At 46.0% G+C, this 1047535-nt stretch overlaps 10 protein-coding genes and 1 long non-coding RNA gene across 19 annotated transcripts; 8 read left to right on the forward strand and 3 right to left on the reverse strand.

Annotated features, from left to right (window-relative positions):
* The first annotated feature begins 28842 nt into the window (after window positions 1-28842).
* On the forward strand, window positions 28843-42110 carry rpl38 (ribosomal protein L38). The gene is made up of 5 exons (XM_038777119.1): window positions 28843-28967; window positions 29173-29216; window positions 33342-33402; window positions 40943-41065; window positions 42025-42110. Exons 2-5 carry the CDS (start codon window positions 29214-29216, stop codon window positions 42048-42050), a joined length of 213 nt encoding a protein of 70 aa, XP_038633047.1. The 5' UTR covers window positions 28843-28967; window positions 29173-29213; the 3' UTR covers window positions 42051-42110.
* Window positions 42111-52284: 10174 nt separating this feature from the next.
* On the forward strand, window positions 52285-214898 carry ttyh2 (tweety family member 2). Of its 3 annotated transcripts, XM_038776652.1 has the most exons (14): window positions 52285-52864; window positions 94730-94902; window positions 125138-125249; window positions 134207-134427; window positions 154108-154203; window positions 165260-165332; window positions 188656-188725; window positions 190544-190599; window positions 191159-191251; window positions 192201-192293; window positions 195540-195682; window positions 202300-202509; window positions 203165-203243; window positions 211095-214898. In XM_038776652.1, exons 1-14 carry the CDS (start codon window positions 52739-52741, stop codon window positions 211173-211175), a joined length of 1626 nt encoding a protein of 541 aa, XP_038632580.1. In that variant the 5' UTR covers window positions 52285-52738; the 3' UTR covers window positions 211176-214898. The 3 variants fall into 3 exon arrangements, with proteins under 3 accessions (XP_038632580.1, XP_038632581.1, XP_038632582.1); XM_038776653.1 differs by lacking the exon at window positions 94730-94902 and having other exon boundaries at window positions 52748-52864; XM_038776654.1 differs by lacking the exons at window positions 52285-52864; window positions 94730-94902; window positions 125138-125249; ... (1 more) ...; window positions 154108-154203; window positions 165260-165332 and adding an exon at window positions 183808-183931.
* A 9764-nt stretch (window positions 214899-224662) lies between these two features.
* On the forward strand, window positions 224663-319206 carry dnai2b (dynein, axonemal, intermediate chain 2b). The gene is made up of 14 exons (XM_038778068.1): window positions 224663-224779; window positions 244739-244926; window positions 247083-247244; window positions 268562-268686; window positions 273204-273346; window positions 274980-275093; window positions 280008-280147; window positions 288987-289109; window positions 293230-293453; window positions 308509-308644; window positions 312549-312695; window positions 314073-314300; window positions 318470-318499; window positions 318991-319206. The coding sequence occupies exons 2-14, from the start codon at window positions 244741-244743 to the stop codon at window positions 319003-319005; spliced, it is 1773 nt and encodes a 590-aa protein (XP_038633996.1). The 5' UTR covers window positions 224663-224779; window positions 244739-244740; the 3' UTR covers window positions 319006-319206.
* A 15796-nt stretch (window positions 319207-335002) lies between these two features.
* Window positions 335003-576011, forward strand: kif19 (kinesin family member 19). Its single transcript, XM_038777686.1, has 21 exons — window positions 335003-335534; window positions 341583-341663; window positions 454604-454714; window positions 471143-471230; window positions 477935-478071; window positions 497921-498046; window positions 529049-529243; window positions 538013-538159; window positions 538806-538928; window positions 540269-540425; window positions 542448-542622; window positions 547177-547375; window positions 548855-549125; window positions 549408-549529; window positions 555149-555312; window positions 560581-560686; window positions 561295-561421; window positions 562612-563033; window positions 564007-564160; window positions 565468-565572; window positions 574246-576011. Exons 1-21 carry the CDS (start codon window positions 335496-335498, stop codon window positions 574395-574397), a joined length of 3201 nt encoding a protein of 1066 aa, XP_038633614.1. The 5' UTR covers window positions 335003-335495; the 3' UTR covers window positions 574398-576011.
* Window positions 576012-583390: 7379 nt separating this feature from the next.
* Window positions 583391-717412, forward strand: abca5 (ATP-binding cassette, sub-family A (ABC1), member 5). 2 transcript variants are annotated; one of them, XM_038776331.1, is made up of 38 exons: window positions 583974-584078; window positions 597385-597580; window positions 600758-600931; window positions 616179-616294; window positions 621119-621345; window positions 623704-623845; window positions 626663-626851; window positions 628351-628498; window positions 630635-630812; window positions 633254-633312; window positions 635860-635970; window positions 644711-644886; window positions 650422-650541; window positions 651222-651360; window positions 652013-652103; window positions 655959-656098; window positions 656287-656406; window positions 658678-658888; window positions 661286-661455; window positions 662483-662610; window positions 667891-668031; window positions 669941-670054; window positions 675519-675689; window positions 682202-682315; window positions 682542-682679; window positions 685420-685506; window positions 687497-687588; window positions 688077-688197; window positions 694657-694786; window positions 695450-695541; window positions 698735-698910; window positions 699140-699215; window positions 702967-703061; window positions 704562-704681; window positions 706597-706749; window positions 708032-708111; window positions 711612-711667; window positions 715603-717412. In XM_038776331.1, the coding sequence occupies exons 1-38, from the start codon at window positions 583974-583976 to the stop codon at window positions 715702-715704; spliced, it is 4998 nt and encodes a 1665-aa protein (XP_038632259.1). In that variant the 3' UTR covers window positions 715705-717412. The 2 variants fall into 2 exon arrangements, with proteins under 2 accessions (XP_038632260.1, XP_038632259.1); XM_038776332.1 differs by lacking the exons at window positions 687497-687588; window positions 688077-688197 and having other exon boundaries at window positions 583391-584078; window positions 715603-715776.
* Window positions 717413-723645: 6233 nt separating this feature from the next.
* On the reverse strand, window positions 723646-729461 carry LOC119953436. 3 transcript variants are annotated; one of them, XM_038777725.1, is made up of 4 exons: window positions 728868-729461; window positions 727817-728000; window positions 727518-727655; window positions 723646-723988 (listed from the first exon to the last, which is right to left on the reverse strand). In XM_038777725.1, exons 1-4 carry the CDS (start codon window positions 729102-729104, stop codon window positions 723876-723878), a joined length of 672 nt encoding a protein of 223 aa, XP_038633653.1. In that variant the 5' UTR covers window positions 729105-729461; the 3' UTR covers window positions 723646-723875. The 3 variants fall into 3 exon arrangements, with proteins under 3 accessions (XP_038633653.1, XP_038633651.1, XP_038633652.1); XM_038777723.1 differs by lacking the exon at window positions 723646-723988 and having other exon boundaries at window positions 726227-727655; XM_038777724.1 differs by lacking the exon at window positions 723646-723988 and having other exon boundaries at window positions 726228-727655; window positions 727817-727982.
* Window positions 729462-729640: 179 nt separating this feature from the next.
* lrrc45 (leucine rich repeat containing 45) lies at window positions 729641-830756 on the forward strand. 3 transcript variants are annotated; one of them, XM_038777157.1, is made up of 18 exons: window positions 729642-729926; window positions 733430-733716; window positions 736644-736705; window positions 737701-737771; window positions 740163-740341; window positions 740754-740882; window positions 751963-752075; window positions 766915-766973; window positions 769830-769907; window positions 772509-772644; window positions 773948-774025; window positions 776419-776530; window positions 794571-794641; window positions 807225-807317; window positions 814564-814656; window positions 819791-819964; window positions 829047-829194; window positions 830223-830756. In XM_038777157.1, the coding sequence occupies exons 2-18, from the start codon at window positions 733482-733484 to the stop codon at window positions 830417-830419; spliced, it is 2028 nt and encodes a 675-aa protein (XP_038633085.1). In that variant the 5' UTR covers window positions 729642-729926; window positions 733430-733481; the 3' UTR covers window positions 830420-830756. The 3 variants fall into 3 exon arrangements, with proteins under 3 accessions (XP_038633087.1, XP_038633085.1, XP_038633086.1); XM_038777158.1 differs by lacking the exon at window positions 729642-729926 and adding an exon at window positions 730166-730307; XM_038777159.1 differs by lacking the exon at window positions 807225-807317 and having other exon boundaries at window positions 729641-729926.
* Window positions 830757-871640: 40884 nt separating this feature from the next.
* LOC119953022 (ras-related C3 botulinum toxin substrate 3) lies at window positions 871641-910175 on the forward strand. The gene is made up of 6 exons (XM_038776796.1): window positions 871641-871793; window positions 893010-893081; window positions 893167-893284; window positions 895778-895840; window positions 896545-896704; window positions 908596-910175. Exons 1-6 carry the CDS (start codon window positions 871759-871761, stop codon window positions 908724-908726), a joined length of 579 nt encoding a protein of 192 aa, XP_038632724.1. The 5' UTR covers window positions 871641-871758; the 3' UTR covers window positions 908727-910175.
* Window positions 910176-925635: 15460 nt separating this feature from the next.
* Window positions 925636-948038, reverse strand: dcxr (dicarbonyl/L-xylulose reductase). Its single transcript, XM_038777801.1, has 8 exons — window positions 947851-948038; window positions 946042-946139; window positions 945576-945730; window positions 942437-942479; window positions 940768-940867; window positions 936410-936474; window positions 926581-926698; window positions 925636-925821 (listed from the first exon to the last, which is right to left on the reverse strand). The coding sequence occupies exons 1-8, from the start codon at window positions 947900-947902 to the stop codon at window positions 925718-925720; spliced, it is 735 nt and encodes a 244-aa protein (XP_038633729.1). The 5' UTR covers window positions 947903-948038; the 3' UTR covers window positions 925636-925717.
* Window positions 948039-959706: 11668 nt separating this feature from the next.
* Window positions 959707-1011451, reverse strand: rfng (RFNG O-fucosylpeptide 3-beta-N-acetylglucosaminyltransferase). 2 transcript variants are annotated; one of them, XM_038776951.1, is made up of 9 exons: window positions 1010765-1011451; window positions 984166-984214; window positions 982409-982432; window positions 981931-982033; window positions 978208-978361; window positions 977604-977689; window positions 970052-970217; window positions 967625-967710; window positions 959707-963930 (listed from the first exon to the last, which is right to left on the reverse strand). In XM_038776951.1, the coding sequence occupies exons 1-9, from the start codon at window positions 1011272-1011274 to the stop codon at window positions 963867-963869; spliced, it is 1242 nt and encodes a 413-aa protein (XP_038632879.1). In that variant the 5' UTR covers window positions 1011275-1011451; the 3' UTR covers window positions 959707-963866. The 2 variants fall into 2 exon arrangements, with proteins under 2 accessions (XP_038632879.1, XP_038632880.1); XM_038776952.1 differs by lacking the exon at window positions 982409-982432.
* Window positions 1011452-1011593: 142 nt separating this feature from the next.
* LOC119953064 lies at window positions 1011594-1028444 on the forward strand. The gene is made up of 3 exons (XR_005457950.1): window positions 1011594-1011687; window positions 1024212-1024266; window positions 1028258-1028444. It is a non-coding gene; the product is annotated as an uncharacterized LOC119953064 (long non-coding RNA).
* The last annotated feature ends 19091 nt before the right edge of the window (window positions 1028445-1047535 follow it).

Consider the following 1047535-nt stretch of genomic DNA (forward strand, 5'->3'; position numbering starts at 1 on the left):
TATAAAGATGACTTCTTGAGGTATGGTTTTGTCAATTGTGCCAATGCAAATAGGGATGCAAAATCCATGTGTTGTACGCAGAGATGTGTTGGTAAATGTGAAATTCTTCAGATTTTGAAAGCGAAGTGGTGGGCGAAAAATTCCTTTGGAGGTCAATACCCCCAGAGTCAGTTACTAATTTACAACTGAATCCAAATGAAAAGGCTACGTGGCTGTATCTGACCTGTGAAAGAATGTTAAAAACCTGTCAAAAGTCCATGAGGCTGTCAACATTCTGGAGCAGCATCCGCCAGGGGTATCCAGTGCTGAGTAAAATGAGTATTTTGTTGCTATCGCCCTTTACGACAACCTACATGTGAGGCTGGATTTTCTATTCTCACAAAGATGGGAACGGCACAAAGGAATTGGCTGATGTCTGCACCTGATATGCCCCCTCATGTAAACCTGATTGGAGTGAGATTGTCAGGATCAAGCAGACTCCCATTTCGCATTAAAGGTAAGCGAGAGTGCCGTGTGTCACAAAGGTCAGCAGGCGTGGGTCCTGAGAATTTGCTGGTTGCCAAAAGTGGGTCTGGGGGGCGGGGGGGGGGGGGGAAGATAATTAAACCAAGAAGTGCAATCTAGCAATAAGATGAAAGATTGGAACGGCCAAAGATACAGTTCAAAAAATGGAAAGATGATCAATGCAAACTTGGCTATCGAATTCTGGAATACTACATTGTGCCGGTTTTTACATACAAAAGCAATGCAGGAAAGAATTGAAATTACAGAATTGTAGTTTTTGAAGCAAATGATGGGAATACCGTGGACAATTAATTGAAGTGCTAGCACGCTCTGCTGACCAAGGTCAGGAAGAGACAGTTGGAATTTCTTCGGCACGTAATAAGGACTTATGATTTAGACGGTCTGATGCTGATGGAAAGATAAATGAAAGAGATCAAGATAGACAAAACAATTTTTTTCGAGGCTTGGTCTTGCTCTGGTTAAGGTACTTTATATCCTCTGATAAGAAATTATGACACTGAACCCACCCGCTCCCTGTCTGCGTTTATTTTAAAAGTGCATGGTACTATTTGAAGAGCAGGGCCAAAATGTAACAAACTGGAAATTTGTCTCAATATGCACAAATTTGCAGTGTTTGCCTACATTGCTGACCACTTTTAAGGATAAATTAACTAAAACTTGGAAATAGCATGCCATGCACTATAGCTTTCCTTCCCACGCGTTAATTTCTGTTTAATAGAATTAAATGTGAGTGTGATGATCTTGCAGTTGAATAGTAATGCTACTTGCCGAGACTTGCATGTGAACTGTGTGTGCTTGGCAGACGTATAGAGAGGCCTCTACCACCTTTGGAACCATACCGTAAGGGTCAGGAGGGTAAGAAAAATATTGAAGTAGATGCGAGGGCAAGAAACACATGTTTTAGGTAATCTGCATTAATAGCATTTTTTTTTAATGCAGGACCACAAGAATTGAAGCTGCTCTTCTTAATGCTGTCCTGTTGATCATGTTGTTGACTTATTTTTTTTTTCTGTAGGGGAGTGTGAAAAGTGAGCATGATGGCCTGTGCCATTGATTATCCTTGTCCTGTTCTAACAAAATAATTTTGAGTCCCTTTATGGGAAGTGTGCTTTGTGTAGTTTTTCTCTTTTTTTTTGGTTATTTTTTTCCTATAATCCTTGTGGTTGGGGAAGTGGAGTGTATTTTGTCACCCTGGTCCCGTTTATGAAGAGGGAGAGTGAAGCTGGTGTAGGGTGAAGGATGGATGGATATGGTTGGTTCAGACCTCCGAGATTGAGGACAGCCCCCAACCCCAGTGAGAGCTGATCCAGTTCTGTTTTTCCTTTTGGATTATGTTCTTGAATTAAGAATCCGTCCCTTTATCCTTCTTTGGCCTTGGAAGAGTTTGTGTCCTGCGGAGGACTGGGTTCCTTCTGTCTCCTTCTTGAGGTTGAATTGAGTTTCCCTTTCCTCCATTTGGGGGTCTCTTTGTATTTCTCCCCTGAGCTATTGTGATTGTGTTGAGGGGGATTGCACTGGATATCTCCTCTGCAATGCTGATCATTTTGAGCTAGGCAGAGTGTACCCTCTTTGGGGATTCTTTTCTCCTTCTCTTCATCTGGGTGAGCATTGTGTTCTTGTCCTGATCTGGTCTGGCGAGTTGGTTATGTTGGGGAGGTGTAAATCGGCCTTCCCTCTCAGGGCACCTAATTGTTGGTGTCTTGCTGAGTGCTCATTGTTGGTGTCTTGATCGTGCTGCTTCTTGGGTGGGACCATCCTCTTATGGTGCGTTGCCCTAGATGGGGTTGAAAAGGTACAGGCTCGACGGGGGTGCAGGTTTCTGGGGTGTGCTGGAGTCCCTGAGGATACAGTTGGCCAGTTGGTGCTGGGCCTGGCCAGGCACAGTACTGTGACTGTTATCCTGTTGCCTCTCGGAGCTCCGGGTGTCCCTCTCCAAGGGTGTTGAGGGGCTTTCTGAAACGCTGGAGTTTGTTGTTGTCTGGTAGGGTAGATCTGGGAGGTCTTGTGCTCTCTTCCTTATTTTATGCTCCGTGTGTCCCTGAAGGCTTGATCATAGTCTGAACATGTTATTGTTGCCAGTTCTCCTTTCTCTTTCCCCCCCCCCCCCCCCCCCCCCAATAATTGTATGGAACGATTTTGGTTCTGCCCTCTGCCTTTGGGTTTAGTTGTGTTGCATAGTATGTATGTAACTTTCCTTTGATTTGGGATTTCAGTGGTCTTTTTGTTTTGGTATTTGCAAAGGTGGGAATGGCCAATCCGCTCTTGCCTCCTACATGGGTGCAGGTGGTCTGGAATCCAGAAACAGATGGCTATGATGGATCGTTGGTGCCATTGGCACTTCTAAAGTTAAGGGGTATGTGCGTTGGTGCCCATCCAATCATGGCACGGGATTAACCTGGTATCCTGTGATGATTGCAGGATTCTGTGGTGTGGGAGGGTGTGCAACATTTTGTCATGTCAGTTTCATGATCCTAGGTTAGGTGGGGTTACTTGGTTCGGGGATAGGGTGGAGGTGTGGGCTTGGGTAGGATGCTCTTTGCAAGGGCCGGTGCAGACTTAATGTGCCAAATGGCCTCCTGCACTGTGAATTCTAGATTCTATCCTGTTTTTCTCTCCTCTCTGTGGTGTTTCTGGTGACGCTGCACGAGTACCTAGTTCTGTCTAGTGATTGTATTAAATCAGTTGTGATCTTCTGTTACATTCTGTGCTCATGTAGGTTAAGCTGTTTCTGGATTTTTCCCCTTCTTTACATCTGGTGACGTATTATTATGTAACTTTGTGATATTTTATAAAATGTAAAATCTCAACAAACTTTTTAAAGTTTAAAGAATTGTCTAAAATGGAAATACACGCACAATATGGATTGGCTTTAATTGGGTGTTTGAAATGTTAAAACTGAAGCCACTGTCTAAATTGAAAGCCATAATATGTTTATTACAGTGTTAAAGAGGTTTGTGAAAACACTATTTTGATGATGTCTATTGTAGACTTGCTAGAAAATGCTTATTCATGCCGGTCTTCTAAAACAAATCAAATACAAAACATGTTTATTTGCCAGCATTTCCACACGGCACTATTGGATTACACAAGCCATTTGTAGGCATACAAAGCTATTGCAGCTGTTGAGAAGAGGAGCAAAACAATTGTTTGTTCCTCAGGCTTAACAACATGTAATAATGAAATGAGCTTTATACTTTAGTTGCTTTATTAAACTAATTATGCAGTTAAATTTGCTGGAATAGGCGTCTCTCCATGATGGTGCAATAACAGCAACTTGGAAGGATTTCAGTGTGAAGATTTATTTAGTCGATGGTCATAGTTTTTAAATTTATCATTCTGCCTTGGTCACTTCTGAATTATACATGTACAAAATCTATTGTTTTCCAATTAAGAATAAAGAAATTCATTTGCATGATTCTAAAACTGCAATTTCAGGGCCAAAACAGTTAAACTTTCAATTTGATTGAACTAACTTGAAGCAAAAATGTAAATGGATTGTTTTAGTTCAACATAAAGATTTTAAAGAATTACTTCCAGAATCTTATCAGATGGGGTTTTACTGTAATTTTCTTGGTGGACAGTCTTTATTGTCACAATTAGGCTTACATTAACACTGCAATAAAGTTACTGTGAAAATCCCCTAGTCGCCACACTACGGTGTCTGTTCAGGTACACTGAGGGAGAATTCGGACTATCCAATTCACCTACCAGCACGACTTTTATTAGTCATTTTTCAAAATTCTTTGGACTCTGGAATTGTTCCTACAAATTGGAGAGTAGCTAATATAATCCTGTTAGTCAAAAAGGGACATTGGGAGAAAATGGGCAACTAGACCAGTGAGCCTAATATCGATAGTAGGGATGTTTCTAGAGACCCTTTTTAAAAAAAATATATTTTATTCCAAATCTACCAATGAAACAATACATAGTTTGTTCATTTTCTCCCTTTTTTAATCCCCAAACAAATCCTCAAGCATGGACAGAAACAGCCTCCGCCATATGAAGAAAACATCCTCCGACCCCCTAAGGACAAACCTAACCTCCAACCTGAACCTCGCGTAGGTTCCCCTAACCACGCTGAAACCCCTGGTGGCACAGCAGACCTCCAATTTAATAGAATCCGTCATAGCATAATCAAAGAGGCGAAGGCCATGCCACCGGCCCCTTCCTGTCCTGCACGCCTGGCACCTCCGAAACCCCATAAATTGCCACATAGAATCTGGTGTCATCTTAACACCACCTCCCAGAAGCTATCCAATTTTGCACACCCCAAAAATGTGTGGGCATCATTCGCCGGCCCCTTCCCACACCTCTCGCACACATCTGCAAGCCCCCCGGGAAGGACCCACTCATCCCGGCTGGAGTTACATGAACCCAATGCAGCACTTTAAACTGTATAATGCTCATCCTTGTGCAGGAGGAGGTGTGAGTTGACCCGGTGCATCACTTCACTCCAAACTCCCCACCCCATCTCCATTCTGCTTGATCCCTTCCGTTCCCTTCTCTCCCAACCACCCATATATATGCCCAAGCTTTCCGTTCCCCCCCCCCCCCCCCCCCCCCCCCACACATCCAGGAACATTTCCAATATCTTGGGTGGGAGGTTTGCTAGAGCTCTCTGGGAGGGTTTAAACTAGTTTGGCAGGGGGATGGGAACCAGAGCTATGGATCAGAGGATAGGGTAGCTATTGAACAGGTAGAAATAGTGTGCAGCAAGTCTGTGAGGAAGGATAGACAGTTAATAGGGCAAAGTTGCACTCAGTGGAATGGGTTAAAGTGCGTCTGTTTCAATGCAAGACATGGCAGGAATAAGGGAGATGAACTTAGAGCATGGATCAGTACTTGGAACTATAATGTTGTGGCCATTATGGAGACATGGATTTAATGTGGGCAGGAATGGTTGCTAGATGTTCTGGGGTTTAGATGTTTTCAGAAGAATAGGGAGGGAGGTAAAAGAGGAGGTGGAGTGGCACTGTTGGGGAGTGCACCACAGCTGCAGAAAAGGAGATGGTTGAGGAGTGTTTATCTACTGAGTCAGTATGGGTGGAAGTCAGAAACAAGAAAGATGCAGTCACTTTATTGGGAGTTTTCTATAGACCCCCAAATGGCAGCAGAGAGATAGAGGAACAGATTGGGCGGCAGATCTTGGAAAAGTGCAGAAGTAACAGTTGTTGTCATGGGTGACTTCAGCTTCCCTAATATTGACTGGAACCACCTTAGTGCAAATGGTTTGGATGGAGCAGATTTTGTCAGGTATGTACAGGAAGGATTCCTGACTCCATAGGCTGACTAGGGCGGAGGCCATATTGGACTTGGTGCTCGGCAACAAACCAGGCCAGGTGTCAGATGTCTTGTTGGAGAGCATTTCAATGACAGTGACCACAACTCCTTGACATTTAATTGGGGAAGGGGAAATTATGCTGCCATTAGACAGCAACTGAAGAGCATAAAGTGGGAACAATTGTTCTTGGGGAAATGCACAACAATAATGTGGGAGTTGTTTAAGGAGCACTTGCTGTGAGTGCTGGATAGTTTTTTCCCACTGAGATGAGGAAGGAATGATAAGATGAAGGAGCCTTGGATGACAAGAGAAGTGGAGCTTCTAGTCAAGAGGAAGAAGGAAGCTTGCGTAAGTTTGAGAAAGCAAGGATCTGGCACGGCTCTAGAGGGTTACAAGGTAGCCAAGAAGGAACTCCAAAATGGACTGAGGAGAGCTAGAAGGGGGCATGAAAAAGCCCCGGCGGGAAGGATTAGCGACAACCCCAAGGCGTTCGACACGTGTGAGAAATAAGAGGATGATCATAGTGAGAGTAGGGCCGATCAGGGATAGTGGAGGAAACTTATGCCTAGAGTCTGAAGAAGTAGGGGAGGCCCAAAATGAATATTTTGCTTCCGTATTCACCAGACAGAGGGGCCTTGTTGCTCATGAGAACAGTGTGAACCAGGTTAATAGACTTGAACAGGTTGATATTAAGGAGGATGTGCTGTAAATTTTGAAAAGCATCAGAACAGATAGTTTCCCTGGGTCTGACGGAATATACCCAAGGTTACTACGGGAAGCGAGGAAGGAGATTGCTGCACCATTGGTGATGATCTTTGCGTTCTCACTCTCCACTGGAGTAGTACCGGATGATTGGCGGGAGGCAAATGTTGTTCTCCTGTTCAAGAAAGGAAATGAGGAAATCCCTGGGAATTACAGACCCATCAGTCTTACATCTGTGGTGAACAAAATATTGGAAAGGATTCTGAGAGATTGGACTTATGATTATTTAGAAAAACATAATTTGATTAAAGATAGCATGGCTTTGTGAGGGCAGGTCATGCCTCACAAGCCTTATTGAATTCTTTGAGGATGTGACGAGACACATTGATGAAGGTCGGGCAGTGGATGTGGTGTATATGGATTTCAGTAAGGCATTTGATAAGGTTCCCCATGGTAGGCTCATTCAGAAAGTTAGGGGGCATGGGACAAAGGGAAATTTGTCTGTCTGGATACAGAATTGACTGACCGAAAGAAGACGGTGAGTGTTAGTGGATGGAAAGTATTCCGCCCGAAGGTCAGTGGCCAGTGGTGTCCCACAAGGAACTGTTCTTGGACCTCTGCTCTTTGTGGTTTTTATATATGACTTGGATGAAGAAGTGGAAGGGTGGATTAGTAAGTTTGTCGATGACACAAAGGTTAGGGCAGTTGTAGATAGTGTTGAGCGTTGTTGCAATAGGACATTGACAGGATGCAGAGCAGGGCGGAGAAGTGGCAGATGGAGTTCAATCTCAATAAATGTGAAGTGATTCTTTTTGGAAGGTTGAATTTGAATGCTGAATACAGGGTTAAAGGTAGGATTCTTGGAAGTGTGGAGGGACAGAGGGATCTTGGTCCACGTACACAGATCCCTCAAAAGTGGCACCCAGTTGATAGGGTTGTTAAGAAGGCTTATGGTGTGTTGGCTTTCATTAACAGTGAATGGAGATTAAGAGCCGCAAAGTTTTGCTGCAGCTTTATACTTTTCTAAAAAATGTTTTTTATTGGATTTTTGTAGAGTATATTTCGCCGTTATGTGCACAGGATATATATCTGCAGGCATCCGTTTGTGCTGGCGATGCACTTCCGGAGGGCAATCCTCAAGTGAGCCTGATGTCGGTGTTGCCCCTAGTTTCTCCCGGTTGGATTTCGCCACCGTTGTCTTCTCGTGCACACTGCCGCATCAGCCGGCCCTCCTGTCCTCCACCTGTGTTCTCCTTTTTCTCTGTTCCTGTGGAAGTCAGGTTGGTTAACATTTCCCTGCCTCCCCCACCACTCCCCCTACCCCCCACCTCCCTGGCTCTCCTCTATTGTTCCCTGTCTCTTCCCTCCTCCTCTCCCCCCCCCCCCAGTGGTTCGTATTTCCTTCATCTTAGAATTGTCACCCCCCTCTTGTTCTATCTCACCCTCTCATGCTTTGACTGCTTTCCCTTGTTTACTGACTACCTGGCTATTCTTCTGCTTGTTTGTTGGCCACAAACAAGTCCCGCAACAATCTGATGAATGGCTCCCACGTTCTATGGAAGCCGTCGCCTGACCCTCGGATGGCGAATTAAATTTTCTCCATTTGGAGAGATTCCGAGAGGTCGGACAGCCAGTCTGCAGCTTGAGGTGTTGCTGCTGACCGCCAGCCGAACAGGATTCTACGGTGGGTGATCAGGAAGGCAAAGGCAAGGGTGTCCGCCCTCTTCCTCCAGGAATAGATCTGGCTGGTCTGAAACCCCAAAGACCGCCACTTTCGGGCATGGCTCCATCCTCACCCCCACCACTTTGGACATGGCCTTGAGGAAGGCAGTCCAGTACTCCACAAGTCTGGGGCAAGACCAGAACAGGTGGGTGTGGTTGGCCGGGCCTCCTTGGCACCGTTCACATCTATCCTCCACCTCCGGGAAGAACCTACTCATAAGGTTTCTTGTTAAGTGGGCTCTATGGACCACTTTTAGTTGCGTCAGGCTGAGCCTTGCACAAGTGGAGGTGGAGTTGACCCTATGCAGTGCTTCGCTCCAGAGTCCCCACCCTATTTCGATCCCCAGGTCCTCCTACCATTTCCTCCTTTTTGCTCCAGTACGGTGTTGGCCCCTTCTACCAGTCGGTTGGACATGTCGCTGCAGTTTCCTCTCTCTAATATGCTTGCATCCAGTAACTCTTCCAGTAATGTCTGTCGTGGCGGTTGTGGGTAAGTCCTTGTCTCCATTCGTAGGAAGTTTCTGAGCTGCAGGTACCTTAGCTCGTTCCCCTTGGTCAGCTGGAATTTCTCCGTCAGTTCGTCCAGTGTCGCAACCCTGCCATTGGTGTATAGGTCCCTGACTGTCAGTGTCCCCTTGTCCTGTCTCCACCTTTTGAAGGTGGTGTTGGTCAGTGCTGGTGTGAACCCCTGGTTGTTACAGATGGGAGCTTTATGTGACATTTTGGTCAGGTCAAATTGCTGCCATAGCTGGTTCCAGGACTGGAGGGTGGCTATCACCCGGCTGCTGGAGTGTTTTTTGGGTGGGGGTGGGGATGGGAGTGCCGCCGTGGCGAGGGCCCGGAGGGAGGTCCCCTTACAGGAGGCCTCCTCCGTGCGCACCCACTCGGCCTCTGGCTCCTTGATCGCTTGGCCGTCGCCGCCCAGTGGTAGAATTGTAGGTTTGGGAGGGCTAGCCCTCCCCTTGATTTTGTTTTTTGTAAGACCTTCTTTGTGATCCTAGCATTTCCCCCCCCCCCCCCCAAAAAAATACGAACACCATGATTAGTTTGTCTACTGCTTGGAAAAAGGCCTTGGGGGTGTAGATCGGGATGGCTCTGAGTAGGAAGAGGTACCTGGGCCGCAAGTTCATTTTGATCGTCTGTACTCTCCCCGCAAGGGAGAGTGGGAGTGTGTTCCATCTTTGCAGGTCCTTTTTTATTTCCTCTGTCAGACTGGTGAGGTTCAATTTGTGGATCCCTTTCCAGTCATGGGCTATTTGGATCCCCAGGTAGCGGAATTTGAGTCGGGCTTGTTTAAACGGCAGTCCCGTTAGTGCTGCCCCACCTACTTGTGGGTGTACCGGGATGATCTCGCTTTTGCTCATGTTGGGTTTGTAGCCCGAGAAGGCACCAAACTCTTTCAGGACCGCGATGATTCCGTCCATGCTGCTTTGTGGGTCAGAAATATTGAGGAGAAGGTCATCTGCACAGAGTGAGACTCTGTGCTCTCTGCCGCCCCTTCGGATCCTCCTCCAGCTTTTTGCCACTCTAAGCGCAATTGCTAGTGGCTCGATCGCTAGAGCGAACAGCAGCGGGGACAGTGGGCATCCTTGTCTGATGCCCCTGTGTGCTGGAAGTATCGGGAGTTGGTGTTTGTCCGTACGCTCTCCATGGGACTGTTGTTTAGGAGTTTTACGCAGGAGGTGAATCCTGCTCCAAGCCCGAACCGCTCCAGTACCTCTGAGGTATTTCCATTTGACTCTGTCGAAGGTCTTTTCTGCATCTAGGGAGACGATCACCTCTGGTGTTCCCTCCCCGGAGGGCGTCGTTATCACGTTCAACAGGCGCCTGATGTTGGAGGTAAGCTGTCAACTTTTTGACAAAGCCCGTCTGGTCTTTTGGCTAGAATCTTGGCCAGTATTTTGGCATCTGTGTTCAACAGTGAGATGGGTCTGTGTGACTGACATTCCATTGGGTCTTTATCTTTCTTAGGTATCAGTGAGATTGAGGCCTGTGCTAGCGTGGGTGGCAGTGTGCCCTTGGCCAGCGAGTCTGTGAACATCTCCTGCAGGTGCGTGGCCAGTGCTGTCGCAAATATTTTGTAGAAGTCCGCCAGGAATCCGTCTGGTCCCGGCGCCTTCCCTGCCTACATGGAGCTTATGCTGTCCATTTTCTCTCCCAGTGCTAGTGGTGCTTCCAAGCCCTGTTTGCTGCCCTCCCCCACGACTGGTATGTCCAGTCCATCAAGGAACTGTTTCATCCCGGCCTCCCCGGTTGGGAGCTCGCCCTTGGTAAAAGGCCCTGAATGCCTTGTTGATCTTTTCTGGCTCTGTTTGTAATGCGCCTCTAGTATCCCTGATATGCGCAATTTCTCTGGTGGCCGCCTGCTTTCTCAGCTGGTGTGCCAGCAGGCGGCTGGCTTTGTCTCCGTGTTCGTCTAGGGTCTCACGTGCCTGGCGGAGTTGAGGCACTGCTTTTCTGGTGGAGAGCAGATCAAAGTTCCTTTGTAATGCTTTCCTCTCCGACAGGAGCTCTACGGTCGGGGCCTCGGAGTATTTACGGTCTACCTCTAGTATGGAGTCGACCAGCTGCTGCCTAGCCGCCTTTTCCTCCCTATCTCTTCGTGCTTTGAAAGCGATGATTTCCCCTCTTAGTACAGCCTTTAGTGCTTCCCAGAACGTGGAAGGCGAGACCTCCCCATTCTGATTGTTCTCCGTGATTCTGCTATGGCCGGCGATATCCTTTCGTTGAAGGCCTTGTCAGCTCGTAGGGCAACGTCCAGCCTCCATGTGGGGCGTTGGGCCCTGCCCATCTCCAGCCTCACATCCATGTAGTGTGGAGCATGGTCTGATATCACAATTGCGGAGTATTCCACTTTGTCTATCCCCGGAAGCACCGTTTTTCCCACCACAAAGAAGTCCATTCTGGTGTATACGTTGTGTACTGGGGAGAAGAAGGAGAATTCCTTCTCCCCAGGGTGGGTGAACCACCAGGGGTCCACCGCTCCCATCTGTTCATAAAGTGACTGAGTTCCCTTGCCATGTTTGTGGTTTTCCCCATCTTGCGGTTCGATTTGTCAGTCGTTGGATCCTGTACACAGTTGAAGTCCCCCCCCCCCATGAATAGCCGATGCGTTGCTATGACTGGGATTTCTGCCATGCTCTTCTTGATGAAGCCCAGGTCGTCCCAGTTGGGCGCGAACACATTAACTAGTACAACCGGTGTCCCATCCAGGGTCCCGCTGACCATGACTTACCCCCGGGTCCGTAACCGTCTTTGTCACCCTAAACATCGTCCATTTGCTGACAAGTATTGCCCCCCCCCCCCCCCCCCCGGCCCTCGTCCCGTAACAGGAATGGTAGGTCTGTCCCACCCAGCCCTTTCTTATCCGCAGTCAGACCTGCTCTCTCAGGTGCGTCTCTTGAAGGAAGATTATGTCGGCCTTCATGTTTCTTAGGTGGTTGAGGACTCTGGATCTTTTCACTGGGCCCTTGAGTCACCTTACGTTCCAGGTGACTATCCTGGTTGGCGCTCCTGTGGGATTAACCATATTCACCTGGTGGACGTGCCCCTGCCCTCCGGGGTTCCCCCTTGTTAGGGGGCCGTCCGGGATGGTCGCTGTCACTGCTCTCTCCATGCGGTCGGGTCCCTGCGCTCCGGGGCCTCCCTCCGCCCAGGGGCCCCCCGCCATAGTCGCCCGCTGACCGGCTGCCACACGGGTAGCCCCCTTCACTTTGGGGTTTCCCTTCACCCAGAGGCCGTACTGGGTGGATGCTTGCAGCAATTCCCTGTTCCCAGCCCTTGGTTACGGCATTCTGTAGCCCTATTGCTGTTCCTTTTCTAACCTTGTTTGTCCCTCCATCCCTGTGTTCTGCCCCCCAGTCTCCCTTTCCTCCCCCTTTCTCCCACTCTCCCGTATATCCCTCTTTCCCCTGCCCCTGTCCCCATTTGCCCGCTTGCCTCTGCTAAGTGGTCCCACCCGCCCTCTGCCTGTTGCCGTCCCCTTTGTTGGGGACGCGCAGCAGCCCTGCTTTTTTATATGTCCCCGATGCTAACTTTCTTACTAGAGGGGGGTCCCCCCTCTAGGGAGTTACTGTCTCGATTCTTCCCTGCCCAGCCTATGTGTTTTTTTGCCCACTCTTCCCCCACCCTACCCTGCGCTCCCCCTGTTTGCTCACCCTTCTCCACTATTCACATACCCTTGTGCTGGGGCCTGGTACCCACCTATGTCGGTTCGTTGGGTAACAGTTTGCTTTTTGTTCAGGGTGCGCTTGCCATGTTGGGGGTGGGGTGGGGGGGGGGGGCCTGGCATTGCTTCACTCCCCGCCCCCCCCCGGCGCGTTGTTGCTCCTTACCAGGGGCCCTGTGTTTCTACCCTCGCTGTTGGTTTTCCAGCCCATGTTCTTCGATAAATTTGTTTGCGTCAGCAGGGGATGTGAAGAAATATTCTTTTTTTTGGTATGTGACCCAGGGTTTCGTTGGGTACAGCATACCAAAGTGCACATTGCTCCAGCGAAGGGCTGCTTTTGCCCTGTTGAATTCGGCCCGTCTCCTGGCGAGGTCTGCCCCAATGTCCTCGTACACTCTAATGAGGTGTCCTTCCCATCTGCAGGTTCTGTTCTGCCTGGCCCAGGGCAGGATTGTTTCCCTGTCTTTGTACTGGTTCAGTTTTAGCTATAACTGTCCTCTGGGGGTCCCCTGCCTTGGGCTTTGGGCACAGCGACCGGTGTGCTCTGTCCATTTCCGGTAGGTTGGGGAAAGTTTCCCTCCCCTCTATGTTGCCCAGCATCTTGGCCATGTAGGCCGTGAGGTTTCTACCCTCGATCCCCTCCAGTAGGCCCACTATCCTGACATTTTGTCGTCTTGAGCGGTTTTCCTGGTCGTCCACCCTGCCCTTCAGGCTCCCCTGCATTGTGCCCAGTCTCGCCACCTCCCTCTCCAGGACCGTGATCCGGCCGCTCATGTCAGTCGCAGCTTTCTCCAGCTCCTTAATGGTCGCATTTTGGGCTTCCAGTTTCTCCTCCTGGGCTTCCAGTTTCTTTTCTTCTCTGCTCTGCCCAGGGCGAGCTGCACCTCCGCCAGGGCCTTGGCTATTGCTGTGTGTACTGCAGCCTCTATGTCTGCCTTGGTCCCTGCCTTGTTTTCCTGCTGGTGTTCCCTCAGCGCCTCAGCAAAGGCTGCCTTCCAGTTCCAGTTCCCCTCTGACCCAGGGGGATAAAGCTCCTGTCTGCCCAGTTCTTTTAGTTGCGGTGAGGCTTTCATTCCGCCGCTTCGTGTGCCAATTAGCTCGTCTGAGTGGGCTCGTGTATTGCCCCGTTTGCTTTTGGTGCCCTTTTCTCCCTCTGCTTTGGCTCCCTTCTGGCAATTTCCCCCCCCCCCTTCCCCTCTTTTTCTCTCCTCCCTCCCTTCTGAGGAGACTTTTTTCAGGTAAATTTGGTTTTCTTTTTTGAGAAGCGTGGAAGGAGAGAGAGTGTTCTGTCCCTTTTAACAGTTTTCTTTTTCTAAGTCTTTCTTTTTTTTTTTTTTTTTCCCCCTCCCCTCAAAAAGAGGGAGAGAGGGAGTTTTCGTTTTCTTTTTTCTCTCCCGCCGTGCGGGGACCCAGTCGGCCCCGCTCGCGCACCCGGGTGCACGTTCTTCGTGGGAGGGGGGGACAGGACATGACTATGTTCCCCCCCCCCTGCCCGGAGCACCTCTATGTGCGACTGCTCCCCTCCGCCGCTGGAACGAGCTTCGCTGCAGCTTTATAAAACCCTAGTTAGAACGCATTTGGAATATTGTAACCAGTTCTGGTCGCCTCATTATAGGAAGGATGTGGATGCTTTGGAGAGGGTACAGAGGAGATTTACCAGGTGCAGCCTGGACTGGAGGGCATGTCTTGTGAAGCAAGGTTGAGGGAGCTAGGGCTTTTCTCACCGGAGCGAAGAAGGCAGAGAGGTGACTTGATAGAGGTGTACAAGGTGATGAGAGGCATAGAGTGGATAGCGAGAAACCTTTTCCCCAGGGTGGAAATGGCTGTCACGCGGGGACATAATTTTAAGGTGATTGGAGGAAGGTATAGGGGAGATGTCTGAGGTAGGTTCTTTACACAGAGAGTGGTGGGTGTGTGGAATGCACTGCCAGCAGAGGTGGTGGAGACAGTCATTCAGGACATTTAAGCAACTCTTAGACAGGCACATGGACAGCAGTAAATTGAAGGGATGTAGGTTAGGTTGATCTTGGGTTAGGTTGATCTTAGATTAGGATAAATGGTCGGCACAACACCGTGGGCTGAAGGGCCTGTACTGTGCTGTACTGTTCTATGTTCTAACAGCGTGCACTTCGGTACCTGGGGAAATGAGTTCCTTGCGTGCAAAATCAAGCACCTCCCAATATCTAAACTCACTCCCCCGTGGTAACTCAGAATTCGCCTGCAACTCCTCCAGCCCCGCAAACTAACCCTTCACAATCCAGTCTCTAAGCCATGCTATCCTGCTTACTGCCATTGTCTGTACATCCCATCCATCCCCCACAGCACAAATATATGGTTCCCACAGACCGGGGCCAGCACCAATATGTGCCCGAGTTTAAAATGCCTTCTCAGCTAATTCCAGGTTTTGATTGATTCCACCACCGGCTCTCTCTCCCTTCCCCCACCCAAACATTGTCACATTTGATGCGTAACAATAATGCAGTAAATTTGGGAGTGCCAGCCCTCTTCTGCAACAGAGTCTTAGTAACGCTTGATGTCCTGCCCACCCAAACAAAACCCAGATCAGCTCGTCCTCTGGGGAAAAAGGCCTTCGGCAGAAAAATTGGGAAGGACCGGAAAACAAACCCAAACCTCCCAAGGATCTGGAACAAATATTGCCACCCTACATGGTCAAAGGTCTTTTCCGTGTCCAGTCACATGATCATGCCGGCATTCGCCCCTCAAGAGGTCATCATCACATTCAATCCTTCACGAACCCCATCTGATCCTCTGAAACCATCTCAGGCACACACCCCTCCAACTGTCTCGCCAACAGCTTGGCAAAGACCTTTACGTCCGTATTCAGCAACCAGGTGGGCCTCTCCAACCCACACTCCATCGGGTTCTTCCCTTCTTTAGGATCTGCGAGATGGATGACTGCACCAGCGTGGCTGGTAACCCCCCCCCCCCGCCTCTCCACTGCTTCATTGAATGTACTCAGAAGATAGGGAGCCAACTGTGCAGCAACTCCGCCTGGAAGCCTTCCTGCCCCGGTGCCTTTCCTGACTGCATTGTGCCAACGGCACTTTCATTTTCTCCTGCAACCCCAGTGGTTCCTCCAGTGCTTGTTGTTCCCACTCCTCCAACTCTGGGAGCACCAACCTGTTCAGGAACTGATTCATACCTGCCCCCTTCCCTCGCTAGAAAGCCTCAAAAATTACATGAATTCTCTCTGGCTCCAACTCCCCTCCCTCCCTCCCTCCCTCCCTCCCTCCTCTCTCTCTCTCTCTCTCTCTCTCTCTCTCTCCTCCCCTCCCTTGCCTGCGCAATTTCCCTTGACACTGTCTATCATCGCAACTGGTGCGCAAGCAGATGATTTGTCTTCTCCCATACTCTGATTGCACCTCTCGTGCCCGCCGTAGCTGCCCCACTGCCTTCCTTGTTATCAACCAATCAAATTGCCCCTGCAGCTTTTTCTTTCCGCCAGTAACTCCCTAGGTGGATCCCCAGAATACCTCTTATCTCATCCAGCAACCTTCGCCTCTCCTCCCTCTCAGTCATATCTCTGTGGGCCTTAAAACAAAGTTATTTTCCCCCAAACCACTACCATCAAAGTCTCCCAAAATGTGGCCGCCGAGACGTCCCCATTTAAATTGAGCTCCCCATAATTCATAATCAACCCTGCCACCTTACCATGGAACTTCTCCTGCACCAACAGAGCCAAATCTGACCTCTGCCCCCGTCTCTGCACTTGCATGACTTAAGCTTAACAGCCAAAACATGCAGCGAGTGGTCAGAGATCAAGATCCCCAGATATTTTGCCCATACCACCCTGACAACACTGCTTTGCCCACCGCAATAAAGTCAATATGGGAAGATGCGCAATGAACATGTGAGAAGCAGTACTCCCTCTTGCCCCAGGTGCCTAAACCATCACGAGTCCATTCCCCCCCCCCCCCCCCCCCCCCCCGCCCCATCTCATCCATGAACACTTTCAGCTCATTCACCATTCCTGACTTCCCCCTTGATTTGGAACTCAATCTGTCCATTCTGGGCCCAATTCCACAATTTGTTAATCCCCACCCATAATCAATTGATGGGAGTCCAGGTCCAGAATCGCTCCAAACAACTTCTTCACAAATTCAACATCGTCCCAGTTAGGCACATACACATTCCCACCAGTACACTGGCATTCCTGCTATCACAAACCTACCTCCTGGCTCCAACACCTCCCTCCCCACCACAAACACCGTTTTCTTGCTAAACAAGATTGTGACCCCTCTCGACTTCAAGTGGAACGTTTTTCCCCCACCACCCCTTCCTCAGCCGTATCTGATCCTTCACCTGCAAATGTGTCCCCTGCAGGAAAAGCACCTCTGCCCTTTAACGTTTTAAGTGGGCGAACACTCGGCATCGTTTGACTAGCCCATTCAACCCAAGGACGTTCCACGTCGCAAATCGTACCAGAGGCTTCTGGCTCCCTGCTCCCCTAAAATCCACCATCATTACCCAACTCAGACGCTACATAGCATTTTAGTGCATATTCAAAAAGTTAGCAGATGATTCGTTGATTCCTTATCTAGTAATGTCTGCCATCAGTCCTACTGAATAAAGCAGTGTATTAAATTGTTCAGGTTCAGTCTTTTTATCCAGTCCTGAAGCAATCCTGGACCAAAGGAATCTTTCTCTCAAGTCCCCAATTATGTGATTGGTCTGGGCCTTGGAGAAGTCAAAATTTATCTGGTGGAGTGGATTTCTGGTACATGGTTAAAAATGTTCAAGTGCAGATTCAGCTCAAGAAGTTGCTGAAATTGATGATGGTGCTGTAGTTTGTTGGTTTTGGCTGGCTCCCCCTACAATGGTGCTTGTGCTCTGCCTCAAATTTTTTAAATTCCTCCCCGCTCCAGTGCTATGCATTCGGGTAGCAAAAGCTATAAATCTACAAGATGCACTGCAGGAACTCGCCAAGGCATCTTCAAAACTCATAAGCACTGCCATCTAGAAGGATGAGCAGCATATACTTGGGAACACAATCACCTGCAAGTTCCCCTCCAAGTCACTTACCATCCGAACATATATATTGCTGTTCCTTCACTCCGTCTCTGGGTCAAAAATCCTGGATGCCCTCCCTAATAGCGCGGTGGGTGTACCTACACCTCACGAAACAGCGGTTCAAGAAGGCAGCTCACCACCACCTTCTCGAGAACAGTAAGTGATGGGGTAATAAATGCTGGTCTACTCAGTGATGCCCACATCCCGTAAAAATGATTTTAAAAAAAAAATCCCAGCCTTTAGCCGTCTTCAAAGTTGATTCTTTAGTAGCAATTTCTGTGAAATATTTTATTTTCTGAGCAAGCTCCGATGCGTAAATATTTTTTCTGACATTTGTAAATGCCAATTTCTTTTTTAAAAATAAATTTAGAGTACCCAATTCATTTTTTTTTCCCAATTGAGGGGCAATTTAGTGTTGCCAATCCACCTACCCTGCACGTCTGTGGGTTGTGGGGGTGAAACCCACGCAAACACAGGGAGCGACCCAGAGCAGGGATCGAACCTGGGACCTCAGCGCCGGAAGGCAGCAATGCTAACCACTGTGCCACCGTGCTGCCCCGTATGCCAATTTCTGACCTAGCTATTTAAAAGTTTCTCGGGACTTGCTGTTTTCCTGGAATTTTAAAGGTTTACAGGTTCCTGAGTCTGCACTCTGGGCATTGAAGCTGTACTTCCAAAATATTTTCTGGAGTCTCCTGCAGTGAGGAATTTTAAATTTCTACCTTCTGCTTCCAAACCCTTTTGGATTTTTTTCCCCTGGTGATGTTTCCTCTGCGCATGTGTTTCTCAAGCTTCTTCCATTTTTTCTTTAGTCTTAAAGGATTTTAGTTTTCTCTGCATTCTCTCTCTCTCTCTCTCTCTCTCTCTCTCCCCCCCTCCCCCCTCCCCCCTTGCTGCCATCATGTTGTATTGTGGTGTGAACTGGTAAACACCCTTGACACATGTACTGTCTAGCACTAGACTGGCCCCGAGGGATGGGTCATGTGTTCTCTTCTATCATTGGGAGCGGTACTGTACTCCATCCCAGATTAAAGCTATATGTACCAGACCCTTGTACTATTATCTGACAAGGAAGACGGTGCAGTGCTAAGGGGGAAATTGGGTCAATTGCTCCTTCAGATAACCAGTACAATGTAACAGGCTGAATCGCCAGCTTCTGTCGTCTGACCATTCTGTTATATGCTTCCCTATAATGGAATTAATTACAGGAAGCGTTCACCGGAAACTTCAGATGATTTAACCATCATGAAAAATGAACACTTCAGCTGATGAATTGGGTTGGCTGGAAACTTTGAAGGCTTTATTAATGATTTTGTTTAAGGGAGAAAAAAAATGACTTTTTAAAAAAATAATTTTTATTGAAATTTTTTGAAAAATGTATAACAACAGAACAATAATAAACACCCCCAACCCGTAACAACGCATATCACGAACCCCCCCACCACCCCCCCAAACCCAATGAACAACAAAATAAATTTAAAATAAATTAAATTAACATAACCAATGCCCCCCTGAAACCACCCCCCCCCCCCCCCCCCCCGGTTGCTGCTGCTGCTGACCTAGTTCCCTATCGTTGAGCCAGAAAGTCGAGGAAAGGCTGCCACTGCCTGAAGAACCCTTGTACCGATCCCCTCAGGGCGAATTTGACCTTCTCCAGCTTAATGAATTCCGCCATGTCATTGATCCAGGTCTCCACGCTTGGGGGTCTCTCATCTTTCCATTGCAACAAGATCTTCCGCCAGGCTACTAGGGACGCAAAGGCCAAAACACCGGCCTCTTTCGCCTCCTGCACTCCCGGCTCCACCCCAACCCCAAATATCGCGAGTGCCCAGCCTGGCTTGACCCTGGACCCTACCACCCTCGACACCGTACTCGCCACCCCCTGCCAGAACTCCACCAGTGCCGGGCATGCCCAAAACATATGGGCATGGTTCGCTGGGCTCCCCGAACACCTAATGCACCTGTCCTCACCCCCAAAAAACCTGCTCATCCTCGTCCCGGACATCTGAGCCCTGTGCAGTACCTTGAACTGGATGAGGCTCAGCCTCGCACGTGAAGAGGAGGAGTTCACCCTCTCCAGGGCGTTCGCCCATGTTCCCCTTCACAATCTGCTCCCCCAGCTCCGCTTCCCACTTAGCCTTCAGCTCCTCGACCGACGCCTCCTCCATCTCCTGCATCACCTGGTAGATGTCAGACACCTACCCATCCCTGTCCCACACCCCCGAAAGAACCCTATCCCTTACCCCCCGCGGGGGCAGCAAAGGGAACCCCTCCACCTGCCGTCTAGCAAACGCCTTGACCTGAAGGTACCTGAACATATTCCCTGGGGGGAGCTCAAACTGCTCCTCCAGCTCACCGAGGCTCGCAAACCTCCCGTCAATGAACTGGTCTCCCAACTTCCTTATGCCCGCCCTGTGCCACCCCAGGAACCCGCCATCAATGTTCCCTGGGACAAACCGGTGGTTCCCCCGCAGCGGGGCCTCCACCGAGCCCCCCACTTCCCCTCTGTGTCGCCTCCACTGCCCCCAAATCTTGAGGGTAGCCGCCACCACCCGGCTCGTAGTGTACCTCGTTGGAGGGAGCGGCAACGGCGCCGTTACCAGTGCCTTCAGGCTCGTGCCTCCACAGGACGCCATCTCCATCCATTTCCATGCTGCCCCTCCCCATCCATTAGCCACTTGCGTACCATCGAGACATTAGCCGCCCAATAGTACCCAGAGAGGTTGGGCAGCGCCAGCCCCCCTCTATCCGTGCCCCACTCCAAAAATACCCTCCTCACCCTCGGAGTCCCGTGTGCCCAAACAAATCCCATGATGCTGCTGTTCACCCTCCTAAAAAAGGCCCTCGGAATAAAAATGGGGAGGCACTGAAACAAAAACCTCGGGAGCACCGTCATTTTAACGGACTGTACTTTACCCGCCAACGACAGCGGCAGCATGTCCCACATTTTAAACTCCTCCTCCATCTGCTCCACCAGCCTAGTAAAATTAAGCTTATGCAAAGTCCCCCAACTCCTAGCCACCTGAACCCCAAGGTACCTAAAACTCCTCACTGCCCTTTTTAGCGGGAGCCCACCAATCCCCTCCTCCTGATCTCTCGGGTGTACAACAAACAGCTCGTTCTTGCCCAGGTTCAACTTGTAGCCTGAGAAACTTCCAAACTCAGCAAGAATCTCCATCACCTCCGGCATTCCCCCCACCGGGTCTGCTACATACAGCAGCAAGTCATCTGCATAAAGTGACACTTGGTGCTCCTCCCCACCCCGCACCAGACCCCTCCACCTCCCCGACTCACTGAGCGCCATGGCCAGAGGCTCAATTGCCAACGCAAAAAGCGAGGGGGACAGGAGGCACCCCTGCCTCGTCCCACGGTAGAGCCTGAAGTACTCGGACCTCCTCCCAATTGTCGCTACACTCGCCATCGGGGCCTCGTACAGCAACCTCACCCATTTAATAAACCCCTCCCCAAACCTGAACCCCTCTAACACCTCCCACAAGTACCCCCACTCAACCCTATCAAAGGCCTTCTCCGCATCCAATGCCACCACAATCTCCGCCTCTCCTTCTGCCGCCGGCATCATTATCCCATTTAGCAGCCTTCGCACGTTAGTGTTCAGCTGCCTCACCTTCACAAAACCCGTCTGATCTTCATGTATCACCCCCGGCACACAGTCCTCTATTCTAGTGGCCAAGATCTTCGCCAGCAACTTAGCGTCCACATTCAACAGTGAAATTGGCCTATATGATCCACACTGCAAGGGGTCTTTATCTCGCTTCAGGATCAGGGAAATCAGCGCCCGTGACATTGTCGGGGGCAAAACTCCCCCCTCCCATGCCTCGTTAAAGGTTCGAACCAGCAGGGGGCCCAACAGGTCCGCATATTTTTTATAAAATTCAACCGGGAACCCATCCGGTCCCGGCGCCTTCCCTGACTGCATGTGGCCAATCCCTCTAACCAGCTCCTCCAACTCGATCGGTGCCCCCAGTCCCTCCACCTGCTCCTTCTGCACCCTTGGAAATCGCAGCCTGTTCAAGAAGCTCTATCTCATTCCCCCCCCCCACCACCACCGGCGGCTCCGACCGGTACAGTTCCCTGTAGAAGTCCCTGAAGACCCCATTGACCTCTACCCCCTTCTGCACCACATTCCCACCCCTATCCTTCACTCCACCAATCTCCCTAGCCGCGTCCCGCTTGCGGAGCCGATGCCAGCATCCTGCTCGCCTTCTCTCCATATTCGTAGACCGCTCCATGCCCCTTTCTCCACTGTGTCTCCGCCTTTCTGGTGGTCAATAAATCAAACTTGGCCCGCAGGCTACGCAGCTCCCCCAACAATCCCTCCTCCGGGGCCTCCGCATACCTCCTATCCACACTCAACAGCTCCTCCACCAGTCTCTCCCTCTCCCTCCTCTTCCCCCCCTCTCCCTATGGGCTCGGATGGAAATCAGCTCCCCCCTAATCACTGCCTTCAGAGCCTCCCACACCATCCCCACCCGGACCTCCCCAGTATCATTGGCCTCGAGGTACCTCTCAATACACCCCCGGACCCTCTTGCACACCTCCTCATCAGCCAACAACCTCACGTCCAGACGCCAAAGAGGGCGCTGGTCCCGCACCTCCCCCATCTCCAGATCCACCCAATGCGGAGCATGGTCCGAAATCGCTACAGTAGTCCCCCTTTATAACGCGGGTGTTGGGGTCCAAGACAGCCACCCGCGTTGCATCCGAGCCGCGGATATCCACGATGGGGGTTTTAAATTTATTTAAAAATCTATGCTAGCGCATCCCATTGTGAGTCTACGGGGGGTGGGGGGAGAGGTCAGACCCCCGTAGACTCACAATGGGAAGCGCATGCATAGATTTTTAAATAAATTTAAAACCCCCATCGTGGATCTAATTAAAACAAGCACTGCTGCATTTTTAACAACTTAAAAGTTGGATTGGAGGGAGAGAGCAGCCGGCAGTGTCAATTTCAGCGGCCGGCGGATTGTTTCAGTGAGAGAGGAGCTTCCCTCTCCGGATCAAAGTGAGCCGGCCGCTGAAATTGACACTGCCGGCTGATTGGAGGGAGAGAGCAGCCGGCAGTGTCAATTTTAGCGGCCGGCTCACTTTGATCCGGAGAGGGAAGCTGACAGTTGGGGTCCATAAGCCCCCCCGCCGTATATCGCGAACTGCGGTATTGCAGAGCGCGGTATAACGGGGGACTACTGTATAGCCGAATATTCGGCATCCTCCACCCTCGGGGCCAGCCCCCTACTCAGGACAAAAAAATCAATACAGGAATAAATCATGTGCAGGTGGGAGAAAAAAAGAGTACTCCCGACCCCTCAGCATCCCAAACCTCCAGGGATCCACCCCTCCCATCTGGTCCATAAACCCCCTCAACACCTTGGCTGCCGGCGGCCTCCTGCCTGTCCTAGAACTAGAACGATCCAGTGGGGGATCCAGCACCGTATTGAAGTCTTCTCCCCCCCCCCCCCAATGATCAGGCCCCCCTGCCTCCAGGTCAGGAATGCGGCCCAACATACGCCTCATGAAACCAGCATCATCCCAATTTGGGGTATATACATTTACCAACACCACCCTCTCCCCCTGCAGCTTACCGCTCACCATCACATATCTGCCACCACCTCAGACGCCTCAAACGCCACCCTCTTTCCCCACCAGGATCGCCACCCCCCGGTTCTTCGCGTCGAGCCCTGAATGGAAAACTTGCCCCACCCACCCCTTCCTCAGACGAACCTGGTCCGCCACCTTCAGGTGAGTCTCCTGAAGCATAGCCACGTCCGCCTTCAGATGCGAAAACACCCGGGCCCGCTTAAACGTTCAACCCCCTCACGTTCTACGTGATCAGCTGGATCAAGGGGCACCCCGCCCCCCTACCCCGCCGACTAGCCATAACCCATCGACTGCTCGCCCCTGGCAGGCACCCCCCACTCGGCCCGTTTCCCATGGCGATAGAACCTCACCCCGACCCCCCTGACCCGCACCAGCTCCTCCCTGGCCAATCCAGCAGCAACCTGGTATTCCCCCCCCCCGGGCCGCGACACTCCCTCCATAGTACTCCCGTGAGCCTGCTGACCCCGGCAGCTCCCGCCCTAACTCTGACCCCTCCCGATATGGGGTCACCCCTCCCCCCCCCCCCCCCCCCCCGCAGCAGCTCCTTGGCACCGCTCCAGCGCGGGAAAACGGAACTGATATCCACGCCCCTTGCCTCCAGCTCCACCCCCCTCGTCCCGCGGCACGGGAAACCAGAGGAAAGCCCGCGCTTTCCCACTACCCCACCCCACCCCCTCAACGCAGCTCCCAAATAGCAGTCCCAACCCATCCACCAACCCCGTACAAAAAAAAGAGCAACCACAGACCCCAACACCCCCCCCTTAAAACACAAAACCATAACCAACACCATCCGAAAGCAGATAAAAAAAACAGAATAGCCAGCAACAGCATAAACAGTGATGCAAAAAACCCCCACAGTCCCTAGTTCGAGTCTACTCGTGGCTACTCTGCAGGGATGGCGAATGGAAGTTGGACAGCTCTTCACAAAGAATCGGCAGTTGCACTGTTTTTATTAGTTATTGGCAGGCAATTGTCAAATACCACCAGCTACCTGGTATTACTGCAGGCTGCCTGGACCACCTCCCTGTCCATATTGCTGTTGGTGATGAGTGTCCGGGGGGGGGGGGGGGGGGGAATAGGGATTCTTAGTGCACTTTCAAATGGGGTCAAGCAGTTTACGGTGGTTGTATTTTGAACTGGATTATTTTTAAACCTCCAAACAACATCAGGAAGAGAGCACTGTTTATATGATGCTATCAAAGAGTCATCCATTTCAACTAAAAGATGCTGAAATTTATAATCTTGCTGAAAAGGGTTTTGGAGCAAAGTCTGACCCTTTGTGAAGGGTTGCCAACCCTTCATGATTGACCTGGAGTCTCCAGGATTTGGATGGAAGTCAATCTCCAGGACACAGGTCTGAGTAACCCTGGAGAAAAATCATCAGGGCATTAATAAATATATAATTGTCATTGTCTTTGAATATTTCTCTTAACCAGATATAAAAATATTGAGAAGTCATTGGGGGGGAGGGGAGGAGCTTGCTGTTTGGCTGACGATAACATCCAATTGGGTATTGTGGTAGTCAGTATTAGGGGTATTACTGAACCCATGTTGATGCTGTAAGACTATTGGTGTGGGAGGTACCTGAGACAGCAATATCCTTGGTGGGCATCGCCATCTTGGCTGGAGTCTCAGGACCCCAATTTGGATGACCACACATTGCCCGAAGAAAACCTCCAGCTTTTGCCACGACTTGCCTCGGTGACCCTGGACCAGTCTCGACCCCGAACGCTCTCGACCTCGATGACGATCGTGCTCATCAATGGGCATAAATCTTCCTGCCTGATCGACTCCGGGAGCACAGAGAGCTTCATACACCCCAACACGGTAAGGTGCTGTTCTCTTCCCATCCACCCAGTTAATCAACGAATCTCCCTGGCCTCCGGGTCTGACTCTGTAGAGATCAAAGGGTTCTGCGTAGCGAACCTCACAATCCAAGGAAGGGAATTAAAAAATTTCCACCTCTACGTCCTCCCTCACCTCTGCGCTGCCACGCTCCTAGGGTTAGATTTCCAATGTAACCTCCAAAGTTTAACTTTTAAATTCGGCGGCCCTATACCCTCCCTCACTGTCTGCAGCCTCGCAACCCTCAAGGTCGAGCCGCCTTTCCTTTTTGAGAACCTCACCCCGGATTGCAAACCCGTCGCCATAGGAGCAGACGGTACAGTGCCCAGGACCGGACCTTCATTAGGTCGGCAGTCCAGCGGTTACTGAAGGAAGGTATTATCGAGGCTAGCAACAGCCCCTGGAGAGCTCAAGTAGTAGTTGTAAAGACCGGGGAGAAGCATGATGGTCATTGATTATAGTCAAACCATCAACAGGTATATGCAGCTCGACGCGTATCCTCTCCCCCGCATATCTGATTTGGTCAATCAGATTGCACAATACAAGGTCTTTTCCACGGTGGATCTAAAATCCGCTACCATCAGCTCCCCATCCGCCTGGACGACCGCAAGTACACTGCATTTGAAGCAGATGGGCGGCTCTACCACTTCCTAAGGGTTCCCTTCGGTGTCACAAATGGAGTCTCGGTCTTCCAACGGGAGATGGACAGAATGGTTGACCGGTACGGTTTGCGGGCCACGTTTCCGTACCTCGATAACGTCACCCATCTGCGGCCATGACCAGCAGGACCACGACACCAACCTGCGTAAATTTCTCCATACCGCAAAAATCCTTAACTTAACCTATACAACAAGGACAAATGTGTGTTCAGCACCCACCGTGTAGCTATCCTCGGCAATGTAGTGCATGATGGTGTTATAAGCCCAGATCCCGAACGAATTCGCCTCCTCATTGAATTTCCCCTCCCACACTGCTCCAAGGCCCTGAAACTCTGCCTGGGATTTTTTTCATATTATGCCCAGTGGGTCCCCAACTATGCAGACAAGGCCCGACCACTAATTCAGTCCACAGTTTTTCCCCTGTCGGCAGAGGCCCGCCAGGCCTACAGCTGCATCAAAGCGGACATTGCAAAGGCCACGATGCACGCAATCGATTAATCCCTTCCCTCCCAAGTCGAGAGTGACGCGTCTGACGTAGCACTGGCGGCCACCTTCAACCAAGCGGGCAGACTAGTGGCAGCCTTCTCACGCACCCTCCACGCTTCAGAAATCTGCCACTCCTCAGTTGAAAAGGAGGTCCAGGCCATAGTAGAAGCTGTGCGGCACTGGAGGTATTACCTGGCCGGCAGGAGATTCACTCTCCTCACTGACCAACGGTCGGTTGCTTTCATATTCGATAACGCACAGCGGGGCAAGATAAAGAACGATAAGATCTTACGGTGGAGGATCGAGCTCTCCACCTACAACTATGAGATCTTGTATCGTCTTGTATCGAATCTAAACGAGCCTCCTGATGCCCTATCCCGGGGCACATGTGCCAATGCACAAGTGGACCAACTCCGAGCCCTCCACGAGGACCTCTGCCACCCGGGGGTCACTCGATTCTTCCATTTCATCAAGACCCACAACCTACCCTACTCCATCGAGGAGGTCAGGACTGCCATCGGGAACTGCCAAATCTGCACGGAGTGCGATCCGCACTTCTACTGGTGCACCTGATAAAGGCTTCCCGTCCCTTTGAATGCCTCAGTATAGACTTCATAGGGCCCCTCCCCTCCACCGACTGCAACACGTACTTCCTGAACGTGATTGACGAGTGCTCCCAGTTCCTATTCGCCATCACCTGTCCCGACATGACCGTAGCCACCATCATAAAAGCCCTCCACAATATCTTTACACTGTTCGGTTTCCCCGCCTACATACACAGCGATAGGGGGTCCTCCTTTATGAACGACAAACTGCGCCAATTCCTGCTCAGCAAGGGCATTGCCTCGAGCAGGATGACCAGTTACAACCCCCGGGGAAACGGACAGGTAGAGAGGAAGAACGGAACTGTCTGGAAGACCGCCCTACTGGCCCTACGGTCCAGGTATCTCCCAGTCTCCCGCTGGCAGGAGGTCCTTCCTGATGCTCTCCACTCCATCCGATCACTGCTGTGTACCACGACCAACCAAACACCTCATGAACGTCTCCTTGTCTTCCCTCGGAGGTCCTCCGGGACCTCACTCCCAACCTGGCTGGCAGCTCCTGGACCCATCCTGCTCCGCAAACACGTGCGGGTGCACAAGTTGGACCCATTGGTCGAGAGGGTCCACCTCCTTCACGCTAACCCTCAGTATGCCTATGTGGTGTACCCCGATGGCAGACAGGATAAGGTCTCCCTTAGGGAACTGGCGGCCACTGGATCCCCACCCACACCCCACCCTCCCACCCACCTGTGCACCCCACAGCCGCCCCCTTCCCAGGTGGATCGGTCCTCCCACCGGTCCCATCTCGAGGGTGATTAAGCTGCCAAAGAAGCCAAAGTCACGCTCCCGGAGCCACGGATGCCCGAGCCGGCGCCTGCATCACCGCAGAAACTGCGACGTTCACAGAGGATGACCAGGGCCCCCGATCGACTAATTGCTTCATTTTGAATGTAAATAAATACTGTAAATAGTTGCAACATGTAATGAGGCAAAACACTGTACTAATGTATACCGGGTACCACCATAACCTCAACCTCAACCTCTACCACTGTATAACGCAAGACCACCACCCCCCGCCGGACTCTCTTTTTTTTTAACAGGGGGTGAATGTGGTAGTCGGTATTACGGTACCCAGGTTGATGCTGTAAGACCACTGGTGTGGGAGATACCTGAGAGAGCAATATCATTGGTGAAGCCTGCCTGCTGGTTCCACCCAGTAAGGTGGAGTATAAGAGCCTGTGTCTCCCTAGCAGCTGCATTCTGTACCTGCGCTGCTGAGGGAAACATCTAGTCCAATAAAGCCTTCAATTGTCATCCAATCTCGCTTCTGGAGTCATTGATCGAGCATCAGGTATTCAGCATTTTTCTTTCTTTTTACCATTTTATCCTAGGAAGGCAATATGTTACAAGGGTGGATGTGTTGGACAAAGAATGGTAGAAGCGTGAGGGGGAAGTCACGTGAAGCCTCCAGGAATACATTTAATCACAGTCGGCAACTCTAGAAATGGCTTATGGTATTTCAATGTGGCTGTGGCCTGAGCAGTCCAGTTGAAAATCTAAATTTCACTCTCGTGGTTTAATTTTAAGACCAAAACAGATTTAAAATATAGAAATTCCCAATGCACCATTTTAAAAGTAAAAGGTCTAAAATGTTCAGCGAAGGGCATTCCCTTGGACGTTCCAGAAATGCATTAAGTTGTGTTTTAGATATGAGGATTTCCTCTCCACACCTTTCACCTCTCCACACGTTTCACGTGCTTAATTTCCCCCTCAAAAACAAGTGAGTGATTTGTGCCAAGAACTGAAGTTGAAATTACAAAGTCGGGTGGCACACTGGTTAGCATTGCTACCTCACAGCTCCAGGCACCCGGGTTCAATTCCAGCCCGGACGGTGACTGTGTGGAGTTTGCACTTTCTCCTCATGTCTGCGTGGGTTTCCTCCGGGTTCTCCGCTTTCCTCTCACAGTCCAAAGATGTGCAGGTTAGGTGGATTGGCCACGCTAAATTGTCCCTTAGTGTCCAAAAGGTTGGGTGGGGTTCGGGGATGGGGTGGAGGTGTGGGTTTGAGTGGGGTGCTCTTTCCAAGGGCTGGTGCAGACTCGATGGGCCAAATACCCTCCTTCTGCATAGTATATTCTATGAACTACTTGCTTTCTCATGAAGTCAGGGCTGGCCTTGTGTTGGAATCCGTGGGTTGGCTTGTGTTTTCTCTCTCTATCAATTATAAGGGATGCGCAACTTCATGTTTGTTCCCAAGTTGCTTTCCGTTTCGACTTTTTTCAGTTGGGGGGTGGTTGGGTGTGTTTTGTCCCTGCGCAGCTTCCGTAGGCAGTTTAATCCCCGGATGTTGCCGGGTCTGATCTCTTTCTGGTTGAGCAGCTGAGCCTCAGGTAATGGAGTCGGCGCGGCAGACTTCCCCATCTCCCTCCATCCTTACTCAAATCGCGCGGAATCGGGTTGTAACTGAGCTCAGACCGGGCGCGAAGGGTTGAGCAGCCCATCTTTGACCGAATGGAGCCGATCCCCAGTGCGGAAAGTTTTATATTGAAAGCGGTTGCTGTGCTGACCCGTTGATTTTGATTTTGTGTTTTGCAGAGTGCGGTTTGTATCCCCCAGCCGCTAGACTCCTCGCAGCCATGGTAAGTCTGGGTGGGGGCGGGGAAGGACGTTGTTCTAAATGTAACCTGTTTAAAATCCTGCTGAAAACCTCGATGGGAGTCTGGGCTTGGGAGCAGGTCCACTCCAGGCCATTCGGCCCACAGAGTCTGCGCCGGCCCTTCGAAAGAACACATACTTCGCCCACTTCCCCCCCCCCCCCCCCAATCCCTCCAGCCCCCCCCCCGATCCCTCCAAGGCCCCCCCCCATCCCTCCAAGCCCCCCCCCCAATCCCTCCAAGCCCCCCCCCAATCCCTCCAAGCCCCCCCCAATCCCTCCAAGCCCCCCCCATCCCTCCAAGCCCCCCCCCCAATCCCTCCAAGCCCCCCCCAATCCCTCCAAGCCCCCCCCCCCCAATCCCTCCAAGCCCCCCCCATCCCTCCAAGCCCCCCCCCCAATCCCTCCAAGCCCCCCCCCCAATCCCTCCAAGCCCCCCCCCCAATCCCTCCAAGCCCCCCCCCCAATCCCTCCAAGCCCCCCCCCAATCCCTCCAAGCCCCCCCCCAATCCCTCCAAGCCCCCCCCCCAATCCCTCCAAGCCCCCCCCAATCCCTCCAAGCCCCCCCAATCCCTCCAAGCCCCCCCCCCCCCAATCCCTCCAAGCCCCCCCCCCAATCCCTCCAAGCCCCCCCCCATCCCTCCAAGCCCCCCCCCCATCCCTCCAAGCCCCCCCCCCCATCCCTCCAAGCCCCCCCCCATCCCTCCAAGCCCCCCCCCCCCCCGTCGCAGCTGCAGAAGTCCCACTTTCCTGTTGAGAACCGAAGGAGTATTGAATGAAACTGGCTTGTGTGAAGGTGGCCCCATCTAACGTGTTAATTTGTTATTTTTGTTTGTATTTGGTGTACGTGTCTATTTTAGAAAGTTTACATTTGCCCTTGTCTTACTTCGATGTTCTGCAATGGCTAACCCTTGAAAAAGCTTGTTGAGTATCTACTTCCAGTTGCTCCAAATTTGATGCTTCACGTGAAATGGTTTGAATGCTCCTGGAACCTGAAGTTTCCTCTGGAATCCCCCAACAATCTGTGCTTGGCCTTCACGTTTCACATCTATGTTCTCCTAGACGACATCTTTCAAAGACCTGTCATGTCGGCTTGCATGTTCGCTGGCAACCTCCAGCTCTCCCCAACAGCTCTTCATCTTTTTGCTGTATTGTCATGCTTCTTGTCTAATATCAATTTTCTGAGGATTGTCAATAGCTTGTGTTTAGCTACAGTCACTGGTGAGATCCCCATTTTATTACCTTTATGAAGGAGGAAAGAATGCAACTGAAGGTGGATGGGCTTACAACCATCTTCCTTTTGTATTGGGTATGATTCCAGCCAGTCCTGGGTGACTGCCCTCGTGGAGTTTGCACATTCTCCCGTGTCTGTGTGGGTTTCATCCCCACAACCCAAAGATGTGCAGGTTAGGTGGATTGGCCACGCTAAATTGCCCCTTCAATTGGGGGGAAAAATAATAATTGGGTACTCTAAATTTTAATTTAAAAAAATGATTCCAGTCAATGCCAATTCCCAAGCCCAGTTCTCTTTGGCTTCAATTTGAGTAGGGCTGCTTGATGCCATAGTATGTCAAATGTTCCCTTAAGGCCACTCGCACTCACCTATGAAATTCAGCTCTTGTCCATGTGGGGCAACAGAATACCACAGTGGTTAGCACCATTGCTTCACAGCTCCAGGGTCCCAGGTTCGATTCCTGGCTTGGGTCACTGTCTGTCAGTTTCCTCCGGGCACTCTGGTTTCCTCTCTCAAGTTCCGAAAGACGTTCTGTTCGGTAATTTCGACTATCTGAATTCTCCCTTTGTGTACCTACCAGGCGCCGGAATGTGGCGACATGGGTTTTTTTTTTACAGTAACTTCATTGCAGTGTTAATGTAAGCCTACTTGTGATGATAAAGAATACTTTATGTTTGAACTGGAGCTAGGTGATCATTCCCTTGACTGGCTGCAAGCTAATCTGCATTGCGATTTGTGATCAGACTGCTCCACAGTCAGTAATGTTTCGGCTGGTCATGTTAGCTGTTTAATTGCACATCACCATTCCTGACTAGATGTGTTAGCATTGCAGAATTGCTACCATTTAATTAGGTCCTTTGTTGCTTGCTGCCTTTTCAAATTCTCCACAATTTTGGGTGGTTGTGGGCCAGGGATTGCTGTGAATAGTGAGGATGTTGGATTTGTGCAGGGATATTTTGAGAACATCCCTAAAACATTTCCTCTGCTCTCCTGGCAGTCTCTTGCCATCAAGAAGTTCTTGATTAGAACAATTGTTTCAGAAACCTGGTGTCAGGCATTTTAATAACAGCCCCTTACCCAGCCATGCTGGTTTTGGATCCTCGCACCATTCTTCCAGTTGCCTTGACCTGAGGAAGGAGCAGTGCTCCGAAAGCTAGTATTTGAAACAAACCTGTTGGACTTTAACCTGGTGTTGTAAGACTTCTTACTGTGCTCAAATTTGTCACCATCCTTCGCCTACCAGTCCTCTTCATCTTTCACCGTAGTCCTGCACCTCACTTACGGAATGTAGAATGCTGACTTAATAGGCTGACCATCTTCCACCCTCCATAAATGTGAAGAATGCGCAAACTTGCTGTTCACCTCATGTTTGCTGATCTATACTAGCCTCTCTTTGGTCCACCAAAGCTACCTTTTTTGTTTAAATCCTATCTTCGTGTTTAAATCCAACCATTGGGCTTTTGTCGGTGTCACCTCTAACCCTCCAGAACTCTGCACTCCTTCAACTCCAGTGTGAGATACACTCCCAGCACCTTTTTGGCCAACTTTTCCCAGCCATGCCTTCAGCTGTCTCGTCTGAGGCTCTGAAATTCCCTCTAAATATGAGGCTCCATCTCCCTATTCCCCACTTTCTATTTAACATGCACTTTAATTAAACTTTGTCACCAGAATTAATAGTGCTTTCTTTGGCTTGTTGGCATTTGTCTAATTATGCTTCTGTGATGTGCCGTGCGGTGCTTTGTTATAAGTACTACATGAATACAAATTATTGCTTGGAAGTGGTTCAGTTGCCTATAATGATGTAGACCAGTGACGGTCAACCTAGGCTAGTGATTGGGCCGCATGAGTGGCCTCCTTCATCTCAGTGGGCCATGAGATTGAAATCTGGCATGGTCACTAACAATGATCCTTTTTTTAATATAAATTTAGATTACCCAATTATTTTTTCCAATTAAGGGGCAGTTTAGCGTGGCCAATCCACCTACTCTGCACATTTTTTTTGGGTTGTGGGGGCGAAACCCATACAGACACGGGGAGAATGTGCAAACTCCACACGGACAGTGACCCAGAGCCGGGATCGAACCTGGGACCTCAGCGCCGTGAGGCGGTTGTGCTAACCACTAGGCCACCGTGCTGCCCTTAACAATGACCCTTGATTAGGATTGAATACGTTTAATACACGCTGAATATTTCATAGGTTAATAGAAAATGTTTAATCGTTAATTTAATTGGTAAAAACAAAAATATTACACTTGGATGCTGAGGCTCTCGCAGTCCATGTTGTGTGCATTCAGCATACACCTCACTTCCCCTTGCTTTACATGTGAATTGCTTCAGTCATATCGGTAGGAAAAAAGCTATGCGGATGGTAATCAGCAGAATGTGGCAGCTCTGCGTATGGACAACGGTCAACAAAATATCTCATGGGCCGCAGTCAGAACCCTGATGGGCCACATGTAGCCTCTGCTGTAGATTACCCACGACTGATGTCCACCAATCTTGACATTTTTTAGTGTAAAAACTAGGAAAATGTTTGCCACACGCAGGCTGTCTAATGGCCCTTTTGTAGGAATCTATCCTGTTTTAGTTTTCGGTAGTCCTTTTAACCGTTGTGTGATTATCCATTTACTCACATAATTGTCTGACTCCAAACAAAAACTCTAGATTGTGCATCAATATTAAGTCGGCTGGTCAGGTAATACAATGATTCCATTGGAATACAATTCCGTTCTCCCAGGAGAGAATGTGCCTCTTGGAGAATTAACATCTGCGCTGTGTAAGGTGTCTACAATTTATTTTTGGCAACTAACTAGTAGTTTTAAATCCATTCACAAAAAGCACCACCTAATATTCATTTTCCAACTTGTATTCAAACAGCCTCGGATGATTGCAGAAATCAAAGACTTCTTGTTAACAGCTAGAAGAAAGGATGCAAAATGTAAGTGAATTTTGTACATTTGTAATTTATAATTGGAATAAGTTGTAACTTAAGTGGTGAATGTCACAAAAAGGCAAACATGCCAAATATATTGAGTGGCATTCTCAATTCGCGTCGGAAAATATTGTGCTGGACCGCGTACCTGACCCCATAGGCCACCCCGCCCTGGCAGAAGCCCCCAGCCAGCGGCATGGACCCCGGCAGATTGTAGCGGCGCTACTGTCCGCAGCTGGTATGCCAGGTTCTCGACCACTAGAACCACATGTGGCCCGCGCTGTCGGGAACCCGGAGCATTGTGGGTGGGCTGGCTGGCTGACACACCAACGGCATTGTGACTGCATGCAGTGCATTGTTGTCCGTTTTCAATCCCAATAGCGTCGCCAATACTGTTGCTAATATTAATGATAATGTTGCTGCACCACAAGCCTTCCCTTGTATCGATCAAATGACCACACAACTAGTTAGTTAGTTCAAAATATGGTTTATTTACATACACAAGAGTTATTTCGACATGCAAATACAATATCTACTACGAGTTAAACTACACTTATCAGCTGCAATAACCTATATTTAACTTCAGGGCGACCAGCACTGTGCAAATGGGTAAGGCCTTTATCTGGATTTCATTTGGCTGGTTCGAAGAAAGCGGCTCTGTCTGCTGGACTCATCCGTCAGGTAGCGATCGTTGGTCTTGAACTTGGCTGGCTGTTCCTGCTGCAATTGGGATGGCATAGACTGGATCCAAAAGAGAGACAACACATGGCTGTGCTCTCTTATCCCCTTGACAGTTGGGCTTTGAGTAAAGGGAGTGGCGCCTATCAGTCTGGTTGTACCGGTTGCTTGATTGGAATTCTATTGTCCTGGGAAAATGGGCCATGAAAATGCAAACGAGCGGGGGGTTTGAATCAGGCCTGGTTACCTGTGTTTCAGATACACATAGGCTCTGTATCTGTCTGAGTCCTGGGTTGGCCATAATTCCCATGGTCCTTTGCGGGTGGCCATCTTAGATCGTCGATCCCGATTTCGGCATCTGGCTGTGGCGAATTCGGCCCATTGTACTTGGATGAAGGGGCGAAGTGTATCGTCTCGTCTCCGAAGACAATCAGCCGAGTGAACCTTTTCTGAACTGCCTCCAATGCGATCATATCCTTTCTTAATCAAGGAGACCCTGTACAGCACCTACAGAGGTATGAGCTCACTAGGTCTGACAAGACTTACCTACTTTTATATGCCATTCTCCTTGCAATAAATGCCAGCATTCCAGTTGCCGTCCTAATTACTTGCTGTACGTACGCAGCATGGTAACATTTTGTGAATCATGTACAAGGACAACCCGGGTACCTGCGTACTGCAAAATATTCCTGACAATACAAAGATTGGAAAACCAGTTGTGGAGAGGACCCCCAAGAGCCGGCGAAGGAATATAGGTTAATTGAATGTTCAAAATTTGGTAGATGGAGTAAAATGTGAGATTGTCTGCTTAATGGGAAGAATTAGAAAGGCAGAATATTATTTTAAATGAGGGGCTACAAAATGCTGCAGTCCAGAGGCACCAAATGGCAGCCAGCTCCAGTTTCATAGCACAGAACGGGCCCTTCGGCCCTCGATGTTGTGCCGAGCATTGTCCAAAACCAAGATCAAGCTAGCCCACTCCCTGTCATTCTGATGTGCTCCATGTGCCTATCTAATAATCGCTTGGAAGTTCCTAAAGTGTCCGACTCGACTCCACACCCTAACCACTCTCTGAGTAAAGAACCTACCTCGGATATCCCTCCTATATGTCCTACCCCCGAATCTTGTAGTTATGCCCCCTTTTAACAGCTACATCCACCTGAGGAAAACGTCGCTGAACGTCCACTCTATCTATCCCCCTTATCATCTTATAAACCTCTATTAAGTCGCCTCCTCCACTCCAAAGAGAAAAGCCCTAGCTCCCTCAACCTTTCCTCATAAGACCTATCCTGCAAACCAGGCAGCATCCTGGTAAATCTCCTTTGCACCCTTTCCAATGCTTCCACATCCATACTATAATGAGATGACCAGAACTGCACGCAATACTCCAAATGTGGTCTCACTGTATAGTTGCAGCATAACCCCGCAGTTCTTAAATTCAAGCCCCCTGTTAATAAACACTAACACACTATAAGTCGCCTTCACGGCTCTATCCACTTGAGTGGCAACCTTCAGAGATCTGTGGTCATGAACCCCAAGATCTCACTGTTGCTCCACATTCTTCAGAACCCTGCCGTTGACCCTGTAATCCGCATTCAAATTTTTTCTACCAAAATGAATCACCTCTCACTTATCAGGGTTAAACTCCATCTGCCATTTTTTGGCCCAGCTCTGCATCCTATCAATGTCTCTTTGCAGCCTACAACAGCCCGCCACCTCATCCACTACTCCACCAATATTGGTGTCATCAGCAAATTTACTGACCCACCCTTCAGCCCCCTCCTCCAAGTCATTGATAAAAATCACAAATAGCAGAGGACCCAGCACTGATCCCTGTGGTACACCGCTGGGAACTGGTCTCCAGTCTGAAAAATTTCCATCCACCACCACCCTCTGTCTTCTATGTGATAGCCAGTTACTTATCCAATTGGCCAAATTTCCCTCTATCCCACACCTCCTTACTTTCTTGATGAGCCGACCATGGGGAACCTTATCAAACGCCTTACTAAAATCCATGTATACGACATCAACTGCTCTACTTTCATCTACACACTTTGGTTACCTCCTCAAAGAATTCAATCAAATTTGTGAGGCAAGACTTGCCCTTCACGAATCTGTGTTGACTATCCCGGATTAAGCTGCATCTTTCCAAATGGTCATAAATCCTATCCTTCAGGACCTTTTCCATTAACTTACCGACCACCAAAGTAAGACTAACTGGCCTATAATTACCAGGGTCATTCCTATTCTCTTTCTTGAACAGAGGAACAACATTCGCCACTCTCCAGTCCTCTGGCACTATCCCCGTGGATAGTGAGGATCCAAAGATCAAAGGCTCGGCAATCTCATCCCTTGCCTCCCAAAGAATCCTTGGATATATCCCATCTGGCCCAGGGGACTTGTCGACCCTCCGGTTTTTCAAAATTGCTAATACGTCCTTCTTCAGAACACCTACCTCCTCCAGCCTACCCGCCTGTATCTCACACTCATCCTCAAAAACATGGCCCCCCTCCTTGGTGAACACCTGAAGAAAAGTATTCATTCAATGCCTCTCCAATTTCTTCTGACTCCATGCACAAGTTCCCACTACTGTCCTTGACCAGCCCTACCCTCACCCTGGTCATTCTTTTATTTCTCACATAAGAGTAAAAAGCCTTGGGGGTTTTCCTTGATCCGACCCGCCAAGGACTTCTCATGCCCCCTCCTGGCTCTCCTAAGCCCTTTTTTTAAGCTCATTCCTTGCTTCCTTGTAACCCTCAAGCGACCCAACTGAACCTTGTTTTCTCATCCTTACATACTCTTCCTTTTTCCTCTTGACAAGACATTCAACCTCTTTTTTGTGAAGCATGGTTCCCTCACACAGCCATTTTCTCCCTGCCTGACAGGGACATGCCTATCAAGAAAGTGCAGTATTTGTTCCTTGAACAAGCTCCACTTTTCATTTGTGCCTTTCCCTGACAGTTTCTGTTCCCATCTTATGCTCCCTAATTCTTGCCTAATTGCATCGTAATTACCCCTCCCCCAATTGTAAACCTTGCCCTGCCGTATGGCCCCATCCCCCTCCATTGCAATAGTGAAAGACAGCGAATTATCTCCAAAGTGCGCTCCCACAAACATATCTAACACTTGGCCTGGTTCATTACCCAGTACCAAATCCAATATGGCCTCACCTCTTGTCGGACTATCCCAATATTGTGTCAGGAAACCCTCCTGCATACACTACAAAAACTGCCCCATCCGAACTGTTGGACTGTTAGAGGTTCCAATCAATATTTGGAAAGTTAAAGTCACCCATGAAAACTACCCTGAGACCTCCACACCTATCCATAATCTGTTTTGCAATTTCTTCCTCCACATCTCTATTACTATTTGGGGGCCTATAGAAAACTCCTGACAATGTGACTGCTCCTTTCCTATTTCTAACTTCGGCCCATATTACCTCAGGAGGCAGTTCCCCTTCGAACTGCCTTTCTGCAGCCGTTAAACTATCCTTGATTGACAATGCTACTCCTCCACCTCTTTTACCACCTTCCCTACTGTTGCTCGTTCTGGCTGAGTGTGCTTTACACTCAATTTGGCTCTGTTTTATTGCTTAGCTCTAGAGTCGCCAGGTATCGTTAAGATACCGCCACAAGATTCAGGTTCAAGTTCAGACCAATAACTCAATACACCAGTTAGTAAGTTCAAACAGGACACGTTTATTATAATACAGTTGTCTGCTAATTATGCATATAAAACTAAAAGACTAGGTTATTCCTACCACTAATAGGCCAATACTTATCTGGAATAAGGGAACTGCCAGATCAGGGAACAATGGCCTCTTGCTTTGTCCTGGATCCGCAGGCTTCCAGTCGGTGTGGACTAAAGGGGTCAGGAGTGTACTCTCGTAGCGTGCGTTGTATGACACTTACTTGATGGTGGCTGTTGACCAGGCCCCTCCTTCTCAAGGTTCTTCTACTGCAAAGGTGTTCTGCTGGGAGGGCTGGCTGGTCAAGAAGAACGAATCAGTCCTGGGACCTGACTTTTATAGGTCCCAGGGGCTTCGCTTCCTTCTGGGCGGACCCTCTCTCAACCCATTGAGGCTGGGGGCAGTGGGGTTGGGCAGAACATAGGAAAACCAAATGGTTTTGTAGCTGAGGAGCTTCAGGTACATAGATTTGGGGGGGGGGTCTTCTTGGTGCAGTGACAGTTGAGAAGAGATTTGATGTCTCTAAAATAATGAAGATTGCAGACCGAATAGATGAAGATGCACTGTTCCCATTGGCAGTGGGGTCAAGAATCAGAGGACATCCATTTAACATTATTGGCAAAAAAAGCAATGGCAACTTCAGGAGAAACCTTTTCGTGTATCAAATAGAGGATCTGGAATGTACTGCCTTGAAAGTGTGAATATAGATTCAAATGGGGTGAAGATAGAAGGACAAAATGGGACTAAATGAGTCGCTGCTGCAGAGAGCAGCATAGACACAATAGACTGAATGTCCTGTGCTGCAGTGGCTATGATTTTGGAATGTTGGGAGCTAGGTTGGAGTCCAGCATTGGTAAACGGAATTAGCAGCCCTCCTGGTAAATGATTCCAAAATGAAGAGTTTCAGCCCAGTTTTTGGTGGACGAAATTCCACAAAACAAAATTTTGGGAATTCTTGAGGTGCAGTGGTTGGCATCCCTGCCTCTGAGCCAGAGGCAAGTCTCGCTCGAGGACTTGATGGTCTCAGAAAGTGTTCATTGTGGTCCGACGGGTTGATTTGGCCAACCTGTGAATACTTCCAATATGCTTATGACGGGCAGTAAGAGCAGGAGAGTCTCTTGGTCAGACTTCCTTGATGTGGAGTGATGCCCCATTAGCTATAACCTCATGGTGACCTGTTCCAGACCAGTTACAGAAACAGGAATAAGCATGTGCTTCATCTGCCTGTTTGTCTCTCAAATCAGGAAGGGAATCTAGGAGATCGGTATTTTGAGGTTTGGGCTTAAGGTACATTAAGGCTTACGGTTTTGCTGCTTATTTGGCAGTTCCATCCTAATGTACAAAAATAAATTAACATTGTTGTAGGGATAATAATGCCTCGAGGTTGAACTTTCCAGCCTGAATGTTAATATTGCGTTCCTAAAATCTACTTTTACCAAGAAGGCTCAGTACTAATCTTTGTGATTTGTGTGAATGACAGCAGGATTTGAATTTATCTGTTGGCCTAATATGCATACCCTTGGTTTTCCATTGAGTGCAGTTACCGTCTCTATCCAAAGTGGTCATTCTCCCTGGAAGGGAGGTAGTGTATTGTCACTGGACTGGTGATCCAAAAACCCAAGGTAATAACTCCAGGACCCGGGTTTGAATCCCACCACGATGGGTAGTGGAAATTGAATCCAATAAATATCTCTAATTAAAAAGTCGATTGATGACCATGAAACAATTGCCATTTTAAGAAAACAGCTGGTTCACTAGTATCGCTTTTATGGAAGGAAATCTACCATCCTTACCTGGTTTGGCCTACATGTGACTCCAGATCCACGGCAATGTGGTTGACTCTTAAATGCCCTCTGAAATGGCCTAGCACACCACTCTGTTATATCAAACCACAACAGTCAATACAAATGAAAGAAACCCAATGGATCACCCGGCATTGACCTAGGCACTGGAAACTACAACAGCAAACCCAGCTCTGGCGAACTTGCAATGTCCTCCTGACTAACATCTGGAGGCTTGTGCCAAAATTCAAAGATGTGTGTTTAGCAGCAGCCTGACATCGTCATACTTGGTTTTTAATCTTACTGACTTGTGCGGTATTGTCCTTGCAACTATTACTCAGTCTTTGATTTTATACTGGGTTTATACTGCACTTTGCACTTGAGGGCAGATGGGGAAACTTGCATGCTCTATTCAGTGGAGGGAGGCAACTGTCATCAGTTGTGTAATTTAGTCTCGCTGTTCATGCATTTTGAAGGAATTGGCTTTGCACAGATGAGTTAACCTTTTGATTATTTTGCTGGATCATGGCAAGTGTGGTATTTCGACTAATGTTCAAAGTTGGATGTTGAAGGCACTAGTTGGAACATAAAACACCTATTGCAATCATGCTTTCTTTGGTTCTGAATCGGTGGCAGTGGTGTTCTGTTCTTAGTACAGGTTAAATTTGTGCTGGAGTAAGTGGGTCTATGCCAAAAAAGGAGGAAAGATTATGCAATGTTGAGCAGATGTTGGCAGACGTATCTGTTTGCCAGAGCCTTTTGGGGGGGGGGGGGGGGGGGGGGGGAGGAGACAGGTCATTTGTGCAATTTGATCTGAACCAGGCATGCCTGCAATTCTGGAGAGCACTTAATAAACCAGTCAGTCTCGTTTCTTGAATTTGAATAACCTGTCATGAGAGTAAGGGAAACAGGAGGGTGTTGTCTCTGTACAAATAGTTCATGGCAGCATGTGCAACTTATTTTGTGAACCAGCTAATAGTGAAGCCGACTGATAAGATCAAAATTTTTATCTTGATGTAGATAATCCAGGAGTTACATTCACTGGTTTAAAAAAAAGTGAAGCACCAGTCAGACCGGTTGGCCCTTCTATTGTGGCTGGTCTAATGGTCTCCACCGAGCACTGAATTACCTGGATCAGAGATCATTTTATTGATGGTCTTGATGTGAAGATAAAAGTTAATTTTAGTAATGAGGGATTTATCTTGATTCCAACATTGATCAATTTAACGTTGGTGGCTTTGGACAGGTTATGAGATCTCACTTCTCTCGAGTTGTCGTTCATCTGTTTTGAAATTATATTGGCATAAAGTTGCTTTGCCAGGAATGTGATTTGGAATGTTTCAATAAAGATTTGCTCTGGTAGTCTGTTTATATGAGACAATCTCTTTGTTTTATATAGCTGTGAAAATTAAGAAGAACAAGGACAATGTAAAATTCAAAGTGCGGTGCAGCAGGTACCTATATACGCTCGTCATCACAGATAAAGAAAAGGCTGAAAAACTGAAACAGTCCCTGCCTCCAGGTAAAACATTTACAGAATGTAATGTACAAATTGGTGGGCACTGGTCAAATTAATTTTTTTATAGACATTGTGCTAGAGCAAAAATTGTTACAATTGGCAATATTAACAGTTGCAGAGCTGAATGAATTTTTGCGCATATCTTTTACTGCGCCACAGCCAGGTGGGTTGTGGCTTTAAACCAGAGATCCAAGCATAGTTCGAACTGTTCTGAAGGACCAGCAAAATTGTTCTTGATGTCATTGACATTTGGTTTTAATCCCTGGATTAGACAACATTGGCAGAGTAGTAGGTACATCTGCTGGCTGCTGTCCACTTGGCATATAGAAAAAAAGTCCAAATACCAAGTAATTTGGGCACAGTCGACATTGGGAATCTGCTTCTTTACCAGTTGTCAAGTTGAAGATCTCTTAACTTACAAATTCCAAACAACTGCTTTGAGATACTACTGTAATCTGTCAAATTGGAGTTGATCAGACTGTAGTTCAATGCTTTGCAGCACTGAGGAAGCTCTGCACTGTTTTGAGGTCCTGTTTTCAGATGACATCAAACAAAACATTGCTCTCGGTTGGGTTGATCCATGGCACTATTCGAAGAGGAAGGGAGTCATACCTGGTTTCCGAGTTAGAATTTTTCCTTCCATGCTACTCCCCCAAAAAACATTTTATCTGTTTTTTATCTCGTTTGAGAGTTTACTGTGTGGAATTTGCTGCCAGATGTTAAACTAAAAGTACCTAATTATCTATTAAAGGCTTTGGGGCCAGAAGTGAAAGGCATTATATATAAATGTGAATTGGTGACTAGCTGAGTTTTCAATTTGAAATGCAAATTTCTCCCAGCAAAGTAGGAAACTTCAACTTATTCCTTCCGTCTCATAACTTGGTAGGTGTTTATTTGGGTAGTGTTCTGTGATCTGTTCTGTTGCCTCTGCATTATCCTAATTATAATTATTTTCCCACCAGGTCTGGCTGTGAAAGAGCTGAAGTGAGGAGCTGAAATCTCCTAGATGTTGTTCGGGTTTTATTGAATTAAAAAAAAAACTACAAAAGTTTTGTTGTGACTTGTGATATTTCAGCACACCCAAACAGCAGAGAACTCTGCTGACCGTGCACTTGCAGTAGAAATAGAGACCCCAGGACATCCCAAAGTGCATCATTCAATATGGTGTAGTTACTTGCATGGAATTGTTACAGACAGATTTGTGCACCACACTGACCATAATGAGAAATGACTGATAATATTTGTTGGGTGAGATAAACATTGGTCACAACAGCCAGAAAACACTCATGCTCTTCAAATAGGATCTTGGTATATTTTTCATAAATCCGAATTGGATAAATTGGTTCCTGGTGTAATATTTAACATTGAGCATCTCTGACAATGCACCATTTTCTCTGTATGAAAATAGTTGGCATTACACTTGAAGTGGTTATAAATTGATAGGTTTTATAACTCATTTTAATCTTGTTGAATTTTGATCATTGCTCCATTCTAAAAATGCTGTTTGGACATTTACTGGAGGGGAATTAAGATCAGAAACCAGCTCTATGTTTATAGATATATGCATTTCCAGCATTTTTTTCTACTAAATATTAAGTAATTTTCTAGTATGTAAGTTTGTGTTGCCAAATTGAGGAAACCCTTTTCCTGCATGTTACATGACCAAAATTCAATAAATCTGCAAACTCCAGTTAAATAGTACTAATACTTTACATTCATATGAGGTAGGAGCTAATTTAGTTACTGCCATCTGTTTGCACATTACCATGGTTGACTGGATCCAATTTTGAAAGTATATTCAAATATCAGCTGAAATATTCTCTCCTTTAACATTACAAATTGAAGTTTGATATAAAATATAATAATAAAACTAAAAATGGACACGTTGAATTTATTTAAATTGGAACTGGAGTAACAACCTTGAACCAGCTTTATACCATTCATTAGGATTGTAGCTAAATTTCTACATCAACACAACATGCCTGTCCTATATCAATATCCGCTAATTCCCAAACCTCTTATCTATCTTAAATGTGTTTAGTGACTGAGTGTCCACAGGCCTTTGGAAATGGAGAATTCTAAAGATTCTCAACCCGTATCAGAAACTTCTCAGCCCCATAGTCCTAAATGGCTGACCCACCATTGTGTGAGTTAACCCCTATTTTACACCGCCAACCAGGGGAAATGGCTTCGTACACGGATTGTATACACATGAGATCACCCCTCATTCTTCTAAACTAAATATAGACCCATTCCATAGGTTTATAAGAATGATACCTGGACGTCAGGGGTTGCGTTATGAGGAGAGATTATATAAATTAGGCCTGTTTGCTCCCAAATTTAGACGGTTAAGGGATGATCTGATCAATGTCTTCCCAAGATATTGACAGGAAAAGACGGTAAAGATAAACTATTTCCACTTGTTGAGAGATTCTAGAACTAGGGGGCATGGTCTAAACATTAGGGCTAGACCATTCAGGAGAGATGTTAGGAAGTAGTTCCACACCCAGGGTGGTAGAGGTTTGGAACTCTTGCACCAATGACAATGTTAGATCAGTTAATTTTGAATCTGAGATTTTAAAAGGGACGTGGGTCAAAGGCCAGTATATGCAGTTAGGCCACAGATCAGCCATGATCTCACTGAATGGGAGAACAGGCCTCGGGCTGAAAGGCCTCTTCCTGTACCTAACAGCCCTCTAATCTCCGAATAGATCTAGTGAACCATGGTTGCATCACCGAAGGCAAATATAATCCTTCCTTGGATAAGATCAAAACTGCACTAATACTAAAGGTGTGGCCTCGAGTCCCATATAATCTCAGCAAGATGGTTTAACTGTCCCAACCTCTTTACAATAAAGGTGAATGTATAATTTATTAATTGCTGTATTTGAGTGTTAAGATTCATGCCCAGCGACCTCCAAAATGCTCTGCATACCTGTATTCATTATTAACCAGATTTCCCTACAGTACAGAAGGAGGCCATTCATTCCATAGCGCTTGCACCAACCTGCTGAAAGAACACTAGGCCAACTCCCCAGTCCACCCCACCCTATCCCCATAATCTAACCTGAACGTCCATGCACATGGGAAATTTAGCATAGCCTATCCACCTGGGTAAGGAGGAAACCAAAATACCCAGAGGAAACCCAAACACTGGGAGAATGTGCAAACTCCACACACAGTCTATGTGCACGGTCAATTCCAGACCCACAAGCCTCGGGAGTCCCAAAATAAGCGAGTTAACCAATAATTCATGTTTTCCTGAGATCTTTGACCCTCAACTGCTCCAATGACTTGCAGGCACCTTACTTGTAAGTAAAGCATTTACATAAACTTCATTTATAATCGAAGATAAACATGTAATGGAAATAAGAGAATAATGGTCTACTAATTAACTACTCAAAACCCAGTCGCAACCTCCACCCAGACACACAGGACTGACACATGGTAAAGGGGTTCAAAGTAACGGATTAAACTACTCTTTGCTGCTGAGGTAGCAGTCTTTGTATTCAGCAATCTTCCAAGGATGTGAAGTGTTGAAATCAGTTAGTTTGGATTTTCTAATGTTTGTCTCCAACTAGAACTTTCAGGCTGTAGGGTTCCTGGGTAGTTTACTTCCCCTCATTGTCCTGGGCTTCCACAGTAAAGATCCCTTTCCGGTCTGTGCAATTCAACCTTGCATCCACCGGATGGACCATCAGCCTCACTGAGTCAAACTGAAGTTCTCATAGGAATTACAAGAGAGTTTTCCATCCATTCTGCCTCTGGAATAAGTCTGCTCTTTAGGTGGATTGGCCATGCTAAATTGCCCGTAGTGTTCCTAAAAGTAAGGTTAAGGGGGGGGGGGGGGGGGGGGAGGTTGTTGGGTTACGGGTATTGGGTGGATACGTGGGTTTGAGTAGGGTGATCATTGCTCGGCACAACATCGAGGGCTGAAGGGCCTGTTCTGTGCTGTACTGTTCTATGTTCTATTAACTGTAGGGAAGAGAATGTAAAAGGCCCTTTCTCCTAGACCTCTTGAGATCTCCAGGGAGAACTAACAACACTACCTTCCTCCGCCTTCCAACAGAGGTTAAACTTTCACAGGACTGAGGGTGTCCAAACCTGCTCACTCCAGCTGAGATATCAGAGAGAAGTTCCAGCCTTTCTGGGAGAGATTAACAGGCTTCTGCCCACTCCTCAGAACAAAAATTGAAAGCAAAAATGGAACCTGCCTTCTGCTCCAGAATCTTTTGGAAAGCTCTACCAATCCAATAAAAAACAGTAAATGTCACAGAATTCCAGAAGAGGGGTTTAGCTGCTAGCCAAGTCCATCAGAATGACATCACAAGCCATGCCACGGAGCACACTGCGCCAAGGGGTGTACCCGGACTAGTCTAAATGGGAGGAGGGGGTTTAGTTCAAAACCAAAAGCCTGTAGTTTTAAAAACAGCTAGCAGGACTGGCATTAAAAGGAAACCAGGGTCAGACAAGAATTTTAAAAAGGTCCCTTCCAAGTCACCCAAGGCTGGAATCCAACCAGGGTCCCTCGTGCTGTGAGGCAGCAGTGCTAACCACTGCCAGATTGGAAGTCCTTTCACAAAATAAGCAATGTATAACCTTTTATTGCTGATAGCCTCCCAGTGCTGGCACTGGTTTCTAATCTTGTATGTTCAGTGACCTTACTTGCACAAAGTCCCATTCTCTGTCACCCCTGTGTTTATTTATCTGCTTTTGGCCCCGAGTTTTGGAATTCTCTGCCTCCCCTGATGTTCCTTAAAAACCCTTCATTGACCAAGCTATTGATCATCTGCTTTAATTTCAAGATTTGCTTTATAATGGTACAATGGAAGTTCCTTGGGACATTTGGAACACTAATTGCAGGTTGTCAAAGAAGTGGTGTGATAATGCTCTCCTACGTATGAACAGGGTTTTAAAAAAGAAAGTGGCATGTGCCCTGTCAGGTAATTGAATGCAGATGTGGGGTTGGGTGGGGGGGGGGGGGGGGGGGGGTCAGTGTGGGACCGTGTAGAGGCGGCATCGTGCAAGGACACAAGTCTGGGGGCACTGATCGCGGCACTTCTGCTGTTCTTGCCGGCCCGGTACTCCGCAACCCCAGTGGTGGTGGTGGCCCTGAGAGTCTGGGGGCAGTGGAGCAAATATAGGAGAGCAGAGGGAGCATCGGTCTGGGCCCAATTTACAATAACCATCGGTTCGTTACCGGGTAGGCTGGATGGAAGGTTTTGTAGATGGCAGAAAGCAGGGATCAAGAGGATGGGTGATTATTTATTTATAGACCCTGTTTGGAGGAGAAATTTGAACTGCCAGCAGTTTATATATCTGCAGGTACAAGATTTCTTGATCAGGCAGGTTCCGACCTTTCCACTCCTGCCACCACGGGGGATACAGGACAGGATAGTTTCCAGAATGGGGGTGGGAGGGGGGAATGTATTGGATATCTACAAAGAGGTTATGGAGTCGGAGGAAACTCAGATAGAGGAGCTAAAGGGCAAGTAGGAAGATGAGCTAGGGGGAGAGATGGAGGTGGGTTTGTGGGCAGATGCTGTAGGCAGAATTAACACCTCATCGTGTGCCAGGCTCAGCCTGACACAATTTAAGGTAGTCCACCGGGCACACATGACAGGAGCCCGGATGAGCAAGTTTTTTGGGATAGAGGACAGGTGTGCGGGAGGGCCAGCAAATCTTGTCCACATGTTTTGGGCATGCCTGAAGCTTAAGAGGATTTTGGCAAGGTTTCGCTGATGTCATGTCCACGGTACTTAAAACAAGGGTGGTGCCGAGTCCAGAGGTGGCGATCTTTGGAGTGTCGGGAGAGCCAGGGGGCGAGAGAGGCTGAAATTTTGGCCTTTGCCTCCCTGGTAGCCCGGAGACGGATACTGTTAATGTGGAGGGACTCAAAGCCCCTGAAATTAGAGACCTGGGTTAGCGACATGGCTGAGTTTCTCAGTCTTGAGGAAATAAAGTTTGCCCTAAGAGGGTCAATGTTAGGGTTCGTGGCAGCCGTTCGTCGACTTTCTTGGAGAAAATTAAAATAACAGCAGAGGCAGAAATCTAGGGGTCAGGGAGGGGTTTAGGCTATTGTTTCACTGTTGGGGGTGTGAGGAACGTGTCGGGGAGGGAAATGTTTTATATACTGTGTTTATGTTATAAAAACTATAAATACCCGAATAAAATGTTCTTAAAAAAAATATTGAGGTGCCCAGTGCTATTTTGTGTCACGTGAAGATAAGTTGTACTTAATTCTGCATTTGATCCTAACACTGTTCACTTCTGAAGATTAACACTGATTACTGATTAGTTTCTGGTTATTCTCATCGAGTTGTCACGGTCTGCTTTTGAAAAGATTGGAGAAATGTGTGAAAGCAGGTATGAAAGATACCCAGTTTGTATGCCAAGGTGAGGAATTATTGCAGTCACTGGGTTATGTGACATTGTGTAGTACAAAAAAAATGGCACAATTCTCCCTGCTTAAAATGTTATGGCGACTGCAGACATGACTTATCAACAGCTCTTGCTGGGGCTTAAACACAACCCCCCCCCCCCTTCATATTGCACAACCCAGAACTTTTTCTGCTGTCCTGAACAAAATCGTGCCCTTCTGCATCTTGTCAAATGGCATTTGCTCCCTCAACTGCCTGACCAATTGTATTAATCTCCTTGCATTCTGCACTGTTTCTTGCCTATTTCCTTTGCAGACTTTGATTAGTTACTATGCCCAACAAAATTTTGATCTGTTGCCTCTTCACCTTCAATAGCATAATTTTTCTTTTTTTTTTGCCTTTGCTACCATGTAGCCTTGTGCTTTAAATTGGTTCTCGGCTTCCACTGAAATATTCTTGCATGTAAGGTATGACATAACTGCAAATTGTTTCAAGTTTGTGATTTAACACAATACATAGAATGAAAGACTGCTTTGTTCTATTTTTTCTCTATCTACTAATTTGCATGTTCAAATTATCTGGGAGGGTGTCATGTTTCATATTTCGAAAGCAAAGCTCCTACAACTTTGTACGTGCTCCAACATTTGCTAGCTGTGCTGAGTTAATTCCACATGATGTAGGGTCATGATGTGTCCATAGGAGGGAGCCAGTGTATAATAGATTTATATTGGACTGGAAGTTTGCCCAGTCTCGAAGGAAGTTGATCAGCCATCGTCAGTCTGGGCTCTTGACGAGACAATGCCAGAAGAATTGCAAGGTCTTGTTCTCTTCCTGCAGCCATGCATCTTCCACTTGCTTTAAATAAGAATGCACATTTTTTAAAAAAACATGCAATGGTCACTGACTTAATTCGACACAACATTCCATGTGCTTAGCAATGTAACAAGTTACTTGGGGAGCTTAAACTGGCCTTAAAATAAGCGAAATAAAGAAATTAGAACAAAACCCCAGTTTTGAGAATTAAAAAATATTAGGAAGTTTGAACTGGCTAGATGGCCTCGGTAAAACTTAAACAGGGATAATAGATAACAGGTTGAGGTCTTAGGTGTACCAGTAGCCACCATATGTTCAGGCTAAAACCCCCAGGTTCAAAATCCACTTTGGGACTTGATGGCCTTGGAATGTGAGTTTATGGTCAAACAGGTTGATCAGTGTAAATTCATCCAATATGCTTGATGGCAGGCAATACGTTTGAGTCTGTTGGTCAGCATAAGCAACAGCAACCCACTGCAGTACTTTGCCAAGGATAATCATAGACCAATCCGATGGAGGTGCATGGTCTCCAAAGCCCTTTTGGGTATGATATCTGAAGGAGGAGGAGTTACCAGGTGACTTCTTCCTCTTTCTATCTCTGCCTTCCTCAATATTAAAAACATTGCTATCTGACATATATTAAATTCTTGCTATTGGGTTAGAACCATAGAAAAGTAACGGGTGCTGAAAGAGACTATTCTGTGCCAGCCAAAAAAGAGAAAGAAAAGAATCTATCAACTCATTTTAATTCCACTTTCCAGCAGCTGGTGCATAGACTAGCAGGTAACAGCACTTCAGGTGCAGATCCAGGTATCTTTTTTCAAAATAAGTTTGAGAGTTTCAGCCTCAACCATCAACTTGGGCATCTGGAATTCACTGCCCACCACCCTCTGAGCGAAAAGATTTTCCTCATGCCCCCTCCATTTCTTCTCCCAACCACCTTACACATCTTTGCCAAAGACTCAGCCAGACTCGAAACGTTAGCTCCCTTCTCTCTCTGCAGATGCCATCAGTATTGCTGAGATTGTCCAGCAATTTCTGTTTTTGTTTCAGATTCCAGCGTTCGCAGTAATTTGCTATTACCCTGCCCCAGGGGATTAATTGGCCCTTCAGTTGGGGGAAAACAGGTGTTTCCTGTCGTTCGATACCATCTCGGCCCCTCGTAATTTGGCGCACCTCTATTAGGTCACCTTTCGGCCCCCTTTGTTGCAAGGAAAACCCTAGCCTCTCCAATCTCAGCTGCAATTTGTGAGCCCCAGCAATATTCTTGTATCTGCTTTCTACAACTGAATTGCTTGTAGGAAATCATAAACAATGAGATGAAAAACATTGATAGCATTGCTGTAAGATTGTCAAATTTAGTTTGGAACTTGGCCTGCTTCCCTCTGAAATCCTTCAAAATGATTTCTTTGCAAGTGGAAAACCAAAAGTAAGGGCTGAAAAGTAGATCCAGGGCAATCAGATGTTTTTTTCTGAAAGTAACATTCTACAGATATTCTGCTTCTTGATGAGTTCTGCAAATTGTTTGATGTGGACAAATGCAAAGACCACATTTTAACATGAATGAGAAATTATATACAGCTTCACATTTTCACGTGAAAGTGTATTCTTGCGAGAATTTTATCTTTTTCTCTGCTATCATGAGCAGATGGCAGACACGACTATTAAACCGGCCTCACATTTTTCTTTAGCTATATGCATCGGTAAAGTTATTAGATGCTGATATTGAGTGCTTTGCTGTGGGTTTGTGCATGTGTTTCTCCCACCCCAACTGACTTCCTGTTGTTAGCTACTTTGCTTCATGGAAACATCAGCTGGAGGCCTATCTGCAATCACTGAATGCTGCCAAGAATTAATGACAAATTAATAAATGAAGTCCCTTTGCTTACCTTGATTCAGCACAGAAGCTATGGAATACAGTATTTGTACTACGCCTGAATTATTTGAGGGTGAAGGCAAATACCAATACTGGAAAACCAATTACAAGGTAGCTATTTAAGCAACTAAAATGTGAATAAAGGAGACTTCAAGGTATTGCACAGACTGGTCTTTTTAGACTTTGAGGTGTACTTTGGTAAGATTCTGCCCAAGAGACAAGAAGCAATAATGAAAACACACAATTGGAAATTAAACAATTAATTGACAATTGGTTGGGAGGTTAGAGATAAAGGATTTTCTTCAGGGATTTGTACTAGGCTAATCCTTTCACTATTAATAACTTGGCTGAAGGGATAGAGGGCGGTGCATTAAATTAAGAGGTGAGATGGGAGCAGCAAGTTACAAATAAACAGTTTTAGAGGAAGCACTTGCATCGCAATCCCCATATGAACAATACTATTCTTCTCCGAATTCTCAGTGGTCTCTGCCTGCTTAATCCTTTACCTATTGAAAACCTCCCTTGTCACGATTTCACGCAATTGGCACGATTTAATAAAAATACTTTATCAGAGTTACAAAGCCAGAGCTCAAGAGTGAACAGAAGCAAACCCCTAATCCAGCTCCTTGCCTGCTCCAAAAACCAATTCAAATTGAATCCAATTCATGGTCCCCACAAGAGAGACATACCAGATTCAGGCATTACACCTGACCTGACGCTCATCTTAGCCAAAAGGCCGATTTTTGATGCAGGGTCTCACAAGCCCAGTTTGCTGCCTGTTAAAATCAGCTCATTCGAGGAGCTATGCTAAGTGATGGAGCAGCTGCCTGGTGAGGAAAATTGGATGAGTTAATTGCCTCGAAAGGACAAGCAGCCCACCAGTCAATTAGTAATTTCGGGGGACGTGTAGTAAAGTAGGGCAATTAGAAAAAAAAAGAACAAAGAAGGGACAAAAATGCAAATACGTGAAATCTAATAAAACCACAAAGCACACAAGCTGTCTCACCAAGAGTAACCTGAATCAGCAGTCTAGTGATGGGGGACCACATTTACATGAACGAACCTATCTATGGTCCTCTAATGCTGCATCGTCAGAGTGGAAACGTGGATGAAATTGTGTGTTTTGTCCTTTTTCTTTAATAGGTGTAGTGTAGGGGTTTTCTTTAATTGGTTCAGTGAACTGACTTTTAATACAACGGCTAAGTCTGGGGGCTGGTTTAGCACACTGGGCTAAATAGCTGGCTTTTAAAGTAGGCCAGCAGCACAGTTCAATTCCCGTTCCAGCCTCCCTGAACAGGAGCCGGAATGTGGCGACTCGGGGCTTTTCACAGTAACTTCATTTGAAGCCTACTTGTGACAATGAGCGATTTTCATTTTTCATAAGTGTTTCTGGCTTTTAAAAAGATAGGCATTTACTCCATTTCCTGCCCCCTCTGGTTTTCAGTTCAATTAAAGGGGAATACTTTCTCGTAGCCAGTGTAAGTCTGTTTAAATCCCGCTGGCTGGGTCCCCCCAAAAAGCAGCCACTGCTCCGACTGTGTGGTTGGTGTGAGCCGGGCTGACCTGAACTCTATCCAGTGTTTTAAAGATTAATGATTGCTCTGAACAACCCGGGGGCCAGGCACTGAAACGCGCTTTTTGATTAATTTTCACTCCTTAGTTACCGACAGAGAGAGAAAACAAAGGAGGTGAAGCTGGAGCTTCACATGGATAACTTCCATGGCAGCACGGTAGCTAGCATAAATGCTTCACAGCTCCAGGGTCCCAGGTTCAGTTCCCAGCTGGGTCACTGTCTGTGCGGAGTCTGCACGTCCTCCCCGTGTGTGCGTGGCTTTCCTCTGGGTGCTCCGGTTTCCTCCCACAGTCCAAAGATGTGCGGGTTAGGTGGATTGGCCATGCTAAATTGCCCGTAGTGTCCTAAAAAGTAAGGTTAGGGGAGGGGGGGGGGGGGTTGTTGGGTTACGGGTATAGGGTGGATACGTGGGTTTGAGTAGGGTGATCATTGCTCGGCACAACATCGAGGGCCGAAGTGCCTGTTCTGTGCTGTTCTATGTTCCCACCTCCGCTGGAGTTTGGTTCAGTTGTAACAAGGCGCGCGGTCACGCGGTCCGCGTGCGCCGCCAGGATGTGTGTGCGCGCGCGCCCGGCTGTCGGGGCCGCGCTTGTGTTCCGGCTCGCTGCTGGGATGGGCTCTGACTGCACTGGGTTCCCGGCTGCCGCTCTGTGAGCCCAGACCACCGGCTCGCTGCTCCCCAACCCCCTGGCATTGCTGCTCTCTTCCCCGGCGCTCCTGTTCCCCCAACCCCCCTGGCGTTCCTGCTCCCCAACCCCCCGGCATTCCTGCTTCCCAACCCCCCCGGCGTTCTTGCTCTCTTCCCCAATCTTCCTGCTCTTTCCCCCCAGTCTTCCTGCTTTATCCCCGGTATTCCTGCTCTCTTTCCCAATCTTCCTGCTCCCTTTTCCAGTCTTCCTGTTCTTTCCCCTGGTATTCCTGCTCTTTCCCAGTCTTGCTGCTTTTTTTTCTCCAGTAGTCCTCTTTTCCTCAGTGTTCCTACTCTTTTCCCCGGCATTCCTGCCCCCAGTGTTCCTGCTCCCTGATTCCCGGGCATGGCTTCCTGGGTGGATTACATCGCTCCATGGTGGACTTACTGGCTGCACAACTTCCCGCATCTGAACCTCCGCTTGCAGCCAGTGGACAGCGCGTTCAACCCGCAGGACAGCAACTATCAGCAGGTCAGAGTCAGCACCCCCCCCCCCCCCCCCCCAAAGTCAGCACCCCCCCCCCCCCCAAAGTCAGCACCCCCCCCCCCCCAAAGTCAGCACCCCCCCCCCCCCAAAGTCAGCACCCCCCCCCCCCAAAGTCAGCACCCCCCCCCCCCAAAGTCAGCACCCCCCCCCCCAAAGTCAGCACCCCCCCCCCAAAGTCAGCAACCCCCCCCCAAAGTCAGCACCCCCCCCCAAAGTCAGCAACCCCCCCCAAAGTCAGCAACCCCCCCCAAAGTCAGCAACCCCCCCCAAAGTCAGCAACCCCCCCCAAAGTCAGCAACCCCCCCCAAAGTCAGCAACCCCCCCCAAAGTCAGCACCCCCCCCCAAAGTCAGCACCCCCCCCCAAAGTCAGCACCCCCCCCAAAGTCAGCACCCCCCCCAAAGTCAGCACCCCCCCCCAAGTCAGCAACCCCCCCCCAAAGTCAGCAACCCCCCCCAAAGTCAGCAACCCCCCCAAAGTCAGCAACCCCCCCCAAAGTCAGCACCCCCCCAAAGTCAGCACCCCCCCCCAAAGTCAGCACCCCCCCCAAAGTCAGCACCCCCCCCAAAGTCAGCACCCCCCCCAAAGTCAGCACCCCCCCCAAAGTCAGCACCCCCCCCAAAGTCAGCACCCCCCCCAAAGTCAGCACCCCCCCCCAATGTCAGCACCCCCCCCAAAGTCTGCACCCCCCCCCCAAGTCTGCACCCCCCCAGTCCGCACCCCCCCCACCCAGTCGGCACCCCCCCCAGTCGGCGCCCCCCCCCAGTCGGCGCCCCCCCCCCAGTCGGCGCCCCCCCCCCAGTCGGCCCCCCCCCCCAGTCGGCGCCCCCCCCCAGGCGGCGCCCCCCCCCAGTCGGCGCCCCCCCCCCCCAGTCGGCGCCCCCCCCCAGTCGGCGCCCCCCCCCCAGTCGGCGCCCCCCCCCCCCCCAGTCGGCGCCCCCCCCCCCCCCCCCCAGTCGGCGCCCCCCCCCCCCCCCAGTCGGCGCCCCCCCCCCCCAGTCGCGCCCCCCCCAGTCGGAGCCCCCCCCCAGTCGGCGCCCCCCCCCAGTCGCGCCCCCCCCCCAGTCGGCGCCCCCCCCCAGTCGGCGCCCCCCCCCCCAGTCGGCCCCCCCCAGTCGGCCCCCCCCAGTCGGCGCCCCCCCCCAGTCGGCGCCCCTCCCCAGTCGGCGCCCCCTCCCCAGTCGGCGCCCCCCCCCCAGTCGGCGCCCCCCCCCCAGTCGGCGCCCCCCCCCCCAGTCGGCGCCCCCCCCCCCAGTCGGCGCCCCCCCCCCAGTCGGCGCCCCCCCCCCAGTCGGCGCCCCCCCCCCAGTCGGCGCCCCCCCCCCCAGTCGCGCCCCCCCCCCCAGTCGGCGCCCCCCCCCCCAGTCGGCGCCCCCCCCCCAGTCGGGCGCCCCCCCAGTCGGCGCCCCCCCAGTCGGGCGCCCCCCCCAGTCGGCGCCCCCCCCAGTCGGCGCCCCCCCAGTCGGCGCCCCCCCAGTCGGCGCCCCCCCCAGTCGGCGCCCCCCCAGTCGGCGCCCCCCCCCCCAGTCGGCGCCCCCCCCCCAGTCGGCGCCCCCCCCCCAGTCGGCGCCCCCCCCCCAGTCGGCGCCCCCCCCCCAGTCGGCGCCCCCCCCCCCAGTCGGCGCCCCCCCCCCCAGTCGGCGCCCCCCCCCCCAGCCGCCGCCCCCCCCAGTCGGCGCCCCCCCCAGTCGGCGCCCCCCCCAGTCGACGCCCCCCCCAGTCGGCGCCCCCCCCAGTCGGCGCCCCCCCCAGTCGGCGCCCCCCCCCAGTCGGCGCCCCCCCCCAGTCGGCGCCCCCCCCCCAGTCAGCGCCCCCCCCAGTCAGCGCCCCCCCCCAGTCAGCGCCCCCCCCAGTCAGCGCCCCCCCCAGTCAGCGCCCCCCCCCCCCAGTCGGGCCCCCCCCCAGTCGGGCCCCCCCCCCAGTCGGCGCCCCCCCCAGTCAGCGCCCCCCCCAGTCCAGCGCCCCCCCCAGTCATCGCCCCCCCCCAGTCAGCGCCCCCCAGTCAGCGCCCCCCCCAGTCAGCGCCCCCCCCCAGTCAGCGCCCCCCCCCAGTCAGCGCCCCCCCCAGTCAGCGCCCCACCCCCCAGTCAGCGCCCCCCCCCCAGTCAGCGCCCCCCCAGTCAGCGCCCCCCCCCAGTCAGCGCCCCCCCCCAGTCAGCGCCCCCCCCCAGTCAGCGCCCCCCCCCCCAGTCAGCCCCCCCCCCCCAAGTCAGCGCCACCCCCAGGTCGGCCTCCCCGCCCCTCCAAGGTCGGCGCCCCCCCTCTCATAGGACGGCTCCCCCACTCCCCCTTGGTCGGCTTCCCCCCCTCCCCCTAGGTCGGCTTCCCCCCCCCCCCCCCCAACAAGTCGGCTTCCCCCCCCCCCCAAAGTGGGTTCCTGCTCCCTATCCCAGTATACCTGCTCTCTTTCCCAGTCTTCCTGCTCTTTCCCCCATAAAATTGTAAAACCATTTTTTTTACGTAGCCTTTCATGTACATTTACTCTTGTGCTGAAGTGTAAATTCAAATCTGTGCTTCAACTTAACTCATACTCTACTCAGTGAGGTACACAAGCTCTTGATTAGATATGTTTTGTTGAGTTTTCTGGGTGAGGACCCTTGGGTTCCTGACATAGTCAGTGAACATTCTGCTTGGTTGACTTTTGCAGTACAAATTTATTTAGCGTTTCTGCTTTTTCTGTCTGGGCAAAGGTGAAATGCCAGTCTACTGTGGAAAAACTTTCAGTTTAATTTTGTGGCTTTTGGTTCATAAGCATGTATTTTCTTATTGTAATATTATTAACCCAGTGGGTGAGTGTGCCTACCAGTCAGGAGACCATTCCTGATTAAGTACAGAAACATCTCCCATTGAGCTGTTTGCACTATGTGAGCAAATTAATCTTAACACCGTTACCATTTGATTGGCAGATTTATGCAGGTTTGATATGTAACTGGTAGTACATAGGAAATGATCTTTTGAAATTGGCTTTTAGGTAATCGTATCATTTGATTTTTTTTCTTAGTCGGGAGCATAGGGGCAGAGGCAAAAGGAATGTAAATTCATTATATGAAGTTTTGAAGAGTTGAGGAATGGACAGAATTGTGGGAGGGGCAAATTGGCTTTGTGTTTCAAATAATAGTTATTTCCAATGTTTAACAACTCATTTTTGAGCATCTGACTGTATGGTCTAGGCCAGGGGTGGGCAAACTTTTCCGTGCAAGGGCCACATTCAGAAATTCACAATTTTAAAGGGCCGCATAGTATATTAAGTAAAATAATTAATATTTTAAATAGCCAAAATAAAAGGTCTTTAAAGAAAAAAAAAGCACATTTATTTGAAAAACAAAATAACTCAGTAAGTAACAGAACAATGTCAATGAGAATGATGCATCTGACTGCAGTCATTTACCAGTTTGTTGAAATCAGGTGTCAAGTTGCTTGTGCTGATCCTTAACACTGACAGAAGCACAGCCTAGCCGAGTCAACGATAAAAACGCGCCTAGTGGGGTGGATGAGTGGGGCTGCCTCATTGGTCGGTTTAGTTGGGTGTGCGACCAATAGGAGTCCAGGTTACAAACAATAAGTTGTTTGTAACCTGGACTCCTATTGGTCGCACACCCAACTAAACCGACCAATGAGACAGCCCCACTCATCCACCCCACTACGCGCGTTTTTATGCGGCCCGCCAATGAGGTGCCCGGAATCATAACCGGCATTTTTGAAAAGCCGCCGGGAAAAGCCGCTGAAGTAAATGCGCTTATTGAATAAGCGCATTTACTTCAGCGGCTTTTCAAAAATGCCGGTTATGATTCCGGGCACCTCATTGGCGGGCCGCATAAAAACCTTTGTTGGGCCGCATGCGGCCCGCGGGCCGTAGTTTGCCCACCCCTGGTCTAGGCACTTAAAATCACTAATCCCAGGACAGCAGAAATTGTTTGAGTTGACAAAGACTAAATATCTTCAGTAAACTGTTCAGTATTTTGGTCTTTGCTATCTATCTGAATGGCTGAGTTTACTTGTGTGTCTATTGTGAGTGGTTCAGCGTGTGAACTGATCTATCTTCAGGAATTTTTCTTGTACATGATGCCGAGTGCCAGCTGTTGTACCACTTTAACAAATCTGACACAACAGCAAGTGGTTGTACTGTGTTGAGGGAAATATTCCAGTGATTTACTGAGACTAGACATTTTAAAATTCATTAATAGACTTAAAAGAGCAGGTGGTGCTGCTGCTGTGATTGTACATTAACATCCAAAGCGTATGAGAAAATAGGCCTTCCGTTGAGCATCTGGAAAACTATGGTTCTCTTCCAATCGGCTCCTGCAGCAAAGCACCATCCGCTGATGATTAAGGTCATTGGCGAGATCATGGGAAATATGAATAATTTTCCTTACCTTTGGAGTCTCCTCTCAACGAAGGCAGCCAGAAGACTCATTATTGCCTCCAATGTGCCTTCGGCTGACTGAAGAAAAGGGAACCAGAATCTCAAATCCGAGACTGAGGTCATGGTTTACTAGGCGGCAGTAATCCTACAGCCCGATACACTTCAGAGACTTGGATGACCTACAGCAGGTACCTCAAACGTCGGAGAGGTACCACCATTGATACCTGCATGAGAACCTCCAAATTGGATAGCAAGAAAGGTGGTTCAACAGTAGAGCCCTCTCCCAAGCAAACCTACTCAGCACCATGGCTCTAATGACAAACTAGCTTTGCTGGACAAGATATGTTGCTCACGTGCTTGATAGGAGACTCTTGGAACAACTGCTGTACTCTGAACTTGGTCACGGTGGGGGGCTCCCAGGAGGATAGCGGAAATGCTTCAGGGATGTACTGAGAGCATACCTGTGGAAGTCAAACATACCCACCAATCCTGGGAGACTCTGGCTTGTGACCGACCAAAATGGAGAAGGATCATTTGGGGAGGCACTGAACATATTAACAGATTTCCTCGGTAATGTGCTTGGGAGCCGAGGTATGAGGGAATGCACAAAGCTCCAAATTAGCCTTCAGGTGGCACATAGCCGCAGGTGGCAGTGTTTGCGTTGGTCTTGTCAGCCATCTCAGAACCCGTTGAACTGAGGGACCGCCAAAAAAGGGGGAAGACACTAAAATAATTACATCTGTAGTTTCACCTTCGGGTTCTGCAAGGCACGAGTTCCAGCTTGTAAGAGGAGCCCTGGAACTTCAATCAATGCTGGTTTAGCTCACTGGGCTAAATCGCTGGCTTTTAAAGCAGGCCAGCAGCACGGTTCGATTCCCGTACCAGCCTCCCCGGACAGGCGCCGGAATGTGGCGACTAGGGGCTTTTCACAGTAACTTCATTGAAGCCTGCTCATGGCAATAAGCGATTTTCATTTCATTTCATTTCAACTATATCATGTTTATTAATTATATGGCCTGTGCTATTTTGAATTTTGGAATGGAATGCTGATCATTTACCATCTAAAGCCACTGCTTTGAGCATGCATTTTAGTTGTCTTTAATTTACGTGTTTATTAAACCAACAATTCAAGGAACTATTGCTGAGGCACTGTCCATCAGATGGGATAAGGTAAGGCTGTATAAGTTGCAGCCAGCACCACCGAAAACGGATGATTTGCTTGTTAATCTTGAGACTGTGGGACCTTGATGTGTGCAAGGTTCACTGCTTTGTTTTCTTGTATACTGGTGACTGAATTTAGATGTAATTCCTGAAGTGCTTTGGAACATCCTAAGGATATAAGGCTCTGAATCCCAAATGCCTTCTGGGTCACACGTGCGTGAACTCAATGATGAAGAACTGAAAATTGCCTGTCTTGTTTTTTGACTATTCATGGAACCTTCACTGAGCTGTAAGCCTCAAATTGGGCTCCTCCTCTCTTCATGGTTAAATTATTTCCATAACTTGATCTTATGACCTATATTTTTCTCTTTGCCGGTTGATGGCTGTCATTTGTGAGTGTCAAGTCATGTGACTTGAAATGAACTTTGGTCTATTACATTTCCAATGTGGCAGAAAGGAAAATAACCCCTTTTTGAATTGTTTTTGCTGAAAAACACAATCCCGATTCTTGTACAGTTTTTCCCAAAAAAACCTCCGTTACATTCATTTCTGTAGTACTTTTCCTCGTATGAGAATTCCCTCTGCAATGAGACACACTAATAATTGTGCAATTGTAGAAACGAATGTTGTGATAAATTATGAATTAATGAGTGACACCATTCTAATTGCATTATTTCCCAATGTATTTTTATTGAGAATAGTAGCAATTATTTTTTTTAACACAGTATTATTCCAGCTGCAGTATTATTCCAGCTGCACAATGTGTCAATGGTAAATATGATAGCTTGGGGAACTACCTGGCAAAGCAGACTAATGAGCCAAAGTAGGGAAGCCGTGTGTGTAGTGCACCCTGTCTTCAGTTTTTGTCCCGAGAAACTAGAAATTACCTTTTCGTTTTTATAAATTGAGTGCCCAATTCATTTTTCCCAATTAAGGGGCAATTTAGCCTGGCCAATCCACCCAGCCTGCACATCTTTGGGTTGTGGGGGCGAAACCCACGCAAACACGGGGACAATGTTCAAACTCCACACGGACAGTGACCCAGAGCCGGAATCGAACCTGGGACCGTGGCGGCGTGAGGCAGCAGTGCTAACCACTGCCACCGTGCTTCCTCCTAGAAATTACTTTATTGACCAGGATGACTATATTGATTTTTGTACCAAACATATCTTTAGTTGATCATGCCTTTTTGCCGCATTAAAGAATAATATTTGATACACTGATAAAAGCTGCCTCAAATGATCAGCACTAAAAAAAAAAGTTGTATTTATGTAATGCCTTTCACAACATCAGGATGCCATTACAGCTAATTAAGTCCTTTTGAAGCTATTGTAATGTAGGACGTGTGATAGCCATTGGCGCACAGTAAATTATCCACGAACAGCAATGCAGTAATTGACAGCTATCTGCTGTGGGTATTAGTCTGAGAGTAAATGATAGCCGTGCCACCAGGGCAGTTTTGAGTTCATTGCATCGTGGCTTGGTGCTTGTTTTACATCCATCTATAAGAAGTTAAGGTTTAATACAGGGGTGGGCAAACTTTTCCGTGCAAGGGCCGCATTCAGAAATTCACAATTCACAAAGGGCCGCATAGTATATTAAGTAAAATAATTACTTCACCCGGTTATGATTCTGGGCGCCTCATATAGAACATAGAACAGTACAGCACAGAACAGGCCCTTCGGCCCTCGATGTTGTGCCAAGCAATGATCACCCTACTCAAGTCAAAGTATCCACCCTGTACCAGTAAGTAACCCAACAGCCCCCCCACCCATTAACCTTTTAAAAAAAAAAAAAAAATTTAAAAAAAAAAAAATTTTTTTTTTTTTTTGTAATGACTTGGTGGGCCGCAGAAATACCTTTGGCGGGCCGCATGCGGCCCGCGGGCCGTAGTTTGCCCACCCCTGGTTTAATAACATCCAATCACGACAGTGCAGTACATTGGCGTGTCAACCTAGACTCTAGGGTAGAATTTGAATGTTCCATCGTCAGGCGAAACTCTTGTCACTGAGCCAAAGCTGAAACTATGACTGAGACATGCTATTCTTTCAAGCACATAATGCAGTTTTTGTTTTTGGCTGGATGGGGGTTGGGGGGGGGGGGGAAGAAGAGGGAAGAAAGAGTAGATGAGCAACATTTAAATTTTTTTCAGGTTTTTTTAACTTAATGTTGAGAACGTTTTCTTACCGTTGTCTCAAAAATACTAAGTTAATGCCAGTCATCGAAGGTGTCATTTTAATTTGCTACAAATTGTCTTGAATGCAACTTTACACCTCAAATCTAGTAAGTACAGTGATAACTAATTTAGCATCAGAAGTTGGAGAAGATTTGCAGGCATTGATTTGATGCTTTGCTGTTCTTTAGCTCTTACCACACAGCTGTGTACTTTGGCAGAGGGGATCTGATCACTTTACCAGAGGAAAGAAAATCAGAATATTAATTATTGTCCACCACCCACTCTATTGCCATTTGGTTAAATAGATAACGTCATTTGTTCATCCCTCAAGGTCAATGCAGTCCAGCCTTGAGACTGAATTTGGGTCATGTGCTGAAAGGTCATTATGTAATGCATTCACTAAGTTATCGTGGGAGCTTTATCCCCCAATATACTGTTGGGGGAAAGCACCAAACAGATCAGATTTCATTGGGGACTGTTTAATTCTGATCCTACAGAAAGAACAAGTCCCTAACCCTGAAAGCAAGATTTATTTTAGTGGCAACTCAAAATATTTAGAGCAACCTGAACTAAGACGTTAAAAGAATCGCATGGACATTATGGGAGGTTAAAAAGTAGACCTGCACACTCGGCTTCAGATCTATTCTCATCAGAAAGAAACACTATATTGGATTTTAGCCTATCCGAGTTTCTCAACTTTCTTCTCCAGTGGCGTGCACAAAATACAAATCCTCAATGAACTAAAATCAATACCGTTTGTGGGATTGCTAAATGGAACAGTACATTAGAACATCAGAGCGCTGCAGCTTGGAGTGTGGAAATACAAATTCAATCCATCATAATGATGCTCTAATGTGTTTGATCTCAGCTGTTTTTGGGGAAGGTTTCTGCCAAGACCACTTAACCCCCAGGGAAACAAACTTTCAACTCCGGCCTAAGAGGCTTCTCGGCCATCTGTAGCAATATTCATGGTGGTGTGAGAGTTAGTTATGTGCATGGCTGAGGGAGACTACACATGAGGAGAAAACTAGACATTTAGGGACAATCCATTCAAAATGCCTTCAATACTATTTGGTTGCATTTTGTAGATTAAATAATGGACAATAAATAAGGCAACTATGATCCACAAAGTATTAAAGCAATATGACTAAACTGCCATGTCACTTGTTAGCATCTGGAATACAGTCCCAGTAGGAAAAGTAGAATCATCGACTGATTTTTTTATCTGCTACCAAACATACAAATTAGAAACAGAACAGACCTAAATGGGCGAGGAAACGAATGCAACCAAAACAAGATAATTTAAAACCAAAGATTTAAATGTCCAGCATCATACCAACAACTTGTGGCAAATTAAAAACACTAATTCGATTGCACATGGCTGTAAATGTCTAAAGCTCTTAACCCTGGAATGCACTTGTAAATATTCTGCAATGGCCTTGCTTAATCATCACCTTCGACGATCATTCGCTATTGCGTATGACTGTCCAGCTCAGACACTCCGTGTTACTGGTTGTGGGTACTTGCATGGCTGATGAGCCCGATCCTCGAGCCACATCCTCGCCAACATGCTTGGCAGGTGTTTCCGCGAGGTGGGATCAGTCCTTGGACTCGAGGTTGCTGGTATTCCTTTTGCAAGCTCTTTTGCAGGCCTCCTCTTGCTGTTGGGTGTCCTCGAAGAATTGTTTCCCTTCAATTGGGGTTCCTCCAAGTAGGTCTCTCTGAGCAAGCGTCTCCCAAGTGTTGACATCAATGTTAGAGCGTCTTTGAAGTGCTTCGTTTGTCAACTTCTTGTTTTGAAGCCTTCCTTGAGCTGGACGAAAAAGATTTGATTTGGCAGTCAGGACTATGGTATCCTAAGCACATGGCAGGTCCAGCGGAGTTGGTTTTCGATGGTCACAACCCCTCTGCTGGTGCTCTTGGCTCCTTCAAGGTCGCTAATGTTAGTACATCTGTCCTCCCAGCTGATGTGGAGAATCTGTCTTGGTCAACATTGATGGTACCTCTCCAGAACCTTGAGGTGGTGTCTGTATGTAGTCCAAGTTTCTGAGCCATGCAGAAGAGTTGGGTGGATGATCGGCTTGTACACGAGGAAGGTGTCAGCACAGATGTCACGGTCGTAAAAGATCTCGTCCTTGGGCGTCCAAAGGAGGAGCTTGCGGATTGGATACGATGTTGGATCTCCGCATCGATGTCGGCCTTAAGAGAGGTGGCTCCCTAGGTATGGTAAATGTTCCATATTTGGTCAGGTTTCTCATTTGATCTTGATAGAGGGAGAGACCGGATGTTGCCCTGGGGCTGTTTGGTAAAGGCCTTGCTTACTATTGCAAGGTGCAATGGACATATTATTTCAAGGAACTTTCTAAAAAGGATCATTCCAATTAAATTCTTGTGATAGTAGTGTCAGTCTGCAGTCTTTATGTGCATCCTGTGGAGTGAAAAATGATCCCTGAAATTTGCAAAGAATCTTAAGCTTTAAAGACTTGAGTGCATTACAAATTGGAAGCAATAATGTGAGGGCATTGTGCGGGAAGCTTGAACTTGCTTTGCATAGACTAATGGCCTAATTATGAGATGCATTCCTCAATTGAATACAAGCGTTTGCTTCTGCTTAAGTGTTCTTTTCTACTGAACAAGAGTTCCAAGTAAAGATTCTGAAAAGCCTGATAATACTTTATTAAATTGACCGAATTATCCTACGACCATATTTTGAAAAATAATAAGGGAGTTATCCCTGGTGTCCGGTCCATATTAAACCCTCAATCAATATCACAAAAAAGCATCATCAGGTCAACATTGCAGTAAATAGGAGCTTGCTGTGCGCAAAGTCATTACAACAGTGACTACACTTCAAAGTACTTAATTGGCTGTAAAGTGATGTGGGATATCCTGTGCTCGTGAAAGGTGCTATATGAATTAATGCTGGTCTTTTTCTAATGAGTCACCAATAATCTCATTTTATGGCATTGCATCATAAGATAATTGGGCGCAAACATGGGCAATAAATTCTTGTATGGCTGTAGCTGCTGAAACATTCACTGCAGTTAAAGGATGTCGTGAGGCGGTAACATTGCCGAGTTGTTATTATCACAGCTGTGAATACCATTGTTTGTGATGGGAAATGTGGAAATGTATCGCTAATGTATGTTAAATATAGTTCAGATAAATGACTCAGTTATTTATCTCCTTAAGGATACAGAAATTGGCACAATAGATGCAAAAAATGGAATAATTATCAGCAAGGTTGTTGTGTTCGGTGCAAATTCTGATCCTGTGTATCCATGTAGATAGTGACTAGGAAAACATATGCATGTATATTCCTATTAAATAATTCTATCTGCATGTTTTAGGACATTTTGAAAAAACATGTTGGCTGTGTTGGATTTTTTTTTCACATCTTGCTATCAAAATCAATATTTCAATTTGTCTTCCTATTCAACAGTGTCTCTTAACCATCTCATTCTAGCGTGAGGTAATATGAAGAGGCAGAGTTGAATTGGAATAGTGATTTATAAACAATCTGACAAACTACATTTATGTACAAGTGCAACATTAACACAGGCCTAGTACCGACTCCATGGCTTAGTCTGCTGGATCCGTGCCCTGGTACCTGATGGGCTCAGGTTTGCACATTCTGTCCCCATGGGTTTTGGGCAGGTCATGTGGTCCACAAAGGATTTCTTCTTAAAGGGCCCCCTACCACATGAAAAACATATCAACCATGATTGAATGGTGGAGCAGACCCGATGGGCCGAATGGCTGAATTCTGCTCCTATATCTTATGGTCTGCTGCATTTAGCAATGTTCACAATGGCTGACTGCATTCTATTTCTTTGTTGATCCCGGGCCACCAAATGTAGCTCCTAGCCAACATTTTTATCTTGGTCTGGCCAGGATGCACATTCTGCAACACTCGGAGAAGTGTCTGGTGCCCTGGGCGTGGCACTATCGCTCTGCATTCCCACAAAGCACCCCCTCCACAGTTAATTTCATCCCTTCTCCGTAGGTAGGGTTTGACTTATCAAAGCTAGTTAGCACCATTCTTTTGACCTTCGATAAAACCTGGTCCCTGTCAGTCCGTGTCTTGATATGGGCCATGCAATAGAATGTCAAGAAAATTCGGAGCAAGGATGATCTCCTGTGGAATAAGAGACAAATGTACTGTCTGTGAAAGTGGAAATCAGCTTAGAGCGTCGGCATTTGAGATCTGCGAACCTGGGCTATGGTGAAAAGTCTAACTGTATGCAGCAAACAGTAATGCCCATCTTGATACTCTGGCCAATTCGACCGGCAGACCTGGTTTATCCTTATGGAAGAGCTCAAGTAATGGCTTATGGTCAGTCTCAGACGATGGTGAAGTGGCGGCCATAAACATATTGGTGGGAATTATTGATGGTGTATTTATCTACTCAAACTCACTCTCCATCTGTGAATACTTCCTTTCGGCATCGACAAAGCAAAGTGACATGCCACTTCACACCGTCTTCCTTCCACCATATGGGAAATTACAGCCCCAAAGCTATAAGACAATGCACCAAACATCATCATTGTGTTTGCCTGGGTCAAAGTGGACCATTAAGGTTGAGGATTAGAGGGCCCGTTTCACTTGATTAAAAGATTTTCCCTGGGAATCTTCCCACTTTCATCGTTGATGCTTTTCCAACAGTTAGTGCAAGGGCGCACAAACTGTAGATAAGTTGTGTAAAAAGCAGCCATCATAGTTGACCATCTCGAAGAAGGACGTCACCTCCATTACGTTCATTGGAGCCGGCACACCTTTTATGGCTTTTACCTTGTCCTCGAGTGAATGTGTGCCTTTTGCATCGACTTTGCACCCTAAATATATGACCTCGTCGGCCTGAAATTTCGCCTTTCTGACGTATGCCAGCTTGTTTGAATCTCCTCAGGACTTCCAAATTGACGCTATGTTCTTCGTGCCTCTGTTACTAAGTCATTGTCCAGATATACGCCAACTTTTGGGATCCCTTGTAAAAGGCTCTCCATCGTGTGCTGAAATATAGCACAGGCAGATAAAATGCTGAAGTATAACGTCATGAATTAGAACAGGTCTTTGTGTATGTTTATGGTGACAGATTTCCTGGATTCTTCCTGCAACTCTAAGACTTGGATCCAATTTCGTGTACTTGAGGCATCCTGTCAATTTTGCGTTGGTCCTCTACCTAAGAATAGGATATCATCTATTTTATCAGCCTTGTTCATGGTCACCTTGTAATCGCTGCAAATCCTTACTGTGCAGTCTGGCTTTAACACTGGGACTATTGGTGCTGCCCATTCTGAGAACTGTACCGGTCTAATTGTCCCCAGGTCTTCCAAATGTTGCAGCTCCACTTCAACCTTTTTGTTGCAGGACATGGGGCTCTAAAAAATTGTTGGCGTTGAATCAGGGTTTATGTAAATTTTGGCTTTCACGCCTTTTATACGCCCCAGCTTCTCTGAAAGACTTCCTGGTACTTGCACAGAAGTTTCTGGAAAACCTTGTCTGTGATGTTGAAAATCTCTGCCAATTTAGCTTAATGACTTCAGCCAATCTCAACCCATCAGGTTTGGTCTCATGGTTAATACAATTAAGTGCAACTGGGCCGACACGTGCTGATATGACCCTGGTGTTGACATCGTGCCCATTATCTTCAGTGACTCCCCAGTGTAGGTACCATAGAATCCCTACAGTGCAGAAGGAGGCCATTCTGCCCACTCCCCGCCCTATCCCGATAACCCCGCACATTGACAATGGCCAATACACCGAACTGGCAGATCTTTGGACTGCTAAAGTGGCCATTGTACTGCTGAGCCTAAGAGTTGTAGCCCTCCCTGCGGTTATCTATATATCTGCTCTCCTACCAGCGTGCTGCAGCACCCGTATCAACCTAATGGACATCTGTTAACAATTAGGACAATTTTGATGGGGATGTCTTGTTTACCTTTCATGTTGAGCTTATAAACATCAGGGGCTGGACTCTCTGCAGCCCCGCGCCAAAATCGTGTTTGGCGTGGGGGCAGAGAATCCACCTTTATGCCCGGATCGGGCCCAGCGCCGCTCCTGCGATTCTCTGGTCCCCGGTGAATCGTTACGCAGCACAGCTGGGGGTCCATTGCCAGAGACCCTCCTAGCGATGCTCTGGTCCCGACTGGCTGAATTCCTGACGGTGTGCATCTAACCACATCTGGCAGGTTGGGACTCTCATGCGGCGGCTGCAGACCCAGTCCGGGGCCACACTGGTGGGGCGTTGGGGGGGGATCAAGTACCATGGGTGGCCTTATGGGCAGCCGGGGCAGCGATCGGTGGGTTACATGGAGCGGCATGGGACAGATCGTTGGGACCGTCTTTGGTCCAGGTCTGCCAGCTGAGTCCACCATCGCGTTTGGCTCGGCCGATGGAGGCCATCACCGTGTGCATGCGCGGACTCTGCACCGGAGGTGCGGGGGCCCATATCCACAGCTAAAGCTGCGAGAAGCACTCTTTTGCCAGCCCTCTGTAGGTAGGTGAATAGGCTTGGAAAGTCTGGCGTGAAACTTCACCATTATTCCGTTGGCGTGGGGACATAGCCCCATTTTTGGAGAAATCAGCCCCAGACCTCCCATCTGGGTCTTCCACTGGAGTCGCCAACTTTTTGGGAACCAGGTGCAGTCTGTCCGACTCTGCATCCGGCTTATACACAACATTTCATCTGAAACAAATTAATTCTTTACATTTGCATCTGTCTTGATGGTCTCGCCCACAATGATTTTTTGTTTTTTTTTATAAATTTAGAGTACCCAATTATTTTTTCCATTAAGGGGCAATTTAGCGTGGTCAATTCACCTAACCTGCACATCTTTGGGTTGTGGGGGCGAAACCCACGCAGACACGGGGAGAACGTGCAAACTCCACACGGACAGTGACCCAGGGCCGGGATTCGAACCCGGGTCCTCAGCGCCGTAGGCAGCAATGCTAACCACTGTGCCACCGTGCTGCCCTCGCCCACAATGATAACAAGCCTCTAGACCCTGTGACTAATGGTCTGCACCCTCACTCTGGCGACTTTGAGTGGCAGCCATTTCCCGCCAAGACCGATTACCTCGCTTTGTGCATCTTGTAGTTCAAAAATGCTTTGCTCAGCGCTTTCAGTTGCTTGAGCAATTAAATTGCTTTGCCTCGGACTATAATTGATACCACAAACCAAACAGTTGCGTAACATATCACTCAGGCAGACTGAATTTGTAGTGTTCAGCCATCTGATAAAGTCTGGCTACAAAAGTGAATGCTGTTTCGCCAGGATCCTGAATGGAATGGATGGAATTTGTAGCGCTGCATTCTAATGGAGGGCCGGGATTTTAGTGGTCTTTCACGAGTTGCAATAGTTGATCAAAAGATTTGGTTTTCGGAGCCTTCGGAGATGTTGGGCTTCCTACAAGGTTATATGTTTGTGGGCCACAAAGTGAGTAACACCTTTTTGCTTGTCTTCTGCCATGATTTCATTGGCAGCAAAAAAGTATCAAAAAAGATTGGCTACAACTTTCAATCTCTGGATCAATGAATCTATTCCCCCCCCCCCCCCCCCCCCCCCCCGGCGGGATTAGTGGCATAGCCATTCGACTGTGACTGATTCTTTCTTTTTGCCGGTTTTCCGAGAGGCCACTTTGCTCCCACCCTCCTCCAAATGTTGAAAACATTTACTTTTTCGACTGGTCCGAATTTATTCTCGTTGCCAATGTTGTAGCATGAGGTAATACAACGAGGCAGTTGATTTATTAACAAACTGGCAAACTATATTTATATACAAGCACAACACTAACACCAGTCTAATCCCCACTGACTTCAGTCTGCTGGAACCCTGTTACCCAGGTCCGCACCCGATAGGCCCAGGTGCTATGTCCCCAGAGGTTCTGGGTGGGTAATGTGGCCTGCAAAGGATTGCCTCTTAAAGGGGCCGCACTTTCATGTCTTGTACATAAACAGAATGCTGAAGACAGCACTATGTCTCTGTTTTTGCTTCATATTCCAGCATCCACAGTATTTTGCTGTTTTATAGGCTAATCCATTTTTAAAAACTTCAATAGGTGGTTGAATTTTGCTGAATAAATAATAGACAATAAATGGTAAACTGTGATCCACCAGTATTAAAACAAGTATGGCTAAACTGCCGTGTCATCAGTTGGCATCTGGAATGTAGTCCCAGTGGGAAAAGACGAATCATCGACTGATTTTTGATCTGCAACTGAGCAGCCAATCCAAACTGATGTAAACGACCAAGGAAACGAGTGCAATCGAAGCCAAGATCATTTGAAACCGAAGGATTACTGCTGGCTGTCATTTGTCACTGTTGGTGAAGTTGATGTTTTTTGTGTAAAATCACGCAATGGTTATAGCACAGAAGGAGGCCATTCAGTCCATCACTGGTTCTCTGCAGGAGCAACTCAGCCAGTCCAACTCCTCTAGCTTTTCCCACTGGCTTGCAATTTTTAAAAAAACTTTTTGATTGCAACAGGGAGTGACGAGAAAAGTATGGGAGAAATGATCAAAGTGGTGATATTTGGACAGGTTTGTCCAATGTTATTACACGGTGGAGGAGGGGGGCACACTTCCCTTTTCTTTCCAATTATTGGGCCAATGAGCAATTTTCGGAAAGAGAAGGTTCGGCGCAGTAGAATACATTATTTTGAAATTGCGTTTAAAGAGCAGGAACAGATGCTGAGCAATAAAACAATGTACACACAAATTAGGAGTAGGCCACTTGGCTCCTCGAACCTGTTCCACCATTCCATAAGATCATGGCTAATCTGATCGTACCTTCACATCGCATAGCTTTGGAGAGCCACCGGTTGGACAAGCCTATTCTGTGAAGGGCCCATTTGAAGTTTGAAGTGTTTCCTTTTGGCAGCATGTAGGTGAGAAAGAGATCCTTGGGTGAGTGACATTGTAGGGTAGGCAGTGAAGGAGTTATTGGCGATGGAATATTTTGAATAGATAGACAAGGGACCAGAGAGGAGTCCCGAGAACCTGGACAGTGGAGGAGATGTAATGGGCAAAGCCTGTGCAGGGACTACTTTGAGATTTACAGCAGAGGTGCCATGGAAGAGGAGAGGGATTTGGACGACTGAGTTTGTGAGGATTCTAGGGGCAGGGAGTTTCTTGCCGGAGTCGATGGTGCAGGTGAGTTTGGGGGAGGTGGAGGTGTCTTTGCCAACAAGACGATCTTAAATCACATCAGGCAAAAAGAAAGCAAGAGGTGGTGAGGTTCAGTTTGGATTCAAATGGGTTGGTGGAGAGTTTTAAGTGAGGAGTTGATTGAGGCCAGGGGAGTGGCGGTCATGTTCAAGTGGAGTTCAGTTTATAACCTAGGGGCTTTCTCATTCTGTTGCCTAATTCGCATTCTGCGGTACATTTACCTCCTAAGCAAGCAAGAGCTTCGAATTGTGTCTTGGCGTAAGCACTATAATAGGAAGTGAAAAGCAAGAGCATAACAGTCCCATTGTGTCAGCTGACGTTAATTCAGTTGAAGTAAAATTGTGAGTATTGTGCAAAGCATTGTGCAGTGTCGTTTGCAATTTTGTTTAAATGGGTATTTTTTGTGTAGACCTGAATTGGTTGTCAATTGATTAAATTTGGCAATGTTTAACTCTTGCTCTGGAGAAACTAGTTTCTTCCTTCTGAACAAAAGGAGGAAGAATGTTGAGGCCTATGACCAGCTCAGCAATGTTGTGTAAACAGGAGTTGAGGTCAGCAGCTGTTTCAGTTTCTTTTTGCACTTGTGCATGCAAATAACTGGTGTTGCAGTTTGATCATTCGGAATGGTGCACGGGGGACACTTGCCTTTTGGAATTGAAAGGAAATGAGTTTTTGTGCTTCTCTAATGTAGCTCCACTGCAATGATGCAGCACTTGGAGGAGGCCACTCGACCCATCGTGCCTGGGCTGGTGGTTTGAAAGACCGATCCAATTCGTCCCACTCCACTTCCTCCTGGACCTGCAAGATTTCCATTTTAACTGTTTATCCAATTCCCTTTTGAATGTTATTAATGAATCTGTTGTGGCTGGGGCGGCACGGTGGCGCAGTGGTTAGCACGGCTGCCTCGTGGCACCGAGGTCCCAAGTTCGATCCCGGTCCCGGGTCACTGTCCGTGTGGAGTTTGCACGTTCTTCCTGTGTCTGCATGGGTTTCGCCTCCACAACCCAAAGACATGCAGGCTAGGTGGATTGGCCACGCTAAATTGTCCCTTAATTGGGGGGGGAAAAAAATAATTGGATACTCTAAATTAACAAAACATAATCTGTTTTGGCTACCCCTCCAGGCAGTGCATTACAGATTAACAACTTGTTCCTTAAATATTTTTCCCCTCATGACACCTGGTTCTTTTGCCAATCGCCCAAATCAAAACAGAAAATTCTGGAAATAGTCAGCAGGTCAGGCAGCTCTAGTGGAGAGAAATGGTTAATGTTTCAGGTCGATGACCCTTCAGGACTGAGTAAAGATAGAAACGCCATTGGTTTACAGCCAGTGGAAAAGGTAAGCAGACAGGAAGAAGAAAAGACCATGTCTGTGATAGTGTGGAGGTAAGGAGCAATATCTGATTGAACCCAAGATAGGAAAGAGAAAGCAATGAAGGTGAACAAGGCAGAGACGAATGGAAATCCCTTCAGAAAGAATCATAGAATTTACAGTGGCGAAGACGGCCATTTGGCCCATCGAGTCTGCACCGGCCTTGGAAAGAGTACCCTGCCCACGCCTCCGCCCCATCCCCGTAACCCCCACCTAACCTTTTGGACACTTGAGGGGCAATTTATCATGGCCAATCCGCCTAACCTGCACATCTTTGCACTGAGGGAGGAAACCGGAGCACCCGGAGTAAACCCACGCAGAGACTGGGAGAACGTGCAAACTCCACACAGTCACCTGAGGCCGGAATTGAAACCAGGACCCTGGATCGGTGAGCAGCAGTGCTAACCACTGTGCCACCCTGCTACTCCGGAGGAGAGTTTCTTCAAGGTTGGCATTCCTGGAAGAGATGTTCTGCTTTGTTTCAGCTTTCCAGCATCTGCAACATTTGGCATTAGATTTGAAGTTAAAGTAATCCTAAACCTTGGCAATACTATCTGCCGAGTCGCTCTGTGTTCAGCCAAAAAATGCTGATGTTTTCAACTATTGAGCTTATGCAAGTTGAATATTTGTTAATGAACTTCAGTTCTCAGTTGAGAAGTTCTCTTAGTGAGGTTTTCTGTCTCTAAGTGAACCTGATTTTCTCTAGTTTGTGCTTGAGTGGTGTTGCAACTTCTTTGAACTTTTTTCATATTGTGCAGGTTTACAGAGTTTGAAATATTTTGTAATTTCAGATTTCCAGCATCTGCATATTTTGCTTTAATTTATTTGAAATATTGTTAAAGTGCCAGTTTAAGCAGTGTGAGATTACTGTTTGGCCTCATTGATCACCTCTTTCACCCAAACTAGTGGTATTGTGGCATTTGAAATTAAAGATGCAGAATAATATGAAGGTGGATTCTCAACTTGTGCGGGGAAGTGAAGTTAAAACCCAAGTTCAGCCATGAATGGTGGAGCAGACTTGATGGCGCCATATTGTCTACTCTGGCACCTATTTCTTGTGTACTTCTCTGCACACTCAAAGAACAGTGCACATCATGACTTCAGCTAATGAATGTGTGGTGGTGTGAATGGTTGCTCCTGCTGGGGAGGGAGTGTTGGCGACAGGAAAAGGGATAATGACAGTTCTCCTTGCCAAATGCTTCTTGGCTGAGAAACAATTTCAAGAGAGTATTGAGCCTCGCAATAGGTTTTCACATACGTGCTGTTGCTTTTATGATCAGTTTTGACTTGTTGTAGAGTTGGAGGTGGAAGTAATTTTGTTTCATCTGTCTTAGACCAACCTCAGCTATGCACGATGTTGCAAATTATTGACAAGTTGTGTATTTCTTAGTGTTTAAGAGACAGAGAAACATAGAAAAAATAGGAGCACGAAGAGGCCATTTGGCCCTTCAAGATCGCTCCGCCATTCATTATGATCATGGCTGATCATCCAACTCAAAAGCCTAATCCTGCTTTCCCCCATATCCTTTGCTCCCCTTTGCCCGAAGTACTACATCTAACTGCTTCTTGAAACCATACAATGTTTTGGACTCTACTACTTCCTGTGGGAACAAATTACATGAGCTCGCCACTCTCTGGGTGAAGAAATTTCCCCTCATCTCTGCCCTAAATGGTCTACCCCATATCCTCAGACTGTGACCCCTGGTTCTGGACGCACTCACCATTGGGAACATCCTTCCTACATCTACCCTGTCAGTCCTGTTGGAATTTTACAGTTTCTATGAGATCTCCCCCTTCATCTTCTGAACTCCAGCGAATACAATCCTTTTTTAAAAATAAATTTAGATTACACAATTTTTTTTCCAATTAAGGGGCAATTTAGGGTGGCCAATCCACCAACTCTGCACATTTTTGGGTTGTGGAGGCGAAACCCACGCAGACACGGGGAATGCGAATACAATCCTAACTGATTCAATCTCGCCTCGTACAACAGGAGAACCACATTGTACACAATGCTCAGCACAGACTTGGAGGGCCGAAGGGCCTGTTCTTGTGTTGTCGTTTTCTTTACTCTTAAAAAACAGTACTGTCACCCCAGGAATCAGTCTGGTAAACCTTCGCTGCACTCCATCGCTGGAATGTCCTTCCTCAGATAAGGAGACCAAAATTACACACCACATTCCAGGTGTGGCCTCACCCAAGGCCCTGTATAATTGCAGCAGGACATCCCTGCTCCTGTACTTTAATCTTCTCGCAATGAAGGCCCGCATACCATTTGCTGACCTGCTGCACCTGCATGCTTACCTTCAGTGACTGGTGTAGAGGGACACCCAGGTCTCATTGCTGACTGGGTTTGAAATTATGAGTCTATTAGTCCAGTGTTACATAAATACGGTTTGCATGGTGTCAAAATGCTGTGTGTTCTGCCTGGCATAGATTGCCTTTGAATCAGGATTCAACTTACAAACTGAACTGAAATGCTGTCTAAAAAATTTAATTGCTCTTTCTGCAGTCCCTCGTGACTCTGTGCATTGCTCTTTAGATACTGCATTATTTATAAAGCACTCGTATTGCACATGTTTTTTGGGTAAGGCATTGATCAAAAGAAATATTGATGTCTAGTCTTTTGAGGTTTTTAGTGAAAACAGTGAGCATATCTAGACTTTTGGGGATAAATCATATGAATTTAAATCATCATGTTCTCAAAAGGATTTTTTTTTCCAGATATGAACTTTGTTTCCTGAATTGAGGCCACGCGTTTTCTGAGTTTGAAAGTCAGATTAATTGGCTGCAGACCGCCTCTTGCCTCTCCCAAGGTGATGAGCCCATCCTTTTCCATGGAATCCCCACAGTGCAACAGGAGGTCATTCAGCCCATCGAGTCTGCACTGACCCTCTGAAAGAGCACCCTACCTTGGCTCACTTCCCCGCCTTATCCCTGTAACCTGCACATCTTTGGGCGCTAGAGGGGAAACTTGGCACGGCCAAACCACCTAACCCCCACATCTTCGGACTGCGGGAGGAAACCCACGCAGACACTGGGGAAATATGCAAACTTCACAAAATCAGTCACCCAAAGCTGGGATTGAACCAGTTGCTAACCACTGTGCTGCCCAAGATGGAGTAGATGTACAATTTTAATAGACCTTGCTCCAGGCTGCAGTCACCCTTGGTACCCGAGGCAACAGAAGGGGAAAATATAAATCAGCTAAGTTTCTGCTGTTTGTTGCTGCACTGTGTTGCTGTTCTGCATTGTTTGTGTGAATGCATACGTTGATCAGGTAGCTCTGATGCAGTCCATGATAATATAACCACACTTTTATGCATATGTGTGAGGGATGGCCTTCTCATTGTAATTGAATCAATGCCTTTGATCAAGGGGGGAAGTAGCTGGTTAGTGGAGGAGAATTGAGAGGTCTGGCTGGCTGAGACATAAAAGCTGCACCCCGGGGGGAAAAAAACCCCAAACAGGAGTCCCCAATCACTGGTAGCCAACTGACAAAAGTAGAAGATGCTCTCTCTGACTGAAGATAATCTGATGGCAGGACTTCTTCAACATCCAGAGGACTGGGGAATTAGGAAGGGCAATCTAACATGGGTGGAAGAATGAGTAGCTATAACTTATAGAACATAGAACAGTACAGCACAGAACAGGCCCTTCGGCCTCGATGTTGTGCCGAGCAATGATCACCCTACTCAAACCCACGTATCCACCCTATACCCGTAACCCAACAACCCCCCCCTCCTCCCCCCCCTCCCCCCCTTTCCCCCCCTCCCCCTCCCCCCCTTTCCCCCCCTCTTTCCCCCCCCCCTTCTCCCCCCCCCCCTCCCCCCCCCCCCCCCCCCCCCCCCCCACTGCCACTGGGTGAAAATCCTGGAAGTGCCTCCCTAACTGCCCTGTGGGTGTACTTTCACTGAACATTTAAGAGGCATCTAGACAGGTATACGAACGGGCGGGAACAGAGGGAAGTAGACCTTGGAAAATAGGAGACAGGTTTAGATAAAGGATCTGGATCGGCGCAGGCTGGGAGGGCCAAAGGGCCTGTTCCTGTGCTGTAATTTTCTTTGTTCTTTGTTCTTTGAAGGGACTGCAGTGGTTCAAGAAGACAGCTGACCATCATCTTAAGGGCAATTATAGTTGGGCAATAAATGCTGGCCTTGCCAAAAAAGCCCACATCCCATGAATTAATTAGAAAAAAATTTCTCACGGCTAAATGTGACTGCAGTAAATTCTGTTTAGCCTTGGGAGTCATGGTCTGAATCGTCTAGATTTGTTCCAGTTATGGAAATAGTTGATTCAACAAGGGGCCATCACCCTGTACTCTTTCTGGTTACACAGCAGTAGAGGGGAACACTCCCTTGTTTCTTGATTTTGAACTCTGGAAGATGAGAGGTAATTATTTCCGCTCTGGGTGATAACAACAACAACACAGTCAAGGGCTGGAATTTTCAACACCCAAGCTGGTGAGGTGCTGAAATCTCCATTCGCGTCGGTGGGATCGGAAGATCTCGCCAAAGTGAAGGGCCAGGAGGTTGCAGCCAACGTGAAGGGCCAGGAGGTTGCAGCCAACGTGAAGGGCCAGGAGGTTGCAGCCAACGTGAAGGGCCAGGAGGTTGCAGCCAACGTGAAGGGCCAGGAGGTTGCAGCCAACGTGAAGGGCCAGGAGGTTGCAGCCAACGTGAAGGGCCAGGAGGTTGCAGCCAACGTGAAGGGCCAGGAGGTTGCAGCCAACGTGAAGGGCCAGGAGGTTGCAGCCAACGTGAAGGGCCAGGAGGTTGCAGCCAACGTGAAGGGCCAGGAGGTTGCAGCCAACGTGAAGGGCCAGGAGGTTGCAGCCAACGTGAAGGGCCAGGAGGTTGCAGCCAACGTGAAGGGCCAGGAGGTTGCAGCCAACGTGAAGGGCCAGGAGGTTGCAGCCAACGTGAAGGGCCAGGAGGTTGCAGCCAACGTGAAGGGCCAGGAGGTTGCAGCCAACGTGAAGGGCCAGGAGGTTGCAGCCAACGTGAAGGGCCAGGAGGTTGCAGCCAACGTGAAGGGCCAGGAGGTTGCAGCCAACGTGAAGGGCCAGGAGGTTGCAGCCAACGTGAAGGGCCAGGAGGTTGCAGCCAACGTGAAGGGCCAGGAGGTTGCAGCCAACGTGAAGGGCCAGGAGGTTGCAGCCAACGTGAAGGGCCAGGAGGTTGCAGCCAACGTGAAGGGCCAGGAGGTTGCAGCCAACGTGAAGGGCCAGGAGGTTGCAGCCAACGTGAAGGGCCAGGAGGTTGCAGCCAACGTGAAGGGCCAGGAGGTTGCAGCCAACGTGAAGGGCCAGGAGGTTGCAGCCAACGTGAAGGGCCAGGAGGTTGCAGCCAACGTGAAGGGCCAGGAGGTTGCAGCCAACGTGAAGGGCCAGGAGGTTGCAGCCAACGTGAAGGGCCAGGAGGTTGCAGCCAACGTGAAGGGCCAGGAGGTTGCAGCCAACGTGAAGGGCCAGGAGGTTGCAGCCAACGTGAAGGGCCAGGAGGTTGCAGCCAACGTGAAGGGCCAGGAGGTTGCAGCCAACGTGAAGGGCCAGGAGGTTGCAGCCAACGTGAAGGGCCAGGAGGTTGCAGCCAACGTGAAGGGCCAGGAGGTTGCAGCCAACGTGAAGGGCCAGGAGGTTGCAGCCAACGTGAAGGGCCAGGAGGTTGCAGCCAACGTGAAGGGCCAGGAGGTTGCAGCCAACGTGAAGGGCCAGGAGGTTGCAGCCAACGTGAAGGGCCAGGAGGTTGCAGCCAACGTGAAGGGCCAGGAGGTTGCAGCCAACGTGAAGGGCCAGGAGGTTGCAGCCAACGTGAAGGGCCAGGAGGTTGCAGCCAACGTGAAGGGCCAGGAGGTTGCAGCCAACGTGAAGGGCCAGGAGGTTGCAGCCAACGTGAAGGGCCAGGAGGTTGCAGCCAACGTGAAGGGCCAGGAGGTTGCAGCCAACGTGAAGGGCCAGGAGGTTGCAGCCAACGTGAAGGGCCAGGAGGTTGCAGCCAACGTGAAGGGCCAGGAGGTTGCAGCCAACGTGAAGGGCCAGGAGGTTGCAGCCAACGTGAAGGGCCAGGAGGTTGCAGCCAACGTGAAGGGCCAGGAGGTTGCAGCCAACGTGAAGGGCCAGGAGGTTGCAGCCAACGTGAAGGGCCAGGAGGTTGCAGCCAACGTGAAGGGCCAGGAGGTTGCAGCCAACGTGAAGGGCCAGGAGGTTGCAGCCAACGTGAAGGGCCAGGAGGTTGCAGCCAACGTGAAGGGCCAGGAGGTTGCAGCCAACGTGAAGGGCCAGGAGGTTGCAGCCAACGTGAAGGGCCAGGAGGTTGCAGCCAACGTGAAGGGCCAGGAGGTTGCAGCCAACGTGAAGGGCCAGGAGGTTGCAGCCAACGTGAAGGGCCAGGAGGTTGCAGCCAACGTGAAGGGCCAGGAGGTTGAAGCCAACGTGAAGGGCCAGGAGGTTGCAGCCAACGTGAAGGGCCAGGAGGTTGCAGCCAACGTGAAGGGCCAGGAGGTTGCAGCCAACGTGAAGGGCCAGGAGGTTGCAGCCAACGTGAAGGGCCAGGAGGTTGCAGCCAACGTGAAGGGCCAGGAGGTTGCAGCCAACGTGGAGGGCCAGGAGGTTGCAGCCAACGTGGAGGGCCAGGAGGTTGCAGCCAACGTGAAGGGCCAGGAGGTTGCAGCCAACGTGAAGGGCCAGGAGGTTGCAGCCAACGTGAAGGGCCAGGAGGTTGCAGCCAACGTGAAGGGCCAGGAGGTTGCAGCCAACGTGAAGGGCCAGGAGGTTGCAGCCAACGTGAAGGGCCAGGAGGTTGCAGCCAACGTGAAGGGCCAGGAGGTTGCAGCCAACGTGAAGGGCCAGGAGGTTGCAGCCAACGTGAAGGGCCAGGAGGTTGCAGCCAACGTGAAGGGCCAGGAGGTTGCAGCCAGCGTGAAGGGCCAGGAGGTTGCAGCCAACGTGAAGGGCCAGGAGGTTGCAGCCAACGTGAAGGGCCAGGAGGTTGCAGCCAACGTGAAGGGCCAGGAGGTTGCAGCCAAAGTGAAGGGCCAGGAGGTTGCAGCCAAAGTGAAGGGCCAGGAGGTTGCAGCCAAAGTGAAGGGCCAGGAGGTTGCAGCCAGCGTGAAGGGCCAGGAGGTTGCAGCCAGCGTGAAGGGCCAGGAGGTTGCAGCCAGCGTGTAGGGCCAGGAGGTTGCAGCCAGCGTGAAGGGCCAGGAGGTTGCAGCCAAAGTGAAGGGCCAGGAAGTCGCAGCCAAAGTGAAGGGCCAGGAGGTCGCAGCCACCGTGAAGGGCCAGGAGGTCGCAGCCACCGTGAAGGGCCAGGAGGTCGCAGCCACCGTGAAGGGCCAGGAGGTCGCAGCCACCGTGAAGGGCCAGGAGGTCGCAGCCACCGTGAAGGGCCAGGAGGTCGCAGCCACCGTGAAGGACCAGGAGGTCGCAGCCACCGTGAAGGGCCAGGAGGTCGCAGCCACCGTGAAGGGCCAGGAGGTCGCAGCCACCGTGAAGGGCCAGGAGGTCGCAGCCACCGTGAAGGGCCAGGGCGTTGCAGCCACCGTGAAGGGCCAGGAGGTCGCAGCCACCGTGAAGGGCCAGGACGTCGCAGCCACCGTGAAGGGCCAGGAGGTTGCAGCCACCGTGAAGGGCCAGGAGGTTGCAGCCACCGTGAAGGGCCAGGAGGTTGCAGCCAACGTGAAGGGCCAGGAGGTTGCAGCCACCGTGAAGGGCCAGGAGGTTGCAGCCACCGTGAAGGGCCAGGAGGTTGCAGCCACCGTGAAGGGCCAGGAGGTTGCAGCCACCGTGAAGGGCCAGGAGGTTGCAGCCACCGTGAAGGGCCAGGAGGTTGCAGCCACCGTGAAGGGCCAGGAGGTTGCAGCCACCGTGAAGGGCCAGGAGGTTGCAGCCACCGTGAAGGGCCAGGAGGTTGCAGCCACCGTGAAGGGCCAGGAGGTTGCAGCCACCGTGAAGGGCCAGGAGGTTGCAGCCACCGTGAAGGGCCAGGAGGTTGCAGCCAGCGTGAAGGGCCAGCAGGTTGCAGCCACCGTGAAGGGCCAGGAGGTTGCAGCCAACGTGAAGGGCCAGGAGGTTGCAGCCGGCGTGAAGGGCACAGGAGGTTGCAGCCGGCGTGAAGGGCCAGGAGGTTGCAGCCGGCGTGAAGGGCCAGGAGGTTGCAGCCACCGTGAAGGGCCAGGAGGTTGCAGCCAACGTGAAGGGCCAGGAGGTTGCAGCCAACGTGAAGGGCCAGGAGGTTGCAGCCAAAGTGAAGGGCCAGGAGGTTGCAGCCAACGTGAAGGTTGCAGCCAAAGTATTGAAGCTTGGATCTCCTTCAGCTAAATGGGTCAGCAGCACATCAAATGTGGGATCTGTAGTTTAATATCATTGCTTGACCAGTGTAAATCTAAAATAAAAAGGTTCTTGTGTTTCACCCTGCCTGACCGAAATGCATTTACTTTGCCAAATGTTCATTTACAAAGCTTTTTAATGGAGGTGCTTTAAAAGGTTGCTGTAATTCTGCGAGACCCTCTAGGGCAGGGGTGGGCAAACTACGGCCCGCGGGCCGCATGCGGCCCGCCAAAGGTATTTCTGCGGCCCACCAAGTCATTAAAAAAAAAAAAAAAAAAAAATTTTTTTTTTTTAAATTTTTTTTTTTTTTTTTTAAATTTTTTTTTAAGGTTAATGGGGGGGTGCTGTTGGGTTACTTACTGGTATAGGGTGGATACGTTGACTTGAGTAGGGTGATCATTGCTCGGCACAACGTCTAGGGCCGAAGGGCCTGTTCTGTGCTGTACTGTTCTATGTTCTATATGAGGCGCCCAGAATCATAACCAGGTGAAGTAATTATTTTACTTAATATACTATGCGGCCCTTTGTGAATTGTGAATTTCTGAATGTGGCCCTTGCACGGAAAAGTTTGCCCACCCCTGCTCTAGGGTGACCGCAGCCGGCCACACAGTTCTTCCTTTTCAGCATTTGCCTGTTGTTGAGGACATTTAGAGCTTTTGCGTACTGACACTGATATGTCACAACACTATAAAGCCTAAATGAATCACATTGGTGATGAAGTATGCATTAAAAAGCTGTTGCAAGTATATTCCGTTTCTATTAATTTGAAAAACACATGCCGATGCCAACTTGAGTATAATTGACTCCCCATTTCATTTACTACACCAGAAGCTTTAATGAATATAGAAATAATTTATTCATGTTATGCAGGAATCTTCATTTTAAATCATCTTGTAAAGTTAATAGTGCTGCCAGGAGCAGCAGAGAATTCTGATCAGGCTTGGAAGATTAAATGTGAAGCAAGCATCCAGAGGTGTTCACATAGCATAAAAGGGAAACGGGAAAAATGCGAGGAAAGAAAGCTTCAAGCTATTGGTACAGTTTAAATAACATTAGCCTAAATAATATGATATATTGTGTTTTCTTAGCGTATCTTTGCACCCACATTTCTTTACCCTTTTGGGGGATAAGGGGTGGAGAGTTACCGTTTGCTTCTCTCATGGACCTTTGATCTAATCCCAGGGATTAGATTTTGTTTGAGACTTGAGTAATTTTGACATCCAAAATTTAGTTTGTGCTAAAAATCTGTTTTTTGTTTGAGCAGAGTGCCCAAAAATATCTTGTTTGGAAAAGCGTTTGATTACAAGTTAATTGCCACAAATTCTAAACCTTCCCACTGGGTGATTGTCCATCTGCATGAAAATGGGGAAAAAGATGACCCGGGGACCAGATTTATCCTGGCTGTGGACCAAGTAATTACATTTAATTTTAACCGATTAAGTGTGTCCCGAGTTCCGTATGGGAAATAACTGTCCTCCCACCCTGCCTCAGTGTGCCAGACTGCCGAAGAATATTTTGAAGGTAGAATATTTTGAAGGTTTTGAATTTCTTACTTAGCAACAACGTAAAATATGAGCTCTAAGCTGCAACTGGTTTGGAGCCTCGCAGTATAGGGGTGATTATTGAAGAACCTAATTTTTATTTTTTTGGTACTTGAGTACGCCTACAACCTGCTGGCCTTTTAAGATTCCAGTGGAGCTTCTGGACAGCTAAAAAGCTCCCCGTCTGCTGATTGTCATAATATCCACTCATGTATATAATGAGGTGCAGACAGGCAGTGATTGACACACAGGATGTCCAGTAAGCACACAGCACAGTGCAGCCAATCACCAGACAGGACACTGCCACTATAAAGCCAGAGGGCACTAGGTTTCCCGCTCTCTCTGGACCCAGCCACTGAGACAGTCGGAGTCCACGAGCTAGCCAGTGCAAACACCATGCGGTAGCTAGTAAGTCTGGTCAGGCTAGTACTAGGTCTCCAGTCAGTTCAGTATAGTGTTGACCCACAGCTGAGCATGTATATTAGTTATATGGTTGAATAAAATCGTGTTGGATCTTCTACAGTATCAGAGGTCTGTTTCTCATCACACTGCATCAAGTGCAGTCCATGTCGAACCAACCTGCCTAACACATCACTAATGACAACTGGCTTTGTTGTTAATTGGTTGTACACATTTTGCGTGACCTATTTAACCTTGATTCTGAAAATCTGCTTATCCAGCGAGCCTTTGATGGAGCAAAAATCCAGGGGGAGCTGCAACCTGAAAAGGTTAATCTGGAACTGTGACCTTTCTCCTCCCATTTGCAATTGGCTCATTAACCGGGATGGGTTGAAGGCTGCTCGGGAATAAACTGTGAATGAGCCGAGCTGGGGAATAAAGTTTTATCATTAGTGCATTATGTGTTCACAGTACAATATTTTTCACAAAGGCAATTAAATGCATGAGAATGAATCATTGCAATTCAGTGCCAAATAATACACTCCAGCAAGATGCAAATAATCTGTAGGTGTAGTAATCAGCAAAAGCAGTTTGATTTCCCTCCCTTAAAGCCTCTCCCCCAGAACTGGCCAAATCCCTGGATTCTTTTGCAGCACAATAGTTTAGAAAGATTTCTCCCCTGACGTCCGCTGGTGGCCATGAGCTGAGTGGTGGCACAAAAGGTAGCTCTCGCATAAAATCTTCGACTATGGCCTTCTAATCTCAGCAAACGGGCACCAAATGTACCTACAATCCCCCGGCTACCGCACGGACGAGAACAATGGGAAAAGTCAGCCGCCCAGCCGGAAAAGGCAGCAAAGATGAGGGAGGGAAACCTCAGCCACAGAGCTGGCAGCCAAATGTGGTTGCACAGAACCAGGGAAGGGTCGACACCACAGAGTTCCCAGCGCAGACCCAGGCGCCGATGGAAAGCTTTATGGGCTTCCTCACTTCAAGAGCTCCATCGGTACCACAAGTGATTAGCACTGTAGCTTCACAGCGCCAGGGTCCCAGGTTCGATTCCCTGCTGGGTCATTGTCTGTGTGGAGTCTGCACGTTCCCCCGTGTCTGTGTGGGTTTCCTCCGGGTGTTCTGGTTTCATCCCACAGTCAAAGGACGTGCAGATTAGGTGGATTGGCCATGATAAATTGCCCTTAGTGTCCAAAAAGGTTAGGAGGGGTTATTGGGTTCCGGGGATAGGGTGGAAGTGAGGGCTTAAGTGGGTCGGTGCAGACTCGATGGGCCGAATGGTCTCCTTCTGCAGTGTATGTTCTATACACCAGGAGGAATTGAAGAGACCTCCTGCCAGCTGTCATAACAGCAGTGGAAACTGTGCCGACCCCTCAGGAGGGGAGCAATGGCCAAGATGGAGCAGAGGCTAGAGGCCCAGGAGACAACGGCAACAGACCTTGGGAAGGCCACCGTGGACCATGGATGGCAGTGCTCGAGGCCGAGGTTGTGAGCCTGATGAGAAAGGGCTAAGGGCGAAGGCGGATCCTGTTGGGGTGGAGGTCAGTTTTTCCACCCTGTGTCCTGGTGCGGCGGGGGGGGATCTGCTGGAGTTTTTTACACTCTTAAGGTGAAGTTTGAGTTGAGGGGAAGAATGGAAGGGTTCTACAATTTATAGGCTTTGTTTATTATGCACTTTCAAGAATTGGATGAAATCAAACATTGGGGGGGGGGGGGGGGGAGGGTGCGGTGGTGGAGTGTTAGGTTGGACTGTGTATGTTGTTGGTGACATGTATGGGTGGATGGTGGATTCCTGAATCTTTTCTTTGATGTCTGTATTTAAAATGTTGAGGGTTGTTTTGGGGGTTGGTGGGAAGAAGGAATTGTTGGCCAGGGGAATGACATTGCATTTGTTACCATTGACTGTTTTGTTGGTGGGTGTAAATTTGGGTGAAAACGTGAAGGAGGGGAATAAAAATATTTTAAAAAAAGAAAGGGCTAAGAGAAAAAGTCGACGACCAGGAGAGCAGATTGTGTCGACAGGACTTGTGAATCGTGGGGCTGCTGAAAAGGAACGGAGGGGACGAACCCAACGGAGTACGTAGTGGCGAGGCTCAGGAAGCTGGTTGGCGAGGAGGGCTTCACCAAGCCTCTGGAGGTAGATTGCGCCCACAGGCCCAAAGCGAGCAGGTTGGTGTACGGGAGTATAGCAGAGGAGGAGGCCACAGTGATGGGGGGATGGTAGAAAGAGAGGGCAGGCAACATCACCTGGATTGAAGGGAGCTCGCAAATAGTGACGAAGGAGCGGGGAGGAGAACCATCCATGCGGGCTAAACCGGGAAAATGGACCTACCCACCCTCCTTCAAACTCCAGGGGGAAAACGGGACATTGTCTTTCTCCCACTCCCCTCCAAAACAGCAAAACGGCAGCGAGGGTAGGGGGTCCCAGCAACGTATATGAATGCAAGGACAAATCTGGATGCAACTGCTACCGCTAAGCTGTAGGAGCCCCAGGCCGAACCCTTCACAATACTGTAGAAACAAACACATACAATGTGTAAAATAGTACTGGGACCTCAGTCACGGCCATGGTGACATGTTTCGTTGGTTTCATTGTCAACTTCTATTACCTGTTTTTGTATTGTTCTTGTCTGCAAATTTCTGTTTTTAAATACAAATGTCAATAAAACATTATTTAAAGAAGAAAAGAAAGACTTCTCTCCCTGGATGTGAGGTGGAAAGCCTCCTGAAATATATTGCATCCAATCCAGATGTGCGAGCATCACGTTAGATGCTGTGTGCTATTAACATCATGGTGATGATGAGTGCGCAACTCTTCTCCTGTTTTTGGCAGGCTCTGCAATTTGGACCCCAGATGGTCTGGATCATCATTATTGCTCTGAGGGTTCGTTCTAAATCCTGCACCACACACCAGTCGTTACTTCCTGTTTGGTTATGGAACATGAACACCAATGCGTTATGCACAGTAGACCTGTTGAAACTGAGCCAAACACTGTCAGATATCACTCGCCAAGGAAGGCATTTCTTATTGAAAGCAAGGTCATAACTGTTCGTCTGTGCGTCATCTCCCAACCATTTTTATTGTACCAACATCAATGTGGCAAGCGAGTGACTGGAGTTACAACAGTAAACATCAGTTACTGATTATTTTTGAGCCTATGTTGGCGTAAAGTCAGTACTTGATGGTGAGCCCAGTGATCGTGGTGTCCATGAAATGTGCAAAAGAGTTGATGCTTGTCTTTTCAAGTCCTTGGTTTGTTTTTTTTGGCAGTTAATATTCAAAATATAAACCAAAAGTACTTCTCTCTCTCTCTATCTGAATTTACCTATCTGCATCTCTGCCCTTACTTGCCTCTCTGCGGTCCAGTGTTTTTCCTACCGGATTTTCTTTCCTATGTTGATACCAAGATTAAATCTGATGTGGAGATGCCGGCGTTGGACTGGGGTGAGCACAGTAAGAAGTCTTACAACACCAGGTTAAAGTCCAACACCACCATTACACGTGGTAACACCACCCACCAGGTACGCAGCACATATTCGTGCGACTCGACCAATGTAGTCTTCCTCTTACGCTGCAGAATAGGATGTCCCGAAGCGTGGTACATTGGCGAGACCATGCAGACACTGCGACAAAGAAAAAACGGGCATCGTGCGACAATCACCAGGCAGGAATGTTCCCTTCCAGTCGGGGAACACTTCAGCAGTCAAGGGCATTCAGCCTCTGATCTCCGGGTAAGCGTTCTCCAAGGCGGCCTTCAGGACACGCGACAACGCAGAATTGCCGAGCAAAAACTTATAGCTAAGTTCCGCACGCATGAGTGCGGCCTCAACAGGGATCTTGGATTCATGTCGTATTCCATCCACCCCCCACCATCTGGCCTGGACTTGCAAAATCCCACCAACTGTTCTGGCTTGAGACAATTCACACCTCTTTAACCTGTGATTATCCCTCTCCCTGGATCTGTAATGATTTGATTACCTGCAAATGCTCGCATTCCAAGCATTGTCCAGCATCTCTGACTTTGTCTATATAAATGTTTCTGGAACATACCTCTCCATTCACCTGAGGAAGGAGCTGCGCTCCGAAAGCTCGTGTTTGAAACAAACCTGTTGGACTTTAACCTGGTGTTGTAAGACTTCTTACCAAGATTAAATCTTGCAGGGGAAAAATTTAATTGCCAATAAATGTAGGTGATGTGTTGAAATGGAGAAGCAGTTGTGGTCCATGGGTTGAGGGATGACATTCAATGGGAGGAATGGCCTTCCTCCTTGATTTCTCAACGTTATATAACAAAGTAAATACGTGCACCAATGGAGCTCAGAGTCCTTGGATGGGGCAAGAGCATTGTTTTCCTTGCTTGCTCTCTTTGTACTACAGTAGTCCCCCTTTATAACGCGGGTGTTGGGGTCCAAGACAGCCACCCGCGTTGCATCCGAGCCGCGGATATCCACGATGGGGGTTTTAAATTTATTTAAAAATCTATGCTAGCGCTTCCCCTTGTGAGTCTACGGGGGGCGGGGGGAGAGGTCAGACCCCCGTAGACTCACAATGGGAAGCGCTAGCATAGCTTTTTAAATAAATTTAAAACCCCCATCGTGGATCTAATTAAAACAGTGTCAATTTCAGCGGCCGGAGAGGGAAGCTGCTCTCTCACTGAAACAATCAGCCGGCCGCTGAAATTGACACTGCCGGCTGCTCTCTCCCTCCAATCAGAAACATTAAAACTTAAAAGTTGGATTGGAGGGAGAGAGCAGCGGGCAGTGTCAATTTCAGCGGCCGGCTGATTGTTTCAGTGAGAGAGCAGCTTCCCTCTCCGGATCAAAGTGAGCCGGCCGCTGAAATTGACACAACTGACAGTTGGGGTCCATAAGCCCCCCCGCGGTATATCGCGAACCGCGGTATTGCGGAGCGCGGTATAACGGGGGACTACTATTCCACACAGCGAATTAAGTAGAAAGTCATGACATTATATGGAAGTATGGAATGATATGCAATGGAGAAGTTTTGGACAGATGGCACCAGAGATATTGTGTATTCAAAGATGGGCAAAATACATCAGGGTTTGAAACGATCTTGCTCAGCTCCCTCAAATTGGAGGGCTCCTTATTTTTTTAATCCCTTTATCGTTCCCCCCCCCCCCCCCCCAAATTTAAGAAAAGAATTCCTTCAGTATGAGGTGAAAAATGGAAATTGAACTCTGTTACTGTGGTTATAATGCTGGTACCGGATGGTGAGGGCAGCAACTGAAAGGAAGTGATCACTTTGCTTCCATCAGTATCTTGGGAGCATGCAAGACGTAAATCTTCAAGGCATTCAAACTTCCGAGAAATGACGGTGTCAACTAATGGAGATGATTCTTGTTGAACAGTCTTGAAAGTTTTACCAAGTGCAATGAAATGTGATTATTTTTACATGGTAGTCAAGTCAATTTACTTTGAGTGCAATAAACTTTGTTTATCGGCTTGTAGAGCATTTAATATATAGAATCTGCTTTCAAGATTGTATTGTAACAAAATTGTAACAGTCGAGCTGTGACTTTGTAAAATAACATTGAAATAATGGTGTAGAATATTTAGCAATGTCCACTTTCAAAATTAAGTGCCAATGGGGGGGGGGGGGGGGTCTCGTGATGAGTGCAGGGGTGGCTCTGTTTTTGTGAACTCTGGCTCCACACCTCTTTTTTAATTCTTTATTTTTTGTACTGTGCATTCCATAATTTCTTTTTGGGATATATGTCTTATGTCCCTGGATGATCCTGGTTGGGGTTGGGTGGTAAAGAGCCAAGTTCAATCAGTGAGAATCCTCGTTTGATTGAGGAGGTCAGAGATAATAATCTTTATTATTGTCACAAGTAGGCTTCCATTAACACTGCAATGAAGTTACTGTGTGAAGCCCCTAGTCGCCACGCTCCGGCATCTGTTTGGGTACACTGAGGGAGAATTCAGAATGTCCACTTCACCTAATAAACACTTCTTTCGGGACTTGTGGGAGGAAACCGGAGCACCCGGAGGAAACCCACGCAGACACGAACGTGCAGACTCCACACAGACAGTGACCCAAGCGGGTATGGAACCTGGGATCCTGTGAAGCAACTGTGCTAACCACTGCAGATGGGGTCCAGCTTGCAGTGTGGGTTATGCTGGTGAGTGGCCCTGCGCCTCGGCAGTGCGACATGCATCAGCCCATTGTGAATGATAACTTGGATGATCTTGGTTCTGTGCTGCTCAATTACGGTGCTCACTTTGAACTGCAAAGTGTTTTTGAGAGAAGGTTTGACGGAGCACATTGATCTGCTCTTCGAGGCCTGGGATCAAGGGCTGGCCCTGACCTCTGCTCATAGGCTGTCTTGCCTTGTTGTGAGGTGTTTGGAGATGGCTGGGCATGTTGAGAGCCCCCCCCCCCCTCCCCGCGCGTGCATGCGCCCCGGCCTGGGTGTCAGGGTGATAATGTGGCGGAGCTGAAGATATTTTGTTCAATGGAACTTCTGAGAGATTCTGAGTACTGTTTGACAATCCTGGAATGGCCACAGCCCTGCCAAACTACATAGATGGTGTTCTTAACCTGCACTTTATCATTAATTCTGGACTTTGCGCCCTTCTGATTGTGGTGTTGATTTCATGGTGTTGCCTTTTCTCCTGCCAAGGTGTACGATGTGTAAGCACATGGGTGAGGGTTAAAAGTGATATATGTGGTTTGTGCATATTCTTATCCTTTTTTAAAAATGTGCTGTAATCCTCGCGCAAATGAGAAAGGAGTGTATTTTAGCCACCCAATATCTCATTTATAGCGAAGATGAGTGGAGCCACGGTGAGGTGATGGGTGGGTGGTTGGTGTTATTAGTCCTCACTTGGATTGAGGATATCCCCCACTTACAGCTAATAGTTTTGGGGTTTCATTTACCTCTTTTTTGTTTTGTTGTTTATTTTCTGGTGTTGCATTTTGAGAATCCGTACTTATCTCCTTTGAAGGCCTGTGTGTCTTGGAGAGAACTGGGTACCGTCTGATCCTTAAGGTGTTTTTGTCATTTTGGGGGCTATTGTTGTCGGGGAAATGAGTCATGGCGAATGCCCTGGTGTGGCCGGTTTATCCCTGTTTGATTTGTTGAAGCGAGAGTGTATGCTGTGTCTCTGTCTTGTCAGAGCTCTTCTTTGGTTTGGGGGTAAGCTTTGGGTGCCCTCCTCCAGGTGGTCTTATATATTGGTACCCCTTCCCCCACCCATATCTGGGTGTCTTCACAATTCTTCTCGGTTGAGACGAATGTGATTTTTTCTGGTGTTTGTGGGTTGGTACACTGCCCTGGGTCTGGTTAGTGAGATGCAGGGCTGGCTGAGTGGTGCGTCCTGGCATGTAAGGGGTGCCCTGGGGGTATTGACTCCTTTGTCTGAGTATGCTCGACGAGGCCAGGTCCAGTGCTGTGTTTGATATCCTTTTGCCCCCAAATGCTTGGGACGTCCCTTCTTGAAAGCACTTATTAAGGAACTCCTGAGAGGCGGAGCGTTTTGATGTGTTTGAATATCCTTGGGTTGGTATCCTGTTGCCCCCCCCCCCCATGTGGTTGACTTCTCCATCCGTGGGGGTGGGTGTGTGCCAGAGGAATACGGACTTCTGGTTGCATCTTGGTCCTCTTTTATCCTGAGACCTTTTGCTCCTGATAGTGCTCTTTTTATCCTGTCCTGTTTAATGCGTTGGGAAGTGCTGACTGCACTGACCATAATCCAGATTTATAGCTGCTGGTCCTCTCTGCATAAACGTGAAATAATGAGCGTTCTGTACTGAACTCGAGAGTGAGATTATGTGGAGCTGTGATTATTATTAGAGATATTATTATCTCTGACCTCCTCAATATCCTTCTAGAACTGGGGTTCTCACCTATTTTCTTTGCATTTTTCTATTTTTGTTTTGGTGGGGTTTAAGATCCATGATTGGCTTCTGCAGGGGTACAGATGGGTACTTTATTTTTGTGTTGAGCTGCATCATTCCTGTGCTTCTGTTAAAGTGAAACACTTTGATTAAAAATGCTTTAAAAAAAAATAAATGTACCAATGCTGCCCTGAGTTGTTAGCAAGTCAAAAGGATGCAGTTTCAGGCACTGCTGGGCTTTGAGACTGGGTGGGGTGTTTTTAAGATTTGTTTTTATAGTTCTCCTGTGGTAGATAACAAATGGATATGACAACCAAGTGTCAGACTGTTTATGCTGCTGATGGTGCACAAATCTGTGTCCCCCCCCCCCCCCCCCCTGCATTTAGCCTGGAACTATTGTGACCAATCTTTTTGTCTTTGTTTAAATCCAGTTTGCGTTGGTTTAAGACTGATCTGAGTCCCAATGCTGTGTCCTAATTCACAAATCAAGACGGAAATTCTTTGTTGTTGTGAATGAACAACGTTCTTAGACATGGAAAGATCTGTACTGCAAATCAATACTGAATACCAGTGAGAACTGAACAAAGCATGACAGTACGTTTATGCTTTATTGGTAAAATGTGAAGTGTTGGTAATTCTACCTATTCCTGCCTTATCCCCATAACCTTGCACATGCATTATTTTCAGGTAGCAATCCAATTCCCTTTTGAATTCAGTACTTTGACTGAAGCTGCCTCCACCACCCTCTTGGGAAGTTTGTTCCAGACTCCAACCACCCTCTGGGTGAAAAGTCTTTCTCATCAGTTTAGCATGTACTCCTTTTGCCAATTGTTTTAAATCTGTGCCCTCTAGTTCTTGATTGGGGGCGGGTTCCATCATTGGGAGTAGTGTGTACCTTTCTGCAAAGTCTGTCCCTTGCTCACACGTTTGCTCTGAGCGTCTCGTGCCAGATGAATGTGTTTTTCCTTCAGTAATCTGCTCTCGGCGAGCCTATTCTCTTGCTGGAAGGAAGCAGTGTCAATGTTCAGCCTGTCCTCTTTCATGTCTTGCTTGCGCTATTCTCGATGTTACAATTCTCATAGGGACCAACACGTTTGAAAAAGATGTTTGAATTTCCAGTGACTGCTCGGGAGGGTCACACAACAAGGTTTCAAGTTTTAAGACAATAACTGTAACACAATTAGATGCAGAGGCTGTTTAGCACAGGGCTAAATCGCTGGCTTTGAAAGCAGACCAAGGCAGGCCAGCAGCACGGTTTGATTCCTGTACCAGCCTCCCCGAACAGGCGCTGGAATGTGGCGACTAGGGGCTTTTCACAGTAACTTCATTTGAAGCCTACTTGTGACAATAAGCGATTTTCATTTCATTTCATTTCAGATGGTCCAAAAGTTGTTGTTCTGATTGGGTATGCTGTTGATTTTATAGAATAGAGTTTTTAAAAAAATGAATGCAGAATAAACGGAGGATGCTGGAGATAAACAGTGAAAAGTTTATTCTGCATAGAGAGCCAGTAGGTTTTGAGTGTAAAACAGTTGGATTTAAGAAGGAAATAATTTCTCGACCCTTAAAGGCATTAAGGGGTATGGGGAGATGGTGTTGAGTTTCGGCTCAGCCATGATATTGAATTGTGGAGCACCAAGTGGCCGACTGTTTTCCATGTTTCTATGGCATTCAGCAACTGTTGCTGCATAGTAAAATCCTCACTTTGAGTCTTTTTAACAGATCCAGATCTCTCATTTGGGAATTGTTTTGAGGAGTATGTACAGCACTTGTGCAGCATTTATGGACTGATAAACTGGAACCACTGGCTATTCCAAGTTAGTAATAATTGGAACCAACTGTGCCTGTCATGGATTTTCCTCGCCACAGCAGTAGTACAAATTTCACAACACATAACAGGATGTGATATACCCAGCAACAGGTAGAAATCTGCCTAACCAACCTACAAAAGGCAGGATGAGGTGCCTTCCCGAGGAATGAGATTGACAGAGAGCATCAGATGTGTATCCCCTGTTAGTAGAAACAACTTATCTAGGCGATTGGCAGCACGGTAGCACAAGTGGATATCACTGTGGCTTCGCAGCGCCAGGGTCCCAGGTTCGATTCCCCGCTGGGTCACTGTCTGTGCGGAGTCTCCCCGTGTCTGTGTGGGTTTCCTCCGGGTGCTCCGGTGTCCTCCCACAGTCCAAAGATGTGCAGGCTAGGTGGATTGGCCATGCTAAATTGCCCTCAGTGTCCAAGGAAGTTGGGAGGGGTTTTGGGTTACGGGCATAGGGTGGAAGTGAGGGCTTAAGTGGGTCGGTACAGACTCGATGGGCCGAATGGCCTCCTTCTGCACTGTATGTTCTATGTTATCAGTGAGGCATATACATTCTAATTTTGGGATTTGAGGGGGGTAGATAGCCAAATAAACAGAAGACCGAATCAAAGGGGAATAAAGGTATAATTTTTAGGACCCTCCGAAGCAAGGGAGGCCAGCCTGGAGGCCAAGTTTTTCATTAACAGCCTTTAAGTCTTAGAGCCAAGGCAGTGTAAAGGGAGTTTACATATTGCTGGACCAGGAAAAGATATTTCCCAGACTTGACCATCAGCCGTGTATTGTTTGGTAATTATAAACTGGATTTAGCTTGTAGATCTATTTAGATTGAATGTTGTTAGGGGACAGGGGGAGGAAGTCTTAAGGAGTTCAAAGATTGTAGATCTATTTTGGAACAAGGGATACCTCCTACATAAACTGTGTGTGTGTTTAGGGGTTTATATACTTAAGTATCTTGGAGTAGTATAGTCCTGTTTGTGCATATTTATCTTGAATTTAATGAAAAGTCTTTAATGATTGCTACAGCCCCTCCCCATCCCCCTCCATTGGCAAACTGATGAGTCACCCCCTTGGGCACACAGCATGCATCACTTGTGTGATACATTTGTGGACTGCATATTGGCTGGTCTGATAGGGGTCAGTGGCTTGAAATGATTTAATAGCATAAAAGCTGTCCTGTTAGAATCATGTGCACAGGAAAGAGCTTCCCCTCTTCTAGAGATTTGTTTCTAAGTCATAGTCGTCAAAAGGAATGGTGTATGTCAGAGACGGCCACTTGTGTGAAGTAGATGGTGGGGAAAAATAATAGTCTCTGATACGTCAGTATAGTTTTCCTATTCTCTAATTGTTGCTTATTTGGCAGTGACATAAGTGCCTCCAGTTTTGCTGGGCTTTATGGAGTCGTGTTGCTCATCTAAATCTTGGGTGTGACAGGAATTTCTTCTCGGGGTTTCTACCTTCAGCTTGTTTGGTGCATGTAGTAAGCAAGTGAGTATTATTGTATAAAAGTATGATAAACAACAATGTTAAGGCGCAACATGCACAAAACAGCCAAATAAACAAATGCAGAGACATAACAAAGCGTCTTCCAAGAAAACTTAATCATTAAATTGTACAGCATGATATAAGAATCTAACCTCAACAGTCCCTCACCACTGGATTAGTCATCTAGTCTCTTTGTATGGGTAAGGTGAACAATGGAAAAGATGCACTGTAATATTGATATATTCCCTTTGTGGACATCTCGGATGCATGTCCAAAATCACACCCATGTTTTCGACATTACAATAGCCAGTAGACATATAATTGAAGTGGCGAGCATTAAGGCAGGTGATTTAGGGATGCAGCTACATAAACCATTAAAAGTTGGTGGAAAAGGCAAATAAGGACTTGGGCTTCGTTTCAAGCAGCTTTAAATGTTTAAAAAGTGACTAAACTCTGCTTCAGTTATACCGATCACTATATTTAAATAGGGTGTTCGATGTTAGGCAGCCTATTTCGTCCTTTCACTCTCTTACCCCCTCCCAACCCCCCCCCCCCCTTTCAGATTAACAACACCAATTGATACAAAGTGCAATGATTTGCCGATTGAAAGGATTGAGTCACGATGAGATAACATGAATACTTTGAGTTGTATTCTTGGAAAATGAAGGGTTATGTTGTGATGTGACTGAGGTGTTTTAATGATGAAGGGGGTTGAACTGGTCACCATGAAATGAATGTTCCCCTCCTGGGGTGCAATTAAGAAATGAGGGTCTAAGTTTAGTATTTTAAGCAGTGAATCCTCATCTTTGTTTTTTTTTCACGCCGGGAATCAATCTGATGAACCTTCACTGCGTGCCTCCAAGGCAGGTATATCCTTCCTTTAGGATGGAGACCAAAACTGTGCCCAGTATTTCAGGTGCGGTCTCATCAAAGCTTTGTACAAGTGCAGCAGGACTTCTCTTCAACCCCAGCCCCCTTGCTGGGGACCAAAGGCCAACACACCATCTATCCTTCCTAATTGCTTGCTGTACTGGCATGTTAACGTATTGTGTTTTATGCGCAAGGGCATCAAAACACTTCTGAACACCATTTTATAGTTTCTCACCATGTTTTTTAAAAAATGCACTGTTTTCCAAAGTGAATTGCTTCACATTTCAGGCAGCAGGGTAGCATGGTGGTTAGCATAAATGCTTCACAGCTCCAGGGTCCCAGGTTCGATTCCCGGCTGGGTCACTGTCTGTGTGGAGTCTGCACGTCCTCCCCCTGTGTGCGTGGGTTTCCTCCGGGTGCTCCGGTTTCCTCCCACAGTCCAAAGATGTGCGGGTTAGGTGGATTGGCTATGCTAAATTGCCCGTAGTGTCCTAATAAAAGTAAGGTTAAGGGGGAGGTTGTTGGGTTACGGGTATAGGGTGGATACGTGGGTTTGTGTAGGGTGATCATGGCTCGGCACAACATTGAGGGCCGAAGGGCCTGTTCTGTGCTGTACTGTTCTATGTATCTATGTATCTATGTATCTACATTGTAATTCATCTGCCACTTTCTTGTTCAGTTGCTGAACCTATCCATTTATCTCTTTTGCAGGCAACCCCCTCACCGATTTATCTCCTACCCATTTATGACTATATTTTATTTGTATTGACCACTGGTTTCGGCAATCAAAATGAAACACATTATATTCTGTGAAATTAATCTTCAAAATCATGAGCAGTTCTGAGGGTTTAAGTATCCAGGAAGGAGGTTACTGTGAAGTGGAACACACTGGCAGGTGAAATTAATTGTCAGTCACAAAGTTCAGCCCTTACGTGCTTGTAGTAAATCGCTTTAAAAGGCACTTTCTTCATAAAGTCCTTGGCACGCTTCTGACTTTCCAAAACTATCATCTTGGTGAATTCCCTCAATTGGTATTAATGTGAGAGCAATAATTTATAATTGTGCCAGCCATAAAATGAAGTGATGAATGCCAGATTGGTTTAAATGGTCCATCACAAGTAGAGTACATATTGACTGCTAACACCAGTGAGCGGAGTAATCTTTGTCCTGTCACTAATCTGGGAGTCTAAAAATTTGAATAATGAAGAACCTTTGCATTTACTAATAATTGAAGACATTGCCATGAAGTAAACAAATCTCTCATAACCATTTTGTTTAAAGTGTTGTCTTTCTTTGTATTTCCTCAGGCACTGATGTTTTTAGCTGCAATTGCTGCCGTTGGCTTGGCCCTCAACTTGATTTTCATTTTCATTTACTTGTTATGCCTCTGCTGCTGCAAGCGAACTGATGATGAGGAAATCAAGAGGCCACATTCGTGCTGTGTCATGTGGACGGCTGTGACTGCTGGCCTCGTCTGCTGGTAAGTAAAAGATATGAAAGTTGAAGTGAATCGAGGGGATTGTCCTGTTAGCCATTATATCAGATGCATTTTCCTCTTCACTGCGACCTGTCAAGCTCTGCGACCTGTTCAGCTCCCCCAACAAATATTTGCAGTGACAATACTTCTGCCAATTTAGATCCACTCAATAACGTTCAGTTTAAGAGTTAACTGTTAAAGGTAGCAATGACCTTTTTGCATTGTATCTGTAAAAGTGAATTTGTTACATTAACGGTATTGTTCAAAATTATGTGCATTCAGTAAGATATCCGTTAAATCTCCCTGTGGGTAAATGCACTTTAGGTTACACGTCTGATTTATTTTTGATATTGGTCAGTTTTGGTCTCTGCCGTTAACCTGTTGCAACTGATGTCAGTAGGCCGGAGAGAGGAGAATCAAACACTGATCCTATTCTGGATCACAAAGTACATTTGTATTTCTGGAGCAGAGTGGATTGATCTATGATTCCTTCTGTGGTGAACAGTATAATAGTAATCCATTATCATGCTTCATGGTATCGGGGCAGCACGGTGGCCTAGTGGTTAGCACAGCTGCCTCACGGCGCTGAGGTCCTAGATTCGATCCCGGCTCTGGGTCACTGTCCGTGTGGAGTTTGCACATTCTCCCCGTGTTTGCGTGGGTTTCGCCCCCACAACCCAAAAATGTGCAGAGTAGGTGGATTGGCCACGCTAAATTGCTCCTTAATTGGAAAAAATAATTGGGTAATCTAAATTTTAATAAATACAAAAAAATGCTTCTTGATATCATTGTCATTTGGAAAACGTAATCTAGGACACCAGAGGTTTTGGGCACTAGAGCTTGGTGTTAATTCATGTCTTCAGGAGAGAGAGAGAAAATTAGTAGAAGCAGAAAAAGGTTTTTCTCTCTTGCTGGTCTTCCCCTTTTTTTCTTTCCTTGAGCCTGTTAGAGACTTGGTTATTGTGGATGAGATTGATGAAGGTATGAACATCTGCATGGGTAATGGAATCCAACAATGTCCATATCTCTTGAGTAAAATAATAATTTGGCCGATGAATTGCTGTTGTTAGATTGACTTTGGTCAGTAGTTTGTGATATTGGGATATGGAACTATAAATAATGGGCAGACAGACAGCGGAGGAATAATTAATCCCTTCAGTACTGTTTTTTTTTGTTTCACAGGATGCAGGTGTTGATGGCTCGGCCACCATTTGTTGCCCATTCCTAGTTGCTCCTCTTCAGAAGGTGGTGGTGCGTCATCTTCATGAACTGATGCTCCATGTAGTGAAGGTATTCCCACAGTACTGTTAGGGAGCGAATACGAGAATTTTGACCAACATTGAAGAAATGGCAATATATTTCTAAGTCAGGGTGGTGTGTGATATAGAACATACAGTGCAGAAGGCAGCCATTTGGTCCATCGAGTCTGCAGCAACCCACTTACCCAATAACCCCTCCAAACCTTTTTGGATACTGAGGGCAATTTATCATGGCCAATCCACCTAACCTGCACATCTTTGGACTGTGGGAGGTAACCGGAGCACCCGGAGGAAACCCACGCAGAAACAGGGAGAATGTGCAGACTCCGCACATTCAGTGGCCCAGTGGGGAGTTGAACCTGGGACCCTGGCACTGTGAAGCCGCAGCGCTAGCCACTGTACTACTATGCTGATTTGGAGAGAGTAACGTTCCCACGGGCCTGTTCTATCGCCTTTGCTGTATCCAGTGCTCTCAACCATTTCTTGATCATATAGAGTGAATTAAAATGGCTGAAGACTGGCATCTGTGATGCTGGAGAACTTGGTAGGAGGCCGACAAGGATCATCCATCTTGGCACCTCTGACTAAAAGTAATTGCAAATGCTTCAGCCTTTCCTTTTGTACTCCCATGCTGGGCTCCACCATTATTTGACATTGAGGATGTTCATGGAGCCTCCTCCTCTTGTTAGTTGTTTAATTGTCTAGCATCATTCACAACTTGAGGTGACAGCTTTGATCTGGTATGTCTGGTGCTGCTTTTCTACACTCAATTGAACCATGGTTTACCCCCTGGCTTGTTGGTAATGGCAAAGTGATGGATATGCCAGACCACATGGTTATGGCATACAATTTTGCTGCTAAAGTTGATCCATAGCACGTGAGGGATGCTATGTTCTGATCTGTTGTGAATCTCATTTTTAAAAATGTGATAATTCCCACAACACAATGTGTCCTCATTGTGAAGATAACACTTCAGCTCCACAATTACTGTTCGGTCGTCACTCCTACCAATAATGTCATGGACTGACGTATCTGTGCCAGAAAGCTTGGTGAAGACGAGGTCATGTACGTTTTTCCCTTGTTAATTCACCTGGCATGTGGGTATTGTTGGCTAGGCCTAATTGCCCATCCCTAATTGCCCTTCAGAATGTGGCGTTGAGCTGCCATCATGAACCACTGCAGTCCATGTGGTAGATATACCCACAATGCTTAGTATGGGAGTTCCAGGATTTTGAACCAGCAACAGTGAAGGAATGGTGAGGTATTTCCAAGTCAGGATGGTGGGTGGCTTAGAAGGAAACTTGCAGGTGGTGGTGTTCCCAAATGTCTATTGACCTTGTCCTTCTAGATGGTAGAGGCCCTGGATTTTGAAGGTGTTGCCTAAGGAGCTTTGGTGAATTCCTAAAATGCATCTTGCACCACTGTGCATCATTAGTGTGAATGTTTGTGCGTGGGGTGCCAATCAAGCAGGCTCTTTTGCCCTAGGTGGTGTCACACTGTCGGAGTTTCACTATGGCTAGTCGAGTTTAGTTTCTCGTCAGAGGTAACCCCCAGTATGTTAATAGTGGGGGATTCCGCGATTGAACATGAAAGGTGATAGTTAGATTTTCTCTTGTTGGAGATGGAGGTTGTTCTCTCATCACTTGCTGCAGGTTCAGTCTGGCAGATATGTTCTTCAGGACTTGTCCAGCTCGGTCAGCACTGGTGCGACCGTACCTCTGGACAATGGATGTTGAAGTCCACACTCGGCACATTCAATGTTCAGGGCTCTCCGGGCCAATCCCTCTCAACTATGCATCATTGTCATCACGTCTGGTGGGTTGGTCCTGATGGTGGAGACAAGGACATACAACAATTTGTAACCTAGAGACAATGTTACGCTGTTACTGGGCCACACTGTTACTGGGATAGTCTGTCGGATCTCTCTTCCAATTTTAGTATAAGTTACCAGTGAGTAGAACGTTGCAATATTGACTGGACTTGATGTGCCTTTGTCATTGTCTAGGTCGATGCTTGGTAGTACCAACCTATTTTACTCTTGTAGCTTTTCGTACTGGCTTGCTAGGCTATTTCAGAGAGCTTTCCTCACTTTAAAAAAAAAGGTGATTTTAATGACCATGCATCAACCTGATTGAATCCAAGAAGGAATATTTGCACAGACAAACCAGGGCACAACATTTTTGACTCCGGTAGCAGTCTTAATGCATCAAACAAATTCTGTATGGGAGGGGAAGATAATGACTGAAATTATAGAACTGGCTGTGTAGTACTTTGAAACACCATAGATGTGCAAGGTACCATGTGAATGTATTTTTTTCTTCCATCCTACACTGCCATGCTTATGTAAATAAAATAAATCTCTCATTGAACTCTTATTGTGCTGGCATCCATTGATCTTGGCTTATCCTTTTGAGTATCTTTTAATGTGTCCCTTGCAGCGCAAGCTCTGGCTCTCTTCCATGAGCTTATTTATTACTTCATTCTTGAGTGTTTACTACTCTGTTTCTCAGCCTTCAATGCACCCTCTCTCAAATCAGCGCTCTCTTCCTCCCCCCCCCACCCCAGACCATGCCATATGCTGCTACTCCCCCCGCGCCCCCCCCCCCCCCCCCCCCCCAGACCATGCCATATGCTGCTACTCGTTCCACCAAAACTTTCAAATGACTTTCCATTCACCCAAGTTTCTCCATCCAGCACTACATTGCATCATCCAGCACTACATTGCATCATATCCCCTTCCTAAACTGCTATACTGAGCAGTTTGTCATTCATTTCCCAATCACATTTTGCCTGCTCACTTACATCACACACTCAATATCCCCATTTTATATGAACCTCAATGTTTGCACTAATTGACTTGCCGGACTAAAACTTCAAACTAAGCAAAAAGTTCCTTGTCTCATCTTCTCCAATTTCTCTGTCCTCACCTTCCTTAACCGAACCATTCACAAATTCCATACCTGCACAGTTACCCTCTCCCCAATGGATTATCACACAGACTTCCTTCTTGAAATCCCGCAGTCCATTTGATGTTGGGGAGTTCCAGCATTTTGACCCAGCGACAGTTAACAAACTGCAATATTTTTCCATGTCAGGATGGTGAGTAGCTTAGAGGGGAACTTGCAGGTGGTGGTGTTCCCATAAACCTGCTGCCCTTGTTCTTCTAGGTGGTGGTGGTCGCTAGTTTGAAAGGTGCTATTGAAGGAACGTTGACGAATTGCTACAATGTCTTTTGCAGATGGTATGCACTGTTAACCTGTGGTGGGGAGAATAACTGTTTATGGTGGTGGATAGGATGCCACTTACAGGTAGTTTGTGTTGGATGGTGTATATTGACTAAACTACACTCAACCAGGCAAATGGAGAGTACTCCATCTCACCCCTGTCTTGTACCTTGCAAATGGTCAGCAGGATTTGAGGAGTCAGGGGGTGCAAATGGTCAGCAGGTTTTGTGGAGTCGGGGGTGAGTTACTCAACCCACAATTCCTAGCCTCTGACCTGTTCTTGTAGACAAAGTATTTATATGGCTGGTCCAGTTCAGTTTCTGGGAAATGGTAGCCCGCAGGATGTTGTTGGCAGGGAATTCAGCGAACCAGTGAGTATTCGGAGAAAATGGTTTACTTCTCTCGTTGGAGATTGTCATTGCTTGGAAATTGTGGTGTGATTGTCACTTGTCACTGAGTAGCCCGAGTCTGAATGTTGTCCAGGTCTTGTGCAGGCACAGGCTATCGCCATATCTGAGGGGTTGCAAATGGTGCTGAAACCTGTGCGATTCTCAGTGAACATCACCACTTCTGACCTTGTGTTGGAGGAAAGGTCGTTGGTGAAGCAGCTAAAAATTCAGGTTGGATCCTAAGGTTAGTGTTGCTTTATTATGGTAGTGACACACAGACTCCTCCGAGGACAGCTGTTTAATTTACATAGGGAAATGTTTTGAGAGGAAATGTTTAAGGTGATGCGAGAGAGAATTCCCTAGGTGCCTCATTCAACCACATTTTCACCCTGCACTCCTGACCTGTGGTGTAATGTTTGAAGGTATAATTCCACAGAGGATATCAACTTTTATTTTCCTGCCGAAGTAACTCTTTCATTCTGCCATCCTACTGATTATCAATAGGCAGTATAATCCGAGAGCTATCGCAGCAAAATGCAATTTGATTGCATCCAGCTGTTCACTTCCAGCGAGGGATCACAAATTGAGAATGGAGCTGCTGGGCTTAGACTGAGATGGGGAAGAATTTCTTCTCCGAGTCACCAGTGTGTGAAATTCTCTTCTTTAGCGAGTGGTGGGGCTCGGTCATCGATTATACTCAAAACCGAGTTGGACAGATTGTTGATTTGAGAAGGGAGTCGAGTGTTGTGGAGACAGGCAGCAGGAAAGGGAAGTTAAGGCTCCAATCAGATCAGCATCTTAAAGAAAGGCAGCACAGGCGAAGGGATGGGGCGAATGGCCTCCTGCTGCTATTTCTTCCGTTCTTCACCTGCTGGAGAACCAACTCGATGTAGAATTGCACCTGGTACTTTCCACACTTGGGTATCCTGGCACTATATGATTTCTTTTAGTCACTGAACAGTTGAGTGAAGCACTTTCCAATGTGGTTGTGATGCATAACTTATGTTTATCCGACTGGTTCGCGGCATAGTCAGGTCAGCAATAACCATTTAGAAAGCACAAGATCTTGGTTAGAGATTAGTAGTTTAGTGTAAAATTGAATAATTTGGTTGGGAGAAGGATTCCTATTGACCAACAAAAGAGACATTGTCTTCAAACCCTTACTGGAGATGTCAGGCATTTACAATATTAATAAATTGAATCTCCTTGGAATTTGTGATTCTTGTGACCATGTCCTCTCCCCACACAACCAAACCTAATTTTATCTTGTGACTTCCAGGCTGATGAGTAACTAACTTTCATTTTTAGATTTGATGGTACAGCAGTTGCAGAATCTTGTTCAGAAACAAACCCTATCGTTTCCACCTTTTATTGATTATTTTAGCTCGGTGAAAAGATAATTGTGTTCCACATTGGTCAGAATTTAGGTCCTTCAATGTTTCTAAAAAGGACACGACTGTTTTTAGGAGTTTTTCCCCTGTGGTTTCACAAGTTATGATTTCCCCTACTAGGATTGGTACTGAAATCTCTTGAATCTTTCTCCCACCGTTGAGTTTAGATGTGCATTTTATTGCCTATTTTCAATTTGTCGCATGCATTTGCTATATCTTTAACAAATCAGATGGAGTTTATTTTTAATAGTATTGTCCATATTGGAGCATTTAATGAAAATGTTACTTGGTTTGAATAATACTTACACCAAACGTTCTGAATTCCTGGGTTCTTCGGCATCATGACATTCTTGCACTGATTGGAGGCATTTTCCATTGGCCATTTACCTGGATCCAGTAGCCACATCGATGGACAGAGTAGTAGGTTATACAAATTCTGTAGGGTTGGAGTTGGAGGTTATGAACATCTTAAAATAATCCAAGCTAATGGAATGCTTGCCTTATTATAAACAGGATGAGAATACAAGAGATGAGAAGTCATGCTCATCTATACAAAGTCTGGTTGGACAACACCTGGAGTAGCGTGTTCAGTTCTGGGCACCGAACCTTAAAGATAATATTGATCTTGGGTCTTGGAAGTTGAGTAGCATCGATTTACTGATACAATAGTAGGTCTCCTAGGATTAAATTACAAGGAGTGATTATGGAGGCTAGGGTTTAAATCGTCAGTGGAAATGCCTATCATTAGGAAACTAGACCAATTTGACCAAGGGGTTTAGTCATGGAGTCAGTACATCGAATAGCTCTGTTTGTTCGTTACCGCAAACGAGATCATGGGTGAGGACAAGCAGAAGGTGATGCTCCTGACAGTTTGAGGGCCCCACACAAAAAATTTGATTGGGAACCTCAAGTCCCTGGAGGCACTCGACTCAAAGACCTTTGACCATATCCTCCAAAGTTATAACTTTAAATCTGCAGTGAGGGACCATGAAGAGTCTGTCTCAGCCTTCATAGCCAGGCTTCGCCAGCTTGCTGAGCACTTGAGTTTGGGACCGCACTTAGTAACATATCGTGCGACCAGCTGGTTTGTGGGATCCATAACCTTCATATTCAGAAGTAGCTTCTGGCGGAGACCACAATTATGTTGGAGAAAGTGATCGCGATAACTCGGCGATGGAATGCAACGAAAAAGGCGCCAATGAGCTTCAAAGCGTGGCTGATGGGAGTAACCAAGTATGGGGTAGTACGGCCGGGGGATCTGTGGTGAGATCAACTGGCACAGCTCGCAGTCCGACACAGTCCTTGGGGCAGAACCAAGACCTAAGGGAATGGGAAGAAATCAGGGCATCAAATTGGACTGCTATCATTGCCATGGGGAGGGGGTTTTGGTGGGAGGGGGGGTGCAGTTTGGGCGGAAGGGGGGGGCGGAGTTGCCTATCCCCAGGAGATCTATCATGCTCGGGAGTTTGCGGGAAGGATTCTCTAATCCCGCTGCAAAGTGTTCACGCCGTCATAGACGCCATCGCGTTTTCCGAATGCGTGAATGGGCCAACCTGACAACTACTTCTGGCCTGCAAAAGGGGCCAGCACGGCACGGAGCGGTTCACGGCGCTCTAGCTGCTGATCCTGGCGCGAACTGGGTGCCGCGGGATCCACGCGTGCGCAGTGGCACCAGCGGCATCGTGCGCCTGCGCAGTGCCTTCCATCAACGCGCCGGCCCTGATGCAGGATTACAGGGGTCAGCACAAAAGAAACGAGGCCCCCAGCCAGAGAGGTCGGCCCGCCGACGGGTAGGGCCCCCCCCCCCCCCCCCCACCCCCCAACCCGACCCTTCCACGCTGAGTTCCCGCCGGCTGAGAGCAGGTTTGGATGGTGCTGGCGGGACTCGCAGTTTTTCCGACGGCCGCTTGGCCCATACGGGGGGGGGGGGGGGGGGGGGGGGGGGGGGGCAGGCAGTAGAGTGGCCCCCCCCAACCGGTGCCATGCCAACCACGCCGTCGCCAGTGGCAGTGACTCTGCAGAGAATCGCGTGCTGGCGGCGTGGCACGGTTCACGTGCAATGCCAATGTAAAAATAGCAGCAACAGTCCACAGCATCACTGAACATAGTGGAGAAGAGCTCTGAGCAGCAAGCAAAGCATCATTTGAAAGCAGTCCAATTGAATGAGATTTCTCCGATTGAAATGTTTCTGAGGGTGATGAGACCATCAATTCACGCGACACGTGGTTAGAAGCGAACAATGGTTTTAATCGTCTTACAACAGTGCCTGCCTGTGACTAGATGAACTGGCAGGCAGGCTCACAACAGCAACCTTTATACTTCTGGTTAGGGGGAGGAGCCATGGGCGGAGCCAAGGGTGGAGCCCAGTACAAGCTCCTCATCTCCCCCTATGGGTAGAGCCGCGCAACTACACTTTAAAAAAAAAAATTAATTTAGTGTACCCAATTAATTTTTTTCCAATTAAGGGGCAATTTATCGTGTTCAATCCACCTAACCTGCACATCTTTGGGTTGTGGGGGCGAAACCCACGCAAACACGGGGAGAATGTGCAAACTCCACACGAACAGTGACCCAGGGCCGGGATCGAACCTGGGACCTCGGCGCCGTGAGGCAGCAGGGCTAACGCACTGCGCCACCGTGCTGCCCTACCGCGCAACTACACATGATCTAGTACAAGGTACAGGCTCAACACATGTACGATACAGTGTGGATTATTAGTGTTTATAATTCACCACATTCGCCCCCTGTGAAAAAATCAAGTCTGGCGGGGGTGATGGCTTACAAATTGAGTCTGTCCGGTGGTCGAATTGTCCGTTGTGATCGGCGGAGCACCGGGGTTGCAGCCTCTTCTGGTGGCTGGATGATCACGGTTGGTTGGGGTACGATGGCGGACTCTGGGGGTGATTCTGTCCGAGCTTCGTACCCATCTGGTTCGACTGGGGACTGGGGGCGCTGGAAGCTTGCGGGCGCGGATGCGCGGAACATGTGTAGCGACCCGGTAGGTGCGGGGCGTGGGGTGCGACAAGTTGGGTGGGGTGTAGTGTGAGGGGTACCTCGGCGGTGGTAGTGATGGGATTCGATCCTGCTGGCGGTAGGTCCCGGAGGGATACAGTGTCCTGACGGCCGTCAGGGTACTCTATGAAGGCGTATTGTGGGTTTGAGTGTAGTAGAAGCACTTTCTCTACGAGCGGGTCAGTTTTGTGTGCCCTGACGTGCTTCCGGAGGAGTACCTGGCCCGGTATCTTCAACCATGCTGGGAGTGAAGCCCCCGTGGTAGTGCCCTGGAAAAAACAAAGAGCCGCTCGTGAGGGGTCTGGTTGGTGGCGGTACATAGGAGGGACCTAATAGCGTGGAGCGTGTCAGGGATGACTTCCTGCCAATGGGAAACCGGGAGATTCCTGGACCGGAGGGTCAGTAGGACGGTCTTCCAGACCATCGCATTCTCCCTCTCCACCTGCCCGTTCCCCCTGGGGTTATAGCTGGTAGTCCTGCTCGAGACGATGCCCTTGCCGAGCAGGTACTGACGCAGCTCGTCGCTTATGAAGGACGAACCCCGGTCTCTGTGTATGTAGCTGTGGAAACTAAACAGGGTGAAGATACTATGCAGGGCCCTAATAACTGTTTGGGAGGTCATATCGGGGCACGGGATAGCAAAAGGGAAGTGGGAGAACTCGTCGATGACATTCAGGAAGTGCACATTCCGATTATTCGAGGGAAGTGGCCCTTTGAAATCGATGGCGAGGCGTTCAAAAGTCCGAGAAGCCTTGACCAGGTGGGCCCTGTCTGGTCTATAGAAGTGCGGTTTGCACTCCGCACAGATCGGGCAATCCCTGGTGATGGCTTTTACCTCCTCAGTGGAGAAAGGTAGATTTCAGGCTTTGACGTAGTGGGCGAACCGGGTGACCCCCGAGTGGCAGAGGTCATTGTGGATGGCTTTCAGGTGGTCGCTCTGCGTGCTGGCGCACGTGCCGCGGGACAGGGCATCTGGGGGCTCGTTGAGCTTCCCCGGTTGATACATGATATCGTATTTGTAGGTGGAGAGTTCGATCCTCCACCTCAGGATTTTATCATTTTTAATTTTGCCCCTTTGCAAGTTGTCAAACATGAAGGTAACCGATCTTTGGTCGGTGATGAGGGTGAACCTTCTACCTGTGAGGTAGTGCCTCCAGTGACGTACAGCCTCCACAATGGTTTGTGCTTCCTTTTCGACCGAGGAGTGTCGAAGTTCTGAAGCGGAGAGATTCGGGAGAAAAATGCAACTGGTCTCCCTGCCTGATTCAATGTGGCTGCAAGAGCGACCTCTGAGGCATCGCTCTCAACCTGAAAAGGGACGGATTCATCCACTGCCGGCATGGCCGCTTTGGCGATTTCCTCCTTGATGCAGTTGAAGGCCTGGCGAGCCTCAGCCGACAGGGGGAAAACTGTGGCCTTAAATAGCGGGCGGGCTTTGTCCGCATATTGAGGGACCCACTGGGCATAGTATGAAAAGAATCCCAGGCACCGTTTGAGGGCCCTGCGACAATGAGGGAGAGGGAGCTCCGGGTCGGTGCCCAGGACTCCGTTTTCCACGACATAGCCGAGGATGGATAGCCTGGTCGTGCGGAAAACGCATTTCTCCATGTTGAGGTTGAGTTTCTGGGCCGTCTGGAGAAAACGGTAGAGGTTGGCGTTGTGGTCCTGCTGGTCATAGCCGCAGATGGTGACGTTATCCAAGTGCGGAAACATGGCCTGCAGCCCGTACTGGTCCACCATTCGATCCATTGCTCGTTGGAACACCGAGACCCCGTTCGTGACGCCAAAGGGAACCCGGAGGAAATGGGAGAGGTGGCCATCGGCCTCGAACGCCATGTAGTGGCGGTCCTCCGGGCGGATTGGGAGCTGGTGGTATGCAGACTCCAGATCCACCGTGGAGAAAATACGATACTGGACAATCTGATTCACCATGTCTGCAATCTTAGGGAGGGTTACGCATCGAGGAGCGTGAACCGGTTAATGGTCTGACTATAGTCCACGACCATGTGGTATTTTTCCCCGGTCTTGACGACCACCACCTGAGCTCTCCAGGGGCTGTTACTGGCCTCTATGATCCCCTCGCGTAGGAGCCTCCGGACCTCGGTTCTGATAAACACCCTGTCCTGCAGGCTGTACTGCCTGCTGCGAGTGGCTGCGGGTTTACAGTCCGGAGTGAGATGGTAAAGAGTGAAGTGGGGGGGGGGGGGGAAGAATCGCAGCGTGGCTAGGTTGCAGATGGTGAATGGGGGTAGGGGTCCGCCGAAGCTGAGGGTGAGACTTTTGAGGTTACACTGGAAGTCGAGTCCCAGTAAGAGTGGGGCGCAGAGTTCGGGCAGGACGTACAGTTGAAAATTAGAGTAGCTAGTGCCTTGGATCGTTAGGGTTGAGATGGTGCGCCCTTGGAGGTGAACAGAGTGGGAGGCCGAAGCAAGGGAGATAGTTTGCCCTGCAGGAAAAACAGGGAGCGAACGTCTTACCAGATCTGGATGTATGAAGCTCTCGGTGCTCCCGGAGTCGAAGAGGCACGGTGTACTGTACCCGTTGATTTTAACTGTCATCATAGAGTTGCGGAGGTGTTTCAGACGCGACTGGTCCAACGTGACCGCGCTGAGTTGTGGGTAGTCGGCGGCTCGATCAGCTGTGCTGGAGTGGCCCCGTGATGAATGCCCGCTGAGGTCGCAGTCTTCGATCTGGGTTGCTGAGTTTGGAGAGAATGGAGCCCAAAATGGGTGCTCCCGTGGATCGCACGTGGTGGGCGGTGAGGAAGATGGCGTCCAAGATGGCGGCCCCCATGAGTCGCACGTGAACGGCCGCATGGTGGGGGTTTGCCTAGATTGCGGTCCCCATGGGTCGCACGTGGCCGGCCGTGTGGTGGCGGTTTGCCAAGATTGCGGCCCCCATGGGTCACACGTGGTGGATGGGGGCGGAGTCGGAGTACAGGCCGCGGCGTTACGGGGCCTGCGGGCCTGCGAATTCAGGGAGCGAGTGCTCTGGGCTGCGGGAGGGTTTGAGGCTGGGGCTTTCTTCGCCAGACATACTCTGGCATAGTGTCCTTTGCGACCGCAGCTGCTGCAGGTCGCATTGCGGGCCAGGCAGTGCTGCCGCGGGTGCTGGGGCTGGCCACAAAAGTGGCACACTGGGGTAGCATAGTGGCTGGGTGGCCGCGCGGCGCAGGCCTGGGGCAGTCGCTCGTCAGGGGCCCAGGATGGGGTCGCTGAGTCCGCGGAGAACGAGGTGAGGCTGCGGAACGAGACCTCCATAGAAGTGGCGAGTTCCACAGTGTCTTCTAAGTTTTGGGCCCCCTTCTCAAGCAACCGCTGGCGCACGTGATTGGATCTGAGGCCTGCAACAAATACATCGCGGACAGCGAGTTCCCTATGTTCTGCAGCATTTACAGCTTGGTAATTACAGTCCCGGGATAAGGTTTTTAAGTCTCTAAGGAATTCTTCTAGCGATTCTGTGGGGCGCTGGCGGCGAGTAGTAAAAACGTGGCACGTGTTGACCTCATTGATGGGTCTCACGTACATTCTGTCGAGTAGGGCCAGGGCCTCTGTATATGAGCCGATAGAATTAAGTTGAGTTGTTAGACGATGGCTCACCCTTGCGTGCAGTAGGCTGAGTTTCTGCTCCTCCGTAGTTTCTGTAGTGCTTGCTTCAGCCAAGTAGGCCTTAAAACATCGGAGCCAGTGTGAAAAGATTTCTTTCGCCTCTGCATCCTGTGGGTCGAGTTCCAGTCGATCAGGTTTGAGGGCTGATTCCATGGTCATTCCTTACTGTTTCTTAAGACGATTAAATTGATGAGACCATCAATTCACGCGACACGTGGTTAGAAGCGAACAGTGGTTTTAATCGTCTTACAACAGAGCCTGCCTGTGATGAGATGAACTCTAGATGAACTGGCAGGCAGGCTCACAACAGCAACCTTTATACTTCCGGTTAGGGGGAGGAGCCAAGGGTGGAGCCCAGTACAAGCTCCTCATCTCCCCCTATGGGTAGAGCCGCGCAACTACACATGATCTAGTACAAGGTACAGGCTCAACACATGTTGTACGATACAGTGTGGATTATTAGTGTTTATAATTCACCACAGATGGTAAATGGTAAACCTTGTAAAATAGAAGTTGGCACAGGCGCTTCGGTGACTGTATTGGTTGAGTAGACCTTCCAGTATTGGGGCCTCACGGTAGCATGGTGGTTAGCATCAATGCTTCACAGCTCCAGGGTCCCAGGTTCGATTCCCGGCTGGGTCACTGTCTGTGTGGAGTCTGCACGTCCTCCCCGTGTGTGCGTGGGTTTCCTCCGGGTGCTCTGGTTTCCTCCCACAGTCCAAAGATGTGCGGGTTAGGTGGATTGGCCATGCTAAATTGCCTGTAGTGTAAGGTTAATGGGGGGATTGTTGGGTTACGGGTTACGTGGGTTTAAGTAGGGTGATCATTGCTCGGCACAACATCGAGGGCCGAAGGGCCTGTTCTGTGCTGTACTGTTCTATGTTCTATGTTCTAGTATCTGTGTGCAGTAAAACAGATTTGAAGCTCAAACTACTACAGCCTTAACATACGCCGGATTTTGAAGATCCGCAACAGCCAGGACCCCAGTGACCTACAGAGGGCAAAAAACCAAATCTGCCTTTGGTTGTCATTGAAGGGCATCGATCTAGTCTGTTGGAAAGGGACTGATCACAGAGGATTAGACTCAACTGGCTCACGGCATCCTCAAAGATGTCTTATCACCCATAAAGAATTGGGCCGGATTAAGGGTGCAAATGTCAGCATGTATGTCAATCTGGGTTTGACGCCGAAGTTCTTCAGGGCCAGACCAGTGCCATACGCATAGCATCAGAAGGTTGAAGCAGAGCCTGATAGATTGGAAACACTGGGTATAATCAAACCAGGTCAGTTTTCGGATTGGGCGGTGCCAATAGTCCCTATCTTTCAACATGATTAGTTGATAAGGATTTGTGGGGACTATAAGTTGACTATAAATCAAGCTGCTCAGGTTAATCAGTATCTGAAATTGAAAACCTCTACGTCAAGCTGGCGGGGGGCCTCACCTGTTCAAAATTGGATCTCCGTCACGCCTACCTGCAACTAGAGTTGGATGAGGAGTCTCTTGTTAAAAATCAATACCCATAAAGGCCCCTTCCCAGTATACCAGACGGCTATTCGGCATTGTTTAGCCTGCGTTATCTTCCAGTGCATGATGGAAAATCTGCAGGGAGTTCCCACTGTGATGGTTAACATCGATGACCTGCTCATCACCGGCACTACACCAGAAGAACATGTGGCCAGCCTAGAGGAAATGCTAGAGGTTTGGTGATGCAGGGGTCCACCTAAAATGCGAAAAATGTACTTTTCAGACCTCAGAAGTGACATACCTAGGATTTCACGTTGATGCGACAGGGCTGTTCCCATTGAGAAAAAAAGGTCAAGGCCATACGAGATGTCCCTGCGCCTAAAAATGTTCAGTAAGAAGTCTTACAACACCAGGTTAAAGTCCAACAGGTTTGTTTCAAACACGAGCTTTCGGAGCACGGCTCCTTCTTCACCTGAAGAAGGAGCCGTGCTCCGAAAGCTCGTGTTTGAAACAAACCTGTTGGACTTTAACCTGGTGTTGTAAGACTTCTTACTGTGCTCACCCCAGTCCAACCCCGGCATCTCCACATCATGCCTAAAAATGTTAGCAAGCTCAAGTCCTTCCTGGGTATGGTCAATTATTATGGAAGGGTTATTTTGAATCTAGTCAGAGCAATTAATAAGGAAGAATCAGTGGTGGCAATGGAGAAAGCCTCACGAGGAATCCTTCTGAGTTGTGAAACAAGCATTGCAGTTGTCAAACCACTTTGATTCATTTTGATCCAGGGAAACCAGTTGTGCTGACATGTGACACATCGCCTTATGGTTTAGAAACCTTTTTATCCCATAAGATTGCAGATAGCCCGAAGGATCCTTTATGAAGCAGCTTGAAACTATGCCCAGATTGAGAAGGAGGGCTTAGTTGTTATATTAGGAGTAAAGAATTTCCACCCGTATGTGTATGGTCGACAGTTCAACATCGTGACTGAACACAATCCATTACTGGGCCTGTTAAGGGAATATATGCCAATACTGCCCATAGTCTCTGTGAGAGCGCAGTGTTGGGCCCTGCTGTTGGCGGCTTGCGGCTTACAGCTAGGCTTTTCAGCACTGGCAGGGATGGAAATTGCTAATGCAGATGCATTAAGTCGCCTGCCCCGACCCAAGGGCATTCCGCAACCTCTGGTATCCCAGGAGATCATTCTCGCCTGAAACCTCCGGGACACCGTGCCAGTCTCTGTGGGGCACATCCGCAGTGGGACCCAAAGAGGCCGTATTCTTTCAAAGGTCAAATGAATGATATAGTCCAGCTGCCGTTAAGCGAAGTCTGAACAGCTAAGGCCTACTTCACTCGAGACAAGTTCACTTGTGAAGACTGCATGATTCTGTGGTGATCACAGCTAGTCCTCTCACCTCAGGCCAGGGGTTACACAGCATCCACCAAGGGCAGACGTAGTTACATCTGGTGAGCAGACACAGACAAAACTGTTGAAGAACTAGTACAGCCATACCACCCTTGCCAAATGCAGTGCTCTTTGCTGCCTTCTGTTACCCTTCACCCCTGGGAATGGCCAGGTCGCATGTGGACCAGGGTCCACGTTGATGATGTGGGCCTATTCCTGGACAAAGATGTCTTTGGTGCTGGTCGGTGACCACTCAAAGCTAATAATAATCTTTTATTGTCACAAGTAGGCTTACATTAACACTGCAATGAAGTTACTATGAAAAGCCCTATTAGTTCAAGAGATGGGGACCACTATCTCGGCCACGGTAGATGCCTTGTGCCGTTTGTTTGCCATTCATGGGCACCCTGAGTTAATTGTTTTGAAAAATGGCACCCCCTTCACCGGCGATGATTTCCAGCATTTTGTGAGAGTACATGGCATGTGACACGCAAGGATAACCCCCTACCACCCAGCATCAAAAGGTCTGGCTGAGGGGCCTTTCAAACTTTCAAGAATGCCATGAAAAATCAATCCGATAAACCACTTCACCAGAGGTTGGTTAATATTTTGTTGTCGTACAACTTAACCCCTCGTTCAACCACGGGGGTCACACCAGTTGAGCTGCTTATGGGCTGTTGGCTGAGAACCCGATTGGATCTTGCGTTTCCAAATTTGGTGAGGAGGGTGGAAGGAAGTCAATCCTCCCAGAAAAGTCAGCAGTCAGAGTGGAGACGCAACAGTTTGATCCGGGTGGGAGACCCAGTTTTGGTCTGAAATTTCATCGCCAGTTCACCTTAGTTCGCAGGACAGGTTGTGGCCCAAGTCAGGTGTCTTATGTGGTCGGTGTTAATGGGAAGACCGTCAAAGTATTTTGTCCTCTGATTTGGATAAGCCCAGCGAGCATCGTGAATATTCCAGTAACTTGGTCCAGCAGAGGGGAGCAAGGGACTCCCGTTTCTGAGCGACCTGCTGCATCTGCCGACATCAGTGTGGCTAATTCGCTTGTCGTCAAAGTGGGCCCCCTGAGGCGGGATTGACTGTGGAGCACCCGATCACCCAAAAATGTGCCAAGCCTTTAGCTGGGCTCTGGGAGGACCGAGAGGTCTCCGGATCCATTGACCTTTTGATGGAGCCTCTTTCTTTGGTTGTCCCTGTTTATCATTGTAACTTTTGTACATAGTTTTGGGGTAGCGTGTTAAGGGACTGTGTTGGGGTGGCGGTAAGGATTTGATAGCGTGGCCACTTTAAGGGGGTGGGCTCCACAGACTATGTGACTGGCTCACTGCCAATTGTATATGAATGTGCAAAGCCCAGCCAATGGGTAGTTTGCACGGGGCCCTGGGAGCAGAACCTCGGTCGGTATGGACATGTAAAGACCTGTTGTAGTTTTCTGTGCCTGTTGTCTAATTACCTTTAATCAATAAACCCCTTTGTTTATTACTGGAAGCCTCATGTCTCGAGCCACCACACTGGTGTTGCTGAACTAGCAGATATCTACTTCCAGTCTGTACATTTTGTATACCATCTTGTTGTATTTTATCCGCTTTATAATTAAATACATATGTGTGCCATTTTTCTGAGCAACGGGCCAATGCAGTCCCAGAAGTGCTCTTAAAAATAAATCAACACCTAATGCATTAAATTAATGCGTTAAATTCCATTTTCATTTAGTTACTGTAGATTGCAAAAACACCTGTATTTGATATAAAAAGGTTTTTGTTTTCGACTCTCTACGAGCGACCCCTCCAGGCAATCTAGTAATGAGATATACAAACATAATTAGGGTAGATGTAAACGCAATAGGAATTCAGAATGAATGAAAATACTTCCCTGCTGTGGGACTTGGCTTTACTACATTCAAATAACTGACTACTGACCTGGGATAACTGCACTTGGGGAGGAAAGATTAGAATCTTACAATGTGCTCTGTCTCCGAAGATACATTTGCTTTATTGTACATCCTGTACAGTAACTTCAAAATTGCCTGGAATGGGTAAAGGCCTGTTATTATCTTGGACCATCGAGGTACAAAAAGTCAGAAGTTTTATATTGATGGCATCTGTTCTTGGCATTAGAATCTCTCTTGTGACTACCCCTGTGAATGGGGATACATCTTCCCTGCTTTTAAGAGGCTAATGGAGTTGCAATTACTCTCCAGTCCATCAAGTTCTGAGACAGCATAATAATCTCCTGCTGTATTTTTGCAGCTCCGTACTGGCACTGACCTCCTCTTAATTTCACTGGAAGAAACATTCAGAAACCTGTCATGATGCAACACAGCAGAAATATACACGTTTTAGTCTGTAGAATTGATGGAATTTCCATTTTTGCTGGGAACAATTATGTGGAGTCTATTTTTCAGGATGAGAGAGCTGCTAAATAAACATTGGTTATATTTCTCCTATTTTGTTAAAATAGAAAATACAGTGGATTTAATTTTGATCAATCCTACTGTTAGCTCTTCCTACAACATATTATTTACAATACAGTGAAGTATTCTTTGTTCTGTGACTTAACATCCAGAGTAATGCCAAATCCATTATCTGTAAAACAGTTTTCAAAAAGGAAAATATGTATTCTGTGAAATATTAATGGCATCGAGCGTAACCATCTTGTTTGGTCTTTCGGAAACTCGTGGTAGGGACATGTTGCGACCACTCCCACGTGAGTTTCCCCAATTTTGTTGATCCGGTCAAAACGGTCTGGCTGGGATACCCTCCGATCGTTACAAACCTGGGTGAGGAGGGGTGACTGGTTCAATCCTTATTCAATATACTCTCTGCTGGTAGCAACAAGGTTTAATCTAACAAGGCTCCCTTTCCCATGGGTACCTTTTCCAGACCCAACCGTTATGTTTGGAAAGGAGCCAATCTTACCAGGCCGGCTCGAGTTAACAATAGGGAATTTATTAACTAGTAAAAAGTGAAGAAATATGGTTGAATACATGTACATGCATTCATACAGATTAGAAGTGAGAATTGGGGCAGCACGGTGGCACAGTGGTTAGCATTGCTGCCTACGGCGCTGAGGACCCGGGTTCGAATCCCGGCCCTGGGTCACTGTCCGTGTGGAGTTTGGACATTCTCCCCGTGTCTGCGTGGGTTTCGCCCCCACAACCCAAAGATGTGCAGGTTAGGTGAATTGGCCATGCTAAATTGCCCCTTAATTGGAAAAAATAATTGGGTACTCTAAATTTATTAAAAAAAAGTGAGAATTGAACCCAATAGTAAGTGAATGTAAATAAAAAGGTATATGCAACTATCCTTGACTCGTCAGGAGTAAATGATGAAGCATGTGGCCATTATGATTTGATTTCAGTAGAGTTGACTTCAGCAGGCAAATAGCTGATTCATCGTTTCCAGTAATCTCTGGCATGGTAGAGAAACTACCCAGTTCCCTTCTGAACCGTGATGCTTTTGCTTGTTTCATAGAACCATAGAATTTACAGTGCAGGAGGAGGCCATTTGGCCCATCAGCTTTTGCAAAGAGCAGCCTACTTAAGCCCACGCTTTTACCCTATCCTCGTAACCCAGTAACCCCACCTAACCTTTTGAACACTAAAGGGGCAATTTAGTGTGGCCAATCCACCTAACCTGCCCATCTTTGTATGTGTGGAGAACCCGGAGGAAACCCACACAGACCTGGGGAGAACGTGCGAATGCCACATAGTCATCCGAGGCCGGAATTGAATCCGGGACTCTGGAGCTGAGGCAGCAGTGCTAACCACTATGCCATCGGTTTGGGCTGCCTTCCACAGTCAGACTGAGAGAAATTCGTGGTATACATCCCAGAATGGCTATTTTGCAGGGGCACTGCTGGCTGCTTCTTCTACTGTGTCACACACCTTCAGTGCATAACACTTCTTCCAGTTGCTGATGCACACAAGAGGACACGCTTTAAACCCTTGTACATTCCAATTGGGGAAAATGGAAACCCACAATTCTATCTCAGTATTACATACGGATGGTGGGTTCTCTGGTCTCCGCTGAAATCGCGTTCGGTGATTGGCCGGAGAATCCCCATCGGCGCCGAAATTGAAGACGGTGCTGCTTTTGCGATGCTCCGCCCCATCAAAACGGCGTACACTGCCTGGACGTCCTCAGGATGTCACCTCCCCCGATACTCTGCCCTCGATGGGCCAAGTTCCCGACGGCGTGGGTTGCTCATGCTATTTTTTTTTCAGGAACCCGGCATGGCGGCTGCAGACTGAGTCTAGCGACGCCACAGTCAGGAGGGGGAGGGGAGGGGGGGGGGGGGGGGGATCCGCGGGCAGGGGGGGCTTGGGCACTGGTGGGGGGTGGTCCGAGGGTGGTGAGCCTGGCCAAAGGGGGACACTATTTGGCACATGCACGGCCAGGGACCCGGCAATTCTCCGGCCGTACCCGCAGCTAGAGAATCGGGGGCTCTACGCTGCCTGCCTGCTAGCCCCACCACCAGACGGAGGATCGGTGGAGGTTTTGCTGCGTTTTTTCAGGCGTACAATGGCACTGTTCCCTCGCCAGCATCAGCACTTAGTCTCAAAATCGGAAAATCCAGCCCAGGATCTTTTGATTTGGGATGGCCATTCTGTCCCTTTGTCATTACCGGAGATAGTACTCTGTCTCTGGATGCTTTAAGAAGTACCTTCTCTGGAAACGGGGAGGGGTTCCATTATATCTTGGAGAATCACCGGGCAGTGCAAACTCGGTGGCTTTGCATGTACATTCTCAGCCAGCTGTGGGTTTGTGTCCATTTTCAAAAATAAAACTCGAGTCTTGTAAAAGTCCAAATCTCCGCGTAATTGTGGTTTCTTTCCTCTATCGTTGTGACATATGTAAACCTAACCGTATTTAGATTATTAACAATTCCCTGAGTTATTGAAGATCAAACTAAAATTTAACAACCGAAGTCCACGGAGCAGAAAAAACTGTTGAATGTAAAATGCAGCTATTTGCATAAATAGGTTCCCCACACCACAGCCCTTGCACATTTTTCATTAGCCTTGCACTGTAAAATATAAACAATTGAGAAAATGAACAACACCTGTCTGAAGTTTTAAATGTTTAAATCCTGTGCACGGTTGATCACCAGCGGGCTGGTCGTTGATGATGATCACAGCCACAACCCAGCCCCAAGTGTCTTCACATCTGCTCTAGCCATCCTAATAAACTTTGGGAAGGCTTGGCCTTTTTCAAAGGCACGTGCTGGCGTTCAGGCAAAATAGCAATCGCAAGGTTTATCAGTCCCAGCACAAGATCATGATTAAGGCTCGGGAATCAGATATCGTCGGACGAATTTGAGCATTTGTATGTGGTGACGACTGTTGACCTGTAAACATTATAGTGAGCAAAATTTGAGATTTCCTTTACAAGTTGTTTTTAAGAATGTTTCAAAAGGACTCTCTGCATCTATTGGAAAGGGATCACTTGCAATTTTCTCTGATAATAAGAGATATTAGTCTGTGACCGGGTGCCCCTTGATCTGGAAGCAGTACCGACCGGACGGAAGTTAAAGCCAGAAGCCAAGTGGCTGGCAGGCATGAAGGAGAGCTACAAGCAGAGGATCTGGAGGATGAAGCCAACCAGTCCATAGATACAGACATGGAGAAAGCAGGCAAAAAGAGGGACACAGAAATCACTCTCTGGAAGCAATCGGCTTCTTTATGGCAGAAAAGGAGACTGGAGCTCTTGGAGATACAGTGTGAGCTGGCTAAAAAGTTCAAAAATTGGGGAAAATCTGTGAATAGCTCAGAGACGCTAAAGAGCTGGATGTTTTCCTGAAGTGGCCCAGCTGTGAACCAGGATGTTATTGGTTGGTCGGTTGACGAGGAACAATGGAAATATGTACCACCAGGACTGTTGTGACGCGAAGGTGCAAGGGTTTGTAGAGATTTACCTTGATGATGATCATATCCGTGAAACTCAAAGGTGAAGGCTGCTGTAGGATTGGACATTTGATCTACACTGTGTGAACATTTGTGCAGGGACTGATGTGGCTGCTGTGGTTGCGCAAGATGTTTCTTTGTTGTTTTGAATTTTAAAAGTGAAACTTACTTTTTCTTTGAAATATTATTCACCTGTCTCTAATTGCCCTTGAATGTAATGGCTTGCTAGGTCACTTCAGAGGGTGGTTAGGAATCAACTACATTGCTGTATGTCAGGATTCACATGTAGGCCAGACCAGGTAAGGAAGTCAGATTTCCTCCCATAAAGGACATTATGGAATCTGATGGGTTTCTACTATGCTTGATGCATACAGTATTCCCCAACATTTGTATTTCATTTTCAAAGAGGCTCAGCAATGGTTAGAAGCACTACTGTTTTATTTGAGGTTGGTTAGCTCCGCACAAACAGAATATGGATCACTGTAGGACATAATCTTTAGTAAGGAAAGTTACCGAAAATGCCACAAGTGTTAAACACATGTGGGTCAAACTGAGCCAAGATGTTTGAGAGAAGATGCTCCCTCCCATATTTCTTCAACTAAAGTGTTTCACTTGGCTACATTGCAATCTGAGGGTGGTGGGACTGGAATTGGCTAAGAATGTTGTGGTGATTTATAAAATTGCTGTATAATTGTTGCAGCTCTTAAGCAAGGTATTGCTACCTTCTTAAATGAGAATACTTTTTTTTCCAATGAAGGGGCAATTTAGCGTGGCCAATCCACCTAGCCTGCACATATTTGGGTTGTGGGGTTGAGACCCATGCAGACACTGGGAGAATGTGCAAACTCCACACAGACAGTGACCCGGGCCCCGGATCGAACCCCAATCCTCGGCGTCATGAAGCAGCGGTGCTAACCTCTGCGCCTCTATGCCACCCCTTTAAATGAGCACACTGAAATTTTTAGCTATTGGGTTGAAGGGAAAATCAATGCACTTTAGTTAAGGCTGAGTATTGCAGTTCAAAATTAAGCCCATGCACTGTTGCGAGGCAAACACTTAAATTTTTACATGTTGGGTTCCATGGTTTTCCAAAGGTGTGTTTTCTTGTCATACTTTACAAGTGTGTCTTGGGAGGAACTTGTTGGCATTTGGACAATATGCACAAGATGTTTCTCCCTCCTGTTTCCTTATTAATTTTCCTCTGTTATTGCAGCAACGTGTCCCACCTTTATATACCACAATGTGTTACATCGCCGATATGTTATATTTTGGAGTTTTTAAATGTTGCTACAAATACCTTTCTTTGTTGGACCTTTAGGAACAGGTGAAAGAATTAATGAAATTAAGTGGTGAACATTTGAGAAATGTTACTTACATGTTATTCAGTTGAGACCAATACCAGTTGCCTGCTTTATGCAAGTTTCTTGCATTATACGCATTCTGTATAATTGCATGTTGTCTAGACTCATTCTAAAATGGGTGTGGAAATAACATTTGTGCTCCTTCACAAGTGATGGTAGGAATTAAAATTGGCAAAAGAAAAGCACAGTCAGAAGGTTTCTTATAGTTTAAGTTATTGGCTTTTAGCTGGAGCCATTATTCTAAAGGTACGAGGAATAAAGACTTTGGTTTGGGCCACTGAAAGCTGTTTAATTAAGATAATGTAGAACATTGCAAGTTAATGAGGATGGAAGTGGACAAAAGTCACCTTTTGTTGCAGACCTAATAGATACCATTTCATTGTTCTATCTCGTGCAGAATCCATAAGGAATGGCATACTGGCGAATGATTATAGATGGACTAATGGAGATTACATTTGGGCCTAACTGGGACTGCTTTTCAGTGACACTGAGGATTGAAGGGAGAACAGACTGGTATCCCTTCATGCAGCTGTGTAAACTAAACATATATATATTTGTACCAAGACAGGCTGAATGGTCTTTTCTATTTCTTATGCTCTTATTTTCTTATGAAAACTTAGGATTCAGACAACCTTGCCTCTTAAATTACATGCTATAGGTAGCAAGCCGCTGCATTCTTTGTGTTCCATGCAATCCTGTCTTGTGATATAAGACTAGTCTAAATCCCAAAGTGAGAGTAAACTGCATTCACCACTGAGTGCAGCTGCTAATACAAGATTCAAGATATTTTTAAACCGCCTGATGTCAGCTGTTCCTCAATGCCCCGTAGTCAATTGTGAGAGGGAAGATAATCCATGAAATACAATCTGTATAGGAGCACTGTAATATTCCCTGAAGATAAATTAATCCCACTCATTATAGATGTCCATGGCTTTTAAAATAGAGATTATAACAGTGATGTCTCAAAATAGTTAGCTTTTCTTTCCTGTCAGAAAGAAAATTAACGTGTATATTGAACCTTTTATTGCTATAGGATATCCCAAAGCACTTCCTAGCAAGCAAACTATTTTTCAGTTGTAGTCTCTCTTGGGCAAACAATTTGTGCACAGCAAGGTCCCACAAAAGCAGATAATTTGTGTCAGCGACGTTGGTTTAGGGATCCAAGGCATGGAGATCTCCTGCGTTTTGAATACTGTGTGGTAATTGGGGCCTTGCTTTATTTAAAGGATGGCACCTTGGACAGTATAGCACTCCATCAGTACTGCACTAAAGTCAATAGGGATTTTTAAAATTGGACCATTGGTGATGAAAGACCAAGAGGAATTTAGCACCAAGAATAATTCTCAGGAACAAGAAATCTACGCTTATTTTGTCGATAGGGAATTGAGAAATGGGATGAATACCAAGTACCATTTTGGTCATGTTAACGTTGATGGTGTACAATTTGTATGGCAGATATGCAATTAAATCAATACATCTTCATAGAGCAACTGTACTGCGTTAAATTGATGGTCCAAGGCTTGTGGAAGAGCATGATAAAATTAGTATGTCATGCTTAATATACATAACTATTGAATTTCTCAACTTTGCTCATTCTTCAGTACTTTTTTGGACATATTCAACACATGATGAGTGAATCAGTCACATGTAGCTGGAAAAAGTCTCTAAATATCTTGAACAATTAAAAAAAAAATCTCTCCCTCTCGTTTCCACTCATGCTTACCAATAGCAATGTCTTTCTCGTGTGGGTTTTATGGATTATTATATTACGGAACTGCTTCGAGAAGCTGTTCTGTAATCTTGCCTCAGACACTCGGTGCAATGGAATGTGCCATGATAACATTCCGTTATCTATTCAGCCTTTTTAAGCTGAACATTCCAACTAAATACAAGATACTGAATGGAAAATTGCATTGCTGGCCTATGTACCAATTGCCAGAACTCGCCTCTTTCTCTTTGGGTTCATCAACACAGCTTCGTTTATAGTGCCGCTTCACTGCCATCAGCGATAATGAAATAAAACAAATGGGAGCACAAGTGTTATTGACTTAAACACATTCTTAACACTTGCTTTGAAATGAATTACATTGTGATCTCCAAGACTGTTTTTAAATTTGCATTCCAAAGCAACAGATTGCATTTATATAGCATCTGCAAAGTAGGAAAAACATCCCAAGGTGCTTTTTCGAGGCACGAAGAAAAATGAATGCTGAACCAAGGAGGAAGTATTGCAAGGGGTGATGGACTACCTGATTGGAGAAGTGGCTTTAAAGGAGGGGACAATATTGAAGGAGCCAGCAGTCAAGGCAGCTGATGGCACAGTTGGCAGTGGTGGGGCTGAGAAGAAGGTGATTAGCAATGGTCAGAGGGCAATTGTTGGGCTGGAAGATGTAATTGGGGTGTTGGGAGATGCCGTTGGTGATTGGTGAAGGCCTTAAAGGAATTTGAGCACCAGGATGAGAAAGTTTAAGAAGATGTTGAATGATCAGGAGCCAAATATTGGCCAGTTAGGGGATTGAGTGAAAGGTGATGCAGTGCAGGAAATAGACTGCAGCGTTTTGGGCCGATTGAAGTTTGCAGAGGGTTGAAGATGGGAGGTGTGGTGGCGTGAGAAATACACTGGAGGCTTCCAGTAGTTAAGATGGATTTGTTGACGAAAGGCAAAGGCAGTTAAATAACAGGCACAGAACACAATATAACAGGTCTTAACACTTAGGCTCTGGGGTCCACACTGCCCGGAGACCTGCTCCCAGGGCCCCACGCAAACTCCCTATTAGCTGGGGTTTGGGTGCTCCCGCATGATTGGCTCTGAGCCAGTCACACATTCCATCAAGCCCACCCTCTAAAGGGCAATGCTACAGCAAGAGGTTAGCTAGGAAAGCATTGTCAAGCCTTGTAATTCCTGAGGCACAAAGTGAGTCTTTACTGCATTATCAGCTGAATTATGCAGAGATGGACAATTTCAGGGAGATACAATTTGGTGTCCTTTGCAGCGGTTGGGTGTGTTGTGCAGTGAGGAACAGACAGGATTTCCATGTTAATCTGCACTTGCACTAAATGTTGAAGTTGCAGTCAATCTCCGAGAGGTAATGGTGGCGATTAAAAGTTTGCCATCAAAATCGAGGGGCCAATATGCAGAATTACTGAAAATTGGTCCTTTTGAGCAAGGAAGGGATAAATGGCAGCACGGTAGCATTGTGGATAGCACAATCTCTTCACAGCTCCAGGGTCCCAGGTTCGATTCCCGGCTTGGGTCACTCTCTGTGTGGAGTCTGCACATACTCCCCATGTGTGCGTGGGTTTCCTCCGGTTGCTCCGGTTTTCTCCCACAGTCCAAAGATGTGCAGGTTAGGTGGATTGGCCAAGTTAAATTGCCCTTAGTGTCCAAAATTGCCCTGAGTGTTGGGTGGGGTTACTGGGTTATGGGGATAAGGTGGAGGTGTTGACCTTGGGTAGGGTGCTCTTTCCAAGAGCCGGTGCAGACTCGATGGGCTGAATGGCCTCCTTCTGCACTGTAAATTCTATGTAAATACGGGGTTGGGGGTGTGCATATTTGTAGCATCTGACATTAGAAACTTGCGGGTAAGTGAACTAGTTCATTTGGCAAATGACTTGTGAAATATATCTTGCAAGTGTACATAAATTTTGACAACTTAATTAGAGGGGGATGGATTGATTTGCGTGTCCTGGAGGTTCATTTATTAAAGGAGATTAAGAGCTTGGTGAAAGATTCCTTTTTGATTAAAATTCTACATCACTAATCCCAACAACATTAGAATTTCTGACTGGAACCAGGAGAAATTTACTATCTGGTTCTCTGATGTGTGTTTAACTATTAGAATAACTATGGGCAGCACGGTGGCCTAGTGGTTAGCATAACCGCCTCACGGCGCTGAGGTCCCAGGTTCGATCCCGGCTCTGGGTCACTGTCCGTGTGGAGTTTGCACATTCTCCCCGTGTCTGCGTGGGTTTCGCCCCCACAACCCAAAAATGTGCAGAGTAGGTGGATTGGCCATGCTAAATTGCCCCTTAATTAGAAAAAATAATTGGCTAATCTAAATTTATAAAAAAAAAGAAAAAAAAAAAAACTATTAGAATAACTTCAGAACCAGAACCTGCACTATATTGTGCTCATTCCAATAAATCTCAAGGTATTTCCCTGTTTTTCCTTTGTTTTTGCTGTTCAGTTTAAGTGAGAAAAAGCACGAGTAAACGTGCCTTGTCATTAGACTCCTGCTGGTTGCATGGGCAGCATTTTTAGAAAAATATTACTTGTTCATTGTGCAAACTTTGAACTCTCACTTGAATTCACTTTTCTAAGATTAATGTTGGTCTTCCTAAAATGCTTCTGTTTATGCCATGAAAATGTATCAGAGCAATCCAAGAAATTGGAATGTTTTCTGCTGGTAATGTTATGTTTGTATATTTTAAACTGTGGGAATATGTGAGCAAGATAATTAAGACGGGGGCAGACTGTGTGAATGGAACTAGTGCATTTGATACATTAATGAGCCGAGCAACACTACAAACAGATGTTTGCCTGAGGCAAAATCTACATTAACAATGGATACAGAACGTGGCTAGGTTAAGGATTCAAAGGAAGAGATGCAAGGTGTGAAGGAAAGGTGTCATACGTAAGGTGTATATGAGTTTACTTTGCTTTTAAGCTCTAAATGCTAAAATAGAGAGATGAAGATAACAAAGTCTGAGAGTACAGTTCTAAATAAATTAGATCAGATAAGGGAAAAAACATTTTTTTATTATAAATTTAGAGTACCCAATTCATTTTTTTCCAATTAAGGGGCAATTTAGCGTGGCCAATCCAGCTAGCTTGCACATTTTTAGGTTGTGGCAGTGAAACCCACGCAAACCCAGGGCAGCACGGTAGCATAGTGGTTAGCATCAATGCTTCACAGCTCCAGGTCCCAGGTTCGGTTCCCGGCTGGGTCACTATCTGTGCGGAGTCTGCACGTCCTCCCCGTGTGTGCGTGGGTTTCCTCCGGGTGCTCCGGTTTCCTCCCACGGTCCAAAGATGTGCGGGTTAGGTGGATTGGCCATGCTAAATTGCCCTTAGTGTCCTAAAAAGTAAGGTTAAGGGGGAGTTGTTGGGTTACGGGTATAGGGTGGATACGTGAGTTTGAGTAGGGTGATCATTGCTCGGCACAACATCGAGGGCCGAAGGGCCTGTTCTGTGCTGTACTGTTCTAAATCTAAATCTAAACACGGTGAGAATGTGCAAACTCCACACGGACAGTGACCCAGAGCCGGGATCGAACCTGGGACCTCGGCGCTGTGAAACTGCAGTGCTACCACTGCGCCACCGTGCTGCCCGGGAAAAACATATTTAAGGGCATACTGAAACCTATGCAAAACAGCTTTTTGTTCAGGAATAGTTGTTTACCTCCCAGCAGGCAGTGTGTGTAAAGGAAGCCTGATTCAAAAAGCAAGCTACTGATTTACCTCTGAAGCAGCACCCGAGAGGTGTATGGTACTAATTATTGGATTTTTAGACATTTTAAAAAGTGTTATGCAACAGATTGGGGAGAGTTAACTCTGGTATTTAAGTTCAGATTGTTTGTAATTTTGAACATTAGGGAGGGAAAGGGGGGGTTGGCGGTATTATTGTCTTTGCTTACACTGTTTACGGATTGGTTGTTAATTGTGTTTTTTACCTGAAACGTGCGGGTGGATGTTTTGGTCTGTACATTGAGGGGGTGCGGTTTGTGGGGGGTGGGGGGGGGGGGGGGGGGGGGACTGTATTTGTTTGTTCTTTGATTGTTTATGGATGAAAATGAGAATAAAAAGATTTTAAAAAAAAGATTGTGAGCAATACTCTGCAAAGCCATTATCTTAATTAAGTGTACTTTTTTACTTTATCGCTTTCTCCATTCTTTTAAAATTTGTGTTGGGGACATCATTATATAAAAGCACTGGAGGAACAACATCTCATCTTCCGGTTAGGCACGCTACAGCCTTCCGGCCTGAACATCGAATTCAACAACTTCAGATGATCAGCCCCACCTCAACCCATTTGTTTTCATTTCATTTTAACTGTCTTTTACCGTTTCTTTCTTTCCTGCACCTTTCTCCTCTTTGCTTCCCCCCCCCCACACACCCACAGTTTCCCTGCTGTTTGACCTTTCACATCTTTTGTCCTCTGGGGACTGCCATTAGCACTCTTTCCCCTTGGTTTCTGTGACCATTAGCGCCTGGTTTCCCTGGGTTTCTGTGGCTATGACTCATCTTTCATTCTCCACAGTATAAATATTTCCCACTCTGTCTGTTAGCTTTGACAAAGAGTCATCGGACTCGAAACGTTAGCTTTTTTCTCTCCCTACAGATGCTGCCAGACTTGCTGAGATTTTCCAGCATTTTCCCTTTCGTTGGGGACATCATTATCTCTATTTCAAACCTCTCCTCATACTGTACAAATTGCAAACACAGGTAAGGGTAGTTGTTTGAAGTTTCCCTTATGGGGTTTGGACAACTCTGCATTTACCATCCGCCATGCCCTTGACAGGTTGTTACCCAACACCCTTGTTCTCCAATGCATTGAATTTAAAATCCTTGAGCTTATTTTCAAATCCCTTCGTTACTTTTGCCCGTCAGCCTGTGACCCCTTTTCTTGCCTTTGCATTGCGTCCAGGAACGTCTGTGCACGAGCCTCCTGTACTGCAATGGAAACTCTTTTGATACCATTCAGGTTTTGCTGCTTTTTGGGCAGCTTTGCTCTCAGTACCGAGACACAAGATTAATCTATTTTCTTGCACATTGCTACGATGTATGGATGTCCCTATCTGCAGTATTGTCTGCAGTCAGGTCACCATATCACATGTTTCTGCACATATGTAAATGTTCTAATTAACAAAGGCAAAATGCTGCAGATACTGGAAATCTAAACTATAACAAATAGATGCTACTTTATAGCTTACAATCTGAGCGATACATTATGCAGACATTTTGTAATGTGGCAGTGACTGGTTTTGAGGAATATAACTTGCAATGAATGTATTGGGAAATGGCTGCATGGTTGGTAAAGGATTACATATGCTAATAGTCATGAGAGGTCATGACCTGAAGTGTGGCTCATGGCTTGCTGCCGTCCCAACCCTTTACTGCATTACTACCTACTTTTTCACTTTCTCTTCCTCCGGTATTTTTTGTCACCTGCAAGTGATCCATCATAATGCTCTTTTCTAAAAAGCACATTTTTCTTTTACAGTGCTGCTGTTGGGGTTGGCTTCTATGGAAACAGTGAAACAAATGATGGTGTCTACCAGCTTACCTACTCCATCTACAATGCTAATCACACACTTTCTGGAGTGGATAGTTTGGTAAGGCAACTGATTTTTACATCTACCTGAGAATTATTTAGTGCCAGTATTCATTTGTGGAAAGTTTAGACTTTAAAAAAAGTTTAGATTACTCTATTTAACAATTCATTGCAAAATGTTATTCTGTTCTTGGAGCACAATTTTAGTATCTTTTTTCATGGCATAGTTACTGTTGCCCCAATTGATAGCTAATATTACAAAGGGAATCTGTACTAGCGCACTGCAAAAGTTTGAAAGTCATGGTTTGTTCAGCCAAACTCCGAACAACTGCTGATGGGTCTGGTCCTATGGTCCTTTTCATACCATGGGATAGATTTTAAAACCCTGAAGCATATATAGTTGTTTTAAAGCTGAGATTTGAGACTTTTGTTTGATGGTGGCACTCTCCCAATGCCTCGGAGTTGATACACATTGCAGTGAAGGCAACCAGCTCTGGTTTGTTACAGTAAAAGTCAAAACTTGAGATCTTGTCGTTGGATCCTTTCCATCGGTTACTGGAAGTTCAAATATATTTTTTAAGAGTTATTTTCGGTGATCACAGCACTAAATAGAAAATAGCAAGTTCATTTTGGCTAGCAGGCAGTATGTTCAACATTGTCTTTTGAAGAATATTTCTATTGTCCTGTCCATATTAGAAACAATCCTGTAAGGAAAGTATAAGTAGCAGCTATGCATGTTCTATAGGGTTGGTATCAACCCAATAAGGTGGTATTTCCAGTACACCTGGAGGCAGCAGAGTCACTGGCATGAATAGTTCCTGCTTTCCTCCTCTCATTGGCTGCCGACTCAAATGTGTTTGAGTTTCAGGGACATCTTGGGAAACTTGCAACCCGATACTATTGTTTTAATGTTTTAACTTGCAACCTGATACTATCGTTCTCCCCTTCAAGGTGCCAAGCTGACATTTATGCACCCGCATGGTTATGCAGGGGGTGGGGTACGGTGACCCTCCCATATTGCGTTCGGGTGGGGGGGGGGGAGGTCGGGATTGTTTTGTGGCCTTGGAAATCTAGATGCCGTTAAAAAATGGTGCCCAGATCGCTCGCTACAATGGGGAGTTCAGGCAAGCGGAACTGTACAAAACGAGGCTAGGTACGGCCTTGGCTGTGCGTTCCCCATTCAGGCCTCTTATTCAACACGAGTCACTTTGAATGACCATGTGTTTCTCGGCACTGCGAGTGCCGGGAAACAAGCAGCTAAACGCGCTCGCTAGGGTACTTTGTTCCATTTTAGAGAATTGCACGCTGGGTCATGAGATGGGATCGAAGATGTAGCAGGCACTTTAGCGGTGAAACAGACTGAGGAAAAACTGATAGCACAGAGTCGGAGGGATAGGTCTACACCTGGCCTGAGTTACATTACCCCATTCAGACTTGCTCGTTAGTGAGAATACGCAGGATGCCCCAGACTACTGTCCTTCGGGACACTCCTGTCTGATAAGCCATTAGTCCGCAGGGTCTGATGGCCTCTTTGACCATCAATGGGAGGTTTGTTGCATTTCAATAGCATGGCTCTGTTATTTTGCATACACTGAGTCGAAAATTTAACAGCCAAGATAACGAAGGTGGGTTCAAGTCTGGAAACCCCAGGACAGCACCTTTATTTGAGGGACTGGACAGAGCTCAGGGAGAAAGAAAATCCTGTTTTGAACAGGTCGAGAAAGCGGCTTTGGAAAGAGACCAAGAGAGGTGATGAAAATTGCCACTGAGGCAAGCTTTGGAAAAGGGTTCTGAAAGAGCTTCTCTAACAGAGCAAAAATTGCTTTGTAAATGCTAGTACCACCTTTTCCACTCTTAAGTGAAATGAGAGCTGCATGTTTATGTGAAGTGCTGTTTAATGGGAGTTTGTGTGTAAAAGTTAAGAAACTGCATGTAATCTCGCATTGTTAAGGTTAAAGTTTGAAGGTTTAAATATTGTTCTTCTTTTGTTTTAATAAAACTTGTTTTATAAAATAAGATGATGTGGAGATGCCGGCGTTGGACTGGGGCGAGCACAGTAAGAAGTCGTACAACAACAGGTTAAAGTCCAACATTTTTGTTTCAAATACTAGCTTTCGGAGCACTGCTCCTTCCTCAGGTGAATGAATAACCAAGCCCTATTTCTTACGTTATCACTCCTAGAACAAATCGATCTTTCCACACTGCCTTAAAACTTTGTTACGGCTCTGGTCCAGTGTCTTAGCCAATGCTGAGAGCTGGCCAGGTGCCCATAACACTGTCCTTGTACTGTAGGACAGGTGCCGGAATGTGGCGACTAGAGACTTTTCACAGTAACTTCATTGAAGCCTACTCGTGACAATAAGCGATTTTCATTAAATTTTTCAAAGGGTGAGGCATGTGAATTCTTGGCAGAGCTATTCATCTTCCCAGTGGTATTCCTTTTGGAGCAGAACTTCATGTGCAGGAAGTGCAATGCACTTCACCCAGCCATAAATGCATAAATCTGTAATGTGTGAATCCATGAACCTAAAAAGTGTTGAACGAGCCAGCAGGGTTTATGTAAACATTGTGGTTAATTCTCACTGTTATTGTTATTCTGGTATGTCACTGTTCACCGGTTAGGCTGCCTCTTTGACCAGTTTCCATCATAAGCGAGCTATACAGAGCAGTTTGGGATTTTGCAGTGTGCATTGACAGAGACAACTGGAATTGGCACCAATGAACAGATTTAGTTGATACTTAGGAGGAAGCAATTGTGTTATTGCAAATTTAATTCACATTTTAGATTGCAGTCTTGTACGGTATGCATTTGAAATGTTAAAAAATTTTGGTAGTCCAAGAAATGAGTCAGAATTATAGTTCGTATTCTGCCAGACCGTCAAAATCTTCTCTACTCAAGCACGGTAGCATGGTGGTTAGCATAAATGCTTCACAGCTCCAGGGTCCCAGGTTCGATTCCCGGCTGGGTCACTGTCTGTGTGGAGTCTGCACGTCCTCCCCGTGTGTGCGTGGGTTTCCTCCGGGTGCTCCGGTTTCCTCCCACAGTCCAAAGATGTGCGGGTTAGGTGGATTGGCCATGCTAAATTGCCCGTAGTGTCCTAAAAAAAAGTAAGGTTAAGGGGGGGGGTGTTGTTGGGTTACGGGTATAGGGTGGATACGTGGGTTTGAGTAGGGTGATCATTGCTCGGCACAACATCGAGGGCCGAAGGGCCTGTTCTGTGCTGTACTGTTCTATGTTCTACTCTTCACCCCCCCCCCCCCCCCCCCCCCCCCCCCCGCCTTCCCATCAGCAGCACAAAATTCCTTGCTGCTGTTGGAACTTAATCCTGTGATTGTGCAGTTTGTTGATGCCAGTATCCTGGTGTGACAAAGAGTCTTTTGTTCAATGTGAAGTTGTATTTCTGATCATATGCCTGGTGGGATTTTTCCTCTGAGTTTGACATGTTCATAGAATCATAGAATTTGCAGTGCAGAAGGAGGCCATTCAGCCCATCGAGTCTGCACCGGCTCTAAGAAAGAGCACCCTAACCAACCCACACCGTAAACCTATCTCCATAACCTAGTAACCCCACCCAACACTAAGGGCAATTTTGGACACAAAGGGCAACTTAGCATGGCCAATCCAGCTAACCTGCACATCTTTGGACTGTGGGAGGAAACCGGAGCACCCGCAGGAAATCCACGCACACACGGGGAGATCGTGCAAACTCCATACAGACACTGACCCAAGCCGGGAATCGAACCTGGGACCCTGGAGCTGTGAAGCAATTGTGCTATCCACAATGCTACCGTGCTGCCCTTCAGAGTTTGGTGTTTTCCTGAACCCAATTTTTCAGTTTTAGAGATTTCTTTTGCTGTGTTTATTCGCTTGGAAATTACTTTTAGTAAGGAAATGTACCTGATGTGGGGAATTTGTTACTAGTCATCGAGTTTTACAGCAACGAAAGAGACCCTTCAGCCCACCGTGTCTGCGCCAGCTACCAAACACCTACCTATTTGAATCTCATTTTCCAGTATTTGTTCCGTAGCCATGGATACTCTGGCATTTCAAGTGGTCATCTGAATGCTTCTTAAATGGTGAGGGTTCCCACCTCTCTCAACTTTTCAGGAAGTGAGTTCCTGATTCCGACCACCCTCTGGGTGAAAAGGTTTATCTTTAAATCCCTGTCTCCTTGCATTAAATCTATGCTACCGGTTATTGACTCCTCTACTAAGGGGAATTTTTTTTTCCTAATGTCCTTCATAATTTTGCACACCTTGGATGAGGTTTCTCCTCGACCTTCTGTGCTCCTGCTGCTCTCCACGGCTGGAAAGTTCCAGCCCAGGCATCGCCCTGGTGAATCGCCTCTGTAGCCTTTCCAGTGCAGTCACGTCCTTCTGATAGTGAAGCAACCAGAACTGCACATAGTGTTATCTAGATCTTGGTGTGCGGGGGACAATTTCTAAGTAAGATACAAAACTTGGAAGTGTTGTAAATTGTGAGGAGGGCAGTGGAGAATTTCAGAAGGACATAAACAAGTTGGTGGAGTGGGCAGATAGTGCCAGGTGGCGTTCAATGTGGAGAAGTGTGACGTGATGCATTTTGTTAGCAAGAACATGGAGAGACAATATAAAGTAAGGGATAAAATTCTAAGGGGATTCATGAGCAGAAGGATGTATATGTGCATAGATCATTAAAGGTTGCAGGACAGGTGGAGAGAGCAGTTAATAAAGCATCTAGGATCCTGGGCTTTATTAATAGGGGCATAGACAACAAGAGTAAGGTGGTTATGCTGAACAGATACAAGACACTAGTTAGACCTCAGCTTGAATAATGTCAACAGTTCTGGGTGCAGGACTATGGGAAGGATTTGAACACAATTGGAAAGAGTGCAGAAGAGGTTTACAGTAGTAGTTCCAGGGATGAGAAACTTCAGATATGAGAATAGATTGGAGAGGTTGCCCTTGAAGAGAAAGTGGCTAAGAGGCGATCTGATCGGAATGCTCAAAATCATGAGGGCTGGATTGAGTAGGTAGGGAGAAACTGTCCCCACTACTAAAAGGATTAAGAATGAGAGGGCATAGATTTAAAATGATTTGCGAAAGAAGCAGATATGATGTGAGGAAAAAACATTGTCACACGAGTGGTTTGGGTCTGGAATGCAGTATGGAAGTGTTGTGGAGGCAGGTTCAGTCAAGCTGTTCATTAGATGATTATTTGAATAGAAACAATGCACACAGGTACGGGGAGAGGCAGAGGAATGACATGTAATCTTCATGTTTGGAGAGCCAGTGCAGACACGATGGGCTAAATGGCCACCTCTGTGCCCTAACAATTCTGTCATTGAGACACCTGTGTTTTCTTTTTCTAAATTGCTTATGTATTGGGTATTGTGTCTCTACTGACACCTACTTAAAATGTAAAATGTCTAAGCAAATGTTTGAAGTGGGCATGTTAGAGAATCCACGTTTAAAACAAAACAGGATAAATACTTTGGGCATTCAGAAGAAAAAACATTTAAAGGTTGTTCTTTCGGATATAATGGAAGTTTCCTTCAGAATTGTAATAACATTGGGCGGCACGGTGGTGCAGTGGTTAGCACTGCTGCCTCACGGTGCCGAGGACCCAGGTTCAATACTGGCCCCGGGTCACTGTCAGTGCGGAGTTTGCACATTCCCCCCGTGTCTGCGTTTGTCTCACCCCTACAACCCAAAAGATATGCAGGGTAAATAGATTTCCCATGCTAAGTTGCCCCTTAATTGGGGAAAAATAAAGAATTGGATACTCAAAATTTAAAGAAGAAATTAGTTCCTGATGTGAAAAATATATCCATGCTTAGGAATAGACTAGATTAATCTGGAACTTTATTGGCTTAAAGAATGGTAAACAAAATATTCACTTTCCTTTTTAAGGTAGGAACCTGGTTCTGTTTTTTTTCTCCAACGAAACATGAGGTTTGCACTCATAGTTGTAGAAACTGAGTCCACTTTATTAATCCAAATTTGGTTTGTGCTCAGAAAAATGGCTAAGTGGTTCACATTAATGAACTTCAATAAATTAGCACACTCTTTGCATGATATTCATAATTTAAAGCAAGCAACTTGGAATTATGTGCATATTCTAAAACTGTATCTCGACTTTGAATGCTTCTTTGAGAGTTTTTTTTGCGGAATAATGCAATTCCTGCTGTACCTGAGCTTTTACTTTAAAATGTTGTTGCTGCATGTGTGCAACAGGGGTTTAACGTACTGCTGGGCTGAGTTAGGTAGAATTCGAACCATAAAATGATTACAGCACCGAAGAAGGTCATATGCCAAATCTTTTGAAGAGCAACCCAGCAACACTTCCCAGCAGCCCTGTAAGGTTTTTCTCTTGAGGTACTTTCCCCTTTTGAAAGTCACAATTGAATCTGTTTCTACCACAGATAGATTCTCAGGCAGTGCGTTCCAGATCCTAACCATTCACTGTGCTTTTTAAAAAAAAAAAGTTTTCTTCGTGTTACGTTGGTTCTTTTGACAATACTGTATCTGTTTACTGTTTCTTGACCCATTCCGAAGTTTGCTAAGTGCAGTCATTCCTTTTCAAGTCCAGTGCTAGCTGTTTTTCACTAACTAGATGTTTAATGATTTCAGACTTGCCAGTAACTAGAGATTCTGATATTTTCCCTGATGTTAAATTCACCTGAAGTGACTTAAATTGACTTGGACTCCCTTTTTAAAAATGGGTATTGCACTATCATGTTCTCTGGTACGTAACCACATTTGAAAATAATTTCCCTCATCTCCCTCAGGATTCTAGAATGTATCCCATCAGATGCTTTGCGCTCCTATTAAAATAAAGTTGTCTTTCCACAATCGTATTATTTCTCGCTCTCCAATCTTTCAGGAGTTTTCTGTAAAGCAGGATTAGGCTATTGAATTGGATGATCAGCCATGATCGTGATAAATGGCAGAGCAGACTCGAAGGGCCAAAAGCTGGCCTCCTGCTCCTATCTTCTATGTATCTATGTAAAGACAGATGCAAAGTTCTTATTTATTGACTTCATTTATGATCAGCTGCAAATTCAGTCATCTCTTTTCTGGGTTCTCAACTGACTTTTAACAATTCTCATTTCGTTGATATCAAGAATAACAGTATTTTTCAAGTTTTTTTTAATCCCCCTAAACTTTCATTGTCCTGCTGTTAATCTCTCCTTATTTTCTCATTACCTCATTAAAAAAAAATCATTATTGTTCAAATAAACACTTTGAATTGGTTTTGTGGTAGTATGACTAGAGGTACTACGGTACCTGGGAGTGCTGAGCCACCATTGGTGGAGAAGGCTCGCTGCTCATTGGCCCAATGGTTTGTATTTCATTGGTCAGAGTGTAAGGTAGCTCCGCCCAGTGAAGCGGAGTATAAGAACCCGTGTTTCCCAGCAGCCTGCCTTTTCTGTACTCGAGTTGCTGGGGAAACATCTTGTTGATTAAAGCCTTCAATTCGGACTACATCCTTGTTTCAGTAGTTATTGATTGCGCATCAGGTTTCCAACTTCTTTACTATCTATGGCTTCCTAAAAGCTTGCTTTTCAGTGGAATGTGTATGATCCGTACTTTTTATAACCTCCTAGTTTAAAAATCAACCGACTGTTGCTGTAGAGTACTGTGTGCTAATTTCTTCCACCTCGCCAAAACTCAACGAGTTCACTTTTCACGTTTCTAAAACTGCTTTCATCTAACGTGATTCAGTTTTGCACTGACCTTTCCTTGTCCCTCTTTCAGGTTAGATCTTTAAACCTTGTATCATTTCTCTCGGTGCTCATCAAACATTTAGCTCCTACATCTAAACCACTCGCAACTCATAACCAAACTTAGAAACACCTCTGCCCTGCGTGTGCCTATTAACAGATTGCTTGAGGAATGAACCTTGTCCAGCACATAGTTTAAAATTCCATTTTCTTTTCTCTATTTTCTCCCCCTCACAATTGAGAAGTGAAATGTGTGGCTTAATCCCCAAAACGTAACATGTTGAGAGACCTGTTAGTGGACCTTTAGCTGATTAAAATGTATTTTTTTAAATTTAAATATGTTTGCTAAATTGAAAACAGTGACTACATTTCAAAAATGTTTAATTGGCTGTGAAGCACTTTGAAACATCAGTGGCTGTGAAATTGGTTTTTAAATGCAAGATGTTTTTTTACCAATTGGTGCAAAAATTCTGAAATCAAATTCAATTGATAAAGCTGGAATTAAAAGCTAGTCTCTGTAATAGTGACTGCAAAATCTTTGTTGTGAAAACCCATCTAGTTTACTAATGTCTTTTTAGGGAAATAAATCTGCCATCCTTACCTGGTCTGAATGACATGGCGCGGAATTACAATGCAGAAAAGGTCATTCAACCCATAGAGTCTGCACCGACACGTGAAAAATCCCTGACCTACCTACCTAATCCAAAATTATAATTGAATGCACCTTTGCTAACTTCCGCCTTCAACATGCAAGTATAGATTGATTTGTCCTTTTTATCAGATTGTTGTTCCATGCACCCATATCCAATATGACCAGAAGCGAGACTGCTTTCATTTTGATAGGAGTCCAGGTCTGTATCCAAGAAGGCTGAGGTCCCATCTGTCAGGGCTGGTTCCATGCTATTTAAAAAAAAAAAAAAAAAATTTTTTTTTAGAGTACCCAATTATTTTTTTCCAATTAAGGGACAATTGTAGTGTAGCCAATGCACCTAACCTGCACATCTTTTGGGTTATGGGGGTGAAACCCACGCAGACACGGGGAGAATGTGCAAACTCCACATCGACAGTGACCCGGGGCCTGGATCGAACCTGTGTCCTTGGCGCCGTAGGCAGTAGTGCGAATCACTGCGCCACCATGCTTCCATGGTGTTAAAGGCCCTAACCCAGCAGTAGTTATACATCTGGTAAAGAATCATCTGTTGAAAAAAATGGAGATGAAAATGCGAATACAACATGTTTTTTCAGTTGCAGCACTGGGGTAATTAATTTAAAACATGTCTTACAACTACATTTGACTTTTTGTTTTGTTCAGGTTTCTGGGACAACAATTAATATGAAAGTTGATCTAAAGCAGCATATAGCAAGGCTCGATGAGATCTTTGCACAAAAGATAGAGTTTATTCAGACACTGAAGTTCATGCAGCGGATGGCAGATGCAATTGTTTCGCAACTCTCTGATCTCCCAACATGGCACAGTATAAATTTGAACATGGCAGAGATAGCTGATGATATCGGCTACTTTGAGTATTACAGGTAAGGACCAGCAGGATATTAATCTTACTGAAATAAACTAACTCTATCACGATTGTTTTTATGAGTCGCAATTATTTGTGTTTCAATTAAAATATTGGATGCAGGAGACTTCATGTTGCACCAAAGTTAATAAAAATGAATGGTTCACCATATTGTACAAAGATTGTTGTGTAATTCATGATGACAAAAGAAAACTGTTCTGCAGGTTTCTTGTAGTTTTAAAGCATTGACACAATCTTGTTATTAGTCATCAGTCATCCATGATACGACCTTGTGATATTTACATAAACTTGACTCGTGGAGGGTGTACCTCCACAAATGAGACCTCTTGAGTAGAATATTTTTATGGACATGGAATACAAATAAATAGGTTAATCTGGGCTGCTAATGTCATGTAGAGATGACAACATGGCTGGAATCTAAAGCTCAAGTCTTAAATTTGGTGGTTGTGGGAGTGATTTCTGCTGGGGGCTGGTGGGTGGGGGGAATGCTCCTGGACAACTGGCCACATGCTACCTTGCAGTGTTCAGCTCATGTATCCATGACAAGCTGCTCACTAAATTCTCATGACGGGCTAGGCAGGAATTCACCATCCATGCCATTACCCCCTGGGATCAAAGATCCGGGCGCCATATTTAAAGGGCTGTCGGGTTGCCTGCACTACTCCATCTTTGCTTGGCCACTGCTCCACCCTTCCTTGCTCTCCCTTCCTTGGGGCTCCCACCATGCAACTTGCATTGCCATCACCTGGTGTCAAACATAGGCCTGCATTTACGGGCACTCCCCAAAGGACACAATAGAGCAGCAATGCCTTATCAACCATGGAAGAAGCTGGTCTCAACAAGTGCCATGTCTCTTATGCACAGATTTCTTTCTGAGGAGGGAGCTTAAATCAATGGGAGAACGTAATTCTGGCGAGCTGGCCTTTTAATGAGCATGCATGATATGCTAATGCATTCAAAAGGGCTTCCCGACATTGTTTGTCGGGAAGCTGGGCCCATCTTTAAAGTCCCAAGAATTTTATTGTTAAAGTTCATCCCGCCACCAAGAAACTGATTTTTGGCCTCACGCCACATTAGGTTTCACCCACTAAGCCTCCCACTGCTGACAGGACTGGAGGATTCCGCCTTATATTTCCAATATAGTATTTTGCTCAGTCAGTCGTGCAACATTTATTAATGAAAGTATATTAGAAGGGAATTTACCAGTCTAGTGTTTAGAATTGTTTATGATGTGGAGATGCCGGTGTTGGACAGTAAGAAGTTTGATCCAGTGACAGTGATGGAATGGTGATGTAGTTCTGAGTGAGAATGGCAAACGGCTTGGAGGGGGACTTGCAGGTGATTCTGTTCTCATAAACTGCTTCCCTAAAGCATGAGATACCAGCCTCCCCGAACAGGTGGCGACTAGGGGCTTTTCGCAGTAACTTCATTGAAGCCTACTTGTGACAGGACAATAAGCTATTATTATTTTATTATTATGTTACTGGACAGAAAGTACAAAAGCAACTGGTTAGTTGTCCACCATGCAAAAGGGGAATATTCCATCACAAGGCAGTGTGCCATGGTTGAGGGAATGAATGTTTATTGTGGTGGATGGATTGCAAATCAAATGGTCTACATTGGTGAGATTATTGAGTGTTGTTATAGCTGCACTCAGGCAGGCAAGGGGAGGGTTTTCCATCACAATCCTGACTTTTGCCTTGTAAATGTTGGAGAGTCTTTGGGGTGTCAGGAGGTGAATTACTCACTGCACGATTCCAAGCATCTGATCTGCTCTTGCAGTCACAGTATTTATATGGCTAGTCCCGTTCAGTTTCTGACCAGTGATAACCCTCAGGATGTTCATGACTAATTCCATGATGGTAATGTCATTGAATGTCATCGGACGATGGTTAGATTCTCTCATTCTTGGTAGATGGTCATTTCTTGACACTTGTTACTTTCCACTTGTCAGCCCGCACCTGGATATTGTCCAGATCTTGCTGCACTTGGACATGGACTGCTTCAGTATCTGAGGAGTTGTGAATGGTGCTGAACATTGTGCATCCACGAGCGATCATCCCCACTTCCGACCTAATGGTGGAAGGAAGATCATTGATGAAGCAGCTGAAGATGGCAAGGTCTGGAACTCTTGCAGTTATGTCCCAGGACTGAGATGATTGACCTCCCAACAGCCACAATCATCTTCTGTTGTGCTACATATGACCAAAACCAGTGGAGACTTTTTCCTGATACCTTTGACTTAATTTTTGGTAGAGCCCCTTAATGTGCCTCACTGTCAAATGCTAACTTGATGTCAAGCGCAGTCCCTCTCGCCTCCCTCTTGAATTCATCTCTTTTTGTTCATGCTTGGATCAAGGTTGTAATAAGATCAAGAGCTGACTAATCCTAGTGGAACCAAGTGTCAGTGAGCAGGTTATTGCTCGGTGCCACAGCGCTGATAACGACAACTTTCCATCACTTTGCTGATGATTGCAAGTAGACTGGGTGATAATTGGCTGGGTTGGAGTTGTCCTACTTTTTGTGAACAGCAGCAACTGGGCAATTCTCTAAATGGCTGGATAGATGTAAATGTTGCAGCTGTACTGGAACAGATTGGCTAGAGAGCATGGTTAAATTTGGAGCACAAGTCTTCAATATTTGTGGAATATTGTTGGGGCCCATTATCTTTGTAATATTCAGTGCCTACAGCCGTGTCTATGGGGAGGTGGTAGCATGGTGATATTGTCACTGGATATGAATCCAGAGACGCAGGGTAATTCTCCAAGGACCAGAGTACCAGAGTTCAAATCCCACCATGGCAGATGGTGAAATTTAAATGCAATAAAAAATCTGGAATTTGAAGTCTTATTAATGATGACCATCAAATCATTGATTGTCATAAAAACCCATCTGATTCACTACCTTTTAGGACGGGAAATCTGTCATCCGTAGCTGGTCTAGCCTACATGTTACTCCAGGTTTACAGTAAAGTGGTTGACTCTTAAATGCCCTCTGAAATGGTCTTGCAAGCGACTCAGTTTAAGAGCGATTAAGGGTGGGCAATAAATGCTGGCCCAGCCAGCGACGCCCACATCCCATTAATTAATTTTTAAAATCACGTGGCCGAAGACTGACATCTGTGATGCTGGACGAAGGCGAGATGGATCATCCATCCACTTGACACTTGTTGAAAATGGCATTTCAACACTTTGTCCAGAGAAATTAGAAATGGACAGAAAAGACAAAACTGATATGCAGCAGGCTAAAAGGCATCTTGGCATTATCGGCCTTGCCCAGTGAATTTTTTTTAAAAAGCCATGCTTAAAAGCTGAGCAGCCCACCAAGGCATGATCAGGATGCTCCATAAAGTAGCTCCACTAAACCAGCAATGTCAGAACCATCACAAGGTATTGTATGGTATTAAATCGAGGCAGAATACAAGCAACTTGCAAACAAAACATCGACTGTTCACAATTATAATTTGGGCTTCTTCGAGTCACTTCATAAACTGTGCTGAACAAAAGTGCTTGTTTCCTATGGACTGAAGTTTCATCTTGTCCATTAAGTAGAGGATATAATAGATGACATTTTCAGCTTGCCGCTTGTGGATCAGCTAGCTGCCTGTAACTAAAACAACTGGATACCCACATCCACTATACAGCTGGTTACACAATGTGTGTGCCTGATAGTCAGGAATCGGCAGAATGCACCTGAAAGACCATTTCGCTTGGGTTAAAACTAATATTCTATTCAGGAACAGAAATAATGCAGGAGCAAAACAGATTAATGACCCAACTTCATACAGCAATACCTGACCGAGTCATGGAGTCCTTCCAAAACAAGAGGTGGCCATTCAGCCCCTCGAGTCCATGCCAACTCTCTGTAAAGCAATTTAGTCAGTCCCATTCCTCTGCTCTTATCACATTAGCGCTGAAGTTTATTTCCCTCAAATGCCCACCCAGTTCTCCTTCTGAAACCATTAATAGTATTTTGCTTCCACCACTCTGCTGGGCAGTGAGTTACAGGTCATTACGTCTGCATTCACAAGTTCTTCCTCAGCTTGCCCATCAGCCTTTTTTAGTCACCTTATGTAAATCTACGTGTACACTTTTAAGACAATCTTGTAAATGTTCCAAAAGAATACATTTGCTGAAGCTCAGACAGTATGCTACAGTAAACTGAGACTATATGATTGGATGTATAATTTTGTAAAACGGTAGCATAATGGTTAGCACAAATGCTTCACAGCTCCAGGGTCCCAGGTTTGAATCCCAGCTTGGGTCACTGTCTGTGTGGAGTCTGCATGTTCTCCCCGTGTGTGCATGGGTTTCCCCCGGGTGCTCCGGTTTCCTCCCACAGTCCAAAGATGTGCAGGTTAGGTGGATTGGCCATGCTAAATTGCCCTTAGGGTCCAAATTGCCCTTAGTGTTAGGTGGGGTTATGGGGATAGGGTGGAGGTATGGGCTTGGGTAGGGCGCTCTTTCCAAGAGCCGGTGCAGACTCGATGGGCCGAATGGCCTCCTTCTGCACTGTAAATTCTGTAAAAAATATACAGAGCAAGGGAAAAGGACAAATTGGATAGCTGTTTCATTCTTTTTCCATCATGTAAGATTTTATTGTACAAAAAAGCTTTGTGACAAATGCCACACACTATCCCTAGACCTCTGGCCCTTGTAGCTGCTACTGTGAGAAGGGAGCTGAAATAAATTTCCCGCTTATCTCTGTATCATTCGTTCTCTCTATCTCTCACACAGGCACACCATCTTCCCCTTTGATCCCGGCTTGTACTGGGGAGGTACTTGAATTTGTACATTGAATTTGTGGATTGAAGTAGTCGATCAAAATTGAATTCAATGCCACAAACTGTAGAAATAGGATTTTAAAATGCTGAAGCAAGGCAGCACGGCGGTGCAGTGGCTAGCACTGCTGCCTCATGGCGCCAAGAACCCAGGTTCAATCCCGGCCCTGGGTCACTGTCTGTGTGGAGTTTGCAGATTCTCCCAGTGTCTGCGTGAGTCTCACCCCCACAACCCAAGAAGATGTGCAGGGTAGGTGGGTTGGCTAAGTTGTCCCTTAATTGGAGAAAAAAAAAAGAATTGGGCACTCTAAATTTAATTTTTAACAGTTAAAATGCTGAAGCATGACATGTTACTGGACGGGAAGCGCAAAAACAACTGGTTGATTGCCCTCCTTGCATTTTCTGACCGATTGCAAGATCAGCTGATGCAGACAATCGACTCCAACGTCATCTGCCACTTCTGTTACACACACTATTACACAGCGATATAACATATTAGAGAAAGAAATAAATCCAAAACTTCATGGTTTATGGATACAGTCATTGCCAAGCCAAATAGGATGTTTAACTCGCACCCCATCGCAAGCAGAAAATCACCAACTCTCTCAGAATCTCCAAACTTTAAAAATCTGTGCATTTTCTCAGAGTTTCTAGCTTCTCAAGTTTGTAATAGAAAATATTTGAAAACATTCCTGTCACAACAGACTGGATTATTCAGGGAGCAAAAAGATAATTTCACTTAATTTTGTGCCATCAGAAACATATACAGTGATCCGTAAATTCCACATAATGCTGAGTAGAACAACCACATCTGCATTTCTGTGAGACATTGGGGAGGGAAAGGGGTGGTCTTTGAATTAAAAAACAGGGAAGGCTCTATGCAGTCCTTCAATATCTGTTATGATCATTTTACCCCTGTTTTTGTTCATTAGTTTGTTGTTTAGACTGTAGTATTTATTGCAGCTAAAAGTCTGAAGCTACACTGCAAAACTAGCTATTTGGAAAATGCTGATTTATCTCAGCTGTACATCTGATGGTAGTGATTAAGTAAACACTAAAAAGTGTTTCTGGGTACAGTAGACGCCTTTTACTATGAACACAACAAGATTACTAAGAATTTAAAAAAAACCTTCCTAGTGCCCAAAAAAATGAAGTCATAATTTCAGCCGATCTTCTCTTCAAATGCTTTTCTTTTCCCCACAGACATCATCAGCCCACTGTTTCCTGCTTTATCAGATGATCTGGCCACAGGCTGTTGTAAACCGCCTTCAATTGTTCTGTGATCAGTCAGCAAGAAATGAATAGCAATCGAACCCTCATTGTGTTGTTTGCTTCTCCAAATCGTCCTTTTCGTGTAACCACTCGCCCCACTCTCCATTTACCCAAATGGACCTTTCGCAACTCTTTTTATGGTACAAATTAATGCTGCAGCTCACCCGCTCGAGAGCAATTGAATGCGGTTGACAAGCAGCCAGAGAAAAATCAGACTGAATTCTGAATGGAGTCAAACTCTAATTGCTCTCGCAAATTACCCACTATGGTTCATGTACATTTCAAATAATGCAGTGGGGGAAGGAAAATAAAACAGTTGAGGGGGATGGGGGGGAAGAGATAAGTATTTTTACTTCAATTCCATCTTGGTGTCAGCTTCCCCCCCCCTCCCCCCAGCTCTTTGTAGCTTGGTTCCAAGTCGACTAAAAAGCATTACTTCCACTCCAATAACCCTATGAAGGTTTGAACAAAATTAAAAGGACGTCTAAAATAAAAGTGCTTGGCACTGCTGATGTTGGCTGAGCATGAGTCATTTGACCACAACTAGGATGCCAATTCATTGGATTTCTACTCAATCGACATGAACACAAGGAAGGTGATGTGATGTACAATATTTGGAGGATGTGGCAGCATTTAATCGGAGAATAAAAATGTTTAAACAAAGTTTGATTTGCAAATAATTCGTTGATTATCCGTTCCAACACCAACATTTCATAGCCTTGACAACAAATCTACCGCAGGGACTTTTAACATGCATTAACTTGTATAAAACTTTGAGAATAAATTCTGCAACTTATCTTTCAACAAAATGAATAGAACATTTTTCAGCTCACAATATGAAATATGCCAAAGTTTATCTGACCTGAACACCTCTTCCTAAGGCATAAGGGAGTAGAGTACCCACACGACAGGGCATAAACGCTTAGATTTTGGGGTCGGGGCATAGCAAGGATGTTTATTTGTTCCTGACCTTGAAAAAAGCTGCCCGCAGGGATCTAGTGATCTCTGGAGGTGTGGATTCCCTTTTCCCAATGGCAGTTTAAATCCTGTACTGAGTCAAAAGTGATATCTTCACGTTGGCGTGCAGCAGCAGTAATGGCAACCAACAGGTACGCAGACAATCATTGCAGTTTTCACACAAAATAAACCAGGAAGATTAAAGCACGTGAACTTTTCAGGTAGTGAAATTAATGATTGAGTTTAGAACCTAAAATAATTGAAGACAAAAACTTTTAAGACCATTACAAAATTAGCTTTTCAGGCTGAGGGATGGTGTTTAGCGGTAATTATGAACATAGTACCACAGTCCTAAGCCTTACCATCTTCATCGGCTTCATCAGTGACCTTCCTTTAATCATAAGGTCAGTAATTGGGATGTTTGCTGATTGCACTACGTTCAGCACCTTTCACAACTTCTCAGTTACTGAAACAATCCATGTTCAAATGCAGCATGACCTGCATAATATCCAGTCTCAAACTGATGAGTGACAATGACCATCTCCAAGAAGAGAGAATTGCGCCATCGCCCATTGACATTCAATGCCATTATCATTTCTGAGTCGAGCGCAATCAACATCCTGGGGATTACAGTTGACCAGAAATCTAACTGGAATAGCCTTATCAATACGTGGCTACAAGAGCAGGTGGGAATCCTACACTAAGTAGCTCACCTCCTGACTCCCTAAATTGTGTTCACCATCTACAAGACAAAAGTCAGAAGTGTGATGGAATACCCTCCAGTAGCTGGATGATTACAGCTCCAACAATACTCTTGGAGCTCAACACAATCCAGGACAAAACTACCGGTTTCATTGGCACCCCATCCACCGTAATAAACATTCACTCCCTCCACCACTGAAGCACAGTACCAGCAGTGTGTGCCATCTACAAGATGCACTGCAAGAACTCGCCAAAACTCCATACACAGCACCTTCTAAACCGTTTAAATGAACAAAGGCAGCAGTCTCATGGGAACACCACTGTCTGCAATTTCCCCATCATGTCACACATCACCTTACTTGGAAATATATCGCCATTTCTTCACTGTTACTTGATCAAAATCCTGGAACTCCCTCTTTAACAGCACTGTGATGACTTCAAGAAGGCAGCTCAACACCACCTTATCAAGAGCAATTCGGGATGGGCAATAAACTCATCCCATGAATTAATTATAAAAGAAGTAGGCTGTTAACCCCAGTTGCACCTCATTCAACATGGTACAACTGTTTCAATGGTTTTCACAAGAGACCAGCAGTGTAGGAATGGATGTTCTTGTCAGTTCAATTGATTTCCATTGTTTGTAATTTAGGGTGCCTCAACAGCACACCCTCTGGCGAACGATAGAATCACTGACAGCAGCTTCTGGATGATCACGTTATTTTGCTGGTAGTTTTGTCGTTATTATCGCTATAAAATCAGTGCCATTGTCCTGCCTCCCCACCCTCGGCTTGCTACATTTTTTCAAAATTGTTGGAAAGGTAGATGATAAAACAGGATGGACAAATGTTATTAAATGGATTTCTCTCGTGGATGGTGAACACCATCAACGATGATGTGGGCTGAATATTTCAACTCGAGAGTTTAACGCATGTCTACACCCCCATATTATTTCAGAATAAGTACATGCTACAGGTTAGACAAAATAGCTGATTGCTTTCTAAATCTATAATTGTGACCATCAGTTAGCTCGCAATTCCCACAAACCCCAAACTGGCTACCCGATGCATCCAGTAGATTCCACCCAGTCCGAATATCTTGCTTGTAATGCGATACATTGGAATGCAACATGTCCCCCCTTCACTTCACGTCCTAAAGTAAGTAAAGTTGCCATAGTCCCAGATGACCAAAGGCTGTTTTCCCCTTTTGTGGGGGAAGAGCTGATTGGTGGTAATTTAACCAGAGGATCACCACACCTTGGGCGAGGGGCAAGGTTGAGATGACGAGGCCTTCATGAATAACCTCAGCCAGTACGGGAATTGAACCCGTGCTATTGGCCTTGCTCTGCATCACAAGCCAGCTGTCCAGCCACCTGAGCATACTGCACATCCACCTCCTTGATAATAAGCAACAATGAAAATTTGTTTTATTCCCTTCCCCTCCCACACACCAACAAGAACAGACTTGTTGGGGGGGGGAGTACTTCCAGATTACCTTACTTACATAACGACCTCCAATCTTCATGCCATTCAGAATCAATATGATAGCAGACTACTGTGCACACCAAAGGGCTATGATCAATTGGTGACGTTATTCAATGACTTCTGGGCACCAGACAAGGATGCCCACTGTCCCCGCTGCTGTTCGCACTAGCAATCGAACCGCTAGCAATCGCGCTCAGGGCAGCAAAAAATTGGAGGGGGATCCGAAGGGGAGGTAGAGAGCACAGAGTCTCACTCTATGCGGATGATCTGCTCCTCTATATCTCGGACCCACAAAGCAGCATGGACGGGATCATCGCGCTCCTGAAAGAGTTTGGAGCCTTCTCGGGCTACAAACTCAACATGAGCAAAAGTGAGATCTTCCCATTACACCCGCAAGGGGGGGGGGGGGGGGGGGGCAGCACTAAAGGGGCTGCCGTTCAAACAAGCCCGACATAAATTCCGCTACCTGGGGATCCAAATAGCCCATGACTGGAAAGGGATCCACAAATGGAACCTCACCAGCCTGACGGAGGAAGTTAAAAAGGACCTGCAAAGATGGAACACACTCCCGCTCTCCCTCGCGGGGAGAGTTCAGACGATCAAAATGAACGTACTGCCCAGGTTCCTCTTCCTGTTTAGATCCATTCCGATCTACATCCCCAAGGCCTTTTTCAAAGCGCTGGACAAACTCATCATGGCGTTCGTATGGGGGGGTAAAAATGCTAGGATCCCAAAGAAGGTCTTACAAAAAACAAAAACCAGGGGAGGGTTAGCCCTCCCGAATCTACAACTCTACCACTGGGCAGCAACAGCCGAGCGAGTAAGGGGATGGATCCAGGAGCCAGAAGCTGAGTGGGTGCGTGCGGAGGAGGCCTCCTGCATGGGAACCTCCCTCCGGGCCCTCGCCACGGCAGCACTCCCATCCCCACCCAAAAAACACTCCAGCAGCCCAGTGGTGACAGCCACCCTCCAATCCTGGAACCAACTGCGGCAGCAACTTGGCCTGACCAAAATGTCGAACAGGGCTCCCATCTACAACAACCATAGGTTCAAACCAGCACTGACCGACGCCACCTTCAAAAGGTGGAGGCAGGACGGGGGGACACTGACAGTCAGGGACCTGTACACGGACGACAGGATCGCAACACTGGACGAACTGACAGAGAAATTTCAGCTAGCTGGGGGGAACGAGCTACGGTACCTGCAGCTCAAAAACTTCCTACGAAAGGAGACAAGGACGTACCCACAACCGCCACGACAGACACTACTGGAAGACCTACTGGACGCAAGTATCCTAGAGAAAGGGAACTGTAGTGACATGTATGACCGACTGGTAGATAGGGACGACACCGTACTGGACGCAACAAGGAGGAAATGGGAGGACGACCTGGGGATGGAGATCGGGTGGGGACTCTGGAGCGAAGCACTGCATAGGGTCAACTCCACCTCCACGTGCGCAAGGCTCAGCCTGACGCAACTAAAAGTGGTACATAGAGCCCACTTAACAAGAACCCGTATGAGTAGGTTCTTCCCGGAGGTGGAAGACAGATGTGAACGGTGCCAAAGAGGCCCGGCCAACCACGCCCACATGTTCTGGTCCTGCCCCAGACTCGTGGAGTACTGGACAGCCTTCTTCGAGGTAATGTCCAAAGTGGTGGGAGTGAGGGTGGAGCCATGCCCGATAGTGGCGGTCTTCGGGGTTTCAGAACAGCCAGATCTATTCCTGGGGAGGAGGGCGGATGCCCTTGCCTTTGCCTCCCTGATCGCCCGCCGTAGAATCCTGTTTGGCTGGCGGTCAGCAGCACCGCCCAGAGCTGCGGACTGGCTGTCCGACCTCTCGGAATCTCTCCAAATGGAGAAAATCAAATTTGCCATCCGAGGGTCGGACGACGGCTTCCACAGAACGTGGGAGCCATTCATGCAACTGTTCCGGGACCTATTTGTGGCCAATGTACAAGAGGAAGAATAGTCGGGGGAAGGTAGCGGGAGGGGGGGGGGGGGGCTACAGGTTCGTTACGGGGGTTCGATGGCTAGCTAAGGCCCAAAACCAAGCTAAATAAACATGTTGAGGGGGGGGGGGGGGGGGGGGGGGGGGGGGGGCGCAGTTACTACTACGAAGATGCTTACCTGTAAATATGTGTGTTAATTTTTGCGTGTTTGTTTTTGTTTGTTTTTTTTTTCTCTCTCCTAACAATTTGTAATTTGTTCAATATAAAATACGAAAACTGAATAAAAACATTTATAAAAAAAAAAAAATTCAATGACTTCTGATGTTCCTACTTCCAATATTTTTAACAAATGCTGAGAGGTAACAAGAGGTCAAAGGGAGAATCATAGAATTTACAGTGCAGAAGGAGGCCATTGAGCCCGGCGAGTCTGCACCAGCCCTTGGAAAGAGCACCCTTCTCCAGCCTATCCCCATAACCCCACCTTTTTGGACACTAAGGGCAATTTAGCATGGCCAATCCACCTAACCTGCACAACTTTGGACTGTGGGAGGAAACTGGAGCACCCGGAGGAAACCCATGCAGACACGGGGAGAAAGTGCAAACTCAATACAGACAGTCACCCAAGCTGGGAATCGAACCTGGGAGTCTGGAGCTGTGAAGCATCAGTGCTCACCATTGTGCTACCGTGCCGTCCTTATGATTTTTGCATTCTGCCGAAGTGTAAAATGAGCAATGTTGATTGGCAACATGTTCAATACAGTTTCCATTCCACAAGCCCGTGTACCCCCCCCCTCCCCCCAATCAACCCTCAAAGCCCCCGAAGTCCACTCAGACTTCAACAACTCTTAGTATTCATCTTATCCATAGACAGAAATTCACATGTCAAGAATGTTCGATCCTGACCATACCCTCCACACTCTTGTCAAATTACTTGGGGGCCTAACGATAATTGAAACATACGGTGGGGAGGTGGTGGCATTGTGATAACGTCACTAGACAAGTAATCCAGAGGCTCAGGCTAAAGCTATGGGGACACAAGTTCAAATCCCTCTATGGCATATGGTGGAATTTATTCAGAATTAAAAAGCTAGCCTCAGTGACCATTAAACCATTGTCAGTTGTTGTAAAAACATAGCTGGTTCACTAATGTCTTTTGGGAAGGAAGTCTGTTGCCCTTCGCCTGGCCTACATGTGAATCCAGACCCACAGCAATGTCTCTTAACTGTCTTCTGAAATGGCCACGGAAGCCACTCAGATCTCCCAAACTTCCAAGTCTAAAAGGAATGAAACCAGACAGACCATATGGCATCTACCTAAGCACTGGAAACTACAATGGCAAAGTCCGTCCGGTTGACCCCAAAAGTCCTCTTTACTAGCATCTAGGTGTTTGGGCCAAAATTGGGAGAGCTGTCCCACAGACTAGTCCCCCAACCCGACAGTCATACTCATGGAATCATACCTTACAGACAATGTCCCAACCATCACCATCCCTGGTATGTCCTGACCCAACAGGCAAGTCAAATCCACCAGAGGTACACAGTCAGGAAGTAGTTGACCTAGAAGTTCACAACTTTAACTCCAGACTCTGCAAGTCTCATGGCATCAGGTCAACAAGGAAACCTGCTGATTACTGCCACCCCAGTGCTGCCCCCTGACCCTCTCTCTCCCTGCCCCTCTCTCTCCCTGCCCCCTCTAATGGTGAATCACTAATCCACCACATTGAACGACAAGTGCAAGAAGCATTGAGGGTGTCACGGGCACAGAAAGTACTCCAGGTGGGGGCTACAATATACATCACCAAGATTGGCTCAGCAGCACCACTGCTGACCCAATTGATGGAGTACTAAATGACATAGCATGCAGCAAGTTGTGAGGGGACTCTCCAATCTATGCCCTAGATGAGTCTGTCCATAACAGTATTGGTAGGAATGACCACCAAACCATCCTTGCGGAGATGCAGTCAAACCTTCACATTGAGGATACCCACTGTGTTAAATGGGATTAATTTCCAACAGATCTGGCAACTCAGGACTGGGCACCCATAAGACATAGGAGCAGAATTAGGCCACTTGGCCCTTCGGGTCTGCTCCGCCGCTCAATCATGGCTGATTTTTCTCATCCCCATTCTCCTGCCTTCTCCTCATAACCCCTGATCCCCATATTAATCAAGAACCTATCTATCTCTGTCTGAAAGACACTCTGATTTGCCCTCCACAGCCTTCTGCAATAAAGAGCTCCACAGATTCACCACCCTCATCTCTGTTTTAAAGGATCGTCCCTTTAGTCTGAGATGCTGTCCTCTGGTTCTAGTTGTTCATATAAGTGGAAACGTCCTCCACGTCCACTCTATCCAAGCCTCACAGTATCCTGTAAGTTTCAATAAGATACCCCCCTCATCCTTCTAAACTCATGAGAGGCTGTGGGCCATCAACAGCAACAGAACTGTATTCACCACAATCTCTAACCTCATGACTCAGCATATCCCCACTCTACTACGAAGCTTGGGAATTGATCATAGATCAATAAAGAGTGCAGGAGGGTATGCCTGGGGGGGGGGGGGGGGCGGCCTCTGGTGGCGGCCATGGAGTGACTGGTCGCACATTTGGCAGCTCCCGCTCAAGGCGGATTTTTCAGACCTTTTCCCCGCTCATAGGCAGGACGTTTTGTTGGTGAAAAAAGATGCAGGACTGATTGGAGAAAGCGAGACTCCACTGGTATGGCCGGTGGATGGATCCACGGACCAGAAGTGGGTCCAAAAGAAAAGTAGTTGGAGCAGGAGAATCTTTATGCGCCACAGGCCAAGATGGCGGAGCAACTAGTGGACTTCTTGACTGAGAAGTTCTGCCGGCAGAGGAGGGAAGCCCAGGAGGACCTAGCCAGGGTGAAAGCGGGAATTGACCGCGTGGAACAGAGGCTGGTGTCCCAGGGCCAGGCAATTTGGAAAGTGGATGAGACGCTGGAAGAGCACAAGAAGTAGCTCGTCTTGTTGGTGGCCGAGATGGGTGTGATACGGGAGACCCAAAGCGGTTTAAGGAGAAGGGTGGGAGACCTGGAGAATCGCTCCAGGAGACAGAATTTTCCGAATCATGAGGATGCCTGAAGGCATTGAGGGAGCGGACGCCAGCACATATGTAGCTAAGGTGCTGGAGAAGTTAATGGGGGAGGTTGACCGAGCGCACAGGGTGCAGATGAGGAAGCTACAGGCGAATGAGCCGCCAAGGGTGGTGGTGCAGCTCCACCGATTCCTCAATGAGGAGAAGATATTGAGATGGGCGAGGCAGATGAGGAGGTGCACCTGAAAAGGGAACAAGTTGTGGGTGTACCAGGACCGGGATGTGGACCTGGAAAAGAGTGGGGCTGCGTGTAACAGGATTAAGGCTGCCCTCTTGAAAATGAGGGTGAAGTTTGTACCCGCCCGCCTCTAGGTGACCTTTCACAACTAAGAACATTATTTTGGAACGCCAGAGGTGGCGTTGGAATTTTTGAGGGACAATGGACTGACAGGAGAAGGAGGACACTGAACTTTGTGGGAGGTGTGAGGACGTGTTTGATTTTCTTGTCTTCTCTTTTGATGGTTGTTGGAGAAATTTTCTCCTTTGACATGTTTTGTTGGGTTTGGTGGTGGGATGGCTGCTTGGGGACCATCAAGGATGAGTCCACCTTTTTTCTGTTTTTTTTGTTTGTTACATGGAGATGTGCGAGCGAGGTGGGGGAATCAGAGAAGGAAGGAGGCTCAGAGGCCTTGGACGGGGTCTGCCAAGCTCACTGGGAGGGCTAGCTATTGGGAGTGCAGTGGGGGGTGGCCAGGTAGTTGGTGTAGTGGAAGGGGATGGGGTTGTTTTGTTTGGGGGAGGGGGTGTGGGGAGGGAGGTGGGCTGCTGCCAAAGGTGTGGCTGTTGTGGCGCAGAAAGAAAAGGAGCGACGGTGGGCATCTGGGGATGGGTCTGGAGGGTCGCGTGACACGGGCCGGGAGCTGGGCCAAAAAGCGATATGGTTCACTGGCAGAGGAGGGGGGCGGATCTCCCCCCCCCCCCCCCCCCAAACCAGGGGCTGGTCATGTGGAATGTGAAAGGGCTGAATGGGCCAATCACGTGTTCGCGCACCTGAGGAATCTGAAGGCGGATGTGGATTTTTTTTACAAGAGACGCACCTAAAGATCTAAAGACAAGGCTGAGGAAAGGATGGGTAGGGCAGATATTTCATTTGGGGTTGAACATGAAGATGAGGGGCGTGGCGGTGCTGGTAAACTCGCGGGTTGCGTTTGAGGTGGGGAACCTTGTGGCAGATTCGGTGGGGGGAAGGTTCGTAATAATGAGTGGGAAGTTGGAGTGGATGCCGGTGGTTTTGGTAAAGTTTATACCCCAAACTTGGCCGACATGGGAGTTTATGAGGTGGGTGCTGGGTAGGATTCCTGATCTTGACTCCCACCAGTTGATCATGGGGGCAGATGGAAGCGGCCTCATAAGAGAATGTGTTTAGTGGCATTGTTGACGGTTCCTCTGCCATTCTCGCCGGCCAGATACTTCACAAGTCCAGTGGTGGTGGCGGCCTTGAGGGTATGGGGGCAGTGGCAGGAGCATCTGAGGCTGGGAGGTGCCTCGGTGTGAGCACCGATCTGTGACAATCACAGGTTTGCACCAAGGAGCGGTGTGTGTGTGTGGGGGGGGGGGGGGGGGGGGGGGGGGGGGGCGGGCGTGAGGTTTCGGGGGGGGCATGAGGTTTCGGGGGGGGGGGCGGGCGTGAGGTTTCGGGGGGGGGCGGGGGGGGGGGGGCATGAGGTTTCGGGGGTGGCGACAGGCAGGGATTGAACAGTTCGAGGACCTGCTTGTGGAGGGCAGCTTTACAAATGTAGAGGACCTGGAGGAGGAATACGAGTTGCCCAGCGGGGATGGGTTTAGATACTTACAGCTGCGGGATGTTGTGAGGAAGCAGGTGGCGTCCTTTCCTGGGCTGCCGTCCTTTGGATTATAGGATAAGGTGCTGTCAGAGGAGGGAGTGGGTGAGGCTAAGGTGTCTGAGCTAATGGACCGGTAGGGAGCCCCGATAGGAGAAGTCAAACGGAAGTGGGAGGAGGAGCTGGGTGGGGAAGCTGGAGGCTGGATGTGGGAGGAAGCCCTGAGGAGGGTGAATGCGTCCTCGTCGTCTACCTGGCTTATCTTTAGACAGTTCAAAGTAGTTCACAGGGCGCATATGACGGTGGCTAGGATGAGTAGGCTTTTTGAGAGGGTAGAGGTTAGGTGTGGGCGGAGCGAGGAGCCCTGAAAACCATGTCCACATGTTCTGGGCATGTCCAAAACTGAAGGGTCTGGCAGGGATTTGCGGACGTAATGTCTCAGGTGCTGAGGGTGAAAGTGGTCCTGAGCCCAAAGGTAGCGATATTTGGGGTGCCGGAAGACCCGGTAGTCCAGGGGACAAGAGAGGCCGAGGTCTTGGCCTTTGCCTCCCTGATAGCCTGGAGGCGGATTTTGCTTGGGTGGAGGGACTCGGAGCCACGAAAGCAGTGGTCTAGGTGAGTGACCTGGCGGAATTCCTGAGGTTGGGAAAGATTAAGTTCGTCTTGAGAGGGTTGGTTGATGGGTTTGCCTGGAGGTGGAAGCCATTCATCAACTTCTTTATGATAATACCAGACAGGATGGCAGGAGGGAAAGGGCAGGTTTGTTCTTGCTCTTACTTGTGTGTTTGCTGTTTATATAAATGCCTGGAGCAGCACCTGCCATACCTAGAAATGAGGTGCCAACGCGGTGAAGCTACAGGATTACCTCCTTGCCAAACAGCGGAAGCAGCATGCAATAGACAGAGCCAAGCGATGCCACAACCAGTGAATCAGGACTAACCTCTGTAGTCCTGCCACATCTAGTCATGAATGGTGGTGGATGAGGGCAGCACGGTGGCGCAGTGGTAGCACTGCTGCCTCACGGCGCTGAGGTCCCAGCTTCGATCCCGGCTCTGGGTCACTGTCCATGTGGAGTTTGCATATTCTCCCCATGTTTGCGTGGGTTTCGCCTCCCACAACCCAAAGATGTGCAAGGTAGGTGGATTGAACATGCTAAGTTGCCCCTTAATTGGAAAAACTGTGTACTCTGAATTTTTTTAAAAAATGAATGGTGGTGGACAATTAAACAACTGACTGGCGGAGGAGGAGGAGCCAAAGATAGCCCATCTTCAAAGGTGGGTTGCCCTTTAAGGCCGAAGCATTTGCCAACATCTTCAGCCAGAGTGGACGATCCAGCTCAGCCTCCTCCTGAAGATCCAGAACTAGTCATGCCCCGAGCCAAGCCGTTCCAGCACAATTAAAGCACTGAAATCTCTCCAGCAATGTGAAAAATTGCCCAGGTATGTCCTGGCCACAAAAGGCAGGAACTCCAACACGGACAATTATTGCCCATCAGTCTCCTCTTAAATCATCAGCAAAATTATGGAAAGTGTCATTGACAGTACTGTCAAGCAGCATTTAGTCAGCAATAACCTGCTCACTGATGCTCAGTTTGGATTCCACCAGGATTACGCAACCCTTGCTCTCATTACAGCCTTGATCCAAATATCATCAAAAGGAGATACACTCCAGAGGAGAGGTGAGAGTGACTGCTCTTGACATCAGAGCAGCATCAAGTGTGGCATCAAGCAACCCTCGCTAAAGTGAAGTCAATGAGAAATGGGGGAAAGGTCTCCACTGATTGGAGCCAATCCCTAGCACAAGAAGATGATTGCACAATGTTCAGGACCATTCGCGGCTCTTCAGATACTGAAGCTGTCTGTGTCCATAATGGGGAGATTCAGCAATGGTGATGCCACTGAATAGAACCATAGAAATGATAAAGCACTGAAGGAGACCATTCAGCCAATCTTGTCCATGCCAACCCAAAGACACCCAGGTACCTTTCCTAATCCCATCTTTCGGCACATGACCCATTGCCCTGCAGCCTACAGCATTTAAGGTGTTGGTCTAGGTACTTTTCGAAAGAGTTTATGGTCTCTGCCCCCACCAACTCGGCCAGCTTTAAAGGTTTTTCCTCATGTCCCCTCTAACCTTTCTGCCACTTATCTTGAATATATGACCTCTTGTTTTTGAACTCTCTGCCAAGTGAAACAGCTTCCACATGCCTAATCTATCTCTACCCCTCACAATTTTGTATACCTCAATCATGTACCCTTTAGCCTCCTCTGTTCCAAGGAAAATGACCCCAGCCTCTCCAATCCCTCCTCGTAGCTACGATTCTCCAGCCCTGGCGACATTCGAGTAAATCTTCTCTACTCTCTCGTGAGCAATTACATCCATCCTATAAATTGGTTACCAGAACTGCGCACAATACTCCAGTTTTGGCCTCACCAATGTCTAACACAGTTCCATCATTATATCCCTACGTATGTAACCTCTACATCTGCCTATGAAGGAGAGCATTCCATATGCCTTCACAAACCTTATGTACCTGTATTGCTACTTTTGGGGACCTGTGAACTTGCACGCAAAGGTCTTTCACTTCATCTATCCCTCTCGGTATATTTCTGTTTATTGTGTGTTCCCTTTTACTGTTTGACCTCCCTGTTTTTCGTGTCTGAATCCATGCTAGTCATTTCCTGTTGACTAATTTCTCTATCCCTGCCTCCGTATATCCCCTGAATGTGGAAAGTGACTATTAATTTCTTTATGATACATTTGTAACTGAGATTCTGTGAACAGAAGGGCAAGTAAGAGTTTCTGTCATCACTTCAGTGTTTTGGGTTAGTGAAAATGATGGTGCTACAACTCCTGTGTACCATTGTTTGTGAGGTGACTTGGCCATGGCGCATGATTCTTCAATCTCCAAAATCACAGGTTATCCTGTTGGTGTTAAATTCAATATAATCCCACTGCATTGTCAACTTGGCTCTGTGGGCAGAACAATAGCCCTCTGCAAAGGTTTGTGGTTCAAACCCCATGTTAGGACTTCACATAATTGAGGCTAACATTTCCACATCGTACTGAAGGAGTGCTGTAACATTTTGCCTTTTGGATTAAAGATTAAGTTGACCATCTGTATGCTCATGGCAAAGAGTTTTTCCAGTGTCTTTCCACCCCTAATCAAATCAACTGGTAAAGCTTGAACAGTATCTAGCATTTAACCTCAATAATGTCTAGGAGGTCTTGTGACTCAGTGACCCTGCCTCCTGAGCCAGAAGCTTTGGGCTCGAGTCCCACCCCGGGACGATGGTCAAGGAAGGTGCATTTATAACCTGGCCAAACAGGTTGATTATCAGCCTGGAAATACTCCCAACACCCACTAATGGCAGGTGTTAAGAGCAGGAGAGATTCCTGGTCAGCCATGTGATGGAAAGAAACTGGAGTCTTTGCCGACACCATCCCTGGCTCCAGCCTACAACATCGATGTGAAAGTACGTGTTGCCACAGCAACTGGGACTCCCAGTGACCTGTAACATGCCATCACCAAGAAAAGAATTCTAAAACTTTGAAACACCGCTGCTGTCTCACATTTGTAATAGGTGCATTTGAAACATTTTAACTTTGCTTTTTAGCTTTCTCACCATATCTTTCATTCCAGGTGGCTATCGTATCTTCTGCTCCTTGTTATTGACTTGGTTATTTGTCTGGTGGCATTCCTAGGTCTGGCCAAACGATCCAGGTGGCTTCTCACAATGTGAGTACCATGTTAAGTACTGTATTATAGAATGCAGGATCTATTACAGAGCAATGTATTTGAAGGAACCACATTTTGGTGAAAGGCCACTTTTATATTTTAAAAGAATACTCCTGGCTTCAAACTGATGCTGTTTTGTCAGGGCCTCCACTTCAAAGATGTGGGGCAGCAGGGCAGCAGGGTAGCATGGTGGTTAGCATAAATGCTTCACAGCTCCAGGGTCCCAGGTTCGATTCCTGGCTGGGTCACTGTCTGTGTGGAGTCTGCACGTCCTCCCCCTGTGTGCGTGGGTTTCCTCCGGGTGCTCCGGTTTCCTCCCACAGTCCAAAGATGTGCGGGTTAGGTGGATTGGCCATGCTAAATTGCCCGTAGTGTCCTAATAAAAAAAAAAGTAAGGTTGGGGGGGGGGGGTTGTTGGGTTACGGGTATAGTGTGGATACGTGGGTTTGAGTAGGGTGATCATGGCTCGGCACAACATTGAGGGCCGAAGGGCCTGTTCTGTGCTGTACTGTTCTATGTTCTATAAAGATGAAAATAAACGACAGCTTCCTGTCATAATATACACACAAGTATATGATGGTGCATAGACAGACACGGACTGACGCACTAAAAGACCAATATACACACACAACACAGCAGCCAATAACCAGACAGGACACGGCCACTATAAAGCCAGAGGGCACTAGTTTTCCAGCTCTCTAGGGACACAGCCTCTGAGACAGCCAGAGCCCGTGATCAGCAACACGAACATCTACCATGTGCTAGCAGTATAGTCTGGTCAGGTTAGCCTCAGGTCTCCAGTCAACCTAACATAGTGTCAACCCACAGTGCAAGTATGTTTAACAGCTCATAGTTAAATAAAGTTGTACTTCTACAAGTGTTGGTAGCCTGTCTCTCTTGCTGCTCTGTTAAACGCAGTCCTCACAGACCCAGCATACCCAACACATCACTTCCCTTTTCACTCACTTGCGCTCTCAGTCAGTTTTACTGGGTGTCCGCAGGCGGCTGTGATGAACTCTTGATAACCTTAATGGGGTGGATGCTGAAAAGGATGTTTCTCCTTGTGGGAGAGACCGAAACGTGGGGCCACCATTTTTAAAATAAGGTGCCTCCCATTTAAGATGGAGATGTGAAGAAATATTTTCTGAGGGTTGTGAGTCTATGGAACTCGCTTCACCAGAGAACGGTGGAGGCAGGGTCAGTGAATAATTTTAAGGCAGGGCTAGATAGATTTTTGACTAACAAGGTTTTCGGGGTGGAATGTGGAGTTGAGACCACAGTTAGATCAGCCATGATCTTATTGAATCATAGAGCAGACTTGAGGGGCCAAATGGCCGACTCCTCCTAATTCTTACGTTTGTTTGTTTGTTCAGCTGAGAACAGACAAGAAAAATACATTAAAATCATCTGCAATTGTTTGCTGAAATGCTTTACATGTCACATCTTTGAAAAATAGCGCTCCGCATGACCCCAGCAAAGTATTGGGTTTGAATTCTTGAGATTGCTGAAGTAACCAATTTAATTGGGGCAGTGGGGCATGTAATTGACTGGCTATGTGCCAGTTTCATGGGCATTTAACCCTGCGTTTTCACCAGGTTTATCAAATTACTCTATTAACGCTGAGAGCTAATTAAAAATGTTTTGTTTAGAAAGTGTGAAGATTGAGGACAATCCTTTCAATTGCAGGGATTGGGTTAAAGGGATTTTAGATTTAGAACAGTACAGCACAGAACAGGCCCTTCGGCCCTCGATGTTGTGCCGAGCAATGATCACCCTACTCAAACTCACGTATCCACCCTATACCCGTAACCCAACAACTCCCCCTTAACCTTACTTTTTAGGACACTACGGGCAATTTAGCATGGCCAATCCACCTAACCCGCACATCTTTGGACCGTGGGAGGAAACCGGAGCACCCGGAGGAAACCCACGCACACACGGGGAGGACGTGCAGACTCCGCACAGACAGTGACCCAGCCGGGAACCGAACCTGGGACCCTGGAGCTGTGAAGCATTGATGCTAACCACTATGCTACCGTGCTGCCCTGGGTTTGCGTGGGTTTCGCTGCCACAACCCAAAAATGTGCAATCTAAACTGTTTTTAAACGTTACCTTGAAAAATATTTTTCAAATGAAATCTACTGGACAAGGTGAAAAGTTATACTATATTAAGTAATTTTTGTTGGAATTTCTTTCTCTGATGAACCCATGGAGTCATCATCGTCTCTTCCACTGCCTCCAGGGGTATGAGGCAGACAGAGCACACATACTCACTTGGCTAGGAAGTTCCTGGAACAGGTTGCTAGTCTGTCGCCACTCAACCTCTTTACGAATATATGGCCATCAGGCCCTGGGGTAGGACTTGAACCTGGAGCCACTGGCTCAGAAGCAGGGATACTACACACTGCACCACTAGACCTCCCAACCCATGGAATGCTATGACATAAATATAGTAAGTTTTTGCATGACGACCTCATGCTTGTTGCTCTGAGAGATGAAAAGAGAAATATTGTAGAAATACTAGAAAACCAAGGTGAAAATTAATAGGAGCAAATGATGTGGAGCGCATGTCCAGTATACCCCGCCCACCATTTCAGTCCCTGCACCAGTTATTATTAACTTATAGTGTTCTATATATGGGCCCAAAATATTTTCCAAGTATCTTTCGCTTTAACATTGACAGTGATGGTTATTCTGAGAAATAATATGACGTGTGCTTTCCTGTAAATGTAACTTCCTTGAAACAGCCTTATGCAGTTGGTAATGCCTTGCAAATTGGGACTTGTTTTTTGTTGGGACATTGTCCCTAGTCAGGATCAACTTGATAATAACAAGGAGACTAAGTTTGCTGGGAATCTGAAATGAAAGCAGAAAATGGTGGGAAATGGTCAGCGAAAAGTGGGGGGGGGCAGGTTATTACATTCTGCACATGTCGTCTTCGAAAGAGCTTCTTATTTCAGATTCAGTTTGATTTGTTTGGTGATTATGCTGGGGGAAAAGCTGATCTTCTCTCTTTACCTTCATTGAAAAGGACAGTGACAATTGTGGCACAGGTTACAATCCTCTGAGCTGTGTTCATATTGGTGCAGCTTCAGATCCTGAAAACGTGTCAAGTGAGTGAATTAGTTCTCCCTTCCCGCACACCCACCCTGGCATGAAACGGAAGTATTTGGTTCCAAAATTCCTGGCATTTGGTGAGTCCAGAAATAAAGTTTTAATTCATTCTAAGGAGTGGCTCAGAAAAGTAGTCTCTCTTTACTCCGCGTAATGCTTATTGTTTCCACTCGATGGTAGCTATTGATTTTCTATCCTAATCTCTGACCAATTGCAGCTGTTATAAAATCTAATTCCTAGTGTTTTAGTTAATAATTGATGTAACAGGAAAGCTTTGGATATGCTGCATATCTGATCACGATCACTTTGGAGAATTTAAATGTTTACAGTCTAGTTTATAGTTCTGATACCTAATTTGGAAATAACGGCAATGCAAGAAATTAGCTAAAATTGTGCACTCTACTGAAATTTTTTTTTTCATTATCCATGGGATGTGGCATCGCTGACTTGGCCACCATTTACTGCCCATATCTAATTGCCCTTGAGAAGGTGGTGATCAGCTGTTGGTGATTGTTTTCTTAGGAACAAGCCTATACTCCCCTGCAGATTATTTCTCTGACAGAGAATAGTGTACAATCATTCAAATGCATTAATTAGCTTTGGCTATACTGTAATGAGTGTTGTGTGAAGCAAAATCTCTCCCCTTTCTGCTCACCCCCTTGTCCTCTTCTCATGTCCCATTTTAGTTTTCCAGATCAAAAAGTTCCAGATCAGTTGGAACAGGTCAAATCCAATTGTTGCAAATCACCCTTTAACATATATTGATTTTTAAAAAATTATTCGTTCATGGGATGTGAGCGCCACAAGCTGGACCAGCATTTATTGCCCATCCCTAATTGCCCTTGAAGGGGCACTTAAGAGTCAACCACGTTGCTGTGGGTCAGGAGTCACATGTAGGCCACACCGGGTAAGGACGGCAAATTTACTTCCCTAAAGGGCATTAGTGAACCAGATAGGTTTTTCTGACAATCGACAATGGTCATCATTAGACTTTTTGATTCCACATATTTTATTGAGTTTAAATTCCATCACCTGCTTTGGTGGGATTTGAACCTGGGACCCCAGATCATTATTCTGGGTCTCTGGATTACTAGTCCAGTGACAATATCTCTGGATTACTAGTCCAGTGACAATATCACAATGCCACCACCTCCCCTGAGAAGTATATATAATAATAATTGCTTATTGTCACAAGTAAGCTTCAATGAAGTTACTGTGAAAAGCCCCTAGTCGCCACATTCCGGCGCCTGTTTGGGGAGGCTGGTACGGGAATTGAACCCACGCTACTGTACTAAACCAGCCCCTATGATTCATAGAATCATAGCCATTTGCAGCACAAAAGGAGGCAATTTGGCCCATTAGGTCAATGCCAGCTTTCTGTGGAGCCATCCAGTCTGCCCCATTACCTTGCTCTATCCCTTCAGGACTTTTCGGAATTTTAAATCCTCACCATGTTTTTTAAAGCATAGTTAGTCATTAATATTTATCAATTCCAGCATGGCATAGAAATCCAATGATGACTAAATTGTTTTTCAGGTAAAAGTAATGGGCAGTAATGTTAAACCACAATTTATTGTTAACTAATATTTAAATTAAAAATCAAATAAATGATCATGACACATATTAATAATTATGTAAAAAGGTTGTAGACTGGAGAATAGCTAATGTAATTCCTTTATTTAAGAAGAGGGGCCGAATATGCTCAAGGAATTATTGACCAGTTAGCTTAACATAAACAGTAGGAAAAATAATATCCTTACCAAAGGAGTGAATAGAGGAACATCTAGAAAATAGAAACATCATAATAGATAGTATGGATTTCAGAAACGAGAATATTGCTTGTACGACCTTATTGAAATGCTTGAGGAGGTAATAGAGTAGACAATGGTAATACAGTCGGATGTACTTTATCTGTATTTTCAAAAGGCCTTTGATAAGGTGACCCATAATAGTACACATGCAAGTTAATAGACCCACAGTTAATCCATAGTTAGTAGAATCATAATAGTTTGTATGCAGGTACAGCAAGTAATTCAGAAGGCTAATGGAATACTGTCCTTTATTACAAGAGGAATTTAAGCTAAAAGTAAGGATTTTATGCTTCACTTATACAGGGTATTGGTGAGACAGCATCTTGAACACTGCGTGCAGTTTTGGTCTCCTTATTTAAGGAAGGATGTAAATGCATTGGAGGCGGTTCAGAGGGTGTTTACAAGATTGATACTTGGAATGAGCAGGTTGCCTTATGAGGAAAGGTTAGACAGACTGGGCTTTTTTTCCACTGGGATTTAGAAGAGTGAGGGGGTGATATGAGTGAAGTATGTAGGATCCTGAATGGTATTGATGAGGTGGATGTGGAAAGTATGTTTCCTTTTCTGGGTGAGTTCAGAACTGGGGTCACTGCTTTAAAATTAGGAGCGGGTTAGCACTGTGGACTAAACAGCTGGCTTGTGAAGCAGAACAATGCCAGCAGCGCGGGTTCAATTCCCATATCAGCCTCCCCGAACAGGCGCCAGAATGTGGCGACTAGGGGCTTTTCATAGTGACTTCATTTGAAGCCTACTTGTGGCAAGAAGCGTTTTTCATTTCATTTTAGGACCGAGATGAGGCGAAATCTCTTCTCTTGAGGGTTGTGCGAATTTGGAACTTCCTGCCTCAGAAGGCGATGGAGGATGGGTCATTGAATATTTTTAAAGTGGAAGTAGATGTAGATGGGAAAGTGAAAATTGAAACACAAACAGATCATCCATAACCTTTTTTGAATGGCAGAGCAGACTTGAATGGCCCACTTCTCCTATTTTGTATGTTTGCATGTAATTAACTAATGAATTAGGTCAGAAAATGTGGAGGAGCCGGGACAAGTGGCAGAATGGAATAAAAGCAATTTACTGTAGATGCCGGAATCTGAAACAAGAGAAAATGCTGGACAACCTTAGCAGGTCCGACAGCATTTGTGGAGAAAACAAAGCCGTCGTTCTGAGTCTGGAGACTCTTTGTCAAAGCTGGAGAGAACTGGTATTAGGATGAGATTTATACTGTTGGGGAGGGGGAGGGGGGTGTGGGGCTGGATAGAAGGGTGGGGGGTGGAGCAGTGGGGCTGGATAGAGGGCCAGCGATAGATGGAGATAGACAAAGATGTCATGGACAAAATGACAAGGGGAATGTAAATGATGGTGATAATAACTAAGAAGAGTGCTGCTCGGGGCACATTAAGAGATCAGAATGTGTTAATGGCAGAACAGAGTTAAGCACTGTGTCAATGGACAACTGGGAAAAGGAATAGGTGGTCCGGGTGGGGTGGGGGAAGGGAGACAATGGTGAGGGACAAACGGATCGGTGGAAGGAATGAAAATAAATTGATAGAAATAAAAATGGGTGCAAGGTGGTGGAGCATGTTCACAGTCCGAAGTTGTTGAACACAATGTGAAGTCCGGAAGGCTGTAACGTGTCTAATCGGAAGATGAGGTGCTGTTCCGCCAGTTTGCGCTGGGCTTCACTGGAACATTGCAGCAGGCCAAGGACGGACATATGGACGTGAGCGCTGAACAGAGAGTTAAAATGGCAAGCGACACGAAGGCCTGGGTCCTGCTTGCAGACAGACCAAACGTATTCTGCAAAGCAGTCACCCGGTCAACATTTAGTCTCTCCAATGCAGAGTAGATCTCATTGGGAGTATCAAATGCAACAGATCAGATTGAAAGAGGTGCACAAGAAGTGCTGCCTCACTTGAAAAGAGAGGTTAGGCCCTTGGATGGTGAGCTGGGTGGAGGTAAAGGGGCGGGTGTTGCAGCTTTTGTGATTGCATGGAAAGGTGCCTTGGGAAGAGGGTGAGGTGTTGGGGGGTGATGGAGGAGTGGACAAAGGTGTCCCGGAGGGAACGTTCCCTGCGGAATACTGTCGGGGAGTGAGGGGAATTGTGTTTGGTGGTGGCATCATGCTGGGGTTGGCGGAACTGGCAGAGAATGAACATTTTGAATGCGGAGGTTGGTGGGGTGAATCGTGAGGACAAGGGGACCCCATCCTGGTTCTGGGAGAGAGAGGAAGGGGTGAGAGCAGAGGTGCAGGAGATGGGTCGGACGCCTTTGAGAGCCTTGTTGACCACAATGGGTGGTTGACGGCATTCAGGGCTGGAATGGAATGCTGGTTGGTTTCCAGGTGGAAAGCAGAGAGTGGGAGGGAAGAACGGTTATCCAGAGTGGCACAAGGTGAGAGGTGGTGTCCCACACAGGATCCGTGCTGTGACTACTGTTGTTTATAATATTTCTCAACGATTGAAATTTTGGAGTCTAAAACATGATTTTTAAATTTGTGACTGACACCAAATTATGAGGGGTGGGGGGGCAGACCTTGATAGTCAATATTGAGAAGAACGATAACAAATTACTGGATGCATTAATAAACTTGCAGAATGGGCAAATAATTGGCAAATGAAGTTCACATAAATGTTGAGGTATTACGTTTTGGCAGGAAAAATATTGGGGTCACTTATTCCTTGGAAGGTGCAGCGTATGCTGTGTATCGTATGTATCCGTATGAAATTAGGCAGTCATATGTCTGGTGAAACCAGCATCAAATAATTTAATTATAAATTGTAGCCATTGCGAAACAGCTCAAGTTTTAAAATAGCATTCCATTACTGTCCATGGAAAACACAGACAGAGTGAGAGTGCAGTCTAGTGTGAAGAGGTTCAGCTGGCTAATGCAGTCTCACCATTTCACTTGGGAAGTAACACTTGATCATAACAGCAGCCTAATGCTTTTCAACATATTTAAAAAGATTGTTTTAGATTCTGAGTTACATTGCTTATTCACCATTTAAAAGAAAATGCAATTTATTGGACAACGTGATTTTTGCCGTTCTATTTCCTTCTGTGTCACTGAAGCATAACACATTCTGCGGCCTTCAGGGTAAGCGAGGAACCCAGGTTTCGACCGTTTTACTGATTCTGACAGACCACTAAAGATGCTTTCTCATTACTATAATGCAGCTAATGGGAAATGTCCTTCTCTCCCGGCCTGTGCTTGGAAATAGTAAGAGACTGACTTCCTCCTGATCCTTCTTTGAGGGACCTTGTGACCTGTCAATAGACCCACCCCCAACTCCTGGTCTTCTAAATCGTGGAGCTGGTTTAGCACATCTTGCAGCCTGATATTAAGAACACCATAGTCACTAGCGTGCAATAAATGCTGAGATGAAAACAGGGGCCTATGAATGTGCACAGAAAATGAAAAAAATAGATGGAAGGAGAGAGCGCTACCAGGAGGTTGGTACCCTGCTGGTCTCCAGGCTGAAGTTTATTACAGCTCAGAATAAAAGCTCCTTACGTGCATGACAAACGGGCCAGCTGGATTTGTGAGCTTAATGGCATTGTGAAGTGGGCACTGGGACTAAGCCTCCATGCCTGCTGCTGAGGTGCTGTGCCTTGGAACAGAATTTCACTCACCAACGCGATATGAATATTTCAACAATACAGTTTTTATTTTGTGCATAAGTGAAGTTCAGCTGCTCCTCGCCATGGAGATATGCTGTCTTATATTCAAATGCTAGAGTGTGGGAATTGCAAAGATTTTATGCCATAAGACACAGGAGCAGAATTAGGCCACTCGGCCCATCGAGTCTGCTCTGCCATTCAATCATGGCTGATATTTTTCTCATCCCCATTCTCCTGCCTTCTCCCCATAACCCCTGATCCCCTTATTAATTAATAACCTATCTATCTCTGTCTTAAAGACTTTGGAGAATTTGGTCTTCCTGTATTCATTTTAGAAAATGTAAATTGCCAGAACATGTTCTCGGGTACTCCTGCCTTGGGATGACAAATGAGAATGAGAGGATTTATCAGAATTTTCTAAACCTAGCCGTGCTGCTTATTTTTAGTGAATCCGTATTATTTGCAAAAATAAAACTGATGACCCACATAAAAAGAAGCACCGACCTGATATGTTTCTTTCTAAATGCTGCCTCTTTCAAATCTGTCTGAAATTTAGTATTTCTTTATGTTCCGAACAAAACTGACTTATCCACTAAATTACATTTTTGACTCTGCCATGGCATGAATTTGTGTGTGTGGGCGAGAGGAAGGATTGTGTCTTTGGATAACCAGAAAGACTTGATTATGATCTTAATCTACCTTTCATAACTGTTGTTTGTGTTGTCTTGTGATTTTGCCCACCGCTGGGAAATAATTGGAATTTGAATCCAGCCCTTTGCCGTGTCAATATTTGAATCATTGGCTTGAGATTCATTTGATTTTATTGCAGATAATAGGTCGCACTTTTTCCAATTTCAAACAGCTGTAATATCTGATTTAATCAAAGAAAGCCTCAGAGCAGTTTTACACTGGGACCAGCCAGTTGAAATGCAATGGTCTTGATTCATGCTGTCAGTTCCTGTGGCATGAAGTTAAAAGCACATGTTTGAAGAGTTCTTTTGAAAACCAGTTTTTTGAATCATCAAAGGTATCACTGACACAGGCCCTGTCCAAGAGAAAGTTAAGATTTGAGTGGGAGCGGCTAAAGATGACTGAATTTTCTGTTAAGAATCAGAACTTTTGTCATCAACTTTAGACCATTTTTAGCCAAATAAATCTTTAACCAGTTTGGGACTTTGGAACTGTGTTTTCCTATTTTGTGTGCATTGAACTATGTGACTGTCATTCGAATATAATTCTGTAAATCTCCGGTCCATGCCAGTTGTCATTTTGAAGGACACCTAGTTTGAGATTACGTTAAATCCAGTTATTGAACAATGACAAATATAGATGAACAGAAGTCAGATAATTTAGTTCCCTGGGTACGCATCCAGTCTTCATTTAGCTCAAATAACCTTGCTGTTGACCTTCATTTCCATTTCAATTCAGTCTAATGAACAAATGGGCTTTGTGCAAAGTGCAACAGATTTGCAGCACCCACATGCAGCCATCACATTGAGAAATCACCGGAAGTGTGTTTCATCCAAAACCAGTTTAAGAATGCATATTAACGAAGATACTTTGATTCCTCTAGGGTCCTATCCAATGTTTTATTTTCAGTAATTTCTTATGGATAATTTGCTGGGCCTTTTTGTTTCTATATATAATCTCAATTAAAAACAAATCTAAATTGTTTTAGCCTTGCACATTGGCTTATGATTTTGTCATATTTAGGCATATTGTGGTATTTACCACATTTACCATGTGGTCTTCAGTACAGTATGTTCTGGCTATAGGTGAGTAGTCGTCCTGTGATATGCTTTTTCACTCATCGCATGCGTAAAACAATGGCTGTTAGGTTATAGGAGACTTTATGGAAACAGTTCCTGTGTTGTCAGAACTAGGCAATAGCTTGAGGAAATCCAAATGTTAATATATACCTCCAGCAGCTGAAGGTAATGTGGCGGTCAGCGAAGGGAACTCTCGCAGATTTTGTCATCCCCCTGCAGCGAGTTGTCCTTACTGCCAACTCTTTTGAGGTCAGAAGTAAGCTGTGCAATTCCTGCCCTGTGCAAAGTACAGCTTCTCACTAACAAATTCACCAAGCTATCTGGAGAGCACCCAGTTAATCCACCACAAAATACTTTCTCTAATCTACCAAAATATAATGTTCTGTGACATGCAGATCAAGATTATATTACTGATTTGGGATAAATGTTTAAGTGTATGGGGAAATATTTTGAGAATGGGAGTCGGGTACCAGCTCTTTTCATGAGCCAGCACAGAAGGGAAGGGATGAATGGCCCATTCTTTCTTCTGCAAATTTTGATCTAAGGCAAAAACCTGCTTATAATAACATTTTGTGCTGTTTAAAATAAATGTTCTCCCAATTATATTTCAACATTAAACACGGAATCGGGCCTCAATTGATAGAGCCCTATAACATAGAGGAGCTAGATCTAAAGTTAAATCCTTAAGCGATTGCTTAGCCTTTTTTGAAGCTCGTTACATTTAGATTTTATTTTTTCCAGAGTGATTGTCAGTGGGGTCCTGACCTTAATCCTTAGCTGGGGGTCCCTGGGCCTGGATACCTCTGCAGCTGTGGTAAGTGACATTGATCATGTTGACCTTTTACCCATATGTATCTCTATTAAGTGAATAACTGATACTTTAGAAAATTGTATGTGTAACGCATCACAATACTTGTAGAAACTAAGAGTATAAGTATTTGGGCATGTTTTTTTTTGGAATCAAAGCTTGGAATGTTCCCGGTCCTATGGGAATGAATTTGGGGATAGGGATGGGGAGACATTGGGACCAGATTTCTGCTGTCTTAACATGATTTCCACAATTTACTGATGGCAACTGACATAGTTGGAGGACTTTGTTTATGGATGGAAGGCAATTGGCGCATTGAGAACAGTTGTATGGGAAATTTTAATCTTGTTAATGGTGCACAAACAGCCACAGGGCTTCAGATACTCACTCAGTTAAAGGTGGCTGCAAGCAAGTGTGAGTTTAGTGTCGGTCCCCTCTGGTAGCCATCAAGAGAGTTAGCGTGGCTTGCCTTGGAGAGTGGATCAGCAAGGAATGCAGCAACAAAGTGGGGGGGTGGGGGGGGGGGGGGGGGGGGGGGGGAGGTGGTATCAGCACTGCGGGGGTTCTGCTGCCAGAGTGCAAGAGCAGAAGAAATGCACTCAAACTGATTGGCCTCTTCCTGTATGTCAATTGGCCAGCTGATCCCTGCCTGAACAGAAGTGCCACCCACTTTCGTTCCCAGTATTCGGACCTGTGACCTAGCCACAGATTCAAACCAGGTGGAGCATGCTGTGATGCAGGGTTTTAAGCTTGGACGTTCTGTGGAAGAGGAAAGGACTTGGATTTGGATAGCACCGTTGCTACATTCTCAGAACACCAAAAAGCACCGACCTCAGAGCGAACAAAATGCCTAAAAATTCAATCATGTCGCCAAACGCTGCTATCCGTTTGCACTGAGGAAGATTCCAAAGACAATAAATGAGATGAAGCACCAGTTAAATCAGATTGTGATGGCATAGTTTGTGGGCAGAATGTTGACCAGGACACTGGTATTATGCCCTCCTCTTCGTCATCATCCTCCTTTTTGTGCTGATATGGGATCTTTTCTGTTCATCTTAAAAGGACACATCTTGGTTTAACGCTCATATACAAAACAATGCAGAATTCCCCCTGGGCAGGCAGCGCAATGTCAGAAAATGCCTTTATTTTCCTACCTTAATCATGCATACAGGCATACATTTTTAATTAGTTATTTCCGTGCAGATGGGTCCTTCTGCTTTCCCTCATCAATTCCAGACAAGTGCCCTGAAGTCAGGAGCTGGTCAAAAGCTGACCGTGTTTGCTTTTAAATTTTTGGCTTTCTGCCCCACCTTGAATGAAGTGCCTTGTCTCCATTTCACCTCCCAAATATTGTAACTACGATTCAGAAAACTACGTGTAAAATCAGAAAACATTTATTGGCTTCCTTGTTCCCAAGCCCCCTGCAAAACGACTGTGAGTCAGCAGTGAACTCAGTATGCAGAAGTTGTCACTAAGACACTAGAAGTGGCTGATTATTTGTCTCTTTTTGATGCACTGATTATTGCTTTATAAGTGAATTTGACAAACATTCAGACGACAGTACATCTCGTAGATCTGCAGTGCTCTTGGAGAGTAACGCCTGTGAAATTTAAACCCTCAGAACAAAATGCACTTCAGATGAAAATCAAATTCGGGCCCTTTCAAGCGATGCTTTGTTCTAACTTAAGTATGTCTATGGCGAAAGTTTTAAGTCTGAGAGATTTTAATGCCTTTCTGAGTGGAATGCAGTCAGTGGAAATGATACTTAAATGCTGAAATTAGCAAGCTAAATACGGGCCATAGATCAAAGCCAGGGATGACCAGGTTTTGCATGGTTCAGTTTTATGGCCGAATTTCACTGCTCTCGGATTCTTTTCTTTAAAAAAAAAGGGGGGTGGGGTGGAAATCAGCCAGCAGTAACTTATCAAAGATGCCATATACATACCCAGTTTCAAGGGGAGAGGAATTGACCAAATTGCATACTCCTAGTCACAATCCACTATCATCTGGGATTTCATGTGTGTGCACATCTGATGAGGGTTTAATTTGACTGTGATGTGCTTTACAGTCAAACAACTTGCTGGAACCAACTGCCCAGTCACAAATAGAGAATGACAACTGGACCGAAGTACTATTGTGCCTTTAGCGCTGTTGGCAGTGTCTGGAGGAGAGGAGTTGAAAAGAGGTCACTATAATTTATTGATTTGGCGGTCTAGTTACCTCTTTGGTACATAAAGTTTATTTGGATTAATTTCAGGAATTAACAATACCCGAGGCCCTAGCTTGAGAGAGCAGAACATTGCAGCCATAATAGTTAGTGCTAACTAAAAGCTAATAAGTCCAATAAGCAATTCAGGACGTTTTGTGGATCTTGATGATACAAGTAGTTGAGACGAATCGAGAAAACAGAAGATTTTTATTCATATAACACATTTTATGAGTACATGTTTCAAAATACTTTACAGCCAATAAGGTACCTTTTATTGAAGTACTTTTTGAAATGTAGCCAATTTGCGCACAGCAAACTCCCACAATCAGCAATGTGATAACCAGGCGGCATGGTAGCGCAGTGGTTAGCACTGTTGCTTCGCAGCACCAGCGTCCCAGGTTCGATTCCCGACTTGGGTCACTGCCTGTGCGGAGTCTGCACGTTCTCCCCGTGTCTGCGTGGGTTTCTTCCGGGTGCGCCGGTTGCCTCCCACAAGTCCCGAAAGACGTGCTTGTTAGGTAATTTGGACATTCTGAATTCTCCCTCCGTGTACCGAACAGGTGCCGGAATGTGGCGACTAAGGGCTTTTCACAGTAACTTCATTGCAGTGTTAATGTAAGCCTACTTGTGACAATAAAGATTATTATTAGATAATCTGTTTTCTGTGATGTTGCTTCAGCGATCGATATGGGGGTGGACATCAGGGATAACTCCCCTGCTCCTCTTCAGAATAGTGCCATGCAATCTTTTACATTCACCCAAGCAAGCAGATGGGGCTCCTTCTTAATATCGCCTCTGAAATGCAGTGCAGCACAACCTCATGACTGTCATCCTTGATTTCTGTGCTCAAGTCCTCAAGTAGGACTTCAACCTGGAACATTGTGACTCAGGGAATAAATGCATTTTGGAAGGAAACTAGAGATATAGACACGAGGGCAAAAGGAATAGAAAGATTTTTAAGGGATGAAATGAAGGAAGGTGGGGAGAGGCTTGATTGGAATTCAAACACCGGTGGTGCCCTATTTTGCCAAATGGCCTTTTACAGGTAAACTTCCATTTTGGTGATTTTCTTTTCCCGAGGTGAGTGTTTTTTTTTTAAACATTAACACTCATTTTATCTGTGGCTGTGTTCTAGTTGTGGGAGTGGAAGGAAAGTTATATTTGGAGCGACTGATTGATCCAGGCTCTGAAAGGCTGTGTTTGAAAGTATGATGTGGTGACGGACTGGGGTGGGCACAGTAACAAGTCTCCAACAACGCCAGGTTAAAGTCCAACAGGTTTATTTGACATGACTTCACCTGGTGAAGGAGCAGCGTTCTGAAAGCTTGTGATTTCAAATAAACCTGTTGGACTTTAACCTGGTGTTGTGAGGCTTCTTAGTATGAAAATATGAGCAGCCCTGACCACCAACGGTCAGTCTGCAGCCACCAATCAAGGGACTTTTGGACTCAGTCCCCAAGATAGAGTAGCATTAATGGCATCCTTTCCCAGCATGTTCCAGGCTCATTAGTTGCTTCTCATCTGTCCACCTCCACCTCCCTAGTTCCTGGTGCTGCTGCTTTCTGCCAGCAGAGTTGCACCTATTGTTGCCTGTACCTTAGCCCATCATCTTGCATGCCTTGGTCCCTTCTGTCCACGGTACAATGCAGAGGGAACGCTACATATGAAAGAGTAAAAAAGGTTAACGGAACAAAGGGAAGAGACAGAGCAGTTGGGAAGGAGATGAGAGACTGAATTGAAAGCAGAACAACAGATAGTTGAAGGCAGAGACAAACTGGCGAGCTCTGCAGGTGTGGATTCGACAGCGGAAGCTTTATTCCTTGTGGGTTTTTCCCTCCATGTTTGGAAGAGCTACTGTTTGTGGTATTCTTAGGTCACTGGTAACTATCAATTTCTTTGTTAGCATACAGTCTATTTTTAACCTGATGTGTTCAAATCAGACAGGATTCGCAATTTCAAGGCGCACAGAGATGCAGATTTTCACTTTGATTAAAACCATTTGTTGCCTTTGACACTTGAAAAATCCAATGCCTGTTTCAACAGTTCAACATGATGAAGCTAAGGTGATGTGTGAGCAGCAGTATGCGTGAAATGTGCTTCAAGGTTCCCTCATGATCTCGACTGCTTACCTGGTGTTAACTAAAATAAATATTTTCCCAAATCTTGCAAGTTATCACTTGCCAACAATGAATCATTTAAGAGTGGATAAAGTTCTGTCTTTCAACACCATTCACAATAGGTTTCAAGGTTTTCTTGTCTCTTTTATCATATCCCAAATGACATTCAGGGTCAGGTGTCGTACTGTATTTAAGATTGGAAATTTGTAGAAGATCAAAGAGGTAAATGTATAACTGCAATTTTCAATCGTATTACAATTACATGAATACAATAAACTGGAAGAAAACCTAAATACTGGCTTACGGTCAAGAATCATGTTCATATATTCCCAGTTCACAGAGTTAGCTGTACGCATTTTACATTACAAAAATGAGCATTCAGCCTAATGCACAAGCACTGCGGACAGCAGATTTAATTCAAGGTTCCATAGTGGTAAACCCACTTCCATAAACCCACTAAGTGCTAAATTGTGGGTTTATTCCAGATGCCTTTGGACAAATGGTGATGTTTCTCTGCCATTCATTTAGTAGCAATGAGCACTGAAATCATTTTTCAGTCAGTAGCCCGTGAAAACCTGAGCATGCTTTGTTTGGTTAAAGTCCTTCGAATATTTCTTTCAATCATCTGTATTGGTGCAAAATGATTTCCTATTATTTTCTCCATCCCCCATCTACAGCCCTGCCAGCTGTTAAATCTGGTAAGCAGATTACTGTCGGTAGCTGATTGAGTGAAACCATGTTGCGTTTAGTTGAAAGCTTCTGATTTGATTGACATTTGAGCTGTCTTCTCGCTCTTGGGGCCTTCCGACACCTTCTATTGGGTTATTATGTGATGGTATGATAGATTCTAAATGCACAGCAATGGCAAAACCTGTTCATTAAGTGTTGGGTGAATCAGGTTACCTCAGTGCTTCCTTAAACTAAGTTTTTCTTTTAAATAATTAATTTTCTCTCCATTGCTATTTTTAATGCCTTTTAGCAGTCTGTTCACATTAATTCAGCTCAATCTGGTTCAATTTAAACAGCTGATTTGGATCAATGTCAATACCGATCAGCTTTTAGAAATGGGCATATTTTCTACCATATGTCTAACAAGGAAACTATTTTTGTAATCTGCAAAACAGATTTTGAAGATGTGATGTGCAGGCTGATGTTGCTTCTGCTAAGATTTATAGATTGGGATCTTTCCATTCGTGCCTTTCCTTCCTCCTTTCTTTCCCACTTTCTTTCCTGTCTTCTCTTTCCCCCCCCCCTTCCAACCCCTTTGATCGTTACAAGTGTTACACTGATGCCAATTATGATTATTCACATAGGCGGTTTCAAGATTAGGTTTGTGAATCAGAACTTTGACACAAGAATTAGATTTACGGACAGGAAGTGCATGCCATAGACAGATATTTGATGAATAGATAGTTACTCTATGCTAGAAAAAAGTTTTTTTTAAATCATTTTAAGTACCGTAGAGCTGGGTGTTCAAGTCGACCCCACCTTTCAGCACAAAAACAATCAAGCTTTTTGCATCTAATTGGCATCTATGTGATTTTTACAAAATGCTGTACTTGCATTAGTGCTTAGCCTCAAGCTTCCACCACAGAAAAACATGTTTTACTTACTTTGTACTCTAAGCCGATGCATGACTTTCAGGAGGACTGTGTTGCAAAGAAGATCCCTGGGAGTTGAAGACATGCCCGCACAGAGCAGAATACACATGGTATGGTGCGTGACGAGCAGAAATGGGTCCTGCAGCAAAAAGAATTGAGTACAAAGTTGCTTTCAAGCAAAGGTTGTGACATTTGCTAACTCATTGAATAACTGCTGCAGCGAGGGAATTCGGGGTTAGTGAAGGACTGGTGTGAGAAGGAAGGAGGAGGTATCTGCCCTGAAGAACGTGCCCAAGACCAAAGGTGCCATGAGAACAGGGACCCACCATTGGCCTGACCCTGACAAGCATGTATCAGAATGGGTCCTTGGAAAATCATCAGAAATAGTTATATCGTCACCAGAAATGAATTGCGTATATGCACATTTAAGTAGGGCAAATCGACTTCCGGTGGCTGTGATGAAGTAGGAAGCCACACATTTGGGAGCTCCCATTTTAAACGGACTTTTCAGCTCTTTTTAGAGCCCAAAACGGAAATTTTTCGATGTCTCCCAGTGGGGGAAGGTGTGCTGAACGACTTTCCCCGTAGTCCATAACTCGGAGTGGAAAGGGGGAAAAAGCAGCAGCAGCTCCCCAGAAAAAACGGGGGAAGGGATCCAAGATGGCCGCAGGCAGAGCTCCAGAGGAGTGGAAACAGTGGGCCCAGGAGCAACTAGCTGATCTCATGCGCTGCTTCACAGACTTCAAGGCTGAGGTACTGAGCTCTCTGCAGGAAACAAACAGAAGGCTGTCGGAGATTCAGACCACCCAGGGTGCTGCCATCAAGGAGTTGCAGACGCAGGCCACTGAACGAGAGGAGGAGGCCGTGGTCCTCGTGAGTAAGGTGGAGGGGCACGAGGCACTCCACAAGAAGTGGCAGGAATGCTTCGAGGAGCTTGATCACCGCATGAGGTGGTAAAACCTGCGGATCTTGGGCCTTGCGGAGGGGCTGGAGGGGTCGGACCTGACAACCTATATGGCTATAATGCTGAACTCGCTAGTGGGGGCCGGGTCTTTCCATCTGCCCTTGGAGCTGGAGGGAGCACACAGAGTACTGGCCAGGTGGCCTAAGGACAATGAACCCCCGCGTGCGGTTCTGGTGAGGTTCCACCGGTTCAGTGATCGGGAGTGTGTGCTGCGCTGGGCCAAGAAGGTGAAGAGCAGCAAGTGGGAGAATGGGGTAGTACGGATCTACCAGGATTGGAGTGCGGAGCTGGCTAAGCGGCGGTTCGGATTTAATCGGACGAAGGAGGTGCTTTACAGGCAAAAGATAAAGTTCGGAATGTTGCAGCCCGCGCGCCTGTGGGTAACTTATTCGGACCGGCATTATTATTTCGATTTCCCGGAGGAGGCGTGGGCCTTCGTGCGGACGGAGAAACTGGACTTGAACTAAGGGTTTGGGGTTGCGGGGTCGGTTGTAATATCTTAATGCTGGATTCTGCTGTTGCTATGTTCCTTTTTTTTTGTACTTTTGCAATTTTGATATGGTTATTTATGGGGGTGTTGTTCTGCTATGTTTTTTTCTGCTGTGGGGCATTGGTTGAGTTGTGTATCTTGCGGGGAGGGTCGGGGGGGTTTGTTGTATTCTATGTCGGATTGGGGGTATGGATTGGGGCTGTTATTTGGGAGCTGCGTCAGAAGGGTGTGGTGGGGCAGTGCGAAAGCGCGGAGATGGTGATGGGGGAGGCGGGGCCTTAACTGGTTCTTCCCCGCGCTGGAGCGGTGCCTGGAGGAGGGATAGATTGGGGGATGATCCCACTTTGGGAGGGGTCGGGTTATTGGCGGGAGTTTCCAGGGTCAGCAGAAGTTAACTGACCCACGGAAGTACAATGGAGGACGGTTCGCGGCTGGGAGGGTTCCTAGCCTGGGGTGGAAGGGAGGGGGGGAAAGGGGAATACCGGGTTGCTGCTGGTAGGGTCAGGAAGGAGCTGGTGGGGGCTGGGGGGACAGAGGAAAGGTGTTGTCGCTGTGGGGACTGGGTCGGGCAGGGGGTGCTGGCCTGGGGCGGGCAGTCGACGGGCTATGGCTAGTCAACGGGGGAGGGGGGCGGGACGCCCTCTGATCCGGTTGGTCACCTGGAATGCGAGAGGGTTGAATGGGCCGGTGAAGCGGTCAAGGGTACTGGCTCACCTGAAGGGGCTAAAGGCAGATGCAGCAATGCTTCAGGAGACCCACCTGAAGGTGGCGGACCAGGTCCGCCTGAGGAAGGGATGGGTGGGGCAGGTTTTCCACTCTGGGTTGGATGTGAAGAACCGGGGAGTGGCGATTCTGGTGGGGAAAAATGTGTTGTTTGAGGCATCGGAGGTGGTGGCGGATAAGGGGGGTAGGTATGTTATGGTTAGGGGCAGGCTACAAGGAGAGAAGGTGGTACTGGCTAGTGTGTATGCCCCAAATTGGGACGATGCGGGCTTTATGAGGCGTATATTGGGACGGATCCCGGATCTGGAGGCGGGAGGTCTGATCATGGGGGGGGGGGGGGGACTTTAATACGGTGTTGGATCTTTCACTGGATCGGTCCAGCTCTAGGACGGGTAGGAGGCCGGCGGCGGCCAAGGTACTGAGAGGGTTTATGGATCAGATGGGTGGGGTGGATCCATGGAGGTTTGTGAGGCCGAGGGCACGCGAGTACTCTTTCTTCTCCCACGTACATAGGGTCTACTCTCGGATAGATTTCTTCGTGGTGAGTAGGGGACTGATTCCGAGAGTGGAGAAGGCCGAGTATTCGGCCATTGTAATCTCCGACCACGCTCCGCATTGGATAGAGTTGGAGATGGGGGAGGTGCGGGACCAACGTCCGTTGTGGCGGTTGGATGTGGGGCTGTTGGCGGAGGAGGAGGCGGGTCCGGGCAAGTATTGAGGGGTACCTTGAGGTGAATGATACGGGGGCGGTTCAGTTGGGGATGGTCTGGGAAGCCCTGAAGGCAGTGATTCGTGGGGGGCTGATATCCATCCGGGCACACAGGGAGAGGAGCGAGAGGAGTGAGAGGGATAGACTGGTGGGAAAGATGCTGGAGGTGGACAGGAGGTATGCAGTGGCACCAGAGGAGGGACTGTTGGGGGAGAGGCGCAGCCTGCAGGCTAAATTTGATTTGCTGACCACGAGAAAGGCGGAGGCACAGTGGAGGAAGGCACAAGGGGCAGTGTGCGAACATGGTGAAAAGGCGAGTAGGATGCTGGCTCATCAACTCCGCAAGCGGGATGCGGCTAAGGAAATTGCTGGAGTGAGAGACAAGAGTGGGAATGTGGTGCGGAAGGGGGTAGAGGTGAATGAGGTCCTCAAGGACTTTTACGGGGAACTGTACCGGTCGGAGCCAACGGGGAAGAGGAGGGGAATGGAGAGGTTCCTTGACGGGCTTTCTTTCCCGAAGGTGCAGGAGGAGAAGGTGGAGGGGTTGGGTGCGCCGATTGAGCTGGAGGAGCTAGTTAAGGGGATCGGGCAGATGCAGTCAGGGAAGGCACCGGGGCCGGATGGGTTCCCGGTGGAATTTTATAAAAAGTTTGTGGCCCTAGTGGACCCCTTGCTGGTGCGGACACTCAATGAAGCGTGGTAAGGGGGGACTTTGCCCCCGACAATGTCGCGGGCGCTGATCTCGTTAATTTTAAAGAGGGACAAGGACTCCCAGCAGTGTGGTTCATACAGGCCCATATCTCTCCTCAACATGGATGCTAAGGTCCTGGCAAAAATCCTGGCCACCAGGATAGAGGACTGTGTGCCAGGGGTTGTGCACGAGGACCAGACGGGTTTCGTGAAGGGAAGGCAGCTGAACACGAATGTGCGGAGATTGTTGAATGTCATCATGATGCCGGCGATTGAGGGGGAGGCTGAGATAGTGGTGGCACTGGATACGGAGAAGGCCTTCGATAGAGTGGAGTGGGGGTACCTATGGGAGGTGTTGGGGAGGTTTGGATTTGGTGAAGGGTTCATTAAATGGGTAAGTCTGCTATATGAGGCCCCAATGGCGTGCGTGGCCACGAATAGGAGGAGGTCGGAGTACTTCCGGCTTTACCGAGAGACCAGGCAGGGTTGCCCCCTGTCCCCCTTGTTTGCACTGGCAATCGAGCCGCTGGCGATGGCATTGAGGGATTCAGTGAGGTGGAGAGGCTTGGTGCGAGGTGGAGAGGAACATAGGGTGTCGTTGTATGCCGACGACCTGTTACTGTATGTGGTGGACCCGGTGGGAGGGATGCTGGGAGTGATGGAGTTGCTAGTTGAGTTTGGGACCTTTTCAGGTTATAAATTAAATTTAGGCAAGAGCGAGGTGTTTGTGGTGCACCCTGGAGACCAGGAGGAAGGAATTGGTAGGCTCCCGCTTAGGCGGGCAGGGGAGAGCTTTAGGTACCTGGGGGTGCAGGTGGCCAGGGACTGGGGGACTCTTCACAAGCATAACTTCACCAGACTTGTAGATCAGATGGAGGAGGAGTTCAAGAGGTGGGACATGCTGCCATTATCGTTGGTGGGGAGGGTACAGTCCGTCAAAATGACGGTGCTTCCGAGGTTCTTGTTCCTCTTTCAGTGCCTGCCCACCTTTATCCCCAGGGCCTTCTTTAGGAGAGTGACTAGCAGTATTTTGAGCTTTGTGTGGGCACATGGGACTCCGAGAGTGAAGAGGGTGTTCCTGGAGCGAGGGAGGGATAGAGGCGGGCTGGCGCTGCCCAACCTTCTGTGGTACTATTGGCCAGCCAATGTGTCAATGGTGCGTAAATGGGTGATGGAGGGGGGAGGGGCGGCGTGGAAAAGAATGGAGATGGCGTCATGTAGAGGTACGAGCCTGGGTGCCATGGTAACGGTACCGTTGCCGCTCTCCCCTAAGAGGTTTACCACGAGCCCGGTGGTGGCGGCGACCCTAAGAACCTGGGGACAGTGGAGACGGCATCGGGGGGAAACAGGGGGCTCGATGGAGGCTCCACTGGGTGGCAACCATCGGTTCATCCCGGGGAACAAGGATGGGGGATTTAGGGGGTGGCAAAGGGCGGGCATCAGCAAATTGAGGGACCTGTTTATTGGTGGAAGGTTTGCGGACCTGGGGGAACTGGAAGATAAATTTGGCCTTCCCCAAGGGAACATGTTCAGATACTTGCAGGTAAAGGCGTTTGCTAGGCGACAGGTAGAGGGATTCCCTCTGCTGCCCTCGTGGGGGACGATGGACAGAGTGCTTTCGGGGGTGTGGGTTGGAGAGGGGAAGGTGTCTGACATCTATAAGGTAATGCAGGAGGTGGAGGTGTCGTCAGTGGAGGAGCTGAAGGCTAAATGGGAGGAGGAACTCGGGGAGCAGATAGAGGACGGGACTTGGGCGGATGCCTTGGAGAGAGTCAACTCTTCCTCCTCATGTGCAAGGCTTAGTCTCATTCAATTTAAGGTGCTGCATCGGGCCCACATGTCCGGGACTAGGATGAGTAGGTTCTTTGGGGGTGAGGACAGATGCACCAGATGTTCGGGGAGTCCAGCGAACCACGCCCATATGTTCTGGACATGCCCAGCACTGGAAGAATTCTGGAAGGGTGTGGCGGGGACGGTGTCGAGGGTGGTTGGATCCAGGGTCAAACCAGGGTGGGGACTCGCGATTTTTGGAGTTGCGGTAGAGCCGGGAGCGAATGTTTATGATTGTTAATATTATTGTTATTTTTGGTTTTTTACTATGGTGCGTTATTGTTGTATAAATTCAAACTTTTTCAATAAAAATTATTTCAAAAAAAAAGTAGGGCAAATCAAACCTCAAGTCCAGCAAAAAATTGAGATTAATTTGAGGGCAGCACGGTAGCATTGTGGATAGCACAATCGCTTCACAGCTCCAGGGTCCCAGGTTCGATTCTGGCTTGGGTCACTGTCTGTGCGGAGTCTGCACATCCTCCCAGTGTGTGCGTGGGTTCCTCCGACCCTGGGTCACTGTCCATGTGGAGTTTGCACATTCTCCCCATTCACCCTCTCAACCCAAATATGTGCACGTTCGGTGGATTGGCCATGCTAAATTGCTGCTTAATTGGTAAAGAAAATGTTTGGGCACTCTAAATTTATTTTAAAAAAAAGAAAATCTATAAGGACTGTTGCCATCAAAGGTAGGGTTTACCTCTGAGCTTATTTAAGCCAAGATTTGTTTGGGACTGTTGAACATAATAAGAACATAAGAACTAGGAGCTGGAGTAGGCCATCTGGCCCATCGAGCCTGCTCTGCTGTTCAATGAGATCATGGCTGATCTTTTGTGGACTCAGCTCCACTTTCCGGCCCGAACACCATAACCCTTAATCCCTTTATTCTTCAAAAAACTATCAATCTCTATCTTAAAAACATTTAATGAAGGAGCCTCAACTGCTTCACTGGGCAAGGAATTCCATAGATTTACAACCCTTTGGGTGAAGAAGTTCCTCCGAAACTCAGTCCTAAATCTACTTCCCCTTATTTTGAGGCTATGCTCCCTAGTTCTACTTTCACCCATCAGTGGAAACAACCTCCCCGCATCTATCCTATCTATTCCCTTCATGATTTTATATGTTTCTCATCCTTCTAAATTCCAATGAGTACAGTCCCAGTCTACTCAACCTCTCCTCATAATCCAACCCTTTCAGCTCTGGGATTAACCTAGTGAATCTCCTCTGCACACCCTCCAGTGCCAGTACGTAATTTCTCAGGTAAGGAGACCAAAACTGAACACAATACTCCAGGTGTGGCCTCACTAACACCTTATACAATTGCAACATAACCTCCCTAGTCTTAAACTCCATCCCTCTAGCAATGAAGGACAAAATTCCATTTGCCTTCTTAATCACCTGTTGCACCTGTTAACCAACTTTCTGTGACTCATGCACTAGCACACCCAGGTGTCTCTGCACAGCAGCATGTTTTAATATTTTATCATTTAAATAATAATCCATTTTGCTGTTATTCCTACCAAAATTGATAACCTCACATTTGTCAACATTGTATTCCATCTGTCAGACCCTACCCCATTCACTTAACCTATCCAAATCCCTCTGCAGACTTCCGGTATCCTCTGCACTTTTTGCTTTACCACTCATCTTAGTGCCACCTACAAACTTGGACACATTGCACTTGGTCCCCAACTCCAAATCATCTATGTAAGTTGTGAACAATTGTGGGCCCAACACTGATCCCTGAGGGACACCACTGGCTACTGATTGCCAACCAGAGAAACACCCATCAATCACCACTCTTTGCTTTCTATTAATTAACCAATCCTCTATCCATGCTACTACTTTACCCTTAATGCCATGCATTTTTATCTCATGCAGAAACCTTTTGTGTGGCACCTTGTCAAAGGCATTCTGGAAATCCAGATATGCCACATCCATTGGCTCCCCATTATCTACCGCACTGGTAATGTTCTCAAAAAATTCCACTAAATTAGTTAGACACGACCTGCCCTTTATGAACCCATGCTGCGTCTGCCCAATGGGACAATTTCCATCCAGATGCCTCGCTATTTCTTCCTTGATGATAGATTCCAGCATCTTCGCTGCTACCGAAGTTAAGCTCACTTGCCTATTACCCGCTTTCTGCCTAGCTCTTTATTTAAACAGTGGTGTCACGTTTGCGAATTTCCAATCCGCCAGGACCACCCCAGAGTCTAGTGAATTTTGGTAAATTATCACTATTGCATTTGCAATTTCCCTAGCCATCTCTTTTAGCACTCTGGGGTGCATTCCATCAGGGCCAGGAAATTTGTCTACCTTTTAGCCCCATTAGCTTGCCCATCACTACCTCCTTAGTCATAGCAATCATCTCAAGGTCTTCACCTGTCATAGCCTCATTTCTATCAGTCACTAGCATGTTATTTATGTCTTCCACTGTGAAGACCGACCCAAAAAACCTGTTCAATTCCTCAGCCATTTCCTCATCTCCCAATTTTAAATCTCCCTTCTCATCCTCTAAGGGACCAATATTTACCTTAGAAATTCTTTTTTGTTTTATATATTTGTAAAAACTTTTACTATCTGTTTTTATATTCTGAGCAAGTTTACTCTCATAATCTATCTTACTCTTCTTTATAGCTTTTTTTTAGTAGCTTTCTGTTGACCTCAAAAGATTTCCTAGTCCTCTAGTCTCCCACTAATCTTTGGCACTTTGTATGCTTTTTCCCTCAATTTGATACTCTCCCTTATTTCCTTAGATATCCATGGTCAATTTTCCCTCTTTCTACCGTCCTTCCTTTTTGTTGGTATAAACCTTTGCTGAGCTCTGTGAAAAATTGTTTGAAAGGTTCTTCATTGTTCCTCAACTGTTTCACCATAAAGTCTTTGCTTCCAGTCTATCTTAGCTAGTTCTTCTCTCATCCCATTGTAATCTCCTTTGTTTAAGCACAAAACACTAGTGTTTGATTTTACCTTCTCACCCTCCATCTGTATTTTAAATTCCACCATATTGTGATCGCTCCTTCCGAGAGGATCCCTAACTATGAGATCATTAATCAATCCTGTCTCATTACACAGGACCAGATCTCGGACCGCTTGTTCCCTCGTAGGTTCCATTACATACTGTTCTAGGAAACTATCGCGGATACATTCTATAAACTCCTCCTCAAGGCTGGGTTGACTGACCTGGTTAAACCAATCGACAGGTAGATTAAAATCCCCCATGATAACTGCTGTACCATTTCTACATGCATCAGTTATTTAGAATAGAATAGAACAGTACAGCACAGAACAGGCCCTTCGGCCCTCGATGTTGTGCCGAGCAATGATCACCCTATTTAAACCCACATACCCGTAACCCAACAATCCGCCCATTAACCTTACACTACGGGCAATTTAGCATGGCCAATCCACCTAACCCGCACATCTTTGGACTGTGGGAGGAAACCGGAGCACCCGGAGGAAACCCACGCACACACAGGGAGGACGTGCAGACTCCACACAGACAGTGACCCAGCCGGGAATCGAACCTGGGACCCTGGAGCTGTGAAGCATTGATGCTAACCACCATGCTACCGTGAGGCCCCATTTCTTTGTTTATTGCCTGCCCCACCATAATGTTACTATTCGGTGGCCTATAGACTACTCCTATCAGTGACTTTTTCGACTTACTATTCCTGATTTCCACCCAAATGGATGCAACCTTATCTTCCATAGCACCGATGTCATCCCTTACTATTGCCTGGATGTCATCCTTAAATAACAGAGCTACACCACCTCCCTTACCATCCACTCTGTCTGAATAGTTTGATACCCTCGGATATTTAACTCCCAGTCTTGACCATCCTTTAACCATGTTTCAAAAATGGCCACTAAATCATAGTCATTTACGATGATTTGCGCCATCAACTCATTTACCTTATTCCGAATACTGAAGTATTGAATACTGAATACCTTATTCCGAATACTGAAGTACCGAATATTGAAGTACTGTTAACTGTGTAAAAGTGGTTTTGCAATTTAACTTTTTTTTTCTTTATTTTAAAAATTGTTTAACTTTAATATTAAATCATCACAATTGGTCTGAGAGTTAGTTCTTGACTTCAGAAAACTTCACAGCACAAATTGCAGAATCATCTGGCAGCTGTTTCAAGTTTCCCTTTGGGATTTGGATAGCCTAGCACTTGACATCTGCCATGCAATAACCACAGAATTCACAGTGGTATTTGTCTGTATATCTGAGGCAATTAAATTAAAGCCTGTGTTAATTTGCATACAAAAAGTCATATCGAACATCAGCTTCCCTGCAGGAGATTTTGTGCATGTCGTTGACAACTGTTGGATGGGTGAGGATGGAGTAAAGTTATGGATCAATAATGTGTGGACTAGGCATCTCAGTGGTCTAGCTAAACAATGCAGCTTATGTTCACATCCCATCTAAGCATTAAATCAAGAGGTTTGTAAATAAATAGCACCCACTTTGTAGTTATATCAGGGGATCTATTGCCCAAAGTTCAATCTTTGGATGCATGACTCAACAAGCTATTGAAGGATCATGTTTGTGGTGAATAGACAGGTGGATGGTTGGTGGAGAAAAAGGCCTCATAGACTGAAAGAAATGTGTGCTATCCCACTTGTTGGTGGTTTCATTATCAAATCGTGGGTGGAATGGTATAAGTGTGCCAAGTGTCAACATATTATTCAAATAATGTGTAGTATCTGCATATTTCCAATGAAGAGGAAGACGATTTGTTGTTTGGGAGGGGGGGGGGGGGGGGGGGGGGGGGGGGGACGTGGGAGAGGTGGAAAGTGGGGGAAGAGGGGAGAGGGGGAGAGGAGGGGAGGTGTGAATCCAAAAAGGAAAAAGCACCAAATCTGATCCCGGATGGGACCTTATGACGATGCCATTGCCAAAGTGACTCAGTGAGTTTGAAGAACGCTTGGAGACCGAAGACAACAAATGTTGTGGTTTAAAATACTTTGATCTTGGTTATAGGTATCGTGCTATGAATAATTGATTCAATAAACCATACCACATTAATATGAATTATTATTATGTTTACTTTCACATTGCAAAATGGTGAACACGGGCAGTTCACATTTTATGTTGGGCAGTTGTTGACTCCCCCATATTTGGAGGCTTCACATGCCATAATCTTCAGCCAGTAACACTTATCACTGCTACCTACGCCTTCTTTTCTGGAGCTGGACGAACTTCATATTACTTATAGAATTATGAAAAGTATGGAAAATAGATTGTAGATATTGAAATGGAAAGATGAATCCTAGCACTTTCAGCAAAGCAAAGTGACAACATGGATCCATGAAATATTAATTCTCTGGTTCTAGAAATACCAAGTGAGACTGTAATTCAGTTTTTAAGATTAGATCTGAAGATGTTTTCCTGGTTGATTCAAGCTGAAGCAAAGTACAGGCTGGCTGAGGCGAGAAAAGGTAATTATTGGAGCATTAAACTAGAAGTTGATGATCATTCCTTAGAATAGTCCTGCAAGTGCTTTGGTATTATCTGATAAAGTATCATGGCTAAAAAATATCATATTACAGTCACCCTCCATCCAGTTGCAAGGTGCAGAGGAGGGCTAACATTGCTCCAGAAAATAAGGCGTAGGTAGCAGTGATGAGTGTTATTTGCTGAAGATTATGGCATGTGAAGCCTCCAAATATGGGGGAATTGACAACTGGCCAACATAAAATGTGAACTGCCTGTGTTCACCATTTTGCAATGTGAAAGTAAACATAATAATAATTCATATTAATGTGGTATGGTCTACAGACAATATGTTCTGTGTAAGTACATAAAGAATGAGCTAAACTCAAAATGTTCACCACTTCTTATACCGCCAATATTCTGTCATCTGCCTTTCACAGACTTGCCCAAAATTGCTTTGAAGACTCTCCCCTGCAACAGAGGTTAAAAACCAGCAAAATAATTAAATTGGTAGCCACATTTTAATTCACTGGAAAAAGTCAAGGAGGGCAGTGTGCAAGGAGTGGTGGCGGGGAGGGCTCACGATGGCATGCAGAGGGGCAAGGAGGTGGATGAGGATGACAAACGATGTAAGGCAGAGGGAAGACAGATCTTTACATCCACACAAGGTTGTACAACTGCTTCCCACCAGATCTGCCTCTTTGTCATGTGACATTGCATCAGAATCAGGTGCTTGTGATAACCCTTTATTCTACATCTCTCCCCAAGACTTTGTCCCAACAATATACATACTCCTTCCCCCAAAGTTTCAGATTTCACCAAGTTAGACTCTGTTGTGTCTTGACCAATCTGCCTGATCTGGCCCTGATTTCATTTCGAGGTTGAAGACGAACAGGAGTAGGAGTGTCTTCCGCCTGGGTGGTTGTAGAGTTTCTATTTGTTTCAAGTTCCTTATATCCATCCAGATTTAAATAGTATGTGCAAGACTTCAATGGTTCCCTTCCCAATGATATCAAGGTTCTTTGGTTCCTTCTGATGTTTCCATGTTTTGTCTCAATTCTATAAGAGCTCTTTCTGTTACAGTGGATTCTTTCCGTTGAGCTCGTATCTCTGGGCTGTAACACGTTCTCTCTCATGATCTGCTCCTGAAGTTGAAATTATGAGCTTGACTGTCTCTTCGTTGCTCCTCACTCTTCCTAACTTTATCATGATTATGTGAGGTAATATTAGGTTGCAGAGCTGTTGTATTTGCAGTCATCTTCCCATCAATGGTTCTGATGGTGAGAACCTGTTTTTAGTGAGGTTCTGTAATTAAGAAGGGCTAAGTTAATATCTTTGTTCTTTTTCATCAGTTCCTTGATTGTTCAAATTCCTCTTTCTGCTTCTCCAGTCAACTGCGTGTAACTAGGCGTACTCGTCACATGCAAAGTTATGGAACAGCTCGTTAGCAAACTGGGTCTGTTGTCTGGCACCACAATATCCGAGATGTCATGTGTTGCAAAGATTCATCCCAGTGTGTAATGACTGCCTCCACCCTGGTGCTGAAAAGTGGAGGGTGCCAGCAGCTCACTCTGCTGTTGTATATTCATTGCACATGTAAGGCAATTCATGCTTAACTCTCCAATGAAGTGACTGTGCCTGACCACCAGGGCCCTTGCGCAGTATTTCGCTACTGTGAAGTTCTCTCTGTTCAAAACATTGGTAAAATACTGGGTTGTTGGGGGTGTGATCTAGCTATCCATTCTGGCAATACTCTTTTACTTGAATGTGTTCATCATCCTGCTGCTATACTTGTTTAATTTCTTGAAATCTCTTCTCAGTGGCTGGTAAGTGTTTGGTATTATTTGCAGTATATGCTTCAACTTCAATAACACTTAAATCTTCCAGTTTGATTTATTTCACTGGTATTCTTGATCATACATCTGCCCTTAGGGTTATGTAATATTCTGTTTTCAGCTTCCTTAAGCCTGAAAATAAGGATGGAAATTAGTTTCTGAATACAATATTGGACTGCTCGTCAGAAATTTCATCAACCTTGCAAATGAGCCTTGGCTGCAAACATGTTTTTCTGCTCAGTAATAACTCTGGTGCTTTATCACATATAGAAGTTCTACAATTTCTTTATCCTTACACCTTAGTGCAAGGCCAAGTGTTAGCCCTACTCTGCACCTTGCAACTGGATGGAGGATGACTGTAATATGATATTTTTTGTGCCATGATACTTTATCAGATAATACCAAAAGACTTGCAGGAGTATTCTAAGAGATGATCATCAACTTCTAGTTTAATGCTCTAATAATTATTTTCTGTTTTTGTTCGCTTCTCCCAAGGAGGCTATTTGTTTTTGCTGTGGCTCTTCCGCTTCTTAGATTTTACTTAGTTTTGTTGTTATTTCTTTCCTTCTGTGAACTATGAGAGCTTTAGACATACAGACATTTTTTAAATGTCCTGGCTTCCCAGTTGTGGCACTCAGCTCCCCCTGCTGGGCATTCTTCCCACTTATGCAGAGTTTTAACATCTCAAGATGGCAGCTGCTGTGGTTTTTCCTGATTTTGCGTTTGTTTGCTTCACTGCACATTCTCTTTTTCTTTTTGTCCAACATATCGAACGGCACCATTCCTCTTTTGTTCCAAAACATCACTTTCCTCGTGAACAACTGTTCCGGTTATCTTTCTGAGCTCTGTCTGTCGCACTATTTGTCCAGCCTTTGTGAGAGTTAAATCTCCCCCTGTTTGCAAAAGGTCTGATAGTGTTTTATCTGAGACCCCAACCATGATAAAATTGAGTGTTAATGTACGTCTGAGGATCCCATAGTCCCAGTTCTCCGCAAGTATGTACGGGTCATTTATAAATGAATCCATGGATTCGCCCAGACTTTGCCGCCTCTTTTTCACTTGCTCAATGACCAAATTTTTTGAACACTGAAGTACGAATCAAATACCTGGAGAGCTTCCTCACATGAGCTCAAAGCTGCAGCGACATCCTGTCGTGCAATAATATAGTTTGCTATGGTCCCGACTGCATAGAGTAAAAACTGACGTGACTTTTCTAATCCTTCCTATGCAAACATAAAACTGTCACTATCTGGAAAATCTCCTCCAGTTCTCTCAGCGTTGAGTCTTTCAGCTTTACGGAACAGTTCTGGGTGAGGCAATGTAGACTCCATGCCTACCTCCAACCTGGACCTGTTGCTGCCTCTATAGTTTGGCTTGTAGATTGTGACCTGTACTCCCTGCTGCCTGGACTCTGAATCTGTTCGACTGCTCGCAGCTGTAGCATTCACGATACTCCATTCCCAGGAGCATTTCATCTTTTTTTTCTTCGCATCCTTTTTGCGAGGATTTGTAGGTATTTCAGGCCTGCACTCTTCATTCGGAGTTTGTCCAGGTTTTTACAGTCTTTCTGCGGCCACCATGTTTTATCTCGTGTTTTGAGGTCTACATGGGGTTTATTTGCGTTTGCTTGTAACTCTTAGAGTGCAACCATAAATTGTTATTTGTAAAAACCATTTTTGTTTACATATGACTCTGTATACATTTCAGTGCTTCCCACCAAATCTCAGTCTTTCATTCATTTATTTTGTCCTGATTATTGTTCCGTTAAGGTGCAGACTTTAAGCTACAATGTGCACTTAGTTAAGTAGGACCATGAATACCAATACCTTAAATTGTTTAAAATTCTGTTCCACCCTCTTATCTCATTAACAAATTAAACGAGTGTTGCACTTTTCTATCTTGTATAAAACACTCAGTCTACTTACGGCCTTCTAATTACAAGAGATCAAATTGATGACTCACTCAAATTGTTAGACTAATGGGGTTAGTTTATTTTGTAGCCAGGAATACAGATTTAAAATGGGCACCAATGGGTTTACTTGAAAATTAAAATGGTTACAGATTTAAACAGTTGCAGAAAAGAAAATGTTAATTTTTTAAAAATCAACTATTGCTTCATTACCATCAAATGAACGCCTCATTGATGTCTAGCTCGATTTATTCCCAGTAAGTAAATACTTCGCCAGGCCTAAATTTACCATCGACTGTGATTGTACAATCACCCAAAGCAGCCGGTTCCTGGTTGTAGGCTCTTCTTCCAATGATCAGTCGTGTCTTTCCATGTGATAATTTGCAGGGTCACCTTCCTTCTACTGCAGTGCTGATCTCTTGCCCCCGTACTAAATATCTCCGATGTGTTCAAACTTTTATACCCTTTTAGTTTACTTTATTGACGGGCCACACCATTCTAAGAAACCTCTTTTTAAAGTGTCCAAATATGTTCTGCGTCCTTTATTTAAACCCTGCCAGTTTATGTCTCTTTCTTGTAGCAAAACATTCCATCTTATGGAAGACCACCCTGGAAACACTGCCACCTATCGCTCCACGTCCCTCCAGACACAACCCATGACCCACCTGCGGGGTTGCGACCCGCACTTTTTGAAAATCCCTGGTGTAGAGAGAAAAACAGAGTTAATGTTTCAGGTCTGTGGCCTATCACCTGAACTGGGAAAGCTTAGGAAAGTAATAGATTTTGAACAAGGTATGGGTGGAAATGTGGACAAAAGGTCTGTGATAAGATGAAATTCAATCCCTCTTTAGCGCAGACGTGAAACACTAATTGTATTTCCTGCTCTCAGTAGATGCTGCCTAAACTGCCCAGAATTTCTTGTTTTCATTTGTTTAGTATTTAGTTTAAGACGGCTACACCATGGATTGCGATAAGGCGAAGCAGTGTTCCAAACACATTTTTCAGAGACAACTATAAGGGGCTACAATTTTCTACAATAATATAAAATTACCGGAGATTTGGGGGGGGGGGGGGGGGGGGGATAAAGGCGGCTAGCTTTCTGGGTGGATTCAAATCAATGTTTAAATAAAGGAAAAGAAAATGCTGGAAAATCTCAGCAGGTCTGGCAGCATCTGTAGGGAGAGAAAAGAGCTAATGTTTCGAGTCCGATGACTTTTTGTCAAAGCTAATAGACAGAGAAAGTGGGAAATATTTATACTGTGGAGCAAGAATGAAAGATGAGTCATAGCCACAGAAACCTAGGGAAACCGGGTGCTGATGGCCACAGAAACCAAGGGGAAAGAGTGCTAATGGCAGTCCCCAGAGAGGACAAAAGATGTGAAAGGTCAAACAGCAGGGAAACTAACATCCGAGGATGAACTGTAGATGTGGGGGGGTGGGGGGGGGGGGGGGGGGGGGACAAAGAGGAGAAAGGTGAAGGAAGGATGGATAAAATGGGGGGGGAATTAAATATATATTAAGAAAGAAAGAAATGCTAAAAGACCGTTAAAATGAAAAGGGATGGAAACGAATGGGCAGGGTACATCTTGGCCAGGATTTCACAACTGAATCTGCTGGCGAAAGTTGCTCAGGAGAATTCACGGCAGGACAGATCTGTGCTAGTGTTAGCTCTGTTTAGAACTCCAGGGTCTCTGGTTAACAGCCTACAAAGGAGAAAACTTAGCTGTGAAACAAAGCAGCATAAAGAGGATTCCTTGAGCTATAGTTTTGTTAATTGAGCCAATGCAAATAAGGATGTAAAGGTCATGGGTGTTATATGCAAGGAAGTACTGGCAAATAAAAGAAGCGTCAGATTTTGAAAGAGGAGTAGTGGGTAAAAAATTCCTTTTTGAGATTGAGACCCCAGAGTTGGTTATTAACTTACAGCTGAATCCAAATGAAAAGACTATGCTGCTGTACCTTGCCTGTGACAAAAACACATAAAAAGCCCAAGAGGCTGAACCATTCTGGAGTAGCATTTCCCAGGAATATGCAGTGCTGAATAAAATGTGCATTTTGTTGCTATTTCCCTTCACGCCGACCAACATGCGATTGGACATTCAGCTCAGGGTTGAATGGGAGTCTGGCTGCCTGTTTCAGCCTGAGGGCAGCTGGGAAGAATAACAGAATTGGTGGCAACGGTGTGCAATTTTCAAGAGTGGCCAAAGGGGCTGGTTGAACTTCAGCTTTGTTGAACCTGTTCAGCTGAATGTAAATGATCCCAGTAAATTCCCCCAGTATCTTGGCCAACCTATCTCCATCAGTTAGCACCACAATGCTTATTCCCCTCATTTGCTGTTTGTGAAAGAAGAAAGAAACCTTGTGTTTCCTGACTGTGCACTTCAAAATAATTGATTGATTGTGAAGTAGCGCAGCATTCGACATCAATCTTGACCCAGCCTTGACAGAAACATCTTGAGTCGTTCATAAGCAATGCTGATTTTATTGATAAACGAGTCGTATGGAGAAGAAGACAGAATCTTGCAAAAGTGTTTTGGTCCCTGAAAATTGTAAATAAATGCACCAAAAATACTGATTTTCTTTTTGTCTACAATTTATGATGTAGAAATCTTTGTAAGTTGCATTGTAAACTACAGAGCCACAGAAGCAGTTTTACTACATATTTTTCAAGCATCTGTACTATTTCGATGTTACTCCAACTTACTTGGATTATATTTCTTCCTTTTCAATTTTTTTCTGACATCAGCTTATTAGAACTGTCTTTGTTTTCTGTCATTACAAATTGTCCATCTTTTATATATTTCAGGGGATCAGTGATTTCTGTGTGGCTCCAGACAAATTCATCATGAACATGACGCATGATAAAATAACCTCAGGTAACCTTCCACACTCTCCCAGCAAAAAGACATCTTTCACTTCTCCTTTCCCTCAAAGTCGGTAATGAACACGGACATACAGTTCTATGGATCAGTGGTTTTCTAACCACTTTGCCGGAGTAGCCAGTCATTTTTATGTGACTCCAGACAGTAAGTGATAGCTTTTCATCTGTGGGTGCTGACAGAGCCCTGGCTGCTTCTGCCATGTACATAGAATTACAGAAATTCCCAGCACAGAAGTGAGGCTTACTATGCCTTTTTCCAGAATTTTGAGAGAACCTATTCCCATTTCCAATATCTTTTACTTTTTGAAAATAATTTTACAAATACTTAGCTGCTTCTCTTTTTAAGAGCTTTGAAACTCTGCAACCGTCACTGTTTTTGTTCAGACACTTCATGTCTCACAACCTCCTGCGATTTTTAAATGCATATATTATTTCACCTTTTGGTGGTAATCTATGCCCTTTATTTATAGATTCACTTTTATCAAAACCTTTCATGATTTTGATAATATTGATTAGATGTTAACTTTTTCCTGTTCTAGTGAAATGAGCCACAGTTTTCCCGCCCAAATTAAAATCTCTCTCCTCTCCATATCATCTCTGTGAATCTTTCTCTCCTCTCCATATCATCTCTGTGAATCTTTCCGTATCCTGTCCATGACCTAGCCTGGCTGTCTTTCCCGAAGTAAGATTCCCAAAATTGAACATGATATTTTACATGTGGCCAATCTAATAATTTGTGTAAGATTAACACCTATTTGCTTTTGTACTCTCTCCCACTCTGTATAAAACATTAGGAATCTGGAGGGGCTGTTTAGCACAGAGCTAAATCACTGGCTTTGAAAGCAGGCCAGCAGCACGGTTCGATTCCCGTACCAGCCTCCCCGAACAGGCGCCGGAATGTGGCGACTAGGGGCTTTTCACAGTAACTTCATTGAAGCCTACTCGTGACAATAAGCGATTTTCATTTCATTTCATTTCATTTTCAACAGCTTCAACAAGTTGCAAAATTTTTGTATTTGATTTGCCCAAATTGTTTTTTTTTTTTTGCAGCTCTACTCTTTTGAAGGTTTTTTCTTTAAGTAAATTTCTTCTTATTCTGTCTCAAATTTTATATATTTATTTATCTGCCCGATATACTAATCTATCTGTGTCTTTGTTCTCTCTATAATTTGGATAATTGCACCCAAATCATCTCAATTAATTTTATTCATTCATGGGATGTGGGCGCACTGGCTGTGCCAGCATTTATTGCCCATTCCTGAGGGAAATTAAGAGTCAACTATATTGCCGTGGATCTGGTAAGGTAAGGACAGCAGATTTCCAGTGCACCATGTGGGTTTTTTTTTAACGACAATCAACAGTCATCATTAGACTTTTAATTCCAGATTTTTGTTAAACTCAAATATCACCGTCTGCCATGGTGGGACTCAAATCTGGGTCCTCCAGAGTATTACCCTGGGTCACTGGAGTATTAGTTCACTGACAATACCACTACACCACTGCCTCCCTTATGTTAAATGTGCATTGGAAAGAAACAAAACTACAACAGAATAATGGTGATGTTGGCACAAACCATTGAGCACATTCTCCTGTCTTTTTTTTAAAAACCAAAAATAGTTAAATCCAAATAATTCATCCATCAACTGAAGTTATAATTTTCAAATTTAGTCTACCTCACATCAAGAAACTGACTTCAAAAGAGCTGTCCTGTAAGATGTATGCACATATACATAGTTTCACTTCTTAGTTCATGTTGTTTCGCAGTTGGCCTCAGAGAGTTATTCTAACTGACATTTATTTGTTCCTCTTACAGAGGTGGTACATTACTACCTGTACTGCAGCCACAGTATAAGCAACCCTTTTCAACAGGTATGCAATATTTTATACTGCCCCGATTTTTGGAAGTAGGTCGATTGACTAAATAATGTTGTGTGAAATTAAGTGGTTGAACTCTCTATTCCAACAATACAAGTGCAGGCTGAGTTATTTATTATATGTGTCAATATATTTGAAAAAGAAGAAGGGATGGAGGATGGGACATAACTAGCCAGGTCTTTGAGCAGGCTGGCATAGATGCAATGGGTTAAAGATGTTGAAAACTTCTGTGCTGCTGGTAGTTTCATTTGCATGGATTTGAATTAATGAGGTAAAGAAATGCTTTTCAGATAGGGGTGGAAAGTGGAAGTGGGACAGACTGGATTATGTGGGACTGGCTGGATGGGCCCGAAGGCCTTTTCCTGTGAACTGCTGTTTGTCTCTGTTCAATTTGAAGCTTGATTTTTTTTTTTGGAAAGGAGGATTTGTTTCTATTATTATTATTAGCTAAGTAATTCACATGGAAACTGAAAGCAGGAAGTATTTGATTATTGCATTCTCAGTGCAACATATTGTGTGAATAAGATTGCAATATTTATTTCTTCCTCTGTAGATTCTATCAGTTTTCCAGCGATCTCTGACTACCATGGAACTGCAGATCCAAGGATTAATGCATATTGCAGTGCCAATATTCCCAATGGCAAAGGTAGGAATAACATTTCTGTTTACAAAGCCTTTGTTTGGTGCCTCAGTTTTACACTGGTTAGCAGTTATTAGCACTGCTATCTCATAGCACCAGGGACCTGGGTTCAATTCCAGCCTTTGAGTGCCTGTCTGTGTGGAGTTTGCTTTTTCTCCCCGTGTCTGCGTGGGTTTCCTCTGGGTGCTCTGGTTTCCTCCCACAGTCCAAAGATGTGCAGGTTAGGTGGATTGGCTGTGCTAAATTACCCCTTAATGCCTAGGGATGTGCAGGTTAGGTGGGGCTACGGGGCTAGGGTGGGGGAGTGGGCCTAGTTGGGGTGCTTTTCAGAGTCGGTGCATTCTCGACGGGCCAAATGGCCTCTTTCTGCACTGGAGGAATTCTTACTGTTATTGAATCCTTGAACATGTTGTCATCTCGCAACTTCATTTAGTTTTACCATAACACCCTGTTCCAGGCTATCCGATCAGATTTTATCCCCTCTCACAACAATGCAGTGGTCCGAACCAAGGTTACTGGTGGCATCCTCATTGACAGTGACTAATGGTACATTATCCCTTCTCCGTCTCTGCAGTTTTTGCTGAAGCCAACCACGCCATCATACGCGAACATTTTCAGCCTGTTCCACTCTTACTGTCCAATCATAGCCAGAACATTTCCCACAGTGGCTTCTTGTCCTGCGTCTGCACTGTTATCTCTGGAGCCTGCTTAAGATCTACTTCTCTACTACACCATTATTATGACTCGTGCTGCTTCTTAGCTGAAATAAGCTAATTGCTTTGATTGCAAGTGAACCGAGATCTCCCTCAATTGCAGCATAAATTGTCTATTCCCTTAATTAACTCATTGAGCCAGTGGGTGATTCCATGCTATTTCTGATATTTCTGATTGGGACTAACACGATATTTGTGTGACTGAACATGTTTTTGTACAAAAATGTCTTCTATTTTCACAGAAGGACCTTCTTGGGATACAGATGCTGCTAAATAGATCTGAATCCAATTTGCACCAGCTCACAGCAATGCTCGACTGCCGAGGACTCCACAAGGTGACTTGTTAAAGATGCAAAGTGATACCTTTTGTTTGTTTTAAACAATTTATGTTTTTATTTTTCTATACTCTATTTGCTACCTCTTGCCTATGGGGAATACTGCTGTGTCCTAATTTGGTTAATGAATGTCAGCTCCTGATTGGCTGCGAGGAATAAAAAATATTTTGCGCCGCACTCTCATTTGCTCTCTCTCGCTCTGGAAAGAGAGAGGATAGTGCACTAGTACAAGTTACAAACAAGATAATAGTTTGTAAGTTATGTGATTGGCTCATCTCTGTGCAGGCCTGGTGAAGAAGAAGTTATTCTTTCACTCAAGTGCAGCTAGGAGAATTAAATAACCATTTATCAAAGTTGTTGCAGGATTCCCATAAAGAGTTGGATTTCCAGCAGGTCTCAAAATTAGTTGTTTGCGGTCTTTTCGCAGAACGGTTTTCTGCGCTGTTAGACTTGAAAGGGAACAGGCTTGGTGACCTTATGATGCTGTCATCTTCACCCTGAAGGAGGATTACCTCCGGCATTGTTGCCGTCTTTGCTGCTTCTGTTATTTCTGGCTGTGTTGTTTTCAGACTGCGTGGTTTCTCTCTGGTTCTTGTGGTAATATATTATTTGTGGTTGGCTTTGGTCATGTAACCATATAATCGATAGTTCTATTGTTCACCCAAACTTATTTGAAGTTAGAAACTATTGTCACAATGTGGGGAAGGATGGTGACCATTCGTACCTATTTATGATGTCCCGGCCTCTCTAAGTTATTTTCATTTTCAGGTAGGTAGGTCCACAAACCATAGAAGATCTGATTCCACAAATGATTTTGTCTTGGTATATCCGTTTAAGGGGCAACCCACCCATGGTCATTAAACTAGGAACTTTCCGGAGATTTGAGGTAGTTCTGGTTCTCTGCAGAAATTACAACAGCACCTGGGGCAGGATTCTCCGACACCCCACCGGGTCGGAGAATAGCCGGGGGCCTGCGTGAATCCCGCCTCGCCATTTACCGAAGTCTCCAGCACCAGAGATTCGGCAGGGGCGGGAATTGCTTGTGCCTGTTGGCGGGCCCCCCCGCAATTCTCCGGCCTGCAATGGGCATAAGTCCCGCTGCTGTCATGCCGGTCCCGCTGGCGTGAATCAAACCACCTACCTTATCGGCAGGACCAAGCCGCGCGGGCGGGCTCCGGGGTCCTGGGGGGGGCGCGGGGCAATCTGGCCCCGGGGGGTGCCCCCACGGTGGCCTGGCCCGCGCTCGGGGCCCACCAATTGGCGGGCCTGTGCTGTGGGGGCACTCTTTTCCTTTCGCGTTCGCCATAGTCTTCACGATGGCGGAGGCAGAAGTGACCCCCTCCCCTGTGCTTGCGTGGGGATGACGTCAGCAGCCGCTGACGCACCGGCGCATGTGCGGACTTCCGCCGGCCGGCGAAGTCCCTTCGGTCCCGGCTGGCATGGCGCCAAAGGCCGTTCCAGCCGGCCGGCGGGGCGCCAACCACTCTGGTGCAGGCCTAGCCCCTCAAGGTTAGGGCTTGGCCCCTAAAGGTGCGGAGACGTCCGCACCTTTGGGGCGGCCCGACGCCGGAGTGGTTCACGCCACTCCATCCCACTGGGACCCCCCGCCCCTGATCTTCAGCCATCTTAGCAACTTTTCAATGTCCGTTTTTAAAAGGAAAGGCAGTTCCAGGCAATTATATACTGAGTGTAGTTCACATTGAAGTTATGAATAGGGCATGCATTAGAAGATGCACTGGAAAACCCAGGAGGAGGGAAATGAAAGACTCCAAAAGGACTGCACCGATGAAAGCCTCCAGAAGGCATGGTAGCACAGTGGTTAGCACAGTTGCTTCACAGCTCCAGGGTCCCAGGCTCAATTCTCAGGCTTGGGTCACTGTCTGTGTGGAGTCTGCACTTTCTCCCTGTGTCTGCGTGGGTTTCCTCCAGGTGCCCCGATTTCCTCCCACAATCCAAAGACGTGTGGGTTAGGTGGATTGGCCATGCTAAATTGCCCTTGGTGTCCAAAAAAAAAGGTTAGGTGGTGTTACTGAGTTATGGGGATAGGTGGAGGTGTGGCTTAGGTAGGGTGTTCTTTGGAAGGGCAGGTGCAGACTCGATGGGGTGAATGGCCTCCTTCTACACTGTAAATTCTATGATTCTATGACCAAATAAAGGGCAAGGAGAGAATTGGAGAATGGAAACAAGTCAGCACTTTGTCAGAGACAGACCTGACTGTTTAGTGAAGCTAAAAAGGGTTTAGCTGAAATTAAGACAAGTAGAAATGAATATTCCATTTGTGAAATGCATAGGTCCAGAAAACATGATTGATTTCCCTTGGAGGAAATGCAGAAATTAAAAACTTCAAAAGAAACGAGGAGCTGTTGAACATAAAAAGGAATCAGCAAAAATAATTAAAGCTCTAGAGAAGAGATTAAAACCACAAGATGAAAAATGTTGCAAAAATTGACAAAATGAAGTTAAGAACGAGAACTTAATGAGACAATGCAGAATAAGCTAAACTCCATGAAAATCAACTAGAAAATAAGAACAAGTCCAATGAAGAATTGAATTGTTTGAATTTGAACTTGAAGAAGGAAATTTGACAATGAGAATATAACCGAAGTGGTAAAAAATTTTAAAATTGAGAGGGGAATCTGCAATTCAGACAGAGAAAGAAACTGAGTTTATGTGCCAGAACAAGATTGCTGAAATGGTCATGTGAATGGAAAAGCACGAGAACCAATATGATTAAATGGTCAGTGGAAAAGATGTGGATCTACAAGAAACAGAAAAACCTCTCAAAGACTCCATTTACAATGGCTAAACTCGTGTGTAATAGAGTTCAGGACTGAGTAACTTAGTTACTGAAGATTGTATAAAGGAGTTAAAGGGGGAAGGATGTGGTGATTGTCCCTTTTCGGTGGCAACACAGCGGAACAGGGTCACCTGTCTTGAGGAGCAATTGGCTCCGAGAGTGGGTTATTACCCCCAGGGAGTAGAGTCCTCTCTTTGTACAGAAGATGTCTAGAAGACATGGAGGGACCAGCCCAACCGGTGGACTGCTCCAGGGAAGCCAGGGACTGCTGGCCTCTGTGCAGTTTTTCTTATTAATAAATACCTTTCGTGTTTCTAAAGAGGTTTGTGAGCATGCATCGTTACAATAATTAAGGTTACGAATTTGTATGTCCTTGGATATCTCTGATCCAGTAACATAGCACTACATCTGTACAGCATTACATCTCCTAACTTCTCATTTATCTACAGGATTATCTGGATGCCCTGATTGGTGTGTGTTACGATGGGGTTGAGGGGTTACTCTACCTTTCACTCTTTTCGATTCTAGCTGCAGTTGCATTCTGTGCCATGATATGTGCAATATCTCGTGCCTGCAATCACTTAGCAATCAGGTAAGTGCCTCAGCACCATGTGCCATGTACTAGTTTTGGAGATTGTCGTCACAATGCTTACTATAAAGAAGAAATTAGGTTTAAAGTGAGTTGATAGAAATATTTGAAATGTTGAATAATGGGGTCAGAGTCAGTTGATACCTGTTTCAAATGACTGAGGCATCTAGACCACAGGAAAAAGATTCAAGATAGTGTGCGAACAAAATCCTTTGTACGCAGTTATGAGGCAGCAGAATGGCCGACCTACCTCACTGAGTTAATGACTAAAATAGAGACCATGGAATTTAAATGTAGCTGAGATAAGTGGTTGAAGAAGAGAATAAAGGGATTTGCAAACTGAATAGGTACGTGGGATTACGACTACTGCTTGCCTGGAGGAAAAACACGAGCAGGATCTGGTTGGGCCAAACGGTCTGGTTTCATGGTGTAATTTCCAATAATTTTTAAAAAATTGAAGTACCCAACTGAATCTTCAAGGATGACATAATTTCTGTTTCAACCACGATCCATGGAAGTGAATTCCACAGCCTTAAAGTTCTACATAGAAACGATTTGCTTGCTTTCTGGGCAGCATGGGAGCACAGTGGTTAGCACTGTTGCATCACAGCACCAGGGTCCCAGGTTTGATTCCTGGCTTGGGTCACTGCCTGTGCAGAGTCTGCATGTTATCCCTGTGTCTGCGTGGGTTTCACCCGGGTGCTCCGCTTTCCTCCTACAAGTCCCGAAAGACGTGCTTGCTAGGTGAATTCTACATTCGGAATTCTCCCTCTGTGTACCGAACAGACCCCGGAATGTGGCAACTAGGGGCTTTTCACAGTAACTTCATTGCAGTGATAATGTAAGTCTACATGTGACAGTAAAGATTATTAAAGATTACATCTTTTCCATGTAAACCTTTGGATTATAGCTCATGCCCTAACCCCTGAAACTACTGGAAACAGTCTGCTTCTTCACTCCAAAGGGGCTGGTTTAGCACAGTGGGCTAAACAGCTGGCTTGTAATGCAGAACAAGGCCAGCAGCGCAGGTTCAATTCCCGTACCGGCCTCCCCGAACAGGCGGCGGAATGTGGCGACTAGGGGCTTTTCACAGTAACTTCATTGAAGCCTAATTGTGACAATAAGTTATTATTATTATTATTATTATAATTACTATTACCTCTCCCATCCCCATTCTTTGATCATTTTCAACACTAGTGTCATATCACTGCACAATTAGCACTGCTTAATGGAAAGGTCTATTTTTTTTAAATTTTCAAATTTGTAGTCTGCGCCTTCATTAATATGCATTGCACCCTCTCTAAAACCTCAGTATCCTTCCTGATCATGTGGAACCCAATACTGCACGTTGCACGCTGACTGAACTCTTAACAAGAAAACGGTGAGCAATCTGAGATGAGCTGACTAGATAACCCACAAACTAAATCATGAACATCTTTCAGTCAACCTTACATAATAAACATCTCCACCCATCCTCTGAACTAAAGAGTCAGTGGATTGTGGTCAGCCTTGTGTTGAATATTTCCAGTTACCTTACTGCAGCTTAATTGTACCGGTAACATGTGAGGACATAGAACATAGAACAGTACAGCACAGAACAGGCCCTTCGGCCCTCGATGTTGTGCCGAGCAATGATCACCCTACTTAAACCCACGTAACCCGTATACCCGTAACCCAACAATCCCCCCATTAACCTTACACTACGGGCAATTTAGCATGGCCAATCCACCTAACCCGCACATCTTTTGGACTGTGGGAGGAAACCGGAGCACCCGGAGGAAACCCACGCACACACGGGGAGGACGTGCAGACTCCACACAGACAGTGACCCAGCCGGGAATCGAACCTGGGACCCTGGAGCTGTGAAGCATTGATGCTAACCACCATGCTACCGTGAGGCCCCCCTATTTTAATAGGAAAATCTATTAAAACTGTTCTCGGGTATTACATTGCTACAGGAGAAGCAGGTGACAATAGTTTATAAGTTTTATAAATTTTACTGACAATACAACAAATCTTCAAAATTAATCTGATACGGCCCTTAAGAACTAGTGCCTCCATTTATAGACTGATCGATCAGAAAATGGCGGCGGGGGGTGGGGGGGAAAGAGAGTATAAGACCATATGAACATGATAGGATAACATATCACGATGCACACCTTTATGTAGAGTGAGATCGCGACTTGCAATATAGCTCATGGCAAACCTTACAGGAGCAGGTCAGGCAAAGTGGAGCTTTACGGAAAGTATCAGACCTAGAACGGAGTACAAGGGCCAAGAATTCCATAGGACTACACTCTATGACTATTTTATGCCAATTTCGAATTGAAAGATTCTTGTCACGGATCCAGGAGCAGAGGAGATTTTTCTGAGCTGCATAGTTAGGATATTGTACAGCCTCTTTTCATTAACGTCAATAATTATCCTATTTGGAAAACCCAGAATTAGGAACAAGGTATCAAATTCAAAGAGGCTGCCAAATATTCTCTCAAGCTGTTTAACACACCAGACCAATTGGATTGAATATTGTCACAAGTCCATAGCAGTGTATACAATCCCCCTCGGCTACAGGCACTTTAGGAACATCGGGGATATAGCAGGGTACAACCTGTGTTAAAAACTTGGTGTGAAAGGGCGGCACGGTGGTGCAGTGGTTAGCACTGCTGCCTACGCCGTTGAGGACCTGGGTTTGATCCCGGCCCCAGGTCACTGTCTGTGTGGAGTTTGCACATTCTCCCCGTGTCTACATGGGTTTCACCCCCACAACCCAAAGATGTGCAGGTTAGGTAGATTGACCACGCTAAATTGCCCCTTAATTGGAAAAAAAGTAATTGGTTACTCTAAATTTAAAAGAGAACTTGGTGTACTATGCAAGTAGTGCAGTATTTTGAACTGAGTCACCTTCATTCTATTGCAAGGGTCCTTCCTGTTTTTGTTTCCACTTTCTTTTATTTTTACCGTTACATTTTTGATCCATGGGTGTTTAATGGACCTGTATCTTTAAGGCAGCCTGTGCGTTTAATTCAAACAGAAGGATCCAGAAGGCTGTGCTGATTTAAATTGGTGATTGCAGATGGACCAGCATCCATGACAGAGATTGGCTGGCAGCAATGATGACTCTGTTTGATTGATTTGGCTGGTGACCAATGAATTGGCCCAAAGGGCTGTGCTCTGCCCGGTAATGGGTGGCGATTGGATCTTATCCCACTGAGCTTCAAGGATTGGGTTTTTGGTTTGAGTCTGTCTCCTGGCTGCTATAGGAAGATCTGCTGCCCTCCCCCCCCCCCCCCCCCCCCCCCCTCCGGTTTTCTTCAGAAAGGCTATGTTTCTGAACTGGCAGGGAACCTGGATGAATCAAAGTACAGGAGATCCATTACTGGCTGTGCCAGCAGAGTCCAGAACTGACCAACTCTCTCTGCAGAAAGGCCTGATGTGAACCGACCATCTCTCTCTCCAGAAAAGTCAGAGGCCTGGAAATAAACCATGAACTGAAGTTTGATGTGAAGCAAAGGGGCCTCTCCAGGAATAACTGAGAGGAATACATTTCTAACCTACAGAGAAGCTGATTACCGGCTGCAAACAAAGGACTTGTGCTGTGAGGAAAGCATGCTAAACAACCACCATTTGAAGCAAAGAGCTATCTTTTGACCTTCAGTCTTCTTATTTTTACCCCTTTCCCCCCTCTGTGTTTGTCTGCCTCGTTTGTGTGGGTAGAGGGTGAGACAGTTGAAGGGGTAGTAGGTTAGCTTGTCAATGTCCAGTTGTGTTTACTGCATAATTCATCATCGTTCTTGTTATAAATAAGCAGTAATTGTGTTTCTACTTACAAACCTGGTGAATGTAATTATTGGGCCAGCTAAGGACCAAAGGCTTGGGGAATGTTTATAAGAATTATTGGTTAATTCATTTGTGTTCTGACTCCCAAGACGCGTGGGGCTGGAATTGATGGCGCACTTGCCCAGGGTGTCATAACACTATTGCAATTTTTATTGGCATAATCCCATATGCTATCAGTATTAGTTGCCAAGTCTCTTTTTTCTGAGGCTACTCAATATATTTACACAGGATCTGGAACACAAGGTATCGTAAAACTTGCTAATGAAATGTTTAGACTTTGTAGAAATCAGAATTGTTTCCACCATTGAAACAGGAAAGTCCAGGCGCAAAGTTGCCTTGTTAAGGTTGAAGTCTATGTTTCAGATTCTTAAAAAAGGAGTGTCTCGGAATGTCAAATTGTTGGCAAAGCTGCTCAAAGGCTGACAAGGAAGCACCGATGAACATATTTCCCAGTCTACAAATGCCTCTTATCTCTCCAAATATCCATAAGTCCTGGTAAGGAATCCAGGCTGCCCTGGATGGGAGCGGAAGTGAATTTAAATCTCCCTTCTAATTGATAGATCATTCACTACGCTCTTAAAGCATTAATAATTATAGAATTTTCAGACGTAGCAGCACCCGACCTAAAGTCCCCTTAAAATAACAAGATCTGTAAAGAATATACCGACTGGTCTGCTTTGATATTGAGTAAAATGGACTCATCATTCCATTGTTCTCCTTCAAGACCCGAGCAGACAGTAGGATTAGTAACATCTGTAAGGGATATAGCAATCTAGGCAAAACATTCGTCTTAATACAATTCTACCCAGCCTACTGGCAGGGATTCAAGTCAGATCTCGCCTCATAGGCAAATCAATTGAAGGAAATTAGCCCCATATTGTTGTTTGAAAAAGGGGGCAATTCTAACACCCAGATAAGGAAACGGGGACCATTTAAAAGGGAACTTAGCAAGGGCATGTGATCTACCTCAATCCTCCAACCGGCATAGCCTCAGATTTTGTAAAGTTAGTCTTGTAAGCGGAGAAGGTACTAAATCTATCTGCTACGTTGATAATAGTGGGAACTGAAGTGTTCAACTTTGATACAAGTAACAGGACATCATCAGCATAAAGCGCAATCTTATTCTGCTTCCACCAATAGTGCAGCCTAAATATCAAAGGATCCTGCCTAATAGTCTCTGCCAGAGGCTCTATACCCAATGCAAATGGTAAGGGAGATAACGGGCAGCTCTGCCTAGTTCCCCCTCTGAAGGCCAAAATTCTCACATCTATAACTATTTGTGAGCACTGCTGACAATGGCCTACGATACAACACCTGAATCCACAACATATTCCTCGCCCAGCCCAAATCTCCAAAACATATAAAGCAAGTAATTCCATTCCACCCTATCAAAAGCTTTCTCTGCATCTAGGGAAATTATTAACCCACCCAACGCCCGCTTTTGGAATCTTGGATCACATTCAGTAACCTTCTGACATTACTACTCAAAACTTTTATGAACCCAGTCTGTTACTTCCTGAATGATCTCTTAAATGCCACACCAACACTTCAGACAACAATTTCAAATCGACATTCAGAAGCGAAATTAGCCGAAAGGAAGCATGTTCTTCCAGAGTCTTACCTGCTCTCAAAATCAGGCAAATATTTGCTTCTCAGAGAGTTGTTGGTAACAGGCCTGTCTCAAATGAATGGCATTACGTACCAATTAACGGATCTATTAACAGGTCCTTAAATTCCCTATAAAATGCTCATCCAAAACCATCTAGCCCAGGGGCCTTGCCTGGCAGGAACTCCCTTGTGGCCACAGGCACCTCTCTATTTTAGAGATAGGAGCATTTTGGACCAATCGTTGACCCTCTGAAGCTCAAGGGAAGAGAAGAAGTGTTCCTTGCATGTGAATTCATCTCCAGATTGGCGCAATTTATACAGTTTAGCATAAAAATCCCTAAATGCCCCATTAATGTCTTTGATTTTAGTCTACTATACCTAGAATCACGCACAGCGGGGTTAGTCCTAGAATCAGCCCTCTTCTTAGTCAAAAAAGGCAAGTATTTACTCGGCTTGTTCCTGAACTCGTACAGTTTTTGCTTCGCTAATTTTAATTCCTCTCGGTCCGCAAGGAATCAAGAGCCACCCGAGCTGCGTTAACCTCTTAACTGCCTGTTAGGATTCCTCCTATACCCTTCCTCCACTTTGGCTAATTTTGCCTCCAACTGGCATTGGCTTTCCATCATTCAATGCCTTTTGTTAACTGTATAAGAAATAACCAACCCCCAAACGTAAGCCTTGCGGGTCTCCCACAAAAGATATGGGGTCACATCAGAAAGGAAATTGACAGAGTAAAAAACTTCAAACTCTTTCTTCATGGGAGGGGGGAAGCAAGCCCTCGAGTAAAAACTCTAGGAAGACAGGAGCATGGTCAGAGAACACAACTATACCTGTAGTTTAGGAGGATATCAAATGTAAGATTGCTCTAGGTATAAAGAAATAGTTGACTCTAGTGTGACGTTGACGAGGAGCTAAGAAATAAGTAAATTCTTTATCTCCACACGTCCAGGTATCCCAACTCCTCACATACTAATGCCATCCCACTGTCTGTAGGGTGGGGTGATTTCTGGGTACTGGGAGCTTATCCATAAAGGGGTTCAAATGACAATTCTCAAAGTCCTACAATGGAATTGGTCGAAGTTGAAATTGTGCTTTTTGATTATTGACGACTGCGCAGATTGGGTATCTTGCTGTTTAACTGCTGCTGGCCTAAATGAGCTCCTTTTGTGTTTCAGAGATCGGGATTATGATGATATGGACGAGGCAGACCCTTTTAATCCTCAGGCGCGTCGCATAGCAGCTCATAACCCAACCCGAGGCCAGCTACGCAGTTTTTGTAGTTACAACAGTAGTTTGGGCAGTCAGACCAGCCTCCAGCCACCTGCAAACACGACCACCACTCAAACAGCAACCACAGCAACCACAGCACCTGCGCCTGAGTATATGTAAGTACGGTGACAGAACAAACTCCGGCTGTATCTATTATCCTAAGCTCCAATTCATTCACCCGGTAAAATACACATTCAGACTTAATTCTAATACTATATTGTGAGGTGTTTTGTCATAATTGAGCAGATTACCTGTCCACCATGAGTTAGGTTACAAGGTGCAATTTTAGTATCAAGTTCATTTCATAGCTCAATATGCACAAATAGTGAACTGGATAGAAAAAATAAATAAAACAGCAGTCAATCCAAATTAAAACTATTGTCTACTGAAGCAGAAGTTGGCTTCCAATACTTCTGTGAAGAAATGTTTTGTTTGACTTACTTGATCTGATCATTCTAAACGCTGCAATGTTGCTGTGTGTGACTATATGAATGATCTTATACTGGGAATTAAATATCTTTAAAAAATGAGGATTCTTAATCATTTCAGGTTGAGATCACAATCAATCTCATTGATTGATGAAAACTGTAATGACTAAAGTTTGTACTGTTACATTTTCTACCTGGTTAGTGCGTATTGCAGCAGATTATATCCAACAATTCTGTAAACAGTACTTGTTCCAGGAGCCATAAGTGGCAGTGTGACTGGCCATTTTTACATTAACTGTGAAAATTAGTGGCTGCCGTTCTTAATTTTCATTTTCTGACACAGGAATAACACCGTGCTATTTGGTGGAAACCCTCGCTACGAAAATGTTCCGCTGATTGGAAGAAATTCACCTCCACCTTCGGTACGTTGGGCATTTGCGACAGAGTCATTTTTATGACCCACATTACAATTCTCTTCTTCGCTTTTCCTCTTTGGTCCAGATGACCGGCTCCTTTGGGCTGTTTATCTGACCATTATAACACTGTCAGGATAATATCTTAACAAACTGGTACCTCCAAAACAATATGACATTTTTCTACCGTCCATAATTGCAAGTACATAACTGAACGGTGAAAGTCTGATTTGCATATGGTCTGCTTGACCATAAAAATACCATACCGAAAGCAAGTTCACTCTGTGTAGGCTGTTCTGAAAAGTAACAGCAGTGAATACACTTGCAGGTAGATGTGTTTAGAGGATAGGGGAGGGTGAAGTGACAAATATGGCCAGACAGATCACCATTGTGCAGCACGTCTGACTCACCTCTTAAATGATGCAGGGATAAAATCATAATGGCCAAACAAAAATTGCCCCCACCTCTGACTAGGCCCTCTAATTCCAATAGGGTTAATATAAAGTCAGTTCTGAGGAATACGGATCTCTCAATTCCTAGCTGTGATCAGCCTGTCTCTATCAAGGTTGTTATGGGGTTGGTGTACAATGATTGAAGCAACATCCCTGACTGGGGAAGGCCATGTTTCCAAATTTCCCACCTTGAAAGTGCACCTAAGTAGAAAATGTACTGTCTGTGATTGAATGGTCTACTGGTACTCGCTGTACAGGTTCAAGCATTAATGATTTGATATTTGGTTGAGGTGGCAGAAGCCATCTGTACCTCATGGACCAGGTAAATTACTGTTTTCCAAACAAGACTAAGGATAGGGAAAGATCCCTCTCCCTTTTCCTGAAAATTATACTTCTGTATTGGCTGGCTTGCAACTTTATCACCAGGGCATTTTCAGCAAAACTCATGATGATAATCCTTTTATACATCGGTTAACTCTCATTGGAGGGAATTTAAAAAACACGAGTAGAGAAAGCAACATGTAATTTTAAAATATAATTAAAGATAAAGCATATCTACCAATTGTTATTAAGTGTTTTGCTTCCAAAGCACTAGATCACAGGAATGATAATGAAATGATTTCCTGTAATGACATATTTTACTTTGAATATGAACATTCATATTTAAAATTGGACATATTAAATGCTTGACAGTTGACTTTTAATTTGTTTGTCTTTGTAGATTTGCTCAACAACACATTGCACAACAAAATTAAATAATTTCAAAGTGAAAGTTCATCACAAATGTTTATTCAACAAAGGAATCCTCCGTGTAATACAACATTTCTGCCAGTAAATGGCACTGTTGTGTTGATGTATTGTTACCCTATGTAGCTGTCATTGGTGCTTCTTGCAGTTGTGGGAGTCAATTACTTTGAGGAGTTTCAGTTAAATTTTGAGGCTTCCTCAAAAAGATTATAATAGATTCATCTAAATATTTGTATTGGCAAACTACTTCCTAATCCCAATTAGAATATGTTGGCCCATTTCACTGATTTGTGTTGTGTTACCCTGTCATTCTGACATGATTTTTCCACAGCGCGATCTTTGACCGGTGAGGGCGGGAATGGGTAGGTGGTGGTATAAGGTAGTGTAAGAAGAAGTGAAGAAAATAAGTGAATACCCAATTTACATACCTGGCCACACTAATGTGGAATTCCAGAACAATCCAGATGTAGTAAGTGGGACTAATCGGTCACTCTTTTGGAGAGCCAGCACAGGCACGACATTCTAAGTGGCTGCCTCTGTGCTGTATAATTCTTTAACACAATGATGTGCTACTCTTAACTAGGCAAAATGAAAATGAAAGCAAGATGCATCCACTGATGGAAGAAATATTTATCGGAATGCAATTTATCCATGAGTGCCATGCATTTCCTTTAACGACTAGCTGTAAAATGTTTCCACAGACCTAGAAACCAGTTGATTGCTAAACCTTCCTTCCTTTTGGTGAATATTGCAAGTTTGAGGGAGGAAATGCATCCTTAAAGCCTAGATGGGTACTTATGTATGCCATATGAAGGTTGGAGCCTGGATTAGGGTGCACAATTACATTTTGCTAGGGTCCACAAGGCTGAGAATCCCATTGTAACAAAGTCACATCAATCTTGAGTAAAAGCAAAGTACTGCAGATGCTGGAAACCTGAAATAAAAATATAAAACATCTGGGGAGTGAGAAACAAGAGTTAACGTTTCAACGGGTACTGCCAGACCTGCTGGGTTTTCCCAACATTCTCTGTTTTTATATCACATCAGCCTTCAGTTTGTCAACTACCTTTTTAATCACAGGCAGAGAGCAAAACTGGATCTGAATCGCGGGTCCCTGAATTTTGGCTGCATCATTGTCAGCTCTAGATTGGTCCCATACTGTGAACTTACTGTACAGTTGCTTATACATGTGTTCTGCTTCCCAGTCCTTCTATTTTGTACAAAACTCTGCTTTGCATATTTGAGAAGTGTCTTTTTAGTTGGAGCAAGATTTTTTTTTCTAACAGAATTTTCCTAATGGTAAGTTAAAGATGTTTTCAAACGATCTTTCGTCTTTAAGATTGAGTAATACTCCATCGCTCAAATTAAAGCTGCATTGTAACTGGCTATGCTGTATTACTACTGGTTATAAAACCAATATTTCATCTTTTCTTTTGACTGAGTTTTGGAGCTGAAATAAGAGTGATTTAAAACAGTAAGTTTTCAACATTTGTGAATTTGAGTATTTTTTATCATGTTTTGTTTCATTTCCATCCCGTTGTCATTTGATATTCTTTGAAACTGATGTTCTGTGCTTCTTTTGTTCCATTGTTTGTCTATTTGTTGGTTTCATTGTTTTCTACCTATTTAATAAGGAGAAGCAAAATTGTTTGAATTCAGCATGCACGTTTGTACATGGCTTTGGATCATCATCATTTTTATTTGAATCACTTATTCAGCCACGTCCTCATACACCATAGAAACCTGGCCAATCTTGTTTTGATTCTTGGAGTTCTTATTTTTCGTGATTTGATTTCCTCGCCGCACGTTGACAAGTGAAATCAAGATTGCTCAACAGTTAATCTTTCCCCTTTCCCAAGTTTGGGAAAGTTCTCTCGATTCTTAACATTACAATTAGGTTCTGCAGCTTTTTTCACGAGTTTCAGGAGAGTTGAGTATGGTTTTAGCTTTTACTTATCCTTTTAATTGTCGTTTCCATTTCTCGTGTTGATTCCTTATGTACAAACTCAGTGAGGACCAATGTTGTTGCAGTAACTCCAGGATACTAGTATTATTTAAGTAGCAAAATGGCCTGTTACAGACCATTTCAGACGCAAGACCAACTTTAAAGTGTCAGTCTTGGTGCAATGGGCGTATACTTGCTGCTGAATCAGAAGGCCATGGGTGCATACACCACGCCAGAAACCTGATCACATAACCTCAATTTAATTTTCAATGCTGCACTGATTGAGTGCTGCATGATCTGAGGTACTGTTGTTTGTATGAGATGTTAAGCCTGGGCCCCATATGGCCCTTTGTAAATGTAAAAGATCCAAAAAACACTATTCAAATTAGAGTAGGTGAGGTCGACTCATGTCATGGACGATATTTATGTCTCGACCAACGTTCCTAAAAAGATCATCGGGTCAGTTATTTAATTACTGCTTGCGAAAGCTTGTGTACAAATTATTTTACTGTATTTTATTCATTTCAACAGGGGATACACTTCAAAAGTACTTAATTGACTGTGAGATACCTTGAGCACTACATGAAAATGTATTTTTATTTGCTTGCCTTCTTACTTTCTTTCCTTATTTTCTTTGTCTTTTCCATTAGTGCCAAACCCTTGTGCATTGACATTCTCAGACAAAAACTATTGTTAGTAAGTTAGTGTAGAGAACGGACTAAGGTAGGTTCTGGACATTTTTCCCGCAGTGGAGCAAGGAGCTCGTATGGGACTCCTCTCCACTACTGTTAGAAGGAAAACAATCTTGATTCTGATCAAATTATTATGAAATATGAAGGTTCCTATAATTAAAAGTGGTTACCTTAACCGTTTTTTGTTTTCAAAGTCAGATGTATACTGTTCTGAGTCACAACAGTCCTGCGCAAGCACTATTTCACTATCATTGTGAAACGTCTTATATTATGTATAACGGGTGGATTTTGGATGTTGCTGGTGAGCAGCTTTGAGTTTATGTGACTGCTTTCATAGAATTGGTACCAGCCAGGTTTTGTAACCAATAATTTTATTGAACAAGCTGCGCTGGTAGCACATCTCACCGTAACCATGTGTTAGATGTTCAAAATATCGTGTTTTCAACATCTCTTTCTCGAGACACTTGTCTTCATGACGCTTCCAAGCCCATGAGTCTATCAACTGATCAAAGAGGCTCAATCAAGTAGCAGGCAATTCATCCCAGAATATGCTAACATAATTCTCTGTGACTAATCTAAGCCCTGCAATTCCCAGAGAAACATCTTAAAGGTAGTTTTCCACCTTGTTCAAATGAGCAACAAACTGACCTTTTACGGCCTTTCAGCAAATCTGTCAACGCTGTTCCCCCATCTAAACGCCCCCACCCTCCATTCAACCCCAATCTTCTGCCATCCAGTGATGGAAAAGGTCCAATGGAATTGGAACTAGAAAAGTCACCATTAGCACCAAATACACGTTTAGTTAATGCATTGAAACAAAAAATGACAGAAAAGCACGATCTTTTAAAATTCATCTGGGATAACATTGGCAGAAAATATATTTAACTGTATACAAGAGGTAAAAAAAAAAATGGTATGAAGCTGAAATTAAGACAGGAAAGAGTGTTTGTAGTTACTTAATGTTACATTACCCGGATCAGACCCCAATTTATATTGGGAAACTGACGAGAAACCCCAACAATTTTTTTATTTGTAAACTGTGATTTCACTGACACCTACGGGATCGTTTGTATTAAATCAAACTTTATTATTAACACAGAATTTAACATCTGAGGAAAAAAAAGAGCTTTTCAATTAAGTTAAACAATTCTTTGGGATATGGTCCCCCAGAAGGGTAGGGGGTTTTAGTTCAGGCGGGCAGCATAGTTGGTGCAGGCTTTGAAATTAGCTTGTTCTGCCTTGATTGAAAGCTTTATAAAAGCATTAGTTAGGAACAATATGCCCATCTTTTAGAGATGATGACGGAAAGCTTCCAGAAACACTGATTTGCTGCAAAGGAATTTGTTAGCTAGCCATTAACATAAGTGGGACTTTATTGCCTTGATCATGTCCATCTTACTTCACTTTAAGCACCCCATACGATGTGAGGAAGAAAATTTTTTTTCAAGAAAAGTACAACATCATGTGATTATAAACATTCATTAGACTGGTTTGGAAAAAAAATTGCAATCAAAAATGAGGTATCCATGGCACCAATATTATCTTCCAAAATATTGTTGCATATCAACAGTTTGCGTCTCTTTATTATATAGTGTATGCATATGCTTAATTACTTGTATCCCATTTTATATTTTGAACAAACCTTTTGTCTGTTTTAAAAATCTCCCCAGTGAAGACTGCACCTTATACATTGTTGACCATCTGGAGTGTGGCTTGATGGCCAACCTTGTCAGAAATCTAGATGTTGCAATTCTTCCAAAAGGTCATAAGATCTTGGCCGGAATTCTCCGGTCACTGCAATTCAATTTTCCTATCGGTTTTGCAGCAACGTGGCATGCTTACAGTAGGAAATCCCATTGACAAGCGGTGTGAAGATAGAATCACTTCGCCAGCGAACGGCGCGCGGCCGAGAAACATGCAGCTAGCGGACCAGAGAATCCCATCCCTTGTCTAAAATTTGCCTGCCCCTGGATTGTCTTGCTTGGAATTTCGTGATGGAGTGTCAGAAGTAACAGCTGGGCATTTGCTTAATTGTATTCTATAATCTGCCACCTGGAGTGGAGGAGTATTAGCAGTAATTATGTGTTAATCCATTTTTCTAGCCTTGCTGTTTGGTGATAGAAGGTTACAAGGTGGTGAACAACGTCAAGGAAATCAATTTTTTCCCATTGTTTCTCAGTCACCATTCCTAAACCACATTAACCGGGTGGCTTTGTGACTTGTTTAATTCATTTTCCTCTCACTCTCACAACAAGCATCACGTGCACCAAGAATTGTATGTTTTTAACATCTTTGGGCAAGTGCTCCATTTTTTTGTTGCTCTCACTCAAACTGAAAATATTCTCAACTTTTTGACTAATGCCTGCTTGACATCAGTTTGCTGCTCGTGTCTCTGCTAATGGATAGACAAGTAGAAAATCAATCTCTGAAGTACTGAACCACCAAACTTTCACTGGTCTTCTTGGCCCTGCCCATGCACACTTGAATCTCCCATCATTATTGAAAGCCATTAACGCCTACTTTTCTTTGGCCAAACAGACAGGCCATCTCTTCCTGATAGATTATTAAATGAAGCAATAAACCTATTCACAGTATAAACCACAGGAGAACTGCTGGAATTTCAACATGGAAGTTCATAATTTCCTAATTTAATCTGAAGACCTGCCAAAAATTTGAATGTATAAAATAATTTTTAAAAACTGTATTTTTGTACAGTTCTAATTTTCAATATCATTACTAGCTAACCTGTCACTCCAACATCCAAATAGCTGCAAAATGTTCTATAATCAACCTTGTATTTCTTGTGCAAAATTGAGCTCACATGATCAATGGGTGTGAATCTCCCAAAGGGGATCAAAGTCCCCGAGCGAGTACGTTTTGCAGTGTATTTCCTGGCACTCGCAGTGCCGAGAAACACATGGTTATTCAATAAGGGGCCTGAACGGGGAATGTGTGGCTGAGGCCGCACTTAGCACCGTTTTGTACAGGGGGAAGCTCCACTCACTGGAACTCCCCAGCCACCCTCAGCCCGAACGCACTATGGGAGGGTCCCCAGCCCTCCCGCACCCCCTCCCAACACCCACGCTGGGCAACCCCGATGACGCACGTGCATAAAATGCCAACCTGGCACCGTGGCAGCGCTCGTGCCAGCTGGCAATTCCAGGGCGTCCAGATGGCACCAGCCAATGCCAGGGCACCACCCTGCCCAAAGAGCATGCAGCTGGGGGCCTTCAATCCCCTGGGAGACCCCCCACGAGTGCCATTCCGTCTGGTCCCCGTTTGTGGGGACCAGTGCTGAACAGAGATCGCCCGAGGTCCACGAGGTGAAGGGATTGAATCCCAAAGCCTCAGGTACCTCCAGAATCTGCACATTAGAGTAAGGCTAACGGCCTCGCTCTCATATGCAGATTAGCCAAGAAGTGATGGCCAGGATTTATATCACAACATCTTGCGAGTTCAGATTGAATCTCATGAGGCGTGGTGAGCCGGATAGATCCCTGAGAGGGGCCACCCGGCTTTCATCAGCCATGCTTGGAGCTGCTTACCGGGCGCAGTGTGGCCATTGGATTGCGCCCTAAATTAATTTATTTGTCATATCATTGGAGCTAAGCCTAGAATACCACAGGCATTTGTATTTCATTTTCTTTTTGTTGTGTTTCCACACCAAACTATCAGCTTGATTCTATCAAATAGCTAACCGGCAGTACAATTATAGTAGAACAAGATATTTATTTACACCTTCCTTGAACCATCACTAGTGGAATGCTTTGCTCTCATCCATTCAGCAACCCAGAATGGTTTATAATACAGCTGTCTTTTGACTTCATGCTGTGCTCCCTGAATTCAAAAATGTGCTTGTATTACCCTGTGTTGCTTATGTCATTGTTTCTCTGTGGATGTGTCCCAAAAATTGGTTATTTAAGATGCAGTACTATTTCTTTGTGTTTTTCTGAGTTTGAATTTGTTACTCAAGATGTTGAACTGAAATGTTTCCTCACTGAGCCTTTTTTTCCCCCCCTTCTAGTACTCCCCCAGTATGAGGGCCACCTACCTTGCAGTGAGTGAAGAACCTACCAGAATTTATGGAAATATATTTCCTGTTTAACAATTACGCTGTCCTTCATCACAGACTTCAAGATTCTTTACTGCCAGCTAAAAAGAAGTATCACTATACTAAAACGAAGTTGTTTTGGCTATTACTCTCTCCCATTCTTCGAAGTTTGAAGTGATAATCACCACATGGGAGCAATAGAGAATTGTTGAAGATTGATGCTGTCCATCTATCAAATGGATTTTCTGATTCATAGTGTTCAAAACAACTGTTAAACTGAATGCGTGAAGCTACATCTGAAAATATTGCATTGTTTTAAGTGGCATTCTTACTGGAGGCTGGTATATAATTGGTATGTGCTAAGGAATTGAATTGTAATTAGAATCTGACGTAAGAAGTGCCTTGTCAAGCAGACAGATTTTTTAAAAATGGTGTAAAATTGAACTTAACATCCAAGGTGCCTAACTCTGAATTGGATGTGAAATTGATTCTAGGACTTGTGAATCACATGAACATTACCTGCATATAACTGTTAGAACGGCGCTTCATGTTATTTTTGACCAGTGTATACAGTGCACGTCAAATATATTCAAACACTGTATTTCCAAGAAAAGCAAAAGTAATCTAATCTGGTCAATTCATGCTATTGTGGCTTTGGTTTCTTTTGGCTAATTGCAGAATAGGGTCGACTGATTATGGAGCAATCAGAATTGTCACGTCCTTCCAGGAGGACAAACTGGAACTGGCTCTTGCTGAAAACTATGTTGGGGTGGGTGAAAAATCGGATTTATTTGTTTTACAAAAAAAAAATTCAACGCTCCGCACATGATGGTTTCTTTCCGACATTGAGTTATCTACTCTGGATTTTGTTCAGAGTAACTTAAGTGCTCGATCCCATTTCATACTCGATGGCTGCTTCCAAACTCCCACCTGAGCCACTTGTAATAGTTATGACAGATAACGGCAGTATATGTAAACTATAGTTTGTGATTGGCAACATCATATTTCAATTTGCTCACATAACATCTGACTGGCTTCTTTCTAATACAGCAGCCAAATTCATGGTCAGATATTTAGTAAGTTCCAGATTTAAATTGTCACATTGTAAAATGTTCTGTTAGTTATCCTTCTATGAAATAACTTGACAATATTTCACCAACTTGAATGATCTGATACCTGGTATGATAACCATTTATAGATTCCTTCTTCCAGGTCTTATCTCCCCTATGGAGTTGCAGTGTTTGCTACTTCCTGCATATTCCACTTGGGCAAAAACATAGGCCTCCTGAATTGTACCATGTGGAGAAACCTTGCGTTGCACTATATTTTACAATTAAAGGAGCAGCTATGATTTCAAATATTACATGTACTCCAGTGAAGTGGTTGTGGATGCAATTTGCTTCCATAAATTAAGAAAACCTAGCTTGTTTATAGAATCTTCATCCATATTCCTAAGGGCATGTCTCGTGAGCATTTTCTCCTCACCAGTTGTATGCCTGTATTTCAGTGATTTATCTGTAAGTAGCAATATCTTTTTGAGCAAATGTCGTGTAATCTGATTGTAATCCGGTCTATTTTGGGTTAAGGCAAAAAAGGACTCTTTTAACATTCTGTGGAACAAAGTAGGTATTTGTGATCTACTTTGAGCATGTTTGATGTATTATAAATTCATTGGGTCCATGCAGTGTGCATTTCACAGAATACATTGACCATGTGATATTACAAAAGGGTTATATACAAAAGGTAATAATTGGTGAAGATTGCCAAGTTAGAATTGTGGAAAGTTTTCAAGAGGGCTATATAATACTTTCAAATAGCTAATACTTTTGAATGGTAAATTCCAAAACATTCTCTCAAAACACACAGCGAATTACAGCATGTAACCTATATCTTTCAATATAAAATGAAGTGGATTCTGAACCAAACCAATAGAAAAGATAATGAAAATTTAAAAATATGCTGTGTTCCAGTTTCTAATCAGAATGAAGGAACTGATGCTGTTTTGGCTTTTCCAAGCAAATCATTAATACTTTTTCAGTCATTCCAAAAATAATTCTAAATTTCTTCAAAATAGTCATAAATTCTTAAATTACCACAAAATACCACTGGTAACAGTGAGAACAGTTGAAAGATTAAAATGAATGCCTCAAATAGCATGCTGCCTGAGAAAGCTCCTTGAATTCAAACCAGTTCAGCCAACGGTAATAGTCATGTGAATATAATGTTGTTTTGATTGTAATGTATTTTTGGTTTTATTATATAGTGTTTGTGACAGTTAATTTGGGTGTTTTGTTACTGTGCCAACAATAATCGAAGGGGTACCATATGATTCCAACATGTGGAATGACCGCAGTACAAAGAAAGTTTTTTTAAAAAAAAGTCCATTTGGTTAATTCTTTTATCAAGTTAGCCCTGAAGGGGATGGTAGACTAACTGGGTAAAATGAAGAACATTGAGGCTACAATTTGTTCATATACATCAAATGGTTAATCGGCATCAGCTCCTTTCTTTGCATACTAATGAATATCCTACCATTATTAAGATTTAAAAACCTGTTAACTACTTCACTGCAGACTAGTATTAACTTTGTCTTCAAAGTTCGATATTTAAGGGTGGCAAAGCACAATTTGAAGCCCATGTGACTCTTCAAACATACTTCATATTCCTTTAATGGTTCAGCCGCACTAAAATCCTATAAGGGTTTGGGAGGGAAGATATTAACTTTGCTTTTGGCATGCCTTTACATTTCATGACATTCCGATGCAACGAGACCTTGTGTATCAATGAAACACACAATTAATGGAATCTATTTTAATGCTGTTATCAAGGATTTTGTACTCTGGAATAGAGACAAAATGTATTTCTCTGCGTGGAATCACTGTTTAATGCATAGAATCATCATGCAAAGCTAGACTACTGTATGATTTTTCTCCACCAATAAGTTCCTTGTAATCTGCTGTGGGCAAAACAATGCAAGATGACCATTTTGATATTTGTAGAGTTTGACACAAGGCTGTAAGCAAATTTATTTTTTACCAATTCTTCATTAATTTCAATGAGAAATTAGTTCTTGCAGGCTAATATTTTAATGTGTTTTGAGACATTAAGTTCTATTATATAGACTGAGAGCATGTGTATTAAAACTAAGTTAAATCTTTGCTGTGAAATGCCACCATATTTCCTGCTCTGCTCTTCCCAGTGAAATAGGCGGGGGGGGGGAGGAAACGTACAAAATTCAGTAAATCTGCATCACAAAATAAATTTGTCTGTGATTTAACACTGGAAAATGATCTCAAAACCAAACAGTTTCAAGATGGCAAAATGATTCATTGAACAAGACTACGTTTGTGGACTAAATCCACCTCAGGGTGAGTGTTGGACTTCTCTTATTGTCAGAGATATTAAGGATTATACAGGAATTGAAGTAAATCTGCATCCAGTCTGTTCAACGGTGACCGGCTGGAACCAATCATACAGCTGTTGTTTCAGTGTTGGAAGGCAAATGTTGTTAACACGTTATTATGACCATTGACGAGATATCAGCAATATTTAACTCTGATGTGATACTATCATTTTATATTGTGTAGTTAATTTCAATTTAGGGTTTTTTTAATTACAATTTTTGTAAATGTATTGAATTGTGTCAACACCATTCTCAAGGTATTGCATTAGGAATCTTTTTTTTATCTTCTCTGCAAAGAAGTAACCATTTCACAACGAAAAACATAACTATCTACAGAATAAATTATTGATTTTCAATAAAGTTTATCTTCATTATGTTGCAATTTTCAGACTGCACGTTGATGTAAAGCTAAATGTGCAGAACTCATGAAATTATTCAGTGGGACCGATTCAACTTAAGCCATTACTAAATCTTCACAAGGACTTGGCACTTTTGCTTTTTTTCACTCTAAATATATTGCAGCACGGGACCGACAAATAACCCCTTGTTTTGCAGGATACTAACCATGATTGGGTTAGATAAAAGGGTTGGAAGGAGGCTTCTGTGGAATATAAAAGTCTTTACACAGACCAGTTAGTTTGAATAGTCTACTTCTGTGCCGCAGTCTTTTGTCATTTTATGTGCAACGATCAAATTTGATACTTGGTCCATGTGGCAATTCGGAGTTAGCACATTTAAGTTTTCTAACTAATTATATAGGCATGTGAAAAATAAATCATTCATTTTTCTCATTAGTAGTTTTCCCCCCTCGTAACTAGCATTTACATACAAACAGAAAGGCTGTGATGTTCTAACGGGCAGCCTTTGAAACCTTGTTCGCATATTCGAGCATCCTTGGGTGGGAGGGAGGGAGGTTCAGAACAGGATTAAATTCCAGTTCTTTCTTTATATCATCAGGGACCATCATTTTCCCCACCTGTCAGCCTCATCTCACAACCTTTCACAGCTATTTGTGCTAGGAGGTAACCATTGTATGTGTTTAAGTTCCTGAGTATCGAAGGCAAAATGTTCTTCTCAATGTTCCTAATGCAGCATAAATTCCTAAAAAAAATAAATCATGGGTACTGGCAACGGAAATATTTAAACTTAAACACACCACTGCTGACTTAAGCAGTCTTTAATAAATACATTTCCGGAATCAAACACAAATAGCTCAGAGCTTCAACGTAGATCTCCTTTCCATTCCTTCAGATTTATTAAAAACCATTAGCCTCAAATTGTTTAGATTTTTTAACTAAACAACTGAAGTAAAGTGGGAAGTGATTTAACAACAGAAAAAAATCAGCGACTCTGCCTGAGCATTTCTTAGTAGAGTAGCACTTTTGCCATTCCAAATGTCAGTGCTTCCCTAAAATAAAGTTTGCAGAACCCAGTCTCCAGTTTCTCTTGGGAAAAACCCTGAAACCCTTACATGCTGGAAGGACATACACCCTATCCTTTAACTCCAACTGGGGGGGCTAGAAAATCCCAGCCTTCATGTTGGGAAATACTACAAATTGCAGATGATCATTGGGAATTCTGAAAATTGCTCACCCCTGAAAGCATAGTTTAGTCCACTGTTGGGCTAAAATATCTTGTCAGCATCTAGAATTTTGACATTAGGGTAAAATGTATAGACAATCCGATAGTTTTAATACCTTGTGTTACATTTAAAACTGTTCATTTTGTTTAAAAACCTTAACTTGGGATATTGGAAAGCTTGGTGACTGAAAGGGGAAATTGTCAATTTTTAAAAATGTATCCTTTCACAAGTTGTGGGCTTTACTGCCCATCCATAATTGCGCCTGAGAAATAGGTGGTGAGCAGTCTTCTAGAACCGCTACAGTCTATGTGGTGTAGATATACCCAGAATGGGAGTTCCAAGATCTTGGCCCAGCCACAGTAAAGAGCACCATACAGAAAATATCAACCCACTTGTGAAGAAACAGCGATATAATTCCAAGTCAGGATGGTGTACGGCTTGGAGGGGGACTTGCAATTGGCGGTGTTCCCTTGTGTATGCTTCACAGCGCCAGGGTCCCAAGTTCGATTCCTGGCTTGGGTCACTGTCTGTGCGGAGTCTGCACGTTCTCCCCGTGTCTGTGTGGGTTTCCTCCGGTGTTTCCTCCCACAAGTCCCGAAAGACTTGCTGTTAGGTGAATTGGACATTCTGAATTCGCCATCAGTGTACCCGAACAGGAGCCAGAGTGTGGCGACTAGGGGATTTCCACAGTAACTTCATTGCATTGTTAATGTAAGCCTACGATTATTATTATAATTGCTATTATCATTGTGACAATAATAAAGATTATTAAATTATTATTATTATGCTGCCCTTAACCTTCTAGGCAGTAATGGCTATGGGTTTTGAAGATGCTGTCAAAGGAGCCTTGGTGAGTTGCTGCAATGCATTTTGTAGATGGTACACACTGCTGCCACTGTGCGTCAGTGGTGGAGAGAGTGAATGTTTAAAGTGATGGATGGGGTGCCACTCAAGTGGGCTACTCCGTTCTGGATAGTGTTAAGCTTCTTGAGTCTTGTTAGAGCTGGACTCCTGCAGGCAGTAGAGTAATGTATCATATTGCTGACCTGTGCCTTGTAGATGGTGTACAACAGGCTTGTACAACCTCCAGCTCATGGGCCAGATACAATCCCCAAGGCTTTTTAATGCAGCCTGCCACATTATTGGGCTCAGATGTTTAAGATTTCTTTATGGTCACAAGTAGGTTGACATTAACACTGGAACAAAGTTACTGTGAAAAGCCCCTAGTCGCCCCATTCCGGCGCCTGTTTGATGCCGCTAAAAACCACCTTAAGGGCTTTCCATAACGTGGAGAGCAAGACAGACTCATTCTTATTAAACTGACATATTCCTCAATTGCAGAAGACAGACCCCCGCAAAATCCTATATCTGCTAATATCGCTGCATCCAACCTCCGCGATGGTCGCTGAGAGGGGCCCAACTCCAGAACCTAGTCCAATAGCCGAGTATACCACTAGCAACGCTTTTGCTACCCCCAATGGAGCCAATTACTTAAGCCTCGATCGATCCACCTTTGGATCTAGTACACTGTTTAAATTCCCTCCAAAAATTAGTTGCTATGAGTCCAAGTCAGCAATGGAGGCCAGCAACATCATAACAGACCCCCCCCCCCCCCCCCCCCCCCCCGCCCGCATAATCCTAATTTGGTACGTAAACATTGACCAGAATCACCAATGTGCCCTGTGTCTGCAAAAGACCCGCTGACCATCGCATATTTGCTGTTGGTGTCTGCCATGAACTTGGTAGCTGAGAAAATAACTTGTTTATTGATCAAAATCGTTGCCCCTCACCCCCGGGCATACCCGCAGCCTGGATGTAGGCCTCCAGAGGCCTCGTCAAGGTGGGTCTGGTTCAGAGGAAATGGTGTCTCCTGCAGCTTCACTTTACCTTCGTCGCCAGTGTAAAGTCCCTGGCAAACGACCACTTAGAAGCGATGACTTTAAAAACTCAAATATTTATTACATCATATTATACCTCCTACTCCCCGAAGGGTCTCCCACACTTGGGCCAAGGGTATCTTTGTCCCAGAGGCCCCTGGTTTAAGGAGGCAGCTCCGCCCCCTCTCCTCATTTAGGTGGATCGTACTCAGTTGCCCTCGGGACTCTGAGGTTGCAGATCCATCGGCCTCCTGTAGGGTTATATCACGAACGATGACTACCCTATGCCTTTTTCTCTACCGAGGAGCCTCGTGAAGTCGCTGAGTCCTTTGACGAATTTCTATCCCTGGGTTCCTTTCTCCTGGCCTTTCTTGGCATCTCTTTAATGTGAGCACCTTATTATTTTATAGATGGGATGGTTTGAAAAAATAACCCCAGAAAACAGACGGAAAAGGCTGAAAATCAACAACTGCCGGGAGCTGCCTCGAGCACGACCTCCCTCTACATGCCGCCACTGCAAAGTCTCATGGTTAGATTCTCTCTTGTTGGAGATAGTAATTGCCTGGCATTTTTATGACACAAATGCAACTTGCAACTTAGTTGCCCGAGCATGCAATTTAGCAGCCCAAGCATGCATGTTTTACAGATCTTGCTACATGTAGACATGGACTGCTTCAGTATCTGAGAGTCGCAAATGGTGCTGAACGTTGTGGAGCGAAGATTATTGAAGTAATTAAGATGGTTGGGCCTAGGACACTACCCTTTTCATTCTGAGTCATTCAACAACATTCTGGTTCATCAACAAAATGTAGTGAAGAAATATTAGTTTTATGTAATATAGCGAATGGATTTTCCATTATAAAATTTGATACATGAACTATGCCAATTGCAAGATTTTTAATAAGTGATGACCTCAATGACGAGATGTATTATTTCCCTACCTATCCCAAACCTGATTAAGTTGACCATGCATTGCCATGAACTTTTATTTTGAAGTATCAACTTTAAAAATTATTTCAGAGACAGTCCTGGTTCAGTGATAAACATTCTCACCTCTCAATCAGAAGGTTGTGGATTGTTATCCATTCCAGAGATTTGAGCACAAAACCCAAACTGATACTTTACTGAGAGAATGCTGCACTATCAGTCATGCCACCTTTCAAATGGGATCTTTATTAAATCAAAGTCTGGTCTGCCCTTTTCATTGGATGTAAAAGATCCCACAGCACTATTCAAAGAACAGGGGAATTGTCTTCGGTAATTTTGCCAGTGACAATCCTTCAACCAACATCACTAAAAAGGATTAGTTGATCATTAACTCACTGCTGTTTGTAGGCCCTTGCTTTGTACATTTTGGCTGCTATATCTCCTACAACAGCGACTATTCAAAAATAACTTTATAGAATACAAAGCACTTTGGACATTATGGGGTTGTGAAAGGTGAGCTTGTATATAAATACAAATTATTTTTCTTTTAATATTTGTATGCTGATGTACTGTTACAGCCCTGATCCACAGTGCCGAAGGGAAATTTCAAACCTATCCATTGTCGCCATGTCATTAAAAACTCTTTCTTTGCTATTTTCACTGCCTCCTGTAGAACAATTTTTATTCATTTTCACGAGGTGGGTGTCACTGCTTTAGCTCTACCTTGCCTATAAGAAGATGGTTGCCGGCTGCATTCTTGTACCAATAGATAGAAAGTGCCAAGATTTTGACATAGGGTGAGTGCTGATCTGTGACATGGAATGGAGCCCTGAACCCCTGGAGAGAGCACAACCTTTGTATTGGGCATCTGAGAAAGAAAAGTAGAAGATATTAACTATTTTATTATTAATGTTTTTGGTGTTTAGAAAAATATAGGTCATTTGAATATTAGCACCATCTGCCATACTCCTTGACTAGTCCGAAAAAATATTCCTTCAACACTACTCTCATTTCTAGCCTTCGCCCCATTTCTATTTTACCCAGAGATTTCAGCATACAACTGCTGACCTCCAACGATCACACCATGTCAAACAGCTTTTCCACTCCTAACCTACAAGAACACGAGAGATAGGAGCAGAAGTAAACCATAAGGTAAAAACTGGGTGGCACGGACAAGTTGGGCCGAAGGGCCTCTTCCATGCTGTGAACCTCAATAACTCTAGAAGCCCTGTTGAGCCTGCTCCATCATTCAATATGATCATTGTTGATCTTGTGCTTCAACTCCACGTTCCTCTTCACTCCCCATATCCGTTGATTCCTTGAGAGACCAAAAATCTGTCTATATCAGCTTTAAATATATTTTATGATGGAGCATCTGCAACCACCTCAGATAAAGAATTCCAAAGATCATGAGTGAAGCAGTTTCTCCTCATTTCAGTCCTAAATGACCCCATTATCCTGAGGCGGTGCCCACATAGAACATAGAACAGTACAGCACAGAACAGGCCCTTCGGCCCTCGATGTTGTGCCGAGCAATGATCACCCTACTCAAACCCGCGTATCCACCCTATACCCGTAACCCAACAACTCCCCCCGTTTAACCTTACTTTTTAGGACACTACGGGCAATTTAGCACGGCCAATCCGCCTAACCCGCACATCTTTGGACTGTGGGAGGAAACCGGAGCACCCGGAGGAAACCCACGCACACACGGGGAGGACGTGCAGACTCCACACAGACAGTGACCCAGCCGGGAATCGAACCTGGGACCCTGGAGCTGTGAAGCATTTATGCTAACCACCATGCTACCGTGCTGCCCCACATGTTTTAGATTCCCCAGCCCGTGGAAACAATGTGTGTCTCTGCTGCCAAGCCATCTGGTATCTTTCAATTACATCACCTCTCATTCTTCTAAACTCCAGAGAATACAAGCCCAGTTTACTCAGCCTCTCCTCCGAGGATCCTAGTCTAATGAACCTTCAGTGTATTGCCTCCAATGCATTTATATCCTTTCTTAAATATGGATACAGGACTGCATACAGTATTCCATATGGAGTCTCACCAAAACCTTGTACAGTTGTAACAAGACCTCTTTGTTCCTGCACTCCAATCCTCTTGCAATAAAGGCCAACATGTAATTCCCCTTTCTAATTGCTTACTATCCCTGCATGTTAACTTTGTGTTCCTTGTATGAGCACATCCAGGTCTCTTTGTACATTAACATTTACCAGTTTCATGCCTATTACAAATCATTCTGCTTTCCTATTCTTACAAATAGGAATGTGAATAACATCACAGTTCCTCACACTATATCTCTCTGCCATCTTGTTGTACTCACTGAACCTGTCCAAATCTCTTTGCAGATTCTTGTGACCTCCTCACAGCTTACATTTTAACATAGCTTTGCACAATTATTGATAGATTGTAAATGGCTGAGGCCCCAGAATTGATCCCAGCACTCCACTAGTCACAGCCAGCCAACTTGAAAATGCCCCATTTATGCCGACATTTGCTTCTTGTTCATTAATCAATTCTCTATCTATGGTAATATATTACCCTCCAACTCAGCACGGTGGCACAGTGGTTAGCACTGCTGCCTCACAGCGCCAGGGACCCGGGTTCAATTCCGTGTGACTGTGTGGCGTTTGCAATTTCTCCCCGTGTCTGCGTGGGTTTCTTCTGGTTGCCCCTGTTTCCTCCCAACATCCAAAGATGTGCAAGTTAGGCGGATTGGCCATGCTAAATTACCCCTTAGAGTCCAAAAGGTTGGGTGAGGTTACTGGGCTATGGGGATAGGATGGCGGCGTGGGCTTAAATAGGGTGTTCTCTCCTGGGGCTGGTGCAGGCTTGATGGGCCAAAAAGCTGCCTCCTGCACTGAAAATTCTATGAAAAAAATTCCATGAGCCCTTATCGTTCCTATTTATTTATTGTGTTGCCCCCTTATTGAGTGTTTTTTTTTAAAATTCAGGTATATTAGATCTACTTACCCTTTGTCCACTAGTTGCATCTTCAAAAAACTCTAATAAATTTGTTAAACACTATTTTCCTTTTGTAATGTTGGTTTTGTCTGGTTTCTGAAATGCGTTGCTAATACTCTTTTGATAATAGATTCCAGCACTTTCCGGATGACTGATTGGTTCCAACTCCAATATTTTTAACACAGCTTTGACAGAATCATCCAGATTCAAAACGTTAGTCCCCTTCTCTCTCTCCACAGACGCTGTCAGACCTGCTGAGATTGTCCAGTATTTTGCTTTTGTTTCAGATTCCAGCATCCGCAGTTATTTGCTTTTATCTAATATTTTTGAAATCAATAAACAGTCATAATCATAGTCATCGAGGTTTACAGCATGGAAACAGGAGTATGGAGGTCATGTGACATGATCAACCTCTCGAAGCACTTCATTACGACCGAAGTCAGGACCACCGGACGGTAGTCATTGAGGCATGCTGCCTGGTTCTTCTTTGGCACCGGTATGATGGTGGTCTTCTTGAAGCAGGTGGGGACCTCAAAGTAGAGTAGGGATAGGTTAAAGATGTCTGCGAACACCTCTGCCAGCTGGTCCGTGCAGGCTCTGAGTGCACGACCAGGGATCCCTGTCCCTGGGTATGGGTGAGTTATGGGCTGCTGGGGCACTCAACAGCAGATTGTTGGTTACCTGCTCGAACCGAGCATAGAATGCATTGAGTTCATCGGGGAGGGGTGCGCTGCTGCCGGAGATACTGCTCGGCTTCGCCATGTAGCCCGTTATGTTGTTTAGTGCTTGCCACAACCGCTGAGAGTCTGTGACTCTAGTTTGGTTTGATATTCTCTCGTGGCATCTCAGAAGGCTTTGCGGAGGTCGTACCTGGATTTCTTGTATAGGTCAGGGTCGTCTGGCATGAACGCCTCACATCTGTCCTTCAGTAGGGAGTCAATCTCGCGATTGAGCCATGGTTTCTGGTTCGGGAACGTATGTACTGCTTTCTTTTGCATGCAGTCATCCACACATTTGCTGATGAAGCCTGTGACGGTGGTGCCATACTCATTTAAGTTGGTTCTTAAATATGGTCGCTGAGTTCTTAAATATGGACCAGTCCACTGTCTCTAAGCAGTCACGTAACAGCTATTCTGTTTCCTCGGACCAGCATTGCACAATCTTCTTAGCTGGATTCTCCCCCTTGAGTTTCTGCTTGTAGGCCGGGAGGAGCACTGTCTTATGGTCCGATTTCCCAAAGTGCGGTCGGGGAATGGAACTGTAGGCGCCCTTGATTTTGAGTAGCAGTGGTCAAGAGTGTTGTTGCCCCTGGTGGGACAGGAGATGTGCTGGTGGAATTTTGGCAGTACATTCTTGAGTTTGGCCTTGTTGAAGTCTCCGGCCACAATGAACAAGGCCTCCGGGTGTTCTATTTCGTAGTTGTTTATAACTCTATAGTTCGGCCAGCGCCTTCCTCACTTCTGCCTAGGGTGGGATGTAGATCCCTGTGATAATGGCTGAAGTGAACTCACATGGAAGATAGTATGGGCGACATTTCACGGTCAGGTATTCCAGGTCCGGGGAGCAGTAGGTCGCCAGGGTCGCCACATCCAAGCACCCGGAGGAGTTGATGAGGAAGCACACCCCTCCACCCTTTGCTTTGCCTGATGATGCCGTGCGGTCCGCCCGGTGAATTGAGAAGCCTTCAGGTTGTATGGCACAGTCCGGTGAGGCGGGGGTGAGCCATGTCTCTGTGAAACAACACACAGCAGTCTCTTACTTCCTCTGAGAGGTAAGTCTGGAGTTAAGTTCGTCCAGCTTGTTTTTGATCTTATACGCATCTTACCTATATAACTGTCTAAATGCTTTTTACAAGACAAAATTGTACCCGCCTCTGGCAGCTCATTCCAGACACTGACATCCACTGTGTGAAAAAATTGTCCCCTGGACCCTTTTGTATCTCTCCTCTCTCACCTTAAACCTATGCTCTCTACTTTTAGACTCCCCTACCTTTGGGAAAAGATGTTGACTATCTACCTTATCTATGCCCCTCATTATTTTATAGACCTCTATAAGTTCATTCCTAAGCTCCAGCGAAAAAAGTTCCAGTCTATCCAGCCTCGCCTTAGAACTCAAACTATCAAGTCCCCGTAGCATCCTAGTAAATCATCTTTTCTGCACTCTCTCTCGTTAATAATATTCTTTCTCTAATAGGATGACCAGAACTGTGCAGTTATAATGGGTTTGGTCACAAACGAAGCAATTGCACGCGATATTTGAGTTTTGAGAAGCTTTAACAGGCATCCGTGGAACTCTCCTGTGGTGGAGTTCAGAGAAAATTAGCAAAGCAAGTTTCAAATGCCCCATTGTTATTTTTTCTGTGTCCTGGGTTGTGGTCTGCTTTACTTGCAACAGTATCCAGGACACACATCTCCTAATGCCTGGGACTGGCAGATCAGGTTGCTAACTTTGGGTGAATGGATTTCGGGAGATTTCCCAACGTGAAAAAGTTTCTGCGTGAGCTGGTTGCTCGATCCTCGACGGCCAATCAGCCATTTTCCCATTACTTTCACAAGGAACGAACCAGGAATATTCAAAGAAAACAGACGACATGCACAATATTATGAATGGCCGTTATGGGGGGGGGGGGGGGGCGAGCCTGGAGACTCCCGGACAGAGGGTTGGGAACCGCCTGCAGCCCCGCCAGCTGGAGGTGAGGCGTGGATCACCTGGAGCAGCTGAGTGACGCCTGCTTCCGGTCTTAGTGCGCGTGCGCTCCGCCAAGTCAGGCTGCGCGCGCGCTCCGCTGGCTCCGCCAAGTCAGGCTGCGCGCGCGTTCAGCTTGTTGCTAGGAAACAGCAAACTGTCCGGTGCCGGCGAGAGAGAGGGAGAGGAAAACAACCGACCGCCAGTAAGTACCGGGGACCGAGAGGGGGAGACCCGAAGGGAGTGGGGGTGGAGTGGCAAAGCAGGCGACCTGATTCCCCCCCCCCCAGAACCTGAGCCCACCGCCCCATTCCCAGGATCTGGATCTGGTTACTTCCTCCTCTTCCCCCCCCACCTCTCCCCCAAACACACACACACCCACCACCACCTCCTCCTCCTCCCAGGACCTGAACTCGAAGAAGTACTTAGGGTGACAGGGGCAGAATATGTACTGTGGATGGAAGGGGGGGGGGAGCGTGTTGACTGTTTCGATCCCAACAGAGTCGCCAATACTGTTGCTAACGTGTTTGATGAGACCATCAATTGACAAGACACGTGATTGGAAGTGAACAGTGGTTTTAATAGTCTGACAACTGAGCCTGCCTGCGACGAGATGAATTGGCAGCAGGCTCACGACTGCAGATCTTTACACTTCCGGTTAGTGGGAGGAGCCATGGGCGGAGCCCAGTACAAACTCCTCATCTCCCCCTATGGGCAGAGCCGGCAAAGGCTCGTATACAGAGCCCACAAGGACACAATACATATGATTCAACACAGTGTGAATGACTAGGCTTATAATTCACCACGTTCACCCCCTGTAAAAAAAATCAAGTGCGGCGGGGTGATGGGTCTACAAATTGAGCCGGTCCGGCGGCCGAGTCGTCCTTTGGGATCGGCGAAGCACTGGGGTTGCAGCCTCTTCGGGTGGCTGGATGGTGACGCTCGGTGAGGATACGATAGTGGACTCCGGGGGTGATTCGGTCCGAGCTTCATACCCAACTGGTTCGACTGGCGACGGGGAGCGCCGGAAACCCATAGGCGCAGGGGCGTGGAGCACGGGCAGTGAACCTGTAGGTGCGAGGGCGCCGAGCGCGGAGGGTAGTGCGGGGTGTAGTGTGAGGGGTACCTCGGCGGTAGTGGTAGTGGGATTGGATCCTGCAGGCTCCAGGTCCCGGAGAGAAACAGTGTCCTGACGGCCGTCAGGGTATTCAATGAAAGCGTATTGGGGGTTGGAGTGGAGTAGGAGCACTCTTTCTACGAGTGGGTCAGTTCTGTGTGCCGGACGTGCTTCCGGAGGAGAACCGGGCCCGGTGTCTTCAACCAAGCTGGGAGCGAAACCCCCGTGGTAGTGCCCCTAGAAAAACAAATAGCCGTTCGTGAGGGGTCTGGTTGGTGGCTGTGCATAGGAGGGACCTAATAGCATGGAGCATTTTGGGGAGGACTTCCTGCCAATGGGAGGTCGGGAGATTCCTGGACCGGAGGGTCAGTAGGACGGTCTTCCAGAGCGTCGCATTCTCTCTCTCCACCTGCCCGTTCCCCCAGGGGTTGTAGCTGGTTGTCCTGCTTGAGGCGATGCCCTTGTCGAGCAGGTACTGACGCAGCTCGTCGCTCATAAAGGACGAACCCCTGTCGCTGTGTACGTAGCTGGGGAACCCGCACAGGGTGAAGATACTGTGCAGAGCTCTGATGATTGTGTGGGAGGTCATATCGGGGCACGGGATAGCAAAGGGGAAGCGGGAGAACTCGTCAATGACGTTCAGGAAGTACACATTCCGATTGGTCGAGGAGAGTGGCCCTTTGAAATCGATGCTCAGGCGTTCAAAGGGCCGGGAGGCCTTTACCAGGTGGGCCCTGTCTGGTCTGTAGAAGTGCGGTTTGCATTCCACGCAGATCGGAAAATCCCTGGTGATGGCTTTTACCTCCTCGGTGGAGGAGACTGGTCTCCCTGCCTGATTTAGTGGGGCTGCGAGAGCGACCTCTGAGGTGTCGCTCTCCACCTGAAAGGAGACGGATTCATCCACCGCCCACATGGCCGCTTTGGCGATGTCCTCCTTGATGCAAGTGAAGGCCTGGTGAGCCTCATCTGACAGAGGAAAGAGTGTGGCCTTAAATAGTGGGCGGGCTTTGTCCGCATACTGAGGGACCCACTCACCTTTTGAGGGCTCTGGGACAATGAGGGAGAGGGGGCTCATACGGTCCGGGTCGGGGCCCAGGACTCCGTTTTCTTTTTTAAAAAATAATTTTTATTGAGATTTTTGAAAATTGTGTATAACAACAGCACAATAATAATAATAACAATAATAAACACCACCCGGCATCCATAACAACGCATATAACGAACCCCCCCACCCCCCAAACCCAATAAACAACAAAATAAATTAACGATAAATTAAATTAACATAAACAATGTCCCCCTGAACCCCCCTCCCCCCCTCCCCCTTTCCCCCCGCCCCACCAGGTTCATGCTGCTGCTGACCTAGTTCCCTATCGTTGAGCCAGAAAGTCGAGGAAAGGTTGCCACCGCCTAAAGAACCCTTGCGCCGACCCCCTCAGGGCAAATTTGACCTTCTCCAGCTTAATGAATCCCGCCATGTCATTGATCCAGGTCTCCACGCTTGGGGGTCTCGCATCTTTCCATTGCAACAAGATCCTCCGCCGGGCTACTAGGGACGCAAAGGCAAAAACACCGGCCTCTTTCGCCTCCTGCACTCCCGGCTCCACTCCAACCCCAAATATCGCGAGTCCCCAGCCTGGCTTGACCCTGGACCCTACCACACTAGACACCGTCCTCGCCACCCCCTGCCAGAATTCCCCTAGTGCCGGGCATGCCCAAAACATATGGGCATGGTTCGCTGGGCTCCCTGAACACCTAATGCACCTGTCCTCACCCCCAGAAAACCTGCTCATCCTCGTCCCGGACATATGAGCCCTGTGCAGTACCTTGAACTGCATGAGGCTAAGCCTCGCACATTGAAGAGGAGGAGTTCACCCACTCCAGGGCATCTGCCCATGTCCCCTCCTCAATCTGCTCCCCCAGCTCCACTTCCCACTTAGCCTTCAGCTCCTCGACCGACGCCTCCTCCATCTCCTGCATCACCTGTTAGATGTCAGACACCTTCCCATCCCCGACCCACACCCCCGAAAGCACCCTATCCCTTACCCCCCGTGGGGGCAGCGAAGGGAACCCTTCCACCTGCCGCCTAGCAAACGCCTTGATCTGAAGGTACCTGAACATATTCCCCGAGGGGAGCTCAAACTTCTCCTCCAGTTGACCCAGGCTCGCAAACCTCCCCTGCCCGCCCTGTGCCACCCCAGGAACCCGCCATCAATGTTCCCTGGGACAAACCGGTGGTTCCCCCGCAGCGGGACCTCCACCGAGCCCCCCACTTCCCACCTGTGTCGCCTCCATTGCCCCCAAATCTTGAGGGTAGCCGCCACCACCGGGCTCGTAGTGTACCTCATTGGAGGGAGCGGCAACAGCGCCGTTACCAGTGCCTTAAGGCTCGTGCCTCCACAGGATGCCATCTCCATCCGTTTCCATGCTGCCCCCTCCCCATCCATTACCCACTTGCGTACCATCGAGACATTAGCCGCTCAATAGTACCCAGAGAGGTTGGGCAGCGCCAGCCCCCCTCTATCCCTGCCCCGCTCCAAAAAGACCCTCCTCACCCTCGGAGTCCCATGCGCCCAAACAAATCATGTGATGCTGCTGTTCACCCTCCTAAAACGGCCCTTGGAATGAAAATGGGGAGGCACTGAAACAAAAACAAAAACCTCGGGAGCACGGTCATTTAACGGACTGTACTCTACCCGCCAACGACAGCGGCAGCATGTCCCACCTTTTAAACTCCTCCTCCATCTGCTCCACCAACCTAGTAAAATTAAGCTTATGCAAAGTCCCCCAACTCCTAGCCACCTGAACACCCAGGTACCTAAAACTCCTCACTGCCCTTTTTAGCGGGAGCCTACCAATCCCCTCCTCCTGATCTCCCGGGTGTACAACAAACAGCTCGCTCTTGCCGAGGTTCAATTTATAGCCCGAGAAACTCCCAAACTCAGCAAGAATCTCCATCACCTCCGGCATTCCCCCCACCGGGTCTGCTACATACAGCAGCAAGTCATCTGCATAAAGCGACACTCTGTGCTCCTCCCCACCCCGCACAAGACCCCTCCACCTCCCCGACTCCCTGAGCGCCATGGCCAGAGGCTCAATTGCCAACGCAAAAAGCGAGGGGGACAGGAGGCACCCCTGCCTCGTCCCACGGTAGAGCCTGAAGTACTCGGACCTCCTCCCATTTGTCGCTACACTCGCCATCGGGGCCTCGTACAGCAACCTCACCCATTTAATAAACCCCTCCCCAAACCCGAACCTCTCGAACACCTCCCACAAGTACCCCCACTCAACCCTATCAAAGGCCTTCTCCGCATCCAATGCCACCACAATCTCCGCCTCTCCTTCTGCCGCTGGCATCGTTATCACATTTAGCAGCCTTCGCACGTTAGTGTTCAGCTGCCTCCCCTTCACAAAACCCGTTTGATCTTCATGTATCACCCCCGGCACACAGTCCTCTATTCTAGTGGCCAAGATCTTCGCCAGCAACCTGGCGTCCACATTCAGCAGTGAAATTGGCCTATATGATCCACACTGCAAGGGGTCCTTATCTCGCTTCAGGATCAGGGGAATCAGTGCCCGTGACATCGTCGGGGGCAAAACTCCCCCCTCCCATGCCTCGTTAAAGGTTCGAACCAACAGGGGGCCCAACAGGTCCGCGTATCTTTTATAAAATTCAACCGGGAACCCATCTGGTCCCGGCGCTTTCCCCGACTGCATGTGGCCAATCCCTCTAACCAGCTCCTCCAACTCGATCGGCGCCCCCAGTCCCTCCACCTGCTCCTCCTGCACCCTTGGAAATCACAGCCTGTTCAAAAAGCTCTCCATTCCCGCCTTAAGCCCCTTCAGGTGCGAAAACACCCGGGCCCGCTTCACCGGCCCATTCAACCTCCGCATGTTCCACGTGATCAGCCGGATCAGGGGGCACCCTGTCCCCCCTCCCCCCCCCCCCCCCCCGACTAGCGATATCCCATCGACTGCTCGCCCCTGGCCAGCAACCCCCACTCGGCCCGTTTCCCATGGCGATAGAACCTCACCCCGACCCCCCTGACCCGCACCAGCTCCTCCCTGGCCAATCCAGCAGCAACCCTGTATCCCCCCCCCCCCCCCCCCCTCCTAGGACCCCTCCTAGCCGCGACTCTCCCTCCACTGTACTCCCGTGAGCCAGCTGACTTTTGCTGACCCCGGCAGCACCCGCCCTAACTCTGACCCCTCCCGATATGGGGTCACCCCCCCCCCCCCCCCCCCCCCCCCCAGCAGCTCCTTGGCACCGCTCCAGCGCGGGAAAACTGAACTGATATCCACGCCCCTTGCCTCCAGCTCCACCCCCCTCGTCCCGCAGCAGGAAACCAGAGGAAAGCCCGCTCTTTCCCGCTGCCCCACCCCACCCCCTCATCGCAGCTCCCAAATAGCAGTCCCAACCCATCAACCAACCTCGTACAAACAAAAACAGAACAACCACAGACCCCAACACCCCCCTTAAAACACAAAACCATAACCAACATCATCCGAAAGCAGGAAAAAAAACAAACAGAATAGCCAGCAACAGCATAAACAGTGATACAAAAAACCCCCCACAGTCCCCAATCCCTAGTTCGAGTCCAACCTTTCAGCCTGCACAAAGGCCCACGCCTCCTCCGGGGACTCAAAATAGTGATGCCGGTCCTTGTAGGTGACCCACAAGCGCGCAGGCGGCAGCATGCCGAATTTCACCTGCCTGCTGTGGAGCACCGCCTTCATCCGGTTAAACCCGGCACTCCGCTTGGCCACCTCCGCACTCCAGTCCTGGTAGATACGCACTACCGAATTCTCCCATTTGCTACTCCTCACCTTCTTGGCCCATCGCAGAACACACTCCCCGTCACTGAACTGATGGAACCGCACCAGCACCGCCCACGGGGGTTCATTCGCCTTAGGCCTCCTGGCCAGTACTCTGTGGGCCCCTTCCAGCTCCAGGGGCAGATGGAAAGATCCTGCCCCCACCAGCAAGTTCAGCATCACGGCCACATAAGCCGGCAGGTCCGACCCCTCCAGCCCCTCCGCGAGGCCCAGGATCCGCAAGTTCTTCCTCCTTGACCGAAACTCCATCTCCTCAAAACGATCCTGCCACCTTTTGTGGAGCGCCTCGTGCATCTCCACCTTCCCCACAAGGGCCGAGACCTAATTCTCGCGCTCAGAGGCCTGCTGCTGCAACTCAAGGATCGCTGCACCCTGGGTTGTCTGGGTCTCCAGCAGCTTACTTGTCGTAACCTTCAGAGAGTCCAGCAACTCCACTTTCAGCTCCGTAAAGTAGCGCAGAAGGGACCTCCTGCGCCCACTGCCTCTACTCCTCGGGGGCTCCATCGGCTGCCATTTTGTCCACCTTCCCCCGCTTTTCCAGGGGAGCTGCTGCCGTTTTGTTCCTCGCCCCACTCCGGGTCCGCACCATAAATCCCGGGGGGTATTGCCCCAGACCCCTTTACACACCAGGAATCGTCGAAACAGCGCCGTTTGGGGCTCTTAAAAGATCCCACAAGTCCTATGAAAGCGGGAGCTACTGAACGTGCGGCTTAGCTCCGCATTGCCGCCACCGGAAGTCCCAGGACTCCGTTTTCCACGACATAGCCGAGGATGGCTAGCCTGGTCGTGCGGAAAACGCATTTCTCCGTGTTATACGTGAGGTTGAGTTTCTGGGCAGTCTGGAGAAATCAATGGAGGTTACCGTCGTGGTCCTGCTGATCATGGCCGCAGATGGTGACGTTGTCCAAGTACGGAAACATGGCCCGCAGCCTGTACTGGTCCACCATTCGGTCCATTGCTCGTTGGAACACCGAGACCCAATTAGTGACGCTAAAGGGAACCCGGAGGAAATGGAAGAGGCGGCCATCTGCCTCGAACCCCGTGTAGTGGCGGTCCTCCGGGCGGATTGGCAGCTGGTGGTACGCAGACTTCAGACCCACCATGGAGAAGATGCGGTACTGGCCGATCTGATTCACCATGTCTGCAATCCTGGGGAGGGGGTACGCATCGAGGAGCGTGAACCGATTAATGGTTTGGCTACAGTCCACTACCATTCGGGATTTTTCCCCGGTCTTGACGACCACCACCTGAGCTCTCCAGGGGCTGTTACTGGCCTCTATGATCCCCTCACGTAGGAGGCTATGGACCTCGGTTCTGATAAACACCCTGTCCTGCAGGCTGTACCGCCTGCTACGAGTGCTATGGGTTTGCAGTCCAGAGTGAGATTAGCAAAGAGTGGAGGGGGGTCGATTTGTAGCGTCGCTAGACTGCAGATAGTGAGCGGAGGTAGGGGCCCGCCGAAGCTGAGTGTGAGGCTTTTGAGGTTGCACTGGAAGTCAAGTCCCAGTAAGAGTGGGGCGCAGAGTTCGGGGAGTACGTACAGCTGGAAGTTCGAGTAGCTGGCGCCTTGAATCGTTAGGGTCGCGACGGTGAGCCCTTGGAGGTGAACAGAGTGTGAGCCCAAAGCGAGGGAGATAGTTTGCCGTGCAGGGAAAATAGGGAGCGAACAGCATCTTACCACATCTGGGTGTACAAAGCTCTCGGTGCTCCCGGAGTCGAAGATGCACGGTGTACTGTACCCGTTGATTTTAATGGTCATCATCGAGTTGCGGAGGTGTTTCGGACGCGACTGGTCCAACGTGACCGCGCTGAGTTGCGGGTAGTCGGCGGCTCGATCAGCTGTGCTAGAGTGGCCCCGTGATGACTGTCCGCTGAGGTCGTAGTCTTCGAGGTGAGTTTCAGAGGTTGAAGAGGATGGAACCCAAGATGGCCGCCCCGTGGATCGCACGTGGATCGCACGTGGCAGGCGGCGAGGAAGATGGCACCCAAGATGGCGGCCCCCATGAGTCGCACGTGGCCGGCCACGTGGAGGAGGGTTGCCAAGATGGCGGCCCCCATGAGTTGCACGTGTCGGGTGGGGGCGGAGTCGGCATACAGGCAGCCGCATTTCGGGGCCTGCGGGCCTGCGAGTTTGGGAAGCGAGTGCTCTGGACTGCGGGAGTGTTTGGAGAGGGGGATTTCTTCGGCAGGCAGACCCGGGCATAGTGTCCTTTGCGACCGCAGCTGCTGTAGGTCGCGTTGCGGGCCAGGCAGTGCTGCCGTGGATGTTGGGGCTGCCCACAAAAATGGTACACTGGGGCTGCGTAGTGGGTGGGTGGCCGCGCGGCGCAGGCCTGGGGCAGTCGCTGGTAGGAGTCCCAGGATGGGGTCGCTTGGTCCGCGGGGAACGAGGTGAGGCTGCGGAACGAGACCTCCATGGTTGTAGCTAACTCTACAGTGTCCTACAAGTTCTGGGCCCCTTTTTCAAGCAACCGCTGGCGCACATAGTTTGACCTGAGCCCTGCCACGTACACATCTCGGACTGCTGGGCGACTGATACAGCTTGATAATTGCAGTTCCAAGCTAAGGCTTTTAAATCACACAGGAATTCGTCCAGCGACTCCCGGGGCGCTGGCGGCGGGTCGTAAAAATGTGGCGCGCGTAGACCTCGTTGATGGGCCTCACGTGCATTCGATTGAGCATGGCCAGGGCCTCCGTATATGAGGAAGTACTGTTAAGTTGAGTAGAGATACCGTGGCTCACCCTTGCGTGCAGTAGGCTGAGTTTCTACTCCTCCGTAGTTTCTGACGTGCTTGATTCAGCCAGGTAGGCCATGAAACATCTGAGCCAGTTTAGAAAGATTTATTTCGCCTCTGCAGCCTGTGGGTCGAGTTCTAGTTGGTCAGGTTTGACAGCTGATTCCATAGTTGTTTTCTTCAAGTTTCCTAAGACTATTAAATTGATGAGACCATCAATTCACAAGACACGTGATTGGAAGTGAATAGTGGTTTTAATAGTCTTACAACTGAGCCTGTCTGCAACAAGATGAACTGGCAGCAGGCTCACGACTGCAGATCTTTACAGTTCTGGTTAGTGGGAGGAGCCATGGGCGGAGCCAAGGGTGGAGCCCAGTACAAACTCCTCATCTCCCCCTATGGGCAGAGCCCACAAGGACACAATACATATGATACAAACTGTGAATTACTAGGTTTATAATTCACCACAGTGCTAACATTAATGATGTTGCTGAACCACAAGCCTTCCCTTATATCGATCAAATGACCACACAACCAGTTAGTCAGTTCAAAAAATGGTTTATTTACATACACAGGAGTTATCTCGACATGCAAACACAATATCCACTACGAGTTAAACTATACCTATCAGCTACAATAACCTATACTTAACTTCAGGGCGACCGGCACTGTGCAAATGGGTAAGGCCTTTATCTGGATTTCACTTGGCTGGTTCAAAGAAAGCGGCTCTGTCTCTGCTGGGCTCATCCGTCAGGTAGCGATCGTTGGTCTTGAACTTGGCTGGCTGTTCCTGCTGCAATTGGGATGGCACAGACTGGATCAAAGAGACAGAACACATTGCTGTGCTCTCTTTTATCCCCCTGGGATTTTGCACTCTTTGGGGCAGTCCTTAACCTTGGACCCAATAATTCGACAGGGCTCCGATCACTGTCTTCGATTTCGTTCAGTAAAGGGGTGGGTGCCTTGGTAGCTGAGTGGGTCCTTAATGGTCATTCATCTTGGCAGTTGGGCTTTCTGAGTAAAGGTAGTGGCGCCGATCAGTCTGTGGCTGTACCGGTTGCTTGATTGGAGTTCTATTGTCCTGGGAAAATGGGCCATTGAAATGAAAACGAGCAGGAGTTTCGATCAAGGGATTAAGGGTTATGGTGTTCGGGCCGGAAAGTGGAGCTGAGTCTACAAAAGATCAGCCATGATCTCATTGAATGGTGGAGCAGGCTCGAGGGGCCAGATGGCCTACTCCTGCTCCTAGTTCTTATGTTCTTATATCCCCTACTCTACCATTGCCATCAATCCGGAAATCAACCCGGTTCAATGTAAAGTGCAGGATGGTATGCCAGGATTAGCACCAGTCATACTTGAAAGATAAAGGTGTCAACCTGGCGAAGTTACAACACAAGACTACTTTCATGCTATACAAGGGATGCAATATGCTTCAGACTCAGCTAAGTGATCCCACAACAAATGGATCAGATCTAAGCTCTTCAGTCCTGCCACATCCAGTCATCAATGGTGTTATACACTAAACAACTAATAGCAAGAGAATTTTCCACAAATAACACCATCCTTAATGAACGGAGAGTCCAGCACAATAGTGTAAAATAGATGGATGAGGCATTTGCAACTAACTTCAGCCATTAATGCCGAGTGGAGAATCCATCTCGGGCTGCTCCTGAGGCCCCCAGCATCACAGATGCCAGTCTTCAGTCAATTTGATTCACTCCACATAATAGTAAGAAATGGCTGAAGACACTGGTTACTGCAAAGGCAATGGGCACGGGGATCATTCCGGCAATGGTACTGAAGACTTGTGCTCCAGAACTAGAGGTGCCCCTGGACAAACTGTTCTGGTACAGCTATAACATTGGCATCTACCCGGCAATGTGGAAAATTGCCCATGTATGTCCTGCCCACAAAAGGCAAGACAAATCCAATGGAGTCAACTACCACCCCATCAGTTTATGCTTGATCATCAGCAAAGTGATGAAAGGGGTCATTGACAGTGTTATCAAGTGGCAGCAATAACGTACTCACTGATGCTCAGTTTGGTTCTGCAGGAACCATTCAGCTGCTGATATCCTTGGGGTCCAAACATTAACAGAAGAGCTGACTCAGGAGGTGAGGCGAGAGTGATTGCCCTTAATGTGCAGGCAACATTTGATTGAATGTGGCATCAAAGAGCCCTAGCAAAATTGAAGTCCATGGGAATCGAGGGAATATGCTCCACTGTTTAGAGTCATACCATGTACAAAAGATGACATTTGTAGTTAAGATCAATCAGCTTAGTCCTGGAAAGGGTAGCTTTTATTACCTTCAAAGCATGAAAGGGATAGAACATAGAACAGTACAGCACAGAACAGGCCCTTCGGCCCTCGATGTTGTGCCGAGCAATGATCACCCTACTTAAACCCACGTAACCCGTATACCCGTAACCCAACAATCACCCCATTAACCTTACACTACGGGCAATTTAGCATGGCCAATCCACCTAACCCGCACATCTTTGGACTGTGGGAGGAAACCGGAGCACCCGGAGGAAACCCACGCACACACGGGGAGGACGTGCAGACTCCACACAGACAGTGACCCAGCCGGGAATCGAACCTGGGACCCTGGAGCTGTGAAGCATTGATGCTAACCACCATGCTACCGTGAGGCCCTAAGATAAACAGGGTCGATGTAGGTAACATGTTTCACCTGGTCAATGAGTCTAGAACCGGGGGACAGAATTTCAAAATAAGTGTGAAGCCACTTTGGGGGTGAGGAGAATTTGTTTTTCTTTGAGGATTGTGAATATTTGGAATTCTGTCCACCAGAGGGCTCAGTCATCGAGTTTGTTTAAAACTGAGATTGACAGATTTCTAAATACTGAAGTCATGAAGCGAAATGGGGATTGTGTGGGAAAAAGACATTGAAGTGGATTATCAGTCATGATTGTATTGAATGGTGGAGCATGCTTGATGGGCTGAATGGCCTCTTCCTGCTCCTATGTTCCTCAGGGTAGTGTCCTAGACTCAGCCATCTTCAGCTGCTTAGTCAATGATCTTCTGTCCATCATAAGTTTAGAAGGGGGGAATGTCCTCTGATGACTGCACAATGTTCAACACTAGTGAATCCTCAGATTCTGGAGCAGTCTGTGTCCATATGCAGAAAGAGCTGGACAATAATCAGATTTGGGCTGATAAGTAGCAAGAAACATTCGCGCCACAAAAGTGTCAGGGAATGACCATCTCCAACAAGAGAGAATCTAACCATTTTCCTTTGACATTCAATGACATTGCCATCACTAAATTCCCCCACAATCCTGGTGTTACTACTGAGCAGAAATTGAACTCTACCAGCCATATAAATACTGTGGCTACAAGAGCAGGTCAGAAGATAGGAATTCTGCAGAGAGTAACTCACCCCCAACCTCCCCAAAACCTGTCCGCCATCTACAAGGCAAAAGTCAGGAGTGTGGTGGAATACTCTCCACTTGCCTGGATGAGTGTAGCTCCAACAACACTCAAAAAGCTCAACAGAATCTGGGACAAAACAATGCATTTGATTGACACCACATGCCACCTTCAACATTCCCTCCATCTCCGATGCAACTCATTAAAGTTCATTCAGCATCACCTTCCAAACCCACGACCTCTACTACCTAGAAGGACAAAGGCAGCAGATGCAGGGGAACACCACCACCTGTAAGTTCTCCTCAAGCCTGACTTGGGGCTATTTTGCCATTCCTTCACTGTCACTGAATTCCTTCCTAACAGCATTGTCGCTGTGCCTGCAATTGAGGATGGGCAATAAATGTTGGCCGAGCCAAAGATGCCTACTCAGTGAACAAATAAATTTTAAAAAGCTGTGGAAAACCAGAAATAATATTAGCAACTGTTGTGGCAATTACTTTCTGGACCCAAATTCCAACCATGGTCCTCATCCCAGAATACTTAAGGAAGTGGCCCTAGAAATAGTAGATCCATTTGTGATCATTTTCCAAAATTCTTTGGACTCTAGAATGGTTCCTATTGATTGGTGGGTAGCTAATATAACCCCGCTATTCAAAAAGGAAGGTACAGAAAACAAGGAACTATAGACCAGTGAGCCTATCCTCGGTATAGGGAAGTTGCTAGAGTCCATTATCAAGAATTTCATAGCACAGCATTTGGAATACAGTGGTATAATGAGACAAAGTCAGCATGGATTTACGAAAGGGAAATCATGCTTGACAAATCTACTAGAAATCTTTGAAGATACAACTACTAGAGTTTGTCATAATATACACATCAGTATATAATGGTGCAGACACACACTGACTGACACACTGCAAGACCAATCAACACACACAACACAGCAGCCAATCACCAGTTAGAGCACTCTCACTATAAAGCCAGAGGGCACTAGTTTTCCCGCTCATTCGGGATGCAGCCTCTGAGAAGGACAGAGCTCACAGCTTGTAGCACAGATCTTCACCATGTCCTGATAGTCTAGACTGGTCAGGATAGGCATAGGTCTTCAGTTTAATCTAACATATGTTCAACAGTTCCTAGCTTAATAAAATAGTTTTGTACTATTTCAAGTGTTGGTAGCCTGTATGTGTTACTGCTAGGGTAAACGCAGTCTTCACAGATCCAGAGTACCCAACACATCATGGTACCAGTACGTGATGTTAGAACTGATTAGACCTACCTTCATCGGAAGGCAGTGGGCTCAGACGGGATCCCTGGTCGTGCACTCAGAGCCTGCGCATACCAGCTGGCAGAGGTATTCACAGACATCTTTAACCTATCCCTACTCCACTCCGAGGTCCCCACCTGCTTCAAGAAGACCACCATCATACCGGTACCAAAGAAGAACCAGGCAACATGCCTCAATGACTACCGCCCGGTGGCCCTGACGTCAGTTGTAATGAAGTGCTTCGAGAGGCTGATCATGAAGCGCATCACCTCCATACTCCCGGAACGCCTTGACCCACTTCAATTCGCATACCGTCGCAACCGGTCCACATCAGACGCCATTTCTCTGGCCCTACACTCATCCCTAGAGCATCTCGAAAACAAGGACTCCTACATCAGACTCCTATTTATTGACCACAGCTCCGCCTTCAACACCATAATCCCAGCCAAGCTCATATCAAAGCTCCAAAGCCTAGGACTTGGCTCTCCACTCTGCAACTGGATCCTTGACTTTCTGACCAACAGACCAGTCAATAAGAATGAACACCAACACCTCCTCCACAATAGTCCTCAATACCGGTGCCCCGCAAGGCTGCGTACTTAGCCCCCTACTCTACTCCCTGTACACACACGACTGCGTGGCAAAACTTGGTTCCAACTCCATCTACAAGTTTGCTGACGATACGACCATAGTGGGCCGGATCTCGAATAACGAGTCCGAATACAGGAGGGAGATAGAGAACCGAGTGGAGTGGTGTAACGACAACAATCTCTCCCTCAATGCCAGCAAAACGAAAGAACTGGTCATCGACTTCAGGAAGCAAAGTACTGTACACTCCCCTGTCAGCATCAACGGGGCCGAGGTGGAGATGGTTAGCAGTTTCGAATTCCTAGGTGCACATCACCAAAAATCTATCCTGGTCCACTCACGTCGACGCTATCACCAAGAAAGCACAACAGCGCCTATACTTCCTCAGGAAACTAAGGAAATTCGGCATGTCCACATTAACCCTTACCAACTTTTACAGATGCACTATAGAAAGCATCCTATCGGGCTGCATCACAGCCTGGTATGGCAACTGCTTGGCCCAGGACCACAAGGAACTTCAGAGAGTCGTGAATACCGCCCAGTCCATCACACGAACCTGCCTCCCATCCATTGATTCCATCTACACCTCCCGCTGCCGAGGGAAAGCGGGCAGCATAATCAAGGATCCCTCCCACCTGGCTTACTCACTTTTCCAACTTCTTCCATCGGGCAGGAGATTCAGAAGTCTGAGAACACACACGAACAGACTCAAAACAGCTTCTTCCCCACTGTCACCAGACTCCTAAATGACCCTCTTATTGACTGACCTCATTAACACTACACCCTGTATGCTTCAACCGATGCCAATGCTTATGTAGTTACATTGTATATCTTGTGTTGCCCTATTATGTATTCTCATGTATTTTCTTGTATTTTCTTGAATTTTGTTTAATTCCCTTTTCTAATGATCTGTTGAGCTGCTTGCAGAAAAATACTTCTCACTGTACCTCGGTACACATGACAATAAACAAATCCAATCCAATCCAATCCAATCCAATCCTTCAAGTGATCTGCCTTCGACCAGCAATCAGCCATCCTGCAAAATGGACAGCGTCTGGCCCCCACCGCCGCATCACCGGTAACCTCGGAGCCAACTGGAAAATCTTCAAACAACGCTTCCAGCTTTACCTTGAAGCCACAGACCTGGAAGCTGCTTCAGACGCCAGGAAGATTGCTCTTTTCCTCTCCACGGCCGGGGACCACGCCATCCACATCTTCAACTCTCTCACTTTTGCTGATGGTGAAGACAAATCAAAATTCAAGACGGTCCTCCTCAAATTTGACAGTCACTGCGACATTGAGGTGAATGAAAGTTTCGAGCTCTATGTCTTGTAACAGCGTTTGCAGGGTAAGGATGAACCTTTCCAATCCTTTCTCACCCACCTCCGCATCCTTGCGCAGTCCTGTAATTATGGGTCCACCTCCGACTCCATGATACGCGACCAGATCATTTTCGGTGTTCAGTCGGACCCCTTACGCCAGCAGCTCCTCAAGGTTAAGCAGCTTACCCTTGCGATTGCCATCAAGACCTGCGTTCTGCATGAACACGCCACTAACCGATACTCACGCATCCAAGCGGCTGAAACGGCACGGTAAGGTCCCCACGAGGCAGAACGGGTACAAGCAATCAAGCAACTCCAGGGCCTCAGCCTGGATGAGGGCGGCCATTCCACACGCTTTTCACGGCCTCCCGCGCATGCGCGCACTGAACGAGGGGACGGCGACTTCGAAGATCGTACTGCGCAGGCGCGCACCACATATGACCGCACTGCGCATGCGCGCACCACGTATGACCGCACCGCGCATGCGCGGTGGCGTAACGAGCGTCCTGACGTAACAACATGCGGCAACTGTGGCTCCGCCCACTTAAAGCGGCAATGTCCTGCAAAATCCCGACACTGCCTACAATGTGGCAAACTTGCCCACTATGCTGCGTTATGCAGGTCTGCTCAGCCTACCAACTCTCGTCGCTCCAGCCAGCTACGCAGGGATGTCCGCGCCATCCAACCCACGGTCACCGAACCCGATTCTGACCTACTGCCTGACCTTGACACCAAGGACCCAAAAGCACCTTTTTGAGTCGGTATCATTACCAAACACAGGGTTCCCCCGAAGCATAGCGTCCAGCCTCGACCGGTATACAGCATTGATCCGGACGACGAGTGGTGTGCCACCCTCATGGTCAGCCGATCCCGAATCCGATTCCACCTGGACACCGGCCCTCAGCCAATTCCATTGCGCGGTCTGACCTCGAAAGCCTCCGTGTCAAGCCAACCATCCTGCCAGCTGTTAGACTATAATGGTAATGCCATTGCTGCCAGTGGCTCATGCCAACTTGAAGTGGCGCACAGGTCACTTAAAGCCATCCTTCCATTTGAAATAGTGGGATCCTCCAAAGCCTCCCTGCTTGGTGCACAAGCACGCAAACTGCTGAACCTTGTCCAAAAGGTTCACTCCCTGTCACCTGCTGACGCGTCTGCCTCTCAGGACACTGATTTTAGGGCGCAGCTGGACGCCACTATTCACCAATACCACAATGTTTTCGAGGGCATGGGCACACTCCCGTATACCTACAAGATCTTGTTGAAACCGAATGCCACGCCTGTGGTGCACGCACCTCGCAGGGCCCCAGCACCCCTCAAGGGCCGCCTCAAGCAGCAGCTGCAGGACCTCCAGGACCAAGGAGTGATTTCTAGAGTCACGGAACCGACTGACTGGGTCCGCTCCATGGTATGCGTGAAAAAACCTTCCGGCGAAGTGAGAATATGCATTGATCCCAAGGACCTCAACCGCAATATTATGAGAGCACTATCCCATTCCAAAGCGCGAAGAACTCACCTGTGAGATGGCTCGCGCTAAGTTCTTTACCAAGCTAGACGCCTCAAAGGGGTTCTGGCGGATCCAGCTCGATGAATCCAACAGGAAACTCTGCACTTTTAATACCTCCTTTGGCAGGTATTGCTACAACAGGATGCCGTTCGGGATCATCTCTGCATCAGAAGTGTTCCATAGGATTATGGAACAGATGATGGAAGGTATTGAAGGCGTTTGCGTCTATGTGGACAACATAATCATCTGGTCCACCACCCCGCAGGAGCACAGTAATCGCCTCCAGCGCGTCTTCAGACGGATACATGAGCATGGCCTCCACCTCAACAGGGCCAAATGTTCCTTTGGTCAATCAGAATTTGTCACCCACCTCAGACTAAATTTCTGAACTTTTTGAATTCATGGACTCTCTGAATTGTTTCGTTGCTTTGTTTAATCGACTCACTGGTTCATATATAATGTTGCTCTAGTTACTCTTTTGTTGCATACTGTCCATCTGCACTAGAAAACTTCCAATGTAAATAGCTTAGTGTTTATGTACATAGTCTTGTAAATATGCCTTCACATACCACACGTAGTTAGGAACATTCTCACCACACATTATTTATTACCACAACCATACATTTTTTGTATTAAAGGGAGGATGTCATAATAAACACATCAGTATATAATGGTGCAGACACACACTGACTGACACACTGCAAGACCAATCAACACACACAACACAGGAGCAAATCACCAGTTAGAGCACGCTCACTATAAAGCCAGAGGACACACGTTTTCCCGCTCATTCGGGATGCAGCCTCTGAGAAGGACAGAGCTCACAGGTCGTCACCATGCGCTGATAGTCTAGACTGGTCAGGATAGGCATAGGTCTTCAGTTTAATCTAACATACTTTCACTGTGGGTCGACACTATGTTCAACAGTTCCTAGCTTAATAAAATAGTGTTGTACTATTTCAAGTGTTGGTAGCCTGTATGTGTTACTGCTAGGGTAAATGCAGTCTCCACAGATCCAGAGTACCCAACACATCAGAGTTTACCAGGGAGAACCGGTGGATGTGACTTATTTAGACTTTCAGAAGGGTTTTGACAAGGTATCACATAGCAGATTACTATGTAAAGTTAAAGATAATGGGATTGTGGGTAATTTCTTGAGATTGATAAAAAGCTGGTTAGCAGACAGGAAACAAAAATTTGGAATAAATGAGCCGTTCTTCAATTGGCAGGCAGTCACTAATGGGATACTGCAGGGATCTGTGCTAGGACGCCAACTGTTCACATAATATATTCATGATTTGGACAAGAGAACTAAAAGTATTATCTCCAAATTTGCAAATGATGCAAAGTTGGGTGGGAGGGTGAGCTGTGAGAAGGATGCAGAGATGTTTCAAAGGGATTTGGACAGGCTGAGTGAGTGGGCATATGCATGGCAGATGCAGAATAATGTAGATAAATGTAAGGTTACCCAATTCGGTAGCAAAAATAGGAAGACAGATTATTATTTGAAGGGGTGTAAATTGAGAGATAAATACTCAGCGAGACCTTGGTGTCTTTGTGCATCAATCGCACAGGTACAGCAGGCAGTAAAGAAGGCAAATGGTATGTTGGCCTGTATAGCGAGAAGATTAGAGTATAGGTATCGGGATATTTTTCTGCAATTGTATAGGGCTTTAATGAGGACACACATGGAGTGTTGTGTGCAGTTTTGGTGTCCTTATCTGAGGAAGGATGTTCTTGCTCTGGAGGGAGTGCAGCGAAGGTTTACCAGGCTGATTCCAGGGATGGCTGGATTGTGATATGAGGAGAAACTAAGTCGATTAAGATTATATTCATTGGAGTTTAGAAGAGTGAGAGGGGATCTCATAGAAACTTATAAAATTCAAACAGCATTAGACAGAGTAGATTCAGAAATAATGTTCCCAATGATAGGAGAGTCCAGAATTAGGGGGTCATAGTTTGAGGGTAAGGGGTAAACCTTTTCGAACTGAAGTGAGGAGAACTTTCTTCAGCCAGAGAGTGGTGAATCTGTGGAATACACGACCACGAGATGCAGTTGAGGCCAAAACGTAGAGTAATTTCAAGGAGTTAGAAACAGCTCTCGGGGCTAAAAGGATACAGGGATTGGGGAGGGAAGGCCGGATCGGGGTATTTAATCGCTGATCAGCCGTGATCATAATGAATGATGGAGTAGGCTCGAAGGACTGAATGCCCTCCTCCTGCTTCTATTTTCTATGTAAAAGGCTCTGAGGGAGTGTCAGTTTTTGAGTTTGCTTGACATTGAGTGTCCCAGGTCATTGGCATAAACAATTTTCACATCCCCTATGATGTGGTGAGTACCATGCTCTACCTAATAGCTAAATGAATAGTGCAACAGCACAGGGGTTGGAAATGGAGCATTTTTGTCCAAATTGTGATCTGTGCCTGCTCAAGGATGTAATTTTTGGCTTTGCCACTAAACATTTTGAAATAGGGCACATTGGCTCCCAGGCGTCTGCCTGGCTAGACTGGTTTATGTGAGTGAGATAGAATGACAATATGAAGCAATGGATATTGGAAGTAGCCACCTTCTCATAATAGCATGAAATATTAATGATTGCTTATAGGCCTCTCCCTCCCAATGATGAAGGAAGATTTCAAATTACTACTGTAAGCCGTTAGTTTACTGCTTTAAAGTAATGGAATCAGACTAAAGATCACAGTCTGCTGTGGCTCTCAGGCTACCAATAAGGAATGATACACAAGATCAAATAATGAGCAATATAAATAATGAGAATTGCATTTGATCAGAACTCAAAAAATGTTTTGCTGAGAAGACCTGTCAAAGCTGCATTTTGTTTTTTAATCACAAAATCCCTGCAGTGCAGAAGGAGGTCATTCGGTCCGTCGAGTCTGCACCAACCCTCTGAAACTGTATTCCACTCAAGCTCACTTCCCCATCCTATCCTAATAGCCCCTCAACTAACCTACACATCTTTTTTTGAACACTAAGGAGCAAGTTAGCATGGTCAATCCATCTAACCTGCACATCTTTGGATTGTGGGAGGAAACCAGAGTACCCGGAGGAAACCCATGCAGACACAGGGAGAACATGCAAACTCCACACAGACAGTGACCCAAAGTTGGAATTGAACCCGGGTCCCTGGCACTGTGAGGCAGCAGTGCTAACCACTGTGCCACCATGCCGCCCACTAATTGATAACAAGAAGTATAACTGTGAAGTGGAGGAGAAATGGGATTTTCAACTTTATAAAAATGATTACTGGTAAAAATAAGTTGAAAAACTTCAAGTTATTCTATATTTCATCCAATAATGACAGTTATTTAAACAAATGATTATCGTACAATGTAGTTTTAAATTAAGAATTTTTTGAAGTGAGCACATTGCCTTGGTATTTTGCAGAGATGATGGAAATAGTGTATGTCTATACTAAAATACGGAGTGAATTTGGTCGACAATGCAACTTTTCAGATCGCCCAGCAGAGCTACACGTCGACATTGTCCCAGATCCGTCATTAGCGGAAAACTTCATCGAAAAAAATCCCGTTGATGTGTACATACAGGTTTCAAAGGACATGTCTGAACATGAGGTAGGATACCAACAGTTGAAAGGTGTAGCATCTTACATTTTTAAGCCTTTTTGAAGTTCCTAATACTGCTTGGAAATGTTTTTCCCCAACGAGGGGAGGATGAGATGAATAGCAGATTTCTCTAGGAGTGCATTTATCAGATATTTCCTATGTTTAAGGCTCATTGCAGCCAGTTACTGGAGTTTGCACACATGTAAGTATCCAGCACTTCAAAACTTATTTATAGTATTGTCAAAAGTTTTTTAAAAGTGGCCTTATCTGCAGAAATCTTTGTACATATACCAGCTAAATATGTTGTATTACTTTTAAAAAGGAATTGATCGGTCGATTGTCTTTGCTCACTCCCTCAAATAAGTGTCATTATCCTAGCCAGAAATGCCAGTGGCAGAGTAAGCAATCTAAATCAGGGTTTTAACCTTTTAAGGAAGACTATTAAGCTGCAGTATTGTTCTCCATCTTATACACCAGACCAAGAACTAGCTGAGAATTACCATCCAATTGTCAGATAGTCTTTCATATCATACTGCTTTGCAAGGCAGCCTTTCACCTCCTTTCAGATTTAGAACCATACGGCACAATTTCTTTTAATTATACCTTTAACAAAATCAACACCTTGAGATGCCCCAGAGAAACACAAGGAAAAAAATTAAATAGTAATATAAAGAAGTAGAGATTGGGGCAACAGTGGTCAAAGGCTTAACCATAAGTGGGTTTAAAGAGAATCTTACTAAGAGGAGAGGGAGGTGGGGATGCAGCAGGTTTTGAAAGGGAATTTGAGAGAATTCCACCCATGTCACCTGTAGTGGGGTAAAAGAAGCATCAGATGTACAAAAGTAAGGTCAAAAGAGGGAACCTTTGGCAGGAAGGAAGACTGTATGACTGGAAGATGTCACAGAAAAAGGTTAAGGCTATGAAACGATTTGGGCACAAAGATAAGAATTTTTATTTGAGGCCCCGGGGAATCAGGAGCTAATAACAGTTAGTTAATAGTTTGTGGTGCAAAAGCATGCCCACGTGTAATAGAAGATATTCACTGCAGTGTTTTGGATGAGCTAAGGCTAATGGAGGATGGGAAGCTGTGGTGCTCCATCAAATACTCCCTGTGCAAAATAATTCCATGCTCTAACACTGTTGTGTTAATATATTTCTCATAATCGCTTTACTTTCTGTGATAGCTTGAAATGTATGATTTCTCATCAATGATTCCCCAACTGGAGCAAATTATTTTTCTCTATTTGTGCTATTAAAACCTATTATAATTTTAATCACTATTGCAGGAACTCTTATCCTCCCTGCTTCAGTGGAAATAAGCCCTGTTTCTCAACTTCCTTCACAACAAAAAGTTCTTTACCTCTCATCTATCAGTTATGTGGGTGAATGTTCGGTTATTTATTTTCAAGTACAAATGGCCAAGTATTCCTGAATATTTACAGTTTTATTGGACACAAGACACAGGCAACAGCTATGAGATGATATAATATCAGTTCTGTAATCTCTTCATATCAGCACGACCATTCAACAACAAATTATATTTAAGTTGAACTTTTATAATGAAATGCAAATACATATAGATTACATAGAATTTACAGTGCAGAAGGAGGCCATTCGGCCCATCGAGCCTGCACCGGCTCCTGGAAAGAGCACCCTACCCAAGGTCAACACCTCCAGCCTATCCCCATAACTCAGTAACACCTGCCAACACTAAGGGCAATATTGGACACTAAGGGCAATTTATCATGGCCAATCCACCTAACCAGCACATCTTTGGACTGTGGGAGGAAACCGGAACACCCGGAGGAAACCCACGCACACACGGGGAGGATGTGCAGACTCCGCACAGACAGTGACCCAAGCCAGAATCGAACCTGGGACCCTGGAGCTGTGAAGCGATTGTGCTATCCACAATGCTACCGTGCTGCCCCAAATACCGAAGCCAAAGAGTGATGATGACTTATGCACAACAGTGCTTTGTGCAATGAAATCTTCCAGCACCAGCAAACACTTATTTGAGATACCAGATATAGCTGAAGACTTTGTGAAAGCACAATAAATCTGACTGCAGCTCTTCTTGTTCCTTAAATTATGTCATGCCAATTATGGAATTTGATTTATTTCACTAATAATATCACTGTATTTTATTTTCTCTCCATTTTAAGGTCAATACAGAACGTTTTAAGACAGAGACTCGAGGGATTAACCATTTGGAGGGTGGCTGGCCTAAAGATATAAATTCAAATGATCTGGAACATACCATTCGTTATAGGAAGAAAGTGGAAAAGGATGAGAATTATGTCTACACAATCATGCAGCTGGGTGGTGTAAGTGATCAAAGAGATATTCATGAAAAACAGTGTTTTCTATGTTCATCTACTCATGGTATATTTTTAAGGAGGGAATCATCCCTCTAATTCAATTTCATGTACCTCCTTCATGTACCTCTTGACCAAGTACCTTAAAGTGATGAATATTTAGCCTTCAAGACTAACGGACGGAACCATGAACCTGCGATGGCCCATGTGCTTTTGTGGGGTGGTGGGGAGTGGGGAACTATATTTAATGTTGGGGTAATTGTATTTTTAAGAACTAGGGGCGGGATTCTCTCAGTCTGGGGCCGGGCCTCAGAATCCCCGCGACCGGCACGAATCGCAGCACGCCGCCCCGAAGCTGGCACACGATTCTCCGCTCTTGCCACTGGCGCCGGCGTGGTTGGTGCGGCTCTGGTCGGTGGCCACTCTACGCGGCCAGCCCGCCGATTCTCGGCCCAGGATGGGCCAAGCAGCCGTCGTAAAAACGGTGAGTCCTGCAGGCGTCGTCCACACCTGCTCTCAGCCGGTGGGACCTCGGCGTGGAAGGGTCGGCGGGCAGCCTGTGTGTGTTGTGGGGGGGGGGGGGGGGGGGGGTGGTCCGAACCCCTGGGGTGGCTCCGACCCCTGGGGGGGCCTCCGATGTGGCCTGGCCCGCGATCGTGGCTACGCCGATCGACATGCCGGCCTCTCTGGCTGGGGGCCTTGTTTCTTCCGCGCCGGCCCCTGTAGTCCTGTGCCATGTTGTGTCGGGGCCAGCGCGTTGAAGAAAGCCACTGCGCATGCCACGTAAATTCCACAACCAGTAATTCTAACTCCATTTTGATTGTGGAGGAACCGTCTACATAAATCTTTTAAGTATTCCCTGTGATTTTGGAATCCTATATCTTACTGCCTGCTCGTGGGTGTAGTGATTTGGGATAAAGGGTCCGTGTGGTGTTAGGGCTGCTATGATCTGGCACTCGTGGGGTCCCTGCATATTGGAGATTATCGGCCGGAAATGTGTGGGTCTTCGTGCATTCTACCGTAATGTCCCTGCCTTGTAACAGTAGTGTCCGGCAAGCTGCTCTGATTTGGCTGACTGAAGCGTCCTTTAATCTACCGCCTAGTAATAGTTGAGTGGGTGTGTGCTCGGTCAAGATCGTTAGTCAGTTGAGGCCTGTCATGTACGCAAAGTACTGTACTGCCCAAAAGACTGCCAGCAAGTGCCGTTTGCAGGCTGGGAATCCTTGCTCTACAGGGTCTAATACTTTTGAGGCATAGGCTACTTGTGCTAAGTGATCATGTTGTTCTTGCAGGAGTACTGCTGATAGGGTTCGTTCGGTGGTTGCTACGTCTGTGGTATAGGGCAAGTCTGGGTCTGGAACTTGTAAAGCGGGGACTGTGCCTCGGCTGCGTTTTAAATCATCAATGGCGCCTGTGTGCTGTGGAAGCCATTCCCATGGAGCGTTCTTTTTAAGGAGCTCTGAGGGTGGGGCTGCTTTAGTGGCAAAACCATCTCATGGTTTCTGCAATATCCTACCAAACCTAGGAATTACCGGAGTGCAGTGACATTTTGGGGCAGGGACAATTTAACGATGGACTCCATCCGTTTTTGCTCAATTTCTTTCTTCCCGTGGGCGATGCTGGTGCCTAAATAAAGAACCTTTTCTTTTAAAATCTGGTCCTTTTTGTGGTTGACCTTACATCTGATTGATTGCAGTAGGCCTAGTAATTCAGATAAGAGCTCTACGTGTTCCTCTTTTGTGTCCGTTTGCAAGAGCAGATCATATTCATATTGTATTAGGCATTCAGGTCGGGAAAATTTAGAAAGTCCGTTTGCCAGTTCTCGGTGGAAAATGGAGGCGGAGATATGGAATCCTTGTGGGAGGTATGCCCATGTGTACTGCTGCCCTTGAAACGTAAATGAAAATTTATACTACGAGGCCCTGACTAACAGGATGGACCAAAAGCCATTGCTGATGTCCAGCACTGTGAAATATTTTGCCTGTACTCCCTATTTGAGCATGGTCGCGGGACTCGTAGCAACAGTGGGGTCTGCCAAAGGGGTTACCTTATTAAGTTCTTGGTAGTCGATTGTTAGTCGCCATGAACCATCGGGCTTTTTTACGGGCCAAATTGGGGCATTATTTGTGGACGCTATGGGTCGAATAACTCCTTGGTCTAACCAACTGTTAATAACCTTCGAAATCTCACCCTCGGCTTGCTGTGGGAAACTGTATTGCTTTTGCGGCTTTGGATGGACATCTGAAATCGTTACTGTACCTGTGATCTTCCCAGAATCGTGTTTGTGTTGTGCGAACGAAGCTTTGTGTCTTATGAGGACCTCTCTAATCCTCTGGTCTGCAATAATTGTTTGCGGATTAAACCAATAGTCCCCTACTGAGCAAATCCTGTTTTCATAATCCCCTACTGTGAGCGTAGCGGGAGCCCGAGCTGTTTTAGCCATTCGCCAAACACATTTGTTTACTGGGTCAAACGAAAGGTTATGGGAGCTCATAAAATCAATGCCTAAAATGTGCTCTGCGGTTTGGGGTAAGTCAACTAAAACGACGGGGTGTCTGGTGCTAATGTTCCCTATCTGAATGGGTATGGGAGCTGTGATATATCCTTGCTGTATGTGGCCGGTGAATCCACTCAGGGTGATGGTGTCTGTAGTTGGGCATTTGTCCTTTTGAAAGATGGTGGAGGAGTTTAAAGTGGTGCGGAATCCTCCTGTGTCCCAAAGAAAATCGACTATGTCCCCGTACTGTGCCTGTAACTATTGGTCTGCCTGATTTGTACCAGCGTGTGTCACAGACCCATGTTGGGGAGTCCAAAACCGTCAATCTGTGGAGTTAAACGCTAAGTCATCTGAACGGGCGCTAACATTATGCCTAACATTGTTCGTAGGTGGGGGGTTTGGTTGTTGGTATCGTTGCTGGTTCGGGGGGTTTTGTCGGCAATCGCGGATGTAATGTCCCATGTGGCCACAATTGTAACAACCTCGTGGTGCCTGTGCTCTGGGGTGCTGTCCCTCGTGTCTACTCTTGTTTATCCATGCTGGGTCCTGGCTAATCCTATCCTGGTGCATGTTTGCTTCTATCGCGTCATGATCTGTCTGTCGGTGTAGGGTTTGTTCCCATGCTCTGGAAAGTAATTTCAATACCCAAACTTCATTGTGTGTGTGGTCTGCGGGGCTGTAGTTTACACAAGCCTTTTGACCTGCACCTGTGGCATGCGAGACAAAGGTGCGGGACCATTTAGTGTTGTCTTCCTCATTTAGGTGTGTGCGGTTCAATTGTCCGTAGACTGCCATGAAATGAATCCATAGACGACCAGCAAATGTGGTTGTATGCTCTCCCTTCTTTTGCATGCAGTGATTTAAACCCTCGACTGGATCTCCTTTGTTATACCCGATGGCATTAATATGGCTGTTTTCATATCCTGTAGGGTTCCTCCTGCTACATTTTGGGGTTCTGGCAAAGCTGACCTTACGGACTGGCTGAGGCTCATAACTATTAGCTTTACCTCCTCTTTCTCATCTAGGCCGTACATAACATTTTGTTGGCGCACCTCCTCAAAGAAGCTGTGCGGGTCTGGGGTGGGCTGCAATGGAATAATTTTCGTGCAAGCTTCTCTTAATTGGGTTATGGATAGTGGGGTGGTGTAAACGATATCAGGCTCATTCTGATCCAATGACTTGCATTGTGTGGTAACCGGATTCATGGGGGTCGTATTGTGGGTGGGGGTGTGTGCTGCCTGTGCAGTCGGTGGTGCGGGTGCTTTTCCTTTTGGGGTGTGGGGGGCTCGATTTGATTTCCCGTGTCCTCTACATATCTTTGGGTGCTTTCTTTTAATCCTTGCCAATTGGGAGCATCTTCCTCATCTAAATCCTGCCTGAAAGTGTACCTGAAGCCATTCTGTACTGAGAGTAACAACTGTAACTTTTCTATCTTCTGTCAGCATTTAGCATGGTCAACGGTACTCTGCCTCTGTTCCTTAGTGGAGCTGTGGAGCTCTCTCAAAGCTGCTTTTAAATCTGCACATTTGCTAGTTAGCTGGGCAACCTGTTGTTCTGGTTCCTCTCTTAACAGGACTGTGTGCTGTGTATCTTGGTCGGCTTTATCGTACTGGGTCTGGAAGCTTCTAAGGTGAACTAGACAAGATTGATGTGCGTTTTACATCGGCCATTTCCTTATCCTCAGCCGTTAACTATTTCCGGAATTGCTCTTCTCGCTTTCGTTGCTGTTTCCCACGTTCTTTTCTTCCTTCTCAATTAATTGCCTATGGAGCGTCTTCACGACCTCCTCTGTGCCTCGCAACTGTGCCAAACAGGACACTATTGCCATTGGCTTTCTGACTTTCCCTACATTTTTCTTGTGGACCCCGCTTAGGTTCTCCCACCAAGTTTGTCCTATCTTTCCTGGACCTCACTCAGCATTAGCACAAACATTCGACCAAAGACATTTCCCCTTTAAGTATTTCCTTAACTCTTTTTCCCATATGGGGCATTGCTCTGTTCTGTTGGTCGCTGCGACCTCGGGTTCCTGTGGATTCATCTATCTTTCCTAGCTGGCTGTTCCTGCTGCAATTGAGTTGGCACAGGCCGGATCCAAAAGAGACAGAACACATGGCTGTGCTCTCTTTTATCCCTCTGGGATTTCGCGCTCTTTGGGGCGGTCCTTAACCTTGGACCCAATAGTTCGACAGGGCTCTGATCACTGTCTTCGATTTCAGTCAATAAAGGGGCAGGTGCCTTGGTAGCTGGATGGGTCCTTAGCGGTCATTTACCTTGGCAGTGGGGCTTTCTGAGTAAAAGGATTGGTGCCGATCAGTCTGGCTGTACCGGTTGCTTGATTGGAGTCCTATTGTCCTGGGAAAATGGGCCATTAAAATGCAACAGCGGGGTTTCGATCAGGCCTGGTTACCTGTGTTTTCAGATACACATAGGCTCTGTATCTGTCTGAGTCCTGGGTTGGCCATAATTCCCATGGTCCTTTGCAGGTGGCTATCTTAGATGGCTATATAGAGCCCTCTACATGCGATAGCCCTGCGCTAGCTACAGCCACCACTGGGACCAGAGGCGAGGCCTCAACAGAGACAGGCTCCCTTCTTCTGAGGTGGTCCAGGTGTATTCTCAAAACATTATCCTGGACCTTCGCCTTGCAGGATACGGACCCTGTTTTTTTCAAACATGACTCCTGGGAACTAACTGGAGTTCCGTACGTAGACTGCGTCATCAGTTTTAAACACACTCATCTGCCAAATTTGGAAATGACAAGCTGTTATAACCTGCCTGCTTACCATTGGCTGGGAACTAATGGCAATCCCACAATCCTATGAGAGTATGGGCTTCCCCAATGAGCGGGGCGGAGAAATCATTAGCAGACTCCCTGCACAAATAGAGCTGGCCAGTTTGGAGTCCGTTTACGTCGCACAAAGTGGGTCTTTCAGGCGAAGGAAGTAGTCTACCTGGGTTACCGGGTGGACCGCGAAGGTTTGCACCCCGTCGTAGAGAAGGTGCACGCGATTCAACAGGCCCCCGCCCAACTGACACTTCGCATCTGTGTTCGTTTTCTCGCCTCGTAAACTATTACAGAAAGTTCCTCCCCAATCTGGCAACTACGCTGGCCCCGTTGCACCTTCTGCTAATGAAGAATCACACCTGGGTTTGGGATCAGCCGCAAGAAACCGCTTTCCGGCGGGTAAAACAACAATTGTCGTTGTCTGGGTTACTAACCCACTATGATCCTGGAAAGCCTTTGCTCGTCACTTGTGATGCATCCCCGTATGGTATTGGGGCCATCCTGTCCCACAAGATGGAGAACGGGGCCGAGCGGCCGATAGCTTTCGCCTCCCGCACGTTGACTGCAGCGGAAAAAAAGTACGCGCAGATCGAGAAGGAGGGCCTGGCAGTGGTCTTTGCGGTGAAACGTTTCCACCAGTACGTATATGGCTGCCACTTCACTATCGTGACTGATCATAAGCCTCTGCTGGGACTTTTCAGAGAGGATAAGCCAATACCGCCCATTGCCATCCAGCGCTGGGCTTTGTTGCTCGCTGCATATGAGTATTCTCTGGAGCACAAACCAGGAACCCAGATAGGGGGCGGGATTCTCCGACCCCACGCAGGGTTGGAGAATCGGCCGGCAGCGGCGTTATTCCCGCTCCCGCAGGGTTTTTAAATCTCTGACCGGCCAAAAACCGGCGCTGTGCAAATCCCGCCGGCAGCCTCTGAAAACAGCTGGCGCCGGCGGGATGTCATTATATTTTTAGTTTCCACTAATCTCCGGCCCGGATGGGCCGAAGTCCCGCCGACGTGGCCACGGGTCACGTCGGCGAAAATCACAGTTGCTTTAAAACGTCGTCAACCATTGATGATGGTTGAATGCCGTTCAGTGTCGGGGGGGGGGGTGGGTTGCGGCATCGGGGGGGGGGGGGTTTGCGGCAATCGGGGGGGGGGTGTGGGTTGCGGCAACGGGGGGGGGGGTTGCGGCATGGGGGGGGTGGGTTGCGGCATCGGTGGGGGGGGTTTGCGGCATCAGGGGGGGGTTGCGGCATCGGGGGGGGGGGTTTGCGGCATCGGGGGGGGTTGCGGCACCGGGGGGGGGGGTGGGTTGCGGCATCGGGGGGGGGGGGTTGCTGCATCGGGGGGCGTTTGGGGGCAGCGGCGTGCAGAGAGTGGGGGCGACAGAGACCCGGGGCCAACGCACCGTCGCCCCCCCCCTCTGTATGCCGCTCACCACCGTCGCTCACCCCCCCCTCACCACCCCTACCTCCCTCCAACGCCCCTACCCCCCTCCCCACCACCCCTATCCCTCCCCACCACCCTACCCCCCCCCCACCACCCCTACCCCCCTCCCCACACACCTACCCCCCTCCCACCACCCCCTACCCCACCTCCTCCCCCTCCCCCCACCACTACCCCCCTCCCCACCACCCCTACCCCCTCCCCCACCACCTACCCCCTCAACGCCGCCCCCCCATCTCTCGCAACGCCGCAACCCCCCACCCTCAGCGCCTCACCCCCCCTCATCGCCGGTCCCCCCCCCTCAACGCCGGTACCCACACACCCCCCCCTCTCTCCTCCTCCCCCCTTCCTTCCTCCCCCCCCCCTCTCTCCTCCCCCCTTCCTTCCTCCTCCCCCCCCTTCCTTCCTCCGTTAGGGGGGGTGCGGCGTTAGTGGGGGGTGCGGCGTTAGTGGGGGGGGTGCGGCGTTAGTGGGGGGGTGCGGCGTTAGTGGGGGGGGTGCGTCGTTGGAGTGGGGTAGTGTGGTGAAGGGGTAGGGGTGTGAGGGGAGGGGTTGGGGTAGGGGCAGCGGCGTGCAGAGGGGGGCGACGGTGCGTTGGCCCCGTGCATCCGTCGCCCCCCTCTCTGCACGCCGCTGCCCTACCCCAACCCCCCCACTTCACCACACCCTACCCCCCCCAACGCCGCACCCCCCCACCCCCACTAACGCCGCACCCCCCCCCACTAATGCCGCACCCCCCCCCCACTAATGAGGAAGGAAGGGGGGGAGGATAAGGAAGGGGGAGGAGGAAGGAGGGGGGCGGTGTGGGTACCGGCCTTCAGAGGGAGGGGGGGGTGTGGGTACCGGCCTTCAGATGGAGGGGGACGGGGGGTGGGTACCGGCGTTGAGGGGGCGGGGACCCGGCGTTGAGAGGGGGGGGGTTGCGGCGTTGCGAGAGATGAGGGGCGGCGTTGGAGGGGGGTAGGGGGGCGGCATTGGAGAGGGGTAGGGGTGGTGGGGAGGGGGGTAGGGGCGTTGGAGGGAGGTAGGGGTGGTGAGGGGGGGTGGTGCGTTGGCCCCGTGCATCCGTCGCCCCCCCCCTCTCTGCACGCCGCTGCTCCCAACCCCCCCCGATGCCGCAACCCCCCCATGCCGCAACCGCCCCCCCATGCCGCAACCCCCCCCGCTGCCCCAACCCCCCCCGATGCCGCAACCCCCCCATGCCGCAACCACCCCCCCCCGCTGCCCCCAAACCCCCCCCATGCCGCAACCTCCCCCCCCGCTGCCCCCAACCCCCCCATGCCGCAACCCCCCCCATGCCGCAACCCCCCCATGCCGCAACCCCCCCATGCCGCAACCCCCCCCCATGCCGCAACCCCCCCCCCCATGCCGCAACCCCCCCCATGCCGCAACCCCCCCATGCCGTCAAACCCCCCCCATGCCGCAACCCCCCCCATTCCGTCACCCCCCCCCTGCCGCAACCCCCCCCATGCCGGCAACCCCCCCCCCATGCCGCAACCCCCCCGCTGCACCCAACCCCCCCGATGCCGCAACCCCCCCATGCCGCAACCACCCCCCCCCGCTGCCCCCAAACCCACCCATGCCGCAACCCACCCCCCCCTCTGCCCCCAACCCCCCCATGCCGCAACCCCCCCATGCCGCAAACCCCCCCATGCCGCAACCCCCCCCATGCCGCAACCCCCCCATGCCGCAACCCCCCCCTGCCGCAACCCCCCCCATGCCGTGAACCCCCCCATCCGCAACCCCCCCATGCCGCAACCCCCCCCATGCCGCAACCCCCCCCCCATGCCGCAGCCCCCCCCATGCCGCAACCCCCCCCCGCTGCCCCCAACCCCCCCGATGCCGCAAACCCCCCCCCCATGCCGCAACCACCCCCCCCCCCCCCCAAATGCCGGGTCTGTCTCTCTCCTCCCACCCCCAAATGCCGGGGTCTGTCTCTCTCCTCCTCCCCCCCCCCCCCCCAAATGCCGGGTATGTCTCTCTCCTCCTCCCCCCCCCCCCCCCCCCCCCCCAAATGCCGGGTCTGTCTCTCTCCTCCTCCCCCCCCCCCCCAAATGCCGCGTCTGTCTCTCTCCTCCTCCCCCCCCCCCCCCAAAATGCCGTCCTGTCTCTCTCCTCCCCCCCCCCCAATGCCGGGTCGCTCTTCTCCCCCCCCCACCAATGCCGGGTCGCTCGTCTCCCCCCCCCCCCCCATGCCGGGTCGCTCGTCTCCCCCCCCCCCCCCCCCCCCCATTGCCGGGTCGCTCTTCTCCCCCCACCCCACTGGGTCTCTCTCTCTCCCCACCACACAAACGCCGGGACTCGCCACTTCCGCAGCTGGAGAAACTGACGCCTATCGCGTCAGTCCGCTGCTGGCCCTTCCGGGAACGGAGATTGGCAGCTTAAAAGAAGGCCCGGACGCCGGAGCCATGCACACCGCTTTTTCCCGCCGGAAATGGGCGTCACGTCGGTCCGCGGAGAATTTCGCCCAGGGAATGCTGACGCACTGAGCCGATTGCCTTTTGTTGCTCGCTGCATATGAGTATTCTCTGGAGCACAAACCAGGAACCCAGATAGGGAATGCTGACGCACTGAGCTGATTGCCTTTTGTTGCTCGCTGCATATGAGTATTCTCTGGAGCACAAACCAGGAACCCAGATAGGGAATGCTGATGCACTGAGCCGATTGCCTTTATCGACCGGCCCCATGTCGACCCCCATGACTGGTGAGGTGGTCGCAACCCTAAATTTTAAGGACACCTTGCCTGTCACGGCATCACAGATCCGTGAGTGGACCCAGTCGGAGCCAGTCCTGTCAAAGGTTCGGCACATAGTCCTGTATGGTGGGCAGCATAGACAGCTCCCAGGCGAGTTGCGGGCATTTTCCTCCAAGCTGTCCGAATTCAGCGTGGAAGACGGCATCCTTTTGTGGGGGATGTGTGTGATTGTCCCGGTAAAAGGACAGGAGCTGATACTGAGAGACTTGCACAATGGGCATCCAGGCGTGACCAAAATGAAAATGTTGGCCCGGAGTTATGTCTGGTGGCCAGGCCTCGACACCGACATTGAGAAGGTGGCCCAAAACTGCTCCATTTGCCAGGAGCATCAGAAGCTTTCTCCGGCCGCGCCCCTACATCACTGGGAATGGCCAGGGTGGCCTTGGGCACGCTTACGTGCGGATTTCGCCGGCCCTTTTCAAGGATCCATGTTCCTTCTATTAATCGATGCCCAGTCTAAATGGCTAGAGGTGCATAAGATGGTTGGCACAACATCCTGCGCAACAGTCGAGAAGATGCGTTTGTCTTTCAGTACGCATGGCCTCCCCGAGGTGCTGGTCACGGACAACGGCACTCTGTTCACAAGTGAGGAGTTTGCGAGATTCATGAAGATGAACGGCATGCACCATATCCACACTGCCCCTTACCACCAGGCTTCAAATGGGTTGGCGGAGCGTGCAGTGCAGACATTCAAACGAAGCCTAAAGCAGCAGTCTTACAGGTCGATGGACACGATACTGGCTCGTTTTTTGTTTTCATATAGGACCACCCCCCATGCGGTGACTGGGGTAGCTCCCGCAGAACTCCTAATGGCCAGAGACATTCGCACCCGCCTTAGCATGGTTTTCCGCGGACATTGGCGCAAAAGTACGCCGCACACAAGAACGGCAGGGACATGGTTTTCCTCGGCATTGGCCGATTCGGCAGTTTACGTCCGGTGACCCAGTGTTCGTTCGGAATTTTGTTGGTGGTGCCCAGTGGGTCCCTGGCGTAATCTTTCGCCAAACGGGCCCTATCTCTTACCAGGTGCAAGCCAAGGGTCGTCTCCAGCGCAAACATGTAGACCATGTTCGGTCCAGAAGACTATCCCTTCCAAAGATTTCCCGCCCCAGGAGCTAATTTCTACAGCTACAGAGGCCAGACACGATGGAAAGTATTCCTCACAATCTTCCTCTGGTGCCTCACTCAAAGCCTGCGCAGGTCGTGACAGAACCGGGTAGAGATAAAGATGCCGAGATGACGGAGGCAGCAGACTCTGACTCCGAGATGGAGACACAAGACACCCCAGAAGGGGGCTCCTCCGGCCCACGGGCCATGGATGTACAACCGTTACGCCGTTCATCACGGAAGCGCCGGTCTCTATCTCGTTACACGCCGCCCGATCCAGCGCCTCATGCAAATGGTGTCCGGCCTGCGGCAAAACGAGTCCGACGCCCTCCTTCGCCAGGGTCTTTGGTGGATTTCTTGGACTTTGGGGGGGGAGGGATGTTATAACCTGCCTGCTTATCATTGGCTGGGGACTAATGACAATCCCACAATCCTATGGCAGTGTGAGCTTCCCCAATGAGAGGGGCGGAGAAATCATTAGCAGACTCCCTGCATAAATAGAGCTGGCCAGTTTGGAACCAGCAGAGAATGAGGAATGAGCAGTAAGGGAAGTTGCTGCTGCTGCTGCTGTTGTATGTATATGTAATTGTAAATAAATGTTATTTCTTTGTATCCTGAAAACTCGTGCTGGATTCTTCGTGGCACAAAACAAACTTAACCTGGTGCGAAGCCATGATCCCATCAATCGTTCCGCCAGGGCGACTCCTGTCATGGTATTGAGAGTGGTTCTGTAATCAAATAAGAATCTTGCCAACCTAGCTTCTGTAGATGTGGCCAGCTGCTTCTTCATATCATTTTAAAAAAAATTTAGATTACCCAATTATTTTTTCCAATTAAGGGGCAATTTAGCATGGCCAATCCACCTATTCTGCACATTTTTGGGTTGTGGGGGCGAAACCCACGCAGACACGGGGAGAATGTGAAAACTCCACACGGACAGTGACCCAGAGCCGGGATCGAACCTGGGGCCTCAGCGCCGTGAGGCGGTTGTGCTAACCACTAGGCCACCGTGCTGCCCTCTTCATATCATTTTTGAAGGTCTGCACTGCTCGCTCTGCCAAACATTGCGACAACGGATGATATGGCACTGTCCTAACGTGCTTCATGGTGTTTGATTTCATGAAGGCCTGGAACTCCCCACTAGTGATGGCTGTGCCATTGTTGGAATGACTTCTGAGATGACGTGTAACAAAAACTCTGTCAAAGTTTCTCAATCGTGGCAATGGAGGTCATAGAGGCCATGCGATGTACCTCCATCCACTTGGAATGCGTATTCACCAAGATCAGGAACATAGAACCCAAAGAGGTCCCTGCAAAGTCCTCATGCAATTGTATCCATGGCCTCCCTGGCTACTCCCATGGATGCAGGGAGGCCGAAGGGGGGAGTTTCTAGTTTTCCTGGCATATGCTTCATTGTTTTACCAAGTTTGCAATGTTAATATCGTTCCTGGGCCACCAAATGTAGTTCCTGGTGAGCATCTTCATTTTAGAAACCTCAGGGTGGGCATTATGTAGCTCCATTGAAATTGGGTGCTGCCCTGATTGGGGAACAAGCACCCGAAATCCCCACAAGATTATGCCATCCTCGACATTAAATCTGCCTTCTCAATCTGCAAGTAGCGCCACTCTACATCCAGAAGAGTCCTGGACACAAAGGCAATAGGTCTTTCTGTGTTGTCTTTCCAATGATGCAAGAGTACCGTCCCAATTGTAATGAGACAAAATATGAGAAGATAGTAGCTGCCGTCTTACTCTTTCAAAGGCCTCTTCTTGTGGTGCCTCCCAAAACCATTTGTGGTATTTCTTCAATAGCAGATGTAATGGCGACAGTAAGGAGGCAAGGTTGAGGATGAACATCCCATAACAATTGACTAGTCCCAGGAAATATTTCAATTCTGTGGCATTTCGTACGATAGATGCTTCCCTAATGGCTTCGACTTTGTCTTCCTTGGGGTTTAGGCCTTATTACGCCTTCTTTTAAGATGTACCCCTGCTTTTGTTTGCCAGGTGCTCCTGCTCTGTGGCACCAGTAATCAGAATGTCGTCCGGGTACACAATCATCTTGGGTAACACATAGAGTATATTCTCCATGACTCACTGAAATATGGCGCATGCCAACGAGACCATGAAGGATAAGCAAACATACTCATACACTCTCTAATGGGTGTTAATCATGATAAATTTACAGGAGGATTTGTCTGGTTTGAGCTGGACGTAGGCGTGGCTCACGTCTAGTTTTGTGAAAGTCTGGCCACCTGCTAGTTTGCCTTAGAAATCCTCGATACGTGGCATGGGGATCCTGTCCAATTTTGAGACCCAGTTGACTGTGAGTTTATAATCCCCGCAGAGGTGGACTGATTTAACAGGTTTCAGGAGTGGAACAACGGATGTGGCCCACTCCACAAATTGCACAGGCTTTATTATCCCTAAACCCTCAAGACTCCCAAGCTCAGTTTCTACTTTCTCTTGCAGTGCGTATAGAACCATCACGCTGAAGTTTTTGGCATGGCATTGGGGTCAACATAGATTCTGGCTCTGACTCCTTTTATTTTTCCGAGCCCCTCTTGGAAACCTTCAGGGTATTTATTGATAATTTTGTAAATTCCTCCAACGCCCAATCTGAAAATTTCCAGCCAATCTATCTGATCCGCTGGAGCCAATCTCTGCCCTTAAGACTTACTGTCTGTCCATATTTCACATTTTGTTGTAATCAGCCTGATTGTTTTCTGTCGGGCACTGGGGCCACCGTGGTTCCCATAATCCATAAAGGTTCCCCCATGTAGGTGGCCAACCTAGCTCTGGACCCTCCAAACTCAAAGGTAGGATGCCAGTCTGGAGGTGATTAAACATCTGTTCTCCAAGGGTGGAGACAGCAGTCCCTATGTCCACCTCAATTTCTAATGGATGACCATTCATGAGCCACCATTATTGGGGCAACCTTAGTTGTAATTGTACAGTTTAATAGCATTGTCTCATCATCTGGAAGTGGGCACACTTGCATAGTACGAGCCTGTGCTGGCCATGGCTTCTTGCCTGGGTAATACAAGTATTGCCGAGTCCAGCAGCATTAGCTTGGTTGTGCCCTCCTGCAGTGCTTACAGTAGTCCATTAGCTGGCATTTGCATTCCTCCAGAGTGGTTTCTCTGTTATATTTGGGCTTGTCTCGTGGTTTCCTCGACTGCCAGGATGACCCTATGGTGTTTTCGTTAGGCAATGGATGACTCCATAGGTGCCTTCATCTAAGGTATGGCTTTCTTGAGCAAGGCCCCTCCTCCAACCTGAGAATGCTATTATATCGTGTCCCTTGTAGTTCTTGAGCCCTTTTCTCTGCATTCCCCAGGAACATGGCAATCTCAATGGCCTTTTTGAAGAGCCGCCACCACTATCGGGCTGGTGGAGTACCGTGCCAGCGGAAGCGGCAGAGGCGCCGTGAGCACGGCTGCCAAGCTAGTGCCCCTGCACGAAGCAGCCTCCATCCGCTCCCAAACCGACCGCGCACCCACCATCCATTTCCTTATCATCGCTATGTTGGCCGCCCAGTAATAGTTGCTGAAGTTCGGCAATGCCAGCCCCCCTTCTCCTCTGCTCCTTTCAAGCATCACCCTCTTCACCCACGGGGACTTCCCAAATCCCAGAATAATTTTATTCAGCCTCTTAAAGAAGGACCGCGGGATAATGATGGGGAGACACTGAAAAACAAACAAGAACCACGGGCGAATCGTCATCTTAACAGTCTACACCCTACATGCCAATGACAGCGGGAGTGCATCCCACCTCCGGACCTCCTCCCTCACTCGTTCCACCAATCGGGACAGGTTGAGCTTATGCAACTATAAGCTATGCTTTTTATTATGCTGAACGTTCGAACCCCACAAGCTGTCGGGAGGTTTACTTTCTGCTTCTCGTCTCCCACAATGTTGTTAGCCTGAAATAAATAACACATGCACTCTACATATTGAGCCCAGCCTTCTCCATTAATATCGGAAGGGGCTTAAGTTTACCAAAAAAAGGCTTTTTGAGTTGCTTGCCAGAGAGCTGTTTGTTTCACTCTGAAGACTGCTCAGGAATCTCGGTTTTACACCTCGTCGCCAATGTAATAACTCTGCCAAGGCCAGGCTTCATATAAACTATAGTTCATTTGGACAACAAAAATAGCCACAGATGTGGCACACAGCGCTTGCGTCCCAGCCCAAGGACCACGGGGAATTCGGGTCTGGGTCTGGCCTGCAGGTTTTAATCTCCCTCCGAATAGTTCCAACAGGGTGACTCTGCCCACTCAATAGCGAAACACATAATCCATGAACCCCACGGGGCGATCAATTGATGATCCCCCATGGCCTTTGTGATCATTGTAAGAGAAGGTCATAAATATTAGCAAAAGTCTGTCTCCTAGCTTCTTCAGCTTTTGAACAACCGAAGAAGGATCGATGCATTTGACTATTAGTCAGTCTATTTGTTGTTATACATGTATTAAATATTACTCATTGACTTCCGGGTGTGCATTATGGAGTGAGTGTGCACACAGAGGCAGCTCCTGCCTAAGATTGCAGAAAAGAGCTCTTTTTTGGGCAGCACGGGTTGGAATTTCGATGAAAAGGCGTGGGGGAAGGTTCAAGGAGTATTTTCCCCCAGGAATAGGATGTTTCTTGGTTATCAGACCCTTAGAAACAGTGCAGGATTTGTCTGAACAGCAACAAACAAAAGCAAGCATGCTAGCGGGGGAAGGGCCAGCTTATAGGTCTCAAGCTGACCTGAGGGCCTTTATGAAAGCTGAATTCTAACAGCAGAGGGAAGAACTGTGAAAAGATCTCACCAAGGCCATTGAAGAAGTGGAGACGGACTTCCGGTAGCGGTGATGCGGAGCTAAGCCGCACGTTCAGTGGCTCCCACTATTTTCGGACTTTGGGGCTCTTTTAAGGGCTCGCAGTGGTGCTGTTTGGGCTTTTCCCCGAGGGGGAACACTCCTTCTCAGATTCTCCACCGGTGGATGGCCTGGACTAGGAGTGGAGCGGTCAGAAAATCGGCTTTGTAGGTGCGGCACCGCAGCTCCCGCTACTTAAGGACTTTTGGGCCGATTTGAGGGCCTCAAACAGTGCTGTCTCAACGAATCCCGGTGGGGGAAGGTGTCTAGAGGCGCATTCCCCATAATTTATGGTGCTCACCCGGAGTGGGGCAAAGGAAAAAGCTGCAGCAGCTCCCCAAGAAAAGCAGAGGAAGCAGGACAAAATGGCGGCCGGCGGAACACCCAAGGACTGGTGGAAGTGGGCGCAGGAGCAGCAGGCCTCTCTTCTGCGCTGTTTTGCGGAGCTGAAGGCTGAGTTGCTGGACTCCCTGAATGCGACTACCGACAAGCTGCTTGGGACCCAGGCGGCCCAGGAGGCGTCTATCCGGGAATTGCAGCAGCAGGCCGCTGAGAGGGAGGAGGAGGCCGTGGTCCTCGCGGGGAAAGTGGAGTTGCACGAGGCACTTCACAAAAAGTGGCAAGACCGCTTGGAGGAGCTGGACGTTCGCACGAGGCGAAAGAATTTGAGGATCCTGGGCCTGGCGGAGGGGCTGGAGGGGTCGGATCTCCCGTCGTACGTGACCACGATGTTGAGCTCGTTGATGGGAGCGGGGTCCTTCCATTTGCCCCTGGAGCTGGAGGGAGCTCACAGAGTGCTGGCCAGGATGCCTAAGGCAAATGAACCCCCGCGGGCGGTGCTGGTGCGGTTCCATCGGTTTAGTGACCGGGAGTGTGTGCTGCGCTGGGCCAAGAAAGAGAGGAGCAGCAAGTGGGAGAATTCGATAGTGCGAATCTACCAGGACTGGAGTGCGGAGGTGGCAAAGCGGCGGGCCGGGTTCAACCGGACGAAGGCGGTGCTGCAAGCCAAGCAGGTCAGATTTGGAATGCTGCAGCCTGCGCGTCTGTGGGTGACATATAAGGACCGGCACCACTACTTCGAGTCCCCGGAGGAGGCGTGGGCCTTTGTACAGGCGGAGAAGCTGGACTCGAACTAGGGTCTGGGGACACGCTATGGCCGTTGCTGTTTTTGCTGTTGCTGTTCTTCAATTTTGACACGTGTTTTTTTTATGCTGGTTTTCTTTTTGCTCTGTTTCCGGGTGGGTTTGTCTGTTGGGTATGGGTGTGGGGTAAGTGGGGAACGTTGGGGGCATGTGCTTTATATGTTCTCTTCGGTACGGGGCTGGGGGTTGGGGTGAAACTGGATTTTGAGGAGCTGCATCAGAAGGGTGGGGTGTGGCAGTGTGAAAGCGCGGGCTTTCCTCTGGTTGTCCGCGCTGCGGGGCAGGGGGGGCGGAGCTGGAGGTGGGAGCGTGGCCTCTACTGGTTTTCTTTCCCGCGCTGAAGCGGTGCCAAGGAGGTGTGGCAAGAGGGGGATGACCCCATGCCGGGAGGAGATGGGTTTTGGCAGGAGCAGCCGGGTCAGCAGAAGTCAGCTGACTCACGGAAGTACCATGGAGGGTGCGTCGCGGCTAGGAGGGGTCCTAGCCTGGGGGGGTGGGGGGGGATACCGGGTTGCTGCTGGAATGGCCAGGAAGGAGCTGGCATGGGCCGGGGGGGTAGAGGAGAGGCGTTATCGCCATGGGGAACGGGTCAGGCGGGGCGAGCTGGCCTGGGGCGAGCAGTCGATAAGCTATGGCTAGCCGGCGGGGGAGAGGGGCAGGTTGCCCTCTGATCCGTCTGATTACCTGGAACGTGAGGGGGCTGAATGGGCCGGTTAAGAGAACTAGGGTAATTTCTCATCTGAAGGGGCTGAAGGCGGACGTGGCTATGCTCCAGGAGACCCACTTGAAGGTGGCGGACCAGGTTCGTCTGAGGAAGGGGTGAGTGGGGCAGGTTTTTCACTCAGGATTGGACGCGAAGAACCGGGGGGTGGCGATTCTGGTGGGGAAGAGGGTGGCGTTCGAGGCGGCTGAGGTGGTGTCGGACAAGGAGGGCAGATATATTATGGTGAAGGGTAGGCTGCAGGGAGAGAAGGTCGTGCTGGTTAATGTATATGCCCTGAATTGGGATGATGCCGGCTTCATGAGGCGCTTGTTGGGCCGCATTCCGGACCTAGAGGCAAGGGGCCTGATCATGGGGGGAGACTTTAACACAGTGCTGGATCCCCCACTGGACCGGTCCAGTTCAAGGACGGGTAGGAGACCGGCGGCGGCCAAAGTACTGAGGGGGTTTATGGACCAGATGGGAGGGGTGGATCCCTGGAGGTTTGGGAGGCCGAGAGCGCGGGAGTATTCCTTTTTCTCCCATGTCCATAGGGTCTATTCCCGAATAGATTTTTTCATCCTGAGCAGGGGATTGATCCCGAAGGTGCAGGATGCAGAGTATTCGGCCATAGCAATTTCAGACCATGCTCCGCACTGGGTTGATCTGGAGATGGGGGAGGCGCGGGACCAGCGCCCGCTCTGGCACCTGGATGTGGGGCTGCTGGCTGATGAGGAGGTGTGTAGGAGGGTCCGGGGAAGTATTGAGGGGTATCTTGATACCAACGACACGGGGGAGGTCCGGGTGGGGATGGTCTGGGAGGCTCTGAAAGCAGTGATCCGGGGGGAGCTGATCTCCATACGGACCCATAGGGAAAGGAGGGAGAGGAAGGAGAGGGAGAGACTGGTGGGGGAGCTCCTGGATGTGGACAGGAGATACACGGAGGCACCGGAGGAGGGGTTGCTGGGGGAACGGCGTAGTTTGCAGGCCAAATTTGACTTGTTGACCACCAGAAAGGCAGAGACACAGTGGAGGAGGTCGCAGGGCGCGGTATATGAGTATGGGGAGAAGGCGAGCAGGATGTTGGCGCATCAGCTCCGCAGGCGGGATGCGGCTAGGGAAATTGGTGGAGTGACGGATAGGGGTGGGAATGTAATGCAGAAGGGGACAGAAGTTAATGGGGTCTTTAGGGACTTCTACGAGGAACTGTACCGGTCAGAACCTCCGATGGGGAGAGGGGGGATGGAGAGCTTCATGAACAGGCTATGCTTCCCAAGGGTTCAAGAGGAGCTGGTAGAGGGGCTGGGGGCGCCGATAGAGTTGGAGGAGCTAGTCAGGGGGATCGGGCAAATGCAGTCAGGTAAGGCGCCGGGGCCGGACGGGTTCCCGGTGGAATTTTATAAAAAGTATGCGGATCTGGTGGGGCCCCTTTTGGTGCGAGCCTTCAATGAGGCATGGGAGGGGGGGGGGCTTTGCCCCCGACGATGTCGCGGGCACTGATCTCTCTGATCCTGAAGCGGGATAAGGACCCCTTGCAGTGTGGATCATACAGGCCTATCTCGCTCCTCAATGTTGACGCTAAGTTGCTGGCGAAGATCCTGGCCACCAGGATAGAGGACTGTGTGCCAGGGGTGATACATGAGGATCAGACAGGATTTGTCAAGGGACGGCAGCTCAACACGAATGTGCGGAGACTACTAAATGTTATTATGATGCCGGCAGTGGAGGGGGAGGCTGAGATAGTGGTGGCGCTGGATGCGGAGAAAGCATTTGATAGAGTTGAGTGGGGGTACCTGTGGGAGGTGCTGGAGCGGTTCAGATTCGGGGAGGGATTCATCAAATGGGTGAGGCTGCTCTACGCGGCTCCGATGGCGAGTGTAGTTACCAATGGAAGGAGATCGGAGTACTTTAGGCTCTACCGTGGGACCAGGCAGGGGTGCCCCCTGTCCCCCTTGCTCTTTGCACTGGCGATTGAACCTTTGGCTATGGCGTTGAGGGAGTCAGGGAGGTGGAGGGGTCTGGTGCGGGGTGGGGAGGAACATCGTGTATCGCTGTATGCGGACGACCTGCTGTTGTATGTGGCGGATCCAGAAGGGGGAATGCCGGGGGTGATGGAGCTGTTAGCGGAATTTGGGGGCTTCTCGGGCTATAAGTTAAATTTAGGCAAGAGTGAGGTATTTGTAGTACACCCGGGTGATCAGGAGGAGGGAATCGGGAGACTCCCATTTAAGAGGGCAGTGAAGAGTTTCAGATACCTGGGGTGCAGGTGGCCAGGAGTTGGGGGACTCTCCATAAGCTTAATTTTACCAGGCTGGTGGAGCAGATGGAAGAGGAATTTAAAAGGTGGGACATGGTGCCGCTATCGTTGGCGGGTAGAGTGCAGTCCGTCAAAATGACGGTTCTCCCGAGGTTCTTGTTCCTTTTTCAGTGTTTGCCCATCTTTATCCCTAGGGCCTTTTTTAGAAGGGTGACTAGCAGCATCATGAGCTTTGTTTGGGCGCATGGGACCCCGAGGGTGAAGAGGGTCTTCTTGGGGCGGGGTAGAGATGGTGGGGGGCTGGCGTTACCCAATCTCTCGGGGTATTATTGGGCGGCCAATGTGTCGATGGTGCGCAAGTGGGTAATGGAAGGGGAGGGGGCAGCATGGAAACGGATGGAGAGGGCGTCCTGTGGCGATACAAGCCTGGGGGCCCTGGTAACGGCGCCGTGGCCGTTCCCTCCTACGAGTTATACCACGAGTCCGGTGGTGGCGGCTACCCTCAAGATTTGGGGGCAGTGGAGGCGACATAGGGGAGAAGTGGGGGGCTCGATGGAGGCTCCGTTAAGGGGGAACCATAGGTTCGTCCCGGGGAACATTGATGGGGGATTTCAGGGTTGGCACAGAGCGGGCATCAGACAGCTGAGGGACCTGTTTATTGATGGGAGGTTTGCGAGCCTGGGGGAGTTGGAGGAGAAATTTGGGCTCCCCCCGGGGAACATGTTCAGGTATCTGCAGGTAAAGGCATTTGCTAGGCGGCAGGTGGAGGGATTCCCTTCGCTTCCCGCGAGGGGGGTGAGCGACAGGGTGCTTTCGGGGGGTCTGGGTCGGAGAGGGGAAGATATCTGATATCTACAAGGTTATGCAGGAGGCGGAGGAGGCGTCAGTAGAGGAGCTGAAAACGAAGTGGGAGGGGGAACTGGGGGAACAGATCGAAGACGGGACATGGGCTGATGCCCTGGAGAGGGTTAATTCTTCCTCCTCGTGTGCGCGGCTTAGCCTCATCCAATTCAAGGTGCTGCACCGGGCCCACATGACTGGGACGAGGATGAGTAGGTTCTTTGGGGGTGAGGACAGGTGTGTCAGGTGCTCGGGAAGTCCAGCGAACCATGCCCATATGTTCTGGGCATGCCCGGCACTGGAGGAGTTCTGGAAGGGGGTGGCGAGGACGGTGTCGAGGGTGGTGGGATCCAGGGTCAAGCCAGGATGGGGACTCGCGATTTTTGGGGTTGGGGTGGAGCCGGGAGTGCAGGAGGCGAAAGAGGCCGGTGTGCTGGCCTTTGCGTCCCTAGTAGCCCGGCGAAGGATCTTGCTACAATGGAAGGATGCGAGGCCCCCAAGCGTGGAGACCTGGATCAATGACATGGCGGGTTTCATTAAGCTAGAGAAGGTCAAATTCGCCCTGAGAGGGTCGGCACAAGGGTTCTTTAGGCGGGTGGCAGCCTTTTCTCGACTTTCTGGCTCAAAGATAGGGTACGGGGACAGCAGCAGCAGCAACCCGGGGAGGGAAAAGGGGAGGGAAAAGGGGGGGGGCCGACAATGACTATGTTTGTTTATTTAATTTTAATATTTTTTTAAGTTCTTTTGTTGTTCATTAGGGTTGGGGGGGTGGGGGGATGTGATACATGCGCCGATACGGTCTGGGGGTGTCACAGTTATTATGGGTTATTTTGTTGCATTTCATTGTTTGTCGTTATGTTTTATATTTTCTGTAAAAAAGTCCAATAAAAATTATATTAAAAAAAAAATTACTCATTGTACTTTCATGTTTTTACAGTTAATGGAGCACTGCATTAAACAGAACAATGCTATCAATATTTATGAGGAGTACTTTGACGATAAGGAGGAACCTGTGGAAAGGATTGAGGAACCTTCATCTGCAAAAACAATAAATGTTTTCAGGTAATTGGAGCATCCGTGAGAATCCTTGTTTTTCTCCTTGGTTGAAGGAGAACCACTCAAAGAATAAGAATGTTTGACAAGGGCAACTCCAACCAGTTTCTAATTGTGAGTAAACATGCATCGTCATTTTCAAAGTAACTGGCAACAGGCTTACCTGCAATTCTTTGTGATTCTGAGTGTAACAATTAATGTTTCAATAAAAAAACATTTTTCATCCTAAAACTAAATCTTTCACTCTGTCCTGAAAGCTAAATTTAACAGGAATTTCTTCCCTCTATCCCTATCTCACATATTAAATGCAACACATCAGCTCATTTATGTTATTATTTTGGTATGAAAATTACGAAATCATTGAACATTCCACTATTTTATTTTATTCCTCTTTAGATTTGCCACTAAATCTCTGTCTTCCACAATTTCTGCTATAGAATTCATCAATACTCTTCAAATTATGGAGTACAACATTAATTCATGTGACGCTGCTTCTGACAGTACTATAAAGGTCTACCTGGCTTTCCAGGAGGAGAGGCTACACCACGGCTGCCACCTGTGAGATTCATGCGGAATTCCCCAAGCCTATGGACGCACGCAGGTGTATCCCCTGTGAGAATTTGAACATGTTGAATTGGCATCAATCCTGACATCACTCTCTGGGAAAACAACTTGGAGTCATAATTGGCACATAGGAAATCTGTTCTGGTCGTTGGAGGACAATCGTCTCACTGCAGGAGTGTCCTAGTCCCAATCATCTTCAGATGCTTCATTAATGACCTTCCCTCCAACATCAGATCAGAAGTGGAGATGTCCGCCGTTGATTGCACAATATTCAGCACCATTCGCAACTCCTCATATACTGAAGCAGTTCCATGTCCATATGCATCAAGACCTGAACAATATTCAGAATGGGCTGATAACTGGCAAGTGATATTTCTGCCACAGGAGTGCCATGCGATAACTATCTCCAACAAGAGAGAATTTAACTATCTGGCCTTGACATTCAACAACATTACCATCACTGAATCCCCCACTGTCAACATACGAACGTACAAATTAGGAGCAGGAGTAGGTTACTCAGCCCCTCGAGTCTGCTCCACCATTTAGTAAATTCATTGCTGATCTGATTGTTTCCTCCCAACTATCCCTGATATCCTTTCACCCCCTTATTTATCCAGAAGCATTCTGCGGAGTTACCATTGACCAGAAGTTTAACAGCCATATAAACACTGTGGCTGTAAGAGCAGGTCAGAGTCTGGGAATTCTGCAGTGTTAACTCACTTTGACTCCCAAAGCCTGTCCATCATTTACAGGTTAAAATCAGGAATGCGATGGAATACTCTCCAGTTGCCTGGAAGAGTGCAGCTCCAACACTATTCAAGAAGATTGACACCATCCAAGAAAAACAGTCCACTTGATCAGCACCCTACCCATCCCCGCCCTTCGCCACCGATGGAAAATGGCAACAGTGTGTACCATCCACAAGATGCATTTCAGCAACTCACCAAGGCTCCTTCAACCGGAACTTCCAAACTCACCACCTCTAACACATGGAAGGACAAGGGCAGCAGATGCATGGAGCATCACCACCAGCAAGTTCCTCTCCAAAGCATACATCATCCTGACTTGGAACTATCACACTGTTGCTTCCCTGTTACTGGATCAGAATCCTGGAACTCCCTTTCCAACAGTGTTTTGGAAGAACTGACACCAAATGGATTGTAGCAATTCAAGAAGGCTGTTCACCATCACCTTTTCAAGGGCAATTAGGGGTGGGCAAAAAAGGCTGGCATTGCCAGCAACATTCACAGCCCATGAAAGGAAACACGTCACCGTAACTAATTGATGTGACACTAGGCTTCCAAATTTGACCCATGTAGGTCCTGGCAACCGCTGTATTGTCTGCTCTTGAAAAATGATGCATGAAACAGCAAGCTGGGTCCTGCAGTAATGTGATTTCAAGGACCAGGCACCTTGATTGCGGGTAATATTTTTGGAACATTATCTGTTGAAATGTGTCAGAAAGTACTTAGGACTGTGTTTGAGATAACAATGGAAAATGCTGGAAATAACCAGCAGGCCTGGCAGCACCTGAAGAGAGAAAGAAAGTGGATGCTTCATAGCGATGAGAAAGCTCTGTCAAAACATTAAAGACCTGAGCCATTGGGCGTAATTTAACGTGAAAAAAACAGAGTACTATTTTGGGTAGATATAGCGGGGTCTTTTACTATCAAGCTGAACTCTGGGTTTTTGTGGTCTCAATTAACTCACTTCCTGCACTGATTAGCTGAGCTCGTCAGTGCAGGAAAAGATCGAGCGCCAATTTTAAATGCCATGCCAATCTCTCAACCTTCCTCGGACACCCCACTATGGCTACCGGCCCTCCCACTGCCCAATGTACCTCTTAGGGGGTCCTCCACCACCCCCCCCCCCCCCCTTCACCTCTTAAGGCAGGACATCCCAGGATGCACCACCAGGGTGGCTGGGTGGCAGTGCCAAGGTGCCATCAGAAATGCCAAGGTACCACCCTGCCCAGAGCCCAACCACCCAGGGGCCTTCAATGACCTGGGAGGTTACACCTGGTCCCTGTTTGTGTGGACCAGTACTGAACGGCGCCTTCGCGAGGTCTACCAGATGTGGGCATTAGTACGACCCTTTAGTGTCCAAAGATGTGCAGATTATGTGGGGTTACATGGAATAGGGCAGGGAAGTGGACCTAGGTAGGGTGCTCTTTCATAGGATTGGTGCAGACCCGATGGGCCAAATGGCCTCCTTCTGCACTGTAAGGATTCTATGATTCTATGACCTGGTCCCTCAGGACCGTAGTGTATCTCTTCCTGAACATCTTGAATGGTTACAGCACAGAAGGAAGCCATTCAATCCATTTTGTTCATGCTAGCTCTCTGCAAAATTCATGCCAGTTCTTTGCAAATGAAATTCAACTAATCTCATTAATAATAATAATACCCTTTTCCAACACCACTAATGCCTCCAGCAATGCATCCATCCAGCTGGATTCCAACTGCCCTAGTGTATGCAAAAATTTCCATTGCAGCAGTCTTTTTGTGCAGCTTTCCTTTCAGAGGTAGCCTGCCTTTGAGAAGAGCATGTTGTCTGTACTACATGGTCTGCAGCAACAATTCCTAACCTCCTGCTGTGTGTCGACTTCAGCATAGAGTTGAGAAGGATAGGTCAACACTGGAGAGGCAGGAGTCATTCAGATGAGATGGGTAGATGGATTTTGTGTCTCAGCTATCTCAATCTGAACAGGTATTGGAACGCGGCAAAACATAGCCTCGTTCCCAAAAACCGAGCCACATGAATTTCACAGCCATTGGGTTTAAGATTCGCTGTTTATGAAGAAACTTGGTCACTGTTTCATTTGGAATCTTCAAGAGGAAGAAAAATATAATGTTTTGCTTGTGCATCATTACTTCTTTGAAAATTGGATTCAGAATGTCTAATGAATATTATTCTCTGAGTAACAGTATTTTAACCTAAGATGGAATCTAATGTGACATCAAATTTTCTTTGGTTAAAAACATTTAATCATGAAAAGCAATCACTAATTTTTGTTGAATTATTTTGTTGAAAAATTAATGTTTTTACCGAGGGACGAGGCAGGGGTGTCCCCTGTCCCCCCTACTTTTTGCGCTGGCAATTGAACCCCTGGCTATGGCGCTGAGGGAGTCGGGGGATTCGAGGGGGCTGGTCCGGAATGGGGAGGAGCACCGAGTGTCGCTCTGTGCGGATGACCTATTGTTGTATGTGGCGGACCCGGTGGGGGGAATGCCGGTGGTGATGGTGATTCTCCGGGAATTTGGGGATTTCTCAGGGTATAAGCATAACTTTGGGAAAAGCGAGCTGTTTGTGGTACACCCGGGGGACCAGGATGGGGGATTGGGAGGCTCCCACTGAAAAGGGCGGAGAGGAGCTTCAGGTACTTGGGGGTTCAGGGGAGGGGGAGATGGGGAGGGAGAGGGGGGGAGGGGGGAAGGGGGGATAGGGGGAGGGGGGAGAGGGGAGGGGGGGTTGTCTCTTTGTTTTTGTTTTGGGTTGAATATTTGTTTTTTGACAATGACGGGCGTTAATTTATTGTTTCTCTTTTGTATTTACGGGAGGGGTTCTGTTTTTTTTTGTTCTAGAATTTTCTGTTATTGTTTTCTTTTTTGTGAAAATGTGAAAATTTGAATAAAAATTATTTAAAAAAAAAAAAAGAAAAATTTATGTTTTGAAATGTACAAAACAGACAGTGGTTGTAAATGATACTGTAAAAGCTGAGTCATGAATATTGTTTCTCAAAGTTTTCAAAATCATACAATAACCAAGTCTGTCTGATCAAGAGGCTTTTACATTTTGCTGCAATAAATTAGCACAGCCTTGCACATTAACGTAAATTGACCTAAAAACAGACTTGCTTCAGAAGTAAATAGTTGGGGGTGATTATAGATTGTTTCAGAAAAACATCTTGGAATTTATGAGATGAAGAAAACCCATTGCATTATCTTTGTTTCATTTGCTAGCGACCCTAACGTAATTAATCGGACAGTATCTCATCTCTCATGGCATCCAGATCAAGGGCGGAAACTGGCAATTTCTTATTGTTGTCTGGAGTTTCAAAGAGCTGCCGACAATATGAGTTATGACTCATACATCTGGGACATGGGTAACTCAACTATCATATACTTGTGCTTAGAACTGTAATTGATACATTTTTAAAAGAACCTAATTAAATAACTTATTTAGAACTTTTCAACAGATTATTATTATTCACTAAACTGTACAGAATAATTATGGGAGCAAGTTAAACACTCTGACAAATAAATGTGTACACACAATGGGGTCACTTAAACAACCTATGTCTCATTAGCATTCTAATCCAAGCAGATCTCACCAAGTAGTTACAAGTTTGAGTCTTAGTTGGGCTAATTACTTGAATCAAGAAACCACATCTGATCTGAATTTTGTGTGATATTAGCCAAAGTGCACACCCAATAAGAAGTTCAGATGAAGCTATGATAAGAATAACCCTTTCCTGTACTGCCACCTTGTAGCCTTCCCCTTACTTGCACAATCGCCTGTGGGAGGGGGAGAAAATCTGTGGACAGTTTCGGAAAAACTTCCACAAGTGGAGCAATCTGACAATAAATGAGTTGCAATTCTAATCTAAAACTGTGGAAAAGATGCAAAAGGCAACAGTGCAGAAGGGTTGAGAGCAGAAAGAATTCTGAAGAGGCATTTCAGTAGGCCATGCAAAACAAAGTTTTAGTGATTTGTGCCATCTGTACTGCCAAATTCATTGGAGGTGAATTCATGACAGGTTATTCATGGAGGCCCCACCTTCTCAACCTTGCCCCTCACCTGTGGTGTGGTAATCCTCAGGTTAAATCACCACCAGCCAGCTCTCTCCCTCAAAGGGGAAAGCAGCCTATGGTCATCTCGGACTGTGGTGACTTTACTGCCATATGTTCTGCTTATATTGGAATGCAGGAATCATTTGGTCTCAAAACCTGTGGAAAACCAGACTCTAATCCTTTCTTCCTTCAGAAATACACACTGAGGAACTGTTGCCATGTATTTGCAGAACTTTCTATTGATTGTTAATAAGAAACAAGACTCCACATTCTGAATATTGCTGATAACGTAATGCTTGCCTATAAAGCCAAACAGTATTCGTTTACAGATTTGTAGTTTGTTAACTTACTTTAATTTCTGCTGTTTTCTTTTGTCTCTTGTCTCAATCCCTGGGCTGTCTTCTCAATCAATTAACTTCAGATTGAAAATTATATGCTTATAACAGTGAGAGATGACTACCACAAAACCAGTTTGTAGGGTGCCCTGGAATGAGCAGCAAAGTATCAAACACTGGACCATAACTTTTCACCCCAGGAACATAGGTCATAAAATCTGTATGATGGTTTTCAAATTGTTTTAAACCAATTGTGGATGTTTTGGAGCTTTTTACCTCCTTTCGCTTTGTATATTTTTGTTGCATGGCATTCCCTGATAAGCAAAGGACCTTCTCGTAGGATCCTGTCTTTGCCTCTCTGAGACATGCCTCTAGAAGCTATGGAACTGTGGCCTGGGATGAGACAGCCTTTTGTTTTTTTCCCTCCATTTATCCCCAAAAAATAATTCTGAAGGAAAGCTATTCCTCTTCAACAATTCTGTAGTTTATCTACTAAACTGGTGGCATATGACCTTTCTGCTGCTGCTAAACAGATGATTCTAAACTATAATTCTGTGATCCAATTCTCATATTGGGAGAATCTATATTTAATCCCATTTTGTTTTGACAGAAAATCCAAATCAGCATGAAACAGTGATAAAACCGGTATCTCCTCTTTTGTGTCTGGAGTACAACCCCAAAGATTCACACATTCTGGCTGGAGGTTGTTACAATGGACAAATGGGTCAGTAAATGAATGAGACAATACAAATGTGCAACTCTTGCAATGTTCAACAATGTTAACATTTTAATTATTACATAATTCATAGAAATAGAAAACCAACATGCTCGGTGGTTTAGAAGGTTTGGGTGCGTTTTTTCCCCCTAGTAACAAAGAGGAATGAGACGGGTGCCCCATGTCTCCCATCATGTTTACGCTGGCGATAAAGCCCTTGGCCATCACTCTGAGTAGCTCGGATAAAAGGAGGGGATAATGGGCGTGTATGGAGCATAGTGTGTCCTTGTATGCCAATGATCTCCTTTTGTATATTTCGGACCTGGTCCCCATGGTGGAGGATATAATGGGGCTGCTTAAGCGACCTGGGCGTTTTCGGGATACAAATTGAACTTAGAAAAGAACGAGTATTTTTTTGGTCTCCCCGCCAGGGAAAGGAGCTAGTTTTGGGGGGATTACCATTTTGTGTAGCAACCACTCACCTCAGGTATTTGGGGGTGCAGGTTAGGCCTGTCTCCGTAAATTGACATTTACAAATCTGGTGGGTAGGGTCAAGGCAAATTTGCAGAAGTGGACCAGCCTCCCTCTATCATTGGAAATTTGGGATCCTACGGACGCAGGCCTTTAGGTATATGCAAGTGTGGGATTTTGAAAGGAAGGTTTTTCCGACGATCCCAGTGACACCACCCTCCTTGATGTTGGAGGGGGTGCTGTTGGTGAAGGGGTTGGGTGGGGGGAGGGTTCACTTCAGCAATCTATGGGAGGATTCTGGAGGAGGATAAGGTGTCATGGGAATGTCCCTTTAAGAAATGTCTGTTTATCAAATAGCTTCAGTGATGTCATTGTGTGGGTGGAGCTGGGCTGAGGTTCTGACTTTTACTTTAGATTTGAGCTGGGAGCTGTTTGAGGCTCTGTGTTTTACTTTCGGTTTAGACAGTTGGGAGCTGCATTCAGACAAAAAAGGTTTATTTTGGTCTCTCTCTTTATATGTTAAAAGGTGTCCAGATCACTTGATAATTTAAAAGTGATATCTGCTTTCTGTAAAGAATTCAAACGTCTTGTTTTGTGTGAAAAGGGTGTTTGTGTTTATGGATGTTGTTACTTGAGTAAAAACAGTAAAATAAAGTTATTGAGGGGTATTTTCCTCTCGAGAACTGTAGCTGTGTGGGGGGGGGGGGGGGTGTATGTTTGTAGTTGATAAAAATGCTTATTGTGTATGTTTATAAAATGTTAATTGAATTTGTAGAATAAACTTAGTTTTTGATTTAAAGTGCTTAAGGCCTCTGTTGAATAACACCTGAAGAGTAGGCCCTTGTGCTCCTCATAACCAAAATCTATAAACAGTTGTCAGTCAGGTGAACTCCAACTTTGGTGTTCTCTAACCCTGGCCCATAACAAAAGTGCCACGGGATAGGGGTTAAGGAAGAGGGAGGAGGTGCTGGGGGTGGCGCTGGAGGAGGGTTGTGGTGTGAGGTGCTGCAGAGAGCAAACACCTAAACCCCATGTGAAAGCCGAGGGTTAATATAATGTGCTTAGGGCACACCTGATGAGGTCAAGGATGAGCCAGTTGTTTGAGGGGATGGAGGACACTTGCGAGTGATGTGGGAGAGGCCCGGTCAACCACGTACATATGTTATGGTCCTGCCCAAAGTTGGGGAAGTCTTTTTTCAGCACCATGTTAGCAATCTTGCAAATGGACCTGGAGCCGACACACTCAGTGGCTAGTTTGCCAATTGTGCGTGGAATGGAGCGTTGGCTGAAAAACGGGATTGGTGCTGGGCGCCAATCCAGTTCTGATGCTCCAGTCGGCAGTGGCAGCGAGCTACACACCCAAGCTGGTGGGAGGGTGAAAAATTGATTTCCATGTGATTAACGGGCTGGAAGCCCAAGTCTCTCCCCCCAAGCACACACACGCCAACCACCATTATGCTCCGATCCCCACAGCAGGAAATCCTCCTGTTGGAATTCAGTACAGGGTTTCCCAAACATGGCCCTGACGTGGTGGACCCGCGATGGGTCAAGGTAGTCGGTGCATAACTGAGACACCCCCCAATGACCATCAGAAGACCCGTCTACCCCACGATGCAAATCTTGCCTCCCCCCACTCAAACCCTCCCACTAACCCTCCTCAGTCCACCCCATTCATGCTATGACTGTCAGTTCCTCACAATGTGAAAAGCAGCTAAGTGCTTTCTGCGATGAAAAAGAGGAAGTGAAAGCACTTAGCTGCTTTTGAGGTAGCGAGGAACTGGCAGTCATAGCAAGAATGTTTTTAAACATTGTGGCTAGCATCAAAGCAGGGTATTTCAGATGCATTCAAGCGTGAAGGGAAAGATAGATCAACAAACACCTGCCTCTGGAGTAATAAAACTATCAATCACTGGCTAATGAAATGTGTGAAATTGAACGGAAGATTTGCATTTCAAAGGCTATCAAGACCACAGCTGGAATACTGTGAACAATTCTGGTCCCTTATCTAAGGTACGATATACTGGCATTAGAGGCAGTCCAGAGAAGGTTCACTCGGTTGATCCCAGATTTGGATGAATTTTCTTATGAGGAGATGTTAAATAGGTTGTGCCTGTGCTCATTGGAATTTAAAAAAGAGAGGCAACCTTATTGAGATGTATAGGATTCTCAGGAGGCTTGACAGGGTAGATGCTGAGAGGTGATTTCCCCGATGTGGGAGGTTCTAGAACCAGAGGACATAATCTCAGAGTAAGGGATTGCCTATTTAAATGAGCTTAACAACCTTCCTACTCCATTTTTCCCCCTTTTTTAAATATCCCATACATGTATTGCCTCAATGCAATCCTCCACCACACCAAGCCGTTGGGTCTTTTGATCTTAACGTTGCTACCTTTTGTTGCAATCTCTCACAGCTACACTTTAATATCTAACACATTCTCCTTCCCTTCAGTTCTGACAAAGAGCCAATAGGACTCGAAACATTAACTCTGCTTTCTCTCCTTATAGATGCTGCCAGATCTGATGAGTTTTTTCCAGCATCCTCTATTCTTGTTGCAAATAGTAATTTGTTGGGTATGCGACAAAAGCAGGATGTTAGATACATTGGCTTATAAACATTTGGAAATTTAAAGATTAAAAGCCTGGGTTAAACATAGACATAGAACATACAGTGAAGAAGGAGGCCATTCAGCCCATCAAGTCTGCACCGACCCACTTAAGCCCTCACTTCCAACCGATCCCCGTAACCCAATAACCCCTCCCACCCTTTTTTTGGTCACTAAGGGCAATTTATCATGGCCAATCCACCTAACCTGCACATCTTTGGACTGTGGGAAGAAACTGGAGCACCCAGAGGAAACCTACGCAGACACTGGGAGAACGTGCAGACTCCCCACAGACAGTGTCCCAGCAGGGAATCGAACCTGGGACCCTGGCGCTGTGAAGCCACAGTGCTATCCACTTGTGCTACCGTGGGTTAGATTGCGTTTCACTGCAGTAGCCATGTTTTTAAAATAATCCTGTTTTGCAAGACCAGAAAGCTTTTAGGAGCTTGAGGTGAAATTGATCATCATAAAAGCCTGTGCTAATGCATTGTTGTTTGACTTGGGGAGTTCATGGGGAGTTAATGTGTTTTCAATCTGGGGAGATGATATTGCTGGGTGGAGCTAAGGCATTCAGACATTTTGAGAAAGCTTTTGAGTTGAGTTCTGATCTGGCTAATGCTGAGTCCACAAGTAAGGTCTTTTGCTCTCACAGTAGGATAGTTAAAAATAATTAAGAGTATTTAAAACAGTGCAGACTTGTCTGAGGACAAGGTGGAAGCTGAAACAAACTTTGGGCCTCACGGTAGCATGGTGGTTAGCATCAATGCTTCACAGCTCCAGTGGTCCCAGGTTCGATTCCCGGCTGGGTCACTGTCTGTGTGGAGTCTGCACGTCCTCCCCGTTTGTGCGTGGGTTTCCTCCGGGTGCTCCGGTTTCCTCCCACAGTCCAAAGATGTGCGGGGTAGGTGGATTGGCCATGCTAAAATTGCCCGTAGTGTAAGGTTAATGGGGGGATTGTTGGGTTACCGGGTATACGGGTTACGTGGGTTTAAGTAGGGTGATCATTGCTCGGCACAACATCGAGGGCCGAAGGGCCTGTTCTGTGCTGTACTGTTCTATGTTCTAATTGAAACAGCTTTTTGAAGAGAATCAGCCAAATTCTGCAGGGGTTCTAACAGGAGTCAAAGCTGTCCTGGCAAGCAAGTATTGTCCTGTGCCATTGGGATGTAAGATGGATTGAGAGCTGATTTAATTGTGAATAGGGATAGTAATTAAGGGTATTGTATTTATTGTATTTAGTAGTATTGTTAAGGGATAATTGTAAGCTAGTTTTGGGTGTGATGTTGAAGATTTTAATACTGTGTTAATAACAAAGTTTTGTTTTAAAAATATCAAATCCCTATTTTTTCATGCTACCACTCCTGGAGAGAAATATTCTTTCCGCACAGTCTTGCAAAATAAACTAAAATATTGGGGTTTTGGTCCAGTATCCTAGCCACTCTTGGGATCTGGTCTGGGATCATAATAGGTGATTACTTCACATATGGAACAAGTATAGATTTTTCCCTAAATTTTTATTTTTCTAGAAATACTGTCAATTAACATTCAGAGCTGACACGTGGAATTGAAATTGCATTAAATGGCTTTCTCAATCTGTACTCAAATGTGGGTTTTTAAATATCAGTTTTATGCGTTCATTGGTGTCCCAGGAAAGACTCCAAATCATTTTCACTGAGAGCAGAATAAGCAAGGATAAAATATTGAGAGCCTTGTGATTTGGGGAAAAAAAGCTCAACGATAGTTGATTACAAGGGATGTTTCTTTATACAAAACTACCATCAATGGGAATTCTCCAGCATTAACCATTAGCAGGATTGCTAAAGATCCACATTTTTGTTCTGCAATGTAGGATATTGGGATACACGGAAAGGAGGTCAGGCAGTTGAAATGCCTGCAATTGAAGTTGGTCATCGGGATCCTGTGTACAAGATCATTTGGTTACAATCTAAAACAGGAACGGAATGTTTTTCTGCTTCTACTGATGGACAGGTAACAGAATGAAAAGAAAAAAATGTACTTCAAATATTCCATTGTTCGCAGTGACAGCCAATTTCCTGCCACAAGTAGGTACCGTGCTTGCCCTAATTATGCATTGGAAATATGTAGTAAACTACAAAGAAATTTACCCTTCTTAATCTTGTTATAACTTGCACAAGACGTATGGGGTTGGAGAAATCAACCTCCTTGTGAGTCTCACCAAAAACGAGCTCCCCCGCTAAAGGGCAAGGGAACCCTAAATTATCCACAGTTAAGTTTTGTATAAAGTCGGCCAGGTATGATAATGACAGAACCAGTTGGGATTGGGTGTGTATTGTAAATACTAGTGTGTGTTAATAAACAAAGTTTTCTTAAATCTACTCAGTCCAGACTCGTTAGTGGTCTAGAAAACCGGTGACGAGGGTACACCTGCTTTGCTGTCAACATTGCTACACTGTTGGGTGAACCACCTCCCTTACTCATCAAGTTTGGACTTTTTTTGCACGGCACTTCCTTTTCAGAAATGCTACGTGACCGTATGGTCTGCGGTGGGAATAATGTGGCAAATCAAAAATAATTGATAGCCGAGTCGTCTTTAAACTTCCAACAGGCCATGCAGATTTCACTTTTCCTGAGAAAGCCAGGGTGAGGGGTGCAGGAGATCCAGGAAATGGATGTAAACACGCTGGGATGTGCCCCCTCCCAACAAGTGCTCACCCCGCCCCAAGACCAATCCCCCTCCCTGGACCAAATGCCATAGAGGCCTGACCCGTTGGTCAATGACTCTGGGAACACCTCCTTGGAGTCCATAGAGGGAAAGCCAGGATGTTGCGGGACACGTGGCCTTAGTGCCCGGATGGACCACAAACCACAAGTCAGCCAGAGCTCCCGACGTGCCACGGCAGGTGCCAACTTCGGGCTTCTACTTTCCATCTGGACGAACCAGAGGAGGAGGAGGAGTGCATGTAACTGAATTGTGTGGCGGCACCCCGAGTGATCCCATTAAGATGACCGTGCAGGTTAATGGATATCTGTTAGATATGGAGTTGGACATGGGAGCTGCGGTTTCCATGGTAGGAAAGCAGACCTTTGATCGTATAAAGTTAGGAGTGTAGCACTTGGATCTGAGGGACACCAATTCTTCATAAAGTTCCTCAAGCGAGGAAAGTTCTTCTCAGGCGAATTCTGGTGCTTGAAGAGGCCAGAGCATTGCCCCTGCACCAACATGAGAAAGGTCGACGATACAGATTTAGATCTGGAAATGCAGGCATCGGAAGTCTCCAGCATGGAGCAGACAGTGTATTCATCGCAACATTCATGTCAGAAATGGCGTTCGCCATCCAGGTATACGTCGCCCAAACGCAAGTCACAGAAGCACCGCCGGATGCAAAGAAGGTCCAGCACCCTCCTACTTCGCAGTGGTTGGAAGAATCTTTAGACTTTGGGGAGGAGGGGGTAAGAGATTTCATGATCTGCACGAGACCAATGGGATTGGAGCAATAGGGAAGCAGATATGGGCTGAAACGGACATGTCTTTTAGTTGAAAGCGGTGACCAAGGTGGTTGCAGGCTTTTAATGTGGCTCCTCGAGTACTTGGCTGAGGGAAATGGGAGTGGGGCGGTGGCCAGTGCCCACAGGGATGTACCAATACAGGAGGTCTCTTCCATCTGTACCCATTTCACCCCTGGATCCCCAGCCGACTTTGTACCCTTTCTAATTTGCTGCCCAGTAGTAGAACAGGAGGTTCGGCAGTGTTAAGTACGCCGAGTGCTGCACTCTTTGCAGTATGTTTGCACACCCTGGGGTTCTTTTCTGCCCATAAGACGGTCGAGATGTTCGTCTACCTTAGTGAAGAAGGATATGGGGATGAAGATCGTGAGGGATCTAAATATGAAGAGTGTTGCTCGTTATGCTCTCCTTAATTTACTCTGTTTTAGTTATGTTTACTCAAGAGTCGCCAGGTATCTTTTCGATACCACCACAAGGTTCAGAACCGAATACTGATCAAAGACTCGTTACACCAGTTAGTAAGTTTAAAATCAATGCACATTTATTTACACACACATTCAATTATACTCATGCACAAACTCTACTCACTAAACTATAACTACTACTAAAAGCCTCTACTTAGCTTCGGGTGCCCACTCAGCCAGAGGAACAATGGCCGTTGTCCGGTTCTGAGGCTGCTGGCATCGAACTGGTATAGAATAGTAGCTAGGAGCGCCTATCTCATAGCGTGCTTTGACTTTAGACTTACTTGGCTGGTGCTTGGAGGGTCTCTCATCGCTGAGAGCCAAGGCCAAGATGAAGGTGAAGAAGAAGAGAGCGATCTGTCTTAGGGGCTCCGCTTTATACCCCAAAGGGGCTTCATGCCCTTTTGGGCGGGCCTTGAACTTGGCCCCAATTAATTAGACCATGCCCTAATCGTTTGTATTGATTTTCTCCAATAAAGGGGTCGTTGCTTGATCACTGGGCGGGTCCTAGGTGACCGTTGGCCTGCCTTTGTTTTAGTCTCCACTGTCGCCGGGGAGTCTGCCCTGGTACCGATTGCTTAAATGTTTCTCTTTTGTCCCCAGAGATAGCTCATTACTATGCTAATGGCTTGTAGTATCGGTTTTGTCTGGGAGCTGCACACTCCAATCCACAGGCAAACCTTGTACCTGCTTGTTTTCTTAGCACTGTCCAATTTTCCGTTTACTCTTTGCAAGTGTCCATTTTGAAATGGGACGTGGCCACCCCAGGTGGCTATAAGAGGAACCTTGGCGGGACATTCATCTTTATTGTCTGCACTCTCCCCACTAGGGAGAGCAGGAGTGATTCCCACTTCTGCAGGTCTCCTTTCACTTCCCCTACCAGAATAGACAGGTTCCACTTATGGAGCCAGGTCGAGTTATGGGCTATTTGAATCCTCTGGTATCCGAACTTGGTTTGGGCCAGTTTGAATGGCTGTGTTCCCAGCTCTGCTTCTCCGCCCTGGTTAACTTGCTCAAGTTAAGTTTGTCTCTGAGAAGGCTCGAACTCCCTTAGGAGTTCCATTATCTTACCCATGCTGGCTAGAAGGTTCGAGACATAAAGCAGCAGACCATCACTGTGCTCCCTCTCTCCTCTCTAAATGCCTCTCCAGCCGTCCGCTGACCTGAGCGAGATAGCCAATGGCTCAATTGCCAGAGCGAACAGCAGTGGGGACAACTGTCATGAGAATGTCGCTTTAAGAAATGTTTGGCTGCTCATGTTACTGCAGTGATGTCAGAGTGTGGATGGAGCTGAGCTGTCTGTCAGCTTTTAGTTTCACTTTGAGAAAAGCTTGGGTGTGTCTGTTTTTTTGGTTTAGTTTCAGTGTTGGAGCTGAAGCCAGACAAAGCAGGTGTACTGTTGCTCTCTCTGCCATGAAAAGACTATCTCTTGATCATTTGGTGAATTCGGAATTATAAATGTTCTCAGTAGTGAATTTAAACCTGATGTGCTTCTGTTAAAAGGTGTTTATTTTGTCTTCTGGATGTTGTTTGGGAATTTATTAAGGATTACTTAGTGTTGTATTCTTTGGGGGTTGTATTTGAATTAATGGTTGCTAAGATGTTCACTGTATGTTTTAAAAAGGTTAACTTGAGTTTATAGAATAAACATTGTTTTGCATTAAAAAATACTTTTCGATTTCTGCTGTACCACACCTGTAGAATGGGCCATGTGCTCCCCATACCACAATCTATTAAAAGGTGTGGGTCAGGTGAACTCCATGATACACTTTGGGGTTCTCTAAACCCTGGCCCGTAACACAACCTCATCCCTGCATCGTGCCTCTGTTCAGCCGGAAATAATCTGAGCTAAAGGCATTTATCTGTACGCTCGCCATGGGAGTGCTGTACAGCAGTTTCACCCATGAGGTGAACAGTGGCCCAAACCCACACCAGTCCAGTACCTCCATGGAGTACTTCCACTCCACCCAATCAAAGGCTTTCTCTGCATCCAAGGAGGTGATCACTTCTGGTGACTCCTCCACAGGTGGGGACATGACCACGTTCAGCAGACGTCTGATGGTCACCGTCAGCTGTCTGCCCGTGACCAACCAGGTGTGATCTTCCGCGATCACTTCGCCAAACAACGCTCTCGTCTTCTCACTGGAACTTTCGCAAGGGCTCTATAGCGTCAGTGTTACGAGTCAGATGGGTCCATATAAGCCACACTCTGCCCAATCTTTATCTTTCTTTGGGATCAGTGAGATTGAAGCCTGTGCCAGCAGCGGTAGCAGGGCCCCCCTCAACAGCGAGTAATTGAACATCTCCCGCTGAGGAAACAGGTGGCCGCACAAGATATAGTGCAGATTAGGAATGAGAAAAGACAGGTGGTCACGGCTCCAGAGGAGATCAACGGAGCATTCGCAACCTTCCACCTGGGACTGTATACCCCCGAGCGGGGCCAGTGCTGCCGCAAATCTTTTGTAGAAATCCATTATGTCCCGGTGCCTTCCCGGATTGCAGGAACTTGATTCATTCAATGATCTCCTCCAGACTCAACGGTGCTTCCAGCCCCTGCCCCCACAGGTGGGAAGTCCAGCCCGTCCAGGAATTGTTTCATCTTTCAGTCCCCCCTCCGAGGGCTCGGAGGTGTGCAGTCCCAGGTAGAAGATTGCAAAGGCTCTGTTGATCTCTTCTGGAGCCGTTACCCCCTATCCTTTCTCATCCTTAATCTGCACCATGTCTCGTGCGGCCACCTGTTTTCTCAACTGGTGAGCCAGTAGGCAGCTGGCCATGTCCCCATGTTCATAAAAGGTCCCCTGTTTCTTGCGGAGCTGGTTCACTGCTTTCCCAGTGGAGAGCAGGTTGAATTCCATTAGAAATTTTTTTCTCACCCCTATCAGCAAGCGAGGTCTCCTTGTGTCCTGCTAACATTTAATCAACACCACCAAAAACAATTATCAGGTCATTATCTCAATCCTATATATAGGTGGCTCTGGAGATAGTGGATGCATTGGTGGTCATCTTCCAGAATTCAATAGACTCTGGAACAGTCCCTGCAGATTGGAGGGTAGATAATGTCACGCCAGTAATCAAAAAGGGAGGTAGAAAGAAAACAGGGAATTATAGACCAGAAAGCTTAACATCGGTAGTGGGGAAAATTCTTGAATCCATTATCAAGGACTGTTTGGCGGAATATTTAGAAAGCAGTGGCAGGATCAGTCAGAGTCAGCATGGATTTATGAAGGGGAAATCATTCTTGACAAATCTGTTGGAATTCTTTGACGATGTACCCAGTACAGTTGACAAGGAGGAGCCAGTCGATGTGGTATACTTGGACTTTCAGAAGGCATTTGACAAAGTTCCACACAGGAGATTATTCTGCAAAATTGAAGCGTATGGGATTGGGGCGAGTGTATTGAGGTGGATAGAAAACCCATTGGCAGCGAGGAAACAAAGAGCAGGAATTAATGGGTCCTTTTCAAATTGGCAGGCAGTAACTAGTGGGGTGCCACAGGGATCGGTGCTGGGACCCCAGCTATTCACATATATTAATGATTTGGACGAGAAAATGAAGTTTGCAGATGATACCAAGTTGGGTGGGAGGGTAAATTATGACGAGGATGCAGAGATCCTACACAATGATCTGGACAGGCTGGGCGAGTGGACAAATCAATGGCAGATGCAGTATAATTTGGATAAGTGTGAGGTTATTCATTTTGGAAGCAAAAACAGGAAGGCAGATTACTACCTGAATGGTTGTAAATTGGGTGAGGAGAGTGTGCAGAGGGACCTGGGCGTCCTTGTGCACCATTCGCTGAAGGTAAGCATGCAGGTGGTAAAGCAGGCTAATGGTATGTTGGCCTTCATTGCGAGAGGTTTTGAGTACAGAAGCAGGAATGTTAGCTGTAATTATACAGGGCCTTGGTGAGGCCACATCTAGAATATTGTGTGCAGTGTTGGTCTCCTTTTCTGAGGAAGGGCGTTCTTGCTCTCGAGGGAGTGCAGCGAAGCTTCACCAGACTGATTCCAGGGATAGCGGAACTGTCACATGATGAGAGATTGACTAAGTTGAGATTGTTCTCGTTGGAGTTCATAGGAATGAGGGGGGTTCTCGTAGAGAATTATAAAATCCTAACAGGACTAGACAGGGTAGATGCAGGGAAGATATTTCCAATGGTGGGTGTGTTCAGAACCAGCGGTCACAGTCTGAGGATTCAGGGTAAACCATTTCAGACAGAGATGAGGAGATATTTCTTCACCCAAAAGAGTGGTGAGCCTGTGGAATTCATTACCACAGGACGTAGTTGATGCTGGGCAGTCTATGAGTACGGGGAGAAATGGAGTAGAATGCTGGCACACCAACTGCGAAAGAGGGAGGCAGCCAGGGAAATCGGGGGACTAAAGAATAAGGAGGGTAACATGGTCTTGGATCCAGGGAGGGTGAATGGAGTCTTTAAGGAGTTCTATAGTAAGCTATACGAGTCGGAGCCCCCGACAGGAGCGGAAGGGATGAGACAATTTTTGGACCAGTTGAGGTTTCCAAAGGTGGAAGAGGACCTGATTGAATTGGAGGAGATTGTCAAGTGTATAGAGGGCATGCAATCGGGTAAAGCCCTGGGGCCGGACAGTTACCAGGTAGAATTCTATAAGAAATTTTCAGAAATATTGAGCCCACTCCTGATGAGGACCTTCAATGAGGCTAGAGAGAAAGGAACCCTCCCCCCAACAATGTCACAGGCCTTGATCTCACTCATTCTTAAACGAGGGAAGGACCCGGAACATTGCGGGTCATACAGGCCGATTTTGCTTTTAAACGTGGATGCCAAATTGCTAGCTAAGATTCTGGCCACATGAATTGAGGATTGCGTCCCAGGGGTGATAGAGGAAGACCAGACTGGGTTTGTTAAAGGCAGACAACTCAATACCAATGTCCGGAGACATTTGAATATTATTATGATGCCTCAGAGGGGGGGGAGGTGGAGGTGGTAACAGCGATGGACGCAGAGAAAGCCTTTGACCGGGTGGAGTGGGAGTACCTGTGGGAAACGCTGGGGTAGTTCGGGTTTGGTGAGTGCTTTATTGGCTGGGTGATATTGCTGTACCAGGCGCCTGCAGCAAGTGTATGTACAAACCGGCTGAGGTCGGGGTGGTTCGAGCTTCACTGGGGAACAAGGCAGGGGTGTCCCCTCTCCCCATTTCTATTTGCCCTAGCTATAGAACCACTAGCTATGGTGCTGGGAGCCTCGAGGAACTGGCAGGGACTGGGGCGGTTGGAGTGGGGGGGGGGGGGGTGGAACATCGGGTCTGGCTATACGCGGATGATTTGCTCCTGTACATTTCGGACCCTGTGCAGGGGATGGGGAGGTTCTGCGGATCCTGAGGGATTTTGGTAGATTTTCAGGGTACAAGCTGAACATGGGATAGAGCAAGTTGTTTGTGATCCAGGCCAAGGGACAGGAGGAGTGACTGAAAGAGTTGCCGCTCAGGATGGTAGAGAAAAGTTTTTGTTACCTGGGTATAAAGGTGGCCAGGAAATGGGATGCCCTGCACAGGCTCAACCTGTCACTGGCAGGGAGGGTGCAGACCGTGAAAAGGACTGTCGTCACCAGATTTTTGTTTGTCTTTCAGTGCCTCCCCATCTTCATCCCTAAGGCCTTTTTTAAGTGGGTGAGTAGGATCATTACGGGCTTTGTGTGGGCGAATACGACCCTGTGAGTAAAGAGATCGCTGTTGGAGCGCAGTCGGTGTGGGGGGGTGGAACTTTCGCAACTACTACTGGACGGCCAATATAGCTATGATTAGGAAGTGGGCGATTGGTGGGGGGAGGGGGGGGGCGGCGTGGGGGGGGGCAGCTGGAGGCGGCGTCATGTAAAGATACTAGTCTGGGAGCTTTGATAACGGCTCCTTTGCCGTTCTCGCCGACCCGTTACTCCACAAGTCCGGTGGTGGTGGCGACACTTCGGATCTGGGGACTGTGGAGGAGGTACACGAAGGTGGATGGAGCGTCAGCCTGGACGCCGCTATGCAGCAACCACAGGCTTGTCCCAGTAGGATAGATGGAGGGTTCCAGAGCTGGCAGAGGGCAGGCATCAGAAGGATGGGAGATCTGTTCATAGACCGAAGCTTTCCCAGTTTGAAGGCGCTAGAGGACAAATAAAATCTGCCGCCAGGAAACGCCTTTAAATATCTGAAGTACGAGCCTTCCTCAGCTATGATCATGATGTGGCAGAGCAGGCTCGAAGGGCCAAAAGGCCTCCTCCTGCTCCTGTCTTCTATGTATCTTTGTAAACTGGCTGCCTCATTTTCTTTCATTATGGCAGCGAGCACACTAAACTAGTACTTTATTGGCGATGAAGCACTTTGCGATGACTTGAGATAGTGAAAAGTGGTGCGAGTCCAAGTTCTTTCTTTCTTCCATACCATCAAAATATTTCTTACAACACCAGGTTAAAGTCCAACAGGTTTGTTTCGAATCACTAGCTTTCAGAGCACTGCTCCTTCCTCAGATGAATGAAGAGGTAGGTTCCAGAAACATATGTATGGACAAAGTGCAACGCCGGCCTCTCCACATCATCAAAATGTTTATTCTCGGAGTACATTTTCTCACTTTTAAATTAATTTTGGGGGCAAAATATTGCAAATAATCAAAAGCAAAGGCTGGGATTTCTGACGCCGAGGTGGCTCATAATTGGCGCGCGGCTGTATCTTTCAGTCCCGCCATTGTCAATGGCCAATCGCCAGCCGTGCCGCCAGGGATCCTCCACAGAGGGGGTCGTTTTCAGCGGGACCGGAAATCCACAGGGAATGGCTGGAAAATCCCGCCCACAGTTTATTCATGATTAAAAATAGCATCCAATGTCAAGAAGAAGAATATTACAGTGTGATCTAATGTATAGGTGCTGTGGTGGGATATCAGGAAATTAAGCGAACCTGTAGAGAGACTCGTTCTGGACGTTACAAAGAAAGACAACCCGGAAATCGCACATGGAGCTGTTTCACTGGAGTTTGAATCCACCATGGTAACTATAATAAGTTTGTCTCAAAACCATATCTCAGTGTCACAAATTTCACCAGCAATGCAGGAAATATGCTTGCTTAAAGTAGCATTTCTCATTTTGAGGAAAATTAGAATATTGAATCAGAGATGAGCCAGCCAGAACTTTGTGGAGGAGGGGAACCAGTTGGATTACCTGGCCCTTTTTCTAAAACATACCTCACATGAAATGCTTTCATGCAGTATTAGCTGAAGCCTGGCAGCAGATTTATTTGCCTACCTGGGAAATAACATATAGCACAGCAGAGCTGATAAGAGATCTGGGAGGGACCTGACTCTGGTGCCTAGTCAATGAAATGTGGGGCAGGGTCCAAAATCACAATCGCTAAGTACTCAGCCCCTACCACTAAAGGTGGACAAACCCATCTACCAGAAAGAAAATCGATCTGCGCGTACGATCCTCAAGAACATGCAAGAAAAATGAAAAATGTTTGACACCTGGGTACAAAAAGCACCAAGGATAGGGCAGCATGGTGGCCTAGTGGTTAGCACAGCTGCCTCACGGTGCTGAGGTCCCAGGTTTGATCCCGGCTCTGGGTCACTGTCCATGTGGAGTTTGCACATTCTTCCCTGTCTGCGTGGGTTTTGCCCCCTCAACCCAAAAATGTGCCGAGTAGGTGGATTGGCCACGCTAAATTCCCCTTAATTAAAAAAAAGCACCAAGGATCAAACCCCCCATCTGCTCCATGAAAGACAACAAAGCTCTGGCCACTGCTGATGGAGTCAGAGATTTGGGCTTGGACCGATCCAAACTAGGGTTCAGAACACAGTTTAAGTCCCCACCCAAAATAAGCTGGTACAAATCTAAATCTGGGAGGAAAGCTAGCACATTATTAATAAAATTTGCATCGTCCCAGTTTGGGCCTTAGATATTAACCAAAACCGCCGGAGTGCCCACCAGAGAACCACAGACAATAACAGTCTGCCGTTGGGGTCTGCCAAGATCTTAGAGGGAGAAAACAGAACCCTTTTATTAATTAATATTGCTGCACCTCTCGCCCTACCATCGAACCGCGAGGAAAGACTTGCCCTACCCACCCCTTCCACAAGATTCTCTGGTCCCTGACCCACAAATGACTCTCTTGCAAAAACACCACATTGGAGTTTAAACTCTTCAGGTGAACAAATACTCTCAACCTTTTCACTGGGCCATTCAATCCCCTAACATTCCAGGTGACGAAACAAATTGGGGGGGTCTCCCATCTCCCCTCAATTCGGAGTCAGCCATTTCCACCAAGAGAGATTACCCCAAGGATATGTAAAAGGTACAGCAACCAGGCCCACTCAAGATGGCCACCAAGCCAAATCAAAAGACTGAACAAAGAAAAATCTGCAGGCGCCATCAGAAGACTACCCCCACCCCCTCCACCATCGCCCTTGAATATTACCACATGCAAATACATCTACAAATAGAAGCAAGGCAAACACAAACAACTAAAATCTACTTCTTGCAACCCTAAACAAAACAAGAACTCGAAGCTCGTTATCTAACAAACTACGATTATGAGCTGCAGCCAACCCTCCAAAACCACTCTCGTTATCTAACTCCTTGGTTAGCAAGGAGTCTCCCAACTAGAGTTAAGAAAAATGATTGAAGAAAACAAAATACTGAAACCCCATAAACCATTGTGCTCTGAAAGGGAGTTATCTATTATCATAATAAATAGAACAAAACCCCACATAGAACTAAACCCCAAAACTAAGCTCAAACTAGAAAAATTCAAACCTAACAAGAACAGGAAAATACAAGAACAAACATGAAACCCCAACAAAGTAACAATTCGACATGTTTGTCCCCAACCCCCAAAACAATAACACCGCATCCAACCCCTGTTTCTTTTTTAAAAAAATATTTTTTATTCTCCTTTTTCATATTTTCTTCAAAACAAGCAACACCACCAACAAACAGTAAACAGTAACTTATACAATGTCAATCCCCTTATTAACAACAACGCTCCCATCCTCCCACCGACCCCCACACAACAGCCCACATGACAATATAAACATCAAATAAAAAGGAATCAGGAATCGCCCAGTCACCATTAATACATATAGTCCAACCCTCCAACCCCACCCCCGTGCTAATATTCAAAGCCATCCAATCCCCGAAAGTGTACAATGAATGACGCCACGAATTGTAGAACCCCCACCCCCACCCCTTCCCAAACTCCTCCCCTCCACTTCCTCTCAAAAACACCTCACCCAGTATCGGTCTCCTCCCCCAACTTTTCACACATCCTAGGCTCATCGAGACCTGTTCTACCAGACTCTAATACCAACCCGTGTTTCTTAACAAAGGCGACCGCCTCTCCTGGTGCATCAAAAAAATAGACCTTTCCATCGAAAGCCACTCTAAGCCAAGCCAGGTAAACCACACAGAACTGGACTCTACTTTTATACAGGCCAGCTGGGGCTCTATTGAACGTAACCCTCTTCTTAGGCAGCTCCCCTCCCACATCTTAGTAGAACCTGATGGCATGGCAATCCCAGTTGAAGTCTCGATGCTCCTTCATCCATCTCAGAACCCATTCTTTCTCTTTGAAGATATGGAACTTAACTATTACCACACGCGGTCGATCCTCAGGACGAGGCCTCTGTGTACGGTGGGCTCAATCTAATTCAGGAGGAAACATGAATCTCCCCCCCCCCATCTTACCGAACATCTCTGCGAAGTACTCCATGGATGTTGGGCCTTCCATCCCCCTGGCAGACCCATAATTCGAATGTTTTGCCTCCTGGACCGAATCTCTAAATCATTCACCTTGGCCTTCAACATCCTAATCGCTTCGGCCACCAAAGACATCACTGCTTCCAGTGAGGCAATTTGATCACTGTGTCTCAAAAGGGCCACTTCCATATCTTTTATCTTGGCTCCATGTGCTTTCACAGTTTCATTGGTCTTCCTCAGAGCCGCTTGGTTGGGGGCCAAGGCCTCTTCCATTGATTTCCGGAGGTCCTCTGAACCCGCCAGTGTTTATCAAATTATTTCGCCAGGGTACTCAAAAATCACCTCGGCCATTAGTGGAGTGGCTGGAGTCCCATGGGCTCCCTCTGCCATTCTATCTGCTGACGAACTCTGAGGGGCCTCCGACTCCGTCAACGAACCTCTGCTGTCCACCTTCTTTCCCCTGACTTTGTTGGGAATTTCAATCATATAGGATCCCTAGTCCATTAATTATGTGGGCTTTCAAAAGAAAATACCTCCTGATACTGAGAGAAAAAGGCAAAAGGTGCAGTATCATAGAATCCCTACAGTGCAGAAGGAGGCCATTCGGCCCATCGAGTCTGCACCGACTGTCTGAAAAAACATTCTACCATTGCCCACACCCCCACACTATCCCCGTATCCCAGTAACCCCATCAACCCTCTTGGACATTAACAGACAATTTAGCATGACCAATCCACCTAACCCGCACGTCTTTGGGCTGTGGGAGGAAACCAGAGCACCTGGAGGAAACCTACGCAGAGACGTGGAGAGCGTGCTAACTACACACAGACAGGAACCCAGGTCGGAATCAAACCAGGGTCCCTGGCGCTGTGAGGCAGCAGTGCTAACCACTATGCCATCGTAAATGTATCTAGTGGGAGCCTCCTCGTGCACGTCTTCCCCCTTCATTACGCCCCCCCCCCCCCCAATCTTCTGGGTTAGGCTTGGTGTAATAATTAGAATACTTCTGCTCTCCAATTCTAAGTATAGTTTGCATTTGGGAAGTCATTTCACATATTTTAGTGCTATAAAGTTACAGCATGAGCTGCAATAGGGTACAAATAATCAACAAAATAATAAAGCACGGCATCTCTGAATTAAAAGTTGGCTGATTTAGAATATTTGATAGCACTCACTTTCCATTTGCTGTGCTACATAAGTTGATCAATTATTTTTAAACATAAACAACAGGTTCACATGATCCAGAGAAAGCTTAAAGAATAAATGGTTAATATTATTACAATTATTCTTCTGTTATTTTATCACCAAATCTTATCTGGTAAATTTTGAAGATCAGAAAACGTAATTTAAGTTTGATGAAAGTGACAAGTCTTAATTAATTGTTATTGAGATTTATCATTTTGCTTTTCCTCTCTAGCCAACCAAATTTATGGTTGGGACAGAACAAGGTGTCGTAATATTGGGGAATCGAAAAGGAAAAGTACCAGCTGAGAAGATTGTGTCCACCTTCACTGGGCATCATGGTCCAGTCTATGCTGTGCAGAGGAACCCTTTCTACCCCAAGAACTTTCTAACAGTTGGAGACTGGACAGCCAGAATTTGGTCTGAGGAACTCAGGGACTCGTCCATTATATGGACTAAGTGAGTAAAATATGTATTATATAATTATAGAAAAGAGAAAATAAAAGCTCTTATAATTGTTTTGTACTTAAGACATGGAATATGATAATAACTCATACAAAAGATCATCAGATTAAACTTCCATGGGAAGTTCCACCAATTTCTTATGTAAACTTGGGAGGTCAGCAGAGACACGGTTGCTTTAGGTATCCATTCACTGAGTTTCTTGATTGACATGTAAAAGGCATGTCTTTTAAAAGGTAAATGTTGGTCATGGGGCTGAGCTAGGGCCAGGGACACCCTAAGCAGGAAGGTCCCACTCTTGACCCTTCAAGTAAACCTGGCATGTCAGTGTAGATATAATGCCCTCAGCAATAGGGTACCACCATTGAGTTTCAAACTAGGCTGATGGTCTGGACCAAAAGATTGTTTAAATGTAAATTCAAAATATTGTTCGAGATTGCTTCCCATGCTAATTGGGCAAGTAGAAGCATATTCAGTATCGAGAAGGAGAGTTGGGTACTTGAAAACTCCATTCTCCATGGACAGAATGTTTGTATTCTAGACATTATACTGAATATTAATGGCAGTCCCTTGGAGTGAAAAGAACACTTTCCATGGAATCCTAGATTAAAGGGAGGGTGAGAGAGAGAAAAAGAAAGGGGTCGAGAGACTGGAAGGCCACGGAACAAGGAAATTAAAATGTGAAGAGAGAAACAACATTAAAAAAAATTCAAAATCCACATTTCATCTTGGCAGTCAGTTATCTTGTCAGTCAGTTGTTCAATCCATGGTCGTGGAGAGGTTGTACACCTTGAACTTTCTTCTTGCTCTTGTGTTTTCTACTTTCGCAAATTGCCCTGCTTCAAAACCAGCTACTCGATGGTGAAGCAGGACTCGCCAATATGGACATTCCAGTGCACCAGCTGTTGAGGACAAAGCTAATCTTCTTCAAGTAGACTTTAAGGATACCTTTGAAACGAATCAAAGACATTCCAGCAACCACTCACAGGCCAGAGTACACCCAAAATGGTGTTTGGATTCACAAGCCACCAGATGGTGGTAGTGAACCATATAACCACTCTAGCTGTCTTTTGGAGCAAGAATTTCTGCCTTCAGACTGTAGCTCTCTATAGCACAAAAGTGAATCATAGAATTTACAGTGCAGAAGGAGGCCATTCAGCCCATCAATTCTGCACCGGCCCTTAGAAAGAACACCTGCTTAAGCCCATGCTTCCACCCTAGTCCTGTAACCCAGTAACCCCACCTAACCTAAGGGGCAATTTAACCTGGCCAGTCGACATATCCTGTACATCTTTGGATTGTGGGAGGAAACCGGAACACCCGGAGGAAACCCACACAGACATGTGGAGAAAGTGCAAACTCCACACAGATAGTCACCCGAGGCAGGAATTGAACCTGGGACCCTGGAACTGTGAGGCAGCAGTGCGAACCACTGAGCCACCGTGCCACCCACTTTTTTTATCTTATAAATTTAGAGTACCCAATTCTTTGTTTTTCCAATTAAGGGGCAATTTAGCATGGCCAATCCACCTATCCTGCACATCTTTGGATTGTGGGGGTGAGACCCACGCAGACACGGGGAGAATGTGCAAAGTTCACATGAACAGTGACCCAGGGCCGAGATCGAACCCGGGTCTTCAGCGCCCTGAGGCAGCAGTGCTAACCACCATGCCACCCAAAATCTGAAAATTTAAAAAAAGATTTGGAATCCCCAAGTAATTTCCTTTCAATTTAGCTTCTGCATAGGTTTATTTAATGAGGGTTTCGTTTTACCTGCTCCCCACTCAGCATGCTTGGTGGGGGGCACACAAAATAGGGTGAGGGTGGACAACTTCCTGTCCACCCTGAAAATATGGTGGGCAGGCACCGAAACAAGTAGGCTGCTCGCCATATTTAAATAAACAAGTGTCAAATGGCGATGTTAACAAGCCAATTGACCCCAATAATACATTGCTTACACCATAAAACAGTTGGCTTGGGCAGTGAAGCAGGAGTGGGAAGGCCATTTAAAAATAAATTCAAAGTGTGGAAAGGAAGATGGGTTCCTATCTTCGGGGGCAACCGAGTCAGGGACGCTCCCCACCCCTTAATCGGACCTCCCTTTCCTTTCTCCCTGCCTACTCCATTAAACATACCAACTCCTCCCTATCTATCAAAACCTTCCCTCCCAAGACTTACATGTCTCCAATTTCCATTGGGCCTTCTTCTTCCTGGTTGCAGTCCCAACACTAATGCACTGTTGGCGCTGCTGAGACAAATGGAACAGCTGCCCAATGCCGATTGACTGGCATCTCCCAAGGGCACAACATCATCCTGGGGGGGGGGGGGGGGGGTAGTCCCACATTTCCCCTATTTAGCCCACCTGAAGTGTGATATGGTGAGCTGGCATGGAGTGGGTGAGCTCCACGCTGACTCTGCTTTGGGGAGGGGGTGAGCTACCTGTGCTTCCCCCCCCCCCCCCATGCACACACAGTGATATTCTGTTCAATGTCTGGACCTCTATTGTCCTATTTTGTTGTGGAAATGGCTGAATTTCATAATTTTATAACAAAGGGATAGGAACGTAAGAATAGGAGTAAGCCGTTTTACCTGTCAAGCCTGCTCCTCCATTCAATACAATCATGGTTGATCGGACACTTCAATGAGACACTATCCCCATTGTGATGAATGTTGGAAATGTTTATCTAGATTGCATCATATACATTTGTTGCAGAAATGTTATTAAAAGCCTGGGTTAAGGTATATAATAATAATAATGGTCTGTATTAGTGTCACAAGTAGGCTTACATTAACACTGCAGTGAAGTTACTGTGAAAATCCCTCAGTCGCCACACTATGGCACCTGTTTGGGTACACTGAGGGAGAATTCAGAATGTCCAATTTACCTAACAGCAGGTCTTTCGAGACTTGTGGGAGGAAACCGGAGCACCTGGAGGAAACCCACGCAGACATGGGAGAATGTGCAGACTCCTCACAGACAGTGACCCAAGCCGGGAATCGAACCCGGGTCCCTGGCTCTGTGAAGCAAAAGCACTAACTACTGTGCTACTATGTATATTTGTTGCAATAACATTTTTTCTAAATCCTGGTTTAACATACAGGCAGGCGGTGTGTCTGAAAAAGGTGCCATTGGGATGGCATAAAAGTGATAGAATCATTAATTCCAAACACGTAATTGTTTACAAAGAGATGTCCAATGGAACTTTGTTCAGGTTGCTGGCAATTCCCTGGAGAGAAGATAGTTTGAAATATTGCATTTAGACTTGGGTAAGTAGGTCACGGGATCGGAGTGGGATAGAAATTATGTAATTAATAGGAGGAGCCAGGTTTGTCTGTAGTTTTGCAGTTTGATATAAGTTTTGCAGTCTGCTAGGAGTTTTTAAGTTGAACAGCATTCAGCCAAATGCTATCAGATTGTGCAGGATCTGACAAAGACAGAAGGATCTGCAGGCTGTTCCTGAAACGATAGCTCTCTCTCTCCAAGCAATCTGTCCAAGAAATATTTAAACAAGAGTTCAGCAAGTATCCCAGTGTTTGATTTGTGATGGACTTTGATTAATTGGAGATAGAGTGGTATAAGTTAGTAGTTGAAGTGTGTCCTTTTTTTTCAGAATTATTTCACTGTTAATTGAAAAAATATTTTCCATGATGTTAATGTGTTGAATCCTCTGTTAATAATAAATTTTGTTTTAATACAAAAGATCCCTATTTGTCAGTGGAATCACTCCTGGAATGGAGTATCTTTCCTTACAGTTTTACAAATTGAAAAATTATTCAGGTCTCATCCGGTTTCCTAATATAAATTGGAATGTGGTCCAGGTACCCTAACAAAATTGGGACTCTTACCAGAATTTAAAAGGTGTAATTCTCAGTTTGGTTTAGAATTATTGAACTTAAAGACAGGGAGTGTGAGGAACTAATGCTTTCTTTCATGTGTCGAATTCTGTCAGTTTAAATAGGGTATAACGGCTATTTCGGTGGCAAGAGTTTCTTGGCTGTGGAAGAGGCCACTTGGGGTGGTTTACAAAGGGTAGTTAAAACAAAGCTTTTGAATTTGGTGGGCAAGCTGCAGTTGGTTTTACCTGTAGAGGTGAGGAGGGTGGAAATAATTACAGTAACAGTTCATCATTTAAATTTATAAACGATGCCAGAGACAGTCTGAATCATTGGAATTAGCAAAAATTCAATTACAAATGAAACTGTTGTAACAGGATACAGAAATGAGACAGCTTGAATTGGAATTAAAAGAAAAGGAAAGGGACAAAGTGGCAGTGGTAGAAGCAATGGAAAGAGGGAGAAAGCAGCACTGGCAAAAAATAAAGACAGGCAATGGCAGAAGCAAAGGAAGAGAGATAATTCGAACTTCGATAACAGGAACTGCAAAGAGAATATCAACTTAAAATGGTGGTGGTAAAGGCAGAAGTTGAGGAAAATGGAGAGAAAGGATTAACCCCTCCTAGTCAAAAGCTTAGTGGGGATATTTTTAAATATATTCAAGCACTTCCGGGGTTTGATGAGAAAGATATGGAAGCCTTTATCATCTCTTTTGAGAAAATGTCTAAATAATTTGAGTGGCCAAAAAACATGTGGGTATTGGTGCAAACAAAGTTAGTAGGTAGAGCCAGTGAAGTGTTTGCATCACTATCAGAGGCAGTATCTAGAGATTATGATAAGGTCACAGAAGCCATCTTAAGTGCATATGTGCTAGTGCCAGAAGCCTACAGACAGAAGTTTAGAAATCAAAGGAAAGAATCGGGTCAGACATATATAAAAAAATGTTAAAATCAAACAAAATAATTTTGATAGATGGATAAGAGCATTAATAGTAGACATAAGAGCTTTTAGGGAAACAATTATTTTGGAGGAATTTAAAGATTCACTTCCAGCAATAGTGAGAACTCATGTGGAAGAGCAAAGAGTTAAAACTGTTAAATTGGTAGCAGAAATGGCAGATAATTTTGAATTAGTTCATAAATCAAGATTGATTTTTGATATCAATTTCAATTTTGAAGAACAGAAACTGGAGAAATAAGAAATCCACAGGTGGACAAGGCAAAGGAGGTCTAGTTGGAGATATTAAGGAGAGTTTGCCTCAGGTTATAAAGGAAACTTTTGAGGGTGGAAGAGAGGTAAGGAAACATAAATGTTTTCATTGTAATAAAGTTGGAAACATAACATTACGGTATTGGTGGCTTAAGAAAAATACTGGGAAGACAGACTCATTAAAACAAGATATGCCAGTCGGGTTTATTAAAGTAGCAAAAGTATCCATGGTTGCAACTGAAGAGGTGCAACAGAGTATACAGCCGGTAAAGAGGTTAGCGGATAAGAAGATGTAGGATCTTTTATTTGCGAAGGTAAGGTTTACTCATGTGTACAAGGTGGAGAAGGTAAGGAGGTTAAAATCTTAAGGGTCTGATCTGGATACTGTAACACCATGACCTTTTAGGTTATTGTTAATCAGAAATTTATCAATCTGTGCTTTAAACCTACACAATGATCGAGCTACCAAAGCCCAGAGAATTCCAAAGATTCAAAACTCTCTATATAAAGAAATACTTCCTTTTCTCGGCCGGCAGAGACATTCCCCCTTATTTTTAAATTGTTCACTTGGTTCTAGGCTCCCCAACCAAGAAAGCACCTTTACCTGTATCTACCCTATTTATGTCTTTAAATATTTTGTACGTTCCAATAAAATCACTTCTCAATCTTCAAAATTCTAGAGAATACAGACCCAGTTTACCCAATCTCTCTTCATAGGACAGTCCCGCCAACCCTGGAACAAGTCTGGTGAACCTTCATTGCCCTCCCTCTTGGGCAATAATGTCCTTTCTGAGGTAAGGGGACCAAAACTGCGCACAGTACACCAGGTGCAATTTAACCAAGCTCCTATACAATTGAGGCAAGACCTCACCAGTCCTGTACTCAAATCTCTTGGAATAAAGGCTAACATTCCATTAGCCTTTATAGTGGCTTACTGAACCTGCTTGCTAGCTTTCAGTGACTTATGGACAAGGACACCCAAGTTGCTTTGTACATCTAGCATAGTTAGAGTATCATTGCATAGTTACAGCACAGAAAGAGGCCATTTGCCTCCACCACACTCTCAGGCAGTGCATTCTAGATCCTAACCGCTTGCTGCGTATAATAGATTTTCCCTCATTTATCATTGATCCTTCTGTCAATCACCTTAAAATAGTGTCCCCTAGGTCTTGGCCCCTTCCACTCCCTTCTGTACTGTAACCATTCTATGATTCTATGATAACAGTAACTACATTTCAAAAGGTCTTCTGATGCTTTGGAATGCTTTGAGGCATCCTGCGTTGTGAAAAGCACTTTATAAATGCATGTTTTCTCTTTATTTATGGTTTTCACAGTCACCTCCTGCTGTCTTTTGTGATTTAAAACTGCCGCTTAGATTTGGCTATGAACCATCATTTTGCTTAAGATTTCCCTGATGCTATATTATTTTAAAAAATGTTTATATTGAGTTGTCATGTTTTATATCCAACAATTTATAAATTACAAAACCATGCCAAAAGCCCACCCACATATTCAAAAGCAAGTATCTTCACGACAACTGTAGACATGACACCCCCCCCCCCCCCCCCCCCCCCTTTCATCGGGATACATATTTTACATTCTCCAATTTGGCCAAAACACATTTTTTGAAGAATTTTTATTCAACAAATTTTCAACAGTTTTACAATACAAAACAACCGCACAAAAACCTCACAGCCCACCCAAACCGCACCCCCCCCCCCCCCCCCACCAACAGTGAACGGTAACCAACTCCCAAAAATGCATGATGAACAAATCACTCACGCCCCCTCAGAGCAAACTTCACCTCAGCGTCAGAAACTGAAGCAGGCCCCCCCCCCCCCGCCACACCGAGGCACAGGGTGGAGAAGCTGACATCCACCCAACAAGACCTGCCTATGAGCAATCAGCGAGGCGAAGACTAAAACATCTGCCCCCACACCCTCCTGCAGCTCTGGCCAATCCGACACCCCAAATATGGCTTCTAGGAGACCAGGCTCCACGTCCACATGTAGAATTCCCAAAATGGTGTTAAACACTGTCCTCCAAAATCTTTCCAGCTTCGGGCAGGACCAAAACATATGCACATGATTCACAGGGCTCCTCCCACATCGTTCACAGATATCCTCCACCCCTTCAAACAGCCAGCTCATGCTAGACTTTGTGAAGTTCGCCCTGTGCACAACTTTCAGCTGTCAACCATAGCCTCGTGCACCAAGTCGAGGCATTTATCCTCCACATGACCTCACACCACAAGCCCTCCTCCAGCACCACCCCCAACTCTTCCTCCCATTTTGCTTTAACTCCCCTCTTCATGGACATCCCATCCTCCTCCAATATCCTCCCATAAATTAGCGAAACATCCCCCCTTTCCAAAGCCACCGCCAACAGCATCACCTCCAACAGAGGCAAACGCATTCTGGAAGTTCGGAAAGACCTTCCTCACAAAGTCCCGCACCTGCATATACCTAACGTTTTTGCCCCGCGCCAGCCCAAACGTCTCACCCAGCTCCTCCAGACTTGCAAATTGCCCTCCTTGAAACTAATCCTTCATTTCCTTAATTCCTCTCTCTTCTCATCCCCGAAACCTTGCACCCATCCTCCCCGGCTCAAACCCATGATTCCCCCTGATCAGCATCATCCCCGACCTAGCTCTCAAACTAAAGTGCTGTCTAAACTGCCTCCAAAGTGGCCCCCACCACCTGACTCACCGTATTGTTTCCTGGACCCATCAAGAGTGGTGCCATTGCCAGCGCCCGCAGCCCCGACCTCCTGCAAGAACCCGCCTCCATCTTCACCCACCTAGGGCCCCCCCCCCCCCCCCCCCCCCCCCCCCACCACCACTTGCCATCCGAAAACATGGATTTACAAGCGTTTATTTACAATTTGGTTTGGTCCTTAGCTTGACCGGTCCTTTGTGGCTTTGTCCCTCCTGCATGTCCCTCGCGTTCTTTTTGCTTGCCTTTGCGCCCCCTTCCTCCCCCCGTCTCCCCTTCCCTACCCCCCTCTTCTAATGCTACATTCTTAAATTCCAATCCAGAATCATTATGAATGGTGCTGCACTGAACTCACATTGCATTACTATGTTTCTTCTAATCATTACTAAATGTGGCCTAATCATCTATGTTCAAGTGGATTATGAGAGCACAATTTGCATCATTATATCAGATAACCAGAGTCACTTTTAAGTATCCTTTTGCCAAGCCTCAGTTAAACACTTAGGCCTGCGTGAAATGTGGAACAAATTCTCTCCGTGGTACCCTGGAGATAACATACAAGTGAAATAGCAACTCGGCAAACTCTAAGATGTGAGACACTCATGCAATACTAACGGCTTTATGACAGGCTTTGGTAATTTGACATTCAAATTTGTTGTTCCTTGGATTACATTTAACTTACTCTGCAGTTCACGGCGCCGAGGTCCCAGCTTCGATCCCGGCTCTGGGTCGCTGTCCGTGTGGAGTTTGCACATTCTCCCCGTGTTTGCGTGGGTTTCGCCCCCACAACCCAAAGATGTGCAGGCTAGGTGGAATGCCCAGGCTAAATTGCTCTTTAATTGGAAAAAATGAATTGGGTACTCTAAATTTATTTTTAAAAAAATTTTTTAAAACTTACTCCGCATTGAAAAAATATATTGACAACTGCTTTGTTGCACAATGAATGTTTCTCTCCATTGAATGAAAATTAACTGGTCATGTCAAATCAAAATTCTACACTTTTTTGTACATCTGGCAGCACTGTGTTCTGCATCAATTTTCATAAAATGAGAACACAGATGCTGAGAAGAAAAGGACATGGTAATGTTATATGGAGCTGATGTTGGTGCGTACTTGGTCATTTTGACCTGCATCCTACTGATATTTCGTTACTGCAACAGCAGGAACTATCATGTTGCTTTTACACAATTGATAGAATACAACTGAGGCCATAGTTTGTTTGAAATAACAGAATTAAGGTACAGTGGGGATAATTAACAATTATTAATGTCAATTATAGTTTAAATGTGGTCATTTGTATTTTTCTAACACTATCCACATATAGATTTGTGTTGATCGAGGTGAGTGTGACCAAGTTAGGGAGTGGATTAGTTTCTTTTACATACTCATTGAAACACAAAGGGTGCAATCTACCGGCCTCGTCACACCAAGTGTGATAATGAGTGGGCTTTGGGGCAGCACGGTGGCGCAGTAGTTAGCACTGCTGCCTCACGGCGCCGAGGTCCCAGGTTCGATTCCGGCTCTGGGTCACTGTCCGTGTGGAGTTTGCACATTCTCCCCGTGTTTGCGTGGGTTTCGCCCCCCCACAAATCAAAGATGTGCAGGGTAGGTGGATTGGCCAGGCTAAATTGCCCATTAATTGGAAAAATGAATTGGGTACTCTAAATTTATTTTCAAAAAAAAAAATGAGCGGGCCAGTTAGTAGCCGGAGAGGCCAAAATCAGAAACCATGCCAGGTGCCGATTGGTTTCTAATGTAATCGGCCTGCTCCCATTGGCGAGAACTGGATCCCGTGCTTGTGGCGGGAAACCAATAATCACCAATTTAGTCCAATTTCCATACTATTAACGGGAAGGACCCTCTGTTGAGCAGCCACCCGTGATCTAACTGCCTCCCCACCGAGTGGTCACGCGTTAGTACACTTATTTAAAAACGTCAAGGCAGCAGAATGGCTGTACTGGGGATCTGAGGAGGTGAGTAGCCACCTTGGAAATCAGGCAGTCAGCCCAAGGGCACAGGAGCTGCTGTTCCAGTGCACTGGGTGGGGGGGGGACGCGGTCGGGGGAGTGGGCCACCATTGGTGGGGGTCTCTCCTGAGCTGGGCGGGCGGGTGGTCCAGCGTCCCCATGTCTGCCCCCCGAATTATGCATACCCATAACGGGGCAAATCTAGCTTCTGCTCGTCTGTCCCACCAAACACCCCCAAGACAAAGCCCCGTCCGTGCTAATATGGTGAAGATCACTTTAACTCCCACTGACCATGGCAGCCGCAGGCCGCACAGCTGAAGGCTATTGCTAATGGGGAATTGGCAATTCTAGTAATACGAGCACTTCCCAGCTCCCATGTGGATTCCCGTTGGTAGGCGTGTAGTTGTTGATGCCTAGCATCTGAATCAGACTGTGAGACCTGGACACTGTGCCTGAACTCTGGAGGCAGCAACATCACAACTGGAGCAGCCAACATTCTAATAAGAGCTGGGCCACAGCACTGGGGACAGCCCCATGACCAGAGGGTGGGTGTGTGGACCAGTGAGGGAACCGCCACTCCAGGTAATATTTCCAGTGTGTACCTGGGGTACAGGGTCTGGAGTCAGGGGGTGCGTGTGCAAGGCATGCTGAATGCACCATGTGGATGTGAGGGTGTGGGAGGTCCGAAGGACAATGGGGTCCGGGCTGGAAACCACAGCTGATTGTCCCTCACCCTCTCCAATTCCTGACAGATGTCACATCATGTATGATATTGTGGACTCCGTGGAAGCATCCTTTGTGGTGCTACTGGCAGGCCAGTCAGCCAGACGCCGCAGAAGGCAGTGGCAGCAGTGTCAACAGAGGCCTGAGGCGACGGCCCATGTGCAGAGCCCGCTCCTCATCCTCAGGGTTCGGCCGCCCATCTGGCCAGGGAGGGACCCAGAGGGGAAGGCCTGCGATGGCCCAAAGTGTACAGGCGTCGCTGGTCTTACGAACTGATGTCGGACAGCATGTGCCGCAGGAGGCTCCACCTCAACAAGGAGATGGCACCACATGGAGGAGGAGACTGCCCACTCCTGGTAACCGTCAAGTTCACCGCAGCCCTGAACCTCTATGCCTCAGGATCACTCCATAAGTGCATCCGAGAAGTCCTGGATGCTCTGTTTGTCCGGGCAGCCGACTACATAAACTTTGGCTTGGACCAAGCCCAACAAGAATCCCGGGCAGCAAGATTCTCCACCATCACTGGGATGCTCCAGGTCGCGGTCAGAATAGATGGCATGCATGTCGTCTTGCATGGACTGATGGTCCGGGAGCACTCTTCATCAACAGGAAGGGGTTCCACTCCCTGGACGTCCAGCTTGTGTGCGATCTCCACCTGAAGATCATGCTCCCAGGGATTGTGCATGGCAACTACATCCTGGGGCAGTCGGAGATCCCCGGCAACTTCGAGGGACACCCCAGGCTGACCAGTTGGGGATAAGTGGTACCAGTGCGGAGGCCAGTTACCGATGCGGAGTCTCAATATAACGTGGCCCATGTAGCCACCCGGGCTGAAATTGAGCGGTGTATCGGATTGCTGAAAATGCGTTCCTGATGCCTTGACCGCTCTGGTGGAGCACTGCGGTACACCCCCCGGATGGTTGCCCGCTTTGTGGTGGTTTGCAGTGCTCTCCAAAACTTAGCACAGCAGTGAGGCGAGGTGCTGGAGGAGGAGGAACATGCGGCCACCTCTGAGGTGGAGAGCAAGGAGGTGCCGGACCAGGAAGGGCTGGAGGACGAGCCCGGAAAGGACCGCAGGACCAGCTGGAGAATGGAGGATAGGCGGCAGTGAGAGTCCGGCATGCTGGAAGGTTCACGTTTGCCCTCATCCTCGCCCGCTTCTCGTAGGACGTGGCTTTGTCCGTCATTGCACCACCTCTCCCCATTCCACCCACCGTACCCCTCTTTCCCCTCAATGTGCTTAGCCCTCTGTGCTCTCCTGCTACATCTAGGTGAGTCCCCGAGGTGCAGATCAGGGGTACTGGCATCCTTCTGCCGAACTCTTCCTGTGCCTTTGATGCCCCTGGTGCGCATCCTCTGGAAGACCTGGGGCTGGAGAGCCGCTGCCGACTTGGCGGTGGTACATGCCTGCCCATGCCACAATGTTCCGCACACTGACCCCAAGACGCGCTGCTGTCGCGGGAGGGGGCGGGGGCTGGGGGTGGACTCGGGTGAGCTGGCGACCACCATCGTCTCCCTGTAAGGAGGATCTGGGTCAGCATGGATGATCCATGCTAAAGCCGAAGTTAATTTACAATTTGGCCTATCTGCCAACATTTTACAAAGCATTTCATCTATCACAGCATGGTATCTCTCGCACACCCTATTACTAAATGGGCTTTCTGCAGCTGTATTCATGACTATTATGTTCATGTTCTCACACATATCCTAAAATTGATCGTTAGCAAATTCCGACCATTATCAGTGAGGAACTTTGCCGGTGGCCCTGGTCCTCCGGGTCCCTATCCTTTTGTCCATGATCTGTTCCACAATTATTTATCTTCTTTACTATGTATAATCGTCGACTGACTAAACCTCATTGCCCGGTCTACAAAATGTAAAATGAAAATGTTCTTTTCTTTATCCCACACCTTAAGATCCATAGTCACAACTTCGTTAAAAGTTGTCACTAAGGGCACACTCATTATGGATTGCGATGGTCTTCTAGATTTCTTCCATATATCACATCTATCGCTGATCTGTTTGGTATGTTTGGTGTATTATACCCCCATCCCTGAGAAAAATATTTAATCTTTGCGAAGACAGATGAGCAAATTGCCAATACAACTTTAACACAATGAACTTTTTTGTTTTCAGATTCCTGTTCTCTGATCCTAACTGTACTTCCTTAATTTCTTTACAAGAAACATTAGGATTTATTAACGGGACACAGTAGTGTCCAAATTGTGTAAATTGTAAGTCCACAGTTTTTCCAAATATGGTGGCCGTATTGGACTGTGGGAGGAAACCGGAGCACCCGGAGAAAACCCACACAGACACGGGGAGAATGTGCAGACTCCGCACAGACAGTGACCCAAGCCAGGAATCGAACCTGGGACCCTGGAGCTGTGAAGCGATTGTGCTATCCACAATGCTACCGTGCTAATAATCCATGCTAATAAAATTATTCCTTCCAGCGATTTTACAAGCAATTTAAGGGTATTATCATCCGAGATCCACCCGGTTCACCACGCCTGGCGAAAGCTAATGCGATCTTGCTAGGATCAAGAATATAAGGAGACAAAAAAGTCAGTGGAACCCCCGAAGATGGGCATAAATTTAGAATAAGCAAAGGAGAGCTAAAACGATAATAAAAAGAGAGAAAATAAACTCCCAAGGGCAAACTAATGGGGAATATAAAAAAAACTAACAATAAGAACTTCTTTAAATATATTAACAAGGAAGAGAGAGGCCATTTCCCTCAACAGTATTCAATTCAGTATACCTGTTTTTCAGGGGAAAAGCCACAGGACATCCTGCGGTGTGACCACCTCTCGATATATGCTATACACGATGTTCTCCACCTTGCAGGTGTTCCAATGTCTCCAGCTTCCTCTCCAGCTCTGAAACCCAGGCTCCCAGGAGCTGCAGCTGGAGACACTTCCTGAACACATGCTAGCCCTGGACACTGAAAATGTTCCCGGCTTCCCACATGGAGCACGAGGAGTACACCATGATTTTTGAACTCTCCTGCCATGACTTACCCCTTTAAATTAAACCTTTGGCAAATGCTTAATGTCAGATAATATCAATAACTGCAGTCTTTCCATGTCCTCGTTACTATAGAATACAGCCCTTACAAAATATAAACCACAAAAGACCATACAAACTATAAGTGATCAAAGCAGTAAATACTTAGCCGTCCTTACCGACTACTTACCAATCAGCTCCCTCCCTTGTAGCCTCTACTGCTGCAGCAGAGCAAGATCACTCTTTAATATCTACAAAGTTAAAAAGGAAATAAAAAAGCAAGAAGCACCACTTTCTCCTCTGCACCAAGTTCTCACTGTGCTCCAAATTCCTGATACCCACACACACTCAGGATGTGTTCTCTGCCACTGCTACTGTGAAAAGTTCACTGATTATAACAGTAAGATTTTTATTTCAGTCTTGTAAAGTTTGGTTTATGTGCAGATAGTGAGAACTGTTGCAAACTGCTTATTCTCTCTCCTGAATGCAGGATTAGTATAGGGTGTTACTCAGAAACCTTGTACAGAATCAGACATTATTCTGTAATCTCATTTGTAGTTATTTGAACCTGTTGTCAGTGATCTGCTCCCTAGCGAGACTTAGTTTTTAGCTCTGTCAGCTATCCTGCTAAATGAGGTTCTTCCCCAACTAAACTTTACTGAGATAAACAGTGTTTTGTTTTAAAGATTCTTTGTGCAGTTATGTTGCTGCAGTTACATAAAGAACAACAAAAGTTTGAAATTGAAAACCAAGATTATTCAGTCTGAAGATGATGTCATCATGCTTTACTAACTAGATTTAGTACATATCCCCTGTGGAAAAGAGATCAACCTATTCACTTGGTGTAGGTCATATCCATTCATTGTAAACATGACCACAATTAGTGATAAACATGAATAGATATGATAAACATGACCACAATTAATTCTAGGTATTAATTAACCTAGTGCAATTTAATGAATCAAAGGTGGGCTAGAGGAACTCAGCGGATTAAGAAAAGAAAATCTGTGGTCCTACGATCTGAGCATAAATTCCTAAGTCTGATCTCCTGCCAAGTAGCCTTTGGCACTCACTCTGCCAATTAGGGGAAGGCCATCTAAAGCACTGCAAGCCAATGCTTGTCGGGTTCATCTTGTGTTCCCAACTGCCAAATTGACAGAGGGTGCCAAGTTCATGGAGGACAAAGGAAAGCTCTGAATCAGGTTTTACATCGACATGAAAATTTTTCTTCAAATACCAAAGGATCATGGACATGATCTGAGTCTAGACTGACAAATGAGCCGCACTTTTTCTGAATGATAGGCCAGTACACCTAACCCTGATTACCATACCAGCTGCTGCTCGTTTCTGAGGCTGGAAATAAGAAAAGTACAATCCCCCAGTTGCATCGCTTCTTAAGGTGGGCAGAGGGTCTATCCCAGACAAGGCCGTGTAGAAATTGGCAGAGCAAACCAAGACTCCTGTTCTAATTTCCAGCTATTCAAGCAGAGTTATGGTTGTAGTCCAGGAAAAGGATTACCTATATTTTGCCTCAAGTAAGAAAAAAGATTATTTAAAATTAATTGTTCAAACTTCCTCTGCTGTTTTTTGTTGTAGATACCACATGTCCAATCTAACAGATGGTTGTTGGAGCCCTGTAAGGCCGTCTGTTTTCTTCACAACCAAAATGGATGGAACTGTTGACACCTGGGACTTGTTATTTAAACATAATGAACCAACACTCAGCATTAAGGTACTGTGATTGATTGTTCGAATCATTTACATTGCTGCAAAGTAACCCCACCCAACCTTTTTGGACAGTAAGGGGCAATTTAACATGGTCAATCCACCTAACCTGCACATCTTTGAACTGTGGGAGGAAACCGGAGCACCCGTAGGAAACCCACGCAGACACGGGGAGAATCTGCAGACTCTAAACAGACAGTGACCCAAGCCAGGAATCGAACCTGGGATTCTGGAGCTGTGAAGCAACTGTGCTAACCACTGTGCTACCGTGCCGCCCAAGTTATTGGAACCTCCAACTAGTGTGTGGGAAGGTTTACTCATAAATGATTGGCTGTTGTTAGGACAAGTGGCTGAGAAGAAATGTTGGGCTGTAACTTCCTCGGAGTGTCAATCAGTGATCGATTGCCACTCTGTGCCCACTTACCTGTGCCAAATTTTTTCCGTGCCTGTCTCGCTCGACCTTCTGACTCAGGACTGATTCGATGCATACATCGGGAGGGGGGATCAGACACCAAGGGAGGTTCAGACATCGGGGGAGGTGGGTGAGAGAGGTTGGGCGTGTTAAGAACCCCATTGATCTTACCTGCCAGAGTGTCGCAAACCACGAAGGATAACTTGAAACACTGGTTATCTATATTTGTTTGGGATAATATGAGCAACAATGTACAACCCAGTGAGGAAGCAGACCAGGCATTGGTCTGGTAAAAGCAAGGAAAAAAAACACAAAACACATGACAAAAGACTCATATACACTGTGACACTTAAGTATATTAACTAAACACACCATTTTATCTGAAGATACCTCTTGTTCCCAAAATATACCCACATTCACTGAGCTCGCTAAAACACCCCGGGTGGGATTCTCCGGTCGCCAACGCTGAAACCGCGTTCGGTAATCGGCCGGAGAATACCTGTTTTCATGATGCTCCGCCCCCACCAAAGCGGTGTACCCTGAGGCTCATCCCCTGATGCTCTGCCCCCGACCAGCCAAGTTCCCGACGGCGTCGGTCGCGTGTGGCATCATGCGTCGGGAACTCGGCATGACGGCTGCGGATTGGCCATTCTAAATTGCCTCTTAGTGTCCAAAAGGTAGGTGGGACTATGAATACCTCGGTAGGGTGCTCTTTCAGAGTCGGTGCAGACTCGATTGGCCAAATTGCCATCTTTTGCACTATAGGGATTCTATGATCATTTAAAATAAACATTTCCCCACACCAATCTTTGAGCCAGGCATTCAACTCTGAAATCGTATTTCCCCTGTGCCAATTTTCTCGAGCTCAGGTAATACTCCAGAGTATTTGCAACATTTTCTGTTTTAAATTCCGATTTCCAGTATCTGCAGTATTTTCCTTTTGTTTTGGCATGATCTAGTTTAGTTTATCCTCCTGGTAACCTGTTTATCAGTTTCAAATTCTTAGTAATTGTTGAACACCACAGTTAATGTAATTTTATTTTAATTTAACCACTGCTAGAGTCATTGTGAGGGATTTGTACAAAATACCATCCTCATTGGGAGGATGATCTCATGATGTGTGCATCAATGGTACAAGTGCAATATCTTGATTATCACTAGATAAATATAACTACCCTTTTCAAACACATCCATTACATATTTAGGTGCTTTTTATTTTAAAAAATGGTAGATTTACTTCCTAAATTTGGTTACCAAAGAATTGAACTATTTTATGCCACAAGAAATTGCGGCTTTTTTACTGTACAGTCTAATATGTTAAATTTCATGCCAATCTGTTACTACAATGAGCTCACAGGGATTATTCTATTTTGCAGTTTGCATCCAATGGCACTGTAATTCCAGGTCCCAAGTTGTCATCCTTTAATGAGTTTTGAATGCTTATTTTTTTAATAAGCGAAGTATTAGGTGACCTCATTTAATTTTTTTTGTTTCTCGCCAAATCTTTAAGGTGTTTTCCTTTATCCTTTGTGTCATCTGAATCCTGGCCGATCTTTTTGTTGGGAAGGCATGATAGTAACCTCTTATTAATGTTGTTTTTCAAGCTACATAAATGTGACCCAATATGGCACACTCTCTTACATTTTTCCTTCTGTTCCAGTAGGAAAGTGTCTTGTCACTGCACCCTCCTGACACGCAATCTGACCAAGAAGTTTCATTATATGGGGAAAGCACAAGCTGACTTGTTCCTGTCACTGTTTGTACAGTGAGATGGAACACTTTTACATTGCTTCACTGAACCATCTCTCACCACTGAGATACCCTATGTCACACTTGAGGAATTTTGCCAAGAGATCTGACAGGAAGTTTTCTGCGCAGTTAAATACAACAGGATTTTTTTTGCTTAAGAATGTGACTTTTTGATTGTCAAAGGATGTGTATGTTTGCATCTGAAGACCTAAGACTTCTGTACACCATTTTCTGTTACTGCCTATTTGGAGTGTAAGAGCATCAGCTGTTATTTTGTTCCCTGTGGGGAAGCACCTAGCATCTGCTTCATACTCATCATAGTGGTAGAATTAAGATCAGGAACTCGGCACGTGGAAACTAGTAAGCATGAATCTGAGTCCTGCCACTCAGTTGCCTTTACAGGGTTAAAGGATCAGATGTAAAGTTTCTTATTAGAACTACAATCTAAAAAAATGTCAAAGGTGCAGAAGGGACATTCAGCTGTCTGTACTTGTCTTTCTAGTACTTCAGCTCACTAACTTATTAGCAACACTTACAGCTCCTCTCATATCTTTGATGCCACATCCTTCCCTGCAGATTGTTGAAAGATTAATAAGCATGTGAAGATTTTTTTTCAAAGATGTGTTCTAAATTCAAATTGTAATCATTTGTTTTACCTTGAAGCAATATTCTGATTGACATTTCCTAATAATTTCTCCACCTACATGGGCCGGGATTCTCCCCTACCCAGCGGGGCGGGGGGTCGCGGCGGGAGAGGCCTTTGGCGCCACGCCAGCCGGGGCCAAAGGGACTTTGCCAGCCGGCGGAGGTCCGCGCATGCGCCGGAGCGTCAACGGCTGCTGACGTCATCCCCGTGCATGCGCAGGGGAGTGGGTCACTTCCGCGTCCGCCATTGTGAAGACAATGGCGAACACGAAAGGAAAAGAGTGCCCCTACGGCAGAGGCCCGCCCGCCAATCGGTGGGCCCCGATCACGGGCCAGGCCACCGTGGGGGCACCCCCCAGCGCCAGATCGCCCTGCACCCCCCCCCCCCAGGACACCGGAGCCCACTTGCGCCGTCTGGTCCCACTGGTAAAGTAGGTGGTTTGATTCCCGCCGGTGGGACCGGCATGACAGCAGCGGGACTTCGTCCCATCGCGGGCCGGCAAATCACCGGGGGTGGCCCGCCGACAGGCGTGGCGCAATTCCCGCCCCCGCCAAATCTCTGGTGCCGGAGACTTCGGGAGACGGTGGGGGCGGGATTCACGCCGGCCAATGGCGATTCTTCGACCCAGCGGGGGGTCGGAGAATCCTGCCCATGATATTTGTTTATGAAACTCTTAAGTATTAACGTTTGAACAACTCTATTGCAGTCTGCTTGTTAGTTTTTTGTTCTATTTCAATTATTATAAAATTGTTTTCATTCAACATAGTTATTGTGAGAATGTATTCGGCTGTCATGATAGCAATCTTGAAAGTTGTGACTTAGTCTTTTGTTGCATTTGGTGTTTGGCGTTGGTATGTTTCTATTTTTAAAGTGTCGTGATTATAATGAAAAATCCTGAATAAAGAACATTTTTCTTTCTGCACATCACAATTGGAATGTAATACTGACACTGAAGGATAGTTGGGTTTAGATACATTGCTAGTTAAAAAGGGGGAATCAGTATCCCCCTTCTTATTGTTACATGTTTCATTGACAATTTGCGAAATCTGGATTGTTTTCCTAAATACATTCTCTTTCCTTCCTCTCCCCATCTCACCCAACTAGGTGTGTGACGAACCTCTGTACAGTTTGCGTATCCAAGACAATGGACGATTACTGGCCTGTGGTTCCTACCTGGGCACAACAACCCTGCTTGAGTTCTCATCAGGTTTCTGTACTTATCAGAAAAATGAAAAAGCACTTGCAAATGCTGTAAGTGTTCTGAGTTAGAGAGTTTGATCACTATTGCTGTGGTCAGCCAGTTTTTACTGAGATATAGATTTGTATGCAAAATTGATGGACTTCATTGCATTTAAAATGATCTTGAAGTAAACTACAACTCTGAAGCCTATACTTCAGATCTTAACATGAGTGTAATTGCAGGTAATATTGCCAAATTACACAATTTTAACAAAACCTACAGTATGCTTGATAGTGAAATAATATTGATCAGATAAATATGAGATACTATGACAAAATTTAATATGGTCTACTTGAGAAGCTCTACAGTGAGACACGGTTAACGGTGTGCAAGTAAACAGGTTTGTTTTGCATGAAATATTTGAAGGAACAGAATCCCAATTTTGAATTAGATGCCCCTTTTCCTATTTATCGTTAAAGTAATAAATATACAATTCGGTCCCACTCATGGGCTAAACTCACTTTGGATTTCAAAAGTCACTGAAGTAACTGTCACTAATCTTTTTTTCTGTCGGCGATATCTTAGTCTAAAGTCCCACAGCCTCCCTCACTGTGTGGAAAATAATATGGGTAAGATCTTCTGGCTGTTCATAGCACTGGGATCTTTCAATCCTGCCGACATCACACCCCCGTCACAGATTTCCCATGGTGGGGTAGATTCAATGGGAAGTCCCATCGACAGCGGCGGGATGAGAAGATCCCACCACTGGCCAATGGCAGGCCTCCTCCCGCTGCCGAGAAACAGCCCCGGGGAGGAAGGAGAATCTCGCCCACTATCTGTGTTCCCCTGCATTTCATTCAGACTGTTATAGATTGCTTTCTTAAGAGAGAAGCCATGATGTGGAGATGCCGGCGTTGGACTGGGGTGAGCACAGTAAGAAGTCTTATAACACCAGGTTAAAGTCCATTCACCTGAGGAAGGAGCAGTGCTCCGAAAGCTAGTGTTTGAAACAAACATGTTGGACTTTAACCTGGTGTTGTAAGACTTCTTACTATACTTAACAGAGAAAAAAATTACGTCTTGACCCATGCCTCAACTCTTTACTGAGGAATGATACCAAGCTGCTGAACAACTATCAGTAATCCTGGCACCTAAGCTCCTCGCTTGGACTGTGCACTATCTGTGGGTGGCAGCTGTCTGGACTAGCTGGCTGAGAGGTAACAGCCAGAGCACTGGCAGAGTGGGAGCACATCCTGAGAGAGAACAGCAAATTTGTATCTCCTGTGGATGTACCTAAAACACATAGACTGCAGCAGCTTAAGAAAGCAGCTCACCACCACCTTCGAAAGTGTAATTAGGGATGGGCAACAAATGTTGGACTATCCAGCAGCGCCCACAGGATAAAAACAAATCACATATAAATATGGCATTTTTTGTTTTATTTTTAGATGTTTGAGAGGGAGACAAAACGGGAGAAGATTCTGGAAGCACGTCAACGTGAGATACGGGTAAAAGAGCGGGCTAAATCTGAGCAAGGAAAAGTGGTGGAACACAAAGATGAAGACGAGGAGGAAACTATTGAATTCAAAATTGAACAAGCTGAGACAGCGTTCTTTGAAACTATTGATCAAGAAAGACAGCGATTTGAGATGGAGGCAGAAAAAATGGATGAAAGGGTAAGAGGAAGGAGTTTGAGGTTTTTTTTTAACTTTTGGAAATGATAGTGATAACCTGTTTTTAATCTTAATGCCAAAAACTTTGAATGCTGCTGACGCCCATTTTCTGTTTTATTGGTGCCTCCCGTACGATTTTGTTATTCTGAGAATTAAAAAGCTAGCTAATGAAAGTCGCCTCTAATAATGTTCCTTTTGAACCTCTTAAGTGGCTAAATAGTACTTAATTGCCGAGTGGTAGACACCTGTGGAGAAATAGAATTAGATGAAATTACAGTGAGAAGTGAATTTGTAATGTCTGGGGTTTGTTTGAACAGATGTTGGTGCATCTACATTTGAATTTTATCAGCTAATAGATAAACACAGCTAATTCTCCTCATCCCAGGCTTGCATCTATAGAATGTGCCTGTTTCATGCATTACTTTTATCTACACTTAAAACTCACTTAAATCTGAAAGGCATTATTTTGTGTACAGTTACAATGAGAAAAGAATCAAACTTGAGATGCAGGCTTTCTATTTAGTTATCACAGTGCAAGAGGGACAGAGCACTTTCCCACCAGTTGTTGCTCTGCTTCACTTTTCCAATTCTGTAAGTAAAGTGAATAATTAAAAGTGTTCATGGGCTCGCTCATCTCTGGTAGAAGAAATGATGGGAGTTAAGATTCATTAAGCCAATTAAAAATTTCAGGTTTCACTCGCACCACGTTCCACAAATCTTGTTGGTATATTTTAAATTTGGTTCCCAGCTTCATATTCAGTTTGAGTTTTGTTATAACCCCCACAAGATCCATGGGGATGAGCCGATTGGTGTGCCCGTAGGGCTCGTGAAGTATGAGCTCCCCTGCTAAGGGGCGGAGGTACAACAGCGGGTTTATTAATTCCCCAAGATAAAAGTCGGCCCAGAAAAGAGCCGGCATCTCAGAATGGTCCCGGCTGGGACTTGGACTGTATTTCCTAGCTGTGAGTAGCAAATAAACTACTTTTGACTCATCTATTCAGATCTTCCCATTGACTACAATAATTTGAAAATGTTAAGGAATCTCAGTTAGCTTTCCTAACTCTATACCAATATCTCAACTGCTGGCCAATCGATGGAGCACACAATTATTAATGTACCGTGGAGCTATGTCCCATATGTATGAAGTTCTGCCTGAATTAGCAGATGGAGTCAGAATCAAAAATCCAACACCAAGCCCAACATATGGAAATGCACTTTATGGACCAACACTTGGTGGCTATTAGGAAGTTGTTTGCCTGACTTTCCGATCCTGCAGCTGAAGGCAGAAGTACAAATGAAGAATATAGCAGTGGGTGGTTTAAGAGAGAGATTGTGTAAATTATTTTATAGTATTGCAGTTATAGCAGCAATTTTCAATATGTTCATTATTGATTCTGTGGTCAAACCAGTTTCCATGTTAACGTGATTTATCAGTTATCTAATGTTTCCAAGATGCAAATAAATAGGGTTTTAATAAATTGGCAGTGTAATATGCCATGGTCATCATATTCATTCAGGACTATTAGCCCAAGGGCAAAATATGGAATAGGATCATCCTATAGGGCAGCACGGTAGCATTGTGGATAGCACAATTGCTTCACAGCTCCAGGGTCCCAGGTTCGATTCCCGGCTTGGGTCACAGTCTGTGCGGAGTCTGCACATCCTCCCCGTGTGTGCGTGGGTTTCCTCCGGGTGCTCCAGTTTCCTCCCACAGTCCAAAGATGTGCAGGTTAGGTGGATTGGCCATGATCAATTGCCCTTAGTGTCCAAAATTGCCCTTAGTGTTGGGTGGGGTTACTGGGTTATGGGGATAGGGTGGAGGTGTTGACCTCCGGTAGGATGCTCTTTCCAAGAGCCGGTGCAGACTCGATGGGCCGAGTGGCCTCCTTCTGCACTGTAAATTCTATGAAACTGGTTATTGGTGTTGGCTAACTGAGGACAAGATTTTACTATGACAATAAGTTGCATTTATATCACGTCTTTAACATTAAAATGCTACAAGGCAGATAGGTGTAATGAAATAGGCACAGAGCCAGCAAAGAAAAAAATAGGAGAGATAAGTGAAGTCTCCATGGCCGAGATGTATTTTCAGGATATTTTTAAAGATGGACCCAGAGGTGCAAATTGTAACCCCCAAAAACAGGTGGTTTTGGGCTGGATTAAAATGTTGAAACTCTCAAACCTGACTTCAACCCAAATCCAACGCAGCAACCTCTGGGTTCATTGGAAGCAGAATGGGATGTGGTGACCAAACCTCCCAAGAGGTTGGTTGATTGTTTAAATATTATAATGTCGCAGATTTCATTTCTCCTTTAAATTTTAGCCTGGCTGGCCAGGTATTCCAAACCTTGGGGATGATGTATCTCCAGTGCTCTTAACCTCATCCCCCTCCAAATTGTTTCCAGCCATAAAATTGATCCATTGCGCCTGATCTGGATCTCTTCTCCCGACCCTTCACTCCCCAGCTGAGTACTGAATCCGATTCCTTTTTTTAAATTTAGAGTACTCAATTCATTTTTTCCAATTAAGGGGCAATTTAGCGTGGCCAATCCACCTACCCTACACATCTTTGGGTTGTGGGGGCGAAACCCAATCAAACACAGGGAGAATGTGCAAACTCCACATGGACAGTGACCCAGGGCCAGGATCGAACCTGTGACCTCGGCGCCGTGAGGCAGCAGTGCTAAACACTGAGCCTCTTCTATAATTCCTGAACATAATACAGTGCCCCTACCAGCCTCCAAGTTAACATCTGGGTCTATTTTTCGAGATTTAGGAAAAGGGTTCCAAAGGGTAGCATTATGGTGGCAGAAGGCGTTAGCACTAGCAGTGTGTTAAACGAGTATGCTCAGAAAGCTGAAGTATGAAGATAGTAAGTTATGTCAGATTGTAAAATATTGCAGAAACAAGAGAAGCAAGGCTATGAAAGGATTCTCGACAAAAACAAGCATCTTGAATTGAATACACAGAGAAATTGAGAAAGAAATGTTGGTCTGTAGGAATGGCACTGATGGGTGAGCAAGATGTAGTAATGGGTAAGATATATGTGGCATCGGGTGCAATTTTTTCAGAGTGTCAGGCTCTGACTGAAACCAAGTGTGTAGCTCTCCCGATGCACAGCCAAGTTTTTGAGCTCCTCTGGAATACGAAATTCAGGGGGCGTGGCTTACACCATCACTGTGGTGTAGCGGGGCCTGATAGAGGCTTCAAGACTGGCTCCACAGTGTTAGAGGCATCCGTTAAAAAGGATGCCCTGATCAGCACAGAAAATAAGCCCCTCCCCACCCAAGGGCACAGGGAACCCTTCACACCCATACTCACCCCACCATCATCACCATTGGAGGATCTCAACCCCCCCCCCCCCCCACCTTACCACCACCACCATTAGCATTGGGGGCTCTCACCCCCCACCAGAAACATCAGCATTGGGCCAGAGAGGTGGGACAGTAGTAAGGAAGAAAGCTTGGGTTGCGGACCATAAAAGATAGTTTTGATCTTCATGCTGTGAGCTTGTTATTTATACAGTCCGACATATAGCATAGAGGAGATACACATACAGTTATTCAGAATTGATGTTGGAGAGCCTAGTAACCAGCTAACAGTTCCAGGGTACAATCATTAACTATTTATGGTGGCTAATGGGGTAAGTTGCAGAAAATGCCGGACCAACTTTACAAACATTTATCACTTCATAATGCTTCTTCGTCTAGTTTCCATGGTCCAGTTTACAAAATGGCACGGTACGCTTTTTCAGTCTGATTTTTTCAAAAGGCCGAAAAGAGCAATGAGCTGGTATGGCACCTGTGGGCAGATGTCTGAAAATGGTTTACTATGACTAGGCCAGGTGATAATCATTTAGTTAGACTGGCAGTGAAATTGCTCAAGCAAAAATAACCCCTCCATCTCTTTATACTTCTACATCAAATAATTTGTACTCTGATATACTTTTTGTAGAACCCTTGGGTGGGCGGGAGCAGAAATTCACACTTGAAGTCATTGGATGTTTGGCTGCCTCTCCAAATTTTCTGTCCGACCTGCGATGGATTCTGCCACAGACAGGACTGGAAAATCCCAATTTTAGGATTAAATTAGACTGTTGGTCTCATGAAAAATTACAAAGTATATTTATTTTCAAATCAAATTGTTTACAAAATTGTACTTTTTTTCTCTAGGAAAAGACGGCGTCAGAGGAGGAAGAGGAGGTGAGAGCAGCTTTTTGAATTTAATGAGTGTACTAAGGATTTGGTTATATTCTAAGTTGGTTCAGTTATTTAATGTAAAAATAACGCCAAATTCTCTGCCCCCCATCCTCCCCCCCCCCCCCCAACATGCCATTGAACCCATCGGTGGGGGCTTTGGACAATTCGGTTCACTGAGTTCTCTCTTGCGCAGATAGCATCCAACTGTTCAGCTCTGAATTTAAATTGAGTTTCAGACCAGTTGTTTAGCGAAAACAAAATTCCTAACTCTTCCTGCACCACTGTCTGGATTCCTAATCATCATTTGTTTGCTAACTATTAGAAGAATAAGTGTTTACCACAGACCAATGCTGAATATAAGAAATGAATTCCAGAAATGGGGCAAATATATAAAGCACGTCTTCAGCCACTTTTTCATTGTCATTTTATTTCAGTCCAGAGATGACACTCTAGATTTCTGTATACATCTAATGAGAACCTTTGCTTTTTTTTAGATGGATGACTATTAATCGGAAAATGCTACTGCAGTGTCAATTAAGTAAATGAATTAAATTTGCTTCACTATTGAAAGAACAGCCAGCATCCAGAAGATTAATATCCTGAAACTTAGTATTGACCTCTGGACATTAAATGCATCTATTTTCATATGACATTGATTTTATTCAATACATGGTTTACTTTGAATTTTTAAATAAAGGTTCAACATTTTATTTGTAGTGCTTTCATCTATGATGCATTGTAAAGATTTATTGAACAGCAACAAAGTCAATTTGTTGCAAAAACAAGCTTCCCTGAGTTGAAGAAGAGAGTGTGTGTCAAGACAAGAGAAGATAGCACAATTTATATTTCTTCTCCAATTTTGCTCCCAGAAGAACCATTCACTGTTAGCTTGGGACCGTTATTCCATGAGAGAATAGGTTTTCAAGGCCACACTTAAACAAGGCTGGCAGCTGATAGCAGTTGCAATGCTCTTGAATTTCAGAGCCTTTAACCTTGGTAAGCTCTACAACTAGAGTTAACATCATTATGAAACTAAGGGCAGGGTGTTCTGGCTGTTTCCCCTGGTGGGACTTCCTCTGGGAGTGTGGGTCAAAATCCCTTGCCATTGCAGCAAGGTAGGATTTAAATTCAACGAATAAACTGTTTGATATGCGATTTGTAATTCTGGGGAGAGGAATAAGTGACAAGGAACTATTTATTTTTATAATCTAAATTTAAGTTGCCTACACAAAAAATACTGTTGAGTCAATTGTGCTTTTAATCATTTGACGCAGTAAAAGATTTTTAAAACATTAAATGTTGTCATCCTTTCAACTAATAGCTGGTAATTCGAATTTCTCTTGAAAAGTTATCAATCTCTACGGAGGTCATAACACTGGATAGAAGAGCCCTGTGATTCACATTGCTGTGAAGATGAGGTTTGAGGCGGGAACGGACCATAAAAAGCCATTGTAGTATCAGCTTATAGCGGTTTCTTAAGATATCCCTGAACCTCACACAGGTTAGTCTGCAAGACTCGGAGAGAGTGCTGAAAGTTAGAGGCAGCTAGGCCTGCACCATAAGCAGTGAAAATGTTGGTTGCCATGAGAAACGTGGGAGGTAGGTCATGCCCAGATTGAATAGACGGTGCTTGTGAGGATTTCAACAAGAGTGGAAAATTTGCCTAGCATGTCTAGAGGGAGGAACTTTTAATTTGTCCCTCATTATTAGAGTCAGTTCAAGGAATATAAATTATTCAGCTGGAAAAAGAAAAGGGAAGCAAGCCATCAGGAGCCGAGGATAGCTTTGGACTAGTTATTGGAGAATGAAGTGTCCACTTAAAGGGGGATTTTTTTGTCATTTTAAAAGTTAAATGGATGTATTTTCTGTAGTTTAGGGTATGAGATGCCTACTGAATCGTATTTGGACACTTGCTTTAATTTGTTTACTGCAGTAAAAGTCTTAAACCTTAAAATTTTAATCATATGGATCTTCCAGTGACTCACTAGAAATTCAAATATCTTTCTAAAGATGTATTGATCTCACAGGGAGCATAACAAAAGAAAGTGTTAGCTCCTATCATTAGGTGACATTGATGTCAGTCCAGGTGCTAAATGATCTAATAACTATAACAGCCAGTTACAACATTTCAATACAAGTGCATTTAATTCTACTGAAGACACCAATGAGCTCACAAAGTCCATTACTGAGTCAGCAATTCTATCCTGCTTTCTGCCAGCTGTCTCACTCTAAACTTGACAATTTGCAACCTTGACATCCTGCTTGACCCTGAGATATGCTTCTGATGCCATATCTATCACATAGACCACCTATTGCCACCTCTGTAATATCAGCCTTATCCATCCCAGTTGCAGCCCAACTGCTGCTGAAACTCCGAGCGTGTTTTTTTTTAACCTCAGTGTCATCTACTCTGATGCTATCCTGGTTATTCTCCCATTACCACCCTCCAAAATTTGCCTGAAATGATCCAAAACTATGCTGCCAAAATTCCAGGTTATGTTAAACACTGTTCACTCATCACCCCTGCGCTTGCTGACCAATGTTGGCTTGTGGTACACTAATGGCTCAACTTCAACATTGTCATCCTCATGTTCAAATTTCCCTATAGCCTCACCCCACTCTTTGTAACCTCCAAAGCCCTACAACTCTTTGGGATCTCAGGATTCCTCCAACCTTGGTCTCTTGTACTTATAGCTAATCATTAGCAGTCATGCCTTGAGCCATATAAGCCTTAAGTTCTGAAATTTCTTTCCTAAACCTCGCCACCTTTTTACCTCTCTGAGAGACCTAGGCAATTGTGTTAAAATGAAGGACCAGTACTATGGGGGCAGTGCATGTGAATTCTTAAATAGACAAGAACATATTAAAAAGATACATGTTATAGCTTCCATAATGTTGAGTCGTCTCATGCTGATTAGTTATTAACCATGATGTACATCCACAATTCAGTAGTGCTTTTGTAACAACATTAAGCAATCTTCATCACTCTTCTATATCTATAAATCAGGTGAGTGAATCCAAACAAAATTAATTATAGTCTATTGATCTTGCGTAAACCCAATTTTAACCACTCCACCGTTGGCAGCATTGCTTTTAGTCCTAAACTCTGGAATTCCCTTCTTAAATGTATCTGCCTCTCTCTGTTTAAGACACTTCTTGAAATCACCTGTTTGATCCAAACATTTGGTCACCTACCTGTCCAGAAAATCCCTCCTGTGCCTGAATGTCACATTTTGCTCAATAAAGCTCTTGAGAAGTGCATTGGGACTTTTTATTGTAGATAATGGAGAATAAAACAGAGAGTACCGACCTAGTTATGTAAAATAGAGAGAGTGCCATGCTTGTCAGCTTTGCTATCTCCTCCATCTGATTCCTGCTTTTTCTGGTCTATTATTTCTTTGTTGCGTGGGACCCACCTAGTTTGCAATTCAGGTTTTGTAACTGGTCTGTTCAGCCCCATTCACTGGATTACTCTTGCCATTAGTATTGATTGAATCCTAAATTTGTCTGTGTTCAGCCCTAATCCCTATGGAAATGGGCACAGAGCATTTTACTTGTTATGGCTCAGATCTAATTTTGAAAAACTCATGCAGAATCATTCAAGGTGGTTAAAAATCAAAGCATTTATCTCCTGGTTATAAATGAAAGCAGGTTATTGATTGCTTATACAGTTGATGATCATAGTGAACAGAAAAACTGGAGAAAAATATTATAACAATCGCAGCCAGGCCCAGTGTGGTGATATGCATGTACACATCAATGTAAATAGTTGTCTATCAGTGCACAAAGTTATCGGCATGACCTCCGACCAGCAGGTGGCGTTAGAGATCCATCACCTGATTGGGGACACTGACCAGCTGATAGTAAGTCGTACAAGAAGATAGTCACACTTGGAGTAGCTCCAGGAGAATTCACTGAATTCGTTTAGTAGCCATCGTCTGCATTATAGTTTATTAGTTATCTTTTCCACATGCTTGCTAATAAATCATCTTTATAGTTAAACAGCCCTATGTTCTGTGTACACCATTGCAACGCTAATATCACAGAACACAACAACCATAAAATGACAACAGGGAAGAGGAATCCTTAAACATGTTTCCAAAGGATATTCAAATGCTCCTCCTAAACACCCTGGTCGTGCAAAGCCTAAAACAATTGCCCTTCTGTTAGTACATGTGATTACACATGTCATTTCAGGGAATACTAAAATACTGAATTTTTAAAATCACTTAATTAATTGTTGTATTGTTGGAACTCTCTTCCACAAAAGACAATTGATGCTAGTTCAATTAACTAATTGAGTGGCAAACAGACTCGAGGGACTAAATAGCCTTCGATAAATGCATATTGCTGATGTTGATAATTTAAAGCCATGATGTGGAGATGCCGGCGTTGGACTGCGGTGAGCACAGTAAGAATCATTCACCTGAGGAAGAAGCAGTGCTCCGAAAGCTAGTGATTCAAACAAACCTGTTGGACTTTAACCTGGTGTTGTAAAAGTTCTTACTTGATAATTTAAAGTCACGTAACTTGAGTGTACAGTTGTAAAAAATCCTGAGTTGCTGTTTCATTCAAACTGCTTGATTGGAAAATTAAGGGCGGTATTCTCCCCCCCCCCCAAAACGCCGGATGGGAGAATCGCGCCACGCCGTCTCGAGCCCGCACATGATTCTCCCACCCCCCCCCCCCCCCCCCCGAAACCAGTGCCACGCGAATCGCGCCGGGCCGCTCAGAGAATCGCCGCAAACTGCGAGCGACGATTCTCCGGCCCGCATGGGCCAAGCGGCCGCTCCGACACGACAGGGTCCCGCCGGCTGGAACTCTGCGGGAACGCTCGGGGGACGGCCTGTGGGGGGGGGCTCCTTCACCGGGGGGGATGCCTCCGAAGGAGTCTGGGCCGCGATCGGGGCCCACCGATTGGTGGGCCGGCCCCTCCCCCCCAGGCCTACATTCTACTGCGGCCGGCCCTTGAACACCCACGCCATATTGCGTCGGGGCCGACGCGCATAAGAAGTTCCCCGCACATGCGCAGGATGGCACGGCCCAACTGCGCATGCGCAGGTTTAGCTGCCCCAACTGCGCATGCGCGGGTTGGCGAGGCGCCCATTTGGCGCCGCGTAGGGACATTGGAGTGGCGTAAACCACTCCAGCGCAGTGCTGGCCCCCTGTGGGGGCCAGAATAGGTCGTGCCCTGGGCCTGTTCGCGCCGTCGTGAAACGCGACGACGGCGCGGGCACTTGGTCCGTGGAGCGGAGAATCGTTCCCATTATTGGGAATAAAAAAACACTCAACTGACACTTGAGACACTTCATAAAAGGTGGCTCAGTAGAATATTTTGTTGTATAATGCTGCTTTGAACACATTGGAACATTTAATCACATTAAACGTGCTATATAAATATAAGTTGTTGTTCTTCATGAATCCACCTAAAGGCACTCAATGTTTCTTTAGACACTTCGTTATCCTATTTGCTCTGTAAGTTTTAATATCAGCAAAACTGCCATTCCTCCAAGGAGTGATAATTCAACAAAGGGAAATTGAAATACTCACTCGTCACTTTTGCACTTTTGCTGCTGCAGCATTCTTAAACTATTGGAAAGGTCATAGTGACATTTGATATGCTCATGCCAACTGAATAAACAATATCCACCCTAGTTTTGAGAGATTATCAGTTTATCCTCATGAATTCCAGTCTTTTTTCCAGTCGTTTTCAATGGACTTTGTTCAAGGCAACTGAGTGCAAAGTTGTCTTTTTGTTCAGCTGTATTAGCAGCTTAGTTATGCAGATTTGAACCAGCTTTATTTCATGTGTCATGGACAGGAAGGGGGTCAATTTAAACTGCTCTGATTTCCCCACTCTCCACCCCTCCATAAACAGAAAGGTCTTTTTCATTCTGATTTCCCCCTTTATAAATATTTTCCCCAACTCTTAAATTTGAAATGCCCCAATCCTCTATTAATAACTTGCAGAGCAAACGTGAGGTAAGATGAAATAAAAAGGATTGGTTTATTTTTAAACCGCACATATGCGTGAGAGGGATAAGGGAATAAATGGGGGATAAGGGAAAAGGAAGAAGGTTTGGAGCATGACCACAATAAAATACAGGTTAGGGTTTTACATCGGTCCAGAGTCCAGAATCAGACGTCAATTGGAGTGTCCCTTCCATGGTGAGGTTGGCTGATTGTAGAGTGAGCTGTCTTTCCAGAGAAAAACTTCCACGGCAGGAGAAGGCACGTAGAATTATTTAGTCTGGAGGCCTGAGTTCCAAGGTTCCAGCAGTTGGCAAGTTTGATGAAGGTCAGAATTCTTTCTGCTGCCACTGGCTTGATGAACAGGCACCGGAATGTGGCGACTAGGGGCTTTTCACAGTAACTTAATTCAAGTCTACTCGTGACAATAAGCGATTTTGATTTTCATTTTCATTTCATGATAGACAGCACAGACTGTTGCCAGGAGTTCTGTTCATGTTGGAGGTCAAACTGTCTGTGGTGATATGCATCACTGTCGATACACAAGGGGTTAATATAAGTACACATCGGGCAGCACGGTGGCCTAGTGGTTAGCACAACCGCCTCATGGCGCTGAGGTCCCAGGTTCGATCCCGGCTCTGGGTCACTGTCCGTGTGGAGTTTGCACATTCTCCCCGTGTCTGCGTGGGTTTCGCCCCCACAACCCAAAAACGTGCAAGCTAGGTGGATTGGCCACTCTAAATTGCCCCTTAATTGGAAAAATGATTGGGTACGCTAAATTTATAAAAAAATAAAAAAATATATAAGTACACATAGACTAGCTAGACACTAGAGAGAGCACCAGAGACATGACACACAGACACTCAACCAATAGGTCAGTAAGATAGGACACGACCAATGGGCATTCACGATACACACAGAGGTGACACTACCACAGGGGGACATTACACCAACCCATATATAAAGGATATAACACACATGATCTTCCTCTTTCCAGTGGAGACACTTAGTGAGTACAGACACAGGGTTGATCACACCCACCACGTGGATTGTAGCAGACTGGTTTGTCAGTCTGAGTAGCTATAGAAGGATCAACAGTTGAGGCGAACCTAAGTAAGAGAATGGTAAATAGTTTAATAAACGTGTTGAAGTTATCTCCACGTCTGAACCTTCCTTTGACAGCGTGCACAGCAAGGAAGCCGCTTATGCTACGCCAAGAGCATAACAAGACACTGCCTGAGTTCAATTCCAGAAGACAATATGACTGTGCAGTTTGTGGGAGAGGTTATGCGACACACATCCCACCACCACTTCTTGATGTGAGACGTAGGAGGTATATTCCTATGGCTGGAATCTTGATATGTTTAGTCGGAGTTAGGATTCGTTTTGTTCTTGGAGTCGCTGGTTTGGGGTTGTTGAATGAGGCTCTCTTGCTCAAATCATTGTGTTAGAACAGTTAATGCTTAGACTATTCGCACCACTATTGGAGATTAAGATCTGCGAAAACTGTCTTTGACGTTGACTGGAACAGCCCATTATCTACGGGGCCGATGTATTGGCAGGATTGGAATGTTTATGCTCGGCCAGGAGTGTTATATTCCAGACGTTTGAAGCGTTAGCCTTTATTAATTTTGAAACTGCTGGACACCAGCATGTGACTAGCTGGAGACATGATGTCAGCTCAACAATTGTCCATTTTGAAATGCACAAAGAAATGACTGCAAAGCATTCCAGCTGACAAATATATATCCATATATATATGTATATATAAATACAGGATGAGCATCCTTTATCCAAAAAACAAAAAATTCCAAAGTCCTCACTTTTTCGTGCGCCAACGTGACATCATGAGTGGGAAATCCTACAAGGCTCTGGGAAGGTTCCAGGATGATGCGCTGGTCCCAATACGTCGCATATACACAGGTCCCAACACGCCGCACATGCATATTATCACATTATATTCCAAAATCCAGAAAATTCCAAAATCTGATACACACTTGGCCCTAAGCATTTCAGATGAGGGATGCTCAACCTGTATGGATATATATTTCCTTGATGTCTCGACCATTACAATTGTGAGTTAAACAATTTGAATATAATTTAATCTGCGAAATTCTGAATGATATAAAACAAGGAATACAAATAATTTATATCACTGAAAAACAAAAAGAATCGCAATTAAAAAGTAAGATTAAAACTAAAAGTAATCGTGATTAAAATCCTGATGTAGCATGCAAAGGTTTCACTTTAAGTCTGAGTTTGTTAGGATCCCCATTGGGGAACAATAAACCAAAGTAACCAAATTTACTGAATGACCCCCAAATGATGGAATAATCAATGGGATTCCCCTTTTCGTAGCTTTTACTTTAACACAAATCGGAACCAATGCAATTTATACATGAATTTACAGGAAAGTGATATTGCAAATATTTTATTTTAATGAATTTAGAGTACCCAATTATTTGTTTCTAATTAGCGTGGCCAATCCACCTGCCCTGGACATCTTTGGGTTGTGTGGGGTGAGACCCACGCAGACACGGGGAGAATGTGCAAACTCCACCCAGGTCCTCAGCGCCGTGAGGCAGTACTAACCACTGTGCCACCCACGATATTGCAAATAATAAGATAAATTTCAATTTATACAGTCCACACAACAATGAAAGGTCTTATGTTGCAACACCCTGGGTGAGCGTGCGGTCAATTCCAGCCCCAAAGACCCCGGTGTCCCAACATAAGTGAATTAACCAATGATTTGTATATTTTTCTGAGATCTTTGGCCCTTGACTGCTCCATGACTTACAGGCACCAGATTTGCAAGTAAAACCTTTCAAAAAAATGTTTCTTTATGACAAGAGAAGAGATAAACATGTAATGGTAATAATAGGACAATGGTCTGCTAATCTAATTATTCCCCTAACACCATCCCACCCTCCACCACACACACACAAGACAGGGATAGCGAAAAAATCTAAATAATTCGGATTAAACTGGGAATGAGAAAATTGAGTATCTTTGCTGCTGAGGCTGAGGTCTTTGTTGGCAGCCTTCTCTTGAGGATGCAAAATATTGAAATCCGCCAGTTGGATCAGATCCTCCAGTCTGTGCCTCCAATTAAAATCCGCAGGCTACAGAATTTCCCCTGGGGAGTCACTTTCATTTGACTGACCACAATCTCACTGAGACTATCTTTAAATTCACTGCTTAAAAATTTGAAAGAGGGTTTTCCATCCACTCTGCCTCTGGAATGCTTGTCTGCACTTTCTGCAGACCAAGATTAACTATGGTGATGAGAAAAAGAAAAGGGATCTTTCTTCCAGACTTCTAGAGATCTCAGGAGAGAGTAATCAATGCTGGGTCTTCCCCAGCCTTCCAAATAGAGGTTAAGCTTACACACACCTGGCTGCTTACTGCTTGCAGCCTTTTCATCAGAGGTTAAACTTTCACAGGCCTGGCTAGATAGAGAGAGCGTTTTAAACCTGCTTCTTGCTGCTCTTGAGGTCTAAGCAGAACTGAATTAAAATGGAGTCTGAGCTTCATCTTCCAGAATCTTCTGAAGGCTCAAAGAATCAAACATTGCATAAATCCCGAATTCCAGAAGAGCTGATTGGCTGCTAGCCAAGTCCATCAAAATGACATCACGGGACCCTGCCATATAGCACACTGGACTGAGTAATGTGCCTAGGCCAGTTCAAATAGCTTATTAAACCAGGTGTGTTTCAGTTTTAAAAAAAACAAAATCTGCAGTATTGAAGCAGCCAGCAAGACAGGAATCAAAAAGGGAAAGAAGGGTAAGACACGGAACCTTGGGTGGGATTCTCTGATCCCGGGGCGAGGTCGGAGAATCGCTGGGCCGGGCACAATTCATGCGACGCCGCCTCAACGGCGATCATCGGAGAATCAGCCCCAATGGCGCAGGCACGGCACCAGTCAGGGGCTGCTCTGTGCGGCACCCCCGGTGATTTCCCCGCACGGGATGGGCCAAGTGGCTGCTGAGATAGCCTGAGTCCCGGCAGCGTCGTTCACATGTGGTCTTACCCGGCGAGACCTCGGCATCCATCCTGCGGGGGACGGCCTGGTGGGGCGGGAGGGGGGATCTGACCCCGGGGGACCTCCATCAGGGTCTGGCCCGCGATCGGGGCCTACTGATCGGCGGGCTGGCTTCTCCTGGTGGGGGCCTCTTTTACTCCGCGCCAGCCCCTGTGGTTCTCCGCCATGTTGTGTCGGGGCTGGTGGAGAAGGAAGCTACCGCGCATGCGTGAATTCGCGCCGGCCGCAGCGTGCAAGCGCAGACCCCCGGCGCCCGTTTGACGCCGGTATCGGCTGCTGGAGCTACATGAGTCGCTGGCCTCCTGTAGGGCTCAGGACCGCTGCTCCTGGGGGCTTGTTGACGCCGCTGTAAAACGCGACGGCGTTTACGACAGTGTCAACACTTAGCCTCAGGATCAGAGAATCCCGTCCCTTAAAAGAGGTTCCTTACACTTACACAACCCCAAGCAGTCACAGTCTTTGACGTAGAAATGTGACACTACGTAGCCACACAGTTCCAAATTATGCTGTTCTTTATTCATGCAGGGTAGGTCAGGAGTCCTTTCTGACCAAGACTTTTGCGCTCAAGTTTCAAGGGTATGATTATCATCTCTAAGGCACAATTTTATAATTCCTTTCTCATCGGGTCACGACAGTCGTGATAGTGTAGGTTCCCAGATTTCCCTTTTCAACCCACCAACCAATTAGACTATGCTTCACAGTTGGGCTGCTTTTGGGAAAACACCCAGCTCTTTACCGCCTCTGAGCCATTCACACAGCTTTCCGGACTTTAGATCTTTTTAGCCAACTCACACACTACCTCAAAAATTTCCATCTCTTTTTCTGACAAACAGAAAACCAGACCTCTTCCTGAGAGCAAGTTGCTTCTTCTCCTCACAAGAATTCTCTGGAATCTTCTTAATGTCTATGTCTGCTTTCTCTTTGTGTCTGCATCTGTGTGCTGATCAGCAGCTTTGCCCTCCAGCTCCTCTGCTTGTCACTCACCTTGGTCTGCAGCTCTCTTATGTGTTTGCTGGCACACAGCCTCTGATCATCACTTCCTTCCTCTCTGTATAGCTTCCAGGACAAGCGTAGCCAGGTCACATTGGCCAGTATTTCCTATTATCTAAGAAAATTACAATTGATAAGTTTGCAAACTCTTAAAAGCCCTTTTCAAACTTTCTGAGAACTAATTACAGATTTGAAAGAAGTTAAAATTTTTCCTTATTGCATTGTGTCTAGTCAAAGGTTATCACACTGTACAATTGAAGGTGACATATCAGTGAAAACAGCATAAATCCAATAAAATATGGAATATTGATAAATCATTACCACTTAATAACCACTCCATAGTAGCACAGGAGCAGCTAAAGGTTACCTGTACACCTTTCTAGTGAACGAATAATATTTGGGAATGGGAGGTCTATATAAATGGAACCTTCAGCTGCGCAAATTAATATTGAAACTAACTGCAATAGGTGTTTTATGCAAAGTCTATTTACTATACAAACTTAATGGAAACACCCCAGTGTTGAACAATATTCTTGTTAGCAGTGCAACTATTAAAGAAACCTGTGCATCTTGCATTTAGGGATTTGTTTTTTTTTTCAGAACTTGTATTCCCATTTGCCAATGAATACCTGAACCAATTTCTAGTTCCCTTCCATATTAGAACTGATTTGACTGTCGTTCAGCCCTTTAATTAATATGTTTTGCATCATAAATTCAATTCATTGTCCATCAAGACAAGTCTCAGATTTACCGAAACAATTTAATTGCTACATCTTCAGCATAACTTCAAGAATTTACCATTAAATGAATGGGATCTCTCAAAGCAAATATGGAAATTGTGTTCAAAGGATCATTTGAATCCTCATTCTACTTTAGTTTAATTTTGCTAAGCTTGCTCTAATTTTAAATAGTATCCAATTTCAAAATGGATAACAAGCGTCCCACTTAAACCTAGTGTTTTGTTCAACCTCCTTCCACCCCTCCTCCCCCATAACACATCCAGTTAGAAAGTATTCTGTTCCAAACACTAAGCGTTGTGCAGAACAACCTAAAGTTTCAGGGTTAGGGTTAGGGTTAGACCAACAGCATGATCCAGTTCATCGGCACGGGTAGTATTAAGAATCTTAGGCATATTCTCGTTGGAATGATTTGGGGGGATAACTGTTTTATTGTGTTTGAAAATAAACTGGGGTTGAATTGTTAATTTATGCCTGTCCTTTGTTGATCTCGCAAATAAGGGCACCTGGGTAAAACTTCTGAATAATAAACTGGCTGAAGTGTCTGAATTTTACGGACAACACCAGGTGGCGCTGCCAGGCTAGTAGGAGCCCTGCCAGGATGCTAGGCTGGCTGTGCCAAGGTGTCCAGGTGCCAGGTTTCCCTTGCCGGGGATCGGGCCCGGGGGTGCCCTGCCCATAAGAGGTGGAGTGAGGTGGGGTGGGGATGTGGGGGGGGGGGGGGGGGGAGAGGGGGGGTGGCGCCTTGAGAACCCCCTAAGGGTTAAATTGGGGTAGTGGGGTGTTAGCATAGAGGGGTTCAAAAAATCGGGGAGGCATTTAAAAATGGCGCCCCTATCCGCGAAAACTCTTCCTGTACTGGAGGGCTGAGCTCATCAATGTAGGAAATGAGGTAAGTGCGGCCTCGGTGGGAGTTCAACGTATATCTGATCAGCCGGTGAAATTATAGATTCAGATTCCACACCGCACATGATACATTCTGACATATGTTTTTCTTTACATTTCATTAATATTTCTTGTTACAAAAATCGTTGATTTTATTCCATTTTGGCATCCAGTGCCAACATCAAACCGTTCATTGGGTACAATACGGTGCTGGCTACATTTAAAATGTTCTTTCCTTTCTGCAAACACCATAACTTAATAACTAAGAACATTTTATGAGATCAATGTGATGTTCCATTTCCAACATTAGCCCTCCTTAAACTCTGACCTGTCCACGTGTCTCGGGCATTTCATCATCAGGTGCACTGAGAAAGGGGCTGGTTTAGCACAGGGCTAAAGAGCTGGCTTTTGAAGCAGACCAAGGCAGGCCAGCAGCACGGTTCATCTCCCGTACCAGCCTCCCCGTGGTGACGCGCACAATCCATGAAAGAATATAAAAAAAACACTACCCAGCTCTGTACACCCATTTTTCCTATTGTTCCCTGAACATTTCCCTCCTTTCCTGTTTTAGTTTTACCAACATTATTTAGACCACATATGTCAAATTCACAAACCAGGTCACCGTCCTGACTCTGGTACAATATTCTTCCTGTTTTTTCTGAATCTCTGCAGCATTCAATATAATTGACCTTTCATCCTCTCCCATTGTCTTATTCCATATGGTTCACTTCTGGTGATATTGTTCGCACTTTGACCCTTTCTTAATTCTACCAATACCACAACTGCAATGGATTTCTTCTTACCAACCCTGTACTGACACCTCAGGACTGATTCTCCCTTATTCCTTGTCTATAATATGCTATTGGTGATTATATGTATCCGATGACCACCATCATCGACCCCACCACCACCACGGTCATATCTGACTGCTTTAGATATCAAGTTCTGGATGAGCTACAATTTTGCATCAGCAAATCTAAAACCGTACTGTTTGGATCCCGGCACTTCATATCCTAACCCTTCCCCTGTGGCTGCTCCATTTTGTCTGAACTTGCTGGAACAAAGCCTTACCATTCCGTTTGATCCTGAGCTGAACTTTAAAACAAATGTACTATCCATCACCAAGAAAACCTATTCCCACTTCCACGTCTGTTACCACAGACTTGCCTTCTCCAATGGTCTCCACACTCAACTTTTGAATTCCAACTATTATGAACTCCAGCTTGGTCGAAACACAATTACCCATATTCTATTGTGTACTCTGAGCAATTCTGTCCTTACGGACTTCCAATCACTCCCTGGTCCCCAGCTTATTGAATTTAAAAACCTTCATGACTTTGCATGCCTTATCATGGCAACCATCTCAAGTTCTGATGTGTCAGTGTACCCTTTTGACTGTAAGATACCCTATCCTCCAATGATGACAGAATCTTTAGCTAACTGGGCCCTATAACCTCCATTCTGACACTCCTGCTGCCTTTGCTACTTCTCTCCTCCATTTCCCCATCCTCTTTGAACCATGCTGACATCCACCTCTCCTAATTATTTTTCTCATACTGCAGGCTGATGTTTCATTGCAGTACTGGACTGTCAGAGGTGCCAAGCTTCTGACGAGAGATTAAATCAATATTCCGTTTGTTCTCTCAGCTGGACAGAAAGGAGAGTGTCAGGGTAAACGTCCATCTGCGAATAAGGTCCATGCAACAAAATAACAATTACAGGCTCCTTATTTGAATGCGTGAATCATTCACAATATGATATGGTGATACAAATCAACATAAATGGTTTTGATCTAATCACTATTAGGAAGACATGGCTGCAAGGTGACCAAGGTTGGGGAAATAAATATTCCTTGGTACATCACATTTTCAAAAGACAGCCAGAAAAAAAAGGAGAATTAACTTTGATCGTAATGGATAGCATAAGAACAGCAGTGAGAAAGGATCACGGTTCAAATGATCAGGAGGCAGGCCACATTGTGAACAGTAAATTCAATAGAAAGAAGAAGAGTTATTCACCATTTCAGCTGGAAGGACTGTTTGGGAACTTGGACAAAGAGAGAGGTGGCAAAGCAGCAGGTGATACATCTCCTGAACCTGCCAGAGGAAGGTGAGGGGTTATTGGGATGATTGAAGAGTGGGCAAGGGTCTCATGGAGGGAACAATCCCCTCAGAATGTTGAACCCGGAGTGGAAATTATGCATGGTGGTGGCATCACACTGGAGGCGGAGGAACTGTGGAAGATGATCCATTGGATGCAGAGACTGGTGGGGTACAAGGTAACATAAAAGGGAATATTATCATGGTGCTGGGAGGAATGGATAGGGGTGGAGGCAGATGTATGGGAAATGGGAGTCATGGCCAAGGGCCTTGTCAACCATAGGGCAGGGGATTCTTTGTTGATGGAAAAGGGAAGACATATAAAAAATGTTGGTTTGGGTCACTGTCCAAGTGGAGTTTGCACATTCTCCCCGTGTTTGTGTGGGTTTCGCCCCCACAACCCAAAAAGATGTGCAGGGTAGGTGGATTGGCCACGCCAAATTGCCCCTTAATTGGAAAAAAATGAATTGGCTTTTCTAAATGTATTTAAAAATAAATAAATGGACTTGCATCCATTAGCAAAGTAAAGACTTAGTTTCTATAAAGACTGCCAGGAATCTTTTCACCTATTATCTCAATGGCCACCAGACGAAGAAAACGTTCTCAGGATTCGGAGTTAGGTTTGGTCACGAGGACAAAATCAATTTGTATTCTTGCTAAAATTAGCTCATTTCAGTCTTTAATCTGTTTAACTGCATGATGCAAGAGATAAGATTTATGCTGATGAAATTGAGGATTACTAAAACTTTCATATTGATGCATAGGGCATTCTTAGAGCAACTTGATTGAAGTACAGGTTTGCAAATCCCTCCAGGGTATCGGTTATTGCTAACACCAGCTAACTGGGTAAACACCGGGCTGGCAAACACCAGCCTTCTGTTTACAAGGAGCTTCCTATTTATTAAGTTGGTCTGAACTATGTGTTATCTACGCGTTCACTGATCCCAATCAGCCAGATCGAAAGCACCAAGCCCACCCCTCAGCAACAGGTTGGTGTTAACATTTGGTGTAGGAAGGTTGAATGGCGGCTTTCAAAGAGAAATTGGATAATTATCTTAAGCTTCAGGGCCCATGGCTGGGGGGGGGGGGGGGGGGGGGGGGGGGAACAAGCTGAGCTGCCCTCGCAGAGTTAGTTTAGTTGCAAGGGGCTGAATGGTAACCATTCTCTGCTTCTAGATTGGAATGATGTGGAGATGCCGGCGTTGGACTGGGGTCAGCACAGTAAGAAGTCTGACAACACCAGGTTAAAGTCCAACAGGTTTGTTTCGAACCACTAGCTTTCGGAGCACTGCTCCTTCCTCAGGTGAATGAATCACCTGTTGAACTTTAACCTGGCGTTGTCAGACTTCTTACTGTTCCAGATTAGAATCTGCAGAATCGTTCCAGGTGCTTCAGTGGAACTGTTCACAAAACCTAATCAGCAGCCCTTCGTACAGTTTGAAACAACCTTAAATTACTGCTGGGAAACAGATTTCCAGTCAGAATGTACAGCAGAGGTTTCCTGATGTTGTTGTTTTCTTTAACTGAGAATTTTCACTCACAAAGAGTTGACTGATTCTCATTCACTTTTATTCTAAATTCAGTAGCCAAATTAAAAATAGCAACCCCCACAATTGTCCCTGTGTCGACTGCTGAGAAGGAGGTGTGGGGTGGGGGGTGGTGGTGGTGAAGTTCAGAGCGACTTGTGCTCAGGCTGTGTGTGGCCGATAGGCGGCGTCTGTGAGCTCCTACCCAGCCGGTTGTGTTCTGTATCAGCTCGGATTTCTTGAGCACAGAAATCCAGCCTCGAAAGTCTGCCTGGCTCCAGGATAAGCCACCAGACTCCCACACCAGCCAGAGGGGTCGGCAGGAGAGAACGCACCTTGTTGGTCCAGCGACTGTTGGAAATAGGGGGTCGCTTCCATTTCGGAGGCTTCACAGCAACAATAACAACAACAAAAATGAAAACAAGGAGAAAATCACCACGCACAGCTTCCAAAGGGAGATAAACAATTTTTTTTCAATTTTTTATTTTTTGAAAAGAAATACATTTTTTTTAAAAACTGTACCATAGTCCGAATCTGCAAATCTGCATCTTGGGCAGTTTGTGATAAAGTTGTGGATCTGAATTCTCCTGTGTGTTGAGTTGAGGGCTGTGACGAGAGGAAAGTGCCCACCTACCCCCGGGGATGTGAGGCGATCCACAGGGGGGACAGCCTGTGAGCTTTTGCTTCTACTGGGACCCAGCGCCATGCAGCAGGTACTGTCCAATCCGACCCTCTGCCAAGAATCATGAAGGACGGTGCAGAATCCAAAGACCAACAACTGACTGTAAGTTCCTTTCTGCCCCTCAGGGAAAAAAAAAACGACGTCTTCGGGAAAGGGAATAAACCGACTGTTTTGACATGAACCGAATTGGTGTTTAAAGATCCGTGCCGGGAGGGAGATAGATCATTTTCTTTTCTGCTTTCTGCTTTATTTCAGTTCTGCTCACTGTTAACACCACAGAAAAGGCCAGTCAAAACTGTTGAGCTGAGAGTTGCGAATTAGGCGTCCTGTTGGGACCAGGTCACATGAAGTATTCAGATATTTTAGTTCATATTTCAAAGTCATCCAAATGTTTTTTTAAAATCCTGCAGTTGCTCATGTGTACCGGATACAATTGGGACTGACATTTGGGGGTCTTCCATCTGAATGCAGGGCTGTTGAAAATGAAACCGAGTGTGGTGCGTTTTCCTGATGGCAGTTAACTTGAGCATCTCCTGTGTAATCGTGGTCCCAGCTCCTTCCCCAAAATTCAGAAAAACCCTAGACTTTCCCTCACTTTTCTCAGTTTGCTCCATTTATCTTCTAAAGATGCTGATTTTTGACTTGTGGCCCTTTCTCCTTTCATGAGCCCAGCCCAATCAAATAGCAGCCATATCCAATCTTGTTCTCACTTAACATGCCCATTAGTCAGGAAGACCCACTGGATAGTATATCGGAACACTGGAAAACCTTTCACTTAAACGGTTCAGTTATGAGGATGCATTGCAGTAACTTGGCTTTTACTCTCTTGAAGTTTAGAAGATGTTCTAATTGATTTTCTTTAAAACGAAGACAGGGATTTGACAGGGCATTTTCATTAATGGGGACAGGCCAGAGCAGAAGGGTATGTTCCTAAAATTAGAACTCGGCCATTTAGCAATGAAATCAGGAATATGTTTTCACACAAACTGTAATGGAAATCTGGAACTCTCTCCCGGAAAAGGCTTGGATATTGGGTTAGTTGAAATAGACTGATAAGATTTTTATTAAGTAAGAGTATCAAGGAATGTGGAACAAAGGTGGGTAAATGGAATTCAGCAGCAATCAAATGAAATGAGAGAACAGTTCGAGGGCTGAATGGCATATTCCTGCTTGTACAGATGTAACCCTTGAGTTCTGAAACCATAGTACTGCTCGACTGTTGCCCTGGCTGAATTAAACTGAGTGAGAGCCTTTGTTTAAAGCATTTTATTATATCCTCAAGATGTCACAGAGCACTTCACTTCCAATCTATTACTATTTGGACTATGGTTACTATTAAGTCCCTCAAACAGAAACTGAAATAAACAACCAATCAATGTGTTTGTGATGCATTACTTGAGGGAGAAATCATGGCATGGAAGCTGTTCCTGTTCTTCTCAACTCATGCAATGGGATTTTTTAATATCCATCTGAACAGGTTGTTGGAACAAGGTGGAAGAATCCATTCAAAGGAAGTTGTATTTGCAGCTCCCCAGATACTCCCCAGATACTGCAAGCAGGGTGACATTCAAGCTTGAGTTGATAAGTGGCAAGGAAATGTCAGGCAGTGACCAACTGCAGCAAGCAAGAATCTACTCATCTCTCCTTGATATTCAATAGCACTGTTGAATCTCTCCATTCTCAACATCCTTGGGGGTTACCATTGACCAGAAACTGAACTGAACCAGCCATATAAATACTGTGACTACAAGAGCAGGTCAGAGGTGGGGAACTCTGTGGTGAGCAGCTCACCTCCTGATTTCTCAAAGCTTGTGCACCATTTACAAGACACGAATGAGATGTGGAATACCTGGGTGAGTGCAGCTCTAACAATATTCAAGCTCCACACCACCCCAGGAGAAGGCAGTCCACTTTATTGGCATCCCATCCGTCACCTAATAATAATAATAATCTTTATTATTGTCACAAGTAGGCTTACATTAACACTACAATGAAGTTACTGTGAAAAGCCGCTAGTCGCCACACTCCGGCGCCTGTTCGGGTACGCTGAGGGAGAATTCAGAATGTCCAAATTACCGAACAGCACGTCTTTCTGGACTTGTGGGAGGAAACCGGAGCATCCGGAGAAAACCCACGCAGACACGGGAAGAACGTGCAGACTCCTCACAGACAGTGACCCAAGCCGGGAATCGAACCTGGGACCCTGGCACTGTGAAGCAACAGTGCTAACCACTGTGCTACCATGCCACACCATAATAGATATTAACCACCGAGCCATCAAACTCCTACAGTGCAGAAGGAGGTCATTCGGTCCATCAAGTCTCTTCAGACACTCTGACAGAGCACCCTACTAGGCCCACTTCCCCCACCCTATTCCTGTAACCCCATAACCCACCTGACTTGCACCTCTTTGGACACGAAGGGCAATTTAGCATGGCCAATCCACCTAACCTTCACATCTTTGGACTGTGGGAGCAAACCGGAGCACTTGGCGGAAACCCACGCGGACAGGGGGAGAAAGTGCAAACGTCACACAGACCGTCAACCAAGATGGGAATCGAACCCGGGTCCCTGGCCCTGTGAGGCAACAGTGGCTATCCGTATACAAGATGAACTGCAGCTATTTACCAAGGTTCTTTCCACAGCACATTCTAAGCCACAACCTCTACCACCTGGAAGAACAAAGGCAGCAGATGCTTGGGTCACTGCTACCTGCATGTTCCCCTCAATGTCACATTCTATGATTAGTTATATATCACCTTTCTTTCACTGTTGTTTGATCAAACTCTTAGAACTCCCTTTCTAACAGCACAGTTACCATATCAAGTGCAACAGCCCTTGAAATTGAAGGGGATTTTTCCTTTCCACCACCTGCCCCTGGTCCAGCCAGTCTGCTATTCAAGACTCGACCTGCTTGGTCATTAGTGATGCTGCCGAGCCACTCTTGGCCATGGACATTGAATGTTCTCCTCCCAGAGTACATTATGTGCCCTAGTTTCCCACAGTGCTTCTTCCAAATGCTATTCCACATGAAGGAGTATTGATTTGTCAGCACTGAGGGAGATTGTTAATCCATTGAATCCATTGCTTGCTCATGTTTGACCTGATGCCTGAGACTTCACGGAGTCCAGCGCTAATGCGGAGAACTCCCAGGACTATTCCCTTCCGACTGTACAACATTGTGCCACCAGCGCTGGTGGGGCTGTCCAGCAAGGAGCACAGGACACATCCAAGGGTGGTAAGTGAGGAGTTTGGGATATTGGGTGAAATGTATGACCCTGTAAGCCTGACTTGTGCTGCTGTCGTTTGACACCTCTATGGGACAATTGTTCCAATTTTGGCACAGGTCTGCAGATTTTAGTAAGGTGGATTTAGCAGGGCTGGCTGGACTGGGTGTACCATGGCCATGTCCAAGTCTGATGCCTCAGCTGATGATGTATGGGCCATCCGGTTTTATTTTTATTATACATTTCTGTAGCAATTTGAATGGCTTGCTGGGCTATTTTGCATGGCTGTTAAAGAGTTAACCACATTGCTATGGGTCAACAACACATAGGTCAGACCAGGTAAGGACTGCAGACTTTCAATCTGAAAGAACATTAGTGAACCATCCTCTATTTTAATGATCAGTATTATCCATATGTGCTTTTTAAATTTGAGATGTATTTAATTACCAGCGTTTAAATTCCCCAACTGCTGTGGTAAGATTTGCACTAGTGGGTGGACCATTCACTGAGGCCTGTGGCTTACAGTAACATAAGGATACCATAAAACACATTTGTATTGATGTTTTGTATGATTCCATCCAACTGCACTTGAACAGGGGGCAGTCAAAGCAATGTCAACGTCATAGTGGTCCTGGGAAACCTTGTCTTAAACTAGTATTTATGTTCACCAGCACCAGTTCAAATGATATGCCCTCCAATCAACCTCACAAACTCCAAAGGGAGTCAATCATGGAATGCAATGCCAGCACAGCTGCTGGGACCCGTATTACCATTTATGCTATTCAGGCTAAAATTAGTAGTCCAAATTATTTATAGGAATTACAATTACTCAAAGGGAAAGACGTACAACAAATAAACTCCAATGCAGTTATTGTCTTATATTTCAAACTTTCCCAAAAGTAATTTCCAAAATCTTCCAGTCTGCAATAGCACCATGTAACTGCGTATGTAATTAAAGCACCATGGGTGCTTCAGACCCATGGAACTACTGCAGTTACTGCACTGATCAAACTGACAGATAAATCAGAGACTGAGCACCCTGGAGAATTGCTGGACTAATATTGTTAGGCTCTGCTACTGGTAGGGAGCCTTGCTGGCGGCAAGCACGGTGCAAAGAACCAAAACCGTAATGATATTGTCCTATCTCTGGCCTGCATTGGCATCCTACAAGTCTCTGCACCAGCAACAGATCCTGCCAGAATTATCCGTATGATGTTGACACTAGCGTTTTATGAAGTGGAGACAGGTTTCTTTTATGCTGTTGACTTTCTGTGAGGTGGGGACAGGTTTCTTTGAAGAACAATCAGATTCTTTCTCAGCAGACTGGTAATGGCAGTATTAATTATTTTTGCTTTTCATTTGGATAAGTTGAGAACAGCATCCCCTTGCTGAACTGAGTCATTTATGTGCCCAGTGCCTGAAAAGAAGCCTATTCAAATTTAATTTGGCTCGACACGCATTTGATGGTTCCAACAATCATAAATATATTATCGTAGCAAAAACTAAAGGTAGTAGCCAAACAAACTTAATCTGACAGTCCCGCTAACAAAGATGGATCACCATCCCTTCAAGCTCTAGTTATCTCATGTATTTGTTCCATTGAAACATATATAATCCAGAAAGTTTTTGCATATTATACAATATTGGAATACTGTTGGATTGACATTTGTGTTTCCCTGGTGGGGTAGTTCTTTGACAGGATCTATTTTAAACTTGCATAGATTAGTCAAATACACAAGAAATTCTTGACTCTTGCTCTAGCCTGACAGACGTGGAGTGCTACCTGAGTCAGGGGGTTGGCACAGATCCAGGTTGGTGTTGGTTGATTTCCCACATAAAAGCATTGGGATACCCTCCAAGAAGAAGTGGGTTGCCCTGATAGCATTCATTCATAAGAGGAGAAAATATCACACTGTGGATTCTCTGCGAGCAAGCATACAATCTTATTGGAGAGGGTTCTGAATGCTATTCACCTGTAGCAGGAACTATTTCAGAACACACTAGAGCCACTCGTGTGTCGTCTGTATCGCAACACATAATCTAGGGGTAAGGAACTGATGGGCTGGCAAGATTCCAGCCAAAAATATTAAAACTGATCTATCTACTCGTTAATATGCACAATTCTGTTCCTGGTAGTACCCAAATAAATGTCCACTGTAGTGGGTACTGTAGATTTAAAAAATGATAGATATTTATTATAAAATCTACATTGGTGGTAAGGGGTGATGAAGACATTTGGTAAAAGCAGACTAATTGTTAGGATGACTTGGTTAAATGCACGACTACTGATCCTGGGGGATAAATCGAGTAGTGTTACTTGAACTCTTGATGAATTGCCCAATTCCAGTTGTAACCAATGTACCAAGACTGTACTCATTGGAATTTAGAAGGGTGAGGGGGGATCTTATAGAAACATATAAAATTATGAAGGGAATAGATTGGATTGATGCGGGCAGGTTGTTTCCACTGGTGGGTGAAAGCACAACTAGGGGGCATAGCCTCAAAATAAGGGGAAGTAGATTTAGGACTGAGTTTAGGAGGAACGTCTTCACCCAAAGGGTTGTGAATCTATGGAATTCCTTGCCCAGTGAAGCAGTTGAGGCTCCTTCATTAAATGTTTTAGGTAAAGATAGATAGTTTTTTGACGAATAAAGAGATTAATGGTTATGGTGTTCGGGCCGGAAAGTGGAGCTGAGTCCACAAAAGATCAGCCATGATATCATTGAATGGCGGAGCAGTCTCGAGGGGCCAGATGGCCTACTCCTGCTCCTAGTTCTTATGTTCTTATGTTCATCAGAAGAGCCAGAATGATATTCTGGCTATTAGGCAGTCTGTTCCTCATTAGATTCTACCCCCAGTAGAGAATAGTAGAACCTCTTTGTTCTGCATGTTCAGAAATTGTCTTCATTTTTGCTTTGTACAGGTGGCCCTACGGATTCGGCCCATCAATGAGACAGAAGTGGAGGAAGGAGCCACAGTCATTGCTCATAAGGTCGATGAGCAGGTCAGATATTCCTGAATGTTTTTATATCAACCTGATTTGCATGGGTTATTTTTACAGCAAATGACAACTGGTGTCGAGGGGTAGCTTTTGTTGTGGGGAAATGCCCTGAAAGTGGATCAATTCACATCGCGTTTCTTTCTTTCCAAAATTTCAGAATAACAGTGTATCGAACTGTCACAATCTAGAAGATACCCATTCAAGATTTATGATCACAAGGAGATCTGTAGGTTGCAAACCAATTAATTGGGACTGTGTTTGTTTCTCCGGAGTATAATTAATCAAATTAGGCTGCAATTTGTGGGTGAGTTTTAAGTAAATAACAAAGTTAAGGGCAGCACTGTGGCACAGTGGTTAGCACTGCTGCCTCACTGCGCCAGGGACCCAGGTTCAATTCCGGCCTTGGGTGACTGTCTGTGTGGAGTTTGCACTTTCTCCCCATGCCTGTGTGGGTTTTGTCCGGTGCTCCGGTTTCCTCCCGCAGTCCAAAGATGTGCAGTTTAGGTGGTTTGGCCATGTTAAATTGCCCCTTAGTGTCAAAAAATGTGCAGGTTAGGTGGGGTTACGGGGATAGGATGGGGGAGTGGCGCTAGGTAGGGCCCTCTTTCAGAGGGTCGGTGCAGACTCGATGGGCTGAATGGCCTCCTTCTGCACTGTAGGAATTTTAATTCCAAAGAACATGTGGGATTTTTAAAGTTCAACGGTGAGATAGAAGGACGGGAGGTAAGGAGGAATTTCAGCAATTATATTAACAACTATTTTCAATGTAGATGAGACTAATATATTTTCTGGAGCTGAGTGTGGGGAATGAGAACACCTGAAGTACTGGAAGAAAAAGGAGATTTGAAAATAATGATTGACCTTCACACTCCACAAGGTGACTAGACCAGATGAAATGCAAGAAAAATGCCTAACAGGAATAAGGATAGAGGTGGAGAGAGTCTGTGCCTGAAATTAGGGTGAAAATCAGAAGCAGCATAAATAATGGGCTCACATAAAAAACCCTTACCTCATGTGCAGTCAATAATAGTCACAAAAGTCATACAAAGCAAAAGGACAATTAATTATCGGAAAGCAGTTCTGCAATCATTCTTCACTGAATCCCAACCTTTGTCTACTAGATTTCCCCTATGTACCATATGGTTTATCTTAAGTACAATAAGAAGCATCGTATAACGTTCTGAGTAAACCACAGAAGGCTATTTCTGTTTTTACAAGGTTCAGTGCTGGGGACTTGGCTATTTACAATCTATATCAAGAACTTCAATGAAGGGACCAAGAAGAATATATCTAAATGTGCTTACGACACAGGGCGAGGTGGGAATGTAAGCTGTGAAGAGGACACAAAGATCTGGAGATCTAGGCAGGGTAGGCGAGTGCAAAAAGGTGGCAGATTGGACTATAATGTGGAGAAAAGTGAGGTTATTCATTTTGAAATAGAAAAGCAGATTTTTTTTTAAAGGGTGCAAAACTTGTATATGCCGCTGTTTTAGAGACGTAAGCGGACAGGTGCAAGGAACGCTGAAAGTGAGCACGCAGGTGCAGAAAGCAATTAGGAAGGCAGGTGGCATTCCACAGGACACCATTTTGAAGTTTGCAGATGCCGCAAAACTTGGAAGTACAGTAAACAGGAAGATGGTAATAGACTTCAAGGGGACACAAAGGTATTGAGGAACGGGTGGATACACGACATGAAATTCAACACAGAAAAGTGAGGTAATTATGCTTGGAAGAATGAGGAGAGGCAAGACAGGCAAAATAGTTTTAAAATGAGTGCAAGAACAGCGAGACGTGGGAGCTTAGTTTTGAAGGTAATGGGGCAGATGAACAAAGCAAATTAATAAAACATACAGGATCTTGGGTTTTGTAGAGACATTGGGCAGGCATGGTACCACAGTGGCTAACTCTGTTGATTCACAGCTTCAGGATCCCAGGTTCGATTCTGGCTTGGATCACTGTCTGTGTGGAGTCTGCACATTCGCCCCATGTCTGCGTGGGTTTCCTCCGGGTGCTCCCTTTCCTCCCACAAGTCCTGAAAGACATGCTTGTTAGGCGAATTGGATATTTAAATTCCACCTCTGCGTACCCGAACGGGCGCTGAAGTGTGGCGACGAGGGGATTTTCACAGTGACTTCATTGCAGTGTTAATGTAAGCCTACTTATGACAATAAAGATTATTATAGAATGAAAAAGTCAGGAAGTTATTTTAAACCCTTATCAAACACTAGTTCAGCTTCCAGTATTGTCCAATTCCGGGCACCGTAATTTAGGGAGGACACAGAGGAATTTGGAGAGGTTACAGAAGAGATTTATTAGAATGCAATCCCCCATCCTTCGAACCAGTAACATGGATAGGCTGGAGAAGCTGAAATTATTTTCCTTAAAGCAGAGAAGGATATGGTTTGATAGAACTGTTTAAAGTCATTAAGGATTGTGATCCAGCAGATGAAGAGAAAATGTTCCCCAATGGCTAAAAGGTGAATAAACAAAGAGAACATATTTAAGATGATTTGCAAAAAAATGAGAGGCAAATGAGGGAAAAACATTTCCGTACAACGAGTTGTTAGGATTTTGAATGCACTGTTTTAATCTGCATTCGCCTATCTATCAATGGTGGCCAATGAAATTGAAGGGCAGCACGGTAGCATTGTGGATAGCACAATTGCTTCACAGCTCCAGGGTCCCAGGTTCGATTCCGGCTTGGGTCACTGTCTGTGCGGAGTCTGCACATCCTCCCCGTGTGTGCGTGGGTTTCCTCCGGGTGCTCCAGTTTCCTCCCACAGTCCAAAGATGTCCAGGTTAGGTGGATTGGCCATGATAAATTGCCCTTAGTGTCCAAAATCGCCCTTAGTGTTGGGTGGGGTTACTAGGTTATGGGGATAGGGTGGAGGTGTGGACCTTGGGTAGGGTGCTCTTTCCAAGAGCCGGTGCAGACTCGATGGGCCGAATGGCCTCCTTCTGCACTGTAAATTCTATGAAGATGCGTTATTGTTAATTTCCCAACATTCGCTAAATTCTAGAAAGATTCCATCTGACTATAAAGTAACAAATATAACCCATTGATTCAGGATATTATAGACCAGTTAGCTTTATGTCTGTCATGGGATGGTGTTGGAATCGATCATTAAGGAAGTTATAGCTGGGCACTTAGAAAAAACTCATGGGAATCGAAGTGTCAGAATGGTTTTGTGAAAGGGAAATCATCTTTAACCAGTTTATTGGCATTCTTTGAAGGAGTAACATGTACTGTGGATAAAGTGAGCATAGGGGCGCACTGTACTTGGATATCTAGAAGGCATTTGACAGGGTGCTACAAAAAGGTTATTGTACAAAGTAGGATCTCATAATGTAGTGGGTGACATATAAGCATGGATAGAAGATTGGCTGGCTGACAGAGTATGCATAAATCGGTCTTTTTCTAATTGGTAAGATGTGACGAGTGGAGTTCTGTAGGGGCCTTTGCTCGAGCCTTGGCTTTTTACAATCTACTTAATGACTTGGATGAGGGGAACGAAGGCATGGTAGCCAAATTTACTGATGACACAAAGGTAGGAAATTATGTTGTGAAGAGGGCCGAAGGAGGTTGCAGGCTGATACAGATAGGTTGACTGAGTGGGCAAACATCTGGCAGTTGGTGTATAATGTGGGGAAATGTGAAGTTGTTCACTTTGGCAGGTAGAATAAAAAAGCAGAGAATTACTTAAACGGAGAGTGACTGCAGTATTCTGAAATGCAGCGGTATCTAGGTGTTCTTGTACACGAGTCACAAAACGTTAGGATGCAACGAAAGGGAAAATGCAGGAAAACCTCAGCAAATCTGGCAGCATCTGTAGGGAGAGAAAAGAGCTAAGGTTTAGAGTCCGATGACTCTTTGTCAAAGTTAGGATGCAGGTATAGCAAGTAATTTAGAAGGCTAATGGAAGAATGTCCTAGAGAGGAATTGAACATAAAAGTAAGGATGTTGTGCTTCAGTTATAAAAGGCATTGGTGCGACCACATCTCAAATACTGTGTGCAGTTTTGGTCTGCTTATTTAAGGAAGGATGTAAATATTTTCCATGCGCTTCAGAGGAGGTTTACTTGATTGGTACCTGGAATCAGCAGCTTGGCTTCCGAGGTTGGACAGACTGAGCTTTTTTCTACTGGAGTTTTGAAGAGTGAGGGGGTGACTTGATTTAAGTATGTAGGACCCTCAATGGCCTTGACAAGGTGAATGTAGAATGGACGTTTCCTCTTGTGGGTAATTCCAGAACTAGGGGGCACTGTTTGAAAAATAGGCGTTGCCCTTTTAGGATAGAGATGAGGAAAACATTTTTTCTGCGGGTTGTGTGACTTAGGAGTTCTCTGCCTCAGAAGGCGGTGTGTCGTTGAATATTTTTAAGGACAGACATGGAAGAATTATTCTTAGGCAAGGGAATCAAAGGTTATCTGGGGCTAGATGGGAATGTGGAATTCAAAACACAAACACGATCAGCCAAGATCATATTAAATGGCGTAGCGGGCTGAAGGGGAGAATGGTCCACTTCTGCACCTAGCTCATAAGTCCAATATGTTTGAGCATTAACAGTTGTCATAATATACACACAAGTATATGATGGTGCACAGACAGACACTGATTGACACAGGATGACCAGTTAACACACAGAACACAGCAGCCAATCACCAGACAGGACACGGCCACTATAAAGCCAGAGGGCACCAGTTTTCCCGCTCTCTTGGGATGCAGCCTCTGAGATAGCCAGAGCCCGTGAGCAGCAACACGAACATCCACCATGTGGTAGCAGGATAGTCTGGTCAGCTTAGCCTCAGGTCTCCAGTCAACTCACCATAGTGTCAACCCACAGTTCTAGTATGTTTAACAGTTCATAGTTCAATAAAATAGAGTTACATTTCTACAAGTGTTGGAAGCCTGTCTCTCTCACGGCTATGGTAAACGCAGTCCTCGCAGACCCAGCATACCCAACACATCAACACTCACTGCTCAATCAATTAACAGGTGGCATATATTAGATAGTGTTCAGTCAGTTTTTTAACGTGCTTTAATCCCTTCATGTGCTGTGAAGATTTTTCTTTTGAATTTCTATGTGGTGCTGAGTGATTTGGACCAAAGGATATTATTGTGCTGGATTTAAAATGCAGTACCTGAAAATGTATTGGACTGCATGGCAGGGCCAGGGAGTTATTTCAGCAAATGTTAGAATTAATAATGGTCCAGTACATATTTTGCTATGTTATTCATCATGGTTGTCAAATCAGAACACCTGAGCTACAGAGCCACAAGTGGGATTAGTCTGACGCACTCCATAGATGGAAGAGGTGAGATAAACTTCTCAAAGCACTGGTGGCAAAAATCCGTCATCTCTGGGTTATAATTGTGTTTACTGATCAGATTATGTTGCACAGGGGAATGATCCCAACAATGAATGCTTGCTGGTTGCATTGTTTTAATCAGATTGTTGGGAGAGTAGTAAAAGATCAGCCATTTATTGTATTTGCCTGTGTGTGTACTTGGGGGTTTTATTCCTCTGTCTTTTTTGGTGAATGCCTTTCCTCCCATCCGGAAAATGTGTTTGGCTATGGTTTCACGAGTGGCGAGGACGCACTGCAATTAACTGCAATGGAAGCAGGAAATGCTGGAAATACCCAGCAGGTCAGACAGCATCTGCGGAGAAGGAAATGGTTAACAGTTCAGGTTGATGACCTTCCATCAGAACTGGGAAAAGTGGGAGATGCAAATAGGTTTTGAGCAAGGGGTGAGTCAGGCAAGGACCAAAGAAAGGCCTGTAATATGGCGAAAACGGGAGAGATTCAATATCAGAAGAGTTGGTCCCAGAGGACCAAAAGGAATAGTGATGGAGGGGGTGGGGGGTGGGGGGGGAGGGGGGGGGGGGGGGGTTGGCAAACGAAAGACGTGCCTGGAACATTTGCGTTGTCATCTTAAAAAAAGAAGAGAAAAACAAAAACATGCAAAAGAAAAAAATCAAACAAAATTTGGGGGTGGAACTTATGGTCAGAAATTGTTGAAGTTTGTAAAGTTTTTTAAAAATTTGTTCATGGGATGTGGGTGCTGCAGGCTGTGCCAGCAATTATTGCCCATCCCTAATTGCCCTTGAGGGGGCAGTTAAGAGTCAACCACATTGCTGTGGGTCTGGAGTCACATGTAGACCAGGCCAGGTAAGGACGGCAGATTTCCTTCCCTAAAGGACAGAAGTGAACCAGATGGGTTTTTACGACAATCGGCAACGGTTTCATGGTCATCATTTGACTTTTAATTCTAGATTTTTATTGAATTCACATTTCGACATCTGCAGTGGTGGGATTTGAACCTGTATCCCCTGAGCATTACCCTGGGATTCTGGTTTGCTAGTTCAGTGACAATACTACTGCGCCACCGCCTCCTGTATGGAAGGTTCGAAAGTACCAAATTGAAAGGTGAAGTGATATTTTCAGCAACCTACTGGCCCAGCGATCTAGCGGCCCTCGGGGACAGCGCGATGGCGGAGGGCTGCGTGCTGCTTCGGCACCGATACATGGGCCTGCACTGCCAGCGCAGGTCTGTGAATGCCGTGATGGCCGTCTCCGTGCCAACGCTTGCGCGTGGTGGCCGTCTCTGCGCTGGCGCCGCACAACATGGCGGAGCCCTACAGCAGGCCCACGTAGAAGGAGGTAGGACTCCTCCAGATCGCAGGCCTCGACGGCGTGGAGTCCCCCCCAGAGTCTGATCCCCCACCCCCACCCACCGGGTTGCCCAATGCGGCCGTGGGTCCAAGCTCCTGGTACCAGGTTGGAACCACGCCGGCAGGACTCGGCGGGAATTCGTCTGGTTGACCGCGGAGAATCGCCGCGGGGGCCTCTACCAGCAGCCCTCAACTGGCGCTGCGTCGACCTCGTGGGGGTTATTGACACCAATTCTCTGGTCACCGGAGAATTACGTCCCGCCGTTGAAGCGGCATTGTGGGAATTTCCTGTGTCACCGCCGATTCTCCGACCCGCCGCGTAGGGGAGGTTTTTTGTTTTTTAGGTGTGTTGCGTGTGTCGGCCCACGCGGTTGTTTAAGAAATGTTAATGTGTTAAACTGTGAAAATTACAAATGCTTCAATAAAATATATTCTAAAAAAACCAAGAGGGCTGCTTTGTCCTGGATGATGTAATAATAATAATTTTTATTAGTGTCATAAGTAGGCTTACATTAACATTGCAATGAAGTACTGTGAAAATCCCCTAGTTGCCACAGTGTAGCATCTGTTCGCCTACACTGAGGGAGAATTCAGAATGTCCAATTCACCTAACAAGCACGACTTTCGGGACTTTGTGGGAGGAAACCAGAGCACCCGGAGTAAACCCAACCAGACACGGGGAGAACGTGCAGACTCCGCACAGACAGTGACCCAAGCCGGGAATGGAACTCGGGTCACTGGCGCTGTGAAGGAACAGTGCTAACCACTGTACTATTGTGTTGCCCTTTGAGCTTCTTTGAGCGTGGTTGGAGCTGCATACATCCAAGCAAATGGGGAGCATTCCATCACCCTGCTGACTTGTGCCTTCTAGACGGTGGGAAAGGCTTTGGGGGAGTCAGGAGGGAAGTTACTCTCCACAGAATACTCAGCCCCTGACCTTTTCTCATAGCCACGGTTTTTACGTGGCCAGTGCAGTTACGTTTCTGAATCGCAGGATATTATATTCTTATTTATATCTTCGCCTTGAGCCTTTCCAAAGGAATATTGAAGATGAAAACTGTAAAAGTGATTGGTATAAAAATGATAAGGCACTCTAGTGGAGTGGCACCCAGCACCAGTGGACTGTTGAAGTGAAATTGAGTCCTGTGATTTTCTTTTTGTAAATCGGTTGTAATCCAAGGACTTCAGCGACTGATTCCGGAAGTCGCACTGTTATTTTCTCTCTATATTTCTCCAATTTCGTCTGTCTTCCAGGCAAGTAGTGGCTTGTCCTGGGACACAGTTCCACTGGTGTCAGCAGTCTCTTGCCTAAGTAATTGCTCTGCAGTATGTGACGCAAGGCAGTGGAGTGACTGTTAACCAGGCACCGCGGACTTGGATTCTGTTTTCATTTTCTGCTGGGAGGCTGTTCTCACTGTCCAGACATGCGGTGACCTTTTGAGTTTGCAGTATTTTGATGGTTGTCAATCCCATCACTAAGAGTGGATAATCGGTCACTTTTACGGATAGGATTATGCCGGGGGATGGTCCTGGATAATTATCAAGAATGAAAAACTCTGGTGGACCTTTTTCCGCTCCCCAACCGAGGGTAGTGAGGTGAATTCTTGCACCCGTAACCAGATTGGAACCTTCTTGCCAACTACACTTTTGGGGACTAGAATTCGAAGTAAAATGGTCGGCAATGTTCTCCCCTGAGCTGAATCTGAGATCTTACCTGAAAATAACTTCTGCCTCGTGTTGTGCAGTCCTGGGGAGTTCCTTCTGATGTGTTTACTTGATATCATTTTTAATAATTTTTGTGCTCTCCGAGGGAAGGAATGTTAACATTGGGGAATGCAATTTAAACTCGCTCCGTTTCATTCCCTGATGGGAATTGAACACGGCCTACGGCAGTGAGAGCACCGAATCCTAACCACTAGACCACAATTCATTCCATTTCAGGCACCCATTTAGTATCATGCAGTTCGGAGTCGGGTCTCGAACATTGTGAGGCGCGGAATAAAGATCCCTCACCTTTGCATCAACATTGCCCCTCAAAGTAGGTCTCCGCCTTATATGGGTAGCATTATGTCTATTCCCAACACAGCTGCCCTGGGGTCTGCCTGTGGATTCTCAGTCAGCTATCTTCAATTCAGAATCGTAGAATCCCTACAATGCAGAAGGAGGCCATTCGACCCATCGAGTGGACACCACGCCTTCGAAATACCACCCTACCTAGGCCCAATCCCCCGCTCCATTCCTGCAACCCCACCCTAAGGGGCAATTTAACATGGGAAATCCACCTAACCTGCACATCTTTGGACTGTGGGAGGAAACCGGGCGGAGCACCCGGACGAAACCCACGCAGACATGAGGAGAAAGTGCAATCTCCATACAGATAGTCACCCAAGGCTGAAATTGAAACCGGGTCCCTGGTGCAGTGAGGCAGCAGTGATAACCACTGTGCTGCCCACGCTCGGTTGATTTTTGGACAGTAAGGGTTATGGGTTAAGAGGGGAAAGTGCTGGGAAGCACGGTGGCGCAGTGGGTTAGCCCTGCTGCCTCACGGTGCCAAGGTCCCAGGTTCGATTCTGGGTCTCTGTCCGTGTGGAGTTTGCACATTCTCCCCATGTTTGCGTGGGTTTCGCCCCCACAACCTAAAGATGTGCAGGGTAGGTGGATTAGCCTCGATAAATTGCCCCTTAATTGGAAAAAATGAATTGGGTACTCTAAATTTGTAAAAACAAAAGATGGGAAAATGGTTTTCTGCTACTTGTATTTCTCATTCTTACATTAAAGTGGTTACTTTGTGTCATTTTGTTCATATTCTCATCCCCCCACTTCCCCCTCCCCCGCTTTTGTCTCTATTGCTTTCGCATTATGTAATTAAATTACATTGTTAAAGAATGAAAGTGCCATAACATATCATGTCAAGTTTAAAACTTGAAGCAAAATGGCATCTTTAAAAGTCACAAAATTCAAAATGAGATTACTTAATTTTTAAAGGCACAAGTCAAATGTTGCCTTTTTAAAAATTCTGAAATCTCTTGCAAATGTAATTGCTACATGGGGCTTTAGAGACACATTTGAGCTAAATCATGATTATGAAATCTGCACCCATGAACAATAAGCTGGCTGAGCCAAGCATCAGTGACCTGTGTGATATTCATGTTCTGCTCGTATGGTTAATCTAATCTAAATTAACTTGGCCTCAACTCCATGTCTTTTTGTATTGTTGTACCAGTGTAAGCTGAGACAGGGCAACAGATGTGATTGGCACTGTGTTCATCATCCAGTGGCTCTTATTGACTCCTACATTACTAAAACAGTGCAATCAAACATAAGTCTAAAAGGGACACAATGCTTTTGAATAAATTTGAAATGCTTTGGCTCAAAGGGGGCAGTACATGAGGTAACATCTTCATTCAATAAAACTAAGCATGCCATGCCAGCCATCTGTAATTCATTCTAATACCAGTCCACTTGTCGCAATTGCTGAAAAAAATCAATATCGGATTAGAATTTTCTGCTTATCTCAAGGGTATTGCAGGGTAAGTTTGTTTTGTGCGTGTGTGGACCTTGTGCACGTGTGGCTACGTGGTAAGGTGCTTCATGCTCTTGTGAATAAATGGCATGTGATGGGGAGTCGGAAGGGAGGGTGGCATCAGGGAGGGGGGTAGGCATCAGAGGTAGGCATCACATATCCCTTCAGCTGTTTGCAACAGGCATGCAGTGGCCAGAGTGTTATTTTTGTTTTGATCTTTTTAATTTCTTATCTGTCAAACTATATATCCAATGGATGATTCTTAAGCTAGGATAAAATAGTTAAGTGTTTTAACTATCCAGCTAATGAGTAACTGCATGTATATCACATAGTAAGTAAACAGATCAACTGTTCAATCTTATTGATGTGTAACCTTTCCTCAATGTGTTTGTGACATTAAACATTGCATTAGCTTGCAATATGCGTAGGGTAGGAAAAACTGAAAACCTTTCCTCAAAATCCTGTGCCATTTTAGAAAAAAATCCTTCAATGAAATATGGATAAATTCAGTGTGTACGTATATTAGTAAACAAAAGGATTCCTGGCCCGGTGTGATATGTAGACGGTACATCCCAATGGCCGGTGGATCATATTGAATCACATATCCTTTCAGCTGTTTGCAACAGGCAAAGTAATGACCATACTCAACCAACTCGTATTTGCAAAACTCAAAATATAATATCCAACATTAGATGTGATTCTGCAATTTGACAACATTTGCTAAACAATCCTGTCTGCGCTTAGGGGTACACTGACAATCAATTTAATCAATTTAAGATTATTAGTGAGAATCATAGTGTGCACATATGCATGCCAGAAGCTACATATATTCACTCACCGGGCCCTGTCCTTTGCAGACAGAAGGAGCATATTTACACATTGCTTTCTGTTAGCTTTCCAAATTACTTGCTGTACCTGTATACTGGCCTTTTTGTGATTCAGGGATGAACAGAAACATGTAAAGACCGAGGATGGAGTCAGCTCCATTCTTGCGCCCTCTACTATATGTATATAATTATGAGTTGTTAATAAAGACTTGCTGTTAATATACTCAAGGCAGCGACGCCTAATTTGTGGTGTCCAAAGCAGGATTCTTCAAACATGGTTCACTTAAACCATTTCCTTTTGGACAGGTTTCAGGCAATGAGGCCCCCTCTCCCCTGTCCTGTAGGAACCTGATAGACCTTCAATTCACAGTGAGGCAGAGAGAGGGAGTGAACAGTAGGCTTTATTAGTCATGAACTAGCCAGAGTCAGTAGTACAGATGAATGCCGCCCACAGGAGGCCGGCCTATATATGGCCCCGGTATGGGCGGAGCCAGAGGCGGAGCCATACTGGGGTTACAGTACAGTACCTGGAAGCAGTTCATATCACCACTTTCAGGTCACAGGTTACGGTATCATGCATGCATTATGGTGAATATATTCACCACATTCCCCCCCTGTTAAAAAAATCACGTACAGCGGGGGTGATGTGGGGTCATTACATATTCAGTCTATCTGGAGGCCGGATCGTTCTCTTCGGCCTCCGCACCTCTGGCGGTGCGGCGGGCACAGTTGTCGCAGGTGGTGACTCCAGGGGCATTGTGTCTGGAGCTTGAGCCTCAGTCTGGGGTGTCAGAGATGGTTGGGTGCGGGGATAGGGAGGGGGTGATGGGTGGCGGCAGTGTCGGCGAGGGACAATACAGAAGACCCAGGGGAGCGTACAGGGCGCTGTGGGTGGCGGCGGGCGGGGGGGGGGGGCGATGTAGGCGGGGGGGGGGTGCACGTTGGCGGGGGAACCATCTGGCGCCAGGTCCCATAGGGAGACCGTATCTTGCCGTCCGTCCTGATGCACGATGTAAGCGTACTGGGGGTTAACGTGGAGCAGCTGGACCCTCTCGACCAGGGGGTCGGTCTTATGGCTCCTCATGTGCCTCCGGAGAAGGACTGGTCCCGGAGTTTTCAGCCAAGATGGAAGCGAGACTCGGAGATGGACTTCCTGGGGAAGATAAACAAACGATCGTGAGGGGTCTCGTTCGTGGTTGTGCAGAGGAGTGATCTGTTGGAGTGGTGGGCGTCAGGGAGGACCTCCTGCCAGCGGGAAATTGGGAGACTTCTTGACCGGAGGGCCAGATGGATGGCCTTCCATACCGTTACGTTTCTCCCTCTCCACCTGTCCATTTCCCTGCAGGTTAAAGCTCGTAGTCCAGCTCAAGGCGACCCCTTTGTTTAGCAGGTACTGACGTAGCTCATAGCTCATGAACGGCATGCCCCAGTCGCTGTGGACATAGGCAGGGAAACCGAACAGTGTGAAGACCCTGTGCAGCGCCTTTATTACCGTGGCTGAGGTCATGTCGGGGCAGGGGACGGCGAAGGAAGCGGGAGTACTCATCGATGACGGTGAGAAAGTATATATTCCGGTTGGTGGAGGAGAGGGGCCCTTTGAAGTCAATGCTTAGGCGCTCAAAGGGCTGAGAGGCCTTTACCAGGTGGGCCTTGTCTGACCGGTAGAAGTGCGGTTTGCACTCCGCGCAGACCTGGCAGTCCCTGGTCATGACCTTGACCTCCTCGGTGGAGAAGGGCAGATTGCGGGCCTTAATAAAGTGGGTAAGCAGGGTGACCCCTGGGTGGCAGAGGTCATTGTGGATAGCCCAAAGTCAGTCATCTTGCGCGCTGGCGCATGTGCTCGCGGGACAGGGCATCTGGGGGCTCGTTGAGCTTCCCAGGACGATACTTGATATCGTAGTTGTAGATGGAGATTTCGATCCCCCACCTCCAGATTTTATCATTTTTTATTTTGCCGCGTTGTGCGTTGTCAAACATGAAGGTGACTGACCGCTGGTCGGTGACGAGGGTAACCTCCTACCAGTTAGGTAGTGCCTCCAGTGCTGCATGGCTTCCACTATGGCTTGTGCTTCCTTCTCGACCGAGGGGTGTTGAATTTCGGAAGCGTGGAGGGTCCTAGAGAAGAATGCTACTGGCCTGTCCGCCTGGTTGAGTGTGGCGGCCAGTGCGACGTCTGATGCGTCGCTCTCTACTTGAAAAGGCCTTGGTGATGTCGGCCTTGATGTGGCTGAAGGCCACGCAGGCCTCATCCGTCAGGGGAAAAGTGGTTGCTTGAATAAGTGGGCGGGCTTTATCCACAAAGTTGGGGACCCACTGGGCATAGTAGGAGAACAGCCCCAGGCATCGTTTTAGGGCCTTGAGGCTGTGGGGAGGGGGGAGTTCTGTGAGGGGGTGCATACGGTCAGGTTCGTGCCCTAGGATTCCGTTCTCTACCACATAGCCGAGAATGGCTAGTCGGGTAGTATGGAAGACGCATTTTTCTTTGTTGTATGTGAGGTTGAGGGATTGGATGGCCTGGAGGAACCTCTGGAGGTTGGCGTCATGGTCCTGCTGGACATGGCCGCAGATGGTCACATTGTTCAAGTACGGGTAGGTAGCCCGCAAACCGTACTGGTCCACTATTCGGTCCATCGTTCTCTGAAAGACCGAGACTCCGTTAGTGACACCGAAGGGGACTCTGAGGAAGTGGAAGAGCCAGCCAGCTGCCTCAAAGGTAGTGTAATGGCGCTCTTCCCGGCGGATTGGGAGCTGGTGGTACTGCGCGATCTGATTGACCATGTCCGCTATTCGGGGGAGGGGGTACGCATCGAGTTGCGTGAATCGGTTAATTGTCTGGCTGTAGTCCACAACCATCCGATTCTTTTCCCCGGTCCGGACAACTACCACTTGCGCTCTCCAGTGGCTGTTGCTGGCCTCGATGATCCCTTCACCCAACAGTCGCTGACCTCCGACTTGATAAACGTCATGTCTAGAGAACTGTACCGCCTGCTCCTGGTGATGATGGGCTTACAGTCAGGAGTAAGATTCGCAAAGAGTGAAGGAGGGGAGACCTTGTGTGTCGCAAGGCTGCACACCGTGAGGGGGGCAAGGGTCCGCTGAACTGTAGGGTCAGACTTTGATGGTTACATTGAAAGTCCAATCCGAGCAGCAGGGGGCGCAGAGGTGGGGGAGGACGTAGAGCTTGAAACGAGCGTACTCTGCGCCCTGCATCGCGAGATTGGCGATACAGTACACCCGGATCTGAACCGAATGGGACCCGGAGGCAAGGGAGATTGTTTGGGAGGCTGGGTAGGTGTGGAGGGGGCAGTGCCTTACTGTGTAGGGGTGGACAAAGCTCTCCGTGCTCCAGGAGTCGAAAAGACAGGGGGCGCGATTCTCCACTCCCCAGGCCGGGTGGGAGAATCGTGGGAGGGCCGCTCTGGCACCCCCCCCGGGGGGGGGGGGGGGGGGGGGGGGGGGGGGAATAGGGGGCGAGGAGCGGCCTCTGAAGCCGTCGTGAAACACTCCAGGTTTCACAATGGCGTCGGTCGTTGCGGAGAATTCCGCCCAGGGTGTCACGTGCCCGTTGACCCTGACGACCATCATGGAGTTCTTTGGCTGCGACTGGTCGAGGGTGACTGTGCCCAGCTGCGTAGTCTGTGTGGTCGGCGGCGTCATAAGATGGCCGGCCCCATCGGTCGCACGTTTTGGTCGGTGCCGGGGCCGGCAGCCAAAATGGTGGCCTCCACTAGTCGCGTGATGCCAATGACGCATCTGACGGGGGCGTTCCAGGCAGGCACGCAGTCGCATTGCGGGGTCTGTGGGGCTGCGAGTCCATGGGTCAGGCCTGTGCGTTTTTGATTTCTGGGCCTTAGGCTGGCCCAGACAGACTCAAGCGAAGTGCCCTTTTTCCCCACAATTGCTACATGTCGCTGTGCGGGCTGGGCAGCGCTGCCGGGGGTATTGACCCTGGACGCAGATGTAGCACTGCGGTTCCCCGGGCTGGGCTGGCATACGCGCGGCACAGGCTTGTGGCGTAGTCGGGTTTGACGGGGGGCCTATATAATTTGAGCGGACCCCCGCCACGTAGGTGTCCCAGATCTGTCAGTTTGTGTGTTCCTCCGCCGTCACATCTCGTTAGCTGCAGTTCCTCGTGAGCAGAGTCAGGGTTCCGAGATACTCGTCCAACGATTCTCCAGTGCGTTGACGGCGAGTAGTGAGGAGATGTCTTGTGGACACCTGATTTACGGGCTTCACGAAGTGTGCCTTGAGAGTTGCGACCGCCGCCTCGTACATGACCACTTTCTCGATCATCAGGAAGATTCGGTGTCTCACCCGAGCATAGAGGAGTCGCAGCTTGAGAGTCTCTGAGGGAGGCGTTGTGGAGGAGTCGAGGTAGGCCTCGAAGCATCGGAGCCAATTTTCGAATATTTCCTTGGCTTTGGACGCGCGGGCGGTGAGTTCGAGCCTGTCTGGCTTTAGAGCGGCTTCCATAGTGCTGTCTATGACTAATAAATTGATATACCTTCAATTCACAGTGAGGCAGAGAGAGCGAGTGAACAGTAGGCTTTATTAGTCATGAACTTGCCAAGCCAGAGTCAGTAGTACAGATGAATGCCGCCCACAGGAGGCCGGCCTATATATGGCCCCAGTGTGGGCGGAGCCATATACCGGGGTTACAGTACAGTACCTGGAAGCAGTTCATATCACCACTTCCAGGTCATAGGTCACAGGTTACGGTATCATGCATGCATTATTGTGAATACATTCACCACAGAACCTTTAATGTTTTTGGTGACTTTTTCTGGCTCTCGTTGCTCGTTTAAAAATTCTGCCATCTCTTCAGATTGAGTCAGCCTCTGGAGTTATGCTGTTAGACAATAAATAGCCAAGTATTGACCGTAATTTAATTGTAAATGCCATGTGGGGACACCCAGCAAGAATTTAGTTTTGCAGCACTTCTATAAACATTGTAAAGTTCGAGGCAGCTGTTCACGTTTACTTATCCTTAATAAGATTTTGGAGCTGGTTTGAAATGAAAGCTGATGGAAATCATCTTTCAATCTGGAGCGCAAATGTACCAATCAACACTGCCCAGCTGGCAGAAGCTAAACCTTGATAAATATAAGTCACTTTCTGGCTTGAACATTATGTTGGTTGCAAGCTGTGACAGCATGCAGTTCACCTTGTAGATCAAAAGAAAACGATAGGACAGAGTTAGATGAAAATAGGATCAGTTTTCTCCCTATATTTAATACTTTAGGAATAGCACAGAAAATGATGTGTTTGCCTGTTACTTGCGTAATCCTACTTGCTGATCATCTTATGCTGAGACAGAGTAAGGCGATTAGCTCAGTATCCTGGTCTGATTGTCTTGAGTAGGAGAAGATCCTCTTCTGGTCATTATGTCTTTGCTGGGCTCGGGTCCAATCAAGAAATAATCTTAAAATATACACATGTGTTGCATCTACTGTGGCATGAAATCCTCCCCGCTTTGGAGAAATACAGGCTCGCACCAATGAATGCAGGATGTCTAAGCTGTGTTTTAGGCTGGCCCGAACTGCTTTTGAACAAAACGTGCAAGTGCTTAATTTAAAAGCAAAATGCTAAAATGTATTCAGATGTGGCACAATAGTACAGTCGTTAGCACTGTTGCTTCACAGCGCCAGGGTCCCAGGTTTGATTCCTGCTTGGGTCACTGACTGTGCGGAGTCTGCACGTTCTCCCTGTGTCTGCGTGGGTTTCCTCCGGGCGCTCCGGTTTCCTCCCACATTCCCGAACGACGTGCTGTTAGGTAATTTGGACATTCTGAATTCTCCCTCTGTGTAGCTGAACAGGTGTCAGAATGCGGTGACTAGGGGCTTTACACAGTAACTTCATTGCAGCGTTAATGTAAGCCTACTTATGGCAATAAAGTTTTTTTTAAAAAAAGATGCGTATTAGGCAGAGACTGATTTCCAATTCAGTCAGTTTGGGATTGTATAGTCTGCTCTGTTTATACCTTGGAGTGGGTGTAAACAAAGTTCAAGATGCAATGAAGTTCTGAAAGAAACACTTGATTTAAAAAAAAAAATCCAGTACCTCTTCATCCTTGTTTTTGATATTTTTCTGGCAATTTTGTGATTTGTTTGAACGGTTGTAGATGTTTTGCTTTGTCAGAACGATAGGGAATGCTTAACTTCAGAGAAAGAGAGTTGAATGTATTTATTCATTCTCGGGATACGAGCATCACTGGCAAGGTTAGTTTTTATTGTCCAGCCATAGTTGCCCTGAGAAGGTGGTGGTGAGATGCCACCTTGTGTTGTGGACGTGTTCCCACAGAGCAATTGGGTAGGACTTGGCGGATTTTTGAGCCAGTGACAATAAAGGAACGACAATCATATTTCCAAGTCAGGATGGCCGGTGACTTGGAGGGGAATTTAATTTGCTGGTGTTCAAAGCTGTGCTGATCATGTCCTTTCTAGGTGATGGAGGTTGCATGTTGGAAAGGTTCTGCTGAAGGAGCCTTGGTGAGTTGCTATAGTGCATCCTGTGTTGCGTACAAACTAGCTACAGTAAGCTGGTGATAGGTATTTAGCTTAGTGAATGAGGTCCCTCTAAGTGGACTATTTTGTTGCAAATGGTGTCAAGCGTCTTGAGTATTGTTGCCATTGCAACTATCTGAGTGAGGCAGTGCAATGCTCTCTACCTGCCTGGAAGTGATGGAGAGACTTTGGGTAGGGAGTGAGTCACAAACTACAAAATACTGATCTGATCTAGCAGCCACAGCGTTGATGTGACTAGTTCAGTTGAATTTCTGTATGTTTGCAACATCACTGGAACATAAATTGTAATTGAAGCATTTTGAAAACGTCAGTAGCACAGGAAAAGCTTAAAGAGGAGACACACAAAAGGTCTCTTCTTTGATATAAACTTTCACAGGAACTCTGAATGACACCATGTTTGAGCATGAGATAAAAAGACCCATGTTAGCTGCTGTGTCGTTAAAATTAATAATCAGAATTGTTTTTAAGCTATCTTGAATATTACATCTCATAGTTGAAAGGATACAAGATAAAAGAAGACGTGTTGACAGAGCCATACTGTTCACACCTGTTGTTACGGGACCAACCACGTCTACAGGTTCTGGAACGCCAACCTAGCAAAGGCACTCAATCAGCAGAAACACTGATACCTGCACCATAAGGATGTCACTGGCTGTGGTAGTCACGGCAACCCTATTTTTGCCCAATATCAATCAAACCTTCCAGATTGGTATAATCTGCAGTATTGTGTGGTCCACATTTTTATAAACAAGGGCATGGGGAGGCAGTAGCACAGTGTGGATGTCACTGGATTAGCAATGCTGAGGACCAGGCTGATGCTGAGGGGACACGGGTAGATTGGTGAGGTCCCTCTTGAGGGTTCCCTCCCCACCTGCCACAGATCCAATCTCGTAGCTACATGCTCTAGGGCTCGCCCAGTGGTGGTGCTACCGAGCTACTCTTCATGTTGGACATTGGAGTCCCCCACCCAGAGTACATTCTGTGCCCTTGCCACCCGCAGTGCTTCTCCAATTGGTGTTCAGCATGGAGGAGTACTGATTCATCAGCTGAGGGAGGTGGTGGGGGTGGATTGGGGTCAGTAGGTGGTCAAGAGCAGGAAGTTTCCTTGTCCATGTTTGACCTGATGCCATGAAGTTTCATGGGGTCTGGATTTGATGTTGAGGGCTCTCAGAGCGACTCCTAGGGCAACTCCCTCCTAAAACCATAAGACATAGGAGCAGAATTAGGCCATTTGCCCCGTCGTGTCTGCTCCGCCATTCAATCATGGCTGATATGTTTCTCATCCCCCATTCTCCTGCCTTCTCCCCATAACCCCTGATATCCATCTTAATCAAGAACCTATCTATCCCTGCCTTAAAGACACTCAGTGATTTGGCCTCCACTGCCGCCTGCAGCAAAGCGTTCCATAGATTCACCACTCTCTGTGGCTGAAGAAATTCCTCCTTGTCTCAGTTTTAAAGGATTGTCCCTTCAGTCTGAGGCTGTGCCCTCGGGTTCCAATACTAGTGGAAACATCCTCTTCACATCCACTCTATCCAGGGCTCTCAGTATCCTGCAAATTTCAATGAGATCCCCCCCTCATCCTTCGAAACTCCGAGTACAGACCCAGATTCCTCAACCGCTCCTCATATGACAAGCTCTTCATTCCAGGGATTGTTCTTGTGAACCTCCACTGGATCCTTTCCAAGGCCAGCACATCCTTCCTTAGATATGGGGCCAAAATGCTCACAATACTCCAAATGGGGTCTGATCAGAGCCTTATACAGCCTCAGAACTACATTCCTGGTCTTGTATTGCAGCCATCTTGACATGATTACTAACATTGCATTTTCCTTTCCTAACAGCTGACTGAACCTGCATGCCAACCTTAAGAGATTCTTCAAGTCCCTTTGTGCTTCTGATTTCATAAGCTTTTTCCCATTTAGAAAACAGTCTCTGCTCCATTCATTCTACCAAAGTCCATAGCCTCACATTTTTCCATATTGTATTCCATCTGCCACTTCTTTGCCCACTCTCCTGCCTGTCCAATTCTTTCTGCCGCCCCCCTGCTTCCTCAATACTACCTGTACCTCTACAGATCTTTGTATCATCTGCAAACTTAGCAACAGTGCCTTCAGTTCCTTCTTCCAGACCATTAATGTGTATTGTGAAAAGTTGTGGTCCTGACTGTATAACGTTGTGCTGCCATCTCAAGATGTAACAGAAGGAGCACAGGAATGTTCTCTCTCTTTCTTTGACCAGTGTCTGATCTTTGTCTGGTTGTTCCTTATGGGAATGAGTGAGGCGATTAATAAAACGTACGTGCTGAATGGTGCGACCACTGAGCTTGGGGATGCCTTATGTCTTCAGCATCCACAATCGAGCAATACTTTCATATATAGAGTGGCTACCTCCGGGGGGGATTTAATTCAGATTCAGATTCCCATTCACATCTGCTTTAATGATGTTCGAAATCTGCCTACTTCTGTTTGAAAGATGTGAAAATCACATATATAATGTCAGGTATGAAAGTTGCCATTGTCGTAGAGGACCATAGGCTGCTTCCCCCCTGTGAGAGAGGGAGAGAGCTAACCGGTGGTGATTTAACCTGAGGGTCACCACACCTCAGGCAAGGTGAAAGAATGATGGACTTGGTTGAGCCAACTGTAAATGCAGCACTGTGTGGCATGCACACTTGGCCAGCCCTCCAGGTAAACAGTTCAGCTAGATGGTCTTAACCATATTGGCTTTGTTGAGGTGCGAAAGCTTCTTCAGCAACTCTTCCTAGCCCTGATGATAAGGCACACAGCATTGACCCCATCCTCTACCTCCTTCCAGATATACTGCTGTCCTCTAGTGAAGCTGTCCCTCTCTAGGCACCCACCTTGATCAACAACACCTATAGTAAGCCATGGGTGGGTGGGGTGGGGCTGCTGTGGAGTGCACGTTGTTGCTGTGCTTCTCCACATCACTTGCCCACAGACTCCATTTTCTGCCTCCACGTTTGGTGTTGGCCAGCTGCTTCTTTCATTTGCATCCTTTCAAGAAGCTAAAGATTTTTCCAGCTTTTGAAAAATATGTCCAATGTTTTTTTTTTCCCTAGCACCATTTACCTTTTAATTGTGCCCCTCGCTACCGAATCAAACTAGGCTGGAATCTTGTCTTGCTCAGCAACGATGATCAGCCCTCGAAAATCCAGCATTGCCGGCCCCTCATTACATTGTGTGAGTGTAAAGCTGACAACGCTTTAGGGACCACAACTTCAGCATCGGGAGTAGAAAAGATCCCCTCTGGTGTGAATTCCACTTAATTACAATTGCTTAATCTGGTTGTAGTTTAATAATTATGTAGGCTGAATTAGTGAGAAAATGATTATCAATATGTAATTGGAGGTAATCTGCAAATGCAGGGAACCAAGTGCCTGTGAAAAACAATTTCAAAGACCTTAATTTTTTTTGAAAATTGAATCATATACATTACAAGTTTTTGCATGCCTGTTATCAGAATCACAATGTGGCAAAATATAGTTACTATCAACTTCATATGACTACTGGGGTGATTTAAACGAAAAGAACGAGTGCCGTCTACCAGCGAACGAGGTTGCGGCACAACCAGTAAATGCTGGGGTGGGCCACCCCCAGGCTTCCCGACACCTGTTACACCTCGCGAGATCTAACGAGACGTCCCAATCCGGATCCCACCCACAATGGGTGGGGTCCAGTCTCGCAGAGTGAAGTCGGCTTAGAAGCTAAGTTACCTCTGCCTTCACTGAATCGAACGTTCACCCGGCATCTACCAGCGCCACTGGGGGAGACCCCAGCTGGGCGACCGTCAGTACTGGTCCTCACAAACGTCGACCAGGCGGAACGGTACCTTGGGAGGTCTCCCAGCTGATCAGAGGCCCCCAGGTGGTCGGCCTCCGGACATGGTGCCACTCAGGCACCTTGGCACTGCCAGCCTGGCACCTTGGCAATGCCACCTGACAGTGGATTGTGGGAGGCCCGAGGACCCCCCCCCGACAGGTGAGTTGGGGCATTGGGGGTGGTCCAGGCATTGCATTGGGGGGTCGTGGGATTGGGGTGCCATTTTAAAATGGCAGCCCGACCCCTTCCTGCACTGAGGAGCTTTGCTAATCGGAGTTCCTCAGACCAGGAAATGCAGCTAAGTGCAGCCTCGCCGGTGCATTCCCCACCAGGGCAGGAACACATGACTGAGAGCACCGGGAAGGACTGGGCTAATCCTGGTCAGAATGGCACTCTGTTTTATTTTGGTTAGACCGCAGAACTCTGTTTTACATTGGATAGATTGTGCCAATGTTTGTGATTTATTTTTGGTGGGGGGGGGGGGGGCAAAATTCTTATTCTTTGGAATATTTTCCATTCATAACTTTAGTTCCATATTTTCATGTTGACCCTTAAAATTCAAAAGTTGTTTGAGCAATGGTGTAAACCCGTAGGCCGCATAAACAAAATACAAACGGAACAATCAGCTTAGATGCTGATTGTGAAGGATGTCACTTGAAGTCTTTTATTCAGCCCACACATCAGGTTTTTATGCCTATTCAGGCATTTCACATCTTCAGCTAGTAAAAAAAAAGCAATGGACCCATTATTGGGAATGTCACGCCTTGTTGACTAACAATAAAAACAGCGTCTCGTAAGCTATGGGCTGTCTTATGTGCTGTATCCATGAACTTCACTCGAGACAATTCACTAAGTCACTGGTGTGCAGATGTTTTATTCCAGCTCGCTGTAACCATGGAAGCAGGGCTCAAAGGTCAGGGGTTGTTCTTTTAGGAATGGTGAACCTCTGGCAGGGAGTGTGCAGTGTATCTTGTTCTACCAGTGGCTGAAATAGTTTGGAGGATGTGTCCACGTAAACCGCAGGTGGAAAAGGAAGCCCGTGTGTGGAGTGCAGTGTCTGTAATCTGTCCAACGTGTCGCTTTTGTGACAGTCTAGCAATCACGAGCTCGCCAATAAACTGGAATAGGTGCCTTTGTGTTCATAGAAACTGGACACGCCCTCGTCTTGCTAGAATACATCAGAAAAGTTGATTTGCAATCCTCAGCAAAGTTGGATACAAACCACCATCAGTCCATTAATGTAGGATTTGAAGCTTGTTGACACAGCATTTCAAATTCTTAAATTATCATTAGCCTTGATTAGATGGCATTTTAGAATGTACTCACTCTTCTGCTTCTCCCTATTAACAGTAAATGGGAACACAAATAGACTACCTGACCTGTATTTTCAGAAAATGAGCTGTAATTGGAACCTCGCTCAGTGAAGTCAGCCATTATCTTCTTGCATTAAACAGCAGGACCAGTGAGATACAGATTTCACAGACCTGTTGTACAGTAAAATAAAAAAAACAGGCACAATAACAAGAGCCCTATTGATTTTGAAAGAAACCTGCTCCTCCACTTTTGTTCCCCGTAGAAAGCATTGATACAGTGTATAATTTTCTTATCACAAAAAACTGCATCTCTGTTCAGTCAGCTCTTATCATTAAAAATGTAATATCAGGGAGTCACCTTAGTGAGAGTTTAGCTCTTCCAGTGATCATTATGAAACTTCCACCGAGACAGTAAATTCATGGTTTTAATGAGAACATCCACTGTGCATGGATCCACATTATGCAATGCTATCAATTACAGAATACATTCAGATATCAATTACCTTGTTCCCACGTGGATCATTGCACTTGGTTTTATGAAGGCCTGTGGAAAGATTATACGCCACCACTACTGTTCATGCTGTAGAGCAAAACTTTGGCAGGCAGTCCAGTACCTCGTCTTCTTTCATCCGCTCCCCCGCCCCAAATCAAAGAAGTGTCCCATTGAAACCTGCCATTCCTCACCTTTACAGAACAGAAAGAAAATGGAAATTTAGCACCCACGGTCAAATCTCAAACTAAATACTCTTAACATTTTTAGATCTGACTTTTTCAAATGAAATGATATTCAATGTTGCCTTGGTTATTCATTGGTGACAGTTTCCCTTTATATTTTCAAAATAGTTTTTTGGTAGCTTTAATTGACTCAATTTTTTATTAAGTAGCTTGTTAATATTTTTCAACGGCACCAAAAAAATCATGGCGCAAACTCAGTGGAGCTGATCTTGCCTTGTACCATCCGTGAACACAAAAGGAATAGGTTATCTGGGGAAAAAACTTTGGAACGTAAGTTAAGTAACCACATTAGACACACAGAATAATGTATATTGTATTTGGTTCTTGAGGGGTTTGGGATTGACAGTTGAGTTGGGATTGCAAGTTGAGACCAGTTGTCTTCTCAAATGGACTGTGGAAAGCCCTGAAACATAGCATATCTACATTTTGAGAAAGCATTTGGCAATGTCCTTCATGAAAGTCTATTATTCAAATTTAAGCCCCCGGGATTCGGGGTGGATCCTGGAAATAAAAATGAAGCTGTTTGAGGAATGGAGTAGACATTGGAGTACACATTGTTCCCGAACATCTCTTCAAGGCAATTGGGGAGGACCTAGTGCCCATTAAAGGCTCACTGTCAGAAACTAGACAAATTTGTTGCTACCAAATCTGGAGGGGCAGTGGAATTGGAGGAAGAAGCTCAAAATTACCGAGTTAATTAGACAAAATGAATATGTGGTGGGTGGATTTGAAGGTTAACAAGTGCAAAGTGTGGAATAAAGAGTTAACAAAATGCATATGCTAATCTATGAGGTGTATGTGGATGTCGCACTGATATCAGGCAGTCATGTGCTGGTAGTCTAGGTAGCCCCAAGGGGCGATGTGCCTTCCCTGTAACCCACTCTGTACATAAATAAATTAGTTTATAAGTAAGTGCCTTGAATCTCCCATAGCTCTTTTGTTTAATGCCAGAATTAGCACATTCTACAACACAAAAGTTTTGAATTTATGATGCAATATAAGCAAGGCACATGCTCCAAGAATGGTATTGAAAAAGCAAAGTATAAAGTGGAAAGGCATCTCTTGAGTCGCAAATTAAACATGCCAAACCAATGCAGAGTACAACAAGCCAAGAATAGGTTGAACTACAAAGTTAAAACAATTGAATACACGTCTGAGGAAACTAATAGGTGCTGTTGCCTGCAGTTCTGGATGGCAAGGGACATTCAGCAAGATACTCAAATGAACCACAAGACTGATGCTTAATGTTGAATCTAAGTTACAAAAGAGACTCAAGAGACTGGCTTTTTCGGTCTGGAAAGAAGATGTCAGATGGTTTTGTAGTTGGTACAAGTTAGAGAATGGTACGGAAAAAGTCAATCTGGAATATTACCTTTAATTTAGATTTATTGTCACATGTACCGAATCACAGTGAGAAGTACTGTTTTGCATACAGTCCAGGCAGAACGTTCCATACACGAAAACATAGAACATGTGCTAAATACATGAGGTTACATAATGAAAATACATAAACATAGACAGTGGGTGAAGTATACGGTATATCGCACTAAAATTGTAGAGAAGATGCATAGAAAGGTCAGTTCAGTCCATAAGGTCAGCTCAGACCCTAAGAGGGTCATTCAGGGGTCTGGTAACAATGGGGAAGAAGCTGTTTTTGAATCTATTGGTGCATGTTCTCAAACCTTTGTATCTTCTGCCTGATGGAAGAGGTTGGAAGAGAGAATAACCCGGGTGGGAGGGGTCTTTGATTATGCTGTCGGCTTTACCAAGGCAGCGGGAGTTGTAGACAGAGTCAATGGATGGGAGAAGGGCTTGCGTGGTGGACTGGGCTGTGTTCACATCTCTCTGTAGTTTCTTACAGTCTTGGGCCGAGCAGTTGCCATACCAGACAATGATGCAGCCAGGTAAGATGCTTCCATGTAAGATGGTACATCTATAGAAATGACATTGTGGGGCAACGACCAGGGGACATAGATCCAAGAAAATAAAAATAACATTACGACTGTATCTGGAGATTCTTCTACATGGAGATTGCGATCGACACTTGGAATGAAAGTGGAGGCAAAGAAATCTGGACACAAATCGATGAAGGAATGGAAGACCTGCATAATACTTATGGATGGATGAACTAACTTGAGCTGAATAGCCTTCCTCATCTTTAACTTTCTTGTGAATGATCTATTATTGGAGCTTTCAAGCTATAGCCCGTGGGCCCGAGTGAGTTCGCACGTCCTAGCAATGCGGCCTTGAAGCATTGGGTATTTGCATCTATTTTCCTTATTTTCTAGACTAACCTCTGAATTTGGCAACCTGGTTTGCAGAAGGCTGCTCTGAGCACTGCTGTTTTACTAGTGACCAAATTCTAAATGAGAAAACCATGGTCACGGTGCTAGCTGGAGATATATGCAAGCGCATAACAATGTTGATAAACACCGTCTTTGTGGCCCATTTGGACAAACTCAACCTTAGTCGTCAAAATTTGTGTTGCTATTTTGTTTTTATCAGAAAAGTTTGTATGAAATCTCTGTACTGCAAGTTCTGTTTTCAAAATTACAGGATGTATTCTTGGAAAAATATGTGCAGTAAGAGGAGGACCTTTCATACACCAAGTGACATGATGAAATGTACTTGGTTGATTGAGAAGGTGACCTTTTTTTTGTTGCACTGCAGAATGTAATAATGTATGCATCCTGGAGATAAGAAATGAATCTTCTGATGACAGAGATGTGTTAACAGAGCCTGCATTCAGACCAAAAGATCCTGTAATTGTGCATGTTCTCAAAGACAGGAACTGAATGACTTTGCAAAAAACACATTCACTGCAGTGTTCCAACAGTAATATAATTCACAGCAATGTCCTTCCCAAGTTTGGAAAAAAAAAAGCCTTTTAAAAGTTTGTGAATGACACGTGAATTTGTTGCATTTAATAGCACTCGCATCATATCGTGTGCATTATCTGAGCTGGTGTGCATGGTTAATGATTTAAGTATATTCCTAAACACTTAACACTAGACACAGAATTGAAATGTGTTCACGCTCTCATATTTACCCTGTTTAAAAGATAAAAGATATCAGTCAATTTTAACCCCAGATACGGTATAAAGATGGTATTGGAGGTGAGTAGGGAAGGGCCATGTTTTTGATTTTGAGATCCTTGAGTGGCTCCTTTAAGGGCTGCTGGTTTGGCCGTTCACTAAATCGTCCAGTGGAATTATGTGGGGCTCCGACCAAATGGTGTAGAACACCATCAAAAACAGATCAATTAAACCATTGACCACTATTATGCAGATCTTCCCCACCCATTTTATCCAAAGACATTATTTTAAATCCTGTAATTCTAGACAACAAACAAATATACATCAAGTAATTTCTTAGCGTTTAACTTCTTTGTCTACTTTAAGTACAGAAATAGCTTTTGAGATATGAACCTCTCTTGGTCTGTGATTAAATCTACAAATTTGAGATTGTGGTTCTGTGCGATCAACTTGATGAGGCAGATGATCAACATCGCTCATAATCACCGTCCTCCGAATATCTTGATCGGCTCACCATCGAGCATCCCGCGTTCTACTTGGTGATGTCATCCAACAGATAAGCATTGGTAGTGAGCAACTGTTTGATCAGCTTTGGCCCTGATAGAGGTGATGCAAGTTTGTGGTTACGATTTGGCCGTTTGATTCATACCCAATCTCCAACTTCAAATCACGGTTACCTTGCGCCTGCTTGTTTCTCAAAGTATGTTCTGCTTTACATTTACCTTGTCATTTTGTGATTTCATCTGCTTTCACTCTGACATTCCCATTGACTGGTGGTGACGCCCTATGGTCAGTGGCATGCAAAAGTTATGACCCTGTCATAATTTTGGCTGGTGGCTTATTTGTCAGAGAGTGTGGGGTAGAACGATATGTGTGAAGTAGGATTTGAATGGACTGTTGAGTATTTGGCAGCACGGTAGCACAATGGATAGCATTGTGGCTTCACAGCGCCAGGGTCCCAGGTTCGATTCCCTGGGTCACTGTCTGTGCGGAGTCTGCACGTTCTCCCCGTGTCTGCGTGGGTTTCCTCCGGGTGCTCCGGTTTCCTTCCACAGTCCAAAGACGTGCAGGTTAGGTGGTTTGGCCATGCTAAATTGCCCTTAGTATCAAAAACATTTAGGAGGGGTTATTGAAATGAAATGAAAATCGCTTATTGTCACGAGTAGGCTTCAAATTAAGTTACTGTGAAAAGCACCTAGTCGCCACATTCGGGGAGGCTGTTACGGGAATTCAACCGTGCTGCTGGCTTGCCTTGGTCTGCTTTCAAAGCCAGCGATTTAGCCCAGTGAGCTAAACAGCCCCAGTGATGGGGTAGGATGGAACTGAGGGTTTAAGTGGGTCGGTGCAGACTCGATGGGCTGAATGGCCTCCTTCTACACTGTATGTTCTATGTATCTATGTACTTTCCCCCCTCCGACAGACTAGCTCTCTGTTAAATCATTCACCATTCGATTGCAGGTTGTAACCCAATGCCAGATGGCAATCTGTTACTTAGGAGGAATCCATGAACTGATTGGAAACAAACTGCAGTCCATTCTCTGTAGTGATGGTCTTCAGCAAATCCCATTTAGTAAACAACTGGTCTAGAATGTCAATGACTGAAGTGGTGGTCATGGAATTTGTCATAGCGATTTCTGGCCATTTTCTATGTAGATCATGAACAACAAGCAAAAAACTTTGATTCCTAGGAACTGCTTGCATAGCCCCAAAAATATCCATTTGGAGTTGTTGCCATGGTTATTTTTGGCCTTGGGGTTAGCTGTAGAGATTGCAGGACGCAACACAAATTGCTGCAACATTTTTGGAATAAATGTTCAGGTTTTGTGTGCAATGCAGTTGACACCAAGCAATGTGAGTTCATTGCATACTCTGTAGTATGGTACCAGCTCTTCCTGTATTTCATGAGGCTGCACCGTTTTTAGGTACTGGCTTACTTTCTGCAGTACATTGGTTGTTGCCAATTCTGCTTTTAACTCCTCTCCTGTAACTAGGCACGAAATCGCCACGATCAACATCGCGAGTTGCTTTGCTCTCACTGATGCAGTCTGCCATAGTAGTATGGCTAAGCATATCAGATTCTCGGTTGCGTGAACCTGCAAGATGTTCGACCTCCGTTGTACTGATGAAAGCAATCTGACCATATCAATACATTGAGGTGGATGACCTGATCCTGATATCACTAACAATGTATTCCGTGTTTAGAAGCTTTCTATCGTAGAGCTACATGTGCCAATGTTCACAAATGTAGATGGCAGTCAGTGCTTCCTGCTCTATTGTTTAGTTTCCGACAATGGGCATGATGCAAAGCGATTGGTTATTCATTACTTTCATCTCTGCACAATAGATTCCAAAGAGACTTTCACAATCTCTGAATACATAGCCCATTGTCTGAGCTAGCATCCAGATCAGTTTTCTGGAACTTTCACCTTTTCAGTATGATGTCAGTTACCTTGGCGTTCTCACTCCACCCCCAGACTTAAGCAATTAAGTACTGTACAGTGAACATTGATCAGTGAACAGACTAACATAATCAAACACAGATCAGTAAAACCATTGAACACCATAATGAAAGCTCCCATTACATTTTTATGGGGTTAATTGAGGGGTGAATCTGGAAAAGGATCCTCGAGCAACATGCTATCTTGCTTTGAATTGTGCTTATTGATGTTTATGAACCACCAGGGCAAGCAGATCAGTCCTCGGTTTAACATCCCATCTGAAACAAAATTGTTACAACCAACAGGTATTCTTAGAGGTTCACTTCATAGAGTCACTAATTTCATTTGTAAAGGTAGAACTTCTTTTTATTCATTCATGACATGTGGGCATCACTGGCCAGCTTTTATTGTCCATACCTAATTGCCCTTGAATTGAGTGGCTTGCTAGGCCATTTCCGAGTCAACCACATTGCTGTAGATCTGGAGTCACATGTGGCCCACACCAGGTAAGGATGGAAGATCTCCTTCCCTAAAGGGCTGAAACACAGATGAATTTTTATATTAGACTTTTAATTCCAGATTTTTGTTCAATTGAATTCAAATCTCACCATCTGCCGTGGTGGAATTTGAACATGGGTCCCCCAGTGCATTCCCCTGGGTCTCTGAATTACTAGTCCAATGAACATACCAGCTTTTATTGTCCATACCTAATTGCCCTTGAATTGAGTGGCTTGCTAGGCCATTTCCGAGTCAACCACATTGCTGTAGATCTGGAGTCACATGTGGCCCACACCAGGTAAGGATGGAAGATCTCCTTCCCTAAAGGGCTGAAACACAGATGAATTTTTATATTAGACTTTTAATTCCAGATTTTTGTTCAATTGAATTCAAATCTCACCATCTGCCGTGGTGGAATTTGAACATGGGTCCCCCAGTGCATTCCCCTGGGTCTCTGAATTACTAGTCCAATGAACATACCGCTACGCCATCCCTCCCGCTAATTCCCCCAATTGTGTCCATCGCCAGGTGCCACATTTTAGAAAGGACGTCAAAGCCTTAGCAAGGGTGCAGAAGAGATTTACTGGTTTAATACCAGAGATGAAAGACTATGGGCAGCACAGTAACACAGTGGTTAGCACTGTGGCTTCACAGCGCCAGGGTCCCAGGTTCTATTCCCCGCTGGGTCTCTGTCTGTGCGGAGTCTGCACGTTCTCCCCGTGTCTGCGTGGGTTTCCTCCGGGTGTTCCGGTTTCCTCCCACAGTCCAAAGATGTGCAGATTAAGTGGATTGCTGGGGCAGGTTTAGCACAGGGCTAAATCGCTGGCTTTGAACGTATACCAAGGCAGGCCAGCAGCACGGTTCACTTCCCGTACAAGCCTCCCTGAACAGGTGCCGGAATGTGACGACTAGGGGCTTTTCACAATAACTTCATTTGAACCCTACTTGTGACAATAAGCAATTTTCTTTCATTCATTTCATTTGACTGGCCATGATAAATTGCCCTTAGTGACCAAAAAGGTTTGGAGGGGTTATTGGGTTACGGGGATACGGGGGAAGTGAAGGTTTAAGTGGGTCAGTGCAGGCTCGATGGGCCGAATGGCCTCCTTCTGCACTGTATGTTCTATGTTCAGTTACGTGAAGACTAGAGAAACTATGATTGGTCTCCTTAAGAGTGGACAAGGTTAAGAGGGGATTTGATTTCAAAATCTTGAAGAACTAAAGGAGGAGCTTATTTCAGTGGCTGAAGGGTCAGTAACCAAAGGACACAAAGTTAAGTTAAATCGTAAAGCGCCAGAGGCGACGTGAGGATATTTGTTTAACACTTAAGTTGTTTTGATCCAGAATACACTGCGTGAAAGGGTGCTGGGAGCAGATTCGATAGTGACATTCAAAAATAAATTGCTTAAGTACTTGAAAACGAAAGGTTTTCTGCCCTATGGGGAAAGAACAGAAGAGTGAACCTAACTGGATAATTTTGATAAAATATAGACCAATACGAACTTCACTGCTGAGCGGTTTTGTAATTTGATAGATCTTAATACAAGCTGTGCATGTTATGATGTTTGGCAACTGTTATGAGCTTTAGCCTTGTCTTGTCTTCAATCGGGGGGGGGGGGGGGGGGAACCTCACCACTCGGTCGGAGCACAAAGGATGGTTATTGGAGGCAAATTATCTCAGCCCCAGAAGATCACGGCAGGAGTTACTCAGGGTAGAGTCCTAAGCTCAGCCAGCTTCAGCTACTTCATCAAAAGGTTTGACTTCAGATTTTTTTTGCAACCTACGATTATTACATTTACTGGTATATTTTTTCCATAGTTACCAAGTTCAGTCAGTATAAAAGATAAGGCTGAAACACTTGCAGCTATCTTCAGCCAGGAGTGTCAAGCGGGTGATCCACTTTGGCCTTCCCCTGAGGTCCCTGGCATCATAGATGCCAGCCTTCAATCAATTTGATTCACTCCACATGATATCAAGAAACAGCTAAAGGCACTGGGTACTGCAATGACCACGAGCCCTGAGAACATTCTGGCAATAGTATTGAAGACTGGCGTTCCAGAACTAGCTCTGCTCTTAGCTCAGCTGTTCCACCTACAACATTGGCATTTACTTGGAAAATTGCTCAGGTACACTCTGTCCACAAAGCAGGAAAAATCCAACCTGGCCAATTACCACCCCATCAGTCTACACTCTTATCATCAGCAAAGTGATGGAAGGGGGTCATCGACAGTGCCATTAAGCGGCACTAGCTTAACAATAACCTGATCACTGACACTCGTTTGGGTTCTGCCAGGGCCACTCTGCACCTGATCACATGAAAATGAAATGAAAATCGCTTATTGTCACGCGTAGACTTCAATGAAGTTACTGTGAAAAGCCCCTAGTCCCCACAATTCCGGCGCCTGTTCGGGGCGGCTGTTACGGGAATCGAACCGTGCTGCTGGCCTGCTTGGTCTGCTTTCAAAGCCAGCGATTTAGCCCAGTTTGCACATGACAATCCCAGTACAACCATGAACAAAAGAGCTGAACTCCAGAGGTGCAGTGACCATGACTGCCCTTGAAATCAAGGCAGCATTTGATTGTGGCATAATGGAGCCCTAGAAAAATTGGAGTCAATGGGAATCGGGGGGGTGGGGGGGGGGGGGGGGGGGGGGGGGGGGGGGGGACCTCACCACTCGGTCGGAGCACAAAGGATGGTGGTTATGGTTATTGGAGGCCAATTATCTCAGCCCCAGAAGATCACGGCAGGGGTTACTCAGGGTAGAGTCCTAAGCTCAGCCAGCTTCAGCTACTTCATCAATAACCTTCCCTCCATCAGAAGGCCAGAAGTGGGCATGTTCGCTGATGGTTGCATAAGTTCAGCACCATTCGTAAGTCCTCAGATACTGAAGCTGTCCGTGTCCATCGGCAGCTGGGCCAGGACAATCAATATTCAGGCCTGGGCTGTTAAATGCAAAGTAATAATTACGAACAGAAATGCCAGGTAATGATCATCTCCAACAAGAATGAATCTAACCATCTCTCCTTGACATTCAACAGCATTACCATCACTGCATTCCCCACTATAATCATCCTGGGGATAACCATTGCGTAGAAGCTGAACTGGACCAGCCATATAAGTATTGTGGCTCCAAGAGCAGATCAATAGGCTGGGAATTCAGCAACGAGTAACTCACCACCTGACTCCTCAAAGACTGTTCTTCATCTTCAAGGCATAAATCAGGAGTGTAATGGAATAGTCTCCACTTACCTGGATGAGTGCAGCTCCAATATCGCTCAAGAAGCTCAACACCATCCAGGTCAAAGCAGCCTGCTTGAATGGACCCCTACCTTCAACATGCAATTCCTCCGCCAGAAATTCATAGTGGCAGCAGTGTGTACCATCTACAAGATGTACATGCAGCACGGTAGCATTGTGGATAGCACAATCGCTTCACAGCTCCAGGGTCCCAGGTTCGATTCCGGCTTGGGTCACTGTCTGTGTGGAGTCTGCACATCCTCCCCGTGTGCGCGTGGGTTTCCTCCGGGTGCTCCGGTTTCCTCCCACAGTCCAAACATGTGCAGGTTAGGTGGATTGGCCATGATAAATTGCCCTTAGTGTCCAAAATTGACCTTAGTGTTGGGTGGGGTTACTGGGTTATGGGGATAGGGTGGAGGTGTTGACCTTGGGTAGGGTGCTCATTCCAAGAGCCGGTGCAGACTCGATGGGCCGAATGGCCTCCTTCTGCACTGTAAATTCTATGATAATCTAAACCCACCAAGGCTCCTTCAATAGCACCATCCAAACCTGCTCTACCACCTAGAAGGACAAGGATAGCAGATGTATGGGAACCCCACCATCTGCATGTTTCCCTCCAAGTTGCATACTATTCTGACTTTAAACTATATTGGCGTTGCTTGATTATTGGGGGGGTCAAAAACCCCCTCCCTAACAGCACTGTGGATGTGTCTACACCACATGGACTGCAGTGGTTCAAGGAAGTGGCTCCCCATCACTTTCTCAAGGACATTTGGGGACATTAAATGCTGACCTTGGCAGTGCCATCCACATCCTGTGAAAGAATGGAATAAGACGGTACCAATGCATTTTAGGCACTGTGGCTGCACTGTGCTGATGCGCCATTTAGTTATTTGTAGTGTTCAGAAAGCATTATAGAAACACTGCATCGTTTAGGAAGCCACAATTTTGTCTGCTGTATGGTGGACAGAACAATACATTTTAATTTCTTTTAGAGAAGTGCAAAGCTGCAGGAATGCCAATTATATCCCATTGTCCATGATGTGGCACAGAAATTTATTTTGATAAATGTACACTGATATAAATGAAACAACTGCATCGCACATTGGATGCAAAGGGCACATTCACCTTGGATTTTATCTTTTAATTAAAAATGGTGTTTCATGTTTTTGCTCCTCTTGTTTCTGCTTTTCTGGAGTTTTTTAAAAGTCTCCCCCTCCTGGGTATTTTTCTGCTCCATAAAATAATATTTAATTGCTTTTCCCTTCTCAATGTTGTTTCTCTCTTTAGGGTTCTCTGTATCATCTGTAATTTTTATTTACTTTTTCATCATCATTTGTCCCAAATCATTTTTGCCTTTTTCTGTTTATTCAGTTTATATTATTTGTGTTGAAAGTACGTTTCTGTCAGATATATCCGCATTTCTACCTCCTTATTTCTTCTTATATTTTTGTCTGCATTCAGTCAGATCCTGGCTGTTCTGTTCCAGTACAGCTGCAACCATGGCAGCCACCCGGAAACGTGGAAAATTGCCCAGGCACATCTTAGCCACAGAAGACAGAGAAAATTTAATCTGGCCAATTATTACCCCATCATTCTACTCTCAATCATTAGTGTTGTTCAGAGACCTTCGTCAGCAAAAATCTGCTCAGCAATGCTCCGTTTGGGTTGCACCAGAAGTGCTCATAAAGCCTTGATCCAGACATTAGATAAGTGACTAATTGTGACATCAAGGCAGCATTTGATCGAGTGTGGCATTGGGTGGCATCAAGGAGCCCTGGCAAAATTGAAGTCAGTGAGAGCTCCACTGGTTGGAGTCATACCAAAAGGAGGAGATGGTGGTTATAGGAGGCCACTTGCCTCAGCCCCATGATATCACAGCAGGTGTTCCTCAGGGTAGTGTCCTAGGCCCAACTATCTTCAGCTGCATTATCCCCCTATTGTAAGGTGAGATGGGGATGTTTGCCGACGATTGCGCAGTGTTCAATACCATTTGCAACTCCTCAAATTCTGAAGCAGTCTGTGTCCATTTGTAGCAAGACTCGGACAACATTTAGACTTGGGCTGATGTGTGGTGTGTATATTAATTACCACTTAAGTGCTGAATCCCGCACCATCCTGGAGGTTACCATAGATCAGAAACTTCCCCGGAGCAACCATATAAACACTATATGGCATCGCTTCTCGGCCTTTTGGCTAAAATTGAGCATGAGGTCAGGTATAATGACTGGATCTGGTATGTTTCCCTTGTGGAGACCATGAATTGGATTTAATTTGAATTGTTCTTTGGAAAAGCCAAGGAGTTGGATTGGGGGTTTGCCCCTGTCCACTTTGAGCTTTGGCTTTGTAACTCTGATAAAGGACTAAAGAAAAACACTACGGCTGCAAGAGGAGATCAGAAGCTCGGAATTTTGTGACTAGTAACTCACCTCCTGACTCTCTAAAACCTGTTCACCCATCTACAAGGCACAAGTCAGGAGTGTAATGCAGTACTTCCACTTGGCTGGATGAATGCAGCTCCAACTACACTCAAGAAGTTCAACACCATCCAGGACAAAATAACTCAGTTGATCGGCATCTCCATCCAGAACAAACATTCACTCCCCCCCCCCCCCCCCCCCCCCCAAACGCTGGCACACAGTGGCAGCAGTGTGTACCACCTAGAAGGTGCACTGCAGCAACTTACTAAAGCTTCTTTGACAGCACCGTACAAAACTGCAACCTACCAGCTAATAAGACGAGGGCAACAGACATACGGATACGCTGCAACTAGCAAGTTCCCCTCCATGACACACACACCATCCTAACTTCGAGCTATATCGGCGTCCCTTCACTGTCGCTTCATCAAAAACCCAGAGCTCCCTCCCTAACGGACTGGATGGACTGCAGCAGTCGAAGAAGATGGTGAGCCACCTTCTCAAGGACAGTTCAAGATTGGCAATATATGTCTGGCCTTGCCAGCAGTTCTCACATCCCACGATTGAATAAAAAGAAATCTATTGAGCCAGCATTGATCTGTAACCTTAGCTGAATGAAAATCTATCGCTGTCCAGTCCTGAATATTTCAATTTTAAGCTGGTGCCCTCTTTTTCTGGATTCCCCCACCATGGAAAATGCTTCTCTGTCAGTTAACCATTTTGAATTGCCCTGGGCCTTCAGGAATTGGAGATAAATCTCCAGGACCTTGCTACATGCAACCCAGGAGAAAAATCATAGGAACGTTACTTTTTTAAAGTTTTAACATTTTGGTTTACTCCTGTTTGATAATGAAGAATAATAAAGAACCTTAACTCCTGTCAAAGGGAAGTCAGAAGCTGTGCACCAGGGATGGACATGTCAGGTGATCAGTAGTGGGGGTGTGAGGGAGGGGAAGTTGGAGGCAGGAAGTTATATGATGAGACCTCCAGGAATATATCCAATTAGAGTTAGCAACCTTATTCAAATCCATTAGCCATTTTAAACACCTTGATTAGATCACTTCTCAACAACTCGAGGGAATATAAAACCAATTTATGTAACCTTAACCCATAATTTCATGCATTAAGCCCCGATGTCCTCAGCTGAACGTGCATTATACACACTCCAAGGGCAATACACTTTTCCCGAGGTGTGGGCCCAAAAAGTGAATGTAGTCCTCCTAACGGAGCTTTACCATGGCTCTGCACAACTGCAGTATGAATGCATTCCAAATCTCTTGAGATAAAGGCCAATGCTCCACGACCTTTCATGATTATTTTGGGGTTTGACAACCAGTTCCTAATCCTTCGTAATATGGAATGTATGCTGATTTGTCTACCCTGGATCCAAAGTGGATGACCTCACGCACCCATGTTGAACTTCCATCCACCACAGTTTTGTCCACTTACCTCATCTACCTCTGTTCCTTTTCTACTTCCCGCTCCCGTCTAAACAACTTATTTTGCCTCCTCCCTAGTGCCGTCTACAAGTTTGTGTATATAACTCCATTCCTTCACCCCAGTCATTTATATATGTGGTGAAAAGCTGAGGCCCTGGAACAGGTCCTTTTGAAATCTACTTGTCACATTCTGCCAGTCAGAGTATATCTCCTGTTCTGTCTGCTACCTTCCAACAAATGCCAACTATTGTCACAGGATTACCTCCAATTCTGAATTTTAATTTTTGTTAATAATCTCTTCTGTGGAACCTTATCAAATGTCTTCTGCAAGTCCCTCTGGAAACATATAGACACTCCTCTGACCACCGTGTTAGAGAGTTCCTAAATATATTCAACTAGATTAGTCAGACATGGCCTACCCTTCACAATTCATATTGGCTCCTTTTGAACAGATTACACTTGTTCATGTGCTCAGTATCCTGTCTTTGATACAGATTCCATTCATTTCCTCTTTTAGTCCTAAACTGACAGATCTGTAATTTATGGTTTCTCCCTCCCCCCTGGTTTATTATATAATGGAAAAATATTTGCAGTTTTGCAATACAAAAATGCATAATTTAGAAATCTAGAGAGCGTTGGAAAATTGTGACTGAAGTATGCAGTTTCCTCATTTGTTTCTTCAAACTAAATGGAAACATAATTTTTTTTGATTGTATATTTTAAAATACTGTCCAGCAAGTTCTTCCCCCATTAGATAGTTGGGTAAATGCCAAATAGGAGCCTTGGGATGTTTTACTATATTAATGCTGCCATATAAGTGCACGTTATTGCTGTAATTGAGCTGAAACTTTGCTGTGGATAGGAACAGGCAAAATTCCAATTCTAATTTGTTCCACTCCAGAGTAGCAATTCAAATAAGCGGCAGAATTTTACGCTCCCTCACTGGCCTGTTGTTAGGCAAAGGCCAGCGTAAAATTGAAGGGACCAGATTGTCTCCAAGTTCCCACCCACCCAATCACACGCCGGTTTTATACTGGGACGAACAAGGCCTTGGATAGCAAGACCGCCTTTGCCCAATTGAGGCCCTAAGGGACTAATTATTGGTCATTTAAGGTCCATTTAGAATCAGGCCTCAATTCTTAGGCTGGGGGAAGGCTTGAATTTTCATGCGGGAGGCCCACAAAGGACAATTACATCTGAGTTGAGAAGTGGAGAGGTGCACCTCCATCATAAGTCCCTGTCTGAGGTCTGGTGCCTCCCCCTTGAAGTCTGGTGGCATCAGGGCCTCCACCAGCCTAGGCCCTCAGTGCGCAGACATCGTCTCAGGTGTCCTCCTGTATTTCTTCTGTCCACTGCTGCAGGGACTGGAGAGCTGCCAGCCAATCAGATTGACAGCAGCTGTCTAAGGCGGGACTGCCTCCCAAGTGAGATGCAATGTACATTTTACAGACACTTTAATGTTCATTCAAGCGTGAAATGATTGTGAGCCACTCTTGAGTTGGCGGGACACCTCACATGGCAGGAATCACGACCCTGCCATCCAAAAAATTCAGGGCCAATGTTTTGATTATTTTCCATCATAATTGAGTGAGTCATCCATTAAACAACTGTGTTTTAGAGAAGCTAGGAAATCTTTTACATCAGATCAATTTAAGGAAGGCTGTAGATCTTAAGACTTAAGAGAGTGTTAACCATCTCAAACAGGAATTTATTATGGCTGGTATTCTCCGTTTGGGAAACTATGGGCAGGATTCTCCAGCTGCCTTTGCCCGGTGACTGGAGAATCCCACCTGAGGTAAATGGATTTTGCCATTGTCTTCTTTCACACTCATGGCATTCTTGCGGTGGGTGGAGCGGGAGAACCCAGCCCCAGTGGAGAACATTGATTTGCTGTAAAAGATTTCCTTGCTCCTTCAAAACACAATTTTATCAGTTCCTCCCTCAGGGAGTCTCTGAGTGGGGGCCTATCTAAGGGGTCTCTGATGGGGGGGGGGGGGTGTTCCCCCATCTAAGGGTCCCTGTGGCAGGGGTGGTGGTGTGGGCAGGCCATGCATAGTGGGAGGATGGCCCTCGGGTGGACATTGGGGGCAGCTCCCTTAAAGGGTTGCCCCCTTGGCCCACAACGCAGTTCACCACATCAAGGCCACGCTGGTAAATACAGTCATGATCCATGTCCACGTGATTCCCAGCCCAGGAAGGCGGAGAATCATGAGGGCCCAGCGACTCCAGTGCCGGGCCCGCTAAGTGGATGTAAATGGGTCGTTAGGACCCATTAGCATCCTCCCATTGACGTGCAGGTGCAAACCTCAATGCCACTGCCAGCGGACGGGGGTGTGGGGGGGGGGGTGTGGGGGGTGTGGGGGGGGGGCTGGAACATTGAGGTCAGTTCAGCGGCCGGCGTGAACCTCTCTTCGGACGGACACCCGATTCTTCCACCCCCCTAATGTTGTGCTGCCTCCACACCTGACATCCTTTTTGGGTGCCTCATGCATTTCCTGACACCACTCGCTAGAGGGTGGGTCTTTGTTAAACAAAGACGAACTTGCAGCAGATGGAGAAGACAAGACCATTGTTTCCTTTGTGAACACAGATCTCACCTGCTCATTACCAGTGTAATGGGATCTTTGGATTGAACTGCCTGAGCTACTGACGGATGCTGACAGTTTTCCTGCTAATCGGGGGCCAAATGTGGTTCATCTGCCTCGTCAGCCGTTAGTACTCATTAGTAGTACTTGGGCCTGTCCCGCTTCTTCTTGCTAATGAGCAACTGTCTTTATTTTGTTTGGTATTTTCAAAATACAAAACTACAGAAAATCTAAAATGCGGTAAAGGTCTTCTTTGACAATCCTCTGGAGGTATTTATGAGGGTCGTTTTGTTGTTTTGTTCATAACAACCTGCTCCAGTCCGCCTCCTCTGTGTCACACAATCATCCTGCTGTGAGAATGGGAAAAACAAACTGTGGATGTAACTACTGGGAGATGTGTAAGTGTTGTGTTCACCCTTCCTACAGGTTGGGTGCCTCACTTGGTGGTTAGCCAGGAGAGATTAAAGACGACAAGACTTTCTTTATTCATTTTTTGTATGTAGACGCCAACGGTACGTAGACGGTTTTGTAGTTTGAACAAAACAATCTTCTTGTTGTTGACGGACATGAATCAGTGATGTGAGGCCAAGCCTTCCCCAAATCACAATTACCGAGGTGATGAGACTTCTGAGGGAGAGAGTGCTCTCCACCTGGAGTTGAACCAGTTCCTATGAAACAATTGGCCATTCACAAGGTCAGTCTGAAGGAGCACACAACGTCGTTTCCATTTCAAGAACTGCAGTTATTGAACTATTCGCCGTCTAAGAAATATACAGAGTTTTATGTCTGCTTTCATTGCAATCCCATTCTCGATGAGTGGGTGAGATCTTGCATTGAACCACATGAATTAGGAATGGACAATTCATTAAGAGAACTAGGTTGAATAGATCTTGTTCCAGGTTTCCTATGCATTCACAATGTTGTGCCATTGTTGCAATCAAGAACAGCATAGCAACACGTTGAGCAAGAGCAAGAGCTTACAGCTCTTCAGCCAGGCATTTGAGCACAAACTGTTTCTTGTGTAGAGAACCATAAACAATAAATGAGCTATACCGCTCCAAGTTAAAGTAATCTGATAGTTTAGAATTGTGACTTTCTAACCATGTGTCTACATGTTAAAACTCGTGGTGCTAATGGTTTAATTTTCAACATCTTGAGGAGAAGCAGCAAATAAGCACCTGTGCTTATTTACACTTGTCCATCCTATTGGCTGACCACAAAATGACTGCACCTTGTCCTGTACTTTTGGACAAGTGTCTGTGACGGAAAAGTGAAATCTAGATGAACGTTCCTGGAAACTGAGCGCGGCACAATAGCACAGTGGTTATCACTGTTACTTCACAGCTCCAGGGTCCCGGGTTCGATTCCCGTCTTGGGTGTCACTGCCTGTGTGGAGTCTGCACGTTCTCCCTGTGTCTGTGTGGGTTTCCTCCGGGTGCTCCGGTTCCCTCCCACAGTCCAAAGAAGTGCAGCTGAGGTGGATTGGCCATCCTCAATTGCCCTTAGTGTCCAAAAAGGTTAGGTGGGGTTGCTGGGTTGTGGGGATAGGGTGGAGGTATGGGCTTAAGTAGGGTGATCTTTCCAAGGGCCGGTGCAGACGCGATGGGCCAAATGACCCCCTTCTGCACTGTAAATTGTATGATTCTATGAAACTCAGCTGTATGAATAATAATAATTATCTTAATTATTGTCATAAGTAGGCTTACATTGAGTCAAATTGACAGCTGCTATAACGGTGATTTTGTTTCAGCATATTCTACATTTTATTACCAGGGAAGATTTTCTTCTGGAACTACTTGTTCCATTTTTGATCTTTTCTAAATCTTTTATCCTGAATTATTTCCATTTGGATTACGCTCCTGAGTTAGCCCCAGTCCCTCTAAACCTGAATCGAGATTTTTCTGATGTTCAGCAAGGCACACAAGTTAGCTAAACCTTGATTGATAATTACAATTGGGGTATTAAGCTATCTTCAAGATTTCACTTTAGTGTGTGAAAGCAAAGGAAATTATTGAATTTAAAACAAATATTCATTTATAGGATCTGGGTGACTAGACCAGCATTTATTACCCATCCCTAATTTCCCTTGAGAAGGTAGAGGTGAGCTACTATGTAGATGCACCCACAGTGCTGTTAGAAGGGAAGTTTCTGGATTTTGATCCAGCACAGAAGGTGGCCATTCGATCCATCGCGCCAATGCTGGATGAGACAGTTTATAGTCTAACAATGATATAGTGCTAACATATATTGACAAGAATCTGCATGGTATCAAATTCTTGAGCAGAATAAATAAAATGATTGCTATTCTAACAAGTAACATTAACCTCAAATGATTTTAGAGCGACAGGCGCTTTGATGGCCACTCGCAATGTGTGCCTACCTGGTCCATTGGGAAGGAGGTCATGTTTGAGGAGGCTGCAGAAGTCAGCAGTGACCTGCAGTAGGAGCCTGAACCCCCTGAACCACTGATTCTGAGATACGTAAAGCGAACTGGTCCTCTGCCTGCCGACCCAATGCTGGGGGTCTCACCTCGTTGGAAGCTGCATCTGTGTCCAGACCCTTTGCCCCGCTGCTTCTCCTCTTCTTGCTCCTCTTCGGAGGTGTAAAATGGAGTTTCATAAGCTTCTCCCATGCCATGGCTGACAGCAGGGAAGTCCAGCTTAAGTTGAGTGCGATGCAAGGCAGGTGAACTGACAAGGAGTTGACAATCACCTGCCGAGCAGTGAAAGTACAGTTTCAGAAGAAGTGCTCTGTGCAGCGGCCTCTCACGTGGAAATGGCTGGAGCTCTTCGGCTTCACTGTTTAAAGGCTTCCCAGCCTGTTTGTTTCACTGAAGAAGCACATTGCATTACCTCGGTGACTTTGGTGGGTTAATGACTGCTTGGGAAATAGAGGCTCTGGCTGTTAAAGCCAGAATGTTTGACTGAAAAAGTACCCCGTTAGCTATTAGAATATTTAATTGACTAACCTGGGGATCCTTGCTTGCCTGCAAACCCACCCAAGTGATATGTGGAAGTGGGACGGATCCTGACCCTATGTAAATTTGGGGAGATTTAATTCATCACGTGCACCAGAACCATTTCCCCTTGCCCATAAAATCTCCCCCAAGATTTATTTTTTCCTTCCAGAAATATCAACCTGTCAGCTCTTCTCCAACATTATATTCGTTGCCTCGAGATTTCCAAACAGATACTTGGCGCCGAGATTTTCCGATTGCTAATGGTCTAAAAATTGGAGCAGGGCATGATTGTAGGATTTTCACAGTAACTTCATAGCAGTGTTAATGTAAGCTTACTTGTGACAATAATAAAGATTATTGTTATTACCTCATTAGTGTGGGAGTAAAATGTCAGCTACACACACCAAACTTGGGGACAGAGGCAGCTCGACTGTTATGGGGTTGGACGGGGTTTTGACACAAACAGCAGCTGAGAACCTCGGAATGGATTGGTGGGGATGTCAACGAGGTGGGGGGGAGGCTGCAATCAGAAAAGGGGTTGTGCAGCAGCCCACAGTTTTAAAGTGCAGCTGACTGGAGCAATTCTGCTCCGCAATAAAGTAAGTTTAAAAAGAAAACTCTCGCTTTAGTGCTGCGAGACCGAGCCTGTGATCATGGGTAAATGTTGTGGTCTTCGTACTGCCAGAAAGTTACATAATCTTTCATCACTTTCTGATATAAATTCTACAAATTTGAGAGCAATTTGTAAAATCTATTTTCCATTAAGTTTTAAAATAAATTGCCTCGTTAAAATTCCTTGGGCCATTTTCTCTCGGCTATGGATCAATGTCTGAATTGGACAGATTGATTGAAAGATTTATTTGGCACTCAAGTTGGTAGTTCAGCTGTGCCCAAGGACAGTATAGATTTCACCCTGTTTCCTGTTTATAACATGGGCAAAATATTTAGATACTATACAGATAGAGCACTGGGAGAGACTTGGACCATGGGGATGAAACCAAGCTTGCAAGCCCAGAGGAAGGACAATAAAGCCATTACTGAGAAGAGGTGGTACCAGCCTTAACAACGCACAGTCGTATGTGATTCTGAAGATTGAAAGGGCTTCACATTACATCAATATTAATTCTACGGGTGGCTGACCCCCACACTGAGTATTTTTCATTTGTAGCAAATCTAGAGTGAATTCAGCAGGTATCTAGTAGGTTTGGTCATTCACAGGAGAGTGATTACATCTTTAGAAGTAGTAGCTTCTTGCTGCCTTTTGCCCCAGTGATGGCGTATTATATTTCAATCGATGGGTCTCTCAGCGCATCTTGAATCATGTGAGGATGGAAAATAGTGAGGATGGAATGTGGTGAGTCTGGAGTAAAGCAAAATGGTAATTGTGCTTCTTCTTGCAGGAACTGAACAAGGTTATCCTGTGCTTTTTTTTCATTCGCAAGTTTTTGCTGCAAATTGTCAGTGGCCGACAGGGTGTGCCACACCTCTTCTCCTTCTTCAGTGACACTTCATAACCAAGAGTAGACCCGTGCTATGAACCAGATAGTGCCTCCCAGTTTTCTGTCAATCCTGGAATTCATACTCGAAAACCAGGAGATATGGGCAAGCTCATTTTCTGCATGTGTGTGGGTGACGGAGGGCATGTTCCCTGCCCTTGAATGATGATGCCTGAGGTGCCCGTGGTATTGAACTTGATTGAGGCCTCATTACAGTGAAGTGAATAATCAGCCAGTGAAGAGGAAACCAATATTGAGCAGATGCTAGTTTCCCCAGGTCATTGAAGTCACAGAAAGTTGGGGGGGGGGGGGAGAGAGAGAGGGAGAGAGAGGGAGGGGGTGACCATTGCATTGGGGTCTGATGGTGTTAGTAGAAAGGAGGCTGGGGGTTACTTTTGTTTTGGAGGTGGATGAAAGTGGGATTGGACGTACTGCCAAGTTTTCTTTCAATGTGGAGGCGGGAGGGATACTCTTGCTCCTCCAGGCTCTATATTCAGCTTAGTATCTTTCAAACAATTTATAATTTGTAGGCTGCAGGCTGCCCTGAGGTGCGATTCTATTGAAAGCATTTATTGCTGTGGCTAACCAATCTTGAATTGGGGGCCTCGTGGTGGGCTCCCTGGTGGCAGGACAGGTGAGTCACGCAAAACGCCGTACACATCGGTGGGAATTAAAGTTCCCGCCAGTGGCCACTGATGAACTGCACCATGAGGCTATTTATTTTCAGATGCAAAGGACCTATTACCAGTCTTGCTGTGGACCATGGCTGCCAATTTCTTTCCTTTACCATTATAGCAGGGGGGCAGAGCTCTGGTTAAAAATGTGCACAGATTTCCCATTCCCTCCCTCAGTAATACAAGCTTAGTAAGCTAATTAGCACCCGAAAATAGCTAAATTGATAGGCCCAAATGTCGTGAGTAAGTACCAATGTGCCTCATTTCCCTTTGATTAAACCTCCCAATCCTTCTGAGCTTTTGGCAGTCTGGAATTGCTGCCTTATCTTAAGGGTTTGAATAAGAATCTATGTGAATTGTGACTCCATGATTAGATTTTCCATACTTCTGGATTAATGCCAAACAGTTAAACTAAGTTCTGTAATCGAAACTGGATTGGCACGATAAAGTTAAATTTAAGGTTAGTACCAGACATTAAGTTGGAAGTTAAGAAAGTGAAAGTTGGACTGGACTTTCCAAAGCTTTTTGGTTCCAGGGTCTATGCTGTCGGTCTTTTCGTTATGAGTCGACATGTGGAACTTGGGCTCCCAGCCGAAGGGGAGCGAGCTTTGTATTTCTATTAGTTGAGTATTCAAAGTGCCACTCATTCTTCAGATTGTGCTTGTTGGGTGTGCAACAAGATCTATATGAATAATTGTTTACATGTTGTTATGGAAACATGTCTTCCCGGTGCAATATCTGTCAGTTCGCCTTCATGTGGAAGTTAAATATTAACCAGATTTCAATAATGCTCCTAGCAAAGCGCAGACCAGATTTTACAAAGAAATAGATGTTGAACTGCACTGTGGTATTTCCTGACAATAAAACAGACTCATAGAATCACTTGAGGCACAGAAGGAGGCTATTCGGCCCATCCAAGTCCAAGTGGGCTCTCCACAGAGCTACCCAGTTAGTCCCACTCCCCCACTTGATGCCAATAGTTTATCTGCTTCAGGAATCCAACCAATTTCCTTTTGAAGTCATTGGTTCAGCTTCGTGGGCAGTATCTTTCAACTCATTCCCCTTGCATCTGTTGACCAAAATGTTTGACGCAATTTAATGGCCTTGTCAGGGCGGCCTGGTGGCGCGTCAGGGCCAGTGAATCTCGTGAGAGGTCTCTTGCGAGATTCTCAACGCTTGAGACGTCTCGCGAGATTCATCCGAACCTCGTGAGACAACGTGTGGCCATTTAACTATGAATGCGCTGTATTCTCCCGGGGCCTGGAGGACCTGGACCAAGCTCCATTTAGTACTGGTCCACACTAACGTGGTCCAGGCCTAATGGTCCCTGGGGGGGGGGGGTTCCCAGGCATTTAAAGACCCCTGGGTTGTTGGGGACAGGGTGCCACCCTGCTCTCCCTCTGGAACCGGCCACCTTGGCACTGCCCGTCTGGCATATTGGCACTGCCACCCTGGCACAGTGCGAGGGTGGCAGTGCCCAGGTGGCACTCCAAGGGTCTGGGCCTGAGGGGGTCCATGCCCATGAGAGGGGGCTATGAAGGGTGGCGTGGGTGAAGACGGATATGAAAGGGCCTAGTAAAGGTTGGGGGTGGGATCCTAAAAGGGGGGGTGGGGTAGGGTGGGGAGGCCGGAAAAGGGAGGAGGCCCTCAGCAACCTTATAGCAGGGTGTCCTCACTTTGGGGGGTTGGGGGTAATGCCTGTGTGTGTGCGGGAGGTGCCATTGTCCATGAGTGGGGTGTGTGGGGGACCCTCAAGCTCACATAGAGATCAGGTCACCCTTTGAAAATGGCGCCCAATCTCCGAGGAGTCGGTCTCGCCGGTGGGTTCGGCTCCCCAGTTTTGAAAAAAGTTCTAAGTGTGGGCTTGACTGAGGAGAAGCTCCCCAAAGCCCAATAAAATGACTAAGTGTGGTTTAATAACGGTGTGTGGATCTCACCCAAAAAGCTGGTGAGAAACACCCTGTCAAACTCATCCAAAATGACACTTAGAAAGTATTTGGTTGAGTTCCTTTAAAACTTTGTCCCCTCTACCATTAACTAGTGGGACGAGTTTTCGCCTGTCTATCTTATCTGTCTAAACATCTCATAATCGTGTACACCTCAAACAAATCTCCCCTCAATCTGCTTTGTTCCAAGGAGAACAACCCCAGCCTTTCCAACCTAACCTTGTAACTAAGATCCCTACCTCTCGATAACTGGTAAATCCAGTTGGATACTGCCTTTTCCATGAGCCCCAATTTTGTTAACCAGATTTTATGTGGTACTTTGTCAACCGACATGGTAGCACAGTGGTTAGCACTGCTGCTTCACAGCTCCAGGCACCCAGGTTTGATTCCCGGCTTGGGTCACTGTGAGGAGTCGGCACTTTCTCTCCGTGTCTGCGTGGGTTTCTTCCGGGTGCTCCGGTTTCCTCCCGTAGTCCAAAAATGAGCAGGTTAGGCGGATTGGCCATGATAAATTACCCTTAGTGTCTAAAACGGTTAGGTGGGGTTACTGGGTTACGAGGTAGGGTGGAGGTGTGGGCTTAAATAGGGTGCTCTTTCCATGGGCCGATGGGCCGAATAGCCTCCTTCTGCACTGTAGATTCTATGAAATACTTTCATAAAATCCATATAGACAACATCCACCACATTTCCCTTCAGCCTTCTCTATTATTTCCTTTAAAAAATCAATTGGATTAGTCAAACACGATCTTCTCTTTACAGATCTCTTCTGGCTCTTCTTAATTAATTCAAATCTCTCCAGGTGCCTGTTGATTTTTTTTCCATGATTTGTGGATTCCAAAACCATCCCACCACTGATGTTAGACTATAATTGGCCTGCGGCTGCTAGGACTGTCCCTGCACCCTTTTGTGAATCAGGGTGTCACATTTGCCACTCTCCAATCCTCTGCTGCTTCCCCACATCTAGGGAGGCTTGAAAGATTAAACCAAGTCCTTGTGCTATCTACACCACCACTTCCTTTAGCAACAAGGAATGCACACCATTTGGGTCATGTGATCTATCTACCCTAAGCTAGTCAGATTTTCCAGTACCTCCTGTCAATTTTCCCACTATCTATTGCCTCCACTATCTTTGCTTCTGCCGATCATAGAATTTACAGCGCAGAAGGAGGCCATTCGGCCTATCGAGTCTGCACTGGCTCTTGGAAAGAGCACCCTACCCAAGGTCAACACTTCCACCCTATCCCCATAACCCAGTAACCCCACCCAACACTAAGGGCAATTTTGAACACTAAGGGCAATTTATCATGGCCAATCCACCTAACCTGCACATCTTTGGACTGTGGGAGGAAACCGGAGCACCCGGAGGAAACCCACGCACACACGGGGAGGATGTGCAGACTCTGCACAGACAGTGACCCAAGCCGGGAATCGAACCTGGGACCCTGGAACTGTGAAGCGTTTGTGCTATCCACAATGCTACCGTGCTGCCATGTTTTGTCAGATTCCTCTTTCTTAGTAAACACTGGCATTGTCCTGTGCCATGAAGCATGTATCCTTTGTCCTTAATTGGCTCCACTCCACCTCTTATTACCTGCTTATTATTTACATGCTGGTAGAAGATTTTTGGGTTCCCTTGCCATGTTGACTGGCATTCTATCCTTGCACTCTTTCTTTTCCAAACTTGTTTTCTCTTCACCTCCCCTCTCAGTCTATTGTACTTGTTTGTTCTCGCTTGAGGGATTTACCTGACATGCTTCATACACCCTCTGTTTTTGTAATCTCTATCTCCCTCGTCATCTAATGTATCTTACCTGTACCTGAAGCATCACTTCCTTAACACTCCCCCATTTGTTCCAATTTTTCCAATCAGCCTCTGGTTCCATTTTACCCTGGCTGGATCCCTTCTCATCACATTGAAATTAGCCCATCCAATTTCAAAGTTCCATTTTTGATTGTTCCTTCCTCTTCCCATTATTGATGTAAACCTTCTGATATGATCAATCTTATCCAAGCGTTCTCCAACCAATGCTTGCTCCAGTTAGTCCACCTCATTTCCCAACACTAGATCCACCTTTGACATCGGATTCAAAATTGACATTGGGAAAGGTGAAATCCATGCAACAAAGTTATATGTATTGCGGGTAGCTTTCTTCGAGGCCAGTAACAAGTGCCATTTATTCACCACTGAGATGTGTATGTGTGTGGAAGCTGAGCTGCTGTATAACTTAACACTTTTCTGCAACAGTCAAAATAAAATTAACCTGGCTCGAGTATAAGACATTCCTTTCCAGATCATTTAGATTGTGTGGCTTGATGAGTGAGCTCATTCTCATGTTTGGTGGGTCTGTCAAAACTTCACAACTTGGCTTTTGTTCTTGCTTGTTTGTTGCTTTGTTTGCATTATTAAAGAGATTACTTCACCATCTATAAAACCATTATTCTTATCCCCGTTTAAAAATTGTTTTCATCTTCACTTAGTATGAGCAACGTTTTGCCCCACACAGCGGAGGTGGTGGGAAGAATGGAATGCTCCAGAGGGCATCTATCAGGAATGCTTCTGAGTAGTTGTGATGCGAAGAGATTCTTCCAGGTCAAATGGAAGTAGTACAACCTCGTCTCCATGAGCAGGAGTGCTATGTCAGAAATAGGGGGCGCGATTCTCCGCTCTCACGCCGGTTCGGAGAATAGCGGGCCTCGCCGATTTTCACGGCGACGCCGGTCCGACGCCCTCCCGCTATTCTCCGAACGCCGCACAAACTACACGTCGGCATTCCCGGCAAAGGCCTCGACAGACCCCCCGACACGAGCAGAAGCCCGACTTTTTGGCCCCCTGCTATCCCCCGGCCCGGATGGGCCAAAGTCCCGACGTCATCACGCACTGTTTTCACGCCGGCCAACACACCTGCTTTTCAAGTTCATCAACCAGTCGTGCTGGCTGACGAGAGCTTCGAGGAGGTGAGCGCACCGCTCAGCGCACAGCTCAGCGCACTGCTGGAGTCTGGCCACAACGGGGAAGGCATCCCCGAGAATGGGAGGGGGGTCCAGAGCGGGGGGGAGTGGGGGGAAACTGAGGGGGGAGTGGGGGAGACAGAGGGGGGAGTGTGGGAGACAGAGGGGGGAGTGTGGGAGACAGATGGGGGAGTGTGGGAGACAGAGGGGGGGGAGTGGGAGATAGAGGGGGGAGTGTGGGAGACGAGGGGGGAGTGGGAGACGGAGGGGGGGAGTGTGGGACACGGAGGAGGGAGTTTGGGAGACGGAGGGGGGGGAGTGTGGGAGATGGAGGGGGGAGTGTGGGAGACGGAGGGGGGGAGTGGGAGACGGAGGGGGGGGGGAGTGGGAGATGGAGGGGGGAGTGTGGGAGACGGAGGGGGGAGTGGGGGAGACGGAGGGGGGAGTGGGGGAGACTGAGGGGGGAGTGGGGGAGACTGAGGGGGGAGGTGGGGGAGACGGAGGGGGGAGTGGGGGAGACGGAGGGGGGAGTGGGAGACGGAGGGGGGAGTGGGGGGACACGGAGGGGGGAGGAGTGTGGGAGACGGAGGGGGGGAGTGTGGGATACGGAGGGGGGGTGTGGGAGACGGAGGGGGAGTGTGGGAGACTGAGGGGGGGATGTGGGAGACTGAGGGGGGAAGTGTTGGAGACGGAGGGGGGGAGTGTGGGAGACGGAGTGGGGGAGTGGGAGACTGAGGGGGGAAGTGGGAGCCGGAGGGGGGAAGTGGGAGTGGGGGGGGGGGGGGGGGGTAGGGAGAGAGTGAGCGAGTGACTCGTCCAACCCCAGTTACAAAATGTCTGCCACCATGCCATGGCTTGCCGGTCACGAGGACACGCCCGCTGGTTGCCCTGTGGCTTACGGCCACAGGCCACTGACGCACCGGTGAAGAGGACGTAGTTAACTGCCCGTTGGATGCAGAAAGTGACCAGGGGTTAGGCTGCCCGCGTGTCAGCAGCGCGACCAGGCCACCGGGACACACAGGTATCCCGTGGCAGGCGGCTGCCGAGGTGTCGACTAACCTCCGTCTAACATGTTCCGTTTCTCTGCCCCCCACCACCCTTCTGTAGGTTAGCACGATGTCTGCGAACAGAACGGCTATGTTCTGCGCAGTGGTTGGGGCCGCTGCACTGCATTTGGAGATGGAGCAGCATCCACACCCACAACCCGCAGTGGATGCAGGGCCAGCTGCAGCAGCAGAGGGAAGGGCCGAGGAGTTGCGAGTCGTCGAGCAGCATGGGGGGGGGGGGAGGAGGAGGAGGGGGAGGAGGAGAGAGTGAGGGTGCAGCCACGGCACCAGAGGCGACGACCAAGGCCGAGGGTGTACCGTGCCCGGATCTCTTTCCTAACAATGACGGACATCACCTGCAGGAGGAGACTCCGGCTGAGTAGGGGGACGGTGATACATATCTGTCACCTCATGGCGCACCTCGCCCCACGTGGGACGGGGGAGGACACGCGATCCCGGTTGCCATCAAGGTGACGGTCGCTCTTAACTTCTATGCGACCGGCTCCTTCCAGTCTCCGAGCGGGGACCTCTCCAGGATCTCCCAGTCATCGGTGCACAGGTGCATCCGGGATGTGACCGATGCCCTCTATGCCATCGCCGATCGCTACATCACCTTTCCTGAGGACCAAGCAAGTCAAGATTCACGAGCTCGTGGATTTGCCAGCGTGGCCGGGATACCGATGGTGCAGGGGGCAATCGATTGTGTTCACGTCCCCATGCGCCCGCCTGCAGGGGATAGGGAGGTCTTCACAAACAGGAGGGGGTCATACTTCATGAATATCCAGGTGGTATGCGACCCCCACATGATGTTCATGAACGTCTGTACAAGGTTCCCAAGGAGTGTGCATGACTCCTACATACTGGCGCAGTCATACATCCCTGCGATGTTTGAGGGACGCCCCCCCCCCGGCTGAGGGGCTGGTTGCTAGGCGACAGGGGTTATCCGCTGAGGTCTTGGCTGATGACGCCTATACGGAGGCCTCAGACCAATGCGGAAACCCGATACAACGAGGCCCATGCAGCAACCAGGGGTGTGGTGGAGCGCTGCCTTGGTCTCCTGAAGATGAGATTCAGGTGCCTGGACCGCTCTGGAGGGGCCCTGCAGTACCAGCCCGACAGGGTCGCTCGCATTGTTGTGGTCTGCTGTGCGCTGCACAACATCGCGATGCAGAGGGGAGATGACCTGCTGCAGGAGGCGGAGGGAGAAGCCAGTGGCAGTGGTGCCAGCACAGAGGAGGAGGAGAGGGAGGAGGAGGAGGAGGAGGAGGCTGGCGGAGTGGCGGGCGCAGCTTCGACATCACCTTTACCACTGGGTCCAGACGGTATGGCACAACATTGATGGCTGTGTCAGCGGGTGTGATCAGTGCCATGTGGAATGATGACAGGCCGCTCTGCGATGAGCTGTGAGCTCAGAATCGTTAGAGAGAGTCTGACCCATGGCAATAGCTGAACCATCCACCTTGGTGGCCGCTGAGTTCGTCACGGACACTCCATCACGTGCCCGCGTGGGGTAGCTGTGGGAGGGGGTGGGGGGAGGGGAAGGGACTGCACACCCGGCACCGAAGTTTCATCGCTCGTCAACCCCAGCGACACTCGATCACCATCACAATTCCTGTGGTTGTGGAACAATCACATGGTATTACAAGTAAGGTGGAACAGTGCGTTTAATGTTAACAATAATTTACAGATGCCCTATCCCCTACAACTAAACTGTGCCCTTCACCCGTGCCAACTTACTCAGTGTCTCTCTTTGTTGCCTTTGTTACTACCACTACGTCTAAGTGATTCCCCAGATGATACAGCAGGAGTGGAGGAGGACTGCTGCGAATCGCCCCCTTCGACTTGTTTCTCCTTCGGCAAGCGTTTCCTGGGGCGACCCGGCCTTGATGGGCCAGGCTGCTCTGCAGGCGTCTCGGGTGATGTTGTGCCACCCTGCTCTGCCTGCTGCCTACCCGATGCACCAGGGATGGAGTTAATGGGACGGGCCCCGAAACCTCCTCCTCCCTCGGGGAGCCCGGTGGCCCCCGGGCCTCACTTTGGGACAGAGGTGCGAGCGGGGAGGTGCCCCATCGCACCACCGACACCTGGCGCTGCCAGTCCTAGAGGCCTGCAACGGTATCCACCAGGATCCGAAGGTTTGCAGAGACGGAGTCCAGGGAGTTAGACATTCCCGCCAGGGACTGTGCGATCTCAACCTGTGAGTGCACGACGCCATCCAGCACGTGTGTCAGGCGGTTGATGCTGTCCGCGACTGATTGCTGGGACTGTGCCATTGACTGCTGTGACTGTGCCATCGACTGCTGTGACTGTGCCATGGCGTGCTGCGACTGGGCCATGACCTGCTGAGACTCGGCCAAGGCCCGCAGCGCGCCGGCAATGTCGTGTTGGCTCTGGCGCATTGCTGCCTGTGAGAGGGCAACCCTGTCCAGGGCCGAGGATGACGCATGCACATTAAGCCCAACGCCTTGCATAACCTGACCCATTGCCTCCACCGCAGATGCCACCCGTGCGGTGTCAGCCTGGGTTGCTGCCATGAGCGGCACCACTCCCTGCTCCTGGACGCGGTTCGACTCCTCTCACAGCGTCTGCAGAGTCTGGAAGACAGCCCTCATCCCGTCATTGTTTCCCTGGGTTTCTTGATGCATCGGCTGTGCAGGTGGGTTGAGAAAGTCCAGGAACTCGGAAAACGTCTGGGAGCCAGCTGGATGCTGGGCCTGGCCTGCCCTCCGCCAGTCCGGGCCCTCGGCTGCTCCGACCTCCACCTGCTGTACCTGCTCAGCTGTGATGTGCAACCCAGACTGTGACCCAGGAGCCTCATCACTAAATAGGCCAACCGGGGTGAGTGTCTCTGGGATGGTGGATGGTGTGGGAGATAGCTGTGCCGCAAGCTCGAGGTCGTCTTGGGTGGACGCCTCCTCTATGTCATCGGCCCGCTGAGAGGCCGCAGGGCGTTCCTGGGCCATTTCTCTCTCTTGCTCTGTCGCCGCCCTCTGGGCGTCCTGCTCCACAGATTCGGTTGGGGAGGATGGGACTCCCCGCTGATCGGGCACCCTCTGTCGTGCGGCCCTGGGTGCGGTGGGGGCAGATGCCTGTGTCCGCCTGGAGGCAGACGGCCCTGGCCGTTCGGCATCACGTCCTAGGGAAGATAATGAAACGGGTTATTTAGAGACGCTCGGCCGGGCGCTGGTCGGTCCCAGTGGGCAGGGTGTGAAGGGACAGAGGATGGGGGAGTTGTTCCAGTGGGCAGGGTGTGAAGGGACAGAGGATGGGGGAGGTGTTCCAGTGGGCAGAGTGTGAAGGGACAGAGGATGCGGGAGGTGTCATGCAGGGTTGTTTCACTTGTTGCAGCTCCGCCAACCTCGCATTGCGCGATCTCCCGGGTGGCAGATCCCCCAACAAGGTCCAGTGCCCTCTGCTCAAATGTGGTGAGGGGGTGCAGGATGGGCGAACCCCTTCCAGTCTTGTTCCGCTCACGAGTGTTGTGAGCGGTCTTGTCCTGTTGGGGGAGGGAGCATAGGTAGATCATTACAATACGGCAGGTATCAGCAGGCCGTTCAGATACTGGCACAGGTTGGGGGTCAAGTTGTAATAAGACCATTGCATCTCTCCACGGGGGCCAGAGTGCTAGGTCTGTGACTACTTTGTGAACCACCCTCAACTCACTCTGCTCCAATCCCCCTCCACCCCCCGTGCCAGGGTGAGGGAGGTGGGTGATTAAGTAAAGGGGGGAGGGATGGTTGTGACCCTGGGGCATCCTCTTGGCACTTACCCTGGCAGCCGTGGTGAGGTCATGCATCTTCTTCCTACATTGCTCTGCAGAGCGAGGGGTCTGCCCACAGCACTGACGGCAGCAGCCGCGTCACACCAGGCCTGGCTAATCGCGCTGGCAGGGTGGCGATGCCCTCTACGCTGGCAGATGATGCCCCTCCTCTGCTCGATTGAATCCAGCAGCGTCTCGACGTCAGCCTCCAAGAATCGCGGGGCTGCTCTCCTTGGCTCCGACATCTTGGCCTACAGTTTCTGTGCTCGCCCGCGCCTTTTTACGGCGTCGGGCGGCCTCACGTGGGCGTGTTCGTGTCGTCATCGCGTCCCGGCGTCATCGCGCACGTGATTTACGCGGCCCCGTTCCTAGCCCATTTCTCGGACGTGAATACGTCGGGAACGGGGCCGTGTCGGGCCGTCGCGGGTGCGGAGAATCGCGCCCAGGAAGTTTGGGGCAAAGTAGGGTGTTTGCATAATAGTTGCGATATGGTTACACCCGCCTTTCTTGACTTGTTAAGAACTTCTCTTCCTCCTCCAAATCTAGGACCTCAAAATTAATTCCTGCTCACTTTGTATTTGCAAGTGGAAAAAGCAGCTGGAAGAAGACTATTGTGGGAAATGGAGTTATAAATAAACAATTTGCAAAGTAGAAGAATCGGAACTAAACAGGAACGAAATGTAATGCAACAATGAAAATACTGATAAAGCAATAGGGTGGAGAAAAAAAGTGCTTCACATTTTAGGAAGCCAATATTTAAAGGTCAAACCATCCTGACAGTCTCCCTATTTTAAATGAGATAGCAGCTCTGAATTTTGCATTTGCATTTCCGTGGAAGTTTGCGCTGAACAATAGTCTGCTGAAAATTAATGAAACAATTTGAAGTTTAATTCTGAGGCAGAGTGAGCTGGGTTTGTAGAATCTACTGCACCTGATCTTTCAACCCACACGCATATCCTGTAAGGTTCAGCATTGTGAGCAGTGCCCGATAATACTAACCATATTGTGTATATTAACTGAAAACTAACTACATATTGAAAAGCACTACACTAGACTATCACTGTCTAAACAATGTAGATGCACCTTGTTCAAAAGGTGAGTCATTTGGAAAATGGATTATATATAAATTCTATTGTTGTAATGTCTCAAACAATGTTAATTCAGATGAGAAAGTAATGCGTAGTATGATTATAGTATTTGTACAAATTGCTGTTCAGGCAATTCAGATAAGCATTTCGGTCACAGGAGCAATGATAAACAGTTTCCACTAAGTTACAATTATGCACCAACTAGGACCATATTCTGTGGCTATGAATGAAGGGCCAAGTCTTGTCCCTTATGGGGCTATCTATTTCAGGGGGCTTACAATTACTGTAACAGATGGAATTGTACACACTGAGTCAATACTACAGCAATTTTCACACAGCTACTCAAGAAATGTCATCTGGAAAGATTCGATAACTTCAGAACCTTCCATTGCAAAGCATGAGAAAACATGACATAAACTAAAGTGACTATTTGTGAGTGACTAGGGGATTTTCACAGTAACTTCATTGCAATGTCAATGTCAGCCTACTTGTGAAACTAATAAAGATTATTATTACTATTGTGTCAGGCGATTTTCAGCTCCCGATCAATGATCATTTGATTTCACAAAATTAACGATGCTGATTGCTGACCAATTGATATTAAACAGGTAATTCCTACTTTGCTGTTTACAAATAAAAATGTGTTTAACTACTCTATACTGACAGGTTGAGGCACTTAATGTTATATTGGTGCCCCCAGCATCGTTCACCTATGTTTGTGGCTCAGTCCAGGAGATCCAGACATACGTAGAGGAAATAGGAAAATAGAGGGATAGAGTTCCCACTTTGGACGCAATTGGTAATTCTAACTGTAATTTTCCAAATTTTAAGATATAGTTCAAGTTTCCACTCAGATTTGTTTTTCATATAAATTTATGGTATCCAATTCTTTTTTTTCTCCAACTAAGGGGCAATATTACATGACCGATCCAGCTACCCTGCACATCATTTTGGGTTGTGGGGGTGAGACCCACGCAGACACAGAGAGAATATGCAAACTCCACACGGACAGTGACCCGGGGCCGGGATTGAAGCCGGGTCCTCAGCGCCGTTAGTTTCCACTCAGATTCATTTGCATCATCGCAAATATAAAATATTCCATGGATCAGCATGTTCGGAGCAAAAACATTGAAACATGTTCCTTGCTTATATTTTGTAGACTGGTGCAGTTAATTAATGCAGAAAAATATTTTTTTTATCAACTCGAGTCCATCAATCGTCAGTAACCCGAAAATAATTTTTTTTTAAAAATTACGCAAGTAGACTTACATTGGATATGTGGGCACAGCAACAAGGTGGCACAGGGGTTAGCACTGCTTCCTCATGCTCCAGGGACCCGGGTTCAATTCCAGCCTTGGGTGACTCTGTGTGGAGCTTGCATGCTCGCCCCATGTTTGCGTCGGTTTCCTCTGGGTGCTCCAGTTTCCTCTCACTGTCCACAGATGCGCAGGTTGGGTGGATTGGCCATGCTGAATCACCCCTTGGTGTCCAAAGATGTGCAGGTTAGTTGGCAGACCTTGATCAATGTGCACGATTGCAGGCATAGGGCTGTGGAGTGAGCCAAGGTAGAGTGCTCTTTCGGAGGGTTGGTCCAGACCTCTCGAGCGAATGGCCTCCTTTTGAACTGTAAGGATTTCATGATTTGATCCCACCAGTAGATGCCAGTGTTATGTCCAACTCGAGCCTCCCCTTTTTTCACCAAATCTACCACTCAACCAAGTATTCTCTGCCCCCTCAAATAGCTATCTAACTTCCTATTTTTCCGTTTCAACCACTCCCGTGTTTGAGCTCCAGATTCTCTCCACTCCTTGGGTAAAGCACTTTAGTTCTGATTTCCCTATTGGATTTCTTAATGGCTCTCTTTATATTTATGGACTCTGTTTAAGCTCTTCCCCACAAAAAGAAACATTCTCTCTGTGTCCAATCTTATCAAAATCTTTCTGAATTTCAAAGACCTCTATTAGATCACTCTTCGGTCTTCTCTTTTTTGAGAAGGAAATTATGCAGCCTGTTCATCATTTCCTGATATGTACATCCACACATTTCTGGTATGATCCTTGCAAATCTTCGCTGCACACTCTGCAGTATTAGCGACATCCATTTTCTAATGTGGCGATCAGAACTGGACGCAGTGTGGTCTAACCAAGGTTGATACATGTTTAGCAGAACTTTCCTACATTTCAGTTCTGTCCCACTAGAAATAAAGGCTGGAGTTTGTGGTGTGCTAATCAATGGCGTAACCTTTAGTGATTGACATCTGAGATCCATTTCTAGATTTGACTTTTTCACCAGAATGTACTGTCTCATATTTGTCTGTGTTGAATTTCACTTGACAAATATTTTCCCATTCTACAAATCTAACACGAATGATTTACTAGTTCAATTGGTGAAAACAAGTCAGCCTCCCAGCAGATTAAATAGGTTTTGAATATTTAAAAGCTTTTAGAGTGTGTATTAGTATCCTCGCACTTAAAATAATCATTGTCCCCTGCCAATGCAAGATGGCCGTGCAAAATGGCCACTGATATGCCTGCCTATGCACAATTATCCGCGTATGCACAGAAAACCAATGCAATTATTGGCCAGAAACACACTGCCAGCAAAATCTGTCTGGAAAATAAAAATTCCGTGGAGATGGTTGGAGCAGGAGTTTGCCTAATCAATCGTGTTGTATTAGGTTTTTTTCTACATTCGTTTACATCCTCGACCCTATTGCATGAACCAAAAAGTATAATTGATATGAATGCTGATCTTCCAGACTTGTGATTTTCTTGCCACAAAAACAGTAATGTGAAGGCAACAATTTTGATGAGCAGCTGACATGCATGGAACAAAACTGCCTCTCCAGTTGTGACTGCATCTTCAAATTCGGGAAACCTGGGGCCCGATCGAACGGTCTCGTTACGCCCGACTTTGGACATGACTAGACCGTTATCTCGCGGGATTGCTCCTTGAAGGTGCTCTCATCTTCCACTTTCAATTGCCCAGCTAATTTCCCATCTAACTAGTTAATTTGCCATTTGTATCAAAAGCCTCAATGTCTTAGAAAACCTTGGGTGCAAATTTTTGTCAAATACCTTCCAAGAAACATTGTCCTCGAAGCTTATAAACCTGCATCAAAATGTTCAAGGATTCTATATTTATTGTTGATATCTTTGTCACATTATGATAAATCGCTTTGTTTTGGTGTGTTTGCATTATTGGTATTGACCATCACCCTGATACGGCTAGTTATTTGAAAATGTGATTTACGGTAAAAGAACAGTTTTAATTAAGACATTTCCACAAGGTTAAAAGTTGTGTCCCATTTGTGTACTTTCTGACTTCCAGATGAAAAGACCATGTTGATCTCATCCAGAATATTTACCTACCGCTTCCCCTTTATTGATTTAGCATGCAGTCAGCTGTATAAGTTGTATTCAAGGACTAGTACAGGCTTGTTTGATTCTTTGGAAGCTCATAATTACTTGCTAAAGGTTCAGATGATTTCTATAAGTGAACTCCTGTGGATCAAGTCTGTAAGTCACAATTTGCAATAAGTCGCTATGTCCTTGGCAATAGTGACATCTTTCTCACACATCACCCACCACATTGGTGCTGCTGCGTGACGTGCTGCACATTTGACAGTAATAGGAAAAGAAAACGTTAAGAACAACAAATTGAAACACGGGTTTCTCTTGTTCACTGAATGTCTACTTGTTCTCTGTTTCCCCGTGAAATAAATGTAACCACCCTGTTTATCTCCTCGTAGTCATGTACATTTAAATGAGACATTGTGTACAAATGGAAGCACTATGTATCTGAAATAAGAACCTGTTGTGTCTGAGATGAAGTAATTTGTTTGACAGAAGGAGGTAATTCAGTCTATTGTGTCTCTACATCACTTGCTCTTCAAATGGAGCCATCTCTATTCCTTTCTCTTTTATATCCCTTTTTCAGTATTTTAAAATTATTTCCTGGGATGACTGTTGCCGACAAGGCCAGAATTTATTACCTACGTTCTTTTGTTTCAAATACATAATATAACTCACATTTTAATTATATTATTGTGTGTTCCACAAGAGTGTTAAAACATTCCACGTTCCAGGAACACTGCGATTTCTCCACCCATTTCCACCTTTGTTCTTGTAATAATCACCCTCATTGGGCAACCAGTGGAAAGAATTGATTACTCTCTGAGAACGTTTCTTAATTTTGAAAATCTCTATTCGGTTCCCTTTTAATTTTCTAAGTTCTCTGAAGAGAGGCACTTATTACAAATCTTCCTTTATACCCATACTTTCCCAATTCCAGTACAATTTGAGTGAATCTTCTTATGTCCTCTCCATAGCTTGGATAGTCACCCTGTGCCCAGATGTGCACAGAATACTACAAAGGCAGCCTAATCAATGCCTTGTCATCACTTGTCATCATCACTCTTCATCATCACTTGTTTGTTTTTATAATCAATGCCACTCCCATAAAACTCACTTCTCCATTATTTTTATGTATCTGCTCCCCTGACCTCTCCCCGTAAAGTTATGTTACTGCATTGGTGCTTATAAAAGGATTTCTTGTTTCCCTGTGATAACTTTAAAAATGAATTTAGAGTACCCAATTTTTTTTTCCATTTAAGGGGCAATTTAGCGTGGCCAATCCGCCTAACCTGCACACCTTTGGGTTGTGGGGGTGAGACCCACGCAGCCACGGGGAGAATGTGCAAACTCCACACAGACAGTGACCCAGGGCTGAACCCGCTATTAAACAGAACTCTGCACTTGGAGTCATCTCCTGCACTCATGAGCTCAACTTGCCAGTGCAGCGCCTTGTTCTCTTGACCGCAACCCCCCCCCCCCCCCCCCCCCCCCCCATCGCGGCCTCCATACCCCCAAATGTTTTAACTCACCATTTAGGGGGCCCTTAAGCACAACCCCCCCACACACACACACCTTATAAGGGCAGGGCACATAGAAACATAGAGAGCAGGAGGAGGCCATTCGGCCCTTCAGGCCTGCTCCTCCATTCATTATGATCATAGCTGATCATCCAACTCCTGATCCCACTTTCCCCCCATATCCTTTGATCCCCTTTGCCATAAGTGCTATATCTAACTCCTTCTTGAAAACATGCAATGTTTTGGTCTCAACTACTTCCTGTGGTTACAAATTCCACAGGCCGACCACTCTCTGGATAAAGAAATTTCTCCTAATCTCTGTCCTAAATGGTCTATTGCGTATCCTCAGATTGTGACCCCTAGTTCTGGACACACCCATCGTTGGGTACATCCTTCCTGCATCTACCCTGTCTATGAGATCCCCCCTCATTCTTCTGAACTCCAGCGAATACAATCCTAACCAATTCAATCTCACCTGATACGTCATAAGTCGCAAATTCATGAGAGGTTTCTCGCGAGATTTAACGGCCTCATCGCGTCACCGAATCGGGCACGATGAGGCTGGTACATCGCACCTAAAGAAATACTTACTGACACAGGGTGTGAGGCAAGCTAGGAGCTATGTAGCTGTACTCATTCACTCTGTGAATAAATCTTACCAAATAATGATTGGCTCAGGATCCTTCCCTGACTGGCTATCAGGAGTTAACAACAAAGGCAAAATATTACTGAGGTTGGAAATCTGAAATGCAAACAGAGAACACTGGAAATGCCCAGCAGGTCAAGCAACCTCTGTGGAGAGACAAACAGGTCATCAATGTTAAATGGAATTAATCAGAAAAGACATTTTAGACTAAACCCACCTTGCCTGTAAAACCCTCTTCACCCTAGAACTCTTTCCAATCTTAATAAGAGCCACAATTCTGCCCTCTGCACCATCTGTCAAGCCTTGCAGTGATGTGTCTCATTTGTATTTCCCTAATTGGTCTAGCACATGGTACAGGATGTAATCCAATGAACGCCAAGCGGAGGTCTTGCTTTTTAATCACACTCCTAATTCCTCAAATCTCCTTTGCAAGACCTGCAAGTGAGAACCACAGGTTTAGGATGCTTAACGTTTTTATCAAGAATCTTTTCCGTTTACATTTTTACATTGGTTACTTTGATGCTTGGGAGATAGCAATTCATTTGGGACTCCCTCAGATTTCTTTACGACAACTCTTCTCAATATTAACATTTCTTCTGTCTCTCTCTTTCCCCCCACTTTCCTCATGACCATTTGCTCCAGCATCATGGTATAGCTCATGATTTCCCTCCTTTTGTTCTTTCGCCTTCATCTGCGTCATAGATACTCAGCGCTGTAGCAGGCAACTTTAGACGGCAGGAGTCTCCCTCAATGCCTCTACCAGTGTTTACACTCCCCAGTGTTCAATCCTAGCAGAGAGCAAATTGTGCTCTTTCATCTGCTTTCTTACTCTGCTGGTCTTTTGACGCACATGCCTCTGTACAATCTGCTGAAATCCTGTCAAGACAGCAGGCTATACAAACCAATAGTCAGTTCAAACATAGGGCTCACTTTCAAAGCAGGCAATCAACGAAACAGTACCCATTCATCAGCACTTTTACTTTCAATTTATAACGAGTTTTTCTGTCAACCGCCCCCACATCCATAATTGGATGGTACTCCCAAGAAGTGGCCTCTTAATTGGTCATCTCTGGGAAGAATGATAAAGCAGACAGGACTCTCAGACCGTTCTTGCAAATCTTTTTTTAAAAATAATTTTTATTGAAAAATTTTGAATTTATACAACAATAACGCACCATAGTAAAATACCAAAAATGACAATAATAATAACAATCATAAACATTCGCCCCACCTCCATGAACAACACAGCATTTTAACAACAACGCAAATTAACACAATATAAAGGTACAGAATAGACACTACAATAAGGAAACCAACCCCCCCCCCCCCCCCCCCCCCCCCCCCCCGGGTTGCTGCTGCTATTGACCAAGGTACCTATCTTTGAGCCAGGAAGTCCAGAAAAGGCTGCCATCGTTTATAGAACCCTTGTATTGATCCTCTCAGGGCAAATTTGACCCTTTCCAATTTTATAAATCCCGCCATGTCACTGATCCAGGTCTCCACACTTGGGGGCCTTGCATCCTTCCACTGTAGCAGAATTCTTCGTCGGGCTACTAGGGACGCAAAGGCCAGGACATCGGCCTCTTTCGCCTCCTGCACTCCCGGCTCTACCGCAACTCCAAAAATCGCGAGTCCCCACTCTGGTTTGACCCTGGATCCAACCACCCTCGACACCGTCCCCGCCACCCCCTTCCAGAATTCTTCCAGTGCTGGGCATGCCCAGAACATATGGACGTGGTTCGCTGGACTCCCCGAACATCTGGTGCACCTGTCCTCACCCCCAAAGAACCTACTCATCCTAGTCCCGGACATGTGGGCCCGGTGCAGCACCTTAAATTGGATGAGACTAAGCCTCGCACATGAGGAGAAAGAGTTGACTCTCTCCAAGGCATCCGCCCAAGTCCCGTCCTCGATCTGCTCCCCAAGTTCCTCCTCCCATTTAGCCTTCAGCTCCTCCACTGACGACTCCTCCACCTCCTGCATTACCTTATAGATGTCAGACACCTTCCCCTCTCCGACCCACACCCCCGAAAGCACTCTATCCATCGTCCCCCGCGACGGCAGCAGATGGAATCCCTCTACCTGTCGCCTAGCAAACGCCTTTACCTGCAAGTATCTGAACATGTTCCCTTGGGGAAGGCCAAATTTATCTTCCAGTTTCCCCAGGACCGCAAACCTCCCGCCAATAAACAGGTCCCTCAATTTGCTGATGCCCGCACTTTGCCACCCCCTAAATCCCCCATCCTTGTTCCCCGGGATGAACCGATGGTTGCCACCCAGTGGAGCCCCAGTGTTTCCCCCCGATGCCGTCTCCACTGTCCCCAGATTCTTAGAGTCGCCGCCACCACCGGGCTCGTGGTAAACCTCTTAGGGGAGAGCGGCAACGGTGCCGTTACCATGGCACCCAGGCTCGTACCTCTACATGACGCCATCTCCATTCTCTTCCACGCCGCCCCTCCCCCCTCCATCACCCATTTACGCACCATTGACACATTGGCTGCCCAATAGTACCCCAGAAGGTTGGGCAGCGCCAGCCCGCCTCTATCCCTCCCTCGCTCCAGGAACACCCTCTTCACTCTCGGAGTTCCATGTGCCCACACAAAGCTCAAAATACCGCTAGTCACTCTCCTAAAGAAGGCCCTGGGGATAAAGGTGGGCAGGCACTGAAAGAGGAACAAGAACCTCGGAAGCACCGTCATTTTGACGGACTGCACCCTCCCCGCCAACGATAATGGCAGCATGTCCCACCTCTTGAACTCCTCCTCCATCTGATCTACAAGTCTGGTGAAGTTATGCTTGTGAAGAGTCCCCCAGTCCCTGGCCACCTGCACCCCCAGGTACCTAAAGCTCTCCCCTGCCCGCCTAAGCGGGAGCCTACCAATTCCTTCCTCCTGGTCTCCAGAGTGCACCACAAACACCTCGCTCTTGCCTAAATTTAATTTATAACCTGAAAAGGTCCCAAACTCAGCTAGCAACTCCATCACTCCAGGCATCCCTCCCCCCGGGTCCGCCACATACAGTAACAGGTCATCGGCATACAACGACACCCTATGTTCCTCTCCACCTTGCACCAAGCCTCTCCAACTCTCTGAATCCCTCAATGCCATCGCCAGCGGCTCGATTGCCAGTGCAAACCACAAGGGGGACAGGGGGCAACCCTGCCTGGTACCTCGGTAAAGCTGGAAGTACTCCGACCTCCTCCTATTCGTGGCCACGCACGCCATTGGGGCCTCATATAGCAGCTTTACCCATCTAATGAACCCTTCATCAAATCCAAACCTCCCCAACACCTCCCATAGGTACCTCCACTCCACTCTATCGAAGGCCTTCTCCGCATCCAGCGCCACCACTATCTCTGCCTCCCCCTCAATTGCCGGCATCATGATGACATTCAACAATCTCCACAGATTTGTGTTCAGCTGCCTTCCCTTCACGAAACCTGTCTGGTCCTCGTGCACAACCCCTGGCACACAGTCCTCTATCCTGGTGGCCAGGAGTTTTGCCAGGACCTTAGCATCCACGTTGAGGAGAGATATGGGCCTGTATGAACCACACTGCTGGGGGTCCTTGTCCCTCTTTAAAATTAACGAGATCAGCGCCCGCGACATCGTCGGGGGCAAAGTCCCCCCTTCCCACGCTTCATTGAGTGTCCGCACCAGCAAGGGGCCCACTAGGTCCACAAACTTTTTATAAAATTCCACCGGGAATCCATCCGGCCCCGGTGCCTTCCCTGACTGCATCTGCCCGATCCCCTTAACTAGCTCCTCCAGCTCAATCGGCGCACCCAACCCCTCCACCTTCTCCTCCTGCACCTTCGGGAAAGAAAGCCCGTCAAGGAACCTCTCCATTCCCCTCCTCTCCCCCGTTGGCTCCGACCGGTACAGTTCCCCGTAAAGTCCTTGAAGACCTCATTCACCTCTACCCCCTTCCGCACCACATTCCCACTCTTGTCTCTCACTCCAGCAATTTCCTTAGCCGCATCCCGCTTGCGGAGCTGATGAGCCAGCATCCTACTCGCCTTTTCACCATGTTCGTACACTGCCCCTTGTGCCTTCCTCCACTGTGCCTCCGCCTTTCTAGTGGTCAGCAAATCAAATTTAGCCTGCAGGCTGCGCCTCTCCCCCAACAGTCCCTCCTCTGGTGCCTCTGCATACCTTCTGTCCACCTCCAGCATCTTTCCAACCAGTCTATCCCTTTCACTCCTCTCGCTCCTCTCCCTGTGTGCCCGGATGGATATCAGCTCCCCACGAATCACTGCCTTCAGGGCTTCCCAGACCATCCACACCTGAACCTCCCCTGTATCATTCACCTCGAGGTACCCCTCAATACTTGCCCGGACCCTCCTACACACCTCCTCCTCCGCCAACAACCCCACATCCAACTGCCACAATGGACGTTGGTCCTGCACCTCCCCCATCTCCAACTCTATCCAATGCGGAGCGTGGTCGGAGATTGCAATGGCCGAATACTCGGCCTCCTCCACTCTCGGAATCAGTCCTCTACTCACCACGAAGAAATCTATCCGAGAGTAGACCCTATGTACGTGGGAGAAGAAAGAGTACTCGCGTGCCCTCGGCCTCACAAACCTCCATGGATCCACCCCACCCATCTGATCCATAAACCCTCAGTACCTTGGCCGCCGCCGGCCTCCTACCCATCCTAGAGCTGGACCGATCCAGTGAAGGATCCAACACCGTTTTAAAGTCCCCCCCCCTCCCCATGATCAGACCTCCCGCCTCCAGATCCGGGACCCGTCCCAACATACGCCTCATAAAGCCCGCATCGTCCCAATTTGGGGCATACACACTAGCCAGTACCACCTTCTCTCCTTCTAGCCTGCCCCTAACCATAACATACCTACCCCCCTTATCCGCCACCACCTCCGATGCCTCAAACACATTTTTTCCCACCAGAATCGCCACTCCCCGGTTCTTCACATCCAACCCAGAGTGGAAAACCTGCCCCACCCACCCCTTCCTCATGCAGACCTGGTCCGCCACCTTCAGGTGGGTCTCCTGAAGCATTGCCACATCTGCCTTTAGCCCCTTCAGGTGAGCCAGTACCCTCGACCGCTTCACCGGCCCATTCAACCCTCTCGCATTCCAGGTGACCAACCGGATCAGAGGGCGTCCCGCCCCCCTCCTCCGTTGACTAGCCATAGCCCGTCGACTGCCCGCCCCAGGCCAGCACCCCCTGCCCGACCCAGTCCCCACAGCAACAACACCTCTCCTCTGTCCCCCCAGCCCCCACTAGCTCCTTCCTGACCCTACCAGCAGCAACCCGGTATTCCCCTTTCCCCCCCTCCCTTCCCTCCCAGGCTAGGAACCCTCCCAGCCGCGAACCGTCCTCCATTGTACTTCCGTGGGTCAGTTAACTTCTGCTGAACCCGGAAACTCCCGCCAATAACCCGACCCCTCCCAAAGTGGGATCATCCCCCAATCTATCCATCCTCCAGGCACCGCTCCAGCGCGGGGAAGAACCAGTTAAGGCCCCGCCTCCCCATCACCGTCTCCTCCCCCCAGCGCGGGAAACCAGAGGAAAGCCCGCGCTTTCGCACTGCCCCACCACACCCTTCTGACGCAGCTCCCAAATAACAGCCCTACTCCATACCCCCAACCCGACATAGAATACAACAAACCCCCCTGACCCTCCCCGCAAGATACACAACTCAACCAATGCCCCACAGCAGAAAAAAACATAACAGAACAACACCCCCATAAATAACCATATCAAAATTGCAAAAGTTCAAGTCCAGTTTCTCCGTCCGCACGAAGGCCCTTGCCTCCTCCGGGGAATCAAAATAATAATGCCGGTCCGAATAAGTTACCCACAGGCGCGCGGGCTGCAACATTCCGAACTTTATCTTTTGCCTGTAAAGCACTTCCTTCGTCCGATTAAATCCGGACCGCCGCTTAGCCACCTCCGCACTCCAATCCTGGTAGATCCGTACTACCCCATTCTCCCACTTGCTGCTCTTCACCTTCTTGGCCTAGCGCAGCAGACACTCCCGATCACTGAACCGGCGGAACCTCACCAGCACCACACGCGGGGGTTCATTCTCCTTAGGCCTCCTGGCCAGTACTCTGTGTGCTCCCTCCAGCTCCAGGGGCAGATGGAAAGACCCGGCCCCCACTAGCGAGTTCAGCATTATAGCCACATAGGTTGTCAGGTCCGACCCCTCCAGCCCCTCCACAAGGCCCAAGATCCGCAGGTTTTTCCGCCTCATGCGGTGATCAAGCTCCTCGAAGCGTTCCTGCCACTTCTTGTGGAGTGCCTCGTGCCCCTCCACCTTACTCACGAGGACCACGGCCTCCTCCTCTCGTTCAGTGGCCTGCGTCTGCAACTCCTTGATGGCAGCACCCTGGGTGGTCTGAATCTCCGACAGCCTTCTGTTTGTTTCCTGCAGAGAGCTCAGTACCTCAGCCTTGAAGTCTGTGAAGCAGCGCAGGAGAGCAGCTAGTTGCTCCTGGGCCCACTGTTTCCACTCCTCTGGAGCTTTGCCGGTGGCCATCTTGGATCCCTTCCCCCAATTTTTCTGGGGAGCTGCTGCTGCTTTTTCCCCCTTTCCACTCCGGGTTCGAGTCATGGACTGCGGGGAAAGTCGTTCAGCATACGTTCCCCCACCGGGAGACGTCGAAAAATTTCCGTTTTGGGCTCTAAAAAGAGCCGCAAAGTCCGTTTAAAACGGGAGCTCCCAAATGTGTGGCTTCCTACTTCATCACAGCCACCGGAAGTCCGCAAATCTTTTTTTGTACCTTCTCCAGAGCCCCTGTATCCTTTCGATGATGTGACAGCCAAATTGTACACTGTAGTCTAACCAAGGCTGAGTACAGATTTAGCAGAATTTCTCTACATTTTATTTCATCCCTCCAGAAATTAACTCTTGTGCCTGCTTTGATTGTTTGGGGGCTATGGTCTTATTAATCTGTGTCACGACTCTTAACGAGTTGTGTGTTTGTACTCCTAGATCCCTTTGTCCTTCTGCCGGCTTTGTATTCTTATTTTCCAAATATCATATGACCATCATGGGATCGATTCAACCAAATGGGACTCGCAGCGCTGAGAAACACATGGCTATACGGCACGACTCACGTTGTATTCGGGGCCTTAATGGGGAAAGCACAGGCGAGGCCGCACTTAGCTCCATTTTGTACACCGGGTAGCTCCACTTGCAGGAACTCCCCATTGTAGTGCGAGATCAGGATGCCATTTTTAATTGCCGTCCTGATCTCCCCGAGGCCCCCAAAGCGATTCCCCCAGCCCAAATGCACTATGGGAGCCCCTCCCCCCCACCCCCGTCCGACACCCACACGGGGCACCACAGGTCCAAACACGCCTGCAAAAAAAGCCAGCTTGACGCCTTGGCAGTGCCCACATGGCACCCTGGCAGTGCCCATGCCAGCTGGCAATGCCACCTGGGCACCTTGGCAGTGCCAGACTGACACCCAGGTGGCTCTGCCAAGCCGCTTCTCATGGTACAACAGTCCTTCATTAAAAAAAATGTTTTAATTAAACTTCTAGAATCTTATACAAATCACAATCTTGTTCCACTCTACATGGTGCCCTATGGCCCTAGAAATCTTCGCACAAAACCCAAGATCCGATTCAAGTCCCAAGTCCAGCCTGATCTGCCTCCAACATCAGGTCCATCAAATGCGGCGTGTGGTCAGAGGTGACAACAACTGAATACACCGCGCTCTTTAGCAGGGTCCTACCCATAACAAAAAAGTCAATCCTTCAATGCACCTGAAGAAAACAAGAACTCCTTGCCTTCTGGGTGCATAAACTGTCAAGGATCCACCCCCCTGTCTCCCCCTGCTAGCACCTTCGCCAACCCTGAAGAGGCGGGATCCAAAACACAGTTAAAATCCCCTCCTAAAATCAGTTGCTGTGCATTTAATTCTGGACTCGTTACCAACAACCATCTCATAAACATAACATTGTCCCAAATAGGGACAGATATGTGCACCATGCCCCTGCCCTCCAGCATACCTGTAACGGACAAATAATGACCCCCAAAGCTTCAATGACAGTGACTTTAAAAGATTCTTTAATCTCCAGGCCCTGCAGCTTGAACTGCTTTTCCATCTGTTTGCCAAATTGCTCCAGCTCCTGCACCATTACCATGGCCAACGTGTCTAGTGTAATGGGCACGGCGGCCATCTTCCCTTCTCCACCTCCTTCCCAGGAAGGCTACCCTCCTGACCCTTCTTAGTATTGGATTGCTTCTTCGACGATTTTGACATACCCCCGTCAGGAAAGATTCCACCCGCTCAACAACACTGGCTTGGACACCAAAACCCCCTGAAAAAACACGTCAAAGAGATCAAAAACAAACACCACTTCTTACATGACGTCACCGGAAGTCTCGCAACATTCCTTCATAATGACTCTGAATTGTCCTCCGAGACCAAGTGCTTGCAACTCCCAGGCTCCTTTGTCACAAAGGCCGAGATCATTGATTCAATTGCCTCTACAAACCGCACCCCCCACCCCCAACCTTGCCGTCTTTTCACCAAGCCAAAACTCCCAATAACATTCAACTCCATCCTCCTCAACCCTTCCACTGCCTGCATGATGTCAGTATCCGTGTCTGAGAACCAGTCTCGGGTGACTCGTAATTTCCTCCAATTTCACCCAATTGTCTATTCTTGTCTGATAACGCCTTTGTGATTTTCCCTGGGATGTTTATCTATGTTAGATGTGGGATGTACAATTAGTTAACTTTATTGTTATTAGTACTAATTCATCTCAATTTTGTGCATGGCATAAATACATTGTGGTTGCTTAAATGAAGATTTAATTTGCTTTGAGCTTCCTGATGAATCTAGCTTGATGGGGGATGTGAAATTGCTTATTGCACTGTAAGGTGTCCCTGAATAATCTGGAAGCTCGCAGCAATCATTTTAATGGAATTGTTTTTCACAGATTACTGAGTTTTAAACTCTGGGCTGCTTGCCTGCTACAGCTGATAGCTATTCTTTCAGATAAGGCTAATGTGTTGTATTTAAATGCAGGGCCATATGGCATATTCGAGTTGCTGCTCAGGACAATAGATGTGGTTGCACCGTGGGAGCAGCTTTTGTTTCTGGTTCCAGGTGGCAGGTGGAACTCCTGTGAACTCTCGAGCTCTTTGTGTACTGAATTTCCTCTATTAGCAGATTAACCTCTTCTGTTTTACAGTATCTTTGGTCATCACGTTCTTTTCTCAGTCTAATTATAAATGAATCCATGCATGTAGACCAAACACTGCTAATTCATTTCTCGTCGATTATATCTGTAGCCGTCTCTTTGCCAAAACTACACATTTGACGCTCATGTCCAGTATTCAATGCTGCTTTTTTTAACTGTTGCTAGAATGTCCATCTCTTGAAAGCCTTGTCCCTTAAATAGATATTGAAAATTTTGCTTGGGCTTTCTACTGCTGCTTCCCTGTACTGGGAATGGGGATAGAGCTGGAAGTTGTGCTGGAAATTCAGCCATGATCTTATTGAATAGGCTTGAGGGCCATTCGGACCTGCTTATGCCTCCCTCTCTTATGTTCTTCTGCTCAGAATTGATGCATTCTGGGGGCACTGGAGGAGAATTTCTCTGTGCTTAGCTCTAATTTTGGTAGTGGATTGGCACAAATCCCAGAGCAACAGCATTGAGGGTTGTTTCTGTCACCTCAGGGTTTCTGCTGTTGTTCTGTGAAATTTTACCCCAGTGCCTTCTGGATGAAATATTAAAACGAGGTACCATCTGCCTGTTTGGATATAAAATATGCCTCCATAACTGAGACATCGATCTTCTTTCTCTTGGAACTTTGGGCCTTGCGAGGTCAAACCATTGACTTGGTTAATCGGTGATAAACATTCACCTCGCTCCATGATTTGTCCAGAAGGCATCAGGTCCCCTGTATAGATCAAGTGATATGGCTATCACTTGGATCTTTGACCCGAACTATGATTTACTCCACAAATTGCCAATTCTTAGATCTAGGATGCTTTTATGTGGTTTTGCATTAGTGCAGAAGAAGGTGCTTGTTATAATGAAGCCATGCAGACATTGCTTTGTCAGTTGGAGGACCCGTTTGCATTGGCTTTTCCCAACCTGTTTTTCCCAATGACCACACTCCAGACATCAGAGTCGCGGCCAAATCTTATGTTATAGTTCCTCAGAAGAATGACCTTATCTTCATTTCAGATGGCAGTGAAGACATCATCAAGGTCAATATAGAGCTTCTTTTGAACACCTTTATTGGAGTCGAGGATCAGTACAAGAGCACTGAAGACAGTGGCATACAAGTTATGGCTGAGTGGCAAATGAAGTGTCTTGAGTATGTTATTCATAAAATTGGGGAGTTCTGGCAGGGCACCCAAGATCCTATTCCAGTGGTAAAACCAAGATTGTAGTCAGCCTTTCCTTTCCCATGGAAGGTGAATCCCCCGGCTTGTTCCTTCAGCTGCCCTCCCGTGTATCTGTGTTCCTTGCTGAAATGCAGAAAAAGCTCTGTCTAGACTTTGCTGGAAAACCCTTGAATCCCACCTCCCATTCCTACTATCGCTTGTCAAACCCCATAAAAATAAAGGTCCGGTAGAATTAAGCAGGCAAGAAACCATTCTGCAAATAATATTTGGAACAAAAAGACTGCAAAGCAACCCAATCCTCTAATTCATGAAACTGTGAATGATTGAGAATTTAATAACCTCAACCCCATAATATATGATCTATGAACTTTAATAAAAAATGCAGACTGCAGTACACCGTTCATTTTTATTCTGCAAATTCAGGATACCTGCACTCTCTCTGCAATGTATTATAATGGTTTATATACTGAACTGTTCATTATTATGTCATAGAACCCCTATGGTACAGAAGGAGACCATGCGACCCATCCAGTCTGCACTGATCCTCTGAAAGAGCCCCCTGCATAGGCCCATGCCCCCACCCTGTCCCTCACCTAACATTTTGGACACCAAGGGGAAATTTAGCATGGGCAATCTACCTAACCTGCACATCTTCGGACTGTGGGAGGAAACAGGAGCACCCGAAGAAAACCCACGCAGACATGGGGAGAATGTACAAACTTCACACAGACTGTCACCCAAGGCCGGAATTGAACCTGGGTCCCTGGCGCTGTGAGGGAGCAATGCTAACCACTTGTCACCCCTTTTAAGCAATCCTTTTATTTTATAATTTATTTTTATTTGAATGATCGTCTATAACTAAATATCTACCTATCTATTATGGGCGGCACAGTAGCACAGTGGTTAGCACAGTTGCGTCACAGCGCCAGGGTCCCAGGTTCGATTCCCGGCTTGGGTCACTGTCTGTGTGGAGTCTGCACGTCCTCCCCGTGTCTGCGTGGGTTTGCTCCGGGTGCTCCGGTTTCCTCCCACAAGTCCTGCAAGACGTGCTTGTTAGGTGAATTGGACATATAAAATTCTCTCTCAGTGCACCTGAACAGGCGCCAAAGTGTGCCGACTGAGGGATTTTCACAGTAACTTCATTGCGGTGTTAATGTAAGCCTACTTGTGACACTAATAAAGAGTATAAGATTATTATTAATTATGGCGTTAAACAGCCTGGCAGCTGGAGCTGATTTTAAGCCCTCCACTTACCACACACTCACCGCAGCTACGAAGATGGCTCACAGAAGATGCTTAGAGGAATATTTAAGGACAAAATCTATCCAGAGCTAAAACAGGAGCTGATTAACTCAGTTGGCTAGGTAGTTTGCATATGGTTCAAAATAATGCCAGCAGCAGGGGTTTGATCACCGTTCTAATTGAGGTAGACTGGGGGTCTGTTCCTCCCCCTGCCCTGCAAGCCATGAGCTGCACACGCCACTAACATCCCACTGTGAACTTAGGGCCACAGGTTGTATAGCTGTCCCCCTAGGCCAACCCCCAGGTGCCCCCTGGCCCCAGCCGACCGATCAGCTGTAAGGGCGTACAACCAGTGCCACCTTGTTGGCTGGGATGAGTGTGTGTGGGGAGTGTAACGTGTATATGCGGCTGCAGCTTGTCAACCTCCCGAGTGTCAATCACTGACCCCGGCGAATCCCACACTGTTTTTCATTGGAATCGATTGTGTTCCACGTGGTGCCGGTGCTAGCCCCTCCACAGTCGCTGAATCGACCCAGGTTCGGGGCCAGTTTGCTGTTGTGAAAGTTCACAAATTCTGCAGTGGCTTCAGAATCCTGCCTGACATTTTTTCACACCTCCTCAGTCTGACTGTCTCCTAATGGATAATGTTTTAATGAGTGAAGGATGATGGCAAGAAGATTTTAAAAAATTCACTTGATGTTTCAGAACCCAAATTTAAAACGCCATGAAGGCATCAGCTGTCATCTGGCTTGTGGTGAGTTTGTTTTCATTAAATGACTAGAATCATTCCATATAATTTTAATGGGTATATTTACTCAGGCACGTTGGGATGTAAATCATAGAACCTACAGTGCAGGAGGAGGCCATTCAGCCCATCGAGTCTGCACCAGCCCCTGGAAAGAGAAGCCTACCTTAGCCGACACCTCCAACCTATCCCCGTAACCCAGTAACCCCTCCCCTTTTTGGACACTAAGAGCAATTTATCAGGGCCAATCCACCTAACCTACACATCTTTGGACTGTGGGAGGAACCCGGAGGAAACCCACGCAGACACGGGGAGAACGTGCAGACTCCGCACAGACAGTGACCCAAGGCGGGAATCGAACCTGGAACCCTGGAGCTGTGAAGCAACTGTGCTAACCACCGTACTACCGTGCCGCCCATAAAATAAACCTGTCGTGGAGCTTTTAATACTCCAGGTTTTATTTTTCTTGAATACCTTTTCCTTTCTCATTTTCCTTGTAACAAACTGCAAAGAAGGCTGGCTGGTTGCTGTCAGTCCAATCTTATTCTGCTGGAATCTCTATATTTATCTCTGATTCCGTGTGATGGAAGGTGCACAATAATTTTAGGAGCCAGATGCAATTTTCCCTTTGTAAATTCAGCTGCAATATTTTTTCTCGGGAAAGTTTTTGTTGAGGTAGGTGAAGTTTATGGTCTCTGGAGTTTTGGTATATTACAGGTTCTATGGTATGTTATTTTCAGTAATGAATAGTGAGCACATAACTCAATTCTGCCATTTCCTCTGCACTCAATACTGCAGGTTGACAAGATCAGAATTTTTCCTTGATAGAGATGGGGTTAGTTCAGGTGAAGAGAATGAGTCAGCCCCTGTCGAAGGACTGAACCAGCCAAGTTAAGATGCGAGTGGGAAGCTCAGCAACCATTCTTTTTTTTTAGGAGCAAGTCAATGATATCATTAGGGCAGCACGGTAGCATGGTGGTTAACATGAATGCTTCAGAGCTCCAGGGTCCCAGGTTCGATTCCCGGTTGGGTCACTGTCTGTGTGGAGTCTGCACGTCCTCCCCGTGTGTGCGTGGGTTTCCTCCGGGTGCTCCGGTTTCCTCCCACAGTCCAAAGATATGCGGGTTAGGTGGATTGGCCATGCTAAATTGCCTGTAGTGTCCTAAAAAGTATGGTTAAGGGGGGGGGGGGGTTGTTGGGTTACGGGTATAGGGTGGATACGTGGGTTTGAGTAGGGTGATCATTGCTCGGCAGAACATCGAGGGCCGAAGGGCCTGTTCTGTGCTGTACTGTTCTATGTTCTATTCAATTCAGCACAACAATGGCCTGAATGGAACCAGTTCGTACTCATTCAAAAATCTCTAATCATCGGCTTGAGTTGGCATATTTGTTGACAAACAGTAATATGGAGCAGGATTCTCTGTCAGCCGAAGCCAGAATCGGAAAACACGATTGGGCGAGGAGTCGGTTTTGACGCTGAAATCGTGGCTGGTTTCACCACAAATCGCAATTCTCCGTTGCCTCGATAGCGGCATCAGTGCATTCCACTCCGCAAATACAGTAAACGCCGTTGGCATATCATTCGCGGGCCCGACCCTATATTCTCCGGGGCCCTCCGCGTTTCCGCCTCCACTGGGGGAAAGTCCTGATGGCAAGGTTCATTTGTACTTTTAAACATCGAGAAACAGGAGCCGTGGCTTATGAGAAAGAGGAGGTAGGACATGGAGAGGCACGACCTTGGGCTGCCAGTCCTAACACTAGCTACGGAGGGGGAGGGGGGGGGGTGAGGGGGGAATGGGCCATGGGGCTGTGGTATTGATGCACGATCTATAACTTTTGAAGCGAGATTGGATGACAATTGAAGGCTTTATTGGACTAGATGTTTCCCCCAGCAGCGCAGGTACAGAATGCAGCAGCTAGGGAGACACAGACTCTTATACTCCCCCTCACTGGGCGGAACCAGCAGGCAGGCTTCACCAATGATCTTACTGTCTCAGGTACCTCCCACACCAATGATCTTACACCATCAACCTAGGTACGGTAATACCTACCTCTACTACTACATTCATCCCATGTTAAAAATAGAGTCCGGCAGGGGTGGTGGTTTCGCGTTATACAGTGGTAGAGGTTATGGTGGCACCCGTCGGTGGTACAGTGTTTTGCCTGATTACATGTCACAACTATTTACAGTATTCATTTACATGCACATATCAAAATGAAGCAATTAGTCGATCGGGGGCCCTGGTCGTCCTCTGTGATCGTCGCAGTTTCGGCAGTGATGTAGGCGCCGGCTCGGGCATCCGTGACTCCGGGAGCGTGACTTTGGCTTCTTCGGTAGCTTCATCACCCCTGGGTGGGATCAGTGGAAGAACCGATCCTCCTAGGAAGGGGGAAGCCGTGGGGTGCGCCGGTGGGAGGGAGGGTGGGGTTGGTGGGGGGGGGGGGGGGGTGTGGGTGGGAATCTAGCGGGCGCAAGGTCCCGTAAGAAGACCGTATCCGGCCGGCCGTCGGGGTACGCCACGTAGGTGTACTGAGGGTTAGCGTGAAGGAGGTGGACCCTCTCGACCAATGGGTCCGACTTGTGCACCCGCACGTGTTTGCGGAGCAGAATGGGTCCAGGAGTTGCCAGCCAGGTTGGGAGCGAGGTCACGGAGGAGGACTTCCTGGGGAAGACAAGGAGACGTTCATGAGGGGTTTCATTGGTTGTGGTACACAGCAGTGATTGGATGGAGTGGAGTGCATCGGGAAGGACCTACTGCCAGCGGGAGACTGGGAGATTTCTGGACCACAGGGTCAGTAGGACAGTCTTCCAGACCGTTCCGTTCTTCATCTCTACCTGTCCATTTCCCCGGGGGTTATAACTGGTCGGCCTGCTCGAGGCAATGCCCTTGCTGAACAGGAATTGACGCAGTTCGCCGCTCATGAAGGAGGAACCCCTATAACTGTGTATGTAGGCGGGAAAACCAAGCAGGGTAAAGATACTGTGGAGGGCTTTTGTGACGGTGGTAGCGGTCATGTTGGGGCAGGGGATGGCGAATGGGAACCGGGAGTACTCGTCAATCACGTTCAGGAAGTACGTGTTGTGGTCGGTGGAGGGGAGGGGCCCTTTGAAGTCCATACTGAGGTGTTCAAAGGGACGGGAAGCCTTTACCAGGTGCGCTTTCTCTGGCCTGTAGAAATGCAGCTTGCACTCCGCGCAGATTTGGCAGTTCCTGGTGGTGGTCCTGACCTCCTCGATGGAGTAGGGCAGGTTACAGGTCTTGATAAAATGGAAGAATTGAGTGACCCCTGGGTGACAGAGGTCCTCATGGAGGGTCCGGAATCGGTCCACTTGTGCGTTGGCACATGTGCTGCTGGATAAAGCATCAGGAGGCTCATTTAGCTTCCCACGATGATACAGGATCTCGTAGTTGTAGGTGGAGAGCTCGATCCTCCACCGTAAGATCTTATCGTTCTTTATCTTGCCCCGCTGTATATTATCGAATATGAAAACTATCGACCATTGGTCAGTGAGGAGCGTGAATCTCCTGCCGGCCAGGTAATACCTCCAGTGCCGCACAGCTTCTACTATGGCCTGGGCCTCCTTTTCAACGAAGGAATGGCGGATTTCTGAAGCGTGGAGGGTGCGTGAGAAGGCTGCCACGGGTCTGCCCGCTTGGTTGAGGGTGGCCGACAGAGCTACATCGGACACGTCGCTCTCGACTTGGAAGGGAAGGGATTCATCGATTGCGTGCATCGTGGCCTTTGCAATGTCCGCTTTGATGCAGCTGTAGGCCTGGCGGGCCTCTGCCGACAGGGGAAAAACCGTGGATTGGATTAGTGGGCGGGCGTTGTCCGCATAATTGGGGACCCACTGGGCGTAATATGAAAAAAGTCCCAGGCAGCGTTTCAGGGCCTTGGAGGAGTGGGGGAGGGGAAACTCCATGAGGGGGTGCATGCGTTCGGGATCTGGGCCTATGACTCCATCATGCACTACATAGCCGAGGATGGCTAGATGGTCGGTGCTGAACACACATTTGCCCTTGTTGTAGGTTAAGTTAAGGATTTTTGCGGTATGGAGGAATTTTCGGAGGTTGGTGTCATGGTCCTGCTGGTCATGGCTGCAGCTGGAGACGTTGATGAGGTACGAAAACGTGGCCCGCAAACCGTACCGGTCAACCATTCGTCCATCCCCCGTTGGAAGACCGAGACTCCATTTGTGACACCGAAGAGAACCCTAAGGAAGTGGTAGAGCCGCCCATCTGCTTTGAATGCAGTGTACTTGCGGTCGTCGGGGCGGATGGGGAGCTGGTGGTAGGCGGATTTGAGGTCCACCGTGGAAAAGACCTTGTATTGTGCAATCTGATTGACCAAATCAGATATGCGGGGGAGAGGGTACGCGTCGAGCTGCGTATACCTGTTAATGGTCTGACTGTAATCGCTGACCATCCTGTGCTTCTCTCCGGTCTTTACAACTACTACTTGAGCTCTCCAGGGGCTGTTGCTAGCCTCGATAATACCTTCTTTCAGTAACCGCTGGACTTCCGACCTAATGAAGGTCGGGTCCTGGGCACTGTACCGTCTGCTCCTGGTGGCGATGGGTTTGCAATCCGGGGTGAGGTTTGCAAAAAGGGAAGGCGGCTCAACCTTGAGGGTCGCGAGGCTGCAGACAGTGAGGGGGGTATAGGGCCGCCGAATTTAAAGGTTTATCTCTGGAGATTGCATTGTAAGTCCAATCCCAGGAGCGTGGCAGCACAGAGGTGAGGGAGGACACAGTCAGAATTTTTAAAATTCTGTTCCCTGGACCATGAGGTTAGCTACACAGAACCTTTTGATCTCTACAGAGTGAGACCCGTAGGCCAGGGAGATTCTTTGATTAACTGGATGTTTGGGAAGAGAACAGCGCCATACCACGTTGGGGTGTATGAAGCTCTCTGTGCTCCCAGAGTCGATCAGGCAGGATGTTTTATGTCCGTTGATGAGCACAGTCATCGTCGCGGTTGAGAGAGCGTTCGGGGCCGAGAGTGGTCCAGGGTCACCGAGGCAAGTCGTGGTAGAAGGTGAAGATTTTCCTCGGGCGTTGTTCGGTCATCCGAATCGGGGTCCTGAGACTCCAGCCAAGATGGCGGCGCCCACGGGTCACACATGGCTGAGGGTGGGCAAGATGGTGGCGCCCACGCATTGCACGTGGTCCCTGGAGAACGCCTGATGAGCGTGTAGATCTCTGGGCTCACCCTCGAGTGGAGAACTTGCAGTTTCTGGTCCTCCGTGGGTGTAGTCGTGGCCGTCCTGAGGTACCCATTGAAGCACGCCAGCCAGTGTTTGAAGGTTGCCGCTGAGTTTGCCGCGTGGGAGCTAGGTTGCAGACACACCGGCTTGATGCGGAGCTCCATTCTTCAAAATCTAGTGCAATAAATTGATGCACGATCAATAACTCTCGAAGCGAGATTGGAGTGCAATTGCAGGCTTTATTGATCTAGATGTTTCCCCCAGCAGCGCAGGTACCGAATGCAGCAGCTAGGGAGACACAGTCTCTTATACTCCGCCTTCCTGGGCGGAACCAGCAGGCAGGCTTCACCAATGATCTTACTGTCTCAGGTACCTCCTACACCAATGATCTTACAGCATCAACCTAGGTACCGTAATACCTCTAATACCGACTGTCACAGGTGCCCAGGCAAGGACTGCCATTTCCGCGTTCTGTAAGGCTTGCTGTGCACCCCACCACTCACCTTGGCCCTGGTTCTGCAGAGTGCCAGCAGTCATATGAATAATTCTCTGTAATGCTCTGCTTATCGTTACCCAGGTTGCTACACCTTGTAGAGATCGTTCACAAAAAAAAATTACACCATGAATTTCTCCTCAACTGATTCCCTCTGGAAATGAAATAAAATCAGAAAATGTGGAATTACTCAGCAGGTCGGGCAGCATCTGTGGCGGGAAAGAGAGTTAACCTCCCAGGTCCTGATCCGATGACGATGGCCAAATAAGGCAACACCGGACTTTTTAAGGTCCAGTGTCTCCCTTGGTGAAAGTCATTGTTGATATGAAAGGCAGAGTAATTGTACAGCCTGACATTAATCAATCCGGTTCCATCACCATGGTAACAATACAAGCCGTTCCTGCATTCATACCTCCCACAACAACAGTCCTTAGCTTCCGTTCCACGATACCATCAGGACGTCTGGTTTGAATCCAGTGGACATAGTCCAGCCCCAATATTTCTTTGTTCAAAGAATGAAAGTTCACTGTACAAAACAAAGGTCTTTTCGGATTTAGAAGGTTAATTTGATTTTTGATTCACAGCGGTTCACACTGGGACCTCCGTGGCCATTAATTTACCAGATGACAATTCTTCTTGATTAGTTTCAGCAGTATATTGCAGAAGTGGCCCAATTTCACAGCAATATAAATCTCCCAGCTCCTCAACCATGGCTTTTTCATTACTTTACCTAATGAAATGATACCTGCAGACAAACTAGTCTGGAGAGAGATTTGTTTTTTTTTGCAGTATACATGAGATTGAACTAACCTTCAAATTTGCAGCCTTTCGTTTAAAACTGATTATTTTAAAAATCAAACCATATATTGTTAATAGTACAAGAAACATGTTTTATCAGTTCTTTATTAAATGCTTAGTGCTGTTATTCCGGTGCAAAAACTCATCAGATAATGGTCTTTGCATCTGTAATTTTAAAACCGACACTCTACAAAGTGGGTAACCCATTATAACTCCATCATATTGACGATGCAGATTCAAATGCAGCTACACTGTATTTTCCCACTCACCTGTAAGCTGACTTTGCTTCTCCAGCTTCAGATGGTACAGGGACAGAGATTCTAAGCTATTAACTCAAGGCCTCTATTCTGTCTGAAGATTGAAATGGTAGATTGGATTGGTTGAACCACAAGCTATAAAACATTAAAACATCTGTCCTCAAAAAGTTGGCGTCTCAAAATAAAAATTTGAATTAAGAATGAGAATTTACAGTGCAGAAGGAGACCATTCAGTCCATCGAGTCTGCACCAGCCCTTGGAAAGAGCACCCTACCTAAGCCCACGCCCCCACCCTATCCCCGTAACCCAGTAACCCCATCCAACCTCTTTCGGACACTCAGGGCAATTTAGCATGGCCAATCCACCTTACTTGCACATCTTTGGACTGTGGGAGGAAACCGGAGCACCCGGAGGAAACCCACGCAGACATGGGGAGAATCGGCAAACTCTGCACAGTCAGTGATCCAGCGGGGAATCGAACCTGGGACCCTGGAGCTGTGAAGCAACTGTGCGAACAACTGTGCCCCCCAAATTGTAAAAGCAGCCCTGAATAAAGAACCACGGCTTTAAGGTCACTACTTCAGGGTAATAGGATCAAGTTTCATAGATTATCATAGAATTTACAGTTCAGAAGGAGGCCATTCGGCCCATCGAGTCTGCACCGGCTCCTGGAAAGAGCACCCTGCCCAAGGTCACACCTCCACCCTATCCCCATAACCCAGTAACCCCACCCAACACTAAGGGCAATTTTGGACACTAAGGGCAATTTATCATGGCCAATCCACCTAACCTGCACATCTTTGGACTGTGGGAGGAAACCGGAGCACCCGGAGGAAACCCATGCAGACACGGGGTGAATGTGCAGACTCCGCACAAACAGTGACCCAAGCCGGAATCGAACCTGGGACCCTGGAGCTGTGAAACAATTGTGCTATCTACAATGCTACCATGCTGCCCCACAATTCCTTGGGCTAGATTCTCTGTTTGGGAGACAGCATCGCTTCAGGTTTGGGTTGGTGCTGGGAGCGGTATCCAGAAGCGATTCACTCTCACTCGCTTGCCATGCAGATTTATGCATGGTGGGGAGCGCAAGGGATTTAATTCCGAATCCCGCAATTGGGGGACGGGCAGAGAGCAAGGCCCAGTGGCTAGCCCCCCCCTCCCCCCTCCCCCCCCCCCGCCCCCCCCCGCCCTCCCCCCCGCCCCCCCCTCCCCCCTCCCCCCCCCGCCCCCCTCCCCCCCCCCCCCCCCCGTTTCCCCAAAACACAAATTCTGCCACACCCATGCTGACAAGGAGGGGCCTTTTTCCCATAGATTATTCCCCCTATCCCCCCAACAGCACGCCGCATGAGGATGCCCGACACCCTCCCCATTGAGCCCATCAGTGACCACACGCATCAGACACCCCCGCCAGAGACCCCCTCCCACCAGAAACCACCCCCAGAGACCCCCCACCAGAGACCCCCCACCAGAGACCCCCCACCAGAGACCCCGCACCAGAAACACCCTCAACAGAGACACCCCACCAGAGACACCCCCACCTGAGACACCCCCACCAGAGACACCCCCGCCAGAGACCCCCCGCCAGAGACGCCCCCGCCAGAGACGCCCCCACCAGAGACCCCCACCAGAGACCCCCCACCAGATCCCCCGACACCAGACCCCCCCACCAGACCCCCCCACCAGACCCCCCCCCACCAGAGACCTCCCCACCAGAGACACCCTCCACCAGAGACCCCCCCACTAAAGACCCACCCTCCCACCATAGACCCCAATCAACCATTGTGTATTTATTGTATGGCCTATGTTTTTCACGTATGAAACGATTGCCTGCACTGTACACAGAACAATACTTTTCACTGTACATCGGTACACATGAAAAATCTAAATCTAATGTGGCACATCAAAACACACCCCTCCATTGGTTTGCAAATGGAGTCAACAACATGAAATCCTGAACTCATACTTACAGAATTGACGTTGACATATTGAAAGAATAGCCAACGTTTTCTTGCTCATCGCATCTGGAAAACACTCCTACTCTCCACGCGCTCTTTGTAACTTGGACACTACTAGGATCAAAACTGAGAATTAATTGTTGAACCTCTTTCCCTGTAGGGTAATGGACATCATAGGGCAGCACGGTGGCACAGTGGTTAGCACTGCTGCCTCACAGCTCCAGGGACCCGGGTTCAATTCTAGCCTTGGGTGACTGTCTGTTTGGAGTTTGCACGTTCTCCCCGTGACTGTGTGGGTTTCCTCCGGGTGCTCCGGAGCTTCCTCCCACAGTCCAAAGATGTGCAGGTTAGGTGAATTGGTCATGCTGAATTGCCCATAATGTACAAAAGATTAGGTGGAGTTATGGGGTTACAGGGATGGGGTGTGGGGGGGGGGGGGAGTGGGACTTGGTAGGATGCTCGTTCAGAGGGTCAGCATAGACTCAATGGGCCGAATGGCCTCCTTCTGCACTGTAGGGATTATATGATTACAAAAGACTTTTGAAAATAGACATTGACATAGACAATTTGAGGTGAGTTTATTGCTGGAACTGCTCAGTTTTATTTCATATTGTGTGTGTTACTCTGACTCAGTCACTTATGAACCACTCCGGGAGAACTCGTCTAGACATTTGCATTGTTGCAAAAAGTCAAAGATATTGTAATTATACATTATGGATGTTATTCATGTCATTTGTAGGAAAAATAAAACCACTAAATGAGTTATCAAGACTTTTTGGGAAATCAAATTTGTATTATGCCAATGACATTAAAAGATTTTATGTCATCGCAATTCACATTATCAGTACTTTCTAATTCCGTGAGGGACATCAAAAATGTAATATTGCACAAGCTGCTGATCTTTGTCATTCAAAATGGGAAAAATGCCACATTTACAATAATAAGAAAATTAGCACAGTCGCTGAGCTCTGAGGAAACGTGTTACAATAAATTTTGTTTGCATCTAATATTGAAAGCAGGGATAGTCTTGGGAGATTTATTTAAAAGTTAATTCACGGGATGTGGGCATCGCTGGTTCGGCCAGCATTTATTGCCCATCCCTTGTTGCCCTTCAGAAGGTGGTGGTGAGCTGTCTTCTTGAACCGCTGCAGTTCCTGAGGTGTAGGTACACCCACAGTGCTGTTAGGGATGGAGTTCCAGGATTTTGACCCAGCGACAGTGGAGGAACGGCGATATATTTCCAGTTTGGGGCGGTGAGTGACTTATAGGGGACCTCCAGGTTTGGGGGGGGGGGGGGAGTGAGGGTGCGGGGTTCCAGGTATCTGCTGCTCTTGTCCTTCTAGATGGTAGTGGTTTTGGAAGGTGCTGTCTAGGAAAACTTGGTGAGTCACTGCAGTTCATCTTGTAGGTGGTACACACGGCTGCCACTGTTCGTTGGTGGTGGAGGGATTGAATGTTTGTGGATGGAGCAATCAATCAGGCTGCTTTGTCCTGAATGGTGTCCAGCTTCTTGAGTGTTGTTGGTTCTGCACTCACCAGGCAAGTGGAGAGTATTCCATCACACTCTTGACTCGTGCCTTATAGATGGTGGACAGGCTTTGGGGTGTCAGGAGGTGAGCTACTCGCCATAGGATTCCTAGCCTTTGACCTGCGCTGGTAGCTACAGTAATAATGTGGCTAGTCCAGTTCAGTTTCTGATCAATGGTAACACCCAGGATGTCGATTGTGGGGGATTCAGCAATGGTAATGCCATTGAATGTCAAGGGGCAGTGGTTAGATCCTCTCTTGTAGGAGATGGTCATTGCCTGGCACTTGTGTGGCGTGAATGTAACTTGCCACTTGTCAGCCCAAGCCTGGATATTGTCCCGTTCTTGCTGCATTTAGACATGGACTGTTTCACTATCTGAGGAGTCGCGAATGGTACACAGGAAAGTAGGAATTAGGAGCAGAAGTAGGTCCTTCCTGCTCAGCCATTCATGCAGATCATGATGGATCTTTTCCTGGTCTCAAATCCAAGGGGAAAGCCTGGGGAAAGCGTGCAGTATAATCAAAGACCCCTCCCACCCGGCTTACTCACTCTTCCAACTTCTTCCATTGGGCAGGAGATACAGAAGTCTGAGAACACGCACGAACAGACTCAAAAACAGCTTCTTCCCCACTGTCACCAGACTCCTAAATGACCCTCTTATGGACTGACCTCATTAACACTACACCCCTGTATGCTTCATCCGATGCCGGTGCTTGTGTAGTTACATTGTGTACCTTGTGATGCCCTATTATGTATTTTCTTTTATTCCCTTTTCTTCCCATGTACTTAATGATCTGTTGAGCTGCTTGCGGAAAAATACTTTTCACTGTACCTTGGTACACGTGCCAATAAACAAATTCAATCCAAATCTACCTCTCCACCTGTTCTCCATATCCCATTAACCTGTTTTTTTGAATTAGAAATATATCTATCTCCCTCTTGAAACCATTTAATCATTCAGACTCCATCGCATTTGGGGCAGCAAGTTCCACAAATTCATCATCCTCTACGAGAAATAGTTCCTCCTCCTCTCAGTTTTAAATCGACTGCCTCTCAACTTAGATTGTCCCACAAGGGGCAACATTTGGTCTACGCTTAGGTTATCAATCCCTTTTTGTATTTTATATACTTTGATCTGATCCTCTCTCATTCTTCTAAACCCCAGCGTATAAGCCCAAACTGTTTAATCTCTCCACATATGTCAATCCTTTCATTGCCGGAATCAATTCGGTGAACCTCCTCTGAACTGCCTCCAATGCCACCACATCCTTCCTCAAGTAAGGAGGCCAAAACTGGAAACAATACTCCAGATGTGGTCTCAATAACACCCTATACAATTGCACCAACCCCTCTCTAGTGCTGAACATTGTGTAATCATCTTGAATATCCTCACTTCTGACTTTTTGATGGAAGGGAGGTCATTGATGAAGCAGTTGAAGATGGGTGGGCCTAGGACATTACTCTGAGGAACTCCTGCAATGATGTCCTGGAGCTGAGATGATTGACTTCCAACCACCACAACCATCTTACTTTGTGCCTGGTCTGATTCCAACCAGCGGAGAATTTTCTCCCCCGAATCCCAGTGACTCCAGTTTTGCTCAGATTCCTTGACGCCACACTCGGTCAAATGCTGCCTGATGTCAAGGGCAGTCACACTCACCTCACCTCCAGCATTCAGCACTTTTCTCCACCTTTGAACCAAGGCTGTAATGAGTTTAGGAGCTGAATCACCCAAACTGAGCGTCCGTAAGCAGGTTATTGCTGAGTAAGCGCTGCTTGATAGCACTGCTAATGAGTCCTTCCATCACTTTGCTGATGGTGGAGAGTAGACTGATTGGGCGGTAATTGGCTGGGTTGGATTTGTCCTGTTGCTTGTGTACAGGACACACCTGGGCAACTTTCCACATTGCCAGGTAGATGCCAGTGTTGTAGCTGTACTGGAACAGCTAGGCTAGGGATTCGGCAGGTTGTGGAGCACAAATTATCAGTACTATTGCTGGAATATTGTCAGGGCCCATAGCCTTTGCAGTATCTACTGCCTTCAGCCATTTCCAGATATCATGTGGAGTGAATCGTAGTGAGTGAAGATTGACATCTGTGATGCTGGGGGCTTCCGGAGGAGACCTGGACTGATCATCCATTCGGCATTTCTGCTGAAAATTATTCCGAATGCTTCATCGTTGCCTTTTGCACAGATGTGCTGGAGTCCTCCATCATTGCGGATGGGGATATTAGTGGAGCCTCCTCCTCCAGTGAATTGTTTAATTATCCTCCACCATTCACGGCGGGATGTGGCAGGACTGCAGAGCTTAGATTTTTTAAAAACAATAATCTTTATTGTCACAAGTAGGCTTACATTAACACTGCAATGAAGTTACTGTGAAAATCCCCAAGTTACCACACTCTGGCGCCTGCTCGGGTACACAGAGGGCGAATTCAGAATGTTCAATTCACCTAACAAGCACGTCTTTCGGGACTTGTGGGAGGAAACCGGAGCACCCGGAGGAAACCCACGCAGACACGGGGAGAACGTGCAGACACCACACAGACAGTAACCCAAGCCGGGAATCAAACCTGGGACCATGGTGCTGTGAAGCAACGGTGCTACATACTGTGCTACCATGCTGCCCATCTGATGTGTTTGTTGTAGAATCGCGTAGCTCTGCTGTTTGGCACGCAAACCAGGGAGGTCAGCAGCGTGGGTTAAATTCCCTTATCAGCTGAGGTTATTCACAAAGTCCCTTCTCAACTTTGCCCCTCACCTGAGTTGTGGTGACCCTCAGGTTAAATCAACACAAATCTGTTCTCCCCCTCAAAGTGGAAAGCAGCCTATGGTAACTTTACCTTTACCGTATGTGTTTGGCATACAAGTGGTACTGTGCTGTATCTTCACCAGGTTCGCAGCTCATTTTTAGGTATGCCTGGTGTTACTTCGGACATGCTCTCCTGCATCTTCATTAAACCAGGGTTGATCCCCTGGCTTGGTGGTAATGGTAGCGTGAAGATATGCCAGACCATGAGGTTGCAGATTGTGGTTGAGTATAATTCTTCTGCTGCTGAAGGCCCACAGTGCCTCATGGATGCCCATTCTTGAGTTGTTAGATCTGTTCTAAGTCTATCATTTGGCACCGTGGTAGTGCCACACAACACGATGGAGGGTATCCTTAATGTGAAGATGGAACTTTGTCTCCACCAGGACTCTGTGGTGGTCACTTCTACCGATACAGTCATGGACAGAGGCACCTGCAGCAGGCAGGTTGGTGAGGATGAGGTCAAGTTTGTTTTTCCATCTTGTTGGTTCCCTCACCACCAACTGCAGTCCCAGGTATGTCCTTTAGGACCTGGCCAGTTCTGTCTGTTGCTTGACTGGTCTGTGAGAAAGCTCTCCCCACTTTGGCACAGATGTTAGTCAGGAGGACTTTGCAGGGTCGACAGGTCTATCTGGTTTCATTCCTTTGCCGTTTATGGTGTCTGGGTCGATGCTGGGTGGTCGATCTGGTTTCATTCCTTTTTTTGTGTTTTTGTAGCAGTCGAATACAATTGGGCGGCTTGCTAGGCCACTTCAGAAGGCATTTAAGAGTCAACTTCATTGCTGTGGGTCTGGAGTCACATGTAGGCCAGACCAGATAAGGATGGCAGATTTCCATCCATGAAGGACATGAGTGAGCCTGATGGGTTACAACAATTGATGATGGTTATCATTCGACTTTTAATTCCATATTTTTAAAAATTGAGTTTAAATACCATCACCTTGCCATGGTGGGATTTGAGCCCAGCTTCCCAGATCATCATCCTGGTTTTCTAGATTACTAGCCCAGCAACAATACCACTTTGCCACCGCCTCCCCTGGCAATATAGGCATCTGTTTACAAAAATTGTTAGGTTATAAATGTAAATAATCTTTATTGTCACAAGTAGGCTTACATTAATGCTGCAATGAAGTTACTGTGAAAAGCCCCTAGTCGCCACATTCCGGCGCCTGTTCAGGTACACAGAGGGAGAATTCAGAATTCTCAGCTGGTACGGGAATTGAACTCGTGCTGCTGGCCTTGATCTGCATCACAAACCAGGGGCGAAATTCTCCGACCCCACGCAGGGTCGGAGAATCGGCCGGCGGCGGCGTTATTCCCGCTCCCGCCGGGTTTTGAATTCTCCTAGCGGCCAAAAACCGGCGTTGTGCAAATCCCGCCGGCAGCCTCTGAGAACAGCTGGCGCCGGCGGGATTTCATTTAATTTTTACTGTCAACAAATCTCCGGCCCGAATGGGCCGAAGTCCCGCCGCCGTGGCCACGGGTCATGTCGGCGAAAATCACAGTAGGTTTCTAACGGCGTCAACCCCAAACAAGGCATGGTGCGTGCACAATGGGGAGATCTGTAAAAACCAGAGACTTCCATCCATGCAAACATTAGGTATAGGGTCTGAAAAATAAAACAGTCCCATCCTTGTTTGGCAATAATAAGCTAGATAGAGGAGCAATTTGAAATTGAAAAGAACAAAAAGTTAACATTTTTCTGCTGATTCTTTAAAGTTTACAATATCCCCTCAAATATTTTGCCAACTGATGCAGATAAAAACTAAAAGAACCCATTTCCGCTGGTAAAGCCAATAGCAAAATAATGATCGGAGCTGAACCAGAAATCACACTATAATGATGTAAACATCTGAACATCTGCAGTCACCTGGAATCATTTTAATTATCTGTTATTTAAGGCATATAATGAACCAGCTGTCTGCAATAGTCTTGTTATTTTTCTTTCGTTATCTGCTCCTTGAAATTGAGGTTGTCATGAGGACTGAAACTGTTCACAAACATTGCAACCTGTGTCTTTCTCGGCTACTTTTGGTATGGGTTGGATTCAAAGACGGAAGGTCCCTGAGGTCAGGTGGGTTTCCCTAACTTTTCCAGCTTAGAACTGTTACGACACCCTGGGCCAGCGCGTGGTCACTCCTGACCTGGAGTCACAACACGGTTGAAATGAACTTTCATGCACTACCATGTCTCCCTCATTCTCACACACACTCCTATCTCTCTCTCTCTCTCGCACACTCACACACACACATACCTATCTCTCACACACACACTCCTATCTCTCTCTCACACTCACACACACACTCCTATCTCTCTCACACACACACTCCTATCTCTCTCTCTCACACACACTCCTATCTCTCTCTCTCGCACACACACACACACATGCCTATCTCTCACACACACACTCCTATCTCTCTCTCACACTCACACACACACTCCTATCTCTCTCTCTCTCACACTCACACACACACACGCCTATCTCTCACACACACACTCCTATCTCTCTCTCACACTCACACACACACTCCCATCTCTCTCACACACACACACTCCCATCTCTCTCACACACACACACTCCTATCTCTCTCACACTCACACTCCTATCTCTCTCACACACACACACTCCTATCTCTCTCTCTCACACACACTCCTATCTCTCTCTCTCACACACACTCCCATCTCTCTCACACACTCCTATCTCTCTCTGTCACACACACTCCTATCTCTCTCACGCACACACACCTATCTATCTCTCACACTCCTATCTTTCTCTCACACTCCTATCTTTCTCACACACTCCTATCTCTCTCACACGCACACTCCTATCTGTCACTCACACACTCGCAATCTCACCTTTCTCTCTCACGCACAAACCTACACGCTCCCACCTTTCTCTCCCTCACATACAAAAACATACATGCACGTTCACACATCTCTTTGTCTCTCTCACACACACATTTACACTCCCATCTTTCCCTCTCTCACACACAAACACATACATATAGACCCATCTTTTACACACACTCACCTCTCACACACACTCACCTCCCACACACTCATCTCACTCTCTCACACACACGCACACTCATCTCTCTCTCACACGCACACACACACTCATCTCACTCTCACACGCAAACGTACACACTCATCTCACTCTCTCACACACACACGCACACTCTCATCTCACTCTCTGACACGCACACACTCATCTCACTCTCTGACACACACACACATACTCACCTCTCTCAACATTGCTCGATTGCTGTTTCCCCTTCATCATTCCGTGACCACCTCCCCTCTCCTCCTAGGCTATGTCCTCTCCCACCATTCAAGATCACTGCCTACTTTACTCCACTGCCTACTTTACTCCACTGCCTACTTTACTCCACTGCCTACTTTACTCCGCTGCCTGTCCCGCTGTCTGAACGCTTTCACTCTCACCTTTGCCTGGATATAAAATATTGATTTTGCCATTATTTCCAGCTCATCCAATCAGAGGCTGGCTTCTCAGTGCCTTGGCTGTTGATAGGCTCGGCCTATCAGTTGCCATCATAGTGTGAAAACTGTCTTCGATTGGACAAGCTAGACGGACAGCATTTTCAAATTTAAAACAGCCGGGTCTACCATGCACCCTTGGATCTCTCCTATGGACCCCCAGGGTTCCATGTCACACAGTTTGTGAAACACTGCCCTCAGTTATAGGACATAGGATTTAGGAACAGGAGTAGGCCATTCAGCCCTTCAAGCCTGCTCCATTCAGTAAGTCTATACTTACCAGCTCCACTTTGCCATCCTCCCCATAACCTTTAATCCCCCTTTTGTGAGGGCCACGAAGAATCCAGCACGAGTTTTCAGGATACAAAGAAATAACATTTATTTACAGTAACATATATACAACAGCAGCAGCAACTTCCCTTGCTGCCCACTCCTCTCTCTCCCTGGTTCCAAACTGGCCAGCTCTATTTATGCAGGGAGTCTGCTAATGATTTCTCTCTCTCCCCCCCCATTGGGGAAGCTCATACTCCCACAGGATTGTGGGATTGTCATTAGTCCCCAGCCAATGGTAAGCAGGCAGGTTATAACATCCCCCATGTCTATCAGAAATCTGTCCAACTCAACCTCTGGTGGTGGCCATGGAATGAATGGTTGCCCATTTGATGGCTCCCACTCAAGCAATAATTTATTTTTTTTGGTCTTTCTCCTACTTGAAGGGCATTGTATTTGAGGGCGAAAGGTACAGGAGTGCGTGGGGAAGGTAACACTCCTCTAGCATGGTTGGTGGATGGACCCCCGGACTAGGAGGGAGGGAGAAGGTGGAGGATCTGGATAATCGCTCCAGGAGGCAAAATGTCAGGATTTCCGGGATACTTGAAGGCATTGAAGGGGCAGAGGCTGTGGTGTATGTAGGAAGGATGCTGGAGAAATTGGTGGGGGAGGGGGGGCCTCTGATTGGCCCCTGGAGGTGGACGAGTGCACAGGGCGCTGAGGAGGAGGCCATGGGCGGGCGGGCCACCGAGGGCATCCGGTTGCATGGCTTTCTGGACAAAGAGAAGATCCTTCTATGGGCGAGGCAGACCAGGAAATGTACCGAGGAAGGGAATTAACTGCAGGTGTACCAAGACCTGGGTGCGGAGCTGGCGAAGAGGAGGGTTGGGTATAATCGGGTTAAGGCTGTCCTCTTCAAAAAGAGGGTGAAGTTTTGGGTATTGTACCCAGACAGCCTTCGGGTGACTTTGCAGAAGCGAGAGCTCTATTTTTACACGCCAGAGGAGGTGATGGATTTTATGAGGGGCGATGGACTGGGAGGAGTCTGAGGACATTGAACTTTGGAGGAGTTTTCTGTGTTTTCTAAAGTGGTTGGTGGTGGGTATTCTGGGCCAGGTCTTGGCGGGGAGCAGTGATGGTGACTGCGCCGTTTGTTACTCTTTAGGGTTTGACGGCTGGGTTGGTTGAGGGGGAGAGGGAAACCGGAGGGAGGAAGGGTAGTCGGAGCCTTGGGCGGTGGCCACCATGCTAGCTGGGCGGGCTAGTTAATGGGAGTGGGGTGGGGGTTGCCAGGAGGAAGGTGTATGTGGGGAGGGGAGGGTTGATTGGTTCTTTGTTTGAGAGTGGAGTAGGAGGGGGGAGGGATGCTGACATGGGTGTGGTTGGTGTGTCGCAGTTGGGAAGAGATTGATGACAGTAGAAATCCGAGGGTGGGCCTGGAATGTCGCAGGGGCTGGCTCAAAAAGGGGTACGGCTGATCGGAAGGTGAGAGGCCGGGGTGCAGAGCTGGGCTGAGAAGTGGCAGATGGAATTCAATCTAGATAAATGTGAAGTGATTCATTTTGGAAGGTCGAATTTGAATGCTGAATACAGTGTTAAAGACATGATTCTAGAAAGTGTAGATGAACAGAGGGATCTTGGGGTCCACGTACCTAAATCCCTTAAAGTTGCCACCCAGGTTGATAGGGTTGGTAAGAAGGCATATGGTGTGTTGGCTTTGATTAACAGGGGGATTGAGTTTAAGAGCTGCGAGGTTTTGCTGCAGCTTTGTAGAGCCCTGGTTAGACCACACTTGGGATATTGTGTCTAGTTCTGGACGCCTCATTATAGGAAGGATGTGGATGCTTTGGAAATGGTGCCGAGGAGAATTACCAGGATGCTGCCTGGACTGGAGGGCATGTCTTATGAAGAAACGTTGAGGGAGCTAGGGCTTTTCTCACTGGAGCGAAGAAGGAAGTGAGGTGACTTGATGGAGTTGTACAAGGTGACGAGAGGCGTGGATAGAGTGGATAGCCAGAGACTTTTAGCTTGGAAATGGCTGTCATGAGGGGACATAATTTTAAGGTGATTGGAGGAAGGTATCGGGGAGATGTCAGAGGTCAGTTCTTTACACATCGAGTGGTGGGTGTGTGGAATGCACTGCCACCAGAGGTGGTGGAGTCAGAATTATTAGGGACGTTTAAGCGACTCTTGGACAGGCACATGGACAGCAGCAAATTGAAGGGATGTAGGTTAGGTTGATCTTAGATTAAAATAAGTGGTCGGCACAACAACGTGGCCCGAAGTGCTGTGCTGTTCTATGTTCTATAGGGCTCATGTGAAGGTGGCAAGGATGAGTAGGTTCTTTGCGGAGTGGAGGATAGGGGTGGGCGGTGTGCGGGATGGGGGGCGCAAATCACGTCCACATGTTTCGAGCGTGTCCGAGTTTTAGGGCATTCTGGCAGGGGCTCTCGAACATGGTGTCCGAGGTGCTGGGTGTGGGGTGGATCCGAGTCCAGAGGTGGCGATATTCGGAGAGTCGGAAGATCCGGGAGTCCAGGGAGTGAGAGAGGCAGATGCCTTTGCCTCCCTATTAGCCTGAAGATGAATTTGCTAGGGTGGTGGGACTTGGAGCCGCTGACGGTGACGGTGAGGGTGAGGGTGAGTGACCTGGCAGCATTCAGGGGCTGGAGAAGGTCAAGTTCGCTTTGAGGGTGTCGGCAGAGGGGTTCACCTGGAGATGAAAACCATTTATTGATTTCTTTAAATAACTATGAAATAACTGAGCATTTGGAAAGCCAGGGCAAGATCGGTCGAAGTCAGCATGGATTCATTAAAGGGAAATCATGCTTGACAAATCTTCTGACATTTTTTGAGGACGTAACCAGTAGAGTTGACAAGGGTAAACCAGTGGATGTTGTGTATCTGGACTTTCAAAAGGCTTTTGAAAAGGTCCCACACAGGAGATTAGTGAGCAAAATTAAAGCTCATGGTATTGGAGTAATGTATTGGCGTGGGTAGAGAACTGGTTGGCAGACAGGAAGCAGAGTGAGAATAAATGGGTCCTTTTCAGAGTAGCAGACAATAGCTAGTGGGGTACCGCAGGGTTCAGTGCTGGGACCCCAGCTGTGCACAATATACATAAATGATTTGGATGAAGGAATTGCATGCAATATCTCCAAATTTGCAGACAACACTAAGCTGGGTGGCAGTGTGTGCTGTGAGCAGGATGCAAAGAGGCTGCAGGGTGACTTGGACAGGTTGGTTGAGTGCGCAAATACTTAGCAAATGCTATATAATGTGGGTAAATGTGAGGTTACCACTTTGGTGGCAAAAACAGGAAGGCAGATTATCTGAATGGCGGCAGTTTATGAAAAGGGGAAGTGCAACGAGACCTAGGTGTCATGGTGGAACTGTCGCTGTAAGTTGGCATGCAGGAACATCAGGCTGTTGCTCGTTCTGGGTGAGTGTGCTTTACACTCGATTTGGCTCTGTTTCATTCCTTAGCTCTAGAGTCGCCAGGTATCCTTAAGATACCGCCACAAGTTTCAAGTTCAAGTTCAGACCAATAACTCCATACACCAGTTAGTAAGTTCAAACAAGACACGTTTATTATAATACAGTTATCTACTAATTATGCATATAAAACTACAAGACTAGGCTAATCCTACCACTAATAGGCCAAATACTTATCTGGATAAGGGAACTGCCGGATCAGGGAACAACGGCCTCTAGCCTTGTCCTGGATCCGTAGGCTTCCAGTCGGTGTGGACGAAAGGAGTCAGGAGTGTCTACTCTCGTAGCATGTGTTGTGTGACACTTACTTGATGGCGGCTGCTGACCAAGCCTCCTCTTCTCAAGGTCTTCTGCTGCAACGGTGGACAAGGAGAGCGCTGGCTAAGAGGAGCTGGTCAAGAGAGCGAGCTGGGGTCGGGGTCTCTGTCTTATACCTCTCACAGGGTCTCGCGCCCACCTGGGCGGACCCTCTATACACTCGCAATCGACTGGGTCTCTTCCCAATCGATTGATTTGAATTTCCCCAATAACGGGGCAGTCCCTCGATCACTGGGCGGTTCTTGGGGCTTATTGTTTTGGACTTTTCTTGGTGCCGAGAAGTCTGGCCTTCTATTCAATGTAGCGATTTGAGTTAACTTGTTTCCATTGTACCTGGGAATCACCGGGAATCGCCTCATTAGTATGCTAACTTGTTTTTTTCACAGTGCTGTCTGGTTTTTGCAGCAGCCAGAATACACAAGCGCTTTTGCAAGCTGCTTGCTTTTGCAACATGTCCATTTTCCCTGCATTCTTTGTAATCTTCCATTTTGTGTTGGGCAGTGGCCACCCCAGGTGGCTACAAGGTGGTGAGGAAAGCTAATGGGATGCTGGCCTTCATAGCCAGAGGATTTGAGTATAGGAGTAAGGATGTCTTGCTGCAGTTATACAGGACATTGGTGAGCTGCACCTTGAGTATTGTATGCAGTTTTGATCTCCTAGTTTGAGGAAGGACATTCTTGCTATTGAGGGTGTCCAGCGAAGATTCACCAGACTAATTTCCAGGATGGCAGGACTGACATATAAAGGAAGATTGGATTGACTGGGCTTGTACTCACTGGAGTTTAGAAGAATGAGAGGGGATCTCATAGAAAGATATAAAATCCTGATGGGACTGGACAGGCTAGGTGCAAGAAGAATGTTCCCGATGTTGGGGACGTCAGGACCTAGCGGTCACAGCCTGAGAATAAGGGGTAAACCATTCAGGACTGAGATGAGGAAGAACTTCTTCTCTGAGAAAGTTGTGGAATTCTCTAGCACAGAAAGCTGTTGCGGCCAATTTGTTGGATATATTTAAGAGGGAGCTGGACGTGGCCCTTGCGGCTAAATGGATCAAGGGGTATGGAGAAAAAGCGGGAGTGGGATACTGAATTTGCACGATCAGCCGTGATCACATTGAATGGCGGTGCAGGCTCGAAGGGCCGAATGGCCTACTCCTGCACCTATTTTCAAATGGCACCCCAGTCTCATGGATGGCAGAGTTCGGCGGGCGGAACTCGTCTGTGCAGAAAAACGGGACTAAGTGCGGCCCATGGGTTCCCCACCGAGGCCCCCGATCTACCCGGATGGGCGTTAGCTGGTAAGGTGTTTCCCAGCACTCCGAGCATTGGAAAACACCCGGCTGATCTTGCATGCCAAGGGACTCTGTCCCCATTCGGGTAGATCTCATCCTTTATATTTCAATAAGATCACCTCTAATTCTTCTAAACTCCAATGGGTATAGGCCTAATCTGTTAACCTTTCTTCATAAGATAATTCCCTCATCGCAGAATGAGTCAAGTGAACCTTCCCTGAACTGCTTCAAACGCAATTATATCTTTTTCAAATGAGACCAAATCTACTGTGCTCCAGATGTGATCTCACCAATGCCCTGTGCAGCTGCAGTAAAACGTGCTTTATTTAGATATTCTGGGCGTGATTCTCCAGGCCCCGCGCCGGGCCGGAGAATCGCCGCAACCCCGGACGCCCCGACGCCGGCACGCGATTGTCCGAGGTGCGGAGAATCGGCGCCATTTGCACCGCCGTGTTTGACACGGCGCCGGCCGCGAGCTGCTGGAATTGGCGGGGCAGCCGATTCTCCGGTCAGATGGGCTGAACGGCCGGGCGGAGACGACAGAGTCCCGCTGGTGCCATTCACCCCTGGTCGCTGCCGGCGGGAACTCTGCGCGAAGGGTCGGGGGGCGGCCTGTGGGGCGGGGAAAAACGCTCCTTCACCAGGGGGGTGGGGGGGGGGGGGGCTCCGATGGGGTCTGGCCCCGAATCGGGGCCCACCAATCGGCGGGCCGGCCTCTTTCTCCCCTTCCCCGGGCCTACTTTGTTGCGAAGGGGCCGGCGCGCTGAAGAAGTCCCCCGCGCATGTGCAGGTCGGCGCGGCGCTCATTTGGTGCTGGGAAGGGAGGCTAGAGCGGCGTGAACTGCTCCAGCGCCATGCTGGCCCCCTGTGGGAGACAGAATTGGTCATCCCCGTGCCCATTTCACGCCGTCGTGAAACGCAACGGTGTTCACGACGGCGCGAACACTTTGTCTCCATTTTGGAGAATCGCCCCCTCGATTTCTCCTTGCAGCAAATGCCAACATTCCATTTGCCTTCCTGATCACTTGCTGTACCTGCAAACTAACTATATATAATGTTGAAAATATGCAACATCCACTGAGTCATGGTGCCGCTCTGAGAGAAGCTATCTGCTCACAATCAGTGACATCCTAGCGGACCCTTCTACTCTCAGAACTGCTGGCCCAGTTTTATTTGATTTTGGCAGATCTGTTCCAGCATGACCTTCCACAACCAATTCCATCAATCCTGCCTTTTCTCTCCTTGCTTCACATCCAGCTTGTTGGCAGGTGTTTGGAACTGCAGAGACTACTTTTCATTAAACTGATTGGATTTTAATGACTGTCATCTGTCAAGCTGTGGGGGTTGGAATCTGTGTTAAATCACAAATGAATATATTATCCGCTGGGTAATTCGGCTGAATGCAAATGGTGGCTGAACTTTTACGGGGGGGGGGGGGGGGGGGGTTGAAGCAATAAAGTACTTTACAGTTTAATGTGTTAATATGAAATGAATCTTGCCGTGAACTTGTGCACTGAAAACATGATACACTTCATTGAAATGCATTGTTCCTTCTCTATGTTATTCAAGATGTAAATTAAATCAACTAAAATAGAAAGATTTATATATTTTCACATGTTGTATATTCTCATACTTTAATATTATTAAACTGAGTTAGAGCAGCAATCCACCAACTCATCGTTAATCTGGTGCCCTGCCGGGAAAATGAATACGGTAAAGATTTATGGGCCAGGATGCTGAGATTATCCTGCTGCTCTTCACAATTACCATCAAGGTTGCACAACGACAGGAAGCAACATCTATTTCAGAGGGATCCTTCAATAACCTAATTTCAATCAATTCTGCTGCTCTGCTGTCTTTTTACTCAGGTGGATAAACAGAAATTTCTGTTGACAACCTGCTGTTTATCATGCATGTGACGCATTGAGGTTGCCGCAGCTGTGACTGACTCCAAAAGATGGTGGTGTTCTGCTTTCTCCTTCCTTTCTTCCCTCAGGTGCTTTAATTATTGCTGTGCATTTTAAAAAAAATTGACGGTTTTTGCATTCATGCCCTTGATTGTTTCTCCTTGTGTTCCATGAGTTGGGGTCGAGGAGGGGAGCAGGGTATTTCTGTGTGTCTAAGATTCTGGTAGCCTAAATGGAGGAGAGGTAATTGTTGTTTGCTTGGCAACCTATTGCTAGGCTGGGATGATAGGAACAGGCTATTCAATGCTCCAACCTATGTCACTAATCAGTTAGAGCCCAGCCGACCTGCATCTTGACTCTGTCTTCCTGCTTTTTCTATAACCCTCACTGCCTCTGCGTCACAAGCAAAGGACATCAATCTCAGATTCAAAATGTTCAATTGACATCCCATTCCCTAAAAGAAAGCCAGGGCAGAGAAGGTCTTCATCAGGTCACCATCAGTCTTGGTTTGGAAAGACAAGTGTTTGAGTAGTCAGCTACGTCAGACCCTTAATGTGTAAGCGCAGGAGCAGAAGTCCCTGATGCAGGAACCTTCATCATGAACAAAGTCAACCAAACAAAGTGGAATGTATTTCAGAAGCAATTTCAAAAGCAGAAAAAGGTCAAAAGATTTCATTAAAAAAAAACATTTTGTATTTCTAGTAACATTTACTTTAAAAATATGTCGAGCCAGCTATGTGATGATACCTCTAAATATATCGATATACAGCATGAATTGATCCCTTTGTGTTCAAATTTCCTCTGCTTCAGGTGATTCACGGTAGTCAAACCTGTTTTTCAAATACTGACTAGTGTTCAGTAAACATTGCGACGTGTTTAAGTTGCCCCTGACAATTGCCATTCTATTTGAAGAGTGTTATCATCTGATTCAGTGATTTCAGATGAAGCAGGATGTGTCAATCAACGTACTACAGAACCTGTTAATTCTTCCGGGTCAGCTGCTCTTTTCCTCTGATGTCCACGATAATTCCAGCTGCCCAAAGAGACAGATCTCCTAATCCCAACTTCTCTATGCTTCCTTCATGATTTTCCAAAGGGCAGTGTTGCTGAAACAGAGCAGGAATAAAATGTTGATGAGTTTTGTTACTTACCAAATGAAATACATGGTTGGTGTCCCATTCTGCTGATGACACTGTAATGTGGGAAGGTTCACTGAAGCTCAGTAAACATACAGCAGACATGAGCTGATCTCGCCTCAGGCTTTGTCCACATCTCCATCTGTAGAGGAAATACTAGGTGGTGGGCGGTAGTAATATCAGACAGTGGCCATTTTACATCATCTTCCAATTGCCTTGTGTTGTCGCAATGGTTTCCTTTCACTGAGGGGAGGACATTCAGAAACTGCTAGTCATTATAAGCACCACTGGCGGAATTTGACCAGCATTCCCGCCTGACTCTTCCAGTTCCACCAAAGTCATTGGAGTTATGAATGGTCCTGCTCTGCCGTCACGTAAAATTACACCCCATAATTTTTTTGAAGCTTGATTGTAACTCTGCTCCCAGCTAACCATGAAAGACAGATTATTGCTTTATTTTTGATCACTTATCAGTATTGCAAAAATGACCCAATCATATATGTGTGTGGTGGGGGTGGGGGGGTAAAATAAATTATTGTTTGACACTACGCAATGATTTATTATTTGCCATGTGCTTAATGCATTAAAATACAATTTGGTATTGGTCTTTGGAAACAAACTGGATAATTGAAACTGAATGGTGCGAAGTTAGTTGTACGTTCCTCTATTTCAGATGCTGTTCAGGTTATTAAGGCCCAATTATGGTGGGTAAGAAGCGGATACACATTTACAGCGTGAGGTGTGTCATCTGCCATATTAGGAGAGGACAGGCGTCCTTCACCCAAGCCTGTCTCCGGGGCCTAATAGCTGTTTGAGATGGGCCGAATGGCCTCCTTCTGCGCTGTATGTTCTATGTATCTATGTATCTAAGCCCTCTTCTGAGAGATTGGTTTACCTTGAAGCAGCTCTGCAGCTGTTGGGGCTAAGTATCCTCCCAGTACTGTTAATTGTGCATGAACTTTGGGTAAGTATCAGTTTAGGACTAATTGGTGTTTTCTGAGAATTGTAGTTACGGTGTTTCTATTTAGTGTTTGTCCCTACAGAAGTTAAACAAGACAATCAGTTTGTGCAAGTGCTGTTTTTCTTTTTTCGTGAAGAAATATTTCTGGGACAAGCCCAGCTATCATCTTTATTTATTTTCTTCAAGACTAGTTGCTTTTTTGAGATCCAGGTACTTTAATAGGCTATTTTCTGCATTTCTGCCACTGGAATTGGCTGGGTTTGGAAATGCAGAGTGTGGTACATTGAACATACAGTGCAGAAGGAGGCCATTCGGCCCATCGAGTCTGCACCGACCCACTTAAGCCCTCACTTCCACCCTATCCCCGTAACCCAATAACACCTCCTAACCTTCTTGGTCACTAAGGGCAATTTTTCATGGCCCATCCACCTAACCTGCACGTCTTTGGACTGTGGGAGGAAACCGGAGCACCCGGAGGAAACCCACTCAGACGGGGAGAACATGCAGACTCCGCACAAACAGTGACCCAGCGGGGAATCGAACCTGGGACCCTGGCGCTGTGAAGCCACAGTGCTATCCACTTGTGCTACCGTGCTGCCCTGGTGGAAGTGGTAGAAGTGGCAATATTTAAACTGAGCCTATTACACTGAGATTAAATTGGGACTTTTGCTGCAATGTACCACTGTGACATGTGAGGCTGGTGTGTGGTAATTTTGTCTGTTAGCCACAGTGCGCAGTAATGTTCTGTAACTTAACTGTTTTGAATTAGTTTATATACACAAGATCCCTCATTTTCTTGTTGTGCAGTAACTGGGAAGAAAGCCCATACCAGCCATATTAATCTGAATGGTCAACATAGTGGGAAATATGAGGAGACACATTAAAACATTGTAAAGCCTGAAGGAAGCACCCAGTCAGAGACACTTTGAGAGAACAGAGAGTGATCCTGCAAGCCACGCTTTTTTGCATTATTGAACAATGATTTCACTATGCAATAGTTTTTATTTCCTATATAAGTAAATAAACTTATTTGACAATGTCAAAGGAACAATTTGGATTACTGCTACCATTGAAAGCTGATGAATACTTAAATGTTTAACTGTCCTCCTGTTGCTCGTTCTGAGTTAGTGTGTTTAACACTCCTCCAATAGAGGCAGTGTGCTTAACACTCGTTTGGCTCTGTTTCGTATTTCTATGCTCTGGAGTCGCCAGGTGCCGTAAGAGACACTGTCACAACCGTCAAGGTCAAGTTCAAAGCAATAAAGCTATACACCAATTAGTAAGTCCAAACATTTAGAGTTTATTATAACAATTATAATAAATACTCATGCACACGCTAAAGACTAACTTACTTCTCTACCATTAAACGACTAATACTTATCTAAGAAGGAACAGGCAAGGTCAGGGAACAAGGCCTTCGTTCTGGTCTGCAACTTCTTGATACTACTGGTCGGCACGGGTATAAGTAATGCCTGGGTCAAGGTAGCGATCGTCGTTTTGGCACTTACTTATCGATGGCTGCTGCTCGACGCCTGGTGTAAAAGACAGGATCTGGAGGCTGGAGTCGGAGGCTGGAGACAGGAGACCGAACTATGTGCGGGACCTTCTTTTTTATAGGTCCCAGGAGGTCCGTGCCCCTTGGGGCGGGCTTCCTCACCTGCTGGGTATCGATTGGGCCTTTCCCCAATCGATATGATTTCAACCCCCCTATCCTAGTGTCGTTCCTTGATGGCTGGGGCAGTTCTTAGGACTCATTGTCCTGGTTCCGCTGGCTCCATCGTGTCTGCTTCGCTTTTGAAAGTATCAATAGATGCTTGAGTGTATCTATTGTGCCCGGGGTTGTCCCGGTATTACCTCATTAGTATGTAGATGGCTTTCCCATTAACAGCGCTACCTGAACTCTGCAGCTGTCGGGAAACCGGTTTTTGCAAGTGTCCCAATGCTGAAAGCTTCTGCAAGCTGTTTGCTTTTGACCATGTCCGTTTTTCCCTGCACTCTTTGCAGTCTTCCATTTTGTATTCACTGGTGTCCATCTTAGATGGCTACACTCCATACATTTTAAAAAGTGGATGTACATTTTCAACATGCCCGATAAAATTCGATTACATTATCTGCAAGTAACATATTCCCCAACTTTGAGCAACAAAGTTGCTGCTCCCCACATGATTAATGAACTTTGTAGGGATTGACAGTAACTATTGTAGATAACAGTGCAGACAGGGCCGGCTCAAGGTACCGGCAACTCGGGCAGTCGCCCGGGGCGCCATGTGCTAGGGGGCGCCATTCAGTGGCCGAAAGGTTGTAAGATTCTAAGGACGATCTGCGCATTTGCAACATGTTGCCTCCGCTTGATGGCAGCTACGCATGCTCAGTAGCTGCCCACGCGCAGCCCGGAGTCACGTGGGATGCTCCTTCAGCCCCGGCCCCGGCCCCGCCCCCTGTGCGGCCGCCTGCTGGTCTGGTTCAGCCGCTGGCGGCTGCTCAGTGTCTGTGTGAGGCAGTGGCTGCACGGAGGGTCTTTGGCGGGAGGAGGGCCGCCGAGGGGAGCAGGAAAAGGCTATCCGCAGCGGGGAAAGGTGATGGAGCGCAGCGCTGGAGGCCTTTAAAATTGGCACTTGTAAGGGCGCCGAAGTTCAGCTTGCCCGGGGCGCCAGCAACCCTAGGGCCGCTGCTGAGTGCAGATGGCGGAGTGGTTTAGGCTTGAAACACAATTCTGGGGTGAAGACGTTTTCCTCTGAAGTTCCACAATAGAATGGGGGAAGTTACTGAAATCTAGGAACCAAGTGATCGAGGACTTGGAAAACCTTCACGATGATCGGAAGAATGGGAGGTGAGCTGAGTGAATGATATAAGATTCTGAGAGGGATTGACAGGGTAGATGCTGAAAGGACATCTCCACTGGTGAGGGAATCTCAAACTGGATTGGGGCATTTTATGAAGCCCCCCAGGGACTGGAGAAGTGTCAGAAAGGCGAGTTCATTAGCTGGGATGGGAAATTTAGATTTTGCCGACGATGGATTGAGCTGCTGATGAAGTCAGCAGCGTGTCGAGCATCAGGTCAACATGTGGTACCTTCCTACTTTGCGTGCCATGAATACGCATTAATGTAAAACTTCTATAAGTTAAGTCTCACCTCCAAGATAAAGTCAGCAGCCCATGAGAATCTCCTTGTCGCCGATTCATCATCATTTAAAGGTGGAGTGGACCAGTCAGCTCTGTGCAAGGGAGGGGAGCAGGGGGGTGGGCTCTTACATTGAGGCCCGGGACCAGCTGGGGTGAGTCAGTGGTGAGGGGGCTTGTGGAGTGGAGTTAGAGCATGGAGGGGAGGTGGAAGAGGGAAATCCAGAAAAGACAGATGGTTGGGGGAGAGGGCGCAGGGAGGGGGGGTTAATCATAGGTGTGGTGATGGTGGTGGGGTAATGGGGGCAGTCAGGCAAGATAAGGAAGTGAGGTGTCTAAAGGGCACCGAAAGGGTGCCTAAAGGGCAAGGTCATTACTGTCCAAATGTGTGCCCATCTCAGGGTGTTGGCAAAGTCTGTGCAGGGCTTTGAATTCACCCAGCGTATTTCAATTACCCCATTGGGAGTGATCTTTGACAGTATCCTCTACAATGCACAAAACGAAGGGCCAGCTGAGCCTGCAAGTTCAACCATGTCCCACAGAGTGTGGAGTACAACACTGGACTCTAATATCAACATTCAATAAAGAGTTTAACAAAAAAACACATTTTTTTTTCACAATAGTGGAAATGTACCTAACTCTCCTGTAGCATCAGTGTGTGCCAACCATGAGTTGTGCCAGTACATTTAGCTCTCTGACTAAGCTAGTCTCAACAAAGAACGATGATGCAAACATGAATGAAGTGAAACCAATGTAATGTGAAGTATTTCACAATGAAATTTCATTTTGAAAATTATTGGTGCCACCTTTGTGCTTTCAAGTCTTATGTTAGTGGCAATGGAGCTGGGCAGGATAGTTGTGGACATGATTCAGAGCCTCCGTGTTTGACCAGGAAGCTCTTTAACAGGCTGCCCAGAGAAGCAGTGCGGCCAATTGACGTCAGTTTTCACCAATAAAAAGATTCCCTCACTGCTATCTGCGTGTTTGCTCACTGCGTGTTTGCCACGCTCGCTGCTGGCACTTAGTATTTTATTGATAATCGGGTGGGAAATGGCAAAAAGAGGGAAAGGGGGTGTGGGTGATGTCTTGTTATGCTCTTGGCATAGCATAAGCTGCTTCCTTGATGTTCACGCTGACAAAGGAAGGTTGAGACGTGGAGATAACTTCAACACGTTTATTAAACTATTTACAATTCTCCTATTCTGATTCGCCTCTACTGTTAATCCTTTTATAGCTGCTCAGACTGACAAACCAGTCTGCTACAATCCAAGTGGTGGGTGTGATGTTGAATCAACCCTGTGTCTGTACTCATTGAGTGTCTCCACTGGAAAGAGGAAGATCATGCGTGTTGTGTCCTTTATATATGGGTTGGTGTAATGCCCCCCTGTGCCACCTCTGTGTGTGTCGTGAATGCCCATTGGTCGTGTCCTATCTTACTGACCTATTGGTTGAGTGTCTGTGTGTCATGTCTCTGGTGCTCCCTCTAGTGTCTAGCTAGTCTATGTGTATTTACATTAACCCCTTGTGTATCTACAGTGATGCATATCACCACAGGTGACTGGCAGGCTGTTGCTAAAATCACGTTCGGGAAACATAGTTTAAAAATGAGTTTTCCATTTAAGATGGAAATAATCCTTGCAATCCTTTTCCACAGAAGATAATGAAGGCTGGGCCATTGAATATATTCAAGGCTGAGTTAGATGGAGTTTTAATTGACAAGGGAGTCAAGGGTAATGGAGGATAGGCCAGGAAGTAAAGTTTAGGTCATAACCAAATCGGTGTTATGGGCCAGGGTTAGAGAACACCAAAGTATATCATGGAGTTCACCTGACTGACAACAGTTTATAGATTTTGGTTATGAGGAGCACAAGGGCCTACTCTTCAGGTGTTATGCAACAGAGGCCTTAAGCACTTTAAATCAAAAACAAAGTTTATTCTACAAATTCAGTTAACATTTATAAACACACACAATAAGCATTTTTATCAACTACAAACATACATATCCCACAGAGGTACAGTACTCTATATTTAACCCTTAATAACTTCCCTTTTACTGATTCACTCAAGTAACAACATCCATAAATCAGACAATCCCTTTTTCACAAAACAGGAGGTTTGAATTCTTTACAGAAAACAGGTATCACTTTTAAATTATCAACTGATCTGGACAGCTTTTAACATATAGGGAGAGACCGAAATCAACTTTCTTTGTCTGAATGCAGCTCCCAACTGTCCAAACCGAAAGTAAAATAGAGCCACAGATAGCTCCCAGCTCAAAATGAGAGTAAACGCCAGAACCTCAGCCCAGCTCCACCCACACAATGACATCACTGAAGCTATTTGATAAGCACACATTTCTTAAAGGGACATTCCCATGGCATCAGCCATGATATTACTGAATGGCAGAGCAGGCTCAAAGGGCTGAACGGCCTACTCCTGATCCCATTTCTAATGGCCTTATGAACCTGATCAAAGAGAGTTAACAAGGATTAGAGGGGGTTGATCTTATCTGTCTAAACCAGTTGTTCTCAAAATCTTTTGGTTGAAATATTCCTTTTCAAACGGATTAATAATCTTGGAATCCATTATCTCAATTAGGAAACAACATGAGATGTGACCAGGACAGCATTTATTGCCCATCCCTAACTGTCCTTGAAAAGAAAGTGGTGAGCCACCTTTGTGAACCACTGCAGTCCATGTGGTGTAGGTCCACCCAGAGTGCTGTTAGGAGGGGAGTTCTAGGCTTTTAACACAGTGAAGGAACAGCGATATAACTTTGGGGGTGCGGCTTGGAAAGCAACTTGCACATTGATTTGCTGCCCTTGTTCTTTTGGGTGGTAGGGGTCATCTATTTAGAAGGTGGTATCAAAGGAGCCTTGGCAACTTGCTGTCGTGCATGGTATTTATATGGTGCTGTTCCCATGGTATTTAAATTGCTGGTCCAATTGAATTTGTGGCTCTAGGAAGTTGATGGTGGTGGATTCAGCAATGGTAAAGCTGTTGAATGTCCACGGTGTTGGGTCTCTCTTGTTGGAGATGGGTCATTGCCTGACACTTGTGTGGTGTGAATATGCTGTATGTAGTAATGAAATATGTTTTAAACCTCCCCACTCATGAACAAGGCTGACCTCGCATTGAAGCCCACCACCAGGTTTGACAATTTTGATAACGATAGCTGGGATTTTCCGGCCCTGCCCGTGGCTGGGATTACTGGCTCCTCCGGAAGCCAATGGCCAGCCCGTGGCAGGACCCACCAGGACCCACCAGGACCCACCAGGGTGGGGCTGTAAAATCCTAGCCTATAAGTCTATTTCTGGCAGCCCAGTGGAGCAGTGGTTAGCACTGCTGCCTCATGGCTCTGAGGACCGAGGTTTGATCCCGGCTCCGGATCACTTTCTGTGTGGAGTTTGCACATTCTCCGCGTGTCTGTGTGGGTCTTACCTCCACAACCCAAAGACGGAGTCTGCACGTCCTCCCTGTGTGTGCGTGGGTTTCCTCCGGGTGCTCCGGTTTCCTCCCACAGTCCAAAGATGTGCTGGTTAGGTAGATTGGCTATGCTAAATTGCCCTTAGTGTCCTAAAAAATAAGGTTAATTGGGGGGTGGGGGGGGGGGGGGGGGGGTGTTGGGTTACTGGTATAGGGTGGATACGTTGACTTGAGTAGGGTGATCATTGCTCGGCACAACATCGAGGGCCAAAGGGCCTGTTCTGTGCTGTACTGTTCTATGTTCTATGTGCAGGGTAAGCTAAATTGCCCCTTAATTGAAAAAAAACAGAATTGGGTATTCTAAATTTATTTTAAAAATTAAAAAAATAAAGTCTATTTTCGTTTTTTTTTAATAAACATTTTATTGAGGTAATTTTTGTATTATAACAACAACAAAATAAACAATGTACATGAAACTATACACATAGTTCAAAAGCTGTCTCCCTCCTTTACAGGTCCAACCTTTATTAACCCCCTACTCTAAGCTAAACTAACCCCTCTTCTGCTGACAATTAATTTTCTGCGAAGAAGTCGACGAACGGTTGCCATCTCCGGGCGAACTCTAACAGTGACCCTCTCATGGCGAACTTGATTTACTCCAAACAGAGAAAGCTAGCCATGTCCGATAGCCAGGTCTCCGACTTCAGGGGCTTTGAGTCCCTCCAAGCTAATAGTATCCGTCTCCGGGCTACCAGGGAAGCAAGGACCAGAACGTCTGCCTCCTGAATCCTCCTGGATTCCCGGGTCTTCCGACACCCCAAAACTTGCCACCTCTGGACTCAGTGCCACTGCTTTTAACAATGTGGACATGACATCCGCAAACTCCTGCCAAAATCCCCTAAGCTTCGGACATGCCCAGCACATGTGGACATGGTTCGCTGGTCCTCCCGCACATTTTGCACACCTGTCTTCCACCCCAAAGAATCTGCTCATCCAGGCCACTGTCATGTGAGCCCGGTTAACAACCTTAAATTGTATCAGGCTGAGCCTGGCACATGTTGTGGATGAGTTGACTCTACTGAACGCGTCCGGCCATAGACCATCCTCTATCTCACCTCCCAGCTCCTCCTCCCACTTGAGCTTCAGCTCCTCAGTCTGCGTCTCCTCTGACCCCATAAGTTACTTGTAATTGTCAGAGACGCTCCCTTCTCCTACCCACCCTCTGGAAACTACCCTGTCCTGTATCCCCCTTAGCGGTAGGAGCGGGAAGGTTAACACATGTTTACGTAGGAAGTCCCGCACCTGAGATACCTGAATTTGTTTCCCCTCGCCAACCCAAACTTCTCCTCCAGCGCCCACATACTCGGAAAGCTCCCCTCTATAAACATATCCGCCATCCTGTCAATCCCTGCTCTCCGCCATATCCAGCACCCTCCATCCATACTTCCCGGGGCAAACCGGTGATTATTACAGATTGGGGACCAGACCGATGCTCCGTCTGCTCCCACATGTCTCCTCCATTGCCCCCAGACTCTCGGGGCCGCCACCACCTCAGGGCTGGTAGAGTACCTTGCCGGCGGGATCGGCAGAGGTGCAGTTACCAACGCCCCCAGGCTGGTGCCCCTGCATGAAGCCGCCTCCATACGCTCCCATGCCGGACCCCCCCCCCCCCCCCCCCACCCACCCACTTCCTGATCATGGCTATATTAGCCGCCCAGTAATAGTTACTAAAATTTGGCAGCGCCAGCCCGCCCTCTCCCCAACTCCGCTCAAGCATTACCTTCCTTACTCGCGGGGTCTTGCCCGCCCAGACAAAGACCATGATCACTCTGGACCACGGAATAAAGATGGGGAGACACTGAAATACAAATAGGACTCTCGGGAGGACCGTCATCTTCACCGTTTGCACCCTCCCAGCCAGTGACAACGGAAGCTTGTCCCACCTTCGTAAATCATCCTTCATTTGGTCTACTAGTTGGGCCAGATTTAATTTATGCAGCCGGTCCCATTCCTGCGCCACTTGAATGCCTAGGTACCTAAAGCTTCCCCCTACTAATCTAAATGGCAGCTCCCCCAATCGCCTCTCCTATCCCCTCTCCTGGACTGCAAAAATTTCACTTGTCCCCATATTTAGCTTATACCCCGAAAACCAGCCAAATTCCCCATGAATCCTCATGGTTTCTTCCATCCTCTCTATTTGGTCCATTATCAAGTCTATTTTCTGCCACTCTCAGTGCTCCTCCATTTTAATTGCTCTCCAAAAGTAGACAGCCGGCCTTAGTCTGCGGTGCACATCTAGTGGTCACACTCTGTTCCTACCTCCTGCCTCAAACCAAGTTTACCTCTGACTGCCGCACACGCCCTTACTCTTAACCATGGCACCCACTGACAGTGGCACTCTGATTGGTCGCCTACATCTCTTACCTGTAAGACCAGTCTTGCTGGGTAAATGCTTTCAAGATATTTAGCAGATATCCTGGAAAGTTTCTAGAGATACCCAGGCGTCCGAGACCCTAGGTTGAGAACATAAACATCTAAATTACTTCAACGTTTTGGGGATTTCACTAGTATAGTGGTTAAGAGAGGGGCTGACACATTATATGGACCTTTGAAGACATTTGACCAGTAACTTGGCGGTAACCTTGTTACATGAGTTGCAGGCTGGTTGGGAGAGAGGAGTCAGAGAGCAAGGAAAAAAAAGGAATGTCTGATTGAAGCGATGCGGAAATTAGGTTTCCCAAAAGGATTTGTACGAAGCTCTCAGCTTTTCACCGTATGTATCACTGAGTTGGAATGGAGAAATGTATGTTCAAATTTGCTGATTACACTGAGTTAGGAGGCACAGTCGATGGTGTAGATGGGATCAAGAAATTACAAAAGGACATAGTGGGAAAATCTGTGACAGGGGTTCAATGTGGGAACATGTAAAGTCATCTACTTTGGATCTGAGTGAAGCCAAATCCGAATATTTTATTAATAGTGAAAAACTAAGTTCTCTGGAGGAGCAAAGGGATTTAGGAATCCATCCAAATCACTAAAAGATGCTGCCGATACAAACAATAATGAAAAACGTAAATGGGATGTTGGCCTTTATCTCCAGGGTTTAAAATTAGACATAATTTACTGATGAATTTTTAAAAATATACTTTTATTAGATTTAAATTTTTTACAAATATGGCTCACGGAAAACCCAACAGGAGCAAGTCAGATAAGGTGGGGCCTATAAATTTAAGAAAGAGTTCTCATATTTTACAGAACGCTTAGACCGGATCACAGATGTCAGGAAATACATAGGAATACATTCCATAACTATTTTATGCCAGTTTTGAATTGAAGGAGGTTTGCCACTAATCCAGTACCATAGGATATTATAGAATTATAGAATTTACAGTGCATAAGGAGGCCATTCGGCCCATCGAGTCTACACCGGCTCTTGGAAAGAGCACCCTACCCAAGCCCATACCTCCACCCTATCCCCATAACCCAGTAACCCCACCCAACACTAAGGGCAATTTGGACCCTAAGGGCAATTTATCATGGCCAATCCACCTAACCTGCACATCTTTGGACTGTGGGAGGAAACCGGAGCACCCGGAGGAAACCCACGCACACACGGGGAGAACGTGCAGACTCCACACAGACAGTGACCCAAGCTGGGAATCGAACCTGGGACCCTGGAGCTGAGAAGCATTTGTGCTAACCACTATGCTACGGTGCTGCCCTCTCTGCAAAAATCAGGATATTGCACAGCCTTTTTCATTAGCATCAATAATTCTCCCATCAGGAAGACCCAGAATTAGGAACATCGGATTAAGTTCGTAGGCTCTGTCAAAGATGCATTCCTGCTCTAAGACTACACCAGACTAATAGGATCGAATCATAACATTGGTCCATACGCAATGTATATAATCACCCTCGACTACCAGGCACTTTATGCACTTCGGGTATGCAGCAGGATCAAATCTGTGTCTAAGACCAGGCATGATATGCAAAGGTGCAGTATCTTAAATTGAGTCTTATTTTTTCTATTTCAAACAGAAATTTAACTGGCATTACCCCATGCACTACTCCACGTCTCCTCATCAATATTAGTTGCCAAGTCTTTTTCACAAGACTGCAAGGTACCCAATGTACTAACACACAATCTAGAACATAAAGTATCATAAAACTTGCTGATTAACTGTATAGGCTCCACAGAATTCAGGATTTGGTCCATTGAGGAAATAATGGAGTCACGGTGCAAGTATGTCTTACTAAGGATAAAGTCTCTAAGCTGTAATTACTTAAAAAAAGGAGTGTTTCAGGATGTCAAATTGTGGGCATAGCTGCTCAAAGGATTATAAGAAAGCATCTCTGAGCATGCCTGCCAGCCTCCAATTGTCTCTGTCCTTCCATGTATCAAATTCATGGTCTGTAAAACCCGGTGGGAAGTCTGGGCTGCTCTTGATAGGAGAGAGAGCTTAAGTCAGCCCTTCTAATTGGCGGAACAATCTCCACACCCTAAGAGTATTAATAATAATAGGATTATCACATTTAGCAGAACCTGCCTCAATGTCTCCATAAAATAACAAGCGGATAAGCCGACTGGTCTGCTTCAATGTTGAGCCAAATAAAGGTAGGGTCCTTCCTAACTCAATCCTTTATGAACCTAAAGTGAGAAGCCAGTTGATATAACATAATATTCAGTACTCCCAGACCGCCTCTAGCCCCTGAGAGATGGAGCTTGGTAAACTTTAGACAAGTCTTCCTCTTGTTCCAAATAAATACACGGATCATTCCATTGATTTCTTTTAAAATTGGCAACATCTGCAAGGGGTATTATTGTCCACGCAACACATTCCTTTTAATCAAGGCAACCCTGCCCAGCCATAAAAGTAACAGGAATGACCAATGAGCCGAGTCCAACCTAATAGTAGCAATCAATTGAGGGAAAGTGGCCCCATATAACTGCTGAAAAGAAGGGGTAATTGTGACACCCAGGTACCTAAAGCCCAATGGGGACCACTTAAAGGGGAAATTATCAAGGGAGGTCTTCCCCTCAACTTTCCCACCGCATAGCCTCTGACTTTGTAAAATTGATCTTCTAACCAAGGAAGGCACAAAATCTATCCACCACGTCAGTCATAGTGGGAACTGAGACATCCGGCTTTAGACACAAACCGCAGCACATAATCCACATAAAGCGTAATCTTGTATTGCTTCTCACCACACTACAACCCCGATGTTAGGGGGGATCCACCTAATAGTCTCTGCCAATGGTACTTCAATGCAAATAACAAGAGAGATGGAGGGCAGCCCTACCCGGTCCCTCTATGGAGCTCAAAATTCTCAGACTTAAAACCATTCTCGAACACTGCTGCCACAGACTGTTGGTGCAGAACCTGAATCCATTTAACATAGGTCTCACCCAGTCCAAATCTCTGCAGCATGTACACCGGATAATTCCACTCAACCTGATCAAAGGCTTTCTCCACAATCAAGAAGACCACCAATCCATCCAGAGCCTGCATCTCCGGACATTTTTACAGGAGAACCTGTCCTTAATAAATCCAGACTGGTCCTTCCGAACAATCGTCAGTAGGACACCTTCCAGCTGTCTTTCCAGTGCCTTGGAGAACAATTTTAAATCGGCATTCAAAAGGGAGGTTGGTCTGTAAGAGGCACATTCCTCCAGGTCTTTACCTCTCTTCAAAATCAGGGAGATTTTGGCCTCATGAAGTGTCGGTGCTAACAGCCCTGTCTCAGAGGAGTGACAGCACATAACCATCAGTGGCTCTATTAACAGATCCTTAAACTCCCTATAAAACTCACACCCAAAACCATCTGACCCTGGGGCTTAGCCCTGTTGAAGCTCCCAAATGACCGCAACCACCTCATGAATCATTCTTTCCGCTATCTTAAAAAATAAACTAAAATATTGGGGTTTCGGTACAGTATCCTAGCCACTGATTGTAATAATTCCTTCTGGCAGACTGTTGAATCGGATACCCTTTCTCTGACCTCTGTTCTCCAAACCTTCCAGGATTTCTGACATGCCACACAGTTGGTTTTCCAAGAACATGAGCTTCAGCTGAAGAAGTAACATTCTCGACATTCAGGATTCTTTCCTCCGTTTCATCAAGCCTCATATTGGTTTTCTGCAGCTCAGTCACACAAACACTTAGATTTTGTGTCAGTAAGCTGAGTCTCTGGCCTGTAACTCAGATAATATTGGCAGTCATCATTTTCCGCACCTCTGAGACTGTCTCGGAGAACGGCAGGTCAAGGGACTGCTTGGGGATCAAGATGCCATATTGAAACGGCGGCTCCACTCCGCTGAATCTGATTCTGCTCTTGTACCGTTGGATTTGCTCGCATTTTTTTGGCATATTTTCACCAACACTAATCCAGGGACAGTCTTCCAGGGACATAATATCAGATGTTAACTTTTGGATTAGGCAAGTATGTGCCTGGCAATGAGGATAACTGACGAATTATGAAGCGAGTGGTGCCAGAGGCCGAGGAAAAGCTACTATTCCCCTGCCCACATCTTGTATCCTATTGATGTTCGGATGTACAGAGCCTTAATATCTAGAATGTTGTGCTATGTTTTGAGCACTGCCCCTCAGGAATGACTTTGAAATAGGCAGATTCACCTCAGGATGATGCCTCGGCTTAAAATGCTAAATTGTGAAGAGAAGTTGTAGAAACTTGTTGGTTCGCATTCCCTTGCATTCTCCACACAGAGGATGGTGGAAATCTGCAACTCACTTCACAAAGGGCAGCAAATGTTTGACTAATTGAAATTTTCAAAACTGACATTGATAAATGTTTTTGAAGTAAATGCATTAAAGGGGTATGAATCAAAGGCGGTCAAAGTAGTTGAGGTACAGATTGGCCATGATGTAGTTAAATGGCAGAACAGGCTCAGGTGATTAAATGGCCTGCTTGATGAATCCCTGATGAGATGGATTTGTAATAATATGCAAGTATGTGCGTTATTTTATAACGTACAAATTCTTCCAGTGCTTTTCAGAAGTTGTCAGCTTGCTCTGATTTCATGATAGAGGGGAGCAACAGAGATGAGCTCATTGGTGGGCGTAGATGTGACAACTGGACTATACATTCAGAGAGAAAATAAAAGCGTCAAATCAGAATAGCGGGTGACATTTAGAGCACAACTGCGCCATTAAAATGCAATATATCATTGAGTTAAAGCTAAAGTTGGCTCCACAGATGAAAGCAATGTGTGTGGACTTAGCTGAATGTTACAAGGTTGATATTGTAGGCAGCTGCAAAACAGGATATGGTGTGAAATTATTCATTGTGTAATAGTCTGCACTCTACTAGTGGAAATCCTTAATTATAGCATAATGTTTTGACACACTGGTTCTTTACTGATGAAGTCTAAAATATTTGGATTCAAAGGTTCTAGGATACATTTCTCTCAACAGTGACGCTGCTATGGAAATGTTTGTAATTATATTATCTTGCTATCACTGCAATATTCTCCACTTAATCCAGCAGAGATTCACTGTGTAGCATGCTTTTAAAGTGTATTGAACGCTGTTGACAGAAATGTCCTTTTGTTCACTTCTAGTAATATGTATTACGTCTCCTTTATAGATGGTGGTGCTAATGGATCCAATGGAAGACCCTGATGACATTCTACGAGCCAACCGCTCTCGAGAGAAGTCATACATGTTTGATGTGACCTTTAATTACACTGCGTCTCAGGTGAGGTATTTAATATTGTACAAGACCTCCGTTTGAATGCTGTGCCCAGTTTACGTCTTCTCACATGGTGGGTAATGGTGAAGATCTGGAAAAGGATAGCAATCATGCCCAAGGAACAACTAAATGAACATTTAAAAAAATATATACTATAAGAAACAATGATTTTGAAAGTAAGAGAGTGCAGCTTACAATTCACAACCATAGACAATGATGCCACAGTCTGGGCTACTAGATTACATTATATCAGGTCCAATCATTAGAAATTAATTGATACAGGTTAAACAAGGGCACACAATCAAATTAACCACTTTGATGATACAACCTAGAGAACTGGAGGAGAGTTCTGACACACACAACCCAAACTAATTGCAATTCTTACATTTTAAAAAAATATAAATTTAGAGTGCCCAATTATTTATTTTCCAATTAAGGGGCAATTTAGCGTGGCCAATCCACTTACCCTGCACATCTTTGGGTTATGGGAGTGAAACCCACGCACACACGGGAAGAATGCGCAAACTCCACACAGACAGTGACCCAGGGCCAGGATTCGAACCTGGGTCCTCAGCGCCGTAGGCAGCAGTGCTAACCACTGTGCTGCCGCAATTCTTAAATTTATATTATAATATTGGAGTTTGATGACGATGTCTATATGGATTGATCACAATGTAGGTTAAAATTTGAACAGAAGACCCTCGGGTAAGCAGTCCAGTATTTCTTAGTTTTCATGGCCTCTCTTAAGGGACTGTGCTCAGTAATGTTTGGCAGCAAGGTTGAAAGAATTAAATTGTCTTATTTGTTTCAACTCAGTTTGAATTGAGCACCGCTTTGGCATTTCTGGCTACGAACTTCCAAGTATAGACCCTTAAGTAAGATACCGTATTCACCCTATAAAAACCACAACATTTTAAATTCCTATTGTGAACTTGAATAGATTTGAGTGGATGCAGATCTTGGGGGGAATTTTACCAAAATTTGTCAGAGTTCCATGCAAACCAGCGTGTATTTCTCCAGATGCACAGCCATTTTTTCACTCCAGATGTTTTGGTACTCAGTACATAGGGAATCTGGTTTTGCGCCATCAAGTTGGTGGGTCAGGACCTGATTGAGCCGGCAAGACCAGTTCCACAGAGAATTGGGGGCATTTTTAAAGAGCTCCTCGATCTCTGCTTGAAATTACGCACCACATCCTCCCCACGGAGGACTCCAACCCCCCCGCCCACTAACATCTGACCACACATAAGGGGGACTCTGACCAGTGGGGCTCCCCAGAGGACGCGCTCCTGGCACTGCCAGGGCATGTCTCTCACCTCTCGAGGGCTATACTTACCTCTGCGCCCTCGGCGTGACCAGTAGTGATTCACGCAGGCATGATTTCACACCGGCTAGGTGCAATGATACGTTGAGGGGGTGGGGAAGATTGCATTCGGAAATCTTGCAGGCGCAAATTCTGTTTTTGGCCTCTCACGAGATTTTGTGGCCATTCCGAGATTTATGCCTGTAGCTAGCGTGACCTTCAAGTAGGCATGACTCAAATTGGATCAAACCTTGGACATAGTGAACCAGCCTAAACTCGGGTGATTATGAATTTCTACTTTAGCTTCAATGTTTATCCCCTCTGAAAGCACTGTTTACTCCCCTAAGTGCTTATTCCTCCTGTATATATCACCTACTCTACTTACACAAAACAGTTTACAGACAAGGTAGTTCCACACACAAACTGAGCAGATCTCATGGTCTTTAATTAGCTTGAACCTTATTCTTTCTTGACTCCTCCTGTAACGATGGAACAAATGGCATATTGTGTCTCCTCAATTGTGATACGAACACGTCTTAAAATTTATGCAATTAGCCTAACAGCAACTTAATTCACGCAAACCGTACTGTGATGGTCTTGACGCTGAGTCACTTCAATCTGAAATTGATGTATTACAAATGCAAAATGTAGTAATAATGTTCTACACCTCATCTCTTCCACTTGTTTCAGCCAGCATCTTCTTAGTGCTTGGTTGTTTTTTTCAGGCAGTTATATATTCTGCAACTTTAACATGGTATTTCTCTCCCATAGTTTGATAATTGCTTCAGAAGTATAATCTTTTCCTACTCCATAAATTCTTATCTTCCTCATCCACGTGTATGATGGGGCATTGTACTGTGTCAGAAAATATGCATTATAGTTGATTAAACCACTGAAACAAGTACAAGCTACTTTTTGGGGGGAATGTTAAAGGACGGAGCAGGAAATTGGATTCTCTGTATTTCTTGTAGATAATATCTCACTGAGGATAAAGCTTAATGCAATTTCATCAGTATAAGCTCGGAAGGTTTTGAGAGCAATTTCAGTGATGCCTGACTGGATAATGCCTTCGTGATTGTAGCTTCAATTTTAGCACATGTAGGGCTCTCTTTGTATTTTGTGCTCTAACCTCCCTCGAGAGGGGGTTACTGGAAAATTTCAGCTGTGAATTTTGTGCTCAATAATGTTCAGAAAGAATGAGCGCCTGGCAGTAAAGAAATTAGTAGAATTTCAGAAAAGCAGAAACAAAACTACAACAGCATCGAGAGCACCTTCCCGCCAAACGTCCCAACGTGATTCACAAGAATCTTAATTCAAGCAGATTTTACCCCGAGCTACACAAAGGGATTTTTTGTAGCAGGTGACCAAACGCATGGCTACAGAGGTAAGTTGTAAGGAGTGTCTTAAAGGAGGAAAAGAGAAGCTGAAAGGTTTAAGGAAGGAATTTGGGAGCTTGAGGGCATTGGCAACTTCAGGCACAGCCAGCAATGGTGAGGGAAATTTGAACGGAAAAAGTTTTCAACAGATTGATGGCGCTGATTTCAAAATGACAAACAAGATAGAATTTCTGAAGGTGAATGTTTGATCATGGGTGGTGAAGCACCAGTTAATTGGATGGTTTCGAACTGGAGCTTCTTGGCATCTGCTGGAGGGTATATTTTGTCAATAGTCAGTTGAATTACTAGAGATAATGGGTGTATGAAAAGCAGACTTGGCTGCTTCCTACTGCCACAAGCTGATCTTCCATTAACTAATATAGAGCAGAATTGACAGAAGTAGTAAATCTTCAGCTCGGCGTATCCTCCTCCTCCTGCTGCGATACTAAATTGCATTGAATAATTCATGGATCTAAATAGGTAAGAGAAAAATCGAGGAAAAGTAAAGAAATAAAAGTTTGATTAAAGATGAGGTTATCTTCAAAATCCTGGCCATGATTTAGCAGCCCCGCTAGCTGTGGGCACCAATCCTGTAATGGCCACTATAATCCTGTAAACTCGCTGCACGGTAGCCCAGTGGTTAGCACTGCTGCCTCACAGCGCCAGGGACCTGGGTTCAATTCTGGCCTTGGGTGACTGTGTGGAGTTTGCACTTTCTCCCCGTGTGTGGGTGGGTTTCCTCCGGGTGCTCTGGTATCCTCCCACAGTCCAAAGATGTGCAGGTTAGGTGGATTGGCCATTCTAAATTGCCCCTTGGTGGCCAAAAGGTTAGGTGAGGTTACTGGGTTACAGGGGCAGGATGGGGGCATGGGCCTATGCAGGGGGCTCTTTCAGAGGATCAGTGCAGACTGGATGGGTCGCATGGTCTCCTTCTGTACCGTAGGGGTTCTATGACATAATAATGAACAGTTCAGTATATAAACCATTGTAATACATTGCAGAGTACAGGTATCCTGAATTTGCAGAATAAAATGGAACAGTGTACTACAGTCTGCATTTTTCATTAATGTTCATAGATCATATATTATGGCGTTGAGGTTATTAAATTCTCAATGTGGGTCGAGGTAGGGTGCTCTTTCCAAGAGTGCAGACTCGATGGGCTGAATGGCCTCTTTCTCCATTGTAGGGATTGTATGATCTGTGACCTAAAATGGGATTTGTACCGGTGAAATTCCGAACGTGATCTTCCACACACCCCCTCCGATGACACGATCAGGTTCCCGCCCAGGAATGGCGAGAGCTTGATTAGGATACATTAATTAGCGGCTTTTACGTCCCATTCAGCCGGTGTGACGTCATGCCGGTGTGATTTACTACTGTTTTTCAAAAACGAAAAACAGCGGGGCGCACAGGTATGAATAGCCCTCGGGTGCCCAGCACCCAGACACTACCCTCTGGTAGTTCCAGGGCAGACCCACTAAGGAGCCCCATTGAGGGGGGGTTCCCCTAATGTGTGATGGGGGGCGGACCACAATGATTGGGAAGTGGTGCGCCACGATACCTGGGAAAAGGCAGGGTGCTTGGGGGAGTGGGGGGCAGTGGAGCACCCCCCCATGCTTGTGAGGGGGGGGGTTGTCTGGGGGAGGGGATGCTGAGGAGGGGGGTGCCCAAATGCTTTGGGGGACCTGTGTGTGAGAGGGGGTGGGGGAGTGGGGGCATGGTGCGGGAGAGGGGATGGGGAAGAGTGTCCCAAGGCTTATGAGGGGGGGATTCCTGAGGGATAGACGAAGTGTGCTGATGCTTGTGTTGGTGGCTGCCTCACTTGTAGGGGGGGTCCTCCGTGTTCATGGGGGTGATGGGGGGAGTTTACTTCTAACGCTGATTTAGGGTGCCCCATCTCTGTGGCGTCATCTTTGCCGGCACTATCAGGCTCTGTCCCACCTGAGTGACAGGAAAACCATGGATCCAGATTCTCTGTGAATCTGGAGTGGAACTCGTCTGTGCATCTGGAGAAATATGGGCTGGTTTTCAGTCTGAACCTGACACTGACAAGTCTTGGGAAAATTAAATTCGGCTATACAGTACTCCCCCGTTATACCGCGCTCCGCAATACCGCGGTTCGCGATATACCGGGGGGGGGCTTATGGACCCCAACTGTCAGTTGTGTCAATTTCAGCGGCCGGCTCACTTTGATCCGGAGAGGGAAGCTGCTCTCTCACTGAAACAATCAGCCGGCCGCTGAAATTGACACTGCCCGCTGCTCTCTCCCTCCAATCAGAAACATTAAAACTTAAAAGTTGGATTGGAGGGAGAGAGCAGCCGGCAGTGTCAATTTCAGCGGCCGGCTGATTGCTTCAGTGAGAGAGCAGCTTCCCTCTCCGGATCAAAGTGAGCCGGCCGCTGAAATTGACACTGCCCGCTGCTCTCTCCCTCCAATCCAACTTTTAAGTTTTAATGTTTCTGATTGGAGGGAGAGAGCAGCCGGCAGTGTCAATTTCAGCGGCCAGCTCACTTTGATCCGGAGAGGGAAGCTGCTCTCTCACTGAAGCAATCAGCCGGCCGCTGAAATTGACACTGCCCGCTGCTCTCTCCCTCCAATCAGTACCCCAGCAGCCACAGCCTGTACCTCAGCAGCCACGGCCTGCACCCCAGCAGCCACGGCCTGTACCCCAGCAGCCACAGCCTGAACCCCAGCAGCCACAGTACCCCAGCAGCCACAGCCTGAAGCCCAGCAGCCACGGCCTGTACCCCAGCAGCCACAGCCTGAACCCCAGCAGCCACAGCCTGTACTTCAGCAGCCACAGCCTGAACCCCAGCAGCCACAGTACCCCAGCAGCCACAGCCTGAAGCCCAGCAGCCACGGCCTGTACCCCAGGAGCCACAGCCTGAACCCCAGCAGCCACAGCCTGTACCTCAGCAGCCACAGCCTGAACCCCAGTAGCCACAGCCTCTACCCCAGGAGCCACAGCCTGTACCTCAGCAGCCACGGCCTGCACCCCAGCAGCCACGGCCTGTACCCCAGCAGCCACAGCCTGAACCCCAGCAGCCACAGTACCCCAGCAGCCACAGCCTGAACCCCAGCTACAGAGGGGAGGGGCGATGTGAGACCATGCTGGTGTTGCAGAGGCCCGTATGACCTCCTCCTGTGTTCTCTGCTCTCTCCCTCCAATCAGAAACATTAAAACTTAAAAGTTGGATTGGAGGGAGAGAGCAGCGGGCAGTGTCAATTTCAGCGGCCGGCTGATTGTTTCAGTGAGAGAGCAGCTTCCCTCTCCGGATCAAAGTGAGCCGGCCGCTGAAATTGACACTGTTTTAATTAGATCCACGATGGGGGTTTTAAATTTATTTTAAAATCTATGCTAGCGCTTCCCATTGTGAGTCTACGGGGGTCTGACCTCTCCCCCCGCCCCCCGTAGACTCTCAATGGGAAGCGCAGCATAGATTTTTAAATAAATTTAAAACCCCCATCGTGGATATCCGCGACTCGGTTGCAACGCGGGTGGCTGTCTTGGACCCCAACACCCGCGTTATAAAGGGGGACTACTGTATTGTGTATTAGGTGGATTGTGTAATGATGGTCTGCATTGCACAGTACTATAATATCTACTGGTTAAGGATGCTCAGAACTGAATATTATTGACCACTTGATGATTGACGCTGTACTGTAACATTGTAATTTATTGAAGATATCTGGTACAGTGCTGCACCATAGTAACTTGTCAGAGATAGTTGTAACACAGCATTAGTGGAGAACAGGTTGTACTGTAGTAATACAGACTGATAAAATTATCTGCTATTGCTACGCTTCCAAATGCAAATGTTTGAAGATATGAAATATGATTAAATACTTAAATGTTTAATATCCTAGTATTTTAAGGCAGTATAAAGGCGAGGCATCTATGAGATTAAATGGTTGGCTTTGTGGCAGGAAAAGTAGGTTTGTGACAGGACAGGAGAGAATATGGAGTATGCATTTGATGCATGTGGATCTGCTATACAAGATTACACTGGTTAATGTAATATATTAGGACGGATGTATGATAAGAAAAAGCTTGGATAGCTTTTCTCTGCACATTTTCTTCACAAAATCATCAATAACGTTATTGTCGGTAAAATCTTGTGAGGGTGCATTTTTAAGTGTCAGTATTGCTGAACTTGTTAAATGTTCCTGACTCATTGTACTTTGCAGATAATGTTTCAATACAGAGAATGAACATTCACCGGAAGAATTTGTGGGGCAACATGGTGGCGCACTTCTGCCTCACGGAGCCGAGATCCCAGGTTTGATCCCGGCTCTGGGTCACTGTCTGTGTGGAGTTTACACATTCTCCCCATGTTTGCGTGGGTTTCGCACCCACAACCCAAAGATGAGCAGAGTAGGTGGATTGGCCACGCTAAGTTGCCCCTTAATTGGAAAAAGTGAATTAGGTAGCATTTGTGACAGGTACTATTAAAAATATCAGAATGGTTTCCACATTTGGAAAAGTTGCCTGCAAACCATCACTTACACGTCTGTACAAATCAACTGCTGATCTCTCAGCACAGAGCTCACCATTATGGATGAAATGAATTAATTGTTTCATTTCATCTTCAAAAGATTTGTGTCTATGTCCTCCCGATAGAATTCAATTACTCTCTTACTCCAGTGGCTCTTAACATTCTCATCTAAACTTTTGTCGAAAAGCGCACAAAATAATTCAACAGTTTTCTTCAGAGATTCACTTCTACTCTGCAATACACCATTATTGTGTCACAAATAACATTGACAATCTCAACAATGATCTTCTTTCCCTTTTAAAGTGATTTCATTGTCTCGAGTTTCATCAAAAAATAACTTCTCTGCTAAGGATTTTGCATCAACCTTTTCACATGATTTCTCTGATTTTGATGTGGTTATGTCTGATAAGCATTCCTTTATATCGACAAAGTTTAGTATCAAAGCCAAAACAGCATCTGCACGAGCGCACCACCTGTTGTCACAAATTCTTTTGACCATCAAATATTTTCCATGTGCCTGCTCCAAACGTAATTGCGGCATATTCCACCAATGTGTGGAACTGAAAAAGTGGCATACAAGTTTTGAACAAAGTTTAATAAATGTACGGCAGGCTCACATGATTCAGCTGCTGTGTTGCAAATTAGATTCATGGAGTGACTAGAACATGGATGAATAATGCACAAGGGCTTGCATTTTCTCCGGGCACAACCCAGCTGGAAAATTACCATGTAGTGTATTAAAAGTCACATCATTCATCCTCCTGGTGCATCCCCACTCTAATTTCATTGCAGCATGTGCTGCCAACCTCAGTGTTAAAGCTGGATGGCCAACAATGGTGCATTCTCCATTGTCTCTCAGCAAGGACGTTAGCTTAATGGTTGTCCTTACCACTCCTGCACTGTAATGATACAGTGATGCTGGTGTATTACTGGTCACCGTGAGCCCCCCCCCCCCCCCCCCCCCCCCCCCAGCACTCAGGCCAACACCCAGGTCATTCATCTGCGGATTCTTGATATCAACTCAAGGAAGGCGATGGCTGAAGCCTTGAGAGAGTCTCTCCACTTGCATCTCATCAGCACCTCTAACAACGGATGAGGCAGGACCAGCAGAGATTGGTCCTTCAGCATCTCATCACCTAGAGATCACCCTGTTCATTGGCAGATCGTGTGCAGCATTCTGCCAGGCAGGAGTCAGAAGTTCACAGGAGATCTGAGGAGCATTTCTCTGTCCTCAATGCAAGTCATCATCATCCTCCCACACTGTTTGGTTCTTGGGCTTCTGTGCTCTGTCCATGACAGGAGCAACCTCTGAGATAACGAAGCGCTGACACCACACCGATAACTAAGGGCCACACCCCATGGGGGACATCACTGACCACCGTAGTCCTAGTCATCGCTAAAGCGAGAGGCCATCAGGGCATCCCAAGTCCTGCACTCCACTCGTGCCCTGGCCATTGGCCGAGTCTCTTCCTCAGCGTCTTCTGACATATCCCCCTTGATGTCCTTATCTGAGGAAATGTGGTGATCTTCCATGTCCTCCTCAGTCAGCTACTCATCCTGTTGCAGCGTCAGATTATGGAGTGTGCAGCACACCACAATGTCGGATGATATCCTCTGGGGGCTGTACTAGAGCCACCACCACACACTCGCACACACACGCACGCACACAGCACCCCCCGCCGGGCTGATCCAGGCACCAGAACCGCATCTTCAGAAGTCTGATCAGCTATTCCACCAATGAGCGAGTTGCAGCATGAGCAATGAGATACTCATTGCACCAAGTCTCAGCTGCACTATATGGCCTCTGCACAGGCGTCCTCAGCCATGTCCTGAGGGGGTCCCCCTTGCCCCCGAGGAACTATCCCTCCAGCCGCTGCTCTTTCTCAAAGGCCACTGGGACCTGACAACAGCCAAGGATGTAGCTGTCGTGGTCACTATCCGGGAACCAGGAACACACCCGCAGGATGCGTTTGGTATTGCCGCAGATGAACTGCACATTCAGGCAGTGGAATCCCCTGCGTTTAATGAATGGGCCACCAGATGCCATGGGGAACGCAGAGCCACATGTGTGCAGGCAATTACTCCCTGCACATGGAGAACTCCCAGCAATGCGCGCACATCGCATTGGTTGGCCTGGATCCAGTCAAAGCTGACGTAGTTGCGCTCCCTTATGAAGAGCGCATTGGTCACTTATGTGCGTCAAACTGGCAGATGCCAGAGAAGTCTCCACTGGTAGACCTGTACCCGATATTGTAGCATCAGAGTGCCCTCCCTGTGTGGTGCAGCCTCTGGCAGCCCAGCAGGCCCTGCCAACCCTTCCTCCTCAGGGTGCTGCTGCTGTCTACGTGCAGCCACACATTGATGCTGCCGTCCTCTTTCTCGACCCACGGCTATCAGTAAACCGGCAGCTCAACTGCCTCCATGATAGAGTGAATCCAAAAACTGCAAGGGAGGAATCAGAAATTGAGCAAGAAGCAGTCCTGTCAAAACCCTGCCCTATTGCCCAGTGAAGACATGGCCCTTACCATTGATGGCCATCCCCTTCTGTGAGCACCTTCCCCATGAACTCCACTCCTTTACTGCATTTTAGCTAAATAGTAAGGGCAGTGAAAACACACCATAAGGCATCGAGAGATGGGACTCAGTTGAGTGTAATCTAATTCACTAATGTCAGGAAGAGCAGGAAAAATCCAAAAAAGTAGCCGTGACATCAAATGGTCTTTTATTTGAAACAAAAACTGTGAAAGTATTTTTTGTGAAACAGTGTTATTTTTGGTCTTAGGAAGAAGGAAATATGATTTTTGCCATTACAATCGCCTGATAGATAATTTCAGTCCATGGAAGGCAATATCAGAACCATACCATTTTAGACCATGACTAAGAATGGAGTAAAACAAATTGTTTTCTCCTTTGACTCACAATATGTTAATACCACTACATTCTCTCCATAAACAGATACCTATATATATTTTTTAAAACACATATAGTTGGTGAAGAAAGTCTGCAAACATTCAGCATCAGTTTAACAAATTACGTATTTAAATTTTTTGATTGTGGAAGTGATAGAACATAGAACATAGAACAGTACAGCACAGAACAGGCCCTCCGGCCCTCGATGTTGTGCCGAGCAATGATCACCCTACGATGTACTGTTAGTCAGCCTCTTGGTGGGTGTGTTTATACTCAGCAGGTACATTATGCATGAAACGTTGTGTTATTGAACCTGTTTCGTTGGATTGCCACTGGCTGGAGAAAGGTGACCAGATATGGAAAATGTGATGATGATTGTGTTTCACTGCAGCTTGTATGACAATCTCAGATCAATGAGGTATAATCAGACTCCGAGCCTGGCTTAGCATTGATTTCAACTTGTACTCGCAGGCATGGCTCGGAGAAAGTGAATGGCTGATTTATTGATCCTGGTGGAGAAAGTAGTGCCTGCTGAAATAAACAGCAACATCTGACATTCATTCATAAATGCTGGGAGATTGGATTCCCCAAGGTTAACATTTGCATAATTTTTAAACCGGCTATGCCTATTTCTTTCAGTCACGTTTAAAGGTGTCGAAATCAAAAGAGACTTTTTCTGGTGATGTTGTCATTTTTTTTTGATCAACCTTTTAATATGCATTTTGTTATGAATATCACGGACCTCTACATCAAGCTAGCTGTCTCTTCGCTGCATGTTTCCCTTTGAAACTGGCTTTAGGATGGAAATTTTCAGAAACTGTGCCTTGTCAACCTTGGGGGGGAAAAAAGAGTTATGTATGTTCATTGCATCGTGCTGTCTACATCCCCAAGGGGACTCGATGCAATGCAAAGTGCTGAACCCTTGCACTTCCCTAACACTTTGATTCTGCTAGTGCACCAGCACAAAAACAGTGTCAAATTAATATTTTGGAACTCTTTAAGAAGTGCCTGAATCATTGTACAGAATAGGACAATATTTAAATTGTGGAAACCTTGACAACTCAAGGTTACACACTGTTGAGCTCAGAAAAGATAATTCTGTGGTGAACGGATATTCATGTCTATTGTTTGCTGCCAACAAACATTTGTAACAGCTCAGCTGAATAGTGAGCCACACATTTCGGCTGACCCCTGCTCTGTAATTCATAACTCCCCTGGGTTCCCTAGGAAATTGGAGCCATCCAGTTGTGTGTCTCAGCAGATGAGAATAAACAGTTTGTGCAAGTTCAGTCAGTAAGCAAATGTTTTTAGCGCTAATCATATATCACAGTTTACAGAACACAGATGTGTGGTGTGCATTGGTTCTTCCCCCAGATCATGTTACAGGAAATGTGATTCACCTGAAGAGCTTTTTTAACCCCTCGAGAACTGGACAGCCCTTTGTCTTTGTCAAGCTTTTAACTATTGTCCAAATACGTTCCTGGAAAATTTCTGTTTCAAAATTCGAGACACAAAAAGCAAAAATCACTTGAAAATCTCCACATTCAATCGTCTGAAGCAACTAGTTTTGGCTCCCCTTCCGAAAAATGTTGACATTGTTTTTGCGTTCATGCACACTCGATGCTCTCCAGTACAATTTGACATCAATAATTCTAATTTGGAAAGAATTACATAACTCAAAACGAGTCCAGCTCACTCAAAACTAACCCAGTGCTCTAAAAGCTAGACTGGTACACTCAAGGCTATCCCGGCATGCTCAATGCTATCCCGGCACGCTCAATGCTATCCCGGCACGCTCAATGCTATCCCGGCATGCTCAAGGCTATCCCGACACACTCAAGGCTATCCCGGCACGCTCAATGCTATCCCGGCACGCTCAATGCTATCCCGGCATGCTCAATGCTATCCCGGCACGCTCAATGCTATCCCGGCATGCTCAATGCTATCCCGGCATGCTCAATGCTATCCCGGCACACTCAAGGCTATCCCGGCACGCCAAAGGCTATCCTGGCACACTCAAAGTTATCCCGGCGCACTCAATGCTATCCCGGCATGCTCAATGCTATCCCGGCATGCTCAAGGTTATCCCGACATGCTCAAGTCTATTCCGGCACACTCAAGGCTATCCCGGCATGCTCAATGCTATCCCGGCATGCTCAATGCTATCCCGGCATGCTCAATGCTATCCCGGCATGCTCAATGCTATCCAGGCATGCTCAAGGTTATCCCGGCATGTTCAATGCTATCCCGGCACGCCAAAGGTTATCCCGGCATGCTCAAGGCTATCCCGGCACGCTCAAGGCTATCCTGGCACACTCAAGGTTATCCCGGCACACTCAAGGCTATCCCGGCACACTCAAGGCTATCCCGGCACGCTCAAGGCTATCCCGGCACACTCAAGGCTATCCTGGCACACTCAAGGCTATCCCGGCACACTCAAGGCTATCCCGGCACACTCAAGGCTATCCTGGCACACTCAAGGCTATCCCGGCACACTCAAGTCAATCCTGGCACGCTCAAGGCTATCCCGACATGCTCAAGGCTATCCCGACACACTCAAGGCTATCCCGGCACGCTCAATGCTATCCCGGCATGCTCAATGCTATCCCGGCATGCTCAAGGCTATCCCGGCACACTCAAGGCTATCCTGGCACACTCAAGGCTATCCCGGCACACTCAAGGCTATCCCGGCACACTCAAGTCTATCCTGGCACACTCAAGGCTATCCCGGCACACTCAAGTCTATCCTGGCACGCTCAAGGCTATCCCGACATGCTCAAGGCTATCCCGACACACTCAATGCTATCCCGGCATGCTCAATGCTATCCCGGCACGCTCAAGGCTATCCCGGCACGCTCAATGCTATCCCGGCACGCTCAATGCTATCCCGGCACACTCAAGGCTATCCTGGCACACTCAAGGCTATCCCGGCACACTCAAGGCTATCCCGGCACACTCAAGGCTATCCTGGCACACTCAAGGCTATCCCGGCACGCTCAAGTCTATCCTGGCACGCTCAAGGCTATCCCGACATGCTCAAGGCTATCCCGACACACTCAAGGCTATCCCGGCACGCTCAATGCTATCCCGGCACGCTCAATGCTATCCCGGCACGCTCAATGCTATCCCGGCATGCTCAATGCTATCCCGGCACGCTCAATGCTATCCCGGCATGCTCAATACTATCCCGGCACACTCAAGGCTATCCCGGCACGCCAAAGGCTATCCTGGCACACTCAAAGTTATCCCGGCGCACTCAATGCTATCCCGGCATGCTCAATGCTATCCCGGCATGCTCAAGGTTATCCCGACATGCTCAAGGCTATTCCGGCACACTCAAGGCTATCCCGGCATGCTCAATGCTATCCCGGCATGCTCAATGCTATCCCGGCATGCTCAAGGTTATCCGGGCATGTTCAATGCTATCCCGGCACGCCAAAGGTTATCCCGGCATGCTCAAGGCTATCCCGGCACGCTCAAGGCTATCCTGGCACACTCAAGGCTATCCCGGCACACTCAAGGCTATCCCGGCACACTCAAGGTTATCCCGGCACACTCAAGGCTATCCCGGCACACTCAAGGCTATCCCGGCACGCTCAAGGCTATCCCGGCACACTCAAGGCTATCCTGGCACACTCAAGGCTATCCCGGCACACTCAAGGCTATCCCGGCACACTCAAGGCTATCCTGGCACTCTCAAGGCTATCCCGGCACACTCAAGTCTATCCTGACACGCTCAAGGCTATCCCGACATGCTCAAGGCTATCCCGACACACTCAAGGCTATTCCGGCACGCTCAATGCTATCCCGGCATGCTCAATGCTATCCCGGCATGCTCAAGGCTATCCCGGCACACTCAAGGCTATCCTGGCACACTCAAGGCTATCCCGGCACACTCAAGGCTATCCCGGCACACTCAAGGCTATCCCGGCACACTCAAGGCTATCCTGGCACACTCAAGGCTATCCCGGCACACTCAAGTCTATCCTGGCACGCTCAAGGCTATCCCGACATGCTCAAGGCTATCCCGACACACTCAAGGCAATCCCGGCACGCTCAATGCTATCCCGGCACGCTCAATGCTATCCCGGCACGCTCAATGCTATCCTGGCACGCTCAATGCTATCCCGGCACGCTCAATGCTATCCCGGCATGCTCAATGCTATCCCGGCACACTCAAGGCTATCCCGGGACGCCAAAGGCTATCCTGGCACACTCAAAGTTATCCCGGCGCACTCAATGCTATCCCGGCATGCTCAATGCTATCCCGGCATGCTCAAGGTTATCCCGACATGCTCAAGGCTATTCCGGCACACTCAAGGCTATCCCGGCATGCTCAATGCTATCCCGGCATGCTCAATGCTATCTCGGCATGCTCAATGCTATCCCGGCATGCTCAAGGTTATCCCGGCATGTTCAATGCTATCCCGGCACGCCAAAGGTTATCCCGGCATGCTCAAGGCTATCCCGGCACGCTCAAGGCTATCCTGGCACACTCAAGGCTATCCCGGCACAATCAAGGCTATCCCGGCACACTCAAGGTTATCCCGGCACACTCAAGGCTATCCCGGCACACTCAAGGCTATCCCGGCACGCTCAAGGCTATCCCGGCACACTCAAGGCTATCCTGGCACACTCAAGGCTATCCCAGCACACTCAAGGCTATCCCGGCACACTCAAGGCTATCCTGGCACACTCAAGGCTATCCCGGCACACTCAAGTCTATCCTGGCACGCTCAAGGCTATCCCGACATGCTCAAGGCTATCCCGACACACTCAAGGCTATCCCGGCACGCTCAATGCTATCCCGGCATGCTCAATGCTATCCCGGCATGCTCAAGGCTATCCCGGCACACTCAAGGCTATCCCGGCATGCTCAATGCTATCCCGGCATGCTCAAGGCTATCCCGGCATGCTCAAGGCTATCCCGGCACACTCAAGGCTATCCCGGCATGCTCACGGCTATCCCAGCACGTTCAAGGCTATCCCGGCATGCTCAATGCTATCCCGGCACGCTCAAGGCTATCCCGGCACGCTCAAGGCTATCCCGGCACACTCAAGGCGATCCCGGCACGCTCAATGCTATCCCGGCACACTCAAGGCTATCCCGGCACGCTCAATGCTATCCCGCACACTCAAGGATATCCCAACACACTCAAGGCTATCCCGGCACACTCAAGGCGATCCCGGCATGCTCAATGCTATCCTGGCACGCCCAAGGCTATCCTGGCACGCCCAAGGTTATCCCGGCACGCTCAAAGCTATCCCAGCATGCCCAAGCAATCCTGTTTCCCGCCAACACTATAAAGAGAGATTGTCAGTTGGTGATGGGAGGAGAAGGGTAGGGAAGGATACAGGGGAAGAGTGTGGAAGGGGGTGGAGAGGGGAGTGATAACGGCAGAAGGAAGAATGGGAGGGGGGGAGAGGACAGGGAAAGAGGTGGAGAAAGTTGGGAAAAGAGGAGAAGGGAGGGAAGACGGGAGGAGGGTGAGAGGATTTTTGAGAAAAGAGGTAGGGGGTTTGGGGAGAGAAATAAAGGGTGAGCGGGGAGGCAGTGGAGAGAGGGAGAGGTTGGGTGGGGGTGTGGGGGGTGTGACCCTAATCGCTGCATATATAATCCATGGGATTTACGAAAATGTTGGCTGGAGATATAGTCATAATTTGCTGTAATCACTGCAGGATCGTGATTGATGACAATGAGGTCAGTTGATAACTATGATTTGACATTGCAGATATGGTTCTGGGTGAAATGATTTCTAAATGGTCAGTTCTGAGTGATGATAAAGATGATTGTTTGTGAGTGCTAGTGATATCAAATGATAACAGTACAGCATTTGAGAACAACGGACATGAAATGGTGGTAAGGTGATTGCAATTGAGTGCAGTTGACATCAATTGAAAGCAAATTATGTCAAATGATATGGAAAATTTCAGATTGGCAAGAAGCTTTAATGAAAACAGAAAGCATCATTCTGAATAACATTCCTACAGCATCCAAACACAAAGAATAACAGATATAGGCTAAGTTTCTCAGTTGCATTTGTTTACATATTTAAAAGTTTTGAGCAGAATAATGAACCTATCTTACCATAAGCGTAAAAGCTATCTCTGGCAAATACCTGGTGAGTGTAAAGTGTTGCATGTTAAATGCGTACTGATGTAGGAGACTTCTACTTATCTTCTGCACACGCATGTCTGGTCCCAATATTTAAAAAATATCCTGATGCTTTATATGAGAATAAATCAAATATATAAAAATATTTTAGTTGCTGTTGATTATGTAGATTAATTAAAGACATGCCTTCTTGTGTGCTTCTTAATTAATTCATGTTTTTATCTTTTCCCCAGGATGATGTATACCGTGCTACCACCAAGGGTCTGATTGAGGGAATCATTTCAGGTTACAATGCAACAGTGTTTGCCTATGGACCAACAGGTGAGTTCTTTTCAGAGGCATGGTTTGTTGAATGCAGCATTGTGTAAATCATTAGTGTTTACAGTAAAAAATTAAATTTTGGGACTGATTATTCCTCTTTTGAAATAGAAATTTGATCATTTATTCTTGAGCAGTTTCAATTATCCTGCTCATGTATAAAGATGCAGTTCCATTTATCATCTAATGTTATCCTGCATGGTCCAGTAGTTCAATTAAGTTTGTCTAATGGCAATGAACTTCTCTTCCGAAGCAAAAGCTTTCAATTATTCAGCTGATGAAACAGGAATGCTATTATTAAAGGCAGTCGTGGATATTACCACACAATTAAACTATTCACTCGAAAATTTCACCGTAGTTGTTTATTTCTAATTTGATGTTGTAGAAACACAATAAATGGTAAGAGGAGACACCAGTCCAAACTTATTGCACTATTCTTTTTGGTTAGTTGGCATCCGGAATACAGTAAACCAATCAACAAGTTGAGCTTCAGCAAAACAAGCGACTGAGAAATCTGAGTTTGACCAATTGAACCACATTGGTACACTTTTTACTGCTTATCGGTCAAGGCTATCCTCTGCATTAAAGCATTGATTTGCCAGGGTGGCTGAAACCAAATGGGTTAAATCTCCACTTACAACAATAGTTCTCTCCCTTCAGTTTTGAGTCAGGTTGGCTGGCTGATGATGATTATAGAGTACGGTAAACCTAACTGGCTCAGGTTACTGGTAGCTGCGTTTTATAAGGCCACAAAGGAGACGACAGCAAAGTCAAAAAAACTTAGTTTATTTGCAATAACTATTATATACATCACACGGTAGTATACGTCCCAACTGTGTGGTGTTCTTTGTGATTCTGTTATCAGAATGGATGTTGGATGTTGTAGTGTTCACAAAGCTAAGTTCATTAACGAAGCTAACGTTTATTTACTCTACTTATTAAAGCTTGACCACTTACTCCTATAGTAAACAATTATCTAGTAATCTACAATCTACTAACACTAGTACCTACACTCTATCTACAACTATACTCTACACTCTCACTGCTCCTTTCCAGCCTTTCCCCAGTAGCCTGTGAGTCAGTGCATTATATAGTTCTACATGTAGCTCCATCTAGTAGTTAATTATGATGACATTAACCCTTTGTATTCTGAACATATCACAATCTGGGTCTGCCTTGCTGATGCCTAACTGACCGGTTTTATATATCATCCAACTATATATTTAGAGGCCCCACTCCCTTAACGGGTGAGTTCATATTCTGCAAGGTTCACAGGAAGTTAATTGTTCCCACCCTGTAAGATACTTGCGGGTTATAACACTGCATCTGCCACATATGGGGTTAACCCATTCTGTTAATTTCCATTGTCAGCCATGTCACCTTGGAGCCAACACAATTCAAAAGAGAGTGAAGTCTCCTCTTCCCTTCCTGCCTCCCAGTTTATCATGGTTCCATCATTTTCAGCTGCCCGAAATTCCAGAATTGCCTCCACAAACCTCCACGCCTCTCCACCTTATTTTCCTCCTCATTTAAGATCTGCCTTTAAACCGACCGTTTTGACCAAGGTTTCGGTCACCTGTCCTTTATTTGGTTCAATGACTGACTTGGTTCAACAATGCTCGTCGGAAGCAGCTGGCTGCATTAAGGATGTAAGATTGTCATTGTCTTTGTCTCGAGATTTAATGTCAAATACAGATAAGGTCAAAACTTCCCTTGGAATTTTACAGAATCTTTAACCGATCATCTGAATAAATGAAAGCATTGCATTTTCCCCATAAATCAGTGTTTACCTCATTTGACAGGCAGAAAATCTAATGATGCTGGGCAAGTTCAAAAGCTTTTCGAGGTTAAATTCATCTTGAGTTGATTTCCATGCAAAAGGGATGATATCCCATTGCATACAACTATTTAAGAAATTTTTTTAACCACTTGGCACCATTCCAATACCACAGTTTGCTAAATTTAAAAAGATTGCTGGACATGCGTGATGAGTTAACACTATTTGAGAGCATCACATCGATTAAGCCTGCTTCCTATTGCATCACACAGAATTCAATATTTTCAACCTTAATAGATTCTTTGTGTCACAGTCAACAGTGAGGATTAGATTATTCTTATTGAGCAAAGATGAGCAAACATAGATTTGAATTGTTCAGAGGCAGCACAGTAGATTTGAATTGATAGAGTAGATGGAGACAATTTCCTCATGAGGCAGAAACAAGTGGGCACAATGTTAATTTAATTACAGATAGGCCAGTCAGGGTGACGTCAGGAAACATTTCAGACAAAGGGTAGTGGAAATCTGGAACTCTCTTCCACAGAAAGCTCTTGAGGTTAGATCGATTGAAAATTTCGAAACTGAGGTGGATATGTTTTTGTTAGTCGCAAAAACTAAGGGTCACTGAACCAAAGCAAAATTAAAAAACAAACCAAAATCTACTCCTGCTCCTAAGTCATATGTTCCCATTTCCTGTGGAGTTAAGACACAAACTTGTCCCAATGAGATGGCAGAGCAGGCCCAAAGTGCTGCATGACGTGTTTGCATGTTTGCACGTGTGTGCTGTGTGTGAGAGTCATTGGAATCTTCAAACTAAGCAATCTGCAATGACTTAATTTTCACGTCAATTCATGGGAAGGGGTGGCTTGTCCAAGGGGGTTACCATAACAGCAATTCTGTATGAGGTTCAGTGCAAATACTTCTTATGTGAATTCTGTTCAGAATTGGCGGCAGTCAGGATAATCCTGCTGAATGATGGGGCACAGCAGAGATACTGCACGTGCACTTACACCTTCTTGGATACCATTTTGCTTTTGTTTTGGGTTTTGAAACTTTTGGAGGCGTTGTGACTGCAACATATACAACCTAACTTAGCTTCAAGATTGGGAGTACAGGCTTATAGGCCCAGTATAGGCCTAAACATGCCCTTGGTGTCCAAAAACAGAGGCTGTCTTATACGCCATGTTGCTTTATATGTCACGATCTACAGTGTTTTGAGCTGGAGTCACTGTTGTTAAGTAGATAAATGCAGCAGTTTTTCTGCACGCACCAATATACCACAAACAACAATGAGGTGAATGACCAGTGGTTTGGCATAGTAGGTTGAGGGAACGTTGGCAATACAACTACTTCTTCAAACAATGTAATCTTTAAACGCCAATCTTTAAAATCCACCTAGGCATAGGAACACATGGGTCTCAATTTGAAATCCCAGTCAAAAGACTGCAGCTCTGATAATGCAGTATTTCTCTCACTGGTGGACCAGTCTAGTTTAACGTGCTTAAGATGCTACAATGAAGCTTGAACTCATGACCTTCTCACCTTAAGGAAAGATGTGATAAGCTGACCCAGCAACAACATAAGTGCCGCTAATAGAAAGCATTGCTGTTATAGGTTACTCGACAGTGACATGTATAACAACTCATTACTTTGATTTAAATCACTACCAGGTTTTGGCTAATTTCCAGTGTAGAAGATAATTCTGATGATTTGTTAAATACATGTGGGCTGTGTAATAAAACTGGCCTTGTCAGGATTTTTGGCTGCTTATTGTGGCTTTTCGAACTGCCAAAAAGCACACTGGAAGTAGGTGTATTTTATGTTCCGACCAAGTATGCTTGAAGCAGTTCATTAAGATTGTTGAAGTGGTAATACTGCTTGATCAGAGTATATTACATGAAGAGAGATCTTCCCTTAAAGATGTAGCTGGGTGTTGGTAATGATTAGGTCCACACAAATGAGCTGAACTGAACTTGAACTGGCATATTAAAACTTTACAATGGTTTGATTAAATGCTGAGTTAATGAGGGGTGTTGTGGCTCCTTGCAGTTCATCCCCCCACATACCTGACAGCCACTGTTTTCCAAATTCTAATTTGTTTTATTTGTTTACCAGATGTGTGCATTGCTGGTGAGGCCAGCAATTATTGCTCATCGCTAATTGCCCTTGAGAAGATGGTGGTGGAGCAGCCTTTTTTGAACCGTTTCAGTCCCAGTGGTGTTGGTACATCCACAGTACTGTTAAGAAGGGAGTTCCGGGATTTCAACCCAGCGATTGGGGAGGCGGTGGCGTAGTGGTATTGTCATTGGACTAATAATCCAGAGACACAGAGTACTCTGTGGTCCCAGGTTCAAATCCCAACACTGCAAGTGGTGAAATTTGAATTCAATAAAAGTCTAATGATAACCGTGAAACCATTGTCGGAAAAACCCATCTAGTTCACTGATGTCCTTTAGGGAAGGAGATCTGCCATCTTTACCTGGTGTGGCCTACATGTGACTCCAGATCCACAACAATCTGGTTGACTCTCAACTGCCCCTCAAGGGCAATTAGGGATAGACAATAAATGCTGGCACAGCCCACGTCCCATGAATGAATAAAAAATATATAGCTCCAAGTCAGGGTTGAATCCCGGATCCCCAATCGCTGGGTTGAAATCCCGGAACTCCCTTCTTAACAGTACTGTGGATGTACCAACACCACTAGGACTGAAACGGTTCAAAAAAGGCGGCTCCACCACCATCTTCTCAAGGGCAATTAGCGATGAGCAATAATCGCTGGCCTCACCAGCAATGCCCACATCTGGTAAACAAATAAAACAAATTAGAATTTGGAAAACAGTGGCTGTCAGGTATGTGAGTGACTTGGAGGGGCACCTCCAGGTGGAGGTGTTCCCAAGTGTCTCCTCTCCTTGTCTTCCCAAATGGTAGCAATCGGGGGTTTGCTGCCGAAGGAGCCTTGGTGAGACCCTGCAGTGCATCTTGTAGATGATGCACACGGCTGCCACTGTTCATCAGTGGTGGGGGGGAGTGAATGTTTGTGGAAGGAGTGTCACATGCCTTTTGAACATTATTTAATTTGATAAACAGGATTCATTCTTTGGCCAAGGAGGAATGAAATTTTGACTCTCAGTATCAACTTATGTTTATTCACAAGGGAATCGGGTGGCCAGCAGATGGAGTTAGCAGAGGTGATTGAAGGTGTATTCATAGTGAGAGATGTTGAAGGTATGCAGAAATGTAGCAAGGTGAAGGGCTTAAGAATTCACAAGGTCAATGGCGGCACGGTGGCGCAGCGGTTAGCACTGCTGCCTCACAGCACCGAGGACCCGGGTTTGGGTCATTGTCCCTGGGTCACTGTTTGTGTGGAGTTTGGAAATTCTCCCTGTGTCTGCATGGGTCTTAACCCCAAAACCGAAAGATGTGCCTGGTCGGTGAATTGGCCACACTAAATTGCCCCTTAATTGGAAAAAAAAAAGAATTGGATACTCTAAATTTATTTTAAAAAATAATTCACAAGGCTAATAATCGAGAGAAAGAAGGCATCACCTCCTCATGGTATCTCAAATAATTTTACAACTAATGAATTACTTTAACATCTTAAAATAATGGTAAGTCTCATGGTGTGCTGGTTGAGCGGGGATTGGTAGTGTGGAACCTTGAAAAAGGGTTGCCACAGAGAAGAACATGGAGGATAGTATTGGATAGGACTAGAGTGGTTGACTGTGTTGAAGGCCATGGAGATGCTGAGGACAAGGAAGAGGGATAACATAAGAACATAAGAACATAAGAACTAGGAGCAGGAGTAGGCCATCTGGCCCCTCGAGCCTGCTCCGCCATTCAATTAGATCATGGCTGATCTTTTGTGGACTCAGCTCCACTTTCCGGCCCGAACACCATAACCCTTAATCCCTTTATTCTTCAAAAAACTATCTATCTTTACCTTAAAAACATGTCCTAGTTGCAGTTGCAAATGATATAACTAGTGGATTTGACATGGAAAGTTTTTGTACAGTGCATGAAAACTAGACTGAGAGGATTAGAACAGAGCTGTGAGAGATGGTTGTCCTATGATAACAGATTGAGTAGCATAGACCTATACTCTCTGGTAGATGCTGAGAGGCAATATCTTCTCACAGGTGTTTGGGTTGGAGAGCCTAGTTTCAGGTGAAAGGGTTGGACTGGGGTGAGGAAAGGTTTCTTCACTCAGAGAGTTAGACTCATAGAATCCCTACAGTGGAGAAGGAGGCCGTTCAGCCCATCGGGTCTGCACCAACCCTCTAAAAGAGTACTCTCCTCAAGCCCATTCCCCCGCCCTAATCCAATCACCCCTGAACCCAACCTACACATCTTTGGACACTAAGGGGCAATTTAGCATGGCCAGTCCACCTAACCTGTACATCTTTAGACTGTGGGGGGACACCCCGGGTCCCTGGTGCAGTGAGGCAGCAGTGCCACTGTGCAGTGATTGTTCAAAGTCTAATAGTAGGAAAGATTGTATTCTTGTTTACTTTTCTTTTAGGGCAGATGCTTTTGGGTGATAACGTGGGTTCATGTTTTCCTGTAAAATAATAGTGAGGCTCTTCATTATTTATGCACAAATGGTACAGATGCACGGGGACACTCGAATGCCAAGAAATTGTCCAAGTTGCGATGCTCCACCACGAGCATTGCAAAATCGGTATCACACTGTCTGCCTCACCATTGAGTGGCGTGAAGTTGTTGTATTTATGCACTAGATATGAACTAAAATTACGCTTTGTATTTCATTCAAAGTACTTATTTAGTGATGTGATGAGCAGTAATAACTGCTGCCCAATCTTTATGCCGTTACGAAAGTGGAATCTAAATTCCTTCAGGTTTCAATTGCTGTTGGTCTACCAATTATTGGAAACATTTAGTGGATTACCTTATCTATTTTTACTTTCTAGGTGCTGGGAAAACTTACACGATGTTGGGAACAGATTATGAACCTGGTATTTACGTACGAACACTCAATGACTTGTTCAAATGCATTGAAGAAACTAGTGATGATATGGAGTACACTGTTTCCATGTCATACTTAGAGGTAGGTACATATTAACAACTTGCAGGAGCAACCTTTCGTTTGCTATTTACAGGGCACAAAGTACACTTCATAACCACATAAGCTCCATCACCCTAAGCAATTGTGCTTCAGCTGTGATCTCTATTTGTTTAACAGCTGGGATCAGTTTTGGTAACTGCATAATTTTATCCAGGTGATTCTCACTTCTAGCTCTAGCAGAAAGTCCTTGGGGCAATAGGATGTGTGTATGATGCAGATTACCCAACCCAAGCCTTGGGGCGGGATTCTCCGTCCCGCCAGCCCCGTTCTCCAGCACGGCGAGGCGCACCCCCACCGGCAGCGGGATTCTCCGTTCCCGTAGCCAACCAATGGAGTTTCCCATTGTGGGCCACCCCATGCCGTCAGGAAACCTGCAGGAGTGGGTCGATGCCGATAGGGCGGAGAATCCCGCTGACGTAGAATCCCGCTGTCGTTTCCTGGAATATATGTGAAGTTGGTTCAAGGTGATGTACCATCAGTTATTTTCTCTTGCCTTGTTGGCAGATAAGTGTGATGGGAGTGGAACTGCTTCTAACTTGAACATTTCTGGTTTACTTTTCTTGATCATTTCTAAAGCTTACACAAGCTCATCCTGATACCCATATCCTAACCAGCAACAGGTCCCAGTCACCCCATTCTCCCATACTTGCTCACCTATATTGGCTTGCGATCTAACAATTACATGAAGGCCTTGAGCTATTCCGTTCTGTAACCTCCTCCAGCCCTACATCCCTTCAAGAACACTGCACTCCACCAACTCTGGCCCCTCACATTCACCTTTGATGGTCACAACATTTACCATTTTACGCTGAAGATCTAGAATTTCTTTCTAAATCTCTCCACCATTTCTCTCTTTTATGACGTTCCTTGTAACCTAACTCTTTAACACCTTTAGTGACTTATCCTAATATCTTTCTTTCTCCGATGTCAAATTTCGATGGATTATGCTCTAGTAAAGTGTCATGGAACATTTTCCAAATTTCAGTAGGAGATATCTGAGCACTAGTTTAAAATCTTCTGAAAATGCTCAAATAATTATGGTGCATGTCTTCAACTTAGCATTTCCTCAGAGGCTCAAATGAAATCATAAATTATATATTGGGATTTGTAACTGTGACCTGCATTCATGCTGCACACAACAACCTACAATAGCACCTGTTCTCCTTTTATTAATATATTGTTATTTAACTACAACATATATATACATTAAACACATTACATGATCTGACAACAGGAAGGCCCATTGACAGCTTAAGACATCATTCTACTCTGTTTACATATGCATCCTGCAGGACAAGGTCAATGGATCGGCACTTCCTCCTCCAAGTCAGCACACCATTCTGACTCGGAACCATATCGCTGTTCTTTCACTGACCCTGGATCAAATTCCTGGAACTCCTTCCTAGCACCATGTACACTGCAATGGATCAAGAAGGCGGCTCAGCATCACATTCTCTAGGGCAATTCAGGATCCATAAAATCCCTTCAGTGCAGGAGGCGATTTGGCCCATCAGTTAGCACCGACTCTCTGAAAGAGCAACATACTTAGCCCACTCTCCTGGCCTATCCCAGTAACCTTACCTAACCTGCACGTCTTTGGACTGTGGTAAGAAACCGGAGCACCCGGAGGAAACCCATGCAGACACGGGCAGTATGTGCAAACTCCACACAGTCAGCCACCCAAGGCCAGAATTGAACCCGGGTCCCTGGCACTGTGAGGCAGCAATGCTAATCACTGTGCCACCGAAGGGCAACAAATGCTTACCTTGTTGGTCACGCCCTTATCCTGTGAACAAATAAAACAAGAACGCATCAGCTGCGAACTGCATCGTTTAAAAAAAAAAGAAAACCTGTTGCTTTTCTTTGAATCAGGCTATTTATGGATGCTAGCCATGTATTGATTCAATACCCATTTGTTGCTATAAATGGCCTATTGGTGCCAACATAATGAACGTCATTTATTTGTGAGCTTTGGTTAAACAACTTTTAAGTGAAATTCAGACTCGTCAGGCGGGCGGCTCAAAAGAGTGGCCCATGTTTAAGTTTAACTGAACAGTAACAGAAAGAAAACTCAGAAACATTTCTAATTTCTAATATAGAGATTTATAATTTCACTTCTGTAAACGTTGTTATAAGCTCCTCTCACACCCAGCGCAATCCTCTTGCTATTGGTTTCATACGGGTTGCTAAACTGCAGCTTGTTGTCTTTGAGATTATTGCCATGGTGACATGATCCATTGGATGCAGCATAATAGCACTCCCAGCAGATTGAGTGTGCTTACACAATAATAGCATTTGTAACAGGAAGCTAGGAAACACTAACAAACCTATTACTTAAATATAAGTGACAGGAGTCTTGCAAACATAAAGGTGCATGATTCCTCGGTTGCTCTGATAGAACTTATTACAAGTACATGAAAGCTAAGACTACAAAGTTGCATTCGGTTTTACACTGAAGATGATGAATTTCCTGAGGAGAGTTTGGGGGGGGGGGGGGGGGGCAGGTTCCAGATTTTTCCACTCTAACTTGGGCAGATTGGCCATGGAAATCCTCAAAAAAAAGTGTCAACCTTAGAGTAAAGGGTTAACACCAGAAGCACGTGACGCTGATGTAACTGTGATGTAATGATACATGGCTAAGTAACAGAGATTTGGAGAGAGGCAAAGTCTAGCCTCATGTAGAGTTCATAAGATGTACAGAGAGCTGTAAATAAATTTCTAATATAGGGGCCTCACGGTAGCATGGTGGTTAGCATCAATGCTTCACAGCTCCAGTGGTCCCAGGTTCGATTCCCGGCTGGGTCACTGTCTGTGGAGTCTGCACGTCCTCCCCGTTTGTGCATGGGTTTCCTCCGGGTGCTCCGGTTTCCTCCCACAGTCCAAAGATGTGCGGGTTAGGTGGATTGGCCATGATAAATTGCCCGTAGTGTAAGGTTAATGGGGGGATTGTTGGGTTACCAGGTATACGGGTTACGTGGGTTTAAGTAGGGTGATCATTGCTCGGCACAACATCGAGGGCCGAAGGGCCTGTTCTGTGCTGTACTGTTCAAAAAATAAATAAATAAATAAATAATAAAGGTTTTAGCAAATTTGTCTTTACTAGCTTACTTAGAGAGAATAGACAAACCCTGAAAAATCCCATTGAGACCCTGAACTAATAATAATCTAATAATCTTTATTATTATCTCAAGTAGGCTTGCAGCAAAGTTACTGTGAAAATATGACAAATTTTCAAAGAAAACAAATGAAGCAGATTAAGACAGTAGTCTTCATTCTTCAAAACTGTAATTAAAACTCAAATTCTCTTGCAACCACAGGGGGTTTTTCCATTGCAACAGAATCACCACTCTCCCACTCAAACAATTGCTTTACAGCTAGTCCTACTCCTTAACCTAATTCAAAATGCAACTGCATACATACATTAAACAAGCAACTTTGAAATGACTAATAAAACGAGACCACAGAGGGTTACCTCCGTGATACAGGCACGAGGCAGACTCGCAGACAAGGGAAAATCACACACTAACACACAAACAGCAACCCAACAAACACAGGTTCTTTATTTTCAACTAGTAGAAACATGGTAAAATATAAATCACATAGGAATTTAGGCTCTAACCATCCAGGTCGGACAATGAAATGTGGGTAGAGTCCCCACATTTCAAACTGCCCATGTTTAAATCAGTCAAATAGAGCAAGCCATTTGCTGCCACCATTATAGGGAATGCCAAAGTCACCAGTGTGTTAAGTGCACCGTTCATTCTGTGCCAAAATGGGTGTTCCGTGTGTGAGAAGTATGAGACGGTCAGAAATATAGAGTACTGAGTTCCAACAGCACCTTGCAGGAGATCTCGGGTACAGTTAGCGACAGGAGAGATTAACGAATTATAAAGGGAACCACTTTGAAGAAGGGAGAAAAATGTTCTGGTCAGGTTACAAACAAAAACAATAGACTTGTATCAACCATCCAGCGGACAAATGGTGCCCTTACGCCTGCCGTGTGTATTAGGGATGCTTTAACAGGGGAGGGTATAAGCACAGTGGGACACTGTTTCCGCTTGGTTGCACTGATTTAACCAGTAAAAATGATCATGGAATTTTAAATGCAAATTGTGCTCAGCACAAATCTGATTTCTGCAATCGTTTTTGCCAGCTTGAATAAATAAATTGTGCTGGAAATTGACTCCATCCACAAAACTGGCCATGATCCTGAGATGAATTAATCACAAGTGGGAGTAACAGCTAATTGTGGCCATTTACAGACGCTTTAGGGGACCTATACAAGTTCTGGTGTATTTCAGGAAAAGGATGCTAATAGGAATGTTCCCAAATTTTTGAATCTAATTTTTAAAAATTCACTCAGAACTTGACCATAGCCCCCGGAGATAACACATGGTTCTGTGTATTTTTTAAAAAACTCATTTTCAGTGATCTAAAATTGGGTTAGTCAGAAGTGGTGGAGTAACAGGCGATCTAACTAAAAGAAAATAGAGTCCATTGTGGGCGGGACTAACGGGGTTGTTCCGGTGTTTGTAGCTCTGGGAAGGTCCCGGCTATCTAATGGCCCTCTTTTCTTCTGATGGCCCGGCGGGGAACGTCCCCCCGATGCCGTACTTAGCGTCATTTCCTGCACTGAGGAGCTCCGGAGCTCTGTCGAGCGGACCACCTCGGTGCAGGAAGAAATCGGGTCCGTCCCCCCCATGCCCCTATATGGGGCTCCTTGTGCTCCCCCGTACCCCACCTCACACAGGCAGGGCACCTCCCTCCGGGACCAATCCCTGGCACGGGCAAAATGCCAGCCTGGCAGGGTCCCTGCTAGCCTGGCAGTGCCAGGGTGGTACCTGGGTGGTGGTGCCATGGTGCCATGTTTCCGATGTCTCCGAGCTGTTGAATGTGAGGGAAGAACTGAGAGAGAGTTTGTTGTTTGACCTCGTGTTGTGGCAAGATCCTCTGGCGCCTGGTTAGGGTTCCTAAGTTAGTACATCCAGAAAAGAAAAGGACCAGGTCTGGTGAGAATGTCTCCTGCATGCTCTGTTTACCTTTCAGAAAACTTCCTCCTCAATTCACACTGGACTGTCTGCTCTTTGAACAAGAATGGAAACACTGAGAATTACCTTTTGGTTACCATTAAAGCGATAAACCCAAGTATTTGTATGCATCCATCAGTGGTGCACTGACAGATGCTTGGACCAAGCAAGGAAATTATATCTGAGGCTTTTCTCGGATGATTGCACGCAATGCTGGGACTGACCAAAGGAGCTCACTCTTGAGCTGTGAGGGGCTAGTGGAGGTTGAGAGGCAGAGAAGTAAGGAGCTTAGTTATGAGTGGGAGATCAGCCTTTAGATACCGTAACACAAGGTGTTGTTTTCCTTTGCACAAAAAGCAAATATCTATGTGAATTGGGGAGGCGAAGTTAGAGTTTTGCAAGAGTTTGGTGCTTTCATTTTCATTTCATTTCATTTCATTTTCATTGTGAGAGTTCCAGTTAACACCATTTACGTTCTTTAAAGATGGGCACCAAGCGATTAAGGCGCGGGGAGCACTGCTGAGGTTTGTGGAATGTGCTCCTCAATATACCCAGGGGTACACATTTACACCAAGGTATGATTGTGAGACTCTGGAGAAAAGGATTCCTGTGCTCAACCAGAAGTCGAGTGGCACAGCACAGCATCAGAGAAGCGAGGAGTTTCTAGATTGCCTTCTCCAGAATGTTATCGCCTGAGAGGCAGGGCTGGACTGTATAGATCATAGGAATAATGTGGCGAGTAGCCTCTCTCTGCCTTCTGAAACAATGATGTGGGGATGCCGCCGTTGGACTGGGTGGGCACAATATGAAGTCCTACAACGCCAGGTTAAAGTTCACTTCCTGAAGGAGCAATGCTCAAAAAACTACTGATTCCAAACAAACCTGTTGGACTTTAACCTAGTGTTGCAAGACTTCTTTCTGAAACAATAGACCGAGCAGCCAAAGCTCACAGTATACATTAGAGTCAGTGCAATTGATAGTAGCTTGAGATGTTATAAAGGAAGTTTCATAGGTTAGGCACCAGGTTGAAAAGCAAGGGGCGCGATTCTCCGCTCCCCACGCCGGGTGGAAGAATCACGGGAGGGCCGGGCGAATCACGACACGCCGCCCTGGCACCCTCCGCGATTCTCCCACCCCACCCCCCCAAAATGGCGTGATGCGGAATCGCTGCTCGCCATTTTTCACGCCGACCGGCGATTCTCCAGCCCGGATGGGCCGAGCGGCCTGACGTTCCCGACCTGTTCACACAGGCGGCAACCACACCTGGTCGCTGCTGGCGTGAACATAGCGCAAAAGGTAAGTTTGGGGCCTGTGGGGGGGCGGAGAGGGGATCGAGCACCATGGCCGTGCTCGGGAGGGGACGGGCCCGCGATCAGTGCCCACCGATCGTCGGGCCAGCGTCTCCAAGAGACTCACTCTTTCCCCTCCGCCGCCCCGCAAGATCAAGTCGCCACGTCTTGCGGGGCAGCGGAGGAAAAGATGGCAACCGCGCATGCGCGGGTTGGAGCTGACGTCACTTAGGCGCCGCCGTCGCATCATACTCGGCGCACCGCTTTGACGCAAGCGTCAAGGCCCGGCGGCCGAGTTTCTCGAAGTGCCGCTCCTAGCCCCCCGGGGGGGGGGGGGGGGGGGGGGGGGGGGGGAGAATAGGGGGCGAGGAGCGGCCTCCAACGCCGTTGTGAAACTCGGCCGAGTTTACGACGGCTTTCCCGATGCCGTGCGGCATCGGAGAATTGCGCCCAAGATCTCTATAGTGATGATCTCTGGATTACTTCCTGTTCCATGCCCCATTCTGAAAAATGAGCAGGAATGCTTGACTGATGCACAAAGATTGAGTTCACGTTCTTGGGACATTGCAGCAAGTTTTGCAATGGGTTGAGATGCAAACTTCAGCCAGAACTGAAATGATACCAATATCCCCATGGAGAGGATAAAGAGAGCAATGGAGGGGGTGGAGGGATGTAAGATGACGATTGAGGATGGGGGGAGGTGGGGGGCTCGGATGTGAACTGCAGCTTGGGTAGCATAATTAGTAAAAATGTTGGAACTGACGCAATACCCTTTGCTAAAGTAAAAGAAAATATGGGACGAGGGGAAAGAGGTTACTCCAGAGAGACAATATCACTGTTGTGGAAGATGTAAATAAAGGAGAAACAATGAGAAGTCCAGGAAAAGGAATGTGGGTCAGCTTTGCAAAACTAAAAATAGGAGTATGAATTGCAAGGTATGGGTGTGAATGCAGAGCGTTCAAAACAAAGGTAGGCAGTTTAATTATGATGTAAGGTGACACGGCTGCTATGATAGAGATTTAACTTGTGCTTAAACAACCTGGGAATTTAATATTCCCAGTTCTTACAGTTTCAGAAAATGGGGAAGCAAAAGGTGGATGGGCTGGCCATCTTAGTTAAGGATTCAATGGCAAGAATTTAATGAGTTTGTCCAAAGTTAGCATCACATAGGCTTACATATAATTCTTGAAACACATTATAGCTTAGCCACTAAAGGAATGCAAAACTAATAGGGCAATAACATGGGGTAACTTTAACTATCCCAAGATGGACTGGAATAGAACAAATGCATGTGGGGAATGCTCTTCGAATTTATTCAGGACTGCTTCCTAAATCAGTTCATTTCTAATTCAACAAAGGAAAGAAACATTTTGATGTCGTTCTGGAAATGAGGCAAATAACTAATGTCGGACTGGACAACACTAATGAATGGGGGTGGAGGGGGGGAAAGAACTTTACTTCATATGTAGACCAATATTGAAAAGTCAGACGTGAAATATAAATATCTAATTCATAGTAGAATTAATTCCTTGTCCCAGGGTTTCATTGTTCATTGTTTTTATACATTCAGTGGCATGAAAAGAACAACAGTTTTGAATGCAGTGTAATCCAACACATACAGTGCTGTCAACATTCCTTTCACCAGCTTGTCATAAATTGTTGGCTCTGATTCCCATACTTGTCTTGGCAGCTGCTGTTTAGTTATCAATAAATGAATAAGGGAATTGTTATCTAAATCCTTCAACTGATTGCTAATATTACAAATGTTTTATGCAGGTTTAAAAGAGACAGGAAATCCAGTAACTATGTCCAGATTCTCAGTTCTGAGGCGGCACAGTGGTTAGCACTGCTGCCTCACAGAGCCAGGGACCCGGATTCAAATCTGACCTCGGCTGACTGTTTGTGTGGAGTCTGCACATTCTCCTCGTGGCTGGGTGGTTATCCTCCGGGTGCTCCGGTTTCCTCCCACAGTCCAAAGATGTGCAAGCTAGGTGAATTGGCTTGGTAAATTGCTCCTTAGTGTCCAAAGGTTAGGTGGGGTTACGGGGATACAGGGATAGGGCGCGGCATTGGGCCTTGGTAGGGTGCTCTTTCAAAGGGTCGGTACAGACTCAATGGGCTGAATGGCCTCCTACACTTTAGGGATTCTATGATTCTGTGAAGTGTCATGGGAGTGTCCCTTTAAGACATGTTTTGTCTCATCACATGGCTTCAGTGATGTCATTATGTGGGTGGAGCTGGGCTGTGGCCCTGAGCTTTACTTTCGTTTTGGTTTGGGCTTGTTTTGGTGGCTCTGAGTTTTTTGCTTTCATTTTTATATTTGGCAGCTGTAATCAGACAGATAAGTATCTTGGAGTATCTCTCTATCTTCAGTTTAAATGCTGTTTCCAGACTGCTTGATGACGTGAAAAGAAATAATTGTTTTCTGGGAGGAAGTCAAACCTGCTGTTTTGAAAAGGATACAAGAAGTATCCATAACCAAGTCTTAAAGATAGTAAGAGTGCCGTCTGCTGGGCCACACCTTTGAAAAGGGTTTTCTGGTGTATGGGATCTTGTTATTAAATTGGAACAGTTAAAGGGGGAAATTTATTAAGGGTTATACATAGAGTACTGTAGCTGTGTGGGATATTTATGTTGATAGTTGATAAAAATGCTTACTGTGTGTGTTTATATAAATGTTAACTAAAGTCATAGAATAACTTTGTTTTTGATTTAAAGTGCTCAAGGCCTCTGTTGAATAACACCTGAAAGATAGGATCTTGTGCTCATCGCAACCAAAATCTATAAACAGTTGTAGGTCAGGTGAACTCCATGATATACTTTGGAGTTTTCCACACCCTGGCCCATAACAGAAGCATAAGAACTCCCGCCAGTGGAGAATCTCCACTCAAACTGGGAGCAGGTCCCAGCTGCGAGTCTCTCTCCTTAACCGTGCAGGTATATGCATGGTGCAGAGCTTGTCAGAATACTGGTATCAGGCCACCACTTTGAGCGGCTGGCCCGATCCCGAGGTCCAGCGGCAGGCCCTCCCTCTTCCCACCGCTTTAGTCCTGCCCACCCCACTGACAAGGAGGGGCAATTCCCACCCACCCCCACCACCACCACCACGGGAATAACGGGTCACCCCCTACAGCACACACGCACGAGGGTGACCCGATTTCACCCCCCCCTCCAGACACTCCCATCAGTCATGGCTGTCTGAAATCTGAAGAGCAGTCTAGACCGGGGTGGGCAAACTTTTCCGTGCAAGGGCCACATTCAGAAATTCACAATTTTAAAGGGCCGCATAGTATATTAAGTAAAATAATGACTTCACCCGGTTATGATTCTGGGCGCCTCAAATAGAACATAGAACAGTACAGCACAGAACAGGCCCTTCGGCCCTCGACGTTGTGCCAAGCAATGATCACCCTACTCAAGTCAACGTATCCACCCTATACCAGTAAGTAACCCAACAGCTCCCCCCCCCCATTAACCTTAAAAAAAAAATTTTTTTTTAATTAAAAAAATTTTTTTTTTTAATTAAAAAATTTTTTTTTTTTTTTTAATGACTTGGTGGGCCGCATAAAGACCTTTGGCGGGCCGCATGCGGCCCGCGGGCCGTAGTTTGCCCACCCCTGGTCTAGACAGTACAGTGAAAAATCACTGCATTTTCACTTACCCTTCCCTTGCATTTGCTGCGTCAGACAAAAGCCTTTAAAGCAGCAACTGTTACAAATGTCACAGGCTTCCTCCAAAGTCCAGAACACTTCAAAGGGCTTCAAATCTCCTTTTGTGGGTCAAAGCACAGCTGCTTGGTGGATTGTTTATTGATCTTTCCTTCATGCTTGAATGCATCTTCATTCCCTTGCTTTGATGCTAACCATAATGTTTATAAGCACTCTTGCTACGATTGGCAGCTCTTCACCACATCAAAAGGAACAAAATGCTTTCTGCTGTGAAAAAGAGGAAGTGAAACGCTTGGCTGCTTTTGATGTGGTGAGGAGCTGTCAATCATAGCAAGAGTGTTTCTAAACATTTGCAGGACACTGTCGCAAGTCAGCAGTCTCAACAACATGGGTTTAAATGAATTTATGCAGCAATGGGAGTCTCGGCCAGGGCACCCCGATCCCGAGAAGGCCACCCCGTGTCCAAACACTTGCCACCAAATCGCTCCTCTCTACTTCCTGAGGCCCAGGCATAATGTGGGGCTGGTGATTTGGGCTTTCAGCCTCCTAATGAGATTTAAATACACGCAAATTGTGGATTTGAATGGTGCCGCTGGCATGGGGTGGGCAGTTTGCTGAGGCCGGCGGTGGGGCAGCGGAGCGTTGCAACGGTCTGGCGCCTAGCGCCGAGCCCGTTTTCCGGGTGACCCATCATTCTTTGTCCGATAACTGGCGTCAGGCAATGGAGCATCTACCCGATGTTTATTTCAACATAATTATGAATAACGAAATGGATATGTTGAAACTATTTTACAAAACAATTTCTTTCTTTCCTGTATTTAATATCCTCACTTCTGCATACGCTAAAAAGCAGAGCTGTGGGCAGAGGTAAACATGTTACTGAGTAACTCATATTGTGCTACAATATTAAAATATTAATCATGATCGTTCTCACTCTGCATATAATCTTAGCTAATTAAAAATATCTTTCTGACACTTCTTTCTGACACTTTTAGATTAATGAAGAGTTGGGTTAACTTTCTGAGAAATGAAATGGATGGTCAATAATAAATAACAGCTCTGAAGGAAGAGTCATATGGGCTCGATGTTAACACTGGGGTGAATTCTCCGGCGCACGCTGCCGGTAGTGGAGTTTGCAATGTAGTGGAGAATTTTTTTTTTAATGTTTTAAATTTAAATTACCCAATTATTTTTTCCAATTAAGGGGCAATTTAGTGTGGTCAATCCACCTACTCTGCACATTTTTGGGTTGTGGGGGTGAAACCCACGCAGACAGGGGGAGAATGTGCAAACTCCACACGGACAGTGACCCAGAGCCAGGATCGAACCTGGGACCTTAGCGCCGTGAGGCAGCTGTGCTAACCACTAGGCCACCGTGTGCCCTGATGCAGTGGAGAATTGACCGTCAGGCTAGAAATGGGATTGGTGCCCGGTGCCAATCCCATTTCAGTGCTCTGGTCCCTGCCAGTGGTGGCAGCGAGGTGCATCCTCTACGCCGAGGAAGGGTTATTTGAACTCATTTGCATCCGATTAACGGGCTGGAAGCCCGATTCTCCACGCCTCCAGGATATTTTGTCTCTCTCGGCCGGGATTCACACGGGCTCGGATTGGTGCAAGTATTATTAAGGGTATCTCTGACGCAGTCAATCAAGGGGATAAGAAAGTAACGTAGATGCCCCCAAAGTCCATCGGAGGGCACCCCACAATGCAAATCTTGCTGACCCCCCGCAACAGACAACCCCTCAACATAGATCCCCCTCAACAGAGGTTCCCCCCCCCCCCATCAACATCAGAGACCTGCCCTCACAGCGCCAGCCCAGGTTCGATTCTGACCTTGGGTGACTGTGTAGAGTTTGCACGTTATCCCCGTTTCTGCGTGGGTTTCCCCCGGGTGCTCCAGTTAACTCCCACAGTGCAAAGTTGTGCAGATTAGGTGGATTGGACATGCTAAATTGGCCCTTAATGTTTAGGGTTTTGCAGGTTTAGTGGGGTTACTGGGACAGGTTGTGGGACTGCGCCTAGTTAGGGTTCTCTTTCAAAGGATCAGTGCAGACTCGATGGCAAATGGACACCCTCTGCACTGTCGGGATTCTTATGATTCTACATCACATGGTCTTAAACTTTGATCTACGAAGCCTCTATTCACTTTCAAAGAGAAATAGCTTTTGGTATGCTGTAATTGAAAGGGTAATAGCTTCCAGACAGCCAGGTGTCTGGATTGTTTATTTTCATTTCCCATCTCACTTGAATGCATATTCAAGTACCCTGCTTTGAAGCTCTTTGAGTGGGGGGGGGGGGGTCTCTATTGTGGGAGTCTCTATTGTGGGGGTCTCTGGTGTGGGGGTCTCTGATGTGGGGGTCTCTGATGTGGGGGTCTCTATTGTGGGGGTCTCTGATGTGGGTGGTCTGATTCAGGGCTCTGATGGGATGGGTCTGAAGGGGGGAGGCTGACTTGGTTGACTCGTAATTCCCGTGGGGGGGGGGGATGGTCATACTTGTTAGAGGTGGGGAAGACAAAATTTGCATTGTTGGGGTGGGGGACCCCTGCTGGGCCTCGGTATAGGGCTGCCTGCTCAAAATGGCAAACCGATATCACTCCATGCACAGATTTGCATGACAAGGGAGTGGGAATCACTCGTGGGCACCGCTCCTGGCGCCAGCGCAGACCAGGAGTGAGTCTATTCCAGCTGCAGAGCTTAACCCCCCGAACGGAGAATCCTGCCCACTGTTTCTCTCTCCACAGATCTGCCAGACCTGCTGAGTCTTTCCAGCATTGTGGTTTTTTATTTCACATTTCCAGCATGTGCAGTATTTTGCTTTTATTGTATGGATGGTCAACTGGAAAGAGATTGAGTGACATTTCTGATTGAGATATGAAAGAGTTGAAACGCATGGAGCTGGTGTTATTCTGGAATTGCGCAGACCGATCAATGTTCCCAGGCTTGTGTAGGGGTATGCCTGTGTAGCAATCCAGAACACACTGCACAGCGAACAAACAGGCCGCACACAAACAATGCATGGTAAACAGACAAACACAGCATAGAGATAGTCGAGGGAACATTGATACCGACAGTATGGGCTAGGGGCAAATGATTTCCATGCCCCTAGCTCCACTTACACAGAGAAATGTGGTGGTAGATGGGCCAAAATAGAGCGTGGGTGTAATTTTTTTTTAAATGGTAAAGTGTGAGGTTCTAACGGAAACCCGGTGTTTTAGAACATAGAACAGCACAGTACAGGCACTTTGGCCCACGATGTTGTGCCGACCACTTATCCTAATCTAAGATCAACCTAACCTACACCCCTTCAACTTACTGCTGTCCATGTGCCTGTCCAAGAGTCGCTTAAATGTCCCGAATGACTCTGACTCCACCACCTCTGCTGGCAGTGCATTCCACACACCCACCACTCTCTGTGTAAAGAAACGACCTCTGACATCTCCCCTATACCTTCCTCCAATTACGTTAAAATTATGTCCCCTCATGACAGCCATTTCCACCCTGGGGAAAGGACTCTGGCTATCCACTCTTTCCATGCCTCTCATCAAATTTTCTGGCCAGTTCTTCTAATATCGGGTGGGGGCCATGGTTTGTGCGGGGTCTCATAGAACCAGCATTACTAGCTCCACAAAAATCAAAGTGCCATCTTTAAAGCGCTCTTTGATCTGCAAAAAAAAAAAACTCCCTCCCACCGTCCTCACACCCATGGAGGACCACCCCCCCCACCAGCTTTGGTGCGACCCCCCCCCGACCCACCAACCACATAAGTTTCAGAGAGCAGTTTTCCCCCTCTTCACCATCCCCCCCCCCAACCACACATAAGGGGAACACCCACTCCCCCAATGGGACGAGGGGTAATCCCTGGCAGTGCCCACCACAGTGCCTCCTGGCAGTATCCCCTCATATTGACCCTGGCACTGCCAATGTGCTGGGGTCAATGACTAGCCTTGGCCCACAACCGCAGGCAACCAGGCAATTCCGCACTGCGGACATAGTCATCACAAATGTATTTTGGTTATGAAAACAAGCAGTGATTCGCGCTGGCGTGATGTCACACCACCGGCAGGAAACTATTCCACGAGTTTAGCAGCTACGGAATAATGCAATGGAATAAAGTTGTTTGATTACACAAAGTCCACGAGACGTGCTGTTAGGTGAATGAGACATTCTGAATTCTCCCTCTGTGTACCCGAACAGGCGCCGGAATGTGGCGACTAGGGGATTTTCACAGTAACTTCATTGCAGTGTTAATGTAAGTCTACTTGTGACAATAATGATTATTATTATAAATCCTTGCAAATCATGCCCTTTCTGGGGTGGAAGGGGGGGAAACGGGGAAGATCTCAAACTGAGATCTTGCCGGCGCAAATCCCATAATGGCCCTCTCACCAGACTTGCCGACCGTAACGGGATTTATGCTCGTGGCTATCGGGCCCACAAAATACTAACCCCATGAAATGGAGGCATCAATTTATTACTGGATTTCTGCCCATCCTCATTTGCAGATGCACCGCAATCCCAGCAGTCAAAGTACCTGCTGGATACAGGGGAGTTTAATTAATGCAAGTTATTAGGATTTTGATGATGTAAGTAAGATTGACAATACCACATCTGTGAAATGTGGGAAATACATAATCAGAGGAAGCCAGCGTCAATGAAGTAAACAAAATGCTGGATGGGGGCGGGAGACAAATATTTATGGCAGTCTCTTATTGGTTTTAAGTAATAAAGGCTTCCAAAGTTAGTGGCATCACTGCTGGGTTTGATTTTAAAAGTTTCCTTATAAAAGCTTCATGGCAACGGCATGGTAGTGAGGACCCAGAGCCAAAAGTCCCTGCTGGCTCCTTAGCATGTGTTCCGTCCACTGCCTGCCTGACCAGCACCCAAAACCAAAATCATCCCTTCGGACTTTCAAACAAAACTACTTTCAGGACGCAGGCTCAAGATGTTAATGGAGTTTGTTGACATTTTAAAATTGCATTCCAGTTGCCTGTTCGAGTTACTTCCAAATATACGTTGAAAGCTTGTGTATTTTAATCACTGTTATTTTGTGAAGTGTGGTGATAACCACTGTAGATATGCGTACTTGCAGTAGGGGTATGTATGGCTGTACCAGTAATACAGGTTCCTCCGGTAAGCCCCTGCCGGCTAGCTCCGCCCACAGGGAGCTTGTGTATAAATATGCGTGTGAGTCACTCAGACCCTATTCTACAGTTGCAGCCGGAGGAATAGCATCACACAGCAATAATGCCTCGATTGTACATGTCTCTCGTCTTTGAGTGCAATTGTTAGCGCCACATGAAGACACTCGGGATACTATTTTTAGTGACTTGAAATAAAGGGACTAATTTTTCAGCCCCCAATAGAGCGTGAGGCTGGAGGTGGTTGGGGGCACATACAATAAAATGGTGGCCAGCTCATTGTCATCCCGCCTACTTCTCCATTTTACGAGGAGCAGATAAGGTGTCAGGCAGCCCATGTGCCATTAGGCCTGAAGTCTGGGAGACAGCTTAACCTCTTTGTTGGAACTGGTTTAGTCTCTCTGTAGAGAGTACAGCTACTCTCTAGAGTAGTAGCTGCTACTTTCTACAGAGCTTCCAGCCAATCAGGTTGGCCAACAGCTCTGTATGGCAGCACTTGCTGTCCTTGAGGGGCAGAATCCCACTGTGCACTAATTGAGGGCACCCCCAGTGTATTTTCGCTGTGAGGGAGCAGATTTCACGTTGGTGAAGTGCCAACAGACATTTAGGTCGGGGATACTGTCCCCTGTAAAATCCACCCCAAGGGGTAATTTTATAAGTTCATGACTTTCCATAGAGGCTCACCGGGACATATATCTGGCATTCATGGGCAGGGATGTGGTGCTGCAAAAACGCAGCGGAGCACAGTCCCAGCACCTTCAAACAGGACCCAGAAGAAGGGAGGTGCAGACGGTTTCCAACACTGGAGCTGGGGGTTAAGGGGGCCTGGAATCGGTGTTTTAAACTGCGCTCTCGTCATCCACTCTGAGCAACCGGACCTGACAGACTGGCTTTTAAAAAATTGGAACTTTCAGGCTATGTTGCAATCTTTTGAAGCCAGTCTGTCAGGTCAATTTTATTTGTTCCTGTCCTGCTGCTGGGGAGGTTGGGGAGTGCGGGGGGTGGAGAGGGAGTTTCAGGTGGAGGGGGTTAGGGAAGGAAAGTAGTTTTTTTGGGGAAGGGGCAGCTGGGTAGGTGATGTGGCATATTGTGGGGGGGGGGGGGGGGGTGTTGCGAAGTGAGATGGTTGGAAGGGATTGGGGGATGGGAGGGGATGTTTGGGGAGGGGATACGGAGGAGGTGGTTGGATTGGAAAGGGAGGTTGGGGGTGGGTGAGGGGTTTGAGAAGGTTGGGGGTAGAGATGACGGGTTGGGGTGGCGAGGGAAAGGGAATGCCGGAGTGGGTGGGGAGGAGAGGTGGAAAGGTGGTTGGCGGTATTGGGTTAGAGGTAGAGGTTGGGGTAACAGATGGGGGGTGGGTGGGGACTAAGGGAGAGTGGGGGTTTCTGGGTGGGGGAGTTTGTTGGAGGAAGGTGTGCGAAAGTGTTTGGTGCAGTGGGGACACATTTGTCACTTAAGCATAGTGTTATTGACTTTTGGGGACTCAAATACAGAAGAAAACAATGCAATAGTAGATGTAGAAATTATATAGCCAACACACTTTCTTAGAGCTCCAGCATCTCAAAAGTTAGCACTTCACCCTGTTCAAGTGTGGAGACCCCAAAACCTTCAGGTCATTCATTTCAGTTGATTTAAGACGGTTAGGAATGCAGTCCCAAATTCCCAGTGGGATTCTCGATAGCAGAGCTCTACGTGAGCAACACGAGTCCAGAAAGTTACCCCTTTGCACAAATCTTTTCGAACTGAGATTATAGCACATCTTAACTTTCACCGCACTTCATCTTTTCCTCCCAATTTCAGATTTGCCTAGTTACTGCAACCAAATGCAGCAGTGATGTTCAAAATTATTTCCGTGACCTTGGCAACTGCAGCCATGCAGAATGTAGTCAAAGACAATCAAAGTTCTCAAAGTTTTAAGGACTGGAAGAGTAGGATTCTGAGCCAGAAATAATGTGTACGATAGTGCAACGAGTGGTTTTCCCCCCTGACCACCTCCAGCAAATAACCCAGCATCCATATTATGGGAAAGTTGGAATTAGTGGAGTGAAGTATATTTGATGGATGATTCGGAACTGTCTCTTTAGCTGCACCTGGTAAAAATTGGTGTCCTCTTTCTGACTTGGATAAGTTGATGCAAATCTTCCAACCAACATATTCATCATAGTATAAACAAGAAAGGTGCATTTGTGAGACCATGGGCTGGATTCTTCCGCGCCGCCCGCCGCAAGATCCCCACCTGCGAGACGCGGACAACGGGCGGAATTCTCTGGTCGCCAGGCAGGGGTTGCCGGAGAATCCTGCCCCACACCTGGAGTATATGTACAGTATTGGTCTCCTTACTTAAGCAAGGATATAAATGCATTGGAAGAAGGTCAGAGAAGATTTACTAAACTAATACCTGGAATGGGAGGATTGTCTTATGAGGAAAGGTTGGATAGGCAAGGTTTGTATCCGTTGGGATTTGGTAGAGTAAGGGGCAATTTGATTGAGACATGTAAGATTCTGAGGGGTCTTGACACGGTGGGTATGGAAAGTATGTTTCTTCTTGTAGGAGAACCTGGAATTAAGTGTTACTGTTTAGAAATCAGGGTCACCCACTTAAGACAGATGAGGACAATGTTTTCCTCTTGAGAGTTATGAATGATTGGAACTGTCTCCCTCAAAAGGCAGTGGAAGCGAGGGCGGAATTCTCCTTTCCTGAGACTAAGTGTTTGATGCCGGGGCAGGATTCGTGGAGTTCTACGACAGCAAAACTGGCGCCGCACCTGGACCAATTCAGCAACTGTTGAGGAGCTAGCACTGGCACAACATGGAACACGATCGATTCCAATAGAAAACGGTGTCGGATTCGCCGGGGTCGGGATTGACACTCGGGAGGCGACAAGCTGCAGCCGCACGTTAGCACTCCACACCCCACACACACATCCCAGCCCACAAGGTGGCACTGGTTGCTCTGGAGCATGCCCATCCCGGTGGGATGGCCTGGGGGGGTCACCCGTGGCACTAAGTTCACAGTGAGCAGTCAGCAGCATGCCCAGCCGCATGGCTGCCTTTCTGGCTGCAGCAATGGTATTCCGTGCCCGGCCATCCCGACCCCACAGCCCACCTCCTGGCCGCTCCCCCTGGCCCTCGCAGCAGCCCCCCGCCAGCACAACTGTCAGCAAACAATGGCGATGTTGGACACTTTCTGTGCTACCTCCCTCTCCCTCATCAGCCATGGTGCCTGTTTCACGATTTTTAAAAGCACAAGTGAACCTCACCGCCGGGAATTTCCCCAGTGGAGGCGGAGAATCGCGGAGGTCCCGGAGAATGCCAGGTCAGGGCGGCTATTGATATGCCAAGGGCGTTTACTGTATATACGGTGTGGAATGCATTGACGCCGCTGTCGAGGCACCAGAGAATTGCGATGTGGCTTGAAAACAACACCTCACACGTTTTCACCGTCAAACCCAATTCTCCGCCCAATCGTGTTTCCCGATTTTGATGCCAGCTGATTGAGAATCCCACCAGAGTCTGAATATTTTTAAGGCGGAGTGAGATGGATTCTTGCTAAGCAAGGGGGGAAAGGTTATCGGGGGTAGGCAGGAATGTGGATTTGAGGTTATAGTCAGATTAGTCATTATCTTATTGAATGGTGAAGTAGGCTTGAGGGGCCGAGTGGCCACCACCTGCTCCTAATTCCTATGTTCATAGGGGCAGGACATAAATTAGTGAAGAAAAGTGTTTATTTTTTTCTGTGCCTTAAAATGTACTGCCCGCTTGTTCGTGTTAGTGTTCTGCTTGCTGAAGTTTATGCCACAATTTCAACTTGAAAATAATTCAAAGAAAGCAACATGTCTCTCTAACCAGACCTGACAATCTATTCCGAGGCAAAGCTTTAATGTCGAAAGTATTACTGAAATAAAGGCAAACACAATTTAGCTAAACAGTTTTTTTAATAAAGAAAATGTTCATCAAGATCTCCACAGGCCACTGTCTGAAGCAAAACACCTATTTCCATTGTGAGGCAGGTCATCGTCCAGGAGGAAAACATGCATTTTCAGCCTGGTTCAATGCTTATCGGAGCTCATCAGCCTGACTGCCACTGTTGCCTTGTTCTCCTCTGTTATATATTGTACAAAAGCACAGGCACCCAAAGTTATGCCCTTTAACAAGTAACATGGCGTCATGCAATCATTCATTAAGCCATCAGCTGTGCACTTACATTTCTACAAACTCTTTCAACTTGACTGCAATCAGAGGAAATGCTCCCAGCTGCTCTGTGTGCTAAATCAACCTTGCCTGCCCAAATGAAAACCAAACCTAAAGCTGTGCACCCAAATGAATGAAGCTTCATCGTCTGTCGAGTGTTTCTGCCACACAAATCCTGACGCGATTTTCGGATGTCACCAATACCCTTTTTGCATTTAGCATATGGAGCGGTTTAGGCAATTTCCAATTGTATGGTGTAATATTTACTAGCTGAGGATGTTGTGCATTATTCTTTCATTTCCTTTGCGTGCTTGCTGGCATTAGAATGGGCGCAGGATTACTTTATGCGATCTGATGCAGTGGACGAGCAGATGGCGCAGAATGCAGAAAGGGAGCCAAGTTCTGCTAATTTTGACAGCACAAAACCTCCTCTCGTTTTCCCTTAAAGCCAAGTGCGAAGAAATTCTGAACATTTGTGATTTCCTCATATTCCCACTACTTTCTTTTCCTTCACAGATATATAATGAGATGATACGAGATCTACTTAATCCGTCATCTGGCTTCCTAGATCTCCGAGAGGATTCCAAGGGTGGGATCCAAATTGCAGGAATTACTGAAGTGTCAACTATTAATGCCAAAGAGGTAATACAAAGGCTTTTGCTATTAACAAAAACACATTCCTTGCACAATATCTGGTAAGAATGGAAAACAATTGTAAATTTTTCACTATTTTGGCACTGCCACTCAAATTAGCATTTCATTCATCCAAATGAAACTGAAAAGAATGAATCCTCAAAGTAGCAATAAAGAGCGAGATTTTCTAATCCCTCAGCCTTGTGTTTCTCGCTGATGGTGATGGGATTTGCTACTTGCACCGCTTGTCAATGGGATTTCCCATTGATGCCACCACACAGACAAGGCGCACTGTTGGCAGGAACAGAGGGCGGGATTCTCTGATCCTGAGGTTAAGTTTTGATGCCGTCGGAAACGGCGTCACGTTTCTCGATTGCGTCAACACAGCCTCATGATCAGCAATTCTGACCCCTACAGGGGGCCAGCACGGCACTGGAGCAGCCCACGGTGCTCCAGCTGCTGATCCCGGTGTCAACTGGGCGCCACAGGGGCTACGCATGCGCAATGACACCGGCGCCAAAGCGCGTATGCGCAGTGGCTCCCTTCTCCGCTTCGGCCCCAACGCAACCTGGCGTAGGGCTAAAGGGGCCGGCGCAGAAGAAAGGAGGCCCCCGGCCCGAGAGGCCAGCCCGCCGATCGGTGGGCCCCGATTGCGGGCCAGGCCACAACGGAGGTCCGCCCCGGGTTCGATTCCCCTCCGCCCCCCCCCCCCCCCCATAGGCCAGGCCGTCCCCTTCCACACTGATGTCCCGCCGGCTGAGAGCAGATTATACAGTGAATGGTAGAACCCTCAAGAGTATTGAAAGTCAGAGAGATCTAGGTGTACAGGTCCACAGGTCACTGAAAGGGCACCACAGGTGGAGAAGGTAGTCAAGAAGGTATATGGCATGCTTGCCTTCATTGGCCGGGGCATTGAGTATAAGAATTGGCAAGTCATGTTGCAGCTGTATAGAACCTTAGTTCGGAGTATAGTGTTCAATTCCGGCCGCCACACTACCAGAAGGATGTGGAGGCTTTAGAGAGGGTGCAGAAGAGATTTACCAGGATGTTGCCTGGCATGGAGGGTATTAGCTATGAGGAGCGGTTGAATAAACCTCGTTTGTGTTTTACACAGAGGGTAGTGGGTGCCTGGAACTCACTGCGGGAGGAGGTGATGGAAGCAGGGACGACAGTGACATTTAAGGGGCATCTTGACAAATACATGAATAGGATGGGAATAGAGAGATATGGACCCAGGAAGTGTAGAAGATTTTAGTTTAGACGGGCCGCATGGTCGGCACAGGCTTGGAGGGCCGAAGGGCCTGTTCCTGTGCTGTACTTTTCTTTGTTCTATTAGAACGGCGCTGGTGGGACTCGGGTTTTTTTGCTATGGCCGCTCGGCCATCCCGGACTGAGAATCGCCGGGATGGGGGGGGGGGCCGCGTGGAGTGGCCCATAATTGGCGCCGCACCGACCATGGCGGCGCCGATGCTGCCATTTCCCCATTCTGCGGAGAATCGCGTCCTGGCATCGGGCAGCGTGGCGCGATCCGCGCTGGTCGCGGGAATTCTCCGGCCCAGCCTCGGTCTAAGACAGGGGTGTCAAACTCAAATACACCGTGGGCCAAAATTTAAAAATCGGGACAAGTCGAGGGCCGGACTGGTTCAATGTTTTTTTGCAAAACTTATTGAAATGAACTTATTGAACCTGGAACTAATAAAGCTTAGGTTATTGCCTATAAAAACAACATTAAATATTAAATAAATAAAAAAATTAGTTGCATTTATTTCTTATTGCTTTATCTGGAGCTTTTCCAGAGTAATTTCTAATGAAAACATTATTCCACAGGCCAACACTTTGTGATTCACACTATACCTGAATAAACTCGGCATCAGCCATATCATACGCCATAGGCGCTTCAATTGCTGGGGCCAGCTTTAATAGTAATTAGATATTATTAGGGCAGCACGGTGGCCTAGTGGTTAGCACAACCGCCTCACGGCGCTGAGGTCCCAGGTTCGATCCCGGCTCTGGGTCACTGTCCGTGTGGAGTTTGCACGTTCTCCCCGTGTCTGCGTGGGTTTCGCCCCCACAACCCAAAAATGTGCAGAGTAGGTGGATTGGCCACGCTAAATTGCCCCTTAATTGGAAAAAATAATTGGCTAATCTAAATCTTTAAAAAAAAATTAAAATTAAAAAAAAAAGTAATTAGATATTATCTCACGGGCCAAAGATAATTCCACCGCGGGCCGGATTTGGCTCGCGGGCCTTGAGTTTGACATATATGGTCTAAGAGATCTCGCCCACAGAATTCCAATATTCAGAGAATTCCGGCCAAAATGAGCACACGATTTATACAAATAGCGCGTTTGTGAGGCAGGGAACAGCTGAAAATACCAGAGCAGAAACATACTGAAGAGCGGTAAAGGGTTATGGTTAGAGATGGAGGGTGAATTGTCAGAAGGTTTTAGTGTTTTACTCTCGTCGTCACACTTTGCAGTATCAAATTTACAAACTGGGGAAAGTCGAGAAGGATTTTTCTGACCTTGAGCTGGAAACTTGCAAACACCTGACAATTAACAAACAACACTAAACTCCTGCTGAGACATAGAACATACAGTGCAGAAGGTGGTCATTCGGCCCATCAGGTCTGCACCGACCCACTTAAGCCCTCACTTGCACCCTAACCTCCTAATCCAATAACTCCTCCTAACCTTTTTGGACACTCAGGGCAATTTAGCATGACCAATCCACCTAACCTGCACGTCTTTGGACTGTGGGAGGAAATCGGAGCACCCGGAGGAAACCCACGCAGGCACGGGGAGAACGTGCAGTCTCCGCACAGACAGTGACCCAGCAGGGAATCGAACCTGGGACCCTGGCACTGTGAAGCCACAGTGCTACCACATGCTACCGTGTTGAGCTCCGGACCTAGTTAGACACGAGGGTGTTTCTAATGCTTTCATGTGATGGCATCAATGGTGAGGCCAAATTAATTGCCCATCCCAAATTGCCTTTGCGAAGGTAGTGATGAAAGGCCCTCTTAAAACCTCTGCCACCATGTGGTGTAAATGGTATGTTAATTATATTGTTAGGATAAACAGGTCAAGGGAATTGTTTAATGAAGTACTTTAAGCATTTTTAAATAAGGGACATGGGTGCCACGCGGACTGAGATGCATCATCACCCCCGGGAATTATGTTTTGGTTTAGTTCGTTAGGTTTCCTTTGATGTTATGTTTTAGTTACAGTGCCCTGCCTGAGGCTGTCACACTTGGTTATTTTTGTTTAATTTATTGATCATTTTTGTTCCATTCAAAGGAGTACAGGTAGGAAACAGCTAGGATACTGGGTATGTGAGGAGAGCTATCAGACTGAACAAAGTCAATAAACTCTCAGTAAAGAACAGTTCTGTGTCTTGGTTTTAACTTCACCACTCAGGTTAGACTCTATTAATCATAGGTGCACCCACAGTGCTGGTGGGAAGGGAGTTTCAGGATTTTGAACCAGCTACAATAATGGGACGGCATTATATTTCCAAGTGTGTGACTTGAAGGGGAACTTGCAAGTTGTCATGTTCCCATACGTCTTCTGCCCTTGTTCTTCTGTGGCAGGGATTCTTTCGTGATGTCATTGAATGCCAAAGGAATATGTTTGTATTTTCTCTTGTTGGAGATGGTGTGTTGTGCATGTTACTTTTCATTTATCAAACCAAGCCTGAATATTGTTCAGGTCTTGCTGCAAATGGGTACGGTCAGGTTCAGTGCCTGAGGAGTCACAAATGGTGCTAAGCATTGTGCAATCATCAGTGAACATTTCATGCCGTCTTCTGACCTTATGGTGGAGGGACTGCCATTGACGAAGCAGCTGAAGATAGTTGTGCCTAGGTCACTACCCTGAGGGACTCCTGCTGTGATGTCCTGGGACAGTGATGATTGACCTGCAATCACACAGTCATCTTCCTTTGTGCCACGTATCATAGATGATCATAGATCATAGAATCTCTATACTGCAGAAGGGGGCCATTCGGCCCATCGAGTCTGCACTGACCCTCTAAAAGAGCACCCTATCTAGGCCCACTATCCCTGAAACCCCACCTAACCTGCACATCCGGGCAATTTTATCATGGCCAATCCACCTAATCTGCATGTCTTTGGACTGTGGGAGGAAACTGGAGCACCTGGAGGAAACCCATGCAGACACAGTGAGAAAGTGCAGACTCCACACAGACAGTTACCCAAGGCTGGAATCGAACCTGGGTCTCTGGCGCTGTGAGGAAGCAGTGCTAACCACTGTGCCACCGTACCGCCTCAAACCAGTGGAGAGTTTTCCCCCTGACTCTCATTGACTCCAGTTTTGCTAGGGCATCTTGATGCCATACTCGGTCAAATGCTGCCTTGATGTCAAGGGCAATCACTCTCAGCTCACATCTTGAGTTCAGCTCTTATGTCCTTGTTTAGACAAAGGCTATAATGAGGTCAGGAGCTGAGTAGTCCGGGAAGAACTCATACTGAGTGCCGGTGAGAAGGCTATTGCCAACGTGGCAGTTTGATACAACTGAGTGGCTTACGAGGCCATTGCAGGGGGCAGGGAGCAGTTGCTGTGGACTACGTAGGCCAGACCGGGTAAATATGGCAGATTTCCTATTCCTGAAGGACATTCGTGAGCCAGATGGTTGTTTATCACAATCCACAATGGTTTCATGGTCACTGTTACAGAGACTAGGGCCGGGATTCTCCGTTGTGAGTCGGCTTCGCTACCAGCAAGGATGGAGAATTTGGCACACCGTTCGTTGGCGGTGGGCTTCTCTACTCCTGCCGCTTGTCAATGGGATTTCCCGTTGAGGCCACCCCACGCCACGGGGAAACCAGGTTCGCTGCCGGCAGGAACAGAGAATCCGGCCGCCAGCAATCGGCCGGAGAATCCTGCCCTAGCTTTTTAATTCCAGATTAATTAATTGAGTTAGAATTCCACCAGTTGCCTTGGTGGGATTTTAACCTGTGTCCTCAGAGCATCTCCCCGGGCCTCTGGACTACGGTTCCAGTGACATTACCTCTACGCCACCACCTCCCCCACTAAAATATTTGGGATTCCGGAAATCTGAAATAAGAACAGAAAATGCTGGAAATACTCAGCAGGTCAGCCAACAGCTGTGGAGAGCGAAACAGAGTTCATGGACGGTATTTTCCACCCAAATTCAACGGAGCTTTTGCCGGTTCGTCAAACTTTCCGTCCCGCCCATGACAATCCCCGCGATCATTCACGCAGCAAGCGGGCCTGGAAAATCCCCCCCTGGTGACCTTTCCCTCAGAAGTAAACCTTGAACCCTGTTTCCCCCTCCACAGATGCTGCCTGGCCTGCTGAGTGTTTTCAGCATTTTCAGTTTTTGTTGCAGGGATTAGCTCAGTGGCCTTCAGGGGCAGGCCTTTGAAACAGCTAAATAACACAGCTGTGCCATCGGAGATCAGCTAGTAATCAAACATGTCTCCCCTCCAGCTGGTTAGTGTTGATTGTTTTGCCCTGACATTAATGACACTGTAAATTAATTTTATTCAGTGTTTGGTGACATTTTTACTGCATTCGATCTGATAATTTACTGCAGTGAGTTATCATTTGGCATATCTATTGTGCACCGCATTCCTAAAGTGCTTCAAACCTGAACAGTTTGCATTGAAGATTAAGGCACGAATAGAATTTTACAGTGGGGATGGACTATGTGATACTGCACTTGGTTTATTGTCTAGCAGGAATGCAATAACTCATTTGCAAATGCAATGCCCATCAGGTATTCTTCCTTCAGGCGTGTGAACTAAATGGATGGCACGCAATTCTCCGTGTTATGTATACACGGTGCATATAAGATTCAGTTTTGCTTTGATTAAATATGGCATAAAGTAGTATCTGAAGTAAGCTGTTGGAATACTCTAAATATTTTTAGATTATGAAAAAGTATCAAGAATTGTATAATTAATGGTAGATTTCTCATTGTATCCATGAGGTTGGTAGGTAGCGACTTGGCTCACCTCAGTAATGATTTTCTGTTCTTCAGTGACTCAGATGGATCACTGGTTGGGTCAATTTATTGTTTAGAGTACAGATTGTTAGTTGTGTTGTTCTTCACTGTTTCCTCTTTAATACACAATTTCCGACAGTGTATAATTTGTTGAGAAATGTTTTATAATTAAATAAATGCCTTGTCAATAAAATATAGTATGATCCTGATCTGTGATGCTTTAATGTGGCCATTACTGAAAGTCCTGTGCCACATGGAAGCGGAACGTTTGACATATTTAGTCTTCTGAGTGGATGCAATGCTGTTGGAAGTCTTTGCTAAGATCCATTTAGGGACCAATAACCTTTTGTTTAAAGTAGATAAAGTTTGATTTTCAAGACTCTTGCTCAGTGAATAAAGCCACGATCTGCATTCCAGCACCAACCCACAGGCAAAACTTCAACTCTTCGGCTCTGCTAAGCAGATTGCAACCGTTTCAAAGGGTGGCCCAGAGCCACCAATCTTCTACTGTCACCTTCAATTTCCAGGGCTTCTCCTGAGCCCTCAACATACAAAGTCTGCCAACCACAGCCCCTTTTCTGTTTGGAATCTCTCTCACGACTCTTCTTTCACATGAACTGGGACCTCTCCCTGTCTCCTGCCTGGGACTCTTCTCGACTATGGCATTCCGCTCCAGGTTATGTGATTGGGTGTTTTGCGCGATTTCTTTTATCTTGGTAGACAGGTGCACCACTGTCAAAATGGCTCAGCTCTTTAGCTGCCGAATTGTGCATGTGCCACCTCTTCTCGGCCTGCGCATGTACGAAGTTCCCAAGGCCTGCTGGAACTTTGAGTTCCTGGCCCCTCTCCAGTTGGATCTCATCATCCCATCTTTAATAATAAAACAACAACAAATTCTATTGACATAACACCTGTGATGCAGTAAAATATCCCAAGTCACTTCAGAAGACCAACATCAGACATTGGGCAGGATTCTCCGGCCCTGCCTGCATTCCGGCGACCTGATATTCCCGCCCGATGTCAATGGACCGTTACATGGTCCGCATCCCGCCTGTGGTTTTCGTGCGGGGGGTGGGTGGGTGGGGGGGGGGAAGAATCCAACCCATAATTTCACACCAAGCCACGTAGAGATATTAAGGCAGGTGACATGTTCGGATTTGGAATGTGCGAATGGTTCAGATCTGGAATGCACTGTTTGAGAGTATGTTAGAGGAAGATTCAATCTTGGCAAATTGGATAATTATCTGAAGAGAAAATAAAATTTCAGAGCCACAGGGAAAGAGTGGGGGACAGGGGCTAGCTGAATTGCTCCTGCAGAGAGCCAGCAGGAACGTGAAGGGTCAAATTGCTTCCTTCTGTGCTGTAATTATTCAATTATTGCTGACAACTTTTGCTTCTGTGGTTAGGCTCGATTACGGAGTACTATATTATACATCACAGCTGACAGTCCTGTATCCTGTATCTAACAGGCATTAAATGCAAATCACTTGTTGGAAAGCAATGACAGAGCAACAATTGCCATTCAAAACTGCTTCAGATTAGATCATTGAGAGGTCAGTAGCTAAATCAATGAGCACCCATTTAAAGGGTCATGCTGTCATGTCTGCCATTCTAGTTTCACAAACAAATGCTCACTAATTGTTAATGCGCTCGCTTTTGGATCATCAATTGCATTTGGTACTAAAATTTGATAATTGAAATTTTTTCTAAAAATATAGCCAAGTATATGCATATCACAATGATCCTTGGTGCAGTAGGTATTTTCTGTGCTGCAGATTAAAGGTATTAATGAGGTCTGAAACAGATTATTTGGTGAAATCAGTTCAGGGACTAATTGAATGTTGCATGACAGTATTCCTTTAATTGGAAATATCTAACCGTAATTAATAATCCTTTCCTTCCTCTATTTTCCCCACACAACAATAAGACAGCTGCTAACTTTCAAATATTTCATATCACGTTGTGAATATGTCTATTACCTAGATTGGACAAACTGATGGGGAAAATCGGAAAGATCATACGCGATTGTAACAAGAAGATGTGTATCAAGATCACTTCAATTAGATAGAAAACACCCCATGTTATTCTAGGAGCTCATTACTTCCACTCAAGCACCTCTTGTCATGTAAACGCTTGTAATAATAGTGCTTATCTGTGAAGAAAGTGCTTGCTATCATTTTGCATTTTGAAGGTGAACCGTATAATACAGAAGGGTAAACAAATGGATTTACCAGCACAGGCGTTGGAAATCATTTTCTGAAGTTTAACTAATGCTTTGAGGAGAAAGAAATGGAAGCAGAGAGCATGATCTGAAATTGTTGCAGCACGGTGGTTAGCACTGCTGCCTCACAGTGCCAGGGACCCAGGTTCGATTCTGGCCAGGGGTGACTGTTGGATTCAGCAATTATGGAGAGGGGTTCTTTTAGAATATTGGCCAGAAAAGATTCCTGAAAATTGCTGAATTTCTGGAAATACTATGAAATAATATGAGTAAGTTATAACTATGATTATAATTATGGACGCTGCCCATGGTTGTATCAAGTGTTATGATGCACTATCAATGACGACGAGACGAGAGTAGGGAGTAATCGAGGCTTTATTGCGCAGAGATGTGGAGCCTCCCGCAGCTGCTGCCGAAATGGCTGCAGCTCAGAGAGCACACACATTTATACTCCGCCTACTGGGTGGAACCAGCAGGCAGGGATCTACCCCCGTACCTGTAGTACAGGGGTCTTACCGTAATACCCTCATACGCAGTACACACAATACAACAGTGATGACTACCACATTCACCCCCTGTTTAAAAAAAAGAGTCCAGCGGGGGTGGTGGAAAACTATTTACATACAGATTGTTTAAAATTTAAGAAAGAGGTTACAAATTTAGACGATCGGGCGCCTTAATCCGTCGTTGCGAGCGCTGCAGTTTTGGTGGCGATTTAGGCGTCGGTTCGGTCGTCGGTGACTCCGGGAGCATGTCGACCTCTTCTTCATCCCCGGGTGGGACCAAGGGGAGGGCGGATCGTCCTGGAGCGGGGACTGTGGTGGCGTGCGCCGGGGGGAGGGAGGGTGGCGCCAGGGCGGGGGGTGGGAGGTGTGGGGACCCAGCTGGGGTCCCTGAGGGAGACTGTGTCTTGGCGTCCGTCGGGGTACGCTACGTAGGCGTACTGCTGGTTTGCGTGGAGTAGCTGTACCCTCTCAACCAACGGGTCCGCCTTGTGGAGCCACACGTGCTTCCGGAGGAGAACGGGTCCTGGAGCTGCCAGACATGTTGGGAGCAAAACTCCTGAGGTGGACTTCCTGGGGAAGGCAAAGAGACGTTCATGGGGAGTTTCGTTAGTCACAGTGCACAGGAGCGACCGAATGGAGTGAAGGGTGTCGGGGAGGACCTCCTGCCAGCGGGAGGCCAGGAGATGTCTGGACCGTAGGGCCAGCTGGACGGCCTTCCAGACCGTCCCATTCTCCCGCTCCACCAGCCGTTTCCCCCGGGTGTTGTAGCTGGTTGTCCTGCTCGAGGCAATGCCCCTGTTGAGCAGGTACTGGCGCAGCTTGTCCCTCATAAATGAGGATCCCCTGTCGCTGTGGACGCAGGCGGGGAAACCGAACAGGGCGAAGATGGTGTTGAGGGCTTTGATGACGGTGGCAGACGTCATGTCGGGGCATGGGATGGTGAAGGGGAATCTTGAATATTCGTCGACCACACTGAGAATGTACGTGTTGCAGTCGGTGGAGGGGAGGGGCCCTTTGAAGTCCACGCTGAGGCGTTCAAAGGGGCGGGAGGCCTTCACCAGGCGCGCACGGTTTGGCCAGTAGAAGTGCGGTTTACACTCCGCACAGACCTGGCAGTCTCTGGTGATAGCCCTGACTTCCTCGATGGATTAGGGCAGTTTGCGGGTCTTTATGAAGTGATAAAAGCGGGTGACCCCTGGGTGACAAAGATCAGCATGCAGGTTGCGGAGTAGGTCCACTTGTGCGCTGGCACATGTACCTCAGGATAGGGCATCGGGGGGCTCGTTGAGCTTATCAGGGCTATACAAAATCTCGTAATTGTAGGTGGAGAGCTCGATCCTCCACCTCAAGATTTTATCATTTTTGATCTTACCCCGCTGTGTGTTAAACATGAAGGCAACCAACTGTTGGTCAGTGAGGAGAGTGAATCTCCTGCCGGCCAGGTAATGCCTCCAATGTCGCACAGCTTCTGCGATGGCTTGGGCCTCCTTTTCAACAGAGGAGTGCCGAATTTCAGAGGCATGGAGGGTGCGTGAAAAGAATGCCACGGGCCTGCCTGTCTGGTTGAGGGTGGCGGCCAGAGCAACGTCTGATGCATCGCTCTCGACTTGGAAGGGAAGCATCTCATCGACCGCGTGCATCGTAGCCTTGGTGATGGCAGCCTTGATAACAGGTTGAAGGCCTGGTGAGCCTCGGCCGTCAGGGGAAAAACTGTGGAGTGGATGAGTGGGTGGGCCTTGTCCTCAAAGTTAGTGACCCACTGGGTGTAGTATAAGAAGAACTCCAGGCATCGTTTGAGGGCCTTGGGGCAGTGGGGGAGGGGGAGTTCCATGAGGGGGCGCACGCGATTGGGGTCGGGCCCTAGAACTCCGTTCTGAACCACATAGTTGAGGATGGCTAATCGGTCCATGCTGAACACACACTTCTCCTTGTTGTACGTTAGGTTGAGGAGTTTGGAGGTGTGGAGGAATTTGGAAAGGTTAGCATCGTGGTCATCGTGACGTTATCCAGGTACGGGAAAGTGGCCCGCAGTCCGTACCGGTCAACTATTCGGTGCATCTCCCGTTCGAAGACCGAGATCCCGTTAGTGACACCGAAGGGAACCCTAAGGAAGTGGTAAAGGTGGCCGTCCACCCCAAACGCGGTGTACGGGCGGTCCGCCTTGCGAATGGGGAGCTGGTGGTAGGCAGATATCAGGTCCACTGTTGAGAAGACCCGGTACTGTGCAATCTGATTGACCATATCAGATATGCGTGGGAGGGGGTATGCATCGAGCTGTGTGTACCGATTGATGGTCTGACTGTTGTCAACGACCATCCTGTTCTTATCCCCAGTTTTCACCACTACCACTTGGGCTCTCCAGGGGCTGTTGCTGGCCTCGATGATGCCTTCCCGCAGCAGCCACTGGAACTCAGACCTGATGAAGGTCCTATCCTGGGCACTGTACCGTCTGCTCCTGGTGGCAACAAGTTTGCAATCTGAGGTGAGGTTCGCAAACAGGGAAGGTGGGTCAACCTTAAGGGTCGTGAGGCTGCAGACAGCCAAGGGTGGTAGGGGCCCACCAAATTTTAGGGTTAGGCATTGGAGGCTGCACTGGAAGTCCAGGCCAAGTAGCAAGGCAGCGCAGAGGTTGGGGAGGATGTAGAGCCGGAAGCCGCTGAACTCTACAACCTGGATGGTGAGGGTGGTGGTGCAGTACCCCCAGATCGCCACGGAGTGGGATCCGGAGGCCAGGGAGATTCCTGGTTGGTGGGGTGTACTGTGAGGGAGCAGCGCCTTGCCATATCGGGGTGGATGAAGCTCTCAGTGCTCCCAGAGTCCAGAAGGCAGGATATCTTGTGCCCGTCGACCTTCACTGTCGAGGTTGTGCAGTCGGGACTGGTCGATTGTGATGGAGGCGAGACGTGGCTGGTCGGTGGCGGTTGCAGGCGATGAGCAGCCCGATGAGATGCCTGATGAGCAGGGGTCCTGAGGCAGGGAAGATGGTGGCACCCACGGGCTGCATGTGTTTTGAGGCAGGCAAGATGGCGGCGCCCACGGGCCGCACGTGCTGTGAGGCGAGGAAGATGGCGGCGTCCGCGGGTCGCACATAGGGGGTGCCGGGGCAATAGTGGCGACCGAGCGGGCCTGGCACACAGCGGCAAAGTGTCCCTTCTTCCTGCAGGCCTTGCAGAGCACGCTTCATGCTGGGCAGCCATGTCAGGGGTGTTTTGACCGTCCGCAGAAGTAGCACTTGGGTCCCCCGGGGTTGTTTGGCTGCCGCGTGGCGCAGGCCTGGGGTTGGCAGGGGGAGGTCGCTAGTGGGGTGCACGGTGGCGGGGTCCACGATGCCCAGGAGGGGTGGGCTGTGCGGTCGGGGGCATACGCCTGTATATTGCGTGAGGCGACTGAGCGAGAGCGCTAGTTTCTTGGTCGCCGCGAAGTCGAGGGTAGCGCCTTCTAAGAGTCACTGGCGCATGTAGGCCAACCCTATGTCTGTAACGAACGCATCTCTAAGTAGCAGGTCAGAATGTTCAGCGGCCGAAACGGCCTGGCAATCGCAGTCTCTCACTAGGAGCTGCAGAGCACGCCTGAAATCTTCCACAGACTCACCAGGGAGTTGATGCCGCGTGGACAGGAGGTGCCTGGCATAGATTTTGCTGGTCTGCTGAGCGTAGTTCTCCTTCAGTAGCGCCATGGCCTCAGCGAGGGTCGGCGCATCCCGGATGAGGGGAAAGATGTCGGAGCTCAGCCGCGTATAAAGGATCTGGAGCTTCTGTGCCTCTGAGGGTGGTTCAGTCGCAGATCCGATGTATGCCTCGAAGCAAGCTAGCCAATGTGCGAAGACCGACTTGGTGTTGTCTGCTTGATGGTGCAGCTACAGGCGATCAGGCTTGAGGTGGAGATCCATCATTTTTAAATCTCTGCGTAATAAATTGATGCACTGTCAATTACGACGAGATGAAAGTGGAGAGTAATCAAGGCTTTATTACGCAGAGATGTGGTGCCTCCCGCAGCTGCTGCTGAAATGGCTGCAGCTCGGAGAGCCCACATATTTATACTCCGCCTACAGGGCGGAGCCAGCAGGCAGCGATCTACCCCCTGTACCTGTAGTACAGGGGCCTTACCGTAATACCCTCGTATGCAATATATATACACAACAGTGATGACTACCACATGTTATGAATAATGAACTACAAGTTCTACCATTATCTGGTGTGAGGGTACATTCACCAAGATTGAGGCGGTATCCTAACTGGGATGAGACGTGACGTGAAGAGTTTGAAAGTGGCACAGAAATCAGGCGACACTTCGAGAGACGTGGAGAAAGCATTTCCAGTTAATTTTGTGTGAATGTACCAAAATGTGTTTTTAAGAAATAAAAACTTTATTCAATTCATCCAACCGGACTGACTTGTTTATGAATGCGACATAAGACAAATCTTTCTGTGACTGACTGGGGAATTTGCACGTTCTCCTTGTGTCTGTGTGGGTTTCCTCTGGGTGCTCTTGTTTTCTCCCATAGTCCAAAGATGTGCAGGTTAGGTGGGGTTACTGGGATAGGGTGGGGGAGTGGGCCAGGGTAGAGTGCTGAATGGGCCAAATGGCTTTCTGCTGCACTGTAGGGATTCTATGGAAAGGTTGTAGCATTGTTGTTCGTCAAGTTTCATTGGAACAGTGTAGAAGGCCAAGGACAGTGAAGGCAGAGTGGGGCTGAAAATTAAAATGGCAAACGACTAGAAAGTCAAGGTCACACTTGCAGACTGAATGGAGCTGTTCAGCAAAACAATCAGCCAGTCTGTGTTTGGTCTTCTGGGTGTCGTGGAGACCACATGATGAGCAATATGAAATACTGTATTGTATCAAAAGAGTGAATTAGCCACATTATGTTGATCTGAGAGGAGCTGCCCAGTTAACTCTCAGTGAACCACATTATTGCTGTGAAGTCATTACCAATAAAGCAAAAACCGTACACCTATACTTACTCATCTACTAGGCATGAATCTCAACCTTAGCTTTGACAACATAAAACCTGAAACTTATACAACTGCAGATTTACTTCATGTACAGATCCTCTCATATATAATTAGCATTGGAAGTTGGAGGTCACAGATAAGCACAAATCATCATCATGCTCTTAAACTTAAGTAGCGCCTTAAACATAGACTCATGACCCAAAACACTTCATGGAAGAGGAGGAGGCCATTTTACTTCTCAAGCCTGCTCGATCATTCAATTAAGCCATGAGCTGGATTTAATGGAGGTATCGGATGTCTCGCCCAGTGACTGGAGGGACATCGGGAGACCTGTGTCACCTCTCTTAGGGAGTGTTGTGTTATGCTTCTTCATGTAGCATAAGCTGCTTTCTTGATGTATGATCTGACAAAGGAAGGTTCAGACTCGGAGGTAGGTTTAACACATTTATTGAATAGTTAACAGTTCTCCTACTTGAGTTCAACTCTCCTGCTAATCTTGCTATAGTAACTCAATCTAACTAAGCAGTCTGCGCTAAGCCATGCAGTGGGTGTGATGCTTCCTGATCTGCCCCTGTCTCTCATGGTGTCGCCTGTGTGCCCTGTCCTTTTATATGGGTTGTCCCCTTGTGGTAGTGTCACCTCTGGGTGTCTTGACTGCCCATTGGTCGTGTCCTATTCTATGTGTTTATTAGCCATATGTCTGCATGACATGATGTCTCTGGTGCTCCCTCTAGTGTTTACTTAGTCTTAGTGTATTTCCATTAACCCCTTGTGTATTTACAGTGATGCATATCACCACAGGGAGGACCTATTTAATTAAGTGCCACTCAGGCACTTAACGGAACAACAATGGACCTTCCCCAAGTTCAAGCATCATGGGGTTAGAATAATAATATAATAATAATCACTTATTGTCACGAGTAGGCTTCAATGAAGTTACTGTGAAAAGCCCCTAGTCGCCACATTTTGTCGCCTGTTCGGGGAGGCTGGTACGGGAATTGAACCCGTGCTGCTGGCATTGTTCTGCACTATAAGCCAGCTATTTAGCCCACTGTGCTAAACCAGCCCCTAGAAATCTAAACCAGAAATCTCACCCCCCAAGAGTTGCCAGTCAATCAGAAGTTTGCAGCTCTATTGAATGGCAGCGCCACCAAGCAGGTGGTGGCTGCTGCCAGTATGATACCCTCCCGAGGCCAAGTATCGGCTGGCTCACAGGACAAAGGTACGTGATGGTAGGAAGCGGATTGCAGAGGGTGGACCATGGAGGCAGGGAGTAGGACACCCTCCCCCCTTCCCGATGCCAGATCCTTCGATCAAGCACTGCATTTGATAGAGGGACTCCCCGGAAAGCCTGCATGCAACGGCGGACAGGTTTGCTGCTTGTGCTTCCTGCATGGTGAGCCCATGCCTGTCACTGGGATGAAGCCCTTAAGTGGGCCTTGCTGCCATGAACTTAATTGAGGTGGAAGCAGAAAGATGGGATCTCCACTGCCCCCCTTCCGCCGAATTAAATGCCGCTACCATCAAATTCATCATGGGAAAGGGCATTAAATTCTATTCCATGGCTCATTGCAGCTTATCTCTATTTACTTGCTTTGGTTTCACACCTCATCAGCTGGACCTGTATTTATATAATGCATTCAAGTAAAAGTAAAATGTCACAGATGCTTCACAACAACGTTATCATAATTTGGCACCAAGTAATATTAGGAGATATTAGGGCAGATAAACAAAGGTTTGGTCAAAGCGTTAAGTTTTAAGAAGCATCTTAAAGAGGAGGAGGAGTAGCAGAGAGGTTTAGGGAAGGAGCTTAGGGCCTTGAGAGCAGATGCTGGCTGTGACTGATAGAGCGATTAAAATATTGGAGGAATGCAGGTATCTTGGTGGAGTTGTAGGGCTCATGGAGGGTATAAAGATGGGTGGGGGGGGGGGCATTTGGAAGAATCTGAAATTTGGAAGAATTTGGTGAGAATTTTAAAAATTAGCTACTGCTTAACTGCGACCCAGTGTATGTCAGCAAGTACAAGGGTAATGAGTGAATGGGACTTGGTGTGACTTTGGACATGGGCACGAGTTTTTAAAGGGTAGAATGTGGAATCATCAGTAATGCATTGGAATAATCAAGTCTAGGAGTAACAAAAACATTGATGAGGATTTTAGCAGCTGCTGAAGTGAGACAGAGGCAGAGCTGAGTTATGGTATGGAGCTGGAAGTAAGCTTTCTTAGTGATGGAGAGGATATGTGGTCATGTGCATGAGGATTACAAAGAGTTTGATTCTACCTCAGGGATGGAGTCATTGGTTAAGGAACAGAGTTTGTGACAAGGTCCGAAACAATGGCTTTGTTCTTCGCAATATTTAGCTGGAGGAAACTTCTGCTACTAGATGTTGAACAGGCAGTCTGACAATTTGAAGATGGTGGAGGAGTTGGGAAAAGTGATGGTGAGGTGGAGTTGAGTGCTGTCGGGGTACATATGGGGAACTAATTTGGTGTTTTCGAATGATGTGACCGAGGTATAGTAGATCAGAAATAGGAGGCCAAGGATAGATTGTTTTGAGGGCACCAGAAGTAATGGTCCAGAATGGGGAAGAGAATAATTGCAGGGTAATTCTCTGGCTGTGAATGGATAGCTAAAAATGGAACCAAATGAGTGTAGTTCCACCCAACTTGTAATACCCTTACCTAACGAAAATCAATCAATCCCAGTTTTGAAATTTTCAATCGACATAGCCTCAACAGTTTTTTAAGGGATAGTTTCAGATTTACACTACCCCTTTGTGCTAAGAAGTGTTTCTTGACATCGCTCCTGAATACTTTAGGTCTATTGTGCTCTTACTCTAGATGCCCAATGCCAGAAGAAATAGTTCCTTTGTACCCACCATGTCAAATACTTTAATCATCTTAAACAGTTCAATCAGATCATCCTTTAATCTTCTACCTCAAAGGAAAACCAATCTCATCTATGTGATGTTTCTCATAATTTACCCTTTTAGTACCACTATTACTCCAGTGAAACTTGACTGCAATCCCTCAGAATCCAATCTATCCTTCCAGATGCCCAGAACTGGACACTGTCGCCCCGATAGAACTGTTACATACCTTCCATCCCTTTTACCCAGCTCTATTGATATAGAAGTAACATTCTATTAGTCTTCAAATTCTAATGGACAGAACAAACATCATTTTAGAGATTTATGCATATCTCTTTGCCCTGCAAAGAAACAGGAAAGGAGAGGTCACCCTGTTAGGGCTTTTCTATAGGCCTCCGAAAAGTTCCAGAGATGTAGAGGAAAGGACTGCAAAGATGATTCTGGATAGGAGCGAAAATAACAGGGTAGTTAGTATGGGGGACTTTAACTTTCCAAATATTGACTGGAAACACTATAGTTCGAGTACTTTAGATGGATCCGTTTTTGTCCAATGTGTGCAGGAGGGTTTCCTGATGCAGTATGTAGATAGGCCAACAAGAGGCGAGGCCATATTGGATTTGGTACTGGGTAATGAACAGGTGTTAGATTTGGAGGTAGGTGAGCATTTTGGTGATAGTGACCACAATTCGATTACGTTTACTTTAGCGATGGAAAGGGATAGGTATAAACCGCAGGGCAAGAGTTATTGCTGGGGGAAAGGCAATTATGATGCGATGAGGCAAGACTTAGGATGCATCGCCTGGAGAGGAAAACTGCAGGGGATGGACACAATGGAAATGTGGAGCATGTTCAAGGAACAGCTACTGCGTGTCCTTGATAAGTATGTACCTGTTAGGCAGGGAGGAAGTGGTCGAGTGAGGGAACCATGGGTTACTAAAGCAGTTGAATCACTTGTCAAGAGGAAGAAGGAGGCCTATGTGAAGATGAGACGTGATGGTTCAGTTGGGTCGCTTGAGAGTTACAAGTTAGCTAGGAAGGCTCCAAAGAGAGAGCTAAGAAGAGCCAAGTGAGGACATGAGAAGTCTTTGGCAGGTAGGATCAAGGATAACCCTAAAGCTTTCTATAGGTATGTCAGGAATAAAAGAATGACTGAGGTAAGAGTAGGGCCAGTCAAGGACAGTAGTGGGAAGTTGTGCGTAGAGTCCGAGGAGATAGTAGAGGTGCTAAATGAGTATTTTTCGTCAGTATTCACACAGGAAAAAGACAAAGTTGTCGAGGAGAATACGGAGATACAGGCTACTAGACTAGAAGGGCTTGAGGTTCATAAGGAGGAGGTGTTAGCGATTCTGGAAAGTATGAAAATAGATAAGTCCCCAGGGCCGGATGGGATTCATCCTAGGATTCTCTGTGAAGCTAGGGAAGAGATTGCTGAGCCTTTGGCTTTGATCTTTAAGTCATCTTTGTCTACAGGAATAGTGCCAGAGGACAGGAGGATAGCAAATGTTGTCCCCTTGTACAAGAAGGGGAATAGAGATAACCCCGGTAACTATAGGCCAGTGAGCCTTACTTCTGTTGTGGGAAAAGTCTTGGAAAGGTTTATAAGAGATAGGATGTATAATCATCTGGAAAGGAATAATTTGATTAGAGATAGTCAACATAGTTTTGTGAAGGGTAGGTCGTGCCTCACAAACCTCATTGAGTTCTTCGAGAAGGTGACCAAACAGGTGGATGAGGTTAAAGCAGTTAATGTGGTGTATATGGATTTCAGTAAAGCGTTTGATAAGGTTCCCCACGGTAGGCTATTGCAGAAAATACAGAGGCATGTGATTCAGGGTGATTTAGCAGTTTGGATCAGAAATTGGCTAGCTGATAGAAGACAAAGAGTGGTGGTTGATGGGAAATGCTCTGACTGGTGTCCAGTTACTAGTGGTGTGCCACAAGGATCTGTTTTGGGGCCGTTGCTTTTTGTCATTTTTATAAATGACCTGGAGGAGGGCGCAGAAGGATGGGTGAGTAAATTTGCGGATGACACTAAAGTCGGTGGAGTTGTGGACAGTGCAGAAGGATGTTACAAGTTACAGAGGGACATAGGTAAGCTGCAGAGCTGGGCTGACAAGTGGCAAATGGAGTTTAATGCAGAAAAGTGTGAGGTGATTCATTTTGGAAGGAATAACAGAAAGGCAGAGTGCTGGGCTAATGGTAAGATTCTTGGTAGTGTGGACGAGCAGAGAGATCTCGGTGTCCATGTCCATAGATCCCTGAAAGTTGCCACCCAGGTTGAGAAGGTTGTTAAGAAGGCGTACGGTGTGTTAGCTTTTATTGGTAGAGGAATTGAGTTTCGGAGCCATGAGGTCATGTTGCAGCTGTACAAAACTCTGGTGCGGCCGCATTTGGAGTATTGTGTGCAGTTCTGGTCGCCACATTATAGGAAGGATGTGGAAGCATTGGAAAGGGTACAGAGGAGATTTACAGAAATGTTGTCTGGTATGGAGGGAAGATCATATGAGGAAAGGCTGAAGGACTTGAGGCTGTTTTCGTTAGAGAGAAGAAGGTTAAGAGGTGACTTAATTGAGGCATACAAGATGATCAAAGGATTAGATAGGGTGGACAGTGAGAGCCTTTTTCCTCGGATGGTGATGTCCAGCACGAGGGGACATAGCTTTAAATTGAGCGGCGATAGATATAGGACAGATGTCAGAGGTAGGTTCTTTACTCAGAGAGTAGTAAGGGCATGGAATGCCCTGCCTGCAACAGTAGTGGACTCGCCAACACTAAACGCATTCAAATGGTCATTGGATAGGCATATGGACGATAAGGGAATAGTGTAGAGGGACTTTAGAGGGCTTTCACAGGACGGCGCAACATCGTGGGCCGAAGGGCCTGTACTGCGCTGTAATGTTCTATGTTCTATGTTCTATGCCACAATTCCTAGCTTTGCACCATTTTGAAAAATATTGCTATCTCTCTTGCTGGGGTCCAAAATGGATAACTTCACACATCAACTCCATCTATCACACTTCTGCCCACTCATATTTTTTCTTTTCAATTTTAGAGCACCCAATTCATTTTTTCCAATTAAGGGGCAATTTAGCTTGGCCGATCCACCTAGCCTGCACATCTTTGGGTTGTGGGGGCGAAACCCACGCAAATATGGGGAGAATGTGCAAACTCAACTCAGACAGTGACCCAGAGCCGGGATCGAACCTGGCACCTCGGCGCCGTGAGGCAGCAGGGCTAACCCACCGTGCTGCCCTGCCATTTAATCTATTACTATGCCTTTGTAACATTCTGCTCCACTTTACGCTGTCTTCAGTAAACTTGGATATACAGCTTTCTATTCCTTCCTTTGTTTCATGTATTAATGTAGTTAAAATGCTGAAGTGCCAGTATAGATGCTTGGGGTACACCACTAGTCCCATCCTGCCAAGTGGAGTATGTACTGTATCACAGCATTTGGCTGAGATCAAAAGGGGCGGTACCTGTGCAAATTTCCTGTTGACCAGAACTACACGGCAGGTCACACGCACTACGTTTCCCAGAAGGCGTCACATTGAACCAGGAACGAGAAGTAGGTGTGGGTATAAAATGAGGGAGCTTGAGCAGAATTGTTTCAGCTGAGCAAGAGAAAAATGTGCAGACAAGGTGGATCTGGAAGCTGAGCGGGCAAGCAAGCTTGAGGTGGAGGGGCTCATGGCCCAGAGGGATTCCCTCAGCAGTCAACTCCAGGAGGTGAGCCAGCCCAATGGGCTGCTGTTGGAGCAGTAACAGCAATGCGAACAGGACAAAGAGCAGCTCCAGAAGGAATTAGAGGAAGATTGGAAGTCAACATAAATGGAAGGCCATGCTGGGTAAGATGGCCATTGAGATGCTGCAGGAGAAGACTCGATAGAAGGAGGAGGTCAGCAATGTGAAGCTGCTGCACCACAAGGAGGTGCTGGGTATTTGTGTCAAGTACGAGACGGAAATTCGAGAGCTGCACGAGGAGAAGAGCTGAACAGTGGAAGAGCTTCACCAACAGATACAGGTCATGGAAGGGGCAACAGGCTGGTCCAAGAGGGATCTGAAGGAATCAGAGGAGATGGACCCCATTCTACTGCCCCAAGATAAACTTGGAATCTCACCGCATGATCCAGTCGAAAAAAGTAGAGGTCATGGAAACTGCAGAAACTGAGATAGTTGAAGCATCAACCAAAGATTTTGAAATTAGAGTACCTGGTGCTGCTAACAAACCACAAAGCCAGCAACTGAAGAGGTCAAGGCACCACATGGAGGTGATGAGGCTGAACTTGTGAAGAAGGTGGGGTGTGAGCTATCTGTGGTGGAAAAGGACAAACGACCAGATAAAGAGGTTGAATTCATTAAGGCTTTACCCACACATGATGCACTAGTCCAGGATGACCAATTGGATGAGTCAAAAAAGGAGATGCAGTGGAGTTGCCCAATGGAACAAGTGATAAATGGTAAATGGAGACTGAAGTGGAAGTTGGTCAAATAAGGAAATTTGAACAGCAAAGCACAATGCTTGCCCAAAGTCCAATTCAGGATATCGTGATGCCAACTGAGAGAGCAGAGACAGAGAGACAATTTGACACTGTTCCTGCTGAACAGGGTACAGACAACGACCAAATGCATAAAGCTGACTAAGTGATTGAGATTCAACAGAAGTGGATGTTGGGACAAAAAGTGAAGTGTCTGGAAGTGAGCTGTTCCTCGAAGGCAGAAAGGTTCTGTCACCAAAACCTATGTGATGGACAGTCAGATTAATATGTTGATGGGTTTTAATGCTGCTGATTGAAGATGTTTGGGCAGTTTCATGCAAGACCTGGTCAAACTGGGCGATGAGAGCGTAAAGCAGATGAACAAGAAGCTGGATGAACAGCTGACTAAGAATATGCACCTGTTTTTCCATTGCTGCTCAGTCCGAGGGGGCTACGCTGAGGCAGGAGGCATGTGACACAGAATTTGGCTGAGTTGAGTTGGGGCAGTACCTCTCTGCATATTTCCTCTTGGCCAGAACTACACAACAGGTCTCACACACTACATTTCCCAGGATGCATCACACTGAAACAGGAAGTGGAGGCGGGTATAAAAGACGGAGAGGGTTGAACAGAGTATAATAATAATCTTTATTAATGTCACAAGTAGGCTTACATTAACACTACAATGAAGTTACTGTGAAAATCCCCTACTCACCTCACTATGGCGCCTGTTCGGGTACATTGAGGGAGAATTCAGAATGTCCAATTCACCTAACACCACGCTTTTGGGACTTGTGGGAGGAAACCAGAGCATCCGCAGGAAACCCACGCAGACACGGCGAGAATGTGCAGACTCTGCATAGATAGTGACCCAAGCTGGGAATTGAATCCGGGTCTCTGGCGCTTTGAAGCAACAGTGCTAACCACTGTGCTACTGTGTCCAAGCTAAGGACCTGCCTGCTGAGGAATACGAGTTGTCGCTGTCCGAGGGCCTGCGGGGGGAATTCAAATCCGAGCTGGCCACGGCCCTGCGGAAGATTATGAGCTGGAGCTGGCCAGGGGTCCGCGGAGGAATACAAGTTGGAGATGGCCAGGGGCCTGTAGAGGAATACGAGTTGGAGCTGGCCAGGGGCCTGTAGAGGAATACAAGTTGGAGCTGGCCAGGGGTCCGCGGAGGAATACAAGTTGGAGCTGGCCAGGGGCCTGTAGAGGAATACGAGTTGGAGCTGGCCAGGGGCCTGTAGAGGAATACAAGTTGGAGCTGGCCAGGGGCCTGTAGAGGAATACGAGTTGGAGCTGGCCAGGGGTCTGCGGAGGATTATGAACTGGAGCTAGCCAGGGGCCTGTAGAGGAATACGAGTTGGAGCTGGCCAGGGGCCTGTAGAGGAATACGAGTTGGAGCTGGCCAGGGGCCTGTAGAGGAATACAAGTTGGAGCTGGCCAGGGGTCTGCGGAGGGATACAAGTTGAAGCTGGCCAGGGGTCTGCGGAGGGATACAAGTTGGAGCTGGCCAGGGGTCTGGGGAGGAATACGAGTTGGGGCTGTCTGGGTGACGGCAGAGGTAAATGATGTTGTGGAGATGACCTGGTGAGCAACCTGAAAGGAAATGTGGTTGACAACCTGGCTTTGAACTTTGTTAGCTATGTGACCTCATATTGGAATATGAGGGACTGGCTGAGAACCCAACCTGGTAGAGCCTTAACTTTCCGAGAGATTCTCTTCCATTTTGATTTGATTGCACCAGTAAATTGCTATCCGGGTTAAATATATAGGGAAGACAATCAATGTATAGCTAACACTCAAGAGCTAAATTTCTGTATTATATTGGAGCGACTTGTTTCTGTAGAACAGACTTTGCAACAATAAATATGCAGTCACCGTGCAATTTCTTGTGCACATGCGTTAAAGTGTGGTTAAACTCCCTGCCTACAAAGATCCCAATACAATGGAACTCCTTGACAGTGTTACAGTACTCTCCACCTCTTAACCAATACCCCAGACATGACAAAAGATCGCTTCCAATTCTATATGCTTTTATTTTTACTAACCGTGCATATATAATTCATAAAAATACGCTGAGCCAAAAAAGATGTTTAGAGCAGTGACCAAAACCTTGGTGAGGGGTGGATTTTAAGGGTGTTCCTGAGAAGAGGAAGCTGGGAAAGAGAAGGGATTTTAAGGTGGGAATTTTAACGCATTGGGAGTAAATGGCGAAGCACATGGCTGCCAGTTCTGGGGTGCAGCAATAGAGATTTTTGAGTTGGAAGGTGGTAGGGCTGGAGGAGGTTCCCAGAGGGGAAGGCACAGGCAGTGAGGGGATTTAAACATGATGGGGAGATCACCTCCGAAGTGTTAGGGGAGTGGGAACCTTTGTAGTTCAGCAGGTAAACTGCACACGCAATTTGGTCCTTGGGTTTATATGGGGGAAAACCAGTTAACCTTAAGAAATGACTGGTACTGGTTTGAACTGGAGTTCCATTTTAAGATATACATGTCCAATTCAAACCAGTACTCATCATTTCCCAAGTTTTACTGGGGTTTTTCTTCTGGCATACATTCCCCAGATTATAACAACCAAACCAACAGAATTAAATGAGATCAGCTTCTCATTGTGTCCATAGCCAAGCATTAGAATTCAAAAAAAAGTCAGAGTTAACTTTGGTTAAATCAGTTTTTGACTTTGAGCTGTGCATACACCTCAGACCTTCGCACCTTCCGGTGAACAGGAATCTGTTTTGAGGATTTCCTAATGGCGCACATCAATTTAGTGACGCCTTCTGGCGTTTCCTGTTATAGCTGCAAGTGTGATGAGAATTTAAAGTAGAAAATTGTTCATATTGAGAAATTTCAGATTTCCTTGTGAACTTATTTTAATTCATTCATGGGATGCGGTCTTTGCTGGCAGTGTCGGCCTTTATTGTTCTTGTTTCAGTTCTTGTTGTGTAGTTAGTACACCCACAGTTTGGGTTGGGGTGCGGGGGGGGGGGGGGGGGGGGGGGGGGATTTCCAGGATTCAAAGCTAGCGACAGCACACTTATTGGGCTGCATTTTGTGATCAGCAGCTGTAGGCGATGGCACTTGCTGCTAACCACCGAGTCCATGCTGGGAGATAAAGCAATCCTGCTTAAGCTCTCTCATTGTGCAATGGTACAGCAACTGATCGCAGTCTTCTTTACTGGACATTCAGTGTAGAACTGGAGCGATGTCTTTAAATTATCTAAGCGATCAATCACTTTACTTTTGCAGATGAGGCAACAGGAAACATTAAAATAAAATCACTTTTGAAAATTTGTACTTGGAGCAAATTAAATATTGGGACATACATATGTGAGCTGAAGGCAGAATCTAAAATACTTTGAATTTTAAAAAAAAATTTGTAAAAATAAATTAGCTTAAAATCTACCAATTAATCATTTGACAGTGATCCACAATTACATCAAATTATTTTTTCAGGACCAGCTCATTAAATGTTATTACTCTCATCACATTAAAAAACCCAGTTATAGCTAATTGAACAAGGTGTAACTTTTGAAAGAGCTTTCAAATAGCGGCAGGAAAGTTGAAACTCCCGTTAATCTCCTGGCTGCTGGCTCTGGACATGGGGATGGTGTAGGGATCCACAACACAGCCAATCTTGGAATGACAGACTGCAACTGCAGGATTCCAGAGCTAATTTGCACATGCTTGACATCCTGAAATTGCAATCATCCTGGAGGGGTAATGTCACCGAACCCTGACTCTTCCCAGTGAAACCACACACTAAGTCCCGCCTCCACAAAATCCAGGCCAAATTCTGGAGCTTGAGGTGAAACAGACAAGCTGTTGCAAATAGCACTTGCATATGCTTCATTCCTGATAGTCTAGCAGGAGTGTTTAGATAGCTCTCAAGTAGCACATGTTCAAACCATGAAGCGCAACTCAAAATGTTCATCCCTATTGTGGTAATCCACGGGAGGCAGGAGTTCCGTCACCACACCAATCTTTATTTACAATAACGATATTACAGGAGCAGCTACAAACAGTGCTGCTAGCAGTCCAGTCAACTTAAGACTGGCTCACAAAGCCTACACAGGTGATTATATGGGCCCCCTCAATGAGCTATCATTGAGGGAGCTCATACTCCAATTGGCCAACCAATAAAGCCAATTGGAGTTCATTACACCCCTCCCCCTCAAGGTCCGAGGAATTCCTGCCAGCTGGCATTCCTCTGAGCTTCTTCCTGCTCCTCATGTCTGGGTCTGTCACCTCTGTGTCGTCCGCCGGGTCGTTCTCCGAAGTGGGCGGGGTGTACCTTATAGGTGCTCGTCTTTTCCTTGACGACCTCCTTGGAAGTTGTTCGTCCCTCGCCTCGGGGAGAGGTGTCGCGGCGGCCTCATCGAGTGTGTCCATCTGCGACTCTGATGACTGGATGACGGGGTCTGGAGAAATTGCTCGGAGCTGGGATTTGGGTATCCTTTCCGTCTGGGCTATCGCAGCTTGAGGCGGTCCTGCTTCGCCTGCCTCCAGGTGTGGTTCCGCTGCCCTTATTTGGTCTAGGTGTTTCTTCAGCACCTTACCTCCTATTGAAATATCATAGGATATAGGCCCTGTTTGGGACTCTGCCGTGCCTTTGACCCACGTTGGTCCATTCCCATAATTCCTGACCCAAACCGGTGCCCCCACCTGGAAATGTCTCTGCTGCCGACTATTATCATGCCCCCTGCGTTGGGCCTCCTGTTGTTTCTCCACTTTCCCCATTAAATTTGGGAAAAGGAGACTCAGCCTCGTTCGTAGCCGCCTTCCCATTAAGAGTTCAGCTGGCGGTATGCCCGTTGTGGAATGCGGTGTGGTCCTGTAATCAAACAGTCAGCGGGAGAGCTTTGTGTCTATTGACGCTGCCGGCTGCTTCTTGAGTCCCGCTTTAAGTGTCTGGACCGCTCTCTCTGCCAGGCCGTTGGTCGCTGGATGGTAAGGGGCCGTTTGATGTGACGGACTCCGTTTTCCTTCAGGAATTTTCCAAATTCCCCACTTGTGAATGCCGTTCCGTTGTCCGACACCAATACCTCCGGCAGTCCATGTGTTGCAAACGAGGCCCTGAGCTTTTCAATTGTCGATGCTGTGCTTGCCGTGTTTACCCGGTGGACGTCCAACCATTTGGAGTGGGCGTCCACTATCACCAAAAACATTGAGCCCATGAAAGGGCCGGTGTGGTCAATATGCAGGCGGGTCCATGGTCTGCCTGGCCATTCCCACGGGTGCAATGGCGCCGCTGGTGGCACTCTTTGCCCCTGTTGGCACTCCTGGCACCGACGTACCAAGGATGCTATGTCTGTGTCCAAACCTGGCCACCAAACGTAGCTTTGAGCTAGCATCTTCATTTTAGATACCCCTGGGTGTCCGTGATGTAACTCAGTTAAGATTGCCTGACGGCCCTGAGCTGGGACGATTACCCGGGCTCCCCATAATAGGATACTGTCTTCTACGGTTATTTGGTCCCTTCTGCTCCAGTATGGGTGCATCTGGGCTCCACTGGTATTTCCAGTTCCACTGTTAGCAGTAAATGCTTCATCTTGGCTAAAACTGGGTCTTTTTGCGTCCACAACCGAATATGTTGTGCGTCTACTGGTAGGGTGTCCAAAAAATTTAGAGTCATTACTGTCTCCTCTACTTTTGCGGCGGAGTGTCCGGGAGGGGAAGTCTGCTCAAAGCATCTGCATGTGCTACTCGCGTTCCCGGTCTGTGCTCCAGAACGTATCTATATGCCGCCAGTAGCAACGCCCAGCGTTGGATTCTAGCTGATGCAATCGGGGGTATTGACTTGTCTTCTTTTAATAACCCTAATAACGGCTTATGGTCCGTCACTATGATGAATTTCCGCCCGTACAGATACTGGTGAAATTTTTTTACTGCGAATATCACCGCCAGTCCTTCCTTCTCGATTTGGGCGTACTTCCTCTCAGCCATCGCCAAGGTCCTCGAAGCATAGGCTATTGGCCATTCTTCCCCATTCCTTCCTCTATGGGCTAAGACGGCTCCTACCCCGTAGGGGGATGCATCACAAGTGACCACCAACTCCTTCCTTGGGTCATAATGCTCTAGGACATTTTCGGATGACAGCTGTTCCTTAATGTCCCTAAATGCTCGGTTTTGGCGGGTGGACCATTTCCATTTTTGCCCCTTTTTTAGTAGCTGGTGGAGGGGTTCTAGGGTGGACGCCCTATTTTCAATAAATTTTCCATAATAGGTTACCAACCCTAGAAATGATCGTAACTCCTGGACCGTGGTGGGAGCTGGGGCTTCTTTTATTGCCCTTACTCTGTCTTCTAATGGATGTAAGCCTGACTCGTCTACTTTATATCCCAGGTACGTCACTTGTGGGGCCAGAAAAACACATTTTTCCCTTTTCAGCCGTACGCCTGCCTTTGCGAATCGCCTGAGCACTTCCTCCAGGTTCCTTAAGTGTTCCCTGTTTGTCCTACCCGTGATTAAGACATCGTCCAAATAAATCGCCACCTGCGGTAGTCCCTGCAGAATATTTTCCATCGTACGCTGGAATATAGCGCAGGCTGATGACACTCCGAAAGGTAGCCCAGTATAACGAAAAAGGCCCTTCAGGGTGTTGATCGTAGCGAACCTCTGGGAGCCCTTGTCCAGTTTTAACTGCAGGTAGGCGTGGCTAATGTCTAGTTTCGTGAACAAAAGCCCACCTGCCAATTTGGCATATAGGTCGTCTATTTTCGGGATTGGGTATTTGTCCAGCAGTGCGTATTTGTTTACTGTCTGTTTGAAATCTTCACAGAGACGTATTGAGCCATCTGGCTTCAAAATTGGTACCACCGGCGCTGCCCATTCTGAGAACTGTATTGGTCTGATAATGCCGTTGCGCCGTAACCTTTCTATTTCGCCATCTACTTTCTTCCTTAATGCAAAAGGTACCGGCCTGGCCTTACAAAATTTCGGAAGGGCTTCTGGGTCCATGTGCAAAGTTGCTTTGGCGCCTATGATTTCCCCCAAACTTTCCTGGAAGACCTCCGGGTATTTTTGGAGTACTCCACTCAACTGCCCGCTTCCACTCTGGAAAATTTTCATCCAATCTAATTTTAGGTCTTTCAGCCAGTTCCGTCCAATTAAGCTCGGTCCGGAGCCCTCTACTATCGTCAACGGTAATCTGAGCAATTGTTTCTCATAGTACACAGGTACATGAGTTGTGCCTAGAACTTCCAGGGGTTCCCCCATGTAGGTTTTAAGTTTCGTCGATGTTTTTGTTAGGGTTAGTGGCTGGAGTCCATCTTTGATTTTTCTAAATGCTGCCACTCCCATTACTGATACGGCCGCACCCGTGTCTATTTCCATTATTGTCGGCCGCCCGTTCACCCGTGGAGTAATCCTAATGGGTTCTGCTTTCTTCGTTGTAATATTATATAATTGTTCCCCTTCGGAGGAGGATGGGGCGTCTAGGTTGTGTACTTCCCTGCATCCCCACCTGCTATTCCTCTTTTGCCACCTCCTTCTAGGGTTTCTGTCGTTGTTACCCCACTCTGTCTGGTGCCAGAAACGCTCCTTCTCTGTTGGGGGAGCCTCAGCCGGTACTTCCCTCTGTCTCCAGTTAGTCCTGGCAGACTTGGGGGCAGTTCTGGGGTTTTCCTTTTTCCCTCTATTCCTCAGGTTTTTCCTGAGAGCGGCTATCTGGTAGCAGGACCCGTTGTGGTAGTCCCTCTCACAGGTATCTACCTCCATTGGCGTGCCCTGTAGTTCCTGCGCCCCACTTGCTGCCTTTTCTAGGGACAGTGCGAGCTGTAACGCCTGCCTGCAGTCTAGCTCCGTTTTCGCCAACAGGCGTTTCTGTATTGTGAGGTCGTTTATACCACACACTAACCGGTCCCGAAGCATTTCATTTAGCGTCGGGCCGAACTCACATTTATCCGCCAGCCTTCTCAGGCGGGTCAAGAAATTCGTGACTGACTCCCTGTCTTCCCGCTTCGCTGTGTAGAATCTGTACCTACACAAAATGAGGGATGGTTTTGGGTCGTAGTGCTCTTTCGCCAATTCCGTTACTTCTTGGAAAGTTTTCGTGTCCGGCGCATCGGGATAAGTCAGACTACGTATAATGGCGAAAGCGGAGGATCCGCACGCCGACAGCAGGATAAGCCGTCTCCTTTCGTCCGTCAGTATATCATTTGCCCGGAAGAAGTAACACATTCTCTCCACATACTGGGACCAGTCCTCAATAGCCGGGTCGAATGCCTCTAACCTCCCAAAAAACTGCATTTTTAAAATGGCAAGGCTTACCCTCCGAGTGCGGCAGCTGGACTCCGCAAAATTCGTAGTTTACCTCGTCGCCACTGTAGTAATCCACGGGAGGCAGGAGTTCCGTCACCACACCAATATTTATTTACAATAACGATATTACAGGAGCAGCTACAAACAGTGCTGCTAGCAGTCCAGTCAACTTAAGACTGGCTCACAAAGCCTACACAGGTGATTATATGGGCCCCCTCAATGAGCTATCATTGAGGGAGCTCATACTCCAATTGGCCAACCAATAAAGCCAATTGGAGTTCATTACACCTATGATCTTCAGTATCTGTAAAAATTACCTCCATCTTACATACTAAGACAATTTACTTTCTTAGTTATTCAAATCATCTTCAGGAATACAGAAAAACTGGATCTTTGAAGCCAGAGCTATAACCTTCACAGTAGATACACACAAACCAATAACCCAAAGACTTTGTTTTTTTAATTTACTCTTCCTTCAAACTCCGTGCGCGCTGATCCAAGCTAGATATGCATAAAATTCTACACTTAATTAAATGTGCAGAAATACTCATCCGTGCTGCGCCTTCCATCTTCAGGATGTAGATTTTTGTTGACGTAAATTATGCTTTTGGATGAAGTAAATTGTTCGCACTTTGAAGCAGCTAAATATCGTATGTGAAAGTAATGCCCAGAGTATATCGAGAAAATCTTATTCTGGATGACGGAGATTCCAGTTGTGAACAGTGCATATAGACCTTTTCCAGTAGTCTTGCAAGGATGAGAATGAATTGTTCTGAATGTATTGGTATATTTATTAAACTCCACTGTTGTGTACTGTAGCTGATGTTATAATGTAATATACAGCTGTGCATGAACTCCATTTTTTTGATTTTAGTTGATACTACATTTATGTTTTTAAGGTAGGAATTTAGTTTTGTTATATTTGTAGTATACTTCTGAAAATGCACTATTAAGGGTTGATATCACACTTGGACACTGTACTCACTGTTATGGTCTCCATGTTTCTAAAAGGATACAGAAGTACTGCAAAAATATCAGGAAAGTTTTGCAAGGATGACACCAGACCTGAGAGGTGAGAACAATCAATAAAGGCTGAATTGGCTGAGTTATTGGGCTCAATTCAACCAAATGGGAACAACGTCCCATAGCGAGCGTGTTTAGCTGCATGTTTCACGCCGCTCGCATTGCCTCGAGTTGCGAGTCGGGTTGTATAAGGGGCCCAGGCTGCACATGGTCCCGTTTGTACACTGGGGAGCTCTGCTCAATGGAATTCCCCAGTGTAGTGAGAGATAGGGACGCCATTTAAAAATGGCGAGGCCCCCAAAGCAATCTCGACCTCCACATCCTCCAGCCCGAATGCACTGTGGGAACGCACTACGCATACGCGGTCTGTGACCCGGCCATTCTCCGCCCATTTGCGCATGATCTGCTGGTGGTTCATGCGGCGCTGGTGCTAGCCCCTCACCAGTACCAGAATCGGTGAGGGGTTCGTGCCGATTTTCCTGTCGTGAACCACGTTGGCTCCAGCATATAGCTGCTGGAACGGAGAATTCCACCTGTGGTTTCCAGGTAGGTGTCTCTGAGACTGTGTGCCTGTAGCAGATTATGCTGATGGGGTAATTTGAAGAAGGTTAGGAGGAGGCTAAGGTGGAGCAAGGACTCTTTAGCCCGAATAAATTCTTTCTGCGTAATTTATGCATAATCCAAACTCAACCTTTACCTCCCGATCAGATAATGCAACTGTTGGTGAAAGGCAACAAACAGAGAACGCAGGAACCCACTGCAGCCAACAAAACATCCTCTCGGTCTCATGCTGTCCTGCAAGTCACCGTTAGGCAGAAGAATCGCATCAAGAACATTTTGCAGGAAGTACGGATTGGACGTCTATTCATGATCGACCTCGCGGGATCCGAGAGAGCTTCACAGGTTTGTCTCTCTCTTACAAACTTGACGCAGTGTCACAAATTCATGTGAAGCTTATTGGAACAAATCAGAGATTTACGGAAATAGAAAACTTGAACAAATAGAAATCTAAAGTTCTCGTGGCAGATATTCTTAAAAGTGATGGTCACCAGGACAGCACGGTGGCTCAGTGATAGCACTGCTGCCTCACGGCGCTGAGGTCCCAGGTTCGAACCCGGCTCTGGGTCACAGTCCGTGTGGAGTTTGCACATTCTCCCAGTGTTTGCGTGGGTTTTGCCCCCACAACCCAAAGATGTGCAGGGTAGGTGGATTGAACACAGTAAATTGCCCCTTAATTGGAAAAAATGAATTGGGTACTCTAAATTTATAAAAATAAAAAAAAAAGTGATGTTCACCGATCCCCACGTCCCCACCTGCATCCCCACCTGCTATTCCTCTTTTGCCACCTCCTTCAAGGGTTTCTGTCGTTGTTACCCGACAGAAACCCTAGAAGGAGGTGGCAAAAGAGGAATAGCAGGTGGGGATGCAGGTGGGGACGTGGGGATCGGTGAACATCACTTTTTTTTATTTTTATAAATTTAGAGTACCCAATTCATTTTTTCCAATTTAGGGGCAATTTACTGTGTTCAATCCACCTACCCTGCACATCTTTGGGTTGTGGGGGCGAAACCCACGCAAACACTGGGAGAATGTGCAAACTCCACACGGACTGTGACCCAGAGCCGGGTTCGAACCTGGGACCTCAGCGCCGTGAGGCAGCAGTGCTATCACTGAGCATTACTGAGCATTACTGGGCATTACTGAGTCCTCTCTATGCAGACAGGAAATTAAATATCAAGTGGAGGTATACTGGGCTCAACGTAAGAAGTCCAATTATTACAAACTTGCTTTATTTTTTATTTTGGCATGAACATTGTACAAAGGTTCTCAATGGATTCCTGCAGTTGATGTCCACAGGGCAGTGCTCCCCAAACATTTTTCTGGTGTTACCCTATTTTAATGCCTCCGTCTTTGTGTTACCCCTGGGGTGTAGGTGCTCCTGAGCAGGTGGTGGGGGTTAGCTCCTACGCTGAAGAGGAGGGAGAGGTGGGAATTGTTTAAACTGCAAATGCCGGGAAACATACGGCTAAACGCGCTCATTCGGGGACTTTGTTCCCTTTTGGGAAGGTCTTTGTCCTATGGTGATTCTAGTTCAAACTGGTTTTCCTGCTTACCTTGCTGCAGTAACTAAGTTGAACAAATTACTGTGTCACCAGATTCATCTATGCTACAAGTCATGGCTGTGACACTTCCAATTAATTGATGTCACCAAAAGAAAATACATTGATTTCAGTGGGTGTGTTAGATTTTAATACCTGCCCATTGGCACCATGTTCATATCACTGCTGGCGAGCAAAGTTTGTGAGGAAACCGTTCACTGTGAAGTCAAGTCCAGGGACCGTCACCTTTTAATTACTATAATTTGCTGAAATTATCTCCTTGCGCTCAAGTACATTTCATATCATTTTTCTATTGTGCTTTATGCAATTCCAGTTTAACATTTAAATGATGACATAATACATCTTTAGCTCAAAAGCACCAATTATAGCTGTGCTGGGTGAAAATGACAGCCTACTCTGCCTGTAGGTTAATAACCCATTGCCTCCCGCATTTAACATGTGTGTGTACAGATTAGACATAGAACATACAGTGCAGAAGGAGGCCATTCGGCCCATCGAGTCTGCACCGACCCATTTAAGCCCTCACTTCCCCCCATCGCCGTAACCCAATAACCCCTCCTAACCTTTTTGCTCACTAAGGGCAATTTATCATGGCCAATCCACCTAACCTACACGTCTTTGGACTGTGGGAGGAAATCGGAGCACTCGGAGGAAACCCGCGCAGACACAGGGAGAACGTGCAGACTCCGCACATTGATCCAGCGGGGAATTGAACCTGGGACCCTGGCGCTCTGAAGCCACAGTGCTAACCACTTGTGCTACCGTGCTGCCCTGAATGCTGATTGCAGCACTGTTTAAGACAATTTATAAAACACAATTCCGGAAATGCTAACGGCTCTAAAAGCTGTCGCAAAAAGAAATCTTGAGAGCAGGTGCAGCATCCAAGGTCCATGGCTTGAACCTTAATTGGCACAAATGTGCAAGGGCAGAATGGAATTGGATTCAATATACTCAGGCTGCATCACAGCACCATCTAGTGGTGAGGGGAAAGAATATGGCTTTGTTTTAAAATTTAGAATATCGACAGAGCAGAAAGAGGCCATTCGGCCCATCGAGTCTGCACTGACACTTCGAAAGACCACCTTACCGAGGCTCAATCACCTGCCCTGTAATATTACCCCTAGGGGCAATTTAGCATGGCAAATCCACCTAACTTGCACTTCTTTGGACTGCGGGAGGAAACCGGAGCACCCGGAGGAAACCCACGCAGACACCGGGAGAAAGTGCAGACTCCACACACAGGCACCCGAGGCCAAAATCAAACCCGGGACCCTGGCGGTGTGCGGCAGCAGTGCTAACCATTGTGCCACCTTGCTGCCACAAATTAATAGAAGTTTTACAGAAACAAAACAAATCTGTGGAGAGAGAGAAAGAGCAGCAGATATTTCAGGTCACCGGTCTTTCATCAGCACTGAAAAAGAGACCATGCAGGTATCAACAAGATGACCCACATGAGAATATTTGTATTTTAATATGTTCCCTTATAAGGCCGCTGTTCTGCAGGGCAGGACTGACTGGTTGTACCAGTTTTGCTCCCACAGATCAATTACACTACTGTTCTTAAAAAGCTTTCTCTAAACGACTTGTGACCCTGCCAAGAGCGAGTGCAACTCATGTAACAAGGACATGCCGGTTTGCCCCCAGAATGCAGGCCTTGATGGGTAGCCAGGGTAATGGCTGCATGGTGTTTGCAGCTAATAATCAACAAATGGTTTGAACAGGAATCACTTTAAACCTGTTGGCCCACGTCGAAGCCCCACTCAAACAACCTTTGCAGGTTTTTTTCTATTTACAGAAAATATCATTGAAAACAAACAGAATATATGGGTCAAACATTTGGGGATGCTGATTTTACTGTTACTTTCCTTGGAAGGTTATGGTTTGATTGAAATTGGGTCAGTGATCTATGTGAAAGTTGCATTTTTCTTTCATAATGTTACGATCTCAGTTGATGTTATAACTGGACAGGAAGATTCCAGAATGGAAACCTGGCTCAAAAGATCTTGGGCAGGATTCTCTGTTCCGCCGCACCCGTTTTCTCATGTGACGTGCCCCCGCCGGCAACGGGATCCTCCGTCCTTCCAGCTGGCCAATGGGGTTTCCCATTATGGGCACCCCCAAGTCGTCGGGAAATCCATGGACGTGAGTGCGCTGCCGGTGAAGCGGGGGATCACGCTGATGGAGAATCCAGCCCCTTAACTTAATCATTTCTTGATTGTATCCATGTGATATTTTGAATGCAAGAATATGCATACTGTGGTCTACTGTAAACGCTGGCACATCTTCCCATGTGAAGAACACGGCAATATAACACGGTTGTTAGAGAGGTAGCAAGAACTGGAGAGACAGGAAAATTAGTAACCTGAGAGCTGTGTGAGGTATAGTCAACTTCTATTTCTTTCAGACTTGAATATTAATTCAAAATAAAATAATAAAAGCTGACTGTACCTCATGCACCAGTGTAAAGAGCAGAGTATAGTGATGGAGGGGAAATTACTGAATGTGTACAAAATAACTCTCTTAGTTGGTGTGTTTCCAGCCCAAGGTGGAAAAGGCAGTGTTGGATCTGGTTCTAGGGAATGAAATTGGGCAAGTGGAGCATGTTTCAGTCAGGGGGCTAGTGGGGAATAGTGAGCATAGTATCATCGATTTAGAATAGCTATCGAAAAGAACAAGGAAGAGTCAAATGTAAAATACTTTTTGCAAGAGGGCTAAATTCAGTGTGTTGAAGAGGCTCAGGTTGGGGCGGCACGGTGGCATAATGGTTAGCGCTGCTGCCACAGCACTGAGGGCCCAGGTCCGTACCTGGCCCTGGGTCACTGTCCATGTGAAGTTTGCACATTCTCCCCCTGTCACCCCCACAACTCAAAGATATGCAGGTTAGATGGATTGGCCACTCTAAAACAATTCCCCTTAATTGGAAAAGAAAAATGGCTACACTAAAGCAAAAAGACTCAGGTGGATTGGAGTCAAGTACCAAAAGTGTAATTGAATAATGGGAGACCTCCAAGGTAGAGATAGTTCAGTTATGTATTTGGTACATTCTCATGAGGGTAAAGGATCAGCATCCAAAGCTAGAGCTCCTTGAGATGTAAAGCTCAAACAAGAGATGATCTAATCATTTCCCAATGACATTCAAGAGCATTACCATTGCTGAAATCCCCTGTATTACCATTGACCAGAAACTGAACTGGACTAGCCATATAAATGCTGTGGCTACAAGAGCAGATCAGGGGCTGGGAATTCTGTGGTAACTCCCATCCCCAAAGCTTGCCCACCTCTATAAGGCTCAAGTCAGGAGGGTGATAGAATAGTCTCCACTTGACTGGATGTGTGCAGTTCCAACAACACTCAAGAAACTGGACAAAGCAGCCCACTTGATAATAATAATCTTTATTAGTGAGACAAGTAGGCTTACATTAACACTGCAATGAAGTTACTGTGAAAAGCCCCTAATCGCCACACTCTGGTGCCTGGTCGGGTACACAGAGGGAGAATTCAATGTCCAATTTACCTAACAAGCAAATCCTGTAACTTTCTTCAGAATACCACTGTGGATGATGTCATAATCCCCATGAGGACCACGGGGAAACCATTGTCGATCTCTCTGTGGGACCCGTGGAGTATGAGCATCCTAGGTAGTGGGCGGAGGCCACCCAGCTAGAGCTCATTAGACTTATATATAAAGCCGGCCCAAACAGGGCCCGACGCTGTTACTTGTACCAACTGGGACTAGATTGGGAGAGAGTTACTGCCATGAGCATTGTATTGTAGATAGTTTAATAAACCCTTGTTCCACTATTGCTGGCTTCCTCAAGTTACTAAAGTGTACCTACACCACATGGACTGCAGCAGTTGAAGAAGGCATCTGACCACCACCACCTCGAGGACAATCAGGGTTGGTCAATATGAAAAATGAAAATCGCTTATTGTCACAAGTAGGCTTCAAATGAAGTTACTGTGAAAAGCCCCTAGTCGCCACATTCTGGCACCTGTTCGGGGAGGCTGATACGGGAATCAAACTATGCTGCTGGCCTGCCTTGGTCTGCTTTCAAAGCCAGCGATTTAGCCCTGTGCTAAATAACCCCAATATGTGCTGGTCTAGCCAGCAAAGTCCACATCCCATGAATGAACAAATAAACTCCCTCAGTTGCTTGAACTACCTGGGCCAATATGAGTTCTCTGTTCCTGCGAGTTCGCTGTCTGTTTCTGGTCTACGAATGTCATCCCTGATTGGTGTACTGTTTGTTCCTCAATACAGGGTACTGGTTTGTTGGCTCACCTACACACGCTGGCTTGTAACATAACTGGACAAGCTGTAGTATAACTGGACAAACTACAGTAAAAGAGTCTGGCACATAAGGGTTAAAGTGGGCATGAGTAGAGTACCACCCACACAGTGTGCAAGAGAAAACCTGACCAACACCATGGGGTCAGTGTAGTGTTGGACAGAGCTGTGTCTTGAAGCAAGCATGGAGACAGTTCCTAGCCTGGGCCTTTACTGTACATATGTGCATGGTTTTTAGTCATTAATAAATATGTATTGTTGAACTACCCAAGACTACAAATACCTTAACAAGACCTACACCCAACACCTTACAGCTCACGCCACATAAATATATAATGGCAAAGGTGAGTCAGAAGCTAGGTATTTTGTGGCAGATTACTTGACCACCTGACTCCCTAAAGTCTTTTTACCATCTGACAAGACGCAAATCAGAAATGTGACGGAACGGGGGAGTCAGTTCGCTCCGATGGCTGGGTGGCTGGTTTGTGATGCGGAGCAACACCAACAGCAATGTGATGGAATACCCTTTGCTTGCCTGGATCAGAGGAACTCCATTCAAGAAGCTCAACGCCACCTAGGACAATGCAGACCTTTGGATTGGCACTCTATTACTACCTTAAACATTCACTCCCTCTATCACCAGTGCACATTGGCAGCAGTGTGCACCATCTACAAGATGCATTGCTAAGACCTTTTCAACAGCACCTTCCAAACTGCTAGTGTAACCATTTGAGAAGAACACGCATGGGAAAACCACTGCCTACAGGTCACGCTCCAAGTCCAATATCATTCTGACTTAGAAATATATCATCCTACTTCCATTGTCTCTGGGTCAAAATCCTGTAAGTCCTTACCTAACAGCACCGTGGATGTACGGACACCACATGAACTGCAGTGATTCAAGAAGACAGCTCACCACCACCTTCCCAATTGGAATTAGAGATGGGCAATAATTGCTGACCTGGCTGGCTTTGCCCACATCCCATGAACAAATAAAGGGGGAAAAAAAGACAACTTGTGCAGCTGTGACTTACCCGCTTGCCATTTTCCCCATCAATTATTACTCCTGCAGATTCCACTATTCCTGTTCCCATTGTGTTGCAAACCTGTTCCCCGGGCCTAATCCTAATGACAGTGATGATACCTGCAGTCTAGCTGGCTCCCAGTAGTGTCATGTTTGGAATATCCAGCATTACCAATGGGGTTTTCCAGGAGCTTCTACACAAATACCACAAAGTCTTTCGGAATGAGTTAAGTTGGATCAAAGGAGTGAAAGCAAAAATCTATGTCGTGCCAGAAGCAACACCAACATTTTCATGCCAGACTGATGCCTAATGCTCCACACCAAACAGTGGAAACAGAGTTGAAGATCTGGAAGACCTGGGCGTTAATTACTCCAGTCCAGTTTTCAGAATGGGCAGCACTGATCATCGAGTGTTGAGCACATTCCGAATCTGCGGCGATTATAAAATGACGATGAACAGGGCTGCTAGAGTAGTCCAATATCCTATCCCAAGGACACACCAAATTGGATTTAAGCCATGCGTACCAGCAGCTTGACCTGGAAGATGAGTCAAGAAAGTTCATCACCATAAATACCCACTTGGTCCAATATACGAGATTGCCTTTCCATATTTCATTGGCCTGTGTTATATTTCAGTGCACAATAGAGAGCCTTTGTAGGGCATTCTGAAGGTTGTCGTGTATCTGGACAATGTCCTAGTGACGGGGCCGATACTTCCTGGGCCACTTGACAGGTCCTGAGCACAGGGGGACAGAATGCACAAATGTTAGCCTGTCAGGTGTTTAGACACAGATCTGGCTGTTGGGGTCTGGTCACAGTTTGCCTGGGAACAAGACCTGTGTAGTAGTTGTGCTGTTCTGTGTATATGGTTCTTAGTTAAACAAATCACTGTTGTGATTAAACACTACCTTGCCGCTTGACTTGCAATGCAACACTTTGGTTCCATAATGAAATTCAGTCACTCTCTTAAGGATGAGACTTTCCTTTTGAATGCATTTCAGAAACTGTCAGTCATTAAATGCTTGGACCTTTAATACAGTGAGCAACTTAATAACTGATCCTGGACTGTAAGCAAATGTCCCACCAGTGCTACATATATATGTCATGAGAACATCCTGAACCTGTTTCATTGCAGTGTGAAGTTAATTAGGAACAGAGAATTATGCCCGCCAAATATTTCCTTTGCTGCCCCTCAATTCCTTCTCTTTAGTAAACCATCCAACTCCCTCCTTGATTCATTTCCACTGTCAATCTCAATGGTCATCTCTGGAATTATTCCAAAATTATTGTGTTCTTTGGTTGCAAAGCTCTTCACATGAGGTCCATTCTCACTCCTGTCATCCTCACTTTCAGTTTTGTAAACTTGAAACATGAATCCTTTGCAATAATAAATAATTCACCTGCATCACTTTTTTAAAAAATATTTTTATTCTCCTCCTTTTTCACATTTTCTCCCAAATTTACACCCACCAACAATAAACAATAATCAGCAACAAATATGTCAATCCCCATGTCAATGACAACGATCCCATCCTCCCACCAAACCCCAAACATTAGCCCGCATGTTTACATAAACAAATGACAAAACGGAATTAGGGATCACCCATAGTCACCAACAACACACACCACACCCCTCCCCCCAACCCTCCCACCCATCCCCCCCAACTAATGTTCGATGTTATCCAGTTTTTGAAAGTGCACAATGAATAATGCCCATGAATTGTCGAACCCCTCCATCCTTCCCCTCAGTTCAAACTTAACCTTCTCAAGAGTCAAGAATTCCAAGTCCCCCCGCCACGCCAGGGCACAGGGTGGAGAGGCCGCTCTCCATCCCAACAGGATCCACCTTCGGGTGATCAACGAGGTGAAGGCTACAACATCTGCCTCCGCACCCGTTTCACCTGCATCACTTTTTGTCCGTTCCTTGCCTTATTTTGAAAACTTTAGTCTGATCAACTCTGTCGCTTGCAAAGGAAACAACCTCACATCGATTGCTTAACCTTCCTGCATGGCTTAAATCCTTGACACCCAAAAGTACATAGAATTTCTTATTTTTCCATAATACATCTGCTGGATATGTAATTGATTAGATTTCTGAAAATCTGCATTTATAAACTACTGAAGAATCATTAAGTTTGTATCTGGGGCAGATCTGACTTTGGAAGCCTCACTGCTGTAGTTACCAGTCTCACCTGCTTTCAAGAAAACTCACTGCATTTAATTTCATGGCCGTTTTGTAGACACAGAACCGTGGAAAGCGAATGAAGGAAGGAGCACACATCAACCGATCACTATTGGCACTTGGAAACTGTATCAATGCTCTGAGTGAGAGGGGAGGAAATAAGTACGTCAATTACCGAGATAGCAAGCTGACACGATTGCTGAAGGTATGAGGGGTCTGTGTGTATCAAGACCAGGATCACCATGTTTGGTTATCTAACCCATTTTTGTTAGTGCTTGACGATTGCATTAAGCTTTTCCTGGATTGACCTGATGCTGTTGTAGGATTACAAAATGAAATTAAACTGTGACTATTGTTTTTGTTTAAAATAGATATTGAATTTATTGTCACAAGTAGGCTTACATTAACATTGCAATGAACTTACTGTGAAAAGCCCCTAGTCACCACATTCCGGCACCTGTTTGGGTACACAGAGGGAGAATTCAGAATGTCCAAATTACCTACCAACACTTCTTTCGGGACTTGTGGGAGGAAACTGGAGCACCTGGAGGAAACCCACCCAGACACAGGAAGAACGTGCAGACTGCACACAGACCCAAGCCGGGAATCGAACCTAGGACCCTGGCTGTGTGAAGCAACAGTGCTAACCACTGTGCTACCGTGCGAATTCGCGGTGCGATACATTCCCTCGTCACGCAACATACGTTTTGTATAAAACTGCAATTTTTATTGGTAATGTGCACATGACAAGAGTTCGTCAGGCTTTCAGCACCTCTTCCCTCAGTCAGCTACCATTTGCAGGTCAGCACAGATTTCCATTTCTGAGTTTGCTTCCTTCTTTCCCATGGTAGGATTCGCTGGGTGGAAACAGCAGGACAGTGATGATTGCTCACATCAGTCCAGCGAGCCTCTCCTTTGAGGAATCACGGAATACTCTCACTTATGCAGACCGTGCCAAAAACATTAAAACCAGGGTAAGCACCAGGCAATTGCCACCAATATATGGCTTTAAATTACCTTCAGTCTTAATCTACACAGGAAATTTCTGCTTTTGAGGTGTTTCAATGTCCCTTGACCTGATAACACAAATTCAACCAGATAATGATTCAGCAACTGCAAATGCATCTGAATGTTGAGTAAACGTGAAGATATTTTTTTTTAAATAAGAGGCTGGGTACTTAAGAGATTTAAAATCAATCCATTTCCTGGGTTCTAGCCTTGAGGGTACAAAAAAGGAATTCAATGAACTCTGAAAAGATCAATAATTTTCTAGTATAAACATAGGGCACGATTCTCCGCCCCCCACGCCGGGAGGGAGAATAGCGGGAGGGCCTCCCGACATTTTTCACGCCCTCCCGCTACTCCCCCTCCCCACCCCATGCCCGACCCACGCCACAAATTGCCGCTCGCCGTTTTTTACGGCGAGCGCCGATTCTCCGAGGCCGATGAGCCGAGCGGCCGGGCCTTCACGCTCGTTTCAACACGGCAGCAAACACACCTGCTCACTGCCGTCGTGAAACGGGCGCCAGATGCCCATTTGAGGGCCCGATTGGCACGGCAGTACCACGGCCGTGCCAAGGGGGGCATAGGCCCGCGATCGGTGGGCACCGATCACGGACGTACGTCCGTAACGGACGCTCTCTTTTCCCTCCGCCACCCCGCAAGATCAAGCCGCCACATCTTGCGGGGCGGCTGAGGGAAAAGACACCAACTGTGCATGCGCGGGTTGGCGTTGTCCAACCTGCGCTGCGCGGCCGACATTATCGGCCGTGTCAGCCGGCGTGACACTTGACGTGCGGCCTTGATGACCGTCATCAAGGCCGCGCCACCGTGACGCACGGGGCCACGCGCCTAGCCCCGCCCGGGGGGGAGAATCGGCCCCGGAAGTGGGCGTGAAGGCTGCCATGGGTCATGGCCTGTCCCACGGCAGCCTTTACGATTCTCCGCATTTGCGGAGAATCTCGCCCATAGATTCTAGAATGTTAACTGGGTGTCACTTTGACATAGGGTCACTGCAATCTTTTTGTGATTTCGCCAAATAAAAAGCCATTTCACAAAAACAGCAACTGATCATATTCCTTTCATTACGCTCTTCACCTTGTATAAAGAAATGAAAGTTCTGATGGTAATGTTAATAAATAAGTAAATTTATTACAACGAATAACAATTTGAATTTGACTGCAACATTGGGAAAGAGAGAATTTGCTGTACAAGCTATAGTTGGAACTGCAGTTTAGTTTGTCATTCCCCATTATTGAGTAAAATTAGTTTTGGCATATCCTGGGTCTAATGTGATTCTCATTCCATGCACCAGGTAAAACGTAATTTGATGAACGTGTCCTATCACATTGCTCAGTACACCAATATCATCTCCGATCTACGCAGTGAAATCCATCGTCTAAAGAAGAAGATAGATGCGCAACGAATACAACAAACAAAAAATGATAGAGCTGACATACGCAACGTGCAAGGTGAGTGACGGGTCTGAACAGTGGATAGCATCAACCACAATGTGTTAACTCACCATCTGTGTTCATTTGAGAATTCTGTGATGTGGTATATTTGTATATTTGCATATTTCCGAAATATCTCCGGAGCAACAATCTGCCTGTTTCAAGTATTAAAATGTCCTATTTGGTAACATCAAGCCATTTTGTCTTAATGTTCTAAGTGTTTCAAAGGGAAGTTGGGAATGTTAAACAACTGTGAGAAAATAAATGAAAGCCTAATGCTACCTAAATGTTCTTTCGTCGGAAACACTTGTAGGTTCTGTTGTGTTATAAGCTGCTACTTGATGTAGGCTTTGCTGAAGGATGCTCCAGACTCTGAGATAGGTTCAACGTATTTATTGAGCGATTAACAATGCTCCTAAATGAGTTCGGCACTCTGCTAATCTGACTCTAGTAACTCAGTCTACTCTGCTAACTATACAAGCTTGCTCTTAACCACGTGCTAGGGTGTGATGTTGCTGTTAATCAACCCTGTCTTGTTCTCTAGGTTTCTGCCGGTGGAAGGGGCAGAGCCTGTGTGCCTTGTCCTTTTAATAGTGGTCGTGTAGTGCCCGCTTAATTTGCTAACAGTTTTTAAAAAATCATTTTAAGGGCAGCACAGTGGCGCAGTGGATTATCCCTGCTGCTTCATGGCGCCGAGGTCCCAGGTTCGATCTCGGCTCTGGGTCACTGTCCGTGTGGAGTTTGCACATACTCCCCGTGTCTGCGTAGGTCTCTCCCCCACAACCCAAAGATGTGCAGGCTCGGTGGATTGGCCACGCTAAATTGCCCCCTAATTGGAAAAAATGAATCGGGTACTCTAAATTTAAAAAAATAATAATTTTTTTTAAAATTCCAATTAAGGGGCAATTTACCGTGGCCAATTCACTTTCACAGTAACTTCATTTGAAGCCTACTTGTGACAATAAGCAATTTTCATTTTCATTTCATTTCATTTTACACCTACCCTACACATCTTTGCATTGTGGGGGTGAGTCCTACACAGACACGGGGAGAATGTGTCTCAGGGACAGTGACCTGGGGCTGGGATCGAACCTGGATCCTCGGCGCCGTGAGACAGCAGTGCTAACCACTGCACCACCGTGCCGCCTAGTATTTGCTAACAGCTTTTGACAGGTTTCATTTAAGTTCTGGGTATGAAGTCTGGGGTATTTAAATTCCCTGGCCTCATCAGGCAATATTTCCATTGTCTGCGCAGCCACCAACAACAGGTAAGTCTGTGGGACAGGCTGCTGGACCAGCCCGTTCAGTCTCCACGATTGTGAGGGACGCATGATCGCAGCAGCAGAGACCTACGTTTTTTCCTTGTAGGATCCAGAGGAAATGCCTGCCTGGCACCTCAATGAATTTTTAAAATTCATCTTCCCTTATCTGGTTCTTCAATAAGACAAGCTGGCAGGAACCCAGCCATTTTCCTCTTAGGTCTACATTTGTGATCCAGTATATTCATTAGGACCTGCCGTGTATATAAAATGGACCTCATAAGCTGTGGGCATGTGCTTCTGTCACTCCAGTAAAAGTCCCAGCAGGTCAGCTCCTGCAGGTCCAGCATGAGGGATTTTAAGTGTATCCAGCCACTTACCCATTAATGGTTTGTACTGAAATCACCCCCATGGAGATAAACTGAATGGCCTGAATGAGGTTCAAAACTCTCACACGTATGCAAAGATTTAATGAAGATTACGAACCTAATTGCAATATATTAATCAGATGTTCAAAAATCCTTTATGGTCCCTGTATATTTTTCTGCCCGACATGTTGTTTCTCATGTGTAAATTAAATTGTTCCATTCTGAGAAGATGTGGCTTACATTCATTTTAGTCAGTAGGACTGTGCATTTAGGAGCTGGGAAAGATATGGCATGGTTGACAAGAGTCTGATTAACCTAAAAACCTTTTAGTCCTGAATTATGGTGTGTATGTTTTTGCTTGTAGACATTTGCTCCACGGGATCTTGTGAATTTTAAAATTTTTATTCCCTTAGCTGAGGTACAGCTACATTCCTCCCGCTACGACAGACGGGAGATGGAAAGGCTTCGTGAGCATCTGATCACTGCCTTTCGAGAACAGATGGATATCCGACGCAATTTGCTGGAACTGGACAGCAACAACATGCAAATTCAAGTTGACACATCCAGGCACTTACTAACTATCGCAGAGTAAGTACACTTCATACTTCCCTGCTGCTCACTGCAAACATTAGTTCCTGCCGGTGTGCGCAAGGTTGAATAGTTGAAGAGGGAATAATTATCAAAATCAACAACGAAGATAATAAATCTCTAAAGAATCTTGTTTGATACAACTGGTTACAGAAACAATTAACACATTGTGATACGTTAAAGTCCTCAAAGAAATTATCAGTAACGTTAATTATTTCCAAAACCTTTGGTATCAACAGTAGCTCATTGTTAGTTGCCTCCTGATCATGTATGACATTAATTTTTTTTAAAAATAATTTTTATTAAGATTTTCACAAAATATAAACAACAAAACAATATTAATAAAACAACCGTGGTAAAAACCCAAGAACAACACCCACCCAACTACAAAGGTAACTGCAAACAAAAAAATAAAAAACACCCAAACAACAAAAGGGAAAGAGATAACACCCGCCACATCCCACAAACCCATGTACACAGTTCTCCATCCCACCGAACCAACCCCCCCCCCCCCCCCCCCCCCTTCCCGGGTTGCTGCTGCTGACGGCCTATTTCCCTACCGTTCCGCCAGGAAGTCCAGGAAAGGCTGCCACCGCCTAAAAAACCTTGTACTGATCCCCTCAGGGCAAATTTCACCTTCTCCAATTTAATGAACCCCGCCATATCATTGATCCAGGCCTCCATGCTTGGGGGCCTCGCATCCTTCCATTGAAGCAAGATCCTCCGCCGGGTTACTAGGGACGCAAAGGCCAGAACACCAGCCTCTTTCGCCTCCTGCACTCCCAGCTCACTGCAACCCCAAAAATTGCGAGTCCCCAGCCTGGCTTGACCCTGGATCCCACCGCCCTCGACACCGTCCTTGCTACCCCCGTCCAAAACTACCCCAGCACTGGGCACGCCCAAAACATATGGGCGTGATTCGCTGGGCTCCCCGAGCACCTAGCACACCTGTCTTCTCCCCCGAAAAACCTACTCATCCTAATCCCAGTCATGTGGGCCCTATGCAGCACCTTGAACTGTATAAGGCTAAGCCTCGCACAGGAAGAGGAGGAGTTCACTCTCTCCAGGGCATACGCCCACGTCCCCTCCTCAATCTCCTCACCCAGCTCATCTTCCCATTTCCCCTTCAGTTCCTCCACCGAGGCCTCGTCTACCTCCTGCATTACCTGGTATGTGTCTGAAATCCTCCCTCCTCCAACCCACACCCCCGGGAGCACCCTGTCCCGTACCCTACATGGGGGCAGCAAGGGGAACCCCTCCACCTGCTGCCTGGCAAACGCCCTAACCTGCATGTACCTAAACATGTTCCCCGGGGGGAGCCCAAACTTCCCCTCTAACTCCCCCAAGCTCACGAACCTCCCCTCCACAAACAGGTCCCTCAATCTCCTAACCCCTACCCTGTGCCAGCCAAGAAATCCGCCGCCAATGCTCCCTGGGACAAACCGATGGTTCCCCCGTATCGGGGCCTCCATTGAGCCCCCCACTTCTCACCTATGCCGTCTCCATTGCCCCCAAATTTTGAGGGTAGCCGCCACCACCGGACTCATGGTATACCTTGTTGGAGGGAGCGGCAACGGCGCCGTTACCAGCGCCTCCAGGCTCATGCCCACACAGGACGCCACCTCCATCCTCTTCCATGCTGGCCCATCCCCGTCCATTACCCACTTACGCACCATCGCTGCGTTGGCAGCCCAAAAGTACCCACAGAGGTTGGGCAACGCCAGCCCCCCCCCATCCCTGCCCCGTTCCAGGAACACTCTTCTCACCCTCAGAGTCCGATGTGCCCACACAAATCCCATAATACTCCTGTTGACCCTCCTAAAAAAGGCCTTCGGGATAAGGATGGGGAGGCACTGGAACAGGAACAAAAACCTCGGGACTGCACTCTCCCCGCCAGTGACAGCGGTAACATATCCCACCTTTTGAACCCCTCCTCCATCTGCTCCGCCAACCTTGTGAGGTTGGGCTTGTGCAGGGCCCCCCAGCTCCCAGCCACCTGGACTCCTAGGTACCTGAAGCTCTTCCCTGCCTGCTTCAGTGGGAGCCTACCAATCCCCTCCTCCTGATCCCCCGGGTGCACCACGAACAACTCGCTCTTGCCCAGGTTCAGCTTATACCCAGAGAAGCCCCCGAATTCACTAAGAATCCTCATCACCTACGGCATCCCCCCCACCGGGTCTGCCACATACAGCAACAGGTCGTCCGCATAAAGCGACACTCGATGCTCCTCCCCACCCCACACCAGGCCCCTCCAGTTCCCTGACTCCCTCAACGCCATGGCCAGGGGCTCAATTGCCAATGCAAAGAGCAAGGGGGACAGGGGACACCCCTGTCTCGTCCCCTGGTACAGCCGAAAGTACTCCAACCTCCCCCTATTCGTGGCTACACTTGCCATCGGGGCCTCATAGAGCAACCTCACCCACCGGATAAACCCCTCCCCAAACCCAAACCTCTCCAACACCATCCACAAATACTCCCACTCAACCCTATCGAAGGCCTTCTCCGCATCTAATGCCACCACTATCTCCGCCTCCCCTTCCACAGCCGGCATCATAATAATGTTGAGGAGCCTTTGTACTTTGTATTCAATTGCCTTCCCTTCACAAACCCCGTCTGGTCCTCATGAATGACCCCCGGCACACAATCCTCTATTCTTGTGGCTAGGATCTTTGCCAGCAGCTTGGCGTCTACACTTAGCAGCGAGATCGGCCTATATGACCCACACTGCAGAGGGTCCTTGTCCCGCTTCAGGATCAAGGAAATCTGCGCCCGTGACATAGTTGGGGGCAAAGCCCCCCCCCCCTCCCTTGCCTCGTTAAAGGTCCGGACCAACAGGGGGCCCAACAGGTCCGCATATCTTTTATAAAATTCCACCGGAAACCCATCCGGCCCCGGCGCTTTCCCCGACTTCATGCTCCCTATCCCTTTAACCAACTCCTCCAGCTCGATCGGTGCCCCCAGTCCCTCCACCTGCCCCTCCTCCACCCTCGGAAATCACAGCTTGTCCAAGAAGCGCCCCATTTCACTCCCCTCCACCAGGGGTTCAGACCAGTACAGTTCCCCATAGAAGTCCCTGAAGACCCCATTAACATCTACCCCACTCCGCACCACCTTTCTTGCTCTATCCGTCACTTCCCCAATCTCCCTGGCCGCGTCCCGCTTTCGGAGCTGGTATGCCAGCATCCTGCTCGCTTTCTCCCTATATTCATACACCGCCCCCTGTGCTTTCCTCCACTGAGCTTCCGCCTTTCTGGTAGTCAATAGGTCGAAGCTGGCCTGAAGGCTACGCCTCTTCCCCAGCAATCCCTATTACAGAGCCTCCGCATATCATGTATGACATTAATAACATGCGTAAAGCTAATGGAACTGGAATAAATCTTGCGCTGCAGTCAATGACATTGTAGTTACATGCCTAATGAGATAATCACACACTGCATCTTTCAAATTGTGATGGTGTTCATGGATTCAATGCATCAGCAAGCAAATCACATCAAACAATTTGCGCTTTACATCGATAAAACATCCCTTCTCCATTGAGTGTTTACTATCCACTGACTCCTGCTGGAAGCTTAACATATGTTAACATTAGATAACTATTTTGATGTGTGCATTGGTGAATAGTCTGTTGATGATCACTATTTAATAATAATAATCGCTTATTGTCACAAGTAGGCTTCAATGAAGTTACTGTGAAAAGCCCCTAATTGCCACATTCCAGCGCCTGTTTGGGGAGGCTAGAACAGGAATTGAACCCGCGCTGCTGGCCTTGTTCTGCATTACAAGCCAGCTGTCTTAGCCCACTGTGCTAAACTAGCCCCTCAAAAACATCTCAACTCCGACATGAAGAATGAAGCATCAGCCAATGTACCAGATGGCAGTTTACACCCATGGAACCCAAACCCTTCATGGAGAGAGGGAAAGCAAAAAATAAGTTATGTGATAGTCCCACGTACAAGTGACTGAAAAGTGGAACGTAAAGGGGTGATGAGGTGGTGGATTATGTCACTGAACTAGTAATCCAGAGATCCAGACTCATGCCCTCAGGACAGGGGTTCAAATCCCACCATAGCAGGTGATGGAATTTAAATTCAATTAATTAATTTGGAATTAAAAGCTAGTCTTGTAATAGTCACCATGAAACCATTGCCAATTGTTGTAAAAAAAAAAAAGTCTGGTTTACTAATGCCCTTTAGAGAAGGGAATTTGCTCTCATTACATGGCCTGACCTACATGTGACTGTAGACCCACAGCAATGTGGTTGACTCTTAATTGCCCTCTGAAATGGCCTAAATAAACCACTCATGTCAAGGTCAATTGAAGATAGGTAACAAATGCTAACTTTGCCATTAATGCCCACTCCCACTTCCCGTGAACGGACAAATTAAAAAAAAAAGGCAGAAATCCAATAATATCTTTAAAATAATCTTTGCTGTTTTCATCAATGATGTAAATGAAACACAGGCCAGCGTTATTTGAACTATGCTGTCCAAAGCCGGTTATTTGATGGGGAACTGATTCAAGTGTGATTTAAATGTCATCTGATTGTTCCTGTAGCTGGGTTCAGGAGAAGGCTCGGCATGCCAAGAAGTGGAGGGAAGAGTACCGAAAGGAGGTGTACAGCAAGGAAGATAGTGAGAAGGATTCGGACACTGGAGATGACCAATCCGATATTATGGAGCCAACAGAGGTAGCTGTGGCCCGGGAAAATATTGCTGCCCTCGTGGCTGAGCAAAAGAAATTAAAATGGCAAAAGGTAACCATATATATAACCCAACAGCTTCAATATAAATCATTGTTTATTATAAAAGAGCTCTGAATTCCCTGGAATAAATATGCTTATTAAGAAAATAATTTAAAATCTTAGCTTTATTTCATAGAATGTTTGCACAAATTGAAAAATTAAATTTTGTTAATTGAATTCCTGTTTAAGGACTAGCTACAAAAATATATTTAACTATAAGCGTGGGGGGGGGGGGGGGGTTGTTGGGTTACGGGTATAGGGTGGATATGTGGGTTTGAGTAGGGTGATCATTGCTCGGCACAACATCGAGGGCCGAAGGGCCTGTTCTGTGCTGTACTGTTCTATGTTCTATATACGAACAGTTTGAATTGGAAACTTTTCTTGCACTTCATTGCCTGCCAACAGAAATATAATGGTATTTTTAGTCATAATGAAGATTATAAAATAGATTTTCATAAATGTTTTTCATCATTTTGATAAATTATCATGCAATAAAATTCAGATACAACTTGCAGTCAATTGCTCAATCTATACTCACACCAGAAACCCACCTTTATTGAGTGTGGAACCCATATCCGCATCAGTGGTTTTCCTCGCTAACTTATTTCACAAGTCTGTTATACTTTAGTTGAATAGGTTCTGCATCTTTTTGCTTGAGTTTTTACAATTTTTGTCATTTTTCCCCCCTCACCTCCTCAGAAGGTGTTGGCCTATTTCCAGAATATCTTTCACATGGTCAATTATACTTAAACGCCAACAAAACACTCTCTCTGGTTGTCAAGCTTAAATCAGTGGGTAGGGCTTTTTACACAATATATTTTTAATATAAATTTGCTAACTTTTCTTTATCTTGTACAAAATAAATCTTCATATTCTCAGGCCATGATGAGGAATAAAATGTAAAATGCAGCCCTTGATCAAATAAAGCTCTAAACATATCTTAATGTACATGCACACCAAGGAATATGATAGAAAATTTATTTGTTTCTCTCCACTCTGAGTGAACATCCCAAAACAACCCAAATTTCTTTAAACATCCCCTCTTATGCTCACCTGGTCTTCTTCTAGTCCCGATCTAATTATTTTTAAAATGGGTCATCTTTACTCAGAGACCAGACCCCTCATACATTCAGCTACACTAGGTGCTGTATCACAGGTTACACAAGACATCCAGGTACATATTTTGAGGGAAGAGACTGTAAACCCTGCTTTCATTTCTTACATAGATCTCCACAAGGCTTCAATGCTCTTAATGCTTGTATGGGCATTAAGCTTGCCAATGGAAGGCCTGTTGTCTTGTGGCACCCAATTTAGATTAATTGCACCATGATAACCCAGCATAAAATGAATACGTTATAAGCCTACTACATTTCCTGTAAGTTGGCTATTCCCACAGGGAGGTTGTTACTACACTTCATATGTTCAAATTCGAGTTCACTTAATCTGCTGAAATTTCCAATCTCTAACCAGTTTCCACTTTCCCTTTTCTAGGTTGAGTTGGAGAAACAATTCATTGACATCCGTTCCCGTGCTCATAGATTGGAGGAGCTCCTTCCCAAGAGGATCAGCAGTGAGCAACAGCGGGAGGTTTTGAGCCTGCTCTGCAAGGTGCATGAGCTGGAAATTGAGAACACAGAAATGCAGTCCAACGCATTACTCAAGGACAATGTCATACGGCAGACAGACTATGTCGTTCAACGCTTTGAGCAGCATAGGCAACTGTGTGCTGAAATTATTCAACAGCAGCGGCAGATCATAGATGGTATTATATCACTTAATCCTACAATTTATGCATATTGTGCCTTTGGTTAGTTACAAATGATTGGCTTTGCAATCCTGTGTATGTATGAATGTTGCATTTCCTGATAAAGCTGTGTTGATTTTAAAACCTACACTCACTATGTTACGTGAACAATGAACTTCCTATTTGCATGGTTGGGATTGACCTGTCAGAATGACAACAAGCATCTTTTGTTTCAAGTTGTAATTGCAGCACAAGTAAGTGATGCTGTTTCTTTATATTGTATATTGTGTCTCTTAACAGATCACAACCTGCTGGTTCCTTCACAGTTGGATGAGTTGTATGAAATTTACCTTAGAGATCTGGAAGAAGGTAACCTGGACCGGATTGTAGCCATCCATACAGTCACAACAAGAACCCTGAAGGTACAGTCTAACTTGTGGGCATAGAGATCTATCTATTTAAATATGTGAGAAAAATCAGATCAGCTCCTTTCAGATATATACTATATCGGAGTTATTCATCTTCAGAGGTTTATTTATTTCCCACTTCATGTAATTTTTTTGAAGTTAGAAATGTTCTTTGTATTAACACTGGTTCCATTGAGTACATAACATTAATGTAATTTTCACTAAAGTGCAATGTTTTTGAGTATTTTTTTTAAATTCCCTTTAGATTCAGAATTTAAAATTAAAAAAATACTATTGAAAAGTGTTCAGTGCGATTAATGTATCATGATAATCACTGAACATTTCAGTCCAAGGAACACTTTAGTCGGAAGATAATACTAAAATGAACTTGGGATGGGGAGGGTTCATGCCCTTAAGTCATCTAAAAACTAAGGGCTATCTATAGCACCTGGGTGGACAGCTCATTCATCATTCTGAAATGGACTGGACTGAGTTTTATACAGGACAATGGATGTAATAACTGAGTGCACCACTATACCTGAAATAGTTGCCAAAGATGTACAGAAACCTAGCCAAACCAGCTCCTGTTTTGTGGGTGCAAAGCAGCACCTACGCCTTCAATATAGCAGGCAGGAAGCATACACTAATTATGAGCCGATCGGGACCCTGGAGCTGTGAAGCATTGTGGATAGCGCAATCGCTTCACAGCTCCAGGGTCCCAGGTTCAATTCCGGCTTGGGTCACTGTCTGTGCGGAGTCTGCACATCCTCCCCCTGTGTGCGTGGGTTTCCTCCGGGTGCTCCGGTTTCCTCCCACAGTCACAAAGATGTGCGGGTTAGGTGGATTGGCCATGATAAATTGCCCTTAGTGTCCAAAATTGCCCTTACTGTTGGGTGGGGTTACTGGGTTATGGGGATAGGGTGGAGGTGTTGACCTTGGGTAGGGTGCTCTTTCCAAGAGCCGGTGCAGACTCGATGGGCCAAATGGCCTCCTTCTGCACTGTAAATTATATGATAATCTTATACCACTTTCAGAATTGATTATCCACCCATACCCCATCCCCTTCCATTCCACTTCAGCGATGAGCTCGTTGTTAGTGGGAGCGATTCTCGAGCCGCATTGCCCCTGACGCTCTCATTGGGCGTGAACCAGATTAGCATATTTAAAGCAGTATTTGAATATGTTGAGTCAGTTTCAAGCCGGATTCTCCTAATTCCCGGTAATCCGCATGCTCGCTGGTGCAGTGTGAGGCTGGCAGGAATCATTACTGGTCTCCACCACCGTGATGTTCACGCTGGGAGGCACAGAGGACATTGAAGCCCCTGAGTGGTCAGGGACATGACAGGGCAGTTCCACGGCATTGGCCCAGCACCCTGGAGGTGCCAGGGGACAGTGGCAGGTTGACCCTGCCAAAGGGGCAGAGCCTGAAAGGGGAGGGGCCTGAAGGACGTCATGAAGAGGAGGGAGAATTTGGCGACCCTATAGGGTATCGTTTAACTGGCGGATTCCGGCAGTACCGGTAATTGGGGGCAGGGAGCCTAATACCGGCGTGAAGTGGGCGGGGGTGTTCTGATCGGGAGACCCATTGGGAGGGTCCCAATGCCCCGATGCCAGCGATCCTTGGGAGTTTGGGGGAAAAGGGGTTTGGTGCCGGCGAGGCTGGTTGGAGGGGAGTACACTGAACCCCGAGGCTGCGATGTTTGGGGGTGGGAGCCTGAACTGTCACTTTGAGATCATCGCACTCCGATCTCTCTGAAGTCCGGCCTGCCGGTATGAAGCACATCCCACTCCAAAAAAAATGACAAAGTGCAGGGAGATCATGGTTTGGAACAGTCGCTGCGATTCGCACCAGTTTTCTCAGCCAAAATGACGCTTAGCCGCTTTTTGGGAAAATTGCGCCCAATATTTGGACCTTGCGTGCTTAATTTGAATGAGGACTGAGGTTCAATCTAGGGTGTGTCTCAGCCTCACCATTCAAATGGAAAGATTATTCCCTGCACCCTGCCCAAACATGAGGCATTTGATTTTTAAGCCAGAAATTCTAGAAAGTACAGTTACAGTTTACATTGATTCATAACAAGATCTTTTAACATTATTTTTATTTTAATAAATTTAGAGTACCCAATTTAATTTACCAATTAAGGGGCAATTTAGCGTGGCTAATCCACCTACTCTGCACATCTTTGGGTTGTGGGGGCGAAACCCACACAAACACGGGGAGAATGTCAAACCCCACACGTACAGTGACCCAGAGCCGGGATCGAACCTGGGACCAAAGCGCCGTGAGGCAGCAGTGCTAATCACTGCACCACTGTGCTGCCCATCCTTTAACATTATTGATGTCCACAAATGTGGAGCAGCCGTCACGGCACCTGGGGGCCCCTGGGTGATCAGGGATACGGCAGCGTAGCCTCGGTCCTCCCCTTGGAACATAAGCACCTTGATGCTGCTCGACTGGCACCTTGGCACTGCCACCCAAGCATTGGTAGGAGCACTCCGTTAAAGTGGAGGCCATCAGCCTCGCCGTACTCCCTTGAAACTTACTACCGCTAATTTGATTGCTTTTCTGTATTATGCTGTGTCCCTATTGTGCTAACAGTCTGTGTTTTCTCCCCCTGCCAAAAATAATTTAAACTCCTCCCAACAGCACTACCAAGCCCACCAGAAAGGATGTTAATCCGGCTCTGGTTCAGATGTGGACTGTTCTGCTTGTGCATGTCCCACCTTCCCCAGAAACGGTCCCAGTGATCTAGGACCGTTGGATCCTGCACCAACTCTTAAGCCACGCATTTATCTGCGCTATTCTATTTCTGTACTCGCTAGCATGTGGTACTGGGAATAATCCAGAGATTACAACTCAAGAGGTCCTGCTTTTTAGTCTATTGCCTTGCTCCCTGAATTCTTGATGCAAGAACTCATATCTCTTTCTACCTATCTCATTGGTACCAACGTGTACCCGTGACCTCTGCCTTATCACCTGTGACCTCTGCCTTATCACCCTCCACATTCAGAAACAGCAGGCAGGAAGCATTTTTGGGGAAGAGAAAGAGCAACTCACAGTTTCTTCTCTCAGCATCCAGGAGCGTTTCTCTGGATTGGCTGAAAACCCCCACCAGACTGAACCCAATCACTGTCTGTTGCCAGGCAGAATATGGTCTTTGGTCAATCCATTGGCCACCAGCCAACCAATAGAACTAAATCCCTCCGATCTCTTGGGTGCCAGAAAGCCTGATTCTTCTGTTCAAAATCTAAATCTTCACAGCTCAGTGTACTATTTTGAAACTTTGAGTTCCTTACTTCCTCTGTTCGACTGAAAGGTGTATGTCCATTAAAGATCCATGGATCAAAATGATAACCACAAAGTAAAAGAAATGGGAAATAAGCGATTCAACAGGCAGGGCCTTTGCAATGAGTATAAGTTTACATATTTGTTCCGTCCCTATGTGTCATTTCTGCGTAAGGCACAAACAGTTTGTACCAAAGATATGACAATAATACACCTTCTTTACTTGTATGCTGTAAAAAAACCTGACTCCTTTGTCATCAGCAAAGTCTTGTCAAATGTGTTCTGTTGTCACAGTTTGAAACATGAAGTAAAAAAGAAAAATGTGTTACAAAATTCATGTCTGCCCTAGATATTCTCTGGAGTTGATTTGTCTCTCTTGTAAGCTGATTCCGTATCCCTTACAACTCTTTTAGGTTAACCAGGTACGTGAAATGAAACAAACTTCCATGTCCCTTACAAGCAAGTGTTTACCTTTATTGGCCAATATCTAATCATGTATTCATTCACTAGATGCAGGTGTTATTTATTGCTTTTCTCCGATTGCCCTTCAAATGGCGACGGTGAAACCGCTTCTTAAACTGTTGCACTCCATGTGGTGAAAGTGCTGAAAGGGAGAGAGTTCACGGATTTTCACCCACCTATGATGAAGTAATAGCAATACATTTCCAAGTCAGCATGGTGACTGAGGGGAATTTGCTGGTCAGTTGATGTTCCCATGTGCCGACAGCATTTGTCTGCCACGTGGTAGAGGTTGCGGGGTTTGCAAGATGCTGTTGAAGGAGCCTTTGATAGTTGCTGCAGTGCATCTTGTAGATGGTATGCTGTCCTGCCAATATGCACTGGTGAAGGAGGGAGCGAATTTTGTTGTGGTAGATGAGTTGCCAATCAAGCAAGCTGCTTTATCTTGGATGATATCGAGCTTCTTGAATGTTGTTGGACTCATCCAGGCAATTGGAAAATATTCCATCACGCTCCTGACTTGCACCTTACAGTTTGCAGAAGAGCTTTGGAAGTGAGAATGTGGGTCACTTGCTGCAGAGTGCCAAACTCTGACCAGCTCTTGAAGTCACTGTATATGTGTGGCTGGTCCAGTGGTAACCTGCAGGATGTTGATGGTGGGGTATTAAATGATGGCAATGCCTTTAAATGCCCAAGGGTCAGATCATTGCCACTGCTGTCATGGGCATCCCTCTCACCTGTAGCGTGTCACAGGACCATAACAATAAAAATCACCTTGCGATATGACACCATTTTGTACTTGCCACCACAAGCAGTTCTCCAATCTTCCTAAAGGTGGACCTGTGCACACTTTAGGGAAACAGAAGGCTGAATTTAATGGTGCTTGCTGGAATGGACATGATGGGGGTGAGAACTGCTGATACGGGAAACCCACTGCAAACGGCTGGAAGGCCGTTAGGCTCATTAACAAGCCGTCTGAGACCAATGATCCTTAACCTATCAGAATTTAATGGTGGCCCAGGGATTTAACTGGACGTTTGTGTGTCTCCTATGTTTCCAGAAAACTGCCCAGCAAACAGTTTCAGATTTGTTTGGGGGTGGGGGGGTTCTCTTGTTCAAGGTGGCCAAACAAAGGTGATGGCATCAGAAAGAGGAGAGTCAATGAAAGCCTCAACCCTGCCCTTGCATTCAAACCCACCCACCCCCCTTCCCCTCGCTGGCAGCCCCCTCCGCACAGCACCCATCCTCCCCACTTACCTCTCCAGTGACAATTTCTGGTGAAAGGCCTTAGGGTTGTACCGGCAGTGGCCACCACACCCGGTGGTGCTGTGGGTACTGCAAGCGCTGCCGGCCTCTGATTGCCTGGCAGGGTGGTGCTGTGGGTACTGCAAGCGCTGCCGGCCTCTGATTACCTGGCAGCTCTTGAGGGCAGGATTTCCATGTACTGGAGACTTACCTCAGTTTGAGGCCCAAAGGTGTCCAGGTGAGTGCCTTATTGGACTGGCAATGTCGGGCCACCCTTGGAAAAGCAATGCAGTTATCTCATTGCTTCTCTAACTAATGGGCAAGTTTCTCATCAATACAACTAATACCACCCAAAGTCGTTCGTAAGTCAGCAAACTTAAATTCATTTATTTTAAATGAGATGTTAACACCAGAGTGAAACATCGAAACAGATAAATATTTTATCTTGTGTACAATACAGCAGTTTTTTTCCACATATAAAATAAAATCAACTGATGGTCACAGCTAAATAAAGTGCCTCCACCATATGTCTGTGGAGTAAAGATGTTTTATGTTCGAAACCCATTTTCTTATTGCTTTGGTCTTTGCACTTTGTGAATAGTGTAGGGTTTAAAGTTGGTTATCTTCTTGGTTTGACCCTGCAGGATGGTTCAGTCACTAATGTGGCCCAGAGGCTAAAGGTCGGAGAGCTGATCCAGGATGTGGACTCTGATCAGGAGAGTGTGCGAACAACTGGATCTGAAAAGCCTTATCCTTGGCGAAAGAATTGCAAAGATGCGCTACCACCGCTTGTACCAGAGCCAGAGAGGTAATCTTAAGAATATAAAGGCACAGAAGAGTACAGGCTCCAAGATAAACTGGATGTTTTCAACCCTAAATATTATCTTTACCTCAAGAGTTTATTGCCAGATCGGCAAGCCAGAATTTTTTTCCCCATAATGGGAGTACAGAGTAAAAATGATGAGACCTGAGTGCTAACTTGAAAACTTGCTGCTGGTGGGAATTCTGTGCAGAGAGGGAAGGAGGCACTGTTTATTTTTAACCTCTCTTTCACCCTCCGGTCGCTGGTGAATGTTCAAAGGCATTAATTGGATGAGGAGGTAGGTGATTGGTTGGTGAACTTTAAGATTTGATCCCTTTAAATGGAGGTAGTTCTTTAAACCGGTACTGGAGAGGTGTAAATATTCTAATGAATTTATACCTTAACTTGTTAAGTCACTTGATATAACTACAGATAACAGTTGAGTCATTTGTCAAAATTTGAAACCTAATTAGTATGGTAAAACAGAATAAAATTGGCAGGGCAGGTGATGTGTTGCAGCCAAAGCATGTGGGAACTGGTATAAACTAGTGTGATCCACAGCAAGCTGGGTGCCGATGATACTACCAGGATGTACGAGTGACTGCCGATGGATGCTATCAAAAGTCTTCTTAAAATCGGTGAAGTTGAGAACGATAGGGCCTGAAAGAGAGGGCATTTGGCAAGCCCATGCAGAGTGTCATTCACTTTGGGATAGAGGGGAGCTTTGCCAGTGATTTGGGGGGGATTGCAGTATTATTCTGAGATCAGATCGCCCTTTAAAAATGGCACCCCGATCCTGTGCAGTGGGTCCTGTCAGCGAATGTAGACACCGCCCCTCTCAAGGTCAGCGCAAAACCCGCCCTCTGCAAAAGAGTTACTAAGTGTCATTGAGTCCCACCTCAGTAGCATTGCCAATGCCAGCAGGAAACACTCCGGTTCCCTGCTGGTGGCAAAATGTAACTTTTATTGGGAAGAATTGATGCCGATGGGGAAAGGCAAAAGTGGGATGGGAATAGGACAGGGAGAGAAACAAAAGTTGCTTCGAGAGTAGGTGTAAATAGGAAATGCAGAATCACTACCAATAGATTCTATCCAAAAATGAACACAAAATCAAGAGTAAGTATTTAAAAGTTTTCAACTCGATGTTGAGTCCAGGGGGATGTAAAGTGTCTACCAATAGCTGAGGTACTGCTCCACTTGCTTATGTGTTTTTTAAATTTAGTGTACCCAAATCATTTTTTCCAATTAAGGGGCAATTTAGCGTGGCCAATCCACCTAACCTGCACACCTTTGGGTTGTGGGGGCGAAACTCGCACATACAGGGGAAGAATGTGCAAGCTCCACACGGACAGTGACCCAGAGCCGGGATTGACCCTGGGACCTCGGCGCCATGAGGCCGCAGTGCTAACCCACTGCGCCACCGTGCTGCCCTCTGCTCCACTAGCTTATGTTGAGCATGTTTATATTCTGTGGGTTTTATTTATCTTTGGATGGCAGGTGTTAGAAATCATTCAGATTTTCTCATTTACACCTCCTCTATAGGGCAGCACGGTAGCACAGTGGTTAGCACTAGTGCTTCACAGCACCAGGGTCCCAGGTTCGATTCCCGGCTTGGGTCACTGTCTATGCAAAGTCTGCATGTTCTCCCTGGGTCTGCGTGGGTTTCCGCCCGGGGCTCCAGTTTCCTTCCACAACTCTCGAAAGATGTGCTGTTAGGTGAATTGGACATTCTGAATTCTCCTTCTGCGTACCTGAACAGGCGCCGGAATGTGGCGACTGGGGGCTTTTCACAGTAACTTCATTGCAGTGTTAATGTAAGCCTACTTGTGACAATAACGATAATACATTATTATTATTATCTAGGCAGATCTTTTAGAAAACTAGAAACAAGGCCACAGCCCCTCAAACCTGCTCCATCATTCCATGAGTTTGTGACTGATCAGTTGTTTGTTTCTTTACATGTCCCAATGCCACTTGCCTTCGACTTGTGCCATCATTCTGTTTTGTGGTTTAATCTCTTCTGCCTTCCACCATATCACAGCACTCCTCCTCCAACCCGCACCTCCCCCCCACACCCCCCCCCCCCCCCACTACCCTTTCCCTGCCTCTGCACTTGCTATAAACCTATTGCATCTCCAACTTTTTTTGTTCTGTTTCTCCACAAATGCTGCCAGATCTGCACTGTGCGTGCAGCACTTCCCCTTTTTAATTTCAAATTTGCTGCCTCTATAGCATTTGCTTTTGTATGAATCTAAAATAGTAGTTGATTGAAATGAAAAAAAATGAAAATCGCTTATTGTCACGAGTAGGCTTCAATGAAGTTACTGTGAAAAGCCCCTAGTCGCCACATTCCGGCACCTGTTCGGGGAGGCAGTTACGGGAATCGAACCGTGCTGCTGGCCTGCTTGGTCTGCTTTCAAAGCCAGCGATTTAGCTCTGTGGGGGACAAGATCTAGAATTCTTGAACAAAGCAATAGCTCTGGATGCTACAACCTACATCTCCGACCAGCTTTCGAAATGGACCTTTATTCTTTTCCATCAGCACAAGTTGACCTTGGCGTCAGTAGAAATAAGTCGAATGAAAGGTTGTGGAAAAGTCTGCAGAGAGAGAGATTCATGGCTTGCTGGCCAAAATTGAAACTTCCCTAACCATAATCACAGTAAAATATATTTTGTGCAGAGGCAACCCCAAAATGTTACAGCGCAGATAGGCCATTATCAATATATTTATTTACCCCATTACTACTGTGTGCAATTCTTCACAGTCCTTCTTAGTGTTAGAGCTCATCTGCCTTGCATTCCAAGCCATATAGGACTTGTCCACCCATGGGCCAGATTGTAGCCTTTCCCTATGTGGCCCCCAGAACCATTGTTCAAAATACCTTTAAGACGGGTTAGTGAAGTTGAAGATTCCTAAACCTGGGAAAGAAAGAGGATGAGATTTGCGGAGCAGCGAACATCAGCAGCTGTGAGTATGTGGAGATGGAGAGGCTGCGGGGCTCATGGGGCCTCTATCTGCCATGCGTTCCCCTGCTCTCTCCTCACTTTCAGCCAGTTCTTGCCGTTTTCCCCAGTTTCTGCTTCTCCAGCAACCCCCCCCCCGGAGGTGAGTAAGGGTCAGGGAGGGAGGGTGAGTGAGTGGGGAGAGTGGGTGAGCGAGTAATTTGTGTGTGTGTGCGCGTGTTTTTTTTTTCAATCCATTTTACGGGATGCGGGCGTCCTGTACACCCACAGTGCTGTTAGGGAGGATATTGACCAGGAGACAGTGAAGGAATGGCGATATATTTCCAAGTTGGGATGATGAGTGACTTGGAGGGGAACTACAGGTATCTACTGTCCTCGCCCTTCTAGATGGTAGCTGTCATGGTTTTGGAAGGTGCTGCCTAAGGAGCCTTGATCAGTTCCAGTAGTGCATCTCGTAGATAGTGCACACTGCTGCCAATGTTAATCCATGAGAGGGTTTGAATGTTTGTGTAAGGATACCAGTCAAGCAGGCTGCTTTGACCTGGAGGATGTCGAGTTTCTTGAGTGTTGTTGGAGCTGCATTCATCCAGGCAAGTGGAGCGTATTCCTTCACACTTCTGACTTGTGCCTTGTAGATAGTGAATAGGCTTTGGGGAGTAGGGTTGTAAGTTAACCCTAGCCTGTGACCTGCTCTTGTAGCCTGGTATTTATATGGCTAGTCCAGTTCAGTTTCTAGTCGATCATAACTCGCAAGATATTGGCAGTGGGGGTTTCAGCAATGGTAATGCCGTTGAATATCAAGAGGCGATGGTTAGATACTCTCTTGTTGGAGATGGTCATTGTCTGGCACGTGTGTGGCGCAAATGTTACTTGTCACTTGTCAGCCCAAACCTGGATATTATCCAGGTCTTACATTTGGAAATAGACTATTTCAGTATCTGAGGAGTCGTGAATGGTGCTGAACATTGTGCAGTCATCAGTGAACATCCCCACTACTGACCTTATGATGGAAGGGAGGTCATTGTTAAAGCAGCTGAAGATGGTTAGGCCGAGGACACTAACCTGAGGAGCTCCTGCAGTGATGTCCTGGATCTGAGATGATTGACCTCCAACCATCTTCCTTTGTGCTAAGTATGTGGAGGGTTTCCCCCCCTGATTCCCATAGACTCTAGTTTTGCTCGGGCTTCTTGATGTCTGAGGGATGCGCGTGAGCGCGCAGGGTGTGTGGTGAGTGAGCGAGCACCTGGGATTGGGAGTAAGCCGACACAGACACTTTTACCCTTCCACACTCTAATACTCATTTTTATTTATTACACATTTAGAAATATATATTAATTATTTAAACGTTTTTTTCTACTCAGCAAGTTGTTTCTTTTCATACGTCAACTTTTTTTTGAAATTTCTTTTTTAATGTTGTGCCAAACCGTCTCTTTCCAAAATTTGCTCACGGCCCCTAGAGTGAGAAAGAAATTGAAATCTGGCCCCTCACGTAAAAAGATTGAACAAACCTGGTATAGAATGTTAAAAACATGGAAAAATGCAGTCCTTAACAGTCTGCAAGTGAATGTGCTATTTATTTGTTCAGGTTCTACAGATTTTTACTTATATTTTCATTCATTTTTCTTCTTGTTTTTGTAATAGCTTTGACAGGCTCCGTGCACCTGGACTCATTCTCGGTCTTTAGATGATTACCTGCATTACCAAATATACCCATGTAAAAGTCCAATTTGAAAACTAACCGTTTTTGGCAAAAATTGAAGGGTCAACTTTTTCATGATTCATATTTTCAAGGAGTTGGCGTTCATGATTGATTTGGGCCCACACAACATGAAGCAAAGACCGAAGCAAAATCTTGAGTAAAATCCAAAGTAAAAGTTGCTCCATCAACGAAAGTACAAAGTCAAAGGCTTACTTTCAATTGTTGCCTTTACAATTAAATCTAATAATTAACTTCTAAAACGGCATTTAAAAAGAGTCAAGGAGGCACAGCCATCTAACCAGCTCATTTGAAGACTCGCTCCAAACATGAAAGTCATGAAATGCACTTCGCCAATTTACATCCTAAACAATCGTAAACACCTCCGGGATTATATTGTGATTCTGAAATTTCTGGGCTTTGATCCCTGAATTGACTTTTACAGGAGGTAACTAAAAAATGTGAAACTTTTATGCCAAAAATCATGCGTCAACTCTTGCATGAGATCAACTTTTACACAGGAATATGCGATACCTGTTTGACTTATCAATACAACAGTGACAAATTTGCCTCATTACTTTACTCATTTCAATGTTGTTCTTTTGACACACCAGTGATAATAACCGAATGTTTAAAACCAGCCCACATTGTCAACAGAGAAAGAGTTCAACCGTGATGACACCACCTCCAATCCACGTGAATGGAATGTTAAACCAAGAGGTGAGTTGGTGTTTGTGTCAGAATCTGGAATGCTGCCCACTCGGAACATGTCAATTTCAAAACCACATTCCCAGAAACCCATAGAAGCACTCATGAGTACATTAGGGTCATGTTCCCAGACGTTATTTGGGCATGGCAGGAATTAATCTGTACGTACTCCAAAAATACAATACATACCTTTTACTGATCAAGGCCTATATTTTCTCACATCCACTAATTTAGTGTTGATGTAGATATGAGTATGAAGTGGTTGCTATGACGGAAATATTGTTACCATGGTATTCTCCAGTTCATACTCAAGTCTACTTTCTTGCTAAAATTAGCAGGCAGTAAAATACACCTGTATATCACAAAGGAACATAGTGTCATGAATACACCGATTGGCTCAGAGAGCCGACTCCACTTCTTTGTTATCTTTGCTAACTCTTTTTTTGAGGAATTTAATTTAATTGAATAATTTAATTCCTCTTTCTTGTGAGCATTTAGCTGAGCAAGCTTCTCTAAATTGCTACTTGTTTTATGGATCCTACTCAGTAATAAAGTGACACAAGCAAGAGGCTACTTAAAGGTTGAAGATTTTAACTGTTCCATAACACATCTTCCTTCAGACAAATCAACAGGAGAGTCTGGTGAGCTTTAGTGAGATGAGCAGCTCCAGTAGCCATTTCAACTCGTCACCTGACAGCAGTGAAAACTTTGCAGACAATCGACACACCCAAACAGAGTTCCTCAAAGGTATGTAGACTTGATGTAGAATTTTGTAGTCATGATGTTTTTTTTGACTACTCCTTCATGGTTGAACCAAGTGAATGGTTCTCTCACTGGGCAATGTTGCGAGATGGTTGAATGCAGAGATGGAGAGGGTTGGTTTTGTGAGGGCCACGAAGAATCCAGCACGAGTTGAAGGATAGAAATAAATGACATTTATTTACAATAACATATATACACAACATCAGCAACAACTCCTTTGCTGCTCACTCTCCCCGAGCCGGTTCCAAGCTGGCCAGCTTTATTTATGCAGGGAGTCTGCTAATAATTTTTCCGCCCCCCCCCCCCCCCCCCCCCCCCCCCCCCCCCTCTCATTGGGGAAGTTCATACTCCCAAAGGACTGTGGGATTTACATTAGTCCCCAGCCAATGGTGAGCAGGCAGGTTATAACAGTTGGCATCGAGCAACCTCTCCCTTTCCTCTGGGTATCTGATGCCCTGACTCAGTTGAAGGATGAAAAGGATTATACAGATCGTCCTCCATTCCTACCACAAGATGTCAGCAGGGAGCAGCAAAGAGTGGGAGGGAGGACTATTATGAGCTACCCACCTCTGATAATGTGCACATGTGGACATTTCTATCGGGCTCCCAACAAGCAGGAGTCTCAATCATCTGCCCCTTGATTGTCCCACCGCAATTAAGCAATGACAGGCTGCAATGCTTGGAAAACTGACAGGTTTGTCTGCCTCCTTGCCAGGGGTGTCAGTGACAGTTCAATCAGAAGAGGGTTGGTGGTAGAACTTGCTGGGGCAGTATTAGCAAGTTGGCCAAAACGCTCTACTGTCGGCTCCTCATGGTCGGTCCCTCGATGTTGATTCTTCTTCCTTGATGGAATTATTTAATATTCGGAAGACTTCTACCCCCTTTCTTTTTGGCTCCATTTCCTTTCTGGTGATGCAGTGCCACATGGTTTAATTTTGCAAGATGGCAAAAGCTGGCTCTCTCCATTGTGCAAGATTCTGCTTGGAACCTGCCAGTGTAAGAATCCTTGCCCTTAACCTCTCCCAACCGGAATTGCCCTGAAGGAAAGTCCAACTCATTATCTCTCCAAATATTGCTACCCCTTGCATTCCGAATGTCATGTACTTTGAGAGTAAATTGCAAATATTGCCTTGACAACTATAATGAAATAATTAAACAAATTCAATTTTTAATAGAACGCAAGAAGATGTTGACAGGCACCAAGAACATCGCAGTCAAAGCAGCGAGGCGACGCTCAAAAGTTCTGGAAAGTGACAACAGGCTACACATTCTGGAACCCATGAAGGAGAAAACGAGTATTTCCCTGCATTCGATGAAGGAAAATGAAGAATCATTTTATAGAGGCATTCCTGGGCCCCCACTGACGCTGTACAGGCACCAGCAAGGTCAAGTTATGAAGCATGCAGTGAGTGAGGACAATCTATCCACCAGTACTGGTGAGATGATCAAGCATGTACAACATAACGAGGAAGAACCTCCCAATAGGTGGTCTCAATCTTATAAAAAGGAAAACAAAAAGACCAGTAGAAAAGAGGAGACATTAGAAACCAAACGGAAGAAAAGAAGATCAAGGTCTTTTGAAGTCAATGGTCAAGGGGTTGGTATTTTGTTTTTTGCAGGAGTGAAATAAAATGTATTCTTTACCCTTGTTTTCTGATTACAAATTTGTTGGCTCAAAACTTCTGGCTCAAATGAAATGCCATCAATAACAATTTAAATAGATTAGTGTCTGGGACAGAAATATGACGTCTTGACAGAAATGAAAATCGCTTATTGTCACGAGTAGGCTTCAATGATGTTACTGTGAAAAGCCCCTAGTCGCCACATTCCAGCGCCTGTCCGGGGAGGCTGGTACGGGAATCGAACCATGCTGCTGGCCTGCTTGGTTTGCTTTAAAAGCCAGCGATTAGCCCTGTGAGCTAAACCACCCCCTGAAATACACCCTTTCAACATTTAGTGTTAGGTATTACCAACCCATTAGGGAATCTCTGTGATACAATCGGCATCAATCTATGTTTGGTATGACCACTTAAGGAATTAATTTTGTTTGTGAGGTTGGATTTTTATTTTAGTTATGTTGTAAACTGAATAAACTCTGTGCAATCCACATTTCAACATCACCATTTAACATTCTGAATGTAGACACTGCATTTCCATAGCAACAATGCCAATCTGCGATTGGTGTTCAAATATTAAAATAATAGATTTTACACAGATCTGTGCTTTCACAATATCTTCCAATCAAGGCTATTTCCACCATACTCTCTGTGGAAAAATACCTCCCTCTCAATGGAACCCAGAGTTGTCAGCGAATTCAGTCATATTTCATATACAATGCTGCAAAGAAAGATAATAGTTTGATTTTTAAGATAATTGAGATTAGAGTAAAATGCTTTTGGTAATTGTGAGGACAATAAATTTATGTCACCATGTGTCTCCAACAGATTAAATCTCAAAGCCTGATTCATATTGTCCTACCATTGTCTTTTTATGTATTTTATATCCTGCTTTAATGCAATTTTTCATTGTTTACCATTTGTAAAAACCGGATTTTCTTACTATGTTCCCAGTTACCCCATCCTAAGAATGTTTCATCCCGATTCCAGCCATTGGAGAGTATTTCAGATAATAGATTTAATGTGAATGGCCAATCTCAGTTACGGACACATGGAAAACCAACACATGCACCCGGGAAAGTAAAATTCCCAATCAGCCATTATGCAGGTGAGTGTGACAGTCATCGTGAGGATAGGCACAAAACCAGCCTTGACATAAGCAAAATACGGCAGATATTGGAATCTGAAACAAGAATAGAGGATGCAGGAAAAACTCAGCAGGTCTGGCAGCATCTGTAAGGCGAGAAAGCAGTTAACGTTTCGAGTCCTCTTGGCTCTTCATCAGAACTAAAGAGAGGGAAAATGTGTTAGATATTAAACTGTAGCTGTGAGAGATTGCAAAAAAAAGTAGCAACTTTAAGAACAAAAGACGGATGGCCTGGTGTGGGAGGATAAGGGAATGGAATTTACATGGAGGCAATAGATGTATGGGATATTTTAAAAAGGGGAGATTAAGATGGAGGGGAAAGGCCAAAATTGAAAGCTGCCAAACTGAACGTGAAGTCCCAAGGGCTGCAACGTGCCCAACCGAAAGATGAGATGCTGCTCATCTAGCTAGCGCCGGGCTTCACTGGGGCATTGCAGCAGGCGCAAGGATGGACAAGTGGGAATGATAGCAAGGTGCTGAGTTAAAATGGCAAACAACAGGAAAGTTGGGATCGTGCTTGCTGCTGAATGAAAGTGTTCCACAAAGCAGTCACCCAATCTGCGTTTGTAATAATAATAATCTTTATTATGATGAAATGAAACTGAAAATCTCTTATTGTCACAAGTGGGCTTCAAATGAAGTTACTGTGAAAAGCCCCTAGTCGCCACATTCTGGCGCCTGTTCGGGGAGGCTGGTATTAGTGTCACAAGTAGGCTTGTGAGTTACAAGTTACTGTGAAAAAACCCTAGTCACCACACTACTGTGCCTGTTCGGGTACACTGAGAGAGAATTCAGAATGTCCAATTCACCAAAGAAGCACGTCTTTTGGGACTTGTGGGAGGAAACCGGAGCACCCGGAGGAAACCCACGCAGACACGGACAGAACATGCAGACTCTGCACAGACAAGTCACCCAAGCCAGGAATCGAACCCGTCGAGTTGTGACCTTGTTCTGCTTCCCATTCCAGGGAAAATGGTGTCCATCAGGAATCAGCAGCTATATTTAAAATTGCTGCCCCATAATCCTCCACTTTGGATCTCCCAATCAGCATTAGGAAGGGAAGATTCAGCTAAACATTTACATATAAAATGCTATCTTCTGCAATATATTGTTTTATGGAAATTATACAAAAGTTGACTTAAACCAAAAATATGTTTTAGCAGTTCTTCCAGTAGCTATCCACTATATCGTCATACATTTTTTTCAATGTTATTTCGCATTCGTATGTACAACTAAAATAGGTTGCCTGTCTGTGTTGCTTTGTGTAGGAGAGAGTGACCTGCAGATGTTGGAGATAGTCAGCACACCACCCAGCACCATCTATCAGAGACATGCCAATGGGAGAGGGATGGCTGTACAGAAGAAAGTCCGAGGTGAGAATAGAAAGCTTTGTGGGATCACTAGACTAAGTAACCAATAGAAATACAATATATTTATGTTACATAGAAATGCAGCAACTGCTTTATAAACAAATTGGTATTATTTTGTTAGTTTAATTGAGTAGAAATTAGCCCAGGTCATGTACTGTATGTACAATTCTGTAGATGTTGCAAACTGAAAGCAAATGATTGGAAATCACTTAATAATAAGAGGTCATACCTTGGACGTTTTATTTGGTTGGATTGAATTTAGATTGGATTTGATTTATTGTCACATGTACCAAGGTACAGTAAAAGTACTGTTCAGTGTACAGTCCATACATAGAACATACATGAATACACAATGTAAATACATACACACAGGCATCAAGTGAAGCATACAGAGTGTAGTACTACTCAGTAGAGAAGGTGTGTGAAGAGATCAGTTCAGTCCATTCAAGAGTCTGGTAACAGCAGGGAAGAAGCTGTTTTTGAACCCGTTAGTGCGTGTTCTCAGACTTTTGTAACTCCTGCCAGACGGAAGAGGTTGGAAGAGAGAATAACCCAGGTAGGACGAGTCTTTGATTATTCTGCACACATTCCCAAAGCAGTGGGAGGTGTAGACAGAGGCAATGGATGGGAGGCGGGTTTGTGTGATGGACTGGGCTGTGTTCACGACTCTCTGAAGTTTCTTACGGTCTTGGGCCAAGCAGTTGCCATACCAGGCTGTGATGCAGCCAGATAGGATACCTTCTATGGTGCATCAGTAAAACGTTGGTAAGAGTCAATGTGGACATGCTAAATTTCCTTAGTTTCCTGAGGAAGTATAGGCACTGTTGTGCTTTCTTGGTTGTAGCGCCGACGTGGGTGGACCAGGACAGATTGTTGGTGATCTGCACACCTAGGAATTTGAAGCTGTCAACAATCTCCACCGTGGCACCATTGATCCAGAAATGTGTGTCCGATACTCAGCTTCCTGAAGTCAATGACCAGCTCTTTAGTTTTGGTGATGTTGAGGGACCCGCTGTTACTCTCTGAACAACTACCTGCTGGTAGTCCCTCAACTGATGTTGAGGGAGAGATTATTGTTGTTATACCACGCCACTAGGTGCTCTATCTCCCACCTGTACTCTGACTCATTATTATTCGAGATCTGATCCACCACGGCGTGTCATCAGCAAACTTGTAGTTGGAGTTGGAACCAAATTTTGCAACAAAGTCGTGTGTGTGATGTTTTGTAAGCAATATTGTGATAATGGGTAAGAAATTGGTCCTAGAATGAAAAAGAGCAGGTCCTGGTCAGGAGAGCAACAGGACCTAATTAGGAGACCAAGGGGAATAACAGCAGGTAGTTGTTAGGGTAATAACACTGGCTCCTAGTTGAGGGACTGCCAGCGGGTCCAGGTTTGGGGAGTGACAGCAGGTGGTTTTTCATGGAGAAACGTTTGGTCCCAGTTCGAGGAGGAAGAGCAGGTCCTGGTTGGGATAATGGCAAGGAGAATAGAAGTCCTAGTTGTGGCCGGGTGCCTTAGGATTAAAATCCCACTTAGCTCCAATTTATATTGCTGACTTCACTCTGAAGCTCGGTGCAAACTAGGCAAATTTGCGAACAATACTAAACTGAGCTTTAAATCTGAGGAGCAGCCATAGAACTCCAGAAATAGAATAGATAGGTGTTTGGGCAGAACAATTACATTGAGATGGTTATGGGAGAAGCTGAAAGATTTGAGAAGATAAAGGTGATACTGAATATTAAAATTCAATTGATGAAAAAAGATTAACTGGTTACTCATCCCATTGCTGGTTGTGGGACTTTGCAGTGTGTGCATTGGCTTTTGTGTTTGTCAATGTAACAGTGATTGCAGTTTAGAAAGCAATTAATTAGCTGCAAAGTTCTATTTCTTTTGTTTGGAAGAGAGGGAATTTCAAAGTGACTTCATTGAAGGTTTCAGGTTAGAAAAGAAACCAACAAAATACATTTTAGAAAATTATTCACCATGGTGGAGCACTCAAAACATCAGGGAATACAAATTGACAATGAGTTATGTTCAAGAAGGGAAAATAAATGGAACTTTCTCCTCCAAGTGGGAATAGGGTGACAGGAGGCTGTTGAAGTGAACAAAATAAATGGGTTCCAGAGACAAATCACCTGGCTTCTGAGAGAGGATCAAGGGACGGATATGACAAAAGGGAGATTGCTGAGGCTGGTCGCTAAAGGATAATGTTGTGGACTATAAGAACCTTTGTCTACTTGATGTGACCATCAATTCACTCGAGACACGAGAGGAAGTAAACTGTGGCTTTAATAGACTTACAACTGAGCCTGCCTGCGACCAGAAGAACTGAGGGCAGACTCACAAGGCTGCAGCACTTTATACTTCTGGTAGTGGGAGGGGCCATGGGCAGAGCCAAGGGTGGAGCCCTGTACAAGCTCCTCATTTCCCCCTGTGGGCAGAGCCGCGCAACGGCTCACAGACAGAGCCCACAAGGACACAATGCTATACAGTGTGAATTAAGCAATGTACATTCACCACATCCACCCCCTGAAAAAAAATCAAGTCCGGCGGGGGTAACGGGTCTACAGGTTGAGCCGGTCTGGTGGTCGAGTCGTCCGTTGGGATCGGCGGAGCACTAGGGTTGCAGCCTCTTCGGATGGCTGTGTGATGACGGGCGGTGTGGATCTGAGGTTGGACTCCGGGGGTGGTTCATTCAGAGCTTTGTTCCTGACGGGCGAAGGGGGGCGCAGGAACCCTGTAGGCGCGGGGGCGCAGGGCGTGGGGGGTTGGGAGGGGTGTAGTGTGAGGGGTACCTCGGCGGTGGTGGTGGTGGTGGATCCTGCAGGTGCCAGGTCCCGGAGGGAAACGGTGTCCTGAAGGCCGTCGGGGTGTTCTATAAAGGCGTAGTGTGGGTTTGAGTGTAGCAGTAGTACCCTTTCTACTAGTGGGTCCGTTTTATGTGTCCGGATGTTCTTCCGGAGGAGAACCGGGCCCGGTGTCCTCAACCAACATTGGAGCGTAGCCCCCGTGGTAGTGCTCCTAGGGAAAACAAATAATCGCTCGTGAGGGGTCTGGTTAGTGGCAGTGCACAGGAGGGACTTCATTGCATGGAGCGCATCGGGGAAAACCTCCTGCCAGTGGGAGATCAGGAGATTCCTGGACCGTAGGGTCAGAAGGAAGGTCTTCCAGACCATTGCGTTGTCCCTTTCTACCTGCCCGTTCCCCCTGGGGTTATAGCTGGTAGTCCTGCTTGAGGTGATGCCCTTGACGAGCAGGTACTGACGCAGCTCGTCGCTCATGAAGGACAAACCCCTGTCGCTGTGTACGTAGCTGGGGAAGCCGAACAGGGTGAAGACACTGTGCAGAGCTCTGATGACTGCGTGGGAGGTCATATCGGGGCATGGGATAGCAAACGGAAAACGGGACAATTTGTCTATGACGTTGAGGAAGTATACATTTTGATTGGTCGAGGGGAGTGACCCTTTGAAATCGATGCTTAGGCGTTCAAAGGGCCGGGAAGCCTTTACCAAGTGGGCCTTGTCTGGTCTATAGAAGTGCGGTTTGCACTCCGCGCAGATCGGGCAATCCCTGGTGATGGCTTTTACCTCCTCGATGGAGAAAGGCAGATTTCGGGCTTTGATGTAGTGGGCGAGCCGGATGACCCCCGGGTGGCAGAGGTCATTGTGGATAGCCTGTAATCGGTCGTCTTGCGCGCTGGCGCATGTGCCGCGGGACAGGGCATCTGGGGGCTCGTTGAGCTTCCCCAGCCGATATAGGATGTCATAATTATAGGTGGAGAGTTCGATCCTCCACCTCAAGATTTTATCGTTTTTAGTTTGCCCTTTTGCGAGTTGTCGAACATGAGGGCAACCGATCTCTGGTCAGTGATGAGGGTAAACCTCCTACCTGCGAGGTAATGCCTCCAGTGCCGTACGGTTCCACAATGGCTTGAGCTTTTTTTTCGACTGAGGAGTGTCGAAGTTCCGAAGCGGCGAGGGTTCGGGAGAAGAAGGCTACTGGTCTCCATGCCTGGTTCAGAGTGGCGGCGAGAGCGACCTCTGAGGCGTTGCTCTCCACCTGGAAAGGGACGGATTCATCCACCATCCGCATGGTGGCTTTGGCGATGTCCTCCTTGATGCAGTTGAAAGCCTGGCGGGCCTCTGCTGACAGTGGGAAGAATGTGGTCTTAAATAGTGGGCGGGCTTTGTCCGCACACTTGGGGACCCACTGGGTGTAATAGGAGAAGAATCCCAGGCACCTCTTGAGGGCCCTGGGACAATGAGGGAGAGGGAGCTGTAAGAACATACGGTCCGGCTCGGGGCCCAGGACTCATTTTCCACGACATAGCCGAGGATTCTGGTCATAGTCGAGGATCTGGTTGTGCGGAAAACGCATTTCTCCTTATTGTTTGGGAGGTTGAGTTTCTGGGCGGTTTGGAGAAATCGGTGGAGGTTGGCATCGTGATCCTGCTGGTCATGGCCGCAGATGGTGATGTTATCCAGGTACAGAAAAGTGGCCCGCAGCCTGTACTGGTCCACCATCCGGTCCATCGCTCGTTGGAACACCAAAACCCCAATCGTGACGCACAAGGGAACCCGGAGGAAATGGAAGAGGTGGCCATCTGCCTCGATCGCCGTGTAGTGGCGGTCCTCCGGGCAGATTGAGAGCTGGTGGTATGCAGACTTCAGATCCACCTTGGAGAATATGCGGTACTGGGCGATCTGGTTGACCATGTCTGCAATTCGGGGGAGGGGGTACACATCGAGGTGCGTGAACCGGTTAGTGGTCTGGCTGTAATTAACCACCATCCGGAACTTTTCCCCGGTCTTGACGACCACCACCTGAGCTCTCCAGGGGCTATTACTGGCCTCTATGACTTCGGCTCTAATAAATACCCTGTCCTGCAGGCTATACCACCTGCTGCGAGTGGCTACGGGTTTGCAGTTAGCCGTGAGATTTGCGAAGAGTGGAGGGGGGTCGATTTTTAGAGTCGCTAAACTGCATATTATGAGAGGAGGTAGGGGTCCGCCTACGCTGAGTGTGAGGCTTCTAAGATTGCACTGAAAATCGAGCCCGAGTAAGAGTGGGGCGCAGAGGTCCGGGAGTACGTACAGCTGGAAATTAGAGTCGCTGGCGCCCTGTATTGTTAGGGTCGCAACGGTGCGCCCTTGTATTTGGACCGAGTGCGAACCCGAGGCGAGGGAGTTAGTTTGCCGTGCAGGAAAGATAGGGAGCGAACAGCGTCTTACCAGGTCTGGATGCACAAAGCTCTCGGTGCTCCCGGAGTCGAAGAGGCACGGTGTCTTGTATCTGTTGACCTGAACGGACATCATCAAGCTCCCGAGATGCTTTGGCCGCGACTGGTCCAAAGTGACTGCGTTGAGTTGCGGGTAGTCGGTGGCGGAGGCGGAGTCGGCAGACACGCTGCAACATTACGGGGTCTGCGGGCCTGTGAGTTGGGGGAGCGATTGCTCTGGACAGCGGGGAAGTTAGAGGATTTCGATTTAGACAGGCATACCTTAGCATGTCCTTTTCGACCGCAGCTGCTGCAGGTCGCGTTGCGGGCCGGGCAGTGCTGTCGTGGGTGTTGGGGCTGACCGCAAAAATGGCACGCTGGTGCTCCATACTGGGTGGGTGGCCGCGCGGCGCAGGCCTGGGGCAGTCGCTGGTCAGGGGTCCACGATGGGGTCATGTGGTCTGCGGGGAATGAGTTCAGACTTTGAAACGCAACCTCCATTGAGGTTGCTAGCGCTGCCGTGTCCTCCAAGTTCTGGGCCCCTTTTTCGAGGAGGCTCTGGCGCACATAGTTAGACCGGACCCCTGTAACGTACACATCACGGACAGCGAGTTCCATATGCTGGGAGGCAGTTACAGCCTGAAAGTTACATTCCCGTACAAGGGCTTTTAGATCGCGCAGGTAGTCCTCTAGCGACTCTGCGGGGCGCTGGCGGCGGGTAGCGAAAATATGCCGCGCGTAGACGTTCAATCAGAGGTGCGCTGCCAGTTAAAAAGAATTGCATTGAGAAAGAGCCTTTCACATTCTCAGAATGTCCCAGAGCTTTTCACAGCTAATTAATTACTTTCTAAACTGCAATCACTGTTACATTGACAAACACAAATGCCAATGCACACACTGCAAAGTCCCACAACCAGCAATGAGATGAGTAACCAGTTAATCTTTGTTGGTGGATCAGGTTGCCAGTGAATCTCCTGCTTTTCTTCAAATGTTGCAGTAGGATCTGACCAGACAGAAAGGGCTTTTAGTTAACGTCTCATCAAGAGGTACCACCAGCTCTAATACTACAACAACCCCCTCAATTTTGCACTAAATTGAATTATGTTCTCAAGTCCTGAAGTGCGAGATGTGGTTTCGAGAGGAAGTAGCTGGGGGGGTTTCTGGGAGGGGTGGAGAGGGGTAGTTGGTTGACGGTGACTAGGGGGTAGGGCTGGGTCCCGCTGGGCGGGGCCAGGGTTATTGATTATGATTGACAGGAGGGGAGAGGGGGGGGGGGTGGGGGTGGTGAGAGACCTCCGGTCCATATGGTAATGTGGAATGTTCGCAAGTTGGAGGGGTCCAGTGAAGTGAGCGAAAGATTTATTGCATTTGAAGAGCTTGAAAGCGAACATGGTGCTGCTGCAAGAAACCCACTTAAGGGTGAAGGACCAGGTAAGGCTTCGGAAGGGCTGGGTGATTCAGGTGTTTGGGCTTTGATAATAGGGCCCGGGGGTAGCGAGAATGCAGTTTCAGATGGAGCAGGTGATGGCTGACCAGCGGGGCAGGTGCATTATGGTAATGGGCCCTTTAAAGGAGAGGATGGTGGTGTTGGTGAGCATGTACGACCCAAATTGGGACAACGTAGTGTTTATGAAGAGGATGTTGGCTGCCATGCCAATTTGGATATGCCCCAGTTAATACTGGGGGTGGAGCTTGAATACAGTGCTGAATGCAAAGGTGGATTGGGCTAAGCCATGTTTGCTTACCCCCTTGGGCGGAGGGGATGGGGGAAGAAGGCATTGGCTGCATTTATGAAGGAAATGAAATGAAATGAAAATCGCTTATTGTCACGAGTAGGCTTCAATGAAGTTACTGTGAAAAGCCCCTAGTTGCCACATTCCGGCGCCTGTTCGGGGAGGCTGGTACGGGAATTGAACCGTGCTCCTGGCCTGCCTTGGTCTGCTTTAAAAGCCAGCGATTTAGCCCAGTGTGCTAAACCAGCCCCAGAAAGAGATGGTTGGGGGGGGGGGGGGGGGGGGGGGGGGGGGGGGAGGGGAGAACGGGTCTATGGAGGTTTCTGCATCCGCTAGACAGCGAGTATTCCTTCTTTTTGTTGGTGCATAATGTGTATTCAATGATTTACTTTTTATCATGGGGGAGTTGTTGTTATTGGGGGTGTAGAAAGTGAAATTTTCGGTGATTGTTATCTCAGACCATACTCCGCATTTGGTGGTGAGGTCCGGGAGAAGGGATCGACATAGAGGCCAACGTTGAGTTTGGATCTGGGGCTGTTGGCGGACTTGAATTTTTATGCAAAGATGGGAAAGGTGATTGAAGATTATTTGGTATTCAATAGGAACGGAGAAATTTTGCCATCAGTGGATGTGAGGAGTGGGGGTGATGAAAATGAAGGACTTTTTTCTAGAAGGGCAGTTTGCGAGTTTGCAAGCGTCGGGGGAGAAGTTTGCAGGTGCGGGATTTTGCGAAGAAGGTTTCCTGACTTTTCCGGTTGCACCGCTCTCCTTGTTGTTGGAGGGGGTGCTGTCAGTGATGGGGCTGAAGTAGGGGGTTAAGACCAAGTGGGAGGAGGAGCTGGTGTTGGCGCTAGAGGAGGGGTTGTGATGTGAGGTGCTGCGGAGGGTGAATGCCTCCACCTTGTGCATCAGGTGGTACATAGAGCACACCTGATGGAGCCGAGGATGAGCTGATTGTTTGAGAGGGTGGAGGAGAGGTCCAGCCAACCATGTACATCAGTTCTGGTCCTGCCCAAAGTTGGAGAAATTTTGGACATCGTTCTTCAGCACCATGTCAGCGGTCTTGCACGTGGATTTGGAACCCAGTCCACTGGGGGCCATATTTGGGTGTTGGACTTGCCGGAGCCGCAGATGGGAGTGGGGCAGATGTTTTAGCCTTCACCTTGCTGATTGCTCACAGCGGATCCTGTTGGGGTGGAGGACAACTTCTCCACCTTGTGCTTTGGTGTGGCTGGGGGATCGGATTGAGTTTTTGTATTTTGAGAAGATCAATTTTGATTTGAGGAGGGGGGGCGAATGAACGGTTCCACAAGAGATGGGGTTTGTTTATATTACATTTTAAAGAGTTGGTGACTGTCATCTGTTAAGGGGGGGGGCAAAGTGGGGCTTCAGGTTTGGGTTATTGAGGGGTGATGGGGAGGGGTTTGGGGTCTTTGTTGTTTTTGCTTTGTTGTGTTGTATACTTAAAATGTTAACATATTAAAAACCTGAATAAAAATATTTTCAAAAAAAAAGTTGGACGTGAGTCCACAAACCTCGGACTCCGAAACAGGAGCGCTCTCAACTGAGCAAGCTGACAGTAAAAAAAGTGTTGATGGTTTGAAGTTTGTTCTCTCCTTGGTGTCGGTAGGGTGTTTGTTGGGGAGAGGAAAGGGACTGTAATAGTGTTCAAATGATCTGTAATTGAAATAAATACTTACAGAGCATTTTGTTTCAAATATAGGTCTGACGGTTGTTGCATCAGATGTGGCTAGCTCAACCTCTATGCTCAATCAGCCTGGAAACTTCAAGAAACCTCTGAACCGTAACCCTCCGCCACATTTTAATTACACAGTGACAAATGGAAAGAATGAGGTCAGAGCTAGGAAACACTAATTCAGTGACAGACAAAACTTTGTACGTTGCCTGTATTGAAAACCCACAATACATTGTGGTTTCATCTGGAGGAAAAAGGAACAAATGGTTGGATAAGATGGACTGTCCACAAAGCAGAAGACAAAACCATAGGTGGTATCGCAAAAATGAAATCACATATTCTGTTAATGTATCTTTTAATTATGTAAATCAACGGATCAATTCACTTTTGTTTTATATGTATTTTAAGGAAAGGGACTGTTCTGTGTTTTGTTTTTATTCAAAATAAGTAATGGAATCCCAAGCTGTACAACATTTAGCCTTTACCTAGAAAAAGAACTTGCTGCCAATTGCTACAATTAATGGACCCAGATATTTCTCCATTGGCATTAGTGCAACATTAGTCCGCAATTATGGACTGCACCCTCCACCTAAAGGAAACAAATTGCTAAAGTATTCTTCATTCTTTGAAATAATCAATGCAGTCATGAAATACATTGGCATTATAAGACTTAATATACAGAAGTGAACCAAATGTTTCATTTTTTTAAACTCGAGTCTGTGACTATGTGAATGTTACTTTTTCAAACAAGTGCCCAATTGATGCCCGAAACTTGCTCCATTTAGGTGGAGAACAAGCACTCCGATCCGACTGCAAGTAGATTCAAGAGGCTATTGTGTCTTAGACCAAAAGATAAATTAATTAAAATAACAAAATATATTGCAAATGCTTTGGTCAGGGCAGCATCTGTGGAGAGAGAAACAGAGTTACTCTTTCGGATTGATGACCTTTCATCGTCATCTGTCCTGATGAAAGCTCATCAACCTCAAATGTTGGTCTGAGATTTCTTCCTTGAGGCAGGTAGTGGGAGTTTGGAAAGTTCCTAGCTCGACCCACCCACCTCGCCATAAAGGTGCCCACTGGGGGGAACGGGTGTGGGCTGGAGTTGGTCCAGCCAACCCAGGAAAAATTTGGAGGCAGCATGTTTAAAAGACCCACCTCGGTGCAATGGGACTTTGTCCCAGTTAACATAGAAACACCAAGGCCCTCCAGCCCTCACACCACCTCCCACTCTAAATACTGCCCATGCCACATCCATGGCACCTCATGCCCCCACCTGCCCCCTAAGCCACCTCATGTCCTCATGCCAAGCTTTGCCTTTCCACCCACCCCAAAGCCCCTCATGCCCCCTATGCGAAACTCTGCTTGTCCACCCACCCAATGGTCACCCAATTCTAATGGCCTCTTATGACCGCCCATAAGAAACTATTGCATTTTCAAACCCATTGACACATTGTACATACTCCAGAACTAATGAACTTTATAGTGACAGTAGGATGTGTAAAAAAACTTGTAAAAAGGTAATTAATTCATATCGTTCCCTTATGTTGAAAAAAAAAGTCAGTTCACTACAAGCTAATAATACTGTCAATTATCCTGGTCCAGAATTGACAGCAGAGATCAGAGAAGCTGATCTGTCAATTTTGGCTGTCCAGGCGTTATTAACATAGACCATAGAATATACAGTGCAGAAGGAGGCCATTCGGCCCATCGAGTCTGCACCGACTCACTTAAGCCCTCACTTCCACCCTATCCCCGAAACCCAATAACCCCTACTAACCTCTTTGGTCACTAAGGACAATTTATCATGGCCAACCCACCTAACCTGCACGTCTTTGGACTGTGGGAGGAAACCGGAGCACCCGGAAGAAACCCACGCAGACACGGGGAGAACATGCAGACTCTGCATAGACAGTGACCCAGCGGGGAATCGAACCTGGGACCCTGGCGCTGTTAAGCCACAGTGCTATCCACTTGTGCTACTGTGCTGCCCATATTGTCCCCTTGTAATCTATTGTGCTGAAGTCCTGAAGAATCAATTGTTTGAGGTGGCAGGGATGGGATGGCTCTTATCGTAAGATTACGCAAGGTACTGGTACATTACTCTCTAATAGTCTCACAGGAAAGTACAGTCATGTGGCCTGAATTGGACTATGTTCTTTGTATACGTCAGTTTTTTGCCTCAATCAACAGCCTGTGGGGACATTGACTTACCAAATTAGGATTTGAAAGTAAGCGTAAAACACTCAAACTCATAACCTTCATGTTGGGACTAAGTTGTTGGTCTACTTGAGTAACTTGGATCCCTGCAATTGAATTTTCCTTTGTTTTCACTCAGCAGTGAAACCAAAGTAACTTTCAAGCTGAATGAATAGAAACAAGCATTAAAATGTAACAGCGAAATCATTCCATACTAAAACTGTTGTATTTTAATAGCGTAAAATCTTACATTCATACTTTAATATGCTGGCATCAACCTCACAATTAAAATTTACTGTTTTCCATTTTTGAGGTCCAACCTATCTAGGTCCACAAAGAGATGTGACATTTGGACTGAAAGTTTGAAACGCTCCATGTACTCAGATTTCAATTTGTTTTACCATTTTGATTATATATCAGTGCAACCACCAACAATTGAAGGACTCCTTTGCCTTCAATAAAGTAAATGATCTGATTTTAAGCCTCATGTATATAAGACAAGTAAAACTGGCCCTCTTCTTGATGAATTACTCAAAAATCCACTATCAATAAATAACCTGTTTAAGACTGAGATTGTGTCTTAAACACTAATGCAGTGTAACCCAACATGAGAGGGCTGGAAATAGAGGCTCTGTTTCAAAAATACATGATCATTCGTACAAAGCATCAATTTCCTAGGGGGGGGGGACAGTCGGGGTCACAGAATTAGGCAAGACATTGTTAATATTGCTTGAGAAGGTGATGGGGAGCTGTACATCTGCATTCTATCCAATCAGTAGCCTAGCAGACATTCAACTTAGTCAACGAAGCAAGGAATTGAGTGTGAAACCACCTCACCTTGCCCCCACCCCCTCACCCCACTGTAACTTTTAAGTTTGAAGTAGGTTGTTGAGCCATCTGGATCCTTGCATTTGTTCTATTTTTAATTGTTCCTCGCTGAGCGATGGAACCAAAATACCACAGCAACATACCCAGGGAAGGTTTTTTCTGCAACCAATTCAATCTGTAAGCAAAATATTTTTATAATCCATCATTCCTTTTATGTTTGGTAAAAATATAATATTCTCCATATTTGACATGTCAGGAAATCTTACAAAACTATTACATGCTTTTTGGACATTGTTGCACCAACTCACAAGTCGAAGCTTCATCCTTAGTTCCATGAGAAACTGTTTCAACATGTCACTGAATGCCTCCTGTGGGTGTCATTTCAATAAGGCAAAATTCAGTTGTTCTGAATAGTTGGAACATTAACATGAAACAATGTGACAAACACTCCCAGAGCCAATGCCACTGTTCTATATATACTAAATTTGCATGTTTGGATATTGTATAGTAGTGAATATTATATAATTTATTATTAAATCAGTGTCTATGGCAGTGTCAGACTCTGTGGACTAGCCACTGATCATTTTAACCACATGTCTCAATTTTTGTGGAAAATGCTCTGCATACACTCCCACAATAAATGTACTTTGCAGATGTGTAATTACGTAACAAGTGTCCATTACCATTTTGTAACCAAGGACGTAAAGCACTCAGAATAATCAAAAACACTTACAAACCTTTTTGCATTGCTATTTTAACCAACTAATGGACAAAAAGGTTAAATACCTCTGCATACACCATGTGCATACCAGTATTGAAATCACATGCCCTCGACTGTATCCATCGAATTTATTTAGTAATTGGAAATGGAGTTCGCCACATTTGGATTTCTTATTCATCATATATGGTTGACATATAGGTTAATGCTGTTCTTTCCAAGTTTTGAACACTATCTGAAGGCAGGGTTCGGGGCTCAATTACTCTCTCTGACCTTGCAGACTACAGTACAAATTGTTTCTAGCCCAACATGTTCCTGTGTTTTTATTTGTTTCTTAAGATACTTGCCATGATTGTTTTTTTTTACAATTCTAAACAAAAGATTTTCACTGTAGCTCAATTTCATTTTGAATTAGCAACAAAATGGGTGTAAGTGAACAACAAGCACTCTCCTAGAAAAACCTCCTGGATGAGTTAACTTTTCGAATATAGCATATTTGCATTACTGGATGGAATGCATAATGCTGTAATATTTAGCTTATCGACTGGGTGCCTTTTTCATGGCTAAAGATCTGTTTAAATAAATATGACTAGTATGTTAATTATACTGTGGAATGACATGGTGGCACAGTGGTTAGCACTGCTGCCTCACAGCCCCAAGTTTGATTCCAACCTTGGGTCACTTGCCTGTGTGGAGTTTGCACATTCTCCCCGTGTCTGCGTGGGTTTCCTTCGGGTGCTCCGGTTTCCTCCCACTGTCCAAAGATGTGCAGGTAGGTCGATGGGCTAAATTGCCTTATAGTGTCCATAGGTTACTTGAGGTTATGGGGAGTGGGCCCGGGAAGGGTGTTCTTTCAGAGGGTTGCTGCAAACTTGATGGCCTGAATGGCCTCCTGCACTGTAGGGATTCTGTACTTTCTAATCATTAATAGCTGATAGTTCATTTTTTTCTGATATGACTTGGGCAATGCCCATGAGCTTTAATATTCCTTTTTATTGATTCCTGATGACAAATTATCAGCACTCTGAAGGAACTATCCAATCAATCCATCATGGTTGAGTTAATAGTGCAGGAGCTGGAGCGATTTTCTGACAATCAATCTTTGATCACATAAATATTGGAACAGCTTAATACACAATTGTCTACAATTCATAATAACATTTACATATTTTGTAATATCTAATTGCCACTATGAGATAGCATTGTTGGCAATATAAGAGGATATGTTAAGATGCCCAGATTGAGTGCCTGTGGATATTTAATTTACAGCAGTACATATGGTAAAGAACTACTTCTGTTTATTACTCCTTTGTCTGTTTCATATTTGCCTTGGAGATTTGTCCTCCAATGAATATACAGTGCTTAAAAATTACTTAATGTGGTACAATTAGGAACATTATGTCTATTAATTTTGTTACTTAAGTTATGGATAAAGTCATTTTTTTCTAAGGTTATCTTTTGAAAATTTTGTACAATTAAATTCATATTTTCTGATGTAGAAGTACCTGTACTTTTATGATGGATGAGTTTCCTGTGGAATCACTGTTGGATCATGGGCATTTGATACAGTGTATATTCCGAGTTAGACATGGCGACTAGGGGCTTTTCACAGTAACTTAATTTGAAGCCTACTTGTGACAATAAGCAATTTTCATTTTATTTTGTTTCATTTCAAATATACTTGAAAATATTGGTAATATGGAGATCTGTGAAAACAAATGATGAGTGAACTTTTCAGGTGTAAACACCATCTGAACTGGAAACTCTCCAAGTAACCTTACCTCCAGCTTTGGATAAAAGGGGTCAGAAAGTTGAATACAAAGATACTAATTCCTATTACAAGGAAGCAATAAAGAGGTTTATAGCCTTAAATAGAAACCCTCTTCCACAGACAAATCTGCCATGAGTTTCCAGTATTTTCTATTTTTGATTTCTGGCATTCAGAGATCTTTTCCAACTTTAATTTTGCAGCATAATATAACTAGTTAATTTCAAGTTTTCTTTTTTTTTCTGGAGTAAGAGGAATACTATCAAAATTAGCGCCCTTAGATATATGAATTATTTATTTTGCGGGTTGAAGTAACCCTTTATTTCCTCTTGTCACCATAAAATAAAATTTTTAATTTTAATATTAAAAAGCTCATTCTTATACAAAAATTATTGCATGGAATTAAGGAAAAATTTAGTCTCTCATTTTTTAATCATTGGAAGCTTTGTTTTATTATGGGCAAAAGTCCGATGTCCTCACTAACCATTCTCAACTTAAAATTGCGTTTGAGTTCGATCACTCACCGATGAAGGAGCTGCGCTCCGAAAGCTAGTGATTCCAAATAAACCTGTTGGACTTTAACCTGGTGTTATAAAACTTCTTACTGTGCCCACCCCAGTTCAACACCAGCATCTTCACATCATGGCTAACCATTCTCAACTTAAAATTGCGCTTGTGTTAGATCAGGGATGGGCAAACTTTTCCGTGCAAGGGCCACATTCAGAAATTCACAATTTTAAAGGGCCGCATAGTATATTAAGTAAAATAATTAATATTTAAAATAGCCAAAATAAAAGGTTTTTAAAGAAAAAAAAGCAATTATTTTTATTAATTAATATTTTAAAGTAGAAACTTCACATGAAACACATGTTGTGCCGAGCAATGATCACCCTACTCAAGTCAACGTATCCACCCTATACCAGTAACCCAACAGCCCCCCTCCCCATTAACCTTAAATTTTAAAAAGAAAATATATATTTTTTTTTATGACTTGATCTTGGTGAGCCGCATGCCGTAGTTTGCCCACCCCTGTGTTAGATAGTTGCCTGAAAGAGGGGAATATTAAGGGATATGTGGTCAGCAGAGGAATGGGGTAAGTAGTTCGGGGGGGGGGGGGGGGGGGCACCAATGTGTTCAAAATGTGCTGCAACAATCCGAGACAAATATACTGATGCTGGTTAGGAACGATTAATCATTGAGAGTACTTAAAAAAACCACCCCTTTCAACCCATTTCTGCAGTTCCCTATGAATGTCTGGCAATTGTTTGGTTATTGAATTGTAAGAAGAGATGTCCGAATATGAAGCAGTTTTCTGAATTCAGTAAAGTTGTGCAGTGGAATGAGTAAATGGCAGAAAGACTGCTGTGCTTGCACTGAGAGCCTTTCACATTAAACTGCCATTCACCCTCCCTAGCTGTTGTGGCAGAGGTTAACACTTACCCTTGAGAATTAAAAGAAAAATATTCTTACAGAGGACAAAAAAAGTGAATTACTGCTAATTTAGTAAACCATTTTTTTCTGGATGTATGAAAGTACAGTAACAGTAATGATTTAAAGAGCAGATATGATATAACCTCCTGGAATACAATCTCTTGCTTCCTTTTAAAACATTATGGATTTTTTCTAAATAGTTCCGGCAGCGGTACCTCTTAATGATCTCTAGGTTAAAGGAAAAGGGACAATAACATATTTAGGGATCTAAAACTTTACGAATGTCTCATCCCCTGCCTAACTTTAACACTATTGATTATCATACATTTTTCACCCTTTTGTTTGAAATTGAATGCCATTGATTTTAGTTTTCCAACCATTTGGATTTTTTTTTTAGATAACTGGCTAGGGGAAAGCTAAGAATGTTTATCATCCCTGATCTCATGTTTGTATTGTACACTAGATTTCTTGGCAATTTCTGTACACTAAACTTTGCTTGCCCACATATTATCCTGAGTAGATGGATCAATTTAAAATGTATATGGTAATAGATCCATTCTAGTTAAACCATCTCTTGACCAACCACCTACAGAATCCTGCCTCAGACCTATGATCTGAGAAAAATATATATATTGCAGCCCCACTCACTGTGAATACACAGGAAAAATACCCTACAGCTAAGTATATATTGAAGTGTTGATTTTTTTTAACCTTGGCGTATTTATTTTCTGTATCTGATACAGTACAGAATGTGCACAATTTTATTTGTACTTTTTGAAAATGATTCAAAAATGAATAAAGTATTGTCAATTTTGAAAGTCTGATTGCTCAGCGTACTTTATTTTCCCATAGGGGGGAGAAATGTGACCAATTAAATTAATCCGGAAAGACAGAGAACAAAGATTGTACCTCATTCAGTATTATTTTTACTCTATGAAACATGAGAGTGAAATTAATCTATTAATTCAAAGTGCACAATATCCCTCCACAATTAAGGGCTGGCTAATAAAATTACACTGTGCATTTTCTCGTTTATAAGCCTGCAATCTCTCATCACAATCACATTTTATTTTGTGAAATCTATTTAGTTCTCACGGGACGTGCAGCAGCAACGTGCCTGGAGATAGTGTGAATGTTCAAAGAGGCTGTGGGGTGACCAGGTAGGGGTTTGTCAGAGTAGCCCGGGCTGGGCTGACACGGGCAGAGAGATTCAGGCGCCACTAGGGGACGCCGTGGGCTGCCGGCGGCGGAGGAGGCGGCACCTCTTGTGCCGCTGCTGCTACCCGGACACCGAGTCAGGGGAAGGAGGAGGGAAGATATCTGAGGGGCTCAGGCTGCGGGAGATGAGGCCGAGCCCGTCACTTCTTGTCTTTGTGTGTTTCGGTCCGGTTTTACCCGTCGCGGATCAGCCGGCGGACTGAGCTCCTGACGAAAGGCGTGGGGGCTCGACAGCGATAAACATCCCCCTCCCTCCGGGCTGTCAGTGTGAGGGATCCTCACCTCAACCCCCTCCCTCCCTCCGGGCTGTCAGTGTGAGGGATCCTCACCTCACCCCCCCCCCCCCCCCCCCCCCTCCCTCCCTCCGGGCTGTCAGTGTGAGGGATCCTCACCTCAACCCCCTCCCTCCCTCCGGGCTGTCAGTGTGAGGGATCCTCACCTCAACCCCCCCCCCTCCCTCCGGGCTGTCAGTGTGAGGGATCCTCACCTCACCCCCCCCCCCCCTCCCTCCCTCCGGGCTGTCAGTGTGAGGGATCCTCACCTCACCCCCCCCCCCTCCCTCCGGGCTGTCAGTGTGAGGGATCCTCACCTCAACCCCTCTCCCTCCCTCCGGGCTGTCAGTGTGAGGGATCCTCACCTCAACCCCTCCTCCCTCCCTCCGGCTGTCCAGTGTGAGGGATCCTCACCTCAACCCCCCTCCCTCCGGGCTGTCAGTGTGAGGGATCCTCACCTCACCCCTCCCTCCGGGCTGTCAGTGTGAGGGATCCTCACCTAAACCCCCCCCCCCCCCCCTCCCTCCGGGCTGTCAGTGTGAGGGATCCTCACCTCAACCCCCCTCCCTCCCTCCGGGCTGTCAGTGTGAGGGATCCTCACCTCACCCCTCCCTCCGGGCTGTCAGTGTGAGGGATCCTCACCTCACCCCTCCCTCCGGGCTGTCAGTGTGAGGGATCCTCACCTAACCCCCCCCCCCCCCCTCCGGGCTGTCAGTGTGAGGGATCCTCACCTCAACCCCCCTCCCTCCCTCCGGGCTGTCAGTGTGAGGAATCCTCACCTCAGCCCCCCTCCCTCCGGGCTGGCAGCCCAATCAATAATTTCATTTATTCATATTTCCTTATTTAATCCACCCCTTACCCTCCCCTTATTTCTACGGTTCCTTATACCCAAGCCCGCTGATATATTTATTTATATCTGATTTTTAAAAAAATGTCTGTATTTGGATTTCAGGACTTTTAAAACAGGTTTAGACGGTCAATTTGCTCCAGAATCTTTGGAATACATAGGTTTTGCTCTCCTCGGGTTTAGCCGCTGCTCTTTATGTATAGCAAAACAATTTTAATAAATAACCCTGGTTGTAATTTTCAAGCTGATGTCGATGTGAGTGAGAAGTTTGGGACGAAACCTGCTGATTCGTCTGAAAGCAACATCCCCTGTCGAGTAGCTTTGCTGTTGTCTTCGCGTACTTTGTTCCAAAATTTTAATTTAGTGGCGTGTGTCCCTGTGCTGTTAGCCAGAAATTAAATATCGAATTGTTCCGGAAAGGTTTTGTTTATTGGTTTCGGGGTTTTTGTTTTCTGTTTTTCAACTGTTAAAATAATGGGAGGGCTGCAGAGAAAAGATGCCGCAATTTGGCAGCAAACCAAAGCACTTCTATACAGAAATTTCCTCGTCAAAAAGCGGAACAAAGATCAGACTTTACAGGTGAGTGGCATTACTTGTTATTCGCCAATTGTATTTGAGTGTGTTCCCCATCAGCTGATCGTTCGTCTCAAGGTCGTTCCCATGTTTTTGTTTTGGGTGGCATTTGAACGCGTTGAAGTTGCGTGAAACCACTTGTAAAATGCTGACCCTGGAGGATACTGTCCGCCTGGGACTGTGCGGATGGTGAAATGCTTTTTCTTGCAAAAATCATATTTGTGCATGTTTGCAGAACTTGCGGTTGTCAGGCTGGCGAGTTCCCGTAATCTAGATTTGCAATTGGTGCTCTCGTAAGAAACAAAATCTTGAATCAGATATATCCCCGGTTTCCCTCTCTCTCGGTAACCCCATTTTCTTTTGCATATCAAGCACTAGAATAAATTGTTACAGGAACGCAGTGAAAAAAGAGTATTCAATCCAAAAGATTAGGAGGGGGGAGGGGGGTTAAGCAAGGCAGTTAAGGATAAAATAATGTTATTATTGTGCAGATAGTTGGCCCGCATTCCCGTGGGCGATTCCGAAGATGAAGTGCAATCATAACTGAAAGCATGATTAAAGTAGTAAGTTCAATCGTGGTTTTAGGTGATTTCAGTATATTAGTGGATTGTGACCTGACATTTTCTGCGTATCTGAGGTCCTATCTTGTTTGACCCCACTGAGTGGCTGGCTCCAGCCCATGTCCCAGCCCACACTCCCTGCCTCTCTGATTGCTGCCTGTGCTCCATTCATTACTCCTCGTCACTGCTCTCTGCTTCTTGTTCCTTGTATCTTAACATGCCAACACACTGTAGCTGCTGTGTGGACAGGGATTGCCAGTAGCAATCTGATTATGGATTACACTACAATTTTGAAACTGAAGTGGTCTTTCATATTTTGTATTCAATGGTGCAGTACTATGATGGTATCCGTAAAATGCCCTGATGTGATGCTTCAAACCAGAAATTGCTCCTGACATTTTCCAGTAATCTGGTCTCATTTGCTCCCCTATTTTCAAGGGCCGGGTTTCCTATGCATCATTCATAAAGGTTTACTTTTTGATGGTCAGCTGAATCCAGTTGATTTTTAGTCGTGAATTTTTACAGATTCAAATAGCTGCGCACCCTGGCCAAAATGGTTCTTGAGCCCGGACCCCAGAGGTCCTGCCCCCAAACCCATCATTTTCACCAGGGATTGAACGGGTTATGGCGCGGGGAGGTATTTCACAAATCCATAGTTCATAGAATCGTAGAATGTACAGTGCAAAAGGAGACCATTCAACCCATCGAGTCTGCACCGGCTCTTGGAAAAAGCACCCAACCCAAGCCCACGCCTCCAGCCTATCCCAGTAACTCCACCTAACCTTTTTGGACACTAAAGGCAATTTAGCATGGCCAGTCCACCTAACCTGCACATCTTTGGACTGTGGGAGGAAACCGGAACACCCGGAGGAAACCCACGCAGACACGGGGAGAACGTGCAGACTCCGCACAGACAGTGACGCAAGCTGGGAATTGAACCTGAGGCAGAGGCAGATTTAAAAGTACAAAACAAAATACATTTTTGTAAGCAGCATTTCCAAAATGGGCTTTAGGTATTTGAGGAAATTATCTAAACCAACAGAGTTCTTTGGGTGAGGTCAGATATCCCTTTGGGATTGTTAAGAGTGGACTTGAATTTTGTGTAAAAAGTGGGTCAGGTCTGTGATGCTGTCAAGCTGTTAAGTCTTTTAAATCTCATGATCTTTAAATTTGGAAAACAAAACAGCCTGCGGTTCTGAGAAGGTTTGCCAGATTTGGAATGGGCATGTTGACATATGTGGAAAGGTTGAACAGGCTAGGCTTGTATCTGCTGAAGTTCAGAAGAGTGTATGATTGAAACATATAAGATCCAGAGGGGTCTTGATATGGAGAGTATGTTTCCTCCTGTGGGAGAACCTGGAACTAGGGTCACTGTTGGGAAAAATGGGGTCTCCCATTTTAAACTAAGATGAGGCTTAATCTTTTCTCTGAAGGTCATGAGTCTTTTGAACTTCCTTCCTGAAAAGGTGGTGGAAGCAGAGTCTTTGAATATTTTTAAGGCAGAGGTGAATAAAGAGGTAAGCAAGGGGTTATATGTTATCTAGGGTAGGCAAGGTGATGTTACTATCAGATCAGCCATGATCTTAAGGGTGGAATGGCCTACTGCGCCTTGTTCATATGTCCGTCTGCAGTTTAAAAAAACATGCTTGCAATTTCAGGAGATGGTTGTTGACATAAGCCTGAGAGTTATGGTTATAGGATGCTTGATGATTTGCACAACCTATCGTTATCACAATGGGAAGCTTCCATTGTAACTGGGACCAAGTCCCAGAACACCGAGGTGGGCCTTTTACACAGCCTGCCTCCACACTCGGCAGCCCCTGTGGATGCCTCCACAATGTTTTTTGGTTTGGAGGCCCAGTTCCAGTTTCACTTAACACCCCCCTCCGGGACAGAAATAAGACAGTTCAGGGATGCTTCTCCTGAGTAGTAGTATGTGCGGAATCAGGAAATGTCTCGGATTTGTACACCTGGCCCAGGAGTAAAAATTCGGCCCTTGGTCTCATTTCATCTGTTGAACTCAGTTTCCTGGCTCTGGTGGTAGTGATACCATTGACTCATTTCAAAAGCATTAGTTTGCATTTATATAGCACCTTTAAAATGAAAAAAAGTTCTAAGTGACTTCACAGATGCGTTATCAAACAAAAACTGACACCAAACACACGAGACAATTTGATCAAGGAGGTTGGTTTTGAAAAATGTGTTAAAGTTCTTGTCCAATTCCTTTTTGAAAGTTATAATTAAATCTACTTCCACTACTCTTTCATGCAGATTTCCAGATCATCATAGCTCAGTCTAATTCCTATCCCCTCATCTGACCTCTGGTTCCTTTGTCATTTACCTTAAATCTGTGTTCACTGGGCGTGATTCTCTGCCTTCGTTGTACTCTTGCTCAAGCGTAACGAGGCCGTGAATAGCGGGAGAGGCCATAAATGAGATTTGCGCCAGGCGCCAAACAGTTTGCGATGCAACTTGCCTGCTCCCGTAGGCAAAATAGGGATCTCTCCGTAACGTGACGAGAAACCGATTATCACCACTTAAGCCCCATTTCCATACAATTAACGGGAGCGACCCCATATCCAATAGCCTTCCGTCATTCAGCGGCCTCCCCAGCAAGTGCTCACGCTGGCGCCGATTAGTACTCCTTTTGAAAAACGTGAACCTAGCGGAAGGGCTTCTGTGGGGAGCCGAGGAGGTGAGTAGCCATGTTTGCTCACAGGCAAAGAGCCTGGGGTGCTGGGCTTGCCACCCCAATGCTTGGTATGGGGTAGAGGACCCTCGGCTGGGGGTGGGGACCCTCCGCAGGGGTGGACAGCGGTGAGGGGTGCACTTGGGGGGCAACCGCTCGCAGCACCACCATGCCAACCCCTGGATTGTGTGTACCCATTCTGTGGCAACCCCAGTCCCTGCCCGTCTGCCCTAATGACCACCCATAACCCTCACCAACTGCTGAGGCCTCTGGCTGAAGGCTATTGCTAATAGGGAATTGGCAATTGTGGTTAAGTGAGCACTTTACACATACCAAGTTGATTTGCATTGGTGGCTGGTCATGTAGCAATTGGGAGTTATTGCCTGGCATCCCAATCACACCCTGGTGGCCGGTCACTAGTTGAACACTACGAGAGGCAACTTCACGCATGCAACATCCGAACACCCAGGAGATGGTACACAGCTCCAGGGTCCGGGGACATGTCCACAGCCAGAGGGTGGGTGAGCGCCATGGGGGCCGGGGGAGGGAGGAATGCTGGAGAGATGGGCAACCGGTCCGAGGAGTCAGCCAGCATTATTGGTGCTGCTCCTCACACCCCCAACCACCACCCCTTAACTACCACCCGACTCCCCCGGTGCCCTCAGTGATGCTCAACGTGCTTAGCCCTCCCATCTCTACCAATACGCTTTGGTGTTTCCCCAGGATTCACAGCTGAGGTGGAGGCGGCCAGCTGCTTAACTCGTCCCATGGCCTTCGATATCCCTGGTGGGCGTCCTCTGGGGCTTGTCGGCAGCACATGCACAGCCATGCCACCCTGTCCCTTGTGCTGACCTCGAGACGTGGAATCATCGGAGGGGTGGAATTTGGGGGAGTTGGTGGCCGCTATCCCCTGTCCATGGGACGGGTCCAGCTTGGCTCCCAGTGCCCCCTCCTCCTGATCGGTGTCCATAGGGCCCTGGGGTTCACAGCTGATTCGATCCCAGCTGCCCCTGCATCATCTGGCTCTGCCAGCCCTGGTGGTTCCCCATGGTGTGCACCATAGTATCGACGCCCTCAGCGATGCTGTTCAGTAACTGGGCCATGCTCTGTAGCGTCTCAATCATGCCCACCTGCGACTGGGACAGGCTCCGCAGTGCCTCGGCCATCCCCATCTGAGAGCAGGATGTCCCGCAGAACCTCAAATAGGTCGGCCTGGTACTGGTGATATCCCCCTGTGATTCGGACGTTCTGCCGAGACCCTCAGCCATGCCTGTCACCGACTGCGCAACGCCTTGGACACCTTGGACACCTGGTGCCGACGTCGTGTACCAGACACTCCACTGCGGTTGCCACCCATGCAGTGTTGGTCTCGGTGTCACACCTTGCCTGTGCCATCTCCTGCGCCCGTAACTTCTGGGACTCCAAGCGGCTGTTGATTTGCTGGAGTTATGCTGACATCTCCCTCTGAATGTTCAGGTTGCTCCCTATCATCTCAGTCAGCTCCGGGTACCTTTGTACCACATGCTCAGCATAAGGTTGGGATCCAGCAGCTCTCCGACTGCTGTATTGCCTGGGCGTTCCTGCCTCCACCTGATGTCCATCATCAGCGGTGTGGTGCTCACCAGATTGTGCCCCCAAAGCCTGTTCACTGACATCTTCCAGCGAGGGTAACGTATCTGCGCTGGTGGAGGCTGGGGATGATGGCTATGCTGCGACTACGGTTGCATCCTCGGAGCTCCCCTCTGAAGTGTTCTACTTGGAGTCAGGAGAGGGTGCCGCCCGGGATGGGCTGGCACCGTTGGCTGAAGGACCTGTGGGAGAATGGACAGTGGTCAGGATGGGTCAGTCAGTAAGGCAATCACTACTCACGTTTGACTGATCCCTCAGGTGGAGCCCGGCGGTTCCTCACATCTGCGGCGTCTGACAGTCTCTGCATGGCTGACCGATCTGTCCTTGGCCATCATCTCCAGGGCACGCTTCTTGAAGGAGGTGAGGATTCTTGAGCGGCATTCTTCCCGACCCGGCGGAGAGGGCCGTACCGGCGCCGAGGAGCAGCGTGAACCACTCCGATATTGGGCCGCCCGGTGTCGGGTCGGAGAATTCCGCCCCTTGTGTCCGGCACCCCTCTGCCTGTCTGGGCCCTCTCCTGATGGTTATTGGGGGCGGGGGAGCGTTCGTGTCTACTCATTCGTGCTGCCCGGTGTAGGTCAATGACGTTTTAACGGCACTGAAGGCCAGTCCTCCTGGTCATACCCCCCGAGCTGACAGTTGCCACCACCTCTTCCCAGGCAGCACTGGCTGCCTTGTGACTGATTCTCCTGGAATCCTCCGCACCTTCAGCAGCTAGGTCGGTGCTGGCAGGGTTGGCGGCGCGCCAGCTGGCGTCAAAGGGCTTGGCACCGCACCAACCAGCGGTGAAGGGCCTCTGTCGGCCGGCGTGGGTTGGCGCATGCACGGGAGCCCCAGCGTGTGCTGGCATCATCCCAGCGCTTGCGCAGGGGGGTTCTTCTCTGCGCCGGCCATGGCGATCTGCCAGGTCCCCCCATGTCCCCCCTGAGCACCCCACAGGCCGCCCGCAGAGCCAGGTCCCGCTGGTACGGACCTGGTGTATTTTACGCCGGCGGGATCCACCAAAAACGGGCAGCCACTCGGCCCATTGCGGTGCCGGAGAATCCGGCAGCCGGCATTGGGACGGCAGAGCGGGATTCACCCCCCCCCCCCCCCCCCCCCCCCCCCCCGGGCGATTCTCTAGCCCGGCCGGGGGGTCGGAGAATCCCGCCCCTTGTGTCTGGCACCCCTCTGCCTGTCTGGGCCCTCTCCTGATGGTTATTGGGGGCGGGGGAGCGTTAGTGTCTACTCATTCGTGCTGCCCGGTGTAGGTCGATGACGTTTTAACGGCACTGAAGGCCAGTCCTCCTGGTTATACTCCCCGAGCTGACAGTTGCCACCACCTCATCCCAGGCAGCACTGGCTGCCTTGTGGCTGATTCTCCTGGACCGTCGGTGGAACAGGACATCCCTCCTGGCCTCCACAGTGTCTAGCAGCCTCCCCAGGTCAACATCTCTGAATCTTGGGGCCAGTCTCCTGGGCGCCATTATTGCGAGCTGGCTGGGGTTGGCTGAGCATGTGCTTCTCGACCTTGTTAGTGGGGGGCTGGCAAGCGTGGTCCCGGCGAATCAGCTGGCGAGCCTTCATTTGCGACGAGAATTGCTTTGCCAGCCTCGCTTGGCCGAGCGCAGGGAAGTTCGTTACCACACTTAGAAATTTTTCCAAAGAATTGTGCCTTCTGATTACCCAGCCTTCTGCCACAGGAAACAGTTTCTCCTTACTAATTCTATCAAAGTTCTTCATTATTTTGAATACCTCCATCAAATCTCCCCTTAACCTTCTCTGCTTTAAAGAGAACAACCCAATTTTTTCGAGTCTCTCCACATTATTATTTAATTCCCTGGTACTATTCTAGTAAATCACCTCTGTGCCTTTGTTAAGGCCTGGACAAGTTTCCTAAAGTATGGTGCCTGGAATTGAGCACAGTACTCTAACTTGATCCTATCTCGTGTTTTGTAAATGTTTAGCCTGGTTGAATACGTCAAATCTTTGTTTGCATATTTTTTGCGCCGCTGCAAAATATGTATTGATGATTCTGTCATTTAAATGCAGATTTGTATCTGGTCTGTACATAGAACTAGTTATTCAGTGTGGATGCTTGATTGCACTGTTAAGGGCTGTAACATTTAACCCCTTCAAAAATAAAACAGTGCTGGATAATGCAAATACATTCATTCTAATTAACAAACTGCAGCATTTACAACTCACAGGCATAACATGTAGTTAAACCTAAAAATATCGCTGATATTTGAATGTGCAATTTTCAAAATGATGGCATTGTTAATTTAACTAGGTCAGTGAAGAGTATTTTACTAGAATAGTACGAGGGAAGAGTTTAGTTATGTGGGGAGACTAGAAAAATTGGGGTTGTTTTCCTTAGAGCAAAGAAGGTTAGAGGGAGATTGTCAAGCATCTGATATTTTACACCAAGTTTTATATTTTATAACTGCTATTTTTTTTAAATTAACTCTTTTTTTAGTCTTCCCTTTTCCCAACATAAAACGTGGTACCTCCTGTAACAATTAAGCAGAGGTAGTTTTAAGTGCACGTTTTAAGTGCAGTTTTAGGGACAGCACGATAGCACCATGGTTAGCACTGTTGCTTCGCAGCGCCAGGGACTCGGATTCGATTCCCTGCTTGGGTCACTGTCTGTGCGGAGTTTGCACGTTCTCCACGTGTCTGCGTAGGTTTCCTCCGGGTGCTCACCCAGTTTCCTCTAAGTTGGAAATCTTGTAACTGAATCCATGCTGGAAACAGTTGCGGTAAACATTGTTTGTAAGAAGATTTTAAAGTGTGTCTTTTGAGAGTGGAGTTTGGGAACCCTTGTGTGGCAATCACTTGGGGGGGGGGGGGGGGGGGGGTGATGTTGTAATTTGAGGAGAAATCCACAGAAGTTCGATTGGGTGACACCTACCACTTGGTTTCAGAGTGAGGTGTTGTCTGACCACAGTTAGCCTTTTGAGTTACAAGGACTGTGTTTACTGAGAACATGTATTTTGTAACCTTTGTTATCCTTAAAGTCTGTGTACATTTGTGAAGATAAGTGGGAGCGAAGGAGTACTGTATTACAGTCAACGTTTCATGTTTAGTAAATGTTTTATTTGTTAAAAGCCAATTAAAAGCTAATGTGACTCTGGCAACATTTTCTAAAAAAAAGTAAAAGTTATATTTGAGCCAGGGTTTCAATCTGGGACCATCCAATCCAATAGTAACATCAACTGGATCGTAACAATTATTAGGTAACTCCAATGAATTTATATTTATTTCTGTTGCAAAATGTTGAGGCAATTCATTTTGAATCTGCTTATGGTTAAACTTGTAAAATATTCCTATATTGAGTGTGGTCTGGTTCAATATGAGAAGATGGCTGTGGAGAGGAAGGGAATCGACGATGAATTATGGAGTTTGCAGCAGAGATCAAAGGTGATGGTTTCAGTCTATCCAACATTTGACAGGAGATTGTAGCTTGTCCAGGATTGGATATTTGACATGTGGTCTGACAGCATAGAGGCAGTGGAAGAGATGAGTAAGTGGTGGTGGAGAGGTAGAAGTGGGTGGCCTTGGTGTATGTGTGGGACATGACCCATTGTTTGAAACACATCAATAGTGTGTATTAGAATCACATGTAAGACAGCCTTCCTTCATTTTTGCAAAAACCTTTCCAGTTTTCATGTTCACTTTTTTTCTGATATCCCATTCAACAACATTGTTCACTTGCATAGCTATTAGGTCATCAGTGGACTGTGGGTACAATACCATCATTGCTACACTACCAGGCCCATTTTGCAAAGTTGATTTTGTATTTAACCTCCAGTTGAGCTTTTGACCACTTGTCCTCTCCATTAAAAAGACTGCCTCTGTTATGCATCAACCCATCTCCCACTGGATGCCTCAGCTATGTCAGTTTCGCCTCCAAACTTAACTATTCCACCATTTTCCTGCCTTGCATCATCCAGCTTATTGACATCCCCTGAACTCAGTGGCCTTTGTTGGTTTCCAGTTCTCAAGCATCTCAAACTTAAAATTATAATCAATGTGTTTCAATCCTTCATGACACCCATTTCCGATCTTTTTAATCTCCTGCAGTTTTACAATCTACTAAAACTCTGCTTTCCTCTGTCTTGGGTCTCTCGTTCACCACTCACTCCCAGCATTGGTTGTTTCTATTTCGGACATCTGAACCTTGTACTTTTGAAAATTCACTTTCAACCTCTCCTTTTTTATGATGTGGAGATGCCACTGTTGGACTGGGATGGGCACAGTAGGAAGTCGTACAACACCAGGTTAAAATCCAACAGGTTTGTTTCGAATCACTAGCTTTCGGTCCGCAGCTCCTTCCTCAGGTGAATGAAGAGGTGGGTTCCAGAAACACATATATAAACAAAGTCAACGAGGCAGGACAATATTTTGAATGCGACTCTTGCAGGTAATTAAGTATTTACAGGTCCAGACAGAGTGACTAGAGAGAGATCGGGTAAGTATCGACTTTACCAGAGGTGACTTTACTCCACCGGAGTGTGCTCCCTGCTTCTCAGTTGGTTTTTCACAGCCTTCCCTTGGACTTTGACTTGGATTGATGTCGCATTACATTCATCCCCCACCATCTGGCCTGGGCTTGCAAAATCCTACCAACTGTCCTGGCTTGAGACAATTCATACCTGTTTAACCTGTGATTATCCCTCTCTCCAGCTGCTCTGTCTGGACCTGTAAAGACTTAATTATCTGCAAAGACTTGCATTCAAAGTATATTGCATCATTGACTTTGTTTATGTGCTTCTGGAACCCACCTCGTCATTCACCTGAGGAAGGAGCAGTGCTCCAAAAGCTAGTGATTCAAAACAAACCTGTTGGACTTTAATCTGGTGTTATAAGACTCCTAGACTCTCCTTAAAAGCTGTGTCTTTGACCAAGCTGTTCGTTACCCTCGTATCTCCTCCTTTAGTTTCTGTCTGATTATGCTTGCAAACTGTTTTTCCACATTAACATTATTATGTAAAATGCATGCTGTTGTTAAGTGGTTGACACATAATGCCTTCTAAGGGGAACTGGCAGGCTACACCTTTTTTTTCAAATTAAACAATTTCTTAGTTACTTTTGTTAACTGATTTTATCTTTTCAGGCATTAGTTTTATTGGAGGTAGAATTAAAATAAGCCTGTTTTTATAACTATAATAGTTTGAATTTGGTAAGGGAAACTGGGGAAGGGCAGCAAAAATCACCTTCTGATGTTAACCACATCCTGAGAAGTAATAAAACAAATTGACTGCCACGGTTGTCTTATGCAATAGTCTCTTCAAACATGTCTTTCTTGTAAAGTCTTTGAAAGATGCACAAGGTATGATCACATGTTACTTAAATACAACAGGAACAACTTAATTTATATAAGAAAACAGATCTCTCACATTTCCTCCTTCATCAATAATTTAATGTTTAGAGATGGCACTCCTAAGGTCGGAAAACATCTTAAGCTGCTTCACAGTAACCTTGTAATAATCCCAAGAGGAGCAGTGTGTCATGCCAAATTGGTTTCTTTTAAACTGAAAATAAAGCCGCTACCACGGCACTCAAAACAAACATCCCAGCCCAGGACTATTGGGAAACTGCTGGTCCATGTCTGGCAGCTACATTTAAAGGTCCCGCTAACGAGCCCCAGCTGGATGGGCCTCCACCCACTCACAACGGGAACCTGTATTCTATGAAGCCCACAAGGAGCTCAACCAGCAATCCCCCTTGGTGCTCGTGAGGGTTATCACATCCCTCCCCCCATATGTCCGAATCATCCCTCTAATTCTTGCGATGATGAGGCCTCTTTCGTTGGAGGCAGGTGGAGCTGGATCAGGGTGCATGAAGCAGACTGAGATCATTGCTTCCTTGTTGAGCGCCGAAGGGCCACAGACGGAGGCTCGTCTTCGGCGCTGACCTCCGGCATAGGATTGATCTTCTCAGTCTCCATTTCGGAGACTGGACAAGATCTTGTCAAAGGACAAGATTCTGGGGTCCTCATAGGCTGAGTCCCCTTGTCGGAGGTAGCCACAACGTGCTTCAAGGATATCCCCTCTGCTAGAATCGTCTTCAATGGAGAGTGGCCCCTGCTTCACAGTTGGTGCAGGTGGTTTTTCACAACCCTCCCTTGGACTTTGAATTGTAAGAAACCGGACCAGTTTTTTCCAGCATGACTCCTCGGATCCATTGGGAGCTATCTCCAGAGTTCTGCACATAGACGGCATCTCCTGTCCTGAAGGACCGTTCGGGTCTTCTGGTGTTGTTATTTTTTTGGGGGCCTCCTGCTTTGACAACTGTAAGCTGAATCTGAGCACAGTTCTATAATCAAACAGGACCTCGGCCAATTTCCTATTCCGGGAACCAGCAGGTTGTTTCTTCATTCCGGTTTTGAATGTTTGACCTGCCCGTTCAGCCAGGTCATTAGAGGATGGATGGTATAGCACCATTCGGATGTGTCTCATGCCATTCAACTTCATGAATGCCTGAAATTCTCCTCTGGTAAAGTCGATACGAGGACCTCTAGTATACCGTTGGTTCAGAAACTTTTCTGGAATATTTCTGTTGCTGCATGAGAAATCATGGAGGACATGCGATGTACTTCTAATCATTTTGAGTGGCCATCAACCATAATAAAGAACACCTATACCAGGAGCAGACTAGCGAAGACCACGTGCACCAGCACACAAGGAGGCCAAAGGTGGTAGCTTCTGGTTCTCCTGGCACAAGGAACAATGCTTCACCACATTCTCGATGTCTGTATTGAGCCTGGGCCACCAGATGTAGCTCCTTGTGAACATTTTCATTTTGGATACCCCGAGGTGTCCATTGCGTAATTCATAGGATCACAGAATCTCTACAGTGCAGAAGGAAGCCATTCGGCTCATCAAGTCCGCACCAACATTTGGAAACAATATCCTACCTAGGCCCCAAGCCCCGAACCTATTGCAGTAAACCAACTTAACCTTTTGGACCCTAAGGGGCAATTTAGCATAGCCAATCATCCTAACCTGCACATCTTTGGACTGTGGGAGGAAACCTGAGTACCCAGAGGAAACGCACCTGGACACGGGGAGAAAGTGCAAACTTCACACAGTCAGTCACCCGAGGTCGGAGTTCAAAATGGATCCCTGGTGCTTTAGGCAACAGTGCTAACCACTGTGCCACCGGGCCGGATTGGGTGCTGACGTGGGCAGAGGACAATTACTCGGGCTCCCCACAGGATGATGCCATCTTCTACATGCAGCTCTCGTAGTTTAGTGAGGAAGGGCCTCATACCATCCATTGGGTGTTCTCCGATTCCATCTCTGAGGATCAGGTGGTGCAATTTTGATTGGGGTCCTTCTGGTTCCACAATTGAATCTCTGCTTTGCAAATACTGGCAAGGTATCCAGGACGTTCAAGGTCATGTGACTTCTTCCAGGTTCGGCAGTGGGTCCAAGCTTGTGGGCAGCGGGAGGAGACTCAAGGCATCTGCGTTGGTAATGTGTATTCCTGGGTGGTGTTCGAGAGAGTATTCGTAGGCCGCGAACAATAATGTCCAACTTTGGATTCGAGCTAGGGCGATTGCGTTTATCCTCTTGGAAAAGGCTCAGTCGGGTTTATGTTCTGTGTGGTTGTGAAATGTCAGCCGTAGACAAATGGGTGGAATTTCTTCACCTGAGAAATAACCTCCAATCCTTCCTTTTCGTTCTGAGAATAGCGTCTTTCCAGGTCTGACAGGGTTCTGCATGCATATCCTACAGGTCTCTATGCTATCGTCCTATCAATGGGAAAGGACTGCCCCTACTCCATATGGAGTATGTTCATGTTCATGAACATGTTCATACCAGTTCTCTGTCGGGTTCGTAATGAGCCAGGATGTTTGATAATAGCAACTGCTGCACACCTTTGTGAAGGCTTCATCCTGCAGCACCTGCCATAACCCTTCTGGTGTTTTTTTTTAACATTGTGTGTCGGAGTGACAATAAAGTGGTCAAGTTTGGGATAAATTCCCCATAGTAGCTTATGAGGACGAGGAAGGATTTTAATTTTCTTGCATATTGCAAGGTCGGTGCCTCTTTGACAGCCTTAACTTTATCCTCCATGGGATATCGCCCCCTCTAACTCCAGCGAGATTCTCCCAAAATCCCCGTCACATGACTACTGCCAGCAAGCATTCCTTTAATGCCAACTAGTCACTTCCAGCCACCCAAATGCTTTTGGGTAAGTAGTGATGGTATAAAAGTGAAGTTTAGGAGTTAAAAATCTCCTGGCCTAAAATCTCGGCCCCCACCCATGTAAGTGCGTTTTGCACTTTCCTTCTCCTCCAAAAGTTGTTGGGAGTTCAAATTGACCCCTTTTGTCCTCACTTTTGGTTTGTTGTTGCATGAATCATACTGTTTAGAATATGAATACTTCTCTAAAGTTTGCCTGTAAATATGAAAGTAGTAATTTTTATTAAATTCTCTTGCAGGAATTACTGTTACCACTCTTTTTCGTTTTTGCCCTGGTTTGTTTAAGTGTTCTTGTACCTCCACAATTTTACTTGAAGACGCTCACCAGTGAGCCAGAGGAGCTGGATGATTTTGTACCACATAACTATAGACTTGGATATACACCAGTAAACAATCACACCAAGGAAATCATGGAGGAAGTAGCGACATTGCTTGGTGAGCATTAAATGTATCCAGATAAGAGGCATATTGTGCTAAATGTATTAAACACCTGGAGGCAAAATTGTGTCAGATGAGTCATATACACTTGTGAGAAACTAAACCGAGGTTTAATAGAGTGTACTGTAGAACGTGAACCTACAGTTACTCCATATACAAACGGGTTTAATGAGGCCTAGTCTTATCTTTGGTCTTGTGGTAGGTTTAGTCTTAGTTATGTTTGCTGCAGAGCCACAATGTTTTCAGGTCTGTCTTGGAAAGGGGTCTATAATACCACTGCTTTTAGATTGAACTCTCGGCACTGGCTGGAATTTTCCAGCCCCTGCAGTGGACTACTGATGGTGAGCCATTGAAATTTCTGTTCACGTTGGCGGGACTGGAAGATCCCGCCAGCGTGAAGGGCTCAAATTCTGCCGCTCTTTATTTTCCTTGCCAACTACGTTTCTTCGTGTGCATTGAAATAAGGATCACTTAAAATCTAAATCAATTGTAGCATTTTTGTACTTGTGATGAGCAAACACAAATCCATTCGATACGCGTGGAAATAAAAACCTTCTCATCAAACAATTAACTAACATTTTTGGCTTTTAATCAAAAGTGACCATTTCTAAGGTGTGAAGCCAATTCTGAATCTCTTAATATCATTTGGGCAAGTAGATGAGAAGAGAACCCGCAGACTGCTGCCAACTCCAGGGACTTCTGAGCTTAGGGTTTAGGTTTAATGTTAAATACTGCAATTCATGCTGTGGTGTTAAAAGATGTGCCAGTATTACAGTAATGTCACTCAGAGGTTGAGTTTATTATTGGAATATTAAATGTGATATATTAAAATTCCTGAATGTTTTATATCTGTATTGTAAATGCATTAAAACATTGTATTCCTTTTTCCCTCCTGTTTCAATGTTTATGCGATTTTAATTTCTAAGTTCCTCCTACAAATGTTCTATACTTCAACTTATATTTTGTAATTTAAAAAACAGTTTAAATTCTCCTCCTTTTTCACATTTTCTCCCAAATTTACACCCAACAATAAACAATAATGAGTAACGAATGCAATGTCATTCCCCATATCTATAACAACGATCCCATCCTCCCACCAACCCCAAACATTAGCCCGCATGTTAACATAAACAAATGACAAAAAGGAATCAGGAATCACCCATAGTCACCATTAACACATACAGTCCCCCTCCCCCCAACCCTCTCAGCCCCCACCCCCCCTAATGTTCGATGTAATCCAATTCTCGAAAGTGCATAATGAATAACGCCCGCCCGTGAATTGTAGAACCCCTCCATTCTTCCCCTCAGTTCAAATTTGACCTTTTCAAGCATCAAGAATTCCAGCTGCCCCTCCCCCCGCCACTCCAGGGCACAGGGTGGAGAGGTTGATCTCCACCCTAACAGGATCCACCTTTGGGTGATCAACAAGGCGAAGGCTACAACATCTGCCTCCGCACACGTTTCCAACCCCGGCTGGTCCGACATCCGGAATATAGCCTTCCTAGAACCTGGCTTCAGTTTCACGTGCACCGCTTCAGAGATTACCCGAAACACCTCCTTCCAGTAATCCTCCATCTTTGGGCAGGACCAAAACATATGAACGTGGTTTGCGGATCCCCCTCCGCAATGTTCACACACATCTTCTACCCCCTCAAAGAGCCGGCTCATCCTCGCCCTTGTAAGGTGTGCTCTATACACCACCTTCAGCTGTATCAGCCCCAACCTCGCACACGAGGTGGAGGTGTTCACCCTCCAAAGCACCTCACACCAGAACCCCTCCTCCATAACCTCTCCCAACTCTTCCTCCCACTTTGCCTTGATCCCTTCCAGCGGCGCTTTCTCCTCTTCCAAAATAGTCCTGTAAACCACCGATACTACCCCCTCCTCCAGTCCCCCTGTCGTCAGCGCTTTCTCCAGCAATGTGGAAGCCGGCTCTACCAGGAAGCTCTGTATCTCCTTTCTGGCAAAGTCTCGAACCTGCATGTATCTAAATATTTCCCCCTGCTCCAGCCCATACTTCGCTCCCAGCTCCTTCAATCCTGCAAACCGACCTCCAAGAAACAAATCTTTTAGTGTCCTAATTCCTTTCTCCTCCCATCTTCGAAAATTGCCATCCCACTTCCCTGTCTCAAATCTATGGTTCCCCGAATTGTCATTTCCCTTGACCCTACCCCCAACCCGAAGTTCTGGCGAAACTGCCTCCAAATACTCAACAAAGCTATTACTGCTGGACTCCCTGAGTATCTCCCTGGGCTTGTTGGGAGCGGCGCTGTTGCTAGTGCCTTAAATCCCGACCTCCTACACAAACTCTCCTCCATTCTGACCCATTGGGAGTCAACCCCTCTGACCCTGCTCCGTACCTTCTCCACATTCGCCGCCCAGTAATAATACATCAGATTTGGATTGTTTCGTAGTAATTAAAGGTGATTTCAGTGTCTCAGATTGTTCTGAAACTTGGGAATAATAAATATAATGTTGCTGATTATTTAAAAAATGGCTCTAAAGGCTGCCTTTCAGTCATGTGATTACTGGAACATTAACATCTGAGGTGTTTGTGTCATTGGGGGGGGCCATATAAGTGCTGCAAGTGCAAAATGGGTAACTTTGTTTGTAGCTGATAACGGCATTGTCAAAGCAAGTTATGTTATCAGGATGACAGTAAGGATTAAAAAATGGGAAAATTAGCTTCCCATTGTGTCTAATTACAGTGTACAACTTAATTCCTAAAATTGTTCACTATTTTATGATCTCTATTTTAACATTTGTTTAAGTGGGCATGTCGAGACTGTTTCTTGCAGACTGCAGTGAAGCACATATATTACTGCCTTGGCGTAACACATTGAGGGCCTTGAGCTTCGAGTGGCTAAGCATTCAAAAGAAAGATTCCAGTGGTCGAGTAGAGTTGTTCCAAATAGCTTTTGTTCTGTATTTTGCTTTCCACTATAGTCAGAAATAATATGAACAGATTGATGCTTGAAATTATTTTCAAGAATAGCAGTCAGGGCCGGTGATCCTTTCTCATAACTATCTTGGAATGAATGAGGCAGCAGTTTGTCATTGGAGGATTCTTTAATGAGAACGTCACATTGAAAAGTGTTGTAGAACTGAGTGTTTATTGTTACAGCATCAAGTAATGAAGTCAGAGACAGATTTTCTTTGAAATTCCCATTACAGAAATGGTACTGCAAGGATTCAGAGATGAACAATCAATGGAAAAAGCTTGCTGTTCACATGCCTCTAGACCATTAGTGGGAGTTTCATTCATCAGTTCTTTATCATATCAACTTCGGTATCCCTACAATAAAGTTCCACGTACCACCGAAAGGATTGACTTCATTGATGAGAAAGGTAACGGTGTAAAATTTTGTGAAACTAAAATCACATGGTTAGGATGTTTTCACATTCATTTAAACATATTTATTCGCCCAATTATCTAGAAGTGGTAGGTATTCGGAATTTCTTCTGCCTATCTACCGTTCTTTCTTCCTGTAAGATCCTCTTAAAAGCCTATCTTTTTGACAAAGGTTTTGGTCACCCATCCTAATATATTTTGCTTAATGTTATGGATAGTAATAATGTAAACAATACTAATTTCTCCTCTCAACCCCCAGCAGAAAGGTGTTTTGATTTGTTTCCCTCTTTATAAGTGGTGGTGTAATTACCAAACCCTCTGTTTTGGTGCGACCTAATTTTCTATTTATAAACTCACAGCAAACCCAAGATAGAATGAACTCAAAAGGGGTAGTTTATTTGCACACATGCAAAATGCAAAAGTTGGGTCGTAATGTTGTCTTCACACTCAGACAGTAAAGAGAAGGATGGAGAAAACAAAGATTTGCAGTGCAAAGACGACAGAGAAAATACATATCGTTTCACTTGGGGTCAGAATCAAAGTCCAATGAGGTATTCCTTCACAGAGATCAGTGGACTAAAACTGGTGCTGTATAACTCACTTTTCCGGTGGTGTTGGCTTCACACAATGAGATAGGCACGCAGAGATGAATCAGACTTGTAGGCGATGGTCCGGAACTTTCAGCAAAAGCAGTGTAGATGGAGCCAGGTGTTCAACCTGGACAGAATTCCTTTTCCCTGAGGCTGCTAATTAGATGGTAAACAGCAGACTGTTCTGTTCAACCCTGCAAGGCAACGTTACTAACAGGAGGAACTGAAGGAAATTAGTTTTAAAAAGATAGTGCTGGAGAAATTAATGGGATCGAAAGTCGATAAATCCTTAGGGTTTGATAATCGACATCCCAAGGTTCTAAAGGAGATGGCCATGGAAATAGTTTATGCCTTGGTTGTTATCTTCCAAAATTCTGTAGATAACTGGAACAGTCCTGGCAGATTAGAGGGTGGCAAATATAACCTCACTATTTGAAAAGGGAGGGAGGGAGAAAACAGAATTATTGCCTGTTAGCCTACATTAGTCGTAGGGAAAATGCTAGAGTTTATTATGAAGGATGTCATAACAGGAGACTTACCATCGGTATTCGACAAAGTCAACATGGATTTATGAAAGGGAAATCAGGTTTTGACAAACATACTGGAGTTTTTTGAGGACGTAACTAGTAGAATAAGGGAGAATCAGTGGATGTGGTGTATTTAGATTTTCAAAAAGCTTTTGATAAAGTCCCACATAAAGGGAATTAAAATTATGCAGAATTAAAGCGCATGGGATTGGGAGTAATATATTGACATGGATTGAGAATTGGTTTGCAGACAGGAAACAGAGTAGGAATAAATGGGTCTTTTTTTGAAGTGGCAGGCAGTGACTAGTTGGGGCCCACAGAGATCAGTGCTTCGACCTCACATACCCACAGTATACATCAATGATTTGGATGAGGGTACCAAATATAATAGTTCCAAGTTTGTTGCCGACATGAAAAGTGGTGAGAATGTGGGTGGTGAGGAGGATGTTAAGAGGCTTCAAGGTGATTTAAACAGGTTGAGTCAGTGGGCAAATATATGGCTGATGCAGTATAACATGGATAGATGTGAAGTTATCCACTTTAGTCTGAGAAACAAAATGGTAGAGTATTATTTAAATGGTGATAGATTGTCCTTCTACACCAGTCACTGAAAGCAAGAATGCAGGTACAGCAATCTGTTCAGAGGCCAAATGGTATTTCAATCTTCATTACAAGAGGACTTGAGTATAGGAGCAAGGGTGTCTTACAGCAACTGTACAGGGCCTTGGTGAGACCACACCTTGTATATTGTGTGCAGTTTTGGTCTTCTTACATTAGAAAAGATCCATTTTCCATGGAGGGAATGCAGCAAAGATTCACCAGTCTGATTTCTGGGATGGTAACATTGGCGTATGCAGAGAGATTGGGTCGACTAAGCCTATAGTCACTGGAGTTTAGAAGAATGTGAGAGGATCTCATTGAAACTTTCAAATTTCTGACAAGGCTGGACAGCCTGGATGCAGAGATAATGTTTTCCCCGGCTGGGGAGTGTAGAACAAGGGGTCACAGTTTCATGATACGGAATAGGCCATTTAGAAACTTATTCACTCAGAGGGTGTTGAACATGTGGAATTCTGTACCACAGAAGGCTGTGGAGGCCTAGTCACTGGATACATTTAAGAAGGAAATAGATAGATTTCTAGACTCTAAAGGCATCAAGGGTGAGCGCGGGAATGCGTCATTCAGATAGAGGATCAACCATGATCATCAGGCTAGAAGGGCCGAATGACCTTCTGCTCACATTTTCTATCGGCTGGATTCTCCCGGCCCGCCCGCCGCAAGAACGCCACGGGCGAGTTGTGTAGAATGGAAAATTCCATTGACCTCAGGCAGGATTCTCCGGTCGCCAGACCAACGGGCCGGAGAATCTCGCCCTATGTTTCTACTTGTTCATTTTCCAGAGGCCGACCTCCGGTTGCGATGATGCGGAGCTAAGCCGCACGTTCAGTAGCTCCCGCTATTTTTGGTCTTTTGGGCTCTTTTAAGGGCCCGCAGCGGTGTTGGTTGGACTTTTCCCTGGGTGGGAACACATCCACTGTGCTTATCTGCCAGTGGATGGACTGGACCAGGAGCGGAGCGGTCAAAAAATAGGCTTTGGAGCAGAGAAAGGTGCGAGGCAGGAAAAACAAGATGGCGGCGGGCGGGGAACCGGCAGCGTGGCAGCAGTGGGCACAGGAGCAGCAGGAGCTGCTCCATCGCTGCTTCAGAGAGCTGAAGGCTGAGATCCTGGAACCGTTTAAGGCCTCGCTGGACAAGCTCATGGCGATTCAGATGGCTCAGGGTGCGGAGATCCGAGAGCTACAGAAAAAGGCCTCGGAGAGCGAGGACGAACTCCTGGGCCTGGCAGTGAAGGTAGAGTCGCACGAGGCACTTCACAAGGAATGGCTGGCAAGGATGGAGGAGATGGAGAACCGCTCCCGTCGGAAGAACCTGCGGATTCTGGGCCTCCCGGAGGGGCTGGAAGGATCAGATTTGGGGGCCTGCGTGGTTGTGGTGCTGGGCTCGTGGTGGGCGCAGGGTCGTTCCAAGGACCCTTGGAGCTGGAGGGGGCCCATCGAGTGCTGTTGAGGAAGCCCAGGCCGAACGAGCCACCTAGGGCGGTGCTGGTCCGCTTTCACCGCTTCGTTTGCCGTGGGTGCGTGCTGGGATGGGCGAGGAAGGAGGGGAGCAGCAGGTGGGAGAACGCAGAGATCAAGATCTATCAGGACTGGAGCGCGGAGGTGGCAAAGAGAGGGGCTGGTTTCAATCGGGCGAAGGGAGTGCTTTACAGGAAGTGGGTGGGATTTGGCCTGCTGCAGCCGGCTCGCCTCTGGGTCACTTACGAGGACCGCCAGCTCTACTATGATTCTCCGGAGGAGGCCTGGGCCTTTGTCCAGGCAGAGAAGGTGGACTCGAACTGAGGACTGGGGGGCTGGGGAATGATGTAAATAGTCCGGAGGCTCTGTCCTCCTTGGTATCCTTTCGTTTTTATTGGCAGTGTTTGATGTTGCCTTTTTGTTGTTCTGCTTTTTCGCTTTTTGGGGTTGTTATTTTTTTATTTGGGTGCTTTTTCGTTTTTTCACTGGTGGGTTGGGGAGCTGTTCGCGGTCCCGCTGGGTCATGTGCCCGTCTTTTTCCTGCGTGTTGGGTCGGGAGGGCGGGGTTTGGGATGGAGGCGCGGGCTTTCTTCCCGCGCTGGAGGAGTAGTGGGTGGGGCCGGCACTGGGAGGGGGGAATGGTGGTTTTGTTGCATCGGGGGGGGTCGTCGGGATTGCGGGGTCAGCAGGAGTCGGCTGACTTACGGAAGTACAATGGTAGGGGTTACGCACCTAGGGGGGGGGGCCTAGCTTGGGGGGGGAGGAGGGGCGGCTCTGGGGGGGGAAGTAGGGGGGGTACCGGGTTGCTGCTGCAGGGGCCTTAGGGGAACGGCTGGTGAAGGGGGAGGGGGGTCTGCCACCGTGGGGAAAGGGCCTGGGGGGTTCTTCGGGCACGTGGTGAGCCGACGGAGAACTATGGCTGACCGGCGCAGAGGGAGGGGGAAGACCCCCCAGATTCGGCTGGTCACATGGAACGTGAGGGGGCTGAATGGACTGGTGAAGTGGTCTCGGGTCTTGGCGCCCCTGAAGGGGCTGGGAGCGGACGTGGCTATGCTCCAGGAGACGTACCTTAAGGTGGCGGATCAGGTGAGGCTGAGAAGAGGCTGGGTGGGGCAGGTGTTTCACTCGGGGCGAGATGCGAAGAATCGAGGGGTGGCGATCTTAGTTGGCAAGAGCTTGTCATTTGTTGCATTGAGTGTGGTGGCGGACAGTGAAGGTAGATACGTAATGGTGAGTGGTAGACTTCAGGGAGAGAGGGTGGTTCTGGTCAATGTGTACGCCCCAACTGGGACGATGCGGCTTCATGCGGCAAATGTTGAGCCGGATCCCGGACCTGGAGACGGGGGGTTTGATCTTGGGAGGGGACTTTAATACTGTGTTGGATCCGGCTCTGGATCGTTCGATGTCTAGGACGGTTAAGAGGCCGGCGGCGGCCTCGGTGCTGAGGGGGTTCATGGATCAGATGGGAGGGGTAGACCCTTGGACGTTTTTGACGCCGGGGGGTAGAGAGTTCTCCTTTTTCTCCCATGTCCACAAGGCTTATTCCCAGATTGACTATTTTGTTCTCAGCAGGGCGCTAATCCCGAGAGTTGTGGGGGCGGAGTATTCGGCGATAGCCATATCTGACCATGCTCCGTATTCGGTGGACCTGGAGCTGGGGGAGGGGAAGGATCAGCGCCCGCTGTGGAGGTTAGATGTGGGGCTTCTGGCAGAGGAGGAAGTACGTGGGCGGGTCCGTAGGGGTATAGAGGGGTATTTGGAAGCCAACGATAACGGGGAGGTGCTGAAGGCAGTGGTTAGAGGGGAACTGATATCCATTCGGGCGCATAGGGAGAGGGGGGGAGGGTTGAGAGGGAGTGGATGGTGGAAGAAATGGTAAGGGTGGACAGGAGGTATGCGGATGTCCCGGAGGAGGGGCTTTTGAGGAAGCGTCGCAGTCTTCAAACGGAGTTTGATATACTGACCACCCGGAAGGCGGAGGCGCAGTGGAGGAGGGCGCAGGGGGTGGTATATGAGTATGGGGAGAAGGCAAGTCGGATGCTGGCCCACCAGCTCCGGAAGCGGGAGGCAGCGAGAGAGATTGGGGGAGTCACAGATGCAGGAGGGAACTTGGTGCGGGGTGGCAGGGACATTAATGAGGTGTTCAGATCCTTTTACGAGGGGCTGTACCGGGCGGTGCCCCCTAGGGAGGTGGGCAGAATGGACCGCTTTCTGGATAAGGTGGAGTTCCCAAGAGTAGAGGATGAGCGGGTGGAGGGTCTGGGGTCCCCAATCGAGTTGGAGGAGCTGATGGAGGCGCTGGGGAGCATGCCGACAAGGAAAGCATCGGGACCTGACGGGTTCCCGGTGGAGTTTTATAAGACGTTTTCAGATCTGCTGTGCCCGCTGCTTGTGAGGACCCTGAATGAGGCGAGAGAAGGGGGGCTCTGCCCCCGACGATGTCTAGAGCAATAATCTCACTGATCCTGAAGTGGGATAAGGACTCCCTCCGGTGTGGGTCTTACAGGCCGATTTCGCTCCTCAACGTGGATGCAAAGTTGTTGGCTAAGGTACTGTCCAGGAGGGTGGAAGATGTGGTCCCGATGGTTATCCATGAGGACCAAACGGTGTTTGTGAAGGGGAGGCAGCTGAATGTCAATGTATGGCGGCGTCTCAATGTTATGATGATGGCGTCGGCGGCTGGGGAGGCGGAAATAGTAGCATCGATGGATGCGGAGAAAGCTTTTGACAGGGTGGAGTGGAGCTACCTGTGGGAAGTGCTGAGGAGGTTTGGGTTTGGTGAGGGATTCATCAGCTGGGTGAGGTTGCTGTATAGATCCCCGGTAGCGAGTGTGGTGACGAATGGGGGGAGGTCAGAGGACTTTCGGCTTTCCCGGGGGACGAGGCAGGTCCTTGTCTCCCCTGCTCTTCGCGTTAGCGATTGAGCCCTTGCCATGGCGCTACGGGATTGGAAGAACTGGAGGGGGATCATGCCGGGGGGGGGGGGGGACATTGTCGCTGTACGCAGACGATTTACTGTTGTACATCGCGGATCCGGCGGGGGGGGATGCCAGAGGTGTTGAAGATACTTGGGGAGTTTGGGGATTTTTCGGGCTACAAGCTCAACGTGGGGAAGAGTGAGCTGTTTGTGCTGCACCTGGGGGACCAGGAGAGGGAGATAGGAGAGCTCCCGTTGAAGAGGGCGGAGAGGAGCTTTAGATATCTTGGGGTCCAGATAGCTAGGAGCTGGGGGGGGCCTGCACAGGCTAAACTTTTCGAGGCTGGTGGAACAGATAGAGGAGGAGTTCAGGAGGTGGGACGCGCTGCCACTCTCTTTGGCAGGTAGGGTCCAGTCAGTTAAGATGACGGTGCTCCCGAGGTTTTTGTTTCTTTTCCAGTGCCTCCCCATATTGATCCCGAAGGCGTTTTTAAGAGGGTTAATAAGAGTATTCTGGGGTTCGGAAGACCCCGAGAGTGTGGAGGGTATTCCTGGAGCGAGGAAGGGAGGTAGGCGGCTTGGCGTTGCCCAATTTGTGTCGGTATTACTGGGCTGCGAACGTGGCAATGATTCGCAGGTGGGTGATGGAGGGGGAGGGTGCCGCATGGAAGAGGTTGGAGATGGCGTCCTGTGGGGGTACGAATTTGGAGGCATTGGTGATGGCTCCGCTCCCACTCCCCCCGGCAAGGTACTCTACGAGTCCGGTAGTGGTGGCGTCCCTCATAATTTGGGGGCAATGGAGGCGGCATAGGGGGGAAGTGAAGGCCTCAGTGTGGGCCCCGATACGGGGCAATCACGGGTTTGCACCAGGGAGAATAGATGGTGGGTTTTTGAGTTGGCATAGGGCAGGCATCAAGCGGATGGGGGACCTTTTCCTCGATGGGAAGTTTGCGACTTTAGAGGAGTTGGAGGAGAAGTGGGGCCTCCCCCCTGGGAATGCATTCAGGTATATGCAGATTAGGGCGTTTGTTAAGCGGCAGGTAGCGGGGTTCCCGCTACTGCTGCCTAGGGGGGTGCAGGATAGGGTGCTGTCGGGGACGTGTGTCGGTGAGGGGAGGATCTCGGCAATTTATCAGATGATGCAGGAAGAGGAGGAGGCCTCGGTGGAAGAGCTGAAAGCGAAGCGGGAGGAAGAGATCGACGATGGGATGTGAGCGGATGCCCTGGGGAGGGTGAACTCATCCTCTTCTTGCGCACGGCTCAGCTTAATTCAGCTGAAGGTGCTGCACAGGGCGCACATGACTGAGGCCAGGATGAGCCGGTTCTTTGGGGGAGAGGACAGGTAGGGAGGTGTTCGGGAGGCCCGGCGAACCACACCCACATGTTCTGGGCATGTCCGGCGTTGGAGGGGTTTTGGAAGGGGTTGGCGGGGACTTTGACCAATGTGGTCGGGTCCAGGGTGGAGCCGGGCTGGGGGCTCGCGATCTCTGGGGTAGCATCGGAGCCGGGAGTGCAGGAGGCGAGAGAGGCCGGTACCCTGGCCTTTGCGTCTCTAGTAGCCCGGCGTAGGATTCTCTTACAGTGGAGGGACGCGAAGCCCCGAGCCCGGAGGCCTGGATCAATGACATGGCTGGGTTCATCAGGCTGGAAAAGGTTAAGTTTGCCCTGAGGGGGTCGGTACAAGGGTTCTTCCGGCGGTGGCAGCCCTTACTCGATTTTCTGGCGGAGGGTTAGAGGGTGGTCAATCTCAGCAGCAATCCGGGGTGGGGGGGTTCGGGGTTTGTTAAGGGGGTTTTTTTTTGCGACGGTGTTTGCTATTTTCTTCTTTTTTGTATTGTTATTAAGTTATTAATTTATTGCTTTGTACTGGGGGGGACGTCTCTTTCTGTTTATTTCTCCACCTTGTTTACTTTATTGTTGGGAGAAAATTTGTTGTTGAAAAGTTTGAATAAAAATTATTTTAAAAAAAAATATGCCAGAGACCTAGAACAAAACAAAGAGAACGAAGAACAAAGAAAAGTACAGCACAGGAACAAGCCCTTCGCCCCTCCAAGCCCTTGCCGACCATGCTGCCCGTCTGAACATCTTCTCCACTTTCTGGGTCCGTATCCCTCTATTCCCATCCTATTCATGTATTTGTCCAGATGCCCCTTAAATGTCACTATCGTCCCTGCTTCCACCACCTCCTCTGGCAGCGAGTACCAGGCACCCACTATCCTCTGTGTAAAAAACTTGCCTCGTACATCTCCTCTAAACCTTGCCCCTCGCACCTTAAACTTTTGCCTCCTAGTAATTGACCCCTCTATCCTGGGGAAAAACCTCTGAGTATCCACTCTGTCTATGCCCCTCATAATTTTGTAGACCGCTATCGGGTTGCCCCTCAACCTCCATTGTTCCAGTGAGAACAAACCGAGTTTATTCACCCGCTCCTCATAGCTAATGCCCTCCATACCAGGCAACATCCTGGTAAATCTCTTCTACACCTCTCTAAAGCCTCCACATCCTTCTGGTTGTGTGGCGGCCAGAATTGAACACTATACTCCAAGTGTGGCCAAACTAAGGTTCTATACAGCTGCAACATGACTTGCCAATTCTTATACTCAATGCCCCGGCCAATGAAGGCAAGCATGCCATATACCTTCTTGACTACCTTCTCCACCTGTGTTGCCCTTTCAGTGACCTGTGGACCTGTACACCTAGATCTCTCTGACTTTCAATACTCTTGAGGGTTCTACCATTCACTGTCTGTTCCCTATCTGCATTAGACCTTCCAAAATGCATTACCTCACATTTGTCCGGATTAAACTCCATCTGCCATCTTTCCGCCCAAGTCTCCAAATGATCTAAATCCTGCTGTATTCTCTGACAGTCCTCATCGCTATCTGCAATTCCACCAACCTTTGTGTCATCTGCAAACTTACTAATCAGACCAGTTACATTTTCCTCCAAATCATTTATATAGACTACGAACAGCAAAGGTCCCAGCACTGATCCCTGCGGAACACCACCAGTCACAGCGCTCCAATTAGAAAAACACCCTTCCATTGCTACTCTCTGTGATTTATCTCTCCATGATGTCTTCAACAAAAGATGGACTTTTGTGTTACAGACTGATAATGTCTTAGCCATTATGGGTTAAAAAGATTGTTTGAGAATCCATTGTCTTATTAGGTAGCCTGGATTATCAAATACACCATTCCTTAACCTTTCTCCTCATTGCATCTCCCTTCCCCTCCCCCCATATCTACAGTTTATCCTCTGATGTTAGTTAAAAGCAAATTACTGTGGATGCTGGAATCTGAAACAAAAGAGAAAATGCTGGAAAATCTCAGCAAGTCTGGCAGCATCCGGAGGGAGAGAAAAGAGCTAACGTTTCGAGACCGATGACTCTTTGTCAAAGCCATTAGCACTCGTTTCCCTTGGTTTCTGCGGCTATGACTCATCTTTCATTCTCACTCCACAGTATAAATATTTCCCACTTTCTCTGTCTTTGACAAAGAGTCATCGGACTCGAAACTTTAGCTCTTTTCTCTCCCTACAGATGCTGCCCGACCTGCTGAGATTTTCCAGCATTTTCTCTCTTCTGTAGCAATGCTGAATTTGGTGGCCCAATGCTGATTCACTCAGAGTAATTAACCTGATTTAGGAAAGTGGCTACAAAGAAATCACCATATTTACAAAAACAATTCAAATCTGTCGTTAATCTCCCCCAACACAACCTCTGAACTCCACTTCTAACCTCCTCCAACACCTCCCGTCCCATCTAACGTGCCTCCAACCTCCCTCCAACCTGAAGGTTGGAAGCAGCAGCAACTAGTGAAGCTGACCTGACACTGACAAAGCGGGCAAAAAATTACTGGAACTCCCAGCCGGATTGATCCATTTTTTAAAAAGCCAGTCTTTCAGGTCTGAGGCTTTGGCTGCTTTGCACGAATGATGCAAAACTGTTTGAAATACTGAGCCCCGGCCACGGTGTGCACCCCCTCTCCCAGGCTCTGCTTGTGATATGATGGGAGCACTGATTACAATTGTATCTTATGTTAAACAACATATTAATTGGATCTGATGACGTATATTGGGCAGCAAAGATAAACACAGTGGGCGTGATTCTCTGGCCTCGTTGCGTACTCGCTTGAGCGAGGTGAGGCCAGTGAATGGCGGGAGAGGTGGAAAACGAGAACGATGCCGGGCACATGGGCTAGAGGGCCCTGACACATTGTCGGCGGGACATGCACAGCTGTGCCACCCTGTTTTGGGTGCTGGCTGCGAGACGTGGCCTCATCAAAGGGGTGGAACTCGGGGGAGCTGGTGGCCACGCTTGCCACTTCATAGGATGGATCCCGGTCAGTGCCCATAGGGCCCTGGGGTTCACCGTGAGACGGAGGAATAGCTGGTTCGAGCCCCGGCTGCCCCTGCATCATCTGGCTGTGCCATCCCTGGCGGTTCCCAATGTCTGCACCATGCTGCCGATGCCCTCGGCGATGCTCCTCAGTGACTGGGGCATGCTCTGTAGTCACTCGGCAATGCTGACTTGTGACTGGGACAAGCTCCACAGTGCCTCAGCATTTCCCATCTGAGAGTGGGACATGTTCCGTAGCACCTCATCAAGATCAGCCTGGTGCTGGGTCACGTTCCCCAGTGGGTTAGACAGTCTGCCGTCAGACATGGCCGTCACCAACTGTGTCATGCCTTGGACACCTTCACTCATGTTGCCAACATCGTGCACCAGGCTCTCCACTGCAGTCGCTACCCTAGCAGTGTTGGCCTCGATGCCACACATTGTTGGCGACATCTCCTGCGTCGTAGCCTCTGGAATGCCTCCAATCAGCTATGGACCTGCTGGAATCGTTGACATCTTCCTCTGAATATCACGGCCGCTCCCTAATGTCTCCGTCAGCTCTGACTAAACCTGTTCCAGAGACTTATCATTTGACTGGGACCCAGCTGGGTCTTGGGATCCAGCAGCCCTCTAACTGCTATCTCATCTGGGGGTTTCTAGTCCACCTTTTGTGCATCGGCAACTGTGTGCTGCTCACCAGATTGTGTCCCAGAAGCCTGTCCACTAACTTTTCCCACTGAGGTGCGTGTATCTCCGCTGGTGTAGGGTGGAGATGACAGCTGTGACGCATCGACCATGGCATCATTAGAGCTCTTATCAGATGTGTTCTCATGGGAAGCAGGGGTGGGGGCCACCTCGTACGATACGGCGCCGTCGGCTGGAGGACCTGCAGGAGAATGAACATGTGGTCAGTGGGAGGGATGGGTCAGTCTGTATGACAATAATAACACATATGACAGTCCAGCCAAGTGGGGCCTGATGGATCCTCCCTTCTGCAGCGTGCGCCGACTTCAGCAGTGGTGACTGTCCTGTCCTCGCCAAACCCCGTTCCTCGAACGTCATGAGGATTCTAATGTCCGACACCCCTCCGCCACTCTGGGCTCTCTCCCGGTCATCACTGCCCCCCCTCGCCTGTGCTGCCCGGTGAAGGTCGTTACCTACTTATTGTGGCACCGGAGGCCAGTTCTCTTGGCCATTCTGCCTGAGCTTACAGCCGCTGCCACTTCGTCCCAGGCGACACTGACTGCACTGTGGCTCACCCTCCAGGGCCCTCGGGGGAACAGGATATCCCTCCTGGCCTCCACCACATCTAGGAGCCTCCACAGATTTGCATACCTGAATCGTGGGGCCTGCCGTCTTGGCGCCATGGCTGTGAGCTGAGTGGGGTTGGCCGTGCAAGTGCCGTTTAAGTGGTGCTCGATCTTGTTTGTGGGGGGTGGGGGCGCTGGCGAGCATGGTCCAGGCGAACCGGCTGGCGAGCCTTCATTTGCAGCGTGGAGACCGTGGGGACTTGTTAAGTGGACCAATTAACGTTGTATTGCAGTTCTCGCTCGCTTCCACATGTAGCAATCTTTCCGGAGAATCACGCCCAGTTAGTTCATCTGGCTGTGACAAGTGGACGGGAATTTGGAATCCCAGACTGATCAGAATTTGTCACATCCACGACAGCTAATTCTGTTTTTGGTGTTTCGTCAAAATGGTACGATGATCTGTTGACATAAATATCTCAGCCTTCTGGGATGGGACTCTATTCAGTTGGACTCCATTCAATCTCTAAACATAGTAGTGGACCTTGATGAGGTTTCCCCTCATAAGCTAACATCAGAGATAGGAGTGTTGTTTGTCTGGGACTAACATCTAAATCACATTGAAGCAGCTTGAGTGTCCACTTTTGAATTCACTGAGATGACCTCATCTCCAGGCCTCATCAAGAGATTAAGCGGTGTGTGGGGGGAGTGAGGCATTAGCTCCTGCATGCTGGGTGTACAAGTGAAGTGCCTACCTACCCAAAAGGTAGCTAGGAGATGTTGTTCACAAGCTGAATAGATATTCTCTGCCCCCTGCAGGAGACGTGAGGCGAATGCAATCGACCTTGAGGAATTTGCCCACTGTTTGTTTAAAACTGCTGTTAGACTACATGTAGTGGCGCCTACTGTTACAATCCTTGGCCAGATCCCAGGATGTGGGGATGAGGGAGTCTAGTTAGGGACCTGTGATATGTTGTTTAAAACAATTAGGTTGCAATTAAAGACACCTGCTTTTGGAAGCTACAATATTCCACAGGTTTTGAACAAACATAATAAACTTTACTATATTAAGTTAGAAAAGTAAAACAATCTACTATATATAGCTTCAACATTCAAATTAACATGAGGTACACATGAATTAACAGACAAACTATGATTGAACACAGTACCCTGCAGAGTGAATGACAGATGCAACCAAAACAGAGTCCATAGATTTCTCAGGAAACCACTCCGACATCAGCATTCACTGTGAGATATACAATCTCTTTACAACTCTTCACAAGGGATTCCAAAGATCTAGCCTCGCAACTGCTCCAATTCAGACTGCCTTAATGACTACTCCCTTCAATTGTTTGCTCTTCAGGACTTCTCATAAGCTACGGCTGTCTGGAGACTGCTTACCACAATACCTCTGCTCCCTGAAGACCCTTCTCCCTGCTCTGAACACATTCAATCACACAGGAGTTATTGAGCCCCAAATCTTGGCTGCCCCGAGCTATCAATGGTTCCCAAAGCTTCTTCTAAGCTGTACTCTCTCAGCAGCATGGAACAAACAAATGCCTACTGTGTCTTTGTCTGAGCCCCAATTGCATAGAGTTAGCAAATGGCTCCCAAGGCTAACAGAAACACTTCAGCTGCTTGGAGCTAGTCACCTTTTTCTTCATCTGCTCCTGACTGACTGACCCTTGAACTGCTCTTCACTGACCTTGAACTGCTACGAATGACCTGTCAGCACACTTGCAATGGGTCCCACATTGTTATTGGACAGGAGCCAATGCTGTATCCATAAATGGCACATAGATTATTGGGTTTCCTAACCTATCTTTGGGTGGAGTTTGATGACATCAATGCTGGAGCCTGCAGGCACTTTGTTCAGGTTTTCCACCGACACAAAAATTGGTGAGTTGCGGATAGTGAAGAGGATTGTCAGTGAATACAGCAGGATGGGTGGCATTGTAGCACAATGTGTAGCACTGTTGCTTCACGGCTCCATGGTCCCAGGTTCGATTCCCGGCTTGGGTCACTGTCTGTGTAGAGACTGCACGTTCTCCCTGTGTCTGCGTGGATTTCCTCCGGGTGCTCCAGTTTCCTCCCAGAAGTCCTGAAAGACTAGGTGTTAGGTAATTTGGACATTCTGAATTCTCCCTCTGTGTACCCGAAGAGGCGCCAGAATGTGGCGACTATGGGCTTTTCACAGTAACTTCATTGCAGTGTAAATGTAAGCCTACTTGTGACAATAAAGATTATTATTATAAAGGATATAAATTGGTTGCACTCTTGGGCGGAGAAATGGCAGATGGAGTTTAATCCGGACAAGTGTGAGGTAATACGCTTTGGAAGGTCCAATGCATGTTGGAATTACACAATAAATGGTAGAACTCTTGCCAGTACTGACAGGCAGAGAGATCTGGGCGTGCATGTCCACCGATCACTGAAAGTGGCAACACATATGGATAACATGGTCAAGAAGGAGTACGGCCAAGCCTGCTCCGACCATGGTACCTGCCTAAACTAAAATCATATGCACTTTCGTGAGCTCGTGGAACTTTTAGCGAATCCTATGCCATCAGTAATAAATGAGAGGTATCGTTTCAATACAGGGAATCGGTTACGGAATTTTTGACGCACCTTTGCAAGTTAGCTGTCCATAATTTTGAAAAATGCCAATAAAAAAATTTGTAAACAAAATTAATGGCCTCGTCGCGCCCCAGGAGCCGTGCACCAATAGAACATGTGCCAGCTTGGTCAAGATTTTCCCATTTGTACATAATTATAATCTTTATTGTCACAAGTAGGCTTACCTTAACACTGCAATGAAGTTACTGTGAAAAGATTGGTGTTTGCAGTTCTTGAGGTACAAGTCCACTGGATGTTGCTGTCTGGAATATTGCATAGGATCAGGTTCAAAGAAATGGAGCTGGTTGCATAATATGAATGACCAAACTGTGTGTAATTGTCTGACAAAGCGGCAGTTGTAAAGTGTATCAGATTAAAACCTAAGCTTTTGATGGACTTTATAAATAGAGGCATACAAAAGCCAAGGGGCGTGATCCAATGGCCATGCTGTGCCAGAAAAGCAGCTCGCTGCAGCGCAGTGTGGCCAATGAAAGCCGGGAGACCTCGCTCCCGGGATCTACCCGGCTCGCCATGCCTCGCGAGATACCTTGCAACGTAAATCTGGCCCACAATGGGCGGGATTACTTTATGACAAATCTTCATATTAAAGTGAGTCGCCACAAACGTGGACCAGATGAAACGGCACTCGTGGGGGTCCAAAGGGGAGCAGAAACACCCAGCTGCATGCCTTTTGGGCAGGATGGTGCTCTGGTACTGCTGGTGTTTAATGACTTATAAATTGTAATTTAAACTTGAGTCTATATGTTTGGACACCAAATGTGCACTGATTGAAAACTGCCCCCAGTACTAGATGTGGTGCACATATTTTTAAAAAGTGATACTAAAATTACATGCATTTTGTAATTTTGATATATGAAACTGTTATTGTGATACTTGGCCATCTAAAATTACCTTCCAATGTTTTATTCCAGCAATTTGTCGTTTGGATTCTGTCTCCTTAAGTCAACTGACGGATTGTCCTGGTGCTATGTACCTATTATCAGGATTTTCAACAATACAAAAACATATTGATATTGCCATCATCAAGGTTAGTCTAAAGTAGATAAGTTGTGTCAAATGTTTTACACAGGTAGTGCATGGAAAAAATATTTTAGCGTCTGACAGAATTCAGGAAGGTATTTGTGTTGTGTTATCTTAGTGAAAGAAATGTTCTATTCTCAGTTCCATGTTGAATTATCACCACAGTGAAAGTAAAATGCTTATATGACACTTGGATAAAATATGTAATGATTGCTACTTTATATAATGTGCTGAAGATTTTGCAGAGGGTGCTATATTGGTTACTAGTCTGAAACTTGATCCATTGATTCTATAATCTGCAAAAGATTTGTCTATGATTCATTAAGAAAATAATTTTAACACAAGTTAATGTATTTCCAAATTAAATCAGTGAAACGGAAATGTACTTTTGTTTGCTTCCAATTTTAAAATTTGTTTGTACTACTGGAAAAGTATCTAAGATTTTCACACCATTAACATCGTGAAAAGGCCCCTAGGCGCTACACTGGAGCATTACTGAACAAAATTTGACATGGAGTCACATGATAGATTCATAAATTAAGATGGATGGCCAAAAGCTTGGTCAAAGAGGTAGATTTTATGGAAGGTCATAAAGGAGGAAAGAGAGGTATAAAGGCAGAAAGATTTAGGAAGGGAATTCCAAAGCTTAGGACTTTTGTGGCTGACGGCATGACTAACATTGGTGGACAAATTTAAATCGATCAGCCAGAATTGGAGGATGCAGAGTAGATCACAAATATTGAAAGTTTGTAGGACTACCAGAGATTTAATAGAGTTGGGAGTGGCTATGTTACAGATGGAAATAGGTGGTTTTAGTGATGGTGTGGTTATAAGGATGAAATTCATTCGGGATCAAATATCACATCAAAGTTGCAAACTGTTTCGTTGAGCAGCGGACAGTTATCAGGGAATAGGATGGGGTCAGCAGCTGGGGGCTGGAGTTTGTGGCAGGGGCTGAAGACAATGGATTCCCTCTTCCCAATATTTGGTTGGAGGACATTTCTGCTGATCCAGTACTTTCATGTTGGACAAGAAGTGTGACAGTTACAAAACTGGAATGGTTTAATGATGTGGCGGGCAGCACGGTAGCGTGGTGGTTAGCATAAATGCTTCACAGCTCCAGGATCCCAGGTTCGATTCCCGGCTGGGTCACTGTCTGTGCGGAGTCTGCACGTCCACCCTGTGTGTGCGTGGGTTTCCTCAGGGTGCTCCGGTTTCCTCCCACAGTCCAAAGATGTGCGGGTTAGGTGGCTTGGCCATGCTAAATTGCCCGTAGTGTCCTAAAAAAAAGTAAGGTTAAGGGGGGCGTTGTTTGGTTACGGGTATAGGGTGGATACGTGGGTTTGAGTAGGTTGATCATTGCTCGGCACAACATCGAGGGCCGAAGGGCCTGTTCTATGCTGTACTGTTCTATGTTCTAATACTGAATGCTGTCAGCAGAGAGGTGAGAATTAACACTGCTTTCAGATGATATAAGTAAGAGACGACTTGTAGATGAGAAATAAGAGGGGGGTCAAAGAAAGATCTTTGACAGACGCCAGTGATGGCGGAGTAGGAGCGGGAAGATAAGCCATTGCAAGTAATTCTCTGGCATTGCCTGGATAGATAAAACTGGAACAAGGCAAATGCAATCTCTCCTAGTTCAATGACAATGAAGAGGAAGATGGTGTGATCACCCATGTCAAAGGCTGCAGACAAATTGAGAAGGATGAGGAAGGATAGTCTCCCATTGTCCCAGTCACAATCATATTTCATAACAGGGAAGCAATTAGTTCAGACCAACTAATTTGGTGGCAAAGGGTTTCACGAGGTGCAGATTTCTAAGATTGTCTTGAGTTAAAAAGAATGAACCAACACTATCATATTCAATCATATTGTTCTCATTGGCAAAAAATGGCTATCCATTCAATATTGATACTTATCCTCATTTAAACTGTTAACTTATTAATGCTAGAAATTACAGGTTTTGAGTTGGGTGAAAAGTATTTGTCTGAACAAGATGACAAGTTTTTTCCAATAGATCTTTGTAACAATTTATTTTTGTCAATATTCTTGCAGTTATAATTCACAATTTGATTTCAAAAAGGCTCTCAGAGTAAAATCCATTTTTCATTAAAAAATAGTTCAGTGCCAGTGAGGACATTGGCATTATGTGGCCCTTTATTTTTTATAAGCATATATACATTTTGGAGACTAACACAGTAAAATGACAAAATAATACATTGTCAAAAGCACGGAACAAAAAACGGCTCGGCATTTATGAGTACAGAGAGAGACATGCGAACAGAATAATAATAATCTTTATCATTGTCACAAGTAGGCTTACATTAACACTGCAATGAAATTACTGTGAAAATCCCCGAGTCGCCACACTACGACACATACTTGGGTACACTGAGGGCGAATTCAGAATGTCCAATTCACCTAACAAGCACATCTTTCTGGACTTGTGGGAGGAAACTGGAGCACCCGGAGGAAACCCATGCAGATACAGGGAGAACATGCAGACTCCGCACAGACAGTGACCCAGACAGGGAATCGAACCCGGATCTCAGGCGCTGTGAAACAACAGTACTAACCACTATGCTACCGTGACATCACAACTGGCTTGGAACAATCATTAGACATAACTAGGTACCTATACCTAGCCCCACCAGAGACTGAGGGAGAAACAGGATAAGGTCATAAAAAAACATGGTCAAAGAGTGCACACCCTCCCACACTGGGACAGCCTGCAATTCCTATGAGAAATCAGGATACATTTTCTGCATCATGTTTAGGTGCGTACCAAGTTACATCTCCCTCAAATCTAGCAACACCAAAGGCACCGATGACCCACCATAGCACCCTCTCCTTGGATACCAGACCCATCAGCGCCTATGTAGGAGCCAAGCACAGATTCTTCATACCCACCCTTAAAAAAGCAAAGAAAATATGCGATAACCCCAGTTCTAAGAGGAGTTACATATCTACCAAGGCCTAGTGCAGAACCAGCATCATTCCATACAATTATGCAGAGAGGACCAACAGAAATGATTGGATTATGATCAAATCTTCAGAGCTTCCCAGAAAAGGAAGAAAAAGAAAATCGGAGGTAAAGCTTGAACTACCAGACTAACAGGATAACATGGGATCAAAATCCAACCCAGGCTCCATATATCCCTGATGTCACCAAGCTGCCACCAATTAAGAAGAGAACAGGCCGCTCAATCAACCAAAAAGGGGGACAACAGGATATCCGCGAAGCATAAGGACTCAGCTCATCCCCAGGTACATGTGCACCGAAGAAGCAAAACCCAACCTACCAGTGTGCCCCCAACAAGCACCGTCGAAAAGAGACATCCCAAGCCCCCAGGGGCAACAGGATACTAGTCACAGCACTAGACCTGGTCTAACCCAGCACATCCCGACACACAAGAAACTATATTCCTAGGACCTCCAGCGCACCCCAAAACCTACGCTCAATCGAACCCATACCTCTTCCACCCCATCTAGGGCAATGCTCCTCCCCACTTATACTAAGAAGAATAGGATAATCACTCCAGCCCTAACCTGATCAGAAGAAGAACTGTCAAGACACCCAACAATTGGGCTCCCAGGGAGGGAATGCCGATTTCCTCCTCACCAGCACAACCAAGGGAACCTCTCAGAAAAATCCGGACCATGTCAGGATTAGAAACAGCTTCCTGCTCGCCTATATGAAAAGAGAAAAAAAGAAAATCCCTAAGGATGAGCTGCCTGAACAGCCGTACAATGACCGCCATCACAGAAAGGATACCAAGAGCAAATCCTCTCCTTAACAACTCAACCACAATTCACCAATCTCACCTCAGCCTGCGCCATTATTAAATCATCTTGTTCTAATAGCTCAAAAGAGGACCAGAGAGAGAGAGACCAAAGCAAAGGAAGGCTCATCCTCCAGGAAAAGTCAGAAGGAACCCAGTCCTCCCCAGGATACAAAGTCTGCCAAGGCCATCAAAGGATAAAGGCACTGATTCTTAAATTCAAGGACCCTAAAAAATATATTAAAGCCAAAAAGAAATCTTACACAGATCCTCAATCTCAATGAGGACTGAATTAACCTACCAACTCCAATGGGCTCTTTCGAATGCAAGAACTCTCTCGTACGCCTCCACCATTCCCCCAAAGGTACCCCACAATTCTTTAAAGTGAGCTCTAATGACTGGCACTGCAGAGCCGAGATCTTCAACCAAGACAACATTTTCAATGACGGACCTCATGGCACACAGCACAGCTGAAGCAAGAGCTCGATCAGCAGCAAGCTGGGCCTCACCTCCGCTCACTCCGACCGCCACGAACATTCAAGGATTTTTACGATTTATCTCGGTTCTTCTTCGCAAAACACCAATCAGGAACTTCCAGGTACATGCACAAGCCATGTAACCCAAGAGAAAGCAAATATGAAATGTGCACAGGATAAAACAATGGATTAAAAGAAGAGCAGAGCCAGAGCTCGGGAAAGCGTAACTGCTCCCACGCTCACATCACATGACCCTACATGTTGCCCTTTATTAATAAAGACAGGTGAAGCAAAAAAAATGCATTTCACACAAACCCTGTCTTTCACAGGTTATGCAGTCTGCTCCTCACCATTGTTAATTATGTGGTGCAACTGAACTAAAAGACGGATCAAATATTGTCCATTATATAAATTTATGAACTTAATGGAAAATATATAGTAAAACATTCATTCATAATTTGCTGAGTTAATATGTTTATCTAAATTGATCTGTGAAAGACGTTTTGTAAATTTCCCCCTTTTAGTACATAAATATGCATAATATATTTCCGGTTCCATTTCTGTTTACAGACACAGACCAATTATTCTGTCTGGAAGGATATCGTACCTCTACAAGTACAGATGATGGGATTACCAGGTCATGTTGGCGCAGACATCGTTTCACATCTTGTCACTTCTCTCTACTTTGTTATTGCTTTTGTGCCCTTTGTCAATTTTCTGCTGATCAATCTTGTAACAGAGAAAAAGGAAGTGAAAGATGTGATGAAGGTGATGGGACTATATGACTCTGCTTTCTGGTGAGCTTAAAGAATGCATTATTTTGTGTCGGTTAAAGACAAAAGTTATGTAAACTTAGTCATTGGTCTTCCAAGTGATTATTTTTGATAATGTAGTGAAAAGCAACTTTAAACCCACCAGAGAACCACAAATGCTGAGCAATGGAAATAGTCATAGAAAGACGTTTTTGCATGTTTTCTTTTGCATGGCAAGTTGCTGAACATGGAGGCAGCTGATGTCACGGCAAGGGAAACTGGGTCTCTGGGACCTGAGTAAACAACTGTGTTGCCTCCTTAATCATTCAGATTGAAGGATTGTGAAAATGACAAGGAGGACGTTTAAATTAGACTGGATGAATTCAATGCAGAGAAATAAAGAGAAAGAAAAGGACTGGAGTATAAAAATACCCAGTTGTATAGGGTATTGATGAGACCACATCTTTAGTATTGTGTCCAGTTTTGATCTCCTTATTTGAGGAAGGATATGGTGGCATTGGAGGCAGTTCAGAGGAGGTTCACTAGATTGATTGCGGGGATGAAAGGGTTGACATATGAGGAGAGATTAAATAGTTTGGGTTCATACTCGCTGGAGTTTAGAATTGTCTACTTCTGCTCTTAATTCCTATGTTCCTACAAAGAAATATTGTATTAGGAGATAAAGCGAAAAGAGACAAAATGAAACAGTAAAATATTGTTTTAGATTTTGCATTTTTCAATTCAACACATAGCATGTTGTTAAAAGAATACTTAGACTGAGATGGACAGTCTATAGTTTAGCAAATTTAGTTCATATCTACCATGCAAATACAGCATCAAATACACCATGCAAATAATGCATATCAATTGTGAGGCAAACAGCACAATGCTGTTCTTATGAAGTTACACTGGAAGGCATCTCCAGCAATCTTTTGAATTTCACGTTTAAGCGCACAAATGCCTTTGCCTGAAATTGCAGTGATATTGGCATGTAAATGTTGGTCAATCCCTAATGGAGAATTGTTTCTTGCAAATTTGACAATTAAAAGTTTTGAGGATTGTGATAGAGCGTCTACATTGCAAAAATATGTTGGTCTACTTACTAAAAAAAATTATATTAATTTGCCCATCTGTACTTCTGTCATATTTTGTAAATGAGAAGGAAACTGAGATAGCTCCACTTGACAGTATTTTTTTCCAACCGAATATTACCAAACCAAAGAAGGAAACATTTCAGCATTCCATATCTGTACCAACGTTTTGCTACAACAATCCAAAACAAAGCTAGTGATAACTGAATTCACGACAACTCACAATGATTTTTGATTTCGTGAGTAAGTTTGATCTTGTTTTCAGCAAAGGTGAAGAAATGAAGATATGTAAAATAAAATTCACTGAAAAGCTTTGCCATTTAAGTATTTTCAGAAAAGCATGTTTCTAAATTGATTGTTTTGGACAGACCATATAATTCAAGATAGGTTCCAGGGATATTGAAAAAAAGTACGGGTGTGATTCAGCAGACACAAGTTAAAGACTGCTGAATGGCACGTTTAGCGGGTTATATCTCAGTGCCTGCAGCGCTGAGAAAGACCCTGTTATTCAGTGACACTTTGCTGTTTATTTTAACCTCAGCGAGTCCGACAAGGCCACTATAAGTAATTTCCCTGCCAGTGGAAGAAGACTACTCGTGGATCGGGGTGCTATTTTTAAAGGCGGCCTCAGGACACCCCCACGTAACCTAATTTACCTATTCCAGGGTCCTAAAGTCACCCCCCCTCACTCCACCTCTTATGGGCAAGGACCCCCCCCGGCCTGGTCCTTGGAATAGGCAACCTGGCACCTAAGCACCTTGGCACTGCAAGCCTGACACCCGGTGAATCCCGGCCTCCGGTTGAATTGGGCGATCTCACCCAGCAAGAGCAAAATTCAGATTGCGACCCAACGCAAAATTCCATTGAATCTCACGAGATAGTTTGAGTGTTGCGATCCCGATGAAGGCATGTTGCAAGATTCAACAGCCTCATCCCAACACCAAATCGGGCGGGACGAGGCCACTGAATCGTGCCCGCATCTTACAATGTTGGGAAAAAATTTTAATCACCCGATGAATGTGGCTCAACCATTTCTTTAACCACATTTTTTCTTGTTCAAGAGCTTATCTTTTCTTGTGTGTACAAAATAAACAGATAAACTTGAGTTGCAGTGGTTGAATGACAACAAAAACTGTTGTAAATTGGAATGTCCTGCAGCTCAATTGAGAGTCCTCTTTTTGTTTTAAAATATGACTAACAATACTTACTTAAAAACGTAGCATCCATTTAGGTAGATGCCTGAAAAGTGAGAGGTGTTCTTTATTTGTTGGTTCAAATGTTGTTAATTATGGATTAATCCTTTCATTTTCAGGCTTTCCTGGGGCTTACTGTATATGGTTTTAATCTTCATTCTGTCCTTGCTGATGGCAATCATTGCTACACAGACATCCCTGTTTCCAAGAAGCAGCATATTGATCATCTTTCCATTGCTGTTCTTGTTTGGGATTTCTATAGTAAGTTATGCTCCAAATATTTTAGTCAGAGAAGTAATGTAAAATTAAAGCCAGAATTGAAATACATGCATTTTGTTCAGTGCACATCCTTAATTTCAATACTGTAAATCACGTGCTAGGTGTTTGGTAGCATACTTTCAAATGTCACAATATTCTGTATGTGTTTTGTCATTGTCTGTCACATTAATGAAGGTATTGAGACTGAATCAAGATATTTAGTACGGAAATCTACTTTCCTTTTATGATAAACAGTAGTTCTATATAACAAGGAATTGTGCTGGAGAGGCATACAACTGGGTATCTTCAGTCTTTTGCTAGAATATCTAGTTTTTGGGGTAAATGTCGGAGAGTAGAACGAACTGGAGAGCTTTTTCAAAACGCTGACACAGACACTGTGGTCAAAATGAGCTCCTGCTGAATGGTATGTGAAATATAGAGGAACATAAATCCTCTTCTCAAATCTGATGCAGCAATGTTTTAATTAGGAGGCTGCACGCAAATGGAAAAGAGTCGGATCAGTTTTCAATTTTGGCCAATTAAACAAATCTGAATGGAATAAGACATTTGTGAAAAATAATGCAGGGACATTTTCAGAACTGAAGAATGATGAAAAGGATGAAAAAAGCTCCCTTTTGCATCCATTAACAGCAGCATTTACCAAAGCAAATGAAGGCCTAGTGATTTTCCGATAATGGAAGGAATTAATAAGTAATGCATATACAGCTAGTGATAACCATGAGCGCCGTACTGTACAATGATAATTATGTCACAATCCAAATGTACAAAAGATAATAATTGCTTATTGTCACAAGTAGGCTTCAATGAAGTTACTGTGAAAAGCCCCGAGTCACCACATTCCGGCGCCTGCTCGGGGAGGCCAGTATGGGAATTGAAGCCGCGCTGCTGGCCTTGTTCTGCATTATAAGCCAGCTGTTTAGCCCGCTGTGCTAAACCAGCCCCTTTGGGAGTGAAGAAGCAGACTGTTTCCAGTAGTTTCAGGGGTTAGGGCATGAGCTATAATCCAAAGGTTTACATGGAAGAGATGTAATCTTTAATAATCTTTATTGTTACATGTAGACTTACATTATCACTGCAATGAAGTTACTATGAAAGCCCCCAGTTGCCTGTTTGGGTACACAGAGGGAGAATTCTAGCAACGACAGTATTTTGTATACTATTTGCAACCTGCTTGATATAGAACTTGTTTCTGAAACACAGGAGATCAGAAGACCTTTACTGAATATTATAAATAGCTATTTTTTTGTGCTGACTGTTTAGAAGGTTCAAATTCATTTCAGTTCATTATATTCTTTTCTATATAACATACATAACACAGTTGCAGCAGAATAAAATATTGACAACAGCCACTGCGTGATACCTCTAGCTCTGAAAATATTGTCAGAGTTTGTATTAGTTTTATGCAACTTGTTATGTGCCTTATAACAAGATAAGGAATTGACATGGAATTTACAGCATGGTAAAAGCAGTTTCAAGCCAGCTTTGCCTGTCCTGGTGTTTATGCTCCAGACTAACCGTTTTCCACTCTATTTCATTTGTACTATCTGCATAATCTTCTATTCCACTCTCCCTCACCTACATAACTATCTTGCTCTCAATTCCATCTATGTTGTTCACTTCAGCTATTCCATGTGGCAGCAGTTTCCAAATTATAACCACTCTTGGATTAAGAAGTGTCTCCTGGGTTCCATCATTTGATTTATTTGTGACTATTTTAATTTAAGACCCTTAGGTATTGCATTTTTAAGTCTGGTTACCTTGCATTGCTACTTTTTACGTGTGAATGTGTAAGTCTTGGATCCCTTTGCTCCACCGCATATAGACATTTATTGTCTATTAATGCCTCACGGGTGTATTGAAGTTAATTAGCTATTTACTACTCAATTCTGAAAGTTTACTAATGCTTCTTGTGTTTTGTTACAATTTATCTCTATATTAATTATACACAATTTTGTGTCATCCGCAAATTTTCCAATTATACTTCTGAATCCAAATCATTTATGTAAATGTTGAATAGTAGTGGTCCTAGCACTGATCCTTGTGGAACATCAATTCCCAATTATTTCCAGTCTGTGTAACTGCCTTCAGCCCCTACTCTGTTTCTAATTTGTCGTCCGCTTCCTATCCATTCTACTATTTGTCTCCTGACCCCACACACTAATCTTAGTCGCGGTCTACCATGTCACTATGAAGTTCTAAGTATATTACACTACTCTATTATTCTTTCTGTACTTCTTCAAAAAGTTCAATCAAATTGATCAAGCCTTTTTGAATCCTTGTTGAATGTGTTCTATGTTCTTATATTTTTCTGCTGCTGGATGCTCCTCTTTCATTTCTTTGAGTAAAGAATCTATTTTCTTTTCTATCGCTGATGTTAAACTAACTGTTTTATACCCTTGGACTTGTTTCAGCTCCCTCTGTTTTGAAATATAAGAATAACAAGAGCCGTCCTCTGGCACTATACCATTTTCCAATGAATTTTCATAAATATATAATAGTGCCTCTATTATCTGTTTCCTAGCTTGTTTTACTATGCACAGATATAATCAATCTGGACCAAGAACATACAGGATTTTTTAGTTCACTGAGAAACAAATTGAAAGGAATGGACATCTAAGGTCAAATAGCATTATTTTTGTTCCCTGATTTCTTTGTACATAAAGGTAAGTTAATAAAACGTACAGTGAAGGTTATATTACAGTAGCAGTAAGTTGTTAAAAGGTACAGGAAAAGTTACATTACAGTAGCAAGAAGTGAAAATGACCCATCATTTTAAAATGTGAATCTTTTCTTTTATAGATTCCCTTTTCATTTCTGTTGACACCACTTTTTAAGAATCAGAAGATTGCTGGCTTGGTTGGATCATTAATGCTGATGGGTTTTGGATTGTTTAGCCTTCCTACTGTGCTGGTCAGAGATTTTCCAGTGTCTGCTGTGTGGGGACTTTGTTTATTCTCCCCTAGTGCCTTAGCCATTGGAATTGCACAGGTATTTAGAAGCAGGGAATTGATTTTGTTGGACAGATATGTTTTATTACTACATGCAGTGTCCAAAATCTCCCATTCCTGCCCACTGGCCATCGCATCATTCCTGCTGTCTTCAAGCAGAAATTAGATGTGGAAATTTAAATGAGGCCAGGTTTAAAATGGCCTTTAAAATGTTGCAATCATCCAGTCTTCTCACGCACACTGCCGCCACCCCACCCTCAATTTCACACTCCCCATGCAGGAGCCCGGTTGAACGCAGAGCTTAAAATAAACATTTCTTGTACTTTCAACATTTATTGCTATTCTGAAGGGTAGTTCTTATATTTTGTTTCAGTTCTGAAACAAACCAAGTAAATTGAGTTATTTTCAATGTCAGGGTTTTTTTCTGTTTTGTAAAAAGGTATTGAGCTGGATTTTGCTGCATAATTGCAGTGTGGCTAACAAACTGTTGAACAACATCTGATGATTTGCAATTTGAAATCTATCAATCAAACAATTCACATTGGAGATTGTCAACACCAGTAATGCCAACTATACTTAATTGCTTATTATACCACGAGCAGTCATGGTATTTTGGCTGAAAAAAATTTCTCTATCCAAGTAGAATTTGTTGTTTTGCTTTGTTTGCTATCTTACTTGGGCTGGCAGGTAACCAGTTACTCCTCTTGCCAATACCACTTGGGCTACGTGGAAGGGCTACATGGGGGTTCTTTAGAGTACTTGGGGTAGAAAGAGGAGGGAATTTTCCTTCCTTGTTTACATTAAAATGATCCTACACTGCTACCTGACCTTAACTGTATCGGACCAAAACTGGCTTCATCCATATCGGGAGAAACAATTGATCGCTTCTTCCTATCTCCTGCATGGCAAAGTTGAGATTGGTGATTGTATGCTTTGGTAATTGTTTCCATGAACCCACATATCACTGTGCAATGCATTATACTAATGCAATGTTTAATGAAGCAATCATACCAGGTAATCTTGCACAACAATCTCCTCAGTCCTGTAAAAACCATTTTAATCTCCCCTCGTTGAGCTGAAAAATGAGTAATTGAATCTGTGTATGCCATATATATCCACCCAGAATTTCATTATGGAGTTGAACTGATCCTGTTGGATTTTCTTAACTCTGGAATTGCAATGCTGTGTGATTTTGAAGTTATCAATGTGCTAGAGCTGATAAACTTTGCTTAAATTATTTCTGGCATTTAGAATTTAAGCAATTATTTTTGACCAAAATGGCCACTGTGTCCAGTGTGCACAAAATATTTTCTGGATAGAATGACAACGGTACCACTATCAATTGTATTAGTGCATTGTTGGTTACTGTCAGTGGAAATATTCCTCCCTTTTTCCCTTCCACCCCCGACCCTGAAATTTGTATAGAAACTGATGTAAATTTAGTTACTTTTCTCTAAAATGTTATTCATGTTGTGTGTTGTGCATTTGGTTTTGTTTCTTGTTGGATTTTATTTTAACTTGAGTCCTTTTTGTTCCTAGGTTGTGCTTCTTGAAGCTACTGGTGCCGGTGCTCAACCCTCAAATCTGTCAGCAAGCCCATTCCCGTTGTATATCCCACTTTTCATGTTAGTCCTAGACAGTTTCCTGTATCTGCTTGTGGCTGTGTACCTTGACCAAGTCCTCCCAGGTATCTGAGAATACAAATAATACAGTGATTTAATCTTCCGGACACATCTGTACAGCTAAATATTTTGTTCTCTATGGATGCTTTATTGCTGGGTGCAGTTCAATAACTGAATAATTCACAGATTGGTAAATTGGTGTATGAGGCAAGATTTTGCAGGAATCCATGCCAGTTGCAGAAGGGTGCAACACCCTGCAAAACAGCAATTGATTGGTCATTGTTTAAAAATGAGAGAGTTTAAAAGAGATATTGTCTGGAGATTTCAGTCAGTTTTTAGTTGTTTAGAAAGAAAGACTTTCCTTGTATGCTGGGGTAGGGCTTTAGTCAATTTGAATATTTCAAATGAAACCCTAAATGTACAGGTAAATGTTTTAATTATATTTTTAATACCATATTACAGGTGAATCATGCTCGTCTAGGAAACTGGAAAGGTTTTTATTTTCTGAGCTTTTACATAGTTATTATGTTACATTGTCTAAATGGCCATTGGCCATTTAAACAGGAACTTCCAATGAGTGGCAATCACAGTCGAATTGCCACTCTACTCTTTTTATTTACCTTAGTTGGGAGCTATACACCAACCTCTCGACTTGGGCATTGTGAGAAAAGTGCAGCGCAGCATGTTCCCAAGCCTTCAATGAAGGGCAGCAGGCCACCAGCTGCGTTGCGCCCTCGCTTTTGGGCGGTGCAGCCGGTGAATGCTGGGAGAATCCTCTCGTGGACTTCCCAAAAGTCTTTGCGCCTTGTGGGATTCACCCAAGTCCCACGAGACGTCTGAATCTGAAACACAGCCACAAAGCGACGTGACCAAACGGCGCGTGCCAAAGCAGGTTTTAAACCAGCTTAGGCGAACTTACCGGGTATCCACTGGAAATGTGGGATCCACCGGCCTCCCCAGCAAGGCCACAGCTGGGCACCATCCAGCATTGGTCCACACAAATATGGACTGTGGGAGGGGGGATGGGTCTCTCAGGCCATCAGAGACCCAAGGGTGGTCAGGGGCAATGCAGGGTGGCTTCCTGACCCTCCCCCTGGAATGTGGGCCACTGCCAATGTGCCCCAGTGGCACTACCAAATTATCAGGAGCACTGCCAGGGTGGCAGTGCAAGGGTGCACGAGTGCCCGGGTGGCACTGCCAAGGGCAAGGGGGCGAGGGGGCATGAAGAGATGGTGTCCTCACTTGGGAGGTGTGGGGCAGTGATCATATGTGTGGGGATGACATTGCCTATGGGTTGGGGGTGTGGGAGACCCACAAGCTCACTTTTAGATTGGGGCACCCTTTCAAAATGGTGGCCTGTTCTCTTGAGGTCAGCTCCCCAGTGCTAAATGGTGGCCTGTTCTCTTGAGGTCAGTTCCCCAGTGCTTAAAAAAAAATTTAAGTGTGGGTTAAACCAGTGAGAAATTCCCCAGGGCCCAAAAAGATGACAAAGTATCATTGAATAGTGGTGGGGAACTCGTCGGCAAGCTGGCGAGACACTCCCTTTAAAAAAACTGCCACAAATTCACCTTGAAATTTTTGGGGAGAACCGTACCCATTACCTTTAAAATATTAATAAGAACTAAATATTCCCAACAGGTCCTTTTGTAGATTTCACTTTCTGAAGTAAGCTCAGTAGCAGTATTATGATCACTGTAGTTTGGATTTTGGATTTGTTTATTGTCACGTGTACCGAGGTACAGTGAAAAGTATTTTTTTGCGAGCAGCTCAAACAGATCATTTAGTACATGAAAAAAAAACAAAAAGAAAATACATAATAGGGTGACACAATGTAAATTCATAGACACCGACATCGGGTGAAGCATGCAGGAGTGTAGAGTGTAGTACTAATTAGGTCTGTTCGTAAGAGGGACGTTTCGGAGTCTGGTAACAGTAGGTTGTTTTCAAAATATGTAAACTTTAAATTCCTCAGTTGCCTCAGAAGAATGATTGTCTTAACCTGTTCTTTCTTCCTGATGGCCTTATTTGGTTTTATCATTGCTGCAATGCTCAACTAGGTTAATGTATGGTTAGTGTTTTCAATAAATATATGTAGTTATTTGGTGTTTGTTTGAGTAATTGAAATATTTTATAATGCTTTAGCATTCATAGTACTACACCCAGGAAATGTTATCATTAGTTTCCTTCCTTTGCCCATTTAGGTGAATTTGGACAACGTCAACCTTTCTTTTACTTCCTTCAACCCTCTTATTGGTTCCATAAACAGAAACATTATGATCATATTGATGCAATTAGCGAAAATGAATTTTGCCCTGGACCTGCGTTTAGTGAGGTGGTGGAAGCAGTACCTGCAGAGCTTAAGGGAAAAGAAGCAATCAGGTAAGAAGAGAATCTCAAAAAAATTAGGCCATTTTGGAAGTTTGATCTGGTATTCAAAACCTTGGGCGCGATTTTGCGCTCACATTAGACAAGTAGACAAATGGGTATGTAGGCACAAAATCTCTTGAGAATCGGAAAACGAGATTTGTGCCGGCAAGAACTTGTTTTCCGATTTCCCTACCCCTCATACGTGTTGTACATTTGAATAAACATTAATGTAATTAGCGGACCCCACCGTATGTTCCCCAACATTTAGAACTGTCTTCCACGTCGGCAAGGTTTACAACTGCTTTTTAAACATATGAGGCAGCCGAGGGGAACCCACCGGTGGTGCACAGTAATTGTAGCCCCCAGGGGGAGAGGGACATGCAGGGTACTGCCCCCTGGCACCCTGGCAGTGCCAGGAATGGGCCCTCTGGGGAGCTCCTTTTGGAGGGGGGGTTGCTCTTATGTGTGTGGGGAGGTTGCCTTGGTGTTTGCGGGGGAGGTTAGTGCAGATGGGCATCCCCATCTCTGTGGAGCTGACATTGCTGGTTGTATCAAGCCCTGCCCTGCCAACAGGATGGCGAAAACCAAGCCTCCATCTGGGGAGAAAAGCTGCACATCAGTTTTCTCACCTCAGCCAGCACTCTGTTCACAGAGTGGAATATTCTGCCTCTTGTCTTTTAATTGATGGACTTCCTGGATTCAAATGTAGCTATAGTAGACTAATGGACACTAAGTATGTTAAGAAGGCCACTAAGTGGTCTTTCTGGTTTCTGAGTAGATATTGAAATGTGTTGTTAAACAGTTTCCCTTGGCCTATGAATTACATTATTACATGGGGAAGATATATTGACTGGGGTGAGCAATACACAGGTGGTCCTATGTGCCAAGAATTAAGTTACAGAAAGGCTCTCCGGCATTAGTTAGCAGATAGAGTTCACCATGATCTGCATATATTTATTTATTCATACAGTAGAATGGTGTGCATGCAACTAACAATTGCCCTGCAACTGAGAGACAACAAATGATATGTCCACTACGCTTCCTGAAAGTTCTGAAAGTTATAGATTTATTTCATAGAATCATAGAATTTACAGTGCAAAAGGAGGCCATTCAGCCCATCGTCGGAAAGAGCACCCTACTTAAGGCCACACCTCCACCCTATCCTCTTAACCCAGTAATCCCACCTCACCTTTTTGGACACTAAGGGCAATGCTGCATGGCCAGTCCACCTAATCTGCACATCTTTGGACTGTGGGAGGAAACCGTAGCACCCGGAGGAAACCCACACAAACACGGGGAGAACACGCAAACTCCACATAGACAGTCATCCAAGGCGGAAAATGAAACCGGGTTCCATGCGCTGTGAAGCAGCAGTGCAAGCCACTGTGCTACCGTGCTGCCCTTGTCCCCATGTACAAATTGATCATCATTTAGGACAAAGCTTCTGCACCCTGGCTAACATGTAAATCGAACAAGACCTGCCCTTGTAGTCACTTTTTCAGACCTACATCTTGAAGTGAGGCACGGGAAGTTGACTACCATCTTTAATCTTTCTTTCAGTTTCAGGAGAAATTTCTTGATCCAGAGCGTGGTTAGTAGGAGTAGTTGAGATGAGGAGCATAGATTCTTTAATGAGGACACGGGGAGTCCACACCCGTGTAAAGTAAAGGACTAGATTTATTTACAATATGGTATGTACAGTGCCCGGTGGCTCCCTCCCGGGTTCCTCTCTGGTTGGACCCTTACTAGCCGACCTTTTATACATTGGTTAATTAGAGTTCCCCATCCCTCGTCGGGCAACTCGTACTATGCAAGGACCATGGAGAAGATAATCATTCCCACCCCGTAGGTCCCATGCAGGATGATACAGATGCATTTAAGGGAGCTGGATAAATATATGAAGGAAGCGGGGAATAGAAGGTTGTACTGATGGACTTGGATGAAAAGGAGTGAGAGGAGTCTCCAGTTGAGTAAAAACAATGGCATGAACCAATTGGGCTGAAAAGCCTGTTTCTGTGCTGCATATTCTATGGATATCTATGTGACTTATTTTGTTAGCTTAACTTGTTTCACCTAGTTATAGTTGAAGAGCAATTTTCCTTAATTGATCTACATAAATTGATTAACAGATCCTGAAATCTTCCTAATTTGCAGTGGAAGCTCTGCCTTTATTGTGCCCCATTTGTTGGGACTTGCTCACTGACAGTAGAATTCCATTAGTAGAAATGTTTAGCAGCGCTGCCAAAATTATGCCTACAACAAATATGTAAATCAATCAATCCAATTAATTTTTTGTATAGTTCTTTCATTTTTAATGGCGATGGAGGGAGACAATGGCTCAGCAAATATTTCTTGTAATGTGAGCTTACTGTGCTGTTCATGTATCTATTTATTAACAAATAAAATCACTTAATGTGTACAAACCTCCGTGAGTGTGTTTTTTGCTTTTACAGATTATATGGTGTTCATAAGTTATATAAAGGGAAGGAGAAAAAGATGGAAGCGCTGAAAGGTTTGTGTCTCTGGTGACTCTGTGCTATACTGATTGTTTCGCTATTTTTAATACCAGTATAATGCCTGGTAATTCTATGCACTGTAAAGATGATATAAACTACCTATTGGCTGAATACCAATTTGCATAGTATGTTTATCCATGTGGCTGTCAAATATTCACAGAGTCACAGAATAATACAGTGCAGTAGAGGCCCTTCGGCCCATCAAGTCTGCACCGACACATGAAAAGCACCTGACCTGCCTACCTAACCCCATTTTCCAGCACTTGGCCCATAGCCTTGAATATTATGACCTGCCAAGTGCTCATCCAGGTAGTTTTTAAAGGATGAGAGGCAAGCCGCCTCTACCATCCTCCCAGGCAGTGCAGTCCAGACTGTCACCACCCTCTGGGTAAAAACATTTTTCCTTAAACCTCCTGTCCCTCAACTTAAACTTGTGTCCTCTTGTAACTGACTCATCAACAAAGGGGAATACTGCTCCCTATCCACCCTGTCCACGCCCCTCATAATCTTGTACACCGCAATCAGGTCACCCCCTCAGTCTTCTCTGCTTCAGTGAGAACAACCCAATTTATTACTTTATGTGAATGATTTTAATACTTTTTGCATGAGTGGCATTTCAACATGTAAAATATCATGCTACTAGAGATCTGCCTGAGTTCATTTTATGAGAGACTGATTCCATTTCTCTGACATGAAAACAAACTATTCCAAATAATTCAAAGCTGCTTTTTAAGCCTTGTCCTTTTGTTCCAGTTCATCTGAAGAATGTAGACAGGACTTTGCTTTTGAAACTGAGGCTTCCCCTATTGCAATATTTTATATTTTCTGCCCTGTTGCATCCTATTGTCTCCTTGTGTCATCTGAGTTCCAGAAGGACCAACAATGGGTGACTTGTTCTGAGACTACACAAATTTTGCTACAGTATTTACTTTTAGTGACAGCACGGTGAATCTGTGGTTGGCACTGCTGCCTCGCATCTCCAGGATCCTGGGTTCAATTCCAGCCTTGGGTAACAGTCTATGTGGAGTTTGCACTTTCTCCCCATGTCTGCGTGAGTTTCCTCCGGTTTCCTCCCACAGTCCAAAGATGTGCAGGATAGGTGGATTGGCCATGCTAAATTGCCCCTTAGTGTCCAAATGGTAAGATGGGGTTACTGGGTTACGAGGATAGGGTGGAGGCGTGGACTTAAGCATGGTGCTCTTTCCAATGGTCGGTGCAGACTCGATGGGCCTAATGGTCTCCTTCTGCACTGTAAATTCTATGATTAGTGATCTGCGACAGCAGACCATAGTGATGCTCTCAGTAACTGAGGACAAATGAAGATCAGAAGGGATTCTCCATTGGCTGATCGTCGCAATCGGGAAATGCGATTGGGTGGAGAATAGGATCCAATGCCGTTTTGACGCCAAATCGCAATTATCCATCACCTCGACAGCGGCGTCAATGCGGTCTGGAACGCACGTACAGAAAACACCATTTGTGTATCATTAGCGGGCCTGACCTGGTATTCTCCGGGGCCTGCGCGATTCTCCGCCTCCAATGGGCCGAGTTCTCGACAGCACAGCTCACTTGTGTGTTTAAAAATCGTGAAGCCGGCGTTGTGGCTGTTGAGGGAGAGAGACAGGGGGTATGGGAAGTGTCCAACATCGCCATAGTTTGCTGATAGTTGTGGCACTAGCCGGGGTGATTCTGCCAGGGCCAGGGGTGCAGCGGGAGGTGGGCTGTGGGGTTGGGGTGGACGGGCACGGAACACCAGTACCGCAGCTGATATGGCAGCCATGCAGCTGCACACACCGCTGACAGCCGACTGTGAACCTAGGATCACGGGACATACGGGTATTTCCCCAGCCAACCCATCAGCTGTCTGGGCGTGCTCCAGCACAACCAGTGCCATCTTGTTGGTTGGGATGCGTGTGTGTGGGGATTGTAATGTGTATATGCGGCTGCAGCTTGTCAGCCTTCCAGAGCGTCAATCACGGACCCGGCGAATCCAGCACCGTTTTTCATTGGAATCGATTGTGTTCCACATGGGGCCAATGCTAGCCCCTCTAGTCGTTGAATCGGTCCAGGTTCAGCGCCAGTTTTTCTGTCGTGAAAGTCCACAAATTCTGCCCCACTTAGTCTCAAACGGAGAATCCCACCCCATTTATTTTACACATCAGGTTATGATTTGGAGGCCACTGCCTGCAAATATGGAGGTTTCAGATTCAATAATAACCGTAGCAAAATATAATTAGATAAATATGAGAAAAGAACATCGGAGTCAGAATAATTAAATAGTTCTTGCAAAGAGTGGATATAGGTTCAGTGGGCCAACAATCTACTGTGCTGTATGTTTCATGAAATCAAAACTTTCCTACTTATGTACATTTCTTGTTTGTCCTGTTTCAGGGTGGATTAAACACTCCTGACCTCTTGGCTGGTGACTGATACAATAGGACTCAAAGAAAAGCAAAATGTGACTTTCTTTTAAGGGAACAAGGAAGAAAAAATATTGTCTTTAGAATTCATGCTTTTCATGTGCATAATATACTTTTTTTCAGGTTTGTCATTCGATGTTTATCAAGATCAGATTACAGCACTACTGGGCCACAGTGGAACTGGAAAAACAACTTTAATTAGCATTCTCTCAGGACTATGCCCTCTGTCAGATGGTAAGAAAGAAAGTGTCATTGTACCATAAAGAACAAAATCAGAATTAATTTCACAGTGTAGTGAGTCTGCATACCTATTTAAACTAACAAAAGAAGGGCAGCATGGTGGCACAGTGGTTAGCACTGCTGCCTCACGTGCTGGATCCCGACCCCAGATCACTGCCTGTGTGAAGTTTGCACATTCTCCACATGTCTGCATGGGTTTCACCCCCAAAACCCAAAAATGTGCAGGGTAGGTGGATTGGCCATGCTAAATTGCCCCTTAATTGGAGAAAAAATAATTGGGTGCTCTAAATTTATTTTTAAAAACTAACAAAAGCTGACCGTTATTTTAAGAATAAAAACAAAAAATGCTGGAAAAACTCAGCACGTCTGGCAGCATCTGTGAAGAGAGAAATAGAATGAATGTCTCGAATCCGTGTGACTCTTCTGGCTCAAAACATTAACTCTGTGTCTCCCTTCACAGACACTGACAGGCATGCTGAGTTCTTCCAGAATTTTTGTTTTTATTTCATTACTTTAGGAAAGTTTATATGGTTGAAACAAGGACTTCTTGTAACTTAAACCGTACGTATTCCCAGTGAGAACTCATGACACAAGATGTATTCACTTCCTTTGCTGGGCGGGCGCAGCTGGAGAATCCCAGCCAATAAAATTGCAATCAGCGGGAAAGGCGGGTAGTACTCTTCGTTCACTTCAGTTGGCAATGTCAGGATGCTCGTGGGCAATATTCCCCAGAAGAGTGGGGTAGGTGGCACTAAGATTCTCTCTCACTGGGGTAGGGCACAAAGTGATTGTTTTCCTTCATTGACTGTTTCCTCTATAAATAAATTACATTCCATTAAAATCAAATTTTCACGTTTTAAAATCCAGAAACATTTATATGTTTTATTCACTTCACAGAATGTCATGCTACAGCAAGCTGTACTGCAATATACAGTAAACAATTCCATGCACACAATTTTTAGACCATAAGACATTGGAGCAGAATTAGACCATTCGGCCCATCGAGTCTACTCCACCATCCAATCATGGCTGATATTTTTCTCATCCCCATTATCCTGCCTTCTCCCCATTACACCTGATTCCCTTATTAATCAAGAACCTATCTATCTTTGTCTTAAGACCTGATCCCCTTATTAATCAAGAACCTATCTACCTCTGTCTTAACCCCTGATCCCCTTATTAATCAAGGACTTATCTATCTCTGTCTCAAAGACACTCAGTGATTTGGCCTCCACAGCTTTCTGCAGCAAAGAGTTCCACAGATTTATCATTTACTGGACCTTCATTAATTTATTCCTTGATTGCAGAGAGAAGGAGCAAAGACGTGTGGTCCTGAGCAGTAAAAGGCCTTTTCTTCCTAATTGAACCAAGACTTCTTCAGTTTTGAGTTTGTTGAATCTCAAGATTCCTAGATTATATTCCCACACTCTTTTTATACACTTCAGAGATCCTTGTCCTTCCAACGTTTTACTGCCCTATTGTCTCAGCGTTTTTGGGAAGCTCATGCAGCAACCAAAATTAAATTAAGGGCCTTTCACATCACATTGTTATATCCCTTGTTTGTCCTTTGAGGTGACAATGGCGATGTCACCTGGGTTTGTTGGTAGAGGTTCGCTGGGTATGTAGGCGACTGCTAAGGCTGCACTCGGAAGCTTCAGCTGCAGATAGAGCAGGATACCACACACTATTGAGCTTTGTATGAGTTGTTAAACTCAGGATTTCCTCTCCTTGCATTTTTGGTTCTGCCTCTGATATTGACAGGTGCAGAAATACTGGACGAGCTTCTCCCAAGACTTGAAGCTGATTTTAAAACTCCTAAGTGGAGCCTTTTCGGTATCCTTGCAATGCCCACTTGGCCCTTGACATGAAAGTGCACTCTAGACTCAAGTTCTCCTCAGAAAATTTGCTTTGTCAGGCATTTCAGCTACATGGCCTGTTTTAATTGTGACTGTCTCATGTGTGGATGCTTCCATGCCAGCTCGGGTGAACACCTCAGTATTTTGTCCTGCCATTTGATCTTCAGAGGCTTCTGAAAGCAGCACAAGTAAATGGTATGATATTGGTACTGTACCCAGATCTCTCATGTGTAGAACAGGGTGGGCAGGAATATTGCTCTATAGACTTTCAGTTTGGTAGGCAGACCCACGCCTCTTCATTCCCAGACTGATGTTTGAAGTCTGCTGAAGGTTACACTTGCTTTGGCAATTCTTCCATGTGTCTCATCGTTAATATAGACAGCTCAAGAGGGTGTGGTGTTGAGTTATGTGAACTTATTCAATGCTGACAGATTCTGGTCATAGAACATAGAACATACAATGCAGAAGGAGGCCCTTCGGCCCATCGAGTCTGCACCGACCAACTTAAGCCCTCACTTCCACCCTATCCCCATAACCCAATAACCCCTCCTAACCTTTTTGGTCACCTGAGGGCAACTTATCATGCCCAATCCACCTAACCTGCACGTCTTTGGACTGTGGGAGGAAACCAGAGTACCCAGAGGAAACACACGCAGACACGGGGAGAACGTGCAGACTCCGCACAGACAGTGACCCAGCGGGGAATTGAACCTGGGACCCTGGCGCTGTGAAGCCACAGTGCTAACTAACCACTTGTGCTACCATGCTGCTCTATGGACTGAGACATTGGGCTCAAGACACAACCTTTCTAGAGCTTGCTGATACATTACTGCAGTTTTCTTCGTGCTGATCGTAAGACCAAAGCAATAGCATGCATTGGAGATCAAATCCATGCTACATTGCATGTCCAGCTCTAAAGCGGAGGCTAGGCCATGGTCATTAACAAATAGTAATCGTGGAGTATGTCCTTGGAGACGTAGGTCTTTGCGTGGACTGACCTCAGATTTTGCAACTTCCCATCCATGCAATATTTGATGTTGATGCCAGAATAACCAACATGGAAGCCTCAAACAGATAGTCATGATTGAATCTCACAGAGAAACTCAAGAGTTGGCACACCAAAAATGAACACACACTGCATGGAGGATAACTGGTTGTCCTTCAGGGACATTTGGTGGCAATTTGTGGCAGCCTGTTGATTGCCTCTTCATTGACGGATAATTGTTGATTAAGGGAATACTGTCCCTGGCCACTGGTTGCCATTTAACCAATTGATCCGGCTCCCTCCAAATTTGGTTCTTAAGATACACTCAGTGCCAAGGAGTCTAGCCAAAAACAAAACCTGAGAACGCGGCTGCTTCAATCTTGAGTACTCTACTTAAAGGCACATTCCAATTATGGGTCGACGGACCAAAATAATAAAATAACATTTAAAAAATGGGAACAAAGGAAATAAACAGGAAGGACTCTTATATGGTGATGACATAGTCAATTAGATGCCAATGCATAGCATGGGGGATCATCCAAGACATCTTATTGCGTTTAGGGAGGTGGAAGACTATGTTGGGGACTAAGAGCACCTCACAGCACACATCTTCAACAGGAGGGAACCATTATCATTCGGTAGGACTACTAATCCCATTTTTTTCTGATGACCCCCTTCTCATACCCGGTGATCTGCACCAGCTCTTGCACATAATTTTGTGAAGTAATGTTATGTTGCCAGCTGCACTAACTAGTGTAGTACTCTTTGAATGTTGTGTCACATTTTTAATATACAATCGGAAGATCACATTTTTTTTCTTTATTTATCCATGGGATGTGGGCTGTGGGCTGGGCTAACATTTATTACCCTTGAACTGAGTGGCTTGCTGAGCTATTTCAGAGGGCAAAGAGTCAACCACATTGTTGTGGATCTGGGGTCATATGAAGGCCATACCAGGTAAGATGGCAGATTGCTTTCCCTCAAGGGTATGAGTTAATCGGCTGGGGTTTGTTGCTCGTTATGCTTTCCTTAATTTGCTCTGTTTTGATTACCTTTGCTCAAGAGTTGCCAGGTATCTTTCTGATACCACCACAAGGTTCAAAACCAAATACTGATCATTGACTCGATATACCAGTTAGTAAGTTTGAAATCAATACACATTTATTTACACACACAGTCAATTATTACTCATGCATAAACTCTACTCACTAAACTACAACTACTACTAAAAGCCTATACTTAGCTTCGGGCGCCCACTCAGTTAGAGGAACAATGGCCGTTGTCCGGTTCTGATACTGCTGGCTTCGAACTGGTATAGAATAGTAGCTAGGAGCGTCTATCTTGTAGCGTGCGTTGACCTTAAGACTTACTTGGCTGGTGCTTGGCGGGCCTCTCGTCGCTGAGAGCCAAATGCCAAGGTGAAGATGGAGAGTTCAAGAGTTCTTAAGAGCACATTCTGACCTTGGGGACTCTATTTTATACTAAAGGGTTTCGCACCCTTCTGGGCGGACCCTGGACTTGGTCCCAATTAATTGGACCATGTCCCAATTGTTTCTTTCGATTCTCTCCAATAACGGGGTTGTTCCTCGATTGCTGGGCGGGCCCTAGGTAACCGTTGGCCTGCCTTTGTTTTAGCCTCCACCGGAGCCGGGGAGTCTGCCCTGGTACCGATTGTTTAAATATTTCTCTTTTGTCCCTGGGGATAGCTCATTACTATGCTAATGGCTTGTAGTTTCAGTTCTGTCTGGGCTCTGCAAGTTCCAATCCACAGGAAACCTTGTACCTGCTTGTTTTCCTAGTACTGTCCATTTTTCCCTGTACTCTTTGCGAATGTCCATTTTGGAATCGGGACGTGGCCACCCCAGGTGGCTTCAGGTTTTACGACAATGGTTTCATGGTCATCACATTTAATTTCAGATATTTTTATTGAATTCAAATTTTGTCATCTGCCATGGTGGGATTCAAGCCCGGGTCCCCACTGACTCAGTCCGCCCCCAGTCTCTGGATTATCCATCCAGTGACAATACACCTACACCACTATCTTTCCCCCATAACATCCTGTTGTACATACCTTTACCATTGTAAAAGAACTTTAATGTTTGGTATCTTCCTCTTTCATTTCTGACTCACTTCTCTGGCTAACTGAAAAATTTAAATCTGCCTAATTTCTTAGAGTAGGAAAACTTGTAAATCTATTTCCATAAGATTATCACATTTGCAATTTATATCAGCAAACCAAAAAAATTACAAAATGTAAATCCAACCTTAAAATATAAAGATAAATCATGGTTTCCAAAGAAAGTTTCAAATTGCTTACAAAATTCAATTATATATAAATCTCCAATAGTACCCAAAAGTCTGGAAAAAACATTGGCGGGAATCTCCAATGGCTGACGCCGAAATCAGGAAACACGATTGGGCGGAGAATAGATTCTAATGCCAAATTGCGGCGGGCACCGATTTGATGCCAAATCGCAATTCTCTGTCACCTCGACAGCAGCGTCAATGTGGTCCAGAACGCACATACAATAAACACTGTTTGCATGTCATTTGCAGGCCTGACCCGGTATTCTCCGGGCCTCTGCGACTCTCCGCCTCGGATGGGCCGAATTTTTGACGGCACAGTTCACTTGTGCTTTTTAAAATTGTGAAACCGGCATCGTAGCTACTGAGGGAGAGAAGCGGGGTACGGAAAGTGTCTAACATCGTCATAGTTTGCTGACATTTGTGCTGCTGGCCGGGGGGCTTCTGCTAATGCCGGGGGGGGTCAGAAGGTGGGCAGTGGGGATGAGGTGGACGGGCTTGGAACACCATCGCAGCAGCTGTGCACGTCATTGACAGCCCACTGTGAACTTAGGGCCACAAGTCTTTTTAGGTGTCCCCCAGGCTACTCCCCTAGGTGCCCCCGGCCCCATCTGACCCATCTTGGGAAGGGCGCGCTCCAGCACAGTCAGTGCCAACTTGTTGGCTGGGATGAGTGTGTGTGGGGATTATAATGTGTATATGCGGCTGCAGTTTGTCAGCTTCCCGAGTATCAATCACTGGCCCGGTGAATCCCAAACCGTTTTTGATTAGAATCGATTGTGTCCCGTGTGGCGCCGGTGTTGCCCTTCCATGGTCGCTGAGTTGGTCCAGGTTGGGCGCCAGTTTTGCTCATGTGAAAGTCCACAAATCCTGCCCCGGCATCAACAATCCAGCACCATATCCTTGTAGATGGCTTGTCAAAACTTCTTGAACTGAATTAGCTGGAATAGAAGTGGGAATAAGAACAAATGAACAGTATTCCACCAACAACTTTTGTAAAAGGCTGTTTCAGTAGCAAGCTCCAATTTATCACTGCAAAAATAAAATCTGATGATTTTCATATTTTTTTCACTGGTCATGCTGGAGTAGTTGCACAACTTTCTTCATTGTGTTTTTATGGTCAGGCCAACTCAGTGATAGGAACATAGGAAGTGGATTAGGCCATTCAGCCCCTCCGGTCTGTCTCTCCATTCACTGAGATCATAGCTGATCTGTGACCTAACTCCATAACGCCTTTGGTCCATATCCCTTAACATCTTTGCGAAACAAAAATCTATCACAGATTTAAAATTAACAACAGACATAGCTTCTTCAACTGCTGTTTGTGAGAGAGTTCCAAACCTCTAACACCTTTTGAGTGAAGAGGTTCTTCCTAACATCTCTCCTGAATGGCCTGGCCCTAACATTTAGACTATGCCCCCTATTTTTAGAATCTCCAACCAGTGGAAATAGTTTACCTTTGTCTAACCTGTCTTTTCATGTTAATATCTTGGATACTTTGAATAGATCACTTTAACCTCTTAAATTCTAGTAAAAACAGGTCTAATTTGAGTAATCTCTCCTCAGAACTCAGCCTCTGTAATCCAGGTAGCATTTTTGTAAACTTATGTTGCACTCCCTCGAAAGCCAAAATTTCCTTCCTAAGATGTGGTGCCCAGAACGGCTCACAGTACTCCAATGGGGTCTAACCAGGGTTTTGTATAGCTGCAGCATTACCCCTATATCTTTATATTCCAATCTTCTAGATATAAAGACTAGCATTCCATTAGCCTCTTTGATTATTTTCTGCACTTGTTCCTGCCATTTTAACACCTATGCTCCTGAACCCCCAAGTCACTTTGGACATCCACTATAGCTAACCTCTTTCCATTTAGAAAGTACACTGCTATACCTTTTTTTGACCCAGAATGGATATCCTTACACTTGCTTACATTAAATTCCATCTGTCATAAATTTGCCCATTCACTTAGTCTGTCAATATTTCCTTGCAATGTTATGCTATCATCTAGGCTGCCTACAATGCCACCTAACTTTGTATCAACCGCAAATTTGGATATCTGACTATCTATGCCATCATCCAAGTCATTAATGAATAGTGTGAATAATTGAGGCCCCAACACAGATGCCTGTGATACACCACTAGTTATCTTCTGCCAATTAGAGTGATTACCCATTATCCCCACTCTCTGTCTCCTATGACCAAAATGTTTCAAGGTGTTTAGTTACCCCATCCCTGATTATAGACTCCAACAATTGTCCCACCACAGATGTTAGGCTAACTGTGTCTGTAATTCCCTGGTTGCACACTTTCACCCTTCTTAAAAAGTGGAGTGACGTGTGCAATGTTCCAATCCAGCGGGCCTATTCCTGAATCTAGGGAACTCTGGAAGATTATAGTTAGGGTATCTACAATGTGCTCCTCTACTTCCTTTAACATGCTCGGATAGAAACTGTCAAGTCCTGGGGATATGTCACTCTTTAGTTCCATTAATTTCCTAGTTAGTGATGCTGTACTTACATTAATTGTATTAAGTCCCTATCCTCTGTTAATTAATCCAACCATAAACTTTTTCGGGATTTCCGGCAAGTGATCCTTCTTTTCTACTGTAAATACTGAGGCAAAGTAATTGTTCAACGTGTATTTATTTACGTGATTATTGTACCCAGCTCACCCCTGTTGTCGCGTATGAATGATCAGATTGGGCGCAATTTAACGGAAATGAAACATTGTGTTGGGTGAGTTTGGTTGGGTGTTTTCCGGCCCTGGTAGTGACGAGAATGGCCCTGCTATTAAATGGGAATCTACTTCATTTCTGGGCCTTGGTGAGGAACGCCCCAAGATGTGGGCACCATTTTCAAATGGCGCCCTGATCCTGAAACCCCCACCACAGTCCCCGGAGCCTGCCCCCCCCCCCCCCCCCCCCCCCCCCCCAACGCCCCAGCTTACCAATGAGAGGGTTCCCGAGTCCCTCCCCTCCTATTTCATAAGGGCAGGGAACCTCTGGCATGGGCAAGATGCCACCTGGGCACCTTGGCATTGCCAGCGTGGCACCCTGGCAGTGCCATGGTGAGCAGGTGGCATTGGGGTGCCACAGTACCACCCTGCCCAGAGCCCAACCACCCAGGGGCACGCGTCGCCTGGGAAATCCTTCCCCTTACCCCCTCCCTGTAGGTGTCGGTACGTGGGTGGAGACCAGTGCTAAACGGCACTCGCTCAGGGTCTCCAAGGCACTGGCGTTAGATCCCACATCTTGGGTAATTCCGCTGCAAACATTTTCAAGTGAGCCTGACTGCACACTTGAATGTGCAAATCTGGATCCCGCCCCAGATCACGACACCTCGCGAGATCTCATTAGATCTCGCAAGGAGAGGCCTCGCGCGAGATTTAACGGCCTCATTTCATCCCGAGTCGGGCGTGACGAGGACGGTAGATCGCAGCCATTATTTCTGAACAACATGAATTATTCAATGGCTCTGAGGTGAAACTTACGTGACTAGCTATTTATTTGTATATATGGTAAGGAAATTGCTCACATTTCAGAATTATGTACAATAAGATTTAATATAAATTTTTCTTCCTGCTGCTTAGGATGTGCAACAGTTTATGGATACAGAGTTTCTGAATTAGATGAAATAATTCAGATCAGAAAGATGATAGGAGTGTGCCCACAATTTGATGTCCTATTTTACAGTCTTACAGTGAAGGAACATTTAAAAATACTCGCTATGGTAAAAGGAATCACAGCACAGGAAATTGATAAAGAGGTGAGTCTGGTTAAGAGCATGTGAGCCATTTCTAACACCGCACACTAATGCATTTTTCATGCCAGTTCTTTTGTAGTCTGTCTTTTTAAATTGTTTATTCGTGAGGACATGAATGTAAGAAATTAAACAAGTAAATAGAATAATTGTGTTAGTACCTGATGGCTACAATTGTCATGAGCAAGCACTTGCTCAAATCTAGCTTTCATGAAGTGCAATTACGATATCTAAAATTCTATTTCAGAGTGGTACTGATACCATATATTTTTGCGCAAAAGTCAATCTCATCTGAAAGTTGACCCCATGATTTTCGGCCACCCCCTAACACTCCGCCAGGAAGTCAAGAAAGGGCTGCCACCGCCGAAAGAACCCTTGCACCGACCCCCTCAGGGCAAACTTGACCCTCTCCAGTTTAATGAACCCAGCCATGTCGCTGATCCAGGATTCCGGGCTCGGGGGCTTTGCGTCCCTCCACTGTAACAAGATCCTGCGCCGGGTTACTAGGGACGCAAAGACCAGAATACCGGCCTCCTGCACTCCCGGCTCCGATGCCACCCCACAAATAGCGAGCCCCCAGCCCGGTTCCACCCTGGAACCAACCACCCTGGACAGGATCCCCACCACCCCTTCCAGAAACCCTCCAAAGCCGGACACGCCCAGAACATATGGGTGTGATTCGCTGGGCCTCCCGAACACCTCCCACACCTGTCCTCACCCCCAAAGAATCGGCTCAGCCTGGTCCCAGTCATATACGCCCTATGCAGCACCTTCAGCTGAATTGAACTGAGCCGAGCGCAAGAAGAGGATGAATTCACCCTTCCCAGGGCGTCCACCAAGTCCCCTCGTCAGTCTCCTCCCCCAGCTCCTCCTCCCACTTCACTTTCAGCTCCTCCACCGAGGCCTCCTCCCCCTACTGCATCACCTGATAAATTGCCGAGATGGGCACTCTTTTTCTTCCGCCGCCGCCACGGCCTCCACCATGGCGGAGGCGGAAGAGACACCCCTATCGCGCATGCGCCAGTGGTGACGTCAGCGGCTGCTGACGCACCGGCGCATGCGCGGACCGGCGAAGGCCTTTCGGCCAGCCTGGGCGGCGGACGCCAAAGGCCGTTGCCGCCGGTTTTGGCGCTGGCCGGCAGAGCGGAAACCACTCCGGCGCGGGCCTAGGCCCTAAAGGTGCGGAGAATTCCGCACCTTTGGGGAGGCCCAACGCCGGAGTGGTTGGCGCCACTCTGCTACGCCGGGACCCCCCGCCCCGCCGGGTAGGGGAGAATCCCGGCCCAGATTTCCTCCAGTTCCTACTTGTCAGTTAAGGTGGGAAGTATGCAGATTGTTCCGATGTTTGCAGGGAAAAATGGACAGATCGGGTGGCACAGTAGTTAACACTGCTGCCTCACAGCGCCAGGGACCCAGGTTGAATTCTGGCCACATTGTCTGTGTGGCGTTTGTTCTCCCGGTGTCTGCATGGATTTCCTCTGGGTGCTCCAGTTTCCTCTCACAGTCCAAAGATGTGCAGGTTGGATGGGGTTATGGAGGTATGGTGGAGGTGTGGGGCCTGGGTGGAGAGCTGTTTCGGAGGGTTGGTACAGACTCGATGGGCCAAATGACCTCCTTCTGCACTGGAGGGATTCTATGATTCTTAGGGAAACAGCGTATAATCGTAAATATAGCGTAAAGCATAGCTATTCAAAGTGGTAAAAGGTGGGAAGTGTTCACAATTTATTATCCTGATTTAGACTTTTGAAGCCATCAACAATTTCTATATTTGCAGAAAGCACCACATTGAAATGGGTAGTCAACACCAAGTAGCCTAGAACAAATTACAAGAATGTTAATTAACTTGCAATTGGCATATAATTGGCAAATGAATTTCAACATAGCTAAGTGTAAGGAATTACATTTTAGTAACAAAAATAAGGCCATATATTACTCGAAAAATAAGAACCTAAATGGGTTGCAGGAACAAAGGGATCTGTGAGTGCAAAAACACAAATCACTTAAAGTTGTAAAGGTCTTAACAAAAGAAAACCAAACATTAGAGTTTATTTCCAGGAGAATAGAGTTGAAAATTAGATTGGTTGTGCTAAACTTGTAATAACCTTGGTTAGACCACATTTGGACCACTGTACTATGCTATAAAAGATTATAGAGGTACTGGTGAGGTGCATGAAGGATTTACCAAGATGATACCAGAATCTATCAAGAAAGGATGCCAACCTTTATCTCATTTCTCTTGAAAAAATAAGGTTTAGGGAATACTTAATCAGAATTTTAAAAATTAATGAAAGGGCTTAATAGAGTAAACGTTGATGGCAGAAGTTTCCTCATGGACATCTTGACCCCGTCATCTGGCTCAAATGGGGTTAGAAGCCTGCAATGTGTGGGCCACAATAATTTTCCTGTGATTTTCCACAAATTGTCTAATTAGTGGTCAGAGAGCATCCATTAAGGATGATGAGTAGGCTCTCAAAGCTTGAGGCCTGCAATTTGGAAACAGCAGCAGGATGCTTTTCAGCGTAAGTAAAGGAGCGGACACCAAGGCCGGGGGGGGTGTGTGTAACTAAAGGTGCAAAACACCGTGGCACATGCTCTAGTGGAGCCAAGCTCACTGCCAGTAAAAACAGCAATCATTGACCGAGTAGGACACACCAGATTCCCAAGTCCATCCTTTCTTGCTTGTTTTATGTGAGGAGGAGTGTTCTATTTGTTGGGTGTTAGTGGCGGTTTTGTTGTTTTGCAGGCGAAGGTTGGAACATGTGCTTTTTTCAGACCTGGAGCACAAGGTAATCATGGTAAATTATTCAGAAAATCGCAACCGCTGCATTTAAGAAGCTGCAGGGGACCATGAATGCGCTGAGGCATCATATGGTCTTACTTTTAAACAGCCAGTGATCTTGGTTACCAAGCATTTGCACAATTGAGTGGCTAATGCAGCATCACACACTGAGAATGTGGTTCCAGCGGGTGCATTTTTGTAACTCGAAGCCTTTCTAAACTGACAGCCACATTCTATACAAAGATGGATCTCTGGTAAAACTCAGAAAACTCAGCAGTTACATTGTGTGATTAATGACAGGGACCTGGAATTAGGGGAAATTGATTTGTGCGGTGTAATATCCTGCAATTTTCATTTCCGAGTGCAAATCAGGTGCTTTACTAACCAGTGTTTTAATATTAATCCATACTATTTTAAAATGCTTGTGTTCTTCCTCTCCCCTCTTAATCTGCTGGAAACGTTCTTCAATGTCAGGCAGACCGAGAGGGACAGAACACAGGCGTTTTAAAACATACCACATGTTACGATCCTAGTTGGCATTGCTACTGGACGGGAAGATTCAGCATGGAACATTAGGTCAAAAGACCGTCCTTTAACTTTTTGAAAATTGTGGAGGAACTGAGTCATAGGACGACTAATTAGTTTTTAACAACAAGGAGAAAAAAATTAAACTTGAACAATTTAATTATAATAAAATGCTCCTTTACCCCCCCCCCCCCCCACTTACCTTCACAAATGTACACAGTTTTCAAAGATAACACTTCACTCTGAAACCAAATGGCAATGACACTCAACCAATCTTCTGTGTATTTCTTTTCACAATCTCCCCAGATGATTGTCACTTGAATGTTTCCAAGCTCTACTCCCAAAAAGAAACAGTTTAAAATCTTTCGAGCAATGCTTTTCATCAGCTGGTTTCATTAAGAATCCTGCCCCAGTTTTTCCAAATCTCCTTTCAAACTAAGCTTCCACTCCACCGTTTTAATAAGGAATCCTGCTCCAGGTTTTCACCTCTACTTTCAGGCTTCTTTCGTCTTAACTGCTTTTACACAAACTAGGAAATCCATTCACTAATTTCCACCATTATTTCAAATAAAATCTTAAAAACTGTAGTAAGTTCTCACAAATAAACCGGAGAACTATAACAGATATCTTTCTGGCCTCTCTCTCTATCCAACTCCTGCTCAGCTTTATCCATGGCTTTACTGAACAATACCGTGTTCTAGTCCCTGTTTTTTCTGTTCCTTTACTTCAGGCTTTCTGGAAACCTCTCTTCATATTTCTAGTTTCCTTAACCAGCTGTCCTTTAGATTTCTAGCACTGGTTTTCTTAACCATTGCCCCATGGTATAGTTTTTCATCTAGCAATGCTGAGAGAAATGCTTCCTGTCTAGCTTCCAATAGCAATTGCTATGTATTCAGCTAAAACTAAATTCAAAAAAGCTAAAGGTGCCCCTGATTGCTTAGCATCAGCTCATTGTTTCTCCAATCTCATGTTTACTTTTCACACCATGGGCGGAATTGGGGGTCGGAGAATCGCCCGGGGCTGGCGTCAATCCCGCCCCCGCCGTGGCCCGAATTCTCCGCCACCCGGGAATCAGCGGGGACGGGAATCGTGCGTGCCGGTCGGCGGGCCCCCCGCGATGGGCCGAAGTCCCGCCGCTGACAACCCTTTCCCGCCGGCGGGAATCAAAGCACGTCTGGTGCCGGCGGTATTGGAGGCGCGGGGGATCGCCGGAGTCCTCGGAGGGGCGTGGGCAATCTGGCCCCGGGGGGTGCCAGCACGGTGGCCTGGCCCGCGATCGGGGAACCGATGGGTGGGCAGGTCTGTGCCATGGGGGCACTCTCTTTCTTCCGCCCCGCCATGGCCTTCACCATGGTGGGGGCGGAAGAGGCCCCCTCCCCTGCGCATGTGCCGGTATGACGTCAGCGCCGCTGACTCACCGGCGCATGCGCGGACTTCCGCTGGCCGGCGAAGGCCTCTTGGCCCCACAGTAACATACCCAATTTCCCTCTGCCCTAACTCGTAAATACCCATATATTAGATTCCCTGCCCTTATTCTCCACTTCCATGCCTCCCCTTCCCCCCCCAATCCCTGCTGATGGTCAGTTTTCCGTAAAGAAGTCGATGAACGGCTGCCATCTCCGAGCGAACCCCTGTATTGAACCCCTTAAGGCAAACTTAATTCTTCTCTAGCCTGAGAAACTCTGCCATGTCACTGACCCACACCCAAATACTGTATTGTCAGCTCTGGACTCGGAGTCCACTGAAGTTCTTTTGAAGTCATTGTTGTTATGCAGAGAATTCTGACACCCAATTTGGACTTGGCAAGATTCACAAAGGGTCGGGGGAAAGAGACCCGGAAACACAATAAGCAACAGGCCCGTGATTTATCTCAGTGTGACTGTCACCCTTTATGAGGAAAACAAACCTGCAGACAATCATATAACATCACAAATCAAATGAGGAATTTGGAAGAAACTTGTTGAGCAAGTGGTGAAGATGTGGAATTTGCCAGAACAGGGAGTAGGATAGATGCATTTATGGGGAAGGAGTAGGGATGGGGGTTGTGTATTATAAATGTTGCCCTTGTGTGAAACAAAGAACATTTCGATAGTAATTGGCTTCACGTGACCAACATTATGTTGATCTGTGTGAAGGTGATTTTTCATTAGTATTTTTGAATGCATTTCTTTAAAAATGAGTTTGAAAACTGAAACAGTTTTTGTTGAAACTTAATCTTTCCCCTTTGCTTTCTTCAGGTGCTCAATGTCATAAAAGAACTGGATATGGAAGCAATTATGGATGTCCGTGCAGAAAAGCTCAGTGGTGGACAAAAAAGAAAGCTTTCAATGGGAATGGCAATTTTGGGAGATCCAAAGGTGAATCGACAATTCTAATTACTTTTGACAGTTTTATATATTGAAGCCCCCTTTTCACAATTTGAAAGAGATGTAACAACTCACACAAACCTAAAATTAAACCAATTAGACCCTGCAGGAAAGTGTTGGTAGTGAAAATGGTTTTCCATTCTTTTTATGTACTTTTTTATCTACCAAGGTAAATACCTCTGAAAGACATTATAACGTTGCAAATTGTAGAAAATGCAGCCAATTTCCCCCATCCCCAATTTCCTAAGTAGCAGTTTCTTTTCCTTGACTGTACATAACTGTTGGTAATTGCCAAGACTTACATTTATACTGTGAAGTTTTAGCTTGACATTGTGTATGCAGAAATAGAACCGTATCCGGATTGCCACTGAAACATTGGTGCTCTTCTTTTATTTTAAATACTTCACTGGTCGAGTTCCCTTATTTTGAAAAGGGAAAATAATTTTTATTTTAAAAATGTAACAAAATAAGACTTTTTTTCATTCACTTAACAGACAAGTTCAAAATTATTAGTATACTAAATCTTTAGGATTCAGGCATTACTTACATCAAGAATTTAAACACAAGAATGCAGGGTTTGTAAGCATGTAGCTTTTCCTCTGCTGGAAAGCCATTCCTGATTTCTTTTTTTAACTGTAGCTAATCTGTAATCTCTCTCTCTCTCTGAAAAGGTTTTACTCCTTGATGAGCCTACTGCTGGGATGGACCCTTGTTCTCGGCAGCAAGTGTGGGCCTTGCTGAAAAAGAGGAAAGCAGGAAGGGTGATACTGTTGACCACACACTTCATAGATGAAGCTGATATTTTGGCTGGTTAGTGCTGATGATGAGACTACGTCTAGTAAAACTGATAATGGCCACTGTTTCGCTATTTGCAAAAAAGCCCAAGTTCCCTCAAAATTGAATTTCATCTCTCAATCTCTTTCTGCTGCTGGTGAAACATATTTTAAAAGAAAGAATACCCCAAACTGTTGAAAAATGATTTTGTAGTGCAATTAAATTATATACTGTAGTCTTTTGCTTTCTTTAATGTCTTATTTATTCCTTTTAAATACTAATTCACTCCGAAATCCGGTGACTCACTTTAATTTTGTGTAAAAATTCAGATTTAACAACAGCAAACCCCATTCGGCCCATTGAGTCTGCACATTCTCCCCGTGTCTGCGTGGGTTTCTTCCGGATGCTCCGGTCTACTCCCACAGTCCAAAGATGTGCGGGTCAGGTGGATTGCCATGCTAAATTGCCCTTAGTGTCCAAAAAATGTTAAGTGGGGGTTACTGGGTTATGGGGATAGGGTAGACACGTGGGGTTCAATCGGGTGTTCTTTGAAAGGGCCGGTGCAGACTCGATGGGCCGAATGGCCTCCTTCTGCACTAAATTCTATGAAACCATGACTTTTTCGGCATTACAATTGCTGTAACCCATGGAATTCGTATATTGTGTTTGTTTATTTGTCTTTGTGTAGACCGCAAAGCAGTCATCTCACAAGGACAGCTCAAATGTGTTGGCTCCTCACTATTCCTGAAAGCAAAATTTGGTGTGGGCTACAATCTCAGGTAAAGTATATTTGCAATTTGGGTGAAATTGTGTGGAGGCTCGATATGAAATATCCACTGCTGTATAAAGTTGGTCATTAGAATTTGACCCTGGTGTTTATGTATAATAACCAAACTCCGCTGGACTTTGAGTGAATTTTCACTCATGGTTTTTGTGCTTGATTTATTCCATGCAATTATGGCAGCACCAATCAGTTAATAGACCATCAAATTCAGTTATGTTCTGAAATATGAACTCATCAGTGCTGCAATCTCCTTTTGTGATATAATTATACTCCCAGGGCTTTGAACAAAATAATATTGTTGAGCCATAATGCTGCCTATTTTGGAAATCATCAGAAGTTTGACTCAATTGTGTGAGATGAATTGTGCCAGATTTTACAGCATTGAACTTTGCAGGACTGTCACCAAAGGTTAAGTTTGTCAGCCCAATGGCCACATTTTTAACTGTTGATCCTATTTCTAAATTGCACAATTGGACCGAAGGAAAGGAAGTTGGGTGTGTTATAATAATTATTTTTGTACAAAGCAGTGGTTGAGACTTCAAACTTTTTTCAGAAATATTCCAAGTTTACCAATTCTAGGATAACATTGTATGCCATTGGAATGAGCTATTATATACCTTTTAAAAAGTTAACTAAACTAGGGCATATTATTCTTAAACAATTTAAACTGGTTAATGGAAAATATGGATATACGTGAAAGGAAAAAATGTAAACTTTCAGAAAAAGATTCATCTGTGAGGAGTACTTTAAGCCTGCAGAATAATTTGTTGACATCAGAACTCTTAAATGGAGCTTCATTACATTGTTGATCACTGCAATGACATCAACTATAGGATCATCCTAGAGTGACTTAAATGTAAGAAGTGTGAGCTGTAATTTCAGACTGGCTTGAGTCGCTTCTGAATTGGTTAACCCCAGGAAATCATTATATCGGCTAGGAATCCAGATTTCCAGCTTATATTCCAGTTTTCCAGTATCTGTAGAAGCTCCCAGACTTTGAAGCCATGTCCCTATGAGATAAACGTGACCATCTATTTAACACTAGTTAGGGAGCATAGATGACAGACATCTTCTTCCTTTGGACATTGACTTCATCAAATGTGGCATATTCTCTGTAAAGCGAAGAACCAGGACCCTCTGTCCCCAAATGCTTGTATAGATGTTTAGTAGCACTACCTATATAATGCTAAGGTGGCACGGTGACACAGTGGTTAGTACTGCTGCTTCACAGTGCCCGAGTTCAATTCCGACATTGGGTGACTGTGCGGAGTTTACATGTTCTCCCCATGTCTGCGTGGGTTTCCCCCAGGTTCGCCAGTTTCCTCCCACAGTCCAAAGATGTGCAGGTTAGGTGGATTGGCCATACTAAATTGCCCTTTAGTGTCCAATGGTTTGATGGGGCTACGGGGATAGGGCGAGGGAGTGGGCCGAGGCTAGGGTGCTCTTTCAGGGGATCTGTGTGGATTCGATGGGCCGAATGGAGTCCTTCTGCAGGGATTCTGTAGGGATTCTATGATCTAATTCAGTAGAGGTTTCCAGTTCACTTGAGGAACCTATCATTTTTATTAACAAGACTGAGATTCACTTGCTAAGAGTGCAAATTGTCTGCAAAACCCAAAAAAGGAACCTGCTTGTGAACACCATTGGGGAAGCTGCATTGTCAGTCTGCCATCTACAAATTATTCAGCAGGGAGGGACAAGGAGGCAGACATATCAGATTGGAAATGGGTTTATATCCCCCTGAAACCATGGCTAATGGCTCCATTTTGTGTCACCAACAGTGCATACAGGTGGCAACCTGGCTGGTGTAGACAGGCCCTTATACTATTGAAAGTATTCTTCAGGTGTCTGGGTAGGTCAAGGTTAAGTTCCAATCGTACATCTCTATAAATAGTAACCAAGATTGTATAGTATGCTGCCCACTGCACTATTTCATCCTGTGGAAGAGCCTCAGCCTGGATTTGGCAGATTAAATGCTCCGTGGATCAAGATGATCTCAAACTGCATATTTCCAGCCAAGAGGTCATACTTCCTCAAAAGGAATCCATGCTCACAGCCACCAGGCAGCCTGAGGGCAACTGGTAGCACTGGTGTTCTGCTAGTGATAGCCCCAACCTTTGCACCACACTTCAAATCTGCTGAATTAAAATAGCAGGAGGAATTCTGCAGCAATTGGGTTGTGTACTTAATCCCTGTGGAGCTACAAATTTAATGACTGACAGGTAAGTTAACAAGAATAAAACTTTTATTCAATAAAAACAGTAAAGTTGAACTTAGTCAACAAACAACACAGAATCATAGAAAGTTTCTGCACAGAAGGAGGCTGTTTGGCCCTTCAGCCCTGTGCCTACTCTTTGAAAAAGGAGTAATGCTTAGTTCCTCATCCCAATGTTTTGTTCATAGGCATGTAAGTTCCTCATACTCCAGGACATATCCAACTCCTTTATAAAATTATTTCTGGAATTAGCTTCCATAACCTTTTCAGCATTCCAGATCTTAACAAATCTGAGTTTGGAAACAAAATCTAAATCTTTGCCAATAATTGTGAATCAATGGCTCCTGGTTATTTATCCACACCAGAGGAAAATATTTTTCTGTTTCTTTTTTTAATAAACATTTTATTGAGGTATTTATGGTTTTATAACAGTAACAGAAGAAACAGTGTAAATACAAATATAAACAAAGTGCAAAAGCTGTCTTCCTGTCTCACAGGTGCCACATTTTCAAGCCTCCTATTCTACACTAAACTACCCACACGCCCCCCCCTCCTTCTGCTGACGGTTAATATTCCCTAAAGAAGTCGACGAACGACTGCCACTTCCGGACGAACCCTAACATTGACCCTCACAGGCCGAACTTGATTTTCTCCAAACAGAAAGGTAGCCATGTCAGATAGCCAGGTGTCCGACTTTGGAGGCTTTGAGTCCCTCCAAGCTAATTATATCCGTCTCTGGGCTACCAGGGAAGCAAAGGCCAGAACGTCTGCCTCTTTCTCCTCTTGGATTCCCGGGTCTTCCAACACTCCAAAAATCGCCACCTCTGGACTCGGCGCCACCCTTGTTTTCAATACTTTGAACATGACGTCCGCAAACCCCTGCCAGAATCCCCTAAGCTTCGGTCATGCCCAGAACATATGGACATGGTTCGCTAGTCCTCCTGCACACATTGCGCACCTGTCTTCCACCCCAAAGAACCTGCACATCTGTGCCACTGTCATGTGGGCTCGGTGAACGACCTTAAACTGCATCAGGCTGAGCCTGGATATTTTTCTGTTTCTAATCTATTAAAACCTCTCATCACCTTGAAATCCTCCTAGCGTTTCTATATCAAGCAGAACAGTCCTAACCATTTCCAAAAGTCTCCTCATAACTGAAGTACTTCATCCCTTCTCACATGTAAGCAAACTTCCATCTGGACCCTTTCTGCCTTGAGTTGTTTCCTAAAGTGTGGAGCCCAGAGTTATTAACATTGCTCCAAGTGAGGCCTTTATACAGTTTAATAATAAAAACGGTGCCTAATAAATCGCTTTCAACCAAAAAAATGACATCAGAAAAACTTCTATTCAAGAAGTGGCATGTGAATGTTTTGGAGTATTTTATTTGCAGCACCGCTTCCGGGGTCCTTGATTTGGTATTATGTTCACTTTGATACATAAAAAATTATTTTTATAGGCGATTTTGGCATAAATTTGCAATGTGAAGATTGAGTGCAAAACAGTGTAATTTATGGTGTGTATTGTCAAACACAATGTTCTAGGAAACCCTGAGCCATTCAGTAGATATTATGCATCTTTATCTGCAATCAATATCTTGTTTTATTGATTTTTACTTTCATTTTTGATTTTGAACAGAATGTCTGTAAATGAGTCCTGCTCCCCTGAAAAAGTGACGTCTTTGGTCAAATACCACATACCAAACGCTGAGTTTTCACGATTGCATGAGCTGGATCTGGCATATACTTTACCTCTTCAGGATGTTAACAAATTTGCAGGTATTCAATTTCCTAGTTCTGGTTTCTTTAACAAGCAGTTTTATTAGCAGTAGCACAGAGAACATGTAGCTGTTGTTGTAAAATGGTATTCCAATGGTAGGTTAGTACCTTTCCTTCCTCTAAACGTGATTTGTCCAGGTGTTCTAATAGCAGAAATGATCATTGTTGTTAACATTTTCCCATTTCAGGTCTCTTTGAAGATTTGGACAGCCGCACTAATCTGGGAATTGACAGCTACGGGGTTTCCATGACATCCTTGGAAGAGGTTTTCCTGAAATTGGAGGCAGAATCAGAAATAGATCAAACAGGCCAGTGCACTTTACATTAGATTGAAGGAGTGCTGGACAACTGCAGTTTTATCTGTAGAAGTCTACAGGCTGAATTCTCTGCTTTCCGTCACCAGTAGCGAAAGTTACAATTGGGCGGAGAATAGCGTGCAAGTGAAAAATCGCAATTTGTGCCTGGTGTTGATTCCAACCTCATGCTCCGGTCCCCTGCTGGTGGCATTAACGAAGTTTACGCCCGTGCTGACAGGATCATGCAAAACCATGAATTACATGGATTTAACTCTCATTATCGGGTTGGACACTTCATGCTCCATCCCGCTGTGATGCTCCGCACCTCTCAGGCAGAAGTCACGCAGGCGCGAATTGATGCAAGTATTTACAGGGGGAGCGTGAGGCTAAAAAAACTCTGAAAAATTGTCGGGTTTGCTAAGGGATGGCTGCCTGGGCCGGGTGTAGTAGTGGGGAATGACATGGCGCCAAGTCTGTGGACTCGGGGTGTCCCCCTCAGAACCGGGGTGGGCTAAGACCGCCGTTTGTGATTTAAACAAACCTCTCTCATGATACTTACAGTCTCCTCACTGCTCATTGTGTAAATGTTCAGAGAGCCTCTGGTGATGTGGGAGCCCACCCGGCTGCCCCGCTGGAAACTCTCAAACCCCAGTGGGATCTTCAAGGGGATGGGCGTGACTTAATCACTGGCCCACCAGTGCACTCATTAGAATCGCAGCCCCACTGCGGAGGAAGCAGTGAATTAGCAGAACTCACCCCATCCAAAGGACACCCGCACCATCGCCTTTGAAACCCTCCCTGGCGCACTGCCACTCCCAGGGCAAAGGCCTCACCAGTGATCCCCACCCCTCAGGATCACAAGCTGTCTTCTCTTGGTGAGGCTGGCAGCACTGACTGCCTCTGCCACATCCTCCCAGGAGGGTAGGCTTGAGTGGAACGTTAAAAGCACTTCCAGATTGTCAAGCACTAATTCCGCCTGCTGTGCTGGGAATTGCTTTTCATTCATGCCAGCAAAGTGCTGGCCCATTTCCATGTCTTCAATCGCAGAATGAATAAAGGTAAGGTAAAGTTGGCATCGTTCCAGATGGCCATAGACTGCTTTCTCCTTTGAGAAGGAGAGCTGACCGGTGGTGATTCAACCAGAGGATCACCACACCTCAGGTGAGGGACAGGGTTGAGAAGGCGAGGCCTTCATGAATAACCTCAGCCGATACGGGGATTGAACTCGTGCTGTTGGCCTTGCTCTGCATCATGAACCAGACGTCCACATAACTGAGGTTAAACTGGCCCCCAATGGCGCCCCTAATGGATAAATGAACTGCCGCCATTCAATCCCGACGAGAAAACTTAGGGTGTGATTTTCCAAACAAATTTCGAAGTTAATTTGTGGCGGAATTTTCAGGGACTTCCCGCAGGCTCTGCCAGCAGGTTCCCCACTGCTAGTCACTTTTTTGGGCCCTGGGGAGTTTCTCACTGGTTTAGCCCACACATACCCCCCTCTTCAGGCTCCCTTACAGCGCCCCTTCCCTTCTAGGACACCCACCCATCACCCCTCCAAACTCCCAGAGGAGCCTACATACCTGCCCTGCACTCCCCCACCTTTCAAAACCCCCTTTCCACCCTCGTTTCATGGACATGGCCCCCCTCACCCCCTGACCCTTTGCACTGCCACCGTGGCACTCAGGCAGTTCTCCAGAGTGGCAGTGCCAAGGTGCCCACATTCCAGGGGGAAGGCCAGGGCGCCACCCTGAGCTTACCCTGACCACCCAGGGGTCTCCCATGACCCGAGAGACCCCCAGGTGCGTTACATCTGGTCCACATTTGAGTGGATCAGCACTGATCGGCGCCTGACTGCAGCCTCCCTGAAGAGGCCGGAGAATTGAAGAAGGCCAGTGGATCCCGCGCAGGTAGGTCGGAAGTAGGTTTACGACCTATTTAGCCAGCGTCATTCGGTCCCGCCCATTTGGGCTGGGTTCCGACTCCAACATCTCGTGGGACTCCAGTGAATCCCCCGAGGCATGGGGCCTGTCAGGGGGCTCGCTGCAGGTCTCCCCTGGCATTCTCCCCCTGCATTGTGCTCTTGCTTGAGTGCAACACGGCCTTGAGAATTGCACCCTTAGTCTCCCAAACAGAGAACTCATCCCTTCTTTTCATCACTCTGGGCCTACATACATACATTTGTTCCATTAATTTTCCTTAACCTGAAATTAAGCAACTAATAACGGCAAGAATCCATATTCATCTGGTCGTGATCCTCATTTAAATTTTTTTGTTTTCTTTCAGATTATAGTGTTTTTACCAAGGATCCAGCACCGGATGTAATAGCAAATGAAGAAGATGTTTGCATTGACTGCATTGATCATCAACTCCTAACCTTTCCAGAAACTAATTCAGCAATGCTGACTGGCAGTGCTCTGTGGCATCAGCAGTTTCGCACCATAGCTTGGTTGCGCTTCATGAATTTCAGTCGCGAACGCAGTACACTCCTTTATATGTAAGTATGAAGTGATAATTGATTATCCCAGGACTTTGATTATTGTTGTTCTCATCATTATCATTTATTGTCTCCCTTTAGCATCCCGCTGTCATTTCGCATGGAGTATTTATATTTTTATCAGTTCATAAGGACTGTTGTGGTCCATAATTGAATATTGGCAGTGGAAAGGTTTCAAAGAAGAGCAACTATAGTAGTTTAATAACATTCCTCAATGGAAATGCATTGAAGAAAAGATGAGAGATGATTATTTTGTTATTTAGGTGGAAAAAAACTCAAGAAAACATAATTGGAGCTTTTAAATCATTAAAAGCAACTGAATTAACTATGCAAAATTCTATGGGCATGAATGAACTGCCTTGTCACGCCCAACTCGGTGATGATGCGAGAGCGTTAAATCTCTCGACGGGCAAGATTGAAAATAACATATTTAAGTGAGCCATTGGGTTCATTTAAATGTGTCGCCGCCCGATTCTCCTGAGGCCCAGGAACGAAAGCCCGCACCTTGGAGACCTCGCCATTTCGCATTGGTCCTGATAGCGGGCTCTGCAGACGCTGAGAAAGACCACGCTACACCCGCCCAATACGGGACTCTGGGCGTTAATCGTCCCCTATGTACTGAAACAGAAACAAAGTGCGGAGAAGGACATTATTCAGCTAAACATAATTTAATGTTTAACTAGACATTGAACTAAATTGTCCCTGACTGCTATTTAGGTCAGTGACGGACTTAAAATTTTCAATAAAGAAATGTGCAGCTTTCTAATTTAGTAGTGATTAGTTGCATGGTTATTAGCATTAAAGAAATAGGAAAATAAAATTACTTTCAGTAGGTTATTACATAAATCAAAATAAAAGAGTATGCCAGAAGATTTGATAAGTTATTGTGTGACTCTTACTACCTTCTGTGTCTGTAGTTCATTTATTTAGACTATGGGCTGAATTTTATGGTCTCGTCACAGGGGGTGAGGATGTAAAATGCAGAGGACCATTCAAAAGACTTTGGGGGGAGGGGGATGGTAGTGGAAAGACCCGTTGGCGGAAAATTACACCCTTTACCTGCACATGATGGTGTTACACATTCTGTTGTTTTCTATGCATAAACTCTTAAGTTGGTTTGCTTCCAATGTAGCTAAATACATACAACTAATGTCTCCCAATTATGTCTTTGTTCTTTATTATTAACTGTGATCTTTTCAAATTCATCAATCCAGTTTTATCTAATCTCGTTGAATCATAGTTTTCCTTGTCTCTGTTCCATCTTTTGGGAGAGGGAGGGAGAATTATTTCCAGACATTTACTAAATCTGGGGCGGAATTCTCCGACCCCCCCCCCCCCCCCCCCCCCCCCCCCGCCGGGTCGGAGAATCGCCGGCGGGCCGCGCGAATCGTGTCAGGCCACCCCGATGCTGGGACGCGATTCTCTGCAGAGTGGAGAATCGGCACCACTGGGGTCAACGTGGCGCCGGTCGGGGCATGCACCGACTCTCCGACCTGGGCCGGCAATGGCCGGCGCGCCGAGAGGCCATCAACAAAAAGTCTGTCACGCCAGCGCCGTTCTAACATCCTCTGAGCCGGCGGGACCACAGCGTTGAAGGGTCCGGGGGCGACCTGTGGGGGGGGGGGGGGGGGGGGGGGGGGTGGGGGGGTCCGAGGGGGTCCGACCACGGGGCGGGGGGGGGGGGGGGGGGGGCCTCTGTAGTTGCCTGGCCCGCGATCGGGGCCCACCAATCGGTGGGCCGTCTTCTCTGTTGGGTGACCTCCTTTCCTCCACGCCGGCTCCTGTAGCCCAGCGCCATTTGGCATCGGGGCCAGCGCGGGGATGAAGGCCACTGCGCATGCGCTAGTTGGCTTCGGGCCAACTGCGCACGCGCGGCGCCGGGTTCATGCAAGGTCCGGCTGCTGGAACGGCGTGGGCCGCTCCGGCGCCGTGCTACCCCACTGTGGCCCGGAGAATCGGGTCTCAGAATGGGCGCCGATGCCGGAGTAAAGCAATCCCGTTTTTGCGCCGGCACTTAGCCGCCCGATGGGAGAAACTCGCCCCTGTTTTCGTGCTACCTCAATTGGTCATTTCACGCTCACTGGTACTGTGCCAAAACCAGCAGCTGCAGTGTCGCAAATTAAACTAATTTCCAGTTGTTAGCTTTGTTCACGTGTTCAGTTTGGCTATTGGAATTTATATGGCGTTAAATCTGCGTGTTTTCACAGTAACTTCATTGCAGTTTTAATATCAGCCTACTTGTGACACTAATAAAGATTATTATTGTTATTATATTCTTCATTATCATAAACATCCTTGAGATTTATTGAAATACCTGATGTTATTTCTCAAGCCTACTGTTAAGTGGAAATTTGCCTTTAGGATAATTTTTGAATAATGTTTTTCAATACTTCACAGCATTTACATTATCGGCATTTTGATATCCATCGTGGTTATGATGGCTTTATTAAATGGTACACTTAGTCGAAAGGATGTTGCAGTGGAACTATCCCCCGAGTTAATTCTACTCCATGAAGGTCAAAAGCCTCACAAATATACCACAAGTCTCCTTCTGCAAAATTCTACAGGTGAGACATAAGTGGAATAAAATTCATTATGGAAAGTTTACAGAAATAATGAATTGAACTGATCCTCAAAACAAATCTGAACTATTTATGTTAACTTACCATTGCATGCCACTGTTGGTCAGCCTTTTTCTCATTTCTCAGCTTCCATGGCTGCGATTTTATGGCGATTCTGCGCCCAAAAATCAGCTCGCTGCGGTGCAGCGTAGCTGATGGGAGCCGGGAGGCCTCCTCTCCTGGGATCTACCTGATTCACGACGTCTCACGCGATCTAACGCAATCTTGCGAGATGTTCCGATGTATGTCCCTCCCATAATACGTTGAGGCTTGCAGGGGGGGGCGGTCTCAGGACAGTATTTAAAAATGGCGTCCAAATCTCTCGCTACACTGAGGAGTTCTGATGAGCGGAGCTCCTCAGCACACAAAACAGGGCTATGTGTGGCCTCGGCTGCGCATTCCCCACTGAGGCCCCCTGTTGCATGTGCCATTTTATAGCTTTGTGCTTCTCGCCGCTGTGAGTGCCAGGAAACAGGCGGCTAAATGCGCTCACTGTGGGACTTTGTTCCCATTTAGTGAAATCCCGCCCCACATATTTTTTAATAACCTTGTAATACAGCAGAGCATCAATTTATTTCAAAGCAATCGTATCAACATTTCTTTGCTTGTTCCTTTGCTGGAGAAATACCTCTTCTGTCGGAGAAGCCGTTCTGGCATCTCCTGCTTTGGATTTATGTACATTATTAGTTATACCAGTACAAGCAAGGGTCTGTTCGGAATAATAGATGTTCCTAGATCTGAATGCAATGAGAGAAATAAAATGTTGACAAAAATGCTACTGATTTTATCTTTAACCAATGCACTCTGAAAAACAGGTATGCATTTGATAATTCACAACACTTAAGGAACAACATGTGAAACCATATTTAAGATTTCAAATTGAAGTGTCACTTTCATATGTATATATGTTTCTGAACAATTAATAAGAAATTATTGTTCATGTGCTTTGTTTTATTTTTCATTTCATTATCAGGCAGTGGTATTGATAAACTTATCCATGCTTTGGAAGCTCAGAGTGTCAAAGTGCAGCTGTTCAATGATAGTGAGTTCACAGATGCCGCTCCACACAATGCAGCCCTAAATGTGTCGCTGTCGGAAGAGGTAACAGATTTGAATATAACCCTTGTGGAAAATTCAGGATGTATTTGAATCAAGATTTACATGTATTTAAAAAGAAATGTTACTGGAAGATATTTTATTATTTGTACTTACCCATTTTCTGCAGGCTTTCTATTACTATTTGTTGTTCAGCCAGAAAGGGATTAACCCATGATTAATTGTGCAAAACATTTGTTCGAAGTGAAGCAAAATTGATAATGGTTCTATTTAAATAAGAAGAAAAAGAATCTCTACTTTAGTAAGGATAGAAGATTGTTTAGCTTGCAGGAAACAGAGTAGGCATAAATGGGCTGTGCCTGTATCCAGTTGCATTTAGAAGAATGACTGATGATATTATTGAAACAATATATGATTATGTGGGGGCTTGACAGAGTGGAAGCTGCAAGGAAGTTTCCCCTTTTGGGAGAGACTAGAACTCGAAAACAAAGTTTAAGAATGAGGGGTCTCTCATTGAAGATGATGAGAAAATCTTTTTCTGAGAGTCATGTGTGTAGAACTCTCCCAGAAAGTGGTAGAGGTCGGGTCATTGAATATTTTTAAGGCTGAGGTAGGGGCTGGTTTAGCACAGTGGGCTAAACATCTGGCTTGTAATGGTGAACAAGGCCAGCAGCGCGGGTTCAATTCCCATACCAGCCTTCTCGAAGAGGTGCCAAAATGTGACGACTAGGGGCTTTTCACACTAACTTCATTGAAGCCTAATTGTGACAATAAGCTATTATTATTATATTATTGGGTGGATTCTTGATGAACAAGGGAGTTGAAAGGTATCGGAGGGTAGGCAGTATAGTGGCATTTAGGCCACAATCAAATTACCCATAATATTGCATGGTAGAGCAAACTCGACAGCTGAATGACTTACTCATGTTTCCAATTCATATCTTTCCCTTCCATTCTGGATAGATCACTTGTTTCCATGACCTGCCGCCCAGTGATATTATTAGTGAAGTGCTGCTGATTGAAGCAAGTTAGTGTAAAGGGTGAGCACTCAAAGGATGGGAGTTTGCGGTGTTCTGGAATAAAACACTTAGTTGCTTGTCCCTTTGTTATCAATTGTACTTGTATTTGGCCTGTGGACATTGTGTGAAAGATAAAAAGGATCAAAACCGGCATTTGCATTTTGTATCTCTATTTTAAACTGAGTAAAACCTATTTTTATCTGCCAGGTATTAAGTCTGATTAGGAAGTTGCTAAGAATTGCAAATGACACTTATTGGGTGCGAATATCAAAGAGAAAATTCAATAGCTGCTCTGTGCTTGAATGGAATAAACATATTGGGACTATAATTTCCTTTTGAATGAGAAAATTGCCAAAGTTACCTGAATATATATCTTCATTTGATTCCATTTCCCTAATATATTAAAGGTGAAGCGTCAGTATAGATATATATCGTCTTGAGATGAGTCCCATATATTTGTTTTATTTCATGACCAGACTATTTTTCCATGGTGACATTTTTCAGTTGCTGTACAGTGGAGTGAATTGATGTTACAAGACCAACTCAGGTTTATCTGCTTCTGATGTTTTAGGTTTATGTGATTGATTTTTTTTTTAAGAGGTTTTCCGTGTTTTTTTCCAACCGTTGGGGTTTATTTACCAAATGATCTGTTGATGCCTCACAGTGCATCAGTATGGGTGAGACATGGGTTTACCCTGTTGGTCACTCATAGCCTGGCTAAGATCAACAGCAGAATCAGCTGTTTGAATAAGTGCTCCTCCAGCAAAATGACAGAATCGGGTGAATGGCTGTCTGTTTTAAAATGCACAGTCCAATATTGGGATGGTTTTAAAAAATGAGAAATATAGTTTCCAATTGTTGCTTTTTTTTTAAAGTGAGTGGTTTTGTTTCATGGCAAACTTTATTATTCTTGTCTGTTTTTGAACCGAAATCATTTGCTAGTACTCGCACCAAAAGCTACCAGATAACTTTTTTTTTTGATTTTAATTTTCTCTCTTTTCTCTTTCTTTTCATTTTTTTTTCTCTTTTTTTTATAAATTTAGAGTACCCAATTATTTTTTTCCAATTAAGGGGCAATTTAGCATGGCCAATTCACCTAACCTGCACATTTTCGGATTGTGGGGGTGAAACCCACGCAGACACGGGGAGAATGTGCAAACTCAACATGGACAGTGACCCAGGGACGGGATTCGAACCCGGGTCCTCAGTGCCGTAGACAGCAATGCTAACCACTGCGCCACCGTGCTGCCCTGCTACCAATAACTTAAGCAATATTCACAATGGCCAACAATGGTGAATGACTCTTTAAGATCATTCCCTTTGTCAGGGAATGATGTTTGGTAAGCAGAGAGAATCTGAAGTCAAAGAAAAATAGTTTGGTTAAGTCAGTAATGAGTTATGTGATCGGCTTGTGATATCCAATGTGTATTGACTTAGCTGGTCTCAAGTGGAGATGCTAAAGTCATCTTCAATCCGCAGGTTGGGAAGAGGAAAACCTATTAGAATTCTCACTCCTAGTTATATAACAGCCCCTGTTGGATGTACACATGCAGCTGTTGGAAGAGAAAAAGATTCACTTGCAGTCAAATAATGAACGGATGCTCCATGTTCAGGCACCAATTGATGAATGCTCATGAACAAAGAAGCCAGAACGATAAGCAGCCACAAGACCATATTCCAGTCAGGGGTTAATGTTTTAAGGACTGGAAAAGGGTAATTATTGGAATAGGAAGGCAGCAAAATCGCAAAACTTCAGACTGAATTTAGGGTGCACAGTAGCACAGTGGTTAGCACTGTTGCTTCACAGCGACAGGGTGCCAGGTTCGATTCCCGGCTTGGGTCACTGTCTGTGTGGAGTCTGCACGTTCACCCCGTGTTTGCGTGGGTTTCCTCCGAGTGCTCCGGTTTCCTCCCTCAAGTCGCGAAAGACATGCTGTTGGGTGAATTGGACTTTCTGAATTCTCCCTCAATGCACCCAAACAGACGCTGGAATGTGGCGACTGGGGGATTTTCACAGTAACTTAACTGCAGAGTTAATGTAAGCCTACTTGTAACAAAAGTAAAGATTATTATTATCAATCTCTGATTAACTATTGGTTTTATAACCTAATTCTAATTATGGGCACATTTTAACTGAAATGAAATAGAGTCCAGTCTCGGGCGCAGCTTGCATAGCTGTGAATGACCCCCCTATTAAATGGGACTCTGCTTCATTTCTGGGTCTCAGTGAGGAACGTCCCTCTGAGGCCGCACTTAGTCCCATTTCCTGCAATAACGAGCTCCGCTCGCCAGTGCAGGAAGAGATTAAATGGCGCCCTGATCTCTAACCCCCCCCCCCAGCCTTCGAGTCAAACCAATGTCCCCCAACCTACCAATGAGGGGGTCCTCGGGCACTCACACTCCACATAAGGGCAGGGCACACCCGAGCCTCATCCCTGGCATGGGAAAGAAGCCACCCGGACTCCTTGGTAATGCCAGCTTGGCATCCAGGCAGTGCCCTGCCAGTGCCATCTGGGCAACCTGGCCCAGAGCCTGACTACCCAGGGGGCCCCAATCGCCTTGTGGGTTGCCGGTTAACCTGGCCCACGTTGGTGGAGACCAGTGCTAAATGGCACTCGCTCGGGGTCGCCGAGGCGCAGGCTTTAGTTCCAGCGCCTTGGATAACTTCAGCGCGAAAATATTCAAGTGAGTCTGACTCCACTTGAATATGAAGATCTGGATCCTGCATATTGTGGGCAGGATCCAGGGGCGGGATTCTTCGACCCCCCGGGGGGTCGGAGAATTGCCCAGGGCCGGCATCAATCCCGCCCCCGCCGTGTCCCGAATTCTTCTCCCCCCCCCCCCCCCCCCCCCCCCCCCCCCGAGATTCGGCAGGGGCGGAAATCGCGCCGCACCGGTAGGCGGGCCCCCTGCAGCGGTCGGCGGGCCCTCCGCGGCGATTCTCCGGCCCGCAATGGGCCGAAGTCCCGCCGCTGACAGGCCTCTCCCAGCGGCGGGAATCAAAACACCTACCTGACCGGCGGGATTTGCGGGGTCCTGGGTCGGGGCACGGGGCGACCTGACCCCGGGGGCTGCCCTCACGGTGGCCTGGCCCACCGATCGGCGGGCGGGCCTGTGCCGTAGGGGCACTCTTTTTCTTCCGCCTCCGCCATGGCGCTCCGGTGCATGCGCGGACTTATGCCGGCCGACGAAGTCCTTTCGGCCCCGGCTGGCGTGGCGCCAAAGGCCGTTCACGCCAGCCAGCGGAGTGGGAACCACTCCGGCACGGGCTCAGCCCCTCAATGTGAGGGCTTGGCCCCTAGAGGTACGGCCCGACGCCGGAGTGGTTCACACCACTCCGAAGCACCGGGACCCCATGCCCCGCTGGGTAGGGGGGAATCCCGGCTCAGATCTCGCAAGGTGTTACGAGGCCTCTCGCGAGATTTAATGGCCGCGTTGCGTCCCGATTCGGCTGCAACAAGGCCAGTAGATGGCGACCTATATTTTCAACTGGATGTAAAACATTGACAAGTTACTTCCATCTTACGAGCAAGTTTACACAGAACCGGTTTTATTCTCATAGAAAATAAGAGGAGGCCATTCTGCCGTTCGAGGCTTTATGATCATGGCTGATCATCCAACTCAACAGCCAAATCCCACTTTGCCCCCATATCCTTTGATTCCATTCGCCCTCAGTACTATATATAAAACTACTTCTTGAAAATACGCAATGTTTTGGCCTCAACTATGTCGTGTGGTAACGAGTTCCACAGGCCGACCACACTCTGGGTGAAGGAATTTCTCCTCATCTCAGTCCTAAATGGACTACCCCGTATCCTCAGTCTGTGATCCCTGGTTTTGGACAAACTATCGGGAAAATCGTTTCTGCACCTACCCTGTCTAGTCCTGTTAGAAATTTATAGGTTTCTATGAGATTACCCCTCATTCTTCTGAACTCCAGCAAATACAATCCTAACCTATTCAATCTCTCCACATACATCAGTCCCAGGAATCAGTCTGGCAAACCTTTGCTGCACTCCCTCTAGAACAAGAACATCCTTCCTCGGATAAAACTGCACTCAATATCCCAGGTGCAGCTTCATCAAGGCTCTGAAGCAAGAATAGGGTAGCATGGGTAAGGGTGGAGAGAAAGAGGTGCAGAAATGACAATTCATTCCTTTTTAACATAGTGCATTGCAAATATTTTTTCTGAAGAATTTATCTTATTGTGCTAAAGTTTAAAATTGTGTTAAGAATGTAACAGAAAAGCCTTTGTAGAATAATATTTTCATTATCATCTTTTTCTGCCTCCCATGCCCTTGTTCAGAAACAGTACATGTTCACAGCAGTGTTTAACAGCACGGTGATTCACTCACTGCCAGTGTTGATCAACTTAATCAGTAATGCCCTTCTCATTAGCGTAAACGGATCTGGAGGGATTCAAGCCTGGAGCAAGCCATTCCACTTAGTAAGTTAAGCGCAAGATCTAATGTGATATTGATTGTAAAAGTATTTGATTTTATTTTCCATTATGTATTATCTGTTGGTGGGATCCCTATAGAGACTGATAACTTAGATACTTAGAATTTGTTAGCAGCCAACAGAAAGAATTAATCAACAAGGTTTCACATTTTAAAACTTCTATTAAAACAAACAAATAGACTAAGCATGGCTGAAGAAGCAACTAATACATCAAACAACAGAAAAGGTGCTTCCATATTAACTTGTAAACACAAAGTAGTTCACAGCCTGTTTATATATGAAGTAACACTCTCAGCGGTTATTGTAGCCTTATAGATTCAAGTTCAAAACCCTCCTGACTTTTCCAGCAGGCTCCCTGCCACATGTTCTCCCTGCCATATCAGGATGAGTCTGAAAGTGTCCTTTTGAAAGACACTTCACTCAATCTTTCAGCAGCAAGGCACTTGCTGCCAACTTCTTGGTTCTTAAATCTCTGTCAAATTGATCAAAATCAGTTGGTGAAGTACAGAACAAGACTCCAATCCTTTTGATAATAGGTTTATTCACATGATGCAGAATTGCAAATTTCTAACTACTACCCCCAGCGTCCCAGCTGAGTCTCGATATACTCTTTTGAGTATAGCAATTAAACAAACAAATGAACTAATTAACAAATTAACAGTACCTTAAAGGGGCCTAAGTATCTTTAGACTAACACAACTTTTTTTGTTTCCCCCCTCTACTTCTCAAAGAAGTATTCCTCGCTCTTATTGGTAGAGGAATTGAGTTTCGGAGCCATGAGGTCATTTTGCAGTTGTACAAAACTCTGGTGCGGCCGCATTTGGAGTATTGTGTGCAGTTCTGGTCGCCACATTATAGGAAGGATGTGGAAGCATTGGAAAGGGTACAGAGGAGATTTACAAGAATGTTGCCTGGTATGGAGGGAAGATCTTATGAGGAAAGGCTGAAGGACTTGAGGCTGTTTTCGTTAGAGAGAAGGTTAAGAGGGGACTTAATTGAGGCATACAAGATGATCAGAGGATTAGATAGGGTGGACATCGAGAGCCTTTTTCCTCGGATGGTAATGTCCAGCACGAGGGGACATAGCTTTAAATTGAGGGGAGATAGATATAGGACAGATGTCAGAGGTAGGTTCTTTACTCAGAGAGTAGTAAGGGAGTGGAATGCCCTGCCTGCAACAGTAGTGGACTCGCCAACACTAAGGGCATTAAAATGGTCATTGGATAGGCATATGGACGATAAGGGAATAGTGTAGAGGGACTTTAGAAGGGTTTCACAGGACGGTGCAACATCGTTTGACCGAAGGGTTTGTACTGCGCTGTTATGTTCTATGCTCTCTCCTATGTATGCACTGCACATTATTGAATTGGAGTTACAAAGAACCTGGATAATTTTGAAACCTCTGTTTGAATTTGCTTCGATAGTTTCAATGTGTGGATTAAAAATAAGCTTTGAAACAGTAAATCATTTTAAAATTATGCAAAAAGTGTGATCACTGACTCGTTCTCTCTTTGTTATATCCTTTTCATATTTTCTCTCACTTTTTGATACTCTCATACACGCATTTTCTTCCAACATGTTTCAGGTTCTCTTCTTCCTTTTATTTCCTTTTCTTGTTGCTTTTCACAGAGGCCAAGTGGTTAATGTGGTAGTTCAATCATTCAATGTCCACAGGAATGTTCTTGTCTCCTCAGATAAATTGGTGATTCCTAATACTGGGTTGATAGGATAGTGGCTTCTGGGTTCTGATTGTGTCTCTCTAACAAATCGTGTATTTCTACATTTTTAGATATAAAACCTTTTTGATACTAAAGATTCAAGTTATTTTTTTAAATTTCTGGTTAACAATGTGCGGCATGAATGTAATTTGAATGTTTTTCTCACTTGTGCTTTAGACAATCACCGATGCTGACTTCAAGGAAAAGGTTTATATGGCTTTGGGAGTATTGGGATTGTTATCAGCTGCATTGCCAGGATGCTACACCATGGATAATTCACGAGATCGTGAGGTAAAGCTCTGAATTTATTAATGACAAAATATGTTAGTTTGGATCGTGAGGGATAGATTTTAATTAAAATCCTCAGTAATTTAAGTGCTGTTGACAAACAAGGAAATAGTGGATCTTAGAAGCTATTGGTGGGCTCCATAAATTTGAATTTCTCACTGATCATTTATTCAGAGATAGCTTTTCATCTAAAGCCGCTCAAGTATTTGTTCAGGGGCAGCACGGTGACGCAGTGGGTTAGCCCTGCAGCCTTATGGCGCCGAGGTCCCAGGTTCGATCCGGCTCTGGGTCACTGTCCGTGTGGAGTTTGCACATTCTCCCCGTGTTTGCGTGTGTTTCGCCCCCACAACCCAAAGATGTGCAGGGTAGGTGGATTGGCCACGCTAAATTGCCCCTTAATTGGAAAAAATGAATTGGGTACTCTAAATTTTATTTTAAATAAAGTATTTGTTCAGTACAATATTGAATTAATTGAGCGCTAGAGGATAGGTATTTTTCTTACAATCTGGAGCACTGATGGGAGAAGCCAGGTGCTGTAACAAATGCATTTTTGTTGCAGACACAATAAGATGTCTTTTATGCTTATATGTTTCTCCCAATAAAGTGATTGTAGCCCAGCTAAAATAGTTCCATTAATTATGGATCAAAAGAGTAAGAACTAATGTTAAAGATGTTTGTTTTCTGAAAGAAATCTGGCTGCATTATTAACTCTTGGTTTGTGCTTATTTATACTGTTGTCCTTTTGACAAGCAAGCTGAATCTGTCTAACAAAGATGGGTTTAGACTTTTGATCCATCTGTTAGGATAGTTCTTAATGCTCTTCCATATTGGGTACTCAAGGAGGTCACGGTATCAAGACAATTAGATTCCAAGTGACCTCCTCTGAATATGAGCTCCCCCGGTATCACGGGAGCAGGGTTTCCCCCTTAACTGGGGGAAATCAGACCTCTAATATAAAAACCCCGACCTGGGAGCAGGTTGTGGAGGGAGACTGTCTGGGGACTGGAGAGTGTAATATCATAAATATAAACAATTTTTGTTTTCTACCTACCTGGTCAATGCGTGCTGCTTTAGCGGATTTTAGAGGTACCAATGTTCACCAGGAAAAATTAAAAGACTTTATTTGAGCTGTATAGTCAGCACAGAGTTGTTATGGTGCAGAAGGAGCTGATTCGGCCTGTCGTGTCTGCACCGGCTTTTCGAATGGGCATTATGGCTTGGTGTCATTCTCCTGCATTTTCTCTGTAACCCTGCACATTATTTCTATTCAAATAATCATCTACTGCTGTCTAGAATGCCTCGATTGAACTTGTCTCCACTACATTTCCAGGCAGTGCATTCCAGACCGAACCATTCTGTGTGAAAAAAATATTTCTTAAATCACATTTCCTTCTTTTGCAAATCACTTTAAATCTGTGCCCTCTCATTCTCGATCATGAGTGGAAACAGTTTCTGTCTATCTACTCAGTCCAGCCCCTCATGATTTTGAACACCTCTATCAATTCTCCTCTTAGCCTTCTCCTCTCCAAGGAGAACAGTATCAACTTCTCCAATCTATCTTCATAACTGAAGTTTCTCATCCCTGGAACCATTCTTGCAAACCTCTTTGCATTCTCTCCACCCCGTTCACATTTGCCTAAAGTGTGGCCCCAAAATCTGTACATAATACTCCAGCTGAAGTCTAACTCGTGTCCTATACAAGTTCAGCATAACCTCCTTCCTCTTGTCATCTATGCCCCTAATAATAAAGCATAGGATACTGTATGCTTCATTAACTGCTCTCTCCACCTTCAGTATTCGAAAAGCACAGGTATATTCACAGGAACAAGGAACAGTACTTCATCTTTTGATTAGGCACTTTACAGTTTTCTGGACTCACCAATTTCAGACCAAAATCTTTGCTCCATTTAGTTTCCCCGAGCGTGATTCTCTGCAACCACGATGGGTGGGAGAATAGCGGGAGGTCCACTCCTGCACCTCCCGCTATTCTCCCAGTCCCCCCAAAATGGCGTGTCCGGTTTTGCGACACGCCGCTCGGAGAAACGCGGGCCGCCGTTTTTCACGGCGGCCCGTGATTCTCCGGGCCGGATGGGCCGAGCGGCCTGCCGTTCTCGACCTGTTCACGACGGCGGCAACCACACCTGGTCGCTGCCGTCGTGAACATGGCGCGCCAGGTAAGTGTGGGGCCTGTGGGGGGCGGATCGGGGATCGAGCACCACGACCATGCTCGGGAGGGGACGGGCCCGCGATCGGTGCCCACCGATCATCGGGCCGGCGTCTCAAGGGGAAGCACTCTTTTCCCTCCGCCGACCCGCAAGATCAAGCCGCCACGTCTTGCGGGGCGGCTGAGGGGAAAGAGGGCAACCGCGCATGCACGGGTTTGAGCTGTCCAACTCGCGCATGCGCGGCTGACGTCATTAGGCACCGCCGCGGTGTCATTCTTGGCGCGCCGGGCCTTGAAGCCAGGGACAAGGCCCAGCAGCCGAGTTTCCCGGTACAGCCCTCCTATCCCCCCAGGGAGGGGAGAATAGGGGGCCGGGAGAGGCTTCCGACGCCGTTGTGAACCTCTCCGGGTTTCACAACGGCGTCGGGCCTTGCGGAGAATTCCACCCCCCTTCTTTGCATGTGCTGGCCTTAAACTTGTTTTTTTTTTGTCATTTTTGCTTTCAGATGGCAGCTGTTCAATTGTTCTGCCATTGACACCCCTCTGGCCTCATGATCGTCCCATTATGATTTTCCCTGGCTCTGCCCCACCTAAATGAAATTTCTTCCATCCCTCTCTAGACCCAAAGGACCATAAGACATAGGAGGAGAATTAGGTCACTCGGCCCATCACGTCTGCTCCGCCATTCAATCATGCTGATATTTTTCTCATCCCCATTCTCCTGCCTTCTCCCCATAACCCCTGATCCTCTTATTAATCAACAACCTATCTATCTCTGTCTTAAAGACACTCAGTGATTTGGCTTCCACAGCCTTCTGCGGCAATGTTCCACAGATTCACCACCCTCTGGCTGACGAAATTCCTCCTCATCTCTGTTTTAAAGGATCGTCCCTTTAGTCTAAGATTGTGTCCTCTGCTTCTAGTTTTTCCCACAAGTGGAAACATCCTCTCCACGTCCACTCTATTCAGGCCTCGCAGTATCAGGTAAATTTCAGTAAGATCCCCCTTCATCCTTCCAAACTCCAACGAGTACAGACCCAGAGTCCTCATACGACAAGCTCGTCATTCCAGGGGTCATGCTTGTGAACCTCCTCTGGACCCTTTCCAAGGCCAGCACATCCTTCCTTAGATACAGGGCCCAAAACTGCTCACAATACTCCAAATAGGATCTGATCAGAGCTTTATACAGCCTCATAAGTATATCCCTGCTCTTGCATTCTAATTCTCGACATTAATGCTAACATTGCATTTGCCTTCCTAACTGTCGACTGAACCTGTAGGTTAACCTTAAGAGAATCTTGAACAAGGACTCCCAAGTCCCTTTGTGCTTCTGATTTCCTAAGTATTTCCCCATTTAGAAAATAGTCAAAATTATAAATGCTTCAATAAAATATTTTTCAAAAAAAAAGAAAATAGTCTATGCCTCCATCCCTCCTTCCAAAGTGCATAACCTCACACTTTTCCACATTGTATTCGATCTGCCACTTCTTTGCCCACTCTCCTAGCCTGTACACGTCCTTCTGCAGCCTGCCTGCTTCCTCAATACGACCTGTCCCTCTGCATAACTTTGTATCATCTGCAAACTTAGCAACAGTGCCTTCAGTTCCTTCTTCAGATCGTTAAGGTATATTGTGAAAGGTTGTGGTTCCAGCACCAACCCCTGAGGCACACCACTAGTCACCGGCTGCCATCCTGAAAAAGATCCCTTTATCCCCACTCTCTGCCTTCTGCCAGTCAGTCAATCCCTATCCATGCCAGGATCTTACCCTTAACACCATGGGCTCTTGTTTAACAGTCTCCAATGCGGCACCTTGTCAAAGGCCTTCTGGACATCTAAATAAATCACGTCCACTGGTTATTCTTTGTCTAACTTCCTTGTTACCTCCTCAAAGAACTCTAACAGATTTGTCAGACATGACCTCCCCTTGACGAAGCTGTGCTGACAGTCCTATTTTATCATGCACTTCCAAGTACTCTGCAATCTCATTTTTAATAATGGACTCTAAACTCTTACCAATGACCAAAGTCAGGCTAACTGGCCTAGAATTTCCCGTCTTCTGCCTCCCTCCCTTCTTAAATAGCAGAGAGGGTCCTCTGGGTCCCTCCCTGCCTCCAGTGATTCCTGAAAGATCACCACCAATGCCTCCACAATCTCCTCAGCTAATTCTTTTAGAACCGTGGGGTAGTCCATCCAGTTCAGGTGATTTATAGAACATAGAACAGTACAGCACAGAACAGGCCCTTCGGCCCTCGATGTTGTGCCGAGCAAATGATCACCCTACTCAAACCCACGTATCCACCCTATACCCATAACCCAACAACCCCCCTTACTTTTTTTTTAAGGACACTACGGGCAATTTAGCATGGCCAATCCACCTAACCCGCACATCTTTGGACTGTGGGAGGAAACCGGAGCACCCGGAGGAAACCCACGCACGCACGGGGAGGATGTGCAGACTCCGCACAGACAGTGACCCAGCCGGGAACCGAACCTGGGACCCTGGAGCTGTGAAGCATTTATGCTAACCACCATGCTACCGTGCTGCCCACAAGATTTATCCACCTTCAGACCTTTCAGTTTCCCCAGAACCTTCTCCTTAGTGATGGCCACTACACTCACCTGTGCCCCCTGATTCTCCTGGAGCTCTGGCATCCCATTGGTGTCTTCCACCGTGAAGACACATGCAAAGTAACTATTCAGTTCCTCTGCCATTTCTTTGTACCCTATTATTACTTCTCGATCCTCATTTTCCAGTGGTCGAATGCCTATGTTTGCCTCTCTCTTACCCTTTATATATTGAAAAAAACTCTTCCTATCTTTTTATATTACTCGCTAGCTTACACTCCTATTTCATCGTCTCCCCCTTTATTGCTTTTTTAGTTGTGCTCACCTCACTTTTAAAGGCTTCCCAATCCTCTGGCTTCCCACTAATCCTCGCCACTTTGTATGTTTTTTCTTTTGCTTTTATGCTACCCTTCACTTACCCCGTCAGCCATGGCTATCTCACAACCTGAAACATTAACATTGTTTCTCCTTCCACAAATTCTGTGTAACCTGCTGATTAGTTCCAGTATTTTCTGGGGGTTTTTTATTTCAAATTTCCAGCATCCATGGTATTTAGCTTTTAGATCAATGTAGTTAAGTGTTAAGGTGTAGAAAAACTACAAAGGAATGACAATACCCAAGTCACGGTTCTCAGCGGAATATTGTTAGTGAACCGTTTTCAGCACAGGCTTGATTACTGCCACCTTGAAGTTAATTTATCCAGATAAAATTGTTCTATAACTGTTATCTGTTTGCAGATTAAATCTCGCTCTCAACTCCGGCTTTCTGGCCTCTTTCCTTCTGCATACTGGTGTGGTTACGCTCTGGTGGATATCCCAGTTTATTTCATCATAGTTGTAATCATGCTTGTCTGTGTGATTGCATTTAATTCCACATCTTTGCTTCATACAGGTGCTATCATTTCAATGGTAAGTAAAATCACCTATCATTTTAATTAACTATGCAAAGTATCCAGTAAGTTGTGCACATATAATTTCAAATCTAGCGCAATTTGTATTCTTTTTGTACTGTTTTTGTGGTATATACACTTAAAATGAAGTGTATCTAATATACACTTAGTCTAAGCCATGTTGTGTAGGTTTGCAATGTGACCATTTATGGCAGCAAATTAACTTAAATATAACAGTTAATTTGTACTGAGTAGACTAGACTCAGTATCTATTAAACAGTTAACTGCCAAGGGAACTTCCGGTTGCGGCTATGTGGAGCTAAGCCGCACGTTGGGCAGCTCCCGCTTTAAAAGGACATGTGGGCTCTTTTAAGGGCCCCAATCGGCGCTGATTCGACGATTCCTGGTGGATAAAGGAGCAAAACCCCCCGGGATTTATGGTTCGGACTCGAAGTGGGGCAAGGAGAAAAACGGCAGCAGCTCCCCTGGAAAAGCGGGGCAAGGTGGACAAAATGGCGGCCGGTGGAGCCCCTGAGGAGTGGAGGCAGTGGGCGGAGGAGCAGCAGGCGGCCCTTCTGCGCTATTTCACGGAGCTGAAAGGGGAGTTGTTGGAATCCCTGAAGGTGACGACGAGTAAGCTGCTGGAGACCCAGACAACCCAGGGTGCAGCGATACTTGAGTTGCAGCAGCAGGCCTCGGAGCGCGAGGAGGAGGTTTCGGCCCTCGTGGGGAAGGTGGAGATACACGAGGCACTTCATAAAAAGTGGCAAGATCGGTTTGAGGAGCTGGAGCTTCGGTCACGGAGGAAGAACCTGCGGAACCTGGGCCTCGAGGAGGGGCTGGAGGGGTCGGACCTGCTGGCCTATGTGGCCGTGATGTTGAACTCGCTGGTGGGGGCAGGATCCTTCCATCTACCCCTGGAGCTGGAGGGGGCCCATAGAGTGCTGGCCAGGCGGCCTAAGGCGAATGAACCCCCGCGGGCGGTGCTGGTGCGGTTCCATCGGTTCACTGACCGGGAGTGTGTTCTCCGATGTGCCAAGAAGGTGAGGAGTAGTAAGTGGGAGAATTCGGTAGTGCGTATCTACCAGGACTGGAGTGCGGAGGTGGCCAACGGAGAGCCGGGTTTAACCGGACGAAGGCGGTGCTCCATGGAAAGCAGGTGAAGTTCTGCATGTTGCCGCCTGCGCGCCTGTGTGTCACCTACAAGGACCGGCGTCACTACTTTGAGTCCCTTGGGCCTTTGTGCAGGCTGAAAAGCTGGACTCAAACTAGAGATTGGGGGCTGTGGGAGTTTTTCTATTCTATTCATGTATCATTGTTTATGCTGTAGCGGGTTATTCTGTTTGTTTTTGTTTTTTCTCTCCCTTTCGGACGATGTGGGTTATCGTTTCGTGTCCTAAGTGGGGTACTGGGGTTTGTGGTTGATCTGTGTCTTTGTTTGTATGGAGTTGGTGTTTGGGTTGGGACTGCGGTTTGGGAGCTGCGTTGGTGGGGTGGGGCAGTGTGAAAGCGCGGCCTTTTCTATGGTTTCCCGCGCTGTGGGACGAGGGGGTGGAGCTGGTGGCGAGGGCCGTGGTTATTAGACCGGGTTTCCCGCGCTGAAGCGGTGCCCAGGAGCTGATGCAGGGGAGGAGGCGGGACCTCATACCGGGAGGGGTCGGAGTTAGAGCGGGAGCGGCCGGGGTCAGCAGAAGTCAGCTGGCTCACGGGAGTACAGTGGAGGGAGAGTCGCGGCTAGGAGGGGTCCTAGCCTTGGGGGGGTGGGGGGGGGTGGGGGGGGATAGCGGGTTGCTGCTGGATTGGCCAGGGAGGAGTTGGGGGGGTCGGGGTGAGGTTCTATCGCCATGGGAAACAGGCCGAATGGGTGATGGCCAGGGGCGAGTAGTCGATGGGTTATGGCTAGTCGAGGGGGGGCGGGGTGCCCCCTGATCCGGCTGATTACGTGGAACGTGAGGGGGTTGAATGGGCCGGTTAAGCGGGCCCGGGTGTTTTCGCATCTGAAGGGGCTGAAGGCGGACATGGCCATGCTTCAGGAGACCCACCTGAAGGTGGCGGACCAGGTCCGTCTGAGGAAGGGGTGGGTGGGGCAGGTTTTCCACTCGGGGCTCGACTCGAAGAACCGGGGAGTGGCGATTCTGGTGGGGAAGAGGGTGGCGTTTGAGGCGTCTGAGGTTGTGGCTGATAGTGGTGGCAGATATGTGATGGTGAGCGGTAAGCTGCAGGGGGAGAGGGTGGTGTTGGTTAATGTGTACGCCCCAGATTGGGATGATGCTGGTTTCATGAGGCGTTTGTTGGGCTGCATTCCTGGCCTGGAGGTGGGGGGCTTGATCATGGGGGGGGGGGGGGGGGGGTACTTCAATACGGTGCTGGATCCCCTACTGGATCGTTCTAGTTCAAGGACAGGCAGGAGGCCAGCGGCGGCCAAAGTATTGAGGGGGTTTATGGACCAGATGGGAGGAGTGGATCCCTAGAGGTTCGGGAGGCCGAGGGCTCAGGAGTACTCCTTTTTCTCCCATGTGCACAGGGTGTATTCCCGCATTGATTTCTTTGTTCTCAGCAGGGGACTGGTCCCGAGGGTGGAGGAGGCCGAATATTCGGCTATAGCGATTTCGGACCATGCTCCGCATTGGGTGGATCTGGAGATGGGGGAGGTGCGGGACCAGCGCCCGCTTTGGCGTCTGGACATGGGGTTGTTGGCTGATGAGGAGGTGTGTAGGAGGGTTCGGGGATGTATCGAGAGGTACCTCGAGGTCAATGATACTGGGGAGGTCCGGGTGGGGATGGTGTCGGAGGCTCTGAAGGCAGTGATTGGGGGGAGCTGATCTCCATCCGAGCCCATAGGGAGAGGGGAGAGAGAGAGAGACTGGTGGAGGAGCTGTTGAGTGTGGATAGGAGGTACGCGGAGGCCCCGGAGGAGGGATTGCTGGGGGAACGGCGTAGCTTGCAGGCCAAGTTTGATTTATTGACCACCAGAAAGGCGGAGACACAGTGGAGGAAGGCGCAGGGAGCGGTCTATGAGTATGGAGAGAAGGCGAGCAGGATGCTGGCGCACTAGCTACGTAAGCGGGACGCGGCTAGAGAGATTGGTGGAGTGAAGGATAGAGATGGGAATGTGGTGCGGCAGGGGGCAGAGGTCAATGAGGTCTTTAGGGACTTCTATAGGGAACTGTACCGGTCGGAGCCACCGGCGGTGGGAGGGGGAATGGAGAATTTTTTGGACAGGCTCCAATTTCCAAGGGTGCAGGAGGAGCATGTGGAGGGACTGGGGGTGCCGATCGAGTTGGAGGAGCTGGCAGTGGGATTGGCCACATGCAGTCGGGGAAGGCGCCGGGACCGGATGGGTTCCCGGTTGAATTTTATAAGAAATACGCGGACCTGCTGGGCCCCCTGTTGGTCAGGACCTTTAACGAGGCATGGGAGGGGGGTGTTCTGCCCACGACGTTGTCTCGGGCACTAATCTCCCTGATCCTGAAGCGTGATAGGGACCCCTTGCAGTGCAGTTCATACAGGCCGATTTCACTGCTGAATGTAGACGCCAAGTTGCTGGCGAAGATCTTGGCCACTAGAATAGAGGACTGTGTGCCAGGGGTGATACATGAACATCAGACGGGTTTTGTGAAGGGGAGGCAGCTGAACACTAACGTGTGAAGGCTGCTAAATGTGATAATGATGCTGGCGGCAGAAGGAGAGGCGGAGATTGTGGTGGCATTGAATGCGGAGAAGGCCTTTGACAGGGTTGAGTGGGGGTACTTGTGGGAGGTGTTGGAAAGGTTCGGGTTTGGGGCGGGGTTTATTAAATGGGTGAGGCCCCGATGGCGAGTGTAGCGACGAATGGGAGGAGGTCCGAGTACTTCAGGCTCCACCGTGGGACGAGGCAGGGGTGCCCCCTGTCCCCCTTGCTTTTTTGCGCTGGCAATAGAGCCTCTTGCCATGGCTCTCAGGGAGTCGAGGAGGTGGAGGGGTTTGGTGTGGGGTGGGGAGGAGCACCGAGTGTCGTTGTATGCGGACGACTTGCTGTTGTATGTAGCAGACCCGGTGGGGGGAATGTCGGAGGTGATGGAGATTCTTGCTGAGTTCGGGAGTTTCTCGGGATATAAATTGAACCTGGGCAAGAGTGAGCTGTTTGTCGTACACCCGGGAGATCAGGAGGAGGGGATTGGTAGGCTCCCGCTAAAGAGGGCAGTGAGGAGTTTTAGGTACCTGGGGGTTCAGGTGGCTAGGAGTTGGGGGACTTTGCATAAGCTTAATTTTACTAGGTTGGTGGAGCAGATGGAGGAGGAATTTAAAAGGTGGGACATGCTGCCGTTGTCGGGTAGAGTACAGTCCGTTAAAATGACGGTGCTCCCGAGGTTTTTGTTTTTGTTTCAGTGCTTCCCCATTTTCGTTCCGAGGGCCTTTTTTAGGAGGGTGAACAGCAGCATTCTGGGATTTGTTTGGGCGCATGGGACTCCGGGGGTAAGGAGGGTCTTTTTGGAGTGGGGCAGGGATAGAGGGGGGCTGGCGCTGCCCAACCTCTCTGGGTACTATTGGGCGGCTAATGTCTCGATGGTACGCAAGTGGGTAATGGAGGGGGAGGGGGCAGCAAGGAAAAGGATGGAGATGGCGTCCTGCGGAGGCACGAGCCTGAAGGCACTGGTAACGGCTCCGTTGCCGCTCCCTCCAACGAGGTACACCACGAGCCCGGTGGTGGCGGCCACCCTCAAAATTTGGGGGCAGTGGAGGCGACACAGGGGGGAAGTGGGGGGCTCGGTGGAGGCCCCGCTGCGGGGGAACCACCGGTTTGTCCCAGGGAACATGGATGGCGGGTTCCTGGGGTGGCACAGGGCGGGCATTAGGAAGTTGGGAGACCTGTTTATTGACGGGAGGTTCGCGAGCCTTGGTGAACTGGAGGAGAAGTTTGAGCGTCCCCCCCCCCCCCCCCCCCCCCCGGGGGAATATGTTCAGGTACCTTCAGGTCAAGGCGTTTGTTAGGCGACAGGTGGAGGGGTTCCCTTTGCTGCCCCCGCGGGGGGTAAGGGATAGGGTGCTGTCGGGGATGGGAAGGTGTCTGACATCTATCAGGTAATGCGGGAGGTGGGGGAGGTGTCGGTAGAGGAGCTGAAGGCTAAGTGGGAGGTGGAGCTGGGGGAGCAGATTGAGATGGGGATATGGGCGGACGCCCTGGAGAGGGTGAACTCCTCCTCCATGTGCGAGGCTTAGTCTCATCCAGTTCAAGGTGCTGCACCGGGCCCACATGTCAGGATCTAGGATGAGTAGGTTCTTTGGGGGCGAAGACAGGTGCGTCAGGTGTTCGGGGAGTCCAGCGAACTATGCCCATATATTCTGGGCATGCCCAGCATTCGAGGAGTTCTGGAAGGGGGTGGCGGGGACGGCGTCGGGGGTGGCGGGATCCAGGGTCAAGCCAGGTTGGGGACTCGCGATATTTGGGGTTGGGGTGGAGCCGGGAGTGCAGGAGGCGAAAGAGGCCGATGTCTTGGCCTTTGCGTCCCTAGTAGCCCGGCGGAGGATCTTGCTGCAGTGGAAAGATGCGAGACCTCCGAATGTGGAGACCTGGATTAATGACATGGCGGGATTCATTAAGTTGGAGAGGGTCAAGTTCGCCTTGAGGGGGTCGGTACAAGGGTTCTTTAGGAGGTGGCAGCCTTTCCTCGACTTTCTGGCTCAACGATAAGGTACTAGGTCAGCAGCAGCAGCAACCCGGAGGGAGGGGGCGAAAGGGGGGGGTTTAGGGGGATAGTGTTTAACTTAATTTGCTTATTGTTAATTTATTCTGTTGTTTATTGGGGTTGGGGGGGTGGGGGGGTTTGTTATATGCGTTGTTACGGGTGCCGGCGGGTGTTTATTATTATTATTGTTATTGTTATTATTGTTTTGTTGATATATATTTCTCAAAACAATTTCAATAAAAATTATTTAAAAAAAAAAACAGTTAACTGCCAAGACTTTGTTTAAATTCAACCCAGCAGATCAACTCGGATTGGGCATAGTATTGCCATGGGAAATCAACCAGGTAATGATTGTCCCCCAAGTGTTTGTTTAGTTGAAAAAAAAGGCACAATGAGTGGACCTGCTCCTTCTGTCTGCAAATTCCTTGACCACATTCAACATGCCTGGGTGGAATTTAAACAAAAGCTTGGCAGGTAACTGTTCTCTGGTGCATCCTCTATAGCAATGCTTCAATAATCAGAGTCCTCTTGCCAATCTATCAGCACCCTTTTCCTATACAGTATAAATTGTTGTTCCCGTTGCAATTTGTATTCTGGCAAATCTGTTTTGGCGAGTTCAAGACAAATAGCTTCAACAACATGTCTCTTTTTTCAGGAATTTAATAATTGGATTTTGAAAATGTTATCCCTGGTTCGTGGCTTCTTTCAGGATATTATATATTCTGTACAGTTCATTGGCGAGAATTGAACACAGTCTGAATGATATATAATTAGAGAGATAGAATGCTGCATAGGTTAATGGTACTCAATAGGGCACACTAAATAGATATATATCTTTGCCACTTATTACTCTCATGTTTTACAGATGCTTTGTCTTATTGGCTGGGCTCCAGCGATGACGCTCTTCGCCTATGCTTATTCCTTCAGGTTTGATCGAATGCAGTCTTCTCGAGACTTTTTTCTGATCTCTTCAGTTATTGTAAGTAAAAGTATAGGAATTAAAACTAGAACAATGGTCAACATTAATGTTTATTTTGCTAATTTGTTTTTAACAAAACAATACTTGTAAAATCCTACTGGATTCCAAATTAGTTGTATTAACCTTTGGCTAATTGGACATTAAAAGATTTTAGTATTGATTATGTGTATTGCAGTTATTTTCACCAAAGGTAGCTATATAACTTTCCATTTGTGTTTCCTTGTAGATTAATATAATTTCGATCAGTCTAATATTTTTAGTCCGGTTAATACTAAAGGACACAGCTGCTAACATGCTACACTGCGCTCTGTCACTTTTTATTCCACCATATGTGATTACAGGATGTTTGTATTATACAGCCAAGGTAAGAAGCTCCTTTTTTAACTATTGGTCTGTCTTAATGTATATTACCTAATTATTTATTTCATATTGCATCTATCTGTAATCTCACCACAAAGGTATTGTGTAACTGTAGGGGAAATAATTGTGATTTGTGATCACTGTCTGTTAAATAAGTGAGGGAAAAAAACACATTAAATCACTGCACCACAGACAAATCGATCAAATTATTCTCCAAATTATTTTTGATCACTTTGAGCAATCATAATTTTTCTTAAGCAGCAGATGCACTTCCATAGTGGGCTGCTCACTTCCCTCCTTCCATGCCCAAAGTGGTGGTGCATTTTAAATGTAGACAGCAAATCCCACGTCATGACATTTACTACAAGCTTTAAAAGATTACAACTTAATTGCATGCAAGCTAATAACCACCAGCCCACTAGTCATAAGCTATAGCCATAATGAAACTTGGGGCAGGTTTTATGGGCCAGATGATCTATTCGTGCCCCTTAATTTCCTATGTTCATATCCTTAATGCACTCAGATGGTGTCTGTTCCCCACTCTGACCATTCTGGATTTTGTTTTACATTCAGATCTGTGGCCTGAACGCTCCTCATGTCCACGATTCAGTGCTTCCAGACCTTACATAGCTCACTGCATCCACGCCCATGTCTCTTGCCCATTTCTCTGATTCCACAACTACATTTCTTTGCATCCCCCAACATCCAAATTCCAGCCCTGACCTCCGATAGATCCTAGCACACTTCCCTCCTTCCATGCCCAAAGTGGTGGTGCATTTTAAATGTAGACAGCAAATCCCACGTCATGACATTTACTACAAGCTTTAAAAGATTACAACTTAATTGCATGCAAGCTAATAACCAAAATATAAGATGCTGCCCAACCTTCAGATTGTCAGTGTAAAAACAGAGTGACCAAAATGACTGAGCCGTGAAATCTTTTTTTACTTTGTTATCGTGGTTGAGGGCTTGCTAGAACATTTTAGAGGGCATTTAAGAGGTAATCACATTGCTGTGTATCTGGAGACATATTAGCCAAATCGGGGATGAACAGTAGATTTCATTCCCTAAAGGACATAAGTGAATCTAGATCACTGATAACTAATTATTTTTCTGCTTCTGTAAATTTCTGGAAAAATTAATTTTTATAAAAGCACTTGTGGCAATAACAGCAGTGTTTTTTTCTGGATTAAATTAAGCTGTTTTCATAAACTGGGCAGCACGGTAGCCTTGTGGATAGCACAATTGCTTCACAGCTCCAGGGTCCCAGGTTCGATTCCAGCTTGGGTCACTGTCTGTGTGGAGTCTGCACATCCTCCCCGTGTGTGCGTGGGTTTCCTCCAGGTGCTCCGGTTTCCTCCCACAGTCCAAAGATGTGCAGGTTAGGTGGATTGGCCATGATAAATTGCCCTTAGTGTCCAAAATTGCCCTTAGTGTTGGGTGGGGTTACTGGGTTATGGGGATAAGGTAGAGGTGTTGACCTTGGGTAGGGTGCTCTTTCCAAGAGCCGGTGCAGACTCGATGGACCGAATGGCCTCCTTCTGCACTGCAAATTCTATGATATTTGGTTTGCTTCCATGATAGTATAGGTTAAAAATGATTCCGAACAAAAACTCCATCATTAATATAAATGTGGTGCAATGAGAATGCACGTTACAGGAACTATTTGCTGAACATTGAATGTTTGGAAATTACCAGCCCTTAATTGACCTGTATTGAAATCATTGCTTAAGTTTTATCTTTTTAATAATGCAGCAGAAAAGGTTTGATTACAGGGATAATGTTACATCATAAATATTAAGAAAAAACTGCATTTTTGTCAGGGATAATAGCAAAGGATGAGTTTTTAAAATGTAATTATTGTTGACTGGTAAACGTGCCATTTGGATCAAGGGGCACAAGTTCTCTGCAGTATACAAACAAATTGCAATAATAATAATAATCTTTATTGTCACAAGTAGACTTACATTAACACTGCAATGAAGTTACTGTGAAAATCCCCGAGTCGCCACATTCCGGCGCCTGTTTGGCTGCACGGAAGGAGAATTCAGAACTTGTGGGAGGAAACCGGAGCACCCAGAGGAAACTCACGCAGACACGGGGAGAACGTGCAGACTCCACACAGACAGTGACCCAAGCTGGGAATCAAACCTGGGACAAGCTGTGAAAACTAACACTAGTATATTTCTGCACATTTTTACTGAGTCTCATAATCACGTTTCCGCTAACTGCCCCCTGTGCCTGCCATGTCTGCTTGTGTGGTGCAAGCAGGGCCGGCTCAAGGTACCGGCAACTCGGGCAGTCGCCCGGGGCGCCATGTGCTAGGGGGCGCCATCAAGGAGTGCGGGTCCCGCGCATGCGCAGTTGGGCCGGTGCCAACCAGCGCATGCGTGGTGGCCGCCCTCCCTCAGGCCGCCCCGCACAAACATGGCGGATGGATCCAGGCTCGCCGGTGGTCACTCCGCCCCTCCCCCCCCCCCCCCCCCCCCCCCTCCCCCCCCTCCTCGGGCCCCCTCCCCTCCGGCCTCTGGCCCCCCGGCCCCCCAAGGGCACCGAAGTTCAGCTTGCCCGGGGCGCCAGCAACCCTAGGGCCGGCGCTGGGTGCAAGTACCTGAGAACTCTATTTAAAATGTATTTGTTTTAAAGTATGTTTTTTTAAATACTGATAAATAGTTTTTTGTTAGTTATTCTGCATTTTTTTAAAATCGTGGCACCTCAACATTCATTGTAAATTGAATACACAGGTTTTTCTGGATCACAAGGATGAGCCCAGTCTAACAGTAGGAACTTACCTGGAGTGGAAACAGAACATCCTTATAACTATCATCTCAGTGAGTTTTACTTTTTTTTTTATAAATTTAGATTACCCAATTATTTTTTCCAATTAAGGGGCAATTTAGCGTGGCCAATCCACCTACTCTGTACATTTTTGGGTTGTGGGGGCGAAACCCACGCAGACACGGGGAGAATGTGCAAACTCCACACGGACAGTGACCCAGAGCCGGGATCGAACCTGGGACCTCAGCGCCGTGAGGCGGTTGTGCTAACCACTAGGCCACCGTACTGCCCTAAGTTTTACTTTTTAACTATTAAACTGAAATAGGTCAGGTACAAAAGTGCCTGCCTGAAATTAGTTGAGCTGTAAATATAGTATATGAAAGGACATTGGGAGTTAAAATTTTCAGAAATGTTGACACTTAAATATGACAGCTAGTTAAAGGAATTAGTTAGTTTACCTACTTTTGGTTGTATCGCCTGGAAAAACTTGGAAGAAATAACAATGTAAACGCAGCTCCAATTGGTTGACTTGTAAATTCCCCATCAGACCTCCGACTGCTGACTCCCTTGGATATTCCTGCCTGCACCTGATGTGTATCAGCATCCGTGTGGTGCTCACCAGAGTGTGCCCCAGTACATTACACAAGGTGTGTGTCTCTGCACTGGTGGAGGATGGGGATAATAGCTGTAACACCTCGATAGTGGCATTGTGTTCTCTTGGGTGGATGAGGAGGGATATGTGACCCCGGATGGCCTGGCCCCATCAGATGGCGATCCTGCAAGAGAATATATATGTGGTCAGTGAGAGGGAAGGACCATTTCATCTGGAATGAACAACTCATTGCAGACAGGTCATCTGGGTGGTGAGGCAGTGGATCCTCACATCTGCATCGCAGGCCAACCTCGCGTGGGTGACTACCCAATCCATGGCTGACTCCGCAATCTCCAGAGCCAGCTCCTCATAGGGGGTGATGTCCAAAACCCACCGCCTGTCTGGGCCCTTTCACGCCTATTATGGGCTAACATCTCCTACGGAGACAAAGAGAGGCCATTGTCAGCTGCATGCTTGATGCATGGGGAGGGGGTGGAGGTTATCTATGGCAGGTGGCATGTGTGCGCACCACTCCTGGGCATGGAGGGGTTGTGCTGGTGGTGCCAGGGTATGCTGGGGCACAAGTGCAGTAATATTCTGCAGGGAGATGCGAGGTGCCAGTTGCTGACTTGTTGGGGTGGGGGGGTGTGCTGTTGAGGGTGGTGACGATGCCAGGGGGCCGGTGTCAACTTACCCAAGCAACCCGTTGGAGGTCATTAGTCTTCTTCCTGCGTTGGAATGAGGTCCTCCTCGTCATGCTGCCCAAACTGATGGCCCCTGCCACAGCCTCCCAAACAGAATTGGCGGCCCTCCGGCTGATCCTCCAATCCCGTCAGGAGAATAGGGTATCCCATCTTACCTCCACAGCATCCTGCCCAGATCGGCATCCCCGAAGCGTGGAGCTTCACGCTACATGGTGACATGGCTGTTTGCTGACTGGAGTGTGTTCGGAGGGAGCGTTTATGAACAGCAACCCCTCCCCCCTCCTCGCTGTTAGCGGGAAGCTGCCGGGCTCGATCCAGGCGACTCAGCCAGCGGGACAGCCATTTCTGCCGTGAAGCTCGTGGGGGATCATCTTCCGCACTAATTGCCATCAAATACAGGTGGTGATCTTGCCGGCTAGGCTGTGGGGAAGTTGCACCCGACACGGCACTTAGAACATCTGTTAAATTGCACCTTAGATCTTTGGACATAGTTTCTGGTTAAATGATGAGATTGAAGGCAGAGATGAAGAATGAATTTTACCTTGAACTAACTGAATAGATACAAGTCATCCTTACATAAGTATTCATCAATATATATCCGTACTATTTTATAGCTATTTTTCTGTGGGCTTATGTTTTTACACGTTTTTTATGAAGTCACTAAAATAATTCAGGAAGAGGATACACTTATTGCTTTACTCATTAATTAGGACATGCTTCGGTGAAACAATTTATTTTGTGTTTTAGCCCTATATTCAATGCATAGTTCTACTATTTGTTCTACGCCAACTAGAAAAGATTCATGGAGGAAAAGCAATTCGAGCAGATCCATGTTGCAGGTTAGTCAGTTCACCAGACTTAATTGTAGTGATCTTTTTTCAATTATGGCTGCACTGTTTCTTATGTATACTATCTGGTGTTTAGTATTATTGGGGGAGGGGCAGGTCATGAGGTGATCCTGGGCTTTGGTGGTTCTAGAAGAATGATCCTGGAATTTGACAGCATTTTCTCATAGGGAACTAGAAATTAGCAGAACCCAAGAGGGTAGAATGGAAAGTTTGACTCAAAGCTGATTAAGTTTAATGGAGGAGTATCTAAACACGTAGGATGGACAGACTGGAAGCACTGACATCCAGGCTTCCAATAGAAATTTGTAAATTTTGACTAACTGTTTATTTCTGGCTAAAACAAGGCCATCAGTCTGGTACCAATCTGCATGGGATCAACACAATCCAATTTGGAATCTACTCACTTTTACATGAGAAGTGAATGTAGAAGCATCATCAGCTCCTGGATACAAATGTATTTTTTTTCCTTTTAAATACAGAATTTTCCCCTCAAAGAGTAAATTCAAACTAAATACAGAAGAACCTGAGAATGAAGATGATGATGTCAAAGAAGAAAGGGCAAGAGTTCGGGAGGCATTGACTTGTGAGAGTTGTGAGGAAGTAAGAAGCTGCATATATCAATCAGTTTACTCAATCATGTAATGGAATAGCAAATAATCTTTTAAGTTGCTCAAATTGCAAATGGTATTCATGGAATTTGAAAATTGGATTATTTTAATGACTGTTAGAACATTTTACAGAAAGCTTGCTGTATATGACAATTTGTGGAAACTAATTAACAATCAGATTGAGCACAGGTTATGACTCATGTTCTGTGTCATAAACTTGACAACTAGATCTGGAGAATCTGGCAATCTGGGTGGAGATTGTACCCAAATTTTCATCAAAACATATTTGGTGAAAATTTGGTGAAAATTAACATTTTCAACTAATTTAGCCCATCACCTGTGAGTGACCTGGGGCGGAATTCTCCGACCCCCCGCAGGGGAATCGCCCGGGGCCGGCGTAAATCCCGCCCCTGCCGTGGCCGGAATTCTCCACCACCCGGGAATCGGCGGGAGCGGGAATCACGCCGCGCCGATCGGCGTGCCCCCCGCGACGATTCTCCGGCCCGCGATTGGCCGAAGTCCCGCCGCTGACAGGCCTCTCCCGCTGGCGGGAATTGGAGCGCCTCTGGTGCCGGCGGGATTGGCGCCGCGAGCGGGCCCCCGGGGTCCTGGCGCGGGGCGATCGGACCTTGGGGGATGCCCCCACGGTGGCCTGGCCCGCGATCTGGACCCACCGATCGGCGGGCGAGCCAGTGCCGTGGGGGCACTCTTTTTCTTCCGCCGCCACCACGGCCTCCACCATGGCGGAGGCGGAAGAGACCCCCCACCGCGCATGCGCCGGTGGTAATGGCAGCGGCCGCTGACGCACCGGCGCATGCGCGAACCGGCGAAGGCCTTTCGGCCAGCCCGGGCGGCGGGCATCAAAGGCCGTTGGCACCGGTTTTGGCGCCAGTCGGCATGGCGCCAACCACTCCCGCGCGGCCTAGTCCCTAAAGGTGCGGAGAATTCGGCACCTTTGGGGAGGCCCGACGCCGGAGTGGTTGGCGCCACTCCGCTACGCCGGGATCCCCCACCCTGCCGGTTAGGGGAGAATCCCGACCCTGATGTTAAATAACATAAAATCACTTTGTAAAAAAGCTATGCAGATCCATTTGCTACATTGGGTAGCACAGTCATTTTGAGTAAATGAAACATATACATATTAAAAGCTTCTAAACTGTTCCTTTTGATTTCACTAAGTTTTTAAAAACTCAATTTGAAGAGCCTCTCGAAAGCCTGGAAATATGCACAACTGGCAATGGTGATTACCTTGATCTGGGGGAATGACCAGTTTTTGTCAGTGTTATGATCCCTGTTGATATAACTGGATGGGAAGATACAAGAATGGAACCCTGGCTCAAAAGGCCGTAACTTTTACTTTTTTTTTTACAAAAAACTTGGAGGAACACACAGCACCGCTAATTAGTTTTAACCACAGGGGGAAAAAACATTTCTTAAACATGAAAAAGTGGATTATTATACAACGCTCCTTTAATTCTGTGTGTATTTGATAAGTAAAGGGGGGAGTACATCTAAAACTACAATCTCCTCATTAAGGCAAAAAGTTCCTTTTCAGCACACAAGATGACTGTGGTCAAATACACGCACTCCACTCTGAACTCAACTGAGTAACTGCTGATTTCTCCTCAGAATCCCCCCAGATTATGATCGTATGAGCTTTTCAAGACTCCACTCCCCAAAACACGCTTTAAAATCTTCTCTCATTATAAGACCATAGGACCATAAGACATAGGCGCAGAATTAGGCCACTCGGCCCATAGAGTCTGCCCCGCCATTCAATCATTGCTGATATTTTTCTCACCCCCATTCTCCTCCCTTCTCCCCATAACTCCTGATCCCCTTATTAATCAAGAACCTATCTATCTCTGTCTTAAAGACACTCGTGATTTGGCCTCCACAGCCTTCTGCAGCAAAGAGTTCCACAGATTCACCACCCTCTGGCTGAAGAAATTCCTCCTCATCTCTGTTTTAAAGGATCGTCCCTTTAGATCATACCTTAGCAGTTTGCATTCCGAAATTCGAGCGATGCTTTCCAAATGACACTTTTAAACTAAGCTTCCATTCCACTTTTAACATCGAATTCAGTCCAGGATTTCACACGAACCCTTTTCGGATTTCTTTGTCTTGACTGCTGTACAAATTGCTCGCAATTGCTTTAACTCTCGATTCCCAGACTGCAATAAAATGACATCAAACATCTCGCCTACCTCTGAAGTCTACTGTTCCACTTTAAATCTAGTTATTGCAAGTGCCTCTTTAACTCAGAACACTTTGTTTACTCTTCCTTGATTTCTTCTGAACCATACCTTGGCCTCTATTCACTTATCTCCAGACATCTTGGGCGAGATTCTCCGCAAATGCGGAGAGTCGTAAAGGCTGCCGTGAAACTGGCCGTGTTTCATGGCAGCCTTCACGCCCGATCCCGGGACCCGATTCTTCCCCCCCCATCGGGGCTAGGAGCGGGATCCCGGGAATCACGGCATCGCGGCCTTAACGACCGTCGTTAAGGCCGCATGCCAAGATGACGCGTGGCCGGCTCCAATCCACGCATGCTCGGGTGACGTCATCACGCCATTGACGGAACCCGCGCATGCGCGGTTCCGCATTTCTCCACCGCCGCCCGACAAGATGTGGCAGCTTGATCTTGTCGGGCGGCGGAGGGGAAATAGTGCGTCCCTTTTGGATGCAGGCCCGACGGTGGGCACCGATCGTGGGCCTGTCCCCTCCCGAGCACAATGGTGATGCTCCCGCCCCAAACGGGCCTCTGGATGCCCCAAACGGGCATCCAACGCCCGTGTTTACGACGGCAGCAAGCAGGTGTGTTTGCTGCCGTGAAAAACGGGCGTAAAGGCCTGGCCGATCGGCCACGGAGAATCGCCACGCGGCATAAAAAACGGCGAGCGGCGATTCGTGACATGGGTCGGGCGAGGTGGGGGGGAGAATAGCGGGAGGGCGTGAAAAATGTCGGGAGGCCCTCCCGCTATTCTCCCAACCGGCATGGGCAGCGGCGAATCGCGCCCCTTGTGCACCATTTCTCTACTTTGCTTATCTAGCTGCTCTCCAGGTCCTTGCACTTGCTTTCTTAACCATTACGCCATGGTATGGCTTTGCTTCTAGCAGAGCTGTGAGAGCTGCCTTCTCTCTCTCTCATTACCTATCTTCAACTAAAAGCTTCATCTAAAACGTAAAAGCTTCTCTACCTTACGCCAATCGCTAAGCAACACCCATATGCTTATGCCTTTTATTTATTCTTTACACCGTAGCCCTCTCCAAGCACAATAGAAACACAGTTGGAGAGGGCGGCACGGTGGTGCAGTGGTTAGCATTGCTGCCTCACAATGTCGAGGACTCAGGTTCGATCCCAGCCCTGGGTCTGTCCATGTGGAGTTTACACATTCTCCCCTAGTTTGCATGAGGCTCACCCCCACAACCCACAGATGTGCAGGGTAGGTGGATTGGCCAACCCCCACATGTATAAACACCAGCGTGATCTAACTGAAGGCTTTACTCTTCCAGGCACAGGAACATTAAATTAAAACGACTTAAAAATATACCTCATTTCTAATGTTTACCAATATAAATGTAAGTCCCTTAAAACTATCTTATTTTCCGAACATCAGCTTCTGGTGAGCTATTTTTAAACTAGCACAGAGGATTGCGGAAATTTGATTTGCATTTAGAATTCAGTGATCTTTTGTGCCACATTTCGGGCAAATTGCACAAAGTGGAACTGAGTGAAACTCCTGCCTCTAGTGTCTAGGATACCAGATGCCAGTGAATTTCAGAATTTGACACCAATTATGGATTTGTTGGCAGGTTTTCTGCTCATGCTGTGAATAACAATTTCCCATCATGTAACAGTTGGTTATGGAGCTTACGTTCACAATGAGCTTGGAGGCTGACATTTACTTACTTTTGTGTCCATAGAGCAGTCCACACTAGAAGCTAAAAAAAACTTTATTTATTAAACAAGAAACTATTTACACGTTAAACACCGGTCCCACTCAGGATTTCCCTGCTTGACTCCCACTCGGACCAAGGTTTTTTACATGGTGCCCATGACTCCACTGATGGGGCTCACTTAACAAGACTCATGGGGAGACTAATTGGTCTGATCCCATAGGTCTCATATGGGTTATAACACTTACTAGACCTCTTTACCAATGCTATGTCACTCCTTTCAACATTTTAATCTAGAAACCAACATATATTCTCCCCTCCTCTAACTTGTGACCATTGTTCTTTTGTAAAGCACTTTAGGATATATTTTATTAATGCACCTGGTTGCTGCAGCAACATTCACATTTACATGCATGTTGTGGTCTGGAGCTTTGGATGGTGATGGTAGAGGCTCCAACATTCTTGTTTTCACATGGCTCCTTATGAGTCTCTCCTAATCTTAGCGCCTGCCATTGGCATGTGTTGGAAACATTTCAATCCTGAAAGAGGACATTTAAAATTAGCTGGAGAAGCTAAGGTTTGGTTTGATGTCATATTGCGAGAAGAGTCAATTAACTGTTCAACATTGAGAAGGACAATGGCATTGCCTTTGGTCCCCATTACAAGCTGCATTCCTTGTACATTAATTTCATCCCTCTCTCTGGCCAATGTCTCAAGCTGAACCAAACTCTTTACAAACCTTGGTATCCTATTTGCCCCTCTCCATATCTTCTCCAACACCAAAAACATCTGCTTCCATGACTAAAATGGCTTGTTTTCAACTAATACATCAGTGTTAACTTTAGACGCAATTATTCCAATGCTGTCTGTGCCGAAGTGCCACCATTTATAAACTTAAGCTTATTCCAAAAGTCCGCTCACTGCGTGTCACCTAATTTTCACCAAGTACCATTCGCCCATGCTCCATGGGCTTTTGGGCCACCAATTATTTAAATTAAAAATGTCATTCATAAATTCAAATCCTTCCATAGTCTCCCTATCCCTGTATCTTCCTCCACATCTGTAACCCACCAGAAACTGTGCATTCCTCCAATTCTAGTCTCTTGTATATCATTGACTTCCAACGCACCACCATTGCCAAATATACCATGAGTTTCCTGCACCCGAAGTTCTGGATTATTTCCTGAAACTCGCCCTGCCTCTGTAACTTTCTTTCCTGTTCAAAATGGTGTGCTAGCGTTCATTAGCAGAGGGACTGAATTTAAGAGCCGTGAGGTGATGATGCAGCTGTACAAAACCTTGGTACGGCCATATTTGGAGTACTGTGTGCAGTTCTGGTCGCCTCATTTTAGGAAGGATGTGGAAGCTTTGGAAAAGGTGCAAAGGAGATTTACCAGGATGTTGCCTGGAATGGAGAGTAGGTCTTAAGAGGAAAGGTTGAGGGTACTAGGCCTTTTCTCATTAGAACGGAGAAGGATGAGGGGCGACTTTATAAAATGATCAGGGGAATAGACCGAGTAGACAGTCAGAGACTTTTTCCCCGGGTGGAACAAACCATTACAAGGGGACATGAATTTAAGGTGAATGGTGGAAGATATAGGGGGGATGTCAGAGGTAGGTTCTTTACCCCGAGAGTAGTGGGGGCATGAAATGCACTGCCTGTGGAAGTAGTTGAGTTGGAAACATTAGGGACCTTCAAGCGGCTATTAGATAGGTACATGGATTACGGTAGAATGATGGAGTGTAGATTAATTTGTTCTTAAGGGCAGCACGGTAGCATTGTGGATCGCACAATTGCTTCACAGCTCCAGGGCCCCAGGTTCGATTCCGGCTTGGGTCACTGTGCGGAGTCTGCACATCCTCCCTGTGTGTGCGTGGGTTTCCTCCGGGTGCTCCGGTTTCCTCCCACAGCCCAAAGATGTGCAGGTTAGGTGGATTGATAAATTGCCCTTAGTGTCCAAAATTGCCCTTAGTGTTGGGTGGGGTTACTGAGTTATGGGGATAGGATGGAGGTGTTGACCTTGGGTAGGGTGCTCTTTCAAGAGCCGGTGCAGACTCGATGGGCCGAATGGCCTCCTGCACTGTAAATTCTATGATAATCTATGATTAATCTAGGACAAAGGTTCGGCACAACATCGTGGGCCGAAGGCCCTGTTCTGTGCTGTATTTTTCTATGTTTTTCTATGTTTAAACCTTCCCCTTTAATCAAACTTTTGGCAATCTGTCCTGTTGCTTCCTCCTTTGGTCAGTGTCAATGCTGGTGGCTACATGTGCTCCTGTGAAGCATCATGGGATGCTTTCCTATGTTACAGGTACTCTATAAAAGTAGGTTATTTATTTGAAAGGAGAAAGAACTTGGAGAAAATGTTTTTGTGATTATAATCATATAAATTTGATGAAAGGAAGCTTTGTATTGCTTATAAATGGGTCTAGGATTCTGAAGTATTTGGTATGGAACTTTGCTCACAGGCGATGCATTATTTGCAAGAATAAACAACATATTTGAATGAAAGGAAATATAAACTAATTTTCTTGGCTTTTACTTTTATAGAAACCAGCGATTGTGGTCAGTAACATGCGTAAAGTTTACACTGGAAAGCTGCAGGTGTGCAATTGCTTTACAAAGAAAAAAAGTAAAAATACAGTGGCAACCAAAAATGTCTCCTTTTGTGTAAGAAAAGGTAAATATACATCATTGGATGTGGTTGATGCAACACTTGAGCATAGATAACAGACAACAAAGAAAAACTGAAGAAAGTTGGCCTGGATGAAGTGTGTGTCAGCAAATGTAGCTAGTTAGGACTGATTAGTTTGCAACCTGTAGCCACATCTGTGTACCAATGGAGATACATAAACAAAAGTAGATTAATTGAGTGATGACCATGGTGGGAGCTACAAAAGAATGAAAAATCAGAGCAAATTGACCTGGATGAAGATTTTGTGTAAGGTAACCTTTATCCAGGCCAATTTTCTCCAGTTTCTATTCTTTTTATCATCGAGCATTACCTTCACCCAAGTAAGCAACCTGTTTATATATCTATGTTGTAGCGTAGCTTGAAACCTGTAGCCACATCTAGGATTTGTTTGCTGAAAATGAAGAGCATAGTCTATTTTCCGACATGTTTGCTTGTTTTGAAAATGCACTAGGAATACTTAAAATACATTCTGGTAATCTTAAATGTGCAGGAGCTGAAGATGGGCTGTACAAAAGGTTTTATTTGCACCTCCTTCTGAATACTCTGTACCGATGCAAACTGGTATATGCAAAATGAAATGAGAATTACTGCAGTGTAAGTTTATATTGCATAAAAGGCACTGTATTCTAGATTTGTATATTTTTTCAGGTGAAGTCCTGGGATTACTGGGTCCAAATGGTGCTGGGAAAAGCACTACAATTTCTGTGATCACGGGTGACTTGGAACCATCAGCTGGTCAGGTATGCTTATGACTGAATAGTGGAGCATTTAAGGTATTTTGCAGTTACTGCAGAGTTTCCAATTTTTGTGGTCTGAAACTGATGGTTTCAGCAATGGAGAAAGAAAGGATCTCAATTTTACAGCACAAACCAATGGCCAATTTAGAAAATAAGTGCATGCCATAGGACTGTAAACCAGAATGGGGTTGAACCCAAAGCTAACATGGTCAAGCAGCTTTTCCCCAGAAGACATTTTTAAATTGTTTATGTCCCAGATATTTTTGTTGGGAAATGGCCAAAAAAAATCTTCAACCTATGCAGGCTTTCGACAATTACCCCTTTCCCAAAGTAAACCTTCCAGTATATTACCCATTACCGCTGAGCTGTAGCTTACCCATTTTATCCCTTCTCCCCTTTTTGATTAGATTTTACAATGGCAACTTCAGCTTTGGCTCAACTTCCATATCAGAATCTCCAATATTTTCTCTTTAACTTATTATTGTCCTGCCCTGGACTCTCCTGAGAAGCTCCCTCTCTCTCTATTTCTCCATTAAGAAGGCGGCAACAGTCGTAATTCTCCATGTAAAAGTGTAGCGCTGTTCGCCGCTTGTCCCGCGATCAGGACCCCCGCGGGTACAGTGGGACCATCATTCCATGACCCTCCCGACACCTGCCTGCGACCCATCCGTAGGTCACAACCCTGAGTTTAAAATACCCTGATCCAGAGGACAGTTCTGAATACGATGTAAAAATTGCCTTCCTTTTTGATTTCAATTTGATTTATTTATTGTCACGTGTATTGAGGTACAGTGAAAAGTATTGTTCTGTGTACAGTCCAGGCAGATCGCTGCATACTTGAATACATAGAACATACTATAAATACTTAATGTAAGTACATATGTGCAGCATGCAGAATATATTGCTACAACTGCAGAGAAGAAGCGTAGAAATATCAGTTCAGTCCATAAGAGGGTCATTCAGGAGTTTGGTAACAGCGGGGAAGAAGCTGTTTTTGAACCTGTTAGTGCATGTTCTCAAACTTATGTATCTTCTGCCCAATGGAAGAGGTTGGAAGAGAGAATAACCCAGATGTGAGGGGTCTTTGATTTTGCTGCCTGCTTTCCCAAGGCAGCGGGAGGTGCAGACAGAGGGCGGGATTCTCCCGCAACTGGCCAGATGGCCCGGCGCCAGAGCGGCGCGAACCACTCCTGCATCGGGCCGCCCGGAATTTGCAGAATGCTCCGCATTTCTGGGGTATAGGCCAGTGCCGGAGGGGTTGGCACCACGCCAACCGGCGCCGAAGGGCCGCCGTGGGCCGGCGCGAGTTGGCATGTGCACATGCACAGGGGTTTCTTCTCCACGCCGGCCATGGCGGGGCCCTACAGAGGATTACCCACTGGATTTTGGAGGAGGAGCTGGAGGGGGTTAAGGCCAAGTGGGACGAGGAGCTGGGGATGCCGCAGGAGGCGAGGTTGTGGTGTGAGGTGCTGCAGAGGGTGAATGCCTCAACTTTGTGTGCGAGGCTGGGGCTAATACAGCTAAAGCTGGTACATAGAGTCCACCTGACGAAGTTGAGGATGAGCCAGTTGTTTGAAGGTGTGGAGGATACTTGAGTGGTGTGGGAGGGACCCAGCCAATCACACGCATATGTTCTGGTCCTGCCCTAAGTTGGAGAAATTTTTGGAGGTCTTCTTCACCATATCAGTGGTCTTGCACGTAGATTTGGAGCCCAATTCCCCAGGGGGCCATATTTGGCGTGTCGGATTTGCCGGAGTTGCAGACGGGAGTGAGGCAGATGTTTAACCTTTGCCTCACTGATCGCTCACAGGGCGGATCCTGTTGGGGTGGCGGTCAGTTGCTGACCTTGTTATGGCTGGGCGATCTATGGATTTTTGATCTGGAAAAGGTGAAATTTGCTTGGGGGGGGGGTGAGTGAGGGATTCCACAAGAGATGGGGGTTTGTTTGTCCTACATTTCAAGGAGCTGGTTACCGTCAGCGGTTAAGGGGGAGGGAGATGGGGTTGGGGATTTGTGATGATTTTTCTTTGCTATGTTGTGTGTTTAAAATGTTAAAATATCAAAAACGTGAATAAAAATATTTTTTTTAAAGCTCTTTCTTTAGCTTACAAATTTTATTCAGAATATTTAATGCACTTACACATAGAACTCAACCAAGTCTCTTTCTGTTCAGCAATCCTGCTCATTAATTTTCTATTTTTTTCTCTCATTTTTTCTATACAGACTTCGCCTGATGCTTCAAACCTGCTCATTCTTTATTATTTTGATATTTTCCCCTCTCTCGCATTTTTTCTGTAGACCCATGTCCCTGGTGCCTTCCATTCTGCTTTATCCTGCTTTTTTTTTTCTCCTTCCATCATATTTTAGTTTACCCATGTCAATGTAATGGTTACTCATGGCCTGCAGACCTTGCTCTCAGCCCTGTTCCAGTGAACTTCATGCTCAAGCTGTTACTGTTCCAAAACTGGTGCCAATCCGCAGGAAACTGAACCCTTCTATAGAATCTATAGAACAGTACAGCACAGAACAGGCCCTTCGGCCCTCGATGTTGTGCCGAGCAATGATCACCCTACTTAAACCCACGAAACCCGTATACCCATAACCCATAACCCAACAATTCCCCCATTAACCTTACACTACGGGCAATTTAGCATGGCCAATCCACCTAACCCGCATCTTTGGACTGTGGGAGGAAACCGGAGCACCCGGAGGAAACCCACGCACACACGGGGAGGACGTGCAGTCTCTTCCTCACTAGCTTGTCCTGTCCGTCAGGTGATCACCTTTTCAAATGTGCCTTTCCAGAAGCCCTTCTGCTTACTCTATCTGGCAAAGAATGTCTCCAATTGCTCCACAAGCTCAAACTTTGAGCTTATGAGTAAGTAGTCAAATATACAAATCATCAGGGTTATCCCACAAATACAGTAAATTATTGCTTAAGTTGTCCACACAACTCCACCCATTCTAAACTACCCTCATACTGTTTTCTTTTTTTAATAAAGTAATAAATTGAAACACAATAATTTAGTGATTTATCCCATCAATATAATTTTGGGTCAGTTTCACCTCCAGGCAGAACTTCTGTGTATGAACTCCACAATCATTGGGTCCCTCTGTTGGTATAGCACCTCTTGAGCTTATCCGACCTGTTTGGAAATAGTTGAATCCACTCAATTTTAAAATGGCTGTTTTATAGGTGTTGATGGGTGATTACGCAACTGAATATTTACAAAGAGAAAGCTCTGTGGAAACTATCGGTTATTGTGCACAGGTGAACCCACTCTGGCCTAAACTTACTGTTGAGGAACACCTGGAGATATATGCTGCCATCAAGGGACTTAGTAAAGAGGATGCAGCAAATGCTATTAAACGGTAAGAAAATACCAGAAGTTCTAAAGTGACAAATTTCAACAAAATTCTATTAAAAAATACTTTTCAAAAATGTTTTTAAACATTTCAACTGATGTACCAGGTTGCATTTATAAATGACAAGAAACGCTGTGAAGGAAATTGAACCTTATACAAAATTTACTTCATTTTACAAGTATTGTTTACTATTATGAAATCAGGAATAAATTGAAATATCTTTATTCTTTTGCAGCATTGTAAAAGCTCTTGAACTGAAAGAATATCTCCAGAAATCAACGAAGAAAGTCTCCACCGGAATAAAGAGAAAAGTACGTACCAGTCAAGCTGTTGGGTCCTATCTCAGTTCATGAACCATGTTTTTTTTAATTACTTATTCTGAGTTACAAAGCCAGGGTGGGGACATAGCCCCAGAATCGGAGATTCCTGCCTCTGGTTTCAAATCCATCTTGGGTATATAGTGTGAAAGTCTCTTATCTCTTGAGTGGTGAGAGTTCAGCATTGAACAGCTCTGATGAAGGGTCATCAAACTGATACATTTGTCTCTACCGAAGTTGCCAAATCTGCTGAATATTCCCAGCATTTCATGTTTTTATTTCAGATTCCACCATCTGCAGTCGTTCGTTCTTATGCTACATTCAATAAATTACTCAATTCCTTATTCATGGAACCATTCTCAAAAATCTTTCTGAACCCTCTCTAATGCCTTAAGAGTGGTCTCAGAATTGGACACAAATACCCCAATCGAGGTCGAACCAGTGTTTTATCAAGGTTCGTCGTAACATCTTTGCTTTTGTACTACAAGCCTCTATTTATAAAGCCCAGGATCCCATATGCCTCATTGCTTTTTCAAACTGCCCTTCCACCTTCATGATATGTGCACATATAACCCCAGTCCTTCGACTACTGAACCTTCATTACAATTGTATCCTTTATTTTATATTGCTGCTGCTTTTTCTTCCTACAAATGTGGCAATTCACCTTTCTTTGTATTAAATTTCATCTTGTCCACTCATCTTGTCTATGGTCTGTTGAAGGCTACTACTATCCTCCTCACAATTCACAACACTTCTAATTTTTATGTCATCTGCAAACTTTGAATTTTTTGCCATGCACGTTGAAGTCTAGGGTATTAACAAATATCCAGAAAAGCAGTGGGCCGAAGTAACCACACTGTATACCTTCTTTCAATCTGAAAAACAAGTATTTAATGACTCTCAGCCAACTTCGTTTGATATTATCACTATCTCATTTCATGGGCTAAAGTTTGCTGATGAGTCTGCTTTGTAGCACTATCAAGCATCTTTTGGAGGTCCATATACACCACATCAATTGCATTATTCTCATCAAAAAAACTCAGTTAAGTGAGTTAAATATGATTTGCCATAACAAATCTGTGCTGCCTTACATGAATTAATCTATATTTGCCCAAATAAATGTCAACATTGTCCTAGATTATCCTTACTAATACCACCCTTTCAGAAAGTTGAGTTCCAGGTTTCTACCATGTTCTAGATCAGTCTTTTTCAAACTTTTTCCCCAGGACCCACTATTGCCAGCTGACCTTCAGGACCCACGCAGCCGACCTTCAGGACCCACGCCGGCTAACTTTCGCGACACACACCATGTTTTCTTACCTTTAATGCGAAAGGGGAGCCTACTTGGCCCTCATGATCTCACTCCAATCAGGTTCACAGGAGAGGCTAATGAGCATATCGGGTGCAGAATTCAGCCAGTTCCTTTGTGCCTTCTTCATCTTTGTGAGAAGGGAACATTCAACCTCGCACATGTAGGTCATTGTGAAGGGAAATAGCAACAAATGCTTGTTTTACTCAGCACTGGGTACGCCTGTGAGAAGCTACTCCAGAATGAGGACAGCCTCTGCGAACATGAACCTTTGACGTGTTCTTAATGTGCTGTCACAGGTCAGGTACAGCAGATTAGTCTTTTCATTTGGAGTCAGCTAGAAGTTAATAACTGACTCTGGGGTCTCATATAACACACATGGGTTTTGCATTCGCATTGGCACAATTAACAAAACCATACCTCGTGGAATCATCTTTATACTGCTTTATTCCGAGTACAGTTTCTTTTTTGTAGGCATGTTAACCAGCGGCCCAGGAGCTCTGTACAGAGCGAACACTCTCACTGCTCTGTCCTGCTGTGGAATCTCCTGAGCAACTCTCGCCAGTAGATCCTGGCCAGTGGGTACACTGCCTATTTTTGTCTCTGGCCGTCTCTTCCTTATAACAAAATGATCCATCTTCACAGTCCTCTTCCCTTGCCTGTTAGCAGCTAGAAAATGGAAGAAGCTCTCCTCCGTATGCACAAGACACTTGATGTCAAGTGTATATGCAGGATGCATGACCTGCTCACTGCTGCTGCTTGTGGTCGGAAGACTGCACACAGCCTCTTTTTGGTCTCATTGAAAAACCAGTAGCGACCGCCATTCTCAATTTAAATGCCAGTTGCAACCATGGGGAGCTTCACCCGCAATCGGGACCACACGGGAACGGCACGATCGCTCCATGGCCTTCCAGACATCCGCCATGACCACCCACCCACAATTTGAAAAACCCTAGATTAAGAAATTGTTTCCTCATCTCACCTCTTTAACCCTTAAATTCCCTTAAATGTATCCCTCCTATTTTTATACCCTTCTGCTAAGATAAATAGGTCATCCCTATTCCCTCTAACTATACGCCTTATAATTTCATATGCCTCAATTACATTGCCCTCAGCCTCCTCTGTTCCATGGAAAATAACCCCAGCCTATCAAATGGTTCTTGATGCTAAAGTTTTCTGGTCCTGATAGAATCATAAAATCCCTACAGTGCAGAAGGAGGCCGTTCGGCTCATCAGGTCTGCACCGACGTTCCGAAACATCAACCTACCTAGGTCCAATCCCCTGCCTTCTCCCTGTAACCCCACCTAACCTTTGCACACTGAAGGACAATCTAACATGGCCAATGCATCGAACCTGCACATCTTTGGACTATGGGAGGAAACCACAGCCCCTGGGGGAAATTCACACAGACACGGGGAGAATGTGCAAATTCCACACAGAGAGTCACTTGAGGTCGGAATCGAACCTGGGTCCTTAGCACTGTCAGACAGCAGTACTAACCACTGTGCCACCGTGCCGCCTGTAAATCTCCTCTGCACCCTCTCCAGTCCAATCAGATCTTTCCAATACTGTGATAGCCAGAACTGAATGGTGTGGTCAAACTGGTGTTGAATACAGTTCTAGCATAACCTCCTGACACTTATATTTTTTACCTTATCTAATAAAGGAGATAATGCCTTGTGCCTTCAGAACCACCTGTCATCTGGTTGTGCTACCTTTAAAGATCTTGTGAACACACACTCTGTTCTTTTACATTACAAGTTATCCTCCCATTTGGTAATGCTCCTCAACTTGTAACTGAATTATCTCCTATTTTTAAAGTATGATGCCTTTATGAATTGGTACTAAATTAGGAAACTCGCTGAGTGATATCACCAGAATGCTTGCTGTGGAAATTGGAAAGTCAAACAGTTGCAATGTAGGTTATTATTTTTGTGACTGAAATGAGGACACATTGATGAGACAGAGAATAAAAAATCTTCATTCATCATTTGCATGTCAGGCAGTATCAGAGAGGGTTGGATAATGGTTCAAGTCAGGACCTGATGAAAGGTCATGAAACTGAAAAGTTAACCTCCCTTTTGCTGCAAGTGATATGTTGAGTATTTCCAGCTTGTTCTGAATTTTTTCCGATTTCCAGTAACCGTGGTACTTTGTTATTTGGTCACTCATCAGAGACTGAATATCCAAAATGGGAAAAGTACTTCATTTCCCATGAACATAAATCTTTACTAAAGTAATCTATGTAGCGCACGTCTGAAAATATTCTTCAGACAAGTATGTGAAAAAATGCTATTTAGATAGTTACTATATCTGTTTGAGATCCTCGGAGCATTAATTTAACTTTGCTTTATCAGTTATGTGACGAGAATTGTCCGAATTTTAATTAAGCAATGTGTGCTATAAATTAACTATACTTTTTTTTTGTTCTGGAGCTTTGCTTTGCACTGTGCATGTTGGGAAATCCTCAGATTGTATTAATGGATGAACCATCAACAGGCATGGATCCTAAAGCCAAACAGTTTATGTGGTAAGTGGCAAACTTCGGATAGGAATACAATGCACTTGGGCAGAAGTAGTCACTGGTTATAATAAAGTTTAGTCTGTATTTCATTATTTGGTCTTTGATGTGAAACATTTTACTGCTGCCTGGACTAAATTATGAAAGTAGGCTGAATTCATTCGAACTGTGAGGATCAGTTCTGAATCTTCAAACTTCAAAAGCCTTCTGGGCCACTTTTAATCCTATTAAACATGTCTACATGTCTATCTCCTGTTCAGTGTCTTCCTATTTCCCTTAGCGAGCATCTCGGATTGCTTTTTATGTGAGGGACAGTATATAAATGCAGCAGCTGATATTTGTTGAAACTTCAATTAGGTTACTGTAAGTAGATGGTCTAAGCTGACAGATAAGACACTTATTAAGTGGTGGGTAGGTGTGTATTCTTCAGGAATGTACACATCGTAGGTAATTGATCAGTTAAATAGCAAATCATGTGAAATGTGAGACTGTACGTTTGGGTTCACAAAAAAAGGATGCATCATAAATTCCAGCAAAGGGCAGCACGGTGGCGCAGTGGTTAGCAATGCTGCCTCACGGCGCCGAGGTCTCAGGTTCGATCCCGGCTCTGGGTCACTGTCCGTGTGGAGTTTGCACATTCTCCCCGTGTTTGCATGGGTTTCACCCCCACAACCCAAAGATGTGCAGGGTAGGTGGATTGGCCACGCTAAATTGTCCCTTAATTGGAAAAAATTAATTGGGCACTCTAAATTTTTTTTTAAATTCCAGCAAAGGTGCATTGACTCAATATATAGTTGTAATCATGAGGGTTAATATACATGGATATATAAGCAGATTCATGAATTTAGACCCACATTGGTAGCAGTGCATTAGTTTGCAAAGCACAATTAGGATTGTTGATAAATATTCAAATTTCATATTTATTAATTAACACTGCAAATGCTTAAATGAAGACCAAGAGTGAAGAAGATAGATTTCAGATTACAGAGTTACTGTGTACCTTTAAGTTAGGTGTCAAATGGACTTAATTACTCAGTATCAAAATACTAAATATAAGCAGCATAGCTTTTTATTAATAAATATTTATTAAGGGTTTTCTTGCCTTGAGAGAATGCTACATCTGTCAATTTAATGAAAAATTGGCAATGCTTGATTGTTTGAATATTAATTGGATAGTTGGGACTGGGATTTGAACTTGAACTGCCTGGTAAAGAGTACTGAATATGTGTTAAACTGATGGGAGTTACGGGTTCAATTTAAAGCTGATGGATCTATTTTACAGAAAAGCCATGCCCGCTGTCTGAATAAAGTGTAACTATACAACAGTGTTTTGTCTTGCTGGTATGTTGGTTTCTTAAGGGAAAAATTTCGATGAAGAGAAATCCTCCTTCCTAAAATTCAGGCTGGCATAATAGCCCGGGCTTGGACAATGTGCTTTGGTGAACATTGAAGTTGTAAATGGCCTTAAGTATGGCAAATAATAAATCAACTTTTGTCATTTGGTTTCAGGAGAGCAATTCGGGCTGCATTTAAGGACAGAGAACGTGGTGCCATCCTGACTACACACTATATGGAGGAAGCTGAAGCACTTTGTGATCGAGTTGCTATAATGGTGTCAGGACAGTTGAGGTACTGCCTTCATGAAATGGTCTTACACGTTTCGATAAGTACAGATTGTTCATCAAGAAATGTTTTTGTAATCACAAAGTGATCACTGTAAAACATCTGCTCAGTTGTATGCTGCTTTTACAATAATCTTCGTATTCGTGCCAATCAGTTTCTAAAAGTGCAGTATAAAATTAAAATTTACATATTTTGAAAAGGTGACTAAAGTAGTGGACAGGAGAATGTCTGCAGATGCTATTTACTTGGATTTCCAGGTTTTTTTTTATTGACTTCAAATTTCACCATCACCCACTATGGTGGGATTCAAACCTAGATCCCCAATTTATTACCCTGCTGAATTACTAGTCCAGTGACAATTCCATTATGACACCACTTCCAGAAAGTATAAGATAAAGACCCTCATAAATGACTTTTGATTTGAAGCTCATGGAATTAAGAGCAAATGATTGAGCTGATTAAGAGATTCTCTGAGCAGCAGAAGGCAGAGTGTAGCAATAAAGGCCAGGTGCTCTAATTAGCAAGATGTGATAGTGGTTTGCGCAAGAATATATGTTAGGATCTCAACTATTTACTTAATTTATTGATGACTTGGTATGGGATAGAGAGCCACATATCCAAGTTTGCCAATGACACAATGATGGTCAACTTTGTAAAGTGAATGAAAGTATTAAAATGAAATATTAATAGATTATGTACAAAACCGTAGTCTAAAGTCATCCACGCTGGCTCTAAAATGCTTAGATTGAGGTGGTCTCAATGGTGAAAAGTTAGAAGTAGTGGAGTTCCAAAGAGACTTGGGGATTTATGTATATAGATCATTAAAATGTCATGGACAGGTACAAAAAAAATAAAGAGAATACAAGGGGTTAAAATGCAACAACAGAAAGCTCTGGTTAGACTATACCTATAGCACTATGTATTTCTGTGCATCACATCTGAGGAAGGATATAGTAGCCTTGGAGAGAGTGCAGCGTAGTATGCAGTGGAATGATACCTGAGACCCAAGAGTTAAACAAGGGTTGTGATTTAGAAGCTTAAGGAGTTATTTGATCAAAGTTTTCAAAATACTAAAAGGAACTGATAGAAACTATATCTGCTGTCTGGGGAATCTAGGACTCGGGGACATAGCATAAAAAATTAGATTCATGCCTTTCAGGAGTAAAGGTAGGAAACACAACAGGTGATAGAAGTTTGATCCTCTCATCCATAAACGGCAGTTAACTCTGAGTCAGTTGTTAATTTTAAATCTGAAATTTTTATAGATTTTTGTTGAGTGAAGTTATTAAGAGATGAAGGCAGATAAATGGCATAGGTCCCAGATGAGACATGATCTAGTTAAATGATGGGCGGAGCAAACTCGATGGGGTAACTTGTCTTCTGGTCCTGTCGTCTTATGAAGAAAATTGATATCCCTTTAGCTGTTTTACCATATATAAACATCTCACCATAAACTATTAAAACACTTGTATTTGGCTTATGATGTTTTTATTGCAATTTTGGTGTCAACACGATATTCTTCCTTTATTATAAAGTTTATGTACTTTTAATTGCTAAGTTACAGGAGCAATGAACAGGATTATACATGTAACTGTGCAGATGACTAATTTAATATTTTTTGCCAAAAGTAATAGATACATGACTGTATAAACTTTATTCCAATTTTGTGGAGGTCTGTTAACAGGGCTACAATAGATTGAAAAATAAACTATTCCAGCATTATGTTTCTGGGACACACTTGTTATTGCCTTTGAGACTGACTAACTCAACCAGTTGTTCCTTATACTGAAATTAAAATTAGTCAGAATTAAGATTGTGGTCTCACAGTATAAACACTCAATCAAATTGAATGCTAATTGTGCTAAAACTTGTATGTGACTTAATACTAGACTAAAATTAGGGTCATCTTTGTTATTCACAGGTGTATTGGCTCCATACAGCATCTGAAGAGCAAGTATGGTGGCGGATATACACTGGAAATTAAATTGAGGGGTGAGATGACAGAAGTGGAACGAGTAGCTGATATTCATGATACAATAATGCAAATCTTTCCACATGCTTCTCGTCAGGAAAGGTAAGGTGCAGAATTTAATAGTTAAGTCTTCCCCTTCATCACACAATATCTGCTGGTTTTAAGTTTGGCACAAATGCAACTATTGCTGTATTTTTAAATTATTTTATATAGTGATAGAGATTGATAGTTATGTACATCCCCCACCCCCAAATTACCTGTCCAAATGCTGCTTAGTATTTCTCTAAATTAATACAGTTAAGTCCATCTAAAATATCATACAAGGTTGAAATGTTCTGTTGAAAAAGCTAGAATTATTCAGATATATTAACTAATTCATCTGTGGCATTGTTTATGAATATTTACTCCTGTCAGCTGTGGGTAAAATGTGACAGTGGTTTGCCTTCACAGTCATGCCTAAAATTTACTGAAGGGGTGTATCACAAAGTAAACCATGGCATATTGATAGTGAAAGATGCAGGCTTCAGAGATTTATTTTTAGAACTATCTAATAACCACTTCACAAACTGGTTTAAGGTAGAAGCAACTTTGTTCTTCTTTCTCCACAGAGATACACTTGTCTGAGAGATTTTGTTTGCTTCATTTTGTGGCAGTAGCTTGTTTGTTAATTTAGGAAGAATATATTGATTAGGTTTGTATAAGTTTCTGCTTCACAGTTGGTAACGTTTCCTACCTCTCAGGTATTTAAGCAAGTCAGAATAACTGAATAGGTGGTTATTTAATAAGAAAAGTATGAGACAAATTTCTTTGTACAAAACATATGATTGTTTGGCATGTCATATACATTTGGCCTGATACTCCAATGATACTCCCAACTTTTAATTAAACAAATAGAATGTGATGTAGGATATCATATATCACCTGATAATGCTTGTAGATGATAAACAATGTTATATTATGTCTGTATACATATATTATATATATCATATATATTATATTTACATGGTGTAAGCCAGCTCTAATCTATTTATGATACTGTAATGAATTGGTAATGGAATTGTGCTTCTGGCCATTGATAGCCAATGGGATGTCTGTCCTTTCAGTAATGCTCTCTTTATTTAGGAAGCTTAGTAGAGCTGAGCTGTTAAATAGGGGAGAAAAGGAAGAAAGGCAGGAGTGATGATTTATAAAGTAAAATAGCACATGCCTGTGCATAATTATATGATTAAACAAACTTGCCATACTGGAAGCTATATTTGGATCAATTCTGCACCAATTCACACTGAAAACGTTTATCCATGAAATGGTAAATTTCTAGCTATCATTGAATATACAATTGTTTAGAATTAACCTGCATTTCCTTCTGCATACTTTTGATTTTTAGTTTTGTTGCAATGATGACGTACAAAATTCCCAAGGATGATGTGAAGTCTCTGTCAAAGGCATTTTCCAAGCTTGAGGAAGGTAAAAGCCTTTTCAAATACCCTTCAGTGTCTACCACAATGCACTGTTACATGTAGGTTAAATGTGAAGCAAGTCAACAAAATTGATTCCTCGAGTAACAATGACTTGTGTGGCCAGTGTGGTGCATTTCAAAAAAACAAAAGTGCCCAGTATTATTTATATGCAGTTCAAAACATCAAGTGTTGTCAAAAGTACTTCTAATATGTTAGAAAAGATAGAGATGAGGATGTGGAAGTGAACATTTGCGTTTGTATAATGCCTTTCACAACTACTGGTCACCCCAAGTATTTTACAGTCTACAAAGTACTTTGAGGGAGCAGAATGGGAAAGAAGAGGGAGAAGAGTGGGATTTATGATGAGGAGAAGAAGAGGAAAGAGAAAAAAAGTTAAGATGGAAATGAGCACAAAGATAACCATGCAGGGAGAAGGGAACATATGGGTGGCAACATTTTGTCTTAGAAGTGGGGGCAGCAAGATGGCACAGTGGTTAGTAGTGCTGCCTTACAGCACCAGGATTCTGGATTTGATTCCAATCTTGGTTGACTGTGTGGAGTTTGCACATTCTGCCACGTCTACCCCTGCTCTGGTTTCCTCCCACAGTCCAAAGATGTGCAGGTTGGGTGGAGCCATGATCAATACGCAGATATAGCGAATAGGGCGGGGGAGTAGGCCGAGGTAGAGGTCGGTGCAGACTCAATGGGCAAAATGGCCTCCTGCACTTCAGCGATTCTATGAAAGTGCTGGGTCCATTTGCATTTGAAGGACATGGATTTTTACTTCTGCCACCTATTTAACCTTTAGAGATGCAGGTAGTTAACTTTTCCCTCAGCTGGAAGGGGTTGAAGATGTCTTTTTACTTCTGTTATCAGCTCACTTCGGGGTGAAGTGAGTAGAGATATGTATTTTTTTGTCTTCAAGGGTGCAGGGAGATAGGTTGTGTACCAGTGATGATTCTTTGGTCCTTGTATTGTTATTATTCTTGATACTTCTGGCTGTTAAGGCTTGGTGCACCGGATATCAAAATAAGGGTCATCTTCATTTCTGCTTTTTTCAAATATTTGTGGTTTCCAGCTGACCAATCTTATTTAACTATGTTTTAGATAAACAAATCTGTTATGCATAGGAATTTTACTTATCATGTCCTGTGCCATCAAGTGCAAATGGCATTTTCCTGTTCAGAGGCTGTGTTTTCGAAGTCCCTGTTCAGCTACAATGATGCATTCAACTTGCTCTCCAGTTGGCCGTTTCCCCATTTTTGAGGTGAAGCGACTTGCTTATTTTTGTCTGAAATGTGCTCTTTTGTTTTTCAAATTTTAAAAAATATATTGCATATAAATAGAGTTCTTTCTTGGTTGGCTTTTGAGGGCATTTTAGATATTTTATTTGGATGGCTGTGTCACATGTTATGTTCTTAGCAATTTCAGGTGTAGTATATTCCCAATGTTGGGATCATCCGACTTTTAATGTAAAATAGTTTATAGAAGTGGTGCTCATTAGATCAGATACATTGTATTATAAATGTTAGCTTTGTAGCTACAATTTATGACCAGTATAAAAGAAAAAAAAATCATACATTTTTGAGTATCAGCATTGTACATCAGCTGAAATAGCCAAGTGATTTCTGGTGAGGTTTCTTTTGTTTTAAACTCCTAGTTTTCAGTTTAGTGTCATTTTAACAACAATTTTTTGTTTCATTTGCAATGTATTGCGTTCACATCTGAATAATACAAATTTATTTACCAAGTTGTTGATAATATTTCAAATAATTAGAATAGGGATGATAATCTGGAGACCCAGTTCAAATCCCACAGTTGGGAAATTAAATTAATTAATTAACCTGGAATAAAATGATAGGCTCATTAATAATAATCAACAACTACCAGGTTGTTGTTAAAATTAATGTGCTTCTCTAATGTCCTTTGAGGAAGGAAACCTGGTCTGATCTGACCTACATGTCACTCCAGATCCACAGCAGTTTGGTTGACTTTTAATTGCCATGTGAAATGGTCCAGCAAGCCACTCTGATAAAGAAGCCAGTGATTCAAGGAGAGAGCTTATCCCACATTCTCAAAGGCAATTGGGGATGGGCATGTGCGTCACAGTGGTTAGCATGGTTGCCTCACAGCATTAGAGACCCAGGTTCAATTCCAACCTTGGGTAACTGTCTGTGTGGAGTTTGCATGTTCTCCCCAGGTCTCTGTGGGTTCCTCTGGGTGCTACTGTTTCCTCCCACAGTCCAAAGATGGTGTAGGTTACATAGATTGAGCATGATAAATTTCCCCTTAATATCCAGGGATATGCAGGTTGGGTGGGGTTACGGGTGGGGGAAGCAGGTCTGGGTAGGGTTGCTCTTTCAGAGGGTTGGAGCCGAGTCGATGGGCTGAATGGCCTCCTTCTGCATTGTAGGGATTCTATGAATAAATGTTGGCCTTGCCAGCGACGGCTACATCCTAAAAACATATTAGGTAGCATGGTGGTTAGCATCAATGCTTCACAGCTCCAGGGTCCCAGGTTCGATTCCCGGCTGGGTCACTGCCTGTGTGGAGTCTGCACGTCCTCCCCGTGTGTGCGTGGGTTTCCTCCGGGTGCTCCGGTTTCCTCCCACAGTCCAAAGATGTGCGGGGTTAGGTGGATTGGCCATGCTAAATTGCCCCTGGTGTAAGGTTAATGGGGGGATTGTTGGGTTACGGGTATACGGGTTACGTGGGTTTAAGTAGGGTGATCATTGCTCGGCACGACATCGAGGGCCGAAGGGCCTGTTCTGTGCTGTACTGTTCTATGTTCTATATTAAAATGCTGATTCAGGCAATATCTTTGTTTCTAAAGCGAATACTGTCTACAGGAGATAAATTCTCTTCAGAGGTAAGTTTAGACTTCTATGAGTAACTCTTAACAGTGACGTTAAAATATCTGAACAAGGGCAGCACGGTGACACAGTGGTTAGCATTGCTGTCTCACGGCGCTGAGGTCCCAGGTTCGATCCCAGCTCTGGGTCACTGTCCATGTGGAGTTTGCACATTCTCCCTGTGTCTGCGTGGGTTTCACCCCCACAACCCAAAGATGTGCAGGATAGGTGGATTGGCCACGCTAAATTGTCCCTTAATTGGAAATAAATGAATTGGGTACTCTAAAAAAAATTTTTTAAATATCTGAACAGAAAATTTATTTTGTCTAATGAGGGAATTGAGAATTATGGGGAGCAGGGCAGATAGGAAAGTGGAGTTGAGGGCAAAATCAGATCAACCATGACCTTATCGAATGGCCTACTCCTAATTCTTGTGTACGGTGATATGATCAAAAGATGATGCTTTTAGTCTCTTTGTTAATCTGCGACACTGCAGACCCAAATCCAATGGAGCTAAAATTATTAAATGGTTGTGGTTAGTGATGAACTAATCTGGATATTCTAACCCCTGCAATGAATTTGTTTTCAGTGTTTAATGCTATCCGTAACTCAGAATTCATGTGCCCTGCAATAATCTGTTCTCCTTTGTTTACAGCTAAACACAGTTTTGACATAGAAGAATATAGTTTTTCACAGTCAACACTGGAACAGGTATAGTAAATGTGACCTTTAATGTCCATTTCAACTGCTATTTCTATTGTTGTGATCTTGGCTAAGGATAAACCCAATGTTCCTGTATTTGCAGAAAGTCAATGAATCCTTTGATGATTGCCGTAACCACATCAATTGCATTTCCTAGGATTGGAAGTGTTTACGGCGAACATGATATTGTACCACACACCCATTGCAAACAGAAATTCAAAACTTTTGACTGTGTAGTTGACCAAAGACTCGGCCTCACTTTTAACTTTTGGGTTGTTGCATTCTTCAGCAACTTAAAGTAGCACTCTTGACTTCACTCGTCTGGTAACAGATTGCTTTTACACTGTCTAACCAACACCTCCACCGAGGGCGAGATTTTTCACGTAACCTGCCAGGAGGCAGCCCATCATTGGCCAGCGGCAGGATCTTCTTGTGCCACCGTTGTTAATGCGGTTCCCCGCTCAATGCACCCCTTGCCGCGATGTATCGGGGGTGTACCTTCGGCAGGACCGGAAGATCCCGCCAGCATGAACAGCTGGAAAGCTCCGACTATAAGTGTCTAACAATGGTTTGGGAGTTAGAGAGCGAGGATTCATTCTCAATATTTTGCCATCTATTAGTTGAAGCAGCAAATATATTGTAAATCCGCCATACAGCCTCAAAATGTGTTATGGCTTTAAAACTACACTTTGCCACATTCCTCCATACCAGAGGCACGATTCTACAGCCTCATTAAGCTCTCGCTCAAGCGAAACGAGGTCGGTGGGTAGCAGGAGAGACCAAAAACGAGAACCGCGCCAGGCGCCAAACAGTTTGCTATGCAACTGCATTGCGCCCATAGGCGAAACCAGGATCTCGCCGTAGCAAGGCAAAAAAACAATTATTACCACTGAAACCCAATTTCCATACAATTTACAGGAGCCATCCCATATCCAATGACCTCCTGTCATTAGGCGGTCTCTCCAGCAAGTGCTCACGCACTTGTACTCCTTTTGAAAAATGTGAGCCTGGTGGAATGGCTTCTGTGAGGAGCCCAGGAAATGAGTAGCTATCTTTGCTCTCAGGCGAAGAGCCCAGGGGCGCTTGGATTGTCATCCCAATGCCCGGTAGGGGGTGATGGACCCTCGGCTGGGGGACAGTACACAGAGGTGGGCCATCATTTGGGGGGGGGGGGGGGGGGGGGGCAACTGATGGGTAACCGGTTGCAGCACCATCACGCCAATCCCTGGATCATTTACGTTCATGGGGCAAACCTTGTCCCTGCCCATCTGCCCCAACGACCACCCATAACCCCCACTGACTGCCGAGGCCTCTGGCCGTGCGGCTGAAGGCTATTGCTGATAGGGAATTGTCAATCGTAGTTATGAGCACTTCACACATCCCAAATAGATTCTCGTGAGTGGGCAGACCATGTTGCATGTGGGAGTCATTGCCGAGGATCGCACCTTGATGCATAGACACTGTGCCTGAACACTGCAGGAGGGAGGAGGCAACACCATACACACGCAGCAGGCAACATCCAAACACCCAGGGGATGGGGCACAGCTGTGGGGACATATCCATGGTTGGAGGATGGGTGAGTGCTGCGGGGAGGGGGGGGGGGGGGGGATGCCGGGAGAGATGGGTAAAGGATTCGGAGGTCAGCTTGCATTGCGGAAGAAAGTGATAGAGGCATCATGGTTGTGCAAAAAGGTGTTTAATGTGATTTACAATCCCCCTTTCTTCCAATGGGGGTGCCCCCTACCCCCTCCCCACCCACTCTCACGGTGCCCTCAGTGACCCTCAAAGTGTTTGGCCCTCCCAGCTCTACCACTACATCTAGGTGTTTCCCCAGGATGCAAACCTGAGATGGAGGCAGCCAGAAGCTTACCTCGTCCCATGACCTTCAATGCCCCTGGGGGCTCTGTGGCCGGAGTGCACAGCCATGCCTCCCTGCCCTGTGTGCTGACTTTGAGATGCAGCCTCATCAGAGGGGTGGAAGTCGGGGGAGCTGGTGGCCACTGTTGTCACTCCATGGGACAGGTCTGGGTTCGCACCCAGTGCCCCCTCCCGGTCGGTACCCATAGAGCCGTGGGGTTCACTTTGGGACGGAGGGTAGCTGGTTCGAGCCCCGGCTACCCCTGCATCATCTGGCTCTATCAGCCCTGGCGGCTCCCCATGGTGTGCACCATAGCGTCCATGGCCTCGCTGATGCTCCTCAGTGACTGCGACATGCTCTGTCGGCAATGTCCACCTGTGACTGGGACAAGCTCTGCAGTGCCTCAGCCATGCCCATCTGAGAGCAGAACATGTCCCGCAGAACCTCATCAAGGTCGACCTGGTATTGGGTAACATCCTCCAGTTAGTCGGACATTCTGCCGAGACCCTCAGCCATGGCTGACACCAACTGCGCAACACCTTGGACACCTTCACTAGTGGTGCCGACGTTGTGCACCAGGTTCTCCACTTTGGTCGCCACCCTGGCACTGTTGACCTCGGTGCCATACATTGTCGGCGACATCTCCTGCACCCAAAGCCTCTGAGTCTCCTCCAATTGGCAACAGATCTGCTGGAGTGACAATGACATCTCCCCCGGCTGCACCCTATCGTCTGCATTAGCTCCTCTGTACCACAGCCTCAGCATCAGGCTGGGATCCAGCTGGGTCCTGGGATCCAGCAGCCCTCCGACTGCTATCTCGCCTGGGGGTTCCTGCCTCCACCTGATGTGCATCGTCAGCAGTGTGGTGCTCACCAGATTGTGCCCCGAAGCCTGTCTACTAACTTATCCCACCGAGTTATGTGTATCTGCGCTGGTGGAGGGTGGGGATGACAGCTGTGCCATGACTATAATGGTTACATCCTCGGAGCTCTCCTCCGAGGTGTTCTCCTTGGAGTCGGGAGAGAGTGCAGTCCGGGATGTGACGGCGCCATCGTCTGGAGGACCTGCAGGAGCATGGATATGTTGTCAGCGGGAGGGATGGTTCAGTCAGTAAGACAATAACAACTCATATTTGATAGGACCCCCTGGTGGAGCTCAGTGGTTCTCTGTGGCATCCGCCAGCTTTCGCGTGGGTGACCGATCTGTCCTCAGCCACCTCCAGCCCGTGCTCCTCAAAGGAGGTGTGGATTCTTAAGTCCGGCACCCCTCTGCCCGTCTGGGCTCTCTCCCGATGATTATGGGAGAACTTTTCCTGAGGCGATGCAGAGGGGGCATCATTAGCCACACGTGTGGTTCACAGTGATAGAAGGGAGTGGGGTTTTGAAGGTGGAAGGTGTGGAGGGAGGATTGGGGGGGTCACATGGGGAGTGAATGCTCCCTTGGTGGTGGGGGGAGGGGTTGGTGTGCACTCACTCGTGCTGCCCGGTGTACAACACTGGAGGCCAGTCCTCCTGGTCACGCTCCCTGAGCTGATGGCTACTGCCATCTCATCCCAAGCAGCACTGGCCGTCTTGTGGCTGACTCTCTGAAACCCTCGGGGAACAGGACATACCTCCTGGCCTCCACGGCATCTAGCAGCCTCCCCAGGTCAGCATCCTCGAACCTTGGGACCGGTCTCTTTGGCACCATTATTGTGAGCTGGCTGGGGTTGGCCGAGCTGGCTAGGGTTGGCCAAGCAAGTGCAGTTTAAGTGCTGGTTGACCTGGTTAGTGGTGCGCTGGGGGAGTGCAGTCCTGGAAAATCAGCTGATGAGCCTTCAATTGCAGCGAGAAGCCCATGAGGCCTTGATAAGTGGACAAATTAATGTTGAAATTCGTTGCCGGCCGAGCGCCGGGATGCTTGCAGCAATTCCCGCTTGCTAGCACACTTAAACTAACAACCTGATGAGTTGTGAGACTTGAAAGACAACTTTTTGTGGAGAAGTGGAAATTACATTTCATTCAAAACCTGTTTTGTCTTAATATCTACTAAGTGTATAATTGTTTATATGTCAAATGCACTGAAGACTCTCCTTTATGTGGTTTAGGTTTTCATGCAGTTTGCTAAAGAACAAGAAAATACTGAACAAGATTATAAAACCTTGGATACAAATTTTCGATGGCAGCAGCTTCAACAAAATGAATGTTAAAAAGGTTCAGAGTTGTTCTTCTGCCTTATAACAGGAAAACCTCAATACAGTATTCGGTTGATCTTTATTAAATCAGATTTCTTGATTGCTGAAGCATTGCCTGTAACATTTTGATGAGGATATCGCATCGATTGAGGCATGTGGTGAGCCTCTCTAGAAAGGTGTTCCAGGACTAGTATTTATCCACACCCAGTGGCACAGACAAGGTGGAAGAGGAGCGCAAAAAAGTTATACGCAGACATCTTTACAACTGTTGTGTACTTGGCAGTGCTGGTAGGAGTTACTGAAAATGTTATTTTATTTGTTATTTTAAGTGTAGTTAGGATCTTGACACATGGATATAACTGACAGAAACAAACATGCATGCATATTGTGCCAGAGATGTCTCCTGAATTGGTATTAGTGCATTTTAATATACAAATACTTTTCTATTTGAAATCCTTACTGTTGCAGTGATTCCCAACATGATATTCTCACCTTTTCTCAACTGTCACTGGCTGCATATGCCACATTTTAAAAGCAGATCCAATGATGACAAGGAATTAGTTTTTTCTGCTTTTCCCAAACTTCAGTTCACACGTTTCTCACATATAAAGCAAAAAAGGAAATGTTTTACAGCCATAACCTTTTACTGGACATGAGTAGATTTGTTTCCAGAATAGTATTGATCATAGATCACGATTATTTATTATATTACATATTGTGCCGTAATGCCTTTTGTATACACAGTATCTTCCACAAATCTTGGCCTTAACACAAAAATGTTTGAGATGTTGACCTACATTAGTCACATAAAAAATTTAATAGGTCAAATTTGGAACACAGTTAGATGCCCATTAAATGCAGATTTATTCTACACTGTGTAACCATACAAAGCAAATACTTACTCGCATCTCGACTTTAAATTGTTTTCAGAAATTATAATTTATCTTTTTTCTGCTTTATAACCAGAACGTAGACATATATGTTCAACCCAAATGTGCAAGAAAAAAGGCTGTTTTGTGATGGTTTCTTAGTCATATCACTCCATGCATCAGAATGTGCTCTACAGTGCAATATGTGTGCAGAATGTCTAGCACAGTACATGCTGTAACTTCATATAATTTATTGTCTGTGATGCGCTGATGCACGAGGTCAATCAATCCATGCCATCTTTCTTTATTTGTAAAAACCACACACCTGCACAATACAAATGGTGAAATGGTTAACTGACAGTCTACCAGACTAGGACTTCAATATCCCCATTTTCTGTCAGCTTTAAGCAACTTGCTTTACAAGAACTATGGCACAAGGAATTATTGCCACAATTTTTAAATTGGGAATCTCACTGGAACAAAAATTATCAGGAAGTAACCTTAGCATCAGCAATCACATCTGAGCATGGGAGTACTTTACTGTACTTTTTTAATAAAGACTAACTGGTATATTACAAACCACTAAATATTTTTTGTAATCACTTTGCACTGTGCAACTTGTACACCTTATTTGTTCTTGGGTGTTTATGCCTTTTATCATTAGTTTTGAATTTTAAAGTCTGAGTGTTATTTAGTGTAAATGAACAGTGTATTGTGTTACTTTGTTTTTAATGTTATAATTCAATGTACAGCTATTGCTGCCTTGCCTGTAGCTGTTGGCAAGGATATGGAAAATATGAAAAAGTAAGAAAAGACTGGTGAACAATGTGATTAAAGTTATTGCTTCTTAGAAATATTGTGTACCACAACTTCATTTCTTGTCAATTTTTCTCAAATGGTATCAGTGAATTAATTAATTTTGGATATAAAGTGGTGGATCAGACCAATTGAATCTCAAATCTAGTTTGAGTATTTTAGACACATACATACCTAAAAATTGGAGCTGAATTTATTTTGATAAGCACCACAAAATTATTTGGCATTTACTTAGCTTGAGAGCTTTGTGTTGGGTGTCTTGTCAAATGGTCCAATGTATTTAATAAGCAACATTGAAAAATATTACAAATTATTTGGTTGAGTTTCATAGTCAGGTGCCTGTGATTTCCTGCAATATGTGGATTTGATGAAAGATGTAGCAAGTTGGGGTTGTGTGAAGCTATTGGAGTGATTCTTCCCCATCTGCTTACTTTCCTCAGGACGGTTCACCACTGTCTCAGCAACTGTGATGTGGTGTTCCAGTGGTGCACAGCAGAATCAATTGTGAACTTGTTTTGTCTTCATTTGGGTGGATGGGTTGGTTGGTAAACTAGGTTTGGTGTGGGTGGATTGATTGGTAAACTAGTTTTTTCCCGCTGGTTACTTCCAGTTACTGATAGCAAGAACTCCCACTATTGTATCTTGTGTTTGCTCTCTTGTTTTTACTAGTTTACTTTAGCCTCCTTCATGTTTTTAGTGCCATTATACTGTTACGATCCCAGTTGGTGTTACTACTGGAAGGGAAGATTCCAGAATGGAACCCTGGATCAAAAGATTGTAACTTTTACTTATTTTTCGAAAATATGGAGGAAGAGTCATGGGACGGCCAATTAGTTCTAACAAGGAATAACCATTTATTAAACATAAAAAGTTTGATGATACAATACACCTTTATTCCCCCTTTAGCTTCACAAATGTATAGTTTTCGAAAATAACAACCCCTATGAACCAAATGGCCGATGGCGTGCAATTGATCTTCTCACAATCTCCCCAGATAATTGTCATGTGTTTCCAAACTCCACTCCCAAAAAAGCAAGCTTTAAAATCTTCTTTCAAACAATGCTTTCCATCAGCTATTTGCATTAAGAATCCATGGCAGGTTTTCCAAACTAGCCTTTCAAACAAAGCTTCCACTCCACTTCTAACGAGGAATCCACTCCAGATTTTCTCCCGAGCCTTTTCGGTATCCTTTGCATTAAATGCTTTTGCAGAAACTCCGAGATCCAAACACCGATTTCTGCATTTATTTCAACTTGCGTTTCACAGGCTGTAGTAAAATCTCAAACCTGAAAATCATTTAATATTTCTGGCTTCTCAGCTGTCTGTCTTTACTGAAAGTTCTGTTCTGTACCTTTCACCTCATGTCGTCTTTGAAACTTCTCTTCATTGCTCTAGTTTCCTTAACTAGCTGCACTTTAGATCTCTGCACCAGTTTTCTTAACCACTACTGCATAGTATGACTTTTCTTCTCGCAAAGCTGAGAGAGATGTTCCCACTTTAGCCTTCTAAAACCAACTCCCTTGAGAATTGCCTTCTCTATCACTATCTATCTCCAAGTGCTATGTATCCAGTTAAAACGAGACTCAAAAAATCTTCCTGCCTTAAAGGTGTCCCCGGTTGCTGAGCAACGAGTTTATGCTTCTGCCAGCTTGTTAATTTTCATGCCGTAACTCCTGAGCACAATTTGAACTGATCAAATGCCCACACGCACAGAAACTCAAAGTGCAGTTTAGGGTGGCATGGTAGCACAATGGGTAGCACTGTTGCTTCACAGCGCCAGGATCCCAGTTTCAATTCCCGGCTTGGGTCACTGTCTGTGTAAAGTCAGCACGTTCTCCCCGTGTCTGCATGGGTTTCCTCCGGGTGCTCCAGTTTCCTCCCACAAGACATGCTTGTTAGGTGATTTGGCATTCTGAATTCTCCATCAATGTATCCGACCCGAGTAGGAGATTTTCACAATAACTTAATTGCAGTGTTAATGTAAGCCTACTTGATTATTAAAAATTTATATGAGACCTTTATGAACCTACGCAGATTTGTGCATTTTGAGCCAAAATGAAAGAACTTAGTCAAAGTTGGAACATTGAGCCCTTTGATCTCTTCTTCAAAGCAATTGATTTGCATAAAAACATAAAAAATACTTAGTTTTCACACCCTGGTAGACAATAGGATCATGGCCTGCAACAATTATATTTGCGTTCTAAATCTTTTAATATGTGCCAATAATTGCCCACACTTTATTAGTCTGATCAGACTACTTGCATTGAAGGGAACTATTTATTTAATGATCAACAGCTTCATTTTTACAGATGGAGTGTTTTTGTATTTAGTGTTATGAACCTCGCTGACATTGAATGTGAAGGCATTCCAAATCCCAGAAGGGAACATTGGTGCTCAACTACTTATTTTTGCGATTTGGAAAAAGTGAGGAAAAGAGGAAACCCAGTGAGGAAAGGGGTCCGTCTTGTTGTAAATTATTTGAATTACAAAATGTTTATTGAACTATACTGTTGCCTTTCATGGGTGTTTTAAAGAATAAAATTTACAATTAACTACAATAATGGTTACCCAGACTGTATGCTTAAATTACCCCCCATCTAAATGTATCTACTTTCCTAAACTATGAGAATAAACCTTCCCCAAAGCAACATCCCATACGTTTTAACACTATTAGAAAAAATCCAGCAATATTTACCACACAAGTCCTGTAGTTTTCTTTTGGGAACCTTCTAGTTTAGACTAGAATTTACGGGGTACAAGACTTATTCTGCTTTCCATTTTGCACAACACCTTGATTCTCTGGGAAAACTCTGCTTTGCAACTGGGAGTGGCTATGATCTACGTCCCTCGATTGTTAGTCTCCACTTTGCTTAACAAATGATCTGTTTGCTAGCCTACTCTCAAGTCCTCCATGCAGCTAAATCCCTATCAGTTTATTTTTTAACCCAATTCTTTACTTTTCATTCCAACTTTCTAACCTCCACTTAAACTCTTTAACAGTTTCGACTATATGAAATTAAAGATAGAAAGTCTTTTTTAAAATCATATTACAGAATGTGACCAGGCAGATGTTACAACAGCAAAATGTTATAAAATATCTTAGGAAGCGGTATTAGAAAACTGTATAAAATGGGACAACACAAATAAATGGTATTAAGAAAAGTATGAAATAAAATGTGTGGTGTTACAAGAGGATACACTACAAAACTGGAACAAGGCAGCACACAGAGAAAGGAAGATGAATTACTTGCGGCGGAATTAGGGATTACACCAGATTAGTCAAGTGCAAAAGATTAATCACGTACTGGGCACCCATGATACAGGAACATGTTTATCTGATATTAAAATTCACCTCAAACTATTGGTACTTGTCCCAAATAGTGGTTCAGAATTATCTAGAATCACTCAGTTCATCCATAGCTTAAGAATTAATGCTCTACCAGTTTACATTGAGACTCTGACAGACAGAATTGCATTTGAAAACAAATGTTGCACTTGAAGGGTGATGGTGCATTAAGTTTTGATCACCTAGGCATTGATGCAATCAGCAACTAAATGATCACAGGGTTACTGAAGATTCCAACCATTCACTTCCTTTAACTGTTCATGATCATTGGTGCTCCGATAATCAGTATATTGGTCTGTTTGTAATTTATTCAACAGAAAACAACCAATTTCGAAGAACAGGCATTTGAACTGTGCACCCCTAATCAACAGTATTATGACTTGCTTTTGCATCATTGAATCAGTCACTAGCGAATTACTCAGGAGTCAGCACAATTTTTTAAATAGCTTAAAACAATTTATTTTCAGGTCAAATATCAATCAAAATTAAATGCTCATAGAGTACTAGGAAAAACTAGGAAGCATTTGTTTACCACTTAAGCTTTCTATTGTAGATTTAAAGTCCTACGTGACAGAAATTGTACACGTCATGTGAGTACCTTTTAAGAAATGGGTGTTTATCAAATAGCTGCAGTGATGTCAGAGTGTGAGTGGAGCTGGGCTGTCTTGTATGTTTTTACTTTTGTTTTTGACCTAGCAGCTACAGTGTGTGTTTAGTTTTGTTTTCAGAGTTGGAGCTGCACCCAGCCAAACAAGGTGTAATTTTGCTCTCTGCATGTAAAGAATATCTTCAGATCACTTGCTAATTTAAAAGTGATAACTGCTCTCAGTAGAGAATTTAAAACCTGCTATCTTTGTTAAAGAGTGTATTTGTCTTATGGATGTTGCGAGGAAAGATCAAGGGTTACTGTATTCTTTGGGGGAAGTATTTGAGTTGATAGTTGCTAAGATGTTACTGTGTGTTTATAAAATGTTAACTGAATTCATAGAATTAACATTAAGTACTTTAGATCTCTGTTGCATCACACCTGTAAAGTGGGCCCTTGTGCTCCCCATAACCAAAATCTATTAAAAGTTGTGGGTCAGGTGAACTCCATGATACACTTTAGTGTTCTCTAAACCCTGGCCCATAACAGATGCAACACTTAGTACCTAGAATTTTTTATGTCAGTCGCAATGTTCTCACACAAACTCTTGTCATCATGTTGTTATTTATCTATGATTTAACTTAATTTTCCATTTTCAATGCTTTGGGCTGGATTATAACCTTGGCTCCCTGTCATTAAAGGTAGCAACCCAACAGCGTACAGTACCATCACGTCCCACTTACACTTGGTGTTTCAGTCCTTCATATGGACTTGTGTAGGGTAGCAGACATCCTTCCTATATGCAGATTGCAGGCTATGTGGTACATCAGAGCTCAATTGTCAAGAAAGAAACTGAGCACAAAGGGCACTGTACATACTGTGCCCAGTTTCATTAGGTGGTTTCCAAAAGTATGATTTATTTCTGTGGGATCAGAAGTCAGAGTGCTCCTTTTGAGCTGAATAAACGTAACTTGAACTGTCAAAAGTGGTATTGTTGCGTACTTACTTTTCAGACCTCTCAGGCCTGGTTCCAACATAAGTGGCACTGAAGTAACCAACTCTGATTACGAGAGCGGGAAGGTTTTTTTATTTTTAAATTGTTTACAATTATTTTTTGTAGAGCCTATGCTTTGCAGGGTGGCACGGTGGTGCAGTGGTTAGTACTGCTGCCTCATGGCGCTGAGGACCTGGGTTTGACCCTGGCCCCGGGTCATTGTCAGTGTGGAGTTTGCACATTCTTCTCGTGTCTGTGTGGGTCTCATCCCCACAACCCAAAAATGTGCAGTGTAGGTGGATTGGCCACGCTAAATTACTCCTTAATTGGAAAAATAAAGAATTGTGCACATTAAATTTTTTTTTTATAAAAGAGCCTATGCTTTGTCCTTCCACCATTGGGGTTCTATGTCTGTAGCGTGCCCTCCCTAAAAAAAAAAAAATTATTTCCTTGATTTTTGAAGTAATACATAAATTTTCTCTCCCCTTCCCATACCATTTCCTGCTGCTCTTATACTTCACCTGCACCCCTTTTGTCACTTCCGACTGTCATAACAGCCATCGCGTTGCTTTAAGCAATCATCTTAAGAATTTCAACAAGTTAAGCTTTTTTTTTACATGACACCTTTTCTGATTTGATCTTTATTAATAGACATTCTTGTTCAACCTTTCCCCCATCATTTACTTGTTTTATCCTATTTAGTTTCTCACAAGGACATTGCACCCAAACCAGATTAGTATCGGCATATCTCTTTCTGATTATTTTTTTTCTGCACCATTCTCAAAACGTGCATGAATATACTCAAAAGAAAAACGAAATTGCTGGAAATGGCAGGGCTGGCAGTATCTGTGGTGAGAGAAATAAGAGTTAATAAGAGAAATTTTGTCTGAACTACCTGCTGTCCTTGCCTCTTATGCTACATGGCCCCCATTTTCATCCTCTTGCATGTCAGCAGTAAATCTGGTACACAGCTGACTTGGCCAACTGGTTTAAGTAAAGTTCATTCAATTGAATTTAACTTCATTGTTGGCTGAGCTGCCTGCTTAAGCTACAGACAATATTGAATTACACAGTCCCTGGAAGAAAATACATAACCTGAATTATTTCTGGAGAATGTTTGTGTTGTTTATATGTTTATTAAAAAAACCTACAATATTTTGTCATTCAGCAGGTTTACTCCTGTCACTATGAATGGTAACATGATCTGTAACGTTTTTAAATATTCTTCCTTTGCAGAGATGATGTAACACTGGATTAAAAATTATCCTTAATGTGGTAAAATACACGTTGAACTATGTGTGTTCTCATCTTCAGACTCCTCAAAAAGGAAGAATATCAAACAGGACAAATATTTTACAGTTACAAATAACTGCAATATTTATTTATAAAATTCCACTCATACATTATTAGATAATAATACTACAAATCAAACATGCGTTCTTGGAGCAAATCATGAGAGATTTAAGAAAAGATCTGTTCCTGCAACATTTTAAAAATAGTCCTTTTAATTTCTTAAAACCAACTTATTAAATACTTTCCCAGCACTAACTCTAGACATGTCTTTTTTTTCAAGTTTTAGCAGGGTCTCTGAATTTTCAAGCTATATTTTCGTTCTGATGCATTTTTCAACATATACTGAAGAGTCAACAATGATGAGATTGTATTTGCATCTGAGCGCAAATGATTGCCTGAAATAGAACAGTATTAATGCTAGCCAAAAACTCACAATGGCACAAATTTAACTAGATTACTGCAATAGAATGTTACAAAAAAACTTTAGAATGCTAATGCTGAATTTAATATACATTGTCCGGAGTTAAATGATAGATACACAAGTTTGTGGATGCTATTTCCAAGTGTTAACTTATCTCCAGCCTGAAAAGTATGAATACTTTTAAGTACAACCTTAACATCGATATTATATCACACAACTACATTACCATTTACTGGGACATCTTTTAAATGTACAATGGTGTTTATTTTTGGGTATACTTGAAACACAATGTCAGCATGCAGGTACAGCAAGTAATTAGGAATGCCAACGGAATGTTGGCCTTTATTGCAAGGGGGATAAAGTATAAATGTAGGGACGTTCTGCTACAACTGTACAGGGCATCGATGACACCACACCTGGAGCACTGTGTGCAGTTTTGATCTCCTCACTCAAGGAAGACCATACTCAAGGGAAGCAGTTAAAAGAAGGTTCACTGGGCTGATTCCTGGGATGAAGGGGCTGTCTTATGAAAAAAGGTTGAGTAGGGACTTCCAGTGACAGCAGGCGGGAGGCAGCCGCTCGTTGGAGGGCTCCCGTTCGGGAACGGCATGGTGGGGGTTAACACCCGGTCCTCAGGGGAGCGAAGGCAGTAAAAGTCGGGAGAAAGCACAGGGAAGGGAAATGTCGAGGATCAGTAAAAAAACAGCCATGAAAAAAGCAGCTGAAAGTCCTCGGGGAGTGGAAAGGTCACCACGGGGTCTGTAAAGAAAATGGAGGCTGGAGCACTGGGGAGGCCGCATTGCTTATGGCTGAAGAAATAACTACAGTGATGGCCGTGGAATTCGAAAGGCTGTTCACAAAACACGTGGAGGCAATGAGGAAGGAGATGGGGGTGCTTTTGAAAGTGCTGGTGGAGGAGGCGATTACCCAGGTGAGGACGGCGGTGGCGAGCGCAGTGGCGGAGGTGCGGGAGAAAGGTGAGGCGCTGAATGAAGTGGAAAAGACATTATTGCAGCAGTGAACAACTTACCTCGATGGGGTAAGAGATGCAGAAGGTGATAGAGATCAACAAGGATCTGCAAGGCAAAATGTAAGACTTGGAAAACAGATCCACGCGACAGAATTTGAGGATTGTGGGGCTGCCCAAAGGAGTGGAAGGACCGAGGCCGACTGAGTATTTTGCCACAATGTTGGCAAAACTATTGGGGGAGGGGGAGGATCCCTCCCGATATGAACTGGGTCGGGCTCATCGGTCGTGGAGGCCTGTACCAAAGGCGAGTGAGCCGCCAAGAGTAGTGACTCTGTGCTTCCATAGGTACAGTGTAAAGGAGAAGGTCTTGTGCTGGGCTAAGCAGAAGCGGGTGGACTTTACGGTGGAGCTGGCGAGGAGGCAGGCTGCCTTCAACTGGGTGAAGAGGGCACTGTACATTAACATGGTTCAGTGCGGTATTGTATATCCAGCGAAGCTGAGGGTGACCTACAAGTTCAAGGACTGTTGGGACGGCGGAAGCAGTGGAGGAGTTTGCGAAGGCAGGACTGTGGCAGAATTGAGAAATGGTCATGTACTGATGCAGCCTCATAACTGCATTTTTTGTTTTTTGTTTCACTGCGTGCTGCTGTATGGGCTATAGGAGCCAATGTTGTATATATTTGGACAAGGGAAGAATTAGGACTTTTCAGTCGTAATGAGGGTTCTTTGGGGTGCGGGTGTGTATGCGGGGTTTGTGTGCTAAAGGAGACTTTTGGGTTTTCCTGGGGCCGGGCAAGGGGGAAAGAGACCCGGGCGGGGGCCTCCATGCTGGCCGGTTTAAGCCGGCCAGTGAACGGGGGTGAGGGCCTGCGGCCATCGGAGCCTGGCAGAACAGGGTCCGATGAGTCTAGCCGGGGTGGAAAGTTGGGGGGAAGGAGTTTTACAAGAGGAAGTGGAGGGGAGGAGTTGGGGGGTGGGGGTTACAACTCTTGGGTGTAATTTACGGTACTCTTTCGGAGGTTGGATGGCATTGAGTGTCGGGGGTGGGGGGGGATTCTATATGTTAAAGGTGACCATGGGCAATTCCGGACTCCTTTTTCTCCTTTGCTTTTTTTTCCCACCGTGGAAGGGTTTGTTTTATTTGATGCATATATTGACAGGTGGGCCGTTGGTTGGGGTGGTGGGAGGATGGGATTGTTGTTGATGTTAAGGGTATTTACTTTGTATTTGTTACCGTTTACTGCTTGTTTTGGGGGGGGGGGGGGGGTGTAAATTTTGACGGAAAATGTGAAAATGGAGAATAAAAATATATATTTTTTTAAAAAGGTCGAGTAGATTGGGCTGAGATTCACAAATTTAATGGAATGAAAAGTGATCTTATTGGAACATAGGAGTCTGAGGGGGCTTGACATGATTCTGAAGGGGCTTTACAGGGTAGATACTAAGAGGATGTTTCCTCTCATGGGAGAATCTAAAACTGGGGGACAAATTTGAATAAGAGCTCTCCCATTTTAAGACCGAGATGAGGTGGAATTTCTTGAGGTTTTGTTAGTGTTTGGAATTCTCTTTCCCATCAAGTAGTGGAGGCTGGACATTGAATATATTCAAGGCTGAGTCAGTTGGGAGTCAAAGATTACGAGGGCAGGCAGGAACATGGAGCTACGGCCACAATCAGCTCATCCATGATGGTGGAACAGGGCCCCAGGACTAAATACTCTACTGTTCGTATTTCTTTACTCCTGTTCGTATTTCATATGTTCATAATTAGATTGGAAACAACACATTTCTCAAAGAGAACCCCTAAAATAGAATGACAGCTGAGGAAACAGTAATGCTATTTTTAAAACGTACTAGTATAGTAAACTGTTTTACGTTAAAGAATCATAATAGGGCATCCTTTCTGTTTTTGTTAAATTATTACCGCCCCCACTTACTTGTGCAGAGATATGTGGTGGCACAGAGTTGGTACTGACATGAATGTCAACTGCCTGAACTTCATTCAGGCCACTTGTGGAGGGCATCTCCTCACAATACGCAATCATCTGTGCAAGTGTAGAATATTGTGCTGCAATAAGATTTTTAAATCCCTCTGTCATGGTTCCATGTAACTGTTCTCCTAGTGAATCAAAGCCAGCCACGACTGCTTCTTTAAGTTTTGACCCCAATGCGTCCATAGCAACACTGTGGGCATTCATAAGAGAAGCTCCTGCTGTGCCGATAGCTTGCATAAGTGATGTTTCTACTGCAGCTGTCACTGGGGTTGCTATCTGCTCAATGGCTGACTGCAATGATGATAACCGCTGATCCAACCTAACCATACCATCTTCCAAAGTGGTGTGCATGAAGGCTAGTGACTGCTCAACACGAACTCCATGTTCTAACAGTCTCCGTTTGAAAGCTGGCCCATTAAGATCTGTAACTGCATCCAGCTGAGTAAGGGCCCCTACCATGCTGGGTCTCCATGCTTCAACAGTTGTCCCCTCAGCACCCACCACCACTTCCTCCCATTCTTCACTAGTGCTCAGTGACTCACTTGGTGTTTCCTGATTCTCATCCTTTATACCTCTAATTAGAGGCATATCTGTGTTGTCGAGTGGGATCGATGACAACTGGTATTCGGGTGCATGTTGCTCTTCTGATACTACATGCTGTCCACAGTGTTCTCTTTGTGCTTTGAAGAGGGAAAAGAATAGTACATTAAGAGTAAACCAAAATCCATTTTGGTTGTGCTGCACTGTCATTTAAACAAAATAGCCTGTTTATGTAGTGGATGGACATACTCGTTTAACATTTCCTGTGCAAATCAGCGCACCTGAATAAAATATTACTTACAAATGGGTCTTGGCATGGTACCTATATCCACAGGCCGAAGGCCTTCGAGACTTTCCTTTCCGAACACAACTATCATATCATTTTCAAATTCCGTCAACGTTTTGACATCTGGAGGACCACCACCGCCCGCCGCCTGCCATGATCTTCTATTATAAGCGAGTTTTTCCTTTAAAAGAGTACAGACCTAAGGCAATAATAATCTGAGCCAATAAACCACAGTAATGTCAAATAAAAGCAGAACATCGCGGATGCAGGAAATCTGAAGCAAAAACAGAAAATGCTGGCCAAAAAAAAACAGAACTCTGCAGGGTCTGGTGGCATCGGTGAAGAGGGAAAACAGTTAACGTTGAGTGCAATGTGACTCTTCTCCAGATGCTGCCAGACGAACTATATAATCATTTTTATTGTCGCAAGTAGGCTTACATTGCAATGAAGCTACTGTGAAAAGTCCCTAGTCGCCACATTCCGGCACCTGTTCGGGTACACTGAGGGAGAATTCAGAATGTCCAAATTACCTAACAGCACGTCTTTCAGGACTAGTGGGAGGAAACCCTATGCAGACATGGGGAGAACGTGCAAACTCCACACAGACAGTAACTCAGGCCGGGAATCGAACCCAGGACCCTGGCACTGTGAAGCCACAGTGCTAACCAACTACAGCATCTTATGCAGCATGAAGCTGGAGTGCGCACCCACTCTTGTTCAATACTGGATAAAAGCAAATTACTGCGGATGCTGGAATCTGAAACGAAAGAGAAAATGCTGGAAAATCTCAGCACGTCGGGCAGCATCTGTAGGGAGAGAAAAGAGCTTTGACAAAGAGTCATCGGTTTCTAAACGTTAGCCCTTTTCTCTCCCTACAGATGCTGCCAGACCTGCTGACATTTTCCAGCATTTTCTCTTTCGCTTGTTCAATACTTCGCTGATCCGGTGCAGCTTCTGTTTTTGGGATTTCCAACTGTTGGGGAATAAATCTTTCCCCGGGTGGCACACGCATCCCTGGCTCCCTGTTGTGGGGGGTGGGGGGGGGGCTTTCGCACCATTTCATTACCTTGGTGCTTTTCTTCAAGTCGTGGACCTTCTTGCGGACTTCCTCCCAGGTCCTGCGGGTCCCGGAAACCGCGTTGACTCGGCCCGTCACGTACCGCCAGGCATCCCTCCTCCTCTGCGTGTCGGGGGGGTCGCCACCCCTCCCGAAGATCTCCTCCCGCCTCTCCATCACCGCGTCCACCAGGACACACAGGTCCCGGCTGCTGAAGCGAGCCTTGCGGATCCTCCTGTCTGCCATGTTGGAGAGCTGATGGGGGGGCGGAGAGAGAGAGAAATAAAAGTTTTTTGCGTTTTAACAAGAGAAGGGGGTTTAAAGTGACTATTGAAGGAATAAGGAGGGAGGAGGGGAAAAAGGTATTAAACAAACAGCTCATGGCTGACGGGACAATAATTGTCGGTGCTGCCAATCTGCATGTTTGAAGGGCTTGTGCGCTTTCATCCCCATGTACAGACAACCATATTGGTGCTTTTCTCATAACTTCGTTTCAGTTTCCCGTCCTTGTTTCATCCTTTCTGACGTTTAGGAGATGTGTCAGCGAGCGGCTTTCTGCAGCCGCCCGCACCGACTGCAGTTGCTCGCGCTGCAGGATGGCGCTCGCGGCTCAGCTTTTAGGTTATAACCCCCGCCCCCAGCCCGACCTGCGGTGCGTGCCGGTCAGTGTAGTCCAACCGGCGCGCGGCCGCAACTCAGGACGAGGGAAGACTACAACCCCCAGCATGACCAGCGATGCCACCCGCTCCGGATTGGTCGGGTCGCGCCGCTGCGTGGATACGAGGGAGAGTGGCGGGGTGAAAGTTCGCACGAGCAAATATCCTTCACCGCGATCACAAACGCTCGCTTTGCCCATGTCAGCTGCAGAGACGGCGGGCTAGTTTCCTCAGTCCCCCCCCGCCCCTACAGCAACTGGGTAGGCCGCGAGTCAGTGCCCGGTAACAGTGAGGCCAATGGACAAGAGTGACCCTGTCCCCCGGCAATCCAGACTCTGCCCAGCCGGGGACGGCTTCCTCCAGCTTCATCACCGCCTTTTGCTTTCTGCATCCTGGCTGTTTGAATTTCAAGGTAAATCTGAAATGATGGGGCTCTCTCGAGAGGCAAGTCAGCCTTGATCACCTACCTCTGCCGTCACTCCGATTGTGGCGTTGTTAGACTCGCGGATGATTCTTCGGCTCATGTGCGGTTTCAGCCGTCAGGTGGTGCAGCTAATGTTGTCACTTGGGCCAAGCCACCAGTTGCCAGTTAGCCAGTTGGTGTTTCAGCTGCTTCTGACATGTCGGCTTTCTGTCAAGTACTTGAGAGGGTTTCGGTCGTTTCCTGTGCACAGTTCTTCCATTTTCTCTGTTCAGATGAAAGGTCGCCGGCCGCACTCTGCACACAGATGTTGCCTGAGCTGTTGTAGTGGTCCCAGCGCTTCGTTTTTATGTCAAATTTCCAGCATCCGCGGTACTTTGCTTTTCCCCTTTTTCTTCCTGTTAACCTTCTAAAAGTTATTTGGGTGTCTATCTATTTCGTTACGTTTTGAACATTTTTGGCGCCGGCATAGCCGCTTTAACCAGCTCCCTGTGCAACTGACATAACAACCCATTCTGTCCCCTGGCGTTTACCTTGTAATATTCTAAGAGTCCTTCCTGTTTACTTCCTTTGTTCTCATTTCTTTTATGTTATTTTGTTAGTTTGGACCCATAAGCATTGTGCCTTTAAGCAGCAGACTCAAAGTCGAAACAGACTGCTTGTCAGGACACTGTTCCCAAGTTTTGGTTGTGGAGAGGAGAAGCCAGGAGAGGAGAAGCCAGATTCCTCAGCACTGGGTGGATCTTAAAACCAGGTTTCAAGGGAATTGGATCAATTGGTTAATTGCCAACTGGTGGATTTGCCAGGGACAGTGTTCTGCCTGATGATGGTCAGTGATTGGTTCCTGCATGGTGCTTTCTAACAGAACTGAGCAAAAGTGTTTAGTCCTTGGAAGTGAAAGGAACGCTCGCCCTCTGTCCGGCTTGCTGAAATTAAGGAACTGCTCTATTGTTCTGAAAGCAATGAGTGCCTGGTACATTCTTTGCTGGGAACCCAGAATGATGCTGATTCTGCCGAGAAGGTAGACAATTTTGCCGGAGAAAACCATCTCCAGTCTAGAAGGAATAAGTATCAAAACAAAAAATTGAACTTTAGAAAGTCTAACTAGAAGCCATCCCAGTGCATCAAAGAGCCTTGTCCGTTTATTTTTATTAATATTTTCTTTCCTTTTCCCCTCAGTGTTGTGTGTGTATATAAAGATTGGGCTAGATAGGAAAAGGGCATCTGGCAAGGGTAGTAGATAAGTCAGTTACATTTCCTGTCTGTTTAATTATACTGTACATAATAAAAAGTTACTTGTGTTAAATTTACAGTCCTGGTGACTACAGTTTATTGGGCTCAACGAAGGACCTCGGGTATTTCAAATAAAATCTTTCACCTGTGTTGCGACTTGGGGTCAGGTGGGCTGGAATTAACTGTGCACTCGCCCAGGATGTCATGACAATATGAGTTAGTATAGTGCATGTGTAATACACAAAAGAGGTAACCCAGAATGTGATCAAATTAAATTTTCTACAGCATAGTGTGGAATGTGTGTATCACTTTGGAGGGAAATGTTATTCTAGGGTAATGTTATTGTGGGGTATGGCATGTTTACCAAGATAATATGAAAGTTAACGATTAGCATTTTGGTTGCATTCATGAATAAAAGGCAATTTAGTTATTGGCATTGGGGAGAGATAAAGAATATGTCTTTGTAAATTTGCATCTGCTATCGTATTATGCACCATTCCCTGATACTGGCGCAAATAATTTATGTTCTCCACTAATCTGACTCTATCCAAAAGGTGGGTGGAATGGTGTGCAATTAACGACCTGCTGACTTGAGTTCAATTTCACTCATATAGTGTTCAACCAATTGGTTATGAGGGATCAGGATTTCAAATCAATGCATGAGAAATGTGTGGAAATCAATTTGTCCCCTACCACCTTTTTCTGTAATGTGCTGCATTACCCCACTCGGTTGTGGTGGGTGGTACATTTTTGTTTTAATTATATTTTTTTAAAATATACCCCGAGTAGAATTTATATATAAGCAAGTTTGCCATAAACTAAGATCACGTGCCCTTCATTCTGCTGTAAAAAAGTGAAAAGCACTGCTAAGTTTGACCTACGGCACAGTTGGTTGGTAACTAATTTTGACTGAAACATTACAACTTTATTACTCTTGGAAGAGCTTTGATCCACCTGAAGAAGTTGTTTTCTGTGAATTGTTATTTATTTCTGGTAGTCTCTGGCACAAGCATGGTTTAACCATTAGTCAATTATTTGCCATACTCTGAAATTCACTCCCATATCTTCCATTTCCTTCTATTTTGAAAGCCTGCAGAAAACTCACCTCTTTTACAAAGCTTTTCCTGTTGGGCAGCAGAGTGGTTAGCACTGCTACTTCACAGCCCGAGGGACCCGGGTTCGATTCCTGGCTTGGGTCACTGTCTGTGCGGAGTCTGCACGTTGTCTGCGTGCGTTTCCTCCGGGTGCTCCAGTTTCCTCCCACAAGTCCCAAAAGATATGCTTGTTGGTGAATTGGACATTCTGAATTCTGCCTCAGTGTACCCGAACAGGCGCTGGAGTGTGGCGACTAGGGGATTTTCACAGTAACTTCATTGCAGTGTTAATGTAAGCCTACTAGTGACACTAATAACGACTATTATTAGAATGCCTACAGTGCAGAAGGAGGTCATTCGGCCCATTGAGCCTGCACCAATCCTCTGAAAGAGCACTCTACCTAGGCCCACTCCCTGCCTTATGCCTGTAACCTCGCACATTGATCGTGACCAATCCACCTAACCTGCACATCGTTGGACTGTGGGAAGAAACCAGAGCTCCCAGAAGAAACCCATGCAGACACGGGGGGAAAACATGCAAACTCCACACAGATCACACCCAAGGCCGGAATCGAACCTGGGTCCCTGGCGCTGTGATGCGGCAGTTCTAACTACCGTGCCACTGTGCTGCGATGGTCAATATCCGTCAATACTGCTAGTCAGGAATTTTTTTTGTAATCACCGTGGAACGATTTCCTGCTAAATGTGGTAAATGAATGCAAGTTGCCAAATGTTTATTCCATCTATGCAGGCCAGCAATTGTATTTGCAAATTTGCCAGGTTCTGTGGACCTTCCTCAGCCATCGAGGAAAGCCCAGTGGTCAGAACTGAAACTCTGCTAATTGTGTATGTGCAGTTTAAAATCTGCTGCGCAATATAGATGTGGCACAGCACTCAAACTATAAATGTGCAATTAAATTTACATAATGAAGGCAGTGCAGATTTGCATCTTTTTGCATTCTTCTACTGTTGTCAAGGAGGCTGTGCACGTGAATGTTGTCTTGCCGAGACATGTTGCATTTTTGATTCTCGTTTCTAATGTGAGAACTATGTTTAATTTCTATCTTCCTTCATGGGCAGGCACAAGGTTTTGAAGTAGGGAAAAATAATTATATCAAAGTCAGACTACTTAGCTGGTTATGTTTGCTCTTATGCTCTTTTTCACAGAAAAATGTTACGTTGAATAATCGGAGTGAGTTCGACTCTGACAGATATTTCAATGATGGATGATTTCAAGAGAACTTACCTTTGCCTTTGTAAAGAAGCTTGTGTCGAACCACAGGAATGTATTCTGAATCAATTGCGTGATGGTTGTGATGGAAACTTGAGGAAAAGGTTGGATCTCTCCACACAGTCTCTTCCTGTTGACACGTGTGCTATCCTGGGAAAAGTTTTAATGAATGACATAGTATTCACAGAGTTAACGCTTTGTGACTGCATGCTAAATGAAGAAGGTATGATAATGATCCATTAATAATCTCATCAGGGATGGACAAAGACCTGTGACAAAATTTAATGTGTGTTCTAATACAGAAATATTAAACTATCAAGATGCATTCCTTCCTTCCTATGTTCAGTCCATTCACGCTAAATCACTTAAAGTCAAGGTGATTTGTATTAAGAAATATTTCAGTTGGCTATGTACTGTTCTGTGATTTTCATGTAATTTAGCGACTAATGGCCTTGTTATTTCTGTGTACTTATATTACTTATCACATGCAGCAGTTATTAGAAAAGCAAGGCTTGCTCCTATCACATTAGTGAGCAACATCTCAGTACTTCACACAATTCTTTTTTGAAAGTGAGGTCACTGCTTAAAGACAAAAATGTACACAGCAAGACTCTCCAAAAATAATGAAATTGTAAGGCCTTTCTTTTACTTTGCATGCTGTTCATTGAAAGAAAAGGATTGACGAGGACACTGACAAACTAGTGTTGCCAACTTGTAATTCTTTGTAGCTGCATTTAGATGAAGGTCGGTGAAAATTAATGGTGACATTGACAATACTGAGGTTGCAAGGATGATAAACTTTTGGGTCGCCTTCTTCAGCGATTCTTGATACTAATCTGGAATCTTGTCCTTTGGCATCCATATTCTCGGGAAAGGACCCACCGAGATTGCAGACGGGGGTGAAGGCAGATGTTCTTACCTTCGTCTTGTTAATAGCCCAGAGTTAAGTTCTGTTGTGAACGAGACCGTCTACTCTGCCCAGTGCCTCACTGTGGTTGGGTGACCTCATGGAATTTTTACATCTGGAGAAGGTCAAGTACACTGTGAGGGGGTCGGTCAAGGGGTTCTACCTGAAGTAGCAGCCATTCATTTCCTACTTTAAAGCATTAATCACCATCAGCTGTTGGGGGGTGGGGGTTTTGTTTCTTTCTTGGGTGGGATTTATTTGGTTGGTTGTGCTATTCTAATATTGCATTTATGTAACATCCGTTTTCTATGTGAAATGAAATGAAAATCGCTTATTGTCACGAGTAGGCTTCAATGAAGTTACTGTGAAAAGCCCCTAGTCGCCACATTGCGACGCCTGTCCGGGGGAGGCTGGTACGGGAATCGAACCGTGCTGCTGGCCTGCTTTAAAAGCCAGCGATTTAGCTCAGTGAGCTAAACCAGCCCCATGTTGATACTGCATTGATATTATGTTTGTTACAAATGAAAAATATTTTAATACAAATATTTTTTAAACTTACTGATAACATAATTCTTATTGTCGACTCTGAAGAAAAATTCTTATTGTTGACTCTGAATCAAAAACTGAAAAATATTTTGGATAAAGTGGAACAGTGGGTGAAAGTGACAAGAAAGGGCTGAGCATAAATTGTAGGAAAACAAAATGTCTAGTAGTGTCCAAAAATAAAACCATACCAAAATGTAAGATCACAATAAAGAATTAAAAGATCGGGCAGCACATTGGCGCAGTGGTTAGCACTGCTGCCTCACGGCGCCGAGGTTCCAGGTTCGATCCCGGCTCGAGGTCACTGTCCGTGTGGAGTTTGCACTTTCTCCCCATGTTTGCGTGGGTTTCACCCCCACAACCTAAAGACGTGCAGGGTAGGTGCATCGGCAATGCTAAAATTGCCCCATAATTGGAAAAAGTGAATTGGGTACTCTAAAAATGAATTGGGTACTCTTTTTTTTAAAAAAAGAATTAAAAGGTTATCCAGGGGACACATTTTGTTACCTCAGAAGTATGTTAAGATCGGACAGAAAGTGCAACCAAGAAATAAGATGAACAATTAGAATGACCAAAGATGCAGTTCAAAAAGTGAAAAAGATTACAATCGACTCAAACTTAGCCATGAAGCAAAGCTGAAAATCCTGGAATGTTACATCACACTGATTTTGACATAATGAAGTGTGTTGAATGATCAGTGAAGCAATGCAGAGAAGAATTAAGACCGGAGAGCCTGTGGCTTTTGAGGTGAATAATAAAGATATCTTGGGCAGGTCACACTACGAGTGCACAGGTGCTGGTAAAATCTGAAACCAAAAGAATTCTGCTCTGACCAAGATCAGGAAGAGAGTGGTGGAATTTCTCGTGCATGCAATAAGAAATCATGATTTAGAAAGTCTTTTCTTGATGAGAAAGATCAATGTAAAAAAGATCGAAGTAGACAAAGAACCATCTTTCTAAAGAGCCTCGCAAACTGGATGAATGCACCACCAACAAAGATGGTCCACCCCTCCAACACAAGATTAACATGGAGATCTCGGGTTGCCAATACCCTCTTAGGGCATGGTACTTTGAGAGAGAGAATGATGTTGTGCGAATAGAATATGGGTTATTAAGCAATAAAGTTGGGAAAATAAAACAATTCAAATTTGGCCCACAACACTCCATACCAGCACCATTTGTAATGTGTTGGGATCAATGTTAATTTTGTTTTTTAAATTTAGCTTTTTTATGTTTGTGTATTGGTGAGCTTCATTTGATTCTGTTTTTGTACTTTCTACTTTTAAATTTACAGAAGTATGTGGCTTGGTGGGCTAGAATAGGTCTTTTCCTTAGAGGGGGACCTTGGTATAACAGTGCTGCTATAGTGACATCCCCAATGGAAAATGAATACCTCATATTGAAAGGAAATTAGAAGAGCATTTTGACTCTTAAGGCATCCATACATAGCCCATACGGTATGTAGCCAGCGGCTTTGCTCTCTGAGTAACTTACCTGCCCGCTTGGCTGCAGAAGGTACATGGCTGGTCATGGGCAACGGGAGAACTGGAACATATACAATTTTCATAATTTTGCTTATTGTTTCTATTTAATGCAGTAAATGGGAATAATGAGTGAATAGTTTTGTAATCAAAAAGATTGTGGAATGCTTTCCCTTTGTAGATCTCTAATAACTGTCTCAATGCTTTTTATTTTCTTAGGTGCCAAACTGCTGTTGTATGGGCTATGTGCAAACACCACAATCCAAATGTTAGACATGAAGGTGAGTGTGAATGGCTATTGACTCTGGAGATGTGATAAGATAATAGAAAGTAAAATGTAGCAACAAGCTTTGGGGCAGAGGATGAATGGTCTTTTTTAATTCTCACAATGGAAACTGTTGAGTAACGCACTGTGAAGATTATCAGCAAGATCATTTCAGTATTCAGTTTATTCATATTCCTTTTATACCACATAAAAAGTATTTAATGTGGTATACAAATTTGAGGTGTACAACTTAATGGCATGTGATGGGGAAGAATAGAGTAGGGGTAGCTATTCTATTTCAGTGAGTTATAAAAAGACTTTGGGGAAAACTTCAGTATTTCTCTACGTTTTGCCTATTTGCAAATTATTCCTCAACAATAAGACAAATCTTTCCAAATCCATGATAGAAAAGATGCCCTTTTTTCAATTTTCATTGTTTTTCTTCATGCAATTTTCCATGCTGTAAATTCATTTACAACCATGTTAACAGTATTTGCTGTATTATTCTCGTTGAACTCATATTTTAAATATCACAACGAACAACGGATTTTGCTGAATCTAGCATATGCAAATCTCTGCACAGTGCATTATACTTTACTGATTGGAAATTTGAGCCAAAAAACAATCAAAAAGCAGTTTATTTACTGACTCGAAGCCCATCTCGGATGAAATTCCTCAAAAATTCTAAGCTTGTCACCTCTGCTCTTTCAATTTTTATTTGTAATGTGTACTTTATTCTGATCCATGATGAGCGTTTGAAAATATGTTTAACCGTATAGTGAGGAAAACAAGATTTGGTGTGTTATTGTAGCAATATAAATTAGCTATTCCACAGTATGAGTTTTGAGAAACCACTGATGCTTCTTTAATGGTACATGCAGTCTTAACCTTCACTTCTGTAACACTGCCTAATATGTCTGTATACTATAACAATTATATTTGATCTATATAATCGTAATATTGTTGCCCAGTACACATTTAAGTTCCTAACTGAATTATTTTGTGTGTAAGGGTAATAACCTGCGAGCAGCTGGAGCTGAAACACTGGGGAAACTACTGCGGCACAACAAATCTCTCAAGAGGTAGGAATGGCTCCTTCAGATCAGTAGCTAAGCAGGTGACTTTCAAATTATCTTTCACACAAGAACATAGAGAGTGCAAACAGAAATTGCATTTTCTTTTGGCAAGACCAATACATTTTTTATGAAGCCTTTCACTCCCCCAGTACAAGTACAGTGCAAGTTATTTCACCTGGCAATGCGGTGGATGTATTTCATAACATGCAAGTTGGGAAGCACTTGGATCAGATTTTCCTTTTCATTGTGTCAGCAACATTTATATTTTTCAAACCTTTTGCTAATCAGAATTCACTGAACTAAAGCAAAAAAGTGTATTGTGATTATAACCAGAACCTTAACTATGTAGCTTGTTTCTAAAAATATTTTTTCACCAAACTGATCTAAATTACTTGTGTCAGGGGTTTAACTTTGATTTTGTTTCTATTCTACAGCTTCTTGTTTGCATCCTCTATACACCTTAATCCTTTATTTCTGCTAATAAAATACTACCAATTATTTGATAAACATGCATTAATTATATTGCAAACACTAACTCTTCAGTGTAACTTTCATTCTGCATTTAATAATCTTCTGTGCACCCAATGTTAGTAGTTAGCATGTTGTCATTATGTTAAGAAAATGAGTACATGATGCTATCAGTTTTGGAATATCTCTTTACATGGGCCGTGTTTCAAGTCGCCTGTTAAATTGTAGTCATGTTTGAATATAATTGGTCCTAAGTATCAAAGTTAAGAAATTACAACTGACAGGGTAACTTTTTTCAAAAATATTTTTGAACTAGCTTCCCTCAATAACAGCAATAAATTAACCTCTGAATGTAAAGAAAGGACAGATTTGCAATTACTAGGTGGTTTTCAGAGCAGCCAGGCATCTCGTAGCACTTTACAGCCAATTAAGTACTTTTTGAAGTGAAGTTACTGATGTAATACAGGTCGCATATCGTTTATCCAGAATCCTTAGGGCCGATTGCGTTTCGGATAACTTGGTTTTCAGATGCACATTGAAGGGGTTAAAATCATTAAATGCAATAGAGTTCCCCTGTGGATTAAATACAGTAAAATTCCGATAGGGAACTGCTGTAAAGTTGTTTCTGTGAAGTTCCCACAATTCCAGGTGGGCTGCATGAAAATGCAACAAGAGAATGAGAACTATGATAAGCCACAAAGAGATAGCCATAACAGCCGATCTGCAGGTGGGGATGTTTGGATGGTGTAACCATGTAGGTATGCGTCATTGGTAACTGAATACTATACTTGGGCAAGTGTTTAGAGACTGTAACTGGTTAACTATATTCACCCTGACATAAGTTATGTAATTAGAACGATTAGCTGCAATTGGATATCAACAACCTCGGAACAAATATATATTTGTGATTGGTATATGCAAATTACTTGTAAGATAAGCAAAGGTATAATTATTATCGCAATGTATCGCTCAGGGAGCCTGTGTGCCACCTTGTGGAGGCAGACTTCCCTACATGCTTGAATAAACCGGTGAAAGAAAAATCCTGTCTGCGTCTGGTGTCTTGAAATTAGAGGAACAAAACCGATTTGGCTGGATAACACATATATAGGCTTTTTTACATTACAATGGCCGGAGACAAGGGCAGCTACAGTCTAAAGTAAATAAAATGGCTAGAAAAGTAAGACCTACTGTTAGATAATAGCTACAGGATACCTGTAATAAGTTGCAATTCTGCTTGTCAGGTTCGCAGGGACAAAAATGCAGACGAACGACTTGACCTCCCGTACTAAAAGTTTGGGTGGGGTCAGCGAGATTCACTCGACTTCGGTCACAGACTTCCGGTGCTAAAGGACCATGTGGTTCAAAAAAGTGTGGTTTTTGGATGTGTTTGGTTTTTGGATTTACAGGTAATGGTACTTGACTGATGAAGGAAACACAGCAGTTAATTTACACTCCGCAAATTCCCACCAACAACAATGTGATATTAACCAATTAATTTGTTTTTGTGATGTTGACTGAGGGATAAATATAGGCTCGGAGACCATGTATAACCCTGCTCCTCTCCAAAACAATGCCACATGATCTCTTGCATCCACCTGGGCAAGAAGGTATGGCCTTGGTTTCACATCTCATCCGCAAGGCGGCCCCACCAACAGTGCAAAACTACCTATTTTTAGTGTTTTTCTTGGAAGGAGGAATTGGAAAATAAAATTTCTTCCCTGATATATTTAAACTTGCGGGTTTAAAGGAGCATATGTAGTTACATGCATCTTCAGCTAAACAGAGATAACATAATTTTTTATTTACACTTGGAAAAGGATAGATAGATATATGGGTATGTTTTGTTGGTGTGCGACAGACGCAAGGTGCTTTGAAGCCCAGTTGCGACTGTTTAAGAATTCCTTAATGTAGATTGTTTTTTATCTCTAGTTTGATTTTGGAATGGAATGCTCTTGGAATGTGGGAAGAAGGATTTTGTGTATTCTGTGAGGGATTAAGAGCCAACAAATCCCTTGAGCATCTCGACCTACGCAATAACCAAATCAATCACCAGGGTGTAGGAGAGCTGGCATTAGCTTTAAAGCACAATAATACATTGGAGGAACTGGGTGAGTATGTGGGACACTTTTCAGAATTACTCCATTAAAAAAACTTTAGCACCTTCCATCAAAATTAAAGATAATGTTAGTATTCCAGTTGCATATCTATTGTGTGTTGCAAGAGATAACCGTTTCATTCTCATTTACAAAGTCTCATTTTTTCCTAAGGTTTAGAAAAAGTGCAACTTTAAAAAAAATGTCTGCTATAAGAAATAAACTAATTTGCCATGATTGGAAACTGATTAATTTTCGAAGCACATCATAGTTTAGATTTTATCCAACGTCAATTCATTTTTATAGGGCAGAGGGCATTAATGAATTAATTTAACAACTTGAAAAGCTACAATAGTTTTTCCAGTGATTTTAATTATGTCGCTGCACATTGTAGTCTCTGCAATTTGTTTTTGTTTCTTTTCTGTAGATCTTCGCTGGAATAATATTGGTCTGTTAGGTGGTCGAGCATTACTCTGTGCATTACAACAAAACAAGATATTGGTACGTCTAGAACTGGCTGGAAATAACATCCCCAGTGATGTCTTGAAAGCTGTAGGTGAGTGAAATTAGATTTTATTCCTGAGGTAAATTAACTCAGAAGAGTGGCAAATTACTGTAATGAAAAGTGAAAATGAGTGTCCATTCAAGTACTTTGTTACTTAAATTATTTTCATGCAGTGGCACACCCATGGATGCCAAGCATTTAGAGATTCCATGCTCTCATTTAATCTGTTAGTTAAAATTCAGCAGGAGATGTAGATGGTTCATTTTCAACTTGCAAAGAGTGGAATAGTTATGCTAATAGTTTTTTTATTAAACTAGTTTTTTAAAAATCTTATCAAGTTTGTATTGAGACCAATGTTTTCTGTGTTTAAGGGACGGTGTTTTCCCTGTTTTAGAAGGACTTCATAGGATTCAGATAAGGATATTGTTCATGTTAGTGTAAGTCTGCCAGAATAATCCAGCTAGTCCCACTCCTCTGCCCTTTACTTGTAGCCCTGCAGCTTGTTTTCCTTCAAGCACAGTGGTTAGCATTTCTGTCTCACAGCGCCAAGGACCCAGCTTCAATTTAGGCCTTGGGTGACTGTGTGGTGTTTGCACGTTCTCCCCGTGTCGATGTGCGTTTCCTCCGGGTGCTCCAGTTTCCTCCCACTGTCCAAAAATGTGCAGGTTAGGTGGATTGGCCATGATCAATGTGCGGGTTTATGGGGGTGAGGGAGGGGAATGGGCCAAGATAGAGTGCTCTTTCCGAGAGTCTGTGCAGGCTCAATGGGCCGAATGGTCCCCTGCACTGGAGGGATTCGATGATACTTGTCTAATTCCCTTTTGAAAGCCACGATTGAATCTGTTTCCATCACCCTTTCAGCCAATGCATTCAAGGTCATAACCACGCTGTATGTTTTTAAAAAGTTGTTCCTAATGTGGCCTTGGTTCATTTACCAATCATTGTAAATCTGTACTCCCTAGTTCTATGCCTTTCTGGCAAATGGAACAGATTCTTCTTATTTACTCTGTCTTGCTCCCTTATGATTGTGAGCATCTCTCAACCTGAAGGAAATCCCCAGCTTCTTGACAGAATTTGCTCATCCCAGAAATTATTCTAGTAAATCTTTTCACTATCTCTAAGACTGTCCAAAAGTTCATTGCCAAAATTGGACACAGCACTCCAGTTGAGGCCGCATCAGTGATTTATAAACATTGGTTATCATTTATTTGTATTTGTATCCTATGCCACTACTTATAAAACTTAGGACCCCATATGTTGTTTCACTTTCCCAACCTACCTTTTCACCTTAAAAGATCTTTTATATTACATCTCCTGATTTCTACTACCAAAATGTATCCCTTCACGTTCCCTCCATCAGATTCCATCTGCCATATCTCTCCACATTCCATCAGCCTTTCACCATCCTCCTCACTGTTCACTACACCTCCGGGTTTTGTGTCATCTGCAACTTTTGAAATTGTGCCCTGTGCACTTTAGTCCAAGTTTTTTTTTCATTCATTCATGGGACGTGGGCCAGTATTTATTGCTCTTGAGGGGGCACTTAAGAGGTTCGCCACATTTCTGTGGGCCTGGAGCCACATGCAAGCCAGACTGGGTAAGGACGCCAAATTTCCTTCCTTAAAGAACATTAGTGAACCAGATAGGTTTTTATGACAATCAACAATGGTTGCATGGTCATCATTAGACTTTTGCTTCCACATTTTTATTGGGTTTGAATTTCACCATTTGCAGTGGTGGGATTCAAACACCCCAGAGCAATACCCTGGGTTTCTGGTTTACTGGTCCAGTGACAATACTAATATGTCACAGCCTCCCCATAAATATGTAGTCATGATATATATCAACTTGAACTGGCTGGCAGGGAGGACAAAGCAAAGCATCACTGACAATGCATCAACACAAAAGCAAAATACTATGGATGCTAGAAATCTGAAATAACAATAAAACATCTGTCAAGACCCGGGTTCGAATCACCGTCCGTGCGTAGCCCGCACAGGAACTTTGTCGAGAGCTCCCCTGAGATCAGTTGGGATTCTTGCTTTTCCCAATATATATTAGGGGTGGCACAGTAGCACATTGGTTAGCACAGTTGATTCACAGCTCCAGGGTCCCATGTTCGATTTCCACAGCCCAAAGATGTGCAGGTTGGGTGGATTGGCCATTCTAAATTGCCCTTCGGTTAGGTGCGGTTGCGGGGATAGGGTGGAGGTGTGGGCTTAAGTAGGGTGCTCTTTCCAAGAGCCAGTGCAGACTCGATGGGCCGAACGGCTTCCTTCTGCACTCTAAATTCTATGATATTAATGATCTAAACCCTGGGGAGGCAGTAATGCAGTGGGATTGTCACCTGGGCTATGTGGTGAATGTGATTCACACCGGATTATAATTTGTATATACACGTGTCTGTATTGTAAGTGCAGTTGCACTACCTGTCCTCCAGGGGGAGTAGCTCTGGGAATGCACGAGTTGTACGGGGCTTCTCCCTTGGCTCTGCCCAGGACTCCTCCCCCGGAAGCTGCTGTATAAAAGATCAGTGCCACATGGTCAGCCGGCCAGTTCACCGAAAGTTCAATGGCTAATAGGTTGGCTCTGTTGTGAGTATATTAAAACCGCTATTCTAATCCTACAAGCACGTGTCCGTAGAACTGTTGGTTCCAACAATTTAATATACTCAGGAAACAGTCGAAGAAATCATGGAAGCAGCCCTCAAGCCCGGACGCCTAGAACTCGACCCAGAGGATGCAGAGGCTAAGGAAATTTTTTCCCACTGGCTGAGATGTTTTAAAGCCTACCTGGCAGAAGCCAGCACCACCGGAACAACGGAGGAACAAAAACTCAGCCTACTGCACGCGAGGGTAAGCCACAGAATATCCACAGAGCTGAATCCGGCTGGTTCTTACACCGCAGCGCTGGCGATATTTGACAAAATGTACGTTAGGCCCATTAACGAGGTTTATGCACGCCACGTGTTTACAACCCGCCGTCAGTGGCCTACAGAAACGCTAGCTGAGTTTGTAAGGGAATTGAACAATCTTTCCAATGACTGTAATTATCAAGCTGTTACCGCGGCTGAACATAGGGAGCTTGCTGTGCGGGACGTTTTCGTGGCGGGCCTTAGGTCTAACTATGTGCGCCAAAGACTGCTAGAAAAGGGGGCCCAGGACTTAGACACTACTGTGGGGGCTGCTACCACTATGGAAGTTTCCTTCCGCAGCCTCACCTCGTTTCCCGCGGACCCCGCGACCTCATCGTGGACCCCCGACCAACAGTTCCCCCAAGCCTGTGCCGCACGGTCCCCCAGCTACCGCTGCCAAAGCCAGTTACTCTGCTGCCCCAGCCAGCTACTCGGCTGCTTCAGCCTGCCATTTCTGTGGCCAAAGCCAGCACCCGCGGCAGCACTGCCCGGCCCATAACGTGACCTGCAGCAGCTGCGGGCGAAAAGGACACTATGCCAGAGTGTGTCTGGCGAAGAAAGCCCTAGCCTCTAACCCGCCCACGGCTCAAAGCACTCGTTCCCTGAATTCACAGGCCTGCAGGCCCCGAAATGCTGCAGCCTGTATGCCGACTCCGCCCCCACCCGACATGTGCGACTCATGGGGGCGGCCATCTTGGCAATCCTCCTCCATGCGGCCGGCCATGTGCGACTCATGGGGGCAGCCATCTTGGCAATCCTTCTCCATGCGGCTGGCCATGTGCGACTCATGGGGGCGGCCATCTTGGGGTCCATCCCCTTCAAACTCTGAAACTCACCTCGACGACTACGAACTCAGAGGGCAGTCATCACGGGGCCACTCCAGCACAGCTGATCAAGCCGCCGACTACCCGCAATTCAGCGCAGTCACCCTGGATCAATCCCGTCCCAAGAACCTACGAAGTTCGATGGCGGAGGTCCAGATCAATGGGTACAGCACGCCATGCCTCTTTGACTCCGGGAGCACCAAGAGCTTTATACATCCAGAGCTGGTAAGACGCTGTTCGCTTTCTATTTTTTCGGTGAGCCAAACTATCGCCCTCGCTTCGGGCTCCCACTCAGTCCAAATCCAAGGACGCACTGTTGCTACGCTCACAATTCGAGGCGCTAGTTATTCTAAATTTAAACTTTATGTCCTGCCCGACCTCTGCGCGCCACTCTTATTAGGCCTGGATTTCCAGTGCAACCTCAAGAGCCTCACCCTCAGCTTCGGCGGGCCCCTGCCCCCACTCACTATCTGCAGCCTAACCACGCTGCGCATCTCCCCCCCTCTGCTCTTCGTCAATCTCACTCCAGTCTGCAAGCCAGTAGCTACTCGCAGCAGGCGATACAGCCTACAGGATAGGGTCTTTATCGGATCGGAAGTCCGATGGCTGCTCAGTGAGGGGATCATAGAGGCCAGTAATAGTCCCTGGAGAGCTCAGGTGGTGGTCGTCAAGACCGGGGAAAAATTTTACATGGTCGTCGACTAAGCCGGACCATAAATCGCTTTACGCTCCTAGACGCGTATCCCCTCCCCAGAATTGCAGACATGGTTAATCAGATCGCCCAATATCGGCTATTTTCCACAGTGGATCTGAAGTCTGCATACCACCAGCTCCCAATCCGCCCGGAGGACCGCCGCTACACGGCATTCGAGGTCGATGGCCGCCTCTTCCATTTCCTCTGGGTCCCTTTCGGCGTCACTAACGGGGTTTCGGTGTTCCAACGAGTAATGGACCGAATGGTAGACCAGTACGGGCTGCGGGCCACGTTTCCGTATCTGGACAATGTTACCATCTGCGGCTATGACCAGCAGGACCACGACGCCAACCTCCACCGTTTTCTCCAAACAGCACAGAAATTAAATCTCACTTACAACAAGGAGAAATGCGTTTTCCGCACAAACAGACTGGCCATCCTCGGCTACGTCGTGGAGAACGGAGTCCTGGGCCCAGACCCGGACTGCATGCGCCCCCTCTCAGAACTTCCCCTCCCTCATTGCACCAAGGCCCTCAAACGGTGCTTGGGGTTCTTCTCATACTACGCCCAGTGGGTCCCTCAATATGCGGACAAAGCCCGCCCACTCTTTAAGGTCACACGATTTCCCCTGTCAGCTGAGGCGCGCCAGGCCTTCAGCTGCATCAAGCAGGACATCGCCAAAGCAGCCGTGCGGGTGGTGGATGAATCCACTCCCTTTCAGGTTGAGAGCGACGCCTCAGAGGTAGCTCTAGCAGCTACTTTAAATCAGGCAGGGAGGCCCGTTGCATTTTTCTCCCATACCCTCAGTCGAGAAGGAAGCACAAACCATCGTGGAGGCTGTTCGTCACTGGAGGCACTACCTCGCAGGTAGGAGGTTCACCCTCATCACCGACCAACGATCGGTTGCCTTTATGTTTGACAACTCGCAAAGGGGCAAAATAAAAAATGATAAAATCCTTCGGTGGAGGATCGAACTCTCCACCTATAGTTATTAAATATCGACCGGGGAAGCTCAACGAGCCCTCGGATGCCCTATTCCGCGGGACATGCGCCAGCGTGCAGATCAGCCGTCTGAAAGCCATCCACGTTGATCTCTGCCATCCAGGGGTCACCCGGCTCGCCCACTACATCAGATCCCGAAAGCTGCCTTTCTCCAATGAGGAGGTAAAAACGGTCACCAGGGACTGCCCGATCTGTGCAGAGTGTAAACCGCACTTCTATAGACCAGACAGGGCCCACCTGGTCAAGGCTTCTAGGCCCTTTGAACGCCTTGCGATCGATTTCAAAGGGCCACTCCCCTCCACGAACAAGAACATTTATTTCCTCAACATCATCGACGAGTTCTCCCGATTCCCTTTTGCCATTCCTTGCCCTGATATGACCTCCCACACAGTCATTAGGGCCCTGCATAGTGTCTTCACCCTGTTCGGTTTCCCCAGCTACGTGCACAGCGACCAGGGTTCGTCCTTTATGAGCGACGAGCTGCGTCAGTACCTGCTCGACAAGGGCATCGCCTCGAGCAGGACTACCAGTTACAACCCCAGGGGGAACGGGCAGGTGGAGAGGGAGAACGCGACGGTCTGGAAGACCGTCCTACTGACCCTCCGATCTAGAAAACTCCGTCTCCCAATGGCAAGAAGTCCTCTCAGACGCGCTCCACGCAATCAGATCCCTCCTGTACAGCTACAAATCAAACCCCTCACGCGCGACTCTTCATTTTTTTTAGGGGCACTACCACGGGAGTCTCACTTCCGGCGTGGCTGAGGACACCTGGCCCGGTCCTCCTGAAGAAACACGTCAGGGGGCACAAAACTGACCCCCTTGTTGAAAAGGTGCACCTCCTCCATTCCAACCCTCAGTACGCATTCATGGAGTTCCCGGACGGTCGCCAGGACACGGTATCCTGGCACCCGCTGGATCCAGCCCCCCCCTACCCCCGCTGAGGAACCCCTTACCCCGTTCCCTATGCTGCCGCCCCCTCGCGCCCCCGATTCCGCAAGCTCACCGCACCGGTTCCACGCCCCAGAACCAGCCCGCCCCCAGTCTCCGGTCGAGCCAGAGGTGTATAAAGTTCAGACGAGACCCGCCCCGGAGTCTGCCATCGTACCCCAGCTCTCAACATCCACACAGCCACCGCAAGAGGCTGCAACCCCGATGCTCCGCAGATCGAAAAGAACAATTCATCCACCGGACAGACTAACTCTGTGAGCCACCACCCCTGCTGGACTCGATTTTTTCACAGGGGGTGAATGTGGTGAATGTGATTCACACTGGATTATAATCTGTATATACACGTGTCTGTATTGTAAGTGCAGTTGCACTACCTGTCCTCCAGGGGGAGTAACTCTGGGAATGCTCAAGTTGTACGGGGCTTCTCCCTTGGCTCTGCCCAGGACTCCTCCCCCGGAAGCTGCTGTATAAAGATCAGTGCCACATGGTCAGCCGGCCAGTTCACCGAAAGTTCAATGGCTAATAGGCTGGCTCTGTTGTGAGTATATTAAAACCGCTATTCTAATCCTACAAGCACGTGTCCGTAGAATTGTTGATTCCAACAGGCTAGTAATCCAGAGCAAGACCTGAAGACCCGGGTTCAAATCTGGAATTAACAAGTCTAATGATGACCATGAAACCTTGATCAATTGATGTGAAAACCTAACTGGTCCATTAATGTCCTTAAGGGAATCTACCATTCTTACCCAGTCTGGCCTACTGTAACTCCAGATCCACAGCAATGTGTTTGACTCTCAAATGCCCTCTGAAATGCAGGGCAGATAGGGATGGGCAACAAATGCTGGCCCAGCCAGCAATACTTGTGTACTTGTGTAATTTTTTAAATTCATACACCGCCCCCTGTGCTTTCCTCCACTGAGCTTCCGCCTTTCTGGTCGTCAATAGGTCAAATCTGGCCTCTCCCCCAGCAATCCCTCCTCTGGGGCCTCCGCATATCTCCTATCCACCTGCACCATTTCCCCTATCAGTCTCTCCCTCTCCCTCTGCTCCCCCCTCTCCCTATGGGTTCGGATGGAGATCAATTCCCCCCTCATCACCGCCTTCAATGCCTCCCAGACCGTCCCCACTCGAACCTCCCCGTTATCATTGGCCTCAAGGTACCTCTCGGTACACCCCCGAACCCTCCCGGCCACCTCCTCATCTGCCAACAGCCCCACCTCCAAGCGCCAGAGCAGACGTTGGTCCCTCTCTTCCCCCAGCCCGAGGTCCACCCAGTGCGGGGCATGATCTGAAATGGCAATGGCGGAGTATTCCACATCCTCCACCCTCAAAACCAACCCCCTGCTCAGGACAAAAAAAATCAATCCTCGAGTAGGCCCTATGTACGTGGGAGAAAAACGAGTATTCCCTGGCCCTTGGCCTTGCAAACCTCCAGGGATCCACCCCACCCAAATCTGGTCCATGAATCCCCTCAGCACCTTGGCCGCCGCCGGCCTCCTACCCGTCCGGGACTTGGATCGATCCAATGGGGGATCCAGTACTGTGTTGAAGTCCCCCCCCCCCCCCCCATGATCAGGCCCCCCACCTCCAGGTCCGGAATGCGGCCCAACATACGCCACATAAACCCCGCATCGTCCCAATTTGGGGCAGAAACATTCACCATCGCCACCCGCTCCCCCTGCAGCTTGCCACTCACCATCACATATCTCCCGCCATTGTCAGCCACCACATTTAACGCCTCAAACGACACCTTCTTCCCCACCAGGATCGCCACCCCCTTACTCTTCTCATCCAGCCCTGAGTGGAATACTTGGCCCACCCATCCCTTCCTCAGCCGAACCTGGTCCACCACTATCAGGTGTGTCTCCTGGAGGATTGCCACATCCCGCCTTCAGTCCCTTCAGGTGCGCAAATACCCGGGCCCGTTTGACCGGCCCATTCAGCCCCCTCACATTCCAGGTTATCAGGCGGATCCGAGGGCTCCCTGCCCCCTCCCCTGCCGATTAGCCATACCCCATCCCTTGCCCACCCCCGGCCAGCGTCCCCCGCTCTGCCAGTTTCCCACGGCGGCAACTCCCCCCCTCCCCCCCCCCCCCCCCCCCCCTCCAGCACCCCCTGCGTCCTCCAGCTCCTTCCTAACCGTTTCAGCAGCAACTCGGTACCCCCCCCCCCCCCCGCCCGCCCCCTGGCTAGGACCCCCTCCTAGCCGCGCCCCTCCCTCCACAGCACTCCCGTGAGCCAGCTAACTTCTGCTGACCCCGGCGACTCCCGCCCTACCTTCGGCTCTTCCCAACGTGGGACTGCCCCTCCTCCATTGTGCCCGTCAACGGGTCCACCCTCCCCCCGCTCTTGCACGGGAAAAGAAAACAACCAGCAACGACCCGCGCTCCTCAGCCCCGGCCCCGTCCCCACCATCTCACAGCGCGGGAAGCCCGCAGAAAGCCCGCGCTTTCGCCCTGCCGGGCCCCGCCTCCTCCAGGGCCACTCCCATTGTCAGTCCCCCCACCAGCTCCCCGAACTCCCCGTTTACCCCTCTGCCCGAACCCGTGCACCCGGCCCCTGCTTAATAACCCCTATAGAAAAAACAGTACGACATTCTTACACTAAACCAAGCAAATGCAAATACAATATTATACAACATCCCCCATCCTGGACCCTCAGTTTGAGTCCAATTTCTCGGCTTGCACAAAGGCCCACGCCTCCTCCGGGGACTCAAAATAGTGGTGCCGATCCTTATAGGTGACCCACAGACGCGCCGGCTGCAACATGCCGAACTTCACACTCCGTCTGTGGAGCACCGCCTTTGTCCTGTTATACCCAGCCCTCCGCCTCGCCACCTCCGCACTCCAGTCCTGGAAGATCCGCACCTCCGTGTTCTCCCACTTGCTGCTCCGCTCCTTCTTGACCCACCGGAGCACACACTCACGATCCATGAACCGATGAAACCTCACCAGCACCGCCCGCGGCGGCTCGTTCGGCTTGGGTTTCCCCATCAGCGAGTTTAACATGATCACCACGTAGGCCGCTAGGTCCGACCCCTCCAGCCCCTCCGTGAGGCCCAGGATCCGCAAATTCTTCCTCCTCGACCGGTTATCCAGCTCCTTGAACCGCTCTTGCCACCTTTTATGGAGCGCCTCGTGCATCTCCACCTTCCCCGCCACGACCTCGTCCTCCCTTTCGGAGGCCTGCTGCTGCAGCTCCCGGATCGCAGCCCCCTGGGCTGTCTGGGTCTCCATCAGTTCCCTGTTGATTACCTTGATGGACTCCAGAAGCTCCAACTTCAGCTCCTGGAAGCAGCGCAGCAGAATCGTCTGCTGCTCCTGGACCCACATCCTCAGCTCCCCGAGGCCTTCGCTGGCCGCCATTTTTTCTTCCTGCCCTCGTTTTTTCAGAGGCACTTTCCTTGGGTTTTTTTCTGCTCCTGGTCCGGACCATGGGACCGTTGGGGTTGCCTCCTGTCTTCTTCCCCCGTTGGGAATCGCCGCTGCAGCTCCGTTGGGGGCCCTGAAAAGAGCCCCAAAGTCCGTTCACCGCGGGAGTCGCCGAACGTGAGGCCTAGCTGATCATCGCCGCCACCGGAAGTCCTCTGTTAAAGCTTTTGATGCCTCTCCCCGCTTGCACGGTATTTAACCTCTGACAGTCAGTTGGTGAAGGAGGAGACAAGAAATCAATCTTTACACAATTTTAGATTTATTAGCAATGTGAAATATTATAAGTTCATAAGATATAGCAGCAGAATTAAGCCATTTGGTCCATTGAGTCTGCTCCGCCATTTGATCACGGCTAATCTCATCCTGGCCTCAACTCAGCAATCCTGCCCATTCTCCATAACCCTTCAACCCATTGCCAATTAAAAAGCTGTCTAACTTCTCCTTAAATTTATTCACTGTCCCAGCATCCACTGCACTCAGTAGCAAATTCCACAGATTCACAACCCTTTGGGAGAAGTAGTTTCTCCTCAACTCCGTTTTAAATTTGCTAACTCTTACCCTAAGGCTATGACCTCTCATTCTAGAATGCCCCACAAGAGGAAGCATTCGCTCCAAGTCTACCTAATCCATACCTTTTATCATCTTGTATACCTCAATTTGATTTCCCCTCATCCTTCTAAATTCTAGAGTATAGGCCTAAACTGTTAAATCTCTCTTCATTACAAATTTATAACTCCTATCTTTATAAACCTCCACCAGTGTCAATGTACTAAGATAATTATCTAATAAGTACCTTCATCAGTATACACTCAATTTATCCAATTAACACTATACTGGTTGGAATAACTTCCAATTGTATTCTTGACATCGGAGGCAATCTTATAAATTCGTTATGGGAAGAGAGGGCGATTTTAGTCATCATTTGAAATGTACATGAACTCCATGTGCAAACTTTCAACTTCAGAGGGATTGTAAAATTTACTTCAGTGGATTGGCTGCTCATTATACTCCTGCTTCTGATCGGCAAGTTATACAGTGGAATGCCATGGAATCAGTACTTCTGTACATGCACACTCCATGTCATCACTAGAATCGCCGAAGTCAAGAAAATCAGGTAGTATATATAACAAGCAGATGATCCATTGTAGTCTGATTAACACCTCATTGAAGTTGAACAGTTTTGCCTATTTGCACCATCCTGTTGAGTTTCTTGAGCTTTTGTTTGAGCATATCTAGCAGAAGCCCTGTTGTTCTGAAATGTTGAATTACAGTCTGTGCTTTGTATGAGATTGTTGCTTTGTTTGTGTACTACTAACAGAACAGGCAGTAGATCACAACTCAGAATGTCAAGTAGCCATGAGAGAGAGCAGAACTCGATCAAAAGTCCTCACCAATGAGATCCAGTGTTTGAAAGTAGAAAAAAACAAGCAGGTAAATTTTCTGTGAAACACCTTGTGACAGCTAAATGCACTATATAAATACAAGATGTTATGTGTAGACTTTGACTTAATTCATACTTCTAGATGGAGATCCAATATGAGTGTGCCACATATTAGCAGAATGTCTGATTATTTTTAGGTGACTGTACATTGGAGTAAAAGTGGAAAATGCAATAAAATGTTATTAAGATGGGTGGATCAAGTAACCTTAAACACAAACACAATTGATTAAAATGTTCTGTGGTTTATGGAGTATATCCTAAGAGCTTGGAGAAGTATTTCATTATGCAGTTGTAGGGTGGAATTATACCCTGATGCAACGGTCAAGGATGTCTCTGAGCGGCTTCAGGACATTCTGGGGGGGGGGGGGGGGGGTTGTGAACAGCCTGCTGTCTTGCACATTGGCACCAACGATATAGGTAAAAGATGGGACGAGGTCCTACAAGCTGAATTCAGGGAGTTAGGAGTTAAACTAAAAAGTAGGACCTCAAAGGTAATAATCTCAGGATAAATTAATCTAGAATTGTGCGGTGAAGGTTAACAAGGGCTGCCCCACCCACTCACATAACTGGTTGGCAGTTAAGTGTCAGTCACCTTAATCTACTTTGATCGAAAAGCAGGTGAGGGAGGGGGAGTCAACTCGGCCAATTTAAAAAGAGCAACTTGTAACTCACTCCCAGTCTGAGTTCTCCCAGTGAGCCAGAGAGAAGACGGCCAGAGTGAGACACAGCTAAGAGTGAGTTTGGGAATTTGAATCTAGGTGGGAATTCAATGCTGGGTGGGGAGGAGGTGCTTTTTAACCCTGGTAAGTGACTGGTAAGTAGTCTTTCTTTCCATTGTCTAATTTATTTATTTATTTTTTCTTAAGTTTTTTGGAATTGTAGTTGTATAAGTTAACCGAAGGTTTAAGACATGGCAGGAGAACCCAGATCCGTGTCATGCTCCTCGTGTGCGATGTGGGAGCTCAGGGACACGTCCACTGTCCCTGGCTCCTTCACATGCAAGAAGTGCATCCAGTTGCAGCTCCTGTTAGACCGCTTGACGGCTCTGGAGCTGCGGATGGACTCACTTTGGAGCATCCGCGATGCTGAGGACGTAGTGGATAGCACATTTAGTGAGTTGGTCACACCGCAGGTGAAAGTTACTGAGGGAGATAGAAAATGGGTGACCAAAAGACAGAGCAAGAGTAGGAAGGCAGTGCAGGTGTCCCCTGCGATCATCTCCCTGCAAAACAGATATACCGCTTTGGATACTGTTGAGGGAGATGGCTCACCAGGGGAAGGCGGCAGCAGCCAGGTTCATGGCACCGTGGCTGGCTCTGCTGCGCAGCAGGACAGGAAGAAGAACCGCAGGGCTATAGTGATAGGGGACTCAATCGTAAGGGGAATAGACAGGCGGTTCTGCGGATGCAATCAAGACTCCAGGGTGGTATGTTGCCTTCCTGGTGCAAGGGTCAAGGAGGTCTCGGAGCGGCTGCAGGACATTCTTTGGGGGTGGGGTGGGGGGGGGGGGGGGGGGGGGGGGGGGGGGGGGGGTGAATAGCCAGCTGTCGTGGTGCACATAGGCACCACGATAAAGGTAAAAAAAACGGGACACACTCCTACAAGCTGAATTCAGGGAGTTAGGAGTCAAACTAAAAAGTAGATCCTCAAAGGTAGTAATCTCAGGATTGCTACCAGTGCCACGAGCTAGTCAGAGTATGAATGTCAGGATAGATAGGATGAATTCGTGGCTCGAGAGATGGTGCAAGAGGGAGGGATTCAAATTCCTGGGCCATTGGAACCAGGGGGAGGTGGGAAACCGGACGGTCTGCACCTGGGCAGGACTTGAACCGATGTCCTGAGGGGGGGGGGGGGGGGGGGGGGGGGGGGGGGTTTAAACTAATGTGGCTGGGGGATGGGAACCAATGCAGGAAGTCGGAAGGTAGAAAAACAGGGACCGAAACAAAAGGCAGTAAGGGGGAAACTGTAAGGCAGAGAAGCCATAGTAAAAAAATCAAAAAGGGCGACAGTACAAGGTACAGTGACTGAGGGGAGCTCAGTGAATAGGCCCAGTAATACTAAAGGGAATAAAACGGGAAGTAAAAACGTAAATGGTAAGCGATGCGGCAGGTTGTTACATGAGATTGGCCATGATAAATTGCCCTTAGTGACCAAAAATGGTAAGGAGGGGTTATTGGGTTACAGAGATAGGATGGAAGTGAAGGCTTAAATGGGTCGATGGAGACTCGATGGGCCGAATGGCCTCCTTCTGCACTGTACGTTCTATGTTCTATGTAAGATATGGGTCCAACGACAAGGAAAATTAGGAGAAAAGTTAAGAGGAAATATAACTTAGGAGAGGTTACTGATCGAAGTGTTCAGATTCAAAACAGAGGTATAAAAGCCAACATAAGTTTACTTTACCTGAATGGGCCCAATGGTCACGGGAGCAGCAGGGGTTTCTCAGAAGCTGCTTTGCTGAGTTAAAGGCAGAGATGTTTGCCCCGGTGAAGGCTTCTATTGAAAGGTTAATGGAGACCCAGAAGATTCAGGGGACGGCGATCAAGGAGGCAGAAAGCCTCTGATGATGAGGATGAGATTTTGGGCCTGGCGGTTAGAGTGGAGGCGCACAAGGCTCTGCACAAAAGGTGACAGGAGAGGCTGGAAGACCTTGAAAACAGGTCAAGGAGGCAGAACCTGCGGATTCTGGGTCTCCCTGAAGGCGTGGAGGGGTCGGATGCTGGTGCGTATGTGACCACGATGCTGGGAACGTGATGTGCGCAGGGGCCTTCCTGTGGCCCCTGGAGCTGGACGGAGCGGACAGAGTCCTGGCACGGAGGCCTAGGGCGAGCGAGCCGCCGAGAGCTATGGTGGTAAGATTTCACCGCTTCACCGATAAGGAGAGTGTCCTGCGATGGGCGAAGAAGGAGTGAAGTAGCAGGTGGGAGAACTGTGAGATCCGTATTTACCAGGACCGGGGTGCAGAGCTGGCCAATAGGCATGCGGGATTCAACCAGGCCAAAGCGGTCCTCCACAGCAAAGCGGTGAAGGTAGGGCTGTTACAACCGGCGAGGCTGTGGGTTACATATCTGGACAGGCACCACTATTTTGATGCGCCGGATGAGGCATGGACTTTTATAAAGAACGAGAAGCTGGACTCGAACTAATGGACTGCAGTATGTTGTTGGGGCATGCTGGTTCGGGGGGGTGGTGTTATGTTGGGCTTTCTCCCCGTGTTCTGTTTTGTGATTGTTGCTCCCTGGGCCCTCGGGGTTCTGGGTTGGGTCGCAGTTGGGAAGAGCTGCGTCACAGGTGATGGGGTCGGGCCAGACAGTGAGAGCAATTTATTTGTTCAACATTGGGGGTAGCATCCGAAGTTTGTTTTTTTGAGAGAGTTGTGGGTTTTTTTCTCTGTAGGGGGAGGACTCTCTCTAACTCACTTAGTTGAGATGGGGGGGGAGGTTGGAGACCCGTAGAGGGAGCCAACAGGGGTATTGGAGGAAGAGGCGGGAGCGGCCGGGGTCAGCATGAGTCAGCTGACTTGCGGGAGTGCAGTGGGGGGGAAAGGGGTTAAGCTTGACTAGAGCGGTGGGGGGTGGGGAGGGCTGGGATACTGCTTTGCTGACTGCAGGGGAATCAATTTTTGGAGTAAAGGGGAGAGTCAGGACTGTGTGCGTGCGTGTGACGTCGCAGAGCACATGAGCCCGTTATTGTTGAGAACTGTCAACGAGGCTAGGGGGAAGGGGATCCTTCCCCCGACACCGTTGCAGGCTCTATTCCCGCTCAACAATGGACGCGGAAAAAGCCTTCGAGCGGGTGGAGTGGGAGTACCCGTGGGAAGTGTTAGGCATCTTAGGATTTGGCGAGGAATTTATAGGGTGGGTTAAATAGCTGTATCAGGCTCCTGGAGCGAGTGTGTCGACGAACCGGCTGCGGTCAGAGTACTTTAGGCTACATCGAGGGACGAAGCAGGGGTGCCCCCTGTCCCCCCTGCTGTTTGCCCTGGCAATTGAGCGGCTGGCCATGGCGCTGAGGGAGTCTAGAAACTGGAGGGGGCTGGTTCGGGGGCGGGGAGGAGTATCGCGTTTCACTGTATGCGGATGACCTGCTCCTGTACATTTCGGATCCGGTGGTTGGGATGGGGGAGGTCATGCAGATCCTTAAAGATTTCGGGGAATTTTCAGGGTATAAGTTGAATGTCGGGAAAAGCGAGCTTTTCGTGATACATGCGAGGGGCCAGGAAAAGAGACTGGGAGAGCTCCCGCTTAAGGTGGTGGAGAGGAGCTTTCGCTATTTGGGCATACAGGTGGCTAAGAGTTGGGATGCCCTGCACAAGCTCAATCTAGCGCGGCCTGTGGATCAGATGGAGGAGGACTTTAAGGGGTGGGACATGCTGCCGCTTTCCCTGGCGGGCAGGGTGCAGTCCGTGAAGATAACGGTCCTCCCCAGGTTCTTGTTCGTCTTCCAGTGCCTTCCTATCCTCATCCCCAAGTCCTCCTTCAGGCGGGTGAACAAGGTTATTACAGGATTTGTGTGGGCAAACAAGACCCCGCGTGTTAAGAGACTGTTAATAGAGCGCAGTCGGCGGGGGGGGGGGGGGGGGGGGGGGCTTCCGCTTCTGAACCTCTGCAGCTATTACTGGGCAGCGAATATATCCATGATTCGGAAATGGGTAGTAGAGAGGGGGGGAGGCAGCGTGGAAGTGGTTGGAGGAGGCGACTTGCAGGGATACGAGCCTGGGGGGCATTGATAACGGTGCCGCTTCCGCCGACACGGTACACCACGAGCCCGGTGGTGATGGCGACATTGAGGATTTGGGGTCAGTGGAGACGGCAGAGGGGGGAGGTGGGGGCCTCAGTTTGGACCCCAATACGGAACAATCACAGGTTCGTTCGAGGTAGAATAGACGGTGAGTTCCTAAGCTGGCACAGAGCGGGTATCAAAAGGATGGGGGACTTGTTTATTGACAGGACTTTTGCTAGCCTGAGGGCGCTGGAAGAGAAATTTGGGTTTCCCCCAGGGAATACATTTAGGTACCTACAGGTCCGGGCTTTCGTGAGGAAGCAGGTGGGGGAATTTCCGCTGCTCCCGGCCCGGAGGATACAGGACCGGGTAGTCTCGGGCGTGTCGGTAGTGGACGGAAAGGTATCGGACATATACCAGGAGCTGCAGGAGGCGAAGGAGGCCTCGGTGGAAGAGCTGAAGGGCAAGTGGGAGGAGGAGCTGGGTGAGCAGCTGGATGAGGGCCTGTGGGCAGATGCTCTGGGCAGGGTCAATTCCTCCTCATCTTGTGCCAGGCTCAGCCTGGTTCAGTTTAAGGTGGTGCACCGGGCGCATATGACAGTGGCGAGAAAGAGCAAGTTCTTTGGGGTGGAGGACAGGTGCGTGAGGTGTTCAGGGAGCCCAGCAAACCATGTCCATATGTTTTGGGAATGCCCGGTGCTTACAGAATTTTAGAGAGGCTTTGCAAAGGCTATGTCCAAGGTCTTGGACACTCTGGTAAAGCCGAGTCTGGGGATAGCGATATTTGGGGTGTCAGAAGATCCGGGAGTGCAGGAGTCGAAAGACGCCGAAGTCTTGGCCTTTGCCTCCTTGGTAGCCTGGAGACGGCTCTTGTTAATGTGGAGGGACGCGAAACCCCCAAGTGTGGAGACTTGGGTCAGTGACATGGCTGGGTTTCTAAGTTTGGAAAGGATAAAGTTTGCCTTAAGAGGGTCCTTGAAGGGGTTCTCCAGGCGGTGGCAACCATTCCTTGACTTTCTCGCGGAACGGTAAGTGGAGGTCAGCAGCAGCAAACCCGGGGGGGGGGGGGGGGGGATGGGGGTGGGGGGTGGGGGATGGGGGATGGGGGGGGATGGGGGGGGGAGGGGATGGGTGGTGGAGGGGGGGGGGGGGATGGGGGGGGGGATGGGGGGATGGGTGGTGGAGGGGGGGGGATGGGTGGTGGAGGGGGGGGGGATGGGTGGTGGATTAATTTTACTTGCAAGGGGCCGATACCCCACCTTGCTTTGTTAAGTTGTTAATTCATTTTTCTTTATTATTACTATTATGTTTTTTGTTGTTTTCTTTCTGTAGTGGTTTGTAAAATTTTGAATAAAAACAAATTTTTTTAAAAGTACCTGGATGAGCACTTGGCACGTCATGACATACAAGGCTATGGACCAAGTGATGGCAAATGGGATTAGATAGGTAGGTAGGTCAGGGATTTTTCATTTGTCGGTGCAGATCCGATGGGTCGAAGGGCCTCTTCTGCACTGTAGTTTCTGTGATTCGAATAAACTATATCAGCATCCAAGCAAGGGACCACAAAGATGTCCGCACCACACAAGCCCCGACCAGAGCCAACAACTGCTGGACTGACTACAGACTAACCCGCTCTATCATTTCCATCACCCTGGACCCAAACCAGCTAAAGGAGAAAAAACTCTGCCACAGGAGATTCATTGTCACTGGTCTCAAAGACCTTGAAAAGAAAGAGCTACTCATACGGCGCCTCACAGCTAACCTGTCGATCACCAACCAGTCAGAGCCATAGAATGCCCACAGCGCCTGGTCCGCTTTAAAAGCCATCATAGTCAGCAACTGCGAGGAGACACTCCTTGACCACAAACGCAAGGCAGCTCCAGAGGAAACAAGCATACAGGCAACTGAAGGTTGAGGTGCAACAAAGAACTCACGACCTAAGGAACCAACAGTGGATGGAAAGAGTGCAGGAGACTCAGCAACTCGCCGACAACCATGATGTGCATGGCTTCTTCAGCGCACTTAAAACCATCTGCAGTCTGAGTACCCAGGGATCCACCCCACTAAAAAGAAAAAACGCTGAGGTGCTCATCAAAGGCAGAGAGACAACACCTGCTGGAGAGGGCGCTTTAAGGACCTCCTCAACCAAGACACAGCCTTCAATGCAGAGCCGGAGCGGGGAGAGAGCTGGTGGATGTGGGTGGTAAGGTTAGATTTGTCTTCACTATTTTTCAGGAAGATCCCCCATAGTCATAGGTATTTTATTTTGGGCTGCCACTTTTTCTTCCTCGGGCCCAGGTGGACAGTGTATTATCCTGTTGAGGATTGGGGTTTGTTGGCCTCCCCTTTAGAGGGGAATTGGTAGTTTCTCCTGATGTGACTCTTTGACTGTCCTAACTGCCGTAAGAGCTCTTGTGAGTGAGGCCAGTCTGAATATCCTTCATTTAGTGGTAGATGGTGTGTCTACTGGGGTGGTCCCTCCCAGGAGGTGAAGGTTGGGCATGGGTCCAAAGGCTGTGTTCAGTAATTATCATTATTTGTTTGGAAGTTGGAAGGAGCCCACTTGGTGGTTGGTTGGCCGGTTCTCATCTGGTAGTAACATCTTGGGAGGCAGTATGTGGATCCGAGGGGTTAGTTCTTATAGTTCCTGTTCTTCTTTTTCACACTTTTGACTGGGAGATTTGGGGCAGTGCTTCTCCTTCTCTCTTGGTGCTGGTGCCTGTGAGGGCTGGCTGTGGTGGGATTGGATGGTGAGCCTTAGTCACATGGACATTCAGATATGGATCTACTTTGGCTTTTGGGGCCTAATCCTTTCTTCTTTTGAGTGGTCCTGGTTGTTTGGGGGGGGGGGGGGGGGTTGGGGCGCTCAGATTGCCCTTCCGGAGGTCTTTGGGAAAAATTGTCGACTATCTATAAGCTCCTCATTATTTTATAGACCTCCAGGTTGCCCTTAGTGTTCAAAAAGGTTGGGTGGTGTTACTGAGTTATGGGGATAGTGTGGAGGTGTAGTCTTAAGAGGGATGCTCTTTATAAGGGCCGGTGCAGACTCGATGGGCCGAATGGACTCCTTCTGCACTGTAAATTCTATGATTCTAGGGCAGCACGGTGGCACAGTGGTTAGCATTGCTGCCTACGGCGCTGAGGACCCGGGATCGAATCCCGGCTCTGGGTCACTGTCCGTGAGGAGTTTGCACATTCTCCCCGTGTCTGCATGGGTTTCACCCCCACAACCCAAAAGATGTGCAGGACAGGTGGATTGGCCACGCTAAATTGCCCCTTAATTGGAAAAAATAATTGGGTACTCAGAATTTTTTTTTTCTTTTAAATAAATTTAATGATTCTATGATTTCCCCCCTGTTCTACAATTAAGATCAGTTTATATTCCTTTTGGTTCTTGGCCCCACCATATCCTGTTGTGCTATTGAAGGCAGTACTGCTGCTGATGGTCGGTGCTCTGTTTTGTCCTTTGATCTCTGGTTGGAAGATGGGATTATGGAAGTTCAGATTCTTGTTCTTGACTCTAGTTCTTGCTTTTTTTTTTACATCTGTGGGAAGACTCTAGGCTGAGTATTAAGGTTTGGTTGTCTCCAGCCCTCTTTTTGTCTTTGTTTCTGTCAACAATGTAGAATAGATGCTTGTTCTGATCTGGATCTGGAGAAGAGTTCAGATTGTGCAATAAGAGTTCATCGATTTTCCCTTAGCACTGGGGTTCTCGGTGTATCGATTTCTTCATCTGTCATTTTGTTTTGTAGCTATGGGTGAGATGTAGGTCTAGAATGTTGCAGACAGGTCATTTATCCGTGAAAGGAGCATGTGGGGGATTCTGTCCCTGAATCATCCTGCCTTATTTGTTCTCAATTATTTTGCGCTGTACCTGTTGTACATTGACACCTAGAGCTATCTTTCTGTTTTGCTTGTTTGTTGTGAATTTTTTGTAAAAAATCAGAATAAATAGACTTTTAGAAAAACATTTTTTTTTTAATCAATTGATTAATGGATTTTGGTCTAAACTACATAGGATTACAAAGTGGTTATTCTGTTACTTGAAGACTGTGAAGACATTAGAGGGTTCATGTTACTTCCAGTGAATAAATTATAACTAGGGCATTCTGTTCTGTACTGGGCAAGGTTATATTACAAGATGGTCATCATTTAATGTTACATTTAGTCTCCAGGAGCAAGGACTTGTTCATGGGAATGTACAAAATAATTAATGTAATTTGAGCTATGTGTAATATGAATAATTACACTATGCTTAAAAATGAACTCTCCTATCTTTTTTAAAATTCCCTACTGTGGAGGAGGTAGAAATTAGTAAAAGCTATGTCTATCTAATAACAGTGTTCAAAATTACAAAGAGTTTTGATAGCTATGATGAAACTGTTTCCACTGGCAGGAAGGTTGTTCACCAGAAGACACCAATTTTAGATAATTGGCAGAAAAATCCAGGATATTTACTTTTATGTAGGATGTTCAGATGCTCTGGAATGGATTGCCTGAAGGGGCATCAAAAGTAGGTTTAATAGTAATTGTCAAAATAATATTGAATACATATTTGTAAAGCAGAAATCAACAGGGTTACAGGGAATGTGCTTTCAAATCACAAGCACAAACACAATGGGCTGAATAGCCTTCTGTGGCGTCTTGTCTATTATTTTTGGAAATTTATCTTTAATTTGAACCTTCCACTGGTCTGAATATTTAGTTTAAAATCTCTATGTTGAATTAATATGCATAAACCTGAATTGTTGCAAATTAAAACCTTCTTTCAATCCGTGCCAATTTATTTGCTGAAAGGGTATCTTAAATTAGAAGCCTCCACTCTATTGTGCGATTTTAAAGCATGTGTAAAGTTTATTGATTGGAGTGGAGCTTGTGATAGATTTGGTTTGATGGGCATTACATCCTGATGAATACAAGTGCATGTGTGACTGTAATTGCATGGTGTCAAGGGCATACTGGTTATTTTGTGGGTGTATGTGAATAATGAATATAATTATAACTGTTTCAGGTTCCCTTTTACTAAAATCCTTCATTATTAACATGTCATTGTGTCTGGGTGTGACTGAATCCTGCTGGGATTGTGAGGACGTGATTCTTTGTTGTATATGTCGTGTACAGCTAATTGGCAGAAGAAAGACTGGACAGCATTTTTTGTTTGAGATTTTAAAAGTGATTTTACATTGAGTTTGGTCTTGCACGATTGAAGGCAATTGACGCATAAATTAACACCAGTACCCAAGGCTTGGTGGCTATCTGAATTAAGTTAAAGATGGAAGACCTTTTCTAACTTTAACTGTTTATAATTTAATCCCTTTTGCGATTCCCAAATTAACTAGATATGAAACTAAAGATCATTTTACATTTAATTTTGCTGTAAAAATCCTGCTGCAAGTTGAGATGTTTCGTTTTTTGGGAACTCAAAATTGTGAACATCATGTAGCTTTTGAGAATACATATTTTGCAATGTAACAATCAAATACTGCGGTTGGAACTTGATTAGTACAGAATTCTGTTTCTTGGATCTGGATTTTCAAGTATTCTTCATAATCGAGAAATTGAAGGCTTGAGAGTTAGCATGTAAAACTAACTCTGTTTTTTCTGATGGGCCAATTATGAATGCCTCCAACACTCAATGGTAACAGTTCAGAAAGAACAATGGTTTGTTTGTACAGCTGCAGCAAAGTTTAGAAACTTACATTCTAATTTTGTGATGGTACTCATGAAGAATTGGAAATTTCTGTCATTGGATAATTTAAAATCATGTTTCCATTGAAAAGAGGCATCTTTTAGATAACCAATAATTGAATTGATGGATCCCATGGTTCTGTGTTTATAGATAGCACAATCTCATAAATTGCATTGCTGTATAATTTTATTTTGTAAGTACCTGATAGTGCTCAGGTTATGTAATGGCAATAGAGATCACAAGATTAAATCGTCTTATTCATCTTCAACTATCTTGGCTGAACCATATATGACTTTAAAGAAGGGCCATACGTTAACTCTGTTTCTCTCTCCACAGATATTGCCAAACCTGCTGAGTTCTAGCATGTTTCTGTTTATATGTGATTTCCAACATCCAGAGTATTATGCTTTTGTATGATTTTTTGCATCACAGCCATATCCTGAAGTGCATTCCAATTCTTTAGAAATATTCAGAATATCTTCTTAAATATTCCTATTATTAGGCTGGGCCTTTTCTTTGACCTACTACAATGATTTATTTCATAATTGCATTCCAATGTACCTTCTGTAAATTTTTTACTAACTGATTTATCCCTCTATGTTTCTCTTCTGAGTGAGTCTAAAACTAGGGGGTGCTGTTTTAAAATTAGGGGTCACCCTTATAGGACGGAGAAGAGGAGACATTACTTAGGAACTCTGCTTCAGAAGGTGGTAGAAGTGGAATTGCTGAGTATCTTCAAGGCAGATGTAGATGGATTCTCAAGTACCCTGCTTTAAACCTGAAGGCATGTTTATAAACATCTAGGAGTTAAGTGCTTTCACTCCTTCTTTTTTCAGCAGAAAGCACTTAACTGCTTTTGATGTTATCATGAGCTATCAATCATATTAGATGTTTATAAACATTGCAGTTAGTTTCACCATGAACTCCACCATGCATAAATGTGCATGGCAAGAGACAGTGAATCACCTCTAGGTGCCGCTCGCAGTGTGAGCACAAACCAAAGGTGATTCAGCTCGGGTGGGAAAACATAGTCTCCAAATCGGAGAATCCTGTCCGATTTCTCACGACAGCACTGATGCCTTCCTTTACTAGCAAAGTTACACCACCTCTTTTTCCATCTATCCTTCCAAAATGCTGAGTAACAGTGGATATTCAGCTCCCAAACTTGATCTCCTTGTAACCATGTCTTAGTAATCGCCACCAAATCATACTCTTTGTCTCTATTTGCGCTGTTAACTCATTGATTCCAAATGCTTCATGTATTCAGACACAAAGCCTTTAAGTTTGTTCTATTATCAGTTTCCCTACTCTTGTATGATTCCTTGGTGCAATTTGGCGTTCACATGTTCTGTCCCTTTTATTTTTCTTGGAACCATCTGCCTCATCACTTACCTGCACTCCTACCTTCTCCTTTAACTTTGATATTCCAATTTTCCATATACCACCCCCCACACTATTTAGTTGAAAGGAAGTCTTAACAGTGCACTTGCAAAACCCTTGTGTAAGTAGAACAAATCAGTATTGTTTTACAAAAGGGAAATCCCGTTTGACAAATTTGTTAGTGTTTTGAAGCTGTAACTGGTAGGGTGGATAAATTAAAACTTGTAAATACACTATATTAATGAAAAGAGACACATGTTGTCAAATCATTTCGCCTTGTACTCAGCAGGAGTGGAAAGACTTTTTCTCCTGTGGATTAAATTATTGTGATTGTTTTAAATTTGGCATTCTTTTGTTTTCAACATGGATCGAGGAAAAGTTAACAGACAAGAAGCAGAGATTAGTGATAAATGAGGCACTTTCAAGTTTGCAGGCAGCAGTAGGGCACTGCTGTCTCATGGCGCCGAGGACCCGGGTTCAATCCCCGGGTCACTGTCCATGTGGAGTTTGCAAGTTCTCTCTGTGTTTGCATGGGTCTCACCCCCACAACGCAAAGATGTGCAGGGTAGGTGGATTGGCCAGGCTAAATTGACCCATAATTGGAAAAAAGAAAATTGGGTACTCTAAACTTATTGTTTTTAGAGGTTTGCAGGCAGTAACTAGTGGAGTGCCACAAGGATCAGTGCTGGGACCTCAACTACTTCTAGATAATAACTTTGATAAAGAGATAGAGACTACTGTATCTAAGTTTGCAGACCATTCAAAGCTGTGGAAATACAAGCTGTGAGGAGGACACTAGCCACAAAGAGATATAGACAGGGTTAAGTGAGTGAGTAACAAGGTAGCAATTGGATTATAACGTGGGGAAATGTGAAGTTATTCACTTTCATTGTTGTTATGACCGGTGAGGTCATGTGAGGTAGGACTCAACCTTTTTTTCCCCCCATGCCTCAATTGATCATAACAGGGTTTTTCATGATTTATAAGGATGAAGATATTAATTCAGTGTCTGTACTTAACAATTCACATACCAGTTGCACAGAACTGAGTCTGACAGGCTTTCTTGAATTTAAACATAATGGGGTTAGTTTATATTGTGCTAGAAATCCACCCAGGTGAAATAATAAAGATGTTTAAAAGGATAAACATATCCCGACCTTTGCAATAGTCACACACTCACAAGCATGCAAAATTGCTAGTTGTACAGGAAAAGAGGTTACTTTTTGGCCAAATTAAGATAATAGGTAAAAGAAAAAGTTCACTATTTGAGTTCTTTGTTGTTGTTCGTGTTTGAGGCAGATTTTTTCCACAGTAGTCTTGAAATTCCAGTGGAATTGAGACCAATGAGGTAATCTCTACAGACAGCCTCTTTTCAACTAATACATCTTTTTCAAAAGTCAATGTTATTGTACATGAGGTTCTGATCTTGAACAGGAAAGAGAGAGAGAGATGATGATGCTTCATTAGACTTTTCTGGATTGCCCCCAAAGCAACCAGGGTGTTGTAATAAAAGATATTTCAAAATGGTTATTCTGGTCACTTGACCTCTCTCCGCATAACAATTTCAGATGGTAATTAATTAGCTCCAGCCTGGACAAACTTTAGCTATTGTTATGGCTAGGTGATTAATTTCTTTAATTCCCCTGTCATCACTTCTGACTGAACCATTCTTCCCTGTGATGAACTAGGGGAAAAAACATATCAATACCTATATAGCCATTGTCCCAGCAGACTTTCTGCCTCTGCCTGAAGGGTTGCTTTATAGAAATGCAAATGGTGGGAGCCAGTTACAGGATCCCAGTTCACCTTTGAAGTTATTCACATCAGCAGATGTGAAATTTCAAAGGAGGTTTGCCTTGGTGCGCCCTAATTTAGATCCACATTGGATCAGAAGCTGACCAACTTTTACGTGACCTATGGCAGCGCTATTAAGTCAGTGTCTTTGCTTGTTTTAAAAGTCCTTTGAAAGAAGTTCAGTATATATTTTACCAGCCAATTGAAATTTGAGATTAATATTATACATGCACACATCACATCATCATGACAATCGTAAGAAGGAAAAAACAATATATTTTAAAAGGTGTAAAACTTGTAAATATTAATGTTCAGACAAGGAACACAAAGTTAGAATGCAGGTACAGCAGGCAATTAGGAAAACAAATAGCATGTTAGCCTTTATTACAAGAAGATTGGAGTCCAAGGGATAAAGTCTTGCTACAGTTGTTCAGGGCTTTGGTGAGACCACAACCAGAATACTGTTGTGCAATTTTGATCTCAATGTTTAAGGAAAGGTGTATTTGCATTGGAGGCAGTACACCATTAAATGGGTCCATGGGGTGAGAAGATTGTCCTATGTTGATGAACAATTGGGTGTGAATAGATGATGAATTGGATCTGTGAATAAAGTGTGACCTCATTGAAACATTAAAGATTATCAAGGGGCTTAACAGGGTAGAGACTGAGAGGCTGTTTCCCTTGCCTGGGGAATCTAGAATAAGGGGGCACAGTTTCAGGTTAAAGGGCCGATCATTTTACAGTCAAGATGAGGAGAAATTGCTTCACTCAAATGGCTGTGAATCTTTGGAATTCTCTACCTCAGAGAGTTATGGATGTGCCATCATTGAAGACTGATAAAGACAGATTTTTGGTGTCTCAAAGAATTGAGGCCATCGGAAGTAGAAAAAGAGCCATTTCCCTGCACTTTCAACTGTCCAGATAATGCATGCATAATTTATTTTAAAATCTACTGATTTTACATGCTAATTTTAATTATAAACAATTTTGTGTTTACAAGGGTTATAGTTTATATAGATTTAGACCATTATTGTGCTCTTCCATATACCCAGCCTTTTAAGTGACTGTTTTAATTGTAATCTCTCCAGGTGGCCACTGGGAAAAATGCCAACGCTTTGCTTTACACAGATTAACCCTTTGTGTACTAATAGTATTGTAGCACTAATAGCATTGTTTGATCAGAAAAAGCAATCACATTACTTCATTTCCAAACTTTTAAAGCTGCAATTCTAACTCATTTGTAGTTCCTGAATATGATGGGTGTAATTGACCAACAAAAGGAGGAATTGGTACGAAGCGGCAGGTCAGTGAAATATTTTTTTTCTCCAATTAGAGATTCTCTACAGTGCAGAAGGAGGCCATTCCATCAAGTCTGCACCAACTGTCGGAAAGAGCACCCTTGCTCTCATGCCCCATCCCAGTAGTCATGGCGGTGCCCTCCGGGTGAAATTGTTTCAACACGAGATGTTACAGTTTAAATGTTATTCAAATTAGGCTTTTCTTCCTGTAAGTTTTACTCTGGATCTTGTTCAGATCAAGAAGAAAACTCTTTATAATCTCTTCATTCTGTGCAGAAGAAAGAGAAAAAATGAAAACCAGAAAGGGAAGATGTCTTGTACTTATAAATGGTCAGATAATTCTGACTTAAGAACTGGGGTGGGGGAGGCGAAGGGGCAGCATTTACATGAGTGTGATTCTGTACTCTGAGTAATAGAATGGGTACAGCACAGAAAGAGGGAGGCCCTTTGTGTGTCAGCTCTCTGAAAGAGAAACTCAACTAGTCCCACCTCCTTAAGCTTATTACTTTTTTCCTTTCAGGTACTCATCCAATTATCTTACAATTAATATTCCTCCACCTCATGCAGTGCATTTGTAGATCCTAACCACTCACTGTGGAAAAAGTTTTTTTTCCTTGTGTAATTACAAATAAAGGAAAGAAGGCCCAGTAGTATGCATTGCATAAAAGCAAATTACTGCTGATGCTGGAATCTGGAACGAAAGAGAAAATGCTGGAAAATCTCAGCAGGTCTGGCAGCATCTGTAGGGAGAGAAAAGAGCTAACATTTCGATTCCAATTACTCTTCGTCAAAGCTAACAGACAGAGAATGTGGGGAATATTTACACTGTGGAGTGAGAATGAAAGATGAGTCATAGCCACAGAAACCCAGGGAAACGGGTTGCTAATAGCCACAGAAACCAAGGGGAAAGAGTGCTAATGGCAGTCCCAGAGAGAACAAAAGGTGTGAGAGGCCAAACAGCAGAGAAACTAACATCAGAGGCTAAATTGTGACAGGTGGAGATGTGGGGGGAGGGGAAGGGGAAGCAAAGGGGAGAAGGGGTAAGGAAAGGTGGATAAGATTGGGGGGGGGGGTTAAATATATATATTAGAAAGACAAGAAAGAAAGAAATGGTAAGAGACAGTTGGAATGAAATGGGATGAAAACAAATGGGTCAAGGTGGGGTAGAGCTAATCATCTGAAGTTGTTGAATTCGATGTTGAGACCGGAAGGCTGTAGCGTGCCTAACCGAAAGGTGAGATGCTGTTCCTCCAGTTTGTGTTGAGCTTCACTGGAGCATTGCAGCAGGCCAAAGACAGACATGTAGGCATGGGAGCAGGGGCTTGTGTTAAAGTGGCAAGCAACGGGAAGGTCTGTGTTCTGAATGCGCACAGACAGAAGGTGCTCAGCAAAGCGATCACCCAGTCTGCGTTTGGTCTCTGCGATATAGAGGAGACCACATTGGGAGCAGCAAATGCGAATAGACCAGATTTGAAGAGATGCAAGTGAAACGCTGCTTAACCTGGAATGAGTGTTTTGGGCCTGGGATGTTAAGCATGGAAGAGGTAAAGGGGCAAGTGTTACACCTTCTTTGATTGCATGGGAAGGTGCCATGGATGATGGGAGAGGTACTGGTTATGGTGGAGGAGTGGACTAGATTATCTCGGAGGGGACGGTCTCTGCGGAATACTGAAAGAGGGAGTGAAGGGAAGATGTGTTTGGTGGTGGCATCATGCTGAAGTTGGCGAAAATGGCGGAGAATTATGCTTTGCAAAGGAGGCTGGTGGGATGAAATGTGAGGCCGAGGGGAACGCTATCCTTGTTCTTGGAGGGAGGGGAAGGGGCGAGGGTAGTGGTACGGGAGATAGACTGCACACTGTTGAGGGCCCTGTCAACAACTGTAGGTGGGAAATCACGGTTGAGAAAGAAGGAACACATTTTCAAAGCACCATTTTGGAAAGTGGCATCATCGGAACAAATGCAACAGAGGCGAAGGAGTTGAGAGAAAGGGATGGAGTCCTTACAGGGTGTAGGGTGCGAAGAGCTGCAGTCCAGATAGCTGGGGAGTCAGTGGGCTTGTAGTGGATATTAGTAGATAGTCTATTGGTGGAAATGGAGACAGAAAGATCAAGGAAGGGAAGTGTTTGAGATGGACCAGGTGAAAGTGATGGAGGGATGGAAATTGGAAGCAAAGTTGATGAATGTTTCCAGGTCCGGACGAGAGCATGAAGCAGCACCAAAATAGTCAGCAATGTATTGATAAAGGAGTTTTGGGAGGGGACCCGAGTAGGCCTGGAACAATGAATGTTTCACATACCCCATAAAAAGACAAGCGTAGCTCGGACCCATGCGGGTACCCATTGCTACACCTTTGATTTGTAGAAAATGGGGTGAGTTAAAGAAGAAGTTGTTGAGAGATAGAACAAGTTCAGCCAGGCGGAGGAGAGTGGTGGTGGATGGGAATTGTCCAGGCCTCTTTTTGAGAAAAAAACAAAGAGCTCTCTGACCATCCTGATGTGGAATGGAAGTGTAAAGAGATTGCATATCCATGGTGAATAGAATGCGTGGACACTCATATCTGTTAATTTTTTTTAAAGTCATTGGAGTAAAACATGAGGAAGCTGGTATCCAATGCAGGAACAGAATAGCCTTTTATATTAAAACCTGGTCTAATATAAGACAAGACTAAACTTTTCATGGATATTCATGATACTTGGAAGAAATTCACTGAAAGATTATTGAATGTCAATCCAGTCTTAATTCATATATTTTGTTAAATTTACTGAATGATTTAGCCATCCTCAAAGTGAAACCACTACCTGCTGCTGATAATTGTTAGTGATTTTTAATTTTTTTTTGTATTTTAATAAATTCCTCTTTAGGACTGTTGCAGTGCAAGTTGGACAGTTACAGGAAGCACTGACTGAAAAGAGTTCTATCATCAATTCTTTACGAGCAAAGTAAGAAGTGTTTCTTTTTTTGCTCCCAGATGGTCTACTATTTGAAAGCAGGGTTATACTCCAGTCCACACATTGTTGAGAAGAATATTTTCCAAGATTTGCTTCAAGCGGATCAATGTGAAATGTGTTTGGATATTTTCAATCCTACTGATATTGAGCAAAGCTTCTGTTGTCATTCATTGCTCATATTATGTTCACTTCTACACGTTGGTGCCAACTCTTCCCCCCCCCCCCCCCCCCCCCCCCCCCTCCCCCAGCGGCGCCGATCGTCGAGGATTCAGTGGTAATCTTTGAAGACATCAAGAAGCCGGATGAAGAGACGTCTAGCTCCAACACTGAAACCGAGGTGGACATTCTGCCACCGCCTGTGCCGCCCGTGCCGGTTCTCAAGGCCACACCACCGTCCAGATGGTCATCAAGTAAACGGCACTCCCCTGTCCGATATACACCTCCTGGCACCCCAAGATCTGCGCCTGAACGCCATCCACAAGCAAAACAGTCGAAAGGCCCGGCCCACTTACCCATAGGACCATAAGACATAGGAGCAGAATTAGGCCACTCGGCCCATCGAGTCTGCTCCGCCTTTCAATCATGGCTGATATTTTCTCATCCCCATAACCTCTGATCCCCTTATTAATCAAGAACCTATCTGTCTCTGTCTTAAAGACACTCAGTGATTTGGCCCCCACAGCCTTCTGCGGCAATGTGTTCCACAGATTCACCACCCTCTGGCTGAAGAAATTCCTCCTCATCTCTGTTTTAAAGGATCATCCCTTTAGTCTGAGATTGTGTCCTCTGGTTCTAGTTTTTCCTACAAGTGGAAACATCCTCTCCAAGGTGGCTGCCAAGCTGGTGCCCCTGCACGAAGCAGCCTCCACCCGCTCCCAAACCGACCCCGTACCCACCATCCATTTCCTTATCATGGCTATGTTAGCAGCCCAGTAGCAGTTGCTGAGGTTCGGCTATGTTATGGCTATGTTAGCCCCCCTTGCTACGGTTCCATTCCAGCACCCCCCTCTTTACCCGCGGGGACTTCCCCACCCAAACAAATCCCAGGATGATTTTATTGATTCTTGTAAAGAAGGACCGCGGAATGAAAATAGGGAGACTTTTGATGAAATCTACATCCTCCCAGTTTGGAGCGTAAACATTCACTAGGACCACCTTCACCCCCTCAAGCTTGCCCTGGATCATGAGAAATCTACCCCCCCCCCCCACCTCCCCCATCCGCAACTGGGCTGTCCGCCTCAAACTTAACACGTTTGTTAATCATGATCGCGACCCCCTCCCCCCGCCCCGCCCATCAACACCACCTCCCCAGAACAGCCCTGTTCGAGCAATCGCTCTGGGACCGAGACAGAGAGAAAACAAAGCAACGTTCCCAGCCTCTGGTCAAGTCGCTCCACCGCTTTCTGGAGCGGTTCCAAATTATCCCGCTTCAGTGCTGCAAAGCTCTCTTTCCTGCAGCATGTTGTCCAGTGCTGCCTGGACCGTCCTTTCCGTGTTCCGTTCATCGGCCATCTTTCCTCCCACTTGAGCTGCCACACCACATTTGTTCAGCCCCTTCTTCGCCTGTTTTCGCTCCCTTCTGCTCCTTAAGTCCATACAACTCTGTATGGATTCAGATCTAGAGTGCTATTGTTTTTCACTCCAGCGCTCAAAAGTTCAAAAAAGTCGGGGGAAAAGGTCTTAAAGTCAGACTGGAGCAAGAGCCACCAATGTGCGACTTACTCCTTCATAGCCGCCACCGGAAGTCAAGAAGGAGTCTTATAACCCCAGTGGAGATCCCAGGATCAGGAGGGGGCTGGTTTAGCTCAGTGGGCTAGACAGCTGGTTTGTGATGTAGAACAAGGCCAGCAGCGCGGGTTCAATTCCAGTACCAGCTGAGAATTCTGAATTCTCCCTCTGTGTACCCGAACAGGTGGCGGAATGTGGTGACTGGGGGCTTTTCACAGTAACTTCATTGCAATGTTAATGTAAGCCTACTTGTGACAAAAAAGATTATTATTATATGATTTCCCTCGACCTCCCCAGAATATGAACTTCCCCTTTAAGGCAGGCAGGACCTCCCCTGGGGGTGTTCCCATTTACAAGGAGAGCCCCTGTTGTATAAAAACATTGGCCTAGCTGCAGGACGGGGAAGGATATCCTTAGGGGAGTGGAGGAGTATTGTAACTGCATTGGAATAAACCTTGTTCTCTAATTTCTACCATCGTCTAGTGGTTTTGCTTATCGCGGATTCAACATTTTCACTGAATAATTCCCATTTGTGTCCTGTGTCTTAAAGTTCTCTGTTCCTGCGGTTCTCTGTGTATTTGAAGTTGTAATCTGGTTTACTTTGTGTAATTTTACATTTGAGAGCCCCTTTTTCCCTCCACCCACTCACTTAAACACCTTCTGATTGTGAAGCTTAAATCTTTTCTCACAGCTTATTTCTTTATACTTGACATCAGTTTTATTGCTATTTTCTGTATCCTTTTTACTTATGACAATATGATCACGACTGAGCACAGCGTCCTAAGTGTCATCCACATTATTTGTTTAGAGTGTTCTTCCTGAATATTCTTTCCTCACTAGACTTCCCATTGTATTCTGTTCTAGAGTGCAAATGACAGAGGCTGCTTTGACATTATCAGAACAAAAGTCAAATGACCTGAAAGAGTTCCTAGAAAAGACAAGAATGGAAAAATTTGAGTTGAAAGAGATGCTCTGCAAGGAGCTTAAGAATGACCAAGAGGTAATAATTGTGCCTTTTGAACTTCTAGAAAAAACTTTCACTGATGTGAAACTGGATGCGTCTATCTCTTTGTAGTTAGCCAACAGGTGTTCCGCATAGGGCGAAATGAGCAATTAGCTTCATTGCCATGTAACAACTTTAAACAATGCTATCTAAGTTTTTTATACAATATGACTTCTGGGCTGGATGGTGTGAATGTTCAGATAAGCCAAATGGCCATTTACCGTATTATTATCTCCTAACTCTCAAAATGAATTGGATATAGATATTGTGAGTTTGTTAATGACTCTTTAATTCAAAAGAACACAGCAAAGCAATACAAAGCAATCAGTGATATGCTAAAAAATCATCCAAAATACACCAAAAACAAAACCACCAGCTTTCAAGCCAGCAACCTCCTGCCCCAACAGTAACCCCACTTCGGTGGAAAGGCACCCAAATGAACAGCACAACTACCGGAAAAGGACACACACTGATGCGGGGCACGGTGAGAGAGAGAGAAAACACCCCATCCCTCCCAAGATATATCATTGAAAAGGAAACATTTGTTAGTGCAATGGGGAAAGAGCAGACAAGTTGAACTAATTGCATAGTACTTTCAAAGCACCAACACAGACATGATTGGCTGAATCATGTCCTTCTATGCTCTGATTGTAGTGTTGCAGAGACCTAATAACATTGACTTGCACCTTCAGTTGCTTGAGACTATAGTTGTTTCATCTGCTTTACGAAATGCAGTGAAAGGTTGTCTTGCTAGCACATATGCCAATCAAATACTTGTATTTCAAATTGATCATGAATGCTTCATAGCTTGCTGAAACATTACTGCCATTTATTGAATGTTTTCATGTCAAGGTGCCCATTAATTGGCATTTTGCATTTCATATTTGATAAATGGGTATGTCAGAATTGTGGGTAGAATGCAGATTTCAAGATTTCGCATTGGTAGAAATGACAGTATCGCCCCAAAGGTTGTGGTGCAGCATTTCTACCTAGTTCCTGCTGCTGCAAAGCTGCCAGAATTTTCAACTTGCACTGAAAATGGGCAGCCAAAGAATCTGTCATTTATGCATAAGACTACTTTTAATTTACCAATCAACGTCCAAGGCCATTTTTTGTTATCAATGGATGGAGCATGTACAATGCACATTGCCGATTTGTCACCAGGCATTGAGCAGTCTAACCAGTGCTTCTTAGAGGGTTCATTCCCGATCACTCAAAATGCAGCAGAACTGATCAATTTTTCTTTATTTCTTTTTATCAAAAATATCTATATTCTGATGCAATTTGTTTTCCCCACCAGGAAGCATGTAATCGAGAGGCAAAATTGACCCGGGAGTTAAATACAGCAAATGGAAAAAACATGGAGCTCAAGAACAAGGTAGTTATGATATCTACATCAATTAAACTGTGTCTTCAGACACTTGAAATGAATTAAGTCTTCATGTTGGATGTTTTACGGAATGTGTACTCTTCGGCTAAGGTTGTTCTTAAGGCAAATTAAAACACCTTGTTTTCATAACTAAGACATTCTGGCAACTGTTACTGCAAAACGTTTGCAGAATATTCAAAACTGCAATCACTCCTCTTCCTAAAGTATTTTTTTGCACTAAAAGATTTGGGGTTTTGAAAGTTAGTATTTCTTTGTTATGGTAGTTTTCTGATCCACTCAAACTTGCACTGCAATATTCAAAAGGGAAAATAGGGATTCTGGGATGTGTCTAAAAATGTTCCAAGGATTGACAAAATATTTTGAGCTAGATATTGATTTGCCATCTGCAGTAATCTTTCCTAAGTTAGATTTAGGTGGATGTAGGAAAAGGGGACAAAGCAATGTTGTAGCAGAGCAGGAAAATGATCAGGACTTCAGTGGATACATGAAAACATTCATTTCGAACAAATGACCAGTTTCCCTGTTGTGAAATTGCATGGTTTGTGTTCTTTAAGTTTTCCAAGTGTCTTTTAAGTATTTGGTATCTATCTGAACGAGGTTGCCAGTAAAAGATTACCATCTCTTTCAAATTTTTATGTTAACTGGGTTTTGTCTTTTTGGCGGGCAGCCACTATTTACTCCACAGTTTTGTTCTCTATACTGAGGCGGCACTGTAGCACAGTGGTTAGTACTGCTGCTTCACGGCGCCAGTGACCTGGGTTTAATTCCCGGCTTGGGTTACTGTCTGTGCGGAGTCTGCACGTTCTCCCTGCGTCTGCGTGGGTTTCCCCTGGGTGCTGAGATTTCCTCCCGCAAGTCCCGAAAGATGTGCTGTTCGGTGATTTGGACATTCTGAATTCTTCTTGTGTACCTGAACAGGACCGTAGTGTGGCGACTAGGGGATTTTCACAGTAACTTTATTGCAGTGGTAATGTAAGCCTACTTGTGACACTAATAAAGAGTATTATTATTATTTAGGCAATTTTTATTTCTGGAATTAATTGAAATCCAAATTTATTTGATTAATTTTGAAACTTCAGAGATATGCAGATTGTGCCCATGAATCAGTAACTTATCTCCAATCTACAACATCATTTGCATTTTTCCCTCCATTATCGCCACACGCACGCCATGTTGCCGGAGATAAAGAGCCCATCGTTTACCCTTTCACTTCTCTGTTCATACACTATGGGCTGGATTCTACAATCGTTAGACTGTTCTTCCCTCGAAGCTGAATTGTTTCAGTTTCGCGCTGGCACTTGGTGTGTCCCTTGACTGCAAGCGATTCCGTTGCAAATCACACTATCACGTCGCCATTTTGAGCGGGCGGCCAGATAGTGAGGTCCAGTTGCTGGCACCCCCTCCCCACTGTAATGCAAACCCTGATATCCCCTTGCATTGTGGGGGAGAGGGGACCCTTTGATGGGCCTTGGGGGCACCTCCTTAAGTATATAATGCCTTGGCTTAAAACGAGTTCCACCTCAGTAGGGACACACTGGCAAATACTTGTACATGCCTGAATGAATCCCTGCCCAGGGGACTGGAGAATCACTGAGGTGTGGAGAATCTGGTGCCCAGCCCCTTAATAGGATACAAATGCATCATTTTGACCTCTGCATCCTCAGGCTGGTGCGGGGCACAAACCACAATGCTGCTGCCAGCGGAGAACCAGAGCATCGGAAAGGGCACCAATCCCGTTTTTGCCCTGTCGCTGGATCCTCCGCTGCATTGGGAACTCCACGACAGGCAGTGGAGAATCCAGCCCTATTATTACAATGAAGGAGTCCTAGATGAAACAAATGATTCTTTTAAAGATGAACAACAAATTATATTTTGAAGATAACATTTATTTTATAGATAGACATTGAAGCTTGAAATGTACAGTATATAATTGCTGAAAACCAAAGGAGTTATTTAATAACAGTTTTCAGCTGGTATTGTGCGATAATTGATAAAAATTGCATCTCATTTTCACACACAGTTCTGTGCACAAGTTAGTGATCTGTTTCTAGTGGTGATTTAGCTTCATGAAATTGGGACCTCTGTTAACCATTTTCAACTTGACATTTCCTAACAAATGTTTGTGGTGCTTTCACAATGGAGATTTAAACCTTTCTAAAGGCAACTGCATTGTATAGAATTACTTTTAGCGTTGCACAAGGCACAAGACGCCAGTAAAATTTGATCATTTCTGCTTCAGTAACCTAATTTAAACTCGTCAGAACTCATTGTTTTAAGCCATTTAGCTGTGCAATGAAGACAATGATGTCTTCACCACAATGATATCTTCACCCATTCCTTGAATCTACAGTAAATGATTATTTTGTATTCTTGTCAAACAGGTGGATGAATTAGACCGAAGATGTAATGTCCAACATGATCAGATTTGTCAGCTGAAACAAGAATTGGCCAATGTGACTGCTGAGATGAAGCAGAGAATTCTACAAACTGAGGGTAATCTGATTTATGAGATAAATAGTTGAACGATTTGTCATGGGTAGAAATTTCTGCCAGCGGGATTTTCTGCCCTGTGGTTATCCATAGTAAATATTTCTCTGCTAATTTTAACATTTTCTTCGAAAAGTGCATCAGAAAATGTCTTCATTTTACAGGATAAAAGTATGTGCATTGTGAAAATTCTTTTGGCCTATCCATAATTAAGTGAATCCAGTGCAGCACAGCTCCGAATCTTAAAGCTTTCAGCACTGCTTGCCACTTCCTTTGGGGGCGATTCTCCCAAATGGAGCCCAAGTGTTCGCGCCGTCGTGAATGCCGTCAGGGGGCCAGCATGGCGCTGGAATGGTTCACGCTGCTCCAGCCTCCCATTTGGCGCGGTGCCAACCCGCGCATGTGCAGTTGGGCTGGCCCGGCGTGGGGCTCGGAGAATCGCCCCCTTTATCTCTGCAAAAGAAACCTTTCAAGACTTTGTTTTAAAATTAAGTTTTTTGGTAACATTCCTAATTTAAAAAAATATGTATTTTTGTTCTCCTTTTTCACAATTTTTCTTCCGAATTTACACCCAACAACAATCAATAGCCAACAACAAATATCTCAAACCCCATAACAGTAACAACGATCCCATCCTCCCACCATGCCCAGACATCAGCCCGCATGTTAACATAAACAAATGACAAAGAAAAAAAAAGGAATCAGGGATTACCCATAGCCATCTTCAACATACACAGTCCCCCTCCCCCCGCACCTCACCCACCCAACTAATGTTCGATGTTATCCAGTTCTTGAAAGTGCATAATAAATAGTGCCCATGAATTGTAGAACCCCTTCGAGCTTCCTCTCAGTTTGAACTTAACCTTCTCAAGGGTCAAGTATTCCAACAGGTCCCCCCCGCCACGCCAGGGCACAGGGTGGAGAGGCCGCTCTCCATCCCAACAGGATCCGCCTTCGGGCGATCAACGAGGCGAAGGCTATGATATCTGCCTCTGCACCCGTTTCCAACCCTGGCTGATCCGACACCCCGAATATGGCCTCCCGGGGACCCGGGTCCAGTTCACATGCACCACCTTGGAAATTACCCTAAACACCTCCTTCCAGTACTCCCCAAGCTTTGGACAGGACCAAAACATATGAACGTGATTAGTTGCCCCCCCCAGCAACATTCACACACATCTTCTACCCCTTCAAAGAATCGGCTCATCCTTGCCCTCGTGAGGTGTGCCCTGTACACCACCTTCAGCTGTATCAGCTCCAACCTCGCACAAGAGGTGGAGGCATTCACTCTCCGGAGCACCTCACACCAGACCCCCTCCTCTATAACCTCCCAATTCTTCCTCCCACTTCGCTTTGATCCCCTCAAGTAGTGCCTTATCCTTTTCCAACATAGCTCCGTATACCGCTGACACTGTCCCCTTCTCCAGTCCAGTTGCCGCCAGCACATCCTCCAACAACGTGGAGGCCGGTTCCTCCGGGAAGCTCTGTATCTCCTTCCTGGCAAAGTCCCGAACCTGCATATACCTAAACACTTCTGCCTGCTCCAGCCCATACTTCGCTTCCAGCTCCCTCAATCCTGCAAATCGACCCCGAGGAAACAAATCTTTTAGAGTCTTAATCCCCTTCTCTTCCCATTTCCGAAAGCTTCCGTCCCACCTCCCTGGCTCAAATCTGTGGTTCTCCCGGATCGGCATTTCCCACGACCCAGCCCCCAACCTGAAGTGTTGGTGAAACTGCCTCCAGATTTTCAATGAAGCTATTACTACCGGACTCCCTGCGTATTTCCCCGGAGCTATCAGGAGCGGGGCCGTTGCTTTTGCCTTCAGCCCCGACCCCCTGCACGAACTCGCCTCCATCCTGACCCACTGGGAATCAACCCCTCTGACCCAGCTCCGCACCTTCTCCACATTCGCCGCCCAGTAGTAGTACATCAGGTTCGGGAGACCCAAACCCCCTGCCTGCCTTCCCCTCTGTAGCAGCACCTTCCTCACTCTGGCCACCTTCCCTCCCATATAAACAAGGTAATCCTCCCCTCAATCTCCCTGAAAAAAGACTTTGGCAGAAAAATCGGTAGGCATTGAAAAATAAACAGAAATCGCGGCAACACACTCATTTTAACCGCCTGCACCCGACCCCCAGTGACAGAGGGAGACCATCCCACCTTGCCAGGTCGGCTTTCACTCTCCCCACCAAACTAGTGATGTTGTATCTGCGAAGCCTTCCCCACTCCCGGGCAACCTGCACCCCCAAATACCTAAAGTGAGTCCCTGCCCTACGGAATGGCAGCCCCACCACCCCTGCCCCCACCCCCGGTTGAGACACCACGAAATACTCACTCTTGTCCAAGTTCAGCTTGTACTCAGCGAAAGACCCAAATACCTGCAGCAACTCCAATATTTATCCTATCGACGCACTCGGCTCCGACACATACAGCAGCAAGTCGTCGGCATACAACGACACCCTATGCTCTATCTCCCCACCCCACCCCCCACCCCCCCTGCACTATTCCTTTCCATGCTCCCAAACTTCTTAATGCGATGGCCAACGGCTCAATCGCAAGCGCAAACAGCAGGGGGGACATAGGACATCCCTGCCTCGTCCCACAGTGGAGAGAAGTATCTCAAACTGATATTGTTCATGAGGACACTCGCCTTCACAAATTCTACCCAGTTCACAAATCTTGGTCCAATCCAAAACTGTTCCAGCACTGCCATCAGGTACCCCCATTCCACCCGATCAAATGTCTTCTCGGCGTCCAGTGCCACCTCAACCTCTGTTTCCTTCCCTTCCGCCGGTGCCATAACGACGTTCAAGACCCTCCTAATATTCAAAAACAGCTGCCTCCCTTTCACGAACCCTGTCTGATCCTCACCTATCATCTTCGGAAGGCACCCCTCCAGCCTACCCGCCGGTACCTTTGCCAATACTTTTTCGTCCACATTAAGAAGTGAAATGGGCCTATACGACCCACACTCTGTCGGATCTTTATCCTTTTTAAGCAACAGAGAAATAGATGCCTGCCCCAAGGTTTGCGGCAGCACTCCCTTCCCTATCGCCTCTTCAAACATCCCTACCATCAGGGGTGCCAACTTATCCTTAAATTTTTTATAATATTCCACCGGAAACCCATCCGGCCCTGCCACCTTCCCCGACTGCATCCTCCCAATCGCGTCTTTTATCTCCTGCTCCAGTATTGCTCCTTCTAATGTAGCCTTGTCTCCCTCCCCTAGCCTCGGGTACTCCAACCCATCTAGAAATTCCAGCATCTCACGGTCTCCCCCAGGTGGCTCTGACCTGTACAACCTCTCGTAGAATTCCTCAAAAACCTTGTTAATCAGCTCCGGAGCCACCGCCAACTTCCCGGCCCTATCCCTTACCTGAAGAATTTCCCTTGCTGCTGCCTCCTTCTGCTAACATGGCCTTGTCTCCATGTTCATAAACTGCACCCCTCGCTCGCCTCAGTTGGCGCACCGCCTTCCTGGTGGACAGTCGGTCGAAGCTCGCCTGTAGTTCCTTCCTCTTTCCCAGCATCGCTGGGTCCCCATCCTCTGCAAAACTCCTATCTGCCTCCAACATCTCATCTATTAGCCTCTGCCGCTCCAACCTCCCCTCTTTGTCCACCCTGGCCTTAAACAAAATTACCTCACCCCTCACTACCGCCTTTAGAGCCTCCCTGACGACTGCCATTGACACCTCACCCGTACAGTTGAATCTTATATATTCCTTAATTACCTTTTCAATTTTTTCACAGAATACTTGGTTCCCCAAAAGCCCCACATCCAGTTTCCACCCCGGCCTCTGCACTACCCCCTTCTCCAGCACCATATCCACCCAATGTGGCACGTGATCTGACACAGCAATTGCAGAGTATTCCGACCCCTTGACTCCAGCCAGCAAAGCCTTTCCCACCACAAAAAAGTCAATCCGCGAGTATACCCTATGGACTGCTGAGAAAAACGAGTACTCCCGTTCCCCTGGGTGCAGGAACCTCCCTGTTTCTCAGAAGGGAAGGGAGAAGAGGAACAGAGCACTTGTCATTGGGGACTCCATAGTTAGAGGAACAGACAGGAGGTTCTGTGGGAACGAAAGAGACTCACGGTTGGTGTGTTGCCTCCCAGGTGCCAGGGTTCGTGATGTTTCTGATCGTGTTTTTGGGATACTTAAGGGGGAGGGGGAGCAGCCCCAAGTCGTGGTCCACATAGGTACCAACGACATAGGTAGGAAGAGAGATGGGGATTTGAGACAGATATTCAGGGAGCTAGGGTGGAAGCTGAGAGCTAGAACAGACAGAGTTGTTATCTCTGGATTGTTACCCGTGCCACGTGCTAGCGAAGTGAGAAATAAAGAGCGAGAGGAGTTGAACACGTGGCTACAGGGATGGTTCAGGAGGGAGGGTTTTGGTTTCCTGGATAATTGGGGCTCATTCTGGGGTAGGTGGGACCTCTACAAACAGGATGGTCTTCAACTGAACCAGAGGGGTACCAATATCCTGGGAGGGAGATTTGCTAGTGCTCTTCGGGGGGGGGGGTTTAAACTAATTCAGCAGGGGGATGGGAACCTAAATTGTAGTCTCAGTGTACAGGATGTTGCGAGTAGTGAGGTCAGGGATAGGGTTAAAAGTTCGAAAGAGGGCACCGGCAAGCAAGATGCTGGTTTGAAGTGTGTCTACTTCAACGCCAGGAACATCCGGAATAAGGTGGGTGAGCTTGCAGCATGGGTTGGTACCTGGGATCTCGATGTCGTGGCAATTTCGGAGACATGGGTAGAGCAGGGACAGGAATGGTTGTTGCAGGTTCCAGGATTTAGATGTTTCTGTAAGAACAGGGAAGATGGTATAAGAGGGGGGGGCTGTGGCATTGTTAATCAAGGAAAGTATTACGGCGGCAGAAAGGACGTTTGAGGACTCGTCTACTGAGGTAGTATGGACCGAGGTAGGAGAGGAGAGATCACCCTGTTGGGAGTTGTCTATAGACCTCCGAATAGTTCCAGAGATGTAGAGGAAAGGATTGCAAAGATGATTCTCGACAGGAGCGAGAGTAACAGGGTAGTTGTTATGGGGGACTTTAACTTTCCAAATATTGACTGGAAATACTATAGTTCGAGTACTATAGATGGGTCAGTTTTTGAGCAGTGTGTGCAGGAGGGTTTTCTGACACAGTATGTAGATAGGCCAACAAGGGGCGATGCCACATTGGATTTGGTACTGGGTAATGAACCCGGCCAGGTGTTAGCTTTGGAGGTAGGTGAGCACTTTGGTGATAGTGATCACAATTCGGTTATGTTTACTTTAGTGATGGGCAGGGATAAGTATATACCGCAAGGCAAGAATTATAGCTGTGCGAAAGGCAATTATGATGCTATTCTGCAAGATTTAGGATGTATAGGATGGGGAAGGAAACTGCAGGGGATGGGTACAATCGAAATGTGGAGCTTTTTCAAGGAGCAGCTACTGCGTGTCCTTGATAAGTATGTACCTGTCAGGCAGGGAGGAAGTTGTCGAGCAAGGGAACCGTGGTTTACTAAGGAAGTTGAAGCACTTGTCAAGAGGAAGAAGAAGGCTTATGTTAGGATGAGACTTGAAGGCTCAGTTACGGCACTTGAGAGTTACAAGTTAGCCAGGAAGGACCTAAAGGGAGAGTTAAGAAGAGCGAGGAGAGGACACGAAAAGTCGTTGGCGGATAGGATCAAGGAAAACCCTAAGGCTTTCTATAGGTATATGAGGAACAAAAGAATGACTAGAGTAAGATTAGGGCCAATCAAGGATAGTAGTGGAAAGTTGTGTGTGGAATCAGAGGAGATAGGGGAAGTGTTAAATGGATATTTTTCGTCAGTGTTTACACTGGAGAAAGACAATGTTGTCGAGGAGAATACTCAGGTACAGTCGACCAGGCTAGATGGGATTGAGGTTCACAAGGAGGAGGTGTTAGCAATTTTGGAAAGTGTAAAAATAGATAAGTCCCCTGAGTCAGATGGGATTTATCCTAGGATTTATTCTCTGGGAAGCCAGGGAGGACATTGCAGAGCCTTTGTCCTTGATCTTTATGTCGTCTTTGTCGACAGGAATAGTGCCTGAAGACTGGAGGATAGCAAATGTTGTCCCCTTGTTCAAGAAGGGGAGTAGAGACAACCCTGGTAATTATAGACCTGTGAGCCTTACTTCGTTTGTGGGTAAAATGTTGGAAAAGGTTATAAGAGATAGGGCTTATAATCATCTTGAAAAGAACAAGTTGATTAGCGATACTCAACATGGTTTTGTGAAGGGTAGGTCATGCCTCACAAACCTTATTGAGTTCTTTGAGAAGGTGACCAAACAGGTGGATGAGGGTAAAGCGGCTGATGTGGTGTATATGGATTTCAGTAAGGCGTTTGATAAGGTTCCCCACGGTAGGCTATTGCAGAAAATAAGGAAGTATGGGATTGAAGGTGATTTAGCGGTTTGGATCAGTAATTGGCTAGCTGAAAGAAGACAGAGGGTGGTGGTTGATGGCAAATGTTCATCCTAGAGTTCAGTTACTAGTGGTGTACCGCAAGGATCTGTTTTGGGGCCACTGCTGTTTGTCATTTTTATAAATGACCTGGAAGAGGGTGTAGAAGGATGGGTTAGTAAATTTGCAGATGACACGAAGGTCGGTGGAGTTGTGGATAGTGCTGAAGGATGTTATAGGTCACAAAGGGACATAGGTAAACTGCAGTGCTGGGCTGAGAGGTGGCAGATGGAGTTTAATGCGGAAAAGTGTGAGGTGGTTCACTTTGGAAGGAGTAACAGGAATGCAGAGTACTGGGCTAATGGCAAGATTCTTGGTAGTGTAGATGAACAGAGAGATCTCGGCATCCAGGTACATAAATCCCTGAAAGTTGCCACCCAGGTTAATAGGGCTGTTAAGAAGGCATATGGCGTGCTAGCCTTTATCAGTAGGGAGATTGAGTTTCGGAGCCACGAGGTCATGCTGCAGCTGTACAAAACTCTGGTGCGGCCGCACCTGGAGTACTGCGTGCAGTTCTGGTCACCACATTATAGGAAGGATGTGGAAGCTTTGGAAAGGGTTCAGAGGAGATTTACTAGGATGTTGCCTGGTATGGACGGAAGGTCTTACGAGGAAAGGCTCAGGGACTTGAGGTTGTTTTCGTTAGAGAGGAGAAGGCTGAGGGGTGACTTAATAGAGACATATAAGATAGTCAGAGGGTTAGATAGGGTGGACAGTGAGAGTCTTTTTCCTCGGATGGTGATGACCAACACGAGGGGACATAGCTTTAAATTGAGGGGTGATAGATATAGGTCAGAGGCAGTTTCTTTACTCAGAGAGTAGTAGGGGTGTGGAACGCCCTGCCTGCAACAGTAGTAGACTCGCCAAATTTAAGGGCATTTAAGTGGTCACTGGATAGACATATGGATGAAAATGGAATAGTGTAGGTCAGATAGGCTTCAGATGGTTTCACGGGTCGGCGCAACATCGAGGGCCGAAGGGCCCGTACTGCGCTGTAATGTTCTATGTTCTAAGAGTCCACCCCTCCTATTTCCACCATTAGCCCAGCTAGCGCCTTCGCCCCCCCCCCCCCGATAGGACCAGCGAGCGTGGCCGTGATCTGTCCAACCTTGGCTCCTGCACCAGGTTCCAGTCCCCCCCCCCCCCCACAATCAGCTCGTGTGTGTCCAAGTCAGGAATGGCTCCAAACTCCTTCCTCGCAAATCCCGCATCGTCCCAGTTGGGACCATATACACTTACCAGCGCCACTAATCTCCCGTCCAGCGCCCCGGCCACAATTACATATCTACCCGCCTGATCTGCCACTACCTTCTCCATCTGGAAGCGTACCCTTTTGCTGACCAACACTGCTACCCCTCGAGCCCTTCCATCAAATCCAGAGTGAAACACTTGGCTAACCCAACCCTTTTTAAGTCTCACCTGGTCCTTCACCCTCAAGTGAGTCTCCTGCAGCATTGCCACATTGGTTTTCAAACTTTTAAGATGCGCAAGCACCCTTGACCTCTTGACCGGACCTCTTAGCCTTCTCACGTTCCACATAACTATCCTTATTGGGGGTCTCCCACACCCACCCCCACCTTTCTTATCCACCATCAACATACCGTCGGGCCCTGCCCCATAAGCCTGACCCGCCCCTGTCCATTGTTAACATCGAACCCCTTTCCCCCCTCCCGAAAACCCCCCCTACCTTACCCCCAGAAACAACATCCCCCAGCATCCAACCCCCCCCCCCCCCCCCCCCCCCCACCTCGCTTGCCTCGTAGGCCCATTGATGCCTGCTATCCAGGCTCCAATGTCCACAGCCCTCCTCTCCTCTCACCTCCGTTCACTAGCTGGCTGACTTTAGCGGTGGCTCCCCCCCGCCAGGACATATCATCCCCTTCCACCCAGTCCCAGAGAAAAAAAAAAACAAATCCAACAATCCAACCCATACAATTCACTAACATAACATTTAACCGTCCAACACAGAGCGCCCATCAATCCACCATTAACTTAAACTCTATAACAATACAAAGAGAAGTAGATTACAATACAAATCCGTAAAAGGAAAGTTATAACATTTATACATTTTCCGGCTGTTCAAACACAGTCCACAGTCTCTCTCCCAGCTCCGCTCTTCATGTCTGTCCCAAGCCTTCTTCCTTCACGAACGCCTCCGCCGCATCCACTGTCTCAAAATAAAAGTCTTTGTCATTATACGTTATCCTCAATCTCACTGGGTACACCATACCAAACCGTACCCCCTTGTACAACGTCGCCTTCACTCGCCCAAACACCGCTCGTCTTTTTGCCAACTCCACCGTCAAATCCTGGTAGATCCGGACCGTAGTACCATCCCATAGTATCTCCAGCTTCTGCTTCGCCCAGTTTAACACTTTCTCCTTCATGCAAAACTTATGGAAGCAGATAATTACTGCCATTGGCGGCTCGTTCTCTTTGGGCTTCAGCCTTAATGATCGATGGGCTTGATCTAGCTCGTACTGGGAGGGGCTCTCACCCTCCCCCATCAGCTCCGCCAACTTCTTAGCGAAGTATTGTGTTGGCCTTGGGCCCTCTGACCCTTCGGGCAAGCCCACAATTCTCAAATTATGCGCCTTGAGCGGTTTTCCAAGTCTTCCAGCTTTGCTCGGAGACCTCTATTAATCTCCACAGCCCTCCGCAACTCATCTCCCATCGAGGTGACCTGGTCGCTGTGTCGTGACATGGCTTCCTCCACTTCTTTCATCTTCTCGCCCTGCTCTCTCACCTCGGCCAATGTCTTTGCCACTGCCACCTTCAACGGGGCAATTATCGGGGCGATTGCCTGCTCCACCAGTGACTTCAATGCGGCCGCTGTCTCCTTTTTCCAGGCCTCCATGTGCCTCGCAAACTATTTTTCCAGCTCCACCGCCATCACCTCTGTCATCTTCTCCACCGTAAATAGTGCGGCCCCGCTTTGCAGTTCGGCTTCCGCCATCCTATCACCACTTTTATTTGTCTTCTCCTTCAGCGGCGACCCCGCATTTCCTCCTTTCTTCGACGCTGCTTTTTGCATACTATAGCAGTTTATTGTTTTTCACTTTCTTTCTCTTCTCCTCTCTCTCCCTCCACCCTTCTGTCCTTCATCAATCTGAATTATTCTTTTTTTTTAAAGACAAAGGGGAGGGGGAAAAAAACTTCACCAAACTTCTTTAAATTGCTTTAAATCTTCCAGCTCTCTTCCTTTCCCCTCTGCACTCATCCAGAACTCCCCTGGGACCAGGTTCCAGCCTTCTTTCTTCCTCCTAGGTGGGAGCCATCTGTTGTAGGACACCGCACTCACATGGTGTCCTGGACTCGGGCCTCCTCGTAGCTCCGCCCCCGCTGCTCTGGCCCCGACACCGCGCTGGGCCCAGGACCTCAGCCCCCGCCGCCCCAACACCCGCGCGGGGTTCTTCACCGGTTTTTAAACTGGCCCCGCTGGCTGCTCGCGACTGTCCCAAAGGCCGACGGTAGTCGGGGGGTGCGTCGAAACTCGGGGATTTCCCCGAAATCACTGCGACTCGCGGCCACCGGCGGGAGCTCTTCGAGCTGCGGCTGCCCTCGGTAACATTCCTAATTACTGGTTTGATGTAACTTCAAATTCTCTGTGCTCTAAATTTATTTTATACTTAGAAAGTGAAGTATTCAAATACTTCCTCTTAAGATAGTGAGCTACAACAGTCACATCGTGGTCATGAAATAATTGCTATTTAATTGCACTTTAATATCTTGCAGGTTTATACACATTTTTTAAAAAATGTCTCTAATTTAATGCTGACCTGTTTAATAAATATCAGCAAATTGTGATGCTGAGTTTATTTTAAATGGAGTCTGTTGTTCTTTATAACTGGATACTGATATGACAGTTAGTTATTAATGATGATATTGCTTTTCAGAGTCGCCAGGTGTCAAATGATACCACCACAAGGTTTTACCGGATATCAATCAAAGACCAAACAACCAGTTAGTTAGTTCAAGTTCAATGATAGTTTATTTACACACAAGAATTACTTCGACATGCAACATAAAACACTACAAGCTAAATTACACCTAACACTACAACAACCTGTACTGAACTCCAGGCACCCAGCTTTATGCAGAGGAATAAGGCCTTTGTTCGGATCTTGCGTGGCTGGGTCTGGAAAAGTGACTTCGTTTCTGCTGGGCTCATCTGTCTGGTAGCGATTGTTGGTCTTGAACTTGTCTTCTGGTCGTGATGCTACACTTGGTTTCAGGAGTACGTCGGGGCCAAGAGAGACCGAGAACCTGGGCCAAGAGAGACTTGGCAGATGGCAGTGTCTCTCTTTATCGTCCAGGGGTTTCGCGCTCTTTTGGGCGGTCCTTCGCTTTGGACCCAATAATTCGGTAGGCTTCGATTACTGCCTTCGATTTTGGCCAATAAGGGGCGGGTGCCCTGATGGCGGGGTGTGTCCTGAGCGGTCATTGACATTGGCTTTTGGGCTCTCTGAGCAAAGGGAGTGGCGCCGATGAGTCTGTTTCTGTATCTGTTACCTGAGTACAGGTCTTTCGTTCTGGGGAAATGGGCCATCAGAATGCAAAGTAGCTGGGGGTTTCAATAGCGTCTAGTTATCTGAGTTGCCAATATACATAAGCTGTGAGCATCTGAGTCCTGGGTTGACCATATTTCCCATGGTCCTTTGCAGGTGGCCATATTTCTCGGGATCCTTTGTAAGTGGCCATCCCAGATGGCTACAAGTCTAAATGTGTCAATCTTGTAGGAATTCTTGATTCAAATTAATTCCCAAACTGGTGTCCCTCAATTCATGGACAAGGGAGGGGGGGGAGGGGGGGGGAGGGAGGGGGGAGGGGGGGGAGGGGGGAGGGGGGGGGAAGGGGGGGGCGGACGATGACTATGTTTGTTTATTTAATTGAAATTTATTTTGAAGTCCTTTTGTTGTTCATTGGGGTTGGGGGGGGTGGGGGATGGGATACATGCGTCAATACGGTCTGGGGGTGGTACGGTTATTATGGGTTATTTTGTTGCATTTCATTGTTTGTCGTTATGTTTTATATTTTCTGTAAAAAATTCCAATAAAAATGATATTTAAAAAAAGAAATAAATGCCTCACCCTCACGAGCCCCCCCCCCCAAACCCTCCACATCCTATACATACTCCCGGTCTCTCCCGGCTTAAACACGTGGTTTCCACACAGCGGTGACGGCACCGACATCCCCTCCATCCTAAAGTGTCTCCTCAGCTGGTTCCACACCCTGATCATAGAATGTACCAGGTAATTTGGACATTCTGTATTCTCCCTCCGTGTACTCGAACAGGCGCCAGAATGTGGCAACTAGGGGCTTTTCACATTAACTTCATTGCAGTGTTAATGTAAGCCCACTTGTGACAATAAAGATTATCTTATTATAAATTGTTCTTAAATGCAAATTACATTTCTCAAGTTCATGAGTGGAGCCGAGATTTTGTAGACACTGTTCAATCCTGCCACCCACTGACCTTGGTGTACAAGTGCAGAAATTGTTGCCAAAGATCATTCAAGATGCAAAACAAAGATCTGTATAAATGCACTATTTCACAAACCTATGTTCTCTACATTCAGATTCTCCAGTACTTTGGTATGTTCCAATTCTTTTTATTCTGGTTGTGTGGTGTAGCCATTAACTAAGAGTAAGATTAATCTAATTCTTGTACCTGTGCAACCAGGATACAAGAAGAATAGATTCAGTTAAACCTAAAAGACTTGGATATAAATGTCCGCAACAAAGATTTATTAAAATCTACCGTACATGTCAAATTACTCAACAACATAAAAGTATCAGATTTTTACAGCTTTTCCATCAGTCATTGGTGCTTCAGGTGTAAGTGGTGCTGGATTGGGTTTAAAACGAAGAAAGAGGTATAAATCTGTAGGTTTTTTGAACTATCATATTGAGGGATACAGTTCCAAAATTCATTTCTATTTCTCTAGCAGTTATTGTGCAACCTCTGGCATTATTTTAACTGCTGAGAGGTGCCTGATTGACCTGCTGTTCTTCTGGGGAAATCTTTGGGCTCGATTCAAACAAAAGGGCAAAAGGTCCCATAGCAAGTGTATTTAGCTACGTGTTTCCCAGCGCTTGCAGTGCTGAGAAACACATGCCTATCCAACATGACTTGCGTTGTATAAGGGGCCTCAACAGGGAACGCGTGGCCGAGGCTGCACATAGCCCCATTTTGAACACTGGGGAACTCCGCTGCGGAAGATCAGGGCACTATTTTAAATGCGCCCCCCCCCCCCCCCCCCCCCCCCCCCCCCCCAGGCAGGGCACCCCTGGCCCAATCACATGCGTGTGCAAAATTGCCAGCTTGACACCTTGGCAGTTCCAGACTGGCACCCAGGTGGCACTACCATGGTGCCTGGTTGGCACTGCCAGGATGCCCAGGTGATACCAGCAGTGCCAGGGCACTACCCTGCCCAAAGGGCATGCAGCTGGAGGCTTCTGATCCCCTGGGAGACACCCACGTGCTAATCACCATGTTGACCAGTGCTGAATGGCACTTGCCCAAGGTCTTCGAGGCAAAGGATATGATTCCCAAAACCTCGGGTACCTGAACATTAAAATGAGAGTAACTGTCTCCCTCTAATATGCAGATTTGCCAAAAATGGCCCCACCCACAATGGCTGGGATTTACATCGTTGAATCTCACAAAACATTACAAGCTGGGTAGATCCCGGGAGCAGGGTGTCCCGGCTTTTATCGGCCTTGCTGCGTTGCAATGAGCGGCTTTTCCAACACAGCGTGGCTATTAGATAGGTCTCCAGCTAGTATCCCAAGTAAAGATATAGCATGGTCAGATACTGAGCATCCTCTACTTTAAAGTTACCAAATTATAAACAGTGTTATGAGTTTTATAATGTTTGAGAATTGTGAACTGTGCAATATTAACTTCACATAACACCCTTTATAGCCTGCAGAGAATGCATGTCAAAGGTTATACCTAACACAATAAAACAAATTGTTTTGACATATCTGATCATAATCCAAATCCATAGCCAATGAAAAGAGGAATAAAATGGTGTTGTGGTTTAGAATGATATAATCACATATACAGCCAGCAGTCAGCTTGTCTTTAGATTCTACACTAGAGGTATGTGTTTAAAGAAGCACTTCTACTGAATATCACCCTGAAGCACCAGGAGAAAATGTGAAATAAGCAATGTGAAAGGTACCTCTGATTTAACCAGCTTGATGAGGTTGAAGTGACTGCATAACCCTTCTCACAAAGCTAAGAATAGCCCTTTCCAAACCTCCAGGCCTACAACGTTCAAACCAGATGAAACAACGAATAAAAAATAATTTTAAGCAGATCTTGAGTTAACTAAACATCTAGGTATATATTATCACGGTTTGGGAGGTACTTGTGGTTCACTGGCTTCAGTTGGATATTCCTGCGAAGTGCATCTCTCTGAATTTACTTACAGGGTTGAAGGTCTGGGTATCCATCCAATAGATACTGTAGGTAAAATCCAATGCTTATAGTTATATTGACTGTGGGTTTTGGATGTGGTGCAAGTCTATGGCTGACATGAGAAAGGTGGACATGAGTAAAAGCTGCAAGTCAGAATTAAGTTTCAACCTGTGGCTGATATCAGGCTGCCGTTTGGATGGGGAGAGAGAATGGATTCTGAGAGTCTAGAGAGCCCAAGGCCACTGACTCAAAACCCAAGCCTACCAAAGAGGCCACAGTTTCAAAGATGCTGGTAGCCTACAGAAGATGCCTAACCACTGACCTTGCATTTCAAATTTGTACTTACTTTGGTTTTAAAATGCTATTGCCAAATTAGAACTTTTAGATGAGAAAAGAGAAAGTAACCAAAAGAAAAAATTAAAATTATACAAAATTATATTTTATGCTGGATTGTCATTGCCAGCCAGCCATGGTAAAAGATTAGAACAAACATCCCGACAATTAAGAAATAATTTGGACCAGCTTTGAATTCAAAAACCCATGCACAGGTTCATCATTTGCAGAAGTCTTGTCTAGAATTTGAAAATGTGTCTAAAGTATTTTTAGACACATCAAAAACTTCTCCCAAAAGGGAATAAAGTCCTCCAGAGAGCACGTCCAGCGACGTGTCTCCCAGCGCTCGCTGTGCCAAGAAATACATGGCTTTTCAATGTGACTCTCGTTGTATAAGGGGCCTGAACGGGGAATGTCTGACCGGAGCCACGGTGCTATGTCTTTTCGTCCAACGTCATTTCGTCCAACGACACTTCGTCCACGTCTTTTGGTCCAACGTCTTTTTGTCCACCCGTCTTTTGGTCCAACGTCACTTCGTCCAATTATCCAATTACAAATAGTTTAATTTAGTTTTTCAATGTTACTGCTCAAGGATCCTCTCCACCTATTTCGCCTCTTGAGGTTGAGTTCTGCATTTGTGCTGCTTGATCTCCAGACATTATTAAGATAAGCTGCAGGATATTCACCCATGTATGCTCCAGCGTGATGAGAGCCATTGTATCTGATGGAATATTTGATCATTTCAGACCTGTAATGTCAGAACCCACTGCCAACCAGAGGTTTTAATCACTCGACGAAAATCGAGTTTAAATCTGCTTCTTTCAGAACTGCACTCATTGTCTAAATCCAATTAGACTCCCACTTATATCTGTGTCTGTCGGAATTGTAGAATATCAAATCATCTTGTCCTCTCCCGGTTATTCTCTCTCGGGTACAGTTCTGGAAATCTAACTTTTAGGGAATTTCGGGAATTTACAATTTACATCAATTTTAAGTAATTTCGGGAATTTTAAGTAATTAGTAAACTTTTAGATTTTTTAACTGCATTTTTAGATTTTTTTAACTTTTTAACTGCATTTTTCAACTTGCATTTTACTTGCATTTTATCAATTACTTGCATTTTAGCAATTAAATTCACTTGCTGTATTGTACTTGCATTTTGCTGTATTGTACTTGCATTTTATCAATTAAATGGTTTTATACGGAGTTAATTTGTAATTGGATAATTGGACGAAGTGACGTTGGACCAAAAGACGGGCGGACAAAAAGACGTTGGACCAAAAGACGTGGACGAAGTGTCGTTGGACGAAGTGACGTCGGACGAAAAGACGCGACACGCGGGGCCACACATGGCCCCGTTTTGTACAGTGGGGTCTCCGCTCACCGGAACTCCCCAGTATAGCGAGAGATTCAAGGCCCCGAAATTGATACCTGCTCCCCCCCCCACCCCATCAGCCCGAACGCACCATGGGAGTGACCCACCACTTACTGCATCCCCCCCAACACCCACAACCTGATCCGTGCATGCAAAAAATGCCACCTTGGCAATGCCAACCTGGCACCCTAGCAGTGCCATTGCCAGCTGGCAGTGCACATGAACACCTCAGCAGTGCCAGGCTGGCATCCAAGTGACACTCACTGCCACTGTGCCAGACTGCAATCAGAAGTGCCAGAGCGCTACCCTGCCCAAAGGGCATACAGCTGGGGCATCTGATCCCCTGGGAGACCCCCAAGAGTGCCATTCTGTCTGGCCCCTGTTTGTGGGGACCTGTGCTGAACAGCGCTCGCCCATGGTCTAGCGGCGAAAGGGATGAATCCCAAAACCTCGGGTACCCTGGAAATCAGCACAGTGAGGCCAGCTGCCTCACTTTAATATGCAGATTTGCCCAAAAGTGATCCTGCCCACAAAGGGCAGGATTTACATCGCAACGTATTGTGAGATCGCATTGCAACTCACAATGCATGGCGAGCCGGGTTCCCGGAAGTGGGGTCTCTCAGCTTTCAACGGCCATGCTGCGCCATGGTGAGCTGCTTTTCGGGCACAGAATCGCCATTGGACCAGGCGCAGAACCACCATTGGATCGTGCCCCTTGTCTAATGTGAAAACCGATCTACTTCTGAAATTGAACCTTCCAAGGAAGGACCAGTTAACTTGTGATTCTTCGTCCATTAAGGCTCCATCCTCACTCTGATGCTATCTATGTAACCAAGAGAATACTTTGATCTTGTTCAGTGATCCAAATTTTTCTTGGCTCCAAAAATACAAAATTGAATACTTCAATTATTTGTACAAGAAATAATGATGGACCATTTTAAAGCATTTGTCAAAACCCATAAAGAATGATTATTAGGAACATTTTCTTCTGGGTATGTTCTTGAAGAATTTACAAGAATTCAGTATTCTATTCAACTGACCAGTTTCAATATTCTAATTTCAGAGTCCATTCAGTGAGGAAATGAATATAAATTCTAATTGTCTATGATCGATGTGTTACGGGACATTTGGACTCTGCCTAGTGCAATTCAAAGTGTATATGAACCATGGAATAACCATTTTAATGAACTATTTTATATTCATTTTTACGGGATTTGGGCTTCACTGGCTAGGCCAGGATTTGTTGCCCATCCCTAATTGCCCTTGAGAAGGTGATGCTGAGCTACCTGTAGTACATGTGATGTAGGTACACCCACTGTGCTATTAGGGAGGGAGTTCCAGGAATTTGATCCAGCAACAGTGAAGGAATGGTGATATATTTCCAAGTCAGGATGTTGAGTGACTTGAGGGGGAACACCCAAGTGGTGGTGTTCCCATGTATCTGCTGCCCTTGTCCTTCTAGATGGTAATGGTCGTTGGTTTGGAAGATCCTGCCGAAGGAGCTTTGGTGAGTTCTTGCAGTGCATCTTGGAGATGCTACACACTCCTGCTCCTGTGCGTTGGTGGAGTGAAAGTTTGTGTAAGGGATGCCACTCAAGCAGGCTGCTTTGTCCTGTATCCAATTGCTTTGTTTGCTTTTCTAACTATTTACCGGTGCAGTGTTTCTTCATTTAAAATTAAATATTGTGGCTGAGTTTTGAAAGATCTAAAGATGTTCACTAAAATCTTAAAATATTGATAATTTGGCAGTGATTTCATACAGATTTGATCAATAATATGGTCAGTCAGCAGCCTTTGTAATTTGCTTGTCAGAGCAATTGTTTGTTCACTTGTAATTTTTATGGTGGTGAAGGGAATTTAAATAATTCAAACAGATGTGGCAATGCAGCTAAGCTAGTTCAAGATGAGAACTGATTGAAGTAGATTAAACATATCTTCGTGAAGGAACACATGGGGCTACCGCCACCGGAAAGTGCCCCTCTGGGATACCCACCCGCCTGACTTGCTGTTCCTGCACTGTCGCTGTGTCAAAATCCTGGAACTCCCTCCTTTAACTGCACTGTGGGTGCACCTACGCCACATGGGACTGTAGTGGTTCAAGAGGCAGTTCACCACCTCCGACTTTAGGGCAATTGGGGATGGGCAATAAATGCTGGCTCGGTCAGCAAAGCCAACATCTCATGAAAAAAAATGGCAAAAGGATTTGTAAGGGCAGTTTAACCCTAAATTCTTTGAAATCTGTCTAACCTGTTCGTGTTTTATTCAAGAGTAAATGGAATAAAAATATAATGGTTGGCAAGATTTGACATTTTTATGCACCAATTTAAACCTTGTAAAAATATGCTTATCTGTATTCACTGATGTTTTTAAAATGTCCTTCGAGCTAAGTTACTGATTGCATTTTCCTTTTCATTCAACTGACAGAACGCCTGGAAGTTGAGAAGAAGAGGTGTAAGCAATTATTGGATGATGAAGAAACGTTAAGACAGAAAGAGGTAATATGGACTTTTGTAATTGTCTGTTTAATGGTGTTTGGGAGACTGCGATACGTTGCATCAAACACTTCCATTTCAGCACTGTGCTGAATTTCTTTTCTACTGCTTGAGTTCAAATATATAATTTTCAGGTGTATTGTATAATTAAACACTGGTACAACATTAGCAATCAACAAGAAAGTTGAATGCTCGATTGGAGGAGGATAGAATTACAAGAGAAGATGAAATGTACAAGATTATGCAAAATAAGATTCAGGATACCAAGAGAAAGCGAGAAAGGAATATGGAAGCATAATGCTGGAAAATTCCTTCCATTTTGAGATGGAAAGAAGTTCTGACCCTATTGAACATGTTGAAGTTTGTGGAAGAATGAACTGTAAATGGCTAATGTAATAAATGATAACTGCTCGGAGTTATCCGGAGTTATGAGGAAGGACACAGACATTGTAATAATCAACGTCAAACTTGCTTACAAAACCAAAATACTGCAAATTATGGGAGTCTGAAATTAAAACAAAAATGCTGGAAGTGCTCAGCAGGTAAGGCAGCATCTATGGATTTTACCTGAAATGTTAACTCTATATCAGACTTGCAAAGTCTCTTCCTATACTTTAGTATTAGTGGAGCAGTACTTCTATAAAGAATAACATTTGTGAAGAAATGATGGGTGTTTTGAAGAGGTCCACCAGTACTGGGGAGTTTTGCAAGTCTGGAAACGGGCAGTTATAATGCCAACATAAAAAATGATGGCAAATCTGTAGTCAAGGGCCAATTAGCATAAATAAAAATGGAAAATGCTGGATACACTCAGCAGGTCTGGAATAGGGTCTTTTTCCAAACGGCAGGCAGTGACAAGTGGGATACCAGCTATTTACAATATATATATATATATATAATTTAGATGAGGGAATGAAATGTAATATCTCCAAATATGCATATTTGAACATGCATATTTGGTGAATTGTGAGGAGGATGCCGAGAACCTTCAATGTGCTTTGGATAAGTTGAGTGAGTGGGCAAATGAATGGCAGATGCCATTTAATTTGGATAAATGTGAGGTAGCAGAAATGGAATGGCAGATTATTATCTGAATGGCCATAAATTAGGAGAGGGTTAGCACTGGGACTGCGGCGCTGAGGACCCGGGTTTGAATCCCGGCCCTGGATCACTGTCTGTGTGGAGTTTGCACATTCTCCCCATGTCTGCGTGGGTTTCACCCCCACAACCCAAAGATGTGCTGGATAGGTGGATTGGCCATGCTAAATTGCCCCTTCATTGGAAAAGAAAAATAATTGGCTACTCTAAATTTATACTAAAATAAATAAATAAATTAGGAGAGGGAAATGTGCAACAAGACCTGGATGTCCTCATACACCAGTCACTGAAGGTAAGCATGCAGGTACAGCTGGCGGTAAAGAAGGTAAATGATTCTGAGAGGATGGACGCGAGGATTTGGGGTTGGGAAGATCAAGGTCTGGCAGAAGTAAAGGATTTGTTTCTAAAAGGTTGGTTTGCAACCTTGGAGGCGCTGGAGACGCAGTATGGGGTCGGGGGGAGGGCGTGGTCAGGTACATGCAGGTGCGGGGTTTGTAAAAAGATCAGCCCGACCTTCCAGGTAACACCTCACTCCTCGTTGTTGGAGGGAGTGTTGGTGGGGGAGGGGGGGTTGGAGGGGAGGATGGGTTCGGCGATCTATGGGAGGATATTGAAGGAGGACAGGATATCTCTGGAGGGGGTCAAAACCAAGTGGGAGGAGGTATGAGGTGCTGCGGAGGGCGAATGCCTCAACCTCATGTGCGATGCTGGGGCTGGTTCAGTTAAAAGTGGTACATAAGGCACAGCTGACAAAGTCAAGGATGAGCTGGTTGTTTAAAAGGTGGAGGACGTGTGTGAGCAGTGCGGGAGGGGCCCAGCCAATCATGTGCACATGTTCTGGTCCTGCTCGAAGTTGGAAAGTTTGGGGGGTCATTCTTTAGCACCATGTCAGCGGTCTTGCATGTGGACTTGGAACCTAATCCCCTGGAGGCCGTATTCAGGGTGTCGTACTTGCGGAGTGACAGATGGGTGTGGGGGCAGATGTGTTGGCCTTCGCCTTGCTGATTGCATGCAGACGGGTCCTGTTAGGGTGGTGGTCAGCTTCTCCACCCTCTGCCTCAGTGTGGCTGAGGGATTCAATGGAGTTCCTGTGTTTGGAATAAATGAAATTTGCCTTAAGGGGGATGGGTGAGGGGTTCCACAAGAGATGGGGTCTGTTTATATTACATTTTGGAGAGCTAGTTGTCGCTAATGGGTGGGGGCATGAGTTTATGGGGTTACTTTGGGTTATTTCAGTTGTAAATGTTGCGTTGTATGATTGTTAAAATTTGAATTAAATTATGTTTAAAAACTTAAGAAGGCAAATGGTATGCTGGCCTTCATAGCGAGAGGATTCGAGTACAGGAGCAGGGATGTCTTACTACAATTCTACAGGGCCTTGGTGAGGCCACACTTGGAATATTGAGCACAGTTTTGGTCTCCCTTATCTGAGGAAGGTGTTCTTGCTATAGAGGGAGTGCAGAGAAGGTTTACCAGACTGATTCCTGGGATGATTGGACTGATATATGAGGAGAGATTGAGTTGGTTAGGATTGTATTCGCTGGAGTTCAGAAGAATGCGGGGGATCTCATTGAAACCGATAAAATTCTAACAGGACTGACGGGATTGATGCAAGAAGAATGTTCCCAATAGGGGGGTCTCCAGAACCAGGCGTCACCGTCTGAAGGTACGTAGTAGACCAATTAGGGCTGAGATGAGGAGGAATTTCTTCACCCAGAGGGTGGTCAGCCTGTGGAATTCGCTATCACAGAAAGCAGTTGAGGGCAAAACAGTGTTTAGAAGAAGCATTTATTCATAGAAATTACAGTGCAGAAGGGGGCCATTCGGCCCATCGAGTCTGTACCGGCTCTTGGAAAGAGCACCCTACCCAAGGTCAACACTTCCACCCTATCCCCATAACCCATTAACCCCACCCAACACTAAGGACAATTTTGGACACTAAGGGCAATTTATCATGGCCAATCCACCTAACCTGCACATCTTTGGACTGTGGGAGGAAACCGGAGCACCCGGAGGAAACCCACGTAGACACGGGGAGAATGTGCAGACTCCGCACAGACAGTGATCCAAGCCGGGAATCGAACCTGGGACCCTGGATCTATGAAGCAATTGTGCTAACCACTATGCTACTGTGCTGCCCGAAATTTAGATTTAGATCTAGCATTTGGGGCGAAGGGGATCAGAGGATATGGGGGGTAAGGCAGGATCAGTCTTTGAGTTGCATGATCAGCCATGATCAGAATGAATGGCGGAGCAGGCTCAAAGGGCCGAATGGCTTCCTCCTGTCCTATTTCCTATTTTTTATGTTCCTATGTAAATACCAAATGACATGAAGGGATAAAGGAAGAGTGTGGGAAAAAGACATTGAAGTGGGCGATCATCCATGATCGTATTGAATGACTGATCAGGTTCGTCAGGCTGAATGGCCCTGCTCCCTTTGCTCCGAAGGGTGAAGGAGTGCAGGGCAGGTAAGTAGGGGCCTCTGGGACGTTGCAGGGGTAATGCGTGGGGGTCCTGGAAGGGAGAGGGTGCTGTAAAGGGGCTTGGGAGGGACCTGAAGAGGGGGGCACTCGAGACCCCATTGGGGATGGGTAGTGCCCATATATGGGGGCGGTGGGTGACAGTGCCCATGGGTGGTGTAGGAGGAAGGGGGTGTGGGGGGGGGGGGTGGGGGGGGACCTACAAACTCACTTCGAGATTGGGGGCACCCTTTCAAAATGGCTGACCGATCGCTGAGTTCAGCTCCCCAGTGCTAATATAAATTCGAAGTGTGGGCTAAACCAGTGAGAAACTCCCAGGGCCAAAAAAAATTGACTTAAGAGTCATTGAATAGTGGTGGGAAACTCCGTGAAAAACTCGCCACAAATTAACTTAGAAATCGCGAATGGGGAAATGGCAAACATGTTGAATAATTAATTTGCCTCAGTATTTACAGTTGAAAAGGAGGATCACTTGCCTGAAGTCCCGAAAAAATTAATATTCGATAGAGGACAGGGAATTAATACAATTAACGCAAGTACAGCATCAGTAACTAGGAAATTAATGGAAAGAAAGAATGCCAAATTCTCAGGACCTTGCGGTTTCCATCCGAGGGTGTTTCAGGAAGTAGGGAAGCACCTTATGTATGTCCCAACTATAATCTTCCAGTGTTCCCTAGATTCAGGAGTAGTCATTGAATCATAGAGTATACAGTGCAGAAGGAGGTCAATTGACCCATTGAGTCTGCACCGGCCCTTGGAAAGTGCCCCCTAGTTAAGCCCACACCTCCACCCTGTCCCCATAACCCAACCTAACCTTTTGGACACTAAAGGAGCAATTTAGCATGGCCAGTCCACCTAATCTGCACATCTTTGGACATGGGAAGAAACCGGAGCACCCGGAGGAAACCCATGCATACAGGGGGAGGAAGTCCAAACTCCCATCTGAGGCTGGAATTGAACTCTGGAGCAGGGTTCTCCCCTACCCGGCGGGGCGGGGGTGGCGTCAACCACTCTGGCATCGGGCCGTCCCAAAGGTGCGGAATCCTCTGCACCTTCAGGGGCTAGACCCACCCCGGAGTGGTTTGCGCCCCACCGGCCGGCGGAAAAGCGGCTTGGTGCCACGCCAACCGGCGCCGAAGGGCTTCCACCGGCCGGAGCTAGTTGGCGCATGCACGGGAGCGCCAGCGCGTGCTGGTGTCATCCTCGCGCATGCGCAGAGGGCTTCGTTTCCGCACCAGGAATGGCGGACCGGTACAGCCTCCAGTGCGGAAGGATAGAGTGCCTCCATGGCACAGGCCCGCCCGCGGATTGGTGGGCCCCGATCGCAGGCCAGGCCACCATTGGGGCACCTGCCGGGGCCAGATCCCCCCCCCTCCCAAGAAACCCGGAGGCCGCCCGCGCCACCAGGTCCCGCCGGTAAGGGACCTACTCAAATTTACGTCAGTGGAACTGGCAAATGGCAGGTGGGACTTCGACCCATCGCGGGCCGGAGAATTCGGTCAGCCCCGGGCCCTATTGAGTCGCGCCGGACCCCACCATTTTCCGAGACGGGCGGCGCGACTCACGCCGGGACGATCTTTGGGGGCCCGGAGAATTTGGCGGGCGGCGGGGGCAGGATTCACGCCAACCCCCGGCAATTCTCTGACCCGGCGGGAGGCCGGAGAATCCCGTCCCTGGTCCTGGAGCTGTGAGGCAACACTGCTAACCACTGTGCCGCCCATATTGGATTAGAAAATTGCAAGTCACCACTTTTTAAGAAGGGTGAAAGGGGAAAACCAGGGAATCATATTTGTGGTGGGGAAATTACTGGAATCTAGAATCAAGGATGGGGTAACTGAACATCTTAAATTTTTGGCCGATCAGGGACAGCCTGCATGGATTCATGAAGGGAAGGTCATGCCTGACTAATTTTGATGAATTTTTTGAAGAGGTGACTAAGGTAGTGGACAGGGCAATGTCTAAGGATCTTATTTATATGGACTTCCAGAAGGCATTTGATAAAGTCCCACACAAGAGACTGTTAACTAAAGTGAAGCCCACGAAGTTGAGGACAACTTATTGACAGGGTTCGAAAATTGGTTGAGTGGCAAGCAGCAGAGAGTGGGGATACTGGGTAATTACTCTTTTTTTTAGTTTAGTGTACCCAATTATTTTTTTCCAACTAAGGGACAATTTAGCGTGGCGATGCAGACACTGGGAGAATGTGCAAACTCCACATGGTCAGTGACCCGGGGCCGGGATAGAACCCAGTTCCTCAGTGCCATGAGGCAGCAGTGCTAACCACGCACCACCATGCCCCCCCCATGGGTAATTACTTTTAATTGGCAGGAGATGACTAGTGGTATACTTCAGGGATCTGTGTTGGGGCCTCAATTATTCACACTATTCATTAATGACTTTGATGATTATAGAGAGCCATATATCCAAATTTGCAGATGCGACAAGGTTAGGTGGCATTGTAGAAAACCTAGATGTTCGCAGAAAATTGCAAGGAAATATTGACAGACTAGGTGAATTTACAATATTATGGCAGGTAGAATTTAATGTAAGCAATTGCGAGGTGACCCATTTTGGACCAAAAATGGATAGAGTACTTTCTAAATGGAAAGCAACTAGGTACAGTGGATGTCCAAAGAGACTTGAGGGTTCAGGTGCATCGGTCCTTAAAATGCTAGGAACAAGTGCAAAAAATAATCAAAAAGGCTAATGGAATTCTAGTCTTTATACCTAGAGGACTGGAATATAAAGACACAGGGATTATGCTGCAGCTATACAAAATCCTGGTTATACCCTGCTTGTAGTACTGTGAGCAGTCTGGGCATCACACTTTAGGAAGGATATTTTAATCTTGGAGAGAGTGCTACATCGGTTAACAGAAATGATACCTGGATTACGAAGAACGATTACTCAAATTAGACCTGTTTTCATTAGCATTTAAAAGGTTAGGGGATGATCTGATTGAAGTATTCAAGATATTAACAGGAAAGGACAGGCTAAATAAAGATAAGCTATTTCCATTGGTTAGAGATTCTAAAACTAGAGGGCATATTCTACAAATTAGGGCTGGACCATTCAGGAGAGATGTTATGAAGAACTTCTTCACTCAAAGGGTGGTTGAGGTTTGGAACTCTCTCACACAGTTGAAACTAGATCAGTTGTTATTTCAAATCTGAATAGATAGATTTTTGTTAAGCAATTATGTTAAGGGATATGGTCCAAAGGCAGGTATATGGAGTGAGGTCACAGATCAACCATGATCTCATTGAATGGCGGGATAGGCTCGAGGGGCTGAAGGCCTACTCATGTTCCTATAACCAGAGCATCCAGAGGAAACCCACGCAGACATGGAAGAATATGCAAACTCCACACTGGTCACCCGAGGCTGGCATTGTATCCAGGTCCCTGGCGCTGTGAGGCAGCGATGCTAACCACTGTGCCACCTTGCCATCCTGATGGGAACTTATGGGAATTTTTCACAGTATTATGTTCAGATTATTCTCTTTATTTTACGGTGAATATCTTTAGGGGAAGAATGTGAACCTGATAACAGCAATATTACAGTTAAATAAAATACAACAATATTTAAAATTTTGAATTTTACTTTTAAATCTGAATCTTAATAGGGGCTCTGAGGACCCAAGTTCAATTCCCACCAGGGCAGATGGTGGAATTTGAATTCAATAAAAGAAATCTGGAATTAAAAGTCTAATGACAATAATGAAATTATTGTCAATTGTCGTAAAAACTCATCGGTTCACTAATATCCTTTAGGGACAGAGATCTGCCATCCCTACCTGGTCTGGCTTACATGTCACTCCAGACCCGCAGCAATATATGTGGTTGACTCTTAAATGGTGTCCGGGATGGGCAATAAATGCTGGCCCAGCCAGCAATGCCCACATCTCATGAACAAATAAAAAAAACATAGGTATTAGGAGTAGAGGTAGGTAATTCAGCCATTTGAGCCTGCTCCACCATTCAATTAGACCATGGCTGATTTCTTCCTAGTCTTGGATCCACCTCCCTGCCTGTTCCACATATCCCTTTAACCAGTTTTTGTTTATCAGAAATATATCTCTCCTTGAAACCATTTAATGATTCAGACTAAACCACTCTGGGGCAACGAGTTCCACACATTCACCACCCTCTTCGAGAAGTAGCTCCTCCTCATTTCAGTTTTAAATCTACCACCTTTTAACCTATATCCGTGACCTCTCATTCTGGATTTCCCCACAAGGGGGAACATTTGGTCTAGGTTTACTTTATTAATCCCTCTTAGTATTTAATGTACCTCGTTCAGGTCCCCTCTCATTCTTCTATACTCCAGCGGTATAAGCCCAAACTGTTCAATCTGTCCTCATAAATCCACCCTTTCATCCCCAGAATCAATCTGGTGAATTTCCACTGAACTGCCGCCAATGCCACCACATCTGTCCCCAAATAAGGAGACCAAATCTGGACACATTACTCCAGAAGTGGTCTCACCAATACCATATACAACTGCAACAACACTTCTCTACTTATATACTCAAGTACTTTTGCAATAAACACTAAAATTCCATTTGCCTTTTTTCATAGCTCATAGAATTTACAGTGCAGAAGGAGGCCATTTGGCCCATCGAGTCTGCACCGGCTCTTGGAAAGAGCACCCTACCCAAGGTCAATACCTCCACCCTATCCCCATAACCCATTAACCCCACCCAACACTAAGGGCAATTTTGGACACTACGGGCAATTTATCATGGCCAATCCACCTAACCTACACATCTTTGGACTGTGGGAGGAAACTGGAGCACCCGGAGGAAACCCACGCACACACGGGGAGGATGTGTAGACTCCGCACAGGCAGTGACCCAAGCCGGAATCGAACCTGGGACCCTGGAGCTGTGAAGCAATTGTGCTATCCACAATGCTACCCCACGGTTTTATTACATGCTGTACCTGCATAACGACTTTCTGCAATTCATGAACAAAGACAGATGTCATGGACAACAATTGCCTGTCATAACAACAGCAAGATATAAATAAATAGTTAAAAGCAAATTACTGAGGATGTTGGAATCTGAAACAAAAACAGAAAATACTGGACAATCTCAGCAGGTTTGACAGCATCTGTGGAGAGAAAAGGGAGCGAACGGTTTTGTGGCTGGATGACTCCTTGTCAAATCCAGACTTAGAAGTTAGCTCCCTTCTCTCTCCACAGATGCTGTCAGACCTGCTGAGATTGTCCAGTATTTTCTGTTTTTTTCTAAATAAGTAATGTTGCTCTGTCCAGATTTGCCTCTCCCATCATGTCATAGGATCATTGAATTTTACAACAAAGTGATAGAATCATAGCGATTGACTCGGGTGGCATTCTTTATGGGATAGAAACAGACTATCCCCACCTCCCCAGCCTGATATCTACATACGGTGCACAGCATGACTGAGGTGCCAGCAGTAATGGGGGGAGGGATGTGTTGCTGGGGGAGGAGGAGAAATTAGAGACAATAGGGTGTCTGCCTTCAGTTGAAAGTAATATATGCTTTTTAAGAAATTGTTTTTTTTTCACATTATGTGGGCATCACTAGTAAAGTCAGTATTTGTTGCTGATCCCTAATTGCTCTTGAAAAGGTGATGTTGAGCTGGCTTCTTGATCAAGTGCACAGACACTCAAAGTGCTATTAGCAAGGGAGTTCCAGGATTTTGATCTAACAACGGTGAAGGAATGGTGTCATAGTTCCCAGTCAGGATGGTGCGTGATTTGGAGGGGAATTTACAGATAGTGGTATTCCCATGTGTCTGCTGTTCTTGTCCTTCTAGGTGGTAAAGTTAGCCGCTTATGAAGGTGTGTCAATGGGACTTCGGTGAGTTGCTACAGTGCATCCTGCATATGGTACATACTCGTGCCACTGTGTGTTGGTGTGAGATGAGTAAACATTTACGGAGGTGCAACCTGTACCGATCAAGCGGGCTGCTTTGTCTGGGGTAGTGTTGAACCTCTTGAGTGTTGTTGGCCCAAAACCTAAAGGTGAGTGCAGAGTGCTTCATCACATTCCTGACTTGTGCTTTTGTTTTTGGTGGAAAGGCTTTGGGGAGTCAGTTACTTGCCTTGGAATTCCTGATATCTGACTTGCTTTTGTAACCACAGTATTTATAGTAATCCCCATGACATTGATGGTAGGCATTCAGCAACAGTACTACCATTGTATTAGATTGAGAGATGGCTAGGTTCTCTGTTGTTGGAGATAGTCATTGCTAGGCACTTGTGTGGCACAAATGTTGCTTGCCACTTATCAGCTCAAGCATGACCGGGCCTACATGGTTGGGCCTAGGACACTAACCTGAGGAACTCCTGCAGTGATATCAAAGGAATAAGTTGATTGGCCTCCAACGACCACAACCATCTTCTTTTGCGTTAGATTTGACTCAAACCAATTCCCGTTGACTCTGGATTTGCTAGAGTTCCTTGATGCTACACCTGATCATGTGCTGCCTTGATGTAAAGGACAGTGGCTCTTGCCTCACCTCTGGAATTCAGGTCTTTTGTCTATGTTTGGACCAAGGATGTAATATGATCAGGCAACGAATGGCCCTGGCAGCACCCAAACTGAGCCTCAGTAAGCAGGTTATTGCTGAATAAGTGCTACCTGATAGTACTGCCAATGATGCTTCCATCACTTTGCTGTTGATTAACAGTAGGTTGTTACAGCAGTAATTGGCCAGGTTGGATTTCGCCTTTCTTTTGCGGAAGGACATCTAGACAATTTTCCCCATGGTCGGGTAGAAGCCAGTAATACAACTGTAATGGGGCACGGCTAGTTCTTGAGCTTGAGTCTATTGGCGGATTGTTGACAGGGCCCATAGCTTTTGCAGTATCCAGGATCTATGGCCGTTTCTTGATATAATGTGGTGAATCGAATTGGCTGAAGAATGGCATCTCTAATATTGGGGACCTCAAAAGGTGGCTGAGATGGATCATCTACTTGGCACTTGAAAATGAAAAATGAAAATAAAAATCGCTTATTGTCACAAGTAGGCTTCAATGAAGTTACTGTGAAAAGTCCCTGGTGGCCACATTCCAGCGCCTGTTCTGGGAGGCTGGTACGGGAATTGAACCCGCGCTGTTGGCCTGCCTTGGTCTGCTTTAAAAGCCAGCAATTTAGCCCAGTGAGCTAAACCAGCCCCTCTTCTAGCTGAAGGTGGTTACAAATGCTTCCAACCTTGTCTTTTCACTGGGGTTCTGGACTCCCTCATCATTGAGAACAGGGAAATTTGCAGAGCCTCTCCTCCAGTTAATTGATTAATTGTCAACCGTCATTCACAACTAGATTCGGCAGGATTGCAGAGCTTTGATTTGATCCGTTGGTTGTGAAATTGCTAGCTTTGTCTGTTGCTTGCTGCTTTCACTGTTGGGAATGCAAGTAGCCCTGTGTTGTAGCTTCATTTGACACCTCATTTTTTTAGTATGCCTCATTGTTCTTGGTATCAGTCCCTGTACTCCTCTTTGAACCCTTGGCTTGATGGGATTTGCAGAATGATGGATGTGACCGACCATGAGGTTACAGATTTTGGTTGATTCTTCTCTTGATGGTTCACAGTTCCTCAGGGATGTCCTGTTCTTAATGGATGGATCTATTCTGAATCAATCATTTACCTTGGTGGTAGTGCCACAAAACACTGCACAATGGAGGATATGTTTAGTGTGAGGGTGAAGTACAACGGTGAGACTTGGTCTTCACAAAGGCTCCTACCAATAGGAAAGGTCCATCTGGTTTTAATCCTTTTACATTTTTTTTGTGGGGTTTGGTACAACCGACTCATTTGCTGGATCATCTGAGGGCTGCTAAGATTAGTTGAATGTAATTTCCACCATCTGCCATGGTAAGATTTGAACCAGTATCCCATGAATCTGGGTCTCTGGTCTACTAGTCCAGTGACATTATCACCGCGCAACCATCTTCCCACATTAAAGGAATTCTAACTCGTGTTACAGTGAAAAGTGAAATAATTATCCCAAAGTGCCGGTTGTTTTTCCTCTTGGTGCAGAGATGAAAATAAATTATATTTTGTTGGTGTAGAGATTCAATATAGATTCCAGCAGGTGGCAGCAGATTGCAGGGTGGTTTTGTTATGAATGCAAGATTCACAGAGATGCTCCACTATGTAAATATGTACCATTGTGAAAAATCTTAATACTAACCATGAGACAGGCTAAGAACAACAATCTTCCTTTTGGGGTTGGGGAGGGGGGGGGGATAGGGAATGAAATGAGAAACGTCAGTAAGATGGTGAAGTAAATCTTAGCGCTCAGAAATCCTGAAAGTTGCTCAAATTTCATGGCAGCTGCCTCTTAAACTTTGAGTTTTCAGTGATTTTTTTAATAAAGGTTAAGCATATAGTATGCTTAGAATTGATTTGAAATATAGTCTACGCTTTAGCTTTGACTGTATTATAAACAAAACAATTATTTAACTTTGGACAGTTTGATTATTTTTATAACCAACGTAACTGCTCCAGTCGGAAACATCAGTTGTCCAGAATGTTTTTGAGAGGACCTTCAACATCATCGGCATCATTTTAATGCAGCACTTTGGGAATACATACATAGAAGTAGCAGTATTTGGATCATTAAAATGATTTCTACTGCTGCTTTATAATGTTCTGTCACTGTTTAATGTGTCAGGTGAATATTTATAGCAGCATTATTTTCCAAGTCATGCAATTGTGTTTAGACATTCGAGGATCATTCCATAATTCAGAAAATTCCAAAATCCGGAAATTATTTGGTGCCAAGCTGGGGAGGTTTATTTGGTGCCCAACTGGGGAGATTATGTGTATTGGAAAGACAAATGTTATTTACTCATTTACACAGAAGTGAGAAATACAATCTCAATGTTCAGACTCTAAATGTTTGATTATGAAAGTTGTAAACCTGCTGTCTGAGGATATTTGGAATATAGGATTTCTGATCAGACAGCATTCCACGTTATATTTTTTGGTTCTGCGTCTTTTCCTCACCTGATCAGATGGATCAAATGAATGCGCACCAGCAGGAGACCGAAAGGTCGTTCCACGACAGAATTCTGAAACTTGAAAATATTCGAATTCAACTGGAAACGGTGAGTGAACAACAATTACAGGGTAAGCCATTCAGATGCTAGATTTTTAAAATTCATTACAACATTGACTGCAGCTCAAAAGTATTTCAGTGCCAGCTGCTATATATAAATGCAAATCTGCCTATCTTATGTTTATTCCTGCCCCAAAATTTACAATGATGTAGTCAAATTGTCTAATTTGATTCACCCAATTGAACAAGTAAACATGCATTACCAACTTGTGAACCTAATAACCATCATGATTGAAATGAGAGTGCAAATCTCAACCCAGTTTCCAAAGGATATGTTTACAGTACAAAACTGCCATTAAATGGCAAGTAATGGTAAATATTTGGATTAATACTTAAAAATGTAAGCACAGCACTGACACGAAGGTCCTGGTGAAGGCCCTGGCAAGGCAGCTGGAGAGCCGCGTGCCAGAGGTAGTCGCAGAAGATTAGATAGGCTTTGTCAAGGGCAGGCAGCTAACAGTGAACATCAGGCACCTGCCGAATGTGATCACGACCTCATCAGGGAAGAGAACGCCACAAGTGATCATCTCCCTGGACGCAGAAAAGGCCTTCTACAGAGTTGAATGGAAGTATCTCATTGAGGTACTGAAGCAGTTTGGGCCAAACACATGAGTGGAGCTGTTTTACAGTGCTCCCATGGCGAGCCTATGGACAAACAACCCCAGCTCAGGATACATCCGGTTGCACAAAGGCATGAGGCAGGGATTCCCATTGTCCCTGCTGTTGTTTGCTGTGGCAGTTGAGCCACAGGCGATCGCACTGAGAGCAGTGAAAGTGTGAAGAGGTATCCAAAGGGGAGATAGAGAGCATAGGTTCTCACTCTATACAGATGATCTGCTCCTCTACAAATCGACCCCGCCCCCACCCCACCGGCCTGCATAGAAGGAATAATGAATAATGAAGGAGTTTGGAGCCTTCTCGCATACAAGCTTAACCTGAATAAAGGCAAAGTCTTTCCTGTGAACCCGCAAAGGAAAGGAGCAGAGCTGGGGGGACTGCCATTCAAATTGCCCAGACCAAATTCTGCTACCTGCGGATCCAAATAGCCCATGACTGGATAGGATCCAGAAGTGGCACCTGACATGTCTGGAGAAGGAAGTTGAAAGAGACCTTCAAAGGTGAGGCTCGCTTCCACTCTCATTTACAGGTACATAGAACATACAGTGCAGAAGGAGGCCATTTGGCCTATCGAGTCTGCACCGACCCACTTAAGCCCTGACGTCCACCCTATCCCCTTAACTCAATAACCCCTCCTAAACTTTTTGGACACTTAACGCGCAATTTAGCATGGCCAGTCCACCTAACCTGCACATCTTTGGACTGTGGGAGAAAACCGGAGCACCCGGAGGAAACCCACGCAGACACAGGGAGAACATGCAGACTCCACACAGATAGTGACCCCAGCAGGGAATCGAACCTGGGACCCTGGCGCTGTGAAGCCACAGTGCTATCCACTCTTGCTACCGTGCTGCCTAGGTAGAAGGTAGACGATCAAGATGAACGTGCTGCCCAGGTTCCTCTTCCTGGTGAGATCCCTCCCGATCTACATCCCCAAGACTTTTCCAACACGGTTGATAAGTTAATCACGATGTTTGTTTGGTGAAGAAAGTGGGAAGAGAAAGAACCTGAAGATTAGCCTGGCCCTCCCGAACCTCCAGTTCTACCACTGGGCGGCCACTGCAAAGAGAGCACATAGATAGGTCAAGGAATCGGGAGCAGAGTGGATGAGGATGGAGGAACATTTCTGAGTAGGGACATCCCTCTGAGCGCCCCCCCCCCCCCCCCCCCCAAGATGCTCAAAACTCAAAGGTGGAGACAGGACAAGGGGACACTGACGGTTAGGGAGATGTACAAGGATGGTAGAGTAGTAACCCTGGGGGAACTCACGGAGACGTTTCAGCTCCCAAGAGGGAAAGGCCTGAGGTACCTACAGGTTAAAAACTTGCTTCACAAATAAACAATGACCTACACCCGTATACCAGGTGATCGAAGCACTGCACAGGAAAAACATCACCTCCACATGCACAGGGCTGAGCCTAACACAACTAAAGGGTGGGATACCGGGCACACCTTTTATTTTTTTCATTCGCTGAATGTGAGCCTCGCTGGCTGAGGGCATTTAAGAGTCAACCACATTGTTGTGGATCTGGAGTCACATGTAGGCCAAATCAGGTAAGGATGACAGGTAAGGACATTAGTGAATCAGATGGGTTTTTACAACAATCGACAATGGTTCATTCGTTATTGTTAGACTTGTAATTCTAGATTTGTATTGAAATCAAGTTTCCCTATCTACCGTGGTGGGATTCGAACCTATGTCCCCAGAGCATTACCCTGAGTCTCTGGATTACTACTCTAGCAACAATATCACTATGCCACTGCCTAACAAGAACACAATGAGCGGGTTCTTCCCGAAGGTGGAGGACAAATGCAAACGGTGCCAGGGAGGCCTGGCCAACCTCACTCACATGTTCTGGGTGCGCCTCAGACTTGTCGGGTACTGGACTTCCTTTAAGGCCATGTCCAGGGTTGTGAGGGTGGAGCCGTGCTCACTAGTGCCAGTCTTCGGGATATCAGAACTCTTCACGGAGAAGGGGCTGATGCCCTAGCCTTTGACTCCCTGATCGCCCGCTGGAAACTCCTGCTCAACTGGTGATTGGCAGCACCACCCAAGGCTGCAGACTGGCTGTCCGACCTGGCGGAATTTCTCAGGTTGGAAAGTTCACCATTGGTGGGTCGGAAGAAAGCTTTCACAGGACGTGGGCGCCATTCACCAACTTGTTTCAAGACCTGTTTATAGCCAGGAACCAATAAAATAGGGATGGGACACTGAGCAAGTCACGGAACAAGGGAGAGAACGAATGGAGGGGGGGGGGTTTGGGATGGTGGGGGGGAGAAGCAGGAAAGAGGACAAACACACCCAAGAGGAACATGGGCTCAGGCAGAATCGAGGAAAACTGCAAAAGACCAATTTGCTGGCAAATTAATGCCTGAACCACACTATACATAAGCCACTGTAAATATGTGGTTTGGCCAAATCTGGCAATGTAAAGTTCACAAGAGAAGTGTATTCGTTTAGGGGGCTATTGTTACAGTCGTCTGTTAGAACTTCTTTTGTTGATATATGTGTTGGTTTTGTTTGGCTTTGTGAATTTGTAATATAAAAGGTAAAAAGCTCAATAAAAATATTCTCAAAAAAAGAATGTAAGCATCGGGGTAGGAATTTGAAGATGCTCCAAACAAAACTCTGCTCATTGAGGTTTTATTTTCCAAACAATGGCAGTCCCAATCCATGAATTCAGTGCTGTTATGCGAGAGAGATATTAGGAAATTGGGTCCCAAATGGGATTGAAGATATAGCAGGCAATTTAGAGGTTAAACATATTGAAACAAAACTAGCACGGACTCGGAGAGATGCCCCCACATCTGGCATGAGTTACATGAGAATATCAAACTAAGCTAGAGTCACAGACAGACTCTCGGCGGTTGTGACAAGGACTAAACAACATAACGGGCTACAAAGCGAAGCCGAGCAGTATCTCTGGCAGCAGCGCACCCCTCCCCAATGAACTTAATACATTCTATGCTCGGTTCGAGCAGGTAACCAACAATCCGCTGTCGAGTGCCTCAGCAGCCCATAATTCACCCATACCCACCATCATAGCTTCCGAAGTCAGATCGGCCTTCCTGAAAGTGAACCCGCGGAAGGCGACGGGCCCGGACGGGATCCCTGGTCGTGCACTCAGAGCCTGCGCAGAACAGCTGGCAGAGGTATTCACAGACATCTTTAACCTATCCCTACTCCACTCCGAGGTCCCCACCTGCTTCAAGTAGACCATCATCATACCGGTACCAAAGAAGAACCAGGCAACGTGCCTCAATGACTACCGCCCGGTGGCCCTGACGTCAGTTGTAATTAAGTGCTTCGAGAGGCTGATCATGAAGCGCATAACCTCCATACTCCTGGAACACCTTGACCCACTTCAATTCGCATACCGTCGCAACCGGTCCACATCAGACGCCATTTCCCTGGCCCTACACTCATCCCTAGAGCGTCTTGAAAACAAGGACTCCTACATCAGACTCCTATTTATTGACTACAGCTCCGCCTTCAACACCATAATCCCAGCCAAGCTCATAGCAAAGCTCCAAAACCTAGGACTTGGCTCTCCACTCTGCAACTGGATCCTCGATTTTCTGACCAACAAACCACAATCAGTAAGAATGAACACCAACCCCTCCTCCACAATAGTCCTCAATACTGGTGCCCCGCAAGGCTACGTACTTAGCCCCCTACTCTACTCCCTGTTCACACACGACTGCGTGGCAAAACCTGGTTCCAACTCCATCGACAAGTCTGCTGACGATACGACCATAGTGGGCCGGATCTCGAATAACGACGAGTCAGAATACAGGAGGGAGATAGAGAACCTAGTGGAGTGGTGTAACAACAACAATCTCTCCCTCAATGCCAGCAAAACTAAAATCGACTTCAGGAAGCAAAGTACTGTACACACCCCTGTCAGCATCAACGGGGCCGAGGTGGAGATGGTTAGCCGTTTCAAATTCCTAGGGGTGCACAGCACCAAAAATCTGTCCTGGTCCACTCACGTCAACGCTATCGCCAAGAAAGCACAACACTATACTTCCTCAGGAAACTAAGGAAATTCGGCATGTCCACATTAACCCTTACCAACTTTTACAGATGCACTATGGAAAGCATCCTATCGGCCTGCATCACAGCCTGGTATGGCAACTGCTCGGCCCAGGACCGCAAGGAACTTCAGAGAGTCGTGAATACCGCCCAGTCCATCACACAAACCTGCCTCCCATCCATGGACTCCATCTACACCTCCCGCTGCCGGGGGAAAGCGGGCAGCATAATCAAGGATCCCTCCCACCCGGCTTACTCACCTTTCCAACTTCCTCCATCGGGCAGGAGATACAGAAGTCTGAGAACACGCACAAACAGACTCAAAAACAGCTTCTTCCCCACTGTCCCTAGACTCCTAAATGACCCTCTTATTGACTGACCTCATTAACACTACACCCTGTATGCTTCATCCGATGCCAGTGCTTATGTAGTTACATTGTATATCTTGTGTTGCCCTATTATGTATTTTCTTGAATTTTGTTTAATTCCCTTTTCTTCCCATGTACTGAATGATCTGTTGAGCTGCTTGCAGAAAAATACTTTTCATTGTACCTCGGTACACGTGACAATAAACAAATCCAATCCAATCCAACATTGTCCCATTCAGATTTAAACTTAGTTAGTGGGACTACACAGGATGGCCCTGTTCAGCAAGGGTCAGTCACGCAAGATCCATTGTCCTTCGAGACACTCCTGTCTGACCAGCTATTAACCCATTACAGAGTCTGATGGCCTCTTTGTCAATGGGAGGTTAGTTGCACATCAATAGCATGGCTCTGTCCTTTTGTAAAAACAGAAGTGGGAAATCAAACAGCTAAGGTATCGTTGATGGATTCAATTCTGAGCACCCTAGGAAATAACCTTTGTTTGAGGGCTGGGCGGAGCTTAGAGAGACAGAAAGAATCCTTTTTTGATTAAGTACAGGGAGAGGGCTTTGGAAAGTGACTGATAGAGGTCATGAAAGTTGCCACCGAGGCTGGTTTTGGCAAAGGGTTCTGAAAGAATTTCCCCAACAGAAGGAAAATTGCTTCATAATTGTAAGTATCAGCCTTCCCCTCCTGTGTAAGTGGAATGAGAGCTGCATTTCATTTAAAGTTCTGTTTAATGGGAATTTGTGTGTTAATGTTAAGAAACTATGTGTAATCTGTTATTGTTGGAGTTGAAGTTTAAATATTGTTTTTATTCTTTTGTTTTAATAAAGTTTATTTGATAAAATAACCAAGCCCTATTATGACATCACTCCTGGAACGAATCACACTGCCGTAAAACTTTAAAAAGTTGCGGCTCTGGTCCAGTACCTTAGCCACTGCTGAGAACTTACCAGGCATCCGTAACAGTACGAATGCTTCTCAGGTGTCAGAGTTATCATTGTATTCATGGTATACCGTGTGCTATTAGGCTGCTGGCTGATATTTTCCTTTGCCGGCATTTGTTTATATGCAGGCTGAATCCGGTTGACAATGTTTAGCCTCACCATGCTAGGGACCCGGGTTCGATTGTGACCTCGGGCGACTGTCTGTGTGAGGTTTGCACATTTCCCCCATGTTTGCATGGGTTTCCTCCGGGTGCTCTGGTTTCCTCCCACAGTCCAAAGATGTGCAGGTTAGATGGATTAGCCATGCTAAGTTGCCCCTAAGTGTCCAACGGTTAGGTGGGGTTAAGGGGTTACAGGGGTATGGATTGGGATTGGGCCGAGGTAAGGAGTACTTTCGGAGGGTTGGTTCAGACTCAAAGGGCTGAATGGCCTCTTGCATTGTAGAGATTCTATGAAGATGGAAACTTTCAGATCTAACTCCTACTCCGCACACTAAGCTAATTAATAAACAATAATTAACAGAGGGAGGCAATATTTGAAATCTGTGCAAAACAACTTTTCAGTGAGGTATAGCTTGGGGGTCATTCATTACTGCCAGCAATTTCCTTCATCTGCCATGCCTTAAAATGAAAAACAATATTTGGATTGTGTTTTATGATATACAGAATGCATATAAATTGAAGATTAGTTCCAGGTGGTTAATTTGATGAGGAAACCGACACAAGCGTGTCTATCTATATTGAATTTTTAATTTTGCAGGGTGATGATTTTTTTCTTGTTGATTCTACCTGATGAAAAACAGATGGCAAGAAACCTATGGATAATTATCTAATTTGTAATTCAATTATTAGTATTAACCTTAACATTGTTTGCATTTTACCACCTTTTGGCATAGGCTGTTTAAGTTGTTGGGTGGATAATAATGTGGTTGTAAATGGTCTTTGTTAATCCTGTGGCATGTTGTCCCATTTATGTTATGCAGAAGAGTGTAAGCTTCAGTTCATAAACTGTACACACTTCTCAAACTTGTTGCTACAAATAAGAATTAGAAGTACTCGGAGAAAGCCTGAATTGTGACCAAGAATATCTTTATAAAAACATTATACAGCTATATTTGATTGTTCCCTTATCATTTTGGAGTTACAGTGCATTTTTAGGAAAGTAGGAGCTTGGCACTATTAAACTTTTATAAAGTTACTAAATGTACCCATTTAAAAATTGTTTTATGGAGTTGTACTTCACATCCTAAAGTTTGTTCTGTGACAGGAGCTGAGCCGACTAAAGGCAGCTGCTGTAACTAACCGAGCACAAGCTGAAGAGGAGCTGATAAAAGTGAAGAACCAAATACGATTGGAGGAGGTAATAAAAGTGGAAAACGTAGGGTGTTCAGAGACAGACTGACTTTTCCAGACTTCATTATTTTTTCCTCTATTTTTCTCTTCATTTCACTCCAACTTTTTTCTTCCTTCTCTTTCATTATTTTCCCCTCTCCCCTTCTCTGTCTTTCCCTCAATTTGTGATTTTAAGTCAGTGCTCCTTTAATTTCCAATATTTCAATCAGCACCAGATCCACTACCCTACACCCCAGTCCTCCTCGCTATGTTGAGTATAGATGTCATTTTGAGGAATTTTTAACAATTCTTTCCAAAATGTGTTCAGGCATGTTCTAAATTAAATATTGCATTATGTCGTTAAATGCAGCTCTCACTTGGTTAACTTCAAGGAACAGCAGAGCTGAGAAACCTAGATTAAAAATCAGACTAAGCACCAGAATATTTTAGACAATGGCAATTAATTTTGATGTTCCAGTGGTTATCATGCCTGGTGTTCTTAAGATGTCCCTGTTCCAATGACCTTTGTACAGGTATTGGCCAGGGTAGTTTGGTTGGGAATCCATTCTTGCAGGAAGTGAACAGTGGAAAGTAGCTGATGGGCAGGCCTACTGGGGAATTCAATGAAAGGGAAATAAATTAGAGGGACAAATCACTTACTGCTGGTGGTCAGAAACATTTTCAATGTCAGTCAGTCAAGCTGCTCTGCTGAGACAAAGGCCCTAGGCAATTCATTGTAAGATTAAGACCGACAAAGCTGTGATTTTTGCATGTCAGAATGTTCTGGCATCTAAAGCAAGTATTAACATCTAGTTGAGATCCTGAGTGACCAACTGCACTGAACCCATCAGCAAGACAGCCCTAAATGTCCTAATACCAGAATTATCCAGTAGTCTCCTGTTCTACCTCATTGTTTCTCAGGATCAAAAGAGCACCTCTGCTCTCACTCCTTTCCCAGAACCAGGATAGGGTCCCCCTTGTCCTCACTTTTCACCCCACCAGCCTCCGCATTCAAAGAGTCATCCTCCACCAGTTGCGCCAACTCCAGCAAGATGCTCCACCACCAACGCAGCTTCCCCTCACTCCATTAGACAGCATTCCGCAGGGACCGTTTCCTTTGGGATACCCTGATTCATTCCTCCATCATCCCCAACAACTCGACTCCTTCCCATGCACTTGCGGGCGCCTTAAACTCCTCCCTGCTCACCCTCCAAGGGCCCAAACACTCTTTTCAGGTGAAGCAGCACCATGTGCACCTCCTTCAAACTGGTCTATTGCATTCACTGCTCCCAATGCAATATACTCTACATTGGAGAGATTAAGCGCAGACTTGGTGACTACTTTGCAAAGCACCTTTGGTCTATCCGCAAGCAGGACCCAGACCTTCCTGTCGTTTGCCATTTCAACTCACTATCCTGTTCTCATGTCCACATGTCTGTTCTTGGCCTGCTGCAATGTTCCAGTGAAGCCCAGCGCAAACTGGAGGAACCGCACTTCACCTTCCGATTAGGCATGTTACTGTCTTCTGTAAATACAGTTGAGTTAAACAACTTGAGACTGTGAACCCTCTCCTCCACCTTCACCCCATTTTTATTTCTATCAATTCATTTTCATTTCTTCAAATGACTTGTTTTTCCCACACCATTGTCTCCCCACCCACCCCACTTGACCCATCTGTTCCGTGTTCTTAATTGTTCTTTGACACACTGCATACCTTTGTTCTCCCGTCAACACATTCTGATCTCCTAATGTGCCATCATCAGCACCCTTCTTAGCCTTGATCACCACCATTTCATTCCCTTTGTCTTCCTGCTCATTACATTTTTAAAAATAAATTTAGAGTACCCAATTAATTTTTTCCAATTAAAGGGCAATTTAATGTGTTCAATCCACCTACCTTGCGCATCATTTTGGGTTGTGGGGGTGAAATCCACGCAAGCACGGGGAGAATGTGCAAACTCCACACGGACAGTGACCCAGAGCCGGGATCGAACCTGGGACCTCGGCGCCGTGAGGCAGCAATGCTACCACTGCACCACCGTGCTGCCCTCTGTTCATGACATCTTTAATCTCCACCTATCACTGGCCCTCTAATCAGCCCCACTGCTCCCAAGACCCTGCCCCCCCCCCTCCCCAATTACAGTATAAATCTGACCCTATTTCCAGTTCCCTCCAGCTTTGACAAAGAAGAGTCATCCAGACTCGAAACGTTAGTTCCCGTCTCCACAGCAGCTGTTAGTCCTGCTGAGATTGTCCAATATTTTCTTTTTTTGTTTCAGATCCCAGAATGCGCAGTAATTTGCTTTTATAAAAAGCTGTAGTACTGATTCCTTCCCTTGGTTTTTCCTTTCTCCTGCCGTCCTCCTCCTTCTAAAACTCCAAATGTGCTGTTGCTTTATCACTACTTCCTCAAACTCTTGTCGTATTCAACCTATTGAAATGTATGATGTGTAGAAATATAAAAGTTTTTCAAATTAAGTTGAAGTACCTTGTATTGGATAGTACTTGCACGCTAGCACTGACTTTGTTTATATCATCACCTTTATTTGTAGTGCAACACTACACCAAGCGTCTGCATCTGCTTCCCAATAGACTGGGACAGATTCCCAAAGATTAACTCAATGTTAGTTTGGTGAACCTTGTACTGTACTCAGTGCTTCACAAGCACATTAACTTTTGGACATCTTTATATAACCGAATCTCATTTCAAGTAGAGTCTCCATAAGCGACTTAGTTCCTAACACTCGTACATTTTCAGGTGCTTACAGATTACCATCGATGTGATGTAAAAATGGCCAAAATTACTGTCATTAATTTTATTCGCAATTCAAGGATTTTTCTTGTGTAATTGTAACTGCACTCATGTTATAAACATAGAAATGAGGCATGGCTCTAATCCCAATCACCTGCTTGTTCTTCAAGTATACTTTAATCTTGTTTTTCAGGCAACTATTTATTCTCACATGAAAATTTGTGGTGGAGAATTTGACACCCCAAATATTCTCCATGAAGAATTTATTTTCCAAGCACTAAAGAAAAAATGGACTTGTTTATATTTTGCTTTTTACCACCTTTATTTAATTGTTCTTATGTTTGTAATAAATGTTTGCTCTCTTCTCATTTCACTGACCAGTAGAAACAATCATTATTTACCTTGTATCTGCCTCTTAATCATCTCATTTCTGCTAGTCCTCAAATTTCTTTGTAACTGTAACCAAAATCCTTATTGACATTTAAATTAATCTCCACCGTTTCTCATTATAGCAATACTCTTAACTTTGGGTGGCAGAGACCCAGGTTCAATTCCGATCTCGGGTGACCGTCTGTGCGGAGTCTGCACGCTCTCCCCGTGTCTGCGTGGGTTTCCTCCGGGTGCTCTGATTTCCTCCCACGGTCCAAAGATGTGCAGGTTAGGTAGATTGGCTATACTAAATTGCCGCTAGGTGGGATTACGGGAAAAGGGTAAGGGATTGGGCCTAGTTAAGGTGCTCTTTCAGAGGGTTGGTGCAGACTCGTTGAGCTGAATGGTCTCCATCTACACAATAGGGGTTCTATGATTCAGCTCCACTAAAATTTTGTGCAAGATTTACATCGCTTTTTGAGGATGTTCTGTACTTGGGGTAGCGGAGGGGCTATTTTTTGGCTGGGTCGTTAAACCAAGGCACTATCTACCTGGGCCACATAAATGATCCCATGGAGTTATTTTGAAGAAGAGCATGGGAGTTATCTTTGATGCCCTGGCCTTAATTGACATCACAAAAGCAGATGATCTGATCATTATTACATTGCTATTTGTGAGAGTTTACTGTGTGCAAATTGTCTGCCGTTTTCCAACATTACAGCAGTGACTGCATTTCAAAAGTAGTTCATTGGCTGTATAGTACTTTGAGACATCGGATGGTTATAAAAAGGGCCCATGTAAAAACAAGATTTGTGTGCTTTTTCAACCTTGTCCACTTGAACTACTGTTTTTAACAATCGGCTTTATGCTGGCTTTCACATTCTGGGCATAGGCAAATAAATTTTGAATAAGTTTACATCTGCAAATTCTACACACACCATTTAAATGTGATCAAAACATTCTGGATCTTTGTTTTCAACATTAATTACTTCACATTTTGTTAAATTTATTTGCATTGGTGGCGCAGTGGATGAGCCCTGCTGCCTCAAGGCGCCAAAGTCCCAGGTTCAATCCCGGCTCTGGGTCACTGTCCTTGTGGAGTTTGCACATTCTCCTCGTGTTTGCATGGGTTTCGCCCCCACAATCCAAAAGATGTGCAGGGTAGGTGGATTGGCCTTGCTAAATTGCCCCTTAATTGGAAAAAAAGAATTGGGTACTCTAAATTTTTTTTAAAAGAAAATTATTTGCATTGTCTACTTATCTGCCCTTTCTCCTAGCCTTTTTCTGTTTTCCTCAATTCTTGTTATTATTCGATATACCCACCTTCCCATTTGATGTCACCATCAAATATCAATATATTATAGCTCCCTTAATACCTAAGTCCAGGTCATTTAAAAAATAAATTGTTCATAATTTTTGATGCATTGTTTCACTGCACCTGTAAAACTGGGAAAAACCTGGTTATTGCTTACATTTAGGCCGAGTGGTGAGTAAAACTTGACTGCAACATAAATTTCACGTATTCTAGTTTTAAAACTCCTAGTTATGAGCTGTTACTGTATAAGTATTAAATTAAGTTGGGGCAGCACTGCTGCCTCACGGCGCCGAGGTCCCAGGTTCGATCCCGGCTCTGGGTCACTGACCGTGTGGAGTTTGCACATTCTCCCCGTGTTTGCGTGGGTTTCGCCCCCACACCCAGAGATGTGCAGGGTAGGTGGATTGGCCACGCTAAATTGCCCCTTAATTGGAGAAAATGAATTAGGCACACTAATCTTTTTTTTTAAGTATTAAATCAAGCTTGCTCAAACTCTGAAGTCTGAGCTTGTGCAAGTTTAGACAAAGGATGCAGACAATTCAGCTATTAAGTCTGTTGTCCATTAGGATTTTAATTCCAAAATTAATCAAGAGCAGTGCATTCATGTTAAACTGATCAAAAACTCCAGATTAATCAAACTTTATCTGAACAAGCTAAGTAACGCCCTTATTAATATTGTGCTTGATTTTTTTTTCCATCTCCCCCTGCTCTTCATTTCTGGTTTAGCAAGAACGCTTACTTCACTTGGAAGAGAAACTCCATGTTGTTAGCCAGACACGTGATGAATCCCAGAACCGTTGTACGAGCCAAAAACAAACCATCAATGAGATACAAGCAAAGAACAACAAGTTTACTTTTGAGATTGAAGGTTTAAAGCGTCGTATCGAAGAACTCAATGAGGTGCTGTGGATCCTTGTTTGATTATTTACTGTATCTTAATGCGCTGCTGTAATGAAATTTCTGTACATTTTTATAGAATAATGAATTTATTTGCATACAGAATTGAGGTTAACTAAAAGTTTAGCATATCTACCTGAAAGGGCTTATTTAAAACTTTAGAATTGTGCCATTCTTTAACTAGCTGTCTAGTATCTTGACATTAAGCTTTGGATTTTAGTCTTTCATAGACCTATTTATGTGATGCAAACATATGAAACATGTTTTAATGACTATAATATTTGTTATTAAGGCTCATAACTGGTTTCAATTTTCAAGATTGTTTTCAAGAATAAGTGAGGTCTGTGTAGGAAGCTTTGTCCTACTGAATATTTAGTTGGTAATTTTGCAGTTTGATGTGCAATTCCATGCGTTTGAAAAGAGGAAAACTTAAAGGAGCAATATAGGGATGAACAATTAAGAAAAATTCTGGTTGAATTACATTAAATTAAATGCAAATGGTAAATTTGCTTCAAAATAAGCCTAGAAAGTAGTAAAATGAAAATGAGTAAAAACAGCCAAAAGCTTTACTCGAGTAAAGTGTGATGTAATCGACCAAGGGCGAAATTCTCCAACCCCCAGCAGGGCCGGAGAATCGCCTGGGGCCGCCGAAAATCCGGCCCCCGCCGTGGCAGAGATTCTCCGCCACCCGGGAAGTGGCGGCGGCAGGAATCTTGCCACTCCAATCAGCGAGGCCCCTGCGGCCCAGATGGGCCGATGTCCCGCCGCTGGGAGGCCTCTCCCGCCGCCGAGGTTTGAACCACCTCTGTAACGGCGGGATCAGCGGCGCGAGCAGGGTCCTGGGGGATGCGGGGGGCGGTCGGACCCCGGGGGGTGCCCCCACGGTGGCCTGGCCCGCGATCAGGGCCCCCCGCTCAGACTCCGGGCCAGTGCCCTGGGTGCACTATTTCTCTTCCGCGGCCGCCACCGCCTCCGCCATGGCGGAAGCGGAAGAGAAACCTACATCGCGCATGCGCCGATGGTGATGTCAGCGGCAGCTGGCCGCTGACGTCACCGCCGGCGCATTCGTCAACCGGCGAAAGCCTTTCGGCCAGCCCCGCTGCCGAGGGCGCCGGTTTTTTGCGGCAGTCTTCTGGTGCCAACCGCTCCGGCGCGGGGCTGGCCCCCAAAGGTGGGGAGAATCCCCACCTTTGGGGAGGCCCGACCCCTGAGTGGTTGGCGCCACTCCCCTACGCCGGGACCCTCCGTCACGCCAGGTAGGGGAGAATCCAGCCCCAAATTAGGTATTGGAGAAAAGGTAGTGCACTTAGTCACAATACTCCACCATTCAATACTATTTGATAGAATTACTATAATTGAGGCACGAGTTTTCCTTGGTCAAAAAGCCTATTCTCCTTCCTGGTTTTCTCTTCTGTTCAAAAATTCAGAGTATGAGGGAAATGAATGTTTTTTTTTTAATTTAGAGTACCCAATTATTTTTTTTTCCAATGAAGGGGCAATTTAGTGTTGCCAATCCACCTAACCTGCACATTTTTGGGTTGTGGGGGTGAAACCCACGTTGACATTGGGAGAATGTGCAAACTCCACACAGACAATGACCCGGGGCGGGATCGAACCTGGGTCCTCAGCGCTGTAGGCAGAAGTGCTAACCACTGTGCCAGCATGCCACCCTCAAATGTTAATTTAGTATTAGTATCTACTTTTTCTCACTGGTGGAAGCCATGTACAAGCATGCAAATTAGGAGTAGGCCACTCGGCCCTTTGAGCATATGCCACCATTCAATAATATCATTGTTGATCTGATTATAACCTCAACACCATATTCCTGCCTACCGGTAACCTTTCATCTCCTTACTTATCAAGAATCTATCTATCTCTGCCTTAAAAATATTCAAAGAATCTGCTTCCATCACCTTTTGAGGAAGAGACGTTTTGAGATTTTTTTAAATCTCTCTGTCCGAGATGGGCATCCCCTTATTTATAAACAGTGGCCCCGAGTACTAGACTCTCCCACAAGAGGAAACATCCTCTCTACATTGACCCGATTAAGACCCCTCAGGACCTTGTGTACTTCAATCAAGTTGTCACTTACTCTTTTAAACTTCAGCTGATTCAAGCCTAGCCTATTCAGCCTTTCCTCATAAGTCAGCCTGCCCAATCAAGGATTCAGTGAACCTTCTCTGAACTGCTTTCAAAACATTTACATTCTTTCTTAAATTAATTATAACATTCTAATAGATTTCCTAATTACTTGCTGTACCTGCATACTAGCTTTTTATGATTCATGCACTAGGACCCCTATATCCCTCTGCCTCTTCGAGCTCTGTAATCTCTCACTATTTAGATAATATGTTTTTTTATTTTTCTTGCTGCAATGGAAAAATTCACATCTTCCCACATTATCCTCCACTTGTATGGTCTTTGCCCACTCACTTAACCTATCTATATCCCTTTGTAGTCTCCTTGTATCCTCTTCATATTTTATTATTCCATTCAGCAAATTTAGCAATCATGGGCTGCATTCTCCGTTCCTACATCTAAGTGCTGACTCCAATGGAGGATCCATGACGGAAAAATTGGTGCCACACCCGGGTCGATTCCGCAACCGGTGAGGGGCTAGCACCAGGACCACATGGGCACCCGCAGAACACGCAAAAAACAGTGGGGGAGTCGCCGGGTTCGTGATGGATACGCGCAGGGCTGACAAGCTGCAGCCGCGCGTACACTTAGACTCGCAATGTTCGTGCCTGAAAAGACGGCACCGGTTAACATAAGAACTAGGAGCAGGAGTAGCCCGTCTGGCCCTTCGAGCCCATTCCGCCATTCATTGCGATCATGGCTAATCTTTTGAGGCCTCAGCTCCACTTTCCCACCCGAGCACCCTTAATCCCTTTATTCTTCAAAAAACTAACTATCTTTATCTTGAAAACATCTAATGAAGGAGCCTCAACTGCTTCACTGGGCAGGGAATTCCATAGATTCACAATCTTTTGGGTGAAGAAGTTCCTCCTGAACTCAGTCCTAAATCTACTTCCCCTTAGTGGCACACACCACATATTACATCTCACCAACCAGAAAAAGACCTACATGTTTCCTGTTAGCCAGCTAAACTTCTATCCGTGCCAATTGCATGCACTCCCGATGTCTGCGTGGGTTTCCTGCGGGCGCTCTAGTTTCCTGCTACAGTCCAAATATGTTTGGGTTAGGTGTATTGGCCATACTAAATTGCCCCATAGTGCCCAGGGATGTGCATGTTAGGTTACGGGGACAGGGTGGGGTGAATGGGGGAGTGGACTCGGGTAGTGTGCTCTTTTGGAGGGTTGGTGCACACCATGGGCCGAATGGCCTCCTTCTGCACTATAGAAATTCTATGACCCATTTACATTCCTCTAAGGCAAAGGTGTCTGATGGGTTCCCATAGACTGCTTGACTCTGTCTTAATGGCTTTGCAATGTTTAGAGTAATTGTGCAAATGTTAAGCCAAATTAGAAGTTACTACTTAAACCTTTTTAAAAATGCTGTTGTTAAGTCTTTTTAAAACTCAACCAGTGGCTTTAGCTCAAAATAAATGAAGTAATTTTGAATATAACAAATGATTTATAACAAGGCATACGTGCATTAAAATGTGGTTCACGTAAAGGTTGGCGAATATGCAGTCAAGCCTTTCCAGAGGAGCAGTAAACCATATGACATTCTAAATTTTAAGTCTGTAAAACAAAATCCATATAACAGAAGGAACAATTCGATAATGTGGAAGTTAAATCACAAGGAAAGACTGTGATCTTTGGCTGCAGACTCTGACTTTTTAATGGCCAGTCGATGTAGAATTTGGGGGAATTGTAAATATGCATGCCTGGTGATCTGACCTAGTGTTTTGTGCTTGGGGGGGGGGGGGAAATTTCCTCAGTTTTGCCTGAAACACACCACAGGTTTTCTTTTCTTTGATGTTTTCCTAAGAAGGGAGAATTGCTAGTGATTGGGGAAGATGGGGCGGGATTCTCCGGTCGCCATCGCTGAAATTGCGTTCGACGATCGGCCGGAGAATCAACGTTCGCAGCTAAATCGGGAGCGCGCTGCTTTTGCAGCATACCAGGAGTACGCCACGCCACACACCATATCGACGGCCTGAGGATGTTCCCTGAGGCCCTACACCCAATTCTCCGCCCCCATCCGGTCGAGTTCCCAACGGCGTGAGTCTCTTTATTTGTCGGGAACGGCGTGATGGCTACGGACTGAGTCCATGCGCGGCCATAGTTGGAGGAGAGCCGATCTGCAGGTAGAGAGGACTTTGGCAGGGGCTGGGGGCACTGTTGGGGGGTGGTTTGGGGATCGCGAGCCAGCCAAAGGGAGGGGCACTATTTAGCAGGCCGGGTCCACACGCGACCGGTGCCGTGTTGCACAGCGCGGCCATGGGCCCGGCAATTCTCCGGCCGTATCGGCAGCTAGAGCCGGGTGCTCTATGCTGCCTGCCTGCTAGCCCCCCACCAAACGAAGGATCGGTGGCCGTTTTGCGCCAAATTTTCGGTCTGTAGTGGCTCACCCATATGGCGTACACATAGTTGCCAGCCATGTTGGGTGGCCCTTGGATAAAGGGAAACCCTGGAGCGCAGGGGCCTGGACTCACAGTGAGAACGATGACTGCAGGCATTTTGGATGGCCCCCTAACAAAGGGAAACCCCAGAGTGCAGGGGTGCATCCACAAGGCAAGTATGGTTGATCCCGCAGGAAGAGGACAACCCCCCCAGGACTGGCTGCGGGTAAGGAAGGGCTGGGTGGGACAGACCTACCATTCCTGCTACAGGACAAGAGCCATGGAGGAGCTATACTTTTAAATAAGCAGATGGTGTTTACTGCAACAAGAATGATTAGGGACGCAGAGGACGGTACATCATGGTCAGCAGTGTCCTGGACGAGGCACCAGGGGTCCTGGTGAACCTGTACACGCCAACTAGGACGACAAGGAGTTTATAAAGAAGACCATGGTGGAGATCCCCAATGTCGGCACACACCAACATATCATGGGGAGGGGGACTTTAACTGTGTCCAGGATCCACGGACTGACAGATCAAGCCCCAAAACAGGGAGGACCTCTAATATGGCGAAAGAACTCTGCATATTCATGGAGCAGATGGGGGCAATAGACACATGGTGGTTTACCCACCCAGGGGAGAAGGAGATGTCCTCCCTGGTACATAACATATACACCGGGATTGACCTCTTTGTAGTGGGGAAATCAGTGCTTCCAGGGATAGTAAGAGTGGAATACTCTGTGATTGTGATATCCGACCACGCTCCACATTACATGGATGTGAGGTTAGAGACTGGCTGTGCCCAACGCCCCCCCATGGAGGTTGGACACGGCCCTCCTGACTGATAAGGCTAGCTGCGAGAAAGTATCACAGGCCATAGACTAATATATTACTAATAAACAGAACGGGAAGTCTCACGCTCTGGGAGGCGTTGAAGGCTGTGATCAGGGTGAAATTATTGCTTACAAAGCACAAAGAGATAGGGAAGAGAGTGCGGCTAGGCAACAGCTCGTCAACTCCATACTGGAGGTAGACCGGCGATATTCTGAGGCCTTGACCGTAGAGCTCCTGGCAGAGAGAGGATGAAGCTGCAAATGCACTTTGACCTGCTCTCCACGAGGAAAGCAGTGCACCAACTCTGCCAGGCACGGGGGACCCTGTACAAGCACGGAGACAAATCCAGCTGCCGGCTGGCTCACCAGCTGAGAAAGCAGGCAGCCACGAGGGAAGTAGCCCAGATTAGAGTCAGCCGAGACAAACTAATAGCGGAGGCATTCGAGGCTTTCTACTGGGGGCTACACACCTCCAAGCCTACCGGAGGGGACCAGGGGATGAAACGGTTCCTCGATGGACTAGTTGTGGGGGAGGATAGGAAACGGGGGCTGGAAGCACTACGAGAACTGGGAGAAGTCATGGCTAGCATCAACTGCATGCAGGCAGGGATGGCATCGAGACCAGACGGATTCCCAGCAGACTTTTACAAACAGTTTGCTGCAGCAATGACCCCACACTTGAGGGAGATGTTCACGGACCCACTGGCAAGGGGCACCCTGCCGCCCACGCTAGCACAAGCCTCAAACTTGCTGATACCCAAAAAGAACAAAGACCGAACCGAATGCGGGTCTTACAGACCAATTTCACTGCTAAACATAGACTTGAAAATACTGGCCAAAATCCTAGCCAGGCGACTGGAGAACTGCATACCAGAGGTGGTGGCAGAAGACCAGACGGACTTTGTCAAAGGTAGACAGTTAACATCGAACAACAGATGGCGCTGAGGACCCAGGTTCGAATCCCAGCCCTGGGTCACGGCCTGTGTGGAGTTTGCCCATTCTCCCGTGCCTGCGTGGGTTTCGTCCCCACAACCCAAAGATGTGCAGGGGAGGTAGATTGGCCATGCTAAAATTGCCCCTTAATTGGAAAAAAAATAATTGGGTTCTGGAAATTTTTTTTTTTTTTAAACATTAAATAATATGCCTGCTGAACATGTTAATGATCCCCTCTGGGGAGAGAACACCATAGGTGATCATCTCCCAGGATGCAGAAAAGGCCTTTGACAGAGTTGAATGGAAGTACCTCATAGAGGTTCGGGCCTGGATGAAATTCCTGTACAGCGTTACCATGGCGAGCGCACTCGCATATCTCCAGCTCTAAGTACTTAAAGCTGCTTTTGCCCCAGCGATCAAACAACTAGCAATTACGCTCAGAGCGGCAAAGAATTGGAAGGGGATACATAGAAGTAGAGGAAACAGAGAGCACATAGTCTCGCCCTATGCGGATAACCTGCGCCTCTACGTTGCTGACCCACAAAGCGACATAAAGGGAATCATGGCGCTCTTGAAAGAGAAGGCCCTCATCTGCAACAACCACAAATTCGTGCCAGCCAAAATGGACGCCACCATCAAAAGATGGAGGCAGGATTGGGGGACGTTGACACTTAGGGACTTCTACACAGACAACAGACTGACAACTGAAGGAGCTGACAGAGATACATGAAAGTCAAAAATGAATTAAGATACATGCAAGTCAAAAACCTCTCACGTAGGGAAACAAAGACATACCCAAGGCCACCACAACAATCGCTACTAAAGGACCTACTAGACACCTACATCCTAGGGAGATGAAACTGTGGGGACCTGTACGAACAACTACTGGGAAGGGCATGCTCTTCACCGGACAAGACAAGAGAAAAATGGGAGGAGGGCTTAGAGTTTGAAATAGAGTGAGGACTCTGGAGCAAGCACTGCACAGGGTCAACTCCACCTCCACTTGCACGAGGCTAAGTCTAATGCAGCTGAAAATGGTATGCCGAGCTCACTCAGCCAAAACCCAAATGCGTAGGCTCTTCCCGGAGGTAAAGGACAAATGTGAACGGTTCCAAGGAGACCCGGGCAACCACGCCCACATCTTCTGGTCATGTTCCAGACTTGTCGGGTTCTGGACAGCCTTCTTCGAGGCGATGTCCAAGGTTGTGGGGATGAAGTTGGAGCCATGCCCGCGGGTGGCAGTCTTCAGGGTAAAAAAGCAGCCAGAACTCTTCATGGGGAGGAGGGCCAACGCCCTTGCCTTTTCCTCCCTAATCGCCCGACGGAGAATCATACTCGACTGGCTGTCCGACCTATCGGATTTAAATGGAGAAAATCAAATTCACCATCCATGGGTCTGAAAAGGGCTTCCACAAAACGTGGGAGCCATTCACCAATCTGTTCCAAGTCCTGTTTGGCCAACAGCCAATAAGGGAGAGAGGAATCAGCAGGAGAACCACAGACACAAACAAAAAGGGATTGGGGGGGTGGGACGACAAAGGGGCACAAAATCCAACCATACCTAACACGAAACGGTATACGTAGCATCATGCCACCCCAACAGATCCAGGTTGGAAAATCCAAAGCCAGATAGCAAGAAGGGGCAGCACGGTAGCATTGTGGATAGCACAATCGCTTCACAGCTCCAGGGTCACAGGTTCGATTCCGGCTTGGGCCACTGTCTGTGTGGAGTCTGCATATCCTCCCCGTGTGTGTGTGGGTTTCCTCCGGGTGCTCCGGTTTCCTCCCACAGTCCAAAGGTGTGCAGGTCAGGTGGATTGGCCATGATAAATTGCCCTTAGTGTTGGGTGGGGTTACTGGGTTATGGGGATAGGTTGGAGGTGTTAACCTTGGGTAGGGTGCTCTTTCCAGGAGCCGGTGCAGACTTGATGGGCCAAATGGCCTCCTTCTGCACTGTAAATTCTATGATCAAGGGGAGAGGGATTGGCAGGAAAGGGGGGAGTTGGGAGCGGGAGGCCTAGCCAAAACTAGGCACTTGCTGAGAAATACAAATTGTAACTGAATCGCAAGCAATGTATTCAGGGCGCGATTCTCCGCCCCCCACGCCGGGTGGGAGAATAGCGGGAGGGCCTCCCGACATTTTTGATGCCCTTCCGCTATTCTCTCCCCCCCCCCCCGCCACGAATCGCCGTTTGCCGTTTTTACGGCGAGCAGCGATTCTCCGAGACCGATGGGCCGAGAGGCCGGGCCTTCACGCCCGTTTCAACACGGCAGCAAACACACCTGCTCGGGGCCCGATTGGCACGGCAGTACCACGGCCGTGCCAAGGGGGGCATAGGCCCGCGATCGGTACCAACCGATCGCGGGCTGTGCGTCCATAACGGACGCACTCTTTTCCCTCCGCCGCCCCGCAAGATCAAGCCGCCACGTCTTGCAGGGCGGCTGAGGGAAAAGACACAACTGCGCATGCGCGGGTTGGCATTGTCCAACCTGCGCATGCGCGGCAGACATCATCGGCCGCGTCACCCGGCGTGACGCTTGACGTGCGGCCTTGACGCACGGGGCCGCGCTCCTAGCCCCGCCCGGGGGGAGAATCGACCCGGGAAGTGGCCGTGAAGGCTGCCGTGGGTCACGGCCTGTCCCACGGCAGCCTTGACGATTCTCCGCATTTGCGGAGAATCTCGCCCATAGTTTCTGTGTATGTTCACATTCATCTTTGCTTTGTATAAAAAGAAAAACCCTTCTAAAAACATTTTTTTTAAATGTTAATCCTGAAATCTCTATGTTCAGGAGTTGTCTGGTAAGGACCAACAGAAGGTTGCAGAGGTGAATAATGTACGGGTGGAACTCCAGGAACAAATTGGCCATCTGCAAACAGAGCGAATTGCACAGGAAGGGCTCAAAGAAAAGATTTCGGCTCTAGAGAGGCAACTGAAAGGTATGCAAGCAGGGAATGAACTGTGAAACCTGTCAAAAATATTTTCTTTTCAGCTGTCTTCAGTAAAATATGGCTAAAGTAATTATTTGCCTAAAGAAACCACAAGCATGTGAAACTATTTAAACATATTGGGTTAATTTTAACATCAATGTCCGGTAACTAAAAACACTATGAAGATAATCAAAATAGTGCAGCTGGCTGACAATTGGTTGATTTATGTGTTATCTTTTCATTATCACCAAATAACACCTAGGATGCGATTCTCTAGCCTCGTTGCGCGCGAGCGAGAGCACAACCCGACTGGAGAATCCTGGGAGAGCCCTCCCACGGGCTTCCGGCAGCCTTCTCGCCTTGCGGGATTCACCCAAGTCCCGCGAGACGTCGGCAGGATTCTCCGCGCCGGAATCGCGGATAAGTAGGGACCTCCGGGTGTTTGGGGGGGTGGTGACAGGTGGAGGTCCTGGAAGGAGGGGGGTGCTGTAAGGGGGCTGGGGGGCCTGAAGAGGGGTGGCCCCCAGGAAACCCATAGCGGGCTGTCCTCACTTGAGGGGTAGTGCCCATGTTGGGGGGGGGGGGGGGACATTGCCCTTGGGTGGGGGTTGTGGGGGCACCCACAAGCTCACATAGAGATTGGGGCACCCTTTCAAAATGGCAGCCAGATCTCTGAGTTCAGCTCTCCAATGCTAAAACAAATTCTAAATGTAGGCTAAACCAGTGAGAAACTCCCCAGGCCCAAAATAAGTGACTACGTTTCACTGAATAGCCATGGGGAACTCGCCGGCAGAGGGAAACTCCCTGAAAAAGCCGGCACAAATGAACTTAGAAATTTTTTGGGAGAATTGAGCCCCTGGAATATAAATGGAAAATCATGAACACCATATCAGTCCTGAAAAAGTGAAACCTAATTAGGAACTGAAATTTCTGTTAGCAGTAATCACTCTCTTCAACTCTGCCTGAAATATTAATTTGTTCAATGACTCCCAACCCCATGGCCTCACTGAAAATAAAATTCTACTCTTTCATTACAGTACAGTCGTGTAACCACCGAGATGCCATATTGGATAAAGAGAACGAAATTAGTTCCTTATTGGAAAAGGTCCGGATGAAAGACAGCGAAATTATACGAATGAAAGAGGACGAAGCACAACGAGCTAGTTTCCTACATAACGCAATCCTCTCTTATGTACAGAGTTCTCCTCTTGGCGCTCAATGTACAAAGAAATGAAATTTTACAGCAAAATGAAATGTGGCAACTAGTAAAGAGAGGCAGATGTTTTCCAATTTTCAGATTACAAAGTGGTGCAAAATTGAAGATGGAATGAAAATGATACACTTCAGGAAAAGAAATAAAGCCTTCATGTAGGTAAATTCAAGCTGCAGGGATAGAATGGTACTGGCAAACACTTGACGCCCAATTTATACACCGAATGGCTTCAAAATTAGATATCTAAATGAGCAGGACTGAAATTTTGGGAGCATTTGATGCTATAAAATTTGAGAAACGTTACAGGCCTGAAAAATTGTCTTTTGGCTTATAAATTTCTTAATTTAATCATTGCAAATCTGTTCTTGTGTGTTATGGTTTTGTTTATGTGGACTGTTGGAGGTTAGTTGGATTCATAGGTAGTTGAATCAGTTGGCTGGCTAAAAAAATGTGCAAAACTAGCCTGGTTAATTTTTTCTAGGGGGCCATTTTCCAAGCCCCGCGCCGGCCGGAGAATCGCCTCCGCCGCGCCACGACTCCGCCGCGCGATTCTCCAAGGAGAATCGGCACCATTTGCGCTGCCGCATTTGATGCAGCGCCGGCTTCGGGCCGCTGGAATCGATGGAGCCGCCGATTCTCCGGCCCGAATGGGCCGAGTGGCAGCACGGATATGACAGAGTCCTGCCGGCGCCGTTCAGCCCTGGTCAGTGCCGGTGGGAACTCTGTGCAAAGGGGGGGAGGGGGGGGCTCTGTCCCCGGGGGGGCCTCTGATGCGGTCTAGCTCGTGATCAGAGCCCCCCGATCGGCGCGCCGGCCTCCCCCCGAGCCTACTTTCCTGCACGGCCGGCACCTGAACACCAACGCCATGTTGCGTCGGGGCCGGCGCGCAGATGAAGTCCCCCGCACAGACGCAGGTTGGCGCAGCCCAACTGCGCATGCACGGGTTGGCGCAGCGCCCATTTGACGCCGGGAAGGGAGGCTGGAGCGGTGTGAACCGCTCCAGCGCCGTGCTGGCCCCCTGTGAGGGACAGAATAGGTCGTTACCGGGCCTGGTTCGCGCCGTCGTGAAACGCGACGGCGTGAACACTTGGGCTCCATTTGGGAGAATCGTCCCCTTAATGTTTACTGTGTTTAAAATGGGTCACCCATTTAATTAAACCTGATGTTAAATGTTGTCTTCATTTGCTAAACCAAATACAGATTGTAAGAGTTCGGATAATTTATGTTTCAATCTTCCAACGTCAGAATTTGAAATCCATACTTTTTTTAATTTACCTATTCATTTTCACTGAATTGCATGTGGTGGTGGAACATTGTGGGCAGATTTTAACTTTTTTTTTTAACAGGCAGGCTTTAGTTGATTGTGAAATTAAAATGTTCAAAATCTGAATCTCAATGCCAACACTGACACTTTAGTTTTAACAGAGTTGGACCTGGACCCAGTGATCAGCTCCAAGAAGGTTAGTTGGCACTTTAAATATTATAACAAGTATATGCAATTCTTATTTGTATTCACTATTTGAATGTAACAGTGGATGACCAGGTAAAGCAACAAGTAAATCCAAACGAGGACTGTCAGTTTCAGGAGATAAGTGCCTTCCACCAAAATGCTGGATCCAGTGTCCCTGCCTGGATAATTACCTGCAATCGGAAATCGCCACTGCGACCCTACAGATCTCTCCCAGACATTCCCGTACCAGCCTCCCCGAACAGGTGCCGGAATGTGGCAACTAGGGGCTTTTCACAGTAACTTCATTGAAGCCTACTCGTGACAATAAGCGATTTTCATTTCATTTCATTATCTGGATCTGCAATCTCGTCCACGTTCTGTCCCCAAATGGAAGTCATTCCAGTCAGTCAGACTGACATCCAGTTTTTATTCAGAACATGGATATGCCCACTGGGAAGGTCATTCCACCTGCTCACTCCTTCCGTAGGAGGGAGCTGTAGAGTTGGGGTTTGAAACATTTCGGGTGTGCTGAGACTTGACTCAGTTACGCCAAAGTCAGCTACCTTTTGCTATTCTGCGTCTAAGCGTATCAGCTTAAAGTTATGCTACCATATTGTTTACCTAGGAAGCCCATGTTGGCTGCTCAGTATTGCATGGATGGACTTGTGTACATGAGCTCAGAGATTTAACAGATATCTCTCATTTGATTGAGGTGATTTCGACAGTGATATTTCAGCATAAAACTGGAGTTAGATCAGTTACACATAAATTAACTTGCGAAAACAGCACATCACTTCTAATCCATGGTTACACTGAAATTATCCAACAAATTCCTAATGGATTGTGACTGATTTCTGCTGCCGTAGCGCTTAATATTCTGATGTTTTGTTTGTGATACCCTGAAGTTAATTGCCACAGATAACTTCTATCCACTTCACTAAGTTTGTTGTTTGATAACTGTGCAATAGCAGCAGCAATCTGCATTCATATGGTGTCTTTAATGTACAAAGATATTCCAAGGCACAGATTTTGCTAGGTAGGGGCAGTAGGAGTTGTGTTCATCTATTCATGCCTGCCATTAATTAGATATCGAGGCATTTGGCCATTTTGTAACATTTCTTCCCAGTTGGGCGGCATGGTGGCCCAGTGGCTAGCCCTGCTGCCTCACAGAGCCAGGGATCCGGGTTCAATTCCGGCCTTGGATAACTGTGTGTGTGGAGTTTGCACTTACTTCCCGTGCCTGCGTCGGTTTCCTCCGGATGCTCTAGTTTCCTTCCACAGTCCAAAGATGTACAGTAGTGAACACGCCAACATTGAGGGCATTTAAACATTTATTGGATAAGCATATGGATGATAAGGGCATAGTGTAGGTTAGATGTCCTTTAGATTTTTTCCATGTCGGTGCAATATCGAGGGCCGAAGGGCCTGTACTGCGCTGTATCATTCTATGTTCTATGTGCGGTTAGGTGGATTGGCTATGCTGAATTGTCCCTTAGTGTCCAAAAAGATGTGTAGGTTAGATTAAGGGGTTGATAGGATAGGACAGGGGCGTGAGCTTGCGTGAGGTACTCTTTCAGAGGGTCGGTGCAGACTCGATGGGCACTGTAGGTATTCTATTGTCACATGGTTTGTACATATTGGAAGTCCATCTAGTGCTGGAGCATAGGGAAATAGTTACGGGTCTGCTGTAATACAGTGACACAGAATGTCACAGACCCTTGTGTGACAACAGGTGCATCTGGAAAAGACCAGTCTTTGTTTTGTTCCATCCTTGTGAGATTGAGTTGTCCAACTGTTCCTCAAATTAGTTTGAATCAAGTCTTTATTTGATGTGTTGGATTTTCTTTTTGCAGACATTATATCAAAAGCTGCAAATATTACACAATGTGAAAAATTACATGCATTTTGTTGTATTGAGCGACATCAGTAAATAATTGCAACAGTTCCAGCATTTGTTGTGAAAAAGGCTTTGTACATTGATTCTCAGGAAGTTCATGAGGGTGTAGTTTCTTTCAAACCATTTCCCTCTAGCCCAACTGACCAAAGCCAAAGTAATTGACTGTCTTTGGTCAGTTCCAAGATTTGAAATATTTGGTGCTGATATTTTTCACATTTCCATGCCTTCTTGAGCTCTATGGGCTTGTTTTCATACCTCGCTGTCACTTTGACCACTGGCACCTTCTGCCCCTTCTGAATTATTATGATGGGCTTCCACAGTGTCCCAACCAGTGCATTAATCATTGGTTCAAGGTACAGTACAAAGCTAGCTGTTGATATTTTTCCAGGGTTTTATTGTGGCACTTTATCCGAGCATTCTTGACTCACGGCAACTGTCAGATATGTTCTTGGGGTTTTGTTTGGCTTGTTGCATCTCCTTCATGTTTTCATCAGGTTAGATCAATCCTGTATAAGGGTGTACCTTGTTCGACAAAAGTTACAAACCATTGACGAAGCAGGACAGTTTAAGACAGTGAATGTATTCATCCATGAGCTAGACATTTTGTCAAGAGCTGGCCCAGCCCCTGTTTTTGTTCTAGTGTATAGTACGGCATCTGTGGTGTCACTTGGGAGATGCAGAATCCCCTTTGACAGCTTCCTTATGCTGTCAAGTTCAGATAATGCATTCTGTTAAAATTAAATAGTGGATCTTTGATTATATGCATTTTGGGACCGAAACCTTTGGGGTTGTTTTTTTGTTCCATCAGTCTCAGACTTGTAATCCAAAAACAGAACTTGGGCCTCTTTGTCCTCAGTGACTCCAGCCCATGGGTCTAATGTGGGTACCCAGGCACTTTCCGTTTCCCTGAAGAAAAATGTCCGTGGGATTGCCATTTATGCACCCAAGTGCTTGGGAATTTGTAAGAAAATCTTCTCTTTGCTCATGAAGCAGAAGCCTGCTGTCTTTTTGGCATTGATTACGAATCCTGTTTTTGCAGAATGACTAAGTGATCTTCAGGTTCTATTTCTATTTCAGATTTCCAGCGCCCACAGTATTTTGTTTTTATTTATAAGATTCTTATGTTTTAGGACTGTGTATTTAATTTAGGGTAAAATTAATGGGGTCATGTGTCATTTTCTGTAGACCTGCTTGTTTTTCAGGGAATAAGGTGTAATGTGTTAACGCTTGAAGACAATGGAAGCAGCATCTGTTTACATTTGTTAGACTGGTAGTCTCCAAAGTCCCAGGAAGGTGTTGAGAATGGCAGGTTGTAAACGGGTATGCTTTAAACCGTCCATTTAATTCCCAAGAAAGAATAGAATTGGGGTGTAATGAATAGCTAATCAGAATTTCTACCCAGATACAAGGTCCGTGAAATTTGCATTGCCATACAGGTGGGCCTTGCGAGGGGAAAGGTTTCTAAGGTATCCTGGAAACTTTCAGATACCTTTTGTCTGCCAGAAGCCAGGAGAGAAGGAGCAGCTGGAGACCGAAAGTCTCTACAGTTCACTGCACAGGAATCCAGGTGGGATATTACACTCAGATTAAAAAGACCATTTTTTTTGAGGATTTAAAGCAAGCTAAAAGATTCACATTATTTGTGCTAGAAGATGACTAACCAGGAAAAGCCCTCACCATGACAGACAATTGTGATGTTAAACGTTATCAGGCTGGGAAAGGAAAGGAGTGGAAGTAAACTTTCCAGAGCTAAGAATCATCATAACTAGGTCCAGAATATTGAGTGACTATTTAAAGGACAGTGTAAACTATACCTGTGAAGTGGGTATTTTGGTTGTGGTAAAAGTAAAAAGGGGGGCAGCACGGGGGGCGCAGTGGTTAGCACAGCTACTTCACGGCGCCGAGGTCCCAAGTACGATCCTGGCTCTGGGTCACTGTCTGAGTGGAGTTTGCACATTCCCCCCATGTTTGCGTGGGTTTCGCCCCCACAACCTGTTATGGGCCAGGGCTTAGAGAACCCCATAGTGTATCATGGAGTTCACCTGACCCACAACTTTTAATAGGTTGTGCTATAGGGAGCACACGGCCCACTTTGCAGGTGTGGTGCAGCAGAAATGGAAAAGTTTTTTAAAGCAAAATAATGTTTATTCTATGAACTCAAGTTAACCTTTTTAAAACATACAGTGAACATCTTAGCAGCCATTAATTCAAACAAACAAAGAACAAAGAAAAGTACAGCACAGGAACATGCCCTTCGGCCCTCCAGGCCCGTGCCAACCATGCTGCCTGTCTAAACTATAAAATCTTCTACACTTCCTGGGTCCGTATCCCTCTATTCCCATCCTATTCATGTATTTGTCAAGATGCCCCTTGAATGTCACTATCGTCGCTGCTTCCACCACCTCCTCCATCAGCGAGTTCCAGGCACCCACTACCCTCTGTGTAAAACATTTACCTCGTAGATCTCCTCTAAACCTTGCCCCTCGCACCTTAAACCTATGCCCCCTGGTAATTGGCCCCTCTACCCTGGGGAAAAGCCTCTGACTATCCATTCTGTCTATGCCCCTCATAATTTAATTTTGTAGACCTCTATCAGGTCGCCCCTCAACCTCCGGTGTTCCAGTGAGAACAAACGAGTTTATTCAACCGCGCCTCATAGCTGATGCCCTCCATACCAGGCAACATCCTGGTAAACCTCTTCTGCACCCTCTCTAAAGCCTCCACATCCTTCTGGTAGTGTGGCGACCAGAATTGAACACTATACTCCAAGTGTGGCCTAACTAAGGTTCTATACAGCTGCAACATGACTTGCCAATTCTTATACTCATGCCCCAGCCAATGAAGGCAAGCATGCCGTATGCCTTCTTGGCTATCTTCTCCACCTGTGTTGCCCCCTTTCAGTGACTTGTGGACCTGTACACCTAGATCTCTCTGACTTTCAATACTCTTGAGGATTCTACCATTCACTGTATATTCCCTACCTGCATTAGACCTTCCAAAACGCATTATCTCACATTTGTCCGGATTAAACTCCCATCTGCTATCTCTCCGCCCAAGTCTCCAAACAATCTAAATCCTACTGTATCCTCTGACAGTCCTCATCGCTATCTGCAGTAAGCAAATTCAAATACAACCGCCAAAGAATACAACACTAAGTAATCCTTTAAGCTTTCCTTTTGACATTCATAAGACTTAAAACACCTTTTACCAGAAGCACATCAGGTTAAAGTCACTACTGTTATTAGTTTTAAATCACCAGGATCGATTTACAGTCTTTGGATTGCAGAAAGAGACTCTAATACACTTTCTGGCTGTGACTGCAGCTATCCAGCTCTGAAAACGAAAGTAAAACACACCCTGAAGCAAACAGCCTAAAACAAAAGTAAAAAGCTGACAGACAGCCCAGCCCCACCCACTATCTGACATCACTTCAGTAATAAACACCCATTTTTTAAAGGTACTCTCACTACAGATATTTATATACATACCCATTTCTTAAAGGTACTCTCACATGACAAACCCAAAGATGTGCAGGGTTGGTGGTTTGGCCGCGCTAAATTACCTCTACAAAACGGAAAAAAAAGTAAAAGGGGAAAGCTTAAATACAAGTTGCCTACAAAAATAGTGGTTAGTCAATAGCACTTTCAGTCTGTTCTTTACAGTATTAAAACATGAACTGGAATTTGAATTTCTTTAAAGTTATCAGTCACTATAGGACTTCTAACATTAGTTCCCTCTTGTCAGAGATGTCTGGCACATGTCATGAGTGCAACTTTTCGAGATCTTTCGGCTTCTGGGCATGCACTGAAGAGTCTCGAATAGTAGTGAACATTGCAATCTTCAGTGAACACCCTAACATCTAACTTTATGATGGAGTGAAGGAAATTGTTGAAGCTCTCTCAGATAGTTGGGCATCGGATACTACCCTGAGGAATTCCTGGATTGAGATGACTGACTTCCAGCAACTACAACCATTTTCCTTTTTGCCAGGAATGAATCTCAATTAATGGAATGCTTTTCCCTGATTTCCATTGACTTCAATTTCACTAGTTAGAACATAGAACATAGAACAGTACAGCACAGAACAGGCCCTTCGCCCCTCGATGTTGTGCCGAGCAATGATCACCCTACTCAAACCCACGTATCCACCCTATACCCGTAACCCAACAACCCCCCCCTTAACCTTACTTTTTAGGACACCGGGCAATTTAGCATGGCCAATCCACCTAACCCGCACATCTTTGGACTGTGGGAGGAAACTGGAGCACCCGGAGGAAACCCACGCACACACGGGGAGGACGTGCAGACTCCATACAGACAGTGACCCAGCCGGGAATCGAACCTGGGACCCTGGAGCTGTGAAGCATTTATGCTAACCACCATGCTACCGTGCTGCCACACTCAGTCAAACTTTGCCTTGATGTCAAGGATAGTCACTCTCAACTCATCTCTTGAATTCAGCCTTTTTGTCCATATTTGAACAAAGGCTGTAATGGGGTCAGGAGCTGAGTACTGTGGGCAAAACTCAAACTGACCATCAGTAAGTAGTTTATTGCTGGGTGACTGCTGCTTGAAGACACTGTCAATAACATCTTCCATCACTTGGCTGACTGTTTTTGTGGACTGGACATGCCTGGGAAATTTTCCACGTTGTCAGGTAGATGCCAGTGTTGTAGCTGTAGAAAAGCTTGAGTAGGGGCGCGGTAGTTCTGGCATGCAAGTCTTCAGTACTAGTTGGGATGTTGTCAGTACAAATAGCCTTTGCAGTATCCAATGCCTTCAGCCCTTTCTTGATGAGTGTTGTAATTTGGATTGGCTGAAGACTGGCATATGTGATGCAGGGCACATTAGGGGAAGGCTGAGATATAGGCGAGAATCTCGCCATGCTGCCCCGCGCCGGCTCGCTGATTCTCCAGCACCGATTCTCGGGCGCCTGCGTGATTGCCGCCGCGCCAGTCGGGGACCGTTGAAAGCGCACCCCCGCCCTGGCGATTCTCCAGGCCTCGGCGGGCTGAGTGCCCACTGAGTTCGACCGAGTCCCGCTGGCGTGGGTTACATATAGTCCCATCCGGCAAGACCTCTGAGTTCTGTCTGCGCGGGCCGTCCTGGTTGGAGGGGGGGGGGGAGGAGAGAGATCCAACCCCAGGGGGGGCCTCCACGGTGGCCTGGCCCGCGATTGGGGCCTACCGATCTGCGGGCTAGTTCCGTGGGGGCCTGTTCCTCTGCGCCGGGCCCTGTAGGGCTCCGCTATATTGCCCGGGGGCCGGCGCGGAGATGGGAACCCACGCGCATGCACGAACTCATGTGGCGCGCATGTGCGAACTCATGCCAGCCGTGGCACACATGCCCAAACTCTCACCGGCCGTGGTGCGCATGCGTGAACTTGTGCCAGCTGCGAACACCACTCCGCCGCCGTACTAGCCCCCTAGGAAGGGGTGGATACCTGCCACTTGAGGCCCATTGGCGTCAGAGTGGCTTCCGCCGCTTTTCACGCCAGCGTCAGAACTTGGCCGCGGGATTGGAGAATCCTGGCCATAACCCATCACATTACAGTCTCACCAACCCATTTGCTACCTGAATTTAATGCAATATTTATTTCTAATTTTCTGCCCAGTTTTTAAAAGTTCGCTGTACAGAGCGGCTTAATTGGCTATATTTTCTATGATAGAATATTGGCTGTGTACATTTCTGCACATAGTTAAAGGTCCCATTTGGAACATCTATATAGTCAGTGTGATTTGTTCCCTGATCAATTAATTTACATTCTATTTTTAGGAGAGCAACTTTAAAAATGTGAATTGGAAAACGTAGTGAGCACAAATATATCTGACCATACTTTCCCCACTTCGACTCCACCCCCTCCACTGCTTTTTCCCCACCACCTCTTCCTCTTTGACTGAAAACACCAATTCTTGTTGGGATACAGATAGCTGCAGCCTTCCACTATCTCGGCCTTAGATTTTGTTTCTCTTTGAGTAAACTTCGATATTGAGTATCAGGGAGCAATTTAACAAGGGAAGGGAAGGCAGCTCTATCTAATCCTGTTTCCACCTGACGTCCACACATGGGCGCTTTCTAGTATAAATGAGGAAAGAAATTCGGGCTTATTTTTATTGTTCAGAAACACATTTCCCCCTTTAGCTTCAGGTCAGTTGTAGCGCCTCAAATATTATTGACTATGTTTTGACAAAAATTACATCAGCCAGATTTATATGCTCAATTGAATCTGTTAAAGTATGTGTTGTGACAATAACATGAGGTATGTTGATGCATTACTGAGTAATCTCGCAACAGATTTTTTTTACAGCCTTGACGAATGCTTCAGCATGTCATTGTTTCCAAAACATCATAGGCTGCAGGTTTCTGCAAGACTGGCACAGGTAGACCTTGCCTAGGAAATTTGCACCCTTTATTTCCCAAGATAAAAGGACATGTTACATGAGTAATTATGAATAGACAATAATAATCTTATCGATATATTGTACAAGCTATGATGCATTCTGTATATTTACTGGACATTTGAGCACATTTGATTGATTTATTAGAGACATAGGAGTAAAATAGTCTCTCTAGTTCCTTCAGGGCAAGCATTCAATTTCAGAATTTGTAACTGACAGAGCTGCTTGGAAACTGCAAATGGGGGTGTCGCAGTCATATGACTGGTTGGAGTTAGCACCACAGATAGTGTTTGCAATTTGCCGTGCTCAGTGCTGTCAATCTCTGTTATGTTGATTTGAAAAGATGCTGATTAGAGGCCATCCACTTTGTAACAGGGGGAGAAGGCACCCTTATACGACCAGCCATAAGAGGATCACGAGCAAAATCATGGGAGCAGTTCACTATTGATTTTTTTAAAAGTATTCTTATTGAAGTTTTCCATTTTAACAAATAACGCAACAAAGCCAAGGAAATAATGCAGCTCAGCAAAAATGTATCGGCATACATAGATTCAGAAGGGGACAGGAGAACAGCAATATAGCTGGCCTAGTCCAATCATTAGACTCAACTTGGTACCTCTATACGCACTCCATAGAGCCAGAGAGAGAAGGATAAGGCCATGAAAACATGGTAAAATAGTGCACACCTTTCCACGCGGCGACTGCTCGCAGCAACAAGAGGAATTCAGGATATTAGACCTGTTTGTACCGTTGCAGGAACCAATCATGGATTCTTTAACCCCACCATGACAAAAATAAAATATTACAAACAAATTTTGAGAGAATCCCGGCTCTAAAAGGATATTTTGCACATACACAAGATGCAACAGAACTCCAATCTCAAGCACAATACAGAATGATCATCATTCCACATATTTATACAGAGGATCGCAAATATTCATACAATAGATTCAGACAGTAGTCGTGCAGTCAGCGCCTCTCTCAAAACTAACCAAGACAGAAAAAAGAAAAGGAAAACTACCAGGAGCAGAGGGTCTCAGGATAGAGACCAGGACACAGTCATAGGCCCGCGTTCTTCAGGTGCACATTCTCCACCATATGATAAGAGAAAAAACTGCTAATTTTGATGAAGGATTGTCCCAACCATAAGTGGGGCAACAGGACATCAACCATTGTATAAGACCCAACCCAGCCCCACACCCGCGTGCACTTAGGAATCAATAAACCAAAGCTACTCGAAACACATCAAGACTCAGTCTCTCAGGACATCCCTAATAAATGCCTGCAAGAAGGGATAACCCAAGCATAAGAAGGCAAAAAGATAGTATGACCTAGTCCAGCACATTCTTACACATAGGAGTCAGTACCCTCAGGATACTCAACACATGCCAAAACTTATCACCTAGCGGCCCCACTCCTCACTAACCACACCTGGGGCAGTGCACCAGCTCTACCAACACCAGAAAATTCACGTCTACTTAAAACCGAGGAGACCCCAATATCGAAGAGAAGAACCACTAAGACACCAAGAATTGAGCATCTTGGAAGGGGTGCCGATTTTTCCTCGCCCGACATGATGAGGAAAACGCCCCTAACCCAACAGACTGGAATGGCACATTGCTCACCCAGATAAAGAGAAGCCTCCCTATGGGATGAATGCCCCAATTAAACAATGAAAGTTGGGCACAGACCAGCACTGATATGCCATTGCAAGGAGGATACCAGCAGACAGAGCAGTGCTTCCTCAACAGTGACAATGACGCCTCCCCATGGAAGGCTCACTACAACGTGGAGGGCATTCAGGAAATCACATTGTTGGAAGGGCTCCAACAATACAGAGGCATAGCATACAGACTCTCACTTCAGCAACTTAAGTAAGGATTAGCCGATCACACCCAGTTGCATGCCATCACTCATTATCACCTACTCCAATAGCTCTGAAAACACCAAGGAACCCAGTCCTCTCCAGGATATATGATCTGCCCAGTCCTTCGTAGGAGATAATCACGGTTTCTCAAGATTCAAAATAACAAAAAAAGCAAAACAAAAAACGATACAATTAGCTCTAACTGGGGGCTTTCCTCAATCCAAGTGAGGACTTACCACCCACCACAACACCAACCATACACCCAACACCCCGCCATGGCTGTATTCATCTTAATAAACGAGTGTTGTCCCTCATGAATGCAAGGATTACAGCACATAAAAAGGGCAACCACATATCATTTTACCAACTCAATATGGTTTTTGCATCAACAAATTTTCTCCCCACAATTTAAAACAAACAAGGCGTGTTTCCACACCAACACAAGAAAAGAACTCACTCCCCCAAAATAAATAATAACAGAAAACCAACAGCAATACAAGAAAGAAGAAATTAACAACATAGCAAACCCACCGCCGCAAAAACAAACCCCCTAACCATCCCCAAACACAGCCCCCCTCCCCCACACCCCCAAGTTGCTGCTGAGACCGGCCACACTCTACCCCTTCGCCAGGAAGTCGAGAAAGGGCTGCCATTGCCGAAAGAACCCCTGTACCAACCCCCTCAGGGCAAACTTCATCCTCTCCAACTTGATGAACCCGGCCATGTCGTTGATCCAGGCCTCCGAACTCGGGGGCCGCGTATCCCTCCACTGTAACAGAATCCTCTCCAGGACATCCGACCACGTTCCATCTTCAATCTCTTCCCCTAGCTCTTCCTCCCACTTCGCTTTGAGCTCTTCTACTGAGGCCTCCTCCTCCTCCTGCATCAGCTGGTAAATAGCCAAGATCTTTCCTTCACCGACCCACGTCCCCGAAAGCACCCTGTCCTGCACCCCCCTTGGCGGCAGCCGCGGAAACTCCGCCACCTGCCTCTTAACCAATGCCCTGACCTGCATATATCTAAAAGCGTTCCCAGGGGGGAGGTTCCACTTCCCCACCAGCTCCTCCAGAGTCGCGAACTTCCCATCCAGGAAGAGGTCCCCAAACTGTCTGATGCCTGCCCTGTGCCAACTCCCAAATCCCCCACCTGTTCTCCCCGGCGCAAAACGATGATTGCCTCGTATCGGGGCCCCAACTGAGGCCTTCACTTCCCCCCTATGCCGCCTCCACTGTCCCCAGATTTTAAGGGACGCAACCACCACCGGACTCGTGGAGTACTTTGCCGGGGGGAGTGGAAGTGGGGCCGTCACCAAAGCCTCCAGACTCGTACCCGCACAGGACGCCACCTCCAATCTCTTCCATGCGTCACCCTCCCCTTCCGTCACCCACCTGCGAATCATCGCCACATTCGCCGCCCAATAATATCCACACAGGTTGGGCAGCGCCAGGCCCCCTACCTCCCTTCTTCGTTCCAAAAATACCCTCCTTACTCTCGGGGCCTTCCGCGCCCACACGAACCCCAGAATCAACTTATTCACCCTTCTGAGAAAAGCCTTTGGGATCAATATGGGGAGGCACTGGAAAAGAAACAAAAACCTCAGGAGCACCGTCATCTTAATCGACTGGACCCTGCCCGCCAACGAAAGCGGTAGCGCGTCCCACCTCCTAAACTCCTCCTCCATCTGCCCCACCAGCCCCGAAAAGTTAAGCCTATGCATGGCCCCCCAGGTCCTAGCCACCTGGACCCCAAGATACCTAAAGCTCCTCTCAGCCCTCTTCAACGAGAGTTCACCTATCTCCCTCTCCTGATCCCCCGGATGCAGGACAAACAGCTCACTTTTCCCCACATTGAGCTTATAGCCCGAAAAGTCCCCAAACTCCTCGAGCATCTTCAGCACCTCTGGCATCCCCTCAGCCGGATCCGCGACATACAACAGCAGATCATCTGCGTACAGCGACAACCGGTGCTCCTCCCCCTCCAACTCTTCGAGTCCCTCAGCGCCATGGCCAGGGGCACAATCGCTAACGCAAAGAGCATGGGAGACCAGGGGAAGCCAAAAGTCCGCCGACCTCCTCCCATTCGTCACCACACTCACCACCGGGGAGCTGTACAGCAACCTCACCCAGCTGATGAACCCCTCACCAAACCCAAACCTCCGCAACACCCCCCACAGGTAACTTCACTCCACCCTATCAAAAGCTTTCTCCGCATACATGGACGCCACTATTTCTGACTCCCCAGCCGCCGGCGCCATCATCATGACATTAAGGAGCCTCCGCACGTTAGCATTCAATTGTCTCCCCTTTACCAACCCCGTTTGATCCTCATGAATCACCGTCGGGACCACATCCTCCACCCTCCTGGACAGCATCTTTGCCAACAACTTGACATCTATGTTAAGGAGCGAGATCGGTCTGTAAGACCCACACTGAAGGGGGTCCTTGTCCTGCTTCAGGGGCAAAGAGATAATTGCCCTGGACATGGTTGGGGGCAGAGCCCCCCCCCTCCCTAGCCTCATTCAGGGTCCTCACAAGCAGAGGGCCCAGCAAATCTGAAAAGTTCTTGTAAAATTCCACCAGGAACCCGTCAGGCCCTGGCGCTTTCCCTGACTGCTCCTCCAACTCGATTGGGGCCCCCAAACCCTCCACCCGCTCGTCCCCTACTCTTGGGAACTCCAGCCTATCCAAAAAGCGGTCCATCCCACCTGCTTCCCTGGGGGGCACCACCCGGTACAGCCCCTCGTAAAAGGATCTGAACACCCCATTGATGTCCTTTCCACCCCGCACCAAGTTCCCTCCTGCATCCATGGCTCCCCCAATTTCTCTAGCTGCCTCCCGCTTCTGGAGCTGGTGAGCCTGCATCCGGCTTGCCTTCTCCCCGTACTCATATACCGCCCCCTGTGCCCTCCTCCACTGCGCCTCCGCCTTCCGGGTGGTTAAAATGTCAAATTCCGCTTGGAGATTGCGCCGTTTCCTCAAAAGCCCCTCCTCCGGGGTGTCTACATATCTCCTATCCACCCTTACCATTTCCTCCACCAGCCTCTCCCTCTCGACCCTCTCCCCCCTCTCCCTGTGTGCCATGTCCAGGATTATTGATGAACTGTTGAATAATAACGCTATCTATGACCGTTGGACAGGGTCGTCGAGCAATCCTCAGGATCCCTCAAAATGAAGGACTTTGCCTCTGCCAGCAAGAAGCCTAGGCCCCGGCAGAGGCGATGACTCAACATGACCAGCCACCACCAATACCTCACGATGAGCATTGAGCACAAGACCAGTGGTCGGGGCCACCATCCGATTCCAGGCTTCAAGGACTAATGGTCAGGATGACAAACTGACCCCAGGCCTCAAGGACCAGATACAATGTGTTCCGTCGAACCTGAAACATCCAGCCTTCAAATCAAGATTACAAAAGCATTGTAGCCAATTCTCATTCCTTGCAAGAGACTGGGCTCACGAACACTCCTTGTCTGGCCCCTGCTCGCCGAGTCGGTCAGGCTAGACGGCACATCATGGCAGCAGGATTGCCAAGGACTGAGCGAGCCCCCACCAAGGAAATTTCTCTGTCAAAAAATCAGATTCTTTCCTGCATTTCCACTATTTTCTCAAGGATATTTTGTTGTTCACCAAAGCGAGCACCAAAAGGTGCACCTCTGAGCTGAGGTCATCATCCAAAACATCGGTCACAATGGTAACCATCATTCTGATGCCGACAGCACCATCAAGGCATAGGCCCACTCACCAGCAAAACCACCACTGCAAACGGGGCCCACCCCAGCAGCCCGCTCACCAGCAAAACCACCACTGCAAACGGGGCCCACCCCAGCAGCCCGCTCACCAGCAAAACCTCCACTGCAAACGGGGCCCACCCCAGCAGCCTCTTGCCCCAATCAAACAAGGATACTCTCTGATTTAACCCAGCTCCTCAACGCCAGTCCAGCCAAGATCATTATGGGATGTGCATTAGGATAAAATAAAGGATTAAAAGGCAATTAGAGCCAGAGCCCGCTAAAAAGCAGCTGCTCCCATTCTCATGTCACATGATCACTCACCATGATTTTTAACTAGGAAAGGGAAATGTTAACAATTTTCATCCATTCGAATGATCCGAAGTAAAAATTCAACCATTCCAATAATTCGAAGTAAAATGTGTGCTACTGAGCCATTCAGACTCGAAGACCAGGTTCTGTCTTTAGTTTTGCTGATTCAGAAAAACTAACGGAAGAGATGCTTTATTTAACTTCTCTGGTCTAGAATAGGTGCTGATTTTTTTTAAATCCTGACTATTTTACAGTGATCTATGCTGGGAAGTATGTGGAGATGTATAGACATTGCTTTTGAATGTAACAATTCTTCCACACTGGGCAAGAAGGGGTGTCTCACCTAGCATCTCCTTACTCAGCTTATTCATTCCATTGAACGTATGTGCAGTCACCCAGTCGAACATAATGTTTTAGCACATCAGCAGGTTCAGATTTCTTAACAAACGAAGTACATTTTTTCTGGAATTAAAATTACAGGTTAAGCATTCAAGATAGCCATCTAACTTTGGTATTTATGCAAAAGAATTGTGCTCGGCACCTACTTCCTTTCTGAAATGTGGGAAAACACCTGTAGTTTCATGTTTGAATGTAATAAACTTAGTACATCTGTTATGAGGATATCTTGAATACCTAATTCAATATTTTCCATAACACATACCTCTCAGCATAGAAAACATGTCCAAATAGCATGGGATGAAATGGCTTTTATTTTTTGCATGGCACCAGAATGCTTTTCAGTCAATACTGCAGCTCCAACAGTGCAGACCCTGATGCAGTTTGTCCAGCTGATTTTTTCTGAAGTGATGGAATCATCAATCAGATTGAAAGTATTACCTGACATTCTTGTCTTGAGCTCTTCACAAATCAGAAAGTCGCCTTTAATTTCCTTATTCCACACATTCCAAATCTGGGCGAGTAGAAATCTTAGAATCTCTGCAGTGCAGAAGGAGGCCATTTGGTGCATTGAGTGTGCACCAACTGTCTGAAAGAGCACCCCACCCAGGTCCACTCCACCGCCCTATCCCCGTAACCCCACCCACCCTGTAAAACCCTGGACGCCAAGGGACAATTTTATGATATCCAGTCCACCTAACCTGCACATCTTTGGACTGGTCAGTAAATTAAACATTTTAGTAATGTTGAATGAGCTCATCCAATTATATTGCAAAGTCATTGTTATGCAGCCGATGTGCTACACAAATATGCCTTTTGATATTGAACAAATCCAGCATTTGACTGTCATTTGTTAGCTGTATTTCCTTCCTGGTCTCAAGTATTGCCCTTGCAATTTCAATGGTACATGGCATTATCAACTTCTCAGCAATTTTCTGCACCACTGTAGGATGAGACTGCAAGCTACTTGTCAGTTGTGGATTTCATTACAGCTTTAGTACCAAGTAGTTCCTTTGCTCAAAGAAAATAACTTTTCTTGCTGCTACGTATTGATAATTAATATCTCTGTGATTTGGAAGGTTATCTCATGCACATTATGGTTGGTATACATCACTGCTTCAAGTACAAATAGAGTCAAAATCCAAGGAGTCATCTTAGCATGGTAGCATTGTGGTTAGCACAATTGCTTCACAGCTCCAGGGTCCCAGGTTCGATACCCAGCTTGGGTCACTGTCTGTGCGGAGTCTGCACATTCTCCCCGTGTGCGCGTGGGTTTCCTCCGGGTGCTCCGGTTTCCTCCCACAGTCTAAAGATGTGCAGGTTAGGTGGATTGGCCATGCTAAAATTGCCCTTAGTGTCCAAAATTTCCCTTAGTGTTGGGTGGGGGTACTGGGTTATGGGGATCGGGTGGGGGTCTTGGCTTGGGTAGGGTGCTCTTTCCAAGAGCCAGTGCAGACTCGATGGGCCGAATGGCCTCCTTCTGCACTGTAAATTCTATGAAATTTCTTTGCAGGGCAAATGACAGTTTTGTGCCCAAATCTCGATCTCCTTGGATTTTGTCAACAATAGGGTTGAACTTAAAATTTTGAAGCATTGCTCAGTGGGTTTTCCCATTTTGAATGGGTAAATGAATTAAAAAATTACCTATAGCTGGTATTTATTGTATGCATTTACAAAAATATTCATAGTCTCTATAATTTACCTCGCTACTGCTGAAATAGCTACACAGGTATCCCCCATTTAAAGTGTGTTCTACTCGCACATTTCCATTTTGTTGTCGTTACTGAATGCACAAGAACTGCATTGTAACTGCAAATGTTGGGTCCTTATTTTAATACAGATCCCTACTTTGCTCGCTGCCTTTCCAGACACCCTCACCCTTCCCACTTCTCAAGTCTCTTAACCCTTTCACTTCCTCCCTCTTGCCACTCTATTCCCAAACCCTAGCCCAAAGCAAGGTTGTGAGGGATCTGGTGAGTAAGACAGAGATGGTTGGGAGATGGAAGCGACGATCAGAAGGGAGTGAGCAGGATGGCAAGCAAGAGGGAAATGGTGGGAAGCAGCAAGTGGGAGATAAGTTAATAAGAGCATTAAGTTGAAAAAAAGATTGTTGGGCCATTTCACGATTGCCTAATATAAAAATTGCAGGTCAGGAACATAACCCACGCTATTACATGGTTTCTCATGGGAAAAGTGATTTTCATTCAGCACCTATTTGTTTAACATGTATTTTTAAGGAACACAACTCGAGTACTAAATGAGGGATAGTTGTAAAACGCCTTGCATAAAGCCAAAAGTGTATTACATAATCTGGGAACATTTTTATTACACATCTCTGGTTATTTTAGGCCAACTTTTTGAAACTTTGTTGACTCTCAGTTGAGCATCCTTGCATTAAACTACATTCCATTTCAATTTTTTTCCTTGAAAAGGCATTATGTTTATGTTTAATTTTGAACTTTTTATGCAGCAAATAAGATGCTTACAAATTTGTAGATACTTCCCAAGGTGAGGGAAGATTTTATTGATGTCAGCATAAATATTACATTTCAGCGTTCGGTTTTGCTTTCAGAAATTCAAATATTCAGTAGTTTATAGTGTGTGTATGTGTGTGATGGTTGAGATCTATTTTAAATGTCCTTGTGGCAGTCAATTAATTTTAGAGCATGATTATCTTTAATTTGCAGTGTTAAAAATGATCAGAAATCCAGAAATGTGATGAGGATGACCTGCAGTATGGACATCGGATGAGGCGAAGAAAGAGAAGAGACCCCTCTTCCTCTGTATTCGCATACCATAATTGATACATCCTCCCTTGTGTTTAACACAGGAGAGAACGAAAGGATCAAGAGTTGCACTTTTGTTCCTATCTTTTCCATAAATTTGCAGCCTTTAGCATATTAGTAGAGCAAATATAACAACCCACATTTTGCTGTCACCTGTGAAGCAACAGCACTCTTTGCTGACCGCTACGAAAGTTACCCACAAAACCTTAGATCCATGGGATATGGATTTACCCTTTCCTGGTAATGAATTGAATCTGGTGCCAAGTCAAGAGCATCACTAGGCATCCAGTTAGTGATGTCATTAGGTGAGATAAACAGTTAGGAGCATTGGAATATTGTCAGAGACCGCAAACTGAAGTAAAATGCTCTGAATTTTTAACGTTTGATTAAAACATTTACAGAAATAAATGAATGGGACATGTGGAAGGAATTGAGGTAGATACTGAAATTCCAGACTTTAAAAAAATATTTTATTTTGATAATAGGTTTTTAATCATAATTTAATAGTCATTATGTTCAAGGCTGAGATGGACAGATTTTTTTAATTTAGTAAGGGAATCAAAGGTTATGGGGATAAGGCAGGAAAGTGGAGTTGAGGATTATCAAATCAGTCATGATCTCTTTGAATGGTAGAGCTGACTCATTGGGCCGAATGGCCTACTTCTCCTACATCTTATGGTCTAATGGAAAAATTTGACACACAACAAATGTAAAATTAGTTCAGAGGCATTGAGGCTGTTCAGTAATTATGAATCTAACACACCATTCGAAATCCCAATTACTGATCATTCAACAAGGTGCAACTTTTTCAATGGTTTTTAAGCGCAATTCATTGAGTAAAATTCAGTGATATCTAATTAATTGCAGTCTGGGGGGGACTGAACAGCACATCCTGTGCAAAAGCATAGAATCACCCAGTGATTTCTGTGCTCTAACTGTGTAAATGCAGACTCTAGAAGTTACTGTCTATTTCAGAGGCGTCATGATGAATTCTGATGGTTTTTACCATCATTGCAATCTCACGATCTGGGCTAGTGTGACTTGTTCTATTCCACCCCAACATACTAATCTGTTTTACTTTGTGTATTGTATTCACCTGCATTTTGGTTTAATGGACACTTAACTAAGTACCTTATTGTGTTTTGATGATTTACTTCTGCTGAACCATTTGCCTTGTTCCATTATTGTGATATGAAAAATATAAATATGATTGCAGATAGCAATGTATCTTTCACCTGACTTATAGTTGGTGCTTATTATACAATATGATATAGAAACTAGAGAACGGTTGCAGCACAGAACAGGGCTATTCAGCTCATCATGTCTGCACTGGCTGAAAAAACTAGCTAGCTATTTTAATCCCACCTTCCAGCATCCAGTCCATATTCTTGCAGGTTGCAGCAAGCACTAAAGGTATAGATCCAAGTACCTTGTAAATGAGTTGAAGCTTTCTGCCTCAATCACCAATCCAGGCAGCAAATTCCAAACACCGACCACCATCTGGGTAAATATATGTTTCCTAATACCCCCTCTAATCCTTCTACCAATCACCTTAAATCCGTGCCCCCTGGTAATTGATCTCTCCGCAAGGGGAAACTAGTTTTCCTTGTCTACTATATCTTGGCCCCTCAGCATTTTGTATACCTCAATCAAGTCACCCCTAAACCTCCTCTGTTCTAAGGAATACGACCCTAGCCCACATGGTTGTTTCTCATGACTGCAATTTTCCAGTCTTGGCAACATGCTTCTAAATCTCTTTTGCACTCTCTGCAGAGCAATTTTGTCCTTCCTGTAAAGTGGTGACCAGAACTGTACCCAAAATTCTAGCTGTGGCCTAACATCATTTATAATTACGCTTATTACTAGTTATAAAATTGAAGTCAAAAATACCTACAATTTGCTGATGTACCAGCAGTGGCTTTCAAAAATTAATAACCATTTTAACCCTTTTCTTCCGTGTTGTAATTTCCGAGCTGCATTTGAATGCAAGAAATATATTTTTATGTAAATTATTAAGATATAATGGAAACTAACTCAAAATAGACATTAATGGAGGGACTAGGTGGTATGAGGACAGGAGGCTCCGGACTGATTTATAAGTTGTTGAATGAAGCTGTTGTGAAGAAAAAAGGGACACAGATTTTACATCCCGCTGCTGGCTAGTGTGTTTTGTGCTGGGCAGCACATATGTTATGGGGGGTGGCAAGTCCAGCACCTTCTTCCACACATCCCCAAACTGTACCCATAACGGAGTATGTGGACAGGCTCTGAAATTGGCAGATTACCTACCAGATTTAAATACAGAAGTAAGGGTCAGTTCAGTGTGTTGTCATGCCAATTGACCTGTATGATGTGCTGCCTATGCCATGATACGGTTGGTGTGGGCTGGCTGATTTTAAAAAGAATTAGTAAAGATGGAAAGAATGCATTTTTTCAGGGGCACCCTTTGTGCATTGAAGGCAACCCCTTCTCCCCATTGTTCCTTCCCACCTGCGCCCGACCCCTCCCCGGACTTGCTTGCATTCGGATACCATGGCTGCCTTCCTCACAGGCCGGTTTGCAGCCCCAGCAGTGCTCACTGCTCAGTTCTGGGACTGCTAGAGCTACCAACCAATCTGATCTCAAGAGCAAGTTTTATTCCCATTGAGGGACGGAAGTCCCACTCCTGGCCTGTTTAGCCCACCCGCAGCTTATTATGGCTACAGGTTGGACTTCTTTTCCATGCGGCGGTTGCTGGCCCACTTTGCAATGGGGAGGGAAGGGGTAGGTGCCATAAACTCCAGCTCAAGGTGTGAATATTGCTCAAATCTGTATAAATCAACTACATTCATAAAGTAGGGAATTTGCATATTCCTGGAACATTATTCAACTCCATATTTCTTGAAATACTGTAGCTTAGTTGAATTGATGTAATGTAGGCTGTATTATGCAAAGACAGCTTGAAATATGAAGAACCAAATTGAAACTGATTATCATCTTTTTAAATTGTGCATATTGTATGGCTGTCCTTGGCAAGTTTTCTTGGCTAGTGTTTTTATTTAATGTTTTCATATAAAGCAATTAGTACATGGTTATAAAGTAATTTGAATAGTTGATGTATTTCCCTACATGCAAAACTATGATTGAGTGAATTAAGCTGACCAGTGTTCCATTACCTAAGCCAGGATCTCAGTAATTGACATTAAGTTTCCCTTTATTTGAATTTCAGTTTTCTTCCTGGAAAGTTTAATCATTTGTTTTTAACCTTTCCTGAAAGTATTAACTTCTTACTGTTATATAATTAGAAACTTATTGCGCTCCAATATCTCACCCAAGTAGCCATTATTCACAAGTGAACTTTGACAGTGAATGACGGTAGGCAGGCATTGTAACCAAGTCCTATTGAATCTGCATCTGACAACTTCCAGCCCTAGTCTCTGGATAGTGGTCAAGAATAATCTGGCTGATTTTCCCCGTCAACAATCCCAGGTAGTAAAGCTGCTGCAGAACCCTTACCATCAATCGGGCAAAGCTAACTCAGCACAGACACGACATTCAACCTGGGTCCTTCATTTGATGAATTTGTAAGCAGGGAAGGATTCTTTAATTGGGTGCACAGTGGAAAAACATTCCATGGTCATCTGCCATTTCCTTTCACCTTCAAGTGTTAAATACACAAAAATAAGTATGAACATGTCTCTTACCAGATCATGGACCATTTCTCAAGTAATGTTCTGAAGGTTGATTTGCACTTTGATTGTACTGCACTTTGATTTATCAAACGTCACCCATTACTAGTATTGCATGATAGCCCAAGCTATAAAAGCTATAGGTGGAATAACACTGAACTGGTGTATTTTAGCAGTTTAAGTAAGGCATGTGGATTTGAAAACGCATTTACAGGCATCTAATTTTTCAACCTAAATTATACAGTATAATTTCAACTTTTACTATGGTAAATTTGCAATTTTACTTTTGGTTATGTATTTTTTGCCCTTTGCGCATATAATATTTTTAAAATCTGTTGCTGTTGTGAGACATGGAAAGGTGTGGAGGGTATTGGTGATAACAAGATGATGTGCAGATAGGCACGTACCTGAGAATCTGTACATCTTGGAGGAGTAGTTCTTTGATCAGTGCACGTTGTGTAACTATAAGTTCAGAAGGACTTCACTTTCCCCTCCTTCCGCACTGCAGTTTCTGGAAAATTGATAGGACATGAAGGGGTGGGGAGGGTGGGGGGAGCATTTCCAAAAATGATACCTTTTTCTGCAGTTGATGTCAATAGAGACACGTTTTGTTTTCCCTTCTCTAATCTTGAGTTATTACTTGCTCTTTTTCCGCAGTCTTGAGCAGCTCTGCGGAAGCTATGTCATGGCTAGCAGTGAGATATGATGAATGAATTGTGACCAGCTTCATCCGTGGAGATATTTCTCCTATCTCTCTTAGCCAGCCTGCCCATATATTCCTTTTATAGCCTATTTTGAATTTATTTTTAAAATGTGTTTTTTACAGCCTCCTGATGATTAAAAATATCTTCAGTTCAGAGGTTACATGTGAAATAACAACTCGGTTTGAAAGGATATTAACACTTCATAAACTGGTTTATATCTAAACAAATGTGGATGAATGCAAGTGTAATGTTTTTGCCTGAAGTAAATACTGTAATTTATTTGACCGGTTGTCGAAAACTTTGGACATCTCTGCAGCAGCAGGGTAGCATGGTGGTTAGCATAAATGCTTCACAGCTCCAGGGTCCCAGGTTCGATTCCCGGCTGGGTCACTGTCTGTGTGGAGTCTGCACGTCCTCCCCCTGTGTGCGTGGGTTTCCTCCGGGTGCTCCGGTTTCCTCCCACAGTCCAAAGATGTGCAGGTTAGGTGGATTGGCCATGCTAAATTGCCCGTAGTGTCCTACAAAAAGTAAGGTTAAGGTTGTTGGGTTACGGGTATAGGGTGGATACGTGGGTTTGAGTAGGGTGATCATGGCTCGGCACAACATTGAGGGCCGAAGGGCCTGTTCTGTGCTGTACTGTTCTATGTTCTATGTTCTATCTCCTACCCAGTGATTCAGGCGAGCAGATCTGTAACAACAGCTGTGCAGATTTATACTTAATTCAGAATATGCAGGAGCTGCTGAGATCAGGTGTCTTCCAAACCAAAATTTCATCTGACCGCTGTTTCAATTTTATTGAAGGCAAAACTATTAAATTCTGCTGAGGAAAATGTTGGCCTTAATGGTTTCCTCTTTTCAACCAGTTTGTCTAATGAATAATGAATTAAACATGTTAATTGAATGAGAATTGATAAGGTAAAATTCACAGCAACAAAAAAGCTTTGTATTCACACTCCAAGCTTGAGTTGCTGGTGAGTGACTAATATTGATGCCTCTCCATGGGATTATTTTTATTCAATCCTGTTTACTGCTGTGTTTAAAGTCTAACTTTCATTTTGACCTCCGTAGTCAGTTGCTGCAGTCACTCATCAATCTAATGATTCCTCTTGTACTAGTAATGATTTTTTATTTATATACAACTGAAATTTTGTATTGTTTTAATATTTGTAAGTATATGCAATGTATCTACAGTGTTTAAACTATTTTCTAATTTCTTCTGTGGAAAAATAAAAATTTATTTTTGTTTTATTTAGAACAGTGTGTTTGTGCTTCTATTTTCTCATGAGACATTCCTTATCCACTTTTGTTGGAAAATGGAAATAGGGCAAAAGTCATGGCCAATTCCTATTGACAAGAGTGGAAATCCGTCCGACATGCAAAAAAACCAATTTGAAATTAAACCAAGTCTACCTTTACTTACATCATTAATTGTAGAAGTTGTAGCATCCAGTACAGAATCTGAATCTGATGTGCATAGTGTCTCCCTGTAAACAAGATTCATAGTCGCACAGATAGCTATGAAAATAAATGTTTTTATTAAATTAAGAATGGGAAGCTGGAACAAGTCTATGCAGAACTGAGTACAGATGAGCCAGAATGTGCACATTCTTTATCAAATCATACTATTTTGTCTACTTAGTGCCTCTGCAGTAAACCAACTGAAGATATGAAAGCATACATATGGCTTGCTACACAACATAAATACAAATCTTCCTCAAAGTTAACTCCGCAACGTACTGAGTGCAACATATTTATTTCCTGGTAAAACACCAATACCTTAGGCATCCCATGTGGCCAAAGTATAAACGTTTTCTTAATTCACAACCTGAGCATTCAAACTGAAATTTTACACTAGTGCAAAATTCCTTGCAAAGACCCTCAAACCATTCATACTGTAATCCAAACTAATTTTTCACGTTAAATGCAACTTTGGTGTATGACTGAACACCTTTGTGCCAAATTGTATTCTAAAAATATAAACTCAACGATCCATTTTAATATACCCATTTCAGTTTGTAACATTAGTTTTAATGACTTAAGAAAACAATGGAGCAAAATTCAGCAGATTGAATCGGTTGGCTCAAACTTTAGGCCAAGTCTAGTGCCAAATAATTCCATCCATGATGCATATTGAGTGGAACTACATTGTTTATAATGTTGGGAAGTTGCAGATTTTGACAAAGCTCAGATATGCTGCGTTGATATAAATCCCTTTGAGTCTGTACATAAAATGACAGTGTCAGTTACAAGGAGCTGCACAAGAGAAAAGAAGAATACAATGGTTGCTGAAGTGGGATTGGAGTCATGTTTGAAACTAGTTTTGAACCATCACAAACTTATGTTTATCAAAATGTTCTAAATGGCAGTTCATTTTCTTTTTCATTGCTTGGTATGTTTCTAACTCACAGTCAAGGTTTATGCATCTTGAGTTGAATTTATACATTTTGTGTTGGGCTAAAATTAGAGCGACTGAACAAGTCGAGATGAGCTCTACTAAACTGTTCCACTTTTTCCTCCTACAAAGCTTGTAAGCATAAACTGAAATCTGACTTGCAGCATTTTGACTAAGTGCCATGCTTCAAAGTGGGAAGATTAAGTTGTGTATCTTCCGACTCCTAAGCAAAGGGGAAGATATAAGACATGACCCTGGAGAGAGAGAAATAAAAAAAATAAGGGATTATATGGTGTATTGCAGACCTGTACCATGGTTACGTCTCATCATTAAATGTACTCAACAAGAATGACATGAACATGAAATAAAAGGTCCCAAGGCACTTCACAGAATGATTATACAGACAGTCCTCAAATCTATGACGTTTGAATGATAACAAACAGCACTTGTGACATTTACAGATTTGCACCCTTGGCTTCACAACGCTGATGTAAATTTTCTGTGCCACCCATCTTGGGTTGGTGGCTCTGAACAAGCCTTTGGAAGTGGATAAACCTCCCTCTGATTTTCTGGTAAAAATGTGGCCATACAGTACAGAGGCAAGGGTACAAAGACCGAATGATAGATAGACACGGAGCAGTGGAATGGGAGAGGCAGTGCTACCGGTATTGGTTTTGTGTGCCTAGTTTAGACACACTTACACCAAGAGCATGAGAGCACAGTAGATATGCCAGCACTGTACTAGGCTCATCTAAGTTATTCAAGTGGTTTATATATGAACAAGGAGCAGGAATCAGCCCCTGGAACCTGTTCCACTATTTAATACGGTTGTGGTTGGTCTGATAGTAACCTCGTTTATATCCCACCTACCCCCAATAACCTATCATCCTTGCTTACCAAGAATCTATCCACCTCTGCCTTAAAAATATTCCACCACTTTTTCAGAAAGATAATTTTTGTCTCATCTCTGTTTTAAATGGGCAACCGTTTGTTTTTAAACAGTGACCCCAAATTCTAGATTCTCCCACAAAAATAAACATCCTCTCCACAACCACCCACATATAACACCCTCCGGGCCCACCGAGTCCTATAGGCTTCAATCAAGTCACCTTTTGCTTTTCTAAACTCCAGTGGATACAAGCCTAGCCTGTCCAACCCATCCATTCTAATTAACACAATTTGCCAATTTACTTTAACCAACTCTGCTTTCATGCCCTCATAATAGTCATTATTAAGTTTTAAAACATTTTTTATATTATAAATTTAGAGGATCCAATTCTTGTTTTTCCAATTAAGGGGCAATTTAGCGTGGCCAATTCACCTATCCTGCACATCTTTGGGTTGTGGGGGTGAGACGCGCACACACACGGGAGAATGTGCAAACTCCACAAGGACAGTGACCCGGGGCCGGGATCGAACCTGTGTCCTCGGCGCCGTGAGGCAGCAGTGAGGTTTTAAACTTCCCACAAGCGAGTTAATCCAGTCCCACTGTAGTCAACCCGATGCGGTGGGTTTCCTGGTAGTGGGGCAGACAAGCCAGACAAAATGCCATATGCCCCATCAGGAATGGAAGATCCTGCCTGAAGCCAATGGCAAACTGCCTCTGCTGCTGGAAAATACACCGCCGGGAAGGGCCATAAAATCCCAGCCATAGTCAAGGACCCACACCTCTCTGCCTCAAACATAATCATATTATGGTCGCTGTTACCTAGGGCACCTTCACTGTGAGACCATTTCATCTACAGTGATTTGTTTGCTGACAAGTACCTTCAGACAAGTGGCTTACCTGGGGCCACAAAGCAGATACATGAAAAAAATCTGAAGGACTGGATATTCACATGTATTCATGGACCAATCACCCATTTTCAATATTGTACCTTGGTTCCAACTTACATTTAAATTTACGTGGTTTTTCAGGAGTCAATTATGTGGTAAGTCCGAGGACTGCGTGTAAACCAAATACCGACCCACATAAGGAGATACTAAGGTAGATGACTAAAGCACCTACTCTTTCTAGGAAGCTCTTGAGAACAAAGACACAGCCTCTTAAAAAACTGCGATTAGAAAAATAGTTGCTCCTCTGAGTTAATGAATTGAAATGAAAATCGCTTATTGTCACAAGTAGGCTTCAAATGAAGTTACTGTGAAAAGCCTCTAGTCGCCACATTCCGGTGCGGAACCCCTGCAGAGCTATATAAATAAACAACCATAATCCTCCCTTTGAAACTGCCTCAATTAATCAATCAAATAGATTTTAAAAGTCAATAGTCATGGAATTGAATGTAAACAATTCAGTTCAAAGCTTTTAGGCTGCTATGCACACAAACAGGCTTCAATACTTAGAACAATGAAATTGACTGTTAAAAAACTGCTTCAAAGGTTTCTGCAATGTTCACAGACTCACAGAATAATACAGTGCAGAAGAAGCCCTTCAGCCCATCGAGTCTGCACTGGTGCATGAAAGACAAGTGACCTGCCTACTTAATCCCATTTGCCAGCATTTGGCCCATAGCTTTGAATGCTATGATGTGCCAAGTGCTCATCCAGGTACTTTTTAAAGGATGTGAGACAACCTGCCTCTAGCACCCTCGCAGGCGGTGCATTCCAGACCATCACCACCCCCTGGGTAAAAACATTTTTCCTCAAATCCCTCCTAAACCTCCCATCCCTCACCTTGAATTTGTGTCCCCTCATAACTGACCATTCAACTAAGGGGAATAGCTGCTCCCTATCCGTCCCTCATAATCTTGTACACCTCGATCAGGTTGACCCTCAGTCTTCTCTGCTCCAGCAAAAACAACCAAGCCTATCCAACCTCTCTTCATAACTTCTATCCCAGGCACCATCCTGGTGAATTGCCTCTGCACCCCCTCCAGTGCAATCACATCCTTCCTATAATGTGGTGACCAGAATTGCACACAGTTCTCCAGCTGTGGCCTCACCAAAGTTCTATGCAACTCCAACATAACCTCCCTGCTTTTCTGATCTATCCTTGATTGATAAAGGCAAGTGTCCCACATGCCTTTTTCATCACCCTATTAACCTGTCCTTCTGCCTTCAGAGATCTATGGACAAACATGCAAAGGTTCCTTTGTTCCTCTGAACTTCCCAGTGTCAGGCCATTCATTGAATACTTCCTTATCAAATTACCCCTTCACACTTCAGGGTTAAATTCCATCTGCCACTTTTCTGCCTATTTGACCATCCCATCTATATCTTCCTGCAACCCAAAACACTCAACATCATTCTTTTTTTTAAAGAGTATATGATGTTTATTTTTACGGAGTATTATCAAGATCTCGACAACAATGATTATCTATAGTTTAAAATTGTTTGTAACGCATTTCATTCAAACTTGTATCAAAGTAGGTTACAGCAAATCAACACCTCGGGAAACATTCTTCCCAACAATCAACAGTTTGTACAGATTTTTCTCCTTTTTCGCCCCCCCACCCCATCACCCACCCCCCCCCCCCCCCCCAACCCGCGACGAACAGCTCCACAAACACAGTCACAAACATCCCCCACCTTTTCTCAAACTCCCCTGCTGAGCCCCTTAACTCATATTTTATCTTCTCTAACCGCAGGAAGTCATACAGGTCACCCAACCATGCTGCTGTCCCCAGTGGCAATGCCGACCGCCACTCCAGCAAAATTCGTCACCGTGCAATCAGAGAGGCGAAGGCCAAGACATCGGCCTTCGTCCTCTCCATGAGCTCCGGCTGCTCTGAAACCCCAAAAATCGCCACCAAAGGGCCGGGTCCACTCCCTCCTCCACTATCCTGGCTAAGACCACGAACACTCCCGCCCAGAATCTTCCCAATTTTTCACAACCCAAAAACATGTGCGCATGATTCGCTGGCCCCCGCCCACACCTCTCTCTCATCTGCTACCCCCTGAAAGAACCCACACATTCTCGCCCGAGTCATATGCACCCTGTGCACCACCTTAAACTGTATCAGGCTCATCCTTGCACAAGAGGAGGTCCCGTTTACCCTTTGCAGTGCCTCACTCCATATTCTCCAATTGATCTCCATTCCCAACTCCGCTTCCCATTTCTCCTTGATCGTCACCACCCTCTCACCTCCCTACTCCCCCAGCCACTTATATATATCCCCAAGCACTCCAGCAGAGTGTATCCCGGCAATCTAGGGAACCCCTTCCAGACCGTTCGTGCAAAGTCCCTAACCTGTCGATACCTGAACTCACTACTCCTCGGCAGCTCCACCCTCTCCCTTAGCTCCTCCAGACTGGCGAACCCTTCCTCCAAATACAAATCCCTCACCTTGACCAACCCCACTTCCCTCCACCTCCTGTATACCCTATCCATCCATTCCCCCCCCCCCCCCCCCCCCCCCGGCTCAAACCCATGATTCTCACACAGCGGCGTTAGCACCAACATCCCTTCCACCCTAAAATGCCTCCTCAGCTGATTCCATATCTTCACCGTGGACTGCACCACTGGGCTCCCTGAATACCTACTCGGAGCCATTGGCAATGCTGCTGACACCATAGCCCTCAAACGAGACCCCTTACAAGATTCCTCCTCCATCCTAACCCACTCTAGCCCTTCTCCTTCCCACCACCGCTGCATCTTGTCCACATTCGCCGCCCAATAATAATGAAGCAAGTTTGGCAACGCCAACCGCCCCCCCCTACTGCCTCTGCCTCTGTAGCAGAGTCCTCCCCACCCTCGGCACTCAACCTCATTCTTAACCACCTGTGTCATCTGCAAACTTACTAATCCTATCCCCCACATAGTCATCTATGTAATTTTATATAAATGACAAACATCAGGGGGCTCAGCATCCTGTTGTACGCCACTGGACACTGGCTTCCAGTCTGTCATCACACCCTGCCTCCTACAAATAAGCCAATTTTGAACCCTTTATTAAAGGGAATACGTTTGCCTTCATCTCATAAATCTTTGAACTTCACATACTAGGAGACAGATTAAAGGGTTGAAGGATACAGATGGGAACACTTTCACTTTATTACCAGAGAACTTTTTTTGAGATACTGACAGACTATTTAAAGGGTTTAAAGGCTGCAGATGGGACGAGCAGCCAAAGGACCCCCATCCCAAGAAAAAAATCAACTCACTCCCCAATTTTCTATAATTAAATGGAATGCAACACAAGTTTATTCACCTATGCATGTAACTTTTTAAGCTCTATATCATATCCAGCAGCAGCGCATCTGAACTGAGTCCTCAGTGTGGGAGGTGGGAGAGATTTAGCGCTGCCATTCTCATACTCCTCACGGATGAAGCACTGAGCACGCGCAGGGGTTTACTGAGCATGATGCCATGAAATGACAGGGTGGAGGATCTGCTGGTGAACAAAGCGATGTTTAATACAAGAGCTATAATAAAATGGTGACCTATCTGTACTAGTGTATATGTTCACCCATGTCTACTGGGTGCCTACAGTTTCTTACTTTTCTTCACCCTCCCACTACATCTAGGTGTATCCCCAGGTTCCACAGTAGAGGTTGAGGCAGCCTGCTGACTTCCACACCCCATTGCCTGAGAATAATTGGTGAGTGTCTCTGGGGGACCTGGACTTGGATCTGGATCTGGAGTCCCGGCCTGCTTTTGGGCAGCACGGGTGATGCAGTGCTGCCTACCTTGGTGCGTGGGGCGAGAGATGTGTCGCTCACAGGGAGGGGGAAGTCAAGTAGGCTGGACAGCCCCAAGGTCTCCTGTGTGGAAGGCCTCAGGCTGCACTCCTGCCGATCCTCTTGCATTTGGGTGTCGGTGGGGGGTGTGTCTAGGCTCCACTATGGGGTAAAGGGATTGCTGAAGTGAGATCCAGAAGCCCTGCAGTCCTCTGGCTCTGACATGGATTCCCACTAGTGCCTGCTCCATGCAGTTGAAACCCAGTCCCATGGAGCTGATGCCCTCAGCCATAAGGTCATGACTGAGCTATGGGGTAGATATCCCTCGCCATGGAATGCACAGCCTGCACCAAGGGCCCCACTTTGGCTGCCATCCTCGCAGTGTTGGCCTCATTGCTTTGGAGTGGACACCATCTCCTCAAACAGAAGGCAATGGGACTCCGACAATCAGCCTTACAGTCCAAGGATGGATGCTATCATCCCTTACTGATTCTTGCGACTCTGCCTTTACAGTTCCAGCAGCTCTAGCGTGACCAGACCAAGGGGCATGTCATCAGCCAGGGGAGGGTCTCAGCAGACTCCTGGGCTCCGGCATCCCCCCCCCCCCCCCGCAAGTGCCAGATCCCTGGGACGTCCCAACCTCCGCCTGCTGTGGATCATCATCTGTGAGGTTTTCATGAGTGAGGGACCCAGAAGCCCGGAGGATGCAGGCAACAGCTGTGACACCTCTTCCACGGCTGCTCCAGAGGGTGTGAGGTCCTGGCTGGTCAACTGATGAACCCGCAAGGGAAGGGAGATGGATTTAGTGCATTGTCGGGGATAACTGATGGGGAAAGTTTACTCACATGAGGCTTGGACTATGACTGCATGTCATGAGGGTTCTCACTTTTATCTGATGCCCATATCACCTTCTTTGCAGTCATGGTCTTGCTCCTCTCCGGCCAGCTCAGGGGCTCTTTCCTCAAAAGAGATGAGGCATGGGAACTGGAGCATTTCTCCGGCAGACTGTGCCCACTCACACATGTTCTGCTCGATTTTTTCCTGTGGAGAGACAGATGAGGACAGTGTAGGTGGGAGTCCTGCCAGTTCAGATGGTGATGGCATACGTGGGTCAAGGAATGTGAGGAGCAAAGTAGCGACTGTGTGTGGGTGGGCAACCATAGGGACTGGTGTTGGCAAACCATGAGGAGGCTGGGTGAGAGGTCATCTACTGGTGCAAGGTATGTGTGAGGGGTGCGGCGAGGACCGGGGGATGGAAGACCTACCCTGGCCGTGGGTTCTTCATCTTGCAATACTGCTGTCCTGACCTCTTCTGCAGTGAACTGACACTGACTAAGGCTGACATGACCTCCCAGGCAGGGGGTGGTGACCTTGATTGAGGGACGCCTGTGGGAGCACAGGTATAGGAGGTTCCATCACTAGCTCGGAGAACTGCGGCACACATAGGCCAGGGTGCCAAGAGGTAGGGCTTAAAGGGCAGGGCCATGAAGGGGTATGGCCATAATGGGGGTTGAGAGGGCATGAAGGTGGGGAGCATGAAGGGTGGTGTGAAAGGGGGTATTTGGTACTCACATAGGGTGTTGTTCACCCGGGGGGTGAGGCTGCTGGTGCCAACGACTGGGTAGGGCCTCATGCTGGCTAGATGGGGGTGGGCCTGAAGGGAGATCCTTTTGGAAGGCCCCAATGCCAGTGATCCTTGGGGGGTTGGGGGGGGGGGGGGGGGGGGGGGGGGAGAGCACTCTCATCTTGATGTCGGGAGGGGCCTGCATTCTCATTTTGATGTCGGGGGAGGGGGGGATTTACCAACCCGGCCGTGTCAACCGAATTTCCCGGTGACTGCACCCCTCTTTTCCGGGGAAACCCATGCAGCGGTGTTGGACTGGAATTTCCCGCTTGTGGGAACAGCCGGTAGATCACACCCATAGAATGAGTTGGGAGAGTGTGTTGATGCGTGCACTGATGGCACCAGGGCAATGGTCGGGAGAGCAGCAGGTGTTCTAGTGCAGATCAAAGCTGTAGCATCACACTGCCTGAGCAGTCACTGTGTCCACAGACATAGGCCGGGATTCTCCAATCCCGCGGTCAGGTTCTGATGCCGGCGTCAAAGGGCCTCCAGGCCCAGCATTCACCCCTTCCTAGGGGGCTAGTATGGCGCCGGATTGGTGTCCGCTGGTCCGGCGCTCAACAGCCGGCACTCCACAGCCGGCGCGGGTCCGCACATGGTTTGCCGTCTCCGTGCCGGCCCCTGGGCAATATGGCGGAGCCCTACAGGGGCTCGGTGCAGAGGAACATAGGCCCCCCACGGAATTAGCCTGTCTGCTGATCAGTAGGCCCCAATCGTGGGCCTGGCCGCTGTGGAGGCCCCCCTGGAGTCGGATCCCCCATGCCCCCCCCCCTACCAGGACGGCCCCTGAAGCCAGAACTCTGAGGTCCCGCCAGGTAGGACCATTCGTAACCTACGTTGGCGGAACTCGGCGGGCACTCAGCCCGGTGGAGAATCGCCCGGAGGGGGGGGGGGGGGGGGGCGCTTTCTAAGGCCCCCAACCGGAGCGGCAATGACCCTGCGGGCGCAATTGGTGCCGAATCTCTGATCGCCGGAGAATCGGCTGCCCGGCATCAGAGCGGCATGGCGCAATTCTTCCCACCCCCCGCCGATTCTCCAAGCCGGCGCGGGATCGGGGAATCCTGACCATACACTCGCTGTTAAGAAGATACTGGCACCTCTAAAAGATGTGCTGGATGGAGCAGTGCAAATTATCCCCTGCATTAAAGTTCAGCCACTGAAGGGCGGCACAGTGGCACAGTGGTTAACACTGATGCCTCACAACGCCGAGGAACCGGGTTCAAGTTCGGCAATGGGTCACTGTCATGTGGAGTTTGCACATCCCCCCCCCCCCCCCTCCCATCTCTGTGTGGGTCTCACCCCCACAACCCAAAGATGTGCAGGGTAGGTGGATTGGCCATGCTAAATTGCCCCTTAATTGGAAAAACATAATTGGGTACACTAAACTTATTTGTTGTAAAGTTCAGTCGCTGAAATCGAGACTGTTTAAAATTCTGTGCGATGAAATGTCAGTGAGTAGACGGCGCTGTTCCTACATACAGAAGTGAGGTGGCTATCACGAGGCAAAAAGAGCTTGTGAGACGTTGCAAGCGTCATCATGAAGTCTTGGTGTTTTTGTGTGGATCGGAAACTTTAATTTTCAGAGTTACTGTCAAATACTTTGTGGCTTCTGAGACTTGCATATCTTGCAGATAGGGTTAAATGAAGTGAACCTGCCACTACAAAGAACAAAGAAAATTACAGCACAGGAACAGGCCCTTCGGCCCTCCCAGCCTGCGCCAATTCAGATCCTTTATCTAAACCTGTTGCCTATTTTCCAAGGAGGCAAGCACATTGCCGTCTTCATTGCAAGAGATGAGTTTTCATCACTGATGAGGAAACTCTACTTTCGTACTTTGTGCGTAGAAAATAAGGGGTGCGGTTCATGGACCCCTTTGCACGCGACCCGGGTCCAGACACGCCGGGTGAATAGCGGGAGAGGGCAAAATCGAGATTCATGTCACGTGACCCAATTCATCTGACCGCTCCTGGTGGCGAGTTCTGGATTTCCCCAAACAGGGCGAGAATATCATTAACCCTAATTTGCATTAATTTCCATCATCTGTGAGGTGCTCCAGGTTGGGGGTCGCCTCTGGGCCTGGGGGTGAATAGGTTTGCGTCTGTGAGCCATCTTTAAATATTGCGGAGACCCAGAATAGGGGAAACTACAGCTTCAGCCTGTCTGTCCTACCAAACTCTCCCAGGACAGAGCCCTGCTGCAGCTTCTCTCCTGAAAGTCAATTTCACTCCCTTTGACCATGAGCAGCCTCTAGCTTCGCAGCTGAAGGCTATTTCAAAGGTGAATTAGCATTGTTCGTTGTGTCATCACTTTACACTCCTGAACTCTCAAGTGCCTCCTCAAAGACACAGGTGCCATGTCTCAGAGGATGATTTGTGCACTGCATGTCCAGCAATCTTTGATACCTGAACAGTGAGTCTGTACTCTTGAAGGTAAATCCACATTTGATATGTGAGAGGCTTTTAAAGAAAGGTTGATTAGAGTGCAGGACAGACATGTCCCTGTGAAAATGAGGGATAGAAATGGCAAGATTAGGGAACCATGGATGACAGGTGAAATTGTGAGACTAGCTAAGAGGAAAAAGGAAGCATACATAAGGTCTAGGTGACTGAAGACAGACGAAGCTTTGGAAGAATATCGGGAATGTAGGACAATCTGAAATGAGGAATCAAGGAGGCTAAAAGGGGTCATGAAATATCTTCAACAAACAGGGTTAAGGAAAATCCCAACGCCTTTTATTCATATATAAGGAGCAAAAGGGTAACTAGAGAAAGAGTTAGCCCATTCAAAGGAGGAAAGTTATGCGTGGTGTCAGAGAAAATGGGTGAGATTCTTAACGAGTACTTTGCATCGGTATTCACCGAGGAGAGGGACATGACGGATGTTGAGGTTAGGGATAGATGTTTGATTACTCTACGCCAACTCGGCATAAGGAGGGAGGATGTGTTGGGTATTCTAAACGACATTAAGGTGGACAAGTCCCCAGGTCCAGATGGGATCTATCCCAGGTTACTGAGGGAAGTGAGAGAGGAAATAGCTGGGGCCTTAACAGATATCTTTGCAGCATCCTTGAACACGGGTGAGTTACCAGAGGACTGAAGAATTGCTAATGTTGTCCCCTTGTTTAAGAAGGGTAGCAGGGATAATTCAGATAATTATGGACCGGTGAGCCTGACATCAGTGGTAGGGAAGCTGCTGGAGAAGATACTGAGGGATAGGATCTATTCCCATTTGGAGGAATATGGGCTTATCAGTGATAGGCAACATGGTTTTGTGCAGGGAAGGTCATGTCTTACCAACTTAATAGAATTCTTTGAGGAAGTGACAAAGTTGATTGTTGAGGGAAGGGCTGTAGATGTCATTTACATGGACTTCAGTAAGGCATTTGATAAGGTTCCCCATGGTAGGCTGATGGAGAAAGTGAAGTCTCATGGTGTACTAGCTAGATGGATAAAGAACTGGCTGGGCAACAGGAGACAGAGAGTCGTAGTGGAAGGGAGTTTCTCAAAATGGAGAACTGTGACCAGTGGTGTTCCACAGGGATCCTTGCTGGGACCACTGTTGTTTGTGATATACATAAATGATCTGGAGGAAGGTATAGGTGGTCTGATTAGCAAGTTTGCAGATGACACTAAGATTGGTGGAGTAGCAGATAGTGAAGGGAGCTGTCAGAGAATACAGTAGAATATAGACAGATTGGAGAGTTGGGCGGAGAAATGGCAGATGGAGTTCAATCCGGGCGAATGCGAGGTGATTTTGGAAGATCCAATTCAAGAGCGAACTATACGGTAAATGAAAACGCCCTGGGGAAAATTGATGTTCAGGTCCATTGTACCCTGAAGGTGGCTGCGCAGGTCGATAGTGGTCAAGAAGGCATACGGTATGCTTTCCTTCATCGGAAGGGGTATTGAGTACAAGAGTTGGCAGGTCATGTTACAGTTGTATAAGACTTTGGTTTGGCCACATTTGGAATACTGCGTACAGTTCTGGTCGCCACATTACCAAAAGGGGCAGCACGGTAGCATTATGGATAGCACAATCGCTTCACAGCTCCAGGGTCCCAGGTTCGATTCCGGCTTGGGTCACTGTCTGTGCGGAGTCTGCACATCCTCCCCGTGTGTGCGTGGGTTTCCTCCGGGTGCTCCGGTTTCCTCCCACAGTCCAAAGATGTGCAGGTTAGGTGGATTGGCCATGATAAATTGCCCTTAGTGTCCAAAATTGCCCTTAGTGTTGGGTGGGGTTACTGGGTTATGGGGATAGGGTGGAGGTGTTGACCTTGGGTAGGGTGCTCTTTCCAAGAGCCGGTGCAGACTCGATGGGCCGAATGGCCTCCTTCTGCACTGTAAATTCTATGAATAAAAAAAAAGGATGTGGATGCTTTGGAGAGGGTGCAGAGGCGGTTCACCAGGATGTTGCATGGTATGGAGGGTGCTAGCTATGAAGAGAGGTTGAGTAGATTAGGATTATTTTCATTAGAAAGACGGAGGGGGGACCTCATTGAGGTCTACAAAATCATGAGAGGTATAGACAGGGTGCATAGCAAGAAGCTTCCTCCCAGAGTGGGGGACTTAATTACTAGGGCTCACGAGTTCAAGGTGAGAGGGGAACGTTTAAGGGAGATATGCGTGGAATGTTCTTTACGCAGAGGGTGGTGGGTGCCTGAAACGCATTGCTGGCGGAGGTGGTAGAGGCAGGCACGATAGCGTCATTTAAGATGTATCTAGACCGATATATGAATGATGATTTGATTGCCTGCAGGTGCTCGCATTCCGGGGCATCTCTGACTGTGTCTATATAAACATTTCTGGAACAAGCCTTTCCATTCACCTGAAGAAGGAGCCGTGCTCCGAAAGCTCGTGTTTGAAACAAACCTGTTGGACTTTAACCTGGTGTTGTAAGACTTCTTACTGATATATGAATGGGCAGGGAGCAGAGGGACACAGATCCTTAGAAAATAGGCGACTGTTTTAGATAGAGGATCTGGATCGGCGCAGGCTTGGAGGGCCGAAGGGCTTGTTCCTGTGCTGTAATTTTTCTTTGTTCTAAATTTGTGAGGCATGATTTCCCCTTCATGAAGCCATGCTGACTCTGCTTGATTATATTATGTACTTCTAAATGCTCTGCTATAACATACTTTATAATGGACTCTAACAGTTCCCAATGACAGATATCAAGCTAACTGGCCTCTAGTTACCTGTTTTTTGTCTCCTTCACTTTTTGAATAAGAGCAGTTGGCAATTTTCCAATCCTCTGGGACCTTTTCAGAATTTAAGGATTCGTGGAAGATTACTCCCAGTTCATCAACTATCTCTGTAGCTACTTCCTTTAATGTCCTAGGATATAATCCATCAGGTACATGGGACATATTGACCCTTAGCCCCATTAGTTTCCCTCATACTTTTTCTCCAGTGATATTTGTTGTAGTTATTTTCCCCCACCTTTTGACCCTTGATTATTTAGTAGTTTTGGAGTGCTAGTTGTGTCTTCTACCATGAAAATGGACTCAAAGTATGTATTTAAATAGGTGAAGCCGATATATGTATAAATAGTTTTAGTTTTACTTTTTATGTTTCATAGATCATAGAATTTACAGTGCAGAATGAGGCCATTCAGCCCATCGAGTCTGCACTGGCTCTTGGAAAGAGCACCCCACTCAAGCCCACACCTGCACCCTATCCCCATAACCCAGTAACCCCGCCTAACCTAAGGGCAATTTAGCATGGCCAATCCACCTTGATGTGTTGGGCAGGCTGGGTCGATGTGGACTGCGCTTGATGGAGTGTTACGAGAGACAGACTTCCAACACTTGATGAGATGCAACACAATTTTATTTAACATCTAAACTATTATACATGTTCAACTGTGGGTTGACACTATGCTGACTTGACTGGAGACCTGATGCTAGCCTGACCAGACTTACTAGCTACCACATGGTGTTTGTACTGGCTAGCTCACGAGCTCTGACTGTCTCAGAGGCTGGATCCCTAGAGAGCGGGAAAACTGGTGCCCTCTGGCTTTATAGTGGTCATGTCCTCTCTGGTGATTGGCTGCTCTGTTCTGTGTGCTTACTGGTCATCCTGTGTGTCAATCACTGCCTGTCTGCACTCCATTATATACATAGATGTATATTATGACACACCTAACCCTGCACATCTTTGGACTGTGGGAGGAAATCGGAGCACCTGGAGGAAACCCACAGAGACACGGGGAGACAGTGACCCAAGCCGGGAATCGAACCTGGGACCCTGGAGTTGTGAAGCAACTGTGCTAAGCACAATGCTACCGTGCTGCCCAATTTTGTTTTCTCTCTTTGTTTTTGTTTAATCTCCTATTGTTTGTTCATATTTATCTTTCTGCTCTGTAAATCAAAAACTCAATGAAAACATTTACATAAAAAAAAGGAAAATGGAGCTGAGGATTATCACATCCGATCAGTCATGATCTCATTGAATAGCAGAGGAGACTTGATGATCCAAATGGCCTACTGCTATGTCTTATGGAGGTGAGTGAATAGCACGCGGGGTTGAATGTTGCTGTTTTGTGATATAGGTCATGTAGTAAATGAGGAAGATGCAGGTAGGGCGATGGGGTTTGGGAAGGTGGACATGACTTGAGAGGTGGGTATGGATGAGGCAGTGGGGGAGGGGGGGGGTGTTGTCGGGGAATGGCATTGTGGGGAGGTTGAGTGGATGGTATTGGTGGGTTAGGGCGAGTGAGAAGGGTGAGGTGAATGGGGGTTTTAGCTGGATGGTGTTGAGTGTGGGGAATGGAGTGAATGAGGGGTGTAGCTGGGTGGAGTTGGTGAGGTGGGGCAATGAGAGAGTGTAGGTGAAGGAGTGGTATAGGTTGATGGAGGTGGGTGAGGGGAATGGGGTGAATGGGTGTATATGGGTGGAGGGTGTGATCGGGTGGGGTTGAATGGGAGCTGTAGGATAGTGGGGATGAGCAAGGGCATGTGGATGAATGGGGAGTTTAGGAGGGATGAGTGAGGAGGTTTGGGTGAATGGGGACTGTAGGTTTGGGTGAAGTTGTGGGGCATAGGGGAGTGGGAGGAGGGTGAATAGGGGTTAGGTGGCTGGAGGGCGAATAGGAGATGTAAGTGAGATTTGGGGTAAATGGGAAGGTGATGAATGGGGTGTGGGGTGAATGGGGGGGTGGATGAAAGAGAGGTGGGGTGAATGGAGGGCGTAAGTGGGGGAGCGGTGAATGTGGATGCAGGTGGGTGGGGTATGAACTTGTGGGTGAATGTGGGTGTAGGTTGGTGAGGGCTGGGTGAATGGAGGGGCTGTGGGTGTGAAAAGGGTGGGGTGAATGGGGTGGAGTTTAGGTGGGAGTGGGATGTGAGGGGGTTTAGTGAATGGGGGGATGTGTGGGTGAATGGAGGGACTGTGGGTGTGAGAAGGGTGGGCGAATGGAAGGTGGAGTATAGGTGGGTGTGAGGCATGAGGGGGTGTCGTGACTGAAGGGTGTAAGTGGGTGTGGGATGTGAGGGGGGTGCTGTGAATGGGGGGTGTAGGGGGCTGTAGGTGGGTGTGAGGCATGAGGAGATTGGGTGAATGGGGGGGTGTAGGACGTGAGGGGGTGAGATGAATGAGGGGATGTAGGTTGGTGTGGGATGTGAGGAGGGTTGGGTGAATGAAGGGTGTAGGTGGGTGTGGGACGGTAAGGGGGTGAGATGAATGAGGAGTGTGTAGGTGGGTGTGGGTTGTGAGGAGGGTTGGGTGAATGAGAGGTGTAGATAGGTGTTGGACGTGAGGGGGTGAGATGAATGAGGGGGTGTAGGTGGGTGTGAGGCATGAGGAGATTGGATGAATGAGGGGTGTAGTACGGTGAGGGGGTGAGATGAATGAGGGGGTGTAGGTGGGTGTGAGGCATGAGATTTAAATAACTATATATTTTTGAGGTGAATGAGGGGTGTGGGGGGGGGGGGGGTGAGATGATTGAGGAGCTGCAGGTGGGTGTGGGACGGTGAGATGAATGAGGTGGTGTAGGTGGGTGTGAGGCATGAGGAGGAATGGGTGTCGGTGGGTGTGGGACATGAGAAGATTGGGTGAATGGGGGGGGTGGGACGGTGAGGGGGTGAGGTGAATGAGGAGGGTCGGGTGGGCGTTGGTGAGGGAGGAGGCTGGGTGAACGGGGGGGGGGGGGGGTTGTCCACATTCCAGGACTGTGGGGAGGAATCCGAGATTGAGAAGGTTAAAAACCTGGCCCCGCCCCGTCCCCCTCCCCAGTGGTCCCTCAGCCTCCCTCCCCTCCTCCGCTCCTTCGGCTCTTTCCGCCGCTGACGGAAATGACCGAACGCACTCGGCTGGCTGGCTGCCGCACCGGCTCCTCTTTGCGGAGATTTCCCCGCCTCGCAGCCTGAAGAGAGAAAAAAAAAATAACCGGGTTTTTTTTTTCTTCCTTTCCCCCCCCCCCCCCCCTCCCTCGCTCTCCCTTCCTTCTCCCCACCCCCTATCCTCCTTATAATTTAAAGAGCTGAAAGTTGTCGTGCAGAGGGACATTTGCTGGAATTCCTCCCGATGCAGGCCATCAAGTGTGTGGTTGTTGGGGACGGGTAAGTCCGCTCACCTCGGCGGGGCGGGGGGATCTAAAATATCTGCAACCCCCCCACCCGGGTCCCGCCTGGCAATAATGGGAAAAAAATATTGATTTAAAAAAAATATATATAGTTATTTAAATCACGTTGCAGCAAACGGCTTTTGTTGTATTTGGAGGTTTTTTGCTTTACATCGTTAGATTTTGAATAGGCGACGCTCTGATTTTATTTTTCCCACCCCATTTCGATTATTTTGAAAGGCATTCAATTTAAAATCGGTCTTGTTTTCCACCCTTTTTTCCTCCCGCCGCCGGATTCCCCTTGCCGGGATTGCTGCCCGGTGCAGGAACAATCGGGAATGAATCAGACCCTTTGCACCAAGCCCCAGCCAGGCGTGCAGCATTTTGCTTTCCCGGCCCCTCTCTTCCAGGTTTTCTCCCCCCCCCCCCCCCCCCCCCTTTTTTTAAAAAATATCTTAAAATCACTCGCTGTTTATTTCTCTTCCCGCATCGTTGGCAGTCTGCCTCCCGTGATTTGCGAGAGCCGGGATCAACAACAAAAAAAAACGAGGAGGCGGGTGGGCTGGAAGGGAGAGTGCCAAAGGGATCATTTGGCACAAAGTTTTTTTTTAAAATTTGTGGATGGGGTGGGTAGGGGGGAAGGAACCCCCATCAACAGCTGCAATGTGCGCTCAGACTACTTTGGGTGTGAATGGAAGCACGGTGGCTGGTATCTGCTGATGTATATGGGGCATGGTTCACACAGCCCCTCCATAGAGTCAATAATTAGCTTCAGTCGTGCTTACAAGATGGCTGGTGGTGTGGACAGTGGCTCAACTCTTTGCTGTTGAAAAATCAGCACGTCAGGTCCAAGAGGATGGGTATTCCTCGAGCTGTAATCTTGAAGTGGCTGATGTGGTTATCATCTGTAGAGCCGGTTGCATATTCTCGGAAATTGGCTGTTGTGAATATTCACCAGTATGCAGAACCCTCATGCTTACTGCTACCTAGTACCACTGGATGCTAATTGGGGTGGCGTGGGTCCTTTAAGTACACCATAGATAGGTTATAAGGATACAGTAGCTCAGGAGGAGATAGTAAACGCTGCAAAACCTGGGCATCATTGTCATCCTTATTTTTGTCGAATGTTTATTTAAGTAAGTCTCCAGCTTGTATCCAAATCAATGAATCTCTTGTAAGTATTTTACTGCTCCCAAAGATTTAAAATTCTGCAGGCACATCTTCTTCAGATTTATTATCTTGTTTACTTTTCCCTTCCTTGAACTAAATATTCATTTCATGGATTGGATAACTGCCATGCTCATCTCTTCAAGTCACAAAGCCATCAAGTGGAACAGTTCATGTGTAGAGATGGGAACAAGAATTTATTCCATGCCTTGTATCTCAAAGTGCTTAATATGCAATTAACTAAATTACTTTACGAAAACCTTTTGTCATGTACGTAAATGCAGCAGTCATTTAGTGTACAAGTTATGATCAGCAATGGGATAAACAGGCAGTTAAATTTTTATGCTATTGGTTGAGGAAAGGATACTGCTAATTTCCGAATAGTGACATGGGATCTTTACATCCGCCTGAAGCATTAAAATAAGGCGATAGAATATGCAACCAACGAAACTGGGTAGCAGAGGTAAAATTCCACATGAAATATTGAGGGAGAATGCAGAATGGGAATGTGAGATTAATGGCAGAGAGGAATGACACCACTATCATTGTGAGCAACATGTCTCCTCATTCCTGTGTTCCCAGTGCTCTCCAGTGGTTATGCCTTTGCCAGCTGATGCACACATAATTTCCTTGCCACAATTCTATAATTGCAGGTGTTGAATCTTTGCAGCTGGAGATCTGGGTTATAGTGAAGGCTTTTTTGTAATCTGAAAGCTATTAGAATTTTAATTGTGGTGTTGGGTTAGATCTTTTCCTTTAAAGGAGGAAGTGAGGATTTAAGTGGGTTGGTGCAGACTCGATGGGCTGAATGGCCTCCTTCTGCACTCTATGTTCTAAATTGTGGGCGATGTCTTGTCTTGTGCTGATGAAATGGGTCATTTTCTTTCTGTTTTCTGCATTCGGGAAGGGGAGCTATTTGATGCTTTAGGTTGGACCAGAAAATTAGATTTGTACTATAGAGGATAGGGCATATCTATGTTTAGTTTTAGCTCTAAAATTAATTAAAATTCAAATAATGTTATCCAAGGTATAGGACAGTGATCACCCATATATCCAAGCTCTAAAGAACAGTAACATTAAAATTATTCTTGGGTTAGGTTTACGGATTTACTTCGGAGCAACTGGCTTGCAAACTGAATTGATGTTTGCTAGTTTTCCCCAACCAGGCAGCCACACGTCTATAGTGTTAATCAGGTCAATTATTGTGAGGAGAAGGACAAACTTAATTAGGTGGTTGTTTTATGTTGTGAAAATGCTGAGACATGTCCATACGTTAATGTTTCCAAAAAATGTTTGAATAACATTTACCTGATGCCTGCCTAAGTAAACGAGCAGTGATATCTTACAGTCATGTGATACTTTCAGCTGCTGCCGTAACTGGTCCTACAGCAGGTTGTACCACTTTGGTTGCAGCCTGTGGTGCAACTTTGGAAGTCAAAAAATTGTATTCCCCATGAATCATCAACATTTTGCCAAGTCATTATTAGTGAGATGCCGCCACACATTAGCATAAATGCAGGATTTTACCATGATCTCCATGCAAGTTAGCCGAGAGGAGACTGGATGGGTGCCATGTCCATGCTGTTGCCACCTGGTTCCATAACTGCATCCATGGAGCAGGTCACTCTTGTGCAGTTGTGTGTGGATCAAAACAGGAGTAAAGAAGTTGACAACAAATACTATCTTGTCTCGCCTAGAAGTTGGAAATATGAGTGGTTTACAAGGGCCTTAACTTGGAGTATTTTCATTCATTTGTTTATTTGTGCCAACTAACATTTTCATTAATGGCATTGGATAATCTGATTTTTAATATCCAAATACATTTACATACAAAGACCTGTTGGTAGACTGCATGCAGCAAAATTAAGTTGTCACCCAAGAAGCATTATTTGCATTCTTGGAATATGTTTAATGCATTCCAGATTTCTCTCGTGGTATGTGTGAAATAACGTATCATAAAAATCTGGAATGAAAAGCTCATTTTAGTAATGGTAACCATGAAATTATGACTGATTGTTGTAAAAGCCCACTTGGCTCACTAATGCCGTTTTAGGAAAGGAAATCTGCTGTCCTTGCCTAGATGTGATTCTAGACCAACAGCAATTTAGGTGACCCTTAACTGCTCTCGAGACAATTCGGGATGGGTAAGAAATGCTGGCCTTGCCAGCGATACTCTAATCCCATGAAAGAATGTTTAAAAATGCTCATTTGCTCATGTGCTAGACAAAGTAGTCCATATATGCCATACACTCAGCTGACCTACTGAGTTGGCACACTATTTTTCTGTTCTGCCCATGTCACTGTGAATGCTTAGTAGGAAATGATTCCTCTGATATGATCATGTCTCTTACAACCAACCACAGTAGCAATATTGTGTGCTATGTATTCATTTGAAAACTGATTAGTAATATTTAAATTCCATGAGGGGGGAAAAACAACCCCCCACAACAGTAAGAAGCCAAGGTACAAACTTGATTTGTCCTGACAATTGACAGATATTTGGAAAAGGCCCCATGATGCCAGAACACCAACTAGGAACTTAAATGAGCTAAAAGGAATAATCTACAAATGCTGGAATTTTGAGATAAAAGCAGAACATTTGTACAGCAGATTTTTCAATATTTGAAAAGACAAAGACCAGGTAATGTTTTGGGTGTAGAACCTTCAGTAGAATTCACCATCTGAATTGCTTTGTACTATTTGACATAAAGCATCTATATAAATACATGTCACTTAAAGACTCTTCTATTGGTGTTGGTAGTGTTTATATACAGATGGTTCCCAAGGTCAATGTTTGCTCACCTTCAATGGGCACCTGCTGGTTTTGCTAAATCTGGGAAGCAGAAGACCAGCTTTTTACTGGGACACCCCAAGAGCTGGATTTATCTTGGGATGGTTAATGAGGATGTTGTGTTGCCTTCAAGTTCTGAATTTTGAGAACCAATGCAAGTGCCCTATTGATGCCAGTTATAAAATGTGATGAGAATAAGGGCAGACTGTTGGCCATGATTTTACAATTGAGATGGACTTCAATCATCCTACGTTACTGTGCTAGTTATAAATTCTACTGAAGTCCTTCAAGGGAATATTTTTTAAATGTCAGATGCATTTCACCACTGCTACTGCTGGAGAATTGCTAAATGTGTTGTTATATCTATAGCAAGGACAGTAGAATATTTTGATGAAACTGTTCCAAATCACACTATATAACAAGTCTTGAATTGATGGAATGGATACGCAAAGATTCATCTCTGCAGCTGCAGGAAAGACTAGCAGCTGTAAGGCTCCCACCTTTTGCTCATGGTTGCAGAGACCTGGGCAGATCCTGTAATATCTGTTAAGCTGAACTTTTCATAAAATCTAGGCTCTTTCATAACTACCTTTTCTTGCTGCATTGCCATCCTTCTTAACCTCTATGCTCTTTACCATCTTACAACCAATGCTTGCTTGTTTTATTCTTTACAAAATCATCTGTCTAAGAGTACAGCATTTTAACCATATTTCCTGCTTCAGCCAGGAGAGCGGAACGGGTGCTGTCAAGTTAGTGATCACTAAACCATGCAACACGCTACAAGGAGAACTGCTTTGTATGTGGTTTGTAAAATATTTCTGCTTTATTTGCCTTTGTGGGACCACTGCCTATTCATTTTGCCATAAGATGGTGCATGGATCCAAGTTTTTATCATGTCAACAGCTGAATGTGCGTTGGAGAATTAATTACCTTTAAAAATGTTGTGACTGTTGTTTAGTTAAACGTTACAGCGCAACATTTCTGTCAACAGATCGAGTGTCCAGTTTGAGTTGGTAAGGAGGAATGTTGACTGGAATGAAGGGGAAACTCCTTTCAATAATGCCAACGATCTTCATTGTCCACTTGAACTATATTGGCATGGTTTGTTTATTTATGACTGTGGGGTTGGCTGTTAGTGAGTTGGAAGATATGCTGTTTGTAAAAATGTGTGGAGGGAAGGGACAGTTTTATTGGAAGACAGTTTGATACATGATGTGCCTATCATATCAATTTATTTTGAGACCCTCATAATGGGATAAATAAACTTACTATTTGGGTAAGGGTATTATATAAGATATACCTTCAGTATTCCCAGTTAGATAGGGGGAAAACTAGCTAGGATTTGCACTCCTTATTGCTCAGCAAAGTCCCTGTGCCCAGATGACAGGTGATAAAAGATTGAACTCAAAATTGGTATCCAATCTCTTTGACTGCCCTGCCAACACTACATGTCTAAGCTTGTGTACAAAGAGTGGTCACTTGGATGAAGCACTGGGCAGCCAGTATCTGTAAAACCATTTTTCCAGAAAAAGTCAGTGCCTTCAGAAGTCAAAGGAAAAATCTTATTATAGAATCTTAAATTTTAATTGATTTATGTCAAAATATTAACCTGCATTATTTTAATTCTCTTTGTCAGGAGAGGAGTGTTCAGTGTGCCTTCTCATCTATTTTCTTATATTTTGAAAAAAAAAACTGAAGTACTGATGAGGGGGGAGGGGGGATAAATATGAGCACTACCAAGATGACAAATTGGATATCCAAGAAAAGCTTTGTTAGCCACTGCTGCATTCAGCTGAGCTTTTCTTTTGCCGGTGAATTGCATTTTGGATTTCTGTGTGTGCGTATATTTCCTTCCAGTTAATCATTACATCATCACTAGCCAATGGGGAGTGTCTTGAGAAATGTAAGGTAGTGAGCTCTGCTTGGAATGTGCTATCTCAACTAACAGATGATGAAGCTTTCTGACAAAGAATTAGGGTTTTTTGTTTCTTAGCAACATTAATTGTTTGATGGTTTGCACTTAAGAGCATGTGGGAGTTTAATTCTAATGTGATGGGCAGGTTATTTAAAATGCCGTACCTCCGTTCTTGGCAAAATGTTTCAATGTTAAATATATAGTATAGCACTGCAGCATTAATTAATGGTATATGATGAAAGAAGCATTTTCTTGATAGCAGGATTGTTTTGGTCAGTGATGTGGTCAAAATTTGATGTGAATTACATTGTTTTGTACTGAGTATTTGATAAACAAAAATGTTTACCAAGTATTTCTTTATGAAGACTGTTTTCAGCAACAACCTTTCTTTCTGTGATATCTGTCCCTTCTTCCCCACCCACCAATCTTTTGTTACAAAAGTGCAATAGGGATGTGATGTTTTATATCAATGACTCCAAACATTCGAGTGTGAGGTCCTGTTTTTAATTTGTTCTGTTTTGAGCTGTTTGCTTATGTATTTCATGAAGGGAGATGTATTGCTGTAATAGCTTCAAAATGCTAACACGTTTGATTGAAATGTGACATCTCTATCAGGGAGTAAATTCTGAGGAGACATAGCTGCTAGTTTGCTTTGTTTCAAAGGTTATAAGCAGATCTAGTCTGATGGACACATTCTATATTTAGCTAGTTGCATTGCATGTCTTTTTAATTCTAGTGTTTTGTGGATTGTTCTGTGAATCCATGCATTTACACTTGGGGCAATTAATTTATAGTGACTGAATAAATGGAATTTCTAGGGCATTTTCACTGGCCGTTGAAAGGTGTATTTGAGATTTCTATCAATTTTTTTTTCTCCATGAAGTCACAAATGATTGTGAGGAATTTCTCCTTGCTGCACAGTAATTCTACCACCAGCTTGTCAGAAATTTGTGTATAGAACTGGGCTGTCTCCTCAATTTCTGGACCTGGATGAAGCATGGGTCCCCTGCTTTAGGAGGCAAAGTGCCAGTCAGATGATATGAGTGACTGCAACCATCATGTTTGTTATTTGGGAGGTGGCATGTGGCGCAGTGGTTAGCACTGGGACTACGGCACTGAGGACCCAGGTTCGAATCCTGGCCCTGGCTCACTGTCAGTGTGGAGTTTGCACATTCTCCCCATGTCTGCGTGGGTTTCACCCCCACAACCCAAAGATGTGCAGGTTATGTGGATTGGCCATGCTAAATTGCCCCTTAATTGGAAAAAAATAATTGGGTATTCTAAATTTTTTAAAAAATGTTTGTTATTTGGTCCACCATATTATTCGGGAAATAATATTGCCAGAATGGTCAGTCACGAGCAAGCTGTCATCATGACTTTTGTGCAGGTGTATTATCACATGCATAACACCATTTCAGGGTTGCCACTGCTATCTCGAACAAGGAGATTGCTATTTTACAAAATAAAAAACAGAAATGAGGAAGAAAAGCCATAAAGATATAGACAATGTTTTGTCAATCTAAGACTTAAATACTGAGCAAAGCAGTGAATCGGAATATTGCCCTTCAACCTCTGTAATCCAGGTCTGAAACCAGCCCAACTGGATGAAATGAAGTTCTTCTGCCTCTGTTAATTCTTCACTTAATTGAGTTTGAACTGTCTCAATCCAGTTCCTACTAGTTACTAATTTAAAGCAGAACACTTGTCCAAAAATGAGCACTAATTGCTTTTAATTTGACAGTTTTGTTTTGAGCCTTAAAGATGAAGAGTGTGAGAACCAACAATTTAATGGGCTGGGGTGCGGGGGGAGCTGTGGAGGGAAGGTTGAATCATCTAAGAAACTGTAGAGGAACTTGATGTTGCATTTGTTCAGTGCAGTTACTGAATGCAAAGAGCTTAACATGTTTGAATATTGTCCCTTGGCAGTGATTGTTGATACTGTCTGTACTGACCAAGAAAAATGCATTCATACATACAAATTAAGTAGTATATTACAAGATCTGAGCATTTTATTATATTGCCCTTTCTACTGCCCTGTCTGGGGAGGTGTAGATTAGTTCATTAATGGCTGTCTTCAGCTTAACATGTAATAATTGCTTATTGTCACAATAGGCTTCAATGAAGTTACTGTGAAAAGTCCCTAGTTGCCACATTCTGGCGTCTGTTCAGCGAGGCCAGTACAGGAATTGAACCCTGCTGCTGGCCTTGTCTGCATTACAAGCCTGCTGTTTAGCCCACTGTGCTAAACCAGCCCCATAGTATCAGTGTTAGTCTTGCTCAGTGCAAGAAAGATAGTGGACTAAGATAAAATTTTGTTTTGCATTCCATTTGAGTAATTAAGGACTGACAAATATTGTGACATGATTTTTGGAATTCCTAAAGTTGATTCTGAGGAGATTAGGGCAGTTTTAAAGATTGCTTTGTGCGCACATCTTGTTCAGGTGCATAGTATGTCAGTATCCGTAATTGAAAGAAAAGGCACTGAAGATATGTTTCGGAAAATTCAACCTTAACAGAGAGGACTGGTGTAATTGTGAACATTTGTCTGAAAGCGAATAATATAACAGACGTAGATGAAGTAAATGTTCCCCACCATGATAGGGCCAGATGCTTTTGAGGTGGTGTGTAACCAGTATTGCCTGCGAGACCCTAGTACTATAGATTATTTTGAAATTAATGAGATTTTGGACTCCTAATATGGAATAACTAAGAATAAGATTTGCACTGAGTTGCATTCCCATTCAATGAAACAGTTGTCAAGTGAAAGTGTTGCAGGCTACATTCTCAAATTTAAGAAACTTCCATGTCACTGTGGATATGGTGCAAATTTAGAAGTTGATGTAGGGGGTCAAGCTTTTGTGCAAAGACAATAAGCTGATGAGGAAGGGGGTCTGCAATGAGGCCACGACCATGGAAATGGCAGAAAGAGACCATTGTACGGGAGATATTTTCTGAGCCGGCAGGGAAGGTCCACCAGATTTCGGCAAGACCCAGGCTGCGAGAACCAAATTCATAATCTGCGAGAAATGTAAATGCCATTGTTGCCATTGACCAAAGTGCTATGCCTGTGGGAATAGAGGAAGCAGCCATGCACCAAGTCAATGTGGATGGATTTAAAGCAGGTTCAGGAGCCTGGAAGTCCTCATTGTGCATATAATATATATGAAAACAAGTAGATGTTATTGAGGTGGAAAATCAAGGATTATATTCAGAGAGCATGGGAAAATAAGAACATGGAAGTTGAAAGTAAACAGGCTGGAGATATAATTCCAGTGCCCACAGCATTCGTGAAAGTGGGAGAATCGCAACGTGCTTTCATCATTGATCTAGCTCAGGGGTGGGCAAACTTTTCCGTGCAAGGGCCACATTCAGAAATTCACAATTTTAAAGGGCCGCATAGAATATTAAGTAAAATAATTACTTCACCCGGTTATGATTCTGGGCGCCTCATATAGAACATAGAACAGTACAGCACAGAACAGGCCCTTCGGCCCTCGACGTTGTGCCAAGCAATGATCACCCTACTCAAGTCAACGTATCCACCCTATACCAGTAGGTAACCCAACAGCCCCCCCCCCCCCCCCCCCCCATTAACCTTAAAAAAAATAATAAATTTTTTTTTTAATGACTTGGTGGGCCGCATAAAGACCTTTGGCGGGCCGCATGCGGCCCGCGGGCCGTAGTTTCCCCACCCCTGATCTAGCTGCAATAGGGTCTGTTATCTCGAGAATACAACAAGTTCCTAAGTCACTTTAGTCCATTTCATCCCAGTTCTTACATAAGGTAGTTATTCCCGTAAGGTATGGGTAATGTGGGAGTGAAATATGATGTTATAGTCCATTACTTGCCATTGGTTGCCGTAGGAAAGAACAAAGTCTCCCTGATGGAAAGGAAATCGCTGAAGAAAATATGCTATACTGAGCTATGCTAAACTGGGCTCAGTTATTCTAGGAGGGCTCATTAAGAATATATCTGACATTTGAAGAAGTGATCCTTGAGAGTAAGGAGGACCAAATGATAAAATTAGCGATCAATTAATTTCCTGTGAAGCCTGATTCATTTTTAGCTACTGGGTTACCTGTGATTTGCTTTATGTAAACAAATGTTATTCCTTTGGCTGCCAGACAAATTAGTGACACAACTCAAAGAATGTGGTGCTTATTTTGTCATGGCTGGCCTAAAATTTCAGCAATGTTAATCATAATCTTTATTAGTGGCACAATTAGGCTTACATTAACACTGCAATTAAGATACTGTGAAAATCTCCTAGTTGCCACATTCTGTCGCCTGTTCGGGTACACTGTGGGGTAATTAGGAATGTCCAATTCACCTAACAAGCACGTCTTTCGGGACTTGTGGGAGGAAACCAGAGCACATGGGGAGAACGTGCAGACTCCGCACAGAAAGAGACCCAAGCGGGAATCAAACTTGGGACCCTGGCGCTGTGAAGCAACAATGCTAACCACTTGTGTAGAAATGAACTGAATGTAGGTCAGTTCTATTTGCTGTGGGGTCTGAGAGTAATTCTGCCAGAGTTTAGAGAGAGATTGCTAGAGGACCTTCCATCAAGATGTACAGAAAGATAGTTCATATGAAAGCAATAGCAAGAGCTGCTTTTGCTACCCAAGGGAAGATTTGGAGATATTAAAGAGTTGGTGAAAGGTTGTGGCGTGTGTCTCAATGAGAAATTATCCAAGCAAGGTTCCTTTCATTCCATGGTCAAAAATGAGAATACTGTGGGATTGGGGACATGTTCTCTTGAGAAAAAAAGTACCTTGTTTTGGTCTATAGCTATAGCAAGTGGATAAATGCTAGTCCATGTATAGCAAGTGGATAAATGCGAGTCCATGTCCACTACTGTGACCAATGAGGTTTTAAGAAGATGGTTTGCTATTTATGGATTGCCAGAGGTGTTGGTGTTAGATAATGATTCAGAGTTTACATCAGTAGAGAAATATTGGAAGTAAAAATGGTTATAGTGGTAGAAAAGTGGAGATACCACGTATCACTCAACATCGGATGGTACTGCAGAAAAAAGTGCATAGATTTAAGGTCTTTGCAAAAATATTTGCTCGCTGGGCATTAATTTCCATGTTTCTCTTTGATACAGTTTTCTGTTCTCTTGCAGGTGTTGCTCCCCTTACGAGCTAGTGATTAAACAGGCTACTTGGATGAGTTTTAGTTTACTTAAGCCTGACGTGTAAGAGAAAAAGATAAATATACCAGGCATGTAACTAGAAAGTTCACTATCTCCTACTGAAGTGATGGGAAGAAGTATGTGATTGGAATTGTACAGACTAGGTGCTTTCATATTTCCAGTAAAGATTAGTGAATGTCACATAGATCATTTGCTTGAAAGAGGAAATATAATAAAAGGAGATTAGGAGAACCCTCCTATAATCTAAATTCCTTCTACAGCTCAAAGTGAAAGCCAGAAAGAAAGTGAAAGCCAAAAAGAAACTGGACGTTTTGAAACAAATTAATGTCACAGTCCCAAGTAGAGTTCAGATTTGATACAGCACAGTTAAGAGCAGGGTCAAGCTAACAGAAATGGAAGGAGACACCCAGACAAATAGGGAAAGAATTCAGATCGGTTAATGGAAAGGATGTAGTAAAGAAGAATTTGTTTTGTCAAATAATATTTTTGTTAAACACACAGTATTGAGGGAAAACATTTTCATTTACATGCAAGTTACTCTGGTAATTTTGGTGGTGTTTTGGTTGTGATGATGGTAGAAACAATTAAGAAACCCAATTTAAATTTCAAGTATTGTTTATAGAATCATAGAATCCCTACTGTGTAGAAGGAGGCCATTCAGCCCATTGAGTCTGCACCGACACTCTGAAAGAGCACCCTAGCCTGGCCCACTCCCTTGCTCCATCCCTGCAACCCCACCTAACCGTTGGACACTTAACGGGGAATTTTAGCATGGCCAATACACCAAACCTGCACATCTTTGGTTTATGTTGATTAATCCTAGTTTATCTAGAAAGTATGCACATGTACCAGTTTACATTTTAATATACAAGTTTTTCAAAGTAGGAAGAAAATTTGTGCCATTGTTATATTTTCCTCTCTGCTGCCCTTGCTGTTGGGGAGGCGTAAGCACAAGTCAATAATCACTGCCTACAGCTGAGCAGGTGTTTGGTTTGGTGCAGAATGCAATATATTTGAAAAAATATATATAATATCGATATCTATATATCGATATCTATACATTTTTTGGATATATACATGTACATATCTCGATATGTATGTGTGTGTGTATGTATGTCTCTACCTGACGTCGTTGTAGAGGAAATCGGGTCAGTATTTCACTCTCCACTTTTCTACCACTATAACCAGTGACCATTTTCTCATGTTTAAATTAAATAAAAACATCCAACAGTTCTAATTTGTCCAGTGGCAAACAATGTGGTTAAATTTTTTGAACATCACTAAATTCTATGCTAACAAGAGTTAGGGCAGCTAACAGGGCAGCACGGTAGCATGGTGGTTAGCATAAATGCTTCACAGCTCCAGGGTCCCAGGTTCGGTTCCCAGCTGGGTCACTGTCTGTGCGGAGTCTGCACGTCCTCCCCGTGTGTGCGTGGGTTTTCTCCGGGTCCTCCGGTTTCCTCCCACAGTCCAAAGATGTGCCGGTTAGGTGGATTGGCCATGCTAAATTGCCCGTAGTGTCCTTAAAAAGTAAGGTTGGGGGGGGGGGGGGAAGAGGTTGTTGGGTTACGGGTATAGGGTGGATACGTGGGTTTGGGTAGGGTGATCATTGCTCAGCACAACATCGAGGGCCGAAGGGTCTGTTCTGTGCTGTACCCAGCTCACACATTTGAATCAGTATTTTAAAAATTGAATCCCTCAAACTAATGTTTCATTGCCAAGGGATAATTATTCAAGTTCTGGTGAAGGATTATGCCTGATTTGTCACTTCTCTTGTGAGTGCTCCATCAGGAGTGTTTTCTGCTTTTTTAAATTAATGATCCATTGACAGGTTATGCTGACAACAGATTTAAATAAAGCATTTTTCTTTCCCATTGGGAAATATTAGGTGCAATGTAACCACCTCGTTGGTGAAACTGGGCAGCAGTACCGGTTAAATGGCAGGAAAGGCCAAAATCAAGATTCACGCTGGGCGCGAACCTGTTTGCTACTAACTGGCCTGAGTTCTGGATAATGCCCAAATATGGCAAACATGTCATTGACCCTCTTTTGCATTCATTTCCATCTCATCATTCCCAGGAAATAACCAGACCCCCAGTGGGAAATCACACGGGTGTCGTTTAGTACACCTTTTTAAAAACGTGTACTGGCGCAATGGATGCTGTAGGGAACTGAGGAGCTGAGTAGCCATTTCAATTTTCCCGCATGCAGTTCAAGGGCACCAGAGCTGTTGGCCAAAGGCTGTGGGGGTGAGCTTCGTCAGAGGACTGAAGATTCCAGGTCGGGGGTTACCCATGGGTGACGTGTTTTAATTATGAACATATGACATTTCCATTCCCCCTAGCTACAGATTGGGCATAGTGCCCAATTAGTGGTTCTCACTCTTGATCTTTTGTGGTCTGCTGTTGCATCTAGGTGTGTCCCCAGGATGCACATCGTAGGTGGAGGTTGCTTTCTGCGCCCTGTGCACAGCAGATGTCCTCTGGAGGGCCTGGAGCCCGGGGGGCCCCAGCTGACTTACTGGTGTCACTGGCATCGCCATCCCACCCTCTTCTACCCTTGATGTGCCAGTATTGGGAGGGGGGGGGGGGTGGTAGGAAGAACTGGTAATGGCTGTTGTCTCCTTGGTGCAAGCCCCGGGTTGGCCTCCAGTGCTTCCTCTTCCATGACGGTGCCTGTAAGACCCTGGGGGTCTCCATGGAACGGAGGAGCAGTTCGAGTAAACTGCAGAGACTTGAGACTTCTGGCTCAGCCAGTCCTGGTGGCTCCCCATTGTCTGCACCATGATGTCAACGCCCTCAGTGATACTCCTCCGTTACTGGGCCATGCTCTGCAGTGCTTTGGCAATATCCACCTGCAACTGGGTCATGTCCCTCATCGACTGGGACATGATGTTGAAGTCTTCAGCCATGGTCGTCACAGACTGAACCAAGCCTTGGGCATCACCATTCAAGACACGGATGTCGTGCTTCGGGTTTTCCACTGCGGTCCTCACTCTAGCAGTGTTGGCCTCAGTGCCAAGCATTGTCGGCATCATCTCCTGTGCCCGTAGCCTTCAGAACTCCTCCAGTCAGATATGTGCTCACTGGAATGTCGCTGACATCCCGTCCTGAATGTCACAGCCATGTCCTATCATCTGCATCACCTCTCCGAGAACCTAGTCCAGAGGCGTGACATCCGACTGCTGACTCCCATGGATGTCCATGCCTCCATCTGATGTGCATCAGCAACTGTGTGGTCTCACCAGATTGTGTCCCAGAGACCTGTTGCCCACCGAGGTGTGTGCCTCTGTCCTGGTGGAAGGTTGGGGTGAAAGCTGTCACATCTTGATGGTGGTCTCTTTCTCGCTTATTATGGGCTATCTTATTCTGCGGGGACAAAGAGAGGGCATTCTGAGTCACATCCTTGATGGGGTGGCAGGTAGAACTGATGCCAGGAGAGAGGTGGTAACTTACCATTGCAGCTTGGAGATTGTTGGTCAAATTATTCCATTTTACGATGGTCCTCCTGGTCATGTTGCACACACTGACAGCCGCAGTCACTGCCTCCCAGGCGATATTGATGACATTGCTGCTGGTCCTCTGATCAGGGGAACAGTGTGCCCTGTCTCACGCGTTGAGACGCCTGGCCAGGTTAGCATCCCCAAAAAGAGGAGCAGGTCTGCGTGCTGCCTTGTGTGTTGACTGGGAGTGAGTGATGAGGGAGCATTTAAAAGCAACTCCCTCTTGTTAGTGCTGAGGCCTGAGTCTGGTGAATCAGACAGTGAAACAGCCAGTAATGACGAAAGGCTTGTGGGAGCTCATTTCCAGCACTAAGTGCCATTAAATACGGACCGCAATCTCGCCACTGCGGCTGTCGAGATGCGCCCCGCCAAACGCGCTCAAAATCACACTTGGAAAATTTTCTGTTAAGTTAGGGATCCCATAGGGGGAGGCTTCCGGGTACACATAGTTGTGGGATTTCGCAAAAAGGTTTTTTCTGACTTTTCCGGTGGCACCGCCCTCCTTGTTGTTGGAGGGGGTGTGGTCAGGAAGGGGGGGTGGGGGCGAGGTCATCTCGGTGACCTATGGGAGTCTCTATGGTGTCTCTGGAGGGGGTTACAGCCAAGTGGGAGGAAGAGTTTGGAATGGCGATGGAGGAGGGGCTGTGGTGTGAGGTGCTGCGGGAGGGTGAATGCCTCAACCTTGTTCGTGAGGCTGGGATTGACACAGCTAAAGGTCGTGCTTTGATGAAGTCGAGGGTGAGCCGGTTGTATAAGGGAGCGGAGGATATTTGTGAGCGGTGAGGGAGGGGGCTAGCTAATCACATACCTATGTTCTGGTCCTGCCCGAAGTTGGAGAAATTTTGGAGGTCGTTCTTCAGCGTCATGTCGGTGATCTTGCACGTGGATTTCGAGCCTAGTCCCATGGGGACCATATTCTGGGTGTCGGACTTGCCAGTTACAGATGGGAGCCTTCACCTCGTTGATCGCTCGCAGCGGGGGTTCCTGTTGGAATGGGGGTCAGCTCTCCACCCTGTGCCTCAGTGTGGCTCGGAATTTAATGGAGTTCTTGCACTTGGAAAAAGTGAAATTTGCTCTGAGGGGGCGAGTGAGGGGTTCCATAAGCGATGGGGTTAATTTATACTACATTTCATGGGGCTGGTTACTGGCAGCTGCTTGGGAGGGTGGGGGGATGTTTGGGGTTTTTTTTGTTAGTTTTATTTTGTACTGCTGTGTTGAAATGTTAAAACTTTGAATACATTAAAAAATAATTAATTCTCTGAAATCGCACCCATTATATCTGTATTTCTTGGAAACTTTTTTGAAGTTTTTTTTTGCACTTTACTTCCTTCTGTGCTGAAGGGTTTGACTTGTACTGGTAGAACAACACTGGTATTGCACCTCGCCCTGCTAATGGCAGGTTATTCAGCTATTGGCGATCCTATCTTTCTACAAACCTCCATTGTATTTGGATATTATCTATCTGGGATAGCAGTTTAAAAACTGTGTATGCATGTTTATATATAGAAACTAACTCGGCAAAGATGAGCAATCAAATTCAAACTTCCTAGTTTGAATGCCTCTGTGCATTTAACTACCGTGGTAGCTATAATAGTTGTATTTTTTAAAACAAAATTCAGTCTCTCTCTCTCTCTCTCTCTCTCTGTCACACATCTGTCTGCTGTTTTACAAATGATAATCTGTTTTATATTGACATCAATGGATATTATTGTCACTTCTTCCCAACGTGCTGATTTTACAAAACCACGCCACATTTCAAAACTAACAAACATTACTATGTCTTGTGAAATCATGCATTCTAGACCACCACACCCCAACCTAGTTTTAGCAACTAGCAACCCACTGGTATCACATTTGGTTTGCAGTTGGCTCTGCAAAATCTGTGGTGTAGGAACATTCCACTGATGCTAATTTTAAAGGTGAATGAACAGCCATGGACATTAGTAAGAACAAAAAATGCTGCAAAAACTCAGATGGTCTTGCAGCATCTGTGGAGAGAGAAACAGTTGAAGGTAATGAACAACGGTGGCTGGTTTCCACCGAAAGGAAGGGAATCCCAAGAACAAGATGACCAAAGCACTTGTAGCTTCTGTGTCTTTCATACTGGTCTCTTCCAAGAGCCAGTTTGTATGCTGTTAAGTTTGAACAGACTCTACACCTTCCTGGAAGCTGAATTTAGTCAATTCTGCAACTTTATGTTTGGAATGGTACAGGCTGACCAGAAACCAGCATTTCAACACCTATGCCACTGACCCCAAGATAAAAGGTCCATTTAAAGTAGCTTCAGTAACCCGCCCAAGAATAATGATGATAGGGGTTCAGAAGTTTTTTTTCCTTGTGTGTCTTCTAACGATGAAGTAAATGAGCATCAGTTATCAGAGTTATCAGAGATCTGTGTTTATAGCATCCTTTTGTGATTCAGCCTGTACAACCTTCGGGGGAATCTTTGACTCCATTCTCCTCAAAAGAAATAAATGATGGGAGACATGCATTTACCACTCTCTAAACCATGCTCCCATAATCAGGGTGGTATCATGTTTGTCAAAGGGTTTTCAAACAATGGTGAATGGAATCATTTGGCTAAGAAATGTTTGTCACACTGGAGTGCCAGGGTTCACGTGGGGACTGCATTGTGACTCGGGCTGCAATTGGGAAACCCTCGGAGTAGATAGTATGTGGACTACAGAAGGACCATGCGTGAGGGCCTGGAGCTTAAGTGTGAGATTAACTTTCTGTTTTAATACTCCGAGAGTGAAGAGGGTGTTCCTGGAGCGAGGGAGGGATAGAGGCGGGCTGGCGCTGCCCAACCTTCTGGGGTACTATTGGGCGGCCAATGTGTCAATGGTGCGTAAATGGGTGATGGAGGGGGAGGGGCGGCGTGGAAAAGAATGGAGATGGCGTCATGTAGAGGTACGAGCCTGGGTGCCATGGTAACGGCGCCGTTGCCGCTCTCCCCTAAGAGGTTTACCACGAGCCCGGTGGTGGCGGCGACCCTAAGAATCTGGGGACAGTGGAGACGGCATCGGGGGGAAACAGGGGGCTCGATGGAGGCTCCATTGGGTGGAAATCATCGGTTCATCCCAGGGAACAGGGATGGGGGATTTAGGGGGTGGCAAAGGGTGGGCATCAGTAAATTGAGGGACCTGTTTATTGGCGGGAGGTTTGCGGGCCTGGGGGAACTGGAAGATAAATTTGGGCTTCCCCAAGGGAACATGTTCAGATACTTGCAGGTAAAGGCGTTTGCTAGGCGACAGGTAGAGGGATTCCCTTTGCTGCCCTCGCGGGGGACGATGGACAGAGTGCTTTCGGGGGTGTGGGTCGGAGAGGGGAAGGTGTCTGACATCTATAAGGTAATGCAGGAGGTGGAGGAGTCGTCAGTGGAGGAGCTGAAGGCTAAATAGGAGGAGGGACTCGGGGAGCAGATAGAGGACGGGACTTGGGCGGATGCCTTGGAGAGAGTCAACTCTTCCTCCTCATGTGCGAGGCTTAGTCTCATCCAATTTAAGGTGCTGCACCGGGCCCACATGTCCGGGACTAGGATGAGTAGGTTCTTTGGGGGTGAGGACAGGTGCACCAGATGTTCGGGGAGTCCAGCGAACTACGCCCATATGTTCTGGGCATGCCCAGCACTGGAAGAATTCTGGAAGGGGGTGGCGGGGACGGTGTCGAAGGTGTTTGGATCCAGGGTCAAACCAGGGTGGGGACTCGTGAATTTTGTAGTTGCGGTAGAGCCGGGAGTGCAGGAGGCGAAAGAGGCCGGTGTCCTGGCCTTTGCGTCCCTAGTAGCCCGACGAAGGATCTTGCTACAGTGGAAGGATGCGAGGCCCCCAAGTGTGGAGACCTGGATCAGTGACATGGTGGGATTTATAAAATTGGAAAGGGTCAAATTTGCCCTGAGAGGAACAATACAAGGGTTCTATAAACGATGGCAGCCTTTTCTGGACTTCCTGGCTCAAAGATAGGTACCTTGGTCAATAGCAGCAGCAACCCGGGGGAGGGGGGGGGGGGGGGGTGTTCCTTATTGTAGTTTCTATTATGGAACTTAATACTGTGTTAATTTGCGTTGTTGTTAAAATGCTGTGTTGTTCATGGAGGTGGGGCGAATGTTTAGGATTGCTAATATTATTGTTATTTTTGGTATTTTACTATGGTTCGTTATTGTTGTATAAATTCAAAAAATTTTCAATAAAAATTATTTTTTAAAAAAAACTTTCTGTTTTAATAGTGTGTTTAAATGTTCATTTCTAGAGTTAACTTCCCTTACTGTGGCTGAAAATCCATATCAATAATAGTTAATCCCCTGTAGTGTGGCACATGCACATCAAGTTGTTTTCAACTGAAATGGATTCGGAGGAAGAGTTTTGTTGGCTTTGAAGGGTGTTGTGTCAGGGCAGGTGACATTTAGTCTGCTAGGTCGCATCTGGTAGACGCCTCTGTGAAGATCTTTTTTTTTTATGGCTTTAAACAAACAATTTATTTGGAAGAATATGGTTCTCCCAGACATGTTGTGCAGTACTGTGTGTAGATTGTTTACTGATGAATCCTCTGTTTTAAAAAAAAGCTATATCCGAAGGAAACTAATTACTGGTTGCAAGCTTCACTGCGCACTTGTGTATAATTGTATTTGGTCAGAGAAGGGTTAGGTGCCAGTCACAAACTTGAGATTGTAGATCTGCATTCATGGAATTGAGATCAGATGGACAGCCACAAGAACAGGATTTTGAACAAATCAAACAGCATATCAGGGTGTGAGAATTGAAGGAGAAACCTGTCAATTCTCTCGTGACTTTGTTTCAACCCCTTCCAATATTGCACAAAACCACCGCCAGAATTTCTGTATGTCTGTAAATAATGGAAGTAATACTCTGGGTAATGAAGCCTACCTTTTTCTACAACTCCAACAAGACATCCCAACTCCTGTATTCAATATTCTGACAAATCAAACCTAGCATGCTGAATGCCTTCTTCACTAACCTATCCACCTTCATGGAACTATGAACCGGTACCCCTAGATCTCTTTGTTCTGTAACTCTTCCCCAACTCCCTACCATTAACTGAGTAGGTCCTGCCCTGATTTGATCTACCAAAATGCATCACCTCACATTTATCCAAATTAAACACCATTGGCCCAATTGGTCAAGATCCTGTTGCAATCTTGTATAATCTTCTTTACTATCCACTATGCCACCACAACCATCCTCTGGCTTTGATCACCAAGCCAGTTTTGTATCCAATTGGCAACCTAACCCTGGATTCGGTGAGATTTAACCTTTAGCAACAAACCACCATGCGGTACTTTGTCAAAGGCCTTGCTAAAGTCCATGTATATGACATCGACTGCACTACCCTCATATACCTTCTTGGTTACCCCTTCAAAAAACGCGGATCAGATTCATGAGACATGACTTTCCCCGTACAAAGCTTTGCTGACTTTCCCAAAATAGCCCTTGCCTTTATAAATGCCTGTAGATCCTGACCCTCAAAATACCTTCTAACAATTTACCCACTACAGAAGTATGGCTAACCGGTCTGTAGTTCCCAGGCTTATCCCTACAGCCCTTCTTAAACAAGGGCTACCCTCTAATCTTCAGGCACCTCTCCTGTGGCTGTTAATGATTCAAATATCTCAGCAAGGGGGTTAGCAATTTCCTCCCTAGCCTCCCACAACGTCCTGGGATACATTTCATCAGGTCCCGGGGATTTATCTAACTTGATGCGCTTTAATACCTCCAGTACCTCCTTCTCTGTAATATAGGCAGCACGGTAGCATGGTGGTTAGCATAAATGCTTCACAGCTCCAGGGTCCCAGGTTCGATTCCCGGCTGGGTCATTGTCTGTGCGGAGTCTGCACGTCCTCCCCATGTGTGCGTGGGTTTCCTCCGGGTGCTCCGGTTTCCTCCCACAGTCCAAAGATGTGCGGGTTAGGTGGATTGGCCATGCTAAATTGCCCGTAGTGTCCTAAAAAGTAAGGTTAAAGGGGGGGTTGTTGGGTTCCGGGTGTAGGGTGGATACGTGGGTTTGAGTAGGGTGATCATTGCTCGGCACAACATCGAGGGCCGAAGGGCCTGTTCTGTGCTGTACTGTTCTATGTTCTATGTACACTCCTCAAGACATCACTTTTTATTTCCCTATCATTCATGCCTTTCTCAACAGTAAATACTGATGAGAAATATTCATTTAGGACGTCTCTCATCCCTTGTGAATCTGCATATAGATGACCTTGTTTATCTTTAAGATGCCCTACCCTCCCCCTCGTCACCATTTTATCCTTTATGTATCTGTAAAAGCTCTTTGGATTTTAGTGCCTCACCAAAACATTTATTTGGATTTGGGGTGGGATGCTGGTGTGTGAAGGGGAAATGATGATGGTAACCCAACTGGTGACCTGAATATACTTAATAATTCAGTCAGTATTTTTGTTTTTATTTCATTTCTATTGTTCAAGGCCTTGCACTAAGCCATGAAAATTCAGCGCTGCAACTTTGAATTAAGAGCAGTAATATGTCAGTGCTCTGTATTTGCAAAGGGATGATATTCAGTGGATTTTATGGGTTACTAAATGTGAAGGCTTCTTGGTTGTACTCAAGAGTTTGTGTTTGAGGTGTAACCAATTTAGCACAAAATTAGACTGCTATAGTGTTTTTTACATTGTTGCTAATGCTAATTTATTTGCATTTACAGTGCTGTAGGTAAGACATGCCTACTCATCAGCTACACCACCAATGCGTTCCCTGGGGAGTACATCCCAACTGTGTAAGTATTGAGTGTAGCTTTTTCAAAACTCCTTGAGCTATTTATATATTTTTGGTTGTTGAATTCTAATGTTTTAATTTTGTAGGTTTGACAACTATTCAGCTAATGTTATGGTAGATGGGAAACCAGTAAATTTAGGACTCTGGGACACAGCAGGTCAGGAAGATTATGACCGACTCCGACCCCTCTCTTACCCACAGACGGTATGTTACCTTCTTTACTTTTGCTCTTGGCAGTTTTCTTCCTTCCTATCCTGGAGTTTTAATTCTTTTCATTTTGCTTGGACATTACAAGTCTTCCCATATCTCATCTAAGTAATTGTTACTTTTCTGAACCTTGATGTTAAATTTTGAGCATACATTATGAAAATTCCATCCTGTCCTTGCCTGATGTCCCACACAGGGTTCCAGTATTTTTGAAGCATGATAATGTAGAATAAGATTTGAGGAACTGTTGTCATCATCATCTGTGAGTGATTGTTGGAGCTCCTATCAATGTCTTCCACACCTCCCTTGACTTTCATACTGTCTGTGGTATTTCCACCAAGAACACCTCTGTCTTTCTGCCCAAAGCCATTGGCATTTTCTGGTGGCACCCAGGTTAATTAACCAGCACTCAGAATTGGCCAGTGCTCACTATTTATTGTCATCAGGTTTTAACACCTGATTTAACTCCATCAGAAATCTGGGGCGGGATTTTCCATTAGCCGATACTGAAATCGGGGCTGCGATTAGGAAGAGAATAGATTCCAAAGCCAAGATTGCAGCAGGCACCAGTTTGATGCCAAATTGCGATGCTCCGCCACTTTGCAAATGGCGTCAGTGCGATGCACACCGCGCATACTTTAAACACCGTTTGCATATCATTAGTGGGCCCACCCGAGATTCTCTGTCTCCGCTGGGCCGAGTTCCCGACGGCGTGGTCCACTGTGTTCTCTAAAATCGTGATGCTGGCGTGGTGGCTGCTGAAAGAGAGGACGTACAGACAGTGTCCAACACTGTCATACTTGGCCGACAGTCATGCCGCTGGCCGGGTTTTGGGGGGGGGGGGGGTTTACTCTTGGGTACTCTTTTGTATTAAGAAAAGGTAATGGATTCTCTGTTGGCGTCAACACTTAGTCGCAGAAATGGAGAATCCCCGTTGTTTGTCAGGTTGCATTGTAGTACATAGTAGACAGACATGTAATATTCTGGCCTCCAAAGCACTTATTGTTTGTTAACTTGTTTCAGTGAAGGTCACAACAGTTTGCATATTGATTTTTGTTTTGAATTTTGTGTATCATGATTTATTTTTTTACCTTGTTTATGAAAATTGAGTTTTTATTGATAAGGTTCAGTATGAAGGAACTACATCTCACATTTGACAACATTTTCTTTGGTATCTTCCCATCAAAGTAAAAGACTAATTGCCTTGATGAAATTTCAATATGATCACTAATTTCAAAAGAATGTTATAAATAGCCACATTTAATGGTTATAAAGTACTTGTAGCACAGAAACAGGCCAATCAACCCAGCAGGTTCATGTTTATGTTTCACACAAACCTCCTGTCTTTATTCATCTATCGCCATCAACATATTCCTTTGTCCCTTTTACTTATCCAGCTTCCCCTTAAACTCATCAGTGCTCCTTGCCTCAACTATTCCCAACTACACCTTGCATTCGCCACATTGAGCCACAAACTGGGATTTTTAAAAGTCCAGAATTCTCTGCTGCTGGATGTATCAAATGTTTATGGTCCCTAGCTTTGGTCTTCCCTGACGATGGAAACATCCAAATGTTTCAAAGTTCTACACAAGTTTAATTTCTTTGCATTTCAATTCTACCCCTCTAGAAATAAACCTCAGTGCTTTGTTTGCTTTTTTTCTTTGTCGTTTTGTTCAATATGTCACTACTTTCCCTAATTAATGTATTTGTATCCATGATTCCTTTGTTCCTCTATCTCACTTAGAAATTTATTTTCCCTACAAAAATTCATTTGCCTCAAACATTTGCCAATTGCATGCCCGTTCTGCAAGTTTATTAAAGTCTTCCTGTATTTGTTTATTAGCTACACCAATTATTGGAATCATCTACAAAGTTTGAAAATATATTTCTGATTCTAGTCCAAATTGATCATGTAAATACTGAACTGCAATTGTACCTGTATTGATTCTTAGAAAACACTACTTCACACAATTTGCTAATCTGTGTAACTATCTGTATCCCTTCACTGTTTTGTTGTGTAGCCAATTTGCTACTTTTCTCCTGACTCCATGAGTTTTGACCTTAGTCATGGGTTTATTAGGTAGTTTATCAAAGGCTTTTTGGAAATCCAATTATTCCATTATATTACAATTTGCTCTTTCCGTTATTTATTTGGTAAACTTGATCACATGTTTTGGAATTTGTGTTAATTACTCCATTATGTTTTTTAATTTCAACATGTTTTTCTGTTACATCTTTCAGTTAGGATTCCGTAATCTTTCCTATTGTTGATAAACTAATTCATTTCTGGTTCCCTGGAGTTGTTACTTCGGAGAATCACATTTGATGTGTGCCAGTTCTTTGGCACTATTCCCATTCCTAATGAACTTTTTACATATATATAATTTGATTTATGATGTTCCCTAAGAATACAGGTAGTGGTGATGAATCCTTATTTTCATGGAACACATTAACAATCATTATTTTTTGCATTTTTTCCCTTTTTAATAGGACGTGTTTTTGATCTGCTTTTCACTCGTGAGCCCAGCATCCTTTGAAAACGTCAGAGCAAAGGTAACGTGTCAACTGAGGTTTCAAAACAAAGTTTACACATGTATATATTTCCTACGGAACCTTGAGCAGTCTGAAAAATATGATCATAAGCAGAATACCTGGAGGTCTAGTTCAAGGGAAATAAATAGTCTTTAATCTCCAATGTGTCTCACTTTTGCAGTGATGTAGGATTAGTCTTTTATATGACACATCCACGTGTATAGAAACTGTTCATAATTTCACTGTGTATTTTCAAATCCTTATCCGCCGTACCTCAGCCAAGATGGTACGCAGCCAAACTACTCTCAAGTGCATCGTTGTGCAGATTTTCTTCCTTTTGATAGAACATAAGAACTAGGAGCAGGCGTAGGCCATCTGCCATCTGACCCCTCGAGCCTGCTCCGCCATTCAATAACATCATTGCTGATCTTTTTGTGGACTCGGCTCCACTTAATCTGCCCGCTCACCATAACCTTTTTTTCCTTTTAAGAGAAATGCCTTTTACTTTGGAACCATTGTCTTGACCATGAGCTCTGGAGCTGAAATAGATTTGAGATATCTCAATGCAGTCTCAAATGGAATGAATACAAAACACACCATTAGCTTTTCATTAAAGTAACTGCATTTAGTTTAAAATATAAGTGAAGTGAGTGGATTGTACAAGAAGTTGGATATGGAAGAGCAATTATTTAATTCTATTGTCTTGTCATTTTTATTCTATGCAGTGGTATCCAGAGGTGCGGCATCATTGTCCAAACACGCCAATAATCCTGGTCGGAACAAAGCTGGATTTGCGGGATGATAAGGACACCATTGAAAGGCTAAGAGATAAAAAGCTGGCTCCCATTACCTATCCCCAGGGGTTGGCTATGGCGAGAGAAATAGGTGAGTGGTGGTAAGGTCTGGGTAAATTGTGGGACATGATTCCCTGCTGGGTCACTGTGCGGAGTCTGCACACTGTCCCTGTGTCTGCGTGGGTTTCCTCCGGGTGCTCCGGTTTCCTCCCACAGTCCAAAGATGTGCAGGTTAGGTGGATTGGCCATACTAAATTGCCCTTAGTGGTTAGGAGGTTATCAAGGGTTATGGGGATAGGGTGTAAGTGAGGGCTTAAGTGGTCAGTGCAGACTCGATGGGCCAAATGGCCTCCTTCTGCATTGTATGTTCTATGTACCGAATACAGTAGGAAAATCTATTGGTCACATTAAGATGGAAATTTAGCAACAAAACATAAAATAAAAATACAGCTTCATCCAGGCCATGGTCAAGTGCCTCGGGCAATCCTCTTTCAAATGGATATATTTGTTTGATGCCTATGGGTTGTTGCAACATGCAGACTTGACACATAGCCAGAGGAATGAATGACTGAGCCAGCCTGTCAATCTGTTGTAAATGAAGGCCAGCAGACTTTTGAAGGAGTGCCAGAGGCAACAATTGGAATTTGGTCTCCTATCCATGGGCAAGGTGGTGGGATAGCTGAGGAGAGTGAGAGGGGTGATGTATGAGTACAGGGAAAAAGGGAGCAGGATGCTGGTGCATCAGTTGAGGAAGCTGGAGGGGGCGAGAGAGATCAGGGAAGTGAGGGATACAGGGCGGAAGGTGTTCTTGAATCCGGCGGGGATGAATGCAGTGTTCAAGATTTCTAAAGCAAGTTGTGTAAATCGGAACCCCCAGCTGGACAAGAGGGGATGAGGTGAATTTTGGGAGGGCTGGAGTTCTTGAAGGTGGACGGGGAGCTGGTAGAGGGCCTGGGGGCCCAATTCGGCTTGGGGAGGTAATAGAGGGGCTAGGGGCAATGCAGTCAGGTAAGACCCCGGGACGGGACAGTTAACCGGTGGAATTTTTAAAGAGGTTTTCGGGGGTGCTGGGACCGTTGTTGGTAAGGGCCTTTAACAAGCAACGGAGTTGGGAGTGCTCCCCCAGGCGTTGTGGCAGGCATCGGTTTCTCTCATTTTGAAGCGAGACAAGGACGTGGAAAACTGCTGGTCATATAGACCAATCTCCTTATTGAATGTGGATGCCAAACTGCTGACAAAGATCCTGGCCACACGGATTGAGGATTGTGTCCCAGGAGTAATAGGGAAGATCAGACAGGGTGTGTTGAGAGGCGGCACCTGGCGACCAATATTAGGAGGCTCTTATTGTCATGATGCCTACAGAGGAGCGCGAGGTGGAGGGGTAGTGGCTATGGACTCAGAGAAGGCCTTTGATCGAGTGGAGTGGGGATACTTATGGGAGGTCCCGGGACGGTTTGGGCATGGATTTGTGGTCCGGTTGCTTTATCAGGCACCGGTGGAAAAGGTGCGCAAATCGGGTGAGGTCGGAGTATTTTAGGCTGTACCGTGGGACGAGGCAGGGATGTCCACTCTCCCCACTGCTGTTTGCCTGGCCATAGAGCCTTTGGCAATGACGCTGTGAACTTTGTAGGTCCAGCAGGAGATAGTGCGAGGGGGAGGGTGGTGGTGGTGGAGCCTATGGTCTCTCGCTATACGGATGATTTGCTCTTATATATAATCTATAGTGCGGGGGGTTATTTGGGCCGGTAAAACCCCGTGCATGAGGAAGGTGCTGCTGGGGCGTGGGGAGGGGGTGCTGGCTCCTCTGAACATTATTGACTATTACTGGGCGGCGAATATATTGATGGTCAGGAAGTGGGTAGTGGGGGAGTGGTCGGTGTGGGAGCGGGTGGAGGCAGCATCCTGTAAGGGCATGAGTTTGAGGGCACTGTTAACATCACCTCTGCCGTTCTCGCCAGCCCGTTAGTAATGGCAGCCTGAGGGTGTGGGGACAGTGGCGGCAGCACAGGGGTTTGGCGGGGGTGTCGGTGATGGCATCGATACGATAACCATGGGTTCGCTCCGCGGAGGGCTGGAGGGGGGTTTCAGAGATGGCAGTGGGTAGGGGTCGAGAGATTTGGGAATCTTTCTTGATGAGGGTTTTCAGAGTTTGGAGGAGCTGGAGAGGAGTTTGAGTTGCCAGGTGGGTATGGGTTCCAGTACCTGCAAGTGAGGGATTTTGTATGAAGGCAGGACTCGCACTTTCCAGGCCTCCCGCAACTGGGGTTACAGGATAAGGTGATGTCGAGAACAGCGGTTGGGGAGGGGAAGGTCTCGGCTATAAGGCACTGATGAAGTGGGAGGGAGCCCCAATTGTGGAGGTGAAGAGAAAATGGGACGAGCAGCTGGGATGGGGAGGGGGGGGGGGGGTGGCGAGGGGGGTGGAGTTGGAGGCTGGGTTATGGGAGGAGGTCCTGCGGAGAGTCAGTGCCCCCTCGTCGTGTGCCAGGCTCAGTCTGATCCAATTCAAGGTCGTCCACAGGGCTCATGACTGTGGCCTGGATGAGCAGGTTCTTCGAGGAGGTGGAGGACAGGTGTGGGGGAAGTCCTACGAATCATGTACACATGTTCTGGGCGTGTCCGATGTTTGCGGGCCTTTTGGCCTGGATTATTCGCAGACGCAATGTCAGGTCCTGCAAGGGAGGGTGAGCCGAGTCCAGAGATTGCGATCTTTGGAGTGGCGGAAGACCCGGGAGCTCGGGGTGAAAAAGGCCGACGGTTTGGCCTTTGCTTCCCTGGTGGCTCGGAGATAGACTTTACTGGGATGGAGGGACTCAGAGCCCCTGAAGTTGTGGGTTTGAGTTAACGACATGGCGTGGTTTCTCAGGCTTGAGAAAATTCAATTTGCCTTGAGGGGTTCGTTATGGGAGTTTGCCCGGAGGATGCAGCCGTTCATCGACTCCTTCGGGGGGGGGGGGGGGGGGGGGGGGGGGGAGGAATGGACATGACGAATAAGGGTAGGAAAACCAATGGCAGGAGGGCCAGGAAGGGCTGGCGGTGTGTTATAAGCCATGTTGGTTGGGGTTTGTGTTTGGAGGGATGATGGTTATTTTCGTTGTGGCTTCTGTTGGATGTTATTGTTGAAAAGTGTTAAAATTTTAAATGCCTCCATATTTTCCAAAAAAAAGTAAATGAGGGCTAGCTTTCCAGTTGTTCCTTGAGCAACCAGTGTTGAGGCAATTGGGTAAGTAAATTGACGCTAAAAATCATGAGGCCTTAATTTTGACACCATCTTAGAGAGATACCAAAATCTGTTTGAACTGAATGAAATGTCTAATTTAGTCTCTGTCATTTTTTTTTCTCTTTGCAATGTTTGTCCTTCATCTTTCTAACAGCAATGAAACTTGTTTTTCTATAAGTTGATCAAGGAATTCTTAGGATATCTAGGGACCTTGCATCAAATTTATTTAATTCTGAATCATTGCTAGATCTCTTCCTTTGAATCAGATTTATCTTTTCACTGTGAAGATAAATTTGGGTTTATATTTGTTTTGATTTGGGGGTGGTGCAATAGTTAGCACTGCTGCCTCACATTGCCGAGGATCCGGGTTCGATCCTGTCCCCGGGTCACTGTCCGTTTGGAGTTTACACATTCTCCCTGTGGGTCTCACCCCCGCAGCCCAGGTAGGCGGATTGGCCATGCTAAATTATCCCTTAATTGGAAAAATTTAAAAATATACATTTTTTAAAGAACTACCTAAAACTGCAAGCTTGATTTGGAAGGAAGACCAAAATCAGTAAAATTTATAAGGGCGAAAGTCTCCACTGCTGCAGCAATTTTCCAACCTCCAAAGATGATCCTGTATTAGTGAAGAAACATTAAGTGTGTTCTTATGGCACCATCCTGTCAAAAGGCTTTTCAGATGCCCCTGTGAGATATGAGAAAACGGCGGCATCAATTCAGGGACACTAAATGTCTGCTGTGAACTTTTCAGCAATTCAGTTTGATGGTTGTTGGGGGGTGTTAATGTGAAATGAGATCCAATGAACTAGAATCGAAAATAAAAGTAGGATATGATTGATGTACTCAGCGTTTCTATCAGAGCTGACAAGAAAGATAGCCTTGGATGTACTTAATGTTTCAGGTGTAAGTGGCTGATGAGTCATTTCTTAACATTAATCTAACTCCAACTTTCTCTTTCAGACGTTCACTGGCTTACAGTGCAGCTTCAGCATTTTCTAATTTTTACTTCAGATATCCAGCATTCTTGTTATCTTTAAATTTGTACCGAAAAATGCTGCTTGAATATTTAAGCATGGCATTGCTATATTTTTAAGAATTTTCTGTGGAAGTGGATGACTTTTATTAAAAAGGTACTAATGCAGGCAAGGGATGTTGGAGATGAAACTTGCCTTTGCAGACACTGGATGCCCAGTATCTGCATAAAATCCTATAACCTTCATGGTATCTTATACCATCATTAAGTTCCTTTGGTTTTTCTCTTACCATTGTCCTCCCCTCCCATCCCACTTGGGCAATTTGTTCCCTGTGTTCTGAGTTGCCCTTTGACACTGCTTACCTTTGCTCTGCCATTAACATATTTAATTTCTTTTTATGTGCCACTATCGGCACCCTTCTTCACCTTAATCACCACCATTTACATTCCCTTGTCTTTCTAACCACAATATCTCTGTCAGTCTCCACCTATTGCTGGCCCTTTATCCAGCCCCACTTCCTCACTTATTCCCCACAAATGTATAAATCTGCCCCTTTTTTCAGTTCTCTCTAGCGTTGACAAAGAATCATCCAGACGAAACGTTATCTCCCTTCCCCGATGCTGTGAGACCTGCTGAGATTGTCCAATATTTTCTGTTTTTGTTTCAGATTCCAGTTCCTTCTACTTTGCCCAACAATGTATTAAGCCATTAGGAAGTCAATCGACTTCAGAGAGGTTGCATCCCTGATATTTAAAATTCACGGGAATTGTAAAGTCAGCTTGCTTTATTAGCCATTGCCAAGACTTCACTATTAACATCAGAATTCTCGCTATTGCCTCATCAATTTTATTTCCAAAATCTATTTTCTTTCATCTGGGCTCATTGAGAACAATTGATAAAGGTGGCACGGTGCAACAGTGGTTAGCACTGTTGCTTCACAGCACCAGGGTCCCAGGTTCAATTCCCGGCTTGGGTCACTGTCTGTGTGGAGTCTGCACGTTCTCCCCATGTCTGCGTGGGTTTCCTCCGGGTGCTCCAGTTTCCTCCCACAGTCCATGGATTGACCATGGTAAATTGCCCTTGGTGTCCAAAAAAGGTTAGGTGGGGTTACTGGGTTATGGGAATAGGGTGGAGGTGTGGGCTTAATTAGAGTGCCCTTTCCAAGGTGTGGACTCGATGGGCCGAATGGCCTCCTTCTGCGCTGTAAATTCTATGAAAAATTGTTTTTGTTTTATTGTCAAGGCAAAGCTTATGAGAATCATTTACTGGAGAAGTGCTTCTGTGTACATAATGCAAATGAGGGACATTCCACTGAGCTGTTACGTAATTTACTACATTCTCGGGTGGTGCATGGTTTTGTTTTTGTGTAATGTATTTAGATGCAAGCCTGCAGCTCTTTTGTTGTTCAACTATCCTACAGCTTAACTAATCAGATACAAAATTCATTTCTCCCACTAAACAAGGCCTGTAATCAAAACCGGAAAGTGGGTCTCTGTACAGCTGCGATGGGAGCCACTGTGAAGCAACCTTTTGTGTAAAGACTTCACTAAGTGGTTTAGACAAGTTAGAACAACAAAATGGGCTGTTTGACACAAGCCAGTTAATACTTCACTTTCCCTTTATGTGAGCAAATGGTGAGCTAGTATTATTTACCCACGTTTCCTCAGTCACCAAGTCAATTTAATCTTCAGCGTTGAATCAAGTCATATTGGACTTGAAACGTTAACTCTGTTTCTCTCTCCTCAGATATTGTCAGACCTGCTAAGACTCTCCACATTTTCTGTTTTTACCTTTTTGAAAATGTTTTTATTTGAGGCATTTTCATATATACAAACAGAATCAGAAGAACAACCAAACAATACAATCAACAACCCCCTCCCCCCACCGCAGCTGACCCCCTCAAACCTCTTTGAAGAAATCAATAGCATCCACCTCCGGGTGAACCTATCTGCTGACCCCCCTCAAAGCGAATTTGACCTTCGCCAGCCTCTGGAATTCTGCCAGGTCGTTCACCCATGCTCCTGCTTTTGACGGCTTGACTCCTGTTAACTAATCAAAGTCTATCTCTGGGCACCAGGGAAGCAAAGGCCAAAATGTCAGCCTGTCTCACCCCCTGGACTTCCCGAGTCTTCCGACACCCCAAATATTGCCATCACTGGACTCGGAACCACTTCCACAGCCTGCACCTCAGACGTCATATCCAAGAACCCCTTCAGTCTTGGACACACCCAGAACATGTAGGTGTGATTTGTGGACCTGCACACACCTGTCCTCTACCCCTGCAAAGAACCTACTCATCCTTGCCACCATCAGATGAGCCCTACGCACCACCTTAAACTGGATGAAGCTTAACCTCTCACATAACGAGGATGCGTTCACCCTCCACAAGACCTCCGCCCACATCTCCGCCATCAGCTCCACCTCTCATTTCCTCCTAATATCCCCCCCCCCCCCCAAGAGACCGGGCCCCCGGGTGGCCATATTCGGGGTGTCGGACCAGCCAGGGTTGGAAACGGGTGCAGAGGCAGATGTTGTAGCCTTCGCCTCGTTGATCGCCCAAAGGTGCATCCTGGTGGTGACTATGGGTGATTCCTGATTCCTTTTTGTCAGTTTATGTGAATGTGCGGGCTAATGTTTGGGGGTTGGTGGGAGGATGGGATCGTTATTATGGGAATTGACATATTTGTTACTGATTATTGCTTGGTGTTGGTGGGTGTAAATTTGGGAGAAAATGTGAAAAAGGAGAATAAAAAATATAAAACAAATATTCCCCAGGACTCCTTCCACTCCATTAATTGCTTAACATTCGACGCCGTCCCCTCCCCTATTTCATCCTTCGACAGTACCTTATCCTGCAACCCCAGGGACGGCAGCCCAGGAAACGGCGGCACCTTTCCCCTTACAAAGTCGCAAACCTGCAGGTACCTAAAGTAATTCTCCTATGGCAATTTATACACTTTCCTCGGGTCCTCCAGCCCCGCATATCTGCCCCCTATGAACAAGTCGCCAAAGTGCTCAATCCCTGCCTGCCGTCACCCACTGAACCTCGCATCCAGCCCCGATGACGTAAACCTATGATTATTATAGACCGGCGCCCACACTGAGGCACCTTCCAGCCCCATATGCTGCCTTCACTGCCCCCCACACCCTCAAAGCTGTCGCATCCAAAACCGGCACACTGAATACCTGGCCAGCGAAAACGGTAAAGGTGCCAACAACAAAGCCCTCAACAACAAAGCCCTCAAACACGTAGCCCTGCACATTGCCGCCTCAATCCGCCCCCACACCTTCCCCTCCCCATGGCCTATTTCCTTACCATAGCAACGTTTGTTGCCTAATAATAGTTTATGTTCAGCTCCCGCGGGGTCTTCCCCGTCCCCACAAACCCAAAAATCAACCCACTGACCTTCCTAAAAAATAACTTGGGGACAAAGATCGGGAGGTTTGAAATAGAAACCGAAACCTAGGCAGCACCGTCATTTTCACTGTTTGCACCCACCCTGCCAGCGACATCCGGCAACATATCCCACCTCCTAAAGTCCACCTTCATTGCTCCACCAGCCGAGCCAAGTTCAGTTTATGCAACTGCACCCAACTCCGCACCACCTGGATCCCCAAATACCTGAAATTTGCCCCACCACCTTAAATGGCAACTCCCTAAACTCCTCTCCTGCCCTCAATCGGGCACACCTCACTTTTTCCTATGTTCAATTTGTATCTCAAAACCAGCCAAGTCCCCCAGGATCTCCATGATGCCTCCGATGCCCAATGAGAAATATGTAGTATCAGATCGTCTGCATACAATGAGACCCTGTGCTCGATGTGTCTTCCCCCCCCCCCCCCCCCCCGGGTCAATCCGTCTCCAGTCTCTTGACACCCTAAGCGCCATCGCCAGCGACTCTATCGCCAAGGCAAAATGCAATGAGGAGAGGGGGCACCCCTATCTCATACCACGATGCAGCCCAAAGTACCCCAAACTCACCTGGTCCGTCCGCACGCTTGCGACCAACGTCTTCTATAACAGCCGGACCCAACTGCACCAGCACCTTCCAACAAATACTGACAATCCACCCGATAAAATGCCTTCACTGGACCCCGGAGACCACACTATTGGAGGACCTGATGAAGACAAACAGTAAAGAAGGGGGCTCTGCGGGAAAATATACGGACAGCTACTGAAACACTACTGTAAAGACCAGACCGAAATAGAGAGGCGAACTGGGGACAGAAGTGGCTTGGGGTCTCTGGAGCGAGCACTGAGCAGGGCCAACTCCACCTCCTCCAGCGTTAGGCTCAGCCTAATGCAGCTCAAAGTGGTGCGCAGAGAGCGCACCTGACCAGAACCCGAATGAGCAGGTTCTTCCTGGAGGCAGAGGACAAAATTGAATGGTGCCAGAGGGGCCCGGCAAACCACACGTACATGTTCTGGGCTTGTCCCAAACTTGCTGGGTTCTGGACAGTCTCCGAGGCAATGTCCAAGGTTGTGAGGGTGAAGCCATGCCCAAATGTGGCAATCTTTGGCGTATCAGAGCAGCCAGGGCTATACATGGGGAAGAGGGCCAACGCCCTGGCTTTCACTTCCCTAATCGCTGGAGAATCCTGCGCGGCTGGCGATCAGCAGCACCACCCACAGCTGCAGACTGGCTAGCAGAACTATCAGAATTTCTCCACTTGGAGATCAGATACGCCATCCGAGGGTTGGAGGAAGGCTTTCTTGCTGCATGGGGGCAATTTGTCGGCCTGTTCCAAAGCATGTTCAAGGCTACCAACAGTCAGTAGAGAGGGAAACTGGAAAGTTTAAAAAGAAAAAGAGGACAACAAGGAGGAACGTCAGGGACGCACAACCGGGGGAAAGAGGCGAAGAAGAGAGAGCAAGCTGAGAGGAACAAAAGAAACAAGGGCAGGGGAGGGGCGGGAGACTCCCCCCCCCCCCCCCCCCCCCCAAACAAGATGGACATGGCCAAAGCCGACGGGGAGAGAGAAGAAAGGAGGGGGGGGGGGAGGAAATAGGAGAAGGCAGCACACCCTCAGATCGATCGGCGGGGGGGGGGGGGGCTGGGGGTGGTAGGGAGGATTGTACACCAAATCAAACTGCAACATATTGTAAATGGAGAAACGTAAGAAAAAGTATTTTTGTACTGTTCATTAAATGAAAACTAACAGCAATGGCTATAATTTGAAAATGGCAATAAAAAGATTTTCTTTTTAGAAATGCCTTCCCTATGCCCATCACCACCACTACCTCCACCTTCCCTCCTGCCCCTCCAACGGCATCATAATTGTATTGAGCAGTCTTCACTGACAACTGCCTTCACAAAACCCGTTTGATCTTTGCCTATCACTCCAGGACACAGTCATCAATTAGCGATGCCAACACCGTTGCCAATAATTTGGCATCCACGTTCAATAGTGATATCGGGTGGTACGACCCACACTGCTCCGGATCTTTATCCTTCTTTAAAATCAGAGAGACGGAAGCCTGCGACAATTTAAGGGGGAGTTTCCCCCCCCTTCCCTTGCTTCATCATACGCCTTCACCAGCAGTGGGCCAGGTCCGCCCCAAATATTTACTGGGATCCCGGCTGGCCCTGGGGTCTTCCCCAGGGTTTCACAGCAAGAGCAGGATGGCTCAATGCTAAACTTCAAATTTCTTTTCAAAGAATAACATTAATCAGCTTTAAGAAATAATTGGCTTTATTTTGATTGTGGTGGTGGTCAGATGTTAAATGCAGAAATCCACCACCATATTTGAGTTCCCAAACAAGATTATTGAGAAATTGCCGAGTCGGGTTTCAGTTTGCCCAATATGGAGTCATTCTGTTCCTGCAGGGATGTGCTCCACTGAGGAGCTTCTCACTTCCAGCCAGAGCTTTCCTACTCTTTGGGCCAAATCTTGTAAGGTTACCTGACGTCAGGTAAGATGATTCCAGTGTCCAGTGACTGGTCTTCCTCAACAGGTTTTGTAAGAAGTTTTACAACACCAGGTTAAAGTCCAACAGGTTTATTTTGAATCACTAGCTTTCAGAGCACAGCTCCCTCCTCAGGTGAATGAAGAGGTGGGTTCCAGAAACATATATATAGACAAAGTCAAGGATGCAATATGATACTTTGAATGCGAGTCTTCGCAGGTAATTAAGCCTTTACAGATCCAGAGGGGTAACCTGGTGTTATAAGACTTCTTACTGTGCTCACCCCAGTCCAACACCAGCATCTCCACATCATCAACAGGGTTATCTGGTTAATGTTCATCACTTCCCTGAATTACTGCAGAGCTATGTAACTTCGATCTGATCCCAGAACCTGCCACAGAGGAAAGCAGGTTACCAAAGATTGGCAAATGGGACAGGATATAGGCAGTAAAGGTTCAGACAAATTGTTGTGTTGTATTATTTCAATGTTACAGAAAGAATGTACAGTTTAAGACTCAAGTCAAAATAAAATGTGTTCTAAAGTTAATCTATGTACCTATAAAGCAAATAATCTTTTGTAATAAATTCAATTAGCATAACAGTAATGTGGGTGGGGAAATAGAGACCTAGAGTACTTTCATAATCCATGAATGCCTATAATTATTCGTATCGGGTTTCTGTTGTAAACATAAAGGCTCTGCATGACGCTGGAGGAGGGCCCTGCAGTAACTGAAAGGGACCTTTGTTTTAGCAGCTGGGAGAATTACAGTTCATCCTCCATTCTGTGCTGAGGGCACTGTTGACTTTTATTGTTGGCTTGTGAGAAAGTGAAGAAATACTCCACTTCCAATCCCCCTGGGAAAGTTTGCCTTTGTTGAACTACTTTGTGTTTCCTTGTTTACATAGCCTATTAACCCCCCCCCCCCCCCCCCCTCCCCATCTAAAATGAAGCTCAAATAGTACCATAATTAATTATTTGCAGAACCTTTTACGCACTCTTAGCATCAGTCTATGTCGGAGTTTTAATTCATAGAAACATTCATGGAATTCCAGTGCGGAAGGAAGCTATTCAGCCCACAGAGTCTGCACCAACTCTCTGAAAGAACACCCTACCCAGGCCCACTCCCCTGCCCTATCACTGTAATCCCATCTAATCTTTAGACAATAAGGGAAAATATATTGTGGCCAATCCACCTAACCAGCACGTTAGGTCTATGGGAGGAAATCGGAGGAAACCCACGCAGACACGGGAAGAACGTGCAGACTGCACGGCCCGAGTCAGTGCTAACCACTGTACCGCCTTAGTTTGACATTGCCCCATAAAGACTTAAATGTCATAGTTCAGCAGACATCTATTTTCTTTTCTGGATTTCTCTCCTGTGGACTGTTATGAAAAATATTCTCCAGCCAGTCTTCCAATACTTCACCTTCATCTTTGTTTTGAGTATCAACAGGCTATTTTAATGGCTTCAGATATCCGAGCTACACAAATCTTCAAGGCTATATAAATTGATTGAACAAAACAAAATCAGGAGTAAGTTTGCGAGCCTCAGTTTATAGAGGAGTGTGAACTGCTTACTCCAGAGTTTTTGCTGCACTGACTTGCAACCCAGACCATGGAGGCAGTGATGTTTGTCGAGGTTCTAGTGACTTTCTAACTGGTGAGTCGTGGCATATAGGAAACAGAACTTCAAAATCCTATGCAATGATATTCTGTTAGTACAAGTGAAAGAACTGTAATAGGCTGCAATTGAGTCTATTAATGAGTGACAGCTTAGAAAAAAGCCAAATATGCTCATCATTGAAGCAGTGATGTGGTGAGCTTGTGAATTTATGATTTGTGTTTTCAGCACTTTTTTTTCCCCCCCAAAAACAGGTGCTGTGAAGTACCTGGAGTGCTCTGCTCTTACTCAGAGAGGTTTGAAAACTGTATTTGATGAAGCAATTCGAGCCGTGCTGTGCCCACCACCCGTGAAAAAGCGTCGAAAGAAGTGCACTGTTTTCTAGGAAGAGACCGAGCAAGGGACCATACCTTCATAACAACACAATCTGCTGGTATTTTATCCAAATCGTGACCCTGTGTGGAATCGGACTGCAGAAGAAAGTGTTCTTCGTGTCATCTCTCTCTTGAGTTGGAACAGTTAGCCTTGAGAGTTAAGTCCTGAAGTCAGTAATTATTCTGTTAGCGCTGTGTTGGATTTTGTGTGAGGCAATGTGGCTGTCTTCATGAGTGGACTCCATTTTTTAAAAGCTGCAGTATCCCCTCTTTTGGTAGCTTCTATCCAGCTCGAGTCCAGTGATGTCCAAAATGACACTTCCATTGTGGAAACAGTATTAATGGGTGTTTTCCTCTTTGTGAACTTGATTTTTTAAATTTGTTATATAACTGACTCACTATTTGAGCAATGACAGGTTCTGCTATTTGCTGCCTCTGTTGTTCCTCTTTATTTGCTATTTCACTGAATGACAAGTGAACTCAAAGGACTGAACAATAGCTGTTCATGCCCTATTCTATGTCGTTGCCTTTTTTAAGTCCACTCCTGTTGCTGGCTAGCATCGTTTGTTAGTCCAGACCAGCAGTAGATTTTAGTGCTCATCAGTCCATATTGCCAATTATTGAAGTCAAGACATGCTTCTGTTTTCATTTTTCTTAAATGGGCTATTTTGAATATACATATACATTGAACAGATTATTTTTTCCCTCTAACTAGTACAGTACATTGGAAGTACATTAAGATTGTTGTCTAGAATGGACACTTTTGCATGGACTTGATTTTTCACCATTTTGTAACCATGTCTCATATGCGGAAAATCAAAATGAGGGGTACTGCGGTGTTATTATTGTAGAGATTTTTTTTGACCTTTTCTGTAAGCAGCTAGTTAATACGGGATCACTGAGTGCAGCATGGGCAAAAGTGCAAATTAAAAATGGGGAGGGGGGAGGCTTGTGTATGTGAAAGACTTGTGTAAAAAGGCTTTCTGCTGGTTATGTAAAGTCAGTGTTTAACTGTTGTGTTCATTAACTTTATTACAACACTAGCAGACTTGTGTTTTGATGAATAATTGATCAGGGTTTCTCCTTCATTCTAAATATTACAAGGAAATTGTAGAAATTGCCAGATGCCGTATCCAACTAGTGATGCAGCATTTGCTTGTTCCAGCTGACAAAAAAACAAATTTGACAATTTGGCATTTTCATTTTATAGCACTGGCCTGCATGATTTGAGTCTCAATATTTAATTCTAATCAACATCCTAGCCTTAAACCCTGGGAGAGAGCTGACTCTTCTGGTAATTTCACTGTTTAGTTTTGTTCTGTTGTTTGTGAATTCTTAAAAATGCATTCGTACAAGTTTTTGAGAGGATTTCTAACATGGCACATTCTCGAGGTGCAACGTCTTGAACCAAATTATGTTTTACGAAATGAATTTCATTAAATATTGTAGTATCCTCATTACCTTAATGTTATTGTTTTCTTTCTTATAAAACGTGTATAAGTCTCTCGCTTGTGTTTTCACATGCCATAGAGTTTCTCCCACGAAAACCTTCTAGAATATGCTTTCCGTATTCTTTCCATTGGGTGACATGATGTGCTGCTGATCGTGAATTTTACAGTTGTGTTGTACTACTTGGAACTGCTAAATAATTCATGACTGAGGTGAATCTGCAGAACAGCCTAAATTGAAATGTGTGCTGTTTTATCCAATTTAACTCTATTTTTCAGTGGCTATATGGTGTCATAGCCATGGGATGCACTGCAGCAACTTGCCAATTTTATTGTTCAAATACCTCCAGTTCCCTGATCCCTAACACTAAAAGGGACAAGCTGTAGAGACACCTCCCATCTAAATCCCCTGCAATTCACATAGAAATATATCACCGTTCCTTCATTGTGGAATTTTCCACCTAACGTATGGTTGCACTGTCACCAAAAAGAAGTGGTTCAAGGCCAATAATCTCTTGCGACAAGTAGTAATGGGGTATAAATGTGGTCTTGCCATCACCCTCGTCCAGTAAATAAAAGCTGATGGGGGCGGTTGTGGGAGCGGAGGGAATTGGACTTCGATGAAATTGGCTCCGAATTTTGAATCAAGTCCCTTTTGACATTTTTTGTAGAGATGTTTTGAGGGAAGAGAAAATTGCCCTGATGTATTTGAATTGAAGTAGAATTAATGTAGGCTTCTGTAAAATTACCTTGCATTACAGGTACAGTCGCACAGTGATTGTTATTCTGCTAGTAATTGAGGGGCCTGGACTAATGTTCTCATGATGTGAGTTTAAATCCCATCAAAAGCAACTGAGAATTTAAATTCAGTTAATGAAATACATCTGGAATATAATGCTAATCTCTAATAGTGACCATGAAAGATTACCTTGCCAATGGCCCATTTCCTGCACAAGAGGGGTGACGGGTAGGAAGAAACATGGACTGGAAAGTAGGCTTTACATATATACGGAATAAAGAGAAAACAACTTGGAAATCAAATGCATTACATATATATACCTGCGACTGCATAAAATTAATTGACCCAACATATATCATGACCCCATTTTTTCTCTGTGCTAAAAATCATTCTTTGGAGACCGTGCATGGCATGGTGAGTGACTAGCAGAAATGGGTCCTCCACCAAAACAATGAAGTACAAAGCTGGTTTCAAACTAAAAGTTAACATTGGAGAACTACAATGAGGGAATTTGGCGTTTAAAAACTGGTACAAGAATAGGAGGAAGTCTAAATCCGCCCAAGACTAAATGAGCCATCCAAACTGGAAGAATAAATGCACCATCAGACACCGGACCACACTGGAGTGGAAAGGTTCAAAATAACAGGACGCGAGACGAGATTTAGGATACAGCCTGCGTAGCCAACGGGAGTCTGGTCATTTTCAAATGTAAAACCATGCAGACCATCAAGTTCCCTGTAGGAACGTTTATTACTATAACGGTTGGATGGATGAGGCTGAAGTTGTGAATCAATAATATGTGAAAATTAATTGTGGAAGGTTTCAGGGCAGCGCTGAGTCATTGTGGAAAAAGTGGCGGAATTGATTTGGGTTGAAATCATGAACAGCATGGGAAGGAAGACGAGGGTGGGAGTAGTTTATAGACCCCAAAATGTGATCTCTAGGTCAGAGCATAAATGTGGTCTTGCCATCACCCTCGTCCAGTAAATAAAAGCTGATGGGGGCGGTTGTGGGAGCGGAGGGAATTGGACTTCGATGAAATTGGCTCCGAATTTCGAAGGGAACTGCAATTATCATGGGAGATTTTAATCTGCATATTGATTGGATAAACCAAACTGCCAAGGGTAGCATAGAAGAATTTGTGGAGTGCATCAGGTGGAACCTACTTGGAAACTGGCTATTTTAGATTTGGTTTTGTGTAATGAAGGAGGGTTAAAAAGGGATCTTGTGGTTAAGAATCCCTAGAGGATAACAACCACAATATGATGATAGAATTCCAGATGCAGTTGAGGGTGAACACCATTGGTCCATAACCAGTGTTTACAACTTAAATAAGGACAATTATAATGATACGTCCAAGGTGAACAGTAAACAAACCGGTCAGTAGATGTGCAGTGGCTGGACCATAATGCTCAGTGGGAGTTTTATCCCAATCAAAAAGAGGGATTCCACAAGAAAGAGGCAAAAATCCATGGTTAACAAAGGAGGTTAAGGATACCGTAAAATTGAAAAGCAGGATATAATGACCGTTTATTAGTGTCATAAGTAGGCTTACATTAACACTGCAATGACCATCATTGGCTGCAAATAAGTAGCAACATTCATGCCAAATGGGCTAAGGCAATCGTTTTGGTATTGTATGAAATGTTGCCCTGGAAAATGCTGTCCAGCAAAGTTTCAATAACTTTTTCACCAAACTGAAATTTTCAGTAACCTGTATTAAATTTCTATGTTATGAATGTGTACACTTCTATACTAAAAAATTCTCCTAAAGACATTATTCTATTCAATAAAAAAAAGAACACTGCAATGACGTTACTGTGAAAATCCCCCAGTCGCCACATTCCGGCGCCTCTGTTCAGGTACACTGAGGGAGAATTCAGAATGTCCAATTCACCTAACAAGCATGTCTTTCGGGACTTGTGGGAGGAAACCAGAGCACCCGGAGGAAACCTATGCAGACACGGGGAGAACGTGCAGACTCCGCACAGTGACCCAAGCGGGAATCAAACCCGGGACCCTGACACTGAAGCAACAGTGCTAACCACTGTGCTACCGTGTCGCCCTACAAAAGTGCCACGGGATAGCTGAGGACTGGGAAGTTTTTAGGATCCAGCAGCAAAAGAATAAGAAGCTCATCAGGGAGAAAATGAATTTGAGAAAACTTGCATACAGTGGGACCTCTACTGAATGAGGCTGGTGAATTAATAACAGCAAACAAATGGCGGATATGCTAAATAAATTTTACGATCAGCAGGGATATGGAGTATTCGAGAAACACGAGGGGCTAAACATGGACTAATTTAGCTGTTTAGCTCACGGGGCTAATCGCTGGCTTTGAAAGCAGACCAAGGCAAGCCAGCAGCACGGTTCGATTCCCGTAACAGCCTCCCCGAACAGGCGCCGGAATGTGGCGACTAGGGGCTTTTCACAGTAACTTCATTTGAAGCCTACTCGTGACAAGCGATTTTCATTTCATTTTTCATTTTCATCACCAGGACCCGATGAACTGCATGCCACGGTTTTAATGGAAGTGGCAGCAGAAATAGTGGACCCATTGGTTGAAACTTTTTGCAACTCACTAAATTCCAGAAGGGTACCAGAAGATTGGAAAACAGCCACTGTGACTCTCTTGTTCAAAAAGGGAGAAAGGCAGAGAACTATAGGCCAGTTAGTTTAACATCGATTGGGATGAGGCTAGAGTCAATAATCAAAAAGGAAATAGCTAATCGTGTAGGAGAGCTGAATATAATCAAACCTAGTCAACATGGTTTTATGAAAAGTAAATCATGTTTGACAAATTTGCTCAAGTTCTTAGGGGATGTAGCAGGAGTAGATGTAGTGAATTTAGTTTTCCAAAAGGCATTTGACAGGTGCCACTTTAAGAGGTTGGTGCATAAAAAGCCCATGGAATTGGAGGACGTGTCCTGGCATTAATTGAAAACTGTCCGTCACATAGAAAACAGACTTGGCATAAATGGGTCCTTTGAGTAGAAAGATCTATCTAGTGGTGAACCACCGGGATCAGTTCTTGGCCTGCAATTGTTCACTATTTACGTTCATCACCTGGAGGAATGGAGCAGAATGCAAGATCTCCAAAGTTGCTAATGAAATGAAAATAGGTGGAAGGGCATGTTGTTAACGATATTATTGTGCAACGAGATCTAGATAGATTGTGAAAACATGGCAAATGGAGTTTAATGTAGAGAAGTGTGAGGGCATGCACTTTGCTAGGAGAAATCCAAAGGCAGATTATCTGAATGGAGAGAGGCTGCAGGTGAGTGAAATACAGAGTGATCCTGGTGTTCTAGTGCATGAATCACATAAAGCTAGCAGGTAGGTGCAAAAAGGCATTTTGGCCTTTATTGCAAAGGGGTAGGAGTTTAAAAATTGGGAGGTTTTGTTGCAATTATTCAAGGTGTTGGTGAGACCTCACCTAGAATACTGCATACAGTTTTGGTACCTTTACCTAAAAAAAAGGATGGAGGCAGTCCAGAGGGGATTCACCAAAATAATTCCTGGGATGAGAGTTGTCCTATCAAGCGAGACGAAAAAGTCTGGGTCTGTATTCCTTCAGAAGAGTGACCTTATTCAAACATAAGGTCCTGAAGGGGCTTGACAGGGTAGGTGGTGAAATATTTGCATTAGTGGGAGAGTCTTGAACAAGGCAGAAGCTATGCAGGCAGCACGGTAGCACAAGTGGATAGCACCGTGGCTTCACAGCACGAGGGTCCCAGGTGTGATTCCCCACTGGGTCACTGTCTGTGTGGAGTCTGCGCCTTCTCCCCGTGTCTGCGTGGGTTTCTTCCAGGTGCTCCAGTTTCCCCCCACAGTTCAAAGACGTGCAGGTTAGGTGGATTGTCCATGATAAATTCCTCTTAGTGTCAAAAATGTTAGGAAGGGCTTTTGGGTTGGGGGGATGGGTGGAAGTGAGGGCTTAAGTGGGTCGGTGCAGACTCGATGGGCCAAATGGCCTCCTGCACTGTATGTTCTAAGGGATCGTTGCTACAAGATTAAGGGCCAGTCATTTAAAACTGGGGTGAACAGAAATTTCTTCTTGCAGAGAGTGGTGAATCTCTGAAATTCTCTGCCCCAGAGGGTGTTGGAGATTGAACCATTAGAAGTATTTAAAGTGGAGCTGGATAAATATTTGATAGATCGAGGAATTGAGGGCTATGGGGAAATGGCACAGAAAAGTAGTTGAGGCCGGCACAGTTCAGCTATGATCGTATTGAATGGCGGGGCAGGCTTGAATGGCCTACTCCTGCTTCTATCTCTTGTGTTGTGTTCTTTACACATGATACTATAGGCAAATTGGCCAGGATTAATTTGATTAACTGTGTGTTGGAGACTGAAGGCAATGAATTTGTCGCTGGAGAAAAAAATGCTGTTGAAGCATTCTCATCAGAACACATTCCCAAGAATACCAAATCTCAAAGGGAACAACGATTAAAACTTCATGAAATGAGGGTGTTGATTGGTAGCCTGTTCCCTTGTGCATTCCCCTTGGCAACACGCACCACTTTAATATGTAAATTGTTGTTCCCATTTGAGAGTTGGTGTTCTTGTACATCTGTTCTGATGAGTGCAAGACAAAAAGCTTCGACAGCAAATCTCCCCCCCCCCCCCCCCCCCCCCCACCCGTGAAATTGACTGTCAGGTTGTGGTGAAAAGCTATTTTAGTACAATTCACTTATTCAATAAACTCAAATTCATTTAATATAAATTATCATTTTCACATTTCAAAATTACAGTTCATACTCTGCTTATAAGTGCAGCCAGGAATTTGAGGCTACAACAGTCGATTTATAAACTGTGATCTATGATTTTTTTTTAATAACGCTTTTCAATGACTATCAGGGCCAAAATTGATAACTAAGTAGTTATTTGACTTTAAGAAGAGCTATGAAAAGGGATAGGGAAAGAAGGGGGAATAGCAATATTAAAACAATATAAAATATTGAAGCATATCACTTTCCATACATACAGTACAGCATACTGGATTCAGTAGTTGAGAGAGTTTGCTGTCAGTTGGTTGTCTACTGAACAGCGGAAAGGGAATTAAGAGAAATTTATAAACAAGTGAAGCAATTATTAACCGTAGACCTATCACTGTGGAAGATTTAAATTAGCCAACGGTAGTTTAGGATGTTTGTGATGAAATGGAACTTTTTGTTTGGCAATGTGTTCTCAATTTTAACAAGAAAAATCACTGCTTGACCTGGTTCTATCTAATGAAGCAAAACAAATCAGTGACTTAAAAGAGATGGGGGAGCAATATTTGGGAAACAGTGATGACAATAAGCACAATACAAGGGCAAATTAAGGATATCAAAGGAAAAAGAAATGAGGACAACATGACAAAAAAAAGCGTTATAAGCAAGCAGGGACTGTACTGAGATTGAATGGAAGGAAGAAAAAAGATTTGTTGATCACAGTAGGAGGTTTGTAAATGAGTGTACAAATCAACACATGCCAAGGGTGAATCATGCCACAACTTTGGATTCCACCGTTGAATAGGGAAAGTTTGAACAGTGTTTGGTGCTTACTGACTGGAGAATGAATGCTGGGACAAAAAAATGAGTAAAGTCATGAGCAATAAAAACTGTCGACAGTAGCAGTAAGGATCAGTCGCGATGAATGGAGTTGGTAATGATTAAAAAGAGGACAATTTTTAGACTGGATGTAGAATTGTGATACCACAAGAATGAGTCACAAACTGATGTTTATTCAAAGCAACTTGTCAAATAAATTACTCAAAACTTAAAATACACGGACTTGAATACATCACATACAAACGCATGGAGGGAATAAATTAACAATTGCTCGGACTATAAATTTTATAAGAAAAGTGCAGTAAATGCCTAAGAATGTGGCAGTAAATGCCTAGAATAGGATACTCCTATCCCAGGAAACTAAGGCAATTAGTCTTCAATAGTCGGTAAATTATTAGAGCTTATTACACATCTTTATTCGGCTGTTGCCAAAGAATAAGCTACCTAATGAGGACTAGTCAGCTTCAATTTCTGTGCAGATCTTTTGAGAATTGGTAATCAAAATGTAGTGAATGTGGCTTCAATGGATTTTTAAAAGAATTGAAGGCACTGCAAAAGATGCCAACAGACTAGTTTCTGTAGTCCCACACAGGCACCAAGACTCCAACACGAGCCCTGGTCCATCATACTTGTAAAAAGTAACAGCTATATTTATATAACAGTTTATGAACCTCCAAGTTGTTCTCGGAAACCGTCTCGGGTGCCATGTAGCACAGTGGTTAGCACTGTTGCTTCACAGTGCCAGGGACCCGGGTTCAAATCCCGGTCTTAGATCACTGTCTGTGCGGAATCTACACGTTCCCCCCATGTCTGCGTGGGTTTCCTCCGGGTTCTCCAGTTTCCTTCCACAAGTCCCGAAAGATGTGCTGTTAGATGAATTGGACATTCTGACTTCTACCTCACGGTCCCACTTTCGATTCCGGACCTGGGTCACTGGCTGTGTGGTGTTTGCACATTCTCCCCATGTTTGCGTGGGTTTCACCTCCACAACCCAAAGATGTGCAGGGTAGCTGGATTGGCCACTCTAAAATTGCCCCTTAATTAGAAAAAATGAATTGAGTACTCTAAAAAAAATTTTAAAACATGAATTAAGGTGAATGTGACTACATGAATGTGGGGTAGCTGAAGGGCAGAAAGCAAAGGTTGGAACCATAGAATTCCCACAGCACAGAAGGAGGCCATTTGGCCTATTGAGTCGGCACCGACCCTCTGAAAGAGCATCTTAGCACTGTGCTAGTTTGCTGCCTGGTTAGGGTAAAGGAAAGTTTCTCTGGTGTGTCTCAGGTGGCTGCTCAGTTTATAATACATATAAAATATGTATGAAAATTAAGTTTAAATTACTGCCCCAGTTAAAAAACTTACCAACCACTTGTTCACCAACACAATGCTTCCCGGCTTCAGCTCCCATCCTGCTGCTGGTCTCCGGCTTCATTTCTTGGACCAGTTTTTTTTTTGTAAAAGGTCACAACAGCACCTCCACCCTCAACTCAAATCTCCTCAGGATTTAGTTGCTACACTTTAAACCTCAGCCTCCCAGTATCCCTTAGATCTGGCTGATACTTACAACTTGCCACACAGTTGGTCCTTCTGGTTAGAGCTAGGTCTGTGAATCAGGGCAACTGTTCCTGACCCTCCTTCGTGACTGCAGTGAAACGCACCCTTTTTATCATATTATCAAAACATATTCTTGAAGACATCTGTTTGGATGGTCGGTGCTGAGCACCTTTTATTTTCCTTCAGCCCAGTTCCTGCCTTAGTCTAGACAACTAATGGTCTCCCGGTTTCTTTAATCGGATTGCCAGGTGGCCACTGTTGTCTTTGAAATGGTAACGTCCTAATGTCTTGGTAGCAACACATCTTGAAGATTAATCCCTTACAGCACAGTTGAATTTGGTCTGCTAGTTTCCAGTATTTATATCCGTGAAGCATTGTCCAGATGGAGGAGATTCCAATCCCACAAAAGGAGGATTTCCTCTAGTTTCAGGGATCAATGCTTAGTACCCATGTTACTTTTCAAGCTCCCACATGCAACTGGCCCAGTGCAAATCGTGCCACAATAAGCAAATGACCCTACGACGAGAGAGTTGTTGAAGGTTGTCATGATGCATTAATTAGTGGGAATTCACACACCAAAAAAACTATTCCACCCCTCCACCCCCAATGGATAATTCTCACTAAGGATATCAGAGCAGGGTGGTTATGATGGAGCTGTACAAAAACACTGGTTAGGTCACAGCTGGAGTACTGTGCAGTTCTGGTCTCCACACTATAGGAAGGAAGTGAATGCACTAGATAGGATGGAAACAGAGGCGATTCACCAGGATGGGTGGCTGGGATGGAGCGTTTCAGCTATCAAGAGACTGGATAGGCTGGGTTACTTTTCTTGGAGCAGAGAACATAAGAACATAAGAACTAGGAGCAGGAGTAGGCCATCTGGCCCCTCGAGCCTGCTCCGCCATTCAATTAGATCATGGCTGATCTTTTGTGGACTCAGCTCCACTTTCCGGCCCGAACACCATAACCCTTAATCCCTTTATTCTTCAAAAAACTATCTATCTTTACCTTAAAAACATGTAATGAAGGAGCCTCAACTGCTTCACTGGGCAAGGAATTCCATAGATTCACAACCCTTTGGGTGAAGAAGTTCCTCCTAAACTCAGTCCTAAATCTACTTCCCCTTATTTTGAGGCTATGCCCCCTAGTTCTGCTGTCACCCGCCAGTGGAAACAACCTGCCCGCATCTATCCTATCTATTCCCTTCATAATTTTAAATGTTTCTATAAGATCCCCCCTCATCCTTCTAAATTCCAACGAGTACAGTCCCAGTCTACTCAACCTCTCCTCATAATCCAATCCCTTCAGCTCTGGGATTAACCTAGTGAATCTCCTCTGCACACCCTCCAGCACCAGTACGTCCTTTCTCAAGTAAGGAGACCAAAACTGAACACAATACTCCAGGTGTGGCCGCACTAACACCTTATACAATTGCAACATAACCTCCCTAGTCTTAAACTCCATCCCTCTAGCAATGAAGGACAAAATTCCATTTGCCTTCTTAATCACCTGTTGCACCTGTAAACCAACCTTCTGTGACTCATGCACTAGCACACCCAAGTCTCTCTGAACAGCGGCATGCTTTAATATTTTATCGTTTAAATAATAATCCCGTTTGCTGTTATTCCTACCAAAATGGATAACCTCACATTTGTCAACATTGTATTCCATCTGCCAGACCCGAGCCCATTCACTTAACCTATCCAAATCCCTCTGCAGACTTCCAGTATCCTCTGCACTTTTCGCTTTACCACTCATCTTAGTGTCATCTGCAAACTTGGACACATTGCCCTTGGTCCCCAACTCCAAATCATCTATGTAAATTGTGAACAATTGTGGGCCCAACACGGATCCCTGAGGGACACCACTAGCTACTGATTGCCAACCAGAGAAACACCCATTTATCCCAACTCTTTGCTTTCTATTAATTAACCAATCCTCTATCCATGCTACTACTTTACCCTTAATGCCATGCATCTTTATCTTATGCAGCAACCTTTTGTGTGGCACCTTGTCAAAGGCTTTCTGGAAATCCAGATATACCACATCCATCGGCTCCCCGTTATCTACTGCACTGGTAATGTCCTCAAAAAATTCCATTAGATTAGTTAGGAATGACCTGCCTTTTACGAACCTATGCTGCGTCTGCCCAATGGGACAATTTCTATCCAGATGCCTCGCTATTTCTTCCTTGATAGATTCCAGCATCTTCCCTATTACCGAAGTTAAGCTCACTGGCCTATAATTTCCTGCTTTCTGCCTACCTCCTTTTTTTAAACAGTGGCGTCACGTTTGCTAATTTCCAATCCACTGGGACCACCCCAGAGTCTAGTGAATTTCGGTAAATTATCACTAGTGCATCTGCAATTTCCCTAGCCATCTCTTTTAGCACTCTGGGATGCATTCCATCAGGGCCAGGAGACTTGTCTACCTTTAGCCCCATTAGCTTACCCATCACTCCCTCCTTAGTGATAACAATCCTCTCAAGGTCCTCACCTGTCATAGCCTCATTTCTATCAGGGGGGTGGGGAAGAAATTGATCGAGGTGTGTAAAATTAAGAGGACCATAGATAGGGTGGATCGGAAGGAGCTGTTCCCCTTACTGGAGGGGTCAACAACCAGAAGAGTTAAGGCAAGGGACAGGAGGTTTAGAGGGAATGTGAGGAAAACCTTTTTTCACAGCTTAAAGAATGGTAGAGGCGAGAACCCTCAACATGAGTGCTTGAAATGCCATAGCATGCAAGGCTACAGCCAAGTGCTGAAAAACTGGGGGGGGGGGGGGGGGGAGGGTGTCAAAGGGCTTCTTTCCATGCTGTAAAAACTCTAACTTAAGACATGCAAACAGCAGCAAAAGGAGCACACTGTCTCATGGCCACTGATAGGACCATCCAACTCTGAAAGGGAGTGAGGAGTTCTATTCTATGCTCCAGTCAGATTCTCACTAGATGTAGCCTTTCCAGATCCTGTACAACTCACCCAAAGAGGAATAGGCATGAGTATGCCTGTAATGAGGGACCTGGATGTTTTGGAGACACCAGTAACCCTGTGAGGGGGCATTAATGCAGCCATTTAAGTCTTCTCTTTTAATTAACACAGTCTACTTTCTAGCACTGCCTCAACTCCTCGCCCAGTTCAAATAAGGAATTAATCTACTGAAAATCTGGAACAATCTTTATCTTGTATTTTTCCCCCCCAATCACTTTTACATTCCTGCTTCATTACACAGATCTAGCACTACATATTTCCTTGGTAGTTACACAAGATATTGGTTCAGAATGCATCCATGCCTTCTCTTAGAATCTCTTCTCATTCTCACTCGCCCTGTCATTTTTTGTGACCTTTCGATTCTAGTAGTATTGCTTTTATTTGCTAATATTTCAAGATTCTTTGGCTGCTATTACTGATTGAATATACAAATTTCTCTTTAAAATAGTGACTGAAGTTCAGACCATTGAGCTACTTTACGTACTAACCTTTCACTAGAAGTGTTTTCCAAACTTTTTTTCTGGGGACCATTTTTACCAACCAGCCAAACTTCTGGACCCACGATTGCCGACATTCACGACCCACCATTTTCTCTTACCTTTAATTTGAGAGATGAACCTGCTAATTCTTCCTAAAAGTCAATTTTTTAAAAAAGAATCTGGAATTGAAAAGCTAGTCTCAGCAATGACCATGAAACTACCATCCATTGTTGGAAGCACTCATCTTGTTCACTAATATCCTTTTAAGGAAGGAAATCTGCCATCCTTACCTGATCTGGCCTACATGTGACTCCAGGTCAACAGCAGTCTGCTCACAAACTCTCACTCAATTTCACCATCTCTCCCATTTTTAAACCTTCCTTAAAAAAGTGCATCAAGCTTCAAGTAGGTCATTCTCCAACACTCCAGGAAGACTTAACCTTCATTCGATCTCTTTCCCCACCATTGCAAAGCAACTCAGGATGTTTTCTAGGGTAACAGCCCCACATAAACACGAGTTGTAGATTGAAGTAATTGCCCCTACAATCTGATAGTCTGCATAGATCAGCTAAAAATAGAAACCTCTGTCCAAAGAGTTGGCCATTTAATATTTGTTTTAAAATGTAAAAAGTGCTCTAATGAATAGCAAGTGACATAATTTACAAGTTAAGAAAATTTAAGTCCACTTGTTCATATTTGTGCGTCATAGAAAGTCATACAAAATCAAACAGCAATACACTAAGATGTTGCAACAAGAGATTTCCGGTGACGGCGGGCGGGAGGCAGCCATGTGTTGGAAGGCTCCCGTTCGGGAACGGCATGGTCGGGGGTAACGCCCAGTCCTAAGGGCAGCGGAGGCAGCAAAAGTTGGGAGACAGCACAGGGAGGGGAAATGTCGAAGATCAGCAAAACAAACGGCCGTGAGAAAAGCGGCTGATAGTCCGTCGGGGAGTGGAAAGGTCACCGCGGGGTCAGTAAAGAAAATGGAGGCTGGAGCACCAGGGGAGGCTGCATTGCTTACGGCTGAAGAAATAACTAAGCTGATGGCCGTGGAAGTCGAAAGGCAGTTTACAAAACACATGGAGGCAATGAGGAAGGAGATGGGGGCGGTTTTGAAAGTGCTGGCGGAGGAGACGATTACCCCGGTGAGGACAGCGGTGGCGAGCGCAGTGGCGGAGGTGCGGGAGCAAGACGAGGCGCTGAAAGAAGTGGAAGAGACATTATTGCAGCACAGTGATCAACTTACCTCGATGGGGAAGGAGATGCGGAAGGTGATAGAGATCAACAAGGATCTGCGAGGCAAAATGGAAGACCTGGAAAACAGATGCAGGCGACAGAATTTGAGGATTATGGGACTGCCCGAAGGAGTGGAAGGCCCGAGGCCGACTGAGTATTTTGCCACAATGATGGCAAAACTATTGGGGGAGGGGGAGGATTCCGATCAGATTCCGGATTCCTTTCTTGCCTTTGTTCCCCCCCCCCCCCCCCCCCCCCCCCCCAGTGAGAGGGTTTGTTTTATTTGATGCATATATTGACAGGTGGGCCGTTGGTTGGGGTGGTGGGAGGATGGGATCGTTGTTGATGTTAAGGGTATTGACTCTGTATCTGTTACCGTTTACTGCTTGTTGGTGGGGTGTAAATTTTGAAGGAAAATGTGAAAATGGAGAATAAAAACATTTTTTAAGAAATGGTGCAACAAGTTTTTTCTGCCACAGGGTCAGGATGCTTGGAAAAGTCAGACATCAAACTATGCCGAGGAAAAATGGGTAAATGGAAACGAGGCGCATGATCGAATTGAATGATGGGACTGGCTTGAGGAGCTGAATGACCGTCTGTTCCCAAATACTGATTTTTTCTTTTCAGGACAACAGCATTCAGAATGTTACAGAATCATAAATGGTTGCACCATAGGAGGAGATCATTGAAGTCCTCCTGTTCATACCAGCTCTCAGCGAGTGTAACACCTTGTCTCACTCCCGTAGACTTACACTTTGTTTCCTCTTCAGATAATTATCTATTCCCTTCTGAAAAGGATCAATTGAATCTGCCTGCACAACACTTTTAGGTAATGCATTCCAGATCCTAACCACGCACTGCACGTACCTTCCTCGTCTGGCCGTTGCTTTTTTTGGTGTGTTCCCTAGTTCTCGATCCACAACAGTTTCTCTCGCTGTCTCTACTCTGCCCAGGCACCCACATCTCCTCTTCTATTTCTCTTCTCCAAGGATAAAGCCCCAGCTTCTCCAAACTCTTCCAGTAATTGAAGTTCTTCAAGCCTGGAACCATCTATAAATCTAATTCACCGCTATAAACAAGTCTGAAAAAAATCCAACAACATTCTTCGCACCCTAATAATACTGCTGTAGGCAGATTGATGTTCATCCACCGGCATTATCATTGGAGGGCTACCTTTCGGTTTTATACCTCCACCGAAGGATATTAAATGGCCCCACACACAGAGGCCTTCACGAATAACCTCTGGCGGTACGGGGATTGAACCGGCACTGTTGGCCTCACTCTGCATCACAAACCAGCTGTCCAGCCAACAGCTAAACCGGCTCAATAATATTTCAGTATTGGTTTTGGGAAATGATCCATTTCAAATTTCTGTAGTTCTCTCAAGTTCACACTTCTACCTGGTGACTGCCTCAGTGAAGCCACTGAAACCACTCCCGTTAGAAAACGGCTGTCACAATTAATATCCACAGCAGAGAGCAGGCACAACCATGTCTGGCTCAGTTTGGTGACATGCTTAACTACACAATCTTCTGATTTCATCACTTAAAGGCTGCCACATTTACGAGTGAAGAGGGTTGTACTGCCAAGCTCTGCATTTTTCAGATGAGTGGTTCTGTGTGGCTGAAGATCCCAGGCCACTATTTGGATGAGCAGGGTGTTCGAGCCAACACTCATCCCTTAACCAACATCACAATACATCAGGTTCTTATTATATTGCTGTTCACCAATTGGCTGTCGTACTTTCTACATTGTGACAACAATTTTTAAAAGTACCCAATTGACTGTAAAGTACTGAAATGTTAGCATTTGAACCGCATGCGGAGATTAAACAATCTTTTTGTTTGGTTGTCATGCGCCAGTCTGAAGTGACGAAACAACTCCAACAGGTCAGACAACTCCCTCCATAGTGGCTGGTTCATTTGTTATATTGGTGCAGAAGTCATTTACTGATGTGTTTTTCCAGCACACTTAAGAACCTTGCAAAGCCTATGTACAGGTTGTCATTGCAGCTGTGGTCTGTGGTCTTGAAACAAGAATCTCAGGTTTGCGGAATATTTTAAACAAAGGCTGGTGTTAGCGGAGAGATTGTTCTTGGGTAGAATCATAGAATTTACAGTGCAGAAGGAGGCCATTCGGCCCATCGAGTCTGCATCAGCCCTTGGAAAGAGCAGCCCACTTAGGGTTACTGGGTGGAGGTGTGGGCCTAACATTTTTTTGGACACCAAGGGCAATTTAGCATGACCAATCCACCTAACCTGCATGTCTTTGGACTGTGGGAGGAAACCAGAGCACCCGGAGGAAACCCACACACACACACACAAGAGAACGTGCAGGCTCCGCACAGACAGTGACCCAAGCCAGAATTGAACCTGGGACCCTGGAGCTGTGAAGCAATTGTGCTAACCACTGTGCTACCCATACACAGTGCTACTTTGCAATCCAGGAGTGCCAAGAAAATTTTATATAGCCTATTTAAATCAAAGGTCGAAAAATGGGTGGCTGTGATGTTCATCAGAAGAACTAATGCTCATAAGGCGAGGGCGTTAAGAAATTGCAGTTTTAATGAACAATTCTCACCCCAATAGACTTGCTGAAGGAGGATTGTCTGCACTAAACTGACTTTTGAGTGATCATTTTGTGTTAGCATTAGTGGACACAACTTTCACACTTTGCATAGACTCACCCATCAGTTAACAAAGGGAAGGACTATTACCTAATCTGAACTAAGATTTTTGATGAACCAATTATTACACAAGACATTAATAGAACAGGGACACAGTGTGCCCCACAAGATTAGATCTAGAGCTTGTTCTGTAGGAAACAGACTGGGACTTTCCACAGCAATCCCACTACATATTGGAGCAATCCCACAACCCAAAACATTTTGGAATACGGAAGCAGAAAACCCTGGCCAGAACATCCACAGTTTTGGGTCTTTTATTCATTTAGGATAGCATGGGAATCCATTCAGAATTATGAGTCACTATTTACAAGGAAACCGGTTCATGAAGACAGGAAGCCACCATCCACAGGCAGAGTCACTCCATTGATCATTGCGCTTTTGTCACTGAGGAGGAAGATTATCGTATTCACCACATCTTCTACCTCTACGAGAAAAAAATGTAAACATTAACCACGTACGCAACAATCCAGAACAATTGTTTAACTAAATCAATCTGATCAGCAATGAAATGATAAGATAAAGAATTCTACCCCTTCCCCCCGCCCCAGACAGAAGCAAGCCATTCTATATCAAATCATAAGCTGTATACATATATTTAAAATTGTATCGCCGTGCTTGCGTGGGTCTCACCCGCACAACCCAAAGATGTGCAGGGTAGGTGCATTGGCCACGCTAAATTGCCTTGGAAAAAGATTTATTCTTTTTTTTTCTTAAATTGCATCTAACACATTCTAAACTTCACTGAGACCTGAATAATCCTCTCAATTTCACAATTTTGTTAAAGGACTGAGTTTTATTCCCACTTGCTACTCCTGGTACAAACTTGCAAAGTCAGTTTTTTTTTAAAAATCAGTCGAGCTTCTCTGGATCTGGTCTAGCCGTCAGGTGAAAAAGGATCTCTACAGAGATTAATGCTGCGATTTAATGGTGCAGATGGTCTGGGAATTGCCGCAAAAGGGGACAGCTTGAAATGTCACCTGTTTGTTTTCCGAGTGGTTATTGGAAATTAAATTATTGAAGTAAATAGGGACCAGGTGGCAATACGAGAGTGATGACAGAATATCTATCATTGTGTAGGATGTGATGGACTAGACAGCTATATTCAAGTCAGTGAATACAGACGATTCAAGTGGGCTTTCCCAATACTAGGTGAAGTCAAACAGAGTTGCACTTAACCACTCACCTGCAAACCTGTGCAGTGGGATACGTGACAACATTCCTGCAGCTTTTGCTGGGTCACTCCATCCAATTCGACCCATTGCAGTCATCACTACAGTGGGGTTCACTGCATTCACTCTGATCTGGGTCAAAGCAAAACAAAATTAAATCTTTACAGTTCCAGAAACCAGTCTGCACTGAGCAGGAGGCAGGAGCTGGACTGGGCGAATCAGTTGAAGATTTAGCACTATACGAAGTACCTTCATGGAATTAATTAATTCCATTTCCGGAAAAAAAAAACAACAACTGGAAATCAACTCTCCATTCTCATCAAAATAAAATCTAAAAGCAAAGAATGGTGTTTTCTGATTCTAGGAGATGGTGTTGACTACCCTCTAGTGGAGAAATGAGAAAGTGAATATATCTAAAAGCAGATGTTGCATTTGAATAGTATATAACTGAAAGCATCAAGCAGTCTTGGGAGCAACGCTGGATCATTCATATTGCTCAGTTCCCAATCGCGATCGCTGACATTTAGAATTTGACCGACCTTGAGCTCTGCCTAAAACCAGAAAGACCGGGTACAAGAGAGAGAGAGAGAGAGAGAGAGAGAGAGAGAGCGCGAGAGAGCACAGGAAGACGGGCAGCAAGGGTGGGCCGCAGGGCGCCTCTTAGCAGGGAGGGTGCACCTGACCCCGGGGGTGTGGGGAAAAGAGAGAGCACAGAACACATGGGAATAGAACAGAGAAAATGATTGGCGATCAGATTGGCTTTGAGGCAGGGAGCAGGTCGAGGAAACAAGATGGAGTCGCAAGCAGCCACTTTGGAGGGTCCCTAAACAAAGGGAGACACTGGAGTGCAGGGGCGCAGCCACGTGGCGTGCACACAGTTGATGGCCATGTTGGGTGCTCCCTGGACAAAAAGGGAAACCCCGGAGCATAGGGGCCCGACCTCATGGTGAGAACGGTGAACGCAGCCATTTTGGATGGCCACTTAACAAAAGGAAACCCCGGAGTGCAGGGGCACGTCCACTGTGGTTGATCCCGCAGGAACGGGGAGTGACAGAAGCTCCCCCATCAGGATAGTCATCTGGAATGTAAGGGGACTAAGTGGCCCGGTGAAACGATCCAGGGTCTTCACCCACTTAATTATAACCTACAAAAGGCTTGCAGATCAGGGAAGAGAGAGGGCAGCCAGGCAACAGTTGATTTGACTTCATCCTTGAGGTCCCAACCACAGAGCTTCTGGTGGAGGAAAAAGCTACAAATGGACTTTAACCTGCTATACACTAGGAAAGCAGTACACCAACTCCGCCAGACTCGGGAACCTTTCATGAACATGGGGAAAAGGCTGGTCGCCATTTGGCTCACCAGCTGAGAAAGCAGGCAGCCACGAGGGAAATAGCGCAGATAAGAGGCAGCAGAGGCAGGGTAACTAAACCAAAAAAAGAGGTCAGCTGGGCATTTGAGACCTTCTACCGAGGGCTGTAGCCCCCGGCCCTGGCCCCACATCTAAGGGACATGTTCACAGACTCACTGGCGAGGGGCACCCTGCCTCCTACACTAACACAGAGCACGCTATCACTGATACCCAAAAAAGACAAAGACCCGCCAGAATGCGGATCGTACAGACCCGTATACTACACCGCCGCCACCACCCCCACCATGTCTCAGAACCGCAGTAAGGCTCGAGAATAATCATGCAGATCCTGAAAGAGCTCATGAAGACAAACATCTTGCTACGGTCATCCTCACACCCCCACTACTTGCCTTCAAACAACCTCGCAACCTCAAACAAACCAAATCCATTGTTTGCAGCAAACTACTCAGCCTTCAGAACAGGGACAACACCACAACCCTGCCATGGCAATCTCTGCAAGACGTGCCAGATGATCAACATGGGTACCACCATTACATGTGATAACACCAACCACAAGGTGGTACATACTCGTGCGACTTGGCCAACAGGAAAGGATGTCCCGAAGCATGGTTCATTGGCGAGACCATGCAGACACAGCGACAACGGATGAACGGACATCTATTATGGGTCAGGGTTTAGAGAACCCCCAAAGTGTATCATGGGAGCTCACCTGACCCACAACTTTTAATAGATTGTGGTATGGGGAGCACACGGCCCACTCTACAGGTGTGGTACAGCAGAAATGGAAAAGTATTTTTTTAAAGCAAAACAATGTTTATTCTATGAACTCAAGATAACCTTTTTAAAACATAGTGAACATCTTAGCAACTTTCAATTCAAATACAACCCCCAAAGAATACAACACTAAGTAATGCTAAGCTGTCCTTTTAACATCCATAAGACTTTTTAAAAAACTTTTAAAACAGAAAGACATCAGGCGTAACTTCACTACTGACAACAGTTACCACGTTGAAATCAGCAAATGAACATTCATAAGATTGCAGAGATTCACACACATCCTGCTGTCATTTCAGTTTCTCCAAAACTCAAATGAAACCAAACCCATCCTGCAGCAAAAGCCTAAAGCGAAAATAAAAAGCTGACAGACAGCCCAGCTCCACCCACTCTCAGACATCACTGCAGTAATAAACACCCATTTCTTAAAGGTACTCTCACATGACACCTCCCCCCACAAAAATAAAAAACCCTCAACTTCAAGATGGCTTCATTTTTCACCTTTTCACTATCCTTTAAGAAATGCACATAGTAAATATACTTTTTTGTTTTAAAAAACAACACACGCAAACAGGTATAATAATATTGTCCATTTTTTTTCTTCTTCCTCCAACTGGAATCCTTCTGTTCATCACAATCATGACAAAGCATCGGCTATCACGTTTTCTCGTCCTGCCACATGTACTATTTTTAAATGAAATGGCTGTAACAAACTCCAGCGAAACTGTTATTCCGGAATCGCTGGTCACATAAATGTGAAATTGTTGCAAAGCTAGCACCAAACTCAACGTCTCCTTCTCAATTGTTGAATACTTTTTCTGCTGAGAATTCAATTTCTTTGAAAAATAACCAATAGGCCGCTCTAGCCCTTCGTCGTTGTCTTGTAGAAGAACCGCACCTACAGCCACACCAACCACCACTTTGAATGGTTTCGTATAATTTGGGACGGCTAACACAGGAGCAGTGGTTAACACAGCCTTCAGGCCGTCAAATGCCTGTTGACACTCCGCTGTCCACTGGAATTTGTTACGCTTCTTGAGCAAGTCTGTCAGTGGAGCGACCACAATGCTAAAATTTGCGACAAATTTCTGGTAAAATCCACTCATACCAAGAAATCGCATTGTTTCCCGTCGTGTCGAGGGCATCGGAAACTCCAATAACTCTTGTTTTCACATCCCATGGGACCATTCAAAACTGTCCAATTATATGGCCAAGGAAAGTGACTTGGGCTTTTCCAAATTTACTTTTGGCTAGGTTTATCACCTAACCCACCTCCTGAAGTTGATCGAATAACTCCATAAGATGTTTTAAATGTTCTTTCCATGTCTGGCTGAAAATTACCAGATCGTCGATGTATACCGCACAATTGGGTAATCCGGAAACTACTTGGTTAGTTAACCATTGAAATGTTGGGGGTGTTTTTCATGCCAAATGGCATAACTTTGAATTGGTATATACCATCTGGAGCCACAAAAGCTGAAATCTCCTTCGCCCTTTCGGATAAAAGGTATCTGCCAGTAACCTTTAAGTAAATCCAGTTTGGAAATAAAAGTTGATTGTCCCACTTTCTCAATGCAATCCTCCAAATGTGGGATAGGATAAGAGCCCGTTCTTGTAACTGCATTATCCTTTCTATAGTCCACACACAACCGTTGGGTACCGTCTGGTTTAGGTACCATGACTATGGGTGAGCTCCATTGGCTGCAACCCACCTCAATTATGTCATTTTTATGCATACACACAATCTCTTTATTAACCTGTGCCAATTTTAAAGGGTTAAGTCTGTATGGATGTTGTTTGTTGGAACAGTATTTCCCACATCTACATCATGTACAGCCATTTTAGTACTTCCCAATTTATCTCTATAAACTTGCCCATGTGACATCAATAACTCTTTCAGGTCAGTTTGTTTTTCCTCTGGAAGGCAACTAACAATTTATTCCAATTTTTAAGAACATACTAATTTTCCTATTTAATTTGAGGTATGTCAAATTCAGTCATCTGGATATGGTCCGTCACTTTGAGTTAGAATCATTAAAACCTCCTTTTCTCTCCTTCCCTTTCAAAGTACCTTTTAAGCATATTCACATGACACACTTGGTGAGTCTTCCTTCTATCTGGTGTTTTTACCACATAATTCACCTCACTTTCAATCTGATAAGGTCCACAAAACCTTGCTTTTAAAGGTTCACCAACCATTGGTAACAATACTGAAACTTAATTTCCACAGGCAAAACTACGAACTTTGGATTTCTTGTCCGCTACCCGTTTCATCACATTTTGTGCAACTTTTAAATGTTTTCTATTCACCTGCTCCATTTAATCGTTCCCTAAAATTTGACACGTAATCCAATAATGTAATTTCCAATTTCTCACTCACCAATTTTTCCTTAATCAATTTAAGTGGCCCTCTTACCTCATGACCAAAAATTAGTTCAAAAATGATTTCCACTTTTTGTTTTAGGAAGCAGTCTTACGCAATTAATTAGGACCCTTGCAAAAGGTTCCTCAAATGCTGGGATGGGTATTAAGGGCACTGGCTTTATCACTGCTTGAGGTTTCCCTATCACTTGACATGTGTGACATGATTGACAAGATTTAACAACATCTTTATGTAGTCCAGGCCAATGAAAATGATTTTGTATTTTAGCTTGAGTTTTCCTTATTCCCAAACAACTTCCCATGTGCAACTCGCACATGTACCTCATGTGCAACTCGCAACACCTCCTTTCTATACCCTACCGGCAATGCTACTTGATGAACTTCTGCCCACTTTTTATCAGCCAGCATATGTAAACGTCACCTTTTTCTCATCAAGGCATCACTTTTACGGTAATAACACTCTGGTATACACCAAGATTCCTCTTCCATGTATTCTACATCTTTCTGTTATAACTCCGTCAGTTTCCCTGAACTAAAAATGTCCACCTCATCCTCCATCTGTTCTTGTTCTTTTTCAACTATCTGATCAAAAATCATTTCTGATAATTGCACTTCATCTGTACTCTTTGATTTCTCCTCGTCTTAACCTGTGACTGCGACCTTGTTACTACACAATCCGGGAAAATCCCAGGATACTCGTCCTTCAACAGTTGTCTGATTTTCCACTGGCTTATCAATCACAGTAGGCATCACTCCCACTTGCGATCCAGCTATATCATTACCCAAGATAAACTGTATCCCTGGACAAGATGATTTCTCTATTACTCCTACTACCACTTCACTACTCTTCACTGGACCTTATATAATGGAACACTACTCCTCACACCCCAAATTCCACATATTACCACCTTTTCTAGCAACATTCTTCCCAAACTACATAACTCCTTATCTCTTACCATTAAAGATTGACTAGCTCCCGTATCTCTTAAAATTGTGACTTCTTTACCTGCTCCTCCTGATACACGAGTAAACTTTACCCACACGAGTAAATTCTTTAAAGAGATCTGGCACCTTCTTATCAATTAGCTCTTGATCATGCTGTACAATCTTTTGCACCTCCTTCGCTTCACTTGGGCTTTCCTTTACCACTTTAACAAACCCCACTGTCTTATCCTGTTTTACCACATCAGCCTTCCTAGTGCTTTCCTTCAACCACCAACACTGACTTTACATGGCCTAGTTCATTACAGTGAAAACATTTGCAATTTTTCATTTCTTTTCCACCGTCCTGGATTTCTTTTTTAGTCTGAGGTACACTTTCCTTATTATCTCCCATCAGATTACCTTTACTTTTACCACTTGAGTATTTATCATGTCCTCAGTTTCTATCCCTCACAGGCTGAAACTTATGTCGGAAACCAAGCTTTGATTTATGAACTAATTCATAATCATCTGCCATTTCTGTTGCTAATCTCTCAGTTTTAACCCTCTGCTCTTCCACACGAGTTCTCACTACATCAAGAATTGAAGTTTTAAACTCCCAAAAGCATAATTTCTCAGAGCTTCATACGGTAGGTCTATTTTCAAAGCCCTTATCCACCTATCAAAATTACTCTGTTTGAGCCTTTCAAACTCCATGGAGGTTTGACCAAATTCTTTCCTTAAATTTCTTTTTTAGTCTGAGGTACACTTTCCTTATTATCTCCCATCAGATTACCTTTACTTTTACCACTTGAGTATTTATCATGTCCTCAGTTTCTATCCCTCACAGGCTGAAACTTATGTCGGAAACCAAGCTTTGATTTATGAACTAATTCATAATCATCTGCCATTTCTGTTGCTAATCTCTCAGTTTTAACCCTCTGCTCTTCCACACGAGTTCTCACTACATCAAGAATTGAAGTTTTAAACTCCCAAAAGCATAATTTCTCAGAGCTTCATACGGTAGGTCTATTTTCAAAGCCCTTATCCACCTATCAAAATTACTCTGTTTGAGCCTTTCAAACTCCATGGAGGTTTGACCAAATTCTTTCCTTAAATTTCTAAACCTTTGTCTGCAGGCTTCAGGCACTAGTTCATATGCACCCAAGATGGATTTTTTCACCTCCTCATACATCCCAGATACCTCCTCCGGTGGTGATGCAGACACTTCACTTGCCCTACCTATCAGCTTTGTTTGAATCAGTAAAAGCCACATGTCCTGTGGCCATTTCATTTGTTTAGCTACCTGCTCAAATGAAATGAAAAAGGCTTCTAAACTCCTTCTCATCCATCCTTGGCAATACTCGAACATATTTAAAAATAGATCCCCACCAAGCCTTCGACTTTGACGCTCTTTCGCACTATCCTCATCACTATCCAACTGTACGTTTCCCTTTACGTCTGCCAATTTTAACTGACGGTCATATTTCATAGCCATTTTCTGAAGTTCAAACGCTCTCTCTTTATCTTTTTCCCTGATCTGTATCTCCCTTTCTCTTTCTTTTTGTTCTGCTAGGGCTATTCTTTTCTTCTCTCTCCCCATTTCTTTTTCCACTCTCTCTCTTTTTCCTCTCTTTTGTATTCAAGCTGCTTTAATTCTCTCATGTTCCATTTGTTTAATTTGTAACTGAATTTTTGTCATTTCCAATGAGTCAACCTGTATCTCAGGCAACTTTAAATGCTTCGCCACCACCATAATTACCTCATCTTTTCGCATTTTGTCAGGTAATGTTAACAGCAATGTTTTTGCCAAATCCAACAGTTTGCTTTTAGTCTCTGTCCGTAAGGTACTGAGTGTGACCGTCGCCACCCCCAAAAACCTCAGAGCCTTTGAAAGAGCCATTAACCACAAGACATTCCCTACTTAACTGAAATACCACACCTGAAAAGCAACCACAATATGCTCATCCCTCACTGTCTTTAAGGTCACTAAGCCAATCCAATAGATAGACTTTTATCCTCTCAAGCCCCCAAATAGTTATGGGCCAGGGTTTAGAGAACCCCAAAGTGTATCATGGAGTTCACCTGACCCACAACTTTTAATACATTGTGGTATGGGGAGCACATGGCCCACTCTACAGATGTGGTACATCAGAAATGGAAAAGCATTTTTTAAATGGATAAGTATTTTTTAAAAGCAAAACAATGTTTATTCTATGAACTCAAGTTAAACTTTTTAAAACATAGTGAACATCTTAGCAACTATCAATTCAAATACAACCCCCGAAGAATACAACACTAAGTAATGCTTAAGCTGTCCTTTTAACATCCAAAAAATCTTTTAAAACAGAAAGACATCAGGCGTAACCTCACTGCCGAGAACCTTTACCACATTGAAATGAGCAAATGAACATTCATAAGATTGCAGAGATTCACACACATCCTGCTGTCATTTCAGCTTCTCCAAAACTCAAATGAAACCAAACCCATCCTGTAGCAAAAGCCTAAAGCGAAAGTAAAAAGCTGACAGACAGCACAGCTCCACCCACTCTGACATCACTGCAGTAATAAACACCCATTTCTTAAAAGGTACTCTCACATCACACGACAATCGCCAGGCAGGAATGTTCCCTTCCAGTCGGGGAGCACTTCAGCAGTCAAAGGCATTCAGCCTCGAATCTTTGGGTAAGCGTTCTCCAAGGCGACGGGAATGGAACCCGTGCTGCTGGTCTTGTTCTGCATTACAAGCCAGCTGTCTTAGCCCACTGTGCTAAACCAAATTCTACCAACTGCCCTGGCTTGATACAATTCACACCTCTTTAACCTGTGATTATCCCTCTCTCCAGTTGCTCAGCTTGGACCTGTAAATACTTAATTACCTGCAAAGACTCGCATTCAAAGTATCATCTTGCATCTTTGACTATATGTTTCTGAACCCACCTGCTCATTCACCCGAGGGAGGAGCAGTGCTCCGAAAGCTCGTGTTTGAAACAAACCTGTTGGACTTTAACCTGGTGTTGTAAGACTTCTTACTGGGCTCACCCCGGTCCAATGCCAGCATCTCCACATCAAGGCAAGGGGGCAGTTCATCAGCCTGTTCAAAGCCAACAGTGACTAGGGAAAAAGCAAGAGACTGGAGAAAGCAGAGAGATACACAAATCTAAGGGGAAGAGAGGAGGAAACTGAGACAAAATACAAGGAGAAGCAGGGGAGCCCAGCAATAGAAAACATAATGGGAAGGGGAGACTAGGAGCAAGAAGACAGAGCACCCAGAAGGAAGGGGGGGGGGGGGGGGGGGGACACACCAAGAACTGTACATATGTAAGAACTGCACGAGCTGTAAATTCTGGATGCAAAGTTTTAATGTGTATAATTGAAAATGCCAAGAAAAAAATAAAAAATAAAAGTTAAAATTCTAAGAGATTCAACTGAAATGAATCTAGAATAGACAAGTCAAAGGGCACATGACCAGTGGTATGTAGGGTACATGAAGCTCAAATCTCAGAATCCAATTCCAGCTAATATTAAGAAGAATCAATCAACACAGGAAAAAACATGTTCACTGTTTAATCAACCAACACTGTTTTCTGGAAATTTTCCCAACATCACAAGAGAGCTGCATTTCCACATGCTATTATCCCAAAAATAAAGAACAGCACTTACTGCCAGGGATGCATTTTTGTTGTGGATGTAGTTCAGAGTGCACAATTCTAGCAGCACTCTTTGTGGCGTTTTTACTCAAGGTTTTATTTACGTGCATCACGCTCTGCCTTAGCGCACACACACGCACGCACACACACTTCCCAGACGTATTTTACATGCTGATTCCATGTAGTAAACCCATCACAGAATACTACACATTGACAAATTGAACATTTCATGTCAAGAGTGGACCTCAACAGCATCAATTATTTATATCCTCTGGTGGTTCAGCAAGTGGAGACGAAAAACATAATGGCTGCCCCCCCCCCCTCCTCATTTGCCAACATATTGGCTCCAATATGGTTGGATTTCTGCTGAAGGACCTGGGAAGCTGACGCCTCTGCACGCTGTCCCCACATGGAACAACCTTCTGAATACTGCTACACTAGAGGTGCAGGAAGAAATTAGGAAGCCAAAAATGTTGCCCTTCATCACAAGGAGTACTGGAGTAAAGAGGTCAATTAGAGCACCTTGGCAAGGCCTCAGCTGGAGTATTGTGCACAGTTTTGACATAAAGGGAGTGCAACAGACATTCGTCAGATTACTCCCTGGGGTGGCAGGTTTGTTGTACGAGGAGCAATTGAGGAAATTGGGTTCACATTCCTTAGAATTAGAAGGGTGGATATTAATGTACCTTCAGAAATAACTAAATATTACCGAATCTAAATGGTGTCAGAGACAATTTTCATATTTACCTGGTGTGGTCCCAGCTCAAGAGCCATCACTTTTGTCAGTGTATCCACAGCTCCTTTTGAGGCACCTTTAAAACAGCAAAGGCAAGAGAAGCCAACATGGCATCAACCAGGAGAACCAACATAATCTGGGTTACGGATTAGGTAATTGTGGGAGAGCACAGCCAAGAGCACCCCCACTTACCTTACAAGAAGGACACAAGTGAAATGTGGAACTTATTGAAGGAACAGATACTAAGTGTCCTCGATATGTATGCCCCTTTCAGGCAGGGAAGAGATGGTCGAGTGAGGGAACCATGGTTGACAAGAAGAGGTTGAATGTCTTGTTAAGAGGAAGAATGAGACTTATGGAAGGCCGCGGAAAGAAGGTTCAGACAGGGCGCTGGAGGGTTACAAGATAGTCAGGAAGGAACTGAAGAAAGTGATTAGGAGAGCTAAGAGAGGACATGAAAAATCTTTGGCGGGTAGGATCAAGGAAAACCCCAAAGGCCTTTTACACATATGTGAGAGATAGGAGAATGACTAGAGCGAGGGTAGGCCTGATCAAGGACAGTAGCAGGAGATTGTGTATTGAGTCTGAAGAGATAGGAGAGGTCTTGAACGAGTACTTTTCTTAAGTATTTACGAATGAGAGGGGCCATATTGTTGGAGAGGACAGTGTGAAACAGACTGGTAAGCTCGAGGAGATACTTGTTAGGAAGGAAGATGTGTTGGGCATTTTGAAAAACTTGAGGATAGACAAGTCCCCCGGGCCTGACGGGATATATCCAAGGATTCTATGGGAAGCAAGAGATGAAATTGCAGAGCCGTTGGCAATGATCGTTTCGTCCTCACTGTCAACAGGGGTGGTGCCAGGGGATTGGGAGTGGCGAATGTCGTGCCCCTGTTCAAAAAAGGGAATAGGGATAACCCTGGGAATTACAGGCCAGTTAGTCTTACTTCGGTGGTGGGCAAAGTAATGGAAAGGGTACTGAGGGATAGGATTTCTGAGCATCTAGAAAGACACTGTTTGATTAGGGATAGTCAGCACGGATTTGTGAGGGGTAGGTCTTGCCTCAAGTCTTATTGAATACTTTTGAGGAGGTGACCAAACATGTGGATGAAGGTAAAGCAGTGGATGTAGTGTACATGGATTTTAGTAAGGCATTTGATAAGGTTCCCCATGGTAGGCTTATGCAGAAAGTAAGGAGGCATGGGATAGTGGGAAATTTGGCCAGTTGGATAACGAACTGGCTAACCGATAGAAGTCAGAGTGGTGGTGGATGGCAAATATCCAGTCTGGAGCCCAGTTACCAGTGGCGTACGCAGGGATCAGTTCTGTGTCCTCTGCTTTTTGTGATTTTCATTAATGACTTGGATGAGGGAGTTGAAGGGTGGGTCAGTAAATTTGCAGACGATATGAAGATTGGTGGAGTTGTGGATAGTGAGGAGGGCTGTTGTTGGCTGCAAAGAGACATATAGATAGGATGCAGAGCTGGGCTGAGAAGTGGCAGATGGAGTTTAACCCTGAAAAGTGTGAGGTTGTCCATTTTGGAAGGACAAATATGAATGCGGAATACAGGGTTAATGGTAGGGTTCTTGGCAATGTGGAGGAGCAGAGAGATCTTGGGGTCTATGTTCATAGATCTTTGAAAGTTGCCACTCAAGTGGATAGAGCTGTGAAGAAGGTCTATGGTGTGTTAGCGTTCATTAGCAGAGGGATTGAATTTAAGAGCCGTGAGGTGATGATGCAGCTGTACAAAACCTTGGTAAGACCACATTTGGAGTACTGTGTGCAGTTCTGGTCGCCTCATTTTAGGAAGGATGTGGAAGCTTTGGAAAAGGTGCAAAGGAGATTTACCAGGATGTTGCCTGCAATGGGAGTAGATCTTACAAGGAAAGGTTGAGGGTGCTAGGCCTTTTCTCAATAGAACGGAGATGGATGAGGGGCGACTTGATGGAGGTTTATAAAATGATCAGGGGAATAGATAGAGTAGACAGAGACTTTTTCCCCGGGTGGAACAAACCATTACAAGGGGACATAAATTTAAGGTGAACGGTGGAAGATATAGAGGGGGGGGGCCGATTTCAGAGATAGGTTCTTTACCCAGAGAGTAGTGGGGGCATGGAATGCACTGTCTGTAGAAGTAGTTCAGTCAGAAACATTAGGGACCTTCAAGCGGCTATTGGATAGGTACATGGATTACGGTAGAATGATGGGGTGTAGATTAATTTGTTCTTCATCTAGGACAGAAGTTCGGCACAACATCGTGGGCCGAAGGGCCTGTTCTGTGCTGTATTTTTCTATGTTCTATGTTCTATTAAGGTGCCCGTCCTTTATTGCTGTTTAGTTCATGGACAAGGATAGATTCAAAGGTGCTCGGAAGTTACAGGAGCGTGGAAGAGGTTTAACCAATATCCCCACCTGGATTCAGAAAAATGGTCACTAGTGTAAGGTGGCTGAAAGTACACTCTTCAGAAGACAGGAAAGGCGGCAGAAAATCTTCAGGGTTGAGGAAGCAGCAGTTGCCACAAAACCACGTGATGAGCGAGCGAAGGTACACTTGATTGTGCGGTTAATAAATATGCCCTGTCATACCAGTATTATTTAACAGATCACTCCTTTTGAAACTGACATTTGCTGTTGCAAGAGAAAAAGAATAGACGACAAAGGTTCCTGCCACATGCACAAGTAGGAATTAAAATTCTCATGCATGAAGTGTAATCAGGCATAACATTTCAAAATAAAATCAAAATACATTTAATGATTTTAAAACAATGTTTTCATTAAATTAGTTATCAGGAAAGTGTCAGGTTGGCTCAGTTGGTGGCATTCTCACCCAAGTGGGGGCTGGAATTGGGGGGGGGGGTTTCCTGTAATCAAATCCCAACCCGAGACACGAGCACAATATCTAGGCTAGACTGACAATGCAACTCAAGGGAAGTATTGCTACCATTCTGATGAGAAAACAAGTCAAGACTACATCTACCTATTCCAGACAAGATCCCAAGTACCTCACGTAATATTTTTAAAAACAATGCAGTTGTGTACAAAATACATTTTCTCCCAGAAAAATATTCAGTCACATTGATGACAATTACTTGTCTGTACACAGCTCATCAGGTCTCAGGATGTCCTAAACCTCATTCACATCACTTTCCAATCACGGTCTGGAAGAATCACATGACAAGATCAAGACTTTTACTTAAAATCAACAAACCATGTATTATTTTTATAATTGATCAAAAATCCCTCACTTAATTAACACTGTCCCTCAAGTGGACACATTCTTCCAGAATTCATCCAAAGCCTGTTTCCCTTTCCAAAGTGGACTAAAGGTTAGAGATTCACCCTTGGCCAAAGCTAGGCAAATCTTCCAGTCTTTTTATTGTTCACACTTGATCTCTTTATTGTGATTGCAAGGTCCTTCCTGTATGGTGTTGTGACAGAATTTACATTTTCTTTGCTTCAGGTGCAGGACTGGCTGTCCCGTACCTCTTTTGAGTTTGAGATTTCAAACCCCACATACTGATGCTAGTGGTGGATTGTGAATGCACACCATGCACGTGGTGGGCCTTCAAAGGGGACTCAAATCAAATCAGTAACAGCACCAATGTCACTTAAGCCAGACTAGCCAAGGGTAAAATTCCCTTCCTAAAAAAAAATTGGAATTACAATCCGACTACTTGTGGTCCCAACTAGATTGTCAATTTTCCCCCTCTATTGACATGACAGAATTCAGTATTTGCTACAGTCAGACCACTATTACGACTAACCATCTTCAGGCTAGGCCATAGCATTAAATTTCTTACAGGTGCCAGGAATATTGGTTTTATATAATGGAGGTGCCATTCAGGTAAAATAACAAATTCCTGGGGTTAAAATAATAGTTGAGCAAAACAAAACCTCACCCTATTTTGTTTTAAGAGCAGTTCTGCTACACAGTGAAACCAAAGTAAAATTTGCAGAACACTTTCTACTCTAGGTTTGCCCAATCAAGGCAAATTTAATGTTGCTAAATCAGGGTTAGGACATTGGTGCCAGTACTTTTCTTCCCACTGATTCTTGAGTCTCGATTGTAGACTATTCCAGACCTACAGACTAATAACTCACTGCACTGCTGTACTAAGTAAATACAATAAACGATACAAGTGTTTTTATTTTAGAATGTACTCCCCCACAGGTTTGGACGCTGATAATGGCACCCTCTGAAGCTACAATAGGGCATTCCAACCATTCAAAAAAAAAGGAGGAGAAATTCAATGCCATATGTGATTTGCTCATTGGGTAAGAACAGATTACAGGTGAAGGTATTTACAGGATACATGCAGCCAATTTCAAAATAATACACAAAGGATTCACATGTGTGGATGGAACTCACAGTATACAGCATGGTCTCTCAGAGCACACTGGGATGCCTGGCTTGAGATGTTCACGATAGCACCACCTTTGCCACGACACATCATTCCCCTTGCAATTATCTTTTATTCAAAAAGGTAAACTCAATTACTAACAAGCCACTATCATAGTTTTACCCACTGTACAGACTCATTTCAATAAATCTGTACATTAGGCTTTACTTCAGTAACTTCTGAAAGAGTGTGTAGAAATAACAACCGGGTTGAGTGATTCAGATAAATATGGTGCATTGCATTGCAATGTTGCAAAATACAGATTTACACTTGGCAGCCTCTGGTTGCTAACCACTGCGCTGCCCTTTAGTGCAGTGAAGTCTGCAACATTTAAATAGTTTCAAGAAGGATAGATACATTTCTGGAAAATGTTTGTTTCCATACAAAACAGTTTAATATGGGGGTGAGGTTTTGGAAAATCCTTTGCATACTTATCAAATGCATTTTGCTTGACACTAAGAGATGAACAAGGCAAAACAGGTTCTTCCCGTCACCCATCCAGCACCCCTCAAATATCACTGGATTTTACAATTAGCACAGAGGGGTTTCAGCAGATCTTCAGCCTGCTCAGAGAAGGCTTACTTCAGAACATAAGCCACATTCAACTTGTGGTGGAAAAGAGCCACATTACCCTCCCAGAGAACACAGCATTTGGTGCAACATTGGTTCACAAGATGATCTTCGTTCCAGTCACGTTGGCTTAGCTCAGCTGCAGCAACAAGTGGCCTCCACGAAGGGACAATCAGTTCAGCTTCTCTCTTCTGACAGGGATTAAGTAACTCCTGCTGGAAATTACATTCGAAGGACAGCACGAGTTTAGGTTGAAACCCTGCAGAGACATGTCCTCATCCTGACACACAAGGAGTGGCCACTAATCCTGAATACTAAACATCTGTCATTGCCTGTGGCATCACAAAGAATGAAGATGCTACAAATTCACTATTTTAAGAGTGGTAATTAAGGTCCCAAGACTGACTAGGGGCCTTGCCAGTCAGTTGCGAAGATCAAGAACTTGCAGGTATGAATCCAGAGTTCTTCATTCATTACAAGGACAGATAATCATGGGCTTCAATTCCTCATTGTGTACTGCTGTTAGGTGAGGCTCTGCGAGCCCAGGATCTTTCCAATTACTGGAAAGTTTGGTTTAGTCATCCACAACATTCCTTATTTCGACGTTCCTATTCTGGGGAGTGATCAACCTACAGTTGCACAGCTTTACAAGCTGCAAATCCCATCATTAATGTATGGAGAGCAAAGCAAACTTGACTTTGTGGGTGACACTTTGGGGTTTGCATGATTGCAGTGATACAGGTTATCCATTAGCAATAGTGGACATGCATCAGTAAACAGCTTCACCAGTAAACTGGCTCAGCCAAGATTCAAAACCCTGCTTATCCAATGTGCAAGTTCACCTGGTCCTTAGTTGGAAATTAAAGTGTTGCATGCAAGTCCCATTTAAACTCAGTATCTCATGGCCCCTCTAATCTCTTTCATCATCCCCAACCTACCACAAAGTTTTGTCCCCAATCCCCATCCCTAACAGCTTATTTTCTTTAAATGAATACACCATGAAAATTATAAAATTATCTTCTGAATAAGCACAAAACTCACTTAAATAGGAATCAGCAACATTCTTACCTGCGAAAGATGCAACAGTGCTTTCACATTAACGTCAAACACTCTGAAAATCAGATATAAAAAGATAATGTTACAACGCAAGTTGGTTGGCATTTTGTTTTCCTGCCGTGAGCTACTGCAGATTCTATCTCCACAGCTGGAGAGTATCCTTGATTGCAGGAACCACTCCTCCAGTAACAGGCAGGCATCATGGGCACTCATGCAATCCTCCATTGCAGCCTCTGGACCCAACTCCGTTCACATGCCCAGCACCTGATGCCCTGTTGGCTCTTGTATTTGACATTTGAGAGGTGACCCACCACCAGTACCACACCTACCCCGTTGAGCTGGTTCAATGGAATGGTCATGTAAAGAATATAGCTTGCAATTGTTCCTAGCACACTTTTGGTCCATTTGCTGCTCTCCATTTTGGTGGCAATGCAGATCAGATCATCACGGTCAACAATTTCCCTCCCTGTTCACTCAGATCAGAAATTAAAAAGGCACCAAAGGAAAAATCTCATTCTGTACCCTTTTCCTCCCATCTACTCTAGTTAACTATAAGGACAGCTGCTTTCAAACACTATGCACTGTTCTTATTAGCCAAAAACTCTACCTTTCACCTTGCTTGCTCCCCATAATCCTCCTCTAGGTTCTCGGATACCCATGGGTAAATGGCAAAATGGCCATCAAGGCAATGCTGGTTCAAAAGAGCAATCCGGTCAGTCCCATTCCCCCACTCCATACTAAAATCTCCAAATTTTATTTTTGAAATGATCCACTACCATTCTCATAGGCAATGGGTTTTTAAAAAGTTCTTCCTCTGACATTTGTCCCCAAACCATAATGTGTCCCATAGACTTTGTACCAACAGCTGAGCCTCACCCACCTCCACCAAATCGGTGTTCAAAAGAAGAATAACCCAGTTTTTCCCAACCTAGCCTTCAAGATAAAATCCTGATCGCTGAAACTGTTCTCTCCTCAGTACTAAGGGCCCTCATATGTCTTCTCTAAAATGGTGACCAGAATTGGACACAATATCCTAGTTGGAGCAGAACCTGAGCTTTTATAAAACTTCAGCATCGTTTTTGTACTAATACCTCTGTTATGAAACCCAAGATCCCACATATTTTGCTAACCACTCAATAGGTCCTACCACCTTCAAAGATCTAGATATGGACCCCCTGTTCCTGCATTAGGCCATCAAGTCCATTACCTCCTCCTGATCCTTCTGCCAAAATAAAGAATAGGAGCCCTCCGTTCTTGCACCAAAGGTGACACTTCAAACTTTCCAAATTAAATTCCATCTGCCATTCCAAATGCCCATTCTGCCAGCCTACCCATGCCTTGTTGCAGTAGATTTCATTTTTATCCAAGCAGTTGTATAGAACCATGGTATGGCCACAATTGGAATATTGCGCACAATTCTGGTCACCACACTACCAGAAGGATGATGAGGTTTGGGAGAGGGTGCAGAGAAGGTTTACCAGGATGTTGCCTATGCGGGGAGACTGAATAGACTCGGACGGTTTTCAATAGAACGATGGAGGTTGAGGGATGACCCGTTAAGAGGTCTACAAGATTGAGGGGCATGGTTAGAGTGGATGGGCACGCAATCTTTCCCAGGGTGGAGGGGTCAGTCACCAGGAAGCATAGGTTTTAGGTCCGTGGAGCAAAGGTTAGAGGAGATGTGCAAGGCAGTTTGCTTTTTAAAAAAAAGATATACAGAGAGGGTGGGGAGTGCCTGGAATGCGTTGCCAGGGGAGGTTGTGGAAGCAGATACATTAACGGCAGGCAAAAGGCATCTTGACAAATACATGGATAGGATGGGTAGTGAGAGATACGGCACCGGGAAGTGCTGAGGGTTTTGGCTAAGGTTAGTATCATGAGTGGTACAGGCTTGGAGGGCCGAAGGTGCTGTTCCTGTGCTGCACTGTATTGTTCCTTGTTCAGACACGAACCACCTATTCAGTCTCAACCAGTTTTGTGCTCCTTTTTTAAAGGGTTCCTGAAAATCCATATGGACAACATACATCACATTCCCTTCAACCACCTTCTGATCCTTCAAAAAATTCAGTTAGATCAAAACTCAAATTAGCGCAATCCCCCCCCACCATTCTAAACCATACTCACACTGATTTTAACTTACTGGCTTGGATTTTTCAGCAATGTCCCTAGATGTTTCTTGAATAATATTTGTTCTCAAACCTCAACATTGAGAACAGTCAGCAGCTGCCAGAGGGCAGGAACTATTAAATGTTATTCAAGTACAGCAATAGAAATACAGAATATATAGATAATTTGACTAAACGCAGACAAAATAATCATCAAGCATTTATTCCCAAGTAGAATCTGCATCTGGTTCATGAATCGCAGAAAGTCAATATGCAGGTACAGCATGTAATTTAATAAAGTAAATGGGTCGGAGTATAAAAGTAGAGAAGTGTTGTTGCAATTGTATAGGGTGTTGGTGAGACCACCACTGGAACACTGTGCCCAGTTTTGGAGGAAGGATCCAGAGGAGGTTCACTATCTTGATTCCAGGGATGAAAGGGTTTATGTATGATGAGAGTTTAACAGTTTGGGCTTATACTCACTGGAGTTTAGAAGGATAGGGGGGGGGGGGGGGGGGGGATCTGATCAAGGCATTTAAAATATTGAAAGATTTTGATAAAATGTAGACCAAATATTCCCCTTTATGGGGCAATCAAGAACAAAAGGTCACAGATATAGATTGAGATGAGGAGGAACTACTTCTTGCAGAGGTGGTAAATGTGTGGAAATCACTGCCCCATAAAGCAGTGGAGTCTTTTTTCCTTTAATAAATTTAGAGTACCCAATTCATTTTTTCCAATTAAGGGGCAATTTAGCATGGCCAATCCACCTACCCTGCACATCTTTGGGTCGTAGGGGCGAAACCCACGCAACACGGGGAGAATGTGTAAACTCCACACAGACAGTGACCCAGAACCTGGATCGAACCTTGGACCTAGTCGCTGTGAGGCTGCAGTGCTAACCACTGCACTGCCCTTTAGTGCGGTGAAGTCTGCGTCATTTAAATAGTTTCAAGGAGATAGATAGATTTCTGAAAAAAGAATAATTTTGTTTCCATACAAAACAGTTTAATATGGGGTGAGGTATTAGAAAATCCTTTACATACTTATCAAACGCATCTTGCGTGACACTTAGAAATGGTTGCAAAATTGCGACAGCAGCATTGTTCACCAAAAGATCTATTCGACCTATATCCTTCAGAGCATTTTCTGTAGCTTCCCAGTTAGTGATGTCCACGCAAACAGTCAACATTTTAGGGCACTAGAAGTAAAAAAAAAAACAATAGGCAAGTGTATTCATGGAAATGTGCTACTAAACAAAAATTTAGAAAACAAAGTGGGGCAAAATTGCTAGAATACTCAGTCAGTGGAGAGAACGTATAGTTGACAAAAGGTCTGGATCTGAAACGTTACTTCATTTCTCTTCTGTCCCCACAGATTCTGCCCGACCCACTGAAAACAACCCAGCACACAAACATTCAAAATAGAAGAGGTTTTATAAACTAACTTGAACAATAAATTATTTTGTCTATCAAGTCCAGTGCAAGCTCTGTACAACCAATTTCTACATACCTCCTGAACAAGGCTGTCCAGGTCAGACTGTGTTCTGGTTAATGCAATAACTTCTGCACCACAGGCAAGTAGGGCTTTAGCAGTGGCCCTGCCAATTCCTGAAAAAAAAACAAACATTGAGATTGAGAATAACTATTCTGTTCACTTAACACCCCCTTGCTCCCCACCCCAAATTGTGGCCACAGCTCAGATCTACATTTCTTAAACCAAACCCTCCAGGATAACCTAATTCCAGCAGCAGAAATTTAAAAAAAGCACAAGTCACACCTGGTTTCAGTCCGATGCTGACCTTGAGAATGAATCTGCACTTCGGCTCCCTGATTGACTGGTTGGTTGAGGTATGCTCCCAACTAACTAAGTATTCCACAGGACAGTAGATGTTTTAATACCAGTACCCCAAACAATAGAGATTGACCCACCCGTATGCAAGATGGCCACTGAATATCCCTCCCTCAAAACAAGGCCAATGTAATTAAAACCAAACCCAACCCCACCAGAGCAGAAGACTGGAGAAATTAGATTTTCAACATGGAAAAAGCATCAGAGATGATGATCTAGTAACATTTTTTAAAATATTCAAGTTAACTGCAGGCAGAAAACTACAAGCACAGGTATCCAAATGCAGTTAAAGCAAACATTCTGCGGAATTACCTTCTAGATAGAGTAATGGAAGGGCAAAAATATTAGAATTATTAACAACTGGATATGTTTGCATGCATATGAAAGATGGGTACAATAGAATTTTTCCAGATTAAATATTTAAGGTTAGGTAGTCTAACTGCTTGGGGGAGCAACAACAACATACTTTTGAACTTTGTGAACCAACGTTCCCAACTTAACAGGAATATTTATTTCTGGTAATACATTACTAGAAGGCAGAATTCTGCAATCTTGCAGAGGTCAGCTAACAGGTGAATGAGGGAAATTATCCATTCCATGATCCATTGCTGGAAATCACTGAACTTGGAGGCCATCAACTGGTCCAGATAGGGGATTTACTCCCGACCTCTTACCCAGGTGTCTCTGAAGATGGATCACGCAATGGTATGTGCAAGTCCTTCCAAACAACTTATAATTATGAAGCACCTTTAAATTAATAAATCATCACAAGGAACATTACAAAATTCAAAACATGACACAACAAAGAAATTTAAAAAAAGGTAGAGAGCAGGTGTAGGGAGGGAATTCCAGAGCTTGGCGGCCAAGGCTGCTAAAGACACAGGCGCCAATGGTAGAGTGAATAAAATCGTGGATTCCCCAGAGGGGCACATCAGCTTAAAAACCTGTTCCATAAGTTTCCTTTCAATACTTATCCTAAGCTACAATGTATTGATGACTGTCCCCAAGGAGTGGAGGGGCACTTCAATTACATTTTAATTGACAATATGTGGGCAGCACAGTGGTTAGCACAGCTGCATCACAGCACCAGGGACCCGGCTTCAATTCCAGCTTTGGGTGCCTGTGCGGAGTTGGCATTTTCTCCCTGTGACTGCATGGGTTTCCACCCATAGTGCAAAGAAGTGCAGGTCAGGTGGATTGACCGTGTTAAATTGCCCCTCAGCGTCCAAAGATGTGTGGGTTGGTGGGGTTATGGGTATAGGACAGGGGAGTAGACTAGGGTAGGGTGCTCTTTCATAGGTTGTTGCAGGCTCGACGGGCCGAATGGCCTCCATCTGCACTGAAGGGGATTCTATGGCTCCAATATGTCAATCCAAGTTAGCGCAGAGGGTTTTGGAAAGCACGACTGCAGGAGCTGGGAGTCCCGGAGGAGCTGAACCCATTTCCCGAGGCCGCCCGCGGCCTGCTTACCTTTCCCGGCGCCCGTCACCAGGGCCCGTTTGTGGGCAAAGGTCCCCTCCATCAGCCGGCTGAGAATTGAACAAGGATATCGGCTGGAGCAGAGTCTGGATGAAGCTGCTCTCTACTTCCCCCTCTCACTGCCACTGGCTTCTTAACTCGCAGCAATTCACACTGAGATTGGTCAAAGCAACTCCAGCACCGCCCCCCTTTCCAATGCACCGCCCACCGCTTGTGAAGACTTCAATGTGCCACTTGCTCAATGAAAGTTACAGCTTTGAAAAATATGCACTCACCTGTTTCTAAAACCGTTATTTTTGTTTCATTCTGAGGACAAGTCCTTATAACATAGGCGTCCTGTGCTTCAGCTGGTAGCACTCAAGCTAACAAGGCCAAACATATTCCTCTCTTTCTCGTGTCTCTATCTACTTTCTACCCTCTTCTTGTGCTGTCGCTATATTGATTTGGGTTGCCAACTCTCTGATTGCAGGCATTTCAGAGGCTCCAGCTACCCTGGCCACTCTTGCTTCCCCCCAACCCCCCTTCACACTCATGTTCCTGCTACCAGATATCCAGCAGGTCCATTTTCAGGAATTCTTTACAGTAATTTTATCTCCAATATTTTTTTCAACAAACTTGTTTGAAGAAAATGAAAAGAAATGTCTGGGAAATGGGCATGGTACCACAGTGATTAGCACTGTGGCTTCACAGAGCCAGGGTCCCAGGCTCGATACCAACCTTGGGTCACCTAGCGGAGTCTGCACGTTCTCCGTGTGTCTGCAGGGGTTTCCTCCGGGTGCTCCAGCTTCCTCCCACAAGCCCCGAAAGACTTTGCTTGTTAGGTGATTTGGACATCCTGAATTCTCATTCAGTGTACCCGAACAGGCGCCGGAGTGTGGTGACTAGGGGGTGTTCACAGTAACTTCAATGCAGTGTTAATGTAAGCCTACTTTTGACAATAATAAAGATTACTACTACTATTTTCTGTCTAGATGAGGAAGTATTTGGGTGTCTGGTAGTTGCTTATTCATGGCTGCAGTTAGGGTAGGTAATACTGTAAGATCAGAAATGTCAAATACCACATATTTTGGGAACTGCGTTTCCTATGTTTCATTCAACCGCTATTGCAAAAACACTGGAAATTATATTTGAAATCAATATTAAACCTCCCTCATAAAACAAAATGTGAGTTTCTATGTAATTTTACATTTGATTAATCTTTTTCTAATTTTCCCTCACTTTTCAGAGTTGATGAGGAACAGATACAATATTCCAAATTGCCAAGTCTGGTTTGATGTTTTCCTGGAAATTTGCTTATCTGACACTTTTCATCTGCTGCCTTAATTAAGAGCACCTCCCCCCCCCCCCCCCCCCCCCGACAGGTTTTAAATCAGGTCTCAGCTAGTAAGACCTTCAGCTCATCCAGCTGCTGGATGGTCCACCTTGTTTAAACTTGCCTGTCTGGCTTGGGATTGGGTTGCCAGCTTCTCAAAGATGTGGAGGTGGACTGGGGTGAGCACAGTAAGAAGTCTTACAACACCAGGTCAAAGTCCAACATGTTTGTTTCAAAGACTAGCTTTCGGAGCACTGCTCCTTCCTCAGGTGAATCAGGAAGGAGCAGTGCTCTGAAAGCTAGTGTTTGAAACAAACATGTTGGACTTTAACCTGGTGTTGTAAGAATTCATATTCAGCTTCTCAAAGGCTGTAAAGAAAGTTTCCAGATCTTCCTCCTCAAACTTGGAGACAAATCGGGAACACCTCAAGAGATCAAAATGTGTCTCTGGGCCCAGGGGATTGAAATTGCCACTAGGTGAAGTTAGATATTCCCTAGCTGCTACAAGCTTCCTCAATTTCCTATCTTTCTGTACCTGCTGTAACTCTCTCTCAAGCTTTTCGAGCTGGAATGCATCCTCCTCCACATTTGGAATTCCCTTTCCTCCACTGCTGAAATTCCAACTCTATGCTTCACACTTCCAGGTGTATTTTGGCTGAGGAAAACTGGACCAGTCTGTTCGGACTCTGGAGCGAGCCCCAAATGTTCTGCCAGTATCTTTAGTACTTGAGTCTCTGTACTTCATTTTGTCCCATCTGCTTAGCTATGGCCTTTAGCTATTCTATGTTTAGGGGTGTTCGTTTTTGCTAAATTAAGTCCTCCTCCTGAGGAAATGTTTTCACATCAGAAGTAGCCATCTTATTTGCTATTGTTAGCCCTCACAAAGCTTACTGTTGTAAGCTTTTCTGTTCTGTTTCGACAATTTTGACTTTATGTTTCTTTTCACTACAACTTCTAATGACTTTGAAGTCAGATTTAGCTCATTTGCAATGCATTATTTCTGGATGGCAACCCTCAATTTTTCCTGGACAGAGCTTATGTGTTTATGTATTTTTTATTTTTTTATATATGTGTGTAGTTAGTGTGTCCTCTTACCCTCAAGTGATTTGTCCCAATTTTAAATAACTTCCAGCAGCAGGCTTTTGTGCATTTAGAAATAAAGAGGATTATTTATTATCACACTCTTGCACCAGATGTTTTTTTATAAACGTTTTACTGAGGTATTTATGGTTTTATAACAGTAACAGAAGAAACTGTACATACAATTATAAACATAGTGCAAAAGCCGCCTTCCCCCCCCGACTCTAAACTGAACTAACCCCACAGCACCCCCCCCGCCCCCCTGCTGACGTTAACGTTAATTCTTCCGAAAGAAGTCGACGAACGGTTGCCACCTCCGGGCGAACCCAAACAGTGACCCTCTCAAGGCGAACTTGATTTTCTCCAGAGAAAGCTTTTTTTTAATAGAATTTTTATTGGAATTTTTTACAGAAAATATAAAACATAACGACAAGCAATGAAATGCAACAAAATAACCCATAATAACTGTAACACCCCCAGACCATATGTATCCCATCCCCCCACGAACAACAAAAGAACTTAAAAATAAATTAAAATTAAATAAACAAACATAGTCATTGACCGCCCCCCCTCCCCCTCCCCCTCCCCCCCGGGTTGCTGCTGCTACTGTCCCTGTACCCTATCGGTGAGCCAGAAAGTCGAGAAAAGGTTGTCACCGCCTAAACAACCCTTGTACCGACCCTCTCAGGGCGAATTTGACCTTCTCGAGCTTAATGAAACCCGCCATGTCATTGATCCAGGTCTCCACGCTTGGGGGCCTCGCATCCTTCCATTGTAGCAAGATCCTTCGCCGGGCTACTAGGGACGCAAAGGCCAGCACACCGGCCTCTTTCGCCTCCTGCACTCCCGGCTCCACCCCAACCCCAAAAATCGCGAGTCCCCATCCTGGCTTGACCCTGGATCCCACCACCCTCGACACCGTCCTCGCCACCCCCTTCCAGAACTCCTCCAGTGCCGGGCATGCCCAGAACATATGGGCATGGTTCGCTGGACTCCCCGAGCACCTGACACACCTGTCTTCACCCCCAAAGAACCTACTCATCCTCGTCCCAGTCATGTGGGCCCGGTGCAGCACCTTGAACTGGATGAGGCTAAGCCGCGCACACGAGGAGGAAGAATTAACCCTCTCCAGAGCATCAGCCCATGTCCCATCTTCGATCTGTTCCCCCAGTTCCCCCTCCCACTTAGCTTTCAGCTCCTCTACTGACGCCTCCTCCGCCTCCTGCATAACCTTGTAGATATCAGATATCTTCCCCTCTCCGACCCAGACCCCCGAAAGCACCCTGTCGCTCACCCCCCTCACAGGAAGCGAAGGGAATCCCTCCACCTGCCGCCTAGCAAATGCCTTTACCTGCAGATACCTGAACATGTTCCCCGGGGGGAGCCCAAATTTCTCCTCCAACTCCCCCAGGCTCGCAAACCTCCCATCAATAAACAGGTCCCTCAGCTGTCTGATGCCCGCTCTGTGCCAACTCTGAAATCCCCCATCAATGTTCCCCGGGACGAACCTATGGTTCCCCCTTAACGGAGCCTCCATCGAGCCCCCCACTTCTCCCCTATGTCGCCTCCACTGCCCCCAAATCTTGAGGGTAGCCGCCACCACCGGACTCGTGGTATACCTCGTAGGAGGGAGCGGCCACGGCGCCGTTACCAGGGCCCCCAGGCTTGTATCTCCACAGGACGCCCTCTCCATCCGTTTCCATGCTGCCCCCTCCCCCTCCATTATCCACTTGCGCACCATCGACACATTGGCCGCCCAATAATACCCCGAGAGATTGGGTAATGCCAGCCCCCCCCATCTCTACCCCGCTCCAAGAAGACCCTCTTCACCCTCGGGGTCCCATGCGCCCAAACAAAGCTCATGATGCTGCTTGTCACCCTTCTAAAAAAGGCCCTAGGGATAAAGATGGGCAAACACTGAAAAAGGAACAAGAACCTCGGGAGAACCGTCATTTTGATGGACTGCACTCTACCCGCCAACGATAGCGGTACCATGTCCCACCTTTTAAATTCCTCCTCCATCTGCTCCACCAGCCTGGTAAAATTAAGCTTATGGAGAGTCCCCCAACTCCTGGCCACCTGCACCCCCAGGTATCTGAAACTCTTCTCCAGAGAAAGCTAGCCATGTCCGATAGCCAGGTCTCCGACTTCGGAGCTTTGAGTCCCTCCAAGCTAATAGTATCCGTCTCCGGGCTACCAGAGAGGCAAAGGCCAGAACATCTGCCTCTTTCTCCTCCTAGAATCCCGGATCATCCGACACCCCGAAAATCGCCACCTCTGGATTCGGCGCCACCTTGTTTTCAACACCTTGGACATGACATCCGAAAACCCCTGCCTGAATCCCCTAAGCTTTGGGCATGTCCAGAACATATGGACATGGTTCCCTGGTCCTCAGCACCTCTTTTCTACCCCAAAGAACCTGCTCAAACGGGCCACTGTCATGTGAGCCCGGAGAACAACCTTAAACTGTATCAGGCTGAGCCTGGCACATGTTGTGGACGCGTTGACTCTACTCAACGCATCTGCCCAGAGACCATCCTCTATCTCTCCTCCTAACTCCTCTTCCCATTTGTGTTTCAGCTCCTCGGTCTGTGTTTCCTCTGACCTCATAAGCTCCTTATAAATATCCAAAACCCTCCTTTCTCCCACCACACTCTGGAAACTACCCTGTCCTGTATCTCCCTTGGTGGTAGGAGTGGGAAGGTTGAGACCTGCCTGCGTAGGAAGTCCCGCGCCTGCAGGTACCTAAATTCATTCCCTCCTGTCAGTTCACATTTCTCCTCCAGTTCCCTCAGGCAGGGAAAGCTCCCCTCTATAAACATATCACCCATCCTCTCAATCCCTGCTCTCTGCCATCTCCGGAACCCTCCATCTAACCTTCCTCGGGAAAACCGGTGGTTATTGCAAATTGGAGACCAGACCGATGCTCCCTCTGCTCCCACATGTCTCCTCCATTGCCCCCAGACTCTCAGGGCTGCGACCACCACAGGGCTGGTGGTGAAGCAAGCCGGCGAGAACGGCAAAGGCGCCGTTACAAATGCCCCCAAACTAGTGCCCTTACATGATGCCGCCTCTACTCGCTCCCACATTGATGCCCCCCCCACCCCCCCTTCCTAATCATGGCTATATTCACCGCCCAGTAATAATTACTGAAGTTCGGGAGTGCCAGCCTGCCCTCATCCCGGCTGCGCTCCAACATCTACTTTTTAAACTCGCAGGGTCTTACCCGCCCATACAAAGGCCGAGATCACCTTGTTAACGCGTTTAAAAAAGGACCGCGGAATAAAGATGGGGAGGCACTGAAACACAAACAGGAATCTCGGGAGGATCGTCTGTACCATCCCAGCCAGTGACAGTGGGAGCACATCCAACGATCGAAAACCCTCCTTCAGATTCGGGGCCAGATTTAGCTTGTGCAGCCGGTCCCATTCCTGCGCCACCTGGATGCCTAGGCATCGAAAGCTTACCCCGACCACTCTAAACGGCAGCTCTCCCAATCTCCTCTCCTGCCCCCTTGCCTGGATCGCGAACGTCTCACTTTTCCCCATATTCAATTTGTAACCCGAAAACCGGCCAAAATCCCCCAGAATCCCCATAATTTCTTCCATCCCTTCCAATGGGTCCGACACATACAAGAGCAGGTCTTCTGCTTAGAGTGAGACTCTGTGTTCCACCCCCCCCCCCCCCCCCCCCCCCCCCCACCCAGGACCAGCCCCTTGAGGCTCTCAACGCAATTGCCAGCGGTTCTATGGCCAGTGCGAACAACAGCAGGAAGAGGAGGCATCCCTGCATTGTCCCCCGGTGCAGCTTAAAATAGTCCGATGTCAGCCTGTTCATCCGAACACTTGCCACGGGCGCCTGATACAGCAGCCTGACCCAGTCAATGAAGCCCCGCCCAAATCCAAACCGCCCCAGTACCTCCCACAGATTATCCCATTCCACCCGGTCAAATGCCTTCTCTGCGTCCACTGCGACCACTACCTCTACATCCCTACCCTCTGGGGGCATCATGATAACATTCAACAGCCTTCTTACATTGGCCGCCAACTGCCTCCCCTTAACAAATCCCATCTGGTCCTCCCCAATCACATCCGGAACGCAGTCTTCAGTCCTCGAGGACAAGATCATAGCCAACAATTTTGCATCTACATTTAGGAGGGAGATTGGTCTGTAGGACCCGCATAGCTTGGGGTCCTTATCCCACTTCAGGATCAATGAGATAGTGGCCTGTGACATCGTCGGGGGAAGCCCCCATCTCTCCCTTGCCTCATTAAATGTCCTCATCAGCAGTGACGCCAGAATCCCAGAGAACATTTTGTACAACTCCACGGGGTACCAATCCGGTCCCGGGGCTTTACCCAACTGCGTGGCCTTCAGCCCACCTGCTATCTCTTCTAACCCAATCAGGGCCCCCAGCCCTTCTACCAACTCTTCGTCAACCTTCGGGAACTTCAGTCTCCCTAAGAATTGCCTCCGACTCCGGCCCAGCTGGGGGTTCTGACTCATACAGCCTGCTGTAGAATTCCTCAAACGCCTTATTGACCCCAGCTGAATCTCCGACCAGGTTCCCATCCATGTCCCTTACTTTCCCAATCTCCCTGGCCGCCTCCTGCTTTCTAAGCTGTTGCGCAAGCATTCTACTGGCCTTCTCCACATATTCATAGATCGCTCCCCCATCGCCTTCCTCAGCTGCTCCACCACCTTCCATGTAGTTAACAAGCCAAACTCTGCCTGTAGCCTCCGTCGTTCCCTTAGAAGCCCTGCCTCTGGGGTCTCCGCATACCTCCTGTCAACCTGTAGTATTTCCTTTATCAGTCGGTCCGTCTCTGCTCTTCGTGAGTGACCCAAAGACAGGCCGGATACAGCAGTCCAAACTTTACCTTCGTTTTAAAAAGGGTCGATTTGATCTGATTGAACCCTGCTTTTCTCCTGGCCACATCCGCGCTCAGATCCTGATATATACGCAGGACTTTGTTCTCCCATTTACAGCTCCGTGTCTGCCTGGCCCATCGTAGAATGCACTCCTTGTCCTGGTACCTGTGGAATCTCACCACCATTGCTCTGGGGAGGTCACCTACATGCGGCTTCCTCGCTAGCGCTCTATGCATCCTGTCCACCTCCAAAGGTCGGATAAACACCCCTCCCCCAGTATCTTCTCGGACATACCCGCTATGTATGCCCCTGAGTCGTTCCTTCGGATCCCTCCGGGAGACCCACGATTCTCAGGTTCTGCCAGCAGGACCTGTTCTCTAGGTCCTCCACATTCTCCAGGAGCCTTTTCTGCTGGTCTCTCAGCATCCCTACCTCCAACTCCACCGCTGTTTGATGTTCCTCCTGGTCAGCCAGCGCCTTCTCCACTTTCTGGATCGCCCGATCATGAGCATCCAGTCTGAGTTCCAGCCGCACAATCGATTCCTTAATCTGTTCCAAGCATTCCTGTTTCTGCTTGGCGAAGCCCTCCTGTATGTGGTGAATGTATTATGGCAGCCATTCACCACTGTATTGCATTGTACTACGTTGATGTCCTTGTGGGCTCCACCTATGGACTATTGTATTGTATTACACCGCATTGTATCATATTGGTGCCGTTGTGGGCTCCGCCCCCTTGAGGGGAGGTATATAGAGCTGCTGCCCTGCAGGTGGCTCGCAGTGCAGAGCAGTCGCAGGCAGGCACTGTTCTAGCTGATTAAAGCCACAGTTCACTTCAACTCTCCGTCTCGTGTGAATTGATGGTCGCATCACTGTATAAACTGCATCAACTGCTCCATCGACCGCTGGGCCGTTGATCCAGAACTCCGGATGTCCACCAGGCTTTCTCCAGCTGCAGCCTCAGCCCAAGCCTTCTCCGTTCGCCTATTTCTTCCTTTGCGAGCACGCCTGGCCGGCTTCTCCATACACTGATGTAGGGTTCCTCGTCACAGTTGCATCCAACATCAATTTTCCACTTCAGATCCAACAAAAAAATCGGGGGGAAAGGTCCAAAGTTCCGACCCGAGCGGGAGCCACGAAATGTGCGACCTACTCCTTCATAGCTGCCACCGGAAGTTTGCCACAGATGTTTTAACATGACATCTCACGCATACAAAGAAAAGTTACAGATGAGGAAGAAAAATGCAATTACAAGTTGAAATTATTTCAGTCTCTTTCACAGCAGGCCTGTAATTTCTTTGCTGAATTGATGCTGTAGCTGGTGTGAATGTTGAGTAAAAACAGGTGATTCTCAGTAAGCTGCTAGGTTTCTTGTAGTTGAATTGCCAGGATATCAGTTCTCAGATGAACTTGTAGATGGAACAGGTTGGGGGGGGGGGGGGGGGGGGGGGGGGGGGGAGGGGGGAAAGAGTCCTCCCTCTGTCAAGTAATAACAGCTTTAAGGGCAGCACGGTGGCCTAGTGGTTAGCACAACCGCCTCACGGCGCTGAGGTCCCAGGTTCGATCCCGGCTCTGGGTCACTGTCCGTGTGGAGTTTGCACATTCTCCCCGTGTCTGCGTGGGTTTCGCCCCCACAACCCAAAAATGTGCAGAGTAGGTGGATTGGCCACGCTAAATTGCCCCTTAATTGGAAAAAATAATTGGCTAATCTAAATTTATTAAAAAAAAGTAATAACAGCTTTACAATGGCTGCATTGTCGTGAGGCTTGCTTGAAGGCATTTTATTTTTATCTTTCAGATAGAATATCTCAAGGTGTTTCTAATCAGAATAGCTTCTGCTGTGACCTTTAAAAGCAGGGTACAAACATGGCTGCCTGAGCCATGTGACCGAGGAAAGTCTAAAGGCCTTTACCAAAGAATGTAATAGGTTGGACCAATACACATCCTGTGTTGTGGCTTTTTAAGAGGACTCCCTACCTCTGCCGGCACTTCTAATCACAATGAAAAGTAGTTCGAACAATCCTCGGCCTCGACAGGCACATGATCCTGGCATCACCTGAGCCTGCTACATGTGATTAACGTTTCCACTTTTATTTCTTTTTTTTTTATAAATTTAGATTACCCAATTATTTTTTCTATTAAGGGGCAATTTAGCGTGGCCAATCCACCTACTCTGCACATTTTTGGGTTGTGGGGGCGAAACCCACGCAGACACGGGGAGAATGTGCAAACTCCACACGGACAGTGACCCAGAGCCGGGATCGAACCTGGGACCTCAGCGCCGTGAGGCAGTTGTGCTAACCACTAGGCCACCGTGCTGCCCTACGTTTCCACTTTTATTGAGAGTGTTATTAACATGCAATCAATTTCAATGTTGTGACCAATACTGTATACAGTACTCATACATTTTAAAGATTAAGGGCGCAATTCTCCGCACTCACGACGGTGCGGAGAATAGCGGGGTTCGTAAATTTTTACTGCCACACTAGTCTGACGCCCTCCCGCTATTCTCCCCCCCCCCCCCCCCCCCCCCCCCCCCACGCCCGACTCGAATCGCTGCCGCCGTTTTTTTACGGCCAGCAGCGATTCTCAGCTGGCCGATGGGCCGAAGTCCAAGCCCTTTACGGCTGTTTTTACGAACGGCAAACACACCTGGTCTGGCCATTCGTAAAAACGGCCATAAAGTCCCGATTTTGAAAACCATGGCACCGATTGGCACGGCAGTGCCACGGCCGTGCCAAGGGTGCCATGGGCCCGCTATCGGTGGGCACCGATCGCGGGCAGCGGGTCCGATTCCCGCGCACTCTTTGTCCTTCCGCCGCCCCGCTGTATCACTTCGCGGGGCGGCTGAGGGGCATCCCGGCCCGCGCATGCGCAGGTTTCGCGCAAATGCGCGATGACATCATCCGCGCATGCGCGGGTTGGAGTCTTCCAATCTGCGCATGCGCGACAGCCGGCGCAAACTCTGGCGAAATTCGTTAAGCCCGCGATGCCGGAGTTCACGGCCGCGGCATACTAGCCCCGACCGGGGACCAGAATCGGTTCCCGGTCGGCGAGGGAGAGGCTGGCGTCAAACCCGCCCGGATTTGACGCCAGCCTTACGATTTCTCCCTGTCTGGGAGAGTCGCGCCCTAAAGAGTATACTCACTTAATGATTACATAATTCTCACAATGTACAAGTGCAACCAGATAGTCTCAAAAAGATTGGTAGAATTCTGGGTTTTGCAAATAAAGGCAGATAATACAGGAGTCAAGAAGAAATGATGAGCTTGTAGAAAATATTAATTAGGTCACAGTTCGAGTACTGTGTGCTGTTTTGGGGGCCTATTGTAGAAATGGAATTTAAACCAAACAGGGCGGACAGCACCGATTCTGCAGGATGACGGCAGCTTTGAGAAATGAAAGCAATGAGGAGAAATTTGAAATACTGGGGGTATTTTCAATGGCGGTTAAGTCATAAGAGCAGATTTAACAGAAATTATAAGAACTCTTAAAGTGTTTTTGATGGGTGACTAAGGAAAGACTACTGTGGTGGAGGAGTCAGCGTGAGAAAGTTATCAGTGAGAAAAATAACAAATTCTGAGAATTAATAAGACAAGAATTTTTGTACAGTCCTATAGCCATTTACAGTGGAGATAAGGCACAATACCGATAAATTCACATACAGATTTGTTTTTAGGAAAATAGAAAATTTAAGCTTGTGCTGGATGTGACCACTTACAATTGAAAAACATTGTACTGCGAAACATCATTTTTACGTCCCAAAGTGCTTTACAGCCAATGAAGTACTTTTGAAATGCAGTTACTGTTAAATAGTAAACCAAGCAGCCACTCTGCCCACTGCAAGGGTCTACAAACAATACCATGATAAAACAAATCTGTTTTCGCAAAGTTGGTTGAAGGATAAATAATGCCCCCAGGGAGAGCTTCCTTGCTTTTCTTCCAATAGTGCAATAGAATTTGGTATGTCCACTTGAGAGAGCAGACACAGTCCTGGTTTAACATCCCATCTGAATGAAGGTTCCCCTGACAGTGCAGAGTTTCCTCAGTGAAGCACTGGAGTGTCAACCATGATTTATGTATTCAAGACTCTGGAGGGGAACTTAAATCTTCGAACTCAGAGGTGAGAGTGTGACCACAGTGGTAGTGCAGATAAACTCTGTTGAAAGGCACTCTAGTGAAGAGCTTGGAGGCCGTTTCAGCTCACTTTGCTGGACAGCTGGCTTGTGATACAGAGTGAGGCCAACAGCGTGGGTTCAATCCCCGTACCAGCTGAGGTTATTCATGAAGACCTCACCTGAGGCGTGGTAATCCTCAGGTTAAATTACCACCAGTCAGCTCTCCCCCTCAAAGGGGGAAGCAGCCTATGGTCATCTGGGACTATGGCGACTTTACTTAGTGAACAGGTTAATGGATTTTAAAATCGCAGTAATCATCATTCAGTATTATGTGCAAAAAGTCTGTACTGTCATCTATTTGACCAATTCCTAACAATGCCTTAGGATTCAGACTAAGAGAAGTCACTTGAAAGCTCCAATTAAAGATAACTTTTGAGGTTTAACTAAATATGACAAAGATACTGAGAAGTGTTTTAATGTAATCATTTAATTCAACTTTTGTTCCTTTTAACAACAGTCTACATTTTAGTGCAGCAAACTACTAGCAGTCCTGGTTCCTGGTTCCAAACCAGGCCCATACATGCTTATTACCATTTGCATTACTTCAAATTTATAAATTTAAACAAAAGTGTATAAAAGGATACTCCAGTTTTAAAGAATCTGAGTTGTTATATTCATAGCATTTAAAAATAACTTTGGCCTTTCCAGCTGAATGTAAACATACATGTTTATAACATAGTATTTTCACATATAGATATAACACTGTTTGTTAATGGGTTTTCCCTACGACCTCACAGAGAATTTTTCAGTCTCTGTAATGGTATTGCACATGCTCAGTTGAACTGTTGCGAAAGCCCATCCCTGACCAAATCACAATTTTTCCCCCCAGGATCGACCATTTTACTATGCTCACCAACCTGGAGAGCGGTTGTTCAATTCACCTCTACAGTCAGTTCCTCTGGTGGCAATTGTACCACATTGTTCATCATTAGCAGTGACTACTTCAATCCACTGACTGCATACCAAAAAGTGATTACTTTTCTCGTCGAGACCATTGCAAAGGGCTGTTCATCCTCAACAGTCTCCTTGAGTTCTACTGAAACTGTTGACCAGTTAAGTTACACTTGAAATACAGTCAAAAAAAGTGGTCATATCTGTTTTTCTAAAGACAAAATATCAACTTCGCTGAGTCAGAATTGTACAAAATTTCAATTAACACACAAGATTGTTGATCCAATCTGAACAGAGGCATTATTCTGACTCTTTAAAAAAAAGCTGTGGCACAGTCTGTAAGGCATAATCTGCTAACACCTACAAATATCTATGCATTAAAATACATTTTAAAAGCATTTTCATTTTCTAAAGCATCCAATTGGTCATTTTCAGACTGAAAATGTATTCGTACTACTCATCAAGCATATAGAAAGCAGTTACATTTCTGGCCAACCGATCCTAATGGTTTACATCAGAAGTTGCTCGTTGTCACCTTGCGGTGCAGCTCCTGCAGGGCCTCGCTCAGCCTCACCACTTTCTATTGATGCAAGAGCTCCTGCTACCAATAGACCCTAACCTCTGTCTCTGTCCCTTTGTTGTTGTTGCTCGACTTGCAAGGGGCATTTGGAGATTGTGCGACTTACTCGACCATAAAAGGTGGCTGCGAACTGGTGCCACTGACTCTTCCTAATTCTGATGAAAGTTCCACTGGCTCCGTCAGGAGACCGAGGAATATTAGGACCTCCATTATTACCTTCCCGTTTACCACTTTGCAAAAACCTTGATTTGTAAATGCAGCCTGTGTTCCCACTGGGGTGTTCTGTGCAAACAATTCCAGTGCATCCAATTCCAGTAAATTCAAAATTTCAGGGGCCATGCGATGTGGAATTTTTCTCCTGGCTCTCACCTAAAAGTAAAGCCACCATAGTACCAGATGACCAAACTCTTTGAGGGGGGGGGGAAGAGCTGACTGGTGGTGATTTAACCCAGGGATCACCACACCTCAGGTACAACCGGTACAGGAATTAAACGTGCGCTGTTGGCTTCCCTCTGCGTCGCAAACCAGCTGTCCAGCCAACCTGGTTGAAGCGGACCCCTTTTGTCAGCTTGGCTCAGTGGTAACCTTCTAACCTCTGATTAATGGACGAAAGAATCCCACTCCCAGACTTGTACAGGTAATATAGGCTGAATCTTAGTGAATATCTTAATGCCCATTTCTTAAGGTACAAACCAGGCAAGAGGTATGCTTGTCAAAATTCTTGGTATCAGCAACTAAGTAAACAAACTGACTTTTGGCTAATTCCTGGAAAATGTAAATCACTGCTACCCCAGCTATATAACCCTCTGGATCCCAACTTTAGCAGTTATTTTTCTTTGCAACCAAAACTGACATAATTTATTTATTTAATGAGAGGTGGTGGTGGAGTAGTGGTGATGTCATCGGAATAGTGATTCAGAGACCCTGGCTAATGCTGCAGGGACACGGGTTTGAATCCCACCACAGCAGTTGGTGGAATTTAAATTCAGTAAATAAATCTGAAACTAAAATGCTCGTCTCGCTAATAGTCACCAGGAAACCATTGTCATTAAAAACCCATCTGGTTCATAAATGCCGTCCTTACCTGGCCTGATCTACATGTGAACTCTGACCTTCAGCAATGTGGCTGCATCTTAAATGCCCTCTAAAATGGCCGACCAAGCCACTCAGCTGGATCAAACTATTACAAAGTACGGACTGCAGCGGTTCAAGAAGGCAGCTCCTCAAGGGCAATAAAAATGCCGGCCCAGCAAGTGATGATCATGTCCCGTGAAAGAAAAAAAAATGAATGGGAGAAAGTAGAACTGGCACTGGCCATGCTGTGAACAAACAAGGATGGTCAGAAGACCCATTTCTGGTATGTAGGAGCATCTTTTTCTAAACTCCAGATATGCCAGAAGATCCACCAGGAAGGCTCACATTTACATTTTTTCTGAGTTGGTACTTTGCAGGGTACTATTAAAATAACATCACAAAACCCTGCCTAGAATAGCAGAAAATGTTAATTACTACAAAACGATAAATAGATGACAGATCTATAGGGAGGAAAGCCAAGAAGTAAACTGGTATACAAAGTTACATTTGTTTTGGAAGGCGTGAGTGTTATTTTGGAGATTATTGCGTGTAAAATTGAGACTATATATTAATTCTGAATATTCATTCCCCGTTCAGCCAAGCCAGTTCACTGACCATCTCAAACCGGAAGGCCAAGTTATTTCACTTGCAGTTCCAGTTGTTTGTGATTTATCTCAAAAATGAAAATTAATTTGAATGACTTAACAGCTTGCATGGTGTTGGCTGAGTATCACAGGCAACTTGGTTTTTCAAATATTGCTACAGTAAAGTAAATATCAAAACGTGTTTAAGTCTCCCGAAACTTAATTCAATAAAACTAGACAAATGGCATGGCAATGTTAATCTAACACTACGCAGGTAATGTGAACACATTTAATTAAATCAGGCCATTTTATGATGGTTCTGTTTATCCCAGTCCACAATCAAAGCATTTCAATTACCAATTTAAAAAAAAATTTAAAATGCCCAATTCTTTTTTAAATCCAATTAAGGAGCAATTTAGCACAGCCAATCCACCTACCCTGCACATCTTTGGGTTGGGGGGGGGGGGGTGTGACCCACTCAGGCATGGGGGGGGAAATGCCATGAGGCAGCAGTGTTAACCACTGCACCACCATGCCGGCCGTATTCAATTACCAAAATAATTGGCAGCCACAGTACTGATTTCAATCTGGTTCAAATGCAGAAAATCAAGAATGTGACCATGCACGGTCAGTCAATGCACATTTCAATGATTCAGTGGCAAATGTCCCCAAATTATTACATTATATGGCACTATGAAGCCATAGTTATATATATATACACCTATAGAAAACCACACCATCTCACAGAGATGTAAGTGTCAATTGCTACATTAAGGAACGAGGCATCTCTGTAAGAAAGCAGAGTTTTTACTGACTGTCTAGAGCTGCACAACAACCATCGACAATCTGCCAACGTGTTACTCCTAGAACTGAATTGCACACACTAACCTCATTCGCACCAAATATATAGAGAGTTACCAAGTTAGCAGGCTGGCGCCATCCCATAACCATCAATCGGTATTTTGTCAAAGATCTTTGTATGTACTTGAAATGGAAGAATGAAAAATGTCATTTTTGAGTGACTCCAACAAGTCTCTCCTGTTATAAAGCCGATTTATGGCTTAATTTACCAGCCCAAACTGTAAAGCAGAAGAGCAGGTTAAATTTAGAAGAGGTAACATTAGCACTTTGGCACACAGCTTTAACACAAATTAATTACAGACCCACTCCAGTGGTATACAGGTCAGCGATGTGAATGTCAGTTCAGTCAGAACCTGAATTTTTCACTGCGGCATTGAAGAATTTGCAGAATACATGTAGTTATTTTACACACATCAAAAGTGTGACATCCAGTTGTGTAGGAGTAATGTACAACATGTAGTTCTGTTTGGACCGTCACAGTCTTAAGCTTCTTTGTTATTATAAAGATCCTTTTCCGCTCACTTGGAGTTCTTCAAAAGGACTGCCGCTGATGGAGAAAGGGTTCAGAATGGTTCTCATTAATGTCTGTCATTGGCAGGGCACCATGCATCATGATAGAGGAGACAATGTATAGACTTAAACCTGCAGAAAAAAAAAGATAATATCAAAATAGAACCCAATTCCAAAGTCAATCCATTTATTTGTACAGGTACAATAAGCAGGAGGACTGTAGGATTATCTACAGATTTGGGTGTACAGTATATACCCAAATGGATTGAAATGTTGGACCAAGGTTCCTTTTGCATTACATTTTTATGGTCAGCTTGTTTGGAAAACGAAGGTAGTTTTAAGGGAGCTAAATTTGTATTGGTAAAAATTGGAAATAAGGTATGTGTTTAAGACTGTTTAATTTAATGTTTCTGTGCCTGGAAGGGTAAAAACCTGCAGCAAATTCATGCTGGATAAAATGTTTGTATGTATGGGGGTTAGTTTCAATTCCACCTGTGATTCTGTTGTGTTTAGAGAGGGTTACGACATGAAGAATAAACAGAACTAGCAGGGCTGCTTAGCAACTGGAGGGCCTTGTAGGAATAAAAAAAAAAAAAGCGTTTTTACTTTTAAGCTGGATTTTTTGGCAGTTGGGGACAGGACACAGAGGAGTGAACCTATCTCAACTCTGCCAGGAGAAGCTGGACAGGACAAGGGAAATGCAAAGAGGCAGGCCTCCAAGGAGTCAGGTACAGTCCAGATAACCAAGGAATTGGGACAGCAAGTAGATCTTCAGACGACTGGCGTTAAGAGGACAGAGACCAAGGTATTGTTGAGGAGAAGAGTAAACAAAGGGTTCTGAGTTAAAGTGACAATTACAGTAACTAGGTTTAAAGAGGGACAGAAGGATTCAGAGGTGAATTAAATGACTGATGCCATTTTACTAGAGTTTGGAAATAGATAGTTAAAGCAACTGCGAACAGATTGCCCAACAGTCAAGACAAAGAAATTCCAAAGTGGTAAACAAATCCTGGCCTGGATTCGCTGTCATAAGTGGAACGGAAGCCTGCTTTAAGAGTCATATGGAAAACCTAGACTGGATTTTGGAGTGCAAAGCACTAAGGGAAAGCATTATTATGAGAGAAGATATTAAAGGGTGTTTTTAGGAGTGGAGTTTGAAAACTCTGATGTGATCATTATCTGGGGGAGATTCAGGGAACAACTTCAGAAACACTATCTTAGGTTCAGAGCAGAGTGTGTGTATTTGACCACAGTTATCTTGTGTGTTTAAAAGGCACTTTGTGTGCCAAAGTGACCATTGTAGCTCAATGTGCATTTTGTAATCTGTGTTAATCTTAAAATCTGTGTGTAATTATTAAATTAAGGGGAGGGTATTGTATAATAATCCAAATTTGTATGTTTAATAAATGATTGTTGGTGTTAAAACTAATTAGCAGTCCTGTTCCTCCATGTTTTAGAGAAGAAAAGTAAAAGTTACATTCTTTTGAGCCAGGGTTCCATTCTGGGGTCGCATCAAGCTGATCATCATAATTACATGTAGTTCGAGGTTCTGATTCAGACAGATGGAAGGAGTGCATTCATGATGAGGGTCGGCATCTCTGCATGCGATATTATTGAGAAATGCCAAAACCTCTGAGAACACGCACTAACAGGTTCAAAAACAGCTTCTTCCCCGCTGTTACCAGACTCCTTAATGACCCTCTTATGGACTGAACTGATCTCTTCACACATCTTCTCTACTGAGTAGTACTACACTGTTGTATGCTTCACCAGAAGGGTAGCAGTCCATTTTGCCAGTCAATGACAGCGCGCCTGTAAGGAACTGGTTTCCAGGTCGCAGCTGAAAGTTACGATCACACGCTGATCCAGCCCCATGTTACACGGAAGTGACAATCTCTTAAGCAACAGCTCTAAACCAGCTCATTACGGTCTTATCAACCGTCTCCTAATCATCAGCAGCCGAGGAGACTGGGCCTGTGTTTTCTAGCATTTCAAAGAATGAGAGTTGATCTCATTGAAACCTCTTGCAGGATGTGACAGACAAGATGAAAGGATGCTGTCCCTAGACGTTGAGTCTAGAAACAGGGATCACAGTCTCAGAATTAAGGTCAGACCATTTAAGACTGAGATGAAGGGGAATCTCTTCACACAAGAGGATTAGAATTCTGTACTCGGCGTGACTGTGGAAACTCAATCATTGAGCATGTTCAAGACAGAACACACAATAAATTTCTGTAAACTAATGACATCAAGGGTATTGGGGATAATGCTGGAAAGTGGCGTAAAGGTAGATGCATGGCTATAATCTGTTCGAATAACGGAGCAGGCCTGATGAGTTGAATGACTTGCTCCTGCTTTCTATTCTATGATTTCACATTTTAAGACAGTTACTGTAGCAGACTAAAAGCACTATTGACTAAACACTATTTTTGTAAGCAACTTAAACTTTAAACTACAGAACTTCTAACATGACCACATTTGTTAAGTAAACATGAAATTCTTGTGAAATAAGTCCAAGATCATTCTTAGCTCCTGAGGATTTACTTCCAATCTTTTGCTTTCCCAGCCTGGAAACTTGTAACTGCAGAACTGTCTGTCACAGTGCGTGTTTTCTAGGGGATATCTCCCTCCAGCTAAAGCTAGACAAATCTTTCAGTTTGTTTTAACTCTCTGTGAATTTGGTCTTTCTAATCAAAGCTGAGTGTCCACCTGAATTCAGTTCTCCAGGACAGGTACAGCACAAGGTTCAAATCAGAGAAAAGCTCCCTCTACACTGTCCCCATCAAACACTCCCAGGACAGGTACAGCACAGGGTTAGATACGGAGTAAAGCTCCGTCTAGTCAAAATCTTCTCCTAAGTTTAGAGGAGTCTAGAACTAGAGGGCATAGGTTTAACGTGAGAGGGGAGAGATACAAAAGAGAAATTTCTTCACACAGAGGCTGGTGAGCATCTTGAACGGGCTGCCAGAGGCAGTGGTGGAGGCGGGTACAATTTTATATTTGAAAAAGCAGTTAGACAGTTACATGGGCAGGGTGGGTACAGAGGGATATGGGCCAAATCCGGATAGGTAGGACCAGCTTAGTGATAGAAAGTGGGCTGCATGGACAAGCTGGGCCAAAGGGCCTGTTTCCCTGCTGTAAACCTTTATGACTCTATGACTGTACACTGTTTCCATCCATCAAATGAAAGTTCCAAGTGGCTTTCTTTCACCCCCAAACCCTGGCAGATTAACCGTATCTGAGTTTTCAGGGATACTTTAGAAATCTTAGTTATCCTTGCGAGCCCACCTCTCTTTCATCTTGGAAGTAAATGGATTGCTGAAAGCACAGCTATTTACAATCTGACATTGTCAATATTTTTCTGGGATTTGGAAGACTCACGGTATAGCTCCCTTGCAAGACCCTTGTAAGACTTCCGAGACTTCTCTGTTCGGAAACAGGCAGCTGCCATTGTCTCCAAGCAAAAACACCTTGCACCTCCTACCTGGGAAAATTATCTGGGCCCCTTTAACCTTCAACACTCAAACTAACCAGGTTGGTTGTCAGGCAGACTTCAGAACAGATCACATGACGCCCATCATTTTACGTTAAAGACACCGTCCCAAAACATAATTTGATAAAGCTCATTATTGTAACATTGAATTGAAAGGGAAAACCACCAACCAGCATAGATTCATGCCATTCTTACTTAGTGCAAACTTTGACATTTTTATTCATAGCAGCTCCTGTGTACATCAGTTGATTGACTATAAATCATTCAAGGGACTGGCAAATAATGTAGCCAATTTGTTTCAAGGAGGTGAAAATGAAAAACATGTCACTGTACCGTGAAGGATCCTCCATCAGACTGAAAGGCCCCTGGACTCGCAGTACGTTCCTCTTGATTTCTGAACTTCCATAACTTAAGGTAACCTAAAACAACTTCAGTCATTAGCTTGGGTACAGAATTCAGTCAACATTGAGAAATCTCAGAACACAGCATTTCATTGTGTACTTTCCTGCTGTATGTCTGAAATACATATGCTTCATTGAGAACAATTCTGCAAACTGGCCGTCATTTCTCATTCAGAAAGCTAGGAGGCATGGGATACAGGGAAATTTGTCTGTCTGGATACAGAATTGGCTGGCCGAAAGAAGACAGCGAGTGGTAGTAGATGGAAAGTATTCCGCCTGGAGGTTGGTGACCAGTGGTGTCCCGCAAGGATCTGTTCTGGGACCTCTGCTCTTTGTGGTTTTAATAAATGACTTGGATGAGGAAGTTGAAGGGTGGGTTAGTAAGTTTGCCGATGACACAAACGTTGGGGGAGTTGTAGATAATGTTGAGGGTTGTTGCAGGTTACAACAGGACATTGACAGGATGCAGAGCTGGGCTGAGGAGTGGCAGGTGGAGTTCAACCTTGATAAATGTGAAGTGATTCATTTTGGAAGGTCAAATTTGAATGCTGAATACAGGGTTAAAGGCAGGATTCATGGAAGTGTTGAGGAACAGAGGGATCTTGGGGTCCACGTACATAGATCCCTCAAAGTTGCCACCCAGGTTGATAGGGTTGTTAAGAAGGCGTATGGTGTGTTGGCTTTGATTAACAGGGGGATTGAGTTTCAGAGCCACGAGGTTTTGCTGCAGCTTTATAAAACCTTAGTTAGACCACACTTGGAATATTGTGTCCAGTTCTGGTTGCCTCATTATAGGAAGGATGTGGATGCTTTGGAGAGGGTACAGAGGAGATTTACCAGGATGCAGCCTGGACTGGAGGGTATGTCTTATGAAGAAAGGTTGAGGGAGCTAGGGCTTTTCTCACCGGAGCGAAGAAGGCAGAAAGGTGACTTGATACAGGTGTACAAGGTAATGAGAGGCATGGATAGAGTGGATAGCCAGGGACTTTTCCCTAGGGTGGAAATGGCTGTTATGAGGGGACATAATTTTAAGGTGATTGGAGGAAGGTATAGGGGAGATATCAGAGGGTAGGTTCTTTACACAGCGAGTGGTGGGTGTGTGGAATGCACTGCCAGCAGAGGTGGTGGAGTCAGAGTCATTAGGGACATTTAAGCAACTCTTAGACAGGCACATGGACTGTCTAAATTGAAGGGATGTAGGTTAGGTTGATCTTAGATTAGGATAAATGTCGGCACAACATCGTGGACTGAAGGGCCTGTACTGTGCTTAACTGTTCTATGTTCTATTTAGCTCCACACTTGAGCATCTGGGGTCGAGGTGGTGACGTAGCTGATTCTGAGACTAGGGTCCTGAATCTAAATAAAGGGAAATTACGATAATAGGAGACACGAGTTGGCTGGGGAATGTTACTTAAAGGAATGATGGTGGATAGGCAATGGTAAATGTTTAAAATACGCATGGGTGAACAGGAATTGTTAATTCCTGTTTGGTGCAAAAATAAAACGGGAAAGGTGGATGAACCATAGCTAACAAGGGAAATTAGAGATAGTATTATATCCAAGGAAGAGGCATACAAATTGACCAGAAGAAACAGCAGACTTGAGGATTGGAAACAGTTTAGAATTCAGCAAAGGAGGACAAATAGATTAAGAAGGGGAAAATAGAACATGAGAGAGAGCTTGCAGGGAACATAAAAACTGACTGTAAAATGTTCTACAGGTATGTGAAGAGAAAAAGATTGATGAAGACAAATGTAGGTCCCTTACAGTCAGAAACAGGGGAATTCATGATGGGGGACAGAGAAATGGCTGTCGTAATGGGGAACACAGGGTTTAGTTTGAGGGAGGAACTGAAGGATATCAGTATTAGTAGAGAAATGTTAGCTGGTAGCAACCAGGGATGTAATTGGTGGTGGTGTGGATTTGGGGGGGGGGGGGGGGTTGGCTAAAGCAAGGATAACACTGAAGTCAGCTTGCAAATAGTCAAATAACCTGTAAACGGGCAGCACGGTGGCGCAGTGGTTAACACTTCAGTCTCACGGCACCGAGGTCCAGGTTCGATTCCAGCTCTGGGTCACTGTCCATGTGGAGTTTGCACATTCTCCCTGCGTTTGCGTGGGTTTTACCCCCACAACACAAAGATGTGCAAGAACTCGCTAAATTGCCCCTTAATTGGAAAAGATGAACTGGGTACTCTAAATTTATAAAAATAAAAAATAAAACCCTGTAAACATTTGCAGTCTAGGTTTACGTGACGACTGATGAAATAGATGAGGTATTGGACAGATGTTGGCACACCCATAACTGTCCCATTACAGCAGTGATCGTTAGAAAAATACAGACAAAATAAAAGCCTGACCTGTCTGGGGATAATAAGTGGTGGAATCTGCTGCAGGTTCTCTAGGTGAGAGTGGAACAGATCGCTATGAATCATCTTCACTTCCAGTAGGCCTTCGATGATGTAGCCAATTGTACAATCGTCAGGGAGACGTACCTTTTCTGCCGTACTTATAAAGTTCCCAAAGCTGTACACAAAATTCACAAGCAAAGGCGATATTTATACAAAATAGAAATGTTGCACCATTCTTACAATGGAGGCAGATGTGACTTTAGAGCAAGAAGGAAGCTGATATAACCTCAACTCCCAATGGTGCTCCTTCACTCTCATGAGATGAAAGAGATAGTTATTAAAGGGCATATTGAATATGATGGAAGGCACAGGCCAAATTAACAAAAAGGAACAAGAAGGACAGTACCGGCCATCCATACATAGAATTTACTTCCAGCAAATGTAACCAGCAAATGTAACCAGCTAGAGGTTGAATCAAGACCAGCAAAGGAGGAAACAGCAGCAGGTCTAAAGAACTAAAGAGAGAACAGGAGAAGAAAAGAAACACAAATGTCAAAGCAAAGAGATGGATTGGGAGGATTGAGTACAGCCAATAGGTTATAAATTTTTAAAAAAAAATTTAAAGTACCCAATTCATATTTTCTCAATTAAGGGGCAATTTTAGTGTGGCCAATCCACCTTTTCTACTCATCTTTTGGGTTGTGGGGGCGAAACCCACGGAAACATGGGGAGAATGTGCAAACTCCACACGGACAGTGACCCAGAGCCGGGATCGAACCTAGGACCTCGGCACCGTGAGGCAGCAGAGCTAACCCACTGCGCCACCGTGCTGCCTACAGGTTATAAATTAAACTAAAGCCCTATGCAAAACAAAAAAAATCCACAGTGAGAAATTGAAAAGTACAACAGCAGTTTAATTGCTTCAATGCAAGTCAAATGATAAGCTTAAAATAAAAGTCTGCCCAAGTTATATTAACACTTTACGTGAAAATAGTGTTTTCTTCCTTCATCCTTTCATGGGATGGATGTTACTGGCAAGGCCAGCACTTTTTGCCCATCCCTAATTACCCTTGAACTGAGGGGCTTGACAGGCTACCTCAGACGGCAATTAAAAGCTATCCACGATTCTGTAGGTCTGGAGTCACATAGAGGCCAGACCAGGTAAAGACAGCAGATTTCCTTCCGTAAAGGACATTAATGAACCAGATGGGTTTTTGCAACAACCCATGAGACCAGCTTTTTAGTCCAGATTTATTCATTGAATTTAAATTCTACTAGCTGTAATGTTGGGGTTTGAACCAGTGCACTCTGAGCATGCGGATTACTAGTTCAATGACATTACCACTACACTACCGTCTCTCCCCAAATAGTGGCTGAGATGATCACTGGAACGCTGTAACAAATTCAGGGTTAGGAATGTGAAATAGAAGAGCAAACCATGGGCAAGTGTGTACATCCCAAGAGATCTGTCCATCCACTTAAACTGGTGTCCAAATGCTTCCTGGGAAAACTGGAATAGATGTGATAAATTTCTGTTCTAAAATAATCCCAGTCAGAAAATAATCAAATTACAGATTCTCTTAAGGAGAAGAGATATTTTATCTGTTTCAATCTCACAGATTGTGCTTTTCAATCAAAGGTAAATGACAAAAGCAGACTTGTTCTGTGTTGTACTGTTGTATGTTCTATATTTTATTCAGGCTCCAAGAAGTCTTCGTTCAAACTGACTTCACTTTGTCTACAAAAGTATTAAAAAGACGCAACTTTTTGGTTGCCTGAATATTGCTAATTGTTTGTGTTCGAGGAAGACACCTTTATGAATCTCATGATCTTTGCTAAGGCTATGTCCACGGTACTTAAAACACGGGTGGTGCCGAGTCCAGAGGTGACAGTCTTTGTAGTGTCGGAAGAGCCAGGAGTCCAGGGGGTGAGAGAGGCTGATGTCCTGGTCTTTGCCTCCCTGGTAGCCCGGAGACGGATGCTGTTAATGTGGAGGGACTCGAAGCCCTCAAAATCAGAGACCTGGGTTAGCGACATGGCTGGGTTTTTCAGTCTTGAGAAAATAAAGTTCGCCCTAAGAGGGTCAATGTTAGGTTTCGTCCGGAGGTGGCAGCCGTTCGTTGACTTTCGCAGAGAAAATTAAAATAACAGCAGAGGCAGAAATCTAGGGGGGGGGGGGGGGTTAGGCTATTGTCTTACTGTTAGGGGTGCGAAGAACGGGATAGGGATGGAATTATTTTATGTATCATGTTTATGTTGCTGTTATCGTTATTATTATACAAACTACAAATACCCTTATAAAATGTTTTTTTTTAAATGAATCTCATGATCTACCGCCTCCCACTTTGCCTAATGATTGCAACGATTATGGTTAGAAACTACGTGATTATCAGTGGCTGTTACTGGTTCACATTTTGCAGGCATTTTGCTGCTGACATTGAAGAACGCTAACAACAAAGAACCAGCAATCACAGGGATGTCTTTGCGTGCTGCAACAGCGATGTCAGCATGCAGTTAGGCAGCCAATCACATTCAAGTATTCCCACAGAAAACAAGGAAGTTAAAAGCAATTCAAAACCTTTACATTTAATATACATTTTCAGATAGGAAAATAAATGATAGAAGCTAAAATAAAAACATAAATTTTTAAAGCAATATGTGGAATTTTATCATTGAGGAATTTTCATTCCACACAGATAAAATTGGCCTCTCAGGGCACATGAGGGCATTTAGCAGTTTACACATTGTTAACATACCGGTTACACCTCTTTCAACAAGATGATACTTATCCAAGGGTTTTTACTGCGAGGACTAACAGTGTAAGAGTGGAAGCTCTTCAATTCAATTGATTTCCCATTGATTGCAGTCCAGGGGTGCCTCAACAATGCACCCTCTGGAGAAGTTAAGAATCACTTCAGCTATGTCTGGACTTCTGTATTATCCTGTGCATGTGCAGTCTCCAGAAATTGCTGTCAGTTTCGGTGAAGCAATGATGGTAAACACTGACAGTTTGGGCCTCCTCACCTGCACAGAATGCAGGGTAACTGTCAACACCTTTAAAATTGTCTTGATGCAAAATTTAGAAGTACCATCCAACCCAGTCTGAAAACATCAATGTAAGATCCGTATACAACTGGACTCAACTGCTTAACCTATCCTCCCACTTTGTAACTTGCTTGAATGTGCACGTGTAAACTTCTCAAATACATGTGGGTGAGAGAATCAGAGCGTTTACATTGATTTTATTTAGATCCAGTGTTAAGTGTCATAAATATGACTTTTTTCTTGTTTTAAAAAAATATATATTTACATGTCATGGGAGCCGATGGCTAGGCCAGCTTTTTTATTGCCCATTCCTAGTTGCCCTGGTGGTGGGCTGCTTTCTTGAACTGCTGCAATCCCTGAGGTTTTGTTAGGGAGGGATTTCAGATTTTGACCCAGCGACAGTGAAGGAACGGTGATATCGTCAGGTCGGTGAATGACTTGGAGGGGAACCTCCAGGTAGTGGGATTCCCAGGTATCTGCTGGTCTTGTCCTTCTAGGTGGTAGTTGTGTGGGTTTGGACGGTGCTGCCTAAGGAACCTTGGTTGAGTTCCTGCAGTTCATCTTGTAGATGGTACACATGGTTGCCACTGTTTGTCAGTGATGGAGAGATTGAATGTCTGTGGAAGGGGGAGCAATCAAGCGGGCTGCTTTGTCCTGGATTATATCGAGCTTCTTGAGTGTTGTTGGAGCTGCACTCATCCAAAGGTCAAGGGGAGAGTATTCCATTACACTTTTGACTTGTGTCTTGCAGATGGGTGGACAGACTTTGGGGGTGGGGGGAGGGAGTTACCCGTCATAGGATTCCTAGCCTTTGACCTGCTCTGGTAGCCACGTATTAATATGGCTAGTCGAGTTCAGTTTCTGGTCAATGGTAACCCCCAGAATGTTGATAGTGAGGGGGTTCAACAATGGTAATGCCACTGAATGTCAAGGGGCGCTGGTTAGATCCTCTCTTATTGGAGATGGCCTCTTGTCAGCCCAAGCCTGGATATCATCCAGGTGATCCTGCATTTGGACATGAACTGCTTCAAGACCTGGACATACTTTGTTAAAACTTACAAAAAAAAAGTGCGTATGTGTCTTTTTCTGTCACTTAAGCAGTTAAACACTCAATTAATTGGCAAGCGTATTCCTTTACAAACATCTGTTGCAGTCAATCGGGGGGGGGGGAGAGAGGAATTCCTACCTTTCTCATCTGACTGGAACACTGGTCCACTTGACTGTGATGTGAACCAGTTGGCTGCAAAGGACTAAAAATGGAGTGGAGAAGGAAAATTCAGTTGAGACCAAGAGAAATCCTTAGGTATGGTAAACAGACTGCAGAATGACTGGCGAGGAAGTAGCTGCAGCCAGCAAGGGTGGGGGGGGGGGGGGGGGGGGGGGAGCCTGTGATAGTTTGTTTTTACAGCACACAGTCTAAAGGCTGAGTGAATGCAGCTGTGAGTTCAACCAAGCTGTGTATATGTGGGCAGTACTCACCTTGTTCAATTCTCAGGAGCTGTGGCCAAGCTCAACAGGTTTTTATGCAGTTTATGAATCTGCACTCTGTATTTGACCATCACCCACTTTAATTTTCTGTGGCATGACTAAAGCAAGGTGTTGAATAATTTCAACTTGAACACAAATTGACTAAACAGTAAGCACCAATCAGCATTTGAGTTTTTATTGGCTGATGTAGCAAGTGACAGTTTTTTAAACATTTCTTGTTGATCAGGTGAAGAACATTTTAATTGGCAAGAGTCAACATGGAGACTTCCCGGGGCGGCCTGTGAGGAGAGGTCGCTCACGAGGTCGCTCTCGCTGGGATCTCTGTTTCATGGCCCTTTTTGCCCAGTTATTCAGGAAACCTTTGTCAGAAAAGGCATTTAGTTGAGTGGACAGGATACCCGGAGGCATCGCGCAGCTCCTTCGTGGAAAACATGGCGGCGGCTACGTCAGCGACCTCCCCGATAACAGTGGATATGCTGCTAGTGTGCTGGCAAAGGAATTCGAAGTCCACTTTGACAAACAGTGGAAATTGATGGCAGAGAACTTGCAAACGTGGTTCAAGGAAGCCTTGGGCCCTGCCCGGCTGAGACTGGAAAAAACTGCTGAGACGGTGGAAAAGCATGGCGAGGTGCTAGAGGGCCTGGAGAAAGCACTGACGCGACGTGGTGAGCAGCTTTCTTCGTTGGAAGCAGAGGTGGTGGTGGTGGCTGATGAGAACAAGAGGGTGAAGGCCAAAGTCAATGATCTCGAGAATCGTTCGAGGAGGCAGGACCTCGGTGTCGTGGGTTTGTAGGAGGGGATGGAGGGCTCAAATTCCATTGCGTATCTTTCGCAGATGTTTCGGAAAATGATAGAGGGGGGGTGGTGATCTTGTGTCCCCTCCAGAGTTAGACAGGGCCTATCGGACACTTCGTCAGAAGCCTCGGCTGAATGAACCGCCAGTTGCAGTCATCATTCACTTTCATGGTTTCCAGGAAAAGGAGCAGATCCTGAAGTGGGCCAAGAAACATTGAGACCGTGGCGGATCCCAATGGCAGATTTGTGCTGGTCAGTGGATCTTTGGCGGGCATGTTGATGGCACTGGCAAGTCTCTGCATGCCAAATTGGGACAATATGGCATCTGTTAGGAGACTGTTGGCATCCATTCCTATCTGGACATGCACCAACTCGCTTTTGGAGGGGACTTCAACTGTGTACTAGGTAGACCTGTGGCGGCTTTTGCACCCAAGGGATGAATTTTCATTCTTCTCCCATGTGTATGAGGTCTATTCCAGGATTGGCTTCTTCCTATTGGGTGGTCCTTTCTCCCTGAGAGCGGAATACTTGGCAATTAATTTCAGAACAGGCTCCACATTTTGTGGACTTGGTGTTGGAGACAGATCCCAGTCAGCACCCGTTGTGGAAATGTGATGCAGCGCTGTTAGCTGATTGTGAGCCCATATCCGCGACTATCGCGGAGTGTACTAGATTCAATGAGAACAACTCTGTTTCTCCATCCATACTGTGGGAAGCCCTTAAGCCGGTTGTGTGGGGGGGGGGGGGGAAATCTCCTATAAGATGCACTTAGATAGGACGGTGAGGGTGGAGCGGCAGTGGGGACTGGGACGGGGGTTCTTGACATGCATTACCAATATTAGTTTGATCCTACCCCGGAGTTGCTGCCGAACAGGAAAGCAGCTGCAAACGCAGTTCGATCCGTCTTCTACAAGGAAGATGGTGAGCCAGCTCCGGCGATCCAGGAGGCTTTTCTACGAGTATGGGGAGAAGGCCAGCCGTCTTTTAGCCTACCAGCTGAGGCGGCTGCCTGGGAGATTATTTAGATCAAAAACCCCGGCAATTTGGTTTCCATACCGAGTGAAGTCAATGTGACTTTTGAGGCATTTTACAGGAAACTCTATAGATCATAAAAATACTGCAACTACAAGAACAGGTCACGTGCAGCAGCATGCACCGCAGCAACCTTCAACAGCACCGTCCAAATCTGCGACCTCTACTACCCAGAAGGACAGGTGCAGCAGGTGCATGGGAACGCTACCACTTCCACGTTCCCCTCCAAGCCACACACCATCCTGATTAGGAACTGTATCGCTATTCCTTCACTATCACTGGGTCAAAATCCAGGGGCACCCTTCCTAGCAGCACTGTGGGTGAACTACATCACGTGGACTGCAGCAACTCAAGAAGGTGCTCAACAAATTTTCAAGGGCAATTAGAGACGAACAATACATGCTGGCCTTGCCAGATACACTTGCAACCCATGAACAAATAAACAAACTTGAAGTATATGTACAGAACACAAAGAAATGCTGCAGTCATAGTAACCAAGTGGATTCCTACAGAGTGCAGCTTTTTCCCCAAACTTGACACAAGGGTAATTCTGTTCCTAGCAATTTCACAAAACCCTTGATATTAAGGGAGGAATTAACACCAAGCATGCAAATTAAATATATCAATACCAATGCAAGGTCCAGAGCATGACAAAATCCCAGGATTCAAAAAGGTCTTTCAGTCCATTAAGCTAGCTTTATTTCTGAAGACCTGGGGTAAGCAGGCATGGCCTGGCTTCAGCATCCCAGGCTGGATTCACCGGTCCCCGGCCCTGTGTTTCTCGGCAGCACGCCATTCGCTGGGGGCGGCTTGCTGGCCGCTGGCATTGGGATTCCCCATTGAAACTACCCATGCTGCCAGGAAATCCAAGGGCGGGGGTGCATTGCAGGCGAAAAAAGGTGATTCGCAACAACCGGAGAGTTCTAGCCCCCAAATGAACAGGACGGCCAAAGGTGCAGCTCTCCCTCAGCACCTCGAGGGGGGGGGAGAACACCTGAGACTAACACCACAGAGAACACCTGAGACTAACACCACAGAGAACACCTAGCTATTGGTAGATTTTGTCTACATCGTTGCCAACTACGACACAAAAAGTATCTTCAAAAGTGAAATGAATAAGTCACCCAGAATTGAGCGGAAGCATATACAGCACAAGTATTAATTGATTAACTAGATTTTTAACATGCATCAGAAAAGGTACCTGGCCCATGGGCTCATCTTTAGTGCCAGTCCCCGGCTGATACAGAATCCAGCTCCTCCTGTGGCAAACCAGAACTTCACAGATGTCTGAAGGACACAAACAAGAACATGTTTCCACGATACCATTTGTAACAAAACGACAGGGCTAAAGTGGTACAAGTCTTCTGGTTGGAGAGTTGTAAGTTACATTTTTCAATTGAAAATCTCAAGCAATTTAAGTCTGGCTTTCTTCAGGTCCCAGAATTCCAAGTGGAATTATGACTGGATCATTCCGGGGAGCTGATTTTCAGAACGCACAGATGGAAAACGGAGAATACAAACAGGGCAACTTGGACACCTGTAACTCAATTCCCTGTCACTGAAGAAACGCAACAGTGATTTTGATATTGGCATATGAAATGAAATGAAAATTGCTTATTATCACAAGTAAGCTACAATGAAGTTACTGTGAAAAGCCCCTAGTCGCCACATTCCGGCGCCTGTTCGGGGAGGCTGGTACGGGAATTGAACCATGCAGCTGGCCTGCCTTGGTCTGCTTTAAAAGCCAGCGATTTAGCCCAGTGTGCTAAACCAGCCCTTCTGCTGAATTCATATGGTTCACTTACCGACCCATCACTCTTCACCCTCTCTGCAGCCTCCACTGGATGATCAAGACTGGGTCTGCCAATATAAACATCTTGTGTGTGCGAATATGCAGATAACAGGTAGACCAGGCTACGGATATTTACGTAATTATCATCGTCAACGTGGCAAAACCATCTGGAAAACAATGTTAAAATAGAAAAGACTTTATATTTCAGGCAATACACAGCTCCAGGGATGAATTTTATGGAACTAAATTAAAGTATTTTCTTTTCAATGATCAAATTTATTACAAAATGGATTAATCTGTCTGTAAAATTGAACGTGGAGGCCTAGCACCAGAAGGTGATGAGGATTCCAGCATAACCCTGTGGTGAGCGAGTGAAATGGGCCCAATTAGCAGTTCCCTGCATTTTCCCTGCTGTAAGCCAAATGTGTGAGGCAAACTGCAGGAGCATCGAATATACTTGTGGCAAATTCACATGTGGCAATCAAGCTTTAACATGTTTCACAGAATAAAAAGGTATTTTCATATAAAAATTGTGCTTTCTCTTCCTCTCACGCTCAACCTTTCCTTTTCCACGTACTCTTTCCTGACTGAGAATGAGAGTGAGTGACATGTCAGTGACTTTCTGTTCGTCAGTGCTGGCAAGAGCATGCACGTAGCCTGATTAAATCTGCTCTCTCCTCTTTTCTTCCTTTCCTGAGAGAAATGATCACTTTCAGCCTTCTAGTGGCACAGCAGGGATTGAAAAATCACCAACAAAGGAACTCTGAATCGTGGGACATTGGGAATCATTGGCAAGGCTGGCATTTATTGTCTGTCCCTCGTGGCCCAGAGAAGGCTATGGATAACTTGCTCCTTAATTTCTGCGGTTTGTAATTCTTCATAAAGGTTTGAGGCAATACAATGACTTGCGGTTACAGGACCTGGGGGGGGGGGGGGGGGGGGGGGGGGGGGGGCGTTGCCCAGATAAAGCTAGTAAGAAGTTTTACAACACCAGGTTAAAGTCCAACAGGTTTGTTTCAAACACGAGCTTTCGGAGCATTCACCTGAGGAAGAAAGACTTCTTACTGTGCTCACCCCAGTCCAACGCCGGCATCTCCACATCACAGATAAAGCTAGACCTTCTGGCACTCGGTTTTCCTCCCTTTACCATATATGAGGTACGGTTACGTGCAGACAATATACCTGGAAATGGTCCCTGGACGTCATTGGCTGAGGGCCAGAGAACCTTCCGGAAATGCATGAAGAGGGGTATAAAGATCGAATACCCAGGACCCTCCCTAGAAAAGACTCGGCGCCAAGGTAGAAGAATTGACAACAGACCAGAGGACGGAAGGAAGCAGCGCGTGAGACCCATCTTTGCGGACAAAATCCCTGAGACAACCGAGACTCCGAGAATTGGACCCACAGCTCGATTGAATTCATCAGCATGGGCAGTATTAAGAATCTTGGGATTATTATTAGTTGGAATAATTTAAGGGGGATAACCTTTTTTACTGTGTTTAATAATAAATTTTATTGAAGCATTAAAGTATATTTGTTCTTTGGTCATCTCGCAATTAAGGGCACCTGGGTAAAACGATTGAGTAATAAACTGGTTGAGTGCCTGAGGTTTTACAGACAACAGGGGCATTTGGAGTTCAACGGGAGCTTCTAATGGTGCCTTTGCCTCCCCCCCCCCCACCCGGTCAATCTTTCTGGCCCAAGCCGATTAATTCCGGACTTTTCCTATACCTGGAATTCATCACACCAGCCTAAAAATTGAAGTTGGCCGGAAGTGGTCTTCAAATGGTTAATAATTGGCCATTTAAGGGCCTCAACTGGGCATGGGTGGATGCCTGTCTGAGGCCTTGCCCACCACCACATTAAATTGTTGGGGTCAGGGAGGGCAGGAACCCAGCAGGAAACATATCAGTGATATCACACTCACCTCCACCCAACCTACACACCTGCTGGCGGGGAAAATGTAAAATCTAGGCCTAGGTGATCAATTTGAGTTTTTCCAAGATTTTAACATCTTCATTATTACTTTTACACATAGCTGTCTTTTCCTTTAATTTACAGATTTCTCTCAAACTGTAATGGAGCAATTTAAATGAATGCGCTCTGGTTTTATTAGTCTATGCTTTGGATTGTTGGCCCAGCAACATTATCTCTATACTAACACACTCTTTTTAGCAGTCAACATTCCCACCTTTTGTGGGACTATGCGTTGTAGTTTCAAGCAGTTTATTCCTGTACCTTTTTGCTAAGAACGGTTAAAAATAGGAAAGGACTGGCATCCCCGATTGAGTAAGCAAGAAGCAGGAAACACGGTGGATTAGCTTTGAGGTTGCTGGCCATTAGAATCTTTTAAAAAAACTTATTCCATTCAACCAATCCACAACGCTTCCAAAGTAATTTGCCTGAGCTCATGAAAATTGAGAGAAAACATATTTTGTTTGCAAAGGACTATTTCCAAAACTGGAATTATTAGATTCCTAAAAAAATACATGGTGCATTTTCATGATGAAAGACCTTTTTCATCTATTCTCTTCTACAATTAGAGTTTTGTAACAAAGCTGTTTAACGTTTAATATGGCAATAATTTCTTCATTTATTGTTACAAAGGCTTTTTGTCACAATAAATTATTATACTTTGGTATAATAGAAAATGCTACAGTATACCATGATGGTTGATAATAAGAGCCCTAAGAATAAAAACATCAATCTTTTAAAGAGTACGGAAATAAACTTGCAAAATCTGTCAACATTAGCTGGTTAACTTGCACCGGACAGCCAAAGAGCTCACAAGCCAAGCACACATTCCAACCCACTCTGTCATGTTATTTTTCTATGAGCTTCAAAGTCCCAAGTCCTGCTGTTTATCGCAGTAGTTTTCAAACCTTCCTGTTGTGGCGATATGCTTCACTGTAAATACACAAGGGGTTAATGTAAATACGCTACGACTAAGTAAACACTACCATGATGTGTTATGTACTCTGGGACAACACAGGCTGCAACTCGATGCAGCTTTGACCAAAAGGTACTCCAGACTTTGAAGTAAGTTCAATATGATTTATTGAACCATTAGCACAGTTCTCTATGAGTTCGACTCTCCTGCTAATCTTGCTACAGTAACTCAGTCTAACTAACCAGTCTGCTCTAAGCCACGTGGTGGGTGTGATGCTTCTGATCTGCCCCTGTCCTTCTCTCTGAGTCGCCTGTGGAAAGAGACAGAGCATGTGTGCCTGTCCTTTCATATGTGGGTTTTGTAATGCCCCCTTGTGGTAGTGTCACCTCTGGGTGTCTTGACTGCTCATTGGTCGTGTCCTATTCTAAGTGTTCATTAACTGTATGCCTGCATGTCATGACATCTCTGGTGCTCCCTCTAGTGTTTACTTAGTTGTAGTGTATTTACATTAACCCCTTGTGTATTTACAGTGATGCATATCACCACACCTGTGTTGGGAAGCAGACGGGGGCATGCATTTTGGAAGGGGGAATCTCTGGGACAAGCCCCCTACCAGCCACCGCCCTCGGGGCCCCGAACCTCATTTTGGAGAAGCAACGGCTACCCAAAATATTGCAGCAAATTTCCTTTTTAAATCGTACAGAAACAGCAAACACAGGTAAGCCAAAAGTTACAGAAGAAAGAAAAAAAATCAAACACAGATAATCCCAGGACCTCAGTCTGAAAACCGGCAGTGCATCCTATTAGTTGGACACAAATGCGGTGCAACTTTCTAAACATGCTTACTTTTTTTTGGATTCAATGAACTTGTCATACTCAACAGACATCTTACAACAAAGTGCTTGGCGTGTATGTGCAGCAGAGCAGTTTGTGTTAATCATGCGATCTCCTAAACAAAAGAGAGAACAGAAAGAAAAAGTGATTTGTTCATCATTTGAACAACGTCCAAAATTACTCTCAACTGGCTTAATCTGATTTCAGTTGAACTCGTTGGAATAAAAAGAGCTTTCTTCCCCTGTTTCTAAAATGCATACTTTACATTTACAATCTTTTACCACAAACAAATAAATATTTGCTTTTTGAAAACATTGGTGATTATAACTCAGCAAATGCAGTCATTCCCCTTTCTCCATTTACAAGACTGTCTTGAAACAACAGGCTCCCCATTATGAGCCTAACACACCGTGACCTCCAAACCAAAATGCACGTTCTTTAAGGCATATTTAGCAATATTGAATTGATATAAAACTGTACATCATGTTACCTTTTAAAATAACTCCCAAGATAGCTTTGCAAGAAAGAAAAAAACTTGTGTTAATATAACGCCTTCATATCTTCAGACCCCTCTCTTAAGCCACATTGAAGTATATTCACGACTCTTATGCAGGCAACGAGCAGGGTCAGTGTTTAAAATATGATCAGATTTATGCTGAAACCAGACTGGTTAAAAAAAAAATAACTGCAAGTACACAATTTTATCGAATAATCACCATTTTGTGCAACACAGCACCTCAGCAAGGTTCTTTGGCTGTTTTTGACATGGTAAATTAATTTACCTTTTTCTCACATAAGGAATCTACATGTATATAAATGAAGCTTGCTTATCTCCATCTAGTAAGGTAGAAGCAGATAGGGTGGTACAAACAATCAATCAATTTCTCTATAACTGCCAGTAGTGTCACAAGTAACGACTAGCAGTGGCTGAGTTATGGACACAAAGTCTTCACCTCTGGACCCTTTCCAGACTGTTCCAAAGGATGAGACATTTTGAAACAGAAACCGCCCTCCTTTGATGACCACTCAGTGGGTTAACAAACATACAGAAACACTGTTTCCAATCACATGTCTCACTGTGTCTTTGTGTGTTGTTGTGTATTATATATTCAAGCAATGCATTCAATTGCCCTTGACAGACCTGTGATGTTGCTCGTTCCTTGGCAACTAGGAAGCAGAGACACAGTCATTTAATTGTGTCTGCTTAGTAAGCATTCCTTTCCTGTGGAGCATTGTGTGCATGGATCCTACTTGATGACTTCAGCGTAGGTTAGCGGGGGAAGGGGGGGGGGAGATGCAGCAGTGCAGTCATTGAGTAAACACTTTAGTAATTGTGGCGATCTACAGATCAATGATAAGATGGGCAGTGTCAGCACCAGAAGGGAATACTTCCCCACCTGCAGAAATACACTTCCACCACGAAACATGTCGTCTGTAGCACAAATGATAAAATTCATCGCTCCAGATTCTGGTCACCAGTGGCCTTCAGATTTTTAATTACTGTCTGTCCAATGCGTAGTTGTGGAGATTTATTGATGTTAAGAGTGTGACTCAAATCCTTCGAAATGGCGTCTGGCAGTAATGAAGTCGCCAGTTTTCAGACAGCTCACGCTCAACAAGGGCTGAGATATGACACAGTTGGCCAGGTATCTTTCCCTGAGAGAACTGAGATACGCCAAGCCAGATGATAAGAGATAAACAAGCACATGGGGAAAAAGGCATGTACGGCCAGTTAAAAACAGAGCCTTTAAAATAGCATCTCTTCATTTTATTTACGAGATTATTACTCCACCAGCTGCTCTGGGGAGGCTATGGTATTCTTTTAGTTTTAGTTTTATTTAAAAATGTTTTTAAAGACTGTAAAACATGCAAATAGTCAATTTATGTGCACAAATCTGAGCAGCTATTATTATTTTTTATGCAATAATTGATCACGCTTTCACATCGCCGGGCATTTTACAATTGAATTGCACTCAGAACAGATGTAGAACGAGAATAATTTATCTTTTAAACATCAATTCTTGTCAGTGGTGGTTGCAGAACACAAACTAAGTAGTTTATTGAGAGTTTCTGGAGAACTCTGGCTGATCTGTGAAAAAAAGTCAATGAATGGGGCTACTGAAATACTCCGAGGAACTAGGTTACACAACTGAACAGCAGCCAATTCATTGCCCAGTGGAGTTAAGGACAGCAGGATCCTTCATCGGTTGGTAAAGTTCCAGGATACAGCCTTGCTTCTATACTTACCGGCCTTTTCTCGCAATTCTTTATCTTCCCCATCTGTGAATATGAATGTCTAGAAAAAAGAAAAATAAGTATTAAGGGACTTCCTAGTCGTGCCTGCTGAATTACTTAGCACTACCAAAGCGAAATAATACAGACAGCTTTGTTTTTAATATTAAGAGTTAAACTCAACATCTGCTCATCTCAAGTGAACTGCAGATCAAGGACATCCTTCTCCATCAAAATAATTGATCGATCGACCTGTAAGTGGAGGTAAACCAAACCACAAATACAGGAGTCTGGATTTTACATGGGATTTTGACAGGGAACTGACAGCATTAATCTTTGAAACTGACCGCAACTTCAAGGCTGCGCGCAAGCAGAGATTAATGTGAAAATCCTGCACTTGTGGTCTGTCACTTACTCCTCCGCTGCGTGCCAAGCAGTGGATCGACCCGCCAAACAGAGCCTGGGAATCAGTTCATGTTGTGGGAACTTTTCCACTCCCATATCAGTGTCAGAGATCCCATCGAATGTTACACTTTGTCCAATCAGGTGTAATTAGGTATTTAAACAGGAATCAGGGTTATAACAGATCTGAAAAACACATCTGGCCCGACAGGATAATTTTATATTTATGGTGGTGGCATAGTTAGCACTGCTGCCTCACTGCTCAAGGGACCTGGGTTAGATTCTGGTCTTTGGGACTGTCTGTGTAGAGTTTGCACATTCTCTCCCGTGTCTGCGTGGGTTTCCTCCGGGCGCTCCGGTTTCCTCCCACAGTCCAAAGAGGTGCAGTTTAGGTAAATTGGCCATGATCAATGCGTGGGGCCATGGGGGTCGGACAGGGGAGTAGGCCTACGTAGAGGGCTTTTTTGCAGGGTCCACTGAATCTAAATGGCCTCTTTCTACACTGTAGAGATTCTTTGGACTGGTATATCAGCTTCTACCTTCATTCAATGTGCACATCCCAATCTTTATTTTGCTGCATGCACAAGTTTTAAGAAGTGATTTAATTATTATCCCTTTTCAGTGTGGCACGGTAGCGCAGTGGTTAGCACTGCTGCCTCGTGACGCCAAGGATCCTCGCTTGATCCCGGTCCCGAGTCACTGGTCAGTGTGGAGTTTGCACATTCTCCACGTATCTGCATGGGCCTTACCCCCACATCCAAAGATGTGCAGGGTAGATAGATTGGCCACGCTAAATTGCCCCTTAATTGAGAGTTTTTAAAAAAACTATTGCTTTTCTTGCTGGCGGCTGTCTGTGAGAATGCTTTAATGCAGTTGGCTGCCTGAGTGGCTTGATGACATCATTGCAGCTCCATGCTGGGATTCCCCAGTATAAAGCATTGCATCCACTGCACGGTGAGAAGAGTAAAGTTCTCACCACGGAGGTTGTTAGTCTCCAGGTGAGGCTTTTTGAGGTCAGCAGTGAGCATCCTTGTTTTGCTGCTGACTACAAAATCCAGGTGTTGTAACCTGTCAGATCCTATTGGATAGGGACAATCGGTTACCCCATGGATCTCGGGGAATATTAGCTCTCCTGATAAGGGGGGAGGGGGCAATCATTAACCTTTTTCTGTTGTATAAATAGAGCCGGCTAGTTAGGGACCGGCTAGAGAGAAGACCAGTAGCGAAGTACTGATGCTGTGTCAATACTAGTGCAAATAAAGTTAAGTTTTGTTTGAGTCACAATCTCGTGTTGGACTTTTCGTGGCCCTCACAAAACCAGGCGTATATTGTAAACTTTCTAGTCTATCTGTGGTACCCATGATTTGGTGATGCACTTGACATGGAGACTGAACTCAGGTCTGAACAGCGTATTTAATGCTCAGTGGAACTGGGGAGAGGTTTCTTTTAAAAAAATAAAGTAAATTGGACCTTTCTGTTTCATAACCAGTCTCCTTCCCTCCATTGCATCACGAGTAATAAAGGAAACACTTAAGACGTCCGCCATTTGTGAACTTTGATCTCTGGCAGTTTTATCCTTCCGTCACCAACAGAATTAATTTTGCTTTTCTTTGATTCCGCAATGACTAAAATTAACCTCAAAAATATGATACAATACGTTGCGTAAAAGCTGTGAAACATTTCAATTGGAAGGTGACGTACAGCTTTACACAACACATACCATTACTCTGGAAATATTGCAAAATTCATGGTTATAAACGACCCTTCCACAGATGAGGAACAACATTTCTCCAGCTTCCCCTCCCCCCACCCCCATTTTTCTAGGTGTTTTGTTTTATATGAAATAATGTCAAAGTTCTCAGACAAAACAAAATGGGAGGATTGAGAGGAGCAAAAATAGAATGATTTGGAACAAGCAACCACTAAAGTTCCAAGCAAATTCCTCCTTAAGAATGAATACCCTTGAAAATCTAAAGAATTGTACACATGTTATTTAAAAGCAGGTGAACAGAAATTCAGCTGTGTCTACAGTGAGGGGTTTGCCTTTGTTTAGACTGAGCTAACTTGATGCCCAATCTTAAGGGAGTTGAAGGATCTAACCATGGATCATAAACGGCTGCACATTTTTTTTTTTAAAAAGGAAAATGAACGCTTAAACCAACCCTAAACAGCAAATAATTAAAATGTAGAGCTATTAATATGTAGTCATATATCATATAGTATGTCGTACTACAAGGCTGCTCCTCGTCTCCTACTGATTTTGGCCTTAAAATTATATAACTAAAGGTTAAGGTTAGACGCATGGACTCTTCAGCACTGCACACTTGAAAAAACCCAACACGGCCGACAAGTCCTAAAGAAACATAATTCATTGTGATCAAATGCAGACACCAAAAATTATGCTCAACCGCATAGCATTTCCTCAGTACTGCACTATATATTTATCTTTTACACATTAGTATCTGTAAAAGGTCACACTCCCACAATTCTTTGCTCAGATAAATATTGTACTTGGCAACGGAAAGCAAACATCTGCATCACATGGAGCACATCCCTGCCATGTTTTCACTTGCAGTCTTAGCAGATGTAAAACTAACCACCCGCTCAGCTTCCACATGGATCACTGAACAAATGTTTACGTTAACCCGAGGATTGCCGACTTCCTTTGCATCTTAAAAGATGTACATTTGCTGCGTGGTACAGCGGCACAGGACGATTAATGCACCAATTCACAATGCCACAGAGTGGTAGGATGTGTGGGTTTTATTTACCGGGATTTGCTGACCTCAGCTGCTGTGGGATGATGCTAAGCAGGCAATCATCAGAAAAATAAATAGAAAGGGAAAGTTTTTATTTGCAAAAAAACATTTATTCATAAAATATCTACTGTTTGTCGATATACCATTTGTCAATGTCAATTATTCTTTTTTTGTCTACTATGTACGTACTGTGTACGTTCCCTTGGCCGCAGAAAAATATTGTTCACTGTACTTCGGTACATGTGACAATAAATCAAATCAAATCAAATTCAAAAGAACAAAACTGTCACAGATTCTATGAGGACCATGTGGAAACCATCACTGAACTTCCCATGGGACTGGTGGAGTATAGGCTTCCCAGATAGGTGGCAGAGGCCACCTGCCTGGAGCTGGCTATGTACTGATATTAAAGTTGGCCCAATGGCGGGGTAGGTACTGCTGCCTCACGGCACCGAGGATCGGTGTTCCATCCCAATCCCAGGTCACTGTCTGTGCGGAATTTGCACGTTCGCCCCGTGTCTGTGTGGTTCTCACCCCCACAACTCAAAAGGATATGCAGGGTAGGTGAATTGACCAAGCTAAATTGCCCCTTAACTGGAAGAAAAGAATTGGGGACTCTAAATTTATTTTAAAAATAAATAAAAAGCTGGCCCAAAGCAGGGCCTGGACAGACTAGTCCTCCCAGCAAGGACTGTACTGGGAGCGAGATGCTTCCTTACGCAGAACTTTGAATATAGATAAAACAAATCAATGTTCAATTTCCGCCTGCTTCCTCAAGTGACTAAACTGTTGGCGGAAGTATAAAGGAACTCCCGGACTCGCTCATAGAATCGCCTGACTGCCGGATGTTGCTTTTCAAGACGTAGGGTGCGATTCTCTGGAAAAATTTCTAAGTTCATTTGTGGCGCGTTTTTCAGGGAGTTTCCGGTCGGCTTTGCCGGCGAGTTCCCCACCGCTATTGAATGACACTTGATCGTTTTTCTGGGCCCTGCCTCGGGAGCACACGGGTTTCTCACCAGTAAGCCCACATTTAGAGGGCAGGATTCTCCAGTCGCATTCACTCGGCGACCGGAGAATCCTGCTCGAGGTCAATGAATTTTCCCATTGTCGCCGTCTCACCCGTGGTGTTCTTGCAGCGGGTGGTTGAGGGGGGGGGGGGGGGGGGGGGGGGGGTGGAATCAAGCCTAGAGTTTCCTTTTTAGCACTGGGGAGCTATGGACAGGAGAAAATTGGCTGGAACAAGAATCTAAATTCCTGGAGTTGATCATTAAGCAGTTGGGGTGCAGCCTGGCTTCTCACTGGATTAGCTAATCCATGAAGTTCCCTGGATCAGGAAGGAGCCTCCTTGAATATTAAACAGTCTAACATGCTGCCCTCCCTAAGCATTTCCAGCCTTTAAAAAAATATATATATACATAGGACTTTTGTACGAATGAACCCATCATTAGTTCTATGAATACACAAATTACTGTAGAATTAGTCTTTTAATCCATCACATCAACATTTTGCATTTCTAAAAATATAGTCTAGTCTGGTTTCAACTCTTCCCTTCTGGTTCAAGCTATTCTTTTGTATAAATGAATGCTCGGCACCTCTTTCTCTCAAACCGCTTGCACAGTTAGCAAGCTGCCCTGACAGAGGCTGACCAGAAAATCACATTCACCTCCATGGTTTCTTAAAAAAACCATTCAATCTTTTAAAATAAAGCTTACAACTGAGTAACCAATGAGTAGATGGGAGCCACACTGCAGGTTATCCCAAAATTGATTTTAAAAAAATAAAAGAGCAGACAAGCTTAATTGGAAAGTAGGAATGAGGAGATGAGAGGTTTCGGTTTTAAAAGCACACAGGTTGGAGGAGGAAAGGTGTGCCACCATCTGGGCCTCTTGGGATAGAATGAGTTCAAGTAGGACACCGGGTTCAATTGAGTGGAGGTATGGAGAGGAGAAAGCATTTTCCCAGATATGGGAGCAGTAATCAATTTTGTTTTTTTGCCTTCATCTAAGTTGCTAAGGAAAAATAACTTTGGGCAAAAAAGTGGTGAAACAGCTTCTGGGAGACACTGGCAGTGCCGATCGGAGGTCAGAGGAGGTAATGATGTTTATAATGTTAATAGGTGAAGCAGGACGAAGGCTGTAACCATCCAGCGAAAAGGAGAGTCAGTTTGACTTGTGTCCTTGAAATGCCCATTATTGAAGAGCACAAACGAGACAAGGCACAGCGATTCAGTCAGGGCTCTGCAAAGAGAGCTGGTCATGCAACCTGAAAGGAGCTAAAGCAATTTAGAGCTCATGTATTAGCGGGACCGGATAGGGCTGGAAGGAGATCATTGTTATGATGCAACATAGTGGGAAAGGGTGCAGAAACCTACAAAATCTCTAATTTAGAAGGAGAAATGTTTGCCCGAACTGTCAGCTAAAGATTTTAAACATCTCTACAAGTTCATGAAGCATCAGTAGGTAAGTAATCAGCTTCAGGATAAATAGATAGATAAATAAAGGCAAATAGGTACGGTGGCGATCAAAGTGGAAACCGGAAAGTCCGTGAATGTAGTTCTAGTAGAAAGTCACGCAACAGTAATTATTTAGAAAAGTGGATAATACCAGAAGCCTCTGTTTAAACCTCTGGAGATGTCAGAAGATCAATAATTTTGCAATTATTAACCACAAAAATTATGAGACAAGTAAAGCATTGATAAGGAATGTTCGCAAGGGTGATAGAAATGCTGTTATCTGGACATATAAACGTTTTTAGTAGTTTTTCCGATTAAAACCATCAAAAACACTTCTTCTTTCACCTACTAAAATCTTACTGAAACAGGTAATCCATGTTCAGCAGTCTTCACAACCGGTTTTATTTTTAATCTGAATATCTCCAGTCACTGTTTGAAATCCATTACCATAGCAACTTATCCATCTACTTTATAAAAAGGCATCTTGTATGTTTGCACTAGGTTCAATCTTGAATTCAACGCTGAATGTGCTGGAGCCCACGCAACACAGTCAGACACCACGGATTTCCCAAGCCCCCAGGCTTCATGGTGCAACCTCGTTTGTTAGATTGCCATCGCTTTCTGCCAACGGGTGTTGAAAGAAACAAAAGCGGATGAAACAACAATGAACCCTTTCTTTCCCAGAAAGTGCACGTTCCTTTTCCGGTCGATACGGAATTAGGAATCCAAAGCATTGGAGTCAGAAAAATCATATTTAACAAGGCCTGTCGTTACTGTATCAAACTAGAAGTGCTGCCAATTATGGACCAACATTGGATCAAGTGATTCAAATAACCCAGCTGCAGCTCATACTCAATGACTGACTTGTGATACAGAGTTTGGGATGAATATTTAGCTGAAGTACAGTTGAATATTACCTCTTTTTTTTTTTAAAAAGAAAGAAATGGCCATTGAACAATTTATTGTATGAAGATGCAATGGTATTAGTGTACATAGGGGAATGTGCTTAAAGTTGGATTGTTGTTCGCTTTTAGGTATCCCCGGGGACTGTCACTTTTGGTGGATCTGGAGGACCATTTGGAAGACAGAAACGTACTATCCCAAAGATATTCCCAAAGATATTTTATTCCTGCAGCATATCTGACTGAGAAATGTTGTGAACTCTTCGCTCGAGAAAATATCATTAATGGACAGTCTGGCACAGGCACAACTTGACAGGCACATTCTGCCCCCCCCCCCCCACCCCACCAAAATCAGATTTGCCAATTTTAAACTGTAATTAATACTACTTCAAATCAGTTAAACAAATTAAATGGTTTTCAAATTCTATTTTATGTACCAGAGTTCCAAACAAATTGTTAATGTCAGTTCAGGCAAAACAGCCCTTGCTCGTTAACTAAGATCTGTCTGCCGACATACTGAACTACTCCCCACCCTTAAAGCTCGAAAGGATGGCTATCTCATCCCTATGAACTGAAAAACACAGGATGGACTGGAAAACTGAAAGCACAGGAGGTGAGAAACATCCATTCTTTTAGAAAGCAATCACGAGGCAGGAATCTCTTTCGGTGGTTCAGGTGATGTTGTGCACTGTGAGCTAGTTTAACCAAAATCAAGCCCATCCATACGCATCGAAAGGAGATTACAGCCTGGGGTCAGTTTGCCTATCAAGAAACACAAGAAATAGAACCTGGTTGGTGATTCAGCAGGGGTGAATAAGGCGTTTAGGGATTTCTACAGCAGGCTGTACAGGTTGGAACCCCCTACGGGGCCGGAGGGGATGAGGCACTTCTTGGAGGGGCTGAATTTCCCGAAGATGGATGGGGAGTGGGTAGAAGGGCTGGGGGCCCCAATCGGGCTGGAAGAGATAGTGGAGGGTCTGAAGGCCATGCAGGCGGGTAAGGCCCCGAGTCCGGACGGGTACCCAGTGGAGTTTTATAAAACGTTCTCGGGGATATTGGGGCCGGTGTTGTTGAGGATGTTCAATGAGGCAAGGGAAAGAGGGGTGTTGCCCCCGACGATGTCACAGGCAACGATTTCACTGATTCTTAAGCGGGACAAGAACCCGGAGCTGTGTGAGTCCTACAGGCCGATATCCCTGTTGAATGTACATGCCAAGTTGATGGTCAAAATCCTCCAGAAATGAGGACTGTGTTCCGGACGTTATTGGGGAGGACCAGACGGTGTATGTTCAGGGCAGGCAGTTGGTGGCCAATGTAAGAAGGCTGTTAAATGTGATCATGATGCCCCCGGAAGGTAGGGAGGTTGAGGTAGTGATCGCAATGGATGCAGAAACGGCTTTTGATCGGGTAGAATGGGATTATCTGTGGGAGGTACTGGGACGGTTCGGATTCGGGCGGGGCTTTATTGACTGGGTCAGGTTACTGTATCCGGCTCCTATGGCAAGTGTACGGACGAATAGGACAACATTGGACTATTTTAGACTGCACCGGGGGACGAGGCAGGGGTGCCCCATCTCTCCAGTGTTGTTGGCACTGGCTATAGAGCCGTTGGCAATTTCTCGGAGAGCTTCTGTACGTTTCGGACCCAATAGCGGGGATGGAAGAAATCATGAGGACTCTCGGGGAATTTGGCCGGTTTTCGGGGTATAAGCTTAATCTGGGAAAGAGTGAGATGTTTGTGGTCCAGGCGAGGGGACAGGAGAGGCGACTGGGAGAGCTGCCGTTTAGGTTAGTAGAGGGAAGCTTTTAGGTACCGAGGGATCTAAGTGGCGCGGGAATGGGACCGGCTGCATAAATTGAATCTGGCCCGGCTGGTGGACCAAATGAAGGACGATTTTCAGAGATGGGACGTGCTTCCGTTTTCTCTGGCTGGGAGGGTGCAAACGGTGAAGATGACGGTCCTCCCGAGATTCCTATTTGTATTTCAGTGTCTCCCCATCTTTATTCTGCGGTCCTTTTGTAAGCGGGTCAACAAAGTGACCACTGGTCTTGTTTGGGCGGGCAAGACCCCGCGGGTAAGGAAGGTAATACTTGAGTGGAGTCGGGGAGAGGGCGGGCTGGCGCTGCCAAATTTTAGCAACTATTACTGGGCGGTGAATATAGCCATGATCAGGAAGTGGGTGGTGGGGGAGGGGTCGGCATGGGTGCGTATGGAGGTGGTATGATGCAAGGGCACCAGTTTGGGGGCGTTGGTAACTGCGCCTCTGTCGTTCCCGCCGGCACGGTACCCCACCAGTCCAGTGGTGGCGGCCCTGAGAGTTTGGGGCCAGTGGATGCGGCATATGGGAGCAGTAGGAGCATCGGTCTGGGCCCCAATATGTGATAATCACCGATTTTCCCCGGGGAGTATGGAGGGGGGTCCTGGTTATGGTGGAGAGCGGGGATTGAGAGGACAGGGGATATGTTCATAGAGGGGAACTTTCCGAGTATGAGAGCGTTGGAGGAAAAGTTTGGGTTGGCAAGGGGAAACAAATTCAGGTATCTGCAGGTGAGGGACTTCCTTCATAAACAGGTGTCAACCTTCCCGCTCCTACCACTAAGGGGGATTCAGGACAGGGTAGTTTCCAGAGGGTGGATAGGACCAAGGAGTGTCTCGGACATTTATAAGGAGCTTATGGGGTCGGAGGAGACGCAGACCTAGGAGCTGAAGTGCAAGTGGGAGGAGGAGCTGGGAGGTGAGATAGAGGATGGACTATAGGCGGACACGTTGAGTAGTCAACACGTCCGCAACATGTGCCAGGCTCAGCCTGATACAATTTAAAGTTGTTCACCAGGCTCACATGATAGTGGCCCGGATGAGCAGATTCTTTGGGGTGGAGGACAGGTGCACAAAATGTGCGGGAGGACCAGCGAACCATGTCCACGTTTCGGACATGTCCAAAGCTTAGGGGATTTTGGCAGCGGTTTGCAGATGTCATGTCCACGGTGTTAAAAACAAGGGTGGCGCTGAGTCCAGAGGTGGCGATTTTCAGGGTGTTGGAAGACCCAGGATTCCGGGAGACTAAAGAGGCAGATGTTCTGGCCTTTGCTTCCCTGGTAGCCCGGAGAAGTTTAGGGGTCAATAAGGGAGGGACCTGTACAAGAGGTAAATGAATTTTGCACTATGTTTATGGTTTCATGTATATTGTTTATTTTGTTGTTGTTACTATACCAAAAATACCTCAATTAAATGTTTGTTAAAAAATAAAAAGAAACACAAGAAATAGGAGCAAGAGTAGGCCATATGGCCCATTGATCCCATTCTGCCATTGAATACGATTATAGTTCATCTTGGGCTTCAACTCCCATTTTCCTGTCCATTCCCATATATCCCTCGATTACAAGGAGGCACAGGTTCAAGGTGAGAAGGGGAATGTTTAAGGGAGATGTGCGGGGTAGGTTTTTCACGCAGAGTGGTTGGTGCCTGGAAAGCGCTGTCAGAAGATGTGGTGGAAGCAGGCACATTAGCAACATTTAAGAGGCATCTGGATGGATACAATAATAGGGAGAAAATAGAGGGATACGGACAGAGTACGGGCAGACGGTTAGTTAGGACTTGATCAGCCCGGGCTTGGTAGGCCAAAGGGCTTGTTCCTGTGCTGTACTTTTCTTTGCTCTTTGATTCCCTGAGACACCAAAACTCTTCCCAGCAAATAGTCCAGTTCACAAAAAAATATTGGATTGGTGAGCAGATAAGTATTCAGTTTTTACTTGCCAATAGTGGCCATTGTGGCAATCATAACTCGTCATGCAGCTCTGATATGATGTTTTCCTCACCAATAATCGCCGATGTGGTGAGGTACCAGAGAGAACTGCAGGCTCCTGTGGTTGCCCCGAGGACAGAAGAAAATCGACAGAAAAGAAAAACATCTCCCAGGAGTCATTCTTAAGAGAGTCTGGCGTGCAGCCTAGATTCTGACTGGATTGGCCATTCCAAAAATCATTCCCCGAGTCAGAAAACAATCTCCTTGAATACTGTATATCCTAACAATGTTGACTAAAGGAGGCAGGTTATTTGAAGTATTGCCCAGTGAGAATTCTAAGATATTGGCATGTTTCTTTTTCTTTTTATTTCTAACTTCTACCGTTTAAATTTCACCCATGTGAGCAAAATACACTGGCCACTTGTCATGCTGTTAACGCACTCACGCACACACAGTACCGGGTTATTTGAGGCCTTGTTAAAAGTAGCTTTTAATAGTCCTGATATTTCAGCTAAATAACCGAGAAGAACATGCAAAAGAAATGCTTTGAGGGAAATGCCCAAGTTCATTGTTGAGCCAGTTCAAACATCTCCACAGCTCAGTACAATAAAAGTCTATTTTTCCCCCTCCCGCAGCCAGATTTGTACTGGACAAAGAAGCACTCATAAGCTACTGAAAGACAGGCAGAGCTGCTGTACCCCAGCCAGGGCAATTCATAAGACAGCAGCACAATAAACAGTTACGTGGGATAGCTTAGAAAACCAGTGAAAAAATTCAACGAATCGTTTTGGGGATAATTTCCTTTTGCTATTTCATACATGTGTGTTACTATTTGGACAGTTTAAAAATTTGCCTGGTCCCCATTTCAGAATCTTTGCAGGTCCTGACACCCCTCTTTGGACAGGTACTCAGAGAAATTGCAGGCCACGTTCACTCAGCCCACCTGCAAGGTGTGCAATACTTTAAAAATTGCAGAGGCCAGGGCGGCACGGTGGCGCAGTGGGTTAGCACACAGTCTCCCGGCACCCAGGTCCCAGGTTCGATCCCGGCTCTGGGTCATTGTCCGTGTGGAGTTTGCACATTATCCCCGTTTGAGTGGGTTTCGCCCCCACAACCCAAAAAAGATGTGCAAGGTAGGTGGATTGAACACACTAAATTGCCCCTGAATGGGAAAAAATTAATTGGGTACTCTAAATTTAAAAGAAAAAAAAAATTGCACAGGCCACAATCTCAGTGCACAGGATCTTCAGGCACAACTGCAACATTGTGAGGTTCTATCACTATAGGCCTTGTTAGCTGGTGACAAGCCAGAAGGTGCGGCCGACTGTGCAACATGTACTACAGACCATTGATGGAAGATGCTAGTAACCTGTTCACCATTGGACAGGAATGTTATGTAACACAGTTAAGACTTACGCGAGGCACAGTATCTTTAAAAATGGACTCATCACAACCCAAATGCATATTAAATGTAAATATATTTTCCCAATATCCATTCTGAAAGCTATTGGGTTGGTAAAAAATGTAAAAGACTAATGGAATGTGAACCTTCCTCTCAGTAGGGCTTGAACACAAAGGAGTGGAAGTTATGCTGCACTTGTGAAAAGCTCTGTTTAGAACATATTTGCTGTACTGTATCCAGCTCCGGGCAGCACATCAGGAGATCAATACTGGACTTGCAGGGAATGCAGCACAGATCCGTAAGAGTTAAACTAGGAGGACAGGTTGAATGTTTATTCAATTTGTATTCCTTTCTATAGAAGGCCAAGAAATAATCTAATTGAAATGTTAAAGTTGATCAAAGGAGTTGATAGGTTATATGGAAACTATTACCGCTGGTTGGTCAGTCCAGAGCCAGGAGGTATAACCTTAAAATGAACACCAGGCTGTGCAGGAGTGATGCCAACAAGCAACTCTTCATGTAAAAGAGTTAGTGAAAATCCGGTACCCTCTCCCTCAAACAATGAGAGGGCTGGACAGAGTCGCGAGGGGAGAAACTGTTCCTGCTCGTGAAAGGAACAAGAACGAGAGGGCACAGATGTAAAGATGATTTTGCAAAAATAAGCAAATGTGATGCGAGAAAAAACTTCTTCACACAAGAAGTGGTTCAGGTCCTGACTGCACAAGGGCAGCACGGTGGCGCAGTGGTAGCACTGCAGCCTCACGGCGCCGAGGTCCCAGGTTTGATCCCGGCTCTGGGTCACTGTCCGTGTGGAGTTTGCACATTCTCCCCGTGTCTGCGTGGGTTTCGCCCTGTAGCCACCTGGGTTGGCCACTTCCCGACTTTAAAATTGAGATCCGCTAAGAATGCAGGGAGAAATGGCCAAACGCATGAAAACAAGTAGGTGCAAAATCTCCTGTATATTACAACTTGCAGAAACCTAGACAGCACTGAAACTAACAACCATCTACATATTGATGAGCGATCCCCGGGAACAATTGGAAACATTTAAGATAAATCGAGGCCAAGCCAGACTCCCCGGCACCAGGTACGGGGTTCGCCCAAAAAGGCACGAAGCCCCTGGGGACTATAAAATAGAGTCCCCAAGTTCAGTTAGATCTTCTTGGCACTTAGCTCTCAGCGAGGAGAGACCAGCCTAACAGCTTCTTGGCAGCTCTCAAAGAACTCGACCGTGACTCTCAACTCGGAGAGACTTGCCTAGCAGCTGCACCAACCAAGTGTCCAGTCAACGCACGCTACGAGATAGGCACTCCTAACCATTAGTCCATACCAGCAGGAAGTCTGCAGACTCAGAAGCAAACGAAAGGCCATTTGTTCCCCTGACCTGGTGGGTCAGTTCCAAAGCTAAGTATTGGCCTTTTAGTGTTAGAATTAGTCTAGTGAGTAGTATTTTATGCATGAGTAGCGATTGGCTGTGTATATAATAAATGTGTTTTCATTTGAACCTTATTAACTGGTGTGTTGAGTTATTGATCAGCACTTGAACTTGAACCTCGTGGTGGTATCAGATACCTGGCGACTCTAGAGCAAAGGTTATAAAACAGAACAATTAAGTGTAAAGTACACTTAACACAACGAGCAACAGCCCCCACAACCCAAAAAGATGTGCAGGCTGGGTGGATTGGCCACGCTAAATTGCCCCTTAATTGGAAAAATGAATTGGGTACTCTAAATTTATTTAAAACAAGGTCTGGACTGCATTGCCTGGAAGTCTGGTAGAGGTAGGTTCATCCAGGAAATCGAGACAGCATTCGATGATTACGTGATTGGAACAGGGTGCAGGGGTACGGGTGAAAAGGTAGGGGAATGGATGCTCGTTTGGAGGGCCGGTGCAGACATGGTGGGCCAAATGGCCTCCTTTAACACCGTAACAATTCCGTGATTCTAGGTCAGCTGAAGGATTCAGGGCAGAGATTGATACATTCATGTGAGACAAAAGTATTAAGAAATATGGAGCAAATGCAGGAAAATGGAGTTGAGGTCCGGATTTAACTGAATGGAGGAGCAGGCTCCAGGAACTGAATAGTGTAGCCACCTGGGTTAGCCACTTCCTGACTTAAAATGGAGATTAGCTGAGAACGCAGGGAAAAATGGACAGTCTCAGAAAAACAAGCAGTTTGCAGAGTTTTCCTGTGTATTCGATTTGCAGAAGGCAGACAGCACTGAAACCGGCAGTAATCTACATATTAATGAGCGATTCCTAGGCTAATAGAAACAGTTAGAGATGACCGAGGTAAAACCAGATTCCTTGACGCCAGCAGGAGTCCAAAACAAAAGAAGCCAACGAACACTTAAGGAACCGCCCAGCGATCAGGGAACAGCCCCAGTATTGAGGAAATCAAATCCATTGATTGGGAACATGATCTAATCAATTGGAGCCAGGTACGGGGTCCGCCCAAAAGGGCGTGAAGCCCCTGGGGACTATAAAATAGAGTCCCCAAGTTCAACTCGTCCTTCTTGGCAGGGTCTCCCAGCAGCTCGAAACAATCCTTGACAGAGACCTGCCTAGCAGCTGCACCAACAAGTAAGTGTCCAGTCAACACACGCTACGAGATAGGCGCTCCTAACCCTTAGTCCATACCAGCTGGAAGCCTGCAGACTCGGGATCGAACGAGAGGCCATTGTTCCCTGACCCAGTGGGTTCCTTTTCCAAAAGCTAAGTATTGGCCTTTAGTGGTAGAAGTAGTCTAGGTTTGTAGTATTTATGCATGAGTAGTGATTGACTGTGTATACAATAAATGTGTTTTGATTTGAACCTTACTAACTGGTGTATTGAGTTATTGATCAGCACTTGAACTTGAACCTCGTGGTGGTATCATAAAGATACCTGGCGACTCTAGAGCAAGGTTATAAAACAGAGCCAATTGAGTGTAAAGCACACTCACCAAAACGAGCAACAATAGCCTCCTCCCGTTTCCAGATGAATTGTGAAGGAAACGTTGATCAAGGAAAACAATCCAAGCTGGAGCGTAATTGACTCCCTCATCGATCGAAAATCTGTCTAACTCTGCCTTGAAGAAATTCAATGACCCAGTCTCTACTGCTTTCTGGGGAAGAGATCGTATAGACCAACGACCCTCTGAGAGAAAAGATTTGTCCTCATCTCCAGGGGGAGACCTCTTATTCCCCCACAAGAGGAAACATCTTCCCATTATTTACCCTGTCTAGTCCCTTCAGGATCTTCTATGTTTCAATAAGATGGGCCAAAGGGCCTCTTTCCATGCTGTAAAACTCTAAGGTCAAAGATCACCTCTCATTCTTCTAAACTTCAATGAATACAGGCCAACCTTTCTTCATAAAATAGGTTCTTCTCAGGATAGTCGTTACTACATTTGAAACATCTGCGGACAGATCATTCTAAACTAGAATCCTTTTTCTTTAAATTTAGAGTAACCAATTATTTTTTTCCCAATTAAGGGGCAATTTAGCGTGGCCAATCCACCTACCCTGCACATCTTTTTTTTTTAAATTTAGAGTAACCAATTATTTTTTTCCCAATTAAGGGGCAATTTAGCGTGGCCAATCCACCTACCCTGCACATCTTTTTTTTTAAATTTAGAGTACCCAATTATTTTTGCCCATTAAGAGGCAATTTAATGTGGCCAATCCACGTAGCCTGCACATCTTTGGGTTGTGGGGGTGAAACCCACACAGACATGGGGAGAATGTGCAAACTCCACACAGACAGTGACCCAGGGCCGGAATTTGAACCCAGGTCCTCAGCGCCATAGACAGCAATGCTAACCACTGCGCCACCCACCCTGCAAATCTTTGGATTTTGCAAACACGGGGAGAATGTGCAAACTCCACACAGTGACCCAGGGCCCAAGGTACCGGCAACTCGGGCAGTCGCCCGGGGCGCCATGTGCTAGGGGGCGCCAGAGACTCGGGTCCCGCGCATGCGCAGTTGGGCCAGTGCCAACCAGCGCATGCGCGGTGGCCGCCCCCCCCCCCCCTCCGTCCGCCGCCCCCAGCCCCCCCCCCCCCCGGCCTCGGGTCCCTCCCCCTCGGGCCCCCCCCCCCCCCCCCCCGCCCGAAGGGCGCCAAAGTTCAGCTTGCCCGGGGCGCCAGCAACCCTAGGGCCGGCGCTGCCAGGATCAAACCCGGGCCCTCAGCTCCGTGAGGCAGCAGTGCTAACCACTGCGACACTATGCCGTCCTCTATACTAGAATTTTTTAATGTTCTCCTCTTTGGAATTGGATTTAAAAAGTCTTGTGCACCAAAAGCACTTGGGGCCCTGCCTCACAATTGCAAAAGCCCCATCAGATTTAAATGTTGGCAGTGACGCAAGCTGACTGAATAGGCGAAGCTTGGGTAGATTTTTCTTTAAAAAATAAACCCTGCCAATAGTATTCTGTAATTAGCCAAAAGTAGTGGTCGGGTATGGTTATACCCCAACTGAATTCTCATTCCCTTCTTGCAGAGAAGCAGCTGTTTTACCTCCGGTCCCGGAGATGTGCAGAGCATCAAGGATGAGAATTCATGCCATGTCTGTCTGTGATACAGTGTGCCAAACTGCTGTACCTCTGGCCTACATACAGTTCAAAGTTCCTACAGGCAAAGCACTTAAGTAGATGATTAAAAGCAATATAATTGGCAGAAATCCTTGTTTACCGCAGTCACTGCTGGTTTAGAGATCCTGGAAGTGGGGTTTTGATGTTGAAGTAAGCTCGGGGAGCCCAGTGGCGGAGGAGTGGGTTAATAGTATTTGGCATATACCATCTACTGAAAAGAGATTTCCCAGTATCAGCCTATTATTTCCCTGCTGTACAAATGAGTCAGATGTAAATATGATGCCAAGAGAGGAAGCAGCGCCTTTCAAAAATTGATTCAATTCTCAGCAGAGAAGAGGGCCATTTGGCCCTTGCATTAAATTGCTTGATTTCTGGCCGATCTCCAATGCATGGCACATAATGGCGAGTACTCACTCTTCAACTGCAGCTGTACTTTCGACGCTCAATTCCCTCTTTTTACCCCATATTCTTTAAATTCTCCCTTTTCAGGTATTCTTTTTCCCCAATGCGCTTTTGGATGAAGTTATAGTCATGGCCTCAATAACCGCTTGTGCGAAGAATTCCATGATTTTTACATGTGGACCTTTACAACAGTCCAGTAGCTCCACAGCCTATTTTCTGTTCTGACAGCGGTGGGCATGGAACTCACCGCCTACGTTGGTGATTGAGGAGGAAATGCTCAACACATCTTAAAGGTATCTGGATCTGCATCTGAAGTGTCGTTACCTGCAAGGCTACAGATCTGACTGGTGGTCAGAACCTGAGGCTCACCGCACTTCAGGCCAGGGCAAGGTTGAGAAAGCCTTCATGAATAACCTCAGCTGGTACGGGAATTGAACCCACGCTGTTGGCACCGCTCCACATCACAAACCAGCCGTCAAGTCAACTGAGCTAAACTAACTCCATGTGACTATTAACTTCATCCCAAATTATCATTTCTAGCAGCTTGTCTACTACCAGGTTAAACTGACTGACCTCTAGTTGCTGGGCTTATCTCTACACCCTCACCAGAACCGGAGATTCGGCGGGGGCGGGAATCGCTCCATGCCGGTCGGCATGCCAATGGGCCGAAGTCCCACCGCTGTCATGCCTCTCCCGCCGCCGTGGATCAAACCACCTACCTTACCGGTGGGAGCAGGCGGCGCGGGCGGGCTCCGGGGTCCTGGGAGGGGGGGCCATCTGGCCCCGGGGGGTGCCCCCATAGTGGCCTGGCCCGTGATCGAGGCCCACCAATCGGCGGGCAGGCCTATGCCGCGGGGGTACTCTTTTCCTTCCGCCTTAGCCATAGTCTTCACCATGGCGGAGGCGGAAGTGGCCCCCTCCCCTGCGCATGCGCGGGGATGACATCAGCATCCGCCGACGCTCCACCGCATGCGAGGACTTCCGCCGGCTGGCGAAGTCCCTTCGGCCCCGGCTGGCATGGCGCCAAAGGCCGTCCACGCCAGCTGGCGGAGCGCCAACCACTCTGGCGCGGGCCTAGCCCCTCAATGTTAGGGCTTGGCCCCTGAAGGTGCGGAGACTTCCGCACCTTTGGGGCGGCCCGACGCCGGAGTGGTTCACGCCACTCCATCACGCCGGGACCCCCCACCCCGCCGGGTAGGGGAGAAACCCGGCCCAGGTCTGTACTCTTCTCCACGTCAATGGAATTTTCATTCACACTCCCTCTTGGCCTTCCAATTTCCTTTTTGCTTTACTTTTACCTTTTACAATTCCTGTAGTTTCCCTCTATATTATCTCCCACTTAATTATTGCAAGCTTTTAAATATTTGTTTCTTGCTCTAACATCTCTATTGATCTGCAAACCACCCCCACCCCTGCCTTTTACTCTTCGACAGAAGGTATTTAACCTATGCCTGCCTACATTGTATTTAAATATCTCCCACTCCTGGTCCATTGTTGGATTTGCCACTTTTACCAAGCAGTTAACCTGGGTTAGGTTAGCTTTCATCCCAATAAAATTGGCTACTTTATTTTGGATTTCTTTACATTTTCAATATGAATCCAATTAAGTTATTGTGGTAGGGAGGTGGATAATATTCAGGAGGTCTTAATCAAGTCTTCATAGTCTGAAGTAGGTTAACTGTATATATATTTACTATAAGGATTATATACATATATACAGTAAAAGTTTCAGGCTAGGTGATATCGCTTGTCCATTTCTCGACTGACCCCTAGGTGAGTTTGCTTACATCACTGCGTGGGTGGTACTTTTTTAAAATTCATGTTTACAGGACATGGGCTTCACTGGTTAAGCCAGCATTTATTGTCCATCCATAATTGTCCTTGAGAAGGTGGTGGTGAGCTGCCTTCTTAAACCATTGCAGTCCACGTGGTGTAGGTACAACCACAGCGCTGTTAGGGAAGGAGTTCCAGGATTTTGCCCCAGCAACAATGAAGGAACGGCGATATATTTCGCAGTCAGGATGGTGAGTGACTTGAAGGGGAACTTCCAAGTGGTGGTGTTCCCATGTATCTGCTGCCCTTGTACTTCAAGGTCGTGGGCTTGGAAGGTGCTGCCTAAGGACCCTGGTGAGTTCCTGCAGTGCATCTTGTAGATGACACACGGCTGCTACTGTGCGTTGGTGGTGGAGGGAGTTAATGTTTGTGGAAGGGGTAGCAATCAAGTGGGCTGCTTTGTTCTGGATGGTGTTGAGCTTCTTGGATGTTGTTGAAGCTGCACTCATCCAGGCAAGTGGAGAGTATTCCATCACATTCCTGACTTGTGCCTTGTAGGTAGGTGGTGGACCGACTTTGGGGAGTCAGGAGGTGAGTTACTCGCTGCAGCATTCCTAGCCTCTGACCTGCTCTTGTAGCCACAGTATTTATATGGCTAGACCAGTTCAGTTTCTGGTCAATGGTAACCTCCAGGATGTTGATAGTGGCGGACTCAGTGATGGTAATGCCATTGAATGTCAAGGGGGGATAGTTTGATTCTCTCTTATTGGAGATGGTCATTGCCTGACACTTGTGTGGTGCAAATGTTACTTACCACTTGTCAGCTCAAGACTGGATATTGTCCAGGTCTTGCTGCATCTGCACGTGGACTGCTTCAGTTCGTGGACTGTGCTCAGTCCCATGTTAAACTATGTGTGCCAGACTCCTCCACTACAATTATTGTCATAAAACAAAAATACTGAATGCTGGAAACATTCAGCAGGTCTGAGAGTATCTGTGGAGAAAGAGACAGTTAATGTTTCGGGTCTGTGACCTTTGATCAAAACTCTGCCTTTGTCTTCTCGGCAAGGGCACTGGTTCTGTTTTGCGCTCCAAGATCTGTCCAATACCTTTGAAATCCAGACCATTCCCCTCTGCAACATCTATCAAAACATGTGTTTGCATAATCTGCTTGTAGCCAACTGGCTGGGATGTGGGAGGCTGGCATTCAATCTAATGCTCTGCGCCTCAAAATGCCTTCACAACAATATTATCTTGCTCTTTCGCATATCATTGCCTCCAAAGTGACAAAAACGACTTGAACTGCTCACTCTTCCTCTGCGGAATTTTCTCCAGCCATTCTATTATACCCTTTACCCTCAAACCTGAGAGGAATCAGACTATTCAGGACTCCTTGTCAATGTTGCAAAAAAAAGGCTCTTACTCTATCTTTCTACTTCGGGCAGATTTTCTCAGTTGATTTTCTTTGACACCATCACATCACTCTCCAGCCCCCCCCCCCCCCCCCCCCCCCACCCAATTTCCCACCTTATCCCCATAACCCTTGATTCCTTTACAGATTGAAAATCTGTTTATCTCAGCCTTTTTAAAAAATTTAGAGTACCCAATTATTTTTTCCAATTAAGCGGCAATCTAGCGTGGCCAATCCACCTAACCTGCACATCTTTTTGGGTTGTGGGGGCGAAACCCACGCAAACACGGGGAGAATGTGCAAACTCCACACGGACGGTGACCCAGAGCCGGGATCGAACCTGGGACCTCGGCGCCGTGAGGCAGCAATGCTAACCGCTGCGCCACCGTGCTGCCCTATGTTTATCTCAGCCTTGAACATACTTAATGACGCAGCCTCTTCGGCCCTCTGTGGTGAAGAATTCCAGATTCTCTACCATCAGAGAAGAAATTCCTCCCCACCTTAAATGGGCGACTCCTTACTCTGAAATTATGTCCTCTGGTCCTAGACTCTCCCACACAAGAGGAAACAACCTCTTAGCATCTACCGTCAGGCCCTCTGAGAATCCTGTATGTCTCAATAAGGCCACTTCTCATTCTTCTAAATTCCAATGAGTATAGGCCCAATCTACTCATCTCTCCTCATAAGAAAATCCCTTCAAACCAGGGATCAACCTAGTGAACCTTCTCTGGACTGCCACCAACTGCCGGTTTATCTTTTCTTAGGTAAGGGGACCAAAACCCTTACTAGACGATGTTAATCTACTGATGACTTTACTCCTTTAATTTGCAATGAAGAATGTTTCAAAGTAATAGTAACAGGTGTAGCAAAATGAATTAAGTATTAATTACATGATTGTTTTTATCCAGATTTTTGCATTAAATGTAGTCGGCACGACACTGAAATTGAAAAGATTTCAATAACATAGGCATGTAGCTCAAGGGGATGAAGAGGTGAACCAAAAATGTTAACTTCTCTGCTCTTCCAGATGGCAATTTATCTACTCCACATTCCAAGATTTTTCTTTCAGATTTCCAATACACACAGATATTCTTTTTATCTCAAATAATTCAATCAAATTCTGGAATGCCACTTCGCTCATTGACAAACAGCTACAGATTATAAATCGTCTGAGGATTTATTTGGAGCAATTTCTTTTACATTTCAGTTTCCAGTCAATCATTTAGAAATTTTACACTGTGTCGTGGCAACGCATTCTTTCCCTTTTGCTCTATAAAGTTTGGAAGTTCCACTGTGTGTGATCAGAACGCACCACTATGCCACAAAATCAGTTGACTCAATTTGTACATTACAGCCAATGCTGGAAAATGCATCGAGAGGGTTTCCCAGAACTAAAAGTTAATGTTGAAAGGGTGCTGCAATAGAATATATGCTTCAAGTTGGTAATTAAGCACAGCTGCCCCCAGCTGAGGAAGAATTTGAGAATAATTGCACGATAATATAAACCAGTTCACCCCGGGTGTCGGAGAGGAACTGGGAGAGTTGGTGCCTTTACTTTGCTGTCTTGCCAATAAGTCTGTTTTAAGATACAGGCTACCTTTAAATTCATCCTTCCTCAACATACAATGTCTGGAATTAACACTAAACCCCATCTGTGTGGATTGTCAAATTTAAGTGAACACTGTTAATCCTAATTTTGTTCTCTTTTTGGATTGACAAACGGTGAGTGGTTAGCACTGCTGCCTCACAGCACCGAGGTCCGAGGTTCAATCCCGGCTCTGGGTCATTGTCCATGTGGAGTTTGCACATTCTCACCGTGTCTGCGTGGGTTTTGCCCCCCCCCCACAACCCAAAGGATGTGCAGTATAGGTGGATTGGCCATGCTAAATTGCCCCTTAATTGGAATAAAAAAGAATTGGGTACTCTAAATTTTTTTATTTTTTTTAAACTTGTTTTTGGTCCATGGATCTTCTATGGAGACATACCTTTAAGTTGAGCAGGGGAAGTGAGGAACTCAAAAGTTGCAAAATAGAGAGATTAGAAGGATTTGGTTTCATTGGTTGGTTGGTGGCCAATGAATTGGCAAGGGACTGTATTCTGCCTGGCAACAGACAGTGATTGGGTCCTGCCAGTTAGGGATTATTCAGAGAACGCAGCAGAAAGCTCTTGGACCCTGAGGAGAGGCTGTGTGTTGCTCTCGCTTTCTCCCAAATGTTTCCTGCATGCTGTTTCTGAGTCTGCAGAGAAGTCTTGAGACCCTGAGGAGTCTACAGTAAAACCATTACAGACTGAAAGCAAAGATCTCATCCAACTGCAGGCCTAGACTGAAAGAATCTAACTGGAAGACGTCCATCTGAAACAGAGATTTTTATCCTTTTATTTTTCGTATTATGTTTACATCCCCTCTTTCCCCTCTGTGTTTGTCTGTCTTGTGTGTGTGTAGAAGGTGGGATAAGTTAATTGGGAGGGGGGGGGGGGGGGTAGAAATGATAGTAGTTAGCCAGTTGTATTTGTTGCCTATTCAATTATAGTTATTGTTATTAATAAAAGTTAATTGTGTTTAAATTTACAAACCTGATGACTGTAGATATTAGGCAGCCAGAGACAAAAGACCTCAGGTATTTTTAAAATTAAGAGTCAATTTAAATTGTGTGGAGACTCCAGGTGAAGTGGGGCTGGAATTGACTGCGCAGTAGTGGGGCTGGAATTGACTGCGCACTAGTCCAGCGCGCCGTGACAAAACTAACAAAGGCAAATCAAGGGATGGCTAATATTTCTTCTCTTCCGAAAACATTAATTAAACATTCAACCCTGTCACAAATCTATCCATCCTTTTACTGAAAGAGATCTGAAGGCATCTGACTAAATTAGCATTGTGTTCATTTTCCTGCAAGGCAGAAATCAACAGTTTGTGGCCACGTACCTGCCTCACTGACGGTGAGGGAGATCTCCTCACAGAAACAGCGCAAAAACTTAATATGCCTCCTCATACAGAACTTCTGTAATCTGACAGTCCTCAGCATTAACTGACATCTGGCATTCATTTTTTTAAAAAGGAACCAGCGGGGGATGGGGGAAGGGAAAGAGAGTGGAAGGTATAGAAACTGAACAAAGGAAAATAAATTTAAAACAATGAGACATTGAAAATAAAAACACTTCTTCCCTAGACTAGGGCTTTCGATTCAGTTCGAAAACAGTGATTGCTTGCTAACACGCAAAGGAGGCTTCACATTAAAAACAACAGAGAACCTCCTGTTGATTTTGCATGTTTTACTCTCAACATATATTTTCTGAGAACATAGCATGCTTTGAATTTTGTTATTTTATACCCCTTGCTTCAGTTGGGTACAATGATCTGATACTGTATGGTACTGCTCCAATAACCCATACCGTTCCGATATATAAAACCATAGTTTGTTCAATTTGGAGCCTCTATGTGCCGAAAATAAATAAACTAAAACCGGAGAGTCAGTAGTCTACGGGGATAAAAGGGCTGCTAGCGACTAAATCTGACACTTCAGACTGTTCACTCCTGAAATCTTGTACACGACTAACATCAAAATCTCCAGGGGTTTAAACAACTCCTCAAAATCAACTGAAACATTCAAACCACAGTTTATATTAAACCATCCAGCTATTTTTCTGTAGATGTGGTTGATCCAGTTGTTTAAATAAAAAGGGGGAATTCTAATGGGTTCTCCAGCTTAGTAGGCCAGCACTGAACCGACAAATTCCGTAAAGTCAGAGCGGCATGCGGGGCAGTGGTTAGCACTGGGACTGTGGCGCTGAGGACCCGGGTTCGAATCTCGGCCCTGGGTCACTGTCCGTGTGGACTTTGCACATTCTCCCCATGTCTGCGTGGGTTTCACCCCCACAACCCAAAGATGTGCAGGTGAGGTAGGTTGGCCACACTAAATTGCCCCTTAATTGGAAAAAAATAATTGAGTACTCTAAATTTTAAAAAAAAGAATAAAAATCTTCCCTAAAGTTTTTTTTAAAATAAATGTAATATACCCAATTAATTTTTCCAATTAAGTGGCAATTTAGCATGGCCAATCCACGTAGCCTGCACACCTTTTGGTTTGTGGTGGTGAAACCCACGCAAACACGGGGACAATGTGAAAACTCCACACGGACAGTGACCCAGAGCCGTGACCTCGGCGCCGTGAGGCAACAGGGCTAACCAACTGTGCCACCGTGCTGCCCAAAACTTCCCTAAAGTTGGGATGAGGGATGATCCTGAACGGCCAGCTTGTAACTGTTAGATTTAAATGTTGCCTTAATCATGTTTTGAAGTAGTCAAGGATATTGGATTTCTCCGTATCTCCTCTAGATTGCTACACAACCGCAAAAGGATGGAGTTATCCTGAAGTAATAATAATAATGTTTATTGTCACCATTTCCGGCACCATTTTGGGTACACTGATGGAGAATTCAGAATGTCCAATCCACCCAACAAGCACTCGGGGACTTGTGGGAGGAAGCCGGAGCACCCGGAGGAAACCCATGCAGATATGAGGAGAACGTGCAGACTCCGCACAGACAGTGACCCAAGCGAGAATCGAACCTGGGACTGTGAAGCAACAGTGCTAACCACTGTGCTACCGTTCCACCCTAAGTAACCAGAATGTAAATAGAAACTATACAAGCATTTCTACAACCTGAACGTAGTCAGGTAGATCGGTTCCGCTGCAAGATTACTGCAAGGGATTAAATTCTGTCTTTCTTAAAACAGCTTTTGCATATATTCTAGTTGCAAGATATTTTCTTGGAGGTCAAATTATTGAGCATCAAGGGAAGAAGAGCTCCCTCAACCTTTTTGAAAGTTTTTTTTTTAAACCAGTGACAGATTGAAGAACTCCAATATCAAGAGCCATAAGCAGCGTGTCTTGTCAAGAGGGGCTTTCTGAGTGGCTGCTGAAATAGTAGCCATCGTGACTGTAGCGGAAAATTCACAGCATCAAACCAGGCATGCTGATGACTCTACTTATTAATATAAATAGGGGCAAATAGTCCCTAGTTCACCCTCTAGTAAAACAAAAACATCCAGTACAAAAAACTAAGCAATCAGCTGAGATAAAACTGCATCAGACTCACATCAATCATTCATTGTTAAAGCAGTTAGTGCATTTTAAAAGCCTACTAGTTGCTCTGTGCCAGAAAGACGTGCACTAAAATGTCAGATGTTTGGCTAATCACAAGATGTAAATGCCATGGTACAAATATAACCAGGCAAATAACATAAATTAGATCTCAGGAGACAAGACACGAGGATTTCATTCATCTCATCATATTAAAAGTACTCAGCACAGTGACATAGTGGTTAGCACTGCTGCCTCACAGAACCAGGGACCCCGGTTAAATTCCAGCCTCGAGTCCCTTTGCACATTCTCCCCGTGTCTGTGTGGGTTTCCTCCGGGTGCTCCGGTTTCCTCCCACAGTCCAAAGATGTGCAGGTTAGGTGGATTGGCCATGCTAATTTGTCCCTTTGTGCCCAAAAGGTTAGGTGGGGTTATAGGGATAGGGCGGGGAAGTGGGCCTAGGTAGGGAGTGGGAAAATGCTGGAAAATCTCAGCATGTCTGGCAGCATCTGTAGGGAGAGAAAAGAGCTAACGTTTCGAGTCCGATGCTTTGACAAAGAGTCATCGGACTCGAAACGTTAGCTCTTTTCTCTCCCTACAGATGCTGCCAGACCTGCTGAGATTTTTCAGCATTTTCCCTTTCGTTTCAGATTCCAGCATCCGCCGTAATTTGCTTTTTTCCCTAGGTAGGCAGTGGGCCTAGGTAGGGTGCTCTTTCAGAGGGTGGGTGTAGACTTGATGGGCCGAATGGCCTCCTTCTGCAATGTAGGGATTCTATGGATTCTATGAAAAAATTGTCAAAGGTTCAGTTTTGTCCATTATCTCTCCGGTACAATGATAACATCATTTTTAAATTATCCTAACAAGCTTCTTGGACGAAGAGTGCCACCCCTAGGAAATAAATAACAGCATTATTAATATTCCACAAAATACCAATTAGAATTGGCTTTGCAATTCTGACATTCAATGGAGAGTTCCTGCCATTATATAAATGTTAGAAACTATTTCAGGGGTGAGGAGAGACAGAATGAAAACAGATCCTCTATGGATGACAGCATATTTTTTGAAGTGCCTTTCTGCTCACAAGTATTTTGGTTTGGCCAGGAGTAGTCACTGGAAAACACAACAGGAGGGTCAAACAAACATTTGGATAGGGTTAGGAGCAAATAGGTTTTTATATGTTACCTACTGCATCGTGCGCGTTGGAAATGTCTTCTTCTGAGACAAGGTTCAAGCATTAACTTTTGGCTTGACTAAATCAAATGGGAAGCTGCTATATACTGAATAACGGTCTTAAACAGTTTGGAATTGATCCATACAGATCCTGGCTTGGTTCTTGTTCTCTGCTGACTTAGTGGATGTGAGCAAAGATGCCAGAGGAATGATTTTAAGTAGTCACAACATCACTGAGCTTAGGTGAGGGAAATCGATTAGGCTATCCACTCCTCATCAGGATCCCTGTTGATATATGTGTGTGTGTGAGGATGTTAGTTGATGATAGGATCAGGATCGATTGTGATAGCCTCCACAATCAAGCAGCCTGCCAGGATTCACATTACAAAATGATTCACTAGAGGCCAGAACACAAGCACAGCAGTGGCTGTAGAAAGAGTCAGCTAGCCAGCTCCCTCTGGGCTGGGGGGGGGGGGATTCTGCAGAAACAAAGCAAAATCTGGACTGTATGTGAAGGGCTCCCAAACAAAGCACACTCACCTGTTCCTGTACCAGTGAGATCCAGGTCTGAAAGAGCAGGTCCAGTCTGGCTTTGTGATACTTCCGAGTCGTTTTCACAGCAATAAAAATGTCACTGAGCTGCATTTTATGCTTGCTGCTGTGCAGGGGGGCGTCCCACAGCAGCGCTGCAGCTTTCTCCTCGGCTCCAAGACCAAGCTGATCGCTCCCAAAGCCCTGCAGCCCCTTCTCTCTGACACGAGTGCGGAGAAGGAGTTTGGCAGCTCGGTGCCGGCTCCGCTCCCTCCCCGCGGCACCGGGGGAGTCGCTCGTGAGCCTCCCGGCTGAGGGACGTCCCGTCCGGCTCTCCTGCCTGGAGATGCCTCGAGCCCGGGTCGCATTCCCGAGGGTTCTGGGGGGCCGCGGGGGTCGCGACAGCTTCAGGTCCGAGGGTCCCCACTGCTGGAGTCCCATCAGGAGCAGCAGAGAGGCGCAGAGGGTGAGGGCGAGCAGGAAACAGAGTTTGCTGTTTGCGCTCCCACGTAAACGCATCGTCTGCTGCTCAGTCTCTCAGCCCCCTGGGGCAGGGGAGCTGCTGTTGGGGCAGTTCCAGGACCATGTCTGCTGGGACGCCCGCCGCTGTCACAGCCCCCAAACTCTCTCCCACTCACACCGTGCTCGCTGGCAGCACTGTTTGTTTCCAACACCCCCCCCTAAGGATCAACAAGCAGCCAGCAAACATGCAAGAGCTCACAACAGCTGGGGAAGTGCTGCCCTGCCTTTGAACTGGATCGCCACCTCACTTGGAGGACTAGGCTTCTTCCCAATCTAATTCACACAATGTGGGCAAAAACATTCTTTCACACCCCCCCCCCCCCCCCCCAATGACAGTTACAGGGCAGAACTTTGCTCCAACTTTTCATTTTTTTTTAATGCCTTTCCATAAAGTGAAAAATTCAAGAAAGGTATGGAAAACTTTAAGCATGGTATTGTGTTAAATAATTGGGATGGGGAGTGTTTTGTTATGCTCTTGAGGGAGCTTAAGCTGCTTCCTTGATGTGCACTCTGACAAAGGAAGGTTCAGACTTGGAGATAGCTTTAACACATTTATTAAACTGTTAACGATTCTCCTACTTGGATTCTGCTCTCCTGTTAATCCTGCTATAGCTACTCAGACTGACAAACCAGTCTGTTACAATCCACGTGGTGGGTGTGATGTGTTTCAAATCAACCCTGTGTACTCACTAAGTGTCTCCACTGGAAAGAGGACGTTCATGTGTGCTGTGTCATTTTATATGGGTTGGTGTAATGCCCCCCTGTAGTAGTGTCACCTCTGTGTGTGTGTCGTGAATGCCCATTGGTCGTGTCCTATCTTACTGACCTATTGGTTGACTGTGTGTCATGTCTCTGGTGCTCCCTCTAGTCTAGCTAGTCTACGTGTATTTACATTAACCCCTTGTGTATTTACAGTGATGCATATCACCACATCCCCCCTTTTTTCGTGTTACATATTTTCTGTAAAGTGTTAAAGAAAATTGAACAAAAACAGGTAGATAAGTGATGCTATGTGCAAGTTATGATAACAGTGATCATTAAACAATAAGTCCAAATCATATGCATGAGTCCAAAATTCATTAATCATTATGGTCGAGTGTCTTTCTTGTTTGGTTGGTGAGGTGGTGATGTTGATGGTGGCATTGCTTTGTAAATGCCGTCAGTGTCCCTGTGCATAAGGAACCAAGAAGTGGTCAAATCACTATTGTCTGATTTGGAGTCTTTTTTTCTTCCGATGCTTGTGGTAGCGATGTATGCAATCTGTGTCGTCCCGCCATGGTATGTCATGGTACAGAGCTGAGCAGTAAGTGTCCTGCATTTGCAGAGTCATACCATGTTGTACCAGTCGTAGTTCCAGTGGCGTTGTGTTTGTCGTGCTTGTTGTCGACGCTGTTGCATTTGGTACGCTGCTGGATGTTGTCTTTGATATCGTTATTGTGTTGGTTGGTTTTGTTGTTGTGTTTGTTACGCTCAAGGACCACAGTCTGTGGATAATACGAGTCCTTCACACAGTTACTTGTGTCAGCGTGCTTTGTGGCATCTGCTGTTTCCTTGAGCGTGCCGTCACTGAGTTTGCGGCACTCCCCGTCTGGAGTCAAGTCCGGCTTACTTGAATCAGCTTTGGCTTGTCGATGCTCCCCGTCTGGAGTCTGGTCTGTTTCACCTGAGTCAGTTTTGGCTTCTTGGAGCTTCCCATCTGGAGTCATTTCAGGTTCACTTGAATCTTCTGAAGTTTTGTGATGCTCCCCCTCCGGAGTCAAAACATTCAGGAATGCATTTGCTTGTGGAGAGGCTCGAGCGAATGAGGTTTGAAGTAACGTGGTGTCACCGGAGTCACCAGTAGTCTCACTGTGATTGTCGAGTGCCTCTGTACACACTAGCTGAGGTCTGTCACGTTGCACATCTGGTGTGGGACGTGGGATGCCGTCGTCACTTGTCACACATACAGTGAGTAGAGCCTCAGTGTCTTCTTGTCGTTCACTTGAGCTGGGTAGACTGTCAGAGTCTTCTTCTGGTGGCTCAAGCACTCTGGGTGGACTGTCATAGTTGCTTTGTTGTTCACGTGAGCGTGGTAGACTGTCATAGTCTTCTTGCTGTGCACTTGAGCATGGCAGACTGTCATAGTCTTTCTGTTGTTCAGTTGAGCGTGGCAGACTTGCATCGTCTGCTGATGGTTGCTCAGAGGAGGTTGCTAGATCCTCATGGTCTTGTTCATGCAAGGACTGCGCTTTGGAGTCTTGCATTGCTTCTATCGTGGAGTCTGTTCACGAGCTCGCTGTGGAGGCTTGTGTCACTGGAGTCACGTGCAGTTGTCTCGCTGTGGGGTCTTTCATTGCTTTCTCTGTGGAGGCTGGGACCCTTTGTGGTGAGTGGACCACTCTCTGTGTGGAGTCGGGAACTCTTCGCAGTGCGTGGACCACTCTCTGTGTGGCAGCAGGCCGCTCTCTGTGGGCTTGTACCACTCTCTGTCTCTTGGCATCAGGCCGCAGCATAATCCTGCACTCACGAGTCGGGATGTCATAAATGCTGGGCTGAGGATTCCCCAATCCAAAGAACTCGTCGTCGGGGTCTTCAATGTATAACACTTATAGTTGCGGTTCGGATTTGGTACTGGGGTAGCCACCACCCAAGGTGAAATCTTCGTCTGAGTCATTGTCTTCCAAGACCATAATCATCACATTTTGTGTCGGAGCTGGCATTGGGCTCACAATGTCCAAAGAAGAATTCAAGGTCTGAGTCATAGTCTTCAAGGACTGTATCATCTCTTTGGGCGGTGCTAACTGCTTGTTGCAGGGTTCTGCGGAGGTTACTTTCAGCTACTGGTCGAATTTCAGTCATTGTGCTGTCGTTCCAGGTGAAAGAATCTGGTTTTGAGACTTAAAATTTTTTTTTTCGTGTTTTGGGACATTTCCCCTTTAAGTGGGCGTAGTCCAGAGCCTCTGACATCATGAAGCATGTGACATAGGTTGTAGGAAGCGATTGCGCATGCGCATATCGCTGTTCCTTTACTTGGGGCCTTTTTCACAATTGCGCATGCGCTGCTTCTCGTTCTGTGCGCTCTTCGCGCAACTGCGCATGTGCAGCACCTTTTCCAAGATGGCTGCAAATCAAAACTGCCGTTCGTTGCTGCAAGCCTACCTCGTGGTGAGTTTTGGCGCCTCCTTTACTGTTTTTTCCTGTATGTTCCTCACAGAATTCTTGGAATTTGTCCAGGACTGCCTGGAAGTCGCTTTTGTTTTGCACCTTTGAGTATTTGAAGGTCTGGAAGATTTCAGCTGCTCTTGGACCCGCAACGGTGAGTAGAAGCTTTACTTTCTCTGCATCCGCCACACCATCTAGGTCGGACGCTACCAGGTAGATCTCGAATCTCTGCCTGAACGCACGCCAGTTTTCACTGAGATTGCCTTGGTACCTGAGCTGCTGTGGAACCGGAATCTTGAACATCATCTTGCCTGGCTGCTGTTGCTGGTTGTCACTGTCTGCTGAATTGTAACTATATGGATTTAAACAGGTCACTCCTGGGTACCATGTTTTGTTATGCTTTGACGTGGCATAAGCTGCTTCCTTGATGTGCATTCTGACAAAGGAAGGTCCAGACTCGGAGATAGCTTTAACACATTTATTAAACTGTTAACGATTCTCCTACTTGGATTCGACTCTCCTGTTAATCCTGCTATAGCTACTCAGACTGACGAACCAGTCTGCTACAATCCACGTGGTGGGTGTGATGTGTTGAATCAACCCTGTGTCTGTACTCACTGAGTGTCTCCACTGGAAAGTGGAAGATCATGTGTGCTGTGTCCTTTTATATGGGTTGGTGTAATGCCCCCCTGTGGTAGTGCCACCTCTGTGTGTGTCGTGAATGCCCATTGGCCGTATCCTATCTTACTGACCTATTGGTTTACTGTCTGTGTGTCATGTCTCTGGTGCTCCCTCTAGTGGCTAGCTAGTCTACGTGTATTTACATTAACCCCTTGTGTATTTACAGTGATGCATATCACCACAGGGAGGGTTGGCGGTTGGGAGGAATTAGTTCTACCTGGTGGAGACCAACGTGGTCTATTAACCCAAACCCTCTTTGGTCTAGGGTCAGGGCCGGCTCAAGGCACCGGCAACTCGGGCTGTTGCCCGGGGCGCCATGTGCTAGGGGGCGCCAGACTCGGGTCCCGCGCATGCGCAGTTGGGCCGGCGCCAACCAGCGCATGCGCGGCGGCCGCACTCCCCCAGGGCGGTCCCCCCCCCCAAAAGTCCGTCCGCTTGCCCGCCCCACCCGGGTCCGTCCCCCCCCCTCGGGTCCGCCCGCCCCGCCCCCCCCCTCGGGTCCGCCCGCCCCGCCCCCCCCCCTCGGGTCCGCCCGCCCTGCCCCCCCCCTCGAGTCCGCCTGCCCCGCCCCGCCCCCCCCCCTCGGGTCCGCCCCCCCCCTCGGGTCCGCCCCGCCCCCGCCCCCGCCCCCCCCTCGGGTCCGCCCCGCCCCCGCCCCCCCCTCGGGTCCGCTCCCCCCCTCGGGTCCGCGCCCCCCCTCTCGGCCCCGCCCCCCTCTCGGCCCCCCCCCCCCCAAGGGCGCCGAAGTTCAGCTTGCCCGGGGCGCCAGCAACCCTAGGGCCGGCGCTGTCTAGGGTAATGGAAATAACATCAGGTAAGCCAACATTTCCAAGTGGGACGCAGTGCCCGGAGGTAATGTAATTGAACTAGCAATCCAGAGTCCTAAAGGACATTGTAGTGATCTCTATATGTTTTTTTTGTTTTTTTTTAAATTTAGAGTACCCAATTCATTTTTTTTTCTAATTAAGGGGCAATTTAGCATGTTCAATCCACCTACCTTGCACATCTTTGGGTTGTGGGGGCGAAACCCATGCACACACGGGGAGAATGTGCAAACTCCACACGGACAGTGACCCAGAGCCAGGATCGAACCTGGGACCTCGGCGTCATGAGACTGCAGTGATATCACATCTCTGTATATGTTCATACATGATTAGTTAATGTGCAGTCAGATGATCACTAGATGGCAACACTGACAGGAGCTATATAAGGAGATTCCCCTCTTTCTTAGTGTTAGTGTGTGTGTAGCGCCGCGAGAGGATAGACGTGACCAGCTCAGAGTGTAGTGTATTATATCAATTGTTAATTTAATCTTATCTTAGTAAATTCTATTACTAGTCAAAGTATTAAAGTGAAAGAACTCACAAGTATATTATTTTGTTATCAATAAATAATTTGTCATCAACTGGAAGACTTTGCCTGTTTATCATCAAGTTAAATACAACTCGGCAAGACAAATGAGTAGTATATATATTACATCTCTGTACTATAACAGACATGGTTGCAAGACTGGGTTTGTAGCAGATGGTGAGGGAACTGACTAGAGGGGGATCCTACTTGACCTCATCCTCACCAGGATGGTCTTCACCTGAACCAGAGGGGTACCAATATCCTGGGGGGGAGATTTGCTAGTGCTCTTCGGGGGGGTTTAAACTAATTCAGCAGGGGGATGGGAACCTAAATTGTAGTCCCAGTGTACAGGATTTTGAGAGTAGTGAGGTCAGGGATAGGGTTAAAAGTTCGAAAGAGGGCACCGGCAAGCAGGACGCTGGTTTGAAGTGTGTCTACTTCAACGCCAGGAGCATCCGGAATAAGGTGGGTGAGCTTGCAGCATGGGTTGGTACCTGGGATCTCGATGTTGTGGCGATTTCGGAGACATGGGTAGAGCAGGGACAGGAATGGTTGTTGCAGGTTCCAGGATTTAGATGTTTCTGTAAGAACAGAGAAGATGGTAAAAGGGGGGGGGGGGTGTGGCATTGTTAATCAAGGAAAGTATTACGGCGGTAGAAAGGACGCTTGAGGACTCGTCTACTGAGGTAGTATGGGCCGAGGTTAGGAACAGTAGAGGGGAGGTCACCCTGTTGGGAGTTGGCTATAGACCTCCGAATAGTTCCAGAGATATAGAGGAAAGGATTGCAAAGATGATTCTCGACAGGAGCGAGAGTAACAGGGTAGTTGTTATGGGGGACTTTAACTTTCCAAATATTGACTGGAAATACTATAGTTCGAGTACTATAGATGGGTCAGTTTTTGTGCAGTGTGTGCAGGAGGGTTTTCTGACACAGTATGTAGACAGGCCAACAAGGGGCGAGGCCACATTGGATTTGGTACTGGGTAATGAACCCGGCCAGGTGTTAGATTTAGATGTAGGTGAGCACTTTGGTGATAGTGATCACAACTCGGTTATGTTTACTTTAGCAATGGGCAGGGATAGGTATATACCGCAAGGCAAGAATTATAGCTGGGGGAAAGGCAATTATGATGCTATTCGGCAAGATTTAGGATGTATAGGATGGGGAAGGAAACTGCAGGGGATGGGTACAATTGAAATGTGGAGCTTTTTCAAGGAACAGCTACTGCGTGTCCTTGATAAGTATGTACCTGTCAGGCAGGGAGGAAGTTGTCGAGCAAGGGAACCGTGGTTTACTAAGGAAGTTGAAGCACTTGTCAAGAGGAAGAAGGAGGCTTATGTTAGGATGAGACATGAAGGCTCAGTTAGGGCACTTGAGAGTTACAAGTTAGCCAGGAAGGACCTAAAGGGAGAGTTAAGAAGAGCGAGGAGAGGACACGAAAAGTCGTTGGCGGATAGGATCAAGGAAAACCCTAAGGCTTTCTATAGGTATATCAGGAACAAAAGAATGACTAGAGTAAGATTAGGGCCAATCAAGGATAGTAGGGGAAAGTTGTGTGTGGAATCAGAGGAGATAGGGGAAGCGTTAAATGGATATTTTTTGTCAGTGTTTACACTGGAGAAAGACAATGTTGTCGAGGAGAACACTCAGGTTCAGTCGACTAGGCTAGATGGAATTGAGGTTCAAAAGGAGGAGGTGTTAGCAATTTTGGAAAATGTCAAAATAGATAAGTCCCCTGGGCCAGATGGGATTTATCCTAGGATTCTCTGGGAAGCCAGGGAGGAGATTGCAGAGCCTTTGTCCTTGATCTTTATGTCGTCTTTGTCGACAGGAATAGTGCCGGAAGACTGGAGGATAGCAAATGTTGTCCCCTTGTTCAAGAAGGGGAGTAGAGACAACCTGGTAATTATAGACCTGTGAGCCTTACTTCGGTTGTGGGTAAAATGTTGGAAAAGGTTATAAGAGATAGGGTTTATAATCATCTTGAAAAGAACAAGTTGATTAGCGATAGTCAACACGGTTTTGTGAAGGGTAGGTCATGCCTCACAAACCTTATTGAGTTTTTTGAGAAGGTGACCAAACAGGTGGATCAGGGTAAAGCTGTTGATGTGGTGTATATGGATTTCAGTAAGGCGTTTATAAGGTTCCCCACGGTAGGCTATTGCAGAAAATAAGGAAGTATGGAATTGAAGGTGATTTAGCGGTTTGGATCAGTAATTGGCTAGCTGAAAGAAGACAGAGGGTGGTGGTTGATGGCAAATGTTCATCCTAGAGTTCAGTTACTAGTGGTGTACCGCAAGGATCTGTTTTGGGGCCACTGTTTTGGGGCAAATGTTTGTCATTTTTATAAATGACCTGGAAGAGGGTGTAGAAGAATGGGTTAGTAAATTTGCAGATGACACGAAGGTCGGTGGAGTTGTGGATAGTGCTGAAGGATGTTATAGGATACAGGGGGACATAGATAAGCTGCAGAGCTGGGCTGAGAGGTGGCAGATGGAGTTTAATGTGGAAAAGTGTGAGGTGGTTCACTTTGGAAGGAGTAACAGGAATGCAGAGTACTGGGCTAATGGCAAGATTCTTGGTAGTGTAGATGAACAGAGAGATCTCGGCATCCAGGTACATAAATCCCTGAAAGTTGCCACCCAGGTTAATAGGGCTGTTAAGAAGGCATATGGTGTGCTAGCCTTTATAAGCAGGGGGATTGAGTTTCGGAACCACAAGGTCATGCTGCAGCTGTACATAACTCTGGTGCGGCTGCACCTGGAGTACTGCGTGCAGTTCTGGTCACCACATTATAGGAAGGATGTGGAAGCTTTGGAAAGGGTTCAGAGGAGATTTACTAGGATGTTGCCTGGTATGGAGGGAAGGTCTTACGAGGAAAGGCTCAGGGAATTGAGGTTGTTTTCGTTAGAGAGGAGAAGGCTGAGAGGTGACTTAATAGAGACATATAAGATAGTCAGAGGGTTAGACAGGGTGGACAGTGAGAGTCCTTTTCCTCGGATGGTGATGACCAACACGAGGGGACATAGCTTTAAATTGAGGGGTGATAGATATAGGACAGATATCAGAGGCAGTTTCTTTACTCAGAGAGTAGTAGGGGCGTGGAACGCCCTGCCTACAACAGTAGTAGACTCGCCAACTTTAAGGGCATTTAAGTGGTCACTGGATAGACATATGGATGAAAATGGAATAGTGTAGGTCAGATAGGCTTCAGATGGTTTCACGGGTCGGCGCAACATCGAGGGCCGAAGGGCCCGTACTGCGCTGTAGTGTTCTATGTTCTATGTTCTAAACTACCTGTTGCATTTGTCCATGACAATATTGGTAGGAGTGACCGCTGCATACTCCTTATGGAGACCAAGTCCCGTCGTCACATTGAGGAAAACTTCCATTTTGTTGTGTGGCATAACCACTGAGCTAAATGGGATAGATTTCAAACCGATCTAGCAACTCAAAACTGGGCAATCATTACACGCTGCAGATCATCAACAGGAGAACTGTAAACAACCACAATCTGTAAACTCGTGGCCCGGCCTATCACCCCACTCTAAAATTACCATCAAACTGGGGGTCCAACCATGGTTCAATGAAGAGTACAGGAGGACATGCCAGGATCACCACCAGGTATAACTAATATTGATGTATCAACCTGATGCCAAACACAGAAGCAGTATGCAATAGATATTCAAGTCATCCCATCCAACAGATCAGATCTAAGCTCTGCAGTCCTGCCCCAACCAACCATGAAAAGACTAGGCTGAAGGGTTTGCAGCCATCTTCAGTCAGAAGTGCAGAGTGAGTGATCCAGCTCTGCCCCTCCAGATTCATCAATGATCTTCCCTCCATCCTAAGGTCAGAAGTGGGATGTTTGCTGATGATTGCGCAAGGTTCCGCACCATTTGTGACATCTCAGATACTGAAGCAGTCCACACCGATATGCCGAAAGATCTGGACAATACCCAGGCTTGGGCTGAGAAATGACAAGTGACATTAGAGCCTCACAGATGCCAGTAATTGACCATCTCTAACAAGAGAGAATCCAACCATATCCCCATGACATTCAATGGCACTAGCACAGTTGAATGCCCCATTATCAGCATTCTGGAGATTTACCACTGATGGGAAACTGAAGTGAACTAACCGTATATTTGGGGCAGCACAGTAGCATAAGTGGATAGCACTGTGGCTTCACAGTGCCAGGGTCCCAGGTTCGATTCCATGCTGGGTTACTGTCTGTGCGGAGTCTGCACGTTCTCCCCGTGTCTGCGTGGGTCTCCTCCAGGTGCTCCAGTTTCCTCCCACAGTCCAAAGGATTTATCATAGATGTATCATAGAATTTACAGTGCAGAAGGAGGCCATTCGGCCCATCGAGTCTGCACCGGCTCTTGGAAAGAGCACCCTACCCAAGGTCAACACCTGCACCCTATCCCCATAATCCAGTAACCCCACCCAACACTAAGGGCAATTTTGGACACCAAGGGGCAATTTATCATGGCCAATCCACCTAACCTGCACATCTTTGGATTGTGGGAGGAAACCGGAGCACCCGGAGGAAACCCACGCACACACGGGGAGGATGTGCAGACTCCGCACAGACAGTGACCCAAGCCGGAATCAAACCATGGACCCTGGAGCTGTGAAGCATTTGTGCTATCCACAATGCTACTGTGCTGCCCGTGATTGGCCATGATAAATTGCCCTTAGTAACCAAAAAAGTTAGGAGGATTTTGTGAGGGCCACGAAGAATCCAGCACGAGTTGAAGGATAGGAAGAAATAACATTTATTTACAATAACATATATACACAGCAGCAGCAACTCCTTTGCTTTTGCTTCTCCTCTTCTCCAGCCGGTTCCAAACTGGCCAGCTTTATTTATGCAGGGAATCTTCTAATGATTTCTCCGCCCCCTCATTGGGGAAGCTCATACTCCCAAAGGATTGTGGGATTGCCATTAGTCCCCAGCCAATGGTAAGTAGGCAGGTTATAACATCCCTCCCCCCCGCAAAGTCCAAGGAATCCACCGAAGACTCTGGTGAAGGAGGGCGTCGGACTCATTTTGCCGCAGGCCGGACACCATTTGTATGAGGCGCTGGATCGGGCGGCGTGTAACGAGACGGAGAACGTCGCTTCCGTGATGAACGGCATAACGGTTGTACATCCATAGCCCGTGGGCCCGAGGATTCCCTCTCTGAGGCGTCCTGTGTCTCCATCTAGGAGTCGGAGTCTGCTGCCTCCGTCATCTCGGCATCTCTATCTCCACGCGGCTCTGCAATGACCTGCGCAGGCTTTAAGTGCGGCACCAGAGGAAAACTGTGAGGAATACTTTCCATTGTGTCTGGTCTCTGTGGCTGTAGAAGTGAGCTCCGGGGGCGGGGAATCTTTGGAAGGGATGGTCTTCTGGACCGAACGTGGTCTACATGCTTGCGCTGGAGACAACCCTGGGCTTGCACCTGGTAAGAGATAGGGTCCGTTTGGCGAAAGATTACGCCAGGGACCCACTGGGCACCAACAGCAAAATTCCGAACGAACACTGGGTCACTGAGCGCAAATTGCGAATCGGCCGATGCCGAGAAAAACCATGTCCCTGCTGTTCTTATGTGCGGCGTACTTTTGCGCCAATGTCCGAGAAAACCATGCTAAAGCGGGTGCGAAGTCTCCAGCCCATTAGGAATTCCGTGGGAGCTACCCCAGTCACCGGATGTGGGGTAGTCCTATATGAAAACAAAAAACGAGCCAGTCCCATGACCATTGACCCAGAAGACTGCTTCTTTAGGCCTCATTTGAATGTCTGCGCTGCGTGCTCCGCCAACCCATTTGAAGCCGGGTGGTATGGGGCAGTGCGGATATGGCGTATGCTGTTCATCTTCATGAATCTCGCAAACTCCTCACTTGTGAACAGAGTGCCATTGTCCGTGACCAGCACCTCGGGGAGGCCACGTGTACTGAAAGACAAACACATCTTGTCGATTGTTGCGCAGGACGTTGTGCCTATCATCTTATGCACCTCTAACCATTTAGACTGGGCATCGATTAGTAGAAGGAACATGGATCCTTGAAAAGGGCCGGCGAAATCTGCGTGCAAGCCTGCACAAGGTCGCCCTGACCATTCCCAGTGATGTAGGGGCGCGGCCGGAGGAAGCTTCTGATGCTCCTGGCAAATGGAGCAGTTTTGGCCCACCTTCTCAATGTCGCTGTCGAGGCCTGGCCACCAGACATAACTCCGGGCCAACATTTTCATTTTGGTCACGCCTGGATGCCCATTGTGCAAGTCTCTCAGTATCAGCTCCTGTCTTTTTTCCGGGACAATCACACGCGTCCTCCACAAGAGGATACTGTCTTCCATGCTAAATCCTGATAGCTTGGAGAAAAATGCCCGCAACTCGCCTGGGAGCTGTCTATGCTGCCCTCCATACAGGACTATGTGCCGAACCTTTGACAGGACTGGCTCCGACTGGGTCCACTCACGGATCTGTGATGCCGCTGTGTCCATAAAATTTAGGGTTGCAACCACCTCACCGGTCGTGGGGGTCGACATGGGGCCGGATCGATAAAGGCAATCGGCTCAGTGCGTCGGCATTCTCTATCTGGGTTCCTGGTTTGTGCTTCAGAGAATACTCGTAGGCAGCGAGCAACAAAACCCAGCGCTGGATCCGTGCGGAAGCAATGGGCGGTATTGGCTTATCCTCTCGGAAACGTCCCAGCAGAGGCTTATGATCAGTCACAATAGTGAAGTGGCGGCCATACACGTACTGGTGGAAACGTTTCACCGCAAAGACCACCGCCAGGCCCTCCTTCTCGATCTGCGTGTACTTCTTTTCCGCTGTAGTCAATGTGCGGGAGGCGAAAGCTATCGTCCACTTGGCCTCATTCTCCATCTTGTGGGACAGGACGGCCCCAATACCATACAGGGATGCATCACATGTGATGAGCAAAGCCTTTCCAGGATCATAGTGGGTTAGTAACCCAGACGATGACAATTGTTGTTTTACCCGCTGGAAAACGGTTTCTTGCGGCTGACCCCAAACCCAGGTGTGATTCTTCTTTAGCAGAAGGTGCAACGGGGCCAGCGTAGTTGCCAGATTGGGGAGGAACTTCCTGTAATAGTTTACGAGGCCGAGAAAAGAACGAAGATGCGAAGTATCAGTCGGGGCAGGGGCCTGTTGAAATGTCAATGTTGGCTCAGCTAACAACTTTCTCTGGGTGGCCGCATTGTTAATACTACAAACCAAATAGTCGTGCAACATTTCTGACAAAGTCTCACCATAGTCACAGTACTCCGCAATCCTGCGTAGCCTGGTTAGAAACTCGGCAAGGGATTCTCCTGGGGTCATCTCAGCAGTATTAAACCGGTAACGCTGGACTATCGTGGACGGGGTTGGGTTAAAATGTTGCCCCACTAAGTTCACAAGTTCATCAAATGTTTTGGTGTCCGGCGCAGCTGGGTACGTAAGGCTCCTAATCACCCCAAACATATGCGGGCCGTAGGCGGAGAGCAATATGACCACCTGGCGCTCGTTTTCGGTGATGTCTCTCGTCTCCTCTCCTCTCCTCTCAAAAAAAAATCACCGTGGGCCCAAGTACCCCTTTTAAAATAGGGAAACTGAAAGAAAGGCAATTTTAAGTTGAATTTTGGATGTTTGGCCCATTAATGCTGTCATGATTTGCTGTACTAGTCTTCGCCAAGTTTATGCTTGGAAAAATTCTGATGTAAGCGCTGTCCCCTCACTCATTGATGTTAAATCTTAACACTTCTGTTGCAGGAACAGTGCTATGAGTAAACGTCTCCAAATTGTCAATCCCACAAAATTCAAGCAGGTAAGACAAATGGCATAAAAAACCAACTGGAGTTCGAAATGAATGGAGCAGTGAGTTCAAAGAGTTTGGTCAAATTAATTTGTCACTTAATCTGCAAGAGAGGAAAAATATTTATGCTATTAATTTAAACTGTTCATTTTTAATGTAGAAGAGCTGGTTATTTGGTTACAATGACTTATCTTGGCCTGAATCCTGGAAAACGTATTTGGGATATGACCTTTGGTATTCAATAAATTTATGTACTAAAACAAAATGTTTGGATGCAGTTTTCATGTATAGAATACTTTAAAAATCCTGCAACTAGCATGCACTTGCTGTTTGTCAGACTTGGAGGATCTCTAGTTTGTCCCATATTCATAGAATCCCTACAGTGCAGAAGGAGGCCATTCAGCCCATCAAGTCTGGACCGACCCACTGAAAGAGCACCCTACCTAAGCCCACTCCCCCACCCTATCCCCATGACCCCACCTAACCTGCACAGCTTTGGACACTAAGGGACAATTTTAGCACGGCCAATCCACCTAACACGCATATCTTTGGACTGTGGGAGGAAACCGGAGCACCCGGAGGAACCTACACAGAAATGGGGCGAATGTGCAAACTCCACACAGACAGTCACCCGAGGCTGAAATTGAACCTGGGAGCTGTGGGGCAGCAGTGCCACCCTGTCACGTCCCACCGGCATGTTATGAACCACTTAAGCAAGGGCAGCACGGTGGCGCAGTGGTAGCACTGCAGCCTCACGGCGCCGAGGTCCCAGGTTTGATGCCGGCTCTGGGTCACTATCCGTATGGAGTTTGCACATTCTCCCTGTGTTTGCATGGGTTTCGCCCCCACAACCCAAAAGCTGTGCAGGGTAGGTGAATTGGCCACGCTAAATTGCCCCTTAATTGGAAAAATGCATTGGGTAATCTAACATTTTTTTAAAAAATAAATAAATAAATCACTTAAGCAACTACTTATACATGCCTTTGATTGTCTGGCTATTCCAGGCTGACCTCAGCCACATTTTCAATGTTTTCAACAGTCAGCCGGCCCTTGCGAGTTCTCCGTGTGAGTGAATGTGTAATTTGTTTGGCAGCTAAGTCGACCTTGCCCCTAGGTTTAAAGTGCATTCAAACATTTTTCATTTGGTTGAGCAGACCTTGCCCTCAGGTTCCTGCTGTAACGGTGATTTTGCATTCATATTTGACAAGTTTAGCATTGGTGTAAAATGGACATTGCTCTGCACCGATACCAAACCTATATGTAAATCAGACATGAAAGTCTTAATTGACACCAAGGCAGATTGAGACTACCTCCTCTGGGGTAGTTCATTCCATTTAGTTCCTGAGTCAAGCCACCTGACAACAGATTTATCCTACCTGTACTCTACAACTGCAGTAAATCAATACTATGTTTGGAGTGCACGTTGAACATTCATTTTGTTTTTAGCCTTGGCCTCAGAAGAACATTTCAATTATTTATTTTATTACACATTTTGCCACCTGGGAACAGAATTTAGATACATTTTGACTGCGAACTATCCAGTCCTCCAGGTTCCCAGTAATATGCAAGTGAAGTCTGACACTGTGTTTAAAGTTCATTTTTCGGTCACAAGGCTGCCTATGCTCCAGGTTCCTAGCAGTGTTTAAAATTTACTGTTTGCATGTCCAGAATGCCTCCTGAAGCTCTATTAATAGACGTTTGTGCAATTAATTTTTCTCTATCTGGTTTTGTCTTGAATGTAATGGACCGGTGGTTGGAAATTATGACACATTCTTTTGTTTCTGTTTATGTTGTAATACTTTCCATATATAATAAATCTTGCTCTGGTGTTTCTTATATTCTGCTTCACTGCTTCCAAACTCCATTCTTCACTTTCCCCTATTCCCCCCTCCTTCGAATCCTGGTCTCGTTTCCCTTCCCAGTGCTTGAACACCCCATGCTATCACCCCATTCTACCCCACCCAAGTACAGCAATATCCAACAACTCCCTTCCTGTACTCCCAGAACTCCAATGTTCAGATTCCAAGCCCCAAATGCACACTTCCTCCATATACCAGCTACCCTCCAATTATCACAGATGCACACATCGCTGCCACAGACCGTAACGTAGTCAAAAATATAACTATTTTTAAAAAATAAACTTAGAGTACCCAATTTTTTTTTCCAATTAAGGGGCAATTTAGCGTAGCCAATTCACCTACCCTGCACATCTTTGGGTTGTGGGGGTGAGACCCATACAGACATGGGGAGAATGTGAAAACTCCACACGGACAGTGACCCGGGGCCAGGATCGAACCCGGGTCCTCACCACCATGAGACAGCAGTGCTAACCACTGCGCCAACATGCCGCCCCGAAAATATAATTCCTATTTCTTTCTTTCTAACCCCTTCCCAGATCCCAAGGTTCCTCTCCCTGTACTCATCAAATTGCATTTTCAAACCTTTCTTTGTACGTTTTCCTTCATTGTTTTTTTTCTCATTGAATTATTCTGCCTCTGTACTTTCCACTCCTCTGATCCCTCAGACAGTACGGTATAGAAGGTTATGCTGATAGGTGAAGAGGGGTGACAGGAGCCCTTATGGAACATAAGCCCTGACTTGGATCAGTTGTTCTCTATCTGTGCTATACATTCTGTGTAGTTCAAATTACTAGATGATCTCCTGTGACATTGAATACAGGAAGTCAGACGACAACACCAATGAAGTACTTTTTAACTACAGTAACATTTGCAATGTGGGGTGCAGATCGGCCAATTTGCACACAATCCTACAAAAAACAATCAATTAATCATAGAATCCCTACAGTGCAGAAGGAGGCCATTCGACCCATCGAGTCTGCACTGACCCTCTGAAAGACCACCTTACTGAGCATCAACCACCCCCCCGCCATCCCTGTAAACCCATAGCCCACCTCATATTTGGACACGAAGGGGCAATTTATCAGGGCCTATTCACCTACCTGCACATCTTTGGACCGTGGGAGGAAACCGGAGCACCCAGAAGAAACCCATGCAGACACGGGGACAATGAGCAAACTCCACACAGTCGCCCAAGGTTGGAATTGAACCCGGGTCCTTGGCGCTATGAAGCAGCAGTGCTAACAACTGTGCCGCCGTAACCACTGTGGCACCATGCTGCCCTATGACCATATCGGAAATGATCAGACAATGTTTTACTTCCAGTAGTAAGTATCACAATATATTTTTGTGTTCAATTGAAAGGGAAAATGGAACCTTAGCCTCATCATGTCTCATCATCAATACATTCACCATATTCACATAATGTTCCTAATATATTCAAATAATAGATTACCTATTACATCATATAATCTTCCTCTTTTGTCCTTCCTCTCCCTATGCATTCCCATTAAGATATAATATTTCCTTTCCTTTTAGTCATAAAATAGAAAAGTCTCTGGTTTGCTGTGAGCAATACCATCGGACGTCTGCTAATAGTGTATTACAAATCCTAAGGCTGTGCATAATTTATTTTTCCAGTTCCACATCCACATTTAGATTGAAAATAGCTCTGAAATGTTGTCATGCTGTAATTAAACACTTCCACTAATTGTTTCCCTGCAGAAGGATCGGCATCTCCATGCATATTACAACCATTGGTGAATGGATGTCCTCTGCAGCCTTAAATTAATGCAATGGTGTTTGAACATCAACTTGCAAGTGTAAAACACCTTTTTACGTAGGAAAATATCTCATGGTGTTTCAGAGAAGTGCAATCAGACAAAAATTGACATGAAGATAAAAATACTTAGGTGGTTGTTTTTTGACTGGCCGTACGTTGAGGGAGAATTCAGAATGTCCAATTCACCTAACAAGCACATCTTTCGGGGCTTGTGGGAGGAAACTGGAGCACCCGGAAAAAACCCGTACAGACATGGGGAGAACGTGCAGACTCTGCACAGACAAGTTTCACAGTAACTTCATTGCAGTGTAATTGTAAGCCGACTTGTGACACTAATAAAGATTATTTATTTATTTATTCAAAGGGCCTTTTCTGAGCTGTAGACCTCTATGAAAATGACACTACATACCGTGATGGGTAAGTAAAAGCTTGATCAATGAGGTAGTTTTTAAGCTGGATCTTAGTGGACGAGAAAGAGGTCTGGAAGTTATGGGAGGAATGCCAGAACCTGGGATTGACTAACCGGTAATGATGGAGTGCAGGGAGTGGGGCAGTGTAAGAGGTCAGAGTTGGAGGAATACAGTATTCATGGAGTATTCATAAAAGTCTGAAGGAGGTTACAAATCTAAGGAGGGGCAAGGTCAAGAAGGAATTTGTAAACAAGTTTGAGAATTTAAAAAAAAAAAAGAATGTGTTGGTTGACTGGGAGCCAGAACAGGTCTGCAAAGACAGAAGGGATGGATGGGTGGGACTTGGTACAGTTTAGGATATGATTTAGGATGGTCTTGATTTCATACAAGCTGGAGGATGGGAGGCCGGCCAGAAGACTGCTAGCACAGGCATGTCTGGAGGAGACAAAAGCAAGGAAATGAATCTCAGCAGCAGGTAAGATGAGACAGGCAGTGTTATGGAGGGGGAAATAGCGTTTTTTGTAACAAAGAAGAAATGGAATCGTTAGCTTAGTATGTTATCAAGTAAGACAGAAAGCTTGCAAAATGTCTAGTTCAGCCTGAGATTGTGGCTGGGAGGGGGAATGGAAGCAGTGAAAAGGGAATAGATTTGTGGTGGGGGGTGTCAAAGATAAGAGCCTGGTTTAATAAGGACAAGGGGAGTCCACATTGAGGATAATAAGAAACAAAGTTTTATATACACACACAATATTTGCGCTACCTGGTAAATTCCCCTGCCAGGTTCCCCTCTGGGTTGGTGCCACACTGGCCAACCTTATATACAGTGGTTAACTGAGATACCCTGCTCCTAGCAGGAGAGTTTGTACTCCGCAAGGAACACCGGGAAGATAAGCATTCCCACCCCGTGCGGGATATTACATTCCTCCCGCTAAAGTCCGAAGACCCCTCCGACGAGCGATGAAGCGGAGAAGGAAGGGCAGGAGGAGGACGTTGGAGTTTTGTTGGCTCCGACAGGTCATCATGGAGCTGATGCGCTGGGTCAGTCGGAGTATACATCGATGGTGAATGGCATTTATGGCAGGAAGATTGTGGCAGACAAACGTCAGCAGGCGGCTGAACTACACAATCAGTGTCTGAGACCTCAGAGGTTTGTGTCTACATCTCGGAGTCGGAAGACACAACATCGGGTATGTTGGCGTCAAGAGAGACTGGAGGCATCACAGCAGCCTGGTTCGGCAATGCAGCTGGAGGATCCAGGGCCAGCTTTTTTCAAGGCACTTCACGAGGGAGAAATCTCCATGAGCGAATGTGATCAAGGTGCTGTCTCATCAGTTGCCTCCAGACCCAAACTTGGTAAGAGACTGATCTCGTTTGATCGATGACAATCACAGAGAGCCAGTATACACCGTCGGTGAAGTTACGAACGAACACCGCGTCGTAAAATGCAAAGTGTCGAAGAGGTCCACATCGAACTGGGCAGTGCCCTTGCAAATCTTGGTTACAGCACACCTTTGCACCGATGTCCGGTAGAGTCAAACTCAAGTCGAATACGAAGCCCACAACCCATTAACATCTCAGCGGGGCTACTCCAGTTACTGCGTGCGGTGTTGTCCTGTACGAGAATTAAAATCTTGCCAATCTTGTGTCCATCGAGCCAGATGCCTATTCCTTGAGTCCCCTTTAACCGTCTGCCAAAGCATTCGTTGCTGGATGGGATGGAGTGGTGCGAACATGGCGGATCCCGTTGCTTTTCACAAAAGCGGCAAATTCTTCACTCGTGAAAGAAACCCTGTTATCAGTCAAGAGTACCTCAGGGATTCAGTGGGTGGAAAAAGAAATGCCTAATCGTTCGATGGTCGCTCGGGAGGTGATCAATGCCATCTTGCAGAGCTCCGGCCACTTTGAGTGGGCATTCACCAGAATGAGAAATATCGAACCCAAGAAGGGACTGGTGAAATCGGCATGTAAGTGAGCCCAAAGCACCCCGGCCAGTCCAATGGTGTAGGGGTGCCGCTGTGGTTGGCTACTTGACAAATGGAGCACTGCTGGGTCAATGTCTTGATATCCGAGTCCACGGTAGCATTATGGATAGCACAATTGCTTCCCAGCTCCAGGGTCCCAGGTTCGATTCCGGCTTGGGTCACTGTCTGTGCATAGTCCGCACATCCTCCCCGTGCGTGCGTGGGTTTCCTCCGGGTGCTCCGGTTTCCTCCCACAGTCCAAAGATGAGCAGGTTAGGTGGATTGGCCATGATAAATTGCCCTTCATGTCCAAAATTGCACTTAGTGTTGGGTGGGGATACTACATTATGGGATAGGGTGGAGGTGTTGACCTTGGGTAGGGTGCTCTTTCCAGGAGCCGGTGCAGACTCGAAGGGCTGAATGGCCTCCTTCTGCACTGTAAATTCTATGATAATCTATGATGAAACTTGACCATCAAATATAGCTTCTCGCCAGTATCTCCATTTTGGACATTCCGGGATGTCCGTTGTCAAGATGATAGTCTGTCCCTTCTCTGGGACAACAACCCTTGTGCCCCACAGGAAGATACCATCTTCCATGGTCAGCTCTGACAATTTGGAGGTGAAAGCATTCAATTCCCCTTGTAGCTGTTGCTGTTGTCCACCGTATAGCACCGGATGTTGCACCTTGGCAAGTACAGGGTTGGTTTGCGTCCAATCATGAACACACACGGTAGTGACAGGCAAGGAATCCATGAAATTCAGGACAGCAATCACTTTGTCTGCCATAGAGGGGTTCGTGTATGCGATCTGCAGGAGAAGACAGCTCAACATATCAGCATGTTCAATCTGGGTCCCTGGGCATTACAATTATAAGCAGCCAAAACCAAAGCCCAGTGCTGAATCCTCGCAGACACTATTGGCAGGATTGCCTTGTCTTCACAGAAGAGGCCTAGCAATGGCTCGTGATCAGTGATGATAACAAAATGAGGGTTAAAGACATACTGGTGAACCCGCTTTACACCAAATACAACCACCAGACCTTCTTTTTCGATCTGGGCATATTTTCTCTCGCCTGTAGCCAATGTTCGGGAGCAACAGCGATCTGAAGGTCATGGCCATCCCTCATCCGATGAGACAAACTTCCGCAATTCCACACTGTGAAGCATCGCACGTTAGGTACAATGGCTTTGAAGAATCAAAATTTGTCAACACCCCCAGAGGACAACTGCCACTTTACCTTTTTAAATGCCACATCCTGGGACTGGCCCCAAGCCCAAGGCTGGCGCTTCTTCAAGAGCAAGTGGAGGGGGGCTAGGACGGTAGCCCATAGTAATTTACTAGTCCAAGAAAAGGGCAAGGTTCTGTGGCATCGCAGAGCGAGGGCCTTCTTGCCGACTGGGTGTAGGCCATCTTGGTGCACCCGATATCCCAAATGTACCACTTCTTTTGTGTGAAATACGCACTTCACGTGGCAAGTCACGCAAGATGTCTCCATGCCGCGCTGGAATACTGCGCACTCCAAACGGGAGCCGGCTGTACTCGGAGTCCCTTGTGCACATTAATCATGATATACGTCCGTGAAGATTTATTGAGCTCCAGCTGTAGATAAGCGTTGCTCATGTCCAATTTCGTGAAGGTACAGCCACTGGCCAATGTTACATACAAATCCTTGATGAGTGGTAAAGATTAACGGTCCAATCTTGAAAGTGTGTTCACCTTCAATTATCAGGCTTCATTATGGTTACCACTGGCGCCACCCAATCAGCGAAGCACACAGGTTAAATGATGTCCAAACTTCCGAAATGCCGAAGTTCAGTCTCAACCTTCTCTGCTACAGCATACGGAACCAGGCGGGCACAAAAACATCAGGGCTGGTCTCCGGGTCCGCCTGGATTTTGGCCACGGCCCCTTTTATGGTACCCAAATCAGGCTGGAAAATCTCCAGGAATTTGCTCAGCACCGTACGCCAATCGCCAGACCCCACCTGGAGGATATGCTGCCAATCCAACTGCAGCTGGTGTAGCCAATCGCATCCCAACAGGCTAGGGCTGTTTCCTTGCACAACAATGGGGAAGGCGCACTCATTGGCATGCATAAACCATCAGAATAAAGTGAACGATATTTAGTCGTTCCCCTGTACAAGTGGCCAAACGAGCCGCCATGACAGCCAAAGACAAAGTATGGACTCCTCGTTTCATAAGATCAAAAGTGCTCTGCGCCACCACAGAAATGGTCGCTCCTGTATCCAGCTCCATTTGGAGCAAACGGGCATTCACTTGTATCGGAACACAAATAGGGGCCGCACGGGGCACTGCCGATCAGTTCAGCTGCATCTCAGCCTCATCCTCGGCCTCTTCTGGGACATCCAGATGCAAGCCCAGCCCCAGGACTGATGCCTACCGGGGCGCATGGAGCGCTGGTCCTCCTGCTGCCTCTGGGTACGCTTAGACTGGTGTCCACACATTGCACACGGGCCGGAATCACCTTCAGCTGAGTCCGGGGATGTCACACAACTCGGTGGCCGGCTCTTCACCAAAAGGTAAGAGCCGCTGAGACGTTCGGTCCGGGCCGGGGGGGGGGGGGGGGGGGGGGGGGGGGGGGGGGGGGGTACCACATGCGGGGCAACGCCCCAAAATGTTCACCTCCATTCCTTGTATCTTTTGGACATCACATTCCACGCTTTTTTTGGGACAGGAAGGTCTGTAGCACCTGCTGAAAAGTTAGGGAAACTTCACCTAAACATTTTTTCTGAGTACCCATATCATTAATATGGTTACCAAACGATCGCAGAGCATATTGGATAAAACAGTTCCATACTCGCAAAACTCGGCTATCTTATGCAGCTGAGATATAAACTCAGTTAAGGACTCACCAGTGGACCTCTCCGTCATATTAAACCAATATCTTTGAACGATTGTCGACGGGGTTGGGTTAAAGTGTTGCACCACAAGTGTTATAAGCTGATCAAATGATTGCGTTTCCGGCCTTGCCGGGTACATGAGATTCTGGATCACCCCGAACGTATGTGGTACACAGGCCGTCAACAGTATGACCGTCTGCCGCTCTTTTTCCGTGATATTGTTGGCCCGGAAGAAATAACGCATTCGATCAGCGTATTGGTTCCAGTCTTCAACACCCCCGTCAAATGCATCTAACGGCCCAACAGAGGCATGTCGAATCAAAGAAATCCAAACCTGGCTCCAGAAAATTGGGGAGGTGGCTCAGTCAAGTAGGTCGCTGTGTCGACTGCAAACCAGTTTACTCCTCGTCAGCAGTTTAATAAGGACACGGGGAGTCCACACCGAGTAAAATAAGAAACAAAGTTTTATTTACACAAACGATATGTACAGTACCTGGTAGATCCCTACTGGGTGATCAATTCCTTTTAAAAATGAGGTGGAAGGTGGATGAAGAACATGATTCTGTTACCCCATCTGTTAACAAAAATGAGAAAGTTCATGGAACCATAATAATAACAATAATAATCTTTATTAGTGTCACAAGTAGGCTTACATTAATACTACAATGAAATTACTGTGAAAATCCCCTAGTTGCCACACTCCAGCGCCTGTTCGGATACACTGAGGGAGAATTCAGAATGTCCAATTCACTCAATAAGCATGTCTTTAGGGACTTTGTGGGAGGAAACCGCAGCACCCGGAGGAACCAACGCGGAGGTGGGGGGAACGTGCAGAGTCCGCATAGACAGTGATCCAAGCCAGGAATGGAATCAATGAAGCAACAGTGCTAACCACTGTGTTACCATGCCGCCCATAATGTGCTATCCTCGATTCTGATAATGATGTGGAAAGTAGTTGTAGGCCACATCCAGTTAAACAAATGACATCTCTTCAATTCAACACATCCACCATGGACACTCCTAGCCACAGATTTCACCTTGGTATATCTGAAAGTAAGGAAGAAAAGTTGAAATCCGGAAAGCACAAATTGTAAAAGTCCATGTTACTAAATAGTCATAAAAGCTGTGGTTTTGAAGACTCCGATGAAGAGGTAAAAGTTGTAAAACAAAGAATGATGCTATAAAGCCAACTCAATCTGTGAAGATTGAACCTTCAGCTTTACTAGTCACTGGAAGTAACCATGTGAAGAAAAAGAGAGAATGTAAAGCTGGAAGGGTTGAAGAGTGTTTATTGATTAAAAAGTAACAAAACATTTCCCTCAGCACTGTGCTGACTGGAAGACTTTTGAATATGTATTCTAAGCACTGGGCAATTTAAGGGTTAAAAATCTGGGGTTAGAGTACCTTTGACTGCAGTGGTCATGTTTTTTTTGCAAAAGGAATACTGTTTTGCAGGACCTGGGTGCTTTTAGCAGCCAGAAGGTGAAATTGACAAAGGAATGTGTTTTTCAGTCTGGTCTAATGGACTGTGGTTTGACTGGGAAAGTTCCGGAGGAATTGATGTGCGTTGCAGCCTGCAGAGACCATGGGCTGGATTCTCTGCCCCGCCGCGCCACTTTTCAGCCTTGACACGCCGGCGGGATTCGCCGTTATGCCAGCCGGTCAATGGGGTTTCCCATTGTGGGGCAGCCCCACGCTGTCGGGAAACCCCCGGGCTACCGGCAAAACGGAGAATCCAGCCGGTAAAGAATCCCGTGTCATATGTTTTTCAACTTGGGGAGTGAGATCATTGCTGTATGGAGTCAAGCCATGCAGAGAGACATTTTCAAAAGCTTTAGAGGTTCACTTTTTTGAGAAAGATCTGAAGAGAGGAGTTGAATTCTGATCTGCCTGATGCTGAATCCATAATTCTCACACAATCAGATAGATTGAGAGCTATATGTTTTTTTTCTTGTTGTTCAATGGAAAATTGAGTAATAGTGTTGAAGGGGCAATTGAAAGCTGTTCTTTTCAGGTGTGAAGTTAAAAAGATTAATATTACATTCATAATAAAGTTTTGTTTTAGAAATACCCAAGCCCTGTTTCTTCATGCAATCACTCCAGGAGCGAATCATTATTTCCGCAGTCTTACAAATAAACAAAAAAAATTGGGGTTTTGGTCCAGTATCCTAGACACTGTTGGGTCTGGTCTGGGATGTTAATAATTGATAACACTGCTTGTGGTTTGGCTGCAGATGTTCCTTGAAATTTGATTAAACATTCATTGGATGATCAGAAACCTGAGAAAGGGAAGCACGTTGCCTTTGACTTTGGAGAGGTGTGTGAAAACAAGGCACTGTTTGAAGATATCAAGGGGAGTTCTAAAAGCAAAGATGCAAACCTATCAACAGAAGAACAATGAAACAATCTGCTAAAGATACTCAAAGCATATAGACATATTTGTGGGGAAACACCAGGGTGCACACTCTGTTAACTAGTCATGATGCTGACATAGGAAACTCTGAAGCACGAAAGCCACATTGGTCTTGACTAAAACCATACAGATTGGCACAGTTAGCGACTGAAAGACAGTTGGATATGTTGCAGAAAGAAACAAAAACGCTGTGGTTCACAGAATACCAAGTAGAGTTTGGGAGATTGACGACCATGTTGGTGGGCAAACTGGGGCTGGCCGCCTCGGAATTTTCAGACCATTTAAAATGGTTACAGATGCCAGTGACCTGCGGGTGGGGGCATTGCTACTAGCCCTTCAGCACTATGAAGTATATATCTAGCATGACAATAAACAAAGCTTAGTTTATACAGCCCATAATCCACTTGCGTTTGTCGAGAAGATTAAACCCCGGAAGATTATTCCGTTGGAGTTTATTATTACAATGGGGTCAATGTTAAAATTGTACACATTCCTGGAAAGGATAATGTGATTGTGGAGGCTCTGTCACGGGCTTAAGGGCTGACTGGTTACCAATGAAGAGACTGGGAAGGGAAGGTATACAATAGAGAAGCATGTGTTGTGATTTGTGTCTTGCATAGCTCATAATGCCCTGATGTTTCATTCCTTATAGAGAGAGAGGTATGTAAGGGTCCTTCTTGATGATTCCCTTATTTCCCCCTTCTTTATTTTTGCTGTTATCATTTTGATCCACGACTGATTAATGAGCATGTGTCTTTGAGTCAAGCAGAAGAAAGAATGAGGAATTTATAAAGTTCCAACATAGTATATGGTGCTGTTTTTTCAAACAGGCAAACTTTTCGGCTCTCGAGAGATGGGTGGGACTCTATTTGATTGATTAGCTGGTGGCCAATGAATTGGCCAAAAGGCCATATTCTGCCTGGTAACAGGTGGTGATTGGATCCTGCCTGAGTGGGATGATTTTCAGAGACTGAAGGAAAGCAGAGTTAAGACTTGGATACACAGGGACAAGGACCTGTTTCCTCCATTTCTATCTCTCTCTCTCCAGAAAGGCTGTGGGTTGATATATTTCTTAACCTACAGAGGACCGAAATGAATGATTCTACCAGGAAACCATAACAGGCTGCAAACAGAGACCTGGATTGGAAAGCTTACTTTGAAGGAAGGCCTGCTTAAAGTCAACCATCTTAAACAAAGACACTTTATCCTTTTGCTTATTATTTTCACCTCCCTCTGGTCTGTGTGTGTCTGTCTTGTGCGTGTGTATAGGGGTGCAAGTTAAAGTGGGGGATTCAGAATTAGATAATAGTTAACCAGTTGTATTTTCTGCATATTTCATTATAGCTCTTGTTATAAATTAAAAGTAATTGTGTTTAAACTTACAAATCTGGTGCCTGTAATTATTGGATAGCCAAGGGGCAAAGACATTGGGTATTGTTCTAAGAATTATTGATTAATCGAATTATGATGCAACTCTGGGTCAAGGGGGGCTGAAATTGACTGCACCCTTGCCCAGGGTGGCCTACCAAGAGCACATGTGGAACCTGAAATCATACCTTTGACAGATGTCGCTGAATGGCAGCAGACTGATTTGGAATCAGAAAATGCCAAGGTTAGTTGCTGGGTGACTCAGAGGTAACAGAGAAGGTATAGGAAGAGAAACATTTGTTACAAATTATCGAGCTCTATGATTGGATTGATAAGTGTGGAACTACCTTGGCTGGACAATAGAGGAGAGGCATTGGGAATAGATGGTGTGGTTGACCACCATAAAACTGTACACAAGACTGGCTGGACATTGTAGAAATTGTTTGATAAAGTGACTGAGTGCGTGGATGAAGAAGTGCAGTTGATGTAGTTTATATGGATTTTAGCAACACCTTTGACAAGGTCCATTTGGGAAACTGATTGAGAAGGTTGAAGCACATGGAATTCAAGGACACCTGGCAAGATAGTTCCAAAACTGGCTTAGAAATAGGACACAAATGGGTGGTGGTGGAAGGCTGTTTGAGTAACTGGAGGCTGGTGTCCAGTGGCGTACCACAGGGATCAGTGCTGGGTCCTGTTGTGATATACATATGAATGATATTGTATACATTTAGCAATGTGACCTCCCACCAGCAGGTGGCATCAGATATCGGTCATGTGACATCCTGCTTTCACCAGAAGGTTGAAGGCATACACCAGGACAGTCGCACATAAGGGTAGTTCCAGGTAAGTCTATGTAACTCAATCAGTAACTTAGTCTGTATAGCAGAACCTTATCACGCGTACATCAATAAATCTTCATTTTAGTTAAGTCACCAGCAGCACTCTGTGAATCATTGCAAAGATAAGGTTGCAGAACACAACATGGTACCAGGGTAATTGAAGATTTGGAGGTAACAGCAGAAAAGGCAAAGTTAAATTGGTGAAGAATGAAAAAAAGGGAAGATCCTTCCACTGACCTGGTGAACTGCGACCATTGGCGACTCAACACAACAAATTATATTGAAGTTCAAGATTTCAAATCTCGAGTAATGTAGATAAAAACTGGGGCGTTTTCAAACAGCAGTTTAAATTCTCTGTCTCAACCCTTGGCCTGCAGGCGCAGCCTGACGAAAAGCAAATTGCGCTGCTGCTCACGGTGGCGGATCCACAAGCAATTGAAATCCATAATATATTTTCTCGACAGTTTTGTCACCAATTTGAGGCTGAAGGCCCAGTCCTGCAATTTCAATGATCTAAAATCATCGATGAAGGGGCGTCATTGTGGCACAGTGGTTAGCACTGCTGCCTACCACGCTGAGGACCCGCGTTCAATCTCTGCCCCGGATCACTGTCTGTGTGGAGTTTGCACATTCTCCCGGTGTCTGCGTGGGTTTCACCCCCACAGCCCAAGGATATGCAGAATAGATGGATTGGCTGTGCTATATTGGCCCTTAATTGGGAAAAAATAATTGGGTACTCTAAATTTAAATAAATAAATAAAATCATCGATGATACGAGACCAAATAGTATTTGGCATATCGAATGATAAGCTCCGTTGTTACGGGAGGAAGACCTGAAATTGGAAAGCGCGATTAAGATTTGTCATTGCGAGTGAGTCACCAGTCACCAGGTTTTTAAATTTAAACACAATTAAGTTTATTAATAACAATAACTATGATTAAATATGCATAAAATACAACAGGTTAATTATTATCTAATTCCTAACACTCCCCCACTTAAACTGGCCCCAATCTCTACACACACACACAAGACAGCCAATCAAAGAGGGGAGACGAAGGGTGTAAAATAATAATGATACAGAGATGCCGACGTTGGACTGGGGCGAGCACAGTAAGAAGTCTTACAACACCAGGTTAAAGTCCAACAGGTTTGTTTCGAATCACTAGCTTTCGGAGCGCAGTTCCTTCATCAGGTGAATGAAGAGGTGGGTTCCAGAAACACATATATAGACAAAGTCAATGATGCAATATGATACTTTTTTTAAAAATAATTTTTATTGGAATTTTTTACAGAAAATATAACAACAATGAAAAGCAACAATATAACCCCATAATAACTGTAACACCCCCAAGACCGTATCAACGCATGTATCACATCCCCCCCCCCACCCCCCCAAACCCAGTAAACAACAAGAAAACTTAAAAATAAATTAAAATTAAATAAGCAAACATAGTCATCGTCCCCTCCCCCTCCCCCCCACCTCCCCCCCGGGTTGCTGCTGCTGCTAACCCAGTACCCTATCGCTGAGCCAGAAAGTCGAGGAAAGGTTGCCACCGCCTAAAGAACCCTTGTACCGATCCTCTTAGGGCGAATTTGATCATCTTTAGCTTAATAAAACCCGCCATGTCGTTGATCCAGGTCTCCACGCTTGGGGGTCTCGCATCCTTCCACTGTAGCAAGATCCTCCGCCGGGCTACTAGGGACGCAAAGGGCAGCACACTGGCCTCTTTCGCCTCCTACACTCCCGGCTCCACCTCAACCCCAAAAATCGCGAGTCCCCAGCCTGGCTTGACCCTGGATCCTACCACCCTCGACACCGTCCTCGCCACCCCCTTCCAGAACTCCTCCAGTGCCGGGCATGCCCAGAACATATGGGCATGGTTCGCTGGACTCCCTGAACACCTGACACACCTGTCTTTGCCCCCAAAGAACCTACTCATCCTAGACCCGGACATGTGGGACCGGTGCAGCACCTTGAATTGGATGAGGCTAAACCACGCACATGAGGAGGAAGAGTTAACCCTCTCCAGGGCACCAGCCCATGTCCCATCTTCGATCTGTTCCCCCAGTTCCCCCTCCCACTTAGCCTTTAACTCCTCTACTGACACCTCCTCCACCTCCTGCATTACCTTGTAGATATCAGATACCTTCCCCTCCCCAACCCTGACCCCCGAAAGCACCCTGTCACTCACCCCCCTCGCGGGAAGCGAAGGGAATCCCTCCACCTGCCGCCTAGCAAACGCCTTTACCTGCAGATACCTGAACATGTTCCCCGGGGGAGCCCAAATGTCTCCTCCAACTCCCCCAGGCTCGCAAACGTCCCATCAATGAACAGGTCCCTCAGCTGTCTGATGCCCGCTCTGTGCCAACCCTGGAACCCCCCATCAATGTTCCCCGGGACGAACCGATGGTTCCCCCTTAACGGAGCCTCCATTGAGCCCCCCACTTCACCCCTATGTCACCTCCACTTCCCCCAAACCTTGAGGGTAGCCGCCACCACCAGACTAGTGGTATACCTCGTAGGAGGGAGTGGCTACGGCGCCGTTACCAGGGCCCCCAGGCTTGTATCTCCACAGGACGCCCTCTCCATCCGTTTCCATGCTGCCCCCTCCCCCTCCATCACCCACTTGCGCACCATCGACACATTGGCCGCCCAATAATACCCCGAGAGATTGGGTAACGCCAGCCCCCCACCATTCCCACCCCGCTCCAAGAAGACCCTCTTCACCCTGGGGTCCCATGCGCCCAAACAAAGCTCATGATGCTGCTAGTCACCCTCCTAAAAAAGGCCCTAGGGATAAAGATGGGCAAACACTGAAAGAGGAACAAGAACCTCGGGAGAACCGTCATTTTGACGGACTGCACTCTACCCGCCAGCGATAGCGGCACCATGTCCCACCTTTTAAATTCCTCCTTCATCTGCTCCACCAGCCTGGTAAAATTAAGCTTATGGAGAGTCCCCCAACTCCTGGCTACCTGCACCCCCAGGTATCTGAAACTCTTCACTGCCCTCTTAAACGGGAGCCTCCCAATTCCCTCCTCCTAATCACCCGGGTGTATTACAAATACCTCACTCTTGCCTAAATTTAACTTATAGCCCGAGAAGCTCCCAAACTCCGCCAACAGCTCCATCACCCCCGGCATTCCCCCTTCTGGGTCCGCCACATACAACAGCAGGTCGTCCGCATACAGCGATACCCGATGTTCCTCCCCACCCCGCACCAGACCCCTCCACTTCCCTGACTCCCTCAACGCTATAGCCAGAGGTTCAATCGCCAATGCAAAGAGCAAGGGGGACGGGGGCACCCCTGCCTGGTCCCACGGTAGAGCCTGAAGTACTCCAACCTCCTTCCATTAGTAACTACACTCGCCATCGGAGCCGCGTAGAGCAACCTCACCCATTTGATGAACCCCTCCCCGAATCCGAACCGCTCCAGCACCTCCCACAGGTACCCCCACTCAACTCTATCAGACGCTTTCTCTGCATCCAGTGCCACCACTATCTCCGCCTCCCCCTCCACCGCCGGCATCATAATAACATTTAGCAATCTCTGCACATTCGTGTTGCGTTGCCGTCCCTTGACAAATCCTGTCTGATACTCGTGTATCACCCCTGGCACACAACCCTCTATCCTGGTGGCTAGGATCTTCGCCAGCAACTTAGCATCAACATTGAGGAGTGAGATTGGCCTGTATGATCCACACTGCAAGGGGTCCTTATCCCGCTTCAGGATCAGAGAGATCAGCGCCCGCGACATCGTCGGGGGCAAAGCCCCCCCCTCCCATGCCTCATTGAAGGTTCGCACCAACAGGGGGCCCACCAGATCCGCATACTTTTTATAAAATTCCACCGGGAACACATCTGGCCCCGGCGCCTTACCTGACTGCATTTGACCAATCCCCCTGACTAGCTCCTCCAACTCTATCGGCGCCCCCAGCCCCTCCACCAGCTCCTTTTGAACCTTTGGGAAACATAGCCTGTTCATGAAGCTCTCCATCCCCCCCCCCCCCCCCCCCCCCCCCCCGCCAACGGTGGCTCCGACCGGTACAGTTCCTCGTAGAAGTCCCTAAAGACCCCGTTTACCTCTGCCCCCTTCTGCACCACATTCCCACCCTTATCCGTCACTCCACCAATTTCCCTAGCCGCATCTCGCCAACGGAGTTGATGCGCCAACATCCTGCTCGCCTTCTCCCCATACTCATATACCGCGCCCTGTGCCCTCCTCCACTGTGTCTCCGCCTTTCTGGTGGTCAACAAGTCAAACTTGGCCTGCAAACTACGCCGTTCCCCCAGCAAACCCTCCTCCGGTGCCTCCGCGTACCTCCTATCCACATCCAGGAGCTCCCCCACCAGCCTCTCCCTCTCCCTCCTCTCCCTCCTTTCCCTATGGGCCCGGATGGAGATCAGCTCCCCCCGGATCACTGCTTTCAGAGCCTCCCAGACCATCCCCCGTGTCTTTGGTATCAAGGTACCCCTCAATACTTCCCCGGACCCTCCTACACACCTCCTCATCAGCCAGCATCCCCACATCCAGGCGCCATAGCGGGCGCTGGTCCCGCGCCTCCCCATCTCCAGATCAACCCAGTGCGGAGCATGGTCTGAAATTGCTATGGCCAAATATTCGGCATCCTGCACCTTCGGGATCAATCCCCTGCTCAGGACGAAAAAATCTATTCGGGAATAAACCCTATGGACATGAGAGAAAAAGGAATACTCCCGCGCCCTCGGCCTCCCAAACCTCCAGGGATCCACCCCTCCCATCTGGTCCATAAACCCCCTCAGCACTTTGGCCGCCGGCGGTCTCCTACCCGTCCTTGAACTGGACCGGTCCAGTGGGGGATCGAGCACTGTGTTAAAGTCTCCCCCCATGATCAGGACCCCTGCCTCCAGGTCCGGAATGCGGCCCAACATGCGCCTCATGAAGCCAGCATCATCCCAATTCGGGGCATATACATTAGCCAGCACCACCTTCTCTCCCTGCAGCCTACCCTTCACCATAATATATCTGCCCTCCTTGTCCGACACCACCTCAGACGCCTCGAACACCACGCTCTTCCCCACCAGAATCGCCACCCCCCCCGGTTCTTCGCGTCCAATCCTGAGTGAAAAACCTGCCCCACCCACCCCTTCCTCAGACAAACCTGGTCCGCCACCTTCAAGTGGGTCTCCTGGAGCATAGCCACGTCCGCCTTCAGCCCCTTCAGATGAGAAAATACCCTAGTTCTCTTAACCGGCCCATTCAGCCCCCTCACATTCCAGGTGATCAGCTGGATCAGAGGGCAACCCGCCCCCCTCCCCCGCCGGCTAGCCATAGCTCATCGACTGCTCGCCCCAGGCCAGCGCGCCCCGCCCGACAAGTTCCCCATGGCGATAACGCCCCTCCCCTACCTCCCCCCCCCCCCCCCCCCCCCGGCCCCCACCAGCTCCTTCCTGGCCTTTCCAGCAGCAACCCGGTATCCCCCCCCCCCCCCCCCCCCCAAGGCTAGGACCCCTCCTAGCCGCGACGCACCCTCCATGGTACTTCCGTGAGTCAGCTGACCCCGGCAACTCCCGCCAAAACCCGTCCCCTCCCGACATGGGGTCATCCCCCTCTTGCCACACCTCCTTGGCACCGCTTCAGTGCGGGAAAAAAAACCAGTAGAAGCCACGCCCCCACCGCCAGCTCCATCCCCCCCCTTGCCCCGCAGCGTGGGAAACCAGAGGAAAGCCCGCGCTTTCATACTGCCACACCCCACCCTTCTGACGCAGCTCCTCAAAATCCAGTTTCACCCCAACCCCCAGCCCCGTACAGAAGAGAAAGTAAAAAACACAAACCCCCACCATTCCCCACATAACCCAAAACCATACCCAACAGACCCACCCGGAAACAGAGCAAAAAACCAGCATAAAAAACAGATGTCAAAATTACAAAACAGCAACTGCAAAAAACAGCAACGACCATAGTGTGCCCCCAGACCCTAGTTCGAGTCCAGCTTCTCAGCCTGTACAAAGGCCCACGCCTCCTCCGGGGACTCGAAGTAGTGGTGCCGGTCCTTATATGTCACCCACAGACGCGCAGGCTGCAGCATTCCAAATTTGACCTGCTTGGCATGAAGCACCGCCTTCGTCCGGTTGAACCCTGCCCGCCGCTTAGCCACCTCCGCACTCCAGTCCTGGTAGATTCGCACTACCGAATTCTCCCACTTGCTGCTCCTCTCTTTCTTGGCCCAGCGCAGCACACACTCCCGGTCACTGAATCGATGGAACCGCACCAGCACCGCCCGTGGGGGTTCATTTGTCTTGGGCCTCCTGGCCAGCACTCTGTGAGCTCCCTCAAGCTCCAGGGGCAAATGGAAGGACCCCGCTCCCATCAATGAGCTCAACATCGTGGCCACATAGGACGGAAAATCCAACCCCTCCAGCCCCTCCGCCAGGCCCAGGATCCTCAAATTCTTTCGCCTCGTGCGAACGTCCAGCTCCTCCAAGTGGTCTTGCCACTTTTTGTGAAGTGCCTCGTGCAACTCCACTTTCCCCACGAGGACCACGGCTTTCTCCTCCCGCTCAGCGGCCTGCTGCTGCAACTCCCGACTGGCCACCTCCTGGGCCGCCTGGGTCTCAAGCAGCCTGTTGGTAGTCGCATTCAGGGAGTCCAGCAACTCAGCCTTCAGCTCCGCAAAACAGCGCAGAAGAGCAGCTTGCTGCTCCTGCGCCCACTTCCACCAGTCCGCGGGTGTTCCGCCGGCCGCCATTTTGTCCTTCTTCCCCCGCTTTTCTTGGGGAGCTGTTGCAGCCTTTTCCTTTGCCCCACTCCGGGTGAGCACCATAAATTTCGGGGAATGCTCCTCCAAACACCTTCCCCCACCGGGATTTGTCGAAACAGCGCCGTTTAGGGCCCTCAAATAGGCCCGAAAGTCCTTTAGTAGCGGGAGCTGCCGAACGTGCGGCTTAGCTCCGCATAGCCGCAACCGGAAGTTGCAATATGATACTTTGAATGTGAGTCTTTGCAGGTAATTAAATCTTCACAGGTCCAGACAGTGCGCTGGAGAGAGGGATAATCACAGGTTAAACAGGTGTGAATTGTCTCAAGCCAGGACAGTTGATAGGATTTTGCAAGCCCAGACCAGATGGTGGGGGATGAATGTAATGCGACATGAATCCAAGTTAAAGTCCAAGGGAAGGCTGTGAAAAACCAACTGAGAAGCAGGGGTCCCACTCCAGTGGAGTAAAGTCTCCTCTGGTAAAGTCGATACTTACCCAATCGTAAGCGTTCTCCAAGGTGGCCTTCAGGACGTGCGACAACGCAGAATCGCCAAGCAGAAATTGATAGCCAAGTTCTGCACACATGAGTACGGCCTCAACTCGGACCTTGGATTCATGTTGCATTACATTCACCCCCACCATCTGGCCTGGACTTGCGAAATCCTACCAATTGTCCTGGCTTGAGACAATTCACACCTCTTTAACCTGTGATTATCCCTCTCTCCAGTCACTCTGTCTGGACCTGTAAAGACTTAATTACTTTCAAAGACTCACATTCAAAATATTGTCTTGCATCAGTGACTTTGTCTATATATGTGTTTCTGGAACTCACCTCTTTATTCACCTGAGGAAGGAGCTGCGATCCGAAAGCTAGTGAGTCGAAACAAACCTGTTGGACTTTAACCTGATGCTGTAAGACTTCTTACTGTAAAATAATAAGTAAAAGGAATAAAAATCTTTGTTTCAGATGGTTGTCTGATCGCAAACCCTTCTTCTCGTCAAATTTTGCTTTCAGTTTGAGGTTTTCACGGTAGATTCATGCAGATTCTATCTGCGGCTGCACAGTTTGCTTCCTTCAATCTAGCCTTTCAGTTCGAGGTTTTCACTGTAGTTTCAAATATACAGCAGCTACACAGCTTTTCAGGACAAAACACGAGGGAGAGACAGACAGAAAAGGTCCTTTCCCTTGAGTGTCCTGGCCTCCAACTACCTTTCCCAGGCTCTCTGAAAATCAACCCACTCCGGCAGGACCCAATCGCTGCCTGTTACCATGCTGAATATGACCTTTTGGCCAATTCATTGGCCACCAGTCTACCAATCGAACCAAGTCCCACCAATATCTTGATTGCTGAAAAGTCTGTGTTCTATTGTCCAAAGCTAACACAGTAAAAGGTTGGCACTCCAAAGATTAATTATTGGATTGCAACTCTGTTGCAATTTTTGAGTTCCTTATTTCCCCTGTTCGACTATATGTGCATTAAGCATCCATAGATGAAAATGATAACCGTAGAAACAAAGAATGGGGAAATAAGGGAATGAACAGGAAGGGTCCTTACTGAGGTGATGAACTTCAGAAGAAGAAACAGGCCAAGGGAGTATATAATGAATGGCAGGACACTAGGAACAGAGGAACAGATGGATCTTGGGGTACTTGTTTTCAGATCCCTGAAGGTGACGAAGCAAGTGAATAGGTGAGTTAAGAAGGCATATGGGACACTTGCCATTATCAATTGTGGCATAGAACTTAAAAGCAAGGAGGATATGTTGGAGCTGTACAGAACATTAGTAAAGCCACAGCTGGAATACTCTGTGCAGTTCTGGTCACCTCACCATAGGAAGGTGGTGATTATACTGGAGGGGGAACAGAAGAGATTCACCAGGGATGGAGCATCTGAGCTGGACAGACTGGATAAACTTGGATTGTTTTCTTTAGAGCAGAGAAGGCGGAGGGGGGATATGATTGAGGTGTATAAGAGTATGAGGGGTTTGGACAGGGTTTATAGGAAGCAGCTGTTCCCCTTGATTGTGGGGTCAATCACACTGGGGCATAGTTTTAGGCTGAGGGGCAGGAGATTCCGAAGGGATTTGAGAAAAAATGGGTGGAATTCTCCAACCCCCCACCAGGGTGGAGAATTGGTTCGGCGCTGTGCGAATGCCACGCCCCCCCCCCCCCCCCCCCCCCGACGCCAGGACGCAATTCTCCGCACTGTGGGCCGGCGGGACCTCGGCGTTGAAGGTTCTGGGTGCGGCCTGTGGGAGGGGGAGGATGGTCCGACCCCCGGGGGGGGGGCACCGTAGTGGCCTAGCCCGCAATCGGGGCCCACTAATTGGTGGGCCGGCCTCTCTGCCCCCCGACCTCTTTTCCTCCGCAATGGCTCCTGTAGCCCTGCGCCATTTGGCGTTGGGGCCGCCGCGGGGAAGAAGGCCATTGCGCATGTGCTAGTTGGTGCCGGCTCAACTGCGCATGCGCAGACCCTGCGGCGCCGGGTTCAGGCCGGAATCCGCAGCTGTGGCGGCGGAGGCTGCTCCAGCACCATCCTAGCCCCCTGTGGGCTGCAGAATAGGGTCCCGGAACGGGCGCCGACGCCGGAGTAAAACACACCCGTTTTTACTCTGGTGTCCGCACTTAGCCGCCCGTTGTTTTCACTCAGAGGGTGTTGAGAATCTGGAATGCACGGCCTGGGAAGTTATTGGAGGCAGGAAACCTCACAACCTTTTAAAAGCACTTGGGTGAGCACTTGAAACACTACCACATTCAAGGATATGGAACAAATGGGATTAGTGCAAGATTGAGAGCGTTATTGTCAGTGCAGACTTGATGGGCCAAAGTGCCTTTTCTGTGCTGCACGACTCTATGACAATTTCAATCTGGGGTTTCCCCTCTTGTTGGTTCTCTTTCCCCTTATTAACCAATTTTATACATGCTGCTCACTACTTATCTTAATTTTTGTTCCTGGATCAAGGTAGTGCCTTACCCACATAACTCTTCTAAAATTGACACATTTAGGTCACCACACTTCAAAAAAAAGAATTAATTGCAAAGTGT

This window comes from Scyliorhinus canicula, chromosome 18 (genome assembly GCF_902713615.1).
Source record: "Scyliorhinus canicula chromosome 18, sScyCan1.1, whole genome shotgun sequence".
Classification (NCBI taxonomy): domain Eukaryota; kingdom Metazoa; phylum Chordata; class Chondrichthyes; order Carcharhiniformes; family Scyliorhinidae; genus Scyliorhinus; species Scyliorhinus canicula.

Coding starts and splice junctions, on each gene's coding strand:
- rpl38 (XM_038777119.1), top strand. Junction 33,403..40,942: donor TAGAAGAAAGGATGCAAAAT/GTAAGTGAATTT, acceptor TGTTTTATATAG/CTGTGAAAATTAAGAAGAAC. Junction 41,066..42,024: donor GAAACAGTCCCTGCCTCCAG/GTAAAACATTTA, acceptor TTTTCCCACCAG/GTCTGGCTGTGAAAGAGCTG.
- ttyh2 (XM_038776652.1), top strand. CDS start 52,739: ATGGCTTCCTGGGTGGATTACATCGCTCCATGGTGGACTTACTGGCTG. Junction 202,510..203,164: donor GCACCTGCGCCTGAGTATAT/GTAAGTACGGTG, acceptor TTTCTGACACAG/GAATAACACCGTGCTATTTG. Junction 203,244..211,094: donor GAAATTCACCTCCACCTTCG/GTACGTTGGGCA, acceptor CCCCCCTTCTAG/TACTCCCCCAGTATGAGGGC.
- dnai2b (XM_038778068.1), top strand. CDS start 244,741: ATGATGGAAATAGTGTATGTCTATACTAAAATACGGAGTGAATTTGGT. Junction 273,347..274,979: donor CTCATACATCTGGGACATGG/GTAACTCAACTA, acceptor TTGTTTTGACAG/AAAATCCAAATCAGCATGAA. Junction 314,301..318,469: donor CAGAAAAAATGGATGAAAGG/GTAAGAGGAAGG, acceptor TTTTTTCTCTAG/GAAAAGACGGCGTCAGAGGA.
- kif19 (XM_038777686.1), top strand. CDS start 335,496: ATGAAGGACGGTGCAGAATCCAAAGACCAACAACTGACT. Junction 478,072..497,920: donor TTTCCATGTCATACTTAGAG/GTAGGTACATAT, acceptor TTTCCTTCACAG/ATATATAATGAGATGATACG. Junction 561,422..562,611: donor CCAAACAGAGTTCCTCAAAG/GTATGTAGACTT, acceptor AATTTTTAATAG/AACGCAAGAAGATGTTGACA.
- abca5 (XM_038776331.1), top strand. CDS start 583,974: ATGGGAGGGCTGCAGAGAAAAGATGCCGCAATTTGGCAGCAAACCAAA. Junction 626,852..628,350: donor TAGCCATTGGAATTGCACAG/GTATTTAGAAGC, acceptor TTTTGTTCCTAG/GTTGTGCTTCTTGAAGCTAC. Junction 644,887..650,421: donor CACAGGAAATTGATAAAGAG/GTGAGTCTGGTT, acceptor TGCTTTCTTCAG/GTGCTCAATGTCATAAAAGA.
- LOC119953436 (XM_038777723.1), bottom strand. CDS start 729,104: ATGGCAGACAGGAGGATCCGCAAGGCTCGCTTCAGCAGCCGGGACCTG. Junction 728,001..728,867: donor ACTTGAAGAAAAGCACCAAG/GTAATGAAATGG, acceptor TTATTGCCTTAG/GTCTGTACTCTTTTAAAGGA. Junction 727,656..727,816: donor TACCATGCCAAGACCCATTT/GTAAGTAATATT, acceptor CCCTCTTCAAAG/CACAAAGAGAACACTGTGGA.
- lrrc45 (XM_038777157.1), top strand. CDS start 733,482: ATGATGGATGATTTCAAGAGAACTTACCTTTGCCTTTGTAAAGAAGCT. Junction 736,706..737,700: donor TCCAAATGTTAGACATGAAG/GTGAGTGTGAAT, acceptor TTTGTGTGTAAG/GGTAATAACCTGCGAGCAGC. Junction 766,974..769,829: donor GAATTGGTACGAAGCGGCAG/GTCAGTGAAATA, acceptor ATTCCTCTTTAG/GACTGTTGCAGTGCAAGTTG.
- LOC119953022 (XM_038776796.1), top strand. CDS start 871,759: ATGCAGGCCATCAAGTGTGTGGTTGTTGGGGACGG. Junction 893,285..895,777: donor CCCTCTCTTACCCACAGACG/GTATGTTACCTT, acceptor CCTTTTTAATAG/GACGTGTTTTTGATCTGCTT. Junction 895,841..896,544: donor TTGAAAACGTCAGAGCAAAG/GTAACGTGTCAA, acceptor TATTCTATGCAG/TGGTATCCAGAGGTGCGGCA.
- dcxr (XM_038777801.1), bottom strand. CDS start 947,902: ATGGAGGGGACCTTTGCCCACAAACGGGCCCTGGTGACGGGCGCCGGG. Junction 936,475..940,767: donor GAGAGACCATGCTGTATACT/GTGAGTTCCATC, acceptor GCTGTTTTAAAG/GTGCCTCAAAAGGAGCTGTG. Junction 925,822..926,580: donor CCCACTGCACAGGTTTGCAG/GTGAGTGGTTAA, acceptor TTTTTCTCGTAG/AGGTAGAAGATGTGGTGAAT.
- rfng (XM_038776951.1), bottom strand. CDS start 1,011,274: ATGCGTTTACGTGGGAGCGCAAACAGCAAACTCTGTTTCCTGCTCGCC. Junction 967,711..970,051: donor CACTTATTATCCCCAGACAG/GTCAGGCTTTTA, acceptor AAGTTGTTTTAG/GTTACCTTAAGTTATGGAAG. Junction 963,931..967,624: donor CTGATGGAGGATCCTTCACG/GTACAGTGACAT, acceptor TTTTTTCTGCAG/GTTTAAGTCTATACATTGTC.